Here is a 1,153,433-nt window from a genome sequence, read left to right as displayed (position 1 = left end):
ATCCGTGGAGAGAGAAACAGAGTTAACGTTTCAGGTCTGGGACCCTTCATCAGAACTGGAAAAAGCTGGAGATGTAACAGATATTAAGCAGGTGCAGAGACGGGGGGGGGGGGGGGGGGTTAGGAGGGGAGGAAGAAATAGAAAGAACATCCTGTACTTTTGTAAGAGGCAGGAAAGATAAAATGTTGCAAATGGGAATGGCAAAAATCATACTGCATGAAAAATGGGGGCAGGGATAATTATCTGAAATTGTTGAACTCGATGTTGAGTCCGGCAGGCTGCAAAGTGCCCAATCGAAAGATGAGGTGCTGTTCCTCGAGCTTACGTTGAGCTTCATTGGAACAATGCAATAGCCCGAGGACAGAGAGATCAGAGTGGGAGTGAAGCAGTGAATTAAAGTGACAGGCGACCGGAAGCTCAGGGTCACCCGTACGGACTGAACGGAGGTGTTCCGCAAAGCGGTCGCCCAATCTGCGTTTGGTCTCCCCAATGTAGAGGAGACCACATCGTGAGCAGCGAATACATGCCTGAATACAAAGGACAGTTGAGACCGAGATTCCAAATTTAAAGGGGTCTCACCACCAGCAATGTTTGTTTGACACATTTTTTTCTTCACATGCACTCAGTTAGGACAATAGTGGCATCTGTGTCAATATTTTTGACAGAAACTATATTTAAAAATGACCCAAAGCTCATGAAAATCACATCGTGACACTAAGTTGCATCGGACACTTATCTGCTAAAGCACAACCTTTCCCAGTGCCCAATATTTGTGATCAAAAAAAAACCTTTGAGAGAAAACTCTTCTTGGCCTATTGGAACCGCTCTGGGAGAGGGTGACTAGACCCCTTTGAGCCTCTTAATTGAGGCACTCTTGTCGTGGTGTTGTAGCTACCTGCATATCGTCACCCGTTATTGTTAATGCAACAAGTATGTTAAAATTATACATTTTGCAAAAAAGAAATCTGTCTAAATGAGTAAACTGACATCTTGTTAAACACCTCGACAAACTTTTGAACCCTTCACCTGCACAAAGAATATATTCAGGACTTCGCCAGTGCTCGCTTATTAAATTCGAACTGAAAAGGCACCATCATATTACAGGGAAAATTTGAGATCAGTATCTGTTCAGCACAATGTGGGGCCTGCAGAACTGAGTTATATTACCTGACTACATTTCAAAAGTACTTCATTGGCTGTATAGCACTTTGGGACATCCGGAGGTCATGAAAGGCGCTATATAAATGCAAGTCTTTCTTTTATACTGCCACCTCCACGTGGCTCTCTGGCTAGGAATACCAAAGCCCTGCTCATTGGCATCGGAATGTGGGTTAAATTTTAACTTTAAAAAGCCAACCACCTGGGGACTTTTCAAACTTTACTTTGCAATGGTCGCAGTTGCCCAAATTAAATTCAGACATCTTCCGATGAGGTACTTCGCACTGAGGCAAAGCCACAAGTCAGCTCAAAATGGGTCGTAGATGTGGCCTGTGCTAGAAGTGAACCTTCCATGCTTGAAGTTAACCAGGCACAGCTCAGTAACAAAAGCTTTCAAAATCATGAACAAAGGCAGACTAAAGCAATGTCCAAACACAACTTATTGATAAGTAATAACAGAAAACGCTGGAAAAACTCTTCGACCTGAAACGTTAACTCCGTTTCTCGCTCCACAGATGTTGCCTGGCCTGCTGAGTTTTTCCAGCGTTTTCTGTTGTTATTTCGGATTTCCAGCATCCGCAGTATTTTGCTATCGTATTAATGATAAGTAAAACTCATTACCGGAATGGCAACTTGTACATAATCAGCAGCACTGGGGCGAGGGGAAGGGGAGTTTAAGAAATATCCAGTCTGCTCACGTCAGCTGTGTTCTTCCCTAAAATATGGCTAAGGGAACTGATTTGTGGCCACCCGGATCACTCAGAAATTAGCATTTTCAGTGCTTCTGTGACATTCAGTGCAAACTTGCAGTGCTCGGACAGCAAATCTCATTCCACGGGCTGTTCCAATTGCTAAATCATTTGCCCTCAATATGAAATATAAAGGCAGCAACAGCAGGGCTCTGCCCCCGTGTGAGTCGGAGTTAGGGCTGCAAGTCCCCAACCGACACCACCCCCAGTGCTTCGATCCAGCGAGGCTCCTCGCCAGCAGAGAGGCAGCCTTCCAACCTCTGCCCCACAGTTTCCGCTCTACCAGTGCAAAAGCTTTTACTCCTTCTAAGGTTGCAAAGAAAGATGACCCTTCTTTTCTAAGGCCTGCATCACATGTCACCCATTTTGACTTAAATATCTTCCAATGCTGGGTTACTGTGATTGATAAGGCCATGTAAATTAAATGAGCGCTTTCAGTGAATCCCTTCCAGAACCTCAGTCGAATATTGGACAAAAAAGAAAATACTGAACGGTATCTGTATTTTGTTTATGCGCTTCTTCCCTTGTCGATGTAGCTGTGATAGAATGTCCCTGGCTTCTTTTCAAAAAGGATCCCTGAGCAAGAAGACACATGGGTGATGTTCAGAGAAATTACGTTCCTCTTATCCTGTTGGATGTTTGGGAACAACTGGTTTATAAAAAGAATCACGTTTAATTTATAAAAGGGGTACTGTCACCAGAAATGTGAACCACAAACACAAATATCTACAACATGGCACCATTTGAACATTTTTTTTTAAAAAATGTAGAAAAGATTGTGGATTTGTTGCCACGAGATACTGGGAGAGATTCCTGGCTTCACGGCCTGGGTGTGTGGACCCGGTGGAGTGGAGAGCCCGCCCGCTGTACTAGGCACCCGAGTTTCATTAGGTTGAAATCAATAGAACGGAAAGCGGGTGGGTTCTACAGCAAGCATTCGATTCACTCCGCCAGATCACAGCCCAGGCGGTTCAAGACAAAAATCTACCCCATTCTATTTATTGCTGGTTAAGTTATTCTTAATTGGATCGCCACTTTGACATTTACATTGGGATGGGCAATAAATGCTGGCCTTGCCAGCGACGCCCAGATCCCATAAGCGAATTTAAAAAAAACACACCCAGAATTAACCCCCACACCCACCAAAAATAACAATACCACTTCATTAACAAAGAGTAACTTCAGAAAACTTGTCACACCAGAAGATTTAAATTCGGCTCTGGAGGGCAGGCAGCGAGGATGCGATCTCATGAACCTTGGTCACCCAAGCAATGCATCATAGTCGATAAACCAAACGAGTTCGCCATCTGAGGGCTGGACACGTGTAATAGGCCAGCTCTGAGGCTTCTCCACCTCCTTGCTCATTTTACTGACAATCAAATGTTTGCTCTTCCCGGTGATTAAGACAGCGACGTTTTTAGATTTGTTGATCGTGCTTAAAGAAAGGGTCATCCTCTGGTGAGGCTTGACCGGGCTTTCTGAAAACAGAACCAGTTTGTCGTCACGAGTCAGAGCCGGGCTGTTGGGAAACAACGAGGCTGTGTGGCCATCAGCGCCGGTCCCCAGTAAAACGAAATCAAAACTGGATCCATTAACCAGCATTCTGATTTCATTTGCGTAGAGGTCCGCGCCGCGGTCATCTTCGACGCACAGCCGTTGGTTCATGTGGACGGGCATCGGGTGAATGTTGACGTAAGGGATCTTGAAATGCTTCAGCAGGTTGTCGTGCAAGCTTCTGAAGTTCGATTTGGCGTCGCGAAGCGGAACGCACCGCTCGTCCACCAACCAAAAGTGGGTCTGTTTCCAAGGGAAGGTGCAGTGATGCGCGGCCAACCGCTGGAACAGGCCGATTGGGCTCGAGCCTCCCGACACGGCGAGGTGGAATTGCCCCATTTTTTCCACAGTCGCTTGAGCCGTTCGATGCAGATAGGAAGCCAGTTTGGCAATTAGTTCCTCGGTGTTGGCCGAGACCAACTTATTCCGTCGGAAGCTCGACTCCATCACCTTGTAGTCGCTTGCACGCTGACGGCCAAAACTCTGTGATATGATCTGCACAGGCTCTGCCACGGCAAACGACACCACTCTCCCTGCAACCGTGAAGTCCAGTAAATCGCCATTCTGCGCCCCACCAGGGTAAAGGCGTGGGCTCTCTTTGGAAAAGTCTTTAAGTAGCGGTGTCCAGACCTTCCACGATGCCAAAAGATCCTCGGTATTGACAAACGAGTCTCGCTTGCCCTGGAGAATCTGCGGTATCAGCACCGCGTAAGCATCCTTTTGCATCACAGGGGTGTAGATATAATAGTCCGATAAGGGAAGACCAAACATGTGGACATCTGGAAATTCGGTCACTTGTTTCCAGCTCGATGCATTTATCACTGGTTTAAACAGGTTTTTACTGACCAAAATAGCTGGAAAATTCAAGTCTCCATGACCGACATAAAAGATTATTTGTCTCGGCTTGCATTGACTGAATTCAGCTTTTCTCGTCGACTCATTTTGGAGGCAGAAAGCTTTGTTTTTGAACACGATTCGAGTGTAGCCAACTCTCTCATCCAAAGCTTTTCCAGCGGTCAGTATAAAAGGCACACTATCCCACTGAGGGCTCTCTAGGAACATCGCTACACCTGAAACACAGATGGAAAATTGACAGTGTTACTATGTGCTGATGACAAATGGTGTCTGTGAAAACAAGTGACATTAGGCAGAGTGCTGCTGATCCAACACTTCAACTGGGAGAAACACTTGCTTTCTTTCCCCTCAGATGCTGCACAAAACGATATCAGGACGACACTGCTGAAAGCTTACATGTTATTCATTCAAATGATGCTACAATGCTTGTCACCTACACAAAGTGTCAGCTGTGGCTCGGTGGGTAGCACACTCGCCTCTGAGTCAGAAGGTTGTGGGTTCAAGCCCCACTCCAGAGACTTGAGCACAAAATCTATCCAGTGCAGTGCTGAGGGAGTGCTGCATTGTTGGAGGTGCCGTCTTTTGGATGAGACATTAAACTCAGGCCCTATTTGCCCTCTCAGGTGGACGTAAAAGATCCCATGGCACTATTTTGAAGAAGAGTCCTTCCCCCCGGTGTCCTGGCCAATATTTATCCCTCAACCAACATCACTAAAACAGATTAACTGGTCATTATCGCATTGCTGTTTGAGAGCTTTCAGTGCGCAAATTGGCTGCCGCGTTTCCTACATTACAACAACTTGTATTTATAGAGCGCCTTTAATGGAGTAAAATGTCCCAAGGTGCTTCACAGGAGCGTTGTCAAACAAAATCTGACACCAAGCCACAAAAGGATAAATTAGGGCAGGTAACCAAAATCTTGGTCAAAGAGGGAGGTTTTAAGGGGCGTCTCAAAGGAGGAAAGAGAGGTGGCGAGGCAGAGAGGTTTAGGGAGGGAATTCCAGAGCTTAGGGCCTCGGCAGCTGAAAGCACGACTATCGATGGAGGAGCGATTATAATCAGGGATGCTCAAGATGGCAGAATTGGAGGAGCGCAGAGGTCTCGGAGGGGTTGTGGGGCTGGAGGAGATTGCAGAGATAGTGAGGGGGTGCGAGGGTCATGGAGGGATTTGAAAACAAAGATGAGTATTTTAAAATCGAGGCGTTGCTTAACCGGGAGCCAATGTAGGTCAGCGAGCACAGGGGGTGATGGGTGAACGGGACTTGGTGCGAGTTAGGACACGGGCAGCCGAGTTTTGAATGTCCTCAAGTTTATGGAGGGTAGAACATGGGAGGCTGGCCAGGAGTGCGTTGGAATAGTCAAGTCTAGAGGTAACAAAGGCATGGATGAGGGTTTCAGCACCTAAAGAGCTGAGGCAAGAGCGGAGATGGGCGATGTTACGGAGGTGGAAATAGGCGGTCTTAGTGATGGCGCCAATATGTCGACGGAAGCTCATCTCGAGATCAAATATGACACCAAGGTTGCAAACAGTCTGGTTCAGCCTCAGACAGTTGCCAGGGAGAGGGATGGAGTCAGTGACTAGGGAACGGTGACTACACTTCAAAAGTATGTCATTCGCTGAGGACATCCTGAGGTCATGAAGAATTTCTTCACCCAGAGAGTGGTGAACCTGTGGAATTCTTTGCCACACAGAAGGCCGTTGAGGCCAATTCATTAAATATATTCAAGAAGGAGTTAGATGTATTTCTTGAGGCTAAAGGGATCAAGGGATATGGGGAGAAAGCAGGGACAGGGTACTGAATTTGGATGATCAGCCAGGATCTCATTAAATGGCGGAGTAGGCTCGAGGGGCCGAATGGCCTACTCCTGCTCCTATCTTCTATGTTTCTATGAAAGGCACTAGAAAGGCAAGTTCTTTCTTTCTTACGTAGTCAAAGGCGGCTAAAATTTCTCTTCCGTCACTATGTGCTGTATAAAGAACACAAGCTCACCCTATTGTAGAGAAGACGACCTCCTGTAGTGGCTTAATGAGTAAAAGTTCCGTCCAGTGTGCCAGTAAGGCATGATGATCAGAAGGTCCCTGGTTTTTAATTCTCTGGGGCAACAATTGAGGTGCTGCAAGTGGCCTCAACACTTCTTGCTGAGCAGCCTCGGTGGAAGAGAGAGAACGCCCACGCTTTCCACTCCTGACTGTTACCCAGCGACTGCTGCTGGTAACTGTGTGAGTGGACATCAAACCACAGCCAGGTCAGGCTCGGTCCTCATGTCCTCCATGGGCTAATCGCCTACTGGCAATCACCGTCTAGGCTTGGGCACAAAGAATGGGCCTTTTCAGTCCAAATCAGAGGGACGCTGGCACCCGTGGAGCTGTACCCCAGCAAGACGCGGTGCCTTTTACCGCAAAGAGAGCAGAATTATACTTCTTGGTTCCACAACAAACTATCACAAAAAACAGTCCGTCGGGGTGACCCCGAGCTTCCGGTCGCCTGTCACTTTAATTCTCCCCTCCGCTCCCACTCTGACCTCTCTGTCCTCGGCCTCTTACACCGTTCCAATGAAGCTCAGCGTAAGCTCGAGGAACAGCACCTCATCTTTCGATTAGGCACTTTACAGCCTTCTGGACTCAACATCGAGTTCAACAATTTCAGATCATAACCTCGGGCCCCATCCTTTTATTTTTCTCTCCCACATGGCAGCTGTCCTTCATTCTGTCATTTACACTTCATCTAGAGCCATCTTTCATTTCTTAACTTGTCCCATTTCCATCTCCTTTTGCCTCGCACCATCTCTTAATCGCTCCGGCCTTCCATCCTATCACAGACCTTCCCTTTGTTCTTTCCTCCCCTCCCCCCTTTCCCTGCCCCCACACTTGCTTAAAAACCTGTTCCCTCGCCAGCTTTTTCCAGTTCTGACGAAGTGTCATCGACCTGAAACGTTAACTCTGTTTCTCTCTCCACAGATGCTGCCTGACCTGCTGAGTATTTCCAGCATTTTCTATTTTTATATCACAAAATCAATTAGTTTTGAAATGCATGTGCAGGATGCAGAACATAGCGAATTAAACCACAGGGTGTCCATGGGCCTAATAATTGACAAACACCAGAGCCAAGAGTTAATTATAAGCCTGACTTAAAAGATGATTTATTCCCCAAACCACTGCTTCCTATTATGCATATAACCTGCTGATGTAATAATACAATTCCACCAACCCCCGCCCCCAGCCCCCCCACAAAATTACCTTTAAAATGCATCAAAGGAAGGTTTGCTATTTTGTTTTCAGATTGGAATAGCACAGATGCTGGCTCTATCAAGCTTGTGTTGACCTCATTGTGGATTTCGAGTTGGATGGTATTCATAAAGATCGCAAAAATAAGCAGTGGTTTGGGGAATAAATCATCTTTTAAGTCAGGCTTATAATTAACTCTTGGCTCTGGTGTTTGTCAATTATTAGGCCCATGGACACCCTGTGGTTTAATTCGCTATGTTCTGCATCCTGCACATGCATTTCAAAACTAAGAGCTCGATCGGCCTATCGACTTTATCCTTCCACAGCAGCCTACAGTCCCTGCACCCCCATCACAGCATTTAATCTCCTCCTGGGCACTTCCTGAGGTTTTGACTCCACTATCCTCTCCAGAAGAGGCCAGCCCAGCTATTAATCACTCAACATCCTGGGGGGTCACCATTGACCAGAAACTTAACTGGACCAGCCACATAAATGCTGTGGCAACAAGAGCAGGTCAGAGGCTAGGTATTCTGTGGCGAGTGTCTCACCTCCTGACTCCCCAAAGCCTTTCCACCATCTACAAGGCACAAGTCAGGAATGTGATGGAATACTCTCCACTTGCCTGGATGAGTGTAGCTCCAACAACACTCAAGAAACTCGACACCATCCAGGACAAAGCAGCTCACTTGATTGGCACCCCATCCACCACCTTAAACATTCACTCCCTCCACCACCAGCGCACCGTGTCTGCAGTGTGTACCATCTACAAGATGCACTGCAGCAACTCGCCAAGGCTTCTTCAACAGCACCTCCCAAACCCGTGACCTTTACCACCTAGAAGGACAAGGGCAGCAGGCGCATGGGAACACCACCGCCTCCAAGTTTCCCTCCAAGTCATGCACCATCCTGACTTGGAAGTATATCGCCGTTCCTTCATCGTCACTGGGTCAAAATCCTGGAACTCCCTCCCTAACAGCACTGTGGGAGCACCTTCACCACACGGACTGCAGCGGTTCAAGAGGCGGCTCACCACCGCCTTCTCAAGGGCAATTAGGGATGGGCAATAAATGCTGGCCTTGCCAGCGATGCCCACATCCCATGAATGAATTTTAAAAAAAAGTTTCCTGAGATCAATCCTAAACTTTGTACCCATGTCCCCTTGTGCTGTTGTGCTTTAACTTGAAATCGTGCTCGGGATGAATTTTTTCTTCTGCATTAGAACCTTTCAAGGCTGGAGATTTGCAGCTTTTCTAAACTTCCCCATTTTTCACTTGGGTGGAATTCGTGTGGGCAGGGGGCCGAGGCGGACAGCAAACCAACCCGAACTCAGCAGTGTAAGGCCGGGGAAATTTTAACTCCAGGGCCCACCTGCATAACAACAACAACAACTTGTATTTATATAGCGCCTTTATCGTAGTAAAACGTCCCACAGCGCTTCAGAGGAGTGTTGTCAAACAAAATAGGTTTTAAGGGGCATCTTAAAGGAGGAAAGAGATGTAGCAAGGCGGAGAGGTTTAGGGAGGGAATTTCAGAGCTTAGAACCCAGGCAACTGAAGGCACGGCCGCCAATGGTTGAGCGATTAAAATCGGGGATGTGCAAGAGGCCAGAATTAGAGGAGCGCAGATATCTCGGGGGGTTGTGAGGCTGGAGGAGATTACAGAGATAGGAAGGGGCGAGGCCATGGAGGGATTTGAAAACAAGGATGAGAATTTTAAAATCGAGGCGTTGCTTAATGTAGGTCAGCGAGCACAGGGGTGATGGGCGAACGGGACTTGGTGTGAGTTAGGACACGGGCAGCAGAGTTTTGGATGACCTCCAGTTTACGTAGGGTAGAACGCGGGAGGCCAGCCAGGAGTACGTTGGAATAGCCAAGTCTAGAGATAACAAAGGCATGGATGAGGGTTTCAGCAGTGGATGAGCTGAGACAGGGGCGGAGACGGACGATGTTACAGAGGCGGAAATAGGCGGTCTTAGTGATGGCGTGGATAAGCATAGGCCCATTCAGGTCTCCCACCCGAACATGGTGGAAGGTACAGCTGGGGCTGCGGGTGAGAGCGGACTACTGGGTGCTAGGGAACCAAAGGAATGGTCCCTAGCACTCGGGAGTGGTTGGGAGGGGCTAGGGGAAGGCCTCGCAGTCGGGGGAGAAGGGAAGCCCGGGAGCAGGAGAAGCCTAAAATTTCCTCGCGGATTGCCCCTTAAAAGCCCAGTGAAGTTTTTCCTGGGAGATTTTTATCTTTAATGTCATCTCCAACGTGGCTCTATGTTCAGGAATATAAATATCTTGGTATTTAAGACTGCCGATTCCCCATTTTTTTCTTCTGTTGAGGATTGGGACCAAGCAGAATTCTTCCGCTTCCAAATCCACCCTGGAGTTATTGATGCGCCCAACAATCATTGGCTGCTCAGTCGCTAGTGGCCCTGTCGTCTTTACCTTCTGATTTCCAAAGAGGGACATTGTCCTCCCATGGTCTCCTGACACAGGTCTGCACTTCATGTACTGGTTTTAAATTCTGGGATTGTCACTGATAGATACACAGAAACATAGAAGATAGGAGCAGGAGTAGGCCATTCGGCCCCTCGAGCCTGCTCCGCCATTTAATGAGATCATGGCTGATCATCCAAATTCAGTACCCTGTCCCTGCTTTCTCCCCATATCCCTTGATCCCTTCAGCCTTAAAAAATATATCTAACTCCTTCTTGAATATATTTAATGAATTGGCCTCCACTGCCTTCTGTGGTAGAGAATTTCACAGGTTCACCACTCTCTGGGTGAAGAAATTCCTCCTCATCTCTGTCCTAAATGGCTTACCCCTTATCCTTAGACTGTGGCCCGGTTCTGGACTCCCCGGCCATCGAGAACATCCTTCCTGCATCCAGTCTGTCTAGTCCTGTTAGAATTTTATGTTTCAATGAGATCCCCTCTCATTCTTCTAAACTCCAGCGAGTATAAGCCCAATCGACCCAATCTCTCCTCATACGTCATTCCTGCCATCCCAGGTATCAGCTTGGTGAATCTTCACTGAACTCCTTCCATGGCAAGAACATCCTTCCTCAGATAAGGCAGCCAAAACTGCACACAATACACAAGGTGTGGTCTCACCAAGACCCTGTACAACTGCAGCAAGACATCCTTGTTCCTGTACTCGAACCATCTCGCTACGAAGACCAACATACCATTTGCCTTAACCGCCTGCTGCACCTGCATGCTTACCTTCAGCGACTGGTGCACAAGGACACCCAGGTCTCGTTGCACTTCCCTTCTTCCAATCTATTGCCGTTTAGATAATAATCTGCCTTCCTGTTTTTGCCACCAAAGTGGATAACCTCGCATTTATCCACATTATACTGCTCTGCCATGCTTCTGCCCAATCAACCAACCTGTCCAAATCATACTGGATTTTCTCGGCATCCTCCTCACAGCACACACGCCCAACCCAGCTTTGTGTCATCTGCAAAATTGGAGATACAGGAAACTTTCGATTTACCGGCACCTAAATAACCGGAAATCTTGGTTAACCGGCAAAATTCAGGAGTAGGTTCAGGTAAGTTTCATTACTTGCCTTCCTCGATCTGTTGCTGCGCAAGGGTGTGGCTGCAGCTGTTGCTAAGCTACAGAGACGCTTGGAGCTTGTGGCCATTGTTCTGAACCTGTTGCTAAGCAACAGGGTTTGTTGCTTTATACAGAGCTCTGAGCTCCGTATCTTTTACTATAGCTTTCGGTTATCTGGAATTGTTGATGAACCGGCACCACGTCGGTCCCATCGGTGCCAGATAAAAAAAAGTTTCCTGTATTACATCTAGTTCCCTTGTCTAGATCATTTATATATATTGTGAATAGCTGGGGTCCTAGGACCGATCCCTGCGGTACCCGACTAGTCACTGCCTGCCACTCAGAAAAAGAGCCGTTTATTCCAACTCTTTGCTTCCTGTCTGCCAACCAGTTCTCTATCCAAGTCAGTACCTTGGATAACAGAGGTGGACCAGCCTCTAGACTTCACTTAAGTCTAGGCTCAGTGTCATTCAACAATGTAAGCAAAGGTCATGACAGGAAAGGGCTATTTAGCCCATCTCTTCCGTACTCTAGCTCTCCCAGTCAAGCATCCAACTGCACTTTGAACACCCTAATGGCATTTAATCCATGAACCTGCCTGACATTTGCTAGTCTTGAGTAATGACATTTCTGCTAATGGTTTTAAACTTACTTTTCACTCATTGAAATTCATGTCCTCCAGCCTAACCAGATTAGTTTAATGTTATTGTCGTTTCACCTTGTCTATATCGTTTAATACTTTAACCTTTTTAAGCTGCGTCAGCCACGGCTCAGTGGGTAGCACGCTCTCCGAGTCAGAAGGTTGTGGGTTCAAGTCCCACTCCAGAAACTTGAGCACAAAAATCTAGGCTGACACTCCAGTGCAGTGCTGAGGGAGCGCCGCACTGTCGGAGGTGCCCGCTTTCAGGTGAGACGTTAAAACCGAGGCCCCGTCTGCTCTCTGAGATGGACGTAAACGATCCCATGGCACTACTTCGAAGAAGAGCAGGGGAGTTATCCCTGGTGTCCTGGGGCCAATATTTATCCATCAATCAACACAACAAAGACAGATTATTTGGTCATTATCACGTTGCTGTTTGTGGGAGCTTGCTGTGCGCAAATTGGCTGCCACGTTTCCTATACTACAACAGCGACTACACTTCAAAAGTACTTCATTGGCTGTAAAGCGCTTTGGGACGTCCAGTGGTCGTGAAAGGCACTATATAAAGGCAAGTCTTTCTTTGTAGTTCTTAAGCTTCTCTAACCATTGGTGTACTGCTTGCCTCAGACTCGGTGCTACTACTGATCCAGTGGTTAGTGAAGGAACCTTAATCTCGATTGAGAATCATTTGCTCCTTCACTAAGTTTGTTTTCTTGGCAGTGCTTACACCGTGTAGTATTCAATATTTTAACATTTGTCTTTATAATCTGTTTACTCACCAATCGTGCCCTTTGACCCATCCCCCCACTCCCTTCCTGCAGCATATTTGCTAACACAGAAATATTTGGATGAGATTCTTTTTTTTTTTTTAAATGCCAATGATTTTTCTGTGAACAGACATAAAACGCAGCGATCCCAGTGTGACTAATACCAGAAAGCACACGATTGTCAAGGGAACACTCTTTGCTTACGTCACAAGTGTGTCCATTTCAGTGAAATGTATGAACGCTCTGCTTTCTCATGGAGCTGTGTAAACACAATTAATGAGGAAACCTGCAGATAAAATAGGAGACGATGATTTATCCCCAGCTAATTGCGCACTGTTCCTTATGCTTACTCTTACACTAAAGGCCCATTTTAAGAAGAATCGTAGAACGTCAAAGCACAGAATCAAGCCATTCAATCCACCAAGTCTGCTAGAGTTTTCTCACTACACGAGCAATCTAATCCAATCCTACTCTCCTGCCTGCTCCCCCATACCCGTTAATGTTCTACTTGCTCAGTGTGAGTCGTGGCTCAGTGGGTAGCACTCTTGCCTGAGTCAGAAGGTTGTGGGTTTAAGTCCCACTCCAAGCACAAAAATCTAGGCTGACACTCCAGTGCAGTACTGAGGGAGTGCTGCACTGTCAGAGGTGCCGTCTTTCGGATGAGACGTTAAATCGAGGCCCCGTTTGTTCTCTCAGGTGGATGTAAAAGATCCGATGGCACTATTTCGGAGGAGAGCAGGGGAGTTATCCCCGGTGACCTGGCCAATATTTATCCCTCAATCAACATCACTAAACATAATCTGGTCATTATCACATTGCTGTTTGTGGGAGCTTGCTGTGTGCGGGAGCTTGCTGTGTGCAAATTGGCTGCAGCATTTCCCACATTACAACAGTGGCTCCACTTCAAAAGTACTTCATTGGCTGTAAAGTGATTTGAGACGTCCGGTGGTCGTGAAAGGCGCTAGAGAAATGCAAGTCTTTCTTTGTTTTCTTTCTTTTTTTCCTCCAAGCACTCCAAGTGCTCTTGCAGAGAGCCGGCACGGACTCGACAGGCTGAATGGCCTCCTTCTGTGCTGTAACCATTCTATGATTCTATGGGGGAAAAATTCAGTATCGCCCTGTTTGGAACGCCATTATCGGCCGTGCGCAAAGTTTAGCGCCTGGCGCTAATTATCACCTCCGACGGCAAACTTGGCTTTTATCGCCCCTGGAGGGGATTGGAGCACTAAATCAGGCGCTTCACACCTGTCTTAAGGCGCAAAGGCCGAGGAGCAAGGTGCTACCTCAGAGCGCTGGCGAAGCAAGGAAGGGCAAATCAAAATAAACCTGCAAAGTGCTGCTCAGTACCCAAAACTCCTTCACACAGCGTCGAATCTCTCCAGAAGTCTCTCTCTCTCTCTCTCAGAATGCGTGGTGCAAAAATGTCACCAACAAAAAAAGGCAGGAAGCGGTCGCCTTTAAATAGCGCTCCCCCAGTCCCTTTCTGACTGCAAAACGCTCCCCTCAACCTGTCATTGCTAGCGGCAGGCGGTAAGGCAGGGGGCGCCACTCAATATCCGGTCCGGGGCGTTGCGCACTCGACTGACGTCACGATCTGCCGGCGCAGGAGATCGTGGCGGCAGTGTTTAGCGCCGCCGCAAAATGTCTAGTTAATTTCGCGAGCGGCGCAAACATCTCCGCGCCCGGGCGCTAGTTGCTTTGCGCCCCATTAGCGCCCTCTTAAGGCGCTAACGGGAGGCGCAAACTAACTGAACTTTTCCCCCTGTGATTCTAAGCAACTGGCTCATTCCCTTTTACAAGAATTCATGGACTCTTCTTCAATAATGGGTTTGTGGCAGAGAATTCCACATTCTAACCAAGGAAGCACACTGCACAATTGCTTGGACAACCCAGTACTATCATGTTTTTTTTCCACGATACTTTGAATGAAGCATGCAGAGTTTGATGTGCACTTGCAATGATTTTACAAGATACTGTGACAGATGTTCCAAGAGAAGAAAGTGGTTATTGGCACAGTACAAATGAGCCTAATTCACTGTGTGAATTATACACTATTACTGTACAAAGTATTTACAGCACACAAACAGCCCATTGAACCTAACTAGTCTGTGCCGGTGTTTATGCTCCACACCTTACCGCATCTAACCCCATCCGCATATCCTTCGTGTCAGCTGTGGCTCAGTGGGCAGCACACTCGCCTCCGAGTCAGAAGGTTGTGGGGGACTTGAGCACATAAAGCTAGGCTGACACTCCCAGTGCAGTGCTGAGGGAGCGCTGCACTGTCGGAGGTGCCATCTTTCAGATGAGACGTTAAACCGAGGCCCCGTCTGCTCTCGCAGGTGGAAATAAAAGATCCCATGGCGCTATTTTGAAGAAGAGCTGGGGATTTATTCCCGGTGTCCTGGGCCAATATTTATCCCTCAACCAACATAACAAAAACAGATTATCTGGGTCATTATCACTTTGCTGTTTGTGGGAGCTTGCTGTGCGCAATTTGGCTGCCGCATTTCCTACATTACAACAGTGACTACACTTCAAAAAGTACTGACATGTATCAGTCATTCGTGAAAGAAAGACTTATGAAATAATACTGAGCGGCCTGCGGGTGGCGATGTCCAGGGAGAGTATAAATACTCGGGCACGGGCCCAGCTTGCGCAGGACATTCTTAACAGGAACTAGTGAAGGATACAACTAGACCTCCATGTTGTAAAACAGTTGATTAAAGCTTTGTTTAACGCTTAGACCAAGTGCCTAGTAGTTTTCTTACGTCAAGTACTTCATTGGCCATAAAGCGCTTTGGGACGTCCAGTGGTCGTGAAAGGCGCTATAGAAATGCAAGTCTTTCTTTCTTTCTTTCTATTCCTTTCTCCCTCATGTGCTTATCTAGCTTCACCTTAAATGCAACCACGCCATTCGCCTCAACCACTCCCCGTGGTGGCGAGCAATGTTCCCTTTAAGCTGTGCGGCCACGTGCGGTGCTCTGCAGCTCCGGCGCAGCCGATGAGCCGGCTTTTAAAAAGAAAAACCGCGTCTCCGCGGAATTCTGAACGACCTGCACAGCCCATTAAAGGGGCCGCGCGGGCCCAAAAAAAATTAGAGGGAACATTGGTAGCAAGTGCCACATTCTCACCACTCTCTGAGTAAAGAAGTTTCTCCCCAATTCCCTATTGGATTATTAGTGACTATCTTATACTTATATTGTCTTTCATTAAAATGCAGCCAATAAAAAAAAAACTTGGATTTTCACAACCACCGGACGTCTCAAAGCGCTTAACAGTCAATTAAATACTTTTGAAGTGTAGTCACTGTTGTAATGTGGGAAACGCAGCAGCCAATTTGTGCACAGCAAGCTCCCACAAACAGCAAGGTGACAAAGACCAGATAATCTGTTTTATTGATGTTGGTTGAGGGATAAATACTGGCCCAGGACTCCGGGGATAACTCCCCTCTTCTTCGAAATAGTGCCATGGGATCTTATACGTCCACCTGAGAGCAGACGGGGCCTCGGTTTAACGTCTCATCCGAAAGACGGCACCTCCGATAGTGCAGCGGAGATCAGTACAGCAATGGAGTGTCAGCCTAGATTTTTGTGCTCGAGTCTCTGGAGTGGGACTTGAACCCACAACCTTCTGACTCCGAGGCAAGGCTGCTGCCCACTGAGCCACGGCTGACACTCTACCTTCATTAAAAGTATCTACCAAAGCAGCCAATCAATTCATATTGATATTGATGGAAGATAAAGTTATCTGAGCTTTCTGCACTGTACCAAACACGAACAAGGGGTCCCTGTGAACTGAACCATGGCGTAAATTGGGATTTTGTGTGAAATATTTGTCTCAGTATAGGTTGAAAGCTCTGGGAAGACAGCAAAACTCTAGTCCAGGCCACAAAGAGAGAGGGGACTTTACAGAGTTATAGCTAAAATTTAGTGAATTCTTCAAAATGATTTAATTGTGAGTGTAATTGCTATATTATAAATGTAAATTTTCGGCTGGCTATCAGGCAGCTGAGGAAAGCTCGGGGTCAGTCATTTCAGCATTCCGATTGGTCACTTTGGTGGTGTTCATTGGCTGCATTTAGGGTTAATGGAAGGAAAATTAGAAACAATGAGAAAAAGCGATTAACAAAATCGGAGATTTGAATCAATCAGGTTTCTGCTCCTCACAGACAATGTTTCACCTTTGTGCTGCGCGGTGGTCGTGCAGGGATCTGGAGATCCCGCAAAGGCCGCTCAATGGCTTTATAACGGGAAAAAAAACAGCGCATGCACGGCATCTTGAATGGGGGCCGCGCAGCCCCTTAAAGGGGACAGCGCAGCCAAAATAATTAATTAGCGGGAGCATGCTCACAGATACGTTGAGAATATTCCCACGGTCCAGAACATACGTCCATGCCCAAGCACCCGACGCAAGACTTTTATTTATTTTGATCGACTTAACACAAATTCTGGAAAACACTGCAAGCGACACAGCTCGCACTGCAGGGCAACATGTGCGTTGTGTAAAATTGAAAAGTACATTGCCACCTCCCCCCCCCCACCCCCCACTGGGAATGTTCCAATTAGCTTCCTCTGATACCCGAGTCAATTTAAACCAATTTCATTTCATGCATATAAAAAGCACCCAGCCAGTAACTGCTGCATAACCTAATGGATTCATTAAAAAGCAACTCAGCAAACTTGGAAGCAACTTTCAGATGAAATGGCAAGTTTACAATAGAGTGCCCCAAAAAAAAGTTATTAAAGTTTCTTACATAATTCTGGTTAGGGAGCGACGGGGCAACTTTATCATTTGATCAACCTTAACCTCCAGTGCAGGTCGTCCATCCCAGGTGTCATGGACTGATACAGAGGGCTGACTACCGTTCATCAACATATCAGCACAACGTGGCCAGTAGCAGTGCCTCAGTACTGAAAGATTTATTTTACTGATCCAGTTACTGGTGAGCTCACTCGAAAATAACTTGGCTTCACAAATGCTCCTGTAGAACAGATTGGAAGGAATATTTTCCTCTTTTGTCTGGATCCATTTTACGTGAAATTACTATTCTTCCAGCTTCAGCTCCTCATGGCCCTGCCTCACTCATACCTCTTCGGCAGCACCTCCCAAACCCGCAACCTCTACCGCCTAGAAGGACAAGGGCAGCAGGCGCACGGGAACACCACCTGCAAGTTCCCCTCCAAGCCTCACACCATCCTGACTTGGAAATATATCGGCCGTTCCTTCATCGTCGCTGGGTCAAAATCCTGGAACTCCCTCGCTAACAGCACTGTGGGAGCACCTTCACCACACGGACTGCAGCGGTTCAAGAAGGCGGCTCACCACCACCTTCTCAAGGGCAACTAGGGGCGGGCAATACTGCTGCCCTCGCCAGCGACGCCTACATCCCAGGAATGAATTAAAAAAAATACCAACTGCAGCGTGCCGCACAGGGAGGTAATGAACGGGTACCTTTGCTCATCAGTGACCAGCAATACTGCTGCACCGAGAGATAACTCGGAGTGATGTCACTCTCTCTGACATGCTGGTGGCTGGAGGTCACCAAGGGGTTTAAAATCCTCCACGTGCTGCTTTAAAAGAAATGACATTAACGCCTGTGTTAATGTAATGCAGACAGGGATTTAAAGTGAGCCTGTTAACCAGTGCATTAAAGAAAGAAAGACTTGCATTTATATAGCGCCTTTCACCACCACCGGACGTCTCAAAGCCATTTACAGCCAATGAAGTACTGTACTTTTTGAAGTGTAGTCACTGTTGTAATGTGGGAAACATGGCAGCTAATTTGCGCACAGCAAGCTCCCACAAACAGCAATGTGTTAATGACCAGATAATCTGTTTTAGTGATATTGATTGAGGGATAAGTATTGGCCAGGACACCGGGGATAGCTCCCCTGCTCTTCTTCGAAATAGTGCCATGGGATCTTTTACATTCACCTGAGAGAGCAGACGGGGCCTCGGTTTAACATCTCATCTGAAAGACGGCACCTCCAACAGTGCGGCCCTCCAACAGTGCGGCACTCCCTCAGCACTGCACTGGGAGTGTCAGCCTAGCTTTATGTGCTCAAGTCCCTGCAGTGGGACTCGAACCCACAACCTTCTGACTCAAATTAGAGCCCAGCGGAAATTAAAGGTGCCTTTGTACTCCACCCTTAGTGTGAATCAGTCCTGAGTTCACTTTGGGATTGCAGGGCCTCCTTACTCTGCCACCTCCAGAGCCCAACCTCAACTCATGGATTTTATATGGTGGGGATGTCACAATGCATGTACATCAAACATTTCAGTCTGTTATTTGTGACTTTATCCCCCAGGAGGGCAAACAAGTGGGAATTGGCAATCTCACTTACTTTCCATGGCCCCTGATAAAATTTGCCCTTTGGAACCGACTTCCTTCACCCCACCATTGGCGGCAGTGCCTTCAGCCGTCTCGGCCCTCACCTCCTCTCTCTCCTCCTTTAAGCCTCTCCTTAAAATCTACCGCTTCAACCAAGCTTTTGGGCAACCTGTCCGAACGCCTCCTTCTTTGGTGTCAATTTTTGTCCGATTACACTCCTGTGAAGCGCCTTGGGATGTTTGGCTACACGGAAGGCGCGCTATAAATGCAAGTTGTTGTTGTTGTTGGTGACCTGCAGCAGAGCGGGTTTGCACTGCAGTCTCAGATCTGCCGGTCGGGTCCGGAACCAACTGGGTATAGGAAGCCACTATCTTCAATGTGGCGGTGAAGTAGGAATGCTAAAGGTGGTGCGTGAGTGGCTCTGCACCCCAAAACATGCCATCATATCAAGGTGAACAGCAAGAGAGCTGATATATCCCACTAAAGGCTGCGTTACTCAGTGAGGAGGGGGGGGGGGGCGGTGGGGGGTGGGAGTTCAGGAGCGAATATACTTACCAGCAAAGGTTGGGACGGCGCTTGTATAATCAGCTGGCTTCTGGAGCTCGTGTCTGACCTCGGCATTGTACGCTTGATATTGGCCAATGACAGCACTCATCTTGTGGGGTTTTTCCAAGCTGTCATACACTTTCATTTTGTTTCTGTGGATCGCTTCGGAGTCGCTGATGTTTACTGGGGTCTCCATGGCGACAAATGTCAGAATTTCCGTCAGGTGGTTCTGAATAACATCACAAATGACACCGTACTGCTCATAAAAGCTCGTGCGACCTGAGGAGAGGGAACAACACTAGACATTAATGATCATGAGTTAGACAGCTGCAAGTTAAAAAAAAACCTCTGCGTTTTAAGAGCCCGAGCATTCAGGACACTGTTGCCAGGCAGTGGAGAAAAATCTGCTGAGGTGCTATCTCAACAGTTCACTTAGAATCATCGAATCTTATAGCACAGAAGGAGCCCATTCGGCCCATCGTGCCTATGCCAACTCTTTTAATGAGCTGTTCAATTAGTCCCACTCCCCTGCTCTTTCCCCATAGCCCTGCAAATGTTTCCATTCCAAGTACATATCTGATTTGCTTTTGAAAGTTACTATTGAATCTGCTTTCAGGCAGTTTCATTTTATTCTTTCATTCTAGATCATAACACACAGCGTTAAAAAAAAAATTCTCATCTCTCCGGCCTGGCTAATTATCTTAAACCTGTGTGAAGGTTGTGGGTTCAAGTCCCACTCCAGAGACTTACATAAGAATTAGGAGCAGGAGTCGGCCATACGGCCCCTCGAGCCTGCTCCGCCATTCAATAAGATCATGGCTGATCATCGACCTCAACTCCACTTTCCCGCCCGGTCTCCATATCCCTTGATTCCCCGAGAGTCCAAAAATCTAGGCTGACACTTCAGTGCAGTGCTGAGGGAGTGCTGCACTGTCGGAGGGGCCGTCTTTTGGATGAGACGTTAAACCGAGGCCCCGCCTGCTCTCTCAGGTGGGCGTAAAAGATCCCATGGCACTATTTCGAAGAAGGGCAGGAGAGTTATCCCCAGTGTCCTGGCCAATATTTATCCCTCAATCAACATCACTAAAACAGATGATCTGGTCATTATCACATTGCTGTTTGTGGGAGCTTGCTGTGCGCAAATTGGCTGCCGTGTTTCCTACATTACAACAGTGGCCACACTTCAAAAAGTACTTCATTGGCTGTAAAGCGCTTTGGGACATCCTGAGGTTGTGAAAGGGGCTATATAAATGTAAGTCTTACTTTCTTTTCTTTTCCTTTGGTTGCCGACCCGCCTGCCGTTAGAAAGAGTTTCTTAACAGGGCGAGTTTGAGTTAAATCACCACCAAAGGCTGAAGACAGACGTCACACACTGGAGATCACGCTTCCACCCCAAGGCTAAAACATTCCAACACGATCGGAAGGGAAGTACAGTCAATGCAGGCTTTGTTAAATCACTTGCCCAACACCGAGGCACATACTAATGAGCATTACAACCAGTTAGGCAATTCGGTGAGCAACTCAGGACAAGACTCTCTGTTGTGTGCTACTGTAGAAGAAAGAGGACTTTTGTTGTACTACCCTTTGACGTCACTTGCTGAAACCTGGACGGTTGCCCTCGAGAATGAGTTGGAAAACAAAGTTACATGTTCTGTATCACACGGCAGTCACTCGGCTCACGTGTTTGAAAGCTAGGGGATCCGATGACACATCCTGTAACCTCTTGTATTAAAACCTTTCATCCTCCACCTGGGAAAGGTGGGGGGTGGTGAGAAATCAGTAGGAAGAACAGAAAAGCAGAATATTTTTAAAGAGATGAGAGACTGGTAAATGTTGGCAGAGGGATTTGGGTGTCCTTGTACACGAATCACAGAAGGTTAACATGTACGTACAGCAAGCAATTAGGAAGGCAAATGGTACGTTAGCCTTTATTGCAAAGGGGGTTGGAGTATAAGAGTAGGGAAGCCTTGCTGCAATTATATAGGGCTTAGGTGAGACCACACCTGGAGTATTGTGCACAGTTTTGGTCTCCTTACCTAAGGAAGGATATACTTGCCATAGAGGGAGTGCAACGAAGGTTCACCAGACTGGTTCCTGGGATGAGCGGACTGTTCAGTGAAGAGATTAAGTAGATTGGGCCTATATTCTCTGGAGTTTACAAGAAGAGAGGTGATCTCATTGAAACATATAAAATGCTTAGACCTTGACAGGGTAGATGCTGAGAGGCTGTTTCCCCCCAGCTGGAGAGTCTGGAACTAGGGGGACATAGTCTCAGGATAAGAGGTCGGCCATTTAGGACTGAGATGAGGAGAAATTTCTTCACTCAGAGGGTTGTGAATTCTTGGAATTCTCTACCCCAGAGAGCTGTGGAGGCTCAGTCATTGAGTATATTCAAGACTGAGATCATTAAATTCATGGGCACTAAGGGAATCAGGCATGTGAAGTTGAGGTCAAAGATCAGCCATGATCTTATTGAATGGCGGAGCAGGCTCAAGGGGCCGTATGGCCGACTCCTGCTCCTATTTCTCATGTTCTTCTAAGTCAGTTAGAGCTCGCGTTCCTGATGGGAAATGCACGTGTGTACATCAGGTGCAAACAAGATGGGGCTCGATTGTGAAACCCTCCACGGTCGAATAACTCATTGCCTAGATTCACACGTTAAGTAATACTACTTGGGCAAGGTCCTGCAGGGCCGTGAAACTGTGTTCCATTGAGGGTCAGTGTATTTAGGAGGTGGGGGAGAAAACTGGAAGAAAATGGTTCCAATTCTCTCGATTTTGTCACCATTAATGGGCCCTATTTTGCAACCAGGTTTAGGCGTGCGAAGCGCGTGTGCTGAAACCCGGCACTTGCGCTCTGTCAAGAGTCTTCTTGACAGATCCTCCGCATCCCCGGGAGACGGGCCTCCGCGGGCGGAGAGCTACGCTATTTGCCCAATCTCCGACCGCTGAAAGGCCGTGGAATTCTTACACCTGGTGAAAGCAGTGTAAGGCCTGCTCTTAGCAGCATAAGAGTTTTAAAAAATAGAAAAATAAAATTTTAACACTCACTTACACATTAAAAACCGTCCAATAAGGTAAAAAAATTCTAAAAATTACATTTTTGTTTAAAATATTTAATTAAATGTCATTTTAATTCATTTTAAATATGTAATTTAAAAAAATGTATTTCATGTGTTTGTGTATTTTTTAAGTCATCCCCATTCCTACTTATGACAGTTCTGTACATACAGAACTCCAATAAGTATGAAGGGGGATTCCCTTGTTTCATTGGTTGGGCCGGCCCACGTGATCCCAGGGGCGCTTGCGAACCGCCTGCGCCCCCCTGGGATACGTGGGCCTCTGCGCATTTCTACCAGGAGAGGCCCAGGGTCGCGGGTCTCCGTATCTCCCGGACCACCAGGTAAATGCGTAGAAAATCTGATGAACGGAGGCCTCCGCCCGCAGGAAGCCTCCGATCACAAATTCAGGCCCAGTGTTTCCGTCTGTTCAATGAATTGCAACATGTGCCGAACACGATTGTTACAAAACAGCACCATCTGGAGGCCTAGGAAATGTACTGTACAGTGTGAGCAGCCAAGTGATGGGTTCAGCTTGGATTCTCAGTCGCTGTAAGTTAACCCAATCAACTGTTTCCAAGACAGTGTTTTTCTAAGAACCTGTCACGAAACATCTGTTTGGCTATTATTTTAACCATAATGTGCTTGCAGTGTTAATGAAAGAAAGTCTACATTTTACGATACTTGTGCAGTCTCGTCCTCAACGAGACATGGTTCCGGAAAGATTTCATCAATTTAATTTCTAGCTTTCATCCCCTCTCATAGTTATTCATTTCTAAGCACAGTCCTCCTCAAGGGAGCTTAGGAGAGAAGAGAAAAAACTATCATCTCGTTCCTGGATTGCAACGCCTAATGTACACCTAATAAGATGCTTGCCTAAAATCGATGGCAGTAGAACAGGAGAACTTACCTGGGAAATTCTTCCCCAGCCATCTTTTACTGAATTGGCACAGTTGAGGTGTTTTTACATTGCAGGAGTGCAGCCGACAGGAGTCGTGCTGGTTTCCCTCCATTAGCTGCTCTCTGTATGATCAATGCTCCCTGGAATTATATAAATGCTCGGGAAACCAACTGTATCACAGACACGGGGAGCCGGTTTCTTGAGAGTAACCTCGTAGTCCATCCCCTGTGTTTATAATGGGTCAGGAACTGGATCGCTTCATTCCACAACACAAGACAGTGCGACCAACGTCTGACTGGAAGTACACTGAAGTCACTCTCTCTGGACCAATACCCAAACCTCTACAGGGTTCCACCTCCCTCGTGTGAAACCTTCCATGTGATTGGCGGAAAGTCACGTCATATCCCTTTGCCTACATCAGATTCTAGTGTCAGCGGTCACAGTGAATCAACCTGCGCCCTAGAATAATGAGAAAGGGAACCTGACACTTGCTCATTTTGCACTGCACGATTCTGCCCGGATTAAGCAACAAGAAACATGATGGTGCAATCTCACTACAGGTCTATCGGATTCTGCTTCACACCGGTGCTAAACTTGTGGACTGTACAGGACCTGAAGTGACTCTGAATTTAATCCAGGGTCAATTCAGGCCCCGACTCTGGATTCGAGCCACATTTACACTTTAACAGCACCATTCATGAAAAGTGACACTGCTCCAACTCCAGAGACTTGAGCACAAAAATCCAGGCTGACGCTTCAGTGCAGTGCTGAGGGAGTGCTGCACTGTCGGAGGTGCTGACTTTGAGATGAGACGCTAAACCGAGGGCCCCGTCTGCTCTCCCGGGTGGACGTAAAAGATCCCGTGGCACTATTCGAAGAAGAGCAGGGGAGTTATCCCCGGTGTCCGGGCCAATATTTATCTCTCAACCAACATCACTAAAAATAGATTATCTGGTCATGATCACATTGCTGTTTGTGGGAGCTTGCTGTGCACCAGGCTGCCATCTTTCTTACATTACAACAGTGACTACACTTCAAAAGTACTTGATTGGTGGTAAAGCGCTTTGGGACGTCTTGTGGTCATGAAAGGTGCTATATAAATGCAAATCTTTCTTTCTTTTGCATCAACATCACAGTTAGACTATAACTGGAACATAAGCCGATCAGTAGGTTTGGAACAAGCAGCCTGGGATTCAAATAGGAAACACAATTGCATCTGCACAGAATCTAATTTTCAGTTCTTGGTTTTCAGCTTCCCATCCAAAGATTGCCTTAGAGATTTATTTTCTTGATGAGAATTTGAAATTGACCCAGTTAATCCTAGTCTATCAGATGCCAGAAGGATTATTGTAATTTAGTCATTTATGAGGAGAATATTTATAACACTAATTTGCCAAGGAGAATCAGACAGAATTCAAGATAACAAATTGCATTTGATTAATACTCTGAAGGTATGACTCAAGCAATTTATTGGTGCTTAATGATTCAGGATTATTTATGAAATTATTAATTTAGTAACATGATACTTATGTGGGAATATTTATTGAGTTGTGGTCAAATCCATTAAACTTTGAAGGACATGGTGGATACATTCACTTGTTGGAATAGACCAACCAAATAATTTACTGGGTGGGGTAATGGTTGAGTGAATCATTTTTCTTGCAGTCGGGAGAATTGTAGAGCAGGGAGTGTCAAGTATCAGGCCTGGCATTGAGCTGGACCGCAAGCAGCAACTTAGGTGCCAGCCTTGGTTCAGTGGGTGGCACTCGCGCCTTTGAGTCAGAAGGTTGTGGGTTTGAGACTTACTCCAGAGACTTGAGCGGATACGCTACGCTGACACTTCAGTGCAGTACTGAGGGTGTGCTGCACTGCAGTGTCAAATGTGCGCTCTTTCAGATGAGGCGTTGAACCGAGGTCCCATCTACCCTCTCAGGTGGACACAAAAGATCCCGTGGTACTATTCAAAGAAAAATGGGGGGAGGTCTCCTGGTGATCTGACCCACATTTATCCCTCAATCATTTGGTCATTTGTTTCATTGCTGTTAGTGGGAGCTCGCTATGCACAAATTGGCTGCCGCGTTTCCCACATTACAACCATGACTCAACTTCAAAAAGTACTTCATTGGCTGTAAAGCGCTTTGAGACGTGCAGTGGTTGTGAAGGGCGCTATAGAAATGCAAGTCTTTCTTTAACAGAATCTGATGGGAAACCATGTAATGTGCAAACACACTGTTAGAATAACACTGATATGTTTCCATTAAATATCCTCCCATTGTGATCAAACACATTCATGTTAATGTAAAAGAATAAATTTACGTTGTACAATCCTCAGCATCTCACAGTGTGCGCAGATATATTTTAACATGTGGACGTCCCAAAATGTTTCAATGTCAATGGAGTGCTTCTGAACTGTAGTTACTGTTGAAAGGTAGGCAGCCAATTTGAACATAGCAAGATCCCACAAACAGCCATGAGATAACTGGCCAAATAAACTGTTGTAGTACTGCTGGTAGAGGCTGGTTGGTCAGGACATCAGAACTACAGGAAACTCTTTTTTATCCGGCACCGATGGGACCGGCGTGGTGCCGGTTGATCAAAAAGTCCGGATTACAGAGAGGTATACTTACCAAGGTGGGAAAGCCCCATACACGGCCACAGGTGCAGGAGCCCCGGTTACACGGCCACAGATCCAGGAGTCCCTGTTGCACGGCCACAGGTGCAGGAACCTCGGTTACACAGCCACAGATCCAGGAGTCCCTGTTGCATGGCCACAGGTGCAGGAACCCCGGTTACACGGCCACTAATGTACAGTAAACCGTGGGATCTCTTACATCTGGAATGAGGGCCTTGGTTTAATGTCTCATCTGAAAGACGGCACCTCCGACAATGCAACAGGGAGCTCCCTCAGCACTGCACTGGAGTGTCAGCTTATGTGTTCAAGTCTCTGGAGTGGGGCTTGAACCCAGGGCCTTCTGACTCAGAGGCAAGGGTGCTGCCCACTGAGCCAAGGCCAACTGTGGAGTTGCCACCCGCTGCCTGCAGCGGTCCATCAGAAGCCAGCTCCGCGAGCACAAGGTTGAAGCGCCTTCTCCATTGCCAGGCGGCCACATCCCTGGCCTACGATCAGTAAAGGCCAGTATCAGCTGGGCTGCATAGGGCAGCGTGGGATGAAGAGCATTCCGTTGTGGTGCAGCTGGAGTATTTAGATGGGAGCTTGGAAGTGTGGGAATGAACTGCCCGTGTGTGCACCTGCACGTTTGTCACTATTCAGCCTGATAAGGCCCCGATCTGTGGGCCTGTTGTGGAAGGACACCCATATGACAAGTGTCTCAAGCTGAAAAGTGTAAAATACCATAGAGACAAACAATCTAATTATTTCACTCACGAGACTAAAGAAGGCCAAGTCTGCGGCACTACATGTAGCTTTGCTAAAACGAGTTTAGTAGCCTGTGTTTTTTTTAAATGATCCAATTCTTTTTGCTCTGTATGCTGGGAAATATGACATCACTGTTGTCGGCTGTGCTATAAAGCGTTCCAGACAATTTTGACCCAAAAACAAAACAGGCTTTCTTTATCCAAGCAAAATTTTATGGGGAAGTTTGACTGTAAAATGTGGATGTCATAATGCTAATTGCTACATGCGCAGACCGCGCAGGGAATGCAAGCAGAAGCGGGGTAAGAGAGCAGGGATCCAAAACAGGCTGAAGAGGGCCCCACATAAACCCTCCCTCCCAAGTATCTTCCTGGCCAACGTCAGGTCACTGGAGAACAAAATGGATGAGATCAAACTGGATCTCACCACACAGAAAAGGACAAAGGAATGCTGCGCCATGATCTTCACAGAAACCTGGCTGAACAATGGCATCCCTGACACCACCATACAACTAGAAGGACGCACGGTCTTCCGCGCCGACAGAACTGCAGACTCCGGTAAGAGCAAGGGAGGCGGTTTGTGCATTTACACCAACAATGCCTGGTGCACCAACAGTGATATAATTGATAGATCCTGCTCGGCTGATTTGGAATTCCTCATGGTAAGGTGCAGACCCTTCTACCTGCCTCGGGAATTCACGAATGTTATCATCGCTGCGGTCTACATCCCACCACACGCTAATGCCAAACTAGCACTGAAGGACCTCTACAGGGCCATCAGCGAACAACAAACTGCGCACCCAGATGGAGCTTTTATCGTCGCGGGGGACTTCAATCACACAAACCTAAAAACTGTACTACCGAAATTCCACCAGAATGTCTCCTGCCCCACAAGAGGGGAGAACACACTGGATCAAGTCTACACGAGCATTGTAGATGCTTACAAGGCCATTCCCTGCCCCCACCTTGGGAAGTCTGACCACCTCTCCCTGTTTCTAGCCCCGGCATACAAACCGCTCATCAAAAGAGAGAGATCATCAATGAGAGCAGTGAAAGTATGGCCAGAGGGGGCAGTATCGGAGCTTCAGGATTGCTTCGAACGCACTGATTGGGGCATGTTTGCCCACAATGACATCGAGGAATACGCATCCACAGTGCTATTCTACATCAACAGCTGCGTCGAGGTCGTCACGACCCACAAAAATATCAGGTCATACCCCAACCAGAAACCCTGGATGAACGGAGAGGTCCGCTCACTGTTGAAAGCACGCGACGCAGCATTTAAATCTGGCGACGCGGCGGCTTACAGAGCAGCTAGGACCAACCTAAAAAAGGGTATCAGGACTGCCAAATGGAAACAGACACTGCGGATAGAGGATCACTTCCGCAACAACTCGGACCCCCGGCGCATGTGGCAAGGCATCCAGTCCATCACCGACTACAAGGGCAAAAACACCAGTCCCCCGGTCAGCGACACCTCCCTTCCGGAGGAGCTTAACAACTTCTACGCTCGCTTCGACAGGGACAACAAGGAGCCGGCTACCAAAGCCTTGCCACCCCCGGAAGACCAGGTGCTCACTCTGTCGACCTCCGACGTAAGGGGCGCTCTACGCAGAGTGAACACACGAAAGGCTACTGGACCGGATAGCATCCCTGGACGGGTACTCAAGGAATGTGCTGATCAGCTGGCTGATGTCTTCACCGCCATCTTCAACCTGTCATTGGCCCAGGCAGTAGTCCCTACATGCTTCAAGACCGCCACCATCATTCCTGTGCCTAAACAAGCGGCTGTGACGTGTCTGAACGACTATCGACCTGTCGCACTCACACCCATCATAATGAAGTGTTTCGAGAGACTGGTCTTAGCCCACATCAAAGCCAGTGTTCCTGCCTCCCTTGACCAACACCAGTTTGCCTATCGGGCAAACAGATCAACGGAGGATGCAATCACAACTGCTCTACACTCGGCACTGAATCACCTAGATGGTAAGGAGACCTACATCAGAATGTTGTTTATAGACTACAGCTCAGCATTCAACACCATCGTCCCCAACAAGCTGGCCACCAAACTCCAAACTCTTGGCCTGAACACTTCCCTCTGCAACTGGACCCTGGACTTCCTAACAAACAGACCCCAGTCTGTCAAATTAGGTAACCACACCTCCCCCCCCGACCCTGAACACGGGGGCCCCACAAGGATGTGTGCTGAGCCCCCTCCTCTACTCCCTCTTCACCCACGACTGTGTGGCTGTTAATGGTTCCAACACCATCATCAAGTTCGCAGATGACACCACGGTAGTAGGCCAGATCACCAACAACGATGAGTCAGCCTACAGGGAGGAGGTCCAGCATCTCGTGAAGTGGTGCGCCGACAACAACCTGGCCCTTAACACCAAGAAAACAAAGGAAATAATCGTGGACTTCAGGAAGTCCAAAGGCGGAAGTCGCACCTCCATCCACATCAATGGGGCGGAGGTGGAAAGGGTGGCCAGCTTTAAGTTCCTCGGAGTCCACATCACGGAAGACCTCTCCTGGTCACTCAACACCTCCTCTCTGGTGAAGAAGGCCCAGCAGCGCCTATATTTCTTGAGGAGGCTGAAGGGATGTAATCTGTCACCCCCGATCCTCTCTAACTTCTACCGCTGCACTATAGAGAGCATCCTGACAAACTGTATCACGGTATGGTACGGCAGCTGTAGCTCCCATGACCGGAAAGCCCTGCAGCGGGTAGTCAAAACTGCCCAACGCATTACCGGCACCCGGCTACCGACCATAGAACATATATACCAGAAACGCTGCCTATGGAGGGCACGGTCCATCATCAAAGACCCTACCCACCCCAGCCACAGTCTGTTCGCCCTCCTACCATCTGGAAGACGCTACAGATGCATTCGCACCCGTACAACCAGATTTAGGAACAGCTTCTTTCCCAGGGCTGTCATCCTACTGAACTCCACAAATAAACACTAAAGCCTGCACACCTGCCGATGCACTTTATTATGGTCATATTTATGCTAATATATATGTACAAATGTATGTTGCAATGTTTAAGTGTCCTAATCCAAATTGTACACTCTCGGGAGCCACAAGCCTACATTTCGTTGTACTGCACTTGTGCACTAACAATGACAATAAAAGTTGATTTTGACATCAGCCATAACATGGGCTCAATGCTAGCATGGCATGATGTCTTTTGTTTGCAGTTGATACCTTGTGGGCTATATTGCTAGCATTTGGTTGTTGGGGTCTTCATACTGTAATATATTCACTTAATTCAGGTTCTTCACATTGAACATATTCATTTCTCTGGAGGGTTTCAAAATATTGTACCTTAATCACGTGGGTATAAAGCGCACGTAGCTCCAATGGTGTGGAAGGTGTTTGGTTCTGGGAAACAAGCTGAGCCAGCAAAGCTCCATTCGTAATTACTTGCACGGATATGGATATTGTCAAAGCTTTGATTGACAGCCCGAACTTCAAAGGAAATCAAAGTGTGAAAGGAGCGTGAGTTGACAGGTAGGGAGAGTACCAGAGAGAAGCTCCTTTTGATGGAAGCGCGTCTCCAACCAAGTGCTCAGCAGGCTGAAGGCTCAGAGTTTGGAGGGGCCCTTTGCCTTTTAAACTGCCGCAGACTTTTCTCCAGGATTTGTAGCTAGGCGCTGACCTGTGTTGAGGGCATGCCAGTTTCTTTGTGACACAGAATCATAGAAATCTACGGCACAGAAGGAGGCCATTCGGCCCATCGTGCCTATGCTGACCGAAAAAGAGTTATCCAGCCTAATCCCGCTCTTGGTCCGTAGCCCTGTAGGTTACGGCACTTCAAGTGCATATCCAAGTACTTTTTAAATGCGATGAGGGTTTCTGCCTCTCCCACCCTTTCAGGCAGTGAGTTCCAGACCCCCACCGCCCTCTGGGTGAAAAAAGTTCTCCTCAACTCCCCTCTAAACCTCCGATCAATTGCTTTAAATCTGTGTCCCCTGGTTACTGACCTCTCTGCTAAGGGAAATAGGTCCTTCCTATCCACTCTATCTAGGCCCCTCATAACTCGCGTTCAACCTGTGAACCCCTTCCTTCAAGGGAACGGAAGTTCCGGTTTCCAGCGCATGCGCAGTGCATGCACGAAACCGGCACTTTCGTTGGCCCTACGCGTGAGTACCCAGCGCGTACTCACCCGTAGGGACCCGAATTTCTGGCCCACTGAATGATGCTCGTTCATCATTGTATATCGAATTCTGATGTTTCATTGATTAATCTGTAAATATTGTATTTAGTTTATTACTGCAAGGCACTCCTTGCATTTTGATATTTCCACCGTTCTAACTAAACTGAAGATGAAGTGTAATCCTACGTAAATTCTAGTCGGCAATTTAACACAAGTGCCTTAACTGTGAGGTCAGGCTCTTGCGGTCACTGCAAGGACGTATCTTCGGAGAAGCAGAGCTCCTGAAGGATGAGATTGGCTCACGGGAAACACTGTCTTAACCCAGTGAAAGAGAATCCGGTAAGTTTAGAGCCGGAACTGCAACATTTGGAAATTATTCTGTTTATAGAACAGATTCTCGACATAAACCAGTTTCTCCTCCAAGGAACGTTTTATAAATAAAGCCGGTCGTCGGACACATTCTACTGCTGGACCCTGAATGCTCAAAAAAAAAGACTCCTCCACGCTGGGCCCTGTGATGACACATTCAAGTGAAGAAACTATCTCCCACAGGACTGAATTTCTTTATCAAGGATTCAGAGTTGAATGTTATCAGAAAATTTGTTAAGTCGTGTCTTGTAATGGGAACATTCTCTGCAAAGTTAAACGGTTTCAGCGCTGTTCATACCATGGCTGGTGCCAGAGAAGTTATACAAAAAGGTGACGGAGAGTTTTGCACTATAAACACAGTAATAGATGTAATCTCCTCAATAGAGGCTCACTTCACTGGAGCAGGCAGGCCAAAATAATTCACTTAGGTGGAATGAATTGCATTTATGTGAAGTCTTAACTTTGGACAATGCGTTTTTAGAACGAATTCGATATCTATATTCCCCAGGGTCAGCAGCTCAGTCTGACAAATGGAGCGAGGTTAAGGACATTCCCACGCCCACTCCAATTTCTGTCAGCACTGGCCCTCTTGCCATAACTGCTCATAAAAATCCAGAAAAAACGCACTGCAAAAATTGAATCCACCAAGTGGGTTTATGTGCAGTTGACATACATCAAATCTATTGCTTCTTTATTGGACCTGACTGAGGAACATTACCAACATTGGGAGGCAAATTGATCTGGGCAAGTTAAAAGTGACAGATGTCCCAAAAACCTTCTGTTAGTTTTCGGAAGCTATTGGATCTAAAAGGTAACTACTTACTATCAGGAACTGGATGGTAATTTCTACTGTCCCCCCTCCCATAGAATCAAAGAATGGTTACAGCACAGAAGGGAGGCCATTCGGCCCGTCGAGCCCGTGCTGGCTCTCTGCAAGAGCACTTCAGCTAGTCCCACTCCCCCGCCCTGTCCCCGTAGCCCTGCAAATTTTTTTCCTTCGGGTACTTATCAAATTTCCTTTTGAAAGCCATGATTGAATCTGCCTCCACCACCCTTTCGCTGCGTAAAAATGTTTTTCCTCCTGTCGCCTTTGGTCCCTTCTGCCAGTCACCTTAAATCTGTGTCCTCTGGTTCTCAACCCTTCAGCCAATGGAAACAATTTCTCTCTATCTACTCTGTCTCGACCCCTCATGACTTGGAACACCTCTAGCAAATCCCCCCTCAACCTTCTCTGCTCTAAGGAGACCAACCCCAGCTTCTCCGGTCTACCCACCTAACTGAAGACCATCATCCCTGGAACCATTCTCCCCTCCCCACTTCAATTGTTTTCTTTGATCTTCTGCACAGAAACATCATAGGAACAGGAGGAGGTCATTTGGCCCCTCGAGCCTGATCCACCATTCAATTAGATCACAGCTGATCTGTATCTCAACTCCATCTTGGTTCCATAACCTTCAATACCCTTGCCTAACAAAAATCTCCTAAAGATGCTGACACTCACTGGGGCACAGCTCCAAGGAAACATAGAAGATAGGAGCAGGAGTAGGCCATTCGGTCCCTCGAGCCTGTTCCGCCATTCAATGCGATCATGGCTGATCATTGTGGTAAACCGCTGTTTGTATTCCACTGTGTACATGCCTGGACATGCCTCGGCTGACTCCTCCCACAAGTCCTAGTATAAAGGTGACTGCTCCCCAGCCCTTTGTATTTCTGGACCGGTCGACCACTCGAGGCAGACCTTCATTCTTTTGTTAATAAAAGCCTTTAGTTACTCTCTTAACTCTCAGTCTTTTATGAGTAATTGATAGCGCATCAATTTTATTAACAAAATTTTTATAATGGAGAAGATCCTCACACCAGCATGCCTGGACTTAGATCATCGGGAGGCGGACTCATCCACCAAGTTTACTCACTGGCTTAAGTGTTTCGAAAAATTCCTGACCGCCTCCGCAGCAATCAAATCGGACGAGGACAAACTGGATGTCCTGACCTCCAAAGTGAATCACCGAGTGTACTCGGTCATCCAAGACGCGACCTCGTACGCGGACGCTATCAAGCTCCTCAAGGACCAGTACACGCACCCAGTGAACGAAGTGTACGCCAGGCACCTTCTGGGGAGTCGTAAACAACAACCTGGGGAATCGACCGTGGCCTGTGGTTGTAAGGATGTAAAGGCCGCCGTGTACACAGAGGAACTTATCCGGGACGCTTTTGTAGCGGGCCACAGATCCAATTACACCCGACAGCGACTGTTGGAGCAGAGTGACCTCGACCTCAACAAGGCCTCTGAACTCGCACTATCATTGGATGCAGCCTACCGGGGCATGGATGCCTACTCCTCTGCACCGTGGACGCCGCGGGGAATGACAGCCTGGGACACGGTAGGACCGCCTCATAGCGCCGTGCCACCCCAGCCACACCCCAGCAACGGCCCAACTACCGCAGCAGTGTCCCAAGGCCAGACAGCAGTGCCCCAAGGCCAGAAATGCTACTTCTGTGGCCAGGCAAAACACCCCAGAGCGCGCTGCCCGGCGAAAAACGCGATCTGCTCGGGCTGCGGGAAGAAGGGACACTACGCTAACGTCTGCAGGGCCAAAGCCACCCCGAACCCCAGCAGCGCCGCGTGTGGGCCATGCGGGCCGCCATCTTGGGCCTCCCCGGCCATGTGCGAACCACCGGTACAGCAGCCATTTTGGACGCCTCCAGCCACATGGGGATCATGGACGCCGCCATCTTGGACGACAGCCGGAACGCAGCAGGCCCCCAACACCGCCTCATCTGATACCCGCAGCGACACACCGACCCCTACGCTGGCATCCGTTACACTGGACCAAGCGAGACCGCACCAGCTGGCCAGTTCCACAATGGACATTAAGGTAAATGGCCACGATACAATCTGCCTTTTTGACTCTGGGAGCACGGAGAGCTTCATCCACCCCGACACGGTGCGGCGTTGCTCTCTCCCAGTCCTGCCTGCGCACCAGCGGATTTCTATGGCCTCCGAGTCCCAGTCGGCGGACATTGGCGGCTACTGCGTAGTGACACTCGTAGTAGACGGGACCGTGTACGATCATTTTAAACTTCTGGTCCTGCCCGACCTCTGCGCTGCCGTCCTGCTGGGGTTAGATTTTCAGTGCCACCTTAAAAGTGTTACGATGGCGTACGGTGGACCCCTACCCCCACTCACAGTCCGCAGCCAGCAGCTCCCAAATTGCCCGCCGCGCACCAGGTGCAACCTCTCCACACTCAGTCACCCCCCCCCCCACTGTTTGCTAACCTCACCCCCGACTGTAAGCCCATCGCCACAAAGAGCAGGCGATACAGTGCCGGGGACAGGGTTTTCATTAAAACCGAAGTGGAGCGGCTCCTGAAGGAAGGGATTATTGAGGGCAGCACCAGCCCCTGGCGAGCCCAAGTTGTGGTCGTTAAGACCGGCGAGAAGCAGCGCCTGGTCATCGACTACAGCCAGACAATAAATCGCTACACCCTGCTGGACGCCTACCCACTCCCCCGCATAGCTGATATGGTCAACCAGATCGCGCAGTACCGCGTCTTCTCGACCATTGACCTGAAATCAGCGTACCACCAGCTCCCTATCCGCCCTGAGGACCGCCAGTATACTGCCTTTGAGGCAAACGGCTGCCTCTACCACTTCCTTAGGGTTCCCTTTGGCGTCACCAACGGGGTCTCCGTCTTCCAATGGGAGATGGACCGGATGGTAGACCAAAATGCGTTGCAGGCCACTTTCCCATATCTGGACAATGTGACCATCTGCGGCCGTGACTTGCAGGACCATGACGCAAACCTCAAAAAATTCCTCCGCACCGCCCAACTCCTGAACCTGACATATAACAAGGAGAAGTGCATATTCCGCACAAACCGCCTCGCCATCCTTGGCTGTGTTGTGGAACACGGAGTCATCGGCCCCGACCCCGACCGGATGCGTCCCCTTATGGAACTCCCACTGCCCCACTGCCTCAAGGCCCTGAAGAGGTGCCTAGGGTTTTTCTCCTATTATGCCCAGTGGGTCCCCTACTATGCGGACAAGGCCCATCCGCTGATCAATTCCACCTCTTTTCCCTTGACGGCAGAGGCCCGCTTAGCCTTCCACCGTATCAAGGAAGACATTGCCAAAGCCACCATGCACGCAGTGGACGAATCCATCCCCTTCCAGGTGGAAAGCGACGCGTCCGACTTTGCCCCGGCCGCTACCCTCAATCAGGCGGGGAGACCCGTGGCCTTCTTTTCACGAACCCTCCAAGGCCCGGAGACCAGACACTCCGCTGTTGAGAAGGAGGCCCAGGCGATTGTGGAGGCTGTGCGTCATTGGAGGCACTACCTGGCCGGAAAACGATTTACCCTGCTCACTGACCAACGTTCAGTTGCTTTCATGTTTAACAACAAGCAGAGGGGCAAAATCAAAAATGACAAGATCTTGAGGTGGAGAATCGAACTTTCCACCTACAATTACGAGATCTTGTACCGGCCCGGGAAGCTCAATGAACCCCCGGATGCGCTATCGTGTGGCACCTGCGCCAGCGCGCAGATCGATAGACTGCGGGCCCTCCACAATGACCTCTGCCACCCGGGGGTCACCAGGTTCTTCCACTTCATCAAGGCCCGCAACCTGCCTTACTCTATTGAGGAAGTCAGGACCATGACCAGGAACTGCCAAGTCTGCGCTGAGTGCAAACCGCACTTTTATAGACCAGACAGGGCCCACCTGATAAAAGCCACTCGCCCCTTCGAGCGCCTGAGCGCTGATTTTAAAGGGCCTCTCCCCTCCTCCGACCGCAATGTGTACTTCCTCAATATTATTGATGAGTACTCCAGTTTCCCGTTCGCCATCCCCTGCCCGGACATGACCAGTGCCACGGTCATTAAATGTCTGAACGACCTCTTCACCCTGTTCGGTTTCCCCAGCTATATCCATAGCGACCGGGGCTCATCGTTTATGAGCGACGAACTCCGTCAGTACCTGCTAACTAGGGTTATTGCCACAAGCAGGACCACCAGTTACAACCCCCGGGGGAACGGACAGGTGGAAAGAGAAAATGCGACAGTTTGGAAGGCCGCCCTGCTAGCCTTAAAGTCTAGGGGCCTTCCAACCTCCCGCTGGCAGGATGTGCTCCCCGATGCGCTCCACTCTATTCGGTCACTGCTCTGCACTGCCACTAACGCCGCCCCTCATGAGAAAATGTTTGTCTTCCCAAGGAAGTCCACATCGGGGACATCGCTACCGCCGTAGCTGACGTCCCCAGGGCCGGTCCTACTGAGAAGGCAAGTGAGGACCCATAAAACGGACCCCCTGGTCGAGAGGGTCGACCTCCTCCACGCCAACCCCCAGTATGCTTACATTGCATACCCGGACGGGCGGGAGGACACAGTCTCCATAAGAGACCTTGCACCCTCGGGGGCCGCAGTAACCCACTACTCACTACCACCCCCCCCCACGATCCGATATCCAGCCCCAGCAGACGGCAGGCCTGGGCCCCGCGACCCGCTCGACATCTACGAGGACGACACGCCTGTGCCACAGCCCACGCAGGACTCGACGCCGGAAGCTCCACTACCCCTGCCGTCGCCACGCCGATCACAGCGGCAGACAAGACCTCCGGAGAGACTCCAATACACTAACTTTTAATACACTTCACCCCGCCGGACTCAATTTTAAACAAGGGGTGAATGTGGCAAACCACTGTTTGTATTCCACTGTGTACATGCCTGGACATGCCTCGGCTGACTCCTCCCACAAGTCCTAGTATAAAGGTGACTGCTCCCCAGCCTTTTGTATTTCTGGACCGGTCGACCACTTGAGGCAGACCTTCATTCTTTTGTTAATAAAAGCCTTTAGTTACTCTCTTAACTCTCAGCCTTTTATGAGTAATTGATAGCGCATCAATCATCCAAATTCAGTACCCTGTCCTTGCTTTCTCCCCATACCCCTTGATCCCTTTAGCCTTAAAAAATATATCCAACTCCTTCTTGAATATATTTAAAGAATTGGCCTCTACTGCCTTCTGTGGTAGAGAATTCCACAGGTTCACCACTCTCTGGGTGAAGAAATTCCTCCTCATTTCTGTCCTAAAAGGCCTACCCCTTATCCTTAGACTGTGACCCCTGATTCTGGACTCCCCGACCATCGGGAACATCCTTCCTGCATCTAGTCTGTCCAGTCTTGTCAGAATTTTAAAAGTTTCAATGAGATCCCCTCTCATTCTTCTAAACTCCAGCGAGTATAAGCCCAATCGACCCAATCTCTCCTCATACGTCATTCCTGCCATCCCAGGTATCAGTCTGGTGAATCTTCGCTGAACTCCCTCCATGGCAAGAACATCCTTCCTCAGATAAGGTGATCAAAACTGCACACAATACACAAGGTGTGGTCTCACCAAGGCCCTGTACAACTGCAGCAAGACATCCTTGTTCCTGTACTCAAACCCTCTCACTACGAAGGCCAACATACCATTTGCCTTCTTAACCGCCTGCTGCACCTGCATGCTTACCTTCAGCGACTGGTGCACAAGGACGCCCAGGTCTCGTTGCACTTCCCCTTCTCCCAATCTATTGCCACTCAGAAAATAATCTGCCTTCCTGTTTTTGACACCAATGTGGATAACCTTGCATTTATCCACGTTATATTGCATCTGCCATGCTTCTGCCCAATCACCCAACCTGTCCAAATCATACTGGAGTTTCTCAGCATCCTCCTCACAGCACACACGCCCACCCAGCTTTGTGTCGTCTGCAAACTTGGAGATATTACATCTAGTTCCCTGGTCTAGATCATTAATATATATTTTATATATACCTGCAGTCATGTGGCACCTTCATGTGTGAGCTTAGAGCTGGAGTGTTGGGAAGCTTTTCAACCAAGGAGGATTTCAGAAACAGTACAGGTCAATGTATATTGATGAGGAGCACGAACTCTGCCTGATTTCCACCCCCACCCCCACCCCCCAAGCCAGAGGCGCTGAGGCCAATTCCAACAGCCCTACTGCTGCCCAGGGTGGACATTTTATTTTAAGATGAAGTCTCCGCTTAGCATTTGCTTTAAAAAAAAGTATGGGGTGCGAACATGGAGGGGAGTAATTAACACCCGGCAGCATTTAACCCTCTAGTTACTCTTTCCCTTAAACAGGCTGCCAATGTTAAAAGGCAATTAATGAAGATGGCATTTATTCTCTCACCTTTTAGGGCAGAACTAATACAGTAAAGTAGAATATATAGGAAACTTTCGATTTACCAGCACCTAAATAACTGGAAATCTCTGTTAACTGGCAAAATTCAAGAGTAGGTTCAGGTAATTTTTATTACTTGCCTTCCTCCATCTGTTGCTGTGCAAGGGTGTGGCTGCAGCTGTTGCTAAGCTACAGAGACGCTTACAACTTGTGGCCATTGTTCTGAACCTGTTGCTAAGCAACAGGGTTTGTTGCTTTATACGGAGCTCTCAGCTCCGTATCTTTTACTATAGCTTTCGGTTATCCGGAATTTTTGATGAACCGGCACCACGTCGGTCCCGTCCGTGCCGGATAGAAAAAGGTTTCCTGTACGCTGCAGGATTATTTATTCCTATTTTTCCCATAGAAGAACACTGGGGTACGATGCCCCATCTTCTCAACCTTTGTTCCTCTGGACACAATTCACCTCTTGAGAATCAGGGATGCAAAGTCACATCCTATCACAGCGTGGCAAGTCACAAAAGACGCACTGATTCACTGTACAGCCATGGCCCTTGCAAAGGTGCCTCTGTTTCCAATTCAACATTGGAGGTTGCACTATAACCTAATTTTCTCAACTAAATGCACCCGTGTTCAATTTATCAGAGGGAGATAAATTCAAAGCTGCAAACGTTCCTTCAGAATCTGGAAACTGCCTCCTCCACCTTTCGTCAGAAATATACCCCCGGTGCCACAAATTTCCAACTGGAAGAATCATTTTGTTCCACTTTGTTTGGTACCCGCTTCTCCTCCAGTACGTCCCGTTGGTGGTCCTCCCCACTCCTTGGCATTCTAACTTCTACAGTTCTGTGTTTTGAGCTGTCGGTCAGTAACATAGGGCTATAAGTGGGCTGCGTCAACTCTTGGTCTAGCTCCCCCCGATGGCTCAGCACGTTTATCCAGTGAACCTCATAGGCTGGGAACGTCAGAGTTTCAGTCTCCGAGGTGGATGATCTCAGCTAAGATAACGATAGGGGGGTCACAATTAGCCTCGGCACTCATAATTTAGGACCGGGAAAATCGGCACGGTTGCCGCTCTCAATCAACATCCAGCAAACCCCTGCTGGAAGTGTGGACATTGGGCAGGGAAAGGATTGGGCTTGGCTGTGGCGCCCGTCACAGGTCAATGCCTACAACGTTGACTGCCTAGGCTCGCAGATGAGTAACAGACACTTGGGCGCAGATCGCAGAGGGCAGCTGGTGCTTTTGGAACTGAAAGCAATCAAGAAGCAGTGGCCATCAAGGAGAGTTGGCCAGAGAAAAAAAGAATCAAGGGGGAAGGATCACGGCCCTCCACCTATATAACAACAGGAAACGCTGGAAAAAACAGACTAGATGCAGGAAGGATGTTCCCGATGGCCAGGGAGTCCAGAACCAGGGGTCACAGTCGAAGGATAAGGGGTAAGCCATTTAGGACAGAGATGAGGAGGAATTTCTTCACCCAGAGAGTGGTGAGCCTGTGGAATTCTCTACCACAAAAGGCAGTGGAGGCCAATTCATTAAATATATTCAAGAAGGAGTTAGATATATTTCTTACAGCTAAAGGGATCAAGGAATATGAGGAGAAAGCAGGGACAGGGTACTGAATTTGGATGATCAGCCATGATCTCATTGAATGGCAGAGCGGGCTCGAGGGGCCGAATGGCCTACTCCTGCTCCTATCTTCTATGTTTCTATGTTAAACTCAGCAGGCCAGGCAGCATCGCTGGAGAGAGAAACAGTTAACGTTTCAGGTTGATGACCTTTCGTCAGAACTGGAAAAAAAGCAGGAAATGGAAAGCAAGTTTGGGGGCAGGGAAAAGGGGGAGGGGATGAAAGAACAAAAGGGAATGTCAGTGATAGGATAGAAAGCAGGAGAGATTAAGAGACATTGAGAGACATTAAGAGATATTCAAGGCGAGCGGAGGTGGAAATGGGGCAGGTTAAGGAACAAAGGATGGCTCTAGATGGGGTGTGAATTGCGCTGGCAGAATGAAGGACAGCTGCCAGGTGTGAGGGAAGAAAAAACAAAAAGTGTGGATAAAAAAAACATATATATGTGATAGTGGCCGAGGTTATGATCTGAAACTGTTAAACTCTATGTTGAGTCCAGAGGGCTGTAGAGTGCCCTCCACCTCTTGGTCATGGGATCGTCAAGTGTCTCAGTGTCAATTGGTTCCGTCTACTCCGTTTTAAAATGGAGGAGCTTCATAAGAACATAAGAAATAGGAGCAGGAGTAGGCCATACGGCCCCTCGGGCCTGCTCTGCCATTCAATAGGATCATGGCTGATCTGAATCTAGACTCACGTCCACTTCCCTGCCCTCTCCCCGTAACCCCTAATTCCCTTATCTGCTAGGAAAATGTCTATCTCCATTTTAAATTTATTTAATGTTGCAGCTTCCACAGCTCTCTGGGGTAGCAAATTCCATAGATTTACTACCCTGAGTGAAGAAGTTTCTCCTCATCTCAGTTTTGAAAGGGCAGCCCCTTATTCTAAGATTATGCCCCCTAGTTCTAGTCTCACCCATCAGTGGAAAAATGGGGGGAAAATGCTCAGCAAATCGTCTTTCATTCAGGGAGGGAGAAAACCGAAAGATCTCAAGTGTCACTTCAATCCACGCCAGCAACATTTTGAGGCAACCTGCTTCAGTACATTGTGTGTTTGCCAAACATTCCCTCCGAATAGTGCTGCTCGTATGCTTCTGGCTCACTTCCCAATCTATTTTATATTTCTCACTGCAAAAAGCAATTTCCATCAGAAAGCCCACGCTCCACCTGATCTGGAACTTCACCTCGTGTGTCAGACAGAGGGGAAACAGTCCCACCAGGAAAACGATCCTCCTTATTGTACTGGGCAGTGACTAATATTTCACTGTCTCACACCAGATACCTTTTGTAACAAGCTAAACTATGAAGCAACTTTATTCATGGAAAGTTATTCGCAAATGCAAGCTGTAAAAGGGAAATATTGAATAAATTCCAAGAGGTTAATCAGTACACGGGTGTCTGAATTCTTCTTACCGAACTTCAGATGAAGTAATTCTCGAAAAGGACGTGAGCAATCCTATTCCTCAGAGAATACAATCACTGTCTGAATTACATGAGGGTAGGGTTACAGCATTTAATTCAATACAAAGAAACAAGCCGACCAAGGCATAACATTTATTTCCAGGATTCCCTCAGATTTAAAGGCAGTTTCCTTATTCTAATGAGGTTGCAGGATGACTTACACAATTTACAAACAATCTAAAATTCAATTGATCGACGGCTCATCCAAATACGTAACAGGAAATGAACTGGTGCCACATCAGCTCTGGATACTTTACCATCAAAACCTTAGCATCTCAAATAATTTATCCCCTTCAAAGAGGACCTGTGGCAGTGGCCCAGATATCCTGGGGCTGATCATGGGGTCCTGCGATTGTGTTGGTGGGACTATGCATTGTGTACAAATGTTGTATACAGATAACCGCAATTATCTAAATCATTTAAAGAAAGACTTGCATTTATATAGCGCCTTTCACGACCACCGGATGTCTCAAAGCGCTTTACAGCCAATGAAGTATTTTTTGAAGTGAAGTCACTGTTGTAATGTGGGAAACGCGGCAGCCAATTTGCGCACAGCAAGCTCCCACAAACAGCAATGTGATAATGACCAGATAATCTGTTTTTGTTATGTTGATTGAGGGATAAATATTGGCCAGGACACCTGGGAGAACTCCCTCACTTTCTATACAACGCCTTTGCAGATTGCCGGATGCGCAGGAAGTGCACTGGGCTCCAAGGGCAGGGCATCCAGCAAGTCAGCAGCTTTTAAAATGCTAATGTGTACAATGAAAGGCAAGCTTCACATTTTCCAATTTCACCTCTTCCTAACAGCACTCGAGTAGGGGCAGCAAAGGAGCGAGAGGAGCGGGACTGCTTCTTTTGAGGGTGCAACTCTGAAGGCGCTTCTCCAGGGAGGTGTTGCGAAGGAGGGTTGTCTCCTTCGGAAACTGAGGATTACTCTTCAATCAGTAGCCAGGTTAGAAATACCTGGGTGGAAGTCTCGGAGCGAGTCAATGCAGTCCCTACATCCAGAGGTCAAGTGAGCAAGTGAAGAACTTTTCTGGATGCATGAAGACTGCCAAGTCCGACTACTCGAAGTTTGCCTGCTTTCACTATATGCCTTTACGATGAAATACAATTCAAGCTCATTCTAACCTGGGCACTGCTTCGCCGAGGCTGCATGCACAGCAACATTGACAAGAGGCTCATGCAAGCCCATGTTGCTGCGAGGCACATGTTGCTGCCACAGAAATGTACCTCTAATGTCACAAAGAAATCCTGAAAGTTAGGACCGTCAATCACATGGCCAACGACAAGATACTTGCATGCTGCACGGACTCACACCAGATAGCTTGCCGGCTGGGCACTTCATAGCAGCATAGAAGTTTACGGCACAGAAGGAGGCCATTCGGCCCATCGTGTCTGTGCCGGCCGAAAAAGAGCTCTCCAGCCTGATCCCACTTTCCGGCTCTTGGTCCGTAGCCCTATAGGTTACGGCACTTCAAGTGCACATCCAAGTACTTTTTAAATGCGATGAGGGTTTCTGCCTCTACCACCCTTTCAGGCAGTGAGTTCCAGACCCCCACCACCCTCTGGGTGGAAAAAGTTCTCAACTCCCCTCTAATCCTTCTACCCATTACTTTTAAATCTCTGTCCCCTGGTTATTGGCCTCCCTGCTAAGGGAAATAGGTCCTTCCTATCCACTCTATCCAGGCCCCTCATAATTTTATACACTTGGGTGCAACAGTCTCTGCTCTTCTAAATTACAACACAGGTATGTTTTGTATCTGCTTACAGGAATAGGGCAGCACATAGGGTGGCAACAAGTGTAGACTGATGGTCAAACTAACAACTATCAGACATTGATTCCCTATGAGGACAGAGCCCTCCAAATTCTGGGGCCCGAGAGGGATGGAAGAGGAGGTTAGAGGCATTCTCTAATCTCAGAGCTAATACCATCCTTTGATTACTCTTTTTTCTCCTACTACTCTTTCATCGACACCAAGACTGCTTTACACCACAAAATTATAACAAGTGTTCTTGCTCAGGCCAACATCCCCAGCATCGAAGCTTTGGCCACGCTCAATCAGCTCCGATGGACGGGTCACATTGTCCGCATGCCCGACACGAGACTCCCAAAACAAGCGCTCTACTCGGAGCTCCGGCACGGCGAGAGCCCCAGGTGGGCAGAGGAAACGTTTCAAGGACACCCTCAAAGCCGCCTTGAAAAAGTGCAACATCCCCATCGACACCTGGGAATCCCTGGCCCAAGACCGCACAAAGTGGAGGAGGAGCATCCGGGAAGGCACCAAACACCTCAAGTCTCTTCGCTGGGAGCAAGCGGAAACCAAGCGCAAGGAGCGCAAGTCAACCCAACCCACCCACTCGCCCCTTCAACCACCATCTGCCCCACCTGTGACAGGGACTGTAGGTCCCGCATTGGACTCATCAGTCACCTGCGAACTCATTTTTAATGTGGAAGCAAGTCATCCTCGGTTCTGAGGGACTGCCTAAGAAGAAGATAACAAAAAGAACAGCAGCTTGCATTTATATAGCACCTTTAACATAGTAAAACATCCCAAGGTGCTTCACAGGAGCATTATCAAACAAAATTTGACACCCAGCCACACAAGTAGATATTGGGACAGGTGATGGCTTTAAAATGTGTCTTAAAGGAGGAGAGAGAGGCGGAAAGATTTAGGGAGGGAATTCCAGAGCTTAGGGGCTAGGCAGCTGAAGGCACGGCCGCCAATGGTGGAGCGAAGGAAATCGTGGATGTGCAAAAGGTAAGAATTGGATCACACACAATATCTTGCCAGCCTCTTAACATATGCTCTTCTGATCCTGTAGATGCCCACGATGAGACTCAGAGGCCATTGCCTGCCTTTTCCCCAGTGCCTCACAGCACCCAGCATCACTCCAGCAATGGCAGATATAGCTAATCCAAGGGGCTCCCATCATGGAGTTGCAAGAGGCAGCACCAAACAATTCACAGAGCATGTGTGAGGTGGTAAAAAATGGTGATGGCAGAGGAGGAGCAGAAACCAGCTGGCTGGCTTGAATTCTCCTGAGCCGATGAGTTTTTTGATGAGGTGACAGTGAGGGTTGATGAGGGCAATGACGTGGTGTACATGGGTTTCCAAAAGGCATTTGACAAAGTGCCACAATATAGGCTTGCCAGCAAAGTTGAAGCCCATGGAATAAAGGAGACAGTGGCAGCATGGATAAGAAATTGGCTAAGTGACAGGAAACAGAGAGTAGTGGTGAACGGTTGTTTTTCGGACTGGAGGAAGGTATACAGTGGTGTTCCCCAGGGGTCGGTACCAGGACCACTACTTTTCTTGATATATATTAATGACTTGGATGTGGGTGCACAGGGCACAGTTTCAAAATTTGCAGATGACACAAAACTTGGAAGTATAGTGAACAGTGAGGAGGAGAGTGATAGACTTCAGGAAGACAGACAGGCTGGTGAAATGGGCGGACACGTGGCAGATGAAATTTAATGCAGAAAAGTGTGAAGTGATACATTTTGGTAGAAAGAATGAGGGGAGGAAATATAAACTAAAGGGTACAATCCTAAAAGGGGTGCATGAACAGAGACACCTGGGGGTATATGTGCACAAATCGTTGAAGGTGGCAGGGCAGGTTGAGAAAGCGGTTAAAAAGGCTTACGGGATCCTGGGCTTCATGAACAGAGGTATAGAGTACAAAAGCAATGGAGTTATGATGAACCTTTATAAAACACTGGTTCGGCTTCACTGGAGTATTATGTCCAATTCTGGGCACCACACTTTAGGAAGGATATGAAGGCCTTAGAGAGGGTGCAGAAAAGATTTGTGAGAATGATTCCAGGGATGAGGGACTTCAGTTACGTGGATAGACTGGAGAAGCTGGGGTTGTTCTCCTTAGAACAGAGAAGATTTGTTAGAGATGTTTAAAATCATGAGGGATCTGGACAGAGTAGATAGAGAAACTGTGCCTATTGGTAGAAGGGTTGAGAACCAAAGGACACAGATTTAAGGTGATTGGCAAAAGAACCAAAGGCGACATAAGAAAAAACTTTTTTACGCAGCGAGTGGTTATGATCTGGAATGCACGGCCTGAAAGGGTGGTGGAGGCAGACTCAATTGCGTATTTCAAAAGGGAGTTAGATGAGTGGCTGAAGGAAAAAAATTTGCAGGGCTACGGGGAAAGGGCGGGGGAGTGGGACTAGCTGAAGTGCTCTTGCAGAAAGCCGGCACAGGCTCGACGGGCCGAATGGCCTCCTTCCGTGTTGTAACCATTCTACGATTCTAAGCCAAAAAGATTGGGCACTCCACTTTAAGACTTCTACGTCCAACGGAACCTCCAAATTGAGACCCGTTTTAAATGAGGGCTAAACAACTTCAGCACATCCCCGTCACTGAACACATAAAATGACAGCAACAGGTACATTCAACATATTTGCGAAACCTGAATGAGGCAATTGCTTGAAAAGTGTAATTGTTCTCTGTTCATGAATCGCACAGAAAGGTGCACAGTGAGAAACAGGCTTAGCTCATGCTCTCTAGGTAAATGAGAGGGGATCTCATTGAAACTTATAAAATTCTAACAGGACTAGACAGACTGGATGCAGGAAGGATGTTCCCGATGGCGGGGGAGACCAGAACCAGGGGTCACAGTCTAAGGATAAGGGGTAAGCCATTTAGGACAGAGATGAGGAGGAATTTCTTCACCCAGAGAGTGGTGAACCTGTGGAATTCTCTACCACACAGGGCAGTTGAGGCCAATTCATTAAATATATTCAAGAAGGAGTTAGATATATTTCTTGAGGCTAAAGGGATCAAGGGATATGGGGAGAAAGCAGGGACAGGGTATTGAGTTTGGATGATCAGCCATGATCTCATTAAATGGCGGAGCGGGCTCAATGGGCCGAATGGCCTACTCCTGCTCCTATCTTCTATGTTTCTATGATAATACACCCCACCCCCTTGCCCAATTGGGGCCAGCACTACCAGAAAACCCAATGATATAAATGGCCCCACTTATATCCGAGCAAATATGCTATTAATAAAGTGAAAACCAGAGGAGCCAATGACCCTGGGACATGACATTAGGGCCTGCTCCACTGAATCACAAGCTAGGCCTACAAGAACGAGGTATACAATGCACGTCAAACCGAACTCGTGTATTCTTTACCGAATGCAGCGGCACCACCGACTGAAAGCTTTCACACACACCCATGGATCACCTCCGAGCATTAATTTCAGAAATCTTTGTCAAAATGCCAAGAAGAAAAAACGTCCCCAGGTACATTCTGTCAAAAGTGATCCAGTTTAAACAATGCACGATTCCGGCACACTGCAAATCGCATTCAACCACATTGCAACACTCGGTGAAAAATTGTTTCAATTTATCGTTAAGAATAACTAAAACGCCCAAACAGATCGTACAGCTCTGGTCTCGTTCTTCTGTTCAATGGAAACAAAGACCTTCGTAACATAAGAACATAAGAAATAGGAGCAGGAATAGGCCACTTGGCCCCTCGAGCCTGCTCCGCCATTCAATAAGATCATGGCTGACCTTGGGCTCAAAGCCACTTCCCCGCCCGCTCCTCATAACCCTTTACTCCCTTATCTTGCAGGAAGATCCCAGACACCATACCTAACCTGTGCTGAGTGAGCTGCCCTCTCTCACCGAGTGTGGTACTGAGCCCCAGACACAGAGCAGGAAGATCCCAGGCTCCATCACTGACCTGTGCTAAGTAAGCTGCCCTCTCTCACCCAGTGAGGTTCCGAGCCCCGCACACAGAGAGTAACATGGGTCAACTGTCCCATGGAACAAGTGGCCAGTTTTGGATCAGTTTCAAGTTAATCCCTAAAGTAGCAGGAAGTAAAAACTGACTGCAGGTGAGGTGATGCCAGAGGGAGCTATCGAGCCAGTGCACACAGTGCTTCAGCAGTGGCGAGACCCACAGCCCATCCCTGAAGGCCTGACCTCACCCATGTCACTTTGGGGAGAGATGGGTGGGGGGGGGGGGGGGGTGGCGGGGGGAATGGTTTAAAAAGCAGAGGGCAACATGTCCTTGTGCCTCTGTTGCAGGCCTCTGAATAGCTGGCTTACAGCAGCACTGCCAGGGGCCTGGCTGGGAGCAGACTGACCACCTGCTCACCTTCTCAGTCACACTTGGTGAGCGGCCAAGAGAGGAAGCAGGATAAAAATAGAGGGAGTTAACCACAGGATTGAAAGAGAGAAATCGAATACCCTGCACACACACAGCAGCACCTTCGACAGCACCTCCCAAACCCGCGACCTCTACCACTTAGAAGGACAGGACAGCAGGCGCATGGGAACACCACCACCTCCAAGTTCCCCTCCAAGTCACACACCATCCTGACTTGGAAATATATCGGCCGATCCTTCATTGTCGCTGGGTCAAAATCCTGGAACTTCCTCCCTAACAGCGCTGTGGGAGTAACATAGAAGATAGGAGCAGGAGTAGGCCATTCGGCCCCTCGAGCCTGCTCCGCCATTCAATGAGATCATGGCTGATCATCCAAATTCAGTACCCTGTCCCTGCTTTTTCCCCCTATCCCTTGATCCCTTTAACCTTAAGAAATATATCCAACTCCTTCTTGAATATATTTAATGTATTGGCCTCAACTGCCTTCTGTGGTAGAGAATTCCACAGGTACCTTCACCACACGGACTGCAGCAGTTCAAGAAGGCAGCTCACCACCACCTTCTCAAGGGCAATTAGGGATGGGAAATAAATGCTGGCCTTGCCAGCGACGCCCACATCCCAGGAACCAATTTAAAAAAAAAGTGTATCTACTGCCCCAGTTTCATGAAGTTCCGACATTTGGAGGCAGCACTGATGTATCACTAGTCCATCTACTAACACGCTTTGGGAAAGAAAAAGAGGTCAGCTAGACTTGGAACAGGCGATTTCTAACTTGGGGGCGGGGGAAAAAGCATTTTTTTTTTTAAACCGTCAAGACTGGTTGCGTGGTCAAGGACAGAATTCAAGTGGCACTCTGGGAAGAACGCGTCAACAGAGGCGGCCCATACATCGCACTCAACGACAGCAAACCCTACAGGTGAATGAAATAGCACTCGCTCCACAAGTTGACTGCTGATGCTGTGCCTCCTGCAGTTGTGTTTTGCCAATTCAAGTCAGCAGTCTGGGCTCCTTCCGTGATGCCACGGTCAAAGCATGAAAGATTAATTAAATTAATCAATACTGCGGATCCACCAGTGCCTGGTGATTAAACGCAGAGAGCCTGACTCAGCACTGACAGAGCTAGCCAGGCTGAACTATGAACATTACAATGTGTCCCCTAAAATAAAAAAGGCAGAACACAATGTGGTTCCTGAATGGCTGTTTTAATGGGAAGCACGATTATCCTACATTAGATTTCAAGGGCACAACCAGTAATTTTTATTTTAGTACATTCTGAAAACCTGGAACTCTGGGGACCCAGAAGGTTTCTCAATGATATCCTGACTCACTGAAAGACCTAAATACTACACAGTGTTAAAAAAACTGCTGTAATTTTATTTCCAAAAAAAAAGCTGCCAGCACTGGGTTTTTCGCAAACAAAATCTCAGGTAACTGCTACAGAGAGGTTGTGGGTTGAAGTCCCACTCCAGGGATTTGAGCACATAAAGCTAGGCTGACACTCCCAGTGCAGTGCTGAGGGAGTGCTGCACTGTCAGAGGTGCCGTCTTTCGGATGAGACATTAAACCGAGGCCCCATCTGCTCTCCCAGGTGGACGTAAAAGATCCCATGGTTCTATTTCGAAGAAGAGCAGGGGAGTTCTCCCCGGTGTCCTGGGCCAATATTTATCACTCAACCAACATCATTAAAAAAAACAGATTATCTGGTCATTATCACATTGCCGTTTGTGGGAGCTTGCTGTGCGCAAATTGGCTGCCGCGTTTCCCACATTACAACTGTGACTACACTTCAAAAAGTTCTTCATTGGCTGTAAAGCGCTTTGAGACATCCAGTGGTCGTGAAAGGCGCTATATAAATGCAAGTCTTTCTTTTTCTTTACAGAGAGGTTGAGAGATCCCACTCTTGGTTTGCAGGGATTTTGATCGGTGCTGGAATGCACAGTCGCTGCTGGATAACTGCGACCTCAAGCTTTGTAGTTCAGTGACCTCTGACGGCAAACTGCACAAAAATCTAGGCTGACTCGCGACTGTCGGAGGTGCCGTCTTGCTAATGAGACATTAAACCCAGGCCCCGTCTGCCCTCTCAGGTGGACGTAAAAGATCCCATGGCACTATTTCGAAGAAGAGCAGGGGAGTTCTCCCCCTGGTGTCCTGGCCAATATTTATCCCTCAACCAACATAACTAGAAAAAACAGATTATCTGGTCATTATCACATTGCCGTTTGTGGGAGCTTGCTGTGCGCAAGCGTTTCATTACAGCAGTGACCCTACTTCAAAAGTACTTCATTGACTGTAAAGCGCCTTGGGACGTCTGGTGGTTGTGAAAGGCGCGAGAGAAATGCAATTCTTTCTTGCTCCAGTCACCAGATCAACACAGAAGATAAAGCAGGAACATAACTGACTGGAAGGGGCCACTGCAATTCATCTGGCTGGTCTCATCCACCTTTTGAAGGCGTTTCCTCCATCAAAGGTCCCGCTACCCTGCCAACAGTCCCAACCCACCCACATCCGTGACTCGACTGATGCCCTCTGCCACTTTAACAAAACCCAGATTCTGGCCCTAACCGTCTCCTTTTCACGATGGACGTACAGCCCTTCTCGGCTTCCCTCCCCAGGATGACCTGCACATCCTCTGCTTCCTCCCCATCCACCACCACCCTCCTCCTCCACCTGGCTGAACCTGTTCACGCACTGAACAGCGTTTCCTTTAACTCCCCTCACTTCCTCCAGGAAAAAGGCGTTGCTGTTGGAAGCCACAAGGACCCAAGCTATGGTTGTCTTTTCGTGGGATATGTTGAACACTCTTTGCTCCAGCACTACTCGGGTCTCCTCACCTGACCCTTTTTCCCCCCGTTACACTGATGACTGTGTCAGTGCTGCGTCCTGCTCTCTCGCCTGGTTCTAGAGAATTTCCCAAAACAGGCGTTGGGTCCCTGTGGTAAACCACTGTTGTTAGTATTGTTGTTCACTGTTAGTACTGTTGTTCACTCTTGCATATTGTTGTACTTGTCTGTGCATGCCTCAGCTGACTCCGCCCCTGGCTCCACCCTCATGGCTGGGTATAAAGGTCGCTGCTCAGAAGCCTCCGGCCCTTTTGGATACCAGGCAACCACAAGAGGCATGCTCTGTTCTTTGGTAATAAAAGCCTGTTTATTACTTACTCAATCTCCAGTCTTTTGTAGCAATTGATAGTGCATCAGTCCCTTAAATATGTAAATGAGGGGCCTATCATCAGTTTTAGGCAGCCGCCAGGGACGCCTGAAAAAGGGCCTGACCCAATTTCTGGTTGGACGATGATTAGGCGTGCTTGGGGCGCAGGACGTTAATCCTCAAAATTGGGCCTCGTTATGCTCATTTTAGGTCAATAAAATGGGCACAAGGTCCAGTTTCTGCCTCGCTGTCCTTTGGCCTTCTACACTGTTCCAATGAAGCTCAACGAAAGCTGAAGGAACCGCACATCATCATTATACTCGGCACTTTGCAGCCCTCTGGCCTTAATAGTGACTTTAACACCTTCAGGCCCTAACTGTAGCTCTCGGGTAAGAAGTCCTGCAATGTGGGATGGATGTGCCAGAGTTTCCGGGGATGGGGGTTGGGGGGTTGGTACTTGTGATGAGGGCCTTGCGTAGGAACCCCGTGATGGTGGGGAGAGGGTGCGGCGGTGGCGGGGGTCTGCATTATTGTTGTCGACCTGCTTTTCTCTTTTACCTGGTTCCTGGACCAACTCAGCCTTGCCAGTTTTTCCTGCGTCCCTTTCCACCTACCCATCCCCCACCCCTTTAGCCGTTTGCGCACACTCTGTGTCTCGCATATATTTCTTTAATTTCTCTCATTATGCCTCCGCGTTTCTCAACCGGTTCACTTCTGCCTGGTAGCCGTCTTCGATCTACCACTTAAGCACTTTACAGGTAATTCTATTCCTTTTCCTGGGTGTGTGTTTTTTCCCTCCCGCCCTCCCCCTGTTTGAGTGACGGGGATGCTACTGACTATCTTTAATTTGTCCAAGCAAGGCCCAGTGCCTTGCTTTCTTCCATTTTAAATCTAATCGGGTCTACCCAGGGCCTACTACACTACTTTAAAAGCAAGATTATTCAAGAATCATCGTACATCGTGTAACAGTTACATAATGCAAGCTTGAACCTATAGCTAATAATACTTATTTCATTTAGTCCATGTTAGTTAGTAACCTCTCCGTCTCTCTACCTCTCTTTCCTCCTTTAAGACGCTCCTTAAAACCTGCCTCTTTGACCAAGCTTTTGGTCACCTGCCCTAATTTATCCTTATGTAGCTCAGTGTCAAATTTTTTGTCTTATAATACTGATGTGAAGTGCCTTGGGAAATTTTACTACGTTAAAGGCGCTATATAAATACAAGTTGTTGTTGTAGAAGGGGGAATCTGAGAGAGACTTCCCAGGATTCTCACCCCCTTGTTCTGTTCCTTTTTAAATGTTGCCCATTGGTTATATCTCCCCGTTCTGGATAACCAAAGTGTTAACTTGTCTGTCTTCTACACCGAGGCTGGGATTTTCTGATTTCCAGCATCTGCAATAGGTTGCTCTTGGTTCATTCAGGTTTAGATTTCCTCATCCATATTGAAGTCATAAGATGAATTGGTTGAATTATGAAGAGTTTGTACATTAAATAGTTAATTTTAAGGACAGGCCAAGACTGGTAACCTTGCCTTAAATGACAACGAAAGGGATTCCTTTAAGCACAAACCTCTTCATTGTTCAGTGTGCCGGTAATTTCACTCACATCCACTTGGTTTCTGGGAAACCAATTTCTAGTTTAACCCTTGTGACGCCACATAGGTTTCCTACTTCATTATCTAGCAGACCTCAACTTTCAATTCTTTTACTCTGAATGAGTCTTGTTCTTCAACATCTCCCATGCTATGCATCCTGGCATTTGGGTGGATGCCTGGGGCATGTCCGTGGCCTTGAGCATCCTCAATCTATTGCCAGCCAGTTAGAGACTGCTAACATGGGACTCAAGGTGGCTTAGCACATAGAATTACACAGAAATTACAGCACAGAAACAGGTCACTTGGCCCAACTGGTCTGCACTGGTGTTTATGCTCCACACGAGCCTCCTCCCACCCTACTTCACCTTACCCAATCAGCATAACCTTCTAAATAACAACAGAAGACACTGGAAAAACTCAGCAGGCCAGGCAACATCCGTGGAGAGAGAAATAGAGTCAACGTTTCAGGTCGAAACCCTTCTTCAGAACGGAGAAAAAAAAGGCAGGAAATGAAACAGATTAAAAGGCCAGTTTGGGGGCTGGGAAATGGGGGAGGGGATGAAAGAACAAAAGGGAAGTGAAGAGACATTAAGAGGTATTCAAGATGAGACAAGATGAGAACCAGCATAACCTTCTATTCCTTTATCCCTCATGTACTTATCTAGCTTTCACAGAAATGCATCTCTGCTATTCGCCTCAACTACTCCATGTGGTAGCGAGTTCCACATTCTAACCACTCTCTGGGTAACATAGGATTGTGGAACATAGCAACAGGAGTAGGCCATTCAGCCCCTCAAGCCTGTTCCATCATTCAGTGAGATCATGTTTGATCTGTAGCCTAACTCCATCCATATCCTTTAATATCCTTGGTTGGCAACCGTTCTTCCAAGTAAGGAAGTTTCTCCTGAAATCCCTATTGGATCTTATATTTATGACCCTTAGTTTTGGATTCCCCCACAAGCGGAAACATTTTCTCTACGTCTACGCTATCCAACCCCTTCATAATTTTAAAGATCTCTCCTCGGTCACCCCTCAGGCTTCTCATTTCCAGAGAAAGGAGTCCCAGCCTGTTCAAGCTTTCCTGATCATTATAACCTCTCAGTTCTGGTATCATCCTTGTAAAGCTTTTTTGCACCTTCTCCAGTGCCTCTTTATTCTATAGATATATATTTCTTAAGGCTAAGGGTATCAAGGGATATGGGGAGAAGGCAGGGACAGGGCACTGAATTTGGATGATCAGCCATGATCGCATTGAATGGCGGAGCAGGCTCGAGGGGCCAAATGGCCTACTCCTGCTCCTATCTTCTATGTTTCTATGTTTGTAATATGGAGACTAGAACGGTGCACAGTGCTTCAAGTGTGGTCTAACCAAGGTTCCATACAAGTTATGCAAGTTTATTCCACGACTATCTTCAAATTCCCTTTATGTTTTGACACAATAAGCTCCCTCCCAGTTAGTTAGTTATAATTCACATCAGATGTACCCCACCACAGGTAAAGACTGACAAGGAAAGAGAAAAGAAATCGTTTCCCAGGGTGGAAGAGGTTATTTTACCACATCAGGCTGCAGTTTGGGACCTTTGCTCCTCCAAAGTAGAGGGTGTGGTGTAACAATTGCTTTATATCACCGATTTCCTTCATTTCACATCTTAAATGCAGAATGACTTTGTTGTGAAATAAAGTTAATCCTCGGAAAGAGTCTGGAGCTTGATTACACATATCTGATGTCATGGAGTCATAACGGCACAGAAGGAGGCCATTCGGCCCATCGAGTCCATGCCGGCTCTCTGTAGAGTGATCCAGTCAGTCCCATTCCCCCGCTCTATCCCCGTAGCCCTGCAAGTTTATTTCCCTCAAGTGCCTATCCAGTCTCCCCTTGAAAACATTGAGTGTCTCCGCTTCCACCACTTCCGTCGGCAGCGAGTTCCAGGTCCTCACCACTCGCTGCGTAAAAAGGCTTTTCCTCACATCCTCCCTGTATCTCTTGCCCAAAACCTTAAATCTGTGTCCCCTCGTCCTTGTACCATCAACTAGTGGGAACAGCCTTTCCCCGTCTAGCCTATCCAAACCCGGCATAATCTTGTACACCTCTATCAAATCACCCCTCAACCTCCTTTGCGCTAATGAAAACAAATCCAGCTTCTCCAACCTGTCCTTGTAGCTAAGATTCCCCATCCCCGGAACCATTCTGGTAAATCTCCTCTGCACCCTCTCAAGGGCCTTCACATCCTTCCTAAAGTGTGGTGACCAGAACTGGATGCAATACTCCAGTTGTGGCCTAACCAGCGCTTTATAAAGGTTCAGCATAACTTCTCTACTTTTGTACTCAATCCCTCTATTTATGAAGCCCAAGATCCCATATGCTTTGCTAACCAGTCATGATCAAACTTTGATGTGTCTCACACCCATTTGAACACAATGTGGTCGCTGCAACACTGAAAATGCAGCTGCAAGTCTGCTGACGGTGTTCAAATATTTGCTTGCACAACCCCTGTGTAAGCCCAGGAGGTTTAGGAAGAAAACGTGTCACTGAATATTATAACCACAGCAAGGCAATCCCTCAGGGCAAATACTTAGCAGCATGAATCAAATAAATTATATTTCAAAAGCAAAGTTGGTATATTACGAAATAGTGCGCCACCTCTCAAACAGCGGATTATATACCTGTGCTTAATTTATCCTGCTAAGTACATCCTTTCAGGGTTCACTTAGTTTACTTTGGTCCTTGTGTGGAGTATTTTAATGAAAGGGAAATCGTGTTTGACAAATCTGTTAGAGTTTTTTGAAGATGTAACTAGTAGGATGGATAAGGGGGACCCAGTGGATGTGGTGTATTTGGATTTTCAAAAAGCATTCGACAAGGTGCCACACAAGGGGTTATTACACAAAATTAGGACTCATGGGATTGGGGGTAATATATTAGCATGGATTGAGGATAGGTTAATGGACAGAAAACAGAGAATAGGAATAAACAGGACTTTTTTGGGTTGGCATGCTGTAACTAGCGGGGTACCACAAGGATCAGTGCTTGAGCCTCAGCTATTTACAATCTATATTAATGACTTAGATGAAGGGACTGAGTGTAATGTATCCAAGTTTGCTGATGATGCAAAGTTAGGTGGGACAGTAAGCTGTGAGGAGGACGCAAAGAGGCTGCAGAGAGATACAGACAGGTTGACTGAGTGGGCAAGAACTGGCGAATGGAATACAATGTGGAGAAGTGTGAAGTTATCCACTTTGGTAGGAAAAACAAAAAAAGTAGAATATTTGTTGAATGTTGAGAGACTGGGAAAGGTTTGCATTCAGAGGAACCTGGGTGTCCTTGCACAAGAATCACAGAAAGTTAACAAGCAATTTGGAAAGCAAATGGTATGTTAGATTTTGTTGGAAAGGGATTAGAGTATAAGAGTAAAGATGTCTTACTACAATTATACCGGGCATTGGTGAGGCCACACCTGGAATACTGTGTACAGTCCTTGTTAAGTCTGTGTGTTATAGTGATAATTACTACACAGACTACAAGAGTAAATTCGACAGGTCTTTACTGGTTGGAGGTAGGGACTATACTGAATACAATATTACTACACAGTGCTTATATACCGGTGTGGTCACCACCGGTATTACGTATACAGCAGCCAGAGAAAGTAGTACATCTCTTAAGGTGGAACAGGCTTAAGTTCTCTTAAGGTGGAACAGGTTACATACACCACAATCCTCCCTTTTTAGCTTAACAGTCATATCCCCATTTAACATAACATAATAACATATATACATATATAACTTCAGGTATAACAGTTCAAAGGTTCAGTCTCTCAGGAGGCTTTCTGATGCGGCTTGGATAACACCTCTCAGTAGTCTCTGATTCTTGTTGTTGAGGTGCCTCCTCTATTTGGTTTCCAATGTATTGGGTGTCATCATCATCAAGTACATTCCCTGCCGAGGTAGATGCTTCAGGTTCATTAACGTCTTCCACAGTTGTCTGTCACAACCATGGGTTCGGCCCTTGCTCTCGACTCTACCAGTTGATCCGCATGACGCCTTATCACATTATGACCAATATCTACTGTGTACATCAGAGGTCCTTGTCTGGCCCGAATTGTTCCGGACTGCCATTTTTCGTTTCCATAGCCCCTTGCCAACACTGGTTGTCCTACGTCGAAAGTTCGAGTGGTCTTGTTGTTAATATGCCGAAACTGTTTGTTTTCCACTTCCCTCCGCGCATTTGGTTTTAACAAGTCCAACTTGGACCGCAACCTCCTGTTATAAAACATCATGGCAGGACTTTGGTTAGTCACTGCATGATCGGCGTTTCGATATGACATCAGGAACTTGTCAACCTTGTGTTGCAGCGGAATCTGATCATCGTTCATGGCCTTAATTGCCTTTTTGAATGTCTGGACAAATCTTTCAGCCAACCCGTTTGTCGCCGGATGATATGGGGCAGAGGTATAATGTTTTACTCCATTCTTCTTTAAGAATTGTCGGAATTCTTCCGATACAAACTGTGGTCCGTTGTCCGAACAGATCTGTTCTGGCAATCCGTTCCTTGTGAATATTGTTCTTAACACCGCAATTGTCTTTTCTGAAGTAGTGGTATTCATCTTGATGACTTCTGGCCATTTGGAATGTGCGTCCACCGCGATTAGGAACATGGAGTCCATGAATGGACCAGCAAAGTCAATGTGTATGCGTTGCCATGGGGCTGAAGGCCGTTCCCATGGGTGTAGCGGTGCTATCGGAGGTGCATTTTGCACTTTTTGGCACCCAGCGCAGCTTTTAGTTAACTCCTCAATCTGTTGGTCAATACCCGGCCACCATACATAAGCCCTAGCAAGACTTTTCATTTTAACTCCCCCCAGATGACCTTCATGCAGTTCGTTTAAAACTCTTTCCCTTAACTTGGGAGGAATAATCACTCTTGTCCCGTACATCAAGGTACCATGGCAGACGGACAGCTGGTCTCGCCTTGCCGAAAATGCCGGTAACAGAGGATCACCCCGTGTTGGCCATCCTTTCACTGTCACCTCGTAGACTCTGGACAGTGTCGGGTCGTTCCTGGTTTCTCTTTCAATACTTGCATTGGTGACTGGTAAACACTCGATGATGGTCGAATGAAATAACTCAACAGGGTCAACTTTCATCGTGTCTTCTTCTTCAGGTAGTGGCAGGCGCGACAGCCCATCAGCATTGCCATGCTGTTTCGTACCTTTGAATTCTATTTGATATTGATGTGCCCCTAGGAAAAGAGACCATCTCTGGAGACGCTGCGCTGTCATCACTGAAGCACCCTTCTTAGGGTTAAAAATGGATACCAACGGTTGATGGTCTGTCAGAAGTGTGAATTTTTGGCCCTGCAGGTAATGATTAAACTTCTTCACTCCCCATACAAGGCTAAGAGCCTCCCTATCGATCTGCGCATAGTTGCGCTCAGCGGAGGTCAATGATCTGGATGCAAACGCGACTGGCCTTTCCGTGCCATTTGGCAACTTGTGTGAGAGTACTGCCCCAATACCATATGGAGAAGCATCACAAGCCAACCGAATAGGCAGTGTCGGGTTGAAGTGAGCCAACACTTCCTCTGAGGTGATCAATTCTTTGCTTTTGCGAAATGCCTTCTTACAGTTTTCGCCCCATTCCCATGGTACCCCTTTCTGTAAAAGAGCGTTTAACGGGTGCAGTACCGTGGATAGATTTGGCAGAAATTTATGGTAATAGTTAATTAATCCTAGAAACGACCTCAACTGAGAGACATTCTCCAGAGCGGGAGCCTTTACAACTGCCTCAATCTTGTCAGGAGACTTATGAAGCCCCTCCCGGTCAATGACATGGCCACAGTACGAGATCCGCTTCTGGAAGAACTCACATTTCTGCCGATTAACTCGAAGTCCATACTCTTTCAGTCTGTTGAGCACCAGTTCCAACTTTGCGAGATGTTGTTCCTCACCATCACCTGTGATCAGAATATCGTCCAGGTAACATTGTGTGCCTGGAATTCCCTGTAATACCTGCTCCATGGCCCTCTGCCAAATTGCTGGAGCCGATGCCAATGCCACTCCAAAAACCAGCCTATTGTACCGGTACAACCCTCGATGCGTGTTGATCGTGAGGTATTGGCGTGACTCTTCCTCAACCTCCATCTGCAAGTACGCCTGCGCCAGGTCTATCTTGGTGAAGTGTTTCCCGCCAGACAATGAAGCGAAAATATCCTCAATCCGTGGAAGCGGATACTGCACCGTGTGAAGCACCAGATTAACGGTGATTTTGAAATCTCCACAGATGCGAACCTTCCCTGGATCTCCTGGCTTGTTGCTCGCAGGACGTTTCATAACGGGAACAATGGGCGTAGCCCACTCACTCCAATCTACCTTAGACAGTACACCTGAACGTTCTAGTGCTTCCAGTTCCGCTTCAACAGTAGGTCGTATTGCATAGGGTACCGGTCTGGCTTTAAAAAATTTTGGTTGTGCATGTTCATCAATCTTGATGTTTGCCGTAATTCCTCTCAGTGTTCCCAGTCCCTGCTGGAACACCTCTTTAGCATCATCCAATATTCTGGACAATCGTTTAGGTTTGACATCTGTTTCCCCGGAATCTACCGTTAGTGCCTTCAAGGAGTGCCAGTCCATATTCATTTTCCTAATCCACTCCCGTCCTAGTAGTGGTGGACCTCCTTCAGGTAGCACATATAAGTCCATTACTTGGCTTTCTTCGCCCTTGTGGACCACTTCTACCTCTATTTTTCCGATGGGGTACACTCTTTGCCCCGTGTATGTTTTCAATATAATCTCCGTATCCTGTAGGGGAATATGTTGGAATAACCTTCTGTAATCTTTCTTATTCATGACCGTCAATGCCGATCCAGTGTCCAATTCCATTTTTACTTGGACTCCTGCTATCTGAAGAGTGACCCAAATTGTCTGGAGATCTGCATCCTTACCAACGTTGTGTACTCTTAAGCTACCCAGTTCATTACTGCTAGCGTCTGAATCTGACTTCTGTTCGGTCAAACTGGTCTTTGTCACCTTGTGTACCTTTGCGTATTTTCCTTGCGGTGACTTTTTGTTGCTGGTCTTCTTTCCTGACCGGCATACTTTAGCTATGTGGCCAAGCCTGCCACACGTTCTGCATTCTTGGTTTTTAAACCAACACTGGTTCTGATCGTGCATTGTCTTTCCACAACGATAACATTTGACAGAACTCAAACCCAATTTGTTTGTACCGAGTTCCGGTGACCGTAGCTGCATTACTGCCGTGCCTCTCGCTGCGGCTTCGTGTGCTGCTGCCATAGTGACCGCCTTCTCAAGCGTCAGCTCATTCTCCTCGAGCAGTCGCTTTTGTGTATCCTGTTTAAATAAACCACACACAAATTTATCTCGTAGTGCCTCTGTCAGTCCCGTTCCAAACTGACAATATTTTGCTAGCTTACGTAATTCCATCAAATATTCAGCATTGCTTTCATTCTGCAGCTGCCTTCTGTCGTAAAATTTAAATCGTTCTGCTAGCATCAGCGGCGTGGGGTTTAGATGATTTTTCAGGACAGTAACAATCTCCTCGAACGTCTTATCCGCCGGTTCATCTGGTGATACAAGGTGTTTCAATTGCCCGTATGTCTTCGCACCCATTAAATTTAATAATGTTAGTGCTTTATCTGCATCAGGAATTTTATTTGCCTTACAATAATTTTGTATGCGTTCTACATACATGGCCCAATCTTCGATGTCACTATCAAAGGTATTAATGTTCCCATGTTTAGGCATCGTTGCAATTTATTGTATTTTTATGTTATCCAAGATGGCGGCTTCCCGCTCTTGTCATCGTCCTCTGCCCACAAAATGGCGGTTTTCCCGCGCTTGGCGGTCTTCAACCGTCCCCCGACGCTGTCTCCGCTTCACCGCGGCTCTCGCGCCTTCAGTTTCCCCAGACACTGCGCCTTTTAGCCCGAATGCGGCCCTTATCTCCGGTCGCGATCGATGTCCCCGCGCTGCGCCTCTCGCTCGAAAGCGGCCCGGCCCTTATCTCCGGTCGCGATCGATCTCACCGCCCTTATTCCTCCGTCTTCCCAGCCCCGTCTGTACAGCCAACGCGGTTGACTTTCTGTCGCGTCGCTGCCCGGCTTACCCACCACCGAGGTAGAAAGAAGAAGCTGACAGTCGCTGATGGAGGCTTCGAGGTCAGGATGTCTTCTGCACTCCGGTTTCTCGATGCCTGCCGCTCGACGTGTCTTCCAGTAGGGTGATGAGGGTGGAAACCTCTCTTCGACGTCCTGTCTGTGGACGAAGCCGCCGTGGAAATAACTGCTGCAGGGTAAGAATCGGACTCGTCGCCACTGTTAAGTCTGTGTGTTATAGTGATAATTACTACACAGACTAAAAGAGTAAATTCGACAGGTCTTTACTGGTTGGAGGTAGGGACTATACTGAATACAATATTACTACACAGTGCTTATATTCCGGTGTGGTCACCACCGGTATTACGTATACAGCAGCCAGAGAAAGTAGTACATCTCTTAAGGTGGAACAGGCTTAAGTTCTCTTAAGGTGGAACAGGTTACATACACCACAGTCCTGGTCTTCTTACCGAAGGAAAGACATGGAGCCTTGGAGGGAGTGCAACGAAGGTTCACCAGGCTGATTCCTGGGATGAGGGGATTGTCCTATGAGGAGAGATTGAGTAGACTAGGCCTATATTCTCTAGAGTTTAGAAGAATGAGAGGTGATCTAATTGAAACATATAAAATTCTTAAGGGGCTTGACTTAAGGGGTTAATGCTGAGAAAATGTTTCCCCTGGCTGGGGAATCTAGAACATGGGGTCACAGTCTCAGAATAAGGGGTCGGCCATTTTGGACTGAGATGAGGAGAAATTTCTTCACTCAAAGGGTGGTGAATCTTTGGAATTCTCCACCCCAGAGAGCTGTGGATGCTCAGTCGTTGAGTATATTCAAGATAGAGGTCGATAAATTTTTGGGAAATAAGGGAATTAAGGGATATGGGGATAGTGCGGGAAGGTGGAGTTGAGGTAGAAGATCAGCCATGATTTTGTTGAATGGTGGGGCAGGCTCGAAGGGCCAAATGGCCGACTCCAGCTCCTATTTCTTTTGTTCTTATGTATTGCCCATTGAAACATAGAATCATAGAATAGTACAGCACAGGAGGAGGCCATTCAGACCATCGAGTCTGCACCGGCTATTTCGAAGAGCAATCCAGTTGGTCCCACTCCCCCGCTCTTTCCCCATATCCCTGCAATTTTTTCTCCTTCAAGTATTTATCCAATTCTCTTTTGAAGGCTATTATTGAATCTGTATCCACCGCCCTATCAGGCAGCGCATTCCAAATCCTAACCACTCGTTGCATAAAAAATGTTTTTCCTCCTGTCGCCTCTGGCTCTTTTGCCAATCACCTTAAATCTGTGGCTTCTGGTTATCGACCCTTCAGCCACTGGAAACAGTTTCTCTATATTTACTCTATTTAAACCCTTCATAGTTCTAAACACCTCTATCAAATCTCTGCTTAGCCTTCTCTGCTCTAAGGAGAACAACCCCAGCTTGTCCAGTCTATCCACGTAACTGTATTCCCTCATCCCTGGAACCATTCCAGTAAATCCCTTCTGCACCCTCGCCAAAGCCTTCACATCCTTCCTAAAGTGTGGTGCTCTCGCTTTCCAAACTCTGGTCTAGTGTCATTAAAATCACAGGGAAATATTTTAGACAACTCGGCAGCCCTGTCACTGTGCCTCGGTACGCAGATGTCAATAATGGCATTTACTTCTTTATTTTAATCCATAACTATGTACAAAAGGTTTATTGTGAACCACAGGGCTGCATTGATGTTTATGGGAATTGAAGTTTTAAATTACACTTTTAAAATTAGAATTCAAGTGATGTTGAAAAATAACCATGACAGCACGTCTCATAAGCAGAAACAATTCACTGTAATATACTATTAACTTCAACTGGTAACAAACTATAAAAGAGCATAAAAAAATAAATGCTCTTTCCCGATCATCCATTTTAGTTAATTAATTTCAGCCGTCAATCGTAGAAAAACACTTCCAGGTCAGAGGGAACAGTGAGGGAACTTCCTGTACTTGACTGCAGATACAAAATTACACCAATATCCATACATTCACCCCAGGAGCACTTAGTTGCCCAGACAATTATCTAATTTCCCTTTAATAGTGTAATTATCCAGAAACTATAGGGGGACCTAGGAATTTTCTGCTGGTTGAATCACTTTTTAACAACCAAGGGTGTTTCCTGCAAATAATCAGGGTTTATAAAAGACAAACATGACATTTTGGTGATTAAGATATCAAGAATATTAATGGGAGGTTTGTAGATCATTTAGAAGCAATTAAAGAAGTACAAATATGATTAATTAACTCCCGTGGCTTATGCAAGCTTCACTTAGCCATAAAGAAAGACTTGCATTTCTATAGCGCCTTTCACAACCACTGGACGTCCCAAAGCGATTTACAGTCAATGATGTACTTTTGAAGTGTAGTCACTGTTGTAATATGGGAGATGCGGCATCCAATTTGCGCACAGCAAGCTCCCACAAACAGCAATGTGATAATGACCAGATAATCTGTTTTAGTGATGTTGGTTGAAGGATAATTATTGGCCAGGACACCGGGGATAACTCCCCTGCTCTTCTTCGAAATAGTGCCACGGGATCTTTTACGTCCACCTGAGAGAGCAGACGGGTCCTCGGTTTAACGTCTCATCCGAAAGACGGCACTTCCGAAAGTGCAGCACTCCCTCAGCACTGCACTGGAGTGTCAGCCTAGCTTTATGTGCTCAAGTCCCGGGAGTGAGATTGGAACCCACAACCTTCTGACTCAGAGGCGAGTGTGCTACCATAGGCCCATGTATGTCTGAAATGAACCCATAATATAGATCCAGCACATCCTATGTATCTGTCTGAGTAATAAACTATTTTGACTAGTCGTATAACCTTGGGGTTATCTCATAAATCTGTACTTCACCCGTGTAATGAATCTACTTCAATTCCTTAAAGGTGGGAGAAATGGCTCCATTATCAGCTGTGGCTCAGTGGGCAGCACCCTCGCCTCTGAGTCAGAAGGTCATGGGTTCAAAGTCCCACTCCAGAGACTTGAGCACAAAAATCTAGGCTGACACTCCCAGTGCAGTGCTGAGGGAGTGCTGCACTGTCGGAGGTGCCGTCTTTCGGATGAGACGTTAAACCGAGTCTCCTTCTGCTCTCTCAGGTGAATGTAAAAGATCCCATGGCACTATTTCGAAGAAAAGCCGGGGAGAATCCCTGGGTCAATATTTATCCCTCAATCAACATCACTAAAACAGATGATCTGGTCATTACCACATTGCTGTTTGTGGGAGCTTGCTGTGCGCAAATTGGCTGCCGCGTTTCCTACATTACAACAGTGACTACACTTCGAAAAGTACTTCATCGGCTGTAAAGTGCTTTGGGACGTCCTCAGGTCGTGAAAGGTGCTATATAAATGCAAGTCTTTTTTTTTTTGCTGACACACTCCAGTGTGAATTTCTCTATTTAACACAGCAGCAACCCATGGTCCCTGAATGAGATTAGTAAATGATGGTCAATTTTGTGCCGTGGACATGTACTCAGTAGGCAATAGGTTGAGAAGTTATTGTTTGTAAGTGAAGGAGTTTCATTCCTCAAAACTTCCCAAAAGAGCTTGGGGCGAGATTGAGAATTCCACCTGACAAAGTGGGAGGTCCATTTGCTGAGCACCAGCTTCAGCACCAACATAACGTCTTGCATTCTCCCTACCTTTAGAATCGACAGTCTCTTTCATGACTATCTCCACTCTTTCAATGTGATGTTGGTTCCAGATGGGATCCAAGGAATGACGATTATCATGCCGGAATGGCAAGATATGGGCAATTGCCTGAAACCACGGTTAGAAAAAAAAAGGTAATGAATGAAAATGTTGAGCACTGTGCAAATTCTTTTTTCACCTCAGGTACCTATCTTTTAGACAACTACACTACACACTGCTTGGTTTGGTGAATGGGGACCTGCTCCTGGTTCTCAATCAATGTTATATGTTTTTTTAATTCGTTCATGGGACGTGAGCGTCGCTGGCAAGGCCAGCATTTATTGCCCATTCCTAGTTGCCCTTGAGAAGGTGGTGGTGAGCCGCCGCCTTGAACCGCCGCAGTACTTTTTTGGTACAACTGAGTGTTTCGCTCGGCCATTTCAGAGGTCAGTTAAGAGTCAACCACATTGCTGTGGGTCTGGAGTCACATATAGGCCAGACCGGGTAAGGACGGCAGATTTCCTTCCCTAAAGGACATCAGTGAACCAGATGGGTTTTCACGACAATCCGATAGTTTCACGGTCACCATTACTGACATTAGCTTTTTATTCCAGATTTATTTAATTAACTGAATTTAAATTCCACAGCTGCCTTGGTGGGATTTGAACTCATATCTCCGGAACATTAGTCCAGGCCTCTGGATTACTAGCCCAGTGACAAAACCACTGTGCAATCGTTCCCATATGGAACGCCTGGGGAGGTTTTACTACCTTAAAAATGCTATATAAATGCAAGTTGTTGTATAACCAGACAACAGGACTTGTGCAAGAACAGCCTAACCCGCTGCACTGAGTAATTTTCCTCCTTCCACTCGATAGACCTTTAAATTCCCCCAACCTGTTTGACTGACCGTGATTGGTAGAGTACAAAGCAGCGATACGAGTGGTTGTGAATCCATGATATTGCTTCGTGACAACAGATTTGCTTGTGCAAAGCAAGCTGCACCCCGGGGATAGCAACCGGTCTTTTTTTGCCTGATCTCACACAAAATAAGTGTCTCCTATTGTCACCAGCCCTTCAAATTAACTGGTCAAGTTGGCTTTCCAATGACTGTGGATGAGCAGATAGACAAAAATGCACAGTTAAAGCTGCTCTTCCATGTCTGGGTAATTATTACAATGGACCACAAATCTGTAAGGGTATTTAATAGTACCAATAAGCAGCGGGAAACAGTCCTGCACAGTGGTGCAATATTTTCTACAATTTATGTAAACAAGCACATCAGAAATCCAAAATGAATGGCAGATTGAAACTACACTCTTCTAATTCTGCCCTCTTGAGCATGCCTGATTATAAATCGCTCCACCATTGGTGGCCATGCCTTCTGTTGCCAAGGCCCTGAGCTCTGGAATTCCCTGCCTAAACCTCTGTCTGTCTACCTACTTTCCTCCTTTAAGATGCTCCTTAAAACCCACCTCTTTGACCAAGCCTGCCCTAATTTCTCCTCATGTGGCTCAGTGTCAAACTTTATTTTCTCACATTCCTGTGAAGTGCCTTAGGACGTTTTACTACGTTAAAGGCGCTATGTAAGTACAAGTTGTAATAGTAGTAGCGCATGAAGACTCTTCAACACTCCACGACACATCTTGCAAACTCACTGTCTGTAACACGACTTGATGCCAGAGTACTGTAAATTGGCATTACAAACTCCCAGAGGCAGTGAAAATGCCTCTTCCGCAGTGAGAACCAATCACTCGCTGCCCCAATGGAGAAAGGCTCAGATCACAATTTCTACTTATTAGCAACAAGAGAATGTGATTGTGAGCCATGTTTGCCAGTTTTCCCACGTATCTTTAGGAGGTGCCTGGCCTGATAAGACACTGAAGAGGAACTTGCGTGACTCTTCTCCCCTTCGCTCCTGAGGGCGACGATTTATGCTGGTGCTTTCTTGATGTGATGCTGCACAGCGAGTGCCAGCTCGCTACTTGACTGCAGGAGGTTATCACGGGCAAGCCACACATGCAGAGGGGCTTTCTAATAGGAATCGCTGGATAATAATCAAGAAGGGGAATGCTGGCCTATAAACTAACTCGGCCCCCATTACTGTCCTGCCTGTAATCAGGGAACTCACAATGGCTGAACTTGGCACCTTCCTGACCCTTATGGATCGCTGGTTTGTAAGGCAGAACCTTGTACTGCTGAGCCAGTGAAACTTTGTGTGCATATTTAGCTTTGAAATCTGTGGTTTTACATTACTTTTCCAGCCTTTCATTTGCAAGGCACACCTTCAGCATTGCTTCATCCATATCCTGGAAAGATTAGTCCATTGTTTTCTCAGTCAGAGCTCTCATTACCACAGTACTAAAGGAAAGGTAAAAAGGCGATTGCAGATTTCACCAGGATTATGTTTTTCCCCCGACTATACTTAAACTGTTCTGTAGAAACACATGAACTACAAAAAGGAGAAGGAAAGACTCATCAGACCCATCAAGCCCACCCCATCCAGACAATGATGCAACCTCATATACCACTGACCCATCCCCTAACCAAGCCTGCCACCAGTTCAGGAAATTCCTCTCCAACTCCCTAAGGCAATCAGCCCAGACTCTGGCAGACCGCAGGGATGAGCATCTGATCCTGTCTAACTGGAAATGAACACTCAGGAACCGGTCAAGCTCCTTTTTGAGGGATGGTAGCAATTCCTTACCTACCGCATGTTGAGGAAGTCGAGCCCCGAGGGCAGTGGCTCCCTGTGAAAAGAAACACTTCCTGGTGTGAAACCAAACTGAGACTTCAGATTGTGTCATTCGAATCCCACAGTCTCTCAGTCCTACTCAACTCAAATAACCAGACTGAGTCCACCCCCTTTACCACGTTTAAAAACCTGAGTCATATCCCCTCTCAGTCTGCCCCTCTTCGTAGTAATTCTTGCATCTTATCCTCATTAACAACAGCCCGAAGGGTTATGCGTCATCCTGGTCGCCCTCATCTCTAACCTTGCCAGAGCCTCAATATCCTTTCCCAAGTGCAATACAATACTCCTGTGTGTGAATATACCAGAGCCTTACAGACCCCAAGCAGAGCACTCTTCATCTTGTACTCAATGGGCCTCCCAATGCCACCTAAAACCTTATATTTGCTTTCTCCATAAACACCTCACCTTGATTGTCTGCCTTTTAATGATTCATCAATAATTACTTCCAGGTATATTTCTGGTTTCATTACCTTTAACAGGTAACTTTGCAAAGTATAAAGTGCCTGAGGTTTTCTAATCCCAAATACAGGACAGGACATTAAAGGACATCTGCCACACACGGGCCCATTTCCCCTAACTTGTCTAAAAACAGCCAGTAACCTGTTGATTTTGGTCTGAATTACTAACTCCTATGCGCAGTGATGTAATAAAACTCACTACGCATTTGGTTTGAGTATAAAGCAAGGCTTTAATCAACTTGTTTCAAAACATGGAGGTCTAGTTATCTTTCACTAGTTCCTGTATACACAATGTCCTGGGCAAGCTGGGCCCATGCCCGAGTATTTATACTCCTTGGACGGCGCCACCAGCTGGCCGTCCAGTGTTATTTCATGAGTCTTCATGCATCATAAGATTCATAACACACAGTTTTCTGTATTCAACAAATTTACGAATGTTTCCACCAATACCCCATTTAAATTATTCATGAGAATGATGAACTGCAATGGTTCCAATATGAAGGCTAATGGAACTCCACTCGTGATCCGTTCCATTCAGATCCACTCTCACTCATAACAATCCCCTGCTTATGAGATTTCAATCAGCTATCCATCCAATATAATAACATAATAAATAAGAGCAGGAGTAGGCCATACGGCCCCTCGAGCCTGCTCCGCCATTCCTTCTTAGGCAGTCCCGCGGAACCGAGGATGACTTGCTTCCACATTAAAAATGAGTTCGCAGGTAATTGATGAGTCCAATGCGGGACCTACAGTCTCTGTCACAGGTGGGGCAAACGGTGGTTGAAGGGGCGGGTGGATGGGGTGCTTCGGTGGACGTGCGCTCCTTGCGCTGTTTGCGCTTGGCTTCCGCTTGCTCCCGGCAAAGAGACTCGAGGTGTTCGGTGCCTTCCCGGATGCTTCTCCTCCACTTTGTGTGGTCTTGGGCCAGGGATTCCCACGTGTCGGTGGGGATGTTGCACTTTTTCAAGGAGGCTTTGAGGATGTCGGAGCTCCGAGTAGAGCACTTTTTTTGGGTGTCTCGTATCAGGCATGCGGTCGATGTGGCCCGTTCATCGGAGCTAATCGTGCGTGGTCAAAGCTTTGATGCTGGGGATGTTGGCCTGAGCAAGAACACTGACGCTGGTGCGCCTATCCTGCCAATGGATTTGCAGGATCTTGCGGAGACAGCATTGGTGGTACCTCTCCAGTGCTTTGAGGTGCCTGCTGTACATGGTCCATGTCTCTGAAGCATACAGGAGGGCGGGTATCACTACTGCTCTGTAGACCATGAGCTTGGTGTTGGGTTTAAAGTCCTGGTCTTCAAATACTCTCTTCCTCAGGCGACCGAAGGCTGCACTGGCACACTGAAGGCGGTGTTGGACTTCGTCATCGATGTCTGCCCTTGTTGACAGTAGGCTCCCGAGGTATGGAAAGTGGTCTGCATTGTCCAAGGCCTCATCATAGATTTTGATAATCGGGGAGCAGTACTGTGTGGCAGTGTCAGGTTGGTAGAGGACCTTTGTTTTACGGATGTTTAATGTAAGGCCTATGCTCTCGTACGCTTCGGTGAAGGTGTTGACAATGGTTTGGAGTTCGACCTCCGAGTGTGCGCAGACGCAAGCATCGTCTGCATACTGTAATTCGATGACAGAGGATGGGATGACCTTGGATCTGGACTAGAGGCGATGGAGGTTGAACAGTTTCCCTTTTGTTCTGTAGATTAGATCAACTCCAGCGGGGAGCTTACTGAGGGTAAGATGGAGCATTGCAGCCAGGAAGATTGAGAAGAGCGTTGGTGCGATGACACAGCCTTGCTTGACCCCAGTCCGTACGTGAATTGGGTCTGTGGTGGAACCGTTGGTCAGGATCACGGCTTGCATGTTGTCGTGAAGCAGGCAGAAGATGGTGACAAACTTTTGAGGGCAGCCGAATTTGAGGAGGACACTCCATAATCCCTCGCGGTTGACGGTGTCGAAGGCCTTTGTGAGATCAAAAGCCATGTACAGCGGTTGGTGCTGTTCCCTGCATTTCTCTTGTAATTGACGTGCGGTGAAGATCATGTCCATTGTGCCCCTTAGTGGGCGATATCCGCATTGCGACTCTGAGAGGAGCTCTTCAGCCACTGGGAGAAGATGATTGAGGAGGATTCTTGTGATGACTTTCCCTGTGGCAGACAGCAGGGAGACTCCTCTGTAATTACCGCAATTGGACTTGTCACCTTTCTTGAAGATGGTCACGATTACGGCGTCTCTGAGATCCCCTGGCATGCTCTCCTCCTTCCAAATAAGAGAAATTAGTTCATGAATTCGCGCCAGTAGTGCTTCTCCGCCATGTTTTAGCGCCTCGGCGGGGATTCCATCTGCTCCTGAGGCCTTGTTGTTCTTCAGTTGTCGGATGGTCTTTTCAACCTCATGCCGGGCTGGGATTGTGCGGAGGTGGTGGCGGGTAGCATGCTGTGGGCTGGAGTTGAGGACACGAGTCTTCGACACAAGTGTCCGCCATTCAATAAGATCATGGCTGATCATCGACCTCAACTCCACTTTCCCGCCCAATCGCCATACCCCAATCTATCTATCTCGGTCTTGAATTTACTCAAAGGCTCAGCAGGCACAGCCCTCTGGGGCAGAGAATTCCAAAGATTCACAACCCTCTGAGTGAAGAAATTCCTCCTCATCTCAGTCTTAAATGGCCGACCCCTTACCCTGAGACTAAGCCTCCTAGTTCTAGACTCTCCAGCCAGGGGCAACAACCTCTCTCAGCATCTACCCTGTCAATCCCCCTCAGAATCTTGTATGTTTCAATGAGATCACCTCTCATTCTTCTAAACTCCAGAGAGTATCGGCCCATTCTACACAATCTCTCATCATAGGACAACCCTCTCATCCCAAGAATCAATCTAGTGAACCTTCGTTGCACCGCCTCCAAGGCAAGTATATCCTTCCTCAGATAAGGAGACCAAAACTGCACAGTACTCCAGGTGTGGTCTCACCAAGGACCTGTACAATTGTAGCAAGACTTCCTTACTCTTATACTCCAACCCCCTTGCAATAAAGGCCAACATGCCATTTGCCTTCCTTATTGCTTGTTGTACCTGCATGCTAGCTTTGTGTGTTTCTTGCACGAGGACACCCAAATCTCTCTGAACACCAACATTTGAAAGTTTCTCACCATTTAAAAAATATTCTGCTTTTCTATTCTTCCTACCAAAGTGAATAACCTCACATTTCCCTACATTATACTCCATCTGCCACCTTACTGCCCACTCACTCAGTCTATCTATATCCCTTTGCAGACTCTGTGTATAATACATTATATAATTTCATTTTTCCAACAGCTATTCATGTCTGTGCCTTATCCAGAGCTTTTTGGAAATCAAGGTATATACAACATCAGCAGGGCTACCATCATCTTACTCCCTTCCTCAAAAGAACTCAGTCAGGTTAGCGAGGTGGAACCTAGGTTTCCTGAACCATGCGAGGAATCCCGAATCACCAAAACTCTCCAAAGGATGAATCACGTATTGTATAATGTTTTCCAACAACTTCTCTACAACTGATGTCAAACGCACGGGCCTATAATTATCAGGATATAATTTCTTCCCCAATAATGGGACTATATCAACCTCCCTCCATTCATGGGAACCAGCTTGAACCTCAATTGAAAATTTGATCCCCTAGAAACAATAAGCTGCAGTAGAACTGAACCCATGGACGGACTGAAGATTAGTGATACTACCTTATGTCAAAAGTATGTGTGCTGTATTTTTCTCACACCTGATGGCATCTTACAGTAGTTGACTGTCTATCCATTGATACAATTGTAATCCATTGATTCAATTAAGGTATTGACATGACAGAACAATGTGAAGGAATCAGACCCTGATATTGCTATATTCCGCTGGTTGAGGAGTCTAGGACTAGGGGGCATAGTCTAAAAATTAGAGTCAGACCTTTCAGGAGTGAAATTAGGAAACTCTTCTACACACAAAGGGTGGTAGAAGTTTGGAATTCTCTTCTGCAAATGGCAATTGATGCTAGGTCAATTGTTAATTTTAAATCGGAGATTGATAGATTTTTGTTACCCAAAGGTATTAAGGGCTATGGGACAAAGGCGGGTATATGGAGTTAGGTCACAGATCAGCCATGAACTCATTGAATGGCAGAACAGGATCGAGGGACTGAATGGCCTACTCCTGTTCAGATATTCCTATATGCATCTCCACACGTGTCTGAGCCTATATGGCATTTAAGACACTTGTATATTATGGCTCGATTCAGTCTGGACCCTGGGGAGCAATGGCAAAAAGAAATGCCTGCACTGCACTCCCATTCCCTTATTGGAAGCCTGTTGCTAGTATCCTGGAAACTGATCAGATCCACAGAAGAGGTAGTTCCAACAGCATTTAAAAAAGTGGTTTTCCACAGCTACCCGGAGAAGGTGGGTTGGGCGCTTTATACTGGGGAATGCCATCAACTGTGTGACATCTATGTATTGGGGCTGACAACGTGACAGCAATATAAAAACCCCTGTAGTGCTGGCGTTAGCTTTGTCATGTCCCAATGAATGAGCAGCTTCTCCAATGCAACACCTGCACTCCACTATTTGAAAACTATAGATAAAAATGTATATATTTTTTACAATTTGTTCCTGGGATGTGGGCGTCGCTGGCAAGGCCAGTATTTATTGCCCATCCCTAATTGCCCCTCGAGAAGGTGGTGGTGCCGTCTTGAACCGCTGCAGTCTGTGTGATGAAGGTACTCCCACAGTGCTGTTAGGGAGGGAGTTCCAGGATTTTGACCCAGCGACGATGAAGGAACAGCTGATATATTTCCAAGTTAGGATGGTGTGTGACTTGGAGGGTCACTTGGACTTGAACCTATGGACTGACTGAAGGTAAGTGATACTACTTTATCAAAAGTATGTGTGCTGTGATTTTCCCATACCTGATGGCATCTTACAGTAGTTGACGGTCTATCCATTGATACAATTGTACTCCATTGATTCAATTAAGGTATTGACCTGACAGAACATGAACAGAATGATGGTGTTCCCATGCACCTGCTGCCCTTGTCCTTCTAGGTGGTCGAGGTCGTGGGTTTGGGAAGTGCTGCCGAAGATGCCTTGGCGAGTTGCTACAGTGCATCTTGAAGGCAACCATACACCACTGGTCACAGCACTCATTACACTAAGCAGGTAAAAAAAAATTCCCAAATAACAACAGAAAAAGCTAGAAAAACTCAGCAGGCCAGGCAACATCCGTGGAGAGAAATTAGAGTCAACGTTTCGGGTCAAAACCCTTTATCAAGACTAAAGTGGCACAGGGAATGAAATAGATTAAGAGGCCAGGCTGGGAGAGAACAAAAGAGAAGAGACATTAAGAGGTATTCAAAACGAGACGAGATGGTGATAGGACTAGTGGAGACAAGAGACAGCTCTAGATTAGGTGTGAAATGCGCTGGCAGAATGGGAGACAGCTGCCATGTGGGAGAGAGAAAAAAGGAAAGGGGGGGGGGGTGAACCAAAACAAAGGTGTGGATGAAAAATATAAGTAAAAATGTAATAGGGGCCGAGGTTATGATCTGAAATTGTTGAACTCGATATTGAGTCCGGAAGGCTGTAAAGTGCCTAATTGGAAGATGAGGTGCTGTTCCTCAAGTTTACGTTGAGCTTCCGTGGAACAATACAAGAGGCCAAGGACGGTGAGGTCCGAGTGGGAATGGGGCAGTGAATTAAAATGACAGGCGACCGGAAGCTCGGGGTCACCTTTACGAACTGAATGGAGGTGTTCCGCAAAGCAGTCACTCAATCTGCGTTTGGTCTCCCCAATGTAGAGGAGACCGCATCGTGAGCAGCGAATACAGTATACTAGATTGCAAGAAGTACAAGTAAATCGCTGTTTCACCTGGAAGGGGTGTTTGGGGCCCTGGACAGTGGGAAGGGGGGAGGTATAAGGGCAGGTGTTACATCTCCTGCGCTTGCACAGGAAGGTGCCAAGTGAAGGGGAAGGGGTGCTGGGGGTGATAGAGGAGTGGACTAGGGCGTCTCGGAGGGAGCGGTCCCTACGGAATGCTGAAAGGGGAGGGGAAGATGCGTTTGGTGGTGGGATCACTTGGAGGTGGTGGAAATGGCGGAGGATGATCCGTTGAATGTGGAGGCTGGTGGGGTGAAAGGTGAGGACAAGGGGAACCCTATCGTGGTTCCGGGAGGGAGGGGCAGGGGTGAGGGCTGAAGTGCGGGAAATAGAACGGACACGGTCGAGGGCCATGTCAATCACAGTAGAGGGGAATCCTCGGTTGAGGAAAAAGGAAGACATGTCGGAAGCACTGGTGTGGAAGGTGGCATCGTCGGAGCAGTTGCAGCGGAGACGGAGAAACGAATAGAGTCCTTACAGGATGTGATAATAATAATAACTTCCGGGAAGTTATGTCATCACTTCCTGTGAACTGTGAACTATGAACTGTGTACATACCTCACTTCCTGTCATATGTCACTTCCTGTTGGACTGGTATAAATACTGGACTGTTCAGTATTGTAAGAGGCTTCTACCAGAGGCATGGTAAAGACCTCTCTTGTATATAGTGTGTTTGTAAGTTGCTTAAAGCTTACCTTAAAGTTACTTGATGTGTAAGACTCCTTTTCTTACATCAATTTAAGCAACTTAATATTTACACTCACAAATACTAGACCTTCGGACAAACTCGGAGTTAAGGATCCAGGGAACCACCCATCATGGAGAGAATCCTTAGACCTATTCGTCTGGACTTGGACCCGAATACACCAGCAGCTGGCAGGGTATGGAAGCATTGGTACCGTACTTTTGAGAATTTTCTGGATGAATGTGAAGCGGATGCTCCTACTAGATTGAGGATACTTATCAACTATGTAACCCCAAAAGTGTTCGAATATGTTGATGAATGGGATAATTACGATGAGGTGATTCGGGCACTTAAGAAACTGTATGCGAAGACTCCAAATGAGGTCTATGCTAGACATCTACTGGCCACAGCCCAACAAGGGCCAGGGGAATCGATTAACGAATTCCTCCAAGAACTTCGCAGGCTCAGCATAGATTGTAACTTTCAGGCAGCCTCAGCTGAGCTGTACCGCGAAGAAATGATTCGTGATGCTTTCATCTGCGGGATTGCCTCTCCATTTATACGCCAGCGTCTACTAGAAAGTAAAACACTTGAGCTACAAAAAGCTTTTGACCTAGCTTGTTCTCTGGATTTGGCAAAGAGAAATGCAGACCTCTATCAGCTGCCCAGATCTCGATCTGCTGCTGTAACTGCAACCAGACAATTCAAGCGGTCTCAGGTGAACCCTATCATGGGGGAATCTAATTCTGATAATTCTGATGAAGAAGAGGAGGATGACCCCACTTTAGCAGCCTCTTGGCAATCTAGGAGGGAATGCTTCTTTTGTGGAGATGCTTTTCACCCTAGGAAAACCTGCCCTGCTCGCAATGCAATCTGCAGTTATTGCAAAAAAAAAGGACACTTTGCTAAAGTTTGCCTATCAAGGGCCTCTACGAGGGCCAATCCAGCTAAGGCCTACCAGACCAGCAATGGGAAACAGTGCTTCCGGATGCATTGCACTCTATACGGTCCCTGCTTTCTACAGCCACAAATACTACACCTGATGAGCGGTTCTTTGGATTCCAGCGTCGCTCATCCCATGGGACATCACTCCCGTCATGGCTAACTACTCCTGGACCTGTATTACTCCGAAGATACGTTCGGACGTCTAAAAATGACCCTCTCGTAGACGAGGTCGAACTAACCGATGCCAACCCCACCTATGCAAACATACGATATTCCGACGGCCGAGAATCTACCGTATCATTACGGGATCTGGCTCCCTGCCCACCAGGACCTAGTGGGACATCGGGTGATGGCATTTCACCAGGAAACTCTTGGGACCTATCGGGTACCCCTCTCCAGGATCCTGATCGGACACCAACTAGCTTGGTGCCGGTAGAACCCCGTACTCAAAGTTGCGACCCTCCCAGTACCGCGCATGAAAGTACTGATCCGCCACAGACCAGCTCTGCACCTCCCGCTGAACAGAGGCAATCCGACTTTGAACCTATTGGGGCTCGTACACGGAGCCATGATCTCCCCGACCCTTCACAGGGTAATCCAGGCCACACAGACTCTGACCAATGGCCAACCGCATGTAAGCGGACCAGCGACCCACTACGACGGGAACCCAAACGGGTGCGACTCTTCCTCGTTCGGCGGCTGCGGAACAAAAGGTAGACCACAGCCTCCTAATCCTGCAGGAGGGAAGAATGTGATAATAATAATAACTTCCGGGAAGTTATGTCATCACTTCCTGTGAACTATGAACTGTGTACATACCTCACTTCCTGTCATATGTCACTTCCTGTTGGACTGGTATAAATACTGGACTGTTCAGTATTGTAAGAGGCTTCTACCAGAGGCATGGTAAAGACCTCTCTTGTATATAGTGTGTTTGTAAGTTGCTTAAAGCTTACCTTAAAGTTACTTGATGTGTAAGACTCCTTTTCTTACATCACAGGAGGCGGGGTGGGAGGAAGTGTAGTCCAGGTAGCTGTGGGAGTCAGTGGGCTTGTAGTGAATATTGGTCAATATCCTATCCCCAGAGATGGAGACGGAGAAGTCGAGGAAGGGAAGGGAAGAGTCAGAGATGGACCATGTGAAGGTGAGGGAAGGGTGGAAATTGGAGGCAAAGTGAATGAAATTGTCTAGTACAGGGCGAGAGCAGGAAACGGCACCGATACAGTCATCAATGTGTCGGAAAAAGAGGTGAGGGAGGGGACCCGAGTAGGACTGGAACAAAGAGTGTCCCACATATCCACATATCCACATATCCCACGAAAAGGCAGGCATAGCTTTTCACCATGGACGTACAATCCCTCTACACCTCCATCCCCCACCCGGATGGCCTGAGGGCGCTCCGCTTCTTCCTTGAACAGAGGCCCGGCCAGTCCCCATCCACCACGACCCTCCTCCACCTGGCTGAACTTGTTCTCACCTTGAACAACTTCTCCTTTAACTCCACTCATTTCCTCCAAATCAAAGGTGTTGCCATGGGTACCCGCATGGGTCCTAGCTATGCCTGCCTTTTCGTGGGCTATGTGGAACAATCTTTGTTCCAGTCCTACTCGGGTCCCCTCCCTCACCTCTTTTTCCGATACATTGATGACTGTATCGGTGCCGTTTCCTGCTCTCACCCCGAACTTGACAATTTCATTCACTTTGCCTCCAATTTCCACCCTTCCCTCACCTTCACATGGTCCATCTCTGACTCTTCCCTTCCCTTCCTTGACTTCTCCATCTCCATCTCTGGGGATAGGTTATCGACCAATATTCACTACAAGCCCACTGACTCCCACAGCTACCTGGACTACACTTCTCCCATCCCGCTTCCTGTAAGGACTCTATTCCATTCTCCCAGTTTCTCAGTCTCCGCCGTATCTGCACCAACGATGCCACCTTCCACACCAGTGCTTCAGACATGTCTTCCTTTTTCCGCAACCGAGGATTCCCCTCTACCGTGGTTGACACTGCCCTCGACCGTGTCAGTTCTATCTCCCGCACTTCTGCCCTCACCCCTGCCCCTCCCTCCCGGAACCACGATAGGGTTCCCCTTGTCCTTACCTTTCACCCCACCAGCCTCCACATTCAACGGATCATCCTCCGGAATTTCCGCTACCTCCAAAGTGATCCCACCACCAAACGTATCTTCCCCTCCCCTCCCCTTTCAGCATTCCACAGGGACCGCTCCCTCCGAGACACCCTAGTCCACTCCTCTATCACCCCAAACAGCCCTTCCCCTTCGCCTGGCACCTTCCCGTGCAAGCGCAGGAGATGTAACACCTGCCCCTATACCTCCCCCCTTCCCACTGTCCAGGGCCCAAAACACCCCTTCCAGGTGAAACAGCGATTTACTTGTACTTCTCGCAATCTAGTATACTGTATTCGCTGCTCACGATGCGGTCTCCTCTACATTGGGGAGACCAAACACAGATTGGGTGACCGCTTTGCGGAACACCTCCGTTCAGTCCGTAAGGGTGACCCCGAGCTTCCGGTCACCTGTCATTTTAATTCATCGCCCCATTCCCACTCGGACCTCACCGTCCTTGGCCTCTTGTATTGTTCCACGGAAGCTCAACGTAAACTCGAGGAACAGCACCTCATCATCCAATTAGGCACTCTGCAGCCTTCTGGACTCAATATCGAGTTCAACAATTTCAGATCATAAGCTCGGCCACCATTTCATTTTCTCTTGTAATTGTTCCACTCCTTTCCCCCCCCCCCCCCTTTCCTTTCGTTTCTCTCACACCTGGCAGCTATCTTTTGCCCTGCCAGTACACTTTACACCTAATCCCAGCCTATTACCATCTCGTCTAGCTTCTAATCTCTTTTACTTCTTTTGTTTCTTTTATTCTTTTGTCCGATCGCAGCCCTGCCTTCGATCTAGTTTCTTTTCTTTCCAGTTTTGAAGAAGGGTCCGACCTGAAACGTCAACTCAAATTTCTCTCCACGGATATTGCCTGACCTGCTGAGTTTTTCCAGCATTTTCTGTTGTTATTTCGGATTTCCAACATCTGCAGTATTTTGCTATCGTCATAGCTAGGACCCATGCGGGTACCCATAGCAACACCTTTGATTTGGAGGAAATGAGTGGAGTTAAAGGAGAAGTTGTTCAATGTGAGAACAAGTTCAGCCAGGCGGAGCAGGCTCAGCCCCTTCACTGTACTCTCGGGTACAGTTTGATCGGTAAGGTACTACAGGGCGACCAGCACCGGTGTTTTTTCCTTCCCCTCCACAGTTAAGCCAAGGAAAGTGGTTATAGACAAACTATTCCCCATAGGGACCATCATAGCCCAACCCAAAACCTGGTGATGTCCCCACCCAACATTCATAGACTCACACTTTCCAGCGGAGCTCACTGAACTGTAATCAGGAGCAGGATCCTTGGCTCATTTTCTTCTCCCTCACTCAAAAGCACGGAGGTCAATTTTAGCACTCCCATCACCGTCCTAGCTGTGATTGGCTTGCTCATCAAAGACCAGGATTAGTGTGTGTAGCTCAGTATCATGTCACGCAGTGTGTTTTCCCACTGAACCGCTCAGCATGGCAAGTGTCATTGCTCTCTCTTTACCATGGCAAGAATTAAGGAACAGGATCCTTACGCATGTATCGGGTACGGTAGTGTAGTGGTCACATTACTGGACTAGTAATCCAGAGGGCTAGACGACTGGTATTAGTAGTGGTGCAACTGTTGGATTGTCATTAAAAAAAAGCCCAACTGGTTCACCAATGTCCTTTAGGGAAGGAAATCTGCCGTCCTTGCCCGGTCTGGCCGATATGTGACTCCAGACCCACAGCAATGTGGTTGGCTCTTAATTGCCCACTGAAGTGACCTAGCAAGCCACTCAGTTGTATCAAACCAACTCAGGATGGACAATAAATGCAGGAATCCAGAGAATGAATAATAATAAAAAATTATACAGTGTTGCTTAATTTCACCTCATAACCAGAAGGTGCTTCATTTAAAATAATAAACAACTTTGGAAAAATAGCCAGATGGTCCAGATCATGAATTCAGGCTGTAACTGTTAATAAGTGATTAAGATTTGCAGCGCTCTTGTTTGATAACGGGAGCCAGACTCACCTGTTTGCCAAGATAATGGTCAATCCTGTACATCTCCTCCTCTCGAAGAACCTTTTGCAGCTCCTCGGCTAACCGCTGGGCTGAATTAAGGTCGTGTCCAAAGGGCTTTTCTAGAACAACACGCAACCAGGTACCTTTACTTGGTCGGCAGGTGGCGTTGACCTTAGTTGCTATGTCGGCGTAGGCAAAAGCAGGAACGCTGAGGTAAAAAACGCGGCCGCCCTCCTCAACACCTTCCTGCGCCAGCAATTCTTCAATCTTCTTGTCCAGAGTGGAGTAGTCTTCTGTCGTGTCCAGCTGATGGTATTGTGTCAACTTTAAAAACTGGTCCTTGAGCAATTCGCATTTGACCGAAGGCACGTTGGGCAAACACGACAGACCTTTAAGTATCTCATACATCGCTGGTGCGCCTTCGGGGGTGCTGAGTCGAGTGCCACCGTAAAAGCTGAAGCTGTGTGCGCCACCAACCTGCTCCACGTACGACTGAAATAAACCTTGCCACAGATACTTCTTAGCCAAGTCTCCGGTGGCCCCCACTAAGATAACAGAAATGTGGGCCTTGGATTCTGCAGTAAACATTTGCAGGAATCCAGAGAGAAGCAGCCCATAAATAACTTCTCTGGAGGTCATTGTTGCACTGGGCGGAGTATCCTCCAGCCTCCTTAGAAAAAGACAAAAATAAATTGTTTGTGATTCCAGTTCCCAGGAAAAGGTGACAATTTGTAATCTCTACTGCGCGTCATAATACTCAGTAATTCAAAAAGAAATGTCATTCATACAGTGTCTCATCACAACCCCAGGATGTCCCAAAGTGCTTCAAATAAAAAGACTTGCATTTATATAACGCCTTTCACGACCACCGGACGTTCCAAAGCGCTTTACAGCCATTGAAGTACTTTTCGAAGTGTAGTCACTGTTGTAATGTAGGAAATGCGGCAGCTAATTTGAGCACAGCAAGTTCCCACAAACAGCAATGTGATAACGACCAGATAATCTGTTTCAGTGATGTTGATTGAGGGATAAATACTGGCCAGGATACCAGGGACAACTCCCCTGCTCTTCTTCGAAATAGTGCCATGGGATCTTTTATGTCCACCCGAGAGAGCAGACGAGGCCTCGGTTTAACGTCTCATCCGAAAGACGGCACCTCCGACAGTGCAGCACTCCTTCAGCACTGCACTGGAGCGTCAGCCTAGATTTTTGTGCTCAAGTCTCTGGAGTGGGACTTGAACCCACGACCTTCTGACTCAGAGATGAGGGTGCTACCCACTGAGCCACAGCTGACATGACAATTATTTACTTTTGGCACCTAGTCACCATTGTTATGTGGGCAAATATAGCAGCCAATTTGAGCCTGGTGAGGTCCCATAAATTGCCAATGAGCTGACCAACCAGATCATCTGTTTTTTGCAGGGTTGGTTCAGGTACGAATCTTGGCCAGGACACCGGGAGAACTCCTCCACTCATCTTCAGAATAGTGTGACAGGATCTTTAATAGCCACTTGACCAGGCGGACAGGGCCTGGCTTTAATGACTCGCCTTGACAATGCAGCGTGCACTCGGGACTACCTCAGAACTGTCAGCCTGTCCTGGAGCTTGACTGACTCAGGAGGTTAAGAGTGAACCAAGCCAACACTCGTCAATAATAGACTGGTCCAGGGATCTGCTAGCAAGAGGGAGTCTTCATCAGGTGCAGGGAGTAGTAAATGGAGGTAATCAGACTCTAGGAGAACTGAAGAGAGTTTTGGAGTGCGTGAGCATCAAGGGGGTTACAATCCAGAACCAGTGGCGGTTGGGTGGGGAGTGGGCGTAATTAGGATATGGTAGCATTGGGAAGAATTAGATCCAATAGTATTTTGAAGAGTGGGGATGGAGGAGAATGGAGGCTGTAAGCTTTGATCATTTCCTTCCTTCCCCAGAGGTTTTGCAACAGTGGTTTCTTAACACTAAGCTGGGAAGCCCGTGTTAATTTGTTAAAGTGCATGTTGCACTTATATTGTATTTATCGACTGTATATTGGCAATAAGTGCTGTGTGCTCCTTAAACAAGAAGCCGAGGGAAAATATCCCATCAGTACAGCTGATTGGTGCTGATGCATCCTGGTAAATTCGGCACACCGCACATGCTCAGACTGCACGATCCAAATTCATCCGACAAGGTCACAACGCTGTGTAGAAATATCTAAATCCAAGCCCAGGCTTTTGTGAGCGGCTTAGCCCTTCAGGTGAAAACTTTAATGAAGGAATTAAAGGACACAAAAAACAATTCAGTGGCTACATTTATTCTTGTTAGTGCGTGAAAAATGTAACTCCTTTGTTTTTAAACTTATTTGGACATTAGAAATTTCACTCACTGAAAAAAATTCAGGAAGCGTCTAGAATGATTTGTGGGAATCCAGTGGCCAGATTGTGCAATCATAGTGGTAATGTAGTCTTACCATCAAATAGCAGCTATTATGTGTCACACAATATGACACTTTTAACATTGAAAAGGCATACCGCAGCTCCACCTACAGGAGTAACAGGTTTTTCAATGAAACACCCTCCCCACCTACCAAATCGATTCTCCCGTGGTGTCGCACATGGTAAATCAGAGAATGTGGTCTCTGTTATCTGTCTCTGCGTTTCTCTCTCTCTCTATCCTACATCGGTCTCTCTCGTTCTCTTCTGCTTCTCTATCTGTCGTCTTCTTCTTTCATTTTGGTGTGTGAGATGGTGGAGAGTGCAGCGGGGAATGAAACCAACAACCGCAGGCTGTATTTAGGGTGGGGGTTGCAGGGAAAAATGTAGCCCTCGGTGGTTCCCTTCCCATCCCTCCCCCAATGTCTCATGCTCTCCTCCTCCATCACCTTGCTACTGTTGTGGTCCCCCACCTTCCAACCATCCTATTCTCTTCCGACAACCACATTTCTCCCATCACAATCTCCACCTTTCCCTCTTTGAATTACCCACTCAACCCCTGTATCCTTCCCTTGCTCTACCATCAATTGTCTCACCCTTAAACCCTTCATCTGCTCCCCTATCCCACGATCTCACCCACAAAGGCGAGTGGTGAGAGGCCAGAAGTCCCCTTACCCTAGTTCCTTATATTTGCTTTCAAAATACCAATTTTTTGGAAGAAGAAATCAATTAAGAATGAGGAAAGAAACTGCTTATTTCTCTCATGTGTTAGCAGGTGACATAATTCATTTTTATTTTTCCATAAGCCACTACCTTCCTTCCAGTTTTAATACATGCTGCTAAATCATAATCTTGATACAATGTCCCAACTTCAAAAGTCAAAAATGAGGGACTTCAGTTACATTGATAGACTGGAGACGCTGGAGTTGTTCCCCTTGGAGCAGAGAAGATTGAGGGGAGAAATAACAACAGAAAATGCTGGAAAAACTCAGCAGCCCAGGCAACATCCGTGGAGAGAAAATAGAGTCAACGTTTCAGGTGAAAACCCTTTGTCAAGACAAAGGAAGCACAGGAAATGAAATAGATTAAGAGGGCAGGCTGGGAGAGAACAAAAGAGAAGAGACATTAAGAGGTATTCAAAATGAGACGAGATGGTGATAGGAGTAGTGGAGACAAAAGACGGCTCTAGATTAGGTGTGAAATGCGCTGGCAGAATGGGAGACAGCTGCCATGTGGGAGAGAGAAAAAAAAGAAAGGGGGGGGGGAACCAAAACAAACGTGTGGATAAAAAATATAAGTAAAAATGTAATAGGGGCCGAGGTTATGATCTGAAATTGTTGAACTCGATATTGAGTCCGGAAGGCTGTAAAGTGCCTAATTGGAAGATGAGGTGCTGTTCCTCGAGTTTACGTTGAGCTTCCGTGGAACAATGCAAGAGGCCGAGGACGGAGAGCTCTGAGTGGGAATGGAGCGGTGAATTAAAATGACAGGCGACCGGAAGCTCGGGGTCACCCTTATGGACTGAACGGAGGTGTTCCGCAAAGCGGTCACCCAATCTGCGTTTGGTCTCCCCAATGTAGAGGAGACCGCATCGTGAGCAGCGAATACAGTATACTAGATTGCAAGAAGTACAAGTAAATCGCTGTTTCACCTGGAAGGGGTGTTTGGGGCCCTGGACAGTGGGAAGGGGGGAGGTATAAGGGCAGGTGTTACATCTCCTGCGCTTGCACGGGAAGGTGCCAGGCGAAGGGGAAGGGGTGCTGGGGATGATAGAGTAGTGGACTAGGGTGTCTCGGAGGGAGCGGTCCCTACCGAATGCTGAAAGGGAAGGGGAGGGGAAGATGCGTTTGGTGGTGGGATCACTTTGGAGGTGGCGGAAATGGCGGAGGATGATCCGTTGAATGTGGAGGCTAGTGGGGTGAAAGGCGAGGACAAGGGGAACCCTATCGTGGTTCCGGGAGGGAGGGGCAGGGGTGAGGGCAGAAGTGCGGGAGATAGAACGGACACGGTCGAGGGCTGTGTCAACCACGGTAGAGGGGAATCCTCGGTTGAGGAAAAAGGAAGACATGTCGGAAGCACTGGTGTGGAAGGTTGCATCGTCAGAACAGATGCGGCATAGACGGAGAAACTGGGAGAATGGAATAGAGTCCTTACAGGAGGCAGGGTGGGAGGAAGTGTAGTCCAGGTAGCTGTGGGAGTCAGTGGGCTTGTAGTGAATGTTGGTCCATAACCTATCCCCAGAGATGGAGACGGAGAAGTCAAGGAAGGGAATGGAAGAGTCAGAGATGGACCATGTGAAGGTGAGGGAAGGGTGGAAATTGGAGGCAAAGTGAATGAAATTGTCTAGTTCAGGGCGAGAGCAGGAGATGGCACCAATACAGTCATCAATGTATCGGAAAAAAAGAGGTGAGGGAGGGGACCCGAGTAGGACTGGAACAAAGAGTGTTCCACATATCCCACGAAAAGGGATGCATAGCTAGGACCCATGCGGGTACCCATAGCAACACCTTTGATTTGAAGGAAATGAGTGGAGTCAAAGGAGAAATTGTTCAATGTGAGAACAAGTTCAGCCAGGCGGAGGAGGGTGGTGGTGGATGGGGACTGGTCGGGCCTCTGTTCAAGGAAGAAGCAGAGCGCCCTCAGGCCATCCTGGTGGGGGATGGAGGTGTAGAGGGATTGTACGTCCATGGTGAAAAGGAAGCGGTTGGGGCCAGGAAACTGGAAACTGTTAAAGTGGCGGAGGGCGTCCGAAGAGTCGCGGATGTAGGTGGGAAGAGACTGGACAAGGGGAGAAAAGATAAGTTCCATGGGGCAAGAACAGGCTGAAATGATGGGTCTACCAGGGCAGTCCTGTTTGTGGATCTTGGGAAGGAGGTAGAAGCAGGCTGTGTGGGGTTGGGGAACTATGAGGTTGGTGGCCGCGGGGGGATCTCCAGAGGAGATGAGGTCAGCGACGGTCTTGGAAACGGTGGTTTGATGTTCGGTAGTGGGGTCATGGTCCAGGTGGAGGTAGGAGGAGGTGTCGGAGAGTTGGCGTTCAGCTTCCGCTAGGTAGAGGTCAGTTCGCCAAACAACAACAGCACCACCCTTGTCAGCAGGTTTAATGACAATGTCAGGGTTGGATCTAAGAGAATGGAGTGCTGCAAGTTCAGAGGGAGGTAGGTTGGAGTGAGTGAGGGGAGCAGAGAATTGGAGACGGCCGATGTCACGGTGGCAGTTAGCGATGAAAAGATCTAGAGAGGGTAAGAGGCCAGGGGGAGGGGTCCAGGTAGAACGGGAATTCTGCAAGCGGGCAAAAGGGTCAGCCGTGCGGGGGGAAGACTCCTGGCCAGAGAAGTGGGCACGGAAACGAAGGCGGCGGAAAAAGAGCTCAACATCGTGCCGAGCTCGAAATTCATTGAGGTGGGGGCGTAAGGGGATGAAGTTCAGGCCTTTGCTGAGGACTGATCGTTCGGGGTCACAGAGGGGAAGGTCAGAGGGGATAGTGAAAACATGGCAGGGGGTGAGATTGGGAGAAGGGGGGTCAGAGGAAAGTGAAGGGGAAGAAGGTTCCGGAGGGGCGTTGGTGTTTAAGAGTTGATGAAGCTCGGTTGGTGTTTAAGAGTTGATGAAGTTCGGTTGGTGTTTAAGAGTTGATGAACCTCGGCCCCCATTACATTTTTAACTTATATTTTTTATCCACACCTTTGTTTTGGTTTCCCCCTCCCTTTCTTTTTTTTCCTCTCTCCCACATGGCAGCTGTCTCCCATTCTGCCAGCGCATTTCACACCTAATCTGAGCCGTCTTTTGTCTCCACTAGTCCTATCACCATCTCGTCTCGTTTTGAATACCTCTTAATGTCTCTTCACTTCTCTTTTGTTCTCTCCCAGCCTGGCCTCTTAATCTATTTCATTTCCTGTGCTTCCTTAGTCTTGACAAAGGGTTTTCACCCGAAACGTTGACTCTATTTTCTCTCCACAGATGTTGCCCGGCCTGCTGAGTTTTTCCAGCATTTTCTGTTGTTATTTCGGATTTCCAGCATCTGCAGTATTTTGCTATCGTACTAAAGATTGAGAGGAGATTTGATAGAGGTGTTCAAAATCATGAGGTGTCTGGACAGAGTAGATAGAGAGAAACTGTTCCCATTGGCGGAAGGGTCGAGAACCAGAGGACACAGATTTAAGGTGATTGGCAAAAGAACTAAAGGCGACATAAGAAAAAACTTTTTTACGCAGCGAGTGGTTAGGATCTGGAATGCACTGCCTGAAAGGGTGGTGGAGGCAGACTCAATCGTGGCTTTCAAAAGGGAGTTGGATAAGTACCTGAAGGAAAGAAATTTGCAGGGCTACGGGGACAGGGCGGGGGAGTGGGACTAACGGAAGTGCTCTTGCAGAGAGCCAGCACGGGCTCGACGGGCCGAATGGCCTCCTTCTGTGCTGTAACCATTCTATGATTCTGATTTTTTTAATCAGAACTAATAACTCAAGCTTCCTTATTGTATATTTGAATAATGCATAATTGAATGTATAACACCCACTGCTCAATGAACACACCATAAGAAAGGTTTTAAACAAGTTCACGGACTCCCAGGCTGCTTGCTATTTTTGCGGCCGAGAGGAGTCCGTGTTTCACATCTACATTGAGTGTGAGAGGTTGCACCCACTGTTCCATTTTTTGAAGGGGCTGCTTCTCGATTTTTGGCTGCACCTCAGTCCCACGCTCCTGATCTACGGCCACCCGGTGCGGAGGGGAGAGGGCAGATCGGCAGACCTCCTCGTCGGACTGCTCCTGGGCCTGGCCAAAGTGGCCATTAATAGGTCCAGGCAACGGGCGGCTGAAGGGGTCATTCGGCCCGATTGCCTGCCTCTCTTCCGCGACTATGTTCGCGCCCGGGTGGACCTGGAGTTGGAGCACGCGGTGTCCGCCGGCAAGTTCGAGGCCTTGCGAGACAGGTGGGCGCCGCGGGGACTGGAGTGCATCGTCACTCCGGCCGGGGTGATTATAATTTAAATTGATAAGTTTTAAATATTAATCTAGCGGGTTTTTTTTTAAGCTTTTTTTTTTATAAACAGTCCACCTGTTCGGTCGGGAGAGCGGGAGACTCCGCTCGGCAATGCAGAGAGCCCTGCAGATGGAGAAGAATGTCAACCAGAGTCTGCCGGATCTGCACAAACCCTCCGCTGGGAGTGCCGACCCTCATCTGTGTGAATTCCTAGAGACCCGCTATCTGGATAACCAAATGAAGACGACCAAGAAGCTTGTAGAGACGGAATTCAGAAATTTGAATGACGACCAAAAACTCCCATACCTACTAGGGGAAGAGAGAAATTGTGTAACCTTAGCGGCACACTATGTTACAGCTTGCCATAAACAGAGGGACAACCATTAAATCTAAGAAGAGTATATACAAATTATATGAATGTATATTTATACACTCAGGGATATATCTGTTTATACACTGTATGGATAGATCTGCGTTTATGTGTTCAACCATAAATGTTTTTCGATGCTTTGGCAACATAAGATGTACCTTGTCATGCCAATAAAGCGATTTGAATTGAATTGAATTGAATTGAATTGACTGTGACCCCTGCCTTGTAGGCATGAGGGCTTGTGACTTTGTACAAAGAGCTGAACGAGTTCTGTAAATGTGATTTACTGTAAAATGTTCAATTTTAAAATTTAAAAAAAAGACAGGATTGTCTAACTTGTGGCCCCCAAACACTGTCAATCTGGTCCTCAATACCAAAGCATCAGGTCTCGTACCAGCAGGTTTCGAAACAGCTTCTACCCCCAGGCCATAAGACTCATGAACGATTAATTTATTATTTATTACTGTTGTTTTATTTATTATTACTGTATTTCTATTAGTATTTTTATCATTGTTATGCCATATTCCAATGTTGGGAGGACTCGTAAAAATCAACATTTCATTGTGCAGTACACACGTCTGCTGCACATATGACAAATAAAATTGAATTGAATTGTTTGTCAGCTGTGGCTCAGTGGGCAGCACTCCTACCTCTGAGTCAGAAGGTTGTGGGTTCAAGTCCCACCCCAAAAACTTAAGCACAAAAATCTCGGCTGACACTCCAGTGCAGTGCTGAGGGAGTGCTGCACTGTCAGAGGTGCCGTCTTTCGGATGAGACGTTAAACCGAGGCCCCGTCTGCTCTCTCAGGTGAGCGTAAAAGATCCCATGGCACTATTTCGAACAAGAGCAGGGGAGTTATCCCCAGTGACCTGGCCAATAATTATCCCTCAATCAACATCACTAAAACAGATTATCTGGTCATTATCACATTGCTGTTTGTGGGAGCTTGCTGTGCGCAAATTGGCTGCCGCGTTTCCTACATTACAACAGTGACTACACTTCAAAAAAAGTGCTTCATTGGCTGTAAAGCGCTTCGGGACATCCAGAGATCATGAAAGGCGCTATAGAAATGTAAGTCTTTCTTTGTCGGAGCCTGGGCAGCTCAGTTCTATTTTCATGCTCCGACTCACTGGTTTATCCTGTTGGAATTTTGTGGGCTTGGAGATTTGAAACAGCAATTTTTTGGTGCTGATGCCTCAGTGGTGGATAAATTCCAAACCAGAAGGCTAAGATCTTTCAGCATGAGCAACTGGAGATACTTACAAATTAAAAGGAGCACAGATGCAAACTATACGTGTAACCCCCACCCCGCCACCCCCACCCAGAGGCCCCCACTCTATGCTCCTGTGCAGTCCATGAACACAGTAAAACTTGGGCCTTCCTGCCCAAAGCATCCCACCATTTCGCAACTCAACTGCAAATTCATGTTGCGTCTTCACCACAGAACAGATTCCTTAAAATTATAGGACAGCACAAGCTCGCCTCCCAGTTAATATGAAAACACACTGAAATATTCAAAAGATTTTAAGACAGCTTTATGGAAATGCCACCAAAGTATCTGAAGTGTAAATGTGGCATAATCATTCTTCTGACCAAAAAAACAGAACCCTCTCACTGTAATGGCGAGACATTATATTCACACACAAGTCATTTGTTCCAGTGTATGACAGGCGAGGGGGATTAACATGCCTTGGAAATATACTGGAGCCCACTTAATGTTTAGTTTTATCCCAGTGTCTGCATCGCTCATTTCCATATGTAAATTCTAAAGTAACTCATTAACATACTCAGAATATTACAGAGGATATACGGCACAGAAACAGGCCATTCGGCCCAACCAGTCCATGCCGGCGTTTATGCTCCACTCGAGCCTCCTCCCGTCTTTCCTCATCTAAATCTATCAGCGTAACCCTCTATTCCCTTCTCCCTCGTGTGTTTGTCCAGCCTCCCCTTAAATGCATTTATACTATTCGCCTCAACCACTCCCTGTGGTAGCGAGTTCCACATTCTCACCACTCTCTGGGTAAAGAAGTTTCTTCTGAATTCCCTATTGGATTTCTTGGTGACTATCTTATATTGATGGCCTCTAGTTTTGCTCTTCCCCACAAGTGGAAACACCCTCTCTGTATCCACTATCAAAACCTTTCATAATTTTAAACTTAAAATTATTAAAACTAACCCAAATCAAGAACTACTGAATTAAAGAGCTGTGCTTAATCCATATCCGATTTCAAAAGACCCCGAATAGTTGAATAAAAGGTCAGACACACAATACCGTTTTTACATCTACGAGACTCCTCTTGCCTATTTTTGTTAGGCAAGGGTATTAAGAGTTATGGAACCAAGATGGAGTTAAGGTACAGATCAGCCAGAATAGGCTCAAGGGGCTGAATGGCCTACTCCTGTTCCTATGTTCCTTCGTGAGAGCACAAGGATACATGCAAATTCAGGTGGGAAATAAGATGCCAGAAGAGGTCCCACACCTCGAGTTTCCCCGATTCTTAGATAAAGACGATTAGAAAGCCCGAAAGAAAACTTTTATCCTCAGGCTCACCCAAAGCGCAATGCATCGAAATGTAGCATACTCACTGTTGTATAAAGATAGTAGATGTAAGCTTAACGTAAGTACAGCAAGTATTGATCAATCTGTGTCGCCTTGCTTCTTTTATTCCATCTAAATCCAGAGAACGGATTGAAGGTTTCAACAGACTCAAGGTCTGAGCCGATTGGTGTCTCTTTGCAAAGGCGATGGAATAATGGGCAAGGGTCGCTTATCAGAGTGTTACCTTGTTCCCTGTGGAGGACAATCAAAAGGGAACATTATGGAGGTTTGGAAGAAAGCCAGTTTTTTGATACCAGAGTTGAAAGCCAGGCGGATTTAAGGAATTCAAATCCCTCCATGACCTCACCCCTCCCTATCACTGTAATCTCCTTCAGCCCTAGAACCCACCCCCCCCCAGCCGATAACTTTGTGTTCCTCTAACTGGCCTCTTGTGTATCCACCACTCCCTTGGCCCCACTAATGCAGATGTGCCATCAGACATCTCGCCCCGAGACTCTGGAATTGCCTCTCTGTCTGTCTCTCTTTCTCCTCCTTTAAGACCCTCCTTGAAACCTGTTTCTCTGACCAAGAATGACCCCTCCCAATATCTCCTTCTTTGGCTCGTTGTCAATTTTTATTTGATTATGCTTTTGTGATGCGCTTTGGGATGTCTTTCTATGTTAAAGGTGCTAAATAAATGCAACTCGTTGTTGCTGAATTACAGGGACAATGTACACTGAAAAGCAACATAAATCACATTTTTAAAACCATCATAAGCCTTGGCAGTTGCCCATGCACGAAGATTATTTTGGAAACTTCCTCAAGTATTTCACAAGCACCATATTTTTCCCTCTCATTAGGCCTCCGATCCAGAGTAACCAACTGGCAACTCACAAGCTGATGCGCCTCTTCTGCGGTTGAAGAGCCACTCGCTTTAACTGCCCAGGACACAGAAGCAGTTCTGACGGAAGAGGACGTGATCAGGCACAATCAAGCAGGCTGCCTTTCTTTCACTCTGATGCAGCTAGCCGAATGATTTTGAATTCAATGTATAATTTTAGCGTGAGTGTGCCTGTCATATCCAAGGAGATGATGGGCCGGCCATACAAATTCACCTCAAAAAATCAAGAGGTCTGAAGTCTGGCAAAGGGGCAAACAGGGAGTAACACAAATACTGCTGCAATAAGCACAAACCTTCAGTGCTACCACTTCCTGCAGCAGGAGATGCTAGATGGTATAACCTGGAATGGAAGTGCTGCACGTGAGACGGGAGAATAGGGAGGGGGCAGAGGGCACAGGAGGGGAGAGAGAGAGGCAGAAGGAACAGGGAAAGAGAAAAGGGCAAAGGGAAAGAGAGAGAAAGAGGGCATGGGAGGAGAGAGAGAGACAGAAGCAATGGCAAGAAGGTTGTTCTCCTTGGACAAGAGAAGGCAAAGAGGAGGTTTAGATAGAGTAAGTAAAGAGAAACTGTTTCCAATGGCTGAAGGGTCGATAACTAACTTGATTGAATTCTTTGATGAGGTAACAGAGAGGGTTGATGAGGGCAATGCGGTTGACGTAGTGTACATAGATTTCCAAAAGGTGTTCGACAAAGTGCCACATAATAGGTTTGTCAGCAAAGTTGAAGCCCATGGAATAAAAGGGGACAGTGGCAGCATGAATATGAAATTGGCTAAATGACAAGGAAACAGAGTAGTGGTGAACTGCTGTTTTTCGGACTGGAGGAAGGTATACAGTGGTGTTCCCCAGGGGTCGGTTCTACGACCACTGCTTTTCTTGATATATATTAATGATTTGGACGTGGGTGTACAGGGCACAATTTCAAAATCTGCAGATGACACAAAACTTGGAAGTATAGTGAACAGTGAGGAGAGTGATAGACTTCAGGAAGACATAGATAGGCTGGTGAAATGGGCGGACACGTGGCAGATGAAATTTTTGATATACTTTCTACCAAAATGTGAGGAGAGGACATATAAACTAAATGGTACAATCCTGAAGGGGGTGCACGAACAGAGAGACCTGGGGGTATGTGTGCACAAATTGTTGAAGGTGGCAGGGCAGACTGAGAAAGCAGTTAAAAAGGCTTATGGGATCCTGGGCTTCGTGAATAGAGGTATAGAGTACAAAAGTGTGGAAATTATGATGAGCCTGTATAAAACAGGCTGGGGTTGTTTTCCTTGGAGCAGAGAAGGCTGAGGGAGGACCTGATTGAAGTGTACAAAATTATGAGGGGCATAGATAGGGTAGATAGAAAGGAACTTTTTCCCTTAGTAGAGGGGTCAATAACAAGGGGGCATAGATTCAAGGTAAGGGGCAGGAGGTTTAGAGGGGATTTGAGGAAAAACTTTTTCACCCAGAGGGTGGTTGGAATCTGGAACTCACTGCCTGAAAGGGTGGTAGAGGCAGGAACCCTCACAACATTCAAGAAGCATTTAGATGAGCACTTGAAATGCCATAGCATACAAGGCTACGGACCAAATGCTGGAAAATGGGATTAGATTAGACAGGGCTTGATGGCCGGCGCGGACGCGATGGGCCGAAGGGCCTCTTTCTGTGCTGTATAACTCTATGACTCTAACACTGGTTCGACCCCAACTGGAGTATTGTGTCCAATTCTGGGCACCACTCGTTAGGAAGGATGTGAAGGCCTTAGAGAGGGAGAAGAATAGATTTACGAGAATGATTCCAGGGATGAGGGACTTCAGTTACGTGGATAGACTGGAGAAGCTGGGGTTGTTCTCCTTGGAGCAGAGAAGATTGAGAGGAGATTTGATAGAGGTGTTCAAAATCATGAGGGGCCTGGACAGAGTAGATAGAGAGAAACTGTTCCCATTGGCGGAAGGGTCGAAAACCAGAGGACACAGACTTAAGGTGATTGGCAAAAGAACCAGTGGCGACATGAGGGAAAACTTTTTTACGCAACGAGTGGTTGGGATTTGGAATGCGCTGCCTGATAGGGCGGTGGATACAGAGTCAATAGTAGCCTTCAAAAGGGGAATTGGATAAATACTAGATGGAGAAAAAATTGCAGGGATATGGGGAAAGAGTGGTGGAGTGGGACTAACTGGATTGCTCTTCGAAAGAGCCAGCGCAGACTCGATGGGCCGAATGGCCTCCTCCTGTGCTGTCCTATTCTATGATTCTAAGGAAAGGAGGAAACAAGAGGAAGAGACAAGGGCAGGGGAAAGAGAGAGAGAGAGGGAGGGAAAGATGCTCAGAATGAGAGTGAGCAAGAGACAGGGAAAAAGAGACAGACAGCGAAAGAGAGATGCGCACACACACAGACAGAGCATGAGAGAGGGAACTATACAGGGAAAGAGAGAGGCAAAGAATAAGACACCACACAGAAGGGGAGTGAGAAATCAGGAGCCAGACAGGGGAATGAGAGAGAGGGGCTTGCAACAAGGGAGAATGATCAGAAATACAGGGAAATAAAAGAGTATGAGACGCAAAAGATTATAGACAGGGAGAGACAAGAATTCAACAGTATAATCCAGATTTTAAATAAAACAACGTATATCAAAGTCAAATTTATGGACTTCTGGAAAATGTCGAGAATATCAGTGAGTATACGAGTTTTCGACTTTTATTTGAGGTTGTTTGTTGCACTTTCATTTTCTTCATTTGTGCAGTCAGCCACGCTCGCTCCAGAATAAAGATTTCACTCACCGGACTAAATAAAATTAAAATGCACAGTTACTTTCCAGCGTTGAGAAGCTGCAAACAAAGCAACAGGCCACTCGGTCAGCAACATCAGTGGTTAACCCCTCGCCTCCAATCTCTCACCCTTTCGTTCTCTGCCGCGCCAGATCTCCCTCCCCCCAGCAGTCCAACCTTGGACTTTATACCTTTTTAAACAATCTAATACCGTTAGTAAAAGTTCAGGTAAGCAAACCTTAAGCTTAAAAAAGAACTACTGCTTGTGAAACAAATGTCAGCATCTGAAACGAGAAGATAGATTAACGTTTGGGTAAAGCACGGGATCAGCTTTTCCGTCTATGCTGGTGACACTCAGCTCTTCTCGCTACCTCTTCCAGCAGTCCCACAGCCGTTGCAAAAATCTCCAACTTCCAATTTCAACATCAAGTCCTGGATGAGCCAAATCTTCTCTGGCCTAAGTCGAAAAAAACGTTGCTGTCCTCTTCAGTCTGGCAGACACGTACAAGCCCCCCCCCCAGAGCCTTGATTCTATTTCCCTCCCTAGTCCCCCAGCTCAGGCTTAGCTCAGAGATACAGCAGTCCTAGCTCAGCCTCTTCCCCCAATCCGCTCACTCACCGAGACCACTTTCTTTGCTTCCGCTCCTATGTCTCCTCTCCCAGCCACCGAAACCCCTTATCCCTGGCTCTATCAGCGCACAACTGGACTCTTCCCACACCTTCCTGCTGCTGTGCTTAACTTACAAGTCATCCAGAATGCACCACCTCCTGTCCTCACCTACACTAAGATCTGCAACCCAACGCCCCAGTCCTAGCCAAGCTCCCAAACAACCAACTTGAAGATTCTCCGCCTCCTCTTCCAATCCCTCTGACATGAATCAGTCATTCATGAAAGAAAGACTTATGAAATAATACTGAGCGGCCTACAGGTGGCGCTGTCCAGGGAGAGTATAAATACTCGGGCACGGGCCCAGCTTGCGCAGGACATTCTTAACAGGAACTAGTGAAGGACACAACTAGACCTCCATGTTGTAAAACAGTTGATTAAAGCTTTGTTTAATGCTTAGACCAAGTGCCTAGTAGTTTTCTTACGTCACCCTCCACGACCTTGCCCCTATCAACTGCCATGATCTGCTCTCGCCCTATGTCTCTGCACACAACCTTCCATCCTCCAACACTGGCCTATTTCTCGTTCCCCACCCCTCAACATCGGATGCCAGCTTGTGCCGTTGTCTGCAACACCCCCCACCCCCCTTCGCCCAGTGTCTCTGCCTTGCCACCTCCCTCCACATGGCACACAACCAGTCCTGTACTACTCAAATATTCAAGTCCAGCACATCAGCTCAGAAGAGTTACAAACACAGAGGTAGAGCATTGCATCAGCACATTACCAAATGCTTGTGTAAACTCGTGAATTATGTTTATCTGCTCCAGCGCTGGCTCAAGTAGCAAAAGTGCAACGAGATTGAATTTTCTCTTTAATCAAGAGTCACTGAGGCCAACAGTAGCCTCGCCACCAGTCTGCCCAAGAACATCTAGCTCAGCACAAACCATAGATTGAACCTAGGGCCTTGTGATCGGTACAGCCCAGCACCACACTGATCGGTTATCTAAGTGCTCTGCTTTAGTCCTTTATTATTTGCTACAGAGTGGCTGGGTTGGTCTGTTTAAAGCCAATATATAATTTTCTGACAAGTCTAATTTTTTTTTTTTTTTTTAATTTATGCTTTCAGGGGAATAAAGTCCCGGCTGACGTACAGTTTATGAGCACTGGCACCCTCAGCTCCATCACTCAAAGCTCTTATTCATGTAGCAGTGTGATATTTGACTGCAAGAGGCATCACAAGTCAAGCCCCAAGCCTGTCCTCACCCAACGTATATACTTTGTGGTCGGGGGTCACTGAATAGTGATCAGGAGCAGGTAGATTGGTTGGTTGGTTTCCCACTCCCAAACCTGGAGGTAAGAGGTTTTCAAGGTCAATTGTGGCAGCCCTTTCACAATCAAGATCAGATAACTTAGCACAGGACAAGACTACTCTTGGCGTCATGACTTGCATTGTCCAGTCATGCTTTGCGCTGTTAAGACTCTCACCAAAGAGTCAAATTTTGGTTTTAGAAAAAAAAACTATCAGATTACAAGACGCAATCATCTCAGCACAGAAACATCTAATGAAGCAAACCTGGGGAGATTATACCGGAACAATAATGGAATCTGCAGCCTGTGAAAGACATTCGCACACCACAATCTCCCCACTCTCCCGTATGCCAATCAAATCAATGCCTGTGTGAACAGGTGATGCATTTATATTTTGCGATACCCATGGTTTTCAAATTTAAACTTGTACGAGCAATTGTACAAACAGGAGTGCATAGGTCCCAGTGTGATATGATCTTCAGACAACTTACATTTGTACAGCTGCTTTAGCATTGCAGAAGCTTCTCAGAGATGGAACAGACAATGAACAATATGAGAATAACGAGGTGGCCAAAGGCAGGGTTGAAGAGATGTGCTTCGAGGAGGCTCCTGAAGGTGGGGAAAGAGAGCTAGTAAGGCAGAGGGTTTAAGAAAGAACGGTCCAGAGAGTACGCCATTGATGGCTGAGGACCCTGCCAACAATGGTGGAATAGAGGGAGGGGTATTTCTGTATGTTTGTTATGCAGAGGCCAGGATCAGAACAGTGTTGGACACTTAGACCTGGGGTAAGGCCAGGGGGGGAATCTGTAAACAAGGGTTTTGAATTCAAAGCATTGGAGAGGGGGACATGGAGCCAATGGAAGTTGGCAAGGGGAGGAGTGTTAGGGGAGTGGAACTTAGTACAGCACCAAGACCAGCTATTCCCACCATCATTCCCATTGAAAACCTCGTCCATGTCTTCATGCAGGACAAGGGGTCAGTGCCAGAGTTTATATATGATGGAGCACAAGAAAAAAAAGACTAACATTTATATAGCGCCTATCATGACCACCAGATGTCCCAAAGCACTTTTCAGCCAATGAAGTACTTTGGAAGTGTAGTCACTGTTGTAATGTAGGAAACCAACAAGTTGTCGGAGAAGTGACGAAAGCATGGGTGAGGATTTCAGTGAGGGTGAGGCAAGGGCCGTGATGGCCCATGTTCGAGGTGGGGATAAGCAGTCTTGGTGATGGAGAGGATCTGGAGATTTGAAATTTAGCTAACTGGTGGGCCCGAGTATACATAAAAGCACACGTGAGCTTCCTCCATGGTGTGCTGTATGCTCAGTCGTACTGCTATCTCACTGAGACACCCTGTGAAACTTTGTATAGTCATTCAGCAAGAACTTTGCAGTTTCAGTCCCACCCACATGTTTTAAAAATTCACATGATCATGGAACAAAGTGACATATAGAACTTACGGCACAGAAACAGGCCATTCGGCCCAACTGGTCTATGCTGGTGTTTATGATCCACACGAGCCTCCTCCCACCCTACTTCATCTAACCCTATCAGCATGTCCTTCTATTCCTTTCTCCCTCGTGTATTTATCCAAGAACATAAGAAGAATTAGGAGCAGGAGTAGGCCATACGGCCTCTCGAGCCTGCTCCGCCATTCAATAAGACCATGGCTGATCTTCGACCTAAACTCCACTTTCCCGCCCGATCCCCATATCCCTTGATTCCCCTAGAGTCCAAAAATCTATCTCAGCCTTGAATATACTCAAAGACTCAGCATCCACAGCCCTCTGGGGCAGAGAATTCTAAAGATTCACAACCCTCTGAGTGAAGAAATTCCCCCTCATCTCGGTCTTAAATGGCCGACCCCTTATCCTGAGACTATGCCCCCTAGTTCTGGACACTCCAGCCAGGGGAAACAACCTCTCAGCATCTACCCTGTCAATCCCCTTCAGAATCTTGTGTGTTTCAATGAGATCGCCTCTCATTCTTCTAAACTCCAGAGAGTATAGGCCCATTCTACACAATCTCTCATCATAGGACAGCCCTCTCATCCCAGGGATCAATGTAGTGAACCTTCGTTGCACCGCCCCCAAGGCAAGTATATCTTTCCTTAGATAAGGAGACCAAACTGTGCACAGTACTCCAGGTGTGGTCTCACCAAGGCCCCGTACAATTGTAGCAAGACCTCCTGACTCTTATACTCCAACCCCCTTACAATAAGCTTCCCTTTAAATGCATCCATGCTATTCAGCTCAACCACTCCATGTGGTAGCGAGTTCCACATTCTAACCACTCACTGGGTAAAAGAGTTACTCCCAAATTCCCTACTGGATTTATTAGTGACTATCTTATATTTATGGTCCCCATATCACCTCTCAGCCATCTCTCCTCCACTGAGAACATGTTTCATCCCTTCTGCAAATAAAAAGCAAAAAAGGAAATCCTGCAAATCTAGAACTAAAAAAAATGCTGGCACCATTCAGGTCAGACAGCATCCGTGGAGAGGACAGACACGGTGAACGTTTCTGATGTATCCTGTTCCGTGGGGAGGGTTACACCTGAAAGGTAAACATCTCTCCACAGGTCCCACCTGTCATGCAGGCTGCTTCTGGGATTCTCTGCTTGTGTCGGCTCCCTTCTGTTCTTATTTCAAACCCTTCGCACCGTGAAGTTTAAAGGAAGCCCTAGTCCTTGAAATGTGCAATGGGCTGGGAAGCACATCTGGCTGCAAAACTTCAGCCCAACGCACAGGACCCGGTGGGGGAAGAAAATGTCGCACCTCAACTGATCTCAGCACGTCAGCAGCTTTCTCCAGCAGAAATGTCATTGATTCGAATAAACATGAGCTCTGCGCCTTTCTGATCAGTGTGCAACTTTCGCAACGGTCTCGCTGCAACATCTGCACACATGTAACCCCTCTCCCCCCAAAATACCACCTGCCAACTCTCCCCCCCCTCCCAATACAAGGGAATTAAAGCTCGAATCTTGCACCAACCTGCTGGGGATCGCACTTCCTTATTCGTGGGACTCTGGCAAGGATTGGTGGAGAAACAAACATCATCTGATTACTGCTTCCGGCCATGAGGGGAAACAGAGAGCACCGCCTTTGAGAAAATGTTGCCTTTATGCGGCGTTTCATCTTCACACAACCAATTGTGTGTGGGTACCTGCGGGGTCTTTGCACCGCTTTCTGTGACTCTGGTTGTGTGCAGGCTGTCCAATTATGTTCTGTTTCCCTTATTCTTGCAGACTGGAACAATACTGCAGATCTCCAGCATTCGTCTCTCCCCTTTTTTCCCCCAAGGATTAAAAACAGTTAAAACAATGCACTGTGTAAGGACCGCCTGACAAAACTGCCACAAAAGGAAGCAATGGTTTTCAAAGCATGCCTTGTCAAATCTCCAGGATGTCCCCTAAAGTGCTTCACAACCATTGCTGTTATATAACTGCCTGGTGGAAAGAAAGACTTGCATTTCTATAGCACCTTTCACAACCACCAGACGTCCCAAAGCACTTTACAGCTAATGATGTACTTTTTGAAGTGTAGTCACTGTTGTAATGTTGGAAATGCAGCAGCCAGTTTGTGCACAGCAAGCTCCCACAAACAGCAATGTGATAATGACCAGATAATCTGTTTCAGTGATGTTGATTGAGGGATAAATATTTTCCAGGACACCGGGGAGAACTCCCCGGTGTTTCTTCGAAATAGTGCCATGGGATCTTTTACATCCACCTGAGAGAGCAGACGAGGGCCTCAGTTTAATGTCTTATCTGAAAGACAGCACCCCCGACAGTGCAGCACTCCCTCAGCACTGCACTGGGAGTGTCAGCCTGGATTATGTGCTCAAGTCTCTGGAGTAGGACTTGAACCTGCAACCTTCTGACTCAGAGGTGAGCATGCTACCCACTGAGCCACTGGCTGACACAGTGCATAGCAAGATCTCACAAACAGTTTGTGTGTTTTTGGTGGTGTTGGTTAAACGAGGAACGTTGGCCAGGATACTAGAACTCCTGGCTTTTCATTAATATGGGGATACAGGGATAGGGAAGGAAGGCAGAATTGAGATAAAAGATCATCCATAATCTAACTGAATGGCGGAGCAGGCTCAAAGGGACTCTATGATCTACTCCTGCTCCTATTTCTTATGTTCTTAATCAATGTCATGAGATCCTTCATATCCGCCAAAATGTAGACATTTTTTGAGTTGGTACCCCTGATGTAAACTAATTTCAGGGTCATTCGCATCTTTTGTTTTAATCAACTTTTTTCTTGTAAAGAAAGATTTGCATTTATATAGCACCTTTCACAACTTCAGGACGCCCCAAAGCGCTTTACAGCCAATGAAGTACTTTTGAATTGTAGTCACAGTTGTACAGTAGGTACAGGAGGCGTTGAATCCTTGCTGGGCTACAGATTCTGGGGCGATGCATGCTTTCCAATATCTCAACCAAGTATTCATGTGTAAGCATAGATGGTGAGTGGTGGCAGGCCATTTTTCCACGGCGAGGGGTGGAGGAGGTGGGGTGGGGGGAGGGAGGGAGATTGCAGCCTAAAGGGAAAAAATTACAGGGCTATGGGGAAAGAGCAGGGGAGTGGGATTCATTGGATAAGCTCTTTCAAAGAGCCGGCACAGGCACGATGGGCTGAATGGCCTCCTTCTGTGCTGTAAATTTCTATGATTCTATGACAGTGTGTTTCCAGAATTTATTGTTATTTTTTAATTTCAGTCCTCCTGTATCAGCAGTGTTTTTTTTTTGCCTTGTTCCTTGTATAGGCCTCACCCTAGCCTTTTTACTGCATTAGCTGTTTTCACATCCTTTTGATTGCTTCACTAAAATTATCTTTTATTTTTGATGAAGTAGCAGGGAGGATTGATGAAGGGAATGCAGTGGATGTTGTCTACATGGATATTAGGAAAGCGTTTGACAAAGTACCACACGGAAGGCTGGTTAACAAAATTGAGGTTCATGGACTAGGTGGGTCAGTGGCAGCTTGGTTAAGGAATTGGCTTAAGGACAGAAAACAGCGAGTTGTGGTAAATGGCTGTTTTTCAGACTGGAGGATGGTAGACAGTGGTGTTCCCCAAGGGTCAGTGCTGGGGCCACTGCTTTTTTGATATATATAAATGACCTGGATATTGGAATACAGAGTAGAATTTCTAAATTTACCAATGACACCAAACTTGGGGGGTGTGGCAAACAACGAGGATAATACCAATCGACTGCAACAGGACATAGAAAGGCTAGCAGAATGGGCAGACAAGTGGCAGATGGAATTTAATACGGAGAAGGTGATGCATTTTGGCAGAAGGAACAGGGAGAGGCAATATACACTTAATGATACAGTTTTAAAGAGTGTGCAGGGACAGAGGGACCTGGGAGTTAATGTGCATAGGTCCCTGAAGGTGGCAGGACATATTGAGAGAGTGGTTAGCGAAGCATATGGGATCTTGGGCTTCATAAATAGAGGTATTGAGTACAAAAGTAGAGAAGTTATGCTGAACCTTCATAAAGTGCTGGTTAGGCCACAACTGGAGTATTGCGTCCAGTTCTGGTCACCACACTTTAGGAAGGATGTGAAGGCCCTTGAGAGGGTACAGAGGAGATTTATCAGAATGGTTCCGGGGATGGGGAATCTTAGCTACAAGGACAGGTTGGAGAAGCTGGATTTGTTTTCATTAGAGCAAAGGAGGTTGAGGGGTGATTTGATAGAGGTGTACAAGATTATGACGGATTTGGATAGGCTAGATGGGGAAAGGCTGTTCCCACTAGTTGATGGTACAAGGACTAGGGGACACAGATTTAAGGTTTTGGGCAAGAGATACAGGGGGGACGTGAGGAAAAACTTTTTTATGCAGCGAGTGGTGAGAACCTGGAACTCGCAGCCGACGGAAGCAGGGGAAGCGGAGACACTCAATGTTTTCAAGGGGAGACTGGATAGGCACCTGAGGGAAATAAACTTGCAGGGCTACGGGGATAGAGCGGGGGGAATGGGACTGACTGGATTGCCCTACAGAGAGCTGGCATGGACTCGTTAGGCCGAATGGCCTCCTTCTGTGCCGCTATGACTCTATGACTCTATTTTATTGGGTATCAGCCTTGGCTCAGTGGTAGCACTCACGCTCCTGAATCAGAAGGTGCGGATTCAACTACTCCAGAAGCCTGAGCATATAACCTGGGCTGACACTGCAGTGCAGCACTGAGGGAGTCCTGTACCATTGGAAGGTGCTGTCTTTTGGATGGGATGTTAAGCTGAGTATACTCTCTCAGGCGGACATAAAACATCCTATGGCACCATTTGAAGAAGAGCAAGGGGGTTCCCCTGATGTCCTGACATTAATCCCTCAACCAACACCACGAAGAACAGATTATCTGGTCATTATCACCTTGCTGTGTGTGGGACCTTGCTGTGTGAATATCGGTTGCTGCATCTTCCTACATTAAAACAGCGACTACACTTCAAAAAAAAGGTGCATAATTGGTTGTGAAGCAATTTGAGATGTTCTGAGATCATGAAAGGCACTTCATAAATGCAAGTACTTTCTTCTTCCCAGTTTCTTGCTTTTCCAATAAGCAGTTCGCAGGCCATCTCTTTGTGACCGCCATACTCGTTTACTGCTCTTTTTGTTTTAAATTGACAATATTTCGGGGCTGTCTCAATTTTCCATTTTCTGTTCTGATGAAGGAGACACAGTCAAAATGTTAACCTGTTTTTCCTCTTTCCAGGAGCTGATGGATCAACTGTGTGCTTCCAGCATTTTCTGTCTTTTCTCCAATTCCGCCCTCTTGAGCCTCCCCGATTATAATCGCTCCACCATTGGTGGCCGTGCCTTCAGCGACCAGGGTCCTAAGCTCTGGAATTCCCTCCCTAAAACTCTCCGCCTCTCTCTCCTCCTTTAAGATGCTCCTTAAAACCTACCTCTTTGGCCAAGCTTTTGATCATCTGCCCTAATTTCTCCTTACATGGCTCGGTGTGAAATTTTGTTTGATTACGCTCCTGTGAAGCGCCTTGGGATGTATCATTACGTTAACGACTCCCAGCGCTACCTCACTACCTCTTCTCTCAACCCCTCCACGGGGTCTAAATTGTCAGACTGCTTGTCCGACATACAGTTTTGGATGAGCAGAAATTTTCTCCAATTAAATATTGGGAAGATCGAAGCCATTGTTTTCGGTCCCCGCCACAAACTCCGTTCCCTAGCCACTGACTCCATCCCTCTCCCTAACATCTGTCTGAGGCTGAACCACACTGTTCGCAGCCTTGGTGTCATATTTGACCCTGAAATGAGCTTCCGACCACATATCCGCAGCATAACAAAGACCGCCTACTTCCACCTCCGTAACATCGCCCGTCTCCGCCCCTGCCTCAGCTCATCCGCTGCTGAAACCCTCATCCATGCCTTTGTTACCTCTAGACTTGACTATTCCAACGCACTCCTGGCTGGCCTGCCACATTCTACCCGACGTAAACTTGAGGTTATCCAAAACTCGGCTGCCCGTGTCCTAACTCGCACCAAGTCCCGTTCACCCATCACCCCTGTGCTCGCTGACCTACATTGGCTCCCAGTTAAGCAGCGCCTTGATTTCAAAATTCTCATCCTTGTTTTCAAATCCCTCCATGGCTTCGCCCCTTCCTATCTCTGTAATCTCCTTCAGCCCCACAACCCTCCTGAGATATCTGCGCTCCTCTAATTCTGCCCTCTTGAGCATCCCTGATTAGAATCGCTCAACCTTTGGTGGCCGTGCCTTCTGTTGCCAAGGCCCTAAGTTCTGGAATTCCCTGCCTAAACCTCTCCGCCTCTCTACCTCGCTTTCCTCCTTTAAGACGCTCCTTAAACCTATCTCTTTGACCAAGCTTTTGGTCACCTGCCCTAATTTCTCCTTGTGTGGCTCGGTGTCAAATTTTTTGTCTTAAAATACTCCTGTGCAGCGTCTTGGGATGTTTTACTCCATTAAAGGCGCTATATGAATACAAGTCGTTGTTGTTAAAGGCGCTATATAAATACAAGTTGTTGTTGTTTCTATTGCACAGAACAGTGAACTGGCAGACATGCAAAGGAGAAACATCAGAGTATATAGAACAGAAAGTCCACTTTCTGTCCAGTGTCCTATTGCAATGCTCCAGGCCTGGAGGGGCATCACAGGCATCCGCAACCAGCTCCCAGGAGGTGCACAAGGTCCTTCGGAATAACCCTCGCCCTCTGTGGAGAAGTCTCTCGGCTGATGTTTATGATGGCCTCAGGGAAGGTAGCTGCAGCAGCCCAGGTAAGATGGTGGTATCCTTGGATAAGGCCAACGCTGATTTTTGAGACAGGACTGGATTAGAAATATTCTATTAGAAAAAAGTTACAGTCTGATCTGATAGAACCATATGTTTCTCTAACATTTTTAAACTTGGCACATTTTGGGCGCGATCTTGCCAGCCCTGGGGAGCCGAGTATGGAGACGGGACTGCCGGGAAAATGGCAAAAGCTGGGGGCGGGTGCCCATCCCGCTGGGTGGGCTTAATAAAGTCAATCAAGGGAAAATAGCGTGGGTTGGCCAGAAGTCGATGGAGGCGGGACTGAAACCCGACAAGTGAGAGTCCCGCCTCCAAAAGCTCCCCATTGGCAAAATCCAGTCCTTAGTATTTAACATAATTTATTTTCAATTTATTTTATTAATAACAGTGTCGATTAAAGATGGTATTACAAAAGTAACTAGGGATTCTGCAGAGATATAGGCAAATAATAGTTTCCGTGAAGTACTGTCTCTGATTCTGGGGCTGAGAAATGTGTCAGTATGATTTTGTAGTCAATTAAATTTTATATTGGGCCAATTATATCATATTATCCAGTGTCTGCTGCAGCCTCCTTATTTGTATCTTTTATAAAGTTATTGAACCTAATAAAAAATACACAATAATATATTACTAGACACTTGGGTATAGAGCTTGTCAGAAAGAGAATGCTGTATGATTTTCAGGAGCTAATAAAAACTGCAGGTAGTCTCAGTGATCTTCAGCCTTTCTGTCAGCACAGAGAATCCTGCACACTGAAAGCCGGTTTCAAAGCCCTCTAACGAGGCAGCATGCTTTCCTTTTGTTGAATCTGCTCCAAAACCCAATTCAACACTCGTCTAATTTATTCATCTTTGAGGGCTGGTTTGAAGAAAAGTGCCAAGCTGGTACCAATAGCACAAAGCCTGGCATTAATTGGCATGAATTTAACAAGAAGCAAGGCAGAGGTGGAAATGTTCACATTGGTGCAATAGATGGCGCAGTTCTTGGGTTCGGATTTTTAGTCCAGTGACAAGGGGTTGGAGATCTCTGCATTGCCTGGACTTTGACGTAATAAAACTCACTACACACTTGGTTTGAGTATAAAGCAAGGCTTTAATCAACTTGTTTCAGAACATGGAGGTCTAGTTGTCCTTCACTAGTTCCTGTCTTACAAAATGTCCCTGGGGAAGCTGGGCCCACGCCCGAGTATTTATACTCCTTAGACAGCGCCACCAGCTGGCTGTCCAGCGTTATTTCATGAGTAGTTTCTTTATGACGATGAGATTTATAACAGACTTCTTAGCTCATCTTCGGGATGCAGATGCAAAGGGGGGGAAGGTGTCCATTAATGAGCAAATGCATCAAAATAAATTAACAGTGTTGGTGCAGGAGGCCAACAGATGTGTGTTGGAAACAACAACAGAAAATGCTGGAAAAACTCAGCAGGCCAGGCAACATCCGTGGAGAGAGAAATAGAGTCAAAACCCTTAAGGATGTGTGTTGGATTCAGAAATAACACGAAGAAAACCCAGACACAGGGATTTGGGTCACGGGGATTTGCAATGGAACTGCTTCGGAGCAGGTGGACGTGCGGTGAAATATGACAACATTCGATATTTACTACCCATCCAAGCATAAGAACACTCCCGATTCCTCTTCACATCCCCAATATTGGCTGATCAATTCTGGTGACTGAGGACACCGGAAGGGGCTAACAAAGCAATGTTCTTGCACTAAATCTTTCAGATCTATTTTTTCTTGTGAGTTACAGAAAGCTATTGCAGAAATCACAGCTTAATCTGCACTTAAGGCGTTCGTTTTTATTAAAGTTTCTTGTTTACCAACACACATCATAAACTGCGGCAAAATATATCATGGTGCCACTTGCATCCGATGTCACCGTAATAAAAATAACGCAATGTGAAAAGAGTTTGCCAAACAATGTTTGACAAAGGCCGTGGCCCTTTAACAAGTGGAGGAAATGAGCTTTGACAAGTGAAATTCCAACTTCAGACAAATCAGATTTAAATGGAGCTGTGTCCAAATCAGCCTTGGAGTTTTCTCATGAGTTCTGATGCAGGGTCCCAGACCTGAAACGTTAACTCTGTTTCTCTCTCCACGGATGCTGCCTGGCCCGCTGAGTAATTCCAGCATTTTCTGTTTTTATTTCAGATTTCCAGCATTTTGCGTTTGGAGTTTTCTCAATGGGTTCCACTCTTCAAAGTCGAGGTTTAGTCTATCAGGCATACTCACCCCCCAATCCACCACCCCCCACCCCCTCTGAAACCCCCCCAACCGTCCCCCAACTCCCTCACCCATCCCCCTAATCTCCTCACCCATCCCCCCACCCCCTCACCCATCCCCTCACCCATCCCCCCATCTCCTCACCCATCCCCCCTCACCCATCCCCCAACCCCCTCACCCATCCCCCCACCCCCTCACCCATCCCCCCAACCCCCTCACCCATCCCCCACCCCCTCACCCATCCCCCAACCCCCTCACCCATCCCCCAACCCCCTCACCCATCCCCCAATCTCCTCACCCATCCCCCCATCTCCTCACCCATCCCCCACCCCTCACCCCCTCACCCATCCCCCAACCCCCTCACCACATCCCCCCACCCCTCACCCATCCCCCCAACCCCTCACCCATCCCCCCACCCCCTCACCCATCCCCCCCAACCCCCTCACCCATCCCCCCCAACCTCCTCACCCATCCCCCACCCCCTCACCATCCCCCCAACCCCCCCTCACCCACCCCCCAACCTCCACCCATCCCCCACCCCTCACCCATCCCCCCAACCCCCCTCACACCCATCCCCCCAACCCCCTCACCCCATCCCCAACCTCCTCACCCATCCCCCACCCCCTCACCCATCCCCCCAACTTCCTCACCCATCCCCCCAACCCCCTCACCCATCCCCCCACCTCCTCACCCACCCCCCACCTCCTCACCCATCCCCCCCAACCCCTGGACCCCAGCCACCCCAACACCTCCCCTCAAACCCCCAACATCCACCCCTCACCCCCCTCTATGCCCCCAACCCCCACCTCCCCCACGAATGCCCACCACACCCCCTGACCCCCCCCAACCTCCCCCGGCCAGTTTGTTAATTGTAGTTTTATTTTTGTTGCACCTGGAATTATTAAGTTAATTCAGTTGCTGTGTGTGTTTGATTATGAAGGCGGGAGTCTAATTAGTGAACATCGGGATAGTTTTTAACTAATTATTACCCTCTGCCAGTCAGCAGTGATGCGATGTGGCAAATCGGGCATTAAGCACGGGGTTCTGTGTGAACATGACTTTAAACTGCTTCAGCTGGTTGGGCAAACTTTCAATGATTAGATTTTAGCCTGTTCGTTCTGTTCTGTGGGGAATGGAAATTAGGGCTGTTTAGTTTCCATGGTAATACTTCGATAAATTATCAAGCTAATCTCTTAAAGCCAGCCAAATTCAGTTGAACCATTTCTTTGCAGCTTTACACTCTTAAATAACAGAAAGGGGGGGGGGGGCAATCCGATTAATGATTGCCATGGCAGCACATTTACAACTGCCTTGAGGGTGACAAATATCTTTAATAACATAAATGCCACAGTATTAACTCCTGAGCAGTGAAGGGGGGTTTCAAAATTGGGGTACAATCGAACATCGATACAATTAGAAAGAAAGAAAGACTTGCATTTCTATAGCGCCTTTCACGACCACTGGACGTCCCAAAGTGCTTTACAGCCAATGAAGTACTTTTTGAAGTGTGGTCACTGTTGTAATGTGGGAAACAAGGCAGCCAATTTGCGCACAGCAAGCTCCCACAAACAGCAATGTGCTAATGACCAGATAATCTGTTTCAGTGATGTTGATTGAGGGATAAATATTGGCCAGGACACCGGGGAGAACTCCCTTGCTCTTCTTCGAATTAGTACCATTGGATCTTTTACATCCACCTGAGAGAGCAGACGGGGCCTCGGTTTAACATCTCCTCCAAAAGACGGCACCTCCGACCGTGCAGCACTCCCTCAGCACTGCACTGGAGTGTCAGCCTAGATGTTTGTGCTCAAGTCTCTGGAGTGGGACTTGAACCCACAACCTTCTGACTCAGAGGCGAGGGTGCTGCCCACTGAGCCACGGCCGACACAATTAGTTTCATCCAAAGGTACAGGATTTTTTTTAAGTCATTGATTATTCGATGTGTAACAGAAAAAAAAGTTGGTTGTAAAATGGAAGCGAGATGTTTCACAAAATGGACTGCCACCAGCGTGAGCGGTCAGCATTACTTTCAGGAGAGGGCGTGCTGTTCGCTCACAATGATAGTGGCTGAAGTACGAACAGGAAAAGCCCCTGAACCAAAGACAGCCTGGGGGAAAAGTAGAACGAAATCTCTCCACCACCTTAGACATTCACTCCCTCCACCATTGCGCACCATGTCTGCAGTGTGTACCATCTACACGATGCACTGCAGCAACTCACCAAGGCTTCTTCAGCAGCACCTCCCAAACCCACGACCTCTTCCACCTAGAAGGACAAGGGCAGCAGGTGCATGGGAACACCACCACCTCCAAGTTCAACTCCAAGTCACACACCATCCTGACTTAGAAGTATATCGCTGATCTTTCATCGTCGCTGGGTCAAAATCCTGGAACTCCCTCTCTAACAGCACTGTGGAAGTACCTTCACCACACGAGACTGCAGCGGTTCAAGAAGGCGGCTCAACACCACCATCTCGAGGGCAATTAGGGATGGGCAATAAATGCTGGCCTTGCCAGCGACGCCCACATCCCAGGAACGAATTCAAAGAAAGCTCACATCCACTCATATCTACAAGTGGGAACAGTGGGGGAATATCCCACAGAGCCATGTAAAATAAATGAAACAAAGAAACAAAGAATCATAGACTCAGAAAGTTACAGGACGGAAGGAGGCCATTTCGGCCCATCGTGCCCGCGCCAGCCAATAAAGAGCTACCCAGCCTAACCCCACTTCCCAGCTCTTGGTCCGTAGCCCTGCAGGTTACAGCATCTCAAGTGCACACCCAAGCATTACTAGGAGATAGGAAGATGGGATGAAAGAAGTTTAAGCAAAGGAGAAAGGATAAAAAAATGTGGAGGCTGAAATACGTGACAATGGAGTGCAAAAGTAGAAGTGGTAATAGTGCGGGAGTAGCGGTGGCTCCCGGGATTCCCATCTCCCCAAAAGTAGGTGAATGAACACTTGTGAAATGTGAGAAAATAAGCCATTTGTTCAGGCCTTCTTAAGGTGGAAAGATTCTCTGCTTCACTAATTTTGGTGAAAACGTAAAAGTAAATATGGTGTGCTTTACATCATATTTTTTCACTAAAATTTGTAAAAAAAAAACTGTAGCTTTCCTTGGCTATGCAGAGAAGTATGTTGCTCCAAGATAGACCTGACCTTAGTGAGTTTAATGAACAGGAACATGTCTCACCACAGCAGCAACAGTCTGCAACTAATCACAAAACAAAGTTCACAGGGTTATATTCCAGTCGTTTCTCTGTCTGTGACTCTCTTATAGTACACTATCACACTGAGCAATCATGCGTATCAGTGTTACAGACCGATTGTCCGTTTGGTTCAGTGATAGAGCTCGTGTCTCTGAGTGAGAAGGTTGTGGATTCAAGCTCATCTCCCAGATTTGAACACATAGCACAGGCCTGTTCTGTACAGGATGGTACAGCAAACCATCTCCAAAGACATTCTTCATGCTTAAATCAGCACTTTTACACAGTATCAGCGATATACCCACACAAGTCAAAAGCTGCGGCTGCAGGTACGAAAAGGACCTTTGGGATGTGCTCACTGGCTGTGTGGCTGGGTCCGTTTCACTGAATTCCATTCTAAGTGGAATGATACTGGAACGGGAGTATTTGACTTGAATGCGGTCAGCTAGTCATAGAATCAATCATAGAATCATAGAAAGTTACATCACGGAAGGAGGCCATTTCGGCCCATCGTGTCCGCGCCGGCCAACAAAGAGCTATCCAGCCTAATCATCATCATAATCATAATCAACTTTATTGTCATTGTTAGTGCACAAGTGCAGTACAACGAAATGTAGGCTTGCGGCTCCCGAGAGTGTACATTTAGATTAAGACATTTAAACATTCAACATTCATTTGGCTTGTAATACATTAACATAAACATAATAAAGTGCATTGGCAGATGTGCAGGCTTTAGAGTTTATTTGTGGAGTTCAGTAGGATGACAGCCCTGGGAAAGAAGCTGTTCCTAAATCTGGTCGTACGGGTGCGAATGCATCTGTAGCGTCTCCCAGATGGCAGGGGGGCGAACAGACTGTGGCTGGGGTGGGTAGGGTCTTTGATGATGGTCAGTGACCTCCGTAAACAGCGTTTCTGGTATATGTGCTCTATGGTCGGTAGCCGGGTGCCGGTAATGCGTTGGGCAGTTTTGACTACCCGCTGCAGGGCTTTCCAGTCATAGGAGCTACAGCTGCCGTACCATACTGTGATACAGTTCATCAGGATGCTCTCTATTGTGCAGCGGTAAAAGTTAGAGAGGATCAGGGGTGACAGATTACATCCCTTCAGCCTCCTTAGGAAATATAGGCGCTGCTGGGCCTTCTTCACCAGAGAGGAGGTATTGAGCGACCAGGAGAGGTCTTCCGTGATGTGGACTCCAAGGAACTTAAAGCTGTCCACCCTTTCCACAACAGCCTAATCCCACTTCCCAGCTCTTGGTCCGTAGCCCTGCAGTTTAGAGCATTCCAAGTGCACATCCGAGTACTTTTTAAATGTGGTTAGGGTTCCTGCCTCTACCACCCTTTCAGGCAGTGAGTTCCAGACCCCCACCGCCCTCTGGGTGAAGAGATTTCCCCTCAAATCCCCTCTAAACCTTCCACCAATTACTTTAAATCTGTGGCCCCTGGTTTTTGACCCCTCTGCTAAGGGAAATAGGTCCTTTCTATCCACTTTATCTAGGCCCCTCATAATTTTATACACCTCAATAAGGTCTCCCCTCAGCCTCCTCTGTTCCAAGGAAAACAGACCCAGCCTATCCAGTCTTTCCTCATAGCTAAGATTCTCTACTCATGGTTTTAGGTTCAATAATTTGCAGCCCGAGTTCAGATTGGGAATTCCACATTTGGGAACTGACGACGTAAACCCTCATCCTAGTCTTGTGTCCAACGGAGTCTTGAGGAAACCGGGCCTAACATTGGCGCCACTTACCTGGTTTATGTTATCGGTCGGAGGAGATGAGCTTTCACTGCTGCTCTCTGTTGCTGCCTGTATCAACACAAGCAAGGGGGTGAAAGGTTACCGGGGGTAGGCGGGAATGTGGAGTAATCAGATCAGCCCTGATCTTATTGAATGGCGGAGCAGGCTCGAGGGGCCGAGTGGCCGACTCCTGCTCCTAATTAACAACAGAAAATGCTGGAAAAACTCAGCAGGCCAGGCAACATCCGTGGAGAGAGAAATAGAGTCAACGTTTCAGGTCGAAACCCGAAACGTTAACTCTGTTTCTCTCTCCACGGATGTTGCCTGGCCTGCTGAGTTTTTCCAGCATTTTCTGTTGTTATTTCGGATTTCCAGCATCCGCAGTGTGTTGCTATCCTGCTTCTAATTCATATATTTTCGTTCACACAGACACACTTCCTGCCTCCGTACATCCCCACATTGCGAGCGTGGGGAGGGAGGTCGGGAAGAGGAAAGGCGCTGGAGAGTGGTCATCAGCTTGCAATCCACTGAGATGCTATCACACCTGGCGTGTGGCACCTATCTCCAAGGTGGAATTACTTTACAATGGCACCGTTACGGAATGCAGATTTTGGGAGGGGGCTCAAAAAGTCCAGTCCAACTCAATTCCGAGAGCTCTTCTTCTCCAGCGCAAGCACAGCAGGATGGAACTCTCACTGCACGCAAGGACAAGGATTGCCCACTGCCAGCCAGATGGAATTTGGGGCGCAACCTGGGCGGCCCCATTTCGTACCCAGTTGGCATTTTGCCGGTGGTGGGGGGAAGGGAATTCCTCCGCCCATTCCCCACCCCTACAACAAAGGGGTGTGTCTGGGGGAGTTCCCAAGCTACTCTGGGAATTTCACCCAATGCTCCCTGATAAGGCTGCGAGCTATTGAGAGTTCTGCCTTGGCCCCAACAAAGGCATCAAATCTTAAACAGGCAAAGTGGGCTTTTCCGGGATTGCTGAACAAAAAGGGCTGAAGATAACATAAAGTGCTCATTTTCTTTGGTCTCGAGGAGACTCAGGCCACCTCAGGTTTTGGGCCACTGCGCCTTACAACAACAACAACAACACCTTGCATTTATATAGCGCCTTCGATGCAGTAAAACGTCCCAAGGCGCTGCACAGTGGAGTAATCAGATAAACTCTGACACTGAGCCACATAAGGAGATAGTAGGATGGGTGAGCAACAGCTTGGGCAAAGAGCTAGGTTTTTAAAGAGCGTCTTAAAGGGGGAGAGAGAGGCGGAGAGGTTTAGGGAGGGAATTCCAGAGCTTAGGGCCCAGGCAGCTGAAGGCACGGCCGCCAATGGTGGAGCGATGAAATTCGGAGATGTGCAAGAGGCCAGAATTGGAGGAGCGCAGGGATCTCGGAGGGTTGTAGTGCTGGAGGTCACATTTTTTGTCTTCACAGAATCGCAGAATCACAGAAACCCCACAGTGCAGATAAAGGCCATTTCGGCCCATCGAGCCTGCACCAACACATATCCCACCCGATCCCCTTAACCCCTACACCAACACATATCCCACCCTATCCCCGTAACCCCATGTATTTAATCCCCCTAACACTAAGGGTCAATTTATCATAGCCAATCAACCTAACCCGCACATCTTTGGACTTATAACACTCCTGTGCAGCACCTTGGGACGTTTTACTATGTTAAAGGCGCTATATAAATACAAGTTGTTATTGTTGTTGGAGGTGGTTACAGAGATTGGGGGGGGCGGTGGCGAGGCCATGGAGAGATTTGAGAAGGGGTTGATTGGGGCCAGCGCCACTGAAATGCCCTTGTGGGCGCCAGTAAATCGCCTGACTATGGAAATGACCATATCGTCACAGTTTGGGAATGGGGCCTCAGCGTGACTGAGAGTTCCATTCTGCCATACTTGTGCTGGAGAAGCAGGACCCTTGGAATTTTAGGCCTGAGGTGCTTATATTTTTGTAATAAATCCAGATCGGTGCAGATATCAATTTCAGTGTTCAACTGACAGTGAATTGGATATTATTAATACCAGTCACACCACACAGGGCACAAAAAAACAATGAAAGTTAGAGTCAAAATTATTTTGTAAGAAAAATATGGGTACGGGATGAAATTAAACATTAAGATGTTGTCTAAAATTTCTCACTGGTTCCTCAGAATTTCTGACCTAACAGCAGAAAGCATGAAGGAAACAGGTTCCCAAAAATTAAAAAGAGGTACTCCACAGCGACACCCAATGGCCAGACCCTGCAGCTGCACCCTGACGAAACATTTTAAAAAGGGGAAATGCACAGAATCACAGGCTTTTTGGTGACAGTGAAAAACATCACTTAGTGTTTCAAGAAGGAAAACACAATTACAGAGTCACCTACAGACATGCAAGCAACTACAAGTAAAGGCATAGGGCCAGATTTTCAGTGTGCCGTGAGGCGGGCTTTTAGGCGTGCGGGGGGCAAAAATCCCGATTTCGGGGGTCCCATAGAAAACATAGAAGATAGGAGCAGGAGTAGGCCATTCGGCCCTTCGAGCCTGCTCCGCCATTCAATGAGATCATGGCTGATCATCCAAATTCAGTACCCTGTCCCTGCCTTCTCCCCATATCCCTTGATCCCTTTAGCCTTAAAAAATATATCCAACTCTTTTTTGAATATATTTAATGAACTGGCCTCCACCGCCCTCTGTGGCAGAGAATTCCACAGGTTCACCACTCTCTGGGTGAAGAAATTCCTCCTCATTTCAGTCCTAAATGGCTTACCCCTTATCCTTAGACTATGACCCCTGGTTCTGGACTCCCCGGCCATCATAAACATCCTTCCTGCATCTAGTCTGTCCAGGCCTGACAGAATTTTATAGGTTTCGATGAGATCCCCTCTCAATCTTCTAAACTCCAGTGAGTATAAACCCAATCGACACAATCTCTCCTCATACGTCATTCCTGCCATCCCAGGTATCAGCCTGGTGAATCTTCGCTGCACTCCTTCCATGGCAAGAACGTCCTTCCTCAGGTAAGACGACCAAAACTGCACACAATACTCAAGGTGCGGTCTCACCAAGGCCCTGTACAACTGTAGCAAGACATCCTTGTTCCTGTACTCGAACCCTCTTGCTACGAAGGCCAACATACCATTTGCCTTCTTAACCGCCTGCTGCACCTGCCTGCTTACCTTCAGCGACTGGTGCACAAGAACACCCAGGTCTCTTTGCACTTCCCCTTCTCCCAATCTATTGCCATTCAAATAATAATCTGCCTTCCTGTTTTTGCCACCAAAGTGGATAACCTCACATTTATCCACATTATAGTGCATTTGCCATGTTTCTGCCCAATCACCCAACCTGTCCAAATCGTACTGGAGTTTCACGACATCCTCCTCGCAGCTTACCCTCCCACCCAGCTTTGTGTCGTCTGCAAATTTGGAGATATTACATCCAATTCCCTCATCCAGATCATTAATATATATTGTGAACAGCTGGGGTCCTAGGACCGATCCTTGCGGTACCCCACTAGTCACTGCCTGCCACTCGGAAAACGACCCGTTTATTCCAACTCTTTGCTTTCTGTCCGCCAACCAGTTCTCTATCCAAGTCAATACCTTGCCCCCAATCCCATGTGCCTTAATTTTGCACGCTAATCTCTTATGTGGGACCTTATCGAAAGCCTTCTGAAAGTCCAAATACACCACATCCACTGGTTCTCCCTTATCTATTTTACCAGTTACATCCTCAAAAAATTCCAGTAGATTAGTCAAGCATGATTTACCTTTTGTAAATCCATGTTGACTTTGTCCGATCCTGTCACTGCTTTCCAAGTGCTCTGCTATTACATCTTTTATAATAGATTCTAGCATTTTCCCCACTACCGATGTCAGGCTTACCGGTCTATAATTCCCCGCTTTTTCTCTACCACCTTTTTTGAATAGTGGGGTAACATTAGCTACCCTCCAATCCATGGGTACTGTTCCAGAGTCTATCGAGTTCTGGAAGATGACCAGCAATGCATCTACTATTTCTAGGGCCACTTCCTTAAGTACCCTGGGATGTAGATTATCAGGCCCTGGGGATTTATCGGCCTTCAGTCCCATCAATTTTCCTAACACCATTTCCCTACAAAGACTGATTTCTTTCAGTTCCACCCTTTCATCAGACCCTATGTTCCCCGGCATCTCTGGGAGGTTATTTGTGTCCTCCTTTGTGAAGACAGAACCAAAGTATGAATTTAGTTGGTCTGCCATTTCTTTGTTTCCCATTATAAATTCCCCTGATTCTGACTGCAAGGGACCTACGCGCGACTTCACCAATCTTTTTCTCTTCACATATCTATAAAAGCTTTTACAGTCAGTTTTTATGCTCCCTGCTAGCTTACTCTCATATTCTATTTTCTCTTTCTTAATTAATCCCTTTGTCCTCCTTTGTTGAATCCTAAACTGCTCCCAATCCTCAGGATTATTGCTTTTTCTGGCCAATTTATATGTCGTCTCCTTGGATCTTATGCTATCCCTAATTTCCCTTGTTAGCCACGGTTGAGTCACCTTTTTTGTTTTATTTTTATGCCAAACTGGGATGAACAAATTCTGTAGCTCATCCATTCAGTCTTTGAATGTTTGCCATTGCCTATCCACCGTCAACCCTTTGAGTGCCATTCCCCAATCAATCCTACCCAACTCGCTCCTCAGACCATCGTAGTTTCCTTTATTTAAATTGAGGACCCTAGTCTCTGAGTCAACTACTTCATTCTCCATCTTAATGAAGAATTCGATCATATTATGATCACTCCGACCCAAGGGGCCTCGTACAACAAGATTGCTAATTAATCCTTTCTCGTTACATAATACCCAGTCTAAGATGGCCTGATCTCTGGTTGGTTCCTCGACATATTGGTCCAGGAAACCATCCCGTAAACACTCCAGGAATTCCTCCTCCACAGTATTGTTATTAATTTGGTTGGCCCAATCTATATGTAGATTAAAGTCACCCATGATGACTGCTGTGCCCTTATTGCACGCTTCTTTAATTTCCCTTTTAATGCCATCCCCAACCTCCACCTTACTGTTGGGAGGTCTATATACCACTCCCACTAATGTTTTTTCCCCTTAGTATTTCTCAATTCTACCCATACAGATTCCACATCATCAGAGCTAATATCCTTCATTACAATTGTATTAATCCCTTCTTTAACCAGTAATGCTACCACACCTCCCTTTCCTTTTTGCCTATCTTTCCTGAATATTGAATACCCCTGGATGTTGAGTGACATCACGCCCAAAACCCGCCTCCACGTAAGTTTCCAAGGAGGCGGGTACCCGCCCCGCACTGGGACCCGAGGCGGGAAGGGATTAGTGCCAATTAACTGCCTGTTAACAGGTAGTTAACAGGCAGTTTTTAGCCTAATCCCTATTTTGAGGGGTGTCGTGTGGGATTCCCGACGGCTCCAAACCACGCCAGGTTAGAGCAGGCGGGCCGTCGGGTTGAAGGAGTTGGAGGGGTCGAGATGTCGGTGTTCAGGTGAGTGATGGATGCATGAGTACAAAGGTAAGTGTGTTTGGTGTGTCTGAAGTGTGTAAAGAAGTTTAAATTATCTGTACTTACCTTAACAGCCTTTCTTCCTCTAGCCGTCGGGAGTCCATCACTCAGCCGGCACTGAAAGCAGAATGGCCGCAAGCTGTCAAAAGTGACAGCCCTCAGCTTTTAGTGCTGGTAGTAGTTCTAACTGAGTCTGCGTAGAAGGACTCAGGTTAGAACTCAGACTGTCAGTGTTTGACAGCTTCAAACAGCTGTGAAACACTGATATTTCATCTGTCAGGACATCCTGACATGAAATTTCAGTCTGTGACGTCACCTGTTGCCGGGTGGCCCTTAATTGGCCTGCTGAGCCCGCTGGGCAGGCTCAACAAGGTCAATCAAGTGAAAATCGCGTGGATTGGTCGGACGTCGATGGAGGTGGGACTAAAACCCGAAAGTTGTAGTCCCGCCTCCTTCCCGACTGCTGGAGGAAAATCCAGCCCATAGTCTCAGGATAAGGGGTCAGCCATTTAAGACTGAGATAAGGAGGAATTTCTTCACTCAGAGGGTGGTGAATCTTTAGAATTCTCTACCCCAGAGGGCTGTGGATGTTGAATCGTTGAGTATATTCAAGGCTGAGATCGATAGATTTTTGGACTCTAGGGGAATCGAGGGATATGGGGATGGGGCGGGAAAGTGGAGTTGAGGTCGAAGTTCAGCCATGATCTTATTGAATGGTGGAGCAGGCTCGAGGGGCCGTATGGCCGACTCCTGCTCCTATTTCTTATGTTCTTAGAAATGTAATGGGAATAGGAACACAATTAACATTGAAATGTCCATAGGGAATAGTTACAGGTGACAGGACAGACCAATTTTAATCATATATATAGATGATGATGAAGAATTTAATGGTTCCTACTCCCCAATTTTCTTCCCATCTCTCCCAATTAGCACCTTGCTGGGATACTATTTCACACAGATAAGTGCCTGATGGTACCTCACTCAAGTGACCATTCTTCATTTGTAATTCTAGGTAGTATTTGTGGGCTACAAAAGCAAGGAAGTTATAGTAAACCTTTATAAATCACTGGTTAGGTCACAGCTAGAGTATGGTGTCCAATTCTGGAAGGACGTCAAGACCTTGGAGAAGGTGCAGAGGAGATTTACTAGAATGGTACCAGGGGTGAAAGACTTCAGTTAAGTGGAGAGCCTGGAGAAGCTGGGATTGTTCTCCTTCGAGCTGAGAAGGTTAAAGGGAGATTTAATAGAGGCATTCAAAATCATGAAGGGTTTTGATGGAGTAAGTAAGGAGGAACTGTTCCCAGTGGCAGAAGAGTCGGTAAGCAGAGGACATAGATTTAACGTAATTAGCAAAATAACCAGAGGTGAGATGAGGAGAATGTGTTTTACGCAGCGAGTTACTATGATCTGGAATGCGCTGCCTGAAAGGACAGTGGAAGCAGATTCAACAATATCCAATATCTTTTAAGAGGGAATTGGATACTTGAAGGGGAGAAATTTGCTGGGCTGTGGGGAAAGAGCAGGGGGAGTGGGACTAATCGGAGAGCTCGTTCAAAGAGCCGGCACAGGCACGATGGGCTGAATGGCCTCCTTCTGTGCTGCAAGATTTGACCTTGGGAGAAATCACAGCTGAGCCCAATCGCGACCTTGTCCAACACTCACAAACAAGCACTTACTAGCAGGGGTCACGGAATAGTAAACAGGATCAGTAACACCGGCTGATTTTCCCTTTAATAGCCCATGAGTACTGTGGTAAATGGTGGTGTCCCTATCGCTATTCCATAAGAACATAAGAATTAGGAGCAGGAGTCGGCCATATGGTCCCTCGAGCCTGCTCTGTCATTCAATAAGATCATGGCTGATCATCGACCTGAACTCCACTTTCCTGCCCGATCTCCATATCCCTCAATTCCTCTAGAGTCCAAAAATCTATCGATCTCAGCCTTGAATATACTCAACGATTCAGCATTCACAGCCCTTAGGGGTAGAGAATTCCAAAGATTCACAACCCTCTGAGTGAAGAAATTCCTCCTCATCGCAGTCTTAAATGGCCGCCTCCTTATCCTGAGACTGTGCCCCCTCGGTCTAGACACTCCAGCCAGGGGGAAACAACCTCTCAGCATCTACCTTGTCATTGCCCCTCAGAATCTTATATGTTTCAATGAGATCACCTCTCATCCTTCTAAACTCCAGCGCGTATTCCGACAGAGATCAGATCAGCAAACATCAGGGATGGAACTTAAAGTACATAAGAGAAGTGAGTCATGTTCCAGCATCGACCCTATTGGCTTTGAAGCCTTATATGACATAGTTCCGTACTTTAAAACCTGGATGTCCAACAGAAGGCATGGATTGTAACACAGGCCAGGCAGTGACATGTTACTAACTTGCTTTGCATTGCTTAACAAATGTCTGACCATTATCTTTCAATACTGACTACAGACATTTCATATAAAATTAATATAATCTCCAACAAATCATGTTACAAATGTAATGATCTCAAAAGTACAATGAAAGTGGAATAAACTTGCCTCAAGCCCATACTATTCATGAAGTGGGAGTTTCACTAGAGCTCACAGTGAAGAGACGGTTTTGATCCCGGGGAGTTATGTTGCTTCTCACATTGCTACTATTTTCTTGTTAAACATTGGGTTTTGGCCGCAGGCATCACACAGTACTTAGTGTAATATCTAAAGAGGCTGGTTTTGCCCTCGGGGATTGACTGGATTATAATGAGAAAATGCTGGAAATGTCCAGCAGGTCAGGCAGCGACTGTGGGGAGAGGAAGGCGGGGGGTTTTATGTTTCAGACCTTTGGATCCAATCCGAAACATTCACCCTGCCTTCCTCTTCCCGCAGAAGCTGAGCGTTGCCGGCATTCTCGGTTTTTATTTCAGACTTCCAGCAGTATTTTGTTGATTGTGGGAGTAACTGGAGGTCAACAAGGCGGTCAGCATAAACATGGCGTTAACTGTGTATTTCACCATTTTGAGACATAATCTAGAACGCAACAGTTGATCGAGCGAGGTCTACTCGCAGGTGGCATCTTTTAGAAACATTTTCCTTGCATGGACAGAGTGGTGGCACAGTGGTTTGGCGTTCCTTTCCACCTTGTACTATAACATGTCTTCACGCTCACCATCCTCCATATGTGAGCTCCAGTCGTTACTGAACAATTGAGAGGCACTGGGCTAAGGCCAGACACTTTACTCCATGCCATTCTCTCTAACTTCCCAGCCGTTAACTCAACAGCAATGTTGGAAGACGCCTGGTTTCAGGATGCCCACCAGCCCTCTGATCAAGGGGGACTGTGAAAGATAAGAAAGAAAAACATTTTAATCGGAAAGAGATGTGTACAAAAGAAAACACTTTAGTTCCTCCAAGTTCGCCAAGGCTTCTTCGGCAGCACCTCCTAAACCCGTGACCTCTTCCGCCTAGAAGGACGAGGGCAGCAGGCGCATGGGAACACCCTCACCTCCAAGTTCCCCTTCAAGTCACACGCCATCCTGACTTGGAAGTATATCGCTGTTCCTTCATCGTCGCTGGGTCAAAATCCTGGAACTCCCTCCCTAACAGCACTGTGGGAGTACCTTCACCTCACGGACTGCAGCGGTTCAAGAAGGTGGCTCACCACCACCTTCTCAAGGGCAACTAGGGATGGGCAATAAATGCTGGGCCTTGCCAGCGACGCCCACATCCCATAAACAAATTTTTTTAAGTTCTTGTTTTACCACATGCTGAAATTGAAATATAGTAAAGGCGGTTTCTTAAAACAATTTTAGCAGGTAAGTAGTTAAAGACACATTGTTGCTGACGTTTTCTTTTAGCAGCCCCAGAAAAACCCACAAAAAAATCTATCGCAAGGTCAATGGGATAAGTTCACTTATATCTGCTATATTGATCATCTGGGAGACCCTGCCTCACGATTCCTTTATTTAGTTTTGAATTCAAGTCCAGGATTTACTGGACTGCTGGCGTGGCCATCAGCTACCATGTCTGTGCCTTTGCAAAGAAGGTCTGGAAAGAGATGCAGTGGTCTTTGTCGAGGTTCATCCCGAGCAGCTCGGTAACACAGGACTCTGTGCTCTACGGCCTGTTCCCAGGGACGCACACCGAGACAAACATCAACTGCTGCTGGAAGATCATCAACTTGGTGAAAGACGCCCTTTGGTCTGCCCGAAACTTGCTGGTCTTCCAGAGTAAGGAGTTGTCCACGACCGAGTGTTGCAGACTGGCACATTCCAAGGTCCAGGAGTACGAGCTGAAGGATGCACTGAAGCTTGGTGCAGCCGCAGCAACGGCCCGATGGGGAAAGGCCACAGTTTAAGGCCCTCCCACCAATGTACACCGAGGGGCTTGAACCAGTGTATTCTTTTGCTTGGGTGATTAAAACAAATCAACTGTAACTTAATAAAACTTTAAATAAAACTTAACAAATTAAATTAAAATTTGATTGGCCGGGGTGATGATGCACGGCAGCACCCACCGGTCGCGGAAGGCCTCGAGCGTGCCGGCGGACACCGCGTGCTCCATCACCGGGGCCACCCGGGCGCGAACATGGCCGCGGAAGAGAGGCAGGCAATCGGGCCGAACGACCCCCTCGACCGCCTGCTGCCTGGACCAATTGATGGCCACTTTGGCCAGGCCCAGGAGCAGTTTCACGAGGAGGTCCCCAGATCTGCCCGCTCCCCTCCGCACCGGGTGACCAAAGATCAGGAGCGTGGGACTGAAGTGCAGCCAAAAATCGAGGAGCAGCCCCTTCAAATAATGGAAGAGGGGCTGCAACCGCTCACATTCTGTATAAACGTGGAACATGGACTCCTCCAGGCCGCAGAAAAGGCAGGCAGCCTGGGAGTCCGTGAACATATTTAAAACCCTTGAACCAGTGTAAAACCCCTCGGGCTGTAAGTCTTAGAAAATGTTTAATGTAAATTTACCTGTAACCTTTCTGTAAATGGAGTGCTATGTACTGCATTTAATCTTATTGTACTATATGAAATGAGATATTTGTATTGTATTGTTATGTATCTTGACAAATATTATGAATAAAGTATATTTTGGGGGAAAAAATCTGTGCACAAGCCTCTCTATACAAACTGAGAGAACTGCTTTTGCAAGACCTTTTTACCAAGTCATAGTTAGGATAGCCATTTAATTAAGACAGAGGGTCGCTGCCATTTTGAAGCAGGAAGGCGACGAGAATAGCTTCAGTCGCACACCATTTTTTTCTAATATACTGAGAAACCAAAGCTGAAGGGCCATGGTCCACAGTGCAGCATATCACCAAGGTTGAAAGGAGGAAAGGAGAAGTCAAGGTACATCAAGAAGCAGTGATTAGATGACACTGTATGGATCACATGCCAATGATGCAATGGTACCTTTTGACCTGGATTGAATTACCACGATTTGCCAAGTCCAAGACCTGACTCCGGTGTAGTCAGCAGCCAGAACATCTCTTTAAATGGAATGCTTCAAATAGACCGTTAGGGATTTCAAATCAGCGACAGGCAATCACAGGCATAAGATGTTCGGAGACTGGAAGGAGCTTTTAAAAAAATATTCTCTGCTCCTCCCCTCAAAGGTCTGTGGTACGATTGCAACAGGTCCAAGAACCCACCCCGCCCAGCACTTCACAACAGCGCCCACTGTGTGAGCGCACTCCGTGAGTATCAGCAGGCTATTTGACTGCAGAGGGCATCACAACCAAGCTCAATTTCTTCTTACTCGACCTGACATGCGTTTACCAACCTCAGCGGGTCTGTGATGGGCGGCGCCGGTGGTGGATCCCGACCCTGCTGCTGGCTCCAGCCCGCTGTCTAAAATGGTTTTCCCCTGATTGGGCTTGTTAAGCCCGCCCAGCGCGTTTGCCGGCCAATTGAAGGAAGCGGGTCAGCCGGTTTCCTTAAAGGGACCACGGCCACATTGATTTTAACATTTGTGCTGTCAGTGTTCTACAGCATTGAGGTGTTGCAAACACTGACCAGCACTGCACAAAGGTGCACAGCTGCACGCAAGCTCTCCCATGACTCCCTCCATATGCTTATGGAGGCACAAGCAGGGATGTGGTCAGGAGGACCAGGCTGCAGTGGCGCAAACCTTTCAATGGTCTCAGTAGATCACGAAACGTTACTGCAAAGACACACTCAACCTCATCCTCCTGTGCCTCTCATCACATCCCCATCATTCCGCCTCCCCTACCCTACTCCTGCACATCTTTACTCACACCAACTTACCTTGCACCTCCACCCATCCCTCTCTATCTACATTATCACATCCCCATCTCACTAGCCACCCCTCACACTCACCCTCATCCTAGTCCAATCATATCAACTAACAACGCACAAGGGTAGGCACTTGTGTGTTTTAGCCAATGATCATGTGAAGTTTTTGTTAATGTGCTGTCAAACATTGAAATTTTTATTTTTAACACTTTGCGTTCTTGGACAGATTTGTGTGAACCTTTGGAAGTGGCTTAGTGAGTTGCAGTGAATGGTGAGACATAAGGGTACCTCCCACCCCCCGCTATGGTGATGAGTGTGAAAGGAATGGCTTGGGTTTTGTAGGAATGCTTTATGGTGTTGGTGTGGGGTGGTGCCAACCTGGCGCATCATGTGGCATCCAGGGTGTACAGTGTCAAGTGAAGTAAATCTGGTCATGGTGAGGCCATCCCTGGCCTCCCGGGCAGCAATGTGCTTGTTTGCTGAAGCCCTCTGTCCTGTGCAGCATCAGTTGATTGCGGAGAAGGCTGGTGTTGTTGTTGTTGCTGCTGGTGTGCCTGGTGCTGCTGGTGTTGGGGCTGATCGTGGTAGGATTCTGAGGACCAAGGTGAGATCATTTCAAGGGCACTGATGCTGATGTAATAGATGGCAGGTGAACTTGAGATGACAGAAGCAATCTGTCAATGGTGAGAGAGGTTGTTCCAATGAGGCGACACTAGATAGAGAGTTTACTCCAAACACTTGCAAACTGGATAAAGCTCAAAACTGGGTTCCAAATGCAGTAAGCAACAGTTTCTGAGCTTGGAAAGTGAACAGATGTGAGATGGGAGCTTTTATAGCACATTTGCAGCTGTCAAGTAATGAGATGATTCCATGGCCATAAAACTCCTGACCTCCTTACCTGACGTGATCCCCGAACAGTGTGAACCCCATGGGCGACCTCGTAAAATGTAAAGGTGAGCTCAAAATACTTCTTCATGGGCTGTTAACAAGGTCATAATGACCTGAATTGCCTCCCCGCCACTGCGTGTTGGGTCTGTTTGGCGCTGACAGACCCGACATCTGGGAAAGGTGCGTGGCGGTGGGGTGACAGCGGGGTCAAAAAGAAACATTTTCCCATCCGACCCGCCACCGAATGTGCCCGCTGACCCCTTGAAAAATTCCCCCCTCTAGCCCAGGGTCACTGCGGCTGATTGTATTGCCTCGGCTACAGCCCCATTTGAAACACTGACTGTGAATCGAACCGTAAAACTTTTACCTACCAACCTACCTGGGGAGTTCGAAGAGGCCCGTCCTCATTTTTTGGGCAACAAGGGAGAAATTTCTGGGGTTATGGGGGGGGGACAGAGGGGAATGGGACTAATTGGACAACTCTTTCAGAGAGCCGGTACAGACACGATGGGCCACATGTGCTATATGATGCTATGAACAGTACGCCAACTGGCGCTGGACTGACACGCACCACAGCTGCATGGAAGTACTGTAGAATAAAGTAAACTCCTCGTTCTAAAACTAGACTGAAGATTGTAAATCTCCCACCTGTTCATAATCAACGGGTGAAAACGGTGGCCAGTTTAAGAGCCTGTCGAGGCAACTTGCTCCAAGACCACACAGTAAGGTCCAAAACCAGACTGACATATGTTCACAAAACACTTCCCCTAACCCCCAACCAAAAAAAACTTTGGTCCAGTGACTTTTTCAGGAACAATAAAACATCTTCTGAGCAAAGTCAGCCTTATATATATTTGTGGGAACAAGTGACTGTGGAAAGGTCATCTGGCATTCCATTGCTTTGAGGGGGAAGAAGTCTCCTGCCCTCAGTGTATATCTGGCCCACTGGCCAGAGAGTCCAACCGCAGATGAAACTTGATAAAACTTGCTCCCTCCCACAGCTCAACTTCAAGACAAGTCCCAACTTGCCCCATGAGCTTCAAAAAAACAAAAGAAAAAGCATCTGACTCCTGTTGGCGGGGGTGGTTTGATGTGAGCTGCTAGATCATCAATCAATATTGAGAGAGAGAGAGAGTTAACAGCACGCCCCTCAATCTATGCTTCATTCATCGATATACAAAGACTGCGCAGTTACCTACCTACAGTGAAATGTGCTTTCTGTGGGTTTAAAAAAAAAATATGCTGACAAGTAACGTTCAGCGGCCGGGATTGCATCAGGACCTATTAGATTGGGTTTTTTTTCTTGGTGCTTGTTAACACGTTCCGGCTTGTGTTCAGTGTTCAGACTGCAACCGCTCAGGACATCAGAGCATCCGGAGCTGGGAGCTGTTAGACTGGGGAACAATTGTGTCATCAGCTTCTCTCAATCAGAAAGGTAACTTTTTTTTTTGTGGGGAGGGAGCGGGCAAGATGTGATTAAAGTGAGTGATTTCATCACACGCAAGGCAAGCAATAATCTGCATTTAAATATGTCAAGAAATTAATGATACATATATTTTTTAAATGTTGCATTTCACGTTTTATTGAGCAAAATATAAAAGGAAGCGTTGCAAATTTAATTTAGCAAAAGTTGGCAGTAATTTACAGTCGTTTATGGCAGGGTTATAATTGTATACAAAGTATGCATTGTGCATGGAATACATTGTACTTTTTATGTAAGTTTTTTTGTTGTTGGAAAAAAGTGCATTGTTTTTTACTGCAAGGGGGGGCGGGGGTGCAATGTATGGAGGAGTTGTTGCGATGGAGTGGCGTACTGCGAAATCCTTCTCCTTGATGTGTCCGCACAGCAGCACTTGAGACTCGACACCATCAGCAAACTGTGCCATTGCAAACTTCCCTTTCTGCTGCACCTTTCATGCCTTTAAAAAAAAACTTGCGTTTCCCAAAAGAGGGTGGGTGTGTTTTAAAAAAAAAATCTATAAACTATCATCGCCTTATTTGTGCAGTCTTTTTTTATATTAAAAAAGAGAGGTGTTTGCAATGTTAATGCTCTCTGCTGGTCTGCAGTGGGTTTCGAACACATCACCTGAGTGAACCCTTGTTAAAGGTAATGCCGTGCGACCCAGTGCAAAGTTACACTTGCTGCAGTTTGTTTTTAGAAAATGATCACAGTGTGACAGCTATTTAAATGGTGAAAACGCTGCAGTTACGCCCCATTATAAACCAAGGGTGCAGTGTTATTTGTGCCTTTTAGCAATTTTGTTTTACTGCAAAGCTACATCTGCCCTCCAGCGGTGATTGTAGCTTGCGCGTTTTTTTAAAAATCGGCCAAACCAACAACCAAAAAAAGCAGCCCCCTCCGAAAGACTCCGGCTCCCTCTGGTGGCCCTCCCCTTTAAGAGAGCTAGGCTGGCATTGTACCGCCCCAGTCACTGCAGGCAATGGACCTGCTGTCAGTGGAGGAAAGTTAGCAGAACGCTGGTGTCTGAGTAGACTTGGTAAGAAGCAGTCTAATTCTCACTTCCCCCCCCCCCTCCTCTCCAAGGTGAAGATGGGGAATGTGTAAGTACCATTATTCTGTGGGACATCTAAAAGTGATTTAAACATAAATGACCTTCAAAGGATCTCACTCTCTTAAAAAGCCGATTGCTTACACATCATCATATTGCATGTATCCAAGATGGGTAGGCAGTTTGTTTTTAATCCTTTTCGTTTTTTAATTGTTGCTTGTTCGTCTTGTAATTAATTTGGGCTGAATTTGCTCTTGCACATGGATTCACTGGAGTTCAGCAATATCCAGCTGATACATTTTGCTGCATGCGACATCTTGAAGATCCTCCAGCTATATTCCATGTGCAACTGCTCGGCATTGCAGCCCTCTTAATTCATTTCTGACTGAGAAAGTTTTTGTCTGAAGTTGAGTTCAATTTCAACACCGCTCTCTCTCTCTCTCTCCTCGCTGCTTTAGTTATTATTGCTAGTTATTTAAAAATCTTATCAAGTGGGGACGTAACCTACTTTCTGCTTTGAGATTCCTGTCGTATGCATCCTGCTGAGCAATTGAGTTAGGGGTCGGAATGGTGACCAGGATCCAGGTCTGATGCCCCCCCCTCCCCCCCAAGTATTTTTATCAGGACCCGCGAGGGATAAATACAGCTTCAGACACGAGGAAAGCTCAAGTATTGATCCTGAAATGGGTTTGCATCAATGGGCTGCTCATTTTGCATTTTGAACAAAGTATTCTTTAATTGTCATCGACTAAAGAATTGCTAATATCGGCAATTATATAATTTGAAAAATAATAATCTGCTTTGAAAACTTAATTTTGTTGTAGAGTGGAACTCCTGCTACCTTGTTTAAAGTGTGGATAGATTGAATCTGAAGTGCTTCTAGCCTGATTCCATTCTCCCAGGGGGGCATACGTGTGTGTGTGTGTATGTGTGTGCATGCGTGTATGCGTGTGTTACACTGGCAGAGGTGGCCTGCCCCTTTAAGGCATCTTGGTTGGCATTGTGCTGCCCCAGGTCGCTGCAGGCAGTGGACTCATTATTTAGTAGCATGTGTGCCTACTGTGGGGTTGGATGGACGTTTGCATATCGCACCACCCCACTCCTGATCCGAGACCTGACCCCATAATCCAGGCCCAGCATCTGCAGCTGGATTTGGAGGCGATGTCACTGGTCAGCTCCACGTTATGCTCTTGCATCTTTTAAAAACATGTACATGCTGAAGTACAATTTAAAAAAAACTTTTCGATGGAGAGTATGGGAGGAGAAAATTGGTGAATGCATTGAAGATCAAGCAGGGAAGTCTGTCATCAACTGGGAAGCAGAGTAGGTGTGAAAACTACCCAGAGACATTTTCACTTGTGTCAGTGGCCCAATTGGAGGCTGGGCTTTGGGATGGATTTACTTCAGAGGCGATAGAGGGAGGCAAAATCATACACACATCAGTATAAAGGAGGTGTTTACGATTTTGTTTAATAATAAACAAGAGAAAGTCTCCACCCCACGTGTAACATTAGCCTAGCGGACTCTACCAAGTGCATTCTTGCTGTCAAGCATTTTCAAAGAATGTTAAGGACGACCAGCGGTATTTGAATAGTACAAGACCACGGATGTCCTGCACCTCGTGTGGCAGTCCGCAGGTGCACAGGTTGTCAGTGCCATCTAGAACCTTGAATTTGTACACCTTGGAGGAGCTGTGTGTAAATTCTGAGGTGCAGCAGGAAATGGCACAATGGCCGAGGCCTTGCCGCTCCCTTATTCACGTTACCCCCTCTATAATTGGGGATGAGGTGCGTCTCAGCGAGTCACCCAAATTAAAACGTGCCTGTGTGGGGGTGGGGGGGGAATATTTTTATTTTTCTGTGCAAAGGAGGAGTCGGACAGATGATGGGAGCACTGAAGAGAGGACAGGTGATTGTCTCAAACCGCACCCCCCCCCCGCCTCCCCAAATAAACCTCACTGGGCCAGGGGGCTATTTAAAATGAGCCCACCCTCTAACAGAAAAGGCTGTAAGTGTCTCGCAGGTCCTTTTTTGAAGTTGGCCTTGGGGCAGCGTTCAGCATTAAGAGCGCCAACTCTCAGTGCCACGGAGAGGGGGCGGCTGTGGATTTGAGCCCTACCCTGCTCAGTTCCCAATCTGAGACACAGCAGGGGGGCGGGGGGGGGGGGTGGTTGTGCAGAGGTACTGAGCAGAGACTTGCGGCAGTGCCTAGCAGGAGGGTGGGAAATTCGGCCGGAAGGACAATCGCACCTTGGTGATCTCTGCTGCCTCTTGTTGACTCTGTCAATCACACTCCATCTCTCTTGGTTGCAGATCTCTCAGGCCAGGGGGAGGAAGAAAGGGGATAAAAATCACAGGATCAAGCATGGAGAAATGACCCTAAAATGCCCATTTAAAACGTCGGAGTACAAGGACACCACAGGACCAACTTGCCCTATGTTGTAACAATCTTTTTCATAGCAGGCCTCTATATATATTTTAAAAAATTACAGTACACCAGCTGAAGGAAAATAAGTGTTTGTTAACATGAAGAATGGCAAGCAGAGGATTTTTAAACATGTAGATCATCATATTTTTAAAGTGATTTGAAAGTAAATCATTGTTGTGCAGAGAGAAGGTCAGTTCTGCTGCATGATGGTGATGTTTTTCAGTTTCCGATCTTCAAGCAGATTTGACCTTGCTGAACACATTTTTAACAATGATACCGTTTACATTAGAATGAATGGAAATGGTTCTCAGATTCTTAATCATTATCCGAGCTGAACTCGCCAGTGTAATCGGGCGAATAAAAAAAAAAGTGACTTTTAAAAATAATTTCCCCTGACCTTCAAAAAAAAAATGGAACATTTCAGCTTCAGTACCTGCAAGGCTCCACTTCCTTCCTTTTTCTTTTTTTAACGTATTAAAATTTTATAAGGGGAAATATAAGAAAAGGATAACCTTGTGTCTTGGTTTGAAATTGATTTTAAAATCAATGCAAGCATTCCACTCTATGCAATGAGTCGCCTTCATCTGTATTAATGTACCAGTAAATCACTTAATGCGGCTGGAAGAGTGCAGGTGCTCCCACCGCCCCCCCCCCCTCCTCGATCGTGGCAGTTTTCATTAGCAGAAGTAGGTCACAAACGTTTGCTGCAGCCACAAGTCACTTCTTGGTCTTACAGTAGGTCAACTTTCACTGTCTGAAACCTCCTTTGATCTCCTGTGAGTTTTCTGCAGATAAATCGAGGTACAGAACGAGCGTCGCCCCCCCGCCCCCCCACCCCCAGCAGATGTCGACTCCGACAGACTGGAATATCAATGCCTCGAACCCTTTTTAATTCCGAAGCTGCCTTTTCACTTAAAGGGACAGCGACGGCTGGTAAAGTTTTGTGCGAGACTTTTTAAACAAGGTTCATTTATTTTAATTTTTTTTTAAGTGCGCACGGTGACGGGATCAGAGACGCGGTGACCTTTTTTTCAGAAAAGCCGTGTTAAAAGAAGGAAGTCTGGCTAAAATTTCTCGGATAACTTTAGGGCAGTGGTATGCTACCTCCTCGGCAATTCTAGCAGTGCTGTGGATACCCCTTCCAAAAGGCCTGACTTTGAATGACAATGACAATGATTATTGAGGGGGGAGTGCATTGAGTCTGTTTATATATACTGTGTGTGCGTATATATTTATTTGTGTACTGCGTTTTATCACTAGCCCTCAGTCCATTTCTAAATGACCTATTAGGTGTCTGAAATTCTGGCCAACTGAATGAATCATTTCGATTTGTATATCTCCTTGACTGGAGAAATTGAGTCTAAACCGGAGGCTTTCTCCTGCTTGTTTAAGATGTTGCAGGGTACAAGGATTCACAGTGAAGAAGTACTGCAATCCAGAAGGGAATGAAGGAGGGGGAGCAGAACTGGTCGGAACACCACTGCATGCTGCATTGACAGGTTTTCTTGGGAAATGCAGCAAAGTCCGGGGGTGGTTGGTGGGGGGGGGGGTTTGGTGGTGACTGACTGCAAAGCAGCATTGACTTGCGCTGCGGAGAAGCCTGTGCACGGCCTGCATTCCGAAATGTGGAGCTACGATGCAGTCATAGAGAGGGAAGGAAGGGCAGTTACATCATCATTTTAATTTTTTTTTAAACATGCATGCACCATCTCAGTGATGTAAATGGGCTGCAGTTTTGCAGATGCTGTGATAGGAAATATGTTGACTGCTGTAAAGGGCATTCAGTGCTGAGTGTTCAGTTAGATTGGATTACTCGAGAAGTCGGTTGTCCCCTTTTTTAATTTCTGAATATAAATAAATATAAGGACAATTATTTTTGTGCAACGCGGCCGAATCCTTAAAGGCATTGCGTCAACAACCTTTTTTCAAGGAGACCTCAATGCATTGCAGCGTTTGCCAAGTCACTTTAATTGTTTTGTTCAAGCAGGTTTAGGGAGGGGGGCGGGATTGGGGAGCGGTGGCAGGGGGGGAATTGAAGCCATTGTTTATCTGCTGACTGAAGTGGCCTTTCCCCGTGTGATACGGGAAGAAGTGCGGATCAGGAGGCTTGTGCTGCGGGGGGGGATGCACTGTGCTGCACTGCACTGATGGACGACTGTTTGGCTTGGCGAGTCTTAATGCTCCAGTAGTGCGACTCGGTCAAAGTGGCTTATTTTATATGTCGGGATCAGCCGCAGGACCGTTTTTTATAAAAATGGAGCGGTTTTTGACGCGCTGTAGAAAAACCAGTCTGGATTGACATCAAGCCTTGTATTCTGACTTGCAGCAGAAGTGCAGTAAGCTAAACAACCATGGCGCAACCTCTGGTTTTACATGCACATTTAACTTCAACCAGACGCAAAATAGATTACCATTCGCCGCCGGGAATTGTGGGCCGGTCCCACGGCGATACGGCAGAGCTTCACAGATCCCGAAAGGGTTGGTGCACCGCGTTGCGGTGTAGCTTTGGCCCCATTGCCGTGTAGGTTTGGCCCCATTGCAGTGTAGGTTTGGCCCCATTGCAGTGTAGGTTTGGCCCCATTGCAGTGTAGGTTTGGCCCCGTTGCAGTGTAGGTTTGGCCCCATTGCAGTGTAGGTTTGGCCCAGTTGCTGTGTAGGTTTGGCCCCGTTGCAGTGTAGGTTTGGCCCCGTTGCAGTGTAGGTTTGGCCGCGTTGCCGTGTAGGTTTGGCCCCATTGCAGTGTAGGTTTGGTCGCGTTGAGCTGTGGGGGGCCCCAATCCGGAGGCCGGTTACAATGGAATTATTGTCCTGGGACGGCAAGCTGAGAATGTTGTTCAGAGGGAAGTTGGTTGGCTGAGCCAGAGGATCCTGAATCTTGAGTCGCGGTGAAGCCTGTCCAGCGAGCTGCTTCTCTGTTCTGCCTCGTGAAGTCCCAGGTGAGAACAAGGTGGTGGAGAGGAAATATCTGATTCGCTTGAATCGTGCTTGTTGCTTTGCTTTTCTATGGAGGGGCATAGAGTGGGGGGGAGACGACCCACTACAGAATGGCCTTGTCTGTCCCATCATCCCATTTCAAGGAGGATCCAGGTCACTTTCACAGGAAGAATATGAGTACCTGTATCTAGTGACTGGACACAGTCACCTGACAATGATGTAGCAACATTGGTTAGCAGACTTGTAAATGCCCATTGCTGCTGCTGTTCCCCATGTGTCTCCTTCACTTTACAAATATAATATCCACAGCCTGGTGTTATGAGGTAAGGGCCTAGAAATTCAATTCTGTAACGCCCAATTTTTCAGCGCTACGGACGCCATTTTGAGTCCAATTGTGGTGTGGGCTACGCTGGGCGCCATTTTGGTAAGGGCCGAACAAGAGGCGTTGTTTACCTTCGTCTGAAGCAGGCGTTAGGCCATTAACATATTCAAATAAGGGGCCCATCACCTACTTTTGCTCCCTCTTGCGAGTTTGGTTGGCGTCTGAGGCAGCCAACGCCAGCAATGTTTATTCCCCAGGAAAACCAACGCTAAACAGCATGGAATTTAAAAAAGGTAAGTACTTACCGTTATCATCGCTGCTCCAGGCCCTCCTGATCTCCCCCGACATCACACTCACCCCCGCCCCCCCCCCCCAACAATACTGCAGGCATCCCCCCCACCCCTCCCCCCCCCCCCCCCCCGAACCGATCTTCTTACCCGATCCCCGACAGCCCTCTGATTGCGGACTCCGAAGCCCTCGCGTTCCTCCTCTAGACCCATGCTATGCAACCCCATCACTTAGCTGGAAATTGGGGCTTTAACCCGTGCGGGCTCCTACCGCAGCGCCTTCTCCGTGATAGTGCGGTCCGAGGACCAAATTCTGACGCTCCTCTAACTGCCACATTTGAGTGTGGGCAAGGCACCCAAAAATGGACCCTACCGAATTTCTAGGCCAAGAAGCTTGCCTTTGCAACCCAGGTAGCCTGACACTCAAATGGCCCATTTCCACACACGTAGCCAGGGCACTGACAGAATCATAGAAATTTATGGCATGGAAGGAGGCCATTCGGCCCATCATGTCTGTGCCGGCCGAAAAAGAGCTATCCCAGCCTAATCCCACTTTCCAGCTCTTGGTTCGTAGCCCTGTGGGTTACGGCGCTTCAAGTGCATATCCAAGTACTCTTTAAATGTGATGAGGGTCTCTGCCTCGACCACCCTTTCAGGCAGTGAGTTCCAGACCCCCACCACCCTCTGGGTGAAAACTCTCCTCTAATCCTTCTACCAATTACTTGAAATCTACAGCTACTGGTTATTGACCTCTCTGCTAAGGGAATTAGGTCCTTCCTATCCTCTCTATCTAGGCCACTCATAATTTTATACACCTCAATTAACTCTTCCCTCAGCCTACTCTATTCGAAAGAAAACAACCCCAGCCTATCCAGTCTTTCCTCGTAGCTAAAATTCCCCAGCCCGGGCAACATCCTCGTAAATCTCCTCTCTACCGTCTCTAGTGCCATCACATCATTCCTGTAATGTGGTGATCAGAACTGCACGCAGTAACCTAGCTGCGGCCTAACTAGTGTTTTATACAGTTCTAGCATAACCTCCCTGCTCTTATAGTCTATGCCTCGGCTAATAAAGGCAAGTATCCCGTATACCTTCTTAACCGCCTTATCTACCTGTCCGGCTACCTCCAGAGATCTGTGGACATACACTCCAAGGTCCCTCTGTTCCTCTACACGTCTCGGTGTCATACCATTTATTGTATATTCCCTTGCCTGCCTGCCTGCCTCAAAGGCATTACCTCACACTGCTCCAGATTGAATTCCATTTGCCGCTGATGTACTTGGCATAGAAAGGACAGCACAGGGGTAACTGCGCAAAGCACTGTGATGATAAGATGTATTTCTGAATTGACCTGCCCCTTCTCTCCAAAATCTAATAAGAAGCAAAAGTTGAAAATATTCAACAAAGCTTTCTTAAATTATTTTTAAAGATAGAAATGTGCATTGGTACAGACCAGTCTGACCCCAGAGATAAGTCCATGATAAAGTGTAAGGTCACTAATTAATGAGTTCTATTGTGGATACAATTTGCAAAGTCAACAATTGTGTGTTCTTGCTGGCCTTGTTCTGTTACCAGGGTATTTTGTTACAATTTACAGATTTTCTTTTATTTATCTATACATGATTGCAAAATTTATCTGAAGTCTGGCTCCAGGTCTGTGCGGAATCAGAGAGAACATGAATGATGTGAGATCTATAGAAAGAAAAAGACCTACAGAGAGAGAGAGAGAGAGAGAGAGAGCGGAAGAGTGAGAAACCAGTGGAGAGTGAGACAGAGATACAGGGAAAGGACATATGTGAGCGATTATAGGGAGTGGGGACGTAGAGAGAAAAAGGAAAAACACACGGAGATAAAGGGCTGAATTTCTCCGGCGCTCAGAGGGCGGGTTCGGAGGCGGGTCCGCTGTCAAAATCCAAAAGAATGACAGCGGGGCGGTATCCCGCTCTGAACCCGCCTCCTTGTGAGTTTCCCCAGTGTGGGGTCTGGCTGCGCTTTGCAGACCCGGCACTAAGCCGCGGGTCAGGCAATTGTGCTAGTTAAGAGGGTTTTTAAAGCAATTTAATCACCATTTTACCAGGTACAAAGCATTTTCCCAAGTTTTCCACCAGGTTCCCGTTGCTCGGGGATCACGCCAGGTAAGTGTGCCGGGTTCTGAACAAATCCCCATTTCTTTCATTGGGTGACAGCTGCAAAAGTGGTATTAAAAACTACCATTTTACAGCTGGTCACTTTCCAATCTCAGAAGCATCAGCCTTCAGTATTTGGAACCCACTTTTGAGCTTTATGCACTTTTGACGTGTTTGGAGTAATCTCTCTATCCACTGTCACCTCCTTGGAACAACCTATCTCAACATTGACAGATCGCTTCTGTCATCTCAACCTCACCTGCCATCTATTCCATCAGCATCGGTGCCCTTGGAAAAAATCTCACCTTGGTCCTCAGAATCCCAACACGATCAGTCCCCACATCAGCAGCACCAACAACAACACCAACCTTCTCCGCAATCAACTGACGCTGCACAGGACAGAGGGCATCAGCACCCGAGCACATTGCTACCCGGGATGCCAGGGATGGCCTCACCATGGCCAGATTTACTTCACTTGACTCTGTACACCCTGGCTGCCACATGATGCACCAGGTTGGCACCACACCACACCAGCACCATAAAGCATCCCTACAATGTCCAAGCCATTCCTTTCACACTCATCACCATTGTTTGGGAGGGTGGGGTGTTATGTCTCACCATTCACTGGAACTCATGAAGACACTTCCAAAGGTGCACACACATCTGTCCAAGAAGGCAAAGTGGTGACAATAAGGATTTCAATGCTTGACAGCACATTAACAGAAAGTTTACACTGGCTAAAACACCCAAGTGCCCACCCTTTTGTGCTGTTGGTATGATTGCACTAGGACGAGGGTGAGTGTGAGGGGTGGCTAGTGAGATGGGGAAGTGATAATGTAAATAGAGGGGGATGGGTGGAGGTGCAAGGTAAGTTGGTGTGAGTAAGGATGTGCAGGAGTAGGGTAGGGAAGGCAGAGTGATGGGGATGTGATGAGTGGCACAGCAGGATGAGGTTGAGTGTGGCTTTGCAGTAACGTTTTGTGATCTACTGAGATCATTGAAAGGTTTGCGCCACTGCAGCCTGGTCCTCCTGACCACATCCCTGCTTGTGCCCTCCTGTGCAATGTGCAACCAGGCTGCGTTGGTGTCCTGGGGAGGTCTCTTCCGCCCATGGGAAGGGAAGAGAATCTCCCTGGGTGCTGTGACTCCCTCCATAAGCATATGGAGGGAGTCATGGGAGAGCCTGGGTGCAGCCGTGTACCTCTGTGCAGTGCTTGTCAGTGTTTGCAGCACCTCAGTGCATCCACCTGAGAGAGCAGACGGGGCCTCGGTTTAACGTCTCATCTGAAAGACAAACCGTTGGAGAAACAGGTGCGAGAAATCCTGCAGAACGAGGGAGACATACAGCAAGAGCTGTGGGACAGCAGGAGCTCTACAGAAGAGCCGGGTGAAGGGATACTCACAGAAAGAGGCAGAGAAACAAGTGTACAAAACGGAAAGGGAGAAGAATTAAAGAGCGGTAGACAAGCCGAGAGACAGTTATAGGAAGAGTGAGACAGAAATGTTTTATGTTTGTGAACCCATTATTTTTAAAAATGGGTCACTGCTAAACTGTGCTGCAATCATACGTTCAATCCAGCAACTAGGCTTATACGCTGCGTAAGAGGAAAGTGACTACATCTGTTGGGTAAACAGTTTACGACTTACTTCCCATCATATTTCAGACATCTCACCTTAGCGTAGCCTCTGACCCACTGAGGTCTAGTACATATTCATTAATAATTCATAAATGTCCTTTTGAAAGCCTCAATTAGGGTGACTGCTTTCAACTCGCACTAGATTTTTTTTTCTATAATGGCAAATATTGTTTATGCTATGAATTGTACTATAACGTAACTTGTGTTTCAGAATTTTTGTTACAGTTCTGGCATTTCTTGGAGTTTCTGTGCATCCTACAAGATGAGGGATATTGCCGGAATCTGGAATATTTTCCCACCCGACCGCAACACCAGGGATGCCCAGATTTTTTTTATAGTCGTTCCTGGGATGTGGGCGTCACTGGCATTTATTGCCCATCCCTAGTTGCCCTTGAGAAGGTGGTGGTGAGCCGTCCGTGTGGTGAAGTTACTCCCACAGTGCTGTTAGGGAGGGAGTGCCAGGATTTTAACCCAGCGATGATGAAGGATCGGCCGATATATTTCCAAGTCAGGATGGTGTGTGGCTTGGGAGGGCAACTTGGAGGTGGTGGTGTTCCCATGCGCCTGCTACCCTTGTCCTTCTAGGTGGTAGTGGTCGCAGGTTCGGGGGATGCTGCCGAAGATCTGGAATAGGACAGGTTAGCAGTACAGTAAAGCTCCTTCTACTGAACCCCAACAACATGCCTTAACCTCAGCTTCTGGACAGTCTTCTTCTTAGGCAGTCCCTCGGAACTGAAGATGACTTGCTTCCACATTAAAAATGAGTTCTCAGGTGACTGATGAGTCCAATGCGGGACCTACAGTCCCTGTCACAGGTGGGGCAGACGGTGGTTGAAGGGGCGGGTGGGTGGGGTGCTTGGGTTGACGTGCGCTCCTTCCGCTGCCTGCGCTTGGCTTCCACTTGCTCCCGGCGAAGAGACTCGAGGTATTCGGCGCCTTCCCGGATGCTTCTCCTCCACTTTGTGCGGTCTTGGGCCAGGGATTCCCAGGTGTTGGTGGGGATGTTGCTCCTTTTCAAGGAGGCTTTGTGGGTGTCCTTGAAGCGTTTCCTCTGCCCACCTGGGGCTCTCTTGCCGTGCCGGAGCTCCGAGTAGAGCGGTTGTTTTGGGAGTCTCGTATCGGGCATGCGGACAATGTGACCCGACCATCGGAGCTGATCGAGCGTGGTCAAAGCTTCGATGCTTGGGATGTTGGCCTGAGCAAGAACACTGACGTTGGTGCGTCTATCCTGCCAATGGATTTGCAGGATCTTGCGGAGGCAGCGTTGGTGGTACCTCTCCAGTGCTTTGAGGTGCCTGCTGTACATGGAGAGCCTTCTGGAGAGTATCCCCCACTGTACTAGCACAACATTTCATTTTTCTCACTCAGATCATCGTATGTCCTGTCTCAGTGAGATTGCCAATTTGTGGGTAGTTTTGGAATTATATATGCTGCAATGATATTGCAAAATCTCATCAGTAAATGGTTGAGAAATGCTGGTTATGGCTGCCAGAGCACTACAAATAGCCATGATGTGGAGATGCCGGAGTTGGACTGGGGTGGACAAATGTAAGAAGTCACACAACACCAGGTTATAGTCCAACAGCTTTATTTGAAATCGCAAGCTTTCGGAGCGCTGCTCCTTCGTCAGGTGAAGTGAAGAGATGCATATAGGCACAGCATATATAGTCAGAGAAAACTGCCAGATGATTACAGGTAATCTTTCTAACTGCCGAGTGTGATAAAGGGCAGTTAGAAAGATTACCTGTAATCATCTGGCAGTATTCTCTGACTATATATGCTGTGTCTATATGCATCTCTCCACTTCACCTGACAAAGGAGCAGAGCTCCGAAAGCTTGTGATTTCAAATAAAGCTGTTGGACTACAAATAGCCACCGTTGTATTTTGCCGCACTGACTCCAAGTCAAACAGCTGTAGACGAGCACCTTTGTTATAAAGTTCTTGTTTGTGACTCCTTGCTGGAGGCTGTTGCCTTTTACAACCTGGGGAAGGTACAGTACACACCAGCTGGAGTGAAACAGTTTTACTGGCCGCTTCGGAGAAGTCTAAGCTGACACTCCAGTGCAGTATTGAGGGAGTGCTGCACTGCCAGAGGTGCCGTCTTAGGGATGTGATGTTAAACCAGGTGGACGTAAAAGTTCCCATGGCACCACTTCGAAGGAGAGCAGGGGCGTTCTCCCCGGTGACCTGGCCAATATTTATCTCTCAATTAACATCTCTAAAACAGATTATCTGCTCATTATTACATTGCCGTGTGTGGAAGCTTGCTGTGCACAAATTGGCTGCCACGTTTCCTGTACAGTGGCTCAACTTCCAAGAGATTTGCGCACAGCAAGCTCCCACAAACATGTAATGATGAGATAATCTATTTCTGTGATGTTGATTGAGGGATAAACATTTAGGGGACACAGATTTAAGGTTTTGGGCAAGAGATACGGGGGGAACGTGAGGAAAAACTGTTTTACGCAGTGAGTGGTGAGGACCTGGAACTCGCTGCTGACGGAAGTGGCGGAAGCGGAGACACTCAATGTTTTCAAGGGGAGACTGGATAGGCACTTGAGGGAAATAAACTTGCAGGGCTACGGGGATAGAGTGGGGGAATGGGACTGACTGGATTGCTCTACAGAGAGCCGGCACGGACTCGATGGGCCGAATGGCCTCCTTCTGTGCTGTTATGACTCTATAACATGGCCACGGAATGGAGTGGGCTTGATGGACCGAGTGGGCTATTATCAGCAGATCTCCTGTGGTGTTGCTCATTGTAAATTGGTGGATCCGCTTATTTTATTATAACAACTAGCTGGGGAGCCCCGCGTTGCGAGGGCAATTTTGGGGCGCTTGGTCTCCCTGCCCCTGTGTCCCCCCCCTCTCCCTGTCATGTCCTCTCCCTGTCCTATCCCTCCCTCCCCTCCCCTCTCTCCCTCCCCTCCTCTCCCTCCCCTCCCCTGTCTCCCTCCCTCCCCCCACCCCCTCCCCTCCTCTCGCCCACCCCTCCCCTCCCCTCCCCCACTCCCCTCTGTCCCTCTCTCCGGCCCCTCCCCCTGCCTAGCGCCTGAGGTCCGGTGCCGTTGCGATAGCGGCCGTGCGGGGCCTAGTGCTTAAGGCGCGGTCGGGTTCTGAGGCCGGGACGGACCGGAGCTGAGGTCCCCCGCGTATCGCGCGGCTGATGGACGGCCGCTGCGGGCGGGCGGCGCATGCGCTGTCAGTGCGGGCGGCGCATGCGCGGTCAGTGTGGGCGGCGCGAGGCGGCCCGCGGGGAGCAGGCAAGGGCGGCTTGGCGGCCGTTAGCGAGCGGGAAACTTCGGGCGGCCCGCCCGCGCTCCGTCCGCGACACCGTGAAACCTGAGAGGGGGAAGTAGAGAGAGACAGAGAGGGAAGAGGAGAAGGAGAGAGAGGGAAGAGGAGAGAGGGAAGAGGAGAAGGAGAGAGAGGGAAGAGGAGAAGGAGAGAGAGAGAGGGAAGAAAGAGAGAGAGAGAGAGAAATTTTTTGAGCTTCAGGCCCCGAGTCCCCCCTGCGCGAGGGTGAGGAGGAGGGGGGGGTTGCTAAACACAATATAAAACTCAAATAAATTGTTAATTAATTCCCTAACACATAATTCAAATATTTACCTTACTTCCCTAACACACTGAAAGTGTGGGGGAAAAATCGTGAAAAATCAAGATGGCGGCCACTCACCTCAGTTCAGAAGGATAAGGCCCGCCCACACACGCACCGATTGGTCGACCGGTCAGGTCACCGAAGCGTAGGATTAGTCAATCGTCGAGTCACTCGACACTCAACTGTAGGAAGGAACCCGCCGTCCAATTGGTCGACCTCGACGTCACACGGTCGCTAATGAGATGCTAATGAGCGGAAGGCTGAACGTTTTTCGGATACCACGGGCGCGGTTTTTGTCCGGCCGAAACGTAAATACGCCTATGACTGGTCCGGAATCGCAAGCTTTCTTTTGAGGCGACGCGCGCGTCAGTACGCTCTGTAACTTTCAAACGTATAGAGAACAGACAGACAGACAGACAGACATCGGAACAGACAGACAGAAGAGCCGCTTTATATATATAGATAAGGCAGTTAAAAGTTTGTCGGGAAAAGTATTACAGGAAGTGTGTGTGACATGCAGGAAAACGCAAGACATCACAGATAGAAATATACGGGATTAAGATCAATTTTGGTTACCTTTTCTGTTCTCTGTCGCAGGGGATTATTTCTTTTTAAACCCGAACCCTAATAAGAACATAAGAAATAGGAACAGGAGTGGGCTGCACGGCCCCTCGAGCCTGCTCCACTATTCAATAAGATCATGGCTGATCATCGCCCCCAACTCCACTTTCCCCGCCCGAACTCCATATCCCTCGATTCCCCTAGAGTCCTCGAGGAACTGATTTGGAGGAGTAACTGAAACCGGCAACGAACGAAAGCTGAATTAATCCCAGGAGCTATACAGTCATTAACCCGGTGTACTCGAAATGATTAGCCTTTCTATTGTACCTGTTAATTCAGTGCCCTCGAGCAGTCTGAACCAGTACCTCCTCCCAGTCAGTCCCCTTGACAATTTAATGCTGTTTGAACAGAAAAGCATTGAGAAAATTCAGGAAGTCAAAGAATACAAAAGGATCGATAGAAATATTTGCAAATTGTTTTACGGGTTTGTGATGCGGCAATTCCCTCTTCAGTAAGATCTCTCCACGTTTATTCTTTGTTGTTTTGCTCTTCGTACTAACAGCTCCAATGGAGACCAGGGAAAGATTTCCTCAGCAGAGTGGGCCTGTGCACTTCACGTTGATTTCGTGGCAGCTATCGATCGATCCAAACTCTTTGTTATTCCCTTTTGTTAATCTTGCAAAGTGTAGCTTGCACAGCATCTGATTTATGGGCTGGGGGCTTTCTGTAATTAGCTTGTGCTTGTACCTGTATTGTCCGGTAGCCTTGTCCATTACGATTTCATTACTTGCAGTTCTTTGCATCTGTAACTATGGCGCACCAACGTCAGTGTTCTCGCTCAGGCTAACATCCCCAGCATCGAAGCTTTGACCACGTTCAGTCAGCTCCGATGGATGGGTCACATTGTCCGCATGCCCGATATGAGACTCCCAAAACAAGCGCTCTACTCGGAGTCCCACTGCAGAGACTTGAGCACATAAATCTAGGCTGTCACTCCAGTGCAGTGCTGAGGGAGTGCTGCACTGTCGGAGGTGCCGTCTTTCAGATGAGACGTTAAACCGAGGCCCCGTCTGCTCTCTCAGGTGGATGTAAAAGATCCCACAGCACTATTTCAATGAAGAGCAGGGGAGTTATCCCTGGTGTCCTGGGGCCAATATTTATCCCTCAATCAACATCACTAAAACAGATTATCTGGTCGTTATCACATTGCTGTTTGTGGGAGCTTGCTGTGCACAAATTAGCTGCTGCATTTCCCACATTTCAACAGTGACTCCACTTCAAAAAGTATTTCATTGGCTGTAAAGTGCTTTGAGATGTCTGGTGGTTGTGAAAGGCACTATATAAATGCAGGTCTTTCCTTTCCCTCCTCCTTTCCCTCTTTCCTTTCTTTTCTCAAAACACACTTTTTCCCAATTTGTATTATTTTTTCCCTATATTCTCCCGCCTCCCTCCCTCCCATCCTGCTTACCCCCTCCAGCCCAGTCCTCCTCACATCATTCCCTAGTTGAGACAGAGGGTAGGAGATCTGCCCCTTCCCTTCAGTTGGCTGCTAGGATTGCTCGAGAGAGAGAGAGAGAGAGAGAGAGAGAGAAGCAGAGATCATTTGTTCCTTCCATGAAGAGCTTTGCCAACAACCAGGGTGAGATTGGGAGTTCACCGCCTCACTGCCCATTGGTGCACTCAAGTCCAGTGCTATCGGACTGCTCCAGTTTCCAATAGTTGCTGTTAGTTTTGTGTGCGAGTGCTGTGGTTCATGTAGTCTCCAGTCTCTTGTTTGTGGGGTACTGTGTGGAAAGAACATCCAGGGCCCAGCTCCTGCTCTGCTAGTTTTAATTTTACAGCAACGGGAGATGAATTTGATTTGGGGGAGGGAGCTACTTTGAAAGGTCAAGGACGGGGAGACGGATGTTGCTGCAAAATCTTTGGCCAATTGGGGTAATCGGAAAATACTCACCATCCCAACCACCATCAGCCGTTCCTTTATTGGTAACCGACAGCCCTTCCAGGCAGCAGGAAATTATTTTATTTCTTGCTTCATTTTTTTTCCTTTTCTTTTCTGAAGGCGCTGGCTCATGCTGGCATACAAATCCGCAGGCACTGGCAGCCCCCTGCTACCCAGTCTTGAGCCGTGAGTCCAGGCAGTGAATTTTGACCGGCTATTTGACTATGGGGTGCATCACAGTTGCGTGCAAATCCCGTTCCAACCTGGGATCCAGACACGTGCACTTTCCAGCAGGGCTCATTTGATTAGCAGTCACAAGCACAAAGCCTCGCTGATTCTTTAAAATTTTTTCCTTGCCTAACCGACCAAGGAATGATGAAGCTATTTTCAGTGCCCAAATCGCTGTCCCAGGTGGCATCAGCACGGACCTAGGGTAGTACCTGGGACCTTCCCGCTCTCTATGGATGAGTAACACACCAGGCAGGGCATTTACCGACGGAGCCACCGTGTATGATTTAATTTGATTTTGCTGAGTAAATAGGAAAGATAATTGTCAAGAACGCGATTGCAAGGTTGAATGTTTAGACTTTCTCTGGGGAGGGGAGGGGGTTGCAGATTTAAGAGATGGTTAAAATGAGGCCAGTCAATGAGGCACAAGCTGGCTGAATTTAGACAAGTGCACAAAAACGCTACATTTTATTGTGACAGTTAATATCTTGCATTTTTTTTAAATAATGGTGCACTACACGAAGAAAATGTCCTGCATTAGAATGGCACCAGGGCTGAGGGACTTCAGTTATGTGGAGAGACTGGAGAAGCTGGGATTGTTCCCCTCTGAGCAGAAAAGGTTACGGGGAGATTTAATAGAGGCGTTCAAAATCATGAAGGGTTTTGATCGAGTAAATAAGGGGAAACTGTTTCCACTGGCAGGAGGGTCGGTAACCAGAGGACACAGATAATTGGCAAAGGAACCGGTGGAGGGAGGGAGACGAGAATTTTTCTTTACGCAGCGAGTTGTTGTGATCTGGAATGCTCTGCCTGAAAGGATGGTGGAAGCAGATTCGATATTAACTTTCAGAAGGGAATTGGATATAGACTTCAAAAGGAAAAATGTGCAGGGCTATGGGGAAAGAGCAGGGGGGGGGAGTGGGACTAATTGGAGAGCTCTTTCAGAGAGCCGGCACGGACACGATGGGCCGAATGGGCTCCCTCTGTGCTGTATCATTCTATTTATTTATCAGCCTGTCGGAAATGAATGGACCAGAGATTTAGGCCTAGAAATTCATTATAGCCACTTTTGGGGCGGTAAAGTCGGGCGGCCGCTAAAGTTTGCGCCCGGCGCAAAGTCGAGGCCACTTCGCCGATATTCAGTAGCTTCGCCCTAAGAGTTTGCTCGAGCGCTAAAACTGGCGATGCACGACTCTCTTTAGGCGCTAAGCCGGCGGTGCTAAGCGATACCGCCGAGGCCGGGCGCAGCGCAGGTGCGGTCATTTCTTGATTGACAGCAGACACCCTGGCGCCGGCCAGCTCTTAAAGGGGGAGGGTGGATTTGGTTTTTTGAAAGGCCGAGACTAGTGTATTTGGGGAGGGCTTCTCTCCATCAGTTTGTTATGTGGTACCGGTCTTCTTCTTCTCCTCCTCCTCCTCCTCCATCATCATCATCTCCAAAGAAGGAGTGTTGCAAAACGGCTGCCTTTTCTAATGCAGGAGAGCCCTTTAATTTGCGCTCCCCGCGGCCCGCCTCGGCTGTGTACCGTTCCACTTCACAGTCGTTCGGGCTGCCAGGCGCACAATGGGGCGGCGCGAGTGAAGTTCCGGTTCCGGGCGCACAAAGGGCGTTGCACGACGAAATGACGTCATGATCTGCGAGCGCAGATGAGCGCGCGCAATGACTTTGCGCCGGCGCTAAATGTCTACTGAAGTTGGGGCGAGGCGCAGATCGCGCTGCGCCCGGGCGCTAAGCACCTAGCGCTCGAGATCTACTCCTCCTAAGGCGCTAACGGCTGGCGCAGCCAACTGAATTTCTAGGCCTTAGTTTCCTCACAACTGCAGCATTCAAGAAAGACGAAAACTCACAGAACCCAGAAGGTTCGACCTCATTCTGCCTGCCTTTGAATACCTTCAGCACAGAGTAAGTGAAAACTGTAGGAGTGCTTCTCCCCATTCTTGCACTGACTATTGAAAAGACAGAAAGACTTGCATTTCTACAGCGCCTTTCATGACCACCGGACGTCTCAAAGCGCTTTACAGCCAATGAAGTACTTTTTGAAGTGGAGTCACTGTTGTAATGTGGGAAACGCGGCAGCCAATTTGCGCACAGCAAGGTCCCACAAACAGCAATGTGATGATAACTGTTATGAATCTTATGATCCATGAAGAAAGACTCATGAAATAACACTGGACGGCCAGCTGGTGGCGCCGTCCAAGGAGTATAAATACTCGGGCGTGGGCCCAGCTTGCCCAGGACATTTAGTAAGACAGGAACTAGTGAAGGACAACTAGACCTCCATGTTCTGAAACAAGTTGATTAAAGCCTTGCTTTATACTCAAACCAAGTGTGTTGTGAGTTTTATTACGTCACTAACCAGATAAACTGTTTTTTTTGTTATGTTGATTGAGGGATAAATATTGGCCCCAGGACACTGGGGAGAACTCCCCGAAGATGATGGATATTTAATAACTTCCCCCTAGCATGCTCCAGCATGGCTGAATGCTCGTGCACTGGAGCCCCCATGCCCCACTGTTCCTCCACCACTAGTACTTTCATGAGTGTTGGGAAATGGCCAACAAAAGGACTCTCTCTTTAGTTAGTCTTTTTTAATTGTGCTTGGTGAGGGGTTTGCCAGAAAGGGGTTTTTTTTAATATCATAATGAAAACCAAGAAATGAGACTCAGGAGGGGGCTTTTTTGTGCAGAAAGCTTTTGTTGTGCTCAGGCAGTAGGTTGCAAACTTTTCTGTGTGGGGAGAATCTCTCGGAAAATAATTTCTGGAAGACAGTGGTGCCAATCCACAGGAATATTGTTAGCACTGGAGTGTTTTGTTAGCTTACGGCCACAGAAATCGCGTGCTGGTACGCCAATAAATACAGAAACATTCAGCTATCTGCTGGCAGCATGATAGAAATCTGATGACCTTGAGGATCACCCCTTAATGTCCAGGGATGCCCCCCGTTTGAAAACCTATGTTTGAAGGGAAGCCGGTCAGAGCCTGGTCAGCGGCAGGGATTTATTTGCAAAAAAATCACACTTGTGCTAAAATCCCCAGACCCTTGCTTGTAAAGGTCGAGTCAACAACTCTTTTTCCCCCCCACCCACCTCTCCCCGTCAAATTGGTCCTTTGCTTCTGAGGACTTGCTCACACAGCACATGCATCTGCAGAAACCGAGCTCTGACAATACTGCAGCACAAGGGCACAGTGCTGAGCTGTGCACTTTATCCTGCACCGGCAGAAGTTACATCAGAGAAAGGCGGCAAGCTCGGCCTCTGATGTTCAGCGTCGATCAGCTCCAGGAATCTTGTCGGATAGCAAAATACTGCAGATGCTGGAAATCCGAAATAACTCATCTTCTGATTCGGCACTTCACAGCCTTCCGGACTCAACATCGAGTTCAACAATTTCAGATCATAACCTCGGCCCCCATTACATTTTTGCTTATATTTTATCCACATCTTTGTTTTGGCCTTTTTCCCCCCCCACCCTTTTTTTCTCTCTCCCATATGGCAGCTGTCTCTCATTCTGCCAGAACACTTCACACCTAATCTAGAGCCGTCTTTTGTCTCCACTAGTCCTATCACCATCTCGTCTCGTTTTGAATACCTCTTAATGTCTCTTCACTTCTTTTGTTCTCTCGCAGCCCTGCCTTCGATCTATTTCATTTCCTTTCCAGTTTTGAAAAAGGGTTAGACCCGAAAAGTCGACTCTAATTTCTCTCCACAGATGTTGCCTGGCCTGCTGAGTTTTTCCAGCATTTTCTGTTGTTATCCAGGAATCTTGTCTCCTAGTTCCACCGGCACTGATCTATGAGAGCGTCTTGACACTCGGTAAGGAGAAAATCTGTGAGCAGTTGATTTGTGACCAAACAGTTTCCCTTATTGCACTTGCTGACTGTTATTGGGATTTTGAATCGTCAGAATTGCTGTGATAATTTTCCCCCTCGTACCTCGTGAAGTGGCTTTTCTCAGTAACACGTACTTATCGAGAAGCTGATCGGTTGGGGGCAAGTTTAACCTAATCCGCCTATCGTAAAACTGACGAGATTGAGTTGGTTTTGAACCCCCGTCCGACTTAACTCTCCATTGAAATCAAAAGAGACTGATATCGGAGCGGGGGGTGGGGGTGAACCGGCATTCCACCCGATCCAGCGGGTTTCCCACCCGGGGAGTTAGGTTAAAATTACACCCGTTGTCACATTTACAGCATGAGAAGGAAAATATCCCTTTCTGTTTTATACAATGAAGAAGACTTTTTTTAAGTCTGGACTGACCTAGACACTTTTGTGCCTCTTTCCCACACCGCCCCCCCCGCCCCCCCGACACCGAGATGGAGTGGTCCGGAGCCCCCACAGTGCACAATCAGGTGGTGTGAATACGCCACTGGAGAAAATCACCCACTCTCAGCAATTGAGCTTGAATGTCAGTCAAGGTTGTCATTGAAACCTGGCAGCTTGCGAGATGTCAGTCTCGGAAAGTAACTGTACCTCGAGTCCCACTCCAGAGACTTGAGCACAAAAATTTAGGCCGATACTCCCAGTGCCGTGCTAAGGGAGTGCTGCACTGTCGGAGGTGCCATCGTTCGGATGAGACGTTAAACCGAGGCCCTGTTTGCCCTCTCAGGTGGACGTAAAAGATCCCCTGGCACTATTTTGAAGAAGAGCAGGAGAGTTCTCCCCGGTGTCCTACGCCAATATTTATCCCTCAATCAACATCACTAAAAAAAAACATTATCTGGTCACTATCACATTTCTGTTTGTGGGAGCTTGCTGTGCGCAAATTGACTGCTGCGTTTCCTACATTACAACAGTGACTCCACTTCAGATAGTACTTCATTGGCTGTAAAGTGCTTTGGGACGGTTGGTGGTTGTGAAAGGCGCTGTATAAATGCAAGTCTTTGTCTTTTCAAATTTATAATTCCAGTGAGGTTTGACATGAATCAGTCATTCATAAAAGAAAGACTTATGAAATGATACTGAGCGGCCTGTGGGTGGCGCTGTCCAGGGAGAGTATAAATAATCGGGCATGGGCCCAGCTTGCGCAGGACATTCTTAACAGGAACTAGTGAAGGACACAACTAGACCTCCATGTTGTAAAACAGTTGATTAAAGCTTTGTTTAACGCTTAGACCAAGTGCCTAGTAGTTTTCTTATGTCAGGGTTCATTAACCAGGTCACCTGCAATGCAGGGGACACACTTCCATGTTTTATTGAGCAAACCTGAAAATCAGCTGTACTTGAGCATGGCGTGCTAATGGTGCGTGTAACATGTGTGTGTGTGGTGCACGTGTCCCGCTGACTCATGTTGGAGAAATTGCTTCCATTTCTGATGTGACTTTTGACGCTGCATACGTGAACCAAAAGCCGATCTCCAAAGAAATAAATGGTTGGAAAATTCCCCAGTCATTGATTTAACCTGCGCTAGATTTTTTTTCTTTTTGCGGCTGCAGCAGGATATGTTTTTTTTTAAATGGGTCAGAAAAGTGGGATACCGAGTCAGCGCAGGCCAGCTGTACTGACAGGTTTACTAGTAATGCCGAACGCTCAGTGCTGCTTAACGGGCTACAGAAATATACAAACCAGCCCAGTATTCAGCTGTGTTAGCAAATTATTTACTGTCTGGTGATTGACTGACCTCTTCGACACAGCGCCTTTAAATCTACTGATTTACGGTTCCCCATTAGAGAAATAACCTTTACAGCCGCTGGATTCTGGAGTGCCGAAGTGTTGGGACTATTTGAGCGTTGGAGATGCAGCTCTATTTTCCATGGCAGTGCAGGACCCGGCCAAGCTGTAGGTGAAGCGTGTCGAGTGGAGACTTGGTGGGATGGGGCATTGTTTGGTGGGGCTTGGGGAGGTGGGGGGGACGGGCACGGCAGGGTCTTCTCCAGCTTGCTGTCGTGTTTCCCCCGCTCCCAGGTGATCAGGTAAGATGCTACCTTTGTCGGCGGTGATAGGAACCTGCTCCACACCCTGCTGTCTCCAGTTACAAGAGGGTTGGTAGAGGGTCTTACTGAGTCTGGGAAAACAAAGGGAAGGAAATTGTGCCCCCACCCAGGAAGCTAAACGCCATCAATTTTTTTTTTTAATGTTCGTTCATGGGATGTGGGCATCGCTGGCGAGGCCAGCATTTATTGCCCATCCCTAATTGCCCTTGAGAAGGTGGTGGTGAGCCGCCTTCTTGAACTGCTGCAGTGGTGAAGATACTCTACAAATCTGCCTGAAAGGGTGGTGGAGGCAGACTCAAATCTTATCTTTCAAAAGGGAGTTGGCTAAGTATCTGAAAGAAAAAAGTTTGCAGGGCTGCGGGGAAAGGGCGGGGGAGTGGGACTAGCTGAGAGTCGGCACGGGCTCGACGGGCCGAATGGCCTTCTCCCGTGCTGTAACCGTTCGATGATTCTATGATGCGTGTGAGGTAGAAAACTGGATCGAGGATGATAACAGAAGATGCTGGAAATGTGTAGCAGGTCCCCTGGCAGCTGTAAAGAGAAAAAAATACATTAACGTTTAAGGTTTTAATGCTTCATCAGAACTCACTGAAGAAAGAAAGAATTTGCCTTTCATGTCCTTAGGAATCCCAAAGCAATTCCTAGCCAATGAAGTAGCTTTGAAGTGCAATTACTGATGCACTGTAATGTAGGGAAATGTTGCAGCCAATTTTCACATGGCGTGGTCCCAGACACTGTAGTGGGTTAAATGATGCAAATTGGCTGCCGGGTGTAGAGGACTTGCATTTATATAGCGCCTTTCATTGCTGTGTCAGCTGTGGCTCAGTGGGCAGCACCCTTGTCTTCTGAGTCAGAAGGTTGTGGGTTTAAGTCCCACTCCAGGAACTTGAGCACAAAAATCTAGCCTGACACTCCCAGTGCGGTGCTGAGGGAGCGAGGTGCTGTCTTTCGGATGAGACGTTAAACCGAGGTCCCGTCTGCTCTCTCAGGTGGACGTAAAAGATCCCATGGCACTATTTCAAAGAAGAGCGGGGGTGTTATTCCCCGGTGTCCTGGGGCCAATATTTATCCCTCAATCAACATCACTAAAACAGATTATCTGGTCATTATCGCAAATTGGCTGCTGTGTTTCCTACATTACAACAGTGACTACACTTCAAAAAGTATTTCATTGGCTGTAAAGCGCTTTGAGATGTTCGGTGGTTGTGAAAGGCGCTGTATAAATGCAAGTTGTCTTCTTCATGGACGTCGCAAAACTCTTTACAGTCAAAGAAGTACTTTCAAAGTACAGTCACTGTTGCAATGTAGAGAGAAGTGACAGCCAGTTTACACACAGCAAGGTTCCACAAACAGCAATTAGATACGTGAGCAGATCATCTGTTTTAATGATGCTGGTCGAGGGGTAAATATCGGCCAGGACACCGAGGGAAAACTCCCCTGCTTTTCTTCAAAATAGTGCCTTGGGATCTTTTACGTCCACCTGAGAGAGCAGATGGCGCTTTAGTTTGACGTCTTATCTGAAAGGCGGCACCTCCGACAGTGCCGCAGTGAAGTGTCAACCTGGATTATGTGTTCAAGTCTCTTGACTGGGGCTCAGAGGTGAACACAGTGAGTACTTGTCAAAAGTGATTTGCTGGTTAGGAAGTGCCTTAAGCCTTCCTAAGGATGTGAAAGGTGCTAGATAAATGCAGGTTTTTTCCATGTAGCCAAAAAAAATGGAGTACAAGTATGGGGACGTCGTACTCAAACCAGACAGTGCGAGACTATTATGAGGAAAGATGAGAACAACTTGGGCTTCTTGCCTTCAAAGGAAGTGACTGAGAGGTAATCTTACAGTGGTATATAAGGTGATAAGTGGTAAGGAAAAGGTAGGTCCAGAAAAATATTTAAAGCTAAATTGCAAGACTAAGGGTTCAATCCAGTAAAAGACCCAATTTAGGACTGATGTCAGGATGTTCTTCACACAGAGTGACCAACTCCTTGGATGCTGTAATGGTGAGGGGGGTAGAATAGCTTCTCTTCAGATGGATGAACTAAAATAGACCAAACGGCTTTCCACATCCGTATTTATCTTTCAATCAATTCCACAATTTTTTTTTCATATTCGCAAATTTGGTTTCAGGGTTAATAAACACGCAGTTCTGTGTGGTAAATTCATTAGATCTACAGGAAACTTTCAATTTACCGGCACCTAAATAACCGGAAATCTCAGTTAACCGGCAAAATTCAGGAGTAGGTTCAGGTAAGTTTTATTACTTGCCTTCCTCGATCTGTTGCTGTGCAAAGGTGTGGCTGCAGCTGTTGCTAAGCTACAGAGACGCTTGCAACTTGTAGCCATTGTTCTGAACCTGTTGCTAAGCAACAGGGTTTGTTGCTTTATACGGAGCTCTCAGCTCTCCGTATCTTTTACTATAGCTTTCGGTTATCCGGAATTTTTGATGAACCGGCACCACGTCGGTCCCGTCGGTGCCGGATTTAAAAAAAGTTTCCTGTTTGATGTTTGTTTCAAAAGCCCTATTTAATGAGGTGTGTATAACACAAACTGATTAAGCACTGCATGTTACAATTTCCAGAAAGTGTTCCAAGAATCCCCGGAGACACTGTTCAAACCCTGTTTGAAGTGTTTCGACTGGGCTCCTGTGGAACTGTGCTCTTAAGCCAATCACGTCTGGGGTAATGTGGGACTGGGACAGAGGTCCTGCCAGTGTGGAACCAAGTGTTCCGAGTAGCACCGTAAAACGTTAATTGTATTGTGGCGTTCTGCATCATCTCTACCTTACAATGTTGCCGCAATAACAATTTAATAATGCAGCCACACCAGACATCCTGCATGGAAGGTTGAGGGATATGAGGGTAGAAATTCCAATCAGCAAAGGCGATGTACAAATACTTGGCACGCTCTGATTTCTTTCCTGTATGCGCTATTTTTACATGGGCATGAACACAGCTGTGTCCAGGCTAAAGTTGGTGTCCACAAGGTCCCCCGAGGTACAGTACTGATAATTAATCAGTGGTTGGGACACATGCACCTTGTATCTTGCGCTCAGTGCTTTTGAGATCCTCTCTTGTGTATGCAAAGGCAAGAAATATTGTGGGTTTTTAAATTAATTTTTGGGATGTGGGCATCACTAGCAAGACCAGCATTTATTGCCCCTCCCGAGTGGCCCTGGAGAAGGTGGTGGTGAGCCGCCCACTTGAACCGCTGCAGTCCGTGTGGTGAAGATACTTCCACAGTGCTGTTGGGTAGGAAGTTCCAGGATTTTGACCCAGCGATGATGAAGGAACGGCGGTGATATATGTCGGGATGGTGTGTGACTTGGAGGTAGTGGTGTTCCCATGCGCCTGCTGCTCTTGTCTTTCTCGGTTGTAGAGTTAGCTGGTTTGATTAGCCCATTGTCCAAGATGGTGATTGGAGTGAAGTCCACCAACAGCACAATATGATCTATGAAATTTACTTGAGAAATGCCCTCGACAGGCAGTCAGGCTGACCAACACATCACCCATGATGACATGGAATAGGATGAGTGACAGTGGACAGCCTTGTCTCACTCGTTTTTCAAGAGAAATAGGCTCAGTGAGACTCCCACCTACACTTAAATGGATCTTGGAGCTGGAGTACATATCCCAGATAAAATCCAAGATTCAAAGAAAAAGGACTTGAGTTTATATAGCACCTTTCACGACCACCGGACATCCCAAAGCGCTTTACAGCCAATGAAATACTATCTGATGTGGAGTCACTGTTGTAATGTAGGAAACGCGGCAGCCAATTTGCGCACAGCAAGTTCCCACAAACAGCAATGTGATAATGACCGGATAATCTGTTTTAATGATGTTGGTTGTTCTTCGAAATAGTGCCATGGGATCTTTTATGTCCACCTGAGAGAACAGGCGGGGCCTGGGTTTAACGTCTCATCTGAAAGACAGCACCTCTGGCAGTGCAGCACTCCCTCAGCACTGCACTGGAGTGTTGGTCTAGATTTCTGTGCAAAATTTGTCCATTTACTCCCGGAGCTCCCAGCTTGTTTTTGAGGGCCGCACGAGACACTGGGTGGAAGATCTTAAAAAATATTAATGTAAGTAATGTAAGAGGGTTTCCCTCTGTGCCCTACAACAATAAGATATCAATCAGTAAAGGGGAGCGTGTAATTCACCCTGGCCCCCAGATTGTACCATAACTCTAGCTATAATTAGCTAACTCCGTGTGGATTGAGGGCTGAGCCTGGGATTTTCCTGCCTCTGTTGAACATCGCCCAGCACGTTCACTCAGAGGAGCCCCACCGATTTTCTTTGAAAGCTCCCATATTAATATGTGCCTGGTGCGAGCTGTCAGACTTCTTTGCTCTTTTATGTCTAGGGATTATGCTGCTACGTGGATCGTATTCTGTGTCAACCCAAGTATTTGCTTAATGTAGACAATATCTCTGTACTCTGAGCCCCGTGATCTGGATAGGGGAGGCAGGAGCTGTTCAGACATGTCTGGACATGCTCAGGCCTGACTCATTCACTATGCACGAGGGCCCTCGTATCCAGTGACAGCCCTGTATGTGGCCTTGATAGAAGCTGAATAAGCAAAGCATGCTCCTGGCGGTTAGGGAAAAAACCTGTTTGTGCGACTTCTTGGCATAAGCATCAGCCGTGGCTCAGTGGGCAGCACTCTTGCCTCTGAGTCAAAAGATTGTGGGTTCAAGTCCCACTCCAGAGACTTGAGCATAAAAATCTAGGCTGACACTTCAGTGCAGTGCTGAGGGAGTGCTGCACTGCCGGAGGTGTTGTCTTTCAGATGAGACGTTAAACCCCATCTGTTCTCTCCGGTGGACGTAAAAGATTCCATGGCGCTATTTCGAAGAAGAGCAGGGGAGTTCTCCCCGGTGTACTGGGGCCAATATTTATCCCTCAATCAACATCACTAAAAAAAACCCAGATTATCTGGTCATTATCACACTGCTGTTTGTGGGAGCTTGCTGTGCGCAAATTGGCTGCCGTGTTGCCTACATTACAACAGTGACTACACTTCAAAAAGTACTTCATTGGCTGTAAAGCGCTTTGGGACGTCCTGAGGTTGTGAAAGGCGCTATAGAAATGCAAGTCTTTCTTTCACCGAGAACTCTTCCCAAGTGTTTACCTTGCATTCCAGAGTCAAGGTACCGCATGCCATGAGGTTTATTAACCATGTTACAGAGTGACTGGCATTAGCAGTTGGCCTACCTTCAGGCATTATATTGTACACTTTGCAGAAACATTAATTGTGCTTTGTTTAACATCATCTAACAGAAAAGTTTTTCTTTCCATAAGTATGTCACATGCTTTAGCATCGTTCTAAAAAGGATCTGCCTTGGGAATGTTCAGGCCTGCTCCTGTATGAATGCTTAAAAATTGGACTTGATTCACCCCTGTGTTTCAGACTGATCCAGTGGGAGAATATACCTTGGAGGAAGGGAATACCTTAGAGGAAGGGGTGGGTAGTCTCCCCTCTCTCCTCAACTCCACGTACAAAAGGTCGAAAAAAGCCGTCCAGCTCATTGAAGCTCATCCCATCTGGTACCCTAACTCTCCCATCTGGTATCTTTACTCTCCCCTCGAGACCCTCAACTCTCCCACCCCACCCCACCATCCAACTGCCATTATATCTGCCACTATTGCCTTTGTCTCTCCTTTCTTTCCTGACAGATTATTCCAAATGGTCATCACCCTTTTGAGTGAAGAAATGATTCCTAAAACACATCAAAAATTTATACTTTTTGTTCATTTAAGCCTATCTTCATGCTGGCATTTAAAATCTATATCATTAAAAACCTTGGGGGTGAAATTGGGTGCCTTTGCACCTCCGGGCACTAACGGGGCGCAAATGGGTTTGCGACACTGACATCGACCCCTGCCATATTCGGCGGGAGTTTTGCGGCAGTGCTACGGCGTTGTGCCGCGATCTCATTCTCTCGGAGATCGTGACGCCATCGCCGTGTGTAGCGCCCCGGACCCGAAGTTGACTTCGAAAACACCGACAGCGGCAGGAGACGTGCGCTGGGCGGCCGGCCGCTTCGGGGGGCGATGATTAAAGGTGAGGTGGCCGAGGTAAGTTGGGGGGAAAAAAACTTACCTTTCCTGTTCCAGTTTTTTTCGTGGGTTCCTGCCTGCGATCGATCAGCCCCGGATTCTGCTTGAGCGCCGGGGCTGATCGCGCGGGATCGCGGCTGCCTTGGTGGTCCAGGTCGGTACTTTTTCTATTGCAGAGCCTGCAGCGAGGGTCCTCTTTAAGGGAGGGGAAGGAGCCTTTGAACGCGGCGGCGCTGCCCGGCCCAGTGTGCAGCGCTGCTGAAGTCTCCGTCCCGCCTGCTGCCGATTGGCTCCAAGAAGGAAGTGGAGTGCTTGATTTAGTTCTCCCCTTCCTTCCTGGAGTGCAAAACCAAATTTTAAAAAAAGTTTAGGAACATTAGCGCCTTCCTCGCCAACTTCCTATTGTCACAATTTGTGCTCACACTTTCACGTCAACATTTAACATTGAAACTACCGATGGACATTCTGTAGGTAACTGGTTGGCTGCAACAATGTAGGTGCATGGAAATAACAACTGAGGCAGTTCTGAAGAAGGGTTTCGACCTGAAACATTGACTCTGTTTCTCTCTCCACGGATGTTGCCTGGCCTGCTGAGTTTTTCCAGCGTTTTCTGTTGTTATTTCGGATTTCCAGCATCCGCAGTATTTTGCTATCGAATGTAGGTGCATGGTCTGGTTATGTGGAGCAAATATCTCTCCCAACTCTTGTCAGCATCTTCATATGTAAAAAAACTTAGTCATCAACTGACCATGTCACTTACCAGTTGGGAATGGAAAGCGAATGACTGGGTCATAACAGTTATACACCAAATTAGCTACCGCCCATTCTATACTGTGACATAGAAATATAGAAGATGGGAGCAGGAGTCGGCCATTCGGCCCCTCGAGCCTGCTCCGGCATTTAATGAGATCATAGCTGATCATCCAAATTCAGTACCCTGTCCCTGCTTTCTCCCCATATCCCTTGATCCCTTTAGCCTTAAGAAATATATCTGACTCCTTCTTTGAATATATTTAATGAATTGGCCTCCACTGCCTTCTGTGGTAGAGAATTCCACAGGTTCACCACTCTCTGGGTGAAGAAATTCCTCCTCATCTCTGTCCTAAATGGCTTACTCCTTATCCTTAGACTGTGACCCCTAGTTCTGGACTCCCTGCCATCGGGAACAGCCTTCCTGCATCTGGTCTGTCTAGTCCTGTCAGAATTTTATAAGTTTCAGTGAGATCCCCTCTCATTCTTCTAAACTCCAGCGAGTACAAGCCCAATCGACCCAATCTCTCCTCATACGTCATTCCTGCCACCCCAGGTATCAGCCTGGTGAATCTTCGCTGCAATCCCTCCATGGCAAGAACATCCTTCCTCAGATAAGGCGACCAAAACTGCACACAATACTCAAGGTGTGGTCTCACCAAGGCCCTGTACAACTGCAGCAAGACATCCTTGCTCCTGTACTCGAACCCTCTCGCTACGAAGGCTAACATACCATTTGCCTTCTTAACCGCCTGCTGCACCTGCATGCTTACCTTCAGCGACTGGTGCACAAGGACACCCAGGTCTCGTTGCACTTCCCCTTCGCCCAATCTATTGCCATTCAGATAATAATCTGCCTTCCTATTTTTGACAACAAAGTGGATAACCTCGCATTTATCCACGTTTATATTGCATCTGCCATGAATCTGCCCAGTCACCCAACCTGTCCAATTCATACTGGAGTTTCTCGGCATCCTCCTCACAGCACACACGCCCACCCAGCTTTGTGTCGTCTGCAAACTTGGAGATATTACATCTAGTTCCCTCGTCCAGATCATTAATATATATTGTGAATAGCTGGGGTCCAAGGACGTGCTGAATGAACAATCCATACGGGGAACGGTGGCATCGTGGTTATGTTACTGGACTAGTAATCCAGAGGAACAAAAACAGAAAATGCTGGAGATACTCAGCAGGTCAGGCAGCATCTGTGAAGAGAGAAACAAGAGTTAACGTTTCGTGTCGATGACCTTTCGTCAGAATTGGAAAAAAAAGCAGGAAATGGAACAGACTTTTAAGCAAGTGTAGGGGCTGGGAAAGGGGGGAGGGGCTGAAAGAACAAAAGGGAAGGTCTGTGATAAGATAGAAGGCAGGAGAGGTTAAGAGACATTAAGAGATATTCAAGGCAAAAGGAGATGGTAATGGAACAAGGATGGCTCTAGATGAAGTGTAAATGAATGAATGAGAGATAGCTGCCATGTGGGGGAGAAGAAAAAAAGACACAGACAAAAAGTGTGGATAAAAAATATATATATGATAGGGGCCGAGGTTATGACCTGAAATTGTTGAACTCTATGTTGAGTCCAGAGGGCTGTAGAGTGCCTAATCCAGAGGTCTGGATTAATGATCCGGAGATACAGGTTCAAATCCCACCCCGGCAGCTGGGGAATTTAAATTCAGTTAATTAAATAAATCTGGAATAAAAAGCTAATGGTGACCATGAAACTACTGGATTTTCGTAAAACCCCATCTGGTTCACTAATGTCCTTTAAGGGAAGGGAATCTGCCGTCCTATATGTGACTCCCGACCCACAGCAATGTGGTTGACTCTGAAATGGTGCCACCTTCTTGGAGGGCAATTAGGGATGGGAAAAAAATGCTGGCCTTGCCAGCGATGCCCACATTCCGTGACTGAATTAAAAAAAAAAAAAGTGGCAGTGCTGTTTTTCTTTAAAACCTGTGTTATTGCAGGGAGTTGTTTTTTGTTCTGTATATGCTAAATATTAACAAAAGGTGATGGTTCATTGGGTATGAGCAGGATTGAGGGGTATACGAGCAGAGATCTGTTCCATCACACTGCACTTGGGGTGTTGGGAAATGTTCAAGTGTGTTTCGGGGGGATGGGGGGTGCTTTGACGTGGTTTCCCATTGTGGGAGAGGGATGGAGTCTGTGGACGGTGAGTCTCCAGCAGGTTCTTTATTCTGCATATCCTGGCAGAGGACCCAGCCTCGAGGCTGCGTGAGTGAGAGGGCCGGCCTGAGCGTGTGCCCTTACAGGGGCTGCGTACACTTCTTCCCCACCCCACAAATGCTGCGATTGGTAACTTGCCATGTAGGATAGCAGCAGTAATGAGTCAGCGATGCTTGAGGTCCAGACTGTCAGGAAGAGGATGTGTGGTGGTGGCTGTGTGACAGAGCTCCGCTGATTGCCAGGAAGGATGGTTGAGGCCAGGACGCTGGAGTTATTTCAGAAGCGGCTAGATGCGGTAATGGGAAGACGGTCCGATTGGCCTGCTGGAAGGATGAGAGTGAATAGCCTGAGCGGGGGATGGGGGGGGGGGCATTATTACCCTAACTCTCTGTGGCACATCCACCATCCTGCTGGGCAATCCTGGCTGGCCACTCGATACAATTCTTCTTGATGTTTAGTAGGATGATCAGCAACAAAATGCTCCACAAATGCAGAGCACAGAATGCAGTAAATAACTTTGAGCCATTGCCCAAAGGATAGTGTTTGCAGGATCCCATCTAATTGGGTTTTAACTGGCAGCCTGCTCTTCAGTTCCCTGGTAAAACCACAATGACGAGCTGTAATGCGCATAATTACAGTCTTAGTCCAGAGCTGAATTAGCCCTGAACTGCGCACACCCATAGCAAAACAACAACAGGCATGGCTCATAATGTGGAAATAAAGCTGCTTGATGCCTTTGGTGGTTAGATCCAGACTCCACTGTATCTTGAGAATCAAGTCTGTATGTTGTGTGGCTTTGTAGCCCTGTGACCTTGTTTAAAAATACGATGTTGAACATTGAAGGGGAAAAATATTGCAGGGGAGCGGGACTAATTGGAAAGCTCTTTCAAAGAGCCCGCAGGGGCACGATGAGCCGAATGGCCTCCTTCTGTGCGGTCTGATTGTATGTACGAATGTACAGAAACCTCCTGTTTAACCCTGTGCTGGCGCTGATTGAAGCTCTACTTAACATCGTGTCCTTGATACTCCGTGCCAGCTGAAAGTGGTGGGCAGAAGTTCCGCCGAAACGCACTTCCTGCGCTGCCAAGAAACTTTGGCTTTGGAGCCCTAAGACCTTGTTTAAAAACAATGTGTTGAATATTGAAGGGGAAATAATTGCAGGGCTATGGGGAGTGAGAATAATTGGACAGCACTTTCAATAGCCGGCACAGGCACGATGGGCTGAATGGCCTCCTGTGCTGTATGACTTTGTGAACCTTTAGTTGTTCGTTGAGATCACTTTAAGCGCTGTAATGGCCCAGGAGGTAAATGCACCGCCCGGTAAGCTACTCAACCATATGGACCAGGGAAGGTCCCAGGTCCAATCTCTTGGCCGTGAGGGGGGAGCTGATTTCAGTCAGGGCGGCAGTCGGTGAGCTGTAATTGGCCCGACAGCCTCTGGGGCCAGAGTTCCTGCTCCTGATCGCTGTGCGGCGGCTCCCTGTTGAAATGTGCAGGTGTGTGGCTAGGATCGGCTTCAGATGTGATGCCCCAGGTGGCAGCCATGGCTCAGCGGGCAGCACTCTCGCCTCGGAGGCAGAAGGTTGCGGGTTCAAGTCCCGCACTTGAGCTTGAGCACAAAAATCTATGCTGAGGGAGTGCTGCACTGTTGGAGGTGCCGTCTTTCGGATGAGACGTTAAACCCAGGCCCCGTCTCCTCTCTCAGGTGGACGTAAAAGATTCTGTGGCACTATTTCGAGGAAGAACAGGGGAGTTCTCCCCAGAGTCCTGGCCAATATTTATCCCTCCATCAACATCACTAAAACAGATTATCTGGTCATTATCACATTGCTGTTTGTGGGAGCTTGCTGTGCTCAAATTGGCTGCTGTTTCCTACATTACAACTAGACTTCTAAAAAGTACTTGATTGGCTGTAAAGTGCTTTGGGATGTCCTGAGGTTGTGAAAGGCGCTGTATAAATGCAAGTCTGTCTACTCCATAAAGAATGACCACTTGAACAAGGAAGCAGAGTGGCACCAGTGCCTGAGGAGCTATATCCCAGCAAGAGCACATTCATCCACTATTTAACTTTCCTCTTCCTACCTTTTAAGCTCCAGTTGAACTTCCATATTTTCTAAGTCCTCTGAGAATTAGGGAGACATTTCTCTGCTGAGGTTGGACTTCTCTAGTGACTTGTAATTCCGAAGGTTCCCATGGTGAAAGCACCCTGGGAGCTCAGGTGTCAGCGGGGTTTCTGTCCCTTTCTTTGAGGTTTGTGCATTGTCGCTCCGCACTGCTTGCCGCAGGTGGGGTGGAAGCGATGGGAACAGGAAGGACTGAGCTCTGCCTCGCACCGCTTGAAATGTGCTTCCTGGCAATCAGTCATACAATGTGTTGATGGAGGCTGCAAACGCCCATGATCTATACTGTCTGGAGGAGGATGTATGGTGGCGAGTAACCCACAATCAGATGAAAACTCAGGCATGTCAACAAAAATCTTTGGTTTTTCCAATTCTGCTTTCTAATTCCTTAATCAGTCCAGCTGAGCAGAACTTCCTTCTTCTTGTGGGGGCCATTGAAAGAAAAGATGGCTGCACTTCCTCCAGTGGCTTTGTGGGTAACCGAACTGCTTGGTGGGTAATCAGCCATACAGGCTGACATGAATCAGTCATTCACGAAAGAAAGACATGAAATAATACTGAGCGGCCTACGGGTGGCGCTGTCCAGGGAGAGTTAATACTCGGGCACGGGCCCAGCTTGCGCAGGACATTCTTAACAGGAACTAGTGAAGGACACAACTAGACCTCCATGTTGTCAAACAGTTGATTAAAGCTTTGTTTAACGCTTAGACCAAGTGCCTAGTAGTTTTCTTACGTCACAGACCAGATTGACTTGGGTTCAATTCCCAGTCTGTGCTCGGTTAGTTGGCTTAAGGGGATGCAGTGAACATAAGAATTGAGAGCAGGAGTCGGCCATATGGCCCCTCGAGCCTGCTCCGCCATTCAATAAGATCGTGGCTGATCTTCGACCTCAACTCCACTTTCCCGCCTGATCCCCATATCCCTCGATTCCATAATCAGATCAAGAGAGGGGAAAACTCCCAGAGTCTTCCCCACCCTCCTCATGATCGCTAGCCAGTGATGATGACCCCCCCCCGGCAGAAAGTGCAGATGTCCGATGATATAAATGCAAGTCTGTCTATTCCATAAAGAATGACCACTTAAACGAGGCAGCACCTCCCAAACCCATGACCTCTACCACCTATCTGAGGAAGGATGTTCTTGCCATGGAGGGAGTGCAGCAAAGATTCACCAGACTGATGCCTGGGATGGCAGGAATGACGTATGAGGAGAGATTGGGTCGATTAGGCTTATATTCGCTAGAGTTTAGAAGAATGAGAGGGGATCTCATTGAAACATCTAAAATTCTAACAGGACTAGACAGACTAGATGCAGGAAGGATGTTCCCGATGGCGGGGGAGTCCAGAACCCGGGGTCACAGTCTAAGGATAAGGGGTAAGCCATTTAGGACTGAAATGAGGAGGAATTTCTTCACCCAGAGTGTGGTGAACCTGTGGAATTCTCTACCACAGAAGGCAGTAGAGGCTAATTCATTAAATATATTCAAGAAGGAGTTAGATATATTTCTTAAGGCTAAAGGGATCAAGGGATATGGGGAGAAAGCAGGGACAGGGTACTGAATTTGGATGATCAGCCATGATCTCATTAAATGGCAGAACAGGCTCGAGGGGCCGAATGGCCTACTCCTGCTCCTATCTTCTATGTAGAAGGACAAGGGCAGCAGGCACACGGGAACACCACCACCTCCCAAGTTCCCCTCCAAGTCACACACCATCCTGACTTGGAAATATATCGGCCGTTCCTTCATCGTCGCCAGGTCAGAATCCTGGAACTCCCTCCCTAACAGCACCGTGGGAGTACCTTCACCACACGGACTGCAGCGGTTCAAGAAGGCGGCTCACCACCACCTTCTCAAGGGCAATTAGGGATGGGCAATAAATGCTGGCCTTGCCAGCGATGCCCACATCCCAGGAACGGATAAAAAAAAATGAGGATAGGGATTATTGTTCGGCTGTGATGCTCTCCCTCTGTCTAGGCCATCACGTACAGAGTGAGCTACGGAAGGCTTACTGTACCCCAGGAAGCATTGAACTGAATGGGGAGATTTTGGGTGGGTGGGGTTTATATGTATTTTGAATACTTAAACAGCCTTAAAAAGTCTCCAGGCCTATAATACATGTGAATTTACACAAATATACAACGGCCCCAGAAAACATAAATATGAATGTGTCCTTTAAAAATATAATTGGTTCCTAAAATGAAAGTTTGAGCGTACACCAATATGTGCAGTAGCTGTTTAAAATATATATGTAAATATCCTTTCTTGGGAACTCGAAGAAAAATACTCAGTTTTGTAAATTTTCTTTTCCCCCTCTGCTGTTGAAAACAGTGACTCGTGCTCCGTCGGTGCCAAGAGCCCTTCGGTGCTTTGCTTGAGGTGCCATTCTTTTTATTTGTAGGCAGCATATCCGACTGTGGGAGCCTTCACACCAAAGCATGAAGCTCAAGGTCCAGCCTGGCACTTAATTCTAGCCAGTGACCCATTTGCACTGCGTCCACAGACGAGACACAAAGAATTCCAAGTTTCTCCTCTTCTTGCAGTTTCTGTGCCCGGACCGGGCTGCCATTCGTAGACTGGAATTTCTCGCTTGCAAACCAAATATTCCAGCCAGCGGTGCAGCAAACCTTTTAACAGGTTACCCGGGTGTCCTGCAGTCCCAGGGAATGAGTTGAAAGCAAAGAAATTAATTAATTTCACTGTGCAATTCTGATTCCTCATTTGAGTGTATCATTTTGACTTGTTACGCTATACTTGATGAATCCACTATAATTGGTTTGCGATCTGTGTGCAGAAATCAATTAAAAACTGAGCCCCAGCTTTTAGCCAAGGTGAATTAAATCAATCTGTAGTTTAATTGACTTGCAATGAAGTGATTTTAAATTGATTTAAATGTGTGTGCCTATCCATTCCAACTGTTCAGCACAACAGTTCCAATGTCAGTTCAATGGCCAAGTGGTGGAGGAATATGGAACAAGGAGGTTGTAAATTTAGCATTTGCGTTTTCAAAAAAAATTATTTGCCTTTGCCTCCCAGTGAAAGAAAAGAAAGAAATTGCATTTCTATAGCGCTTTTCATGACCACAGGACATCCCAAAGCGCTTTACAGCCAATGAAGTGCATTTTGAAGTGTGGTCACTGTTGTAATGTAGGAAACATGGCAGCCAATCCACACACAGCAAGCTTCCACAAACAGCAATGTGCTCTTGCTGGGATATAGCTCCTCAGGCACTGGTGCCACTCTGCTTCCTCGTTCAAGAGGTCATTCTTTATGGAGTAGACAGACTTGCATTTCTGTAGCGCCTTTCACAACCTCAGGACATCCCAAAGCGCTTTACAGCCAATCAAGTACTTTTTAGAAGTCTAGTTGTAATGGCCAAATGATCTGTTTTAATGAGGTTGGTTGAGGGAAGAACATTGACCAGGACAAAAGGGAGACTCCCTGCTCTTTGAATGGTGCCACGAGATCGTTTACGCCCACCTGAGAGAGCAGACGGGGCCTCGGATTAACGTCTCATCTGAAAGACGGCACCCCCGACAGTGCAGCTCCCCCGCTGGAGTGTCAGCCTGGATTTGTGTGCTCCAGTCTCCTGGAGTGGGACTTGAACCCGCAACCTTCTGACTCGGAGGTGAGGATGCTCCTCAACTGAGCCACGGCTGACAGCCAGACTGACTGTGAAGTGACGCAGCCCATCTCCTGGCGGGCAAGGTAGAGTCTCTGTTTACCCGGAGTGCTTCAGCACACCTTAACCGCGCTTGCATTGCCAAGTCGCTGATGCCAGTGTCATGAATCTCATCATTCATGAAGAAATAACTCATGAAGTAACACTGGGTGGCCAGCTGGCGGCGCTGTCCAAGGAGTATAAATACTCGGACGTGGGCCCAGCTTGCTCAGGATGTTTCTGTAACCAGGAACTAGTGATGTAACTAGAAATCTCATGGTTTTGAAACAGTTGATTAAAGCCTTGTTTTATATTCAAAATAAGCTCTCAGTAGTCTTTTTACAGGAAACTCTCGATTTACCGGCACCTAAATAACCGGAAATCTCTGTTAACCGGCAAAATTCAGGAGTAGGTTCAAGTAAGTTTTACTTCATATTAGTGGCAGTTCCTGGATCTGTGGCTGTGTAACTGGGGCTCCTACACTTGTTGCTAAGCAACAGGGACGCTTGGTGTGTGGCCGGAATTCCTGCACATGTTGCTAAGCAACAGGGAAGCCTGGATTTGTTGCTGTGTACGGAGCTCTCGTACCTTTTAACTATACCTCTCTGTAATCCGGACTTTTTGATAAACCGGCACCACGCCGGTCCCGTCGGTGCTGGATAATCAAGAGTTTCCTGTACATCAGCCAGCGTCCCTGGGCAATAGCACTGGTGCTGCCAGCGCCAATGTGTGCAACCGAAGGAGGTGGCGGTGATCCACGGCTCTGATGGCAGCCCTGCCACCAACAGCAAGGTGTCCTGCAGAGAAGGCCGCATGTCCAGCCACGATGAGCTGAGCCAGTGGGGAAGAAGGCGGTCCTTGACAAAAGGCTGCGTACAGAGCTGTTCGAGTGTGATTCGGTGAAACCACACTGCAACACAAGCAGCCGAGTGCCGTGCTCATTGCCAGACTCCCTGAGGCCGGCAAGACCCATTTAAAAAGCAGGTTGGCCTGGCCACTGACCTGAGCGAATCGTTCACGTCAACTTGGCTGTTGTTGCCGCAGGAAACTCGTACTTTGGGAGCAAGCTGCATCACCATAATAACAACAGGAAACGCTGGAAAAACTCAGCAGGCCAGGCAGCATCGGTGGAGAGAGAAACAGAGTTAACGATTCAGGTCGAAGACCTTTCGTCAGAACTGAGAAAAAAGCAGGAAATGAAACCGATTAAAAGGCCAGTTTGGGGGCTGGGTAATTGGGGGAGGGGATGAAAGAACAAAAGGGAAGGTCTGGGAGAGGTGGAGAGACATTAAGAGATATTCACGGCGAGAGGAGATGGTAATAGGACAGGTAGAGAAACAAAGGATGGCTCTAGATGAAGTGTGAAATGCGCTGGCAGAATGAAAGACAGCTGCCATGTGGGAGAGAAGAAAAGGAAATGGCACAAACCGAAGGTGTGGATAAAAAATATATAAAAATATAATAGGGGCCGAGGTTATGATCTGAAATTGTTGAACTTGATATTGGCCCTGAAATTAGGATCGGGAGCTTGCCGCGCGTACAAGCCCCCGATGTGCACTCACCCTGCGCGCCGACATCTGAAGCCCGGGCCTGCTCGCATTTCCTGTCACAGGCCCGGTTCAGCTGTCGGCGCGCTGTGCTAATCTGATCCAGTGGCGTAGTTAGTGCGATGTGCTGGCTGGGATCAGGTGAGCACTGTGCAGCCAATCAGGGGAGGGGAAACTCATTCATGAGTTTGAGAGTAAGAACTGTCAAACTCATGAAAAGTACGGGCGCCCAAAACACTACTTAAACTTTAAATAAAATTTGCAAAAACATCCCACTGATTATATTAACTATAAATAAGTTTTTAAAAATGTTTTAATCAATTAATCAATTTTTTGTAAAAAATAATTTTTTTAAAAATAGGGTCTAAAACTAAACTTACCTTACTGTAAATTCTTTAAAAATAACAAACCTGTGGAAAAAAAATTTCTACATTGTACTAAAAGCCCACTTACCTGTAAAACTAAATACTTACGTCTGGTTTTTCCACGCGTAAAAACCGGAGGCCTTTACACTCGGGCAACTCTGGGGAAAAAAACAGGAATTTCACTGCGCACGCGCTGCATCACAAGTCGCACGCGTTCTGCCTCTTAACCCCTTGGGTCAGAGGACAGGAAATGCCGGTTTTCAGCGCATGCGCTGTGCATGCTGAAAACCGGCAATTCCTCCAGGCACACGCGTGAGTACCCCGTCCGTACTCACGCGTTGTGCCCGGAATTACTGGGCCATTGAGTCCGGAGGGCTGTAAAGTGCCTAATCGGAAGATGAGGTGCTGTTCCTCAAGCTTACGCTGAGTTTCCGTGGAACAATGCAAGAGGCCGCGGACGGTGAGGTCTAAGTGGGAGTGGGACGGTGAATTGAAATGACAGGCGACCGGAAGCTCGGGGTCACCCTTACGAACTGAACGGAGGTGTTCCGCAAAGCGGTCACCCAATCTGCGTTTGGTCTCCCCAATGTAGAGGAGACCACATCGTTTCAGGACGATGACCCTTCGTCAGAACTCATTAACTCTGTTTCTCTCTCCGCCGATGCTGCCTGGCCTGCTGAGTTTTTCCAGCGTTTCCTGTTGTTATTTCGGATTTCCAGCATCCGCAGTATTTTGCTATCATAGCTGCATCAACACTTCACTTAGCCGAATATAAAAAACGCTCTACCAAAGGGGCTGAACACGGGCCTTCTGCAGCACTGGGAGCTGCAGCCAACATTACAGAACTGTTCCTGAGGCAGCTTCGCAGTACAAAAGCAGGACGAGAGTCTGATCATTTTTTGATCTTCAGTATTAGCTGTTTGGTGCACGAATCTACAAAGCACAGATTTTCTCTTTTAGCTTGCTTAATCAGAAGTCCACTGACATGAATCAGTCATTCATGCAAGAAAGACTTATGAAATAATACTGAGCGGCCTGCGGGTGGCGCTGTCCAGGAAGAGTATTAATACTCGGGCACGGGCCCAGCTTGCGCAGGACATTCTTAACAGGAACTAGTGAAGGACACAACTAGACCTCCATGTTGTAAAACAGTTGATTAAAGCTTTGTTTAACGCTTAGACCAAGTGCCGAGTAGTTTTCTTACGTGATCCACCTACTTTATCAATTACGGTTATAGGAATTGCTGGATCAAAAAAGACCAAGGTCCATCTCGTTCACCTTCTACCATCCTGGGAGTCGCAAGATACAATGGTAATGGAGTTGTTGACCAATCGTGGCAATCAGTCTCCATCAATGAGTCTACGACAGGCCCAAACGTGAGGCGAGGAAAACCCCCAGTGGTGGAGAGCTTTGGGCACCAGAGGTCCAAAGTCACCTGTCCCTCCCAAGCACGCTACACTGACCCTATTATGTCTCAAATTACCCATATACCATATCCCAAAATGGTATGAGCAGCCAGTTGGTCCAATGTGGTAGTTGTAAGATGATGTATATGATTATGTAATGATCTGAGTGCCCAGCAGAGGGAGCCTGGTTGTGGAGGTAATCCGACAATCATTTGGTGAACTCTGGGAATGGTGGGAATTAGAAGCTGAAGTAAGAATATTCCCTGGGGCGGTGTTGGGACCATTCAACTCTACGAGGCCTCGAGCCAGACAGCTCTGAGAGGATCCGGCCTGCTTACTTATAAATATAATAAACTATGCACAAATCTCACTGTCATTAACATTTTTAAAATGCGTATCAGTCAGTATATGAATGATTTAATTTTCATTCAGTAATATACTTCCTGAGGGCTTTATAATTTGAGATGGGTTTGAAATCAGGAGAATATGTACAAACCGCCTCCGTTTCCTGACTCTCTTCGATTTAAAGCATTAGGGACTTCTATTCCGTGCTTTTTTTCAGCATCTGATAAGTGCGACGTAATTTCCCAATTCCCAGTATATAGCAAATCCACATTTTAGCACGGCTCAGAACAATGATAACCTGCTACCTAGAACAAATAAAAAGTGAATCCATCATTGGTGCCCATTTCGTCTACTATTAAAGTAGGTTTGTGCCTCATAAGATCATAAGAATTAGGAGCAGGAGCCTCTCGAGGCTGCTCTGCCGTTCAATAAGATCATGGCCTAATTATTTCCCTAACTCAGTATATTTTCTCTGAGCCTACAATGTGTGGTCATAATGAAGGAATCGCTGACTGCTCCTGACCAGTTCTGGTGGGCTTTCAAGAATTCCGTGTCTTTCTCCCTCCCACACCCCCCCCTCCTTCCCAGCCTGACTCTCAATCATAGACGATGCTTGCGTCGACAGAGCATTTCTTGATGCTCTTGTATTTAATTCTGTTGACCAGCTCGCTTTTTTAGGTGGAGAAGGTCCTTTCTCTGATGCCACTCTCGGGAGCAGAGACCTCTCCCAGTAACATCGTCTTATGGTTTAACAAAAAACATTCTTATTTCTTGTCACAAGTGTAATTGTTTGCTCTGGTGTACTTAACTATCTCCTCTGTTAACAAACTTGAGATTTGTGCATATTTCATCATATTTATAAATAAGCACTCCAGAGCGCTGCACTCCAGAGCGCTGCACTGTCGGAGGCGCAGTCTTTCGGATGAGACGTTAAACCGAGTCTGCTTTCTAAGGTGCACGTAAAAGATCCCACGTCCACTATTTCGAAGAAGAGCAGGGGAGTTATCCCCCGGTGTCCTGACCAATATTTATCCCTCAACCAACATCACTAAAACAGATTATCTGGTTATTATCACATTGCCGTTTGTGGGAGCTTGCTGTGCGCAAATTGGCTGCCGCGTTCCCTACATTACAACAGTGGCTCCACTTCAAAAAGTACCTCATTGGCTGTAAAGCGCTTTGAGAGGTCCGGTGGTCGTGAAAGGCGCTGTATAAATGCAAGTCTTTCTAATATTTTCACACAATCTCCAAGTGATTCTATAGACTGGGAAACGACATCGCTCTTATCAGGTGCGGAATAAAAGCAAGGAATAGAAGTCCCAACAGTGCAACATAAATAAAAAAGATAACAGCACTTGTAACGTGTGGAATCACAAATTAAATCCAATCTGTTGCTGAGACAGATGCTCAGTGCTGACTGAGCACTCGTTCGCTTCCTGTATATTCATTTTAGCTCATCCGATCATTTAAAAAAACATTTTTTTTAAGAAGGTGGCAAATAAACAGTTGACAAAGCTCAGACGCCTGATTTGATTAAGCACGTAGTGTTTAGCATTATTGTCTGGTTTGCCTTCTTCAACCTCAACTCCATTTTCCAGCCCGATCTTCATATTCCTCGATTCCCCGAGAGTCCAAAAATCTATCGATCTCAGCCTTGAATATACTCAATGACTCAGCATCCACAGCCCTCTGGGGTAGAGAATTCCAAAGATTCTTGAGTGAAGAAATTCCTCCTCATCTCAGTCCTAAATGGCCGACCCCTTATCCTGAGTCTATGCCCCCTGGTTCTAGACACTCCAGCCAGGGGCAACAACCTGTCAGCATCTACCCTGTCTATCCCCCACAGAATCTTGTATGTTTCAATGCGATCACCTCTCATCCTTCTGAACTGCAGACAGTATCGGCTCATTCTACACAATCTCTCATCATAGGACAGCCCTCTCATCCCAGGAATCAATCGAGTGAACCTTCGTTGCACCGCCTCCAAGGCAAGTATATCCTTCCTTAGATAAGGAGACCAGAACTGTGCACAGTGCTCCAGGTGTGGTCTCACCAAGGCCCTGTACAATTGTAGCAAGACTTCCTCACTCTTATACTCCAACCCCCTTGCAATAAAGGCCAACATGCCATTAGCCTCCCTTATTTCTTGCTGTACCTGCAGGCTAGCTTTCTGTGTTTCTTGCATGAAGATACCTAAACACACACATTTAATAGTTTCTCACCATTTAAAAGAAATTCTGTTTTTCTATTCTTCCTACCAAAGTGAATAACCTCACATTTCCCCACATTATACTCCATCTGCCACCTTACTGCCCACTCACTCAGTCTAGCTATATCCCTTTGCAGACTCTGTGTTCTCCTCACAGCTTACTGTCCCACCTAGCTTTGTATCGTCAGCAAACTTGGATACATTACACTTGGTCCCTTCATCTAGGTCATTAATATAGATTGTAAATAGCTGAGGCCCCAACACTGGTCCTTGCGCCATCCCACTAGTTACAGTCCGCCAACCAGAAAAATCACCCGTTTATCCCTACTCTGTTTTCTGCCCGTTAACCAATCCTCTATCCATGCTAATATATTACCCCCAACCCCATGAGTCCTTATCTCGCGTAACAACCTTTTATGTGGCACCTTATTGAATGCCTTTTAGAAATCCAAATATACTACATCCACTGTTCCCCTTTATCTACCCTGCCAACTACATCCTTAAAAAACTCTAAAATTTGTTAAACGCGATTTCCCTTTCATAAAACCATGTTGACTCCGAGAAGTGCCCTGTTACTGCTTCCTTAATAATGGATGACAGTGGGAGCCTGCTGTATGATTCTGCGCTATGCTGCTAATGAACACATACATGATCTAGCACACAGTGCAACTTTATTTTTTAATTTTCGCGCACCTCTCTTGCTGGGGGTACAGTTCCATGTACGCTGGCATCTTTTAGTACCTTGACCAACACGTACAAACACTGATGGACCATCACTGGACAGCAGCTCGGATAGGAACCCTGTGTGAATTTTGTTTTCCATAACCTAGTGCAGGGGCTCAGGCAAACTGTAGCATTTTGTTCTTAAATTTATTCTTGGGATACGTGCCATTCCGGGGTGCCATCTTCTCGCTTTGTAACATTTGTTTTTTTTAAACGGAATAGCCTGAGGGTTCAAAGAGCCAATCGTGGAGTCGTGGTAAAGACCTGGAATTGTGTGCAATTGGAGGGCAAAAAGTAATGTTTTCTCTTATAAGATGATGTCCTTAGCACAGTTATATAGTTAAAGGGATCAAACCGGCAGCCCGCATTGGATTTAAGAAACAGCGAGCCAGGTTCAGATCACAATGCTCCTGTACAGGAGGCAGATAATCACGCTCTGCTGCATTACTGAGTAATTCCTGGCATTCCAACAAGGCTGATTCATCAATTTCTTAGATTGGTTAATGTTTTGACAGCCTACTCAGGGATTCCTGAAAGAATATCGAGCAGGAGTGTGGTTGGGCCATGAAGGTCATTTGTGTTATTCAAAGTCTTGACGGAGGATTTTAGTTTTTTTTAATCACATAAAACATTAGGAGTCTGGAGTCAGCGGTTCACGTTCTACATTGCTGTTTGTGGGAGCTTGCTGTGCGCAAATTGGCTGCTGCGTTTCCTACATTACAACAGCGACTACACTTCAAAAAGTACTTCATTGGCTGTAAAACGGTCTGGGAACGTCCTGAAAGGTGCGATTATAAATGCAAGTCTTTTTAAAGGTAGCCATGGTGTGGAGATGCCGGAGTTGGACTGGGGTGGACAAATGTAAGAAGTCACACAACACCAGGTTATAGTCCAACAGCTTTATTTGAAATCACAAGCTTTCGGAGCGCTGCTCCTTCGTCACCTGACGAAGGAGCAACGCTCCAAAAGCTTGTGATTTCAAATAAAGCTGTTGGACTATAACCTGGTGTTGTGTGACTTCTTACATTCTTTTTAAAGGGTAGCGGTGCACCGAAATACAAGCACAGAGTTCCACAAGATGGCGCTCTCTGGGGGAAAGTTTCAGCATTCGGACCTGCAGTGAATTGACTCTCCCTGACTAACGTGCGGGACGTGCAGTGAATGAACCAACATTCAGGATGAACCTTCCCAGGTGGACAAGTTCGGATGCATGTGGGAGTCTTCCTCGGGTATCAGCAGTTCTTGTAGTGTTGCTCCAGTGATAAATAGTCTGGTAGAGGCCTACAGTCTGCTGATGCCATTCCAATGCGCTAGAAAGTGGATTCTGCTGTGCCATAAAACGAATGAAAGACTTGCATTTCTATAGCGCCTTTCACGACCACCGGACGTCTCAAAGCGCTTTACAGCCAATGAAGTACTTTTTTGAAGTGTAGTCACTGTTGTAATGTGGGAAAGGCTGCAGCCAGTTTGCGCACAGCAAGCTCCCAGAAACAGCAATGTGAAAATGACCGGATAATCTGTTTTTGTTACGTTGGTTGAGGGAGAAGTATTGGCCAGGACACCGGGGATAATTCCACTGCTCTTCTTTGAAATAGTGGCCATGGGATCTTTTACGTCCACCTTAGAGAGCAGACGGGGCCTCGGTTTAACATCTCATCCGAAAGATGGCACCTCTGACAGTGCAGCACACCCTCAGCACTACAGTGGCAGTGTCAACCTAGCTTTATGTGCTCAAGTCTCTGGAGTGAGGACTGTGAACCCACAACCTGCTGACTCGGAGGTGAGAGTGCTGCACACTGAGCCAAGGCTGACACATCTTCAAGTCCACGGGTCCGCAACGATTGAGATTGTACTTATCTGAACCTATTTTTCTCTGCAGCCTTCTTTTTCCCCTCATTGGATGGTTATGGGTTTCATAGAACACGTATGGCCAAGCCTGTTGAGAATTCCCAGCAATCCACAGGGTTTTCCAACCAATTTTTGGCAGTAGTGAGTCAGTTGAGCCGGTGGTCCCATGTGGGGTGTGATTGCCGTTAACAATTTCCAATTTTCCAACACTGTTCTTTTCACCTCACATCACTGAAGGTACATTGGACAAAATTCTTCAGGACTCGAAGTGCAGATCATCTTCTTCTTGGGCAGTCCCTCGGAACTGAAGATGACTTGCTTCCACATTAAAAATGAGTTCTCAGGTGACTGATGAGTCCAATGCGGGACCTACAATCTCTGTCACAGGTGGGGCAGACGGTGGTTGAAGGGGCGGGTGGGTGGGGTGCTTGGGTTGACGTGCGCTCCTTGCGCTGGTTGCGCTTGGCTTCCGCTTGCTCCCGGCGAAGAGACTCGAGGTGTTCGGTGCCTTCCCGGATGCTTCTCCTCCACTTTGTGCGGTCTTGGGCCAGGGATCCCCAGGTGTCGGTGGGGATGTTGCACTTTTTCAAGGAGGCTTTGAGGGTGTCCTTGAAGCGTTTCCTCTGCCCACCTGGGGCTCTCTTGCCGTGCCGGAGCTCCAAGTAGAGCACTTGTTTTGGGAGTCTCGTATCGGGCATGCGGATAATGTGACCCGTCCATCGGAGCTGATCGAACGTGGTCAAAGCTTCGATACTGGGGATGTTGGCCTGAGCGAGAACACTGTTGTTGGTGCGCCTATCCTGCCAATGGATTTGCAGGATCTTGCGGAGGCAGCGTTGGTGGTACCTCTCCAGTGCTTTGAGGTGCCTGCTGTACATGGTCCATGTCTCTGATATAGAGATCTCAAATGTCAAGTTCTGCATTTTGAATTCGGCTGTCAGTCCTCTGGATCGCGACTGGAGTTTTTTTTAGGTCCTGCGCTTTCAAGCAGGACTGATATATTTTTGTACCACTTGATGCATTTAAGATCTCGGGCAGAAACAAAAAACCTACTCTTGAACTGGGACCCATTCGCCAGATGTGGCTTGGTGGTATTCCAGTGAGTGTGTGGTTGTGGAGAGGGTTGAGTGAGGGGCCCGCTAACCACACAGACATCTGAATTATTTCTCTGACCGTAATTTGTCCTTTTATTTTCCGAAATGAAGAAACTGAGTTAGCTGTGACAGATCAGCAAAAAGCAAAACTTCTTAAATTAACTGCAACTTCAAAGGAATTTAGAATACATCAAACCCAGAAAAGCACAAACGCGTATGTTGAGATTTTTTACAGTTTTAGGGAGGGAATTTAAGGGTATATTTTTCAAGCCTCCTCACCACAGGCGGGACCTCACAGAACTTACCCTATACTGTTATCATTTCAGTTCGAGACGTTCGGCCCCTACAAGGACCTTGCGAAGGGGAAGCACTGAAGCTGGGGTGAGTACATAAAATGTAATTCCTTTTGATGGTGCATGTCTTTTACCTGTCCCTTTGCCTGATTGCCCCATTCTGGTAGCAAGTCCTCTCTGGTGGTGGAGTTGGCAAAATAAATACGTTCCCCTGTTGAGGGTTTTAAGTTTCGGCGGGTAAAAGAAAAAGAAAGACTTGCATTTATATAGCGCCTTTGTATAGTGGGAAACGCGCCAGCCAATTTGCCGACTGCAATGTGATAATGACCAGATAATCTGTTTTAGTGATGTTGGTTGAGGGATGAATATTGGCCCCAGGACACCGGGGGATAACTCCCCTGCTCTTCTTCGAAATAGTGGCCATGGGATCTTTTACGTCCACCTGAGAGAGCAGACGGGGCCTCAGTTTAACGTCTCATCTGAAAGACGGCACCTCGGACAGTGCAGCACTCCCTCAGCACTGCACTCGGAGTGTCAGCCTAGCTTTATGTGCTCAAGTCTCTGGAGTGGGACTTGAACTAGCTGAAGTGCTCTTGCAGAGAGCCGGCATGGGCTCGATGGGCCGAATGGCCTCCTGTGCTGTAACCATTCTATGATTCTATGAACCCACAACCTTCTGCCACCAACTGAGCCTCGGCTGACACTTTACGCATCCGTGCTTTGGCCCCATCTAAAAAGATAGCCTGGGCCTTCATCTATGGCACTAGTAACCTAGACTGAGATGAGGAGGAATTTCTTCACCCAGAGAGTGGTGAACCTGTTGAATTCTCTACCACAGAAGGCAGTTGAGGCCAATTCATTAAATATATTCAAGAAGGAGTTAGATATATTTCTTAAGGCTAAAGGGATCAAGGGATATGGGGAGAAAGCAGGGACAGGGTATTGAATTTGGATGATCAGCCATGATCTCATTAAATGGCGGATCAGGCTCGAGGGGCTGAATGGCCGACTCCTGCTCCTATCTTCTATGTTTCTAGGGGCATCTCTAGGACGAGTAACCTAGGAGCATCTATGGTATGGCACAAGTAACCAGGGGCATCTATGGCACTAATGCCTTCCTTAGACATCCCCCTATAAGAAAGCACCCGGTCTTCACTTCATGTTTCCATCACGGCAGATGGGAGAATCACGGGGCAAATATGGGTTGTTCCTAGAATTATATTTTTTTCCTAATTGCCCCGCTAATTTAATATTGGTAACCTTTTGAGAGGCGAATTCCTGCCACGTCTGAGATGAAGAACGCCCTTTCCCCATAGTCCTGTTAAAAAAAAATTCCTTCAGGTACTTATCCATAGAAACATAGAAGATAGGAGCAGGAGTAGGCCATTCGGCCCCTCGAGCCTGTTCCGCCATTCAATGAGATCATGGCTGATCATCCAAATTCAGTACCCTGTCCCTGCTTTCTCCCCATATCCCTTGATCCCTTTAACCTTAAGAAATATATCCAACTCCTTCTTGAATATATTTAATGAATTGGCCTCTACTGCCTTCTGTGGCAGAGAATTCCACAGGTTCACCACTCTCTGGGTGAAGAAATTCCTCCTCATTTCTGTCCTAAATGGCTTAGCCTTTATCCTTAGACTGTGACCCCTGGTTCTGGACTCCCCTGCATCTAGTCTGTCTAGTCCTGTTAGAATTTCATAAGTTTCGATGAGATCCCCTCTCATTCTTCTAAACTCCAGTGAGTACAAGCCCAATCGACCCAATCTCTCCTCATACGTCATTCCTGCCATCCCAGGTATCAGCCTGGTGAATCTTCGCTGCACTCCTTCCATGGCAAGAACATCCTTCCTCCGATAAGGCGACCAAAACTGCACACAATACTCCAGATGTGGTCTCACCAAGGCCCTGTACAACTGCAGCAAGACATCCTTGGTCCTGTACTCAAACCCTCTCGCTACGAAGGCCAACATACCATTTGCCTTCTTAACCGCCTGCTGCACCTGCATGCTTACTTTCAGCGACTGGTGCACAAGGACGCCCAGGTCTTGTTGCACTTCCCCTTCTCCCAATCTATTGCCATTCAGATAATAATCTGCCGCCTTGTTTTTGACACCAAAGTGGATAACCTCGCATTTATCCACGTTATATTGCATCTGCCATGCTTCTGCCCAATCAGCCAACCTGTCCAGATCATACTGGAGTTTATCGGTATCCTCCTCACAGCACACACGCCCACCCAGCTTTGTGTCATCTGCAAACTTGGAGATATTACATCTAGTTCCCTCGTCTAGATCATCATTAATATATATTGTGAATAGCTGGGGTCCAAGGACCGATCCTTGCGGTACCCCACTAGTCACTGCCTGCCACACGGAAAAAGAGCCGTTTATTCCAACTCTTTGCTTTCTGTCTGCCAACCAGTTCTCTATCCAAGTCAATACCTTGCCCCCAATCCCATGTGCCTTAATTTTACACGCTAATCTCTTATGCGGGACCTTATCGAAAGCCTTTTGAAAATCCAAATACACCACATCCACTGGTTCTCCTTTATCTATTTTACCAGTTACATCCTCAAAAAATTCCAGTAGATTAGTCAAGCACGATTTACCTTTTGTAAATCCATGTTGACTTTGTCCGATCCGGTCACTTTTTTCCAAGTGCTCTGCTATTACATCCTTTATAATGGACTCTAGCATTTTCCCCACTACCGATGTCAGGCTTACCGGTCTGTAATTCCCCGTTTTCTCTCTACCATCCTTTTTGAACAGTGAGGTAACATTAGCTACCCGCCAATCCATGGGTACCGTTCCAGAGTCTATCGAATTTTGGAAGATGACCCGCAATGCATCTACTATTTCTAGGGCCACTTCCTTAAATCAAATCAAATCAACTTTTATTGTCATTGTTAGTGCACAAGTGCAGTACAACGAAATGTAGGCTTGCGGCTCCCGAGAGTGTACATTTAGATTAAGTCATTTAAACATTCAACATACATTTGGCTTGTAATACATTAACATAAACATAACCATAATAAAGTGCATTGGCAGATATGCAGGCTTTAGAGTTTATTTGTGGAGTTCAGTAGGATGACAGCCCTGGGAAAGAAGCTGTTCCTAAATCTGGTCGTACGGGTGCGAATGCATCTGTAGCGTCTCCCAGATGGCAGGGGGGGGAACAGACTGTGGCTGGGGTGGGTGGGGTCTTTGATGATGGACCGTGACCTCCGTAAACAGCGTTTCTGGTATATGTGCTCTATGGTCGGTAGCCGGGTGCCGGTAATGCGTTGGGCAGTTTTGACTACCCGCTGCAGGGCTTTCCGGTCATAGTAGCTACAGCTGCCATACCGTACCCTAGGATGTAGATTATCAGGCCCTGGGATTTGTCGGCCCTCAATCCCATCAATTTCCCTAACACCATTTCCCTACAACTCCCTTGCGACAGCCACAGTTGAGTCTGCCTCCACCACCCTTTCAGGCAGTGCATTCCAGATGGAGGTTTGTCTTTGACCTTTAACACTTCTACAGAAACAGGAAAATGGGTTGATTCGCATCTGTCTTTGAGCTGGTTCCTCATAGCGCCCCAACCACAGAGCTGGGACTTTACTGGTTTGTAGACGTTTGATACTAACGTCACTGAGCCACCAAGGGGAACTCGACCTGAATTATCTTTTAATGCACATTAACAACATCCCATGGTTTCGCTAAAAACGAAAGGGTTTATTATTCAGGGCTGATGCACTTTAAACTGCATTGCGGTTGTGAACCACCTCCGCTCCCTCCCCCGAGGAAATTTTACTCTGCTCCGCTCGTGGAACGTCAGTGTTCCCCGGAGACGGTGCCGAGGGATGGAGCTCTGCTCCCGTAGCACGGCCCCAGGATTCCCTGCCACGTCCCCAGTCAGCATAACGGGGCCTGCCCCAGTAACAGACGCAACCCCAGTGCTTGCGTTTAAATGAGGCGGGACGGGCATTTCCGGCCTCCTGCTCATTCTTCGCCGTCCACTCGTTCCTCGCTCCGGGGGTGGGGGGGGGGGACGCCACCTGTTGAAAGATGGTGCACGCAAGGGCCCTGATTCACACAGATCCAAAGGGACTGTGGATCCTAGGAGCTGCCTGAAGACAATGTAGGCAAAAAATTTTAAAAAATTTTTACAGCACGGAAGGAGGCCATTCAGCCCGTCGAGCCCGTGCCGGCTCTCTGCAAGAGCACTTCAGCGAGTCCCACTCCCCCGCCCTTTCCCTGTAGCCCTGCAAATTTTTTTCCTTCAGGTACTTGTCCAATTCCCTTTTGAAAGCCACGATTGAATCTGCCTCCACCACCCTTTCAGGAAGTGCATTCCAGATCCTAACCACTCGCTGCGTAAAAAAGTTTGTCCTCATGTGGCCTTTGGTTCTTTTGTCAATCGCCTTAAATCTGTGTCCTCTGGTTCTCGACCCTTCGGCCAATGGGAACAGTTTCTCTCTATCCTCTCTGTCCAAACCCCTCATGATTTTAAACACCTCTATCAAATCTCCTCTCAACATTCTCTGCTCTAAGGAGAACAACCCCAGCTTCTCGAGTCTATCCATGTAACTGAAGTCCCTCATCCCTGGAGCCATTCTTGTAAATCTTTTGTGCACCCTCTCTAAAGCCTTCACATCCTTCCTAAAGTGCGGTGCCCAGAATTGGACACAATACTCCAGTTGAGGCCGAACCAGCGTTTTATAAAGGTTCATCATACTTTCCTTGCTTTTGTACTCTGTGCCTCTGTTGATGAAGCCCAGGATCCCGTATGCTTTTTTAACTGCTTTCTCAACCTGCCCTGCCACCTTCAATGATTTGTGCACATATACCCCCAGGTCTCTGTTCATGCACCTCCTTTAGGATTGTACCCTTCAGTTTATATTGCCTCGCCTCGTTCTTCCTACCAAAATGCATCACTTAGCACTTTTCTACATATATCTGCAAATGTTTGAACTTATTTAAGCCGTCCGCCGCACCACCTGCCCCCACCCCCCACCCCACCCCAGCCCCCGCTATGTTGGGAGGCCCTTCCAACAAACGCTGTTAAACAACAGTCAGAACTCCCTGATGTCAGGAACCAGGAGAGTATTTCCTTCAGCATTGTTCGACACATAGTCCAGCCAGGAGTCGGGCCTGTGCTTGGGAATTCTTTTTGGGCCATGCAGATCGAATAGATTGGGCCGATACTCTCTGGAGTTTAGAAGAAGGAGAGGTGATCTCATTGAAACATACAAGATTCTGAGGAGGATTGACAGGGTAGATGCCGAGAGGTTGTTTCCCCTGGCTCTAGAGTCAAGAACTAGGGGACACAGTCTCAGGACAAGGGGTCGGCCATTTAAGACTAAGATGAGGAATTTCTTCACTTGAAGGGTTGTGAATCTTTGGAATTCTCTACCTCAGAGGGCTGTGGATGCTGAGTAGTTGAATATATTCCAGGCTGAGATAGATTTTTGTTGGACTCAAGGGATATGGAGATCGGACGGGAAAGTGGAGTTGAGGTCGAAGATCAGGCATAATCTTATTGAATGGCAGAGCAGGCTCGAGGGGCCGTATGGTCGACTCCTGCTCCTATTTTTTATTTCCTTATGGCCTTGGAGTGTTAAAATAAAGGTACCTGCTTCCTTTTGGGTAGCAGCAGGCTCCGAGAGAGAGAGAAAAAGCTTCCTCACTGTGTCCAACCTACACCCCTGAGCTCCAAGGTTGCGCTATCTTATTTAATGTTGGTAGGGAGCTTGGACAATGGGTACTTCTGATCATCACACTCCCAAGCCAGATCCTGGTTCCCAGTGAGGACGAGTATGCATCCAGTACCCTGGACTGGAGCCTGTCCTTGTAGCCCCACCCAGTGATCAGCAAGTAGCTGTGTGCTTTTCTTGTACATTTACAGTAAGTCTAACAAGAGCAGTTGGGTGTGGTTCTGATGCTTTTCCTCTCCTCCCACCAGTTTGAGGTTAGATTCAGAAACAGATGTCCTTTTCCAGTTTTGAGACCCGAACGTATTGCTTATATCAATCAAATACCAGGAAATAGCATAACATTAATCACTATTCTCTGGTCTTAAGACACAGGAAACAAAAGTTTAAATTGCATATTTGTTAAGTTGATATATTTATGCTCCGTCCTCGTGTTTATATACTTCCATCCATCTGACCGTAAAACTAGAGAAAACTTCCCAATATTAAGTTGTGATGGGTCAGCCTTTGAATGCACCATTTCATGCGGAACCGAGCCACGTTGATCAGGAAAGTCCCAGGTTTGATTTCAGGCCTGTGCTGAGTTGGCTGATCTCGGGTAAAAAGAAAAAAAAGAAAGACTTAGGGGTAAAAATTGGTAACGCCCCCTTTGGGGCATTAGCGCCCTGAAAAAGTTAGCGCCCCCACAGCCAATTTTCTCAGGTAACGGCCCGAGAGGGAGGAGGGGCACTACTGGGGCACCCCGCGTCCCTCTTGGGGTGCTGTGAGCCAATGTCACGGCGCTACATGCCGCGGTACTGCACGCCTTCCGCCCCTTATTAAAGGGGTGGGGCCTGGCGCAGCGTGTCCCGGTGCCCAGCTGGGCCACCAGGGATCGGGAGTGCCGGCAAACGAGCCCGGCACTCGAGGAGAGCAGCCGGCACCCCGCAGGGGGGGCTCAACGGGGGCAGGTGCTGGCAGGCAGCCAGCAACAAAAATGGCCGCCCGCCACCTCCCCTTTAACTAGCGCCGTCCCGGCCGCAGGTAGGCCCCCCCTGACCCTGACGGACATAGAGTCTGGTGGTAAGCAGGGGGGCGCCATCCAATATTACAATCGGGGCGCTGCGCACGGCGATGACGTCATCACCGGCGGCACAGCGCCGCCACTAACCGTTAGCGCCCATCAACCGAATTTAGCCCCCTTGCATTGCTATAGCGCCTTTCACAACCACCAGACATCCCAAAGCACTTTACAGCCAATGAAGTACTTTTTGAAGTGCAGTCACTGTTGTAATGTAGGAAACGCGACAGCCAATTTGCGCACAGCAAGCTCCCACAAACAGCAATGTGATAATGACCGGATAATCTGTTTTTTAGTGATGTTGGTTGAGGGATAAATATTGGCCCAGGACACCGGGAATAACTCCCCTGCTCTTCTTCAAAATAGTGCCATGGGATCTTTTACATCCACCCAAGAGAGCAGACGTTTAACGTCTCATCTGAAAGACGGCACCTCTGACAGTGCAGCACTCCCTCAGCACTGCGTGTCAGCCTAGGATTTTGTGCTGAAGTGCCTGGAGTGGAACCTGAACCCACGACCTTCTGACTCAGGCAAGGGTGCTACCCACTGAGCCACGGTAGGGGGTGGTTCCGTGGGCCTCTATTCCCGCAGGCTAGCAATGGGGCAACTCAGCCAGAGTTCACACTCCATTCTAACTACTCCCAGACAATCTATACAAAAGCAAAATACTGCGGATTCCTGAAATCTGAACTAAAAACAGAAAATGCTGGAAACACTCAGCAGGTCAGGCAGCATCTGTGGAGAGAGAAACAGAGCTAACGTTTCAGGTCGATGACCTTTCGTCAGAACAGGAAAAGGTTAGAGATGTAACAGATTTTAAACAGGGGCAGGGAAAGAGGGAAGGGAGGAAAGAACAAAAGGGAAGGCCTGTGATAGGGTGGAAGGCAGGAGAGATTAAATGACGGAAGGGATGATGGTGCAAAGCAAATGGAAATGGTAATGGGACAAGTAAAGAAACAAAAGATGACTCTAGAAGAGGTGTAAATGGGAATGGCAGAAACATCAACAGCTTCCATGTGAAAAAAATAATGGCCAGAGGTTATAGACTGAAATTGTTGAACTCGATGTTGAGTCCGGAAGGCTGTAAAGTGCCTAAACGAAAAATGAGGTGCTGCCCCTCGAGCTTACATTGAGCTTCGTTGGAACAGTGTAAGAGGCCAAGGACGGAGAGGTCAGAGTGGGAGTGGAGCGGAGAATTAAAGTGACAGGCCACCGGAAGCTCAGGGTCACTCTTACGGACTGAACGGAGGTGTTCCGCAAAGCGTTCACCCAATCTGCGTTTGGTCTCCCCAGTGTAGAGGAGACCGCACCGTGAGCAGCGAATACAGTACACTAAGCTGCAAGAAGTACAAGTAAATCGCTGTTAAGGCAATCTATACTAGGAAGTGCATGTGGCTGGATATCAGGTGAGGGCGTGATGCATTTGGCAGTAGACCAGTCTGACAACACTCGCCGTGTGGGCTTGCATATGAAGAGTAAATATTTGAGTGAGCTAAACAAAAGTCACCATTGAACCGAACAGCAGCATGAATCAGCGCCTTCAGGAGAGGAGGGAAGAGAATGGGGTGCAACAAAATAAAGACAATATTTTGGTGTGGTTTAAAATGATTTTAATTTACTGTGTAGCTTTTGTATATCTCGTCTTAACATCGTTTCCTGAAGGGGCTTGTTTAGTATCACGATATGTAGATGGTTGGCAAACTGGGTTGTGGAGCGTATTTCCTTGTGCTGCTCTCTGGCTGGACAACCTCCATCTTGGAAAAACACAGTTTGTTCTTTTGTAAAAAGAAGATAATTGATTTTTGGAATATGGCCTATATCGAGGCTTTATTTGGTGTACTTGAGCTGTGGCTGTTTTGCAGTCCAGCTTGTTCAGGATTCCCCTCAAGAGATTAACGTAGAAACCTGGAGCAGCTTTCATACTTGACATCCTCAATATGCCTGCTCGGGATGATGGTCACACTGGTAATCCAGTACTCAAGCTAGGGAGAGATGTAGGTCCACAGACACCCGCTTCTCGCATTTCAAACTGATGTACTACACGTTCCTATTGTGCAGGTGGAGACTGGATAAAGCAAGACGGATGGGTGGGTTACTTAACCCAGGTAGAGTCTTCCTCATTCTTTGCCCAAGTTCTACTTCCAAATACAAAGCTTCCTACTCATCCCTACAGCCACCAGCGAATGTCTCCTTTCTTTCTGGCTTAGTTGGCCTTGGTGTTGCGTTTTTCCATTTAAAAAAAAAAAAAAATTTTATAAAACGTTTTGCGTGCGTTCATAGAAAGAAAGAACTTCATAGAATCATAGAAGTTTACAGCACAGAAGGAGGCCATTTGGCCCATCGTGTCCGAGCCGGCCGAAAAAGAGCTATCCAACCTAATCCCACTTTCCAGCTCTTGGTCCGTAGTCCTGTAGGTTATAGCACTTCAAGTGTATATCCAAGTACTTTTTAAATGTGATGAGGGTTTCTGCCTCTACCACCCTTTCAGGCAGTGAGTTCCAGACCCCCACCACCCTCTGGGTGGAAAAAGTTCTCAACTCCCCTCTAATCCTTCGATCAATTACTTTAAATCTGTGATCCCTGGTTATTGACCTCTCTACTAAGGGAAATAAGTCCTTCCTATCCACTCTATCCAGGCCCCTCATAATTTTACACACCTCAATCATTGATGTAGAGCCTCTCACGTCCCAAAGCGCTTTACAGCCAGTGAGTTAGTTTTGAAGGGCAGTCCCTGTTGCAATGTAGGAAACGATATTTTAAGTACACATTCATATTTGTACTTTGTGCAATCTTTATTTGTGTTTTTCATTCCCTCGTGAGTTAATTGATCTCACGTCCACCAAGATTAGGTAGGCTCGCCATGGACAAAGAATGGCGGATTTATCTCAGAGGAAGGTTGTGGGTCAGGGAAGCTGAGGGAAGATAACATGACCTGTGTGTGAACCTGAGGGAATAGTCTGCCGTTTAGTGATTCCTCCCTCTCCCTTGACGGGATGAGGGGGGGGGGAATTCATGTGTGGAAGAAGGTCTTTTTTATTCCCTCACTGGTTGCAGCTTTTGCATTGAGGCCTTCCATCAGTGGCTTGAGTGCTGTTTTCACTTTGGAGGAGGTACTGCAGTGGTATCAGATCATTAAGCCCAGTACCTGACCGTTGCCCCTGAGCATTCTGTTAAAGGTCAGCAATTCAACCCCTCTTGAACTGTATAAAACACCCGTAGGAAAGCAAAACACTGTAGATGCTGGCAATCTGAAATAAAAACAGAAAATGCTGGAAATACTCAGCAGGTCAGGCAGCATCTGTGGAGAGAGAAACAGAGTTAACGTTTCAGGTCGATGACCCTTCGTCAGAACTGGAAAAAGCTGGAGATGGAACAGGTTTTTAAGCAAGTGTAGGGGCAGGGAGAGAGGGGGGGAGGGGAGGAAAGAACAAAAGGGGAGGTCTGTGATAGGATGGAAGACAGGAGAGCTGACATGGCAGCTGTCGATCATTCAGCCATTGCCATTTACACTTCATCTAGAGCCATCTTTTGTTTCTTAACCTGTCCCATTACCATCTCCTCTTGCCTCGCACCATCATCCCTTTTGTCTCTTAGTCTCTCCTGCCTTCCATCCTATCACAGACCTTCCCTCTTGTTCTTTCCTCCCCTCCCCCCTTTCCATGCCCCGACATTTGCTTAAAAACCTGTTCCATCTCCAGCTTTTCCCAGTTCTGACGAAGGGTCATCGACCTGACACGTTAACTCTGTTTCTCTCTCCACAGATGCTGCCTGACCTGCTGAGTATTTCCAGCGTTTTCTGTTTTTACTGTATATAAAACACTAGTTAGGCCACAGCTGGAATATTGCATGCAGTTCTGCTCACCACATTACAGGGACGTGATTGCACCACAGAGGAGATTTACAAGGCTGTTGCCAGGACTGGAGAATTTTAGTTATGAGGAAAGATTGGATCGGCTGGGGTTGTTTTCTTTGGAACAGCGGAAGTTGAGGGGAGATTTAATTGAGGTGTATAAAATTATGAGGGGCCTGGATAGAGTGGCTAAGAAGGACCTATTTCCCTTAGCAGAGAGGTCAATAACCAGGGGGCATAGATTTAAAGTAATTGGTAGAAGGATTAGAGGGGAGTTGAGGAGAACTTTGTTCACCCAGAGGGCGGTGGGGGTCTGGAACTCACTGCCTGAAAGGGTGGTAGAGGCAGAAACCCTCATCACATTTAAAAAGTACTTGGATATGTACGTGAAGTGCCGTAACCTGCAGGGCTACGGACCAAGAGCTGGAAAGTGGGATTAGGCCGGACAGCTCTTTGTCGGCCGGCACGGACACGATGGGCCAGATGGCCTCCTTCCGTGCCGTAACTTTCTATGATTCTATGGAAAAATCTAGAGGAGCCATTTGTCTCCAAAGCTTACCGATCCTCATGGCTGACTGGGGCAATGCGTTCTGGGAGGTGGCGCCCAGCCACGCAGGACCGGAAGCTTTCGTTTTCAAACCCCGTCTATTTTGATCTTAACGTGAGTGCCCGTTGTGCTCAGTGTCCCTAGGCTGGGAGGGAGGAGTGGGGGGAGGGAAAATCGAGTCAGCTTTTCCATTCCTGACTTTAACTCATCAGACCTTGCTGAAAGTGGGTGCCTGGCAAGGGTCGAATCCAGTTCAGTTGTGACGCAGTTTGTGCTCGAGTAGCTCAGAGGCCCTTACTGTCGAGGTTGACGCACAAAATAGCCTTTTGGAGGAGGAAAATTCTGCGGCATTGTGCCAAAATTTCCAATCCATTTTAGCAGCAAGTGCAAAGGTTAAAATGACCTGTGGAATCGAGAGAAACGCAACTCCATTGTCCATTACTCTGCTCAAACCGGCATTAAAGCTGCAAATAATACTCGTTTTAATAATTCATGCTTTGAGTGCCACAAATAGAGCTTGTTTTGGATTAGGTAGCTGCCTGAAACTGATAAAACTTCATAGTGCGCACTGTCGGCTGTCCCCCAAAGGGTAACGAGCAAATCGGCTTCTGATCTGCAAAAGACAAGGTTTTCTATTTCCCAGTTTTATAACAGTTCATTTTTTTAACAGCCACTGTTCTTATTGAACCTGTTCGCAAAGATGTGCGTTCTCTGGTAGAAAGTGGGGCATCAGAGACTAATAATAGAGGAGTTTAGCGTAAGGGCTGAGGGACTTGCTGGGCTTCAGTTCCACAGGCCCCATTCTATGCTTTGCCAAGGCAGCTATTCTTCACGTGCCAGCCTCGACAGTAAGGCTCGGGGTGGGGGGGGGGGGGAGGGGGGCAATTCGACCACGGAGGCTGATGTAAGAAAACGACTAAGCACTTGGTTTGAGTATAAAACAAGGCTTTAATCAACTGTTTCACAACCATGAGCTCTAGTTACATCACTAGTTCCTGGTTACAGAAACATCCTGAGCAAGCTGGACCCACGCCCGAGTATTTATACTTTCCTTGGATGGCGCCACCAGCTGGCCGCCCAGTGTTATCTCCTGAGTCATTCCTACATGAATGGTAAGATTCATGAGAGGCCATCGCACGAGCGACTGACTCTATTCCTGCAGACACTTCTAACAGGGATCAGAAACTGGAACCTCTGACTGATTTCCCCCTCTCCCCCCCTACCCCCCTGTCCAACCCGGTGTCGTTACCGGCCTGATAACTTTAGCAGCAAGGTCGAAATATTTTGAAGCACAAAATTCCTCCCTTTTCCTCGGGAGCAACCAATTGGCAAAACCATTACCCCCGATTTTAACTCAGGGCGGGAATCAGGAGGGGGCTGGGGTGCGGTCGGGCAGACTGTTAAACCCTCCCGACCTCGGCAGTGTGAGGCTTGGGAGATTTTAACTCACGTGCCACATCCGCATCACCCCCCCCAGTCAATTTTTCTCCCGAAATCCACAGGAAGTGGCGGAGTGGGGTGGTGGGGGAGGGGGTGTTGCAGGAAGTGGCGGGGTGGGGGAGCGGGGTTTGCAGTGCGGTGTCGCGCAGCAGGAGGCCACTGCTGGGGACCAAAGGAACGATCTGTGGCCCTCAGATAATTAATGTGAGGGCCTCTCACTCCACTCTTTGCCGAAGAGCAAAGAAGTTCTCTCCGCCCGGTGTTCTGGCCACTATTTATCCCTCAATTAATGCCGCTTTAAAAAAAAAAATCAACTGATTATCTGGTCATTCACCTCATTGTTGTTTGTGGGATCCTGCTGTGCGCAATTTTTTTTGTGGACTCTGCCTCCATTACAACAGTGACAACACTTGAATTGTTTTTCTTTGACTATAAAGCATTTTGGGGTGTGAAAGGCACTATCTAAATCCATATTCTTTCTGAGGAACAGCACCTCATCTTTCGATTGGGCACTTTACAGCCTTTTGGACTCAACATCGAGTTCAACAATTTCAGACCAGAACCTCGGCCCCTAATTTTTCACATGGCAGCTGTTGATGTTTCTGCCATTCCCATTTACATCTCTTCTAGACTCATCTTTTGTTTCTTTACTTGTCCCATTATCATCTGCTTTTGCCTCGCACCATCGTCCCTTTTGTCATTTAGTCTCTCCGGCCCTCCATCCTGTCACAGACCTTCCCTTTTGTTCTTTCCTCCCCTCCGCCCCACCCCCCCCCCACCGCACTTGCTTAAAATCGGTAACAGCTCTAACTTTTTCCAGTTCTGACGAAGGGTCATCGACCTGAAACGTTCACTCTGTTTCTTTCTCCACGGATGCTGCCTGACCTGCTGAGTATCTCCAGCATTTTCTCTTTTTATTTATTTCAGATTTCCAGCATCCGCGGTATTTTGCTTTTGTATACATTCTTTCTTTCTCCTTTCTGACTGAAGCAGCTCACAATTGGCAGTGTGTTGTAAATTTCCACAAACATCAGTGGAGAGGATGGGGGATCTCTGGGCCGCAAAAGCCTTAGGGGCGAAAATTGGGTCGCCCCGCAAAAGTTAGCACCCCCGCACCCAAAATTCGATGGTAGCGTCCCAAGCAGGAGGCGAGGCACTACTGGAAGCGCTCCCCCTCCCTCTTGGGACGCTCCAGTCCAATATCATGGAGCTACGTGCCACAGCGCCACACGCACCGGCACGTCGCGCCATGCTACTGCAGGCCTCCCTCCCCTTGTTAAAGGGGAGGGGCCTAGCGCAGCGAGCACCCGGGGCCCAGCTGGCCCACCAGGGAGCAGGGTGCCGGCGAAAGAGCCCGGCACTCAAGAGGAGTGCCGGGTTGCCTGATTGCGGCCAGCACCCCACGGGAGGAAGGCAGAGGGTGCAAGTGCTGGCAGGCAACCAGCAAAAAAAATGGCCGCCCGGCACCTCCCCTTTAAATATTGCCGCCCCGGCTGCACGTACGTCCCCCTGACCCTGTCGGACATGGCGTCAGGGGGGCGCGACCAAAGTTTGTGAGCGGGGCGCTGCGCACGACGATGATGTCATCGCCGGTGGCGCAGCGCCACAGGGCGCTACCGGCTACCACCGCCACTAACCTCCCGCTGAATTTCGCAGGAGGTGTTAACGGCGCCACGCCCAGGCGCTAGTTGCTTTGCGCCCCATTAGCGCTCCCCTTTAGGGAGGTGCAAAGCAACCAAATTTTGCCCCTTTAAACTTGTGAGACCCGGATCCGAGCGCCTCCTGCTGGCCCCGCAAAGAAAGTTTTTTAAAAAAAGAGTGCGTATTTTGGGGCATTTTCGAGCCCCGATCCCTCTCCCACTCTAACCAACGGTTGAAATAGCAGTCGGCCCCTGATGAAGCCACCAGAGGTGACATGAGGAAAAAACATTTTCCGCCGAGATGTTGTTATGATCTGGAACGCGCTGCGCCTGAAAGGGCAGTGGAAGCAGATTCAATAGTAACTTCCAAAAGGGAATTAGACAAATACTTGAAAAGGAAACATTTGCAGGGCTATGGGGAAAGAGCGGACTGATTCGATAGCTCTTTCAAAGAGCCGGCAGAGGCACGATGGGCCGAATGGCCCCCACCTGTGCTATATTTGAACGTGCTTCTTACCGGCTCAGAGGTGCTTATTAAAATTATAGCCTGTGGGATCAGCGAGTGATATCGGCGGGAGAGTCCCATGGGCGATTTTAATGGGCAGGGGAGTCCAGAACCAGGGGTCACAGTCTAAGGATAAGGGGTAACCCATTTAGGACTGAGATGAGGAGGAATTTCTTCACCCAGAGAGTGGTGAACCTGTGGAATTCTCTGCCACACAGGGCAGTTGAGGCCAATTCATTAAATATATTCAAGAAGGAGTTGGATGTATTTCTTAAGGCTAAAGGGATCAAGGGATATGGGGAGAAAGCAGGGACAGGGTACTGAATTTGGAGGATCAGCCATGATCGCATTGAATGGCGGAGCGGGCTCGAGGGGCCGAATGGCCTACTCCTGCTCCTATCTTCTATGTTTCTATGGTTAACTGCGGGCGGGGCCCCTACTGTGTTCTAGCGGGGAAGCAGAAAAGGGGCTAATCGATGCATACCTTCGTTTTTTAAAATTAAGACTGCCAACTCCTTTTTTAACATTGGATTAAAGACTGATGCCTTAGGTTGGTGCGGAGTTTGGTTACTTTCTGTAGTTAAGTTATTAAACACTGACACTGGAGCATTTAACGAGAGTCACAATTGTAGAATGCTTAAACCTGCCCAAGCAAGCTGTCGTGACACACTCTGCTGATTCTGCACACTAGGGGATGGATGTGCAAATGAGGACAAGGTAAATGGTCACAGTCAGTCAGGAATCAGTTTAAACTGGTATAGACTGAGCAGGAAGATGTTTCTGCTTCCTCGGGCTGTAGAAATAGCCTCTGGGTCCATTGCTTTGCTTTGACTTTTTTTAACTACAAGGAATATTCCGGATAAAAACCTTGAAGTTAAAACATAAGGAGTAGGCCATTCGGCCCCTCGAGCCTCCTCCGTCATTCAATAAGATCATGGCTGATCTGATCTTGGCCTCAACTCCAATTTCCCGCCCACTCCCCTTAACCCTCGACTCCTCTGTAGCTCAAATGTCTATCAATCTCCACCTTGAATATATTCAGTGACTCCGCCTCCACAGCTCTCCGGGGTAGAGAATTCCACAGATTCACGACCTTCTGAGAGAAGAAATTCCTCCTCATCTCTGTTTTAAATGGGCGACTCCTTATTCTGAAACTATGCCCCCTAGTTCTAGATTCCCCCACGAGGGGAAACATCCTCCCTGCATCTACCCTTTCAACCCCCCTCAGAATCTTATATGTTTCAATAAGATCCCCTCTCATTCTTCTAAACACCAATGAGTATAGGCCCAGCCTGCTCAACCTTTCCTCATAAGACAACCCCTTCATCTCCGGAATCAACCTAGTGAACCTTCTCTGAACTGCCTCCAATGCAAGTATATCCCTCCTTAAATAAGGAGACCAAAACTGTACGCAGTACTCCAGGTGCGGTCTCACCAGCGTCCTGTACAGTTGCAGCAAGACTTCCCTACTTTTATATTCCATTCCCTTTGCAATAAAGGCCAACATTCCATTTGCCTTCCTAATTACTTGCTGTACCTGCATGCTAACTTTCATGTACGAGGCCACCCAGATCCCTCTGTACTGCAGCATTCTGTAGTCTGTCTCCATTTAAATAATATTTTGCTTTTCTATTCTTACTAAAGTGGATAATCTCACATTTTTCCACATTATATACTCCATCTGCCAAATGTTTGCCTACTCACTTAACCTATCTATATCCCTATAGCTTCTCCAATGGTGCGACGGACTGGTAAAAACCCATGTCGCTGACCCATACAGACCAGAAGGCCATGGGTTCGAATTCTGTGCTGTTAGCTCATCTCGCCTCCAATGGCAGTCTGGTGGTACAATTGGGCTCGGCACTGGGCTAAGAACCGAACAAAAATCAGCTAGGGCGGTCACTCCTGATTACTATTTGGTGACCATCTTTCAGAGAGCACATTGAACTGAGGTTCCATCTGCCCTTTTCAAGACTGATGCTTTTTCAAGGTAAGACCCCCACGGCACCATTCGAAGAAGAGCAAGGGAGTTCTCCCAAGTGTCCTAGCCCATATTTATCCCTCAACTAACATCACTTTAAAAAAAAAAAAAAAACAAGATTACCTGATCATTTACCTCACTGCTGTTGTGGGACCTGGCCTCAAATTTGGTCATGGAATTTGCCTACATTACAACAGCGACACTTCAAAAAGATTTCTTTGACTGTGAAGCGTTTTGGGATGTCCTGATGACATCAAAGGCACTATCTAAAGGCAAGTCCTTTCCTTCTTTCTCTATTTGTCCCTCACTGGAACAGCCCACAGTTAGTGTGTTGTAAATGCTGGGGAATGTCTCAACAGAGAATCAGCTAGAATTCACCCCACGCAAGTTCATGGTGAGTACATGACACTGGCTGTAGGATGAATGTAAGGCATGACCTCGAGCCTCTTCGCTGGGAGCAAGTGGAAGCCAAGCGCAAGGAGCGCACGTCAACCCAAGCACCCCACCCACCCGCCCCTTCAACCACCGTCTGCCCCACCTGTGACAGAGACTGTAGGTCCCGCATTGGACTCATCAGTCACCTGAGAACTCAGTTTTAATGTGGAAGCAATTCATCCTCGGTTCCGAGGGACTGCCGAAGAAGAAGAAGATGGGGGTGTCTCTTTGTGGTTGAGAGGTGGGTAAGGTCTTGACGTATGACATTCTTTTGCCCGCTGTTTCATTGGCAGCGTTAACGGTGGCAGCAATAACTTGCATTATAGCACCTTTGACGCAGTGAAATGTCCCAAGACGCTTCACAGGAACAGTTGTCAAACAGACTTTGACACCGAGCCACATAAGGAGCGCCGCAAAGGAGCTCCCCAGGGAGCTGCCAGCCCAAAAATAGAAGTCAAAGGAATTTCATACGAGCACTTCATATGTCCAAAGATTAACTTGAAGGCTTGGGTAGCAGAAGGCTGAAGGGCGAGGTAAACTACCCAGTCTTGAAGTTGACGTGACGCTGGCCAGATCAACTCCCGAGTGCAGAGGCTGAGAGTAACGCAGTGAGGTGCCAGTGTTGGGGGCGGGGGGGGGTGGGGGGAACAAAGCCAGGAGTAAAACTCCCCCCAAACCCAGCTCACTGCATCCAACATCACCTGAAGAGGAAGTCTCCCTGCCAGCCTGGCTGGCTTGCTGTGCTCACTTGTGGCCAGGAGTCAGAGACATTTCAGTAACCTTTTCCTGAAAATACAAAAGCAATGTTGGCGCGGTGCCAAAAAAACAAGGAGCGATTGGGGGGGGGGGGGGTATAAATCTGTCACAGGTGGTAGTGCAAAACGGGCAACAGTGCATCAGCCGCCCGCTTTGCGCTATTGTACCGCCCAAGACTAATCTATACCCCCATATGCCATAAGTACAACCAGTGTTGCCGTTAACCAGCCTGGAGGTCCCGTGCAGCCGGCTCACCGGCTTTTAAATGGAAAAAACACGCGTGCACGGAAATTTGAATGGGCAGCGCAGCCCGTTAAAGGGGCTGCAACCGCCCCCACCGCCCCCCCCCAGAAAATTAGAGGAAAACTTTGAATACAACCTGTATAACTTGAGTTATTAATAGAAAGCTCACACAGCAGGAACTTTTTTCCCCCCGCTACTTTATAAATCCAATTTTGTTCTTCCAAAACAAAATGAATGTACAGACTGACCTAAATCGTGCCATTTTATGTAGAAATGACTTATGAAATATACTGGGCGACCTGCTGGTGGCGCTGTCCAGGGAGAGTATAAATACTCGGGCACGGGCCCAGCTTGCTCAGGGACATTTTGTAAACAGGAACTAGTGAAGGATAACTAGACTTCCATGTTGTGAAACAGTCGATTAAAGCCTTGTTTAATACTCTGACCAAGTGCCTAGTAGTTTTCTTACGTCACAGACTGTGTGCTAATTCCTTCGAGACCGGATTCAACAGTGGTCCAGTCCAGCCAGCATCAGGGTTCAGGTCACTCATGTTTGCTTTAGTCAGCTCTGAGCAGATGGAGGACAGGACGGGACGGGACGGTGGGGGGATCCCACTAGACTCCTCAATGATTTGCTTTCAAGTGCCACATCTAAGGTTTAAAACAAAATCAAATCCTGATTACACAGGATATACGGCACAGAAACAGGCCATTCGGCCCAACCAGCTCCACTTGAGCCTCCTCCCGTCTTTCCTCATCTAAATCTACCAGTGTAACCCTCTATTCCCTTCTCCCTCATATGCTTGTCTAGCCTCCCCTTAAATGCATCTATACTATTCGCTTCAACCACTCCTTGTGGTAGCGAGTTCCACATTCTCACTGTTCTCTGGGTTAAGAAGTCTCTTCTGAATTCCCTCTTGGATTTCTTGTTGACTATCTTATATTGATGGCCTCTAGTTATGCTCTTCCCCACAAGTGGAAACATTCTCTCTGTATCCACTCTATCAAAACCTTTCATCATTTTAAAGACCTCTATTAGGTCACCCCTCAGCCTTTTTTCAAGAGAAAAGAGACCCAGCCTGTTCATCCTTTCCTGATATGTATATCCTCGCATTTCTGGTATCATCCTTGTAAATCTTCTCTGCACCCTTTCCAGTGCCTCTATATCCTTTTTATAATATGCCGACCAGAACTGCACGCAGTACTCCAAGTGTGGTCTAACCAAGGTTCGATACAGGTTTAGCATAACTTCCCTACTTTTCAATTCTATCCCTCTAGAAATAAACCCTAGTGCTTGGTTTGCTTTTTTAATGGCCTTGCTAACCTGTGTCGCAACTTTAAGTGATTTGTGCATTTGATGAAATTGATGAACCCGTAACTATATGACGAGAAGTGTGCTTGTATAAGGACTACTATAAAATGGGAGAGAGTGGGAATCGTGAAGTGGAGTCCTTCAGTCAGTGCAGCTGGACAACGTAACCCTTTCCAATGCGGAAACTGACCTTTGGCCGCCTCTGAGCTAGAGTTGAGCGCAGAACGCTCGTGCTTTTGATCTGTTTTATCTCCCGAGGGGTTGTATTTTCTGTGGGCTACGGCAATCTGTCCCCATTTCCTTGAATCAATGTTTTCCTCTTGAGACTTTTAGGATTCTAAAACTGTGGCTCTGTTTCATCGGAGTCGGGCTGTTGGAGATACTCCCACTGAGTAAGGCAGCTTATTCTAACATCTGATTGCCTGCTGTCAGTGCTGTATTTAGCACTTAGCACTTAAAAAGCTTTGAAATGTAGTTTGGAATAGAAACTCAAACAGATACTTAAATCCTGTAACCTGATATTACCATTGGGACTAAGCAAATCATTTTTCTGTCTGTCTGTGTCTTTTAACATACAAATCCCACAGCAACAACTTGTATTTATATAGAGCCTTTAACGTGGTAAAACGTCCCAAGCACTTCACAGGATTATTATAAAACAAAAAATTTGACACCGAGCCACATAAGGAGAAATTAGGGCAGGTGACCAAAAGCTTGGTCAAAGAGGTAGGTTTTAAGGAGCGTCTTAAAGGGGGAAAGAGAAGTAGAGAGGCGGAGAGGTTTAGGCAGGGAATTCCAGAGCTTAGGACCTAGGCAACAGAAGGCACGGCCACCAATGGTGGAGTGATTATAATCAGGGATGCTCAAGAGGGCAGAATTAGAGGAGCGCAGATATCTCCACGGGGTGGGGGGGGGGGGGGATTTGAAAACAAAGATGAGAATTTTGAAATCGAGGCATTGCTTAACCGGGAGCCAATGTAGGTCAGCGAGCACAGGGGTGATGGGTGAATGGGACTGGGTGCGAGTTAGGACACGGGGCAGCCGAGTTTTGGATGACCTCAAGTTTACGTCGGGTAGAATGTGGGAGGCCAGTCAGGAGTGCGTTGGAATAGTCAAGTCCAGAGGCAACAAAGGCATGGATGAGGGTTTCAGCAGCGGATGAGCTGAGGCAAGGGTGGAGACGGGCGATGTTACGGAGGTGGAAATAGGCGGTCTTAGTTATGCTGCGGACATGTGGTCAGAAGCTCATTTCCGGGTCAAATATGACACCAAGGTTGTGAATAGTGTGGTTCAGCCCCAGACAGATGTTGGGGAGAGGGATGGAGTTAGTGGCTAGAGAACAGAGTTTGTGGCAGGGGCCGAAAACAATGGCTTCGGTTTTCCCAATATTTAATTGGAGAAAATTTCTGCTCATCCAGAACTGGATGTTGGACAAGCAGTCTGACAATTTGGAGACTGTGGAGGGGTCGAGAGCGATGGTGCTGAGGTAGAGCTGGGCGTCATCAGCATACATGTGGAATCTGACGCTGTGTTTTTGGATGATGTCGTCAAGGGGCAACATGTAGATGAGAAATAGGAGGGGGCCAAGGATAGATCCTTGGGGGATACCAGAGGTAACGATGCGGGAGCGGGAAGAGAAGCCATTGCAGGTGATTCTCTGGCTACGATTAGATAAGAATGGAACCAGGCGAGTGCAGTCCCACCCAGCTGGACGAGGGTGGAGAGGCGTTGGAGAAGGGTGGAGTGGCCAGCCGTGTCAAAGGTTGCAGACAAATCAAGAAGGACGAGGAGGGATAGTTTACCTTTGTCACAGTCACAAAGGGTGCCATTTGTGACTTTGATGAGAGCCGTTTCGGTACTGTGGCAGGGGCGGAAACCTGATTGGAGGGATTCAAACATGGAGTTGTGGGAAAGATGGGCACGGATTTGGGAGGCGACAACACGTTCAAGGACTTTGGCGAGGAAAAGGAGGCTGGAGATGGGGCGGTAGTTTGCAAGGACGGAGGGGTCAAGGGTCACCAGATATAGTTTTCACGACAGTTTCGGCTAATGTCTCCTTCATCCAACTCGCATGTTATTTTTAACTTCTGCGCCCTTGAGCTGGTTTATTGTCTGGATGTGAAATTCAGGTACATTTTTAATGAGGAATTGCATAAACAAAATGGCGAGGAAAGAATGAAAGTGATGATTCAAGAGGAAAATATAGAGATTCAAAGGTTTTGAGAGTACATCAGAGTCGATTGTAACCGTAGAGACTGGAATAGCAGGCTGGTCTGTATCAGTGGCAGGGAAATGGATCTTCCTTCGATCTCTATAGACTAATCTCCAAGTCCAAACGCAAGTCTGCTGAAGGTTGGATCGGGTGATACAGTGAATCAGTACACTGTACCTCTGGGACATGGAGTTCAATCTAGCCTTGAACAATTGGATGAAAATCTCCTCTCCTGGCTCTTTGAGTCCGATGAAAGCTCAAGCCGGGGAACATCAACTCATTCACAGAGGCTAGTGTGGGAAGTCAAAATATCGCATCGGTCCAGCAGGTGGTGCTCCTTAGAGTCTAACGTTACGTTACACTGCCGGAGCAGAGTTGAGGGAGCTCTGCCCTGCATCTAAGTTGGTGTGACTGATTTGAGAGTCTAGATGCTAAGACGTGACACACAAAGTGGAGACAGTTCAATTTTCCAGCACTGATATCCTTCAAGGAGGAGTTAGATATATTTCTTAAGGCTAAAGGGATCAAGAGATATGGGGAGAAAGCAGGGACAGGGTACTGAATTTGGATGAGCAGCCATGATCTCATTAAATGGCGGAACAGGCTCGAGGGGCCGAATGGCCTACTCCTGCTCCTATGTTTCAGTTTAATGTGCACAAAAGTCACCAAAAATTCCCCGTCCAGTCTGCTGTTTGCTGTCTCTCAATGTATTGGAGAAAAATTTGTTTAAGGTTTTAAAAAGCTGGGAATGCTGGAGGACATCAGTGTGGAGGACATCAGTGTGGAGGATATCAGTGTAGCACTCGGGCCTGTAGGGTAACTTCGACTTTGGGTGAAAGTGCAAAATGGGTGATATCGATTCATCTGCCCGTGAGTCATCTCTCCCAATTTTCATTTCCTTTATGAAGTCAATGGGGAAAATCGGGAGAGATGACTCACGGGCAGCTGAATCAATAATCACCCGTTTTACACTGTTGCTCAAAGTCAAAATTAACACCACACCGCCCCCCCCCCCCCCACCCCAATGTTATTTTAGCATAACATAAACATGATGATCTTCACAAAGTTCAGTAATAGAGAGGTTTGCGAAACTGCCACTGGTAATGCTTGGCAAATGACTGACTGTCACTTTAGGCCTCCATGGACCTGGGCTGCACACCTCAGACAAAGGAAAGCCGTACAGAAATCCTTACATGCCACTGATTGCTGCAACTAAAGATGTCTCCGCAATTTTTCTGTGGAGCCGAACCTCTGCATGTGATCGTTCCTCTGAGGGGATGTGATTAATGCAGGAGATCGCAACCTTGCCCGGAGGGCCCACATCAAGGGCAGGAGTTCAGCTCCCTCCGCAGCTTTGAACACCAACCTGGTTTCTGGCCACACAAAAATGAAATGATCTTTTTGTAAACCTCCACTGTTGAACATTACACAGTAGAATTTTAAAAAACAACACGTTCAGGACCGTAGTGCATTTCTTCCAGATTGGCGTTCTGCCATTTTGAAAAATGCCAATCGGCAGCTGGTTGGTACACGAGGCAAGACTGCGAACTCTCGTCGGGTGAAAGAGTTTGGACGCGACACTCTTCCAGTGAAAGCCTCCAGGGAGGTTTTGAGTCAAATTTGAAGCAAAACTATTTCACCCTGGGTGCGGATTCGGTGCGGTTTGTTGGCTGAGCAATGGGAATGAGTGAAATTATGAGGGCTTTTGATAAGAGAAGCTGTTTCCACCGGCAGGAGGGTCGGTAAGCAGAGGACAGAGATTTAACATAATTGGCAAAAGTACCAGAGGGGGAGACGAGGAGAATTTATTTTTTAACGCAGCGAGTTGTTGTGATTTAGAACACACTGCGGGAGCAGATTCAATAATAACTTTCAAAAGGGAATTGGATAAATACTTGAAGGGGATAAAGTTTGCAGGGATATGGGGGTGGGGAGGGGAGAGCAGGGCAGTGGGACTGAATGGATAACTCGGTCAAAGAGCCGGCACAGGCACAATGGGCCGAATGGCCTCCTCCTTCTGTGCTGTATGATTGTAAAAAGGGAGTATTGGTGGAAGGTCAGTAGGTTTGGAGATTTTCACCATGTTGCTGCACAGAAGCCCAAAAATAAACCACACCGCCTCATTAATAAATAAATTGAATTGGAAACTGTTTAAATGACGTTGGAAATGACCTGACACTCGGACTGTAGCAACATCTTGAAAGGAAGTCACTGCTGATGTAAGTCTCGGGGCTGACAACACCGAAACGGGATACTGGATTGCTATTCGCAATACCCTTCATATTGGATCAGTCACTGGCAAAATGATCCTCGGAATGGATCCTCACCGGTGTTAAAGACCCAAGTAAATATGTAAGAACTGAGATGATTGGGTTTGAGTGACGCTCGTCGTGAAAGCCGAGATTGAGTTAGTCCAATTGCTGCGCTTTGTGCTATTGGGTTTGCCTGGTATACCCTGAACTGTTGGCCTCGTGGCTATCATTATAAAACCATTTGCTCTCTATCCTGACCGCAACTTTTAGGCCCTGATTAAAAATATTTACCCTGCCTACTGAAACTCTGCTCCTAAGCAGCTCATCCAAAAGACAGCACCTCTGACAGGGCAGCACTTCCCTCAGTACTGTTCTGGAGTGTCGGCCTAGATTTTGTGTTCTGGATTAAATGTGTATTTTTTAAAATTATGTCAAATCAGTTTTCCATTTTCTGCCTATTTTAGGCTTTGTTCCCTCGCCACCTTCCCCAGCGGCATGACTTGGATCAGAGCCCCACCATGTGGGCAGACCAGCGCCCAGCCAGTCAGTGGCACAACACGTTACAACTTTCATCTTGTGTCCGAACTTCAGCTCACTGGCCACATTTCCTTGAGCCCGGGCAACTCGGTCCTGTTAGCGCTGATATTTATTTGCAAGGTTGATCCTAAAGGGTTGTTCTCAGTGCTGTTGCCTCATTGCTGGATACATCCTAAATCAGTACACTAAGATCTGTTAGAATCAGCAACTTGAGATACATGCAAGTTAATGGAGACATGGATTTAAAATTTTAAATTAAAATGAGGTTGTGAAAGGTACTATAGAAATGCAAGTCTTTTCCTTTTCTTTCCTTTCCTTCCTTCCCTCCCCTCCTTCCTTCCTTCCTTCAAGGCCGTACAGTACATGCCAATGTACACCCTGAAGGCAAAAGCTTGGAATCCCTGCTGGAATACATCTATATAAAGTAGGGCAAGTGATTTGGTGCAGGGCAATATCCCACATTATTCTGCACAATTATTAAAAAAGAAAAAGTAAAACTTGCATTTATATAGCACCCTTCACAACCTCAGGATGTCGCAAAGCGCTCTACAGCCAATGAAGTACTTTTGAAGAGTAGACACTGTTGTAATATAGGAAACGCGGCAGCTAATTTGTGCACAGCAAGCTCCCACGTGTGATAATGACCAGCTAATTTTTTTTTAATGACTGAGGGATAAATATTGGCCAGGACACCAGGGTTATCTCCCCTGCTCCTCTTCGAAATAGTGGCCGTGGGATCTTTTACGCCCACCCGAGAGATCAGACGGGGCCTCGGTTTTAATGCCTCATCCGAACGACGGCACCCTGCGACAGTGCAGCGCTCCCTCAGCACTGCACTGGGAGTGTCTGGATTATGTGCTCAAGGTTCTGGAGTGGGACTTGAACCCACAACCTTCTGACTCCGAGGTGAGGGTGCTGCCCACTGAGCCACGGCTGACACATGACACGCTTTGACCTCTGGATACCACAATGTTGAGTTAAAAATCCATGGGGCAGTGACACTTCTGAGTGGATCTGAGCAAGAACAAATCACTTGGCTCTCCGCATGACCCCTCCTTTCCGGTGTGGGGGGGGGGCAAGTTCTGCTTATCCTAGGTAGAATATTTAGTGGCGCCTCTATCTTGTACTTGGCTGATAAATATAGAAAATGGAAACAGTAGCCCTTTCTGCTGTGCTGTGGCGCAGCTTTAGGCTGTCTGAGGCAGAGTGGTTGAGATGCAGTGCATCTTGAGGCCTTGAGCAAATGTCCTTCTCTGCAGAAAATGTTGCCCAGCCTGCTTCTCAAGCTGTTCCCTGATTGGCTGTTTCTGCCGACTTTGGCACTTTCCGATAGGCTGCTGACCTTGGGTTCGCTCATTTAGCCTCGGCAACACTGACACACACACACTCACGCTGACTATCCTGTCCCTGCAACCTCTCGCCCATTATACTGGCAGGATACCAGTCAATCACAAGATAGATGTCCCAGCAAAATCTGCATAGCTGCTTAATGCTACAATGCAGTGTGTAAAGATTTCAGGCATCTGACAATGCCTAATAAGACGGTCGGTGTTGTGAATGATAAAAGGACTGAATGGTAAAGCAAATGCTCTCTTTTTTTGAATTTGAGCCAGCGTTGCGTTCCTCTGCGGTAAATTTAAAAGTGGGGGGGGGGGAGGGGGGGGGCGGGTGGTGAGGAAGTTCGCAGAATTTGCATCCGGCATTTATGAACCAGCTCACGTTAGAAACTGGTAAGACGTATTTATCTGTGCAAATTATTTTACAATGGCGAGGAGGACCTGTAATATGATCCACTCTGCTTCGTCCTTCAATTTAGTGCAGCTCTCTGTGTGAGGTGTTTTTATTCCATTGGAGCCTGTCTGCTTCTCGATTTTATTCCGCAAATACTAAAGGCGGTTCGATCATGTTGGATATTTCATCAGTGAGCTCAAAACAAAAAAGAGGAAACAAATGTTACGTCAAATCCGCCCTATCTCTCTGCAAACTCGCCCTTCCCTACACCTTCATAAAATGAACTGGGCCAAAACCTGCCCCAAAGCCACCAGTTAAAATCAAATTTGGCAGCAGGCCAGGTTCTTGATGAGTGCTGTCTTTTTGCATCGAGTGGAAGATTTCCGCAATCCGAATACTTTCAGTGCAGTTTAACTTTGATAAATTAACAGCTGCCTGCCAGGGTTTGGAAACGTTGCCTTGCGTAAGACACGAGTCAGAAGTGCAGTGAGGGACGGGGAAGAATTTAAAAGTCGCAGGTTGTGATGGGAGTCCTGCACCGAGGAGGGTGAAGCGAAGCCTTCATGTTCACTGCCGGGCAGAATGACTCGAGTCTTTTTATCAGCTGGTTTCAGCTTTCCATTGCGTGAGGTGAACTGCAGCTCAGCTCTCAGCTGAGTGGATGATGTAATGAGAAGGGGGAAGGGGCTTATCATATGATTCAGCACAGATGGGATTACAGACTGTGGGTGTGACGTGCTTCGGGCAGCGTGCACTCTCACACTGGCTGTTTGCAAGTTGGACCAAGTCTCTCTCAAAGCCAATAGCAGTAACAAAGCCTTCACTCAGTGACCCTCCTGGCGGTGAGGATATCTCTGGCGTGAAGCAAGAAGCTCTCGTGAATTTTAATTTTTTTGGGAGCGCGCTGCTAAGCATTTGCGTCTGAAATCCGATTAGCGAATTTATGCAGCCAAACTTGCGCGAGGTATTTGTACGAACCGAAGAAGGCAGGGATGTTTGAAGCGGTCGTGGAATCGCGGGGATGGAAGGCAGGGCAAAAAGGAGACCACGGCATTTTGGCCGCTATCGTCAGGTTTACTTTGTCCTCCTCCTCCGACCAGTGTCGAACTACAAGCCTGCCTGTGTGCGCCCAGAAAGTTGGGCGTTTCATAGTTGGGGCTTATTTATACAACCTTTTATAACTCTTTGCATTTTCAGGTGATGCACAGTCAAGAGCAAACAACCTACCGGCATTCGTCGTGAAATGACTCTACTCCTGAAATGACTTATCTCGAAGCAGTCCAAGGTAGGACTTAGTAAATGCTTGATTGCTTACAGAAATGATCGCGTTTTATATATGAGAGCACGTGGAAGCAAGCGGTACCGTGTCGATGACACCAGACTTCCCTTCACAATGTGCAGGATTGTTTGATTAATTCACCGGAAATGCAATCATTTTGCTCAGGGGCATTTTGTAGACTAATTTGATTTAACAAATTGGCCTTATTAAAAAAAAAAAAAAATACAAAACCTGGTTATAGATACAGACCTGAGTCTGAAAATCGTAAACCGGTTAAATTTAACTTTTTTTTAAAACATAAAAGGCTGCAAAAGCTAGATATGTGTCTTTACTATAACATCCCTTATTATTATAAAACAGCATGTCCTCTGATTGACGGTGAATAATGCTGCAGGAGATCTGCTAGTCTGAAATTTTTTTTAAAACAGTCAATGCGAGCCATACACAGCCGGCCCATCAGCATCTGAGAAAACAAAAAGGTTAGCATTTAGGATAAAGAAAGAAAGAATTTGGATGAATATCTTCTTCTTCTTAGGCAGTCCCTCGGAACCGAGGATGACTTGCTTCCACATTAAAAATGAGTTCTCAGGTGGCTGATGAGTCCAATGCGGGACCTACAGTCTCTGTCACAGGTGGGGCAGATGGTGGTTGAAGGGGCGGGTGGGTGGGGTGCTTGGGTTGACGTGCGCTGCCTGCGCTTGGCTTCCGCTTGCTCCCGGCGAAGAGGCTCGAGGTGTTCGGCGCCTTCCTGGATGCTTCTCCTCCACTTTGTACGGTCTTGGGCCAGGGATTCCCAGGTGTCGGTGGGGATGTTGCACTTTTTCAAGGAGGCTTTGAGGGTGTCCTTGAAGCGTTTCCTCTGCCCACCTGGGGCTCTCTTGCCGTGCCGGAGCTCCGAGTAGAGCGCTTGTTTTGGGAGTCTCGTATCGGGCATGCGGACGATGTGACCCGTCTATCGGAGCTCATCGAGCGTGGTCAAAGCTTCGATGCTGGGGATGTTGGCCTGAGCGAGAACACTGACGTTGGTGGATGAATATAGCACCTTTCACGGCCTCAAGATGTCCCAAGGTGCCTCGGAGCCAACAAATTACTTTTGAGTCACTGCGGTTTTGTAGGCAAATGGGGCAACCAATTTGCACACAGCAACGTCCCGCCAACAGCAAATAAGATCAACAACAACAACTTGTATTTATATAGCACCTTTAATGTAGTAAAACGTCCCCAGGTGTTTCACAGGCGCATTATACGACACAAAAAAAATTTGACACGAGCCACAAAAGGAGAAATTAGGGCAGCCTGGTCAAAGAGTTAGGTTTTAAGGAGCGTCTTAAAGGAGGAAAGAAGAGGCGGGGAGGTTTAGGGTGGGAATTCCAGAGCTTAGGGCCTAGGCAACAGAAGGCACGGCCACCAATGGTTGAGCGATTTATAATCCTGGTGGCTCAATAGGGCAGAATTAGAGGAGCGCCGATATCTCGGGGAGTTGTGGGGCTGGAGGAGATTACAGAGATAGGGAGGGGCGAGGCCAGGGAGGGATTTGAAAACAAGGATGAGAACTTTGAAATCGAGGCGCTGATTAACCGGGAGCCAATGTAGGTCAGCGAGCACAGGGGAGATGGGCGAACGGGCCTTGATGCGAGTTAGGACACGGGCAGCCGAGTTTTGGATGACCTCAGGTTTACGTAGGGTGGAATGTGGGAGGCCAGTCGGGAGTGTGTTGGAATTGTCAAGTCTAGAGGTAACAAAGGCATGGACGAGGGTTTCAACAGCGGATGAGCCGAGGCAAGGGCGGAGACGGGTGTAGTTACGGGGGTGGAAATAGTGGATCTGTTTTGGTTGAAGAAAGAATGTTGGCCAGGGCACCAGGAGAGCTCCCCGTTGTTCTTCAAACGATGCCATGGGATCTATTGCATCCACCTGAACAGGCACATGGGGCCTGTGTTTAACTTCTCGTCCAAAACACGGTGCCTCTGATGATGCAGCACGCCATCAGTACTGCACTGATGATTCAGTGCTCCGGTCCTGGAGTGGGACTCGACCCCATAACCTTCTCATTCGGAGGCAAGAGTGCTACCAACCAGTGTTCCCTGTAATTTTTCTTGCGCGCGGCCCCTTTAATTGGCTGTGGGGCCCATTCAAATTTTCACGCATGCGCGGTTTCTCCCACGTAGAAGAAGCCGGTGAGCGGCCTGCGCGGGACCTCCAGACCGCCGCGTGACCACGCAGCTTAACGGAAATGTTGCTACCAGCTGACCCAAGCTGCGACTTTTATTAGAACAGAGATTTATACTTGGATGATACAGAAATGTGGACTTCATCATACTTAATGTTTTAAAGTACCTCCTCACATATGAATAATCCATGTGGTAACATCTGTGTGTATTTGAGACGTGTCTGTTTCGCATCAGGTGTCACAATTTGTTACATGTGAAAATTTATTTTTCACAATTAAATATAAGCATTTAAAAAAGAACCCTACTCCAGGACTTGTGCACATAATCTAGGCTCACATTTCATTGCAGTACAAAGGAAGTGCTGCGTTATTGGAAATTCCACCTTTTGGATGAGACCAAAAGGAAACCAGTGATTTCCTGCTGGTTTCTTCTGACCTTGGTGAGGAGCCAGCAATTTACAAGCACATGCCAACCTACAGAGAAACTCTCCCAGCAACAGAAAATACATCAGGGGGAGCCTATTTATAGCCTTTAAAGTGAGACACCGGTTACACACAGCCTCACTTAAGTAGCAGAATAATACATTGTGCGTCAGCTGATACAGTGCTCCCTTCTTTATAAAATTATTTGGGGGAAAAATTCAGTATCGCCCCGTTTGGGGTGCCATTATCGGCCGTGCACAAAGTTTAGCGCCTGGCACTAATTATCGCCTCCGACAGCAAACTTGGCTTTTATTGCCCCTGGAGGTGATTGGCGCGCTAAAACAGGCGCTTCACACCTGTCTTAAAGCGCAAAGGCCAAGGAGCGAGGCGCTACCTCAGAGCGCTGGCAAAGCAAGGAAGGGCAAATCAAAATGAACCTGCAAAGTGCTGCTCAGTACCCAAAACTCCTTCACACAGCGTTGAATCTCTCCAGAAGTCTCTCTCTCTCTCTCTCTCTCAGAATGCGTGGTGCAAAAATGTCACCGACAAAAAAAGGCAGGAAGCGGTCACCTTTTAAATAGCGCTCCCCCAGTCCCTTTCTGACTGCAAAACGCTCCCCTCAACCTGTCGTTGCTAGTGGCAGGCGGTAAGGGAGGGGGCGCCACTCAATATCCGGTCCGGGGCGTTGCACACTCGACTGACGTCACAATCTGCCGGCACAGGAGATCGTGGCGGTAGTGTTTAGCGCCGCCGCAAAATGTCTAGTTAATTTCGCAAGTGGCGCAAACATCGACGCGCCCGGATGCTAGTTGCTTTGCGCCCCATTAGCGCCCTCTTAAGGCACTAACGGGAGGCGCAAACAACTGAATTTTTCCCCCACAGTCTTCTGACTTATACTGAAGAGCAACCCAAAAAAATCTTCGAGTGTGTATTGAAAATTCTGGTTATTGTTCAAGAATAAGGGTGCCAGCTTCAAAATGAGCTGCAAAGAGATGTCTGAAATCAGCTACTTGTAGGTGCCTGAGAGGCTGGACCTTGGTTGCCCTCTGACTTTCCCTCCCTACGATGAAGTGGCTCCTCTGATAAATGCGGTTGAGAACAGTAACTCACTGGGAGGGAGAGGAGGAGGAAGAGGAAAAAGATGGCAAATGTAGGCCTGACATTTCTCTCACAAGGTGAGCGGGAATATCTCAATGAAAATGAATCTCATTTGCCGAGTGGCAACCCAGCTATCATGCAGCAGGGTTCTGAGGGCAGGACATCAGCCAGTAGGGATTGCTGAGTAACACAGGGCCAACCTACAGAAAAGAGAAGGAAAGATGATAGAGCTACTTTATTTTATAATATAACAACCCTACAACCCTCCGAGATCTCTGCACTCTGCCTATTCTGGCCTCTTGCACAGCCCCAATTTTAATCGCTTCACCATTGGCGGCCGTGCCTTCAGCTGCCAAGGCCCTAAGCTCTGGAATTCCCTCCCTAAACTTCTCCGCCTCCCTTCTTTAAGACGCACTTTAAAACCTACCTCTTTGACCAAGCTTTTGGTCACCTGTCTTAATATCTCCTTATATTTCCCACATTACAACAGTGACTACACTCCAAAAGTACTTCATTGGCTGTAAAGCGCTTTGAGATGTCCAGTGGTCATGAAAGGCGCTGTATAAATGCAAGTCTTTCTTTCTATGCAGCTCGGTGTCAAATTTTGTTTGATAACGCTCTTGTGAAGCGCCTTGGGATGATTTACTATGTTAAAAGCGCTATATAAATGCAAGTTGTTGTAAGGTCACATTGGCAACTAAGAGTGAAGTTTCAGCTAGAGGACTGCAGTTGTATTTCTGCTGGCGAGGGGGCATGACACATCAAATACAGTGAGTTATATCCATTTTCTTTGAAAGGATGAGGGTCTGTACCATTAAGTGAGGTTTTGATAATGCATATTCAGCCACAAAGGGGAATGGTCGGTTCAAAACTCGGCTGTCCATATCCTAACTCGCACCAAGTCCCGTTCACCCATCTCGATTTTAAAATTCTCATCCTTGTTTTCAGATTCCTCCATGGCCTCACCCCTCCCTATCTCTGTAACCTCCTCCAGCCCCACAACCCCCCCATGATCTCTGCGCTCCTCCAATTCTGCCCTCTTGAGCATCCCCGATTTTAATTGCTCCACCATTGGCGGCCGTGCCTTCAGCTGCCTGGGCCCTAAGCTCTTGAATTCCCTCCCTAAACCGCTCCGCCTCCCTTCTACTCTTTCCTCCATTAAGACGCTCCTCTAAACCTACCTCTTTGCCCTAATATCTCCTTACGTGGCTCGGTGTCGAATTTTGCCTTATAAAACTCCTGTGAAATGCCTGGGGACATTTTACTACATTAAAGGCGCTATATAAATACAAGTTATTGCTGTTCAATAATACTAATTTCATAAATCTGGGGCATACGGCAGTGATTTTTTTTTACTGCAAAGCTGAGGCAGATAGCGATAATAGTCTTGAGCCTCAAGTATGTAGTTTCATTGTTTTATTTAATCTTCTGTTTTCACTGGGTGTGGATTGCTTCTAGTTTCTCCATGTCATTACAGTGACTTTCATTTAGCTAGTTTCACAGATGCGTGTGTCACATTGACACGGCCACAGAGCTCATAAAACATTTTCTGTCAATGATGGATTTTAAGTACTACAAAAGGCAAGGGAGTCCTCAGCATTTCCTTTTGCTCCTCCGGTTCACAAGTTGCATTTATGCCAGCAAAATTATTTATTTGCAGGGTGTAAGTTATTTTGTATCCAGAGACTTGAGCACCAGATCCAGGCTGACACTCCAGTGCAGTACTGAGGGCGTGCTGCTCAGTCTTTCGGATGAGACGTTAAAACTCTCGGGTGAATGTAAAAGATCCTATTTCGAAGATGAGTAGGGGAGTTCGCCCCGGTGCCCTGGCCAATATTTTTCCCTCAACCTACATCACTAATACCGATTATCTGGCCATTATCACTTTGCTGTTTGTGGGAGCTTGCTGTGCGCAAATTGGCTGCTGCGTTTCCTACATCACAACAGTGACTCCACTTCAAAAATATTTCATTGGCTGTAAAGTGCTTTGGGATGTCCGGTGGTCGTGAAAGGTGCTATATATGAACTATACAAGATCCTGAAGGGGATTGACAGGGTAGATGCTGAGAGGTTGTTTCCCCTGAACTAGGGGGCATAGTCTCAGGATAAGGTGTCGGCCATTTAAGACTGAGATGAGGAGGAATTTCTTCACTCAGAGGGTTGTGAATCTTTGGAGTTCTCTGCCCCAGAGGGCTGTGGATGCTGAGTCTTTGGGTATATTCAAGGCTGAGATCGATAGATTTTTGGACTCGAGGGGAATCAAGAGATATGGGGATCGGGCGGGAAAGTGGAGTTGAGGTCGATGATCAGCCGTGATCTTATTGAATGGTGGAGCAGGTTCGAGGGGCCGTATGGCCGACTCCTGCTCCCAATTCTTATGTTCATATGTTCTTAGGAATGGTGGGGAAACTGCACCCAGTACCTGCAACAGTACCTGCCGTGTTACAAGTCACAATGAGTGTGTGAGACCACGTTTTCCTGCTGTGGATGGCAATGGTGAAATTGGTACCTTGGCATGTTGGGAATTGCATCTCACCCACTATCATGTAATAGATAAAAAAAGAGCTTGCATTTATATAGCACCTTATCATGTCCTCAGGACATCCTAAAAGGCTTCATAGCCAGTAAATTCCTTTTGAAGTTTGTTAACTGTTGTTGCACAGGCAACTGTGGCAGCCAGTTTGCACAGAGCAGCTTCACAAACAGTGGAAACGTGGGAAGAATGGCCAGTAACTGTTTCTGGCGGGGTGACCCCGGGAGAGCTCTCTCTCTGCTCCTCTGCTCTTCTTCGAACAGTGCCGTGGGATCTTTCTGTGTCCACCAGAACAGGCAGACAAGGCCTTGGTTCAACGTTGCATCTGAAATAAGACCACTCCAAACGATGCAGCACTCCCACAGTATTGTACTGAAGTATCAACCTGGACCCAGTCCGTACAGTCTGTGCCGGGGGCTGCTTTAATTGACTACCCCAAAAGTGCTCACTTTAAAACACCATGGAAGTCTACAATCCAGTCATGGAGTGATAGGAAACGAGCTCACGTGCTGTCATTCCACACGTGGCCAGTTTCAATTCTCAGTGGTGTTGTTCGGCCGGTCACTCGAGCGCTTTTCACCAACTCAGGACGTCCCAAAGCACTTTACAGCCAATCGAGTACTTAACTTTTTAAAGTGTAGTCACTGTTGTAATGTAGGAAACGCGGCAGACAATTTGTGCACAGCAACGTGCTAATGACCAGATAATCTGTGTTTTTGGCGATGTTAGTTGAGGGACAAATATTGGCCAGGGCACCGGGGAGCACTCCCCTGCTCTTCTTCGGAATAGTGCCCCGGGATTTTTTACATCCACCCGAGAGAGCAGACGGGGCCTCGGTTTAACGTCTCCTCCGAAAGGTGGCACCTGACGTGGGAGTGTCAGCCGAGATTATCTTCAAAAGTCCCTGCAGCGGGACTTGAACCCACAACCTTCTGACTCCGAGGCGAGAGTGCTACCCACTGAGCCAGGGCTGGGGCCTTACAAATGCTCGGAGACAGTTCAGTTGACTGGCCTCTCAGCTGGGGAATGGTGTACAACACGGGTATGGGTCCTTAAAGAAAGGAAGAAAAATAAATTGAGTGAAGATGAGGGAGAGAAAGAATGTAGCAATAGGATTTCCCCAGATGGCCCTGTGAAACTCCAATATGGTTTTGGAATGTAAAGATTAATCATAGCATGATGCCAGTTTAATTCTAAAGTGATCAGTAATGTACTCTCTCTCTCGACCCTTACTCTATCTTTGGGATCATATCATAAACTTTTTAGTGAGGAACATGTAGTTTCTTGGAGAGATCTTGTGGTACATTATAATCTGGGAGTGTCCCTACCAAGATATAATATTTACCAAATAGTTTCCATTTTCTAATCTAGTTCATACGGGCTGTGTCACAAGAAACCAGAAACCGATTCATTTTTCATGTCACAATGATATCCAGTATTTTTTTTATTTCTTGAGTGTGTACAGGATAGCTTTCTACAACAATATGTCCTAGAGGCAACAAGGGGGCAAGCCATAATAGATTTAGTCATGAGTAATGAGCCAGATTCAGTTAACAGCCTAACTGTGCGTGAACATTTATCCAATAGCGATCACAACATGATCGAGTTCAACATAGCATTTGAAAGGGAGAAATGCGAAACAGCTACAAAGATTCTAGATTTAGGTATAGCCGACTTCAATGGGATGAGGCAGAGACTATCCAAACTGGGCAAATCTGTTAGTGGGTGAAAAGATCAGTGTGCGATGTTTAAGAAAGAATTTAATGTGATACAGAACCAGTTTATACCCCTGAGGGGCAAGAGCTCTACTTGCCCCCCCAAAAACCAGCCATGGACGACTGAAGAGGTAAGGGACAGCATAAAACTAAAGGAAAGGGCATACAAAAAAGCAAAAAATAGCACAGATCCTGGCGAATGGGAAAGATACAAAGAACAGCAAAGGGTCACAAAACAGACGGTAAGAGCTACAGAAAGGGAGTATGAAAAGAAACTTGCAAGGGATATCAAAATCAATACGAAGAATTTATATATTTACATTAGGAAAAAGAGGATGATCAGGAGCAATATTGGCCCCTTAAAAACTGAAAGCGGTGATATTGTCAGTGACAGTGGGGAAATGGCGAACATGTTGAATAATTACTTTGCGTCAGTATTTACAGTAGAAGAGGATAGCATGCCGGAAATCCCAAAGAAACAAAATCATGGACAGGGACTCAATAAAATTAACGTAAGTAAAATAACAGTAATGAAGAAAATAATGGCACTAAAGAGTGACAAATCCCCAGGACCAGATGGTTTCCATCCCAGGGTTTTAAAGGAAGTGGGTGAGCCATTGCAGATTCCCTAACTATAAGCTTCCAAAGTTTTCTAGATTCAGGAACCGTTCCTTTAGATTGGAAAATTGCACATGTCACTCCGTTATTTAAAAATGGTGAGAGAGGGAAACCAGGGAATTATAGACCAGTTAGCCTAACATCTGTTGTCGGGAAATTGCTAGAGTCTATAATTAAGGATAGGGTGCCTGAACACCTCAAACTTTCAGCTGACCAGAAAGAGCCAGCATGGATTTGTGAAAGGTAGGTCATGCCTGACAAACCTGATTGAATTTTTTGAAGTGGTGACTAAAGTAGAGGACAGGGGAATGTCTATGGATGTTATTTATATGGACTTCCAGAAGGCATTTAATAAAGTCCCACATAAGAGACTCTTATCTAAGGTAGAACCTCATGGAATTGAGGGCAAATTATTGACCTGGTTAGGAAATTGGCTGAGCGGCAGGAGACAGGCAGTAGGGATAATGGGCAGGTACTCAAATTGGCAGGGTGTGACTAGTGGTATCCCACAGGGAGCTATGTTGGGGCAGAAACATGGCAAATGCACTATAATGTGGATAAATGTGAGGTTATCCACTTTGGTGGCAAAAACAGGAAGGCAGATTATTATTTGAATGGCAATAGATTGGGGGAAGTGCAAAGAGACCTGGGTGTTCTTGTGCACCAGTCGCTGAAGGTAAGTATGCAGGTGCAGCAGGCGGTTAAGAAGGCAAATGGTATGTTGGCCTTCGTAGCAAGAGGGTTCGAGTACAGGAACAAGGATGTCTTGCTACAGTTGTACAGGGCCTTGGTGAGACCGCACCTTGAGTACTGTGTGCAGTTTTGGTCACCTTACCTGAGGAAGGACGTTCTTGCCATGGAAGGAGTGCAGCGAAGATTCACCAGGCTGATACCTGGGATGGCAGGAATGACGTATGAGGAGAGATTGTGTCGATTGGGCTTATACTCACTGGAGTTTAGAAGATTGAGAGGGGATCTCATCGAAACTTATAAAATTCTGTCAGGCCTGGACAAACTAGATGCAGGAAGGATGTTTATGATGGCCGGGGAGTCCAGAACCAGGGGTCATAGTCTAAGGATAAGGGGTAAGCCATTTAGGACTGAAATGAGGAGGAATTTCTTCACCCAGAGAGGGTGAACCTGTGGAATTCTCTGCCACAGTGGGCGGTGGAGGCCAGTTCATTAAATATATTCAAGAAGGAGTTGGATATATTTCTTAAGGCTAAAGGGATCAAGGGATATGGGGAGAAGGCAGGGACAGGGTACTGAATTTGGATGATCAGCCATGATCTCATTGAATGGCGGAGCAGGCTCGAAGGGCCGAATGGCCTACTCCTGCTCCTATCTTCTATGTTTCTATGTTTCAACTATTCACAATATTTATTAACAACTTAGATGATGGCATAGAAAGTCATATATCCAAATTTGCCAATGACACAAAGATAGGCAGCATTGTAGGCAGTGTAGATGAAAGCATAAAATTACAAGGGGTATTGATAGATTAAGTGAAGTGGCAAATGGATTTCAATGTAAGCAAATGTGAGGTCATCCACTTTTGACCTAAAAAGGATAGAACAGGATATTTCTAAATGGTGAAAAGCTAAAAACAGTGAATGTTCAAAAAGACTTGGGGGTTCAGGTACATAGATCATTAAAATGTCATGAACAGGGACAGAAAATACTCAAAAAGGCTAATGGAATGCTACCCTTTATATCTAGAGGACCAGAATACAAGGGGGCAGAAGTTATGCTGCAGCTGTACAAAACCCTGGTTAGACCACACCTGGAGCACTGTGAGCAGTTCTGGGCACCACACCTTAGGAAGGATATATTGGCCTTGGAGGGAGTGCAGCGTAGGTTTACCAGAATGATACCCGGACTCCAAAGGTTAAGTTACGAGGAGAGATTACACAAACTAGGGTGTATTCCTTGGAATTTAGAAGGTCAAGGGGTGATCTGAACGAAGTTTTCAAGATATTAAGGGGAACAGATAGGGTAGATCGAGAGAAACTATTTCCGCTGGTTGGGGATTCTAGGACTAGGGGGCATAGTCTAAAAATTAGAGCCAGACCTTTCAGAAATGAAATTAAGAAACACTTCTACACACAAATGGCAATTGATGCTAGATCAATTGTTAATTTTAAATCTGAGATTGATAGTTTTTTGTTAACCAAAGGCATTAAGGGATATGGGGCAAACGCTAAGAGTCAACCACGTAATGTGGAACTGGATTCGCGTATAAGCTGTCACAAAGACCGCCTACTTGCACCTCTAACATTGGCCACCTGCACCTCTAGCTTAGCCCATCTGCTACTGTAAATATTCAGCTATGCCTTCCTCGCCTCCGGACTCGACTATTCCAACGCTCTCCTGGCCGGCCTCCCATCTTCCATCCTCCATAAACTTCGGCTCGTCCAAAACTCGGCTGCTCGTTTCTTATCCTGCGCCAATTCCCGCTCACCCAACAGCCTTGTCCTTGCTGAAATAACAACAGAAAATGCTGGAAAAACTCAGCAGGCCAGGCAACATCCATGGAAAGAAAATAGAGTCAACATTTCAGGTCGAAACCCTTTGTCAAGACTGAAGAAGCACAGGAAATGATCAGATTAAAAGGCCAGTTTGGGGGCTGGGAGAGAACAAGAGAGAAGTGAAGAGACATTAAGAGGTATTCAAAACCAGACGAGATGGTGATAGGACTAGTGGAGACAAAAGACGGTTCTAGATTAGGTGTGAAATGCGCTGGCAGAATGGGAGACAGCTGCCATGTGGGAGAGAAAAAAAAGGAAGGGGGGGGGGAGAAAGGGCCAAAACAAAGGTGTGGATAAAAAATATAAGTAAAAATGTAATGGGGGCCGAGGTTATGATCTGAAATTGTTGAACGCGATATTGAGTCCGGAAGGCTGTAAAGTGCCTAATCAGAATGTGAGGTGCTGATCCTCGAGCTTACGCTGAGCTTCCGTGGAACAATGCAAGAGCCTGAGGACGGTGAGGTCCGAGTGGGAATGGGGCGGTGAATTAAAATGACAGGTGACCGGAAGCTCGGGGTCATCATTACGGACTGAACGGAGGTGTTCCGCAAAGCGGTCACCCAATCTGCGTTTGGTCTCCCCAATGTAGAGGAGACCACGTCGTGAGTAGCGAATACAGTATACTAGATTGCAAGAAGTACAAGTAAATCGCTGTTTCACCTGGAAGGGGTGTTTGGGGCCCTGGACAGTGTGAAGGGGGGAGGTATAAGGGCAGGTGTTGCATCTCCTGCGCTTGCACGGGAAGAAACATAGAAGATAGGAGCAGAAGTAGGCCATTCGGCCCTTCGAGCCTGCTCCGCCATTCAATGAGATCATGGCTGATCATCCAAACCCTAGCACCCAGTCCCTACACCGACAGCCATCCCACCCAAGCCCTATCCCCGTAACCCCACGTATTTAATCCCCCCTAACACTAAGGGTCAATTTTTTTATCATGGCCAATCAACCTAACCTGCACATCTTTGGACTGTGGGAGGAAACCCACGCAAACACGGGGAGAATGTGCAAACTCCACACAGACAGTCACCCGAGGCCGGATTTGAACCCGGGTCCCTGGCGCTGTGAGGCAACAGTGCTAACCACTATGCCACCGTGCTGGGCGAAGGGTAAGCGGTGCTGGGGATAATAGAGGAGTGGACTAGGGTGTCTCGGAGGGAGCGGTCCCTAGGGAATGCTGAAAGGGGAGGGGAAGATGCGTTTGGTGGTGGGATCACGTTGGAGGTGGTGGAAATGGCGGAGGATGATCCGTTGAATGTGGAGGCTGGTGGGGTGAAAGGTGAAGACAAGGGGAACCCTATCGTGGTTCCGGGAGGGAGGGGCGGGGTGAGCCTTGCTGACCTCCGTTGATTCCCAGTTCCCACAAATACTCAAATTTAAAATTCTCATCCTCATGGCCTTGCCCTTTCTTAACTCTGTAACCTTGTCTAGCCCTACAACTCCCCCTCCTCCCGCACTCTCCCTTCCTTTGACTCTGGCCTCTTGTGCAATTCTCCCTCCCTTCTCCCCACCATGGGCAGCCATGCCGAGGCACCACGCTCTGGAAATCCCTCCTTAAACCCTTCCGCCTCACCACATTCTTCTCTTCCTTTATGAGCCTTCTTAAAACCCACCTCTTTGACTAAGCCTTTGATTGCCCCTCTTAATCTCCGTTTTGGTTCAGCATCCATTTTTTTTGTTGCTGTGACACCCTTGGGAAGTTTTGTTACGTTAAAGGTCGTACAAGTTGTTGTAGTAGTAGAAGACTAGACCAGATAGGGGTGGCAGGGTCCCGTCCCTGAAGCGTGGTGCCTAGGCATGGCTGCCAGTGGTGGGGAGAATGGAGGGAGAGTTGCACAAGAGGCCAGGGTCAAAGGAATGGAGTTGTTGGAGCAGTGATAGAAGACTAGACCAGGTAGAGGTGGCAGGGTCCCGTCCCTGAAGCACAGTAATGAACCAGTTAGCTTTTTAGCTTTCATGTTCTATTTTCTGGTGATACAAACTGCTTCTTTGTTATGCTGGGCAGGAAAGCACAAATGACAGTCCTAACAATCGCTCTGAAAGGCTTCCTTACTTCATCTAACAACATCCTGCTTTTGTTCCAAGCAAGGTGCAACTTATTTGCCCATTACGTTGCCTATTTGCGTTGGCTGTTGATTGTTTGCTCGTGCTGTTCTTTGCTGCTTTCTTTCTGATTCTATTCATATGTGTTTTCACCTGTCGATTTCCATTCTGAAGGAGGAGACGACAGTTCAAACTGAACCTGTTGACCTGTCTGCTGATGTTGCCTGATCTGCTGAGTGTTTCCTGCATTTTCTGTTTTTCTTTCAGATTTCCTGCATTTCCAGTTTTGTTTTTTTGGCTTTATATATATATATATATATATATATATATGTGTGTGTAGAAAGGGTTAAACACGTTCGCTATGCAGACTTTGAAGTATGTAAGGTGTGAAATTGCTGGGGAGTGCCCGCTGAACTGAATTCCGAAGTGTTTCATCACAGAATCGTTGAAAGAATCGATGACAGAGCTCGCTGAATAAAGTAGGAATGTGTTCCGTGCGAGAATGATTGGCACTTCTGTCACCTTTTGTGCGATAAACAACTTGCCCAACCAGTTTGCATGCTTATAATATTTGTACCTGTCATGACACACCTGTGTGTTTAAAGGAAGTATCAGTCAGTGTTAACTGAACGCTGGGCTAATCGGAACCACGTCAGCCAAACAGAAAAACACATTTCAGTTGACATAATTGATATTGTATTTGAGACACTGTGCACAATATATGGGAACATTGGTGATTTTATTCTTTTCTTTATATAATTTAAAGACTGGTTTTGTGAGCCCGTGATATTGAGAGTGCGCATTCCTGAAGTGATTGTGTGTGAGTTAATAAATGCCTGAAGGGAAGTGGGTGAGATTGTGAACTTTGCACTTGCACAGTGTGTCTTCCTCCTATTTCCTCCCCCCATCACTGCATGTGTTGGCGAGGTAGTGGGAGGAATTAAGCTCGTTTCCTAAAATAACCGCACAAGAGGGGAACGCCAGCTGATTGGTTTGGAATTTGGCCCTTGCTTAGCTTGAACCGGTTTTCCCGTCTCCCTCTGGTTCATTCTGGCCTTATTATTGCACTTCGTTTCCCCTCTTTTCCCCTGAAGCTCGAACCCAATGCGAGTCTAATCTTTTTAAAAGCACTTTCGGGAGGTGGGGAATAAAGTCTCGAATTGACATGCGAGAGTGTAGTGACTCAGAGCTAGGTGTGGTTCTTGCCAAGACTGAAATGTCACTAGGATGTGAAGCACAATCAGGTGGGTGCTCACCCGCTCTGAGCAATGACTTCCCCAATCCAGGTAAGTCAGGAGAGTGCCACAATGCTACGCTCAGACCACGAAGGAACAAGCTCCCACTTTGGGATCCAGAAGATACCTTTGTAACTGGTATTGACAGACAGGCGCTGGGAAGCTTGTTCAAGCAGACAGGTAGAAACCGCTCTCTCTCTTTCTCTTCCTCCTTATGTTACAAAGTCTTTTCGAACTTTATTTTGAAACCTTTTTCCTGTTGTGTATTGAGGAAGTGCTTTACTATTTATTTCATGTGATCTGTGAAATCTGCCAGTACAGGACATTCTCTTGTGTGCCTTTTTTACTTTCTCGTTAATCCGCTCATATTTGCCTTTAGAAGAGAGGGGAAAAAAATGCGAATTTCAACCGAGCGAGTCTTTGGGTCTGTGTAGATTTAGGAATTTATGGCCAGATGTTACTTTCACTTCAAAAGTTCTCCTTTGGCAGTAACATGTTTTGGGGCGTCCTGACGCTGAGAAAGGTACTTTATAAATTTGACTTTCTTTCTTCAGGGTTAAAGTTTTTTTTTTAAATGGGCAAAAAGAGCAGATCGGATTCATTTTAATTGGGGATAAAATGCAACTCTTGTGACCAATGTCAGTGCGAGTCTGTAGAAGACGGGGGCCGGGGGAAATACCCCGGTTTTAGGCATGAATTTCTTCGATAAATGTGTAATTTGAAAATGCGCATCTTTCTCCATAGTTAACCATTAACGACCCACTAATAAAATTGCAGGAATACATAGCCTTTTCCAAGAAAGCAATTTTGTCAATGGGTCATTGACTCCTGAGGCATTCTTCCTCATTTCACTGAACAGGGATTTCACCCTCCCAAACAGGTACAGGAAACTTTTTTTTATCCGGGACCAGCGTGGTGCCGGTTGATCAGAAAGTCCGGATTACAGAGAGGTATACTTACCAAGGTACGAGAGCCCCGTACACGGCCACAGGTGCAGGAGCCCCGGTTACATGGCACTTGTGCAGGAGTCCCCGGTTACACAGCCACTAATATAGAGTAAAACTTACCTGAACCTACTCCTGAATTTTGCCGGTTGAGAGAGATTTCCGGATATTTAGGTGCCGGTTAAGAGAGTTTCCTGTATACAGAACTCTTCAGTGAAACGAAAGGCCGCCTCTTGGGAATACAGACAGCTTGAAACAACGCCAAGTTCAAATTTTATGTGTATTTTTTTTTTCCCCTATCAAGTGGCCGCTGGGTGATAATCTTTTTGTAGTAAAACTGACCCGTGCTGTAGCACAGTTCCAGCTCCAACAAATCACAAGTGGTCAATTTTCCATGTATGAGCCCAGCTGAATACTGTACTGGCAGGCTTTTCAACCAGGAAAGGCACCGCAGCCACGCTCCAATCCACTCCTTATCTTCGGTTCACCCACACCACAGCCTCCCAACAGGGGTCGGTAGGTAGGGGGTCGGAAGTAATGATTTCTGGCTGCTGTTCCTCAGCTGAGTGTGTGCAGTGCGAGGAACCCTCCGTCTGTGTTGCTTCAGATTCCACCTGGAGAGTGTCAGAAAGAAAGACTTGCATTTCTATAGCGCCTTTCATGACCACCGGATGTACCCAAGCGCTTTACCACCAATGAACTACTTTTTGAAGTGTAGTCACTGTTGTAATGCAGGAAACGTGGCAGCCAATTTGCGCACAGCAAGCTCCCACAAACAGCAATGTGATAATGACCAGATAATCTGTTTTAGTGATGTAGGTTGAGGGATAAATATTGCCCAGGACACCGGGGAGAACTCCCTTGCTTTCTTTCGAAATAATGCCGTGGGATCTTTTGCGCTGGGTGGGCTCAACAAGGTCAATCAAGTCTAAATCGCGTGGGTTGGCTAGAACTCGATGGAGGTGGGACTACAACCCCAAAAGTTGTAGTCCCGCCTCCTCAATGAAAATCCAGCCCCTGAACTCTAGCAAAACGGCTTGCCTGTGATACCACAACAATCGACTAGCCTGCCCATACTCGCTGTCTGGGGCGGCGTAACAAGAGCAACCGATCACTCCCGAGGGCCCCCAGCACCACATCAAAGATCCTTGGCCAGATGGGAGTCAGGTGAAGGTAAGTTTAAAAATACCTGGCTTCCATGCTGACTGCTCCTCCCTGTAACACTCACTGAGTTACAGGTTCCACCAAGGGAGCATTCAGGCCTGTAGGAATTCTCCCAGGTTCCTGGTAGCAGGAGCAGGGGGAGGGAAAAGTAACCCTGTAATTTGCCAGTGTCTTTCAGACCTAAATCCTGTTGTTGCATAATACCGAGGAGAAAGTAATGTTTGTAAAAATGAAAATGTTTTGCTTTGTTTAGGTGTATAATCCCCGAAGTGTTGCCATGTGGGGACGGAACGCAGCAATTTGTGTCATCCAGCTAAGCTAAGGTTCCCCGAACCGGCTTAAGTCCTGGAAAAATAAAGAGCTTTGCGAAGAGTGAAGATTTAAACGAGCTTATTTACGGACACATGGCTGGCGTATCACTCGGATTGGCAGAGCCGGGCATTGACTCCTTGCATTCCTTGACCAGCTGTTGCACTTTGGATTCTCTGCAGGGCGGTTTAAAGACTCCGGGGAATTGGCTGGAGCTCACGAGCTATTTTGAGAACCGGCTGCTCGAGTCACCTCGACTGGGCTGAGCGCGTGGATCGAGGGACGAGGATAAGGGAAGCCTTTTCGGTGGCCAGATGTGGGTGTTTCTTTGGCAGTGTCTTAGCTGGTTGTTGTGAGCAATGAGAAGAAGCAATCAGCAAGTATACTGCCACAGAAATGCTTCACCCGAGCAGGCCCCACACACATGCTGTCCCCGGCTTCGTGCCACTTCGCTCCTGTGAAATTGCACCTTCGACTTGTTTGAATAACCTCTTTTTAAAAAAAAAAACACAATAATAACAGGTGGGAAAATGGGAGGGAAAACAACTCCTGAAGAATAAATATTTGAATGCAGGAACAAGAAATGTTAAATAACAACAGGAAACGCTGGAAAAACTCAGCAGGCCAGGCAGCATCGGTGGAGAGAGAAACAGAGTCACCGTTTCAGGTCGATGACCTTTCGTCAGAACTGGAAAAAAAGCAGGAAATGGAAAGCAAGTTTGGGGGCTGGAAAAAGGGGGAGGGGATGAAAGAACAAAAGGGAAGGTCAGTGATAGGAACAAGAAATGTTAACGTCCGGTCAATGTACTTTATTTGAGGTTCGGTTTCGTTTCGTAATTTGAGCCTAGCTTGGTGTATTTTTTAAACTGTGGATAAATGTGTCTTGCAATAAAATACATGATTTCTCCTCGCTTTTGGTGCTATCCTATCTTTTTGGGCTTCTTCCCAGATCTCCACTGTGGCTATTCACAGCGGGAGGGGTGCGGTGGGGGGGGTGGGCGATGGGAGTGCGGTGCGGTATGTCCTGACCCACTCTGCCCTTGGCTTGTCAACACCGCAGCCGGATGACGGAGAAGGAGATTCTTTGGACATTGTTGCCAAGGCAAAAACCCTCCCTTTGCCGTGGAGGGAGGGAGGGTCAAAGGCCAAGTGCGTCGCAAGGAAAATTGAACCTAAGTATTTGAGTCTGATTAAAATGTAGGCCCTCAGACCTGCGTTTCTGCATTTCTGTGCAGCACACGGGAAGAGGGGAGAGTGTGTGTGTTTTAACACTGATCATGTGGCACACACTCCCAGTTACAGTGTTTCTTTCAGGCCTGAAAAGAGGTCTGTGCTCTCGAGAGAAGAATTCCATAACCATCAATTGGATTAGACAGTTTCATTGTGGGTGGGCATCATTGTGTTTTCCAGACCTGTTGCTATGCTTGGTTTAAGCGTATTGCTTCTGTTTCCGTTTTATTGAGTGTCTTTCTTAGCCCATTCCTTTTTTCTCATGTGTTTTTTGTTGATTAGTTTGGAGGGGGTTTTTTTTGCAGTAAATTAAAGCATTTTGTGATCGACCCCTTTTAATATGGAAATGGGGGCCCTATGACGAGTGGTGAGGATTTAGAATGCGCTGCCTGATAGGGCGGTGGATACAGATTCAATAGTAGCCTTCAAAAGGGAATTGGATAAATACTTGAAGGAGAAAAAATTGCAGGGATATGGGGAAAGAGCGGGGGAGTGGGACTGACTGGATTGCTCTTCGCAAGACCCAGCACAGCCTCGATGGGCAGAATGGCCTCCTTCTGTGCTGTACTATTCTATGATGTAAATAGGACCCTAATTGCCATTTTACGGAGGAACTGGTCGGAACCTGTGCACTGCAAGCTTCGACCGGTTCCACAGGCGATGGAAGAGAAGAGGCTCGGCAAGGGTAGGTTGTACATAAGATATAGGAGTAGGAGTAGGCCATTCGGCCCTTCGAGCCTGCTCCACCACACAATAGGATCATGGCTGATCTTCCACCTTCCCACTCTATCTTCATATCCCTCGATTCTCTTAGTATCCAAAAATCTATCGATCTCTGTCTTGAATATACTCAACGACTGAGCCTCCACAGCCCTCGGGTAGAGAATTCCAAAGATTCACCACCCTCTGAGTGAAGAAATTTCTCCTCATCTCAGCCCTAAATGGCCGACCCCTTATTCTGAGACTGTGACCCCGAGTTCTAGACTCCCCAGCCAGGGGAAACAGCCTCCCAGCATCTACCCTGTCAAGCCCCTTAAGAATGTTAAATGTTTCAATGAGATCACCTCTCATTCTTTTAAACTCAAGGGAATATAGGCCTAGTCTACTCAATCTCTCCTCATAGGACAATCTCCCCATCCCAAGAATCAGTCTAGTGAACCTTCGTTGCACTCCTTCTAAGGCAAGTATATCCGTCCTCAGATGAGATCAAAACGGTACAGAGTACTCCAGGTGTGGCCTCACCAAGGCCCTATCTAATTGTAGGAAGACTTCTTTACTCTTATACTCCAATCCCTTTGTAATAAAGGCTAACATACCATTTGCTTTCCTAGTTGCTTGCTGTACCTGCATGTTAATTTTCTGTGATTCGTGTACAAGGACACCCAGGTCTTGTATTATTTTTGAGGCCGAGCCCACCTCTGGGGCCCAGAAAAATAATCTGGGGCCGCCACCCCCCCAGGACCCCCCACCCTCTACGTGGGAGGGGGTTAAGATCAGGCTGAGGCCACTTACTGGGCTGATACCACACCGTTCCCGCCCGGCGCTATCTTACCTTCACACCGACTCTGAAGTGGGCCAAGGCTCCCGCTGCAGGCGAGCGAGGGCCTGATTTAAAATGTAAAAATCACGGCACGACGACGTGAATTTTGCGGCGACCTCCTGGGAGCGGGTTGGCTGCTTGCCCCCCCCCCCCCCCCCCCAATCCCCGTCTCTGTTAAAACCGGAAGTGGGCGGGTTGGGGTCGGGATTCACTTTTTTAACACTTTAACCTCCCACCGGACCCCAACCCACCCAATTTTTAGGGGTTAAAATTCCCCCCCCCACCGTACCTGCTGCACCAACCTTTAACGTTGCGGCCAATGCAGAAACTTCATGAGCTGGTGGGCTCCAGCACGAAACCCTATGTTTTAAATTAAGCAAGTATCCTGTGAATGGAGACCTGGTTCGGCACGGACTTGAGGAGAATCTGATGAAAATAAAGAGGAAACTCGTATTTTTCAGCCACTTGGAACAGTGGAATGGGTTACGATCATCTTTCTCCTCAGCTAGCGTTAGGCTTGTTCGACAAGACAGCTGGCAAAATCTTTCATGCTGCAGCGGAGCCCTCCTATTACCGTACCTCAGACCCTCCCAGTATTGATTATATTAAATTGAGAAGGATGGAAGTAAAGTTAGTTGGAGTACTGGATCCATCAAAGCTGCTGATGGGTGGGAGTGGTCTCAGTAAATATTTATTTCCTTCTTAATCGCTGCTGAATGTTCTGGGCACAAACTCACATGTTACTATCCAGCACCTCAAAGGCTGCTCAAGTCACTCAAAATGTTTTGCATTAAATAAAGATATCAGCGCTTCAGCAGAAGTGTCCCGTGCCAATAATCTTCATGGTCAGTACAGGGAGTACATTAATTGAAACAAGTTAGTCCTGTTCGACATCATCCTATATTGAAATCTTGAATATGAGATAAAAAAAGAACTTGCATTTATATAGCGCCTTTCACGACCACCAAAGTGCTTTACAACCAATGAAGTACTTTTCAAAATAACAACAGAAAATGCTGGAAAAACTCAGCAGGCCAGGCAACATTTCTTGGAGAGAGAAATAGAGTCAACGTTTCAGGTCGAAACCCTTTGCCAAGACTGGAAAAGCACAGGAAATGAAACAGATTAAAAGGCCACTTTTCGAAGTGCAGTCACTGTTGTAATGTGGGAAACGCGGCAGCCAATTTGCGCACAGCAAGCTCCCACAAACAGCAGTGTGATAATGACCAGATAATCTGTTTTAGTGGATGTTGATTGAGGGATAAGTATTGGCCCAGGACACCAGGGATAACTCCCCTGCTCTTCTTCGAAATAGTTCCATAGGATCTTTTACGTCCACCTGAGAGGGCAGACAGGACCTCGGTTTAGCGTCTAAAGGAGCAGAAAGAAACGTGTAAAGAAAAGGAGGTTGTGGAGTGAGCTACACCACGTGGGATGGCCTTTTGTACTCTGATAAAATGTGGCTATTTTGTGGACAATAGTAGCAATTTAATGGAAACATGTCTAGAATCCAATGCAAGCATCCTTGCTTAATGAAAGAATTGCATTTATACAGCTCCTTATCACATCTCAAAGCCCTTCACGTATAATTAATTACTTCGAAGTGATGACTGTAGTCCTGTAGGCAAATAGAGCAGCCATTTTGTGGACAGCCACATCCTACAGATAGCAATGACCAGATTAATCTGTTCTCGGTGTTGTTGGTTGGAAGGAAAGCTGGCCAGGACACTGGGATAACTCCCTACACTTCTTCAAATAGAGCCATGGGATGTGTAATGGACCACTGGAACAGGGAGACGGGGCTTTGGTTGACCCGTCTTATTCCAAGGACGGCACCTCTGACAATGCAGCACTCCCTCAGCGCTGCAGTGGCGTGTCAGCCTAGATCATGGGTGCAAGTCCCAGAAAATCCAGAATCCCATTTGTCCAGCCACAAAGATTATCCAATGTCTTTCCGTAAGAGCTTAACAAAAAAAAATGTACAATTGTTACCAAAATTAGTCGTAAAGCCTATATCGATGTGAGGGGATCAGCAAAAACATGAGGGAATAATCAGAACACATTAGGACCTGCTCCATGAGAAAAATGCACTTCTTTAAAATGTGCCTCCCCAACCTACAGTACTTTTGAGGATCGGAATGGAAGTTACTGTTGTACTAAATTGAGTGGGAAATAGGGCCCAAGTTTCTCCTTCTAAATGAAAGTTGCCATTCTTTCACAGGCCAGTACGTTGTGTTTCCTTACTTCAAGTGAAACACTTACATAGGAACAAAAGGCATTGTTCACATTGAAACTGCCAAAGCTCAAGACACAATGTGAGACATACACAGACTTAACGTTTAACATTCCAAGAATTCCTATTACACTGGAACACAATAAGACTGCAGAGAAATATTCTTTGGAATTCAAAACATTTATCTGAAAGTTTAAGGAGCAAATTCAGCCTGTTCTCAGCACAAATCCAGCCGATGTTGCCACATATCAGGGTGTGCCCTTGAGGTGGAAGGAGGGGAGCCTGCTATACTCCGCCAATGACCAACAGTGGAACGAAATTACCTTCTCTGTCTCCACATTGGTGATGGCAGTTGAAAGGCTCGATTACTGCAAAAGCACAATAAATCCTTGAAAACATTTATTTTGCACATTTCCAATTGCACTCCCTTGTATGTGACAACACTCTTATGTTGCAAACAACTTGCATTTATATAGCACCTTTAAAACAAGATGAATTTACTCCTTAAATGTCCTCGTAAGTGTCAGCCGTGGCTCAGTGGGCAGCACTCTCGCCTCTGAGTCAGAAGGTCGTGGGTTCAAGTCCCACTCCAGAGACTTGAGCACAAAAATCCAGGCTGACACTCCAGTGCAGTGCTGAGGGAGTGCTGCACTGTCGGAGGTGCCGTCTTTCGGATGAGACGTTAAACCGAGGCCCCGTCTGCTCTCTCGGGAACGTAAAAGGTCCCGTGGCACTATTTCAAAGAAGAGCAGGGGAGTTCTCCCCGGTGTCCTGGCCAATATTTATCCCTCAATCAACATCACTAAAACAGATTATCTGGCCATTATCACATTGCTGTGTGTGGGAGCTTGCCGTGCGCAAATTGGCTGCCACGTTTCCAACATTACAACAATGACTACACTTCAATAAGTACTTAATTGGCTGTAAAGCACTTTAGGACGTCCGGCGCTATATAAATGCAAGTCTTTTTTCTTTTTTTTTGTAAGTGGCAACATGCTCTACATTGGAAGATGAGCAGGAGCTGAGCGTGTGTCTATTTATGGAGCGAAAGAACCATGGGAATGGGAAAACCCCCTTGGGGCAAGTGAAATGTTCCCATTATCCGGGTCAACACTTTTAAGAGCACCAGTTAATGTCTGAGTAAGTGTTCCCATTACCTGGAATGTACTGACTATCCATTTGGGATCAACCTCCTTATTTGGATGGAGGGAGGACTCCACTACAGAACAAGGCCAAATGGTGGGTGAGGGGAGAAAATGCATACAACCAATACAACAACAACAACGTGTATTTATATAGTGCCTTTAATATAGTAAAACGTCCCAAGGTGCTGTACAGGAGTATTATAAGACCAAAAAAAATACAAACACAATGACTAGCTGATCTCTTGTTGAGGCGTAGACTGGAGCACAGCTGTCATAGTGAACAGGTGGTCTGGCTTGTCCCTTTAAGGCCTCTACTCGGGCCTATCCTGTGGGGAATTGGCAGTTACTTGTCACCCTCTGCTCGTTACCTCAGTAATCTCGCTGGGTTGCCCGAACTTCAGATTAAAACAGCGGCAAACAACTGAGTGTTTTTCTCTTTTTTTTTGTATATTTTATTTTTCAGAGCGTTCTCTTGTTGATTTGTTGGTCATTTATTTTTTTAAAAGCTGCTCCTGTTTGCACATCTGCTTTTCCTGGCCCGTCCCTAAGTAGCTGGCCCTTGGAACCCGCTCTCCTGGCCTCTTTGAATCAGGTCCTTCTCTCTTGCAGCAGCACCGACATCCCCACTTGCCACCATAACAGGTCAGAGAAACATTTGATGGTGTCAATATTTGTTACAAAAAAAAAATCAAAAACACTGAATTGGGTGAAAACCAAAAAAAAGGCTAAAAAAAAAAGAACTAGGAGCAGGAGTCGGCCATTCGGCCCTTTGAGCCTGCTCCACCATTCAATGAGATCATGGCTGATCTTCTACCTCATCTCCACGTTCCTGCACTAAACTCTAGCGAATAAAGGCCCAGTCTACGCAGTCTCTCCTCATAGGACAAGGTAAAAAAACACACTAAATCTGGACTGTGAAAAGTCCATTCAACCCAACTTGTCTGCTCTAACCAGAGTCCAGAGTATGATATTCTGTCATGGACTCCCCCCTCCGCTAATCCGCCACCTTAAGGACACTAAGATCCCTGCCCTACTTCCCCTAAAAAAACAAAGTGCTATTAATATCTCTATAAAACCTCAATTCATCATCTAAACATATCAATACAGCTCCTTTTTAAAGGTGCCAGTTAATCCCAAATCAACTCCCTTCTCAGGGAGTCTGTTCCACATGTGGGAGGAAAAAGTTTTACTAATCTCTAATCTTGCGAATGTTATACTTTTCCACTAGTCCTATCCTCATTGCCCATGTACGGAGGCAAATTTTTAAAAATTCATTCCTGGGATGTGGCACATTGCCGGCAAGGCCAGCATTTATTGCCCATCCCTAATTGCCCTTGAGAAGTGTGGCAATGAGCCGCCGCCTTGAATACAACTGAGTGGCTTGCTAGGCCATTTCAGAGGGCAGTTAAGAGTCAACCACATTGCCGTGGGTCTGCAATTACATATAAGCCAGACCAGGTAAGGACGGCAGATTTCCTTCCCTAAAAGGACATTACTGAACCAGATGGGTTTTTACGATAATCCGGTAGTTTCATGGTCACCATTACTAATACTAGCTTTTTATCCCAGATTTATTCAATTAATTAAATTTAAGTGCCCCCAGCTGCTGTGGTGGAATTGGCACTCATGCCTGTGGATTATTAGTCCAGTAACATAACCACTATGCTACCATACCCCAATATGCAATAATGAAGACAGTTTTTAGAATCATAGAATGGTTTAACACAGTAGGAGGCCATTCGGCCCGTCGAGCCCGTGCCGGCTCTCTGCAAGAGCACTTCAGCTAGTCCCACTCCCCCGCCCTTTCCCTGCAGCCCTGCTTTTTTTCCTTCAGGTACTTATCCAATTCCCTTTTGAAAGCCACGATTGAATCTGCCTCCACCACCCTTTCAGGCAGTGCTTTCCAGATCATAACCACTCGCTGCATAAAAAAGTTTTTCCTCATGTCGCCTTTGGATCTTCTGCCAATCACCTTAAATCTGTGTCCTCTGGTTCTCAACCCTTCCACCAATGGGAACAGTTTCTCGGTATCTACTCTCTCCAGACCCCTCATGATTTTGAACACCTCTATCAAATCTCCTCTCAATCTTCCCTGCTCTAAGGAGAACAACCCCAGCCTCTCCAGTCTATCCACATAACTGAAGTCCCTCATCCCTGGAACCATTCTTGTAAATCTTTTCTGCACCCTCTCTAAAGCCTTCACATCCTTCCTAAAGTGCGGTGCCCAGAATTGGACACAATACTCCAGTTGAGGCTGAACCAGTGTTTTATACAGGTTCATTATAACTTCCTTGCTTATGTACTCTATGGGCAGGATTTTCATTTGGCCGTGGAGTGGGGATTGGAGATTGGAGGTGTGTGGGGGGTTAAAATCTCGAAATCGGGGGGCACGAACCCATCCCGCCCCCAACCCGCCTCCATGCCAGTTTCAAAGGAGGCGGATACCCGACCTGTGTTGGGACCCGCCTCCCCGAGGCGGGAAGGGGATTAGTGCCAATTAACTGCCTGTTAACAGGCAGTTTTTAGCCTAATCCCTATTTTTATTCCTGAAGTGTGGGATTCCCGACGGCTCCAAACCACGCCAAGTTAGCGAGGCGGACCGTCGGGCTGAAGGGTTCAAGATGTCCGGTGTTCAGGTGAGTGATGGGTGCATGAGTGCAGAGGTAAGTGTGTTTTGTGTGTGTAAAGTATTTAAAGAAGTTTTACTTACCTTTACAGCCTTCCTTCCTTCAGGTCTCGGGAGCCCCTCACCTCACCGGCACAGAAAGCAGAATAGCCGCGAGCTGTCAAAAGTTGCAGCATTCAGCTTTCTGTTCTGGAGAGATCTCTAAATCAGCCTGAGAGGAAGGAATTAACTTAGTGTACAGATTGTCAGTGTTTGACAGCTTCAAACAGCTGCCAAACGCTGATATTTCATCTGTCAAAAGCTCTTGACAGATGAAATGTCAATCTGTGACGGCACCTGTTGCTGGGTGGCCCTTAATTGGCCTGCTGAGCCCGCCGGGCAGGCTCAACAAGGTCAATCAAGTCAAAATCGTGTGGGTTGGCTAGAACTCGATGGAGGTGGGACTACAACCCCGAAAGTTGTAGTCCCGCCTCCTCAATGAAAATCCAGCCCAATGCCTCTATTTATAAAGCCCAGGATCCCATAAGCTTTTTTAACCACCTTCAACAATTTGTGCACTTATACTCCTAGATCTCTCTGTTCCTGTACCCCCTTTAGAATTAGTTTATAGCGCCTCTCCTCGTTCTTCCTAGCAAAATTTTATCAATGCATCAAACACCAGACCTGCCCTATGTAGCTGTAACCTCCATCTTATAATAGCTACCCCTACCTCCTACCAGAATTATAGCTAAGAAAAGAAAAATGCAAATAAATATCCAGAATTGCACCACACAACTGGAATCACTTGAATCAAAATGAAGCCCAGGAGACCATTAAGCACTTCCAGCACCAGACCCACAAGGCGCGACCTGCAATACACCAAGAGAGGTGGGCAATTTTGCTAAGTGTCAGCTTGGCTCAAGTGGTAGCACTCTCGTTAATGAGTCAGAAGATTGTGGAGTCAAGCCACAGTCCAGGGACTTGAGCACATAATCCAGGCTGACTCTTCAGTTAGTACTAAGGGAGTGTGCTTTGTTGAGGGAGGTATCGTCTTTCGGATGAGAGTCCCGGACTGCCTGCTCAGGCGGATCCCATAGCACTCCGAGTACTGCGTGCAGTTCTGGTCGCCATATTATAAAAAGGATATAGAGGCACTGGAGAGGGTGCAGAGAAGATTTACAAGGATGATACCAGAAATGTGAGGGTATACATATCGGGAAAGGATGAACAGGCTGGGTTTCTTTTCTCTTGAAAAAAGAAGGCTGAGGGGTGACCTAAAATTATGAAAGGTTTTGATAGAGTGCATACAGAGAGAATGGGGTTGATTTTCCTGGAGCCGTCAGGCGGGGTTTCAGGCGTGTTGGGGGGGGGGGGAGTCCCGAATTCGGGGGTCCCGACACCATCCCGCCCAAAACCCCCCTCCACGCAAGTTTCAGAGGAGGCGGGTACCCGCCCCGCACTGGGACCCGCCGACCCGAGGTGGGAAGGGATTAGTGCCAATTAACTGCCTGTTAACAGGCAGTTTTTAGCCTAATCCCTGTTTTGAGGGGTGTCGTGTGGGATTCCCGACGGCTCCGAACCACGCCAGGCTAGAGCAGGCGGGCCGTCGGGTTGAAGGACTTGGAGGGGTCGCGATGTCGGTGTTCAGGTGAGTGATGGGTGCATGAGTGCAAAGATAAGTGTGTTTGGTGTGTCTAAAGTGTCTAAAGAAGTTTAAATTACCTGTACTTACCTTAACAGCCTTTCTTCCTCTAGGCGTCGGGAGCCCATCACTCAGCCGGCACTGAAAGCAGAATGGCTGCGATCTGTCAAAAGTGACAGCCCTCAGCTTTGAGTGCTGCTGAGAGTTCTAACTGAGTCTGTGTAGAAGGACTCAGGTTAGAACTCAGACTGTCAGTGTTTGACAGCTTCAAACAGCTTTGAAACACTGATATTTCATCTGTCAGGACGCCCTGACAGATGAAATTTCAGTCTGTGACGTCACCTGTTGCCGGGTGGCCCTTAATTGGCCTGCTGAGCCCGCTGGGCGGGCTCAACAAGGTCAATCAAGGGAAAATCGCGTGGATTGGCCGAACGTCGATGTAGGCGGGACTAAAACCCGAACGTTGTAGTCCCGCCTCCTTCCCGACAGCTTAATGAAAATCGACCCCAATGTTTCCACTTGTGGGGAAGAGCATAACTAGAGGCCATCAATATAAGATAGTCACCAAGAAATCCAATAGGGAATTCAGAAGAAACTTCTTTCCCCAGAGAGTGGTGAGAATGTGGAACTCGCTGCCACAGGGAGTGGTTGAGGCGAATCGTATAGATGCATTTAAGGGGAGGCGGGAGAAGGGAATAGAGGGTTACGCTGATAGATTTAGATGAGGAAAGACAGGAGGAGGCTCGAGTGGAGCATAATTGCCGGCATGGACTGGTTGGGCCGAATGGCCTGTTTCTGTGCCGTATATCCTATGTAATCCTTGGTAAACATTTATCCCTCAACCAGCATCACCAAAACAGAGTATCTGGTCATTTATCTCAGTGCTGTTTGTGGGACCTTGCTGTGCACAAATTGGGTGCTGCATTTTCCTACATTATAACAGTAACTACACTTCACAAGTAATTCATTGGGATGTTCTGAGGATATAAAAGGCGCTATATAAATCCACATTCATTCTTCATGTTAGCCCTGAAGCTATACACAAGGTTTTCCATAGTTGCTACGTTCCGGAGGTGTGAGATCTGGAGGCCTCCATTTCATCAAGCCACAAGTGTGCTAACGTCACCAGAGCAACGAGCTATCCTGAATAACATCAGAAAACGCTGGAGATACTCAGCAGGCCAGGCAACATCCGTGGAGAGAGAAACAGAGTTAACGTTTCAGGTCGAAGACCCTTCTTCAGAACTGAGACAAAAGCAGGAAATGAAACGGATGAAAAAGCAAGTTTGGGGGCTGGGAAATGGGGGAGGGGATGAAAGAACAAAAGGGAAGGTCGGGGAGAGGTGAAGAGACATTAAGAGATATTCAAGGCGAGACAAGATGGTAATAGGGCAGGTAGAGAAACTAAGGATGGCTCTAGATGAGGTGTGAAATGCGCTGGCAGAGTGAGAGACAGCTGCCATGTGGGAGAGGAAAAAAAAGGAAAAGGCACAAACCAAAAGCTACCCTAAAGCTGTGAGCTCCCACCAAATCCTCAATCCAAAACGTGTACGCTGCTCAAACTGTGCCCTGAGTTTACACCCCTCCCCCAGTCCCATCTGCCAGAAAGGCCAGATGTTGAGGTGCTGCCACAATAAAGGCATTGCCAACCCTCTGTCCCCCAATGGGACGCTGTCTGAAGACACATGATGCAAGTTGTTGTTTTCCTCCAGTTTTCTTTCCTTTTCTCCCCTTCTCCGATACTGCGACACGGTCAACCTCTGGTTGCCCAAGCGGCCTTGTTTGTGTATTAACTGGCTATTCGCTCATGGGAGGCATCGGAGTCAAGCCCAACCCGTCCTTACCCAATGTTCGACGTACATACTTTTCAGGACACCTTCTGACGATGTTACATGGCACGTTGGGGGCGAATGATAACTTCCAATTTGCCTTCGTATCAAACAGATGGGATGACTGAATGTAAACAGTCTGATCTGGCAAACAGTACAAAGGATCTTGCCTGTTCTCCCTTGAGACGCGTGTTTCCTGCAAGACCATTACATTATGGAGCTTTAATTTTTGCATTTGGAGAGACACTTACTATCTCAAAATCATTTGGTATTGAACCATATGAGAATCTACATGAGCTATGTATTGCTAAATGGATGGAATCCTTTCCCATCAGGACATAAAGACCATTGCAATGGTTCTAGTGGAGGAGTTTATTTGCCGATTCAGAGCACCAAACCAACTGCGTACTTAACAAAGTGTGAGGAGCCGAGGGGCAGGTGGGGATGTGTCAAATGCGTGGGATTGACAAGACGCTGACAACTCCCCTGTGTCCATAACTGGATTGCATATTGGAACAGTTTCACCAAACTGTCAGTCATGCTTTGAAAATTCATATCAGCAAATTAATGAGACTGTAAGTGTAGCTAAATGACACATTATACCGTCTACTCTCAATACAAAAGTCGCTTAAGTCAAATTACCCAATAATTCAATTTTGTTTAGCACTAAATTCCCACTTTGTTGTGTTATTTAAGTTCAAGTTAGTGATAATTCGGGGATGGGTTTTTTAGCACAAAGAATGAGTTTGGATTTTCAGGAGTGGTTTGTAGCCCAGAAATGTCTGCAACATTAGCAGAGGAATGTTTATAGGACATCTCTCTGTTCGCTATTTTAAAGCAGGCATTACCTGACTATTTATTCCTAGAATTATGGAAACTTACAGCACAGGAGGAGGCCATTCGGCCCGTCGTGCCTGTGCTGGCTCTTTGAAAGAGCAGTCATGATCAGTCCCACTCCCCCCGCGCTGTTTGTCCGTAACCCTGTGAGTTCCTCATCCGCCAGAACCCGTCCAACTCTTTAAAATTATTGATGGAATCAGCTTCCACCAACTTTTCAGGTCGAGCGTTCCAGATCCCGACAACTCTCCGAGTGAAAACATTTCTCCTCATCTCCCCTCTAGATCTTTTGCCAATGATTTTAAATCTATGACCTCTGGTTATTGACCCACTCGCCAGAGGGAATAGTTTTTCCCTTATTTACTCTATCCAAACCTCTCATCATCTTGAAAACCTCTATTGGGTCACCACTCACCTCTTAACCTTCTCTGATTCCAAGGAGAACTGTCCCAACTTTTCCAACCTCTCCTCACAATCTGGGTTAACTACTGAAATGGCGGGAGAGGAATGTCACACAAGCGCGTGACGTGTTCATCCGCTAATATCGCCAACAGTCATTTCTAGGCTTATGTCTGTAATTCTTACCAGTGGCTCCTAACGTGGCTGCAGCTGCCGCATAAAATCTTCAGAGTGTCTGTTGACACCACTTGTGTCATCCAGTGAGTTGGGGGCGAGGTGGGACTTACTGCAGGACTCACGACAAAGTCTATGTAAACACCGCACTACAGCAAGCCCGAGACAAGGAGAGCGCTTTCTCCAGCAAAATGCAGTGAGTGGAGGATAGTTTCATACAGGAAACTTTCGTTTAACCGGAGGTTAAAAGTCCGGAAAGCTCTATCTACCGGCAAAATTCAGGAGCCGTTTTCTATAAGTTTTTTTTACTTCTTGTTGCTTTTTTTTTCCCAGTCAGGCTCTGCAAGGTCTGTAGCTAAGCAACAGCTTCAGCTAGAGACGCTTGCAGCTGCAGCCGACTGTTTTGAAACTGTTGCTAAGCAACAGGGTTTGTTGATTCTCACGGAGCTGAAAAGCTCTGTATGTTTTAACATTAGCGCTGGTTTATACGGCAGTTTTGATCTAACGGCACCAGCTCGGTCCCGTCAGTGCCGGATATCAGAAAGTTTCCTGTAATACAAATGATGTGCGTCAAATCAATCCCAGTCACTCGCAGCAGTCATGATTGATGCCCCATTCACCCATCACCCCTGTGCTCGCTGACCTACATTGGCTCCCGGTTAAGCGGTGCCTCGATTTCAAAATTCTCATCCTTGTTTTCAAATCCCTCCATGGCCTCGCCCCTCCCTATCTCTGTAATCTCCTCCAGCCCCACAACCCCCCCTTGAGATATCTGCGCTCCTCTAATTCTGCCCTCTTGAGCACCCCTGATTATAATCACTCAACCTTTGGTGGTCGTGTCTTCTGTTGCCTAGGCCCTAAACTCTGGAATTCCCTGCCTAAACCTCTCTGCCTTGCTACCTCTCTTTCCTCCTTTAAGACGCTCCTTAAAACCTACCTCTTTGACCAAGCTTTTGGTCACCTGCCCTAATTTCTCCTTATGTGGCTCAGTGTCAAATTTTTTGTCTTATAATACTACTGTGAAGCGCCGTGGGACATTTTACTACGTTAAAGGCGCTATATAAATACAAGTTGTTGTTGTTGATGGTGGAATCACCCAATCATCTCCACTGTGGTCAGGAATTGCGGTGTCAGTATGAGCGGCTGTTTTCTGTTCCATTTATCCTCACCTGTTTTTCTATTGCCAGGCGAGTTTTCCAACCAGGTGGCTGACTTGCCATTATTTCCACGAGCCATAACGTTCACCTGCAGAACTTCGCCCAAGGTCTTCTTACACTCGCGGCAAATTATTCACCAGTACGGTTACACCCGATGTTCCCCTTGAGCCGCGCGGCCGCGCAGCGATCCGGAGGTCCCGCGCAGGGACGCTCAACGGCTTCATAATGGGGGGGGGGAAACCACATGTGCGATAATTTGACTGGGTCGCGCACCCAAAAAGAAAAATTAGCGGGAACATTCCCAGCAGATGAGTGAAGCCTGACCGATGGCTTCTGAGCCCAAGGGTGACTATCCCCTTGAGTCGTAAGATAGCGTCCCATACAATGGTTTCAAGCATTTTCCCCACTACATGTGTTAGGCTGATTAGTATATTATATATCGATTGATGGCTCACTCTTTTTTTGGATATCAGTGTATTTGCCACCCTCGAAACCTGAAGCTCCGATGGACGGGTCACATTGTCCGCATGCCCAATACGAGACTCCCAAAACAAGCGCTCTACTCGGAGCTCCGGCACGGCAAGAGAGCCCCAGGTGGGCAGAGGAAACGCTTCAAGGACACCCTCAAAGCCTCCTTGAAAAAGTGCAACATCCCCACCGACACCTGGGAATCCCTGGCCCAAGACCGCACAAAGTGGAGGAGAAGCATCCGGGAAGGCGCCGAACACCTCGAGTCTCTTCGCCGGGAGCAAGCAGAAGCCAAGCGCAAGGAGCGCACGTCAACCCAAGCACCCCACCCACCCGCCCCTTCAACCACCGTCTGCCCCACCTGTGACAGAGACTGTAGGTCCCGCATTGGGCTCATCAGTCACCTGAGAACTCATTTTTAATGTGGAAGCAAGTCATCCTCGGTTCCCAGGGACTGCCTAAGAAGAGTATATTATATATCGATTGATGGCTCACTTTTTTGGGGGGATATCAGTGTATTTGCTCGAAACCTGGTTTTTAATTAATGTAATTGCTGAAATGTGAAGACTGTATTTTGACAAAACACGATTTGGAATTGATCTTATTGGAAGTATTACCTTTGTGGATCGGGAAGTATTTCTCATATATCAGATCAATACATAACGGTATGTATTTGACAACCATTGTGTGAACAGGCTTGTCCCATGAGTGAGTAGCCAAAGTATATCTGCAGGTGATTGTTTTTACATTTTTAATAAAATGAAGTTTTTTTTTAAAAAAAGTACAGAAACTGCAAACTGCTCAAATCACCCTGAACAGTCATCAGCTGAAGTTCTCTGAAGTCATTCATTAGCAACAAATGAATCAGTTTGTCAGTGACATGTCTGTGGAAATGTAACTTCAGGAAAAGAGTCGCTCAGATCAAAGTTCCAATTCATTCTTTGCAGGAAAGTGCCAGCATTTCAGCCGAAAGCAATCAGTCCTGCTGGGACACTTGCGGCTCCCCCATAAGAAGTTTCTCCATAAGTGGAAAACCGAAGTCAGCTCCATGAATCAGTGATTCCATGTCGCATCTGACTGTTTACACAATGGAAACCTTGACAACCTCCAGAGCCACGCTTTGAAGTTTCTGCAGTGCGTCCCAGTACTGAAAGACCATCTCAACTTTCAGAAGGCGCACCACTTTTCCTGCCTAGAGCATCAGAAGAAGTGGCTGTCTTTAAATTTTGGGAATGATTAATGTTGTAAAGTGGATTTGACAGCAAGTACGGCACCAGAACTCCGCAGGTTTGGTGGCTTGCCTATTAACACGTGATTGTGTCATTTCAAAAGTTCTGCCAGAGATGCTGAGACAACAACTGACTCTTTAAACCATGATTCCAGATGTGTGTATTGTAAAATAATATCTGTGCTGTACAGTGTTTGTCTAATAGCACGGTATCCACGAGTCTTATAATTGTAAATAAATCTAAGTAGTAGTTCTAGCCGGTATGAAATGGGTCCAACATTTAATATTTTCTGCCTTCTGGACTGAGCGGAGATATAGTGAGAATCCTACATGAATTCTAGTACAGTATACAGTATTGCTGCTGAATAGGGTAATTTTTAGTCCTGGGCCATGCAACTACATTCTTGTTTCTCGAGGGACAGAGCTTTCTCAAAGGTAATCCAGTACAACTATTGAAAGAGAAACAGGGGGCGATCTTGAATGGCCTTGCCTGGCGCCAAAGGGACAGTAATGGCCTCAAAATGGGATCAGTAGCCTTACCGCCCGGTTAACACTAACAGTGTGGCCAGCACCATTTTATAAAGGGCCTACTGCCGGATAGAATCATAGTATTATAGAAATTAATAGCACAGAAGGAGGCCATTCAGCCCATTGTGTCCGTGCCGACCAAAAAAGCTACCCAGCCTAATCCCACTTTCCAGCTCTTGATCTGTGGCCTTGTAGATTACGGCACTTCAAGTGTATATCCAAGAACTTATTGGCCCAGAAATTCGGGTCGGGGGCTTCCCGCAGGTGCAAGCCCCCGACCTACACTTACAGATCGCGCTGACATTTGAAGACTGGGCCTGCGTGGATTTCCAGTCTGTGGCCCGGTTCAGCTCCCGGCACGCTGTGTGTGCGTGATCCAGCGGCGTACTTAGTGCGATGAGCCGGCTGGGATCACGTGAGCACTGGGCAACCAATGGGAGTTTACAAAAGTCCATTCATGAGTTAGACATAAGACCTGTCAAACTCATGAAAAGCCCGGGTGCCCAAAACACTACTTAAACTTTAAATAAAAGTTTTAAAAAATTCCAATAATTAAATTAACTATTAATAACTTTAAAAAACTAATTTAAACAATTATTCAAATTTATGCCAAAATTTTTTTTTCAAGAAATCGGGTCCAAAAATACACTTACCTTACTGTAAATTCTTTAAAAATAATAAACCTGTGGAAAAAAATTTCTAACTTTAATTATTAGACCACTTACCTTATAAAACTAAGTCCTTACGTCTGCTTTTTACATTCGTAAAAAGTGGAGGCCTTCACGCACGGACAAACCTGTGAAAAAAACCGAAGTTCAACGCGTACGCGCTGCCTCAAACGTCGCTAGGGAACCGCCTCTTAACCCCTTGGTTCAGAGGAGAGGAAATGCCGGTTTTCCGCGCATGCGTTGTGCATGCTGAAATCCGGCACTTCCAACGGGCCCACGCGTGAGTACCCCGTCCGTACTCACGTGTTGGGACCGGAATTACTGGGCCAATAAATGCGATGAGGGTGTCTGCATCTACCACCCTTTCAGGCAGTGAGTTCCAGACCCCCACCACCCTCTGGGTGAAAAAAGTTCTCCTCAACTCCCCACTAATCCTTCTACCAATTACTTTAAATCTATGCTCCCTGGTTATTGACCTCTCTGCTAAGGGAAATATGTCCTTCCTATCCACTGTATCTAGGCCACTCATAATTTTATACACCACAATTAAGTCTTCCCCTCAGCCGCCTCTGTTCCAAAGAAAACAACCCCAGCCTATCCAATCTTTCCTCATAGCTAAAATTCTCCAGTCCTGGCAACATCCTCGTAAATCTTCTCTGTACCCTCTCTAGTGCCATCACATCCTGTCTGTACTGTGGTGACCAGAACTGTACGCTGTACTCTAGCTGTGGCCTGACGAGTGTTTTTTACAGTTCAAGCATAACTTTCCTGCTGTTATGTCAAAAGTGCTCACCTAATTCAAGCGATAGGCCCCTTTTAATATGGAGATCGGTGTTGAAGCCATGATTCTTAAAGTATGATGTTTTCCAATAACTAGACGGAGGCTGTAAATTAACAATCAACAGGTGTTTACTGGAGGAGGGTAGTCTAAAGACTAACAGTACAGAGGCATGCTCAAGGCTTATATACAGGTGTGATTACTGCCGGTACTACAATATACAGGAGCTGTAAAAGTAGTTCTCTCTTAAAGGTACATACACTACAATTCCTCCCCTTTTAGATTAACAGTACCCATAACATTCAAATAACAGTTAACACTTTAACATGCACATTAAACTGAAATAGTCCATTTATAGATTCAGTCTTTGGGGCGGCTTCCTGATCCTTTCTGGATAGCGCCTTTCCTGAGGTTCTTGTTCTTGGTGCGGAGGCGATTCTGGCCCCCTTTCGTCGGTTAGTTCATCAGGTTCCGCTGCTACTGTTTCTGAGGTAGATGCTACCGGTATGTCGGGTTCATCCCCAGGTACGCGAGACATGGGGTTGACTCGTTCCTGTGACGCTAGGATCTGGTCGACGTGGCGTCTCACAATGTTCTCCCTGACATCCACAGTGTACATTAATGGCCCCTGCCGTGTGCATATCGTTCCGGGTTGCCATTTCTCTGTTCGGTAGTCGCGGGCCAAGACTGGTTGTCCTACATTGAAGCTCCTTGTCGGCTTTTCATTGATGTGCTGGAATTGCTTATCCTCAACATTTCTTCGCACATTTGGTCTGAGCAAATCCAGATGAGATCTCAACCTTCGGTTAAAGAACATCATGGCTGGGGTCTGGTTGGTAACTGCATGTGTCGCATTTCTGTAGGCTAACAGGAAATTGTCCAGCTTATGCTGTAGTGGAATTTCATCATCGCACATGGCCCTTATCGCCTTTTTAAAGGTTTGTACGAACCTCTCAGCCAATCCATTTGCGGCTGGACGATACGGGGCGGATGTGTAATGCCTTACCCCATTCCTTCTCATAAATTTCCGAAACTCTTCGGACACAAACTGTGGTCCGTTATCAGAGCAAATCTGCTCTGGCAAGCCGTTCCTGGCAAATATGGTCCGTAGGACTGCAATCGTTTTCTCTGTAGTGGTTGAGGACATTTTGATCACCTCAGGCCATTTCGAGTGTGCATCCACTGCTATTAAGAACATTGAGTCCATGAATGGACCAGCAAAATCAATATGCACCCGTTGCCATGAAGAGGTGGGCCACTCCCATGGGTGTAGAGGGGCATGTGGTGGTGCATTTTGGACCTTCTGGCATCCTGAGCAGCTCTTTGTTAGGTCCTCGATTTGTTGATCGATCCCCGGCCACCACATATAAGCCCCAGCAAGGATTTTCATTTTCACCCCTCCCAGATGGCCTTCGTGAAGCTCATTGAGCACTCTCTCCCTTAACTTGGGTGGAATTACCACTCGGGATCCACACATCACTGTCCCCTGGCATACTGACAGCTGTTCTCTTCTGGATGAGAATGCTGGCAACAGTGAGTCCCCATGTGTTGGCCATCCCTTCACCGTCAAATCATACACCCGAGACAGTGTCGGATCATTGCGGGTCTCCTTCTCTATATCTGCGTTAGTTACTGGCAATCGTTCAATTATCGACGAATAAAATATTTCGATAGGGTCCACTGCTGGTGCTTCCTCCACAGTAGGCAGTGGCAGGCGTGAAAGCCCATCAGCGTTTCCATGCTGTTTCGTGCCCTTATACTCTATTTCATATTGGTTCACCCCTAGAAAAAGGGACCATCTTTGTAGCCGTTGTGCAGTTATCACCGGAACGCCCTTCTTTGGATTAAAGATGGAGACAAGTGGTTGGTGGTCAGTCAGCAAGGTGAACTTCTGCCCATGCAGATAGTGGTTGAATGTTTTTACTCCCCATACTAGGCTGAGGGCCTCCCTGTCGATCTGGGCGTAGTTGCGCTCGGCTGAGGTTAGTGATCGAGATGCAAAGGCTACTGGCCTCTCCAACCCGTCTGGGAATTTGTGTGACAGCACCGCTCCAATACCATAGGGTGATGCATCACATGCCAACCGAATTGGTAGTGCTGGGTTGAAATGGGCCAACACCTCTTTTGATGTGATCAATTCTTTGCACTTCTGGAAAGCTCGTTTACATTCGTCATTCCACTTCCATGGTACCCCCGTTTGCAGTAGGGTGTTCAGTGGGTGTAATACTGTAGACAGATTTGGTAAGAACTTATGGTAGTAGTTCACCAGCCCGAGGAACGACCTCAGTTGTGACACATTTTCCGGTGCTGGAGCCTTGACTACTGCCTCAATCTTTTCAGGGGACTTATGTAACCCCTCTTCATCAATAACGTGGCCACAATACGAGATCTGCTTCTGGAAAAACTCGCACTTGTGGCGATTAGCTCGTAGCCCTTATTCCTTTAATCTAGTGAGCACCTTCTCCAGGTTGGCGAGGTGATCACTGTCATTTTCGCCCGTGACCAGGATGTCGTCCAAATAACACTGGGTCCCTGGAATCCCTTGCAGGACTTGATCCATTGCCCTTTGCCAAATAACCGGAGCCGATGCTACCCTGAACACCAGCCGATTGTATTGGTGGAGACCTTTGTGAGTGTTGATCGTGAGGTATTGTTTCGAGGCTTCTTCTACCTCCATTTGCAGGTACGCCTGGGCCAGATCAATTTTGGTGAAGCGTTTACCTCCAGATAGCGAGGCGAAAATATCCTCAATCCGTGGAAGTGGATATTGTACCGTGTGAAGGACTGGGTTCACTGTTGCCTTAAAATCCCCACAGATGCGGACCTTCTTTGGTTCCCCAGGCGTATTACTCAACGACCTCTTCATTACAGGAACGATGGGTGTAGCCCACTCGCTCCAGTCTACGTTGGACAGTACTCCTGAACGTTCCAACCCTTCCAGCTCTGCTTCGACGGCTGGTCGGATCGCATAAGGCACCGGTCTGGCCTTAAAAAACTTTGGGCTTGCATTTTCCTCTATTTTAATCGTCACTGTTATGCCTTTTAGTGTTCCGAGTCCCTCCTGGAACACTTCTTGTGCGTCAGTTAGCATTTTTGACAGTCGTCCAGGTGTGACGTCGTCATCCTTTTTGGCCTCAACCTTCAGTGCCTGTATGGAATGCCAATCTAATTGTATCTTCCGGATCCATTCACGTCCTAGTAGTGGTGGTCCTCCATCTGGCAATACATATAGGTCCATTTTGGGTATTTCCTGGCCTTTCTATATCACGTTCACCCTTATTTTTCCTTTGGGGTAGACTTTTTGCCCCGTGTACGTCTTCAAGACAATCTTTGTAGCTTTCAAGGGTATATGTGAAAATAGCCGCTTGTAGTTCCTTTGGTTTATGACTGTTAGGGCTGATCCTGTGTCCAATTCCATTTTCACTTGGACTCCGTCTATCTTGAGCATGACCCAGATAGCCTGGTGATCCTCCATTTTGATTACCTTATGTAGTTTCAGACAACCCAGCTCCTTGCTTCCAGAGTCTGTATCACTTTTCTGTTCGCCTGAACTACTGTCCATCACCTTATGTACCTTTTTGTACTTCTCCTGTGGAGATTTCTTGCTGCTGGTTTTCTTCCCTGACCTGCAGACTCTTGCTATGTGTCCTGCTTTTCCACACTGTCTGCACACTTGGTCCTTGAACCAACAATCCTTCTGGTCGTGTGTTGTTTTGCCGCAGCAATAACACTTCCCTGCTCCATATGACATTTCATTGGTGCCATATTCTTGCGGTCTCCGTTGTATCTCTGCAGCGCCCCGTGCGGCTGCTTCGTGTGATACTGCCATGCTGAAAGCCTTGTCCAGCGTAAGATCCTTTTCTGATTGAAGCCGTTTCTGGGTTCCTTCACTTTGAAGCCCACACACAAACTTGTCCCTTAACGTATCTGCTAGTCCCAATCCAAACTGGCAGTGTTTCGATAGCTTGCGCAGTTCCGTTAAGTACTCAGCATTACTTTCGTCTTTATGCTGGTTCCTTTTGTGGCACTTAAATCTTTCTGCTATCAGCAGCGGTGTGGGGTTTAAGTGGTCCTGTAGGATTTCCACTATGCTTTTGAAATTCTTATCCACTGGCTCCTCTGGGGTTATTAGGTTTCGCAGTAAGCCATAAGTTTTTGCACCCATGGAATTCAACAAAACCAGTGCTTTCCTAGCATCTGGCACTTCATTCGCCTTGCAGTGCACCTCAATGCGTTCCACATATGTCGCCCAATCTTTGACTTCATTGTCGAACGCAGTGATACTGCCACTCTTCGGCATCCCTGGGTGTGATTAAACTGTCTAAAATGGCGTCTCCCGCGCTCTCCCTTCTTCTCCGCTGGCACAAAATGGCGTCTCCCGCGCTTTCCTTTCTTCCCGCGCTCGCCCTTCTTCTCCGCTGCGGCTTCTAAAATGGCGTCTCCCGCGCTCTCCCTTCTTCTCCGCGGCTCAATGGCGTCTCCCGCGCTTCCTTTCTTTCCCCCGCTGACGCTGTTCAGCCCTTGAGCCCTGGCTGTGCTCTGCGCGTTCTCCTGTGCGCCTCTCTCGTTGCCGCCGCTTGGTCCTGAACCCGGCTGCTGCTTTACCCTCTCTTTTTGTTTTCCGTCGACGCCGCTCGGTTTTCAACCCCCCGGCTGCACCCTGTGCGCTTCACCCTCTCTCTTACCCCGTCGACGCTGCTCGGCCTTTTCTGTGCCGTCGGTCGGCTCCAGCCGCCGCTGTCCGGGAAGGGTCTGCACTGTACCTGTTGCCAGTCTGTTGCTGGATCGTCGTGGCTGGAGAACCAAGCCCAGCTCTCAACAGCCTCCCCTGTGATGTTCACTCTCTGCCGGATGACTGGGCGCTTGCTCGTGGTCGACGCCCGTGCTTCTGGCCTCGACTTTCTTCCACCGCCCTCCCAGAGCGAATCCTTGAAAGGAAATGCAGAGTTGCAGGTAGATTCGAATCGACCTCGTCGCCACTGTTGAATCCGTGATTCTTAAAGTATGATGTTTTCCAATAACTAGACGGAGGCTGTAAATTAACAATCAACAGGTGTTTACTGGAGGAGGGTAGTCTAAAGACTAACAGTACAGAGGCATGCTCAAGGCTTATATACAGGTGTGGTTACTGCTGGTACTACAGTATACAGGAGCTGTAAAGTAGTTTTAAAAGGTACATACACTACAATTGGGGCCCTATGACATGAACAGGAATCTGATTACTATTTTAAGTGGGAACTGATCCGAGCCTCCACAGTGCAGGATTCGAACAGATCCACGGGCAATGGAAGACAAAAGGGCGAAGCAAAGGTAGGTCCTGAATTCAATTACAGCCTGAATTCAATTACAGCTCTCCAGAGGAGTTTTTATCATTTGCAATTATAAGAGTTGCAGATACAAAGATATTAGGCAAATACTTGTTAAGTATGTGTATTGTATTGAACAATTAACACAAAGACTTAAACGTATAACTCAAACAGGTCTTTACTGGTTGGAGGTAGGGACTATACATAGGTCTTTACTTCATGCCCACAGGCGGGAACTGAGGGGAGATCAGTACCCACAGTACTATTTATACCCCTATGGCCAGGAGTGGTACTGCGTATCACTACGCCCAACAAGTAGTGCAGTCCTGTCCATAGGTTCAAAGTAGCACACATATTACATACACAACATTCCTCCCTTCCTAGCTTTACAGTCATCTCCCCATTTAACATAACGTAATAACATATATACATATATAACTTCAGGTTTACATAACAGAATAACATAGATACATAGATAACTTCATGTCAAAACAGATCACAGATTCAGTCTCTGCGGAAAACAGTTCACAGATTCAATCTCTGTGGTGGAGTCGGTTCACGTTGCTGGAGTGACTCATTCAATAGTCCTTCCATGGATTTAACAGTTTGAACTTCCGAACTGAATTGGCTCCGTTCGGAGGGACCACGTGTGTGATCTGGTAGAGGTAATAATGGTTCAGATGGGTCATCTTCTGTTTCGACTTTTCCTTTTCTGCTTCTTGGAGACTCTCTGGGCTCCACTGTCAGCTGCCAGCTGCATGCGCAGTTCCTCCTTCTCTCCCTCCTTTTTCCGTAGTAGAGCCACCTTCTCCCGATGTTCCGTAGACTTTCGGTGCTCCTCCATGATTTCTGTATGGTGGGAGTCGAAGTTACAAGTTGGGCAGGACAGGACATAGTAATATTCGGTGTCGTCCTGATCTAGGCCAGCGAGAGGGTCTTCTATTTCCTCCATACCCAGCTGGGCGTTAGCCAGCTTTTGTTCCAAGTCCAGACATCTTTCCTGAAGAGACTTCTTCATGCGTACCTCTTCATCCAGCTTTTTCTGGGCTTTCAGCAAGTCGTTTACTAATGACCTCATTTGAGATTTTACTACTTCAACTTCTTTTGGAGATTGATTGATCGGACTATTCAATCCCTCTACCGGAGCAGCTGTTTCAGCGGTCTGTTGTTCTACGTTGACGTGAGTCAGCGTACTTTTGGCATCCAAGGGCTGCTCTGTTGCAGTCATCTCAGTCTGTGTTGCCACCTCAGCTCTTCCAATAACCTTTGAGAGCTCCGAACCCCTTTCGTTTGAATATTGAAGTTCGTGTTCAAGTTTTTCCCATTTCAGAGTCCTGTCCTTCAGCATATGCAGGAGTTGGCTGACCGTTAACTCCTCTGACATCAGACGTTTTGTGTGCTCCTGCTCCATTTTCTCCATCAGCTGCTTCTGTTGTCTTTCCAGATTCTCCAACTCTATATCAAAGAACTCTTTCGTTGCATTCAACTCTTGCTCACAACGGCGAAGCATTTGTTCTAATTGCTGTTGTAGTTTGAAATGGAGTTGAGTTCGAGCCCGGTGTCCCTCAGAAATGGGCACATCAGTAGACTTGCCAGACTCAGAATCCACAGTTAAACTATGTTGTTGTTGCTCAGTGGAATTCTGTGCTGAAACTTTGTCTTTTGCACCTGAGTTGGGCTTACCATCATCCGTTCCAGAGTCTGGGCCGACTATCTTCACCGAGTTTTCACTCGTTATTGTTTGTAGGAAATGCCAGTCCATATTCATTTTCCTAATCCACTCCCGTCCTAGTAGTGGAGAACCTCCTTCAGATATCACATATAAGTCCATTATTTGACTGTCTTCGCCCTTGTGGACCACTGCAACCTCTATTTTCCCGATGGGGTACACTCTTTGCCCCGTGTATGTTTTCAATATAATCCCCGTATCCTGTAGGGGAATATGTTGGAATAACTTTCCGTAATCTTCCTTATTTATGACCGTCAATGCCGATCCAGTGTCCAATTCCAGTTTTACTTGGACTCCTTCTATCTGAAGAGTGACCCAAATTGTCTGGAGGTCTGCACCCTTACCAGCGTTGAGTACTCTTAAGCTAGCCAGTTCATTACAGCTTAAGCTAGCCAGTTCATTACTGCTAGCGTCTGAATCGGACTCCTGTTCGGTCACCTTGTGTACCTTTGCGTATTTTCCTTGCGGTGACTTCTTGTTGCTGGTCTTCTTCCCTGACCTGCATACTCTAGCTATATGTCCAAGCCTACCACAAGTTCTACATTCTTGGTTTTTAAACCAACACTGGTTCTGATCATGCGTTGTCTTTCCACAACGATAACATTTGCCAGAACTCACACCCAATTTGTGTGCACTGAGCTCCGGTGACCGTAGCTGCATTACTGCCGTGCCTCTCGCTGCGGCTTCGTGTGCTGCTGCCATAGTGACCGCCTTCTCAAGCGTCAGCTCATTCTCCTCGAGCAGTCGCTTTTGTGTATCCTGTTTAAATAAACCACACACAAATTTGTCTCGAAGTGCCTCTGTCAGTCCCGTTCCAAACTGGCAATATTTCGCTAATTTACGCAATTCCAGCAAATAATCAGCATTGCTTTCATGCTGTAGCTGCCTTCTGTCGTAAAATTTAAATCGTTCCGCTAGCATCAGCGGCGTGGGGTTTAGATGATCTTTCAGGACAGTAACAATCTCATCGAACGTCTTATCCGCCGGTTCATCTGGTGATAACAGGTGTTTCAATTGCCCGTATGTCTTCGCACCCATTAAATTTAATAATGTTAGAGCTTTATCTTGGTCATGAATTTTATTGGCCTTACAATAATTTTTTACTCTTTCAACATATATGGCCCAATCTTCGAGGTCACTATCAAAGGTGCTAATATTCCCATGTTTAGGCATTGTAGATTTGCAATTTCTCAGATTTTATTTTGTTTACTTGTTATCAAAGATGGCGGCTTCCCGCTCTTGCCGTCGTCCTCCGCCCACAAAATGGCGGTTTTCCCGCGCTTGGCGGTCTTCACCCGTCCCCCGACGCCGTCTCCCTTCAGCCCCCGAGTGCGGCCCTTATCTTTGGTTCCGATCGCTGGCCCGCGCTGCGCCTCGCACTTGAAGCGGCTCCCGGCCTCTGGCTCACCCGCTCGCGCGGCTCTTGCTCGCTCCCTCCCGGGCTCTGGCTTACCCGCTCGCGCGTTTCACCGCGGCTCTTATCAGGGATTGCGATCGCCCTTATCTTCTCCAACTTCCCCAGCCCTGTCTTTGCAGCCAACACTGCACGGCTTACCCCACCACCTAGGTTGAACAAGGAAACTGCAGAAAGACTTCTGTCAGTCGCTGGAAGCTGTCAGGATGTTTGCTGCACTCCAGTGCTCAGTCGCTGATGGAGGCTTCAGAGTCCTAAAGCCTGTCGCTTCTAGTGGGGTGGTGATGTTTGAAACCTCTCTTCAACTGCCGCAGGGTAAGAACCTGACTCTTCGCCAGTGTTAAGTATGTGTATTGTATTGAACAATTAACACAAAGACTTAAACGTATAACTCAAACAGGTCTTTACTGGTTGGAGGTAGGGACTATACATAGGTCTTTACTTCATGCCCACAGGCGGGAACTGAGGGGAGATCAGTACCCACAGTACTATTTATACCCCTATGGCCAGGAGTGGTACTGCGTATCACTACGCCCAACAAGTAGTGCAGTCCTGTCCATAGGTTCAAAGTAGCACACATATTACATACACAACAATACTGTACAGCACAGATATTATTTTACAATGCACACATCTAGAATGGTGGCGTAAATAGTCAGTTGTTTATTATTTTGAATTGCAGGAGTGCTCCACCAGGGCCCACAAAAATGATCTGGCCCGCTGCCACTCCAGGATCTCCCCCACACCCCCCACACTCCCACCCCCCACCCGGGATCTCCCCCACACTTCTACCCCCACCCCCGCATCCGCCACACTCCCACCCCCCCATCTACCCCCCACCCCCAACCAACCCCCACCCCCCCCACACTCCCACCCCCCACCCAACCCCCACACCCCCCACCTACACGAGCCTCCTCCCACCTTACTTCATCTCACCCTATCAGCACATCCTTCTATTCCTTTCTCACTCAATAGTATGTTACCATATTAGGTATTGGTGAAGTTTCGTGATGAGATCCAGAACAAACATACAGATTGATTGATGGGCTCCATCGGAACCTAATGTTCGAAAGGTAACGTTGAATATTCAGACAGGACAATACTAAATTTATAGAACGGTGCCACTTCTCAAACTCACTCTGTACAATTGTAATTTCACTCCTCTCCGGTCAGAACTGCCCCCTTTTAAAGGACAGGATGGTTTCCACCAGCCAGACAGAGAGAGGGAGAGAGAGAGAGAAAAGGGGCACTTACAAAACATACTGACCTCCCCCTACCCTTTCACTGCTTCAGTCCCTGCCTGTTCTACCTGTACTACCATGGAACCGGTTTTTAGAAACATTACATAAGAACATAAGAATTAGGAGCAGGAGTAGGCCATTCGGCCCTTCGTTCAATAAGATCTTTGACCTCAGCTCCACCTTCCCGCACTATCCCCATATCCCTTGATTCCCTTATTATCCAAAAATCTATCAATCTCTGTCTTGATTATACTGCCAAGCTGTTCCAGTACAGCTGCAACTAGTATCTATCCGACAATGTGGAAAACTGCCCAGGTATGTCCTGTCCACAAAAAGCAAGACAAATCCAATCCAGCCAATTACCGCCCCATCAGTCTACTCTCAATCATCAGTAAAGTGCTGGAAGGTGTCATCAACAGTGCTATTAAGCCGCACTTACTCACCAATAACCTGCACACTGATGCCCAGTTTGGGTTCCGCCAAGACCACTCGGCTCCCAACCTCATTGCAGCCTTGGTCCAAACATGGACAAATGAGCTGAATTCCAGAGGTGAAGTAAGAGTGACTGCCCTAGACATCAAGGCAGCATTTGACCGAGTGTGGAATCAAGGAGCCCTAGTAAAACTGAAGTCAATGGGAATCAGGGGGAAAACGCTCCACTGGCTGGAATCATACCTAGCACAAAGGAAGATGGTTGTGGTAGTTGAAGGTCAGTCATCACAGCCCCAGGACATCACTGCAGGAGTTCCTCAGGGCAGTGTCCTAGGCCCAACCATCTTCAGCTGCTTCATCAATGACCTTCCCTCCAACATAATGTCAGAAATGGAGATGTTCGCACAGTGTTCAGTGCCATTCACAACTCCTCAGATAATGAAGCAGTCCATGCCCGCATGCAACAAGACCTGGACAACGTTCAGGCTTGGGCTGATAAGTGGCAGGTAACATTTGCACCACACAAGTGCCAGGCAATGACCATCTCCAACAAGCGAGAGTCTAAGCACTGCCCCATGACATTCAATGGCATTACCATCGCCGAATCCCCCACCATCAACATCCTGGGGGTCACCATTGACCAGAAACTTAACTGGACCCTCGTGGGGGAATCTAGAACTAGGGGGCATAATTTCAGAATAAGGGGGCACCCATTTAAAACGGAAATGAAGAGGAACTTCTCTCAGAGGGTCGTGAATCTTTGGAATTCCCTTCCCCAGAGAGCTGTGGAGGCTGGGTCATTGAATATATTCAAGGTGGAGATAGACAGATTTTTGAATGATAAGGGGGTGAAGGGTTATGGGGAGCGGGCAGGGAAGTGAAGTTGAGGCCAAGATCAGATCAGCCATCTTATTGAATGGCGGAGCAGGCTTGAGGGGCCAAATGACCGACTCCTGTTCCTACATTTTATGTTCCTATGTTCTTTTGACCAGCCATATAAATACTGTGGCAACAAGAGCAGGTCAGGGGCTAGGTTTTCTGCGGCGAGTGTCTCACCTTCTGACTTCCCAAAGCCTTTCCACCATCTACAAAGCACAAGTAAGGAGTGTGATGGAATACTCTCCACTTGCCTGGATGAGTGCAGCTCCAACAACACTCAAGAAGCTCGACACCATCCAGGACAAAGCAACTTGCTTGATTGGCACCCCATCCACCACCTTAAACATTCACTCCCTCCACCATCAGCATACCGTGGTTGCAGTGTGTACCATCTACAAGATGCACTGCAGCAACTCGCCAAGGCTTCTTCGGCAGCACCTCCCAAACCGTGACCTCTTCCACCTAGAAGGACAAGGGCAGCAGGCGCATTGGAACACCACCACCTCCAAGTTCCTCTCCAAGTCACCCACCATCTGACTTAGAAGTATATCGACGATCCTTCATCGTCGCTGGGTCAAAATCCTGGAACTCCCTAACAGTACTGTGGGAGTACCTTCATCACACGGACTGCAGCGGTTCAAGAAGGCGGCTGACCACCACCTTCTCAAGGGCAATTAGGGATGGGCAATAAATGCCGGCATTGCCAGCGACGCCCACATCCTATAAACGAATTTAAAAATAAACTCAATGACTGAGCATTCACAGCTCTCTGGGGTAGAGAATTCCAGATTTCTTGACCCTCTGAGTGAAGAAATTTCTCCTCATTTCAGTCCCAAATGACCGACCTCTTATTCTGAGACTGTGACCTCCTAGTTCTAGGCTCTCCAGCCAAGAGAAACATCCTCCCAGCATCTACCCTGTCAAGCCCCTTAAGAATTTTATATGTTTCAATGAGATCACCTCTCATTCTTCTAAACTCTAGAGAATATAAGCCCAGTCTACTCAATCTCTCCTCATAGAACAGCTCCTCTATCCAACGTTACAAACCCTGAGGAAATGAAAGATATTTGTATAATTTTAAATACAGAGCAGGCATAGCTGTTTAAAGAGCAGCGGTAACAAGTTGAAAATGAACACCTCGCTCTAGTCAGTTGCTGAGATTCCAGTTTTTAAAAATATATAGTGATGTTGACAATGAGCCAGTTTTGCTTGAAAATAACACAATATTGGCTGGATTTCCATACAGTCGTCAGTCAATGTTGACTTAACATTATATGCACAAGGGCTGATTCATAGAAAACAATGAGTAATAAGAAGTAAGTTTCATTTGGATGATGTAATGTCAGACATTTCTTTTTACATTAGTAATGACAAATGCTAGGATTTTATAGATGAAGCCATTTGACGGACAAAGATTAGCATCGACTTTTCTGAATGAAAAGTGTTCAGATTTCACTTGAAATAGCACTTTAAAACACATTAGCGTAATGACCTTACTGATTCTTACAATTTATTTTCGTGTCTTCTAGTTTTCTCCCTTTTCTTTTTCTGAAGACACTGAATCATGACAGGTTATAGTTCCGTAGGCAGAACAGCTTCCCAGGACATTCCCCCCCCCACCCCGCAATGGGGGATTCTTCACATGAAAACATTGACAGTGGGGTAAATATTTGTCTTCGGTAATTTGGTGGAGCCAATCTGCCCCCCCCCCCGCCACCCTCACATTGTAGAACCTGCCCGATTTTCATTCTATCAATTGAATGGGCGGGTGATCCACTCTGACAGATTACCGCCCAGGTGGTGAAGATGAAAATTCACCCAAGTAAGTCTCAGCTTTTCAAACACTTGGGCATCACTGCCACGCTTGGTCCTGTCCTCACCCAAGGTTACCAAGAAATAGGTAATTTTCCCCCTTCCCTGGAATTGGGGAGATTGAGCAGTTTGGGCAGGGGGTGGAATGGAAGGGAGTCTGAGGTAAGAACACTACTAGGCATTTGGTCTAAGTGTTAAACAAAGCTTTAATCAACTGTTTTACAACATGGAGGTCTAGTTGTGTCCTTCACTAGTCCCTATTAAGAATGTCCTGCGCAAGCTGGGCCCGTGCCTGAGTATTTATACTCTCCCTGGACAGCGCCACCCGCAGGCCGCTCAGTATTATTTCATAAGTCTTTCTTTCATGAATGACTGATTCATGTCAGAGTCCTTGCTATGTTGTCTTGGAATAGTGAAGGGTTGAGTCATTGTCCTTTACTAGGCTGTTGTTTACTCAGCCCCCCCCCCCCTCTTGGGAATGGTGGGGTTGCATTGTGACCCAGACATCCAGAGAGGGGCCCAGATGGCCTGGTGCTTCTCCAGCTCTGTGCAGAGGCTGCATATCTCCACTTCTAACTGGGATATATCTTACAAGGACTGCAGTTTACCATAAATGGGGACACACCATTTTACCGTTAGCAGCGAAACTTGCACCATCTTGCATGTTGTGGGGTCTTCCTGCAGTGAGCGCAACCAACTGTCAAGCGATTGGATCTGCAAAAGTAATCCTGTGATTTTCAAATACCAAAGAATGTACAATAGAATTAAAGGCGCACATGGAGTACTTGAGGGACTTTTATTTCTTCTGACCCTAGAAGAAAGCAGCAAGCTCTCACTTTCAGCAGAGACTAGAGAATAATATTCTAACCTTGAAGTCAGTTGACAATATAACTGCGCATGGTATATGAAAGAAAGAAAGACTTGCATTTATGTAGCGCCTTTCACGACTACCGGACGTCCCAAAGCGCTTTACAGCCAATGAAGTACTTTTGAAGTGGAGTCACTGTTGTAATGTGGGAAAGGATTATGAGGGTTGAGGATTATGAGATTGGAGATAAAGTGGGCCACCTACTTGCTTCTGCACTCTGTAAACAATGGCCCAGATTTTACGGGCCTATGATCGGGAACGCTCACCGCACGTGGTCATAAGTGCCCCGCAAGTTCTGGGTTTCCGCGTGCCCAGCGCCTGTGCGAAAAGCCGGTGTTATGAAGCTTATGATTCATGAAGAAAGACTCATGAAATAACACTGGACGGCCAGCTGGTGGCGCCGTTCAAGGAGTATAAATACTCGGGCGTGGGCCCAGCTTGCCCAGGATATTGTGTAAACAGGAACTAGTGAAAGATAACTAGACCTCCATGTTTTGAAACAAGTTGATTAAAGCCTTGCTTTATACTCGAACCAAGTGCGTAGTGAGTTTTATTACGTCAGCCGGAACTTGCAATCTATCAAGTTTCAGCTTGACCGGTTCATCCGCATGCGCAGGAAATGGACGTTCACTGGTGGAGAGTCGGGCTATTTGCCCAGCGAATGCCCATGAAACCCTTACACCTGGTAAAAGCAGGCGTAGGGCCGCCTTTTACCAGCGTAAGGGTTTAAATATTAAAAGAATTTTTTTTAAATCATTTAAACATTCAAAAATCTTTTAAATTAGTTCAGGTTATTTTTGGCCCCTTTAAAAATATTTACATTTATTTTTCAAAAAATGTAATTTTTGTTTTAAATCTTTAATTAAATTGTATTTTTAAAATTAATTTTAAACATGTGATTTATTGTTATGTAGGTTGTGTGAAAGTGTGTTTTTTATGTCATTCCTATTGTGTTAATGGGGTTTCTGTACGTAAATGGAATCCCCATAAGCATAATGGGAAACACCCTTTGTGATTGATTAGGCCGGCCCACTTGATCCCAGGGATGCCTGTGAACCGCCTGCGTCCCCGGGATACGTGGCCCTTTATGCAGGCCTACGCCTGCAGGCCCAGGACCCAAAGAGTCCGAAGATACAGAGGCACCAGGTAGGTGCGCACTTTTCTTGCAGATCAGAGGCATTCGCCCATGGGAAGCCTCCGACCGCAATTTCAGGTCCAATATGTTAACAGAGGAATCGTCAGGGTGGCTCTCTGGGCTGGCCTGTAATCCACTACCATCAACTGGAAATTCCAACAGTGCTACACTACCCTCTACAGGTCAGACTCACATTCCTTCAAGACCGACATTCAAAATTATTTGGGAAGTCTCTCCAATAGGGAAAGACTGCACTTTTTTTTCTTAAACGGGGCTCAGAGTAGAAACATCTTTGAATCTATTGATTCTGTTCCAGATAGGCAAGGCCCCAGCCCAAAATGATCATCCCATTCACTTTCATTGACTCAGTTCTTAGAATCCTTCATAACAACAGAAAATGCTGGAAAAACTCAGCAGGCCAGGCAACATCCATGGAGAGAAAATAGAGTCAATGTTTCAGGTGAAAACCCTTTGTCAAGACTAAAGAAGCACAGGAAATGAAATGGATTAAGAGGCCAGGCTGGGAGAGAACAAAAGAGAAGAGACATTAAGAGGTATTCAAAACGAGACGAGATGGTGATAGGACTAGTGGAGACAAAAGACGGCTCTAGATTAGAATCCTTAGAATCCTTCAAGTCATCTATATATATATAAATCGGTCGGTGTGTCTGTCTGTCATTCTGTCTGTCATCGCGTGTGCGTCTTGCGGGTATGCGCTCGAAAGTTACAGGGCGTACCTACGCGCGCGTTACCTCCAAAGAAAGCTTACGCTTCCGTGACGGTTTTAAGCGTATTTACGTTTCGGCCGGGCTAAAATTGCGCCCGCAGTATCCCAAAAACCTTCAACATTCCGCTCATTTGCATCTCATTATCCGCTCATTAGCGACAGAGTGACCTCGAGCTCGATCAATCGTACGCTGGGTTGCTGGTGTGTGCCGCCGGGCCAATCGGTGCGTGTGTGGCCGGGCTTTATCGTTCTGAACCGAGGTGAGTCGCCGCCATCTTGATTCCAACCTTTTCCTTTTTCCCGCTTTCTGCGTCTTAAAAAAAAACGTTGCTTTTAAAACACATATTGTTTTTTAAAAAAATGATTTAGAAAGTAAATAACTTATCTAATCTCATTAATTTTCCTACCTTTCCCCGTTTTTCCAGGTAGGCCTAGAAGCTTCGGCGTCTCCTCCGCACCCACGCCCGAGCTAGGCACCTCCCGGGCCCACTCGAAGGCTGGAGGGCCGAGCCTCAGCCCAGCGCCGCTAGGGTGCGCGCGCAGCAGGAGCTGAGACGCGCTGTCTCTCTCTGTCGGCCGGGGGGCGGGGCTTGCTGAGCGTCAAGCATCACCCTGGCAACCCCGGCCGGCCGTCTCGCACAGCCGCAATCGGCGGTCTTCACCTCGGGGGGGGGGGGGGGTGGGCCGCGCGCGCAGCAGGAGCAGCTGAGACGCGGCGTCTCTCTCTCTCTGGCTCGGCCCGGGGGCGGGGCTTGGTCAGCATCATGGTTACCCTGGCAACCGGGCCCGCCGGCCGCCAGAGAGAGACGCCGCGTCTCAGCTCCTGCTGCGCGTGCAATCGGCGGTCTTCACCTCGGGGGGCGGGGGGGAGGGGCGCCGCAACCCTGGGGGGGGGGGGGCGCGACCCTGGGGGGGGGGGCCCCGCCCTCCCTTCCCCCCCGCCCTCCCTCCCCTTCCCCCTCCCCTCCCCCCCTCCCCCCTCCCTCTCTCTCCCCCCTCCCCCCTCCCTCTCTCTCCCCCCCTCCCCCCTCCCTCTCTCTCCCCCTCCCTCTCCCCCTCCCCTCCCTCCCCCCCTCCCCTCCCTCTCTTCCCCCCAGTCGCTCTCTCTCTTCCCCCCAGTCGCTCTCTCTCTTCCCCCCAGTCGCTCTCTCTCTTCCCCCCAGTCGCTCTCTCTCTTCCCCCCAGTCGCTCTCTCTCTCTCTTCCAACAACAACATGCCCTCGAAAAAGCCTCGGCACCGCCGGGCACTTCAGCTAGTTTAATATAAGGTGGTGGCAGAGCCTACCCTGAACATGGGTAACCAGCATCTCTAAAGCAGATTACCTGATCATTATCACGTTTCTGTTTGTGGGAGCTTGCTGTGCGCAAATTGGCTGCCGCGTCTCCTACATCACAACAGTGACTCCACTTCAAACGTACTTCATTGGCTGTAAAGTGCTTTGGGACGTCCGGTGGTCGTGAAATGTGCGATATAAATGCAAGTCTTTCTTTCTTTCGATTGGAATCTTTATTTTCATGATTCATAATAAAGTCAAAGATGCTAGTCAATGTGCCTCCTATGTTGTGTTGTGATTCTAAAATACTGGTAAACATTCTGCCATAAACCCAACTCTTTGCAAGGGCAATCCTAATTCCACTGCCCTGCATTGCCCCTGTATTTTCATCTACTTCAAAAAAGCTAGGCTGACACTTCCAGTGCAGTGCTGAGGGAGTGCCGCACTGTCGGAAGTGCCGTCTTTCGGATGAGATGTTAAACCGAGGCCCCGTCTGCTCTCTCAGGTGGACATAAAAGATCCTATGGAACTATTTCAAAGAAGAGCAGGGGAGTTATCCCCGGTGTCCTGGCCAATATTTATCCCTCAACCAACATAACAAAAACAGATTATCTGGTCATTATCACATTGCTGTTTGTGGGACCTTGCTGTGCGCATATTGGCTGCCACGTTTCCCACATTATAACAGTGACTCCACTTCAAAAATACTTCATTGGCTGTAAAGCGCTTTGAGACGTCCGGTGGTCGTGAAAGGCGCTATAGAAATGCAAGTCTTTCTTTTCTTTTTCAACTATTTATCAACTTTTCCCTTAAAAGATGCATTAGCTACTTCCCGTGGCAAAGCATTCCATGCTTCAATAAACCTTTGCATAAAGGAATGTCTCCTAGTTGACTTGGGGACAATTTTAAATTGGTAATCCCTGGTGACTAACCCGCAACTAGTGAAAAAAATAGTCTTTCTTTATTCACCCTATCAAAACCCTCTCATTTAAAAATCTCTATTAAATCCGCTCTCTGCCTTCCCTTTTCCATCAACAGTCCCAGAATCGCAAGTCTCTCCTCAGAGCAATAGTTTCCCATTTGTGGCATTATCCTGTGGGAAGCCACATTGCCGCATCCTATGACTAAAGCCTTGTGCCTTAGCAACCCGATCACGAATCTGGCCCACCCCAGATCAAATGGGTTTCATCTATGAGGGTGGGGAACACTCTTTTAATAATGTCTGGTGTTTGGTGTCTGATGTCTGATGTTGCACTGATGTAACATATTGAGCACCAACATGTCGACCCATGAGGTGATAGGAATAAGGTTCACCGCACAGAACAAATGTACCAATTCGCTACGCATTCCTGCTCCACCTGGCCCACAAGCAGGTCAAAGACAGGCAAGATTTTAAAACTTGCCTGGGCCTCTTCTGGCCCGTCTGCTCCACCCGCCCTGTTGCTGCTGCCAGGCTCGCAGCGGAGATGACATAATCGGGCCGCGACTTTCGAATCTTAATTAGGCCCCGCCTGCTTATAGTGGGAGCCTCTTCCAGGATCTAATTCACCACCGTAAATATAATGGCAGCCGGGAATGGGGTGGCTTGGAGGGGGGAATCTCGATTTTTAGGATTTTAACCCCTCACCCGACCCTTTGCATCCCATCAGTGGCAGGGCTTGGGGGTTAAAATTGAGGCCATTGTAGCTGAATAGGCTCGTAATTTGCGGCCAGCAGTGAAGCAAAGATGTTCGCTGGTGGCCCCAAAGAAAGCTGCCCACAAATCTCTCGCTATCCCTGTGGCGAGAAGTTTGCCTTTTTCGACGTGCAATTGAGATCAGTGTAGTGTAGTGGGAATCCCCCAGCGCGAGCTGCTGTGACGTCAACAAGCTGTCTAAGCAGCCAATCACAGTGCCGGATTTTCACAGACAGGGAACCAGGAAATGAGAAGCTGCTTTTATTCTGACTTTTTTTTAAAAATGTTACAAAGAGCAAAACAAAGATTGGGGCTTTCACATGGGGAAAAGGTAAACCTGAAATAAATATGAACAAACTTTTAAAAATATAATTTTTTTTTAAGTTTCTTAAAATTTCTAATTTTGATCATAATGGAGAAATTGCACACGACACAAAATTAAAATGAGTTTTTCAGGGCCATAACATTTGTTTAGCAGCCAATACACTGTTGAAACTCCAGTTATACCTAATCCAACAAGGCGTAACATTTAATGGGTATTTAACAGCGATATTACCAAGGAAAAGCCCAAGTTTTCGCCAGTTTCACTGATATCCCTGATTACCAGCTATGGGGGGGTGGGGGCCATAGCGCCGCCTGTGTCGGAGCAGTGAATGACTGCCAGCAACTTCAGGATTTCCGCGTTAGGATGCGCATGCGCTACAGCCTAAAGTTGAGGTCAGTTTCAACCACATTCTCTACCACAGAAGGCTGTGGAGGCCAAGTCACTGAAAATATTTAAGAAGGAGATAGATAGATTTCTAGACACAAAAGGCATCAAGGGGTATGGGGAGAGAGCGGGAATATGGTATTGAGATAGAGGATCAGCCACGATCATACTAAATGGCGGAGCAGGCTCGAAGGGCCGAATGGCCTACTCCTGCTCCTATTTTTCTATGTTTCTAGTTTCAAAGGGGTAATAGCAACGAACGCTGATAGTTTGCCGTTATTACCCACTGATGTAAGAAAACTACTAGGCACTTGGTGTAAGCGTTAAACAAAGCTTTAATCAACTGTTTTACAACATGGGGGTCTAGTTGTGTCCTTCACTAGTTCCTGTTAAGAATGTCCTGCGCAAGCTGGGCCCGTGCCCGAGTATTTATACTCTCCCTGGACAGCGCCACCTGCAGGCCGTTCAGTTGATTTATGTCACCCACTGCAAATTCCAGGCCAATAAAACTTCAAGAACAGGGCACAAATAGAAGAATTACACAGAATGACTGGAGAAATATGGATTTCAAGGAAAGAGAGCCAAGTAGAGCCCAAATAATCACCTGGTGGTACAAAGGTCTGATCCATCATCTGACCCCACTGAAGAAAGAACTCGCATTTACGTAGCAACGCTCTCCAGCTCAGGACTGCCCAAAGCCCTTTCTAGCTGATGAAGTACTTTTGAAGTGTAACCATTGTTGTTTCGAGGGCAACCTCATTTATAACCTATCATCATTACATGCTGGATATGTATTGCAGTATTATATAAATGAATTCCTTTAAAGCAGGGCTGTCCAACCAATGCCCTACAGCCACTTGTGGCTCCATGGCCCCAGTGATCTGGCCCTCAAACCTCAGACAATGCAGTCCTATTTGCACTTAGATTTCTTATTTGCTCATTTGCCCTGTTTGATTTTTGTGGGCCAGGAGGGTTGGGAAGGACTATATTTGGCACTGTCTCATTGGCCAATCAATCCTAAGTCAGAACACCGAGGTCTGTAAGTATCAGCAATTTAAGATATATGGAAATTAATGGGATCATGGATTTAAACTTTATATATAGCTCCAACATATACACTGTGGGGCAAATGAAGACAAAAAATGGACACCCTTGCTTTAAAGCATGTTAAATATTCATGATCCACAATTAGTCGCGAAACATTCTTCTGTGACGATGAGATTTTTGTGCAATTTATCATATAGTCCTTCAGTTTAACTGAATTGCAACTTCAGTTAAACAAAACTTTGCTGTTCTTACATTTTCAGATAATTTATCAACATCTTTGTCCTTGGGGCGAGCCCTCGTGATCTTGAATGAAACAGAGCCAAGTAAAAGCAACCTGGTAGAGCTGAGGAGGATGCGGAGGCAGAAGACCTGTTGGGGAGCAGATTTTGGAGTCAGGCAGCAGGAAGCAATTTCTCAAGCAGAGGTGTTGTCCACAGGGCCAACACTGTTAATAGGGACATGTCAAGTAGAGTATGCGAGTAATGTCTCATTGCCTCCTCACCACTTACTTGACAGAGAGCACAGGTTCACCCACATGTGTAGAGATGTAAGCACGTTACAAAGTATTTTGCAATATTTGGGGAGGCCTATTTGCAACACACTGACATCCTCTGAGTGATATGATGCCCACACTAATCATTCTCCTCTTGTCTTCTTTCTTGTCACTCCAGGATGTTGCCATACAGACCTCCATAGAGTTAGCTGAAGGCCATCTTAGGGGGAATTATCATTGCATCATCTAGTGCCACTGCGCATGTGCCAATTACAGAAGATGATCCATTGCAGGCTACTCGCCACTGCGGCTCCCATCCAAAGTTCCTCTGGTCCAAAAGGCCCTTTTGCTTACAGTGCACAATTTGATGTTAAGGTAACTGGAACCAGCAAATTCAAACAGCACTCTCTTCCAGCAGATTTATACTGGAGAATTTGAATCAGCTCCTGAACTACTGGACCTAGCTCTGGGTACTCCCCAGTTCCTGCTCTGACAGGGACCGAGCACATCAACCTGGTGCGTGAGTATCGTCAGTGACGTGCCAGTTAGAATGCTGCACTCTCCCTGGATATGATCAAAAGTAATTTAAGGGAAGACACGTGTTACGTTTTTAGAACCTTTTCACCCTGGATCAGTGTTGTCCAATGCCTTGGCCACTACCCACATGTGGCAAATTGAGAATCCAGGTGTGGAGAATTGCAGTTCTGATTAGCAAATTAAAAATGAGTGGTACACACTGACGCTGGGCATGTGATCTCAATACTCATATTCGCACGGTATACGTGTCTTCACTTAAACCTTTTTGTGCGTTTGTTGGCAAAACGATAAGATGAAAAGCAGAGTGCGATTGTTTTTTGATTGTTGTGACTGCTTTACTTCCTTGGTTACTGAATGGTGCTGGATGTTTATTGAGCAAATATGCAGACGTGATGTACATTTAACTGTATGATGTGAGCACGTGCAAGGCTTTTTCTATTAAAATTAGCACAGGTGGCTAAAGCGCTGTCGCCATAGACACACCTGTGGCTAGTCAGCGATTCCTATTGGGCGACACGGCTCTGGATATATTTTTGGCCTCTGCGTCTCAGAATAGAATCTCCACTTGTGGGGGAAGAGCATAACTACAGGCCATCAATTTAAGATCGTCACCAAGAAATCCAATAGGGAATTCAGAAGGGACTTCTTTACCCAGAGAGTGGTGAGAATGTGGAACTCGCTACCACAGGGAGTGGTTGAAGCGAATAATATAGATGCATTTAAGGGGAGGCTAGACAAGCATATGAGGGAGAAGGGAATAGAGGGTTATGCTGATAGATTTAGATGAGGAAAGACGGGAGGAAGCTTGAGTGGAGCATAAACGCCGGCATGGACTGGTTGGGCTGAATGGCCTGTTTCTGTGCCGTATATCCTATGTAATCCTATGTAAAAGGTGGGAACCTCACTCACTGGGCTGGATTTTTCCAACCTCGGCGGGTCAGGGCCGGGCGCAGTCCATGGCGTGTGGGGACCTGGCATCTGTCTCAATCCCGGCCTCCAACAAGATTTTACAATGATGGGGCTTGTTAAGCCTGCCCTGCGAGATTCCCGGCCAATTAATAGGAAGCAGGTCTGATGACATCATTTAATGATGCGTCATCAGCCGGTTTCCTTAAAGGGGCCGTGTCCACATTCATTTTGACAGTTGTGCTGTCAGTGTTCGACAGCATTGAGGTGCTGCAAACACTGACAAGCGCTGCACAAAGGGGCACGGCTGCACCCAGGCTCTCCCATGACTCCCTCCATATGCTTATGGAGGGGATCACAGCACACAGGGAGGTTCTCTTCCCTTCCAATGGGCGGAAGAGACCTCCCCAGGACACCAACGCAGCCTGGTTGCACATTACACAGGAGGGCACAAGCAGGGATGTCATCAGGAGGACCAGGCTGCAGTGGCGCAAACCTTTCAATGATCTCAGTAGATCACAAAACGTTACTGCAAATCCACACTCAACCTCATCCTGCTGTGCCACTCATCACATCCCCATCACTCTGCCTTCCTTACCCTACTCCTGCACATCCTTACTCACACCAATTTACCTTGCACCTCCACCCATCCCTCTCTATCTACATTATCACATCCCCATCTCACTAGCCACCCCTCACACTCACCCTCATCCTACTGGAAGCATACCAACTAACAACACACAAGGGTAGGCACTTGGGTGGTTTAGCCAATGTTCATGTAAACTTTCTGTTAATGTGTTGTCAAGCATTGAAATCCTTATTGTCACCACTTTGCCTTCTTGGACAGATTTGTGTGCACCTTTGAAAGTGTCTTAGTGAGTTCCAGTGAATGGTGAGATATAAAGTGGGTTCCAAATACTGAAGGCTGAAGCTTCTGAGATTGCAAAGTGACCAGCTGTAAAATGTCAGGCTTTAAACCACTTTTGCAGCTGTCACCCAATGAACGAAATGGAGAGTTGTTCAGAACCCGACACACTTACCTGGCGTGATCCCCGAGCGATGGGAACCTCGCGGAAAACTTGGGAAAATGCTTTGTACCTGGTAAAATGGTGATTCGATTGCTTTAAACACCCTCTTAACTATCTGAATTGCCTGACTCGCCGCTTAGTGCCGGGTCTGCAAAGCGCAGGCAGAACCGGCACTGGGGAAACTCACAAGGAGGCGGGTTTAGAGCGGGATACTGCCCCACTGTCAATCTTTTGCATTTTGACAGCGGACCCACCTCCAAACCCGCCCTCTTGGGAGGACTCGTAAAAATCAACATTACATTGTGCAGTACACACGTCTGCTGCATATATGACAAATAAAATTGAATTGAATTGAATTGAGCGCCCAAAGTTCAGCCCACCACTTTCCCAAAAGTGTATACATTTGCTCTGATAGCTAAATAGTTTGATAGGATGACATGGGTATAAGCAGCAAACCTTTCTTTAAATAACTTTAGCTACTGGTTCTCATCTGTAACTCCATAGGATCTTTGAGAAGCAACAAAATGGCACAGCACCTTGCTTTAGGCTCCAACAGTCAAAGAAAGTTATTGAGCAGTAACAGAACAGGCAGATAATGAAGAGATATCAGACTACACCAACTCTTTCTATCAGGAAAATAAATGGATTTCAATCTTTATACTAAATATTATATTTTATAATCTATTCCTGGTAATTCAAAATCATTTAGGCCGCCTATTTCCACCTCCATACCATCACCTGTCTCCGCCCCTGCCTCAGCTCATCCGCTGCTGAAACCCTCATCCGTGCCTTTGTTACCTCTAGACTTGACTATTCCAATGCACTCCTGGCTGGCCTCCCACATTCCACCCTACGTAAACCTGAGGTCATCCAAAACTCAGCTGGCCATGTCCTAACTCGCACCAAGTCCCGTTCACCCAGCACCTCTATGCTCGCTGACCTACATTGGCTCTGTTGCGTCCGTGTATAATAAGATACAGACTGCAGCAGAAACGGTACAACAGGTGTTTACTCAACGTGGCTCACAGTTGAACTGACTGTACAGATTACTACTCAGTGCTATATACAGGTGTGGTCACTGCCGGTACTACAGTATACATGAGCTGTAAAAAGTAGTTCCCCCCCTTAAACATTACAATTCCTCCCCTTTTAGATTAACAGTACATAACACTCATTTAACAATTAAATATCAAACTAATTACAATGAACACTTTTAACATGCAACATTAGCTGAAAATAGTCTATTTATATATTCAGTCTTTGGGGAGGCCTCCTGATCCTTTCTGGATAGTGCCTTTCCCGAGTGTCTTGCTCTTGGTGCGGAGGCGATTCTGGCCCCCTGTCGTCGGTTGGTTCATCAGCTTCCGATGCTACTGTTTCTGGGGTAGATGCGACCTGTACGTCGGGTTCATCACCAGGTACATATGGGCGAGGCATGGGGTTGACTTGTTCCTGTGACTCTAGGATCTGGTCAGCATGGCATCTCACGATGCTCTCCCCAACATCCACTGTGTACATTAGTGGGCCCTGCCATGTACATATCGTTCCTGGCTGCCATTTTTCTGTTCGGTAGTCGCGGGCCAAGACTGGTTGCCCTACATTGAAGCTCCTTGTTGGCTTCTCATGGATATGCTGGAATTGCTTACTCTCAACATCTCTTCGTACGTTTGGTCTGAGCAAATCCAGGCGAGATCTTAACCTTCAGCTAAAGAACATCATGGCTGGGGCCTGGTTGGTGACTGCATGTGTCGCATTCTGGTAGGCGAACAGGAAATTGTCCACCTTGTGCTGCAGCGGAATGTTGTCATTGTACATAGCCTTTATTGCTTTCTTAAAGGTTTGTACGAACCTCTCAGCCAATCCATTTGTGGCTGGATGATGCGGGGCGGATGTGTAATGCCTTACCCCATTCTTTTTCAAGAACCTCCGGAACTCTTCGGACACAAACTGTGGTCCGTTGTCAGAGCAAATCTGTTCTGGCAAGCCATTCCTGGCAAAAATGGTCCGTAGGACTGCAATAGTTTTCTCCGTGGTGGTGGAGGAGATTTTGATGACCTCAGGCCATTTCGAGTGCGCATCCACGGCTATTAAAAACATTGAGTCCATGAATGGACCAGCAAAATCAATATGCACCCGTTGCCATGGAGATGAGGGCCACTCCCATGGGTGTAGAGGGGCCTGTGGTGGTGCATTTTGGACTTTCTGGCATCCTAAGCAGCTCTTGGTCAGGTCCTCGATTTGTTTATCGATTCCCGGCCATTTTTACCCTTCCCAGATGACCCTCATGAAGCTCATTGAGCACTCTATCCCTTAACTTGGGTGGAATTACCACTCGGGATCCACACATCAAGGTCCCCCGGCACACTGACAGCTGTTCTCTCCTTGTTGAGAATGCTGGCAACAGTGAGTTGCCATGTGCTCGCCATCCCTTCACCGTCAAATCATATACCCGAGACAGTGTTGGGTCATTTCGGGTTTCCTTTTCGATACAAGCGTTAGTTACCGGTAGGTATTCAACTATAGTCGAATGGAATATTTCGACAGGATCCACTGCTGGTGCTTCCTCCGCAGTAGGCAGTGGCAGGCGTGATAGCCCATCAGCATTTCCATGCTGTTTCGTGCCCTTATATTCAATCTCATAGTGGTGCGCCCCTAGAAAAAGTGACCATCTTTGTAGTCGTTGCGCAGTCATCACCGGAACGCCCTTCTTCGGATTAAAAATGGAGACAAGAGGCTGGTGATCAGTCAGCAAGGTGAATTTCTGCCCGTGCAGATAGTGATTGAACTTTTTCACTCCCCACACTAGGCTGAGGGCCTCCCTGTCAATCTGGGCGTAGTTACGCTCGGCTGAGGTTAGTGATCGTGACACAAAGGCTATTGGCCTCTCTGAGCCGTCTGAGAATTTGTGCGACAGCACCGCTCCAATGCCGTAGGGTGACGCATCACATGCCAACCGAATTGGTAATGCTGGGTTGTAATGGGCCAATACCTCTTTCGATGTGATTAGCGTTTTGCTCTTCTGGAAAGCTCGTCTACATTCGTCACTCCACTTCCATGGCACCCCAGTTTGCAGTAGGGTGTTCAGTGGGTGTAGTATTGTAGACAAATTTGGCAAGAACTTATGGTAGTAGTTTACCAGCCCGAGGAACGACCTCAGTTGTGACACATTTTCTGGTGCTGGAGCCTTGACTACTGCCTCAATCTTCTCTGGGGACTTATGTAACCCCTCTTTATTGATAACGTGGCCACAATACAAAATCTGTTTTCTAAAAAACTCGCATTTGGGGCGGTTAGCTCGGAGCCCATATTCCTGCAATCTAGTGAGCACCTGCTCCAGGTTGGCAAGGTGATCACTGTCATTTTCGCCCGTGACCAGGATGTCGTCCAAATAACACAGGGTCCCTGGGATCCCTTGCAGGACTTGTTCCATTGCCCTCTGCCAAATAGCCGGAGCTGATGCTACCCCGAATACCAGCCGGTTGTATTGTTAGAGACCTTTATGGGTGTTGATTGTGAGGTATTTTTTTGATGCTTCTTCTACCTCCATTTGCAGATACGCCTGGGCCAGATCAATCTTAGTGAAGCGTTTCCCTCCAGATAGCAAGGCGAAAATATCTTCAATCCGTGGAAGTGGATATTGTACGGTGTGAAGGACCCACAGATGTGAACCTTCCTTGGTTCCCCAGGCGTGCTGTTCAACGACTTTTTCATCACAGGGACGATGGGTGTAGCCCACTCGCTCCAGTCTACCTTGGACAGTACACCTGAACGTTCCAGACTCTCCAGCTCTGCTTCGACGGCTGGGCGGATCGCATAAGGTACCGGTCTGGCCTTAAAAAAATTTGGGCTTGCGTTTTCTTCAATTTCAATCGTCGCTGTCATGCCTTTTAGTGTTCCGAGTCCTTGCTGGAACACTTCTTTCGCATCAGTTAGGATATTTGACAGTCGCCCAGGTGTGACGTCGTCATCCTTTTTGTCAGCCACAGTCAGTGCTTGTATGGAATGCCAATCCAGTTGTATTTCCGGATCCATTCACGTCCCAGTAATGGTGGTCCTCCATCTTGCAATACATACAGGTCTAGTTTTGGTGTTTCCTTACCGTTATATATAACGGTCACCCTTATTTTTCCTTTGGGGTAGACTTTTTGCCCCGTGTACGTCTTCAAAATAATTTTTGTGTCTCTCAAGGGTATGTGTGAGAATAGCCGCTCATAGTCCCGTCGGTTTATGACTGTTAGGGCTGATCCTGTGTCCAATTCCATCTTTACCTGGACTCCTGCTATCTTGAGAGTGACCCAAATGGTTCGGTGATCCTCTGTTGTGATCACATTATGTAGTTTCAGATAACTCAGTTCCCTGCTTTCGGAGTCGTTATCACTCTTTTGTTCGTCTGAACTATTCTCCGTCATCTTATGTACCTTCTTGTACTTTCCTTTGGTAGGTTTCTTATTGCTGGTTTTCTTTCCCGACCTGCAGACTCGTGCTATGTGTCCTACTTTTCCACACTGTCTGCACACTTTGTCTTTGAACCAGCAATCATTCTGGTCGTGTGTTGTTCTGCCGCAGCGATAGCACTTCTCTGTTCCATATGACATTTCGTTTGTGCCATATTCTTGCGGTCTCTGTTGTATCTCTGCAGCGCCCCGTGCTGCTGCTTCATATGATACCGCAATGCTGAAAGCCTTTTCCAGCGTAAGGTCCTTTTCAGATAAAAGCTGTTTCTGGGTTCCTTCACTTTGAAGCCCACACACAAACATGTCCCTTAAGGTATCTGCCAGTCCCGCTCCAAACTGGCAGTGTTTCGATAGTTTGCGCAGTTCTGTTAAATAATCAGCATTGCTTTCATCCTTATGCTGGTTACGTTTGTGAAACTGGAATCTTTCTGCTATCAGCAGCGGTGTGGGGTTTAAATGTTCCTGTAGTATCGTTACTATGTCTTCAAAACTCTTTTCCATTGGCTTTGTTAGGGTTACTAGATTTCGTAATAACCCATACGTTTTTGCACCCATTAAATTTAACAATACCGACGCTTTCTTGTCATCTGACACCTCATTTGCCTTGCAGTACACCTCTATTCGCTCGACATATGTAGTCCAATCTTCGACTTAATTGTCAAATGCGGTGATACTGCCACTCTTCGGCATTTTGGGTGTGGTTTAAAATGGCGTCTCCCAATGGCTTAAAATGGCGTCTCCCGCGCTTTCCTTCCTCCCCCGCTGCTGCCAACGCTGCACTCGGCGGTCCTCGTGGCAATGGCGGCGCCTCGCGGGTTTCTGCGCATCTCTCTCTCCCTCTCTCCGACGCTGCTCGGCCCCTGAACACCGGCTGCGCCCTGTGCGCTCTGCCCTCTCTCTCTCCCCCGTCGACGCTGCTCGGCCCTTTGCTGTGCCGCTCGGTCGGGCTCTAGCCCACCGCTGTCCGGGAAGGGTCTGCGCACTACCTGTTGCCAGCCAGTTTTGCTGGACCACCTCGACTGGAAAGCCAAGCCTGGCTCTCGTCAGCCTCCCCCGCAATTCTCGAGTCTCTGCTGGATGACTGGGCGGTTGCCCGTGGTCGACGCCAGAGTCTCTGGCCTTGACCTCCAATCCACTGATCTCCAGGGACAAATCCCCCGGAGGTGATGCAGAGTTGCAGGTAGGTTCGAACTTGACTCGTCGTCAGTGTTGCGTCCGTGTATAATAAGATACAGACTGCAGCAGAAACGGTACAACAGATGTTTACTCAACGTGGCTCACAGTTGAACTGACTGTACAGATTACTACTCAGTGCTATATACAGGTGTGGTCACTGCCGGTACTACAGTATACATGAGCTGTAAAAAGTAGTTCCCCCCCTTAAAGGTATATACATTACAGGCTCCCGGTTAAGCAACACCTCGATTTTAAAATTCTCATCCTTGTTTTCAAATCCATCCATGGCCTCGCCCCTCCCTATCTGTAATCACCTCCAGCCCTACAACCCCGCAAAATCTCTGCGCTCCTCTAATTCTGGCCTCTTGAGCATCCCTGATTATAATCACTCAACCATTGGTGGCCGTGCCTTCTGTTGCCTGGGCCCTAAGCTCTGGAATTCCCTGCCTAAACCTCTCCGCTTCGCTACCTCTCTTTCTTCCTTTAAGACACTCCTTAAAACCGACCTCTTTGACCAAGCTTCTGCCCTAATATGTCCTTATGTGGTCTGATGTCAAATTTTGTTTGATAATCGCTCCTGTGAAGCGCCTTGGGACGTTTTACAACATTAAAGGCGCTATATAAATACAAGTTGTTGTTGTTGTAAAAAATATATAATTATCTGGCAGTTAGAATTTAGTAACAAGTTCAATAACATGAGAAAGTAGGAATTTAGCGCTTAAAAAAATGATCAGATAATTAGAACTTAGCAACTTTAGAATTAAGAGGAGTAGACTAAATCATTAACTTTTATATGTATAGTAATTCTTTCTTTATTCTTATAATAAACTGTGGGAGTTAACACACTGAAAATGATAGACAGAATCACTCCCAAGACTTGCTGAAAACCGCTTGCCTCCTGTAACAAATACCCCGGATCACTCCAAGATTTTGAAAGAAGCAAGCTTATAGAAACCGTAATTGAGCCAGCCAGAATTTAGCCCAACTATATGATAAATTCAAAAAATCTGGCAATAATTTACGTGCATACCCAAAGGAATCACATTCTACTTAATGTGTTTCAATTTTGTGGCTTGGCCCCAACTGCTTGGCAACAACTGATAACTTTGCAACAATATATGGATCGAGGCTGGGACATGATATTTGTGAGTGCAGCTCTTTTTTAACACCTTGTGTACTGTGACTGAATTAAAGGAGCCAATTATCAAGCTAAAATGTAAACAAAAATGTGTATTTCTTTATTGCAACATGTTAAATGGTTGCAAAGAAATATGAGTGAGCAAAATCGCAATACGCGGGACATGGAAATTAATGTAGCTATGTTATTGAAACTTCTTCAAATAAATGACAAACCTTAATAGAATCATAGAATGGTTACAGCACAGAAGGAGGCCATTCAGCCCATCGAGCCCGTGCCGGCTCTCTGCAAGAGCACTTCAGCTAGTCCCACTCCCCCCGCCCTTTCCCCGTAGCCCTGCAAATATTTTCCCTCAATTCCCTTTTGAAAGCCACGATTGAGTCTGCCTCCACCACCCTTTCAGACAGTGTATTCCAGATCCTAACCACTCGCTGTGTAAAAAAGTTTTTCCTCATGTCGCCTTTGGTTCTTTTGCCAATCACCTTAAATCTGTGTCCTCAGGTTCTCGACCCTTCTGCCAATGGGAACAGTTTCTCTCTATCTACTCTGTCCAGAACCCTCATGATTTTGAATGCTTCTATCATATCTCCTCTCAACCTTCGCTGCTCTTAAGGAGAACAACCCCAGCTTCTCTAGCCTATCCACGTAACTGAAGTCCCTCATCTCTGGAATCATTCTCAAATCTTTTCTGCAGCCTCTCTAAGGCCTTCACATCCTTCCTAAAGTGTGGTGCCCAGAATTGGACACAACACTCCAGTTGAGGCCAAACCAGTGTTTTATAAAGGTTCATCATAACTTCCTTGCTTTTGTACTCTATGCCTCTATTTATGAAGCCCAGGATCCCGTATGCTTTTTTAACCACTTTCTCAACCTGCCCTGCCACCTTCAACGATTTGTGCACATATACCCCCAGGTCTCTCTGTTCATGCACCCCCTTTAGGATTGTACCCTTTAGTTTATATTGCCCCTCTTCGTTCTTCCTACCAAAATGTATCACTTTGCACTTTTCTCCGTTAAATTTCATCTGCCACGTGTTTGCCCATTTCACCAGCCTGTCTATGCCTTCTTGAAGTCTATCACTCCCCTCCTCACTGCTCACTATACCTCTAAGAGTTGTATCATCTGCAAAATTTGAAATTGTGCCCTGACTCCAAAGTCCAAATCATTAATATACATCAAGAAAAGCAGTGGTCCTAGTACTGACCCCCAGGGAACATGACTGTATACCTTCCTCCAGTCTGAAAAACAACCGTTCACCACTACTCTCTGTTTCCTGCCACTTAGCCAATTCTGTATCCATGCTGCCACTGTCCCTTTTATTCCTTGGGCTTCAACTTTGCTGGCAAGCCTATTATGTGGCACTTTATCAATCGGCATTTGGAAGTCCATGTATACCACGTCAACTGCATTGACCTCATCAACCCTCTCTGTTACCTCATCAAAAAACTCGATCAAATCTCAACATTTGAACATCAAAAATCAATGTGACGCCTGCTTATAAAATATTCAGCTTTATTTCACCAATTACCTGGTGGTTCATTCTAGTGATTAGCCATACAGAACAGGGAGGTGCCAGGTTCAATCTCTGGTTCATTCTGAGTTCGTCGACCTCAGCCAAGATGGAGTCGCTACATCCAGGGAGATAGAACAGGTGGACATGACATTGGATGATGAGATTAGTAATGAGATAAGTGCATTTAAAATAAAAAGAGGGGACATATTAAATAAACTAATCAAACTCAAAGAGGATGAAACCTCTGGTCCAGATGGATTGCATCCACGCATTTTAAAAGAATCTAGGGAAGAGATAGCAGAGGCATTACTACACACATTTAATAATTCGTTAGAAAAAGGTGTCGTGCCAGAGGACTGGCGGATAGCTAACGTAATACCTATATTTAAGAAGGGGGATAGAACATGTCCAGGGAATTATAGACCAGTCAGCTTAACATCAGTGGGAGGAAAAATAATGGAATCCCTACTAAAGGAGAAAATAGAAGAACATCTAGAAATCAAAAACATAGTAATGAATAGTCAGCATGGTTTTCAAAAGGGAAAATCTTGCTTGACCAACCTCATTGAATTTTTTGAAGAGGTAACAGAGAGAGTAGACAATGGTAATGCAATAGATGTAATTTCTCTAGATTTTCAAAAGGCCTTCGGGAAGGTGCCCCATAATAGACCGATGAACAAGGCCAGAGAATGCAGAGTCAGGGGACAAGTAGCAGAATGGATTGCTAGCTGGCTTCAGGACAGAAAGCAGAGTAGGGGTAAAAGGTAGCTTTTCATAGTGGCAGAAGGTGGGTAGTGGTGTTCCACAAGGATCAGTGCTGGGACCACTGCTGTTCACAATCTACATTAACGATTTAGACTTTGGAATCAAAAACACAATTTCTAAATTTGCAGATGACACCAAATTGGGGGGGATAGTCAATACTGAGGACTGCAACAAATTACAGGAGGACATTAATAAACTTGCAAAATAGGCATATAAAATAGTTCAACACAGATAAATCTGAGGAATTACATTTTGGTAGGAAGAATAGGGAGGTCACATCACTTGGAGGGTGCGAGTCTGGGTGGGGTAAAGGAACAAAGGGATCTCGGAGTACAAATACACAAATCACTAAAAGTAGCGACACAGGTTAGCAAGGCCATTCAAAATGCAAACCAAGCACTAGGGTTTATTTCTAGAGGGATAGAATTGAAAAGTAGGGAAGTTATGCTAAACCTGTATTGAACCTTGGTTAGACCACACTTGGAGTACTGCGTACAGTTCTGGTCACCATATTATAAAAAGGATATAGAGGCACTGGAGAGGGTGCAGAGAAGATTTACAGGGATGATACCAGAAATGCGAAGGTATACATATCAGGAAAGGATGAACAGTCTGGGTCTCTTTTCTCTTGAAAAAAGAAGGCTGAGGGGTGACCTACTAGAGGTCATAGAATCATAGAAATTTACAGCACGGAAGGAGGCCATTCGGCCCATCATATCTGTGCCGGCCGACAAAGAGCTATCCAGCCTAAGCCCACTTTCCAGCTCTTGGTCCGTAGCCCTGTAGGTTACGGCACTTCAAGTGCATATCCAAGCACTTTTTAAATGTGATGAGGGTTTCTGCCTCTGCCACCCTTTCAGGCAGTGATCCAGACCCACACCACCCTCTGGGTGAAGACATTTTCCTCAAATCCCCTCTAAACCTCCTACCAATTACTTTAAATCTATGCCCCCTGGTTATTGACCTCTCTGCTAAGGGAAATAGGTCCTTCCTATCTGTTGTATCCGTGTGTTAATGGAGACACGGAATGCAGGAGTTGGTTTAACAGGTGTTTACTGAACAAAGTCTGGAGGTGAACTAAAAGATACAAGACGCTATACAGGCTTATATACCCGAGTGGTCACTACCGGTATTACAGTACACAGGGGCTCTTAAAGGTACATACACTACAATTCCTCCCCTTTTAGGTAATTAGTACATAACATTTTAAGTAATAATTAATTAACATGTTTACAAGAACAATAATCTACACATTTGCTGCAGTTAATCAATTATAAGTCAATCTCTCTGGAGGCTTCCTGACTCGGTCCGGATAACGCCTCGGTGGTGTAGTAGTTTTCGGTGGTGTAGTAGGTTCTTTTGGCAAGGTCGATTCGGCTTGAATGCCAGTGTCGGGTTCATCTGGTTCCAGTATCACTGGATCGGAGGTAGATACTATGGGTATCTCTGCTTCATCATTAGGCGTATAGAGTTGTGGTGTAGGTTGTCCCTTTTCGGATGACTCTATGATCTGGTCAGCATGGCGCCTTATTATGCTTTCTCCAATGTCCACGGTATACATCAGCGGTCCTAGTCGTGTGCAAATAGTTCCAGGCTGCGATTTCTCGGTACGGTAGTCCCGGGCCAAAACTTGTTGACCTATCTGGAAGGTTCTAGTTGGCCTTTCATTCATGCCTTGAAATTGCCGGTTCTCTACGTCCCTTCTGATGTTTGGCTTGATCAAATCCAGCCGGCATCTTAGTCTTCTATTGAAAAACATCATGGCGGGAGTTTGGTTTGTAACCACATGTGTTGCATTCCTGTACGCAAACAAGAAGTTATCTACCTTATGTTGTAGATTTATGTCTTCATTACCCATGGCCTTTATGGCCTTCTTGAAGGTCTGGACAAACCTTTCAGCTAATCCATTGGTGGCGGGATGGTATGGGGCGGACGTGTAGTGCTTAAACCCATTGTTTTTTAAGAACTTCCTGAATTCTTCGGACACAAATTGCGGACCATTATCAGAACAGATCTGTTCAGGCAGCCCATTCCTGGCAAATATGGTCCTTAATACTGTGATGGTTTTTTCCGTGGTGGTGGAGGACATCTTTATTACCTCCGGCCATTTGGAGTGTGCATCCACCGCGATTAAGAACATTGAGTCCATAAATGGATCAGCAAAATCGATATGTACCCTTTGCCATGGAGATGAGGGCCACTCCCATGGATGTAGAGGGGCTTGTGGTGGGGCGTTTTGGACCTTCTGGCATCCTAGACAGCTCTTGGTCATTTCTTCGATGTCTCCATTGATACCTGGCCACCACACAAACGCTCTGGCTAGGTTCTTCATTTTCACTCCACCCAGATGCCCCTCGTGAAGCTCCTTTAGCACTTTATCCTGGAGTTTGGGTGGAATCACCACTCTGGATCCACACGTCAAGGTTCCTCGGCACACTGACAGCTGTTCTCTTCTTTGCGAGAATGCTGGCAACAGTGGTTCGCCATGTGCTGGCCATCCCTTCACCGTTAAATCGTAGACTCGTGAGAGAGTCGGGTCATTTCTCGTTTCCTTTTCAATGGTAGAATTTGTTACTGGTAGACATTCCACTATGGTTGAGTGGAACATCTCCACTGGGTCCACTGTAGGTGCCTTTTCTACCGTTGGCAACGGTAGGCGCGATAAACCGTCAGCATTCCCATGCTGTTTTGATCCTTTGTATTCTATGCCATATTGGTGTGCCCCTAGGAAAAGGGACCACCTCTGTAGCCTTTGCGCTGTCATAATGGGAACACCCTTTTTAGGGTTGAATATGGAGACGAGGGGTTGATGGTCAGTCAACAAGGTAAATTTTTGTCCGTGTAGGTAATGGTTGAATTTCTTCACTCCCCACACCAGGCTGAGTGCTTCCCTGTCGATCTGGGCATAGTTACGCTCAGCTGAGTTCAATGAGCGTGACGCAAAAGCTATCGGCCGCTCCGAGCCATCAGGGAATCTATGCGATAATACCGCTCCTACGCCGTAAGGGGATGCATCGCACGCCAGTCTGATTGGCAGTGATGGGTTGTAATGAGCCAACACTTCCTTGGACGTGATCAAGCCTTTGCATTTATGGAAGGCACGTTTACAGTCTTCGCTCCATTTCCAAATTACTCCCGTTTGTAGCAGTGCGTTAAGAGGGTGCAGAACAGTTGACAAGTTCGGTAAAAATTTATGATAGTAATTTATCAATCCCAGGAACGACCTTAATTGTGAGACATTTTCAGGTGCTGGGGCTTTTATGACCGCTTCAATTTTTTCAGGTGACTTATGCAACCCTTCTTCGTTAATTATATGGCCACAATATGATATTTGTTTCTGGAAAAATTCGCACTTGGGGCGATTTGCTCGTAGGCCCCGTTCTCTCAGCCTAGTGAGCACCTGCTCCAAATTGGCAAGGTGCTCGTTGTCGTTTTCTCCTGTCACAAGGATGTCGTCTAGGTAGCATTGAGTCCCCGGAATCCCTTGCAGGACTTGCTCCATAGCTCTTTGCCAGATAGCTGGAGCTGATGCTACTCCGAAAACCAGTCGATTGTACTGGTACAGGCCTTCGTGTGTGTTTATCGTGAGATACTTTTTAGAGGCCTCCTCAACCTCCATCTGTAGATATGCCTGTGCCAAGTCAATTTTGGTGAAACGTTTCCCTCCGGATAGTGAGGCGAAAATATCTTCTATCCTCGGAAGAGGATACTGTACCGTGTGAAGGACCGGGTTTACAGTCACCTTGAAGTCCCCACAGATGCGAATTTTTCTCTGTTCTTCAGATTTATCATTATTCAACGTTTTCTTCATGACCGGGACGATGGGTGTTGCCCACTCGCTCCAATCTACCTTGGATAACACGCCTGCCTTTTCCAAATTCTCCAGCTCTGCCTCGACTGCTGGACGAATTGCGTAAGGCACCGGCCTTGCCTTAAAAAACTTGGGAATTGCCGCATCTTCCACTTTTATTGAGGCGGTGACGCCTTTCAAGGTTCCTAGTTCCTGTTGAAACACTTCTTTGACGTTGGCCAAGATGTCTTTTAATCGTTCAGGTATGACGTCATCATCATTTTTTTTCTTACTGGTCACCGTCAGTGCCTGAATGGAGTGCCAGTCTAAACGTATCTTCCTGATCCATTCACGTCCCAACAGCGGTGGACCACCATCTTGCAGAACGTATAAATACAACTTCTGTATTTCCTTGCCATTGTATACAACAGGCACCCTTATTTTCCCTCTGGGGTATACTTTCTGCCCCGTATATGTCTTCAAGATAATGGATGTGTCTTTCAAAGGTATATGCGGAAATAGCCGCTCGTAATCCCGTCGATTTATGACGGTCAGAGCTGATCCTGTATCTAGCTCCATTTTAACTGGGGACCCCGCTATCGTGAGGGTAACCCAAATGGTCTGGTAATCTTCTTTGGCAATTACATTATGTAATTTGAGACAGCTTAGTCTCTTGTTTCCGGAGTTGCTATCGCTCTTCTGGTCTTCGGAGCTACTGTCCGTCATCATTTGTACCTTTCTGTACTTTTCCTTATTGATATTTTTTCTGTCAGTGGATTTTTTGTTTCCAGATCGGCATACACGTGCAATGTGTCCCATCTTTCCGCATTGCCTGCATGCTTTGTCCTTGAACCAGCAGTCCCTCTGGTCATGGGTGGATCTGCCGCAGCGATAACATCTCTCGAAACCCCGTGTCATTTCATGGGTGCCGAAGTCCTGTGGCTTTTGCTGTATCTCTGCAGCTCCTTTTGCTGCTGCTTCGTATGATACAGCCACACTGAAAGCCTTGTCCAGTGTCAAATCTTTCTCAGAAAGTAGCCTTTTCTGTGTTCCTTCACTTAGGAGACCGCAGACAAATTTGTCTCGTAGAGAATCTGCCAGTCCTGCCCCGAATTGGCAGTGCTTTGACAGCTTTCTTAATTCGGTGAGGTAATCAGCGTTACTTTCATTCTTGTGCTGATTCCTCCTGAAGAATTTGAATCGTTCCACTATCAGCAGCGGTGTTGGGTTTAAGTGCTCCTGTAGGGTATCAACAATCTCCTTAAAATTCTTGTCCATCGGTTTGGCTGGAGTGATTAAGTTTCGTAACAGCCCGTATGTCCTTGCGCCCATCAGATTTAGAAATACCGATGCCTTTTTATCATCCTCTACTTCATTCGCTGTGCAATATACCTCCACTCTTTCCACATATGTGGTCCAATCCTCTATATTACTATCGAAAGCAGTAATATTGCCAGTCTTCGGCATCCTGAAAATCAAAAATGGCGCCTCCCGCGCTTTCCTTTCTTCCCTGCCGAGAAAAAATGGCGCCTCCCGCGCTTTCCCGCCGCTGCTGCTGCTGACAACGCTGTTCTCCGCGGTTTTTATTTACACAGATATTTTTAATAGTTGGAGACTCGTTCCCGCCGGACTCTCTGGGACTTTTCCCTCCCTCTGCTTGGTCCGAACGCTGACCTGCTTTGCAGCGCCGGCCGTCTCCCGAGTGCTCCACCCTCCGTCTCTGTTTGCCTCCGCCTTCCAACTCGCTGCTCGGCCCCGCTGCAGAGCCACCCGATCGAGCCCCAGCCCGCCGCCCAGGAAGGATTAGTGCAGTACCTGCCACCAGCCCGGCTAGCTGGTGAAACCACAGTTTTTTTATTTCTTCGACCTTCGTCTGAGGAATCGATCTCCTTGAGGTGCTGCCGAATTGCAGGTAAGTCCGTTTCCAATTCGTCGCCACTGTTGTATCCGTGTGTTAATGGAGACACGGAATGCAGGAGTTGGTTTAACAGGTGTTTACTGAACAAAGTCTGGAGGTGAACTAAAAGATACAAGACGCTATACAGGCTTATATACCCGAGTGGTCACTACCGGTATTACAGTACACAGGGGTTCTTAAAGGTACATACACTACACTATCCACTCTATCTAGACCCCTCATAATTTTATACACCTCAATTAAGTCTCCCCTCAGCCTCCTCTGTTCCAAGGTCTTTAAAGGTATGAAAGGCTTTGATAGAGTGGATACAGAGAGAATGTTTCCATTTGTGGGGAGGAGCATAACTAGAGGCCATCAATATAAGATACCAAGAAATCAAATAGGGAACTCAGAAAAAACTTCTTTACCCAGAGAGTGGTGAGAATGTGGAACTCGCTACCACAGGGAGTGGTTGAAGCGAATAGTATAGATGCATTTAAGGGGAGGCTGGACAAGCGTATGAGGGAGAAGGGAATAGAGGGTTAGGCTGATAGATTTAGTTGAGGAAAGACTTGAGTGGAGCATAAACGCCGGCATGGACTGGTTGGACCGAATGGCTTGTTTCTGTGCCGTATATCCCATGTAATCCTATGTAATTCAGCCTCAATTTTCCCCGGGTTAGGGACCGGACAGGGAGAAAACAGACAGCATTCCTGCTCTTGATTGCTAGAAGGTGCCGGTATGTGTACATCAAGCGAAGGCAGGAATGCAGCTCGCTGTGATGCCCTCCACAGTCCAATAGCCTAACTGTCATGACTCACATTGAAGAACAGCCACTCGAGGGAGCTGCCAGAGAGCTGACAGAAACCTTGATACTGTGACCGCGGGTGATTCAGTGCCTTCAGGAGATGCGGGGAAGGAGGACGGGGAGAAAGATAAGATTTCTTATTTAAGTGTTAACAGTAGCTGTTCAAAGCATCTGGGAGTTTAAAAAGTGCTTTATCTGGACATTTTTCTAATGGTGAACCAAGGAGACTTTGAGGTGTGGGGTGATTGCAAGCAGGGAGAACTACTTGCTGAAGGGTTTTATACCTTTTGTCGCTGTGTATCTCTTTTGTTTCTCATTCCCTTTTCTCAATTTTGCTTTTCCTAAATTATTGTCTCTCCCTTTCTCCCCTGAAACCCCCCAACACCGTTTTCCTTGCTCGGGCAAGGATACAGACCTGCTTCCAGACTGCTGCCAACAACTCTCTTGAGGTAGCCGCAAGCCGTACGACAGAGTGGTCTTAGGTGACTCTCCCTCTGATTTACTCCCCTCCTCTGTGAGGTGGCACCTGACACTCCCCTACAGCAGCAATCAGAAAACGCGGCGAGAGAGGAATGGTTGGGGCACACGATGTTATCCTTGGAGCAGAGAAGGCTAAGAGGAGATTTGATGGAGGTGTTTAAAATCACGAAGGATTTAGATAGAGTAAATAAAGAGAAATTGTTTCCAATGGCTGAAGGGTCAGTAACCAGAGGGCACAGATTTAAGGTGATTGGAAAAAGAACCAGCGGCGACATGAGGAAAAACTTTTTTACGCAACGAGTGGTTGGGATTTGGAATGCACTGCCTGATAGGGCGGTGGAAACAGATTCAATAGTAGCCTTCAAAAGGGAATTGGATAAATACATGAAGGAGAAAAAATTGCAGGGATATGGGGAAAGAGTGGGGGAGGGGGACTAACTGGATTGCTCTTCAAAAGAGCCGGCGCAGACTCGATGGGCCGAATGGCCTCCTAACATAAGAAATAGGAGCAGGAGTCAGCCATTTGGCCCTTCAAGCTTGCTCCACTGTTCGATAAGATCATGGCTGATCTTTTACCTTATCTCCACTTTCCTGCACTATCCCCATATCCCTTGATTCCCTTAATAATCAAAACTCTATCGATCTCTGTCTTGAATATACTCAACGACTGAGTCTCCACAGCCCTCTGGGTAGAGAATTCCAAAGATTCACCACCCTCTGAGTGAAGAAATTTCTTCTCATCTCAGTCCTAAATGGCCAATCCCTTATTCTGAGACTGTGACTCCCCAGCCAGGGGAAACAACCTCCCTGCATCTACCCTGTCAAACCCTGTAAGAATTTTGTATGTTTCAATGAGATCACCTCTCATTCTTCTAAACTCTAGAGAGTATAGGCCTAGTCTGCTCAATCTCTCCTCATAGGACAATCCCCCCATCCCAGGAACCAGTCTGGTGAACCTTCGTTGCACTCCCTCTATGACAAGTATATCCTTCCTTAGGTAAGGAGACCAAAACTGTACACAATACTCCAGGTGTGGTCTCACCAGGGCCCTATATAATTGCAGTAAGATGTCTTTACTCTTATACTCACATCTTCTTGTAATAAAGACCAACACACCATTTGCTTTCCTAATTGCTTGCTGTACCTGCAGGTTAACTTTCAGTGATTCGTGTACAAGGACACCCAGGTCCCTCGGAACACCAACATTTCCCAATCTATCACCATTTAAAAAATACTCTGCTTTTCTATTTTTCCTACCAATATATCCCCTTGAAGCCTCCTTGCATCCTCCTCACAACTTACATTCCCACCCAGCTTAGTGTCATCAGCAAACTTGGATATACAGGTTCAGCGTCCAAAATCCGGAGTTCCGGAATCCAGACTCCGGGACGATTGGTGGCAGGGTCATCTGGAATCCGTAAAATGTTCCGGAATCCGGACACCCTGTCAAACCGTTTCCGCCACCAGCCGGGTGACGTCCAAAACCCGGAAATATCACAACCTGGGCCCGGGCATTTCCGGACTCGGAACGTGTTTCTGATGTCCAAAATCCGGAAACGCCCGAGCCCAGGTTGTGATATTTCGGGACTTCGGACATCAGAAACACGTTCTGGAGTCTGGTAAAACACGAAAATCGGCTTGGCCTCGGTCCTGAGGTTGCCGGATTCAGGACGCTCAACCTGTATTACATTTGATCCCCTCATCCAAATCATTGGTGTAGATTTGTGAATGGCTGAGGCCCAAGCACTGATCCTTGAGGTACCCCACTAGTTACAGCCTGCCAACCAGAAATTGACCCGTTTATTCCTACTCTCTGTTTCCTGTCCGTCAACCAATCCTCAATCCATGCTAATATATTACCCCCAATTCCATGAGCCCTAATTTTGTTTAATAACTTCTTGTGTGGCACCTTATCAAATGCCTTCTGAAAATCCAAATACACCACATCCACTGGTTCCCCTTAACTATTCTGCTAGTTACAACCTCAAAAAACAGATTAATCAAACACGATTTCCCTTTCATTAATCCGTGTTGACTTTGCCCAATCCTATTATTATTTTCTAAGTGCCCTGTTACCATGTCCTTAATAATAGATTCTAGCATTTTCCCTACTACTGATGTCAGGCTAACTGGTCTGTAGTTCCCCGTTTTCTCTCTCCCTCCTTTCTTAAATTGTGGGGTTACATTTGCCACCTTCCAATCCGCGGGAACCGTTCTAGAATCTATGGAATTTTGGAAAATGACAACCAATTCTGTGCTGTACTATTATATGATTCTACGTCACTCCATTCCATGTTGATGCCTCATTGTCCCACTCTCTCATTCTCTTGGTTACTCCTTTTTGTAATCCCTATGAGCTTTTCTTCACGCTCATTTATTCCTTTCATTTTTCTTTTTTCCCCTCTCACTAAGGTACTTACTTAAACTTTCCTTTAAATGAAAAATAACCCCTTCAATTTGATTTGGCTGAGAATGTCTTGCAACCTCAGCAGAAAAATACTAAAGTTTAACCTTGGTGCAGAGCATGACAGCCCCCCCACATCCCACATCCCAGAAAAAAAGAACCATTCAATAAATTAAATTCTTATGCATTACATGGGATTGCAGCAATTGTAATCAGTGTTTCGGAGATCACATTCTGCAATTCTGATCATTTTTCCTTGAAAACTGAGAATCAGTGGTGGCATTGAATATAATTGACACCCACAAAGGGTACTTGATCCTATTCAAGGTTACTGATTACCCCTGAGAATTATAACCCCACATGTTACCATCTACAAGATGCACTGCAGCAACTCACCAAGGCTTCTTCAGCAGCACCTCCCAAACCCGCGACCTCTTCTACCTAGAAGGACAAGGGCAGCAGGGCGCACGGGAACACCACCACCTCCAAGTTCCCCATCAAGTCACAAACACCATCCTGACTTAGAAGTTTATCGGCCGATCCTTCATCGTCGCTGGGTCAAAATCCTGGAATTCCCTCCCTAACAGCACTGTGGGAGCACCTTCACCTCACGGACTGCAGCGGTTCAAGGCGGCGGCTCACCACCACCTTCTCGAGGGCAATTAGGGATGGGCAATAAATACTGGCCTTGCCAGCGACGCCCACATCCCATAAATGAATAAAATAAATAAGGGGAGTGGTCTTGATATTCTCTCGATAACATGCAGTTTATTTTTCTGTTGTTTGCTTTATTTCACTTTGACTCCGCAAAGTGAGACTTTGACCTCAGCCCACAAAAGCTGGGCAATTCTAAGCTTCCCCTTTGTTTAAGGCAGACAGTATGTCTGAATTATTATATTAGTTGCGCCGCGTCACAAGGGGGCACTTTGTACATCTGTTTCTGTTTCTCTGGGCAACCCACTGTCACCCTGATTGATCAACTAAAAAGGCAAAAAGCTGGGCAGGAACCGACGAAAAATATAGATTCTTGTGCACAATTTTAGAAACATTTCAGGGAGGAAGGGGTCACTTTTGTTTGTATTTTCTTTGATGACCTACATTGGCTCCCAGTCCGGCAACTCCTCGATTTCAAAATTCTCATCCTTGTTTTCAAATCCCTTCATGGCCTCGCCCCTCCCTATCTCTGTAATCTCCTTCAGCCCCACAACCCCCCCGGGATATCTGCGCTCCTCTAATTCTGCCCTCTTGAGCATCCCTGATTATAATCGTTCAATCATTGGTGGCCGCGCCTTCTGTTGCCTAGGCCCGAAGCTCTGGAATTCCCTGCCTAAACCTCGCCGCCTCTCGACCTCTCTTTCCTCCTTTAAGACGCTCCTTAAAACCTACCTCTTTGACCAAGCTTTTGGTCACCTGCCCTAATTTCTCCTTACGTGACTCGGTGCCAATTTTTAAAATCTTATAATACTCCTGTGAAACGCCTTGGGACTTTTTACTAGTTAAAGGCGCTATATAAATACACGTTGTTGTTGTTGTAGTCTCTTTAAGCGAGGGACTAGGGGGTGTGTGTATGTGTAGAGGTATTTGACTGTGTGTGTTTGCTTGGCTGGTGATGCAGGTCTGTGTCAAGGAGCCAGCTGGAACAGGGAAGCGGGATTCCCAACTGATCGAGCGTTGCTCACATGATGTTTACCGAGCAAGGAGGTGGGAAGAGAGCAAGCGAAAGTCACAGCTTGTTACAGACGCTGCTTCCTGAAGCTGGAGTAACACAGGAGAGGTTTAACAGGAGAGAGGGGAGGGGGAACTTTAGCAATCAGCCACGTGAGCAGAAGTAGCAAAGGGTGGGCTTTAAAACAGCTGGTGTGGAACTTGCACTGATTCCCATGGCAGTCTGAGCTTTTTGAAAAGAATGCCTTAAGCCAGATTTTATTTATTTATTTATTTTTACAAAAAGTGCTCCCTGCAATTTGAGAAGGAGAGCGAAGTCCCTGCAGTTGCAAACATGCCGAATGTGCCGCAGACAGAAGTTTACACCTACGAGAAGATTATCATTTTCATCTCCTGCTGCTTCTCGCTGCTGGGCTCGGCGCTGATCATCGGGACCCACGTCTGGTGGCCGGACTTGCGGAGCAAAGCCCGGCAGCTGCTGGTCTACCTCTCGCTCGCCGACTTGCTCTCGGCTCTCTCCTATTCCTACGGGGTGCTGCGGGATTTCCAGAGCTCCTCCTGGGACTGTGTGCTGCAGGGAGCCGTCTCCACCTTCGCCAACACCAGCTCCTTCTTCTGGACGGTGGCGATCGCGGTCTACTTGTACCTCCTCATCGTCAGGTCGGAGCAGAGTCTGGCCGACAGTTTGGTCGTCTGGTTTCATGCCATTAGGTAAGGCTGGGTCTTCGGCTGGGTCTCTGCTTCTTTTGCAATGCATTTTAAAAAAAGAATTTGGTGCATATTTAGAAATGAGTTTTTTCTTGCTCTCTTACTTGGTGCAAACTCAAACCGGTGTGAAGGTAGTCTTCCTAGCTCAGAGTTATACTGCGCTCTGTGTGAGAGGGAGTGTGTCCCAGCTCAGTTATACTGCGCTCTGTGTACAATCTATGTAAAATTAGTCCCCTTGACAACTCCGCATCCAAAGCCCTCTGGGGTAGAGAATTCCAAAGATTCACCACCCTCTGAGTGAAGAAATTTCTCCTCATCTCAGTCCTGAATGGCTGACCCCTTATTTTGAGACTGACTCCCTGCATCTACCCTGTCAAACCCTGTAAGAATTTTGTATGTTTCAAATGAGATCACCTCTCATTACTGATTTTTAGACTCCAGTGACTACCCCTCCCAACAGTTACAGGTATAAGTTTATGGACAGTCCCAAATTTATACATTTGTGGGGGGGGTGTTCTTCTATTAATCAATGGGCAATTCATTAATGTAGATTTGTAAAATTGTAGTTAAATCCAGAGTTAGTGGTAGCGTTCAGCAATGTAGTCTCAGGATAAGGGGTCAGGCATTTAAGACTGAGATGAGGAATTTCTTCACTCAGAGGGTTGTGAATCTTTGGAACTCTCTGCCCCAGAGGGCTGTGAATGCTGAGTCTTTGAGTAGATTCAAGGCTGAGATAGATAGATAGATAGATAGATTTTTGGACTCCAAGGGATATGGAGATCGGGCGGGAAAGTGGAGTTGAGGTCGATGATCAGCCATTTTATTGAATGGCGGAGCAGGCTCAAGGGGCCGTATGGCCGACTCCTGCTCCCATTTCTTATGTTCTTATGTTTGGTGCTGCGCCACGCTGACCAAAGGAGGTCCCAATTGGATCTCAGTTTTGTAGCTTCTCTCTGCTGAGTTGGAGGAGCTGCAGTTGGTTTCGCTCATCCCTGGCCTAGAGGAAGGGGAAAAATACCAAAGGGTTCCTCTTCCCCACCGCTGTCTAGTAAAACAGGCACTCGCAAAATTTTGGCCATTGGACGAGGGCAGGGTTGGGCATTCCTGTGAGGCCTGCCATGGTTGACTAGACAGTGGTATCTGTCGTCTGTTGAGAATGGCCACTTTGGCAAGGGAATTGGGACCTCAGCCACAGCAGGAGAGGAATTGGCAGAAGAAATAGCTTTTTAAAAACTAAAAGTTGCAATGTTGAATCTTTACATAGAAACATAGAAGATAGGAGCAGGAGTAGGCCATTCGGCCCCTCGAGCCTGCTCCGCCATTCAATGAGATCATGGCTGATCATCCAAATTCAGTACCCTGTCCCTGCCTTCTCCCCATATCCCTTGATCCCTTTAGCCTTAAGAAATATATCCAACTCCTTCTTGAATATATTTAATGAACTGGCCTCCATCGCCCTCTGTGGCAGAGAATTCCACAGGTTCACCACTCTCTGGGTGATGAAATTCCTCCTCATTTCAGTCCTAAATGGCTTACCCCTTATCCTTAGACTATGGCCCCTGGTTCTGGACTCCCCAGCCATCGGAAACATCCTTCCTGCATCTAGTCTGTCCAGGCCTGTCAGAATTTTATGGGTTTCGATGAGATCCCCTCTCCATCTTCTAAACTCCAGTGAGTATAAGCCCAATCGACACACTCTCTCCTCATACGTCATTCCTGCCATCCCAGGTATCAGCCTGGTGAATCTTCGCTGCACTCCTTCCATGGCAAGAACGTCCTTCCTCCGATAAGGTGACCAAAACTGCACACAATACTCAAGGTGCGGTCTCACCAAGGCCCTGTACAACTGCAGCAAGACATCCTTGTTCCTGTACTCGAACCCCCTCGCTACGAAGGCCAACATACCATTTGCCTTCTTAACCACCTGCTGCACCTGCCTGCTTGCCTTCAGCGACTGGTGCACAAGAACACCCAGGTCTCTTTGCACTTCCCCTTCTCCCAATCTATTGCCATTCAAATAAACTGCCTTCCTGTTTTTGCCACCAAAGTGGATAACCTCACATTTATCCACATTATAGTGCATTTGCCATGTTTCTGCCCAATCACCCAACCTGTCCAAATCGTACTGGAGTTTCACGACATCCTCCTCACAGCATACCCTCCCACCCAGCTTTGTGTTGTCTGCAAATTTGGAGATATTACATCCAATTCCCTCGTCCAGATCATTAATATGTATTGTGAACAGCTGGGGTCCTAGGACCGATCCTTGCGGTACCCCACTAGTCACTGCCTGCCACTCGGAAAATGACCCGTTTATTCCAACTCTTTGCTTTCTGTCCGCCAACCAGTTCTCTATCCAAGTCAATACCTTGCCCCCAATCCCATGTGCCTTAATTTTGCACGCTAATCTCTTATGCGGGGCCTTATCGAAAGCCTTCTGAAAGTCCAAATACTGTTCCAGAGTCTATCGAGTTCTGGAAGATGACCAGCAATGCATCTACTATTTCTAGGGCCACTTCCTTAAGTACCCTAGGATGTAGATTATCAGGCCCTGGGGATTTATCGGCCTTCAGTCCCATCAATTTTCCTAACGCCATTTCCCTACAAATACTGATTTCTTTCAGTTCCACCCTTTCATCAAACCCTATGTTCCCTGGCATCTCTGGGAGGTTATTTGTGTCCTCCTTTGTGAAGACAGAACCAAAATATGTATTTAGTTGGTCTGCCATTTCTTTGTTCCCCATTATAAATTCCCCTGATTCTGACTGCAAGGGACCTACGCTTGACTTCACCAATCTTTTTCTCTTCACATATCTAATAAAAGCTTTTACAGTCAGTTTTTATGTTCCCTGAAAGCTTACTCTCATATTCTATTTTCCCCTTCTTAATTAATCCCTTTGCCCTCCTTTGTTGAATCCTAAACTGCTCCCAATCCTCAGGATTATTGCTTTTTCTGGCCAACTTATATGTCCTCTCCTTGGATCTTATGCTATCCCTAATTTCCCTTGTTAGCCACGGTTGAGTCACCTTTTTTGTTATTTTTATGCCAAACTGGGATGAACAAATTCTGTAGTTCATCCATTCGGTCTTTGAATGTTTGTCATTGCCTATCCACCGTCAACCCTTTGAGTGCCATTCCCCAATCAATCCTACCCAACTCGCTCCTCAGACCATCGTAGTTTCCTTTATTTAAATTGAGGACCCTAGTCTCTGAGTCGACTACTTCATTCTCCATCTTAATGAAGAATTCGATCATATTATGATCACTCTGACCCAAAGGGCCTCGTACAACAAGATTGCTAATTAATCCTACATAATACCCAGTCTAAGATGGCCTGATCTCTGGTTGGTTCCTCGACATATTGGTCCAGGAAACCATCCCGTAAACACTCCAGGAATTCCTCCTCCACAGTATTGTTACTACAGGAAACTTTCGTTTAACCGGAGGTTAAATGTCCGGAAAGCTCTATCTACCGGCAAAATTCAGGAGCCGTTTCCTATAAGTTTTTTTACTTCTCGTTGCTTTTTTTTTCCAGTCAGGCTCTGCAAGGTCTAGCTGAAGCTGTTGCTTAGCTACAGAGACGCTTTTAAGCTGCGGCCGACTGTTTTGAAGCTGTTGCTAAGCAACAGGGTTTGTTGATTCTCACGGAGCTCAAAAGCTCTGTATGTTTTAACATTAGCGCTGGTTTCTACGGCAGTTTTGATGGTATGGCACCAGCTCGGTCCCGTCAGTGCCGGATACCAGAAAGTTTCCTGTAATTTGGTTAGCCCAATCTATATGTAGATTAAAGTCACCCATGATTACTGCTGTGCCCTTATTACACGCTTCTTTAATTTTCCTTTTAATGCCATCCCCAACTTCTGCCTTACTGTTTGGAGGTGTATATACCACTCCCACTAACGTTTTCTGCCCTTAGTATTTCTCAATTCTACCCATACAGATTCCACATCATCAGAGCTAATAGCCTTCCTTACAATTGTGTTAATCCCTTCTTTAACCAGTAATGCTACCCCACCTCCCTTTCCTTTTTGCCTATCTTTCCTGAATATCGAATACCCCTGGATGTTGAGTTCCCAGCCTTGGCCATCCTTGAGCCACGTTTCCGTAATCCCAACCAAATCATATTCGTTTACCTCTATTTGCGCAGCCAATTCATCCACCTTATTACGAATGCTCCTCGCATTAAGACACAAAGCCTTCAGGCTTGTTTTTTTAACGTTCTTAGACCTATTAGAATTATTATTTACTGTGGCCACATTTGATTTAAACCATTGGTTTCTCTGACTGCCACTTTTGTTTTTCTCCTTCCTGTCTTTTGCTTTTATCCTTGTTTCCCTTTCCTCTGTCTCCCTGCTCAGGTTCCCAACCTCCTGCCATTTTAGTTTAAACCCTCCCCCAAAGCACTAGCAAACACTTCCCCCTAGGACATCGGTTCCAGCCCTGCCCAGGTGCAAACTGTCCGGTTTGAACTGGTCCCACCTCCCCCAGAACCGGTTCCAATGTCCCAGGAACTTGAATCCCTCCCTGTTGCACCATTCCTCTAGCCACGTATTCATCTGAAATATCCTTCTATTTCTACTCTGACTAGCACGTGGCAGATGGCAAAGTTGTTTGGAAGAAGTAATAGACAGCTGTCTGGTGAGCTTTTGATTTTAAAAAATGTGCATTTTCAAACAGGTTTATTCCCTGAAGGTGCCAATTCATGCTGGGGTACAGTTCCTAGTGCAGGCAGCCTTCTGGTTTTTTGTTCTCTTCATTCTGGCACCCAGTGCATCTATGGCACCAATCTTTCATTGGCCTCCTTCCCTCAGTCCCTCCCTCCTTTCCCTTTACCTGTTCCAATAAACCCTCAGTGGAGGAGTCTGAAAAATTGGTTGTGTGGGGTGGTGGTTGTGTATCTGCCCCTAACATGCATCTTTCGGTCTCGGTATTCCAAGTCATTGCTCCCACTTTTGACCACACTGGCCTTCCCCTTTAAGCTGCTGCAGCCATTTAAATGTTGCAGCAATGCTGTATTTCCTTCACCTCCCTCTCTTTTCCACCCTGACCCTCCCCCCCCCCCCCCCCCCCCTCCTCCCCTCCTCCCACCCCCCCCCCCCCCCCCCACCCCCCCACCCCCAAGGATAGCTCCAACAAACAAGAAGTAAGAGCAGGAGTAGGCCATACGGCCCCTCGAGCCTGTTCCGCCATTCAATAAGATCATGGCTGATCATTGACCTCAACTCTACTTTCCTGCTCAATCTCCATATCCCTTGATTCCCCTAGAGCCCAAAAATCTATCGATCTCCGCCTTGAATATACTCAATGACTCAGCATCCACAGCCCCTTGGGGCAGAGAATTCCAAAGATTCACAACCTGCTGAGTGAAGAAATTCCTCTTCACCTTGGTCCTAAATGGCCGACCCCTTATCCTGAGACTATGCCCCCTAGTTCTAGACTCTCCAGCCAGGGGAAACAGCCTCTCAGCATCTACCCTGTCAATCCCTCTCAATCTTGTGTTTCATTGAGATCACCTCTCAAAGAGCAGAAATAGTGCAGAGTCCACCCTGAACATGATGATCAGCCTGATCCTGGAGAATTTGCGAATTTTGAACCAAGATCATGTCTGAAGGTGCAATTCCCACCCTGTTGCACCTCCAGGAGAAACCCCTCCAAACCGCTAATGTAGTACCATTATTCAAGAAGGGAAGTAGGGAAAAACCGGGGAACTACAGGCCAGTGAGCCTAACATCAGTGGTAGGAAAATTATTGGAAAAAATTCTGAGGGACAAAATTAGTCTCCACTTGGAGAGACAAGGATTAATCAGGGATAGTCAGCATAGCTTTGTCAAGGGAAGATCATGTCTGACTAATTTGATTGAATTTTTTGAGGGGGTGACCAGGTGTGTGGATGAGGGTAACGCAGTGGATGTGGTATACATGGATTTCAGTAAGGCCTTCGATAAAGTCCCGCACAGGAGACTGGTCAAGAAGGTAAGAGCCCATGGAATCCAGGGTGCCTTGGCACATTGGATCCAAAACTGGCTTAGTGGCAGAAGGCAGAGGGTGATGGTCGAAGGTTGTTTTTGTGACTGGAAGCCTGTGGCCAGTGGGGTGCCACAGGGATCGGTGCTGGGTCCCTTGCTGTTTGTGGTCTACATTAATGACTTGGATATGAATGTAAAAGGTATGATCAGTAAGTTTGCGGATGATACAAAAATTGGTAGGGTGGTAAATAGCGAGGAGGGTAGCCTCAGTCTGCAGGACGATATAGATGGGTTGGTCAGATGGGCGGAACAGTGGCAAATGGAATTTAACCCGGAAAAGTGCGAGGTGATGCACTTTGGGGGGACTAACAAGGCAAGGGAATATACAATGAATGGTAAGACCCTAGGCAAGACGGAGGTGCAGAGGGATCTGGGTGTGCAAGTACACAGATCCCTGAAGGCGGCGGAACAGGTGGATAAGGTGGTAAAAAAGGCATATGGGATACTTGCCTTCATTAGCCGAGGCATAGAATATAAGAGCAAGGAGGTTATGATGGAGCTGTATAAAACACTGGTTAGGCCACAGCTGGAATACTGTGTGCAGTTCTGGTCGCCACACTACAGGAAGGATGTGATCGCTTTGGAGAGGGTGCAGAGGAGATTCACCAGGATGTTACCAGGGCTGGAGCGCTTCAGCTATGAAGAAAGACTGGGCAGATTGGGTTTGTTTTCCTTGGAGCAGAGGAGGCTGAGGGGGGACATGATTGAGGTGTACAAAATTATGAGGGGCATAGATAGGATGGATACTGAGGAGCTTTTTCCCTTAGTAGAAGGGTCAATAACTAGGGGGCATAGATTCAAGGTAAAGGGCGGGAGGTTTAGAGGGGATTTGAGAGAGAACTTTTTCACCCAGAGGGTGGTTGGAGTCTGGAACTCACTGCCTGAAAGGGTTGTGGAGGCAGGAACCCTCACAACTTTGAAGAAGCATTTGGATGAGCACTTGAAATGCCATAACATACAAGGCTACGGACCAAATGCTGGAATATGGGATTAGATTAGACAGGGCTTGATGGCCGGCGCGGACACGATGGGCCGAAGGGCCTCTATCCGTGCTGTATAACTCTATGACTCTATAATGGAAAATCTAGCTAAGTGCCAAAGAGTAGGAGCGATATCATAGCTGTGCCTGATCCCGACCCGTCCTCTCCTCGTGTCCACACACTGCCCTGTTCAAACAGAGGACCCTGGATGTTGAACAAGAGCCCCAGCTAATTACTTTACCTGCTTACTGCAGCCTGGGATGCTGCGACCATTTACAGTGCTGTCGCACCTGCTCACTCCGAGCTGACCAGTGATTGATTCCAGAGACTTGAGCACAAAAACCTAGGCTGACACTCCAGTGTAGCACTAAGGGAGCGGGCAGTGTAGCACTAAGGGAGCGGGCAGCGTAGCACTAAGGGAGCGGGCAGTGTAGCACTAAGGGAGCGGGTGCTGCACTGTCGGTGGTGCCGTCTTTCAGATCAGACATTATAACGAGGCCGCATCTGCCCTCTCAGGTGGACGTAAAAGATCTATTTCAAAAAGGAGCCGGGGTGTTCTGTGTCCTGGCAAACATTTATCTCAACCAACACCTACAGCAGATTATCTGGTCACTTACTTCATTGCTGTTTGTGGGAGCTTGCTGTGCCCAATTTGGCTGCTGCGTTTCCTACATTTATAACGGTGACTACACTTCAAAAAGTACTGCGTTGGCTGTAAAGCGCTTTGGGACCTCGTGAAAAGCGCTATATAAATGCAAGTTGTTTCTTTCTCTCTCTTTCCTGGGCAGTGTGACTCAGTGTCGCATGGTACAGTGTATTTATGTATTTTCCCACTGAGCCACAACTTCCTCATTTTCAAGTTCTGCTGCTGTGAAAGGTTTAGGTTTGTAGAACCGTATTGAATGAGTGTTGGATGCTGTTAAGTTAATTCTTCTTTGATGTACGGACCATGATCTCTCCACAGTAACTGGCATCACCAACTCTAGAGGGACTGGATCCTTGCATTTTTGAGATCACAAAGTTAGAATTTGTATGTGACCCCATCAATCATTTTAAGCTCTTCCACATTTAAGTACAGTCCAAGCAAATAAGCTCTGATGTATCTTGACTCCAAATGCACTTGCCTCTCACCATGAACAGCCAATTCGATTCACTCCATGTGATATCAGGAAACGGCTGCGCGCACTGGATACAGCAAAGGCTACGGGCCCCGACAACATCCCAGCTGTCGTACCTCTAGCCAAGCTGTCCCAGTACAGCTATAACACTGGCATCTATCCTGAGTCACATTGCCCAGGAAAGATCCAAAGAGGAGTCATATAAAGTTGCAAGCCTGAGGATTGGGAGCAGTTTAGAGTTCAGCAAGAAAGGACTAAGAGATTGATTTTAAGAGGGGAAAAATAGAGTATGAGAGTAAACTTGCAAGGAACATAAAAGTGGACTGCTAAAGCTTCTACAAGTATGAAAAAAGATTAGTGAAGACAAATGTAGGTCCCTTACAGTCAGAAACGGGAGAATTTATAATAGGGAACAAGGAAATGGCAGAGCAATTAAACCAATACTTTGGTTCCGTCTTCATGGAAGAGGTCACAAATAACTTCTCAGAAATGCGAGGGAACCAAGGGTCCAGTGAGAAGGAGGAATTAAAGGAAATTAGTATTAGTAAAAAAATAGTGCTGGAGAAATTAATGAGACTGAAAGCCGATAAATCCCCAGGGCCTGACCTGCATCCCAGAGTACTAAAAGAGGTAGCCATGGAAATAGCGGATGTATTGGTTGTCATCTTCCAAAATTCTATAGATTATGGAACAGTTCCTGCAGATTGGAGGGTGGCAAATGTAACCCCACTATTTAAAAAAAAAAAAAAAAAAAAGGAGGGAGAGAGAAAACCGGGAACTACAGACCGGTTAGCCTAACATTGGTAGTAGGGAAAATGCTAGAGTCTATTATAAAGGATGTGATAACAGGACACTTAGAAAATATCAATGGGATTAGACAAAGTCAACATGAATTTATGAAAGGGAAATAGTGTTTGACAAACCTACTGGAGTTTTTTGAGGATGTAACTGGTCGAATAGATAAGGGAGAACCAGTGGATGTGGTGTATTTGGATTTTCAGAAGACCTTTGATAAAGTCCCATATAAGAGGTTAGTGTGCAAAATTAAAACGCATTGGATTGGGGGTAATATACTGGCATGGATTGAAAATTGGTTAACAGACAGGAAACAGAGAGTAGGAATAAATGGGTCTTTTTCGGGGTGGCAGGCGGTAACTAGTGGGATACCGCAGGGATCAGTGCTTGGGTCTCAGCTATTCACAATATATATCAATGATTTGTATGAGGGAACCAAATTAAATATTTCCAAGTTTGCTGATGACACGTGGTAAAACCACTGTTAACCTGTACATGCCTGTGTGGTAAACCACTGTTAACCCTGTACAAGTCCAGGCATGTCTCAGCCCCTGGCTCCACCCCTAAGCCCGGGTATAAAGGTGACTCACCACCCTTCCCCCGGGAGCTCTTAGGATGGATTCACTAGCAGAGGCATGCTCTAGTTCTTAGTCAATAAAAGCCTACTTCATATAAGTCCATCTCGTAGTCTTTGGTATTGTTGATGGCGCATCAATTTTATTGACTAATTTTCAACATGGAGCAAATCTTGAAGCCGGAATGTTTAGACCTGGATCCTCAAGCAGCAGATGCAGCCAATAACTTTGAACACTGGCTGAGCTGTTTCGAAGCCTTCCTGGAGGCCTCCAGCACTACTGTCACTACAGATGACGCGAAACGGCTTGTCTTGAACTCACGGGTGAGCCACCGAGTCTACTCGATCATCCGAGACGCCACTACTTACGCGGCCGCCATCGACACTAAAGGAACAATACGTGAGGCCTGTTAACGAGGTCTACGCCAGACACCTCCTGGCTACCCGAAAACAGCGCCCCGGGGAATCGGGCGCTGAATATTTACTGGCACTGAGAGTCCTCGGCCGGGACTGTAATTGCAAAGCGGTGACGGCCAAGGAATGCACGGAAGACCTGATCCGAGACGCCTACGTAGCCGGCATCAGGTCCAACTATACTCGGCAGAGGCTGCTGGAACAGAGGGGGCTCGACCTGCAGAAGACGGTGGCCCTCGCTAACTCGTTAGACGTGGCCCTCCAGAACATGGACGCCTACCCCCCTGACCGGATGGCCACGTGGATGCCACGGGAGCAGCCATCTTGGGACCCGGTAAGGCCACAAGCCGCCAGCAGCCCAACTACAGCTGCAATGACCAGAGGCCAGAAATACTACTTCTGCGGCCAGGCCAAGCAAAGGACGCGACCTGCTCCAAATGCGGCAAGAAAGGCCACTACGCGAGAGTGTGCAAGGCGAAATCGACCCCCAATTCCAGCAGCGCCGCGTGTGAACCGTACAGGCTGCCATTTTGGACCCCACCAACCACATGTGAGCCGTGCGGGCCGCCATTTTGGACACCACCAGCCGAGGGGGAGCCGCCATCTTGGACACCATCTCGGGACCAGGCCCTCGGCGCGGGCGAATACTACAGCGACCCACCGACCTCGACGATGGCCTCCATCACCCTGGACCAATCTAGGCCCCATCAACTAGCCAGGTCCATGATGAACGTAAAGGTAAATGGCCATGCCACAAATTGCCTTTTCGACTGCGGAAGCACGGAGAGCTTCATCCACCCCGACACGGTGCGACGCTACTCCCTATCGGTTATGCGCACACGCCACCAGGTCTTTATGGCCTCAAAGTCCCATACGGCGGACGTCGGCGGCTACTGTGTAGCGACTCTGACAGTGAATGGCGTGGAGTACAGAGAGTTTAAATTCCTCATCCTGCCACAGCTCGGCGCTCCCGTACTGCTAGGATTAGACTTCCAGTGCCATCTGGAGAGCGTCACGATGGCATATGGCGGGCCCCTGCCCCCACTTACAGTCTGCAGCCAGCAGAATTTAAACACGGCGCCGCGCTAAGTATGCAGCCTGTCCACCCTGAAGGTCAAACCCCCCCCCCCCCCCGTTGTTCGCTAATCTTGCCAAAGACTGCAAGCCAATTGCTACTAAAAGCAGGCGGTACAGTGCCGGGGATAGGAGCTTTATTAAATCAGAAGTACAAAGACTCCTGAGGGAAGGGATTATCGAGGGCAGCACCAGCCCATGGCGAGCCCAAGTGGTGGTAGTAAAGACCAGCGAAAAACAGCGCCTGGTTATTGATTACAGCCAGACGATCAATCGATACACGCAATTAGACGCATACCCACTTCCCCGCATATCTGACATGGTCAACCAGATAACACAATACCGGGTATTCTCGACGATTGATCGGAAGTCGGCATACCACCAGCTCCCCATCAGGCCTGAGGACCGCCAGTACACGGCCTTCGAGGCTGACGGTCGCCTCTACCACTTCCTCCGAGTCCCCTTCGGCGTCACCAACGGAGTCTCGGTCTTCCAAAGGGAGATGGACCGGATGGTTGACCAGAACGCGCTGCAGGCCACCTTCCCCTATCTAGACAACGTCACCATCTGTGGCCATGACCGGCAGGACCACGACGCCAACCTAGAAAAATTCCTCCGTACGGCCCAACGGCTGAATCTGACATACAACAGAGAAAAATGTGTGTTCCGCACCGCGCGCCTCGCTATTCTTGGCTGCGTGGTGGAAAACTGAGTCATCGGCCCCGACCCCGACCGAATGCGCGCGCCCCCCCCCCCCACTGCCTAAAAGCCCTGAAGAGATGCCTAGGGTTCTTCTCTTACTACGCCCAGTGGGTGCCCAACTATGCGGACAAAGCCCGGCCCCTCATCAAGTCAACCTCCTTCCCCCTGACGGCAGAGGCCCGTGCAGCCTTCACCCTCATAAAAGAGGACATTGCGAAGGCCACAATGCACGCAGTGGATGAGTCCATCCCTTTCCAAGTGGAGAGCGATGCATCCGACTTCGCCCTAGCCGCAACCCTTAACCAGGCGGGGAGACCCGTGGCCTTCTTTTCACGGACCCTCCAGGGCCCCGAAATTCGACACTCCTCAGTCGAGAAGGAGGCCCAGGCGACAGTGGAGGCTGTATGGCACTGGAGGCATTACCTGGCCGGTAAACGTTTCACCCTTGGTCAGTAGCATTTATGTTTAACAACAGACAAAGGGGGAAAATCAAAAATGATAAGATATTGCGGTGGATGATCGAGTTATCCACCTACAACTACGATATCTTATACCGGCCCGGGAAACTTAATGAGCCCCCAGACGCCCTATCCCCTGGGACATGTGCCAACGCACAAGTCGATAGGCTACGGACCCTCCACAATGATCTCTGCCACCCGGGGGTCACCAGGTTCTTCCACTTGATTAAAGCTCGCAACCTGCCTTACTCCATCGAGGAGGTCAGGACCATGACCAGGAACTGCCAGGTCTGCGCTGAATGCAAACCGCATTTTTATAGGCCAGACAGGGCACACCTGATTAAAGCCACCCGCCCCTTCGAACGTTTCAGCGTTGTTAAGTCTGTGTGTTATATTGAGAATTAATACACAGACCACAAGAGTAAACTTTAACAGGTCTTTACTAGTCGAAGGTCAGGGCGGAACTGCCCAATAAATCATTACACAGCACTTGTATACCGGGGTGGTCACCACCGGTATTACAGTATACAGCAGCCAAGATAAAGTAGTGCAACCCTTAAAATAGTTCTCTTAAAGGTGGAACGGTCTCTTAAAGGTGGAACGGTTACATACACTACAAGTGTCGATTTCAAGGGGCCCCTTCCCTCCTCTGACCGCAACACGTACTTCCTCAATATTATTGACTAGTACTCCTGTTTCCCCTTCGCCATCCCCTGCCTGGACATGACCAGCGCCACAGTCATCAGGTGCCTCCACGACCTGTTCGCCATATTTGGCTTCCCCAATTACATCCACAGCGATAGGGGCTCGTCGTTCATGAGCGACGAGCTGCGCCAGTACCTGCTCGAGAAGGGCATAGCCACGAGCAGGACTACCAGCTACAACCCCCGGGGTAACGGACAGGTAGAGAGGGAGAACGCAACGGTGTGGAAGACCGCCATGCTCGCCCTAAAATCCAAGGGCCTCCCAATCTCCCGCTGGCAAGATGTCTTCCCCGATGCGCTCCACTCCATACGATCACTGCTCTGTACTGCCACAAACGCCACCCCTCACGAGAAGATGTTCGTCTTCCTCAGGAAATCCACCTCGGGGACATCACTACCGCCATGGCTGACGTCTCCGGGACCCGTCCTGCTCAGGAAACACGTGAGGAGCCATAAGACGGACCCCCTGGTCGAAAAGGTTCACCTCCTCCACGCCAACCCACAGTACGCCTATGTGGCGTATCCTGACGGGCGGGAGGACACAGTCTCAATTCGAGACCTCGCACCCTCCGGTACCACCCGAAACACCATCGATCACCATCCACTACCTCCACCCACCACCACTACCCACGACGCACCACCGGGGTGTCTACCACGAACTGACGACATGCCGGTGCCATCCCTACCCCGAGAGGACGACACGCCAGTGCTCCGTCCCACGCGAGAAGCGGCCGCGGGCAAAGAACCGCCGCAACCGGCACCACGAAGATCCTTACGGCAGACAAGACCCCCGGAGAGACTTTCGTATACGAACTTTTGAAACACTTTGTGGTAAACCACTGTCATACCTGTCTGTGTCTGTATGTGTATTCCACTAGGTACAGGTCTGGACATGCCTCGGCTGACTCCTCCCACTATTCCAGGTATATAAGTGACTACCTCCCAGTCCCTTAGTATTCTGGACGGGTCGACCACTCGAGACAAGACCTTCATTCTTTAGTTAATAAAAGCCTGATTGTTACTCGCTCAACTTCAGTCTTTTGAGTAATTGATGGCGCATCAATTTTATTAACTAAATTTTTTATAATGGAGAAGATCCTCACACCAGCATGCCTGGACCTGGACAGTCGGGAAGCGGACGCTTCCACCAAGTTTGCTCACTGGCTCACGTGCTTCGAGACATTCCTGACTGCCTCCACTGCGGTCGAAACGGATGCGGACAAACTGTCTGTCCTGATCTCCAAGGTGAACCACCGAGTGTACTCAGTCATCCGGGACGCGACCTCGTACACAGCCGCCCTCCAGCTCCTCAAGACCCAGTACACGCGCCCTGTGAATGAAGTATACGCTAGGCACCTTCTGGGGAGTCGCAAGCAACAACCTGGGGAATCGACTGAGGAATACCTCCAAGCACTGTCCGTGCTTGGCCGGGCCTGTGGGTGTAAGGCGGTAACGCCCACTAAGTACACGGAGGAACTGATCCGGGATGCCTTCGTAGCGGGCCACAGGTCCAACTACACCCGACAGCGACTGCTGGAGCAGAGTGACCTCACCCTCGACAAAGCCTCCGACATCGCACTAACGCTGGACGCAGCCTTCCGGGGCATGGATGCCTACTCCTCTGCACCGTGGACGCCGCGGGGAACGACAACCTGGGACACGGTAGGACAGCCCCATAGCACCGTGCCACCCCAGCCACAGCCCAACAACGGCCCAACTACCGCAGCAGTGTCCCAAAGCCAGACAGCAGTATCCCAAGGCCAGAAATGCTACTTCTGTGGCCAGGCCAAACACCCCAGAGCGCGCTGCCCGGCGAAGAATGCAACCTGCTCGGGCTGCGGGAAAAAGGGACACTACGCCAGCGTCTGCAAGGCCAAAGCCACCCCGAACGCCAGCAGCGCCGCGTGTGGGCCGTGCGAGCCGCCATCTTGGGCCTCCCCAGCCATGTGCGAACCACCGCAGCAGCAGCCATCTTGGACGACTCCAGCCACATGGGAATCATGGGCGCCGCCATCTTGGACACCAGCCGGGACGCAGCAGACCGCCAACCCCCACCCATCTGATACTCGCAGCGACACACCGACCCCTACGCTGGCCTCTGTGACGCTGGACCAAACGAGACCGCACCAGTTAGCTCGGTCCAAAATGGACGTTAAGGTAAACGGCCATGCAATAAACTGCCTTTTTGACTCCGGGAGCACAGAGAGCTTCATCCACCCCGACACGGTGCGGCGTTGCTCTCTCCCAGTCCTGCCTGCGCACCAGCGGATTTCTATGGCCTCCGAGTCCCAGTCAGCGGACATTGGCGGCTACTGCGTGGTGACACTAGTAGTAGACGGGACTGTGTTCAATAATTTTAAACTCCTGGTCCTGCCCGACCTCTGCGCTGCCGTTCTACTGGGGTTGGATTTCCAGTGCCACCTCAAAAGCGTTACGATGGCGTACGGTGGCCCCCTCCCCCCACTCACAGTCCGCAGCCAGCAGCCTCCAAATTGCCCGCCGCGCACTAGATGCAACCTCTCCACACTCAGAGTCCCACCCCCCCCACTGTTTGCTAACCTCACCCCTGACTGTAAGCCCATCGCCACAAAGAGCAGGCGATACAGTGCCGGGGACAGGGTTTTCATCAAAACCGAAGTGGAACGGCTCCTGAAGGAGGGGATTATTGAGGGCAGCTCCAGCCCCTGGCGAGCCCAGGTTGTGGTCGTTAAGACCGGCGAGAAACAACGCCTGGTCATCGACTACAGCCAAACAATAAACCGCTACACCCTGCTGGACGCCTACCCACTCCCCCGCATAGCTGACATGGTCAACCAGATCGCGCAGTACCGCGTCTTTTCGACCATTGACCTGAAATCAGCGTACCACCAGCTCCCCATCAGCCCTGAAGACCGCCAGTATACTGCTTTTGAGGCAAACGGCCGCCTCTATCACTTCCTTAGGGTTCCCTTCGGCGTTACCAACGGGGTCTCCGTCTTCCAAAGGGAGATGGACCGGATGGTCGATCAAAACGAGCTGCAGGCCACTTTCCCTTACCTAGATAATGTGACCATCTGCGGCCATGACTTGCAGGACCATGACGCAAACCTCGAGAAATTCCTCCGCACCGCCCAACTCCTGAACCTGACATATAACAAGGAGAAGTGCATATTCCGCACAGACCGCCTCGCCATCCTTGGCTGTGTTGTAGAACACGGGGTCATCGGTCCCGACCCGGACCGGATGCGTCCCCTTATGGAACTCCCACTGCCCCACTGCCTAAAAGCTCTGAAGAGGTGCCTAGGGTTTTTTTCCTACTACGCTCAGTGGGTCCCCTACTATGCAGACAAAGCCCGTCCGCTGATCAAGTCCACCTCTTTTCCCGTGACGGCAGAGGCCCGCTTAGCCTTCCACCGTATCAAGGAAGACATTGCCAAAGCCACCATGCACGCAGTGGACGAATCCATCCCCTTCCAGGTGGAAAGCGATGCGTCCGACTTCGCTCTGGCCGCCACCCTTAATCAGGCGGGGAGACCTGTGGCATTCTTCTCACGAACCCTCCAGGGCCCGGAGACCAGACACTCCGCGGTCGAGAAGGAGGCCCAGGCTATCGTGGAGGCTGTGCGTCATTGGAGGCACTACCTGGCCGGAAAACGATTTACCCTGCTCACTGACCAGCGTTCAGTTGCTTTTATGTTCAACAACAAGCAGAGGGGCAAAATCAAAAATGACAAGATCTTGAGGTGGAGAATCGAACTTTCCACCTACAATTACGAGATCTTGTACCGGCCTGGGAAGCTCAATGAACCCCCAGATGCCCTATCGCGTGGCACCTGCGCCAGCGCGCAGATCGATAGGCTGAGGGCCCTCCACAATGACCTCTGCCACCCGGGGGTCACCAGGTTCTTCCACTTCATCAAGGCCCGCAACCTGCCTTACTCCATTGAGGAGGTCAGGACCATGACCAAGAACTGCCAAGTCTGCGCTGAGTGCAAACCGCACTTTTATAGACCAGACAGAGCCCACCTGATAAAAGCCACTCGCCCTTTCGAACGCCTGAGCGTCGATTTTAAAGGGCCTCTCCCCTCCTCCGACCGCAATGTGTACTTCCTCAACATCATTGACGAGTACTCCCGGTTCCCGTTCGCTTTCCCCTGCCCGGACATGACCAGTGCCACGGTCATTAAATGTCTGAACAGCCTCTTCACCCTGTTCGGTTTCCCCAGCTATATCCATAGCGACCGGGGCTCATCGTTTATGAGCGACGAACTCCGCCAGTACCTGCTCGCTAGGGGTATTGCCACAAGCAGGACCACCAGTTACAACCCCCGGGGGAACGGACAGGTGGAAAGAGAGAATGCAACTGTTTGGAAGGCTGCCCTACTAGCCTTAAAGTCTAGGGGCCTTCCGACCTCCCGCTGGCAGGAGGTGCTCCCCGATGCGCTCCACTCGATTCGGTCACTTCTCTGCACTGCCACCAATGCCACCCCTCACGAGAAAATGTTTGTCTTCCCAAGGAAGTCCACATCGGGGACATCGTTACCGCCATGGCTGACGTCCCCAGGGCCGGTACTACTGAGAAGACACGTGAGGGCCAATAAAACGGACCCCCTGGTCGAGAGGGTCGACCTCCTCCACGCCAACCCCCAGTACGCTTACATTGCGTACCCGGACGGGCGGGAGGACACAGTCTCCATACGAGACCTCGCACCCTCGGGGACCGCTGTAACCCACTACCCATTACCACCCCCCCCCACGACCCGATATCCAACCCCAGCAGCCGGCTCGCCTTGGACCGTCACCCATGAGGACTACACTCCAGGGCCCCAGCCTACACGGGACGCGACGCCGGAAGCTCCACCACCCCTGCCGTCGCCACGTCGATCACAGCGGCAGACAAGACCTCCGGAGAGACTCCAATACACGAACTTTTAAATACACTTCACCCCGCCGGACTCATTTTTAAACAAGGGGTGAATGTGGTAAACCACTGTCATACCTGTCTGTGTCTGTATGTGTATTCCACTAGGTACAGGTCTGGACATGCCTCGGCTGACTCCTCCCACTATTCCAGGTATATAAGTGACTACCTCCCAGTCCCTTAGTATTCTGGACGGGTCGACCACTCGAGACAAGACCTTCATTCTTTAGTTAATAAAAGCCTGATTGTTACTCGCTCAACTTCAGTCTTTTGAGTAATTGATGGCGCATCACACTTCACCCCGCCGGACTCTCTTTTTTAAACGAGGGGTGAATGTGGTAAACCACTGTTAACCCTGTACAAGTCCAGGCATGTCTCAGCCCCTGGCTCCACCCCTAAGCCCGGGTATAAAGGTGACTCACCACCCTTTCCCCGGGAGCTCTTAGGATGGATTCACTAGCAGAGGCATGCTCTAGTTCTTAGTCAATAAAAGCCTACTTCATATAAGTCCATCTCGTAGTCTTTGGTATTGTTGATAGTGCATCAACACAAAACTAGGTGGGTTTGTGAGGAGGATGCAAAGAGGCTTCAAGGTGACTTAGACAAGTTGAGTGAGTGGGCAAATACATGGCAGATGCAGTATAATGTGGATAAATGTGAAGTTATCCATTTCGGTAGGAAAAACAAAGGTAGAGTATTATTTAAATGGTGATAGATTGGGAAATGTTGATGTACAGAGGGACCTGGATGTCCTTGTACACCAGTCACTGAAAGCAAACCTGCAGGTGCAGCAAGCAGTTAGGAAGGCAAATGGCATGTTGGCCTTCATTGCAAGAGGATTTGAGTACAGAAGCAAGGATGTCTTGCTACAGTTATACAGAGCCTTGGTGAGACCACACCTGGAGTACTGTGTGCAGTTTTGTTCTCCTTACCTAAAGAGAGGATATACTTGCCATAGAGGGAGTGCAGCGAAGGTTCACCAGACTGATTCCTGGGATGGCAGGACTGTTGTATGAGGAGAGATTGGGTCGACTATTCCTATATTCACTAGAGTTTAGAAGAATGAGAGGGGATCTCATTGAAATGTATAAAATTCTGATGGGGCTAGAGAGCCTGGTTGCAGGGAGGATGTTTCCCCTGGCTGGGGGGGTTCTAGAACGAAGGGTCACAGTCTTGGGATACAGGGTAGGACATTTAGGACTGAGATGAGGAGAAATTTCTTCAGAGGGAGGTGAACCTGTGGAATTCTCTACCACAGAAGGCTGTGGAGGCCAAGTCACTGAATATATTTAAGAAGGAGATAGATTTCTAGACACAAAAGGCATCAAGCGGTTTAGGGAGAGAGTGGGAATATGGTATTGAGATAGAGGATCAGCCATGATCATATTGAATGACGGAGCAGGCTCGAAGGGCCGAATGGCCTACTGCTCCTATTTTTCTATGTTTCTAATGTGGAAAACTGCCCAGGTATGTCCTGTCCACAAGAAGCAGGACAAATCCAATCCCACGAATTACCGCCCAATCCCACGAATTACCGCCCCATCAGTCTACTCTCAATCATCAGCAAAGCGATGGAAGGTGTCGTCGACAGTGCTAGCAAGCGGCACTTGCTCACCAATAACCTACTCACTGATGCCCAGTTTGGGTTCTGCCAGGACCACTTGGCTCATGACCTCATTAAACATGGACAAAGGAGCTGAATTCCAGAGGTGAGGTGAGAATGACTACCCTTGACATCAAGGCAGCATTTGACCAAATGTGGCATCAAGGAGCCCTAGTAAAACTGAAGTCAATGGGAATCTGGGGGGAAAATTTTCCACTGGCTGGAGTCATACCTAGCACAAAGGAAGATGGTTGTAGTGGTTGGAGGTCAATCATCACAGCCCCAGGACATCACTGCAGGAGTTTCTCAGGGCAGTGTCCTAGGCCCAACCCTCTTCAGCTGCTTCATCAATGACGTTCCCTCAATCATAAAGTCAGAAGTGGGGATGTTCGCTGAAGCAGTATTCAGTGCCATTCACAACTCCTCAGATAATGAAGCAGTCCATGCCCGCATGCAACAAGACCTGGACAACATTCGGGCTTGTGCTGATAAGTGGCAGGCAACATTCGCGCCACACAAGTGCCAGGCAATGACTATCTCCAACAAGCGAGAGCCTAACCACCACCCCTTGACATTCAACGGCATTACCATTGTCGAATCCCCAACCATCAACATCCTGGGGGTCACCATTGACCAGAAACTTAACTGGACCAGCCACAGAAATACTGTGGCAACAAGAGCAGGTCAGAGGCTGGGTATTCTGCAGCGAGTATCTCACCTCCTGACTCCCCAAAGCCTTTCCATCATCTACAAGGCACAAGTCAGGAGTGTGATGGAATACTCTTCACTTGCCTGCATGAGTGCAGCTCCAACAACACTCAAGAAGCTCGACACTATCCAAGACAAAGCAGCCTGCTTGATTGGCACCCCATCCGCCACCTTAAACATTCACTCCCTCCACCACCGGCGTACCGTGGCTGCAGTGTGCACCATCTACAAGATGCACTGCAGCAACTCTCCAAGGCTTCTTCGGCAGCACCGCCCAAACCCACCTTGAAGGACAAGGGCATCAGGCACATAGAAACACCACCACCTCCAAGTTCCCCTACAAGTCACACACCATCCTGACTTAGAAGTATATCGGCCGTTCCTTCATCGTCGCTGGGTCAAAATCCTGGAACTCCCTACCTAACAGCACTGTGGGAGCACCTTCACCACACGGACTGCAGTGGTTCAAGAAGGCGGCTCACCACCACCTTATTAAGGGCAATTAGGGATGGGCAATAAATGATGGCCTTGCCAGTGATGCCCACATCCCAGGAATGAATTAAAAAAAAGTGCTCTGATGCGCAGTTGGTTTGAAACGTCAGTGAGTACTGTAATTCTTAAGCAATGCAAGTGAACTATGGCGGGCGTTCAACCCCATTCTCTAGCCATTCTGCTAAGTTTGATGATTGAAAAGAAATAGACTGACTTGCATTTCTATAGCGCCTTTCACAACCTCAGGATGTCCCAAAGCGCTTTACAGCCAATGAAGTATTTTTGAAGTGTAGTCACTGTTGTCATGTAAGAAATGCAGCAGCCAATTTGCGCACAGCAAGCTCCCACAAACGGCAATGAAATAAATGACAAGATCGTCTGTTGTAGGTGTTGGTTGAGAGAGAAATATTGGCCAGGACACCGAAAGAACTCTGCTCTTCTACGAATGGTGCTGTGGGATCTTTTGCGTTCACTTGCGAAGGCCTTGGTTTAATGTCTCAACCGAAAGACGTCACCTCCCAGCACCCGATCACTGCTGCACAGAAGCGCCAACCTAGAATATGTGCTTGAGTCTCTGGAGTGGGGCTTAAACCCACAAACTTCTGACTCGAAGGCATAAGTGCTACCAACTGAGCCAAGGCAGACGCCTCAAATTGTGGGGAAACATTTTCATTTGATTTCAGACGGGGCTGTGTTGTAAGTATGGAGGGCACTTTTTAAGGGGTGTGTTTACAAACCAACTTTAGTGTCACCGTGAAGTGGTTTGCAATGCTAAAGTAGACATATCAACTTGGAGTAATCCGACTGCTCCACAGCCCTGGGAACTTGAAACCTCCAGCAACCTGGGGTTCAAACCCTAACTGCTCCGCTCTTAAAGCAGTGCGAACATGGTCGCCAGACTCGATAGTAACACTCCTTCTGTGTCAGTGCACCCTAATATTTCTACTATTTTGAGAGAAGTGGCTATTACATTTACTGCAGAAGTTAACCCCATCTGTCACCTTCAGCATTCTACCAAGCCTATAGTTGCTGAATGGTGGGGCACTGTAGTCCTGTGGCAAGTAGTGGGCACACCCCCTGCTACCTGAGTCAGGGCAGTTAAAATCACTAAAGGAATACTTCCCGAAGAACTTATCCCTGTAACTGCAAGTACTTTTGCGAAAAGTTGCGTTGGCTTGTAGCTACCTTGTGTACCTGGATCTTTGCAATAATGAATCTTCCTTTGCTTTATGGGGGGAATTTTTCGGGGGGGCTTGTGGGCGGGTCGGGTGGGAATTTTTTTTTTTGACGGCGGGACCTCTGTCAACCCACCGTCATGTGCCTTTCCCAGATGTCAGGTCTGTCCGCGCTGAACAAACCCAACGTGCAGCAGCGGGGAAGGCAATTCAAGTCATTACGATCTTGTTAACAGCCCATGAAGTATTTTGAGCTCACCTTTACCTTTTACGAGGTCGCCCACGGGGTTCACGCTGCTCGGGGTTCACGTCGGGTAAGGAGGGTGGGAGTTGAATGGCCATGGAATCATCTAGTTACTTGATGGCTGCAAATGTGCTATAAAAGCTCCCATCTTGCATCTGTTCACTTTCCAAGCTCTCAAGCTGTTGCTTACTGCATGTGGAAGACAGATTGAGCTTTATGCAAGTTGCAAGTGTTTGGAGTAAACTCTCTATCTAGTGCCACCTCATTGAAACAACCTCTCTCATCACTGACTGATCGCTTCGTCATCTCAACCTCACCTGCCATCTATTACATCAACATCGGTGTGCTTGAAACTATCTCACCTTGGTCTTCAGAATCCCACCACGATCAGCGCCAACACCACCAGCATCAACAACAACAACACCATCCTTCTCCGCAATCAACTGATGTTGCACTGGACAGAGGGCATCAGCAGCACATTGCTGTCAGGGATGGCCTCACCATGGCCAGATTTACTTCACTTGACGCTGTACACCCTGGCTGCCACATGATGCATCAGATTGGCACCACCCCACACCAATACCATAAAGCATCCCTACAATGTCCAAGCTATTTCTTTCACACTCATTACCAGTGCGGGGGGGGGGGGGGGGAGGTTACTGTTATGTCTCACCATTCACTGCAACTTACTAAGCCACTTCCAAAGGTTCGCACAAATCTGTCCAAGAACGCAAATTGTTGGCAGTAAAGATTTTGATGTTTGACAGCACATTAACAGAAACTTCACATGAACATTGGCTAAAGCACACAAGTGCCTGCCCTTGTGTGTTATGATTGCACTAGGATGAGGGTGAGTGTGAGGGGTGGCTAGTGAGATGGGGAAGTGATAATGTAGAGAGAGGGATGGGTGGAGGTGCAAGGTAAGTTGGTGTGAGTAAAGATGGGCAGGGGAGGCAGAGTGATGGGGATGTGATGAGTGGCACAGGAGGATGAAGTTGAGTGTGGCTTTGAAGTAACGTTTTGTGATTTACTGAGATCATTGAAAGGTTTGCGCCACTGCAGCCTGGTCCTCCTGACGACATCCCTGCTTGGGTCCTCCTGTGCAATGTGCAACCAGGCTGTGTTGATCACCTGGGGAGGTCTCTTCTGCTCATGGGAAGGGAAGAGAACCTCCCTGTGTGCTGTGACTCCCTCCATAAGTATATAAAGGGAGTCATAGGAGAGCCTGGGTGCAGTGCTTGTCAGTGTTTGCAGCACCTCAATGCTGTAGGACACTGACAGCACAAATGTCAAAATAAATTTGGACATGGTCCCTTTAAGGAAACCGGCTGATGAAGCGTCATCGAATGACGTCACCAGACCCGCTTCTTTCAATTGGCCGGCAAACGTGCTGGGCAGGCTTAATGGGCCCAATCAGGGGAAAATAATTTTGGACAGTGAGGTCGACCTGCCACCGACGTCGCCTGCCACGGACCCGCCGAGGTTGGTAAAATCCAGCCCTATATTTGCAATGTTATGGCGCTGAATAATGATGCAAGGGCTACCAGGTCTAATGAGACTTGCCCTTTAAACATCATACAGGATTTACAATGTTGTGCCTGTCTGATGCAATGCTCTCCACTTTCTTCCCCCCCCCCCCCCCCCCCCCCCGGGCTTCCTCCAAGGGCATTGTGACCCCCATCCCTGCAGATGAGGCCAGTGAATCAGTTGATAAAGGATTGTCGATGGCTGTACGTTCAGACATTACTGATGGGCATCAATCTCTTTGTTTTGCAGTTGGTTTGTGCCTCTGGTGATCACCGTGGCCGCTGTTAGTCTGCAGAAAATAGGTTATGATGCATCCGACGTGTCGGTGGGCTGGTGCTGGGTCAGTATCGAGGCAGAAGATCATGTCTTGTGGATGTTGCTAACAGGCAAAATCTGGGAATTCATAGCCTACATCACCCTGCCAACTCTTTACATCCTCATTAAGAAACACATCTACAGAGCGGTAAGAAGGAACATTTTGTGACGTGTTGTGCTCTGATAAAGGCCGGTCTGACTTTTAAAGGTCAGGGTTCCTAAAGATTGTGAATTTCTTATTTCTTTTTTTCTTTTATAAAAAAAAAAAAGCAGTTGACCAGACTCTTCTGGCCTGCCCTGTACCCCAATCCTTGTTACATCTATCTAGCTGATAGCTCTTGCCCCATCTGCTGATAAACACCTCAATTTATTTTGGGGTGGGGAAGAGGAATGAGCAGCCTAGCTGGATTAAATCCGACCATTGAAGATGAAAAATGTCATCAGCTACTCCACAAGTGGCTAACGATGTATGTCTCGTATAAAGACACATAGTGCATAAGAAATAGGAGCAGGAGTCGGCCAGTTGGACCTTCGAGCCTGCTCCGCCATTCAATAAGATCATGGCTGATCTTCTACCTCATCTCCACTTTCCTGCACTATCCCCCAAATCCCTTTATTCCCTTTTAATATTCAAAAATCTATCGATCTCTGTTTTGAATATACTCAACGACTGAGCCTCCACAGCCCTCTGGGGTAGAGAATTCCAAAGATTCACCAGCCTCTGAGTGAAGAAATTTCTCCTCATCTCAGTCCTAAATGGCCGACCCCTTATTCTGAGACTGTGACCCCTGGTTCTCGACTCCCCAGCCAGGGGAAACATCCTCCCTGCATCTACCCTGTCAAGCCCTGTAAGAATTTTGTATGTTTCAATGAGATCCCCTCATTCTTCTAAATTCTAGAGAATACAGGCCTAGTCTACTCAATCTCTCCTCATGGGACAATTCCCCCATCCCAGGAACCAGTCTGGTGAACCTTCGTTGCACTCCCTCTATGGCAAGTATATCTTCCTTGGGTAAGGAGACCAAAACTGTCCACAATACTCCAGGTGTGGTCTCGCCAGGGCCCTATATAATTGCAGTAAGACATACACCTACGTTTTAACTTGTATCTCAGTCAATATTTCGGCACTTCTGCTCCTCTGGACTCATCTTGCCACTGGACAAGCATCATGTGATAATAATTGAGGAACATTTTTTTTGCTTGAGTTGCCACCTTGCAATGTTTTAAATTTCCCTAATTAGGCCTCTTGAAAAATTGAAGTAACTTGGGATCGTGGATTCTTTTCTTGGGCCCAGATTTGGGAGGAAACTTCCTGTATTTAGAGCCACTCCGCTGCTCTGCACTTGACCCTTGGGCTGAAGATAATGTTGGGGCATCGTGTGCACTTCACCACAAGTTGTAAGGAAAGGGGTTGGTGCTTTATTATTCCCCAAGCTACAATCAGCAGAGTTTTATTGAACTTTTTTTTTTGTATTCGTTCACTGGAATGCCAGGCCAGCATTATTGCCCATCCCTAGTTGCCCTTGAGAAGGTGGTGGTGAGCTGCCGCCTTGAACCGCTGCAGTCCGTGTGGTGAAGGTACTCCCACACAGTGCTGTTGGGGAGGGAGTTCCAGGATTTTGACCCAGCAACGATGAAGGATTGGCCGATATACTTCCAAGGCAGGATGGTGTGTGTGACTTGGAGGGGAACTTGGAGGTGATGGTGTTCCCATGCGCCTGCTGCTCTTGTCCTTCTAGGTGGAAGAGGTCGCGGGTTTGGGAGGTGCTGCCGAAACTTGGCGAGTTGCTGCAGTGCATCTTGTAGATGGTACACACTGCAGCCACGGTACGCTGGTGGTGGAGGGATTGAATGGTTAAGGTGGTCGATGGGGTGCCAATTAAGTGGGCTGCATTGTCCTGGATGGTGTTGAGCTTCCTGAGTGTTGTTGGAGCTGCACTCATCCAGAAAAATAGAGAGTATTCCATCACACTCCTTACTTGTGCCTTGTGGATGGTGGAAAGGCTTTGGGGAGTCAGGAGGTGACTTCCTAAATAAACTGCAGGTGATTTCCTAAATATGAAAGTTAATGACTGCTTAGAACGTCTGCAGTTAGGAATCTAATGAATAAGCGGTACAATTTTAAGATAATTGGCAAAAGAACCAGAGGGGAGATGAGAATTTTTTTTTTTTTTTTTTCAACAGAATTTGAAAAAGAAAAATTTGCAGGGCTATGGCGGGGGACACGGGGGAGTGGGACTAATCGGACAGCTTTTTCCAAGTGCCAGCACCAGCACGATGGGCCCAATGGCCTCCTGTGCTGTAAGATTCTGAGATCGCGCCACCCCGTCTGCCACTTCTAGATGAATGCCCCATAAGAACCTCAGTTGACTTCTGTGTATAGAAACTCCTCTACAGTTTTATTTCCGACTAATAATTGTAGGCATTTAGCATTGTCGATTGACTGACTGACTCGCGTGTAACAGCTTGATGCTTTCCCCTGTGGCAGGGCTCAGCAGGAAGCCTGCAGAATCGTTACACAGCCAACTATTGTATGAGAGAAGACACTGATCTCCTGCTGTGCTATTACTTACCGTCTTATCTGTGTAAGTTTGTAGTCGACCTCCAAGCTGTGACAGTGCAGGATATTGTGAGGAAAAAGGCATTTATGTTCAGACAATTGTAGGTTTGGAGTGAACAAAATCAAGATTGTGCAAGTTTTTTGATTTGGGTAATTGAGATCTGGTGGGAGTGCCAAATTTAAGCGAGTATTGGGAGGTCTGCAGGATCCCAATTTTTTTAATATTGTGATTATGTCTACATGGAGAGGTACTTTGTGTTGAACTTGAAAACAGGAACAGGGCTGTGAATATACGGAGCATTTAGGAACGGAAGTTAAACCACTTCACAAAGATAAGTACAAGTGACGGAGGCCATTCGGTCCATACAGCAACAACTTGCATTTATATAGCACCTTTCACAGCCTCTGGACGTCCCAAAGCACTTCACAGCCAATGAATTACTTTCGAAGTGTAGTCACTGTTGTAATGTGGGGGAACGCAGAGACAGGAGTAGCACCTTGGGCTTGCTCCGCCATTCAATTAGATCGTGGCTGATCTGTACCGCCACTCCATTTCCCCGCCTTTGCTCCATATCCCTTGATGCCCTTACCGAACCACAAAATTTAACTATACAACATTGAAGCTTTGACCATGCTCGATCAGCTCTGATGGACGGGTCACATCGTCCGCATGCCCGATACGAGACTCCCAAAACAAGCGCTCTACTTGGAGCTCCGACATGGCAAGAGAGCCCCAGGTGGGCAGAGGAAATGCTTCAAGGACACCCTCCAAGCCTCCTTGAAAATGTGTAACATCCCCACCGACACCTGGGAATCCCTGGCCCAAGACCACACAAAGTGGAGGAGAGGCATCCGGGAAGGCGCCGAACACCTCGAGTCTCTTCGCTGGGAGCAAGCGGAAGCCAAGCGCAAACCGCGAAAGGAGCGCACATCAACCCAAGCACCCCACCCACCTGCCCCTTCAACCACTGTCTGCCCCACCTGTGACAGAGACTGTAGGTCCCGCATTGGACTCATCAGTCACCTGAGGACTAATTTTTAGTGTGGAAGCAAGTCATCCTCAGTTCCAAGGGATTGCCTACGAAGGATCTCTGTCTTGAAAGCTCCAGTGTGCCAGCATCCACAGCCCTTTGGGGGAGAGTTCCAAATTTCTACCACCCTTTGTGTGGAAAGTGCTTTCTGATTTCTGCTCCTGAATGGCCTAGCTTTAATTTTAAGATTATGTCCCCTCGTTCTTGATTTCCCCCACTTGAGAGAATAGTTTCTCCGTATCTACCCTATCGAATCCTTTTAACATTTTAAACACCGCGATCAGATCACCCCTCAAGCTCCTATACTCCAGGGAATACAAGCCAAGTTTATGCAACCTGTCCTCCTAATTTAACCATCTAGCGTATCCTAGAAGCCCACTGCCCCCCTCCCCCGATTTGTGTCCAGCTCCCTCTTGAAGGATTCCAGAGATTTTGGCTCTAGCACTCTGCCTTGAACACTTGGTTGAACGGAAGCTATGACTTTCTGCAGAAATTTCTGCCACTGTTGAACCAGTCGAACACACACATGCTGACTCGTTTGAAGTAATCAAAAAGGAAGCCGACATGGTTGATTTTGGAAAAATGTTTTTGTTCCCTCATTATAGCCATGTCGTCTATCATTTCCCTTTACAGAGAATGAAATATGGCTCCTCAGACTAAACTAAAACTTGCCAGCCCAACTACAGGGAAATGGTCCCTTAAACAAATCTGTCCACAATGTGACTTTAATACTGCTAATTGAGTTGTGTCACATGTAACTGAACAAATCTATTTGTACCCCTTCTAACTGCCAGTTATTTACAATCTATCTTAATCCTTAAGGTTCAGACAGAATTAGACAAATTCCATTTTAGATTTTCTTTTTTTTTTAATGGATGACTTGATTAAAGCAAAGCAAATATAAAACTTTTTTATTTTACCCAGAATAAGTTAATCCTAATCTTTTTTGAAAAGATTTCCGTGACTTCATACTGCTAATCTTTGTCTTGTGGCTTGGTGAACAATACCATGTTTATGTTCAAAGACTGAGCCAGCTGAGGGGGGGGAAGGGATGGGATCCATTTCACAGGCCAGTAGAACTGCCTATAAATAGACTTTGTGCTGTATGAGTGAATCAAACCCATCGTCCGAGGGCAGTGTTGGTGTTCCCCCTCTCTAGGCCAGCAGGATGGGATTGGTAGTGGTTTTGTGACTGAGACCATCCGTCACTTTTTCCTTGCTTGCCTGTTGCTTTTGGGACCAGGGGAGGCCATTCAGCCCCTCGAGCCTGTTCCACCATTCAGTGAGATCATGGCTGATCCACAACCTAATTCCATATAGCCATGATGTGGAGATGCCGGTGTTGGACTGGGGTGGACAAATGTGAGAAGTCACACAACACCAGGTTGTAGTCCAACAGCTGTGTAGTCCAACAGCCAATCACAAGCTTTCGGAGCGCTGCTCCTTCGTCAGGTGAAGTCGAAGGAGCAGTGCTCCGAAAGCTTGTGATTTTCAAATAAAGCTGTTGGACTATAACCTGGTGTTGTGTGACTTCTCACATAATTCCATATACCCACCTTTGCCCCATATCCCTTGATACCTTTGGTTAACAAAAACCTATCAATCTCAGACCTAGCATCAATTGCCATTTGCAGAAGAGGGTTCCAAACTTCTACCACCCTTTGTGTGTAGAAGTGTTTCCTAATTTCACTCCTGAAAGGTCTGGCTCTAATTTTTAGACTATGCCCCCTAGTCCGAGACTCTCCAACCAGCGGAAATAGTTTCTCTCTATCTACCCTATCGGTTCCCCTTAATATCTTGAAAACTTTGATCAGATCACCCCTTAACCACCTAAATTCCAGGGACTCACCTTCATAGAATCATCGAAGTTTACAGCACAGACGGAGGCCATTCGGCCCATCTTGTCCGTGCCGGCCGACGAGCTCTCCAGCCTAATCCCACTTTCCAGCACTTGGTCCGTAGCCCTGTAGGTTACGGCACTTCAAGTGCACAGTCAAGTACTTTTTAAATGTGATGAGGGTTTCTGCCTCTACCACCCTTTCAGGCAGTGAGTTCCAGACCCCCACCACCCTCTGGATGAAAAAAATTCACCTCAAATCCCCTCTAAACCTCCTACCAATTACTTTAAATCTGTGCCCCCTGGTTATTGACCTCTCTGCTAAGGTCCCTCCTGGCCACACTATCCAGGCCCCTCAATTTTATACACCTCAATTAGGTCTTCCCTCAGCCTCCTCTGTTCCAAAGAAAACAACCCCAGCCTATCCAGTCTTTTCTCAGAGCTAAAATTCTCCAGCCCAGGCAACATCCACATAAATCTCCTCTGCACCCCCTCTCTAGTACAATCACATCCATCCTGTAATGTGGTGACCAGAACTGCATGCAGTATTCTATCTGCGGCCTAACTAATGTTTTATACAGTTCAAGCATAACCCCCCTGCTCTTGTATTCTATGCCTCGGCTAATAAAGGCAAGTATCCCGTGTGCCGCCTTAACCGCCTATCTACCTGTCCTGCTACCTTCAGGGATCTGTGGACATGCACTCCAAGGTCCCTCTGATCCTCTGCACTTCTCAGTGTCCTACCATTTATAGTGTATTCCCTTGTCTTGTTTGCCCTCCCCAAATGCATTATCTCACACTTCTCTAGATTGAATTCCATTTGGCACTGTTCTGCCCACCTGTCCAATCCATTGATATCTTCCTGCAGTCTACAGCTTTTTTTTCTTCGTTATCAACCACACGGCCAATTTTTGTGTCATCTGCAAACTTCTTAATCATACTTCCTACATCCAAGTCCAAATCATTTGATATATACTAACAAGCAAAGGACCCAGTACTGAGCCCTGTGGAACCCCACTGGAAACAGCCTTCCAGTCACAAACACCCTTCGACCATTACCCTTTGTTTCCTGCCTCTGAGCCAATTTTGGATCCAACTTGCCACTTTGCCTTGGATCCCATGGGCTTTTACTTTCGTGACCAGTCTGCCATGCAGGACCTTATGAAAAGCCTTGCTAAAATCCATATAGACTACATCAAATGCACAACCCTCATTGACCCTCCTTGTTACCTCCTCAAAAAATTCAATGAAGTTAGTCAGACATGACCTTCCCTTAATAACTCCATGCTGACTGTCCCTGATTAATCCATGTCTTTCTAAATGAAGATTTATCCTGTCCCTCAGAATTTTTTCCAATAATTTTCCCACCACCAAGATTAGGCTGACTGGCCTGTAATTACTCGGCCTATCCCTTTCTCCCTTTTTAAACAACGGTACTATGTTTGCATATTCCTAGCTTTTTTTTTATTGAGGTGAAGCAGAGTTACTTTGTTGGAGATGGTGCTTGCTTGTGCACTTAAACATATTCAAAATAGTTCAAAGGTGGAAGCAGAGTCATCCATGGAGCTTATATAAACACCACTGATAGTCTGAGTGATATTCCCTCCCACAGCCCTGAGAGATGAAGCAAAACGTGGACAGAAGGGAGTTCCTGCTTGTATGAGAAGACATGTTAGTCCTCTCCACAAGTGCAGCAACATTCCCAGTAGGGCTTTCTTTTCACACTAACCAAGAGTATTGAAGGCATTTTCTGCTCTGCTACTGGTTTCACCGCACACCGTGTGTAGCTGTGCAGGTGTGTGACCTGTTCCTTGGTCAGTGCCAAAGCAGCTGTTGGAAGAAATGCAAGAATGGCCAGGGAATGGCTCTCTCCTTCTCTACCCACCCTGCTCCACCTAAAGAGATTTATATAGCGCCTTTCACAACCTTGGGACACCCCAAAGCAAATGAAGTACTGTACTGTTAGTACAATTGTACTGAAATAATATGCAAAATGGTTCATTTCAGTACCACCTGTTACAACCATGTTCATCCCATGGCCGTCTTATTGGGTACACCAGCCCTAGCCTCTTGGGACAAATGGGCTTTGCAGTTTACTTGGATACACACACGTAACCAAGCAAGTTGTGGCCTTAAATTTTATAGAACTAGGTTTAACTATCTGGTTGGGTGTTGGGAGGTTTTGTGTGGAGAGGAATGCATTTCTCTAGCGGGGCTGGGGGAGGAGAGGAGGAGGAGAGTTTTAACCAGGGATATTGAGGGGAGGGGCAGAGGCGAGGACTTTGCTAGCCTTGGAACAAGCATTCCTCCCTTCTTTCCTGAAGGGGGTGACTTGCACTGGGATAGTGTTTCTTCATTGCTGGCCACCCTCCAGTACCACAACCAAATAACGGTTTGCTAAAAGGGAGTTGGACGGCCACTTGAGGATGAGGAACTTGCAGGGTTACGGACAAAAAGGGAGGATGTGGGACCAAGCACGACTGCTCTTTCAAAGAGCCAGCACAGGCACGGTGGGCCGAATGGCCTCCTCCTGTGCTGCAAGTTTCTATGATTCTGAGTACACCTAGGCCGTATGTGTTGCTGGGGTATTCAATGGAGGAGTGTAGCCCAGCCGAGGCTAATCCCTGTGTCCATTAGCGCACATATTAGATAATCAGTGGATGGTGATTGAGGACAGAAACCCTGTACTTCTGGGGATGGGTTTAGATTCCAGACTATTCCAAACCTCGGAGCTGCTATTCTGCAGTTTATAGACGAGAATTTTTTTTTGTTGCAGCACAATCTTTTCCTTGTTCTTAAATAATTACCAAGTCATGCAGCTACTGATGTGGCCTTCTGATAATGTGTTTTATGAATGGGATAAGTTGTGTCCAGTGGCGCTTGATGGTGGCTTCTTGAGTAACTGAGTAGCATGGTCTAATTGGAATCCAGGATATGCAACCAGAAATTCGAGAGGAATTTTTTTACTCTGTAGTCATCGTTGTTTCTGAGCTGGTGAGCAGGATAAATAGAGCATGTATTGAACATTTTATGAGAGAATTGAAGCTGAATTACATTCTGAAGTTGTTCCATTTTGGTTTTACTGTTGACCGATTTAATCTGTGTTCTTAGCCATTGGTTGGCATGTCCTGCTCAGGACATGTGGCTCAGTGGGTAGCACTCTTGCCCAAGAGTCAGAAGGTTGTGGGTTCAAGTTCCATTCCAGGGACTTGAACACAAAAATCTAGGCTGGCCCTCTAGTGTAGTGCTGAGGGAGTGCTGCACTGTCGGAGGTGCCGTCGGAGGTGAAACCAAGGTGAAACCTGCTCTCTCAGTTGGACGTGAAAGATCCCATGGCACTATTTTGAAGAGGAGCAGGGGAGTTATCCCCGGTGTCCTGGGCCAATGTTAATCCCTTAGTCAACATCACCAAAAACAGATGATCTGCTCATTATCACGTTGCTGTTTGTGGGAGTTTGCTGTGCACAGGTTGGCTGCCGCGTTTCCTACATTACAACAGTGACTACACTTCAGAAGCACTTCATTGGCTGTAAAGCACTTTGGGGCGTCCGGTGGTCGTGAAAGGCGCTGTAGAAATGCAAGTCTGTCTTTAACTGAGGGTGAGTTTGTAACTGTGACAGTGCCTCTGGACTTCGGGCTCCTATTTAAAAAAAATCCAATTGAAAGCCATAAACGGGAACCGAACCGAACCAGTACAAGATTCAGCTCTTCTTGTGGGATTTAAAAACATGGCAGTCAGGGGATTCAAGTCCACAGCAGCCAAAAAGCATGGCCACCACAAGTCTAACTTCCTTCCATCTGCTTTACGCGCTCCACCCTTATCAATGCCAACTTAATTTCTGGGGCTGGGGCTGGGGCTGGGGGGGGGGGGGGATTTGCTGATGCCTTGGCTCCTTTTTTATAGAAAACAAACCAATCTTGAATGAAAATAAGAATTTATCTTGGGTTGGGGGGTGGGGGGGGGCCCCGGGTTGGGGGGTGGGGGGGGGGGGCCCCCCGCCCCCCGCCCCCCGCCCCCCCCTTCCCCAGACCTCCCGAGAATGCAGGAAGCAGCTGGATTTGCATTGAGGTCGATAGATTTTTGGACACTAAGGGACCTGGCGGGAAAGAGGTCGAAGATCAGCCATGATCTTATTGAATGGCGGAGCAGGCTCGAGGGGGCGTAAGGCCGACTCCTGCTCCTAATTCTTGTGGTCATATTCTTTGGCTACCATAGATCACCGAATGTCCAAGCTTTTGTGGGCTGCATGGGTTTGTTACCCTGTAGGGCCACGGATGAGGGCTGACGTTTCGAGTTTGCCAGCAACGCACGTGTCATATCGCTGCGCTGCCCTCGTTTTTTTTCCCCCTCCTGTCCATTACAATTAATAGGCGGGAAATCTGGGGAGGTGGTGAGGGGGACGCAGCTGTGATTCCCCCAATACGCACACTCGCTGAGGCTACTGCCAGAGGCAGAACTTTCGATAATCTGCCCTTTTTAAGTTTAAATCCATATGTACCTCAAGTTGCTGATTGTTAACGGATCTTGGTGCTTTGGTTGGTTAAGGGTTTATCTACCAATAGAAAAAGAAGAGAGACTTGCATTTCTATAGCGCCTTTCACGACTACCAGATGCCTCAAAGCGCTTTACAGCCAATGAAGTACTTTCTGAAATAACAAACAGAAAATGCTGGAAAAACTCAGCAGGCCAGGCAACATCCGTGGAGAGAGAAATAGAGTCAACGTTTCAGGTCGATACCCTTCGTTAGGACTGAAAAAACACAGGAAATGAAACAGATTAAAAGGTCAGTTTGGGGGCTGGGAAATGGGGATGAAAAAACAAGAGAAGTGAAGAGACATTAAGAGGTATTCAAAACGAGACGAGATGGTGATAGGACTAGTAAAGAGACAAAAGACGGTTTTAGATTAGGTGTGAAATGCACTGGCAGAATGAGAGACAGCTGCCATGTGGGGGAGGAAAAAAAAGGGGGAAGGGCCAAAACAAAGTTGTGGATAAAAAATATATAAAAATGTAATGGGGGCCGAGGTTATGATCTGAAATTGTTGAACTCGATATTGAGTCCGGAAGGCTGTAAAGTGCCTAATTGGAAGATGAAGTACTTTCTGATGTGTAGTCACTGTTGTAATGGCGGCAGCCAATTTGTGCACAGCACGCTCCCACAGACAGCAATGTGATAATGACCAGATAATCTGTTTTAGTATGTTGGTAGAATAGAATCATCGAATAGTACAGCACAGAAGGAGGCCATTCGGCCCATTGAGTCTGCGCTGGCTCTTTCGAAGAGCAATCCAGCTCCCCCTGGCTCTTTCCCCATAATCCCTGCAATTTTTTTTTCTCCAAGTATTTATCCCATTCATTTTTGCAGGCTACTATTGAACTTGAGGCAACAGCGCTTGAAGCAGCCCTTTCCAAACCTCCTAGGCCCACTAAACCCACGTGGGAGCATATCAGTAAATAAGGAATAGCTGCATAAACGGGGCCGAGTTGCCGGCTTCAAAGGCCGGGTCACTGGGACCTGGGGGCCACACGTGACCCGAGAGCTGCAGCTTACATTCGGCTGCCCTTGGATAACGGGTTTCTCCATACTGCTGGTGAAGCCGCTCCCCAGCATGAACAGGATGTACGTTTCTGCAGCAGTGGGGAGAACCTGGGAATTGCAAGCATGGATATTGGGGAATCTTGCCAGAGTTCCATCTAAATCGGCCAGTAATTCAATGGTTCCATGCTGGACTGGAGCTGGTAATGTCCTGTTACTGCCTGATAAAGTGGGAATGCAAAGGTGCCTCAGATATTTGGAGGAATGCATTCCAGTTTATTTCCCCTGTGTGTTTGTTTTTATCTCTCTTTTCCCCCCTCCCACAAGTGGCACTAAATATACATCACTCCCTTTACCGCTCCGGGATCACTACACACTTTTGGGTTGAAACCTTGCTGGATGTTAATACCAGGAAATTCCATTTCCTGCTTTTTTTTTTCCAGGTCTAACGAAAGGTCATCGACCTGAAGCGTTAACTCTGTTTCTCTCTCCACGGATGCTGCCTGGCCTGCTGAGTTTTTCCAGCGTTTTCTGTTGTTGTTTCGGATGTTAATACATTTGTGTTGGAGACACGTGCTGGCTATTTTAACAAGAATGTTAATGAGCTTAAAATAAACCAGTTAGCACTTCCTGTTAAAGTAACACACAAAAGATATTTCATGTGAAGGTGCTCGTTACTAATATCCCACCGCATGATATTGGCTCCGTGTGTTTTTAGTGATGGATCATTTTTTTTTTTTGCAAAATAGTTCCTAGCCTGGCATACTGAGTTTTTGCAGTGTTGGATTGTAGCATGTTGTAAATTACGATAGGTTATTTGAGAGAGGCAATCCATGCTTAAGGAAAAATAAATTGTAAACTTTTATGCAGTCTGATTGGTTAGCAGTACGAACAACAGGTGATTTATACAATCACAAAAAGATACAGCACAGAAGGAGGCCATTCGGCCCATTGTGCCTGTGCCGGCTCTTTGAAAGGGCTGTCCAATTAGTCCCACCCCCCCCCCCCTTGCTCTTTCCCCATAGCCCTGCAAATTACTTCGTCCTGATATAAGAAGTGTCGATTAACATAGACGTTATTAGCTGCAATAAAACAACTTCGATTCTGATCCGGTTAACCAATATGTTTTGAATTCATTGCAACGTAAACTAGTTAAAATTTGTTTTAGTACGGTTATTTGTAGACCCCCACTTGCAATGCCCCTTGCCCTATTTTAACGACTGCATGTTTGATATATCAATCTGATTATGCCCAATGAGTACTGCTGATTTTGTGTGTTTTTTTTTTAACGAGGGGTGAAAGATGGGCAAATGGCGAGATTGCCCTCGCCCTACAGTTGCCAAGCATCTTGCTAGCCTATTGGAGGGGACTGTGCTGAAATTTAGCCCTCATTCATCGTGCAGAAGATCAAGGCATTGATGAGGAGAATCTTTTTTGTTTTGTTTCAGGAGTGGGTATTGCGGCGTTCCCACTATTTTCTTGAATCTGTAAGCAGAAGTTGTGTGATGGCGATGCACCAGTGCCTGCTAAAAGAGTGCTGTAGTGGCGCTTCTTAGTTTCCAAACAGGCAGCCACTGAGCTGTGGGGCTTTTAACAACGAGTAGACGCGTGTCGAAATAAAACGTTCCCAAACGTAGCTTTGTCTTTTAAACTGTTTACTATAACACTTCACAAACGGAATTAGAAAGCAAACACGTATAAACGAACACGGTCAAAAACTATATTGCTCCAAACCTCACAACTTCTGCCTCCTTCAGCCACGTGGAGTTTAAACTGTAAAATGGCTGCATACCATGTGTGGCTTAGGGACTGTACCATTGTGGCAAGAATGAAGGGGGTGTCTCGGACTATACTACTGGAGCAAGAAAATAGGGGGTTTCTTAATACAATAAGTCAATCAGGTAAATTAACTGTATTATGCTATTTAACCAATATTTTAAAGTATTTTCTTAAGCTTTTATGGCTCTTACAAGTGCCTTGACCTTCAGAGGAACTAACCGTGCTTTGCTTTTCTTGCCCAGCATGAAGCATTATCGGAGTACCGCCCTATCCTCGCCAGTAGTTCCAGCCATCACACAAGGTCTTCAATTGCAGATCGCAAGCTTACCATTATACCCATCATCTTCATCTTCCTTCGAATCTGGAGCACTGTGAGGTTCATTCTGACACTCTGCAATTCGCCTGCTGTGCAAAATGGACTGCTTGTGATACTACATGTAAGTACAGTAATCTGCACACGCACTGCTGTTCTGATGTAGCAGTTTGTAATTATGGCTTGTATCATCTTGACGACCTTCTCTGATTCAGAAGGTTGTCTGCTCAAGCTCCACTCCAAGACTTGAGCATATTCAATCTGTTAACAGCCGGGTAAATTACTTAGAAACATATAAGTGGATTTAAAAACCCAAGAGTAATAGCTGGTGAGCACTAACAGACGATGAAAGCGGAAGTTTGCCCAGCTCATGCCCTTCCTCCCAAAATAAGGAGAGAACACAAATACACAGCACAACTTCATTCACAAATCTGAACATGGGAGTAGACCATCTTATTTATTATCTTAAACGGTTGTGAAATAATTTGCAGTGTGTCCAAATTTCCGACATACATGGTGAATAACCAAGCTCTCAATTCGTCCGACTCGGCTCCCTCCATCCCTCCCAGGTTGATCCTGAAACGTTAACTCTGTTTCTCTCTCCACAGACGCTGCCTGACCCGCTGAGTATTTCCAGCATTTTCTGTGTTTCTGCTGTTTTACAATAGTGTGAACTAGTGGGGGAAAATATAACACCTTGTAACACAGGCAGGAGTTTTGATACAGATTTGAATAATGTTTGGCGAAAAATCAGAGTGTATGGGAAATATATACTTCTGCTGGAGACTGCAAGTAAAGGCTTGTTGTAAATTACCGTCAACTTTTGAGTACTTCTTGATTCCCATTTGTTAGCACCTTGCAGACTGCAATTCCTTGTATGCTCTGGCCTTTAGAAACATAAGATAGGAGCAGGCCATTCGGCCCTTCGAGCCTGTTCCGCCATTTAATGAGATCATGGCTGATCATCCAAATTCAGTACCCTGTCCCTGCTTTCTCCCCATATCCCTTGACCCCTTTAGCCTTAAGAAATATATCTAACTCCTTCTTGAATATATTTAATAAGTTGGCCTCAACTGCCTTCTGTGGTAGAGAATTCCACAGGTTCACCCCTCTCTGGATGAAGAAATTCCTCCTCATCTCAGTCCTAAATGGCTTACCCCTTATCCTTAGACTGTGACCCCTGGTTCTGGACTCCCCCACCATCGGAAACATCCTTCCTGCATCTAGTCTGTCTAGTACAGTTAGAATTTTATAAGTTTCAATGAGATCCCCCCTCATTCTTCTAAATTCTAGCGAATATAAGCCTAATCGACCCAATCTCTCTTCATACGTCATTCCTGCCATCCCAGGTATCCGTCTGGTGAATCTTTGCTGCACTCCCTCCATGGCAAGAACATCCTTCCTCAGGAGCTACCTAATGATTCAAAGCTTATGTGGAGGGATAGCTGGATCAGAAGGATCAGGAGCTGGTATCTGGCTGTCCAGTACTTGGTAGAGTTCACTCTGCAGGCTGCTGTGATTTTTAGCTTTGGGGTTTGGACAGCAGCGGGAGTTGGGGTTTTTGGTTCCAGGATGAATAGGATGGCCAGCATTTACTTCACAAGATGATATATCTTTTTATTTAAAAAAAAAAAATCGCCATGGGAATCGAACTGCACACGTGCGGAAAATTCGATATCTGTGCGACGCATGTGCAATGACATCACTGCGCGTTTGGACTTTTATCACCAGATCTACTGTTTTTTTTTAATGGGTTGGGTGTGGCGGGGAAACTTGTCAGCCGTGGATCAGTGGGCAGCACCCTCGTCTCCGAGTCAGAAGGTTGTGGGTTCAAGTCCCACTCCAGAGAATTGAGCGCACAAAATCTAGGCTGACACACCCAGTGCAGTGCTGAGGGAGTGCCGCACTGTCTGAGGTGCTGTCTTTCAGATAAGACATTAAACTGAGGCCCGTCTGCTCCCTCATGGCACTATTTTGAAGAAGAGCAGGGGAGTTATCCCAGGTGTCCTGGGGCCAATATTTATCCTTCAATCAACATCACTATAACAGATTATCTGGTCATTATCACGTTGCTGTTTGTGGGAGCTTGCTGTGTGCATATTGGCTGCCGCATTTCCCACATTACAACAGTGACTACTCTTCAAAAAATACTTCATTGGCTGTAAAGCGCTTTGGGATGTCCAGTGGTCGTGAAAGGTGCTGCATAAATGCAAGTCTGTCTCGCTCTTTCTGTCCTTCATCCATCCACCCACCCACCCAACCACGGAACAATCGGGTGCTAAGAATTCACTGAGTGTGAAGTATCGCCTGGGTGGAGTTCGGTTTGCCAACCTAACCTTCCAGGATTGTCCCAGAATCTCCAGGAATTGAAGATTGATTACTTGGGCATTGCTGCGAGCAACCTGGGTGGGGTGGGGGGGGAAATCCATTGGCTATTTATATTTTTTTTAAAAGTGAACATTTCTTTTGAGAAAGAAAGACTTGTATTTCTATAGCACCTTTCGTGACCTTGGGACGTCCCAAAGAGCTTCGCAACCAATAAAGTACTTTTGAAGTGTCGTCACTGTTGTAATGGTAGTTACAATAAATAATAGTTTCTATTCACTGTGGAGGTTGTTCTGGGTCGTGTATACTTACCCCTCCCCCACGCCTGACCCGAGAGCCCAGTCCAGTAGTGCGGAATGCATCCCTCTAATACTGACATCCTGAGGTCATGAAAGGCGTTCTATAAATGCAAGACTTTTTCTTTAAACTCTAGGGAGCTCTCAATTATCTGTTGGGGCACAGTTGTCCTCCATTGAGGTTCAACAGTAACTTGACTATAGTCGCAGGTGTCTCGTAATCTCTACCACATGACTGTGCTGAAAGTCTTCCAATTTGACCTTGTCTCTCTCTCTCTCTCTCTCTGTGTGTGTCTCTCTCTCTCTCTCTCTCTGTGTCTGTCTGTTTCTGTGTGTCTCTCTCTCGTGACTTGAAAGGCTTCATTGTACAGAATCAGCTGATACTGATTTTGCAGCTTTTTTTTGTTTCTGTCCAGCATGCTAATTGTTTCTCTCCACCGTCCATGTCCTGCAGGGAGTAGGAAACACCTTTCAAGGAGCAGCTAATTGCATTATATTCGTCCTTTGCACTCGAGTTGTTCGGACTCGACTGGTTTCCTGCCTGTGCGGCTGCTTTCGATACGAGATTGAACCAGTGTCCCGCAAGACCAGGGTGAACAATTATGAGGCAGTGGAGCCCCGGCGGAATGCAGCGATGACTGCCCCCCTCGTATGTAACTGAAGAGTAAGCTGATTCCCAAAAGACGCTGGGGCGTACCTAAAACTTCCTTCGGCCGCTTTTTCAGCAGTATGAAGACACTGGGGCACAGCACTTTTTGTTGTTTGTTCATTTGCGTGGTGCTGACGGTGACGATCTGTGGTCTTTTGGAGGAGTCACTTGATCGAGTGTTTGGTACAGAAAGCTCTGACCCTTGCTGAGTTCGGGAGCTGAGGCGAGCAACTTCCCCACAATCCCTGCACAACCAAAAGCTGGGCGGACTTCTCAATTGCGAGCTTGTTTTTCAAAACCACAGTGCCTGTTACTGTTTTTTTTATTTTAAATCAATCGTGTTGAGTTTAACAGCAACTGTAAGGAAAACTTTTCTGCAATACTTGAACGTTGTTAGATACCAGAAAGTGAATTAAAAATGCTCCTTCTGACTTGTAAAATTTCTCTCTCTCTCTCCGACTGACATTTAAAATTATGTTTGAGGTACAGATCCTGCTGGTATACGTCGATGTGTTGGTTATTTTAGTAATGGAAGGGGGTGGGGGATCTTGTGTAGTTTGACTGTAATCCCCAGCTCAACACAAGCAATTTGGAAGACACTTGGTTGCATTTGTAATCCTTAAGCTTTATTTTCAGTCTTCCATCTCCTCAAAGCCTATGACTAAAATTTTGGACCTTACGAGCAATAATCCAATCTGCTCTCTTTCTCCCACAGCAGTTTGTCACTAGTTTTAATATGGGGTCCTCATTTGAAGCTAAACTTAACCTCTGGTTCAACACCCACCTGCTCAATCATACAAAAGAGGAGTTAATTATCTGAGAAAAGTTGCCATTTTCAGGAAATTGATATCCAGTTCATGATGTACAATTCTGTGTCTATTGCAGTAGGCTGCTACAGATAGTAAGATCCCGGGGCTGAAATTCTCCTGTCCGTGATGTCACCAAAGTCAACGTAGGTACCAAATGTTTTGTCCTTGTGCAGACCTTTATCACCAAAAAGAATTTCGCTGTCTCTAGATTTGATTTTTTAAATTTGTTTTTCTCATTCGCCTTTATTTTGATCTTAAACTTGAGTTACTTTGGTGAATTTTGAATTTGCCTGCGGTTTGCTTGTTGTGTGGAGCCATGTACAAACGATCATGTACTCTTTGGCTGATGAGGGATCTTCATTATTGCAACTAGATCTCCATGGAAACCATTTTGAACTGTTGTGTTTTTTTCCAGTTACCAGTCTATTCATTTTCTACTAAAGGACCCAATTCCCAATCCCAGTCCACTGGTTTGATTAGTGGCTGGGAACAGCGTTCAATTCCCACCTGTAGTCCATATCCGTGTCTCCATTATGAAATGTCTGAAAGAAAATGTAAGGGCTTTGGTGAGGGAAGAGTTGAAAGAGGGAGAGAAAAGTTAATTTAAAAACTACTTTTTAATAGTAGAACAAAAGGGCATTGACCGAGACTCTTATCCTTTTTAACCTAATTTGGCCACTTTTTCCGAGGGCTTGATTTCCACAGCGATGACCACTCCCAGGCGATGGGACATTAAGTGTACCCTACACCCAGTTTGCTTTGAAATGTACAGGGAGCACTCACTGTGCCATCTTTTCCACTTTAACTCCCCGCATTTAAAAAAAAAAAATCCAATATTGGGTCCTAAAAAATTAGTCCTGCAACTCCAAACAAAATCTTGGATCTAACAATTGCTAAGAATATGGATCCATCTCCACGTCTCTCGTTGTTTCTCACGCTCTTTTTATATTAAAAAAAAAGACACTCACTTTTTTAAGAATAAAACTAAATAATGGCCTTCTCTGACTTTCAATAAGTAACTACATCAGTATATTGACAGTGTAAAGGTGGCGCACATCCTGTTTTGCCTGCAAAACCGTGATTACACACTCCTAGTAAACCAAGGGTGGGAAGTAGAACATCCTGAAGTGCATGAAAGGCATTGCGTCTATGCAAATTCTTTCTCCCTTAACAGTAACGGACGTGGGTTTCCCCCCCCCCCCACCCCCCCGATCGTGTTCAAAGGCATTTTTCAGTGAGAAAATTCAAGTAGTTCACACTTGCTTGTATCAAGTGCCATTTGATTGTCAAAAGAAGCATTGCATGTAAAAACCACTGAGAACCCTTTGTTACACCTCATCCTTTGTGATTCTGTTACACTTTTTTTAAATTAAAATTTTGTAAAAGAATTTTCTAAATGTCCCAACCTTTTTTCTTCCTGGGTGTTTACTATGTAAGTGGTCAAATTGGAATATGTAAATATAGTCCTGTTGTTTCCTCAGTAGGTTCAAACATAGATTTTTGGATCATTGTTTTTTGTTTAGAATACATAAATGAGAAAAATGTATTGTGGTATTCTCTAACTGTAATAAAGTATTTTTGCTAAACGGGAATCTCTACAGGATGTTCTGTCTTAATTTTCTGGGTCTGTAGAACTTCACTGTATGTAAAAGCTGCCTTTTTTAATTTGCATTTTTTCCCCACCCTGCTTTACACAGATTGATACTCCTGTATTTTTCTCCAACTCTAAGGTTAAAAAGTGTTCTCCTTGGGAGTCTCTGTAGTAAAGCGTTAGATTCTTGCCTAGAAGAGTAGTAGGTCAGCTGTGGCTCAGTGGGTAGCACCTTCACCTCTGAATCAGGAGGTTGTGGGTTCAAGTCCCACTCCAGAGACTTGAGTACAAAAATCTAGGCTGACACTCCCTGTGCAGTGCTGAGGGAGTGCTGCACTGTCAGAGGTGCCGTCTTTCAGATCAGATGTTAAACCGAGGTCCTGTCTTGCGCTCTCAGGTGGACGTGAAAGATCCCACGACATTATTTTGAAGAGCAGGGGAGTTCTCCCCGGTATCCTGGTCAAATCCCTCACTCAACATAACAAAAACAGATTGGCCCAGAAATTAGTGTCCCAACGTGCGAGTAAGCACCATGTACTCGCGCGTGGGACCGATGGAATTGCTGTTTTTCTGCATGCACAGCGCATGCGCGGGAAACCGGCATTTCCGATCCTCTGAACCAAGGGGTTCAGAGGTCGAACGCGTGCACGCAGGAGTCTGCGCGTGCGCGTTGAACTTTTTTTCCCCCAGGTTTGCCCGTGCGTGAAGGCCTCCGCTTTTTGCACTTTAAAAAAGCAGACGTAAGGACTTAATTTTAAAAGGTAAGTGGTCTATTAATTAAAATTAGAATTTTTTTCCCACAGGTTTATTATTTTTAAAGACTTTACAGTAAGGTAAGTGTATTTTTAGCCCTGATTTTTTTTCAAAAATTTAAATTATTGTTTAAAATAGTTATTTAAAGTTATTTATAGTTCATTTAAATAGTGTGATGTTTTTTTAAATTTTATTTCAAGTTTAAGTACTGTTTTGGGCGCCCGGAGTTTTCATGAGTTTGACAGTTCTTACCGTCAAACTCATGAATGAACTTTTGCATCCTCCGATTGGTTGCCCAGTGCTCACGTGATCCCAGCCGACGCATCGCACTAAGTACGCCGCTGGATCACGCAAGCACCGCGCCGGGAGCTGAACCGGGCCACTGACAGGATATCCACGCAGGCCCAGGCTTCAACTGCCGGCACGCTAGGTAAGTGTAGGTCGGGGGCTTGCACCCGCGGGAAGCCCCCGACACGAATTTCTGGGCCATTATCTGGTCATTATCACAGAGCTGTTTGTGGGAGCTTGCTGTGTGCAAATTGGCTGCCGCGTTTCCCACATTACAACAGTGACTCCACTTCAAATAATATTTCATTGGCTGTAAAGCACTTTGAGACATCCAGTGGTCGTGACAGCACGGTGGCATGTGGTTAGCACTGTTGCCTCACAGCGCCAGGGACCCGGGTTCGAATCTGGCCTCGGGTGACTGTGTGGAGTTTGCACATTCTCCCCGTGTTTGCGTGGGTTTGCTCCGGTTTCCTCCCACAGTCCAAAGATGTGCGGGTTAGGTTGATTGGCTATGATAAAATTGACCCTTAGTGCTAGGGGGATTAAATACGTGGGGTTACGGGGATAGGGTGGGACATGTGTTGGTGTAGGGATTACGGGGATCGGGTGGGATATGTGTCAGTGCAGGCTCGATGGGCCGAAATGGCCTCTATCTGCACTGTGGGGTTTCTGTGAAAGGCGCTATATAAATGCAAGACTTTCTTTTACTTTTTAAATTGCAGCCACTTCTTTCAGACTCTGGTCTTGTTGGGCAATCTTGTTACAGTTGAGCGCCCGGAGAGAGGGTGAATGATGTGGAGTGGTCCTACCCCATGAAAGAGCACTGCTCCTACATTCCTGGAGAGCCGGGGTTACTGTGGTTCCGAATGCTCAAAATAAGATGTGCTGGTAAGCACGAGAAGTTATGAAGAAAAGTGTGGAAAAACTGGCACTTTTTTGATCGGCGCCGAGGCCATTTAAGGTGGGATCTAATCGAGGTTTTCAAAATTATGAAAAGTTTTGAGCAGCTAAATAGTGAGAGATTATTTCCACTAGTCTGTGAGCTGGTAGTGGGGGAATATAGACTCGTGTGTATCACCAGAAAATGAAGGAGGAACTTAGAGCTTAATTCGCACAGTGGATTATTAGAACTTGGAATCCTTTACAGCAAGTGTTTTTGTTTTATTAGTTCCTGGGTTGTGAGCATCGCTGGCAAGGCCAGCATTTATTGCCCATCCCTAATTGCCCTTGAGAAGGTGGGGGTGAGCCGCCGCCTTGAACCGCTGCACTCCGTGTGGTGAAGGTACTCCCACAATGCTGTTAGGGAGGGAGTTCCAGGATGATGAAGCAACGGCGATATATTTCCAAGTCAGGATGGTGTGTGACTTGGAGGGGAACTTGGAGGTGGTGGTGTTCCCATGCGTCTGCTGCCCTTGTCCTTCTAGGTGGAAGAGGTCGTGGGTTTGGGAGGTGCTGCTGAAAAAGACTTGGCAAGTTGCTGCAGTGCATCTTGTAGACGGTACACACTGCAGCCGCGGTTATTGAGACAGACTAGAATATCATTTAAGTATTGATCATGGATGTTGTCCTTTCATTCCGCCAAGAAAGTAAAGCAACCTTTGTTATTCTCCAGCAAATGCCTCGCTCGCAACTTCAGTGCAGTGCTCCCTCCTGCACCAGTGTGATAGTTGCTGCATCCCATACCTGCCACCTCTTACACTGGAGGTTTAACAAAGTAGGTACTGCCAATTTGTGGCATTTTCCTGTTGCAAATTCACACATTCAGGGTGTTGGGGTGTGACGTCCTAAACTCGTTTTATACAGGACATCTATCTAGGGGCGAGAGCCGTTTCATTGCACCAGTATCCAACCCATGTCTCCAGAGGTTAAAGGACAAGTGTGAAAGTTCACTGCATCCCCTGTTTCTTTTCTCCTGTCACCTAACCAGCAACTTTTTAAAGGTGAAGGAACTTGGTGGCTTTATTCCTTTTAACAATCGTACAGCAGCTGTTCAACATCACCAGCTCTACAATTTTTTTTTAAATTCTTGATTTGTAAGTACTTTATGTACTGTGAAATACTTTGAAGTGCCATGACTGATGTGGTACACCAACAGCAGCACAAATCAGGCTCTGCTGTATGGAAGCTCCACAAAACGAGCTGGAACAAAATATCCCAGTCAGGTGCAAGAGGCTTCACTGTCTCCTGTCACCAAAGCAAATCTGTGCAACTTTTCACCGTGGATATTCAGCCAAAATATGAAAGGAATTCAAATTTAAGAATTTGCAGGAGCCGAAAATTCCTCTTTTTAGCAGCAACCCGAAGGCTGATTTTAATCTACAATGAATGATCTGATGATGTGAGGACGGGCACTGCTGGGCGGCACAGTTTGAGAAAGCAACTTCTTTAGCAGGTCATTCATTACAGAAAATGAGCATTCCGCCTTTTCTAAATTAAAGGAATTCCTCTCCTCTATTGATCTTTTAGGAGGCAGCTGCTCCCAAAATACCCAGCTGTTTTGAGACAAGTCAACTTTGCTGTAACTTCCACAATTAAAAGCACAGCCAGAAGCATAAGTATGAAAATTCCATTTCTTAACCAACCTCTAGATTCCCTGGCTGGCCCACCCACCCAGTGTACCGGCCCCCCGCACCTCGGCCCACCCACCCGGCACCTCAGCCAGCCCACCCACCCAGTACTCCTGTCCACCCACCTACTACCTCGGTCCATCCACCCGGCACCTTGGGGGCCAACAAATCTTGTGCCTAATTCTGAGTCGTGAATTTCACTTTTTTAGAAGAACTTTTCCTAATTCGCTCTCCCTTTCTCCCTGCCCTCCTGAACACGGCGACTCATGCTTAAGTACAAATCCACAAGCGACCAGCGTCCAGCAGCGACTTCAACCAACGGGTCAAGCTTCAGGGGCCTGCAAAGATTATGTGCCAGGTTATTTGATCAAGAAAAGATGAATCAAGCCTGATGTTAAGACACATGCATTTTCCATTCGAGGATAGCAATAACAACAGCAACAACTTGTATTTCTATAGCACATCGTAAAACATCCCAAGCTGCTTCCCGGAGCGTTCTAAAACAGAATGCGACACCGAGCCACATAAGGAGAAATTAGAGCAGGTGACCAAAAGCTTGGTCAAAGAAGTAGGTTTTAAGGAGCGTCTTAAAGGAGGAGAGGGAGGCGGAGAGGTTTAGGGAGGGAATTCCGAAGCTTGGGGCTTAGGCAGCTGAAGGCATAGCCACCGATGGTTGAGCAATTTAATAGGAGCAGGAACCCAGGCTGATTTAGGTTCTGTCCTTAACCCAAGGACATCAAAGCCAATTTAATGGCTTCACGGCTGCATAGGCTGAGATCAGCTGATCCATATCGGGTTGTGGAAAACCCATGGTCCAACTAGATTGTGGTGCACTGCAATAGCACCCACTCGCTGAAATCCAACATACCATGCTGCTTGCAATGACGTCTTAGCGCAAGCTTCGAAAATCCCAGTCGTCTTCTCGAATTGGCTCAATGAGTGGCCATTGTTAACATGCATCAGAGTAAAGATAGACAATAAATGCCATATGTATGTGAGTGAGGAGAGGCAACGACAGATTCTACAGCTCATGAATGTTGCACTAAAATCATTGCAAAATATTTTTGGTGCAGTTTTAAAGATTAATTATAAAAAAAGGTATTGGGAATCTGAACAATAAATAGAAGACATCAAAATTTGGGGGGAGGGGTAGGATCTTTTTAACATTAGGATGCGACTCCTGGTTTATAAAAGTTTAAATATTCAGTGCAGTTCACTTATTGAGGATTAACTGACTTACTCGCCAGCATTCATGTCCAACCAGAATAGTTGGCCCACTGAGGACTTAAATTATTGCTGGAGCATTGAGAACTTCTCCCACCATCCCTACTCCAGGAATCTACTTGGCGTGGAGGAACAAAGGGATCTCGGAGTACAAATACACAAATCACCACAAGTTGCGACACAGGTTAGCAAGGCCATTTAAAAAAAAAAAGCAAACCAAGCTCTTGGGTTTATTTCTAGAGAGATACAATTGAAAAGTAGGGAAGTTATGCTAAACCTGTATCGAACCTTGGTTAGAACACACACACACAGAGTACTGCGTGCAGTTCTGGTCGCCATATTATAAAAAGGATATAAAAGCACTGGAGGGGGTGCAGAGAAGATTTACAAGGATGATACCAGAAATGCGAGGGTATACATATCAGGAAAGGATGAGCAGGCTGGGTCTCTTTTTTTTTTCTCGTGAAAAAATGAAGGCTGAGAGGTGACCTAATAGAGGTCTTTAAAATTATGAAAGGTTTTGATGGAGTGGATACAGAGAGAGAATGTTTCCACTTGTGGGGACGAGCATAACTAGAGGCCGTCAATATAAGATAGTCACCAAGAAATCAAATAGAGAATTCAGAAGAAACTTCTTTACCCAGAGAGTGGTGAGAATGTGGAACTCGCTCCCACAGGGAGTGGTTGAGGCGAATAGTATAGATGCATTTAAGGGGAGGATGGACAAACATATGAGGGAGAAGGGAATAGAAGGTTACGCTGATAGATTTAGATGAGGAAAGACGGGAGGAGGCTCGAGTGGAGCCTAAACACCAGCATAGATTGGTTGGGCCGAATGGCCTGTTTCTGTCCTGTATATCCTATGTAATCATTGAAACTACATCATAGAAGGAGGCCCTTTGGGCCTGTGCCAGTGCTAGCTCTTCAACTGCAGTTATCTACGTTGATCCAATCTACCTCCCCTTTCTCCGCATCCTTTTATATTTTCTTTTTCAAATGCTTCTGTGCAGGTCTACAGAGCGCTGGGAGGCGTAAGTTAGCACAACATCCTGCCAGCATTCTGCCTGGAGTGGGAGTCAGGCTAGAGGCAGCAGTGCTGTCTTCAAGCAGTACTTGGCAGCATAGAAATATCCACCGTCATTTTCACAGGTCAAAACTTCGTGAAAGGTGTTCCAGCTTGTACAAGTTGATTTCTCCTTTGTATTGCATCTTTTTTTCTTGGCAAATAAAAGGGCATTGTGGTCCTTTTGATATTTGTGTTGCACTCCTCTTCATTCCCATGCTGAGGCTATTGCTGTACCTTTTTTATGTGTAAGACCACAATTTGGGAATTCTTAATTACCTGCCATTTTCCATTATCTACCAGTGGGATTCCCTCCCGTACAGCAGCACACAACTACAGCCTCTGAAAGCTGGAGCTAATTGCAAGTGTTGACGGAGGAATCTCTTTGAGCCACTAGAAAGACCTGGTGCAACTGTACATTTTAATTAAGATGATGCTGAGCTGTCAGCCATCTGTACGCTCTCTCTCGCTGTGAGGTTTGAGTGTGTTGCCAGGTGGGAGGGGTGCATTGTCAGTATATTATTAAAGCAGAAGGCTGTTGGGCAGGATGCTCATTAATAAACAGCAATTGATCTTCATTTTTTTCCCCCCCAGCAGGCCCGTCAATCACCCGTTTTAATTAACCTTTTGAGCAGTCTGGTTTCCGGCCAAAAGATTAGAGCCTGAGACGGCCGTCCTGCATTGAAGTTTGCGTTGGCTTTTACAGCAGCATTGCACGGCCGGCCAGGAACAGAAAGAAAAAGTGCAACAGGCCAGAGCTTCATCTGTACTGCTGCCCGTAGAGGCGCCACTGGAGCTCCCCGTGGGCACCATTTACATTAAGCTTCAAAGCTGCACTAATTGGGTGGCTTCACTCTGCGCATGGCACGGGGGTGAAATGGAATGTGCTATTGCAGACGGGGGGGACGGTAGGCTCTTTTTATTGTTCTGGCGGTCAAGGTAGAGCGGCCCTAATTTGAGCTTTCTCTGTCGCTACACCAAGTCGGCTTGTTCGAGGAGGCTCAAGCACGTGGGGCGATCCCGTCCGAACTGACCCCCGTTCGGACGGAATTCCTCATCAGTGCACGGCCCCGAAACCCCTCTAAGTAACCAGCGCCTCACAACTTGAGCCATCTCAGGGAAATGCCCTCTGTGCCTTTTAGCTCTGCGCGGAGGGGTTTCCTGTACGGGCTGCTCTTGCACACTCTGTACTTTGTCATCTTCTCTTGCCGTCCGGTGGAGGCGGAGGTCCCCAATGGAGGGCTCTCTATGCGGGAGTCCTCCCCTTTTCTATTGGGGACTTGGCCTGGAGGGTGTTGAACGGAGCAGTCCCGTGCAATAAAATGTTAAGTAGGTTTACGGACTCCCAGGCCGCCTGCCTTTTTTGCGGCCTGGGGGAGTCCGTGTTTCATGTTTATATTCAATGTGTGAGGTTGCAGCCCCTGTTCCATTACTTGAAGGGGCTGCTCCTTGATTTCTGGCTGCACTTCAGTCCCACACTCCTGATCTTTGGTCAACCGGTCCACGGGAACGGGCAGGTTGGAGGACCTCCTCATGGGACTGCTCCTCGGCCTGGCCAAAGTGGCCATTAACAGGTCCAGGCAGCAGGCGGTCGAGGGGTCGTCCAGCCCGATTGCCTGCCTCTCTCCCCCGGCCATGTTTGCGCTTGGGTGGCCCTGGAGATGGAGCATGCGGTGTCCACCGGCACGCTCGAGGCCTTCCGCGACCGGTGGGCGTCGCGGGGACTGGAGTGCATCGTCGCCCCGGCAAACCAAATTTTAATTTAATTTGATAAGTTTTATTTTAAGTTCTATTTAATTTACAGTTAATTGGTTCTAACCAAAAGAGCACCAAGTCGGCTTGTGTGATGGAAAATGCCATCGAAATGTTTGTTTGTTCTGTGACGCACCGTGAGTAGCCATCCGCAAATACAAACAGATACTGTAATGCTAGCTGGCTCTTAAGAGTTTTGCCAGTGGCCTAAGGGGTAAAGGCACTGCCTTGCAGCGCTGGGCCGTACAGACTGGAACGTCCGAGGTTTGCTAATCTTACAATTGGCCTCATCCAGCTCTTGGTTGCTGTCCATGTGACCTTTGCTGGGAATGCATGCGTGTGGATCCCGACTGAACAGCCTGCTCCCGAGCACAGTTTAGCTTCACCTAAGGAATAGCCATTGGAAAAAAAGAAAAGAAAGACTTAGATTTCTAGCGCACTTTTCATAACCTCAGGAACGTCCCAAAGCGCTTTACAGCCAATGAAAAACTTTTGAAGTGTGGTCACTGTTGTAATATAGGAAACGTGGCAGGCAATTTTTGCACAGCAAGCTCTCACAAACAACAATGTGATAAGGACCAGATAAAAACATAAGAAATAAGAGCAGGAGTTGGCCATACGGCCCCTCGAGCCTGCTCCACCATTCAGTAAGATCATGGCTGATCATTGACCTCCTCTCCGCTTTCCTGCCCGATCTCCATATCCCTTGATTCCCCTAGATTCCAAAAATCTATCGATCTCAGCCTTGATAATCTATGTGTTGCTTGAGGGATAAATATTGGCCATGACACCAGGGAGAACTCCCCCTGTCCTCCTTCGAAATAGTGCAGTGGGATCTTTTACGTCCACCTGAGAGTTGTTAATGTCTCACCCAAGGTCCTTCATGGTTGCCACTAATGGTGGAGCTGTACCCCTGTAAGAGTCAGCACCTTCGGGGGAGGGGGAGCAGGAGGAGGGGATTGGAAAAGAAATGTTATTGTGCTGTGGAATTAGTACAACCTGCACCAATAATTTCCCTCTTATTTTTAATAGTACATTATTGTCTCGAAATCTGTCACTACTTGGTGACCTGATTTGAACATATGAACATAGGAAAGTGACGGGCAGGTAAAGACCAGCTGGTCCATCAAGTCTGCCCCACGGTCATGATGGCAGGACCATCAAGACCAGACACCACCTACTTCCCCCTGTAGCCATGCAATCTCCTGAAGGAGGCAAAAAAAAAGAGAAAAACTCCGGGCCAATAGGGTTTAAAAAAAAAAATTGGAAGATTCCTCTCCGACCCTCTCTGATGATCGAAACCAGTCCAGGAGATGACATGGACCATGTGCTAGTTACAGGAAACTTTTTTTATCTGGCACCGACGGGACCGGCGTGGTGCCGGTTGATCAAAAAGTCCGGATTACAGAGAGGTATACTTACCAAGGTGCGAGAGCCCCATACATGGCCACAGGTGCAGGAGTCCCGGTTACACGGCACTTGTGCAGGAGTCCCGGTTACATGGCCACAGATCCAGGAACCCCGGTTACACGGCCACAGATCCAGGAGTCCCGGTTACACGGCACTTGTGCAGGAGTCCCGGTTACACGGCCACAGATCCAGGAGTCCCTGTTGCACGGCCACAGGTGCAGGAACCCCGGTTACACGGCCACTAATGTACAGTAAAACTTACCTGAACCTACTCCTGAATTTTGCCGGTTAAGAGATTTCTGGATATTTAGGTGTCGGTTAAAAGAGAGTTTCTTGTATCTGTTAATCCACTTACCTTCTATATGATGCGATGGAGGCGCTGAGAACTTTTATTTATTTTTAAATCTAGTTTAAGTGACTGAGAATCAGGTGAACACTAAGCTCTGTGGAACTGATATCACTTCTTGTCCTAATGCTCGCTAAATAGCCGCATCAGAACTGGGAAGCCCTTCGGGTGAGATAAACTGCTATATAAATACCAGTTCTTCTTCAAAGAGCCATTATATGAGTCACACTCTAAATTGGATCAGCAGCAGCATTAAATGAGCAGCCTATTTGCTTCACTGAGCCAGTGAGCAGCCCAAAGCTGTTTAAAATGTCCCTGCTTTTAAAATTAATATTATAATTGACTGTAAGAGCTCTGTACCTCATCGAGCCCCGACTGTACCTGGTGTGGGAATCCTTGATGCTAACCCTGAGTTCGAAAGATGGAAAATGTTCCATTTGCCAGCCCTGGCATCCCTCACTCCAGTGAACACACACAAATTCTGGCCAGGGACTTTTTATTGAAGGTAATTCGCTGAGCCTGTCCCAGTTTATTTAAAAGGCTAGTAAGGTTTTTTTTTAATTTGTTGTTACTCGTTCCTGGGATGTGGGCGTCGCTGGCAAGGTCCAACATTTATTGCCCATCCCTAATTTCCCTTGAGAAGGTGGTGGTGAGCCACCGCCTTGAACCGCTGCAGTCCGTGTGGCGAAGGTGCTCCCACAGTGCTGTTAGGGAGGGAGTTTCAGGATTTGGACCCAGTGACGATAAAGGAACGGCCGATATATTTCCAAGTCAGTGTGGTTTGTGACTTGCAGGGGAACCTGGAGGTGCTGTCAGAACTTATAGAATCATGCAGCACAGATGGAGGCCATTCGGCCCATAGTGCCTGTGCCGGCTCTTTTGAAAGAGCTATCCGATTAGTCCCACTCCCCTGCTCTTTCCCCAGAGCCCAGCAATTTTTTCCTTTTCAAGTATTTATCCAATTCCCTTTTGAAAGTTACTATTGAATCTGCTTCCACCGCCCTTTCAGGCAGTGCATTCCAGATCACAATAACTTGCTGTGTAAAAAAATTCTCCTCATTTCCCCCCTGGTTCTTTTGCCAACTATCTTAAATCTGAATCCTCTGGTTTGAAACAGTTTGATCGCACGACACTCTTGAAGCCGCGTTTTGTCAGAAAATCACAATTGTGTGTTTGAATGAAGTCTACGAGCTGTTTATGCCAGAAGTCCATGACAAGCAGTACGGTCCTCTGGGAGACCATATATTATGGGCACTTTTATCTTCTCCAGTGTTCAGGACACCCAAGATTCGGGTCTCATGCTGTTGATATCACTGGCAAATCTAAATGTCCCACCTCCGTGTCAGCCGTGGCTCAGTGGGCAGAACCCTCGCCTCTGAGTCAGAAGGTTGTGGGTTCAAGTCCCACTCCAGCTACTTGAGCACATAGACCTAGGTTGACACTCCAGTGCAGTGCTGAGGGAGTGCTGCACTGTCGGAGGTGCCGTCTTTTGGATGAGACGTTAAACCGAGGCCCCGTCTGCTCTCTCAGGTGAATGTAAAAGATCCCATGGCACTATTTTGAAGAAGAGCAGGGAAGTTATCCCTGGTGTCCTGGGCCAATATTTATTCCTCAACTAACATAACAGAAACAGATTATCTGGTCATTATCACATTGCTGTCTGTGGGAGTTTGCTGTGTGCAAATTGGCCACATTACAACAGCGGCTACACTTCAAAAGTACTTCGTTGGCTGTTAAGCGCTTTGAGACATCCAGCGGTTGTGAAAGGTGCTATATAAATGCAAGTCTTTCTTTATCTGTCCACAATGGGACACCTTTTATTTTTGCAAGTCTCGCAAATTGCTGCTAGAGCTATGACCTCCCATGTAGACTTTCTAGATAGGCTACACTGGTTCAGTACATGAGCGACTTGTTTCATGATCCAAGCACCCTAATTCATGGGATCAGCTGATTATCAATATAACAACCATCCTGCAGGCACACAAAAGGAGTATCTAGAGTGCCAGCATGAGGTGTCACGCATGAGGAGTGCAGCATGGTTGAGTGCAGCTCCAACAACACTCAAGAAGCTCGACACAATCCAGGACAAAGCAGCTCGCTTGATTGGCACCCCATCCACCACCTTAAACATTCACTCCCTCCACCACCGGCGTACCGTGTCTGCAGTGTGTACCGTCTACAAGATGCACTGCAGCAACTCCCAAACCCGCGACCTCTTCCACCTAGAAGGACAAAGGCAGCAGGCGCATGGGAACACCACCACCTCCAAGTTCCCCTCCCAGTCACACACACCATCCTGACTTGGAAATATATCGCTGTTCCTTCATTGTCGCTGGGTCAAAATCCTGGAACTCCCTCCCTAACAGCACTGTGGGAGTACCTTCACCACACGGACTGCAGCGGTTCAAGAAGGCGGCTCACCGCCACCTTCTCAAGGGCAATTAGGGATGGGCAATAAATGCTGGCCTTGCCAGCGATGCCCACATCCCAGGCACGAATAATTTTAAAAAAGGTGTCACGCATGAGGTGTCAGACATGAGGTGTCAGCCTGTGTAGAACAGTGGGGGGAGGGGTGGTTTGATTTTGGACAAGGCCAACAGAGGCCAGAATCCAATCACAATGTAGAAGTTGGAGAGTGGCACATGTAGGCTAGTTTGGTGTCATTACCCTACATTACAACAGTGACTACATTTCAAAAGTACTTCATTGGCTGAAAAGCGCTTTAGGACGCCCTGAGGTCATGAAAGGCGCTATCACAGCATCACAGAAACCCCACAGTGCAGATAGAGGCCATTTCGGCCCATCGAGCCTGCACCGACACATATCCCACCCGATCCCTGTAATCCCTACACCAACACATATCCCACCCTATCCCCGTAACCCCACGTATTTAATCCCCCTAACACTAAGGGTCAATTTATCACAGCCAATCAACCTAACCCGCACATCTTTGGACTGTGGGAGGAAACCGGAGCACCCGGAGGAAACCCACGCAAACACTGGGAGAATGTGCAAACTCCACACACACACAGTCGCCCGAGGCCGGATTCGAACCCGGGTTTCTGGCGCTGTGAGGCAACAGTGCTAACCACTATAAAAATGCAAATTCTTTTTCCTTTCACTCTCCCGAGACCTAGATGGTTGAATCGCCTTGCAGCGGCAGTTAAGGTGCAACCTGGCTTGAAGTATTGAAAGCTTTTGGGTCACAGTTGAAAAGCCTGGTTCAGAGTTAAAGAAAAACTTGCATTTATATAACGCCTTTCACGACCACCTCAAAGCACTTTACAGTCAATGAAGTGTAGTCACTGTTGTAATGTGGGAAACACGGCAGCCAATTTGCATACAGCAAGGTCCCACAAACAGCAATGTGATAATGACCAGATAATCTGTTTTTGTTATGTTGGTTGAGGGATAAATATTGGCCAGGACACCGGGGAGAACTCCCCTGCTCTTCTTCGAAATAGCACCATGGGATCTTTTACATCCACCTGAGAGGACAGACGGGGCCTCGGTTTAACATCTCATCTGAAAGACAGCACCTCTGAAAATGCAGCACTTCCTCAGCACTGCACTGGGAGTGTCAGCCTAGGTTTATGGGCTCAAGTTCCTGGAGCGGGATTTGAACCCACAACCTTCTGACTTAGAGGCAAGGGTGCTGCCCACTGAGCCACAGCTGTCACAACTGAGTTCAACCAGTTAGAAATAATATTCAGTTTGGGCCTGAATGATAGTTCAGCTATGAGGTTTCTTTTCACGTCTCCTTCACCCTCCCCACCTCCCAAGTTAACAGCCAAGTGTACATTCTCCGAGCAAAATTTCAACACCCTCTATCGCACAGGGCTTTGTGAGCTGTATTCCTCCCCCCACCCGCCCAGCCCTCAATTTCCATTCGCATCACGAGCTTTGATGGATTCGGTTGTCACATTCTGTTCATCCTCAGAAGCATCCGACTCTGTCATCTTCCAGCTCATCTGCTGCTATTGCAGGGTGAGACATAATGGAATGAAGCAGCTGATCCTGCTGAGGACATCCGTTCAGCTGGCATTGAATACTGGACAGCGGCATCTCACAAACAAGCTCGTGTATGATCCAGCTGCTGCTTTGGAAACCACAGATCCCCCTCAGCATTCCTTGCGCTCTTCCATCTCTCCCATTTGCTCCTTGGTGTTGGCTGACATGCTCAGACCTGCAGTTGGAATGTGGGTCTGAGCATTGGAAGCACTATTCCCTCGTCAGTGAATCATTCCCTGGGAGAGGGTTTCACCAACAGGAAGGAAAAACATGGCAGTAGCCAGGTTACCTGGTTACCCTGAACCCCACTCCTAGTTAACAGTTTAACTAGTCTTAAACTATCCTACAAGTCTGGGTCTATTAAGCAGAGCTATTACATCGAGTCTACAGCATAGAAACAGGCCAATCGGCCCAAGTGATCTATGGTCCACACGAGTCTCCTCCCACCCCTCTTCATCTAACCCTATCAGCATGCACTTCTATTCCTTTCTCCCACATGTACTTATCTAGCTTCTCCCTATCGCCCTCCTGCCATCTGGGAGACGCTACAGATGCATTCGCACCCGTACGACCAGATTTAGGAACAGCTTCTTTCCCAGGGCTATCATCCTACTGAACTCCACAAATAAACTCTAAAGCCTGCACATCTGCCAATGCACTTTATTATGGTTATGTTATGTTAATATACTACAAGCCAAATGTATGTTGAATGTTTAAATGTCTTAATCCAAATGTACACTCTCGGGAGCCGCAAGCCTACATTTCGTTGTACTGCACTTGTGCACTAACAATGACAATAAAAGTTGATTTGATTTGATATGGTATGTGTTTCAACTCCTCTTTGTGGTAGCGAGTTCCACATTCTTACCACACTTTGGGTAAGGAAGTTTCTCCTGAATTCCCTATTGGATTTATTACTGACTATCTTCTATTTATGGCCTCCAGTTTTAGTCTCCCCCACAAGTGGAAACATTTTCTCCACATCTACGTTATCAAACCCTTAAAGATCTCCATCAGGTCACCCCTCAAGTTCCCTTTTCCGGAGATAAGAGCTCCAGCCTGCTCCGTTTTTCCTGATACTTAGAACCTCTCAGTTTTGGTATCATCCTTGTGAATCTTTTTTGCACCTTCTCCACTTTCTCCACTGCCTCTATATCCTTTTTATAATATGGAGACCAGAACTGTGCACAGTACTCCAAGTGTGGTCTAACCAAGGTTCTATATAAGTTTAACAAGACTTCCCTGCTTTTCAATTCTATCCCCCTAGAAATGAACCCCAGTGCTTCATTTGTTTTTTTATGGGCTATGTGTTGGGGCCCAGTGTTGATGGTTCTATGTGTTGGGGCCCAGTGTTGATGGTTCAATGTGTTGGTGCCCAGTGTTGATGGTTCTATATGTTGGGGCCCAGTGTTGATGGTTCAATGTGTTGGTGCCCAGTGTTGATGGTTCTATATGTTGGGGCCCAGTGTTGATGGTTCTATGTGTTGGTGCCCAGTGTTGATGGTTCTATGTGTTGGTGTCCAGTGTTGATGGTTCTATGTGTTGGTGCCCAGTGTTGATGGTTCTATGTGTTGGTGCCCAGTGTTGATGGTTCTATGTGTTGGTGCCCAGTGTTGATGGTTCTATGTGTTGGTGCCCAGTGTTGATGGTTCTATGTGTTGGTGCCCAGTGTTGATGGTTCTATGTGTTGGAGCCCAGTGTTGATGGTTCTATGTGTTGGTGCCCAGTGTTGATGGTTCTATGTGTTGGTGTCCAGTGTTGATGGTTCTATGTGTTGGTGTCCAGTGTTGATGGTTCTATGTGTTGGTGTCCAGTGTTGATGGTTCTATGTATTGGTGTGCCAATGTGCTGCATTTTTAAACCATCTTTCAGACTTACATTTTCAAACATTCATATTAAGGTTCTGCAAGCTGCAACATTAATGTAAATGCCACTCGGTTGGAGGATGTAGATTCTCTGCTTGGCTCCCAATCATTTGCTGGGTTGCTCTGTACCTCCCAACAATTGTCCAGAGGTCAGCGACAGGAAAGTGAAGGATGTGCTGTCCCAGTTTATTTACCTTTTCAAAATGTTATATATTAGGAGCCTGGTCCCAACAGCTCTGTAATCTTAACAGGCACATCTAGGGTTCCTCTGGGCAGGTATATGACCATAAATACATCTCATCTGACTATAACTCCCTAAGCTGTGTTTCAACATTAGGACTGAGGGCTAAGTTACAGTAAAGACCTATAGCATACAACTAAATTTATAACTAAACTTATTTTAATAAATTTAATATATTAAACAAGGTTATTAACTAGTTTACCTAGATTAAAAACTATAAATAGACAATTGATTGATATTTACATAATTAAATAAAATACAATAGAGATGGTAGGGCAGGTGTTGTGTTGCAGCTGTAGCATGTGGGAGCTGGTGGACCCCAGTGTGATCCAGAGTGACCACATCTGCAGTAAGTGTCCGCAGCTCGAGGAACTTCGGCTCAGAGTTGATGAGCTGGAGTCCAAGCTGCAGACATTGCGATACATCAGGGAAGGAGAAAGTTACCTGGATACTTTGTTCCAGGAGGCAGTCACACCCTTTAGAGTAAATACTTCAGATTTGGCCCATGGTCAGAGACATGAGTGTGTGACTGCGAGTGAGGCAGGTATGGGGATCCAGGAGGTAGCATTGGAGGAGCCTCAGCCCTCGTGCTTGTCCAACAGTTACGAGGTTCTTGCAACCTGTGTGGACGAGAGCTGGGACTGCACGGAGGATGAGCAAATTGACTACGGCACCGTGGTACGGGGGGCCATTCAAGTGGGGGGTGTAAAAAGAAATGTCATAGTGGTAGGAGACAGTATAGTTAGGGGATAGATACTGTTCTCTGCAGCTGACAGCGTGAGTCCCGAAGGCTGTGTTGCCTGCCCAGTGCCAGGGTTAAGGACATCTCCTCAGGACTGGAGAGGAACTTGGAGTGGGAGGGGAAGGATCCAGTTGTCGTGGTCCACGTAGGAACCAACGACATAGGTAAGGCTAAGAAAGAGGTTCTGCTGAAGGAGTATGAGCAGCTAGGGTCTAAATTAAAAAGCAGAACCACAAAGGTAATAATCTCTGGATTACTACCTGAGCCACGAGCAAATTGGCATAGGGTCAATAAGATCAGAGTTGAATGTGTGGCTCAAGGATTGGTGTAGGAAAAATGGGTTTTGATTCATGGGGCACTGGGGAAAGAGGAAGCTGTTCCGTTGGGGCGGCCTTCACTTGAACCATGCTGGGACCAGTGTCCTGGCGAATCGAATAGCTAGGGCTTTAAATAAATAGTGGGGGGGAGGGTTCAAGTGAGGTGAAATTTAGAAAGTTACAGAGAAAGGACAAGGCAATAGTGCAGGGTAGTGATATGGGCAATGAAAACCAGAGTGTGACAGGAAGGGACAGAGCGTACAAACACAAGAGTGCACCAGCAAATAAGGTCAGAGTAGGGAAAAATGATAAAAAGACAAAATTAAAGGCTCTTTATCTGAATGCACGCTGCATTCATAATAAGATAGATGAATTGACGGCACAAGTAGAAATAAATGGATATGATCTAATAGCCGTCACAGAGACATGGTTGCAATGTGACCAAGGCTGGGAACTGAATATTCAGGGGCACTTGACATTTCCGAAGGATAGACAGAAAGGAAAAGGAGGTGGGGTAGCTCTGTTAATAAAGGATGAGATCAGTGCAATAGTGAGAAATGATCTTGGCTTGGATGTTCCAGATGTAGAATCAATTTGGGTGGAGGTAAGAAATAGTAAGGGAAAGAAGGCACCGGTGGGAGTAGTCAATAGTCCCCCTGACAGTAGCGACACTATAGGACAGAGTATAAATCAAGAAATAATGGAGGCTTGTAAGAAAGGTACTGAAGGTACTGCAATAATCTTGGGCGATTTTAATCTTCATATAGATTGGACAATTCATATTGGCAAAAGCAGCCTTGAGGACGAGTTCATAGAGTGTATTCGGGACAGTTTCTTGGAACAATACATTGTGGAACCGACCAGGGAACAGGTTATTTTAGGTTTGGTAATGTGTAATGAAACAGGATTAATTAATGATCTCACAGTAAAGGATCCTCCAGGGAAGAGTGATCATAACATGATAGAATTCTACATTCAGTTTGAAGGTGAGAAACTTGGGTCTGAAACTAGAGTTGTAAACTTAAATAAAGGCAATTACAAAGGTATGAGGAGAGAGCTGACTAAAGTGGACTGGGAAAATAGATTTGAAGGTAAGACAGTAGAAAAGCAGTGGCAGACATTTAAAGAGATATTTCATGACCCTCAACAAAGCTATATTTCAGTGAGAAGGAAAGACTCGAAGAGAAGGATGAACCAACCATGGCTAACCAAGGAAGTTAAGGATGGTATCAAATTGAAAGAAAAGGCATACAATGTTGCAAAGATTGATGGTAGGCCAGAAGATTGGGAACATTTCAGAAACCAGCAAAGGATGAGTAAAAAAAAATAAAGAGGGAGAAAATAGCTTATGAGAGTAAACTAGCAAGAAATATAAAAACTCATAGTAAGAGCGTCTACAAGTATATAAAAAGGAAGAGAGTAGCTAAAATAAATGTCGGTCCCTTAGAGGACAAGACTGGGGAAATAATAATGGGAAACAGGGAAATGGCAGAGGCATTGAACAAATATTTTGTATCTGTCTTCACAGTAGAGGACACTAAAAACATCCCAGTAATAGTAGAAAATCAAGGGGCAAAAGGGAGGGAGGAACTTAAAGCAATCACTATCACTAGAGAAAAAGTGCTAGGCAAACTTATGGGTGTAAAGGCTGACGAGTTCCCTGGACCTGATGGCCTGCATCCTAGGGTCTTAAAAGAAGTGGCTACAAAGATAGTGGATGCATTGGTTGCAATCTTCCAAAATTCCCTTGACTCTGGAGAAGTCCCTGCAGATTGGAAAACTGCAAATGTAACGCGCTTATTCAAAAAAGGAGGGAGACAGAAAGCAGGAAACTATAGGCCAGTTAGCCTAACATCTGTCATTTGCAAAATGTTCGAATCCATTATTAAGGAAGTAGTAGCAGGGCATTTAGAAAATCATAATACAATCACACAGAGTCAACATGGTTTTATGAAAGGGAAATCGTGTTTGACAAATCTATTAGAGTTCTCTGAGGAGGTAACGAGCAGGGTGGATAAAGGGGAACCAGTAGATGTAGTGTATTTGGATTTCCAAAAGGCATTCGACAAGGTGCACATAAAAGGTTACTGCACAAGATAAGAGCTCATGGTTTTGGGGGTAATATATTAGATTGGATAGAGGATTGGCTAACTAACAGAAAACAGAGAGTTGGGATAAATGGGTCATTTTCAGGATGGCAATCTGTAACTACTGGGGTGCCACAGGGATCAGTGCTGGGGCCTCAACTATTTTCAATCTATATTAATGACTTGGTTGAAGGAAGCGAGTGTAGTGTAGCCAAATTTGCGGATGATACAAAGATAGGTGGGAAAGCAAGTTGTGAGGAGGACATAAAGAATCTGCAAAGGGATATAGATAGGTTAAGTGAGTGGGCAAGAATTTGGCAGATGGAGTATAATGTGGGAAAATGTGAAGTTATCCACTTTGGTAGGAAGAATAAAAAAGAAAAATATTATTTACAGAATGCGACGGTACAGAGGGATCTGGGGCTCCTCGTACATGAAACACAAAAAGTTAACATGCAGGTGCAGCAAATAATTAGGAAGGCAAAAGGAATGTTGGCCTTTATTTCAAGAGGGATACAGTATAAAAGTAGGGAAGTATTGCTACAACTGCTGGTGAGACCACACCTGGAGTACTGTGTACAGTTTTGGTCTCCTTATTTAAGGAGGGGGTTGGACAGGGTGGATGCTGAGAGGATGTTTCCCCTCGTCAGGGAATCTAGAACGAGGGGGCATAGTCTCAAAATAAGGGGTCGCCCATTTATGACGGAGATGAGGAGGAATTTCTTCTCTCAGAGGGTCGTGAATCTTTGGAATTCTCTGCCCCAGAGAGCTGTGGAGGCGGAGTCACTGAATATATTCAAGGCGGAGATTGACAGATTTTTGAGCAACAGGGGAAGTCGAGGGTTATGGGGAGCGGGCGGGAAAGTGGAGTTGAGGCCAAAATCAGATCAGCCATGATCTCATTAAATGGCGGAGCAGGTTCGAGGGGCCAAATGGCCGACTCCTGCTCCTATTTCTTATGTTCTTATGTTAACGAGTGTGAAGTTTTCCAGATGCTTTTGACATCAAGCCCAACAACAAAATGGAAGAGACCGACAGGAATCTCAATCATGTTACTCTCTCTGTTTTAATATTAAAACAGTACCTACAGTTAATTGAAGACAAATATGTACAGTACGATGACAATGTCAATATACTCTTCTGTACATGTCTTGTTAAGAATATACTACGCCATCAGTATGTACAGTTTTTCTCCTTTTTAAGAAATTACTTGACTGTTAAATGTTTGACTGCTTGGATTAGTAATTTGTTTATTTTTATAATGATTGGCCTCTTGAAATAAAGACAATTCTGTGTGAGAAACCGTGAATATGTTGCTGGGATCACTTGGTTGCTTTTCATAACGGAGCCACCAGAGGGAGCAGCTGCTGCGATCACCCTGTAACAACCTCCCACCAGTAGAGGCAGTGTAAGGATGGTTGAGCTACTGTCTGGAAACAGCAAGCTGTCACAAACTGGAAAAAAAAACCTGACCAAACTAATGGTGCACACTCAGGAATTTAGAGATGGAAATAAGCCTGCATCTGAGTCCACACAGGGTGTCGTGTTGGACTTCCCCATGTAGCTGCTTTATATCGACAATAAAACGTTAAAGGCCACGGGGCCCAATAAGTTCACAACCCAAGTACTTTTTTTTTTGTTAGCTTTTCACAGACTGAAGCCAAATAGTGAACAGCAGGCAAATTATAGATCTTTCCCTTGTGACATCGCGCAAGGAATTCACAGTAAACAGTTGTGAAGAAAATAATGAGAGTGTGCACAAACGGTTCTACTTGTTGAAGCTCTGTAGGCTGACTGGGTCAGGATGTAAATGAGGTTGTTATTTCAGCACATCGGGCAAATCAAAAAATAAGCTTTGAAAACAACAAATAATGAGATGCGGGTGAAAGCGCATTAGCAAGAACTTTGCCTTTACGAAGCATTTAGATATGTAGTTGTGAATAATAATACCGGTGGGAACATGAAACTCTACAAAGGAGTTCCTCTTTCAAAAACTAATATCTTTGATATCACCTATCTTGTACATTAGTAATTATTCCTCTATAATGAGACATTCACATGGTAGAGGCACATGCGTTAGGTAGAGGAAAAGGCATGTCCGTCAGTCTTGGTGCTACCACAGACTTAAATGGGAAGAAAGGGGGGTTGGCATTGGAGAAGACTGAGATCAAAGGAGATCTACCAAAATTCCCTGGATTCTGGAGAGGTCCCAGCGGATTGGAAAACTGCAAATGTAACTCCCCTATTCAAGAAAGGAGGGAGACAGAAAGCAGGAAACTATAGGCCAGTTAGCCTAACATCTGTCATTGGGAAAATACTGGAATCCATTATTAAGGAAGTAACAGCAGAGTCAACATAGATTTATGGAAGGGAAATCGTGTTTGACAATTTACTAGAGTTCTTTGAGGATGTAACGAGCAGGGTGGATAAAGGGGAACCAGTAGATGTAGTGTATTTGGATTTCCAGAAGGCATTCGATAAGGAGCCACATAAAAGGTAACTGCACAAGGTAAGAGCTCACGGTGTTGGGGGTAATATATTAGATTGGATAGAGAATTGGCTAACTAACAGAAAAGAGAGAGTCGGAATAAATGGGTCATTTTCAGGTTGGCAAACTGTAACTAGTGGGGTGCCACAGGGATCAGTGCTGGGGCCTCAACTATTTAAAATCTATATTAATGACTTGGATGAAGGGACTGAGTGTACTGTAGCCAAATTTGCTGACGATACAAAGATAGGTGGAGAAGCAAGTTGTGAGGAGGACACGAAGAGTCTGCAAAGGGATATAGATAGGTTAAGTGAGTGGGCAAAAAATTGGCAGATGAAGTATAATGTGGGAAAATGTGAGGGTATCCACTTTGGTAGAAAGAATAAAAAAGCAAAATATTATTTAAATAGTGAGAGACTACAGAATGCTGCAGTACAGCGGGATCTGGGTGGCCTCGTACATGAAACACAAAACGTTAGCATGCAGGTGCAGCAAGTAATTAGGAAGGCAAATGGAATATTGGCCTTTATTGCAAGGGGGATGGAGTATAAAAGTAGGGAAGTTTTGCTACAACTGTACAGGGCATTGGTGAGACCGCACCTAGAGTACTGCGTACAGTTTTGGTCTCCTTATTTAAGGAGGGATATACTTGCATTGGAGGCAGTTCAGAGAAGGTTCACGAGGTTGATTCCTGAGTTGAAGGGGTTGTCTTATGAGGAAAGGTTGAGCAGGTTGGGCCTATACTCATTGGAGTTTAGAAGAATGAGAGGGGATCTTTGTAGTAACCTGGGAGGTTATGAGTAACCTGATCCACCAGGTGGTGCTGTGGCAATTGCTCTCCTGAGTTAAGTCTGATCTGTACTGGTTGTACTCTTTGTTTTTGCTGCCTCATGGCAGAAGCTTTTATGTGCAAGTGTTGATTAAACCATGTTAAGGAGTTAACCTGTGTCTGTCTCCATCTATGGCCACTTCAAGATACCACATATGGTGACGAGAATAAAGGACGGAAGCGTTTTGGAGTATTCAGAAGAGGTGCTCGGGTTGGTTAGCAAACTAGTCGGAAAAGCACAAGGCTAGGCCGCGGGAGTCGAAACAGAGTTTGATTTTTTGGCTGAAAAGTGACCGGACTCCAAGGATGGCAGGAACGGTAGGCTCTGTGGCACCTTTTGACAGCAAGTCGCAGTCTTGGGAGGAGTATTGTGAAATACTGGGCCATTTCTTTATGGCAAACGAGGTGGACAGTGCTGAAAAGAAAAGGGCCATTTTACTGAGTTGTGTGGGAGCGCAAACCTATACACGGATGAGGAATCTGCTGAGCCCGGAGCGACCAGGAGAAAAATCTTTTGACGAGTTGGTGAGTCTACTAAAGAATCATTTCAATCCGAAACCTAGTGAAATAGTACAGAGATGGAAATTCAATTCGAGGATTAGGAGGCCGGAAGAAAGCGTTACTGAGTATGTGGAGGAGCTTCAGAAGCTCGCACAGGACTGTAATTTTGGAAATGCGCTCACAGTCATGTTAAGGGACAGACTAGTATGCAGAGTTAACGACGACAGTATACAGCAAAGGTTGCTGTCAGAAGAAGGATTAACGTTTGAGACGGCACTTAAAAAAGCACAAGCCATGGAGATGGCTAACAAGGACATTAAGGACTTAAACAGTATGAGCAAGGAGAAATGGAGTAAACCAGTGGGAGGAGCTGTTTTCAAGATGGAAGCTGGCGCGAAAAGTCCACCAGTCGGGGTTGGGGATTGCTACCGATGTGGCGGGACGAACCATTATGCAAAGGACTGCAGGTTTGCAAAGACAAAGTGCCACAATTGTGGAAAAATAGGGCACTTAAAGAAAGTCTGTAAAAGGGCAGTGAGTGAGAGAAGCAGTGCTAAAGGGGCAAAGCATGCTAAAGGGGGGAGGGAGAAGTACACAAAGCGGGCAAATTACATACAAGAGGAGGAAGAGTCTAGTGAGGAGGTTTTCACTATATACAGTATAGACACTTCAAGGCCCAACGTACCCCCTCTCACTCAGTATTTGATAGTGAACGGAGGTCAAGTAAAGTTTGAGATTGACACCGGATGTAGTGTAACCATAATGTCGCAGACTGAGTACGCCAAGCTATGGAGGGAAGAAAAAGTACCAGAGCTAGGTACATGCCCCATTAGTCTCAAAACCTACACAGGACAGAAGGTGGACATTTTGGGGGTGGCCGAAGTACAAGTGGAACACAAAGGAGTCACCAAAGAGCTTACGGTGGTAGTGGTAGCAGGGTCAGGGCCAAACCTGTTAGGGCGAGGGTGGATCAGTGAGTTGAGTGTGGACTGGCAGGCAATGAATAAAATGGAGGACAGTACAGAGGCACTGCAAGAAGTACTGATGAAGCATGAGTTAGTGTTCAAGGACGAACTGGGCACCTTAAGGGGAGCCACAGCCAAGATTCATGTAGCCAGTGATGCCACGCCTTGTTTCTTTAAACCAAGGTCGGTACCTTTTGCAATGAAAACCAAGGTTGAGGCGGAACTAGATCGCCTGCTAAAGGACAAAGTAATAGAACCAGTGAAATTTTCAGACTGGGCAGCACCAATAGTCCCGGTATTGAAGCCCGACGGTAACGTAAGGGTGTGTGGTGACTATAAGTTAACAGTGAACAGAGTATCATCACTGGAACAGTACCCCATTCCGAGAATGGAGGACATGTTAACATCGCTCGCTGGGGGAGAAAGATTCAGCAAACTGGACATGAGTCATGCGTATCAGCAGATATTGCTAGATGAAGAATCAAAAAAGTTTGTCACGGTGAACACGCACAAGGGGCTGTTCACATATGCCAGGTTACCATTTGGTGTCAGTTCTAGCCCAGCAATATTCCAACGGACTATGGAGGGCATTCTGCAGGGCATTCCAAAGGTGGCCGTGTACTTAGATGATATTCTGCTAACAGGAAGTGACGATCAGGATCACTTAAAAACACTGGACAAAGTGCTACAGCGGCTGGAAGAGGCGGGGCTACGCCTGAAACGGAGTAAGTGTAGTTTCATGGAGAAGGAAGTTACATTCCTGGGACATCGGGTGGATGCCACAGGCCTCCATCCATTACCAGGGAAAGTGCGGGCAGTGCAGGATGCACCGGCACCCACCTCAGTGACTGAACTGAAAGCTTATCTAGGGCTTCTGAATTATTATAACCGGTTTCTTCCAAACTTATCGATGCTGCTGGCACCCCTGCACAAACTGCTGAGAAAGGAGGAGCCATGGTGTTGGGGGCCAGAGCAAGCGAAAGCGTTTCAGCAGTCAAAGGAGCTACTTCAGTCCAGCAGGGTGTTAGTGCATTACGATGAGAAGAAGGAGCTGATAATGTCCTGCGACGCATCACCCTATGGAGTGGGGCAGTGTTGGCCCACCGCATGCCAGATGGAGCGGAAAGGCCCATCGGGTTTGTTTCACGCACGCTCACAGCTGCGGAAAAGAACTATTCATAGCTTGATAAAGAGGGGTTGGCCATTTGGAGTAAAGAAATTCCATAAGTACATATATGGGAGGAAGTTCATAATCAATACTGACCACAAGCCTCTTATTAGCTTACTGAATGAGATGAAAGCGGTGCCTCAAATGGCATCACAGAGAATAATGAGATAGGCAGTAATACTAAGAGCCTATGAATATGTGATCATGTACAGAGCCGGCAAAGAAAACGGGAATGCGGATGCTCTCAGCTGCCTGCCCCTCTCAAAATCTCCTCGCAGTACTTCCCCTGAGGAGCACGTCCTGATGCTGGATCAGGAGATCAGTCCCCTGATGACTTCAGCGCAAATCCAGGGCTGGACAGCCAAGGACCCTGTTCTGTCAAGGGTCCGTGAGTATGTGTTGAAAGGCTGGCCAGATCACCGTGAGGGACCGGAGTTCGCGCCGTACAGACAGAGACAGCACGAGCTCAGTGTCCAAGATGGATGTGTGCTATGGGGAGCACGCATCATAGTCCCAGAGCAGGGACGCTCTACTTTGATGGAGCAGTTGCATCAATCGCACCCAGGAATGACTAGAATGAAAGGACTGGCTAGGAGCTACCTGTGGTGGCCTAACTTGGATGCTGAAATTGAGTCAAAGGTAAAGTCATGCACTATATGTCAGGAACAGAGGAAAGCACCTGCCGGGGCACCACTCCATCCCTGGGAGTGGCCCAGCAAACCCTGGAGGAGAATTCACATAGACTATGTGGGACCTTTTATGGGCAAAATGTTTTTGGTGCTGGTAGACGCTCACTCAAAGTGGATCGACGTTTATCCAGTGAGCTCTGCAACGACTGATGCCACACTGAATTGTCTCAGGAACAGCTTCAGCACGAATGGTATTCCAGAAATGATTGTATTCGACAATGCACAGTGTTTTGTTAGTGAAGGGAGCAAAGAATTCATGGTAAGGAATGGAATCACACATGTCACCTCGGCTCCATATTACCTAGCCTCAAATGGGTTAGCCGAGTGAGCCATGCAGACTTTTAAGGAGCTCATGAGGAAGAGCTCAGGTGACACCCTGGAAACCAAGCTCAATAGAGCCTTGTTTAGTTATCGTATAACACCCCAAGCTACCACGGGGCTTTCTCCGGCTGAGTTGATGATGGGGAGAAAGTTGCGGTGCATGTTAGACCTGATACACCCAGATCTCAAAAGCAAGGTTGAGACAAAACAAACAAGCCAAAAAGCGTACCATGACAAACATACTAAAGCTCGTCATTTCGCTATAGGGGACTCTGTGTACACCCGGAACTTCGGTTATGGACCTAAATGGATACCAGGACTAATCCAGGACATTACAGGACCTGTGTCATACTCCGTGTTACTAGGGGATGGTCGAGGGGTTTGTCGGCATGTGGACCAGCTTTTCAGCCGGCAGCAGGGGGAACTGCCTCAGATGGAACAAAGGGCAGTAGAGGAGGCTGTTCCAGAACCCAGCACGGCTTATAAGGTGCCAGTGGACACTGGTACTGCCAGGCCACAGCGGGACAGAGTAAAACCAACATCAGAGACTACTCCAATCTCAAGTGCGAATGAAGCTGAGAATCCACCACAAGTGGAATTAAGACGTTCACAAAGGATTCGCAAGCAACCAGAAAGACTTATACAAACCTGTTAAATTAGTCAGGGGTTAACCATGGTTAGAGCATACTGGTTAATTAAAAAGTAGTACCTAGTAAGGGTTATTGTTTAAGAATTGCATACGGCAATCTTAAGGGGGGAGGAGTGTAGTAACCTGGGAGGTTATGAATAACCTGATCCACCAGGTGGTGCTGTGGCAATTGCTCTCCTGAGTTAAGTCTGATCTGTACTGGTTGTACTCTTTGTTTTTGCTGCCTCATGGCAGAAGCTTTTATGTGCAAGTGTTGATTAAACCATGTTAAGGAGTTAACCTGTGTCTGTCTCCATCTATGGCCACTTCAAGATACCACAATCTTATTGAAGCATATAAGATTCTGAGGGGGCTTGACAGGGTGGATGCTGAGAGGATGTTTCCCCTCGTGGGGGAATCTAGAACTAGGGGGCATAGTTTCAGAATAAGGGATCGCCCATTTAAAACGGAGATGAGGAGGAATTTCTTCTCAGAGGGTCGTGAATCTTTGGAATTTTCTACCACAGAGAGCTGTGGAGGCTGGGTCATTGAATCTATTCAAGGCGGAGATAGACAGATTATTGAAAAACAGGGGAATCGAGGGTTATGGGGAGTGGGCAGGGAAGTGGAGTTGCGGCCAAGATCAGATCAGCCATGATCTTATTGAGTGGCGGAGCAGGCTCGAGGGGCCGAATGGCCTACTCCTGCTCCTATCTTCTGTGTTTCTATGGTTAGACCACACCTGGAGTACTGTGAGCAGTTCTGGGCACCACACCTTAGGAAGGATATATTGGCCTTGGAGGGAGTGCAGCATGGGTTTACCAGAATGATACCCGGACTTCAAGGGTTAAATTACGAGGAGAGATTACACAAACTAGGGTTGTATTCCCTGGAATTTAGAAGGTTAAGGGGTGATCTGATCAAAGTTTTCAAGATATGAAAGGGAACAGGTAGGGTAGATAGAGAGAAACTATCTCTGCTGGTTGGGGAGTCTAGGACTGGGGACATAGTCTAAAAATTAGAGCCAGACCTTTCAGAAGTGAAATTAGGAAACACTTCTACACACAAAGGGTGGTAGAAGTTTGGAACTCTCTTCCGCAAACGGCAATTGATGCTAGATCAATTGTTAAATTTAAATCTGAGATTGATAGATTTCTGTTAACCAAAGGTATTAAGGGATATGGGCCAAAGGCGGGTATATGGAGTTAGGTCGCAGATCAGCCATGATCTCACTGAATGGCGGAACAGGCTTGAGGGGCTCAATGGCCTCCTCCTGTTCCTATGTTCCACTGGTGCAATAAGAAGTGGAGAGGAGGGGGCCTGACTTTGTATCTGCCAATGCTGTGCCTGACCTTCGACCCTCAGTTCATTGCCACATACTTACTAATCACTGGCACCTTATTGGACCTGGACTCTACCTAGCAATTTGAAGTTGACACACAAACCCCTATCTGTTCCAGAGAAGCAAAGTCACCTCTCGGTCAGGCATGGTGGGTAAGGGAGGTCTAAAAGGGTAGGAAAATAACTTTAAAAAAAAGACTAAATGAATCCCATCGCAAGATCTAGTTGACTGCCCAATGTTTGGGAGCATCACCTGGGCTGTGCCATTTGCGTGGGGGCACGCTGGTCTCCTGCTTTAAATGCTGCTACCAGGCTGCAGATTCTCTCCTGCAACTCTCCTCCAGGGAGAGGTGGGAGTGGGTGGAAGCTTGAGACCTCTGATAGATTCATCGAGGGAGGGGTGGGGGGGGGGGGGGGGGGGGGAGGTGAAGCGGTGGGCAGTCCTGAGTGGAGGCAGAGCGCTTGGGCACAAGGCGAGCTCGGCGTGAGGGAGGAGGGGCTAGGACCTTGCTCACATCTATCGAGTGTGATCTGAATGGACGCAAGGATTTACAAAAATGGTGAGACAGTGAGAAAGGAAGGCAGGCAATAGTTTTCAGGAAACGTGATAAATATTTCATAGGCGACATTAAACAGATTTATTACACTAATGATGAAAACAATCCAGGCACTGTAACTAATTTTGATTTAATTAGCAATTCAACCATTGTATGTGATTACCAATTGCACCATGTCAGGAACCTATGCAGTTCAGAAACAAATTCAATGAATATATTAACAAAGGTTTTCTATCTTAAGGGGGCGGTATGCTTTAATTTTCCATTGAGGGACCAGAGTCGCAAATATTGATGGTAAGGTTTCCTAGTAATGATCTGTGGATGGAAACTTGTTACATAGGATTACATGGGATATACGGCACAGAAACAGGCCATTCGGCCCAACCAGTCCATGCTGGCGTTTATGCTCCACTCGAGCCTCCTCCCATCTTTCCTCATCTAAATCTATCAGCATAACCCTCTATTCCCTTCTCCCTCATATGCTTGTCTAACCTCCCCTTAAATGCATCTATACTATTCGCTTCAACCACTCCCTGTGGTAGCGAGTTCCACATTCTCACCACTCTCTGGGTAAAGAAGTTTCTTCTGAATCCCCTATTGGATTTCTTGGTGACAATCTTATATTGATGGCCTCTAGTTTTGCTCTTCCCCACAAGTGGAAACACTCTCTCTGTGTCTAATCTATCAAAACCTTTCATAATTTTAAAGACCTCTATTAGGTCACCCCTCAGCCTTCTCTTTTCAAGTGAAAAGAGACCCAGCCTGCTCATCCTTTCCTGATATGTATATCCTCGCATTTCTGGTATCATCCTTGTAAATCTTCTCTGCACCCTTTCCAGTGCCTCTATATTCGTTTTATAATATGGCAACCAGAACTGCACGCAGTACTCCAAGTGTGGTCTAACCAAGGTTCAATACAAGTTTAGCATAACTTCTCTACTTTTCAATTCTATTCCTCTAGAAATAAAACCCTAGTGCTTGGTTTGCTTTTTAATGGCCTTGTTAACCTGCATCGCTACTTTTAGTGATTTGTGTATTTGTACTCCGAGATCCCTTTGCCCTTCTACCCCTGTTAATCTTGGAGTTATTACATCAAAGTCATTAATCCATTAACAGTCAGGAGTATTTTGTTCATCGATATCCACCAAAACTTACCCCCCCCCCACAACCCTGCAACCCCGCAAAAAAAAATCTCGAAGGAGGGGAAGCTGATGGGCAGATCAATAAAAAGAAAAAAACACAAATGCTGGAAATATGCAGCTGGCACTTTAGGATCTGAACAGGGAAAAGATGGATTAACAATTTGGGATTCCACCACAAAAAGGGAGTCCATTCAGGCTGAGGTCTACAAAGATAGGTTTTCAGGCCTAAATGGGGGAGCGGCGGCCACTCTTAAGCCATTTCCCTCCATCTGAAGACCTTGGGGCTTTGACCACTGCTACCCCAGGCCCATCACCACCTTCCATCAGGCAGTCCTGCTCTCCAGCGATAACTGGGGCAGACAGGAGGCCACCCCCCAACAACCCCCCCCCCGACCCCACTGCCAGGAGGTGGGTGGGGAAGGGGTGTCCTGTGCAGTCCTGGCAGGAACAGGGGCTGGAGCGGGGAGAGAGAAATCCGGGTCAGGGCGGGGAGGCCTCACCTCCTCATTCTCTCGTCATTTCCGTCGCGATTAAAAATCCAATCCCCTTTGTCAGAACTTTTAAAAAATGTGTTCACAGGATCTGGGCATTGCTGGCAAGCATTTATTGCCCATCCCTAATTGCCCTCGAGAAGGTGGTGGTGAGCCGCCTTCTTGAACCGCTGCAGTCCATGTGGTGAAGGTGCTCCCACAGTGGTGTTAGGGAGGGAGTTCCAGGATTTTGACCCAGCGACGATGAAGGAATGGTGATATAATTCCAAGTCAGGATGGTGTGTGACTTGGAGGGGAGCTTGGAGGTGGTGGTGTTCCCGTGTGCCTGCTGCCCTTGTCCTTCTAGGTGGAAGAGGTCGCGGGTTTGGGAGGTGCTGTCGAAGAAGCCTTGGCGAGTTGCTGCAGTGCATCTTGTAGATGGTACACACTGCAGCCACAGTGCACCGGTGGTGGAGGGAGTGAATGTTTAAGGTGGTGGATGGGGTGCCAATCAAGTGGGCTGCTTTGTCCTGGATGGTGTCGAGCTTCTTGAGTGTTGTTGGAGCTGCACTCATCCAGGCAAGTGGAGAGTATTCCATCACACTCCTTACTTGTGCCTTGTAGATGGTGGAAAGGCTTTGGGGAGTCAGGAGGTGAGACACTCGCCACAGAATACCCAGCCTCTGACCTGCTCTTGTTGCCACAGTATTTACGTGGCTGGTCCAGTTAAGTTTCTGGTCAATGGTGGCCCCCAGGATGTTGATGGTGGGGGATTCGCTGATGGTAATACTGTTGAATATGAAGGGGCAGTGGTTAGACTCTCGTTTGTTGGAGATAGTCATTGCCTGGCACTGTTAAAGGGTTTACACCAGAAAAATGAACTGAGATATTCTTTACAAACTCGCTCTGTATTTCTGGCATTCGGGGTTCTTATATAAGTATATAAACTTTGAGGGTGAGGCTTTCATGGTTCCTGTCATTTGAGTCCTTCTGCAAGACTAATGTTTTGTAATCCCGTCTCTCTATATAATTAAATTAACATCCAAAGTGGAGCAGAACTGCTGAGTCATGGCTGTAGTCTTGGCTGAGAAAGCAGGCACTGTGCTTTCTTGCTTACTTGCAGTCTGCCTTCATTCCCCATACAATGTGTGATACAAGGACAGGCACGAGAGGCTTGCTGTTATGTCTGTCACTGCATATGACCTGAAGCCGGAGGGGAGGGAGGCAGAGCTGACTGGTTTTGGGGCACTGTTATGAGGAGTGAGGCAAGCTCACCAAGGTATGGGGTGCATGTGTCAGCTGTGGCTCAGTGGGTAGCACTTTCGCCTCTCAGTCAGAAGGTTGTGGGTTCCAAGTCCCACTCCAGGGACTTGAGCACATAAATCTAGGCTGACACTCCAGTGCAGTGCTGAGGGAGCACTGCACTGTCGGAGGTGCCGTCTTTCGGATAAGACATTAAACCGAGGCCCCGTCTGCTCTCTCAGGTGGATGTAAAAGATCCCATGACACTATTTCGAAGAAGAGCAGGGGAGTTATCCCCGGTGTCCTGGGTCAATATTTATCCCTCAATCAACATCACTAAAACAGATTATCTGGTCGTTATCACATTGCTGTTTGTGGGAGCTTGCTGTGCACAAATTGGCTGCCGCGTTTCCTACATTACAACAGTGACTACAATTCAAAAAAGTACCTCATTGGCTGTAAAGCACTTTGTGGTGTCCAGTGGTCGTGAAAGGTGCTATAGAAATGCAAGTCTTTCTTTCTTTTACTCCCAGTAAAGATAGAATAGACAGTGACCAGAGATGCCTTCCTGAAAATACTATATTGTGAATGTGGGACTCGTGCAATTTTTAGCTTACTTCGTTCAGTCCTTTTTTAAATCTCTAAATCACTGGTCCTGACATGTGTCTTGTATTTGAACACATTGATAATGCTTCGACCGCACTGTCTGGTGCCAGTGCAGAAGGAAAGATCTGATTTATGGAAAATCTTTCAAAACAATTAGACTGACTGGTGCAGCATTGAACCCTTTGCCCCCTAACAGAAAAGAAAAGCACAGGTTCCCATCAGATGGAAGTCTTTGTGGTGAGAAAAAGTCTCTCAGTGAGGACCAAGGAATAAAGTTTTATGCGTATGAATAAATGATGGTGCTCTCTAATGCAACAAAATAATGATGTCAATTAATTATTTATAGGTAACTGCATTTCTGGTATGTGCTGGAAATCGGGAATCAGCTGGCATTTTGTTGGAGAGAGTTCAAGTGCCTGTTTCTTGTTCTTTCTGTGTTTCAATGCAGCTGCTTCAAATGTGCACACGCAGAGTGATACAGGGGGTGAAGCTGGACATGGCTGGGACACGAAGCAGGCGGAATCGCTTTGGCCACCCGTTATGCAACACGTTCTACTGAAGTCAATTGAACTGAATATCAGGCAGGGTGTACAGCGGGCGACCGATGCAATACCGCCTGTTTTGCATCCCTGCCCTTGTCCAGTTTCACCCCCAAAGTCTTGGGGAGCTAGCACTTCCGAATGGTGAAATTCATGTGCGACTCCTGATCGCACTCAAAGAAAGAAAGACTTGCATTTATACGGCACCTTTCATGACCACCAGACATCTCAAAGCACTTCACAGGCAATTAAGTATTTTTGAAGTGGAGTCACCGTTGTAATGTGGGAAACGCGGCAGTCAATTTGCACACAGCAAGCTCCCGCAAACAGCAATGTGATAACGACCAGATAATCTGTTTTTGTTATGTTGGTTGAGGGATAAATATTGGTCCCAGGACACCAGGGATAACTCCCCTGCTCTTCTTTGAAATAGTGGCCGTGGGATCTTTTACGTCCACCTGAGAGAGCAGACGGGGCCTCGGTTTAACGTCTCATCTGAAAGACAGCACCTCCGATAGTGCAGCACTCCCTCAGTACTGCACTGGAGTGTCAGCCTAGATTTTTGTGCTCAAGTCCATGGAGTGGGACTTGAACCCACGACCTTCTGACTCAGGTGAGGGTGCTACCCACTGAGCCACTGGCTGACATCAGCCAATGACTTGTGCAGGAAAGGGTTCCTGTGTGGATGTTGGAGGAACGCAGGATTGGGCTTGGCTCTCATGCTCCTCCATAGCTGAATAACTTACCAACACTGCCTGTCTATGGTCACTGGGTGAGGTACCTGGAGTGGGACTTGAACCCACAACCTTCTGACTCACAGGTGAGTGTGCTGCCCACTGAGCCACAGCTGACACTGAAGACATTCCTGTGTGCATTATTTTTTAACACAAGCATTTAACATATTTAAAATAAGTAGGTTGATATTTGTGTAAATGTAGTGCACAGAGGAATGTAGCACAAAGACATCAAGTTTTGGCACCTAACCTTTGCCAATCTCAAGTTCTTCTTTTGGGCTCGTAAATTTGTAAGATGATGTTTTAACCTGATCTTGTAGCGCTCATGTTAAATAAATGGAAATGACAGGGAGAGGATTGCTCTGTCACAAGCGGTCAGCTCTGCGATACCCGATCTCCCTGTGCATTATTTAAGGGTTGTTCACTCCAAGACATGCCTTGTTATACTCTGCAAAACCTGTTGAAAGAAAAAAAAAGAGAAATTTCTATTGCGCCTTTCACAACCTCAGGACGTCCCAAAGCGTTTTGCAGCCAATGAAGTACTTTTGGAGTGTGCTCACTGTTGTCATGTGGGACCGTGGTTGTCGGAACAGCGCTCTACTCGGAGCTCCGGCACGGCAAGAGAGCCCCAGGTGGGCAGAGGAAACGTTTCAAGGACACCCTCAAAGCCTCCTTGAAAAAGTGTAACATCCCCACCGACACCTGGGAATCCCTGGCCCAAGACTGCACAAAGTGGAGGAGAAGCATCTGGGAAGGCGCCGAACACCTCGAGTCTCTTCGCCGGGAGCAAGCGGAAGCCAAGCGCAGGCAGCGCAAGGAGCGCACGTCAACCCAGGCACCCCACCCACCCCACCCACCCGCCCCTTCAACCACCGTCTGCCCCACCTGTGACAGAGACTGTAGGTCCCGCATTGGACTCATCAGCCACCTGAGAACTCATTTTTAATGTGGAAGCAAGTCATCCTCGGTTCTGAGGGACTGCCTAAGAAGAAGAAGAAAGTTGTTGGAAACAACCGCGGCTGGGAGTGATTCCAGGCGGCTTCCACGACAGAGGGTGGGGGTCTTAGTTACAGCCCGTAAACCGGCGCACACTGGGGACAACGGAGCCGAAGCAGGTCCAGAGACTGGCGACATGTTACACCGCACTTTGCACTGTGTACGCATTTCCAGAGATAAAACAAATGGGGGACCCGGAAACTCACAATGGAAACAGGTTTGGGGGGGGGGTGGGGGGGCTTGACTATAATTTTAAAATGAAAACTGTGATGATGACATCATTTCATCCAGAACACTATTTCCAGATGTTTGTGCGTGAAGAACGCTGGGGTGAATTTTTACTTTTAACGGCAGACGGGAAACGGCCAACAGCCCGTTTTCGAGTCAATCGGAAAGTAAGTTGTGCGGAGTGTTAAACAAGCGGCCCATCCGTTATTGCCCATTTCTTGTCCGGTGAAAAATAGTTAAAATTATCCCCCACCACTGAAAGGTCTTCATGCCCATAAATGATGGTCACCTAGGATTCTATGGAATGAATTGTACATGGAAGTAAGTTTTAAAGGCCCAGTAATGAGAGTCAGTGAACCCTTCTCACTTTATTTCGGCTCTGCTTTTCTTCATTTGTTTTTTTTGCTACCACTTGGGTTTTCAGGGTCCTTTGTGGCAACTGTTCCGCTGTTTCCCACAGCTATCTTAATACTACGATGTGTTTCCCGATGGGAGTTTCCCCTATTGCTGAGGAAGAAGTGGAGGACCAGTGGAGGGAAGCTAAACTGCACTGGAGGTGTTCACAGGATGAGTGTTTGCCGAGGCTTCACATCCCAAGGGAGTCCAAGAATCAAACACGACTAACCTTAATAAAACCAGAAAATGCTGGAAAAACTCAGCAGGCCAGGCAACATCCATGGAGAGAGAAATAGAGTCAACGTTTCAGGTCGAAACCCTTCGTCAGGGCTGAAAAAACACAGGAAATGAAACAGATTAAAAAGCCAGTTTGGGGGCTGGGAAATGGGGATGAGAGAACAAAAGAGAAGTGAAGAGACATTAAGAGGTATTCAAAACGAGACGAGATGGTGATGGGACTAGTGGAGAGACAAAAGACGGCTCTAGATTAGGTGTGAAATGCACTGGCAGAATGAGAGACAGCTGCCATGTGGGAGAGAGAAAAAGGGGGAAGGGCACAAAACAAAAGTGTGGATAAAAAATATATATAAAATTTTAATAGGGGCCGAGGTTATGATCTGAAATTGTTGAACTCGATATTGAGTCCGGAAGGCTGTAAAGTGCCTAATCTTAGTTTGACTAACCTTAGTTCTTCACAAACACCCCGATCGCAGGGTGCCACGCTTTAAGTAGTATTTTATGACCAAAGTCATGCCTGAGTGATCAACAGCCAAGATGCCACCAACCATATCTGCATATCCTGCAAAGCTATCTGGAGTTGGCCATGGGGAGCTGTCTTCTCAGAAGGCGGGTAAGCACAAAGCGAGACGTGGATCTATGCCATCTGCTGCAAGGACACTTACATACAGCCCAGACCCAACACAATCAGCTCTAGCCTCAAACCTGTTTCCACCTCCTTGCAATAATGATGGGGCCCTGGAGTTGTAAACGGGGTCACGCCCTCGCAACCACTCCAGGCAGCTCACCTGCACTTCAGCAGCACATCATACAGGTGATTGGGTGGCCCCCTAACAACTGGTTGATCTGCTTGCCTCCATCCTCCATCAAGGCTCACTGGGGGTCGCTCCAGGAATTGAAGATTAATCTCCTGCCAGCAACCCCAGGGAGAAAAATCATAGGGGCATTAAAAAAATTGTGCTTTCAAAATGTCTTTCTTTGAACACTTTTGTTTACTTCCTACTTGCTTCTCTACCCTTTAATACGCTTTTTTTTGGAGCAACTGTCGAACTCATTTTTAAAAGAATTTATGGACCTGACTTCAACAAATTGCAGAGAATTCCACATTTGAATCCCCCTCCGAGTGAAGAAATCTTTAATTTACTTTATAATTCTTCTTTGTGCTTATTTTAAATGTGTGTCCTCTTGTTACCGTCTCACTGACGATGTCTCACTTTTTACCCCATCATAACCCTTCATAATCTCGAAGAGCTCCATCAGGTCACCCCTTAACTTTCTCAGCTCCCGTGAGAAAAATGTATTGTGTGGGGAGGAGCTGGAGGACTTGGTAGATGTTGGGCTGGTCTGTTAAGAGTTAAAAGAACAAATAAAGCTATAGTTCTCTCAGCGACAGATCTGTGCAGGTAAATTATTTACCAACGCGAATTTAATCAGCAGATTATAACAAAATTGCAATGCAAGCATTTTTCTACCAGCATTATGAGGCTCGGCATTTAACTGATTAAAGCTGTATTGCTGTACTGTGATTACGCATGTCAGACTAATCCTTAACCCTTCGTGCAGTGTCTGTATTTGACCTAGTTGATAGCTGTGGATCCATACTGGAGAAGGTGATCTGAAAGGGCAACACAGACGGAGCAATGGGTCCACATTTGCCACCGCTGCAGCATTTAGCCCAAAGGACCCCTTCGGGACCATGGCTCACAGTTTTATGTCAGTCAGTAAATGAAGCAGCTGTTCAATGATCCAATAAAAATTCTATCAGTGGCCAATTTCCCTTCCCTCGCAACAACAACAACTTGCTTTTATATAGCACCTTTAACATAGTGATACGTCCCAAGTGTCAGCTGTGGCTCAGGTTCCACTCCAGAGACTTGAGCACAAAAATCTAGTGCAGTGCTGAGAGAGCGCTGCACTGTCGGAGGTGCCGCCTTTCAGATGAGACGTTAAACCGAGGCCCCGGCTGCTCTCTCGGGTGGACGTAAAAGATCCCATGGCACTACTTCGAAGAAGAGCAGAGGCGTTATCCCCGGTGTCCTGGCTAATATTTATCCCTCACTCAACATCACAAAAACAGATTATCTGGTCTTTATCACATTGCTATTTGTGGGAGCTTGCTGTGCGCAAATTGGCTGCCACTTTTCCTACATTACAACAGTGACTACACTTCAAAAGTACTTCATTGGCTGTAAAGCACTTTGGGATGTCCGGTGGTCATGAAAGGCGCTGTAGAAATGTAAGTCTTTCTTTAAGATGCTTCGCAGGAGCAGTTATCAAACAAAATTTGACACCGAGCCACATAAGGAGATATTCGGGCAGGTGACCAAAAACTTGGTCAAAGAGGTACGTTTTAAGGAGTGTCTTAAAGGAGGAAAGAGAGGTAGAGAGGCGGAGAGGTTTATGGAGGGAATTCCAGAGCTTCATTATCCCTACCAAGAGGAGGCTGCTCTCATTTTCCAGTTAGGTTGTTATAGGGGCAGCATTGTTTTGCTTGTTAGCCCATTTCAAAATGTTGTCTTGCTTTTCAGATTCTTCCTCGCCTCTCCACCAACCCAAGGTACACAAATAGAAATCAGTGGAAAGTAAATTTAGAACAGATAGTAGGTAGGGTTTCTTAACTCAAATAGGGTCATTTTCCATGTTTGCACCTTGCTCACTGGCTGCCCATGTCGGGGGAATTGTGGAAGTGTTGACCATTTTCTGACCCTTCTTACAACAGTGACTCCACTTCAAAAGTGCTTCATTGACTGTAAAGTGCTTTGAGATGTCCGGTGGTCGTGAAAGGCACTATATAAATGCAAGTCTTTCTTTCTTTCTTCAGAAGGAGACTGTGACTCCTGCCGAGATTCAGAGCAATAGCCACCTACAACCCTTCGGTCTCCACCCGTCGGTAGTGGGGAAAATGCTAGAGTCCATTATAAAAGATGTAATGGCAGAGCACTTGGAAAACAGTGACAGGATCGGACAAAGTCAACATGGATTTACAAAAGGTAAATCGTGCTTGACTAATCTACTGGAATTTTTTGAGGATGTAACTGGTAGAATAGATAAGGGAGAACCAGTGGATGTGGTGTATTTGGACTTTCGGAAGGCTTTCGATAAGGTCCCGCATAAGAGATTAGCGTGTAAAGTTAAGGCACATGGGATTGGGGGCAAAGTACTGACTTGGATAGAGAACTAGTTGGCAGACAGGAAGCAAAGAGTTGGAATAAACGGGTCTTTTTCCGAGTGGCAGGCAGTGACTAGTGGGGTACCACAGGGATCGGTCCTAGGACCCCAGCTATTCACAATATATATTAATGATCTAGACGAGGGAACTAGATGTAATATCTCCAAGTTTGCAGATGACACAAAGCTGGGTGGGCGTGTGTGCTGTGAGGAGGATGCCGAGAAACTCCAGTATGATTTGGACAGGTTGGGTGATTATACTGCATCTGCCATGCATCTGCCCAATGTGGATAAATGCGAGGTTATCCACTTTGGTGGCAAAAACAGGAAGGCAGATTATTATCTGAACGGCAATAAATTGGGAGAAGGGGAAGTGCAATGAGACCTGGGTGTCCTTGTGCACTAGTCGCTGAAGGTACGCATGCAGGTGCAGCAGGCGGTTAAGAAGGCAAATGATATGTTGGCCTTCGTAGCGAGAGGGTTCGAGTACAGGAACAAGGATGTCTTGCTGCAGTTGTACAGGGCCTTGGTGAGACCACACCTTGAGTATTGTGTGCAGTTTTGGTCGCCTTATTTGAGGAAGGATATTCTTGCCATGTTGGGAGTGCAGCGAAGATTCACCAGACTGATACCTGGGATGGTAGGAATGACGTATGAGGAGAGATTGGGTCGATTGGGCTTATACTCGCTGGAGTTTAGAAGAATGAGAGGGGATCTCATTGAAACTTATAAAATTCTAACAGGACTAGACAGACTAGATGCAGGAAGGATGTTCCCGATGGCGGGGGAGTCCAGAACCAGGGGTCACAGGCTAAGGATAAGGGGTAAGCCATTTAGGACAGAGATGAGGAGGAATTTCTTCACCCAGAGAGTGGTGAACCTGTGGAATTCTTTACCACAGAAGGCAGTTGAGGCCAATTCATTAAATATATTCAAGAAGGAGTTGGATATATTTCTTAAGGCTAAAGGGATCAAGGGATATGGGGAGAAGGCAGGGACAGGGTACTGAATTTGGATGATCAGCCATGATCTCATTGAATGGCGGAGCAGGCTCGAGGGGCTGAATCTCCTGCTCCTATCTTCTATGTTTCTATGTAACCGGTAATTAACGGTTGTACAATTATTGGTAGTAGATTGATTATGTATAAATAAACTGCCACGACCATTGTAAATTTGAGACACTTCAGTACGCTGAAGGCTCTCCCCTGCATGCTTGTAATAAAGTTTCTCTCATGTCGCAGCCTATCCGTGACTCTGAGTGGCTTCTTTCCACAACACTCGCCTAAAGGCACTGAGGCTTAGTTGTAGCACCTCAACCACCATCTCAACTCAGCATTGACCGGAAATTGCTCCTGGGACCTTTCTGGATCAATACCACACTGGGCCAGGCACTTGTCCGCTGATCCATTGGTCGAGAGTTCTACATCCTGATTCTCATCATTCCTACCAAGGTTACTTCAATAGCACCCCCCACCGCACCCCCTCCTCCACCACCCACCGCCTCCCCCTACTGCCACCCCCCCCCCGCACAGCGCCTTGCCAACCCGCCCAATCTCCCGCCATGACCTCTACTACCAAGAACAAAAGTGACGACGTAATCGGAACACCATCGCTTCCAAGTTCCCCGCCAAGTCACACGTCATCCCAACTTGGAAAAATGCTGCTGTTTCTGGAGTGATAACATCTGCTATGTCACCAATCTTGGAACAAACCCTTCTGCTTCCTCTCGTGTCACTGCTAAAAATACAGCTGTGTTTCCACTAACAGCGCAGGGATCATTTTACCAAGGTGAAAGTGAAACTGCACAATCCTTTGTTCCTTCATACGGTCGTACTGCTGAATCCGTTTGACAAGGAGGCTGTTTGAACACACAGCCCTTATGGCAAGATCAATAACACAATAAACACAAGCAGCACTGGCAGGGAACCTGTGGCAGGACATCGGGAGTGCACAGCCCATAGATTAATATCGAGTAAAATTAAATTTAAATGAATGGATGAAAAAAAATCCATGATTTCTTGCCATGCGCTTCCTGTTAGCACTGCTTCCTGTTGAGAGTGTGGAAATGTGGGATTAAGCATTTAATGCATTCCATTGCTTGATATAAACAGGCTAACACCCCTGTTAAAGTAGAGGACTATCATGTGAAGGTGTCCTCTGCAGGTGCCGACCCGGAAATCGGGAGGGGTCTGTCCTTGGGGAAGGGCGGACGGGTTCACTGCACTTCCACGGGCGGAGCAGGGCCCCAGGAATTTCCATAAGAATACATAAGCATTAGGAGCAGGAGTCGGCCATACGGCCCCTCGAGCCTGCTTTGCCATTCAATAAGATCATGGCTGATCTTCGCCCTCAATTCCACTTTCCTGCTCGATCTCCACATCCTTTGATTCCCCTAGAGTCCAAAAATCTATCGATCTCAGCCTTGAATATACTCAAAGACTCAGCATTCACATCCCTCTGGGGTAGAGAATTCCAAAGATTCACCACCCTCTGAGTGAAGAAATTCCTCCTCATCTCAGTCTTAAATGGCCGACCCCTTATCCTGAGACTGTGACTCCTGACATGAATCTTGTCATTCATGCGGAAATGACTTATGAAATAATACTGGGCGGCCTGCTGGTGGCGCTGTCCAGGGAGAGTATAAATACTCGGGCACGGGCCCAGCTTGCTCAGGACATTCTTTAACAGGAACTAGTGAAGGACACAACTAGATCTCCATGTTGAAAAACAGTTGATTACAGCCTTGTTTAATACTCAGACCAAGGGCCTAGTAGTTTTCTTACGCCACCCCCTGGTTCTAGACACTACAGCCAGGAGAAACAACCAGGACACAGTTATTATTTTAGAACTCATTTAATGCCACTCAGATGGAAAACCACACAGTACATGCCCACAATCCCCAGAGATACACTCACTGCGAGGAAACAGAGTTCGTTTCTAGCTCTGGTGAGGGAGCTAGACGTGTCACAGGCGAAGTGGGCCTCCTTCAGTACTGACACTACAATAAAAAAATCTTTTTGGGGTACAGGAGTTTTTTTTAAAATGAGGCAAAAGAACATTTATTTCAGCCCTTTATTGCATTAGGAATATTTGCACTATCGTATGGATCAAAATCAAAAACCCTTCCGACTCCCATCAACCGACACTCTTGCCTGCTGGGGCGCAATTGAAGAAACGAAAAGAAAAACCGGGTCAGAAAAGTCGAGCGTGTTCAAGCCAATGCTCATCTCAAACGTCAACATCTAAAATTAAATTAAGCATTAAGAACATCGCCTCATCCAATGGTTCAGCGAGTTTATTCAAAAGTTGAAGTTTGATGTTACGCCGTAGAATCATTTGTACACTGGTAGATGAATAACCTGGACACAGTCAGTAAACAGTATACGTCAGGTAATGGATTGCTAAATCACCGCAGTATTTCAAAGCCATTTTAACCAGGTCAAGCTTATACATGGAAGTGCAGATACAATGAATCGCCTTGTCCATGGTTCGGGCACAGTGTAAAAAGGGAAAGGGCATTCTGTAATCGTGTGAAAGGTCTGGGCCTTAAATGCTATTTTTTAAAGTAACGGCAATGCTATTTAGGTGTCAGCTTGTCTCAGTGGTAGCATTCTTGCCGAGAAGGTTGTGGGTTCCAGCCAATGTTCCCTTTAAAATGTGCGGCCGCGCAGCGCTCTGCAGCTCCCGTGCAGCCAGCTCACCGGCTTTTAAATGGTAAAAAAACAGCGCATGCACGGTATTTTGAATGGGCTGCCTGGCACCCAAAAATAAATGAAAGGGAACATTGGTTCCAGCCCCACTACAGGACTTGAGTACATGATCTAATCTGGCACTTTGGTGCAGTGCTGATGGAGTGCTGCACCGTCGGAGGTGCTGTCTTTCAGATGAGATGTTAGGAAACAAGGTCCCGTCTGCCTGTTCAGGCGGACATGAAAGATCCCACGGCACTATTTGGGGAAGCGTAGGGAGTTCTCCTGGTGTCCTGTCCCTCAGCCAACACCACCAAAAGCAGATTACCTGCTCATTTATATCATTTATATACTGGCGGTGCAAAACTTGGCGGTCACAGTTGCTTACGTAACAACAGGGAATACACTTGAAAAGTAAATCACTGACTGAAACGTTTAAAGTGCCCCCGAGCACACGAAAAGTGCGACAGAAATACAAGGTTTTAAAAAATTTTAATAAAGTGTTCTTGCACCATCACTTATTTTACTGGTTGTGTAGTAGTGTGAATGTTTCAAAGTTTAGGAGGTTCATTTACCTTTGTGCAAATACCTGTGTAAATTTTGGTCAGAGAAAGAGGAGGTTTTAACTCTGTGTACACTGTATTAGTTGTGAAATGTGGTGTGGTTGAATTAGCTCGTGGTGTCTGCCAAATGACTGGCATGGAACCAATTATAAATATTTATAACAGATAAGAGTACCGTCTTCCTAATAACACGACCAAAGTGCAAGGTATCAACACTCAAGGCATTTCAGATCAGGATTTCTGTCCGACTACATAATCAAGAAATTATGGAGGAGCAACTGACTGTACAACAGTCTAGCAAAAGAAAAGGGGTGAGTTTCAGTTTTCCTTGGTCATTTTCTATGTCCTGTTGGTTGTAAACTCAATGCACTGTGGTTCAGTTAAGGTCTGGTGCTTTCTTTAAACTTTATCTGTGAAGCTTTCCAATCAGTATTGTAGCCGGTGGAATATTTTGTACTACGAAAGCAAAATACTGCAGATGCTGCAAATCTGCAATAAAAAGAGAAAGTGCTGGAAACGCTCAGCAGGTCAGGCAGCGTCTGTGGAGGGAGAAACCGAGTCAACGTTTGAGGTTACAACAGGTTTTAAGCAAGTGCAGGGGCAGGGAAAGGGGGGAGGGGGGGAAATAAAAAAAGGGAAGGGTGGAAAGGAGGAGAGATTAAAAGACAAAAGGGATGATTGGTGCGAGGTGAAAGGAGATGGTAATGGGACAAGTCTTCTTCTTAGGCAGTCCCTCGGAACCGAGGATGACTTGCTTCCACATTAAAAATGAGTTCTCAGGTGACTGATGAGTCCAATGCGGGACCTACAGTCTCTGTCACAGGTGGGGCAGACGGTGGTTGAAGGGGCGGGTGGGTGGGGTGCTTGGGTTGACGTGCACTCCTTGCGTTGCCTGCGCTTGGTTTCCGCTTGCTCCTGGCGAATAGACTCGAGGTGTTTGGCGCCTTCCCGGATGCTTCTCCTCCACTTTGTGCGGTCTTGGGCCAGGGATTCCCAGGTGTCGGTGGGGATGTTACACTTCGGTGGGGATGTTACCCGCCCATCGGAGCTGATCAAGCGTGATCAAAGCTTCGATACTGGGGATGTTGGCCTGGCGTTGGTGCACCTATCCTGCCAATGGATTTGCAGGATCTTGCGGAGGCAGCGTTGGTGGTATTTCTCCAGTGCTTTGAGGTGCCTGCTGTACATGGTCCATGTCTCAGGCATACAGCAGGGCGGATATCACTGCTGCTCTGTAGACCATGAGCTTAGTGCTGGGTTTGAGGTCCTGGTCTTCAAACATTCTCTTCCTCAGGCGACCGAAGGCTGCACTGGCACACTGAAGGCGGTGGCACTGTGGCAACAAGAGCAGGTCAGAGACTGGGTATTCTGCGGTGAGCGTTTCACCTCCTGACTCCCGAAATCCATTCTACCATCTACAATGCACAAGTAAGGAGTGTGATGGAATATTCTCCACTTGCCTGGATGAGTGCAGCTGCAACACTCAAGATGTTTGACACCATCTAGGACAAAGCAGCCCCCTTGATTGGCACCCCATCCACCACCTTAAACATTACTCCCTCCACTACTGGCGTACCGTGGCTGCAGTGTGTACCATCTACAAGATGCACTGCAGCAACTCGCCAAGGCTTCTTCAGCAGCATCTCCAAAACCCGCGACCTCTACCACCTAGAAGGACAAGGGCAGCAGGCGCACGGGAACATCATCACCTTCAAGTTCCCCTCCAAGTTACACACCATCCTGACTTAGAAGTACATCGCCAATCCTTCATCGTCGCTGGATCAAAATCCTGGAGCTCCCTACCTAACAGCACTGTGGGAGTACCTTCACCACACGGACTGCAGCGGTTCAAGAAGGCGGCTCACCACCACCTTCACAAGGGCAATTAGGGATGGGCAATAAAGGCTGGCCTTGCCAGCGACGCCCAAATCCCATGGACGAATAAAAAAAAAATCCAGTGTGCACAGCCATTTCTTGAAATCACGTGGAGTGAATCAAATTGGCTTTTGATGGTGGGGACCTCAGGAGGAGTCTGATATGGATCATCCACTCGGCAATTCTGGCTGAAGATAGTTGCAAACCCTTCAGCCTTGCCTTTTACACTCACATGCTGGGCTCCGCCATCATTGAGGGTGGGGATATTCATGGTGCCTCCTCCTCCCGTTAGTTGTTTAATTGTCCACCACCATTCATGAAAGGATGTGGCAGGACTGCAGAGCTTTGATCTGATCCGTTGGTTGTGGGATCGCTTAGCTCTATCTATAGCATGCTGCGTTTGCTGTTTAGCATGCATGTAGACCTCTGTTGCAGTTTCCCCATTTTTAGGTATGCCTAGTGCTGCTCCTGGCATGCTCTTCTGCACTCCTCATTGAACCAGGGTTGGTCCCATGGCTTGGTGGTAATGGTAGAGTGAGGGATATGCCAGGCCATGAGTTTACTGATTGTGGTGGAATACAATTCTGCTGTTGCTGATGGCCCACAGCGCCTCATGGATGCCCAGTTTTGAGCTGCTAGATCTGTTCTGAATCTATCCCATTTAGCATGGTGGTAGTGCCACACAACATGATGGAGGGTGTCTTCAGTGTGAAGATGGGACTTTGTCTCCGCAAGGACTGTGCGGTGGTCGCTGTTACCAATGCTATCATGGGCAGATGCATCTGCGACAGATTGATTGGTGAGGACGAGGTCAAGTAGATTTTTCCTTCATGTTGGTTCTCTCACCACCTGCCGCAGGCCCAGACTGGCAGGTATGTCCTTCAGGACTCGACCAACTCAGTCAGTAGTGGCGCCACCAAGCCACTCTTGGTGATGGACATTGAAGTCCCCCACCCAGAGTACATTATGTGCCCTTTCTCCCCTCAGTGCTTCTTCCAAGTGGTGTTCAACATGGAGGAGCTGAGGGAGGGTGGTAGGTGGTAATCAGCAGGAGGTATCCTTGCTTGACCTGAAGCTATGAGACTTCATGGGGTCCGGAGGCAATGTTGAGGACTCCCAGGACTACTCCCCTCTGACTGTATACCACTGTGCCGCCACCTCTGGTGGCTCTGTCCTGACGGTGAGACGGTGAGACGGTGATGGAGGAGTCTGGGAACATTGGCTGAAAGCTATGATTCTGTTAGTATGACTAGTCTGTGGGACAGCTCTCCCAATTTTGACACAAGTCCCCCCAGATGTTAGATGCAGGACTGGGCTGGGTGTGCCATTGTCGTGTCCTGGGTCGATGCTGGGTGGTCTATCCGGTTTTATTCTTATTATTGTTTCTCGTAGCGGTTTTGTACAACTGAGTGGCTTGCTAGGCCATTTAAGAGTCAACCACATTGCTGTGGGTCTGTAGTCACATATAGTCATGACCAGGTATGGATGGAAGTTTTCCTTCCCCGAAAGACATTAGTGAACCAGATGGGTTTTTACGGTAATCCAGTCGTTTCATGGTCACCATTACTGATACTAGCTTTTTATTCCAGATTTATTTAATTAACTGAATTTAAATTCCCCAGCTGTCGTGGTGGGATTTGAACTCACGTCTCTGGATCATTAGTCTAGGCCCCTGGATTACTAGTCCAGTAACATAATCACTGTGCTACCATTCCCGTTTTCACCTGTTTAAAACCTGTTGTATCTCTAACTTTTTCCAGTTCTGGCGAAAGGTCATCGACCTGAAACGTTAGCTCTGTTTCTCTCTCCACAGATGCTGCCTGATCACCTGAATATTTTCAGCATTTTCTCTATTTTATTTCAGATTGTCAGCACCCGCAGTATTTTGCTTTAATATTTTGTACTGTTGTATTCAAAATACAAAGTTCCCCCAATGGTTTAGTGGACTGAATGTACTTTGGCATGGTCCTGAGCCAGTGAGGCCAGAAAGTCTCAGGATCAGTACCTGGTTTGTGCTGGGTTAGCTGATCTTAGTTAGAAAGAAGGAAACTGTGTTTATATACCATATTTCACATCCTCGAATGTCCCAAAGTGCTTCACAGCCAATGAAGTACTTTTGAAGTGTCATCATTGTTGTAATGTAGAGAAAGACAGCAGAACAGTTACTCACAGCAAGGTCTCAAACAGCAATGAGGTAAATGATCAGATAACCTGTTTTAGTGATGGTGGTTGAGGGATAATTATTGGCCGGGACACCGGGGAGAACTCCCCTGCTCGCCTTTGAACAATGGTACAGAACCTCTTATGTTCCCCTGAGAGGACGGATGGCGCCTTGGTTTAACATTTCATCCAAAAGGCAGCAAACCCACATTTCTGCACCGGAGAACCAACCTAGATTATGTCCTCAAGTCTCTGGAGTAGGGCTTGAAGTGTGAGCAATGAGGGAACTGCAACTGGTCTCAGTGCCTCTGGGCTCGGGAAGAGAAAAAAATATCATCCAGAATCCCTGTACTTGATTGCTGTCCAATGACCCCTGATGTGCGTGTGCGTGCGTGTGCATGTCTGTGTGTGCGTGATTGTACGTGCTTGCATGTGTGTGTGCTTGTGTCTGTGTTTGTGTGTGCTTGTGTGTGTGCGTGTGCATGCTTGTGTGTGCTTGTGTGCGTGTGTGTGTGTTTGTGTGTGCGTGTGTGTTTGTGCGTGCGTGTGTTTGTGCGTGTGTGTGCATGTTTGTGTGTGCGTGCGTGTGTATTTGTGTGTGTGTGTGTATGTGTGTGTGTGTGCATGTGTGTGTGTTTGTGTGTGCGTGTGTGTGTGCGTGTGCATGTGTGTGTGTGTGCGTGTTTGTGTGTGTGTGTGTATGTGTGTGTGTGTGCGTGTGTGTGTGTATGTGCGTGTGTGTGTGTGCGTGTGTGCATGTGTGTGTGTGTGTGCGTGTGTGTGCGTATGTGCATGTGTGCGTGTGTGTGTGCGTGTGTGTGTGTGTGTGTTTGTGTGTGTGTGCGTGTGTGTGTTTGTGTTTGTGTGTGCGTGTGTGTGTTTGTGTGTGCGTGTGTTTGTGTGTGCGTGTGTTTGTGTGTGCGTGTTTGTGCGTGCTTGTATGTGATACCCTCCATGGTAGAATAAGCCAACAGAGTAGCTAGGTTCACATATAAAGAATGGGCACCTGGGCAAAGTACTGGCGGGGTGCTGGTGACCGAGAAACTGTACCCCAGCGACATGACTCAGGTTTTGCAGCAAATGCAAGAGACGTTACAGGGTGACCGATAGTTTCAACAATGAATGTTTACAAATTCAAGGAAAGAGTAGCAGCTGCCACATGGGAAAACTGCACGGGTTTTACACAAAAACAGGCTGAGAAAATGAAATCAATTACTGAGCAACCCAGAAACATGGTAGAATGCTGCCAAATAATGCGGTGTGCCTGGCAGGCAATCCTTCTAAGTTTGATCTGGGGCCATTGTTATCTTGACTGTTGGGGTTTGTATATCAGAACATTTCATTTAAACCAGTTCTGGATTAGGAAGGAGACTGACAAAATGGCAAGTTGTTCAATCAGCTTCTTTATTAATCCCGGTTAAGCGGCGCCTCGATTGTAAAATTCTCATCCTTGTTTTCAAATCCCTCCATAGCCTCACCCCTCCCTATCTCTGTAACCTCCTCCAACCCCACAACCCCTCCGAGATATCCACGCTCCTCTAATTCTGGCCTCTTGAGCATCCCCGATATCAGTCGCTCAACTTTTGGCGGCCGTGCCTTCAGCTGCCTGGGCCCTAGGCTCTAGAATTCCCTCCCGAAACCTCTCCGCCTCGCTACCTCTCTCTCCTCCTTTACGACACTCCTTAAAATTTACCTCCGTGACCGGGCCCTGTCCTAATATCTCCTTTTGTGGCTCGGTGTCAAATTTTTTGTTTGGTAACGCTACTGTGAAGTGCCTTGGGACGTTTTACTACGTTAAAGGCGCTATATAAATACAAGCTGATGTTGTTGTATTATTCTATCGCAAAGTTCGGCATTTAAAGAGATGATGTGATGTGAGGATCTTATTTTTCCCTAGCGTTTGACCAGCGTGCTGGCTTTTACTACTCTCGTGTCTGCATTCGGATCCTCCTTCCAATACGGCTACAATGTTGCTGTTGTCAACTCTCCGGCTGTGGTAGGTTATTAAAATATTCATATTTTTCATTATTCCTTCCTGGACTGCGCAAGTGGACTTCAGTGAGCAAGGTGATTAGAGACGAACTCACCACCAGTGAGTGTTTGGAAAGCTCACAGAGCTGGCATTTTGTGCAGTGAAGTGAACAACCATTGTGTAACATAGAAACATAGAAGATAGGAGCAGGAGTAGACCATTCGGCCCCTCGAGCCTGCTCCGCCATTCAATGCGATCATGGCTGATCATCCAAATTCAGTACCCTGTTCCTGCCTTCTCCCCATATCCCTTGATCCCTTTAGCCTTAAGAAATATATCCAACTCCTTCTTGAATATATTTAATGAATTGGCCTCTACTGTCTTCTGTGGTACAGAATTCCACAGGTTCACCACTCTCTGGGTGAAGAAATTCCTCCTCATTTCTGTCCTAAATGGCTTACCCCTTATCCTTAATGACAGGAGAGTTAGAGAAATACCCGTGGGATTTTTGGCTGAGTTTTGGTTGAGTATATTCAAGGCTGCGATAGATAGATTTTTGGACTCTTAAGGGAATCAGGGGATACGAGGATCGAGTGGGCTGGGATGGAGAAGGTGAAGTCTACTCCATCCCAGCCAGCTCACCCTATATCAGAGATTTTTTTATCATCTCAAAAATGAACATAATGGATAGGAGAATTGGACCATAAATTGAGCAAAGGCTTTAAGGCTTTGATACATCACATCATCATCTTTTAACCTGGGTTTGAATTCAACCTGGGCCTCTCAAGTACTAAAAAGATGGATTATTTCACAGGGAGTGCGGAGCATTGGAATAAGTGGATCTCCAATTCCATTCTGTGTAATAGCTCCTGGCTACTAGCGGTAACCAACTGAATGTAGGACAGCTGAAGGAGAGAAGTAGGATTCAACAACTTTCATACAGGCCAGACTTTACAGCTAGTGAACAAGAGCAGTAGTCTTATACCATGGTGGTTTCTTCAACATTTTTAAACACTTGGATCCCAATTAATTGGCTGTGTTGCCATTTTCGCTGTGAGTATATTCAAGGCTGAGATCAATAGATTTTTTGACTCTGGGGGAACCAAGGGATATGGGGATCAGGCGGGAAAGTGGAGTTGAGGTCGAAGATCAGCCATGATCTTATTGAATGGCGGAGCAGGCTCGAGGAGCCGAATGGCCGACTCCTGCTCCTGATTCTTATGTTCTTACAAGAAGGTTGTTTCATCTCATCCTTCCCGACTTCCCAATCCCATAACAGGTTTAATATCCAGCTGAACCAACAGACATAATATCCATTTTGTGATGACTGTGTTGGCTTTCAAGCTGAATCATGTTTAGCAGTAATGGGGAATTTCCAGTATTCATGCACATGGCGGGGACGTTAGAGGTTGAAGTTTTTGTACGGGTTACCATTGTACAAATGCAACTGTGCACAGAAACCTGAGATAACCATGGGTCTTTGTCCAAATGTATCATGGCTAATGTTTTCAGTTGATGAATAGCAGTTCAGCCTACCCTGGCTCCTGGTCACTGTGACAGTAAGTGCAATCTCCTCCTCCTTATTCCGTTGCTTATTCTTTTTTGCACTCTCCATTTCTTTCCTTAGTGCTTCTCTGCCCTGTCATCAACATGTTCTATTTCTCTCTTTTAATATTTCCACACACAGACACACAAACAGACACACTCAGACACACACAGACACACACACACGCACACACACACAGACACAGACACACACACACACACACAGACAGACATACACACATACACAGACACACAAACAGACACACTCAGACACACAAACAGACACACTCAGACACACAAACAGACACACACAGACACACAGACACACACAGACACACAGACACACAGACACACACACAGACACACACACACACACACAGACACACACACACACAGACACACACACACAGACATACACACAGACACAGACACACACAGACACACACACACACACAGACATACACACACACACACACAGACACACAGACACACACACAGACACAGACACACACACACACACAGACACACACACACAGACACACACACAGACACAGACACACACAGACACAGACACACACACACACACACACAGACACAGACACACTCAGACACACACACACACACACACACACACACGACCGCTTTACTGTCCTCCCAACCTTCACTCTTCATAAACTCCAACTCATCCAAAGGTCTGTTGTCTACATTGTGATCTGCTCTAAGTTCCACCTACCTATTGTATTCCTATCCTCACTGACTTACTCTGCCCCTCAAAACATCAAATTTAAAACACTAATCCTCCATGGCCTCACCCCACCTTATTTTGGCAATCTCTTCAAGACACTCTGCTCTTCTCATGCCCTCTCGTCTTCCAGTTCTGACCTTCTGTGTATTTCCTCCTTCCTCCCCCCCAATCATTGGTGACAGAATCTTCAGCTATCTCAATCCTACTCTCTAAAACTCCCTCCCTAGACCGCTTCGCCTTTCTACCTGTTTTTAAAAACCTTCTCAAAACCTTCGACCAAGCTTCTGGTCATCGCTCGCAATTCTCAATGACTGGCGTTCCATTCCTTCCTTCCTCTGTGAAGCACTTTGAAAATGTTTTCTACATCAAATTAGCTATACGAATCCAGGTTGTTGAGTACAGAGCTTATACCAAAGTAAATGCGATCAGCACAGTACGCCAGTATCTGTGGTAATGTCCATGTCCAACAGCTTATGATTGCCTATCCTATGTAATTCCAAGACACTGATCCTGTTGGAGAGTCTATTGCTCATTAGGTTTCCAGGTATGTTCTCCTGTGGCACAATGGTGGGGTTGGTAAGGTAACTGGGAATTTGCATCAAACCTGCAAAGGCCAGGGACGCAGATCAAAACCCACCCGACGTTTGCACTCCACAGGAAGCTCCAAATTCTAGTTATTTTGCTTTTAATAAGGCCAAATCTTGCTTGGACGCCTGCAACATTTTCTATCAAGCCTCTAGTGCTTTCCTTTCTAATAAATGCATCATTTTATAGTACATCCTGTCTCAATTTGTTTTGAAGAAAGCCAAAATATACTGGAGAAACACGTTGTTATTAATGGGGCCATAAAGTCGCATGGATCAATCCCACTAATGGCTGCATTCATTTAATTACAAACTGGGGGAGCTAGAGAGTAGATAAAACTTAAAAGACTGTGGTATCATCCACTTCTGCTGCTTCTGTCTGACAACAACACTGAGATCAAATGTTTGCCTCAGCATAACCCAAGGTGAAACAGTCAATTCACTCAAGAATAGGTAAAATAACTGAACTGCAGAATACTGTTTATCACTCAATGATACATTTGACAAGCAACCCACCTCTTGAAGCTCACAGTGCATGCTGCATTAATGCAAACAATATTATAAAAATCACTGAACTACATAATGAGGCTTCCAGGTAGTAAAACAATCTTTTGCTAAGGTCAACTATTTCAGTTGCGATGCACTTTCTATTAAATTAATATTTTGGTAACGCTACAAGATTATAACAAGGGATAATGACAACTAAAATTTTACACTTGTATTTAGTATCGAGTGCTGATGTTCAGCACTTCTTTCAGAGATGAATTAAGTATAGAGGAGGTGTTGAAACAGAGAATGTTCAATAATGAAATATGATTCATAAGAACATAAGAAATAGGAGTCGGCCATTCGGCCCCTCGAGCCTGCTCCGCCATTCAATAAGATCATGGCCGATCTGAGCTTGGCCTCAACTCCACTTTCCCGCCTGCTCCCCATAACCCTTCACTCCCCTGTAGTTCAAATAGGGGAGCATAGTGGTTAGCACTGTTGCCTCACAGCGCCTGGGACCCGGGTTCAAATCCGGCCTCGGGTGACTGTCTGTGTGGAGTTTGCACATTCTCCCCGTGTTTGCGTGGGTTTCCTCTGGGTGCTCCGGTTTCCTCCCACAGTCCAAAGATGTGCGGGTTAGGTTGATTGGCCATGATAAAATTGACCCTTAGTGTTAGGGGGGATTAAATACGTGGGGTTATGGGGTTACGGGGATAGGGCTTGGGTGGGATGGCTATCGGTGTAGGGACCGGGTGCTAGGGTTTGGATGATCAGCCATGATCTCGTTGAATGGCGGAGCAGGCTCGAAGGGCCGAATGGCCTACTCCTGCTCCTATCTTCAATGTTTCTATCTATGTTTCTATCCCAGCCAATAGTCATCCCCCAACCATCACTGCTAAAAAACGGTTACGCAGTTAGTTAGCTCATGGCTGTTTGTGGGACCTTGCTGTGTGCAAATTGGTTGCTGCATTTCCTTGCATAACAATAGTGGTTACACTTCAAAAGTAATTCATTGGCTGCAAAGCATGTCGGGACTTCCTGAAGGAACGAAATAAATGCAAATTCTTCCTTTCCTGGGGCGATGTAAAGTGTAGTAAAGCTGCTTATCATTATTGAAAATATGTCACGGTGACGTTATGACAATGCGTTTTGTATCGCCATGCCACACTGCAAGCACAGGTTTGCCAGACACGTTCTGATAAAGGCGATGCCTCCCGTTCCACTTTAAGTCAAAAAAAAATCTATTCCTCAATTGAATGTTTCAGTGGAAACCCAATGTAACCAATGGTGGCAACTCAGTCCTGCGATTATAAATGCTCTGAACGTTGTTGGCACTTTGACTAATCTCTTATGTCTTACAGTACATGCGGCAGTTTTACAACCAGTCTTATTTTGATCGGTATGGGAACTACATGGACAGTAGCTACCAAACTTTGCTGTGGTCTCTCACCGTCTCCATGTATCCACTCGGAGGGTTTTTTGGGTCCCTTATGGTCGCCCCACTCGTAAATAAACTGGGCAGGTGAGCAGCTACAGATCAGCAGATCAGACATGGACTACTGGATGCCTCAGAGTGTTTACAAGGCAGTCATCTGACTGAGGGTTTCAGGTGACACCATAAACCACATGAGGAGTCCCTAACTGTCATGTGTGCCCTGAATGATAGTACAGCCTTGAAGTTACTTCACGTTACTATTATATTTTTAGTGTTGGAGCCCTATCTCCAACTGGTGTTCTGTCCAAGAGCAGCTCCCTGTTTGGAGCATGGGATTGGTGAACTTAACTCTATGCGGGAACTTCATTGGAAGGGCCTTAATTCAGTGACAACTAACGCACCTGTGTCACTGATACGTGATGACTTCAACATTGACATTTTAATGCTTATGAAATAATCACTACAGATTTTGAAGAGATAATCAGCAGGCAATTCTCAGGGAATAATAATGATTTGAGTCAGCTGTGAAAATAGAAATGATTGACAGCGGGTCGGGGGAGGCAATTGACATCATTAAATGGATTGTTAACAGCCAATTAAGTATTATTTTCTGCCTACCTTTCAATTTTGCGTGTTCCCCACAGGTTACCCACTGCTCAGGGAACACGTCAGCTCAGCATGTCGTGAGTGGATTCAGCATTGAATTATCTCATGACCTGACAGCTGCCAAAGTTGTATAAAAGATCCCATGTTACAGCTGTTCACTTTCAAAGCTCAGAATCTGTTGGTTACTGCATTTGGAAGACATACAGGAAACTTTCGTTTAACCGGATGTCCGGAAAGCTCTATCTACCGGCAAAATTCAGGAGCCGTTTCCTATAAGTTTTTTTACTTCTCGTTGCTTTTTTTTCCCAGTCAGGCTCTGCAAGGCCTAGCTGAAGCTGTTGCTTAGCTACAGAGACGCTTTTAAGCTGTTGCTAAGCAACAGGGTTTGTTGATTCACATGGAGCTCAAAAGCTCCGTATGTTTTAACATTAGCGCTGGTTTCTACGGCAGTTTTGATGGTACGGCACCAGCTCGGTCCCGTCAGTGCCGGATACCAGAAAGTTTCCTGTATTGAGCTTTCTTGCAGCTTGCAAGTGTTTGGAGTAAACTCTCTATCCAGTGCCACCTCATTGGAACAACCTCTCTCTACATTGACAGATCGCTTCTGTCATCTCAACCTCACCTGCCATCTACTACATCAGCATCGGTGCCCTTGAAAAAAATCTCACCTTGGTCCTCAGAATCCCACCAAGATCAGCCCCAACACCAGCATCACCAGGCACACCAGCAGCACCAACAACAGCACCAACCTTCTCCGCAATCAACTGATGCTGCACAGGACAGAGGGCATCAGCACCTGAGCACATTGCTGCCCAGGAGGCCAGGGTTGGCTCACCATGGCCAGATTTACTTCACTTGATGCTGTACACCCTGGCTGCCACATGATGCACCAGGTTGGCACCACCTCACACCAACACCATAAAGCATCCCTACAATGTCTAAGCCATTGCTTTCACACTCCCCACCAGTGCAGAAAGTACCGTTATGTCTCACCAGTCACTACAACTCATTAAGCCACTTCCAAAGGTGCACACAAATCTGTCCAAGAACGCAAAGTGTTGAAAATAAAGATTTCAATGTTTGACAACACATTAACAGAAACTTTACATGAACATTGGCAAAAACACCCAAGTGCCTACCCTTGTGTGTTGTTAGTTGGTATGCTTCCAGTAGGATGAGGGTGAGTGTGAGGGGTGGCTAGTGAGATGGGGAAGTGAAAATTAGATAATGTAAATAGAGAGGGATGGGTGGAGGTTCATGGTAAGTTGGTGTGAGTAAGGATGTGCAGGAGTAGGGTAGGGGAGGCAGAGTGATAGGGATGTGATGAGTGGCACAGCAGGATGAGGTTGAGTGTTTCTTGATCTACTGAGATCATTGAAAGGAATGCGCCACTGCAGCCTGGTCCTCCTGATGACATCCCTGCTGTGGCCTCCTGTGCAATGTGCAACCAGGCTGCGTTAGTGTCCTGGGGAGGTCTCTTCCGCCCATGGGAAGGGAAGAGAACCTCCCTGCGTGCTGTGACTCCCTTGATAAACATATAGAGGGAGTCATGGGAGAGAGCCTGGGTGCAGCTGTGCACTTCTGTGCAGTGCTTGTCAGTGCTTGCAGCACCTCAGTGCTATAGAACACGGACAGCACAACTGTCAAAATCAATTTGTACATGGTCCCTTTAAGGAAACCGGCTGATGATGCGTCATCAAATGACGTCATCAGACCCGCTTCCTATTAATTGGCTGGGAACCTCGCAGGGCAGGCTTAACAAGCCCCATCATCATAAATTCACCTCAACAGAGCGGCTGGAGCAGGCAGCGGGGTCAGGACCCGCCACCGACCCCGGCTGCCCCGGACCCGCCTCGGTAGGCGAAATCACGGCCCTGGTTACTGTCCAGCGGCACCTGCACCACGCTCGGCTGTGATGCGCCCCATAATCAAACAGTGGCTAAGCCCACACATAAAGAATGATCACTTGGTCAAAGTATTGAGGGCCACTCGCACCCATTGAACCGTAGCACAGAAAGAATCAGTGTCTTCAGAAGAGGGGAGTAAATTAGGATATAATTTATGCTAAACTCTGTTTTTAAATAAAGTGCACGTGGCATTACAAATGGGAGCTATATGGAAAGCAAGTGCAAAGCAATATTATGCAGAGTTGTGTTAACCTTTTGAACTTTGGGCTTTGCACTATTAATGTAGCTCACATAACACCCCTCTTCAAATCTTAACACAATTTATTTTCCCTAATTTTTTTCAGGAAGGGCACTTTGTTGTTTAACAATATATTTTCCATCGTGCCTGCGATACTGATGGGAACAAGTAAAGAATCAAAGTCTTTTGAAATAATAATTGTTGGGAGAGTCATTGTTGGAATTTGTGCAGGTAAGTAAAGCCTCCCAGAGTGAATAAAGCCCCGTGCAGCCACTCCCACATCACATTGCGGAAGCTTGTTTTTAACCAATATGCTTATATATTTCATACGAACAATGATGGACAGGTAGAAGCCCTCTGGTCCATCCACCCTGACCCACACAATTGCGATTCCTTGTGTATCACAACATAGACACTCCACCCCACCCAAAACCATGTGACCTCCTGGGAGAGGCAAAAAAAGATAAAAACCCAGGCCAATTTGGGGGAAATACAGCTGGGAAATTCCTCTCCGACCCATCTAGGCGATGGAAATTAGTCTAGGAGATCACTCTGGCCCTGAATTCCCTGCCACGCCATGTGGGTGTCGCTGGCAAGACCAGCATTTATTGCCCATCCCTAATTGCCCTCAAGAAGGTGGTGGTGAGCCACCTTCTTGAACCACAGAAGGGCAGTTAAGAGTCAACCACTTTGCCGTGGGTCTGGAGTCTATATATAGGCCAGACCGGGTAAGGACATTAGTGAACCAGATGGGTTTATTACAGCAATCTGGTAGTTTCATGGTCACCATTACTGATAGTAGGTTTTTTTATTCCAGATTTATTTAATTAACTGAATTTAAATTTGCCAGCTGTCTTGCTGGATTTGAACTCACTTACTCTGGATCATTACGTCCAGTCCTCTGGATTACTAGTCCAGTGACATAACCACTATGCTATCATACCTCTGTAAGAGGTGAGCTCCGCTCCAGCGAGAAACAGGTCCAGCTCTCGCTTGAAGGAATTCATGAGATGGCAGCTTGTTCCAGAGGTCCTCTATACTCTGGGAAAAGAACCACCTCCTGACATCTAACCTAGATCTGGCCTTATACAACTTCAACTTTTCACCTCTGGTCCTTCCTAATCTATTTAATTGGAACAAACTGTCAACTGTCAAATTGCTTGAGAGCGATTAGTCTTTAATATGCTCTGATGTGGCTGTGATTCTGTGATATTAATTCCTCAGTATGTGACTTGTGCCAGTACAGATATGAACAGTATAACTATGGGGTTCAGTTTTCTCTGGTGTCTCACTGTTTAACACTGCCATACAAAATTTCTTTCTTTGCCACACTGGGTGAATAGGTGTCTCCCCCACACTGGCCGCAATTTCACCAACCGCGGCGAGTCCGGTGCGGCCGGAGTAGGTGATGGCTTCAAACCCCGCTCCTGTCTTCATCCCACCTCCTCCAAGTGATTTTGCCCTGATTGACCTTATTAAGCCCGCCCTGTGAGGTTTCCGGCCAATTAAAAGGAAGTGGGTCTGATGACGTCATCTGATGACACATCATCAGCTGGTTTCCTTAAAGGGGCCATGTCCACATTGATTTTGACAATTGTACTGTCAGTGTTCTACAGCATTGAGGTGCTGCAAACACTGTCAAGCACTGCATAAAGGTGCACGGCTGCACCCAAGCTCTCCCATGTCTCCCTCCATATGATTATGGAGGGAGTCACAGCACGCAGGGAGGTTCTCTTCCCTTTCAATGGGCGGAAGAGACCTCCCCAGGACACCAACGCAGCCTGATTATACATTGCACAGGAGGGCACAAGCAGGGCTGTTGTCAGGAGGACCAGGCTGCAGTGACGCAAACCTTTCAATGATCTCCGTAGATCACAAAATGTTACTGCAAAGCCACACACAAATTCATCCTGCTGTGCCACTCATCACATCCCCATCACTCTGCCTTCCTTACCCTACTCCTGCACATCTTTACTCACACCAACTTACCTTGTACCTCCACCCATCCCTCTCTATCTACATTATCACATCCCCATCTCACTAGCCACCCCTCACACTCACCCTCATCCTAGTGCAATCATGCTAACTAACAACACACAAGGGTAGGCACTTGGGTATTTTATCCAATGTTCATGTAATGGTTCTGTTAATGTGTTGTCAAGCATGGAAACCTTTATTTTCAACACTTTGCCTTCTTGGACAGATTTGTGTGCGCCTTTGGAAGTGTCTTGGTGAGTTCCTTGGTGAGACATAACGTCCGTCCCCCCCAATGGTGATGAGTGTGAAAGGGATGGCTTGGTCATTGTAGGGATGCTTTATGGTGCTGGTGTGGGGTGGTGCCAACCTGGCGCACCATATGGCAGCCAGGGTGTACAGCGTCAAGTGAAGTAAATCTGACCATGGTGAGGCCATCGCAGGTGTCCCAGGAAGCAATGTGGTCGGGTGCTGATGCCCTGTGTCCAGCGTAGCATCAGGTGATTGCGGAGAAGTTTGGACATTGGAAGGTGACCAGCTGTGAAATGGTAGCTTTTATACCACTTTTGCAGCTGTCACCTATTCACAGCAATGGAGTCACAGAGAACCCGACACACTTACCTGACGTGATCCCCAAGCAACGGGAACCTTGTGGAAAAGTTGGAGAAATGGCTAGAAGGTGGTAAAATGCTGTTCAACTACCTTTAAAGACCCTCTTAACTATCTCAATTGGCTGACCCGCCGCTTAGTGTCGGTTCTGCAAAGTGCAGGCGGATCCCGATCCACTGTCAATCTTTTAGATTTTGACAGCGGGACCCGCCTCCAAACCTGCCCTCTGAGTGCCGGCCAAATTCCGGCCATTGAGTGAATATGTGTCTCCCCCACACTGAGTGAATATGTGTCTGCTACCCACAGAGCATTTATGGACTAGTTGGTTTTCGACACCAATACGGCAGCCTGCCCACAAACGCTCAGCTTTATTGAATTCAATTTCACAGCATTTAAACTCACAAGTGCTGGGTAATTACTTGCATCACAACCAGTACACTACACTGCCCAGAGCTAATGGGAGCAGTAGGGTTATCGTTAGCTCCAATGTTTCCCCAGTGTCTAGAGCCAGATAGTAGGGAGTTATTGTGGTTTGGCACAGGGGACATGTTTACAGAACTACCAACCTAGCGATCGATTTCTCCTTTCCAAAGCAGTGCTGTAGGCATTGAGGATAAAAGGAGGTGGCTGTTTTTGTCCAAAGCATAGTATTGTTTTTCAGGGTCTTATTCACATCAGACAAACAGGATTCCTACACTCTAACCTTGCATTTCCTTAGTATTTGGTGAAGCCAGCATTGGCCCGGAATTTGCGGTCCTGATGATGGCAAGCTGGCAGCGTTTGGCATCATTTCGCCTTTGAAACTGACCGCAACTTCAGGATTTAGCGCACGTGCAGCTTAATGCGGGAATCCTGAAGTTGCGGTCTGTCATTCACTGCTCCACGGCAGGCTGAGCTGTGCCTCCCCCACCCAGCCCCCCCCCCCCGCAGAGCTGGCAATCAGTGAAATCTCTCAAATCAGGGAAACTGACGAAACCTTTGGCTCGTCCTCAGTAATCACGCTGCTAAATTCCCCACTAAAAGTTAGATCCAAAGGGATGAGGTGTAGCTTGGGTTTTCTTCTTCTCCTTCTTAGCCAGTCCCTCGGAACCGAGGATGACTTGCTTCCACATTAAAAATGAGTTCTCAGGTGACTGATGAGTCCAATGCGGGACCTACAGCCTCTGTCACAGGTGGGGCAGACGGTGGTTGAAGGGGCGGGTGGATGGGGTGCTTGGGTTGACATGTGCTCCTTGCGCTGCCTGCGCTGGGCTTCCGCTTGCTCCCGGCGAAGAGACTCGAGGTGTTCGGCGCCTTCCCGGATGCTTCTCCTCCACTTTGTGCGGTCTTGGGCCAGGGATTCCCAGGTGTTGGTGGGGATGTTACACTTTTTCAAGGAGGCTTTGAGGGTGTCCTTGAAGCGTTTCCTCTGCCCACTTGGGGCTCTCTTGCCGTGTCGGAGCTCCGAGTAGAGAGCTTGTTTGGGGAGTCTCGTATCGGGCATGCGGACAATGTGACCTGTCCATCGGAGCTGAATGAGCGTGGTCAGAGCTTCGATGCTGGGGATGTTGGCTTGAGCGAGAACACTGACGTTGGTGCGCCTATCCTGCCAATGGATTTGCAGGATCTTGCGGAGGCAGCGTTGGTGGTACCTCTCCAGTGCTTTGAGGTGCCTGCTGTACATGGTCCACTAAAAGTTAGATCCAAAGGGATGAGGTGTAGCTGCGGTTTTAACAGCGTGTTGACTGCTAAACAAAAGGTAAGGGTCTGAAAAACTCATTTTAATTTTGTGCAGTGTGAAATTTATCCATTTTAATATAAATTACAATTTTTAAGAAACTTTATTTCAGGTTTGCCTTTTCCCCATGTGAGAGCCTCAATCTTTTTTTTTGCTCTCTTTAACATTTTTAAGGAGTTTGAATTTTAGGAGCTTGCCCCACTTCCTGGTTCGCTGTCTGTGAGAATTCTGCGTTTTTGATTGGCTGCTTAGACACCTTGTTGACGTCAGAGCAGCTCTTCGGTGGGAATCCCCATTAACTTCCGTTGATTTGAATTACGCGTCGGAAAACCCGAAATTCTCGACGCAGCTTACTTTGCTTTGCCGCTGACGGCAAACTCCAGGCCGATGTAAATGACCTTCACTGCCTGCGGCAAACTTACTGTTGTCTGCACTCCAAGAATAATGGCAGCCAAATTGCCTAAGCCCAGTCGGTGGATATTTGCACATTTAAGTTTGGCTTTTACCACAGCGAATGGAGAAAGGGGAATTTTCTACCAGTATTACTGGTATAGAACCCACTCCCGCCCAGCACCAGGAAATCCAGGACACTGTTGACAAACTCAGGTCATTCATTAAAAAATAGAAACTGTGCTGAGTGCAAATCAATGAGTGTTCCTGCACTTCCATCTAGGCCTCTCATCCAACGTGGTCCCCATGTACCTGGGCGAGCTTTCACCTAAGAACCTCCGAGGTGCCATCGGTGTGATGCCACAGCTGTTCATTACAATCGGAATCCTGATTGCCCAGATATTTGGAATAAGGAACATTCTTGCCAATGAAAGAGGTACTCGTCTCCTGGTTATATTCGTCTACGGCACAATAGGTTAAATGCAAACAAAAAGAAAAAAGAAAGACTTGCCTTTCTATAGCGTCTTTCACAACCACCAGACATCCCAAAGCGCTTTACAGCCAATGAAGTACTTTTCAAGTGTAGTCACTGTTGTAATGTAGGAAACGCGGCAGCCATTTGCGCACAGCAAGCTCCCACAAACAGCAATGTGATAATGAGGTGGGGTGGCTATGTTAATAAAGGAAGGAATCACTGTAATACAGAGAAATGATATTGGGTCAAAAGATCAGGATAATGAAACAGTTTGGGTGGAGGTAAGGAATAATAAGGGGAAAAAAACACTAGTGGGCGTAGTCTATAGGCCTCCGAACAGTTGTAACTCTGTTGGACGGAGTATCAATCAGGAAATAGTTGAGGCTTGTAATAAGGGAACATCTATAATTATGGGGGATTTTAACTATCATATTAATTGGACAAATCAAGTTGGGCAGGGCTGCCTTGAGGATGAGTTCATTGAGTGTATTAGGGATGGGTTTCTTGAGCAGTATGTAACTGAACCGATCAGGGGGTAAGCAACCTTAGATCTGGTCCTGTGTAACGAGACAGGATTAATTAAAAATGTCCTAGTAAAGGATCCCCTTGGAATGAGTGACCATAACATGGTTGAATTCCATATTCAATTAGAGGGTGAGAAGGTTGGATCTCAAACAAGCGTGCTAAGCTTGAATAAAGGAGACTATGAAGGTATGAGAGCGGAATTGAGTAGAGTGGATTGGGAAAATAGATTAAAGGGTAAGATGATACATGATCAGTGGTGTACATTTAAGGAGTTATTTTACAACTTCCAAAAAAAATATATTCCACTGAGAAGAAAAGGGTGTAAAAGAAAAGACAGCCATCCGTGGCTAAGTAAAGAAATTAAGGATAGTATTCGACTAAAAACAAGGGCATATAAGGTAGCCAAATCTAGTGGGAGGATAGAGGATTGGGAAAACTTTAAAAGACAGCAAAAAATAACAAAAAGATTGATTAAGAAAGGGAAGATAGATTATGAAAGTAAATTAGCAAAAAATATAAAAACAGATAGTAAGAGTTTTTATAGTTATATAAAAAGAAAAAGGGTGGCTAAAGTAAATGTTGGTCCCTTAGAGGATGAGACCGGGAAATTAATGGTGGGAAATATGGAGATGGCAAAAACACTGAATGAATATTTTGTATCAGTCTTTACAGTAGAGGACACTAAGAATATCCCAACACTGGACAAACAGGGGGCTATAGGGGGGGGAGGAGCTAAACACGATCAAAATCACTAAGGAAGTGGTACTCAGTAAAATAATGGGACTCAAGGCGGATAAATCACCTGGACCTGATGGCTTACATCCTAGGGTCTTGAGGGAAGTGGCGGTAGGGATTGTGGATGCATTGGTAATAATTTTCCAAAACTCCCTGGACTCAGCAAAGGTCCCGGCAGACTGGAAAACTGCTAATGTAACACCCTTATTTAAAAAGGGCAGTAGACAGAAGGCTGGAAACTATAGACCGGTTAGCCTAACATCTGTGGTAGGTAAAATTTTGGAGTCCATTATTAAGGAGACAGTAACAGGACATTTGGATAATCATAATTTAATAGGACAAAGTCAGCATGGTTTTATGAAGGGGAAGTCATGTTTGACAAATTTGCTGGAGTTCTTTGAGGAAGTAACATATAGGGTGGATAAAGGGGAACCAGTGGACGTAGTGTATTTAGACTTCCAAAAGGCATTTGACAAGGTGCCACACAAAAGATTATTGCTTAAGATAAAAAATCGCGGGATTGGGGGTAATATTCTGGCATGGATAGAGGATTAGCTATCTAACAGAAGGCAGAGAGTTGGGATAAATGGTTTATTCTCAGACTGGCAATCAGTAACTAGTGGTGTTCCGCAGGGGTCAGTGCTGGGTCCCCAACTCTTTACAATCTATATTAACGATTTGGAGGAGGGGACCGAGTGTAACATATCAAAGTTTGCAGATGATACTAAGATGGGAGGGAAAGTAGTGAGTGAGGAGGACATAAAAAACCTGCAAGGGGACATAGACAGGCTAAGTAAGTGGGCAGAGATTTGGCAGATGGAATACAATACTGGAAAGTGTGAGGTTATGCACTTTGGCAGGAAAAATCATAGAGCAAGTTATTATCTTAATGGCAAGAAACTGGAAAGTACTGAAGTACAAAGGGATCTGGGGGTCCTGGTGCACGAAACTCAAAAGGTTAGTATGCAGGTGCAGCAAGTGATTAAGAAGGCCAATGGAATGTTGGCTTTCATTGCTAGGGGGATAGAATATAAAAATAGGGAGGTATTGCTTCAGTTGTACAAGGTATTGGTGAGACCGCACCTGGAATACTGCATACAGTTTTGGTGTCCATACTTAAGAAAAGACATACTTGCTCTCGAGTCAGTACAAAGAAGGTTCACTCGGTTAATCCCGGGGATGAGGGGATGGACATATGAGGAGAGGTTGAGTAGATTGGGACTCTACTCATTGGAGTTCAGAAGAATGAGAGGCGATCTTATTGAAACATATAAGATTGTGAAGGGGTTGGATCGGGTGGATGCGGGATGTTCCCGATAATGGGTGAAACTAGAACTAGGGGGCATAGTCTTAGAATAAGGGACTGCTCTTTCAAAACTGAGATGAGGAGGAACTACTTCACTCAAAGGGTGGTAGGTCCATGGAATAGGCTGCCCCAAAAAGCTGTAGAAGCTACATCATTACATAAATTTAAAACAGAAATAGACAGTTTCCTAGAAGTAAAGGGAATTAATGGTTACGGGGAGCGGGCAGGAATTTGGACATGAGTCTAGGTTCGGATCGGACATGGCCCTGTGGGTAGCGGAGCGGGCCCAGGGGCCGTGTAGCCTGATCCTGCTCCTATTTCATGTGTCTAATTCTGTTAGATTCAGGAGATGGTTCTGTGATAGTAGATTGGCGGTTAGGATCAGATCAGTCATGATCTTATTGAATGGCGGAGCAGGCCCGAGGGGCCGATTGGCCTACTCCTGCTCCTATTTCTTATGTTCTTATGACCAGATAATCTGTTTTAGTGCTGTTGGTTGAAGGATAAATATTGGCCCAGGATACCGGGGATAACTCCCCTGCTCTTCTTCAAAATAGTGCCATGGGATCTTTTACGTCCACCTGAGAGAGCAGACGGGGCCTCGGTTTAACGTCTCATCCGAAAGACGGCACCTCCGACAGTGCAGCACTCCCTCAGCACGGCACTGGGAGTGTCAGCCTAGATTTTTGTGCTCAAGTCTCTGGAGTGGGACTTGAACCCACAACCTTCTGACTCAGAGGCAAGGGTGCTACCAACTCAAACAGGCAAAGGCCCTTATCTTCCCTTTTTTTTCCTTTTTAGGTTGGCCGTTACTTTTGGGACTCACTGGAATCCCTGCCATTGTGGAGCTAATTCTGTTGCCTTTTGCCCCGGAAAGTCCTAGATACATGTTGATCCAAAAAGGCAATGAAGCAGGAGCGAGAGCAGGTAGCTGCGATATTTAAGGCCAGACGACATGGATTTTGGTTCAAGACTGCAGTCATGTTGCTACTTGCCTGTCGATGTGAAATGGATTTGGTCGATCGTTGATGTGAAAGTGGCTGCGCAACTCTGGAGTCAAGTCTGATCTGACTTCAGAGGCACTAAAGCCAAGCAGTGTCAGACCTCCTCCAATAGGCCACCTCTGATTCACTTAGGCTTGACGCTGTGTGCAGGGTAACTCCAGTGCAGTGCGAAGCCGGGTTTAAATAGTACTCAGCAGGGGCCTATTGATCTCCTGCTCACTCTACAAACTCACTGCAACATCTTTCTAATGTTACTGAAAAGCAGTTGATCCCATTCACACTCCAACGTTAAGAAATAGTGGCTGGGAAGCAGAGCCCTGTGTGTGTAAGCATGCAAGCGCAGAGCTGTCCCCTGGTTGGCAGTGTATGATTCACACGGCAGCTGTATTTTTTCACTCAACTATAACAACTTGCATTTATATAGCGCCTCTAACGTAGTAAAACGTCGCAAGGCGCTTCACAGGAGCGTTATCAAACAAAATTTGACATCGAGCCACATAAGGAGACATTAGGGCAGGTGACCAAACATTAGGTCAAAGAGGTAGGTTTTAAAGAGTGCCTTAAAAGAGGAGAGGGAGGTAGAGAGGCGGAGAGGCCTAGGGAGGGGATTCCAGAGCTTAGGGCCTCGGCAACAGAAGGCACGGCCGCCAATGGTGGAACGATTCAAATTGAGATGCGCAGTTGGAGGAGTGCAGATATCTCAGGGCGGTGGGGGGGGGGGGGAGAGGGGTTGTGGGTTTGGAGGAGATTACAGAGATAGGGAGGGGCGAGGCCATGGAGGGATTTGGAAACAAGGATGAGAATTTTGAAATCGAAGCGTTGCTCAACTGTGAGGCAATATCGGGCAGCGAGCACAAGGGTGATGGGTGAATGGGACTTGGTGCGAGTTAAGACACAGGCAGCCGAGTTTTGGATGAGTTTAAGTTTATGGCGGGTGGAAGATGGGAGGCCGGCCTGGTGTGCGTTGGAATTGTCAATTGACGTCTAGAGGTACCAAAGACATTCCAGCCTGAATTGCTCCTGATGCTCCTGTACAGCTATCGGTCTCGGACTGAGAGTGCAGTATAACTGCAGTAAGGTTTGCAGTGAGTAGCTTGCCAGCAGAGTCATAAAAATTTGAACTTCACTCTTTGACATATGTACCCCTGATCACTGCCTCTCTGATAGCTTGTGAAACAGAGCAGGAACATTAAACATGTGAGAACCAGGGCTGCAAAATCGGAATCTTGTGCAATTTATACCTCCTGTGACAGAGTAGAACTACAACTTAGTGTCAAACACTGCCAAGTATGTGGCCATTCGATCAGTGTCAGTGTCTAAAATCGATCTAAAATTATGTCTGGCTTTCCAGCTGAAATTTCTGCTGATCCTCCCACATGGTTTAGTCGCAGCACAGTGGGTGGGGCAACTACCTATAGTGACGTCAGGGGGACGGGACTGTGATTTACAACCAAATTTATTTTCGGTCTCTTTGTCAGTCAAATCAACGAGCAAACAAGTAATGACGGAAAAGGAAAAGATCCTCTGGTCCATCCGGCCTGCCCCACACGATCTGGGATGCCTGCTGCATCATAATACATACACTCCCCACCAATGTTTCCGTTAAGCTGCGGGCCACGCCGCCGCGCAGCGGTCTGGAGGTCCCGCGCAGGCTGGAAAAACCACGCGTGCGCGGAAATTTGAATGGGCAACGTTAAAGAGGCCGTGCACCAAAAAAAAATAAGAGGGAATATTACTCCCGACCCCACCTGAAATCCATGTAATTTCAGAGGGAGAGGCAAAAAAAAGCCCAGGACAATTAGCGGCAAAGAAATCTGGAAAATTTCTCTCCGACCCTCCCCCTCCCACCTTAGCTAATCGAAACTAGGCTTCTTTGGCAGCACCTCCCAAGCCCGCGACCTCTACTACCTAGAAGGACAAGGGCAGTAGGTGCATGGGAACACCACCACCCCCAAGCTCCCCTCCAAGTCACTCACCGACTTGGAAGTATATCGGCCGACCCTTCATCGTCGCTGGGTCAAAATCCTGGAACTCCCTCCCTAACAGCACTGTGGGAGCACCTTCACCACACGGACTGCAGCGGTTCAAGAAGGCGGCTCACCACCACCTTCTCCAGAGCAACGAGGGATGGGCAATAAGTGCTGGGCCTTGCCAGCGACGCCCACATCCCATGAACGACTAAGTCCAGGGGACCACTCTGACCCCGATTAAGATCATACAGTACCTACCTCCTGTACGAGGTGATTTCCGCCCCAGACCAAAACAGCTCCAGCTCTCGCTGGAAGGAAATCTAGGACTATAATAAAAAATAGCTAAAATGCAACGTTATAAATAGTGGAGTTCAAGTGTATTGTGTTCAAGCTTTAAGGCGGATAAGAGGCTGGGATGACGTGGATGACGAAATAGAGGAAATGCGTTTGGAAGATCAATCGGAGAAAGCAGAAGGCAGCCAGTCTGTGCGTAATCTGTGCACATTCAGGTCCCTGCGATGGCAGCTGATATCAATCATTGTTCTGAATATGGGACAACAGCTTTCTGGAGTCAATGCAGTAAGTAATGAAACCAAAGTACTTATCAATGACGAAAGGTCATCGACCTGAAACGTTGGGCAGGATGTTCATTGGGCTGTGAAGTCGGGATTGGAGGCGTGTGGGGGGTTAAAATCCCGAAATCGTGGGGGGGGGGGGGTGCACAAACCCATCCCACACCCAACCAGCCTCCATGCCAGTTTCAAAGGACGCGGATACCCGACCCACACTGGAACCCGCCTCCCCGAGGCGGGAAGGGGATTAGTGCCAATTAACTGCCTGTTAACAGGTAGTTAACAGGCAGCTTTTAGCCTAATCCCTATTTTTAATGTTGAAGTGTGGGATTCCCGATGGCTCCAAACCACGCCAAGTTAGAGGAAGCGGACTGTCGGGATGAAGGGCTTGGAGGGGTCAAGATGTCCGGTGTTCAGGTGAGTGATGGGTGCATGAGTGCAGAGGTAAGTGTGTTTGGTGTGTGTAAAGTGTTTAAATAAGTTTTACATATCTTTACTTACCTTTACAGCCTTCCTTCCTTCAGGTCTCAGGAGTCCCTCATCTCACCGGCACAGAAAGCAGAATGGCTGCGAGCTGTCAAAAATTGCAGCATTCAGCTTTCTGTTCCGGGGAGATCTCTAAATCATCCTGACAGAAAGGAATTAACTTGGAGTGCAGATTGTCAGTGTTTGACAGCTTCAAACAGCTGTCAAACGCTGATATTTCATCTGTCAAAAGGTCTTGACAGATGAAATTTCAATCTGTGATGTCACCTGTTGCTGGGTGGCCCTTAATTGGCCAGCTGAGCCCGCTGGGCAGGCTCAACAAGGTCAATCAAGTCAAAATCGCGTGGGTTGGCTAGAACTCGATGGAGGCGTGACTACAACCCCGAAAGTTGTAGTCCCGCCTCCTACCCGACTCTTCAATGAAAATCCAGCCTGTTAACTCTGTTTCTCCACGGATGCTGCCTGGCCTGCTGAGTTTTTCCAGCGTTTTCTGTTGTTGTTTTGGATTTCCAGCATCCGCAGTATTTTGCTATCATACTTATCAACACAGATGGTGGATAAAAGAAAGAACTTACGTTTATACAACATCAACAACAACCTGCATTTATATAGCACCTTTAACGTAGTAAAACATCCCAAGGCGCTTCACAGGAGCGTTAGAAAACAAAATTGACACTGAGCCACATAAGGAGAAATTAGGGCAAATGACCAAAAGCTTGGTCAATGAGGTAGATTTTACGGCGCCTCTGAAAGGAGGAGAGAGAGGTAGCGAGGCGGAGAGGTTTAGGGAGGGAATTCCAGAGCTTAGGGCCCAGGCAGCTGAAAGCACGGCTGCCAATGGTGGAGCGATTAAAATCGGGGATGCGCTAGATTTTCCAATTGAGGTTATTTTGACGCCAGTGAGAAATCATGTATTTTTAAACAGGTTAATGGTGCTGTTAAAATAATGCCGATTAGAAAAGTTAGGTCTGGGTGAAAGGAAGGTGGTCACCTTGCCTCCGGAACCTCACTCAAAGTGGTCATTCTTCATGTTTGAGCCACTTTCTCTCTTAGGCAGTCCCTCGGAACCGAGGATGACTTGCTTCCACATTAAAAATGAGTTCTCAGGTGACTGATGAGTCCAATGCGGGACCTACAGTCTCTGTCACAGGTGGGGCAGACGGTGGTTGTTGCCTTTCCAGAAGAAGGTGTAGCCACCACCTTGCTCCTTGAGCTGGCCTTCCCCTGCCCGGCGGGTCTCACTTAGGGCAGCGATGTCAATGTCGAAACGTCTGAGCTCCCGGGCATCGATAGCAGTACGGCGTTCCGGTCTGTCACTGTTGGGGTTGTCCATGAGGGTCCTGATGTTCCAGGTCCCGAACTTCATTTTAAAGGGTGGAAGATGCCTGTGCGTGAATTCTTTTAACGTGGGGTGGCCGTTGCACACCAGCTACCACACGGGCTTGACAGAGCAAGGTCTTGGTCCAATGGCAAGGGGATCCAAGACGATTGGAGACCAGGCTCTGCTACAACGGCCTAGCACACACACACAAACATACTGCTACTGTCCTCCTCCCTCCTTCCCGCAGGTCCTCTCTGCCTGGGTTTCGTAGGATGCATTGTGGTCCTCCCGACCTCGCTGTCGGCCCGTGCTGCACCTTCCCTGGACCCCGACCCCGCTGCTGGCCCACGCTGCGCCACTCCTGGGCCTTGACCTCACTGCTGGGCTTGTCCTCGCTCCTGGGTCCCAGCCGGCATCAAGCTGCTTGAGCCTAGAAAGTGAGTGTCAGCAGGCTATTAGTTTGTGAGATGAATCACAGTGGAACTCAATCCTGTCTTCAACCGACGTCAACACACACACTTCATTGGCAGGGTGGAGGGCGGGGGAGGGGTGGGAGGGTCACCTGATAACAATCAGGTGCATGAACCCTGGCTGGCTTCCCTCTCTATCCACCAGAGACATGCAAAGCCTTTACAAATGGGATTAAAATTTGCATTGCTATCTCAGACTGCATGAAGATCTTTGAGTATAAACTCTGCATTGGTAACTTGTAAAGACAGGAAAAATAGCAACCGTTAATAGCCTAATAACACAGTAGAATCTGTATTAGTAATTGCTCTTCTTCCACTATCACTATTTCTGTTTACAGATATATTATTATGCAGACAGCATATATCGATCAGCAGGGGTAAAGGAAAATGACATTCAGTATGTCACCATTGGCACAGGAGCAGTCAATGTCTTCATGACCATAACAGCAGTAAGTCCGAATAAGGTTCTCATATAATCACTCTTTACTAGACATTATTAGAGTTGGATATGACTGCAGTACCTTCACTGTGTGAAGCTCAGACTGTCATTGTGTTCCGCAGGTTTCTATAGTGGAAGCTGCAGGGCGCAGGATGCTTCTCCTGGTGGGATTTGCGATTTGCTCCACTTCCTGTGCGGTCTTAACAATGTGCCTAAACCTTCAGGTTTGTTGAAAGCCTCAACCTCTGTGGATGCCGACAGAGTTTAAAAATATATTCCATTTAGCAAATAAAAGAAAAAGAAAGATTTGCATTTATACAGCGTCAGGAAACCCCGCCAGGGTCAGCGAGGCGAGCAGTGGGTCTGCGGGGATGAGAGGGGTCGAACAGTGCGCTGTGGTGGTGAGTGATGGGTGCAAGAGTGGAGAGGTAAGTATGTGAGGTGAGTGAAAAGTGTTAGAAAAAGTTTCCTTACCGTTGTTCCTTCCTGCAGGCTTCATTCGTTGGGTATCCGGAGACTCCGGCATCTCCACGGCAGAGATGACAGAATGGTTGCCGCGTTCTCCGATGCAACAACCATCTGCTTTCTGCTCAGGGAATAGGTTTGGTGAGCCTTGAGTACAAGAACTCACCAAACCAACAGAGAATGTCCGTGTTTGACAGCTTCTCAAAGCTGTCAAACGATGACAATTCATCTGTCAAAAATTTTTGACGGATGAAACGTCATACGCTGACGTTCTCTGTCACCGGCTTTCCCTTAATTGGCCCGCTGAACCCGCTGGGCGGGCTTAACAGGGTCAATCAAGGGAAAATAGCGTGGGTTGGCCGGACGTCGATGGAGGCGGGACTAAAACCTGACAAGCAGCAGTCCCGCCCCCAACGCGCCCCCATTGGCAAAATCACCCCCAAGGATGCAATTGGAATGCATAAAAATGAAGTTAGATGTAAAGACCCATTAAAAGGAATAAATATATGTTCTCTCCTCAGGGTACAATTGACTGGATGTCTTATCTAAGCATAACCTGCATAGTCATTTATGTTATCGGGCATGCAATAGGACCCAGTAAGTACAACAACCATCCCTTTATTTACTCAGTTTGGTTTTTCACAATCTGCCATTCATAAAGGTATGATTCAGTTATTGAATGTGAAAAGCACTTCAACCTCATTACAATCTGTATTCTGGTGAGTTCTTCCCACATCGGTGTGTTTTATTTGCTGTCACACTGAATTTGATTTGATATGGTTGAATATTAAGCTTGATTTTGTATGTAACTTATGCTGAAATGCTACACCAGTGTTCATGGACTAACAGTGACCCTGTGATTGATTACCAGGTTTCACAGAGAAATACACGACAGCAATGCCACAAAAACAGAAAGAACTTGCATTTACATAGTGCCTTCTCACATCTCATGTCCTCGGGACATCCCCATGTACAGTACTTGCATTCAATCAATTAAATGAAAAAAAAATTACAGTCACTGTATCTAAGTAGCAGCCAATCTGAAACTCCGACAAGCAGCAAAGGAATGATCAGTTAACCTGTTTTTAAGAGAGGAAGGAATGTTGAGCAGGCCACCAGGAGAATTCTCTCCTCTTTTAAAAATTGCACCATCTGAACAGGAAGGGTTGCAGTTTAAAGTTTCGTGCTAAAGACGGCGATCCCACGTTTCCTCGGACCGGTCGCCCAGCTGGTGCATTATTCGGGTAGGTGGGGGGCGGAAATAAGCCTTGGACCCGGGCTGGGTCGCTGTCCTCCTTTTTAATGTGCTGCAGTTTTTTTGGGAGAGGTGGCAGGGTATTGGGGTGTTGGGGGGTGGGGTGGGGGGGGCGGCGCCAAGAGCAGGCAGTTCTTCTGTCCAATCCCATCGGAGCTGATGTCAGAGAATGAGATGGGACCGAGGTGATGTCACAACCTGACAGAATTCCCACCAGTTCCGTCCCCCAGCATTCCGTATCCCTGCATGGAGCAGAAGGACCGCACTGCCAAGTGGCAGAGGTGGAACCCACCAAATTTGGAATGGCCCATTTTCCTTACAGCAATCAGTCGCAAAGTGATCAACTAGCCCTGGGCTTTTCTGGATAAGGGAGAAGATTTATAAGAGCAAATCTCTCTTCCTCCAGATCTTCTGGCTCTCCCATAGTGGCTTCCCCTTTGTTGTCAATTTCCTACCCTGCACCCACCGACCGAGAGCCCCCAGCATCTGCCATTAATGGCACGGCTGCCTGCCCACTTTATGAAAATACCTCTTGATGTAAGAAAACTACTAGGCACTTGGTCTAAGCGTTAAACAAAGCTTTAATCAACTGTTTTACAACATGGAGGTCTAGTTGTGTCCTTCACTAGTTCCTGTTAAGAATGTCCTGCTCAAGCTGGGCCTGTGCCCGAGTATTTATACTCTCCCTGGACAGCGCCACCCATAGGCCGCTCAGTATTATTTCATAAGTCTTTCTTTCATGAATGACTGATTCATGTCTCCTCTAATCCTTGGAATTTGGACAGGCACCTGGGACAGTGGACGCAAGTCCCGCCCTGCCACGATTATGATGGTAAAACAGAATTGAATGGTTGAATCATACAAAAACAGAAAACAGAAAATACTGGAGAATATTCAGCCGGTCAGGCAGGTTTGTATGGTTGAAATATACTAAATTCTTACAGGGCTTGACAGGGTAGATGCAGGGAGGATGTTTCCCCTGGCTGGGGAGTCTAGAACCAGGGGTCACAGTCTCAGAATAAGGGGTCGGCCATTTAGGACTGAGATGAGGAGAAATTTCTTCACTCAGAGGGTGGTGAATCTTTGGAATTCTCTACCCCAGGGGGCTGTGGAGGCTCAGTCGTTGAGTATATTCAAGACAGAGATCGATAGATTTTTGAATATTAAGGGAATCAAGGGATATGGGGATCAGGCGGGAAAGTGGAGATGAGGTAGAAGATCAGCCATGATCTTATTGAATGGCAGAGCAGGCTCGAAGGGCCAAATGGCCAACTCCTGCTCCTATTTCTTATTATGTTCTTATGTTAATTGTAGATTTTCAGGGCTAACTTCTCCAACAATGCGGCACTCCCTCGGTACTGCACTGATTGTGTGCCTAAATCCTAGTGTAGGGCTTGAATCCATCACCTTCAGTGCAGAGGCAAGAGTGCTGATACCATATTGTGGGGGACTACTCTGTTAAATTGGGTTCCCACACTAAAGCTTAAAATAAAATATTTGGCGAACTAGTCTTTTATATAATGAAAGCACTTATATTATTTCATTATTTCACTCTGTAAACAGCAACCCCAAGGCTGAACAGTATTTATAACTCAAGGGCCTGACTGGACATGAGCTTGTCACTTGTGTGTTTTGTGGTTGACTCATTGTCTAAATATGGCATCGCATTGTTAGCATGTGAAGTACCCCTTTATAAAGTGTAAAAGGAACATTGGAATCCGTGATGGGAAAACAGAGCCACAGCCAGTTATTGAATCATAGAAATAAAAACAGAAAATATTGGAGAACATTCAGCAGGTCAGGCAGCATCTGCGGAGAGGAAAACAGAGTTAACGTTTCAGGTCAATGAACTTTCATCAGAACTGGAAGACGTTAGAGAGGAAGAATTTTTTAAGCAAGTACAGAGCCAGGGAAAAGGGGAGCAGAGAAAGAACAAAAGGGGTGTCATGGAATAGAATAGAATCATAGAATCGTTACAGCACAGTAGGGGGCCATTCGGCCCGTTGAGCCCGTGCCGGGTGAGGTCTGTGATAGGGTGCAGGGCAGGAGTGATTCAATGACAAAAAGAATGATGCTGCAAAGCAAAAGGAGGTGATAATGGGGCAAACACAGAGACGAAAGATGGGTCCAGAGAAGGTTAAAATGATTACAGAATGTCCAAGAGAAAGTGGAAGCAGTGATTAAAAGTCTAAAGTTGTTAAACTCAATGTTGAGGCCAGAAGGCTGTAAAGTGCCTAGTGGAGGTGCTGTTCCTCGAGCTTATGTTGAGCTTCATTGGAACAGTGTAGGAGGTCGAGGACAGAGAGGTCAGAGTGGGAGTGAGATGTAGAATTAAAGTGGCAAGTGAAGGGGAAACTCGGGGTCACACTTGCAGACTGAACAGAGGTGTTGAGTAAAGCAATTACTCAATCTGCGTTTGGTCACCCCAATGTAGAGGAGCCAGCATCATGAGCAGCGAATACAGTGCACTAAACTGGAAGAATTACAAGTAGAATCATAGAATGTCACAGCATGGAAACAGAGCATTTGGCTCATCAAGTCTGTGCCAGTTTTTTCTTAAACTTGAGCCATCTAATCTAATCATATTCCCCTGCTTGCTCTCCATATCTTTAATATTCCTCCTTTTCAAGACGCTATCCAATTTACTTTTAAGAGGTAGCACTCTCCCCTCTGAGTCAGATGGTTTCAAGCCTCACTTCAACATAATCTAGGCTGACAGTTCTGCACTGGGGTGTTGGAGAAGCTGGTCTTTCAGATGAAACATTAAACTCAGGCCACATCTGCCTTTCCAGGTGATCATAAAAGATCAAATGACACTTATTTAAAGGCGGCCAACATTCCAGCCTCAATCAAAACAGGTCAATCTGTGATCGGCACACGGAGAGAACTTGTGCGTAGGGTCGGGAAGGCAAAAACCCTGGATTTATTTAAGGAACAGTTGGATGCCACAGTGGGTGAACCGGAGGGCCTTCTTGGACGGATGAAGTAAAGTGGGTCAAAAGCCCACCTTCGTTATATTTATCTAGTGCAAATCAGTCTGTGTGCGTGATCCCATTTACTATTTGACTGCAAAGTACTTCAGGGTAGGCAGTCACAATCACGGCGCTGGCTGGAGCTGAAAATTGTACTGACGTCTCAAAGGCCCGTGTGGCTGTGTTGAAGGCATCAGTCACAAGAGCCCACACAGCGCGTATAGCTTCTGAAAGGGAGAGGAGTCAGGAGATCAGCACAAACCTGCTGAGCAGCTTCAACTGCAGACTAAAAGGAACTTGACTCCAGAGAATCTCTCACTGACTTGCGGCCAAACCATTAGTCATTAATCATCAAAGGACTCACTCCTGGAAGCAATGGAAATTTAATTCCGAGCCAGAACTTTCTTCAAGGCTTTTCTTTGCATTGTCTCAGAGTGTAATAGCTGTATTTATTTATTTTGTTTCCATACTCACTCCAGCTGTTTCCTGCCCCCTCTCCCCATTTCAGGAATGTGGGACAATCCAACGACAGTGTTGGTGCTTTAACTTGCTGTGCCATTAAGTGAAAGGACATAGGAACAGTAGCTGAGTGGCGTTGGCTGGGGCCTGGGAACAATCATTCGACTGCCCTTTTGGCCAGGGATAGCGCACAGCTTGGGAAGATGGACAGACTGGGGAAATAATAAATGCCTTCTTTAAATAAAAAGGAAACCGGTCTCCACAGACACTGGCAATGGAAGTAAAAGAGTATGATGGGTTCCCCTCGAGACCATTAACCTTCATTCAGCAACAACAACTTGTCTTTATATAGCGCCTTTAAGACGTCCCGAGGCCCTTCATAGGAGCGTCATAAAACAAAATTTGACACCGAGCCACATGCGGAGATATTAGGGCAGGTGGCCAAAGGCTTGGCCAAAGAGGGAGGTTTTAAGGAGCATCTTAAAGGAGGAGAGAGAGGTGGAGAGGCGGAGAGGTTTACGGAGGGAATTCCAGACCTCAGGACTTAATTCACAAGGCAACATAACTGAGATTAGCAGAAGCAAAAGTGTGAATATCAATCAAGGCTTAGATTTGTAGTTGATTTGTAGTTAGATTTGTAGTTGGATTTGTAGTTGGATTTCTAGTTGGATTTCTAGTTGGATTTGTAGTTGGATTTGTAGTTGGATTTGTAGTTGGATTTGTAGTTAGATTTGTAGTTGGATTTGTAGTTGATTTGTAGTTAGATTTGTAGTTGGATTTGTAGTTAGATTTGTAGTTGGATTTGTAGTTAGGTTTGTCGTTAGATTTGTAGTTGGATTTGTAGTTAGATTTGTAGTTGGATTTGTAGTTAGATTTGTAGTTGGATTTGTAGTTAGATTTGTAGTTGGATTTGTAGTTAGATTTGTAGTTGATTTGTAGTTAGATTTGTAGTTGGATTTGTAGTTAGATTTGTAGTTGGATTTGTAGTTAGGTTTGTAGTTAGATTTGTAGTTGGATTTGTAGTTAGGTTTGTAGTTGGGGCCTAGTCGAGAGTCCAGTGCAGGAATATTTCAGTTACTGAGCTGCTTCCTGAGGTAAAAGTCTAAACATAAGTGTTTGTCTAAATTACATCTCAAAAACAATTCATTGGCTGCGAAGAGCTTCGGAACGTCCTGAGGTCGTGAAAAACTCTGTAGAAATGCAAGTTTTTTCTTTATGTCACACATACGAACATATGACAATGACAGACAGAAAAAAACTCACTGGTCCATCCAGTCTATCCCACCCAACTGCGATGCCTTGTGCCTCACAATATATACACTCCCCACCCTGCTCGAAAGCCATATAATCTCAACCTGGAAACATTGGGGTGGATTTTCCTCTGTTTGATAATGCTAATGAATGGAGGAAAATATGCCCCATTTGCTGAATGGCAGCTTGGTGGTATTGTGCTTCACACAGCATCAGAACGGAAGTACACATCCATGATTCTAAGCAACGTGAGTTCTAGATAGTAGCTTGGCCAGATAATAGGGATACAAAGCAAAAGCACTCCTCCTAAGGTCCCCACCATCACAGAAGCCAGTCATCAGCCAATTCGATTCACTCCACGTGATATTAAGAAACGGCTGAACGCACTGGATACAGCAAAGGCTATGGGCCCCAACAGCATCTCGGCTGTCGTGCTGAAGACTTGTGCTCCAGAACTAGCCTCGCCTCTAGCCATCTATCTGACAATGTGGAAAACTGCCCAGGTATGTCCTGCCCACAAAAAGCAGGGCAAATCCAATCCGGCCACTTACCGCCCCATCAGTCTACTCTCAATCATCAGCAAAGTGATGGAAGGAGTCGTCGACAGTGCTATCAAGCGGCACTTACTCACCAATAACCTGCTCACCGATGCTCAGTTTGGGTTCTGCCAGGACCACTTGGCTCATGACCTCATTACAGCCTTGGTCCGAACATGGACAAAGGAGCTGAATTCCAGAGGTGAGGTGAAAGTGGCTGCCCTTGACATCAAGGCAGCATTTGACTGAGTGTGGCATTAAGGAGCCCTAGCAAAACTGAAGTCAATGGGAATCAGGGGGAAAACTCTTCACTGGCTGGAGTCATACCGAGCACAAAGGAAGATGGTTGTGGTGATTGAAGGTCATTCATCACAGCCCCAGGACATCGCTGCAGGATTTCCTCAAGGCAGTGTCCTAGGCCCAACCATCTTCAGCTGCTTCATCAATGACCTTCCCTCCATCATAAGGTCAAAAATGGGGATGTTCGCTGATGACTGCATAGTGTTCAGTGCCATTCGCAACTCCTCAGATAATGCAGCAGTCCATGCCCGCATGCAACAAGACCTGGACGACGTTCAGGCTTGGGCTGTTAAGTGGCAGGTAACATTCGTGCCACACAAGTGTCAGGCAATAACTATCTCCAACAAGCAAGAGTCTAACCACTGCCCCTTGACATTCAATGGCATTACCATCGCCGAATCCCCCACCATCAACATTCTGGGGGGTCATCATTGACCAGAAACTTAACTGGACCAGCCACATAAATACTGTGGCAACAAGAGCAGGTCAGAGACTAGGTGAGTGTCTCACCTTCTGACTCCCCAAAGCGTTTCCGCCATCTACAAGGCACAAGTACGGAGTGTGATGGAATACTCTCCACTTGCCTGGATGAGTGCAGCTCCACCAAAATTCAAGAAGCTCGACACCATCCAGGACAAAGCAGCCTGCTTGATTGGCACCCCATCCACCACCTTAAACATTCACCCCCTCCACCACCGGCGCACTGTGGCTGCAGTGTGTACCATCTACAAGATCCACTGCAGCAACTCGCCAAGGCTCCTTCGGCAGCACCTCCCAAACCCGCGACCTCTACTGCCTAGAAGGACAAGGGCAGCAGGCACATGGGAACACCACCACCTCCAAGTTCCCCTCCAAGTTCCCCTCCAAGTCTCACATCATCCTGACTTGGAAGTATATCAGCCATTCCTTCATTGTCGCTGGGTCAAAATCCTGGAACCCCATCCCTAACAGCACTGTGGGAGTACCTTCACCACACAGACTGCAGCGGTTCAAGAAGGCGGCTCACCACCACCTTCTCAAGGGCAATTAGGGATGGGCAATAAATGCTGGCCTTGCCAGCGATGCCCACATCCCATGAATGAATAAAAACAAAACCCAAAAAAATATGTTTTGCCACAAGCAGAAAGGGAGAAGGATAGGAAATCCTCTCTGCAACTTCCTAGCTCACAGACACATGGCTAGTTGTAGATTTCTCGTTGGCATTTTCTTAGGCAGTCCCTCGGAACCGAGGATGACTTGCTTCCACATTAAAAATGAGTTCGCAGGTAACTGATGAGTCCAATGCGGGACCTACAGTTTCTGTCACAGGTGGGGCAGACGGTGGTAGAAGAGGCGGGTGGGTGGGGTGCTTGGGTTGACGTGCGCTCCTTAGGCTGCCTGTGCAAGGTGTTCGGCACCTTCCCGGATGCTTCTCCTCCACTTGCTCTTGGCAAAGAGACTCGAGGTGTTCAGCGCCTTCCCGGATGCTTCTCCTCCACTTGCTCTTGGCAAAGAGACTCGAGGTGTTTGGCGCCTTCCCGGATGCTTCTCCTCCACTTTGTGCGGTCTTGGGCCAGGGATTCCCAGGTGTCGGTGGGGATGTTACACTTTTTCAAAGAGGCTTTGAGGGTGTCCTTGAAGCGTTTCCTCTGCCCACTTGGGGCTCTCTTGCCGTGCCGGAGCTCCGAGTAGAGCGCTTGTTTTGGGAGTCTCATATCGGGTATGCGGACAATGTGACCCATCCATCGGAGCTGATTGAGCGTGGTCAGAGCTTCGATGCTGGGGATGTTGGCCTGAGCAAGAACACTGACATTGGTGCGCCTATCCTGCCAATAGATTTGCAGGATCTTGCGGAGGCAGCATTGGTGGGACCCCTCCAGTGCTTTGAGGTGCCTGCTGTACATGGTCCATGTCTCTGAGGCATACAGCAGGGCAGGTATCACTGCTGCCCTGTAGACCATGAGATTAGTGCCAGGTTTGAGGTCCTGGCCTTCAAACACTCTCTTCCTCAGGTGACCGAAGGCTGCACTGGCACACTGAAGGCGGTGTTGGACTTCGTCGTCGACGTCTGCCCTTGTTGATAGTAGGCTCCCGAGGTATGGAAAGTGGTTCACGTTGTCCAAGGCCTTGTCGTGGATTTTGATAATCGGGAGGCTGTACTGTGTGGCGGGGGCAGGTTGGTAGAGGACCTTTGTCTTACGGATGTTTAGTGTAAGGCCCATGCTCTCGTATGCTTCGGTGAAGGTGTTTATGATGGTTTGGAGTTCGACCTCCGAGTGAGCGCAGATGCAAGCGTTGTCTGCATACTGTAATTCGATGACAGAGGATGGGACGACCTTGGATCTGGACTGGAGGAGACGGAGGTTGAACAGTTTCCTGTTTGTTCTGTAAATGAGCTCCACTCCAGTGGGGAGCTTACTGAGGGTGAGATGGAGCATTGCAGCAAGGAAGATTGAGAAGAGCGTTGGTGCGATGACACAGCCTTGCTTGACCCCGGTTTGTACGTGAATTGGGCCTGTGGTGGAACCGTTGGTCAGGATCATGGCTTGCATGTCATCGTGAAGCAGGCGGAGGATGGTGACAAACTTTTGAGGGCAGCTGAATTTGAGGAGGACACTCCATAATCCCTCACGGTTGACAGTGTCGAAGGCCTTTGTGAGATCAAAGAAGGCCATGTACAGTGGTTGGTGCTGTTCCCTGCATTTCTCTTGTAATTGACGTGCGGTGAAGATCATGTCCATTGTGCCCCTTAGTGGGCGGAATCCGCATTGCGACTCTGGGAGGAGCTCTTCGGCCAGTGGGAGAAGGCGATTGAGGAGGATTCTTGCGATGATTTTCCCTGTGGCAGACAGCAGGGAAACTCCTCTGTAATTACCACAATCAGACTTGTCACCTTTCTTGAAGATGGTCACAATTACAGCGTCTCTGAGATCCTCTGGCATGCTCTCCTCCTTCCAGATAAGAGAAATTAAGTTCATGAATTCGCGCCAGTAGTGCTTCTCCGCTATGCTTTAGTGCCTCGGCAGGGATTCCATCTGCTCCTGAGACCTTGCTGTTCTTCAGTTGTCGGATGGTCTTTTCAACCTCATGCCGGGCTGGGGTTGTGCTGAGATGGTGGCGGGTAGCATGCTGCGGGATGGAGTCGAGGGCACTCGCGTCAAAGACAGAGTCGCGGTTAAGGAGATCTTCGTAATGCTCCTTCCAGCGGGCACTGACTGCCTCTCTGTCCTTGATGACAGTGACAGCCCTAGTTGTAGAACACAAGCAGTAGCAAGCACATGCACGAGTGTTGTGTGAGTGGAGAGGAGGTTGAAAAATAGGAAAGCCATTCAAACGGGGATAAACACTTTCTCCTGCATTAGATGGAGATTAGATTAATTTTGAAAGAACTTTACTGAATACCAGATCGTGTGACTAACCGCACTCTTTCTATTTTTCTCAATACAAGGCCCTATTCCATACGTGATAACAACAGAAATGTTCCGTCAGTCTTCCAGGCCAGCTGCCTTCATGGTGGCGGGATCAGTACACTGGATATCCAACTTCATCGTGGGTCTTGTGTTCCCATTCATGGAGGTAGATGTAATTTATGCTTCACATATTTAAAGTCTAAAAGTTAAACCCAATCATGTACAACCTGCGCTGTGAATTTGGGTTGTCTCAACTAGACATTGTGTATAAAATGAGGAGGGACCTAGATAGAGTGGATAGGAAGGACCTATTTCCCCTAACAGAGAGGTCAGTAAACAGGGGGTATAGATTTAAAGTAATTGGGAGAAGGAATAGAGGGGATAGCAAAATACCACAGATGCTGGAAATCCGAAATAACAACAGAAAATGCTGGAAAAACTCAGCAGGCCAGGCAACATCCGTGGAGAGAAAATAGAGTCAACGTTTCGGGTCAAACCCTTTGTCAAGACTGAAGGCCAAGCTGGGAGAGAACAAAAGAGAAGTGAAGAGACATTAAGAGGTATTCAAAACGAGACGAGATGGTAATGGGACCAGTGGAGACAAAAGACGGCTCTAGATTAGGTGTGAAATGCGCTGGCAGAGTGAGAGACAGCTGCCATGTGGGAGAGAGAAAAAAAGGGGGGGGAAGGGCCAAAACAAAGGTGTGGATAAAAAATAAGTAAAAATGTAATGGGGGCCGAGGTTATGATCTGAAATTGTTGAACTCGATATTGAGTCCGGAAGGCTGTAAAGTGCCTTCCGGACTCAATATCGAGTTCAAGAATAGAGGGGAGTTGAGGAGAACATTTTTCACCCAGAGGGCGGTGGGGGTCTGGAACTCACTGCCTGAAAGGGTGGTAGAGGCAGAAACCCTCATCGCATTTAAAAAGTACTGGGATATGCACTTGAAGTGCCGTAACCTACAGGGCTATGGACCAAGAGCTGGAAAGTGGGATTAGGCTGGAGAGTTCTTTCGACCGGCACAGGCACGATGGGCCGAATGGCCTCCTTCTGTGCCGTAAATTTATGCGATTCTATGAATCAGACGAGAGTGCAACGCTGCTTAAAATGGCTAAATCTCACTTTTAGAAGCCACAATGATGGCTGGGGTAGGAAGTAGAGAAAGTCACCCTGATATTGTAGGAGTTCCTCTTCTGAGGTTTGGGGGTGGGTCAATGCGTACGTGGTTGAATCATGTCTGGATGGCATAGAATTATAGGAACGGGACTAGGCCATTTAGCTCCACAAGCCTGTTAGATTCTATTAGATCAACTTGGATCTCAACTGCCTTTTTGGTCTGAACTCGAATCTTTCGCATGAGATTCTTGAGCCACTTACTAGGGAAGAGTAGCAGAGGTGGTCTTGCATTGCCTTCCTCACAGTTGTTACCTTCTAGGTGAGCTGCAACCAAGGCTAGAGCCCCACCTACCCTTTTACAATGGGAGGGGCACCTGCACCTGCACCCTTGCTGGACGTCAGCCCAGTATTCGGAGGTGGTGCTCTGGTCTCCGCTCACCAGGACGGTGCGGAGTGGGGCCCACACCCTGACTCAGTGGTGGGAATACTACCACTGAGCCATTGGTCACTCCATCCGGAGGCAAGTATCCGATTGGATGTTCACCCAGTATTTAGAAACCCCATACTCGAATCTCTAAGGAGGATGCCGAGAAACTCCAGTATGATTTGGACAGGTTGGGTGATTGGGCAGATGCATGGCAGATGCAGTATAATGTGGATAAATGCGAGGTTATCCACTTTGGTGGCAAAAACAGGAAGGCAGATTATTATCTGAACGGCAATAGATTGAGAGAAGGGGAAGTGCAACGATACCTGGGTGTCCCTGTGCACCAGTCGCTGAAGGTAAGCATGCAGGTGCAGCAGGCGGTTAAGAAGGCAAATGGTATGTTGGCCTTCGTAGCGAGGGGGTTCGAGTACAGGAGCAAGGATGTCTTGCTGCAGTTGTACAGGGCCTTGGTGAGACCACACCTTGAGTATTGTGTGCAGTTTTGGTTGCCTTATTTGAGGAAGGATGTTCTTGCCATGGAGGGAGTGCAGTGAAGATTCACCAGACTGATACCTGGGATGGCAGGAATGACGTATGAGGAGAGATTGGGTCGATTGGGCTTATATTCGCTGGAGTTTAGAAGAATGAGAGGGGGTCTCATTGAAACTTATAAAATTCTAACAGGACTAGACAGACTAGATGCAGGAAGGATGATCCCGAAGGCAGGGGAGTCCAGAACCAGGGGTCACAGTCTAAGGATAAGGGGTAAGCCATTTAAGACAGAGATGAGGAGGAATTTCTTCACCCAGAGAGTGGTGAACCTGTGGAATTCTCTACTACAAAAGGCAGTTGAGGCCAATTCATTAAATATATTCAAGAAGGAGTTAGATATATTTCTTAAGGCTAAAGGGATCAAGGGATATGGGGAGAAAGCAGGGACAGGGTGCTGAATTTGGATGATCAGCCATGATCTCATTAAATGGCGGAGCAGGCTCGAGGGGCCGAATGGCCTACTCCTGCTCCTATCTTCTATGTTTCTATGTTTCCACTTGCTGGGACTTGTCTGGAGTGGGGCTCAAACCCTTTAACTTCTGACTCAGAGGTGGGAATGCTATCACTAAGCCACTGGCTAAGTTCGCAACCTTTGTGTCATATTTGACCCTGGAATGAGCTTCTGACCACATATCCGCAGCATAACAAAGACCGCCTACTTCCACCTCCGTAACATCACCCGTCTCCGCCCTTGCCTCAGCTCATCCGCTGCTGAAACCCTCATCCATGCCTTTGTTATCTCTAGACTTGACTATTCCAACGCACTCCTGGCTGGCCTCCCACATTTCACCCTATGTAAACTTGAGGTCATCCAAAACTCGGCTGCCCGTGTCCTAACTCGCACCAAGTCTCGTTCACCCATCACCCCTTGTGCTCGCTGACCTACATTGGCTCCCGGTTAAGCAGCGCCTCAATTTCAAAATTCTCATCCTTGTTTTCAAATCCCTCCATGGCCTCGCCCCTCCCTATCTCTGTAATCTCCTTCAGCCCCACAACTCCCCCGAGATATCTGCGCTCCTCTAATTCTGCCCTCTTGAGCATCCCTGATTATAATCGCTCCACTATTGGTGGCCGTGCTTTCTGTTGCCTAGGCCCTAAGCTCTGGAATTCCCTGCCTAAACCTCTCTGCCTCACTACCCCTCTTTCCTCCTTTAAGACTCTCCTTAAAACCTACCTCTTTAACCAAGCTTTTGGTCACCTGCCCTAATTTATCCTTATGTGGCTCGGTGTCAAATTTTTTTTGTCTTATAATACTCCCGTGCAGCGTTACTACATTAAAGGCGCTGTATAAATACAAGTTGTTGTTTTTGTTGGCTTACTCCCTGATTGGCTAGATGGGCCAGATGGTCACCTCCTATCAGTCTTTTCATACGTTTAATGTTATGACAAAATGGGGAAAGATTTCCACTGGCAGTGACACATAATGTAGATGGTGTCTAAATCCTTTCTCACAACATCGTGAATGTGTTCTTTCTGAATGATTTACAAACTCACCTGAAGGAACTAACGTTGGAAACCTTCCCGCTATGTTTCCAATGTCACTAAGACGTAACAACCAGAGGAAATCTTCCCTTATTGCCAGGAGTAGAGGGAACTTTACTCTGCATTTTGGCCTCTACAGTACTTGGGTGCTAAGTTGGAAAAAGTGTTCCATCTCCAAGTGCTTCCTATTTCTTATGATTTTATGTGAAAGTCTTTGGGGGAAAAATTGGGTCGCGCCCCCTTTGGGCGCTAACTTCGCTACTTTTAGCGCCCTGAAAAAATTAGCGCACCCGCACCCAAAATTCATTGGTAGCGCCCCAAGAGGGAGGAGGGGCAGTACTGGAAGCGGCCCACCTCCCTCTTGGGGTGCTACGAGTGAATATCGCGGTGCTACGTGCAGCAGCGCCACGTCGCGCCGCGGTACTGCAGGCCTTCCTCCCCTTATTAGCGCAGCGCGACCCGGGGCCCAGCTGGGCCACCAGGGACCGGAGAGCCGGCAAAAGAGCCTGGCACTCAAGAGGAGGGCCGGGCTCACGGAGCGCAGCTGACACCCCGTGGGCCGGGGGGTGGGGTGCTGCACAGTAGGCTGGTGACAGCAACGGGGGGCAGGTGCTGGCAGGCGGCTAGCAACAAAAATGGCCGCCCGGCACCTCCCCTTTAACTTGCGCTGCCCCAGCCGCAGGTAGGCCCCCCTGACCTTGTCGGACATAGCGTCTGGCGGTAAGTCAGGGGGCGCTACCAAAGATCGCAGCCGGTGCGCGAGCGGGGAGCTGTGCACGGCAATGACGTCATCGCCGGCGGCGCAGCGCTGTGCGCCGCTAATGGTTATCGCCGGCGCTAACCTCCTGCTGAATGTTGCGGGAGGCGCTAGTTGCTTTGCGCGACGTTAGTGCCCTCTTAGGGTGCTAACGGGAGGCGGAAATCAACCTAATTTATCCCCCTTTAATTTTAATGAGACCAAAATGCATTAAAAATGTTAATTATGCTTCTTTTGTACCTATTTATTCAGCACTTCCTTGAACTGTATGCCTGCAATGAGTTTCTCCCAAGTAATCACTGTGAATGGACTTTTATTGATTTGCCATCTGTTCATTACATCATTTTGATATTTAATTAGATCGTTATTTAATGGGTAGGAATGGAGATTGGGATCTAAGACACACGCTCACACATTTGATTTACTAAAATAAAAATTCTCCTTTCAGGACGGACTCGGTGAATATAGCTTCATCATTTTTGGAGTCATCTGCCTCGCAACCTTTGTTTACATCTTCATCGTCATTCCCGAAACAAAAGGCAAAACATTCCTGGAGATCAGTCAAATTCTGGCAAAGAGGAACAAAGCTGAAATCAAGGTGGAAACAGAGCACCTGGAACTGAGTCAGTGGGAAGCAGAACAAGGAAAATGGGATGTGGTGAAGAGCACAAAATTCTAACCGCCTCCGTGACGCTCTTTGGGGCGAAGCTGTGTGGTGCAGTATTAGTAACAAGCACATTAACTATTTGTAAAAAGTTCCTCTATCCACTATTGTAACGAAGTGGGTGATTTTCTCAATGGGGAGCTTTTGGAGGCGGGACTCCCACTTGTCGGGTCCCGCCTCCATCAATTTCTGGCCAACCCACGCTATTTTCCCTTGATTGACCTTGTTAAGCTCGTCCAGTGGGCTTAGCAGGCCAATTAAGGGAAAGCTGGTTGCATAGAACGTCAACGTATGACGTTTCATCTGTCAAAAATTTTTGACAGATGAATTGTCATCGTTTGACAGCTCTGTGAAGCTCTCAAACACTGACATTCTCTGTAGTTTGATGAGGTCTTGAATTCAAGACCTTATCAAACCTCTTTCTTTTGCAGAAATGAGATGGTTGTTGCATTGGAGAATGCGACGGCCATCTGTCATCTTTACCACGGAGGTGCGAGACTCTCCGCATACACATCGACTGAAGCCTGCAGGAAGAAACAAATTTAAGTACACTTTTTCTAACACTTTGCACTTACCTCAGATACTCACCTGTCCACACTTGCACCCATCACTTACCTTCACAGCACACGTTTGGACCCCTCTGGCCCCCCGCAGACCCCCTACTTGCCTCGGTGACCCTGGCGGGTTTCGGAGCCTTCGGGAAGCCCGCACTTGTGTGGGCAAAAAGGAGATAATCCTATTTTCTGCCTGTTAACTACCTGGCAAGATGGCATGGAGGCAGGTTGGGGGTGGGATGGGCACCCGCCCCCAAATTCTGCCATTTTCCCGGCAGTCCCGCCTCCAAACCCACCTCCCCAGGACTGGCAAGATTGCACACTAAAGTGCTAACCCCTAAATAGATTAGTTATTATAATGGGCAGAGGAATTAGTGAACTTCCTCCCCTAAACCTCTCTGCCTCTCCACCTCTCACAGAATCACAGAAACCCCACAGTGCAGATAGAGGCCATTTCGGCCCATCGAGCCTGCACCGACACATATCCCACCCGATCCCTGTAACCCCATGTATTTAATCCCCCTAACACTAAGGGTCAATTTATCATAGCCAATCAACCTAACCCGCACATCTTTGGACTGTGGGAGGAAACCGGAGCACCCGGAGGAAACCCACGCAAACACTGGGAGAATGTGCAAACTCCCTCATCCTGAAAGATTTTCCTTAAACCCACCTCTTTGACCAAGCTTTTGGTCACCTGTCCTAATGTCGCCTTCTTTGGCTCAGTGTCAATTATTGTCTGATTACGTTCCTGTGAGGCGCCTTGGGACGTTTTACTATGTTAAAGGCGCTATATAAATGTAGGGTGTTATTGCTGGTCACACGGCATGATTTCAATCTATTTGTTTCTGTTAAGACTGCAGTGCCATTGTTCTGCATTTAGTCAATGAGCTCATTGGTATGAGAAACTAAATATAATGGTACTGGAGATAAATTCTCAAAAGTCTTACAAACTACAAAAACATTTTATGATCTTATAACTAATTGAAGTAGGAGATAAGAACATAAGAAACAGGAGCGGGAGTCGGCCAATCGGCCCCTCGAGCCTGCTCCGCCAGTCAATAAGATCATGGCTGATCCAATCTTGGTCTCAACACCACTTTCCCGCTCTCTCCCCACACCCCTCGACTCCCCTGTAGTTCAAATATCTGTCAATCTCCGCCTTGAATATATTTAATGACTCCGCCTCCACAGCTCTCCGGGGTAGAGAATTCCACAGGTTCACGACCCTCTGAGAGAAGAAATTCCTCCTCATCTCCGTCTTAAATGGGCGACCCCTTATTCTGAAACTATGCCCCCGAGTTCTAGATACCCCCACGAGGGGAAACATCCTCTCAGCATCCACCCTGTCAAGCCCCCTCAGAATCGTATATGTTTCAATAAGATCACCTCTCATTCTTCTAAATGAGTACAGGCCCAACCTGCTCAACCTTTCGTCATACGTCAACCCCCCTCATCCCAGGAATCAATAACTAATTGTTCCATCGAGAGTGGCAGAAACAAACTACTGCTGAAAGTACCTTGGGACGTTTCACTACAGTGAAGGCGCTATATAAATGCAGGTTATATCACTGCCAAAGGGATGATAATATATCATAACCAGGCCCTAACTGAAGGCACCGATAAATCTTTATCCTCGACATTCTTCAGTAGCATCCATTTCTGCAGTTACTTTATAAATCACAAAAAAAAATAGAAATATAGGTTACTGCTGTGCTCTACCAAGTGCCAACTGTAATATTTCAATCCCTTATTCGGAATTGTCAGTCTTATAAATGTTTAAGACAGATCAGGTTATTCAGATAAACAACCATTGCAATAAATATCTAAAAGGCTACGAGCCTGGTGGTTGTGCGGGATCACATCAGTTACCCTCCAACACTGATGCCCCCTAAAGTCAGTTGGGTTCACTGGGAGGGCACCCCATTGGCACGAGGCCGATGACTGCAAGCTTCTTCGCTGTCCGCCTGCCCCAGGCCATCGGAAACCTGTCCGGCCAACCATTCATTCAGTGGAGGGGTTGACCCTCTCGACCCTGGCAATACTCTGATCAGCCCTTGTGCAAAGGGGTCGAGCCAGGAGAAAACTGCTAATGTAACGCCCTTATTTAAAAAGGGAGGTAGACAAAAGGCTGGAAACTATAGACCAGTTAGCCTAACATCTGTGGTTGGTAAAATGTTGGAGTCCATTATTAAGGAAGCAGTAACAGGACAATTGGATAAGCATAATTTAATTGGACAGAGTCAGCATGGTTTTATGAAGGGGAAGTCATGTTTGACAAATTTGCTCGAATTCTTTGAGGATGTAACAAACAAGGTGGATAAAGGGGAACCAGTGGATGTGGTGTATTTGGACTTCCAAAAGGCATTTGACAAGGTGCCACACAAAAGATTACTGCACATGATAAAAATCACGGGATTGGGGGTAATATACTGGCATGGGTGGAAGATTGGCTATCTAACAGAAAACAGAGAGTTGGGATAAATGGTTCATTCTCGGGTTGGCAATCAGTAACTAGTGGTGTTCCGCAGGGGTCAGTGCTGGGACCCCAACTCTTTACAATCTATATTAACGATTTGGAGGAGGGGACCAGGTGCAACATATCCAAGTTTGTCGACGATACAAAGATGGGAGGGAAAGCAGTGAGTGAGGAGGACATAAAAAACCTGCAAAAGGACATAGACAGGCTAAGTGAGTGGGCAGAAATTTGGCAGATGGAATATAATGTTGGAAAGTGTGAGGTTATGCACTTTGGCAGAAAAAATCAAAGAGCAAGTTATTATCTAAATGGAGAGAAAGTGCAAAGTGCTACAGTACAAAGGGATCTGGGGGTCCTGGTACATGAAACACAGAAGGTTAGTATGCAGGTACAGCAGGTGATCAGGAATTCCAATGGAATCTTGGCTTTTATTGCAAGGGGGATGGAGTATAAAAGCAGGGAAGTCTTGCTTCAATTATACAGGGTACTGGTGAGGCCACACCTGGAATATTGCGTACAGTTTTGGTTTCCATATTTAAGAAAAGATATACTTGCTCTCGAGGCAGCTCAGAGAAGGTTCACTTGGTTGATTCCAGAGATGAGGGAGTTGACTTATGAGGAAAGGTTGAGTAGGTTGGGCTTCTACTCATTGAAATTCAGAAGAATGAGAGGCGATCTTATCAAAACATATAAGATTGTGAGGGGGCTTGATTGGGTGGATGCGGGGAGGATGTTTCCACTGATGGGTGAGACTAGAACTAGGGGGCATAATCTTACAATAAGGTGCTGCCGTTTCAAAACTGAGATGAGGAGAAACTTCTTCACTCAGAGGGTAGTAAATCTATGGAATTTGCTACCTCAGAGAGCTGTGGAAGCTGCGACATTAAATACATTTTAAAAGGAGATAGACAGTTTCCTAGCTGATAAGGGAATTAGGGGTTACGGGGAGCGGGCAGGGAAGTGGACGTGAGTCTAGGTTCGGATCAGCCATGATCCTATTGAATGGCGGAGCAGGCCCGAGGGGCCGTATGGCCTACTCCTGCTCCTACTTCTTATGTACTTATGTAGTTGGCTTTTTTTCTCTTTTATTAAGGGTCCAGGCCACTTGCCACTGAAAACAGGTGGATTATAGGTCATCCACTGGTGGGACTTAGAAAGACTTAACTGGGCGACCCCTTATTCTGAAACTATGCCCCCTAGTTCTAGATACCCCCACGAGAGGAAACATCCTCTCAGCATCCACCCTGTCAAGCCCCCTCAGAATCGCTGAGCCTTTCACAACCACTGGACATCCCAAAGCGCTTTACAGCCAATGAAGTACTTTTGAAGTGCAGTCACTGTTGTAATGTAGGAAACACGGCCGCCAATTTGCACACAGCAAGCTCCCACAAACAGCAATATGATGATGACCAGATAATCTGTTTTTTAGTGATGTTGGTTGAAGGATAAATATTGGCCCAGGACACCGGGGAGAACTCCCCTGCTCTTCTTCAAAATAGTGCCATTGCTCGGGAGCTTTTATGTCCACCTGAGAGAGCAGACGGGGCCTCAGTTTAACATCTCATCTGAAAGACGGCACCTCTGACAGTGCAGCGCTCCCTCAGCACTGCACTGGAAGTGTCAGCCTAGATTTTTATGCTCAAGTCTCTTGAACCCACGACCTTCTGACTCTGAGGCGAGGGTGCTACCCACTGAGCCACTGGCTGACACATGGGCAAGGGGCTGAAAGGAGATCAGATTGCAAGGCCCCCCACATCCACTTTGCGACTTGAGCATTTTAACAACTAGCAGACATGGAGCTGAGCTTAATATCATCACTTTGAATAGTTTAATCCTGCTGTTTAAATTAAACCACCAACATTTTCACCCATTTTATTATTCCAATCACTTTGTTCTCCCCTGTAAAAATATCGCAAAAGCTTTTGGGTTTGAGGTAAAATCTAGGTACAGGAAACTTTCGATTTACCAGCACCTAAATAACCGGAAATCTCGGTTAACCGGCAAAATTCAGGAGTAGGTTCAGGTAACTTTTATTACTTGCCTTCCTCCATCTGTTGCTGTGCAAGGGTGTGGCTGCAGCTGTTGCTAAGCTACAGAGACGCTTGCAACTTGTGGCCATTGTTCTGAACCTGTTGCTAAGCAACAGGGTTTGTTGCTTTATACGGAGCTCTCAGCTCCGTATCTTTTACTATAGCGCTCGGTGATCCGGAATTTTTGATGAACCGGCACCACGTCGGTCCCGTCCGTGCCAGATAAAAAAGAGTTTCCTGCAATCCAAAAATATCATAGAGCTTGTAAAATATGTGTCATGTCAGTTCCATGTGATATCATGATGATGAAATTGAAGTATCTCATTATTATTAGGCCTAACCCCATTTCAGTTTCTTCCCACTGGATTTTATTAAATGCTTACTGTGCAAGTCACAATTTTCTCAATTATTATTCTGTTTTATTGCTCGTTAATACTGTATAAAACTTCAAATAAATGATCAGTTAACAACATACCCTGATGATTATCTCTTCTCCATCTGTGTGGGGCAGGGAATGCACGCACATTTCCAGCCAGACCCGCGCCGCCCGCCATATTGGGAATGGATAAATATTCGTCATTCAGGGCCCAGGCCTGAGACAGGCGGTAGGCCCCGTGCATGTGTAAATAAGAGGCTCAACGCCTGTGCGGAGGCCCCCACTGCAAGACTGGTTTGCCCTGAGGCAGACGGGGCCGGACAGTCCTTGGGACCTTTGGACCCACCAACGCGTCCAAAAAAAAAGGTACGTTTTTACTAAAACTGAACGTGGAGACGGGGAGGAGCAGGAGTGCTTCTCCCGTTAAAGAACATGGGCTGACGCCCCCAACGCCCACTTTATCACCGCCGCTTCCCCAACCCGTCACCCCATCACCCCACCCCAGCACCCGCCCACACCTCACCCCCTCCCCCCGCACCCACCCCCACCCGCCCACACCCCATCACCCCACCCCTCCACCCCGCCCCCCCGGGCCTCCGATCTTCTCTCCTTCCCGGCCCTAACTTACCTGAGGGCCGCTATGACGCTGGCTGCAGCCCGATCTTCATTGAGTCTTGCTATGCTGGCTTGATGGAAATGAGGCCCGAGGCCCAATATCGGTGGTGCCTCGTGCCTCATTCAGGCGCAGGAACTCTAGCCTGCACCCCCCCCGCCACCCCCGCTGAACACACCACCCCCCTGCACACACTCCCCCTGCTGCACACACCCCCCGTGCACACACCCCCCTGCACACCCCCCCCTGCACACACCCCCCTGCACACACCCCCTGCACACACCCCTCCTGCACACCCCCCCTGCACACACCCCTCCTGCACACCCCCAGCACACACCCCCCTTGCACACAACCCCCCCTGCACACACCCCCCCTGCACACACCCCCCTGCACCCACCCCCCCTGCACCCACCGCCCCCTGCACACACCCCTCCTGCACACCCCCCCTGCACACACCCCTCCTCACACCCCCCTTGCACACAACCCCCCTGCACACACACCCCCCTGCACACCCCCCCTGCACACACCCCCCTGCACACACCCCCCTGCACACACCCCCCTGCACACACACCCCCCTGCACACCCCCCCTGCACACACCCCCCCTGCACACACCCCGCCCCCTGCACACTACCGTTCTGCCTCCATCTGTCAGCCCATCCATCCGTTCCGGGGCCGGTAAGCCGCTCTCACCTGTTACGAGTTGTATGTCTACTATGCCTATCCTGATTGCGTGTTGTATTTAACTATATTTGAACTGCTGCTCCTTAATAAAATGACCTATGACTCCTAAGACCCTTTGGGTAATCTGTGTGTGACCTGTGCTCCAGATCTCCCGTCCACCTGAAATAAATTACCCGAAACAACTGTTATCCTCTTCAAGTTTCACCCCACCAAACAGTGCCATAGAACTCTTCCCCCAACCTACAACATTTCCCTTTTCCCCTCTGTATCTGCATTCCATTAAATTTCGAATTTCTGAGGGGCTGAGAATATAATCCCACATGTTAACAGTGGTCATGTCACCAACAAAAGCATCAGAGAACATGCCCTCAATACTATCTTGATCTTTACCCAGCAGCAGGGTATCGCCTGTTTTACTAACGTACCCTTTCTTAATGTACTTTACCCTTCCTGACAGCCCGTTATTCCACATTTTGACAGCTCCTGATTGAGATTTCCAAGTCACGCAGTAGTGCACCCACTCATTTGACCTGAAATGCAAAGGGATGTTGACAAAGTGGCCTCCAATCCACAGCCCCCAATCAAGACCCACAGAGATAACTAGTTCATTGTCACTATCCTTTGTTGCATACGATAGAAGAATCCTTGGCTGAAAATCTCTTGTTCTGATCCACATGCATATGGTAAAGGAACTGAGGTTCATGTTGCGAAGCATTTGGATCTCAACATAACTCGAAAGGCTTTCCTCGGAGAAGCGGAAGGTTAAGGTTGGGTGCAAAGACAACTCGCTGCCTTTGAAATCAATTGAAAAAAAATTGTCAGTGGCCATTTTTATTCACTCCAACTTCCAAAGTGTCCCCCCAGCCTCTGTTACGTTAATTTTTTTGCTGTTTTTGATGAGGAATACCAATACTAGGGAATGGAACGCTTTCAACTTCTTCCACTCTGTGCCAACATCAAACATTAAATACCGTGTGGAATTCTCTAAACTTTGCCCCAAATGGAACACTGACCTCAACCTCAGGAAAACACTCCCAACTGCACCAATTTGACTTCCGGGTTCTCCCTTAGAATAAACCTACCAGTTTATAACCAATCAATGCTAAATTATGAGCAGTCTTTGTGCCTTTTCTGTTCCCTCCTCCAAGTAGTCCATTCTTCAAGGACAATTTTAATTCCAGTAAGTCTAATCAACAGGAACATCTCTTACCTTTGATGGCTGCACCTTTAGTCTTTATCGACCAAAACCTTTGGCCTCACTATCTTCTCTAACTTCAAATGGAAATTCCACAAATCCATTGCACAAGATCTCGCCAAGCTCAGTTTCCTCTTATATACCAAACACTCCTTTCTGTTGACATTTCACACCTTTCCAGAAAAGCTCCTCTCGTACTTCTGACACACTGGACCAGGATATTAAAAAAAAGTTTATCAAGTGATGGACAATCTCTCGCCCAACTCCAGCCTTCAAGCTCTTCTTCTCAATTCCTCTTTGGTACTACAATGGTTAGCGCTCCCACTCTAATTATTCTTCTCTTGCTCCCCTTAAACTTCAAATACACTGGGGTCGATTTTCATCTTCATCCCCTGGGCGATATTCTGGTGGGACAGATCGTGCGCCCTTTATAGAACCAGCCTGGTTTTCATTCCATTAATTTCAAAGGATAGGAAGGACCTACAGGAAACTATTTTTTATCCGGCACCGATGGGACCGCCGTGGTGCCGGTTGATCAAAAAGTCCGGATTACAGAGAGGTATACTTACCAAGGTACGAGAGCCCCGTACACGGCCACAGGTGCAAGAGCCCCGGTTACACGGCACTTGTGCAGGAGTCCCGGTTACACGGCCACAGATCCAGGAGTCCCTGTTACACGGCCACAGATCCAGGAGTCCCGGTTACACGGCACTTGTGCAGGAGTCCTGGTTACACGGCCACAGATCCAGGAGTCCCTGTTACACGGCCACTGATCCAGGAGTCCCTGTTACACGGCCACAGATCCAGGAGTCCCTGTTACACGGCCACAGATCCAGGAGTCCCTGTTACACGGCCACAGATCCAGGAGTCCCTGTTACACGGCCACAGATCCAGGAGTCCCTGTTACACGGCCACAGATCCAGGAGTCCCTGTTACACGGCCACAGATCCAGGAGTCCCTGTTATACGGCCACAGATCCAGGAGTCCCTGTTACACGGCCACAGATCCAGGAGTCCTGGTTACACGGCCACAGATCCAGGAGTCCCTGTTACACGGCCACAGATCCAGGAGTCCCGGTTACACGGCCACAGATCCAGGAACCCCGGTTACACGGCCACAGATCCAGGAACCCCGGTTACACGGCCACAGATCCAGGAGTCCCTGTTACACGGCCACAGATCCAGGAGTCCCTGTTACACGGCCACAGATCCAGGAGTCCCTGTTACACGGCCACAGATCCAGGAGTCCCTGTTACATGGCCACAGATCCAGGAGTCCCTGTTACATGGCCACAGATCCAGGAGTCCCTGTTACATGGCCACAGATCCAGGAGTCCCTGTTACATGGCCACAGATCCAGGAGTCCCTGTTACATGGCCACAGGTCCAGGAGTCCCTGTTACACGGCCACAAATCCAGGAGTCCCTGTTACACGACCACAGATCCAGGAGTCCCTGTTACACGGCCACAGATCCAGGAACCCCGGTTACACGGCCACTAATATATAGTAAAACTTACCTGAACCTACTCCTGAATTTTGCCGGTTAAGAGAGAGTTTCCTGTATTTCCCTTGGCAGAGAAGTCAATAACCGGGGTGGGGGGCATAGATTTAAAGTAATTGGTAGAAGGATTAGAGTGGAGTTGAGGGGAACTTTTTTCACCCAGAAGGTGGTGGGGGTCTGGAACTCTGCCTGAAAGGGTGGTAGAGGCAGAAACCCTCATCGCATTTAAAAAGTACTTGGATATGCACTTGAAGTGCTGTAACCTACAGGGCTACGGACCAAGAGCTGGAAAGTGGGATTAGGCTGGATCGCTCTTTTTCAACCGGCACTGACCTCCTTCTGAGCCGTAAATCTCTATGATTCTGTGACAATCAGCAGCTTCTACAAAGTACACACGATCCACCTCGCCAGATTACCAGCCAGGAAGTGAAGATGAAAATCCACCCCACTGACCTACATTCTCATCCTCCTCTTTGCATTCTATGTTGAAATCAAGACTCATCAAGGCTTAGGCTGACCTTGGGGTGTAAAATGAACAATATTGAACCAGCCGCCCGTCGTACATTTCTCCCGATTTTCAAATCCATTGAAATCAATAGAAATGAAAGTCGGGGAGATGTATAATGGGCGGCTGAATCAATATCGTCCGTTTTACACTGTCAGCCAAAGTCAAAATTACTCCCATGTACTTCAACGCTTATTTACCTACAATCCCTTTACTTTCCTCAGTCTTTCCTTTATCCTTTCAATCATCAGTCGTTTAAAAACCAACCTTGGCTAATCATTACTTCTTGAGTTCTTTTCATTGATCCAACGCTTTTCAATTTTGATGGTGTCACGCCCTATGAGCCTTGGTCCATCACCTACATCTCAACTATAATTTGATTTTTAAGGGTTTGAGCAGTAACCTTTATTACAACTACTAAATTCTCTGCATTAAATTCAAACTCTAAGATGTATTCTGCTAACATCTAGTGACGGATTATTGGTACTGCAATTCTTGAAACCCTACGCTTCTGTAAGCTCTGAAATCAGAACAGAGAACCGCACAGCAGGACAGTCCACATTTGAAAGGGAAAGACAGATTAATGGCCCAGATATTCCGACCTGGAAAAATCTGCGCCCTTACCTGAGGGCTCCCGGGACGCGCACAATTCCGGCGTTGGGCCTCACCAAACTCCAAGTGCGCAGGGCCCACGTATCCCAGAGGCGCAGGTAGTTCGCAGCATCCCTGGGATCACGTGGGCCATGGGGAGCCAATCACAGAAGGGAATCTCCCTTCATACATGATGTGCCTCAATAATCCCGAGACTCGATGTTAGCGAAACAAAACAAGGCTTTCATTAACTTAGAAGATAACACGCAGTGGAGAGAGGTATCTTCCCTGGAGGTCTGCAGTACTGGCTGTGAGGCCAGACTGAGCTGGCTTACATAGAGGCCAGGTATGGGCGGAGCCCTACACACAACACATTCCATACATTCCAATACACAATACAATGGTGAGGAGAAACCTGAAACCAACCACAGTCACAGGCAATACAATGGTAAGGGGGAACCTGAAACCAACCACAGTCACAGGCAGTGATGAATGGAATATTTCATCACATTCACCCCTTCTATAGATTTAGTCTGTTCGGGGGTTTGGTAGTCCTCTGCGACCGACGTGGCTGTTGTGGTGTCGCGGGTGTCGGCTGGGTGTCCCCGGTGGCCTCCTGGGTCTCTGCCGGGGGTGCCGCCAGGGTTGTTGAAGGGGTAGTTGGTGGGGGTGCTGTTGGTCGATGTTCTTCCGGGGGTGATGAAAGAGTAGTGGGTGGGTAAGAGTTGCTGTGGTCGTTGTTGCTGCTATTGCCGTGGTTGTTGTCGTTACCGGCTGGGGCGACGTCTTTTATTGACATGGTGTCCTCCCTTCCGTCGGCGTGCCGGACATACGCGTATTGGGGGTTGGCGTGGAGTAGGTGCACTGGCTCCACGAGAGGGTCCGTCTTATGGCCCCTCACATGCCTTCGCACGAATACCGGACCCGGGGTGGAGAGCCATGACGGCATGGATACGCCTGAGGTGGATTTCCGGGAGAAGCTAAACATTCGTTCATGAGGCGTGGCATTGGTGGCAGTACACAGTAGCGACCGTATCGAATGGAGCACATCTGAGAGGACCTCCTGCCAGCGGGAGATAGGGAGGCCCTTGGTCCTTAGAGCTAGAGTGACTGCTTTCCATACTGTCCCGTTCTCTCGCTCCACTTGACCGTTACCCCAGGGGTTGTAGCTGGTGGTACGGCTCGTGGCGATACCCCTGGACAGCATGTACTGGCGTAGCTCTTCACTCATGAAGGACGCCCCCCTATCCGTGTGGATGTAGCTCGGCATACCGAACAGGCAGAACAGGCTGTTGAGGCATTTAATGACCGTGGCGCTGGTCATGTCTGGGCAGGGGAAGGCGAATGGGAACCGGGAGTATTCGTCCACAATGTTCAGGAAGTAAACATTGCGGTCGACGGACGGGAGGGGGCCCTTGAAATCTAAGCTGAGCCGCTCAAAGGGCCGTGTAGCTTTGATTAAGTGGGCTCTATCAGGGTGGTAGAACCGAGGCTTGCACTCAGCGCAAGTGCGGCAGTTCCTGGTCAGAGACCGAACTTCCTCAATCGAGTAGGGTAAGTTGCGGGACTTTATGAAGTGGAACAGCCGCGTGACCCCTGGGTGGCAGAGGTCGTTGTGGAGGGTCTGTAGCCGATCCCCGGTGGTGCTGGCACACATCCCTCGTGAGAGGGCATCTGGGGATTCGTTAAGGGCCCCTGGCCGGTAAATGATGTCATACTCGAAGGTGGAGAGCTCGATCCGCCACCTAAGAATCTTATCATTTTTGATCTTCCCCCTCTGTTTATTATTGAACATAAACGCTACCGACCGCTGGTCGGTAAGTAGGGTGAAGCGTTTGCCGGCTAGGTAGTGGCGCCAGTGGCGCACTGCCTCCACGATGGCTTGGGCCTCCTTTTCCACGGAGGAGTGTCTGATCTCGGGCCCTTGGAGGGTCCTCGAGAAGAAAGCTACGGGCCGCCCCGCCTGGTTGAGGGTGGCCGCCAAGGCAAAGTCAGACGCATCACTTTCCACTTGAAATGGAGTGTTCTCGTCCACTGCCTGTAGCGTGGCCCGCTCAATATCCTGCTTAATGCTTTTGAAGGCGGCGTGGGCCTCAGCAGAGAGCGGAAAAGAGGATGCTTTCAAGAGGGGGCGGGCTTTGTCGGAGTAGTTGGGGACCCATTGGGAATAATAAGAAAATAACCCCAGGCACCTTTTCAGGGCTTTGGGAGTGTTGGGCAGGGGCAGCTCCCGTAGGGGGTGCAATCGGTCGGGGTCTGGTCCGATTTCCCCATTCTCCACCACGCTGCCTAGTATGCAGAGGCGCGTGGTGTTGAAAACGCACTTGTCCTCGTTGTAGGTGAGGTTGAGTTTTTGTGCGGTTTTCAGGAACCTCTCGAGGTTCGAGTCGTGATCCTGCTGGTTGTGACCGCAGATGGTGACGTTGTCGAGGTAGGGGAAGGTTGCCTGCAAGTGGTGGTCATCGACCATGCGATCCATCTCCCTCTGGAAGACCGAGACCCCATTCGTCACCCCAAAGGGGACTCTGAGGAATTGGTAGAGGCGTCCGTTCGCCTCGAAGGCGGTGTACGGGCGGTCCTCTGGTCTGATAGGGAGCTGGTGGTACGCTGACTTGAGGTCGATGGTGGAGAACACCCGGTATTGGGCGATTTGGTTCACCATTTCTGATATGCGGGGTAGCGGGTAGGCGTCTAGTTGGGTGTACCTGTTGATCGTTTGGCTATAGTCGATCACCATCCGTTTCTTCTCGCTACCCCTTACTACCACCACTTGGGCGCGCCACGGGCTATTGCTGCATTCAATAATGCGCTCTTTCAGGAGCCTGTCTACCTCGGTTGCGATAAACCGCCTGTCCTTCCAGCTGTACCTCCTGCTTTTGGTCGCTATTGGCCGGCAGTTAGGGGTAAGGTTCGCGAATAGCGAAGGCGGCTTTACCTTCAGGGTAGCCAGGCCGCACACTGTGAGGGGCGGCTGGGACCCACCGTACTTGAGCGTGATGCTTTGGTGGTTGCACTGGAAATCCAGGCCCAAGATCACGCTCGCGCATAGATTCTTCATGATTAATACTTTAAAATTATCGTATACAGTCCCGTTAACGGACAATTGTACCGTGCAGTAACCCAGAATGGTCGATGTCTGGGTTTTATCAGCCATAGAGGTGGTACCCCGAGTAGGGACCACCTTTAGGGAGAGTTGTCGTGCCAGTTCCGGGTGGATAAAACTCTCCGTGCTTCCACTGTCAATTAAACATTTAACCCCGCACCCGTTTACCTCGATGTCCACCATTGATTTGGATAGCGGGTGGGGCCTGGTCTGGTCCACTGTGACCGATGCCACTGTAGGGCCCTGATCGAGACAAGATGGCGTCCGCGCTGTCTGCTCACAAGATGGCGGACCCCACGAGGTCGGGCAAGATGGCGTCCAAGATGGCCGCTCCCACGACGCACACGCGGCGGTGGCGGGTTTTGGTTTTCCAGCGGGGTTCCCTCTGCACACCTTCCCAAAGTGCCCCTTCTTACCGCACTTAAAGCAGGTGGTGCCTTTCGCCGGGCACAGGTTTCTGGTGTGCTTTGGCTGCCCGCAGAAGTAGCAGTTGGGTCCCCGACGCGTCGCGGCTGTCGTAGGGCTTCTGGGGGGAGAGCGGGGCCCCGACGGTGTCGGGCTGCCGGGCGGGGAAGATGCCTTCCAAGATGGTGGCGCCCTTGGTGCACACGTGGCGGCGTGGACGGCGCGGGCTGAAGAGTAGGCGTCCGAGTTTCTCTGGGCCACATCCAGGGATCGCGCGGTGTCCGCAGCCTGTTTCAGGTCCAATCCCATTTTTTCCAGCAGTCTTTGCCGGATGTAAGTGGAGCTGAGGCCTGTGATAAAGGCATCGCGAACAAGCTCGTCGGCGTACACTGCGGCTTTTACATCGCGGCACTTGCAGTCTTTGCCAAGCATTTTCAGGGTGCCTAGGAACTCCTCCACCGATTCCCCAGGTCGCTGTGCGCGAGTGGCGAGCAGATGCCTAGCATACACCTCATTCGTAGGCTGCTGGTAATGCGCCTTTAAGATGTCGCAGGCGGCCAGGTACGTGTCGGCGTCTTGGATGAGGGGGTAAACCCGGTGGCTTACCCAATTCCGCAGAATTCCGAGTTTCATACTCGCAGCGTCCGTAGCGTCTTTGACGGCTGCGGAATTGTCCAGGAAGAATTCCATACACATAAACCAGTGTCCGAAGCGTGCTGATGCGTCCGGAGCATGCTGATCCAAATCCAAACGTTTGGGTTTCAGGAGTTGATCCATTGTGTTGAAAAATAAGTTAATAAAATTGATGTGCCTCAATAATCCCGAGACTTGATGTTAGCGAAACAAAACAAGGCTTTTATTAACTTAGAAGATAACACGCAGTGGAGAGAGGTATCTTCCCTGGAGGTCTGCAGTACTGGCTGTGAGGCCAGACTGAGCTGGCTTACATAGAGGCCAGGTATGGGCGGAGCCCTACACACAACACATTCCATACATTCCAATACACAATACAATGGTGAGGAGAAACCTGAAACCAACCACAGTCACAGGCAATACAATGGTAAGGGGGAACCTGAAACCAACCACAGTCACAGGCAGTGATGAATGGAATATTTCATCACAATACACTTGACACGTGTCTTCACCTGTCAAATATATGAATGGAGATCACCCCCAAAACATAGTAAAACTTTAAATACATTTTTTTTAAATCACATTTTTAAAATGACTTGAAATTACAATAAATTAACTATTTTAAACAAAAATTTTAATTTTTGAAAAAATAATTAAAGTTTTTTACAGGGCTAACAATAAACTTACCGTTTTTAAAGTATTTTTATGTGAAAAAAATTTTCTTTTTTTTTACTTTTTTCAACTCTTATCCTGGTAAAAGCAGGCCTTACACCTGCTTTTACCAGGTGTAAGAAATGTCAGGGTTTTCTGTGGGCGGAGGGTCTCCAAAAAGCGGAACTATCCGCCCGCAGAGGCCCTTCTCCAGGGCAGCCGGAGGATCTGTCAAGACCATTCTTGACAGATCGGAAATGCTGGTTTCCAGCGCATGCACTGTGCATGCCTGAAACCGGCATTTCCGATGTCCTTACGGGTGAGTACACAGCGTGTACCCACCCGTAGGGATCGGAATATCCGGCCCATTGTTTTGTCAAATGTTAACCCATCTTAATCTTTCAGACGCTAACAGATCTGCTGTGTAACAGATCTCCCGAAAGCTCTCCGCCTCTCTACCTCGCTCTAACCTATTACCCCCTTTAAAAAAAAACTTGTATTTCTTTCATTTCCTCAGGACTTCTATTTCTTTTTTGGAGGTAGGAGTAAGTTTTATAAAAGGGTTTTCATTGGCTGAAAACAAACTTTATATCCAGTTTTCTAGGTAATTGAAAGCCCAGACATGGAATAATAACTTTTTTTTACGTGTCAAAGCTAGCTCTGTCGACAAGTCAACTTCTCAGCATTGTCAGGACCCATCGACGGCTGCTGAGTATCATCCAACACTTGGCTGCCCGTGTCCTAACTCGCACCAAGTCCCGTTCACCCATCACCCCTGTGCTCACTGACCCACATTGGCTCCCGGTCTAGAAACGCCTCGAATTTAAGATTTTCATCCTTGCGTTCAAATACCTTCATGGCTTTGTCGCGCCCTATCTCTGTAACCTCCTCCAGCCCTGAGACCATCTGAGATCTCTGCGCTCCTCCAATTCTGGGCTCTTGGGCATCCCTGATTTTCTTCGTTCCAGCATTGGCGGCCGTGCCTTCAGCTCTGGAATTCCCTCCCTAAACCTCTCCGCCTCTCTACCTCTCTTTCCTCCTTTAAGACGCTCCTTAAAACCTACCTCTTTGACCAAGCTTTTGGTCACCTGCCCTAATTTCTCCTTATGTGGCTCGGTGTCAAATTTTGTTTGATGATCGCTCCTGTGAAGCACCTTGGGACGTTTCACTACGTTAAAGGCGCTATATAAATGCAAGTTGTTGTGGTGAGTCCAGAATATTTTGCTTTTTCCCCCCAATTTCCAGCATTTGCAGCTTTGCCTTTTATCTTGGCTTTCTTCTAGCCTGAGTCTGTTTTCCCTTTCCCATTTGTGGAAAGAAATGCTTAGTCCTGAAGCGAGCAACTGTTCGACAGCATGAATTAGAATTGACACAGAACCGCTGTAATTGAGAATCCCTCCAACCAGGCAGGTTATTTTCACCATTACATAATCGGCGAGTACTTTGCATTGCAATTATTAACCTCTTTTATGTTGCTTTGAGCTGTTGGTTTCCTGCGCTTATGTTCAGCTCCCTGGCTCCCCCGCTCCAATTTCTGCACAAAGGTCTTCTTCCCACGCAGTCTACAACACTCGTCGAAGCCCCGGAATTAACTTGGGGCAGGAATCAGGTGGTTGGGGGGAGGCCAGTGCGAGTGGTAAACTGTCCTGACCTTGGCCACATTGAGGCCCAGGCGAGTTTAACTCCCGATTTTAACACCCAGGCCTCATCTGCAAACCAATACGTCTTCCCCGCTTAGTCCACTGGTTAAAATAGCAGTCAGGCCCTGATGGCATCATTGCTGCTCTGTTTGCATATTTAAAGAAAGTCCCCACTGCTGAGAAAAATACTCGTTTGTAATCTAACTACAGGAAACTCTTGATTTACCGGCACCTAAATAACCAGAAATCTCTGATAACCGGCAAAATTCAGGAGTAGGTTCAGGTAAGTTTTACTTCATATTAGTGGCCGTTCCTGGATCTGTGGCTGTGTAACCGGGGTTCCTGCACCTGTTGCTAAGCAACAGGGAAGCCTGGATTTGTTGCTGTGTACGGAGCTCTTGTACCTTTTACTACACCTCTCTGTAATCCGGACTTTTTGATAAACCAGCACCACGCCGGTCCCATCGGTGCCGGATAAAAAAGAGTTTCCTGTACTCCCTTAGTCCTTTTGGTGATATGTTCCCTAGTAACTGATTCACTGACTACTGGAACCCTTCATAATTTTCAACAGCCCCATCAGATCTCATCTTAACCTCCTCTGCTCAAAGCAAAGAAAGCTCAAGTGTCTATACACTTGCCTCATAACTAAAACCCTTTCATCCTTGGCATCATCTTAAGAACATAAGAATATAAGAAATAGGAGCTGGAGTAGGCCAATCGGCCCCTCGAGCCTGCTCCACCATTCAGTAAGATCATGGCTGATCTGATCCTAACCTCAAATCTACTATCACTCTACATCCCTCCTGAACCCATGTGACCTCCTGGGAGAGGCGAAAAACCAGATAAAAAACCCAATGGCCAATTTGGGAGAAAAAAATCTGGGAAATTCCTCTCCAACCCATCACAGGATCACAGAAACCCCACAGTGCAGATAGAGGCCATTTCGGCCCATCGAGCCTGCACCGACGCATATCCCACCCGATCCCCGTAACCCCTACACCAACACATATCCCACCCTCTCCCCGTAACCCCACGTATTTAATCCCCCTAACACTAAGGGTCAATTTATCATAGCCAATCAACCTAACCCGCACATTTTTGGACTGTGGGAGGAAACCGGAGCACCCGGAGGAAACCCACGCAAACACGGGGAGAATGTGCAAACTCCACACAGACAGTCGCCCGAGGCCGGATTCGAACCCGGGTCCCTGGTGCTGTGAGGCAACAGTGCTAACCACTATGCCACCGTGCTGCCCTAGGCGATCGAAACTCATCCAGGAGATCACTGTCCCTATATTTTCTACAGTACTTACCTTCTGTAAAATGTGATCTCCACCCCAGCCAGGAACAGAAATAGAACCATCTCCTGAAATCTAACACATAATTAGAACACAAGAAGTAGGAGCAGAACCAGGCTACACGGCCCCTGGGCCCACTTCGTTACCCACAGGGCCATGACCATTCCGAACATGGACTCATGTCCAATTTCCTGCCCGCTCCCCGTAACCCCTAATTCCTTTTACTTCTAGGAAACTGTCTATTTCTGTTTTAAATTTATTTAATGATGTAGCTTCCACAGCTTTCTGGGGCAGCAAATTCCGCAGACCTACTACCCTCTGAGTGAAGAAGTTTCTCCTCATCTCAGTTTTGAAAGAGCAGCCCCTTATTCTAAGATTATGCCCCCTAGTTCTAGTTTCACCCATCATTGGGAACATCCTCACCATATCCACCCGATCAAGCCCCTTCACAATCTTATATGTTTCAATAAGATCGCCTCTCATTCTTCTGAACTCCAATGAGTAGAGTCCCAATCTACTCAACCTCTCCTCATATGTCCACCCCCTCATCCCCGGGATTAACCGAGTGAACCTTCTTTGTACTGACTCGAGAGCAAGTATGTCTTTTCTTAAGTATGGACACCAAAACTGTATGTAGTATTCCAGGTGCGGTCTCACCAATACCTTGTACAACTGCAACAATACCTCCCTGTTTTTATATTCTATCGCCCTAGCAATAAAAGCCAACATTCCATTGGCCTTCTTGATCACTTGCTGCACCTGCATACTAACTTTTTGAGTTTCGTGCACCAGGGCCCCCAGATCCCTTTGCACTACAGTACTTTCCAGTTTCTTGCCATTAAGATAATAACTTGCTCTATGATTTTTCCTGCCAAAGTGCATAACCTCACACTTTCCAGTATTGTATTCCATCTGCCAAATCTTTGCCCACTTACTTAGCCTGTCTATGTCCCTTTGCAGGTTTTTTATATCCTCCTCACTCGCTACTTTCCTTCCCATCTTTGTATCATCTGCAAACTTTGATATGTTACACTCGGTCCCCTCCTCCAAATCATTAATATAGATTGTAAAAAGTTGGGGACCCAGCACTGACCCCTGTGGAACACCACTAATTACTGATTGCCAGTCTGAGAACGAACCATTTATCCCAACTCTCTGCTTTCTGTTAGATAGCCAATCCTCCACCCATGCCAGAATATTACCCCCAATCCCATGATTTTTTATCTTGAGCAGTAATCTTTTGTGTGGCACCTTGTCAAATGCCTTTTGGAAGTCTAAATACACTATGTCCACTGGTTCCCCTTTATCCACCCTGTATGTTACTTCCTCAAAGAACTCAAGCAAATTTGTCAAACATGACTTCCCCTTCATAAAACCATGCTGACTTTGTCCTATTAAATTATGTTTATCCAAATGTCCCATTACTGTCTCCTTAATAATGGACTCTAAAATTTTACGAACCACAGATGTTAGGCTAACAGGTCTATAGTTTCCAGCCTTCTGCCTACTACCCTTTTTAAATAAGGGTGTTACATTAGCAGTTTTCCAATCTGCCGGGACCTTTGCTGAGTCCAGGGAGTTTTGGAAAATTATTACCAATGCATCCACAATCCCTACCGCCACTTCCCTCAAGACCCTAGGATGTAAGCCATCAGGTCCAGGGGATGAATCCGCCTTCAGTCCCATTATTTTACCAAGTACCACTTCCTTAGTGATTTTAATCGTATTTAGCTCCTCCCCCCCTATTTGTCCAGTGTTGGGATATTCTTAGTGTCCTCTACCGTAAAGACTGACACAAAATAATTGTTCAGCGTTTTTGCCATCTCCATGTTTCCCACCATTAATTTCCCGGTCTCATCCTCTAAGGGACCAACATTTACTTTAGCCACCCTTTTTATATAACTATAGAAACTTTTGCTATCTGTTTTTATATATTTTGCTAATACTTTCATAATCTATCAGGGTTAAAAGGGTTAAGTTATGAGGACAGGTTGCACAGACTCGGCTTGTATTCCCCTGGGTATCGAAGATTAAGGGGCGATCTGATTGAGGTGTTTAAGGTGATTAAAGGAGTTGATAGGGCAGAGAGAGAGAAACTATTTCCTCTAGTTGCGGGGGGGGGAGTCCCAAACTAGGGGGCATAACCTTAAAATTAGAGCCAGGCCGTTCAGGGGTGATGTCAGGGAGCACTTCCTCACACAAAGGGTGGTGGGAATCTGGAACTCGCTCCCCCAAAAAGCTGTTGAGGCTAGAGGGGGGGGGGGTCAATTGAAAATGTCAAAACTGAGTTTGATAAATCTTTGTCAGGCAAGGGTATTGAGGGTTAGGGGACCAAGGCGATGGATGGAGTTAATATGCAGATCAGCCACGGTCTAACTGAATGGTGGAACAGGCTCGAAGGGCTGAATGGCCTCCTCCTGTTCCTATCAGTTCTTGATCTCGTCCTTGTTGTGGAGGCCAACCTCTTCCTGCAGGGAAAGGGAGCCCTCCGGGCAATGCTCCCTTTAGGTTGCGCGGCCGCACCGCCATCTGCAGATCCCGCGCAGCCGGCTCAGCGGCGCTCGAATGGCAAAAACCACGCCTGCGCGGTGCTTTGAATGGGCCATGCAAGCCCTCAAAGGGGCCGCGCACCCAAAAAAAAAGAAATAATTAGCGGGAAGATTGCCCCCAGGCAATACTTATAGCCTCCGAGTGACCGGTTGTATCATGGCACTGGCAGAGACCCATCAGCAAGTACAAGCCCTCTCAGCGGGGACGCAGTGTTTGGCACAGGGAGACTTAGAGAAGGAAAATAGGACAAACAGTGAACTGCGGATAGAATAAATCTTAATTGGACGACCCTCGAGTATGTTACGCTAAAGTAATATGAAGAGGAAGGGTGATTGATGCTTGGCTGCCATCTTCAGGAGTAAATGAAGAATTTCTTCACCGAAACTTAACAGCAGCTTCCGAAGTCATCCTTCCAGCACCATCGATAAGTTTACTCAACAACAGCAACAGCAACTTGCATTTATTTAGCGCCTTTAACATAATAAACCTCCTAACGTGCTTTGCAGGACCGATTATCAAACAAGATTTGACACTGAGCCACATAAGGAGATATTTGGACAGGTGATCAAACGCTTGGTCAAAGAAGTAGGTTTTAAAGGGCATCTTAAAGGAGGAAAGAGAGGTAGAGAGGCGGAGAGGCTTATGGAGGGAATTCCAGAGCTGAAGGCACGGCCGCCAATGGTGGAGCGAAGAAAATCAGGGATGCACAAGAGGCCAGAATTGGAGAAGCGCAGAGATCTTGGATGGTCTCAGGGCTGGAGGAGGTTACAGAGATAGGGCACGACAAAGCCATGAAGGTATTTGAATGCAAGGATGAAAATCTTAAATTCGAGGCGTTGCTAGACCGGGAGCCAATGTGGGTCAGCGAGCACAGGGGTGGTGGGTGAACGGGACTTGGTGCGAGTTAGGACACGGGCAGCTGAGTGTTGGATGATACTCAGCAGCCGTCGATGGGTCCTGACAATGCTGAGAAGTTGACTTGTCGACAGAGTTAGCTTTGACACATAAATAAAGTTATTATTCCATGCCTGGGCTTTCAATTACCTAGAAAACTGGTTATAAAGTTTGTTTTCAGCCAATGAAAACCCTTTTATAAAACTTACTCCTACCTCCAAAAAAAAAGATAGAAGTCCTGGGGAAATAAAAGTTTTTTTTAAGGGGAAATAGATCAGAAAAGATAGGATAATCGCCTAGCAAAGACCGCCTATTTCCACCTCCGTAACATCGCCCGTCTCCGCCCCTGCCTCAGCTCATCTGCTGCTGAAACCCTCATCCATGCCTTTATTACCTCTAGAGTTGACTATTCCAACACACTCCTGGCCGGCCTCCCACATTCTACCCTCCGTAAACTTGAGCACATCCAAAGCTCAGCTGCCCGTGTCCTAAGTCCCGTTCACCCATCTCCCCTGTGCTCGCTGACCTACATTGGCTCCGGGTTAAACAATGCCTCGATTTAAAAATTCTCATCCGTGTTTTCAAATCCCTCCATGGCCTCGCCCCTTCCTATCGCTGGAATCTCCTCCAGCCCCACAACCCCCCGAGATATCTGCACTCCTCTAATTCTGCCCTCTTGAGCATCCCTGATTATAATCGTTCAATCTTTGGCAGCCGTGCCTTCTGTTGCCTGGGCCCCAAGCTCTGGAATTCCCTGCCTGAACCTCTTCGTCTCTCTACCTCTCTTTCCTCCTTTAAGATGCTCCTTAAAACCTACCTCTTTGACCAAGCTTTATAAATACAAGTTGTTGGTGTTGTTGTTGATGGTTGAGAGGTAAAAGTCTCCGTCAGCGAGCCAGTACCGATGAGGTGGGTCCCAGGTTTAATCCCTGTTCAGCACTGAGTTCGCTGTCCTCAACCAGAGAAGCAGTAACGGCCTTACCATTACCCCCAACAATCCCAGATTAGTGAGAAAGAAAGACTTGCATTTCTATGCGCCTTGCACGACCACCGGACATCCCAAAGCGCTTTACAGCCAGTGAATTACTTTTTGAAATGGAGTCTCTGTTGTAATGTAGGAAACGTGGCAGCCAATTTGTGCACAGCAAGCTCCCACAAACAGCAATGTGATAATGACCAGATCATCTGTTTCTGTTATGTGGGTTGAGGGATAAATATTGGCCCCAGGACACCAGGGAGAACTCACTTGCTCTTCTTCAAAATAGTGCCTTGGGATCTTTTACATCTACCTGAGAGGGCAGACGGGGCCTCGGTTTAATGTCTTATCCGAAAGATGATAAGGGGAAACCGGTCAGGTTACTCCTCTCGAGCGTTACGCACGGCCCGTGCTGGACGTGCATGAGTGCGGATCTTGTGAGGGAAGAATAGCTGAGGTAGATTCCCATTGGCTTCCTCGTGGCTTTTATCTTCACGGTACCTTCTCCTAGGTGGGCAGCAAGCAAGGCTAGAGCCCCACCTTCCCTTTACAATAGAGAGGGGATGGCACCACCCCCCCTCACCCGCACCCACCCGCACCCATTGGACGCAGCTACCCCGACTGGACATCGACCCAGTGTTCAGTGCCGCACCTCTGTCCTCCACTCACCACGTCAGGAGTGGGGGCCTGAACCCAACCCTTCCGAATTATCGGTTGTGAAGTACTTTAGCAATCTCGCGAGGATTTGATATGGCATTCAGTAAATGCAAGTTTGCTTGTTATAAAAAAGAACTTGCATTTATATAGCGCCTCTCGCAACCTCAGGACGTCCCAAAGCGCTTTACAGCCAATGAAGTACTTTTGAAGTGTAGTCACTGTTGTAATGTAGGAAACACGGAAGCAGAATGCTCCTTATTCCACCTTGAATGATATTGTAGTGAAAAGATAGATGAGAGGATCCAATTCTCCAATACATTTAATGTACCATATTCATGGTGGCATCATTTAAAATGGAGTAAGGGTAGCCATTTATTTTAAGCAGGGCCACCTTGAAACATGTCTTGCAGCATTTCTTTATCTGTCTGCAAGTTACCCCGAACCCTGACAGTAACAACAAATTACACGCTGTCTCTTACCTGTCTGTCTTGATTCCAAATTTGCTTTGAAATTGTTCAAAATTCCTTCAATTTTGTCCAACTTTGCATGAATTGCTTCAAGATGGCAAGAATCTACCAAAAATATTCAATATGACAATGGGGTCGTTTAGTCCATTCGAGACGTACACTTGAAAAATTAATTTTTTAAGTTAAAAAATTGATTACTGTACCTTTCTCCAGAACAGGTTGAAAAGAAGCTTCCACGATTCTGTCGTGGACTGGCTGTGCGTGTCGATAATCATTCCTTAAAGTTTTGTTCTCCCAGTCCAACACAGAATTTTCCAATAACCGGATCTGCAGAAAGGTATCAAGAAATAGAAAATGATTCTTCCAGGGCTGTATTACCTCATAGAATCATCGAATAGTACAGCACAGGAGGAGGCCATTCGGCCCATCGAGTCTGCGCCGGCTCTTTCGAAGAGCAATCCAGTCAGTCCCACTCCCCCGCTCATTCCCCATATCCCTGCAATTTTTCTCCTTCATGTATTTATCCAATTCCCTTTTGAAAGCTACTATTGAATCTGTATCCACCGCCCTATCAGGCAGCGCATTCCAAATCCTAACCACTCGTTGCGTAAAAACGTTTTCCTCCTGTCGCCTCTGGTTCTTTTGCCAATCACCTTAAATCTGTGCCCTCTGGTTACCGACCCTTCAGCCATTGGAAACAGTTTCTCTCTATTTACTCTGTCTGAATCCTTCATGATTTTAAACACCTCTATCAAATTTCCTCTTAGTCTTCCCTGCTCCAAGGAGAACAAGCCCAGCTTCTCTAATCTATCCACTTAACTGTATTCCTTCATCCCTGGAACCGTGCTCATAAATCTCTGCTGTACCCTCTCCGAAGCCTTCACGTCCTTCCTAAAGTATGATATGCCTACCTAACGGCACTGAGAGTTCCTTCACCACACGGACTGCAGCGGCTCAAGAAGGCGGCTCACCACCAGCTCCTCAAGGGCAACTAAGGATCAGTTCTGACGAAGGGTCATCGACCTGAAACGTTAACTCTGTTTCTCTCTCCACAGATGCTGCCTGACCTGCTGAGTATTTCCAACATTTTCTGTTTTTTTATTTCAGATTTCCAGCATCCGCAGTGTTTTGCTTTTGTATATGGGCAATAAAGCCAGCGACGCCTGTATCCCGAGAATGAATAAAATAAAAATATAGCTGAACCCAAAATGTAGATTTGGCTCACAGGATTACTGGAAAAACGTGGGATCAAGCACATAACCATTTAAAATCACTAGCCTCCCATTTGCAGTGTTACTGGCACCAGCACTGTTGGAATTGATTTTGACTGCCAGTCGAGGTGTAGTGCTAGCCATTTGCCATTACCATAGGCGGCAACTACAAAGGCGGCATGTTCTGTCCTCCTCACGACTATGATTCAACAGACAGCTAAACCCTCATCACCAAACAGGAGGCGTTGTTACTTTTTTATCCAGTTTAATGACACAGGGTGAAACTACAAAGAGAGCAAGAAATTACAACATCAAATAAGGCCGATTGGTATTACAATCACGATCTGAATACACAAAATAAACCTAGGATAGTAGAATGAAACGTTACCACTATAACTCAACGGTTCTATTACAATTTGAGGTAAATCTGATACAACAATCAAAGATCTAACACATGAATGCCAGGGGAAACTCCACAAAGTGCAATATTTTAACTCATCTGGCCACAAATATCAAGAAATGGTGACATAGATCAAACATAAAGACATCTGATAAAAGGCTACTTACAGACAATGCCAATCAAAGGGGGAAACTGAGAAGGATGGCGTTAGATACTGTATACATCACCAGCCATGAATTCTGGGCTCCCTCGTGGTTGTGTTTTACTTTCACTTTCTCATCATGTCACATGACATAAATCAACAATAAGGAGTTAAGTAGTAAAACCACTAGGGGGAGACAAAACACAATACTAAAAGTCTCATAGGGGACATAACACTCCCTGTCTGGTATCTCTAAGATGCCACATAATAAAGAAATACAACTTATCAGGGAGCAACCGTCTGGTCTTCCTTGGAGAGAAGAAGTGCAATCTCTGTGATTGGCCTGTAGAAGAGCTTTGTCCCATCACCGATTGGGATCGTGACCTCTACCTTCCGAACTCTACCATCTTTGCTGGGGAAAACCTTTTAGATGATCCCCATCGGCCATTCACTTCTTTTGTTCTGACTGTCCTTCATTAAAACTATGTTCCCCGTCTGGATGTTGGTCTTTGATGACTGCCATTTGCTACGTGCTTGGAGAGTCGACAGGTACTCACGTCGCCAACGGCTCCAGAAGGTGTTGGCCAGACTCTGTACCTGCTTCCACTGACGTCTGTAGAAGTCCTTGCTGCCGAACTCTCCTGGAGGTGTAGGAATGGCTTCTCCTTTCTGAGTGAGGAGGGTGGCAGGCATCAGGATGAATGGGAACTCTGCATCTGATGACGGAGGGACGAGTGGTCTTGCATTGATGATGGCTACTACTTCGGCCATGAATGTGGTGAGGACTTCATGAGTGAGTCTGGAAGATCCATGTTCCAGAAGCATTGCATCCAATATGCGGCGTGTGATACCGAACATTCGTTCCCATGAACCTCCCATATGTGAGGAATGTGGCGGATTGAAGATCCAGGTGCAACCTTGGTCTGCGAGGTATCTCTTAACTGTGTTGTCATCGTTAGAAGAAGGAATGTCGAGCTCCTTGCAGGCTCCGATGAAGTTGGTACCACAGTCAGATCGAAGCTGCTTGGCCGGTCCACGTATGGAGAAGAATGACACTTCTGTGACTTTCTGCTGGGGACGACACAGGAATTCAGGTCCTATAAGCCATGTGGCATCCTTTAAGCGAGCTGCAGGGGCAGATCTGGTGGCGTGATCGGCTGGATTCAGGTGAGTAGGCACGTAGTGCCATTGTTCAGGTTGTGTTGACCTTCTGATGCGTTGGACTCTGTTATTGACGTACACATAAAACCTTCGAGTCTGGTTGCATATGTAGCCCAGCATCACCTTACTGTCTGTGTAGAACTGGATAGAGTCAGGCTTGAGATCAATCTCGGAGGTGATCAGTTCTGCCATCTCTACAGCCAGAACGGCAGCACAGAGCTCCAGTCGTGGAATGCTGTGTTCGGGACGTGGTGTCAACCTTGCCTTGCTGAGGATGAAGCCTGCTTCACAATCTCCATTGGGGTTTGTGACCTTGAGGTAAGCAACTGCAGCTATGGCATCGTTTGGAGCATCAGAAAAGACACATATTTCTTTGTGTTGAGCTTCAGAGGGAGAGATGAGAGTATAGAGTCTTGGAATTTGAAGCTTTCTAAGGTCTTGGAGAGAGTTTCTCCATGTGTGCCAAGATCCCTCCTTTTCTCGAGGTAGTGGTGAATCCCAATCGTTCGTGTCTACCGTGAGGTCTCTAAGCAGAGCTTTTCCTTGGATGATGACTGGTGCCACAAAACCAAGGGGGTCAAACAGGCCATTCACTGTAGGAAGGACACCACGACGAGAAGGACACCACGACGAGTGGAGGGCTTTTCGCTGTCTTCAACTTGGAAGGTAAAGGTATCCATATTCAGGTCCCAACTGAGCCCAAGGCTGCGCTGTAGAGGAGGTAAGTCAACTCCAAGGTCCAGGTCCTTTAGGTCATTGGCGTGGTCTTCTGAGGCAAAGGCTTTCTGCATGAATGAAATGAAGTGGTCCTTTGTATCCGGCTTTCTTTCCGGCGTGCGGCGGAAAGAGATGAGTTGATTGAGTGCTTGTCCTCGGTTGTTAGGAAGCCATCATCTTGGAGTTCTGAACGGTAGAGGAGCGACCCAGCTATTGCTACTGTCCATGAAGACCTCTTCATCCATGTTCTTTATAAAGAGTTTGTCCTCAATGGGAGGAGCTAACTTGTCATCGTCACTCGTCCTTTTGAAGACTGCCTGACCAAGACGATCCTCTTGCTTTCCGTGTTCTGGTTGCTCAGTAGGATCATCAGAGAGAGAGCTTGGAACCTGTATGCCGTATCTTTCTTTCACTTGAAAGCTGTTGGGGCACGGATCAAAGAGTGAGGGGCGACCATTCTCCAGCACATTTGTATGGAATGTGTTCACTTTGGCAGGTCTGTGGGCGTTTCCCAGACAAACATCACCGATGATGACCCACCCTAGGTCAAGTCTCTGAGCATAAGGTGAGTCGTGTGGACCATTTATCTGTTCGCGTACCTTGTGGATTCTCAATATGTCTCTGCCTAGTAGAAGCAGGATGGGAGCTTAAGGGTTCAACGGTGGAATCTGGTAAGCCACTGGTTTGAGATGAGCATGATGAAGCGCTGCTTCAGGTGTAGGGATCTCTGACCTGTTATCAGGCACCTGGTTACACTCTATTAGTGTGGGCAGAGGCAGGCTCGTCTTTCCATCAAGGGTCTCCACTGTGAAACCACTGGCCCTCCTTCCTGATGTCTCCACTAGGCCGGCACAAGTTTTCAGTGAATATGGGGAGCTGTTTCCTTCTATGTTGAAGTGGTCAAAGAACTGAGACTTGGCGAGTGATCTGTTACTCTGATCATCCAGCATGGCGTATATCTTTATGGCTTTTTCTTGCTGTCCTTCAGGGTAGACCATCACAAGACAGATTTTGGAACAGGATTTGCCGCTGATGTGTGCTCCGCAGACCTTGGTGCAATGTGAGGCTCCTTCAGGTGTCAGAATGTCTTCCTCTTCCTCCCCGCCGTGCTCTGCTGCGGCGGTAGAGGCCGTTGAGACCCAAGGGGCTGGACCTGGGTGGAGTGCTGTGTTGTGGCCTTCGCTGTTGCATTCTGTGCATTTGACGGCCGTGTTACAGTCCCGTGCCAGGTGAGTTGAAGAGGAACAGCATTTATAACAGATGCCGCGTTCCTTTAAGAACGATTTGCGATCCTCCAAAGTCCGTTCTCTGAAGCTCCGACACCTCCTGAGCGGGTGCGGCTTGTTGTGAATGGGGCATTGCTTGACGGGGTCGTCTGTTTTCCCATCTGCGTCGTCGCTGGAGAAGGTGGTGGACAGTGACATTTCAGTTTTATGAACTGACACTGGAGTTCTCTGGCTGTACCTTGTAGCAGACTGTGCTGTCTTCAGTGGCTCAGGGCTTTGAGTGGAGAAGAAGCAGCTTGGGTCGTTTCTTGTTTTAGCCTGTTGGCAGATAAACTTGGCAAAAAAGGAGAAAGGTGGGAAGGGAACGTTGTGATCTTCCTTATACTTTGATCCCTGTGTTATCCATTTTTCCTGCAAGTTGAATGGTAACTTTTCAACAATGGGATTTATCCCACGTGCCGTGTCAAGGTACAGAAGACCTGGCAGACATCCCTCAGTTTTCGCTGAGTCAATTTCCATTAGAACATCACCTAACTCTCTGAGCTTCAGGCGGTCTCGATTGAGGATCTTGGGAAAGTTCTCCAGCTTCTCAAACAGTGCATTCTCAACCACCTCCGGGGAGCCATAGCTCTCCTCCAGACGATCCCATATCGTCTTCAACCCCCTTTCCGGGAGGTTAATGTGCACAGCTCGGAGTCTCTTGGCATGCTCAGAGGATTCCTTACCCAGCCATTTAGCAAGTAGGTCGATTTCTTCGCTTGCTGACAGGTCTAACCCTCTTATGGTGTTCCGAAAAGTAGACCTCCATGCTCTGTAGTCTTCAGGTTGGTCGTTGAACTGTAGCAGCCCGGTGGTGATGAGTTCATGACGTGCGAAGAACCTCACGAAATCTGACATGCCTTGGGTCTGTTCATAGTGAGGTAGAGCAGCTGGACTGTGATAGGTCTGCAGATGTTGTGAACAATAATGATGGGTTAGCCTTTGGTCTTCTGGTTGGAACTTGTGTTCGTCCTCTTCCACAGTGTTTTTGTTGAGCTCACAACGGCACTGAGATGCATGGCCAGGCTCTTCCTGTTCGTGTATTAACTCTGGAACAGGCTCCATGTCGGGCATTGAAGAGTTAACAGTTTGTGACCTGGAGTGGCTTTGCATGTATTCTGTGGTGCATTGCACTGGATCTTGATGAGGGAGATGAAGGTTAAGGTTGCTGCTTGTTGCTTCACCTTCAACAGCTGCTTCAAGGACTTCTGCCTCCGCTAGAGCTGCTGCTGCCTCTTTTTCCATATCCAATACGGCTAATGTTGCTTCAAAACGTGCCTTTTCCATTTTTATGTCCATTTCCTTTTGAGCAAAGGGCATCTTTGCTTTGGCTGCTTCGGCCTTGGCGCTGGCCATCGCTGCTGCTGCGCCAGTAACAGACCTACTTGAATGCCTGGAGGAGCCGGAACACTGAGATCTGGTCTCCTCTGCTTGTTTCAGTGGTGACTGTTCCTCCATTTCAGCTTTTGTGACTGGTGTCTGGAATGTGTGGCTTCGGAGATGCATTGAATCGTGTTGGTGTTGAGTATCTGTACCTTTAGTAAATTCGCCCATGGGAAAGGTGTCTTTTCACTGTTCTGTCCTCCTCACGACTATGATTCGACAGACAGCTAAACCCTCATCACCAAACAGGAGGCGTTGTTACTTTTTTATCCAGTTTAATGACACAGGGTGAAACTACAAGGAGAGCAAGAAATTACAACATCAAATAAGGCTGATTGGTATTACAATCACGATCTGAATACACAAAATAAACCTAGGATAGTAGAATGAAACGTTACCATTATAACTCAACGGTTCTATTACAATTTGAGGTAAATCTGATACAACAATCAAAGATCTAACACATGAATGCCAGGGGAAACTCCACAAAGTGCAATATTTTAACTCATCTGGCCACAAATATCAAGAAATGGTGACATAGATCAAACATAAAGACATCTGATAAAAGGCTACTTACAGACAATGCCAATCAAAGGGGGAAACTGAGAAGGATGGCGTTAGATACTGTATACATCACCAGCCATGAATTCTGGGCTCCCTCGTGGTTGTGTTTTACTTTCACTTTCTCATCATGTCACATGACATAAATCAACAATAAGGAGTTAAGTAATAAAACCACTAGGGGGAGACAAAACACAATACTAAAAGTCTCATAGGGGACATAACACGGCGCTTAAAATGTATTAAGCGTGCCGACTATTTAATGCGGCTCAGTATTTACCGAGTTAGAAGCGCCGCTCGTTGCAGGGTGCCCGAGCAGCTATTTGCACTGTTAACAGCTACGGGAGCTATTTCATTACATACGAATTAGGAACAGGAGTAGGCCACTCGGCCCTTCGAGCCTGCTCCGCCATGCAATAAGATCATGGCTGATCTGATTACTCCACATTCCCGCCTACCCCCGATAACCTTTCACCCCCTTGCTTACCAAGAATCTATCTACCTGTGACTAAAAAATATTCAAAGACTCCACTTCCACCGCCCTCTGAGGAAGAGAGTTCCAAAGACTCACGACCCTCTGTGATTTTACCGTCCACCGCGTATAGCGGGAAAATCGCGTGAGCACACGCGCGCCCCCTATATGTGGCGGGACTGTACTGCAAATTAGCCCTGGGTGGCGCGGCCGTTGAAAATTCTAGTAGCTCAGCAGCACCACCCGCAGGAACATAGTGGTACTGCATTATTTGTAACAATTTAAGAAAAACTGTTACGCCCAAATAAAAATTGACATTCCGCCTTATCCTTGTTCTGCTCGAAGATATTGCATTTCAACGTCAGAAAATGATATTTGAGCCGATTTTCTCCCACATCTCTGTTGAAAGCGCTGTTTTCTGGCTGGGTCACAATTCCAGCTCTTGAGTACCTGGCTCAAGCGGCCATTCCTTCGCACTTCAGCCGAGACAGTGAGTTTTTTTGGCAAGTTATTCAACCATGGGGGGTGGGGGGGCGGCAGCACCGTAGCCACGCGTGATTGTGTCGTCACGCGTTCAAGCATGCCTCGCCGGATAGAAATCAAGCGCAAGAAATTACTGTGTCTGTGGCTCAGTGGGTAGCACTCTCTCCTCAGAGGCAGAAGGTTGTAGGTTCAGGTCCCACTCCAGAGACTTGAGCACAAAAATCTAGGCTGACACTCCCAGCGCAGTGCTGTTGGAGGTGCTGCTTTTTGGATGAGACGTTAAACCGAGGCCCCATCTGCTCTCTCAGATCGATGTAAAAGATCCCACGGCCACTATTTCGAAGAGGAGCAGGGGAGTTATCCCCGGTGTCCTGGGGCCAATATTTACCCCTCAACCAATATCACTAAAACAGATTATCTGGTCATTATCACATTGCTGTTTGTGGGAGCTTGCTGTGCGCAAATGGGCTGCGCGTTTCCTACATTACAACAGTGACTACACTTCAAAAGGTAATTCATTGGCTGTAAAGCGCTTTGAGACATCCGATGGTCATTAAAGGCGCTACAGAAATGCAAGTCTTTCTTTTTTTTTCTCCTGATTTGAATAGTTCAGTACCACACTAGGTAAACCATTGAGACATCGGGGGAGCAAAAAGTAGCTGTTTTAAAATACAATCTGCTTTTTATTGCGAGGACCCATTGTGCCTGGGTCTTGTGGGTTGATTACGCCATGGTTAGTGGTGAACCGTTTGTTCCTCTGTCAGCTTTTGAGCCCAGTAGAGATGTATGGTGCATCTATTTTCATAGATATGGTATTAGACCAATCTAAAAGGAATCTTTATGCTTGAATAATTGGGATCATCTTTACCTGATTGGACGAGAGCACAATTGGTGTGTCAAAGATTGTCCAGGTTATAGTCTCAAAACAAGGTGGGGTTGTCAAAGATCCCCTGTACCGGTAGAAGTTTGAGAGATTATCGGGCAGCATGGTGCTGATGTCAATTGGTTGTATTTCAGTAGATTGTCCTGAAATGGAAAGGAGAAATGTACAGCATCTCTGGATTTTACAGACATACAGAACGTAAACCTTGTAAAAGATGAAATAGGACCTTACAAGTCTTCCTGCCTTGTTAATAATGACATCACCAGGTGACCAGCTGCAATCCGCCCCAAACTATTTAGGTGCAAATCCTCAGCCCCTGGTGTGAATCACCAGAATTAAAAGCTAGGTCTCCTAGGTTGCTTTCATGCTCCTCCTAGAAGATAGTTGAGAGCGAGGTTTAGCAGATGGACGATGCTAAAAGGGGGACTGTTTATATCATTATCATTGATGCTTGCATTTCTTTCCTTTTTTTTTATTGAGATATCTACTTGATGGTCAAGGGCCATGTAATGATGTATAATATGAGCTCCCTTACTTCAGTAAATGGCAATACTTCATATTAGTATGTAATTTAGAGACATCCCCTTAACAATCGGTAACTGGCAATGTATCGCCTAGGCCAGGCATGTCCAAACTCTGGCCCGTGGGCCACATGCAACCCCAAAGTCCTGGCAATTTGGCCCGCAAAACCCAGCCAACTCAATCCCTATATACTTCTTATATGTTGGTTTGCCCCATTTTTGAATCTTGTGGGCCTGGAGATTTGGAAAGGGTTTTCTTAGCACTGTTGTCACATTGGCGGATACATCCTAAATCAGAACACCAAAATATGTTAGTCTAATGTTAGAAAATATGCAAATTAATAGGAGCATGGATTTAAGCTTTGCATCTGACCCTTCAGGCTCCACGTCACACACAAAACAAAAAGCTCGGAACCGCTGAAGTAGACAACCAGTTAGATGCAGGATTCATGAACCAGGAGTCAGCTAGATGGAGATCATAAGTAGAGGCCGACATGAAGATGTCGCATATGAAGTTGTTTAGAACTTTAATAAGGTTACTCCTTTTCATTTACTTTTGTACTGTAATGAATCCTAAAATAAGTTTGAATAAAAACTGTAGGGTGTCAGCCGTGGCTCAGAGGGCAGCACTCTCGCCTCAGAGTCAGATGGTCATGGGTTCACAGTCCTACTCCAGAGACTTGAGCACAAACATCTAGGCTGACACTCCGGTGCAGTACTGAGGGAGTGTCGCACTGTTGGAGGTGCCGTCTTTCGGATGAGATGCTAACCTGAGACCCCCATTGGTCCTCGCAGATGGACGTAAAAGTCTCCATGACAATAGTTGAAGAGGAACAGGGGTGTTCAGCCAGTGCCCTGGCTAAAATTTATCCCCAAAACCAATGTCACTAAAAAAGAACTGATCTGATCAATTATCTCATTGCTTGAAGGGGAAAAATTTGCAGGGCTATGGGGAAAGGGCAGGGGGGAGTAGGACTAATTAGGTAGTCCTTTCAAAGAGCTGGCACAGGCACGATGGGCCAAATGGCCACACTCTGTGCTGTATCATTTCACGATTGCTGTGTGGGACCTTGTCCTGTGCAAACTGACTGCTGTGTTTCCATATATTAAAACAGTAACACCACTTCAAAAGTGCTTCATTGGCTGTGAAATGCTTTGGGGATATCCTGAGGTCCTGAAAGGTTGCTGTATAACTGCAAGTTCTTTCTTAAGTAAGAACTGTACACGCCGGAGTGCAGACACAGGTTGAAGAGGGTAGGAGAGAAGACCATGTACCTGCATATCTGATTTTGCTCAGGCTGGATATAAAGTCACTGCAGTGTGTGTTTTCAAAATGTCCATCCTGCAAAAGGACCATCAAAAATAAAATCAGTCAGAAAACCACGTCAGGTCTCCACAATAGGCTGCTGACTGTTTCATTGCTGCGTTTCAACAACAACTTGCAGCATGTCTATAGCACTCATTACGTGCGGACATCTCATGGGGCTTTACAGGGAGATGAGTAGCAAATGGACACGAAGCAGGAGGGAGCGGGGTTGGGGGTGGAGGAAGGTTGGGGAAGCATGGAAGAGAAAGAGTTAGAAGGGTCTCTGGAGCTATCCTCAATATTGTATCATTACTTTTGTCTTGTTCACGCCTCATTCATTATGGATTCATTGGAACCGTTGCTTCATTAATTATGCAGTCTGCTTTCTTTTTCTTGCCAATTCATTCCATGTCATGTGAGTCCAAAACGTATCGACACTGGAACCTTGATTATCTGCCCTTCCATTAGCCGCACTCTGGGTTATCCGTTACCAGGTTTACCAGTGGGAGAAACTCTTTCTTTTTTTAAAAGTGAAGCATTGGAAATAAAAGAACAACTTGCATCTGTATAGCGCCTTTAACTTAGTAAAACATCCCGAGGCGCTTCACACTTGCGATTATCAAACAACATTTGACACCGAGCCACGTAAAGAGTTATTAGGACCGATGACCTAAAGCTTGGTTAAAGAGGTAGGTTTTAAGGAGCGTCATAAAGGAGGAGAGAGAGGTAGAGAGGTGGAGAGGTTCAAGGAGGGAATTCCAGAGCTTAGAGTGAAGTCACGGCCGCCAATGGTGGGGCGAAAGAAATCGGGGGGATGCTCAGGAGGCCAGGATTGGAGCAACGCAGAGATCGTGAAAGGTTGTGGGGTTGGAGGTGGTTACAGAGATAGGAAGGGGCGAGGGATTGGAACACAAGGATGAGAATTTTGAAATCGAGGCGTTGCCGGACCGGGAGCCAGTGTAGGTCAGCGAGCACGGGGGAGATGGGGGAACGGGACTCGGTGCGAGTTAGGACACGGGGCAGTGAGCACGGGGTGATGGGTGAACGGGACTGGGTGCGAGTTAGGACACGGGGCAGTGAGCACAGGGGGTGATGGGTGAACGGGACTCGGTGCGAGTTGGGACACGGGGCAGCGAGCACAGGGGGTGATGGGTGAACGGGACTCGGTGCGAGTTAGGACACGGGGCAGTGAGCACAGGGGGTGATGGGTGAACGGGACTGGGTGTGAGTTAGGACACGGGGCAGCGAGCACAGGGGGTGATGGGTGAACGGGACTGGGTGTGAGTTAGGACACGGGGCAGTGAGCACAGGGGGTGATGGGTGAACGGGACTCGGTGCGAGTTAGGACACGGGGCAGTGAGCACAGGGGGTGATGGGTGAACGGGACTCGGTGTGAGTTAGGACACGGGGCAGTGAGCACAGGGGGTGATGGGGGAATGGGACTCGGTGCGAGGGAGGACACGGGGCAGCCGAGTTTTGGATGAAACTCTTTTTGGAAGAAGTTTGTTTACAATTCCTGTTGAAAGAAGGTTTGGGCCCTAGTGATTATCTGCCAGTTTTTATTATCCATCGGGTGGGAGGTTCCCTTCGGGTAATGAGTGTTCCACTCTAATTGATACAGGCAGATTGCAAGTCTCTTTAAATGAGAAATAGTGAATACATGTGTCTCATTGACAACTCTAGCTGTGGCAGTGGAACAATAACAGCTTCCTTTTCTTTCAGGTACTTATCCAACTCCCATTCGAAAGCCACGATTGAATCTGCCTCCACCACCCTCTCAGGCAGTGCATTCCAGATCCTAACCACTCGCTGCGTAAAAAAGTTTTTCCTCATGTCGCCTTTGGTTCTTCTGCCAATCACCTTAAATCTGTGTCCTCTGGTTCTCGACCCGCCAATGGGAACAGTTTCTCTCTATCTTCTCTGTCCAGAGCCCTCATGATTTTGAACACCTCGATCAAATCTCCTCTCAAAGAACGCATGCATCACTGCGGGATTCAGTTTGTGATAAACAGGTCAGCTCGCATTCCTAACCAAACTGATTCTAGTTTGGCTATGTATCTGAATGTTTCTTTGTGCCCCTCACACACTTTGTAATGCATTTCTCCTCCTCCCCCTTTCTCTGGTTCTACCTGCTCGTGGTCCATTCTCTGAATGGAGAGCAAATAACCGGCTCTCCGAATCCGCCAGTGCTGCCCCACCCCCCTGATTTTCATTTCCCACTATGGAACCCCTGCAGAGCACCTCCATCTGCTGGTACCAATGATAATGGAAACTCACTCCGGTTCTGATGAAGGATCCCACCTGAAACATTCCACCTGTCTTTCCCTGTTCAGATGCTGATGAGTCTGTTGTGTCCTGCCAGGCTGCCAGCATTTTCTGTTTTTATTGCTAGTGAGATATTGGTACATGCCTAAGTCCCATTACTCTGTGTCAGTCGGATGAGTATTGGAATCAGAATTGACACGTTACATTCTGTGCAGACCTGATCATCCCACACTTAATTGTGATTAGCAGTAATGCATGTGTCATTTCTGCACCCTACACCATGAAGCCCTTTAGGTTGTCTTTGCAGTGTAGAGGATGTGTTAAAAGTGACACCAATCCACTTGTGTAATTAATTACAGCTCTTTCTAATGTACTAGACCCACTTGAAGACCATGTCTCTGTGATACTACATTTGTATGACTCTTACTATTACATCCAACATGTATTGTATAACAATATTAGCTTTTCGTGCTGGCCTTCTGGCACTCTTACTTATTTGTGTTTTTCAAGCTATTTCCCTTTTAGGAACAGCCCATGCGAATTGCCTCTAGTTCTGTTCTTGAATACACTGCTAGGCTTGATTCGACTCAGTTCTCCTCCTTCCACATGGAGGATGAGTTTCCTCTGCTTAGCTTGCCCAGTGAGGGAAGTGACTCAACTGTAGAGGGAATTGGGAGGAGCGTGCATCCTTCTGTGATGATAGCAAAATGCTGCAGATGCTGGAAATCCGAAATAACAACAGAAAATGCTGGAAAAACTCAACAGGCCAGGCAACATCAGTGGAGAGAAATTAGAGTCAACGTTTCGGGTGAAAACCCTTTGTCAAGACTAAAGAGGCACAGGGAATGAAATAGATTAAGAGGCCAGGCTGGGAGAGAACAAAAGAGAAGAAGAGGCATTAAGAGGTATTCAAAACGAGACGAGATGGTGATAGGACTAGTGGAGACAAAAGACGGCTCTAGATTAGGTGTGAAATGCACTGGCAGAATGGGAGACAGCTGCCATGTGGGAGAGAAAAAAAAAAAGAAAGGCGGGGGCGGGGAAACCAAAACAAAGGTGTGGATAAAAAATATAAGTAAAAATGTAATAGGGGCCGAGGTTATGATCTGAAATTGTTGAACTCAATATTGAGTCCGGAAGGCTGTAAAGTGCCTAATCGGAAGATGAGGTGCTGTTCCTCGACTTTACGTTGAGCTTCTCTGGAACAATGCAAGAGGCCAAGGACGGTGAGGTCTGAGTGGGAATGGGGCGGTGAATTAAAATGACAGGCGACCGGAAGCTCGGGGTCACCCCTACGGACTGAACGGAGGTGATCCACAAAGCGGTCACCCAATCTGCGTTTGGTCTCCCCAATGTAGAGGAGAGCATCCTTCTATCCATGGACATATTATGAGCTGCACCATCAAGGAGTGATCCCGCATTCCTCCCTCAACCAAATAGCACCCAAAGACAGCTCGATTAGCCAGTCCTCGTGGCTGTTTTAGGGATGTTGCTGGTGGAGTATGGTTGTCATGTTTGCCCGCTGCACTTCAATGTCTGAAGCACGCCCAAGACATTTCACTGCGATAAGGTGTGATATTATTCCAAGTAAAGCTCCCTTTAAGCTGCCAGCCGCGTGGCGCTCTGGAGCTCCCGCGATGCCGGCTCACTGTCTTTTAAATGGAAAAGCCGTGCATACGCAGAATTTTGAATGAGCCACGCTGCCCGTTAACGGGGCCGTGTCCCTCCCCCCCCGAAAAAAAAAATTAGAGGGAACATTGATTCCAAGTATTATTATATTATAATCAGATTAGAGCTCCCTGCAAACCCTCCTTCCTTTTAACCAGTAGCGAACAATGGCTTTCTCCTGGTCAGTGACACTGAGTGATTGGCTTGGAGCAATGAAGGATGATTAGTACAGTTACCACACTGGAGCATCTGATCGCATGACGGCACTCCTTCAGTCTGGATATCCTGGAGACTTAAACTTGTGATCATCTGGTTCAGAGGTGAGTGTTCTACTGCCTGGGCTAAAAAGGTTGTAGCCTACCTTTCATTATCTTACCAGTGTAGGTTTTGCATTACTGCAAGGTCACTTCCACAGGAGCTTTGAGCCATACCTCATAGAAAAATGCAAGCACAGCCAGTCCATCTGCCTTATCAGAAGCTTCGGAGAAACTGCTATACTTGTCAGAATTATAATGAACAATGTGTAGCTGGAAAACAAAATGTGAAACAATTGTTGACATAATAAAACTCACTTGGTTTGAGTATAAAGCAAGGCTTTAATGAACTTGTTTCAGAACATGGAGGTCTAGTTGTACTTCACTAGTTCCTGTCTTACAAAATGTCCCTGGGGAAGCTGGGCCCACGCCCGAGTATTTATACTCCTTGGACGGCGCCACCAGCTGGCCGTCCAGTGTTATTTCATGAGTCGTTTCTTCATGATGAAGAGATTTATAACAATTGTGTTAGCCCAGTGTTGCACAAACATCCCTGCAGATGCACCACATGAAGTCTGGTACTGAGTCATACAGACCAGGAACATCTCAGCTTCAATCCAGGCTTCTACTGATCTGGGACAGTCAAGGCACTATGATGACCCTGGGCTAGAAAGCAATGTGAACATTGGGTGAGGACAGATTGGGTTCAGCTGTGGTACGGCGAGGTAGACTGCTGACACTCTCACATGAAGTATAGTCAATGGGACGAGATTTTGTTTTAATGCATTCATGGGATGCGGGCATCGCTGGCAAGGCCAGCATTTATTGCCCATCCCTAATTGTCCTTGAGAAGGTGGTGGTGAGCCGCCTTCTTGAACCGCTGCAGTCTGTGTGGTGAAGGTGCTCCCACTGTGTTGTTAGGGAGGGAGTTCCAGGATTTTGACCCAGCGGCGATGAAGGAACGGCCGATATATTTCTAAGTCAGGATGGTGCGTGACTTGGAGTGGATTTAGTTGGGGGGGGGACGGTGGGAGGGGGAATCGTCAGTGGAACTGTACCTCGGCATAACTCACTGTCTTCAGGAAATGAGCGGAGAGAACTGGAGTGAAAAAAAAAGATGTTGACCCAGTAATGGCTGAAATTTTGGGAAGTGGAATTTTTATCTTTGTGTCTGAGGATAGAACGTAACACCAGCAGCTGCAGTCATTGCCCAATTCAGTTCACAGATCACCAATCTAAAATAGTGTGTAAATTAAATGAAGAGTTCCAGTTATCAGGGGACTGAGGCAACAAGCGACTCCTGATTAAATAATGACGCCACAGGCCAAGATTATAAATTAGATCATTTATTGGTAAGGTACTGCTACTAAGTACAAGATTATGTCTATTTTATTACATTGGTGGTGATATTTCATTCCCCAATAATCACTTTCAGTGATGCTAAAGTTATCCTGGACCACTCGTGATGGCTCACTGGGTAAGACAGTAAACTCATATCTGAGCAAAATAGATCAGCAAGATCACGGGTTCATGTCCCTGCCTTGGACTGAGTGAGCTGATCTCAGCTGGGGCAGAATCATAGAAATTTACGGCACAGAAGGAGGCCATTTGGCCCATCATGTCTGTGCCGGTTGAAAAAGAGCGATCCAGCCTAATCCCACTTTCCAGCTCTTGGTCCGTAGCCCTGTGGGTTACGGCACTTCAAGTGCATATCCAAGTACTTCTTAAATGTGGTGAGGGTTTCTGCCTCTACCACCCTTTCAGGCGGTGAGTTCCAGACCCCCACCACCCTCTGGGTGAAAAAAGTTCTCCTCAACTCCCCTCTAATCCTTCTCCCAATTACTTTAAATCTATGCCCCCTGGTTATTGACGTCTCTGCTAAGAGAAATAGGTCCTTCCTACCCACTCAATCTCAGCCCCTCATAATTTCATACAATTAAATCTCCCCTCAGCCTCCTCTGTTCCAAGGAAAACAACCCCAGCCTAGCCAATCTTTCCTCATAGCTAAAGTTTTCCAGTCCTGGCAACATCCTCGTAAATCTCCTCTGCACCCTCTCCAGTGCCATCACATCCGTCCTGTAATGTGGTGACCAGAACTGTACACAGTACTCTAGCTGTGGCCTAACTAGTGTTTTATACAGTTCAAGCATAACCTCCCTGCTCCTATAGACTATGCCTCGGCATCAGTGGGTGCTCCAACTGCCAGGCTTAAGAGATGAACTATTAGTCAGGCTCCTTTCTCCTCCTGGTTGCTGTCCAGTGACCTGGATAGTAGGTGTGTGTGGATATTGGGTGAAGGCAGATAATGCATCAGCATTCACTGTCTAGGCTAGTGTCAGCCATGGCTCAGTGGGCAACACCCTCGCCTCTGAGTCAGAAGGTTGTGGGTTCCAGTCCCACTCCAGAGACTTGAGCACAAAAATCTAGACTGATGCTCTAGCGCAGTACTGAAGGAGTGCTGCGCTGTCGGAGGTGCCGTCTTTCAGATGAGACGTTAAACCGAGGCCCCGTCTGCTCTTTCAGGTGGACATAAAAGATCCCGCAGCACTATTTCAACGAAGGGCAGGGGAGTTATCTCCAGTGGCCTGGCCAATATTTATCCCTCAATCAATATCACTAAAATACACATTGGGTCATATATTCTGATGCCTATGGGTGTGTACACACCTGTAGGGGATATCGGAAATGCCAGTTTCATACTAACGGGGCGCTAAGGGGTTAGCGACCGGGCACGGCGAATGCAGCGACGCCCGCGAACTTCAGTGCCAGTTCTTACCGCCAGGGCCTCTCGCGCCTCGCAGATGGTGACGTCATAAAGTGTGCAGCGCCCCTTCATCGCCCTGGATGTGAAATTGCCCCCCGCCCCCCTGCTGCACCGCCGGGCGTGAACAACGGCAGGAAGAAGAGGGCGTTGTCACCTCGGCTGGCCGCTTGGGGGAGCGCTAATTAAAGGGAATGGTTTTCAGGTCGGCCAACCTTTATTATTTGCACCAGTCTGGTGCCTGCTCAAAGTTTTTGATGTTTCATTGCTGCGAGATGACCGAGCCCTCCACTTTGTGAGAGTGCTTGGGGCTGTAATGGCAGCCGCGCCTTGCAACGCAGACCTGCCGACAAGTGGGTTGTGCACCATCAATGGCCCTGCCCTTTAAGCGAGGGAAGCAGCCTCTGATGCCGTTAGTGATGCACTCGAAATTGTTCAGCGCTCTGCCGCTACCGCCCCGCTCTCGGACTTTAGCGCCCTAAGAGAAGTGGTTAGCGCTTGATTTTAGCACGCCACTTCCCTCTTGGAACGCGAAAGCTGAATTTCCTGGCAGGAGAGAGTCATTAGCGCCTGGTGCTACTTTTTCTACTTTTCAAAAGTTAGCCTTTCTAGCCCAAAGAATTTCAGCCCAAAATATGGTTTGGATTCAAACTTAGGTGCCAGTGATGAAAGGACAACATGGTCTCTCACTGTCTCACATGGTCTCACACCTAAAATTCTAGACAGATGGAATTTCACCCCTTTTGTAGGACAGACAACAACAACAACAGTGAAACATCCCAAGGCGTTTCACAGGAGTATTTTAAGACCAAAAATTCGACACTGATCCACATAAGGATAAATTAGGGCAGGTGACCAAAAGCTTGGTCAAAGAGGGAGGTTTTAAGGAGCGTCTTAAAGGAGGAAAGAGCGGTAGCGAGGCGGCGAGGTTTAGGCAGGGAATTCCAGAGCTTAGGGCCCAGGCAACAGAAGGCACGGCCACCGATGGTTGAGCGATTATAATCAGGGATCCTCAAGAGGGCAGAATTAGAATTAGGTGTCATTTGATAAATTTAAAATCAATCAATATATGCATTATTCAGCACTGTTTAAATATGAACTGGTTTGTGTTTTAAAATTATATAATATAATCAGATTATACTGTCAATGCTACAGAGTGATTGGCGAACAGGAAGAGTAGTTGCAAAATTGCAAGGCGGCTGTGCCAATTGTCATTAGATCCCATCGATTCCCAGTCACTGCATATTCCTGATATAAATGAAAGGCATTTGCTATACCTCTGCCACATATCGTATCCCATCTAATGTATGCTCTGAGCCACTGCTCTCCAGGTCAAGGCCACCCCAGTGAAAATGCATCTGAACTGCTGAATAACAATTCAACAGCCCTTTGCTGATGAACATGGAGGGCGGTAAGTTTATCGCAACTGTGAAAGTAAAATGCACAAGGTTGCTGGTTATATATATATGCATCATATAGCAGTACACCATTTCAAAATACAGAACCATCTATACATATTCCCATATAGTATTTTAATTATATATAGCAAATATAAAACACACATTACTATAAAATGTATTGAACTCAGTTGCTGACAGACAATTATTATCTTCATGGATTTGTTGAGTGGATCTTATATGCCTCATTATAACCATCAGAAATACCTCCGCAAACAATATGGATTCAACAAGATTGACTTGTTGATGGCGCCTTTGTTGGGATAAAAGAGAAGTCTTCCCTCCTCTCAAGCGAACCCCCTGAAATAAGAGGTTCTACACTTGCCCTATAGCAACCACGAATTCACCAGACGGACACCTTGGATGAGTTTCACGATCTTTATTCCCGCGTATCAACGGGGAAAATCTCAGTCTCAGCCGCCCGAGAAAGGATTCTTCCACCGAGTATCAAATACGTACAGCAATTATACCTAACTCGGGGCAGGCACCCCTCATGCACAACCCTTCTACGATCATCGATTGGTGTACAGTTTATTAGAGGGGCTGCATCCATTCGTTGCCCCTTATCAGAAAGGTTGCTGAATGGTTCGCAGAGACCCATCTCTACAGCATTAGCATGCTAACCTATCTGTTTCTACTCTGGTCATGAGGTGCTTACCTCATTCTATAAGAATCTGTTTGTCCTGCCTTATCTATTCGTTCTACATTCCTAAGCAAGAACAGCAGGCAAGCTTACTAGCCTTATTGTTTCTACTAACTTTAATTCTAGATATCCTTTTATCCCCTTACACCTTTAATGTAGAAAATATAATGTAGATAATGTGGATAAATGCGAGGTTATCCACTTTGGTGGCAAAAACAGGAAGGCAATTATCTGAACAGCAATAAATTGGGAGAAGGGGAAGTGCAACGAGACCTGGGTGTCCTTGTGCACCAGTCGCTGAAGGTGAGCATGCAGGTGCAGCAGGCGGTTAAGAAGGCAAATGGTATGTTGGCCTGTGATGAAATATTCCATTCATCACTGCCTGTGACTGTGGCTGGTTTCAGGTTTCAGTTCCCTTACCTCAGTTCCGTCTCATCAGCATTGTATTGTATATTGTAATGTATTGTGTGTAGGGCTCCGCCCATACCTGGCCCCTATGTAAGCAAGCTCAGTCTGGCCTCATATCCAGTACTGCAGACCTCCAGATGGAAGATACTTCTCTCCACTGCGTGTTACCTTCTAAGTTAATAAAAGCCTTGTTTTGTTTCGCTAACATCGAGTCTCGGAATTATTGAGGCACATCATGGCCTTCATAGCGAGAGGATTCGTGTACAGGAGCAAGGATGTCTTGCTGCAGTTGTACAGGGCCTTGGTGAGACCACACCTTGAGTATTGTGTGCATTTCTGGTCGCCTTATCTGAGGAAGGATGTTCTTGCCATGGAGGGAGTGCAGCGAAGATTCACCAGACTGATACCTGGGATGGCAGGAAAAACGTATGAGGATAGATTGAGTCAATTGGGCTTATATTCGCTGGAGTTTAGAAGAATGAGAGGGGATCTCATTGAAACTTATAAAATTCTAACAGGACTAGACAGACTAGATGCAGGAAGGATGTTCCCGATGGCGGGGGAGTCCAGAACCACGGGTCACAGTCTAAGGATAAGGGGTAAGCCATTTAGGACTGAGATGAGGAGGAATTTCTTCACCCAGAGAGTGGTGAACCTGTGGAATTCTCTACCACAGAAGGCAGTGGAGGCCAATTCATTAAATATATTCAAGAAGGAGTTAGATATATTTCTTAAAGCTAAAGGGATCAAGGGATATGGGGAGAAAGCAGGGACAGGGTACTGAATTTGGATGATCAGCCATGATCTCATTAAATGGCGGAGCAGGCTCGAGGGGCCGAATGGCCTACTCCTGCTCCTATCTTCTATGTTTCTATGTCCCGTGGCTCCACACACAGGTGAAACAGACGCCAAGCAGTATTCGAGGAGTTAGGTAAGACGATGAAGAACCGGTTGAAAAGGCATGTTTTTAAAGGTGGGGAGAGAAGCAGCAAGGAGCAGGGGTTCAGGGAGGGAGTTCCACAAAGTAGGACAGAGAGAGCAGAAAGTTCTGCCACCAATTGTGGGGCAGAAGGGGTAGGTATCACAGGTCATCCCATGGAGAGTCATCACAGCCACAGTTGACCCTTTCCTCACCTAATATCCACATGTGCATTTGCCAGCCGGGGTTACCGGAGATCGATCCGAGCTGATTGGTTCTGGACTCCCCCGCCATCGGGAACATCATTCCTGCATCTAGTCTGTCTAGTCCTGTTAGAATTTTATAAGTTTCAATGAGATCCCCTCTCATTCTTCTAAACTCCAGCGAATATAAGCCCAATTGACCCAATCTCTCCTCATACGTTATTCCTGCCATCCCGGGTATCAGTCTGGTGAATCTTCGCTGCACTCCCTCCATGGCAAGAACATCCTTCCTCAGATAAGGCGACCAGAAATGCACACAATACTCAAGGTGTGGTCTCACCAAGGCCCTGTACAACTGCAGCAAGACATCCTTGCTCCTGTACACGAATCCTCTCGCTATGAAGGCCAACATACCATTTGCCTTCTTAACCGCCTGCTGCACCTGCATGCTTACCTTCAGCGACTGGTGCACAAGGACTCCCAGGTCTCGTTGCACTTCCCCTTCTCCTAATCTATTGCCATTCAGATAATAATCTGCCTTCCTGTTTATGCCACAAAAGTGGATAACCTCGCATTTATCCACATTATACTGCATCTGCCATGCATCTGCCCAATCACCCAACCTGTCCAAATCATACTGGAGTTTCTCTGCATCCTCCTCACAGCACACATGCCCACCCAGCTTTGTGTCGTCTGCAAGCTTGGAGATATTACATTTAGTTCCCTCATCTAGATCATTAATATATATTGTGAATAGCTGGGGTCCTAGCACTGATCCCTGCGGTACCCCACTAGTCACTGCCTGCCACTTGGAAAAAGACCCATTTATTCCAACTCTTTGCTTCCTGTCTGCCAACCAGTTCTCTATCCAAGTCAGTACCTTACCCCCAATTCCATGTGCTTTAACTTTGTATGCTAATCTCTTATGCAGGACCTTATCGAAAGCCTTCTGAAAGTCCAATTACACCACATCCACTGATTCTCCCTTATCTATTCTACCAGTTACATCCTCAAAAAATGTCAGTAGATTAGTCAAGCATGATGTAAATTTGTAAATCCATGTTGACTTTGTCCGATCCTGTCACTGTTTTCCAAGTGCTCTGCTATTACATCTTTTATAATGGACTCTAGCATTTTCCCCACTACCGATGTCAGGCTTACTGGTCTATAATTCCCCGTTTTCTCTCTACCACCTTTTTTAAATAGTGGGGTTACATTAGCTACCCTACAATCCATGGGAACTGTGCCCGAGTCTATAGAATTTTGGAAGATGACCAGCAGTGCATCTACTATTTCTAGGGCCACTTCCTTAAGTACTCTAGGATGTAGATTATCAGGCCCTGGGGATTTATCGGCCTTCAATCCCGTCAATTTCCCTAACACCATTTCCCTACAAACACTGATTTCATTCAGTTCCTCCCTCTCATTAGACCCTATGTTCCCCGGCATTTCTGGTAGGTTATTTGTGTCCTCCTTTGTGAAGACAGAACCAAAGTATGTATTTAATTGGTCAGCCAATTCTTTGTTCCCCATTATAAATTCCCCTGATTCTGACTGCAAGGGACCTACGCTTGACTTCACCAATCTTTTTCTCTTCACATATCTATAGAAGCTTTTACAGTCAATTTTTATGTTCCCAGCAAGCTTACTCTCATAATCTATATTCCCCCTCTTAATTAATCCCTCTGTCCTCCTTTGCTGAATCCTAAACTGCTCCCAATCCTCAGGTTTGCTGCTTTTTCTGGCCAATTTATATGTCCTCTCCTTGGATCTTATGCTTTCCCTAATTTCCCTTGTTAGCCACGGTTGAGTCACCTTTTTTGTTTTATTTTTATGCCAAACAGGGATGAACAAATTCTGTAGTTCATCCATGCGATCTTTAAATGTTTGCCATTGCCTATCCACCGTCAACCCTTTAAGTAACATTCCCCAATCCATCCTAGCCAACTCGCGCCTCATACCATCGTAGTTTCCTTTATTTAAATTCCTCCACAAAATCCAGGCCATAGAATCTTACAGCACAGAAGGAGGCCATTCAGCCTGTCATGCCTGTGCTGGGTCTTTGTCCAATTTAGTCCCACTCAGTTACCCTTGAGAAGTTACTGGTGGGCCTTCTTCTTGCAGTCCATGTGGTGAAGTTGCTGTTAGGTAAGGAATTCCAGGAATTAGACCCAGTGACAATGAAGGAACAGCGATATATGTCCAAGTCTGTATAGTGTGTAACTTGAAGGGGAACTTGGAGATGCTGCCTAAGTAGCCATGGAAAGTGGTTGCAGTGCACCCTGTCGATAGTAAACACTGCAGGCACGGTACACTAGTGGTGGAGGGAGTGGATGTTTAGGCTAGTGGATGAGGTGCCGATCAAGCAGACTGCTTTGTCCTGAATGGTGTTGAGTTTCTTGAGTGTTATTGCAGCTGCACAAAACCAAGCAAGTGGCGAGTATTCCATCAAATTCCTGACATGTCTTGTCGGCTTCGGGGAGTCAGGAGGTGAGCCACTCACCGCAGAACACCCAGCCTCTGACCTGCTCTAGTAGCGAGGGCATTTATGTGGCTGGCCCAGTTAATTTTCTGGTCAATGGTGAGCCCCCAGAAGGTTGATGGTGGGGGACTCAGCAATGATAATCCCGTTAAATGTCAAGGGCAGGTGGCTAGGGTCTCTCTTGTTGATCATTGCATTTACAGGAGCTGAATGTACATGTGTGTGTTTCTTTAAAATGATGCTTCACGATCAATGACAGCAACCTGTGACCTTGCTTTCCAGTCAGCTGACTAAGTGCTCAATAAATATTCACACTACCATGTATTCCCAAAAATGTATTGACAGAAATATTGGGAAAACAGTGCTTCTGTGTGTCAGCTGTGGCTCAGTTGGTAGGACACTCGCCTCTAAGTCAGAAGGTTGTGGGTTCATAGTCCCACTCCAGAGACTTGAGCACAAAAATCTAGACTGACACACCCAGTGCAGTGCTGAGGGAGTGCTGCACTGTCAGTGGTGTCGTCTTTCGGATGGGACGTTAAACCAAGGCCCCGTCTGCTCTCTCAGGTGGACATAAAAGATCCCCTGGCACTATTTCGAAGAATAGCATGGGAGTTCTCCCCGGTGTCCTGGCCAATATTTATCCCTCAATCAACATAACAAAAACAGATTATCTGGTCATTGTCACATTGCTGTTTGTGGGAGCTTGCTGTGCACAAATTGGCTGCTGCATTGCCCACATTACAACAGTGACTACACTCCAAAAAAGTACTTCATTGGCTGTAAAGCGCTTTGAGACGTCCGGTGGTCGTGAAAGGCGCTGTAGAAATGTAAGTTTTTTTCTTTCTTTCTCCCTGGTCCTACCTAAACATTTCCATCTATCAGTCAGTAATCCAACATCACTGACATGACAATTTACCCCATCTGATTTTGTCAATGAGTCTGGATTTCGGACCCTTTTTTTGAAAAAAGTTAGTTAACTGTAATACTGTTATTATTTAAGATAGTATTATCCTTCCCAAATATTAGTTGTGATGCCTATTCCTACACGGATCAACCACACTGGACTGTTCACACAATAATACCTGCAGCGGCAGTGGTAATGGATCAATAAAAACCTAATTTCACCTTTGTGCAGACTCTAAGACTATATCACTGTGAAACACCAGTCTAGAATAAGAAAAAGTTCGCACACGCTATGCTAATTTAAACAATCTCAGTCAAGGCAGCTGGTGGACATTATAGCGCCCCTGGACTAGGAGGGGAAATATTAGCTCCTCATCACTATCGAGTGAGCGTTCCCCTTCCCACCAGCACCGCCCCCCCCTCACCCCCACCCCCCCATTCTGGGAAATGAGTAAGAGTACATGCGGAGTGAGAACAGAGCTTAACTCTCATTGTCTCCATGGTTGAATAGACTGCCAATGCTCAATGCTCAGACGCATACATAAAGAATGAACCACTTGGGTGAGGTACCAAAGGGCTGCCCCACCTGTGGAACTATACATCAGCAAGAGTCAGTGCCTTCAGAACAGAAAGGAACAAAATTGAGGAAAAGTTGTATCAGAGACTCAACTGTACAGATTCTATTATACGAAGAAATTTAAAGAAAGTGTCATTTTATTGGTAAAAAATAGAACAAAAGAGTACTAGACCTGAATGTCCATTATTGATCATTAGGAACGTTCCCTCGTGTGGTCCGTCGTATCCACTTAACTCTAAGCGGGGAAGAGTAGCATTGTACTTCACTTTCTTCCTCTGAATATCTATGGGAGATTGGTGCTTGCCAGAGCAGGCTGGATATTTTGAACCCCAGTGAACTTCATTCAAGTCCCCTTCTAGTAAACAGTAACAGGTAATGGACACAGAATAGGGTCAGCAAACACCTTCAAAACCATTCACCATCAGATTCTTAATTTGCACTCCACATTTTTTTCCACTCACATAAGCTTCCTGCAGTTTAATATTTAAGTATTAAATTAATTTTCCAGTCACCGTTCCTCCTCCTAATGCATGCAATACAATACAATACAAATCGCTTTATTGGCATGATAAGGTACATCTTATGTTGCCAAAGCATCAAAATACATTTATGGTTGAACACATAAACGCGGTTCCATTCATACAGTGTATAAACAGGTATATCCCTGAGTTTATAAATATACATTCGCCTTGTTTATATATACTCTTGTCTTCGTTTCTATTGGAAAAAGAGAAGGACGGCTTTTGTTGAGCTAGATTTCGTGTGAGGTTAAATCACAGATGAGACAAACATTTTGTTTACCTTGATAGGTCCAGTGCTCTTTGTTAGCAGTACCTGACTGCACACAAAGCAGAATCAAAATTCCCAAAGCAAACTTTTTCAAATCCAAATGGCCCATGCTAATGGAACAGAAGCAGTATCTCATGCCCGTCTATTGATATCCTACACACAGACTGTGACAGTAGGGAGGTCACCAGGCCGAGACACAGCAGAGTACAATACTGATGCTCCAATTAGAGTGCCAGTATGTGCTGCCTGGGTGTGGCAAAACATTTGTTCAAATGACAAATTTTGGATGTGAAAAAGAGGGCATGAGGCAGTCATGAATGTTGCTTTTTATTTTAAGTTGTGCTTCAAAGCATAGTCGCCACAGCAACATGAAAGGAAAGGACAAACGTTATGTATAAAACAATTACAGATAAGATTGCCTGTTTTTATTCCCATTAGTCTGGATTTTGAGTGGGCTGCTCGGGAAATTTCTAAATTGCAAAAGTCTGTTTTTTTTTAAATAGAAGTTTGAATTTCTCACTTTGTGTCTGGGAGATAATGGAGCTCCAACTGACATTCTTCGATGGTCTACCCCCTGACTGACAGCTGCAGATTTGAAACTCATCGTCTTGGCCACATTTTTCATTACCCACAATGGGCTGATTGAACTGCGGCATTAAAGGACAGGCTACAATCAGGGGATTCTGCCAAAGGCAGTTCTGGAGTTGGGAAAAGGAGGCACCACTAATTACAGAACTTCAAGTAGAGGAAAAGTGTGCTACTATTATGCAAAATAATTATGTATGAACCTAAAGTGGGTGCACAGCAGGTCAGTGAGCATCTGTAAAGAGAAAAGGCAGGTTAACGTTTTCGGTTTAGATCTTTCATCAGAACTGGATGATAAGCGAGTCCCTAAATGAAACTGAACAAAAAAACAGGGAGAGAGAAATTGTTCGGAGTTATGAATCATGAATATTGACTCCCAGCAAAGAGACTGAATCATTGGGGTTGATGTCCTTTTCGTTCCCTCCTCTTTTATTTCTCTTTCATCCTACAAAGGGCCTTGCTTATCTTTCAGGATAGCCTTCTAAAATGTTAACATAAGAATTAGGAGCAGGAGTAGGCCATACGGCCCCTCGAGCCTGCTCCGCCATTCAATAAGATCACGGCTGATCTTTGACCTCAACTCCAATTTCCCGCCCGATCCCCATATCCCTCGATTCCCCTAGAGTCCAAAAATCAGAGAATTCCAAAGATTCACAACCCTCTGAGTGAAGAAATTCCTCCTCATCTCAGTCTTAAATGTCCGTCCCCTTATCCTGAGGCTATGCCCCCTGGTTCTAGACTCTCCAGCCAGGGGGGAAACAGCCTCTCAGCATCTACCCTGTCAATCCCCCCCAGAATCTTATATGTTTCAATGAGATCACCTCTCATTCTTCTAAACTCCAGAGAGTATCGGCCCAATCTACTCAACCTGTCTTTTCATTTTGCAGATGCTGTGCATTTCAAACAACTTCCTAGCGTAAACAAAGTGTACATTTGGCTAGGATGGCATCAATGTGGGAAACTGTTTCCTGATGTTGCACTCCAAAAATCACCACAAAATTCTGCCGCTTAGAAAAAAGCTTTTTGTTTCATTATATTTTTATTCGCTGGGACTATGTGCAAAAACGACAGCGCGAGTAAAGAGAGCACAAGTGTACCATCAAGGAGCGCTTTCCTGGTGTTTGCTTCTCCCAGTTTGAACGCATGAATTACCTTTGTTAGCTCGGCTTGCTTTCTATTTTAAGAATGAAGATTTCTGATAATGTATGGTTCCAACAAGAGTTTATAAATTCAAGGATTTAAAATATAACCTAACTATGGATATTTTGGTTTTGTTACATGAAGGACAACTCCAGACTAGCGATGCCTTCACAAAGAGCAAGAGGTTGTAATTTTTGTTTTGACATTTCTTCAAATATTGTTAATAAAAGTGGATAAATCCCCAGGCCCGGATGAGATGTATCCCAGGCTACTATGTAAGGCAAAGGAGATTGCAGGGGCTCTGACACAAATTTTCAGAACCTCTCTGGCCACAGGGGATGTGCCAGAGGACTGGAGAACAGCTAACATAGTACCATTATTCAAGAAGGGTAGTAGGGATAAACCAGGGAATTACAGGCCAGTGAGCCTAACATCAGTGGTAGGGAAATTATTGGAAAAAATTCTGAGGGACAGAATTAGTCTCCACTTGGAGAGGCAAGGATTAATCAGGGATAGTCAGCATGGCTTTGTCAAGGGAAGATCATGTCTGACCAATTTGATTGAATTTTTCGAGGGGGTGACTAGGTGTGTGGATGCGGGTAGTGCAGTGGATGTGGTATACATGGATTTCAGTAAGGCTTTCGATAAAGTCCCGCATAGGAGACTGGTCAGGAAGGTAAGAGCCCATGGGATCCAGGGTGCCTTAGCACATTGGATCCAAAACTGGCTTAGTGGCAGAAGGCAGAGGGTGATGGTGGAAGGTTGTTTTTGTGACTGGAAGCCTGTGTCCAGGGGGGTACCGCAGGGATCGGTGCTGGGTCCCTTGCTGTTTGTGGTCTACATTAATGATTTGGATGTGAATGTAAAAGGTATGATCAGTAAGTTCGCAGATGACACGAAAATTGGTGGGGTGGTAAATAGCGAGGAGGGTAGCCTCAGTCTGCAGGACGATATAGATGGGTTGGTCAGATGGGCGGAACAGTGGCAGATGGAATTTAACCCTGAAAAGTGTGAGGTGATGCATTTTGGAGGGACTAACAAGGCAAGGGAATACACAATGAATGGTAAGACCCTAGGAAAGACAGAGGATCAGAGGGACCTTGGTGTGCATGTACATAGATCCCTGAAGGCAGCAGAACAGGTGAATAAGGTGGTTAAAAAGGCATATGGGATACTTGCCTTCATTAGCCGAGGCATAGAATATAAGAGCAGGGAGGTTATGATGGAGCTGTACAAAACGCTGGTTAGGCCACAGCTGGAATACTGTGTGCAGTTCTGGTCACCACACTATAGGAAGGATGTGATTGCTTTGGAGAGGGTGCAGAGGAGATTCACCAGGATGTTACCTGGGCTGGAGCGCTTCAGCTATGAAGACTGGACAGGCTGGGGTTGTTTTCCTTGGAGCAGAGAAGGCTGAGGGGGGACCTGATTGAGGTGTACAAAATTATGAGGGGCATAGATAGGGTAGATAGAAAGGAACTTTTTCCCTTAGTAGAGGGGTCAATAACAAGGGGGCATAGATTCAAGGTAAGGGGCATGAGGTTTAGAGGGGATTTGAAGAAGAACTTTTTTACCCAGAGGGTGGTTGGAATCTGGAACTCACTGCCTGAAAGGGTGGTAGAGGCAGGAACCCTCACAACATTCAAGAAGCATTTAGATGAGCACTTGAAATGCCATAGCATACAAGGCTACGGACCAAATGCTGGAAAATGGGATTAGATTAGACAGGGCTTGATGGCCGGCGCGGACGCGATGGGCCGAAGGGCCTCTTTCTGTGCTGTATAACTCTATGACTCTATGGCCTAGAAATTCAGTATAGCCACTTTTGGGGCGGTAAAGTCGGGCGGGCGCTAAAGTTTGCGCCCACCGGAAAGTGGAGGCCACTTCGCCGATATTCAGTAGCTTTGGCCAAGGAGTTTGCTCGAGCGCTAAAACTGGCGTTGTACCCCTTTCTTTAGGTGCTAAGCCGGCGGTGCAGACTGATACCGCCGAGGCCGGGCACAGCGCAGGTGCGGTCATGTTTTGATTGACAGCAGACACCCTGGCGCCGGCCAGCTCTTAAAGGGGGAAGGGTCGACTTGGTCTGCTGCCACGCCCTGGATACTGCAGCCCTCCAGCTAGGCCTAAACACTGCTGCTGGAGAGAAATAGCGCCAGCAACGATGCAGAGGGCCCGTGAGCGAGCGCAGCGCTTCTCTGCCCATGATTTGAAGGTGCTGCTTAGGGGTTTGGGAGATATCTTGTGCCCGGACAATGGCAAGAAGGCTCCCAAGAGGCTGTACAGGAGAGCCTGGAGGGAAATCGCCCAGAGGGTCACAGCCAACAGCGATGTCCCCAGGACTGGTGACCAATGCCGGAAAAAGTTTAACGACCTCACTCGGTTGGTCAGGGTGAGTACCCTTTCCATTGTCCTCCTCATCCTTGCATGTGCACCTCACATTATGGGCAAAGGGACCTCAAAGGCCTAATGGCCAGCCCTCCTCCAGCAGCTATGGCACTGGCATGAACATCAATAGCACTTTCTGCACTTTACACACTGGCCAAGCTATTCGACCATGGGAGGCAGTGCACACAACAACAGGGCACCACACTGGCCAAGCTATTCAACCATGGGAGGCAGTGCACACAACAACAGGGCACCACACTGTACTTAGAGGCCGTCCTTTCTCTTGCAGGCCAAGCTGGCCCAGAATCTGAAGAGCCGGACTGTCACCGGGGGAGGCCGTGCCCAGTTCCAGGAGCTCAGTGACCTGGAGGAGCGTGTGGATCGACTCATGGGTTCCCGGGTGATTGGCCCCGTTGCAATTGGAGATGCCGACCCTGTGCTGGGCCCCAATGGTAAGGACATGAGCGTTTGGACCTCTCTCGTTCCCCTTGCGCTTCAGATCTACATCCTTTGCCACTGTCCGACCAATGCGCATAATGCCACCACTCATGCCTCCCTCGCTGACGCCCTGTCCTCACTCTAAAGCTACTCTTGTGCCTTCCTGCTTTCAGCTGGTGAGGAGGAGGTCCCTGAGGCTGCGAGTGTCAGTCCCTCGGAAGAGGAGGACGACAAGGAGCAAGAGGAAGGCGGCACATCGGGGGAACCCTCATCCGTGCCAGGGGATGGCAATGGAGGGGACACGTCTTGCCTGGAGGAGAGCCAGGGGGAAGTGTTGCAGGGGGGTGTAGCTCCTGTGCCCAGTGGCGTCCAGCCATGTGGGAAGGGTCGGGCAGCACAGCTGCCTTCTCCCCAGAGGGGGGAAGTGTTGCAGGGGAGTGTAGCTCCTGTGCCCAGTGGCATCCTGCCACGCGGGAAGGGTCGGGCAGCTCGGCGGCCTTCTCCCCAGAGGGAGAGTCCGGCCTCCAGTCCGGAGACGGTCCTCGCCCAGGAGGTGCGCCTCCTTGATCAAATGTCCGCGGACTCGGATCGTCGGCACACCGAGTTCATGGGGGTTGTGGGACGGTTGCCTGAGGCCATTGAGTCCCTGGCTCATAGTGTGGCCGATTTCGGGGCCTCACAGGCCAGGGGTTTAGAAGAACTCGCGGCAGCACAGGCCAGGGGTCACGAACAATTCAGGGCATCACAGGACGCGAGTCGGGCCGAGTTCAGGGCAGCACAGGCAGCGAGTGCAGAGTTGATGAGTGGTGCCGTGCAGTCACTGGCTGGTCTGATGCGGGCACAGACCAGGGCAGTACGGGCACTCACTGCTGCCACACTCGCTGTGTCACGCACGCATCGCCAGGGCACCCGCCGCGCTGCTGCAGCACAGCGGTCTGGGCTTCACCAGATTGCTGCGCTTGCTGCAGTGCCAGCCCGGCCGACTGCCAGTGTCTCTGGCGACCAGCGAGCGCCTGGCATCAGCCAGCTTGCCCCCATTGCTGCAGCCGCCACTGTCACTCCCCCAGCAAAGCTGCGACGAGCTGCTGGAGAGACTGATGCTGCCCAGCCACAGCTGCAGCAGTCAGCAGCCGGCCCCTCCAGGGCCGGAGCTCGTCTAGGCCGACCCCCAAGGGCATCTGCCGTCACGCATTGTGCCCCTCAGGAGCCTTCCCCCAGCCTTGCAACACCCATAGGGCCCAGGTTGAGGTGGAGCAGCAGGTCGGCCAGGGGCCGGAAAAGCCTGGACAAGGACTCGCCCTCTCGGCACACAAAGTAGAGTGTGTTGCCAAATGTTTTTTTATATGGGGGTGTTTGTGTTCTATATGGGGGGGATTTATTTTGGTAAGGCCGAAGATGAAGGCAAATGTTTTTTTATATGGGGGTGTTTGTGTTCTGTATGGGGGGGTTTGTCTTGGTAAGGCCGAGGATGAAGGCCATTTGGATGGACAAGTTTTGTTATTCCTCCCCAGGTTGTGGGAGTGAGATATGTTTTTGACTGTTTTTTGGGGGTCTTGTCTGTTTTTGGGTTTCATGTGGGAAGGGCCCTGAGTTTGTTAAATAAAGCTTTTTATTTATTCAGCTTGTCCATGTGTGATGTTTCAAGTGGTTGTTGCGTTAACCGGCTGAGGGCTTGCGGAGCGGCTGCATTCAGGTGCGTTCATTGCCACAAGCCATTCCCTGACAGGGGGCCTAGAAGTGTCGTTCAATAAGCCGCCGACGGACGGCCCTTGGACCTTGTGGCTCCCTCCTGGGCTGGTACTCCTCCTCCTCCTCCTCCTCCTCCTCATGGTCCTCCTGCTTGTCCTCCTGAGGTGGTGGTCCAACGTGAGGTGGCAGTGCCTGAGTCCTGCGGATAGCCAGGTTGTGCAGCATGCAGCAAACGACGACAAACTGGGAGACTCTATCCGGCGAATACTGTAGAGATCCGCCGGAACGATCCAGGCAGCGGAACCGTTGCTTGAGGACGCCAATCGTTTGCTCTATGATGTTCCTTGTGGCTTGATGGCTTTCGTTGTATGCCTCCTCAGCAGGGGTCCTGGGCGCGCGGAGCGGGGTCATGAGCCATGTACACAAAGGATAGCCTTTGTCCCCGATAAGCCATCCTCTTGGGGGAGGCTGTGCCTGGAACATGTCAGCCACAGTAGTCTGGCGTAGGATAAATGCATCGTGGCTGCTTCCTGGAAAGCGGGCATTGACAGCTAGGATGCGCTGCCTGTGGTCACACACCAGCTGTACATTGAGGGAATGGTAGCCCTTCCGGTTGCGGTAATCCTCGGCATTGTCGATAGGTGCCCGCATAGCCACATGCGTGCAGTCAATGGCGCCCTGCACCATGGGGAAGTCGGCGATCCTCGCAAATCCGACTGCACGCTGCTCCTGCCTCTCTAGGGTCATGGGGAAGGAGATGAATTGGTGTCTCCTTGCGAAAAGGGCATCGGTGACCTGCCGGATGCAGCGATGCACGGCGAACTGGGAGATGTTCGCTATGTCCCCAGCAGCGGCTTGGAAGGAGCCGCTTGCATAAAAGTTCAGAGCCACCGTGACCTTCACTTCCACCGACAGAGACGTCCTGCACATCAGCTGTGGACGCAGATCTCTGTGAAGCAGCTAGCAGATCTCTGCAACCACCTCCCTTCTGAAGCGCAGCCTCTTAACACAATGCGCGGCAGTCATGGTGAGATAGGACACCTGCTGGCGGTATTCCCTGAGTGGGTAAGGCCTACGTTGCCGACGCCTGATGGCCCCTCTGCGTCTAGGCATGGCTGCCCCTCTCACACAGCGTCTGCGAGCCCTTTGCACATAATGCTGGAACTGAGGGTTGGAACCCCATGCAGCCCCCATAACATACTTGCAAACAGTGAAATCACAATGAGACAAATTTGCAAGCTCTGGCCAGAAGCCAAAAATACCTCTCCTATGTTGGCCCAATTCAGTAAGTTCTCTTCCTTGGTCTCTGTCCAGAAATCCGTAGCACTAAAGTCATTGCAGCAAAATGGCTGCCCTTTATAGTTCAGTCTAAGTGCCCTTTAATTAGCGCTCCCCGAGGCCCGCAGGGCCTCTGCTGCGTTCCACTTCACAGTTCTTAACAGCGCCACGCCCACATTGGGCGGGCGCCACTGAAGTTCCGGTTTGGGGCGCACAAACGGCGTTGCACGACAAAATGACGTCATAAGCTGCGCGCGCAGCTGAGCGCGCGCAAACACTTTGCGCCGGCGCTAAATGTCAACTGAAGTTGGGCGTAGGCGCAGATCGGTCTGCGCCCGGGCGCTAAGTGCCTAGCGCTCGAAATCTACCCCTCTTATGGCGCTAACGGCTGGCGAACGCAACTGAATTTCTAGGCCTATGACTCTATAAAATATAACTTTTATGAAATCCATTCACTGTTTTAATTTTTTACTCTCAATTTTCTCCCTTCCTCTCCTGAAGGGATCAACTCCTACATTTATATGAATACGGGGTGGCGGGGGGGGAGCAAGACTATGAAGGAATTTGAAGGCGAGGACGAGGATTTTAAATTTAACACATTGTAAAAAAGGAAAGCAATTAAACTGATGGGCTAACATGACTTAGTATGGGCCAGATTACAGCTGAGCTTTCAACAAATTGCAATTCATGAAGGGTGGACAATGGGAGACCGCTAAGGAGGGCATTGGAGAAATCGAGTCAGTGGGGTGAGACAGGGATGGAGCTAAGCAATATTGCAGAGATGGAAGTAAGCTAGCATAGTAATGGATATGATGTCGTTGAGTATATTCAAGACACAGATCGATAGATATTTGGGTACTAAAGGAATCCAAGGGATGTGGGGATCAATGTTCCCCCGAATTTTTATTTTAGGTGCGCGGTCCCTTTAAATTTGCTGTGTGGTATCTTTTCCAGCGTTACAGCTGGTGAACGACCTGTGCGGGACCTCACAAAGGCCGCGCAGCTCAGGGGGAACATTGATGGGGATCGGGCGGGAAGGTAGAGTTGAGGTAGATCAGCCATGATCTGATTGAATTGCGAAGCAGGCTCGAAGGGCCAAATGACCTACTCCTGCTCCTACTTCTATTTCTATTTCTAACACCAGCTGACGAAATTTTGGGTCTTCCTAGTGTTTTTAACCAATGAAACCATCGAGGAGCCTGGGTTTCCCTTTTCTGACTTTTCTCTCTCTCTATTTAACCCTGCCTTTTCGTGGGTGGACGCAGCCGCAGAGGTTGACAGACTTGAGCAATCCACGGTGAGCAGCTTTAGGAATGACTGACTCCACGTCCAATTTTACCACTCACGCGACGAGGAATCTCCTGCCCTCACTTAGTGCCGCTCCACGTGATACAGCTGAGATTAGGAACACAGACACGTCCAATTTTACCACTCACACGACGAGGAATCTCCTGCCCTCACTTAGTGCCGCTCCGCGTGATACAGCTGAGATTAAGAACACAGAGCAGGAGAAAAATCAAACCGGCTGCGTCCCCACTGCTGTGTGTGCTCCATAAATAAAAAATAAGTGATCCCTAAAACAGGATTACACTGTAAGCCGGCCTCATCTCTTCAATGCAGTGAGGTGGGAGAGTGACGATTTTCTGATACAGTGTCTTTCATGATCTCAGCTCATCCCAAAGCGCTTCACAGCCCATGAAGTACTTCTTGAACTGTAGCCACTGTTGAAATGTAGGAAGCATTATCCTCTCTTTATTATTATTTGAAAAGTACAGGGCCGCTTGACTAACTGCCCAGAAATAGCAGCATTGGAAAAACCCGAGAAGATAACCTTGATTCGGTACACAAACCCATTGCAGCACCTGACTGCTACAGGGAAATTCCTCTTGCATGGCGTGTGCTGCGATGATGCGCCTTTTTCAGTTGACTTAGTTACTTTTACGCTGGGGCTTGTTCACTTCGGATTCCGGGAGACAGTTGTTCGTGAGGCAGCTCCTCCCTGATTTATGTAACCAAATCTGGCGACTCTGTCCCCATGGCAGTTTTTCATGGGCCTGTGATTCTGCGGCTGTGATAAGGAATCCGCCTTTAGTGCTGCAAGATTAGGAAATCGACTCACGCCAGTAGTTTGAAGAAGAGCAGGGGAGTTCTCCCCGGTGTCCTAGCCAGTATTTATCCCTCAAAAGCATTAGCACAGATTATCTGGTCATCATCACATTGCTGTTTGTGGGAGCTTGCTGTCTGCTAATTGGCCGCCACGTTTCCTACATTACAACAGTGACTATGGTATGGCAACTGCACCGCCACAGACCGCAAGGCTCTACAGATGGTGGTGAAAGCTGCACAACATACTATAGGAATTAAACTACCTGCTGTGCAGGATATCTACCCCGAGAGGTGCTGGGGGAAGGCCCTGAGAATCATCAAAGACGCGAGCCACCCCAACCACAACCTCTTCGCCCTGCTCCCATCCGGTAAGAGATACCGAAGCATACGGTCTCGTACCAGCAGGTTTCGAAACAGCTTCTACCCCCAGGCCACAAGACTCATGAACGAATAATTTATTATTATTTATTACTGTTGTTTTATTTATTATTACTGTATTTCTATTAGTATTTTTATTATTGCTATGCCATATTTATTTCAATGTTGGGAGGACTCGTAAAAATCAACATTTCATTGTACAGTACACACGTCTGCTGCATATATGACAAATAAAATTGAATTGAATTGAATTGAATTGAATTGACTACACTTCTCATCGAAACTTATAAAATTCTGTCAGGCCTGGACAGACTAGATGCAGGAAGGATGTTTCTGATGGCCGGGGAGTCCAGAACCAGGGGTCACAGTCTAAGGATAAGGGGTAGGCCATTTAGGACAGAGATGAGGAGGAATTTCTTCACCCAGAGAGTGGTGAACCTGTGGAATTCTCTGCTACAGAGGGCGGTGGAGGCCAGTTCATTAAATATATTCAAGAAGGAGTTGGATATATTTCTTAAGGTTAAAGGGATCAAGGGATATGGGGAGAAGGCAGGGACAGGGTACTGAATTTGGATGATCAGCCATGATTTCATTGAATGGCGGAGCAGGCTCGAGGGGCCGAATGGCCTACTCCTGCTCCTATCTTCTATGTCTAAAAAGTACTTCATTGGCTGTAAAGCGCTTTGGGACGTCCTGAGGTCATGAAAGGCGCTATATAAATGCAAGTCTTTTTCTTTTAATAAGAATCTCACATTTCACTTTGTCATTTAGTCATTGGTTTCAGGTTTTGACATATGGAAGGTTCGTTAGAAGGACAGAGCCAGGGTTTGAATAGAGGGCATTCATTTAATGTAACAGCTACAGCAACACAGCTGTGATCTAAAGTAACTCAATCCATTCTTGCTCTCCACGCCTTTGTCTGTTTTGTTAAACAAAATCAATACTGGTTTTCACTGGTGCGAGGACTATTTGCCCCGGGGCTGAATCAGACAGTCTGTTGAGGTAATGATTAGTAAGCGTAAAATTCCATCTCAGAGAAAATGAACTTCATGAAGGGCATTCCGTGCAAGTGTAGAATCTGTGTGGTGAATGATATTGAAGCACACTAATGTACTGTCAGAATATAGTGATGGCGAGACAAGTCTCGAAATGCAACACATTTTAGTGTGGTTGAATATTTATTGGTATTCTGTTGGTTTCTCGCATAGGAACTGTTCCAAATTAATGTTGACACGAAATATAAATTTTCTGTATATGGAACTACGGATTTAGGTTACCGTTTGGGGGTTTGAGGGTGGGGAGGTTGTCTTATGTGTCAGCTGTCGCTCAGTGGGTGGCACCCTCGCCTCTGAGTCAGAAGGCTGTGGGTTATCATAGTCAGAGTCATAACGGCACAGAAGGAGGCCATTCGGCCCATCGAGTCCGTGCCAGCTCTCTGTAGAACAATCCAGTCAGTCCCATTCCCCCCGCTCTATCCCCGTAGCCCTGCAAGTTTATTTCCCTCAAGTGCCTATCCAGTCTCCCCTTGAAAACATTGAGTGTCTCCGCTTCTACCACTTCCGTCGGCAGCAAGCGCCAGGTCTTCACCACTCGTTGTGTAAAATTATTTTTCCTCACATCCCCCTGTAGTTCTTGCCCAAAACCTTAAATCTATGTCTCCTAGTCCTTGTACCATCAACTAGTGGGAACAGCCTTTCCCCATCTAGCCTGTACAAACCCGTCATAATCGTGTACACCTTGATCAAATCACCCCTGAACCTCCTTTGCTCTAATGAAAACAAATCCAGCTTCTCCAACCTGTCCTTGTAGTTGAGATCCCCGGAACCATTCTGGTAAATCTCCTCTGCACTCTCTCAAGGGCCTTCACAACCTTCCTAAAGTGTGGTGACCAGAACTGGATGCAATACTCCAGTTGTGGCCTAACCAGCGCTTTATAAAATGTTATGATTTTTTTTGGAGGGGGGGGGGTGCAGAAACAATAGGTTTATGTGGGTTTCATAGACCCACTCCAGAGACTTGAGCACAAAAGTCTAGGCTGACACTCCAGTGCAGTACTGAAGGAGTGCTGCACTGTCCGAGGTGGTGTCTTTTGGTTGAAACCTTAAACTAAGGCTCTGTCTGCTCTCTCAGGTGGACATTAAAGACCTTATGTCACTATTTCGAATGTAAGAAGTCACACAACACCAGGTTATTTCGAAGAAGAGCAGGGGAGTTATCCCCGTGTCTTGGCCAATATTTATCCCTCAATCAACATCACTAAAAACAGCTTATCTGGTCTTTATCACATTGCTGTTTGTGGGAGTTTGCTGTGTGCAAATTGGCTGCCGCATTTCCTACATTACAACAGTGACTACACTTCAAAAGTACTTCATTGGCTAGAAAGCACTTTGGGACGTCCGGTGGCCATGAAAAGCGCTATATAAACGCAAGTCTATCTTACTCTTTTTTATACCTGAGTTATACGGGGCAATTGATACTAAGCAAAGTGAACCAATAATTATTCAGGGACTTAAAAGACTGCAACTGCCACAGTTGAAAATACACAGAACGAAAGGCCTAAGCACATATTTCCCTCAGCAGTGCAAACCGTGCCGGAAGTGTGGTGGGCAGGACTTCTAACCGTACCAGCACCGATTCTGCCAGTTTCCGGAGTCAGCTTAAGGGTCAGCGGTTCTTATTCTGTGGGTGGGGTATTGTGTGCTTTAAATGCCTGCAGCAGCTTAAAGGGCCAAGCACGTCAAGTCACTTTTTGCTTCAAACCAGGAAGTTACATTTTGGGAAAATGTCCGTCGGTCATGCAGCGGGACACAGAGCCCCCCAGATTCGCAGTGCGACTGGACCAACTCGGTCAAGAAGGGAGGCCTTGTTTGGGAACCAAGTGGTGAAGGCCCCCCCCCCCCGCAAAGGGATAGGTTCAGTACTAGTGGAAGGACATGGCCAGGGCAGTGAGCGATAACTCCACACTCAGCAAAAAAACGTTTTCCGGTCAGGCAAGGATAGACGAGCCAGCAATGCGCCAAGCACGCTTGCCACTTACAAGCACCGTCCCCTCACTGTGTTAACCTTCTTCAAGAGCTTGCTATCAATGCCCGGGTGGAAACACGGGGTCCTTTAAACCCACAGGCTTTATTTGGAAATGTTCCTTTGCCTACAGCCTTACTCCACTACAAACCTCACACGGTGTGTAAACCTTTGGTTCTTGCATCTGTCATCAGCCCCATTATATTCCGCCTGCTGACACTTAGGTTTGATTACATCTCATGGCAATCAGAGAGCATTCTCATATTTTGTATACTTTTTAAAGTAGAAGACCGCTGATAACAGCATTAACATTGGTGGTAGATCCTCCAATCTCTGTCCACTCACCTTGTACAAAAAGAAAAAAGAAAGACTTGCATTTCTATAGCGCCTTTCACGACCACTAGACATCCCAAAGCACTTTACAGCCGATGAAGTACTTTTTGAAGTGGAGTCACTGTTGTAATGTGGGAAATGCAGCAGCCAATTTGCACACAGCAAGCTCCCACAAGCAGCAATGTGATAATGACCAGATAATCCGATTTAGTGATGTTGATTGAGGGATAAATATTGGCCCCAGGACACCGGGGGTCGCTCCCCTGCTCTTCTTCAAAATAATGCTATGGGATCTTTTAAATCAACTGAGAGAGCAGATGGGGCCTCGGTTTAACATCCCATCCAATAGGCGGCACCTTTGACAGTGCAGCACTCCCTCAGCACTGCACTGGAGTGTCAGCCTAGATCTATGTGCTCAAGTCTCTGGAGTGGGACTTGAACCCACAACCATTCTGACTCAGAGGCGAGGGTGCTACCCACTGAGCCACGGCTGAGGAGGAGGACGCTTCGAGGCTGCTGGGTAAGAGGGCAACAGAAGGACTGGCAGGAAGCTCGAGGACAGGTGCCCATTATAGGTTCACCGTTAAAGGGTTCTGGCGAAGGATTTTTTTTTTCTATTTATTTAATATACTCACCAAGATTGATCTCTAGCTAGTTAATCATCCTGATCTGCAAATGTGTCAAATACACTCTAGTCTATTTGACAAATCAATCTATAAAATTTGTCAACAAAAAATGGCTGCCCCTGTTTCAACTGTGTCAACAAATTATGGAAATTAGGTCACAAAATTAGCTCACATACCTTGTTACCAGCATAAGTCAATAGATTTTCTGACTTTGCATAAGCAGTAGATGTCCAGTGTTTAGAAATTTGATGATAGTTCCTCCCCTGGCTCAGTTGGTAGAGACATACAGACCAGAAGATTGCAGGTTCAATTCCTAGTCTGTGCTGAGTCCACTGATCTCAACCAAGGCAACGGTAAGGGTGTTTCTGAGGGAAGAGAAAATCAGCAAGTTTCCCATTCCTAAGCACTAAAGAAAGACTTCAAAGACTTGCATTTATATAGCACCTTTCACGACCACCGGACATCTCAAAACACTTTACAGCCAATTTGAAGTGTGGTCACTGTTGTAATGTAGGAAATGCGGCAGCCAATTTGCACACAGCAAGCTCCCACAAACAGCAATGTGATAATGACCAGATAATCTGTTTTATAGTGATGCCGATTGAGGGATAAATATTGGCCTCAGGACACCGGGGATAACTCACCTGCTCTTCTTCGAAATAGTGGCATGGGATCTTTTACGTCCACCTGAGAGAGCAGACGGGGCCTCGGTTTAACATCTCATCTGTAAGAAGGCACCTCCGACAGTGCAGCACTCCCTCAGCACTGCACTGGAGTGTCAGCCTAGCTTTATGTACTCAAGTCTCTGGAGTGGGACTTGAACCCACAACCTTCTGACTCCGAGAGCGAGTGTGCTACCAACTGAGCCACAGCTGACACCTCGGGGTAGATTTTCCTGGAGCCGTCAGGTGGGGTTTCAGGCGTGTTGGGGGGGGGGTTAAAATCCTGAATTCGGGGTCCCAACACCATCCCACCCAAAACCCGCCTCCACGTAAGTTTCAAGGGAGGCTGGTACCCGCCCTGCACTGGGACCCACCTCCCCGAGGTGGGAAGGGATTAGTGCCAATTAACTGCCTGTTAACAGGTAGTTAACAGGCAGTTTTTAGCCTAATACCTATTTTGAGGGGTGTCGTGTGGGATTCCCGACGGCTCCAAACCACGCCAGGTTAGAGCAGGCGGGCCGTCGGGTTGAAGGACTTGGAGGGGTTGCGATGTCGGTGTTCAGGTGAGTGATGGGTGCATGAGTGCAAAGGTAAGTGTGTTTGGTGTGTCTAAAGTGTGTAAAGAAGTTTAAATTACCTGTACTTACTTTCGCAGCTTTTGTTCCTCTAGGCTGCGGGAGTCCATTACTCAGCCGGAACTGAAAGCCGAACGGCTGCGATCTGTCAAAAGTGACAGCCTTCAGCTTTCATTGCCGGTGACAGTTCTAACTGAGTCTGTGTAGAAGGACTCAGGTTAGAAGTCAGACTGTCAGTGTTTGACAGACGAAATTTCAGTCTGTGACGTCACCTGTTGCCGGGTGACCCTTAATTGGCCTGCTGAGCCCGCTGGGCGGGCTTAACAAGGTCAATCAAGGGAAAATCGCGTGGATTGGCCGGACTTCGATGTAGGCGGGACTAAAACCCGAAAGTTGAAGTCCCGCCTCCTTCCCGACAGCTTCAGGAAAATCTACCCCCTCGTGTCAGCCTATGTTCAAGTCTCTGGAGTGGAACTTGGACCCACAACTTTCTGACCCTAGAGGTGAAAGTGCTATCAACTGAGCCACGGCTGACACCAGCCAATGACTTGTGCAGGAAAGGATGCCTATATGGATGTTGGAGGAGCGCAGGATTGGGCTTGGCTCTCATGCTCCTCCGTAGCTGAATAGCTTACCAACACTGCCTGTCTATGGTCACTGGGTGAGGTACCAGAGGGTAACCAGTACTGACATGAATCAATACTTTGAAGAGGGAAGGGGGGAATAAATGAGTGCAGAGCACAGTGGAGTACCAGCACATCCTGCCATGGAGTGAAGGAATAAAGGTTTAATTTCCCCTTTTTTATTAGTTTTTTTTACCTCAGCTGAATGTCTAACTAGGAAAAAAAACATATTCATCTGGGTTGGAGGTAAAGTGTTTGAAAATTGGCTCCATACATTTAAAACATCAAGGATGAGTAGCCTGGACACAATTAGGCTGAAATTTATTTGACAGAATTTATATCCATTTGATTGGAGAAATTCATATCTGTGATTTTAATTGTTTTAATGTTAGATGTGCTTAGATTGTGCCGAATAGTTCTGTCCTGATTCTCTGTTATGGTGACGAGGAGAGCACAGCAGTACGATGACGTATCTGCATGTTATTAGTTTTATCTTGGCTTAAGGCTTTCTGGTAACAGCTTAGCTCAGTGGAGAGCACGTTGTGGCTTCTTGTAGCCCATCCTTGTTGTGAAAACATTAATTTTCAATTATTGAAACAGAGCTGCACTGCGCAGTTTGAAGTGTGAGGCAGACAGAATCTGGCTTTATCCGTCCTCTTCCTGTCAGTGGCGTAAGCATAATATTTGAAGAGGGGATAGCTGGGCATGTTTCTGAGATGGGAAGGATTATCATTTGAGTTCAAGGGGGAGAAATTGGGTTGAGCCGCAAACGGGGCGCCAAGCTCGCCTGGGCGCCAGATTTTGCGCTGCGATCGGAGCAGCAGCGATCGCCGGAAATTCAGCTTGAGCGCCCCAAGAGGGACACGGGGCGAGGCTCGAGGCGCTCCGCGTCCCTCTTAGAGCGCTGAAAGTGAATATCGCAGCGCAACGTCCCACAGCGCCACACGCTGTGGCATGGCGCGCTGCGGTACTGCAGGCCTTCCTCCCATTCTTAAGGGGGAGGGGCCTGCACCAGCACGATGAGCGATCGCGAGTGCCGGCAAAAGAGCCCGGCACCGAGGAGAAGTGCTGGGCTCTCGGAAAACAGCCGGCAATGCCGCGGGGGGAGAACAGGAGGCCGGGGACGGAGGTGCTGGCAGGCGGCCGCCGAAAAAAACGGCCGCCCCGCACCTCCACCTTAATTTGCGCCACTGCCGCCACAGGTAGGCCCCGTGAACCGGGCCCGATTAGCGAGCTGCGCTACAGAGGCGGTCGCTGCCAAATATCGCGATCGGGGCGGTAGCGGGGCGCTGCGTACACCGATGACATCATCGGCGGCGGCGCAGCGCAACAGGCTAACGCCGCCATTAGCGCACCAGCTAAATATCGCGGGAGGCGTGGCCAGTGGCGCTAAAGCCACTGAGTGCCCTCTTTAGGCGCTAACTGGTGGCGCAGCCCACCGAATTTCTCCCCCCAAGTGTTGAAATGAAAAAGAAAGACTTGCATTTCGATAGCGCCTTTCACAACCACCGGAAATCCCAAAGCACTTCACAGCCAATGAAGTACTTTTTGAAGTGTTGTCACTGTTGTAATGTGGGAAACGTGGCAGCCAATGTGTGCACAGCAAGCTCCCACAAACAGCAATGTGATAATGACCAGATAATCTGTTTTAGTGATGTTGATTGAGGGATAAATATTAGCCCAGGACACCGGGGAGAACTCCCCTGCTCTTCTTCGAAATAGTGCCGGGGGATCTTTTATGTTTACCTGAGAGAGCAGACTGGGCCTCGGTTTAACGTCTCATCCAAAAGACGGCACCTCCGACAGTGCAGCACTCCCTCAGCACTGCGAGTGTCAGCCTCGGCTTTTGAGCGGGACTTGAACCCATGACCTTCTGACTCAGAGGCAAAGGTGCTACCCACTGAGCCAAGACTGACATCTAAAGATGTTGGAGAATGCGGGCATCAATCCCACTACCTCTCACACGCTAAGCGAGCGTGCTGCCATTTGAGCCAATTCCCCATGCTAAAGATTCTTTATAACAGGACGATTTGCTTGTTGACCCACAGAATGATTGGATGCAGTTTCGACCAAAATTTCATAGGAGTTCCCAGATCAAACCATAAGGTCAAGGAAGGCACTGAATAAAGTAACACATTTCCCTACAGTTAAAGGTGACAGATTGTAGGATAGAATTATCGGCAATGCTCTTATGTGGCCCCTAGTGGCTAATTGCAAAACGCCATTGGCAGAGTCCCTGTGGCCGCTTTCCTGTTCTCCCTCTCAGACAGAAAAAGTGTTTGGGCCTTGGGAACTTAAAGAAGGGGACAGAAATGCATTTAAATGGGGGAAAAGGTTAAAATGGTGCATTGTTCTTTTCAAGGTTAGGGAAGGTACATTTACCTGCTTCAAAACTGTTCCATGATCCACTCCTAGGAACAAATTGTGCCACTGCAGATTTTTTTTTACATTCGTTCCTAGGATGTGGGCGTCGCTGGCAAGGCCGGCAATTATTGCCCATCCCTAGGTGCCCTCGAGGAGGTGGTGGTGAGCCGCCTTCTTGAACCGCTGCAGTCAGTGTGGTGAAGGTGCTCCCACAGTGCTGTTAGGGAGGGAGTTCCAGGATTTTGACCCAGCGACGATGAAGGAACGGCCGATATATTTCCAAGTCAGGATGGTGTGTGTAACTTGGAGAGCAACTTGGAGGTGGTGGTGTTCCCATGCGCCTGCTGCCCTTGTCCTTCTAGGTGGTAAAAGTCACGGGTTCGGGAGGTGTTGCCGAAGCAGCCTTGGCGAGTTGCTGCAGTGCATCTTGTAGATGGTACACACTGCAGCCACGGTGCGCTGGTGGTGGAGGGAGTGAATGTTTAAGATGGTGTATGGGGTGCCAATCAAACGGGCTGCTTTGTCCTTGGTGGTGTCGAGCTTCTTGAGTGTTGTTGGAGCTGCACTCATCCAGGCAAGTGGAGAGTATTCCATCACACTCCTGACTTGTGCCTTGGGAGTCAGGAGGTGAGACACTTGCCGCAGAATACCCAGCCTCTGACCTGCTCTTGTGACCACAGTATTTATGTGGTTGGTCCAGTTAAGTTTCTGGTCAATGGTGACCCCCAGGATCTTGATGGTGGGGGATTTGGCAATGGTAATGCCGTTGAATGTCAGGGAGCAGTGGTTTGACTCTGCGATATTTAACAAAAAGAAATGTCCCTCAAAACATAATACTGTGGCTCTCTGCATATAATTTTATTGACACCAGCATGCTATTGGTTTATAAATGGGGGAAGCTGTCTTGGCAGTTCTGTGAAATACTTTAATTCCCAAAATGGTATTACTGAAATACAACACCATGACTACAGAAGGAATGGTGTTAAACTGCATAGTGTTGATTTTTATAGATTTATTCTAGGCACAATCTGTAATTTGTCATTATTAGCTTTATGACTTTTAAGTTTGATGTGCATTACAGTATATTGATTAGTTTGATTTACAGTCCCTAATTTTAATCAGCAGATGTAATATTGATTGTTATTCCTGCAGTTCAAAAGGACACAACATCTATCAGAAAGAACTTGCTTTATATAGTAATTTATCATATCCTCGGGACCTCCCAAATCACTTCACGACCAATAAATTATTTTTCATTGTGTAGGTAAATGCAATAGCCCATTTGCACATAAATCCCACTGACAAGATGAGTTCAAATAATTTTTGGTGGTACAGTATACACAAAAAGCAAAAAACTGTTAATGCTGGAAATCTGAAACAGACAAAAATTGCTGGAAAAGCTTTGACAAGGGGTCAACATCCAAAATGTCAACTCCTCTGTTCTCTCCACAGGTGCTGCCTGACATGCTGAGTCTTTTCGGCATTTCTGCTTTTGGCGGCGTCGGTTGAGGCGGTGAGCTCACAGGAGCAGGAGGAGGCCATTCTGCCCCTCGAGCCTGTTCTGCCATTCCATTAGCTCATGGCTGATCTGCATCTTAACTCCATCTACCCGCTTGGGTTCTGTAACCCTTAATACCCTTGCCTAACAAAAACCTATCAATCTCAGTTTTGAAATTTTCAATTGACCCCCCCCAGCCCTCAACAGCTTTTTGAGGGAGTGAGTTCCAGATTTCCACTACCCTTTGTGTGAAGAGGTGCTCCCTGACATCACCCCTGAACGGCCTGGCTCTAATAGTGAGATTATGCCCCCTTGTTCTGGACTCCCCCCACCAGAAGAAATAGTTTCTCTCTGTCTACCCTGTCAAATATTTTAATTATTATCTTAAACACCTCAATTAGATCACCCCTTAATCTTCTACGTTCAAGCCTACTCTATGCAACCTGTCCTCATAATTTAACCCTTTTAGCCCCCGGTATCATTCTGGTCAATCTGGGCTGCTCCCTCTGCAAGTATCCTTCCTGAGGTGCGGGGCCCAGAACTGAAGGCAGTCATTCCAGATGGGGTCTAGAAACATAGAAAAAATAGGAACAGGAGTCGGCCATTCGGCCCTTCGAGCCTGCTCCGCCATTCAATATGATCATGGCTGATCCTCTATCTCAATACCATATTCCTGCTCTCTCCCCATACCCCTCGATACCTTTTGTGTCTAGAAATCTATCTATCTCCTTCTTAAATATATTCAGTGACTTGGCCTCCACAGCCTTCTGTGGTAGAGAATTCTACCCTCTGAGTGAAGAAATTTCTCCCCATCTCAGTCCTAAATGTCCTACCCCGTATCCTGAGACTGTGACCCCTCATTCTAGACCCCCCCAGTCAGGGAAACATCCTCCCTGCATCCAGTCTGCCTAGCCCTGTCAGAATTTTATACATTTCAGTGAGATCCCCTCTCATTCTTCTAAACTTTAGTGAATACAGGCCTAGTCGACCCAATCTCTCCTCATACGACAGTCCTGCCATCCCAGGAACCAGCCTGGTGAACCTTCGCTGCACTCCCTCTATGGCAAGTATATCCTTTCTTAGGTAAGGAGACCAAAACTGCACACAGTACTCCAGGTGTGGTCTCACCAAGGCCCTGTACAACTGTAGTAAGACATCCTTGCTCTTGTACTCAAATCCTAACCAAAGCTCTGTTGAGCTGCAACATACCCTCCACCCTTGCCCCCTAATCTCCCTCAAATAGTGCCAGGAGATCGATCTTTCAGGCCCACCTGAACCGTGCCTCAGTTTAATGTCTCAGCCAGGAGGTGGCATCTCCAACAACATCGCACTGCCTCAGCACTGCACTGGACTGGTGCCGCCTGGATTCTTGAAGCGGGGCTTGAATCCACACAACCTTTTGTCTCAGAGGTGTGAGATTCAAACTGATACCTCGGCAACTGTTTACATAGCCAGCGAAGGTTGCATCCACCTTGGTCAAACAGCCAGAGCTGCTCAGCAATAAAAACAAACACTGAAACAATGCTGTGCGATAAAGACTCACAACGTCTTGGTGTTGCAGATATTTTAGTTCCTAAAATAGAGAAAAAAAAGTACGTCTTCATTTTGTTGTCAAAAGTTCTTGCTGTCTGATTTTGTTTTTAAAACAACATGCATGGCACTGAGTTGCATTAAATTATCTACTCTCTTTTGGCAATCAATTAGAATGATTAAATCATCTATCAACAACAATAACGTGTATTTATATAGCGCCTTTAACGTAGTAAAACGTCCCAAGGCGCTTCACAGGAGTATTAAAAGACAAAAAGTTTGACACCGAGCCACATAAGGAGAAATTAGGGCAGGTGACCAAAAGCTTGGTCAAAGAGGTAGGTTTTAAGGAGCATCTTAAAGGAGGAAAGAGAGGTAGCGAGGCGGAGAGGTTTAGGCAGGGAATTCCAGAGCTTAGGACCTGGGCAACAGAAGGCACGGCCACCAATGGTGGAGCGATTATAATCAGGGATGCTCAAGAGGGCAGAATTAGAGGAGCACAGATATCTCGGAGGGGTTGTGGAACTGAAGGAGATTACAGAGATAGGAAGGGGCGAGGCCATGGAAGGATTTGAAAACAAGGATGAGAATTTTGAAATTGAGGCACTGCTTAACTGGGAGCCAATGTAGGTCAGCGATCACAGGGTTGATGGGCAAATGGGACTTGGTGCGAGTTAGGACATGGGCAGCCAAGTTTTGGATAACCTCAAGTTTACGTAAGGTAGAATGTGGGAGGCCAGCCGGGAGAACATTGGAATAGTCAAGTCAATCGGAATCACTTAAACCATAAATGTCCCCTTTTTAAAGGGGAACAAACAATAAGAAAGACTTGCATTTCTATAGCGCCTTTCACGACCACCAGACGTCCCAAAGTATTTTACAGCCAATGAAGTACTTTTTGAAGTGGAGTCACTGTTGTAATGTAGGAAACGCGGCAGCCAAGTTGCGCACAGCAAGCTCCCACAAACAGCAATGTGATAATGACCAGATAATCTGTTTTGGTGTTGTTGATTGAGGGATAAATATTGGCCAGGACACCGGGGAGAACTCCCCTGCTCTTCTTTGAAATAGTGCCATGGGAATCGGAATCACTTAAACCATAAATGTCCCCTTTTTAAAGGGGAACAAACAATAAGAAAGACTTGCATTTATATAGCGCCTTTCACGGCCACCGGACGTCCCAAAGCGCTTTACAGCCAATGAAGTACTTCTGAAGTGGAGTCACTGTTGTATTGTGGGAAATGCACCAGCCAATTTGCGCACAGCAAGATCCCACAAACAGCAATATGATAATGACCAGATAATCTGTTTTTGTTATGTTGGTTGAGGGATAAATATTGGCCAGGACACAGGGGAGAACTCTCTTGCTCTTCTTCGAAGTAGTGCCGCGTTTTCTTTTACGTCCACCGGAGAGAGCAGACGGGGCCTCGGTTTAACGTCTCATCCGAAAGACGGCACCTCAGACAGTGCAGCACTCCCTCAGCACTGCACTGGCGTGTCAGCCTAGATTTTTGTGCTCAAATCTCTGGAGTGGGACTATGAACCCACAAACCTTCTGCCTCAGAGACAAGGGCGCTACCCAATGAGCCTGGAGTGGGACTCTGAAGAGGGCGCTACCCACTGAGCCACTGGCTGACATCAAGTCCGAATAAGTTCCAAATGATCATAAAACGAACGGGGAAAAACTTAATCAAAGAAAGAAAGACTTGCATTTATATAGCGCCTTTCACGACCACCAGATGTCCCAAAGCGCTTCACAGACAATGACGTACTTCCTGAAGGGTAGTCACTGTTATAATGTAGGAAACGCGGCAGCCAATTTGCACACAGCAAGCTCCCACAAACAGCAATGTGCTAATGAGCAGATAAAAGTTTTTTTTAAGTGATGTTGACTGAGGGATAAATATTGGCCAGGGGCACAACTTTGACCAAAGTTACAGCTTTGCTTGCTGTGTCCAGGGCCGCTGATGAGACGATCCATGGAGCCTGCTGGCACTGGGTGAAGTGAGAGGGGGGGCTGGACTGTCACAGCTGGCGCTGTTGCCCGGGCTGCTCATTGTTACGTGAGCCAATAAGAGCGGCAGCTTGCGGGAAAAGGCGGTTCTCTTTGTTGCGGGCTGTTGTTGTTCAGTCCCGGGCTCGGCTCGTGTCCTTGTCTCTCCCTCCTTCCCTCTCTCTGTGTGTGTGCAGCAGGTAAGAGTCGCGCCGCGCTCTCCCCCGGGACCAAGCCAACACTCTCTCTCTCTCTCTCTCTGCAAGTTGCTTTTCGCCTTGTTGGCTGAACTAAAGTTGCAGCTTGTGCAGTTCCTCCTCACGCAGGAGGGCAGAAACATTTCAGGTGGCAAGGGGACGGAGGGGGAAACTCTTCATAAGAATGACACAGCGCAGAAGGAGGCCGTTCGGGCCATCGTGCCTGTGCTAACTCTTTTGACAGAGCTCCCCAATTAGTCCCACTGGTTCCAAAAAGTTTAAAACCCCAGTGTGTTTTTTTTGTTGCTTAACGGAGATTTAAATAGTTTGAATGAACTTCTCCAAACTGCTGAATTAATTGTTTTTTGTTAAATAATGTTTAAAGTTTGCATGAATCGGTGTCAAAAAGTTCCAGTTTGGAATTGGAGTTTTGGACTCTCAGGATCTGAGTTGCAGTGTTTTCGTGTCGGCTTTGTGTGATTTTCAGTAGATCAGCAACACAGCGAGTATTGTACTTTAAAGCTCGAAATGTGCAGGGTTTATCGCTTGTGTTTTTTTTTTAAGAATTAAATTCATTAATCAAAGTACTTTTCAGATATGAACAGAAAGTTAATTTGTGCACTAAATAGGGAGAGAATCCCATCAATGCTTGCCAATATGGCTTGAGACTAAATATAGGGGGAATCCTGGACAATTCCTACTGTGCCTGCTTTCAGTCATTCGAGGACTTTTGCAGATTAAGTTACTATAGAATTGGAATTGCAACTTTATGTATGAAGTGGGCCTCTTCGAGAAAAATAAATCTTTTTTAAAATTTGCTTGATATTTGCATAGTGTGTGTGAAGTGTTTGGCATAGATCATTTTTTTTTTCTCCTGGAATTTATGGGATAAATCTGGATTATAGAGTAACCATTTTTTTTTCGTGCAGCCGGTAGTGAATTTTGAGATTCCCAGTAGTAACTGCCCAAATAACTTCAATTTAACTATAAATAACTTTTAGGACCGTCTTTCCTGACCCTAAATCCCCAGTTTAATTTACATGTAGACGATTGGAGATGTTGAATGACACAATACTAATTCTCACTCTGAACATGCTAACCTGGTAATCTGCAGGGAATGGTCACATTCAATCTCAGTTATTCTCTTGATATACAGTTCCAGATCTCTGCTGATAATTTAATGATTGGCATAAAAGTCACTTATTTTATTACATAATGTATTGTATGGTTTCTTAAATTTGCCCTTTAGTTTGTAAAAGTTACAGAACCAAGATTGCTTACTTCAACCTCTGCTTTGCCTGGCCCCTCTGTTGCTATAACCCTTACACATAGCTTTGCCACCTTAACATGTTACCTGTCCTCCTTCTAATTCCCATCATCCACACTCCATAAACTCAATTTATACACAGCTCCACTGCACACATTCTGCGCTGGGCTATGCCCCCCATGCCCATCGCCCATGGCAACCCTGACCTACATTGGTTCCCAGTTCCTCACCGTGTTCAATTTAAAATCCTTGTCTATAAATATTTCCATGGGCTTTTTCTCTTTTTCTTTTTCCCCCCCCCCCCCGGCCAAATCTTTCCAATCTCCTCCAGCCCTCTAGCCTCTCCTGAGCATGCCAATTTTCTATCTATGGCTATCTACTTTGTCCCACCTCGGGTGGCAGAATTTTAAATTGCTTTGGAGTTGCCTCCCAAAATTCTCTCCACTTTTTAAATGCCTCCTCAACCAAACTTTTGGTTACCCCTCATAATCTCTCCCATTCTGGCTTGGCCTCTTGTTTTTTTGGTCCCTATTTGGGAATTGCTTTGGGATGTTGTTGTTGTTATTTATCCGTGGCTAATACACGAACTTTCGCTATATAAATTTCAACTCGAGGATTTTTGAAATAACATTGCGATGCCATGTGTTTCATTGCCCATTTGTTTCTGTAAAGTAAATGCAATGGCTATTTCATTGCCAAATGTTCAGCAGTCACTTCATTTTTCTTTCTCCACTCACTAATTAAAGAACAGCTCTAGTATTGAAGGTAGATTCATGCTGTTTTTAATTAGGTATTTGAGAATGGCATTTCAGTGTCTTAAACTGATGAAGCCTCTCTGGATGGTTCATCCAATAGAATATTTGCCAACTAGTGAAAATGTGGATTGTGTGATATTGCAGTGAGTTGTGTGGCTGGACAGTCTCCTTGGTTTGAAATGTTAAACACACTGAAATGTACTTCTGATAATTTCTTTTCAACTGAGAATTAATAACTAGGTGGATATGACTTCACAGGAATTGTATTTCAAGTATCTTCCATAATGTGTCAAGTGGAATTACACAGGATATACAGCACAGAAACAGGCCATTTGACCCAACCAGTCCATGCCAGTGTTTATGCTCTACTCAAGCCTCCTCCTGTCCTTCCTCATCTAACTCTATCAGCATAACCTTCAATTTCCTTCTCCCTCATATGCTTATCTAGCCTCTCCTTAAATGCATCGATACTATTCGCTTCAACCACTCCCTGTGGCAGCGAGTTCCACATTCTCACCACTCTCTGGGTAAAGAAGTTTCTTCTGAATTCCTGATTGGATTTCTTGGTGACTATCTTATATTGATGGCCTCTAGTTATGCTCTTCCCCACAAGTGGAAACACTCTCTGTGTCTACTGCATCAAAACCTTTCATAATTTTGAAGACCTCTATTAGATCACCCTTCAGCCATCTCTTTTCAAGAGAAAGAGACCCAGCCTGTTCATCTTTTCCTGATGGGTATACCCTCGCATTTCTGGTATCATCCTTGTAAATCTTCTCTGCACCCTCTCCAGTGCCTCTACATCCTTTTTATAATATGGCGACCAGAATTGTGCACAGTACTCCAAGTGTGGTCTAATCAAGGTTCGATACAAGTTTAGCAAAACTTCACTACTTTACAGTTCTAGTCCTCTAGAAATAAACTCTAGTGCTTGGTTTGCTTTTTTTATGGCCTTATTAACCTACTTTTAGTGATTTGTGTATTTGTACTCCCAGATCCCTTTGCTCCTCTACCCCATTTAGATTCTTATATTCCAAGTATAAGCCAAAGAAACCATAATTTTCTTGCCACATGTGCATTACAGATGTGAACTGAGGATGCTGCTTGGGCATATGTCAATCCATGTGAAATATAAATTGATCATCATTCTAGTTCATTTTTGCCTACTTATTTAGACTAGTGATTCTCAATTTGGAGCCAGTTAATCACGCAGTGAGTTCAAACATGGCATCCTGAAGATATGTGCAAGTGTGATCACCACATTACAGGAAAGATGTGATGGCGCTAGAGAGGGTGCAGAGGAGATTTATGAGGATGTTACCAGGACTGGAGAATTTTAGCTATGAGGAAAGATTGGATAGGCTGGGGTTGATTTCTTTGGAACAGAGGAGGCTGAGGGGAGATTTAATTGAGGTGTATAAAATTATGAGGGGCCTCGATAGAGTGGATAGGAAGGACCTATTTCCCTTAGCAGAGCGGTCAATAACCAGGGGGCATGGATTCAAAGTAATTGGTAGAAGAATTGGAGGGGAGTTGAGAAATGTTTTCACCCAGAGGGTGGTGGGGGTCTGGAACTCAGTGCCTGAAAGGGTGGTAGAGGCAGAAACCCTCATCACATTTAAAAAGTACTTGGATGTGCACTTGAAGTGCCGTAACCTACAAGGCTACGGACCAAGAGCTGGAAAGTGGCATTAGGCTGGATGGCTCTTTTTCGGCCGGCACTGACATGATGGGCTGATTCTATGACTCCAGATTATTAGAGACATTGAAGGTGGTCTGTATTTATGGTGGTCTGCCATTCGCACCGTTTGAAAGGCTATGCATTGATGTCTCCTGTGTTCTTGCCTCCATGTACCATAAAACTGGAAAGACTTGCATTTATACAGTACCTCATCATGCGCCTCAAACATTTGTGTGTCACATAAGTTACTTTTGAGGAATGCTTATTACACAGTAGGACAGTTAACTCGAACATTTTTTATGCACATGGCGAAGGGCTTCCGAATATTATACTTCCCAACTGTGGTAATAAACTTGCACAACTGACTCGCCTCAAAGTCTGCAGTTACGTCAATACTGTGAGGGAAGGAAGGGGGTAGTGACATTATGTAAATGAGTTTTGCCTTCTCCAGAAACATTTTACGAAGAGGTGAAATATTCGTTACTGTAAAGGAATTTCACTGTCTGTAAAACTTAATGACTTAGCAGGTGGGTTTCAGCTAAATAAATGACCCAGAGGTGTGACCTTGTAGCAAGAGATTTGGGCAGTTCGGAGATTGAGTTGGGTGGGGAGATAAATAGGAAAACATAACCTGGCCATAATGATTTGGGGGAAGTCACATCAGCTTTATTGTCCTTCCTGTTTCCTACATTAAAAGTGTTAACTACACTTCAAAAAATGCTCAGTTGGCTGTAAGGGGCTTTGGGACATCCCAAGGTCGTGAAAGACACTATATAAATGCTACCTCCAACGTGATCTCACCTCCCCTTTCAGCATTCCATAGGGACCGCTCCCTCCGCGACACCCTAGTCCACTCCTTTACCACCCCCAGCACCCTTTACCTTCCCCTTCACCCGGCACCTTCCCGTGCAAGCGCAGGAGATGCAACACATGCCCTTATACCTCCCGCCCCCCCCCCCCCCCTTTCCCACTGTCCAGGGCCCCAAACACCCCTTCCAGGTAAAACAGCGATTTACTTGTAGTACTTGCAATTTAGTATACTGTATTCACTGCTCACGATGTGGTCTCCTCTACATTGGGGAGACCAAATGCAGATTGGGTGACCACTTTGCAGAACACCTCCGTTCAGCCCGTAAGGGGGACCCCGAGCTCCCAGTGGCCCGTCACTTTAATTCTCCGCGCCATTCCCACTCAGACCTCACTGTCCTCGGCCTCTTGCACTGTTCCACGGAAGCTCAGCATAAGCTCGAGGAACAGCACCTCATCTTTCGATTAAGCACTCTACAGCCCTCTGGACTCAACATAGAGTTCAACAATTGCAGCTCATAACCTCGGCCCCATCACACTCTTTTTAATCCACAATTTTTGTTTGGCCCCCTTTTTTTTTTTTTCTTCCCTCCCACATGGCAGCTGTCCTTCATTCTGCCAGCGCAATTCACACCCCATCTAGAGCCATCCTTTATTCCTTAACCTGTCCCATTACCACCTCCTCTCGCCTTGAATATCTCTCAATCTCTCCTGCTTTCTATCCTATCACTGACCTTCCCTTTTGTTCTTTCATCCCCTCCCCCTTTTCCCAGCCCCTAAACTTGCTTTCCATTTCCTGCTTTTTTCCAGTTCTGACGAAGGGTGTTCGACCTGAAACGTTAACTCTGTTTCTCTCTCCATGGATGCTGCCCTGGCCTGCTGAGTTTTTCCAGCGTTTCCTGTTGTTATTATTTCTATATAAATGCTAGTCAGTCTGTTTTTTCTCCCAAATTCAGCCTATTGATGCAATCTAATGTTAGTGATTTGAAAAGATGCTCCTTCTCATTTATAAAATGCCTGATCTATTTTCTCAAGACTATATTTAAAGGGATGCCATAAGTTTGTGTCTGTTCTCCTTGTATGATGAGCTCATTTTGATTGGGGAATGGTGTATGATTCAAGAACTTGTAATAAAAAGGTTCAGATTTCAATTCCTCCCATAATCAATGAGGAAGCTGTTTTTAAAATGACTAGCTGCCTCGAATAACCTCCCAATTTGTCACTTCTCTGGCACTACGAGGCAGCCTCCTGGGTGAACTGTTCTGCAGTTGGCTTTCCATCAAGGGGAAGTCGAATAAATGGTTGTGCCACATCCATAAGTGGGGCAAATTAGCTGAAGGAATTTCTCCTGGGCATTCTGTCTCCAGTGTGGTGCAATGAGCGCAGGCTGCCTTATTGGCGTGGGTTGTTCGGGTATAGAAAGCAGCTAATTTGATGAAGCAAAAGTTGAAGCGCACGCCAGCTCATTTTTAAAACTGCTGACGTATTTTGATGATAAAATGTAATCGGAGAGCTTGCAGCTCAGTGCGGTGGCATCGTGTTGCAGCCGGGGAGGTGCACCATTTGTAGGATGTATTTAAAAAATATATATTTTAAACGGATACTTGGAAGTGATGGCAAATCTGGTTGAGCGGTCCAGATAACATTTTGAACTGATAGCCAAAGTGCTTTGGTTGCAGCCTTAATTTCTCCCTAAGATGCTGCTTCAAGCTTTAAATGGAGGTGTGGTGGTTAGTCTGATCTTTGTCCTGTATGTAATGTCTGCACAATAAAATGTAACCGTTCTGATATTCCCCACTGCCAAGTTTATTGGGAAATTACTGGGGGAAGGTTGCAGCCAGTAAATAAATAACCAAAACTGGCACAGCCCCAGAAATGCAATCTCGCATAATGAGCTACAGAAGTCTAGTTTAAATGTGGAAATTGTAAGGAAAGGGTTTGATCCCAAACTTCATGGCATTCGGTGGTTTGACACCTTGCCAGCGTTGTACAGAAGGAATACCAAATATCTGACCGGTTGTGCATCTTTGGAATTCTCTGCCCCAGAGGGCTGTGAATGCTGAGTCTCTGAGTATGTTCAAGGCCGAGATCGATAGATTTTTGGACTCTGGGGGAATCAAAGGGATATGGGGATCAAGCAGGAAAGTGGAGTTGAGGCTGAAGATCAGCCACGATCTTATTGAATGGCGGAGCAGGCTCGAGGGGCCGTATGGCCTACTCCTTATGTTCTTATGACCAACATAAACTTGTCCAGTGGCAGTTTGCACTTCTGGGTATCATTAGCATAGCCATTTCTGGAATCATGTCCACACTGACCACCTTTGCTACAAGGAGGCTGTTCATGCTATTTTCATATAATTTGTGGCATTAAAAATTTTCCTGAAGGGCAGTTTTGTTTTTTTTTGGCAGGGATTTAGCAATGTTTATTAAATGACGACTTTTTTTTCTTTTCCTCCGCAGAACCACCGCCATGTCCATCTTGAAGATCCACGCCCGTGAAATTTTTGACTCACGTGGTAACCCCACAGTGGAAGTGGACCTGTATACTGGAAAAGGTCAGCTCTATCAGGGCTGTGACTGCGCATTGACTTCTTGCGGTTTACATTGCCTTGTCGCTGAAAGTTTTAATGGGAACCTAACAATCCCATACATTACGTGTGTCAAAGTGGGAGCTTAAATGTGAAAAATATATTGGGGTGTGGGGGGGAGAAATGAGAGCCTGAATTTGTAAGTTTCACATTGTATTAGAGCAGTGTGGTTTGTTTGTGGCTGAATCATGGAATCATAGAATAGTAAAGCACAGAAGGAGGCCATTCTGCCCATCGAGTCTGCGCCGGCTCTTTCGAAGAGCAATCCAGTTAGTCCCACTCCCCTGCTCTTTCCCCATATCCCTGCAATTTTTTCTCCTTCAAGTATTTATCCAATTCCCTTTTGAAGGCTACTATTGACTCTGTATCCACCGCCCTATCAGGCAGCGCGTTCCAAATCCTAACCACTCGTTGCATAAAAAAGGTTTTTCCCTCATGTCGCCTCTGGTTCTTTTGCCAATCACCTTAAATCTGTGCCCTCTCGCTATCGACCCTTCAGCCTTTTAAAGGCATTTTTGGAAAAAAAAAAAAAATTGAAAGCACCCCAAAACATTTTTCATTAGGCACTGCAGTGCTATACCAGTTTGCATAATGGAATAGCTTGGCTTATTTCAAGATTAAATTGCAAAATGGTAGTCTTGCAAAATGGTAGTCCTGCAATGTGGGGTAACTGTAAAACAGGTTACTTTTGCAAATTTTTTGTTGTTGTATTCACATCCTGTTAATCCTGCATAAAATTATCACGAATGTTTTTCGATGGATGTATTTCTTTTTTGATCTGCAGTAGTTTCCTAGGCTCACTTGATATTTTACTTTTAATTAACTAATTAGTAGTGTGAGAGCTGTCTTTGCTCAGTGACTTGAGCCTAGTGGAGTCCATGGTGCACTGTTAGTTTAAATCCTTAGGCATGCAAAATATAGTAAACATGACAATTTCCAGTATCCAGTCTATTTTTGGAAAAATACACTGTAAATTAAAGTTCTGGTGACTTTTAAACGTTACAGATTAATGGCTTTAGGTTGCAACATAAAGCCTCTCCTTCAAAGCGAGGCCTTTTGGTCTGTTTTAAGCATTCACATACTTCATCCTTTGGCTTATTGACTCAAAAGGTGAATTGGTGCCGACCATATTACCTCAATTTCTATTGAAATGGTTTTTTCTTTAAAAAAGGGAAAGAAAGACTTGCATTTATATAGAGCCTTTCACGACCACCGGATGTCTCAAAACGCTTTACAGCCAATTAAGTACTTTTGAAGTGCAGTCACTGTTGTAATGTGGGATACGCGGCAGCCAATTTGCGCACAGCAAGATCCCACAAACAGCAATGTGATAATGACCAGATAATCTGTTTTTGTTATGTTGGTTGAGGGATAAATATTGGCCAGGACACCGGGGAGAACTCCCCTGCTCTTCTTCGAAATAGTGCCATGGGATCTTTTACGTCCACCTGAGAGAGCAGACGGGGCCTCGGTTTAACGTCTCATCCGAAAGACGGCACCTCTGACAGTGCAGCACTCCCTCAGCCTAGATTATTGTGCTCAAGTCTCTGGAGTGGGGCTTGAACCCACAACCTTCTGACTCCGAGGCGAGGGTGCTGCCCACTGCGCCACAGCTGACACATTTAGGCAAATTAGCTTTAAAAATTAAATCCTGAGTCAAAACCTTTTTTATACAGGAGAATCAAAAATAACAACGCTTCTTGCAAACTCTGCGTCATGGTTGCTTAATGACCCAGGAGCTCCGAACTGCTGGTAGTGTGAAGTGCAGTGTGTGTGCTTTTATAACCTGCAAAACTGGCCGAGCGCCTTTTGGCACTAGTGTGGGTTTTTGATGTCGCCCAGTACAGGTTAGGTCTCTGACTCGAATCCTTGTGCTGCCAGTGTACCAGGTTTTTTGTTGTTGCAGTATGCATGTATTCAGACTGGCAATTTCGCTGTGCGAGTGCTTGCTTGCTTGATCGGGAAGCTGCACATTTCAAAGTTGTGTAACCGTTCAGTCTGCCAACATCAATTTAGATTGGTTATCTTCCAGTGTGCTGCTTTGAGTAACGTGCTTCTGAACTATTTGCTATCGAGGGTCGGAATGGAACCCAACATAGCCGGTACAGTGCCACCCTCCCGACTGTCATTTGATTAATTGAGAGATGGATTAGTGTTTCCTGGATTCAGAGTCCATCTGCTCCGCACTGGCTGAAGGAGGCTGCGTAGGAAGGAATGTAAATGAGTCTCTTGCTGATTAATACATTTGCCGAGACTGATGTAAACCCCCGAGAATAAAGGCAGTGGCATTCCCAGTGTAGCGGTCTGTAACTTGGTTCAAAGATAAATATAGCCGCCTGTTCAGTAACTCGACCTGCTTTGCCGGAGGTCTCGGACTGTGTGTTAGGGCTGAAACTTTTTTTTTTGCACTAGACTACACTTGATATGTTGCGGGTTCTATGGACCCAAATTTAGGTACAGAATGAGCCTAGCAGCAGCATACTGTTTTGATTGAAGGGAACACTGTTGCCTTTCACTCTGTATTAAAATCCGGGAAGGCGCCGAACACCTCGAGTCTCTTCGCCGGGAGCAAGCAGAAGCCAAGCGCAAGGAGCGCACGTCAACCCAAGCACCCCGCCCCTTCAGCCACCGTCTGCCCCACCTGTGAGAGAGACTGTAGGTCCCGCATTGGACTCATCAGTCACCTACAAACTCACTTTTAATGTGGAAGCAAGTCATCCTCGGTTCCGAGGGACTGCCTAAGAAGAGAAGAGATTAAATTCAAGTCAACCCTAAGCTGACAAATCCCCATGTCTAGTATTAATCCTTGGGTTTGAACCAGGAGTGTTTTCTTGAGATAACGAAGCGTTTCTGAAAATGCAGAGCTGGTGTACAAATAACAGAGTGGCAGGAGAGGAACCTAGTGGCACAATGGATCAGAACTTTGCCCTTGCACCTTTTTTTTGAAACATGGGTTTAAATCCGTTCTCGACAATTGATTTGGTCCCGGACATTGCCCCTACACGGCAGGATGTTTGAATACATTTATAAAGTAGTTTCAAAGCAAATTCTTGAACCCAGTTAATTCTTAAATGGAGCCAGAAATTCTCCTGTGCATGTGGTCCAGTGTTACAGCTGTTTGAATATTTCACTCACTGTGACATGTGTTCCTTCTCAGCTGATCGCTAACGGTCTTTAAAATTGAGGGGGTTTTGATGAGGCAAATAGAGGGAAAAAAAATTTCCACTGGCCGGTGAGTCGGCAACTGGAGGTTCTAAGTTTGAGATGATCGTCAAAAGGACAAGGAGAAAGTTAGGAGAAAACATATTCTATGTGGAGGGTTGTTCTGCAATGGAATGCCCTACCAGAAACAGTGGTGGGGACAACATCCAGAATAGATTTTGAAAGGGAAGTGGGTAAATAGTTGAAAAAGGAAAACAAATTGGGTTATAGGGAAAAGGCAGGTGGATGGGACTAACTGGATAGCTCAAGCCAGTACAGGCATATTGGGCCAAATGGTCTCCTAGAATCATAGAATAGTACAGCACAGAAGGAGGCCATTCAGCCCATCGAGTCTGCGCCGGCTCTTTCGAAGAGCAATCCAGTTAGTCTCACTCCCCCGCTCTTTCCCCATATCCCTGCAATTTTTTTCTCCAAGTATTTATCCAAATCCCTTTTGAAGGCTACTATTGAATCTGTATCCACCGCCCTATCAGGCAGCGCATTCCAAATCCTAACCACTCGTTGCGTAAAGTTTTTCCTCCCATCGACTCAGGTTCTTTTGCCAATCACCTTAAACCTGTGCCCTCTTGTTATCGACCCTTCAGCCACTGGAAACAGTTTCTCTTTATTTACACTCTCTCTAAACCCTTCATGATTTTAAACACCTCTATCAAATCCCCTCTTAGCCTTCTCTGCTCCAAGCAGAACAAGCCCAGCTTCTCCAGTCTATCCAAGTAACATTATTCCCTCATCCCTGGAGCCATGCTAGTAAATCTCTTCTGCACCCTGTCCAAAGCCTTCACCACCTTACTCTGCTGTAAAATTCTGATTGCGTGATTCTAGATGAAAGCAAAGAATAGGGGTTGTTCACCCAATCTGTTATCCGCCGCCTGTGAGGCTTATGGCAGTCTAGCGCTGAGCAAGCATTGCTTTGTGTACGATTTCAGATGTTGAAGTTAAAGGATGAATTACTTTGTTTTGAAAGCAATTTTCTCGACTTACAACTATCCCCTCCAGTTGATGTCTTCCAATGAATTATAGTTTAGAAAGCATGGGTTACACTTCATGCACATGCCATAATGCCATGTCTTTAACTCTGCCCCTCGTTGTTAATAACATCAGGATCTTTAATTTAAAACCAACCAGTTCAAATCAGCAGTTAGCTTAAATTTTCTCAAGTCAGTTTAGTGCTCATAATTAGTCTCCGCACAGACTTTAACCCATGTACTTTACAGGGTGTTGCCTATGACTGTAAGAACGGCTTTGGATGCACCAGATCATCTGTGTTCTTTTGCCTGGTGCCTTGAAAAGACATACTTGCATTTCTATAGCGCCTTTCACAACCACCGGACGTCTCAAAGCACTTTACAGCCAATGAAGTACTTTTTGAAGTGGAGTCACTGTTGTAATGTGGGAAACGCGGCAGCCAGTTTGCACACAGCAAGCTCCCATAATGACCAGATAATCTGTTTTTGTTATGTTGGTTGAGGGATAAATATTGGCCCAGGACACCGGGGATAACTCCCCTGCTCTTCTTCGAAATAGTGCCATGGGATCTTTTACGTCCACCTGAGAGAGCAGACAGGGCCTCGGTTTAACGTCTCATCTGAAAGACGGCACCTCCGACAGGGCAGCACTCCCTCAGCACTGCACTGGAGTGTCGGCCTAGATTTATGTGCTCAAGTCCCTGGAGTGGGACTATGAACCCACAACCTGCTGACTCAGAGGCGAGTGTGCTACCCACTGAGCCACGGCAACATTTGTAGTTGCACCAAGTCTGCCATCTTGAATCAGGACATGGGTGGGCTGACCTCTCTAAGCCACTTTCACCATAGCTGACCTGTACAAACTTTTCCTCCCAAAATTAGGGAAGGTCCCAGCTGTGCTGGCATCTAGATGTGACTACTAACTGCATGTATGTAACAGATCTTTACTTAATATTTCCTGCTGTATGAACAAGCCAGATATGGCAGCGTGGGAATCGGGTCATGTTCCAGAATTGTTCCTGTTTGCATATAAATGGAATAACATCTGACTACCCATTGGTTTAAGTAATGCTAACTTTACATATATACCGGTTTACAGTAAATCATTATCTAGTTTTACATTGTTTGGCCCGTGCCATTGAGTATATTTTGAATGGATAATAGGATACAGAATCTAAATGGTCACATGAGCAGTAAAAGGACTGAATCAAACTTCATGATTTGTGTTGTTGCTCGTGGGTCATCTTTCCCAACGTTCACTTGGGAACCAAGTAAGAATCTCTCGTACAATATGATAACTAAATCTGGTACTGTCTGCTTGGAATTCGTTGTGTTCTTAAATTAAGAACTATTACTTCTGACACTGTCCCAAGTTTCTTATAAAAATCGAGTGATGTATTTATTCCTTGGAATTGTGTAGTATTTGCATGTCTTTGAAGATGCTTGCGTGTCCATTCCTTAAGTGAATAGTTGGATAAAAAGGCTTCCTCTGGTCACTAATCTGTGAAAGAGCCTCCAGATGGCATTACTTGTTTTTCAGTATCAGTAACTTAAAATTCTGTTTCTAAATTTCCACGGATTCTGTTTTTTTTCGTCAATAAAATCAATGATATTAATCTGTATCCCATGGGCGAAATGGGGTCTTGTTTTACCAACGGGTCAGATTTATTTTTGCCATTCAAAATTCACCATTGCAGTAAGCAAAATTACTAGTGTGAATATGCAAGTCTAAGCTATCCAATCATTGTACAACGTGCAATTTCTAGTTCTCCAGTGTATAATTTAAGAACATAAAAGACATTTCAGACTCCCGCCAATAGCCCCCATCTCAGCCCAACACTTGGAGTAGCCGGGTTTTTTGGGGAAGGAGGGCGGGGAGAAGATCTGGAGCGGGGTAGGGATATGAGGATTTTTGTGCAGTTACAGGGACATCCGGGTCTGATTTGAGCAGGGGTTCAGACGAGTTGTCTTTGAAGGGCTTTGCCTCCCTGACTGGGCAGTGTTATACGGCTGAGCGATGACCTTCCTAAAGCCCTCTGCCTCTCCACCTCCCCCCTCCTTTTTAATATGCTTCCTAAAATCCACCTCCTGAGCAGATTTTAGGTTTGCCCCCTCCTAATATTTCCTCCTGGCTCAGTGTCAATTTTTTGATTGTCAATGTGAAATGCATTGAACTGGTTTTTCTACATTAAAGGCTCTATCTAAATGCAAGTTGTTGATTTTCATTTTTCTTGTTCACTCTGTGGTCTGACGCAGATTGAATTAAATATCAATTGGCATTAAATGTGAATGAAATTGTGCCTTTTTTAGAGTGAGGTTACCAGGCACAAGAAGCGTTTTTTTTACACAAACCCAGCAATTTGTATTGTATGCGCTTGCTGATATTCATTGCTTGCTTAGTTTGGCAACCTTTTGCATAATGCAGTTTGACCTTTCAAAGCAAAATCAACATGGCTGGACAGAGTCACAATTTATTAGATTGCTTGACGAATTTTATTCAACTGACCTTTTATTTAATGGGTCCAGACAAAGTCTGCAAAGCACTGACTGCACACTTTGAAAGAACTCAAAAGGGTGATGATTCATGTTAATGGCATATTGTAGAAGTGTTTATCTAGAGTCTGGGAACGTTCCCTTTGATTGGGAGGATGTTCACGCAGTTCTGATTTTCAAAAAGGGTGACAAGTCCGATCCGGGGGACTATAGGCCCATTAATCTGATGTTTTTTATAGGTAATAAAAACACAAAATGCTGGAGATACTCAGCAGGTCAGGCAGCATCTGTGAAGAGAGAAACCGAGTTAACGTTTCAGGTCGATGACCTTTCGTCAGAACTGGAAAAAAAGCAGGAAATGGAACAGATTTTTAAGCAAGTGTAGGGGCTGGGAAAGGGGGGAGGGGGTGAAAGAACAAAAGGGAAGGTCTGTGATGGGATAGAAGGCAGGAGAGATTGAGACATTGAGATATTCAAGGCAAAAGGAGATGGTAATGGGACAGGTTAAGAAACGAAGGATGGCACTAACCTAGTAACTTCAAACATTTATATTCGTTATAGGTAAGTTGCTTGACTGGATCATAAGAGATGTACTTTATGATCACCTGGATAAAGAAAGAGTCATCAGAGGCACTCAACACTGCTTCTAGAGAAGAAGGCTCATATTCAAGAAGGAGTTAGATATATTTCTTAAGGCTAAAGGGATCAAGGGATATGGGGAGAAAGCAGGGACAGGGTACTGAGTTTGGATGATCAGCCATGATCTCATTGAATGGCGGAGCAGGCTCGAGGGGCCGAATGGCCGACTCCTGTTCCTATCTTCTATGTTTCACTAATTTGCTGGAAGAAGTTACTAGTTTAGTATGAGTATCCTAGTAGACATTGTCTACTTCAACTGTCAGAAAGTCTTTGATAAGGTGCCTCAAAATAGGTAACTCTGCACGACGGAATCTGTGGCATGTTGCTACAGTAGATTAAGAATTGGCTGCATTTCCGTAGGCAGAAAGTTCTCCAACGGCTGTGGCTCTGCTTGATGTTCCACAGGGATCTGTGTTGGGGCTATTTTTTTAAAATATACTATCTTCATGAATGACCTGGCTAGAGGTGTTTGGGGGGAATGGTCCACAAGTTTGTGGTTGACGCGACAATTTGTGCAAGTGTTAGAACTGTGGAGGAGAGCAAATTTCTGCAAGCAGATCTAGGTGTGTCGGGAGAATGGGCGAAACTCTGGTGTGTGGTATTTACTCTCGATCAGTGCAGTGTTACACGTGGGCAGACCCAACAGCAAGCATACCGACACTTTACATGGAACAGAACTGAAATCAGCCAATTAAGTACTTTTGAAGCGTAGTCACTGTTGTAATGTGGGAAACGCGGCAGCCATATTGCGCACAGCAAGGTCCCAGAACCAGCAATGTGATAATGACCAGATAATCTGTTTTTGTTATGTTGATTTAAGGGATAAATATTGGCCCAGGACACCGGGGATAAATCCCCTGCTCTTCTACGAAATAGTACCTTGGGATCTTTTACGTCCACCTGAGAGCGCAGACGGGGCCTCGGTTTAACGTCTCATCCAAAAGACGGCACCTCCAACACTGCAGCACTCCCTTAGCACTGCACTGGGAGTGTCAGCCTAGCTTTATGTGCTCAAGTCCCTGGAGTGGGACTTGAACCCACAACCTTCTGACTCGGAGGCAAGGGTGCTATCCACTGAGCCACAGCTGAGCGAGAAAAGAATCTTAGGCCTAGAAATTCGGTGGGCTGCGCCACCAGTTAGCGCCTAAAGAAGGCACTCAGTGGCTTTAGCGCCACTGGCCATGCCTCCCGCGAAATTTAGCGGGGCGCTAATGGCGGCGTTAGCTTATAGCGCTGTGCCGCCACCGATGACGTCATCGGTGTGCGCAGCGCCCCGCTACCGCCCGAACGCGATATTGCGTCGCCGCCCCCCCCCCCCCCTTGTAGTGCCGGTCGCAAAACGCGACCGGTTCAGGGGAGCCTACCTGTGGCGGTAGTGGCACAAATTTAAGGGGGAGGTGCTGGGCGGCCATTTTTTTCGGTGGCCGCCTGCCAGCACCACCTCGCGCCGGCCTCCTGATTTCCCCCCCCCCCCCCCCCCCCCCAGGCAGTGCCTGCTGTGTCCAGAGAGCCCGGCATGTCTCCTCGGTGCCAGGCTCTTTAGCCGGCGCTGGTGCAGGCCCCTCCCCTTAAGAAGGGGAGGAAGGCCTGCAGTACCGCAGCACGTTGCGCTGCGATGTTCAGTTTGAGCGCCCCAAGAGGGACGCGGGGCACCTCGAGCAGCGCGCCGCGTCCCTCTTAGGGCGCTCAAACTGAATATCGGGCTGGCGCTCCCGGCCCCTTCCAGGGCGGGACTTCCGGTGCCCAGGCGAGCTTGGCGCCCCAAACGCGGCGCTACCGAATTTTTAGCCCTGAGTGTTATAGTTCATAATTCTCAAGGATCACGACCAATGCCAAAAAGTCTTAATAAATTGAGTGGTTTTGATGGGTGAGTCAGTAACCAGAGGTCACCAATTTTAGATAATTGGCAAAAGATGCAGAGGCAAGATGAGGAGAAATGTTTTTATTCAGCGAGTTATGATCTGGAATGTGCTGCTTGAAGGGGTGTCGGAAGCAGATTCAATAGTAACTTTCAAAAGGGCATTGGAACCCACACCATCTATTTCTTTTTAAGTGTGAAAATTTAAGTTTCAACTCCTGCACAGTAGGTTTAGAAACCTGTAATTGGGGAAAACTTTTCACTTTTTAACGTGACTTGTACCATAAAAGTAGATTCAAAGAAACCAAATACAGAGCCGGTCACAGTCATAACGGCACAGAAGGAGGCCATTCAGCCCATCGAGTCCGTGCCGGCTCTCTGTAGAGCAATCCAGTCAGTCCCATTCCCCCGCTCTATCCCCGTAGCCCTGCAAGTTTATTTCCCTCAAGTGCCTATCCAGTCTCCCCTTGAAAACATTGAGTGTCTCCGCTTCCACCACTTCCGTCGGCGGCGAGTTCCAAGTCATCACCACTCACTGTTTTTTAAAAAAAAAAAAAAAAAAAAAGTTTTTCCTCACATCCTCCCTGTATCTCTTGCCCAAAACCGTAAATCTGTGACCCCTAGTCCTTGTACCATCAACTAGTGGGAATAGCCTTTCCCCATCTAGCCTATCCAAACCCGTCATAATCTTGTACACCTCTATCGAATCACCCCTCAACCTCCTTTGCTCTAATTAAAACAAATCCAGCTTCTCCAACCTGTCCTTGTAGCTAAGATCCCCCATCCCCGGAACCATTCTGGTAAATTTCCTCTGCATCCTCTCAAGGGCCTTCACATCCTTCCTAAAGTGTGGTGACCAGAACTGGCGCAAAACTCCAGTTGTGGCCTAACCAGCGCTTTATAAAGGTTCAGCATAACTTCTCTACTTTTGTACTCCATACCTCTATTTATGAAGCCCAAGATCCCATATGCTTTGTTAACCACTCTCTCAATAGGTTCTGCCACCTTCAGGGACCTTTGCACATTAACTCCCAGGTCCCTCTGTCCCTGCACGCTCTTTAAAACTGCTGTTAAGTGTATATTGCCTCTCCCTGTTCCTTCTGCCAAAATGCATCACCTCACACTTCTCTCTTAAATTCCATCTGCCACTTGTCTGCCCATTCTGCTAGCCTTTCTATGTCCTGTTGTAGTCGATTGGTATCATTCTCACTGTTTGCCACACACCCAAGTTTGGTGTCATCGGCAAATTTAGAAATTCTACTTTGTATTCCAATATCCAGGTGAGGAGAAATTAAAATAAAGCTTAAAAAAAAAACTGCAATAAAACACAAGAATTACTTCATTTCTTGCCTGCTGCGCCTGAAAAATCTGGTTGCAATGTTGAGACCCTCGAACGATCGCAATTGAAGGATTCTCTTATTTGAGTCGGGTGGGAGTGGTGGGGGTTCTGGCCAGGTTTGCGAGCGGAGATTGTTCAGATGCAAGTATTGATGGGCTGACGTAAAAGATTGAGGAGACTTGGGCGTATCGTAGTCATGCACAGAACTCACTAGCGTCCTAAGTTCTGCGATCTTTTAAGACCTGCAATTGACTTGCAAATACGGAGGGACCCTCCTGGCCTCTGTTTTATGCCCTCCTATGGCTTCTTGATGCCAGAGCACCGAGGAGAAACCTGTGTCCTAAAGATTGGAACACTTGGAGAGATGACCTAGTCATTGTGGCGACACTTCATTTTGGAGTTCTTCTGTTAAGCTGCAAAGTGAACTAAATTGTAAAGTTCAGCAAATCATAGAATCATAGAAAGTTACAGCACGGAAGGAGGCCATTTTGGCCCATCGTGTCCACACCGGCCAACAAGGAGCTCTCCGGCCTAATCCCACTTCCCAGCTCTTGGTCCGTAGCCCTGCAGGTTACAGCATCCCAAGTGAATATCCAAGTACTTTATAAATGTGGTTAGGGTTCCTGCCTCGACCACCCTTTCGGGCAGTGAGTTCCAGACCCCCACAACCCTCTGGGTGAAGAAATTTCCCCTCAAATCCCCTCTAGACCTTCCACCAATTACTTTAAATCTGTGCCCCCTGGATTTTAACCCCTCTGCTAAGGGAAATAGGTCCTTTCTATCCACTTTACCTAGGCTCCTATTAATTTTATACACCTCAATAAGGTCTCCCCTCGGCCTCCTCTGTTCCAAGGAAAACAGACCCAGCCTATCCAGTCTTTCCTCATAGCTAAGATTCTCTACTCCCAGCAACATCCTTGTAAATCTCCTCTCTACCCTCTCTAGTGCAATCACATCTTTCCTGTAATGCGGTGACCAGAACTGCATGCAGTACTCTAGCTGAGGCCTAACCAGTGTTTTATACAGTTGAAGCATTACCCCACCCCTGCTCTTGCATTTATTAGCCGTGGCATAGAATACAAGTATTCCGTATGCCTTCTTAACCACCTTATCTACTTGGCCTGCTACCTTCAGGGATCTGTGGACATGCACTCCAAGGTCCCTTTGACAAAAGAAGGAGAAGAAGAAGAGGTTGTTCCTCTACACTACTTGGTGTCCTACCATTTAATGTGTATTCCCTTTCCTTGTTAGCCCTCCCCAAATGCATTACCTCACACTTCTCTGGATTGAATTCGGCAAAGATGCTTCAGGTAGCGTTCCAGAGGTGGTTTGCCATATATGTTACTCTAACCACCAGTCACTTGATTGTGACAAAGCCACTATGAACGCTTCAATTGTGGAAGTGAAATCTAAGCAGCCTGTTGCTAATCAAAATCTTCCTGCTTCAGGATCCTAGTCACGCCGCCTGTGCATTCCCGATTCTTGAAACTAGTTGGCACTGGTGGAATTTTTTTCCTCTTTGTAAAATTAGAACTTTTAAAATTGCACTTACAGTTTTTTAATTGATGGAATGTTTTTTTTTTAAAAAGCAACTTTCACATTTTGCTAAAAAGATAACATTTTTATTTTGATGGGAAAAGGAACGGAGACTGCTCCCAAACAAATCAAAAATGAGCCAGTCTTTGTACAATTTCGTTTTGAAGGCAAAGCATCTTCAATCTACAAATTGCGGCGTTGAAGTGGAAAGCATGAAGAATTTTTCTAATGTTTCTGGGAGTTTGAAATATTTGTATGTAGTGATTTCCACTGTTTCACATCACTTTGCTGTAATAGTATCTCAAGGTGCACGAACGGATGTAATTACATCTCTTCCCGGCCTGGGACTGATGATTAAATAAATTAGATCAATGCCTTTGCCAAGACTGTTTCATGTAATGTCAATCTTCAAACCTCTCATCCCTTAAAATTGGAACATTACTTTCTGGTAAATTTGAAAACTGGCAATTTTGTATCTAAATAGTTTGCATTAACAAAGTTGGCATTGATATTGTCAAATCAAGCAATCCTAATAATTGCATTTCTTTAGCTTTATAAATGTCTTCGATCCTTCGGCTGCACTATGAAATATTCTGGGGGGCTAGTTAGTCTCTGATCTCAAGAATTCTGGTATCTTTATAAAAGCCACTGCTTATTTGAATAAATTTGTCAAAGAAACACTTACTTTGATTGATTTTAGCACCTTGAATCGCAAAGTGCTTCACGTACAATGAGTTACATTGAAGTGCCGTTACTTGTCTTGTCTTGTAGGTAAATGAGTCTACATGGCGCCAACCATTAAATCTAAAGGTTGTATAAACAACACCAGTACCTGAACTGCAATTTTTAGTTTTTATGCTCCACTACAGGTACTAGTTAAATACTTTTTTTTAAACTTGATTACAGGGCTGTTCAGAGCAGCTGTTCCCAGTGGTGCTTCCACTGGCATTTATGAAGCACTGGAACTTCGCGATGGGGACAAGACACGATTTCTGGGCAAAGGTAAGTCTGTCTGTCTGCTCAACCTATTCTTCAGTCGCAAAATCCATTTTGTGATCACATATTTTTCAAGCAATCGCACAAAACATTTTGTATTTGTACTGCTAAGATGATGGATTTATTTGGCCTGGATTTCTTTTAAGAAAACAAATGTTTCCCTGAATGACTGAAGGCTCCTCTGCCTTTTATTCACAACTATTCTGAATTGGTTTGGGAAAGAAAATTGACTCTCTCTCTCTCTCTCTCTCTCTCTCTCTCTCTCTCTCTCTCTCTCTCTCTCTCTCTCTCTCTCTCTCTCTCTCTCTCTCCTCTCCTCGTAAGGAAGTAAAACTATTTGACGTACAGCAGATTACAGGTGCACTCCATCCAAAAAAATTAAACTCCACAAGCCAAATCTTTTGCCTGTTACAGCAAGGTTTAAAAAAAAAATCAAGGAAAGATTTGCATTTATATAGTGCCTTTCACGATCACCGGACGCCCCAAAGGTGCACGTTACTGACTGCCCGATGACTTAGCTTAAAACGTGATGTGAAAAAGCAGAGTGCCAAAGTCCAGCCATGTATGTGGGTGAGATTAGTAGGATGTTTAAAGCTTCATCCTTTGAGTCTGGGGTGAAAAATGGACTAGTTTCAACATTGTAGTACAAGTAGGAGATCGGACTGCCGCTTCCAAGTTCTGTTAGTTTTTTTTTAAAGCCATGCAATAGCTCAGCATCTTGTAGTTGGAGAAATGCTTCAAAAGGCAGCAGACAACTTGTGCTGAGGATGTGCCCTGCTCAGGCTTTGATGCTGTTTGCAATGTTGACTAAATTAATTGTCTTTCTGTTCTTTGGCAGTACCATTTATAGTTGGCAGCTTCTGCTTTCAATCTTAATGCAGGAGATCGACAATAATTTGCCACGTGTGTGCCATGTGCGCTATGCAGTAAATATTGTTCCAAAGCTTATGTATTTGGGATAATATTACAGTGCTTCACACGGTGCATTTGTGACATTTGCACAAACCCAAGTCTTGATTCTTTAAAAAGCAAACTTCTGGCAATCCTGTTGGGTGTTGATGGCAACCAATTTATCATTAGCTATGTGCTTGTAGTGCTAGGTTTGCCATGTTGCTCTGGCATGGCTTTCTTTGCTCTTGACAGAATGCTAATATTGCAACCAACAGTCTGCCAAATGTTTAATGGACTGCTGTTCAATTGGAGGCACCAGTTTGAACATGGGAGGTTGCAGCTGTGCCGTGCTTAGACACTTTGAGCTTCAACAACAGCAACTGTCATTTATACAGCACCTTTAACGTAGTAAAACATGCTAAGGTGCTATCGTTCGGCTGCACGAAAATATTCTGGGGGCAGGGGGGGCGAGTTAATCTCTGGTCTGAAGAATTCTGGTATCTTCTTAAAAGCGTAATTGGTCAAAAATGTACACCGAGTCAAAGCAGGACATGTTCGGACAAGGCTTGGTCAACTAGGTTGGTTTTAAGGAGTGTCTTAAAGGAGAGAGAAATGGAGAGGTTTAGAGAGGGAATGCCAGAGCTTGGGGCCTAGATGGCTGAAGGTACAGTCGTCCATGGTGGGGGCAAAGAAAAGTGTGTTTGGAGGGGGGTGGGGGGCAGGGATACCCAAGGCCAGAATCTGAGGAATGTAGTGGTTGTAGGGCTAGAGATAGGGAGGGCAGAGGCCATGGAGCGATCTGATTTATGTTTTGCCTTCTGCCTGGGGCTAGAGCTAATTGTATAGCTCTTGTGCTGTTCCAGCTGACTACTAACTCAGCACAAACTGGCAACCCTACCTGGAACATCCTTAAACTCACCGAGCCAACAGAATGGGGATTCAATTTCAATTCAGACTTCACAGTTCAGCACTGCATATAACACCCGTTCAGGTGCCAATCATTTCGCATGCATTGGAATTGCACAACAGTTGGCTTCTCGGAACAAGTTAGACTGGGATTTTATTCTTCATAGACAGAGTTCTTGGGCCGTGCCGTAGCTGACTTATTTAGGCCGCCAGATGCAAGTGCTTTAATGTACTGTGATTCTGGAAAAAGTGACGAGTTTTCCAGAAACTGAATCAGTATTGGCTAAGGACTTGGTATCACATTGTGTTCGTGTACAGTCTGACGAAGCTTCTCGACCGGTTTCATACCTTAATGTTACCTAACACGGGCCTGCTATCCATGATCTGACCATTGAGGGGTCTTAGTACTTCCCCCTAGCCCACTGGGCCAAACTTCCTCTAAGGTTTACCCCCCTGCCCTAGCCCTGAACTCACATCTTTCTCCAGTTTCTCTCTGATCTCTCCTCATGACCTCTCCGTGCTCATCTTGTCCATGAGACCCACCTCCTGCTCCCTCGACCCTATTCCCAGCAAACTGCTGACCACCCAACTTCCTTTTCTGGCTCCCATGTTAGCTGACATTGTTAACAGTTCTCTCCTCAGGTACTGTCCCCCTCTCCTTCAAATCTGCCGTCATCACCCCTCTTAAAAAAAAAAAAAAAAAAAAAAAAAAAAAAAAAAAAAAAAACCCTTGTCCCCTCCGTCCTTGCAAACTACCGCGCCATCCCCAACCTCCCTTTCCTCTCCAAATCCTTGAATGTGTTGTCGCCTCCCAAATCCGTGCCCATCTTTCCCACAACTCCATGTTTGAATCCCTCCAATCAGGTTTCCGCCCCTGCCACAGTACTGAAACGGCTCTCATCAAAGTCGCAAATGACATCCTTTGTGACTGTGACAAAGGTAAACTATCCCTCTTCCTTCTTGACTTGTCTGCAGCATTTGATACGGTTGACCACTCCATCCTCCTACAACACCTCTCCACCATCGTCCAGCTGGGTGGGACTGCACTCGCCTGGTTCCATTCTTATCTATCTAATCGTAGCCAGAGCATCACCTGCAACGGCTTCTCTTCCCGCTCCCGCATCGTTACCTCTGGTGTCCCCCAAGGATCTATCCTTGGCTCCCTCCTATTTCTCATCTACATGTTGTCCCTTGGTGACATCATCCGAAAACACAGCGTCAGTTTCCATATGTATGCTGATGACACCCAGTTCTACCTCACCACCACTTCTCGCGACCCCTCCACGGTCTCTAAATTGTCAGACTGCTTGTGCAACCTCCAGTTCTGGATTAGCAGAAATTTTCTCCAGTTAAATATTGGGAAGACTGAAGCCATTGTTTTCGGTCCCTGCCACTGACTCCATCCCTCCCTATCTGTCTGAGGCTGAACCACAATGTTCGTAACCTTGGTGTCATATTTGACCCTGAAATGAGCTTCCGATCACACATCTGCGGCATAACTAAGAACGCCTATTTCCACCTCCATATTGTCGCCCGTCTCCGCCCTTGCCTCAGCTGAAACCTTCATCCATGCCTTTGTTACCTCGAGACTTGACTATTCCAACCCACTCCTGGCTGGCCTCCTGTAGACCTGAGGTCATCCAAAACTCGGCTGCCCGTGTCCTAACTCTCACCAGGTCCCGTTCACCCATCGCCCCTGTGCTCGCTGACCTAAATCTCATCCTTGTTTTCAAATCCCTCCATGGCCTCACCCCTCCCTATCTCTGTAAACACCTCCAGCTCTTCTTCCCCCCCGCCCGCCCGCCCGCGATATCTGCGCTCCTCCAATTCTGCCCTCTTGAGCATCCCTGATTATAATCGCTCAACCTTTGGTGGCCATGCCTTCTGTTGTCTAGGCCCTAAGCTCTGGAATTCCCTCCCTAAACCTCTCCACCTCTATTTCCTCCTTTTAAACCTACCTCTTTGACCAAGTTTTTGGTCACCTGCCCTAATTTCTCCTTATGTGGCTCGGTGTCATTTTTTGTCTTGTAATACTCTTGCGACGTTTTACTACGTTAAAGGCGCTATATAAATACAAGTTGTTGTTAAGGACATTAGCACACCAAATGGGTTTATACGACAATCTGGCAGTTTCATGGTCACCATTACTGATACTCACTTTTTATTCCAGATTAATTAACTGAATTTAAATTCCCCAGCTGCCTTGGTGGGATTTGAACTCACGTCTCTGGATCAATTAGTCCAGGCCTCTGGATTACTAGTCCAGTAACGTCACCACTGTGCTACCTTACCCTGTGCTACCTTTTTATGTTGATGGTTCATATGTAAAAGTGTGATCTATCTTTCAGCCCTGATTCGACCATTACTCTGCTGCTTATCAAGCCTGCTGACCATCTGGGAGGACTTCAGAGCCAGTGCTTAATATTTGTTTTTTATGCTCCAACACTGGAAATAAGATGACCTTCCTGTTGCTGCCAGATGCTTAAGGAACTGAAATATTTGTTTGGTGTTGATGATTTGCTCTATTCTTTCTCTCTAAAGTCAGTCTCTGCTACTGTGTATGCACATTTTAATTTATAACCATGCCCCTAGTATTTGGCACGTTAAAGACTATGGGGGAGAAATTGGGTTGAGGCGCCAAGTTCGCCTGGGCGCTGATTTTTGCGCAGCATTCGGAGCATTAACGAACATCAGAAATTCAGTTTCGGCGCCCCTAGAGGGAGACGGGGCGAGGCTCGAGGCGCTCCGCCTCCCTCTTAGGGCGCTGAAACTGAATATCGCAGCGCAACGTGCCGCAGCGCCACACGCTGCGGCACGGCACGCTGCAGTACTGCAGGCCTTCCTCCCATTGTTAAGGGGGAGGGGCCTGCACCAGCGCGATCCCCGATCGCGAGTGCTGGCAAAAGAGCCCGGCACCGAGGAGAAGTGCCGGGCTCTCGGGGAAACAGCCGGCAATGTCGTGGGGGGGGGGGTCAGGAGGCCGGGGACGGAGGTGCTGGCAGGCGGCCGCTGAAAAAGGCGGCCGCCCCACACCTCCACCTTAACTTGCGCCACTACCAGCACAGCAAGGCCCCGTGAACCGGGCGCGGGTAGCGAACGGCGCTACAGCGGCGTTCGCTACCAAATATCGCGATTGGGGCGCTGCGCACACCAATGACATCATCGGTGGCGGCGCAGCACAACAGGCTAATGCCACCATTAGCGCCCCCGCTGAATATTGCGGGAGGTGCGGCCAGTGGCGCTACAGCCACTGACTGCCCTCTTTAGGTGCTAATAGGTGGCGCTACATACCCAATTTCTCCCCCTATGTGCATTAACATAAAAATATTCTTATCTGGGCAATGGATATGTCACACATTTGTACTGTTTGTTTATATTGTGGTTCCTTTTGGCAGTGCTGTAACAAACAAGGCAGCATTAATGCCTCCCTAGGCAGAGGTCCCTGTCGTAAGTTGGGTTTCCATGGCACCTTTTGGAGACTGATTCCTGCAAATGTAAATGTCTGCCTATGGTGGTGCAAGCCATTGGGCATGGTTCCTGGCCAAGAAATTAGTCTCTGGCATGACTTTTAAGCAACTGTGCATGTGCACATGTTGTCGTTATGCTTTCAATCTGCCTTGCAATGAATTCAGAGTAACGGTCACCGTACCAATTTGGAGGCAGTTCCTCATTATAAATGCACCAGAGTGACACTTAAGTTGTGCTCAGTAGCTTTTGGCTGTCCCTTTCCTTCTGTTGACCTGACCTTACCCTGTGTGTATGGACCGATTTACTTTCCAATGTTTTCTGTCCAATTGAACCTCCCTTTTTCACTTCTGCTAGGTGTGTCGCGAGCCGTTAAGTATGTTAACGAGTACCTTGGACCTGCTTTGTGTAGTCAGGTAACCAACGCATCTGTGGTGAAGTTAACCTGTGGAGCATGTGTTTTTGCAAACTAATATTACAAGCAGGCATCTGTAGATTCATCTTTCTTTCCTGATCCAAATATCCCCATTTCATCTATTGATGACCATCAAGTGAAATTAAAAGATTTGAAATCGGTGCAGTAACAATTCTAGCAGATGGTCCACTAATGCCTGTGAAGCATGTGTGTGTGGGGTTGAACAATGATTTAATTTGCTTGTCTATTCCAGGTGTAACAAAAGCTGTTGCTAACATCAATACAGTAATTGCACCTGAGCTCATTAAGCAGGTAGGTTTTATGGTTGTCCTTGACTTGCTCTGTTGAATGTTCTTGTCCACATTATTCATACCTCGATCAGAGCTATCTGTTTCTGCCAATTGGATTCGGTATGCACCTAATAACCTGTTGATTTATGGAAGTGGCTCCAAATTGTGGCAGTTCCCCTCCTGCCCATTGACCTCCTTTATACAGCAAAGGTAGAATTAGCAGCAACAAAACTGCGCATGAGCACATACTACAATGGCCCAGTAATTCCGTTCCAAACGCGTGAGTACGGAAGGGGTACTCACGTGTCTGGCCGGAGGAAATGTCGGTTTTCAGCATGCACGGCGCATGCAGAGAAAACCGGCATTTCCTGTCCTCTGAACGAAGGGGTTCAGAGGCACAGCGCATGCGACTGCACAGGCAGCGCGTGCACAGTGAACTTCGTCGATTTCATTCATGGATTCAGTGAGGTTAAGTCCTTACAACTTACACATGAAAAAAGCATGTGTAAAGTTGCTCCAGAGGCTGCGGAGGAAGATATATTTTATCGTGGAGCTTCTGAAAGGCAATATTTTTGTTTGGGAAAGGGAGGAAAGTTATTTTAAGAAATGATGAGGTAAGTTTTAAAGTTTAATTTTTTTTTTTTAAACGGGTTTTCAGTACTGTAGGTAGAAGGAACAATTGTGGCTGTGTGAATTGAATTTGCTGTGTTTATTAAATGTGAAAATGACTGTTCTAAAATGAGTAATGTAACATTTCCAACATTTTTAAGAAAGAAACTGTTCATCAGTAATATATTCTTTTAAGTAATTATGTATGTATGTCTGTATATATTCCTTTACGTATATGTATATATTCCTTTTACTTATGTGTATGAATGTATGTATTTAATTATGATTTTCCAATAAGTTACTTTCTCTAAAAGTCATAATTAAATACATACATTCATACACATTAGTAAAGGAATATATACATATACGTAAAGGAATATATACAGACATACATACATAATTACTTAAGAATATATTACTGATGAACAGTTTCTTTATTAAAAATGTTGGAGTCATTTTCACATTTAATAAACACAGCAAATTCAATTCACATAGCCACAATTGCTCCTTCTACCTACAGTACTGAAAACCCGTTTTAAAAAACAAAAATAAACTTTAAAATTTACCTCAGCATTTCTTAAAATAACTTTCCTCCCTTTCCCAAACAAAAATATTGCCTTTCAGAAGCTCCACGATAAAATATATCTTCCTCCGGAGCAACTGTACTCATGCTTTTTTCATGTGTAAGTTGTAAGGACTTAACCTCACTGAAAGCATGAATGAAACCGGCGAATTTTACTGCGCACGCGTTCTGCCTCTGAACCTCTTCGTTCAGAGGACAGGAAATGCCGGTTTTCCCCGCATGCGCTGTGCATGCTGAAAACCGGCATTTCCTCCGGCCAGACACGTGAGTACCCCGACCGTACTCGCGCGTTTGGAACGGAATTACTGGGCCAACATTTTACATGTCAATAAAATGAAAAATTTAACAATTGCACGATTTGCCCCCTCGCATCTGCGACTGAGGGTCCAAGGAGGTGCATTGTGCAAGAGGTCATCGTCGTACGTATCCTCACACTGTTCCCTTTCGGGAACTGTATGAAGTGGTGGAAGGATTTCTGGCCACGTTAACGCTCCTTCCGTGACCATAACCATCTTCATACCAGCCATTAGGGTGGTTAGTCCTATGGCGTGAGGGTTTTACGGGCTCCCACAACCCATCTGAGGGGGGGGGGGCCACCCGCACCCGCGGACGCAAGTATCCCACTGGATGTCCACCCAGAATTTATAGTTGGAGCTCCGGCTCCACTTGCCGGGACTGTCTGGAGCGGGGCTCGAAACCCTACTCCTTCTGGCCCAGCGGCGGGGATGCTTACCACTACGCAAAAGGCCCACTCCACGCAAAAGGTGACACCCATACGTTTCCTGCGCCTTTTCCCTCCCCGTGACTGGAGCCCTATACTGCCACTTGAAAGACCAAGCTATCATCTGTCCTTTTTGCGGCGCCTTGGACTTCTCATTACCAATGATGAGCAGGCGCTGCGCCTCCACCTCGTTGAGGAGATTGCTGAGGTCCTCATCAGTTCAATTGTGAGTTCTTTTAATGCTGTGAATTGTGCTCATTCCAGCCATTTCACGTTGCTAATCTGAGTGGGCCTTTGGCGTAGCGGTAGCATCCCCGCCGCTGGGCCACACGGCGTAGGGTTTCTAACCCCGCTCCAGACAGTCCCGGCAAGTGGAGTCGGAGCTCCGGCTCTAAATTCTGGGTAGACATCCAGTGGGATATTTGCGTCCGTGGGTGTGGGTGGCTCCCCCCCCCCCTCGTATAGGTTGTGGGAGCCCGTAAAACCCTCCCGCCATAGGACTAACCACCCTAATGGCTGGTACAAAGATGGTTACGGTCACGGAAGGAGCGTTAATCACGGCCAGAAATCCTTCCACCACTTCATACAGTTCCCCAAAGGGAACAGTGTGAAGACACGTACAACGACGACGTTGCTAATTAAATAAATGGAATGAAAAAAATGCTTTCAGGGCTTTTAAAAGTCTTTAAATCACTTTAATTCTGTTTAAAACTACTTCAGACTCTTCAAAATAATGTCAATGTTTTTAAAAGTTTATAAAAGTTACCAAAAGCTTCTTAAAAATACCAAAAACCTATTTAAAATGCTGCTCTACATGTAAAAATGCTTTGCAGCTTGTGAGAAACATTGGGGGTGTGTCCTTTTAAAATGAGACCTCAAGGGGCGTGTCTCACTTGCACTGCGTTCTCCAGGCTTCACGCTGGCTGCACTCCTGGGCGGCGTGACGTCAGACGCTGCCCGGGAGTCAACATTTTAAAACAGGAATTCCAGGCGTCCCTGAAGCTCAACGGCCGGCGCGTCGGGTAAGTGCAGATCGGGGGCTTGCACGCGTGGCAAGCCCCCAACCCGAATTTCTGCCCCAATGTCTTTTTTCTGACCTTTGCTGCTCCTTTCCCCAGATGGACATCAGCGATGTGCTAGAGTTCAGCCTGCCTGCAGACAGATTCAAAATGGCTGACTGTTGCTGCCAGCATTTGCACCAGGCTAGCCACTTCCCTTTTGTGGCACTGATTCCAGAGGTTGGGTGGGGGGGGTGATTTAGTACCTCCAGAGGTGTCTACACTCGGCCATTTACACCAAATGGTTAATCATCCAAACTTGCTACTGGAGGTGAAAACCTTCAAAGTAAGCAGGATATTGATGTGATTCCAAATTGGTGTTTACCCAGATGAGCCACGGCAGAGTGAATATTATTTTGGAAATGTGTAGCTTGCTGGCGTCAAGGTGTGTGTCCTCACGCTTGACGACGTCACTGTGAGATTGTTTTAAGACTTGCTTGCCAACCATTGATGTGCAAAGCATAAGGAACATTTTTTTTCTCTTACTTTGGTTTGATTATTACTTGTGTAGAAAACATTTGTCTGAGGTAATCGGGCTAATTCAGCAGCAAAGCTGCTGTAGGTTATTTTGACTTCTGCAGTTCACAGTACTGCAAAATAGCGATTAGACAGTAACTGATTTTTGGAACGCTGCAATTGCTGGGGAGTTGAACTAAAACACACGATTGCTAGAAATACACAGCCGGACTGCAATATCTGAAAAGAGAAGATAGTTAGTATTTTGAATGTAAACTCTTTCTGTTTTGATGAAGGACCGAGGTTGTTGGGACTTGTTATATATTGCCAGCATTTTCAGGTTTCGATTTCTAATAGAATCCAGACAGAATATGGTAGAACCCCATGAACTCCCGACCGTATTCAAACAGCTTTTATCCTCCTATGCTTATTCAACATCAGTGTGGAGAAATGACTATGCTAAGTATCCCAATATTTCAGGAACTGCATGAATAATGCACAGAGGAAATAGATTGGCTTTGCTGTCAAATTATTTAAAATCCTTTTTTTTTTCTTCTCTCCCACTAGACATTGTAACTGCTGCAGAAATTGAGTGGATTTAAAGGCCACTGTACAGAAGTACTTTCAAAAAAAATCTATTCTCCCTATTACTTGAGAATGGTTATGTACATTATCTTCTTCCTGCAAGCTGCCTCCAGTGGGCTGATGTCTCGTGAGTGAGCGCGCTTGACTGACGCCAAACATGGCTACTGTCAGTGAGTAGCTGCCAACTTGGATTGGGATCCACCGAACACCGTTTGTGAAATGGGAGGGCCGGGAACAGGAGACGCCAGACTAAACACTTCCCCCACCCCCTTTTTTAATGTCTTTCAAATGTTTCAGATATCGCAGTGCGAGATGTTCTATGGCATTATGTCCAGCCTTGTGCAACTGGCTTATGCTATAACCAGCTAACAAAGCTGCAGCATGGGTTATGAAAAGAAAGACTTGCATTTATATAGCGCCTTTCTCGACCACCGGACGTCCCAAAGCGCTTTACAGCCAATGAAGTATTTTTTTGAAGTGGAGTCACTGAGAAACGCAGCAGCCAATTTGCGCACAGCAGGCTCCCACCAACAGCAATGTAATAATGACCAGATAATCTGTTTTTTAGTGATGTTGGTTGAGGGATAAATATTGGCCCCAGGACACCGGGGATAATTCCCCTGCTCTTCTTTGAAATAGTGCTGCAGGATCTTTTACGTCCACCTGAGAGCAGACGGGGCCTCGGTTTAACGTCTCCTCCGAAAGACGCCGCCTCTGACAGTGCGGCACTGATTTATGTAACCTACAATCAATTGGGGGGGGGGGCGGGGCGGGGGGGGGGGGGAGACATTATGAAAAATAATTTTTTGCCTACTTTTTAAGATCCCAGCGGCAACAATGTATAAATGGACTAGGTGTATTTTTTTTTTTTGCTGCTGGTTTCTGAGAAGGTTTGTGTAAAGGGCTCCTTACCATAAAACATTTAAAGTAGATTGAATATTCCTGGATGTTCTTTCCTAAATCATTTTGGGCTGAAGTTTGTTTTTTTGTGAAGAACCTTCAACACAGCTTCCTGTTAACACACTATTTCTGTCTGCATAAAATCTACGCTGCTTTTCTAAGCTATTCATTCTCTTAATTACTGTCCAGTTGTTTGAACTTTGATTTGGATATAATAATTTCTCTGGCTGCCCTCTCCAGGTCCATTTGTATTTTATTGCTAGTGTTTAATTCCTGACTTGACTCTCGTATTGCAGCAAGGCTTATTTTTGCACTTGGCCCAAGTATCCCATTGCCATTTTAATCTTTTGATCTGAAGTGCAGTTATTTTTGCATTTTCATTCTATTCGGTTTAATTTTGACAAGAAATTATAACCCAACAAAAATATACATGTGGAAACATTCACGTCAAACTTCAAATCGCATTTAAAAAAAAAATAAGTGTGCCTTGTACAGTAACCATTTCGGACAAAATGCCATGAGAGGGGTGGTGTGAACTTCCTGTAAAATTGATACCAGAATACAGGTTGGTAAAGGTGGGAACTGGGAGGCAGGAAAGAGTCGATAGTAGCATTTGTCTTTTCTTTCCCTCAAGTAAGCTACTTCATTCACTTGCTCTACTTGCATTCAGTTTGGTACAAAAGAATTTGATCAACTGCAAGGTGGCTCTTGCGCTGTCACCACTCTGAATACTTGTTCACAGGATTAGTGGCAGGGTTTGCTATCATAACTATCACCGTGCCGTTTTGCAGTGATATCGGTGCAAATTCTATAGGTTCGAAATTAGTGGTGAAAATAGTGGATGAATGCTTAGTGTTCAAGTGACACGCCTGTTTTAATGGACTTGTTAAAATAGCAGACCGAGAAATGCATTTGGTTAAAGTGATAGAATAGTACAGCACAGAAGGAGGCCATTCGGCCCATCGAGTCTGCGCCGGCTCTTTCGAAGAGCAATCCATTTTAGTCCCACTCCCCTGCTCTTTCCCCATATCCTGGCAACTTTTTCTCCTTCAAGAATTTATCCAATTCCCTTTTGAAGGCTACTATTGACTCGCTATCCACTGCCCGATCAGATAGCGTGTTCCAAATCTTAATCATTAAAAAAAAAGTTTTTCCTCCTATCTCCAAATTTCTAGCCTGCTGTCTACTACCATTTACAGGGTTGTACTGGGATTTAATGCACATATATTGCTGTGGTTTTAAAACCACAAAACTCACAGAATCAGTTTGATAATCCTTGAGTAAGAGCCATATAATTCTATAGATGTACTCCATTCACCACAAGTATTGTATTCTGCAGTTAATGTGGTTAGTTTGTTTTTATCACACATTCTTTTCACTTTGCTTTTTGCACTTGGCTAATTATATTACCCCCAACTTGATTTACTTGGGCTATTTATCCATTGGTACTGTAGTCTGTAATATGCAACAATTCATTTGGAATGCATGTTACTGTGGTTCTCATTTATTGCTTGAATGAAGCATGATCCTAATACAATAACTAGTATTTGCACGAGTGGAAATGTTTGCATTTCTATTCCGTGCTGGTAAGTACTGGATAAATGTGAGGCAAAGACGAGGAACAAATGAATTGCAATGGCAGTTGTGTAATCTGCAGTGAGCAGTTCCTGCCTACGCTAACTTGTACAGTCTAGTGGGAACTAAGACTGTACCTTTATCATGGAGGTATACGGATCCTATGGTTTCAAATCCGAGTGTGTGTTTACCTTACAACCTTGCTTGTCGGTGTGAAGCACTTTCCCTTCACACCAGTGTAAACAAGTTTTCAAGCATTATCCTCAGGAAAAGCCAGCGAGCAGAAACAGCTGCTCTGATCAGGAACATAGTGAACAGTTGGCGCTACCCGCTTTCAGCGGCAGTGTGCTTAACCAAGTGCACTTCTTAACCAGCAATGCACTCCCCCCTTTTTGGGACCCGACTCGCCTTAACAGCAACTGACTCGGCCAAAGGAGCCCGTAAAAGGCTCTCCCAACCAGCACCCATTCCTACTTCCTCTTTTTTCCCTCACCCCCTAGCAATGAGAGAGCGCCAACTGAAGTCAATCATATTCTTGATTCTTGTAACTTGAGGGGGAAGTAAAGAATATTTTCTAATAGCTGAACCTGCAGAATTGGGAGAGTTGTGTTCTCTATTGAATACTCTCCATCAAAATTGATCATGATTTTTTACCGATTTGTGACATTTTTATAATTCCTAATTCATGCTTTTCCTAAAGTTTACCATGAAAAATCTAGCCTGTTAATGAGTGAGATTGTACAAAAATATAACCTATTTTTGATAGTGGTTAGCAGAATGATATTTTAAAAGTTCTTTTGTTCTCGTCACTTTAAAAGCAATGGAAAAGGTACAGGTGTAGATTCGCTAGGTTGTTACCAGGGATGTGGGCTTATAGTTGAGAAGTTGGGGTATTTTTTCACCAAACCTGAGAGTTAAATGTTACTGATGGAGATCTTCAAGATTGAAATGTTACAAGATTACGAGTGAAGATTGTTTCCATTGTTAAAATTAGTAACAAAAGGGCACCGATGTAAGATAATGAAAAAAATAATGGAGTGGTTGGTTAGAATGTGGAATTCCCTGCCACAAATCATTGTTGAAGCAAAACCCATAAATAATTTGAAGAGAATTAGATAGTTGCTAGAAAAAGAGGAACATTAAAGAGTATGGGGAATGAGCAGGAGACTGGGATTAGACTATGACTTGTGTGGTTGGAAAAAGCAATGGTGTATACTTGATGGGCTGTAACATTGAGTGGGAGATGGGGAGAGTGAGGAGGAGAGTGGCAACATGCTATTGGGTCAAGAATAGCCAGAAAAATAGTACTAAGTGATTGCACTCCCTGGACCTGTACCATTAACTACAATGTGCAAGACAATGAACACCACTGCCCATTTTCTTCCCAACCCCAGACTGCAACCTAAGGGGATGTACCTTCGTGCCGTAGCAGACAATGCCTTTACTCACTCAGTTGCCGGTTTTGAATGAATCTAAACATCAAAGTGGACTGTGGCTAAATGCTGTGATTTCTGTGTTCAACGTGGTTTACAATTTCCATTATTTTTAAGCAGGAACTGGGTCTAAATGATCATTTACCAAAGGGTAGTGCACATTATCTGACTTTTTTTTTCCCCGCCCCACAGAATGTAAATGTTCTTGAGCAGGAGAAAATTGACAAGCTGATGTTGGCGATGGATGGCACTGAGAACAAATGTAGGTGTGCGTTCTTTTAAGACAAAATATGTGTTTACAACTCACCAAATGTCTCGGTAAAACTGCTTTTGTCAATGAAAGCTTAATTTACTAATCCTATTGCTACGCCTTCTACTGTGCTTATTAAGCTTTTAAAGATGGTTTCTTCGGATCAACCTTGGTGGCAAATCAGCTTCTGCACCACAGAGTGATGGGGGCCAGATCATTTTTCCGCCCCCCCCCCCCCCTTCTAAATTTCTGATGTTGCTGGCTGCAGTTTTGTGGGTGCTGACTGTGCTCCAGTACCTTGTCCAAGTGGCTATTTGCGTATGTCCGGAGAGTGAGCGTCAACGTGAGGGATGGCACCAGTCGAGTCCGATCTGCCCGCCTGACGCTCCCTCCCACTGGATTGGGATTCAGCAGTGGCAGCTCTAGCTTCATTCCCCTCAATCAGGAGTGGAAACTCTGGCTGACTTTCAAGTTTTACTTTGGTATTAAAGCCACATTTAACATCCGTGCCCCGCTTCCTCCCTGGCTGGGTTGCTTTACTCTGCACAGACTGAGAATGAATCTGGGTCCTTCCGCTTTATATGGCTCACTACACACTGTTTTGCCAACTGGGCTATTAGGGGAAGTTTTCATTTTTTTTAAAAATAAATAAATAATTGTAACCAAAAAATTGAAACTTTACGAACCGACTTGTTTCAGCCTGTAGTCATTTTTCAAATAATGTATTTGCATTTTAGCTAAATTTGGTGCCAATGCCATTCTGGGCGTTTCATTGGCTGTGTGCAAGGCTGGTGCTGCGGAGAAAGGGGTCCCCCTTTATCGTCACATTTCCCACCTAGCAGGCAACACTCAGGTTATCCTGCCTGTTCCAGTAAGTTCCTATTTCAAGCGAGCTTGAGTGATTTATAAAATGTATTCCGCCTGCGAGGTTGGTTTCCTTTTGCGGGGCCGGGGTTTCCTTTGTTTCAGTGAAGTCCTTATGTGCAACTGATTCTGTTCCATCAGCGGCGAGCACGGGCTGACCTTCCCCTTCCTGTTGGGCTGATAATGTCCCTGCACTCTGTACTGAGTGCTCCGTTCAGTATGTCACTCGTCTTGGATTGGTTTACTCTTCCCAGTTGCCAAACTTCAATGCACTGCTGAAGTAAACTTTGAAACCAATTATCTTCTATTTGATTTTGCTTAATGATTTACCAAATACCAGATTTCTTTGGGCGCCTGTGAAGGATAGATCATTAACCTGTGTTGCAAGGTGCTGCTGTATCTGTTGAGGCCTCTGGACCTTGTCTAATGTTACAAATTCCCATTGTTACAGCTCATTAAAACTTTATTGTACCCAAAGGCCATGTTTGAATGCAGTACAATGTCTGTCGTACTTGGGCACATATGCATATATTTATGGACAATTAAGTAACCAAGTACAGTACTGGTGTTGCAATTGGGGTTGCAAACTGTTCCCATCAGTCTTTAGGATACAGTAGCATAGAGATCCAGCAATGTGAGTTTAAATCCCACCACGGCAACTGGGGAATTTAAATTCAGTTAATTAAATAAATCTGGAATAAAAAGCTGGTATGATGACCGTGAAACCACCGGATTGTTGTAAAAATGCATCTCGTTCACTAATGTCCTGTTCGGGAAGGAAATCCGCCGCCCTTACCCGGTCTGGCCTATATGCGATTCCAGACCCACAGCAATGTGGATGACTCTTGACTGCCCTCAAATGGCCCGGCAAGCTACTCTGTTGTTAGGGATGGGCAGCAAAAGCCAGCCTTGCCAGCGACGCCCACATCCCGTGAATTAATTAGAAAAAGAAGTGACCTCCATTATCAAAATGAACTTTGCATTGACTCCTTTGGGGTGAGTTCAGAGACATTATCAGTACAAAATGATGCACACAATTCAAGAATGGGGTTAACTGCAGTATTCTCCATTTCAGTGGTTTGCCCCTTAATGATTGTGCCACATGAGAATAACTGCTTTGTGCTGTGCACGTGTACAAAAATCTTCAGCCAAGTGCTTCCAGTATCCAAGAAGCTGGTGGTGCCATGGGTTAGGGAGGACAGGATTAGGCTTGGTTGTGACGCCATTTGTGGTGGAGGGAGGTATAATTGGCATTAAAAGGAAGATAAAATATTTGAATTCAGATCTCTTTTTAGTTGTACCCTTTTTTCTAAATATTGGTCAAGGTAAGTAAGGGGAGAAGAGAAGAATGTTGCACCTGGGTGTAATCCAGCTTTGGAAAGTGGGAGCCATTTTTCTAAAAGGTGCACAACTGAATTAGGGAGTGAAGCTAGTTCTATTTAACCAAGGCTCCAACTTGGTCAAGATCTGAGCTAGTATTAGTGGTAGATCCAAGCCAATACAGATTATTTAGTATTGCAAGTTGTTTGTTTTGGCAGTGTGTGCATGCACATCAGATTTTCCACATTAGATTTGGGAGAGCTCAGTACTAGACTCTCTGGTTCTGATTTGTATCAGAACAGTTACTTGGATTAGACCATCGGCTGACCACACCGCTTAAACCTTTTGGGGGAAAAATTCAGTGGGCTGCGCCACCAGTTAGCGCCTAAAGAGGGCACTCAGTGGCTTTAGCGCCACTGGCCACGCCTCCCGCGATATTTAGCTGGGGCGCTAATGGCGGCGTTAACCTGTTGCGCTGCGCCGCCACCGATGACGTCATCGGTGTGCGCAGCGCCCCGCTACCGCCCCGATCACGATATTTGGCAGCGACTGCCTCTAGCGCCACTCGCTAATCGTGCCCGGTTCACGGGGCCTACCTGTGGCGGCAGTGGCGCAAATTAAGGTGGAGGTGCGGGGCGGCCGTTTTTTTTCGGCGGCCGCCTGCCAGCACCTCCGTCCCCGGCCTCCTGTTCTCCCCCCGCGGCATTGCCAGCTGTTTTCCAAGAGCCCGGCACTTCTCCTCGGTGCCAGGCTCTTTTGCCGGCACTCGCGATCGCTCATCGCGCTGGTGCAGGCCCCTCCCCCTTAAGAATGGGAGGAAGGCCTGCAGTACCGCAGTGCGCTGCGGCACGTTGCGCTGCAATATTCAGTTTCAGCGCCCTAAGAGGGACGCGGAGCGCCTCGAGCCTCGCCCCGTGTCCCTCTTGGGGCGCTCAAGCTGAATTTCCGGCAATCGCTGCTGCTCCGATCGCAGCGCAAAATCTGGCGCCCAGGCGAGCTTGGCGCCCCGTTTGTGGCTCCACCCAATTTCTCCCCCTTTGTGTTCACCTTTCAGGCTTTCAATGTGATCAATGGTGGATCTCACGCTGGCAACAAGTTGGCAATGCAGGAGTTCATGATCCTGCCCGTTGGTGCTGCCAACTTTAAGGAGGCTATGCGCATTGGTGCTGAGGTGTACCACCACTTGAAGAACGTCATCAAGGACAAGTATGGGAGGGATGCAATCAACGTTGGTGATGAGGGTGGATTTGCACCAAATATCTTGGAAAACAAAGAAGGTAGGTTAGTTCTGTGTCCACTTTTGTTTAATTGATGACGGATGAACAATTAAGATCACGGTCTAATGCAGATATAAATGTGACCGTTACCAATCTAAATGAAAGACTTGGTTCTACAAGTGACTCGTTTTTAAAAGCCACAACATGCTTGACAAATATTTCCCAGCCAACTTCAGTTGCTTTTTTCTTTGGATCTGGTCATCTTGCACAGTGGAGTGTTTTACAGCAGTAAAGTATTCTGGTGTTGGGTGGGGAGTGAATAACTTTGCCGTTTAGTTATTCTCCAAATCACGGGATATTCGTTCAGGAACTAAATGGATATATCTTTAGAAATACAATAAGGTTGTGCATGCCTGGCAAATGCATTTGTATCTGCACCCAATACAAGAAAACTGGCTTTTGTATGTCGCTCCTTTCACGACCTCAGGACGTCTCAAAGCACTTCACAGCCAATAAAGTACTTTTTTTCTATTTGGCGTGTAGTCACTATTGTAACACAGCAGCCAGTTGGCACGCAGCCAGGTCTCGCAAACAACAATGGGATAAATGACCAGATCATTGTTTATTAGTGATGGTGGTTGAAGGATGCGGGAGGACATGGGGAGAATTCCTGGGCTCTTTAAATAGTACCATCGGAACTTTCACATTCACCTGAGTGGGCAGACGTTTAGCGTCTCCTCTGGAAAAATTGCACCTCCGACAATGCAGCACTTCCTCAGTACTCCCACTGAAGTGTCGGTCTAGATTATGTGCACTAGTCTGTGGATTAGGGCATGAACTCAACCAACCGAGGCCAAGGCGAGCGTGTTACCACTGAGCAAGTACGCTTTTATTTGATTTCTGTCAACAACAACAACTTGTATTTATATAGCACCTTTAACGTAGTAAAACGTCCTAAGTTGCTTCATAGGAGTGTTATAAGACAACATTTTTTTTTTAACCAAGCCACACAAGGAGAAATTAGGGCAGATGACCAAAAGCTTGGTCAAACTAGATTTTAAGGAGTGTCTTAAAGGAGGAAAGCGAGGCGGAGAGGTTTAGGGAAGGAATTCCAGGGCTTGGGACCTTGGCAGCTCAAGACACGGCCACTAATAGTTGAGCAATTATAATCAGGGATGCTCAAGAAGGCAGAATTAGAGGAACGCAGATGTTGTGGGGCTGGAGGAGATTACAGAGATGGGGAGAGGCGAGACCATGGAGGGGTTTGAAAACAAGGATGAGAATTTTGAAATCTAGGCATTGCTTAACCGGGAGCCAGTGAAGGTCAATGAGCACAGGGGAGATGGGTGAACGGGACTTGGTGCGAGTTAGGACACAGGCAGCCAAGTTTTGTATGACGTCAAGTTTGCGTAGGGTCGAACGTAGGAGGTCAGTCAGGAGTGCGTTGGAATAGTCAAGTCTAGAGGTAACAAAGGCGTGGATGAGGGTTTTAGCAGCGGATGAGCTGAGGCGAAGGGCGGAGATGGGCGATGTCAACATATTAAGCCTGAGATTTTAGCCTATATTTTAAACCCTACCAGACTGTCCTGGATTTTAATATTGGAAGCCTTCAGTTCAGTTGGATGTTAGTACAGGTAGACTACCTTTTATCCGAACTTCCGAAAACCGAAACCCTCTAAAAACCGAAGGTTTTTTCGTTCAGCGTAAGTCGTGCGCACGACATGACCAGAGTGGCGCACGACTTACGCCGAGCAGAGGGTCAGCGTAAGTCGTGCGGCCGACCCCCCCCCCCCCCGCCGACCCACCCCCAACAAATTTCCCAGTCTTATAAAATACCTTCCGAAATCCGAAATTTTCCGAAAACCTCGGGACCAGCCGTGTTTCGGTTTTCGGATAAAGGATAGTCTACCTGTAGTTAAAAAATCTTCAGATTGTGTACACCATAATACAATTTCCAAACCCCTGCTGAAGTGCGGCTCCTTAAACCAAGCTTGGATCAGCGTGATGTTGTAAATTTGGCATGATGCAAGAATGCTGAACTGTTGACCCAGTCGCTCATCTTGATTGCTGAATCTGCAAGACTTCAAAAACAGCTGTCTGCTAATCATAGCCTGCTGCTACGTGGAACGCAAGTGGTCTTCCAGGTACCAACAAATATTCTGCATTGGTTTGCTTGCTGATGTGCTTTAAAAACAACTTTATACAATTGATTTATTTGTGGGACAGGCTGTGGCAAGCTACATTTTTAGCCGAAATTGCCACCTATGATTGGGGTGTATTCTCCGATCTAAATTAAAACTGAAGCTTGGTAATTAAACAGTATGTTGTGACTTTTTTTCTTAACTAAGTAATCATGCAGTTGAACGTTTAAGATATATTTCTTAAGGCGAAAGGGATCAAGGGATATGGGGAGGAAAGCAGGGACAGGGTACTGAGTTTGGATGATCAGCCATGATCTCATTGAATGGCGGAGCAGGCTCGAGGGGCCGAATGGCCTACTCCTGCTCCTATCTTCTATGTTTAACTTTCAACAGTTGTACCAGACTCCCAAGGTGAGATGTGCACTGGACCACCCCCCACCCCTGCCCCCCGCTGATCTAGGACTTATAGCTTGGCTTGTGGAAACTCTGGGCTAATGGTTACTGGTTTTTTGAACAGTAACATTGCACTGGAATTTACAATTCCCAGTACATCTATCTATTCAACTGTGGAAATATCACACTTGAGACCAAACTGCAGACCAGCTTCATATATTTTAAGAGTAAATATCTATACAGAAGTTGCAATGCGACAGCTACAAGGCATTCTTACAAATAGAATCCATTAAAGTGTCAGCCTGTCATGATTGACTTTTCTTCTGTCGAAGTGTTGCACAGAAGAAAAATAACGCTCATTTATAGCATGTCCTCAAAAGTCCCAAAATGCTTCCAAGCCAAGTACAGTACGTCCTTTTGAAGTGTAGTCACTGTTATATAGCCAAACCTGGCACAGTTTATGCACACCAAGGCCCCAACCGACAGCAAAGGCGATGATTGACCAATTAACTGTTCTAGCGGTGTTGTTTGAGGTATGTGTGTTGGCCAGGACATGGGGAGAATTCCCTGCATTGTTTTGAAGAAAGCTGTGGGATTTTTGTGTCTGCTTAAACCAGACAGTAAGGGCTAGATTTTGCCAATGGGGAGCTTTTGGAGGCGGGACTCGCACTTGTCAGGTTTTAGTCCCGTCTCCGTCGACGTGTGGTCAACCCATACTATTTTCCCTTGCTTGACCTTGTTAAGCCTGCCCAGTGGGCTGAGCAGGCCAATTAAGGGGAAGCTGGTTACAGAGAATGTCAATGTATGATGTTTCATCTGTCAAATTTTTGACCGATTGAATTGTCATTGTTTGACAGTTCTGAAGCTGTCAAACACTAACATTGATGTTCTTGAATTCAAGACCTCATCAAACCTCTCTTTTGCAGAAATTAGATGGTTGTTGCATTCACCAATGCAACAGCCATCTGTCATCTCTGCCACGGAGGTGCGAGACTCTCCGCATCCCCAACTCTTGAAGCCTGCAAGAAGAAACAAAATAAGTAAACTTTTTCTAACACTTTCCACTTCCCTCACATACTCATCTCTCCACATTTGCACCCATCACTTACCTTCACTGCGCACTTTTGCACCCCTCCGACCCTCGCAGACCCACTACTCGCCTCAGTGACCCTGGCGGGGTTCGGAGCCTTCGGGAAGCTCGCACCTGTGTGGGCAAAATGGGGATAACCCTCTTATCTGCCTGTTAACTATCTCCTGGGAAGATGAGTTGGGAGTGGGGTTTCTGCCATTTTCCCAGCGGTCCCGTCTCCAGCCCTTGGCCTCGGGTTACTGTCCCATCTGAAAGACTCCCAACAATGCAGCAGTTCCTCAGTATTGCGCTGGAGTGTCCATAATAAGGCTTTAACCCACAGCCTCTGACCGAGATGAGTGCTACTGACTTTGTGTACTGATGCAAACTGTTCAATAAGCTCTGATGGCAATGAATATTTTGTTTAAAGGTTCCTCTTGAAATTAGGTATTCCTGTACTAGCTTTTGTTACAGAAGTCTTATGATGCATTTAAAATGAGAAAAAAACAGTACTTTCTGGGCATTTTCCCATTGGAGGCTAGGATTGGCCATCAAGCTTGACTCATCGAGTATCCAAGTAACAATGAGCTATTGACCTGTGATAATGACTCCATATTATCTGAAGATTACAATACCGTACTACTAGGACTAACTGCAGATAATGCAGTAGACATTAAAAAAAAATACATTGGTGCTATAACTATATTGTATCAAGTTAGACCAGTGTAATCTAGTGTTTGCCCAAGTTTTGACATTTTCAGTCATCAGTTTGTAATATAAGCACACTGTTCCCAATCACCCATGGAGCAAATAGTCTTTGTATTGATCAATACAATCATTATATTCTCCCTGGTTGACTTTCATCTTAAACTAGGAAGGGAACATTTTAATGAGTTACCATAATGATGTTTTTTATTTCCTAAAAGTTTAGGAGTTCTATAATGACCATTGATGAGGGTTTATATGGAATTATGGAGAGGAAGGTGGAAAATTAGATTTTTTTTTGCAACAGCAGTAATCTCGCCCCACATTTATTTTAATGAAAGGTTATTGCACATATTTATTATAAATATTTGCAACAACCTTTCATTGAAATAAATGCGTGGTGAAATTATTCCTGTTTCAAAAATAAATGCTGGAAATACTCATCTGTGGAGAGAGAAAACGGTTAAAGGTCATCGACCCAAAACGTTAACTCTTTCTCTCTCCACAGATGCTGCCTGATCATCTGAGCATTTCCAGCATTTCCTGTTTTTATTTCAGATTTCCAGCATCCACAGTATTTTGCTTTTGTGTCGTTGGAGCAAAAGTTCATCACCAGTTTCTTGTAAAATGCATGGTGTATAAATGGTCCGTCCCAAGTTCAGCAATTCTCACGTTTTTCACTTCATTTAGTTGCGATACAAAAACTAGATTTTTCCTCTTCAATTTCTTGGTATTAAATCCCAATTGCCGTTTATTTCTGCCCGTTCTTGCTGCTGTCATTTTATCAATATTCTTCACCTTTTGTGTTTCTCTTTAAACAGCCCGCACAATTTCCTGAAATCTCCTGATTGTTTCCATCTCTCGGCTGCATGTTAATACATGGCTGAGCGGTCTGTAATTTCCTTCTGTCCCCAGTACTGTGTCAAAAAAATCCACTTACCAGCTCTGCAACCGAGTGAGACGGCATAAACTTTTAAACTTGTTGCCGCGTTTTACAATATTCTCCTCCCCGCCCCGCCCCTCCTCTCAAGTGGCGTAAAATCCTGAAGTTAAATACCTACTCTTAATCCTGCCTTCATTCTCTGCTCTTTCACGTGATGGGTGCAGTAATATAGTGCACTGCAGCAGTTCAAGACCACCACCTCCAAGAAATCAAGTGAGCAATAGATGTCCTCTTGCTGGTATCATCCATATCCTGAAAACAAATATTTTTAAAAAGTCAATCCTTGACAAATATGACTTGAGCATTTGAGTCTAACTGACAAAGTAGAATTTCTAAATTTGCGAATGACACCAAACTTGGGGGTGTGGCAAACAGTGAGGATGATACCAATCGACTGCAACAGGACGTAGAAAGGCTCGCAGAATGGGCAGACAAGTGGCAGATGGAATTTAATACAGAGAAGTGTGAGGTGATGCATTTTGGCAGAAGGAACAGGGAGAGGCAATATACACTTAACAGCACAGTTTTAAAGAGTGTGCAGGGACAGAGGGACCTGGGAGTTAATGTGCAGAGGTCCCTGAAGGTGGCGGGACATATTGAGAGAGTGGTTAACAAAGCATAAGCTTGGGCTTCATAATTAAAGGTATGGAGTACAAAAGTAGAGAAGTTATGCTGAACCTTTATAACGTGCTGGTTAGGCCACAACTGGAGTATTGCATCCAGTTCTGGTCACCACACTTTAGGAAGGATGTGAAGGCCCTTGAGAGGGTGCAGAGGAGATTTGCCAGAATGGTTCCGGGGATGGGGGATCTTAGCTACAAGGACAGGTTGGAGAAGCTGGATTTGTTTTCATTGGAGCAAAGGAGGTTGAGGGGTGATTTGATAGAGGTGTACAAGATTGACGGGTTTGGATAGGCTAGACGGGGAAAGACTGTTCCCACTAGTTGATGGTACAAGGACTAGGGGACACAGATTTAAGGTTTTGGGCAAGAGATACAGGGGGACATGAGGAAAAACTTTTACGCAGCGAGTGGGGAGAACCTGGAACTCGCTGCTGACGGAAGTGGTGGAAGCGGAGACAATCAATGTTTTCAAGGGGAGACTGGATAGGCACTTGAGGGAAATAAACTTGCAGGGCTACGGGGATAGAGCTGGGGAATGGGACTGACTGGATTGCTCTACAGAGAGCCGGCACAGACCCGATGGGCCGAATGGCCTCCTTCTGTGCCGTTATGAGTCAATTCACTAAAAATGCACAAGAGGTTCAGACAGAAGAAATAAGTGTTTTCCCTGATTGTGGGTTAAATTACTTCAGACTGGCCCCAAAGCCTCTACTGACCACATCCAGAAACCGTACTGTGTGAAAACTGATCTAACGCTGTCCTTCTGGTGTGAAGCCATACAACGGGTGGGAGCTTGTGTTTTAAATGTTTTGATGCCGGTCCTGAGCTGCCTTTACTTCAGTTTTGGTTGATTCGCTGTCTGAGACCTAGAGCAGTCGGCCGACCGTTATTCGTAGCCCCTGAACAATTTCACAGACCAACCCCTCCCCCCCCCCCCCCCCCCCGAAAAATAAGTTATGCACGGCAGGTTCCGCTTACTGTAACTGGTCAATCCATCGTTTATTGCAACGGTTTGCCTGCAAGCTGACTTGTGTCGGCAGTGTCTAAATGAAGAAGGAGCTGCAGGAGAGAATGCAGCTGCGCCGCTGCACGATGATCTGTGCTTTTTGACACGGTCAGAACGCAAGTGGAATGTTAAACCAGTAGGTCGATCTGCCTAGCCAGTGAAATTGGTGTTGTGCAAAATAAAGTATGAACTTGGACGAACACCAACTTTGCTGGCCGGTGATAAAAGTCTTTCTAATGTAAGTACAATATTTTATTATTAAACTGGATCGTACTGAATAATTCTGCTCTTAACTTCTAAATGAGTTTTACTAAAGAGTACTATCTCTTCAGATACCGTCATTGGCCTATATCAGCAACTTGAACAAAGAAAAGATCAAGCATAGTAAAGCATGCCTTGTAGTCAGATTTCAGTTAACATACATTGATTGTCCCTTGAATTTAATGTGTTTTGTTGCGGGAGGGGGAAGAACAGTTGCGGACAGTTCCCTTTTTATGGTTTGCTAAGTTTTTTTGTTTTACTTGACACTAAAGCATCAAATGGTATGTTAGCCTTTATTGCACGGGGGTTACACTACAAGAGTAAGGAAGTCTTGCTGCAATTATATAGGGCTTTGGTGAGAGCACACCTGGAGTACTGTGTACAGTTTTGGTCTCCTTACGTAAGGAAAGATATACTTACCATAGAGGAGATGCAGTGAAGATTCTCTAGATTGATGCCTGGGCTGAGGGGGCTGACCTATGAGGTGAGTTAGAGTAGAATGGGCCTATATTCTCTGTTTGCGCATTCTCCCTGTGTCTGCGTGGGTTTCCTCCGGGTGCTCCGGTTTCCTCCCACAGTCCAAAGATGTGCAGGTTAGGTTGATTTGGCTATGATAAATTGACCCTTAGTGTTAGGGGATTAAATACGTGGGGTTACGGGGATAGGGTGGGATATGTGTCGGTGCAGGCTCGATGGGCCGAAATGGCCTCTATCTGCACTGTAGATTCTGTGATTCTGTGACTTAAACTGCAGTGGGGGTGGGGGGGGTGGGGTGGGCAAGACGCAAAAAAAAAAAAAAAAAAAAAAATTGGATCTTTTTGAGAGTCGAGCAATAGAAAGTATACTGGGAGGTTGGATGAGCTGTTTGTTGCCCTTTTTCAGCTTTATTACATTTGTACTTCAAATGTTCAAATTTGCTTTTATTTTTAAAGTGAATTTTCTATGCAATGCCCTGCCCCCATCTCCTGAACGGGGAGACTTTGCTGGGATTGGTTCTGTAGGCATCTCAGTCCCATGGTACCTCACCTCACCACGGCAGTACTGAGGGAGTGCTGTGCTGTCGGAGGTGCCGCCTTCCGGATGTTAAACCGAGGCCCCGTCTGCCCTCAGATGGACATAAGATCCCACGGCACTATTTCAAAGAGGAGCAGGGGAGTTCTCTCTGGTGTCCTGGGCCAATATTTATCCCTCAATCAACATCACTAAAGCAGATTATCTGGTCATTATCACATTGCTGTTTGTGTGAGCTTGCTGTGTGCAAATTGGCTGCCGCGTTTCCTACATTACAGCTGTGGCTACACTCCTAAAGCACTTGGAGATGTCCTGAGGTCATTAAAGGCACTATATAAATGCAAGTCTTTCTTTTCAAAGTGGTCATGGAGGGATTTTGATAGGCAATTTGACTGAGGCAAGCATAATCTCATTATCTCTGGTATCCACGTGCATGTATTTTCCAGTATACGTCACTAGGATAGGTGGGAGTGGGAACCCTGGTAGACTTTTATTCTTCCCACGTCTCCCTAGCTTAGGGATGTTGAAGTCTAATCTAGCCTGCTAACTGTGGCCCTGGTTAAGATCTGCTAACCTGAGTTTCTGGGTCTGTATGGCTTGGTGTTGCGCTAGCAGTTCTTGACCCATTGGTCCATTGCTCAAGCCAAGAACCTCATTGTACCTCACCAGTTTGTAGATTACCCACTCCTTTATATTTTGGTGGTACTACATTCTAACCCTAAATTGCACATGACAAATAAATGAAAAGTTACACTGCCTACTGTCAGGTGCACATGTATTTTTATCATTTCAGATATCTTACTTCCCACATATGTAGTTGTCAAATAAAAACCCACAATGCTGAAGATGCACAGCAGGGCCTTCAGATGTAAAGAGTAAAAATAGGTTAACATTCTGGATGTGGTTCTTTTCTTGGTACTGGAAACTAAGTGAGCCAGTGGGGTTCGTGTGAGTTGAAAGAAACTTTCAAAAGATAGTGTCATTTCACAGTAGGAGGATAGATTTAATCCTAATATAAAGGCTGAGCAATAGAAAATTTGGAATGCTTTCTCATGATCTTATTCAAATATTAGGTAAACCAAATTTGTCCTGAATTCACTCTTTCAATCAACCAATCTATTCCTTCCTATTTCCTGCCATCAAAATTCCTAATCCATGCAAGTGTGAGGTAATGCATTTAGTGAGGGCTAACAAGGAAAAAGAATACACATTCAGTGGTAGGACACTGAGTAGTGTAGAGGAACAAAGGGACCTTGGAGTACATGTCCACAGATCCCTGAAGGCAGCAGGCCAGGTAGATAAGGTGGTTAAGAAGGCATACGGAATGCTTGCCTTTAGCCATGGCATAGAATACAAGAGCAGGGAGGTTATGCTTCAACTGTATAAAACACTGGTTAGGCCTCAGCTAGAGTACTGCATGCAGTTCTGGTCACCACATTACAGGAAAGTTGTGATTGCACTAGAGAGGGTACAGAGGAGATTTACAAGGATGTTGCCGGGAGTAGAGAATCTTCGCTATGAGGAAAGACTGGATAGGCTGGGTCTGTTTTCCTTGGAACAGAGGAGGCTGAGGGGAGACCTTTATTGAGGTGTATAAAATTATGAGGGGCCTAGATAAAGTGCATAGAAAGGACCTATTTCCCTTAGCAGAGGGGTCAAAAACCAGGGGGACACAGATTTAAAGTATTTGGTGGAAGGTTTAGAGGGGATTTGAGGGGAGATTTTTTCACCCAGAGGGTTGTGGGGGTCTGGAACTCACTGCCTGAAAGGGTGGTAGAGGCAGGAACCCTAACCACATTTAAAAAGTACTTGGATGTGCACTTGGGATGCTGTAACCTGCAGGGCTACGGACCAAGAGCTGGGAAGTGGGATTAGGCTGGATAGTCCTTTGTTGGCTGGCGCGGACACAATGGGTCGAAATGGCCTCCTTCTGTGCTGTAACTTTCTGTGATTCTATGATAACATAGAAGTGTGGAATTGTGTATTCCGGTCATGGAATATTCACCTCCACTGATTGAGACGAGCAGCTTCTAAAGATTACAGTTTAGAGGACACTGCTCTGCTAATGCAATGAGTAATGGAACCTGGCTAAGATACAAACTTGCTTAGTCCTCAATGTTGAGTAGTGTGGAGAAGACTTGATCCAGGCTTACTGTTTGTTTTTATAAAAAAAAAAAAAAAAAGTGGCCATATCTGCATTGCTTTTAACTTGGATTCATGCGGAAAAATGCAGTCGCCTGTTACGGAAACAGACAAAAATTGAATGAATGTTTGGGTGGTGAAAATTGAATGTCCTATTTAAAAATTATTTGTCAAAAGCAAGAACAATTAAATGTCACCACTAAACTGGACACTATGTATTGCAATTGCTTTTTTAAAAATTTGTTCCTGGGATGTGGGCGTCGCTGGCAAGGCCAGCATTTATTGCCCATTCCTAGTTGCCCTTGAGAAGGTGGTGGTGAGCCGCCGCTTTGAACCGCTGCAATCCATAAGGTGAAGGTACTCCCACAGTGCTGTTAGGGAAGGAGTTCCAGGATTTTGACCCAGTGACAATGAAGGATCGGCGATATATTTACAAGTCAGGATGGTGTGTGACTTGGAGGTGGTGGTGTTCCCATGCACCTGCTGCCCTTGTCCTTCTAGGTGGAAGAGGTCGCAGGTTTGGGAGGTGCTGCTGAAGAAGCCTTGGCAAGTTGCTGCAGTGCATCTTGTAGATGGTACACACTGCAGCCACGGTGCGCTGGTGGTGGAGGGAGTGGATGGGGTGCCAAACAAGTGGGCTGCTTTGGCCTGGATGGTGTTGATCATCTTGTTGTTGGAGCTGCACTCATCCAGGCAAATGGAGAGTATTCCATCACAATCCTGACTTGTGCCTTGTAGATGGTGGAAAGGCTTTGGGGAGTCGGGAGGTGAGTCACTCGCCACAGAATACACTGCCTCTGACCTGCTCTTGTAGCCACAGTATTTATGTATTTTTACTGCAGCAAAGTGAGGAGTAAGTTGTCCCAATGGCTCAGGAGTCTATCTGTAAAGGCCAGAGCGATCCCAGATATGATTCCTGCTCTTGGCTTAGTTAGCTGACCTCTGGCAGGATAGTGCGGGGATGCTACTGGAAGCAGCACCCCCTGGATTGGAGGAGGGTAAATTGGTCATTGTTTGAGGAAATTTGAGGAAAAGTTGGAGAGAGGCTGCCTAACAACTGTATACCACTTTGAAATCAAATGGATAGATGCAAATGAGGAAAGAAAAAAAATTTCCCCCAAAGGGTCGTGGAAATGTGGAATTCTTTCTCCTCTGACGTGTGCACACACACGCACACAGCTGGGGGTCAATTGATATTTTCAAGACTGAGCAACAGTGAATCTTTGGAATTCTCTACCCCAGAGGGCTGTGGCGGCTCAGTCATTGGGTATATTCAAAACAGAAGTCGATAGATTTCTGACTAGTAAGGGCATCAAGGGATATGGTGATCGGGCCGGTGAATGGAGTTGAGGCAGAAGATCAGCCATGATCTCATTGAATGGTGGAGCAGGCTCGAAGGGCCTGCTCCTAGTTCTTATGTTCTTATAACAGATTTTTATTCGGTAAGCGTATCCAGGGATATGAGGGAGAAATAATTGACCCCTCAGTGCTACTTTGGGGCAACCATTAGGTGCGCGAGAGCAGCAGACTAGCCTTTATTCACCTTTGTGGGACAATGCAATGGTTGAATCTGCATCTGTCCCTTCATAGTGTGGTGCTCCAACACCATTGCTGTGCTCCATTGAAGGAATATAACATTTCCTTTAGTCCCAAATAGGTGTGAACAGGCTACACCAGACCAGACGGTGCTGTTGATCATAACATGGCTGGCTTGTAGCCTAATGTTCAACTAATGCAGCATTTTATTGTAATCCCAAAGGGGACTGGAGCTTGGCTATTTTGCAGTTGGTATATTGGGAAGCACTGGTTTCCAGTTTTCTCCCCTCTCCAATGGCGTTGGTTCTTGCTGGTGTACAATTGCATGTGCCTTGGCCAAGTGGTCATTCTTCAAGCACAGCGACTGCTAGTCACTTTTTGGCTAGGGGAATGGGGGCTTCACCGCCAAGCCAGGTCAGCCAGCATTACTAACTGATCATTATCGAACGAACTTCAGTGGCAATGCATGTTCCTGTGAAGGTCATTGGTTAGGAACCCTGGCTGACTTCCTGCCGCCCCCCTCTTAAAGTGAATTTTTTTCTCTCCTCATTTGTGTCTTAACAAAATCAAGTTGCAAATACTACTGAGGCAAGGATGTGGCTACTTTGATTTTGACTTTTTTTTCCTCTTGCAGCGTTAGACCTGCTGAAGACCGCCATCGAGAAAGCTGGCTACTCGGACAAGATTGTGATTGGTATGGATATAGCAGCCTCTGAATTCTATCGTGATGGGAAATATGACTTGGATTTCAAATCCCCACCTGATCCCAGCCGTTACGTCACTCCTGACCAGCTGATTGACCTTTACTTGAGTTTCGCCAAAAATTACCCTGGTAAGATTCTACAGCCTTTATTCCTACAGCTGCTATTATCTCTGAATTAAATCTATATATGGTGTCGATGGAGATGGTGACAAGTCGTAACCTTCGGTTTGAGGTCAAATCTAGCCTACTGTTGCCCTGGCTAAGATCAGCTGACCTTGGGTGGTTTGGTGTTACACCAGTAGTGCTTGACCTATGGGGACCATTCCTGAAACCCAAAACTGATTAAAACTTTAATTTGTGGACTGCCTTAACCGTTTATAGGTCAGTTACACTATAGTTTGTATTACTATGAAGCGATATCTGATTTTTAAACTCGATTGTATAATCCTTCAGAGTTGATGGAAAAGCCACAAACTATAGGTAAGCTACAGTTTACTTGCTTAACCATATGGTCCACAGTGACAGAGTTGGTTTTTTACATGTTCTAATCGATTTTAGCCAGATAGAGTGATGATGGGGGGATCATTGTTAGAATTGAAACACTGACTCCACAAAGTTTTCTGACGGTAAAACCTTTATACAAAGTTGCAGCATGTGTGGGTTATCTAATGAGGGATGGTTATAATTGGCACGGTTTTGAACATGCAAAGCTTTTTGCTTATAGGTTACCTGTCACCATGCAATCTGCCCTAATTTTGGGGTGGGGTGGAGGGGGGAAAGAATCCCACTTGCTAGGTTACTTACTGATCCAAAATACAATCTTGATCATCTGGCATGAGGCACAATTCTTAAGTTGCTTAAAGGAAAGGGAGTAGATAGAAATGAATAGATGAATAGCACAATAATGTGAAAAATTTAAATCGAGATAATCCTGCCTGCTATTCTAATGCTTCAAGTTGTTTAGTGAATAGCTGAATTGCCTCCGCGTGGTCTCAATGCTTTGATGAAGAGATGAAAGAATATTGAGACAAGAAATTGGAGCGTTGGGAGGGGTGGGGGCGGTGCTAGGAGCAACCAAGGTAATCCTCTCCTGTTCCTCAACAATCTTTGGAAGGATATAAACTTATTGGTATTCAGAATATTTCCAGGCTTTGAGGTGAGGGGACAAGTAAAGGTCTAAGTGACGAAACATATTTCTGCAGGAGACATGATGCAGGTGTTCAAAATAGTATCCGGTATAGCTGAGGTGGAAGTCTTGAGCAATGAGTGTAGTACTAGGGGATATAAGTGCAGCATTCAGATGTTTTCAGCAACGGTTTGAGGGGTAGAAATTCCCCCACAGGATAATGGACTATGCGATGCAGATTTCCAGAGAAGTTGATTTTGAGGTAATTGGCACTTTTTTTTTGGATCTATAAATGTTGAGGAGCAGAATCGAAGAATATAGAGATTACAAAATACTGCTTGATTTTTGTAACCCTACTTTTCCCTTCATTCCCTCAAAGGAGTGGTTGTGGAAAGACATTACTTTTCCTATTAAAGTAGTAGATGAACAGGTGGTGTAGGAGAGAAGTCCCCAGTAGAATAATCATGCAAGGGGCTGGGTTTGATGGGCTGAATGGCCTTTTCTTTCTCTGGATGTAATTGGCTCTTGTGCTTTTCTTGCAATCATATTATTCTTAAATGTGTGAAGAGATTCAGAAAAGTTAACTTTGCTTTTTCCAGTTGTCTCCATTGAGGATCCTTTTGACCAAGACGATTGGGCAGCCTGGTCAAAATTTACAGCAGAAGCCAACATGCAAGTGGTTGGTGATGACCTGCTTGTGACGAACCCCACTCGCATCACTAAAGCGATACAGCAGAAGTCCTGCAACTGCCTGCTGCTGAAAGTAAACCAGATTGGCAGTGTCACAGAGTCCATTGAAGCGTGAGTCCTTCTTTGTTTACAAAAGCATCTTGCATGTTTATAGCACCTTTTTTAATCTAGCAAAGAAGCGTAATCGGACAAAGATGGACTCCGAGCCAGAGGAAGAGCTATTGGGAAGGGTGACCAACAGTTTGCTCAGAGTTGGGTTTTGAAGCAGGAAGGGTGTGTGTGTGTGTGTGTGTTAGGGGAGGGGAGGGAGGGAGGGAGAGAGAGAGAGGGAGGGGGAGAGAGAGAGATAGATCCAGAGCGTGGGACCTAGATGGCTGAAGGCATGGCTACTAATAGTGAGGGCGGCAGGGTAGGGGAGGGAGCGGTGGTGGTGGTGGTGAATTGAGGCCAGAGTCTTTAGAAATGGAGAACTCTGGAGGAGTTGTAGAGCGTGGGGAGGTTACAGATCGGGAGAAGCAATGTCACGAAGGGCTTTATACACGAGGATGAGAATTTTAAATTGGGGGAGCAGGAGCCAATGGTAGGTCAGCAAGGACAGGAGTCATGAACGAGCGAGACTGGAATGTGGGATAAAATACGGGTAGCCAGGTTTTGGATAAGCTGAAGTTTAAAGCGTGGAGGATGGAAGGCCAGCCAAGAGAGCAAGATGACTTGAGATTTTGATTTGTTTTATGTGAATTCAAATTGACACATTTTGGATGATACATTTAATTACTGCCAACCCTTTCGCTGACGAGTGCAGGACTACTCAACAGCATGAAGGTTTTTTTTTTTAAAGTCCGTTGCCTACTTTCCCCTGTTGGCAAATTTTTGCAGAAGCTTGCATTGGCTTCACAATACTGGTGGGTGAAATGTTTTAACAAAACTAAGATGTTGATGCTGACCAATTTGGTCATGTAAGGTACACCTTGAAATGAGCTACTTTGTGATGGATCCAGAACATTTCCATTAAACTCTAAGTAGCCTTTTTGGAAACTTTTCCTGCCACTTGTGTCTCAACGTCACCCGATGGAAATCACACCGCTGACGCATGGCATCAATTAATCATTTCCCAGGATATATATATAATTGTACCCAAGAGTCCTTCTGGAAAGTGTCTAATCTTGAATAGAAAGTACTGGAAGGACATACCAAGTTTGTCAGCATCTGGGAACAAAAAAAGGGATCGCTAAGTTAAGGTCTTGGGTCGGAGCCCTCGTAACAGGTATCCACCTGAAATCTTAATCTGACGAAGGGCCATCGACCTGAAATGTTAACTGATTCTCTCTCCACAGATGCTGCCTGACCTGCTGCGTATTTCCAGCATTTTGTGTTTTATATTTGAAATCTTAACGTGTCTGGTTTTTCTTGCCAGATACTGATGGGCCCTGCTGTGACCTTCTATAATTTTCTCTCTTTTAAATCCGATTTTCTAGTATTTTTCTTCCTAGTTTAAACTTGCATGAGATTTGCAATGTGGCTTCAGTTCACAGGACAACTTGACCTTTTTTTGTAAACTGTACATAATTCAGGTCACGGAGTCTGTCAAAAATCTGACTAATTTATTTTGAGAGCTGTGTGATTGTGAAATCCTATAAGGAATGGCTTTATTAATTAACTCTAATTGTGATACTTTCAAGGCACATAGTTCCATCAACAAGAATTGACTGTATATTGGCAAACTGTCCTACTTGCCTCGATCCAGAGTGGTTTGAAAAGACAATTGGTAATCCTGTTAAGAGGATTCTATTGACCAGTATGAGTTTTCTAGTGTCGATATTTTACTGTACTGGAACATTCAATTCTAGTATTTGAGCATCTTCTATAGTTAGCTCAAAGCAATCTAAATATTTGAACAAGAGCTAACTCACTTCGTCCCACTTCAGTTGCTTCCCATGTACAGCATCTCAGGATAAGTTGCAATTTAAGTTATGCACAGTCTGGTTCTCCTCGTATCTATTGCAGCCCAAGGCTAGAAATAAACTCCAGGCAGGAGCCAGCCATATCAGATGTTAGGAGTATTAAATAGACTGTCGGAACTCTGTCTGCTCCATAAATTGCAATGCTATTTAAATGAGCTCAGACAGCGCTGGAGCAGTGGTAGATGCGGTTGGGATATATTGGTCATATTAGGATCAGTTTTCTAGCCCGTTCTTGTGACTGAAGTACTGTACAAGCATTTACTGATGGCCTAGTGGGTGAAGGCACCACCTGGTGGTAGCACTAACCTGTAGCCTCTGTGCCTTTAAGGTTAGGAAAGGGGGGGAAAAAAACACAACTGCTAGTTACCATTTGGTAACCCTGGCTGGATATTGAATGTTGGGCCGGTAGAGGAACAGGCTCAGCTGTGATGCCCTCCACAGTTGAATAAAACACTCCTGGTCTAGGCGCTCTCAAAGGATGACAACTTAGACACGGTCCATTTGAGTTCTGCTGGCACCTGTGGAATCTCACGAACACAAGTCAATGCCTTGGGAGAGGAGGCAAGAAAATAGGCAGGGATATTTTTTTTACACTCCCACGCATTTAGTAGGGAAAGGATTTTACTAGCTTGGGGTATCTGGGCTGAGCCAAGATACGTGATTCTAAGGTTGCACCTGTAGCCACACGAGAGTCTGGGAAGCAAAGGTTTAAACACAAGCTGTAAAAATGAGTGCTAGTATAGAATAAAATCAAAAAAAGTTTCCATTCTTCTGGACAAAGCGAAGAACTACAGATGCTGTCACGCTGCTGATATTAAAAAGAAAAAAATGTTCTTTAGATGTGGGCAACAATGGCAAGTCCATAAATAAATACAGAAAATGCTGGCAACACTCAGCAGATCAGGCAGCATCTGTGGAGAGAGAAACAGAGTTAACGTTTCGGGTCGATGACCCTTCGTCAGAACGACCCAAAACTTTAACTCTGTTTCTCTCTCCACAGACGCTGCCTGACCCGCTGAGTATTTCCAGCATTTTCTGGTTTTATTTCAGATTTCCAGCTTATTGTAATGGCAAGACCATGTTGGTTCCCCACTGGGCATTGAGTAAACCACAGTGTGTGTGGTTGAGGGGAGTCGAGCGTAGGAGAGGTGTGTTCCCTTCCCTGAATGACATCAGTGAATCATTTGGAACTTTCTAACAATCTGATGGCTTTCATATATATTTTGATCCTGGTACCAGCCTACCAAATTACAACTTGCCAAGATGAGATTGGAACTTGTGACCTCTGAGTTGTTATTCAAATACTATAACCAGTAGGCAACTATATCCCTTTTTACCCCCCCCCCACCTCCCTACATTTCTGAACAGTAAACTCTAGAGTAAATAATGGAAGTGGAATCCTTGCACATCAATCTTTTTTATTGGTTGTACTAATTTTTATTTAAATTTTCATCAGATGTAAGCTGGCCCAGTCGAACGGATGGGGTGTAATGGTGAGCCATCGTTCTGGGGAGACCGAAGACACTTTCATTGCTGACCTGGTTGTTGGGCTTTGCACTGGTCAGGTAAGCATGAGGGAACCAGCTAATCTTTGAAGTCACTAACGGATTGTGCTGTACAAAATCGAGACTTGAAGCAAGTAACGGCAGAGTCTAAAAGCAGTGCTGCCTTGGGGCAAATCCTGGATGTGGTGGATAAGCTGACAGGGATTTGACTCTCTGACCACCATTTGATGCAGTTAACAATTAAGTTTGTAGATATTAACCGGCATGTCCAACTTTTTATGGTTAAAGATTACATTGTTTTTTAAAAATCTTTTGTAGAACTGTAAGTGTAATAGAATTCACAGAAACGGGACTAAAAATATAGTGCATTTTTAATGTGTTCTCAGATTAAGACTGGAGCTCCCTGCAGATCCGAGCGCCTGGCCAAGTACAACCAGCTAATGAGGTAAACCGTTTTTAAATTTAAATGTGTGGTTTATCAGTAAGTTTCCACTGACTGAAGGGTTGATAACCAGAGGACACAGATTTAAGGTGATTGGCAAAAGAACCAGAGGCGACAGGAGGAAAAACTTTTTTATGCAACGAGTGGTTGGGATTTGGAATGCGCTGCCTGATAGGGCGGTGGATAGAGATTCAATAGTAGCCTTCAAAAGGGAATTGGATAAATACTTGAAGGAAAAAATTGCAGGGATATGGGATAAGAGCAGGGGGAGTGGGACTAACTGGATTGCTCTTCAACAGAGCCGGCACAGACTCGATGGGCCGAATGGCCGCCTTCTGTACTGTACTATTCTATAATTCTGGGGATTAAATTTCTTAATTGACCTACTAATCTGTATTGCTAATTGTGCATTCTTGAGGTAACCTTTAACCTGGATATGGTACAAAATGATCCTGTGGCCTGCCATTGGCAAATGTATAATAAAAATTAAGTTATCCTCAAGCTGTTACTTGTGACTCCTTGCTGGATAGTTAAACAGCTGCCACTTGATCAAACACCAGGGAACAGATTTTAATCAGGATCTTTTTAAATAGTCCTTTGCCTTTTAAGTCTGAGGACCTTCCAACTGTGTCACGGCATCATGAACAATGGTAGATGACCCTGCCTCAAGTAGAATGTTCACGTTTTGCTTTAAAACTTCTTTCAACAGAATTGAAGAGGAGCTTGGGCCGAAGGCTTGTTTCGCTGGCAGAAGTTTCCAGAACCCTCTTGGCAAATAAACCGGGCAATCTGTTTTCTGTTGACAATCCAGGGTTTAGAGCAGCTTTCACTTTGTGTTCCTCCTGTACCAGCAAAATTGACATTTGTTTTTGTACTGTCATTGTTGCAGAATGACTGTTCTACTAGAGGAAAGGGAAATATGTCAAGTTGTGATGTGTGTGTGTTCCTTTCCCTGAAAAAAAAATAAATGCAAGGCTTAAACCATCACGTGTATTTGCTGTGTTTACCCGAAAGATTATACAGATGTTCAGATCTAAGAATGTCTCCAAGGTATTAATGAATTAAGTATTCCTGTTCTTGTGATGCTTGAAACGTTAGGTTGTGAATTTCTATTTGTGAACCATCAAAATGCTTTACTAATTAAACTTGAAATCATAGGGCACGATTTTGCCAGCCCTAGGGAGGTGGGTTTGGAGGTAGGACTGCCGGGAAAATGGCAGAATCTAGGGCCGGGTACCTATCCTGCCCCCATCCCGCCTCTGTGCCAGGTCCCGTCTCCTCGAGGCGGGAAGGGGATTAGTGCCAATTAACTGCCAGTTAACAGGCAGTTTTTTTTGGTTAATCCCTATTTTCAGCCCTGATGTGTGGGCTTCCCGACGGCTCCGAACTTCGCCAGGGTCAGTGAGGCGGGCTGTGGGTCTGCGGGGGTCGGAGGGGCCGAGATGTCCAGTGTGCAAGTGAGTGATGGGTACAGGTGTGCAGAGGTAAGTGTGTGTATAAAGTGTTTTAATAAGTTTCAGTATGATCATGGCTGATCCTCTATCTCAATACCATATTCCCGCTCTCTTCCCCATACCCCTTGATGCCTTTTGTGTCTAGAAATGTATCTATCTCAAGTTTTGGTTGCCTTATCTGAGGAACGATGTTCTTGCCATGGAGGGAGTGCAGCGAAGATTCACCAGACTGATACCTGGGATGGCAGGAATGACGTATGAGGAGAGATTGGGTCGATTGGACTTATACTCGCTGGAGTTTAGAAGAATGAGAGGGGATCTCATTGAAACTTATAAAATTCTAACAGGACTAGACAGACTAGATGCAGGAAGGATGTTCCCGATGGCCGGGGAGTCCAGAACCAGGGGTCACAGTCTAAGGATAAGGGGTAAGCCATTTAGGACAGAGATGAGAAGGAATTTCTTCACCCAGAGAGTGGTGAACCTGTGGAATTCTCTACCACAGAGGGCAGTGGAGGCCAATTCATTAAATATATTCAAGAAGGAGTTGGGTATATTTCTTAAAGCTAAAGGGATCAAGGGATATGGGGAGAAGGTGGGGACAGGGTACTGAATTTGGATGATCAGCCATGATCTCATTGAATGGCGGAGCAGGCTCGAGGGGCCGAATGGCCTACTCCTGCTCCTATCTTTTATGTTTCTACGTTTTACTTACCTTTTTCTTCCTGCAGCCTTCTGCTTTCTGCTCGGGAAGGCTTTCTAATTGAGTCTTGAGTAAAGACACAACTTGGAAGACGGATTCAGTGTTTGACAGCTTCACAGAGCCGTCAAACGATGACATTTCATCTGTCAAAAGCTGTTGACAGACGAAAGGTCACTCGCTGATGTCACAGGTAACTGGCTTTCCCTTAATTGACCTGCTAGACCCACTGGGCGGGCTTAACGAGGTCAATTGAGGGAAAATAGCGTGGGTTGGCCACAAGTCGATGGAGGCTGGACTAAAACCCGACAAGTGGGAGTCCCGCCTGCAAAAGCTCCCCATTGATCAAAATCCAGCCCATAATCTCAGTTGTAGATAGCCCAGGTGGGGAAGCATTGTCTGGCGTAGCACAAAGAATGTCTCCGGTTTGGTCCATGAGCTGCGTTGTTACCTGATCTCAATTGGGACAGCAGTCTGGATGCTACAATGGGTTCTTGTCCCTGATTCCTCTACAGTGACTTGTGCTGGAAAGTCCATTAATGTAGGGGTTGGGCTTGGCTTTGATTTTCCCTCCCCCGCATTATTTGAATATCCTGCCAGCATGGCCTGTCTAAACTTGTGTAAAGAATGACCACTTGGGAAAGACACCAGATGTGAAAGCTGTATCCCAACAAGTCAGCTCGTTCAGGAGAGGGGAGCGAAACTCATTTGTCTAATTTGAGGTGTTCAAAGCACTTGGTCTTGATTGCACCAATAAAAGGGGCTGTTCTCTACTGAAAAACAATATTAACTTTAAAAAGAAAGAGACTTGCATTTATATAACTCCTTTCAAAACCTCAGGAGAACTCCCCTGCTCCTCTTCAAACTAGTGCCGTGGGATCTTTTAAGTCTACCTGAGGGCAGACGGGACCTCGATTTAACGTCTTATCCGAAAGACGGCACCTCCGACAGTACAGCCCTCCCTCGGTACTGCATTAGAGTGTCAGCCTAGACTATGTGCTCGAGTGTCTGGAGTGGGACTTGAACCCACAACCTTCTGAATCTGAGGCGAGGGTGCTGCCCACTGAGCTACAGTTGTGAAGAAGATTCATGAATGGACTTCCCGAAGGGAAGCTAAGAACAAAAAAACTATTGAATAAGGAAAAACCATTTAGGCCCATCTAATCTAATCCTGCTGGAGATGCGGTACACTGTACCGCTGGACTGTTGTCACAATTTAATCTTCCAATTGAACCCCTCTGATTTCCCAAAGTTAAGCAAAATATTTATCCATCCTCAAATCTGCACTATTCACCTCTGGTCTGCAGCTCTCTAGCCATTTCTTCCCATCCCACATAATGTTCCATGAAATAATTGATTATCTCTCTGTATGCAATTTTATGAACTCCATATGCAATTCTATAAACGCCATTCCCCGGCAGATATTATTTTCTTCAAGAGTTGAGACTGCGATGGTTTTGTAGGGAAACCTTACGACGGCTCTGAGATCTCCTTTTGACTTTTGTAGACGTGAACACGGGACCGCGCATGCAATGTGTGCACATGAGTACGAAATCATTTCAACACTCTCTTGGCAGCAGTGAGGATATCAAAGGAGTCCACAGCGCAATGCACATTCATGTGTTTGTGGCTTTCTTGCACTAATGACACCGTTTTATTTTCTTGCACTAAGTCAGAGCATAGGAAGTGTGTTGATGAGATGCCTTCAGGGTTGGTGCCTGCGTGCCAGTCCAGGAGATGGTAGGCCAATGGATCCTCTAGTGTGTGTTAAAATTTTAAATTGATAACTATTTATAGAACATATATTTTGCTTGGCTCTCCCGTGAGTCCGAATGTTACTGATTTAATTGTTCTATTGTGTGAAGTTTTTAAAATGTCTTTTTTGGTCCGAATGTATTCGGCTTCATCGTAATATTGAAATCTTTAACCTTTTATCTTTTTGACTCTGCTGCCTTCATGGGAGTGAAGGTTGAATTCTAAAGAATTGAAAACTATGATGGATCAACCACTAAAATATTGACCATGAAAATAACGTCATTCTTTTCTGTGTATAATCCACTCTTGAGGCGTGCAAGTGATTTGTTGCGACAAAAACAAATCAAATCATTGCCCTGGTCTGCTCAATCTGCCATTTTCACTTCCTCCAGAACTATTTATCCAAAACTCTGGTACTCGACTAGATGCTGCTGCACGCAGTCGGTGCGAGTTTACAGGATGTTGTTCTATAACAATTCGCTTGTCCTTTAATGAGTCGGGCTGCTGGTTTTTCATCATTTCCTGCTCTGCCTTGGTTGTTGGTCAAATGTAAGAAGTCACACAACACCAGGTTATAGTCCAACAGCTTTATTTGAAATCACAAACTTTTGGAGCGCTGCTGTTGGACTATAACCTGGTGTTGTGTGACTTCTTACATTTGTCCACCCCAGTCCAACTCCGGCATCTCCACACCATGGTTGTTGGTGTCATGTTGCTTCTGATAATCCAGCCTGCTCGTGTCACTTGTTTGTGTGATACTGACACAAAATGTAGTGCAGTACAGTACACGGACAGTTCTAAGAGTGAAGTGTCACACACCGGTGTTGGGGGATGCACTTTACTGTTCATTTATGCCAAGTGGAAAGGCTGGGTTATTTAGTTTGCTCCAGTGGCTGCGAGCAATACTGCAATATTTGAAAATGGCAAAACAAGATGAGACATCTATAAACTTGAGCAAATACAAAGCATTGGAAATTGGAAGAGAAAGAGATGTCAAAAAAAGAAGTGGAGGGAGAGTGAAGATCTTGTGCAAGGGTGAGGGCCCAATCTGTCTAAATTTTCAATTTTTTTAGGTTTTCATCTTTACTGAAATGAAATGAGCAAAACAAATCAAATAAACTAAGCTATACGATTGTCAGTTGTATTTTGCATATCCCACCAGTCTCTCGAGGGGATTGGCGGGGTATATTTTCCTCCCAGGTGTTACTGTGAATCAAGGGTATCAAACTGTTTGCACTGAGTAGTGACCTAAGGAAAATGTAGTGCCTTTTTTTCCCCCCTGTCCTGTCAGTGTAACACTGACCCAAAATCTAGGCATAAAGGGCAGCACGGTGGCATAGTGGTTAGCACTGTTGCCTCACAGCGCCAGGGACCTGGGTTCGAATCCGGCCTCGGGCGACTGTGTGTGGAGTTTGCACATTCTCCCCGTGTTTGCGTGGGTTTCCTCCAGGTGCTCCGGTTTCCTCCCACAGTCCAAAGATGTGCGAGTTAGGTTGATTGGCTATGATAAATTGACCCTTAGTGTTAGGGGGATTAAATACGTGGGGATAGGGTGGGATATGTGTTGGTGTAGGGGTTACGGGGATCGGGTGGGATATGTGTCGGTGCAGGCTCGATGGGCCGAAATGGCCTCTATCTGCACTGTGGGGTTTCTGTGATACAGTGCACTTCTAAGAGTGAACGCTAATTGTTCCCTTTCCACAGTGACCGAAGTTCATGTAATGGCAGCAAATGCACTTCAGGATAGTTGGAAACTAAACAAACCATCTCAATGTCGCACACAGACGTTCAAAGATGCACGTTACTGTTCATTCATTCCGAGTATAAAGGCACTGGGTGATGAGTTCCCTCCAGTGGCTGCAAGCAATACTGCAATATTTGAAAATGGCAAAACAAGATGACTAATGATGATTCATAATTATTGGGTTCAATGGTTAATTTTAATCCAAAACTACAATGAACAGTGTTGGAAAAAGACAAATTACATATTATCTGATTACATTTAACAACCCAGGTGAAACAAATGGCATAAAACTGGAAGAGTACCAAAGGTAGTGCAAGAAATATTACACCACTAAATAGCGTTAGGAAATCCTTTCAGTCTTTCATTAGCGCAGACCAAGATCATGCAACTGCTTTCTTTGAACAATGATGTTCACACTGTCTGGGAATGTATAAATTGCAGTTAAATAAAACTTCAATTATTCTTTCAAAGTAAATCGGTTGTTCAGGTACCTGGATGGTTGTTTGTGGAAGCTCTTGTTTTAATTTTTAGCTTGGCGGAAGGATATCGTCATCCATTTCAACCATGCATTAATATACGCCGAAAGTTGTAATCTGCAAAAAAGGAAAGCAAAAATGAATTCAGTTCACATTTTTTGTGATGGAGTGGATAAATCTCACTCCTGAATTAGATGAGATTTGAAGGGCATTTATAAGGATCACAATCAGGAGGTGGCCATTTGGCCTATCGTGCCTGTGCCTGTACCGGCTCTCTGAAAGAGCTACCATGTTAGTCCCACTCCCCTGCTCTTTCGCCATTCCCTTTTTTAAGCAGTGATCCAATTTCCTTTTCGAAAGTTACTATTGAATCTGCTTCCACCACCTTTGCAAAGCATGTTACTGAATAACTGTTTTTGGTAAGTTTGCACCACTGATTCTCCTCCCCTGAAGGCTGTGGATCTTGATACCATTCTGTGCTCTTCAATACCTTGCCCAAAAGGCCATACAGCATGCATGCAAGGTGGATATTCTACCACGAGAAGCATCACAGCCACACTACAATCCTGTGCTTCCCTAACATAGTCATATACCGCAGGCACTTTCTGCTGGGCATCACTGGGTAATGGTCAGCCTAATTTCTTCCGCTCTCATCCAGGGCTGCTGAGCCCCATTTTAATGCCCCTACCAGATCCCTGGCTGATTTCAGCTAACTTGCCACGGTCCAAAGACCAAGTTCTTCCTGGGCCACGTTGCTCAGCTCCACATCGGTTCCACCTTTTATCCATCCTCCACTCCCTCTACTCCACCATTTTCAGCTGCCTGGGTCCTATTCTGTGGAATTCCCTCCCTAAGCCCTTCTGCTGTTGCTGCTCCTCCTTTCACGATCCTTCTTTAAAACCCACCTCTCTGATCATGTTTTTGGGGACCCCTCCTAATACTTCCCCATTTGGCTCAGTGTTCATTTTCCTCACACCCCAGACATACCTTGGGAGGTTTTCCTGTTTTAAAGATGTTCTATAAATGCAAGTTGTGTGTGTGTGTGTGGTTATATTTAGCTCCTTCATCCAGCAGGCCGGAGCTAATTTGACATTCTGATCTCTGAGCCAAACAGCAGTTTGGCAAAAGGAAATGATCCAGAGTTCTGGTGTTTGACTCTCTTCTATGTAATAGCTTTAACTGAATGACCTATAATGTGTGTGCCTCAAAACAAGTCAAAGTGCAGAATAACGTGCTGACCCTGTACAGGGCTCCAAGTGGCTTGTTTTGTTAACTTCTCGAAGTGTAATAATAAATCCTTCACCAATATTTCCTGTGTTTACTAAAATGAAGGTCATGTTTAAATCTCCAGCATCTCGAGAAAATACTTTTAAACAAGAAGTTTCTGTTTGTAGATACTGAAATGTTGGATTCCGCCCATTCCAGCACAACCTAATTGGTACTGTAATACTAATCCTGCTGACTGACTGACTTAGTCTGCTGAGATTTTACAATAACAATCATTGTGATCAGGGTCTGCTGTGCAATCTTTTAAAAATATTTTTAACTTGCTACTTTTCCTCCTCCGCTCTCCCTGCACTGGCAAGACAGCAGCCGAACACACTCTGCTTTCCCAGCTGCCGCTAGAAGGTGCGAAAGAGTGGTTCGTGTGAACGGCCAGGCTTGAGATTGGGCACTTGGCATGTGGGGAGGTGGCGGTCACGCCTTTCAGTAGCACAGCACATTACACAGCCTGGCCAAGCATTTGCCTTTGTGCGCCACATAGGTGCGTATGATGGTGGCTCTGGGTAAAAGCTTCAATCCATCACGGTTGCCAACTCTAGTTTGTCATTCCTGGAGATTTGATCGTGACATTTGATCACATGGCACTCGATCATATGGCACTGCTCGTGTTGCTTAACCACATGACCTTTGATCATGTGATGTTTGCATTTACCGCCGTTGAGTATTTCCGTATCGCCAAGCCCCAAATAAAATAGTTGACATTTTATAGTGAGATGAATAACATAATTTATAAATCAAAGCAAGAGCACAAAAGAGAATGATTTAAGGATAAGTAATGTTCAAATAAAAACAACTTCTGAGATGTTTCTACAGTATCGGGTGGGGGTGGGGGTGGGGGGGGAATATTCTTGAATATCAGCATGAGACACCAGACTGCTTTGAAAGGTTTCGAGAAATGCATTCCTTTCTCTCACCGCCCCCCCCCCCCCACCTTTTTCCCTTGATTCCTCCTCTTCAAGTGCTGGCTCTTGCTGGGATATAGTGTTATGCAAATCAACAGCCTCCGCTCCCTTGCCCAAGGCCTTCCCATTCATGCAGGACATCGCAACCAAGCCACAGCCTCCTCTCATCCAACGTATACACATGGGGTAGCCAGCCAGCAGATTGTGTTCAGCAATGGAAACCTTAAGCCATTTTCCCCGTAGCCCAGTCAGCTATCTGAACCTTCCTGACTAATTATGGCTCTATATTGTAACTTTTAACCACCCATTAATTACATTTTCTGAACAGTTTGCAAACTTCTTCATGCAGTACCTCTTGAAAATGTAGTGTGTGTACTTTGCATAAGGAACTATATTCTGCAGCCCCTGTATACTGCAGTACCAGTAGTGACCACCCCTGTATATAGGCCTGTGTAGTAACTTTGCATAGTTAGTTCCAGTTTGTCTCCACTCAGTAAAGACCTGTTATAACCAACTCCTGCAGTCCGTGTCTCAATTACACATGGACATAATAGAAAATGTCTTTTTTTTGTTATTCTCTGTCTTGGTGCGACTGGCCTTTGCTCCCTGATGTTAAGTGGGTGAGTGGACAACCTCTCAATTACCACCAGTGAACCCTACATCCAGGGAGCACCAAAGTGTGACTTGTTCTTCTCGCTTTCTCTCTCCACTGGAGAGAGAGAGAGAGTGCAACTTTGTCAGTACTGCTTCCTGCCCCCATCTCCCCCCGTCCCCCCCCATCCCCACCAATCCCCCTTATCTGGCTCAGATCAAGTAACCAAATGGATTGACCCTACATTTATCTTCACTCCATGGTTTTGAGTTTCAGTTTGGGCTCAGTTGGCAGCACTAGTGCATCGTGTCCAGGCGGTTGTTGGTTTGACCCGCACAGCAGGACAATAAGGTGCAGTATTGAGGCAGCTCTGTGTCAGCTGTGATTCAGTTGGTAGCACACTCGCCTCTGAGTCAGAAGGTTGTGGGTTCAAGTCCTACTCCATGGGACTTGATCACATAAATCTAGGCTGACACTCCAGTGCAGTAGAGGGAGTGCTGCACTGTCGGAGGTGCCATCTTTCAGATGAGACATTAAACCGAGGTCCTGTCTACTCTCTCAGGTGGATGTAAAAGATCCCATGGCACTATTTCGAAGAAGAGCAGGAGAGTTATCCCCGGTGTCCTGGGGCCAATATTTCTCCCTCAACCAGCATAACAAAAGCAGATTATCTGGTCGCCAATATTTCTCCCTCAACCAGCATAACAAAAGCAGATTATCTGGTCATTATCACATTGCTGTTTGTGGGAGCTTGCTGTGTGCAAATTGGCTGCCGCATTTCCCACATTACAACAGTGACTACAACTTCAAAAGTACTTCATTGGCTGTAAAGCGCTTTGAGATGTCTGATGGTCGTGAAAGGCACTATATAAATGCAAGTCTTTTATCCGTTGAAGCTGCCACCCTTTAGATGAACCGAAGTCCTGCCTGCCTGCTCAGGATCCTGTTAAAGATCCCACAGCACTGCATCTGTAGCTGTCGCACCAAGACTTGGGCCAACAGCTACTTAGAGGCAATGTTTGAGAAAATGCATTCATTATATCCAGGCCTTGATGCTGCCATGCGGGGACTGCTGTGGCCTGGTTTTTTTTAGGTGGCCTTCCTGATTGTCGGATTTAGCCAATTTGGCAAGTTTACACTGTGGTGATTGTTAGCTGCAAAGATGCCTTATCACAAACTGGTGGCACTAACTCCCCTTTAAGGCCAGTATAAAAGCAACTTGTAACTTAGAAGATCTCCAGACCCAATGGCATTTGAGGCCCACATTTACCTGCATCTCGTGAGCTGCTGTCTCGTCTCCAGTTAAAATAAAAAGCTCGGGGCAGATTGTTTTCTATCCCTGCACCATCCCACCCACCATCCCCCTTCCCTTTGACACTGACGATCACAGGTCTTTGGCTTTGATGTTGGAATGGGAAAGTTAACTGGAGAGAGCAGCGTAAGAAAGTTATGATTCTTGTTGGAGTGTAATGTAAAAACACCATAAGTGCTGTACCCGAGATCGTTCATTGGCAAAAGGTACAAAGGATTTTCCTGCCCACCCCCTCAACTGTTTACATAAGGAACAAATGCTGCTTCTTCGTCAACCTGTTAGCTGATTATGTTCACGAGTACACTTTAGTAATGTTAAAACTGTTGACTAAATATAAAACAATTTGCAAAAGCATAGTAATTTTGATATTTGTCTGGCAGATATAAATTATAGGTAGGTCTTATTGCATGTAGGATAGTACCCAGCAAGGCTGTAGGCAGCAAACCTAGAATTGCACACACTCCTTCCATAGACTATCCCCATCCCTCCTGTGTGCAGGCGATAATGTGCGTTTCTACTCCCAGTAGTAAATTTTTAATTTACACATTGACAATTTTGTATTCTGGTTAATTTTACAACACTTTTTTACTTCAACCCTGCTAGATTTTTAACCAAAAAAAGTCAGCAACCTGTTGAGTTTATCCATATTTAGCAGACAAGCTGGACAATCACTTCCCCAAAAGCTGCTTAAACAGTCACTCTTCCCCTACTATGAAAATTGGCTGCCTTGCTTCCTACATTACAACAGAGGAACAAGGAACATAGGGACAGGAGGAGGCCATTTAGCCCCTCGAGCCTGTTCCCCCATTCAATGCGATTATGGCTGATCTGTAACCTAACTCCATATACCTGCCTTTGGCCCATAGCCCTTAATACCTTTGGTTAACAAAAATCTATCAATCCCCGATTTACAATTGACCTAGCATCAATTGCCATTGGTGGAAGAGAGTTCCAAACTTCTATCACCCTTTGTGTGTAGAAGTGTTTCCTAATTTCACTCCTGCAAGGTCTGGCTCTAAGTTTTAGACTGCCCCTTAGTCCTAGAATCCCCAACCAGCGGAAATGGTTTCTCTCTATATCTACCCTATCTGTTTTCCTTAATAGCTTGAAAACGTTGATCAGATCACCCCTTAACCGTCTAAATTCTAGGGAATACAACCCTAATTTGGGTAACTTCACCTCATAATTTAACCCCTGGAGGCTGGGTATCATTCTGGTGAATCTGCGCTGCACTCCCTCCAAGGCCAATATATTCTTCCTGAGGTGTGGCGCCCAGAACTGCTCACAGTGCTCCAGGTGTGGTCGAACCGGGGAAAAATACTTCATTGGCTGTAAAGCACTCTCGGACATTCTGAGGTTGTGAAAGGCGCGATATAAATCCAAGCTTTTGTTTCTTTTGCAGGTACTCCCAACCTCTGTGTAGGTCTCCCCGGATGAAACCTTTTCCGCCCCTCCCCCCCCCCCCCCCATTAGTTCACAAAGCTGCTCTTTACCCCCAAACCGCACCCCTTACCCCGGTCCACAGAGAGGGAGTCTCCCTCCATGCTGCTCCTCTCTCTGTCAGCCAGGGATTCCCTTCTTACCCGATGCTGTTGCTTTATGGGAACGGTAGCGTAGTCATTGGGCTAGTAATCCAGAGGCCTGGGCTAGTAATCCAGAGGCCTGGGCCTGTAATCCAGAGGCCTGGGCCAATGATTCCAAGAGATTTGAGTTCAAATCCCACCACAGCAGTTTAAATTCAGTTAATTAAATAAATCTGGAATAATTACTAGTATTAGCAACCATGAAACTATCGGATTGTCCTTTAGGGAAGGAAATCTACAATCCTTACCTGGTCTGGCCTATATGTGACTCTTAACTGCCCTCTGAAATGGCCTAGCAAGCCACTCAGTTGTAACAAAACACTACGAAACACAATACAAAGAATGAAACAAGACGGATCACCCGGCATCGACCTCGCCACTGCATATGGACACAGCAACGGCACACCCAGCCCAGTCAACCCTGCAAAGTCCTCCTCACCAACATCTGAGGATTTGTGCCAAAATTGGGAGAGCTGCCATCCAGACTAGCCAAGCAACAGCCTGACATAGTCATACTCACAGAATCATACCTTTCACCATCCCTGGTATGTCATGTCCCAGTGGGTGGTGTCACAGTGGTATACAGTCAGGAAGGAGTGGGAGTCCTCAACATTGACTTCGGACCCCATGAGCTCTCGTGGCTTTAGGCCAAGCATAGGCAAGGAAACCTGCTGATTACCACCTACCGCCCTCCCTCAGCTGATGAATCAGTACTCCGCCATGTTAAACACCACTTGGAAGAAGCACTGAGAGTAGCAAGGGTACAGAATGTACACTGGGTGAGGGACTTCAATGTCCATCACCAAGAGTGGCTCAGTAGCACCACTACTGACCGAGCTGGCTGAGTCCTGAAGGACATAACTGCCAGTCTGGGGAAAAACCTACTTGACCTTGTCCTCGCCAATCTACCTGTCGCAGATGCATCTGTCCATGACAGTATTGGTAGCAGTGACCACCGCACAGTCATTGTGGAGATGAAGTCCCATCTTCACACTGAGGATACCCTCCATCGTGTTGTGTGGCACTACCACCGTGCTAAATGAGATAGATTCAGAACAGATCTGGCAGCTCAAAATCTGGGCATCCATGAGGCGCTGTGGGTCATCAGCAGCAGCAGAATTGTATTCCACCACAATCTGCAACCTCATGGCCCAGCATATCCCTCACTCTACCATTACCACCAAGCCAGGGGACCAACCCTGGTTCAATAAGGAGTGTAGAAGATCATGCCAGGAGCAGCACCAGGCGTACCTAAAAATGTGGCAACCTGGGGAAGCTGCAACACAGGATTACATGCATGCTAAAAAGCAGAAGCAGCATGCTATAGATGGGGCTAAGCGATCCCACAATCAACGGATCAGATCAAAGCTCTGCAGTCCTGCCACATCCAGTCGTGAATGGTGGTGGACCATTAAACAACTAACTGGAGGAGGAGGCTCCATGAATAGCCCCATCCTCAATGATGGTGGAGCCCAGCATGTCAGTGCAAAAGACAAGGCTGAAGCGTTTGCAACCATCTTCAGCCAGAAGTGCTGAGTGGATGATCCATATCAGCCTCCTCATGAGGTCCCCACCATCACAGAGGCCAGTCTTCAGCCAATTCGATTCACTCCACATGATATCAAGAAACGGCTGAGCGCACTGGATACAGCAAAGGCTATCGTGCTGAAGACTTCTGCTCCAGAACTAGCCGTGCCTCTAGCCAAGCTGTTCCAGTACAGCTACAACTCTGGCATCTATCCGACAATGTGGAAAACTGCCCAGGCATATCCTGTCCACAAAAAGCAGAACAAATCCAATCCGGCCAATTACCACCCCATCAGGCTACTCTCAATCATCAGCAAAGTGATGGAAGGTGTGATTGACAGTGCTATCAAGCGGCACTTACTCACCAATAACCTGCTCACTGATGCCCAGTTTGTGTTCCGCCAAGACCACTCGGCTCCCGACCTCATTACAGCTTTGGTCCAAACATGGACAAAGGAGCTGAGTTCCAGAGGTGAGGTGACAGTGACTGCCCTTGTCATCAAGGCAGCATTTGACCGAGTGTGGCATGAAGGAGCCCTAGTAAAACTGAAGTCAATGGGAATCTGGGGGGAAAACGCTCCACTGGCTGGAGTTATACCTAGCACAAAGGAAGATGGCTGTGGTGGTTGAAGGTCAATCATCACAGCCCCAGGACATCGCTGCAGGAGTTCCTCAGGGCAGTGTCCTAGGCCCAACCATCTTCTGCTACTTCATCAATGACCTTCCCTCCAACATAAGATCAGAAATGGGGATGTTTGCTGATGACTGCACAGTGTTCAGTGCCATTCACAATTCCTCAGATAATGAAGCAGTCCATGCCCGCATGCAACAAAACCTGGACGATATTCAGGCTTGGGCTGATAAGTGGCAGGTAACATTCGCGCCACAGAACTGCCAGGCAATGACTATCTCCAACAAGTGAGAGTCTAACCACCGCTCCTTGACATTCAATGGCATTACCATTGCCGAAACCCACACCATCAACATCCTGGGGGTCACCATTGACCAGAAACTTAATTGGACCAGCCACATAAATACTGTGGCAACAAGAGCAGGTCAGAGGCTAGGTATTCTGCGGCGAGTGTCTCACTTTGTGACTCCCCAAAGCCTTTCTACCATCTACAAGGCACAAGTAAGGAGTGTGATGGAATACTCTTCACTTGCCTGGATGAGTGCAGCTCCAACAACATTCAGGAAGCTCAACACCATCCAGGACAAAGCAGCCCGCTAAATTGTCACCCCATCCACCACCTTAAACATTCACTCCCTCCACCACCACCGTACCATGGCTGCAGTGTGTACCATCTACAAGATGCACTGCAGCAGCTCGCCAAGACTTCTTCGGCAGCAGCACCCAGACCCGCGACCTCTTCCACCTAGAAGGACAATGGCAGCAGGCACATGGGAACACCACCACCTCCAAGTTCCCCTCCATGTCACACACCATCCTGATTTGGAAACATATCACCCATTCTTCATCGGCGCTGGGTCAAAATCCCGGAACTCCCTCCCTAACAGCACTGTGGAAGCACCTTCACCACACGGACTGCAGCGGTTCAAGGAGGTGGCTCACCACCACCTTCTCAAGGGCGATTAGGGATGGGCAATAAATGCTGGCCTTGCCAGCGACGCCCACATCCCATAAACGAATAAGAAAAAAATCAGGCTGCATGTGGGACTTTCTGTTCCAGCAAAAACTATGGTCGGATCAGCCATTCCCAGTGGCAAAGTCCACTCCCAGAGCAAGGCAACAGCGTCAGGTATGAGCTGTAGCTGGGATTGGGGGGCAGGGGGGAAAATGTGGGGACATGGGTTGAGAAGAACATGAGGGAGCAAGAGTGGCAGTGATCTCTTGGCCAAATCGATCGGAGCAGCGAATTAGCCACTGCAATGGGAACTTGCAGCAGCTAAGTTGCCACCCCGGGGGGCAAGAAATACTGCACACATTCGTGTGCAATCCGTGTGTTTTGCCTGATTCCCTGGACCACACTCTGCAACATGATACAAGGCAGTACCGTATCGAGGAGTGGGGACAATGTCATAAACCATGGCAGTGACACTCGAGCAGCTTATCAGTATCAGCTTGACGTGTGCCGACCTTGGAACGTGTGTTCGCAATGTATAAAAACTTAGCACTTGCTCTACTCGCCAGTTCTGGTTGTTTTTCCCACGGGGTGGGGGTGGGGGTGCAGTTTATGGATGGCAGTGATGGAAATTCAGCACCAACATGCGTGTGTTGTGTGATTAAGCGAGACGTGATGTGGGAATTTGTTTCCTCCTGTCTGATCGGCTGGGCGTTGCCACAGCTTCTCCGCATCACATCAAGAGGATTTTTTTTTCAGCAACAAAGAAGCTCGAAGAGGGACATTGTTGTGTAGGATTACCAGTGTCTGTCTTACAAACTGATGCCCTAAATTCACTGTCCTTCAGCCCCACAAACCCCCCACCCCGAGATATCTGCGCTCCTCTAATTCTGCCCTCTTCAGCATCCCTGATTATAATCGCTCCACCATCGGTGGCCGTGCCTTCTGTTGCCTAGGCCCTAAGCTCTGGAATTCCCTGCCTAAACCTCTCCGCCTCGCTACCTCTCTTTCCTCCTTTAAGACGCTCCTTAAAACCTACCTCTTTGACCAAGCTTTTGGTCACCTGCCCTAATTTATCCTTATGTGGATTGGTGTCAATTTTTTTTGTCTTAAAATACTCCTGTGAAGCGCCTTGGGACGTTTTACTACGTTAAAGGCGCTATATAAATGCAAGTTGTTGTTGTTGTCCTTAGGCTCAAAAGTCTAAGTTACTTATCTTCCAGTTCAGTATTTTTACTGTTTGCTGTATTTAAACACCATCAGAAATGTTCTTTGTTTTCATTTTCAAAAATAAAGGCAGCGACTGCTGCCAACAAAGTTGAAGTCGTTGCGCATGCGCAGTCAAAGTTTTTTCTTGGTCGTTCGTTTCACGAATCACAGGCTCTGGGGGGGGAAAAAACTGGGAACGGAGCGTGTCTTCGGGACTGTAGGGAAGAAAGCCGGGAAGGGAGCGGGCTGTGTGGGTGGGGAGAGAAAAAAAAGCAGAAACATCGTCGATATCCGCTTCCAGCTTCGTGTGCAGTACACTTCGGCGCAGCTTCCGCTCGCTGGCAGCAGTCGCTCCAAAAAAATATGTCCGTCAATAAATATTCTGCCTTTAATTTTGTGATGAAACTAGCAGGCACATAAATGTGGAGGAATGTTGCATTTCAAATGCTTGCAGTAGGCTCTGGCAGATTCTACTTTGTCAAATGTTGCTCGTTATCATGATGTGCTGCGGGGAAAGTGTTATTACTTCAGCTCTGACTAAAAAAATGACTCTTCCAATGTGAAATTCAGTGACATTTATGAGTAAATACCCAAGACTGCCAATCCCGTGTAAGTCGGTAAGTGATTCACACTAATGTTTACCCTGAGGTTTTTTTCACCACATGTCTCCCTTGATGTTGCACAAAAAGACATCTACAGACCATTAGAGATGCAAGAAGTGAAACATGAAGTCTGGCTCTGTACCCACAGCCACGACCTCCCCCCACCGTCACTTATGTGTCTAAGCTGCAACGTAAACAAATTCATTAAGTCAAGGAATAGCTTGCTTTATTAACATGTTCCCTTCACACTCAAATCACACCGGGCTGACAGCTGGTTGTGACATGCCACTTGCCAGTGATGACAGATTGAGTGCATAAAAAATGACAAAAGGATCAAGAGGAATGCAATACAAAATAATTACTAATTGCAAGCTCTCTGGCAAATGCAGCTAATTGTAAACAATGTTGCACACTTATTCTTTTAATTTGATACATAATAAAGCTCAGGTTACTGGACAATCTCTCCTGAGGTTATCTATCCTGAAAATAGTCAGCTGTGGCTCAGTGGGCAGCACTCTCTCGCCTCTGAGTCAGAAGGTCGTGGGTTCAGGCCCCACTCCAGAGACTTGAGCACAAAAATCCAGGCTGATACTCCAGTGCAGTGCTGAGGGAGTGCTGCACTGTCAGAGGTGCCGTCTTTTGGATGAGACGTTAAATCGAGGCCCCGTCTGCCCTCTCAGGTGGCCGTAAAAGATCCCACGGCACTATATCGAAGAAGCGCAGAGGAAGTTATCACTGGGGGGAAAAACTGGGTTGCTTTGCGCCTCCCGAACTGGGCGCAAAGCCCCTCGTGCCCAGGCGTGGCGCCGCTAACGCCTCCCATGAAATTCAGCGAAAGGTTAGCGGCGGCGGTAGCCAGTAGCGCCCTGCGCCTCCAGCGATGACATCGTCGCAGCGCCCTGCTCACGCCCCGGCCGCAAACTTCAGTTTTTGCAGCCGCGGCGGCACAAGTTAAAGGGGCAGGTGTCGGGCGGCCATTTTTTTTCTGGCCGCCTATCAGCACCCGCCCCCTTCCCCTTTTTTATTCGGGGTGCCGTCCGCGATCACTCAGCCCGGCGCTCCGCTTAAGTGCTGGGCTGTTTTCCCGGCTCCCCGGTAGTCCGGCAGGGCCCCGATGCATGCAGCACTAGGCCCCTCCCCTTTAATCAGGGGAGGGAGGCCTACAATACCGCGGCGCTACGTGCCAACAGGTGTGGCGCTTTTGCACGTAGCGCCGCGATATTCACTTGTAGCGCCCCAGGAAGGAGGGGGAGCACTTCCAGTAGTGCCCTGCCTCCTGCTTGGGGTGGGATCACTGAATTTACGTCGCGGGGCGCTAACCTTTTTGGGGCGCTAAAAGTAGCGCCCCAGTGAAGTTAGCGCCCCAAAGGGGGTGCCACCGAATTTTTACCCCCTGGTGTCCCAGCCAATATTTATCTCTCAATCAACATCACTAAAACAGATTATCTGGTCATTATCACATTGCTGTTTGTGGGAGCTTGCTGCGCACAAATTGGCTGCCATGTTTCTTACATTACAACAGTGACTGCACTTCAAAAAGTACTGCATTGGCTGTAAAGCGCTTTGGGATGTCCGGTGATCATGAAAGATGCTATAGAAATGCAAGACTTTCTTTCTTTATCTATCTACAAGGCTCAAGTCAGAAGTGTGTTGGAATACTCACCACTCGCCTGGAGGAGGGCAGACAAGAAGCTCAACGGAGCAGTTTAGTTGACCAGTGCCCCGTCACTGGAATCAATATCCACCCCCTCTACCACCGCCGCACCGTGGCTGCGGTATGTTCGAGCTGCAGGATGCATTGCAGCAATGCACCAAGGTTACTTCAACAGCACCTCCCTCCCCTGCAAGCTTTAGCACCGAGAAGTACGTGAGCAACAATGTCATTTTTTTATATGGGATGCGGGTGTCGCTGGCAAGGCCAGTGTTTATTGCCCATCTCTAATTGCCCTTGCAAAGGTGGTGGTACGCTGCCTTCTTGAACCACTGCAGTTCTTGTCCGAAGTCAGTGCCTAGATCGAATTTGGGTGGTCCATCTGGTTTTATTCTTTTTGTTTTTTGGAGCGGTTTGTTACAACTGAGTGTCTTGCTCGGCCATTTCAGAGGACAGTTAAGACTCAACCACATTGCTGTGTGTTTGGGGTCACATATAGGCCAGACCGGGTAAGGACAGCAGATTTCCTTCCCTAAAGGACATTAATGAACCAGATGGGTTTTTACGCCAAACCGATAGTTTCATGGTCACCATTACTGATACTAGCTTTTTTTTTAGTCCAGATTTATTTAATTAATTGAATTTAAATTCCCCAGCTGCTGTGGTGGGATTTGAACTAACGTCTCGGGATCATTAGTTCCAACATCTAGATTACTAGTCCAGTAACATAACCACTATGCTACCGTTCATAGAAAGACTATCACCTCCAAGATCCCCTCCAAGTTGCACAGCATCCTGACTGGGACATATACTGCTGTTCCTTCATCGTCACTGGAATTCCCTGTCTAACACCATTGTGCGAGTACCATCACCACAAGGACTGAGGAATAAGGAAATGGCAGAAACGTTAAACAAATATTTTGAAATTTTGTATCTGTCTTCACCGTAGAAGACACAAAAACCATACCAAAAATGGTGGGGAACCAAAGGTCTAATGAGGGTGAGGAATTTAACGTAATTAATATAAGCAGAGAAGCTAATGGGACTAAAAGCCGACAAATCTCCTGGACCAGACGGCCTACATCCTAGGGTTCTAAAAGAGGTGGCTGCAGAGATAGTGGATGCATTGGTCTTGATCTTCCAAAATTCCCTAGATTCTAGAATGGTCCCAGCGGATTGGAAGGTAGCAAATGTAACACCGCTATTCAAGAAAGGAAGGAGAGAGAAAACAGGGAACTACAGGCGGGTTAGCCTGACATCAGTCGTCAGGAAAATGCTGGAATCCATTGTTAAGGAAGTGGTATCAGGGCACTTAGAAAATCATAACAGGATTAGGCAGTCAACATGGTTTTATGAAAGGGAATTCATGTTTGACAAATTTATTAGGGTTTTTTGAGGATGTAACTAACAGGGTAGATAAAGGGGAACCAGTGGATGTAGTATATTTGGATTTCCAAAAGGCATTCGATAAGGCGCCACTTAAAAGATTGTTACACAAGATTAGGGCTCATGGGGTTGGGGGTAATATAGTAGCATGGATAGAGGATTGGTTAACGGACAGAAAACAGAGAGTAGGGATAAATGGGTCTTTTTCAAGTTGGCAGGCTGTAACTAGTGGGGTACTGCAAGGATCAGTGTTGGGGCCTCAGCTATTTACAATCTATATTAATGACCTAGACGAAGGGACCGAGTGTAATGTATCCAGGTTTGCTGATGATACAAAGCTAGGTGGGACAGTAAGCTGGGAGGAGAACACAAAGGGGTCGATTTTCGTGGAGCCGTCAGGCGGGGTTTCAGGCGTATGGAGGGGAAAAATCCCGAATTTGGGGGTCCCGACGCCATCCCGCCTAAAACCCCGCTCCACGCAACTTTCAGAGGCGGCGGGTACCCGCCCCGCAATGGGACCCACCGACCCCAGGCGGGAAGGGATTAGTGCCAATTAACTGCCTGTTAACAGGTAGTTAACAGGCAGTTTTTAGCCTAATCCCTATTTTGAGGGGTTTCGTGTGGGTTTCCCGACGGATCCACACCACGCCAGGTTAGAGCAGGCGGGCCGTCGGGTTGAAGGAGTTGGAGGGGTCGCGATGTCAGCGCTCAGGTGAGTGATGGGTGCATGAGTGCAAAGGTAAGTGTGTTTGGTGTGTCTAAAGTGTGTAAAGAACTTTTACTTACCTGTACTTACCTTAACAGCCTTTCTTCCTGCAGGCGTCGGGAGCCCATCACTCAGCCGGCACTTAAAGCTGAATGGCTGTGATCTGTGAAAAGTGACAGCCTTCAGCTTTGAGTGCTGCTGAGAAACACTGATATTTCATCTGTCAAGAACTCTTGACAGATGAAATTGCAGTCTGTGACGTCACCTGTTGCCGGGTGGCCCTTAATTGGCCTGCTGAGCCAGCTGGGCGGGCTCAACAAGGTCAATCAAGGGAAAATCGCACGGATTGGCCGGACGTCAATGTAGGCGGGTCTAAAACCCAAAAGTTGTAGTCCCGCCTTCTTCCCGACAGCTCTGGGAAAATCGACCCCAAAGAGTCTGTAAAGGGATATAGATAGACTAAGTGAGTGGGCAGTAAGGTGGCAGATGGAGTATAATGTAGGGAAATGTGAGGTTATTCACTTTGGTAGGAAGAATAGAAAAGCAGAATATTTTTTAAATGGTGAGAAACTTTTAAATGTTGGTATTCAAGGAGATTTGGGTGTCCTCGTCCAAGAAACAGAAAGTTAGCCTGCAGGTACAGCAAGCAATAAGGAAGGCAAATGGCATGTTGGCCTTTATTGCAACGGGGTTGGAGTATAAGAGTAAGGAAGTCTTGCTACAATTGTACAGGGCCTTGGTCAGACCACACCTGGAGTACTGTGCACAGTTTTGGTCTCCTTATCTAAGGAAGGATATACTTGCCTTGAAGACTGTTAAGTCTGTGTGTCCCAGTTATGCTTATTATAAATCACTGGACACAGACCACAAGAATAACTTTAACAGGTCTTTACTATTCGGAGGTCAGGGCTGAACTGCCCAGCAAATCCCTACACAACACTTATATACCGGTGTGGTCACCACCGGTATTACAGTATACAGCAGCCAAGAGAAAGTAGTACATCTCTTAAGGTAGTTCTCTTAAAGTGGAACAGGTTACATACACCACAATCCTCCCTTTTTAGCTTAACAGTTATATCCCCATTTAACATAACATAATAACATATATATATATACAACTTCATGCAAAACAGTTCAAAGATTCAGTCTCTGAGGAGGCCTCCTGATTCGAGTTGGATAACGCCTTTCAGGGGTCTCTGATTCTTGTTGCTGGGGTGACTCATCTAGTTGGTCTCTTATGGATTGGACATCATCATCAGGTACATTCACTTCTGAGGTAGATGCTTCAGGTTCACTAACTTCTTTCACGGTTGTCTCTGCCGTAACCATGGGTTCGACCCTTGTTCTCGATTCTACCAGTTGGCCAGCATGACGCCGTATTACATTTTCACCAATATCTACCGTGTACATCAGGGGTCCTTGTCTGGCCCGAATTGTTCCAGATTGCCATTTCTCGTTTTTATAGTCCCGGGCTAACACTGGTTGTCCTATTTCGAAACTCCGAGTGGTCTTGTTATTTATATGCTGGAACTGTTTGTTTTCAACTTCCCTCCGCACATTTGGTTTTAACAAGTCCAACCTGGACCGCAACCTCCTGTTATAGAACATCATGGCAGGACTTTGGCTTGTCACTGCATGAGTGGCGTTTCGATATGCCAGTAGGAATTTGTCCACCTTGTGTTGTAGTGGAATCTGATCTTCGCTCATGGCCTTTATTGCTTTTTTGAACGTTTGTACAAATCTCTCGGCCAACCCGTTTGTAGCCGGATGATATGGGGCAGAGGTATAATGTTTCACCCCATTCTTCTTCATGAATTTCTGGAATTCTTCTGACACGAACTGCGGTCCATTGTCTGAACATATTTGTTCTGGCAATCCATTTCTTGCAAATATCGTTCTTAGCACCGCGATCGTCTTTTCCGAGGTAGTGGTAGTCATCTTAATCACTTCTGGCCATTTAGAATGTGCGTCCACCGCAATTAAAAACATGGAGTCCATGAATGGACCAGCAAAGTCAATATGTACACGTTGCCATGGGGTTGAAGGCCATTCCCATGGATGCAGCGGTGCAATCGGAGGTGCATTTTGCACTTTTTGGCACCCTGAGCAGCTTTTCGTCAGATCCTCTATCTGTTGGTCGATACCCGGCCACCACACATAAGCCCTAGCAAGGCTTTTCATCTTGACTCCCCCCAGATGACCTTCATGCAGTTCCTTTAGAACTCTCTCTCTTAACTTAGGAGGAATAATCACCCTTGTTCCATACATCAATGTTCCTTGACAGACGGACAGCTGTTCTCGTCTTGCTGAGAATGCCGGTAACAGTGGATCACCATGTGCTGGCCATCCCTTCACTGTCACTTCGTAGACCCGGGACAGTGTCGGGTCGTTCCTGGTTTCTCTTTCAATACTTGCATTGGTGACTGGTAAACATTCGATGATGGTCGAGTGAAATAACTCAACAGGGTCAACCGTCGGTGCCTCCTCCTCAGTAGGTAGTGGCAGGCGCGACAGCCCATCAGCATTACCATGCTGCTTTGTACCTTTGAATTCGATCTGATATTGATGTGCCCCTCGGAAAAGGGACCATCTCTGGAGTCTCTGTGCTGTCATCACCGAAACACCCTTCTTAGGGTTAAAAATGGATACCAACGGCTGGTGGTCTGTCAGAAGCGTAAACTTTTGGCCCTGCAAGTAATGATTAAACTTCTTTACTCCCCACACAAGGCTGAGAGCCTCCCTATCTATCTGAGCATAGTTGCGCTCAGCGGAGGTCAATGATCTGGATGCGAACGCAACTGGCCTCTCCAGGCCATTTGGCAACTTGTGTGAGAGTACTGCCCCAATACCATATGGAGAAGCATCACAAGCCAAACGAATAGGCAGCGTTGGGTTGAAGTGAGCCAACACTTCCTCTGAGGTGATCAATGCCTTGCTTTTGCGAAAGGCCCTCTTACAGTCCTCGCTCCACTTCCATGGTACTCCCTTCTGCAAAAGAGCGTTCAGCGGGTGCAGCACCGTGGATAAATTTGGCAGAAACTTATGGTAATAGTTAATCAACCCTAGGAACGACCTCAACTGGGATACATTATCCGGAGCGGGAGCCTTCACAACAGCTTCGATCTTGTCAGGAGACTTATGAAGCCCCTCCTGGTCAATGACATGACCACAGTACGAGATCCGCTTCTGAAAGAACTCACATTTCTGGCGATTAACTCGAAGTCCATATTCTTTCAATCTGGTGAGCACCAGTTCCAAATTTGCAAGGTGTTCCTCGTCATCATCTCCTGTAATCAGAATATCGTCCAGGTAACATTGTGTGCCTGGAATTCCCTGTAATACCTGCTCCATGGCCCTCTGCCAAATTGCTGGAGCCGATGCCACTCCAAAAACCAGTCTATTATACCGGTACAAGCCTCTATGCATGTTGATCGTGAGATACTGGCGTGACTCTTCCTCAACTTCCATCTGTAAGTACGCCTGCGCCAGGTCTATCTTGGTGAAGTGTTTCCCGCCAGACAACGAAGCGAAGATATCCTCAATCCGCGGAAGCGGATACTGCACCGTGTGAAGCACCGGATTAACAGTGATCTTGAAATCTCCACAGATGCGAACCTTCCCCGGTTCCCCCGGCTTGTTGCTCGATGAACGCTTCATGACGGGGACAATGGGCGTGGCCCACTCACTCCAGTCTACCTTAGACAGTACTCCTGAACGTTCTAGCCCTTCCAGCTCAGCTTCCACAGCAGGTCGTATCGCATAAGGTACCGGTCTGGCTTTGAAAAATTTCGGGTTTGCATGTTCTTCAACCTTGATGTTTGCCATAATTCCTCTCAGTGTTCCCAGTCCCTGTTGGAACACCTCTTTAGCATCGTCCAATATTCTGGACAATCGTTTAGGTTTGACATCTTTTTTACCGGAATCTACCGTTAGTGCTTTTAAGGAATGCCAGTCCATATTTATTTTCCTAATCCACTCCCGTCCCAGTAGTGGTGGACCTCCCTCAGGTAGCACATATAAGTCCATTCCTCGGCTTTCTTTGCCTTTGTGGACCACCTTTACCTCTATCTTCCCGATGGGGTATACTCTTTGCCCCGTGTATGTTTTCAATACAATCTCCGTATCCCGTAGGGGAATATGTGGGAATAACCTTTTGTAATCTTGCTTATTCATGACCGTCAATGCCGATCCAGTGTCCAATTCCATCTTCACTTGGACTCCTGCTATCTGAAGTGTGACCCAGATTGTTTGGAGGTCTGCTTCCTTACCAACATTGTGTACTCTTAGACTACCCAGTTCATTACTGCTGGAGTCTGAATTTGACTTCTGTTCGTTCGAACTGTTCTCTGTCACCTTGTGTACCTTTCTGTACTTTTCCTGCGGTGGCTTTTTATTGCTGGTCTTCTTTCCTGACCGGCATACTTTAGCTATGTGACCAAGCCTGCCACATTTTCTGCATTCCTGATTTTTGAACCAGCACTGGTTCTGATCGTGCGTTGTCTTTCCACAACGATAACATTTTACTGTACCCAAGACCATTTGATTGGTGCTGAGTTCCGGTGACCATAGCTGCATTTCCGCAGTGCCTCTCGCTGCGGCTTCGTGCGATGCTGCAATAGTGACAGCTTTATCAAGCGTAAGATCATTCTCCTCAAGCAGTCGCTTTTGTGTTCCTTCTTTTAACAATCCACACACAAATTTATCTCTCAGCGCATCTGCTACTCCTGTTCCAAACTGACAGTACTTTGATAGCTTACACAGTTCAATTAAAAATTCAGCGTTGCTTTCGTCTTTCAGCTGCGTTCTTCTGTAAAATTTAAATCGTTCCGCTATCATCAGCGGCGTGGGGTTTAAATGATTTTTCAGGACAGTAACAATATTCGCGAAAGTCTGATCCGCCGGTTTATCTGGTGACAGAAGGTGCTTCAATAGCCCGTATGTCTTCGCACCCATTGAGCTTAATAAGGTTAGTGCTTTCTCATCATCTGGTACCTTATTTGCTTTACAATAAACTTCCATGCGTTCTACATACGTGGTCCAATCTTTGATATCACTATCAAAGGTATTAATGTTCCCATGTTTAGGCATCCTTGCAAGTTTTTTAATTTTTCTTTTTCTCAAAATGGCGGCTTCCCGCGCTTGTCTTCTTCCCCCGCCTACTAAAATGGCGGCTTCCCGTGCTTGGCGGTCTTTCCCGCGCTCGTCTTCTTCCCCCGCCGACTACAATGGCGGATTCCCGCGTTTGCCTTCTTCCCCCGCTGGCTGCAATGGTGATTGCCGTGCTGCTGCCGTTCTCGCCTCCCCAGCGGTTCTCAATTCCCCAACGCTGCGCCTCTCGGCCTCGATTTCAGCCCGGCCCTTTTCACCGGCCATGGTCGAGTTCTCCGCCCTTTTTCCTCCGTTTTCCCTCCCCCACTCCACAGTCAACGCGGCCGACTTTCTGCTCGTGTCGCTGATCGGCTTACCCACCACCGTGGTAGAAGGGATGATCACTGCCTGTCGCTGATGGAGGGCTTCGTGGTCAGGATTTTTCTTTTTAACCCGGGTTCTCGATGCCTCCCGTGCGATGGTGCTCAGCAGGATGATGAGGGCAGATGCCTCTTCTCGACGCCCGTTCTGAGGACGAAGCTGCCTTGGATGTAAAACTGCCGCAGGGTACGATCGGACTCGTCGCCACTGTTAAGTCTGTGTGTCCCAGTTATGCTTATTATAAATCACTGGACACAGACCACAAGAATAACTTTAACAGGTCTTTACTATTCGGAGGTCAGGCCTGAACTGCCCAGCAAATCCCTACACAACACTTATATACCGGTGTGGTCACCACCGGTATTACAGTATACAGCAGCCAAGAGAAAGTAGTACATCTCTTAAGGTAGTTCTCTTAAGGTGGAACAGGTTACATACACCACAGAGACGGTGCAACGAAGGTTCACTAGATTGATTCCTGGGATGAGAGGGCTGTCCTATGAGGAGAGATTGAGTAGATTGTGCCTCTACTCTCTGGAGTTTAGAAGAATGAGAGGTGATCTCATTGAAACATACAAGATTCTGAAGGGGATTGACAGGATGAGAGGTTGTTTCCCCTGGCTGGAGCGTAGAACTAGGAGGCATAGTCTCGGGATAAGGGGTCGGCCATTTAATACTGAGATGAGGAGGAATTTCTTCACTCAGAGTGTTGTGAATCTTTGGAATTCCCTACCCCAGAGGGCTGTGGATGCTGAGTTGTTGAGTATATTCAAGGCTGAGATCGATAGATTTTTGGACTCTAGGGGAATCAAGAGATATGGCGTTCGGGCGGGAAAGTGATCAGCTATTATTGAACGGCGTTGCAGGCTCGAGGGGCCGTATGGCCGACTCCTGCTCCTATTTCTTATGTTCTTATGTTCTTAGGACTGCACCGGTTCAAAGAAAAGACCCACCACCACCTTCTCAGGGCGACTAGGGTGAGTAGTTGTTGGAATAAATACAGCTTGCCTGAACCTCCCACATCCTGAGAATAAAATAAGAAACAGGCATGTAGACGGAGCACTGTGATATTGGGGGTGGGGGTTGCGGGGGGGGGGAGGGGTTGGGTAATGGAAAGAGTAACCTACCTAACTGGGAAGGATATCCCACGCATGACACAGAGCTGCAATGAGTGTGACAGTGCAGAAACAGATGGCCCAGTCTGCCTTCTCTCCCGCTATAGGGGAAAAAGAATGGCGTAGTGTCTCAAAAGTGGGGCTTAATTTAGCATTGGAAGAAATTACACTGATGAGCAATTTTTACCGTAGCTCCCTGGGCCGAGAACACTGCTGTGTTATGCTCACGATGTTGGTGTGGCACTCACTAATCCATTACATTTTACAAGGTTACATTTCAGGTTACCTACAACACAAGGCTTTATCGTGTTTAGGGGATTTTTTTTTGTTGCAGTGTCTAGACATCAAAGGTACATCTCCACAACACAATTAAAGCAGAATCTTCAACTGCTGGGAGTAACTCCATTAAAACGCAATCCTCTTTTCCTCTTGTAACTGCGGAGTAATGGCTCACTGGTGCAGAGAAACACTGTACCACAGTGAGGCAGCCAGCACGGGTATCACCAGCAAACATCAAGAGAGGTTTTATTAGGTTTTAATCCAAATTTTAAAACCTGGAACCAAAATTGAAAGGCTGCATTCATTCAGGCGTGTTTGTTTTCATAGCTGGAGCGATCGGAATTTTTCAAGGTATTTGACTACAACTCAGGAGCCTTGATACATCTCGTACTTTTTAAGTTCCCAGTGCACCCACATATAAACAAGTCTGAAGTGAAACTCAGCCATGCAACCCAGCACTGGTTTTGCGGTTTTCGTGGAAAGTGGATGGGACTGCAGACGTGATTTCCCTAAAACATGTTAAAAATCCCAGAATAACATGACAGAAAGAAAGACTTGCATTTCAATCGCGCCTTTCATGACCAACGGACGTCCCAAAGCGCTTTACAGCCAATGAAATACTTTTTGAAGTGTAGTCACTGTTGTAATGTAGGAAACACGGCAGCCAATTTGCACACAGCAAGCTCCCACAAATAGCCATGTGATAATGACCAGATAATCTGTTTTTTGTTATGTTGATTGAGGGATAAATATTGGCCAGGCCACCAGGGATAACTCCCCTGCTCTTCTTCGAAATAGTGCCATGGAATCTTTTACGTCCACCTGAGAGAGCAGACGGGGCCTCGGTTTAACATCTCATCTGAAAGACGACACCTCCAACAGTGCAGCACTCCCTCAGCATGGCACTGAAGTGTCAGCCTAGATTTTTTGTACTTAAGTCTCTGGAGTGGAACTTGAACCCACAACCTTTTGACTCAGAGGCGAGGGTGCTGCCCACTGAGCCATGGCAGACACTTGAAATGGAATTTGATTTATTCAGTCATCATAAACCAGTGGCCTTGCCCAGGATGAGATCATGATAGTATGTGTCATGGTCTATTACATTTATGTAGCTAAGAGCGCTTACTTTTTGTTCATTTGCTCTCAGGGTGCAGGTGACACCAGTAAGGCTGCATTTATTGCCCATCCCTTGATGCCCTGAGAAGGTGGTGGTGGTGGAGCTTCTTGTCAGTACAACTGAGTGACGAGCTTGGCCACTTCAGAGGGTCCTAGCTGAGATCAGACACAAGACAGGCTGGTAATTGCACTCTGTGATCTGAATGTGCAGTGCATTCACCCACGGAGCCATCAGGGTAATACACGGGGTAAACATCAGGGTTCTGACGAGAGGTCATCGACTTGAAACGTTAACTCTGTTTCTTTCTGCACAGGTGCTGCCTGACCTGCTGAGTATTTCCAGCATTTTCTGATTTTAATCCACATGCAGGTTGCACTCAGGGGTAGAACACTTGGAAAAATAGTGGCATCAGCGGAGAATTTAAATGGGGTGGGGGGGGGGAAGCTAGAACTCAGTTCTATAACTTATGGGACTAATAATGTAGTTGCCAATGTTTTCGCAATTTAATTCCATCAAAAACTTAATTTAACTAAAAGCTTGTTTGCCAACTGACCTTATGTCATGGATCAGGCCTTTTAAACACTTTCTGTGTCAACGGTTGTAACAGACTCCCCACAGGCGGACTGTCCCTTGAGGACTGAGAATTTATGTCTCGGGTTGTGCGGCACATGTCTAGTGACTACATTGTGTAACAGTCGTACTACGCACTGAAGTCAACTTGATGTCCTCACTACATCTCCTATCATATGGAAGATGGCAAACATCAAACACGAGACCCACTTCATGCAACCTGAAACAACTGATCCTGTTTATCTGCAAATCATAGAATTATACAATACAGAAGGGGGCCATTCTGCCCATCGAGCTTGTGACAGCTCTTTGAAAGAGCTATCCAATTAGACCCACTCCCCTGCTCTTTTCCCATAGCCCTGCAAATAAATTATTTACTGTAATAAAGGAATAGGCACATATAAAAACCAAGAGGCAATGATCGAGTGTATATAAAACCTTAATTAACCTCACTTAGAGTACTACGTGCAGTATTAGGGAGGATGTTGAGGCTTTAGAGAGGGTATGATATAGATTCACTAGGATGCTGCCTGGTAAAAAAAAATCAGAGCATTGATTCTCCTGATATTCTGGCCAGCATTGGTTGCTCAATCAACCTGTGAGAAACAGATTATCTGGTCATTCATTAATTTACTGTTTGTGGGATCCTGCTGTGTGCAAATTGGCTGCCAGGTTTGCCTACGTTACAACAGCGATTGCACTTCAAAATTAATTTATTGGTCATAAAGTGCTTTGGGATATGATAAGACATTAGTTAAATTAAAATTCTTTCTTTTTTAAGGGGAAAAAATTCAGTTGCTTTGTGCCTCCCATTAGCGCCACGAGGGGGGCGATAATGAGGCGCAAACCAACTAGCGCTGCGGTAGGCCCCTCCCCTTTAATCAGGGGAGGGAGGCCTGCAGTACCGCGGCGCTACGTGCCGACGTGCGGGCCGCTGCTGCACGTAGCGCCGCGATATTCAATGGGAGCGCCCCAAGAGGGAGGGGGAGCGCGTCCAGTAGCGCCCCGCCTCTAGGTTGGGACGCTACCATTGAATTTTGGGCGCGGGGTTGCTAACTTTTTCGGGGCGCTAAAAGTAATGCCCCGGTGAAGTTGTCGCCCCAAAGGGGGCGCGAGCCAATTTTCCCCCCTAAATGTCCTATCTGTCATTCTGCTTCCGGTGCTTTTCTATCTCGACTTTCCTCCATCTATTTATATTGATTCTCTATTGTAGCTTCTTTTTCTTTTACACTCCCCCTATTTGTTGGAGCACCAAGCTGTACTATCCTGTACTACTCAGACTTAACATTTGAGATGATTGTTAAATTGCAGTCCCTTTCTACTGGGCACTCCCTACAACAGATAACAACATGTGAGATGGTTTCCTGGATCAGTATGTGGAGGAACCAACCAGGGAACAGGCTATTCTGGATCTGTGTAATGAGAAAGGGCTAATCAATAGTCTTGTGGTAAAGGGGCCTTTAGGGACAAGTGACCATAATATGATTGAATTTTACATTAAGTTTGAGAATGATCCCAATCTGAAACTAAGGTCTTCAATCGAAACAGAGGAAAATACAAGGGTATGAGGGACAAGTTGGCCATGGTAGATTGGGAGACTACACTAAAAGGTATGAAGGTGGACATACAATGGCTAACATTCAAGGAAATAATGCATAATTTGCAACAAACATATATTCCTCTAGGGCATAAAAACCCACAAGGAAAAGTGGCTAACAAAAGAAATTAAAGCTAGTATTAAGCCAAAGGAGGAAGCTTATAAAGTTGCCAGAAAAAGCGGTCAGCCTGAGGATTGGGATCTTTTTAGAAATCAGCAAAGGGGGACCAAGAAATTGATAAAGAAAGAGAAAATGGAATATGAGCACAAACTAGCGAAAAATAGAAAAACGGATTGTAAACGCTTCTATAGGTATGTGAAAAGGAAAAGACTGGCGAAGATAAATGTAGGTCCTTTACAGTCAGAGACAGGAGAATTTATAATGGGGAATGAGGAAATGGCAGAGAAATTAAATAAATACTTTGTTTCTGTCTTCACGGAGGAAGACACAAAAAACCTCCCAGAAATACGAGAAAACTAAGGGTGTGGCGAGAATGAGGAACTTAAAGAAATTATTATTAGTAAAAAAAAGTACAAGCAAAATTAATGGGACTAAAAGTCGATAAATCCCAAGGACCAGATGAACTACATCCTAGGGTTTTGAAAGAGGTGGCCATTGGAATAGTGGACGCATTGGTTGTCATCTTCCAAAATTCTATAGATTCTGGAATGGTTCCTGCAGATTGGAGGATAGCAAATGTAAACCCGCTATTTAAGAAAGGAGGGAGAGAGAAAACGGTGAACTACAGACCTGTTAGCCTCACATCAGTGGTTGGGAAAATGCTGGAATCTATTATAAAGGATGCAATAACTGAGCACTTAGAAACTAATAGTAAGATTGGGCAGAGTCAACATGGATTTATGAAAGGGACATCCTGTTTGACAAACCTATTGGAGTTCTTTGAGGATGTAACTAGTGGAGTAGACAAAAGGGAACCGGTAGATGTGATGTATCTGGATTTTCAGAAGGCCTTCGATAAGGTCCCACATAAGAGGTTGGTGAACAAAATTAGGGCACATGGAATTGGGGGTAATATACCAGCATGGATTGAGAATTAGTTAACAGACAGAAAACAAAGAGTAGGGATAAACGGGTCTTTTTCAGGATGGCAGGCTGTGACTAGTGGGGTACCGCAAGGATAGGTGCTTGGGCCCCAGCTATTCACAATCTATATCAATGATTTGGATAAGGGGACTAAATGTAACATTTTCAAATTTGCTGATGATACAAAGCTAGGTGGCAGTGTCAGTTGCAAAGAGGATGTGAAGAGGTTTCAAGGGGATCTCGACAGGCTCAGTGAGTGGGCGAGAACATGGCAGATGGAATATAATGTGGATAAATGTGAAGTTATCCACTTTTGTAGAAAAAACAGAAAGGCAGGTGAAAGATTGGGGAATGCAGATGCTCAAAGGGATCTGGGTGTCCTTGTACATGAGTCACTGAAAGTGAATGTGTAGGTGCAGCAAGCCATTAGGAAGGCAAATGGTATGCTGGCCTTCATTACAAGAGGATTTGAGTACAGGAGTAAAGAAGTCTTCCTCCAATTATATAGGGCCTTGGTAAGACCACACCTGGAGTACTGTGTACAATTTTGGTCTCCTTACCTCATCGAGAGGGAGGAGGTATTGGCGGTTTTAGCTGGCCTAAAAATGGATAAATCCCCAGGCCCCGATGAAATGTACCCCAGGCTGCTGTGTGAGGCAAAGGAGGAGATTGCGGGGGCTCTAACACATATATTCAGGACCTCTCTGGCCACAGGGGATGTGCCAGAGGACTGGAGAACCGCTAATGTAGTACCATTATTCAAGAAGGGTAGTAGGGAAAAACCGGGGAACTACAGGCCAGTGAGCCTAACATCAGTGGTAGGAAAATTACTGGAAAAAATCCTGAGGGACAAAATTTGTCTCCACTTGGAGAGGCAAGGATTAATCAGGGATAGTCAACATGGCTTTGTCAAGGGAAGATCATGTCTGACTAATTTGATTGAATTTTTTGAGGGGGTGACTAGGTGTGTGGATGAGGGTAACGCAGTGGATGTGGTATACATGGATTTCAGTAAGGCCTTCGATAAAGTCCCGCACAGGAGACTGGTCAAGAAGGTAAGAGCCCATGGAATCCAGGGTGCCTTGGCACATTGGATACAAAACTGGCTTAGTGGCAGAAGGCAGAGGGTGATGGTCGAAGGTTGTTTTTGTGACTGGAAACCTGTGGCCAGTGGGGTACCACAGGGATCGGTGCTGGGTCCCTTGCTGTTTGTGGTCTACATTAATGACTTGGATATGAATGTAAAGGGTATGATCAGTAAATTCGCGGATGATACTAAAATTGGTAGGGTGGTAAATAGCGAGGAGGGTAGCCTCAGTCTGCAGAACGATATAGATGGGTTGGTCAGATGGGCGGAACAGTGGCAAATGGAATTTAACCCGGAAAAGTGCGAGGTGATGCACTTTGGGGGGTCTAACAAGGCAAGGGAATACACAATGAATGGTAAGACCCTAGGCAAGACGGAGGGTCAGAGGGATCTGGGTGTGCAGGTACACAGATCCCTGAAGGCGGCGGAACAGGTGGATAAGGTGGTAAAAAAGGCATATGGGATACTTGCCTTCATTAGCCGAGGCATAGAATATAAGAGCAAGGAGGTTATGATGGAGCTGTATAAAACACTGGTTAGGCCACAGCTGGAATACTGTGTGCAGTTCTGGTCGCCACACTACAGGAAAGATGTGATCGCGTTAGAGAGGGTGCAGAGGAGGTTCACCAGGATGTTACCAGGGCTGGAGCGCTTCAGCTATGAAGAGTGACTGGGCAGATTGGGTTTGTTTTCCTTGGAGCAGAGGAGGCTGAGGGGGGACATGATTGAGGTGTACAAAATTGTGAGGGGCATAGATAGGATGGATGCTGAGGAGCTTTTCCCCTTAGTAGAGGGGTCAATAACTAGGGGGCATAGATTCAAGGTAAAGGGAGGGAGGTTTAGAGGGGATTTGAGAAAGAACTTTTTCACCCAGAGGGTGGTTGGAGTCTGGAACTCACTGCCTGAAAGGGTTGTGGAGGCAGAAACCCTCACAACATTTAAGAAGCATTTGGATGAGCATTTGAAATGCCATAGCATACAAGGCTACGGGCCAAATGCTGGAATATGGGATTAGATTAGACAGGGCTTGATGGCCGGCATGGACACGATGGGCCGAAGGGCCTCTATCTGTGCTGTATTACTCTATGACTCTATGACTCTATGAAGGATATACTTGCCATAGAGGGAGTGCAACGGAGGTTCACGAGATTTATTCCTGGGATGGCGGGACTGTTGTATGAGAAGAGATTGAGTAAACTAGGCCTGTATTCTCTTGAATGAGAGGGGATCTCATTGAAGCATACAAAATTATTACAAGGCTTGATAGGATGGATGCTGGGAGAATGTTTCCCTTGGCTGGGGAGTCTAGAACCAGGGGCCACAGCCTCAGGATAAAGGGAGGCCATTCAGGACTGAGATGAGAAGAAATTTCTTCATTCAGAGGGTGGTGAATCTCTGGAATTCTCTACCCAGAGGGCTGTGGAGGCTCAGTCATTGGGTATATTCAAAACAGAAGTCGATAGATTTCTGACTAGTAAGGGCATCAAGGGATATGGCGATAGGGCCGGTGAATGGAATTGAGGCAAAAGATCAGCCATGATCTTATTGAATGGCGGAGCAGGCTCGAAGGGCCGAATGGCCGACTCCTGCTCCTATTTCTTATGTTCTTATGTTCTTATAAGAACATACGAATTAGGAGCAGGAGTCGGCCATACGGCCCTTCACGCCTGCTCCACCATTCAATAAAATCGTGGCTGATCTTCGAGCTCAACTCCACTTTCCCCCCGATCCCCATATCCCTCGATTCCCCTAGTGAATGATACCTGAAACAGAGGCAATGGGGGTAAGTTTGACTTTGGGTGACAGCATAAAACGGGTGATATTGGATCAGCCACCCGTTATACATCTCCCGATTTTCTTTTCCATTTCAGGGGAGATGTATAAGGGACGGCTGATCCGCTATTGCTCACTTTACACTATTGGCCAAAGTCAAAATGACCCCCAATATCTTCTGTTTGATACCTGATTATGAAGAAGAATAAATACAGAGTCACGTTTCTTCCTTAGTTTACGGGAAACTCTCGACTATGAATACGCCTCTCGCCAGGTGCCCGACATATCAGCTGATCCGATCATAGCATAGAATGCCCGTGTGCCAAAACAGTCCTTTTCGGTTCTATCACACAGAATTCCTGATACAGATACAGCGTTTAAGATACAATACCCCATCCAAGCATAAAACGTTTCCTAATTATATAGTTCTAACACTCGGGACTAAAATTACCTCCCCACGGCCAAGTGTAACCTGGAGGCAGCAGTTGTATTTTCGAAGTTGAATCAGTTTTGTGGAAAATACTGTTTTTGTTCGGTGTTGTCACTTTAGAGTTGCTGAATGATTGATTAGATGGACTGTGACACAAAGACTAACCCATTGGTTACTTTTATCTGTAGCTTATAAATAGTAAGATCCTGATCGAGGCACCACATTCTTGGCAGAATAGTTTGGGGTTTATCAGTATTCGACTGTGCCATTATCTTGTCTAATTTGGTTTATTTTTGTTAAATGCATGCCTGAAGACAGCTCAAGGCTGAAAGCTCGCACCACGTATTAAAAGCATCTGAGGTGAGAGTTCATTTCTCGACAGTGACACCTTTGGGTAATGACCACCTTCGGGACTGCATTTAATTGGTCTTTATAGACAGGTGGCCTCTTAATGCAGGTTCAATTCTGAATCATTAGTGTATTGCTGCGACTATCATGGGATGGTCAGTACAGGCAAGTTGTGTTGTTATATAAGCGGTCCTTGTGGCAGGATTACTGTTATTTTTTAATTTTTTAATATTTGTTTATGGGATCAGGGCGTCACTGGCAATGCCAGTATTTATTGCCCATCCCTAGTTGCCCTTGAGAAGGTGGTGGTGAGCCGCCTTCTTGAACCGCTGCAGTCCGTGTGGTGATGGTACTCCCACAGTGCTGTTAGGTAGACAGTTCCAGGATTTTGACCCAGCGACGATGAAGGACCAGCGATGTACTTCTAAGTCAGGATGGTGTGTGACTTGGAGGGGAACTTAGAGGTGGTGGTGTTCCCATAGGCCTGCTGCCTTTGTCCTTCTAGGTGGAAGAAGTCGCAGGTTTGGGAGGTGCTGCCGAAGAAGCCTTGGCAAGTTGCTGCAGTGCATCTTGTAGATGGTACACACTGCAGCCACGGTATGCCGGTGATGGATGTAGTGATTGTTTAAGGTGGTGAACGGGATGCCAATCAAGTGGGCTGCTTTGTCCTGGATGGTGTCGAGCTTCTTGAGAGTATTCCATCACACTATGTTATATTCACTAAACAGCTCTCATATATAATATGGCCTTGGTATTCTGTTACAAAATAATTTATGAAACCAGGATAGGAGCGTGAGATAGTGGTTTGGATCGCAGAGTAAAGGCAGGAGCTGCACGGTGCTAAATGATCCCAGCAAGAACAATAATCTGCGTTATTGTAAAGAATTAGTACTTCAGGAGTCCCCACTTAATTGAAAATGCAGGAAGACTCTTTAAGACGACTTAAATTGGGCTACATGGATGGTGGTGGGATGCATTGCTGCTCTGGTGTGGCAAAATGAGTTCACAACTGCAATTCTCCATGAGGTGAATTCCCAATCTCGGCTGCGCTATCAGGGAGAGGTGGGGAGCAGAGGCTAGGGCCAGAATTTTCTGGGGTCCGTGCAGGTGGGAATGGAGGCGGGTCAGGTGGGAAATTTGAAAAAAAAGTGGGAGCGGGTCAGGATCCCGCCCCCACGTGCCTTTCCCTCGGGGGCGTTTGCCGGTGCGGCAGCGACCCGACCGGCAGAGGCGGACGACCTAATTGAAATCATTCTAACCTTGTTTGCAGACACTTAAGAGCCTTTCCCCCCCACTACATTTTAAATTTCCCTGCATGGCCACAGGATTCACGCAGCTTGGGAACCATGTCTGTCAACCTGAGGCAGGAGTTGCATGGCCATTGCTCCAGCTGATTACTTAACAGCATCAAATATAGTTTAAAAGCTCCCACCTGACAGCTGATCACTTTCCTCAGGCAGAAGCTGTTGCTGACTACCTTCCCAGCACAGACTGAGCTTTCTGCAGGCTGCAAGTCTTTCCAGCAAAGTCTCCATCCAGTGTCACCTCAATGGAAGAGCCTCTCTCACCATTGACAGATTGCTTCTGTCAACTCTCTACTTGACCTGCCATCTCTTCCATCTGCATGGGTATCATTTATACTGCCTCACCTTGGTCCTCAGAATCGGACCACGATGAGCCCCAACACCAGCAGCACCAGGCACACCAGCAGCACCAACAACTACACCACCAACCTTCTCCTCAATGCCCTGATGCTCCACAGGACAGAGGACATCAGGGCAGGACTGCACCGTGCCGGAGCCGATACTCCCAACACAGGGTATACAGGCAGAGGATGAGCTTCCTCAACATGACGGAGCAGCAGTACCAAAGGAGGCTCAGGCTATCGCGCCAAGTCATCGCAGACATTTGCACATTGCTGGAGGAAGACCTGCAGCCCAGAGGAATGGGTGGACATGCCTTACCAGCTGTCAAAGTCACCAGCGCTCTCAACTTATTTATATTTTATTTATTTAACTTCTTCGCCTCAGGCTCTTTCCAGGGATCTGCTGCAGACCTTTATGGCATCTCGCAGTCAGCCGCCTACAGATGCATCACACAGCTCAGTGATGCCCTTTTTGACAAGTCAGCCAATTATATCAACTTTGCCACTGATGAAGCCAGTGTTACTGAGCGGGTGCTTAGCTTTGCCACTTTGGCTGGCTTCCCACGGGTGCAGGGTGTCATCGACTGCACACGTGTGACCATCAGGGCTCCCCGTCATCGCCCAGGAGTGTTTGTCAACCGCAAGGGCTTCCACTCCCTCAATGTGCAGCTGGTCTGCAAACATAGGAAGATCATCATGCATGTGTGTGTCAAATCCATTGGTAGCTGTCATGACTCTTTCGTCCTGCGCCAGTCCACCCTCCCTCAGCTCTTCGCACCTCCAAACATACTTTCCGGCTGGAGATAAGGGCCATCCACTGAAGACGTGGCTCATGACAACCTTGAGGAGGCCAAGTACTGAGGCCGAGGAGTGATATAATGAAAGCCACATTTTCACCAGATGTGTGTTAGAGCAGACAATAGGCATGCTGAAAATGTGATTCAGATGCCTTGACAGAGAGTGATGGAATGAGCGTAAGGAATGGATGGGTTAGATCTGTAGAGGGAGACTATGATGGAGTGGGGTGGCAATTCCAAGTGGCCTCCTTGTGTGTTGTTTGTTGGCATGATTGCACTTGGATGAGGGTGAATGTGAAAGGTGGCTAGTGAGATGGCGACGTAGATAGAGAGAGCGGGATGGGTGGAGGTACAAGGTATGTTGGTGTGAGTAAGGATGTGCAGGAGTAGGGTTGGGAAGGCAGAGTGATGGGGATGTGATGACAGGCACAGCAGGATGAAGATGAGTGTTGCTTTGGATTCACCTTTCCTGATCTAACAAGATTGTTGAAACGTTTGCAGCACTGCACCCAGGTCCTCCTGACGACATCCTTACTATTCACTTCCTCTGCTAGTTGGAGCCAGGCTCCTTTGCTCTGCTGGGGAGGTCTCTTCCTCCCATCAGCAGGGAAGAGGAGCTCCCCGCGTGCTCTGACCCCCTCCACAAGCATACGGAGGGAGTCATCGGAGAACCTGGGCGCAGCCCTCTGCCTCTGTGCGGTCATCTCTGGTGGAGTGTGCAGCCGTGGAATAGTGAAGTGCACTGCCTGCACACTCCTAGATGAACCTTCAAATGCAATGTGGCCACGGCTCCTTTAAATATCCCGGCTGAAAACACATCATCGATGGCGTCACCAGACCCGTACCTTTTAATTGGGCCAGGTAATGCGCAGGGCGGGCTTAATCGGCCCCATTAACATAAAGTCGTTCTGTGGAGCAGGATGGAGTCAGCAACGGGCTCGCGGCCTGCCATGGCGGCCGCCCGGGTAAAGAAAATTCCAGCCCCCGCAAGGAGGGAGTTGGTATGGTGTTGTTCTCACACACCTCTTAAGAGAAGAAGAACTTGCATTTATATTGCCCCTCATGTTATGTGTTCAAGACATCCCAAAATGCTTTGTAGCCAATGAATTCTTTTTGAAGTGTAATCATTTTTTCTTGTCGGCAAGCACAGGAACAAATTTACACACAGCAAGGTCCCACAAACAGCAATGAGAGGAATGACCAGTCAGTCTGTTTTTCTGGTGTTAACTGAGGGCTGACTGCTGACTAAGGCATTTGGAAAGCTCCCTGCTCTTCTTCCAAAAAATGCCTTGGGATCTTTTATGTCCTGAACAAGCAGATTTAAGGTCTAAACCTCCAACAATGCAGAAATCCCTCAGAACTGAGGTTTGAGCCCGGACTATGTGCTGCTTCAGTTTCAGTTGCTCTTTCCACCTCCTGGCCCTGTTTACAATGCCACATGTTACCGTGCTCCATCAGATGCCAGTCAGAAGTGGAACCTGTTCAACCGGCAGCTGCTTGCAAAACCCACAACAAAATGAATCTCCACTGCTGTAGGACAAGGTTGTTTCATATTTCAATGGGCACCTGATGATAGGAGAGCCATATGCGTGCCAACTGCTGCCCTTTAATCCCTCCATGGCCTCGCCCTTCCATATCTCTGTAACCTTGTCCGGTTCTACAACCCTGCTCATAAACTTCTGGTTCCTCTGACTCCAGTCACTTGTGCGCCCCTCTCCCTTTGCCCCACCATTGGCAACCATGCTTTCAGCCACGTAGGCCCTACAATCTGGCATTCGCTCCTAAGCCACTCTCCATCTCCATCTCCCTCACCTTTAAGACCCTTCTTAAAACCCACCTCTTTGGCCTAGCTTTCGGTCACACCGCCTAATATCTCCTTCTTTGGTTCAGTGTCCATTTTTTTCCATTCTTACACTTCTGTGAAGAGGCTTGGGATGTTTTTCTACATTAACGGCACTAGATAAATGCAAGTTGTTGCTGAAATAACGTAAAAATCCTTTAGTGTCTAGATTAAATGCAGCATTGGAAGGGGCCTGCAAGCAGGTCAGCTGCCTGTCCTCCTGATGGAGGACTGGTCCATGGCGTGGGGAAATCTAACAATGGGAGAAATTAATGTTAAAATCTGTGGAAAGGAAGTTAATTAAGAGCCTGTTTAATTATTTTAAATGGGTATTATTTGAACCTTAGCATTGTTTCACAAATTACAAATATTGCCTCTGGTTGTCCTCCACACTAGAAAACTACTGATCTGAGAGTTTCAGAAGTTTTTTTGGCTGCAATTATAAGCTACACTACAATTTCCTTCTGTATCCAGAGGAACAAGCTTATCAATTACACCCCTCCCAATCCCCGATTGCAGTCAATATTTGGTTTATTATACCCTTGGATTAAATTTACTTTCAAAATGAGGAATGTTTTTTACCGATTCTGTGTGAGCTGTATTCTCGCACTTGCTGGTTCTTCAAGCCTACAGGTTTGCAGCATGGAAGGAGGCATTGGCTCGAAACAAACCCCATTTCCTCACTCTCTCCCCATGGCTTGTATCTTAAGAACATAAGAAATAGGAGCAGGAGTAGGCCTGGAGTACTGTGTACAATTTTGGTCTCCTTACCTAAGGAAGGATATACTTGCCATAGAGGGAGTGCAACGAAGGTTCACCAGACTGATTCCTGGGATGGCGGGACTGTCGTATGAGAAGAGATTGAGTAAACTAGGCCTGTATTTTCTTGAATTCAGAAGAATGAGTGGGGATCTCATTGAAGCATACAAAATTATTACAGGGCTTGATGGGGTGGACACTGGGAGAATGTTTCCCTTGGCTGGGGAGTCTAGAACCAGGGGTCACAGCCTCAGGAAAAAGGGAGGCCATTCAGGACTGAGATGAGAAGAAATTTCTTCACACAGAGGGTGGTGAATCTTTGGAATTCTCTACCCCAGAGAGCTGTGGAGCCTTAGTCATTGGGTATATTCAAAACATAAGTCGATAACTTTCTGACTAGTAACGGCATCAAGGGATATGGCGATAGGGCCGGTGAATGGAGTTGAGGCAGAAGATCAGCCATGATCTCATTGAATGGCGGAGCAGGCTCGAAGGGCTGAATGGCCGACTCCTGCTCCTATTTCTTATGTTCTTATGTTCTTATTCGGCCCTTCGAGCCTGCTCCACTATTCAATAAGATCATGGCTGATCTTCTACCTCATCTCCACTTTCCTGCACTGTCCCCATATCCCTTAATTCCCTTAATATTCAAATCTTCCTCTGCATCAAAGGCTTATTTACTCTTCCCTTAAAAGATGCATCGGTCTCTGCCACAACTATTTCCTTTGGCAAAGCACTCCATGCTCTCTGCCTAAAGAAATTTCCCCTAACTTTTCTCCGCACAATCTTAGTGAAAGTTTTTAATTGATGGCTCCTCATCACTGACTCCCCAAACAGAGGGGGTGGTCTTTCCCTATTCATCCAACAAAACCTTTCATAATTTTAAAAACCTCTCTTAAATTCCCTCTTAACCTTGTCTGTTCCGGTGGAAACGATTCCAGTATCTCAAGTCTCTTCTTATGATAAGTCTTTCATTCAAGGGTATAATATGAGTTTATCAGTTTTTTTTTAACAGAGCTACATAAGTATCCAATTGGACTAATGAACCATCTTAAAACCTTACAGATCCCACAATATAATATAATCATGTACTGATAAATAAGTTCCCTGTACACAGTTTTCATGATTTATAGCACAGTCAGTTACATGCTCCATTATACATTCTGATTAAACAGAATGCAGCAAATTAAAATTGGAAATAAATTCAGAAATAAAGCCAAAGACTAATATTGCCTGTTTTAATGAGCTTTTACCAACTAAACAGCATCTGCCTCTGGGCACCCTTTGCACCCCGCAGCTAGTGATCTTCCTGCACAAAGAAGCTTCTGCTTGTACAATGGTATATCGCCTTACGAGTTAAAAATATCAAACTTGTGTAGTGATGTGAGGAAAGTATGTTAAGGAAATATTAGTGAAAGTAACTATGTTTGAAATTGTTTTATTCCCCCACATTTTTAGCACATGGAATTAAGTGCCATTATTATGTTAATAAAGGTTTCTCTGTCTCCGTCTTTCCTATGGGAACAACGCTGTCTGCAGGTTGCTGAAGGTGCCTCGAGGCAGAAAAGTCTCCGAGGTGGTGGTAAAAGCTCATTGTAATCCTATATCTCCCAAATGAGTAGTGTTTAACTGAGATTGCTATTGGCTTAACTGGCTAACTTAACGTTGTAAAGACGTTATGGAAAGTAAATTTGTGCTCCCCTCACGTTATACGTTGAAGTACAGTGCATATTTATGTTGAATCAAATTCTTGCGGGTATTAAACCATGGCTATGCTAATGACTTAAATGTACAAACACGGGATGAGCGGTCTGTAGGTGTGTTTTGAAATCTTGGAAGATCTGAAATTTCCAATAATCAGGCTAACTGTGATAGCATGTTCGCTGTATACTATTTGAGCATAGTAACATTTTGAAAGAGCTACTCATTTTAAACATTTATTTTATACGACAGTCATTTTATTATCACATCAAATGTGTAAGTTACAAAAGTAGCAACGAGTAGATTGTGACGAGAAAACATAATATGGAAACCGAGAAATGTTCCTGAGGTACAGGCTATCACAATATGCTGCTTCCAAAAATGCTGTACAATCATTAACTTCCCTTTTCAACTTCTAAAACATTTTGTTTCAGACCAAATTGATATGTTTCCATTCAAACAGGAAAGGTTGCTAGCTTTTGTTGTTCTGTTTCTCCCCCCTCTTATTTAATAAAAATATATAATGTAGTCTGACACTTCAGTGCAATACTGAGGGAGTGCTGCATTATCAGAGATGCCATCTTTCGGATGAGATGTTAAACTGAGGGTGCATTCGCCTGTTCAGGTAAAAGATCCCATGACACAATCTGAAGAAGAGCAGGGGAGTCCTCCCAGTGATCCGTCCAATATTCATCCTTCGACCAACACCACCAAAACATCCTGAGGACATAAAAGGCACTATAAATATGAGAATTTCTTCTTGTAAGTGTCAGCTGTGGCTCAGTAGGTAGCACCCTCGTCTCTGGGTCAAAAGGTTGCAGGTTCAAGTCCCACTCCAGCGACTTGAGTACAAAATCTAGGCTGACGCTCCAGTGGAGTGCTGTACAGTCAGAGGTGCAGTCTTTCGGATGAGACCTTAAACCGAGACTCCATCTGCTCTTTGAGGTGGATGTAAAAGATCCTATGGCACTATTTCGAAGAAGAGCAAGGGAGTTCTCCCTGGTGTCCTGGGGCCAATATTTATCTCTCAATCAACATCACGAAAACAGATTATCTGGTCATTATCACGTTGCTGTTTGTGGGAGCTTGCTGTGTACAATTGGCTGCTGTGTGACTATACTTCATTGGCTGTAAAGTGCTTTGGGATTTCTGGTGGTCAGGAAAGGCGCTATAGAAATTAAAATCTTTCTTTCTTTAAAAGACTACTCCAAGGAATTACCAAAAATAAATTTCTGAAACTTTTCTTAAGAATCTGCCAGCTCCTCAGATCAAAACACAAACTTATACATACCTTTCATGAGCGATTTCTTGCTCTCCTGATGGTTCAATGCATAAATGTGCACGCTAGTGTGGTACTGAGCCATAAAGACCAGGAGGGTGCTTGGTTAGCTGATGTCAGCTGCAGCAAAAGCAAAGATCCTACAATTTCCTTGGAGACCACAGGTCAAGGGAGGCAAAAAATAAGCCAACGTCCCCACTCGGGGTCATTATCCTGCGTCTTCCCCGCCCCCTACCCCCACCCCCCAACCACCACTCTGCCCCCAACCCCCCTCCCCACGAAGAGTGTACAAATTTAGACTTCAGATGAGGATGGGACTAGACGTGGTTCCCTCACAGTCAAAATAGCCTGACATGAATCAACTGAGCGGCCTGCAGGTGGCGCTGTCCAGGGAGAGTATAAATACTTGGGCACGGGCCCAGCTTGCGCAGGACATTCTTAACAGGAACTAGTGAAGGACACAACTAGACCTCCATGTTGTAAAACAGTTGATTAAAGCTTTGTTTAACACTTAGACCAAGTGCCTCGTAGTTTTCTTACATCAAAGCCCATTGGCACTGATTGTCTACTCACTAAGCAGTGTTGTTCACCTTCGCCCTCACTTCACTCCCACTAGCATTTGAAACGCAATTCTCACTTTTGTTACCTTTAGACTTGATTACTCCAATACCTTCCTTAGCAATCCTCAGAGTGGCATCCTTCAGAAATTCCAATTCATTTTGCCACCCCATCCTAATGCTAAATAAGGTCCATGTGCACAATGACCTCCATTTGCTTGCTGTCCCACAATGCTTCATGTTTAAAATTTTCATTCTCAACAACAGGCCATTCCAAGGTCTTGTTTAACTCAATTTCTTTCAGCCTTTGCTCCTCCAATACTGGCCTATTGTGGAACCGCCCCCCTCCCCGCCCCCGCCCCTTTTCCACTCTAGGATATATTGGCCTCGGAGGGGGTGCAGCGCAGATACATCAGAATGATACCTTGGCTAAAAGGGTTAAATTATGAGGACAGGTTGCATAGACTAGGCTTGTATTCCCACAAGTTCAGAAGATTAAGGGGTGATCTAATTGAGGTGTTTAAGATGATTAAAGGATTAGATAGGGTAGATAGAGATAAACTATTTCCTCTGGTGGGGGGAGTTCAGAACAAGGGGGCATAACCTTAAAATTAGAGCTAGGTCATCCAGGAGTGATGTCAGGAAGAACCTCTTCATACAAAGCATAGTAGAAATCTGCAACTCAAAAAGCGGTTGAGGCTGGGGGTCAATAAAAAATTACAAAATTGAGACTGATAGATTTTTGTTAGGCAAGGGTATTAAGGGCTATGGAACCAAGGTGGGTGGATGGAGTTAAGATACAGATCAGCCTTGAACTAATTGAATGGCGGAGCAGGCTCGAGGGGCTGAATGGCCTCCTCCTGTTCCTATGTTCAAGCATCAGTAGCAGATCCTTGAGGTTTCTTGGCCCTACTCTCTGGAACTCCCTTCCTAAACCTTTCCAACTTGCTAAAAGGCATCAAGGGGTATAGGGAGAGAGCGGGAATATGGTATTGAGATAGAGGATCAGCCATGCTCATATTGAATGGCGGAGCAGGCTCGAAGGGCCGAATGGCCTACTCCTGCTTCTATTTTTCTATGTTTCTACCTCTGCCCCTGCCTTTAAAAGCTTCCTCAAGTCCTGGATTCAACCGTCATCTTTCCTAACTATTCCACTTTTAGCACAGCATCTATTTCTCCTTTGTGAAGCACCTCAGGACATCTTTCTACATTAAAGGCGTTATATAAATGCAAGCTGTTGCTGTTGTCTAGGTTCAGTCACGAAAAATGGCCACTTGGGGGAAAAGTACTGGAGGTGTGCCAGTGCTTGTGTGGGACTGAACCCCCAGCAAGACTCAGCGCCTTGTGGCGAGAGAGGAAGAAAACTGAAACACAACACTGGGTTGTTTCAGTTTTTAATTCTGCAAAAAGGACGGTTGCAAATATAAACCTTTTGTTATCCTCAGTTCTCCCAGACATCAGGGCTAAGCTGAGCACAGTGAATACGCTTGGACACAGCACTCCCGAGCATTCACAGTTGCTGTCATAAACTGTCAGTAACATTTTCTTGGATACTTGTGGGAAGATTTCCATTGTGCCAGATGTGCAGCAAAATCATAAACAGGTTCTTTATAAAAGCATTTACGATTGTGCTACACATATTTCACAGAGGACAATCTTCCTCAATGGGTTATTTTTATTGGCACGGCTATTGGCAACCTCAGGTTCCACACGGACTGATTTGATTGTTGATCGGAGCTGACAATATTTGACATTTTCTTCCTTTAAAAAAATGCAGCATTGTTGTTGTATATTTTCTTTCATTTTACATGAAATACATTAACTACTAGAAATTATTTGATTAAAGTAATCACAAAAATCATTTGGATTTCCAGCCAAGATAGCATTGGAGCTGTCCCCAGATAAACTAATGACGTTTACTAACTGATAATTACAACAGTGACTACCCTTCAAAAAAGTACCTCTGTAAAGCGCTTTGGGACGTCCAGTGGTCATGACAGGCGCTATATAAATGCAAGTCTTTTTTTATAATGCTGACCCTTCTTTTGGAAAGTTATAGATAAGGAGAGGAACGGCAGGATAAGAAGAATTGTAATTTGGCTTTTTTCTTTTCCCACCACCATAATAGTAATTGATTTAGCACGCACAACACATTTCCATCCTCTCCTGAAGGTGCTGACTCTTGCTGTGGTACAGTTCCATAACCACTGGTATCTCACCCACGTGGCCGTTATTCGCGGGTACCTGTCGGTCATTTGGCCTTATGAGAGCATCACGCTCTTTCCTATTCCTCTCTACACTTTTACATCCACGTACTTGCATTTCCAAACAGGAATAAGTGATCAGCAAAAGGAGCACATTTACACGGAAGTGTACCAAGATTTACAGTACAGCAAATGTAATGTGTTCAGGGTAAAACAGATTTATATTTTCCAACACTGTAGACCAAATAAACTTTAGATTATATCCAACTCTAAAGCATGAATGGATAGTGAGCTCATCCAATGGTTTAGGGGGTAAATCCACCTCCAGGTGTGGTACTGGACCAAGCAGACTAGAAGAGACTAAGGCCTAGAAATTCGGTGGGCTGCGCCACCAGTTAGCGCCTAAAGAGGGCACTCAGTGGCTTTAGCGCCACTGGCCACGCCTCCCGCGATATTTAGCTGGGGCGCTAATGGCGGCGTTAGCCTGTTGCGCTGCGCCACCACCGATGACGTCATCGGTGTGCGCAGCGCCCCGCTACTGCCCCGATCGCGATATTTGGTAGCGCGCGCCTCTCTAGCGCCGTTTGCAAATCGCGCCCGGTTCACTTCTCCTCGGTGCCGGGCTCTTTTGCCGGCACTCGCGATCGCTCATCACGCTGGTGCAGGCCCCTCCCCCTTAAGAATGGGAGGAAGGCCTGCAGTACCGCAGCGTGCCGCGGCACATTGTGCTGCGATATTCAGTTTCAGCGCCCTAAGAGGGATGCGGAGCGCCTCAAGCAGCGGCCCGTGTCCCTCTTGGGGCGCACAAGCTGAATTTCCAGCGGTTGCAACTGCTGCGATCGCAGCGGTAATTCCGGCGCCCAGGCAAGCTGGGCGCCCCGTTTGTGGCCCCACCGAATTTCTCCCCCTAAGAGACTAATTTTGGCTTTAGAAGATAGTGTAAAACACACATATTGGCTTGGCCACCCGTTAAACACCTCTCCCAGTTTTCATTTCCATTCCATTATGTTACTGGACTAGGAATCCAGAGGCCTGGACTAATATGAATTTAAATCCTACCATGGTAGTTTGCGAATTTGAATTCATTAAAATAAAAAATCCAGTATCAGTATAAGTTACTATGACGCCATCGGATTGTTGTAAAAACCCAACTGGTTCACTAATGTTCTTTATGGAAGGAAACCTGCCGTCCTTACCCAGTATAGCCTCCATGTGACTCCAGTCCCACATCAACGCTGTTGCCCCGACTCTGCCCTCTGAAGTGGCCTAGCAAGCCACTTGGTTGTACCAAACTGCTTTGGAGAAGAAGGCCCACCACCACCATCACAGGTTAATTAGGAAAGGGCAATAAATGCCGGCCTTGCCAACGATGGACACATCCTGAGACTTAGGGGGAAAATTTGGTTGCTTTGCGCCTCCCGTTAGCGCCCTAAGAGGGTGCTAATGGGGCACACAGCCACTAGCGCCCGGGCGCAGCGATGTTTGCGCCGCTCGTGAAATTGACCAGACATTTTGCGGCGGCGCTAGACACTACCGCCATGATCTCCTGCGCCCGCAGATCGTGACGTCAGTCGAGCGTGCAGCGCCCTGGACCAGATATTGAGTGGCGCCCCCTGCCTTTCCACCTGCCGCTAGCAACGACAGGTTGAGGGGAGCGTTTTGCAGCCGGGAAGGGACTGGGGGAGCGCTATTTAAAGGCGGCCACTTCCTGCCGTTTTTTGTCGGCGACATTTTTGCACCACGCATTCTGAGAGAGAGAGAGAGACTTCTGGAGAGATTCAACGCTGTGTGAAGGAGTTTTGGGTACTGAGCAGCACTTTGCAGTTTCATTTTGATTTGACCTTCCTGGCATCGATTTAGAAGAGACTGTGGGGGCTGCACTCTGAGCTCTTTCCCTGGACCTCTCCATTGTTCTTTCCAGCAGATTTGATGTACAGGTCTCTCCAGGCCGAGATTCAAGGCTGCAATGAGCAGGGTGTGGATGGAGAGCAAGATCGACCCTCCCCTTTAAGATAAAAACAGAAAATGCTGGAGAAACTCAGCAGGTCAGGCAGCATCTGTGAAGAGAGAAACAGAGTTAATGTTTCAGGTCGATGACCTTTCGCCAGAACTCCCCTTTAAGAACTGGCCGGCGCCAGTGTGTCTGTGTTCCATTGCTGACTGACATCGCATGAGCTTCGCCAGCGCTCTGAGGTAGCGCCTCGCTCCTCGGCGTTAGCGCCTTAAGAGAGGTGTGTAGCGCCTGATTTAGCGCTCCAATCACCTCCAGGGGCGACAGAAGCTAAGTTTGCAGTCGGGGGCGATAATTAGTGCCAGGCACTAAACTTTGCGCCTGGCTGATAATTGCGCCCCAAACAGGGCGATACCAAATTTCTCCCCCTTAATTTTTAAAAAGATGTACTGTGATAATAGGGCAAAATATTGCATTCGCATGGGTGCAAACAGCTTTTACATTCATGCCACTATTTTCTTTAAAGCATAGAAACTTTCTAATCTTTATTTTAAGATAAATCAGAAATTACTTTGGCTTTTCATTTTCTGTGCTCATGAAGGTGAGGGATGTTAGTGTGAGGGAATGGAACTCTGTCCTAGCCCCAACCTCCAAAGAGCACCCTCAACTGCCCTAATGTGATGTGTTTCCACTTCCCACACCAGACATCCTGTGGCCTCTCTCGGTGAGAGAGCAAATTAAAGTCAGTTTTGTACCGTAGGCTGATGCCCAAACTCATTTTATTTCACATATAACCTGTACAGCCAGCGCACAAAGAATACTTTCATTCCATTAGTCTGAGATGGATGGAATATTGTTTTAAATTATGGGGTAGGACAAGGGGGATATCGGTTCAAACTAGTAAAATGCAACTTCAGGACTGGCGTCAGGAAGTTTTTCATCATACTGAGAATGATCATCACTTGGCGTGAACTGCAAAGCAAAGCGGTGGAGGCAAAATATATTTAAGTACATTAAAGTAATTGGTGGAAGGATTAGAGGGCGGTGGGGGTCTGCAACTCACTGCCTGAAAGGGTGGTAGAGGCAAAAACCCTCATCGCATTTAAAAAGTACTTGGATATGCACTTGAAGTGCTGTAACCTACAGGGCCACGGAATAAGAACTGGAAAGTGGGATTAGGCTGGATAGCTCTTTGTCGGCCAGCACAGACACACTGGGCCGAATGGCCTCCTTCTGTGCCGTAAATTTCTATGACTCCACGGGGGGAAAAATTCATGTCCGCCAGCAAAGATAACAGCCGCTGGAAATGACTGACGTAAGAAAACTCACTGAGCACTTGGTTTGAGTATAAAACAAGGCTTTAATCAACTGTTTCACAACCATGAGTTTCTAGTTACATCACTAGTTCCTGGTTACAAAAAGGTCCTGAGCAAGCTGGGCCCACGCCCGAGTATTTATACTTTCCTTGGACGGCGCCACCAGCTGGCCGCCCAGTGTTATCTCATGAGTCATTTCTACATGAATGGTAAGATTCATGACAATGCCCACAATGCTAACCGAGTGAAATTGGTCTGGGGGGGGGTGGAGGGTGCATGTAGGTAGGTGGCACAGCGCTCAGCTTCCGAGCAACGCCGTCCTGGTGGCATTGCTGGAGGGATCCAGGCCGAAGTTCCTGTCCAGATCTGGCATTGCAGCTTCCCACAGCCTCTGTGAGCAAAGCTGTGGAGCTCGCAAGGAATTGTGGGCAATGAAGAGGTCTGAGAATTAAAGGGGCCATGCACACTGAAGCGATACAAAATAAAATGCAGTGAATCAATACATTTTTCAGCCCTTTCTACCTTTTAGGAAATATTCAATATTGAAAAGAAGTTCCAGGTGTGAATATTCAGCTGTTAAAGTTGAATTACCTTCCTAACCTCAACAAATGGGAAAACTGCTTTAGCACTAACACAAATGGCTCAGTAAGCCAGGGAAGGGGTACCGAGGGTCTCACATGCAACACTCCAGCTTTGTGCAGGGAGTTAACACTGCAAGAGTGGCCCTCTACCCACAGGGGACAAGAGGACTGTCAGAAAGAACGATGTGGGAGTACATCACTAAGGCTGTCACTGCCAGCAGTGTCGCCCCCACCACTTGGCTCCAGTGCCCAAAGAAACTTCATGACCTCAGATCACTGGTCAAGGTCAGTGAATGCATCTTCAAAAGCCGTCTCCTACCAACTGCACCATTAGCTTTACACACTGCTCAATGCACAACCCCCAATCAGTCACCTACCAACAATCTACATCAATGACGAGACACCTCTCCCATTCCTAGCCTCACCTCGCCCCCTTGGAGGAGACAGTGCAGGCCATTCTTGACAGGGGCATGGGTGAGCCCTTGGCCAGCGGCGGGGCTGAAAGGATGCAAGATGTGGGTATCCTAGTACGTTATCCTTTTTCTGGCATGCACCTCTTACCTCTTGCTTTCCCTAGATTCTAGAACAGTCCCCAAGGGTTGCAAGGTAGCAACCATAACCCCACTATTTAAGAAAAGAGGAAGAGAAAAAACAGGAAACTATAGGCCAGTTAGCCTGACATCAGCAGTAGGCAAAATGCTAGAATCTATTATTAGGGACGTGATAACAGGGCACTTAGAAAATCGTAATATGATTAGGCAGAGTCAACATGGTTTTATGAAATGGAACTCGTGTTTGACAAATCTGTTAGAGTTTTTTGAAGATGTAACTAGTATGATGGATAAGGGGGAACCAGTGGATGGAGTGTATTTGGATTTTCAAAAAGCATTCGATAAGGTGCCACACAAGAGGTTATTACACAAAATTAGGACTCATGGGATTGGGGGTAATATATTAGCATGGATTGAGGATTGGTTAATGGACAGAAGACAGAGAGTAGGAATAAACGGGACTTTTTCGGCTTGGCATGCTGTAACTAGCGGGGTACCGCAAGGATGAGTGCTTGAGCCTCAGCTATTTACAATCTATATTAATGACTTAGATGAAGGGACTGAGTGTAATGTATCCAAGTTTGCTGATGATACAAAGCTAGGTGGGAAAGTAATCTGTGGGGAGGACGCAAAGAGGCTGCAGAGAGATATAGACAGGTTGACTGAGTGGGCAAGAACATGGTAAATGGAATACAAAATGGGGAATTGTGAAATTATTCACTTTGGTAGGAAAAACAGAAAAGCAGAATATTTTTTGAATGGTGAGAGACTGGGAAATGTTTGCATTCGGAGGGACCTGGGTGTCTTTGTACATGAATCATGGAAAGTTAACATGCAGGTACAGCAAGCAATTAAGAAAGCAAATTGTATGTTAGCTTTTGTTACAAGGGGATCAGAGTAAGAGTAAAGAAGTCTTACTACAATTATACAGGACATTGGTGAGGCCACACCTGGAGTACTGTGCACAGTTCTGGTCTCCTTACCTAAGGAAAGACATACTTGCCTTAGAGGGAGTGCAATGAAGGTTCACTAGACTGGTTCCTGGGATGAGGGGATTGTCCTATGAGGAGAGATTGAGTAGACTAGGCCTATATTCCCTAGAGTTTAGAAGAATGAGAAGTGATCTAATTGAAACATATAAAATTCTTAAGGGGCTTGACAGGGTTAATGCTGGAAAAATGTTTCCCCTGGCTGGGGAATCTAGAACACGGGGTCACAGTCTCAGAATAAGGCGTAGACCATTTAGGACTGAGATGAGGAGAAATTTCTTCACTCAGAGGGTGGTGAATCTTTGGAATTCTCTACCCCAGAGGGCTGTGGAGGCTCAGTCGTTGAGTATATTCAAAACAGAGGTCGATAATTTTTTGAGAACTAAGGGAATTAAGGGATATGGGGATCATGCGAGAAGGTGGAGTTGAGGTAGAAGATCAGCCATGGTCTTGTTGAATGGCGGAGCAGGCTCGAGGGGCCACACGGCCTCCTCCTGCTCCGATTTCTTATGTTCTTATGTTCCCGCCCTCCTGTCAGCACAACTCCACCCTTGTGCCTTCCTCATTTCACACACCCAAGAAATGCAGCCTGCCCAGCCAGTGGGTCAAGAAGAAGAGGCAGCCTGCCCAGCCAGTGGGTCAAGAAGAAGAGGCAGCCTGCCCAGCCAGTGGGTCAAGAAGAAGAGGCAGCCTGCCCAGCCAGTGGGACCGCAGGCGGATGATTCCATCCCGGATATCCCGGCCACAAAGGGGCTGTCTGAGATGCATCCTTACGTCTGATTCCTCCTCTTCGGCTTCCTCCTCTTCTGCGTCTTCCTCTTCCCTCTGCAATCGGATGCTGTAAAATATGGATCGTGGAAATCTGGAATTCTCTTCCCAAAAGACTGTGGATTCTGGGTCAATTGAAACATTCAACCCTGGGATCGCCAGATTTTTATTAGGCAAGGGTTGTGGTGTATGTACCTTTAAGAGCCCCTGTGTACTGTGGTGCCGGTAGTGACCACTCGGGTATATAGGCCTGTATACCGTCTTGTATCTTTTAGTTCACCTCCAGACTTTGTTCAGTAAACACCTGTTAAACCAACTCCTGCATTCCGTGTCTCCATTAACACATGGATACAACAGTGGCGACGAGGATGGGATTGATAAATTACTATCATAAATTTTTACCGAACTTGTCAACTGTTCTGCACCCTCTTAACGCACTGCTACAAACGGGAGTAATTTGGAAATGGAGCGAAGACTGTAAACGTGCCTTCCATAAATGCAAAGGCTTGATCACGTCCAAGGAAGTGTTGACTCATTACAACCCATCACTGCCAATCAGACTGGCGTGCGATGCATCCCCTTACGGCGTAGGAGCGGTATTATCGCATAGATTCCCTGATGGCTCGGAGCGGCCGATAGCTTTTGCGTCATGCTCATTGAACTCAGCTGAGCGTAACTATGCCCAGATTGACAGGGAAGCACTCAGCCTGGTATGGGGAGTGAAGAAATTCAACCATTACCTACACGGACAAAAATTTACCTTGTTGACTGACCATCAACCCCTCGTCTCCATATTCAACCCTAAAAAGGGCGTTCCCATTATGACAGCGCAAAGGCTACAGAGGTGGTCCCTTTTCCTAGGGGCACACCAATATGACATAGAATACAAAGGATCAAAACAGCATGGGAATGCTGACGGTTTATCGCGCCTACCGTTGCCAACGGTAGAAGAGGCACCTACAGTGGACCCAGTGGAGATGTTCCACTCAACCATAGTAGAATGTCTACCAGTAACAAATTCTACCATTGAAAAGGAAACGAGAAATGACCCGACTCTCTCACGAGTCTACGATTTAACGGTGAAGGGATGGCCAGCACATGGCGAACCACTGTTGCCAGCATTCTCGCAAAGAAGAGAACAGCTGTCAGTGTGCCGAGGAACCTTGATGTGTGGATCCAGAGTGGTGATTCCACCCAAACTCCAGGGTAAAGTGCTAAAGGAGCTTCACGAGGGGCATCTGGGTGGAGTGAAAATGAAGAACCTAGCCAGAGCGTTTGTGTGGTGGCCAGGTATCGATGGAGGCATCGAAGAAATGACCAAGAGCTGTCTAGGATGCCAGAAGGTCCAAAACGCCCCACCACAAGCCCCTCTACATCCATGGGAGTGGCCCTCATCTCCATGGCAAAGGGTACATATCGACTTTGCTGGTCCATTTATGGACTCAATGTTCTTAATCGCGGTTGATGCACACTCCAAGTGGCCGGAGGCAATAAAGATGTCCTCCACCACCACGGAAAAAACCAACACAGTATTAAGGACCATATTTGCCAGGAATGGGCTGCCTGAACAGACCTGTTCTGATAATGGACCGTAATTTGTGTCCGAAGAATTCAGGAAGTTCTTAAAAAACAAGTAAGCACTACACGTCCGCCCCATACCATCCCGCCACCAATGGATTAGCTGAAAGGTTTGTCCAGACCTTCAAGAAGGCCATAAAGGCCATGGGTAATGAAGACATAAATCTACAACATAAGGTAGATAACTTCTTGTTTGCGTACAGGAATGCAACACATGTGGTTACAAACCAAACTCCCGCCATGATGTTTTTCAATAGAAGACTTAAGATGCCGGCTGGATTTGATCAAGCCAAACATCAGAAGGGACGTAGAGAACCAGCAATTTCAAGGCATGAATGAAAGGCCAACTAGAACCTTCCAGATAGGTCAACAAGTTTTGGCCCGGGACTACCGTACCGAGAAATGGCAGCCTGGAACTATTTGCACACGACTAGGACCGCTGATGTATACCGTGGACATTGGTGAAAGCATAATAAGGCGCCATGTTGACCAGATCATAGAGTCATCTGAAAAGGGACAACCTACACCACAACTCTATACGCCTAATGATGAAGCAGAGATACCCATAGTATCTACCTCCGATCCGGTGATACTGGAACCAGATGAACCCGACACTGGCATTCAAGCCGAATCGACCTTGCCAAAAGAACCTACTACACCACCGAAAACTACTACACCACCGAGGCGTTATCCGGACCGAGTCAGGAAGCCTCCAGAGAGACTGACTTATAATTGATTAACTGCAGCAGATGTGTAGATTATTGTTCTTGTAAACATGTTAATTAATGATTACTTAAAATGTTATGTACTAATTATTTAAAAGGGGGGGAATTGTGGTGTATGTACCTTTAAGAGCCCCTGTGTACTGTGGTGCCGGTAGTGACCACTCGGGTATATAGGCCTGTATAGCGTCTTGTATCTTTTAGTTCACCTCCAGACTTTGTTCAGTAAACACCTGTTAAACCAACTCCTGCATTCCGTGTTTCCAGTAACACACGGATACAACAAGGGTCTCAAGGGATATGGATCAAAGGCGGGTAAAGGTGCAGAGCAGCCGTGACCTAATTGAATCAGGCTCAAGGGCCTGAATGGCCTCCTCCTGTTCCTATGAACCAGTCAATGAGAAAGATAGTCAGTCTGTCGATTGTGTTCTTCCCTAGGGCAGGCCTTAACTCATGTCCCACACATGATATTCACATGAGATTCTTCAGCCAACTTATTAGGGAAGAGTAGCTAAGGTGGTTTTTCTTCTCAGTTTTGATCTTTGGAGTACCTTGCCCTAGGTGGGCTGCAAACTTGGCTGAAGGGCCTCACCTACCCTTTACAATGAAGAGGGGCCACCCGCACCCATTAGACACAAGTACCTCCACTGGACGTTAACCCAGTGTTCAGAGCTTTCAGTAGTGGGGCCCGAACCCAAGTCTTCTGACTTAGTCGGAAATACTACGACAGAGCCAGTGGTCACTCTCTGCGGAGGTGAGTACCCCGCTGGATAGAGTGATCCAGTCTTTAGAGATCATATTATAGGTTCCACCTGCCGGGGCTGTCTGAGGTGGGGCTTGAACCCTTCACCTTCTGACTCAGAGGCAGGAACGCAACCATTCCTCTCTTGAAGGCGCTGACTCTTGATGAGCTACAGGTACTTGGACACTGGTCACTCTTCAGTATGCCTTTTCTTATCGAACCCATAAGGAGACAATGGGTTGCCCCAGTGTCATCAAACCAAAATGTTTAAATCCTGTCTTGCCCACTTTATTCCGTGGTTAATCCCTTTCTCTCTCCAGTTTATTTAGTTTTAAATCCTCTCCCTGTCTTTCAGTTTATCTAGTATTTAAGTTTCAGTTTCAAGGCCATTCAATCAGTGATTAAATGTTGAAATTATATGAATCTTTCCTCCATAAGATAGTGGATATCCAGAACAAATTACCAGAAAAAATAGTGAATTTTGAGTCAGATGCTAACTTCAAAAAGGAACAGGATCATTATCTGTCAAGAAAGGGAACTGAGGTTTATGGACTGCGGAAGGAGTGTGCTTATTGAGCCAAATGGCCTTTTTAAATCCAAGCTTTCACACATTCCAAATCTAATTTGACCCAGTTTATTCAATATTTAATCCTAGCCTACTCCTTATTCAACCCTCAGTGGATTAAGGGTTTAACCCTAGTATACTCAGCATTTAAATCCCAGTTTCCTCATTGTTTAATTCCAGACCTCAATACATTCACTATCTCAAGCATATTCAACATTTAACTCCAAGCTCCCAGTTTACTCAGTATTTAACCCCCAGTAATTTATTCTGTTTTATAATAAAATATTCAGCATTTAAGCAGTAGTGTTCGCATTAGTGTCTTATAAGAAAGAAAGGCTTGCATTTATACAGCGCCTTTCATGACCTCAGGACATCCCAAAGCACTTTACAGCTAATGAAGTACTTTTGAAGTGGAGTCACTGTTGTAATGTAGGAAACGCAGCAGCCACTTTGAGCACAGCAAGCTCCCACACACAGCAATGAGATAATGAGCAGATAATCTGCTTTAGCGATGTTGATTGAGCGATCAATGTTTGACAGGACACCATGGATAACTCCCTTCGAAATAGTGCCATGGGATCTTTTACATCCACCTGAGAGGGCAGACGGGATCTCGGTTTAATGTCTCATCCAAAAGACGGCACCTCTGACAATGCAGCACTCCCTGAGCACTGCACTGGAGTATCAGCCTAGATTTTTGTGTTCAAGTCTCTGGAGTGGGACTATGAACCCACAACCTTCTGACTCAGAGGCGAGAGTGCTGCCCACTGAGCCACAGATGAGTTTGTAGCACTCTTGTCTGAGTTGGAAGATTGTGGGTTCAAGTTCCACTATGGCTTTAGTCATATAATATAGGCTGATATTTCTATGCAGCACTGAGGGTGCACATTGTCATAGGTGCCATCTATTGGATGAGACATTAAATTGAGGCCCTTCTTGTTGTGTATGTACCTTTAAGAGAGAACTCTTTTACAGCTCCTGTATACTGTAGTACCAGCAGTGACCACACCTGTATATAAAGCCGGAGCAGGCTTCTGTACTTCAGTCTTGAGACTACTCTACCCCAGTAAATACCTGTTGATTGTTAAGTTACAGCATCCGTGTAGTTCTTGGGGAAACATCCTATTTAAAGAATCACGGATCTAACAGTGGCGACGAGTGTCGATTCGAATCTACGTGCAACTCTGCATTTCTCTTCGAGGATTCGCTCCGGGAGGGCGGTGGAAGAAAGTCGAGGCCAGAAACACGGGCGTCGACCACGAGCAACCGCCCAGTCATCCGGCAGAGAGTGAACATCGCAGGGGAGGCTGTGGAGAGCCGGGCTTGGTTCCCCAGCCACGACGATCAGCAACAGACTGACGACAGGTACAGCGCAGACCCTTCCCGGACAGCGGCGGCTGGAGCCGACCGACGGCAGAGAAAAAGCCGAGCAGCGTCGACGGGGTAAGATAGAGGGTGAAGCGCACAGGGCGCAGCCGGGGGTTGAAAACCGAGCGGCGTCGAGGAAAAACAAAACGATTAAAATAGAGGAAAATGCAAGCCCAAAGTTTCTTAAGGCCAGACCAGTGCCTTATGCGATCAGACCAGCCGTCGAAGCAGAGCTGGAAGGGTTGGAACGTTCAGGAGTACTGTCCAAAGTAGACTGGAGCGAGGGGGCTACACCCATCGTTCCTGTAATGAAGAGGTCATTGAGTAATACGCCTGGGGAACCAAAGAAGGTCCGCATCCGTGGGGATTTTAAGGTGACAGTGAACCCAGTCCTTCACACGGTACAATATCCGCTTCCACGAATTGAGGATATTTTCGCCTCGCTATCTGGAGGTAAACGCTTCACCAAAATTGATCTAGCCCAGGCGTACTTGCAAATGGAGGTAGAAGAAGCCTCGAAACAATACCTCACGGGCAACACTCATAAAGGTCTCTATCAATACAACCGGCTGGTGTTCGGGGTAGCATCGGCTCCGGCTATTTGGCAAAGGGCGATGGATCAAGTCCTGCAAGGGATTCCAGGGACCCAGTGTTATTTGGACGACATCCTGGTCACGGGCGAAAATGACAGTGATCACCTCGCCAACTTGGAGAAGGTGCTCACCAGATTAAAGGAATATGGGCTACGAGCTAATCGCCACAAGTGCGAGTTTTTCCAGAAGCAGATCTCGTATTGTGGCCACGTCATCGATGAAGAGGGTTTACATAAGTCCCCTGAAAAGATTGAGGCAGTAGTCAAGGCTCCAGCACCGGAAAATGTGTCACAACTGAGGTCGTTCCTTGGGCTGGTAAACTACTACCATAAGTTCTTACCAAATTTGTCCACGGTATTACACCCACTGAACACCCTACTGCAAACAGGGGTGCCATGGAAGTGGAATGACGAACGTAGATGAGCTTTCCAGAAGTGTAAAGAATTGATCACATCAAAAGAGGTGTTGGCCCATTTCAACCCAGCACTACCAATTCGTTTGGCATGTGATGCATCACCCTATGGTATTGGAGCGGTGCTGTCGCACAAATTCCCAGACGGGTTGGAGAGGCCAGTAGCCTTTGCATCTCGGTCACTAACCTCAGCCGAGCGCAACTACGCCCAGATTGACAGGGAGGCCCTCAGCCTAGTATGGGGAGTAAAAAAATTCAACCATTATCTGCATGGGCAGAAGTTCACCTTGCTGACTGACCACCAACCACTTGTCTCCATCTTTAATCCTAAGAAGGGCGTTCCAGTGATGACTGCACAACGGTTACAAAGATGGTCCCTGTTTCTAGGGGCGAATCAATATGAAATAGAATATAAAGGCACGAAACAGCATGGAAACGCTGATGGGCTATCACGCCTGCCACTGTCTACTGTGGAGGAAGCACCAGCAGTGGACCCTACCGAGATATTTTATTCGTCAATAATTGAACGATTGCCAGTAACGAACGCGGATATAGAGAAGGAGACCCGCAATGATCCGACACTGTCTCGGGTATATGATTTGACGGTGAGGGGATGGCCAACACATGGCGACTCACTGTTGCCAGCATTCTCATCCAGAAGAGAACAGCTGTCAGTATGCCAGGGGACAGTGATGTGTGGATCCCGAGTGGTGATTCCACCCAACTTAAGGGAGAGAGTGCTAAATGAGCTTCATGAAGGTCATCTGGGAGGGGTGAAAATGAAAAGCCTTGCTAGGGCTTATGTGTGGTGGCCGGGGATCGATCAACAAATCGAGGACCTAACCAAGAGCTGCTCAGGATGCCAGAAGGTCCAAAATGCACCACCACATGCCCCTCTACACCCATGGGAGTGGCCCTCCTCTCCATGGCAACGGGTGCATATTGATTTTGCTGGTCCATTCATGGACTCAAGGGGGGAGAAATTGGGTGAGTAGCGCCACCTGTTAGCGCCTAAAGAGGCAGTCAGTGGCTGTAGCGCCACTGGCTGCGTCTGCGGCGATATTCAGTAGGGGCGCTAATGGTGGCATTAGGCATTTGCGCTGCGCCGCCACCGATGACGTCATCGGTGTGCGCAGCGCCCCATTCGTGCCCCGTTCGCGATATTTGGTAGCGAACGCCCCAGTTCACGGGGCCTTACTGTGCCAGCAGCGGCGCAAGTTAAGGTGGAGGTGCGGGGCGGCCGCTTTTTCGGCGGCCACCTGCCAGCACCTCCGTCCCCGGCCTCTTAACCCCCCCCCCCCCCGCGGCATTGCCAGCTGTTTCCCGAGTGCCCAGCACTTCTCCTTGGTGCCGGGCTAATTTGCCGGCACTCACGATCGGGGATCGCGCTGTTGCAGGCACCGCCCCCTTAACAGTGGGAGGAAGGCCTACAGTACCGCAGCGTGCCGTGCCGCAGCATGTGGCGCTGCGGCACGTTGCGCTGCGATAATCAGTTTCAGCGCCCTAAGAGGGACGCGGAGCGCCTCGAGCCTCGCCCCGTCTCCCTCGAGGGGCACGGAAACTGAATTTCTGGCGATCGGTATCACTCCGATCGCTGCGCTAAATCCTGCGCTCTGCCGACTTTTGCGCCACTTTGGCGCCCCAACCCAATATCTAGGCCAATGTTCTTAATAGCAGTGGATGCTCACTCGAAATGGCCTGAGGTGATAAAAATGTCCTCAACCACTACAGAGAAAACGATTGCAGTCCTACGGACCATATTTGCCAGGAACGGCTTGCCAGAGCAGATTTGCTCTGATAATGGACCACAGTTTGTGTCCGAAGAGTTTCGAAAATTTATGAGAAGGAATGGGGTAAGGCATTACACATCCGCCCCGTATCATCCAGCCACAAATGGATTGGCTGAAAGGTTCGTACAAACCTTTAAAAAGGCGATAAAGGCCATGTGCGATGATGAAATTCCAGTACAACATAAGGTGGACAATTTCCTATTAGCCTACAGAAATGCGACACATGCAGTTACCAACCAGACCCCGGCCATGATGTTCTTTAACCGAAGGTTGAGATTTCGTCTGGATTTGCTCAGACCCAATGTGCGAAGAAATGTTGAGGATAAACAATTCCAGCACATCAATGAGAAGCCGACAAGGAGCTTCAATGTAGGTCAACCAGTCTTGGCCCGTGACTACCGAACAGAGAAATGGCAACCCGGAACGATATGCACAAGGCAGGGGCCATTAATGTACACAGTGGATGTCGGGGAGAACATTGTGAGACGCCACGTCGATCAGATCTTAGCGTCACAGGAACGAGTCAACCCCATGTCTCGAGTACCTGGGGATGAACCCGACATACCGGTAGCATCTACCTCCGAACCAGTAGCAGTGGAAACCGATGAACTAACTGACGAAAAGGGGCCAGAATCGCCTCCGCACCAAGAACAAGAACCTCAGGAAAGGCGCTATCCCGAAAGGATCAGGAAGCCGCCCCAAAGGCTGAATCTATAAATGGACTATTTTCAGTTAATGTTGCATGTTAAAAATGTTAATTGTTAAATGAATGTTATGGTACTGTTAATCTAAAAGGGGAGGAATTGTTGTGTATGTACCTTTAAGAGAGAACTCTTTTACAGCTCCTGTATACTGTAGTACCGGCAGTGACCACACCTGTATATAAAGCCGGAGCAGGCTTCTGTACTTCAGTCTTGAGACTACTCTACCCCAGTAAATACCTGTTGATTGTTCAGTTACAGCATCCGTGTAGTTCTTGGGGAAACATCCTATTTAAAGAATCACGGATCTAACACTTCTGTCTGCTCAGGTGGATATAAAAGTTCCCAGGGCACTATTTGAAGAGCAGGATTTTCCATCATCTTGACCAACATTTCTCAAACAGCACTACCAAAAATAGATTATGTGGTGATAATCTGCTGTTTGTAGGAACTTGCTGTGAGCAAATTGGCTGCCAAGATTGCAACCGTCACTGCACTTCAAAAGTAATCGGTTGGTTCATAAAGTGCTTTGAGACATTCTGAAGATGTGATAAGGCATTACACTGACTACACCTCAAATGTACTTCATTGCCTGTAAAGCTTTTTGGGACGTCCTGAGGAAATGTAAGTCTTTCTTTATATAAATGCAATGTGCTTTCCCCCCCTTTTTATTAAACCCCAGTTCAATAATTATTTAACCTCTAACAATATATTCACTGCTTAATCCTTGTACATGCAGCATTTAGCTCCCAGTTTAACCCCAGTAAATGAAGCATCTAGTTTGCAGTTTAATCCCAGTTTGCATTCAGTGTTGCAGCCTCTCCCCTCCCCAGTTTGCATTCAGTGTTGCAGCCCCCTCCCCAGTTTGCATTCAGTGTTGCAGCCCCCTCCCCTGTTTACATTCAGAGTTGCAGCCTCTCCCACTCCCTAGTTTGCATTCAGTGTTGCAGCCCCCTCCCCTGTTTACATTCAGAGTTGCAGCCACTCCCCCTCCCCAGTTTGCATTCAGTGTTGCAGCCCCCTCCCCAGTTTGCAGTTGCAGCCGCTCCCACTCCCCAGTTTACATTGAGTTGCAGCCACGCCCCCTCCCCAGTTTGCAGAGTTGCAGCCTCTCCCACTCCCCAGTTTGCATTCAGTGTTGCAGCCCCCTCCCGTTTACATTCAGTGTTGCAGCCTCTCCCCCCTCCCCAGTTTGCATTGTGTTGCAGCCCCCTTCCCAGTTTGCATTGTGTTGCAGCCCCCTTCCCAGTTTGCATTGTGTTGCAGCCCCCTTCCCAGTTTGCATTCAGTGTTGCAGCCCCCTCCCCAGTTTGCATTCAGTGTTGCAGCCCCCTCCCGTTTGCATTGTGTTGCAGCCTACTCCCCAGTTTGCATTCAGTGTTGCAGCCCCCTCCCCAGTTTGCATTCAGTGTTGCAGCCCCCTCCCGTTTGCATTGTGTTGCAGCCTACTCCCCAGTTTGCATTCAGTGTTGCAGCCCCTCCCCAGTTTGCATTCAGTGTTGCAGCTCCCTCCCCAGTTTGCATTCAGTGTTGCAGCCCCCTCCCCAGTTTGCATTCAGTGTTGCAGCCCCCTCCCCAGTTTGCATTCAGAGTTGCAGCCCCCTTCCCAGTTTGCATTCAGAGTTGCAGCCGCTCCCCCTCCCCAGTTTGCATTGTGTTGCAGCCTACTCCCCAGTTTACATTCAGTGTTGCAGCTCCCTCCCCAGTTTGCATTTAGTGTTGCAGTCTCCCTCTCTCAGCCCCCTCCTCAGTTTGTTTTCAGTGTTGCAGTCTCCCTCTCTCAGTCCCCTCCCCAGTTTGTATTCAGTGTTGCAACCTCCCCTCCTCCCAGACTGAAACACTGTGTCCTGGGCACACTGAGCTTTTAAATCAATTCAGTCCTCTTTCTCCTTGGCGCTGATTGGCTGGCGGCGGCGGCGGGCGGCGGCGGCGGGCCAATGAGCGCGGGGCTTGCTGGCGGGTGCGCGGTGTCCTGTGGTTACCCCGGGCTCTGCTCCTCACTCTCTGGGTCTCCCTCACAGCCTCTTGTTGTCTCCCTCAAACACACAAAAAAACCCCCAACCTCCAGCATCCTCCCCAACAAACGCATTGTTCTCTGTCACACACACGCGAAAAAAAACCGCGAAGGGGCTAAAAACAAAACACACACACACACACGCGAGAGAGAGAAAAAAATAACCTGGAATAAAAGAGAGAGAGAGAGAGAATTCCAGATGCAATCTCCACCAACTCTTCTTTTCCTTGTGAAGCTCCAAGCAGCCAAGGCATTCATGCGGTAGAGGGACGGAAGGTAAGCAATGGGTTGAAAGGTTGAATGTTTTTTGTGGCTTCATTGTGACTGGGGCTCGAACTCAGCCAACCACACACACACACACACACCAAGTCTCTTTTTTAAATCTCTGTCTTTGCTCTTCCACTTTAAGCCCTTTTTAACCCAAAATAATCCCTAATTTTACCTCTTTAAACCATCTATTTAGCCTCTTTAACATCTATTTGTCCCCCCTTTTTGCCTCTTTAAACATCTATTTAGCCTCTTTAACATCTATCTATGAGGACAAGTATGGCCATTGTGTCTGTGTGATGTTGGTGCTAGAGTGACACTTGTGGAGATTGTGTTTTTTCTGTTTCTTTATTGTGGCTGCTCTGTCCCTGGACTAATATTTCTATTACGTGTTTCTACCACTGCCTGAGAAACTCATCGTTGATGTTGCTTCTTCCTCCCCACCCCGCTTTTCTACATTTGAAACCTCATAGATGTGATAATGCTGGGCTACAAGTCTAGTGAAAAATGTGTGGGGATTAGACCTGGTGTTATTTTGGTGGAGTAGGCCTTGAATGGATTGTCTAACCCTCATTATCTGGGTTGGAAAGTACAGCATGGTGTTTGATTTTTTTTTTGTTTAAATGTGGTGGTGTGAACGCTGCTCATTTTCATTTTTGCAAAGACTGATTGATTAATAAAAGCCTCGCCAAGACCATAGGTTTTGGACTGAAGCTACAGAAGTCTTAAGAAATGAGCTCGGAATGTAATTTGTTGATTTCCTTGTGGAGATTAGGAACTGCAGTTTCTCACCCTGTTATAAATAAACGTATAATTTGAAGAAAGCTTCCATGTATATTTCTGTGGGTCTTTGTTACAGGAGTGATTTTAATTAGATTTTTGTTACAGATTCAGCCTTTGGTTCATCATTCTGTGTCAAGAAAATTGCAGCAATTAGGCTTTGTGCTGTGTATATTACTATATGGATTACAAAAGGTCATTAATGATTGAGATATGGGCGTGAATTGTGTGTTTCACTAGTTATTGAACATTTGGATTGTTGAATGTAAACATGCTTGTTTACTGATTTTGGTGTATTACAAAGAGGTGTATTACAAAGATTTGCATGCATCAAAATAACAATGGCCAGTGTTCTTAAAAAGATGTAAAATCAGGTCAATAAAACATATAAAGATGTATGATGTACTAAAAAGTTTTTTTTTAAGTCCAATTTCTTTTTTCAAATGACAAAAGTCATGCAGCAAATTGTAGAACAGACATAACTCCTACATACTGAATAAACAGGAATTCCAGCGGTGACAATGACAAAATGCTGTGACTAATGCTGTAAGAGCTGATACTAAAATTGAATGGTATCTATATGTAAACAGAGGCTTTACACATTTCAAGATGTGTACCACAATAGCTGTGAAACTGAGTGTTAGTGTGTTACCAGGATGTAATACAATCAAGGCGTTCAGATTTCATAAACTGTGAGAGCAGAGCTTCAGTGGTTTGTGAACATCAACTGACTCCAACCCCCAAGATTGGGTTACAGCCTGTAACTTACTCCATCGCAGCTGTTATAGTAGTGGCTATGTTTTTTTTGTACTTGCTGGTGGTTACTGTGCTGTGGAGTCTATTGTCTACTGCAGTTCTTTTGAAGGCAGCAATGGGATGAGGGGGTACAACAGCTGTGATGGTGAAAGATCTAATGTATATATCCTGTGACAGGGGCCCGTCACACGTGAAATATTTCCCTATGGCAGCTATATATTACTTAGTAAATAACCATTTGGTGAACTATTTTGAGGGGCTGCATAACCCGCCTGATTTTCTTTACCCTGCCAATTTTCCCTCTTCCTCTCCTTAAAGCATTGACTCCTTGATGCCGTCACTGGCACCAGTTGCCCGCTAGTACCTCACTCAAGCGGCAATTATTTATCTGTGAGCCTTGATGGTGAGTGTCAGCAAGCTATTTGAATCCGGGGGGCATCACAGCTCAGACTGATCATCTACACTTTCTAGCTGGGGCCACTGGATTTAAATCAGGAGTGGGACTCCTGACTGATTTCCCCCACCACAATCTGAATTCAGTTCTAGTGGCTCTACATGGCTCTGACTGTGTTCAGCTAACACAGCACAGAGTGAGGATTGAACCTCAGATCTTCAGTATGTATAGTTTACCCACTTGCTGTATAAGCTTGCTAAACTATCTGAGTAGATCCCCCTTTTCTTTATCTCATCCCCTGTCTCTTTATCTCTTCCCCCCGCCCGCCGGCCCGAAGTTCCCAAAATGATTTAAAGATATCATTAGAGCGTACTGCCTTTAAATATACTTGCACATGTATTTATAAATGATCAAATACATACCAGCAAAACCCTGTGTGGTTTGAACGAGATATTTGAATGTGGGGAAGGTAATAGACAATTACCACAGATTTTTTTTAAATGGGGAGATACAATTGGAGTTTAGCTGAAGTGATCTGAAATTTAATTTGCTTAGTGTGAAGAATGATTTTAATGCTTTACTTGCATTACAAGCAAATGTACCACTGCAGTGCGATGGCACAATCATCCCATATTTAAAGAGCCCTTTAACTTCTTTCTGTTCTGGGACAAACAGAACATTGCCATCCCAAATTCTTTTCATTTCAATTAATGATTAAAATACAAGGTTACCTATCCTAGCCTTGTTGCTCAATTTGGGGAAAGTGTTGAGTGCAGAACACTTAACTATTTTACAATAGCTTTAATATGTTGTCGAGAATAGCTGATAAGTAAGATAATTAACTGATGTGGTTGGAACTATCGGTGATTTAAAAATATTTCTGTAATTTGAGGTCCTGAATAACATGAACAGAATGTTGGTGTGTATTGCTTAAACGTAAAGTACGATCCAGCGATGTGTATTAACATTGTGCAATGTATTAGTGAGGTTACACTTGGAAATTCTTACTTCCAAAGAGACATAGATGTATTAGAAAAGGTGCAGATTACAGAGAGAACGATTAATTCTGTAATTTGACCATTACAGGACTTGAACTACGAGTATTCAGTTCAGAAAACTGGAGTGTGAGTGAAAATATGTTACAGGTTTTTAAAATAGAGACATTAGATAAATTGAATTGAGAAAATGAAATGAGGGCACACTTTCAAGACAGAACTGTAGTTTAGTGGTTATGGTCCTGGACCAGTAATCCAGAGATTGCGAGTTCAAATCCCACCATGGCAGTTGTGCAATTGAATTCTGGCATTTGTTGCGTAGCATTAAAGAAAATAACCACGAAAGCTGGTGGATTATTGGAAAAGCTGAACTGATTCACTCATGCCTTTCAATGAAGTGAACCTGTTGCCAACGTTCCCCCTAATTTTAAATTTGGGTGCGCGGTCCCTTTAACGGGCTGCGCAGCCCATTCAAAGTTTCGTGCACGTGTGAACTTTCACATTAGAAAGGCCGGTCCCGGGCTGTGCAAGACCGGCAAATGGCTGTGCAGCTTCGAGAGAATGTTGCTTGTTACCCCCGTAAACTTGAGCTCACCCAGAACTCTGTTGCCAGTATCCTAGCTATCACCAAGTCCCATTCACCCATTCCCCTTGTGCTCGCTGACCTACATTGGCTCCTGGTCTGGTATGCCTCGATTTTAAAATTCTCATCCTTGTTTTCAAATCCCTCCCTGGCCTCGCCCCTCCTTATCTCTGTAGCCTCCTCCAGCACTACAACCCCCCCCTGATCTCTATGCTCTTCCAATTCTGGCCTATTGTGCAGCCCCGATTTTCATCACTCCACCATTGGTGGCTGTGCCTTCAGCTGCCAAGACCCTAATCTCTGAAATTCCTCCCATAACCTCTTTGCCTGTCCGCCTCTCTGTCCTTCTTTAAGACGCTCCTTAAGACCTATCTCTTTGACCAAGTTTTTGGTCACCTGTCTCCTTATGTGGCTGTCAAATTTTGTTTGATAAAGCTCCTGTGAAGCGCATTGGGACATTTTACTGCACTAAAAGTGCTATATAAGTGCAAGTTGTTGTTATACATACTCTCACATAGACGTGACTCCAATCCCACACTATAGTTGACTGTTGATGCTCTCTGAAGTGGCCCAGCAAGCCACTTAGTTGTAACACATTTGCTTCAAGAAGAAGGCCCACCACCACCTTTTCAGGGCAACTAGGCGTGCAGCATCTTCCTCATCCCGAGAACAAATGCAGAAATAAAAAAAAAACACTGGCTGAACAAATGTTTAGTAAGAATTTGTATAGAATTAACTTAAAAGTAAGCTGTTGTCTTATTGAAGTGAACATAAAATTGTTCAAAAGGGAATTGAACACAATTCTGGATGTCAGTCCAGGGCAGGATGTGGAGACCAAGTACTGTAGTAGAGTGGGTTAGATCGGTCCTTTTTCATTTTGCCAGCCTGGGTTCAAGTCCAGACTGATGGGAAGAAGTGTTTTTTTTGTCTGTTGCTTGTACGTTTTCTGAAATGAGTTCAATCCAGTTCCTGGTGGATAGGAGTCTGTAGCACTGAAACCTCAACATAAATTGGCACTAAGACTGAGAGACTTGCTGAGAAGCCATAAAGATGAATGGTGTGGAAAATGCACAGTGGTGTAGAACAATGTTTTTCTAAGGTTGAGTTTAAGGCTTTTTGGTAGGGCAAAAGGAAGTTTGCTCTGGGACTACCTCATGCTGGACTTAGTCTGGGAGTGTTTGATTAATCAACTCCACATGGCTGATGCAGTCATAGTGGACAAGTTGACAGCAGGCACTCTGTCCTACGTGATGCTTATCAGGGAGCTGCTAAAATGTCTGATTGGTGTATCTGACGATCATCCCAGGAGCATTTTGTTGTCTTTGTGGATGCTTCCATTTTAATAATCAAGGGTTGGCAAAGTAGATCCGGCTAACCAGTGCCCAACTGGGTTGTCAAACAGCAGGTCATATTAGTTAGTCAACATTGCAGCTAATGGATCGGTGTCAGTCCATTGGCGAAGGGTTTCTTTTTGTGATCTGCTGTAAGTTGATGCGGAATAGGGTTTTACGCTATTTACACGAACTTCACAGCCCAGCCTCACCTGCTGCGAGTGCACTATTTCTTATTTTGAATACCCACCTTTGGTTGAGATAGAAAACCGAACCCTTTACAATGCTGTTTATATGTGGAGGAAAGTGGCATGATGATGATGATTGGCCAAGTTTAAAGCAATAAGATGTTTATGTTGAAATTTAAATGGTAATATAAATTCACAATGATTTTTACATGGCCAGCATTGTACCAGTATTGCCTCTATTATGGGTTTGTACTGATGCGTATGAGTAAAAATATTATCAATGTGCAGATGTTAATCTCACAGATTTGAATGGGGGAGCAGTTGCTCGACTGGATGAGATTGTTACACTTTACAGACTACAGGGGAGTTATCCCGGTGTTCTGGTCAATATTTATCCCTCAATCAGCTTCACTCGAAACAGATTCTCTGGTCATTATCACATTGCTGTTTGTGGGACCTTGCTGTGTGCAAATTGGCTGCCGCGTTTCCACATTACAACAGTGACTACGCTTCAACAAGCACTTCATTGGCTGTAAAGGCCTTTGTGGTGTCCCGAGGTTGTGAAAGGCGCTATATAAATACAAGTCTTTCTTTTGCACTTCCATAGAAATGAATTGAGAAATATATAGCTTTGGAACACTCACAGCCACCTGGCCTGATAATCTGGGATTTCCACTTTGAGGTTAGGAGTTAGTTTCTGTGTAGCTTGAGTGGATTTCTGGATGACCAGCTGCAATCACTAAACAACATTTTACGGTAAATGGACGAAAGCATGTTTTTTTGTGTGGTGCAGGTTATAGACATTTCTAATTGTAGATGGGATGTAAATCTTTAATGTAAAATCAAACTCTTTTACATTTGCATAGTTTTAACAAATGCGGAAGTCTGACTTCATATTAAATGTACATATCTGGAGTTTTCTTTTAAAATGGACAATCTGCCCAGCTCCTTCCTGTATAACTGGTTATCATTGCAAATGGTTAAAGATGTATCTGGGTGATTTATATTTTTGTAAGTGTTTTTCAGGTGTAAATTTTCATAAATGTGAGCTAGGTGGGGTCTGTATTTGAACAGTTTTATTTGTTTCCTCATTGATGAAATAATGCAGCCGAATAGATGGTTAGGTGCTGGAAACAATAGTTTATACATCCCAAGTTATTTTCTTTGTGTCGTGCTGTTTGCATGAGTCATTATGCCATTTGTGTACATACAAGCCTAAAACCAGTCAGGAACTGCACACACCTTAAGAATTGGTCCCTGGCCATCTGTTGTTTCATGGAAAATACAGCTTGTGTTTTAGGTCTTGCTTGAATGTGTAGAAAGGGTTCGAAATTCCTATTGTTCGTGCCCAAAGGCATACAAATAATCTTTAGGGTGCATAAAACTAGATGTACCCACCCAGAGGCATGTAGAAAGAATAGATAAATAAAGCTCCAGCTGCCTGGTTATATCTTTATTTGATATGCTGTCTAAATCTGCTATAGAACAACGCTGCAAAAAAATCTAATTCTCCCACCAAACTGTCAACAGCACATTGGGTGCAAGTTAAAAGTCTTTGGTCACATATAGTGTGTTAATGAACATGTGCAATATTTTAATAAACATGTTTTTGTATGTGCTAAAGTATTTTTAATTGAACATTAAAAAAAAATGTAACTTTACTGGACAGGTTAAAATATTATCTTCAGGTAAATGTTTTAGTTTAAAGTATTTTGTACCCTGTATGCTGACCTTTTTATGTGATTGACTTTGCAGAACTACACAGATCTAGGCAGACATGATAACATATCTATTATAAACAGATCCTTCCATTTAGTATTTATAATCTATTTGTAAAAATGATCTTTATCAACTTTTGTGTTTATAAATATACACAGAAGAAGCATTTATTGAAACTATTTTGTACACTGCACTTGATGTGCAGCCTAAAGATGTAGGATTGGAGATATTGCCTGCAGAAGTTAAGTGTTCAGCAATGCTACCAGCACTTGAAGTAATAAAACAGTTTTGTGTGTTTCTTTATGCTTGGAGACAGAGCTGGAATCTGCAGCTGAGCAGTTGGAGGCACAAGCTCTTGTTTGTGAACGTGCCCCATTTTATACTAGCAGTGGTTTCATGAATGTAAAGGAAAAGCATGGCCGCTGTCCCTAGTGGTATTAGAGTGCTGTCAAAATGGAGAGCAGAAAGAGAAGCTGCATGTGCCAGAATATTGTGTGTTGGTGCATGTATAGTTATTTAGGAAAAAACTTTTCTTCCCCTCCAGTTCTTTCTCCTCTCCTAAAGACACTGACTTATAATGGGGTACGGTTCTGTATGGGCCAACCACTTTCCGGCCATTCTTCACTCACTGTCTAGGCTCCTGTATGCTGGCAGACTGTTTGACAATGGTGGGCATCACAGCTGAACCTATGCGCAACAAATGGAAGAACCCTGATTGATTTCCCCCCTTCGGGGACATTGAGACTAATTATAGTGGCCTTATCATTGCACCAGCTAAGACCTGCTAATTCAACACAGACTGAGGATCGATCCTGGTCCCTTTCTACTACAACCGCTACAAGGATGTGCGGGTAGGCAGGCTATCAAGAACCATGTTTCATTACCGCTGCAAATTCTTAAGAGCTTATCTATAGTCAGAAATGGGAGCCAAATGATGCAATTTTTTGGGTAATTTTCACTCCCATTTGTGACGTATATGAGGTATTAGTTATGAAAGCAATACCAGATGGCACTAAGTGACGTCTTACTAAGTCTAGCTGGATGACAGAGCTGGAATGCTAGAAGGACAAGCTTTGGTGGGCTAAATGGTCTTTTCTCCCACCTTAATTCTCAAGGTTGTAAAAATCTAATATACACTCTAGACATCACAACATTCAGAATAAGTAATTCACTGCTTTTTGAGATACTTTCAGTGTTGCTTGATCAATTATCATTAAATCTAAAACAATAAAAGTGATGCATTTGGTAATTTGACACAGAAATTGAAGAGAAAATATTGTCTAAATTTCCTTCCAGTTTTGGTCTCTTAACTAAGTTTGCTTGAAGACAGTGACTTATACTTGTATGATTCTGGGTGCAATGCCCTCTCCACTCCATTGGCTTCACTTACGCGGCCGATTTTTATGTGCGAGTCTGGACAGTAAGAGTTAGTAAGCTGTTTTAATTGTGGGAGATATGACGGTTAAGCCCAACTCTTTCTTCACCAGTGTGTACTTGTGCAGTTCCAGCAGGGGTTGGTGAGGTCACCATGTTGAGGCCACCTGGAATATTCTTTCCTACCCCCTTCTCCTTTGCCTCCTACTGCCTTGACTGAAAATGTCTGTGATCTTAAGATAACCATTGCATCATGTTCCCTCTACTGGTTTACACACACTCGTGTAGTTCATGTAGAACTAACCTGGATGACACTTGGTCAGTGTGCACTTTTTCTGGAAACAAATGTTTGCATCATTTGTTTTGCAGTTTATTTGTTGTCATGGGGACAGTCTGAGTACTGTGCACAGTTTTGGTCTCCTTATCTAAGGAAGGATATACTGGACTTGGAGGCAGTGCAACGAAGGTTCACCAGGTTGATTCCTGGGATGAGAGGGTGTTGTCCTATGAGGAGAGATTGAGTAGATTGGGCCAATACTCCCTGGATTTTAGAAGAATGAGAGGTGATCTCATTGAAGCATATGAGATTCTGAGGGGGCTTGACAGGGTAGATGCTGAGAGGTTGTTTCCCCTGACTGGAGAGTCTAGAACTAGGGAGCATAGACTCAGGATAAGGGGTCGGCCATTTAAGACTGAGATGAAGAGGTATTTCTTCACTCAGAGGGTGGTGAATCTTTGAAATTCTCTGCCCCAAAGGGCTGTGAATGCTGAGTCTTTGAGTATATTCAAGGATGAATTAGATAGATTTTTGGACTGATGGGGTATCGAGGGATAGGGCAGGAAAGTGGAGTTGAGGCCGAAGATCAGCCATGATCTTGTTGAATGGCGGAGCAGGCTCGAGGGGCCGTGTGGCGGAGCAGGCTCGAGGGGCCGTGTGGCGGAGCAGGCTCGAGGGGCCGTGTGGCGGAGCAGGCTCGAGGGGCCGTGTGGCGGAGCAGGCTCGAGGGGCCGTGTGGCGGAGCAGGCTCGAGGGGCCGTGTGGCGGAGCAGGCTCGAGGGGCCGTGTGGCGGAGCAGGCTCGAGGGGCCGTGTGGCGGAGCAGGCTCGAGGGGCCGTGTGGCGGAGCAGGCTCGAGGGGCCGTGTGGCGGAGCAGGCTCGAGGGGCCGTGTGGCGGAGCAGGCTCGAGGGGCCGTGTGGCGGAGCAGGCTCGAGGGGCCATGTGGCCTACCCCTGCTCCCAATTCTTATGTTCTTGAGCTCTTATGAGACCAGTTCTTTCTCTTATTTCACCGTTTTTATTCCCCTCGTGCTTTTTTTTTTAAAAGGTACTTATTAAAAATCTTACAGAAGACACTTTCATTGTTAGCATGTTAAACTTATTGCCGTTATCATTAGTTCAGAAAACTACAATGAAACTCAAAGAGCCACCCCCAATCATACATCTTACAGTTTCTTTCCATTTGATTGGAAGAATACTGTAAACCAGAAAACCCTCAGTTCAGTGTCAGTAACTCCAGGATTAAAACACATTGCAGTCGTTTAAAGCTGCTTTTGTATTGTTAGCGCCACCACCTCCCAATGTCATGTCCTTACTCAGCTGGTGGTAGCACCAAGATAATCTTGCTTGATTTGCTACAGTTGGAGACCATGATGATTTTTTTTAAACCAATTCATCCTGATTGCCAGCTTTAGCAAATCTGACATTCAACACTGGCTGCACAGGACTTGGGCAATATAAATGTGGCTTTATGGTGTTATAGTGCCACAGGCGCTTGACAAATGGATCTTGCGCAACCAGTGACAAAATGAAGTAAATCTGCCAGATTTTCTAAGGCCTGCGCTGGGAACTCAGTTTAAAAAAAAAAGTCTCTTCTCGGCTGTTGGCCATACCAAATTTGGCAAGGTTAGTTTGGTGTGGCCAATGGCTGCATGAGACCTCGTCAAAATCTGGTGGCACTAGCACGGTATTAGAGCAATATAAGCGTCTTAACCATACCTGCTGATTTACATCTGCTGGTCCACACTTGATAGAAAAACGAGTTATTTTCTCACCTACAGTTTGATTTAGTACCACCATGTGTTCTCACATATGTACATTCTTAGCCTTTTCCACTTTCACTGAGATTTCCCGGTTAACTATAGGGAAACTGGAATTAGCTAGCATTTTACAAAATGGCATAATTTTGTAGTTTAAAAAAAAATATGTGGGCTGTATTGAAGAATTGTCTATCTTTTTAAATGATTTTTGCTGGTTCTCCCTTTCTCATTTTCTCTTCTATGAAAGCTAAAGCTGCCATACTCTACTAAATAATACTAAAATTTGACGACTTTATATAGGGGGACAGATGCCCGTTGTCTGATCCCAGCATTCCTTTGGTATCCTACCCTAATGGCCACTCCTCTTGTGTCAGCTGGCTTCATCCAGTCCTTTAAAAATTCTCCATTTTCTTTTCCCTTCAATTTTCTCCAGTGCCTCGTCTAAGTTAAATTCTTCAATTGCCGGCAGGCTATCTGATTGTGGGGAAAATTGTAGAAAGCCCTTGCTTCCAGCAGATATCATTGGATAGTGAGGGATTGCTGCATAGCTATCAGAAGAAGAAAGCTTGGTGTTCTTCCCCCTTTCTCTAATCAAAGTAAGCTAAAGTGAATTGAAGGGTTGCTGCCTGGCTGAGATCATCTGACTGTGTACAGACTGGTGATTAAACCTGGGATCTTCCTTGTCTATATGACTCAGTTGCTCATTTCCTTAACCAACTTTAATCTCCATCTTCATCCCTGAGTTCTGGCTTTGTGTAGACTCGGAGGCAGAAATCAAAGGGTAACAAGCAAGTACACAATTCCTGGACTTGATTCTGGTTTCAGAAACTTTAATGTCTGATTAGTGGCTTTACTGATGGCCTAATGGGTAAAGGCAAACCTAGTGTAACACTAAACCAATAAGACCAGAAGGTCCTAGATTCAGTTCCTGGTCAGTCTATGTCCGCTGGGGTAAATATTCGGGTATGCATTAGGGCGGAGAAATATCAAACGGGGTTCCATTTCCTGATTTCCATCCAGGAATCCTTGCTGGAAGGTGAGGTTTGAGCAAAGGGTCAGACTTGGCTGCGGTGACCTCTGCTGACATTTTCTGGCTAGGTTCATACAGGAAGAATGGTCATTTGGGAAAGTACCAGAGGACTGTGAGCATCTGTGGAAGCTTAGATCAGCAAGTGTTAGCATCTTCAGAAGAGGGGAAAATATGGGGGGGAAAATGCTATTAATGGATGTTATTGAAAAGATATTTTCCCCCTCTTGCCCACGCCAACATTTTTGCATTTTTCTCTTGGAGACTCCCACACCATTCTTCATTCTCTGGGTGAAAAGGCTTCCTGTTTCAAAGTGTTCACCAGTGCTTCTCTTCAAACTGTAGGTATGAGGTATGTGAGTAGCTGACTCAACCTGTGACTATGTCTTTGTGAAATTGCTTGATTGATGTGACTGCCTGGGTCAGGAACTTACTGTGTGGGGAATCTCAAACATACACTTGGGCAATGCTAACATTCCATCGAAGGGAGGATTACTGGATGTTCTGTGTGCACTGTCCTATGGGGGCTGAGAAGCAAACTGAAGTTTTTATTGTATAGCTGTTTGTATTTCAACCAGTCTAGAAGACATTGGCCCGGATTTTGCCGTCCACGGTGATCGAGCGGATGATGCTCGCAGTTTATTATGCTTACAGCTGCCCACAGAATTTTCGTGGGCTTTTGAGCAGCAGCTTATGGTCATCGGAAGTCTGACACAGCACGGCACCCTCTACAGGGGATCTGGGACCTTTGTGAACAGGGAAAGCAACCGCGTGTCTCTTCAACCAATCAGTTTGAAGAATCCTTATTGAGGCACGCAAAGTCTGAACTAGGAAGTGTAAGTTAGAATATTTAATTCAATGTAAAATCATGTACAGAAAGCAAAATACGGAGAGGGAAAGAACGATGGAATTAAGAGAGGTATAAAAGAGACAATGAAAAAGTAAAAAAAAAAGGAAATTTTTAATTCAAAATAAATCTCTAACAATTATTGAAATCTAAAGGAATGAGACTCCATACTTGTAAAAAAATAAATTTTCAGTGCCAGAGAGGTTGTTTGGTGATAAGTCTTAATTACTACCAGTGTTCCCCTAATTTTTTTTTTGGGTGCGCAGTCCCTTTAATGGACTGCGTGGCCCATTCAAAATTTTGCGCATGCATGAGCGAAATGTCCCATTGAAAAGCCGGCGCTCAACCTCGGCGGGGTCTCCAGGCCACGCAGCTTAATGGAAACACTGCCTATCGCGCTGTTAAAAATTCACTTACACTTAAGTGGACAAGCCCTAACTCTGGTGTGTTTAGTGGGTGCTGTAAATACCGCAATCTCGCACCCTTCGAGTGTTTCAATGCCGAGTCTATTGGCGAGGTACCAGTGTAGTGAAGCTTGTGGAGGAGCAGGGCCAATCAGGCAGCACCTTCCTGATTTCCGCGTTTAATCTCGCATGTGCGGTCGTTGGAAGTTGCTGTCCGATTTACTCCATAATAACGGTGAGTGCCGATAGCTTTGCCATTATTCTTACTGCAATATTCGGGCCAATGTATCTATTGTACCGTTTTGTGCATGAGTTCCACATTAAGGTAGTTTGGTTACAAATTCAAGTACATTATATATTTCTCTTGAAATTAATAACACTGAACTGAATTTAGATATTCTGCAAACATTTGGAGAAAGGTGTTGAAATGCCTGAATTTCAATTGTTAGTAAATTAAGTTTAAATTGATCCCATTTTGCACCAGTTGGTCTTTGCAATACAGAGCTGTTGGTCTCTGCGATGCTGGAATGAAAGTTGATTTCAGCAGAATACATCTTTTCAAATCTATTTAAGATACTGTCTTGCTTTTTCAAATCTTCAGTGAATTTTAGTGAAAAAGGTAAGAATGTCAGAACATGGTAAGAAATGGAGATTTTCATCTGTTAGTCTAGCGAGGTTTGCACTTTGGTTCCGTAAGTGAAAGAAGAGAAGGTAACCCCATCGCATATATTCAAGTTCTTTTTTGTTTATATTTAGTTTTCTTTTTACATTTTTGGTTAACTGTGTAGGTCATGGTGAAAAATGTCAAGTGCTATGGAATGGAATACTTTGGGTAGCTAATGTCGCAATCCTAGCATGGACTGGATGCAGGATAAAAGCTCCCTCTACTCTGCCACATTAATGTGCCTCAATTCCAACTTCAAAAGCATGCTAGCACTGAACATTTCCATTTCCTACACCAGCCATCCTTGCAGTCTGCCTGAGTGAGACTATCAAATTATAGACAGTTTTGTGCTGTGGATTTGTGGCCACCAGGAACTTAGCTAATTTGGTTAAGATGCTCAAACTCATTTTGCATAGAACTCTTACAGCTGGCAGAGTGAGAGGAGCCTTTCATCTCATCAGTCTGGCCTGCATCTGAACCCTAGTCTCAGATGAAAGGACAGTATGTTAATCCACTGTGCTAAACAGTCCCACCCTTTTCCTTTTTTTCTATGTAACAGTCCCCTCCTGAATGCATCAAGGCTTGCTTATTGCCAGTGACCGTCATGGTTTTGTTTAATTTTTAAAAAGTAATCTCTTCCTGTGTCTCGCTGTAAAAACAGCTCTATTCATTTCAGTGGGTTTGCAATCTGTTTCACTGTTTCTAATGGCTGGTTTTAGCATTACTGTCCCTTCTGCACTTTTCATGACATGGAAGTTTTCCCAAATCATTTATATTTGTTTTCTGACCTTTTTTCTTTCCTCTCCCCAACTAACTCATACTGCAAAGTTTTTTTTAAATTTATTCGTTCCTGGGATGTGGGTGTCGCTGGTAAGGCCAGCATTTATTGCCCCTCCCTAGTTGCCCTTGAGAAGGTGTGGTGGTGAGCCACCTTCTTGAACCGCTGCAGTCCGTGTGGTTAAGGTGCTCCCACAGTGCTGTTAGGGAGGGAGTTCCAGGATTTTGACTCGGCGACGATGAAGGAACGGCGATATATTTCGGAGTCGGGATGGTGTGTAACTTGGAGGGGAACTTGGAGGTGGTGGTGTTCCCATGCGCCTGCTGCCCTTGTCCTTCTAGGTGGTAGAGAGCATGGGTTTGGGAGGTGCTGTCGAAGTGCTCCATGTAGTAGTCTAGCTGAGGGATGTGAAAGTTTGGGAGCAGGTTGGATGTAAGGAAAAGCTGCTTTTTTGTGAGAGCTATTATTTTTATATGAATTTTTGGCTGATTCAATTGGAGTTGGATGAAGGTAAGTAGGCTTTTGTGTTTTAGCAGGAATAATGACCAATGATTCACTCGCTACACACCGAGACATAGGGCACGACTAGTAGAAATTCCAAGGTAGAATAAGAAAGGGATGGAGAAGGAAGTTAAAATTTAAATGTTTACTAAGCACGTGTAAGATCATTGCCAGCTTGTAAACATCTAAATTAACTTGAGGCAAGTATTAAAAAGTAGCCAGGGTTTGCAATTGTTACTGGAGTTGCGCTCCATTTGGTGTCAAATCAAAGTACAGGAAACTTTCGATTTACCGGCACCTAAATAACCGGAAATCTCGGTTAACCGGCAAAATTCAGGAGTAGGTTCAGGTAAGTTTTACTTCATATTGTACTTGCCTTCCTCGATCTGTTGCTGTGCAAGGGTGTGGCTGCAGCTGTTGCTAAGCTACAGAGATGCTTGGAACTTGTGGCCATTGTTCTGCACCTGTTGCTAAGCAACAGGGTTTGTTGCTTTATACGGAGCTCTCAGCTCTCTATCTTTTACTATAGCTTTCGGTTATCCGGAATTTTTGATGAACCGGCACCACATCGGTCTCGTCGGTGCCGGATAAAAAAAAGTTTCCTGTAGTGTGAAACTACTCTGTCCATTAGGCCCTGATTTGGATTTATACTACAACTTAAACATTGCTGAACAGTGGAAACTGCTTCAGTGATATTAAGGGTGCAGCATATATTTGAGATATCTTTGCTATAAGTTTGTGCTCAAGAACCTACAGAATCTGTAGCGCTTTAAAATGGCTGCAAATAATTGTGATTACAGTTTGGGGTTCTGAGCTATGTTTTTATACCGCAGTTAATAAAGTTGATTAAGGCATTTAGGTCTGATCTACCAATATGATCATTGCACTGATAAACTATTCAAATGTTAGCATTTGTTTATTTTCCCTCCATTTCACCTCTCCGTTCCACCCCTCCATTTCACCCCCCTCCTCCTCCTGCAAGCTCTGGCTCATGTGTATGGCTCCACAGTTGTCAGCCATCTTCTAGTATCGTGCCTAAGTGAAAAGACTGGTGTGTAATTTGGTTAAAATATACATGCGGTTTATTTCCACTGTCACTCTTGATATCCTGGTCTCCTGGCGTATGGGAATGATTTTCATATTGTCCACCTATCTTACCTGGTGTTTCAAAGAGTGCACCCTTTCTGTGTTCTTCACCTGCTTATCAAAAGTTTTACAGTGAACTACAGTAGTGAATATATTATATTTGATATTCTAAAAGATTGTAGATTCTAAGTTTTTCTTTGTATGATATATTTTCCAAATATCTGTTTCCGGAATCTACTAACCTAATTGCTTGTCCACATTAATGCATAAAAAGTGCAGTCGGTCTCTCTTAGACCTTCTGCAATCTTAATCCCGGTAATTTGCACATGTGCGACTGACTTTGACTCTTTGTCAGTGCACGTACACAAAGGCATCATGACATGAGCACCACTCTGCTCATGATATCTGGAAGTTGAGGAATTCGACTGACATCAAAATAAAGCTGCACGCATTGAACCTGACTCAACCACTTTCCCAAACACTTCACCAAGCTCTGAAGACTAACGGCAATCAGGAATCCTCAGTTTAAAAAAAAAAGGCATCATCTCAGCTGTTGGCCGTAGCAAATTTGGCAAATGTATTCTTGTTGGTTTTGCTGTCTGTGTGGAACTTGTGTAGGAGCTGGCACCACTAGTGACTTTAATGCGTTCTGTGCATTCATGTGATGTGGCTGCTATCAAAGCTGAATAGTTGAAACAATCCACATATAAGCAGTTCACTTGTAGATTTTTCTTCAACTGAGTAGTTGAAATCATTTGTAGAATGTTGTGAAAAATCAGTTTGAATATTGATTTTTTATTTTTGACATTTTGTAAAGTTTGTATGATGCTCATTTTTATTGATACTCTCTGCTGTAATCAAAAGGAAGTTGTCTTGCCTACGCTGACTTGTGCAATTGCTCCTTAACGCAGCTTGACGTGAACTGGTTACTGAGCGTTGGTAAGAGGCCAGGAAGTAGGTCCCTTTTTCTCTGGTAATTGTGTGCGTCATAGGGGAGGGAAGAAGAGAAAAATACTTTTATAAGAGGGAGGAGTGCAGTTGAGCTGATCATTAGTGCTGTAATGCTCAGTGGCATGGATGCAGGGTGAGTTCTACCTGCTGCCTTTGCACTCCTTGGTGTCAGCTGTGGCTCAGTTGGTAGCACCCTCGCCTCTGAATCAGAAGGTTGTGGGTTCAAGTCCCACTCCAGGGACTTGAGCACAAAGCTAGGCTTTCGGATGAGATGTTAAACCGAGGCCTCGTCTGCTCTCTCAGGTGGACGTAAAAGATCCCATGGCGCTATTTTGAAGAAGAGCAGGGAGTTCTCCCCGGTGTCCTGGCCAATATTTATCCCTCAACCAACATAAAAAACAACAGATTATCTGGTCAATAGCACATTGCTGTTTGTGGGAATTAGCTGCCGCGTTTCCCACATTACAACAGTGACTCCACTTCAAAAGTACTTCATTGGCTGTAAAGTGCTTTGAGACGTCCAGTGGTCGTGAAAGGCGCTATATAAATACAAGTCGTCTTCCTTCTAGTTGCTGCACTGAAGAAATTTTTACATTCCACTTTATTACAAAAGTAGGACACACTTTATTTTATAACCCACTACTCCTTCTGTCAGAAATTGAACTCCACTGGTGTAATTGTAGTTGGCAATGATATCTGAAGATTAGAACTCCCAAAAGGAAAGCTCAGAAGTGGGTGTTTGGATGGGAAATGTAAGATTATATAAGTAGTCTGAATGCTAAGTGGTTCAAGGCTGTAACACACTGTAGAGGGTTCAAATGATACAATAAACTGCTTTCTCTTTGCTGTCTTAGTTTGATGTTATTCAACCCTCTAATCATTTGCTAAAATCTTTTAAATATATTAACCAATTTTTATGTTCTACATAGTGTAGGAATCAGTTACTATCCATATATTGGTGCTGTCATAATGTACAAAAATACTAATATATTTAATGTCCCAATATGCTTCTTGTGAGATACTCCAAGTTAGTACGACTAGCACCATCAGTGATGGGCCTGTAATTGTCAGTACTTCATCTTAGCTCAGGATATTATTTCCAGACATAACCCAAGTACTGCAGCACAAGATCTCTAATCTAGTTGTATTGCTGGGCATTTTCAAATTTCAAATGAGCATGGCATGGAAAGTTCGCATGCCTATCATTGCACTTTACAGAAATCCAAATGAGAAAATCCCGTCTACATTGTGGCTGTGTGGAAATTTCACAATCTTTACTTAAATCCTACTAAAAAAAAAAGGACTTTTATTTGTATAGCACCTTTCATGGTCTCCGGGTGTCCCAGTGTGCTTCACAGCTAATGAATGACTTTGGCAGTGTAGTCACTATTGTTACTTAGACAAACCTGTGGTAGCCAATTTGTACAAAGCAGGTTCCACAAGCAGTACTGTAATAAGATAAATGATCAGTTATTCTGTTTTGGAGATGTTGGTTGAGGGAATAATGTTGGCACAGACAGTGGGAGAACTCCACTGTGCTTCAGATAGTGCCATTGGATTGTTTATATCCACCAGAATCGGTAGATGAGGCTTTGGTTTCGCATTTAATTTGAAAGGTAGCATTTGTGACAATGCAGCACTCCCCTCAGTACTACATTGAAATGTTTGCCTGGAAATGTGCTGAAGTCCTGCAATAGTGCTTGAATCAGAAGTGAGAGTGCTTTCACTGAGCCAAGTTGACACTGATAACTGCATTATGTGTGACGTGTACATGCATGTAGGTGGTGACTAGCATTTGGGAATAGTTGAGTATATGAGTGAAGGTGAATTCGAAGATTTATTGCACTGGACCTTCTAATGTAAAATTTAAAAATTACATAGAGGAAGCTGAATGGCTGGCAGTGGAGACAAAGCAGTAATGCAATCAAGGGGTTTAGATGATGACATAAGCTACAAGAATAAAGTGCGATCCTCTGGTAGACCTCTCATATTACACTGCATAACTGCCTTTCCTCCAGTTCTTCTCCCTTTACTTTGGCTCTACTTAAGTTGGCTTTGTGGGATATCTTTATCAGGTCCCCTCTGGTAACTCACTCAAGAAGTTGCTCGTGGTATGTGAGCCTTGGTTGTTTGACTAGCCAAGCCCAATTCTGTCCTCACCCTATCATTCACAGGCAGAGTTCCAGCAGAGACCACTGGATTGTGATCAGGAGTAAAGAGTTATGGCTTCTTTGGAATTCTCTACCCCAGAGGGCTGTGGCGGTTCAGTCGTTGAGTATATTCAAGACCGAGATCGATAGATTTTTGAATATTACTGGATTCAAGTGATATGGGGATAGTGCAGGAAAGTGGAGATGAAGTAGAAGATCAGCCATGATCTTATTGAATGGCGGAACAGGCTCGAGGGGCCAAATGGCCGACTCCTGCTCCTATTTCTTATGTTCTTTTGTTTTGTGGGAGTACTAAGGCACCCCCCACTGCTAACTTGCCTGAAATTGGCTAATTCAGTACACACCTGGGATTGAAGTTTGATCTTTGCTTAGTCTTTATGGCTCAATGCTGCACAATTCAATGTATTTTTCCACTCAGCTATTGGGGAAGGTTTGTATGGAGTTGAATAGTGAAATGCAGAAGAAATCAGAATCCTCCCTATAAAAATGCTTTTAAAGGGGCATTGTGTTCATTTAAAAGTGCTTGGTAAACCTTTTGTATGTTTGCGGGGGGGAAAAAGAGCACAATGTCAAATAGTTTTTCATAGAGATGGTGGATCTTTTATGAAGAATATTTTTCTATGCTGTGTAAAAGTGGAGAAAATGAACTCTCTATGGGACTATATTGATGACTGAGTTTGTCATTTCAAATAAACATTGCAGATGAAATGGAGGAGAGATTTTCAAAGTCCTTCCAAAACACTTGATGGACCATTGATGTTTCAGTTTCTTTGCAAGCGTACTTATTGAATAACATGACAGTAGAATGATAACTGATGGAGAGTAAACATCGAGAAATGAGAGTTGACTCAATGACTTGAACAATTAAGAGAAAATATGCCTGTAGAAGCAGCTACAGGTCTGTTTTTATAATCTTGGAAGATCTTGCAGGCAGAATCAGATTGCTAATATTCCACGGACTTTGGACAGAATGGGTGCATGAAGACCTCTTTATTGTTTTGTATAATTTCTTCCTGTATGTAATATACAAGCATATTGACATTTGGGTGGGCGCTCGGTGCGAGAGCATGATTTTCTGACTTTTGCTGACTTGTGTAAATGTAAACTTCAGGACATCCAAAACTCGGCTGCCCGTGTCCTAACTCGCACCAAGTCCTGTTCGCCCATTACCCCCTGTGCTCGCTGACCTACATTGGCTCCTGGTTAAGCAGCGCCTTGATTTCAAAATTCTCATCCTTGTTTTCAAATCCCTCCATGGCCCCTCGCCCCTTCCTATCTCTGTAATCTTCTCCAGCCCCACAACCCCCCCCCCCCCCCCCCGAGACATCTGCGCTCCTCTAATTCTGCCCTCTTGAGGATCCCTGATTATAATCGTTCAAACTTTGGTGGCCGTGCCTTCTGTTGCCTTGGCCCTAAGCTCTGGAATTAACTCCCTAAACCTGTCCGCCTTGCTACTTCTCTTTCCTCCTTTAAGACGCTCCTTAAAACCTACCTCTTTGACCAAGCTTTTGGTCACCTGCCCTAATTTATCCTTATGAGGATTGGTGTCAAATTTTTTGTCTTAAAATACTCCTGTGCAGCGCCTTGGGACGTTTTACTATGTTAAAGACACTATGTAAATACAAGTTGTTGTTGTTGTTGTGAGGGGGAGTGTGTCTTGAGCACTTCTGCTTTGCTGAACAGCACTGTTTGTATGTTAGAATATCACAGTTAAAACTGCAGGTGAAAGGTATGGTGTAAGTCACATCATATTTTGAGATTGGGATCATGTGATTTTAAAAATGTTTGCACCTTTTTTAAATTTGTGTTTCCCCCTTCTTTCCAAAGGTGCTGGCTCATGCTGCAATATGGTTCCATTAGTATTGGCAGGACTTGCCCAAATGACCATTCATGTGTGAGCAAGGCAGCGAGTTTCGGCAGGCTATTTGACTGCGGAGGGATCCGAGCCTAGCCCGATACTAGCAATGCTCAACTGAATAAGGAGTGCAAACCCTTGTTGACTCCTCACCCCACCCTGTACTGTGCTTATCCATGTTTCTTAGAATGGGTAAATGTTTATCGATGATTCTTAGAATGGGTAAATTCCTTCTAACTATTTGAGAACGTGAAGGGATTGAGTTAATGTTTATAGGTTTCTGACAAGTTCCATGTTTGAGATGGAATTGTTTGTGCACAACTCTAATTTGCATACCTCTGCATTGTATATAAATGGACTGAATAATAGTTTTATTTTCGTGCTACTTTTTCTGTACAATAAGTACATTTTTTGTGTGCAATAATGGTAGAAGGATGATACAATTAATATGTACATTTTGACCACGGTGGCATAGTGGTTAGCACTGTTGCCTCACAGCGCCAGGGACCCGGGTTCGAATCCGGCCTCGGGTGACTATCTGTGTGGAGTTTGCACATTCTCCCCGTGTTTGCGTGGGTTTCCTCCGGGTGCTCCGGTTTCCTCCCACAGTCCAAAGATGTGCGGGTTAGGTTGATTGGCTATGATAAAATTGACCCTTAGTGTTAGGGGGATTAAATACGTGGGGTTACGGGAATAGGGTGGGATATGTGTTGGTGTAGGGGTTACGGGGATCGGGTGGGATATGTGTCGGTGCAGGCTCGATGGGCCAAAATGGCCTCTATCTGCACTGTGGGGTTTCTGTGATTCTGTGAAACCAGTAAAGAGCAGTCAGTATTGCCATCCTTGCTGGAAGCTGGTTGAGTGAAAATGAGCTACAGTTTATTTGAATATTTTGCTGCACTTCTGTGCACTTGTATTCACACATCCTCTGCATTTGTATACACAGCCTTGAACTTTTGATTGCCTCTGAGCAGAAATTCATTCCATGGTACTTAAATCTGATAGGCAAAGTCTTCAAATCTCAGTTGGGTTTTGCTTTTCTATACTGTGTTTAGCACCGGTTGCTGAACTTGTGAAACAGAATCTAAGATTTGAAGAATGTACATAGCAACAGGATACTTTTGTAAATTAATTCTTTGTAATCAACAACGTAATGAGAGCATGGCAGCCACATTCTGGAGAAGGTTGTGGCTGAAATTCCAAGTTATTCCCTCTCTTATGTTGATGTGTCCCTTTCCACATTGTCATGTGTCCCTCTATATGTTGATAAGCAATAGTACATTTCTAACTGCAGTACAGGAAACTTCGCGATATCCGGCACGGACGGGACCGAGCTGCTGCCGATCTATCAAAACTTCCGGATAGACCAGCGCTAATGTTGAAGGATACGGAGGTTTTCATCTCCGTATCTGACAACAAACACTGTTGCTTAGCAACAGCTTGTAAACACTCGGCCCGTACCTTGGAAGCGTCTCTGAAGCTGTTGCTAAGCTACAGAGACGCTTTCCGGAGCCTGACTGTTAAAAACAAAAAAAAAATGCTAGGAGAAGAAAAAAAACCTAACCAAAACGGCTGCTGATTTCTGCCGTTAGATTGAGGTTTCCGGACATACAACCTCCGGATAAACCAAAGTTTCCTGTACATCCTGTAGTTTTTGCAGCCTATTAATGCTGTATTCCCATTCCCTGCCCCCACCCCATGCTTTTCAGTAATGATTTTTCTCCCTCTCTTGTTCTTGACCTCACACCAAGCACCATTCCCTGCTGAGAAGGTGGTTAGGCAATCTGTTCCCAGGCCTTTGCAGTGACGGTCTTGATTTGAGGAGGTATGCAAGGGCCATCCCTGGTGACTCATTCATCATTGAGAAATAAATGGCTTCCTTGTGTGGAATCTTCTGACCTCCACTTGAAAGTGTCCTTTTGTGACTTAGCTGAGATTGGGATTTTGCTTGGTGGAGATTTGTGAGCATGAATCCATGTTCTGTCCATGGTAAATACAGAACATTGGACAATCAAGCCATTGCGTCGCTGTGCTACCAAGATTTTTTAGAATTTGCTGGTTTGTGTATACAGTGGTCCAATGATGAGAGCTGAACCCAACTGAGATTTGGAAAGGAATTTGCTATAAGACTTGGGTCAGAGGCAATCAAAAGTTCAAGGCTGTACATAAGAATGGAGGGTTGCTTTGAATATCAATACATAAAAGTGGAGGTGTTCTATGGAGAATGATTGTGTATATTTATACCCTATTCATTTTATTTTCCTCATGTTTTCTTCCCTTACCCACTCATACCCTGGAGGTGATGAGCCATTCATAGTGGAGTTTAGTTTCATTGAAGCTGATGGTACTTAGTTTAAGTGACCTGTACAGTGAGTGTCAGTGGACGATTTAATTTTGGGAACTGTCACAGTTGAGCCTGACTGTGTCTTTACATGACATTCCATCACTTACATTTCCTACAAGATTATTTGATAACCAATGGGAGTGGAAACCCTTGTTTGCGCCCCTTCTCCAGTCTGAAATGCTGCAGCTGATTTGTAGCATCTACGCACATTTTGTCTTGACGACACGATCAGCTCCCAAACCACAGATTGAACCTGGGGTGTTCCTTGGCTGTGTGGCTTTGGAGCACATTATGCTGCACTGTGCATTTACCCACAGAGCCATCAAGGAGCTCTGCAAATGCCACATCTAGAAATAAACATTTATGACTCGTGGAGTACGCTGTAATTTAATTGGTACAGACTGACATCCCTGGAATTGGCCTCTCTGGGGTCTAGTTTTCTTTTGTGGTTTCTTGGAAGCTGCCAACTCAAAAAAAAATAAAAAAAATAAAAAATGGTGCAACTAAATGGAAAAACAATCATCCTGTGAAACAAAGAACAAGACTTGGATCCAGTACCTGACGATGGAACCACATTTTGTGTTGTCTGGAGCACTTTCTGGATCAGTGCTTGAAGCCCAGCTCAGCTGCTGTGATCAGTGTTCACTTCCAGGAGGCATATCAAATTCAAGAAAGAGCCTTTGGGAAATAAACACTTATTAAAACTCTGATTCGCATTTGGAACCTTAAACTAGTACTGCAGAAGGTCATGTAAGCTCCATTAGAACCTATGTGCAATAAACCATAAATTGTCATGGGAAATGGCTTTATTCTACACTCTGGCAAGGTGTATTTGAACTTCTGACGGCAGAGTCTCTTATAATTCAACCAGTAGGAAGGAACATTTGTCTCCTGCAGCAGTGTTAACAGAATCCTTCCTTCCCAACTATGTGAATAGAATAAAGAAATTTCATCATAGCTGTCAATCTCTTGTGTGGCTGGAGCTCCAGTCTCCCTAGTCTCTCTATTGCTGAGGATGTCCTTTGCTGTGGGATACACTCAGAAATTTATGGATCACAGTACTCTAGTGTAAGCGGGAAAGGGTATGCTTTCAAAGTGATGAAGCCCTCTTCCCTCAAACACATGTATGTAATAACAGAATTTCTTCCTACCTGGAAGAGACATTCCCATTTTTGCCACTGAAGAGACATGTTATTGAACACCTAGCATCCCATGTGTCTTGGCCAGAAAATACTAGCTTAAATGATGTCTGTACAGGTCCACAACCCCTTATCCAAAACCCTTGGGACCAGATGTGTTTCGGAATTCGGAATTTTTCGGATTTCAGAACGGTAGCTCTTTTTGACATTTTTACAGTGAAATTAAACTCAATCACAAAATAACAAAAAATATCAGAGCAGCAGACGCACGTGTGACTGGTAGTAGCGCTGAGACACAACTGACGCCTCACACCTGCGTGGGTCAAGCATTGGCCACGTCGGGTCATGTGTGGCGCCACTCGGGTCATGTCGTGCACACGAGTGACGCTCCACGAAAAAACTTTCGGTTTTCAGAGCTTTTCGAATTTCGGAATTGCGGATAAGGGGTTGTGGACATGTATTAAGATCTTTCTATCATTGCATTTAGTGGGTGTTAGCATCCAAAACTGGGGAGGATCATGACACTCAGCCAAGCTTTGTATGTGTCTTTTGGTTGAGAAATCCAACATTGCTGGTCTCTAGTAAGTCGGAAAGAACTTGTGTTTTATCATGTCCTCAGGATGTCCCAAAACGCTTTACATTGATGGCTCCAGAAAGCTGCTTTTTCACTGAGAAAATTGGAAATTTCTCCCCTCAAGCGAAGTTCTAATTTGCTTTTCTTCCAAATATTTTACATGTAATACAACTCCTCTTTGAAATTGGCATATCGTTTATTCTTGCTGCTCCTCTTCCTCCCCTGGACATCAGTCCTGTATGTTATTGTCCTTAAATATTTTTTGAATTTGCTTCATCTGTTCTCGTAATAATTTCCAGAGAATTTCTTCTCTAAAAACTGTAGATAAAGAAGTTTTATTTTTCTGGGAAATAAGGAAAGGCTCTGCAAGGAGAAACAGAAGGTAAATGGATAAGAATGCATACTTAGTTGCAGCGTGAATCAGGAAAAATATTTTTTCAAATGATAATCTCTTGGGGAATATGTTGCAAATGTCAACTTGACATGCACAGTTGATAAGATAATAGAAATTAAACTACAGAGATGTATTTCAATTTCTGTATAAATAATCAAGTAAATTAAACAGTGTACATTGAAAGTATATCCTACAGTGTAGAAATATTTAAAACCTTCGGTTGTATGGTATATAGGGAAACTAAATACCTGTAGTGGTAAATTTAGAAAATGGTGGGGCAGTGAATTTTTGGAATACATAATCTGACATCCTGTGCCCAAATAAACTCCTGTCTCAGTTTTTCTCCCCTCCACTTCTCATTCTCCCGTGCAATTTATTTTACTCTCTGTAACTTGTAATTTGATACATTCTCACTAAATCATTACTCAGGGTTTCTTAAATAACAACAGAAAATGCTGGAAATACTCAGCAGGCCAGGCAGCATCCGTGGAGAGAGAAACAGAGTTAACGTTTCTGATGAAGGGTCCCAGACCTGAAACGTTAACTCTTTTTCTCTCCACGGATGTTGCCTGGCCTGCTGAGTATTTCCAGCATTTTCTGTTGTTATTTCAGATTTCCAGCATCTGCAGTATTTTGCTATTGTACTCCGGGTTTCTTCTTGGACACAGAGTTGTTTTCCTTTCCAACTAACAAACTTTAGACAAAAATGTGTCGTCACAAAATTTCAGTCAAATTTACTTTCAAATGAGCTGTTTTCTCTTGAATAGTTTTCTTGCTTGCTGACATTTACTATAACACCGCATGCTCCGAAAACACACTCTCGCTCGCTTTCTGCTTGTGTGCAAATGCTGTATTACCACAGAATATAAATATCCTTAATGAAACCTTGATATACCGTGGTAACAAAAGATTTAAGTCTTGCCATTAGGCTTAAAGCTTTAATGTCTACAAATTATGGGTTGTGAAGGCATAATTCAGGATCTTTATTACTTCAGCGCTCAATATTAATTGGTGAAACCAATTATTAAATGATTTGATAGAAATTTTATGGATTAAATGGAAAAAATACCTGAAATGGGACAGCACAAGAAACAAGTTGGCTATTGGGTTTTGCAGTTTCAGACCTGATCACCTGCACCAAATAAAGGTGGACAACAGCCTTGCCTACAAGGCTTATGGAAATACCTCCCTTCCTATACAGTAGAATATGGCTTCCGCTTCACTTTTTTTTCCCTCACCAAGTTTACCCTCTACATTGATTTTTCTCTTGCTGGCATTGGCATCTTGCCTAAGTGAGCATCCCAGGACTGTAGTGCAGTGTATAGTAGAGCATACTCATTTTTCATTTTTAGAGGCTAATGTATCAATAGGGCTTAAATATGCTATTTAATGCTTAGCATTCATCAACATATTGTCCAGGTACTTACACAAACCTCATGTATCCTCAGGGACATTGTTATTATATTCCATATTTTCATAACATTACCCTCCCCCCCCCCCCCCCCCCCCCCCCTTTTTAAAAAAAAAAAACAGAAGTATTGATCTGGGCTGAAAATAAATTTAAATTCCACTATTCAATGGATAATTATGAATAGTTTGTGATCCAGTAATTGATTTATCATCCCCTATTGCTCGAAACTGTCATCTGATTAATAATTTAGATCGGCTCTCCTTGGAAAGCAAGCTGGTTCTTTTAAAGATATTTTTCAAACTAAACTACGTTGCATTGTTCATTTTAATGTGTACAAACCACAATTTTGAACAACGTTATGTCCGTGAAAATGCAGAATAATTCAGATACAATGAAGGATGAAAAGAAATGACAACAGAACAGCACTCCTCATCTCAAGCACAGCAAGTCTCAATTTGTGAACCCAAATGGGCAACCTCTTCCCTTCTATTTCATATTGGGTCCTGTCTGACAGCAACTCGCACAAGGTCAAGGTGATATAGGCAGCCATTGTCTGAAGATTCAATGGCTCTGTGGCAATTACTGTGATGAACAGTTATTATTTTTATACAATATATTGTTAGATTATTGGTTATTAATTTGAAGACCAAAGTCTAGAAATTACTTTTGAAAATATTAGCAGCTGAACACAACATACTTGTATGGCATTTCTTTGCCCTATATTTTAATGGAGTTTGAAATAGATGGATTATGTAATTTAAATAAAATCTTCTCCAAAGTGCTGGAAAATGGACCAAACAAAGTGACAAAAATCAAATTTTTCAGAGGGAGTAGCCCGAGACTTCACACCCTCTTAGAAAATAAAACCCATACATGATGTACAGTGTACTTCTACAATTTCCACTACATTACTTGTCATCCCCCTAGCTCCAGGATGCTGGTGCCAATTTTAGCGGTCCTATTACCTCCCCAACTGAAGTTAATTTGGGATAGAGGAGGGAATCGAATCTAGGACCTTGTGGTCTGTATCGCTCAGTTCTGTATTGGGCAGTGTATTAACTAATTGAGTCATTGGAGTGTTTTAGTTTAAGACATTGGATAAACTGGATTTAATTCTTAAAGCAATAATGCAGAGTACCCAGATGTTGTCTGAAACTGAATTACTTTGAAGCACAGTGTCCATTATGTAAGCAATTATCAGATCTCCGGTTCCCCAAAAATCTGCAAGCATGGTCCATCCGAAGCTTTCTATAATTTTATTGCGGACCATCCTAGAGTGAAATGCGTGGTGTTACCATATATTATTAGATAAGCCTAGTCTGTTCTTTTTCAACATGGAGACTTTATTCAAAGGCTCTATCCACTTTCTTTAGAAACCACTGAGTTTTCTGTCCTTCCAGTGGGATGGCAATTTTTGTTTAAAAGATTCTAAAATGTTTTTTATTATATTTATCAGTACAATGGTAAAACTGCCGTCGCTTGGTTCCACTCAGCTATCCAATAGTAGCTGGAGCAATTCCAGCAATGGCTTCTCTTTCCGTCCCCGCACCATTCCTCTGTAATCCCCCAAGGCTCTTATCTATGGCCCCTCCTCTTCCTCATCTACATGCTGCCTTTTGGCTCCATCATCCGAAGACATGGGGCCGTTTTCATGTTTATGCTACTTCTACCTCTCCACCACCTCTCTTGCCCGCTCCATTTCCTCGGTGTTATCAGACTGCTTAGCTGACATCCACTCTTGGCTGAGCTGCAGTTTCCTCCTGTTAAACACTGGGAAGCCCAAAGCCACCGTCTTCGGCCCTGCCATAAATTCCATACCCTTGCCACCGATTCCGTCCCCTTGCTGTGATTCCTCCTTCCCAGACACGTTCAGTTTGAACCGGACATTCGCAAGTTGGCATCCTATTTGACCTCTAGCTGACCTTCCAACCCCATATCCTCTCCATAGCAAAGATAGCCCCCTTCTATCTCTGTAATGTCGCCGGCCTCCACCCCTGCCTCAGCCCATGTGCCACTGAAACTTTCATCTATTTCTTTGTCACCTCCGGACTGGGCTATTCCACTGCTCTCCTGGCTGGTCTCCCATCCTCCATACTCTGTAAACACAGCTCAGCGAAAATTCGACTGCCCGTGTCATATCCCACACCAAGATCCTTCTTCGGCAGCAGGCAGTCCCTGGGAACCGAGGATGACTTGCTTCCACATTAAAAATGAGTTCTCAGGTGACTGATGAGTCCAATGCGGGACCTACAGTCTCTGTCACAGGTGGGGCAGACGGTGGTTGAAGGGGCGGGTGGGTGGGGTGCTTGGGTTGACGTGCGCTCCTTGCGCTGCCTGTGCTTGGCTTCCGCTTGCTCCTGGCGAAGAGACTCGAGGTGTCCGGCTCCTTCCCGGATGCTTCTCCTCCACTTTGTGCGGTCTTGGGTCGGGGTTTAATTCAATTCAATTTTATTTGTCATATATGCAGCAGACGTGTGTACTGCACAATGAAATGTTAATTTTTACATTAATTTTCCACTAATTTTGTTGCTAACCTACATCGGCTCCCCATCCCCTAATGTTTGCAATTTAAAATTCTCATTCTTGTGTTTAGATCCCTTCATTGCTTTGCCCATCCCTATCTCTGTAAACCCCTCTAGCCTTACAAATCCTCTCTTCCCCCCCCCAACTCTCTGTTCTTCCATCTCTGGCTTTTTGTACAACCGCCCCCCCCCCCCTTTCACCCCACCATTGGAGGCCCTGCTTTCAGCCACCTAGGACCCACACTCTGAAATTCTCTCCCTAATTCCCCCTGCCTCTCCCAACTTTTTTTTAAAAGACTGTTTTAAAAATCCAAATCTTGTCATAAATGTTGAAGTTTAAAGAACTATATCTCATGTTTAATCTGTATAACACAATGGAGCAATATCTCCATGGACATAAATTAACCAGATTACATTTGATGTTGGTCATAGAACTTTGTCCACTTGAAATAAGGACCTTTCATAAATGAGTACTATTATAGAAACATTATTTTTATCTAGAACTTGAGCAAGAATTGGAGGGAGAGGGAGAGAGAGAAACCAATCAACTAAGTAACAAAGGTCTCCGTGATCCCCAAGGTAATGTGGAAAATGAAAAGGGTCAAAATCCTGGATGTTCATTCCACCATGTGAGCCTCAAGAAGTGAAAGTGCTCTATTAAGATGATAGGGGCGTATTTGTTTGCCAATTTATCTGCATTATATTAAAAAACTTGTGTCTGCACACACTTCATGTCAAGGTTTTCCATCAGAAATCCCTATGTCCACATTTATAATAGAAACTGGCTATGTAAACTTATCATGGATGTGTTGCAGCACCACCAGTGGTGGGAGCGTGTAATTACAGCGTGACATTTTTACATAGGTAGTTTCCATTGGAAATGAGGACATTTGAATTTATAATAGAACTGCAAAAATAAGGACAAAATGTATGATTTTAAAATGGGGACTGAATTATCTTTGCTTCCTGATCCAAATCTTTGCACTCTGGTATGTCCTCTGCCCTCTAATCTCACTTGGTCTTGACTCCCTGTGCAACGTCATGGGAGATTGTCTAATAATATATTAAAATTCGAAAGACTGTATACACTTCCTGTTCGTTTTTCAATTATAAATTCCTTTGTCCACATTTGTAATGGAAACTGCCTATGTAAATATCATGCTGAATTATATCCTCCTGCCAGTGGTGGTGCTGCAGCACTTCCGTTTTGCCTCTTGTTCTGCATAGAAATTCTTATTCTCCAACCAACTCTGTTTCTCATGCTTCCTAAATTGCCATAAATGTTGCTATTTAACTACAAATAATTATATAAAAGTAAGGACATAAATGGGGACTGAATTACATTGAAGTTCCCTGGTCCAATTACCCCAGACTCCAGTTCCACTGCACCTTGAAGATGACACTTGGTCTTGACTCTGTGTGCAATGCCACGTGAAATTGACTAGTATTATTCATTTTTCTGTTTGTCGAGGTGAATAAACGTTGCCGCATAAAACATTTAAAAAACATAATTTAGACACCTAGTGGCAGCTTTGAGCGCCAACTAGACAGGCATACTATTGGTGAGATACTGAGTAAAGCCTTTTTCGCTCTGTCCCAACAATATACTGTATCTTGGCTTTAACAGCAAGGTGAATTTTTCAGCTTATTTCGGTGGTTTGTGGTTTATCTGGGCACGCCTACAAATTTGTGTTTTTGACCTGTGTTCATTTGATTTGAGCTTTTTTGTGTGTAGGAAATACATTTTCAAAGTTATAAATTTGACCTTTCCGCATCTGGTTATGTGAATGATCTACTTTCTGTTGACACATATCAGAAGTCTTTTGTCCAGTGCAGACAGCTCATGCTCAAATTTCTGGTTGAATAGACATGAACAGCATTGTTCACCCCGTTGCTTTATGGTCACAGTGCTGCCTTGCTGTGTTCTTAATGGTGCATGTATTTTGAAGAGATCGCCTATTAAGCTTGTTTCCCATGAATAATTGTCGTTTCTCAATTTGGCTTGGGCGCAAGGTGAATGATGAAATCAACAAACCTTGTTCAACAATGGATGTTGCACTGGAGCCCATTCTGAGAGCTTCTCTGAAGAATATTATGTGATTTGATATTTTTAAAATGGAAATAAAGGCACTACTGTGATTTAATCGCATTACTAATGCAGTTTGATATTAAACTACATACAGTACACTGATTGTGTTCTTGAGAAGCAGTTTTTTGTAATAATACAGCAGCTCGAGTCCCATGATGAAGAAATTACATGGAAATTCCTCGGGGAGAAGATTGCATCAGAGTGATATCAAAACCATGAATCATTTATATCGATCTGCAGCTTAAGTAATGCTTGCATTTTTAGTTGAGGAGGATTGCATTTCATAACACTTCTTTAAACAGAAATCAATATTGAGTGTTTATTAGTAAAATAGTATCAATATTTTTCTTGCTGCTAAAATAAGAGAAACATCTGTTACAGTGATAGAAATCAATTTATCGTGGGTACAGGTGACCACATCGAAGATTTATTTTAAAGATTTTTTCCCTTTCCACACTTTCTGCCCTTACACATACCCCCCAATAGTATTTGAATATAAAGAAAGGATATTATCTCAATGAATACACAATATGGTTGTGTGGCGGTACCACCGGTTGTCCCTTACACTGAGATACATAATTCCCTTTAACTTACCTTACTGTATGTGTCTGTTACTATACTCAGGCTTCTCTCCTGTACTCTGATTCATGACATCAGAGCTCGGAACCTTCCAACAGTTGAGCTTGGAACCTGCTGGCAGTTGAGCTCGGAACCTGCTGGCAGTTGAGCTGGGAAACTTCTAGTTAGTCCTCGTGGAGTCCCCGCTGGGACAAGACCTATACCACGGTGCTCCTACAGTCAGCCATCTTACCTGCCATCTTACCTGATGTAATTAGTCTGTTCCTGTAAATAAACAACTTGTTAATAGTTCGTCGAAGTCAAACTCTCTTATTTAGTGGCAATCTACACGAACCGCTACAGTTGCATATATGATAAATTATAATAGCTGTGAGGAATATAGCTGGTTGTTTGTTTAAGCATTAAAATTTTATGTGCAAATTTTTCACCTTTCAGCCCTTCATTGTTGCTGGTCCTTATTAAAAGGATAATGTTTATTTTGCCCAGCCGGAAGTGAATATTTTTCGTGTTTTTTTTGTTGTCCCAGGGTATTTAAGGAATAATATTCTGCTCTTTGGTGTGGGAGAAATTTTAAACCGTGATTATAACCGTTAGGTGAATGGATAAAATAGTATTTTAAGGAATCAAGTTTTGTTTTAACATTCCACTCTTTTGAAAGATTGATTTTTAAAAAAAAATTTGTGTTCATGGAAGAATATAATTCTAATCATTCTCTGTGGCAATTTCCATCGTGTACACACAAGTCATTCTAGCTGTTTGAAAGTTGAATCTAAAAATCTTTCTATAATCTTTGTTGTAAGTTTTCTGAAACAATTTATGCCTTCCAATTGTTCAACTATAAATAGAGTCATTACAGTGCACTGGTCTCACTGAAAGGTTCAGAGAGTGAGATTAAGACTGGAATGGTTTTTGATTGTCATATAAACACACACATACTATTCCTGCACATACTTCTCTCCTGTATGTTATTTTGTGTTTGCTGGTACAGGTGTCACAGTGAATATTGGTCAGGACAATTGATATAGTTGGTGAACAGGCTTGTGGAAGGATTTATGATTGTGATATACTTACAACAAAGTTAATACATTATTTATTGCATAGAGGTGAATACCTCCAGCTAGTAATATACATTATTGTTCTATATGAAATACATAGATGTGGCAATTGTTTTATAACAGCAATTTTATAATAAGCATATCTCATAAGGTAGTCATTGCAAAGGGAAATCATCATATTTAGTATGTTACTGATTAAGTGGCTGTCCTATTAACACATTTAGGCTTCATTTAAATATGAATGACTTATTTTGGTTCTAGAAATCATGGTACACAAATAGCCTTATTGATTTTTATTTCTGTATTATAAATACTTTTTTTTAATCGTGGTATGATAAATGTAGGAGTCTTATGTACATGCCAAAAAAACCTTGTTGCCATTAAAATGCTAGTGTTCGTTCACTTTACAAGGGCTGTTCACTGTCTAGTACAGCATGAGAGTCCTACATTTATCACTTAAATAACTTCTCATTACATGGTCCAGTCTGTTTTGCGATTTGCCCTTGAAAACGTCCGATAACAGTTGCATAAATAAGTAGTTAAATATATTTCCTCCAGATAAACACCCACCTGATCCTAGCATATAATTCCAGTGTCCAAGCTGGTGATCATTCTTTTGCAGCTAATTTTGAATCAAAGCATAACTTATTTTTAAAATCTTGACAGAATAAACCTACAGAGACCATTTTGAAAGTCTGATCACTTGCATAGAATGTGTATTTCTTTTCATTTACACTCGTCGCACCCCATTTGTTAATTTAAACAATTCAAAGATTTCTAAATGGTTATTTTTATCTGTACTTTATAGAAATACATAATGCTAATTGGCAGGTGTGTATTTAATAATCAAGATTCTATTGTACATTTGGGATATCTGGTAATAACTGAGATTCCCATTTTAGTCAGGGTTGGCATGGATGTCTCTAACAGCAAAACATCTTTGAGAACTTGGAATATATTAAGTGCATTTTCACAATAAAACCCAAGGTACGACACTGAATTCTAAGCATTTACTTCAGCTATGTACTTAAATATAATGAAAAGTGTAGGGGCAGGGGAAGAATATATAGTTATAATAAACCATTACTTGAGCCAACATTTGCTCAATACATTTTGCCATGTCTTCATAAAAAGATTTCTGTACACTGATCAGCTTGATCCTGGCATTAAGAAAACATTTGAGTAATTGGCTGTGACAGATGCCCAAAGATCTCTCGAGTGCAGTCTTTGACGGTTACAGAAGGTGTACATATAGCGCAGTCCTAGCAGTAGTAACTCCCTTGGGTAATTGGCTTTGATGGATACTGGTTGCTGCATTAATACTGATCTGCGAGCTTGCGTGAGCTGAATAATGCCATCTAATGCCTTGAGGATTCTTCAGCTATCAATACATTTTGAGCTTGCAGCGGTTTATGTCCTTTTTCTTCCCAGTTGCAGATGTGTGTGTGTGTGTGTGTGTGTGTGTCTCTATACTAGCTATGCCTTTATTGTTAGATTAATTGAAGCACCGTGTGTTGTTTGTGACATTGAAAGAGGGAAAAAAGAGATTGTGGCAGACATCACACCCAAGCCTAACCTTGCCCTCAGCTAGTATCTACAGAAATGCAGTTCCGGAAGGAATAACTCGATAGCGATCCGGAGTGGGAAGCCTGGCTGATTTTTTTTCTTCTCTCTCTCTCTCTCTCTCTCTCTCTCTCTCTCTCTCTCTCTCTCTCTCTCTCTCTCTCTCTCTCCCTAGCTCAGGGGTGCTGAGTCCAATTTTGCCTTTCCTGGCAGAGATCAGTTAACAACACAAACCAGTGATTGAACCAAGAATTTTCATGCTCTATAAGGCACAGTTGCAAACTGGGTACCAACTGAAATTTGGAATGATTTAATGCATACTTAAAAATCGCAAGCTACTGGCAAATTAAATGTTTGGTAATGTAGAGCAAATGCTGGGATGGGATTTCTCTCCGGGATATCCTCCCTCCTTTCCTTCCTGCGCCTTCTTACTGAGAGGCTCGTTATCCTCAGTGATTTCAAGCTCTGTCTCTGCTCTCCTTGTCCTCTCCTCTGAATTCAGTGTTTTCCTGTCCTCTCTAAACTTCTCCCTCCATATAAACTCTCCTACCTGTATTCATCCCAGCCTCCTCAATGTTGCCATCTTACGCGGCCTGTCCACCCCCCCCCCCCCCCCCCCCCCCCCCCCGTGGCCTCGATTTACCGATGAGGCCATTTCCGACCACTTCCTTGTATCCCTCACCACGCACCCCCCCCCCCACCCCTTTTCAACCTTCCTGCATTCACCTCTGTGGGGGGGGGATCTCTCACCAGCAAAACCTTTACGCTCTCTCACCCTGGTCGTTCCCCCATATGACCCCCATCTCTGATTCCTCAAGTCCAAGAGGAGCAGACTTGAGCACATCTGGTGCACAACTGGTTTAGCCATCTAGCAGCCAGGTCTGGCCGGACCACCTCAAACATTTTTGGGCCTCTCTTTCCTCTGCTAAAACTACCCACTACTTCAGGATCATCTTGAAGAGTAAAGATAAATCCTGGCGTTTTACCACCACCAAACATCTCATAAACCCGTTTCCCTGCCCTCTCTATCCTCACCTCGTAACAAGTGTGAGGAGCTCATAGACTTCTTTGTCACTAAGTCTGCTCTGCTGCTTCACCCACTTCCCCATGCCTGTCAAGACAAACCTTCCCCCAGGCTCCCATGCCCTGGTCATGAACCCATGCAGTTCCTGATTTTGAATCTCAACATTCAATTTTTCCCACTGCGACTGCCACAGTACTGAAATGGCCCTAATCAAAGTCACAAATGATACCCTCTGACATGGTTAGCAACACTGTCCTCTTCCGACACTCTCCTCCGTTATCCAGCTTTGTCGGACTGCCATCTGTTGGTTCGAATTTTAGTATCCGATCATAGATCTCAAGAGCAACAACTACAATGTATATTTATATAGCGCCTTTAACGTATTAAAACGTCGCAAGTCGCTTCACGGGCGTAATCAAACAAAATTTGACACCGAGCCACATAGAGATGTTCGGACAGGTCACTAAAAGCTTGGTGAAAGAGAGAGGTTTTAAGGAGCGTCTTAAAGGAGGAAAGAGAGGCGGAGAGATTTAGGGAGAGAATTTCAGAGCTTCGGGCCTCGGCATCTGAAGGCACAGCTGTCAAGGTGAAGTGATGAATCAGGGATGCGCAAGTGGCCAGAATTGGAGGAGCACAGAGATCTTGGGAGGGTTGTAGGGCTGGAGGACGTTACAAAGATAGGGAGGGGCGATACCATGGAGGGATTTGAAAACATGGATGAGAAATTTTAAATTGAGACATTGCCGGTCTGGGAGTCAATGTCAGCAAGCACAGGGTGATGGTTGAATGGGGCTCGGTGCGAGTTAGGACACGGGCAGCAGAGTTTTGGATGAGCTCAAGTTTACGGAGGATGAAAAGTTGGAGGCCGGCTCGGTGAGCCTTGAAATAGTTGAGTCTAGATTTAACAGAGGCACGGCTGAGGGTTTCAGCAGCAAATGAGCTGAAGCAGGGTGGAGACGGGCAGTGCTATGGAGGTGGAAGATTCAGATTCAGATTAGATTTATTTGCCATATGTAACAAGTACAATGGAATGCTTGTTCCCCGTAGGGACGCGTCAGCTAGACATACAGCGCCGCGTTCAGAGTCAATACAATGGCTTCCCGTGGCAGTGGGAGCACGATGTCCCTCAGCCGCTCCGTCCTCCTCGTCACCGCGGCCTCCTCACTGTTGCCGGCTCCGCGTGTGGTGGCCTGCTTCTCCCACCATGTCCGGCTCCCCTCCTCCCATCCGGACTGCGAGTTACCCGAAATGGAGCTGCCGGCCGACGTGCTGCAGCGTGTCGCGAGTCTGCTGCTGCTGCTCGTTGCGCTGCGCTCCTCTGCCCGACTCGCCGAACACATCGTCGGGATGTGAATGCTCCAATGCGGCCTCCTCTTCACCATCGCCGTCTTTTGCTGTGCCCCTATTTACCCCCAGTATACACCTTGATCATTCGAGCAATGTGCACCGTGTCCTCGGCCCTCGCCTCCTGCACAGTGAAAGCCATCGCCTCCCAAGGTCGAGCAGCTCCAGGTGGTCTTGGTGATGGAGAGGGTAGATTAACTGCAGACGCTAAAAAAAACCCAAATCCGTGACACGTGTTATATGCTAGCACCTTTTGTGCTACCACGTTTTTAAATGCACATGCACACACACTTGGTAACAATCAGGATAGAGAACCCTGCCCACATCTCCCCTCCCTGACCTGGTGTGCTGAGGCCAATGTTATTGCCCCTATTGTTATGCAAGACCGATTGGGAATTGAACCTGGAACCTATCTGGCCGTAGTCAGCTTGCCATCTGTGACACTAAAGAGAATTTATGGTATGTTTTATAACTCAAACTCTCATCCCCCTCCCAATTTTTGCCTTGAAATTAAAATCTTGTTTGAGGAAGGTTTTTGTCAATTACGTGAGCCAGTTGGTCTTTTTTCTTTGCAGTATTTGTTAGGACTTGCATGATTCTAATGGTTTTGTTGAATAAAAGTGATTTTTGCAGACGTTGCTGTCATAAATTTAACCTTGTATGTCAGCACCCTTAGGGAGCCAGGGTTTGTAATGCTAATAATTAAAGAATAATTTCTGCTCAACCTCAGTCTTTGATCCAAAACGAAAAATTGAAAACGTTGGAACAAAGGTGCTTTGATGGGACTCTTTTGCTATGTTACCATAAAATAATACAGTATAAAGAACATTTTTGCCATATTTGAATAATTGTGGAACCTGGTCATTATGAGCTGCAAGTTCCGAGTTGTTCAGCTCCAGTTAAGTGACTGGAAATTGAAAATGCTAAAACCTTTTTCATTGATGCCCATTGTGTTGACGTTCACCCTCGGTGTAATGTGTGTTGGGTGGAATCTGTTCTTTTAGCTGCTTGACAGTTAAAGGAAACAGTTCACATATTGAAAAACCTTGTACTGCAGTTAAAAGGATGCTGGTGTCTTGAACTGACAGCACCCTGACAGTAGGTGCGAAAAGTTCAATGCACTTCACAGATATCAGGTTCTACAAAATTGGGATGAAATTGAGAGCCCTTACAACATAACAAATCTCTAAACCAGTCTGGGTTGGAAGCTATGGCGATAGAGATCTACTTGTACCGATAACCACTTGATACTAGCCCTGGAGTGAGAAAAGCTCAAACTTACACTTGTTTTAGGTGAGGCAGAAATTGCCACTGCAACTTTGCAGGAAGTAGAACTGACTGGATCAGATGACAATCTGGTTGACAAAGGTGCAGCTCCAGATCGCTCTGCCAGCAAAGCCTGCTCCACTTGTCTCCCGTGGCCAATTTCCAGATGTGACTGTACTACAATGGGGCAGGTAAAGATTTTCTTCAAAAGCAAAATGAAATGATCCCCTGCTGCATGTAAAAATGGTTCTGGATCATAGAAAACCAGTCTTTTTTTAAAAATACGGCCAGCATCACACATGGAATAATGGGTCGTCAAGGTAAAACTACAGAGGCTTCTTTGCTTCTGAATTGGTTGGCTGCAAGTACATGTACAAGCAACAGAAAAATGAAGGGACATTTGCACGTCTGCAGTTTATCCCACCGACTATCAATTTACTTTTGTTTCTCCAGGTTTCCACCATGGAAAGTAGTTTTAAAAAAATATATAGATAATGGTACCTTTAATTGCCAATCGATATATAGTGTCACAGAGGCCGCATCTGTTAGATGTGTAAAATAGTAGAATTATCTGCAATTTTTGGATATCCAGTTTAATGGATATTTGTAGAAAATCCAGTGCGCTTCGTACTGGTTCCATAAAATCTTTTGACTGTTGGAATTTACTGAAGGCCAGCTTTAAGTGATACCTAACTGCTGTATTGTGATACTGACTTTTGTTGACATTAGTTCACTTGTTTGATGCAATGTACAGTAAGAGTTTTGTTCTCTGTTGATTCAGTGGCTGGGAAAAAAATACTGTGGTTTGGACATTCCTTGACTACTTGGCTGACATATCTTTAACTGATCTAGATAGCTGCGGTGACATTTGATCTAAAAGAGTTTGCAGTGTTGCTTGTCTGCTTTCTTTTCTGAATGTTCAAAGTAACTGTGGGCACGATCGACCATACAGAGGAATTAACCATTCAAAACCTAGAATTAAAAGAGGCTTGCTTCACCATTGTGTGATCATGGCATCAAGTTAAAACAAAAATTGCTTTTATATGACCTCTGGACGTCCCAAAGCGCTTTACATCCAATGAAGTATTTTTGTCACTGTTGTAGGAAAGCCAATTAACAAGCCAATAATTATGATTTGTGTTTCTTCTATCTGGGCTCCAAGGTAAGAATTGCATTTTTGTTACGGAGTGATTTCTGCCAACGACTGCAGAAGCACTATCTTCTCTCCTCTCACTATCTCTCCGCACTGTCTCTACTCTCAATGATCCTTAACCAGCCGATTAAATCCCAACATCCTGCGCCTGCATTCTGTTCACCAGCCGCGTCTGCAAACCACAACCGACAGAGGACCTGATAGCGATAAACACACTCCGCGAGATTACAATAAAACTCTCGCAATCTGACAACATCCTAATATTGCCTTCAAGTCACATTACAGACCTCACAATTCCTGAAATTTCCACTCCTCGCCTTTCTCTCACTAATCTGTGGGAAGTCCGGCGAGAACAAACACAAAACCACTATAACTGCGCCTGCGCAACGACTTTATTTCATTGGCAACAGTCGCGTCCTTTCTGTTATTTTCGAGAGATGGGGATTGAAAGAAATTTATTTCATCCAGAAGTCTGAATTGCAGTACATATGCATCAGTACAGTGGCTCATCATGACCCCCATTTACATTGAGAGAGAACTCGAGGTTAATTTTGCACAAGGTTAAAGTTTTCTATGGAAACTCTAGTTTTAATTATTTTTAATTCGGAGTAAAAATCAGTTTGAAAGCTCACCTCTGTTTATAGTTGCAGTATTTTACAGTTGTTTCCCACTGGAATGCTAATGCTTTATCTGGCTCCAGTTTTGGTTATCTGTTGTTTCCAGGCAGTCGTGTCTTGATGTGTGTCTCCACATCGCAACATTTTTTTTTTAGCTTTTCTTTTGAGTTTGTTGTGCTTTCATAAAGAATTTTCTTTCTCAGCTGAACTGCTGTTTGAAGGCTATGTATATACGGCAGCTACGATTGTGGAACTGCCAATATCCATGTGAAGCTCTGTTATGGCCTATCTGTCAAAAATTGGAAGTAGCACAAGTTCCTGAATTTGCAGAGGTGAGCCGATGAGAGTGGAAGTCCAGTACAAGAGGGGTTATTTTAGTTTTTAAAAAATTTGATTTTTTACATAGCCTGAACTGTCAGAGTAAACTATCCCCGAGTTCACAGCATCTACAAAAAATGTCTGTCCACTTGAGGATGCCTGACACTTCAAAAAGTGTGGGGTTGTATGGCGGTACTGTTGTTTCTGGGAAGATGCTGATCTTTATCAAATGCATGCAATCAGGGCGAGAAGGTTAGCAACAGAGTAAATATCTTAAGCTGTCAAGAGATTTATATGGTAGATCTTCCTAGCACACACTCCACTAGCTTTCATTTCTTTCAAAAAAGGAAAAAGATTAACATGATTGACAACACTATAAATCATTACTTTTAGAATTTCATATATCTGTGTTTGACATCCTCCACTGTTGTTTCTGCTGAATATGCTTTCTTGGAGTATCTGAAAAGCCTATGTTCATTACCTAAAATGCTCAGTTTAAACAGTATAAAATTACTTGCTTTATATCTGTAGTGAAAAATGATTGATGCCTGACTAATGCGCCCCCTTTGTTTATCCTAAATTTAATCTTGCATTCAATGATTCTTTGAAAAACAATAAACTGTTCCTCTTCCCACCCCCCCCACCCCCAAACCACGTCACTTTGAGGTTTTTTTTCAAGTTTCAGAAAGGCTTAATTAGAACGTGATCATTTTTGGGAGGGCTTGGAGTCTGATTCGGCAGGTTGTGTTAATATACAAGGTTTTTTAAGTGGGGGATGAGGATTATTTTAAAGTTATACAAGGCACAAAAAGTTGGTGCTCTAGGTTTCACATTACTGTGTTGAAATTATTCTATAAAGCAAAAGTCCACAGTTAGATTGGGAAAAGGGGAAGTGCAACGAGACCTGGGTGTCCTTGTGCACCAGTCGCTGAAGGTAAGCATGCAGGTGCAGCAGGCGGTTAAGAAGGCAAATGGTAATGTTGGCCTTCGTAGCGAGAGGATTCGAGTACAGGAGCAAGGATGTCTTGCTGCAGTTGTACAGGGCCTTGGTGAGACCGCACCTTGAGTATTGTGTGCAGTTTTGGTCGCCTTATCTGAGGAAGGATGTTCTTGCCATGGAGAGAGTGCAGCAAAGATTCACCAGACTGATACCTGGGATGGCAGGAATGACGTATGAGGAGAGATTGTGTCGATTAGGCTTATATTCGCTAGAGTTTAGAAGAATGAGAGGGGATCTCATTGAAACTTCTAAAATTCTAACAGGACTAGACAGACTAGATGCAGGAAGGATGTTCCCGATGGCAGGGGAGTCCAGAAACAGGGGTCACAGTCTAAGGATAAGGGGTAAGCCATTTAGGACAGAGATGAGGAGGAATTTCTTCACCCAGAGAGTGGTGAACCTGTGGAATTCTCTACCACAGAAGACAGTTGAGGCCAATTCATTAAATATATTCAAGAAGGAGTTGGCTATATTTCTTAAGGCTAAAGGGATATGGGGAGAAAGCAGGGACAGGGTACTGAATTTGGATGATCAGCCACGATCTCATTAAATGGCGGAGCAGGCTCGAGGGGCCGAATGGCCTACTCCTGCTCCTATCTTTCTATGTTTCTATGTTTAATCATGTCTTTCGTCATCACAGGTCCAGTAATATTGCTTCTATGGTAGTGTTAGGTACTGTATATATCTAATCAGTATGTGACTGGCCAGCCAGGCCATATAGAAGTTATGTCAGATTGGAATATGCTGAGCAGCGATGTCCAAACCATCAGCAGCTGCCAGCACAGAAATCGCCAGAGAAACAGAACGAAGCCCCCACTAAAAACTGAAACTGTATATCAAATAAGATACCAAACCAGAATCTAATCTCTATTTATAGAAGGGGTTGTAAACTTACTGAGCTTTGCCCTCCTAGTGTATGACGTCACCTGAACCACTCGATTAGATTACTGGCCAGCAATCGCACCCGCAGCTGTCCATTATTCTATATTTATAGAATCATATAGTTTGCTGCAGCTCAATCTAAGGAATGCGCAGATAAAAAGGAGGGTGCTTGTCTTGCTTGGTGTGGCAAGCCAACAAGTGTGTGAGTTTTCTTTTCAAATTGCAAATTGACCGCCATACTTTTAACAGTTGGGCTTCAACTTAGGTTTGTTTTGGCCCCCAAGATACTAAGTTTTCCAAGTTGTTTGAAACATCAACTCTAATTGTTACCGGTTCCTTGAAATCACAGTAAAATTCAAGATTCTCATCAATCTTGGTTGTAATTTTTATCATGGATGCTTAGATTTACTGTTTGAAACCAGAGAACAATCATTAACTTAGAGGACTGATGCTAAAAGATCATAAATGTTTAAAAAAATTAAGGGCACTTGTATTTTTGACCAAATCTATTGCACAATATGCATATATTGTGCTGGTACATAAATAATATGATTGATCCCCAGTTGGTCGCTGGCAATTCGAGCAAACTAAAATATTGGAATGACAATGGCGCAGTTTTAATTAAGAACTGCTGGCTGCTTTAAAAGTTAAGTGGAAAAATGTTTGCACTGTTTTGCTTCGCTCATGTTCCTAAATTGCCCAATTGAGGCTTAAAACCCTCCAATTGCCAAGAGGATTTGAGATAACCTTGTTATTTCGAACCCAAGTACTCAGTAGAGGTACTAGTGAGAATTTGTTGCTTTCTTTTCTTTAAAGGATTAATGACCAGTTTCTCTTCTCCTTCAAGACTTTGCATGCGATGGGGCCATGATGGAAGGGCACACCTTGTGAAAGATAGTTTTGCTCTTGTGATTACTCTTTGCATGTATGGGTGTTATTAAGGAAGACATTTGGTTCAAATTATTATTCCCCTCCTCCCCCTGCCAACCCTCAAACCAACTCTAGCAGTCAAGATATCTTAACTTCAAATGAAGAAAATGCTATTTAAACAAATGATCCCGTTATCTGGAGTATGTTTAATTTACTCAACACCTGCATGTAGTTTATCTGTACTGTTAATTTAGATGAACTGTACTGCAAAGGCTTCTTTTATTTCTCTCGTCAAAGTCTGTAGTAGAGGTCACAATAGTGCTGAGCCCATGAGAACAAGGTACAATCCGGTTAGGAATTAATACTGAGCAGTAAGCATGATTAAAGAAATTACATTTTATATTCTTTGGACCATGTGTGCAACAATTTGGCACGAAATGATAGTTTGAGACCTGCTGCTTAATGAAGAATGGGTAGTGGATTAGAGTACAACTAGAAAATGGATCTGCACTCCCGAGTTTATGAAGTCTAAATAAATATGCTGCAAAAATCAAATTAACAAACCACTAGCGCATTTACTAACATTTTTAAGAAGCATATACATCAAGTAAAATATTTCTGTTCTCAGTTACGAGCGAGTAGTTAAACCCTATGTTGGTGATTCCCTACCTAACACCATTGTGGGACCACCATCAGCACAGTGGTTCAAGAAGGCCCATCGGCAACATCTCCGGGCAACTAGGGATGACCAGTAAATGGAGCCTTGGCAGCATAATCCACTCACAAATAATTAAAAAAATGCCCTGCAGTAGTTCTGGCTGACTGTCTTCCCCGAGGAGCTACGTTATGTAAAACACAATGAAGTTTTGACACCAACAATAGCTTAGATCTCTGGTCTGAGTTGGAGGGATTTTATTTTAAGTCACTCTGAAGGAACTGGAGGAAATTGAGGTCGTCCTGTTTTACCAAAATATTCAATATGTAAGAACCACTTCTAAACATTGAGACGATAGCAAAACTCGAGGAACAGCACCTCATCTTCCGATTAGGCACTTTACAGCCTTCCGGACTCAATGTCGAGTTCAACAACTTCAGATCATAACCTCGGCCCCTATTATATTTTTATATTTTTTATCCACACTTTTGGTTTGTGCCTTTTCCTTTTTCTCTCTCCCACATGGCAGCTGTCTCTCACTCTGCCAGCGCATTTCACACTTCATCTAGAGCCATTGTCTGTTTCTTTACCTGTCCTATTACCATCTCGTCTCACCTTGAATATCTCTTAATGTCTCTTCTTTCATCCCCTCCCCCATTTCCCAGCCCCCAAACTGCCTTTTGTTTCATTTCCTGCCTTTTCTCTCAGTTCTGTAGAAGGGTTTCGACCCGAAACGTTGACTCTATTTCTCTCTCCACGGATGTTGCCTGGCCTGCTGAGTTTTTCCAGCGTTTTCTGTTGTTATTCCTAAACATTGAGACCCCACTTGGATCACTAAATTAAAAAAAAATCCACATCATAATCCCATTAATCCTTTAAAGTGTTTGCAACTTGCTAGTCCACAATCATTCAACAGGGGAAGGTTTAATGTTACTAGGTTTGATACAGGATTTAAGTTTCCACTTCATGCACCGACTGCCTGTTTTTTAATGTATATTTTGAGGAGCTGCTTATGGCTTCCTCTCCCCACCCAAAGAGACTTAATTTAGAAACGATTAACAAAAATGTAGTAATCTTTAAGTCTTCCTGCCTTCAGTAATCAAAAACAATGTTTTCTTCTTCAAACCGCCGCATAAATTGAGACCTCTGTATACAGTAATTATAGTGTCAATGCAGCCACATTTCTTGCAGAAGATCATAAAGCTTCAGCCAATCTACAGGGAGGATGCACTATAGCTTTGCGTTTCATGGTGAGTTATTCTGTAGTGGCAAAATCCCTCGTTAAAATTTTGTTTAGACTACATAATGACTACGTAAGTATATGAAGCAGCAACTGGATAAGCAAGATTATGCATGACTAAGATTTACTGGCAGCAGCCTGGGGATGAGTTCTTCATTTGTGTCTTGCTGGGAAAACTGAAAGCCTTTGAAGTTTCCTATCGTTGCTGGATGATGTGCTTTGAGGACATTTTTTTATTGAATTTGGCACTATGCTTTTAGACTAAATATATAACTGGATGCCTGCTATTATCCTAAAAGTAGTAAATGTCTTTGCTTGCGATTAAGTGTTCTGCTGTTTGAGTGCTTTAGCTTCACAGTGAAATAAATGGTTGTTGCCACTAGAGGGCAGCGAAACTCAAGTCCTTTTTAGCAATGCCATTTTTGCCATAAACTGTTGCAAGCTTGTCAGAGTTAAAGGGCATCATCCTAGTTCTAAAGATGACAGTAATTCTGTACAGGGACTGTTTTAAATTTATCCACTGTTTTCCAACTGCTCTGTCTTTTTTTTGATGATAAATTGAGAGAAATTTATCATTATTTCAACCTTTGTGTAAAGCGAGAACTCCAGCTCTTAATGTTTGGATTCGGTTTGAAATCTGTTAACGTCTCTCTTTCATGGGGCCTTAGAAACTTGCTTAAACTTAATGCATGTTTTTAAGGTTTATATCTGTTGCTGTCACCTAAGGAAGATCCCCAGTATTGAGTTTCTTTTGGGCCAAGTGAAATTGGATTGATTTTAGATGGTGATAAGCTTGTTCAAAAGTACAATTTACACTGATCTAGCACTTCTCAACTAAAGGAATGTACTTTACAGAGGGAGAGATGAACGCTGAGCAGAAAGTGACAGCATTAGCGGGAGAGGCGCATCAAAACTACATTAAAGAGCTTCTCTCTGTTTCTCTCTCCACGGGATGCTGCCTGGCCTGCTGAGTGTTTCTAGCATTTTCTGTTGTTATTTCAGATTTCCAGCACCCGCAGTATTTTGCTATTGTTAGAGTTAAGTGTTTAGGAGACTTCTGAAATTCAGGAAAGCGGCAGCAAGGTGGAGAAGTTTAGGAAGAGACCTCCAGAAGGCGAGGGTGTAATGGTTGTAAAATAAACATTTAATTGAGTACATTGACTAATATTTCATTTTATGTTTCATTGAGAGTTGCCTGGTAACTGAGAGAGCACTGTATCTGCCATCCAACCAGATGTCCTGAGGTTTAATTCCCATGGCTACCTTGCTTATTCCTGCAGCTGATTGAGTTTCATCAGTTCTCACTCAAGTCGCGAGATGTGTGTTGAGTGTTTTGCTTTGGCAGGACATGTAGCCTATTGGGGAAGAGGGCAGAAGTGTCATGGTTTTCCTTCGTTGTAAGCAAAGGCTTGATCGTTCATGCAGTGCAGTGTTTTTACAAGGTTTATCTTCACAAAGGTGGGGGGGGGGGAAAGGAAGTAGGAATCGAGCGATATGTTTTTATTGTACAATTTGTTTCTTCTGTAGTACTGTTAATTCATCACCTCAAATTGCTCCCACCATTACAATCACTAGTGGAAAGCCTGTTAACACTTGTATTTTATCCTAGTGTTACGCAGATCAAAATGCTCTTTCCAGGCATGACCCAAGTTTGGAAGGACAGAAACTAGAATTTTCCTGTTAAGTGTTTTTTTGCAGTTCAAAACTTTCACATACCTGCCATTGCGTTTTGCTGAAATCACAGTGACAGAATTGAAGTGGCATTGATGATGGGTTTGGCGTATTCCCAGGCTCAGAGCGTGCCACTGTTGCAGCTGAAGTGGGTTATATTACTAAATGTCTGGGGGAAGAAGAGGGGGGAAATTCTGAGAAATTTCTGATGCATGCATGCATTAAAAAAACTTACAATAGTCAGCACTACAGTAAATGAATGAAGCTGAAAACTGTAAGCCTGAATAGGGCATATCTTCATACAAGTGTTATTGTCGCCTTTATATATAGAGCAAATTATTGAGGACAATATGTCATGAACTTCATTAAAATTTTAGAGCTATTCAGTTTTAAAAGGGATGAATAACAGAAACTAATATTAATAACCTTCCTTTACATTGCCAGATTAAAACATTAACCATAAAACTGTTGCCACTGCCCAAGGAGACATTCTACATAGGAAAGCTGTGCATGTGGAAAACATTTCACAGGCTCTTTCTAATTAAAACAAGGTTATCGCAAGGAAGGCTTGAGAGAAGTGGAAAGTTTCTGTTCTGTTTTTTAAGGGAGCGGATGTTCTTGTGGATCTGACTTGGTTCATATATTGAACCATAAGGGAGGAGGTTTGCTGGAAAGTAGAAATCTTGGAAAAATAAATGCATTATGACATTAACAGCACTTTAAGACATCTGGAAAAAGACTCCGTGTTGAATTGAAATGTAGCATTTCAGTTTTAATTAGGAGGCCCGGTCTGCAATTGGTTAGAGGAACCTGGAGTGAAGAGCTGGGAATCTTTTCCAAAATCATCATCATTTGCTTTTAAAAGACAAAATATTGGAAATGCACAGTAGATAAGTCAGCATCTGATAACTCGGGTTATTTTTTTTTCTTAAATCGAATGTTAAAATTTGCACTACCTTTGTGCCTTATCCCTTTTTCTGCCCCGTTAGTATCAGCTAACTTGTCACAGAGCAAGGATTAAATTGATTTGACCAGTTGTACTGCCAGTTTTGTATCCGATGCAAAGTTGTGCCTCAATATAAAACCAGTCGTATGGCTTGATTGGGTCAGATCAACCAGCTCCCTTTCTGCACCGTGACGAGCGGCGTGGGACTACAGAGAGCCCAGCGTGCCTTTGACTCTCTCCCAACATTTTTTTAATCCATTCATTCATTCATGGGATGTGGGTTTCACTGGCAAGGCCAGCATTTATTGCCCATCCCTAATTGCCCTCGAGAAGGTGGTGGTGAGCCGCCTCCTTGAACCGTTGGTAAAAGTTAACTAGCATTTGAAAGGCAGTAGGCAGCGAGTAACTCGGGAGCTAGCAGTATGAACAGAATCTGCTGGTTGCACTCGATAAGCATTGGTCTGTAGTATAACTGGCTTCAGAAGTTGAAGGATACCTTGATGTTTGAGAAATGTTAACCTGCCTTCTCTAGCTGATGCTGCATGACTTGCTTGGTATTTCCACCATTTCATGCTTATATTTGCTTTCCAGCCCTTATATCTCTGCAAATTTATTTTCAATAGTCTCTTAAAATAATTTTACGAAAACAAAATTAGACTTATAAAAGTCGGGTATTAATATTTAAATATACTGACCAATATACTGAGTAACTTGTGACCTGAAGCTATGATGACATGAAAAACAGCTAATAAATGTCTGCTGACTACTTCAGATAATATGTAACCTATTGTTTGTGGATGGTTGTGAGTAGTTCCATCAAATTATATTTTTAAATAGGGATTGAGAAATCTTTATAAAATCCTATTATCTATACATTATTAGTAAGTTGACTGAAAGAATTCTATTAAATGTTGGCGTGTGCATTTACGATAACAGTATCTCTGGAAGCCCCTGAGGATTCCAGTTCTGTACTCATCTGAGTATTGTGGAATTGACCTCTGTTCACAGTATTTAGTTCTTGTTTCTTTTGATGCTGGGGATAATGGAAAACTATTTTTGTGAGGCAGTAAGAATTTTCATGAGGCTGAAACTAATCTGTTGAAAAAACATATGTGGGAGGTGCATTGTACCAAGTTGTGCATTACATCAGTTTTACTAATGGACATCTTCGTACTATAGCTTTTGATTCTGTGAAATACTTTATTGAAAAGAATAATAAATGGTAAATCCCTGAGCCTGAAATACTGGTTCCTATTTTTTTTAAACTATCTTGATAAGAATCACAATGATATTATAGTATTTTGCAAGTGTTGGAACATAAGAATTAGGAGCAGGAGTCGGCCATACACCCCTCCAGCCTGCTCCGCCATTCAATAAGATCACGGCTGATCTTAGACCTCAACTCCACTTTCCCGCCCGATCCCCATATCCCTCGATTCCCCAAGAGTCCAATTAATCACCTGATAGTAAACCAGTAAATCAAAAGAATAAAACCTCTAGTAATGTGTTAACTGGTTGTTTTGATCAACCCTTTTCTGTTGTACTAGCAGATCCCCTGAACATTACTGCCGGTGAGTGAGTCTGCTGTTGGAAGGAAGGGGTGGGGGGAAGGTGGTGGTGTGGAAACCGGAGAGAGGTGCACATCCCAACTGAGAGAATTTGGAAACAAGTTTGTAAGAGACTTCCGTGCCTTAACCCTAAAGTATGTTTCATATAAAAGACATAGAAAACCAGAGTAAAACTGTGCAACATACCTTAAGAGAATTCTCCCAGGAACGATAAAATAGTAAAGAGGAAATTGGCCCTCAATGAAATAGGTTTAGAACTTTGGCGTCAAAGGTTGCTCATGCCCGATTAGGTGTTTGGATGACTGTTTCCTGCCATGTCTACAGAGAAAACAAAAGGAAACAAAAACATGTCTGAAAGCTGAAAATAAGAAACTTGAAATACCCCAAAAGAAAACATGCCACAGTGGTGTGCGTGTGGATCAGTGATCGCACGTACGTGATAGCCTACTGTTAAAAGGATTTTAAAAATGGGCCAGAAAGCCCACCAAAAGCCGCTCTAACGTGATTCAGCTGCAAACTTATAGCCCCATGATTTTCTGAGATGGAGGCCTCCAGGCAAACGGGATGAGATTCAAAAGCATGAAACACAATTCTACAGGTAAGTTTAATGATATTGTGAAATATGATCTTTCGCATCGACTTAAAGCATTAATGATGGGCAATGGAAGCGTTCACTTTTTTTCTCTGCGCTAATTGTTTTTAAATGTACAATAAATAGTTCTGAGAGCATGATCTCAGGTTTTTATACCCCCCGCTGTTCCGCAATAAGATTTATTTGCTCTCGCAGTTACAATTGAGATGTGTAAAGAGCCTTCAGAGAAACAATAAATTACTCGTTTTTATACGTGTGTTTCTTGTTACATTTCACCTGTTTGAGACAGTTATTTACAATAAGCTCCTGCTGATCATGCCTGTAATTCGATTAAGTAAAAAGAGAACAGCTGTCCCTGCAAACATAACTACAATATCTGCAAAATTACTGCATATTACAGCTGAACTCACTGTCAACTTTTCAGATTTAATAACCATTTATTTTGTGTTTATAATCCTGCTAGCAGTATTCAGACGATTCAGTTGAAAACTAAGAAAATTGGAGGCAGTTGAAACATTTTTATTTTTAATGTATTTTAAGCTCTAGAAGCAAAACCTATAATGTACACGTACACAATCTAATGTAGCCTTTCTAGTAACAGTTATTCTTCGATATAGTTTTGAGTAAAATACGTCAGTTTCATTTACATTCTATCAAAAAATTGTGTGTAAAATTGATTTAAGTTCAGATTTGAATCAGCATTTTCAAAACCTGATCAGTGCAGTGAACATGTGTAAAACTCTTCAGCATTAACTTGTTGATATTGTGTTTTAGAAGCTACAGTGGGCAGGTGTTTTGTCCAGATCCTTGTGTAACAGTTCCAATCAACACTAAACACCCGTCATAAATGACCAGTTAAAAATAATAATTTAACAGTAACTTTTTCCTTTTTTCTACCAATTTTTTTTACCCTTCCATCTACCCTGAAGCTCCTTCCTGAGATAACATTCCATAGATGGCAGTCATTCTCTGGTATGCCACCCCTAGTGGCTGCTCTTCATTTTTTAGTGTTGCATTTTTTGGCAGGCTAGCCTGCCACTGGATGACCACAGCAAAGCCCACCTGACACTCTTACAAGCAAACATGCACTTTCAGCAGGGGGGGTCACTGGCTAGTGATCAGGAACGGGAACCCTATCTGGTTTCCCCCTGACTGTTGAGTCAAATTTACAGCAATCCTACTGACACCTTGGCTGACGACCACAATTGTACCTGTAGCACAGAATGGGGTTGGAATCGGAGACCTGTCTGATCTGTGTGGCTCAATTACTTATAACCATAACTAGTTAGCTGAACCATTGAGGGACCTCTGAAGATGGGTTTTATGTTTGCATTTTCTCTCTTCTCATTATTTCTAATCTTCTCCCCCTTTTCCCTTCCTTTCGTGAAGATGGCGATTTCTACTGAGGTGTAGTTCCACAAGAGCCAGCAGCTCTGGTTCCTTGTCCAAGCAGCCATTCATCATGTTGAGGCCAGAGACCGAGTATGCCAACAGGCTGCTCATCTATGGGAAGCATCACAGCCAAACCCCAGTGCTGTCCTCACTTGAGAGCCACATGCGGTCTTTGTAGCAGGATTCAGTGGATTGTGATCATTAGCAGGAGTCCTGGGTGTTGCTCACTTAACGCCACCATCGCCTTCCTTAGTCTGGGTCACAGAGGACAAATAAGGTGGCATGCCTCCAATGCTGCTGGGTAAAGCCAGCTAACTCTGTTATGGCCAGAGAATTGAACCTGAGTTTCCTGGTCTGCATGCTTTAGGAAGCCATCTCTTTTTTTTTGAAGTGCTGGGATTAAGAACGTAAGAACATAAGAATTAGGAGCAGGAGTCGGCCATACGGCCCCTCGAGCCTGCTCCGCCATTCAATAAGATCATCGCTGATCATCGACCTCAACTCCACTTTCCTGCCTTCTCCCCATATCCCTCGATACCCCTAGAGTCCAAAAATCTATCTATCTTGGCCTTGAATATGCTCAACAATTCAGCATTCACAGCCCTTTGGGGTAGAGCATTCCAAAGATTCATAACCCTGATTAAGGTGGTTGTCCACATGAAATGTATCTAATTTTAGGTTACTTCTTACTGAAGTCTTAAAAAATGAACACACATTGTGATTGTTTTTCTTGCAATTGCATAAATAGATTGTCTTCAGTAATTTTTCTATGTAAACATTCTCCTTGCGCATATTTTTTTATCTTTTAATTTTTAAAAAAATCCATCATGTATTGCTCTTGTTTTTCTACTTGTAAGTTGAATCACGAATGTGGTTTTTGATAATGGTAATTACTTTACCCTTTTTACTTGACACCAGCATTATTCTTCTGTTCAGTGTTTTCTTAGGTGAAGACTTGAATTTAGATTGTGTTCTCAGATGGGAGTGTGCGAGGGTTTCATTTTAGCTGTGTTTAATTGATAGGTAATGAGGCAGTGTAATAGAAGTAACTGGATATTTTTATCAGCAGATTTTGTTATTAAACATACCTTATTGATTTTCTTTTAATTCTGTAAATACGATCTTGGATTAAATCAGTGTCTTATGTTTTTCACATAGCAAATTATAATACACAGAAAACAAAATTTGTTGCTGCTTCATTATAAATCCCAAAAGGATGTAATCTACATTAGTTTAGTTGTTTCCGAGATTGGAGACAGCCTTTCTATGCCTCCAATAGGCGCTAAAGGTTGCATTTAGTTTTATATTAGGGAGTGCTGTAGCATTGTTTTATTTTTTAAAAATATATTAATCTGCATTCAGCCTGTAGAGTATAATTTCTATCTCTCTAAAATATGGAGAGCTTTCCCCCCCAGCAGTGCACAGAGAACATAAATGCTAAAGGGCAGAACACTTAAGCCAAGTTGTTTCAATCCTTTATTGTAGCATGTTGGAATCCAAGGCTAAACGAGTGTAGCTGTTGTCATGAACCGAGCCTCACATCGACACTGTTTCCTCCAGATTTATAACTAAGTCATTCAACTCTGTTCTGTTGAAGTAGTAAGTATCCACTGAAACATGCAGTACATAAACAGTGTTTTATAAAGTGCATAGTACTTTCTTTAATGTAATGTGGACTGCTACATAGCTGCCCTGACTAATAATCTGTGTCAGGCCTAACATTATTGCACATGTCATAACCTACCTGTGCAGTACACTATATCCATTGTTTTAAGTGAGTGGAGTTGGCTTAACATTGCATGAATTTTTTTAACTGTCCTGTTCTGTGCAAAATTGCATATTGCATGTTATCATTCTTGGTTGCCCATCAGCCCATGATACTGGCTTTGGTGAAATATGATGTTGCATTGTTAAACTATACAGCCTGATGAATATATGTGGTAGTACCAGCTAGCTCCATGGCGACTATATCTACTTTAAATGTCAGCCTTAACTCACCAGTAGCTCTCTTGCCTCCGAGGCAGAGTTCATGGATTCAAGCCCCACTCCAGAGACTTGAGCATGAAATGTAAACTGATACTTCAGAACAGTATTGAGGGAGTCGTCGTCTTCTTAGGCAGTCCCTCGGAACCAAGGATGACTTGCTTCCACAGGTGACTGATGAGTCCAGTGCCGGACCTACAGTCTCTGTCACAGGTGGGGCAGACGGTGGTTGAAGGGGCGGGTGGGTGGGGTGCTTGGGTTGACGTGCGCTCCCGCTTGCTCCCGGCAAAGAGACTCGAGGTGTTCGACGCCTTCCCGGATGCTTCTCCTCCACTTTGTGCGGTCTTGGGCCAGGGATTCCCAGGTGTCGGTGGGGATGTTACACTTTTTCAAGGAGGCTTTGAGGGTGTCCTTGAAGTGTTTCCTCTGCCAACCTGGGGCTCTCTTGCCGTGCCGGAGCTCCGAGTAGAGCGCTTATTTTGGGAGTCTCGTATCGGGTATGCGGACAATGTGACCCGTCCATCGGAGCTGATTGAGCGTGGTCAAAGCTTCGATGCTGGGGATGTTGGCCTGAGCAAGAACACTGACGTTGGTGCGCCTATCCTGCCAATGGATTTGCAGGATTTTGCGGAGGCAGCGTTGGTGGTACCTCTCCAATGCTTTGAGGTGCCTGCTGTACATGGTCCATGTCTCTGAGGCATACAGCAGGGCGGGTATCACTGCTGCTCTGTAGACCATGAGCTTAGTGCCGGGTTTGAGGTCCTGGTCTTCAAACACTCTCTTCCTCAGGCGATCGAAGGCTGAATCCTGGATTGAGGGAGTGCTGCACTGTCGGATGTGCCATTTTTTGGTTGAGATGTTAAACAGAGACCCCATCCGTCTGTTCAGGGGGGTCATCACTGACCAAAAGGTTAACTTGTCAACACCAGTACTCTGCGACGAGTGGCTCATTCATCTCCTGACTCCTTAAAGCCTCACCATTATCTACAAGGCTCAAGCCAGGACGATGGTGGAATACTCACCATGTGCCTGGATGGGTGTATGGCTGCAACAACGGAGGCTCAGTCTTATGCAAGGCAGAGTAGTTGCCTTGATTGGCACTCCAGACACTGGATTCAGTGTTTACTTGCTCCACCACTAGAGCATTGCAGTTGCAGCGCGGACTATGTACAGGATGCACTGAGGCAACTTGAGTATAATTCAACAGCACCTCCCTCGCCAGTGACCTCTACCAGTAAGAAACACAAGAGCAGCAATGTCGTTGGAACATCATCAAGCCCAAGTTTCCCTCCAAGTCACACACAGTCACTGCTCCTAAATTGTCGCCAGGTCAATGTCCTGGAATTTCCCACCTTGTGCGAGTCCATTACTACAAGGATTGCAGCACTTCAAGAAGGCCCACTACCACCACCTCAGGGCAACTAGGGATAGGCAATAAATGTGACGTTGTCACGTTTTCCCACATTGAGAAATTATTCAATGGCAGCATTTGGAGAAGAGCAGGGAAATGTTGCTGGTGTCCTTGCCATCATTTATCCCTCAACTAATAGCACCAGAACAGATTATCTGGTCATTTATCTCCGATGGGGTCTCGGTTTAACATCGCAACTAAAAAATGGCACCTCGGACAGTGCAGCACTTCCTCAATACTGCCCTGACGTATCAGTTTACAGAACATTGCTGTTTCTGGGACTGCGTTTGTATATAAGTGACTATAGTTCAAAAGTAACTCACTGGCTGCGGAGCATTGTGAATGGGGCAATATAAATGCAAGTTTCTTTCGATGGACTACAGTAGTGTTTATAACTCGGATTAGTAAATTTATTTTGTTCTTAATTTCTGCTTTTGAAATTGGTGCTAATGTAACCAACCTTTGAAATGTCCTTCTGTTGGTAATCCTGGGTTTCACTATGGAATGCAGATACTCAGTTGCTGAGTCTGTTGATATCTGGGAGACTGGACCCACAAATTTACTTTCATGAAATCTAATGGCACATTGTAGACACATTTTTGTGGGTCTGTGATACTGTTGGTTCCATGAGCACGGGGGAATTTATACTGTGGAGTGCAGGAAGCATGGAGAGGAAGGCTCGAGTGTCTACTGGTGGCTGCACTCCTGCTGTATAAAAGTGCTTTTAGATGTACTGCAATTGAACTACATTGGCAAATGATTTTTCATTTGGATTTATTTTTTTATGGCATGCGTACGCTAATTTTCTGAAGTCCCGATGGTAGATAATAACTATCACTGTCCTGAGTCCAACAGAAGGTCCGATTTGTATAATGTTTTAATTGCATATTGTCCATCAAATGTAGCGCTTTGTATCGCTGGAAATTCGAAGCCTTTTTTGAGGGAGGGGGGAAATCGGCTTGAATTGATAGAAAGCCTAAAGGAAACGTTTGGCAGGCACACTTCCTTTGGCTTTGCTGGTCAGTGTTCATTTAGTGATTCTAAAGCCATGAACTATACTTTTTATTGAATAACTCAATGTTTTAATCGATTTAACTTTTTTTTAAAGTTGTGATTGTACATAAAACAAACAAGAACCAGATTTGCTTTAAAAAAAAAAGGGGTCAAGCTATGAGACTGGTAGATTCGCTGTGTCTCAGTTTCCTTGAAACTTAAGCTGTTCTTTCCTTGAAACGATGTAACTGAGGCATTGTTGCATTTTGGCAGCTTACCTATGCTGTTGATCAAGACTATCAAAAATCACATTAGTATAACAATACTTTTAATTGTTTCCACATTCATGTAGTGTATTGCAGGCTTTGTAGGATGCTAATTGAGTTCTGTAGATATTTGGTATGTTTTCATGAGATTAAAAATGTAAAATTGTGGAAGGCTTAAATATATGAAAGACTGTATGTTTCAATTTAATACTCAAAATCCTGCAGGTGTAGGTTGACAGAAGGGAGTATTGCTTTTTGTAAAATGCCATTGAATCAGAGTTGCTCAGGAGCATGAAAACCAATCATGGAAACAATGGGAAGGTTTGTTAATCTTCTGTAATTTGTAAACATTATCTTATTAACTGGAATCTTGAGTGACTGCGTTGGCTTTCATGCTGTTTGGGATACAGCTGGTGGTTGGTGCATGTTTACCTCGTCTCGAAGTTGCTTTCTTAAAACTTGGACGCATACCCTTGCTGAATTTATCAAATGAAGTTACAAGATATCTGAGGACTTCAGGGGCCATTTCTTCAATGTCTAGCCAGGCTCCTGAGCCATGTAGCTCAGTCATCCATGTGGTCCCCACTTCTCATTTACCTACAATGCTCCACTGAGTGAGCCATCAGTCTTCCTGTGTTCTTTCAAAGCTCATTGATTCCCTTGAACCTCAGTGTTTTTTTTTATATATTCCAGCAGACTTCAGCGAGTTTTAGACTGAGAGTTAAAATAGAACCTAACTGTCTGATTTAATCAGTGACTAAACTAGCTCTAGGACTCTTGCTTATCTCTCATTCTCTGGGGCCATCCCATCGCACAATGCCCGCTGTTACTGCAAAACAGTTCAAACAAAAGGTGTTTTGATTCAGGAGAAGTAAAGTTTTATTGTTTCAGTTACAGAGACTGTTAAGTGTTCTAGGATATTCAGCTGAGGCTGTCAGCTCCCCTGGCTACATGCTTAGGCCTGTAGAATGCAGAGTGCTTTGCTTGTAACTGCACCCGTTGTCTCCTTTCATTATCTGTTAATGGTGCTCAACATGACAGGGTTGTGTGATAAATGGAAGCTGTAGTGAAACCCGGAGCTGGATTCTTTGTCACTGAAAGCAGTGTTTGTACTTGCACTGTAGCCACAGATACGTGTAGATACTGTAGAATGCATATTAAATAACTAGCTCAGAACCACTACACTACAGCTCTTTAATAGAAAATTGTATTGTGCTTTTAGCAAAGCCTGAAATGACTTTGTAATACACTGCCTGTTATAAAGGAAAAGAAAGGACTTGCATTTAGATAGCGCCTGTCACAACCTCGGGATGTCTTTAAAGCGCTTTGCAATGTAGGGAGACGCAGCAGCCAAGGCCCCATAACTGCAATGAGATCCATAACCAGATAATCTTTTTTAGTGATGTTGGTTGAAAGATGACTATGGTCCAGGACACCAGGAGAACTGGTCTACTTCAAGTAATGCCACGGGATCTTTTACATCCACCTGAGAGGGAAGACGGGTCTCGGTTTGACGTCTCATCCGAAAGACGGCTCCTCCGACAGTGCAGCGTTCCCTCAGTGCTGCGTTGGGAGTGTCAGCCTGGGTTTTTGTGCTCAAGTCTCCGGACTGAGGCTTGAACCCACGACCTACTGACTCTAAGGTGCGAGTGCTACCACTAAGCCAAGGCGGATAACTCACCTATGTGGATGAATTTTGGTAGTCTTGCACAAATGAATTTAGTATAGTGGAGTACAGATAAATGCTTAACTAATTTGCTGAAGGATTGCTACACTTGGTTCAGGATTTTAGAATTTGTAATTCAATGTAAAACAATAGAAAATGCTTACTCTTCTAACCCCCATAAACATCGAGCATGCCAGTAAATTGTTGATATTCAGTCTGCTGAGCATTAAATAATTGAAAAAACATGTCCTGCTTGAAACAAATCTTATGCACTGGGGTGATTGAGACTAGTTGGGCCTAGTGAAATGCTGGGGTTAGATCAGGTATGGTGGCCATTTATCTGGAGTTGTGGCATTTGTTAATTGGAACATGTGGTAATCTTGCATGTTAAAAAATACTCCATTTCCCATGAGAATACATTGCAACATCATACAGGCCTATCTACTGCAGTAGGTGAGATTTTAAAATCACCTTCACTGGTGTAAAAGGTCCTTATCCTTCAGTAGCTTGTTGTTATATGTCTTGCTGGTGAGAAGTGACTTGAATTCAGACCTTTGGAATGCAGAATCAATTAAACTCAATGGTTAATGATTTTTATCACTTATTTACAGTAAAGGGTTAATACATATTTAGTTAAAATTGATTTTGATGGCTGTTGTAGTGCCGAATTTACTAAAACACAGTGGCACAGCTCAATATGGCTGTTGCCGTGTCTGGCTGAAGAATATCTTCTCAAGTCCTGCTTTTAAAATATAATGGTTCAAACAATGGGAAACTAAGTGGTTAGAAACAAAGTATATTAATGCTAATTTAGTCAAGTGGTTCTGTTTATTGACCTGGTGTAAGGTTATTTAAAAACCCAGCACAAACTACTTTGGAATATTTCATGTTCCCCTCTAGTGAGCTTCAATCATAGTACTCAAGAATTAATGAATGCTTTGTTGTTAGGAGTAATAGTATTCATTGCAGTTTTCTTATTCCCCATGTACATCCATAGTTGATTAGAAAAATTGTCTTTGATTAATTCAGGTTTGAAAATGGCATGCCTGCTGCTGTGGTTGTGAGAGTTTGGGATTGATTTCATCGATGACAGGTGTGGAACACTTACAAAGCCACTTGGTTATGGAGCTTATTTTCAAGCAGTGTTTTTCCCATGAGGCATCTCTTATTGAGAGGCTAATGTACAGTGTGTCTTGCAGCGCAGCAGGCTAAAGCTACGTGGTGTTCAATTTTTATTGATCTGTCATGTTTTCAGGGTGTGAGGGGGGCATAACTGTTGATGAGCTATCCTGATGAAAGAATTATTTTGTGCGTCTTTCATTTCATTTATCGTCATAACACATGAATTTTGGAGACATTATGTTTTAATAAGCTGCCATTTAAACGTGTCCTTTTTCAGTCTTAACAGTACAGAAACGTAGCCTAGGTCTGCTGCTTTGAATTGTCAAAAGACACTTGACAAACAGTTTTTTTTCCTCCCGATCCTTTTTTGATCTGCGTATGTTCATCTGAGCAGTGCATTAATATTCCACACAATAGCTATGGATCTGAGATGCAGATGACTCCAGGGATACTGTCTCTAATATCTTGCTTGCTGATGCATTTTCTGGCTGACCATGCCATTAAGAACAGTCATCAATCACAGTCCAGCTCCTTTGCGTGTTTGACTCCAGTCCTGGTTTTTCCTGGTGCTTGTTGTTGGAGGTTTGTTCTCCTTCACTGGTGTCTGGATAAAGAAGACTACGTCAGGCATGTGGAGTGTCTGCAGCACAGCTGAGCGTAGAGTGTGAAAGAAACCACAATCTGCACTGACTCCGGTAACCATTCAGCTCTGATTTCCTTTGCTGTACATGTACAACGGTGTGCTCTTTTTAACTTGGCAGCTCTGTCCTGGCCAAGCTTGACTGAGAAGCAAAGCAGCAGGCCTCTTTGTTAGCAAGTGCCTTCTCTCCATGGGCTGTGGCTGTTAACGGATACAGCAGCGCTGACATTGTTTAGCCTGGTTGTTGGATTAGGCCCAGGCCACGGAGAAGGTCCACTGGGGTCAGCTGAACAGCTGCTAGAATTGCGGTAAAGTTGTTGCTGTCACCTCAAGGAATTTTGAAGATTAACAGATTGTACAGACTAGGCTGAGAGGAAGGGCTGGCATGAAAAAAATGAAAGCTGGAACAAAAACCTTTTCCTTTCAGTTAGCTGTTTTATCACTATTTTTCTAATGTGGCAGAACTTGTGTGGGAGTGTCTGGAGGTGGAATGTCTTTTATGTTTTTGTCTGGTAACTGTACAAAGTATGTGATTAGCTTTTTATCATGTGTTTACACAATACCTTAGATCTAGCAAACACTGGCCATGAAAATAGGACCTGCTTGACCTGTTTATGTAGAAGGTTTGTTTTGTGGAGGAATCAAAAAGCTTTATTGCCTTTGTCTCATTGTCATCTCCATGCTACTGTGTTGCACATGTGTCTCCGATCACTACAGAGCACAGCGTGCCTAGTCAGCCACCCAGCAGTATTAATTATACACAAAGAGAAAATTAAAAAGAAGAAAAAGACTGTTTTGTATACACTCTCAAAAAAACCACTACTCTGGAACTGTTGATAGAAAAGCTTCCGAAACCTAGAGTACTTGAGTGATTATTGTACTTTGGCAATCGGTGCTTGGCAGGCAGCTCTAGGAATGTCACTCGATCTGACTGCATGATAGAATTGGCTAGGATTACATTAGTGTTTTCTATGGCTGTTGAAAGTGATGCATCAGCGAGTGGTCTTCAGTGACAAATTTTAACGACTTGGTCTGTTTGTTTTAGTGGGTTTATGCATTAGCATGTTTGCATGAGTTTTGTTTCACATTTCTAAGCTTCAACTCTTTTAAGTGTGCCTGAGATTACAGCAAGCAGGATCTGAACATACAGTGCACAATTTCCTCTGTTATCTTTGTTTCCTCATTCCCCAGTGACAAGAGTAAAATACCACAATAAGACGACAACAGCAAGCTCCTAATTACTGCTGTAAAACGAGTTTAGTCTGTATTGGTTGAGCACACTGTAAAACATCTTGCTGTATTTATATTTTCTTCCCTTTCTGTTTTGATTTGTTGGACTATGGTATGTTTACATCAGCTGTGCTATAGTTCACAGGAAACAAGGATCAGAAAGAATTTGTGTAAATTTGACTAAAATGGGTTTATAGTACTGACGTGCAGTACGCTTATAACAACATACAAGACCTGGGACCAATTCTTCCATATAACATTAGCTGTAGCTTTTATTTTTATTTTATAGTACTTTGCTGCAAATACAAGTGTGGAAAGAAATGTAAATTTATGTACAATACTCTGATTTGTTGTGTATGTTTAGGGGGAGAGAGCGTTTCAATCAACCGACTTTTAAAATTACTTGTATTATCTCTTTTGTAAATGCTGCATTTCTTTTTAATCAAGAGCACTAAAGTATAACCAATACTTTGGACATATTTAGAAAAATACATAAACTAAGAAACGTTCCTTGTATTTCTGCTATTCCACTTTTTGCAACATTAAGCAAAGGAAGCAACAGAAAACACTTTTTGAAAAAGAATGATCTAAATGAAGCTATTTTTGACACTGATTATTCAGTGTTAATCTTGATTTACATCACAATTCTCTTTGGGAGCTGTTAGTAGCAATACAATACTGCAGCTTTAAAATGTTGCGCCTTAAGGCCACCTTTAGCTCCACAAATAAGAATTTCACGGAAGGGATACTTTTGGCAAATGGCAGACACTGCCATTTCTGATGAAGTTTTCGAAGAAGTAATTTGTTGGCTTTTACAGCATCCACAGTTTTGACTGTAAGCACACCTCCTGAATTGGGGGTCATGGTAATGCCAGCTATTGTGTCAGTGAACGACAAATGAGATGAATCATCCATTTTGCAGTGGCAGTTAAAAGATCACTTCATTAATTGTTCTTCAAATGAATAAATGCTAAACTTCTGTTATTACAAGCTTATAAATTACTTCAAAGTTCTTTGTTTAACTTCCATGTGAACAGCATTTTAAAGCTTTAGAGAATAGATGTTAGGATAGTACGGGCCAGGACCTATTTAAATTGAGTTGATTCAGTGAAACTGAGCCAAGCAGATGTTTTCTGCCATTTAAAGGCTAGACCTTTTTTTAAAAACACAATTGCCCAAAATGTCACTGATCTAAGGAGATCGCATTCATGAGTCAACAAGTCTAAAGTGACCCAAGTCAAACAAGCCTGAAGTAACTCTGGCAGAAAATGTATCAAAGCGCTGATGATTTTACTTACCTGGGGAATGAATCCAGGTATCAAAATAATATTTAACTGAGCCATGAGCACCTGCCTGGGAAACAGTTAAGGTGTGTTTCTGTATTTTTCGCAGTTTTCAAAGCAGCCTAAATTCCCAGAACAATTTGTTAAATACACCCAGTTGAAGCTTCATCGTGTTGACCACCGGACACCGTTGTGAGTGATGTGTATATCAGCAGCACAGACCTATTTTTTTTGGTAAACTTTCATGATTTGTAGTGCCAAATGAGATCAGTGAAGCATTAGTGTCATGGTGTCACTAGCTTCACTGTGCACACTTGTACACTGCTTGTAGTTCTGGTAAAGCCTATAATGCGAATGACGAGGGTTCAAACATTCTCTTTTGGTCATTTCAAATAATATCAAACTGAGCCTTTGAACCCAAGTGGATCTGCTTTGAAAGTGCACATTTAGTTTTTTTTACTACTTTGTATACAATTATAAAATAGCATAACCGCATTAATGACTTAGTCCAGAATGAGGAATATTCTTGTGCAACCTTAGACGAATTGTGCTCTGTTTTAAGATTCTACCCCTGGCATTGAATCATTTAAAATATAATGCACTGATTTGAGTACACTTACAAAAGAAAACATTGTGGCGCGTTAGATAAAACACTTTTGATTTTATTTTAACAGTAATTTTTTCCATATTGGTTTAGATCTCTTGTCATGACATTGTTAATGTGAATTCTTTGTGTTGCTTCAGTTATGACATTTAAACTGCAGCAAGGTAAAATTCACTGAAGAGGTGGCATTTGAAGGCATGAATGGCAAAAGAATAAACTGTATTTTTATTCTGCCTTCAAACTTAGAACTCACTGTCACTCGTAGAACTATTTGAAAGCCAGTTGAAACATTTTCTACATACAATACTTGGTTTAGAGAAATGGTATTTATCAAATCTGTTAGTCTGGCAAGTGGACAAGCAGTCTACCTTCATATAGAACGATAGGAGAGGAAGTGAAGGTTGTAAAATTTACATTAGCAAAGCCTAGAGGAATCTGTTAATGTTTATTTTTTCAGTGCGACAGAATATAAGTAAAAACCTCTGAAATAAGTTGGCTGTAACTTCTGAGCTTTTTAAAAAAAAAACAAATGCTGACCTTTTAAACCTATTCCAAGCAAAGTGTGTGTCATTTTATGAAGGCATTTATAAGAAAAAATAGGGAAATTATATTCCCTAAAGGATGCTACCCTAGTCCAATTTAAACCTTGGAGAACTATTATAGTCATCTACCACAAATAAAGATGAATGTTTATCCATTTTTGATTTTATGTGAAGTATAACATTTGAAAAGAATTGTCATCAGTCTGCGGTGATGACATTGTTTGCCTCTTATAGACATCAGGTTCTGGTATTACACTGGTATTTTGCATTCTAAAGACATTTAAAATGTGTATACAGCATTGAGGAATGACTATTGGTTTCTGGGATTAAAAAGAAAATTAGAAAGCACCTTGTTCCAAGATTATATGATAAGGATATAGGGAGATGATCATGTGATTGAATAACTGGCATCCATTTTGAAAACTAAACTTTCAAATTAAATTTCAACCTAAGAATTACATATTTAAAATATAGCAATATTTCTTGTCACTGCGCATGTGATGCCCATAACAATTTTGATTATGTTCTCGGAAAGATTTAGACAGTGGTATATTATGAACATTATAATATTTAAATGAAATGCCTGAGCGTTTCTTATTCAAGCATCACTCATGGTCGCTGTAACCTCATTGTAGAATACTTACTGAGTATTCCCAGAAATTTGAAGCTGTTTATTCCAAACTTTGTGTACAGTAAAACCTTATTAATTTTGTACATTTTAAATATTTTGTTTTTTTAAGAACATTGCCATCAGATTTTAATTTTCACAGGAAAAACTGTAACTCTTAACTTTTTACTGGAATTGTGCATTTTGTCATAGCTGAAGTTTAACACCATGAAATTGACTTGCTTTGCACACTAAAATGATGCTGGTTAGTTTTAGGTAATCGATTATTTTTTACACCTGACAGCAGAGAGTAGTAAATTTAGTTTAAAGAAGGAAAATAACATTCATTTAATAACATTCAGCAAATGAGAAGTGCATGCTCAAACGTTGATTCATATTTCATGGTCTTTTTTTCTGCACCTAGTTTACCCTTAAAGGGTATTAAACTGGAATTGATGAACTCTTTCTTGCAGTAAACTTCAGCTTTCCACAATCACATTGCGCCACTTTAAATACTAATTTCAATGACTATCCATAGAATCATAGAATGGTTACAGCACAGAAGGAGGCCATTCGGCCCGTCGAGCCCGTGCCGCCTCTCTGCAAGAGCACTTCAGCTAGTCCCACTCCTCCGTCCTTTCCCTGCAGCCCTGCAATTTTTTTTCCTTCAAGTACTTACCCAATTCCCTTTTTGAAAGCCACGATTGAATCTGCCTCCACCACCCTTTCAGACATTGCATTCCAGATCCTAACCACTCGCTGAATTTAAAAAAATGTTCTCCTCCTATTGCCTTTGGTTCTTCTGCCAATCACCTTAAATCTGTGTCCTCTGGTTCTCGACCCTTCCACCAATGGGAACAGTTTCTCTCCATCTACTCTGTCCAGACCCCTCATGATTTTGAACACTTTTATCAAATCTACTCTCAACCTTCTCTGCTCTAAGGAGAACAACCCCAGCTTCTCCAGTCTATCCACGTAACTGAAGTCTCTCATCCCTGGAACCATTCTCGTAAATCTTTTCTGCACCCTCTCTAAGGCTTTCACATCCTTCCTAAAGTGCAGTGCCCAGAATTGGACACAATACTCCAGTTGAGGCCGAACCAGTGTTTTATAAAGGTTCATCATAACTGCCTTACTTTTGTACTCTATGCCTCTATTTATGAAGCCCAGGATCCCGTATGCTGCTTTAACCGCTTTCTCAACCAGCCCTGCCACCTTCAACAATTTGTGCACACGTACCCCCAGATCTCTCTGTTCATGCACCCCCTGTAGAATTGTACCCTTTAGTTTATATTGCCTCTCTTTGTTCTTCCTATTGAGGTCCAAAACTGTATGAAAGATATGAAACACCCAACAGGGAGCTGCTAAGCATTTTGAGATGTTGCCATTTGCTGTGGCTTCAGTATTGATCTATAATCTTGACTCCAAAGTCCACGTTAAAGCACATAATGAGAGTGTGTGAGTTACTATAGTTGTTGAATTGAACTGTTAAATTTCTGTCTTGGAACTTAAATAAATAGTTATTTTGGAAGAAAGGCCCAAACATCTATGTAATACAGAGGATGCTCCTTCAATATCTACTTACCACTAGTTATTTCATCTACATAGAAAACCCCACAAATTTCAAAGTACATGTTTTTGATTTACCGATGGTCCTTGATTACTTCTTGATGATTTCTCCTGAGATACTGGTTTTCTACTGCTGGCTAAAATGGATTGGAAAATCTCTGCAGTCAACATACAAATGCTTTTTTTCAAATATTGGGCAGTTTTGTCAAACTGCGATTTTGCAACTGATTCGAAAGTGGATTGTATGCATTGCGGATGATCTTGTATTGCCTGAAAGGAAAAGCTCACATTAAAATGCGGAACACTTGGATGTCCATATCATTCAGCCAGTAACAAACTGTATATCACAGTTTGAAGAGAAATTTCTTCACACAGATGGTTAAGATCTGGAACACACTGCCCGAAAGTGTGGCAGAATCGGATTCCATAGCAACTTTCAAAGGACAATTGGACATGTACTTGAAGAGGACTGATTTGCAGGGTTATGTGGAAAGAGCTGGGGTGTGGGACTAATTCGATGGCTCTTTCAAAGAGCTGGCACAGGCACGACAGGCCAAATGGCGGCCTCCTGTAGGATTCTATGATTACGTGTGGCAAAAGACTACACCACCTTTCTCTCTTCCAAAGCATTTAATGGCTGCTTTCAGGTAAGTGGAAAATAGCTACTTAGAAAGTTGTTTTTTATTGTATAGCTGAAATAAACATAAATTAGTACGAAGTGGTCGATACTGTTTTGATTATTAGATGAAAGTTATTTGGAGTCTGGAGTTTTCATTTAAGGAATATTTGATTCAAATTGTATCTTGTGTAATTCAAACCTCAAACAATAGACTCCATTGGTGTCATGTTTGCATATCAGGTGATTATTGTCCGAATGCTGGAGTATGGTTCTATGGACACTCCTCACCCTTCAGTACCTCGCCGAAGTGGCCATTATCCATATATTAGCCTTAACGGTGAATGTTAGCAGGCTATTCATCCACGGGGGAATATCGCAGCCGAGCCTGATCCTTTCCTCTCCCATTGTCCACATATGTGCACTTTCAGCAAAGATGGCTGGAGTGAACAAAGACCTGGTTGATTCTGCACCGCTTAAATTCATTAACTTGGCAACGATCAGGTTTTGAACCTGGGACCTTTCTAGTCTGTAGGACTCGGCTACCAACTGGATGAACTTGCTAAATCATCAAGGGTGCAGCCAATAACCAGGGATTAATCAATTCAACTTTAACAGTAGTGAATAACACAGTAACATTTTGCTCTTGTATGCCTAGAACTATGTAGGAGTTTCAAAATTTGATTTTCCTTTATTAATGACATAATTTTGCAATTACATGCATGTGCTCTAGCGTACATATTAGCTAAGAGTTGGTTAAATATTTAAAGCTGAAAGTGGCAGAGGTTTTTGTTGGATTCTTATTTTTGAGCAGAGTTCTAGTACAGTATATACACGTTCTACACAATGGCTTTTGTTATGCTGCCAGTTGGTAATGTTTTACCTTGCAGGAACCACAAATCATTATAATTACAGTATAGCTTAAAATCTAGATTAATAATAGACTGGCATCATATAAAGGGTGAAGGAGGGCGAATGTTATAAACATATTTGACTCCTATTCAATCAATTAGTTTTAAAATTAATCTGTGCTTTCTGAAAGTTCAGGTGCACTAGAAAAGGTAGCTATACAGACATGGCTAACATGCTGGTTTTGCTTTGTGTGTGGGTATTTTGAGAACTCAGGGAGGATATGAGCCAATTGCATCCTAATGAAATCAAAGTGTCAGGAATCCCTATTCTTAGATCTGATGCATACAGATTCTTGCAGTCAATTTTTTTGTAGTGAAACTAGTAAAACATAGGAACATGAGTAGGCCATTTAGCCCCTCGAGCCTGTTCCGCCATTCAGAGATCATGGCTGATCTGCAACCTAACTCCATATACCCGCCTGTGCCCCATATCCCTTAATACCTTTGGTTAACAAAAATCTATAAATCTCAGATTTACAATTAACAATTGATCTAGCATCAATTGCCGTTTGTGGAAGAGAGTTCCAAACTTCTACCACCCTTTGTGTGTAGAAGTGTTTCCTAATTTCACTCCTGAAAGGTCGGGCTCTAATTTTTAGACTCTGCCCCCTAGTCCTAGACTCCCCAACCAGTAGAAATAGTTTCTCTCTATCTACCCTACCTGTTCCCCTTAATATCCTGGAGACTTCGATCAAGTCACCCCTTAACCGTTTAAATTCCAGGGAAACAACCCTAGTTTGTATAATCTCACCTCGTAATTTAACCCTTGGAGTCCAGGTATCATTCTGGTAAACCTACGCTGCACTCCCTCCAAGTTAGTAAGGTGTGGTGCCCAGAATTGTTTACAGTACTCCTGGTGTGATCTAACCAGAGTTTTGTATAACTTCTACTCCCTTGTATTCTAGTCCTCTAGATATAAAGGCCAGCATTCCATTAGCCTTTTTATAAAAAAAAAAAAAAAAAAAATTATTCTCTGTACCTGTTCATGCCATTTAAATGATCTATGTACCTGGATCCCCAAGTCTCTTTGGACCTCCACTGTTTCTAGCTTTTCACCATTTAGAAAAGTACTTTTTAGGTCCAAAGTGGATGACTTCACATTTGCCTAGATTGAAATCCAGTTGCCACAAAACATACTACTGTATATGTACCTTTACTATTTTCATTTAGTTACTGTAATCATCATGCTATTTCTCCCGCCTGTATTTTCATGCTAATTTCTGTTGGTAAATGTGACTACTTCATATTATCCACTGTATAGTTTTGTATTTGTTTGTTTGAAAACATTGATCACGTCGGCAGAATAGGGGTTGCATGTGTGTAAATATTTAATGATCAAAGCATACAATAATAGCAACAGTTAAGGTAAGATGATACTTCATTCTGCTGAAATAGTACTGAAATTATCAAAATATTGAAAGTATTTAGGTGGCTATTTTGTAATCTAGTGCTAAATTCTCAAGTGTAGATTTTTTTCTGGACATTATGTATAAAATGAACTAAATTTAAATTTGTGAGTTTGACAGATATTTGCAGTACTTTGACACATGGGACTGAGCACAAGGTAGTATCTAACAATATCATAAACCACAGGAGCAAAATTGGAGTCATTAAATAAGTGATATAGCTTAAGGATTACTTCACTAATGATGTTTAGTTCCCCCTTTTAATGGCAGCATCTCTTTCCATTAGACTTTTGTGCAGGTTTGTGGTGATCAGTATATATGTCATGAATGTCACTGCAGTGGTCCAGCAAACATAAAGAGCATTAGGGGTCTGCTCGAATATATGTGAATTAGGCAAGATACCTGTACATCTTTTTGAATTCAAAGAAGGACCGTCTCTTGTGTTATGACCAAAATACATAACCTGTTGTGGCTGAACCAGAGCTGTTCTGTGTTGCTGCATACAGTTTTGTTACCCAGAGCTGTAAAACAGCTTTAGTGTGTCAAATCTACATTTGCTCATTACGCTGTCATTTCCATGTTTATGTGCACAGTGCAAAGCTTCATTACTGGGTCTATTTCTTCTCCCGGAACTGATTGTGCATCCCCAGGCATTTCTGCTTCAACAACACAAACCTTTTTTTTAATGTGTGGAACACTCAGATTTGTGACAAACCTAATTTTTCTTTCTTCCTCTTCACCCCTGATTCCTTAGTGATATGGTTCCGGATGTACTTGGGTGCCTTCTGGTAGCTCACACTGGCCATTATTTGTGAGCTTAGTGGAGTTGAACCTGATCCTATCCTCATCTGATGCACTCGCATTTCTAGCAGGGGCTGCTGGATAGTGTTCAGTCGTGGAACCAGTGGCTAACCCCCTCCCCTAGAACAGACCTAGGGATTGGACCCGGATGGGCCTACATGGCTGCTATTCATTGGATTTACTTGTTGAGCCATTGGGGGATACAGCCCAAATTTTAATGGTATCTTGTGGTTGGCAGCAGTATTCAACTGACATAGGAACAGCCGGTTTTTAACTCGTTCAATTTTCTTTTAATTAGCTGTTAGTAGCAGCAAATGTGTTAGTTATTTTGATGACAATATGGAATGTCATTATTTCCGTGTTATCAACAGAAATACATCTGTTTGCCTATCTTAAATTTTTAAACCTACGCTGCCTGCTCCTTCTGCCTTTGTTAAATTGTTTGCATTTGCTTCATATCTCTTCAAATGATATCTATTCACTCATGGCCTCTCATTACCTGAAATGACAAGTTAGTCGATGGCGATTTCAGCTTGGGATTATTTTCAGTTGAATATTTTGTGGAATACAGGCAACTTACTTTCATAGTTACACTGTTAGTTCTGGATTACATCTGATGTTTACCTATTGAAGGTGCTTTATAGTATTATGTTCTTTTAAATCAAAGGCTTTTTTTCCCTGGGTAGTGATTGGCAATTCAGAGTCTGTTTACTGTAGAATTCATTTTATGTTTTCTTTCAAGTCACTTCAATAAAGGAGAATATAGGCATTTTACATGTCAGCATTTTAAATTGCTGTTTTGGTTCTTAATCGGGTCTATTAAATGAGATTTGTGGTTTTAGGCCAGTGAATTTACAGTGAGCTGACATTTTGGTGTACTCTATATGAGCCTTTTCTGATCAGTTCTGGATTTATGAAATGCTTTATAATATTTGGGGAGAGGATAAGAGACGGGTAGTGTGGATGTTTTAAGTAAAAATAATTTCTGTGACGATTCTGACAGTTAATGTTGACTAGTCATGATAATTTCCATTATAGATGTTTCGATTAGTTCATTGTTGCTAATTAGCGGACAAGTTGCATCTGAAACATGTTCTTTTGATGGGATTAGTAATTGAATGAATAGAAATCCTGAAATTTCAAGCTTTATTGAACTTTTTAATGGGATTCATTAAAACTGAGATGAAAAGCTTCTCTGCCATTTCTGTTCTTTATATACAGTAATATAGCTGCATAATTTATAACTAGATTATAAACCTCTTTGAAATGTACATAGTCTGGAGCTTTTGCACATGAAGTGTCCTTTACTCCATTAAGATTAAAAAACAGATTTTCACATTAAGAGAAATTTTAGTGATCTTTTCCAGTGTTTTGGTAGACTGACAAGCCTGCTGGTCTACAGCCGTTTACTGTTGTCCATGAAATTGCTACAGAGCCACTGTAATAGTGAAACCTGGGTTAACTAAGTGTGTGAAGATGCCAGGTACACGTGAATTAGGCTGCATTCCTAGCATTATACCATCAAAATGGCTGCATCATCATGTCCTATATAGAGGCAAACTTCTTGCAAGGCAACAAGGCAATTTTTTCCCCCTGGCTTGTTGCCCCTCTCAGGAATTTGCATGGTTAAGTGGTGAATCATTGGCGTACATGCTTGCATTTCAGTGTAGTACTGAGAGAGTGCTACACTGTCTTTCAGATGAGATGTTAAACTAAGTCCCCATCTGCCCTCTCGGGTGGATGTAAAAGATCTTGTGGCACTATTTCGAAGGAGGTTAGGGAAATTCCCCCCCCCCGGTGCCCTGGCCAATATTTACCTCTCGACCAACATCACTTAAATGGATTATTTGGTCATTATCACATTGTTGTGTGCAAATTGGATGCTGCATTTCCTACATTACAGCAGTGACTACACTTCAAAAGTATCTCATTGGCTGTAAAGCATTTTGGGTCATCCTGAGGTCGTGAAAGGCGCTATATAAATGCAAGTCTTTCTTTCACTGTGTCTGGATGGGATGGGCTTGATGGTTTTTTCTCCTTTTCACTTGTTCATATGATCTACCTCTGAAAATGACACAATGTTGTGTTGGTGCACCAATGTACAGTGGTATGGAATGATCAGAGACAAGTTTGATTGCACTGGCTTATATTCTAGTTTCAGTTGTCATTGTGGGATCCAGGAAATGCTTTGTGCTGCCTCCAGGGGGAGGGACAGGAGTTTAATCAAAGCTTTATCTCTGGGCTCTGCTTGCGTCTCCTGACAGTTGACTTACAATACTTCCATGCTTTGACAGTGTTTGGCTATTGTCTTCCTGCCCCCTCAATGGTAGATGGAGGCTGAAACCGAAGGGTAAAAATGGGAGAGGTAGAGAGAATTTGATAAATGCATTCCAGAAGAGAAGAAAATTAATTACATTAAGAATATTTGACAGATGGGATGCATTACAATGTAGTGACGAAAGAGCCTTTAATTTTTTTTTTCCATTCTCAGGATATGGGCTGGCCAACATTTATTTTATTTTTATTTGTTTTTTATGGGATGTGGGCGTCGCTGGCAGGGCCAGCATTTATTATCCATCCCTAATTGCCCTTGAGCAGGTGGTGGTGAACCGCTGCAGTCAGTATTATTGTGTTTCATAGCGGTTTGTTACAACTGAGTGGCTTGCTTGGCCATTTCAGAGGGCAGTTAAGAACCAACCACATTCCTTGGGTCTGGAGTCACATATCGGCCAGACCAGGTAAGGACGGCAGATTTCCTTCCCTAAAGGACATTAGTGAACCAGATGGGTTTTTACGACAATCTGGTAGTTTCATGGTCACCATTACTGATGCGAGCTTTTTTAAAATTCCAGATTTATTTAATTAACTGAATTTAAATTTGTGGTGGGATTTAAACTCACATCTCTGGATCATTAGTCCAGGCCTCTGGATTACTAGCCCAGTAACATTACCACTATGCTACCGTTCCCTCTATTGCCTATCGCTAATTGCCCTTGAGAAGGTGGTGGTGAGCCACTGCCTTGAACCGCTGTAGTCTGTGTGGTGAAGGTACTCCCACAGTGCTGTTAGGGAGTTCCAGGATGGGGGTGTCAATCAAGTGGGCTGCTTTGTCCGGGACGGTGTTGAGCTTCTTGACTGTTGTTGGAGTTGTACTCATCCAGGCAAGTTGAGAGTATTCCAATCACATTTCTGACTTGTGCCTGGTAGATGGTGGAAAGGCTTTGGGGAGTCAGGAAGTGAGTCACTTGCTGCAGAATACCCAGCCTCTGAACTGCTGTTGTAGCCACAGCATTTATGTGGCTGGTCCAGTTAAGTTTCTGGTCAATGGTGAACCCCAGGATGTTGATGGTGGGGATTTGATGATGGTAATGCCATTGAATGTCAAAGGGAGATGGTTAAACTTCCTCGTTAATTACATTCTAATCAGTGATCACTGTGTTTGAGTTGTGGACCCTAAAAATCTGTTCGAGCCTTGAATATCCTTCCAGCTGTCACTTAGTCTCAGGCTTGGAGTCCGCTTTAATATATATGTTGATGACGCACAGCTTTACCTTTCTACCACCATATTCAACTCCACAACCAACTCTATTTTTTATCAGACTTGCCTATTTGACATCAAATTGTAGATCAGATGATTGAGATAATTGAATTCATCTTGCTCAGCTACTGCTCAAGAACCCTGTAACTTTGCCCCTAGATTCCACCCCTTCTTGCTGCTTGCTTAGGGTATACCAGTTGGTGCTCATTAATGAACTCCTAGTCTGTCTTCCCATCAGTTGTGCTTCAGAAGTCCTGTTTGACTGGAAGATAAGTTTTAAACTCCATGTTTTACCCATTACCAAGACCACTTCCACCTCCACAACATTGCACTCTATCCCTCACCGCTACTACCAACTTATCCATGCTATGTTGCCTCAGGATTTGCCTTCTCAGATGCTTTCCTCAGTGGCCCCCTGTGCTTTACCCTACACAAACTCCAACTTGTCTAAAACTTTGTGCATCCTGTCCCACACCAAGTCCTGCTTGCCTATCATTCTAGTCTTCCCTAACCTCGATTGTTTCCCTGACCTCCAGCACATTGAATTCAAAATCCCTGTCCTCACTTTTCAAATGCCTTCACTGCCTTGCTGCACGCTACTTCTGCAACATATTCTTCGGTCCTCTGACTCTTGCCTCCTGTACACCCCTCCCACTTTCCCCATTATTAGCAGAACTGTCAGCTGTCTTAGTCTACTCCATGAAACGCTACTCTCCTAAACTTCTTTGCCTTGCTGCTTCTCTCCCTGCCTTAACAGTCTCCTCAAAACCTATGTTTTCAACTGTGCTTTCACTCCTCTTTTCTAACTCACTCACTGCAGCTCTGTTCTCTCCAAAGTGGAGCACCTTGAGCAGTTTACTCCATTAAAGGCGTTTGATAAATGCAAGGTCTTGTAGTTTTGCAGGTTTTGCCACGCGCTTTCATATCAGAAATACAATTTTTTTAAAAAGGTTATACACTAGACCATGGTTGGTAGCAGAAAGGAATACATTTCCCCACCAATGGTGGAGCAATCCTGTGTATGCGTAGGGGAGTCTCCTTTAAAAGCAAAATAGCTCTAGATATGGAATCTTCCACATGCTATTCCTCTTTGTTTTGTGGGTTACATTGTGGAGATCTCATGAAAGAATGTTTTTCTTAGAACTGTTTTATTTCATATTTTGGCACAGCACAATGTGCTCATTTATGAAATCTTGTCCGTCTTCCCATCAGTTGTGCTTCAAAAGTCATTGAGTTAAATTAATGTTCAAAGTAATAAATTACCACTGATGAACTGAGACTTCACTGAGCCAATTAAAACAATCTTTGGAGACATACCCCGATAACGGCTGCAGCATTCATATTTTTTCTTCTTTTGAGAAGAAATTCCATCGTCTTGGTGTCGGCCACTTTTTTATTCCAATTTTCTGACCTATTCTGAGTTGGAAAACAATAAATCTGTTCATACCCATTGAGGACATGTTTATCCAACAGACGGACCCAGTATCACAGCCTGTTGTTGACTTTGGGTGTTTGTTATTTGTTCTGGTCTTCCCATTGGATCACTAATGTCGTATCTAACAGATCCCTGGTGTGTATCCTCTGTTAACATGTGGTCCCACCACCCCCCCCTCTCCCATTCCTTCAGTTCCAGTGCATACATTCTATTGGCACTTATGGCAGCATTGCCCGATCACTTAAGATTTTTTTAAAGCTTTTATAAAGCTCTTTTTTTTGGTAAATTTTTCTGCTTAAACCTCGTACAAGGAGTGGGAAGATGAATTTGTGGTGTGGCGATTCCTAAGATAGAAGCAATTTATTTTCTGTCAGCAAATTAGACTTTTAATCAGCATGGACTGTACACCGTTTGGTGTGTGTTATCATCTTCCATCCAATCCTAGTAGAGACTCCTCAATCCCCCTTAAATGATTTATAAAAGATTAAATATTCATTGTGTTTGCTGGTAGTTTATTTCACAAATTCACAAATCCAATTATGATTTTTTTCACTTTGAGGTTATCCCACAATGAGGTGCTTTGCTCACTGTTCAAAGTCATTTGATTCCCCTGATTGTGTTACATCCCTGGTGGCATGCTATCCAGGTCAGCTATTTGGTGTCATGTACACAGTCTTGTGTTTAGTGTGGAAGTTTTTTTCTCCTGCTAGAATGGTCCAGTTTTTGCCATTCAGGTTTGTTCTGTTGTTACAACTGCGTTTTGTTACTTTTTTTAGATATTTAGATTTTGCATGTTGCAGCAGGTTTTCCTGCTCAAAACTTGTACTTAAGAGGACAAATGAATTTGTGGTGTGGGTAATTTCGAAGATCAGCGTGGACAGTTTGATGTGTGCAATCTTCCATCCACTCTTGAGTCAGACTCCTGTACCACCTCTTGTTTCCGTGATTTATACCCCATTTATAAACTGGAAAATGGTTTGTTTTTCCACTGGGCCTGATTTCAAGACACTCAACAAGTGTAATAATTAGGCCCCTCACTTTTTGCTTGTTCATGGAATTGAGAAGAGACATTACATTAGTTTCTGATACTGCATGGAAAATTAATTTTCAACATCCCAACCTCACTAAATATCCCTCTGGTTAATGTATTTCTTCTTTTGATTCATTCTTTTTCTGTGTGCAAAATTTGTCTCTTGCTCAAGCTTTTTATTTACTACATACTGTGTGGTATATGGTACAGCAGCATTCAATGGATTACTTAAAGCTTAACTTCTGAATGCTCTGAGCCAATATAATTGATTTGCCTGACAAGTTCACTATTGGAAAATACTACAGGAAACTTTGGTTTATCCGGAGGTTAACTGTCCGGAATGCTCGAGCCACCGTCAAAAATCAGGAGCCGTTTCGTTAGTTTTTTTTTCTTTTCGTTGCTTTTTTTTTACCAGTCAGGCTCTGCAAGGCCTCGCTGAAGCTGTTGCTAAGCTATAGAGACACTTGCAAGGTACGGCCGACTGTTTAGAAGCTGTTGCTAAGCAAGCCAGATACGGAGCTCAAAATCTCCGTATGTTTCAACATTAGCGCTGGTTTATCCGGCAGTTTTGATGGGACGGCAACAGCTCGGTCCCGTCGGTGCCGGATAGCACAAAGTTTCCTGTACCTGCTAGCAACAATTTGATCAAGCAACTTGTTTGATGCAAGGTGCTTTCTCTTTTCAGAAAACATGAAGGAAAATGTAGAAATTTAATTGCAGTCGTCAAAGAGTGAGTGGACACTCCTGTTTTGTACTAAGGTAAATTGATGGAGCTGTTACTGTAAATTTATAGTAGTACTTCTAAGGGTGCATTTACGCTACAAGTTTAGCATCTGTGAAGAGTGTTTTCCACTTGCACTAACTCTTGTGTGGTGTAAACGCAGACTTAAGGCCCAACCTGACTCTGGATTTAGGCTGCATTTATATTGCCACTAGAATTGTACTGAAAATTAACCTTTAAAAGGAGGCATTTTTTAAAACATCTCTTTTTTTTCTGATATCAAAGCATAACTTACTCCTGAAATAAAATCAGAAAATGCTACAAACACACTTCCGGTCCATCAGCATCTGAAAAGATAGATGTTTTTGGGTGCAGACCCTTCTTCAAAACAGGAAGCAGTTTTGACGAATGATCGATGCATTTCGTGACCGTCCTCTGCTTTTCAACTGCTGAATGACCAGCAGTGTTTTAGCAATGCTTACTGTTCTGTTACAGGATTTTCAGAATTTGCGGGTTTTTTTCTCGTTTATCTGTGTTGCATAATTTACCCTGCCTCCTTCAAAGGGCCTGGTTTTAAATTATGAATTTGTGTGAAATACTTGGTCCAATGGGCTCCCAGCCTACCTCTTTCACAATTAACATAAGCAACAGAAACAACCCCGAGTCCATTACTCCAATTGGTATATCACTTGCCTAAGAAATTCTGGGATATTGAAATCAAATGGCAGATAATCAGGAATATGCAACAACAGCTCAATCTGCCCACATTCAAAAGCCCAGGAGGGCCTGCAGGAGTGCTGCTCTGCATATAATTTAATTCTGTTTTTATTTGGTGGATTACTGGTAGAATTGTGATATTAGCGATTTCACTGCTAAACATGCCAATTAGGGTGAATTGCTCCTATAAATAGATGCATTTCTATTGCTTGGTTCCGTGCTTTTTATACCCAAGCACGGTGAGCGGAAATCTGTGTATGCAGGTTTATCTGCAGTAGAATTTTTGAATCGGATAAAAATTAGTCTTTTGTCTTTTTATTTGCTGCCTTTTTTTTATAGGACTGCAGATTTTTGGTTCAGAGTAAGGAATTTCCACTAATTTGTTTCTTTTTGAGAGGTTTGTAATCATCAAGGTGAGAAATTATAGTGCTGTGATTTCGCTTCCAGTGAGTGTTTTAATGAGCCTTTTTGTCAAGAGCCTCTTTTAATAGTAAAACATTCACAAGTAATTTAGAATTAATTTGAGCACCTCTATTATTTTTTTCTGACTATTTCTGTTTTCAACAGTCAGCGGATCTCCTGGGTATTGATCACAGTGAGTCGGAGTATACGCTGCATTATTATTTCGGCTTGTTTAAGTACCAATGGCAACTGTCTAGGGAGCAGATAACTGGACAATCTTTTTTTTGAGAAATCTGGATTAATGGTCCACCCCCGCTGGATATAACCAAGACTGACAAGATTAGGTTAGAAGATGAGGTAAATAGAATAATTTGTTGGCAAACTTGGTATTTTTAAGTGTCTGTCAAAGGTTATTGTGTGCAGTTTTGGTCGCCTTATCTGAGGAAGGATGTTCTTGCCATGGAAGGAGTTCAGCGAAGATTCACCAGGCTGATACCTGGGATGGCAGGAATGACGTATGAGGAGAGATTGGGTCGATTGGGCTTGTACTCGCTGGAGTTTAGAAGAATGAGAGGGGATCTCATTGAAACTTATAAAATTCTGACGGGACTGGACAGACTAGATGCAGGAAGGATGTTCCCGATGGCGGGGGAGTCCAGAACCAGGGGTCACAGTCTAAGGATAAGGGGTAAGCCATTTAGGACAGAAATGAGGAGGAATTTCTTCACCCAGAGAGTGGTGAACCTGTGGAATTCTCTACCACAGAAGGCAGTTGAGGCCAATACATTAAATATATTCAAGAAGGAGTTGGATATATTTCTTAAGGCTAAAGGGATCAAGGGGTATGGGGAGAAGGCAGGGACCGGGTACTGAGTTTGGATGATCAACCATGATCGCATTGAATGGCGGAGCAGGCTCGAGGGGCCGAATGGCCGACTCCTGCTCCTATCTTCTATGTTTCTATGTTCGGAGTGCCACAATTTTCAGGACCTGGAATTGAATGAGTTAGAGCAGAAATAAACCTCAACTGCAACGCTCTGAAGATACAGGGAGGAGGGAGAGCATGTTTAATATATTTCGAGCATAGGAAAAAAAAAGTTCAGACGAATAATGAGCATAGCAATATTGACAAAATAGAGCTGAGAAAAGCTGTTTTTACACTGGCACAAGATCGGTGCCTGTGCTGATGGCTCCTTACAGGTTGCCTTGCGCAGCTAGTGACAGCCTCAAAATAAACTTGCTAAGGCTAGTTGCCGGGAAGGCTTGATGTAAATTGGTCGTCTTGGTTGCGAGCCTTGGTTAATCTGCCAAGTTTTCTTTGGGACAAAAACAGAAAATGCTAGAAACGCTCAGCAGGTTGATTAGTATCTGTGGAGAGAACAGACAAGTTACCATTTTGTGTGTTGATCCTTGATCAGATCAAAACTTTTCTTTGGGCTGCTGCCTTTTGCATGAGTGTCGGGTGGCAGCGCTGACTTAATCCAGTGTAAAAGCAACGATTGAGAAGGAGATTGGATGCTGGCGATGAGGGGATTGCTGGCGATGAGGGGATTGCCTGTGTCGGGTGACTCTTTTTTTCTTGTATCCTGTCCAGGAGAGCAAGAGCAACGTTAGAGCTATCCAAGATATTGGAACAAAATTCAGCAGACTTTATAGAAAGTTAACAGTTGTTCAAGGTAGAAATTCTTGGCGCAAAAGGGAAACTGCTTCAGGGAGCCAACATTGGCAGTGGAAGAGATTTGGAAAAGAGGCAATACCGAAGCCAGGAACGTCAGTGGATGAAGGTCTGAGTGGAACCACTGGAGTTGAGAGGTGGTACCTGTTGGCTGCATATGTAGGTGATGAGGAAAAATGCAGTCTACTGCAGCCCCCACAGTAATGGTGCGAGTAAGCAGTCGGACTGCGTGCTCTTTACTCAAATTACTGCAGACATGCTGGTGGGGCTGCACCAAAAAGTGCAATATTGGGGAGATGAGTTAATCAATTCAAGTAAAATTCCTGCAAGGTTCTTCCGCTATGTATATGTTAAAGAATTTTCTTTATGTTGGTGCACTCCAAGAAATTTTCCTCAAGTGTCATGAACATATAAGCAGAGAGACGGGGGCGGTTTCTATGTTCTATATTTCTATGGGGCAAGAATCAAAGATGTTAAACTTAATTCTTTTTAACTGGCTCGTTCATTTTTTATGTTTAAAAAAAAGTGTCTTGATATGGGGTGCATTCCTCATTTAGAAGTCCAGTAAAATAGGAGAGGTAGATTCTCTGCCCTCTCTTATTGTGTGACTGACCTCCAGACTCACAAGAACACCTTCTACTTGCATTAGCGTATGTCTTTGCCTGCTCTGATTTTCCATCAGTAGTCTGTCCAAGGTGCTTTTGAAACCTTGTTTTATACTTTTAAGTCCCTGAGATAAGAGTATCTTGTCTGTCCTGAAGCTAATGCTATCTGAATTGTGGCAATCTCTCTCCTGTATCCCTACATTTAAGTGAAGATAGCCCAAGATAGTTTTGTAGATCAGCAGTAATACATTACATATGTTTCGTGCAGGATTCATCTATTGAAATATCTAAATCTTCAGATTTGCATCATGTATTTATACTCGCTATGTGTGGATGTTCTGCTTTGTACTGTGTCTAAAATCAGAGGTTACATTTTTACTCTGTTTTCCGAAATATGATTGGAGTAACTAATACTCTATATTTTACACCCCTTCTCTGTCCCATCCTGTGAGCTAAGCACCCCGAGCTCTGAGTACTGATTGTATTTAATATATAAAGTAAAGGTGGGAGGTCACCCAGTATTCTTCCCAATACTCACAAATGCATACTGCAGGGATTGCTGGACAGTGACTGTTTCCCTCTGCTCTTTTCTTCTCTTTCCCCCCCCGCCCCCCGTCCTCCACAGATGAATCTTGCCAAGGCCATTCGTCGCACCCCTACCTGCTGCTTTCTGCTTCGCATGGCTTAACTACTTTTTACATAGGATTTCATAGGATATACGGCACAGAAACAGGCCATTCGGCCCAACCAGTCCATGCCGGTGTTTATGCTCCACTCGCGCCTCCTCCCGTCTTTCCTCATCTAAATCTATCAGCATAACCCTCTATTCCCTTCTCCCTCATATATTTGTCTAGCCTCCCCTTAAATGCATCTATACTATTCGCTTCAACCACTCCCTGTGGTAGCGAGTTCCACATTCTCACCACTCTCTGGGTAAAGAAGTTTCTTCTGAATTCCCTATTGGATTTCTTGGTGACTATCTTATATTGATGGCCTCTAGTTATGCGCCTCCCCACAATTGGAAACATTCTCTCTGTATCCACTCTATCAAAACCTTTCATAATTTTAAAGACCTCTATTAGGTCACCCCTCAGCCTTTTTTCAAGAGAAGAGACCCAGCCTGTTCATCCTTTCCTGATATGTATATCCTCGCATTTCTGGTATCATCCTTGTAAATCTTCTCTGCACCCTCTCCAGTGCCTCTATATCCTTTTTATAATATGGTGACCAGAATTGTATGCAGTACTCCAAGTAATAAGTGACGAAAGGTCATCGACCTGAAACGTTAACTCTTTTTCTCTGTTCACAGATGCTGCTTGACCTGCTGAGTATTTCCAGCATTTTCTGTTTTTATTTCAGATTTCCAGCATCTGCAGTATTTTCTTTTTGAATAAGTGACCTCCTTATTCTTCCTACCAAAATGTAATACCTCACATTTATCTGTATTGAAATTCATTTGCCAATGATATGCCCATTCTGCAAGTTTATTATTCTCCTCCTGTAATTTGTTGCAGTCCTCCTCAGTATTGACTGTCCTCCCCCAATTTGATGTCATCTACAAATTTAGAAATTGTGTTTTTGATTCCACAGTCTAAATTGTTAATATAAATTGTGAATTACAATGGTCGCCGCACTGATCATTGTGGAGCACCACTACCCACCTACTGCCACTGTGAATAGCTACCCTTTACCCCATCTCTCTGCTTTCTATGTTGAAGCAAGTTAGGTATACTTATTGCCTTAATCAGCTGTTTACCAAGAGAATTGTTTATGCATGTTTGGAAGCTCATTGGGGTTTAAGTTTTGAGGCCACAAACCATGAGTACTGACTATCTCCATCATTGGATCACTGGGTGCATTTTATTTATACAGGGCGAGATATGACCATTTTAAACACGGCGCTGAACTTTGAATTGCTCTTGCTTTTCTGTTGGGGAAGGCTGAATTGTCAATTTAGTTTCAAGCTTCTGACAATAGTTTTAAACTGATTTAAAATGTTCTACTCTTTGGTACCTGAAGAGTACATTATTTCTGTATAAATACATGCCATGCTAATGATCTTTTAAGAGTTGATGGTGTTATAGAGCTCATCAGCAAGTCAGTTATCAGTTATTGACTCTTTTAGGTAATAAATTAATGATGTGTATATATATTAACGGACCTAAGGCTCCCCTGGTTATTCAGTGGGCTTATCCAGTGAGTAGCTGAGCTATACACACCAGAAAGAGCCAGGTTTAAACCCCAGTCTCGGAGTTAACTACACAGCTGGGACATCAGTAGGGCGTTCACATTTGTCTCATCACCTCTGGTTTCGGGAGGAGAAACTCAATGAGGTCTCATACTTGGTCATTATCCAGTGATCCCTGCTGGAAGATGAGGGACATGAGGATGGAATTAAGATTAGGAGTGATGTCCTCTGCAGTCGGATATCCTGTAAAACGTTCAAGGCTAACGTGAATAATGGCCACTTGGGTGAGGTTCCCAATGTGATTCGTGTTATGAGAATGTAGTTTCAGCATTTAATTGTAAGCTTGAGATATTTTTAAATAATTGGTAGAAGACGAGGGTTTTAAAAAAAAAAAAACAGTGGGGACTCTAGGGGTTTAGAAAGATGATACGACGAGGGAAATAGAGTTGGTGGCAGGCTGATTATAATGGTGTAGGAGTGGAATGCCTATCACTATTATGACATTTTAACTGAAGGGGTAAGTTGCATTAATCTACAAAGGAGTTAAATTTGTTCTGCAGTTTTCATACTGGAAGTGCACCATGCCTGATGTATATGTAGTCCTAACAGGATATCCTTGTTGACTGCCAGTTTATGGTTGATCATGCTTCAAATCAAGTTTATTATTTTTCTGAGATATGTGCATTTTCTGCATGATTTATCTTGTCAGTAGTGATTGTGTTGATTCTCATTAGCGCTCACAGTATTCCAGCGAACCTCATTATTTTCTTCTGATATCCAGCAGCTATCCTGTTTTCTAACAGATTGGCCTGAGCCCAGGCCATTTAGGTATACAGTAGGTATTATCAGGACCGATCTATATCTTGTATGTGCAAACAAGATTGCATGGTTTATGTTGAATAGTACACCTCAGCAATGAAAATTAATAAGCTGATGTTTGTCTGGAGCTTAACAAAGGATAATTCCTGAGTGTTGGCTTTTTTATCTGGTACGTTTCATAATTTCAGTATTAAATTATAAATCGCTAAATATACAAAACCAGTGTGCTGTATTTATTTGTAATGGGAATGCTTGGGTTGGATGTCACCAGGTTAGGAGAAGTTTTAACCTTTTTTAATGTTCAGTATCAGCTTACTGGAGCTGCTTTTTCTTAAAAATCCACTAAATTACACTTTTTTGGTGAAGTGGAATTTAGTTAATGGAGAGTTATATAATGTGCTTATTTTGTGATTCTATTGCAACTAATACATTTTTGAGAGAAGAAATGTAAAATTAGACCACTTGCACATTTCTTTGAGTTCAAGAGTTCTGCTGTGGTTATATTTAAGACATAACTCCATGTAAAGGGTTGATCACAAGGATACTGGGCTATATTTGCATAAATAGCCAAGCTGTTTTAACGACTAGTGTCAGATATGGCACAAAGGAAATATGCTGTGTGTTAAGGTATTCATGTAGCTGCAGTGCTGGTCTCTTTATCTAACTGGAATGTAATGCTACCTAGATTGCTGTGCCTGAAAATTCTCATGGTCTCAATTACTGTCTCAATGAGCTGTTCTCATGTTTAACTATCACATTAATGCAAATTATACCAGTAAGTGTGAAAAGATGGACACCCCATGCTGGTTAATGCAATAGGTTCATGAGTACTTTCGGAGACTTACAGAATTTTATTCCAATAATTTATGTTTGCAAGCCTAATGAGTATTTCCAGCATTTTCTGTTTATATTTCAGATTTCCAGCATCCACAGTATTATGCCTTTGTAATAATGTCATCTTGGCTCAGTTGGGAGTCCTTTCACCTCTGAGTCAGAGGGTTTTTGAGTTTGAGTCCAAAACCAGGACTTGAGCTCACTATCTAGGCTGGTGTTCCAGTGCTACAGCACTGAAGGAATGCTGCACTGTTGAAGGTGCCTTTGGATAAAAGATCTTAAATCAAGGTCCTATCCAGGTTCAGTTGGAAGCTAAAAGACCTCATGGCACTTTTTAAGGAGATATGGGAGTTGTCTTTGTGTCCTGACCAACATTCTTCCTTCAATTGATACCACACAAAAAAAGAGATTAGCTGGTCATTGTTGTTTGTGGGATGTTCCTTGTGCAGAACAGCTGATTTGTGCTGTCGAAAAGTAATTAATTGTCTGAAGTGCTTTATGCTGTTTTGACATGATAATGCCCTATATAAATGAAAATGTTATAATTTATAAGTTTTAAATTTTCCCAATGCTGATTGTGACACTTGTGTTTAAAACGTTGGCTGTATATCCGAATAAAAGGAAAGTGCAGTCCGCTGAATTGCACTGTAATCTTGTGTAGTTTAAGAAAATGGTTGCAAACTTACTTGATGTGTGTGATATACGCAAAGCAAATAAGTGCCCAATTTGACTGTTTGCCGCAATAGATGTCAAAAATGAACTGCAGCCCACTTTTTTGAAAGGTCAACATCCGAAGGAGCAAAGCTGACGTTTAATCTCCGTGAGTTTCCAATGATAAGTTACAAGTGGGCAAAAACAGGGAACGTTCAGCCAGGATTCTCACCCCTGATCCCTAGCCAGTAACCCTTGCTAGAAAGTGGAGGTCAAGTGAGGATAGGATCCGGTGTAGTTGCAGTATCTTTCAAACTGCTCAGTGATGCTCATGTTAAGATTGGTCACTTGGATGAGATGCTGGAGCTCTGCTGGCCGTGGAGCTTCCTTCAGTGTCACCTTGAGGAAGGGTGAAAAGATGCTAACTTCTATTAAGAGTAAATTTACTCAATTGGCTGTAAAGTCCTTTGGGAGGTCCTGAGGCCATGAAAGGCGCTATATAAATGCACGTCTTTTGTATTCTTGAATTTTTTTCCTGAATTTCTAGTAAATTTCTTTCTTTTGGTCTTTCTTGCTTTCTTTCTAGTAAATTGCTTTCTTTGTGTAGCTGCAGGAGTAGGTAGTTTGGCAGTGACAAAAATCTTTCTTTTCTCTCTCTGTGAACACTTCAAGATTGTCATGCCATTTAAACCCTATCTAACACACTCCAGACTATATGTAATCCTCTGTAAAGCATAGTTAGATAATAAATTTAGAGCATATATTCTTTGGTAATGTATTTTATACCTCAAACTCTTCTAAATGGATATTTTATGACTTAAATGATTTTGAGTGGTAAAAATCCATTCTGCCAAATACTAGTGCCAAGAGAGGATCATCTAAAATCTTCAGTAACCATGATGGTAATGTTTAAAATGTTGGAGCAGTGTATTGGTGGGGTGGTAAATTGCGAGGAGGAAAGCCTCCGGCTACAGGACGATATAAACGGGTTGGTCAGATGGGCGGAAAAGTGGCAAATGGAATTTAACCCTGAAAAGTGCGAGGTGATGCATTTTGGACGGACAAATAAGGCAAGGGAATACACAATGAGTGGTAGGACCCTAGGAAGTACAGAGGGTCAGAGGGACCTTGGTGTACATGTACATAGATCCCTGAAGGCAGCGGAGCAGGTAGATAAGGTGGTTAAAAAGGCATATGGGATACTTGCCTTCATTAGCCGAGGCATAGAATATAAGAGCAGGGAGGTTATGATGGAGCTGTACAAAACGCTGGTGAGGCCACAGCTGGAGTACTGTGTGCAGTTCTGGTCGCCTCACTATAGGAAGGATGTGATTGCTTTGGAGAGGGTGCAGAGAAGATTCACCAGGATGTTACCTGGGATGGAGCGCCTCAGCTATGAAGAGAGGCTGGACAGGCTGGAGTTGTTTTCCTTGGAGCAGAGAAGGCTGAGGGGGGACCTGATTGAGGTGTACAAAATAATGAGGGGCATAGATAGGGTAGATAAAGAGGAACTTTTCCCCTTAGTGGGGGGGGTCAATAACAAGGGGGCATAGATTCAGGGTAAGGGGCAGGAGATTTAGAGGGGATTTGAGGAGGAACTTTTTCACCCAGAGGGTGGTTGGAATGTGGAACTCAATGCCTAAAAGGGTGGTAGAGGCAGGAACCCTCACAACATTCAAGAAGCATTTGGATGAGCACTTGAAATGCCATTGCATACAAGGCTATGGACCAAATGCTGGAAAATGGGATTAGACTGGACAGGGATGGATGGGCGGCGCAGACACGATGGGCCGAAGGGCCTCTTTCTGTGCTGTAAAACTCTATGACTCTATGACTGAGTATGCTCAATGGAAGAACAGAACAAAAAACAGAGTACGTCTAAAGGGGATGCCACTGTTGCAGATGGATCCATTTTAATTTAGGTAGAATTGCAGCTGTGGATGCAGAAAGGGTATTGGGTTGCTCAAGTCGTGCACAAAACAGGTCTCTGTCAGTGTTGTTGGAAATATTTGTAAAAAATTAAAATAAAGCACCAGTTGTGGTTATCTAAAGTTGGAACAAATTGCTTGAAACCGTAGACTAGGCTGAGAGTGGACCCACGGAATGTTTGAAAGCTCTTGTGTGGAATCTGGCAAAGGTTCTCAGTCCAGAAGCTGGCGCAGGCTCTCCTTTTATAATAAATTATGAATGGAAAGAGTATGTGCAGCTTGCATCAGTAATTGAAAGGCTTGACCTTTCTCAACAATCCTACATGATTTTCATATCAAAGCATTAGTCTGACTTTAATATGTTTCAGAAGTGTGTTTTTAGCTTTGATTAATTTGCCAGCAATACAATGCAAATTTAAGGTGCCGTGTATACTTTGGTGTATCAATTGAATTGATTGGTTTTCAGTAATTATTGGCCTTTTGAGGCGTGTTATGAAAAATGCCAGTAACATTAGGGCTGATTTCCTGTTTTTCCCCTTCAGAAGCTGCACCCTTTGTACAGGACTGTTAATCCTAGCCCCAGTTTCTTATATGAATAGACGGTGATGATCTTCAGGTTGGAGTTGTGTTTTTAAAAAGGCAGCATTTTACTAAGAAGAGTTTGGATTTCTGTTTGACTTTATATGCTGCTATTCTGTGAAATGTAATTAGAAGCAATAATATCCCTCGTTTACACTATAAAACAAAGTAGGGCATGATAATAAATCAGAACAAATCCCTGGTTTAAATTTTGATCTCGGCAAATTTTGATGATGCCTTTTTAAAGAGAAAAGTATTTCACATTTATTGACTTTCAAAACCCTGACTTTCATTTAACTGATGGTTTTGGATTAATACTGAAAATTAGAATGCTTGGTGTGAACACTACCCATTGTGCGTATTTACAGATTTGTATTTTTAACACACACTGTTATCAGTTGATCGCATTCTTGTTTGAGTTAGTTTACAATGCATTACACCTGTGGTTGTTTCATTAGTCCTGAATTAGTTAACAGCTTACCTCGGTAGTCTGTCACTTTTAAAGACGCTGCCTGTAAGACTGAGTTTTACTTTTTTTTAATGGTTTGCTTGTTTCTACCCTTTCAATGATGATATAACCCATTTTGACATTCCCCCTTAAACAATAAAAGGAGCTGTGAAGAATTAAAACTCCAATTAGAGGTGGCCAGTATCATTTCGGATTACACATGAACAAAAAGGCAACGACTTAAGAGCAGATAAGGAATTGTTACTCGGAGTGCTTGTGCCAATTTGACATATTAAACAAATTAGGCACTTTCACACTCCCAGACCATAACATAATTGAAAATAAATTGATTCTATTCTGAGTATGTTGTGATGACCAAAATGTTGGGAGGAGGAAAAGTGCCTTTTTGAAGCTTGTCATAAGGTTGAGGAGTTCAAATCAACTTCCCAAAAGAATTTCTAAATGGATAACTTGTCCACCAGCATAAAGATTAATTTCACTAACTAGCTGTGCATTGTTGACTTCATGATTTCTTTTTTGGCATTGCTCCCGTGAGAGCTGCAGCAAATTGAGTTTATGGTGGCGAGTATCTACTGCTGGTCAATTTAAATGCATTTTTGCAGAAGTACAAAAATAGTTAATGTGTAGGCAGCAGATGCCATGTTGCAGTTTTATTTAAAAGAAGTCCTATCTGTAATGGAAGAGAACAGTGGGTAACGAAGCATTAGCCTTGGGAAGGAGAGTAGCAACATTGAGAGGGGAAGGAGTGCAACATGAGCAGGGCTAGATGTATGTGTCTGTATAAAACAGTCTGGATGGGATGTCTCTGAAATTCACATTTGAATATCCAGTGTAATCTCCAGTGTAGTAAACAGGAGCAAATCAAGCGACTATTGCTTCCTGGTCTCTGTCCATTTCTGTGGATTAGGAAGTGGAACCACTATCAACATGGACCATCTGTTCTGGGAGGCTGGTTGGCTAGTCGGATCCAGTACTGCTGCCAATGCCCCCTGTAGCCAGCCACTATGAGGCCGTATGAACTGTAAAGTGTGACTGAGCTGATCAGTGATAGAATCCACATTTGTCATAAGTCCATGGCACTAAGCATAGTGGTCTAATGCTCTGTACCACCCCATTTAGACTGTTCTGACAGAATTTAAATTCATTTTAAACGGGGTCCACTGGATTGACGGTTATTAATTTTAACATCGTAACATTGTACTAATTGTAGTGTCTTGCTTGCTTATATACACATGCGCACACATCTGTTGTGAGGTTTGCTAATGTTTTGGTGAGTAGTGTTACCGTGAAAAGCTAAGTGGCCATAAATGTTTATCCTTTGGTGTTATTTGTGTAAGTCTCCTATAAATCCAAGAGGAAAACTGACCCTGGGAAAGTCTCTCATTTGAATAGACAACAGCAATTGGCTTAAAATCCTGTACAATTTACTTTAAGTTGTATAGCCACGGTTTAACTATTTTCAATATTTAAAATACTCAGTTCTGCTTTTAACTAATTGAGTTGGTTGCATGCTGTGTGTTTGGAGAACTGGAGGGAAAAAGCTTTCCATTAAAATCTGTTTTGCATTGCAGGCACTTAGTCCTAATGAGTACCTTTTGGGTAAAGTTTTAAAATTGAGTGATTAAAAGGTCATTTTTTTATCTGTTTGGCAGAGATTGCACACAAGTGTCTGTAACATTAACTGCTGTGTGTGTTTGCACAGCTTGAATAGTGAACTGTCAGCAGTCTCCTCCTACTTGTGTCCAATATTGGTTTTCACAGAAATCACAGAAACCCCACAGTGCAGATAGAGGCCATTTCGGCCTATCGAGCCTGCACCGACACATATCCCACCCGATCCCCGTAACCCCTACACCAACACACATCCCACCCTATCCCCGTAACCCCACGTATTTAATCCCCCTAACACTAAGGGTCAATTTTTTTTTAATTTTTTTTTTTTTTTTATCATAGCCAATCAACCAGGTTTTGGTCTGAGTCAGGGACAGAGATTATTTTTAAAAGTTATGATTTGATAGAAATTGCTATACATATTTTTGAAGATTTTTGTGTGTAGTAAATCAGCCTGCAAGGCACTGAAGCTCTGAACTGAATTTGTATCACATGCATTGCTACAGATGTTTTAACATTGTGTCACAGTGGAGTTTTGCAAATCACTAACCGCACTGCTCTCCATTCCATAGTCTGCATTGATTTTTGTGGGGAAATGAGAGGATTTACTGAGACGAAGCTCCCCGAGGGTTAAAAGCAACAATATTTCAACAATTAAAATAATAAGTTACATTTCAGGTTCAAAAGCAAGGAGTGTAATTGTTTGGTACAAATGTCTGTCACAGAAGCAAAATAATTGGAGGCAGGGTGGGGGTTACTGCCACGGGTTTAAATATAGATGGGTTTTCAGGCTCATGTGGTGTTGATTATACTCCGCACATCTGCTTCTAAATATTAAATGAAAAGGAGATTACTGTAAATCATTTGGTGAACAAATATTGTTATGGCTTCCCTCCATTGTTAGTAATGCATATGAACTGGTTCAAGTTTTCGATTAAAAAGTTGTGCCTTCAATTTTTTGTAATAATTCTTTCAGTAGGGAATCCTCTGCATTGACTGCCATTTAGTAACTCGGATATGTAGACAGCATTCTCTTAGACTGCATTAGTTTCATCTGATGTACTGAAAACAGATATAAAAAAAGCATTGACTTGAATCTCAATCACTGGAAGCAATATAGTTTTTTTTTTGTGCATGTAATTTTCAGACACGCTAAATATAGATTTGTTATTGAACTGCTGTTAAAACTGAAATTATGAAGCTTTGGCTGAAAGCAAAAATGCTTTTAAAGGACTCCCTTAAATTCCATCTCCAGCCACAAAATAAAAAGGATTTTCTTCTGCAAGAACTTGGTGCCCACACATTGTGTTGTGTCTAAATTTTGGATTTGTGTATTTGACAGTTACTGTGCAACCTGTAGGTGGAAGCTGTTTTTATACAACTGCTAGACTCCCTGGACATCTTGCAATGAATGCTTGCACCCCACACCACCCCCCCCCCCCAAACAAAATGCACAATAATAAACTGCTAGTTGCCAGATGTCTTTATTAGTTCTCATAAAATTCACTTCATGCAGTAGGTTTGTTGCTGAAAAATAGAGTACATTTCTTCCTTCTAGTTTTGCATATGGACAAGATTTTTGAATCACTTGAAGAAAATGGTACATTTTGATTAGTTAAATATATATTGTTTCTTGCAGCTATCTGATTTATGACTGCTGTTAATGATAATGTGCACTTACGAAGCATAAACGGCAAATATACTGGAAAGCATCTCTGATCTCTAAGGAATATATGATTGAAAACATGTGGTTCTTTAAAAGCTATTGAGTTCTGTGAAGTGCACTCGTGGTGCAGGACTTTCTGAAACTAGGTTGTACAGTAATTTTGTTTATTTTAACATGATTGTTCCCAATGAGCAGTGTGCCTTTTTGTGCAAAGTAATTATATATTTACTTAAGATAAGAAAAACACACCTTGATTTTGCTGCTTCTAATTATATATTAATATGATTTAGTGCTCCCATTCAGGGTTTTCACATATAATCTGCCATGAATTTGATGAGGTGAAGCTTCTTCAAAGCAAGGTTTCCCTTTTGTACGATTAAGAATTAGGTCTATTCTCTGAACTGCCAGTATTAAATATATTATTGAAACATGATTCATTAATATAAAAATTAGACCAGTGAACATGTGCATGTTTTAGGGATGCTGGTTTGAAATTTAAATGACTTCTCTACTCAATAAAACCCTTGGTTCTGATCAGCTGATCAAATTGTACCTCTGGGTTGGAGGCATAATACTGTAACACATACAAACTTCCTGTCACATGTCTGGGAGTCACATTGAAAACCTCACAAAGCGACAGTGATAGTTAACAGTGGCAATTGAAGACACAAACTCTGGTGAAACTCCAGAGGAAAGCTTCAAAAAGGTAACATATTGTTTTACAAACTATGATTGGGAGGAGCATATTTAAAAGTTGTAACTCGATTAGACCATTTATATACTGCAAGAATATGACCGTGTCAGTCTATGTTAACTGAAATCCTGAAGTTTTAAAGCTTTATGATGTATTTCCACTCATTCTGTTGTCAGTTACATTGTCAAGCCTTCAAAATTGTGAAAGATTTTCAGTGGAGATATTGAACAAGTCCTGTTCTATGCCCAGCCATGATGATTTCTACTTTAATTGCATGGTGTCCAGGTAAAGAGTGTTCTGTAATTAATGGAGCAAGTCACTGAAACCCATGTTTACTTTTGACATCTCTATAAGTAAGGAATTTCTATTGTCTAAATGCAAATTAGTTGGGTTGATGAGAAATATGCAAATACAAAGCAACAGACTGCAACATGTTCAAAACTATTGATGTATATGAAAGGATTTTCTTATTGCAAAAGTAATTTTTATTCATAAGGTACAATTGGAAAAAGCAGAAGAAAACTATGCAGGTTTATCATCCTGCCGTGTAAAGTTTGGACATGTTTGTTTGTTACTTTATATATTTTCAGTGAAGGGATATTTTTTGTATAAACCTTTTCTCCAGCCGTGGCTGGGAGGTTGAGCAAATGATTTGCAAATGAAGCGGTATGCAAAAGCAGCCAGGTGACTTTATTTTCTCTTTTTAAACTTTGTTTTAATTCAGTAAAAGTCAGAATAGAAAGAGTTTTACTGAGGTGTCTGAAATTTCATCACATTCTTATTACATCACCTGCACACTTCTACACATGCTAAAGGTAAACCAAACTGAAAGTAAGTTTAGACACTATCCCCTTTCTTAAAAAAAAAGTGCTGCAATTAAACCTGAATTGTACAAGAAGAGATGGCAATTTTTTGCCCTGTCCATTATGATGTGTTTTTTTCGGGCAGGGAAATGGGATTTTGGTGTTTCAAGCTAGTAAAGTGATGTTGTGTTGGCTGACATCGGATAAGCCACTGTGAAATAGAAATGAGTTAGAAAATGTCTAATAATGTAGACTATTCTCTCCCAAAACGTCTCTGCCTCTCCTTCTTTAAGATGCTCCTTAAAATCTACCTACTAAAATTGACCAAGCTTTTAGTCACCCGTCCCTAATGTCTCCTCGTGGTTTGGTGTCAAATTTTGTCTGAAAATGCTCCTGTGAATCGCTTTGGGATGTTTTACTAATTAAAGGCGCTATGTAAATGCAAGTTGTTTGCACTGAACAGGGTAAAATAAATCTACATCTGGCTTGGCTATGATGCCCTCCACAGTTGAATAACTGGTTGACACACACATAAGAACATAAGAAGTAGGAGCAGGAGTAGGCCATACGGCCCCTCGGGCCTGCTCCGCCATTCAGTAGGATCATGGCTGATCCGAACCTAGACTCACGCCCACTTCCCTGCCCTCTCCCCGTAACCCCTAATTCCCTTATCTGCTAGGAAACTGTCTATCTCCGTTTTAAATTTATTTAATGTCGCAGCTTCCACAGCTCTCTGGGGTAGCAAATTCCATAGATTTACTACCCTCTGAGTGAAGAAGTTTCTCCTCATCTCAGTTTTGAAAGGGCAGCCCCTTATTCTAAGATTATGCCCCCTAGTTCTAGTCTCCCCCATCAGTGGAAACATCCTCACTGCATCCACCCGATCAAGCCCCCTCACAATCTTATATGTTTCGATAAGATCGCCTCTCATTCTTCTGAATTCCAATGCCTATGAAGAATGGTTACATGGCTGAGGTACTAGAAGGCTACCAGTGCCATGCATTTATATCCCAGCGGAGCAAGTGCTTTCAGGAGAGGAAACAGGTGAAAATTGGAAACATTAAAAAAATCTACATCTGTCTGGAGCCCGTTTGCTACTTTTTGAATAGACAAATTAGTAAAGAAATGTTTGGAGTTTTCTACATACTGCCATCTAATTTTTTTTTTAAGTTGAAATTTGCATCAGTGCTAAACATGAACAATATAGGTAGGGGGTTGTTTTCTGCCCTTGGCCGCACCAACTATATTTTAAATAAACAATAGTTGAGTAAAATGGATCGCTGAATGTTCAGAATTTATTACCTAATCTGCCAGAGGTTGCTTGAACTTCTGTTGCTTTTGTAATATACAAGTGCTGTTTGAATGAAGGCTTTCAATTCACTGTAGATAGAAATCCCTGTTCTATACTGCTGAAAATGAATTGTCCCAGGTTGCAGCATAATGTTGAGCAGTATTGATTAAACTAGACTGGCCAGAAGATGAGATAGGATCATTGACTGAGCTTGGGCAGGGATGTTTGTTTACTACAAACAACTCCTTGCATTTATATAGTTAGTACCTTTAACATAGAAATGCCCCAAGGATCTTCACCGAGGTGTAATGAGACATAAATGTAGGCTGACCAAAGAGGGGAATATTAGGAGCAGAGGGGTTACCGAAAGCTTGGTCAAAGAGGTGAGCTTAAAGGAGGAGAGGGAGGTGGAAAGACTGAGGGGTTTATCGAGGGAATTCCAGTGTGGGGCAGAGATGACTGAAGTCCCAGCCGCCAATGGTGGGGCGAAGGGAGGGATAGGATCCAAAAGAAGCTAGAGCTGGAGGAACGGAGGGCTCCGGGGGTGAAAATAGTAAGGCTCCAACTTATGCTTCTCTTTACTTTGGCACATTCTGCTTAGATTTATTTCAACTAATATAATAAAGAAGAGCTAAGTGGAATGGATTTTAACATCTTGTGAGAAACCCAAGTCTCCTGCAGCAATGGTTTTTTAATCTTAATTTAAATATTTAAAACTGAAGAAAAAACACCTTTCACGACCTCCCAAAGTGCTTCACAGCCAATGAAGTACTTATGAACAATGATCCCTCTAATTTGTGGTCTAAGTGCGCGGCCGCTGCATGCGCGGTATCTTCCAGCGGCAGCAGCAGGTGAGTGGCCTGCGCAGGACCTCACGCTTGGTGCGTGACCGCACTCCTTAGGGGGAACATTGTTTCTGAAATGTAGCCACTATTGTAATGTAGGGAAATGCGGCAGCCAAATTGTGCACAGCAAGGTCCCACAGATGGCAATGAGATAATGACCCAATAATCTGTTTTTCGTGATGTTGGTTGATGGATAAATATTGGCCCGATTACTGGGAGAACTGCCTGCTGTTATTTGAATAGTGCCATGCGATCCTTTACATCCACCTAAGAGGGTGGAAGGGGCCTCGATTTAACGGCTCATCCGACAGTGCAGAACTCCCCCAGCACTGAATTTAACAAGCAGATTCTTTGTATCAGTGGCATGCTGTTTACGTGTACTCTCTATACTCAGTTGTTTAGGCACTGTAACTCCTTTTTAAGCATGGATGTACCGTGTAGTTTAAAATAGCTGTTTTCTTTTTGAATCAATCACTGCCTTGTTTTTCCAAGCCTGAATGTGCAGTGTGCTATGTGCTGCAAGTCCACAATGGTACCAAAACATCCCCCACAGATTACGTGCATCAGGCATAGAATTCAATGTAGTTTCCCACTATCTTAAAAAAAAAGTCAGCAAATGTGAAGGGATCAACATCATTTTGTAAATTTAATTGGGAAGAATGGACAATGTTGCATACCCGAGTAGGGTGTCTTTTCATTCTAGCAAAATGATGTGTAAAAATAAAAGTCAGCTATGCATACTAAAGCTGTATGCAACATTTTGGATTTAAAAAAATGATTTTGCACCTTGAACCTGGAGTGAAATTCGGTAATGAAGGGTGAGAAGGCACACAGATCATCAGGGTTTTACCATATTGATGTAATTTTGCCTTGAGGTGAAGTTGATGCTACAGCTATTACTTACACAGGAGAACCTTTGGTATGGTAACACCATGTTCATTTCTGCCGTGAACCCTTATTCTCAGCTGCATATGAGTTTTTAGATTTCAAATCCTATAAAGCTAATCCATAAAATGTACTTCAGTCTATAATGTCAATAATCACGAGGTCTGGGCAAAAAGTTCTCAGGAGTGAAGAGAGAACAAAATTCAACGAGTATTGCATGAGTTTTCAAACAGTGTAATAGGCAATTACAGTGTTAATAATCTCTTAATTATCTTTAGTCTATTGTAGTATCGGAGTCCTTTGCGATATTTACTATACATTGAATTCATAGGTTTTGTTAGAAGTAGGCACAGAGGAGTTTATCTGTTTGCGCTCTCACAGTTTGTATGAAGCTAAATGTTTAATCCCAGAGTTTTTACAAAAAGCAACACTGGTTCACTTTTCACTCGTGCAGTCTCTCCTGTTACCTTTAAACAACTAATTGCAAATGCCTACAATGTGTTAATTACAGAGGAAAGCTAGCATTGATTTTGAAAATACAAATTTGAAATTTTGCTCTGTGGCATAGTGGTTAGCACTGTTGCCTCACAGCGCCAGAAACCCGGGTTCGAATCCGGCCTCGGGTGACTGTCTGTGTGGAGTTTGCACATTCTCCCCGTGTTTGCGTGGGTTTCCCCCAGGTGCTCCGGTTTCCTCCCACAGTCCAAAGATGTGCGGGTTAGGTTGATTGGCTATGATAAATTGACCCTTAGTGTTAGGGGGATTAAATACGTGGGGTTACAGGGATAGGGTGGGATATGTGTTGGTGTAGGGGTTACGGGGATCGGGTGGGATATGTGTCGGTGCAGGCTCGATGGGCCGAAATGGCCTCTATCTGCACTGTGGGGTTTCTGTGATTCTGTGATAACACATTAGCAATTGATACTGAAATATCAGTCCAAGTTTCTGAAAGTTATACCACCATCGATACTGGTACAGCACTAATGGGTTTTAGTTGTGAATTTATAATTTTATGAATACTATGCTTGGATCATCTGTAGTTTTACTAATGATTTGATAATAAATGTATAATAATTGTTTGGCCTGTTCTTGGGTCACCACTGGCCATAACAGCGCTGTGTGCACACTTGGTCTGGTCATTTTGATGCTGTATCACTGAAAACTGAGGGAATTGTGATTGCAGGAAAAGCACTTATGTTTGTTTTATAGGTTGCATAAATACATTTTTGACTGAAAATGTAATTAAAATAATCTGGTGTTAATACATGTTACTCGAGGGACTTGTTTTTTCAAATGGTGAATTTTTGAGCTAATTGACATGAAAGGTCTTTATATAGGTGAATTAAACACCTACATTTAAGGCATTCATTGTCAGTATCGAACATTCTTGGGTCAGGCGCAGCACAGCTAGATGCAGAATCAAGTTCTCATGTCACTGTCCCAACAATAGGCCCAGCTCCAACATCAGAAGAGCACTCCCTACTAGAAATTGCCTAAATTGTAGTGTAACTGTATTGTAAATGTGCCCTGTGCCAGTCAATCCAGAGTAATACGACCTTTGCTTACCCCTGTGCCTTGGTGATGGCCCAACCAGCCATGGTGAGATGTCTTATGATGCTGTTATGACTCAGTAGAGAGAAAAAAGTACATGTGCTTGTTGGACTGACTCATAAGATATTGATGGAAGCAGTACTCATGTTTAATTTGGTGGGTTTTTTAAGTAATGCTGTACTCGGAAAACTTTACATCAGTGCTTTCATGGTATAACTACTACAACAAGCTGTTGCTTGACTGTTTTCATAACTTGTACAACACCAGTTTAAAAACAGTATCATTTTCTGTCCTTTAGAGTCTATCAAGCAAGTACTTTATTTAGTCATTTCAATCAATAGGAGTGCAATTGCCAAAATCAGTTGGCACACTGCAAGACTATTGCTGCTCATGTGCAAAACAGAAATCTTCTTAAGTAACAGACAGGCCTTGCATACTGTCCTACCAACAGATTTAATGTGATGCAACAATACATTGTATCTTACATAATTTGAAACACAGTATATAATCAAGAAATGTGAACGTCGAATCTTTTGGAATCTCAAAAGAGAATCTTACGACGGAAATGATCATGTTATGTGCCCTGGATAAGGCACTGCCCAGAGTCAGACTAAGTCATCTGCTCCAGAATCTCCCAGGTTTGATGCCTATTCCTTGCTGAGGTAGCTGATGCCAGCAGGAGCAGCGGTGGGGTTATTATGCCTCAGGATCTCGAGACTGGGATGGGGAAAAATCAACCAGGATTTCCACTCCTGATGACTACGGTGAACTAGCATGCTGACACTCGGTGTCTAAGCTTGGACACAAAGAATCACCAGAGCTGCCAGAGTGCTGACGGTGGGTGTGGAATCTTAGCTTAGCAGGAATTGGTTCCTTCAGGAGGGAAGGGGGAAAATGGGCTGGGACCTGGGGGTAACGAGGATGTTGCCAGGACTGGAGAATTTTAGCTATGAGGAAAGATTGGATAGACTGGGGTTGTTTTCTTTAGAACAGAGGAGGCTGAGGGGAGACTTGATTGAGGTGTATAAAATGATTTGGGGCCTAGATAGAGTGGATTGGAAGGACCTATTTCCTTTAACAGAGAGATCCATAACCAGGGGCATAGATTTAAATTAATTGGTAGAAGGATTAGTGGGGAGTTGAGGAGAACTTTTTTCACCCAGAGGGTGGTGGGGGTCTGGAACTCACTGCCTGAACGAAGGAGCAGTGCTCCAAAAGCTTGTGATTTCAAATAAAGCTGTTGGACTATAACCTGGTGTTGTGTGATTTCTTACATTTGTCCACCCCAGTCCAACACCGGCATCTCCACACCATGAAAGGGTGGTAGAGGCAGAAGCCCTCATCGCATTTAAAAAGTACTTGGATATGCATTTGAAATGCCGTAACCTACAAGGCTGTGGACTAAGTGCTGGAAAGTGGGATTAGGCTGGACAGTTCTTTTTAGAAACATAGAAAAATAGGAGCAGGAGTTGGCCATTCAGCCCTTCGAGCCTGCTCCGCCATTCAATATGATCAGGGCTGATCCTCTATCTCAATACCATATTCCCGCTCTCTCCCCATACCCCATTGATGCCTTTTGTGTCTAGAAATCTATCTATCTCCTTCTTAAATATATTCAATGATTTGGCCTCCACAGCCTTCTGTGGTAGAGAATTCCACAGGTTCACCACCCTCTGAGTGGCACAGACTACAGTCGACTAGCATGCTGACACTTCGGCCGGCACAGACACGATGGGCTGAATGGCCTCCTTCTGTGCTGTAAATTTCTATGATTCTAATGTAAAAATCTATTTAATTTTTTTTCTACAGTCTACAATGCAGATAAGATCTAATTGCTCCACAAATACACCGGCATGTGAACAGTACCAGCCTTTCAAATTATGTTTTGCATTCCTTCTTTACCTGTTCAATATAACATTTTTATAACCATCGTCTATTATGTCTTTACGGTAATTTTGTGTCTGCTCTTTGATTTCAGTTCTGTTTTTTGCTCATTCTGTACTTTAACAAGCTTGCTACGTAACACAGCTTGTTTCAATATTAATTTGGTTGACAAATTGGGATATGCTAATATAAGAAGTTTCCTGTAACTGGGTTATTGTTTAGCTCTGCAAGCAAAAAACTATTTTAAGTATAGATGCAGTATAGTTTAAAAGCCAGCAACATTAGCCCTATGTTGTTAAATTTGTGATGCTTTCTACAACCAGCCTGAAGTAACTTGTACAAAGAACCACTAATTGCCTAACCCTGAAATAAATAAAGTCATTTTCTCCACAGTGGCGGTTGTTTACACCCTCATTTCAACAAAGTTTTTAAATGCTACACTCTGGTACTTTTTTCCCCCCCCTTGGTGTCCTTCCAGATTGACATTATAACATTCAGCTTACTACAGGGTAGTACTGTCCAGATAGGGGATTTTACACCAATCATAATTCCTCCCTTTTCCTTTCACTACCTCTCTTCTCCTTCCCCCCCCCCCCTCCCACCACAACCCCAGGAAACCCAATGTACTGCTTTTGCTGTGCTTAGTTTCCACTGTTAAGATGTTGGCAACCTTTGAAAGACTGTAAAGGTATTTCTGTTACGTATTTAGCAGTCATTGATTTTACACACAAGTGACAATGCAATTGTTATAAATCACTTTCTGACGTGAAACAAAAATGGTGCCCAGAGAACTACATTGTACACCATTGTGTTGACTGCTCAGGTATGGAAACATTTGAAGTAATTTTATGTGTAGCAATTTCACAGGTATACTACCAAGGTTCTGAGAGACTCAAATAAATTTGAACATTATATGTTTAAAATTGTTATGCAGCAAGTGGATTTTTGTGTTGCAAAGTGCTCGGAGCCAGTAATTCATTCCCATCCGTGCTGCTTGTTGGGAAGGTCAGGGCACAGCCTTCTCCAAGCAGCAAATAAAAGACTTTCCCACCATTTTCTCTCTCCACTTTTCTGGAACATCAGTATGTTAGTACGCCTTGTAGTTTCAGGATTGTCCCAGAAGCTCTCGCATGAGGCATCATATAAACTTTTTCTGAAAACTTCTGAAGTTTTGACAGAATAATTGCATTTCATTTAAAAAGTTTTACAGCTGGTGCTAATAGTTGGGCATTTTAAAAAGGCGGATCTTTTTAAATCATCTTTTGCTTATGGCTAATAATGACAGAAATGGATCTGAGAAAAGTTGTAAGTTCGCAGGTACTTGATGTATGTAGTCAAAGCTTCAATTTTGCCACTGTTTTGATTGCTAATATTTATACTAGAAGCAACTGAGTGTTATGTATATATTTCTATCTGGAGCCAGTCAGTATGTCTGTGAACTAATTGTACCACTAAGGTAACCCAGATTCAGTGACTTTGATCAGTAAGATGTTGCTGAAAGCCTGTTCAGGGTCTTTGGTCCTGCTGTGTTGATAATACACCACAAATGGTCTGGTTCTTGAACCAACCACTATTCCTTCTTAACTGGAAGTATAGACTTTGGCTGTAACTTAGCAGTTCTTCGATTGCAAGGGATAGAATGTAAAACACAGAACTTTTATCCTCTAGTAGAAATAATCTTGGCATTTATGACATTTAGAAAACCTTTCCCAAAACTTTATTCAGTGTTTAATGGAAAAGATTTGGTTCTGATGCAGTTCCGACAATTCTGATCTGTCACTTGTTACAGTTATCCTGGAGATCTCCAGTATGAGGCTTACACAGAATTACATAGACTATACAGCACAGAAACAGGCCATTCGGCCCAACCAGTCCATGCCAGCGTTTATGCTCCACCTGAGCCTCCTCCCATCTTTGCTTATCTAACTCAGCATAATTCTCTATTCCCTTCTCCCTCATACGCTTGTCTAGCCTCCCCTTAAATTCATCTATACCATTCGCTTCAACTACTCCCTGTGGTCGCAAGTTCCACATTCTCACCACTCTTTGGGTAAAGAAATTTCTTCTGAATTCCCTATTGGATTTCTTGATGACTATCTTTTATATTGATGGCCTCTAGTTTTGCTCTTCCCCACAAGTGGAAAAACTCTCTCTGCGTCTACTATATGAAAACCTTTCATAATTTTAAAGACCTCTATTAGGTCACCCCTCAGCCTTCTCTTTTTTTTTTCCACCAAGAGAAAAGAGACCCGGCCTGTTCATCCTTTCCTGATGGGTATAACCTCGCATTTCTGGTACCATCCTTGTAAATCTTTTTTGCACCCTCTCCAGTGCCTCTACATCCTTTTTATAATATGGCGACCAGGATTGTGCACAGTACTCCCAAGTGTGGTCTAACCAAGGTTCGATGCAAGTTTAGCATAACTTCTCTACTTTTCAATTCTATTCCTCCTAGAAATAAAACCCTAGCACTTGGTTTGGTTTATTAACCTGCATCGCTACTTTTACTGATTTGTGTATTTGTACTCCAAGATCCCTTTGTTCCTCTACCCCATTTTGATTCTTATTTTCCAAGTAATGTTGACCTGCTAATTTTTATTACCAAAATGTAATACCTCACACTTTCTATGTTGAAATTCATTTGGCAATTTTATGCCCATTCTGCAAGTTTATTAATGCCTTGTAAATTGTTGCAGTCCTCCTCAGTATTGACTATCTCCCCCTTCCCCCAATTTGGTGCCATCCACAGATTTAGAAATCGTGTTTTGATTCCAAAGTCTAAATCGTTCATATAAATTGTGAGCAACTGTGGTCCCAGCACGAATCCTTGTGGGACCCCGCTTTCCACCACTCTGAATAGCTACCCGTTACCCCTACTCTCTGCTTTCGGTCTTGAAACCAGTTAGCTTTCATTCAGCAAGTACCATCAGGGCATGTACTAGTACAGTTCATCGTCCTTCAACTGCCATTTCCACATGATCCTGTGTATGAATTATACTAGGCAGGGTCATGTGGAAATGGCAACATTATTTTATTTAGCCAAGGGATGAGGACTATTCCCCCCCCCCCCACCACAAAATTGGTGTCATCTGCAGATTTAGAAATTGTGTTTTTGATCCCAAAGTCTAAATCATTAATATAAATTGTGAGCAACAGTGGTCTTAATCCTCATCCCTTGGCTAAATAAAATAATTTTGGCTTTACTTTCATCTCAGCAGATTGTTCTTCTTTTGTTCTAGTCAACTCCATCAATCTGAATTGGAATGCAGATAAAAACTAAGCTCTTCCTAGGTGGACAAAACCCAAATTCATAAACTGAGGACTTTTTAAAAAGATTCTTTTGGAATATTGAGTAAAAGAAGGAAAAAAAATGCCTTTATAATGGCATCTTATGTCCTCAGGCCATCCCAAAGCAGTTTACAGCCCGTGGAGTAAACCAGTTTGTCATCTTGTTCAGTCGTTTGCAAAATGTATTTTATTGTATGTATTGGCGGGAGGCATACAGTTTTAGAAAGTTGATGTTCATTTGTACTAAGAAAATGAATGATCCAATCATTTGGATTAAGCAGTATAATTAACATAACCACATAGGGATTTATAGAATAGTACAACACAGATGATTTTTTTCTCCAAGTATTTATCCAATTCTCTTTTGAAGGCTACTATTGAATCTGTACCCATCGCCCTATCGGGCAGCGCATTCCAAATCCTCACCACTCGTTGCGTAAAAAGGTTTTCCTCCTGTCGCCTCGGGTTCTTTCGCCAATCACCTTAAACCTGTGCCCTCTCATTATCGACCCTTCAGCCATTGGAAACAGTTTCTCTATTTACTCTATCTAAACCCGCCATGATTTTAAACACCTCTATCGAATGAATCTCCTCTTAGCCTTCACTGCTCCAAGGAGAACAAACCCAGCTTCTCTAGTCTATCCATGTAACTGTATTTCCTCATCCCTGGAACCAGTAATTTAAATTAACAGCTAATTTGAATTGTGACTTTGAATTAAGAGGCGTAGACGGAAGTTGCTGTATAATTACATGTGAGGCAGTCTCCTGGACAGTCACACATTCACTGTGCAGTACTGTTTATCCTATTCTCTGGATATCTATATGAGCATTTAGGCCAGATCAAAGGTAAAAAAAAATCTCTCCCAAATGAATGCTTCCAGTTTAACATCTTACAGTATATTAAGAAAGATATATTGCCTGTCTTTGCCAGGGTCTGCATTATTGCCTTTGATCCTAAGAGAATTGTAAAGATAGCTGTCTAGCTTGGATTCCGAGTTTAAATTGTGCCATTTGCACTCTACGTTCCATTGTTCTACATGGTATGTTATGGGTATAGTTCAAAGAATGAGGAGAACCCCAGCAAACACAAATAATGTATTAATTTATTTGTTTTGATGGAGGAAAATGCTTCAGTACTCAACATATTGAACTGCTTTTCAAAGCTTAAATGGTCACCATTTTTTAAAATTCCCAAACTAAGAGATTGTGCTAGACTTAAATTGAGGGTTCGTCTTGCTTTTAAATGCTACTTTCATTAGTAAGGTATGGATGGATGACTGACTTAATACACGCAAATAATTAAAATGTCTTGATGTTCACTGCTTTAGTTTGGAAAGACAAACTATAATAGTTCAGTTCCATTCAATTGATGATAGATTAATGCTCAAACCATGGAATTGTATTTACATCATATTACATAGTATTTACAGCACAGAAACAGGCCATTTGGCCCAACAGGTCTATGCCAGTGTTTATGCTCCACATGAACCTCCTCCCATCTTGCTTCATCTCAATCTATCAACAGATCCTTTTATTCCTTTCTCCATCGTACACATATCTAACTTCCCTTTAAATGCATCTATGTTATTCTACTCAATTACAGGAAACTTTTGATTTACCGGCACCTAAATAACCGGAAATCTCGGTTAACCGGCAAAATTCAGGAGTAGGTTCAGGTAAGTTTTATTACTTGCCTTCCTCGATCTGTTGCTGTGCAAGGGTGTGGCTGCAGCTGTTGCTAAGCTACAGAGATGCTTGGAACCTGTGGCCATTGTTCTGAACCTGTTGCTAAGCAACAGGGTTTGTTGCTTTATACGGAGCTCTCAGCTCTGTATCTTTCACTATAGCGTTCGGTTATCCGGAATTTTTGATGAACCGGCACCACGTCGGTCCCGGATTTAAAAAAAAAAAAAGTTTCCTGTACATAGAATTTACAGCGCAGAAACAGGCCAATTGGCTCAATTGAAATATGCCGGAGTTTATGCTCCACATGAGCCTTCTCCCACCCTACTTCATCTAACCCTATCTGCAAATCCTTCTATTCCTTTCTCCCTCATGTACTTATCTAACTACTCCATGTGGCAGCAAGTTCACCATTCTGACCACTGTCTTGAGTAAAGAAATTTCTCTTCAACTCCTTATTGGATTTAAGAACATAAGAAATAGGAGCAGAAGTCGGCCATTTGGCCCCTCGAGCCTGCTCCGCCATTCAGTAAATCATGGCTGATCTTCTACCTCAACTCCACTTCCTGCACTATCCCCGTATCCCTTGATTCCCTTAATATCCAAAACTCTATCGAACTTTGTCTTGAATATACTCAACGACTAAGCCTCCACAGCCCTCTGGGGTAGAGAATTCCAAAGATTCACCACCCTCTGAGTGAAGAAATTTCTCCTCATCTCAGTCCTAAATGGCCGATCCCTTATTCTAAGACTGTGACCCCTCGTTCTAGACCCCCCCAGCCAGGGGAAACATCCTCCCTGCATCTACCCTGTCACCCTATAAGAATTTTGAATGTTTCAATGATATCACTTCTCTATCTTCTAAACTCCAGAGTGTATCGGCCTAGTCTCCTCAATCTGTCCTCATCGGACAATCCCCCCATCCCAGGAACCAGTCTGGTGAACCTTCGTTGCACTCCCTCTATGGCACGTATATCCTTCCTTAGGTAAGGAGACCAAAACTGTACGCAATACTCCAGGTGTGGTCTCACCAGGGCCCTATATAATTGCAGTAAGATGTCTTTACTCTTGTAAAGATGTGCGGGTTAGGTTGATTGGCCATGATAAAAATTGGCCCTTAGTGTTAGGGGGGATTAAATACGCGGGGTTACGGGGATAGGGCTTGGGTGGGATGGCTGTCGGTGTAGGGACCGGGTGCTAAGGGCTTGGATGATCAGCCATGATCTCGTTGAATGACGGAGCAGGCTCGAAGGGCCGAATGGCCTACTCCTGCTCCTAGTTTCTATGTTTACTCAAATCCTCTTGTAATAAAGGCCAACATATCATTTGCTTTCCTAATTGCTTGCTGTACCTGCATGTTAACTTTCAGTGATTCGTGTACAAGGACACCCAGGTCCCTCTGAACACCAACATTTCCCAATTTCTCACCATTTAAAAAATACTCTGTTTTCCTATTTTTCTGACCAAAGTGGATAACTTCACATTTCTCCACATTACATTCCATTTGCCATGTTCTTGCCCACTCACTTAGCTTGTCTATATCCCCTTGCAGCCTCTGCATCCTCCTCACTACTTAATTTCCCCCCAACTTTGTATCATCAGCAAACTTGGATATATTACATTAAGTCCCCTCATCCAAATCATTGATCTAGATTGGGAATAGCTGAGGCCCAAGCACTGATCCTTGTGGTACTAGTTACAGCCTGCCAACCCCAAAATGACCCGTTTATTCCTATTCTCTGTTTTCTGTCCATTAACCAATCCTAAATCCATGCTTATATAGTACCCCCCAATCCCATGATTTATTGGTGACTATCATTTTTATGGCTCCTAGTTTTAGACCCCCCCCCCCCAAATTCAATTCTGAATTTTTTGCTATTCAATATGTAAATACTGATCCAAGTCTCATATTCAGCGGGTTAGGTTTCTTCTGCTTGATCTTACTTCATGGAGAAAGAAAACCAAACAATGGTTGTTTATCCTAAATGAGAAAACAATTGCTAATTACTCATTTTCTGTGCTGTTGATAAAGGGCTTGACTCGAGCGTAAAAGAAAATCTTCTAACAAAGTATCAGAGAAAGGTGCAATCATTCTATTTATGATATCACACAATGGGATACATTTGTATATCACTGGAGTGTAATACTGTAATACAGTTTTATTGTACAGAAAATATCAAAATGCCTGTTGTATACAGCTGGGATCTTTGTTTGCAAGCAGACTAAGAGGAGCTCCAGGGAGTAGGCTACAGAACTGTGATTGATGTAGATTAAACAAGTGTGCTAAAATTTACAATAAATTACAGCTATGGTTACATTAAGTTGACATAGCAATGATGTTGCTATACATTGCAGGCAAGGTTCTAAATGGCTATAATTTAAATATAATGACAAAGAAAAAATTTGGCCGAGGTTTTCTGAACACCTGGAAAATATTGAAGAAATATTTAACCTAATATGTAATTCAATAACCAGCGTGAGTTTGAGACTTATCCAGTTTTTTTTTCCCCTACCACTTTTCTCTCCTCTATTCATGAAGGTGTTGAGCCCCTGCTGGGGTATGATTCCGCAGACTGAATTACGATTGTGACAGTTGTTCTGTAGTACCTTACCCGGGTACTACTTATTCATTTGCGAGTCTTGACGGTTAGTATTGACAGGCTTTTCTACTGAAGGGGAGCCGCATCCAACTCGCTTGATGACGCAGCTGTGCACTTCAAAGAGGGATTCATGGATAGTGAGCAAGAGTGGGAATCCTGCCCATTTTTTCCCTTTTCTTCACTGTCTCCTCCTTCCATTGTCACCAAGCAGCGCAGAGGCCAATTATAACATCCTTTTTCCTGCTCCAGTTGAGATTAACCAGTTCAGCATAGATTAGGAATTGAACCTGGGACCTTCCTAGTCTGTATGGCATAGCTATTCACTGGATAAACGCTTCCTGCAGTTTTTATGAAATCCTGATCAATTTCCTTTCCAGCCCTTTTCCTCAATATGTGTCATTAAATACACCAGAGTACTTACCACCCCACAATAGTGGAAAGAATGCCGTTCAGTATGTGATCATGCTTGGTATATTGTTGTAGCTCAGTTGGTAGCACAGGAGGTTGTGGGTTCCAGTCCCACTCCAGAGACTTGAGCTCAAAAATCTAGGCCGGCACTCCCAGTGCAGTGCTGAGGGAGTGCTGAATTGTTGGAGGTGCCGTCTTTCGGATGAGACGTTAAACTGAGGCACCGTCAGCCCTCTCAGGTGGAGGTAAAAGATCCCATAGCAGTATTTCGAAGAAGAGCAGGGAAGTTACCCCCGGTGTCCTGGCCAATATTTATCCCTTAATCAACATCACTAAAACAGATTATCTGGTCATTATTACATTGCTGTTTGTGGGAGCTTGCTGTGCACAAATTGGCTGTCGCGTTTCTTGCATTGCAACAATGACTGCACTCCAAAAGTACTTACAGGAAACTTTCTGCTATCCGGCACTGACTGGACCGAGCTGGTGCCGTAACATCAAAAGTGCCGGACATACCAGAGTTAATGTTTAAACGTACGAAACTGAGAAGCTCCGTGTGAATCAACAAACCCTGTTGCTTAGCAACAGCTTCAAAACAGTCTGCAGCTGCAAGCGTCTGTAGCTGAAGCTGTTGCTATAGCTACAGACATTGCAGTGCTTGACTGGGAATAAAAAAGCAACGAGAACTAAAAAAACATATAGAAAACGGCTCCTGATTTTTGCCGTTAGATCGAGTATTCCGGACATATAATCTCCGGATAAACCAAAGTTTCCTGTAATTGGCTGTAAAGCACTTTGGGACATCCGGTGGTCGTGAAAGGCACTGTAGAAATGCAAGTCTTTCTTTATTGCATCACATGGTTTGTCTAAAATGGCATGGTTAAGCGGGGCATGGTTAAGCAGAACATGTTTTGCTGGAGCAGTAATTCTAAGAAAAAAAGTAGCTAAGTAACGAAAAAATAATTTTGAAAAATTCTTCAATCTGAGATGGCGTCTGTTTACATTGATACTTTTTATTGCAACAGGCCCTCCTTTACCAGCTGTACTTCCTCTTGCTGAAGTAGATTCTGGGATATTTGAGTGCAACATAAATGTACACTTCTTTCATTCGTTGTGGCGTCATTTAACAGGCCTTAAGGATTTGTTCCAGGTAATCCCATGACAAAATGGTTGTAAAATATGTAACACTGACTTAAGTAAGGATGATTAATTTTGGTTGACCTACCATGATTGTGAGAGATGCAGATAAAATGGGTCTGGATTATGTTTGACGACACAGCCAGCTGCTTTGTTAGTTATTTTCCAGAGTAAAGAGGGTAGTCTGCCAGACAGTAATATTCACTGGAAACTCCACTACCCTTGTGGATCATTAAAATTAATGAAAAGATCAGACTTCTATAAACACTGCTTGGCACAGGCATTTCAAATCTGATTCAAATGAATATGCATCTAATCGCTCAGATCTGGACATCACTAAAATGTTATATTGATCAGCATTGCAATTTGTCCCCACGTTTACTTACCGATGGGGCCTTAAACTCTCTTAGTTTTCTGAATTGGAACTTAGGTTCCGTCACCTACATTGTTCAATAATTACATTGTTTTCATTTTGTAAGGCCCGATGGTTCCAAAACTAGAGCACTGTACTGTCTCAGTCTCGATTACCATTTGTGTTTGGCATTCCCTTTGAGGATAAACTTGGCTGGAGGGAAGGAAACGATTCAGAAAGGTTCCCTTTGGCTCCAGCCTTGGAGTTTTTCAACTGGATTGTCTCGTTCTCCCTACCAAACACCATTGGGGAGGACATTTTGTTTGATAACGCTCCTGTGAAACGCCTTGGGGCGTTTTACTACGTTAAAGGCGCTATATAAATACAAGTTATTGTTGTTGAAAGGAAAGATAAATTCTGTTGCTGAAAATTATAAATTAAAGAAATGATCAGAAACATATGAACACTTGCTTGGATTCTATTTGTATAGTTGGTTCCTTTTATAGTATTTCAGTTTTGGTGTCAGAGATGCTATTTACAGTTCAAAAGGAAAAAACCCCAACACTCCTTACATGCATATTCAGAGATGGAACTTGCCTCAAAATGTGATTACAAAAAACATAATGTAGCAAAGCATGCCAGTCACACAGCTATTTAATATTTACACTGAATCCCAGAGTCGTTCAATTATATTTAAATCCCATTTCTTGCTTGGTGTTCAAAATTGCATCGCAGTAAGTAGATTTTTGTTTTGCAAATAACTGTGATACCAGTAATTCCTGTACCTGATAGTATGATTCCAGAAGTTGTAAAGAATATGTCGAGGTGGATTTATTTTTGTGTCTCCATATATCTTTAACTAATAAAGTATATTTATGTTCATTCTCGTATATTTTTTATTTACCTATTCTGCTCAACTCGCAGCAGCTGGTCTATTTTGATTTACTTCAAAGGCTGAATGTATGACCAAGTTCTTTTCAACAGGCTGTGCAGTGATTGGACATGTATAGTATATATTTTTTAAACTCTCGGAAGCATGACTGCAATAATGCAGCATTTTACAGGATATGGAAAAATAGGTTTACAGACATAAGTAGGGATTGTGTAGAAATGTAAAAAGAAAGACTTGCATTTCTACAGCGTCTTTCATGACCACCGGATGTCCCAAAGCGCTTTACAGCCAATGAAGTACTTTTTGAAGTGTAGTCACTGTTATAATGTAGGAAACATGTCCGCCAATTTGCGCACAGCAAGCTCCCACAAACAGCAATGTGATGATGACCAGATAATCTGTTTTAGTGATGTTGATTGAGGGATAAATATTGGCCCCAGGACACCTGGGATAACTCCCCTGCTCTTCTTTGAAATAGTGCCGTGGGATCTTTTACATCCACCTGAAAGGGTAGACAGGGCCTCGGTTTACCATCTCATCTGAAAGACGGCACCTCCGACAGTGCAGCACTCCCTCAGCACTGCACTGTAGTGTTATGCCTAGATTTTTTTAACTAAAAGGCTTCTTAAAACTTTTCCGATTGTATATTGGTCTGGTTTTAAATATTTTTTGAAACTGGGCTAAATGGCTGGAGATGTGCTTAACAGATTAGCCCTAAAGCATATACTGTTTCAGAAATCTCCAGCAAAATGGGTTAGATGTTGTTTAACTGTGTAAATTTGAATCTTTGAAACTCATGTAGTGACCATTATCCAAATCATGTGACAGCCTTACAATTGAATTCATGGACTTTATTATTATAATATATATATTATGTAGTATCGGGTAATAGTAAGTACTTGACATATTCATGAATATGTAAAATCTTGAACAAGTTGTGATGGCCCCAATTATTGAATAGCCCACTGGCTTTCATTGTCAAAGCACACATATGTTTAATAGCAAGTTGGATGAGGCACTAGAGGGTGCCCATCACCCATGGCACTGCATCCCAGCAAGGAGTAGACTTCTCGGGATTGAGGTTGGGGTGGGGGTGGGGGGGGGGGGGGGGCGGGGGTGGGGTATTGCGCGTGGATAAAACTAGAGGGGGGGGGGAAACAAGTTCACTAAAATACCCTGGGCTAATGATTGTATTGCATATATTACAACTGCCAGTCTTCTTCTGTATTTTGAAAAAAAAGCCTTTGATTTATTTAGATTCCAGAAAACGTTATCTGGCAATTGGTAGTAATTTCGCTCCATGAGACCATTTTTTAAATCAGTAGAGGCATTATTCATTAACTGTGGAGTTCTCAACAGGCATATAGAGTGATGCTATAATACAGGGTGTCCAGGATCCCATCGATCTCATCTAACACTGGTTTGCATAAAACCAGAATACTGTGTTCAACCTGAAAAAGCCTGTTAGTTTAGTCACAAGGTGGCAGGCATCCAGTTAATTCCTTCATGGAAGTACAAGAACAGGCTCTTCGACACAATTAGAAATTCAGATCATAACCTCGGCCCATATTACTTTTTTACTTATAATTTTTTCCACCCCTTTGTTTTGGGTCTTCCTTTTCCCCCCCCCTTTCCTTTTGTTTCTCTCTCCCACCTGGCAGCTGTCTCCTATCCTGCCAGTACACTTCACACCTAATCTCAGCTGTCTTTTGTCTCCACTGGCCCATTACCATCTCGTCTGGTTTCGAATACCTTTTATTGTCTCTTTTACTTATTTTGTTCGATCGCAGCCCTGCCTTCGATCTATTTTCTTTTCTTTCCAGTTTTGATAAAGGGTTTCGACCCGAAACGTCAACTCAAATTTCTCTCCACGGATGTTGCCTGACCTGCTGAGTTTTTCCAGCAATTTCTGTTGTTATTTTGGATTTCCAGCATCTGCAGTATTTTGCTATTGTAGAAAGAAAGAATGTTCATTTATATACTGCCTTATCGCATCTCTCGGTAAAGTCCAAAAACACTTCACATACAATATGCAGATGAATGTGGCAGCCATTTTGTGCACTACAATGCCCCACAAACAGCAATGAGATGAGTAGCTAATCTAGTTTTGGTGGTGTTGGTTTTGGTTAGTGCTCTGGAAGAACTCCCTGCTCCTCTTCACATAGTACCATGGGATCTTTAATGTGCACCTGGAGCATTGAAACAGCACACAGGGTCTTGTTTTAACGTGTCTTCTGAAGGATGGCACCTCTGACAATGCAGCGCACCCTCTAAGTTTCAGCTTGGGCCACATGCTCAAGTCCTGGAATGAAGCTTGAACCCATGGCCTACTGACTCAGGTGAGGATGCTGCCAAGCTGACTGTAACTATACATGACAGCACAGCACTGTTAGCCTGTAATAAAATCTGAACATGATTGAAACAGAACCAAAAGGAGTCCTATATCAACAGTTGCTAGATTAACATAATGACTATTTCCTCCACACCTATTCTGTGACAGTGGAATCCAATAGTCCACCAGATCATGTTTAGGCGGTGGTTAGAATTTGGCAAGGATGTAAATTTTTTTTATCAGTAATGATCAACGCTGTGATCAGCAACAGTGATTGCTGTAGGAATGTGGTGCTGTGGATTGGTGTGTAAGCACACTTTGTAAATGAGTGTTGGAACACAACTTTATTCTGCTGAGATCCTAATCTTTGTCAATGGTGAAACTGAATGAAGGTGATGCATTTATCAATAGGGAGAAATGTCTCTTAGGGTATCCTTGTACAGCTCAATAATTTACAGTACCTGGATGATCTCCACCTTGATCATAGTTGGTACTTGGGTTGGGGAGAAAAATGGTGAATTTCTATTGACAAAGCTCTTTGAAGGTACATTGTCACCATGATGGGTAACACATCTATCCCTTTGTTCAACTTTTCCTTTCCTTTCTGCTCCCTTTCAGCAAATCACAGTGGCGAGGCACATATTTGGAACATACTGCTTTGTGAACATAATTTTGTAATCTGTTTCTTTTTTGCTTTTTTTCCAGCCGTTTCTAACATTTTGGGGTTATTGGAGTGGCCGGATTTTTCCTGGAACTGAGCATTAAATTCAGAAGACTGAAGCCCAGGCTTACTGTCTACCTTTCACGGAGGCCAAGCCGTGAGAGGACAGAGGAAGGAACGTGGCGAATCATGACAGCAGATAAAGAGAAAGATCGTGACCGGGACAAGGAGAGAGATAGAAGGGATAAACGAGAGAATGAACATTCCAGGCCGCGCCGCAGCTGCACTTTGGAAGGAGGTGCGAAGAATTATGCGGAAAGTGACCACACTGAAGATGAAGACAACGACAAAGACAGTGCTACTAACGAGGAGTCTGGGAAAAAGTCAAAAATAAAGAAACCACCTAAAAAGAAATCGCGTTATGAGAGAGCAGAGACCGGAGATATAACTTCATTTGTAACAGAGGATGATGTTGTCTACAGGCCTGGAGGCAAGTAGTACTTCATGATTGATTTTCTGGGTGATGTTTAAAAAGACAATAATGGATGCCAAGATTACAAGTCTTGTCAAGGGGTTCAGATGATGTCATAAACTTCCAGTACAACAAGCCATCTTTAACTGTCACTGGAACCCCTGATTTAAGATTATGGCCTTGAAATCACTTTGGTGTCGCTCTTTCCCCTTCAGTAATAGGTATTGTGATGACATCGCCTTCATGCAGTTAATGTGTAATGATGATCTTCCTAAAGGTCTAATAATTGACTTAATTACTTGCAGTTTATTGAATTTTTTGATTTCCAGAAAATATTGCAGTGTATATAGCACTTAAATGATAATTCAGTGTTGGAATGTTGTGTCTAGTAATCATAAAATGGAATGCAGTAAATTGTCACTTGGCACTCTCTCTCGTGTACCAGAAAATCCTTCTACCTCAACACATTTTCTGCTGGCATGCTAAATAATTTTGGGAAGAAAGCCAAATTTGGAGTTTTGGACTTTTTACTTGTATTGAGCATGTTAATTTCTAATCCTGAATTGTGTAAAGATGTTTTGAATGTTTCTGGTTGAAACTGGAAGTTTTTCACGCACCCATTGCCTGCATGAACATTTCCCCCCCCCCCCCCCGGCAATGTTTCAGCACTTATTAAAGTTACTGTGGAGCCACATATTGCCGTTTCAAGTTAGTAGTTGCACGTTTTAAAATTTATTCTGGTGAATTTTGTGCTCATTGGGGTGCGATATTAATGCAGCTAAATGACAGCCAGTCCATGTCAGAAATTGTGAAGTTGATCTAACACCGGTAGATGCAGAGTAAAGCCCTGCACTCTTGCCTGAACAACATCACTTAATTCTAGTCTCCGAATGCTGCACCAGTGTGAACTTTACACTTTTCCCACTGCCCACCCTTATGTCTCCTCTGTGTGTAAATACCAACTTGTGCTGAGCTGTGGATCCACATCAGTCAGAACAAGGTCAAAATTCTTGAAACGCCTTATTTTTTTCTGTTCTTCCTCTCCTGAAACCACTTCCTCGTGCTGGGAAAGAGTGAGGAGATGCCCTGCAGTACCTTAATCTAAGTCCCCATTTTTAATGTTTGAGCCTAGGAAATCAGCAGCTGATTTGACTGTGGGAAGCATCACAGCTGAGCGTGATTGAATCAATCCTCAATGTCCACACACCTCTTTTCAGCAGGGATCACTGGCTAGGGATCAGGAGTGGGGGCACTGGCCGATTTAGTTCAGGGACATCGAGGCTATCTGTAGTGCTTCTACTGCTGTCAAGGTCAGGGGTGAAAGGGCACGATGCCACTCCGTTTTAGGAACCATTTCTAATCACTTTATACTCAAGATAGGTTTTATTAGTCTGCAGTTTTCAAGTTTTTTCACTGGAACAGATGTACTGTAATTGGAAGCTGCAGGTTATTGTCTCTTTGATACGGGCATTGACTTCTAATCTATAAATTTGACAGATTATGTAGATTGTACTGAAATTAAATGAGTTGCAGAATGAAAGCTGCCACTTTACACACCGAATGAAGTTTAGAAGAACCCTTATTTTTAAATTTCAGTTTCCTACAACAGCTTTCATTTATATTGCGCATTTTAACATAGAAAACCTGCCAATTGATTGAGAAATCAAGTGCCTTGCAAGTGGTTACAATGGTATAACTTAATGAACCCATATATTGTTAATTAATGCTACCTTTCAGTTGTTATTTCAGTGCTGGCGTAGCATCATCACCACCACCACCTCTGGTGAAGCACAGCAAAAGGCAGTAGTGGTAAGCACTAATTGCTACCAGTAATGGTAAATGGAAATTCCAAGACAAAATGGAAAGCTCAGAATTTGGGAAAAGTGGAAAACTCAAAGCTGATTCAATTGCCTGGGTTCACGTGATTGTATAAACTATTCAATCTCTTCTGTTATGACAAGATGCCTCCTGATATCCCACTCCTATTACAATGCTGCTGCCTTCAGAGGAGGTGTGCATACCTCGCAAGGTGGTTTGGCTCTCTGTCTTCTTGAGGCAAAATGCTGTGAATAGCAAAGGGCAACCACATGTATTGTTGGTCATTTATTCTGGCTGAGCTTTTTAACTGTGCTGTACAGATCTTCTGAGATCAGTGAAGGTTTACAGCAAAAATAGGAAAGTTACGAATGAGACTTTGGAGTCATCACACGTGCATCTTGGGGCCCCTAAGTGAAGAGAGACGTATAAACAAAGAAACCATTTTGGCCCTGTACCAATCAAGTTGGTCCTAAACCACATGGCACTGGCTTTAGAGATACTCCTGGCTACAAGGTCAACTTCAGCTAGTGCCACCCAGAGTCTTTTTGCTATTAGCTGACCTTGAGTAATATGCTCCAGCTTCAGCACTGTTAATGTGGATAGGAGTGAACTGTTTTCATCTTCTCGCCAGCCCATTTTGACTCCTGTTTGCTTTTACTTCAGTTCATTTGCACTGACGTGAGAGTGTGGATTGATCCAGGACCAGCCAGTGCTGAAGAAGCAACATAAAGGGGAGTTGTCATCTGGCATTGGCCATATTGAGACGGTACAGAGACAACACCCAAATGCTGCAGCTAGTCACCTTCATAGAACTTCCTGTTGTTTGTCTCGCTCTGCATCAACCCTACCATCGTCTATTGGCCCCTTTTAATACTTTTATAGTTTGGGGCATCTTACTTTTGAGGATTTGGGCGACTTCATTGGAGTTTTCCCTTCTGAGTGTAAAATCTGCAGTAGAAAAAGGATGATAAGATCTTTACTGCATGTTTATTCCAGGTGTTGCTCTCTGGCCTCATCCTTTGTGTCTGCTTTCAGTGCACTCATTGCAATTTCTGAGGTAGTCCAGGTAGGAAAGCTTTTGAGTGTTTTGGTTGCATCTGTGCTCCAGTGCCAGCTTCTGGTGATGAGTGTTTTGACTCCATCAACACCCCTATTTGCAAGTTTATATCAGCATAGTTATCCTCCTATCCATAGCCGCTGTTCCTTCTCAACCCTCCTTGACATTTCTGCTCAGAGACTTCCCGTTCCCAGAGGGCACCTTGGAGTAAAACTCTGAGCATGAGAGCTGGATGATCTACTGCAGTGCTGTCACTTGGCTTACTTAGTGTATTGGTATTAATATGCTCGTTGTAAAACAGTGCTGAAACCATAATAACAACAGAAGACGCTGGAAAAACTCAGCAGGCCAGGCAACATCCGTGGAGAGAGAAACAGAGTCAACGTTGCAGGTCGAAACCCTTCGTCAGAACTCTTTACGCTTTAATGTTGTGCCATTATGTCTCTGGTGTGATGTTTTCAATTCTTCAGCTCAAAATATTCCACCATCAGTGCTTCACTTTGGTGTTGTATAGCTTGGAAAATGGTTTCTTCAGACCAAATCCACATTTGGAAGGATACAATCAATGTTTGATCATTATTATTTGCAGTTAAGTGGACAGTGCAGAAATTTCACAAGTCCTCCATTACGAGTTACTGAAACCTGACTGACAACTGAACAGATATCACTGAGCCACTAATCAATCCTGCATTGCGCTGCCAGCTGGCTGACCACTCGGGCCTTTTCAGGGGCCCTTATTTATAGGTACTAGTTTGACAAAAACAATCCTGCCTCATTGACATGGCCCTCTTATACAGCTTGGGGAAATCACGTGGCCTCAAAGGGAGGTTGTGTCTTTGTATTGATCTCCAGACAGTCTGTGCCAGCCCACTCTAGTGGCGTTTGGGGTACCCGGAATTTGAAGAATGAAGTAGCCCCTACAAGGTAAGTAATAATTCTGTCACTTAGGAAACTTTCTTCCACCGGAATGTTTCTACAAATTACTAATGACAAACGTGCCCAAAATACATAGCCTATACGTACTCTGCGAAAGAAAAAGCCAATCATGGATATTGACATTTTCAACTTCTAATGCACAAATTATATGTCACAGACAGTTTCAGCATTTCCAGATGCAGCTCTCCACTGCAACCAGACATTTTTTTCGTGGCTCACATGTTTTCTCTTAACCTGTCATACTGAATATCTAACTATTCCCTTTTGAGGAACAAACTAAAACATGCAGTGGATTTTGGGTTGCTGCTGTCCCTCAGGGCAGTAGTCTTCCACCTTTTGCCTTCTAGAGCAATAGAAGTTCCATAAAAGGAATTTGCACACCACTGCAAAGGGGACTGATTTTGTCAAATGTAAGGTGGACTAATTTTATAAACTGCACACTACATCTTGTATCCTAATTCTCCACAGTTTGAAAATGGTTCCTGGCATCTTAGTTTCAGATCTCCCATGGCGTCATTCATGGTGAGCCGGGGGACAACAACAACTTATATTTATATAGTGCCTTTAACATAATAAAACGTGCCAAGGCGCTTCACAGGAGTATTATCAACAACAAAAAATCGACACTCAGCCTTTTAAGGAGATGTTGGGGCAGATGACCAAAAGCTTGGTCAAAAGGGTAGGTTTTAAGGAGCGTCTTAAAGGAGGAAAGAGAGGCAGAGAGGTTTAGGGAGGGAATTCCAGAGCTTAGGACCTAGGCAACACGACCGCCAGTGGTGGAGCATTTAAAATCTGGGATGTTCGAAAGTCCAGAATAAGTGGAGCGCAGAGATCTAGGGGGATTATAGGGCTGGAGGAGATTACAGAGATAAGGAGGGGTGAGGCCATGGAGGGAATTGAATATAAGGATGAGAATTTTAAAATCGAGGCGTTGCTTAACTGGGAGCCAATGTAGGTCAGCAAGCACAGGGGAGATGGGTGAGCGGGACTTGGTGCGAGTTAGCAAAGGAGCGGCAGATTTTTGGATGACCAAGTTTATGGAGTGCAGAATTAATTATTGTTATAACACTGTTTTATAACAATAGAGATATTATGCTATGTAACGCTTAATGTACTATCAGGACTACTGATTTACAGTGATGGAAGAAGTTGAATCTTGTCCCATCAAATCAATCCATCAATAATTGTAAAAGTGTTCAAGAGAGTGTGACACTTGGAAGAATTGTGTGCTATACGGTAGACTTTTAATATAGGTAGATTGCCTCTTGGGTTAGGGAAGTGGTGAGATATCATTAGGAAAGGAGGACACTGTTGCTTTAGATTGGTTGCTTTCTAATTTAAGATTAGGCTATTGGTTGGGATCACTATTATAACATTGTAAAATATATATGTATACAATTGTAAAATGTTTAAAATTCCACAGTAATTGCCTGATTTGACCTTGCAACAGAAACTTCCATTTTGCGATTGAACTGTCAGCACTGAAGTAAACCAAATAATGAATGACAACAGCAACAATAATATATTTTGTCAAAGAAAAATTAATACATGTATCATTCTAATGATGGACCAGTGTGTGTGTGTCTAGACTTGGACTCACCAGGATCTGTTTCACTGTTTCACTGTAGTTTTGCTGCATTTATAGAATTGTCTCTGACGTAATTAAAATGCACACACTCTCATTCATTAGCACCTTAAATCTTCAGTATTCTGTGCCATTTTAAATGTAAAATGGAAACATAGAGGGCTATTTGCAGTTCAGTCATGTTCCCGTCCATTTCGGCTCAGCCTACCAAACCATTAAAATGTCAGAAATATCAAAAGACTGAAAATATTTAATCGCGTAACGCAGATAAGATGTCATCTAGCTATATAAGATGTCGTACATTACATTGCTGCAAACAAGAAGACTCTTGTTTGGTTTTATTCATTGCTTTTTGTAATTTAAGGTTTGGATGAAGTCTGCTCTATTTAAGATACCCCAGGGGTTAACATAATGAAGCTATTCTTTAGTGTAGCTAATATGGTATTTAAGCATGTCATGCTCACATTTTTATTTTGGTGGTAATACATGCCTATGCAGAAGATCTCTTCTGTTTAAACCATTTTTGTGATTATTGGGTGATGTTGTTTTGCTGAACAGGGCTGGTTCTTTTGTAATGATGTAGTTCAGGTCCTAGTGGTACAATTCGAATACTGTAATTTAACAAATTCCAGGAACTATTAGTCTGTAATTTTATCCTGTGATTCTGTACTAACCAATTTTGAAGCCAGTTGCAAGTTGCATGCTCCTTAGACTCTACTACTGTACCAGTTGAGGAAAAATGTCAAAACTGCAGTGATTTCAGTATATAAAAAAAAAAATCTTGCTCCGATAGTTCCATTTGTTTGACCACTGACTCTTCTGGGTTTTCGACGAGAAGATCAAAAACTCACCTCGTTCACAAGGTTTCTCCATTCACTCTATAAAAACCATAAATATGGCATTGGTTCTGCTTCTTTGTCTCACTAGCAGCTGGTTATTCCTTGTTTTTTGTTTGCTAGGTGGGATAACCGGGAGATAACCATAACCAGCACACATCTCACGAATCGGACTCTGGTGGTTCCTGGAACCACCAAGAGTTGGGTAAAGTTGAATTGGAGTATCGATGGGCAATTCACAGATTTGTCCAGGCCACATGTAGCCATGGTCCAGCAAGTGATAGCTAACTCTGAAGTTATATGCCTGCTGGTAAGGGACAGAATTCTGGCTGTCGGGGCCGTATTTGTCTAGAATGAGGAGACCTAAACATAAGAGATTTAAATGCAAGAGATTTAGGATCGAGAGAGGAGGAGCTTTCACACGGAGGTTGTTTGGTTGTGGAATGCAGTACCGGAGTTGATGATTGAAGCAGAGACCATGTCAAATTGAAGAATAGGTTACATAGGTAGTTGAAGGAAAGGGAAAATAAAGGAAGATGGGATTAAGTATTTTATTATATTCAGAGCAGCTGAAGGCAGTTAATTTATAAAAACATGGGATTAAGACTACTGCTTGTGTGGAGGATAAACACCAATATAGACTGGCTGGGTAGAATAGCCTGTTTTCATGTTGTAATTTCTGTGTAATTCTATGAAGTAAAAGATGGGGTTTCTTTTCCATTGGTCAGATAAGGTACAATATTTGATCACTGGACGTGTATTGACTTTGTAGAACACTAAAGTTGTTGATAGTGACCTTTTCAGCCAGCTTCACCACTTTTTTTGTATGTTAAATCAAATATAATTATGGAACTGAATGTTTGTAATTGAAGATAGATTTCCATCTTTAAAGTAAATGTGAGTTGGCAGAAATTTGGTCAGCCTTTATTGGATGATTATTGACTTGATGCTGTAAACATTGAAGATGCTCGCTGTCTAGTCTGTGTGCCTGCTGTTGTTTGGTCGCTGGTTCCTTTCAGAAAGGGAGTGATGTCTAAGAATTTGGCAGAGGGTGCTATCATCAGCAAGAGAATTGCCACTTTTGATGACATTTGGCAGGTCATTTAAGACGAGAATGATGAGGCTCGAGGCACTATTTCATAGGACTAAATGGAGAAATTGTGTTGAACTGTCTTCGTCCATTGCTCCAGGTTGGACACTGAAACCATTATGGACCATCATCATTCATGCGTGAATCAACAGGTCCTGTTCTATAAATAACCACAGCCACGTAGGTTTAAGCTGCTTGCTTTTGCAGGTAACCTTTCCTTTTCCAGAAATGCTTTGCAAGCTGATGAGTGCTCTGTATTTTCTGACTAAGTTAGTGTACAGTCCAACCAAGAAGATATAGCAGTATACATCCACATACTTGCTTAATATGATCAAGCAAATCAACATTGTGAAAAGGCTTTAAAGTGATTTTTAATTCTTTACTTTCCCAATCCCTGGTAAATTTGTTCATTGTCCCATTTATTGCCTTCAGTGGGCAACAAAGTCAAATTGTTTTGTAACGCGCTCCCTCCAGAAACAGTGGTTCAATTCACTTTTTTTATTCGTTCATGGGATCTGGGCGTCGCTGGCAAGGCCAGTATTTATTGCCCATCCCTAATTGCCCTCGAGAAGGTGGTGGTGAGCCGCCTTCTTGAACCGCTGCAGTCCGTGTGGTGAATGTACTCACACGGTGCTGTTAGGAAGGGAGTTCCAGGATTTTGACCCAGCGACGATGAAGGAACGGCCGATATACTTCCAAGTCAGGATGGTGTGTGACTTGGAGGGGAACTTGGAGGTGGTGGTATTCCCATGCACCTGCTGCCCTTGTCCTTCTAGGTGGTAGAGGTCGCGGGTTTGGGAGGTGCTGTCGAAGAAGCCTTGGCGAGTTGCTGAAGTGCATCTTGTAGATGGTGCACACTGCAGCCACGGTACGCCAGTGGTGGAGGGAGTGAATGTTTAAGGTGGTGGATGGGGTGCCAATCAAGCAGCCTGCTCTGTCCTGGATGGTGTCGCGCTTCTTGAGTATTGTTGGAGCTGCACTCATCCAGGCAAGTGGAGAGTATTCCATCACACTCCTGACTTGTGCCTTGTAGATGGTGGAAAGGCTTTGGGGAGTCAGGAGGTGAGACACTCGCCGCAGAATACCCAGCCTCTGACCTGCTCTTGTTGACGCAGTATTTATGTGGCTGGTCCAGTTAAGTTTCTGGTCAATAGTGACCCCTCAGAATGTTGATGGTGGGGGATTCGACGATGGTAATGCCATTGAATGTCAATTACACTAAACTTCCTGGTTATTAGCCTTGTACGGCTTACCACCAGCACACCAGTTATCAAAATTAACATCCAATGCAGAGATTAGAGTAAGCGTAAAGCAAAAAGAAAAATATTTTGAAATGATTTAAAAATTGGTAAGGAGGAAGATTGGAAAATTAGTACAAGAGATTCTAAAATTAGAGAACAAAAGGCACCATTTGAAAAATAAATTGCAACAAACGAAGGAAATGAAAAGAGACTATTTGGCAATATTTGTTGCAAGCCGCGTATTGAAGAAACTACAGTCATTTACAGCTGCACGCACGCACATGCAAACGCACATAAACACACTCACTCGCACACTCAGTGGCACACTCACACACATGCACTCGCGCACACACACACACTCACTCGCACACTCACTCGCACACACAAACACTCTCACACCTGTAAAATATGCTGATAGTATTCTCAATGCAGTAATTGAATTAATGGGAGAATTCATCAGAGTATTTGGAAAATATAGTGGTCAGTAATGAAATGATCATTAAGGAACTGGAGTACCTGAAGTCCGTAGGAACTGGCCCAAAAGGAATGTTTCTTAATCAACTCAGGAAGACATTAATAAACTTGCAGAATGGGCATATAATTGGCAAATGAATTTCAACACCGATAAATGTAAGGTATTGCATTTTGGTAGAAAAAATAGGGAAGTCACTTATTACTTTGAGGGTGCGAGTCTGGGTGGGGTAGAAGAACAAAGGGATCTCGGAGTACAAATACACAAATCACTAAATATAGTGACACAGGTTAACAAGGCCATTTAAAAAAAAAAAGCCAACCAAACATCAGGGTTTATTTCTAGAGGGATAGAATTGAAAAGTAGTGAAGTTATGCTAAACCTGTATTGAACCTTGGTTAGACCACACTTGGAGTACTGCGTGCAGTTCTGGTCGCCATATTATAAAAAGGATATCGAGGCACTGGAGAGGGGGCAGAGAAGATTTACAAGGATGATACCAGAAATGCGAGGTTGTACCTATCGGGAAAGGATGAACAGGCTGGGTCTCTTTTCTCTTGAAAAAAGAAGGCTGAGGGGTGACCTAATAGAGGTCTTTAAAATTATGAAAGGTTTTGATAAAAGTAGACACAGGGAGAATGTTTCCACTTGTGGGGAAGAGTAAAACTGGAGGCCATTGATATAAGATAGTCATCAAGAAATCCAATAGGGAATTCAGAAGAAACTTCTTTACCCAAAGCGTGGTGAGAATGTGGAACTCGCTACCACAGGGAGTGGTTGAAGCGAATATATCGATGCATTTAAGGGGAGGCTAGACAAGCATATGAGGGAGAAGGGAATAGAGGGTTATGCTGATGGATTTAGATGAGGAAAGATTGGAGCATAAATGCCGGCATGGACTGGTTTGGCCCAATGGCCTGTTTCTGTGCTGTATATCCTATGTAAACCCATGTAATCCTATAATAGGGAGTGTAGTGGTTGAAATTAAGCTGTCTCATTGAACATAAGGCTGATACAGCAAGAATGTAAGATAGCTAATGTGACCTCGGCTTTAAAAGACCAGAAGCAAAATCCAGAGAGTTACAGGTTACTTAGTTTGACATAGATGGTGAGAATATATATATATATATATATATATATTGAAGGTAATAACTCAGAGCCAACCTGGATTTATGAAAGGCAGGCCAGGGTGAAATTTATTGCAGTTTCTTGAAGATGTACCATTGTGGATGAATGATGGTAACTTGGTGGATAACGTGTTTTGACTTTCAGGAACTATTTTAATAAGGTCCTTCACATAACACTTGCAGCCAAAGCAAAATGTATTGGTATCCAATAGGATGGTGAAAATCAAGATTATTGACTAGAGACTAGGAAACCAAGGTTAATCACCAATGGTGGTAGTTTTTATTTGGCAACTGTTAATCTGTGTAATTCTTATCCTCTCCTCCATCCGCTCCCTAGAATGGTCCTGGAATTCCAGCCAGCACAACATTGCCCACCAAGACAAACCTTTCCTAGAATTGCCCAGTGCCCCAGCCTCAAATCCGTGTCTTATTCTAGTTTCTCCCCTCATGCCCTCTCTGAGTTCATCTTCTCCACAAGACCCACTTCCTGCTCTCTTGACTCCATTCAGGTGCAGCAGGCGGTTAAGAAGGCAAATGGTATGTTGGCCTTCGTAGCGAGAGGGTTTGAGTACAGGAACAAGGATGTCTTGCTGCAGTTGTACAGGGCCTTGGTGAGACCATATCTGGAGTATTGTGTGCAGTTTTGGTCGCCTTATCTGAGGAAGGATGTTCTTGCCATGGAAGGAGTGCAGCGAAGATTCACCAGACTGATACCTGGGATGGCAGGAATGACGTATGAGGAGAGATTGAGTCGATTGGGCTTGGACTTGCTGGAGTTTAGAAGAATGAGAGGGGATCTCATTGAAACTTATAAAATTCTGACAGGACTGGACAGACTAGATGCAGGGAGGATGTTCCAGATGGTCGGGGAGTCCAGAAACAGGGGTCACAGTCTAAGGCTAAGGGGTAAGCCATTTAGGACTGAGATGAGGAGGAATTTCTTCACCCAGAGAGTGGCGAACCTGTGGAATTCTCTACCAAAGAAGGCAGTTGAGGCCAATTCATTAAATATATTCAAGAAGGAGTTGGATATATTTCTTAAGGCTAAAGGGATCAAGGGATATGGAGAGAAGGCGGGAACAGGGTACTGAATTTGGATGATCAGCCATGATCTCATTGAATGGCAGAGCAGGCTCGAGGGGCCGAATGGCCTACTCCTGCTCCTATCTTCTATGTTTCTATGTTATTCCTGCAAAACTGCTGACCACTCAACTTCCCAGCCTGACTCCCCATGCTAGCTGACATTTTGGGAGTGTTAAGAGAGGTGAACAAAAGGTTGGTTGCAAGGATGGCTTTTAAAGGTTGGAAGAGAAAGGCAAAGAGGCGGGAGGGTTTGGGGAAGCAGGGAATTCCAACAAGTAAGCCAGGAGCATCCATATATGAGGAAGAGGTTTAGAGGTAACTCAAAAACTAATGTTTTTTTTCCCCTTGTACTTTACATGTGGAATGAAATTGCAGCAAGTTACTTTATAATTACCCCCAATACATTGTACTTTATATTAAGCCACTCAAAATTAATTTACTGTAATTTAAAGACAGCCTGTTTCAGCACTGTCAAAATCTGGGCTGCTTCCAACAGCACGTGGCAAAAATAATATAAATAGTATCCCCAGCAGCGTTCACCATCTGAAGCACAGATCAAGCCACTAATAACTGCTGTGAACCTGAACACTGAACTAAACCAAATAAAATAGAACAATATCATTGTCTGTAAAACACTTCGATCCTCACATTCTTACCCTCTCTAAATTTATTGCATTAATTTCATTTCAAACTTCTTCTGGCTCTTTGTCTATTTAATAAAATAGACAGAAATTCCTCTTCCTCCTAAAATTAGTTGCACTTCCTAAAACCGCAGCATCCGACAGCAATAAATAGGCAGAGCAGATTAATTTAATATGTTAAAAATCCTGTGCCTGCATACATGCCTGTTGTGTAACACTTTGATCCTGTCACGTCATTGTTTCGCTGTCGGATGTTACACTTTGCCACCAGAGATGGGCACTTTCACCTCCGCACAGCACACTTTTACTGTCACATTTGTTGATTGGCTCAAAGTAAAATAGCAGCAAATCAAAACTGAACAGGTGGGGAAGATAGGAATCAGAAGTGAGGAAGGTGGTTAGAAAACTGCCAGTGAGAAACTACTAAGGATTTATGAAGGCAACCAAACCTGAATGATCAATCAAGAGAACCTAAAGCAAGGAGAAGGTGATCCAATCAAATACAGGAAACTTTGTGATATCCGGCAGCGACGGGACCGGCGTGTTGCCGATCTATCAAAACTGCCGGACATACAAAGTTAATGTTGAAGCATACGGAGGTTTTCATCTCCGTATCTGACAACAAACACTGTTGCTTAGCAACAGCTTCTAAAGAGTCGGCTGCAGCTGCAAGCGTCTCAAGCTGAAGCTGTTGCTATAGCTACAGACCTTGCAGTGCCTGACTGGGGGGGAAAAAAGAACGAGAACTTAAAAAACTTACAGAAAACGGCTCCTGATTTTTGCCGTTAGATCGAGTATTCCGGACCGACAACCTCCGGATAAACAAAAGTTTCTTGTAATTCAAAACACTCTTGGAAAACATTTGTTTTCTCTAACTGAAATTTCTAACGTCCAAAATAAGGTTTGTAAAGACTTGGTAAAATTACATATTTCACAATAACCTGGTTAAATTTAATAAATTTTTCTCATTGTGTTTTTGAATACCTTCATTAATGTTTGTACTTGAAGGCCTCAACCTCTCCCTAAAGCCTTGGCTTGGACTTGTTATTGTTGCCCAGAGCTGTGGCACTTTTAGAAATTTATTAAGCCCCTCACATTCTCAGCACGTCCCAAAGCACTTCACGGCCAATGAATTGCTTTTGAAGTGCAGTGTTGTTCTGTACCCAGACATGGTGGCCAATTTGTACAAAGCAAATTGTTAGCTGAAGACAGGTTTGCAGTCTTGAGTGTTCCCAATGTGCATCTGTAGAATTTAGCCTGGTACAATGTTTCTCTTCAGTCTTTAACCGTGCCTGTTCGCTGTTTTTCAAAATTACTTGGAAAAAGAAGCTAGAGAACACATCTGAAGTTTTATTCAGGTGAAGTTTAAACAGACTTTTTAAAACATGGGCACAAAACATACACACACAGCAAAAGGGTTAAGAGCAAAAGAGAGAAAAAACAAAATATGCGAAGACCCACTTCATGACCGCCCGTACTGATTGCACATCTATGGCATCTTTTGTTTGAATAATGAACAATCAGTTATTTTTCTGGTAACACAGTGGCTCTGTGTAACAGTATAGTTGTTGAAAATGATTTGAATTCAACTGGGCAAGGAGTTTGAGTAGGGCTTCAGCTAATCTTTTAAATAAAAGTTAACTTCATTTTTTTACTTCAGGAAGCATGTCAGACTGAAAGAGAGAGACACTGTCCTATTGTTTACATGAGATTTGTTTATAGAGCTGCTATTGAGTGGAAAATCCTGGAAGATGTTTAACATGCTTCTTTTGTATATTAACCTGAGAAAACATGTAATCCATTTCTCAGGTTTTCAGTTCCAAAAAGAAATGTTTTGGGACTCTTATCGGTGGTAAATATTTTTGAGGTCATTTTTGGGAATGTTTGTGATCGACAGGAAGACTGGTCATTTGCAAGGGGTATTGGTTGCAAGACCTGTCCCTTTCGAAGAGATGCAAAAATTGCTAACTGAATTTTGCTAATTGAAAATAAATATAAATGAAAGCAGCCATTGTTATTTACTATTGCAGAGAGGTAAAGACACTAAGATGGTTATTTGTGCAGCTCTGATATCTGACACACACTATTATTCCAGGAATCAATCAAAAAAACAATTCACTCAATATTTGCAGAGATCTATTGGAAACTTACAAACCAATACTGCCAGACCTAGGGTTCTCCTCCCACAGTGTTGTTAAACCACAAGACATTCCTGCCCCACCCACACCAAACTCCGGGACCCAGTGCTCCCAAATACCAAAATTGTTGCCCCAGAACTGCCACAGCCCACAACCATGTCCTTAGTTCTGCTAAATCCCAGAACGTAAAGAAAAGAGATTTGCATTTATATAGTGTCTTTCATGACCACCGGACGTCTCAAAGCGCTTTACAGCAAATGAAGTACTTTTTGAAGTGTAGTCACTGTTGTAATGTGGGCGACGCGGCAGCCAGTTTGCACACAGCAAGGTCCCACAAACAGCAATGTGATAATGACTAGATAATTTGTTTTTGTTATTATGGTTGAGGGATAAGTATTGGCCAGGACACCGGGGATAACTCCCCTGCTCTTCTTCGAAATATTGCCATGGGATCTTTTACGTCCACCTGAGAGAGCAGACGGGGCCTCGGTTTAACATCTCATCCGAAAGACAGCACTCCCTCAGCACTGTATTGGAGTCAGTCTAGCTTTATGTGCTCAAAGTCCCAGGAGTGGGACTTGAACCCACAACCTTCTGACTCGGAGGCGACTGTGCTACCCACTGAGCCACAGCTGGGACAGCTAGTCCTAGTTCTGCTAAATCCCAGAACCACGTCCTTAGTTCTGCTAAATCCCAGAACCACGTCCTTAGTTCTGCTAAATCCCAGAACCACGTCCTTAGTTCTGCTAAATCCCAGAACCACGTCCTTAGTTCTGCTAAATCCCAGAACCACGTCCTTAGTTCTGCTAAATCCCAGAACCACGTCCTTAGTTCTGCTAAATCCTACCTGTCCCACTTCAATGCATCTAAACACCAAGCATCTACCTAGTACATCTTGCACAGCATGTTGCTATGTAACACTTTATATAAAAAGTGAAAGGACTTGAAAGTAAATACTCTACATGTATGGATGGGTGAATATGTATGCATATGTGTGCTTGCATATATAGTATTTTTTTCAGCGTACACTTTTATATTAAAAATTAGCATTAAGGAGAGAAATCAAGCCAGTTATTTCTACCAAAGGCAAACTACTGCGGCTGTTGAAATGTGAAATATAAACATAAAATGCTGGAAATACTCAGCAGGTCAGGCAGCATCTGTGGAGAGAGAAACCGAGTTATTTCTAGCTTTTTTTTGATATCACATTACACATAATGTTATTCTAACTTGGCGCACACATTTTTAGCTTGTTAGAACCAGTTATTTTAGTGGTGCGCCCCGAGTGAGTACTAGTTGGGAATTGGTCCTTTTGGAGCACCTAACGCCACTTAGAATCATAGAATAGTACAGCACAGAAGGAGGCCATTCGGCCCATCGAGTCTGCGCCGGCTCTTTCAAAGAGCAATCCAGTTAGTCCCGCTCCTCCGCTCTTTCCTCATATCCTTGCAATTTTTTCCTCTTTCAACTCTTTATCCAATTCCCTTTTGAAGGCTACTATTGAATCTGTATCCACCGCCCTATCAGGCAGCGCATTCCAAATCCTAACCACTCGTTGCGTAAAAGTTTTTCCTCCTGTCGCCTCTGGTTCTTTTGCCAATCACCTTAAATCTGTGCCCTCTGGTTACCAGCCCTTCCGCCAATGGGAACAGTTTCTCTTTATTTACTCTATCTAAACCCTTTATGATTTTAAACATCTCTATCAATGAGTTCCCAGTTTTGCTCCAGCTGAAGCCAACTACTGATCAAGACTACATCATCATGTCCCTCCGTTTTAACTTGTGCCCATGAAGAGTCTGCCCAGGTGCCGCTTAGCCCTTTAACCATCTAACACGTGATGGGGCAAAGCCAGAAGATAACCATTCCATTATGTCAGGAACACAGATTTAGTTTTTTAAGGACCTCCATGGAGATAAGACTTGACCTCCATGGAGATAAGACTTAACCTCCAATTCCTATGGTTCAGGCAAAATAGACCAGATTACACGTAGCTGAAGTTAAATAGCAAATATATTACTCTGCTATTAAACTTCAGCTACGTGTAATCTGGTCTTAATAAAACAATGTACTTACTGTGAGCAACACTATGGGAGATCTGCTACTAAATGAATGGTTCTGTTAATTGCAAATATCAATGGGAAATGATTTGTTTTCTGATTAGTTTTGATTGGTTTGGAATTCCTTTTAGTGAAGTCTGAATGCACTCATCAAGAAGCCATCCAGTGGACTGTTGAATTTTATAGTTCAGTATCATGTATATTAAAATTAGCTTGTGCACATATCTCGGTGCTGTTAATGGAAAGTTTTGGAGGTGATGTGAACTGATACATTTTGGCAGAACATGGTGGGGTTGTGCTTATTCTTATGACATGCTGATCTTTGTTCTGATTTGGCATGTGCTGAGTGGAGGTCAGATGCTTTACGGGAGGGTGGTGGAATCAGCTGAAGAGTCAAAAGGACCACACTTACTCAGTGCCAGCTGGTGCCAGGCTTGAGAACAGGTCGCCTGTCAACCCTCACAGCTGTAGTTTGTACATGATCTGGAGAGACCAGAAGAGAGAGGAGAAAATAACTTTGAAGAGTAGAAATGAAGCGAAATGTACTGACATCAAAAGGTACTTAATTTGCAGTAGCTTTGTCCTGTGTCTGACATTTCATTATAGTGTATCTCTGCAAAACACAGTACTTCAGGGGCAATATGAGTAGCAGCAGATGTTGGGAGGTTAACACCACAGGAGGAAAATGCTTCTCTGTTGCTGACCCAAGGCCTCTAGGTTTTGGGGACAGTGCTGGAAGAGGTTGAGCCACAGAAGACGAAGAAGCCGGAGAGAGTATTGTGGAATTAATTCACCACACAAAATTGCAATTTTAGAAAGCAGCGCAGCAGCTCATTTGAGCATGTAAATACTGTACGTCGGTATTCTTGGTCCCTTAATTCTCTTTACAAACCTGTTGAAAACTAGATTTTGGACATCTGAAAAAAATACATTTTGAAAGCTTAACAAAGTTTGCAGTACTTAAAGGGTAAACAAAGTAACTAATTTCACATCTAAATGCAACAGTTACACTTAGTACAGAAAATCATAGTAATTATACTATCCGCCACTAGCTCTGTTATATTATCCGCCACTAGCTCCGTTCCCTAGCCACCAACTCCGTCCCTCTGCCTGGCTACTGTCTGAGGCTGAACCAGACTGTTCACAACCTTGGTGCCCTATTTAACCCTGAGCTGAGCTTCTGACCCCACATCCACTCCATCACCAAGACCGTGTACTTTCACCTTCGTAATATCACCTGTCTCCACCCCTGCTTCAACTTATCTGCTGCTGAAACACTATTCTGTGCCTTTGTTACCTCTAAACTCGACTATTCCAATGCTCTCGCTCCCACCTTGTACCCTCCATAAACTCGAGCTCATCCAAAACTCTGCTGCCCGTATCCTAACTCGTACCAAGTCCTATTCACCGATCACCCCTGTGCTCGCTGATCTACGTTGGCTGCCGGTCCGGCAACGCCTCGATTTTAAAATTCTCAACCTTGTTTTCTAATCTCTCCATGGCCTAGCCCCTCCCTATCTCTGTTACCTCTCCAGCCCTACACCCCTCAGAGATCTCTGCGCTCCTCCAATTCTGGCTTCTTCATCTCGATTTTAATTGCTCCACCATTGGTGGCTGTGCCTTCAGCTGCCTATGTCTTAAGCTCTGGAATTCCCTCGTTGGACCTCTTCGCCTATCCGCGCCTCTCTCTTCCTTTAAGACACTCCTTAAATCTACCTCTTTGACCAAGCTCCCGTCCCAATATCTCCTTATGTGGCTCGGTGTCAAATTTAGTTTGATAGTTGCTCCTGTGAAGTACCTTGGGACGTTTCACTATGGTAAAGGCGCTACATAAATGTAAGTTGTTGCTGTGGTTATCAGTCTTATCATTTTGCATGTTCTTAAGTTACATCCAGCTCACATGTAGAGTGAGTCTGGTAATTTTAATTTCTTTTGTCCTTCCTTCTAGCTGTCTCCAACTGCCACACTTCCTCTTTCAACTGGGAAGGCAGGGCACTCTTGGCTGCAAACTTCATCAGCTGACAGTGACAGGTGTGCTACGATGTGATGGGGCCTTTTACTGCTGGTTATACCTTTACTGTGTGGTGCTCCATCTAGTGGTTGTACCAAGAAATTATGAAAGCTGTCCAATTAGGCAGGCTTTGAAAATGTCAGGAGGCTATATTCAAAGTAGCAGCTCTTTGATTAGAAATCAAATGCTGTGTATTTCATTTTTGTATATTTAATTGATGTATTTCATTTGTGAGTGAGGATGGGTATCAAAAGCTTTAAAATAATCATAGTGATGTTGTTTGACTATAGTAGTAACATGAAGTAGCGATTGTGCAAAATGCCTATGTGCTATACTCCATTTAATTGCTGGATTTAAAAATAGTTTCTAAATTTTGTATTTCACATTCTGTGATGCATTGCAATACCTTGTGAATTTGAGTAATGATTAAAACAACCTTTTTTCCTTTTAACTTCACTCACTGCAATACCGGATTTACTGTCAGGATATGACAACATGTCACTACAAACTATACTGCCATGATGTTATAATCCAGTTACATTTTATTTCAAGGAATTCAAAGTCAGAATAAAAATATGGACAAATGCACCAGGGTCTTATTTCATGTTAATATGCCAGCAGGAAATGTGCTGCTGACGTGGCATTTATCAGTATCTCTTTTTTTAGTATTTCTCATTTTCGCCTCCCAGCAATTGTTGAATCATAATTATTCTTAGTACAAAACTGTTTTTCTTAATCAAAAAGATGTCAAAATGAAAAACTGTTGCTTTCAAGGAAAACCTGGCATATATGCAGGACTTTGTGGCTAAGTAGCAGTCAGTTTGTAACCATTGAGAATGAATAGGTTTGAAAACCCTGACCTTTCTTGGATATATTCCCAGATGAGGTTATTGCAATAAATAGAGTAGTTAATATATTCACATTGATCCTTTGTTGCACTGCTGGTCAATATTTATTATCACGTATCCAAACATGTTTTTATAAATACCAAGCAAGCAAAAACCAAAACAAATCTGAATTACTCAATACTGAAGATATATTCAAGGGTAAACAAACTTCAAAGTGCCACTAATACTTTGAAGTGCCATAAAAAGCCAACAAAATCAGCCATGTATTACATTTTCTAAAGCGACTATTAGTAACATTTGCAGCTGATGCATTTCTTCCAAACGGGAACATAAGAGGTCACTCAGTTTCTAAGTTAAGTGTGTGTGTTTTAACATTGAAGCACATAACAGTAAATGTGTTGAAGGGGGAACGTTGCTTTGAAATTCATGTCCATTGTTTTATGTTTGTGTTAGTCTTGGTCAGCTGAGAGAATTGATCTTGCGAAATTGCTTTTCGTACCTGCGTGTTCCTTGATCTCATTTTATAAAAAAAAATTGGGAGCCCCTATTGACTTTTAAATGTCACTTTAAATAAGCTGAACATGCCTCACCGTATTTACAGGTAAATTTTTAGCAGCGTATTGACCTTTCTCCTCCTTCAGAGTTGCACTTTGGAGGAGCAGAAAGGACAATGTTCTCAAAACGAACATGCTGTTTTGTTGGCATACCTTTAAGAAGTAATGTATTGCTGGGGGACTGTATAGTGAAGTGGAGGCGAGAACACTGTCCAGTCACCTGGATTGAGTTTGGGCAGTCTCAACCAATCTCCTAATAGGCATGGGTACATAGTTCAAAACATTTCAATAATTTGGCTCTGAATTATCAATCTCATGCAGAGAGGACATAACAATGGCCTGCTGATGGGAAAGCAGAAAATGTATGCTAGTGCAGTGATTGGGTTTGCCAACTCTGGCTGGGTGTATTCCTGGAGATTTCATCACATGACCTCCCACCTCAAACCAGCCTGCCCCCCCCCCCCCCCCCACACTCCTGCCACTGGTCCATCCTCCAGGTGCACTGCCTTCCCACGGCCAATTGGAAAGGGAACAGACTCTTTTAGATTAATTAGATTAATCGTGACTGTTTGTGAAACAGCCCCCCCCCCCCCCCCCCCCCCATCTCCAATATTTTTATCGTCTGTCTGTCTGTCCTTCTGTCCTCCGGTGTGCGTCTGTCCGGCTATGCGCTCGAAAGTTAGAGCGTTCCTACGCGTGCGTTACCTCCAAAGAAAGCTTACGGTTCCGGGACAGTCGTAAGCGTATTTACTTTTCGGTCGGACGAAAATTGTTCGCGCCTTATGCAAAAAACCTTCAAAATTAAACTCATTATCTGCTACTTAGCATTGATTGACTGACGTCAAGGTTCGACCAATCCTGTGCCGTCACGATTGACCAATCCTACAGTTCAGTCGCCTGATGGCTGGCCAATCGCTGCGTCTGTGGGCGGGACTAATCGTTTTCATCTCCGGGATGTGGCAGCCATTGCCTCAAGCTAAAAACCCCATTTACTTCCAGCTCAAAATCTGCTCATCCGGCTTCGAAAAAGTTAGTATCTCTTATGTTATTTTTAAGAGATTTACCAAAAACGTTTTATAAGTACTTTCACTTTCATCTTTCAAGGTGTTAAAAGGTAGAAATGTTGCCCAGCAGCAGATTGAGAGAGGGACACAGACAGGGCCCAAAAGCCTGGGACTCGATTTAAACCGCCCGGCCCAAAACAGCCCTGGCAAACCCGGGCTCCCCCAGCTAGTATCTAATAAATGAAAGTGTGGAAAAGCACAATTTTATTTGAAGTCTCTGATTTCAGGGGGCATAGATTTAAAGTAATTGGTAGGAGGATTAAAGGGGAGTTGAGGAGAACTTTTTTCACCCAGAGGGTGGTGGGGGTCTGGAACTCACTGCCTGAAAGGGTGGTAGAGGCAGAGACCCTCATCACATTTAAAAAGTACTTGGATATGCACTTGAAGTGCCGTAACCTACAGGGCTACGGCCCAAGAGCTGGAAAGTGGGATTAGGCTGGAGAGCTCTTTATGGGCCAGCACAGACATGATGGGTCGAATGGCCTCCTGTGTCGTAAATTTCTATGGTTCTATTTTTTTCCTGGTTTGCTCGCAACAGTGTCCTGAAGATTAATCTTCAATCCCTGGAGAATCCAAGACAAGCCTGGAGGGTTGGCAACACTAGCAATGATGTAGGTTTGCTCAAAATATGGGAATTGGGCATATTGTTCGAATAGAACAGAGAAAGCTTTACTCTTCATCTATGAATGCTATACTTGACCTGGTATAATTTGTTATAAGACACTAGGCACCAGATGTGCAAAAATGTTTATTCAGCGAAACCTTGAGGCCCTTGTCTTATTGAGCATGAAAAATTCTCCCCAAAAGACTTGTTGCTTCGATAGCTTTCTAATTTCTGGGTTGTCTTCAAACTTGACTGCTTCTCATCATCCTTTGGCTTGTTTATGAACTTGAAAATGCTGAGGACCATTTATGCATTGCACCTCGTGTTTGAATGCTTTGACCTGAATACTAATTCACCATCTCAAATAAGTGTGTAGTCAGATTTTTATCAATCCCTGCAATGGACTTTCTGTAATATGACATGATTCCTCACAAGTTAATTGGGCTGCCTTGATACCATTTCTGAACATATGTCTCCTCATTAATTCTGAAGTGTAACCCAAGAAACGTGCCCTCCCTGTGCAATGAGTTAATGAAAACCATATACTCTTAAGCATTTTTTATTAAGCATATCTTTAAATGTGTTTTCAGACATTGGTTCCTTCGATAGCTGAGTGATTGCACCTTGTGGTGTGACACTGAGTCGCATAGATCTGTGCTGTGCTGAGTTTGGTGAGAAATAGGCAGGAGCAGCAGTGAGGTTGCTACAGTTGACTTCAGTACCCAGGCTTAGGGGGTGCGGCGTGATAGGGGTGGGTGTTAAATCAATCAGGATCCTTGCATCTGATTCCCAGCCACTGATCCCCATTGGAAAGTACATGGATGGATGTTGGTTGAGGACAGGATTGCACTTGGCTGTGATTGTCCCCCCTGCAGTAGAATGGCTTTCCAAAATTCACAGTCTAGGTTAATGCATGAAAATGATCACTTGGTGTAATATTTATGCTGTAATATAGCACCTGCTACTGTGCATGGGCTATATTCCAGAATGAATCACTGCCTTCAGGAGAGGTGGGGAGAAATTTGCAAGAGAAAAGTGCAGAGGTTAATATAGCACAAAGATGATGGTCCTTTGGAAACTTGACCTTTTATAGTTGTCAGTTACATTTTGACTGATTCTTACAATATTATCTGTCAGTGACTTTGCTAAGCGATATTTGTGGGTGCATCACGCCCTTCCTAATGTCTCCATCAACGTAGCCCCGCCGCAGGAAAATCAACGCTGGAGCACTGAAAGATCCTGTTAAGAAAGCCTTATTCAGCCTGCGCCTCACAACCAACCTGACGGCTCCCAGTGATTCAGAGACAGAGTGTCCACAGCGTCTGGTCTGCACTCAAGGCCTCCATAATCAGCATCTGTGAAGAGACGCTCAGTCACTCGACCAGGAAACACCAAGACTGGTTCGACGAGAACGACCAGGAGATCCCGGAGCTAATAAGCCGCAAGCGCAAGGCATTCCTGATCTGGAAACTGCAACAGAACTTGAGAGCAAGAAGGCGGCGCTACAGACGCCTGACGGCCGAGGTCCAACAAAAAACTCGCGACCTAAAGAACAGATGGTGGGTGGAGAAAGCGCAGGAGATCCAGCAGCTAGCCGACAACCACGACGTGCGTGGATTCTTCAGCGCAGTCAAGACCATCTACGGCCCAAGCACCCAAGGTCCTACCCCACTGTGGGCCAAGAACGGAGAGATACTCATCAAGGACAGAGAGGCAGTCGGTGCCTGCTGGAAGGAAGCACCTCGAAGATCTCCTTAACCACGACTCTGCCTTCGACGTGAGTGTCCTCAACTCCATCCCACAGCATGCTACCCGCCACCACCTCAGCACAACCCCAGCCCGGCATGAGGTTGAAAAGGCCATCCGACAACTGAAGAACAACAAGGCCTTAGGAGCAGATGGAATCCCCGCCGAGGCACTAAAGCATGGCGGAGAAGCACTACTGGCGCGAATTCATGAACTCATTTCTCTTATTTGGAAAGAGGAGAGCATGCCAGGGGATCTCAGAGACTCAATAATCGTGACCATCTTCAAGAAAAGTGACAAGTTCGATTGCGGTAATTACAGAGGAGTCTCCCTGCTGTCTGCCACAGGGAAAGTCATTGCAAAAACCCTCCTCAATCGCCTTCTCCCAGTGGCTGAAGAGCTCCTCCCAGAGTCGCAATGCGGTATCCGCCCACTAAGGGGCACAATGGACATGATCTTCACCGCGCATCAACTACAAGAGAAATGCAGGGAACAGCACCAACCACTGTACATGGCTTTCTTTGACTTCACAAAGGCTTTCGACACAGTTAATCGTGAGGGATTATGGAGTGTCCTCCTCAAATTCAGCTACCCTCAAAAGTTTGTCACCATCCTCCACCTGCTTCACGATGACATGCAAGCCATGATCCTGACCAACGGATCCACCACAGACCCAATCCACGTACGGACCGGGGTCAAGCAAGGCTGTGTCATCGCACCAACGCTCTTCTCGATCTTCCTGGCTGCAATGCTCCATCTCACCCTCAGTAAGCTCCCTGCTGGAGTGGAGCTAATCTACAGAACAAATGGGAAACTGTTCAACCTCCGTCATCTCCAGTCCAGATCCATGGTCGTCCCATCCTCTGTCATCGAATTACAGTATGCAGACAACGCTTGCGTCTGCACACACTCTGAAGCCGAACTCCAAACCATCGTCAACACCTTCACCGAAGCGTACGAGAGCATGGGCCTTAGACTAAACATCCGTAAGACAAAGGTCCTCTACCAGCCTGCCCCTGCCACACAGTACTGCTCCCCGATTATCAAAATCCATGACGAGGCCTTGGACAACGTGGACCACTTTCCATACCTCGGGAGCCTACTGTCAACAAGGGCAGACGACGAAGTCCAACACCACCTTCAGTCTGCCAGTGCAGCCTTCGGTCGCCTGAGGAAGAGAGTGTTTGAAGACCAGGACCTCAAACCCAGCACTAAGCTCATGGTCTACAGAGCAGTAGTGATACCTGCCCTCCTATGCTTCAGAGACATGGACCATGTACAGCAGGCACCTCAAAGCACTGGAGAGGTACCACCAACGCTGCCTCCACAAGATCCTGCAAATCCATTGGCAGGATAGGCGCACCAACGACAGTGTTCTCGCTCAGGCCAACATCCCCAGCATCGAAGCTTTGACCACACTTGATCAACTCCGATGGACGGGTCACATCGTCTGCATGCCCGATACGAGACTCCCAAAACAAGTGCTCTACTCGGAGCTCCGGCACGGCAAGAGAGCCCCAGGTGGGCAGAGGAAACGCTTCAAGGACACTCTCAAAGCCTCCTTGAAAAAGTACAACATCCCCACCGACACCTGGGAATCCCCGGCCCAAGACCGCACAAAGTGGAGGAGAAGCATCCGGGAAGGCGCCGAACACCTCGAGTCTCTTCGCCAGAAGGCATACGTCAACCCAAGCACCCCACCCACCCGCCCCTTCAACCACTGTCTGCCCCACCTGTGACAGACTGTAGGTCCCACATTGGACTCATCAGTCACCTGAGAACTCATTTTTAGTGTGGAAGCAAGTCATTCCTTGGTTCCGAGGGACTGCCTAAGAAGAATGAGAAGAAGAGAATGTAAGCATATCTATAAAGTATGGGTCCTGCTAAAAACCATCTTGTGATCTGAATTAGACTCAATCCAATATAACTAACATATATAATTCATTAAATCAGGTGAGCATTGAATGGAATGTCATCTGATACAAAGAAGGAATACAGGTACGAAGGTGTGACTTTCAGGGCAGAAGGAACAAGATTTAAGCAACCCAGCTAATTCCAGCCTGATTGAGGAAGAAGTTGTTTCATATAGTGCTTGCAGTTGGCTATCATAAAGGCAGAATTATTGTGCTAAGTTGGTCTAAGCAAAGGTGCACTACTTTTTGGGCCAGTGTAATGTCTGAACAAATTTCAGCTTACAACTGTTGTGTGAATGTGGCTTATTTCTTTGGGGTCCTGAAATGTTTTTTCTTTTGTGTAGGAAGTCAATTATTGTGAAGTCATATACCATGAGATGAACTAATTCAGATTGAATTTGGTCAATTTAACATGGGCCCAAGCCTTTGCTTGGGAAGAATATAGAAGCGAGACGCAACGATTCTAACTCTCTTCCTCTCGATGAGTAAATTTTGTTAGGCAGTGGCAGGCTTCTGGATGTTGCACTAAGTAGTATCGGAGCATTCCATCTCAAGTAAGTAAAAATGATCAGAGCCAATTGTTGCCCTAAATAAATACAGATCCTTTTAGCCAATTACTTTATACCATGAGAGTAGCATTGACCTCTACCTCAAAGAACTTTGCATCCCAGAACATTTAGTCATCCTAGATAAAGGGCAAAAGCATGGCAGTGGGAGGTAACAGTGGGGATCTAATGGGGGAAAGGAAGACGAGATAGAAATACAGGAAACTCTTTGGTATCCGACACAGACGGGGCCGGCGTATTGCCGGTTGATTAAAAATTCCGGATGACGGAGAGGGTTATCTACCAAGGCTATTTTTAACAAACAAAAATAAAAAAATCAAGAAATGTGCAGTATACAGTAATTGGGTACTCACCTACAGAATGTTGTGTTAAATGGATGGTGGAAGATGCTTGATTAAGTACAGTACTGCCAGTTGAGGGTAATCCATAACTAATGACTTCGACAGCGCCAAGAAGCCGAGTAGTGGCAGTTTGGAGAAATACCCCCACTGACTAACTCGGCCACCGCGGGAGACTCGGACTCAGATTCTGCAACATTGCCGGTTATTGAGGTGTTGATTTCGGAGTATGAATTTTGCCGGTTAATAGAGAATTTCGGATATTTAGGTGCCGTTTAAACGAGAGTTTCCTGTACTTCAAGAAAATACTGGGATGTTGAGCCGCTAAATATTGATTTAAATTGGAAACATAACACTATTCAAATATATTATTTAGGCCTCCAGCAAAAACAATATCCCTGATCAAGCTGATATTTTCAAATCGTTCTTCAAATACACTAATGAGCCAAAACTGGGGGAAAGTCACATTAAATTTACTGTCTGCAGCTACTGCTCCTTATGTGAGTGCCAGCATAAAAGCAAAATAATGCCATAATGAATGAACTTTTTCATGCAACCACCGCCGTGTTACAGCTGAACAACATAATTCATTAGCTACTGTCATGTTTGGATGTCAGTTTTATTTCCCTCTTGAAATGAGGGTCCACAGCGTTCTTGGAATGTGCTCAGCAGGAGCTGACATTAGCTGAACAGGCAAACAGTTTGAGCATTGCCAACCATATGGGAGGAAGAATGTACATGTTTACCACTGTACAAGCAGCTTCTTGCGTGCGGTTTAAGCTACCTATATATTTCTAGGTATTTTTTCTTGTTTTCCTGGCAAGCATTGTGCCGTGCAGCAGGTCACAACATACAGCGCTAAGATGAAAATTGTTTTATGTTGCTGATAAATCTGCTGACTGGGTCAAGGGAGGCCCTTCATGAGCATATGTTGTTAGATGAAGATTTTTGAGTGATGAAGAAATGATTAACTCTGTAGCCAGAAACTCCAGCTTGAGTTGTGCGGGACAACATTGAAAATGCTCCCTTTTATGGTCTGCAGAGCATGCTACCATTGTAGCACCATCTGAGGTCTTCAACAATGAATGCAAGATGACCTGCAAATTTATTTTATACATGTAAATGTTGACTTTTTAAAATTTGTATTAGAGTGAAGGGAGAATGGACTAAAACAATTTAAAATAAGGGAGCAGATGCATATTCTCTCCTCATTTTACACAGTGTGGTTTTTGACTGTCACTCCACAAATGGAAGGGAACATCGAATAGTTCGCAGGTTGTGGTTGCTGCATTATGTTAGTTTGATTTTTAAGTGCATAAATTGCTTTTGACATGCATCATTTAATTAATAGTTTATCACCTTGTGCACTGCAAATATGAAAAAAAAGGAATAGCATTGATGTTGACTTATCTCATAAGAGGTTTTCCATTTGAATATTACTCAACTTGAGTAGGTATCATGTTTGAGTCCTTTGCCTGCAGTGTTGACTGCCTGTTCTTCACATAAGGTCTTCTCATTTGAAAACTTGTTCATATAAGATCAACACATGGAATTTTTAACTTTGTGTTTACTCTCCCTCATGTGACATCCCTCCTTAATGCAATCAGAGTTGACCCGTTCATATTAACAAGAACTAACATAAATTGGTGATTTTGCTTCATAGGTGTGATTTGTTCAGCTCTTGTGACCCAGTCCTTGGAGATTTTTAAAAATCATGCGTTCTAAATCAAATACAGCACTATTTTGTATTTCAATCTATACCCTTTTCTTTCTAGGAACTATCATTTCTCATCTATCTAGGACTGTGAACATGAAAATCAACCTCCATTACTGTTGAGTTGCCATTTGTTTCCCCCCCCCCACCAAAAGCTACCATTTTGCCCTACAAAGTTACTTTGTGCAGGGTAGGGTTCTTGAGCACAATTATAGTGCTGCTTCTTAAAGATTACTTTTTATTGCTATATTTGATGGTCAGGCATTTTCTGCCCAGGAGCATGGCTAGTCGTCAGTCTACTCCGACATATACATTTCTACACGACTTGCAAGCCTATTGCCTCTTACTTTGGCAACTCCACCTTTCCACCAGTAGATTGTAATGTTCAGAATTGTCATTAAGATGAGCAACCCTACAATTTACTTAGTTTGAGAGAAAGCATAACCAAGTTCCTTAGTTGACACTGGTTACAAATGATTTCCTTGAGCAAAGAACCCACTTGATGCGTCAGGCAATTCGAGATGGATGATGAGCAGGAGAAGGTTTTCAAGTTATCTGAAATAACAGTTTATAGTTCAGAAATCACTTTTGCCCTTGAGGGTAATGGACATTATGGCAGAAAACATTGTGACCAAAATGATTCTGTGATTCAAAAAAATGGGCATGCCATTCTCAGTTAACCATATTGAATACATTTTTATACTTTTGAAAGACAAATTCAATTGATTGTTTACTGCCAAATGGGTGGCAATGAACTTCTTAGTCTATTCTGAGAGATTTTGACGTATTTTCAGGTCAGTAATTTGACCAATCTTTTAGAAGCTCCGTCACATTACGATGGACTTATTTGTCAACACAGTTGAACTATCTGCAAGTAGATCACTTATTAGTGTTATCAATAATGACTCGAATTAATTTTTTTTATTCATTGGATGTGGGCATCGCTGGCTAGGCCAGCATTTATTGCCCATCCCTCCCTAATTGCCCTTGAGTGGCTTGCTGGGCCATTTCAGAGGGCAGTTAAGAGTCAACCACATTGCTGTGGGTCTGGAGTCACATATAGGCCAGACCGGGTAAGGACGGCAGATTTCCTTCCCTAAAGGACATTAGTGAACCAGTTGGGTTCTTACGACAATCTTTCATGGTCACCATTACTGATAGTAGCTTTTTATTCCAGATTTATTGAATTAACTGAATTTACATTCCCCAGCTGCCGTGGTGGGATTTGAACTCCTGTCGCTGGATCATTAGTCCAGGCCTCTGGATTGCTCGTCCCATAACATAATCACTGTGCCACTGTTCCCGTTAATCACCCACTTGTTCTTTCACATTCCCTTTGATCTTTGTTGTTCTGATGAATCATTCTAATAGAACATTATTGGCCAGGAAGTGATAAATCATGGACTTTCTGGGCAGCCACATCCCGTGTTGCCTCACATAGATTGGGAATCTGCTGTCTCAGGTGGGGCATCAACTTTTCTAATTTGCATGACGATTGTTCTAATTCTCTTTCTCCAGCAATGTTTGTAAAGTAAATGGAATCTAGTATTCTTGTGGTACTCTGTCAAATCATTAGAACAGAATAGTTTCATATTCTGATTCTGGATTTGTGTTTTTGTTAAAAGGCAAAATGTGGCAGTCATTTATTTGCCTCCCCCAGGGTTTGCATTACTAGGAGCTTGATGGGCTTTTCTTGCTCTGCTTTTCATATGTTTGCATTCCATCATCCACTGGACTCGTGGTTAAAATTGTTTGACTTTCTTGTATACAACTTCTGTTAAGCAAATTGGTGAGTATGGAATGCTTGTCATGAACCTTTGATTTTATCCAGATTGTGAAGGACCAGGTGATGGTAAAATTTATATCCAGGTTTTTAGCATGATAGGTTTTAGAACCTTTAAACTATCTATTTCTCTCCCAGTAAAAATACTTACATTAAATCGATATTTGTTGCTCTAGAAGTCAGTCTGTTTCTTTAGGCAGGAGCTCACTGCAGGATGGAAATCATATTGACTTTTTTATGTTTTTCTTTACTTTCTCTGTTTGATGTCACCTTGTGAAAACTAGGTTAGCCTTTGATGGTCTGCTTAATTTTGTGCGGAGGGTTTGATTTGCAGAAGAAATAGATAGGGAAATTACCTATTGTAGTGTTTCTCCAAAACAAGTACTGTTTCTCTTTCTCGTTGCTCTCTCCTTTTCTCTTTCTCCCTCTCTCTTTTTATTGGTTGGCTCATTGTCTGCTATGTAAGACTCACGTGGTGGTCCTATATTTGTCTTTACTGGGTAAATAAGTGGTAAAAGCTTTCCTTTGAAGAAAAGTAACAAAGTCTTGGGAGGAATTTAAATTCCCACCCAGGCAGACCAAATTCATTTAGCTTTAAATCCGCTCCTGGATTTCTTTCAGAATAAGAAAAAGTGTTTTCTCAATTTAGCAATCAGAGGGGCTTAGTTTTGGGCTTTCTGCACTGGTTGATCTGAGTGAAAAGTGGGCTCAAGAGAGTTAAACAAGTGATAGCATCAATTGAATTCAATTTTTACCAAGTGTTATTAAATGATGCATGTTTCTGTGTCCCGTGATTTACCTGTGATTAGATCTGTTATTCAAGGAAGGTTTTTTTCCCATCCATGACATTTTCATAGTGAGAATATGGCTATGAAAAGGGAATTGCTATACCCCTTAAGCCACAGGTACATCATAAACCCATTGAAAGCATACAGGATTTGGCTTGTAAGCCATAAATTTCTGACTATAGTGCCCATTAAAATTTTAGTATGTGTTGCTGTTTAAAAAAAAAATGTTAAATGGTGAGTTCCCATAAATAATATATAGCATCACTATAGTACCTAAAACTTTGGGTCACTTGTTAGTAATTTTCATTGTAAGCTTATTTACTCCTTCCAGATGAATATTGTATAATAATTTTGAAATCTCTTAATTCATGTATCAGGTGAGTATCTGGGTGTATTTTTCTTTAAAAATAATATTCTGCCACCTACAACTTTGTAGTAGAATTACATTTTTTTTAAAGCTCTGATTGGATCCAATGAAATGATCTAGCCTGGAGGTGATCCAATGTAATGATCTAGCCTGGAGGTGATCCAATGAAATGATCTAGCCTGGAGGTGATGAGTTCCACAGTTAGGGGAACCAAGAATAAGAATGATCTAATTTCTGGTCTGTTGGTTTCATCTTTCTGGCTCTGGTACGCCTCCTCTTGCACACAAGCTTTGTCAGCTGCTAAGGACTAAAGCAGTTGTGAAAACTTGTTAATCAAGTGAGGCAGATTTCAGCCCGTGACAAAGGGTTACACACCTAAGTACATCCTTCTGCTACAAAAAGAAAATACTGCAGATGCTGGAAATCTGAAATAAAAACAGAAAATGCTGGAGAAACTCAGCAGGTCAGGCAGCATCTGTGAAGAGAGAAACAGAGTTAACGTTTCAGGTCGATGACCTTTCATCAGAACTGGAAAAAAGCAGGAAATGGAACAGATTTTTAAGCAAGCGTAGGGGCTGGGAAATGGGGGAGGGGATGCAAGAACAAAAGGGAAGGTCTGTGATAGGATAGAAGGCAGGAGAGGTTAAGAGATATTCAAGATATCCTTCTGCTAGGCTTTATCTGTGGGAACCATTTTTATAAAGTAATTCATACCAGTCCCATCTACATGTTATAAATGAAGGGTAAGAAAGAAAAAGAAGTACTTGCAATTATATAGCACCTTCATGACCACCGGATGGCCCAAAGCCCTTTACAGCCAATGAAGTACTTTCTGACGTGTAGTCACTGTTGTAATGTAGGAAACGCGACAGCCAATTTGCGCACAGCAAGCACCCACAAACAGCAATGTGATAATAACAAGATAATTTTGTTTTAGTGATGTTGATTGAGGAATAAATATTGGCCAGGACACCGGGGATAATTCCCCAGCTCTTCTTTGAAATAGTACCATGGAATTGGTTTAACCTCTCATCCAAAAGACAGCACCTCTGACAGTGCAGCACTCCCTCAGTACTGCACTGGAGTGTCAGCCTAGATTTTTTGTGATTAAGTCTCTGGAATGGGACCACTGCTGTTCACAATTTACATTAACGATTTAGACTTTGGAATCAAAAACACAATTTCTAAATTTGTGGATGATACCAAATTGTGGGGGTGGGGGGATAGTCAATACTGAGGAGGACTGCAACAAATTACAGGAGGACGTTAATAAACTTGCAGAATGGGCCAATAATTGGCAAATGAAGTTCAACAAAGACAAATGTGAGGTATTACATTTTGGTAGGAAGAATAGGGAGGTCACATCACTTGGAGGGTGCGAGTCTGGGTGGGGTAGAGGAACAAAGGGATCTCGGAGTACAAATACATAAATTATTAAAAGTTGCGACACAGGTTAGCAAGGCCATTAAAAACGCAAACCAAACACTAGGGTTTATTTCTAGAGGGATAGAATTGAAAAGTAGTGAAGTTATGCTAAACCTGTATCGAACCTTGGTTAGACCACACTTGGAGTACTGCGTACAGTTCTGGTCGTCATATTATAAAAAGGATATAGAGGCACTGGAGAGGGCGCAGAGAAGATTTACAAGGATGATACCAGAAATGCGAGGGTATACATATCCGGAAAGGATGAACAGGCTGGGTCTCTTCTCTTGAAAAAAGAAGGCTGAGGGGTGACCTAATAGAGGTCTTTAAAATTATGAAATATTTTGATAGAGTAGATACAGAGAGAATGTTTCCACTTGTGGGAGGAGCATAACTAGAGGCCATCAATATAAGATAGTCACCAAGAAATCCAATAGGGAATTCAGAAGAAACTTCTTTACCCAGAGAGCGGTGACAATGTGGAACTCGCTACCACAGGGAGTGGTTGAAGCGAATAATATAGATGCATTTAAGGGGAGGCTAGACAAGCATATGAGGGGAAAGGGAATAGAGGGCTATGCTGATAGATTTAGATGAGGAAAGACGGGAGGAGGCTCGAGTGGAGCATCAACACCGGCATGGACTGGTTGGGCCGAATGGCCTGTTTCTGTGCCGTATATCCTATGTAATCCTATGAATATTACAACAAATATTTTGTTTGATGTTGACCTCATCAGGGAGGAAAACAGATACTGTAGTTAGATTTGTTGTATGTACAGGATACTCCTGTTAAAGCCAATTTTTGTTTGAACATGTTTTGAATGATCCAATAATATGAATTAAGCAATTTTACTGAAGCCAGACAGCAAGTTTTTTTGCTCAGTTTTAGTTGCCTTTGAGAATGAATAGATAGTCTGAATTGAGCAACTTTGAACTCGGAGAAATCGATTGCGCAATGATTTGTATTCAACTCCGTCAAACCTGTAATGGATTTTTTTTTTTTTAAAGTGAAGAATTTCACTTTTTTATTTGTTCTTGTAATGTTGGGAACTTTGTCAAGGCTGCACTTGTTGCCCTGTAACGTTTATGTTGGGCCTTCTGCTTAAACCACTGCAGTCTTTGTGCTGATAGTGCTCCCACAATGGTAGGGAATTCCATGATACTGACCCAGCAACAACTAAAGAACAGCAATGTATGTCTAAGTAAGGATGGTGTGTGATTTGGAGGTGATAGTATTCCTGCAACATTCCTGCGCTTGTCCTTTTGGGTGGCACAGGTCACTGGAGAGGGAACTGTTGTCAAAGTAAGCTTCGTGAGTTGCGGCAGTTCATCCTGTAGATTATACATACTGCAGCCACAATGTGCGGGTGATGGTGGGGTGGATATTGAGTCCGTGGTAGTGGTGCTGTGTCCTGGATGATCTTGAGCTTCTTGAGTGTTGTGGTTGCACTGATCCAGTGGTGGTGAGTATTCCATTACACTTCCGACTTGAGCCTTGTAGATGATCATGGCTTTGAGTGTTTGTCACAAAGTACCCAGCCTGTGTCCTGCTCTTATAGTGGTGGAGTTGATATGGCTGATCATGTCAAGCTTTAGGTTACTTGTGATCCTCACTATATTATGGTGGGGACTCAGCAATGGTGTCACTGTTGAAGGCTGAGGGGGAGCAGGGGGAGATGGCTAGGTTTGCACTCATTCAGGGTGGCCATTCTGGTACTGATGTGACATGAATGCTACTTGCCACCTGTTATCCAGGTTCTGCTGTTAAGCTGGCATGGGCTGTTGAGTTATCAGGATTTATGAATGGAGATGAACACTCTGGAATCCAGCAAGCAGACCACTCCTGACCTTATGACGGAGGGAAGGTCATTGATGAAGCAAGTGAAGACGGTTCGAGTCATAGAGTTATACAGCACAGAAAGAGGCCCTTCGGCCCATCGCGTCCGCGCTGGCCATCAAGCCCGATCTAATCTAATCCCATTTTCCAGCATTTGGTCGATAGCCTTATATGCTATGGCGTTTCAAGTGCTCATCCAAATGCTTCTTGAATGTTGTGAGGGTTCCTGCCTCTACCAGCCTTTCAGGCAGTGAGTTCCAGATTCCAACCACCCTCTGGGTGAAAAAGTTTTTCCTCAAATCCCCTCTAAACCTCCTGCCCCTTACCTTGAATCTATGCCCCCTTGTTATTGACCCCTCTACTAAGGGGAAAAGTTCCTTTCTATCCACCCTATCTATGCCCCATATAATTTTGTATACCTCAATCAGGTCCCCCCTCAGCCTTCTCTGCTCCAAGGAAAACAACCCCAGCCTGTCCAGTCTTTCTTCATAGCTGAAGCGCTCCAGCCCAGGTAACATCCTGGTAAATCTCCTCTGCACCCTCTCCAAAGCAATCACACCCTTCCTATAGTGTGGCGACCAGAACTGCACACAGCACTTCCTACATTGTTGCAAATTGGCTGCCATGTTTCCTACATAACACCAGTGACTACACTTCAAAAGTACTTCATTGTAAAACGCTTTGGGACGTCCTGAGGTCGTGAAAGACATTATATAAAGCAGATCTTTCTTTAAGGGCATCAAGGGATATGGCGATAGGGCCAATGAATTGAGTTGAGGCAGAAGATCAGCCATGATCTCTTTAAATGGTGGAGCAGGCTCAAAAGTCCGACTCCTGCTCCTATTTCTTATGTTCTTTTACCCCCTCCAAGGCCAGTATTTCCTTCTTGAGGTACGGTGCCCAAAACTGACACAGTACTATAGATGGGGTCTGACCAAGTCTCTGTACAACTGAAGCATAATGTTTGCCTCTTTGAATTCCAGCCCCCTTGAAATAAAGGCCAATGTTGCATTAGCCTTTTTGATTACATTTTGTACCTATGCACTAGCTTTTAGTGATTTGTGTACATGGACACCCAAATCCCTTTACTCCTTCACACTTCCGAGTCTCTCTCCATTAAGAAAATATTCCGTTTCGTCTTTCTCAGTTCCAAAGTGGATGACCTTGCACTTCCCCACAGTGAACTCCGTCTGCCATAGATTTTCCCGCTCACTTAATCTGCATATGTCCCTTTGTAACTTCCTGCTTCCATATACACAACTTGCTGTGCCTCGTAACTTATTTTCTTCTACAAACGTGGATATACAACTCTCTATTCCTTCATCCATCCAAGTCATTGATATATCTGATGAAAAACTGAGGCCCCGCTACAGATCCCTGAGGAACACCACTTGTCACATCCCGCCAATTAGAGAACGTTGCCTTTGTCCCTATTGTTTATCTCCCACCTACCAACCAATTACCAACGGCATAACTTAAAAAATTAAATCATGTGATTCATAACTTTTGACGTCGCCATAAAATGAACTTCTGTCTTTGTATACTTGGAGAAGTGCTTTTCTCACTATTTCAAAGACCTTCCAGGTTTTGTGATACGGCCCAATAATTTCATGCGAGTCTCTCAGGACGCAAAAGGAGGATTTTCTTTAGAAAACTCAGTTCTGCTGAATCTTTGGGTATGCCACAATGCATGCTGTAGAATACAGCAACTTCCCATTCGCATCCATTCTGTCATTTCGTATATTTCAGTTTGTTGGGGCCTAAGTCAAGTCTGATGCCCAGCTGGAGAAGATTTTTTTTTCTGATTAGGGAGGGCTAAGTGAAAACGGATGGCGGAATAAAAAGGAAAACTTGAAAAAGGGAAGGATTGGATGGTGTAGATTAACACTAGGCAGGCATTTCATCTTTGGGATCTGGGCAGGGCAGACTGGCTCCACTGATTGGCATGGGATTCGTTATTTGGAAAAATGGGGCTCGACAATACAGAGCTATGGAAGTATTCACCGGAGCACTCGGCTAATTTGACTATTTCCTTTATGGCCAGTCCGCCCCTGATTCTGGGTTCTAATCTAGCCCAGGCTGTTGAGATGAAAGTCTGAAATCAGCTGTAACACCAATGTGAAATAAACTTGGGTAGTTTCAACCTACATTTTCATGGGTATGAGTCCACAGCACAAAACTGCCCATAATTTGCCACTAAATTGACAGTCTCTCTCAAAGGCTGGTGTGGAAAATGAAAAATGTCACACTGCCAAATTCCCTTGCCTTGTTGAACATGAAGTACAGAAAAAGTATCTGAGGTATTTGCAATGATTCTTTGTCCCTGAAAGTGGTATACTTAATGCTCTGTTTTCCTTCTCTCATTAGATTGTGTTTATATAGAGAGCCGTCGTCCGAACACGCCCTACTTCATCTGCAGCATCCAAGAATTCAAACTGGTGAGTGTCAAATTCAGTCATGCAAGATTGAGTCTCTTCTTCCTATTTTAAATCATGCAACAATTTAGTACTGTTGATTTGTTGGAATATTTTACATTTTTATGCTGCGATATCTATCTTGTTTTTCTTGCTTGACGTAAAATTGTAGGTTCTGTTTATTTGCAGAGCATGTTACGTGCAGACTTGTGTCCTCTGGGTCAAAATGTCTCTAACAAATCAAGCTCTCTTAAGCAATAGTTGAGGGGTGGGGGTCGTGGCGGGTGAGGGAACTGCCCAGCCGAGCCTGATTGGAAAAGGGTACAATGTCCACATCTACTTTCCAGCAAGGACTGCAAGATAGTGATGCGTAGCAAGAAACCTGGCTGTCTATTTTTATCCCTGTGCTTCCCCTTCCCTCACCTGGTGTAGGGGTGCTAAGGGTAGATGTAATGTCCAAATTGAGAGCAGTTAGTTCAGCTAAACACTGGTTTTAAACATAATGCTACTGTTTGCTAAGAGGTATAATGGAGCTAGAGCTTTCCTGCGAAAAATGTTGTTTGTGACAGGATGTTTAGTATGAAGTTACACTGTATCCATATTTTTTTTTAAACAAGACAATGGTTTTTAAGACATTGATTGTATTGAGCGTTATTTCCCAATAAGGCCTGACCTTGATTTAATATTGACAAGCTTCACCAACATCATTGCATCTTTGATATTAATCACCAATTACCGTCATATGTTTACAGCCTGATGATTTGTCTTAATTGCTACAGGAATACTGTGAATTATGACACATTCCATTACATTGTAATTTTGTCAACAAGATAGCAAAAATCTGGTTGGCATTGGCAACCTTAATGAATTTGCTTGTGTGGGAGGGGGCCATTTGCCATTTTGGTGTCCTTTCCGTTCCTGTTGTTTTAAGTTGCTGAGGACCTTTGCATATGCATCTGAATCTGCAACTCCCTCACTCAAGCATCTTTGTTATGGATTGTAAAAGTCTGCTCTTCTGTCAGCCTGCATGGTTTGTATGTTACATTGACCATCCCAGCAGAAAGAGTCTCCCATGCCATTGGTGTAAACAGTTTTAATGTGTAGACAATATTTCAGGCAATAGTAACCTTTCATCTCTTTCATACAACAGTTGGCTAAAGTAGTAGTCTATTGGACTGCTGCTCAATAACATTCAACTACAGAGGAAGGATTTATGTTGATTGATGTGAGTGCATGGAGGTCTGTCCCGCATGATACACTGCTATATTGTCTGAAGCTGGTTCTGCATATATTTTCCAGGAGCCAGTTTAAGCTATTGGTGAAAACCAAGGATACGTTTCAGCACTCAACGCAACAGGAGTATCTAGGGTGATTGTGAAGGCTCTGAGTTTTGAGATTATAGGATAGAAGGTGCTCCAATAATGTATTGGGAGAAACTATAAATAGAGGCACTGAAATAATGAAATGCAAGATTGCGAGAGGTACCAGAAAATATGCCTGTATTTAAAAACTGCTAAGCACACTTGTCACTTAAACTTAACTAGATATAAAAGGACAGTTTTACTGTGAATCTATTTTGATAATTCAAATTAGGAGCTTCCTAAGATTTATGATAAATGTTGCTTTTAGAGTGTTGTTGAGATTGTATCTTCCATTAACATTTGACCAATGATTTTTATTAGTATAGGATAATCTTTTTCTTGTGCAGATTTTTTTGGGGGAAGTTCAGGGTGATGGCGAGGTGTTTGAGTAAGAAAGCATGGATCATTTAGTTTTCCATCAGCAACAATAACCTTTTAAGCAGTGAAACACCCTAAGGGATGCTTTACAAAGAGCCAGTAAATTGGATGGCGAACAGGAAATAGGGTACATGATTGAAGGCATAGTTGAAGGGACCGGCTTTGAGGAGCCTTCTGAAGATGGTGACAGGTGTGGCAAACTCTGTAGCTTTAGGAAGCGAGTTCCACAGTATAGGCATGTGATGACCAAAGACCTTGCCATTGATGGATTAGGAGACGGGCAGGAATGGAGTGGACTAAAATGGCTGAAGGTTATGGTCTAGGCCAGAGGCTGGATGAGGTTGCAGAGGTTAGGGGGCAGAGGTTAGGGTGGTAAAAGGCCATGGAGGGCTTCGTAGAGGAGGATGAGGAGTTTGAAATTAATACACATGGGGTGAGCACACGCCTTTTACAGAATATTTTCAATACAATAATCTGTTTTATTATGGAGTTAGTCCAACCCATTTCTTCTACAGAAGAAAAGTCTGTCTCTACCCCCCCCCCTCCCAACCTCTCTTTCCTCTCCCCATTCCTGTTCTCCACCCCCCCCCCTTCCTCCCCCACCTTCTCAAGGGTGACTGGGGATGGGCAGTAAATGCTGACCTTGCTGGCGATGAATATATCTCGAGAATGAATTAGAAAAAATCTATTTAATCTTGCATCCTTTGTTACTCGTTCTTAACTAATGATTGTCGTCCTGATAATTCAATGGTTCCAGGAGCTTGTGAACCTTTATTTTACACAGAATCCAATCATCTCTGTCTCTCTTTATTTCCTGATATCTATTTCAAGTGTTGCTTGAAGCTTGTCAGTTTTGTTTTCATTTTGAGCCTTTTGTGTCCACAGTTGAAGTTAAGCATAAACATATGAAAAAGAAGGGCAGGATAAGACCAGCTGGTCCATCCAGCCTGTTCTATAGTGTCATGGTGTACACACCATCTGCCCCACCAGCCATTTCATCTCCTGGGAGAGGCAAAAATAAAATCTATTCCCATCAACCGTTTTCTTTCCTTTCATTATTCTATAAACCTGGATAGTCCTCAGTCATGTCTATTGATGTAGAAAAAAAGTATTGTTGATGCAGGATTGCACTGTCTACTAGGAGATGCAGACTTGCATCCATCATTTTCCAAACGAGCACTTGATTTTTCTCATGTTCAAGTGGCAGGAGCATGAATCGTTTTTGGTGGGAAGGAAAAGATGGGGGAATTACCCTTGTCGTAGGTTCAGCAACTGGTTTTAAAACCCAACAGCATTTGCTGAAGCCTGGGAACACTGAATGGTGCGTGTCACCGAGATAGTGAAAACAAGTTGAGTAAAAAAAAAATTGTCAAACAGCAGCTCACACTGTACCCTAGCTTCAGAAGCTCACTAGGTTACACTTCTTTTGTCAGCAGTTTATTGAATCAAGGATATCTCTTGTTATGGCAATTTATATCCACTAATTTCTTGGGAGGGATTGACAGAATTATTTTTCTTTTTGACCCTGTGCAACCATTTAGAGAAAAGTGACAGTCATGTTAGTGACTGTTGCAAGACTAGGATCTGAGCCTAAATTGAAGACCAGTAGCTTCTTTCTTCTTTGTGTTGCATCATTAATAAGTTTATTAGGACTTGTATAGTGTTTTATGAAGGCCATGTAAGGTTATTTATAAGCTGTGTTAGATTATTGTCTTCAACATTTATAGGATAAAAATGATGGCACTTTTTTTTGCTGTTTCAGATACTCTAACTTTGGGAAATAGGTTATTTGTATATTATACCATATAGAACTCATGTTAACTCAACCTGTACCAAATCTTTTTCAGTACATTGGTTTAAAAATGCTGTACAGGAAATTTTGTGTTATCCGGAGGCTAAATGTCCGGCAAGCTCGAGCCACCGGCAAAAATCAGGAGCCGTTTTGTTAGTTTTTTTTTCAACAGTCAGGCTCTGCAAAGTCTCTCTGAAGCTGTTGCTAAGCGACAGAGATGCTTCCAAGGTACGGCTGACTGTTTAGAAGCTGTTGCTAAGCAACAGTGTTTGTTGCCAGATACGGAGCTGAAAAGCTCCGTATGCTTCAACATTAACGCTGGTTTGCCCGGCAGTTTTGAGGGAACGGCAACAGCTCGGTCCCGTCGGTGCCGGATAGCACAAAGTTTCCTGTATGTTGTGAAGCATATGTACAGAATAGAACACAAAGCTGCAGCTTGTTCATAATTGTTGTATTAAGGGGGGGTGGGTGTGGAGGATGCATTGACATCTTTGCCACTTGTAGCTCACCTGATCTGCTTTAGGTATCCGTATCCCTCAAATCTATACTTGTCACATCTGCGTGGAATATGCCATTTAACATACAAGAGATAACACAATTTTTGGCCATGTGCTGGGTCCAACAGTTTCACAAAATATTCAAGACATCTTCTTGGCTATCCGCTTTAAATATCAAAGAAAACTAGTCCACTAAATGGAACTTGAAGACTGAAATTCGCATGGCCCAAGGTTTTTGAACTACAAGTCATGGAGTTATGATGCATTGTTAAATGGAATACTTAAAAAAAATTGGAGTTCAGCTACTGGGTAGAATTGAAAAAGGAAATGCTGCATTTTAATTCCATACTACATTACCTGTAGGAAGGAAAGTTACGTTATTTTTGGACCAATGAAATAACTCGTTCTATCCGTCTCTGCATTCTACTTTTGTTTGTTTTGGATTGAGTTAAGTGGGCATTGAATTTCATTTTTCAACTGCACCAAAGGTATTTTCAACATGGCCACATACTTCAGGAGAAAGGTGAAAACTAGCCCGTGTGATATACAGAGGTGTTTGTAACCATATTCCTGGCTGATTATGAGCCTCATTTTCTTTATAAATTAGTCATATCTTGCATAAGCAAGCTGCTCAAGAATTCAGTTGGGAGGACCATTCTGACAAGTCACTGGAGTTACTCATTTTTTCTTGCTTGTGGGATCATTTCTGTATTCCACAATTTCTCTTTGAGCGTGCTATACGACATGTACTGTAAATGCCTGTTACACAGGAAACATTGCTGGGCTATTAGAAAATGTATAAAGGAAGATAGAAAACAAACAGCCTTCTTGTGATTGATGCCTCGTGTAAGTATATCATTGATAAGTTCAGGGTTTCGGACTTGGTTCCAGTTCGTGTTTGAGCTCTTGCTTTTAAATATACAATAACATGAAACTAAAGAGGATTATTATGAGCTAATTTATTATGCTGAAGGAAAGTGGGCATTAGTGAATTATTTACCTTTTTGTGGCTTAGAAAACCATCACTGCATTCAGTATTTATTACACCTGTACAGAGTATTACATAGCTATGCTATAATTAGTTGCATTTTGACACCGCTTACATGGCTCAGTGCTTGTATAAATTAAATTTAATACATGTATTACCTTTGTCAAAACTCTGTAAAATAATAGTTAAAAGGGAATTACAATTACAATGAGCTGAAATAGAGTGAGAAAGTGTTGGTATCTTCTATTCCTGTGTTACAGATATAACTACAGCATCTTAAATCTTTATGACTCAGAATTCTTTTTAACACGGATATGTAGTTGGATGCAGAGGATACTCCTGTTAAGCTTTCAGGGTCTGTGATAATTGAAGGCAATTTTTTTTTTTTTTTTTTTTTAAAAGTGAGAGAATTTGCTGCTCTTTGTAGGAAGTTTATCTGCATCTGTTCTCATTGTAAAAGTCTTTGAATAATTAAGCAGATGAAAAATACAAAACCACATTCCAATTGAAGGCTGCTTTCACGCACAGAAATTTGTGTTGGCTTCCGTCATCGCCTAAATCCAGTTGTTGTTAGAGGAGTAAGATGATGGGTCATAAAATAACTTGAGCTATCAAAATAGCAATGTTGTGCAGCTCGGCAAAACCAGGACAGTGGCAGAAATGGAATTGCATGTTGGAACCTAGGTGCTTGGCTGCAAAGGACGGTGGTCGGGGGAGGAGAGATGGGTGGGTGCAAATAATGAGCGGTTTTAACCAAATAGCTCTTGCCAAACCTAGTGGCTGGTTCACGAAAAACATGGATCAAGGCCTTGGCATAGGTCACTTGCCCTCTGGATGCTTGAAAGATGGGCAGGAGAAAATAGCCTAGAAAAAATAAGATGCTTTTTCTTTGTCCAAATCTTGGGTGAGTAATTACAAAATGACCTATACATGCCACACTCCCGTGTTTAGATTGTAAACTGTTTTTGGTTTCGGAATTGAAGACCACCCTTTTCACACATGCACGGTTCCTGTATGCTGGCACTGAGACATTTGGCATTTTGCACATGCATAATTGTCATTATGCAAATATGTAGTGGCAGGAGGGCCTGGCTGGGAATCTGACACTGAGCTGTTCCATGCATCAGTTTGCTCATGCCTTGACATTAGCACTCAAACGTGCTGAGACATTTTAGTATGTTTAACAGGTCAAATGGGAGAGGTCATTTTTTCCACAGCAGAGAGGGAGACCAACAAAAAAGTGGGTATGCACTGCCAAAGGTGTCAAGTTTGGTATGTTTGCATTTGTGAATGTATTAACTCTGCATGACCCACATGTTGAGAGTCAATGGCATAAAGTAAATGTACCTATAAATAGTTCTATGGCTTCGGGGGTGCGGGGGGGGGGGGGGGCTGCGGGGGCGGGGGGGCTGCGGGGAGGGGTATGGTAAAGTGCAATTTTTTTGTTAAGCTCCCCATGGCTGTGTGTTTATGAAGTGAGCCACATAGAGTAGGAAGTTAATAGATTTCGATTCTTAGTCTGTCCTTAGTTAGCTGAGCTTAGTTGGAGCACAGATGGAGAAGCTGCGGTTGGCCTGCCTTCCCTAGGTTAGTAAGGAGAAAATTGACTATGATTATAGCTCATGTTCAGTTGCCCAGCACCCCCTGCTAACAAGTATGCACGTATTTATGTCGGGTGGGGACAGAATTGGGCATGGCTGTTCTGCTGCCTGTAGTCAAATAGCTCCTGACTCTTGCTGCCAAGGAGTACACAAGACTAATTACTTGAACTAGATATAGAAGGCGACCTGAAGCCCATGCAACCATATCCCAGCAAAGAGTCAAAGCCTTATGGCTGTGAAGGGAGAAAATTGTCCACCTTTGAATCTGTTCAGAAGAATATTTAACTGAGTTGAAATGGTAGTACAGCATTGTGCCTTACATCAATACGCTCAGGTTCATGCTGACCGTTCGATTGTAATGTTGATATACCACCGGACGTCCCAAAGCACTTTACAGCCAATGTTGTACTTTTTGAAGTGTAGTCACTATTGTAATGTAAGAAAGGCCAATTTGTGCACAGCAAGTTCCCACAAACAGCAATGTGATAATGTCCAGATACAGGCCAGTTAGCCTGACATCATTCATCGGGAAAATGCTGGAATCCATTGTTAAGGAAGTGGTATCAAGTCATCTAGAAAATCATAACCTGATTAGGCAGAGTTAACATGGTTTTATGAAAGGGAAATTGTGTTTGACAAATTTATTAGAGTTTTTTGAGGATGTAACTAGCAGGGTAGATAAAGGGGAACCAGTAGATGTAGTATATTTGGATTTCAAAAGGCATTCAATAAGGTGCCACATAAAAGGTTATTACACAAGATTAGGGCTCATGGGGTTGGGGGTAATATAGTGACATGGATAGAGGATTGGTTAACGGACAGAAAACAGAGAGTTGGGATAAACGGATCTTTTTCAGGTTGGCAGGCTGTAACTAGTGGGGTGCCGCAAGGATCAGTGTTGGGGCCTCAGCTATTTACAATCTATATCAATGATCTAGATGAAGGGACCGAGTATAATGTATCCAAGTTTGCTGACGATACAAAGCTAGGTGGGACAGTAAGCTGTGAGGAGAACACAGAGTCTGCAAAGGGATATAGATAGACTGAGTGAGTGGGCAGTAAGGTGGCAGATGGAGTATAATGTAGGAAAATGTGAGGTTATTCACTTTGGTAGGAAGAATAGAAAAACAGAATTTTTTTAAATGGTGAGAAACTTTCAAAATTTGCTGTTCAGAGAGATGTGGGTGTCCTCGTGCAAGAAACACACAAAGTTAGCCTGCAGGTACAGCAAGCGATAAGGAAGGCAAATGGCATGTTGGCCTTTATTGCAAGGGGGTTGGAGTATAAGAGTAAGGAAGTCTTGCTACAATTGTACAGGGCCTTGGTGAGACCACACCTGGAGTACTGTGCACAGTGTTGGTCTCCTTATCTGAGGAAGGATATACTTAGCTTGGAGGCGGTGCAGCGAAGGTTCACTAGATTGATTCCTGGGATGAGAGGGCTGTCCTATGATGAGAGATTTTGTAGAATGGGCCTATACTCTCTGGAGTTTAGAAGAATGGGAGGTGATCTCATTGAAACATACAAGATTCTGAAGGGGATTGACAGGGTAGATGCTGAGAGGTTGTTTCCCCTGGCTGGAGTGTCTAGAACTAGGGGGCATAGTCTCAGGATAAGGGGTCGGCCATTTAAGACCGAGATGAGGAGGAATTTCTTCACTCAGAGAGTTGTGAATCTTTGGAATTCTTTGCCCTAGAGGGCTGTGAATGCTGAGTGTTTGAGTATATTCAAGGCTGAGATAGATAGATTTTTGGACTCTAGGGGAATCAAGGGATATAGAGATCGGGCGAGAAAGTGGAGTTGTGGTCGATTATCAGCTATGATCTTATTGAATGTCGGAGCAGGCTCGAGGGGCCATATGGCCTACTCCTGCTCTCATTTCTTATGTTCTAATCTGTTTTTTTAGGGATGTTGACTGAGGGATAAATATTGGCCAGGACACCAGGGATAACTCTTTGAAATAGTGCCACGGGATCTTTTACGTCCACCTGAGAGAGCAGCCCGGGCCTCGGTTTAATGTCTCATCCGAAAGACGGCACCTCCAACAGTGCAGCACTCCCTCAGTACTGCCCTGGAGTATCAGCCTAGATTTTTAGGCGTGGGTCTCGAATTAAGTTACGGTGTACATATAAATATGTAAGTGCCCAAATGTTGCACACAGGACTTATATATTTTCAAAATGTATTTTTCCACATATTGGGGAAATGTTTATTCGTGTAAAGAACACTTGGCAGACACTGCATGAATGTACATCTGTATACATACAATAGCCCTGCTTGTGTTTCATGCTGTTTGGTGTTCATCAGCTCTGTCTAGTTGAAACTGCGCTCTGACCCTTATGTTTCCAGGCAGCTCCTCGAACCACTGGCTATTTGTCTGATGAAATGAAGGAACCTAACATTGATAATTGAACTAACTATTTGAGTGAAAAACGTAGCCCTCCGACAAATGACCTAATGGCTCAGGCTTTGCCTTGGAAGACATATTTCCTAGGTTTGATTTCAGTTTTCAGTTTTCTATAGCTGATGGGCTCCAAATGGAGCAAATTATATCTTCTTCGATATCATGGCTATCTAAGCAGAATCTTAAGTTGACTCCTTCAGCAGGCGCTTCTTGCACGGTGACTACTGTCTCAGAAAGAAAGACTTGCATTTATATAGCGCCTTTCACGACCAGCAGACATCTCAAAGTGCTTTACAACCAATGAAGTACTTTTGAAGTGGAGTCACCGTTAGGAAACGCGGCAGCTGATTTGCGTACAGCAAGGTCCCACAAACAGCAATGTGATAATGACCAGATAATCTGTTTTTATTATGTTGGTTGAGGGATAAATATTGGCCAGGACACCGGGTATAACTCCCCTGTTCTTCTTCGAAATAGTGCCTTGGGATCTTTTACATCCACCTGAAAGAGCAGACGAGGCCTCGGTTTAACGTCTCATCCAAAAGACAGCACCTCCGACAGTGCAGCACTCCCTCAGCACTGCACTGGAGTGTCAGCCTAGCTTTATGTGCTCAAGTCTCTGGAGTGGGACTATGAACCCACAACCTTCTAACGCAGAGGCGAGTATGCTACCAACTGAGCCACAGCTGACACAATATAGTCACAAATATAGCTTTTAAAAATTCTTGATTTTACACACTCAACCAAAATCAAGTGTCAGCAGAAAGAATCGGTATTTAGAATTCTGAATCATAACCGCTTCATATTCAAGATCTGTAAAGGTGGTTGCAAGGACTTTTAAAGCACTGGGGACATTTACAGAGCCCCGATAGGCCACCACAGAAAGACAGACTTGCATTTATATACCGGCATTCACGAAATCAGGACGTCCCAAACAATGTTCCTGCTAAGCTGCATGCAGACATCTGCAAGGTCCTGCGCAGGCGGCTCACCAGCTTTTACACTGTAAATACCGGAGCAGGCGCAGAAATTGAAAGGGATGCACATTAACACAACAGGCCATGCAGAACAAAGCACAGCTTACAGAGAACATTGGTTCCAAAGCGCTTTAGAGCCAATGAAGTACTTTTTGAAGTGTAGTCACTGTTGTAATGTAGGAAACGCGGCAGCCAATTTGCGCACAGAAACAGATGCCAATGCTAATGAACAGCAACAAAACAAAAAAATGTAAAAATTGAATTAATCACCTCACTTTCAGTCATTCCCTTTTAGCTGTTGGCAACAGCTAATAGCCCTACTGTACATTTTATGGTTCATAAATCTGGAATTTTGCTTAGTTTTGAAGGAAGCAAATCTGGACTGAGTTGCACTTGTTAGTAAATCCCCATTGTTCATACTGCTTTAATGTTAAATGAGCAGAATCAGGATAGAAGAAGCAGGTGACGAGATCGACCAGTTAAAGTAGCCATGACTAATGTACTTTTTAAGTAGAGGGATAGTTTGAAGGAAGTACCTTGTGTTCAATATACTTCCCCAAAATCTTCCACCTTTGCCTCAGCCTATCAGTTGCTGAAACCCTCGTCCATAACCGCCAGCCTGCATTATTCCCATGGTCTCTTGGCTGGCCTCCCACCCTCCACCATCTATGAACTCCTGCTCATCTAAAATTTTGCTGCCAGTATCCTGTACTGTTTACTATTACTATTCTTTGCTGAACTATGTTGGCTCTCGGTCCCCCAGTGCATCTAATTTAAAAGTCTCAACTTTTTGTTTAAATTCCTTCATGGCTTCGTCCCTCCCATACTCTGTAATTTCCTTCAGCCTTGCAATCTGTCTGGAGGACCACCCCAGGTACTGGTTGCACTTTGCACAAGGAAGTGCTTCCTGATATCAGTCGTAACCTGCTTATTAACAGTTTACAGGCAACTTTGTGTTATCCGGGACCCACGGGACCGAGCTACTGCCGTTGCCTCAAAACTTCCGGATAGACCAGCGTCAATGTTATCAGATAGGAGCTTTTCATCTCCGTATCTGACAACAAAGACTGTTGCTTAGCAACAGCTTGTCAGCACTCGGCCCGTGGCTTGGAAGCGTCTCTGAAGCTGTTGCTAAGATACAGAGACGCTTTCTAGAGCCTGCCGTATCTGACCACAAACACTGTTGCTCAGCAACAACTTGTAAACACTCGGCCCAGTAGCTTGGAAGCGTCTCTGAAGCTGTTGCTAAGCTACAAAGACGCTTTCCAGAGCCTGCCTGTGAAAAGAATGCTAGGAGAAGAAAAAAAACCTAACCAAAACGGCTGCTGATTTCTGCCGTTAGATCGAAGTTGCCGGACATTCAACCTCCGGATAGCACAAAGTTTCCTGTAGTTTGCGTCTGCTTGTCCTGCAGTTTTGGTTTGACTTAAAATAGAGCTTCTAATGTACCCTCAAACTTCTAAGCTCAAGGGAATACAAGCCAAGTTTATGCAACCCAGTCTCATAATTTAACCCTTTAGGTCCTGGTATTGTGATGAATCTGCTCTATACTACTTCCAACGCCAATATATCTTTCCTGAGGTGCAGTGCCCAAGACTGAATGCAGTACTTCAGATAGGGTCTGACCAAGTCTGTAAAACTGAGATGCTGGAGATATGGACGGATGAGCCAGATGGCCAAATGCCTTCCCTCATCGACACAGATTCTTGTGATATGGCTTTTCTTTGCGGACTGGAAAAAAAAAATTATATAGCGCCTTTCACTACCACCAGACGTCCCAAAGCACTTTACAGCCAATGAAGTACTTTTTGAAGTGTAGTCACTGTTGTAATGTAGGAAACACGGCAGCCATTTTGTGCACAGCAAACTCCCACAAACAGCAATGTGATAATGACCAGATAATCTGTTTTGGTGATGTTGATTGAGGGATAAATATTGGCCAGGACACTGGGGATAACTCCCCTGCTCTTCTTCGAAATAGTGCCATTGGATCTTTTACGTCCACCTGAGAGAGCAGACGGGGCCTCGGTTTAACGTCTCATCTGAAAGACGGCACCTCTGACAGTGCAGCACTCCCTCAGCACTGCACTGGGAGTGTCAGCCTAGATTTTTGTGCTCAAGTCTCTGGAATGGGACTTGAACCCACAACCTTCTGACTCGGGGAGACATTCAACCTTAAAATTAAAAAAAAAGTAGAGGATAATAAATTTGAGAGTTCTTAGAATACATTAACTATTTTTATGCTTATTATTATGGGTCGGCCATTTAGGACTGAGATGAGGAGAAATTTCTTCACTCAGAGGGTGGTTCTTTGGAATTCTCTGCCCCAGAGGGTTGTGGAGGCTCAGTCGTTGAGTATATTCAAGACAGAGATCAATAGATTTTTGAATATTAAGGAAATCAAGGTGATATGGGGATAGTGCAGGAAAGTGGAGATGAGTTAAAAGATCAGCCATGATCTTATTGAATGGCAAAGCAGGCTCGAAGGGCCAAATGGCCTACTCCAACTCCTATTTCTTATGTTCTTAATCCCCACCCAGAACTCTCCGTTTATCCGACTCTGGTGTCTTATGCATTTTCTTCCCCCCTTTTTGTACCACTATTGATGGCCATGCCTTCAGCCAGCTACGCTTATGATCTGTAGTTCTCTCCCACAACCTCTTTGCTTTGTCACTACCCTCTCCTCCTTTAAGACCCTCCTTAATCCCATCTCTTTGACCAAGCTTTTTGTCATCCCTCCTAATATCACCACCTTTGGCTCGATGCCCATTTTTGCTTGCTTAATCCTCGGTATGTTTTTCTATGTTAAAGGCGCTATCTTAATGCAAGTTGTTGTTGTTCAGTCTTGCAGGCCAGGAAGGTCCCTGTGATGAAAATAGAATTTTTGTCCTGTTGGGCTAATGTATCTTTTGTTTGGGTGCATGTAGTTGTAACCCAGTTCTAAGACTGATGCCCCTCGCTTTGTTAAAACTAAAAATGGTTGCTTAAAAACACCGCTTACAGCATTGTGAATTTGATTGTATGTTATAGGTTATTAAGACGAGAATAATAGCAGGTATTGTGGTCCTTGGATTTCCGATAATGTGAGTTTACCTTCTCGCCATGATTCAGTGAGGCTGCCTTCATAATTTTGGCTGTTCATATATGAAAATCTATGTTAGCGTTTCTTCGATTATAATTGATTGAGAGCTCTGTCTTCAAGATTTAAGGGTATGATGCGGAAATCTCTGTTTAATAGTTTGGACAGTGGCTGATATCTGTTCAGATACATAAAATTTCATGAGCTATTGGGGCTTGCGTATTCTGCACGTAACTCCTCTGCCTGAAGGTCACACTGCATTCTGTTTACTAAGAAAACATTTCATTTCAAGAATTGCGAAAGATGGAAGAAGTTTTATAAGCTAGCTTATTGGTACTCAGAGAAAACCTGAACTTCCTGGAAAGTAAATTAATCTCTTGTGGTCTGTTCTTTGAATCTTCATATGCATTTGTTGTGCAGTACAGTGTTTGCCTATATCTTTACTATTTATTCATTTGTAAATAAATTGGAATAGTTTTACCCTTTCTGAAAGGAGCAGTGTTTGATGCATTTTGCCTTTCAGATTGACAGAAGATGTAGTGAGAATATTACAATAAATTCCAGTATGCAGTATTACTGCTAGGGTCCTGGGTTCTGAAATCTAATACATATCTCTTAGTTCTTGAGGGACGCAGCCCAAGCGACAGAATCTTATAACCTTTAATAGAGATTTTTTTTTACGAAACAGACTTGATCCTACTTTGATTACTCAGGGTTTCTAGTCATGATACAATAGCAAAATACTACGGATGCTAGAAATCTGAAATAACAACAGAAAAATGCTGGAAACACTCAGCAGGCCAGGCAGCATCCGTGGAGAGAGAAACAGAGTTAAAGTTTCAGGTCTGGGACCCTTCATCAGAACTGGAAATGGCTAGAGATGTAACAGATTTTAAGTAGGTGCATCTCTCCTGCCTCCTACCCTAGCACAGAATGTTTCTTCGTTCCCTCCCCTTGCCTCTGCACCTGCTTAATATCTGTTACATCTCTCGCCTTTTCCAGTTCTGATGAAGGGTCCCAGACCTGAAACGTTAACTCTGTTTCTCTCTCCACAGATGCTGCCTGGCCTGCTGAGTGTTTACAGCATTTTCTGTTGTTATTTCTGGTCACGATTGTTGGCTGGTGAGTCCTTTTGGAAAATGTGTAAGTGTGGGTGAGGGCAGGATTGGTCTAGGCTGTGATGCCGTCTGTGCTTGAATAGCACACTGCCATTCACTTCGTAGGCTTGGGCAAGGTCCTGGAGGCCTGCCAGACACTCGTGCAACGTTCTCCCAGTGCGAATCAGAACTTCCAGGAGGGAAGGGAATGTGTTGGGGAGGGAGTATTCTGCTGGATTTGCATTTAACAAGAGTGGTTGAATTCTCATCTCAGTGCTTTGGTAATGCAATACAACATTGTGTCTAATATTTATTTGGTTATACTAGATTAAAAGACATACTTTGTCTTTTTGTTCTTGACAAGTGGTTTGTAGTATGCATTGGATGTACTTTCAACTTCAGGTACATGCATTGCTGATCAAAGCAGAATGCTGATCTAAGCCTAGAATTCTAATGCGCCAAAACCATAATTCATTCATTCGTATTGTATATAAATGGTCCCCCATTAATTCTTTTTCTTTTAAGGCTCCACAGACTAAATAGTCTACTTTTGAATTTCATCTTTTCACAAATGTATAAAAAAGCTTTTAAATATTTTCTGCTTCTATTCAGACTGCGAGTGATTAAATGGATTGGGATATAAAGGTTTTATAATTGGTTGTTTTTATTTGTAGTTAATAGTCTTGATCCAGGCTCTCACTTCTTGGCAAACCAATTGCTCATTTATCAGGTTTTAGCTGTATGTCTCCGGAGGAGGTTTTTTTTTAACTTAATGGATTGTTTTGACTTTTTTTAATTTAAAAAAATTAGTAAAATCTTGCAGTTTACAGACATTTATATTTCAAATTTTAGTATTGGCTCAGGTCATTGAAATTACCATTTTTTATAAACTTAATTGAGAGAAATGAGATTTGATCTCAATACTGAAGCTAGCAATGATGTACTGCACTTAGGTGATTAAAAATACCTCCTTTCAGAAAACAAGAAAAATAATGTTTATATTATGGGTGGTATTTGTAAGGTAATTTCTAATGTTGCCTTCTCAATGGTCCCGTTATGAGATGACCACTGTTGAGGTACATGACTATCAATCACAAGCATCAACAATTTACGATGGCTTTCGTCTTTCTACCCTTCCCTCTCAATCTCAAGTACTGGCCCTATATTCCTCATCAAAATGGAAATAGAGCATCTAATGTAATGAGCAGCTGTTTCGCTTCAATGTGCACATGATGGGAGTTTATCCCTGAAATAGGTTTATGCCTTTAAAAGGATAAATATTGGCTATAATGATTTTGTGAAGAAAGTGTTTGATAATTAGAACAATTTTGCCAAGAACATAAGAAATAAGAGCAGGAGTCGGCCATACGGCCCCTCGAGCCTGCTCCGCCATTCAATAAGATCATGGCTGATCATCGACCTCAACTCCACTTTCCCGCCCGATCTCCATATCCCTTGATTCCCCAAGAGTCCAAAAATCTATCGATCTCAGCCTTGAATATACTCAACAACTCAGCATGCACAGCCCTCTGGGGCAGAGAACTCCAAAGATTCACAACCTTCTGAGTGAAGAAATTCCTTCTCATCTTGGTCGTAAATGGCCGACCCCTTATCCTGAGACTATGCCCCCTAGTTCTAGACACTCAAGCCAGGGGAAACAACCTCTCAGCATCTACCCTGTCAATCAAAAGAATGCAGGTAACCAATAACTCCTCATTATGTCACCTCATTTTTAAGAACATAAGAATTGGGAGCAGGAGTAAGCCATACGGCCCATCGAGCCTGCTCCGCCATTCAATAAGATCAAGGCTGATGTTCAACCTCAACTCCATTTCCCGTCTGATCTCCATATCCCTTGATTCCGCTAGAGTCCAAAAATCTATCGATCTCGGCTTTGGAATCAAAAAGTCAGTGAAGTTAAAGAATAAATAGGGAAAGCCTCACGTAAGAATGCTGCTGGCTTAAAAACTGGTCAAAACCATGTGAATTATCCTTTCATGCATATTGGGGGGGAAAGTGGTGCATTTCTTCAAGGGCAGCTGAAGAATTTACTACAAATAAGTAACATGATTTGATACTGACAACACGGAGCGTTGCTGAAAAATGCTGGTTTATCTCCGAAGCAGTAGCTTTCCAACTAATGTACCACTTGCACGTTTTCTCGAGGGTAATTGCTGGGAAAGAGCGACCTGGTTTTCCTACGATTTTACATATGGACATTTATGTAGATGTCATAAATACTGTAAATACTTAAAGATCCACTTTCTCAGCTGAGGTAAGAAGACTGCTTGAACAATTAAATGGAATGTTTGGTCTTATTTTTCTTCTTTAGAAAATAAATGGAAATTAAAAGATAACAGCCTTCCATTAAAATAATAGTCTTTTAAGAAGGATGCTTTGATAGACATATAACTGTTGAGTAAAGTAGGAAAAAACAGAAGATTAAACATTTTTCAAGTAGAATGCTCCCCCCCCCCCCCCCCCTCCATGAATGACATTAAAATGGCATTTCTTTAGAATCTGATCAATTTTACAGCATCACTATCCAAATCATCATTTTTGTTTTCTGGGGAAAGACCCCTACACACCCGTTGCTCAGAGATAAAAGTTTATTTTTTATTTGTCTCACTCTTCCTGTAACAGTCTCTCAGTTGTTTCCCACTCTAATTCTTTCTGCCTCCCTTTCCTTGCCTTTCACTCTTTGTGCCTCTCTGGTTGTGATGTCCAGCATGGCCTTATTTGAACTGTGGAGTAGCACACAGTGGTGGTGAAGGAGCAGAGCCCTGCTGGGACATGAGGAGCAGAGCAGAATGGAATGGGAATGCAGGAGGGCACTGAAGAGTAGAGCACAGCAAGGAGGGGAAATGCACACTTTGTGTTTGGCAGAGGCTGCGGAGCAGAGCATAGTGGGAGTGGTGACGGGGTGCAGAGCACAGGGTATTAATAGATAACAAGAATGACCTCGTTTGTAAGTTGATGCGCCATCAATTACTCCAAAGACTGAGGTTAAGCGAGTAACAACCAGGCTTTTATTAACTAAAGAATGAAGGTCTAGTCTCGAGTGGTCGACCCGTCCAGAATACTAAGGGACTGGGAGGTAGTCACTTATATACCTGGAATAGTGGGAGGAGTCAGCCGAGGCATGTCCAGACCTGTACCTGGTGGAATACACATACACATACACATACAGACAGGTATAACAGTGGTTTACCACATTCACCCCTTGTTTAAAAATGAGTCCGGCGGGGTGAAGTGTATTTAAAAGTTTGTGTATTGGAGTCTCTCCGGAGGTCTTGTCTGCCACTGTGATCGACGTGGCGACGGCAGGGGTGGTGGAGCTTCCGGCATCGCGTCCCGTGTAGGCTGGGCACTGGAGTGTAGTCCTCGTGGGTGACGGTCCAAGGCGAGCTGGCTGCTGGGGTTGGATATCGGGTCGGGGGGTGGGGGGGGGGGGGGGGTTGGTAATGGGTAGTGGGTTACAGCGGTCCCCAAGGGTGCGAGGTCTCGTATGGAGACTGTGTCCTCCCGCCCGTCCGGGTACGCAATGTAAGCGTACTGGGGGTTGGCGTGGAGGAGGTCAACCCTCTCGACCAGGGGGTCCGTTTTATTGGTCCTCGCGTGTCTTCTCAGTAGTACCGGCCCTGGGGACGTCAGCCATGGCGGTAACGCTGTCCCCGATGTGGACTTCCTTGGGAAGACAAACATTTTCTCGTGAGGGGTGGCATTGGTGGCAGTGCAGAGCAGTGACCGAATCGAGTGGAGCGCATCGGGGAGCACCTCCTGCCAGCGGGAGGCCGGAAGGCCCCTAGACTTTAGGGCTAGTAGGGCGGCCTTCCAAACTGTTGCATTCTCTCTTTCCACCTGTCCGTTCCCCCGGGGGTTGTAACTGGTGGTCCTGCTTGTGGCTATACCCCCAGCGAGCAGGTACTGGCGGAGTTCGTCGCTCATAAACGATGAGCCCCGGTCGCTATGGATATAGCTGGGGAAACCGAACAGGGTGAAGAGGCTGTTCAGACATTTAATGACCGTGGCACTGGTCATGTCCGGGCAGGGGATAGCGAACGGGAAACGGGAGTACTCGTCAATGATGTTGAGGAAGTACACATTGCGGTCGGAGGAGGGGAGAGGCCCTTTAAAATCAACGCTCAGGCGCTCGAAGGGGCGAGTGGCTTTTATCAGGTGGGCTCTGTCTGGCCTATAAAAGTGCGGTTTGCACTCAGCGCAGACTTGGCAGTTCTTGGTCATGGTCCTGACCTCCTCAATGGAGTAAGGCAGGTTGCGGGCCTTGATGAAGTGGAAGAACCTGGTGACCCCCGGGTGGCAAAGGTCATTGTGGAGGGCCCTCAGCCTATCGATCTGCGCGCTGGCGCAGGTGCCACGCGATAGGGCATCTGGGGGTTCATTGAGCTTCCCAGGCCGGTACAAGATCTCGTAACTGTAGGTGGAAAGTTTGATTCTCCACCTCAAGACCTTGTCATTTTTGATTTTGCCCCTCTGCTTGTTGTTGAACATAAAAGCAACTGAACGCTGGTCAGTGAGCAGGGTAAATCATATTCCGGCCAGGTAGTGCCTCCAATGACGCACAGCCTCCACAATAGCCTGGGCCTCCTTCTCGACCGCGGAGTGTCTGGTCTCCGGGCCCTGGAGGGTTCGTGAGAAGAATGCCACAGGTCTCCCCGCCTGATTAAGGGTGGCGGCCAGAGCGAAGTCGGACGCATCGCTTTCCACCTGGAAGGGGATGGATTCGTCCACTGCGTGCATGGTGGCTTTGGCAATGTCCTCCTTGATAGGGTGGAAGGCCGAGCGGGCCTCTGCCATCAGGGGAAAAGAGGTGGATTTGATCAGCGGACGGGCTTTGTCTGCATAGTAGGGGACCCACTGGGCGTAGTAGGAAAAAAAACCTAGGCACCTCTTCAGAGCTTTTAGGCAGTGGGAGTTCCATAAGGGGACGCATCCGGTCCGGGTCGGGACCGATGACCCCGTGTTCCACAACACAGCCAAGGATGGCGAGGCGGTCTGTGCGGAATATGCACTTCTCCTTGTTATATGTCAGGTTCAGGAGTTGGGCGGTGCGGAGGAATTTCTCGAGGTTTGCGTCATGGTCCTGCAAGTCATGGCCGCAGATGGTCACATTGTCTAGGTAAGGGAAAGTGGCCTGCAGCGCGTTTTGATCGACCATCCGGTCCATCTCCTTTTGGAAGACGGAGACCCCGTTGGTAACGCCAAAGGGAACCCTAAGGAAGTGATGGAGGCGGCCGTTTGCCTCAAAAGCAGTATACTGGCGGTCTTCGGGGCAGATGGGGAGCTGGTGGTACGCTGATTTCAGGTCAATGGTCGAAAAGACGCAGTACTGCGCGATCTGGTTGACCATGTCAGCTATGCGGGGGAGTGGGTAGGCGTCCAGCAGGGTGTAGCGGTTTATTGTTTGGCTGTAGTCGATGACCAGGCGTTGTTTCTCGCCGGTCTTAACGACCACAACCTGGGCTCGCCAGGGGCTGGAGCTGCCCTCAATAATCCCCTCCTTCAGGAGCCGCTCCACTTCGGTTTTGATGAAAACCCTGTCCCCGGCACTGTATCGCCTGCTCTTTGTGACGATGGGCTTACAGTCGGGGGTGAGGTTAGCAAACAGTGGGGGGGGTGGGACTCTGAGTGTGGAGAGGTTGCATCTGGTGCGCGGCGGGCAATTTGGAGGCTGCTGGCTGCGGACTGTGAGTGGGGGGCGGGGGCCATCGTAACGCTTTTGAGGTGGCACTGGAAATCCAACCCCAGTAGAACGGCAGCGCAAAGTTGGGGCAGGACCAGGAGTTTAAAATTATTGAACACAGTCCCGTCTACTACTAGTGTCACCACGCAGTAGCCGCCAATGTCCGCTGACTGGGACTCGGCGGCCATAGAAATCCGTTGGTGCGCAGGCAGGACTGGGAGAGAGCAACGCCGCACCGTGTCGGGGTGGATGAAGCTCTCTGTGCTCCCGGAGTCAAAAAGGCAGTTTATTGCATGGCCGTTTACCTTAACGTCCATTTTGGACCGAGCTAGTTGGTGTGGTCTCGTTTGGTCCAGCGTAACAGAGGCCAGCGTAGGGGTCGGTGTGTCGCTGCGGGTATCGGGTGGGGGGGGGGGTTGGCGGCCTGCTGCGTCCCGGCTGGTGTCCAAGATGGCGGCGTCCATGATTCCCATGTGGCTGGAGTCGTCCAAGATGGCTGCTGCTGCGGTGGTTCGCACATGGCTGGGGAGGCCCAAGATGGCGGCCCGCACGGCCCACACGTGGTGCTGTTGGGGGCCCAAGATGGCGGCTCGCACGGCCCACACGCGGCGCTGCTGGCGTTCGGGGTGGCTTTGGCCTTGCAGACGCTAGCGTAGTGTCCCTTTTTCCCGCAGCCCGAGCAGGTCGCATTCTTCGCCGGGCAGCGCGCTCTGGGGTGTTTGGCCTGGCCACAGAAGTAGCATTTCTGGCCTTGGGATACTGCTGTCTGGCTTTGGGACACTGCTGCGGTGGTTGGGCCGTTGTTGGGCTGTGGCTGGGGTGGCACGGTGCTATGGGGCTGTCCTACCGTGTCCCAGGTTGTCGTTCCCCGCGGCGTCCACGGTGCAGAGGAGTAGGCATCCATGCCCCGGTAGGCTGCGTCCAGCGTTAGTGCGATTTCGGAGGCTTTGTCGAGGGTGAGGTCACTCTGCTCCAGCAGTCGCTGTCGGGTGTAGTTGGACCTGTGGCCCGCTATGAAGGCATCCCGGATCAGTTCCTCCGTGTACTTAGTGGACGTTGCCGCCTTACACCCACAGGCCCGGCCAAGAACGGACAGTGCTTGGAGGTATTCCTCAGTCGATTCCCCAGGTTGTTGCTTGCGACTCCCCAGGAGGTGCCTGGCGTAAACTTCGTTCACAGGGCGCGTGTACTGGGTCTTGAGGAGCTGGAGGGCGGCTGTGTACGAGGTCGCATCCCGGATGACTGAGTACACTCGGTGGTTCACCTTGGAGATCAGGACAGACAGTTTGTTCGCATCTGTTACGACCGCAGTGGAGGCAGTCAGGAATGTCTCGAAGCACATGAGCCAGTGAGCAAACTTGGTGGAAGCGTCCGCTTCCCGACTGTCCAGGTCCAGGCATGCTGGTGTGAGGATCTTCTCCATTATAAAAAATTTAGTTAATAAAATTGATGCGCCATCAATTACTCAAAAGACTGAGGTTAAGCGAGTAACAACCAGGCTTTTATTAACTAAAGAATGAAGGTCTAGTCTCGAGTGGTCGACCCGTCCAGAATACTAAGGGACTGGGAGGTAGTCACTTATATACCTGGAATAGTGGGAGGAGTCAGCCGAGGCATGTCCAGACCTGTACCTGGTGGAATACACATACACATACAGACAGGTATAACAGTGGTTTACCACATAAGTTTGGCCTTCCCTGTCTTAATATCGTACTGAGAAAGCGAGGCAGCCTTAAGTTGTATTGCAGAAGTTGCAGTATCAGAATCTCGTGCCCATTAAATGTACTGTGGCAGAGCCACTGAGGGACTCTGAACAACTGTACATAATTCCCTTTAACGAGGTGTTCGCTGCAGACTAAATCTGTACCATTGTATATACTGTTTGCATGTACAGTGCGCGGTCCCTTTAAGAGTGCGGGCAAACGCGATGACGTCATGCCGCTAATTACGTGATCACCCAAACGTGGGAAAAACGTGATGACGTCATGACGCCATCCACGGGACCGCCCAGGCAGTCCTCGTGGAGCCTCCGACCTGTTAAGACCTGTATTCATAGTTCTCTTGCATCCATCTGTTTAAACTCATTAGTTTGACATTAAAAACCTTTTTGATTGATTGCCTGCATCGAGCTCAATCTCGAGATAGGAATTTGACCATTCCTACATTGGTGACCCCGACTTTTGTGAACGGATTTCGCAAAAGGAACACAGCATGGAGGCAAACGCCATTTCGTTGAAGCTGCCGCAGTTCTGGGAGCAACAAGCGACCTCGTGGTTCATCCAAGTTGAAGCCCAGTTCGCCCTGAGAGGCATCGTTGAGGATCAGACCCGATACTTATACGTGGTCTCCGCACTCGACGGCTCTACCGCCTCGCGGATCGTCAGTCTTCTCGGGAACCCCCCAGCGGACCGCAAGTATGAGACCTTCAAGGCGCGGTTGCTTCAGGTTTTCGGGCTCACGAAATCGGAGCGTGCCCGTCGGCTGCTCACTGTGCCCGGGATCGGGGACTCCAAACCTTCCAAGCTGATGAGCCAAATGCTCACACTCCTCGGCTCTGAACCGGAATGCTTTCTCTTCAGAGAGTTATTCCTCAGCCAATTACCGGAGCAAGTGCAAGCGGCCTTGGCGAGATCAGAGGTCGAAGACTGCGCAGCGCTTGCTGCCGAGGCAGACAAAATATTCGCAGTTACGCAACAGTACTGCGCTGCCACGAGGCACCCATCCCACACAGACGCCGCCCCAGCTCTTCAGCCCACGGGGCTGTGCTTCTACCATGCGCGGTTTGGCGCGAAGGCGAGATGTTGCCGCCCTCCCTGCAGCTTCTCTCAAAAAAAACTACTCCGTCCAATGAAGAACGGGTCTAACGGGTGCCCCGCGGCCGTGATGGCAATCGGCAATGCAGGCAAGCTGCTCTTCACAGATACCCTCTCCGGTCGTCGGTTCCTGTGCGACACCGGAGCGCAGTGCAGCATTCTACCCGCGTCAGCTCTTGATGTACAGGCTGGGAGGCACGGCCTCCCCCTCGAAGCGGCTAATGGCGGAGCTATTCGGACCATCGGCAGACGGCGGGTCCAGGTGTGCTTCGGCGGCCGGCGGTTTTTCTGGGAATTCATTACGGCCAAGGTTTCGCAAGCCATTCTTGGTGCAGATTTCCTGTGCGCCAACGGCCTCCTGGTCGATGTAAGGAACCGGCGGCTGATCAACGCGGCCACGTTTCACTCTATCCCTTGCCACCGTAGTAACACCATGTCGCGCACCGTCTCCTACGCTTTCCCGACTCCGAATGGGTTCGCTCGCCTGCTAGGCGAATTTCCAGACCTGACCAGGCCCACGTTCTCCTGCTCGGCCACAAAACATGGTGTGGAACACCACATCACCACCACTGGCCCCCCGGTCCACGCGCGGGTCCGGCGCCTCGAACCTGGCAAGCTAGCGGTCGCGAAGGCGGAGTTCGCAACAATGGAACGCTTAGGGATTATTCGCAGGTCGAATAGTCCCTGGTCTTCGCCCCTTCACATCGTTACGAAAGCTGATGGCGGCCCTGCGGCGACTATCGGCGCCTAAATGACGCCACCACTCCTGATCGATCCCCGATCCCCCACATCCAGGATTTCTCTGCCCATTTGGCAGGAAACACCGTTTTTTCCAAGGTTAACCTTGTCCGAGGCTACCACCAGGTCCCGGTGCACCCGCAAGACGTCCAAAAGACCGCAGTCATCACCCCTTTCGGTCTCTTCGAATTTTTAAGGATGCCGTTTGGGTTGAAGAACGCCGCCCAGGCTTTCCAGCGCCTCATGGACTCCGTGCTGCGGGACCTCAAGTTCCTTTTCGTCTACTTTGACGATATCCTCATTGCTAGTCCTAATAAGGAGGAACACATCTCTCACCCTCTTTTGACGCCTCAGCCAACACGGCCTGATTATCAACCCAGCCAAGTGTCAGTTTGGTCTGCACCAAATTGATTTCCTGGGACATGGCATTACCTCGGAGGGAGCGGTTCCTTTGCAAGTGAAGGTAGAGGCGGTGACAGCCTTTCCACGCCCGCAGAACATAAAGGCCCTGCAGGAGTTCCTCTGCATGGTAAATTTTTACCACCGTTTCGTGCCTAAGGCAGCACTGCTCATGCAGCCCCTGTACGAGGCCCGCAAGGGCAAGTCTGGCAAGGATCCGGTAGGCTGGACGGTTGACATGGACCGGGCATTAACCGACACCAAGAGCGCCTTAGCCAACGCAACCATGCTGGTGCACCCGCTACCAGGAGCCACCATCGCCCTCCCCACCGACGCGTCAGATTACGCAATCGGCGCCGTTCAGGAGCAGTGGGTGAACGGGACGTGGCAGCCGTTGGCAATCTTCAGCCGTCAACTGCGGCATAACGAGCGGGCGTACAGTACTTTCGACAGGGAGTTACTAGCCCTTTTTCTGGCCATCCGCCATTTCCGGTTCTTGTTGGAAGGACGTCCTTTCACCGCCTTCGTCGACCATAAGCCACTGACCTTTGCCATGGCCAAGACCGCCGAACCGTGGTCATCTCGACAACAACGTCAGCTGACATACATCTCCGAATTTACCACAGATATTCAGCATGTGGCCGATAAAGACAACCTGGTGGCAGATTGCCTCAACCGTGCATGCGGTCCAGCTGGGCATCGACTACGCCCTCATGGCAGCAGACCAAGTCTCAGACCCAGAAGTGCAGGCTTACTGCACCAACACCACTCGCCTCCAGTTGGCCGACGTCAGGTTCCATTCAGCTGGTACCACGTTGCTGTGTGACGTCTCCGTTCGGGACCCTCGCCCTATTGTGCTGGTCGCCTGGCGCCGCAAGGTGTTTGACGCCATACATGGGTTGTCACACCCAGGCATGAAGGCTTCTCAGAAGCTAATGTCATCTAAGTTTGTTTGGCGGAGCATGCATAATGATGTCCGCGACTGGGCCAACACCTGCGTGGTCTGCCAAAAGGCCAAGGTACAGCGCCACATCAAGGCTCCATTGGCCACCTTTGCAGTTCCTGAGCGTCGGTTTGACCACGTTAATGTGGACCTGGTTGGACGACTTCCACCTTCCCATGGTTTTACGCACATCCTGACCATAGTAGATTGCACCACCAGATGGCCAGAGGCGGCTCCCCTGTCATCTACTACTTTGGCAGACGTGGCCAGGGCGTTCATCTGTTCATGGGTCGCCCGTTTTGGAGTGCCTGCTGACACCTCTTCGGACTGGGGGCCGCAGTTTTCCTCCGAGCTCTGGAATGCGGTGGCTCAAGGACTCGGTGTCAAATTACACCGCACCACAGCCTACCACCCACAAGTGAACGGTCTGTGCGAACGTTTTCACAGATCGCTTAAGGCCGCATTGAGGGCCAGCCTCCAAGACGCTGGATGGGCAGACAAGCTGCCGTGGGTCATGTTGGGCCTTCGCACAGCCCCCAAGGAAGATCTTCGCTCTTCCGCGGCAGAGCTCGTTTATGGTCAGCCGCGCCGAGTGCCAGGGGATTTCCTGCCAACACCAACGGAGCCATGGTCCGCCTCACGCCAGCTTATCAGCCACCAGGAAGCAGCCAGATGTTTCGCGCCGGTTGCCACATTGCATCACGGGTTTCGGGGCTCTCACGTTCCGGCAGATCTGAAACAAGCTGACTACGTGTTCATCCGCCACAGTGCTCACCGGGATCCGCTCAAGGCCCCATACACTGGTCCTTTCCGCGTGTTAGAGGCAGGAGACAAAACCTTCAAGGTGGATGTCGGTGGTAAACCGGACCACATTTCGGTCGACCGTTTGAAGCCAGCACACCTGGACCTTGACCGTCCCGTTGAGACCGCACAGCCACCGAGATGAGGTCGGCCGCCCACCGTAGTCACGCCAGAACAAGTGCAACCACCTGTCAGACCGCCCGCCATCCAACAGCTTCCGCTTCGGGAATACAGGAGTCGTTGTGACAGGCTTGTCAGACCCCCTCACCGTTTGACTTTTTCCGTTAAAGACAATTCTGGGGGGGGGCGCATGTGGCAGAGCCACTGAGGGACTCTGAACAACTGTACATAATTCCCTTTAACGAGGTGTTAGCTGCAGACTAAATCTGTACCATTGTATATACTGTTTGCATGTACAGTGCGCGGTCCCTTTAAGAACGCGGGCAAACGCGATGACGTCATGCCGCTAATCACGTGATCACCCAACGCGGGAAAAATGTGATGACGTCATGACGGCATCCACGGGACCGCCCAGGCAGTCCTCGTGGAGCCTCCGACCTGTTAAGACCTATATTCATAGTTCTCTTGCATCCATCTGTTTAAACTCGTTAGTTTGACATTAAAAACCTTTTTGATTGATTGCCTGCGTCGAACTCAATCTCTAGATAGGAATTTGACCATTCCTACAGTACATTCTGGGAGTTAACCATCAGTGTGACCTGCCACATTCTGGGTGGCTGTTTCTTAGCTTGATTCTGTTCACTCAGAGATCTTCGGATCAGCAAAACCAAGTCCCGGCTTCCAACGCAAGCATTTCCCCTTACACAATTCAACTGAGCAGGTAGGTTTAAAGCTATGGTGATAAAAACATTTTCCATATGTTGCAAACATTTTTGTTATTGTCGCCTTAGGTGACTGACAGCACAAAATGACAGCAGAAAAGACTTTCAAAAAAATGTTTTGGGTGATTTTATGTGTGGAATGGCACACCACTTTTGAAACCACTCAACTTATAATTGTCTTGATTCTGCTGAAGCCTTGTTTTGAATTTCAGAAGCAGCTAATTCCTTGGCCACACTCTCCTCTCTTGAGGATTATGGAGATCATTCTAATTATAGACTGACTCGCTGATCTGTGACATTGTGGCTAGCTTTTTTCCATCAGAATCTAGAGTCCAGTACTTTCATGGCTCATCTAAGATATGTTATATATGAAGCGCATTCCTTTTCTTGTAACTTTGGTAAACCTATCAGAAGGAAAATTGCTGCTTTTAACGAACTGAAAGGTGTGTACTTCTACACTGCGATGATTCAGAACTTTGCGCAGTCCCTTCAGTGTTCATGGCTGGAGGCAGTTCATTTTTGTCGGGAACTGCAATGTCGCTTTGAGGTTGCTTCCCTCCTTTATTTCAATTCATCAAAGCACCGTGAAAGTTTGAGACTTTCTAAAAGCAAAGGCGATGTTAGCTCAGTTACGGTGTGCCAGTTTTTAAAGAAAATATTTTAATTTTAGTGTACAATTTGTTTCTCGGTCAACAATCTGCATCGTGGAATAGAGGATAATACCTTAAAGCAAAGCTTTGAGAAGCAACTTAGCTGGAATTTATCTGCACCGCATCCAAAAAAGAACATTATTTGAGGAAGTGGTGAAGTCTTTGTAATGAGTTTGTTTGCAGATTAGTAGGGAAATTTAGCATCTTGTACAGTGTTACGCTTCTACTGGAAAAAAATCCTGTTTGGACAGATTTAAATTGCACACGAACAAACGTTTGTTCGAGACACCATGTAAAATCCAAACGTAGCCTTGTTGTTTCACAGATCCCTTCAGTTGCATGTCTTTTTGTGCCTCTGTTGTCACGGTTGCTTATCAAATTCCCATGCAGTGTAGTCACTAGATGTGTTAAGCTTGTTGGCGTCAACATGCTATAGGGAAAAATTGCACAACTCAATATGCTTCAAGGTATCGAGATGTGCTTCATGCGTGATAACTTTTAACTCGTCACCTCAAATTGTTTCCACCACAAGCAACCAAAGTGGCAGACGTGTAACCACCAGTACTTCACCCTGATATTGTGCAGCTCCCAGCCTTCCAGACCGCAAAGGACTGAAGCTGTAATTGTAACGCTCGCTCGCACTAAGTATTTTTCACAATTCAGGTGAATTAATATGAACATTTTATGTAAATCCCAGTGACCAAACTGCATTAATATTGGTACTGACATTTTACAAATATGTAGACATTGAAAAGTTAAAAATATGTGTGAAAAGAAATGGGTCAATTAAAATAAAATTAATAATGGTGAATACCAATTTGATTTCAATGGATTTCTTATTAATATAATCTTTCATCTGACTATAACCTGGTTTTCCCATTTTAATGTGGTAAGTATTGCTTCTTGCCATGATTTTCTGTCACCCACTTTTATCACCATTTTATAATGGAAAAACCCTATTTCAACCTTCTGTAATGATGAAAAGGTATGTCAGTATTTTCTCGCTGCACTTGCAGACCTCCTGCCTGTGGTGTTAGTCATCAGTTTAGTCTGCCATTTTGTTTTTCACACTCTCTTCCCAAAAGGCAAGTAAGTTTTTATTTAATTCAGTCATTGATGCCATTCTCTATTTAACTAATTAATTGCTCCACCACCAACAGGAAGTGTGGCTGCTTCCAAACTTTATTGCCTGCCAACAGGCATGTTCTGTTCTGCAATTATTTACAGTACTTGGTTTCGACCAATAATTTTTGGTAGAAACTATGGTCATCATATTTTTAATTTAATTCCTTGCCCTGATATTGAATTCCTTGCCCTGATATTGGCCTGGATTTTGCTCTGAGGCGGAGGAACGGCGCTTGCTGTTCACCTCGTTGACAGTTGCCCACAGACTTTTTGCAGGCTTGTAAGCGGAGATTTCTTCTAATCCGGTGTCTTTTCCAGCACGGCGCCCTTGACATGGGATCTGTGGCATGTGTGAGCAGCGAGTGCAACAGCGAAAGAAAGAAAGATTTGCATTTATGTAGCGCCTTTCATGACTGTAGTGTCCGCGTATCAATAACACACGGACTGCAGGAGAACGGTAATAACAGGTGTTTACTGAACAGAGGGTATGCTAGAACTGAAAGTACAGAAGCCTGCTACGGCTTTATATACAGGTGTGGTCACTGCCGGTACTACAGTATAAAAGCAGTTCTCTCTTAAAGGTACATACACAACAATTCCTCCCCTTTTAGATAAACAGTACATAACATTCATTTAACAATGAAATAATAACTAATTACAATTACAATTTTCTCTGTACTATATACATCAACTGAAGTAATCATTTATAAATTCAGTCTTTGAGGAGGCTTCCTGATCCTGTCTGGATAGCGCCTTTCTCGAGTATCCTGTTCTTGCGGCGGAGTCGATTCTGGCTCATTGTCATTGGTTGGTTCGTCAGCTTCCAATACCACTGATTCTGAGGTAGACGCAATCTGTACTTCGAGTTCATCACCAGGTGCGCATGCTCGTGGTATGGGTTTGACTTGTTCCTGTGACTCTAGAATCTGGTCAACATGGCGTCTCACGATGCTGTCTCCAACGTCCACTGTGTACATTAGTGGTCCCTGCTGTGTGCATATCGTTCCTGGCTGCCATTTTTCTGTTCGGTAGTCACGGGCCAAGACTGGTTGCCCTATCTTGAAGCACCTGGTTGGCTTCTCATTGATGTGCTGGAATTGCTTATCCTCTGTGGTAAACCACTGTTGTTAGTATTGTTGTTCACTGTTAGTACTGTTGTTCACTCTTGCATATTGTTGTACTTGTCTGTGCATGCCTCAGCTGACTCCGCCCCTGGCTCCACCCTCATGGCTGGGTATAAAGGTCGCTGCTCAGAAGCCTCCGGCCCTTTTGGATACCAGGCAACCACAAGAGGCATGCTCTGTTCTTTGGTAATAAAAGCCTGTTTATTACTTTCTCAATCTCCAGTCTTTTGTAGCAATTGATAGTGCATCAATTTTATTACCAAAGTTAAATGTTGGCTGCGGATGCTGATCAACCGATGGCGCAAAACGCTGAGCAGCAGGCGCTGCTGCGAGCCCTCAGACCAACATGCCTGGACCTAGACCCCCAAGAAGCGGGTTCGTCGACTAAATTCGCACAATGGCTGCGTTGCTTTGAGGCGTATCTGGAAGCCTCGACCGTGACTCTTGATGAAAATAAACTGAAAATCCTGGCCTCGAAGGTGAGCCACCAAGTCTATACTTTAATCCAAGATGCGACGACCTACGCGGCGGCTATCGACCTACTGAAAGGGCAGTATGCACGCCCGGTTAACACGGTCTATGCCAGGCACCTTTTAAGATCTCGCAGACAGCAGCCCGGGGAATCGGTGGAAGCCTTCCTACGGGCACTGCGGGTACTCGGACGCGGCTGCGACTGCAAGGAAGTATCGGCCGCGGCACATGCGGAGGGACTGATACGAGACGCTTTCGTTGCGGGTCTAAGGTCCGACTACTCCCGGCAGAGGCTGCTGGAGAAGGGTGAAATAGACCTGACAAAGGCAGTGTCCCTCGCGCTCTCGCTCGACGCGGCCCACAGAAATATGGACGCTTTTTCCCCTCATCGCCCCGCGCCGTGGACGCCGCAATCTTGGGCCATGGGACCGCCACCTCCGACTGCTGCAGCGATGTCCAAGGCACAAAAATGCTATTTTTGTGGCCAAGCTAAACACCCTAGAGCACGCTGCCCCGCGAAGAATGCTACCTGCTCCGGCTGCGGGAAGAAAGGTCACTACGTTAGCGCCTGCAAAGGGAAGACCGCTAACGCCAGCAGCGCTGCGTGCGAACCGTGGGCGCAGCCATCTTGTCCGCCATCTTGGGCTCCCCCAGCCGCGTGGGGATTGGGACCGTGGGCGCCGCCATTTTGTCCGCCATCTTGGACGCCTCCGACTTCAACCACGGGGGACCCGGACTCAACCACCGCCTCATCTGACGACCACATCGACTCGCTCGACCATACGCTGGCCTCCGTGACGCTGGACCAATCTCTCCCTCATCAACTGTCCAGGTCCATGATGGATATTACGGTAAACGGCCGCGCCACTACCTGCCTTTTTGACAGCGGGAGCACGGAGAGCTTTATCCACCCCGACACGGTGCGCAGTTACTCTCTCCCGGTCCTGCCGACGCGCCATCGGATCTCTTTGGCTTCCAAAGCCCAGTCAGCGGACGTCGGTGGCTACTGTGTAGTGACCCTTTCAGTAAGGGGCACAGAATACAAAAATTTTAAACTTCTGGTCCTGCCCCATCTCTGCGCTGCCGTTCTACTGGGGTTGGATTTTCAGTGCCACCTTAAGAGTGTCACATTAGCGTATGACGGACCCCTCCCCCCACTCACAGTCTGCAGCCAGCAGCTTTTAAATCGCCCGCCGTGCACCATTTGCAGCCTCTCCACCCTTAAAGTCCCCCCCCCCTCCTTGTTCGCTAACCTCACCCGCGACTGTAAGCCCATCGCTACCAAAAGCAGGCGTTACAGTGTTGGGGATAGGAGCTTCATTAAATCTGAGGTAGCGAGACTCCTGAAGGAAGGGATTATTGAAAGTAGCACCAGCCCATGGCGAGCACAAGTGGTGGTAGTGAAGACTGGCGAAAAACAGCGCCTAGTTATTGACTACAGCCAGACGATCAATCGCTACACCCAACTAGATGCATACCCACTCCCCCGCATATCTGACATGGTCAATCAGATAGCACAATACCGGGTGTTCTCGACGATTGATCTGAAGTCGGCATACCACCAGCTCCCCATCAGGGCTGAGGACCGCCAGTACACAGCTTTTGAAGCTGACGGTCGGCTCTATCACTTTCTCAGAGTTCCCTTCGGCGTCACCAACGGAGTTTCTGTCTTCCAACGGGAGATGGACCGGATGGTTGACCAGAACGCGCTCCAGGCCACTTTCCCATATCTAGACAACGTCACCATCTGCGGCCACGACCAGCAGGACCACGACGTTAATCTAGAGAAATTCCTCCGGACGGCCCAGCGGCTGAATCTCACATACAACAAAGACAAATGTATGTTTCGTACTACGCGCCTTGCTATTCTTGGCTGCGTAGTGGAGAACGGAGTCATCGGCCCAGACCCCGATAGAATGCGCCCCCTTATGGAGCTCCCCCTCCCCCACTGCCAGAAAGCACTGAAGAGATGCCTGGGGTTTTTCTCTTACTATGCTCAGTGGGTGCCCAACTATGCGGATAAAGCCCGACCCCTCATCAAGTCCGCCTCCTTCCCCCTGACAGCAGAGGCCTGTGCAGCCTTCACTCTCATAAAAGGAGACATTGCGAAGGCCACAATGCACGCTGTGGATGAGTCCCTTCCTTTTCAAGTGGAGAGCGACGCATCCGACTTTGCCCTAGCTGCAACCCTTAACCAGGCGGGGAGACCCGTGGCCTTTTTCTCAAGGACCCTCCAGGGCCCCGAGATTCGACACTCCTCTGTCGAAAAGGAGGCCCAGGCCATTGTGGAAGCCGTGCGACATTGGCGGCATTACCTGGCCGGAAAACGATTTACCCTGCTCACTGACCAGCGTTCAGTGGCTTTTATGTTTCATAATAAGCAGCGGGGCAAAATCAAGAATGACAAGATCTTAAGGTGGAGAATCGAACTCTCCACCTACAATTACGATATCTTGTACCGGCCCGGGAAACTCAATGAGCCCCCAGATGCCCTATCACGTGGTACGTGCGCCAACGCGCAGGTTGATAGGCTACAGACCCTCCACAATGACCTCTGCCACCCGGGGGTCACCAGGTTCTTCCATTTTATCAAATCCCGTAACCTGCCCTACTCCATCGAGGAGGTCAGGACCATGACCAGGAACTGCCAGATCTGTGCCGAGTGCAAGCCGCATTTTTATAGGCCAGACAGAGCGAGCCTGATCAAAGCCACGCGCCCCTTCGAGCGGCTGAGCATCGATTTTAAAGGGCCCCTCCCCTCCTCTGACCGCAATGTGTACTTCCTCAATATAATTGATGAGTACTCCCGTTTCCCGTTTGCCATCCCTTGCTCGGACATGACCAGTACCACGGTCATTAAATGTCTGAATGACCTCTTCGCCTTGTTCGGTTTCCCTAGCTATATCCATAGCGACAGGGACTCATCTTTTATGAGCGATGAACTTCGGCAGTACCTGCTCGCGAGAGGCATTGCTACAAGCAGGACCACCAGCTACAACCCCCGGGGTAACGGCCAGGTGGAAAGGGAGAATGCGACAGTCTGGAAGGCAGTCCTTTTAAACTTAAAATCTAAGGGCCTTCCGACCTCCCGCTGGCAGGAGGTCCTCCCTGCGGCGCTCCATTCCATTCGGTCGCTGCTCTGTACACCCACCAATGCCACTCCTCACGAGAGAATGTTCTCCTTCCCCAGGAAGTCCACGTCGGGGATTTCGCTACCAACATGGCTGACTTCTCCAGGTCCCGTCCTACTGCGGAAGCACGTGAGGACCCATAAGGCGGACCCCCTGGTCGAGAGGGTGAGCCTCCTCCACGCCAACCCGCAGTATGCTTACGTGGTGTACCCGGACGGGCGGGAGGACACAGTCTCCATTCGAGACCTCGCACCTGCAGGTGCTCCTGAAACACCCTCTTCGCCACCCACCGCTACTCCTGCCTACCCCCAGGACACAGTCCCCGCACGAGACCTCGCACCTTCGGGTGCCTCTGAGAGACCACCATCGCTACCTCCCATTACCCATGCTCTGACCCCTGTAGACGGCATGCAGCAGCCCCAGGGTCCGCCACCTGCTACACCTCCTCTGAACGAGACACCGGGTTCACCGTTGGATGCTGCACCATCACCGCCGCTGCTGCGACGCTCAGGACGGCTTACAAGGCCTCCTGATAGACTTCAGTACACGAATTTTTAGTGCACTTCACCCCGCCGGACTCAATTCTAAACAAGGGGTGAATGTGGTAAACCACTGTTGTTAGTATTGTTGTTCACTGTTAGTACTGTTGTTCACTCTTGCATATTGTTGTACTTGTCTGTGCATGCCTCAGCTGACTCCGCCCCTGGCTCCACCCTCATGGCTGGGTATAAAGGTCGCTGCTCAGAAGCCTCCGGCCCTTTTGGATACCAGGCAACCACAAGAGGCATGCTCTGTTCTTTGGTAATAAAAGCCTGTTTATTACTTTCTCAATCTCCAGTCTTTTGTAGCAATTGATAGTGCATCATCCTCAACATCTCGTCTTATGTTTGGTTTGAGCAAATCCAGGCGACATCTTAACCTTCGGTTAAAGAACATTATGGCTGGAGCTTGGTTGGTGACTGCATGTGTCGCATTCCGGTAAGCAAACAAGAAATTATCCACCTTGTGTTGTAGTGGTATGTCGTCGTTATACAGCGCCTTTATTGCTTTTTTAAACGTCTGAACAAACCTCTCAGCCAATCCATTTGTGGCTGGATGATATGGGGCAGATGTGAAATGTTTTACCCCATTATTCCTCAAAAACCTCCGGAAATCCTCGGACACAAACTGTGGTCCATTGTCGGAGCAAATCTGTTCTGGCAAGCCATTCCTGGTGAAGATGGTCCGTAGGACTGCAATAGTTTTGTCCGTGGTGGTGGAGGACATTTTGATGACCTCTGGCCATTTCGGATGTGCATCCACGATGATTAAAAACATTGAGTCCATAAATGGACCAGCAAAATCAATGTGTACCCGTTGCCATGGAGATGAGGGCCACTCCCATGGGTGTAGTGGGGCCTGTGGTGGAGCGTTTTGGACCTTCTGGCATCCTGTGCATCTCTTGGTCATATCCTCGATTTCTTTATCGATTCCCGGCCACACCACAAATGCCCTGGCTAGGCTCTTCATTTTTACCCCTCCCAGATGACCCTCATGAAGCTCATTGAGCACTCTATCTCTCAACTTGGGTGGAATTACCACTCGGGATCCACACATCAAGGTCCCCCGGCACACTGGCAGCTGTTCTCTCGTTGGCGAGAATGCTGGCAACAGTGAGTCGCCATGTGCTGGCCATCCCTTCGCCGTCAAATCATAGACCCGAGAGAGTGTCGGGTCATTTCGGGTTTCCTTCTCTGTACTTGAGTTTGTAACAGGTAGACATTCGACTATGGTCGAATGGAATATCTCAACAGGGTCCACTGCAGGTGCATCCTCCACCGTAGGCAACGGTAGGCACGACAACCCATCAGCGTTTCCATGCTGTTTCGTACCCTTGTACTCTATGTCGTATTGATGTGCCCCTAGAAAAAGGGACCATCTTTGCAGCCGTTGCGCCGTCATCACCGGAACGCCCTTCTTTGGGTTAAAAATGGAGACGAGGCTGATGATCAGTCAGTAGGGTGAATTTCTGCCCGTGCAGATAGCGATTGAACTTCTTCACCCCCCACACCAAGCTGAGGGCCTCCCTGTCAATCTGGGCGTAGTTACGCTCGGCTGAGGTTAACGAGCGTGACGCAAAGGCTATTGGCCTCTCTGAACCGTCAAGGAATTTGTGTGACAGCACTGCTCCAATGTCGTAGGGAGACGCATCACATGCCAACCGAATCGGTAGTGTTGGATTGTAGTGGGCCAATACTTCTTTTGAAGTGATTAGGCATTTACATTTCTGAAAGGCACGCTTGCACTCATCACTCCATTTCCACGCTACTCCAGTTTGCAGCAGGGCGTTCAGTGGGTGCAGAATTGTAGATAAATTTGGCAAGAACTTATGGTAGTAGTTCACCAACTCGAGGAACGACCTCAGTTGCGACACATTTTCCGGCGCTGGAGCCTTGACTACTGCCTCAATCTTGTCTGGGGACTTATGTAACCCCTCCTCATCAATCATGTGGCCATAATATGAGATTTGTTTCCTGAAAAACTCGCATTTGGGGCGGTTGGCTCGTAGCCCATATTCTTGTAATCTAGTGAGCACCTGCTCCAGGTTGGCAAGGTGTTCACTGTCATTTTCGCCCGTAACCAGGATGTCGTCCAAATAACACTGGGTCCCCGGGATCCCTTGCAGGACTTGTTCCATCGCCCTCTGCCAAATAGCCGGAGCTGATGCTACCCCGAATACCAGTCGGTTGTATTGGTAAAGACCTTTGTGAGTGTTTATCGTGAGGTATTTTCTAGATGCTTCTTCTACCTCCATTTGTAGATACGCTTGGGCCAGATCAATCTTCGTAAAGCGTTTCCCTCCAGATAGTGAGGCGAAAATATCTTCTATCCGTGGAAGTGGATATTGTACTGTGTGCAGGACTGGGTTCACAGTTACCTTAAAGTCCCCACAGATGCGAACCTTCTTCGGCTCCCCAGGCGTGCTGTTCAATGATTTCTTCATTACAGGAATGATGGGTGTGGCCCACTCGCGCCAGTCCACCTTGGACAGCGCACCCGAACGCTCCAGACTCTCCAGCTGTGCTTCGACGGCTGGGCGGATCGCGTACGGTACCGGTCTGGCCTTAAAAAATTTTGGGTTTGCGTTATCTTCAATTTTTATCGTTGCCGTTACTCCTTTTAGAGTCCCAAGTCCTTGCTGGAACACCTCTTTCGCGTCAGTTAGAATTTTTGACAGTCGTCCAGGTGTGACGTCGTTATCCTTTTTGTCAGCCACCGTTAGCGCCTGAATGGAATGCCAATCCAATTGTATTTTTCGGATCCATTCACATCCCAATAATGGTGGTCCTCCATCTAGTAGTATATATAGATACAGTTTCTGTGTCTCCTTGCTGTTGTATTTAATGGGCACCCTTATTTTTCCTCTGGGGTAGACTTTTTGCCCCGTATATGTCTTCAGTACAATGGACGTGTCCTTCAAGGGTATGTGTGAGAATCGCCACTCATAGTCTCGTCGATTCATGACAGGGCTGATCCTGTGTCCAATTCCATCTTTACTTGGGACCCTGCTATCATGAGGGTGACCCAAATGGTTCGGTGATCCTCCTTTGCGATCACGTTGTGTAACTTTAGACAACTTAGTCTCCTGCTCCCGGAGTCATTATCACTCTCCTGATCTTCTGAACTACTGTCTGTCATTTTTTTTACTTTCTTGTTCTTTTCCTTAGTAGCTCTTTTAGTGTTGGTTTTCTTTCCCGACCTGCAGACTCTTGCTATGTGTCCCACTTTTCCACATTGCCTGCATACTTTGTCCTTAAACCAGCAGTACTTCTGGTCATGGGTTGTTCTGCCGCAGCGATAGCACTTTTCTGCTCCATATGCCATTTCGTTGGTGCTATATTCTTGCGGTTTCTGTTGTATTTCCGCAGCTCCCCGTGCTGCTGCATCGTAGGATACTGCTACGCTGAAAGTCTTTTCTAGCGTCGGGTCCTTTTCCGAAAGTAGTCGTTTCTGGGTTCCTTCACACTGGAGCCCGCAGACAAACTTATCCCTTAAGGTATCTGCCAGTCCTGCTCCGAACTGGCAGTGCTTCGATAACTTGCGTAGTTCCGTAAGATAGTCAGCATTACTCTCATCTTTGTGCTGGTTTCTTTTATGGAACTTGAATCTTTCTGCTATCAGCTGCGGTGTAGGATTTAGATGTTCCTGTAAGATATTGACAATCTCTTCAAAGCTTTTCTCCATTGGTTTAGCTGGGGTAATTAAATTCCACAATAGGCCGTACGTTCTCGCGCCCATCAAATTTAATAATACCGACACCTTCTTTCCATCAGCCACCTCATTTGCCTTGCAGTACACTTCAATTCTTTCCACATACGTGGTCCAGTCTTCTATTTCGTTGTTGAAAGCAGTGATACTGCCACTCTTCGGCATCTTGGGTGGTTTAAAATGGCGCCCCCCGCGCTTTTCCTTCTTCCCCAATGGATTAAAATGGCGCCTCCCGCGCTTTTCCTTCTTCCCCTTGCTTTATTTTCTCTAACGCTGCCCGGCTCTTGAGCACCGACCGCGCCCTGTGCGCTCCACCCTCTCTCTCTCTTTTCCTTCCCGACGACGCTGCACGGCCCTCTTGCAGAGCCGCTTGATCGAGCTCAAGCCCGCCGCAGTCCGGAAGGGTCAGCGCACTACCTGCTACCAGCACGATTTGCTGGAACACCTTGACTGGGGAGCCAAGCCCAGCTCTCCACAGCCTCCCCTGCAATTCCCCGCGGTCAACGCCCGTTGCTCTGACTTCGACCGCCAAGAAGCTGCTTTTCAGAGATGGATCCCCGTGAGGTGATGCAGTACTGCAGGTGAGTTCGAACCTGCTCGTCGCCAGTGTAGTGTCCGCGTATCAATAACACACGGACTGCAGGAGAACAGTAATAACAGGTGTTTACTGAACAGAGGGTATGCTGGAACTGAAAGTACAGAAGCCTGCTACGGCTTTACATACAGATGTGGTCACTGCCGGTACTACAGTATAAAAGCAGTTCTCTCTTAAAGGTACATACACAACAATGACCACCGGACGTCCCAAAGCGCTTTACGGCCAATGAAGTACTTTTTGAAGTGTAGTCACTGTTGTAATGTAAGAAACATGGCAGCCAATTTGCACACAGCAAGCTCCCACAAACAGCAATGTGATAATGACCAGACAACCTGTTTGTGATGTTGAGTGAGGGATAAATATTGGCCAGGACACCAGGGAGAACTCCCCTGCTCTTCTTCGAAATAGTGCCTTGGGATCTTTTACGCCCACCTGAGAGAGCGTCTCATCTGAAAGACGGCACCCCTGACAGTGCAGCGCTTCCTCAGTACTGCACTGGAGCGTCAGCCTAGATTTTTGTGCTCAAGTCTCTGGAGTGGGACATGAACCCACAATCTTCTGACTCAGAAGCGAGGGTGCTACAGGGAGGCTCTTCAACCAATCAGATTAAAGAATCCTCACTGAGAGATGCATAGTCTAAACCAGGAAATATAAATCAGACTTAAATGATGTACAGAAAGTGAAATAAAGATTGGGAAATACAGATGAGATTAAGGGAGTGAGATAAAAAAGAGGCAGAAAAAGTAAAAAATAAAATTTTATTTCAATTAAAAAAAAATCTCCAAACACTAATTTTCTTCTGAGGGAATGAGACGCCAGTTATAAAATTAATTTTTCAGGGCCAGAGAGGTTCTTCAACAGTAATTATCACTTATCACACCATTTAAAACTCACTCCTGAATGCACCAGCCCTAACTTTATCAGCCGTTTTTAGTGCGGAACTAGTGGGCAAGTACATCAAGCTCATGCCATTGCAGTCATTTCAATGCCAACCCTATTGACGAGTACTGCAACAGCACACCCTGTGGAGGAGCAGGGTATCTCTGACAGCAACTTCTGGATTTCCGTGTTTAACTGCGCATGTGTGTATTAGATTGCCTCCATTATAACGGTGAGCACTGATAGCCTCACCGTTATTCTCATCGCAAATTCGGGGCCATTATTTATTTAGTTCATGCCCTTGATATTATGCATTCATTTCCTTACTTCAATACTGTTTATTTAATTCTTGGCCGTGATATCATTTATTTAGCTCATTGTCCCAAATATTATGTATTTAATTGATGTCCTCTTCATACTTATTTTATTTATTGGCGCTGATAAGATTTACTTAATTCATTAATTCCAATGTTATTAAATTATTGACTATTACTTACTCAATGCATGGACTCCCAGGTTGTCTGGCGACCAACCACTCAACTCTGATGTTTACTTAATTAACTTTGTTGTCCTTAAACATGGTACCCTTTGACTCCCTCAACAATGGCACAGAGGATCTGCTACTGTATATAATATTAAAAGTCTTTCATATACCACACTCTCCAAGTATAAACTTACTTCCTCTTTCATTTTAGACATCACACGTTAGCATATCCTCCAACTTACCATCAGCAACATCTCAGGAGACCAACTAATAATATTTTCTCAGATAGGCATTGGGGGAATACTTTGGCAAGAAATTACTTCCCTTAGACCTTCTTTCCCTTTACCCAATCAGGGAGGTTAGCAGACTACTCCTAGGCTTCTGATGATATCCCAATTGATTCAGTCACGAGGAAGTGTAACTTCATTGCCTAGGAACTTGATTTCCCTTTCCCCCCCCCCCCCCCCAAACGACTGCTTCTGGTTGATATGTCTTCTGCTGACATGAGATGGGGAAGTTGCTGTGTGGTGGATTTCCACCCTACTGCTGAAAAGCATGTTTGAACACTTAATGCACTGCACCTTGGTATCTACCTGCTTAAGATGACCAGGCATTGTGGATTTTAGGGGAAGGTCGACCTATTTCCTAGTGTATGACGAAGGATAAGAAAGAAGGGAGGTTTTAAATGGGGTCAGTCAGAAATGTTTTAAATGTTTTCAAAGTTACTGCCACCTGCAGGGCTAGAAAATCTCATCAATAATTCAGGTGAACTTTTGCTCATGCTGGGTTTTTACTCAACCAACAAACAGATGATTTTTAAATCAATGTTCCTGGGTATTCAATGGCAATGCGGAAAGTATTGCCCTTTGAAGGGTAATTACGAAAAAACGTTCTCTTGTTCGATGTTCACAAATTAGAATTGTAATTTTTGGCTGTAAACGATTTGTACATTCAATTTATGTGAGCTAGGTCTAACAGTTCAGATAAATTGAAAATGGACCCCCTCCCCCCTTCCCCCAGAATTAATTAAAAAAATGCTGATTTAGTTGCTCCTACTGTATATGGCTCTTGTCATATATGTAGTTCAGTGTTCTGTTTGATTGAAGCTGCTTGACTCTGATGCTTTATCCTTGAAGCCTGATTTGAATGGAACATACAGCTATAATGCCCCGGGGTCTTGTAACAATTTACAGGCTGCATGGGAAGTCAGAAGTGTCGAAGCAGGCAGTTGTGAAATGTGATGAGTGTCCTGTAATAGAAAAAAAATGCTTCTGGTGACCTTGGATATGAGGTCTCTTGGGCCCATCTTACAAGATTCCAAAGCTTAGTACAAAATAAACCAGCATAACTTAGACCCAGTGTTGGTAGCTGACTGTGACAGATGTATTGCACAAGACTTTTTTTTAAAGCACAAAATAGGGATATTCAGCCTTCAGAAAATGCAGATAGTGTTTTGAAAGAAAGGTGCCCATCAGGGTGATTAAGTATTTCTTTGAATTATTCAGGTTAAAAAAAATAGACAGTAAATGAGGATAGAGAACCTTGCCACTTGAATGTCAGCCTCTACAAATGCTACTATGGTTACCACAAGTTGAAAACAAAAATCTACCTTAGACAAGATATGAAAAAACAAGCAAGGGTTGACAAAGAATCAGGGGTGGCAGTTTAAGGATTGCATGGTGGGATACATGTAGTGATTAAATTCAGTGATGCTGTCATTGAGCTGTTAAGAGGAAGATAACATTCTCTTCTAGAGCTGAAAACAAGGATCAATACAGCCTCCTTGACAGTGGCTAAATTATTAAATGGAGTTCTCTTCACAATATTTAATTATCTTTGGCTTACTTTGGCTGTTCCTTTGTCATTGACTGGAAAGATTTGTTCAATTTTGTATTAAAATTATTTGGTCTGTGCATGAATCCATTTTGATAATTGCCTGAATTCGAAGGTGCCCTTTTGAAATGTTACTGCTTAAAAGTTGATTATTTTTATTTGTGGCCCTTTATGAAATTAAAAAAAACAATCATTCTTGGATTTGTGAAAGATGAAGATTTTAATTCACCTCTTTACCTTCTCTCTCTCTTCTCTCCCCCCCCCCCCCCCCGCCCCAACTTGTTTTGTTTTGAAAATGTGGCGAAGGTGTTACCAGACAGTTTTACAGGGAATTCATTTTTTAAAATTTGGTGGTGGGGGTAGTGATATAAATTTAATCAGTTATGTTTTATGATTATGTTCAACAACAACAACTTTTATTTATATAGCATCTTTAACATAGTAAAACATCCCCAAGGTGCGATTATCAAACACAATTTGACACCGAGCCACATGAGCTATTAGGGCAGGTGACCAACAGCTTGGTCAGAGAGGTAGGTTTTAAGGAGCATCTTAAAGGAGGAAAGAGAGGTAGAGAGGCGACGAGGTTTAGGCAGGGAATTCCAGAGCTTAGGGCCTTGGCAGCTGAAGGCACGGCCACCGATATATTCAAGAAGGAGTTAGATATATTTCTTAAGGCTAAGGGGATCAAGGGATATGGGGAGAAAGCAGGGACAGGGTACTAAATTTGGATGATCAGCCATGATCGCATTGAATGGCGGAGCAGGCTCGAGGGGCCGAATGGCCTACTCCTGCTCCTATCTTCTATGTTCTATGATTGAAATCGGGGATGCTCAAGAGACCAGAATTGGAGAAGTGTAGATATCTCTGGGAGGGTGGGGGGGTTGTGGAGCTGGAGGAGATTACAGAGATAGGGAGCGGCGAGACCGTGGAGGGATTTGAAAACAAGGCTGAGAATTTTAAAATCGAGGCATTGCTTAACTGGGAGCCAATGTAAGTAATTGAGAACAGGGGTGATGTTCATTTGTTTTTGTTGCTTTTTACTCTCTTGTAATGGCCGTCTGTATACATTTGAGGTTATTGTTGTTACCTTAAATAAGGAATTCTGAAGTAACTTGACTGGCAATTGTAATGTATTTGCTTATCAGTATTCGGCACATCAGTGCTCCAGAAAGGAGTATGTTCCAGTTGCTGTGTCCATTGCTATGTTGAGTATGATTCGGATGAATGTAGGGTTCTTCTTTTCCTACACTGTAACATCAATGAGCTTTGATCCTAATAATATACACGAACCCCAGAATCCCTCAACATCGGAGGATCACTCCATTTTGCTCCACTATATTAACTTTTGTCTGCTTTATGTTGTGTCTGAGTGATGTACCGAATGATGTACCGGTGACAGCTGCCAGTGAACCAGGAAGAACTGGCGGGTGGGGTGGGGGCAGGGGGTCTCTGCCCGGGCAGGAACAGTGATATTCAGGGGATCTGGGCATTCCTAATGATGGGAGAGTTGTAGTTTTGCCATCATCTGCACTGTAGTCACATACAACAACAACTTTAATTTATCTCGTACTTTTAACATAGAAAAACATCCTAAAGCGCTTCACTGAGAAAGAAAGAGAATGGATGACAAACTTCTGTGGGAGAGTTCGAAAATCTGACTGAAAGGTTGACTGAAGAGATGGGTTTTGAGAAGGCTTTTAAACACGGTTAAAAAGTGAAAAAGTTCAGAAAAGGAGTTACAGAAAGTAGGAATGAGATGGCTGAAGGTTGTTCCACCTATTAATGGTGCACAGGGAAGGATCCAAAGGAGGCTAGAGTTGGAGGTGCATTGGGGGGGGGGGGGGGGGGGGGCAAATGGTGGTTAGAAAATAAAGTGGGAGGAGAATGCAGCGATAGTGGACTGAGCCTGTGGAGGGAGTTGATGATGAGGATTTTAAATTCAGTGTATTGGAGGAAGGGTCAGTGCTTGTCATTGCGAGTGCAGGTAATGGCCGAGCGGCGTTTAATGTGGAAACGTCTTAAGGATTTTTTTTTTTTTAAGTAGCTGTGTTTTGGAAGTGGTTGAAGGGGAATGTTAGAGACTGGACAGAGAGAGATGTCAATAAAACCTTCAGCTTGCAAGTTATAAGCTGCTTCATGATCTTCAGCCACCAGCTTCCATAGTCTTGAGCAGCAGTCAGGAAAATAAGGATTACCAGATTTTTTTTTTTTAAAGACCAGCAGCTTAGAAGTGCTCTCTTTCCCCAGAGCCTGCCACAAGTACTCCTGGGGCCCAGTAAAACCTGCTGTTCCAGTGGCAGCATTACAGTAACTGATAGAATTTCATGTGTATAAATATTACTATCATGTCTGTACTGGCGTCATGGGACAGATGGGATTCTGGGTTTGACTATCTGGGTAATGAATACAAAAACAGACAAGTGATGTTGAATTTACAGAAGACGTTAGTTTGGTCTTGTTTGGAATATGGTGTGCCGTTCTAAACACCCCGTTACAGGAAGGATATTAGAGCCATGGAATGTGTGCAGTGAAGACTCACTTGAATGATGTCAGGAATAATAGGTTATTGTTATGAAGAAAGGCTTGGAAAATAGCGACTTTTTTCACTGGAACAAAGAAGGTTAAGGGGGCTAATTTCAAGATTCAAGGGTAAATTGTGAAAGAAATGCTTTCACTGTTTTGCAAATTGGAAACAAGGGAAATAAACTTTGCATCATCACTAGAAGAGCAAAGAGGGAAGCTAAACGAGTTTTTTTTACACAGGTTATTGGAACATGAAATGCCATTTACCACAGTGGCTATTGAGATAGAGACGACAACATGATTTAAAGAGGAATTGGATAGGTATTTGAAAAACAAGAATTTATAAGGGGCAGGAATGAGAATAGATAGTTCCAGTTGAAGAGCTAGTATCAGAACTGAAGCGATGGACCAAATGGCTGCCTCTTGTGCAGTAATTTCTATTATTATATAAAAATATATTTAGGTGAGTTTATTTATAGAGGGTAGGCAGTTTGATAAAATAATTTGGTCCCTTCTCTTAACAGTACGGAGATTGAGAGCTTGAGAAATTTATATTTTAAGGAAAAAAATAAACTGATCTTTAGGTCTAATATTAAAAAATTACCTGTCATTTGTCGAAAGTCACTTAAAGTAAATAAACATGTTGCTGTGGAGAATAAGGTAACACAGCAGCTAAAACAGACTGTGATGAAAAAGGCAATTTTTTCCCTCTTAACCTGATGACAGTTTAAGAATTACTGATTTATGACTCTTTGTACAATGACGGGATTCTGCTTTCTTGGAGATGAAGATCTTTGTATGAGATGTTATACCCAGGCCTCGCCTGCAGGTTCGCTTTTTCTTCTGGTCAACACTTTTTTTTGTTTTAGGCAGTCCCTCGGAACCGAGGCTGACTTGCTTCCACATTAAAAATGAGTTCTCAGGTGACTGATGAGTCCAATGCGGGACCTACAGTCTCTGTCACAGGTGGGGCAGACGGTGGTTGAAGGGGCGGGTGGGTGGGGTGCTTGGGTTGACGTGCGCTCCTTGCGCTTGGCTTCCGCTAGCTCCCGGCGAAGAGACTTGAGTTGTTCGGTGCCTTCCCGGATGCTTCTCCTCCACTTTGTGCGGTCTTGGGCCAGGGATTCCCAGGTGTCGGTGGGGATGTTACACTTTTTCAAGGAGGCTTTGAGGGTGTCCTTGAAGCGTTTCCTCTGCACACCTGGGGCTCTCTTGCCGTGTCGGAGCTCCGAATAGAGCGCTTGTTTTGGGAGTCTCGTATTGGGCATGCGGACAATGTGACCCGTCCATTGGAGCTGATTGAGCGTGGTCAGAGCTTCGATGCTGGGGATGTTGGCCTGAGCAAGAACACTGACGTTGGCGCGCCTATCCTGCCAATGGATTTGCGGGATCTTGCGGAGGCAGCGTTGGTGGTACCTCTTCAGTGCTTTGAGGTGCCTGCTGTACATGGTTCATGTCTCTGAGGCATACAGCAGGGCAGGTATCACTGCTGCCCTGTAGACCATGAGCTTAGTGCCGGGTTTGAGGTCCTGGTCTTCAAACACTCTCTTCCTCAGGCGACCGAAGGCTGCACTGGCACACTGAAGGCGGTGTTGGACTTCGTCGTCGATGTCTGCCCTTGTTGACAGTAGGCTCCCGAGGTATGGAAAGTGGTCCACGTTGTCCAAGGCCTTGTCGTGGATTTTGATAATCGGGGCAGCACTGTGTGGTGGGGGCAGGTTGGTAGAGGACCTTTGTCTTACGAATGTTTAGTGTAAGGCCCATGCTCTCGTATGCTTCGGTGAAAATGTTGACGATGGTTTGGACTTCGACCTCCGAGTGAGCGCAGACGCAAGCATCGTCTGCATACTGTAATTCGATGACAGAGGATGGGATGATCTGGACTGGAGGCGACGGAGATTGAACAGTTTCCCGTTTGTTCTGTAAATTAGCTCCACTCCAGTGGGGAGCTTACTGAGGGTGAGATGGAGCACTGCAGCAAGGAAGATTGAGAAGAGCGTTGGTGCGATGACACAGCCTTGCTTGACCCCGGTTCGTACGTGAATTGGGTCTGTGGTGGAACCTTTGGTCAGGATCACGGCTTGCATGTTGTGAAGCAGGCGGAGTATAGTGACAAACATTTGAGGGCAGCCGAATTTGAGGAGGACACTCCATAATCCCTCATGGTTGACAGTGTCAAAGGCCTTTGTGAGACCAAAGAAGGCCATGTACAGTGGTTGGTGTGTTCCCTGCATTTCTCTTGTAATTGACGTGCGGTGAAGATCATGTCCATTGTGTCCCTTAGTGGGCGGAATCCGCATTGCGACTCTGCGGGGAGCTCTTCAGCCACTGGGAGAAGGCGATTGAGGAGGATTCTTGCGATGACTTTCCCTGTGGCAGATAGCAGGGAAACTCCTCTGTAATTACCGCAATCGGACTTGTCACCTTTCTTGAAGATGGTCATAATTACGGGGTCTCTCAGATCCCCTGGCATGCTCTCCTCCTTCCAGATAAGAGAAATGAGTTCATGAATTCGCGCCAGTAGTGCTTCTCTGCCATGCTTCAGTGCCTCGGCGGGGATTCCATCTGCTCCTGAGGCCTTGTTGCTCTTCAGTTGTCGGATGGTCTTTTCAATCTCGTGCCGGGCTGGGGTTGTGCTGAGATGGTGGCGGGTAGCATGCTGTGGGATGGAGTTGAGGATACTCATGTCGAAGACAGAATCGTAGTTAAGGAGATCTTGGAAGTGCTCCTTCCAGCGGGCACTGACTGCTTCCCTGTCCTTGATGAGTACCTCTCCGTTCTTGGCCCGCAGTGGGGAAGGGCCTTGGGTTCTTGGGCCGTAGATGGTCTTGACTGCGCTAAAGAATCCACGCACGTTGTGGTTGTCGGCTAGCTGCTGGATCTCCTGCGCTTTCTCCATCCGCCATCTGTTCTTTAGGTCGCGAGTTTTTTGTTGGACCTTGGCCTTCAGGCTTCTGTAGAGCTGCTTTCTTGCACTCGAGTTCTGTTGCTGTTTCCAGATCAGAAATGCCTTGCGCTTGCGGCTTATTAGCTCCTGGATCTCCTGGTCATTCTCGTCGAACCAGTCTTGGTGTTTCCTGGTTGAGTGACCGAGCGTCTCTTCACAGGTGCTGATTATGGTGGCCTTGAGTGCAGACCAGACGCTGTGGGCACTCTGTGTCTCTGCATCACTGGGAGTCGTCAAGTTGTTTGTGAGGCGCAGGCTGAATAGGGCTTTCTTAGCGGGGTTTTTGAGTGAACCAGCGTTAATTTTCCTGCGGTATTGTTTCTGTTGCCGCCGCTGTTTTGGGGCTACATTGATGGAGATGACAGAGCAGATTAGGCGGTGGTCTGTCCAGCAGTCGTCAGCTCCTGTCATGGCGCTGTTGATGCGGACGTCCTTGCGGTCCCTCATTCGGACGATGACGTAGTCCAGCTGATGCCAGTGCTTGGAACGAGGGTGCTGCCATGAAGCCTTGTACTTGTCTCTCTGACGGAACGAGGTGTTGGTTATGACAAGGCCATGTTCTAAGCATTTCGACAGGAGGAGGGTACCGTTGGAGTTGGCTTTCCCTACCCCCTCTCTGCCAATCTTCACTTAAACTTAGCTCCCAAAGCGAGAATATCAATGCTAATTTGATCCTGTGAGAGACATCATTCATGTCTGAGGCCAGGAACGAGGACGAGCCCAGCAGCGAGGTCAAGGCGCAGGAGTGGCGCAGCGTGAACCAACAGCGGGGTCGGGGCCCAGGGAAGGTGCGGCATAGGCCAACAGCGAGGTCGGGAGGACCACAATGCATCCTATGAAACCCAAGCGAAGAGGACCTGCGGGAAGGAGGGAGGAGGACAGTAGGAATATGTTTGTGTGTGTGCTAGGCCGTTGTAGCAGAGCCTGGTCTCCAATCGTCTTGGACCCTCTTGCCATTGGACCAAGACCTTGCTCTGTCAAGCCCGTGCGGTAGCTGGTGTGCAACGACCACCCCACGTTAAAAGAATTATCGCACAGGCATCTTCCACCCTTTAAAATGAAGTTCGGGACCTGGAATGTCAGGACCCTCATGGACAACCCCAACAGTGACAGACCGGAACGCCGTACTGCTATCGTTGCCCGGGAGCTCAGATGCTTCGACATTGATATCGCCGCCCTAAGTGAGACCCGGCAGGCAGGGGAAGGCCAGCTCAAGGAGCAAGGCGGTGGTTACACCTTCTTCTGGAAAGGCAAACCCGAAGAAGAACGCTGCCTCCATGGGGTAGGCTTTGCCATAAAAAATGAACTGGTTGGGCGTCTCAGAGACTCCCCTAGCGGTATAAACGAGCGCCTCATGACTCTTCGACTTACCCTAGCCCGGAACCAGTGCACTACGGTCATCAGTGCGTATGCCCCAACACTGGAAGCCACAGACGAGACCAAAGAGGAATTCTACTCCAGCCTCGAACAATCCCTGTCCCGAGTCCCAACGGGCGACAAGCTGATCTTTCTTGGCGACTTCAACGCCAGAGTTGGAAAGGTCAACACTACACTCTTGACCAACACCACAAAAACCATAAGGATGATTCATCTCGCTGCTTGTGGAGTCTTGCTGCGTGCAAAATGGTTGCCTCATTTGACTAAATAAGAACAGTCCCTGCATTTCAAAGTAATTCATAAAATGTGAAGCGCTGCTTTGGAAGTTTCTGAGAAATGTGGTAAGATGCAATGTAAATGGTAGTCCTTTTCCCCTTGTTCGTTGAAAATGCAGGTACTGGTTTGAGACCGGTTTCAGAGTGGTGTGGGTCAACAACCGAAGCTATGCTGCCTGCTTTACACCGCTCAGTTTTCAGGCAAAGGTGAGGTAAGGGTGCCAGGATTGGAGTCGGGATGGACAGTTGCCATTTAAATATCATAGCCCTGTAAGAATGCTATAAAAATGAGAAAGGAGAGAGAATGTATTTGGACTGTTAGCCTACATGAAGGAAAATATTGTCATGGATCAAAGCTTTGTGGTGTTGACTTTTTCTACAAGCATCATGAAATTTTTTCAGAGTTTTGGGTAGAACTTGGGGAGGGGTTTTCTGATTACACGAGTACATATGGTCAAAGTATGTAACATGCAGTGTCCTGATACAAATCTGCAACATAACTGCCCAGGGAGCCAGTTAACTTTTTTAATTTAGTGAAGAGTTACCTGGATATTTGGTCCTTCGCTAACAAAAACCAAGGCATTGGTGCAGCCCTCGGGAGCCTACTGTCAACAAGGGCAGACACGATGACGAAGTCCAACACCGCCTTCAGTGTGCCAGTGCAGCCTTCGGTCGCCTGAGGAAGAGAGTGTTTGAAGACCAGGACCTCAAACCCGGCACGAAGCTCATGGTCTACAGGGCAGCAGTGATACCTGCCCTGCTGTATGCCTCAGAGACATGGACCATGTACAGCAGGTACCTTAAAGCACTGGAGAGGTACCACCAACGCTGCCTCCGCAAGATCCTGCAAATCCATTGGCAGGATAGACGCACCAACGTCAGTGTTCTTGCTCAGGCCAACATCCCCAGCATCGAAGCTCTGACCACGCTCAATCAGCTCCGATGGACAGGTCACATTGTCCACATGCCCGATACGAGACTCCCAAAACAAGCGCTCTACTCGGAGTTCCGGCACGGCAAGAGAGCCCCAGGTGTGCAGAGGAAATGCTTCAAGGACACCCTCAAAGCCTCCTTGAAAAAGTGCAACATCCCCACCGACACCTGGGAATCCCTGGCCCAAGACCGCACAAAGTGGAGGAGAAGCATCCGGGAAGGCGCCGAACAACTCTAGTCTCTTCGCCGGGAGCAAGCGGAAGCCAAGCGCAGGCAGCGCAAGGAGCGCACGTCAACCAAAGCACCCCACCCACCCGCCCCTTCAACCACCGTCTGCCCCACCTGTGACAGAGACTGTAGGTCCCGCATTGGACTCATCAGTCACCTACGAACTCACTTAATGTGGAAGCAAGTCATCCTCGGTTCCGAGGGACTGCCTAAGAAGTTAATACAGGGCTATAATATTTAAATGGCAACTGTCCATCCTGACTCCAATCCTGGCACCCCTTCTCCCTGCTGTCTCCAATATTAAATCAGCATTGGGAGCCTTCATTGAAGTTGGCAGTTAGGAGGGGAATTTGGCATTTAAATATCACAGCAGTGGCAGAGAGGAGAGAATGCACTGATAATATCACTGCTGCTGGGTTTACCACCTGTGGAAAAATTGCTTTAGTAGGCAAGAGACAGCCAGAAGAGAAACTGGAGGGAAGTTGTAACCCACACATAAGACTACCTTCTCTTACTTTTAGCTCCAAACTGTGGAGGGCAAAATCACTGATCAGGAACCTGCTCGTAGTTTGTTAGAAGAGTGCCATTGGAGCTGTTCAGTAGGGAGCTGGTTTATTTCTGTGTGGGTGTGTTTTTACTTTTGTTAAAACAAATACTATGCTATTGATATCTGTATGCCTCACTTCAATGCCCCCTTTTGGGGTTCAATCCAGTGCAAAGTCACCACATTAATATGACATTGAGGACCCTTTGATAGATTAGCTATCCTCGAACACTACTCTTATTGATTGTTTAATTAAAAATATATTGACTTATTCTGTTAGTATCTTTGACTATATTGCTTCAGTTCATTATCACTTGGTAAAATTGTAATTGTGATTGTCATAATTAGAGTGGATTTGTTAAACATCGGCGGAGTGGCTGTTGGCCACATGACAGCTACTGTTGGCAAAAGAAAATCTGAAGCTCAAAGAGCCATCCTCACAGGTTGTCATCTGAACTGCAGCACGAAATTACTGTCTTGTGATTACTCCATTGCACCCATTATTCTTTCTAGGATAAATTGTTTGTTTATATCCTCTTGACCTGTCGCCAATGTTTTGCACTGTTTTATAGGGAATGAGTACCTTAATCCCAAGAGTATAGTTTACTAGAATAATTTATTTATTCATGGAAGCAGTGTGGATTAATGCACTAGTTTCTAAAATTAATAACATTCTGTTTGAAATGTTGCAAATTATTATCCAGATTAATCATTTCAAAGTTTAAAATATTTAAAATGACATCGTACTCGGTGGAAATTTTTTTCACAAGCTGTAACACTTCAAAAAAAAAAGCAGCCTGGTGAATGGAAAGTTTATTCCAGGCCCATGTGTGAACATCTACTTAGCAATTCAGCACTTACAAATGCTTTGCCAGATTATTATATTTCTGTCCCTCCACCTACATCCAGGCAGCTGGCTGATGGCTTGTTCTGGAACGCTGCTTGGAACTGAATGGGAGGTGAACAAAAGCAATGTGGGTTGGCTTAACTTCACGACTGTTCCCATTTTAGCATAATTTAACATGATCTATTCTTGTAAGAATTCTGTTTGAACAGGTTTATATTTAGGGTACATTTTTGAAAATTTCTCCCTTTTACATTCTATCTCTAGTTTCTAATGACATTGTGACTGCTTTTTGGATGATTCACGCAATCCTCTTTCATAGTAGATCTTTGCAGTCTTTGCTTATAATAACTGCCGTTCTTATTTTCCATTAAAAATAAATACATTTCTCCTATTTCTTTGTCCTTTACGGTTTTAAGTCCCGCCCTCTCACGATTCGCCATTTTTGAATTGATGCAGTAGCATGTGATGCTTCCCGGGTTTTGGCAAAGGTACTCTTGAGCTGCTTGATGTGCAGCAGCATAAGATAACTTGTCATCTAATTCTCACTGAGGAACCAAGTGCCTGGCCTCTGCTCAACACCTCCACCTGATGGCACGTTTGAGATAAGAAAATCAGTACGTGGTAAATCGTGGCAGTGAAACCAGCCTGCACCCAATAGTTGTAGTGACTTAAGACCAAGTTTCTTTTATATTGGATTTGTGCCATGCTGGTGATACTGGGTTCTGGCGCGTGTAGCAACCCCTGCGTAAACTTGGCGCAGTTTGCTAAGGCGCCTCTGGGGAGAACCATTTTTAAAAATCAGTTCTTCCCTCTGCCAAATTTGGAAATTTTATTTTGAGATTTCTGCTGGTGGCACTAGCACTGTATGAAACCAACATGAAAGCAGCTATAAAGAGACATGCATTTTTAATTTAAAGTTAAGCTGTCTCTTGCATCTCAACTGTGTAAGACCCAGCAGGAATAAGAGTCGAAGGAGTGTTTAAAACAGCCCATAAAAATCCAAGGAGAATACCACCCTTTAAGGACTTTTATTTTATTCTCTCTCATTACTGTTTCTTCCCTCTTCTCCTAATTGAGGGCATTGACTCATTGGTGCTGTTACCTCGCCCAATCCAAGTGTGAAAAACATTACAGCCTCACCTCGCATAGCATCCTTATATATGTGCTTTCAGCAGAGGTCGCTTGGGATAGTGATCAAGAACCCTGACTGATTGTCCCCTCCCTAACCTATGATGCTGAGGCCAATTTAGTGTCACTGCCGCTTCCCCAGTTGAAATTGGCAAACTCAACATAAACTAGGAATTGAACCTCGGGCTGTAAAGCTTAGTTATTCACCAGACAAATTTGCTCAACCATCAGAGAAGTTTCTTTTATATTTTAGTACTTTTAGATTTTTATTTGAGGGTATATCCTTTTTGTCCCATCTGCCAATTTGCAAGTGACCGGCTTCGAGGCTTCCATTGATGCCACTCCAAACGACCTCCACTGGACCATGTGGACATTGGGCTTAGCCACAGTTAAGTAGTTTGATGACGGTCTGGGCCACATATAAAGAATGGCCACTTGGATGAGCTACTGAATGATTGCCGGTGCCTCTGTAACCGTACTGCAGCAAGAGTCAATACCTTCGAAAGGGAAGAAAACTGGCGGGTGGGGGGGGGGGGGGGGGGCAGGGGGGGGAGGGGAGAGAGATTGAATTTAAATTTAGAATTCCTGATTTCTTCGATTATTTTCAGTATTTTTTGTAAGAAGAAAGTACTACAGGAAACTCTCGATTTACCGGCACCTAAAATAACCGGAAATCTCTGTTAACCGGCAAAATTCAGGAGTATGTTCAGGTAAGTTTTACTTCAGATTAGTGGCCGTTCCTGGATCTGTGGCCGTGTAACCGGGGTTCCTGCACCTGTTGCTATGCAACAGGGACGCCTGGATCTGTTGCTGTGTACGGGGCTCTCGTACCTTTTACTGTACCTCTCTGTAATCCGGACTTTTTGATAAACCGGCACCACGCCGGTCCGTCGGTGCCGGATAAAAAAAAAGTTTCCTGTATTTGATCTGCTATTAGCTGTAATGAATCATTGGTATAATTTTTGCCCCATATATGTGTGCGTAAAAGTACCTACAGCCTCAGTACGATATAAAGTTAGTGGTTATGTGGTTTTCAGCTTCGTAACCAGTGTCGATACACCAATCATTTTGCAGAGGGCTGTCATACCCAACAGTACTTCGGCTCCTGAAACATTTCTTCAATAACAGTCATTCAAACCAGGGAGAGAGAAACCTGCTAATCCCTGGTGTGTTCATATGGTTTTGGAAAATATAGTTGTCACTTACTGGAAGGTACGAGGTGGCTGCTTAAATGGAACACAAATGTTGATTTAATGCTAGCCCTGCATGTTGCACTTCATGTAATTTGTGAGGGAACAGTGTGATTTGTTTGATGTACAGTGCCTGGAAAAGCAATTGCCTTTAGAATTACAGCAACAAGTGAAAGTGAGTAGGAGGACCTGGTTTCAGTCCAACAGATGGCTTGAGCTGCACCAAGATTGTGCTCGTTTTATTTTATTTGTGTTATATAAAGACAGCTATGCAGTTTCAGAAGGGAATATTCCAAGGAAAGGTGTTTTGGGACTGTAAAACTTTATGCATAACAATTATTAGTTTCATATATATCTTTTTCCTCTTCAATTTTTTCTTTTATCTGAAGGTGCTGACTCTTGCTGCAATTTGATTCAACAGGCGCTCTGAGTACCCATTCTTAGCATGAACTTTGACAGTGAGTGTTAGGCTATTCAGCTAAGCCCAATCCTGTCGACATGTGCACATTCCAACAATGGGGAGTCACTATATAACAGTCAGAAATGGAATCTCTGCTGATTACCTTTTCCCCCATCTCTCCCGAAAGCAGCCCAGAGATGCTGTATCAGCTAAATGAGCACAGACCAAGGATTGGAGTTTTGTTGACATCACTCATCTTGTCCAGCACAAAAAACACTTTAAAAGTTGTCCATTTCCCGTTTAACTTTTTAAATGAAAAAGAAAATTCTGTAGAAAAAACTTGTTGGTTTTAACATTGTGTTCAATTACTTAACACTGGCTCATGAAATTTTTTTTGTTTGTTCCTGGGATGTGGGTATGGCCAGCATTTATTGCCCATCCTAATTCATAGAATCATGGAATGGTTACAGTACAGAAGGAGGTCATTCAGCCCCTCTAGCCCATGCCGGCTCTCTGCAAGAGCACTTCAGCTAGTCCCACTCCCCCGCCCTTTCCCCGTAGCCCTGCAAATTTTTTTCCTTCAGGTACTTATCCAATTCCCTTTGGAAAGCCATGATTGAGTCTGCCTCCACCACCCTTTCAGGCAGTGCATTCCAGATCCTAACCACTCGCTGCGTAAAAAAGTTATTTTTTATGTCGCCTTTGGTTCTTTTGCCAATCACCTTAAATCTGTATCCTCTGGGAACAGTTTCTCTCTCTCTATTCTGTCTAGACCCCTCATGATTTTAAACACCTCTATCAAATCTCCTTTCAACCTTCTCTGCTCTAAGGAGAACAACCCCAGCTTCTCCAGTCTATCCACGTAACTGAAGTCCCTCATCCCTGGAATAATTCTCGTAAATCTTTCCTGCACCCTCTCTAAGGCCTTCACATCTTAAAGTGCGGCGCCCAGAATTGGACACAATACTCCAGTTGAGGCCGAACCTGTGTTTTATAAAGGTCCATCATAACTTCCTTGCTTTTGTACTCTGTGCCTCTGTTTATGAAGCCCAGGATCCCGTAAGCTTTTTTAACCGCTTTCTCAACCTGCCCTGCCACCTTCAACGATTTGTGCACATATACCCCAGGTCTCTCTGTTCACGCACCCTCTTTAGGATTGTACCCTTTAGTTTATATTGCCTCTCTTCGTTCTTCCTACCAAAAGGTATCACTTAATACTTTTCTGCGTTAAGTTTCATCTGCCAAGTGCCCGCCCATTTCACCAGCTTTTCTCTGTCTTCTTGAAGTCTATCACTATTCTCCTCACTTCACTTTACTTCCGAGTTTTGTGTCATCAGCAAATTTTGAAATTGTGCCCTGTACACACAAGTCCAAGTAATTAATATATATCAAGAAATAAACCTAGCGGGTTATATGTGCAACAAATTGCCCTTGAGAAGGTGGTATTGAGCTGCCTTCTTGAACCACTGCAGTTATTGTGGTGAAGGTACTCCCACAGTGCTGTTAGGGAGGGAGTTCCAGGATTTTGACCCAGCAACGATGAAGGAACGGCGATATATTTCCAAGTCAGGATGGTGGGCTACTTGGAGGTGGTGGTGTTCCTATGCACCTGCTGCCCTTGTCCTTCTAGGTGGTAGAGGTCGCGGGTTTGGGAGGTGCTGTCGAGGAAGCCTTGGCGAGTTGCTGCAGTGCATCTTGTAGATGGTACACACTGCAGCCACGGTGCGCCGGTGGTGGAGGGAGTGAATGTTTAAGTTGGTGGATGGATTGCCGATCAAGCGGGCTGCTTTCTCCTGGATGGTGTCGAGCTTCTTGAGTGTTGTTGGAGCTGCACTCATCCAGGCAAGTGGAGAGTATTCCATCACACTCCTGACTTGTGCCTTGTAGATGGTGGAAAGGCTTTGGGGAGTCAGGAAATGAGACACTCACTGCAGAACACACAACCTCTGACCTGCTCTTGTTGCCACAGTATTTATGTGGCTGGTCCAGTTAAGTTTCTGGTCAGTGGTGACCCCAGGATGTTGATGGTGGGGATTTGGCGAAGGTAATGCCAATGAATGTTAAGGGGCGGTGCTTAGACTCTCGCTTGTTGGAGATAGTCATTGCCTGGCACTTATGTGGCACGAATGTTACTTGTTTGAATGTTACCTGCCACATATTAACCCAAACCTGAATGTCGTCCAGGTCTTGCTGCATGCGGGCATGGACTGCTTCAATATGTGTCTCTAATACTGTTAAAGAATGGACTGTCAATATCCTGTATGTTTCACACACTGCAGAGAGGATGAAGGAACTCAGCCAGTGCTTTAATTATACTTATTGTGCATGAGCTCACTGCTATAATTACAGGAGACAAAGACATCACAAGCCACTTATGCTGTATATATTATTTTTGCATTGCATACATTTATATTATATTTGATTATTATGGGAGTTAAATAACTGTTTCAAAAAATTTAGGGGAAGAGAGATTATTTATATTGTTTCCTAATGTCTGTCTTTTTTTAGTCCGATTTGCTAAATTTGAAATGATTTCACGACTTTCGCAAATAACATATGACAATAACAGAAAAATACACTTTCATGAAAAGGATCTGCACTCTAACTGGTATGACCTTGTGCTCCATGCAGCTGTGGTCTAAATTTGACTTGTTTTGGCATTCCTCATGATTCATAACTCTAACCCCTCATTCAAGCCTCGAGCAATTCCCCATTAGTTTCATTTGGCATTGTTCTGTTGCCGCAAAATCTGGCAAAATCTCAATCAGGTGTGCCCTCCGACTTTATTATTTAGCTATCTAAGCTCAAATATCCTACAGTAAAGATTTAAACAAAGGAATGGGTGAGTCTATGATTTTCCGTCACTATCAGTAACACTCCTTGATTACACTGCCATTTTGCTCATTTGCCAGCATCTATTAGTGTGTTTTTCAATACTTATTGTTGTGTGTTATGGACAGTTCTAGTCTCTCCACACTTATATGGGGATTGACAAATATGATTGATCTTTTTAGAGCAGTATTTCAGCTTTCTACATCATCAAGGATTGGTTATTTTGATATTTTCAGCTCTGTAAAGCCAGTAGTGAATTTTAAGCTGGTGTCTATTCCAGTTACTGTATCCATTCCCTTGTTATGCCCGTGTATGCTTTGCTTCTAATCTTTAGCCCATTAATACACACTTGGTGTTGCTACATTGAGACATTTAAAATAAATATATTTTGCTCATCCTCGTCATCAAGTGCATTATGCTCTTGAGCCAAACAATGGCTAATGTTTATATATTTGCATTAATTGTGTTAATAGCCATGATTTTGCGGGTAACAAATAAAAGGCTTGTCGAACAGCACACGAGATTGAATAAAATGCAGTATGCAGGAATACTAGCCGTGAAGAAACTGCAGAAAATGGCAAGTAAAACAATAATTAAACCCATGTAATTGAATGTTGAGAAAGCAATCCATTGTTGGGAGGTGCGAGACAAATGCATTAAGAAAATCATTAAACATTCAAACTAAATCACTATAACACTTTCATTTAATAAATTTAAAGGTAAACAACCATAATTGATACAGGAAGAAATTTAAATTCAACTAAAATCCACCAATAGATGGTCATAGGAGCTATGTGCTTCATCTATCTTAAAGATGTAAATTCTAATTTGATTTGACCTGGTTGCTAGCTTGCTTAGGAATCTCAACAAATTAATGTTGCTACCCATTCTTTTTCTTAATACAGTACTGGTTTTGAAGCAATGGCATCAAACTGAGGTAGATTATCATTTAGAGATTTGTAGAAGCTTCTTATTAGTGTCTTCAAAAAAAAAACTAAGGATTATCTGTTGTCACAGCTGGATTTTGGAGTTTGGTTCACATGTAAACAATGATAAACAGGGTATGTAGCTTGTGGATCTTTTGTAATCAGGAAAATAAACTTCATATGCAGACTTTCACAGTGAGAGGTTCTTGATTTTCCACGCTGTTTTGAGATTTAAGCTGAAACCTGTGGTTGTCAGTTGTCTAATGACCAAGCAGTGACCATTCTACTTGTGGGGAAGGAAAGGGCTAAAAGGAGCATCTGGAGTTGAGGTGCCTCCCAATGAAAGTTCAGAACCAAGTCAATTCCTTTGGCAGACTCAGTAATCCAATACCTGAACCAGTAGATCCACACACAGTACCCCAGGACACTCGTTTATAATTGATTGACCAGCCAGACTCGTTCATCACTGGAACCTGGAGGCGTAGACCTGTCATTGGGGTTGGGATTCCTCCCACTCAGTTCCAGATAACACTGCAAATGGATCCCTAACTGGTAGCGTAATTCTGCTTGGATAGGTAGCAGAAAACGTACCAGTGCAGATAGGCTCTGCCGTTTCAGCTGGTTAAACTGCGGCAGTACCCGTTGCACATCTGAGGTCCCTAAGCTTTCTGCATTTGGGTAAGTGGGGAGAAGGTGTGCACTCCATTTCAGGCAAAGAGAAACTCTGCTTGTGTGGATTTCTCAGTAGCTTGGTTGGGAGACTGTTAAATATGGCGATAGGTTTCCATGCATGCCACCTGTCTGATCAAAAAAAAAGTTTAGGATTGTGTTTTGAAATCTGTTGACAAAAATTGAGTCTGTCTCTCTGTTGCTAAAGTCCAGGATACAGCTGAAGCCAATACTTAAAGCTCAGTTTTCCGGTGGTCCGTTAGCAGAATGAAGTCCCGTATCTATCACTGCTGGATGTCTAATTATTGTTCTTAAACCTGCTCTTCGTCAGAGCCCTTTTATGGCTATTTGCTGCGCTAATTAACACCAACTTGCATTTAAATAGCGCCTTTAATGTAGGAAATTGTCCCAAGGCGCTTCACAAGAATGTAATAAGGCAGAAGTTGACAGAGCCAAAGACATAGGTATTGGGACAGGTGACCACCAATGTGTTCTCTTTTTTTGTACTGAGTGGGCCATGAACTCCTCTGAGCGTGACCTTTTCGTCCGCAGGCAAATTTTACAACGACGTTTACAGCAACAGCAACCACTTAAAAGCATATCTATATATATAAACGGATACTTCTTTCTGTCTGTCTATCTGTCTGTGTCCTTCTGTCTGTCCTCACGTGTGCGTCTGTCCGGCTATGCGCTCGAAAGTTACAGAGCGTACCTACGCGTGCGTTACGTCGAAAGAAAGCTCACCGTTCCAAAACGATGGTAAGCGTATTTACGTTTCGGCTGGACAAAAATTGCGCCCGCGGTATCCGAAAAACCTTCAAAATTCCGCTCATTAGCATCTCATTATCCGCTTATTAGCGACAGAGTGCCCTCGAGGTCGACCAATCGTACGCCAGGTTCCTGGCGCGTGCAGCCGGGCCCTCCTACGGTCGAGTGACAGGACGATTGACCAATCCTACGCTTTGGCGACCTGACGGTCGACCAATCGGTGCGTGTGTGGGCGGGCCTTATCGTTCTGAACCGAGGTGAGTAGCCGCCATCTTGCTTCCATTCTTTTTCCTGCTTTCTGCGTCTTTCTTTTCAAATATACATTTCCAGCAAAATAAAATTGCTTTTATTAAATTGTTTAAAAAGAAAACTTCATTCATTTGTAAATATTTTCTCTAACCTGAAGATTCCTTTTCCTACCTTTCCCCGTTTTTGTTAGGCCTCAAAGCCTGGGCCTTTCTTGCCCAGCCAGGCCCGAGCTAGGTAATTGTCCCACGGCTTCTGCTAAGCTCCTCGCCCCCCCCCCCCGGTGTCACGTTACCCGGGGCAACGGCGTCAGTCACGAGGGTCAGGGTGCACGCGCAGCAGGAGCAGCTGAGACGCGGCGTCTCTCTCTGTTCCCCACTCGGCGCGGGGAGGGGGGGGGGCTCTCGGGAGTGCGGATCTCGGGCGGGGCTTGGTGAGCGGGAAGGGTTACCCCGGCAACCGGGCCCGCCAGCCGTCTCTCACAGCCGCAATCGGCGGACTTGAAGCCAGCTCGGGAGGGCGGGGCTCCGGAGAGCGGGGGGGGGGGGTGCGGGGCTCGGGAGATCGGGCCTCCGGAGTTCGGTGTTTGGTGTGGGGGAGCCTCGGGAGATCCGGGGGGTGGGCGGAGATCAGGGGGCTCGGGGACTCTTCCCCCCCCTCCCTCTCCCTCCGCTCCCCCCCCTCCCCTTCCCCTCCCTCCCCCCCTTCCCCTCCCTCCCCCTCTTCCCCCCCTCCCCCCTCCCCTTCCCCCTCCCCCCTCCCCTTCCCCCCCCCTCCCCTTCCCCCCCTCCCCTTCCCCCCCCTCCCCTTCCCCCCTCCCCTTCCCCCCTCCCCTTCCCCCCCTCCCCTTCCCCCCCTCCCCTTCCCCCCCTCCCCTTCCCCCCTCCCCTTCCCCCTTCCCCCCTCCCCTTCCCCCCCTCCCCTTCCCCCCCTCCCCTCCCCCTCCCCTTCCCCTCCCCTTCCCCCCAGTCGCTCGCTCTCTCTTCCCCCCAGTCGCTCGCTCTCTTCCCCCCCCCCCCCAGTCGCTCGCTCTCTTTCCCCCCCCCCCAGTCGCTCGCTCTCTCTCTTTCCCCCCCGCCCAGTCGCTCGCTCTCTCTCTTCCCCCCCAGTCGCGCTCTCTCTTCCCCCCAGTCGCTCTCTCTCTTCCCCCCAGTTGCGCTCTCTCTCTCTTCCAACAACAACATGCCCTCGAAAAAGCCTCGGCACCGCCGGGCACTTCAGCTAGTACTGTATACAGTAATGCCATATTGCCACCCCACCATCTCAAATCATGAGACAGTCAGACAAGGTTCGATACAGGTTTTACACAACTTCTCTGCTTTTGAATTCTATTCCTCTAGAAATTAACCCCAGTGCTTTATTTGCACTTTTATGACTTTTTTAACCTGCATTGCTACTTTTAATGGTTTGTGAAGCTACACCCCTCGATCCCTTTGCACCTCTACCCCATTTAGATTTTTTATTTTCCAAGGAGCAGGTAGACTTTTTATTCCTCCTACCAAAATGCACCACCTCCCACTTAACTATATTGAAATTCGTTTGTCATTTACATGCCCATTCTGCAAGTTTGTTTATGGTAGAATTAGTTAAAAGGTTTTATTTCATCATGTACAAACTCCATTTAAAACAAAATTACTTGTCAAAAATGACTGGGATATAAAAGAACTGCATAATAATGCATTAACACTTCAGAAATGTCACTCAGTTACACGGTTATGCATCGACAAACAATCCAAAAACCTAACGTGAGCCGAAAGAGGAATATCCGTGCAATTTGTATTAATTTTAAAGTTTTCATCGTATTAGCCCATCCCTCGTGTCACTACAGCAGTGGCTGCACAAGCAGCAGGAGCAGCGGCTTTCTTATAGTGCTGATGTGCTGTACGTCCACATAAGTGATTAGAATATTAATCACAATGCAACCAGACAACCAACAAGTATAAACTGCTATAATAAAAACAGAAAATGCTGGAGATACTCAGCAGGTCAGGCAGCATCTGTGAAGTGAGAAACCGAGTTAATGTTTCTGGTCGGTGAAACTGCTGTAGTTCTTTAGTTCACAGCATTAAAAAGAATTGGAACAATTGAACAAGAATGGGTATCCGTATTTTCAACTTCAATCACTTCCATTTAATAAACATTGTCGTCGTGAACCAGCACCCCACCCCCCCCCCCCCCCCATGTAATATGTCAGAAATGCAGCACAAGTGCAGAAAAACACATGCACAATTTGCGTCACCAAATTAAAATCAAAAAGCAGGTCAAGCTATGATTCAACAGAAATAAACATTCATCTTTCTTCCAGGACAGGAGAACCAATCAGAATGACTTGGCAATGTTTACTAATATGGTGACATAAAGATGTTAATTTCCAGATCTCACTTCTAATGTTTTTCTCTCAAACATTCTCCACAATATTAATCCCTGCTCTTACCACGAAAAGTGTTGAATTATTTTAGGTACTTTGCAATTAAATTGCAGGAAACAAACTTCATTGTACTCTCAATTTTTAATCGCATATTTCAAACATTTATACCAAATCGAAATTGTACATTATCAGCGTAATCGAAGTATTTTCTGTGTCTTTTTCAATAAACAAATAGTGGTTTCTTCTAAAGTAGCTCCCTGCAATTTTTATACATCATTACATAACTCTTGTTTCTATTAACACGCCACTAAATGTTTAAGAGGAAATCTATTTTTACATTATTCCTGGGACTTGTTCGGACTATAGAATGACAGACAAAATAAAATGGTTTGTGTTTTTCCCCTCTTTTGTTTCTCTTCCTAAATGTCTTACTATTTTAAAAAAAGTAATGTGTAACTCCTACAAATGCTCCTGCTCTTCCCCTCCTCAACAGCATGGTTGCATGTTTGTGTAAAGCTACTCACTTCAGTCGATCGTTCTAAAACAAATAATGAGAAATTTCTATTTTAAAACATTTTAAGCAATTCAGAGCCTCTTTAAAAGCGTTTGCACTTCAAGACCTGGTTGAAACTTGTTTAAATGAGGGGAAAATGGATTTTTGCTTGCTTCTTCCAAAATCAAAACTTGGGAGGTGGGGGGAAGTTTTTTGTGAAAAGTTCATTAAAAATCTTTAAATTCTTTCAAGTCTCAATGCAGCTTTGACAGAAGAAGTTGCTCCAAGTTTTTCTTTCCCTCTTCAACGCTGTCGTTAAACATAACAAAAAAATAATAAAATAAACTCTCATTCCAAACTGAGTTCAAATGAGAAAGTGAAGAAAGTGGTTAAACTTCCTAAGAAGACGATGAGGTTATCTATCCCCAGCTTTGGTGATGAGTTGGGATTAGTTTTGGAGAAGTTGCTGCTTCTTTTTCTGCTGCCATTCCCTCCGTCTCTCTCAGACTCTGAGGTACAAATGGGGGCGTAAACTTTTTCTCCTCTCTCATAAGATGATTTAAATAACCTTGATGAACACTTTCAAAAAGGGGACAACACCTGACAAAATTTAACTGGAACTGGACATTCAACATCACTTTCCCGTATTTTTTTCCGGCTTTAAATAATTTCCCAAATTTAAAAAAAAAACAGTAGGGCAAATGGAGTAGGGGATGCACAAGAGTCCAAAGTTGGAGCAATGCAGGGGTGAGTTGCTACCTGTATGCAAGGTACATTATCCCTCATTGTCCTCTCTGCAGCCTTTGACACGGTTGATCACACCATCCTCCTCCAACGCCCCTCCTCCATTGTCCAGCTCAGTGCTCTCACTTGATTCCACTCTCAGCTATCCAATCATAGACAAGAGCATTTCCAACAATGGCTTCTAATCCCACACCCACATATTTACCTCATGTCTCCCAGGGATCAGCACTTGGCCTTGTCCGCTTCCTCGTCTACATGCTGCTCCTTGGCAACATCATCCACAGACATCAGGTCAGCTTCCACGTGTACACCAAAAACACCCTGCTCTACCTCTCCACCAACTGCCTTGATTCCTCCACTGCCTCTGTGTTGTCAGACTGCTTATCCGACGTCCGGTCTTGGATGAGTAACAGTTTCCTCCAATTAAACATTGGGAAGACCAAAGCCGTTGTCTTCGGTTCCTTGTACCCTTATCACCCATACCATACAACTCCCCACCAACTATCTCGGACTGATTCTTTGCAACTTTAGCATCCTATTTGACTCCGAGCTGAGCTTCCTACACCATAACCTCATCATCACAGGGATTGCCTAATTCCACCCCTGTAACCGTCTGTCCCCAAACCAGTCTCAGCCCATCTGCTGCTGAAATTTTCATCCATGTCTTTGCCCCCTCCAGATTCAACTATTCAGATACTCTCCTAGCTGGCCTTTCATTCTCCACCCGCAATAAACCAGCTCATCCAAAACTCTGCTGCCCACAGCCTATCCCGCATCAAATCCTGCCCACCTATTGCCCCCATCCTCGCTAACGTACATTGGCTTCTGGACCCCCCACGCCTGCAATTTAAAATTCTCTTCCTTGTATTTAAATCCCTTCATAGATTTGCTCATTCCTATCTATGTAACCACCTCCAATTCTACACCTCACCCTCTGCGCTCCCCCGACTCTGGCCTTTTGTGCATCTTATCCTCCATTCGCCCCAGCATTGGCGGCCGTGCCTTCAGCGGCCTAGGACTCATGCTTTGGAATTCCCTGCTCAAGTCGCTCTACCTGTCCACCTCCCTCTTCTCCTTTAAGACCTTTCTTAAAATCTACCTCTTTGATCACTCCTGCTAATATTTCCTTCCTTGGCTCGGCAGCTATTTATTTCGGATTACACATCTGTGCAGCTCCTTGGGACGTTTTTCTGCGTTGAATGCGCTATGTAAAGTTTTGTTGTTTGTGCAAGGGCAAAACTTTCTATTTTCTTATTGGTTGGTTCACCATCATTGTTTCTGGCAGGTAATCTATGGATGTACTGTCCTCCTTTCTTTCTCACTGAAATGGAATTAATGAAAATGTGTGACCTACAGTGGTACAAAGTGTTTGTTACATTCAGTGTTAACCTTTTAAAATAATTGCATTCTTAGCATGTAACAGAATGTGGTATCAAGTAACATTTTAAGACTCAAATCTCTTAAGATTCATTCTTGCACTTTTGAGGCTTCGGAATTGATTCATCATTGAAATGTTTACCTTGTTTAAATTGCTGCTGCACCATAAAACCAGTGAAATGTCCATGTGATTACTAATTTTCTCATTTTTAATCATCCATTAAAAGCATGGAGCATTAAAAGCAAAATAAAAGCTTGCATGGGCAGAAACTAGCAGCCCATTCCAAGCACCCAGATGTGTGTATATTGGAATAATTGCTGACCCTCAGGCTATTGAACTCTACTTCCTTTTTATGTAATAACATTAGGGCCTGGCTGTTTATACAAAAATAACTCCTTTATGGTTTTAAAATAAAACCTGGAGTTGTGAAACAAGGAGATCATTTGCAATGTGTCTCATATGATGCAGCATTTCAAAAAGCAATTTTGCTTGTGGAATGGTTGACATATCTAAGCCTGTGGGCGCTTAGAATGTAAAGGGAGTTAATTTCATAGTGCACATATAGTATCTAAATTAATGCATTATTTTAAAATGAAATATTTCAGAAACTACAAAATATGTTTAGAAGCCTACTGCAATGTTTGCTATTATTTATATAATACTACACTCCTGTGGGCACTGCAGTGAACTAAAAGACAAGTGATGCACTTCCTGTTGCTTGTGCTTGTAACACTAGAGTTATTCTGGCTATTTGTTAAAGTCAGCATCACAATGTGTGAAGGTAATGTGCATCAGAGAAGAAAGTTCTTTCCTCTGCCAAGCTGCTGTAGCGAGGATAATGCATAGTAGCTAGGATAACCAAGAATAATTTATCATGAACTGCTCAAGGCACATAATCCATATTTATATTTTAATAGCACTGTTGGCTGTTGATCATCTTTTCAGAAAAACGGATTTATTCTAACAAGGTTTCCAAAAAAAGTACTCTGGCATCGGAAATCCATAGGAGATACCATTGGACTGAAATTGTTCATTACAAATTTTGGATCTATTGGTGCAATTTTAGAATGATACTTCTGGAGTTAGTATCCAAAAATTCTCTTGGAATTGGGGCTGCATCGAGATAGACTTCATCTAGGTAGGGACAAGGATGTTCCCGTATTGCAGTGCAGTACTACATACCGAGCTGGTGATATTTCACCTGGCTGCTGTCTTGTCCGTTACATTTTAAGCAACATGGCAATAGAACAAAAAATGGCCTTGAGATAACCATAATAAAATGGATTATATTTGCAAAGAAAATGGAAAGGTTACCAAAATTTACAATATTTTGGCTGTCTATTTGTTTTAATTGTTATGATTTGGTGATCTGGTAATCTCATTGTGATATGTAAAGCATAATGAAAATCTTGGCATGGGGCCTTACATTATATATTTTGGGCTATGGTCCTTTTTATATTAAAACAAAATGTTAAATTTAGTATCGCTTTTAAGCACCTTCCAGTAATAATTACCTTGTTTGGTAACTTAAGCTGTTTGAATCGCAGTTTCTCCCTAACAAAGTCTTTATAGGTCTGTAAGGAATTGGTGAGTCAGACAGAATAAAAGTGCACTATTTTCAGTAACACCACCGCCCCCCGCGACGACTCTGATGCCACATTGATGTAGTTCGCACTGAAATATAGAAGGAAGAAAATGGGAGACCGATGATTCAAGACTGACATTAGGAATAAAGCATAGTGAGACCTTTTGGAGCAGAGATCAAGAATGAAGCTAGGAGAAACTGAAGGCTAGAAAGAAGGCATTAAAGGGCAAAGATCAAGGAGGAAGAGAGATCAATAGTGGTAGAATTTAGCAGACAAAATAAGCTCGATACATTTAAGAAGAGAAAATACAACAACAGGCAGTGGGAAATAACTGAATAAGTCACAATATGCAATTGGAAATAAGTAGCTATTCTTCGCAGACTTGTGATGCTGACATTTACAATTTATTTGTTTAAAGGTAGGGTCCTCCGAAATGCTGAAAATACCACTGAATTTTGTATTTTCAGGTAGATGCTCGACGGATTAAGCTATTGCAAGGCCTCATCCTTTTAACCTTTATCTTGCTGGAAATCAGAAAATCTATGTGGATACATAACAGAAATCCTTATGTGGCAGATTGAGGGTTTTGAGCTCGCCAGTTCTAGTGTCAGGATACTTTTATTTACAGAATTATTGCCGTGAACTCGCCCAACTACATAATGCGAGTAACGGGGAGAAGGTGTTAATCAGAAGAGACCATTCTGCACTTCTGGGTCACCCAGCTGTTTTCAGTTCTTTTTCCACAACCTGTTCTGCCAGAAAACCCATATTCCTGTGGTCTTAATGGCAATAATTAAAGATTGCCACCCATGAGTCAAAATTCAGTGAAAGGCGTGGTAGAACCAAGCTTCGGCAGTAAATAATTGTGGCATTAAAGGTAGCTTTGAACTCAAAAATCTGAAATTGGCAGTCGTACCTAAATGATGAAGCACATTGGCAGGAACAGTAGAAGATGCACAGGGATAGGATGGAACACAACATGTACTATAAAGATAACAGATGGCTATGATTCTGTTGAAAGCTGCAACACAATCTCTTATTTCAGATAATTGTTTAAACAACTTGTGGTTTATAACATGTAATCAGAAAATAATGTTTCAGCCTCGGCGAAGCTCACAGGCAACTGTCAAATATCACTATTTTAGATTTCATGTCCTTAATCAGTTTTGACTAGCAGCTTTCTAAATGTAATTTTGTTGCACTTTGTGATGGAGTTCCATATATGCAAGATAGTTGCTGTTGGAGATCTGCTTAGGAAGAGCTCTGCAGGTGTTGGGTGATTCTGTTTTCTTCTACTCACTCAGGGCTGTCATGTTTCAAATTGCAGAAATTCCTAAAATAAGCACACAATCAAAATTTATACACAGGTAATAAATGGTAAAACTTTAGAAGGAGTAGAACAGCAGAAGGACTCACGGGTGTCAGTTAGATAAACCTTTTAAGCGAGGGAAGATATGTTTATTTAAAAAAAGATATGGGTTCTTGGGTTTTATAAAATGGGAGCACAAAGTACAAAAGCAAAGATAATGCAAAACCTATACAGACCATTGGGTAGGCTGCAGTTAGATTTTTATGACCAGTTTTGCATGCCCTACTTTAGGAAGGATACCAGGTCTATGGAGAGGGTGCCGAAGCGATTTGCAAAGATGATACCAGGAATGAGAGTCTTTAATTATGAGAAATTAGAGCAGAGAAGGCTAAGAGGAGATCTGTAGAGTTATGCAAAATTAGGAAGGGTTTTCATAAAATAATTAAGGAAGAATTATTTCCAGTGGTCAATGAGTTGGTAACTAGAGGGTATAAATGTAAGATCATCACCAAAAGAATGAATGGTGAAACTTGGGACATGTAATGCCCTGACAGGAACAGTGGTGGAAGCAGAATCCTTAATCACTTTTGAAAGAGGAGTGGATAAATATTTGAAAAAGAAAAAAATTTGATTAAGATTCGATGGGGTGAATGGCTACTTTTTGCTGTACACTTCTATCATTGTGCAGGATGTTTTGAGCTCCCCAAAATGACTGGTTTACCAGAGCATGTAGTTCCAAACATAGAGCCAATATTTTTGAATCATTCAGATCAGAAAAGCTGATAACCCCCATGGAGATACTCGTGGGTAGCCTGGGGTCTGGAGCAATGTTGAGATGCTTAGCTGCTAAAGTGAAGCTGCGTTTAACCCAGCATGACCCTATAAGGCTACTGCTGAATAGGCATATCCGAATGTCAACAGTAGCCTATTTTCTGTTGCCTGGAGAAATTTGTTAGTCGATTGCTAATTGCTCATCAATCCTCAGCTCCTTTCCTTGAGGATATTGCCAGGTTATAAAGAAACCTGCAAGCAATAACTGGCTTGCTTTGTTCTTTTTGTATATATAAGTTTGTTTAAGATTGTTCAGTTACGATTTATTGCTGGTTTTTGGCTCAATTATTATATTCAATCAGATGAAATGTAACATGGACTTTGCATGTGTAGGACTTTTAGATGCGACAGATGTGTTTGGTCCAAGACTTTGATTATACTAGCAAATTTCCTGTGGCGCTGACCACGCCTGGTCTAGGGATGTGCCGATGTAGGACAGGAATGTTATACCATGTAAAACACTAAAGTGAAGCTGTGTCTTTCTTGTAGGCTTCAAATCTAATTGTTGAGAAGCTGCAGATATTCTGGCTCTGGTATTTGTGGCGAGTTCCTTTATTTCTTTATACTTTATTTGAAGTGTGACCTTTAACGAGCAACCTGAGGAGTGTGATGGTGAATTGTGACAGACATGATGTGTGCATTAAATGCATAATTTTTATAATCTGGATAAATTATAATAAATGTATATAAATAGATACAGCAAACTCCAGTTATGAATTTGTTTTGGCACTGTGACTGCTGCCTATTGTAAAAAAAAAACACAAACATCACAGCTGCAACTATGGCAACATCATTGCCTTTTGTCCACCACTTGTTTTAATGTAGGCAAATTCTGAAGGTTTTGTTAAGTAATGCTGCCCCTGTGTTGATGTATGCATGTTGTATTGCGAAATCTTTCATAAGTTTATGACCTGAGCATTTACATGCTAATCTTAATTCCTATACACAAGCAATGTAGCTGAGGCTTTTCATATAGTAACCAGTGTGTGTCTGGGAGTATTCATTGTACACAAAGAACTGTATATTGAAGTTCATCTATTGGTTCAAGTGGGCAAAAATAACTATTAGTGGAACATACTATTTGGTATTGCATATATAGCACCGATGACACCTCACTTTGTAGAGAGCTTTGCTTTCTTCAGTTTAAATAGCATGATTTCATTCTTAACACGGATCTGTGTTTTATGTTTCCTGTTTTCTATTGTTTCTTGATCACATATAATCCCTTTAGACAATTCAGATTTTCTGTTTTTTATTTCAATATCGATGCTCCTGATCGAATCCCTCAAATTCCCATGGTGTCGCACATGGGAAATCAAGACAATGTGTAGTCTTCAGGTGAAGCAGGGGTAGGTGGCAGAGGAGTTGTTGCCATTTTAAAGTTCTACCTTTATTTTTGTACAATAATTTATGGCATTTTGGGGAACAGAGAAGTGAAGTTGGTTGCAGCATAAGAGTTACTCTGCAATATAGGCTGAGGAGATGCAAAACTGAGATGCTACAGCACCACTACCTTTTAGGAGGGTATACAGGTAGACTATCCTTTATCCGAAAACCTTGGGACCAGCTGTGTTTCGGTTTTCGGAATTTTTCGGATTTCAGAAGGTTTTCATCTCCGTATCTGACAACAAACACTGTTGCTTAGCAACAGCTTGTAAACACTCGGGCCCTGCCTTGGAAGCGTCTCTGAAGCTGTTGCTAAGCTACAGAGACTCTTTCCACAGCCTGACTGTTTAAAAAAAAATGCTAGGGGAAGAAAAAAAACCTAACAAAACGGCTGCTGATTTCTGCCGTTGGATCGAGGTTTCCGGCTCCCCCTGCTCCGTATCTGAATTCCTTGACTTAGCAGGGGCCTGGGGCTCGACTGCCACCGCCAGTTGTGGGAAAGCCGGATATCAGCCGACTCCTACACTAAGCTGGCCCGCAAATCAGGTCGGGGCGGGGGGGGGGGGTGGTGGTGGAGAAAAGACTATCGGACGGGCCGCTGTATTGTTGGGTTCACTCTCCTGGTACCTCCTTCACACTGCCCGGCTCGGCCTGCAATCTCCTACCCAGGAGGGAACTCTGTGACCCTCTGCCCTGCTCACAGGGAAAGGCAGAGCTCCCGGACCACTCCTGTCATGTTTGGCGCCACTCGGGTCATGTCGTGCGCACGACTTACGCTCCACGAAAAAACTTTCGGTTTTTAGAGGTTTTTGGAAGTGCGGATAAAGGATAGTCTACCTGTAATTACAGTGTGACCATTGGTTGTTTCCATATGGGTGTAGGAATTCATAATGGATAAGTTGAGAGGAAATATTTCACAGATATTTTGCATACATATATACATAACTACATGTGAGTATAAGTTGCTGCTAACCATGAAATCACACTTGTGATGTACTGTAATAAGTGGCTTTGAAGGACTGGCCACCTGCATGACCAATCCTTACAGAGCCAGATGTTTGCTTCATAGAAACATAGAAGATAGGAGCAGGAGTAGGCCATTCGGCCCCTCGAGCCTACACCGCCATTCAATGCAATCATGGCTGATCATCCAAATTCAGTACCCTGTCCCTGCCTTCTCCCCATATCCCTTGATCCCTTTAGCCTCAAGAAATATATCCAACTCTTTCTTGAATATATTTAATGAACTGGCCTCCACCGCCCTCTGTGGCAGAGAATTCCACAGGTTCACCACTCTCTGGGTGAAGAAATTCCTCCTCATTTCAGCCCTAAATGGCTTACCCCTTATCCTTAGACTATGACCCCTGGTTCTGGACTCCCCGGCCATCAGAAACATCCTTCCTGCATCTAGTCTGTCCAGGCCTGACAGAATTTTATAGGTTTCGATGAGATCCCCTCTCAATCTTCTAAACTCCAGTGAGTATAAGCCCAATCAACACAATCTCTCCTCATACGTCATTCCTGCCATCCCAGGTATCAGTCTGGTGAATCTTCGCTGCACTCCTTCCATGGCAAGAACGTCCTTCCTCAGGTAAGGCGACCAAAACTGCACACATTTGCTAAATACAATGAAAAGATATTAGGACATTGGAAGAAAGAAACTCGTGTGATACATTCTTACCAATCCGATTGCAAAAGAATATAAGGTGTGTCAGGTATTTTTGTGTGTGATATGCATCATTTAAATGTAGGAGTGTAGAGATTTTTTTTTAAATCCTGCACGTAATGGTTCATTTCTAGTAGAGGAAGCAGTTGTTTGTGATCACCTTTTGCTGAGAGTGGGCTTTGTAAGTAAATTAGAATTCCAATTTTGTCAAGCCATGATGCACAGGTATTGGGCACTCCACCTGTGTTTCTGAACCTTTTGAAAGTTATGCTGATCAAATGACAATTTAGCTATTTCAGAAGTGAAAGGAGGATTATTAATGTGTATGATTATTAGCTTGCGTTTTTTGTTCCCACTAGCCTATTCGTGTGTAATGAAATCACCTGGAGGAAAATGATGCTCAGCTGCCATGATGTCTACAGATAAATATGATGTTTGAGGAAAAATAAAAATAATGTCCTTAGTGTATACCTTTTGTTACACGGAATTGCAGTTTATTGGTGATAACTCTCTAAAATGTGTGTATCGCCAAACCTTGTACTATATTTGTGATTTTAAACCTGTGCTTAAACGTAAAAACTATTTTCTTCATTCTCTACCTCTGCCCCCCCAGGTTCAAACCACTAGAGAGGCGCAAGTCTTGATAAGAACAACCCCTGCTAAGAACTAATTTCCTGGTTCCCATGAGTTTTGAATATGTTTAGTACGTATTGCTGCTTAGCTGAATTGTGGTTAACCTATGCGCATTGTATTTTGTCGTAATTTTTTTTTTTAACCTGTGGAGAGTGATCGTGATTTCATGGCATCATGATCCCTGTGGACTCTGTTGATAAACTTGCATGTTTTTGATTGAATAATCACTGTATTGCTTATTTTTGATGATGAGCTTTAGTGGAGCTTTAGAACCATTAATTATTTGGGCATTTATGATGTCACATTTTTGTTCCAACTGCTACTAGATACTTTCATGCGTTTGTCTACGTTGCCGTCCGATATAGTTGCATATCCATCCTGGCATATTATACCTCTAGGGAATACAGATGCAGACCCACTACAAAGCTCTCAGGAAATCCCCTATGTCTGCTTCCACTGAACTGCTATGAATTATAGACACAATCTACTATTAGACAGCCACAATGGCAGAGAAAATGGTGCTGGAATGGGTGGTAAGTAGGATGCAAGGACATTTTAGGCAGGATTATCTTCCCAAATTAGGCTGCTTTTCTGGTTTGTCTTGAGTGGGGATGGGCAGAAAATCGAGTGTGGATATTTACATAAGATGATAATCACCGAGTGGCATCATATGGTTCCCAAATCTTTCCACCACTGGGGGTTTTCCTCATTTCATGTCTGGGTCTGTTTTAGACTAATTGATTGATTGTTATGATTAGTCAACAACTCCATTATTGTTGTATCATGCGACCAATAGGATGGTAGACAGCAAACTAGATGGACCGTGGTCTTTTTTGGTCCAACAGTTCCTATGTTCCTATATACTCAACTGCCATCCTGCATTCCTAGGCATTTCAGCATCGAGAGAGAGAATCGAGGGCAAGATAATAATGCTGCATTGTTGACTTATTGATAGAGACAGCTGGATTCAAAAATATGATTCTGCCTAGCTCTTTAAAGCTGCAGCAGGCATCCAGAATTCCCACCCCAACACAAGTAGTGGGCTGCTTGGCCCGGATAGCAATCCCATTGGGAGCCTACCAGAAACTTAAATAAGGTAACTTCCTGCAGTCAGTGGCAGTCCCAACTTCCAACCCTCTATCTCTGGCAGCATTGCTGCTCGAGAGGAAATTCCTGGGTACAGATTTTTTTTAAAAAAGGGGACACTATATCTGAAGATGAAGGGGCTAGTATTGGATTCTGAATTCAGTTCATGCTTATCTCTGCTCTATACTTCTATAAATGCATGTTTGAGCATCATAAAAGATAACGAAAGAACTTGCACCTATAGGACCTTTCATGTCCTTGAGCTATACCTAAGCGCTTCGCAACCAATGAATTATGGAATCACAGTTGTTATGTAGGCAAACATGGCAACCAATTTGCACACAACAAGGTTTTGCAAACAGCAGTGTGATAATGAGTTATTATGTTTTTGGTGGTCATTTTTGGCCAGGAGAACTCCGCTGATCTTTGACTAGTGCTCTGCGATCTTTTGCATCCACCTGAACAAGCTTATTCAAAAGATTCAACACCTGTGATAACTCAGCACTCCCTCATTACTACACAAATATCAGCCTATATTATGTGCTCATGTCTTGGAGTGGGGCTTGAACTGATGACCACCTGATTCAGAAGTAAGAGTACTGCCACTGAGCCAAGCTGGCACTCAATATACTTGCAGTGATGCTGATAGTTAAATAATTTTAACAGAGCATGACATGGTGATGCAGTCTATTGAGTACAAGTGTGCTGCATCCCAGAGTGGTAGGATGCAATTACCTAGATGATGGGTTATTAATCTAAAATACTTGTATCTCAACATCACTGGGTTGTGCAAAGAATCGCCAAGAGGAGACAAAGTACTTCTTTACGAGGATGGAGACAAATGTTGTCAGTCAGCCTGAGCTACTCGAGTGCACTGCCTAGTGGTGAGTGGCATCAGCAGAGACCTGGGAGCGGGTCTCTGGCTGGTGATCCTGGCTGAGGAAGATGGAGACCCCCAAAACATTCCCAAAGTTGTGGTAAAGTCAAGCAGAAGATTGTTCAGTGAAAGAAAGTACAAATTAATATTATTTGCTCATTAAAATGTATACTATTTAACCTTTGTGCCAAAAATCAATTATTTTCAGTTTTGAACCATAAATCCGTCAAATGCCTTTTACTGAATTATTTTATCATAATACTTTTCTCGGGTAATCTATGCAGTGCTTTTTTTTTTAGTAATTAATGATTGACAGTCCAAGGATTTGTTCACTTTGGAGCTGGCCTCAATGTGTGTGTTAATTTTATCTTTTAAGAGTAAGGGAAATTAATGGTCTTACCTCAGACACGTATTACCTTCTGCAAATTCATCAGTCAGTGAAATTGCATCTGTGAATTAGGATTGTAACATAATGTAATGCAAGGTCAATTGAACTTCATTTTGATACCCAGCTGTGTCACTAAAATGATTTGAGACTGTTTTTGGGGAACTGATAAATGAATCTTTTTGCAGTGCAGTAATAGTGATCTATTCTTCCTATTTCCTGTTCCTGTATATCATTGAATATAACACATTTTACCGTGTATCTTCCTGTTTAAAAATTGTTTCTAGTTGTAATATTAAAATGGTAATCCATAAGTAAGCATAAAAAAGGAGTTGGCCTTTTCTAACAGCATTTTAAAAAAAAATCAAGCTGCATGTTAGCGTTCTGAACACTGCCATTCTGTATACCCCTTTGTAGAATTAAATTACCCATGCATATTTAATCATTAGTTTAATGTATTTGTAATACCATGAGTTGTTAGGTAACGTGTTTGCTGATTGTGTTTGACATTGAGCTCATGTAATTTAAAATGCACACTGTTTATTGCAGCTGTAAAAATGCTAATATGGTATCGCGTTGAAATCACTGAAACACTGCTTGGATAATACAGTGAAAACGGAGCAAATCTATGTCATTAAGTATAACATGCACTGATTTAGTAAGAGATGCATTGCATAGTAGCTCATCTTTGACATTTTGTGAAACAAGGCACTGTGCAAAGACAGATGTTAATGGAATTCAAGGGAAATGAATGTGAAATAGGGCAGAAAGACACCACACACTGATTTAAATGAGGGAGAGCCAGCAGTGACCTTTGACCGGCATTGAAGGGCCACTTTGATTTGCTTTTAACTATTATTTTTATATATCTTATAACAAATTTTCTAATTCTTAATATCTCAGGCACATTTTACCTGCCAAATTTAAAAAGGAACCCCCCCCCCCCCCCAAATTGTAACGATCTGAGTGTACAAGATTACAATACGGATAACTAGATTCATCCTTTTGAAATCGTTCTCATTCCATTAACATTGAGCAGATAGAATAAACTAATGCAGAGAATAATTAATGCCCAAATGTAGAGTCGCTGAGAACAGACTAAGACAACCTTTGAGTTTCTGACTGGAGATTACCAGAGATAGCTGAATGGTTGGACCTTGCTATTTATTCCAGTGAAGCAATAGATGTATTTGCTACCCCAAGCAGCTTAGCACAGCTCAACTCACACTTCACTGAATATAGTGATCGATTATCTGCGGCTTAACCAAGCCTTCTCATTTCCTGTTTTCCATTACCTCGCTCAATCAAGCCGGGCATTTTGTAGCCATGTTTGTGCATGGAGATAAGCAATCAAGGCATGTTGCTATTTGCTAATCTCTTGTAGATGGTGCAGCCTTTAGATAAGACTAACCTGTTTAAAGGATGCATTTTATTGTGTTGTCCAGGGCTGGAGAAATGGAAATGAGATGCACAATGTTAGGAGCAGGCTTGTTGTTGAAATAGCCTTTAATTTTTTTTTTTTAATTGCCTTTGTGGTGCCGGTAGGGATTACTGCAGACACGTTTACTCAATACATTACACGTCTCATAAATAGGAATGAGCAAAGCACACAAGCCATCTCATGATGAAAAGTCCCATTTACTGTACAATATTGATCTTACATTTATGACCCATTTTAGAAATGCAGTACCTGGCAGTTTTAGCCCTGTAATAATTCAGGAGTTACTGGCTTGTGCATTAATGTTGCAGCATTCTGTTTTTGTTGGCCTGCATAGGCCAATTTCAAAACTATTAAAAATGTATGGAGTTAAATAATGCATCCCCAAACAATAATCAGTCTTTTCACAGCATTCTGGGCAGCTTTTTGATTAAATCTGCTTTATGGGCAATGTGCAAGCATTTTTTACAACATTGTGAATGTTTTTAAAAATCCTGTAAAATCGTACAAGGTTGTGTGATGAAGTGGACATATTTTGATGTTGAAGGCTGTATCAGTTCAGTTTCTTGATACCATGTTGAATACAAGTATAAGAAAATGACAGACAGTTATATGGGGTATGTGCAAGATCCATATGCTGCAAGTAGTTGAAAAGATAATGTTGCACACAATCGAAATAAGTCTTACATGCATTCTTACACGTAGCATAACAGATGCAGTAAATAAGCTAGCAAATCAAAACATTTTATTTCTTTTAAAATTCAGTTTCAACACTGGTAGACTACAGTGGTTTTTTTCCAAATTTAAAGTAAAATTGTGACCAGATTATAATTTTGTAGTTTATTCAGTGAATGTTGTAGACTAAGAATTGTTCCACAGACTTTGCCTAAATGAGCATTATAATCAATGTTAGAATTGTACATTTATTTACAAAAGCAATGTGTTAAATCAGACAAGATGTTTAGCAGGCGAGAAATTAATTTATGTCAACACATTTTAGTATTAATTTCCTTTGTACCTAATATAACTTTAAAAAAAATCTTGGTTAGATCACTTTTATTAAATTACATTGGTGTACATTTTCTTTGCACATATGGTTTTGTGTAGATTTTTTAAAATTTACATAACATTCAGAAGCATTAATATTGCCACTCTGTACAATGGTATTTTTGCATCGTTTACAAAAGTTGGATTTCTCTATTAGACAGCTGGCTATGTTGAGGGAAATGTTTGCCTGCCTGGGCCCCCTGGTTTTATCAGCTGTAAGATACTGAAATGAAGAGTAATAAAGTCAGTTAGCAGTAGTTTTAACTGTATACAGTTAAAATAGAATAAATTCTAAACACTTCTATGCTGCTTGCCCCTCCCACCCCATCCTCTTTCCCAATTCCTCAGTCTTCTATTTTTAATTTATTTTCTCTACCTAATGTAGTTTTTCTGTCCCCTTTCCTCCCTAAACTCTAAATCCCTCTTTGATTCTTCCTCTTCCTGTCTTACATTATCCACTCTGGAAATGTCAGTAACTCTGAAAAGTTTTACCTTTCATTAACTGGTTGGTGGAAACCGATCCAATAGTAGCCTTCAAAAGGGAGCTGGATAAATACTTGAAGGAGAAAAAATTGCAGGGATATGGGGAATGAGCGGGAGAGTGGGACTGACTGGATTGCTCTTCGAGCGCAGACTCAATGGGCCAAATGGCCTCCTTCTGTGCTGTACTATTCAATGATTCTGTGACTGGCAACCAGCACCAAAGACCAACCATCCAGCCAATTGGATATTGCGATTTTCTTAGTTGCATCATGCAACCAGGTCAATCTCTGCCGAAGAATGATTTTACTTACCGAAGGAAGATCTTCTTCTGTAGGATCATGCCATATTGTATACAGTGATGGTGTACATCCAGCAAAGTAAATATTTTTCTCCGCTAGTGGCCCTTCCTGTCAAGTAGCGGCACTCACAGGGAGCTCTAGTTGGGAAATTGTGGGTCTTAATTTTCTGTCCATTTAAACTAATGGAGGCAATATCTTTAGGTCTGCAGTTTTCCAACCAGCATTCCCTGCGGGGAGCACTTGATCAAGGGATTAACCCTATACACTAATGTCATTACCAATCGCTGTGCAAGAGTGCAAATGAATTTTAACCCTTAACATGCTGCAGTTAAGTTTACTTGTCTGGCTGCCCTCTCCTGGCTGGACTGAATTGGTTGCATCTTGTAGCTTGACCATGTTAGACTTCAAGTCATTGTGCCATTGATAAGCAGCAAAAACAGTGGTTGGAACTGTTTTTTAGCCCATCGTATGGCAATCCCTTTCATAAGTTACTCCCATAGACAGAAGATAAAAAGTAAAAGATTTAAAAGTTTAATTGGGTGGGGGCTGGGGAGAGAAGCAAGGTTAGAATAGAGCATATATACTAAATACAGTAAATTAAGTAAAGTTCTTCTGATACTGAGATCCGTCTGATTCTTTGTGATAAGGTAGCTTATCACAGCCAACATGGCTATAGAGGTGCCATGGTTGGCCTAAGGAAGAGATGAGGATTTTTTTTAGCTGGGTTTTCTGCTCTTGATCACCACCCAGTTACCTCGTTGGAAAGTGCATGAATGTGGATGTTAAATGAAAACTGGATTGCGCTCACCTGTTTCCACCCCCTGCCCCCCAGCACATGGTTGAAAACCCCATGGACACTGCCCATCTTCACGAGCTCACGTGCAGAGTGGATACTTAGACAAGGTACAGGACTGCTAGGCCCATGGAATTTTACTCCAGCCTTCAGGAGATGAGTGGAGAAAGTTTATGGGGAGAAGGGAGGAAATAGATGCATTCTGGATGTAAAGGATAGAAAACTAAATGACGGCAGCAGCCATAAGCTATGAAAAAATCCTGAAATGATGCTAGGTAAACAGATTCTGTTTGAGTAACCTGGTTTTTGTGTGAATTATTCAGATTTGAACTGCCAACCAATATTTGACTGTGTGAAGACTTGATTTAGGGCTGTGATATTGTGATGATGCCAAGTTAACGTCTTTTAGTTATGAGAAAGAGGACAATGATGAATCATTTCTGCTGAAACTTGTATTTAATGTGTTGCAGCTTTTATTGTGTATTCCATGTATTTCTATTATATTTGTAAACACTACAAATGGAAGTGTAAAATAGGAGAGAGTTCAAGTAATGCTCCTACATTACTTAAATATTTAGAATACTTAAATTTTATGAGCAGATAAAGCTGTGCAAAACAGATGTTGTGAAGGCCTTATTTTCATTGGAGCCCATGTAAGCTAAAGCAAAGGACACTGTTTCTTCAGTCTCCCTACAGGGAGTAATATCTAAATAAAAGGAGATTGGTTCTAACATTTACATAGAAAGCAAATCATTTCCTGAACATCGGATAGGTTTGTGCACTGTCTTCCTGCCAGGGACTGTCTGCCTGATGTAACTAATATTCATGGTCCCAAGAAATAGCAGAGATGACAGATGGCCAAATTGCCTTCAAAGCTAGTTGAGGTTTTAAATATAAATAGTGTAGGCAGTAGCTGCGAGTGCATGGACCAAACAAAGGACCTGCCTGCCATAGCCAGGGCAACATCTGCGGCCACTCGCACCATTTTGTTGCGCATTGATCTGAAAAGATTGTTGTTGGGGAGTAACCGTAGAGAGGATTTCCACATAAAAGCTTGTCGCAAGCAGCTGTGATTGTGCATATTGCTAAATGTCATGTTGTGACAATGAGAACTTCTTACAGTTTGTCATTTTCTTCAGTTAAGTTAAACGTAGACAAAGAATGAATGTGAATAAGATATGTTGCGTGGCTGTTTATAAAAAAAAAAAAAAAAAAAAAATCTGAGTTCTATCCTCAGTCTTTGTCACATAAAACTAATATTCCTGTCTCATTTTGGGAAATATTACATCTAAATTAAGTGTTCAGACACTAATAAACTGTCCACCGAAAGGTTATTCACAGTTTTCTGCATTTTAATTCTATAATTACTAAAATCAAGGAAGGTTTTTTTTTAAAGAGCATCATATCCCTGGGAAATGTTTGGGCAGCAGTGAACAGGTTTCTGAATTCTCTGGAGTTTTGTTTTGTTTACAAAGTACATTTGTAGAAATAAGGTAAACAGCTACAAATGAACAAATTCAACATATTCAGATAGCCAAGTTACTTTTTTATAATCCTGTCATTTTCAAATGCGTTTGAAATCTTGAAACCTCATGAAGGCCTCCATTACTGTGAAAGTGTTTACTGGACAAATTGCTCTGCATTCGTCCAACATCCCCCCCCACCATCTATTTTAACTTCCAGATTTTATCGAATGGATGAAGTGAGGTTGGAGATATTTTAAAAAAAAACTGCGGTACTGTCTAGAGTAACAAAAGAAACAAAACACATTATACGCTATGTAACATTAATGTCTTTCCTGCAGTTGATGTTCCCTCACCTTTCTGTTCAGGGACCTTTTTATGGAAATGTGTTTGTCTCTGTTAGGACTGAGAAATATTAAGTGATTCATCCCAACTTGAGCTGCACCCAGTACTGTTTCTGACTAATGTACTCCCTATCTCTCTCCCTTTCTTTCTGTATCTATCCTTGTGTCTCCCTATTTCTTCCTTCTATTAATGTTTGTATCTATTATTTACATTCTCTTATTACTACTTTTCTTGGATTTACACCTTATTATGTGCTCCTTTGCTATGTATTTGGAAAAACTGCTGGTGTGAAGGGTTATTTTTTCTGGAGGTGCAGTTGGTCTATCAGCTGGTAACAATTTTCCCCACACTTGCATGAAGGAGATTAGACGGCTATTTTAAAGGTTGATTCTTACTATAAATTGGCAAAAAAATTATCGTTTTTCCTGTGTTCCAGCAGATGACATTTTTCATTTTAATAGCAAATCCAATAGACCAACACAAAGATTTATAAGGGCAAAATCCCCATAAACTATGTCGAGCTGTGTGTGTTGCCCTTGTGGCTGTCTCTTTCTGTGCTGTGTACAAAGGGTGTCTCCCTTTATTTATTTTCTTGTTGCCAGTTTAAGATGGTATTTCCAGCTAGTTAACTTCAGTTAAAGAAGGCGTTGCGTTTATTTCAGTTTATTGTAGATGTTCAGTTTGAAGCACTGTTTGAAGTCTCAGTGATCGTTTCAACATTGGAAGGCCATTTTCAATACCTACTTTGCCTGCATTATGTAGCTTCCTGGTTTATCTGCCTAGATTTATTCTAAGGGGTTTAGAACGGCCACTTGCATACCTGGGAAATGCTTTTTGAAGGACCTCACAAACAAGCTAAGCAGAACCATGAACTTTAAGGTATATTGTTATGAGGACGACACAAGAATCTGCAACTTCTATTTTGGGACCGTATATCCTGTGCAACAGCGCATTAAATTGGCTATTGACAGATCCTGTCAGCACTGCACCTGGCTAGAGTGGACAATCCCATTGCCAACTACCTGGATACTGGTACACCCTCTGTCGTGATAAATCTGCTTTTCCATGCAGCTGTCTGGAAATGGGTTCCATTAGGCTCCAATATTTTTGTCCCTGGGAGAAAGACTAGAGTCTAGATGATTGACAGTCTTATCATTGTCTAAGGGTAACAGGTTCCTGTATGTGTTACTTTCTTCATTTCTCTCATCCGATAGACGTTCATGCAAACTGAGTATAAATGATTCCCATTCTCCTTTACTGGAGAAGGCAATCCTAGTTCTCAGGCAGCAAGCAGATTATGTCAATGCTAAATATGCTTCAAAGCCTGTTGTGTTGACTGCACTTGACCAATTTGAAGAAAATAAGCTTTTATGTCTTCTATTTTTAAACTTAAGACTTCCTCAATGGTTAGTAGAGTAGATATTTAAAAAAAAAATGTTTTATTCATTGATGGGATGTGGGCGTCGCTGGCTAGGCCTGCATTTAGTGCCCGTCCCTAATTGCCCTTGAGAAGATGGTGGTGAGCCGCCTTCTTGAACCGCTGCAGTCCATATGGTGTAGGTACACCCACAATGCTGTTAGGAAGGGAGTTCCAGGATTTTGGCCCAGCGACAGTGAAGGAACGGCGATACAGGTCCAAGTCAGGATGGTGTGTGGCTTGGAGGGGGACTTGTAGGTGGTGATGTTCCCATGCGTCTGCTGCCCTTGTCCTTCTAAGTGGTAGAGGTCGTGGGTTTGGAAGGTGCTGTTGAAGGAGCTTTGGCGAGTTGCTGCAGTGCATCTTGTAGATGGTACACACTGCAGACACAGTGCGCCGGTGGTGGAGGGAGTGAATGTTGAAGGTGGTGGATGGCGCCAATCAAGCGGGCTGCTTTATCCTGAATGGTGTCGAGCTTCTTGAGTGTTGTTGGAGCTGCACTCATCCAGGCAAGTGGAGAGTATTCCATCACACTCCTGACTTGTGCCTTGTAGATGGTGGAAAGGCTTTGGGGAGTCAGGAGGTGAGACACTCGCCGCAGAATTCCCAGCCTCTGGCCTGCTCTTGTAGCCACAGTATTTATATGGCTGGTCCAGTTCAGTTTCTGATCAATGGTAACCCCCAGGATGTTGATGGTGGGGGATTCAGCGATGGTAATGCCATTGAATGTCAAGGGGAGATGGTTAGAGTCTCGCTTGTTGGAGATGGTCATTGCCTGGCACTTGTGTGGTGCGAATGTTACTTGCCACTTGTCAGCCCAAGTCTGAATGTTGTCCAGGTCTTGCTGCATATGGACACGGACTGCGTCAGTATCTGACGAGTCTCGAATGGTGCTGAACAGTGTGCAATCATCAGCGAACATCCCCACTTCTGACCTTTATGATGGAGGGAAGGTCATTGATGAAACAGCTGAAGATGGTTGGGCCGAGGACACTGCCCTGAGGAACTCCTGCAGTGATGTCATGTGATTGAGATGAATGACCTCCAACAACCACAGCCAACTTCCTTTGTGCTAGGTATGATTCCAACCAATGGAGAGTTTTCCCCTTGATTCCTATTGACTTCAGTTTTGCTAGGGCTCCTTGATGCCACACTCGATCAAATGCTGCCTTGATGTCAAGGGCAGTCACTCTCACCTCGCCTCTTGAGTTCAGCTCTTTTGTCCATGTTTGGACCAAGGCTGTAATGAGGTTGTCTGGATGTCTCTGCTATAGTGTATTTTCATTTTGGTAGATTGGTCTTGAACACCAATATCTCATCTCAACAAAAGACCACCATGCTCTTGATAGTGGTGGAATGAAACAGAAAGTAAGATTACCTAGCTTGCAGAGTTTAAACCCCAGTATTCTAATGCCTTCCTGATCTCATTCTACCATGTTTAATTAGATTAATAATTATTTTATCATTTGTTCATGCCTTCATTTTGTGGGGTTCTTTTGGTCGGGGAGGGGTGGTGTGGTGGTGAGGTAGGCAGGGGGAGAGAAAGAACTGAAAAACCTAGGAGGATGGTCCTTGTTTATGGTGCGGTGAGGGAACAGTTCAGTGAATAATGCCGCTGATGCCAAAAAAGGTCTCTCAGGTGCATTCCTAATATTTTTTCTTGTTGGTTACCTTGGCTTACTCCGAGTGATACGCAGGTGATGCTCCGGTTCAGAGAATGAAACCCTAAGTAGACACTCCTGTATTTTTAGTTTAATAGTTCTTAGCCCTACTGTAGGTACATTTATGCATTTAGCAAATTTCAGAAATCCTCATGCTTATGAAAGCACAGGAGACTTGAAAGAACAGCAATTATTGAATACTTTAATATATTAAAGTTGCATGATCTCAGAATTTTTTTGACTCTTTCGTTATTAAAATAATGAGCTCATTGGGGGGAAAACTGATTAAAAAATTGGCTTCATTTTGAGGCTGTAAGACTTCAAAATGAAAATGAAATGTTTTTTATTTGAGATGATTGTGCCAATCACAACTGAATGCAAGAAAGCCTAACTTTATCCTAGATACAAAGACAGGATACAGAGACTGATCTGGGAAAAGAAGTCTTGATGTGTTGAACACAGATGTTTTGTATTCTTAAAATCAGCTTCCATTCTAGGAGAACCAGTTTCAAGCTGGGTTTTTTCTTAATCAGCTGAGACTGGTACAGTCAGTCAATGAAAACGGTTGTATTTTAAATTTTATTTTAATCTTCAAATCAAAACCAAATATTTTGTGTCCCCCCCCCCCCCCCCCCCCCCCCCAGGATTTCATTATTTTAATGAGTACTTGTGAAATAACTAAAAATTGTCAGGCCATTCAGCTGTAAAGGATCATGTTCCAGTACAGCAGCTGTCGAATAAGTTCCTGATGAGATTAGCTTCCAACCTTTGAACTGGAGAATTTCATTTCTCCCTCCTTTCAGTTTTGTTGGCGCAAATTTGCGATTCTTATGTACTGCGTTTCCAGCAGAAAAAGTGATGCATCAATATTAACATATCTGTAGAAATTGGATAAGAGCAGGACTGAAACATCAGAGCAGAAGAAAGTAAATGTTAGTATTTGCTGAAGCTTCCATGAAATATTTAATGCCAAAGATTTGCATTCAAAGCTGCCTTTAATGGCACGGCTTTTGAAAGAACAAAGCTTCCTTTGAGCAGTGGTGTCACAGAGAGGTTTAATACTTGAGAGCATCTACACTTAACCTAATTCATACTGTATGGGCATAGAATCACCCTTGCATCATCTCTTGTTTATAAATCTACCAGATCTATAGTAGTGAATAAATACTTGTTGTATTTAAGGGTTTCCAAAATGAAATTCTCAAATGTGCCCCAAAAAATGAAGAGGTGCTTAATTGTGATCCCAATGTGTTTGGAGCATACATGTGAATTTGTGGCATTTGCCTTATTTTTAAAATGGTCCATAATATTTAAATTCAGCGTAAGAAAATGCCGAGCAAAACCACATTCATAAATAATTTAAAAAGCAATATTGAGAAATCTGGTTGCAAAGTGACACAGGCCATTGGCCCTCACATGCTGTGCCACAGTGTTAAAATCTGGATTTACACGCCATGCAAGGTGTAGCGGGTTTCTGTTGTGCTAGCACTGAGAAATAGGAAGCCAAGGCCAGCTGTTTTCCTATAAAATTGTAGGTAAAACCAGAGAAGGCATTACCAGTGGCTGCTGTTGTACCTCCCCTTGGTCGAAGATTGGGATATTATCTGTTTGGTCTTTTGGCTGGGGGGATGGTGTTTAAGGCAGATGAAATGAAAAGGTAATTTATGAAACAGTGTGCCCACAGTCCCCCATGGGTTTGAGGATCAGACAGAATAGCTTGTTTTGTAGCGACATAATGTGAATATGCTCTCCTTGAATAGATTGCTAGTGCCATTGCTCACTGTAACGTGTAAAACTCATTTCCCTTTATTTTACTGGTCATTGATAGCTAATAAAAAAGCTGTACTTATAGGAATGAGAACATTTAGACCAGTTGCTAAATAGTAGTATGTGATGAGCCATTTTTATATTGCCCAGTTGCTCTCTTCTCTCCCCGCCACCCCCCCCCCCCCCCAAAAAAAAAAACCTTGTCTGTCTATGGGGGCTCCGTGTATCAGTCTTCCCTTTTACTTACAGTTTGGCATCAGTGGTACCGTACTTTACTATGTACAGGAAACTCTCGATTTACCGGCACCTAAATAACCGGAAATCTGTGTTAACCGGCAAAATTCAGGAGTAGGTTCAGGTAAGTTTTACTTCATATTAGTGGCCGTTCCTGGATCTGTGGCCGTGTAACCGGGGTTCCTGCACCTGCTGCTATGCAACAGGGACGCCTGGATCTGTGGCCGGGGTTCCTGCACCTGTTGCCATGCAACAGGGACGCCTGGATCTGTGGCCGGGGTTCCTGCACCTGTTGCCATGCAACAGGGACGCCTGGATCTGTGGCTGTGTACGGGGCTCTCGTACCTTTTACTGTACCTCTCTGTAATCCGCACTTTTTGATGAACCGGCACCACGCCGGTCCCATCGGTGCCGGATAAAAAAGAGTTTCCTGTACAGTAATGTGTACACCCAGTTGTTGAACCTGTGGGCGACTGGCTCCCTGTGTTTACTTTATGACTTAATGTGGTACATTTGTATGCCCACTTTTACACAGATCTGTACTGCTCTTGGTTCCCTGGGCAGGGGGAGGGTGTTTATACCATAGAGCACAGCTGATAGAGGGAGAACCATGCACCTCTCCTCTGCTGAGCTCCTATAATATAAAAGCACCTTTCAATAAACTTTTTAGGTAAGACCCTAACTGCTAGCTTTTTATTTTTAATACCCCCTATGCGGAATATGCTGATTTACAGTATTTTAGTCTGCATGTGATGGGAGTAAGGTAATAAATGTGATCATTTTTTTTCCTCCCAAACTGTCAGACCGTAGCTGATTATTTCATGAATACATTGACTGATGCAATGTTGAATAAAGGCTTTGTCATAATATAGAATGTGCATGAAATATTTGAGATTCATGGTTTCCTTTGCCATCAGTATTATTGCACAATAAAAAATCTACTTAGAAATTAACCAGTTGAGTTATTTAAAGCTGGAGTAGTTGATATGTTTTAATTCTGAAGTACTTCCCAGAATAGCTTAAAAATGGTAAATCTGCTACCATTCCTCGTGTAATTACTGAGGCATAGTGGATAATGCTGGAGCTGTTTACAATTTTAACGCTGTCAGACATGTGGTCGTGATTAGGATCACAGGCTACTATCAGATGCTTGTGTCTTAGTTGCACCCACATGACTGTCTGGGAGCTCCAAAGGCAAACCCATACAACAAACACTACATTGCTGGGGAGCAATTGCTTTAGAGTTGAAAGAAATGGTGGTGTCGTTCAGTTTTAACATCTGGGTTCTGGACAAAGTGAAAAATTGTCTGAAATTAAATTATGTAGCAAGCCTTTTATAGACTGCACATTGAGTTATTCTAAATTATAATGAATCAGTTTGGTTTATTTTTTTTCCCCCATTGAAAAATATCTCCCCTTTTTATGTTCACTCATCCTTTGACAAAATGGGCACACCGTTTACAACTGGATTGTCATCCACAAGTCAACCCCTAGAAAGTAGGTGCATAGCCTGCATCGAAGCACATTCTTCTCTTTGCTAGGGTTGTAAATAAGTTCTTAAGAGATGTAACTTTGGGTGCTGCAACCGTCTCCCGCTGCAGCCAGCCTACATCCTTCACCAGAGGGCAAACCCATGGTTCCATGTATTGAAATCGAATGCCCAGTCATACCGTTTTGAATCTGGAAGATTCACCCTCCTTTGGTTTGTCCCTGTGGATCTTTGTTGAACTTAATCTAAGGAAGGTCAGGGGCATCTGTTTTTCCTTCCATCAGTTTGCCTGGGCACTGATTCAGAAAGTGATATCCAAAGATATAATTCATGCTGGTGGCAGTGTTCACCTTGTCTGGGAATGAGACAGACCGCTTTCCACCTCAAGGTCTTTAGTGTCTACCAGTAGTTTGGGTATGTTAACATCTAATATGTACATATACCATGGCATTATTTCGAAGAAGAGCAGGGGAGTTCTCCCCGATGTCCTGGTTAATATTTATTCCTCAATCAACATCACTAAAACAGATTATCTGGTCATTATCGCATTGCTGTTTGTGGGAGCTTGCTGTGCACAAATTGGCTGCCGCGTTTCCTACATTACAACAGAGACTACACTTCAAAAGTACTCCATTGGCTGTAAAGCACTTTGGGACTTTCTGAGGTCGTGAAAGGTCCTATATAAATGCAAGTTTTTCTTTCTATATGTTTATGGGCTTGGGCAGTTATATGCAAGTAGACTGTCCCTTTGGGAGACCAAATACCATCACATATCCCAGTGTCACTGTGTAAGCAACTGCCACTTAACATAAGGACCTCTGGTTTTCTCCAGTTAACGTTGAACTTTGAAATAGACCGTAATCCTGAATTAAGGCATCGTATGTGGAAAGATTGTGGATCCTATTCCGCAGTATGTTGTCTGCATATAAGCACATCGCACACTGTTTCAGCAATTCAGGCTGTCTTATAGACAATTCTATGATTTTTTGCTACTTAGGAGGACATCTAAAATTTATTTTCTGGTTATTTATCTCATCTTTGTGGGATTTTGATACGCATGTTGGGATGAATACCGGCCTATATTTATACTGTTCAATGTTGCTTTTTGTAGTTTGTGCTTCAGTCTAAAATATATTTTGATTTATAAACGCATTGTTTCAGTTGCATTGAAAATGTTCTTTCTCTTACTAGCTATGTAATACTAAATAAATATTGTTCTGTTGCAAATGTGAAGATTTTATTCTAAAACCAAACTTTGTTTTGTATGAACAATTCTGTAACAGAAATTAGTAGCTTTATACAATTTAGGCTTTCACTATATACATTGGGGGGGCGGGGGCGGAGAGAGAGAGAAAGAGGTGTCCCATGACAGAATTTTGCTGAATAACAGATGTAATCACAAATTAACTCCTGAATTTTATGCCATTTCACATTGAAAGACTATCAGATGCAAGTACGTAAATGCTAGTTTGTTCTTTCTCGAGTGTTGACCTGAGGCAACATAATGCCAACCCCAAAGTACCACCAGTTGTTTTGATTTCATGGCTAGTTTGTTCACTGAGGAATGCTGTAAAACATTATATGGTCTCTTTTCCATTTATGGTGCTTACTTTTGCAAGACTTCAGAGTTCTCAGTAACCAAGGCCAATTTCCTGAGATACCCAACCTCATTCCAGTTGCCTCTGGCTGCACTCTAACACCAAATGATAGTAATAAATTGCAGCTTTCTAATTCAGAGGCAACTTAGATGAAGATGCTATAGAACTTTTCGAACATCCAACATGGCTATGTAGAAAAGAGAACTCGGGGCTCCAATTAAAATTTTGGTGTTCATTTTCAGTTCTGGAACGGCATTGCATGCGATGTAAGGTCATGAAAAGGGATGGTTTTGCTTTATAATGCAGTGGTCTGTGAACTATTAATGTTATACAGGAAATTTCGCGATATCCGGCACCGACGGGACCGAGCTGCTGCCGATCTATCAAAACTTCCGGATAGACCAGCGCTAATGTTGAAGGATATGGAGGTTTTCATCTCCGTATCTGACAACAAACTTGTAAACACTCGGCCTGTACCTTGGAAGCGTCTCTGAAGCTGTTGCTAAGCTACAGAGACGCTTTCCAGAGCCTGACTGTTTATAAAAAAAAAATTTTTTTAATGCTAGGAGAAGAAAAAAAACCTAACCAAAACGGCTGCTGATTTCTGCCGTTAGATCGAGGTTTCCGGACATACAACCTCTGGATAAACCAAAGTTTCCTGTAGTATGCTGTTAAAACAGTAATGATAAGTTGTAAAAATATTTAATGCAATTAAATCAATTTACGGAAGTTAGGAATTTGGAAAAGCTACTTCTACCACCTCTTCCCCCAATTTTCATCCTTGTCTCCCAAAAACTTTGATTCATGCTGGAGTCCAGCTCAACAACTTTATTTAGTGCCATTAATGTAGAAAAGCATCCCAACGTGCCTCACAGAAGCCTAATCAGACAACGCAGAGTCAGAGAAAGAGATATTAGGAGAGTTGACTAAAAGCTTGGTCAAAGGTGAGTTTTAAGGAGGGCCTTCGAGGCAGATTGGTTTAGGGATCTCAAGTACTTTGCACAATTACCTTTTGGAGTGCAGTGACTGTTACTTAACTAAACGCGGCAGTCATAAATGGCAGTAAGATGAATGACCAGCTAAGCTTGTCTTTGGTGATACTGGTTGATGGTGCAATTTTGCACAGCAGGTGAAAGTTGCTGCTTTTTGAAAAGTGACATAGGATGTTTAACGTCACCTGAACCAGCAGCTGGGACCTCTGTTTAGCATCTCATCTAAAAGATGGCATCTCAAACAATGCAACATTCCCTCAATCCTGCACTGTACTGTCAACTTAGATTATGAGCTCAGGTCCTGGTGTTGGTTTCAAACATAAATACCGTGGCTACGAGAGCGGGACAGAGGCTGGGTATTCTGCGGCAAGTGTCTCACCTCTTGACTCCACAAAGCCTTTCCACCATCTACAAGGCACAAGTCAGGAGTGTGATGGAATACTCTCCACTTGCCAAGGGCAGTTAGGGATGGGCAATAAATGCTGGCCTTGCCAGAGGCGCCCACATCCCATAAACTAATTTAAAAAAAACTCCAACCACACACGAGAAGCTTGACATCATCCAGGGCAAAGCAGCCCCGTTTGATTGTCACCCCATCCACCACCTTAAACATTCACTCCCTCCACCACTGGCGCACCGTGGCTGCAGTGTGTACCATCTACAATATGCACTGCAGCAACTCGCCAAGGCTTCTTCAACAGCACCTCCCAAACCCGAAAGGACAAGGGAAGCAGACGCATGGGAACACCACCACCTCCAAGTCACACACCATCCTGACTTGGAATTACATCGCCGTTCCTTCATAGTCACTGGGTCAAAATCCTGGAACTCCCTTCCTAACAGCACTGTGGGAGTACCTTCACCACACGGACTGCTGCGGTTCAAGAAGGCAGCTCACCACCAGCTTCTCAGGGGCAACTAGGGATGGGCAATAAATGCTGGCCTTGCCAGCGACACCAACATCCCATGAATTAATTAAAAAGAAACCCTCATACTCTAACTCGGATGAATGCGCTAGCAATTGAGCCAAGCTGTTCCCTAAGGACATCACAGAAATCACAGAAACCCCACAGTGCAGATAGAGGCCATTTCGGCCCAGCGAGCCTGCACCGACACAAATCCCACCCGATCCCGGTAACCCCTACACCAACACATATCCCACCCTATCCCCGTAACCCCACGTATTCAATCCCCCTAACACTAAGGGTCAATTTATCATAGCCAATCAACCTAACCCGCACATCTTTGGACTGTGGGAGGAAACCGGAGCACCCGGAGAAAACCCACGCAAACACGGGGAGAATGTGCAAACTCCACACAGACAGTCACCCGAGGCCGGATTCGAACCTGGGTCCCTGGCGCTGTGAGGCAACAGTGCTAACCACTATGCCATCCGTTGTGAACATTTCTAACTAAATATTTATTAAACAGAATTGTTTCATTTAAATTCAGTTGATTGCTTCAAGGCATAAATGGCATGGATGTTGGGAAGCAGCACATTTTGAGTTTCAAAAATTTGCGAAATAAACTTTTAATATTCTGAATCCAAGTTCATATCCAAAGTGAGTATTGCACCGTATTACCATTCATGAATGGATGTATAGAGCAGCACATTTTATTACAATATAAATGTCTAAACCTGTCATGAACAGAATGTGGAATAAATAATTTAAGTAACTCATTTTCAGCATTCCTCAACCTCTTGTATATTGCACGTTCAACAGCAGTCGTCAGCATGCTGAAAAATAGCATGAATCGTAATTGTTACACATGTTTATCTCCTATCTCTTTCTGCTCATGCTCACAGTATTGGTGCAATGTACAAGCTGCATTCAGGTAATGGGGAATGCAGGAGCTGCCTGTTAAATGTGTATAAATATTCCACATAAAAAATTAACAGATGTTTAAAACTGTTTTGAAAAGCTGCAAAGGCAATGAATTTGTTTTTTCAAGGGCTCCGTGCGATTGGGTTTGGGCAGAGCTTTGGATTTTCCAAGCTTTCTCTGACAACGCTGCAAATAACTTGCGAGTCCTTGGACCTTACTTAACATATCCACAGTGTTGTTATGCACAGGGTTACTGGGCACGCTGTTCACCAGAGATCCTATATTAATTTGGTCATGCTATGATTATGCTGCATTTTGTCATGTAGTTTGGAGCACTTCTTCTGCAAGGAAATTTGGTTTCTGAAATTCCCTGCATAGATTTGCCTACCACCCCAGTGTAGTGCTAAGAGTTTACAGAGGTTTAATGAATGAGGTGTCAAACCCATTTTATATAGATAAAACTTTGATTTGCAAAGAAGGAAACACAAAAAATGAGCTGCAGTTTTTTTTTTGCTGTAGACCAGCATTGGTTGTAGATGGGAGGCCTGCGAACTAATTCATCATGAATTTTGCACGAGTAAGTATAGTTGATGTGTCGAAGCACAGACTGCTGTTTTCTAACTCGGTGCTGCCACTGACTGGTCTACTGATGATACTACGAAAGGCCTGATAGTGCAGTATTTTTATATATATATTCTACAACATTTTTATACCGCACTCAAGATTTGACATTCTGACTTTTCTAATTAGCATTTGCAAGCAGCATGCAATTTTTCTCAGCATTTAAAAAAATAATCCAATCCACTAACATCTACACTGGAAAGCTGCCTTCAAAAACCATGTTCAGATCAGGAAGTAAAGCTTTTGAAAACAACTTTGTTTGAGAATTATTTCATTATGTTCCCTACTATTTTTGTACGGCAGTGGAAAATTCTGCACTGACAGCAGTTAAAGGCGGCACTGCCACAAGCTTTGAGCAAATACGTCTTTTAACCCTAAAACTAAATTCACTAAAAATGTCTTCTTCAACACGTAATTATTTGTACAACTTGATGAATTTCACAGAAAAGTCAACTGGAAAAGGACAAAAAAATTGAAATCGAATATTGCCTTCGAACCTCTCCACATAGTGATAATCCCGAACAATCAATTTAGGATAATGATAGATAGCTCTGATGCTAAATCTAATTCAGTGTTTCAAGTGATGTCTGTAACCAACTCCCTGTGTGTAGGTTTACAACCTTGAAATCACTCCCCACTGTTATTTTTTGTGTACTTTAACAATTTTAAAATGTGTAAGTTCATAACTCATGTTTTGAACTCCTACCACATGTAAAAATAGTGCATTATACCATTCACAGAAACAACTTGATGCTCGTGATCCTGTGTTTACAAGAAATAATATGCATTTAATTACACAATGTACATCCTCCAACCCCTGTGTATATTTTTCTAAACATATAATAACAAGTAAAATGTGTGTTTATCACTGGTGTTTATTTCCTTTCCTGTCCACATTACCTTTGCTACCATACAAGTCACCAACTACTACTGTGTATGAATCCAGTATGTAACTCAGAGTATCTGGGCGCACTCCCATTACCTTTGCATCACTACTATGGAAAATGCTCCTCCCCCATCTCTCTCTCAGGCAGCCTGTCTTGTTCTACACCTTGGTCTCCCTCTCTGTCTGTTCCCTGTAGGATATCTGTGCTACAAAGTTTCCAATCAAGCCCCAACTTCTTGGTCTATAAGCAATAATTCCATAATTGAACACAACTCCCCAAAGGCTGTGGATGCTAGGACAATTGGAGTTGTCAAGACAGAGAGAGATAGATTTTTGTTAGGTAAAGGTATCGAGGGATATGGAGCGAAGGCAGGTAAATGGAGTTGAGGTGCAGATCAGCCATGATCTAATTGAATGGTGGAACAGGCTCGAGGGGCTGAATGGCCTATTCCTGTTCCTGTGTTCCATTCAACACTATCTGATATCGTTCTGACAACAGTTGAAATGCCCTACAAAATCATACTCCAATTTAATGCACAATGGGTATCCTTGTGACTACTTTTAACAGCTGTACCTAAGTGATGCATTACTTTGGAGTGGTGTTTTATGGGACTAGCCCATCTCGATTGGATTTATAATTTAATTATGCACTAGACATGTGAGTTATAAGGCTGATACTCAGTTTATTTCCCTGTTAAATCCTTTCTGCCATCATATGCTGTGGTTGATATGGAGCATGCTAAATGTTTGCAGCCATTTGACCATGAATGCCACTCTTGGTGGACTGGCCTCATCAAGAATGTTTCCGTAATGTCGCTCAAACTTGAATATTCCTTTCAGTCAATTCATCTGTAATCTGATGAAAATCATTTATTTTGTAAATGCCGAAGTCTTGCTCATTTTTTATTAGCATAATGCAAAGAATAGTGCTAATATTGTCCCCTTTGTAATTTCATTTATTTAGCCTGCTGATGTTTAACATTTCAGAGTAAACGGGATCATCTGTTAATGAATGTCAAGTGGTACTATCGCCAGTCCGAGGTGCCTGATTCAGTCTACCAACATCTGGTTCAGGACCGACATAACGAGAATGGTGAGTACGACAACACTTACTTTACATGACACAGGAAACGTGTTTTTCTCTCCAATTATCTTTCCTTAACTCTCTCCCTCTCTTGAAGGTGGCAAGTCCTGGTTCCACGGGTGGCAGTGGCTCTCTGATACCTTGCTCTCGAAGGTGCCGTGCCTTCATGTATGAGCCTGGCTGTGCGAACAGTAAATTAACTTTTTGGGGGGAGTAGGGGAAAGGGGGACTGTGGTAGATCAACTTGATTCAGTGTCCACATACGTGCATTTGGCAGCAAGAGCCACTGGATGACATTCAGGAGCAGGAACCTTGGCCCATATTTTCCTCCTACTACTCGCCCAGGAGATTGAGGCCAACTGTAGCACCTCATTGATGCCTAAACCATGGATGGATACCCAGAGTTTCTTAGCTATTGTGCACATTCACCCAGTGAGCTACTGGGGGACACAAAAAGGAAGTCTTTCAAAAGCTGCAATGGGTAACTAAGTATTAGCACTGGAAGATCTGCAAATAATAAATGTAGAATTTGCTGTAGATTAGATTTGCAGTTTATTTATTTACTATGCACGCCAGAATTGTCTAAAAATTGGCACCTGCCTGGATAAACAATTTTAATTCCCCCCCCCCCCCCCCCACCTCCATTTTTAATTTTTGAAAAACTCAAATGATAGGAGTTGTACTTAACTGAAGCATCTTGCTATGCTCTGGTTAATCAATTCTGTGTCATGGCCTGGATGTTGATGGGGTACTGCAGTTGACCTCCCCGTCCCTGGGCTATAGCAAGAAGGAGATATCGACCATTGTTCAGTGACCCTGCTCCCACACTTATGTGTAAGAACCAATTCTTTTTGTAAATGGCCTCATACCTTGAGATGGAGAATCTTGGGTGTTAAACATGCCATTTCTTAAATTTCCATCCTGCACCATGTAACTTTCCATTTCTTCAGTGTTTTTTGTAGCATCCATGCATGGTTTATCTTCAGTTCTTTTTCTTCTATCAGTTGGATTCATGCTGTTTCTATGATTGACAGCTTTTGTTGAGAGTTCTGTGGAGTCAATTATTCTCGGTTTTACTGAATTTTCAATTTTGTTTTTCTCCTAATTTGAACAAGACACTGCAAAGTGTTGACCTTCAAACAACTTTATCTTTCACTTTAAACTGGTCACAGCTAATGTCTTTCCATGAATCACAACTTTACATTTTGCACAACCTCATTTTTGATTTGTATTATGTCTCTCTGCTGAAATGACCCCGTGCCTTGTTTAACTTTTTCAGTGCAGCTTTATCCTGGGCTGATGGTTGTAACAGTATTTTTATGAAGATATTTTGTAAGCCTTCAGTGCCGTAACGACAGAAGATTGTGGGGGGAATTCACTCTTCCTGTACTCCCAGGAGTCAAAGGGAGTGCATGTCAGAGAATTACCGCTACAGTGTTGTAGCAATTACTCTGAACTGTGTTGCCTTTGAACTGTGTTGCCTTTGAGCACTTCTCCCTTCTCCAACATACTTAAAGTCCCTGGATAAGGACCATGGTTCCCAAAATGGAGTGAATTAGAGTGGTATAACCCATAATAATCCCAATTGTATGCCTAGCATTTATACTGTTGTAGTTACTAAAGAGAGCTTTGGAACATTTAAAGGCTCCAGTGGAGATGTTAACTACCTTAAACATTCACTTCCTCCGCCACCGGTGCACCGTGGTTGCAATGTGTACTATCTACAATATGTTAGCAGATGTAAAATTAGAACCACCAACTCCCTTTGTCTTGCCTGCCTGACTAGATGGGGAGCACACCTAAGCAATTAATGCATTGTTCATAACACACGACGAAGCATAAACAAAGTGGGTCAGGCTTGTCTTAACAGTATTTTGTTTTGTGCTTCAAATACCAGCATGATACCCGGACTCCAAGGGTTAAATTACGAGGAGAGATTACACAAATTAAGGTTGTATTCCCTAGCATTTAGAAGGTTAAGGGGTGATCTGATCGAAGTTTTCAAGATATTAAGGGGGAACAGATTGGGGAGAAACCATTTCCGCTGGTTGGGGATTCTAGGACTAGGGGGCATTGTCTAAAAATTAGAGCCAGACCTTGCAGGAGTGAAATTAGGAAACACTTCTACACAGAAAGGGTGGTAGAAGTTTGGAACTCTCTTCCGCAAATGGCAATTGATGCTAGGTCATCATTTGTTAATTTTAAATCTGAGATTGATAGATTTTTGTTAACCAAAGGCATTAAGGGATATGGGCCAAAGGCGGGTATATGGAGTTAGATCACAGATCAGCCATGATCTCATTGAATGGCGGAACAGGCTCGAGGGGCTCAGTGGCCTACTCATGTTCCTACGTTCCTATGCAAGGTCAGCCATTTATCCTATGAAGAGCGCTGTGGTTAGCTAACCAAGAAGGATCTCTAATCCTTTGCAGGGTTGTGCTTGAGATCAGGCACTGGTGGAGAAAATATACAGGAAACTTTTTTTTATCCGGCACGGACGGGACCGATGTGGTGCCGGTTCATCAAAAATTCCAGATAATCGAAAGCTATAGTAAAAGATACGGAGCTGAGAGCTCCGTATAAAGCAACAAAACCTGCAACAGGTTCAAAACAATGGCCACAAGTTGCAAGCGTCTCTGTAGCTTAGCAACAGCTGCAGCCACACCCTTGCACAGCAACACATGGAGCAAGGCAAGTAATAAAAGTTACCTGAACCTACTCCTGAATTTTGCCGGTTAACTGACATTTCCGGTTATTTAGGTGCCGGTTAATCGAAAGTTTCCTGTAATATTATCAGCAAAGACACTGAACACTAGTCGAACTCTTTCATCTGGAGCAGTAGATCCCATTGTTCCACTGATATAAATAGGTATGAGGGTTTCTGACAGAAGCCACCATGTCCCATCTTTCAATGATCTACCCATATCCTAATAAGAAACATCATCGATTTTGTTTAGACTTAACCCGCTCATCTTGTGGGTTACTTCAAAGGTGATCTGGTCTTTTAAAATTGTGGTTCTTAGACATCTTTTTGTGCTGGGCTTGCTCCTGAGTTTTGTGAGAATGACACAGTCATCTAAGAAGGGAGTTTGGCAAATTGCATTGCCTAGTTTTTTAGTTGCTGGTCTTATTAAATAAATGAACTAAATCTGTCATTATAAGTGTTTGAAAATATTCTAATCTTCCAAAGGTTGGATGGCAATATAAAAGCAATTTGCATCACAATACATTCAGTGGCCATATCGGTATTTAATTTTCTTTCCCTCCATTTCACAGTAACTTCAGCTCCTAAAGCATAAGGTTCACAACTGTTCCATTGTATGCTGAAAACATCAAGGTTATCTGCCTTTTTGGAACCTATGAATTAGGGAGGACTCTGTAGTGGGGGAAGGGGGGCAATTAAAACACCAGCTGTGCTCAAAAAGTGCAAATTCCAGTATAGGACCCGAAACTGTCGCTGCATAAACTAATATATCCCTTTTGAACCAGTGACTTTGTGGCATGCAGTTCTTGTTTGAAAAGATTCAATTCTGAAGCTTCAATATTAATATCTGCTGAAAGGATGAGTGGATTGTTTGTCTTGGTCACGACACATAATACCACTTCGGAATAATGGCAAAGCAGTATGTGTGCTGCATTCAAGGTTTTGGTCTTAAAAACAGTTCCCTAAAAAACTCGCTATTCCACCGTCTACGTCAATATGAAGTGAAATAAAATTTCTCATCGATGGATGTAGGGAGAAATCGCAACTCGATCTTTTAAAACCTAATCATTGCGGAAGTAAAACTTCAGTTAAAGCAATCGCCAAATAAAGGATGGCCCATTGGTTAATGGACACATCTGTTAATTTACTCTTCTAGGTCTATTTCTGAGTGATGTTTTTTGTCGTACAACATTGTGGGTGATGATAGTTGCAAGAATAAACATGTCTTGTGATTGATGGAATGTTTTAAAAAGGTAGTTTTTTTAAACGTAATTGTCTGTTGATGGGGTCATATGTAGAATTATTCTGTCTGACATTACATTGAATTGGAAGAGAAGCAGATGTGCTCTTAACATCTGGCTGACTTGCATAAATTGTCTGGTTGCAGCAAAGTTGGTTTATGTGCAGACTGATTAGCAGCCGTCTTTATTTTTAAATCAGTTCCTGATGTATTTTACTGTGAACACAGCAAGGTTTGGCCAGCCGGCTTTAAACAGACAGAAAGAGTTCTCCCAGTTGGTCTGTAAATAGACTTCTCAACAGTGAATGGCAGCTTGTGATCATACCTAATAAGGATCTCCTTACTATCAGCAGAGTATGTCTGCTTTGATGAAAGGCCAGTTGGCAGAGGCCTAAAATCGTAGCCCTTCAATTAATAATTATTCTTCAAAGGCTTAAAAACTAGCCAGATGGGGCATGTGAAGGGGTAAGTAATCTATTTTGACAGACCTTCCTTTATTACACTTTTTAAAAAGTTTTGTCCCTGTGAATGTCTATTCTTCTTTCCTCATTCTTACGGGGCTACATTTCTGCAGGTGCTCACAGCCCTTGGGTATCTCATCCACTTGGCAGTTCTTCAGGTGAGTTTAGACAGGTGATTGCCACCTGGCAGTGTGACTCTGTAGGGCATCACAGCTTAGCTCAACAAAAGTCCACAACTGTGAGAGTGATTTCCATCCATCACCTCGCATTACCTTGAGATGTTGAGGCCAATTCTAGAACCTAAACTAAAACTAAGTTAACTCATTACAGACGGGAGTTGAACCTGGTTCTGCATCGGGCTGTACCTTTACCTACTCGGCAATTGGGGAAGCATGTTACCTTCTCCTTCATGTTTCTTGAGTTTTGATTTCCAAGATTTGCCTTATATAGTCTGAGCTGCTTAAGCTTGTTAATTAATTCAACAACTTTAAAAAAAATTCCTGTTCAAGTTTCTCCACAAAATCTTAGGGAACTTGGGCTACTTGATCAAAAATTACTTGGGTCAAGGAGGTCGCGGAGAAATGACATATACTGCAGGATGAGAACCTCCTGGAAGGCTGTGCATCCTCAGTAATTTATCCCATTGGATTGCCAGATCCCATCAATGTGTTTGGAAGACTCGTTAATTAGAGAAATGAGGAATATCACACACAAAGGGGAATAATATACATTTACTCTTCCTTTACCATTTGAGGATCAAGACCTGGAATTTTCAAGTTGTGAGATTTAGGGTCCAAGTAAGATGTAGAATCTTGCATTGTAAATTGTATATTTTGTCTTCAGATCAGCAATGGAAAGACATTGTAAAAGTTTCTACTGAAAGGTGTATGCTGTAATTTGTGAATTGTAGTGTGCTATACAGTACAGTATATGGATATCTTCAGGAAAAACAGCTAACATGGTGGTGCAGTGGAAATCTGGGTAATGTACATGTAAGGGAGTGGCAACCTTAAAATACTGTCCTTATTAATGTTACCATATTTTGGATTAGTCTGGCTGGCAAGGGTTTAAGTTGTACAACAAAGTTTCGCCTGTGTTAATCTCATGGATCAGATACACCTGGAAGTGAAATTTGGAATTGATTCTGAAGTAATTGTATTACCAGTTTGACTAAAATTAGAGGTTTTGTTGAAAACAAATTTGCTTGAGAAGGTAAGTTAGTGTGAGGGATCTCTAAATATTCAACTTGAACAGTTAATGGGTTATGTGGAGTACATAGTTCATTTTTACAGACCATTTAATGGATTGCAAGCTATTATTTGCCCTCTTTTTTATATCTGAACTGTCGCATGATTTTTTTCTTAATACAGATTAGTTAAAAAAAAATTTGCTTCCCGTCAGATGTAGTTTAAAAATCTGTAATCATAGTATCCCAATTCCCATTTTACAAAATAAGTTGAAGTTCTAGCCAACTTTTCCCCCCCTCCCCCCACACCCCCGGTCTCTGTTGAACACTGTTTTAAATATTCCACCTGATTGTTTGCCAATATTGTTGTCCATTTTATTTTTTCAAATTCTATTCTTAGCCCCTCAAAAGCATTTTTTCTACTATCCATTAGCCCATATCTTTATCATGCTTATGTCCTTCTCAATTATTATCTTAAAGCATATTATATCATGGTCAGTATTACGTAGATGTTCCCCCTACTTTTACTTCTCTTATCTGCTCTGGTTCATTCCCCAATACTAGATCCAGTAGCAAATCCTCCATTCTTGGACTTCTTACATAGTGGGTTAGAAAGGAGTCCTGTACACATTGTAGGAACTCCATTCCCTTATCCCCTTTACCTACCTCTTCTGGCCAATTAATTTTGGGGTAGTTGAAGCAATCCTGGCTTGAAATATAGCCGTGCCGAGAGTAAATTTCATGCCCGGACCAATTTAAAGACTGTACAAGAACAGTGGCTGGATTTGCAACTGTCACCACTTTGTTCTGCACACCATTAGTTCTACTTCCCATATTGAGGGGAAAATGTTGTTAGAACTTACACCTACACAGTGTGAAATGTGCATGTACAGAAGAAATTGTGCCTCTCGGGTTGTCAATTTAAGTCAAAAGTATAAATGAGGACTTGGCTTGGATTAGAAAACTGAGTTGTCTGTATAAACCTGTACAAGCTGGACGGGCTACACCTCGGCAGAACCGGGACCAATATCCTCGCAGGGGGGTTTGCTAGTGCTGTTGGGAAAGATTTAAACTAGTTTGTCAGGGGGTTGGGAACCTAAGTGTGGGCCCAGAACAGAGAGAAACAAAGCTGGAAGTGCAAGTTAGAAAAGTAGTCAGCAAAACTAGTAGGGAGCAGAAACAAAGGCCAACAGTAAAGAGGGTCAAAGTGCAGAAAAATATTAAACAGGTAAAGTTGAAGGCACTTTATCTAAATGCACGTAGCATTCGCAACAAGGTGGATGAATTAATGGCACAAATAGAAGTAAATGGGTATGATGTAATTGCCATTACAGAGACATGGTTGCAGGGTAACCAAAGCTGGGAACTGAATGTTCCAGGATACTCAACATTTAGGAAGGACAGACAAAAAGGAAAAGGAGGTGGCGTAGCGCTGTTAATAAGGGATGAGATCAGTACGGTAGAGATAAAAGATCTTGGCTCGGCAGATCGTGATGTAGAACTGGAATCAGTTTGGGTGGAGCTAAGAAATGGCAAAGGGCGGAAAACATTGGTGGGAGTTGTTGATGTGCCACCAAACAGTAGTGGTAATGTAGGGCACAGTATCAATCAAGAAATTAGAAGTGCATGTAACAAGGGCAATACGGTAATCATGGGGGACTTTAATCTACATATTGACTGGGCAAATCAAATTACCACTAATGGTGTGGAGGACGAATGCTTGGAATGCATGCGAGATGGTTTCCTGGATCAGTATGTGGAGGAACCAACCAGGGAACAGGCTATTTTGGATCTGGTACTGTGTAATGAGAAAGGACTAATCAATAATCTTGTGGTAAAGGGGCCTTTAGGGACAGGTGACCATAATATGATTGAATTTTACATTAAGTTTGAGTGATGTAGTCCAATCTGAAACTACGGTCTTCAATCTAAACAGAGGAAACTACAAGGGTATGAGGGACAAGTTGGCCATGGTAGATTGGGAGACTACACTAAAAGGTATGAAGGTGGACATACAATGGCTAACATTCAAGGAAATAATGCATAATTTGCAACAAACATATATTCCTCTAGGGCATAAAAACCCAAAAGGAAAAGTGATCCAACCATGGCTAACAAAAGAAATTAAAGCTAGTATTAAGTCAAAGGAGGAAGCTTATAAAGTTGCCAGAAAAAGCGGTCAGCCTGAGGATTGAGATCTTTTTAGAAATCAGCAAAGGGGGACCAAGAAATTGATAAAGAAAGGGAAAATGGAATATGAGCCCAAACTAGCAAAATATATAAAAACAGATTGTAAAAGCTTCTATAGGTATGTGAAAAGGAAAAGACTGGCGAAGGCAAATGTAGGTCCTTTACAGTCAAACAGGAGAATTTATAATGGGGAATGAGGAAATGGCAGAGAAATTAAATAAATACTTTGTTTCTGTCTTCACGGAGGAAGACACAAAAAACCTCCCAGAAATACGAGAAAACCAAGGGTGTGGCGAGAATGAGGAACTTAAAGAAATTATTATTAGTAAAAAAACAGTAATAGCAAAATTAATGGGACTAAAAATCGACAAATCCCAAGGACCGGATGACCTACATCCTAGGGTTTTGAAAGAGGTGGCCATTGGGACAGTGGACGCATTGGTTGTCATCTTCCAAAATTCTATAGATTCTGGAACGGTTCCTGCAGATTGGAGGATAGCAAATGTAACCCCGCTATTTAAGAAGGAGGGAGAGAGAAAACGGGGAACTACAGACCTGTTAGCCTCACATCAGTAGTTGGGAAAATGCTGGAATCTATTATAAAGGATGCAATAACTGGGCACTTGCTATTAATTTCTAAGATTGGGCAGAGTCAACATGGATTTATGAAAGGGAAATCCTGTTTGACAAACCTATTGGAGTTCTTTGAGGATGTAACTAGTGGAGTAGACAAAGGGGCACCAGTAGATGTGGTGTATTTGGATTTTCAGAAGGCCTTTGATAAGTTCCCACACAAGAGGTTGGTGAACAAAATTAGGGCGCATGGAATTGGGGGTAATATACTAGCATGGATTGAGAATTGGTTAACAGACAGAACACAGAGTAGGGATAAACGGGTCTTTTTCAGGATGGCAGGCTGTGACTAGTGGGGTACCACAAGGATAGGTGCTTGGGCCCCAGCTATTCACAATCTATATCAATGATTTGGATGAGGGGACTAAATGTAACATTTCCAAATTTGCTGATGATACAAAACTAGGTGGCAGTGTCAGTTGCGAAGAGGATGTGAAGAGGCTTCAATGGGGACCTCGACAGGCTCAGTGAGTGGACGAGAACATGGCAGATGGAATATAATGTGGATAAATGTGAAGTTATCCACTTTGGTAGAAAAAACAGAAAGGCAGAGTATTTCCTAAATGGTGAAAGATTGGGGAATGCAGATGCTCAAAGGGACCTGGGTGTCCTTGTACATGAGTCACTGAAAATGAATGTGCAGGTGCAGCAAGCCAATAAGAAGGCAAATGGTATGCTGGCCTTCATTACAAGAGGATTTGAGTACAGGAGTAAAGAAGTCTTACTCCAATTATATAGGGCCTTGGTGAGACCATACCTGGAGTACTGTGTACAATTTTGGTCTCCTTACCTAAGGAAGGATATACTTGTCATAGAGGGAGTGCAACAAAGGTTCACGAGATTGATTCCTGGGATGGCGGGACTGTCGTATGAGAAGAGATTGAGTAAACTAGGCCTGTATTCTTTTGAATTCAGAAGAATGAGAGGGGATCTCATTGAAGCATACAAAATTATTACAGGGCTTGATGGGGTGGATGCTGGGAGAATGTTTCCCTTGGCTGGGGAGTCTAGAACCAGGGGCACAGCCTCAAGTTAAAGGGAGGGCCATTCAGGACTCAGATGAGAAGAAATTTCTTCACACAGAAGGTGGTGAATCTTTGGAATTCTCTACCCCAGAGGGCTGTGGAGGCTCAGTCATTGGGTATATTCAAAACAGAAGTCGATAGATTTCTGACTAGTAAAGGCATCAAGGGATATAGCGATAGGGCCGGTGAATGGAGTTGAGGCAGAAGATCAGCCATGATCTTATTGAATGGCGGAGCAGGCTCGAAGGGCTGAATGGCCGACTCCTGCTCCTATTTCTTATGTTCTTATAAACAAGGAATGTGCAAAAACTGAACCTTGGCTGGGATTCTCCTATAGAAGGCAAATGTGTCTGTGTTAGATGGGTTATTGGGGTGGGAGTGGGGCAAATGGGGCTTATTCTGTAGAAACCAAGTGCACCTCCTCCCGACGACAGGATGACGTCCACATTGGAATGACGCCACAAGTTAGAAGGCCCATTAGTGATGGTCTCTTAAATGATGATCTTAAAATTGAAGTAATCAAGTTTCAGTCTCAAATAAATGTGACATTAATTAGCACCTAGCTAATATTTGATCAGAGTTTTTGTTCAACGAATGAAGATAAATTTTTGGTGCCATGTTCAATTTTTAAATTAAAAGTTCAGTACGATTTTGAATGGTTGCCTAACTTGAAAAAATGATTGGGTGATTTTAACTTTTTAAAGCAAGAAAATGTTCTAGATATTGAAAAATTGGAGCTTAATAAAACATTGTATTTGCTCAAAATCAGTTCTAATTGCTAATCTGATTGGAGTAAAAAGAATTGATGAAGAAAATGGTGGAAAATTGCAACAAAGATTTGTACAAGGACTTTTATAAGGGACAGATATAGAAAAGTTTACAGTATTTTTTAATTCCTATACAAATTTCACTCTGATTCCGAGCTGCCATCTCAAGGTCACTTCTGATCAGGCTCTTTTGTTATGACTTGTTTTGATTTGACAAAGCCTGTTATTTTCAATGTATTTTCATCTGTCATAAGATTATCGTAACTCTTCCCCTTGGGGAACTCTCTTTTTTATCAGTGTTCAATTATATTAGCATTTTTAACATTTATCCTACATCTGAATTTTTGAATTTACATTCATAATAATTGCATTTCCTGTAGATTCTGGCCGTGAGCTTGTGATCACAGACCCAGTAATTAGGAGTCGGGAACTCTTCATTTCGGATTATGTAGACACCTACCATGCTGCAGCACTCAGGCAAGTTTGAGTCATTAATGTGATGGTTTGTTTGAATAAAGCTGCAAGATTGAAATGCTAATTGGTTTTAAAGTATTTCATGACAACATCAATTATATATATTTTTTTTCATTTCAGAGGGAAATGCAATATTATACATTTTTCTGACATATTTGCTGCCAGAGAGTTTAAGCCACGACCGAACCAATTTTTTTATATTCTGGGCTATAACCCAGAGACAAGGTAAGGAGTTAATGCTTATTTTGACAGAAGTTGTGTACAAATGCTCTTAGCATTATTTAATCAAATATACAAGATGCCTCTTTGCCTGTTTTCATAACAAAGCATTTGAAGACGAGAGAGACTTTGTGAAGGATATAAACCAGCTAGCTAAACTGAAGGAAAAAATATTTTTAATCTAATGAATGGAATAGTCACTTTAAAATCTACGTATAAATATCCCCCTGATTAGTGCTATGTTATGTTAAAGGTGACGAGTTTTGCAGCTAGCTACTTCTCAAGGTACTGCATCCTCTCTCTTCTCCACCCCCCCTCGCCTTCATCTCCCTAAGTCCCACACTGATCACATCCAACACCACTTTAAGCAGCTGGGCAGGAGCAGCCCAAGTGCAAGCGTCCCGACCTGTGTAGTTAATATGCTGGGCTTCCGTTTTGCTGCATCTTACAGCAGTTCAGGGGAGACTTGGAAGTCACCGGAGTGGGGAAATTAAATCTGCGTCCCACCATTTCATGGATCTGTACTTTAATGCTTTACAAAGTCAGCAAGATACGCTCAGCACTATTGCAAGTGGTTTAAAATTTTCATTTGGTTTGTTCTTTTTCCTTCAGAGATCTGGTTAGTATAAGAAGTTGCTGTGGGATTTGTCACTGTGCTTCATGTTAGCACTGAGATTTCAGTGAAGCCTGATGTAGGGCATGTGAAACTTTTGTACTATTGCACTTGAACTGTGGAAAACAGCAGCACAATTACAGATTTTGAACTTCCAAACGTTGTGGTGGCCATTTTGAGTTGTATAATGCTAACGGGAAGCACTGATATATTCACTCATGGGATGTGGGCGTCGCTGGCAAGGCCAGCATTTATTGCCATCCCTAATTGCCCTTGATGGTTACAGTTCACCAGTGGTTAGTGTAATTAATATTATATCGAAAGCATACTGATGCAGCATTAAAGTTTATTGGTTCAGGTGTTATTTTCCAATAGTGTATTGGTACCAATATGCTAAATGGCCTTCAGGACAACATTGTCTATACAACCGTTTTCTAAAGCTGCAATTTTATGGACGGTGATTCCAAGTGGTTTCATGCTTTGACTGTATATGCTGTAAATAATTCATGAAAAGTTCCTTGTACCCTGAACCAAGGCAACCTGTTAGTATTGTGCATCTTACTATAGTGAGTTGAGCAGTTTAAAAATGTTATACTTCTTTGTAGTCACTGGTACATTTCAGATCTTTTGTAAATAAAGTCTGCTCAATGTGCCATTTCTTGAATATTCCAGAATAACTTTATGACCCTGTAAGTGTAACGAACCCCAAAAGTTTGAGTTTAAAAACTGCTCTAAATTGTCCGTAAGCCTTTACGCCCATATTTAAAAAAAAATTGAATCAATACAGTAGAAGACCTGCCACTTAATGAGAGAGTCTATTATCAATTGTTTGGCTAAATGGAACCATGTGAAAATAGAGTTTCACCAAGGGTGGAGGAAAAATTAGAGCCCTTCGCTTGATATGCATTATGGTTGCATCCTGTGACAAAGTATGCTGCCTGATTCCACCCAACCCTGCTAACTATTTCTGACCCATATGTAGGAGGAAGAAAGATGCAAAAAGCCTCATGTAACATTGTTTTTCAAACACTCCAATGCAGGGAATGTATTGCTCCCAGAGGAGTCCATGTTGTACTTGTTGAAAAAAAACCCACACCTTTTTTGGGATTTTACACTGGATCATGTTTAAATCACTTCATGAAAACCAAAAAATCATGAGCTTTTATAGCCTAGAAGGAGCTAATTTGGGTCATCGTGACTGCGCTGGCTCTGTGCTAGAGTAATCCAAAACTAATCCCATGCTCTATTCCCCTAATTATACTGGATATCCAATTTACCTTTGAAATATGCAATGGTACCTGTCCTAAATGATATTTAGTGATGCCAAAATTAGAGTACTAAAGTCTTGTATAAATTTATCATTATTCCTTTACTCTTGTACTCACTGCCCCATTTATAAAATTCAAAAATACTGTTGGCTTTTTGTGTGACTTTATTTGCATGCAATTGCACGTTCAGGGAATTATGTATTTGAACCCCTACGTGTGTCTCTTTATCTTTCTGCATCTTTCCAGTGAGAGTATATTCCCATTCCTTATTTTTCCTCCCAAAATGTATTAGCTCACAGGTATCCACATTAAATTGCATCTGCTGCATGTTTGCCTAACCTGTCTGCATTCCTGAAGTCTTTTACAATCCTTGTTGCTTTTTGCCATTCTGCCTACTTTTGTGTTGTCAGCGAATTTCGAGGTTGTGCACCCTCTCCCAATGACCATATGTACACTGAAAACAATATTCTGGTACAGCACTTCGAACCCTTCTCCAATCTGAGCAGCACTTGTTTACCCTAACTGTTAGTTTCCCATCTGCAGAACAACTTTCTATCCATGCTACACTTCCTTGTGCGCCACACAGTTGAGTTTTTCTGACCAGCCTCTCTTGAGGCAATTTATGGAATGTCTTCTGAAAATCTACAGTATTCCCTTTATCTATCCAACTGGTCACTTCTTCAAAAAAAAACTTCAGTAAATATGCCAAGATAGCTGTGATGGCAGGCAATTAACATGTTGTCCAGTCAGCTGACAAAGACCCTATTCAACAGAACAACACCAATGAGTCTGCATCCAGTCAGCATATTACAGGAAACTTTCGATTAACCGGCCCCTAAATAACCGGTATTTGTCGGTTAACCGGCAAAATTCAAGAGTAGGTTCAGGTAAGTTTTATTACTTTTTTTACTCCATTTGTTGCTGTGCAAGGGTGTAGCTGCAGCTGTTGCTAAGCTACAGAGACGCTTGCAACTTGTGCCAATTGTTCTGAAGCTGAACAGGGTTTGTTGCTTTATACGGAGCTCTCAGCTCCGTATCTTTTACTATAGCGTTCGGTTATCCAGAATTTTCGATGAACCGGCACCATGTCGGTCCCGTCTGTGCCGGATAAAAGGAAGTTTCCTGTAAACTCCCCTTTGACGGAAACCAAAACCCATATTAATTGACATCAGTCTACCAGACCTTGTAAAAACAACTAAAAGAGACCAGCTTTAACCTTGTGTAGCCATCGGTAAAGAATCTAAAGGAAAATGATACAATTGAAATTGCAATACCGCAGCAGAAATGACATCTTGGGAAGTTCCACACATGCAAAATTTTGTTGAGGTGGACAGAAATCCAATGACCTTGCAGATCCTGCCGGTTACCCTCGTGGGCCTCTTGGACGCCAGGCATACCAGTTTGAGAACTCACATGAAGTGCAAAAATAGTGCTCTGTGGTAAGTGTAAGCTCTGTTTAAGGATGTGGCTTTTATTTTATTTTTCCTCTGATATTCAATCCTCCCCCCTCCTCCGGACACTCGCGCAGTGTAATTTGTTATGCTGTTTTTTCACTACACCTACCATTGCCGCACCAATCACACTTAAGTTACAAGGTGAGCGAGAAGTATTGCTGTGGAGTGGGGGAAGTCAGTGGTCCACGCATGCAGTGTGTTATTTATTGGCCTCCGAGTGCAAGCTGTTTCTACAGATTGAATACAGCTGACAGGTTGCTCAGCTTTTCCTGATCAGCAGAAATGAAAAATAAGTCTGCTGTGATGCCGGAATTCTTTTCAAGGTTTTAAGAAGCACAGTATAATTGGCCCCTGGTGTGCACAAAGAAAAAGCAAAGCAGGATATCACCTGTTGGAGACGATATTGCTTATTCCTGAACTGGCAGGTTTAATAGCTTTTCTGACACTCGCATCAGAGCATAAAGCACTTCAAGGTCATTTTTTTAAATGTGTATCGCAAAATGTTCAACTCGTTGATGATCATGTATAGAGCAGAATATGACCTCGCTACATTCGCTGAAGTGGATGTCTGAAACAAAGCTTTTGGCAGTTCGGTGAAACCTATTTTGGCTTGTTGGAACATTACCCTGGGCCTCGCTCAACTCGGGAGGGAGCTATTGTTCTTTCAGTGTTTAGGCAGTAGAAACACCAGTGTAGTGATTTGATACTACTTCGCTGGTATCCCTTTCCACATCTGTATTGTTGGAGTGAAAAACATATAAATTGCTACTGATGCACTAATGTAGTCATTTCCAAAGCATAAAGCTGCTTTAACATAGGACCATTTTAACATTGGTAAAGCAACACATTAACTCCATACTTTAAATTATTTGGCAGTTTTTCATCAAACTTTTGGGATTATTTACCTACTGGAGATGTCAGTTGTGGATCAGTGGTAACACACTCGCCTCTTAGTCAGAAGGTTGTGGATTCAAACCTTACACAAGAGACTTGAGCTCATAATCTAGGCCGATATTCTACTGCAGCACTGAGGGAGTGCTGCACTGTCAGAGGATGTAGTCTTTCAGATGAGACGTTAAACTGAGACCCCGCCTCCCCTATCAGGTGAATTCGAAGATCGCACGGCACTGTGCAAAGAAGAGCAGGGAGTTATCCTAGTGTCCTGGCCAACATTTATCTCTCAACCAACACCACCAAAACAGATTATCTGGCCATTTACCTCATTGCTGTTTGTGGGACTTTGCTGTGCACACATTAGCTGCCGCCTTTCCCTACATTACAACAGTGACTACATTTCAAAATGGTACCGCTTTGGGACTTCCTGAGGTCGTGAAAGGTGCTATAAAAATATAAATGCAAATGCAAGTTTTCTTTCTTTTACTCAGATCTGCAGTGGTGAAACTGGTGCAGATTTTAGGCTGATAAATGATTCAAGCCTACAGCATGCCAGTGTAAACAAGGCAAGCATGGACTTACTGGAATCTGCACCTGCGGCTGGACGTATCTAAAAGGACGTAGTTGTTCACTCTTTATTTTAAAAATACTTTATGGCATTTTTACCCAGCTTTGAGAACCTTAATGTCATCTGATTTTAAGTAATTAAAAAATTGCTGCACTGAAAATCACACACATGCCCTGAAATAGATTGTGGAAGTTGTTAATCTACTTCGAGCTGTTGGAAGCACTAGTGGTTTGAACATGACCTCTTTTAAATAAAGACTATACTTTGTGCTAATAAATCTTACAAAGACTTAATATAAACTGTGCATGATATAAACTGTTCTAAAAAGCAACAATGCCTGTGCCACAAACAGTTCAGCAAACGCAAATGTATTGGCAGCATAATCTGTTAACAGGATCGGCAGTAATTTAAAATTTTTTATTTTTTCATGGGATGTGGGTGTCGCTGGCAAGGCCAGCATTTATTGCCCATTCCTAGTTGCCCTCGAGAAAGGTGGTGGTGAGCCGCCTTCTTGAACCGCTGCAGTCCGTGTGGTGAATGTGCTCCCACAGTGCTGTTAGGGAGGGAGTTCCAGGATTTTGACCCAGCGACGATGAAGGAATGGCGATATACTCCCAATTCAGGATGGTGTGTAAGAACATAAGAAATAGGAGCAGGAGTGGGCCAATCGGCCCCTCGAGCCTGCTCCACCATTCAATAAGATCATGGCTGATCTGATCCTAACCTCAAATCTTCTATCACTCTGCATCCACCCGAACCCATGTGATCTCCCGGGAGAGGCGAAAAACCAGATAAAGACCCAATGGCCAATTTGGGAGAAAAAAATCTGGGAAATTCCTCTCCGACCCATCTAGGCGATCGAAATTCTTCCAGGAGATCACTCTGTCCCTATATTTTCTGCAGTACTTACCTTCTGTAAAGGCGATCTCCACCCCAGCCAGGAACAGGAATAAAACCATCTCCTGAAATCTAACACAGAATTAGAACACAGTAGGAGCAGAACAAGGCTACACGGCCCCTGGGCCCACTCCACTACCCACAGGGCCATGACCATTCCGAACCTAGACTCATGTCCAATTTCCTGCCCGCTCCCCGTAACCCTTAATTCTCTTTACTTCTAGGAAACTATCTATTTCTGTTTTAAATTTATTTAATGATGTAGCTTCCACAGCTTTCTGGGGCAGCAAATTCCACAAACCTACCACCCTCTGAGTGAAGAAGTTTCTCCTCATCTCAGTTTTGAATGAGCAGCCCCTTATTTTAAGATTATGCCCCCTAGTTCTAGTTTCACCCATCATTGGGAACATCCTCACCGCATCCACCCGATCAAGCCCCTTCACAATCTTATATGTTTCAATAAGATCGCCTCTCATTCTTCTGAACTCCAATGAGTAGAGTCCCAATCTACTCAACCTCTCCTCATATGACCACCCCCTCATCCCCGGGATTAACCGAGTGAACCTTCTTTGTACTGACTCGAGAGCAAGTATGTCTTTTCTTAAGTATGGACACCAAAACTGTATGCAGTATTCCAGGTGCGGTCTCACCAATACCTTGTACAACTGCAGCAATACCTCCCTGTTTTTATATTCCATCCCCCTAGCAATAAAAGCCAACATTCCATTGGCCTTCTTAATCACTTGCTGCACCTGCATACTAACTTTTTGAGTTTCGTGCACCAGGACCCCCAGATCCCTTTGTACTACAGTACTTTCCAGTTTCTTGCTCTATGATTTTTCCTGCCAAAGTGCATAACCTCACACTTTCCAGTATTGTATTCCATCTGCCAAATCTCTGCCCACTTACTTAGCCTGTCTATGTCCCTTTGCAGGTTTTTTATGTCCTCCTCACTCACTACTTTCCCTCCCATCTTTGTATCATCTGCAAACTTTGATATGTTACACTCGGTCCCCTCCTCCAAATCGTTAATATAGATTGTAAAGAGTTGGGGACCCAGCACTGACCCCTGCGGAACACCACTAGTTACTGGTTGCCAATCTGAGAACGAACCATTTATCCCAACTCTCTGCTTTCTGTTAGAGAGCCAATCCTCCACCCACGCCAGAATATTACCCCCAATCCCGTGATTTTTTATCTTGAGCAATAATCTTTTGTGTGGCACCTTGTCAAATGCCTTTTGGAAGTCTAAATACACTACGTCCACTGGTTCCCCTTTATCCACCCTGTATGTTACTTCCTCAAAAAACTCAAGCAAATTTGTCAAACATGACTTCCCCTTCATGAAACCATGCTGAGTTTGTCCTATTAAATTATGTTTATCCAAATGTCCCGTTACTGTCTCCTTAATAATGGACTCTAACATTTTACCAACCACAGATGTTAGGCTAACAGGTCTATAGTTTCCAGCCTTCTGCCTACTACCCTTTTTAAATAAGGGTGTTACATTAGCAGTTTTCCAATCTGCCGGGACCTTTGCTGAGTCCAGTGAGTTTTGGAAAATTATTACCAATGCATCCACAATCCCTACCGCTACTTCCCTCAAGACCCTAGGATGCAAGCCATCAGGTCCAGGGGATTTATCCGCCTTGAGTCCCATTATTTTACCAAGTACCACTTCCTTAGTGATTTTAATCGTATTTAGTTCCTCCCTCCCTAGAGCCCCCTGTTTGTCCAGTGTTGGGATATTCTTAGTGTCCTCTACTGTAAAGACTGATACAAAATAATTGTTCAGTGTTTTTGCCATCTCCATGTTTCCCACCATTAATTTCCTGGTCTCATCCTCTAAGGGACCAACATTTACTTTAGCCACCCTTTTTCTTTTTATAGAACTATAGAAACTTTTACTGTCTGTTTTTATATTTTTTGCTAATTTACTTTCATAATCTATCTTCCCTTTCTTAATCAATCTTTTAGTTATTTTTTGCTGTCTTTTAAAGACTTCCCAATCTTCCATCCTCCCACTAGATTTGGCTACCTTATATGCCCTTGTTTTTAGTCGGATACTATCCTTAATTACTTTACTTAGCCACGGATGGCTATCTTTTCTTTTACACCCTTTTTTCCTCAGTGGAATATATATTTTTTGGAAGTTGTAAAATAACTCCTTAAATGTACACCACTGATCATGTACCGTCTTACCCTTTAATCTATTTTCCCAGTCCACTCTAATTAATTCCGCTCTCATACCTTCATAGTCTCCTTTATTCAAGCTCAGCATGCTTGTTTGAGATCCAACCTTCTCACCCTCTAATTGAATATGGAACTCAACCATGTTATGGTCACTCATTCCAAGGGGATCCTTTACTAGGACATTTTTAATTAATCCTGTCTCATTACACAGGACCAAATCTAAGGTTGCTTGCCCCCTGGTCGGTTCAGTTACATACTGCTCAAGAAACCCATCCCTAATACACTCAATGAACTCATCCTCAAGGCTGCTCTGCCCAATTTGATTTGTCCAGTTAATATGATAATTAAAATCCCCCATAATTATAGCTGTTCCCTTATTACAAGCCTCAACTATTTCCTGATTAATACTCCGTCCAACAGAGTTGCAACTGTTCGGAGGCCTATAGACTACACCCACTAGTGTTTTTTTCCCCTTATTATTCCTTATCTCCACCCAAACTGTTTCACTATCCTGCTCCTTTGACCCAATATCATTTCTCTATTATAGTGATTCCTTCCTTTATTAACATAGCCACCCCACCTCCTCTCTCTTCCTGCCTGTCCTTCCTGATTGTTAAATAACCTGGTATGTTTAATTCCCAGTCATGGTCACCCTGCAGCCATGTTTCTGTAATGGCCACAAGATCATACCCATATGTCATTATTTGTGCCGTTATTTCATTCATTTTGTTACGAATGCTACGTGCATTCAGATAAAGAACTTTCAAATATGTTTTGTAACACTTAGTTCCTGTTTTTTCCCTTTTTAGTACTTTACTTTTTACTCCATACCTTCTGTCCCTTCCTGACACATTCTGTTTTTTTAATTCCCCCACTGCTACCTAAGCCTATGACCTTCTCTGTTGTCATTTCTATTATTTGCTCTCTAGAAACCTCCCCCCCACTAATTAGTTTAAAGCCCTCTCTACAGCCCTAGTTATATGATTCGCCAGGACTCTAGTCCCAGCACTGGCCAAGTGGAGTCCGTCCCAACAGAACAGCTCCCTCCTGTCCCAGTACTGGTGCCAGTGTCCCAAGAAGCAAAACCCATTTCTCCCACACCAGTCTTTGAACTTGGAGGTGGTGGTGTTCCCTTGCCCCTGCTGCCTTTGTCCTTTTAGGTGGTAGAGGTCACGAGTTTGGGAGGTGCTGCCGAAGAAGCCTTGGCGAGTTGCTGCAGTGCATCTTGTAGATGGTACACACTGCAGCCACGGTGTGCCGGTGGTGGAGGGAGTGAATGTTTAAGGTGGTGGATGGGGTGCCAATCAAGCGGGCTACTTTGTCTTGAATGGTGTCGAGCTTCTTGAGTTAGAAACCTCGCTATCTGCGAATCTTCTTGATGGGGGTGGGAGGGAATGGGTCTGTACAGGTCAAGTGTAAAAGGTACATTGTTTATAGGTGGACTGAGAGCAGCTCGTACCCAAACGAATAAAAGTGGAGGCACATGACAACCATTGCCAGTTGCAGCCATATGCTTTTGTCAGCAGCAGTATTGCTACGACAACAACAACAACAATTACTTGTATTTATATAGCTTGAAAGACCACCTCCCGACTCAGTTCTTGACTCTTATGGTGCCAGTGTCACTACTACTTGTATTGTACCGCTGTGAACAAAGTTTGGGCTGCTGATGGCAGCGGTACTGTAATACAAATGGGGTATTATATGAAGCATGGTGCAGGAGGTGCTGAAACAGGAGACATCTATCATATGCAATAATGTTGGAAATAGAGACCATCAAAGACTGATTGTATAATTTGCATCAGTCTAAAGTAGTTTTGGTTGCACATCAACACAAAATAATAATTCAGAAGACTACAGAACACACTAACACCCTGAGGTGTGAACACCCTTGAACAGACCATCTCGCACTGGTTTGAGTTCCTATCCTAATGATATACAGTATAGTGCATGTGTTATTATAGTGCTGTTCCCAGCATGTTATTTTCAGTGAAAGCTTATTTATTCAAAAAGTACCTACGAAGAGCACTGTATTGTCTAATTTCCTACATTACAACAGTGACTACACTTCAAAAAAAAAAGTACTTCATTGGCTGTAAAGCGCTTTGGGACGTGAAAGGTGCTACATAAATGCAAGTCTTTCTTTTAAGTTTGCAATGTGGCTTTAAAATAGTTTTAGCTTGTAGAGATAAAAAGAAAAAGTTGGAAATCTGAAATGAAAATAGAAAAAATGTATTTGTGAGCATCTGAAAAGAGAAGAAGGCAGGTACAGGTTAACCTATCTTTTCCCTTTTCACACACTGAAAGACATTGGTATAGTGGTTGTTTAGCTTAGCATGCTTATTTGAGTCAAGTTTGAGGGTTCAAACCCCACTCCAGGACTTGAACACAACTAAGGTGACAGTTCAGTGCAGTGCTGAGGGAGTGCTGCCTTGTCGGAGGTACTATCTTTTCGGTGAGGTGTTGAACCACACAGGTGGATGTTAGATGGTACAATTTGAAGAAGAACAGGGAGTTCTCTTGTTGTCCTGGCCAACGTTTCTCCTTTGCCGGAATTTGCTGTGAGCAAAATGGCTACTTTTTTTGCCTACATAGCAACAGTGACTTAATTTCAAAAGTAATTTCTTGGATGTCAGGTGCATTGGAACATCCTTAGGCTGTGATAAGGTGCTGTATAGATGTGTCAGCTGTGGCTCAGTGGGCAGCACTCTTGCCTCTGAGTCAGAAAGTTGTGGGTTCAAATCCCACTCCAGGGACTTGAGCACAAAAGTCTAGGCTGACACTCCCAGTGCAGTACTGAGGGAGTGCTGCACTGTCAGAGGTGCTGTCTTTCGGATGAGACGTTAAACTGAGGCCCTGTCTGCTCTCTCAAGTGGACATAAAAGATCCCATTGCACTAATTTGAACAAGAGCAGGGGAGTTTTTATCCCCGGTGTCCTGGCCAATATTTATCCCTCAATCAGCATCACTAAAACAGATTATCTGGTCATTATCACATTGCTGTTTGTGAGAGCTTGCTGTGCGCAAATTGGCTGCCACGTTTTCCTACATTACAACAATGACTACACTCCAAAATAAGTACTTCATTGGCTGTAAAGCACTTTGGGACGTCCGGTGGTAGTGAAAGGTGCTATATAAATCCAAATCTTTCTTTGTTTATAAGTTTTTACCTTCGCTGTATTTCTGCCATTTTCAGTTTTGATACTGGTTTATCGTTTATCTTTATACACATTTTGACACCTTCAGATTTTATGATTTTTAATGTTTTGCTTAAAGAAAACTATTGAAGTCCATGTTCATAAATCCTCCTCTTCCTCATTCTATTCAAGTTTTTTGCTTCTTTCTTGCGTTTGTAACTTTCCCTACCCCTTAATATGTCTGAAAATAGGGCTGACATCTGTAAGCTATAAAGTTTAATAACTTAAAGACATGGAAAATGAGAACAGGATGAATTTTGTTTTTTCATTTAGCCTATGTGGGCCCATTATTATTTAGATAAAGCTTAATACGAAAACATAACAAAGGTTGAAGATCAGCCATGATCGTATTGAATGGCGGAGAAGGCTCGAGGGGCCGTATGGCCTAATTCTGCTCCTATTTCTTATTAGTACAGCTATCGCATGTGAGTTTGCAAATTTATGACACGCACCAAAATGTGGCTAAATGTAGCAGCAAAACCAGTGGAAAACAGTACATAAAAACAGAAATTTTAGTACAGCGGTGAACCAACTCCTTCCCACTAAATGTCACTAGTTTACTTTGTAAATACAGTGAGGCACAGTATTTTCCAAGTATGCTAGCATATCAACTCTACTAAATTCTGGCTAACCATGGACTTTTCTTTCCCCAGTTTCACAAACCAGGGATTGGAAATGCTTTTGAGATTTGAGCTTCAAGTGTCAGCCCAGCTCAGTTGGTAGCACCGCATCCGAGTCAGATATTGTTTTCATTCATTCATGGGATGTGGGTGCTGCTGGCAAGACCAGCATTTATTGCCCATCTCTAATTGTTCTAATTGAACATTGACTTGTTTTAAGCTGGTCTATTTAACAGAGTTGTATTTGTATTTATGTTGCACCAAATGTCCCAATAGGTTTTGACGTAATACAACTCACTACACACTTGGTTTAAGTATAAAGCAAGGTTTTAATCAACTTGTTTCAGAACATGGAGGTCTAGTTGTACTTCACTAGTTCCTGTCTTACAAAATGTCCCTGGGCAAGCTGGCCCATGCCCGAGTATTTATACTCCTTGGATGGCGCCACCAGCTGGCCGTCCAGTGTTATTTCATGAGTCGTTTCTTTATGATGAGATTTATAACAGGTTTAATGGTGAATTATTTTGAGGTTGAGTGACTGTTCTTATGTAAGTAAACACAGCAGCCATTTGTGCACAGCAAGATATCACAAATAACATTTGTTAAATGATCAGTTAATCTGTTTTTGGTGGTGTTGGTTGAGAGAGGGATGTTGACTGGGGCACCAGGAGAACTTCTGGCTCTTCCTTAAATAATGCCTTGGGATCTTTGATGTTCACCAGAACCACGGGAACAGGCAAATAGGGTCTTGGTTTAATCTAATTTGCTCTTTGGGAGACTTTGCTGTGTGTAAATAGGCTACTGCAGTTGTCTAGATAGTAACAATGATTACATTTCAGATGTAATTCTTTGACTGTAAAGTGCCTTGCGATGTCCTGAGGATGTGAAAGATGCTATATAAATACATATTAATTATTTCTTTCCTTAATGTCTAATCTAAAGTTTTAAAGAGTGTGCAGGGACAGAGGGACCTGGGAGTTAATGTGCATAGGTCCCTGAAGGTGGCAGGACATATTGAGAGTGGTTAGCAAAGCATATGGGATCTTGGGCTTCATAAATAGAGGTATGGAGTACAAAAGTAGAGAAGTTATGCTGAACCTTTATAAAGCGCTGGTTAGGCCACAACTGGAGTATTGCATCCAGTTCTGGTCACCACAATTTAGGAAGGTTGTGAAGGCCCTTGAGAGGGTGCAGAGGAGATTTACCAGAATGGTTCCGGGGATGGGGAATCTTAGCTACAAGGACAGGTTGGAGAAGCTGGATTTGTTTTCATTAGAGCAAAGGAGGTTGAGGGGTGATTTGATGGAGGTGTACAAGATTATGACGGGTTTGGATAGGCTAGACAGGGAAAGGCTGTTCCCACTAGTTGATGGCACAAGGACGAGGGGACACAGATTTAAGGTTTTGGGCAAGAGATACAGGGGGACATGAGGAAAAACTTCTATGCAGCGAGTGGTGAGGACCTGGAATTCGCTGCCGATGGAAGTGGTGAAAGCGGAGACACTCGATGTTTTCAAGGGGAGACTGGACAGGCACTTGAGGGAAATAAACTTGCAGGGCTACAGGGATAGAGCGGGGGAATGGGACTGACTGGATTGCTCTGCAGAGAGCCGGCATGGACTCGATGGGCCGAATGGCCTCCTTCTGTGCCATATGACTCAATCTGACTCCTTCAGCGCGGCACTGGATTGTCAGCCTAGTTAGTGTACTCAAATCCTGGATTGAGACATGAACCTACAATCTTATGACTCAGATGCAGTGCTACCAACTGAGCTGACACTTGAAGCTCAAATCTTGCTCAAGATAAAACCATTTCCAATCACTGGTTTGTAAAATTGGAGGAAGAAAAATCCATGGTTAGCCAGAATTTAGGAAAGTTGACATGCTACCACTGTAGCACACTTGGAAAATACTGTGTCTTACCATATTTACCAAGTAAACTGGTGACATTTAGTGGAAAGAAGTTGGTTCACCACTGCACTAAAATTTCTGTTATGTATTGTTTTCCACTGGGTTTGCTGCTAATTAGAGCAAGGGAAAAGGAATCATCGAATGGTTACAGCACAGTAGGAGGCCATTCGGCCTGTCGAGCCCGTACCAGCTCTCTGCAAGAGCACTTCCGCTAGTCCCACTCTCCTGCCCTTTCCCCGTAGCTCTGCAAATGTTTTTCCTTCAGGTACTTATCCAATTCCCTTTTGAAAGCCGTGATTGAGTCTGCCTCCACCACCTTTTCAGGCAATGCATTCCAGATCCTAGCCACTCGCTGCGTAAAAAAGTTTTTCCTCATGTCACCTTTGGTTCTTCTGCCAATCACCTTAAATCTGTGTCCTCTGGTTCTCGACCCTTCCGCCAATGGGAACAGTTTCTCTCTACCTACTCTGTCCAGACCCCTCATGATTTTGAACACCTCTATCAAATCTCCTTTGAACCTTCTCTGCTCTAAGGAGAACAACCTCAGCTTCTCCAGTCTATCCACGTAACTGAAGTCCCTCATCCCTGGAACCATTCTTGTAAATCTTTTCTGCACCGTCTCTAAGGCCTTCATATCCTTCCTAAAGTGTGGTGCCCAGAATTGGACACAATACTCCAGTTAATGTCGGACCAGTGTTTTATAAAGGTCCGTCTTGTTCGTAAAGATTTCTAATTTAAAATTTCAATGGGGACCGTCTTAGCTATTCCAAAATACCATTCTAATCAGTGTGTGGGCATCAAAAATGAATGATTGCGGATCTCGGTGGGTGGGTGGTGGAGTTGAAGAAGTCATTCTTGAGTAGGAGGAGGTTCTTTTCTAGGTTTGTGGTTTTGTCATATTAGGCAGTGTAAAGAGTACACCACAGAATTACCTTCTTTTGGTGCAAGAAGTCACAGAATAAGAACATAAGAAATAGGAGCAGGAGTAGGCCAATCGGCCCCTCGAGCCTGCTCTGCCATTCAATAAGATCATGGCTGATCTGATCCTAACCGCCAATCCACTATCACAGAACCATCTCCTGAATCTAACAGAATTAGACACACGAAATAGGAGCAGGATCAGGCTACACGGCCCCTGGGCCCGCTCCGCTACCCACAGGGCCATGACCGATCCGAACCTAGACTCATGTACAAATTCCTGCCCGCTCCCCGTAACCCTTAATTCCCTTTACTTCTAGGAAACTGTCTATTTCTGTTTTAAATTTATGTAATGATGTAGCTTCTACAGCTTTTTGGGGCAGCATATTCCATGGACCTACCACCCTCTGAGTGAAGTAGTTCCTCCTCATCTCAGTTTTGAAAGAGCAGCCCCTTATTCTAAGACTATGCCCCCTAGTTCTAGTTTCACCCATCATCGGGAACATCCTCCCCGCATCCACCCGATCCAACCCCTTCACAATCTTATATGTTTCAATAAGATCGCCTCTCATTCTTCTGAACTCCAATGAGTAGAGTCCCAATCTACTCAACCTCAAATCAAATCAAATCAACTTTTATTGTCATTGTTAGTGCACAAGTGCAGTACAACGAAATGTAGGATTGCGGCTCCCGAGAGTGTACATTTAGATTAAGACATTTAAACATTCAACATACATTTGGCTTGTAATACATTAACAGAAACATAACCATAATAAAGTGCATTGGCAGATGTGCAGGCTTTAGAGTTTATTTGTGGAGTTCAGTACGATGACAGCCCTGGGAAAGAAGCTGTTCCTAAATCTGGTCGTACGGGTGCGAATGCATCTGTAGCGTCTCCCAGATGGCAGGAGGGCGAACAGACTGTGGCTGGGGTGGGTAGGGTCTTTGATGATGGACCGTGACCTCCGTAGACAGCGTTTCTGGTATATGTGCTCTATGGTCGGTAGCCGGGTGCCGGTAATGCGTTGGGCAGTTTTGACGACCCGCTGCAGGGCTTTCCGGTCATAGTAGCTACAGCTGCCGCACCATACTGTGATACAGTTTGTCAGGATGCTCTCTATTGTGCAGCGGTAAAAGTTAGAGAGGATCAGGGGTGACAGGTTACATCCCTTCAGCCTCCTTAGGAAATATAGGCGCTGCTGGGCCTTCTTCACCAGAGAGGAGGTATTGAGGGACCAGGAGAGGTCTTCCGTGATATGTCCATCCTCTCCTCTCCTCATATGTCCATCCCCTCATCCCTGGGATTAACCGAGTGAACCTTCTTTGTACTGACTCGAGAGCAAGTATGTCCTTTCTTAAGTATGGACACCAAAACTGTACGCAGTATTCCAGGTGCAGTCTCACCAATACCTTGTACAACTGAAGCAATACCTCCCTATTTTTATATTCTATCCCCCTAGCAATGAAAGCCAACATTCCATTGGCCTTCTTAATCACTTGCTGCACCTGCATACTAACCTTTTGAGTTTCGTGCACCAGGACCCCCAGATCCCTTTGTACTTCAGTACTTTCCAGTTTCTTGCCATTAAGATAATAACTTGCTCTACGATTTTTCCTGCCAAAGTGCATAACCTCACACTTTCCAGTATTGTATTCCATCTGCCAAATCTCTGCCCACTTACTTAGCCTGTCTATGTCCCCTTGCAGGTTTTTTATGTCCTCCTCACTCACTACTTTCCCTCCCATCTTAGTATCATCTGCAAACGTTCATTTATCAAAAAACATGCAATTTCAGGTTAGCGTCAAACAAAATGGTAAGGATTTTTTAAAAAACTGAAATGTTATATTTGGGGTCTTTACGCTCTTGATAAAGTTTGAATGTAATGCAGTGCTGCAACATTCCGCTAAAAGGAAAGAACAAGCTAAACAATAATGTGACTCCATGGATGAATAACGCCATAAGGGAACAATTGAGGGTAAGGAAAGAGGCATACATTAAGTAAATAGACAGCAGGGGAGTGCATGATAAGAGAGAATACGAAAAGATTAGGAGAGAAGGCATAAAAACAATTAGGAAGGCAAAGAGGATCTATGAAATGAAATTATCAAAGAACATAAAACAAAATAGTAAAATATTTTATAGGTACAAAAATAAAAAAAGGAATAACAACAGAAAATGCTGGAAATACTCAGCAGGCCAGGCAGCATCCGTGGAGAGAGAAACACAGTTAACGTTTCAGGTCTGGGACCCTTCATCAGTTCTGATGAAGGGTCCCAGACCTGAAACGTTAACTGTGTTTCTCTCTCCACGGATGCTGCCTGGCCTGCTGAGTATTTCCAGCATTTTCTGTTGTTATTTCAGATTTCCAGCATCTGCAGTATTTTGCAATTATAATAAAAAAAAGGAAGGTTGGGTTGGGAATAGGGCCATTAAGGGATAGTCAGGATAATACCACAGGTAATGATAGAGAGATGGCAGAACTATTAAATAATTATTTTGCTTCTGTATTTACCAGGGAGATAGAAAAGGTGGACATGACATTGGATGCTGAGATTAGTAATGAGATAAGTGCATTTAAAATTAAAAAAGGGATATATTAAATAAACTAATCAAACTCAGATGGATTGCATCCACGCATTTTAAAAGAATCTAGGGAAGAGATAGCAGAGGCATTATTAGGCATATTTTAGAAAAAAGTGTAGTGCCAGAGGACTGGCGGATAGCTAATGTAATACCGATATTTAAGAAGGGGGATAGAACATGTCCAGGGAATTTATGGACCAGTCAGCTTAACATCAGTGGTAGGATAAATAATGGAATCCCTACTAAAGGAGAAAATAGAAGTACATCTAGAAACCAAAAATATAATAATGAATAGTCAGCATGGATTTCAAAAGGGAACGTATTGCTTGACCAGTCTTACTGAATTTTTTGAAGAGGTACCAGAGAGAGTAGACAATGGTAATGCAGTAGATGTAATTTATCTAGATTTTCAAATGGCCTTCGATAAGGTACCCCATAATAGACTGATGAACAAGGTCAGAGAATGCGGAGTCAGGGGACAATTAGCATAATGGATTGCTAGCTGGCTTCAGGACAGAAAGCAGAGAGTAGGAGTAAAGGGTAGCTACTCACAGTGGCAGAAGGTGGGTAGTGGTGTTCCACAAGGGTCAATGCTGGGACCACTGCTGTTCACAATTTATATTAACGATTTAGACTTGGGAATCAAAAACACAATTTCTAAATTTGCGGATGACACCAAATAGGAGGTGGGGGGATCAGTCAATACTGAGGAGGACTGCAATAAATTACAGGAGGACATTAATAAGCTTGCAGAACGGGCATATAATTGGCAAATGAAGTTCAACACAGATAAATGCGAGGTATTACATTTTGGTAGGAAGAATAGGGAGATCACTTATCGCTTGGAGGGTGCGAGTCTAGGTGGGGTAGAGGAACAATGGGATCTCTGAGTGCAAATACACAAATCACTAAAAGTTGCGACGCAGGTTAGCAAGGCCATAAAAAAGCAAACCAAGCACTAGGGTTTAGTTCCAGAGGTATAGAATTGAAAAGTAGTGAAGTTATGCTAAACCTGTATCAAACCTTGTTTAGACCACGCTTCGAGTACTGCGTACAGTTCTGGTCACCATATTATAAAAAGGATATAGAGGAACTGGAGAGGGTGCAGAGAAGATTTACAAGGATGATACCAGAAATGAGAGGGTATACATATCAGGAAAGGATGAGCAGGCTGGGTCTCATTTCTCTTGAAAAGAGAAGGCTGAGGGGTGACCTAATAGAGGTCTTTAAAATTATGAAAAGTTTTGATAGAGTAGATACAGAGAGAATGTTTCCACTTGTGGGGAGGAGCATAACTAGAGGCCATCAATATAAGATAGTCACCAAGAAATCCAATAGGGAATTCAGAAGAAACTTCTTTACCCAGAGAGTGGTGAGAATGTGGAACTCGCTACCACAGGGAGTGGTTGAAGCGAATAGTATAGATGCGTTTAAGGGGAGGCTAGACAAGCATATGAGGGAGAAGGGAATAGAGGGTTACGCTGATAGATTTAGATGAAGAAAGACGGGAGGAGGTGCGAGTGGAGCATAAACGCCGGCATGGACTGGTTGGGCTTAATGGCCTGTTTCTGTGCCCTATATCCGGTGTAATCCTAGGCATTGTTCATAGTGATGAGAGGCACAGAATGCCATGCTAATGGGAGTGAGCACAGAGTATAGGCCGAGTGCTTGCCCTGTAAGGTGAAGGAGAAATTGGAGGGGAAATAATTTTGGATTGCTGTTGCGCACTTCCAAGCTGCTAGCTTTAAGAGAACAGCTATTGAAAGAGACTTTGGAGCTGGTCACTTATTAGACCTCATGGTCAGAGACCGGTACATGAGGAAAACAACTTCATGTAAAACAGAGAACATGGTAACAAAATAAACAGGGCACAAAATTAAAAGATGTTGTGGAGCTTCATGCATATACTCTGATTGGACAAATGATCAGATTTTACAGCTCAAATATCGAGCTTACCCACCTAAAATAGTCGTTTAATCAGATCTTGCCAGTCTACATTGCAAGTGAGCCATAATTCCACTTGGCCTAGTTTCATACGAAGGCAGAGACTAGGAGACAAAATCTAAACTCTGTTCTATTAGACCTCATTGAATGAAGCTGTCCCAGATGTGCTATCTACTCCCAGCTGCAAATTTACATGCAAACCAAGCTATTTAAGTTCACGCTACAGTTTTTCAGCATTTTAAATTGCTCACTCGTGATTACCACTCAATAAGTGCATGTCAGACAAGGATCGAAAACGCCTAGGATGTGATGCCGCTATGAACATATGAACATAAGAACATAAGAAATAGGAGCAGGAGCAGGAGTCGGCCATTCGGCCCTTCGAGCCTGCTCCGCCATTCAATAAGATCATGGCTGATCTTCTGCCTCAACTCCATTCACCGGCCCTAACGCTATATCCCTTGATGCCTTTACTAGTCAGAAATCTATCAACTTCTGTTTTGAATATACCCAATGACTGAGCCTCCACAGCCCTCTGGGGTAGAGAATTCCAAAGATTCACCACCCTCTGTGTGAAGAAATTTCTTCTCATCTCAGTCCTGAATGGCCTACCCTTTATCCTGAGGCTGTGGCCCCTGGTTCTAGACTCCCCAGCCAAGGGAAACATTCTCCCAGCATCCACCCTATCAAGCCCTGTAATAATTTTGTATGCTTCAATGAGATCCCCTCTCATTCTTCTGAATTTAAAAGAATACAGGCCTAGTTTACTCAATCTCTTCTCATACGACAGTCCCGCCATCCCAGGAATCAATCTCGTGAACCTTCGTTGCACTCCCTCGATGGCAAGTATATTCTTCCTTAGGTAAGGAGACCAAAATTGTACACAGTACTCCAGGTGTGGGCTCACCAAGGCCCTATATAATTGGAGTAAGACTTCTTTACTCCTGTACTCAAATCCTCTTGTAATGAAGGCCAGCATACCATTTGCCGCCTTATTGGCTTGCTGCACCTGCACATTCATTTTCAGTGACTCATGTACAAGGACACCCAGGTCCCTTTGAGCATCTGCATTCCCCAATCTTTCACCATTTAGGAAATACTCTGCCTTTCTGTTTTTTCTACCAAAGTGGATAACTTCACATTTATCCACATTATATTCCATCTGCCATGTTCTCGCCCACTCACTGAGCCTGTTGAGATCCCCTTGAAGCCTCTTCACATCCTCTTCGCAACTGACACTGCCACCTAGCTTTGTATTATCAGAAAATTTGGAAATGTTACATTTAGTCCCCTCATCCAAATCATTGATATAGATTGTGAATAGCTGGGGCCCAAGCACCGATCCTTGCGGTACCCCACTAGTCACAGCCTGCCATCCTGAAAAAGACCCGTTTATCCCTACTCTTTGTTTTCTGTCTGTTAACCAATTCTCAATCCATGCTAGTATATTACCCCCAATTCCAAAATAGCCTTCCAACACTCACTGTCTTGCGTCATAAGGAATGGCTATTTGGGAAAGGTGTGCAAGGGAGATCAGCATTTGTGGATACAAACCGCAGTAAGTGTGGGCATCTTAAGGAAAAGAAGTGAGAAAAATACAAACAAAAGAGACATCTATCTTAAAGGTCAGCAGCTGTCGGTCTGCATTGTACCTTTTTAGCTTCTTAATTACCATTTTTACTTCAAATTTTATTGAAAAGGTTTTTTATGTCCTAGACTAGATGAGACAAACAACAACTTGTATTTATATAGCGCCTTTAACCTAGTAAAGCGCCACAAGACACTTCACAGTAGCATTATCAAACAAAATTTGACACCGAGCTACATAAGGAGATATTAGGGTAGGTGACTGTATTGATTTCCTTGTGGGTTCAATGATGAGACATTTATATAAAAGAGAATAACTTTTAATCTAAGGTTTGTTCAAGAATTCATACAGCTTTTCAGGACACACCATGCTTGAGCTGCAGCTAAAGTGAAACTAAAAAGCTCAGCCTGCTTGTCTGTGTCACATGACCTCTGCTGCTCAGGCACAAGCAATCAAACACAGACAAACATGCTGTAAGGCATAAGTAATCAAACAGACAAATATCATCACTATTTGCTGATATCATTACATCTCCCTTTCTTAAAACAAAAGTATTTTACTTTTAACTAACAACATGTTTTCTTTGTATTAATCTGCATTTTAACTGTAACATTTAATGAACTTACATTATCATTATCATGATCAAAGTTTTTTACCCTTGCTTTGTGTGTTCACATGAAATATGTCAATACACTAGAACTTGAAGAAAGAATAAGATAACATTACTTCCTACTATAACAATAGTCCTTAAATTTGCTCAATGAGTCTCTCGGGAGGCTTCATGTGTCTTGAGGATTTTCTGATTGATTGTCCTTGAATCTGAGTTGTTGCCTCAGATGATTGGTTCTCAGCTGTGTGATCAGGTTGTTCAACAGTATCAGTCTCTTGACCTGCTGTGGCTGGTCCCATGAGAAGATCTCGACGATTTCTTCTCAGAACAGCACCCTCATCTGTCTGAATGGTGTATGATCTTGGTTGAACTTCACTCAGGACAGTTCCCTTCTCCGTCCATGTGTTTGTTTTGTCTTTGAACCTTACTTGGTCACCAGTGTGGAGTTCAGGTAGGTTTTGTGTTCCTCTGTCATAATAGTACTTTTGCTTTTCTTTCTGTTGTTCTTTGAACTTCCTCACTTTCTCCCCCTCTTTTGTTTTCAGGAGGTTCTCCGGGATGGGTAGGTTTGACCTTAGCCAACGTCCCATAAGGAGTTGGGCTGGTGACATACCACACTCGAGCGGCGTTGTGCGGTATACAAGCATGCTTTGGTAGAAGTCAGTTCCACTGTCTTTTGCCTTGTACATCAGTCTTTTCACTGTCTGGACCGATTTTTCCACTAGTCCATTGGACTGTGGATAGTGAGGACTTGACGTTGTGTGGACAAAGTCCCACTCTTTGGCAAAGTGTTGGAAATTTGCATTGTTAAACTGGGGTCCGTTGTCTGTGAAGACCTCGCTTGCCACGCCATGTCTGGAGAATATGGCTTTCATACTTCTTATCACAGCTTCTGCGGTGGTGGTGTACAGTCTACAAACCTCTGGATACAGGGAGTAATAGTCTGTGACGACAAGATAATCCTTCCCTTGACATACGAATAGGTCAGCGCCTACCTTCTGGTAAGGTCTGTCTGGTGCTGGGTGTGGCTTTAGTGGTTCTACCGGATTGCTTGCTCGATATTTCAGGCATATTGTGCAGTTTGACACCTCATTTGTCACATCTTGGTTCATTCGTGGCCAGTACATCACCTCTCGTGCTCTTTTCTTACACTTTTCGATTCCCAGATGTCCTCCATGGATCTTTTTTAGCATCTCTTTTCTCAGGCTCTTTGGGATAACTATTTTACTTCCTTTGTAGATGATGTCTTCGACCACTGATAGTTCCGCCCTGCAGTTCCAGTACTCTGCTATGTCAGGTGAGCAGTCTTGCTTCATGTTGGGCCATCCATCCAAGGTGCTTTTCTTCAGTCGTCTCATTGTTTCATCTTTGTTTGTCTCAGTCTTTATGAGCTCCATTTTTGCATCTGCTATGGGCAGTGCACTTGTGATCATGTCCACGTAGGCGTTCACTTTTTCATCCATTTTGGTGTTTGCGGGCTCTCTTGGGTCAACAGCTCTGGACAATGTGTCTGCTGTATACATCAGCTTACCCGGTGTGTACGCAACATTCAGTGTATAGCGTTGCAGCCTGATCATCATTCTTTGTATTCTAAGCGGACAGCTATTTAGTGGCTTTTGGAACAATGCAATCAAGGGCTTATGGTCAGTCTCTACACTGATTGCTTGTCCTGACACAAACTGGTGAAATCTTTCACAGGCGTATGTGATGCTGAGCAGCTCCTTTTCTATTTGAGCGCGATGCATATGCAATAGGTTGCCAGTAGTCATATTTTTGCAGAAGAACGGCACCGAGCCCACTCTGTGATGCATCTGATGATATCTTGATGGGTCTCGCTGGGTCATAAAACCTCAGAACTGGTTCCTCTGTGAGCAGTTTCTTTAGATCGCTCCATGACTTCTCATGCTCATGATTCCATTCCCATTCTATGTTCTTTTCAGTTAGTCTTCTCAGTGGTGCTATTTTTTCTGAGCGGTTGGGTATGAATTTACCCATGTAGTTGATCATTCCATTAAACCTCTGCACGTCCTTTTTGCATTGTGGCCTTGGCATATTCTCAATGGCGGACACCTTTCTGGGATCTGGTCTGATGCCGTCACTGCTAAGGATATCTCCCACGAATGTCAGTTCTGTCACCCCTGAGCTGGCATTTCTCTCTATTCAGCTTCAGATTTGTTTTCCTTGTTGCTTCCAGCACTTTTTTCATCTCGTCATGCTCAGTTCTCGTGGTTCCCCATACTATGATGTCATCCATTGATGTATCAACTCCTTCCAGGTGCTCATAGATCATATGGATAGTCTTGTGATACACTTCAGGAGCTGAGGCAATGCCAAATGGCAACCTTAGGAATCTGTATCTGCCATATAGAGTGTTGAACGTGCACAGTCTTGAACTTGCTTCGTCCAGCTTCATCTGCCAAAATCCTGAGGATGCATCTAACTTGCTGAACTATTTTGCATTTGCAAACTGTGCCATGATTTCCTCACGTGTAGGAAGCTTGAAGTGCTCTCTCTTTATTGCTCTGTTTAGATCTCTTGGATCCAGGCAAATTCTGAGCTTTCCATTCTTTTTGTCCACTACGACGAGGGAACTCACCCACTCAGTTGGCTCATCTATCTTCTGAATCACGTTCAGGCTTTCCATCCTGTCCAACTCTGCCTTCAGTTGCTTTTGAAGAGCAAACGGAACTTTTCTGCATGGATGTATGACCGGTGTCATACTTTTATCTACTCTGATCGTGTGTTCTCCTGGAATGCAGCCTAGACCCTTAAATAGGTCTTTGTACTCTTTCATGAGTTCATCATAGACTGTCTCTCCTTCGCTTTCCACAACGAGGACTCTCTTTACCAGGTTCAGTCTCTCACAGGCTTTTAAACCTAGTATGGCTTGCACATCCTTTGGCACCACGATTAATGCTAGCGTGTGCTCTCTATCCTTGTGTGTTACTTTGACAATGCATTTTCCTTTCACTGGTATATCAGTACCTGAGTATCCGGTCACTTTCACTTGTATTCCATGTAACTTTGGTCTGGGTCTAATTCTCTTAAAATCGGTCTCTGATATCACATTAACTTGTGCTCCAGTATCCAATTTAAATGGAATGTGTATGTCGTTCACTTTTAGTGTCAACATCCAGTCTCTTTCTTCTTTTTTGTTTTCAGACAGCACATCTGCATAGAATTCCTCTGTCTCGCTTTCATCTACTGTATGGACCTTGCTTTGTTGTGCTTGGTTCTTACAGCAACGGGCATAATGGTTGTTTTTGTTGCATCTATTGCATGTTTTACCATATGCTGGACACTTTCTTGGTGGATGCTGTGTACCGCATCGACTACATGACTTCCGATTGTCCCTTTCATTTTCGTTTGCTGGCCACGTCTCTTTTTTCACATTGGCGCTCTCTTTGTTAAACGGTTTGTATCCGTTCTTTCTCACTGCATCCACGTTGCAGCTACTGTCACTGAACAGCTCCTTTGCCTGCAACTTCACAGTCTCTGTAGCCCTACACAGTGCTATGGCTTTTCCCAGGTCTAGATCGTGCTCTCTTAGCAGTCTTTCCCTTAGACCATTATCTGGAATACCACACACCAGTCTGTCTTTTATCAGCGAGTCTGTGAGTCCCCCAAATTCACACGATTTACTTCGGTTTCTCAGTTCAGTCACATACTGATCAATAGTCTCGCCGATTTTCTGTACACATGTGAAAAATTTGTGCCTCTCAAAGGTCACGTTGCGTTTAGGTATGCAGTAGGCCTCACACTGTTCTATTATTTTATCTAGCTTCATTTTGTCTCCATCAACGGCAAATATGAAATTATTATATACCTCCAGCGCTGCATCACCCACTACATGTAAGAACACGGACGATTTCTGTTTATCACTTTTCTCGTCAGCTCCGGTTGCCGCTAAATACAACTCTAAACGTTGTTTGAACCTTCTCCAATTTTCAGCCACATTACCTGACAACTGAAGCGTCGTCGGTGGGAGTAAACCTTCCATTTTTCACTTCGTTAGCTATTCTCCAAGGTAAGTAACGATTTTCTCTTCTGGCTTGCTAATATGTGGAGAGCTGATTTCGCTTACTTGCCACAACTCCTTTCACTGTCCCATCGAGTTGCTAACTTCCGATTTTTTCTCTTCATCTCTTTCAGTCGAGCCACTTCTGACACCATGTATTGATTTCCTTGTGGGTTCAATGATGAGACATTTATAAAAAAGAGAATAACTTTTAATCTAAGGTTTGTTCAAGAATTCATACAGCTTTTCAGGACACACCATGCTTGAGCTGCAGCTAAAGTGAAACTAAAAAGCTCAGCCTGCTTGTCTGTGTCACATGACCTCTGCTGCTCAGGCACAAGCAATCAAACACAGACAAACATGCTGTAAGGCATAAGTAATCAAACACAGACAAATATCATCACTATTTGCTGATATCATTACAGTGACCAAAAGCTTGGTCAAAGAGGTAGGTTTTAAGGACTGCTTTAAAGGAGGAAAGAGAGGTGGAAAGTTTTAGGGTTAGACATTAAAAAGGTCTATAGTAAGCAGCACAAAATTCAGTAGGCTAAGATATGATATAGAAATTGCCTTCCAGTAGCCTTCTCTGGTTTAAAAAAATACTTTATTGAGAAATGCAAGCCAAAGGTCATGCAATTCACTAACAAAGTTGACAAGAGCAGCACAGGTAAAAGAAGCTAAATTAAGTAGTTGTAGTTATGTGAGCGCAAGCTTGGTTTTTAAAAGCCTCTATATTATTGGATGAAAGGAACTTGAGGAAGGTAAGGTCTTGTACAGCTTTGAGGCCCTGGGAAAGAATGGGTTAGAAAAGGAGAAATTCAGTGGACTTGATTTCAACACACTGAAGATGCAAGGGAGTGGGACACCAGGTAAGATGGTGTATTTGGAACTTATAAGGTGCAAAAGACCATAGAGCAATGACTTACAGTAATATCGATAAAATAAAGCGAGATGAGAAAGTTCTCAATCGAGAGATGGAGGTTGGACACCAGAAGTGACTAAGGGTTCACCGAGCAAGGCGACAAGCTTTTTTTCTTGCTTCCTGTTTAGGTGTGTGAGCCTCCCCAGAGTTAAAGCAATATTCAATCTTTGACAGACTTCGCTTTATAGATAGTTAAGAGTTTTTGAATGTTTGACACAAAATAGGAAACTTTAGTAATGAGGATTTAGGAGTGTCATTTTGGCTCAGTGGTAGTATTCTTGCTTCTGAGTCAGAAAGTTATGGATTGAAACCCCACTCCAGGATTTGAGTAGATAATGTAGGCTGCGATAAGTACTGAGGGAGCGCTGCATTATCATAGGTGCTCTTGGATGAAATGTTAAATCTTAGTGCACATAAAACATCCAATGGCACTCTTTGAAGAGAAGGGAAATTCTCCTAGTGTCCTGGCCAACGTTCCTCTGTCAATCAATAACGGGTCATTCATCTCATTGCTATTTGCTGTGCACAAATTACCCACCATGTTTGCCCACCTAACAACTCTGACTTTCCTTCAAAAATAATTAACCCACTGCAAAGTACACTCTTTCCATTTGAGCTCGGGGACTGCTGTACAATTTGAATGTTTAGCTATAGGAGTCGATGGCAATACACAAATTTCCAGTTAGCTTATTTGTACTACTGATTACATTGTAATAAGATAACTGAATATGTAAAACTCAATCTGAGACATTCTGTTTACATAAGTATATATCACACCAATTGTGCTAATCGAATATTAAGAATTTTAGTCCTCTATGATTACGATAGTGGCTTTCTTGATATAACTCTTCCAGAAGGAAGTCTGATTTATAACTTGAATAGTTTGTGACAGAAGCACTGTTGCAGTCTCTGATTTGTCTCTAATTGTATCTTTTTCTTCTGCTTAGAGTAAGAAGTTTTAGATGTATAGTATTTTGTATGGTTTAGCATAATTTATTTTCCACAACCGCTATTGCTGTCTCCTCTTGGTTTAAGGAGTGTAGAGGTTTGTTATGTTTGCAGTTATTGAGCTTGTTTGCTTTTTAAACACAAATTGGTGAAACTGTTAATTCATCGTTGCAGATCAGAGGTGACTGCTACAGTTGGTGTGATTCATCAACAAACCATATGCTTTTTTAAAATTAGCGATGGTTGCTAGATTAGTAATATTCATTTGCATATACTTAACCCGTAATGGAAGAGGGTTGCAGCTTAGCACTTGGATGTGCTGTTTCTCCGTAATGAGGGTGTATTCTCATCAATGTTCCCTCTAAGCTGCGAGGCTGCGCAGTAATGGGAAAGGTTCCGCGCAGGCCGCTCACTGGCTTCTAGGGTTGCAAAATTCTGGGAATTTTTAAAAGAGGAAACTTTCCATGGGAATTTTCGGGAATTTTGGGAATTTAGAGTTTTTTTGCACACTGATGGTTTTTGTCTCTGACCCTTATATTATCTTTGTTGTCAAAATAGACATACTGTTCCATACAAATAAAAACAGGCTTTCAAAACTTTATTTAGGTTATAATTTTGAACTTTATTGAACCCCCACAAAAAAGACCCATCTAAAATAAAACAAAAAGAGCGTCAGCTTATTTAGCCTGTAATTTGTCCTTATTTTGTCCCTTTGAGTCTTCTACTCATGAGTCTTCTGAGTCTTCTACTCCTCATTGCTCCTCCTGATTCTCTGACTCTGGCTCTGACGTGTCCATTTCCTCCTCTGTGTCAGTGTCTAGCTGTGTGGTGGACACTTCTGTATCTGGCTCAATAAGTTGTAGGTTCGCCCGGATAGCCACCAGTTTCTCCACTCTCTTGTTAGTCAGCCTGTTGCGCACCTTTGTGTGCGTATTCCCAAAAAGTGACCAGTTTCGTTCAGAGGCCGCTGATGAAGGTGGGATTTGGAGTATCACCGATGCAATAGGTGACAGGGCCTCAGATGCACAAAGTCCCTTCCACTAGGTATGTGCACTGATATGCTTGCATGATTCCCATATCCCATCCCCATTCCAAAGACCTTGCTTGGTAGAGAACTTTGCCAGACTTCCCAGAACTTTGCCCACATCCAGATTGAGATGGTGTGAGAGGGTAGAAATCACACTGTAAGCGCTGTTAATCTGTTCTCCAGAAAGTATTGGTCTCCCAACATGCTTTGGGTCCAGCATGTATGCTGCAGCATGAATCGGCTTGACACAAAATTCTTGACGCGTCTGTATGAATTGAACAATTGCCTTCTCCTCTGCTTTGAGCAGCAGGGATGTGGGTAGGGCAATGCTGATTTGTTCTTTTAAATCAGTAAAAAGCCTGAGAACATCTGACAAGACAGTGTCATCTCCTTCAATCTGAGCAATTGCAGATGCTACTGGTGAGAGTAGTTTAAGGCTGCTAACCACTCTCTCCCAAAACACATCATCCAGCAGTATTTTCTTGATGGTGGTTTCCATATCCCCAGACTGGGATATTGCCATTTCTTGCAGTGAGTCCTTACCCTCCAGAAGGCTGTTGTACATTATGACAACACCACCCCATCTAGTGTTGTTGGGCAGCTTCAGTGTGGTGTTCTTGTTCTTTGTCATTTGCTTGGAGTTGTAGGTTGCTGCAACTACCTGTTTTCCCCTGACATACTTAATAACTTGCTTGGCTCTCTTGTACAGTGCTTCCATGGTTCTCAAACCCATGATGTCCTTGAGGAGCAGGTTAAGCCCATGAGCTGCGCACCCAATAGACGTAATATGAGGGTAGGCCTCCTCCACTTGAGCCCAAGCAGCCTTCATATTCACAGCATTGTCAGTAACTACTGCAAAGACCTTTTGTGATCCAAGATCGTTGATGACCGCTTTCAGCTCATCAGCAATGTATGTGCCTGTGTGTCTGTGCTCTTGAAGAACACTGGGAGAGGAGTGGAGACGATGTAGTTTATGATGCCCTCCCCTCGTACATTTGACCACCCATCTGAGATAACTGCAACACAGTCTGCCATCGCTATCGTTTCTTTGAGCTTTCCTTGGACTCTGTTATACTCAGCCTCCAGCAAATAAGTAGACAAAGCATGTCTGGTGGGAGGACAGTATACAGGGCGAATAACATTGAAAAATCTCTTCCAGTACACATTGGCTGTGAGCATGAGGGGTGAGCCTGTTGCATATACAGCTCGAGCAAGGCACTCATCTGCATTCTTCTGGCTATGGTTATCCATTGTATCAAAGAACCTTCCAAGTGGGCCAGGAGTTGCTGATGATGAGGAGCCTGATGCTGAATGAGAACCATCATCTTCTTGAATGGAAGCAGAGGAACTCTGGGCTGACTGCTGTGAGCTTTGAGTGAAGTTGTTGCATTTGGATAAATGCTGCTGCATCTTTGTGGCATTCTTTACATATGGCTTTGTACAGTGTTTGCACATGTACACAGTCTTTCCATCTTTAATGGCTGGGGTAAAATGCTTCCACACATCTGACGGTAAACGTGGCATTGTTCTATGCAGAGAAATAAAGGGCATTCATCTCTGTGTCGAACTGCGGTCGATCAGCACGATTGCAACAGGGTGAGTACATTTTTGCTGATGCTCCATGTGATGGAAGCATGACCTGTACACACACACGACGCTACATCACCAATAGTGTATTATTTTGTATATTTTAAATTGAAGGACAACAGAGTTCAACAAGTAACTGGTTTATTTGGTATAAAGTCTGATTTATTTACTGCATCATCACAACATCAGCAGAAAACAAAATGACTTCCCTTAGGACCCCTAACCTGGATCTTAAAAATACTATAGCAGTCTTACAGATGCCTGCAGGCCAATCACAATTCGATATGCAAATATTACAAATAGAGGGAGCTAATCGCTCATCCACTCATCCAACCAATCAGGACACATTTGTTCACAGTCACACACAAAACTTGTAATTATTAAAACAAGCCAAGTAAGAAGATAAACATATATTGATTAAGAAATTCTTGAATAATTAAGATTCCATCTCTGTTAGTAATTTTAAGAGAGGACCTGTGGGGGGAAAAAAAAGAAAGAAATACAAAAAAAACAATATTATGCTAGCATGTGTTTTTTTGGGCAAAATTCCCAAGCTAAACTTCCCGTGGAAAATTTCTGGAAATTTACCGGAAACTTTCCAACCCTTTGCAACCCTACTGGCTTCTCCATTGTAAATACCGCGCATGTGCGGAAATTTAAAGGGCCCGCGCACAAAATGAAACAGGCCGCGTAGAACAAAGCGCAGCTTACAGGGAACATTGATTCACACACTGAAACGTTAAGTCTGTTTCTCTCTCCACGGATGCTGCCTGGCCTGCTGAGTATTTCCAGCATTTTCTGTTACCTCTGCCTGGCTGAACTTGTTCTCTCATTGAACAACTTCTCCTTTGACTCCACTCACTTCCTCCAAATTAAAGGTGTTGCTATGGGAACCCGCATGGGCCCTAGCTATGCCTGCCTGTTCATGGGATATGTGGAACACTCTTTGTTCCAGTCCTACTCGGGTCCCCTCCCTCACCTCTTTTTCCGGTACATCGATGACTGTATTGGTGCCGTTTCCTGTTCTCGCCCTGAACTACATAAGTTCATTCACTTTACTTCCAATTTCCACCCTTCCCTCACCTTCACATGGTCCATCTCCGACTCTTCCCTTCCTTGACTTCTCCGTCTCCATTTCTGGCGATCGGCTTTCGACAAACATCCACTACAAGCCCACCGACTCCCACAGCTACCTGGACTACACTTCCTCCCACCCCGCTTCCTGTAAGGACTCTATTCCATTCTCCCAGTTTCTCCGTCTCCGCCGCGTCTTGTTCTGACGATGCCACCTTCCATACCAGTGCTTCCGACATGTCTTCCTTTTTCCTCAACCGAGGATTCCCCTCTACTGTTGTTGACACGGCCCTTGACCGTGTCCGTTCTATTTCCCGCACTTCTGCTCTCACTCCCTCCCAGAACCACGATAGGGTTCCCCTTGTCACCTTTCACCCCACCAGCCTCCACATTCAACAGATCATCCTCCGCCATTTCTGCCACCTCCAACGTGATCCCACCACCAAACACATCTTCCCCTCACCTCCCCTTTCAGCATTCCGAAGGGACTGTTCCCTCCGCGACACCCTGGTCCACTCCTCAATCACCCCCAACAGCCCTTCTCCTTCATCTGGCACCTTCCCGTGCAAGCGCAGGAGATGCAACACTTGCCCTTTTACCTCCTCCCTTCCCACTGTCCAGGACCCCAAACACCCCTTCCAGGTGAAACAGCGATTTACTTCTTGTACTTGCAATTTAATATACTGTATTCACTGCTCACGATGCGGTCTCCTCTACATTGGGGAGACCAAACGCAGATTGGGCGACCGCTTTGCGGAGCACCTCCGTTCAGTCCGTAAGGGTGACCCTGAGCTTCCGGTCGCCTGTTACTTTAATTCTCCGCTTCACTCCCACTCTGATCTCTCTGTCCTCGACCTATTACATTGTTCCAGTGAAGCTCAACGTAAGCTCGAGGAACAGCACCTCATCTTTCGATTAGGCACTTTGCAGCCTTCTGGACTCAACATCGAGTTCAACAATTTCAGATAATTATCCCTGCCCCCATTTTTCATGCAGTATGATTTTGTCATTTCCATTTGCAACATTTTCACAGTATGTTCTTTCAATTCCTTCCCCCCCTCCTAACCCCCCAACCCCCGCCCTGTCCCTGCACCTGCTTAATATCTGTTACATTTCCAACTTTTTCCAGTTCTGATGAAGGGTCCCAGACCTGAAACGTTAACTCTGTTTCTCTCTCCACGGATGCTGCCTGGCCTGCTGAGTGTTTCCAGCATCTTCTGTTGTTTTTATTGATTCTCACATTCCTTCTGTTGCTAAACGACGGGTGAGTCAATATCAACTATTCAAGTATATAGTGGCACAGCTAGAAACCACGTGTTCAGGTGGTGGCCACTGTGATGGATTGGAGATCTATTTTGTTTCAAACCCTAAAAAAACACTAACTTGGCACACTGGGATCCGCCTTCCACCACCGATTATTCTTTTGCAGATGGCGAGCCAACTTCCGGGTGGGGCTGCATTTGTGCTGGTTGTTGGTGGCTTGGTGGTGTTTTGGCAGTGAATGGCTGGCTGGCTGTGGTTTCACTGGCTACTGGTGGTTGGTGGTTGCTAAGGGCAGAAAATAGTGAGATTACATGAGCTATAGTATAATCTATTGAATCTTCACTTGGCTGAGTCTCTCAGCCGCTCTTCAGTCACTTGTTGTGCATCTCTCCTGCACTCTCTGGTTGCCACAAGATACAAGTGAGTCACCAGAAAGTAAATTCAGTTTTTCAAGAAAGATTTGTTGAAAGGACAGTTCTTTTGACATTCAGTTGACAGTGAGTTTTTTTTTATACTCATTCTCAGGATGTGGGCATCGCTGGCAAGGCTGGCATGTATTACCCATCCCTAGTTGCCCTGAGAAGGTGGTGGTGGTAGGCCACCACATTAAACTGCTGCAGCGTAGTGAAGGCACTCTCACAGTACTGTTAAGAGTTCCAAGATTTTGACCCGGCAACAATGAAGGAGTGGCGATGCATGTCCAAGTCAGGATGGTGTATTACTTGGAGGGGAACTTGGAGTTAATGGTGTTCCCATGCACCTGCTGCCCTTGTCCTTCTAGGTGGTGTGGAGGTCACAGGTTTGAGTGGGGCAGTCAAAGAACCCTTGGTGAGTTGATGCAGTACATCCTGTCGATAGTACACACTGCGCCGGTCGTGGAAAGAGTGGATGTTTAAGCCACTGGATAGGGTGTCGATCAAGTGGACTGCTTTGTCCTGGATAGTGTTGTGCATATGTTGTTGGAGCTGTACCCATCCAGGCAAGTGGAGAGCATTCCAACACACTCTTGAATTGTACCTTGTAGGTCGTACAGGGGCTTTGGAGAGTCAGAAAATTAGTCACTTGCTTCAGAATATCCAGCCTCTGACCTGCTCTCGTAGTCATGGCATTTGTGTGGCTTTTCTTGTCAATGGTGACCCCACAGATGTTGTTTGTGGGGACCTTGGCAATGGTAATGCCATTGATGTCAAGGGGATGTAGTTGTGCTCTCTCTTGTTAGAGATGGTTATTGCCTGGGCACTTGTGTGGTGCAAATGTTGCTCACTACTTATCAGCCCGAGCCTGGATGTTGTCCAGGTCTTGTGGCATGCAGGCATGGACTGCTTCGAATGGAGCTGAACGCTGTGCAAACATCAGTGAATCCTCACTTCTGACCTTATGATGGAGAAAAGGTCAAGTTGGGGTTAGTGGGAACACTCCATCTCAGTTTTACTCCGTGTGTAAATGTCCCTCAAAGACGTGTGTTCCAAGTTATGAGAATTAAAAGGCCTAGAAATTCATTAAGGCGCTGCCAGCTTTGCACCCAGTTAACGCCTAAAGAGTGATTTTGCGCCAAAAATGAGTTTGCGCAGATATTCAGCGCAGCGGTATTGGCGGCGGTAGCCGTTAGCGTTGCGCCGGCACCGATGACGTCATCGGTGTGCGCAGTGCCCCGGTACCGGCCCGATCCCCATATTTAGTTGCGGCCGCCTCCTCCGAAGCGGCCGCAAACAGCGACCAGAGAACGGGGCCGTGCTGAATCCTTAGTGGGGCGCTTTAAAGGGGAAGGTGCGGCCGGCCGCTTTTTCAGCGGCCGCCTGCCCGCACCTCCTTCCCCGGCCTCCTCCCCCCCCCCCCCCCGCAGCATTGCCGGCTGGTTTGCGGGAGCCCGGCACTTCTCCGTTGTGTCGGGCTCTTTTGCCGGCACTCGCGATCGGGGCTCCGGCTGTTGCAGGCACCTCCCCCTTAAGAGAAGGAGGAGGCCTGCAGTACCGCAGCCTGCCACTCCGCAGCGGCGCCAAGAGCGCTGATATTCAGTGTCAGCGCCCGAAGCGGAGGCGGACACACCCTGGTATAGCGCCCGGTTCCGAATTGGGGCGCTAACCATGAATATCTGGCGATCGCTATAGGCTTCCCGCCCAGCGCTAACTTCTGGGCGCTAGCCAGCTGGCGGGGCCATAGTGAATTTCTAGGCCAAAGTGTTTAACGAACTTTATTTTTAAAATGGTTTTGAAGTATTGGTGAGAAATTAATGTTGTGATCTCAAGAAATTGTCTATGCCCTTTCTAATGTTTTAATTTTGCTACTGAATATACTTGATTCATAGTTTAAAGCCTGATCCTCTGTTTTATTATTTAGCTGTCAGTTGGAGAGACCAGGAGTGTATGAGGCGCCTCGTCCTATTTCCATTGAACTTATCAGTAGCATAATGGATTTATTGTTCATGTGCTATATTATTAGATATTTTGTGCAAATGATCATGCTTATGTTCATAAGAAGAGAGGGTTTGGCTTTAGGAGTGGCCTTTGATGCTGGGCTGAATCATACCACCCTTTGGCTTCCAATGCACACGGGATTTTATGTTGTAAATTTACTGACAACTTCAGTTTTCTTTTATATTCGTTCATGGGATGTGGGCATCGCTGGCAAGGCCAGCATTTATTGCCCATCCCTAGTTACCCTTGAGAAGGTGGTGGAGAACTGCTGTAGTGCTTGTGGTGAAGGTACTCCCACCGTGCTGTTAGCGAGGGAGTTCCAGGATTTTGACCCAGCGACAATGAAGGAACGGTGATATACTTCCAAGTCAGGATGGTGTGTGACTTGGAGGGGAACTTGGAGATGGTGGTGTTCCCATGTGCCTGCAGCCCTTGTCTTTCAAGGAGATAGAGGTCGCGGGTTTGGGAGGTGCTGCCGAAGAAGCCTTGGTGAGTTGCTGCAATGCATCTTGTTGATGGTACGCACTGCAGCCACGGTACACCGGTGGTGGAGGGAGTGAATGATTAAGGCGGTGGATGGGGTGCCAATCAAGCGGGCTGCTTTGTCTTGCATGGTGTCAAGCTTCTTGAGTGTTGTTGGAGCTGCATTTATCCAGGCAAGTGGAGAGTATTCCATCACACTCCTGACTTGTGCCTTGTAGATGGTGGAAAGGCTTTGGGGAGTCAGGAGGTGAGTTACTCTCGCAGAATACCCAGCCTCTGACCTGCTCTTGTAGCCACAGTGTTTATGTGGCTGGTCCAGTTAAGTTTCTGGTCAATGGTGACCCTCAGGATATTGATGGTGGGGGATTTGGCAATGGTAATGCAGTTGAATGTCAAGGGGAGATGGCTTGTTGGAGATAGTCATTGCCTGGCACTTGTGTGGCGCGAATGTTACCTGCCACTTATCAGCCCAAGCCTGCATGTTGTCCAGGTCTTGCTGCATGCGGGCACGGACTGCTTCATTATCTGAGGAGTTGCGAACGGCACTGAACACTGCAATCATCAGCGAACATCCCCACTTCTGACCTTATGATGGAGGGAAGGTCATTGATGAAGCAGCTGAAGATGGCTGGGCCTAGGACACTGCCCTGAGGAACTCCTGCAGCGATGTCCTGGGGCTGTGATGAGTCACCTCCAACCACCACAACCATCTTCCTTTGTGCTAGGTATGACTCCAGCCAGTGGAGAGTTTTCCCCCCAGATTCCCATTGACTTCAATTTTACTAGGGCTCCTTGATGCCAGACTCGGTCAAATGCTGCCTTGATGTCAAGAGCAGTCACTCTCACCTCACCTCTAGAATTCAGCTCTTGTCCATGTTTGGACCAAGGCTGTAATGAGGTCAGTTATGCCGTTGGCAACAAACCTATAGTATAAATGGCACATTTGATAGTGATTGTGTTTGGAAGTAAGCTGTGATCTTTTGCACTCCCTTCACAAGCCCACTCTTGAATCATTAAAGGTGGTTTGATTACTGGACTGCTACAACATTGTCTTGTTACTTACTTCCCATGTCTTCCACTGCAATTGGAACTAAAAAGACTCTTGTTTCTTTCAGGGGTTCCACCTTACTCTCATTTGGGTTTTCATCCTCACCCTAGTTCTCATCAGTCTTCAGACGAAACTCGAATGTTTCCAGATACAATTCAGGCCCCCTTTGCAGAAGAACAAATAGACTACATGGTGGCAAATAAAATGAAAAGGTCTGACAGAAAGGAATAAAGCCCCATACCCCAGTCCATTCTATGCTGTGGCTTGCAGTTCCACACAACCCACCATCCAGTCGCTCATTTTGAAAAAGCTGTTGGGGGGGGGGTTTCTTGCCAGAAACTGTTTCCTTGCTTTCTTCATTCACAGACCTGTATTCTAAAGCCTTGTCAGACTCAAATTGGTACTCAATCAGCATAATTCCAATTTTTAACTGAGTCACTCCACAGTTCTTCAGTCACTTGCTGTGCATCTCTCCTGAGCACTGCAGTTGTCACAGGATACTGCATTACCAGAAAATAAATTAAGTTTGTCATTTAAAAAAATCTGTTTAAGGGACAGTGGCCTAGAAATTCAGTTGCCTTAGCGCCGCTTTTGAGGCGCTAGAGGGACTAGCGCCAGAGTTATGGCCAGTTTAAAAATTCCCTGGGGCCCTAAATCGGCGTTGCACCGGTAGCGCTGCGCCGGCACCGATGACGTCATCAGTGTGCGCAGCGTCCCGGTTGCCGTGGTAACCCGCCCGAACTCCGAAATTGAGTTGCGGCCGCCTCGCCCGTGGCAGCCGCAAGCAACGTTCTGTCAGAGGTGCCTTACTCCAGTTTGCGCCGGCGCATTAAAGGCCCCGCGGCGGCCGGCCACTTTCCCGCCGGCCGCCTGCCCGCAGCTCCCTCCCCGGACTTCTCCCCGCCCCCCCCCCCGGAACAGATGCAAGCCCGGCACTTGTCCGAGGTGCCGGGCTCATTTTTAAGCTGATTTGCGCGGGCCGCGGCCGGGTGCAGGCAGCTCCTCCTTAACGGGAGGAGGAGGCCTGCACGTCCCCAGCCTGCCGCGCCGCATCGGGTGCCGCAGCGCCGGAACAGCGCCGCAATGGGGCAGTTAGCGCCCATTGGGAGGCGCTGAAACCCTCCAGTAGCGCCGGCAGCCGTTTGGGCGCGGCGCTACTGAATTTTTGGCGCGCGCAGGGGGACTTAGCGCCGGCACTAACTTCCGGCGCTAAAGCCCTGGCTGCGCCAAAACTCAATTTCTAGGCCAGTGTTTTGCCAACCTTTCTATAATTTAATGTGGTTGCATCCGGTCCAAATGTTGACCTTTTTTCAGTTGATAACCTGAAGGGAGCTGCGAACAAGTAAATGAATTTATGTTCCTTACAGGGAGAGCGCTACCATATCACTTAAAGTTCAGAAATTATCTGACATGGGAGCCATACAATTTAACATGTATTATCCATCAATTTCATATAAATCAAAAGATCTTCTGTTCATTAGTGTAATGAGGAGCTTAACACCATTGGAATGAACCAAGACAACAACAACAACTTGTATTTATATAGCACCTTTAACATAACATAAGAAATAGGAGCAGGAGTAGGCCAATCGGCCCCTCGAGCCTGCTCCACCATTCAATAAGATCATGGCTGATCTGATCCTAACCGCCAATCTACTATCACAGAACCATCTCCTGAATCTAACAGAATTAGACACACGAAATAGGAGCAGGATCAGGCTACACGGCCCCTGGGCCCGCTCCGCTACCCACAGGGCCATGACCGATCCGAACCTAGACTCATGTCCAAATTCCTGCCCGCTCCCCGTAACCCTTAATTCCCTTTACTTCTAGGAAACTGTCTATTTCTGTTTTTAAATTTATGTAATGATGTAGCTTCTACAGCTTTTTGGGGCAGCATATTCCATGGACCTACCACCCTCTGAGTGAAGTAGTTCCTCCTCATCTCAGTTTTGAAAGAGCAGCCCCTTATTCTAAGACTATGCCCCCTAGTTCTAGTTTCACCCATCATCGGGAACATCCTCCCCGCATCCACCCGATCCAACCCCTTCACGTAGTTGTATGGCTCCCATGTCAGATAATTTCTGAACTCTAAGTGATATGGTAGCGCTCTCCCTGTAAGGAACATAAATTCAATTACTTGTTCGCAGCTCCCTTCAGGTTATAACGTAGTAAAACGTCCCAAGGCGCTTCACAGGAGCGTTATAAAACAACATTTGACACCGAGCCACATAGAAAGAAAGAAAGATGAAGATATTAGGGCAGGTGACCAAAAGCTTGGTCAGAGGGGTAGGTTTTAAGGAGTGTCTTAAAGGAGGAAAGAATGGCGGAGAGGCAGAGAGATTTAGGCAGGGAATTCCAGAGCTTAGGGCCTTGGCAGCTGAAGGCACGGCCACCAATGGTGAAGCGTTTAAAATCAGGGATGCTCAAGAAGCCAGAATTAGAGGAGCGCAGAGATCTCGGAGGGGTTGTGGGGCTGGAGGAGATTACAGAAATGGGCAGGGGCGAGGGCCATGGAGAGATTTGAAAACAAGGATGAGAATTTTAAAGTCGAGGCGTTGCTTAACCAGGAGCCAATGTAGGTCAGCGAGTACAGGGGTGACATTATGAACATTATGTGAAAGCTCCGTCAATGAATACAGTATCTTCCAGTTTCTTCTTTTTATTCAGGAAGAAAACCACATGGTCCTCTTACAAAATATCAAATTGTATATTTACGGAGTATGCAGGAATGATGGTGCTAACTGATGTGCCATTGTAATGAAGCCCTTGTTCAAAAATGTATGGAACATTTGACTGAACAAAATAGTTGAGACAAAACACGGCGAGTGGTCCTCATCATTGCTCTGTGTATATGGATGGCCAGGAGCCCAGTGTACCTTCCATCTGATCAGCTCTTTAATCTAGTATGTGGCAATCATGCCAAAAACTTGCATTCACCCCAAACATTTTTCTTTCAGTAAGGTGCAGTCTTGATTTTTTTTCCTCCCGTGGGAACTGATAAGTTACCACCCTAACCTGGCCTAACAGGTCTCCCTTTTCTCTCAGTTTTCAGGCGCAGCAAAGAGGAAAATCAACCCTTCTCCCTATTTTAGTTCCGTGCAGCTATAGTAACCTCTTATCCACATTTTGAAATCTCTTGGCTCTGTTACCTGAAAGATTGCAATGCTGTTGACCCTGGTTAAATTGTTTCTTAATGTTTGCCCTGTTTACTCTTTTATCGTCTGTAAGTTTGAAGAATTACAATACTTTTGTCCAAGTCATTATTGTGTTTTGTGTTAAAAATGGTGAGTGATCTCAAGCTGCTAAAAGTACTGCACCTGTGGGTGGTGCTGTGAATGTATGTTGAACGACTGATTGGAATGAGGCAGCACTGAACATCATTGAAAATCTCTCAATGAACACTGAGTAATCCCAGCAATAAATATTTACATTTTAAAAAAGCGTGGTGCTGGGAAACCAAAATATATCAAAAACCTACAGAACTAATTTTTCAAATATGGAGGGTGTCAGTGAAGATTCCTAGACGGAAAAGTTGGTCTCAAAAGTTACTCAACCACATTAAAATAAATCTTTGACTAGAACAACAATACCAGACATGAAGAAAGAAGCTAGGAATGAAAGCCCACTGAAACAAGACCCAAAGTGTCAGCAGCTTACATCAGTGGTACTGTCCACACACCCTCCACCCAGCCCCACAGAGCAGAGAGAAGCCAACCCACCTCCACAGAGCAGAGAGCAGCCCCTCCCTCCCCAACACCATAGAAAAGGAAGGGAAAAACTGCAAAACAGCCACCCAATGTAGCATGGCCACTGGCCTTGCCTGCTCCTTCCCCAGTGAGTATTATCCAAGCACGCCTTGTGTCCACTTCACCACCCTGCTGTGGCCACTATCCCCATTCGCCCCAGCACCTCTTCCTTCTTCCGCCCCAGACTCTGCACAGTGAGCAGCACTTTGGTTATGACATACCCCCTCGAACACGCCCCGGGGTTGATGAAATGACCCAGGCCCACACTACACCTTCTCCACACTGAGCTGCTGACCCAGTGTTACCACTCCCGCCTCCCAGAAAGGGAAATCGACCGTACCCCAGTCTAACACTCCTGTTTTCACTAACCTTTGTCCCTATCTGATTGCTCCCCTCCTCCATGGATAATCTAAACGGGCCCTAGTAAATTGTTCTCCCCAACACAACTAATCATCCAAGCATCCTCAACCTCACTTCTACTCCTCCGTGCTCCTCCTCATTTCACCCATCAACGTTATCTATGCCCTTCTCTTCCGCTCCCTATCTTCCTGACCCTTCCTTTTCTCCCTTCCCTGTTGCCTCCCATCTCCTGCTCTTATTTACCCTCTTTCCTTTTTGCCCCATCTCCATTTCCTCCTTGCTCTTCCTCTTCCCCTCTCCATCCACCTCCCCTACCCCTACCTTCCTCTCTCCCACCCCTCCTTCTCCTCCTCTTGGTCCCCACCCCCCCGCCCCGCCTTCGCCATCATGGTTGTTATTTCCCCACCTTTTAATCCTGCTTGACCTGAACACTGCACCTGGTCTTGACACTCCATGTGCAATGCCGTGAGAGATTGACTAGTTATATCTTAAAGATAACGAGGTCCCCAAGACTGCTTTCTAGGGTGCCTTGTTTGCAACCTCTTTCCAGGCTGAAAAATTCCCATTCATAATGACCTTTTATTTCCCGTTTGTAAGCCAGTTGTTTAGGTAGCACCATATTTTACCTCCTGTTCAATGACTCCTTACCCATAGCCATTTACCACTAATGTGAAACCTTATGATACAATTTCTGAAAATTCAAATATATATCATCCATTAGATTTCCCAAAATCTAAAAGTCACAAAGTCAAGATGTAGAATCTCTACTGTAATACCTTCGTCTGCCAATTCTGTTACCTCTTTCAAGAATTTCATTCAATTTGGCAGGCATGACCTGCCTTTAAAGTCTACTATTTCAGAATGCGTGCCGTTGCTCCTTCTAACTGCTGTTGGATTGCTTCCTTCTATTGTATGGCAAATACTGGAGTCCACTCTAGATGTCAAGATTACATCCCTACAAGTCCCAGTGTCGTGCTTCTGACTGGAAAATAGCAAACAATCTTTTTTAAATCTTCCGATATTACTCCTGCATTCGGAGTTTGCACATTCTCCCCGTGTTTGCGTGGGTTTCCTCCGGGTGCTCCGGTTTCCTCCCACAGTCCAAAGATGTGCGGGTTAGGTTGATTGGCTATGATAAATTGACCCTTAGTGTTAGGGGGATTAAATACGTGGGGTTACGGGGATAGGGTGGGATATGTGTCGGTGTAGGGGTTACGGGGATCGGGTGGGATATGTGTCGGTGCAGGCTCAATGGGCCGAAATGGCCTCTATCTGCACTGTGGGGTTTCTGTGATTCTGTGAATAAGATGCAAAAATCCATGCATAGCTTGCCCCTTATCCTTAACTTCACATTTGTGGTAACTATTTCATTGTTAACTCTTGTTTTCTCTGTGAACTCAGGTGGATCCTACCTCTACTTTTCCATAATAGAAATTGTTGTGAATTGTAGAACAAGTTTTAACAATTTGATGTTAATTGGCTTTAATTTTTTTAATCAGGTGTCTCGAGTCTATTTTCTGTTTTTCTGACTTTGCATTTGTTGTTTACTTCCTGTGTTTTTCTGGATTTACAAGTGTTTGTAATGGTGCAGCATATCTAACCCTCTGCATACTGCGTTGTACAGTTTTGGAATTCCAATTTGTACCTCATACATGCTGAGTTCCTGATTTCATATGTGGTTTGTAGGTAGGTGGTGATTGGGCAGCAGACACGTCTTCATGCAGAGGTGTAATGACAATTTTACAAACGGATATGCTGTACCTAATTTTTTTTTCTAGGGATATCTGGGGACATCCTCCTCTAGAAAATGTTGATGTTCGCACTACCATTTTCCAGCATTTGGAGTAAGCCTTTTCGCATGTATTCATAAATGCTTTCTGATGTGTATATTACTTCATACAATGTAAAGACACACTATGCAATTGATGCAGATTAAACATCCACCCCTGATGATTTAATCTAATGCGTCGCTGAACTATATAAACCAGGAAGAGTAGTCACCTTGCCAGTCACATGAAACCATACATCTGTAACCAGCAGCCAGCCATCCAGCACCAGTCGCCAACTGCTGGAAGCCACCTGTCCACTACCACAGCTAGCCAGTAATTGTCAGTAATCACTTGAGTCCACCCATCCACAATCAGCAGCTAGCCAAACCATGGGCAGTGCTATCAGGGTAGAGCTGGAGGCCTTGGTGGAGGAGCTGGAGGCTTGGGGAAGAGTTCAGGACCTTGATCTTTGGGGAAAAATTGAAAAATAGAATGCAAAAAATTATCTATTGCCATTATTACTACTTACTGGGGATGTAGAAAACAGCCTTATGCATTAGTAGGCCATCGGGAAGTACAGAGAATGTAGCAACTAACCTAAAATAATAATATGTACAGCATAAGACTTAGTGACCAACCTGCATGAGTATCATTCTGAAAAATTCACAGGAACATGATTCTTGAAGTCAAATGTGACTTTCAAAATTGGCAAAAGCCAAGTAATTTAAGTTGATGTACAATTTGTAAAAATTCTCTTGTTGGTTTTATAGTGTCCGCTTGCCTTAATGGTAGTACTCTCAGCTCAAAATCAGAAGGCTGTGGCTTCAAGCCCCACTCCAGGGCTTGTGGACATAATCTATGCTGACACTTGATCGCAGCACGAAAGAAATGCTGCATTGTCAGAGATTCTGTCTTTTGGATGAGTACTTGAACTGAGTCCCTCTCTGTCTGTTGAGGTGGATGTAAAAGGTCCTGCGAAATTCTCCCAGTGTCCTGGCTAACATGCATTAACCAACACTAACAAAGTTAATTAACTGGTCATTTATCTCATTTGCTGTTTGTCGGACTTTGCTGTTTGCAAATTGACTGAAGTGCTGCTGGACGTCCTGAGGATGTGACAGGCACTATATAAATACAAGTTTGTTCTTTTTCTATCTCTGGGAGCAGGTCCAACATAGTTGGGAACAAAAAGAATTTATAAGTGCATATGGTTTGTAAAGTATGTTTACCAGTGCATTTGAAAGACAATAGTCAAATATTGTTTTATATTCCTCTAAAAATAATGAGTTTAGTAAGTGGGCCGTAATTTGTGGTCTCTACGGGTGCGTACGAGGTGTGTACGTGCCCGTAGGGGCCGCACAAGTTCTGGGTTTAGGCATGCGATCTGTCAAGAATTTTCTTGACAGATCATCTGCATCCCTGGGAAAAGGGCATCTGCGGGCAAAGAGTTGTGCTATTTGGCCAACTTCTGCCCAGCAAATGCCCGTGAAATTCTTATGCCTGGTAAAAGCAGGCATAAGGCCTGCTTTTACCAGCGTAAGAGTTTTAAAAAACAAAAAAATAAAATGTTATCAATAATTTATACATTTAAAAAACTTGTTAAACAAGGTAAGTTTATTTTCAGCCCCTTTTAAAATATGTTTCAAAATGTTTTTGTTTTAAATATTTAATTAAATGTCATTTTAATTCATTTTAAATGTGATGGTTTTTTTTATTTGATGTCTAGGTGTATTTTTTTGGGTATTCCCATTCATGCTTATGGGGTTTCCGAAAATACGGTATGAATGGTGATTCCCTTCTTTCATTCGTTGGTCCGGCCCACATGATCCCAGGGGCGCTTGTGAGCCACATGCGCCCCGGGATACGTGGGCCTCTGCCCGCGGGTACCCGGGGAGCCCCAGGACCGCGAGTCTCCGTGGATCCCGAGGCCCCAGGTACGCGGGCATTTTATTTGCGGATCGGAGACATTTCCCCGCGGGAAGCTTCTGACCGCAAATTCAGGGCCAGTGTATTTCAAAAACTACTGGTCAGTTTAGATTTCATAGCTGCCGTTTCACCATTTGCTAGTGCTGTTGATAGGTTTTTGTACGCTTTGATTTAATAACCAAATGATGTAAATCAAAGCTGGCTGAGATACAGGTCACAGGTTCCAGCAGCACTTACTGCATGTGTTGTGGGAGTAGCATGGGAGTGAATCGATTCACTGTGAAGAAGCCGGTACTAGAGATGAATTAATTCAACTAAAATCTGATACGGTTGTGGAAGAGAGCCTATGCAAATGTGATATATGTAAGGATACAAACTTACACTTTCCACAAAGTTTTTAAGCTAGAAAATCCATGACCTCTATGATTATATAAATATGGCACAACCAGCTATAGGTGAGTGTTATGCTATAAATGGGTACAAATTCATTTACAGGAAGTTGGCCCAAGACATCATAATAGGCCATTAGATTCATTAAGAAAACTTGGGTGCAAATCCCAGCTCAGCTTTACATTCAAACTCTATCTTTAATGGGTGGCCTCCAGCAGTAGTTCGACATACAGCTGGGGGAGGAAGAAGATAGATTATACTCCAACAAGTTTGATCCTAAAAGCTGTTTTAATTGCTGACTTACAGAGGTTTGTAGCCTGGGCCATCTTGCCCTTGAAATTTGTAATTTTGGTTGGAGGGATTTCTCCCATTTTTGACAATATAATCACAAGAACTTCCTCAGCGCTATTACACTTGCTTTGTGAATTGTCCAGAAGGGAACACCTTCCCCAGCAATTCTTTCTATTTCTGTAAAAAGTCAAATGATTTGCCCCCACCAACTCACTAATCAAATATGCCATGTTGACATGGTCATAGAGTTTAGAGTCATAGAGTTTTTACAGCACAGAAAGAGGCCCTTCGGCCCATCGTGTCTGCGCCGCCCATCCATCCCTGTCCAGTCTAATCCCATTTTCCAGCATTTGGTCCATAGCCTTGTATGCAATGGCATTTCAAGTGCTCATCCAAATCTTGTTGTTTAGTGCCATTACGGTGGAAGCTTCTTTCATTGGAGATCCACAATTCCCCTGATAAATGTTGAGGACTGTAGTGATTCAGAACCGTTAAAGAAGAATATAATTTTTTTTTTTTTAATTTTTTTTGTTTCTCCGGAAGCATTAGGATTTTAATTCTCTTGTCATTGAAGGGCTTTACTATTTCTGAATTGAGAGCTCTTGCAGTTATTCTGGGAATAATTTTGTAAAGTACAATTTTGAGTAATCTACAAACCGTAAATCTTTTTCCCCTTAATTCAAGTTCTTCGAAGCTTTAAATCATTTTGCTGCCGCTTAACTCTTACCTTTAAGACTGAAATGGTTCTGCATTCTCCAGAGGGTTTTAAGGTATTGATCCAAATCTACAAAATGACATTGGCGTGGCCCCTTTAATTGTACCATGGTCTGACGCTCACTCTCATGGCTGCTCTCACAGATACGAGTGCACACACGCAACTGGCCTCTGCTTGGTGCCTCCCTGCAACACAATCTAAAATAAGAAATACAATGGATTGTTGGATCACACCTGGAAACCACAGGTCTGTGGTACAGCATGCACTGCACTGATGAGGTGTGCTGTGACATCTTCCAAATGTATCTTTAATTTGCTATTATATTTTGAAAAGTTGAGTAACATAAACCTGTGAAATTAATTTAATTTTGCATTGAAATTATTATTATTTTAAAGTCTTGTGAGCTACAGAAATCTGGAGAGCAGGATGGAGGTTGAATCAAACATTTTATTGGGAGGAAAGGAGAAAGGCTAAACAGGCCAAAGCTTACCAATAAACATTATTGTAAAAGTGCAAAATGCTGATACCTTTTTGAAATGACACTAGCTTAAACGAATCTGCAAAGGTCAGAACAATATGCACTGTCTTAAAGGGGGAGTGGAAGCCGATTCAGTAGCAGCATTCAAAAGGGAATTGGATATATACTTGAAAAGGAAAAAAATACAGGGTTATGGTGAAAAACTGGGGGCACTAAATGGATTGCAAAGAGCTGGCTCAGGCATGATGAGCCGAATGGCCTCCTGTGCTTTAAGATTCTATAACAATGAATTCTGTTCGTTTCAACCCAATTTAACATACCCCACAATACATATACGTTAACCATTTTGCTGACTACATATAATTAAAATAATGAACAAAAATTAATTAAAATTGACGGGAATATATTTGTTCTAATGTCGTTTTCCATAGTGCCCTTTAGCAGGAAAAAGGATTGCTGTTGAAAAACTTTGTGTTTTGCAGTAAGAAATTATAAGTATCACTTTTTTTGAAAAATGTAATTATTTTTAAAAATATGAAGTGGTTGCTCTGCTCACAAAGGAGCACGATATTTTTAATCCAGACTATAACTGTCTCAAATTTTAATCGTGTGTATTGTGACAGCAATTTAGATGTGCCTTAAACTAACCAACTTGAATCTGAAGTGTTCTTGGTTTGCTGTTTGTCGCAGTACCCCCCTTGATAGGGCCCTTTTCTTTCAGCATGCTTGCTGAAGCTCCCTGGAGCTGGGAGCTGGTTCAGCATGCTTATTTAGAGAACATAAAGGGAGAGATTGATTGCTCTGTATGTGAGGGAGGCAGGGTCATGGCACATGCTCAGTGCTGACATTTTGAGGGGAAGTTTTTACGCTCTGCGTGGTGGCTGAGGTCATAGCACAAGCTCAGTGAAAGCTTTCTGAGGTCTCTCAGAGACTGCGTGTGCCACCATTTTGAGTACTGAGAGTAGGAAAAAGGGAGAGTTTTGCTTTCAGTGCAGACTATAGCCAGACTTGGGGATATAATTAAACCTAAAGGACTTGTTTTGACCATGGATGATCTCTTCAGCCCTCGGAGGTAGGCTTATTTATGCTGGCCTATCCTAAAAGGCTGCGTTTTGTAGATTCCTTGCCTTGTCAAATATTTATTATGAAATCTTCATTATTAATGCTGCAAGGCTTTTTGCTGCTGTTTTTCAACGTTTGATCAGCATTAAACAGAAAATGGTGACTCTTTCCTGAATAGCTAGCTGTCTTTCTCTCATTTTGAAAAGTGAAGGATTGTCAGCAATTTCTTTTGGTTTGGGAGGTGTGGGGGGTGGGTGGGGGGGGGGGGAAAGAGAAGAGAAATCAAATCATGGCAATAAAAATGATATTATTTGGCTGGCAATTTGTAAATTTTCTTTTTAAAGACCTATTTAAAGCAGATTATTGTATTTATATTTTTACATCTGATTGGTTTCCTCTAAGCATGGAAAACGTACCCTTTTTGTGGACCTATGTGGGTGTGAGAACTATTTGGGCCTGTCAGTTGTTTGGTTAGGAAAATGGTAGGAGGAAGGATTTGGTGTGGACAGCGATTGGTGGTTTTCAGTGATGGGTGGGACCTCAGATGTTAGTTCTTTTGGATATTTGAACTTCAGTCTTTTTGACTCCAGAGTTCATTTGCAAAAGGAATTTTTTTTTTTAAATAACCACTTAACATTAGAAACAAATGCGGTGTGTTTATATACGTTTTGAAGGAAAAAATGAAAGTAAAGCTGTATAACTACAAAACTGGTAGCAGCAGATATCTGCTCTTTTGATTTAAAACTTACATCATTCGCTATTTGTAAATGGATATTGTTGCTTAATGCAATCTTCATTGTTACCTACTTAGATCCACCTTAGTTCTGATTCCAGTCAGCATATTGTTAACCAAGTTCAGATGAGCTATGCTGAAAGCAAGCGTAGTGATGACAGGATTGTTGCAGCAAATTTGTAGAGGTATTGTAGACATTTTGTAAACATGGTGCCCATATGTCATGGCATCACTTCCCATCCTCATGCACCTTTATTGAAAGAAATCATCAGCAATAGTAAAACTCTGATCAATATCTTTCTGGTACCTTTGGCAGCCCGAGCACCAGAATATCAAAGCAATCCAGAAGTAGTCTGAATAAAAGTTGCTCTAAGAACACTTGTAACAATCTGTATTTAAATGTAATTACTATACTAAAGGATTTATAAACAATGGCTCTCAACTCCGAAGCCCCCTGAATGTTGCAGTACTGTATTGTGTTAAATTGGTGCTGCACAGTATTGGTATTGGGAAAAAATATATAGAATAGTTTTCAGTTGAGATAATGTGCACCTGTCTGAAAAGACCAATGTACATTTGTTAATTTTAAATATTTATAGGATGAGGTGATAAAATATCTTAATGTGGCACTCTCAAAACAGTTTTGTAAATTGATATATTTGAAGTGGTTTTACGGTAAACAATTTAACTACTGTGTCTACATTAGCAAAGCTTGCAGTCTTGCATAAATGTCACCAAAAAGGCAAATGATTAAGAGTTGGTGTCTCTTGTTTTTCTGGTACAAGGTCTTTGTAAAATACTACTACGTAAAAAGTCATGTTTTTGGTCAATATTAAAATATATTTTTCTTCCTGATCTCCTCTTCTAGAAGGTCTGTGGAATTGGCCAGGACTCGCTCTGCAACCATTAGTAGCTCCCCCCCCCCCCACTGAACCTGACAATTTAGTTGAGATTGGGAACTCGCTATTGGGGCAATTCCATCAGGGGACTCGATCACTGTGTTGGCCCATTACACCATCTAATCATATATCTTTAAACATGCTCTTGCTATAGGAGAAAACACAATTTATATTCAAATAAAATGGTTGCCATGAGTCCACAGCAAAATTGGGATTGTTTGTTTATTTGACTTTGATTTTAAATGTGAAAAGGTGATTGAATTAAAATTATAGTCTGGTAGCTGAGCATTTATTGTAGATGTAGAACTTTTCTTTATACTGTAATTAACTCATCATAGGAACATAGGAAGGAACTTAGGAACAGGAGTAGGCCATTCAGCCTCTCCAGCCTGTTCCGTCATTCAAATAGATCATGGTCGATCTGTATCTTAACTCCATATTCCTTAATACCCTTACCTAACAAAAATCTGCCCATCTCAGTTTTGAAATTTTCAGTTGACCTAGCCTGAATAGCTTTTTGGGGAAGAGTTCCAGATTTCCACTGCCCTTTGTGCTCAGAGCCACTTTGCAGAAATATAAGGGCTCGTGAGCCAACAAGTCTTAATTATTTATTCAATAATAATGGTGATATATAAACTAACATTATACCAGTAAAATAGAAAAATTAGTTAGATTAAACACACTAAAATTAATCTCTTAAAATAGTGGCATGGTAACTTGAATTCTGCCAAGTGAAGCTCAGCAATTTCATTTCAGTTAATGCTGGGTACATAAATTCTTCTTCATAAAACAACTTGTATTATACACCATAATAACAACAAATTCAAGATTCGTTTGTGTAACAAGCTGCTCCAGGGCAAGCCATAACCTAAGAAAAGTTCTAACTTGCCTGTCACAATCGATTTCAAATAAAATACAGAACAACTGTTTTTTTTTTGGTGAACACTCATTTCAAAATGTTCAGTTAACGTGCCAGTGGTTGAGGTTGACCAACACCTTCCCATTAATGGCAGTCAGCATGTTTAAAAGGATTTGAGTGGTGCTGAGCCATGTAAAGAAGATTCCAAGCTCAATCTTTGGTCTGTGTTGAGTTAGCCAATCTTGGTCAAGGTGGCAGTGAGGGTACATCAATTGCCTCGGCATCTCTCGGCTTTAGAGATGGGAGAAATTGACCGGAGTTCCCAGTTCTGGTCACTAACGTGTGACCTCCACAGGAAGCAAACCTGTATGGACATCACTTGAGGTCACAATACAGATAAGCTGTTATGGCTCCCAACTTACCAACATTCGTTGCAGACTAAGAAGTAAAGAATGGCCACTTTGGAATAGTGTCAGAGGCTGCTGATCCTGTGAAAATGAAGACTTGCACTTACAGGAAACTCTCTTTTAACCAGCACCTAAATATCCGGAGATCTCTCTTAACCAGTCAGGTAAGTTTTATTATATATTAGTGGCCGTGTAACCGGGGTTCCTGCACCTGTGGCCGTGTAACCGGGGTTCCTGCACCTGTGGCCGTGTAACCGGGACTCCTGCACAAGGGCCGTGTAACCGGGGCTCCACCTGTGGCCGTGTACGGGGCTCTCGTACCTTGGTAAGTATACCTCTCTGTAATCCGGACTTTTTGATTAATCGGCACCACGCCGGTGCCGGATAAAAAAAAGAGTTTCCTGTATATAGTATTTTATCACACCGTTCAAACATCTCGAAGTAATACAACAGAGTACATTGAAGTGCAGTGACTATTGTTATGTAGGCAAAAGAGGCAGCCATGTTTTGCACAGCAAGATCTCACAGTTAGTGAGATGAATGACTTGCTTGAGGAAGGAATGTTGGTTCGGACTCTAGGCGAACTTTCTGCTCTACTTTAAAATGTGCCGGTGGATCTTAAATATTCACACGAACTTCTGGAACTAGCACACAGGACCTTGGGTTAATGTCTCATGAAAGATGGCATCTCTGACGATGCAGCACTCCCTCAGCAGTGTACTGGGGTGTCAATTTAGATTATATGCTCAAGTTCAGTAGTGGATCTCGAACTCACAACTCTCTGACTCGGAGTAAAAGTGCTGTGTGCTTTATCTGTATTGGTTGTTCACTGGAACATTTTGCACAAAAGCGTCTCTCATAAATAACTAATTGATAATGTTGCAACTTCCCGAGAAGCATTGCACCTGAACAGAATTGTAACCTTGAATAATGCCAAATAGTTACAAATTTTGACCGATTTAGCAGTTTATCAATTAGTTATCAACACATACTAGATGAGGCTACAGGCACTACACTAATTGTACCGAGACTCTGTACTATGATTTGGGCTTTACCTATGCTGGATGCTCCCAGTGAAGCAACTACATACAAAACTGCAGATATACAACAACAACTTGTATTTATATAACGCCGTTAATGTAATAAAACATCCCAAGGCGCTTCACAGGAGTGTTATAAGATAAAATTTGACACCGAGCCACAGAGGAGATATTGGGGCAGATGACCAAAAGCTTGATCAAAGAGGTAGGTTTTAAGGAGTGTCTTAAGAAATACTTGCATTTATATAGCGCCTTTCACGACCAGCGGACGTCCCAAAACGCTTTACAGCCACTGAAGTACTTTTTGACGTGTAGTCACTGTTGTAATGTAGGAAGCAGAGCAGCCAATTTGCGCACAAACAGCAATGCGATAATGACCAGGTAACCAGCTGTTATATTGGATAGATATTGGTCAGGACACTGGGGATAACTCCCCTGCTCTTCTTCGAAATAGTGCCATGGGATCTTTTACGTCCACCTGAGAGAGCAGACAGCGCCTCGGCTTAACGTCTCATCCGAAAGACAGCACCTCCAACAGTGCAGCACTCCCTCTGTACTGCACTGGAGTGTCGGCCTAGATTTTTGTGCTCAAGTCTCTGGAGTGGGACTTGAACCCACAACCGTCTCACTCAGAGGCGAGGGTGCTGCCCACTGAGCCACGGGCTGACACAAGGAGGAAAGAGAGGCGAAGAGGTTTAGGGAGGGAGCTCCAGAGTTTAAGTCCTTGGCAGATGAAGGCACGGCCACCAATGGTGGAGCGATTAAAATTGGGGATGCTCAAGTGGCCAGAATTAGAGGAGCGCAGATATCTCGGAGGGTTGTGGGGCTGTCGGAGATTACAGAGATGGAGAGGGGCGAGCCAGGAAGGTATTTGAAAACAAGGATGAGAATTTTAAAATTGAGGTGTTGCTTAACCGGTCAGTGAGTACTGGGGTGATGGGTGAACGGGACTCGGTGCGAGTTAGGACACAGGCCAGCAGAGTTTTGGATGACCTCAAATGTACGAAGGGTAGAACTTGGGAGGCCGGCCAGAAGTGTGTTGGAATAGTGAAGTCTAGAGGTAACCAAGGCAACAGATGAGCCGGGGAGGAGTCGGGTGATGTTCTGGAGGTGGAAATAGGCGATATTAGTGATGGCGTGGCTATGTGGTCGGAAGCTTACCTCGAGGTCAAATATGACACCAAGGTTGCGAGCAGTCTGGTTCAGCCTCAGACAGTTGCCGGGGAGAGGGGTGGAGTCGGTGACTCGGGAACGGAAATTGTGGCGGGGACCGAAGACGATGACTTCGGTCTTCCCAATATTTAGTTTAAGGAAGTTTCTGCTCATCCAATACTGGATGTTGGACAAGCAGTCTGACAATTTAGATACAGTGGCGGGGTCGAGAGAGGTGGTGGGGCGGTAGAGCTGGGTGTTGTTGCCGTACATGAGGAAACTGACGCTGTGTTTTCGGATGATGTCGCTGAGGGAGGGCATGTAAATGAGAAATAGGAGGAGATATACTGTATATATTCATGCACATATATGGACATTACAAAGTGGGTGGTTGAATCTTTCATATAGGTTATCTTATATATAATAGACCATACTGCAATTTGAACAAAAACTCATTCAGTGCATGCACACTGATGTAGCAGGAGGGTTATTAGGAAGGGGGAAGTTTGGCAGGGAGCTGGCCACAAAGTAGTACTGGCATGTGTCCAAATTGGTGCCAACGTCAAATCAATCCATGAAGTGGGTCTAGTTTGCACTGTGCTAAGTTATGTTGCACGTCACAGATTGGATAATGACTTGTTTCTGAGCTGCTCAAACCTGCATGTGCTCATATAACCAGGTGCTGTATCAGGAAAATTTCTTGGTTAATTTTCTTAGTATCACTCGCTCTATGACTCCAGCTATATGATTTTTTTTAAGTTTCTTTTTTTCCCTCTTAACTTGCAAAATTAGTCAAAGTTAAATGCAATCAGTTCAGTACTACCCTCCCTAAGTTCAGGTTAAGCTTTGTGCATTACATTGTTGCTTCATCAATTGGATTCGAATCAGTGCTTCCAGGTCGACCGAAGTTTGATCCAGTGATGGATCTGGTATAGTTGCTGCTCTTCCTGCAGTTGGTGGTAGTGATTCAGATTCTGTCAAGTCAGCTGTTTCTATCATTTGGGCACTTCTAGAAGCCAGCATTGGCAAATGGTTGTGGCTTGAACTGAGGCAAGTTTTATTGCAATTTCACTTGAGGGTGCTGATCTTGTTGGGTTATGGTTCCATGGGTACTGGCAGTCCTCTTGATACCCTCCCCAAGTGGCTAGATGGGTCTAGGTAATGTTGCCATGCGATTTGACCATGAAAATATCACAGCCAATCTGGATTTTACTTGTATGCAGCTTCCACACGAGCACTTTTCAGCAGAGTTCGTGGGATAGCATTTAGAAGTGGGAACCTGGCTGACTCCTCACCCACCCTTCCCTTCATGAGTCCATGGGTGCTGAGGCCAATTGTTGAGTCCTAACTGTTGCCCCACAGAAGATCTGCTAAAAGCACAGAGTGCAGGTTGAAGCTGGGATCTTCTACTGCAGTGAAACAGGCAGTGTCTTTAGTCATCAAGAGCTGGATTCATTTAGATAGTGTTCAGACGTGTACTGGCAGGTATGAAACTCAGGAAGGAAGTAATTCCCTGCAGAAGAACTGGGCAGACACTTGGCAGATGCTAATCTGTTTTCTATCTGCTAAGATGGGTGGAGCTTTGTTGCCTGTCAGTCCCAATGAGAGTGGATGGTGCAATTAGTGTCTCATGACAATGAGAATGGAACAGTGGAAAGCATGTACTGTGTATGAAGTGTAGATGGCATTGGGTACACAATCAGGCAACTTAAAAAATGATAGACTGTTGTGGGCAAGCATAAATGTTTTGCAAGGCCATTGAGTAATTAAATAACCCGGGTTTGCTTTCAAATGAAAGTTTGGCTAATGTTTTGGGGGTTGCATTCCTTGATTCTGTCTGTTTATATTAGGGCCATGGGATTATGGTGACTGGACGCCTCAAATGTTGATTTTTATTGTGTAGAATTCCAGGATTATCTAGTTTTTATTTTTGCTAGTGTATTAGGGGGCTTACATTCCGCTATTCTGTCCATGTTTTTCTGTGATGATGAGTCTGGTATTTATGGTAATGGTGTAGTTGGTCTGGGTTATTTTTCTTGCATCTAACTTGTGAAGTGCTGATGGTTGCAAAGAACAGATCACAATTGCTTCTACAGTAATGATGAAATTGTAGATCAGAACTTTATGTTGCAAGGTTAGCTGATGCAGCAAATTACACTTGTGGGGTTATTTATTGTTTTGCTTAAGAACTGTGGTGCGCTGCGTAAGCCTACATATTTCCCTGCTGTGACCGCATGTGAAGCTTTCAATTACAGTATTCTTCGTCAAGGCTTAAACAACTTCATATAACTTAATACAGCTGAAGTAGCAGTCGAACTTGTAAAAGCATCATATGATAAATGTGTCACTTGGTAAATATATTTATTGTTTTAAAACCAAATAGTCTTAGTAATCAAACAAATGCAAGGGTGTACTTTCTTGGTTACTGAAGGGAGCCTTATTATTCTAACCCCGTTTAAGAAAAACAAACTATTGGAAATGATTATGATTAAGATCCTCTTGTTTTCTTTAGACTGTTGTGGTTTGATTTTTTTAAATTACCCAGTAAATGCTGGTGGCCTCACTGGAAAAGTGGCTTTGAGTAATTACTGAATCCATTCGAGTGAGGGAACTTAATTAACAAATCCAGCTCAACAGACTTTGCTCTGAAGCACCTTGAGTTAATGACTGTACGCTGATGTTCATTCATCACCCAGCATTAAGACGCACCAAGCAAGAAGGGCCCAGATTTGATTCCCAGTCTGGCCTCTTGCGCATCCCTCACTTCCTTCGCTCTACCATTGGTGGCCGTGCCTTCAGCTGCCTAGGCCCTAAGCTCTGGAATTCCCTCCCTAAACCTCTTCGCTTCTCTACCTTTCCTCCTTTAAGACGCTCCTTAAAACCTACCTCTTTGACCAAGCTTTTGATGACTTGTCCTAATTTCCTTATGTGGCTTGATGTCAAATTTTGTTTGATAACGCTCCTGTGAAGCACCATGGGACATTTTATTACGCTAAAGGTGCTATATAAATGCAAGGTGTTGTTATGTTAGCTGATTTCAGCAGGGGCAGCCATTAGGATTCTACAATTGGCCGTAACATTTTGAGGCAAGGGAGAGAAAGAAATAGCCAGCGTTCCTGCTTCTGATTGTTTTCCAGTTATGACTGCTGGAAAGCGTGAACTTTGAGGAAGGGAGAAATTTGTGTGTCTAGGGGGTGGGAGGGGGGGAAATGAAGATTGAAAACTGCTTGAATTTGACATTTGTGGTTTATAGTATCTCTGAACCCTGACATTGGATTGCTGCCTTACTGGGTATCCAGTTTCTTCCATTTATGACCTGCTGTGCATTGTGTGACAACGTTACGCATTGCAACAACCTTTTGCAGTTTTCAATCATTGCACCAACCTAAAATAAGGGTTTAGGAGGTCAATTGTGTGTCACCAGTGAGGGGTTATTTGCAGTCAGATGAAGGTACCAGACACTACCCGTTGTTGGGGTGACTGTTATAAATCTCATCATCGTAAAGAAACTACTCATGAAATAACGCTGGATGGCCAGCTGGTGGCGCTGTCCAAGGAGTATAAATACTCGGGCGTGGGCCCAGCTTGCTCAGGGACATTTTGTAAGACAGGAACTAGTGAAGTACAACTAGACCTTCATGTTCTGAAACAAGTTGATTAAAGCCTTGCTTTATACTCGAACCAAGTGCTTAGTGAGTTTTCTTACGTCAGTGACCTTAGTCCTGATGAGCAATACCAAGTAGGGGTGTCCTATTTCTATCAGCAGCTTTTAAATCCCAGGGATGTAGTGCAGGATGAGATGTGAGCCATCAGTGAGTTGAAGACAGCTGAGCCTGGTCTAACTGGGATAAGGTATCCTTTTTCCTCTCGCCTCCTCCTCAGAAAACCTATGCCTCAGAACTAGGAGACACGTGACAGTGACCAGGGTAACTTTCACTCCGACTTTTGTTGGGAAGGACTTGGCTCCAGGTTGGCACCTTCTCCCCAGTGGGACTGTCTGAATCCAAAAGTTACACTGTGGAGAATTGCTGGATTAAATCTTCCGATGACTCCACAACACTGTGGAGCATCGACTCACCGTGTCGCTGTCTGTTGTCCTTTTTACACTTGTAACTGTATCTTTAGTAAACAGGAACATTTCTAAATAATTAATGCGGAACCTTAAAATCAACCCAGGTTCCAAAATATATAATTTTGTTTTAGCTTGATTAATCTTACTGTTGTTCATAATTAAAAATTGATCAACAGTTGGTAGATTTTTGGACAAATTATTTTTCACGGTTTTGTTAACTGGATTCAAAGAGATGTTGCAGATTGTACAGCCGCTCAATGATGTAAATTAAAAAATGAAGTTCCAGTCCAATTCTTAGAGAAAAATTAGTTATGCTATTTGGTTAAAATAAAGTGTCCTCGGGTAGCTACCAGCAGTATGAATGTGATTCACCACAGTACTATTGCGTAGGTTCCAGGAAAATGCTTGAATTGCCACTGATGGGCCTTCAATAACCACAAAACTAGAAGTTATAGACTTAAACAAGTTGGCTTTTAATCACTAAGATCAGAGCTAACATCTCAACACGCCAACTGGTTCACAGGAATGAGTCATACAGATCCTGGGATCTTTATGTAAGAGAAGTCCAGGGCGGAGCCAAGAGCCAAGACCTGGAACCTCCCAGGTTAGTCGGGAAAGAGGAAGTGAAACTATACACAGTGGGGGAGGGTAATATACATGAGTGCAAAACGAATACAGGATCAAGACAAACCGATTTCATTACATTCACCCCTTCTATAGATTTAGTCCATCGGGGTGATGTTGGTATAAGTGAGTCTGTCAGGAGGTTTTGCAGTTCTCAGTGATCGGCGCAAAGCCGGTTGGGGTGCCTCTAGGGGAGTGGATTCTGGTTCCTCCGCTGTCCGGGCCTCCGCAGTGTCTTCCAGGTTATCTGCAGTGTCCTCCAGGTTAAAGTTGGGTATTGATACCTCTGGGCGTCCTGCCTCTTTGTAGTGTAGGTCCCATCGTTCTCTCCGCTCCCCGAGGGAGCGAGGTCTTTTATGGAAACAGTGTCCTCTCGCCCGTCAGTGTATTCGATATAGGCGTACTGAGGGTTTGCATGGAGGAGCTGTACCTTTTCCACAAGGGGGTCCGTTTTATGGCCTCTCACGTGCTTCCGCAATAGTACTGTCCCCGGAGACGTCAGCCACCCGGGTAGAGATATGCCCGAGGTGGATTTCCGGGGGAAAACGAACATCTTTTCGTGAGGGGTAGCGTTAGTGGCAATACATAACAGAGACCTTATGGAGTGGAGCACGTCTGGGAGGACTTCCTGCCAGCGGGAGGTCGGAAGGCCTTTTGACTTTAAGGCTAATGTGACAGCCTTCCAAACAGTAGCATTCTCCCTTTCCACTTGCCCATTATCCCGGGGGTTGTAGCTAGTGGTTCTGCTAGTGGCTATCCCCTTCGAGAGCTAGAACTGGCGCAGCTCGTCACTCATGAATGACGTCCCCCTATCGCTGTGTATGTAGTTCGGCATGCCAAACATGCAGAATAGATTACAGAGACACTTGATGACCGTGGCACTGGTCATGTCTGGGCAGGGAATGGCGAAGGGGAAGCGGGAATATTCATGAATGATATTGAGGAAGTATACGTTACGGTCGGCAGAGGGAAGGGTCCCTTGAAGTCCAGACTTAGGCGCTCGAATGGCTGTGTGGCTTTGATAAGGTGTGCACGGTCAGGCCTGTAGAAACGAGGCTTGCATTCCGCACAGATGCGGCAGGCTCTGGTCATTGCCCTGACCACCTCGATGGAGTGGGGCAGATTGCGGGACTTTATAAAATGGTATAGTCGGGTGACCCCTGGGTGACAGAGGTCATTGTGGAGACCCTGTAATTTGTCCGTATGAATGCTGGCACACATTCCCCGCGATAGGGCGTCTGGGGGTTCATTAAGGGCTCCCGGCCTGTACATAATATCATAGTCGAACGTGGATAGTTCGATCCTCCACCTGAGTATTTTGTCATTCTTGATTTTCCCCCTTTGTTTGTTATTAAACATGAAAGCCACCGACCGCTGGTCGGTGAGCAGGGTGAAACGTTTGCCGGCTAGGTAGTGTCTCCAGTGCCGCACTGCCTCCACTATAGCCTGTGCCTCCTTCTCGACAGAAGAGTGCCTGATTTCAGGTCCCTGAAGGGTTCGGGAGAAGAAGGCCACAGGTCTCCCAGCCTGATTGAGGGTCGCAGCTAAGGCAAAGTCTGACGCATCGCTTTCGACTTGAAAGGGAATGCATTCGTCCACTGCACACACTGCAGCCCTTTCAATGTCCTGTTTAATACTGGTGAAAGCCTCCCGAGCTTCAGCTGATAGTGGGAAGGACGTCGATTTAATGAGGGGTCGGGCCTTATCAGAGTAATTGGGCACCCATTGGGCATAATACGAAAAAAATCCCAGGCACCTTTTTAAGGCTTTGGGATTGTGTGGCAGGGGCAGTTCCTTTAGGGGGCGTAATCGGTCAGGGTCCGGTCCAATTACCCCATCTTCCGCCACACAGCCGAGGATACAGAGACGGGTTGTGTTGAAGACACATTTGTCTTCGTTGTAGGTTAGATTCAGCTTTAGGGCAGTTTTTAAAAATCTCGCAAGATTTAGATCGTGGTCTTGCTGGTTGTGCCCGCAGATAGTGACATTGTCCAGATAGGGGTAGGTAGCTTGTAGTTTATTCTCGTCAACCATGCGGTCCATCTCACGTTGGAAGACCGAGACCCCATTTGTTACCCCGAAGGGCACTCTGAGAAAATGGTAGAGGCGTCCGTTCGCCTCAAAGGCGGTGTATGGGCGGTCCTCCGTTCTAATGGGGAGCTGGTGATACGCGGATTTGAGGTCGATAGTCGAGAAGACTCGGTATTGCACAATCTGGTTGACCATTTCTGATATGCGGGGTAAAGGGTAGGCGTCCAGCTGGGTATAAATATTAACAGTCTGGCTGTAGTCAATTACCATCCGTTTCTTTTCGCTATTTTTAACTATGGCTACTTGGGTACGCCACGGACTGGTACTGCATTCAATAATGCCTTCCCGCAGGAGTCTGTCCACTTCCGCCTTGATAAAGTGTCTGTCTTCCAGACTGTACCGTCTACTTTTGGTCGCTAGCATTCTGGCATCACGAGGAGTTTAAAATCCTTGTAGTCCGTGCCTTTTACAGTCAGTGTTACCACACAGTAGCCCAAAATGTCCGAAGTGTGGGGCTTAGCAGCCATAGCAATTCTGCTCCGTGTAGGGGTTACCGTTAATGAGTGCCGTCGTACCAGGCTAGGGTGGATAAAACTCTCGGTACTCCCACAGTCAGTTAAACATTTCGTTAAATTCCCGTTTACCTGTATGTCCATCATGGATTTTGTCAACGGGTGTGGCCTGGATTGATCCACCGTGATTGAAGCCACTGTTGGGCCCTGGGCGGCCGTTGAGTCGGGAAAAGATGGCGGATCCCAAGATGGCGGCCCGCACGGCACGCACGAGGCGGTGACGGAGTTGGAAATCGGATTCCCCCTGCAGACTTTGCTAAAATGCCCCTTTTTCTTACATTTGAAGCATGTAGCGTCCTTCGCTGGGCATCGTTGTCTGGGGTGCTTGGCCTGGCCGCAGAAGTAGCATTTCGGGCCTCGAGACATTGCCGCTGTAGTAGGACTCCTGGGTGTACTTCTGTGTGGGGACTCCGGCGGCGTAGAGCTGGTCTGAGACCTGGATGGGGAAGATGGCTGATTCCAAGATGGCGGCCCCTTCGGCGCGCACGAGGCGGTGAGGGCCGCATGGCCGGAAGAATAAGAGTCAGAGTTTTTCTGGGCCACGTCCAGCGATCGCGCAGTGGCCACTGCCTTTTTTTAAGTCCAGGACCACTACCTCCAGCAGTCTCTGCCGGATATAATTCGATTTGAGGCCCGTGATGAAGGAATCGCGGACCAATTCGTCAGAGTACGCATTGGCCGTCACGGCCTTGCAGTTACAGTCCCGGACCAGGTCCTTTAGGCCCTGTAAGAAATCGTCCATTGATTCCTCTGGTCGCTGCCTGCGTGTAGCCAGCAGATGCCTGGCGTACACTTCGTTTACCGGCCTCTGGTATTGGGCCTTCAGGATAGTGATGGCCTCCGTGTAAGAGGTGGCATCCCGGATGAACGAATAAATCCGATGACTTACGCGAGTAGTCAGTAGACTCAGTTTATCTACCTCGCTAGCGGATGAGGCCCCCGCGAAGAGTTCGAAGCATTTGAGCCAGTGTCCAAATTGATTTGATGCTTCAGCAGAATGTGGATCCAAGTCCAGACGCTCTGGTTTTAGGAGTCGATCCATCCTAGTATTCTTTAGTGATTAAAATTGATGGGCCTTCAATAACCACAAAACTAAAAGTTATAGACTTAAACAAGTTGGCTTTTAATCACAAAGATCAGAGTTAACATCTCAACACGCCGACTGGTTCACAGGAATGAGTCATACAGATCCTGGGATCTTTATGTAAGAGAAGTCAGGGGCGGAGCCAAGAGCCAAGACCTGGAACCTCCCAGGTTAGTCGGGAAAGAGGAAGTGAAACTATACACAGTGGGGGAGGGTAATATACATGAGTGCAAACCGAATACAGGATCAAGACAAACAGATTTCATTACATGCCACAATACTACTTATATACACACGGGCCATTAAAATATTTTACATATCATCTTGACTCCCTGATAGCACTCTCGCCTCTGAGCCAAAGTTGTGGGTTCAAGTCCCATTCCAGGACTTGAGCACATGATCTAGGTCAGTACTTCAGTGCAGTACTGAGGGAGTGCTGCATTGTCAGAAGTGCCTCCTTTCGGATGTGATGTTACGCAGTGACCCCACCTACCAGCTGAGGTGGATATGCACAAATTGGCTGCTGCGTTTGCCTACATCACGATGATGACTACTCTTCAAAAGTAACTCGTTGACTGTGAAGCACTTTGGGACATACTGAGGATGTGAGAGATGCTGTATAAATGTAAATTCTTTCTTTTATACCAGTGCTGAATAATAACCTTGTATAAGAGACCTCTATCGACCAAATGGTGGGTTATGTAAGGAACCTATGTGAACCTGTACAAGGTGATTTAAAAATAGTGCATCGCACAGGAATTCTATGGAAATTGTATTTTATAACAGCGTCCCTTATTAGTAATACAGTTAATTGTTTTCAATGTTAAAGAAATAGGAGGTCCATAGTATAACCATCTATTTGTGTGGAGTTGAACTGCCACTTTTGTGTTGCTGCGATGTTATTTCTATTTTGCAGTGATTCTGGAGTCAGCTGTCGAATGCTGCTGTGCAAAACCTCCTCGGGGAGCCCATCTTGCACTGCTTGGGCTCATCTCTGCATTGCGTATGACTCCGATGCGGTGTCCTGGACACCTTATAAACAAAGCAAAGGTTTTTTTTAACGCTACAACAGTGGGCACTCCTGTCTGTTCTCTTAAATCAGTTGACAATTTACTGGCAGCAAAGCAGAACACACGTGTATAAACCCGCACGCACAAAGTTCTCGGCCGGCTGCGAGAGAGCGCTTACACCTGTGAGGGTGTGCTTACCAGTACGAAACTGGTGTTGTGATTCCGAATCACTTCTTTAACTACCACTCTGACTTCTATTACATTGGCATTTCAAAATAAATTTAACTTGCATATATGTGTATAATAAAGTTGGTTTCTTAGTGAAGATACTGAACCTTTTAATTAATACATTGCCTGACTTTAGAATTGAAATCTCTAGCTTTAAGAAAATTTTACTTTTCTATTCCTTTACTGCTTGTTTTTGAAAATCTGAAATATTTTTAGTGAAATTTTGTTACGCAAGCCTCTTCAGCGTGTGGCTATCCCAGCTTTTCACAAAAGTAGAATTGGAGTCACAGTGAAATTAGATACTATCCTCAGCAGTTGAACATGTCAGTTCTGGTGTTGGGTTGTGTACTTTCTGAAAGCAGATATAGGATCTCGGGTAAATTAGAGCCGTACAGGATAGTAATACACCAAGCATTTCAGATATCTTTGCTTTTATGGTTTACTGATAACCTCCAACTTGTTTAAAAATCTGCTGCACATATCCGATCCCGTATCAAGTCCTACTTGTCTAACACTCCCGCGCTTGTTGACCTCGTTGGCTTCCCTTGCCCTATGAAAATAAATTCTTGCCTTGTCTGTAAATCCTTGTATAGTCTCAACCCCTCCTATCTCTTGGGATGTTTTCTTTATGTTAAAGACGCTATCTAAATGCAAGTTGTTGTTATCAACATCATCACAAGCCCAAGGTATGCGGCTGTGTTGAAATGTAGCCTTGTGTTTATAACGGAGGGGGAGATTCGATTGTTCCTCACTGTTCCTAATTGCTCTACCCTGATCATTATCCATAATTAGAAAATAAACTTCTAATGGGGAATACAGCCTTGCCTGTGACTCATACTGCAATCAGTTTGGTTTTATTTCTCAGTATTTTACAAGGAAATAGAATACTCTGCATGTATTTTATTTTACAACAACAACAACTTGTATTCATATAGCACCTTTAACGTAGTAAAACGTCCCAAGGCGCTTCACAGGAGTATTATAAGTCAAAAATTTGACACTGAGCCACATAAGAAATTAGGGCAGGTGACCAAAAGTTCGGTCAAAGAGGTAGGTTTTAAGGAGCGTCTTAAAGGAGGAAAAAGAGGCGGAGAGCTTTAGGGAGGGAGTTCCAGAGCTTAGGGCCTAGGCAGCTGGCCATCGATGGTTGAGCGATTATAATCAGGGATGCTCAAGAGGGAAGAATTAAAGGAGTGCAGATAGCTCGGGGGGGGTGGGGGTTATAGAAACATAGAAGATAGGAGCAGGAGTAGGCCATTCGGCCCCTCGAGCCTGCTCCGCCATTCAATGCGATCATGGCTGATCATCCAAATTTAGTACCCTGTTCCTGCTTTCTCCCCATACCCCTTGATCCCTTTAGCCTTAAGAAATATATCCAACTCCTTCTTGAATATATTTAATGAATTGGCCTCTACTGCCTTCTGTGGTAGAGAATTCCACAGGTTGTGGGGCTGAAGGAGATTACAGAGATGGGGAGGGGCGAGACCATGGAGGGATTTGAAAATAAGGATGAGAATTTTGAAATCGAGGTGTTGCTTAACCAGGAGCCCATGTAGGTCAGCGAGCACAGGGGTGATGGGTGAACGGGACTTGGTGCGAGTTAGGACACGGGCAGCAGAGTTTTGGATCACCAAGTTTATGTAGGGTGGAATGTGGGAGGCCAGCCAGGAGCGTGTTGGAAAACTGACGTCCTGTGTTTGGATGATGTCGCCAAGGACCAGCATATAGATGAGAAATAGGAGGGAGCCAAGGATAGATCCTTGGGGGACCCCAGAAGTAACGATGTGGGAGTGGGAAGAGAAGCCAGTGCACGTAATTTTTTACCACCTTCTCTAAAGTGTTGACTTGTGATGGGTCCAGTTCCACAGGTGCAATCCAGTATGTTGCACAAGTAGCCGTTCTTCGTGTGTGAGCCGAGATAGCTAGTGTTCCAGGCCGTTCGCAACCTTGGTGTCATATTTGACCCTGATATGCACTTCCAACTGCATATCTGCTCCATAACCAAGACTGCCTACTTCCACCTCCATAACATCGCCAGACTTCGCCCCGCTTCAGCTCATCTGCTGCTGAAACCCTCATCCATGCCTTTGGCACCTCTAGACTTGACTATTCCAACTCACTCCTGGCCGGCCGCCCATCTTCCACTCTCCGTAAACTTGAGCTCAGCCAAAACTCTGCTGCCCATATCCTAAATCGTATCTGTTCACCCATCACCCCTGTGCTCGTTGACCTACATTGGCAACGCCTTGATTTTAAAATTTTCATCTTGTTTTTAAATCCCTCCATGGTCTCGCCCCTCCCTATCTCTGTAACCTCCTCCAGCCCTACAACCGTCCAAGATTTCTGCACTCCTCTAATTCTGGCTTCTCGCAGATCCCCAATTTTAATCGCTCCGCCATTGGTGGCTGTGCCTTCAGCTGTCTGGGCCCTAAGCTCTGGAATTTCCTCCCTAAACCTCTCCACCTCTCTACCTCTCTCTCCTTTAAGACGCTCCTTAAAACCTACCTCTTTGACCAAGCTTTTGGTCACCTGTCCTAACATCTCCTTGTCTGGCTCGGTGCCAAATTGTGTTTGATAATCGCTCCTGTGAAGCACCCTGGGACATTTTACTGCGATAAAGGTGCTATATAAATGCATGTTGTTGTTTCTGTTGGCAGACTGTTTGACCGTGTAGGACCCAACATACCTTCAGCTGACCTCGACCTCCCAGCAGGAGTCACTGAGTTGTGATCAGGAGCAGGAAGATTTTTATTTCCATTCCCTCCCCAATGTTAATTATAGCAACAGAACTGGCATCTTGGCTGAAATCAATGAATTCAGCACAAACTTGGGATCTTCCCTTTTTCTATCAGTCAGAGGTAAACTCCACAGTGCACTGACAGATACCGAGCAATGAAGGAGCTTCACTGCACTTATTATAACGAATTCTCTACCACAGAAGGCAGTTGAGGCCAATTCATTAAATATATTCAAGAAGGAGTTAGATATATTTCTTAAGGCTAAAGGGATCAAGGGATATGGGGAGAAGGCAGGGACAGGGTACTGAGTTTGGATGATTAGCCATGATCTCATTGAATGGCAGAGCAGGCTCGAGGGGCCGAATGGCCTACTCCTGCTCCTACCTTCTATGTTTCTATGAAGCTGCATCTCAGGATTCAGATGACAGGAACCACGAAGTGAAACCAGAGTGGGTTAATATCAGTATTATCTGATCCCTTCAGTGTGTTACGATCTTGAAAAATACTTTCCAACTTCTCTATATTGTCAACGGTAACAGCATTTTTAAAAGAAAAAATCTGTCCTCTTTCAAACGCTCGGCCGTCCTTGATTGTACCATCCGACTGCAACTGCAGCTCTGTTCGGCTGCATGATTTATGCTGCAGTGATGGTGAATTTTTATTTTTAGATTTAAAATAAAAAATAAATAAATTTCACAGCCTGTTAGAGGATAGCTGTGCAAATGATATAAAAATATAGATAGAAACGGATATGGAAAGAACATCTGGGAATGTGTAAAAGGCAGGAACATTGAGCGCTCAGATAATGGGAATAATGCGAGTGAAAGCTTGAGTAAAAGTGTGCTGTGGTCTTTGAGACATTTACGTTGTACAGTCAGATTTTGTTTCTTGAACATAAAACTGTAGATTGTGTTGCGACATGTCACAGAATGTGCCTGGTGTCTGTGAACTCTCATTTATTTTTCTGCTTCACTCCCGTTATTTGGCCTCCATGCAGCTTCTGCAAAAAAAAAGTGTTATATTTCTTCGACTGAAAGTGGAATCTCATGATTACCTCAAGCGTCATTTCCTGATGTGAAAGAAGGAAGAAAATGGGTGGCTTTGCACAGTCCACTTACAAATGCTGTTTAAAGCAAAATTAAAATAAAAACTCCGCACGGTCTGTTCCATGTTTGATTCTCACCTCCCTTGTTCTTTATTTAAAATTGCACATTTTATTAGAAACTACTTTATATTAGACCAATGAAGAGAAGCCCCCGTCCAGAGTGTAATAGTGTTAAGTATAATAAAACCTATTTGTGAAGCACATTTTCTGAGGTGGGTTGGGGGAGAAGAGAATAGTTAGATTGCGCTGGCATTCTAAGAGATTTGAGGAGTTAATTTGAGGACGTCATGAATTTTAGTCCAGTGGCTACCTAATGCTTGAACTTGTCTGATGTAATTGGCCAGATTTCTCAAGTGTTGACTGGTCCACTTGACAGAAAATTGGAAGAATTACAAAAAGAAGAAGCAATGTCTTTTTGCGGTGGGCAAATGAGAACGGAAAGCTGATTGTTCAGCCTGCCCCACCTCAATCATCTAAATGGCCGGCTAAAGTACTGTTCTCACCTTCTCAGCTGGAGAAGAATGCAAGGTGGAGAGTAAATCTATAAGAATAATGAGGAGGAAGCATCATAAAAACGAGTAATATGCAGATCCCTCATTAACAATACTGCTGTCTAATTCTGGATTGTGCAGTGCAGGGTAACCCATAGCGAACAGTGCGCAGACATCCAACTATTCTGTTTTGCTATTCCTTCTATAAGGGGCTATTTGTAATTGTATGTTTGCTTTCCCTTTGTGTCTTCGAAAACATAATGGAAGGGAATTGATATTTTTCTCTCATGCTCTGTCTCATACATGCTCATTCTTTCGCTCTTCTGCACACCGTCTGTGTATCTCTCTCGTACTTGTGTCCGCTCTCTCTGTCACCCTCATTTTCTTTCCCTCCATTTATTTGTGCCTGTTTTGTATGTGGTGTGTAGAATATTGTAAACAGCTTCCAGTATTGCTGATCACTTGAAAAAGAAATTCAACCCATTATCATCCATCACTAATCTTCATTTCCATTCCGTCCACTCCCTTTTAACCTTATGTGCCCAATTTCTGCTCTGGTACCTGTCAGATTCGCCCTGAGTGCTTCAGCTTCAATCCCTACCTCAAAGCACCATTCGCTCCCTCCACCGAGGCCGTACCTGAGTACTCCTCTTCCTCTCTCCCATTCAGCTCATCCATGTATTCTAACTCTACTTTCAGACCAGCTCTACCCCTCCTAAACAAATTAAGGGGAGAAGGAGCAGGATCATTACTCGGCAAACCATCTCATCTGTCATTCCTAACGCTGATTGATCCTGTGTGCCGCCTTAAAATTATTGCTGACAGTTTGCAATAGCAGCTCATTGTGTCCCTAACCAAAATGCCAGCACCTTGGCTAGTATCACAATGACTGCACCCGCCCCCCCCCCCCCCCCCCCCGAACCTCTAACCTCCAACCACCCATTTCACTTCCAGCCTAATGCCTCTGATTTGCAGTGCTCCCTCCCTGTTATTCTTCAGGCCTCAGCTTCCCCATAGAGGTAACAATAGGAATTATCTGAGCACCATACAGAGTGTGGAAGACAAGCAGAAAGATGGAGACAGGAAGAATTTGAAATTTAAAGGCAAGTGGGGACACAGCTCAAAAACTTTCTCCTTGACCGATATCCCAATGTACTTGACTTTTTTTTCATTCACGGGATGTGGGCATCGCTGGCAAGGCCAGCTTTTGTTGACCATCCCTAGTTGCCCTTGAGAAGGTGGTGGTGAGCTGCCTTTCTTGAACCATTGCAGTCCCTGTGGTGAAGGTACTCCCACAGTGCTCTTAGGGAGGGAGTTTCAGGATTTTGACCAAGCGACGATGAAGGAATGGGCGCTATATTTCCAAGTCAGGATGGTATGTGACTTGAAGAGGAACTTGGAGGTGGTGGTGTTCCCATGCACCTGCTGCCCCGCCCTTCTAAGTGGTAGAGGTTGTGGGTTTGGGAGGTACTATCGAAGAAGCCATGACGAGTTTCTGCAGTGCATCTTGTAGATGGTGCACTCTACATTCATGGCGCGCCGGTGGTGGAGGGAGTGAATGTTGAAGGTGGTGGATGGGGTGCCAATCAAACGGGGCTGCTTTGCCCTATTTGGTGTCAAGTGTTGTGGGAGCTGCACTCATCCAGGCAAGTGGAGAGTATTCCATCACACTCCTGACTTGTGCCTTGTAGATTGTGGAAAGGCTTTGGGGAGTCAGGAGGTGAGTCACTCGCCGCAGAATGACCAGCTCTTGTAGCCACAGTATTTATGTGGCTGGTCCAGTTAAGTTTCTGGTCAATGGTGAGCCCCTAGATGTTGATGGTGGAGGATTCAATGATGGTAATGCTGTTAAATGTCATGGGGAGGCGGTTTGACTCTCTCTTGTTGGAGGTGGTCATTGCCTGGCACTTGTGTGGCGTGAATGTTACTTGCCACTTATCAGCCCAAACCTGAATGCCGTCCAGGTCTTGCTGCATGTGGGCGTGGAAGCTTCAATATCTGAGGAGTTGCAAATGGAACTAAACGTTCTGCAATCCCTTCTATAAGTCTTTCCTTCGATCTCTTCTTTCCCTATATGCCTCGCACACATTTATCTTTAATATATTTATTTTTTGACTTTTTTTTAAGTGTAGGGCAAACCGTAACGTGGGAGCCAATGAGTAATTGATTGGAGGTGGGTATCAGACACTGGAAGAAACTCATTTTAATTTTCCTCCCATAAGCAGGCCCTGTGAGATAGAAGGGTTTGCTCCTTTATATAGGATAACCTAAAGATTTCCACATTGATGCTTAGCCAAATAACTTGGCGAGGGGGCTGGAGGTGAAAGGAGGAATAATTTGCTGTTGGCATTTGACGGATGGTGTGTATTTTAAATAAAAAAATGATTGCACGAGATATTAAATTAAGACCCCCAATCACTTTGCATGTTAAAAATGCTGTGGCACTTTTTGAAGAAGCGCAGGGAGTTTTCCTGAAACATTGACCAACATTCCTCCTTCATCCCATACCGCCAAAGGAGATTAACTGGTCATTGATCTCATTGATGTTTGTTACACATTGCTGGTGCAAAATGGCTGCCGTGTTTGCTTACACAGCTGTCACTTGACTCCAAAAGTCATCCATTGTACGTGTAACACTTGGAAATACTTCAACATGAGAAGATTCTATATCAATGCAAGTATCTTTGCATTTAGGAAGCTTCCAATTCGGAAGATAGTCTTGAAAATGTCCGCAAGGAGCATTAACCTTTTTTCCAAAAAGTATCCCGTCATGCACTTGTGGTGCTGAACATTATGGATCCTCATGTCTGATACCAAAAGCTTAATTTTTCACTGAAATGGAATTGAAGATATTATTTTGAAGAATAACTAGACATATATTTTAAAAGATATTTGAAACTGCAATTTTTTTTAAAGAAATGTACATTGTATATCTAGTTTATTTTGAGTAAAGGCTGTTACAGAAATTCTGAGATTTTGGATGTGTTTCCGTGAATATAAATGGAATCTATTATTTAGGAAAAAAATCAGATGCAGTATTCCAACTCATGAAGTCAGCAAGTAGTCTTCAAGGACCAACCTTATATAATATAAAATTAAATGCAAGTCTTACTAGCAAAGCATTAGTCCAATTGCACAGACTTAGAAATTCTGGGCACTGCTGGGCTTGTTATAACATGAAATCTACAGTGTAGCCGTAGCAACGGTGCACTTTCAATGCGAACATCTTGTCATTTTCTTTAATCCGTTGCAGCTGTGGAACCAAAAAAAATTAAATTGGTGTTGCTATAGTTACCATCTTTGTTGCATCAACCACTTTTGTGCCCAGTTTCCTGCTGCCTTTTAACATTCACAGGCATTCCAGACTCACTCTTTGTTTAAAAAAAAGACAGGCAACTCATGAAGATATATAGTAAGAGGTTAAGGAATATATGCGTATGTTCAGTTTTAACTCTTTCATTACAAAAAAAAACTTGATTTGGCAACTTTGCTACTTATCTGGGGAGAACAACAACGTGCATTTATTTAGTGCCTTTAATGTAGTAAAACATCCCAAGGCGCTGCACGGGAGCGTTATCAAACACAATTTGACACCGAGCCACATAAGGAGCTAATAGGAACCCTAACTGGCGGCATTATCATACCATTGCAGAGTGTAATGAGCGGGTTAATGTGAATATCCCTTTTATTCGCTGGGCCTGCCTACACTGTAATTAGTTTAATTCACAACCTTTGACTTCAATCAATATTGTTGGCACAGGGGAAGGGAAGTCTAACAATCCGTGTTTGTACAGCTTCTGTGCTTCATTACTCTGGTATCATTGCCCCTGTTAGATAAGATTCAATATTTTGTGAATTTAACTTATTTGGTTTAAATTAATCCAGGTTTTACATTTTTTTAAACTTCAATTGGACATAAATGGGTGTACTTTCTATAACCTGGGCCAGCATATATTGTTGTAAAAGAAAAAGTCCTAAGCAGAGTATGTTGAATTAGAGCATATTTTTATTTCAAAATGCAGGGCGGGGGTTACTGATTTTTAAAGAGCGATTCATTATTTTGGAATTGCCCTCTTGCTTGGTAATTAGATTTTATATATATTTTCTTTAAATTTTTTTAATGTGCTCCAAGTGGTTAATCGCCTGGTTCTGAATTTGAAGGTTATGAGTCCAAATGACCAGGTTTATAGACATACTAGCTGGGGAGCCCCGCGTAGCGAGGGCAATTTTGGGGCGCGAGGGCAATTTTGGGGCGCTTGGTCTCCCTGTCCCTGTGTGTCCCCCCTCTCCCTGTCCTATCCCTCCCTCCCCTCCCCTCCTCTCCCTCCCCTCCCCGTCTCCCTCCCTCCCCTCCCCGACTCCCTCCCTCCCTCCCCTCGCCCACCCCCGCTCCCCCACTCCCCTCTGTCCCTCTCTCCGGCCCCTCCCCCTGCCTAGCGCCTGAGGTCCGGAGCTGAGGTCCCCCGCGTATGGCGCGGCTGATGGACGGCCGCTGTGGGCGGGCGGGCGGCGCATGCGCGGTCGGGCAATTTTGGGGTGCTTGGTCTCCCTGCCCCTGTGTGTCCCCCCCTCTCCCTGTCATGTCCTCTCCCTCTCCCTGTCCTATCCCTCCCCTCCCCTCCCTCACTCCCCTCTGTCCCTCTCTCCGGCCCCTCCCCCTGCCTAGCGCCTGAGGTCCCCCGCGTATCGCGCGGCTGATGGACGGCCGCTGTGGGCGGGCGGGCGGCGCATGCGCGGTCAGTGCGGGCGGCGCGAGCGCCCCGCGATTTCCCGAGGCTCGCCCCCCCCGCGATTTCCCGAGGCTCCCCCCCCCCCCCCCGCGATTTCCCGAGGCTCTCTTTTCCCCACCCCCCCTATTAAATTGTTATTTAATTCCCTAACACATCATTAAAATATTTACCTTAGTTCCCTAACACACAAAGTGTGGGGGAAAAAATTGTGAAAAATCAAGATGGCGGCCACTCACCTCGCTTCAGAAGGATAAGGCCCGCCCACACACGCACCGATTGGTCGACCAGTCAGGTCACCGAAGCGTAGGATTGGTCAATCGTCGAGTCACTCGACACTCAACTGTAGGAAGGAACCCGCCGTCCGATTGGTGGACCTCGACGTCACACGGTCGCTAATGAGATGCTAATGAGCGGAACGCTGAACGTTTTTGGGATACCGCGGGCGGGATTTTTGTCCGGCCGAAACGTAAATACGCCTATGACCGGTCCGGAATCGCAAGCTTTCTTTTGAGGCGACGCGCGCGTCGGTACGCTCTGTAACTTTCAAACGTATAGAGAACGGACGGACAGACAGACAGACATCGGGACAGACAGACAGAAGAGCTCTTTTATATATATATATATATATATACTAGCTGGGGAGCCCCGCGTTGCGAGGGCAATTTTGGGGCGTTTGGTCTCCCTGCCCCTGTGTGTCCCCCCTCTCCCTGTCATGTCCTCTCCCTGTCATGTCCTCTCCCTGTCCTATCCCTCCCTCCCCTCTCTCCCTCCCCTCTCTCCCTCCCTCCCCTCCCCTCTCTCCCTCCCTCCCCTCCCCTCTCTCCCTCCCCTCCCTCCCCCCCACCGCTCCCCCACTCCCCTCTGTCCCTCTCTCCGGCCCCTCCCCCTGCCTAGCGAGCCCCGCGTTGCGAGGGCAATTTTGGGGCGCGAGGGCAATTTTGGAGCGTTTGGTCTCCCTGCCCCTGTGTGTCCCCCCTCTCCCTGTCATGTCCTCTCCCTGTCCAATCCCTCCCTCCCCTCTCTCCCTCCCCTCCCCTCCCCTCTCTCCCTCCCCTCCCCTCTCTCCCTCCCCTCCCCTCTCTCCCTCCCCTCCCCTCTCTCCCTCCCCTCCCCTCTCTCCCTCCCCTCCCCTCTCTCCCTCCCTCCCCTCCCTCCCTCCCCTCCCCCACTCCCCTCTGTCCCTCTCTCCGGCCCCTCCCCCTGCCTAGCGCCTGAGGTCCGGTGCCGTTGCTGAGGTCCCCCGCGTATCGCGCGGCTGATGGACGGCCGCTGCGTGCGGGCGGGCGGCGCATGCGCGGTGAGTGCGGGCGGCGCATGCGCGGTGAGTGCGGGCGGCGCATGCGCGGTCAGTGCGAGCGGCCCGCGGGAGCCGGCAAGGCCGTTAGCGAGCGGGAAACTTCGGGCGGCGCGCCCGCGCTCCGTCCGCGACACCTGAGAGGGGGAAGTAGAGAGAGACAGAGAGGGAGAAGGAGAGAGAGGGAAGAGGAGAAGGAGAGAGAGGGAAGAGGAGAAGGAGAGAGAGAGAGAAATTTTTTCAGCTTCAGGCCCCGAGTCCTCCCTGCGCGAGGGTGAGGAGGAGGGGGGGGGGTTGCTAAACACAATATAAAACTCAAATAAATTGTTAATTAATTGCCTAACACATAATTGAAATATTTACCTTAGTTCCCTAACACACAGAAAGTGTGGGGGAAAAAATCGTGGAAAATCAAGATGGCGGCCACTCACCTCGGTTCAGAAGGATAAGGCCCGCCCACACACGCACCGATTGGTCGACCGGTCAGGTCACCGAAGCGTAGGATTGGTCAATCGTCGAGTCACTCGACACGCAACTGTAGGAAGACCTCGACGTCACACGGTCGCTAATGAGATGCTAATGAGCGGAACGCTGAACGTTTTTGGGATACCGCGGGCGGGATTTTTGTCCGGCCGAAACGTAAATACGCCTATGACCGGTCCGGAATCGCAAGCTTTCTTTTGAGGCGACGCGCGCGTCGGTACGCCCTGTAACTTCCAAACGTATAGAGACCAGGCGGACAGACAGACAGACAGACAGAAGAGCCGCTTTATATATATAGATAGATAAGCTTCATCACTTTGGGCTGGATGCTAAATGAAGCTCTTTGGAAACAAGGCAGCTCCATCTCAGAGGGAGAATAACTGGGGCACCTTGTTCCAGTTGTGCCTCTCTTGATCTTGGATCTGGGCCATTTTGCCTTGCAAGCCAGATGAGAATTCTTTGTTTTGATCCGCGCTGCTGTGGGGCAGTGCTGAGTGGAGCCCAACTCCCTTTCCTGAGGGAGGGAAAGTTATCTCCCCCCCCCCCCCCCCCCCCCCAACACATGCAGGTGCACAGTTTCCTTAGTGGAGGGCTGCAGACAGGTCAGCTAACTCTTAGCCAGGTAAAGATTTCAAAATGAATGCATTAGGTTTTTGCCACATTAATTGTAATACGAATAGCGGTTCAGAGAAAGAAAATAATCTTTTAAGAAGAGTATCCTAACTACAAACTAAATGGAATGGGGAAATGAGTCAAAAAGTATAAAAGATTAAATAAATCAGAGAAAGGAAGTATAAGCAAACATAGCAAATCATAATCCAGAGGTCATACTGCTTAAACTGCTGGATGCTTCTGTTCTGCAGACTGAAACTGACAAGCACATTCCAATAGGAACAGGAGGAGGCCATTCAGCCCCTCAAGTCTGTTGTGCTATTCAATTAGATCATGGCTGATCTACAAAGTTTTCTGACCAATCCATTGATTGACCTCAGTCACTGTTCACTGAATAACAATTAGACTTTGTGGCCTTAAAGGAACATCATTCCTTTGGGAATGGTAGCATAGTGGTTATGTTACTGGACTAGTAATCCAAAGGCCTGGGTTAATGATCTGGAGACATAGTTCAAATCCATTGAATTTAAATTCAGTTAATTAAATAAACCTGAAATAAAAATACTAGTATCAGTAATGGTAACCGTGAAACTACCGGATTGTTATAAAAACCCATCTGGTTCACTACTGTCCTTTAGGGAAGGAAATCTGCCGTCCTTACCCGGTCTAGCCTGTACGTGACTCCAGACCTACAGCAATGTGGTTGACTCTTAACTGCCCTCTGACATGGCCTAGCGAGCCACTCAGTTGTACCAAAGAAGTACCGCAACAGTTCAAGGTGGCAGCTCACCAGCACCTTCTCAAGGGCAAGTAGGGATGGGCAATAAATGCTGGCCTTACCAGTGACACCCACATCTCGTGATTGAATTTTTAAAAATTCCACCTGAGAAAAATAGTACATTGTGGATTGTTACATTGTCAAATACTCCTTATCATTATAAAGCAGCATATTAACTGACTTAGTGTGAGCAGTTTAATAGGAGAATCACAAGTATAAAAAAATATTAAGAGTAAAGTTTACCCCTGCATGTAGGATATCCTAAAATCTTCTGTACTAAAACTCAGCTAAATGTCTGGGGAGGGTGAATTTGCTGTTGGCATTTGACAGATGCCCTGCAGGATAAGGCATTAAGCTGAGCATCTATTTCCCTGTTCAACTGAATGCTCAAGATCCTATGGCACTATTCGAAAAAGAGCAGGGAATTCTTCTGATACGTTGACCAATGTTTCAACATGATGAGCTTTATAAATGCAAGTACTTTTAACAGGCTCCTAAGAAATATCTCCTGGAGGTATTCCTAAGAAAATGCATGTGAAGCATTGTTACTGCTACTTTGAGAATGGATATTTCAGTAGCTTTGAACAAGATTCTTGTCAATCATTATAAGTGTCAGCTTGGCTCAGTTGCTAATTGCCTTGCCTCTGGTGCAGAAGGTGATGTTTTCAAGCCCCACTCCAGGCACTTGAGCACATAATATAAGCTGATGCTAAGGGAATACTGCATTGTCAGATGTGCCACCTTTCAGATGAAACATTAAATCTATTTTGGTGGTTCACTGAGACATTAAAATAAGCAGTGAATCAGGTTTGATCAGAGTTTGCCTGGCGCAATTCGAGCAAGAGTGGGCGAGATTTCCTCGTGCCCTGGTCAACATTCCTCCCGCAACCAATGACAACAACAAATGAACTGGCCGTTCATCTCGCTGCAGTTTGTGGGACCTTGCCGTGTGCAAATTATACTTTTTTTTTATTCGTATATTGGATGTGGGCGTCGCTGGCAAGGCCAGCATTTATTGCCCATCCCTAATTGCCCTTAAGGTGGTGGTGAGTCACCTTCTTGAACCACTGCAGTCTGTGTGGTGAAGGTACTCCCACAGTGCTGTTAGGGAGGGAGTTCCAGGATTTTGACCCAGCGACGATGAAGAATCGGCGATATGCTTCTAAGTCAGGATGGTGTGTGACTTGGAGGGGAACTTATACGTGAAGTACTTTGGGACATACTAAAGACGAGATGAGGCATTATATTAAAACAAGTTATTTTTCTCTCTGTATAATTTAGGATGTAATTGTTGCTTCTATTTTACATGTAATCATTTTCTCTTGCAGGAGGCTGAACAGCACCCAGGGAGAAATTCGTGTGGGACCCAGCCATCAGGTAGGGAAGTCAAAAATCAAGACGCTTGGTTATTATGCATTAACATAACCTTTTCATAACAGCCATGTTTGTAAAATCTGAAAGATAAGCAAATCACATTATGATGCATATATTTTCCACAAATATGGGGTAGTACCTTAGTTAAAATTGGATTTGATACTGAGTTACCACTGCTGTCAGCATGCTCATCAGAATTGTAGGTTGCAAGCCAATTTGAAGCCTTTCATTAAAAGGCCACATTTTACACATATGAAATTTGTTATGAAACCCAATTTAACTTGACCCAAAAGCAAAATACTGGCAATCTGAAATAAAAACAGAAAATGCTGGGGATACTCAGCAGGTCAGGCAGCATCTGTGGAGAGAGAAAAAAAAGTTAACGTTTCAGGTCGATGAGCTTTTGCCAGAACTGGAAGAAGTTACAGATATAACAGGTTTTAAGCAGGTACAGAGGCAGGAAAAGGGAGGAGGAGGGGAGGAAAGAACAAAAGGAAAGGTCAGTGATCGGGTGGAAGGCAGGAGAGATTAAATGACAAAGGCATAATTGTGCAAGGCAAAAGGGGATGATAATGGGACAAGTAAAGAAACAAAAGATGGGTCTAGAGCAGTGGTTCTCAAACTGCGGTCCGCGGACCCCTGGGGTCCGTAGAGACTTTCCAGGGGGTCCACGAACGAAACCATCTCCATCACAAGTTTCACGCTTCAGTAACGATAAATTTAATGTTATTAACGTGAATAATAACCTTCCCCCACCCCACCAACCTTGGAGCACTGCCTCTCTGCACACTGATTGGTTCGAAAGCTCTAGAGGGCAACAGACGTTCACCATTTATTGGTTCTTTGATACGTCAATCATATGACACGCTAACATCCGGTTTGTGGAGAGGAATAGATGGAATCGTACTTTAAAAACTAGGCTTAGGTTTCAACCAATGGAAACATTTCTGGAGTGCATCTATCTATAATTAATTTTTAATTATTGTAATATACAAACTCACACACACATATATAAATCATATATGTTTTGTAAAAAAATCATGACATGGTCCCGCCCCTTTTCTTGATTGGTGAGAGACCAATTGTTGGAGGGCGTTGATTGGATAAAGTAGCTGTCAGTCATTTATGAGTCATTATCAAACATCACACCAAAGATAGACAGACTCTGCAGTGAGAAGCAAGCGCACCATTGTCATTGATATCTAAGTAAATGCCTGTTTTCTTGAAAGCATTATTAAAACATTCTCTACATGCAGCAATTTCATATTATGAGTATTATATACAGGAAACTCTTTGGTATCCGGCATCGACGGGACCGGGATGGTGCCGGTTGATTAAAAATTCCGGATGACGGAGAGGGCTATCTACCAAGGCTATTTTTAACAAAGAAAAAGAAAAAAATCAAGAAATGTGCAGTATACAGTAATTGGGTACTCACCTACAGAATGTTGTGTTAAATGGATGGTGGAAGATGCTTGATTAAGTACAGTACTGACAGTTGAGGGTAATCCATAACTCCTTAATTATTTAACAGTAAAACAAAACTTATACAGTAAACGACTGTATACAGCGCGGGAGAGTCAGACTCCTGTTATTGAGGTGTTCGGACTTCCGACAGCGCCAAGAAGCCGAGTAGTGGCAGTTCACCGCGGGAGACTCGGCAACATTTCCGGTTATTGAGGTGTTGTTTTCAAGAGTATGAATTTTGCCAGTTAATCGAGAATTCTGGATATTTAGGTGCCGTTTAAACGAGAGTTTCCTGTATAGTATTATAATTTAGATGGGGGTGGGGGGGGTTCCATGATTACTAATCCATTTGAAAAGGGATCCTTCAACCAAAAAAACTTGAGAACCACTGGGCTAGAGGAGGTGTAAATGGGAATCCCCACCAACACCTGGGAATCCCTGGCCCAAGACCATACAGAGTGGAGGAGAAGCATCTGGGAAGGCGCCGAACACCTCGAGTCTCTTCACTGGGAGCAAGCGGAGCCAAGCGCAAACAGCGGAAGGAGCGCACGTCAACCCAAGCACCCCACCCACCCGCCCCTTCAACCACCATCTGCCCAACCTGTGACAGAGACTGTAGGTCCCGCATTGGACTCATCAGTCACCTGAGAACTCATTTTTAGTGTGGAAGCAAGTCATCCTTGGTTCTGAGGACCTGCCTAAGAAGAAGAAATGGGAATTGATATACCTATCAATTCATCCAATGAAAAGCGACGAGTTAAGAAAGTAACTATAGGTTTTTATTGGCTAAATAACAGAGCCCACCCTCGTGGGTGATCGGATCCAACAAGGAGGAATACCAGCCAGTCGACCACCTTTATACCTGGGCAGGTAGGTGGAGCCATGGGCGGAGTCAGCAGTGGTCAGCCCAGGTATAACAGCGTGACAAGAGGCGACCTCGTATAGTGATACAACAGTGTGAACAGTGATAACGATATAACAGTGATAACTATAGTGTAACGATAGTGAACGATAAAAGTGGTTTACCACATTCACCCCTTGTTTAGATTTGAGTCCGGCGGGGTGAAGTGTACTACCAGTTCTGGTAAGTCAGTCTGTCCGGAGGCCTCGTAAGCCTTTCTGATCGTCGCAGCGGCGGTGTTGCATTCTCCGGTGTTGATGCTGGTGTCTGCGTGGTCGGCGAAGGCTCGTGGGGTTCCGGCATGCCGTCTACCTGAGCTGGAATTGGGGGGGGGGGGTGGGGGGGGGTAAAGGTGGTGTCTCCGGAATGCCCGAGGGTGCGAAGGAGACTGTGTCCTCCCGCCCGTCCGGGTAAGCCACATAGGCGTACTGGGGGTTGGCGTGCAGGAGGTTCACCTTCTCGACCAGGGGGTCCGTTTTATGGGTCCTCACGTGCTTTCGCAGCAGGACGGGCCCCGGGGAGGTCAGCCAGGTTGGTAGTGTGGTTCCCGTAGTCGACTTCCTGGGGAAAACAAACATTCGTTCATGGGGGGTGGCGTTAATGGCAGTGCAAAGTAGTGACCGGATGGAGTGCAGGGCTGCCGGGAGGACTTCCTGCCAGCGGGAGGTTGGGAGGCCCTTAGACTTTAAGGCTAAGAGGACGGCCTTCCATACCGTCGCGTTCTCTCTTTCTACCTGGCCGTTCCCTCGGGGGTTGTAGCTGGTGGTCCTGCTTGCAGCAATACCTCTCGCTAGTAGGAACTGACGGAGTTCCTCGCTCATGAAGGAGGAGCCCCGGTCACTATGTATATAGTTTGGGAACCCGAACAAGGCGAAGAGGTCGTTCAGGCATTTGATGACCGTGGTACTGGTCATGTCTGGGCAGGGGAAGGCAAAGGGGAAACGGGAGTACTCATCAACGATGTTGAGGAAGTACACATTACGGCCAGAGGACGGGAGGGGCCCCTTAAAGTCGATGCTCAGGCGCTCGAAGGGGCGGGTGGCCTTGATCAGGCTTGCTCTGTCCGGCCTAAAGAAGTGCGGTTTGCACTCGGCACAGGTCTGGCAGTTCCTGGTCATGGTCCTGACCTCCTCGATGGAGTAGGGCAGGTTGCGGGCCTTAATGAAGTGGTAAAGTCTGGTGACCCCGGGGTGGCAGAGGTCGTTGTGGAGGGTCTGAAGTCTATCACTTTGCGTGCTGGCGCATGTAATTCGTGACAGAGCATCAGGGGGATCGTTCAGCTTACCTGGCCGGTACAAGATATCATAATCATAGGTGGATAGTTCGATTCTCCACCTCAATATCTTGTCATTCTTGATTTTGCCCCTCAGCTTGTTATTAAACATAAAAGCGACCGAACGCTGGTCGGTGAGGAGGGTAAATCGTTTGCCTGCCAGGTAATGCCTCCAGCGTCGTACCGCCTCCACAATCGCTTGGGCCTCCTTCTTGACCGACGAGTGTCGGATCTCAGGGCCCTGTAGGGTCCTTGAGAAGAAGGCCACTGGTCTCCCCTCCTGGTTAAGGGTAGCGGCTAGGGCGAAGTCGGATGCATCGCTCTCCACTTGGAAGGGGATGGACTCGTCCACTGCGTGCATTGTGGCCTTGGCGATGTCTCCCTTAATGAGGGAGAAGGCTGCGCACGCTTCCTCCGTAAGGGGGAAGGATGTGGACTTCATGAGGGGTCTGGCTTTGTCTGCATAATTGGGCACCCATTGGGCATAGTAGGCGAAGAGCCCCAGGGTTCTCTTCAGAGCCTTTGGACAGTGGGGGAGGGGTAGCTCCATGAGGGGACGCATTCTTTCGGGGTCGGGGCCGATGACTCCGTTCTCTACTACACAGCCGAGGATGGCAAGGCGCGAGGTGTTAAACACACATTTCTCCTTATTGTAGGTGAGGTTCAGCCGTTGGGCCGTACGGAGGAATCTCTCCAGATTAACGTCATGGTCAAGCCGGTCGCGGCCGCAGATGGTAACGTTATCTAGGTAGGGGAACGTGGCGTGCAGCCCGTTCTGGTCAACCATCCGGTCCATCTCCCTTTGGAAGACCGAAACCCCGTTGGTGACGCCGAAGGGAACCCTAAGGAAGTGGTAGAGGCGGCCGTTCGCCTCGAAGGCTGTATACTGGCGGTCCTCAGGGCGGATAGGGAGTTGGTGATAGGCCGACTTAAGGTCGATGGTGGAGAATACCCGGTACTGCGCAATCTGATTGACCATATCAGATATGCGGGGAAGGGGGTATGCGTCCAGCTGGGTGTACCTGTTTATGGTCTGGCTGTAGTCGATGACCAGGTGGTTTTTATTGCCGGTCTTAACGACCACGACCTGGGCACGCCAGGGGCTGGTGCTCCCCTCGATGATGCCCTCCTTCAGGAGACGCTGCACCTCAGAGCTAATGAAAGCTCTGTCCCCGGCGCTGTACCGCCTGCTCTTGGTCGCGACGGGTTTGCAGTCGGGGGTGAGGTTAGCGAACAGGGAAGGTGGCGGGACCTTGAGGGTGGATAGGCCGCAGGTGTTACGCGGTGGGCGGTTTAAAGTCTGTTGGTTGTCGACTGTGAGTGGGGGGAGGGGTCCGCCGTATGCTAGCGTGACGCTTTGGAGGTGGGATTGGAAGTCTAGCCCTAGTAGGACGGCGGTGCATAGCTGGGGAAGGACGAGGAGTTTAAAATTTTTATACTCCGTACCCTTAACCGATAGGGTCACAACACAGTAGCCGCTGATGTCTGTGGCGTGGGATCTCGATGCCATCGAGATCCGGTTGCGCGTTGGCAGGACAGGGAGGGAGTAGTGGCTCACCGTGTCTGGGTGGATGAAACTCTCCGTGCTTCCGCTGTCGAACAGGCAGGTCGTGGCGTGGCCGTTTACTCTGATGTCCATCATTGACTTGGACAGGTGATGCGGGCGGGCTTGGTCCAGTGAGACGGAGGCTAGTGTATAGCTGAGTGAGTCGTTGTAGTCTGCGGGTGAGGCGGTAGTCGGGTCTAGAGGCACGGTGGCGGTCGAGCGTGGTGGGTAAAATGGCGTCTCCCACGAGGTTGGACAAAATGGCGGAGAAGATGGCTGCCCCCGTAACTCACATGAGGCACTGCTGATGTCGGTTGCCTGTATCAAAGATGGCCGCCCCCATGACTCACGTGGGGATGCTGGCCTCTGTTGCCTTGAAGGAAGATGGCCGCCCCCACAGCTCGCATGAGGCACTGCTGGCCTCTGATGATCCACCTCTGCAGGCCTTAGTGAAGTGGCCTTTCTTCATACAGTTTGAGCAGGTAGAGTTCCTGGCTGGGCAGCGCGACCTCGGGTGTTTCGCCTGGCCACAGAAGAAGGGCTCACTTGGGCGTTCAGAACTCTTAGCATGGATTTCTGAGGCACGCCGGATTCTCCCAGGTAGGCTTCGAAGCAGCTCAGCCAGTGTTCAAAGTCGAGGGCTGAGTTTGCTGCCTGTGGATTTAGATCCAGGTACGGTGGTCTGAGGGCTCGTAGCCAGGCAGGCTGCTGTGGCTGTTGTAGCTGGGCGTCTGGCTGGTCGCTTGGCTGGTCGTTTGACTGTCCAGGTGTCGACATTTTAAAATTTAGCCAATAAAATTGATATACCTATCAATTCATCCAATGAAAAGCGACGAGTTAAGAAAGTAACTATAGGTTTTTATTGGCTAAATAACAGAGCTCACCCTCGTGGGTGATCGGATCCAACAAGGAGGAATACCAGCCAGTCGACCACCTTTATACCTGGGCAGGTAGGTGGAGCCATGGGCGGAGTCAGCAGTGGTCAGCCCAGGTATAACAGCGTGACAAGAGGCGACCTCGTATAGTGATACAACAGTGTGAACAGTGATAACGATATAACAGTGATAACTATAGTGTAACGATAGTGAACGATAAAAGTGGTTTACCACAGGAATAACAGAATCATTAACAACAGCTGCTGTCTGAAAAAATGGGGGCAGTGATTATGATTTAAAATTGTTGAACTCAATGTTGAGTTCCTTGAGCTTACGGTGGCCAGAGAGAAGGCTCAAATCGGTGGCAAGGGTCCAGAATTTGTGGTAGGGTCTGAAGACAATGGTTTCAGTGTTCCTGGTGTTTAGCTGGCGGAAATTGCAGCTAAGTCAAGAATGGCTGTCAGACAAGCAGTTAGCGTATAGAAGATTAAGGGGCGATTTAATTGTTAGGAGTTGACAGGGTAGATAAAAACTATTTCCTCTTGTGGGGGAATCCCAAACAAGGGGGTATAACCTTACAATTAGAGCACGACCGTTCAGGGGTGATGTCGGGAGGCACTTCTTCATACAAAGTGTAGTCGAAATCTGGACCTCTCCCCTAAAAAGCTGTTGAGGCTGGGGGTCAATTGAAAATCTCAAATCTGAGATTGGTAGATTTTTGTTTGCTAAGAGTAATATGGGAAATGGAATCAAGATAGGTAAATTGAGTTGAAATACAGATCCACCATGCTCTACTTGAATGGCAGAACAGGCTCAAGGGGCTGAGTGGCCTACTCCTGTTCCTATTGACAACACAGAGTCACTGTCGGGGTCGAGAGAACTGATAGAGAGGTAGGGCTGCGTATTGTCAGTGTACATGCATGTACAAACTTGAGACCTCGGTTCTACGTTAAAGTTCTCCAGGCTTTTGGAGTGTGTGCACTCCATATTGGGCAAATGGAAACTATTACTTGGAATTCTTAACAGTTTGGTTTGGGGACCTTCCAAAGCGATGATGAGTTACAAAGAAACATAGAAGATAGGAGCAGGAGTAGGCCATTCAGCCCCTCGAGCCTGCTCCGCCATTCAATAAGATCATGGCTGATCATCGACCTCAACTCCACTTTCCCACCCGATCTCCATATCCCTCGATTCCCCGAGAGTCCAAAAATCTATCTATCTCAGCCTTGAATATACTCAAAAGACTCAGCATTCACAGCCCTCTGGGGCAGAGAATTCCAAAGGTTCACCACCCTCTGAGTGAAGAAATTCCTCCTCATCTCAGTCTTAAATGGCCGACCCCTTCTCCTTAGACTATGCCCCCTAGTTCTAGACACTCCAGCCAGGGGAAACAACCTCTCAGCATCTACCCTGTCAATCCCCTTCAGAATCTTGTATGTTTCAATGAGATCACCTCTCATTCTTCTAAACTCCAGACAGTATCGGCCCATTCTACACAATCTCTCATCATGGGACAGCCCTCTCATCCCAGAAATCAATCTAGTGAACCTTCGTTGCACTGCCTCCAAGGCAAGTATATCCTTCCTTAGACAAGGAGACCAGAACTGTGCACAGTGCTCCAGGTGTGGTCTCACCAAGGCCCTGTACAATTGTAGCAAGACTTCATTACTCTTATACTCCAACCCCCTTGCAATAAAGGTCAACATGCCATTTGCCTCCCTTATTGCTTGCTGTACCTGCATGCTAACTTTCTGTGTTTCTTGTACGAGGACACCAAAATCTCTCTGAACACCAACATTTGAAAGTTTCTCACCATTTAAAAATGGTGGAGTTATCCTCAGGGTGGACATTCTCAGAACAATAGCTTCCTCCTATATGATGTGCAACAGTTGCTTCCAAACCAGACAGAATAACAGAGTTCCCATAGTTACTGAGGAGCCCTTGTTTACATAGTCTGTAACAGACTCCCCAGAGTTATTTTCCATGCACAGACGAGATGCATAAAGTCCCCAGTGCAAGATATTTATTCTTCCTGAAAAAATTAGAAATGAACAGATAATTGGAGCAGAAAGTTATATTCTCAAGGCACTTTGCAAATTTGGGTGGCATTGCGCCAGGTCTGAGACTGGTACCTGTGGTATAATGACACTTTTACATTGCTCACATTGCCGCTCAAGTTCTATTCTGTGTTCCAAACCACCAAGGATATAGCCAGAATGGATGCTGCTTTATAGATCCGAGGGGAAAGATACCTGACCAAACTGGCTGCTCAAGGATACAAATTTCTGAAAGGACAGTATCTTAGTGATTCCGTGCCTGTGCCCCTCTCATCCCCGCCCTGTGTTTGACGCTGATCCTGTTTGTACATGAAGATTGAACTTCTCTCAAAGAATGAGGAATATCATACCTACGGTAGGTAGACTTAACAATTGATCAGCAAGCAAGTCCACCTTTTGATCAACTGTAGTGAACTTTATTTGCTTAGAACTGCAGAAACGTTTGATAAAAGACTAGTTACAGCCTAATCACAAGGTTGCGAATGTTATCCTAGAACAGTGCTAAAACCCCCTGGGTTATTAGCTATATCAAGAGATGTTAATCCAGCTTCTTTACATTGCTGGGGCTGGGCTCAGTAAAGTTTCGTGTCGGCAGTTCTTTGATTTATGTCTCAATGCTTGCTTCTACAAAAATATGCAAGTCAGCAGTAAAGAAACATTAAAGGAGCAGGACACAGTAATAGAAGTAATTCTGTGGCAAATTATTTGCCCTGTTAGCATTCCAAGCTTTTTTTTTAACTCCTACAATCTTCGCTCTGAGCCTAACAAGCTTATCCAGTGAGAGGTCTATGGGTGCACATACATGGATCTGTAAAGGTAGGAAAGAAAAATGTAATTCTGGGTTATATGCATCAGGAATATAAAAGCAAGCTGAATTTATTTATACAATATATTGGTTAAAACACAGCTGAAGTATTTCATGCAGTTCTAGGCATCCCATTATAGGAAGGAGCCCAGATCCATGGGAAGAGTACAGCAAACATTCATTAGGATTATACCAGGAATGAGAGATTAGGTTATGAAAATTAGGTGTTTTTTCAGTGGAACAGTGAGGATGTGATATTTTCAAAATTATGAAATGTTTTAAGAAAGTTAAACTTTTCTTTTTCTAGTGGTTGGTGAGTGGAGAGCAAGGAGGCATAGGCTCTGGATTATCAGTAAAAGAATGAAAGGTGAAATTAGAAATTCTTTCCACACAGAAATGCTTTAGCACAAATCGTTATTGAGGCAGAGAGAATATCATAATTTAGAGTGAATATTTTAAAAAGTACAGGAAAATGACATTTGAATAGTTAACAGCAACTTACATTTATATAGTGCCTTTAATGTAATGAAACATCCCAAGGCGTTACACAGGAGCGTTATCAAAAAAAAATTGACACAGCCATATAAGAAGGTGGTTAGGGCAGATGACCAAAAGCTTGGTCGAAGAGGTAGCTTTTAAGGAACGTCTTGGAGGAAAGAGAAGTGGAGAGGCGGTGTGATTTAGGGACTGAATTCCAAAGCTTCAGTTGCATAGTTAGCACATGCTCAGGTATGATGGGCCAAATGCCTTCCTTCTGTGCTGCAAATTCGGAGTTGCTGAATCATACAGACTGGAAAGATTGCAGGTGCAATCCGCGATGTGCTGTGATAGTTGAAGTCAGTGGGGGCAGCGGTAGGGGTGCATCAATTGACGTCAGCTTCCCTGGCTGAGAGAGGTATAAGTTGACAGGAGAACAATTAACAGCATGTGCATCTGTACAGGTATTGAGAGTGTGGACAGGATCGCAATGCCTTCACAGTCAAATAGCCTGCCAGCACTTACTGCCAAGCCTGGCACCTGATTTGCTGGAGGGTTACTGGCGGCCGGGAAACCATCGTTCAACAAAGAGTTGACGTCTTTGCCAAGGGACTAAATTTGCAAGGGGGGAGAAAAGGAAACAAACTCCTCGTCATTATTTGGGACAAAACTCTATACCCTAAAGAAAACCTGACATTTTAGATTGGGTGGTGATCCCTGAAAAGTACTTGGCTGAAGTCAACCAGAAACTCCGTTAACATCTTTGTTGATCATGTGAGGATTGACATTTCTTTTGTCCCTGAAGACCAATTTTTGGATTTGTCAATCAGTGTACCAACTTCCAGTGTGCATCAGCGCCCAATGATTTTTAGTCCGTCTCACCTTGACAGATGTGCAGAGACCAGCTGAAATCTTAAAAGAAGAAATCGCTATGTGTGTGCACAGACATTGTGCTTGTAGTTGTGTAGCATTTTTTTTCTTCAACCAAGTTCTGGTTTCTTCAGATCATCTAAGATAGGTCATAGTAAAGTCATGTTTCTTCATAAATCCTACATATTAATTTTGCAACCAGCGTACTTCCAAACTATTGAGTTGCTTTAGAGTTCAAGTGCACTGAGTGGCTTAGGTTTCTGAAGAACATTATATTTCATAATTTAACAAGTGACTCTGATATTTTTAGATACTAAATCCTGCCTTATTATTGTTCTCCAGTTAATGTTTGTGCTGATCTACTCGGGAACAAATCCCTATTAAGTACTTCCGATACCATTCATGTGCATTCAAAGTGAGCAGAGCCACTGGGTGCAGCAGATGGTGCTCGTCTGAGGGCGTGGTTTGTGTTGTAGTATTGTTGCTGATCTACATCATCTATTAACCAGTAGTGTTCATCAGATACAAAGTTTAAAAAAAAATCTCTCTTGCACCCACATTGAAGATTATGAAACAAAATTATATATTTTGTTTGCTTTTAGAAACAGTTTTGTCTTATCAGTAAAATATTTTGGTTGAAAGCTTTAATTCACTGCTCTTGTTAATTTGCTTTGTATTTAATAGAAGTTCAGGTATTCTGTTCTATCTATTAAATGTTATGTTCTGATTGAATCCAGAATATTTAGTCCCTTTCATATTTAAGCTTACAATGATTCTGGTTTTGAGTGGGCTGTTAGAAAGGTCTTTTTTGATGCTATCTGGGGAAGGGCATCCATATAGGCCAGCAAGTTTTAAAAAAACGCATTGTTGGCCTGTACAGGTAGGCAATGTCATTGCCTTGTGTGCATTGTAACACTGCAGCTGAAGGAGCTAAAGATAGTGGTAGCTTTATTATGTAAAGAACTGATTGGCATTCAAGTTAGTACCTATTATAGAGCTATTGAATTTGCTGCCCCTTCACAATGGAAACAAACTCAAAGAAGCCTTGTACAAGTTTAATTGACTGTGAGCAAGGATTTGCCTTTTGACTTTTTTTGTAAATTTTATGCTCACCAAGGTGAGGGATGTTGAACAGTTTGCATTTTTTGCAACCAGTATCTGCATCAAGCACTCCCCAGTTATATATATCATAGTTAGATGCAGAGCAAAGCTTCTTCTAATCCATCCCAACAATGTGCCTCAGCCTCAGATGACTCCTCCCTACTGCAACAGAGTAACATTTTTCCATTTTCCAACAACAACTCGCATTTGTATAGCACCTTTTATATAACGTAGTAAAACGTCCCAAGGCGCTTCACATTATCAAACAAAATTTGACACCGAGCCACATAAGGGGATATTAGGGCAGATGAGCAAAAGCTTGGTAAAAGAGGTCGGTTTTAAGGAGCGTCTTAAAGGAGAAAAGAGAGATGGCGAGATTTAGGAGGGAATTCCAGAGCTTAGGGCCTCGGTAGCTGAAGGCACGGCCGCCAATGGTGGAGCGATTAAAATCGGGGATGCGCAAGAGGCCAGAATTGAAGGAGCGCAGATATCGCGGATGATTGTAGGGCTGGAAGAGGTTATAGGGAGGAGCAAGGCCATGGAGGGATTTGAAAACAAGGATAAGAATTTTAATATCGAGGCGTTCCATACTAACTATCCTATGGCCTCTGAATTTAGCGCTAACTTGGAGGGAGTTGTGTACTGTGTGCCCACACCCACTAGCAACTGGATTGATGCTGCTAAACTTATTTCATGTAGGATTATTACAGCCAACAGACAGAAGTGACATTTCTCTTAAAAGCTTGATCTGAACATAGGATCCAGAAGAGTGTAATACACTGCACTACCCAGTTTCCTAGGAGTTTTCTTTTCTGTTGCCATTGCAGTATCAGGACAACAACGATCAAGCATCAGAAGAATTACAATCTACCTTGTAGGCTGCCACTGGTCATGATGTACACTTGATGGAGATCTGTGGCATCTTTTAGCACCAAACAAAATTTAGGTCTAGGGCGCCATTGAAGGTGCGGAGGTGATGTCCAATATACAGTACTGAAAGATGCCGGCAGTGGGAGCACTGCATGAGTGCAATCACCAACAGCTATTGTGGTTCTGCAAGCAAAGGCATGGTTTTCATTTGCTGGGGAGTCTAGAACCAGGGGTCACAGTCTCAGAATAAGGGGTCGGCCATTTAGGACTGAGATGAGGAGAAATTTCTTCACTCAGAGGGTTGTGAATCTTTGGAATTCACTACCCCAGAGGGCTGTGGATGCTCAATTGTTGAGCATATTCAAGACAGAGAGCGACAGATATTTGGATATTAAGGCAATCAAGGGATATGGGGAAGGTGGAGTGGAGATAGATGATCAGCCATAATCTTATTGAATGGTGGAGCATTCTCGAAGTGCCGAATGACCTACTCTTGGAGGAGCACAGAGATCTCGGGGGGTTGTAGGGCTGGAAGAGGCTACAGAGATAGGGAGGGGCAAGGCCATGGAGGGATTTGAAAACAAGGATGAGAATTTTAATATCGAGGCATTCCATACTAACTATCCTATTATTATTTCGTATGTTCTTATGTAGAATATCTGAACTTTGAGTCACCTGAGTAGGCTGCTAAAGTATAGTGATTGTGTATAAACAAAATACTTGAACAGGCTTTTTAAAAGCAGAGGAAACAAACCAATTTGCAAGACATTTCTGGATGCTCGGGTACTCTCTTAGCCTGTTTGAACTGCACTGAGATTGGTTAATCCGGGGCCTCTCAATACGTGCCCCTGAGCTGTCCAATGGAGCAGGAACTAATTTGCATAATTTGAACCCATTTTATTGGTGGTGATTTGCAAGCCCTGATCAGTGGCTCACCCTAGCATGCGTGCTAGTATTTGCTGCACAGCGCCCAGGCCCACCAATACATGTATTCGGCTGTCTAATCACAAGGAAGTCACAATGCTCCCAAAACATAGGCAAGCTTTGCTGCCAGGTGGACTGTAAAGGAAGAAAGAGAAGTGAAAGGTAGAGAAAAGGGGTGGATAATACATTAATGTGGCTTGGCTGTCCCCACAGCCTGTGTAACAGATTCAGCTTGCGTATTTTTTTTGCCTATATCTGATACCTTGCCTAAGTGCTCAGCCTGATCCTGTCCATATGCAACCTCATGTCCGGTCTGGTCTACTCCGCCACTATCCATTGTCCTCTGCCGCCTACTTTGATCTGCTCCATTGTTGTCCTCTGCTTCCTTGTTTGGTCTGTTCGCGCCGCCCCCCCCCGCCACTTCGTCCTCTGCTGCCTGTTTTATTCCACTTTGTTACTGTCTGCTGTCACCGTGCTTAATCTGTTCCACCACAGCCTGCACCACTCGTTGCATCCTGTGCTACTGGTCCCTGAAATTATTGCATCTTTTCCTGTTGGTTGCAATACATTGAGCTTCACAGCCTGAAAGATTGGTGAAGGCTGCTCCTTGATTGGTGGGGAAAAAGGGCTGCTCCTTCATTGGTCTAAATTCACCAATGAGGGAGCAGTCTTTTTCAATTCTACAGTCCCTGCAACCAACAAAGAAACATGTGAATAAGTGCATAAATAAAAATAAAATAACCTCCAGATCTTTGTACAGGAAACTTTCGATTTACCGGCACCTAAATAACCGGAAATCTCGGTTAGCCGGCAAAATTCAGGAGTAGGTTCAGGTAACTTTTATTACGTGCCTTCCTCCATTTGTTGCTGTGCAAGGGTGTGGCTGCAGCTGTTGCTAAGCTACAGAGACGCTTGCAACTTGTGGCCATTGTTTTGAAGCTGCAGGGTTTGTTGCTTTATACGGAGCTCTCAGCTCCGTATCTTTTACTATAGCATTCGGTTATCCGGAATTTTTGATGAACTGGCACCACGTTGGTCCCGTCCGTGCCGGATAAAAAAAAGTTTCCTGTCCTGTAGCTGAATAATGGGAGCTTGTGAGCTGAGATCACTGGATAATGGGCATAAGTGGGAACTGGAACTTTTTTGTTGGTGTATGCTGCCTTTACCCACTAGACTTGAGATATCCAAAACATGTACAATGGGCCAGATCATGCTCAAGAGTTCTCACTGTCTAGCTGCAAAGTCCTGGCCATTTTTCTTCATTTGCGCACTTAAGGTATGGCGGGCGGGGGGTTTGATTTCATAAGACAATGATGCTCCATTTTTTCCACCTGTGATTGTTCTCTCTCTCTCACATATATATATCAGTGTTTACGGGAACACTGCACAAAATGTCGCTGACACTCAAATCCTGTAATGTTTGGATTTTATTTTAATTCTAATCGTTATTCCGGGTGACCAAAGGCAGTTAAATCATATATGGCCCATTCATTTGTTGTGACACATTGATTCAGCCCCCTGTTATAAAAGAAAATTAGGTCTCCCTGCACGAGGGAGGGCCTGGCTTGACGCTTCTATTATGTTAGTTTTTAGAGGGAGGCAGTGCCTCGGGTATACAGCTCGTGGCACACAATTACACATCTCGGATTTGTCCAATGTTGACAGTTGTGATAATGACATGGTCTTGTATTCCCGCATCAGAAAATGTGAACATAGTGACATGAGTAGTCCATTCAGCCCCTCGAGCCTGTTGCACGATTCATTTAGATCATGGCTGATCTCTATCTTAACTCCATCCACCTGCCTTGGTTCCGTCACCGTAAAAATACACTTGCGAAACAAAAATCTATCAATCTCAGTTTTGAAGTTTTCAATTACGCTAGCCTCAACAGCCTTTAGGAGGAGAAAGCTTCAGATTTGAGTAGAGATCCAGTCCAGTGACCTTTCTGCCAGTAGTTCGAAACTGGATTGCACGCGGAAATTTGCTGCACTCCCGTCTTTAAATGCCGGCATTAATTGGGGCATGAAAGGTGCTATTTACGTCATAAGTTTCTTCTTATTAAATTGTAAGTAAGAAATGGTAACTTATCCCGATCCCTCTGAGTGCGGGATTAGCACGCTCTCAACCACGTTGATCCTTCTCTGAGCTGTCATGTGTTTGCCACCAGGTGGAGTGACATTCAATTAGTGAGCTGAAATACGGCAGTTTCTATGCCACATGCTACCGAGGAAACCAGGTCCAGCTGCAGATGGGTGGGAGCACACAGCCCAGTTCCTTCAGCCCACACACATTGATATTGGCAGCCTTGGTGTTGCACCAGGAGCACTATTCCACCTATTTATTTTTATCAAATTGTAGGCAATTCAAGAGATCTATATATCTTGCAGGTTGCTCGCTGTTGCATTGCACTATTGGAGACGACGGCTAACAATTCCTGCATAGCCTGAGGCATATAGCGCCTGTCATTTACTCACTGCATATAAAAGCCATGCAGAAAAGATTTCCATTGTACAGACCTACTAGACATCATGTAAAGTAGTAAAAGTTACGCTGTATGCTTGTTATAAGACAAACTGATTGCAAAAAATCCCCAAGTAAAATAAATAACCAGTTATCATTGTCTGATGCTCCCTAATGACTCGGTTGGTAAAGAGAGTGTGTGGCCCAGCTACGCCAACTGGAAGACCCCCGTTTGAATCCTGGTCTGTGCTGAGAGGGTTGATCTGAGCTGAGGTTGCAAAAAAAATGAAAATGCTGGAAATACTCAGCAGGTCAGGCAGCATCTGTGAAGAGAGAAAGAGAGTTAACGTTTCAGGTCGATGACCTTTTGTCAGCAACATTAACTCTTTCTCTCTCCACAGATGTTGCCTGAACGCCTCAGTATTTCCAGCGTTTTCTGTTTTTACAACAACAACTTGTATTTATATACTGTAGTGCCTTTTAGTGTAGTAAAACGTCCCCGGGCGCTTCACAGGAGCAGTTATCAGACAAAATTTGCCCCTGAGCCACATGAGATATTAGGGCAGAATAGAGGTAGGTTTTAAGGAGCATCTTAAAGGAGGAAAGAGAGGTCGAGATTTATTTCAGATTTCCAGCATCTGCGGTATTTTGCTTTTCTTTTAACAGTAGCCATGTTACAATTGGCCTGTGTCCCTGGGCTAGGAAGGGAAAATCTAGCTAGTGCTTGCTGTGCAATAATTTCTGCCAGAATGCATCTTTGTGTGGGCATCAGGTGAGCGTGGCCATGACGCCGCCCCACTGCTGACCAGTCTCCCAACCCTCTGAATGGATTTACACATGAAGAGTGGCCATTTGGGCAAGATCCATTTGGAAATGAGCCAGCACCTTCAGGAGCAGAGGGCAGAAGATTGGAAAGGAAATTTTAAAATATATCTTTCCAAGTACATACCGGCCCTGCAGCATTGTTGCCGATGAAAGCCCTGACTTTAGTGCCATCATTGTCTGGTCGATTAGGTGGTGCTGTTGCCTGCAAGAAATTATTTTCACCAGTACCTTGAGAGGCCGCACCGCTGCAGCAACTTAGCCAATTTTTATGGCCTTGGCGAGTGGGCTTGTCGATCATTGAGTTTCCACAGCCACCTTGAAAAATCCAGCAAGCAGAGTATACCTTGAAATCATGACTTTTATACAGCGACGCATGCGTAGTTATTTTAATGTTGTTCTGGTTGGGGTGGGGGATCACACAGCACTAGAGGCTAGGGTATTACAGAAGAACTTTGAACTCACTACATTAATGCACCATTACACAGAAAAGAAAAGAAAGACCTTGTGTTTGTATAGTGCCTTTCATGACCTCCGGATGTCCCAAAGCGCTTTACAGCCAATGAAATACTTTTGAAGTGGAGTCACTGTTGTAATGTAGGAAACGCAGCAGCCAATTGCGCACATTATGATAATGACCAGATAATTTTTTTTTTGTTACGTTGATTGAGGGATAAATATTGGCCAGGTCACCAGGGATAACTCCCCTGCTCTTCTTCAAAATAGTGCCATGGGTTCTATTACATCCACCTGAGAGAGCAGACGGGGCCTCGGTTTAACGCACCTCCGACAGTGTAGCACTCCCTCAGCACTGCACTGGAGCGTCAGCCTAGATTTTTGTGCTCAAGTCTCTGGAGTGGGACTTGAACCCACAACCTTCTGACTCCAAAGTGAGAGTTCTACCCACTGAGCCATGGCTGACACTACAAAGATGTGGAGTTGTGCTCTGTTTAGCTGTAAGAGTTAGTCTCTCCCCACACTGCTAGAATTTTTCTGTCTTTCTATTTAACCACTGAAACTTGCTGGCTTTCGTGAAACTTCACTCATTGCCTTTCTCACTGAACACTCTTTTTTCTGGAATTGCGTGTGTTGAGACAATTCAGTGTCAGTAAAATAAAATGACAACTTAGTAATATGAAAGAAAGAGAGAAATTGTAATTATTCAGCACCTTTCGCATCCTCAAGATGTCCCAAAACACTTTATAGCCAATGAATTACTTTTGGACTGTGGTTATGTAGGCAAACGTAGCAACCAATTTACACAAGCAAGATTCTACAAATAGCACCGAGAAAATTGACTAGACAAAGCTACTAGGTACGGTAGTGTAGTGGTTATGTTACTAAACTAGTAATCCAGAGGCCTGGATAAGTAATCCAGAGAACGCGAGTTCAAAACCCTCTGTGGCATTTTGATAATTTAATTCTACTTTCGCTAATGTCCTTTAGGGAAGGAAACTTGCCATCAATACCCAGTCTGGCCTATATGTGACTCCAGTCCCACACCAGCATGGTTGACTCTTAACTGCTCTCTGAAGTGACCTAGCAAGCCAATCAGTTGTCAATCTCCTTGCAGTACTTCAAGGAGAAGCCCACCACCACCTTGTAGCAAATAGGGATGGGTAATAAATGCCTGCCTGGCCATCAGTGTCGACACTTCAAGAATGAAATCTTTTTTGGTGGCTTTGGTTGAAGGATGAATGTTGGCCAGGACACTGGAAGAACTGCTCCTCGAAAAAGTACCATGGGATCTTTTACTCCCACCTGAACAGGCAGGTGGGACCTCAGTTTAATGTCTCATCCGAAAGATGGCACCTCCAACAATGCAGCACTCCCTCAATCCTGACTACGGCACTGAAATATCAGCTTAGATTATGGGCTCGTCTATTCTTCAACTCCCAACCTTCTGACTCAGCGGTGAGAGTTCTACCAATGGAGTCAAGTTACAATTTCTGAGTTCCTTCATTTAAAAAAAGGCCATGCACACAGCAATTAGCACATCTGAAAATAATCTTGTGTGCTCATTTGCACCCCAGTATCTTTGAACTTGTTTTTTCTGGGAAGCCCAGCATTTCCACAAGTACAACAATAGATTCCACTGTGGACTGGTCAAATTCCACCTTGCATTGAACAAACTCTCAAATGGCCATGAAGTTCTTGCTGTTTCAGAACTAACTCACAATGTGACGAGTGTTGTGAGTGAGGGCAAATTGACAGAGGTGTATATTCTGTTGCATGGAATGCAGCTCTTGTGCCCACTATGAAATGGTGTTCACAGAAGTGCACTTGACCATAATCTGCATCATTCTAATTTCCATGCTGCTTGTTAAAGGGGAGGGTTAAGATACAGCTATGAAAGCACCGGAGGAGAAGAGAGGAAAGAGAAATTCATCAAAATTCTTGATTCTTTTTGGAATTGGGAAAAATTTAAGAGCAAAGGTTGATGCAAAATGCATTATTTCGTATTATGATAGAATTTTATATTGAGTTTGAAAGTGATTTAGTTAAATCCAAAACTAGGGTCTTAATTCTAAACAAAGCAAACTACGTAGGTATGAGGGGGCGAGTTGGCTAAGGTAGATTGGGAAACTATATTAAAAGGTATGACGGTAGACAAGCAATGGCTAGCATTTAAAGAATTAATACATAATTTACCACAAAAACCCCACAGGAAAAGTGGTCCAGCCGTGGCTAACGAGATGTTAAATATTGTACAAGAGCAAACTGAACCTATTTAGCTTTAACGTGCTCAATTTTATTTTTGTAATGTGTTCCCAGAACCTCCCAGATAAAAGGAAGAGGCTTATAATGTTGTCAAAAAGAGAAGTAAGCCTGAGGATTGGGAGGATTTTAGAATTCAGCACAGGAGGACCGAGAAATTGATAAAGAAAGGGAAAAAATAGAATGAGAGTAAACTAGCGAGAGACATAAAAACAGACTGTAAAAGCTTCTATAGGTACGTAAAAAGGAAAAGATTAGCGAAAGTAAATGTGGCTGAGACAGGAGAAATTATAATGGGGAATAAAGAAATGGCGGAGAAATTAAACATACTTTGGGCTGGATTTTCATTGAGCAGTCGGGTAGGAGGCAGGACTACAACTTTTGGGGTTGTAGTCCCGCCTCCATCGAGTTCTAGCCAACCCACGTGATTTTGACATGATTGACCTTGTTGAGCCCGCCCAGCGGGCTCAGCAGGCCAATTAAGGGCCACCCGGCAACAGGTGACGTCACAGATTGATGTTTCATCTGTCAAGACCTTTTGACAGATGAAATATCAGCATTCGACAGCTGTTTGAAGCTGTCAAACACTGACAATCTGTACTCCAGGTTAATTCCTTCCTCTCAGGATGATTTAGGGATCTCCCCGGAACAGAAAGCTGAATGCTGCAATTTTTGACAGCTCGCAGCCATTCTGCTTTCTGTGCCGGTGAGATGAGGGACTCCCGAGACCTGAAGGAAGGAAGGCTGTAAAGGTATGTAAAACTTCTTTAAACACTTTACACACACCAAACACACTTACCTTTGCACTCATGCACCCATCACTCACCTGAACACCGGACATCTCGACCCCTCCAAGCCCTTCATCCTGACGGCCCGCCTCCTCTAACTTGGCATGGTTTGGAGCCGTCGGGAATCCCACACTTCAACATTAAAAATCGGGATTAGGCTTAAAAACTGCCTGTTAACAGGCAGTTAATTGGCACTAATCCCCTTCCCGCTTCGGGGAGGCGGGTCAAAGTGCGGGACGGGTACCCGCCTCCTTTGAAACTGGCATGGAGGCGGGTTGGGGGCGGGATGGGTTCGTGCCCCCCATTTTGGGATTTTAACCCCCCACACGCCTCCAATCCCGCCTCCATGGCCCAATGAAAATCTTGCCCTTTGTGTCTGTCTTCACGGAAGAAGACGCAAAAAACTTCAAGGGAATATAGACAAGCTAAGTGAGTGGGCAAGAACATGGCAAATGGAATATAATGTGGAGAAATGTGAAGTTATCCACTTTGGTAGGAAAAATAGAAAAGCAGAGTATTTTGTAAATTGTGAGAGATTGGGAAATGTTGGTATTCAGAGGGACCTGGGTGTCCTTGTACAAGAATCACAAAGTTAGCATGCAGGTACAGCAAGCAAATGGCATGTTGGCCTTTATTACAAGAGGATTTGAGTATAAGAGTAAAGACGTCTTACTGCAATTATGTAGGGCCCTGGTGAGACCACACATGGAGTATTGTGGACAGTTTTGGTCTCCTTACCTAAGGAAGGATATACTTTTTTTTTAATTCATTGATGGGATGTGGCGTCGCTGGCTGGCTAGGCCTGCATTTAGTGCCCATCCCTAGTTGCCCTTGAGAAGATGGCGGTGAGCCGCCGCCTTGAACTGCTGCAGTCCATATGGTGTAGCGGGAGTGCAACGAAGGTTCACCAGACTGGTTCCGGGATGGGGGAGATTGTCCTATGAGGAGAGTTTGAGTAGACTAGACCTACATTCTCTAGAGTTTAGAAAAGTGAGAGGTGATCTCATTGAAACATAAAAAATTCTTACAGGGCTTGACAGGGTAGATGCTGAGAGGTTGTTTCCCCTGGCTGGGGAGTCCAGAACCAGGGGTCACAGTCTCAGTATAAGGGGTCGGCCATTGAGGACTGAGATGAGGAGGAATTTCTTCACTCAGAGGATGGTGAATCTTTGGAATTCTCTACTCCAGAGGGCTGTGGAGCCTCAGTCGTTGAGTATATTCAAGACAGAGATCGATAGATTTTTGGATATTAAGGGAATCAAGGGATATGGGGATAGTGCAGGAGAGTGGCGATGAGGTAGAAGATCAGCCATGGTCTTATTGAATGGGGGAGCAGGCTCTTAGGGCCAAATGGCCTACTCCAGCTCTTATTTCTTATGTATTTACGGCTGCCTTTTTTTGTCCGATTGTGGTAACACCAAACCTTTTTTGCCACTTTTCTGTTTGGCACTGCCCACTTAGAGCCCAAAAGAAAATTTAGATAAGATAAATAGTCTTGATCTCTAATTTTCATTTAACTAATCCTTTGTTCTTTACAAAAGAGTGACATAAATTATTCAACTTTTTGAGGTTTCTTTGCCTGTTTTAATATTGCGCTTTGTGTTTCTTATAACGTGCTTGATAATTTAGTGGGAGTTCAGTGCACTGCTAAATGGCAGAGGTTTTGTGAGAATGTACAGCAAAGCACTGAAAGCTTAAACCTTTCAGTAATCTTTTCTTTGTGGTTGTAATTTGTGGTTCAGATAGTGTAACATTTAAGCTTGCTGTCGCTGATGCCAAATGAGAGAGACAGTTGCGTTTTAGCTAAAAGAAGGAAAAGCTCACTACGACAATTAGTCAGCTTTTTATGTTTACCCATTCTTCAGATAATTTCATTTCCACCCTTTTGATTGAAGCGTTTTGATCTGTAGATTTACCAACTCACCAAAAGGCACTGTTCACTGATGGTTTCTGTCTTGATGGAATCAATCTTTGCTTTTCCAAAGATTCAAAATATGTACTCCCTCACTTACCCCCCTCCCTCCCTCTCAACAAAAGAGCAAGGTTAATGCCTACATTTGTTTTGGATAAGCACGCATGTGATAATTGCACAAATTTCCTTGCCACGCTTTTGTCACCTAAAGACCATTTTGTTGATGTCTGTAAGTGGAACTAAATGGATATTATACAATATTAAAAACATGATGAAATGTCTAACTATACACTAACTGTTCAAATGCTTTATTGAATATTGTTTCAATTTAAATATTACTTCAGTGGATCTGTTGATCTTTTTAAAAATTGTAACCATGTGCCATATGGAAAAAATAAAGGCTAATGCCCCAAAGGCAATCAACTATCTGTACAGTGATCACAGTGATAAAGCTACTAATTAGATCCCATGATGATAGTAATATTAATTTAACAGCAATGGTCGTATCACTTTACTATCCCCCTTAATAACTATTTCCATGAGTCATTAGGGGTTATATTCAATGATTTACTGAACGCTGTACTATAAAGTGAAGTGGAAGCGGTGCTTCATGCTTAGGGAAATTACATATTTGGGGTATAACTGTGCTGAATACTTTAAAAACAGAATTGCTAATGCAGTTTGCCCTTGATCACCAATCTCTAAGACAATGCACAAATCTCCATATAAAGTTGATCTTCAGTTGTATTTTGTTTACTTTTTATGCTGTTTGAAGCAGTGGTCGACAGATCAGACGACCGCTGATATTTATTTGGTACAAAAATATGCTGATTTGGTGACCTGGAAAAATGGAACAATTGTGCCTCGTGTAGTACATGGATATGCAGGTGTTTAGCCTGGGGCAGTTTTTTGTCATTTTCTTGGAATCATTTTTCAGACCCATTGGTGGTCAAGTTTTAGAACAAAAACCTGCCTAAATACAATGGAAAGTCTGCTGTTAAATAGCGTAGCGCACAGAATACTGCCGCTGTATTAATTCTGACTTTTTTGGTACTTGTGCAGGAACTAGTAACACGGGTAATATAGTGAGTCTAGTTTAAGATCCTTACAGATTGAGTTAAGAATATCCTCAAATGTAAAGTTCTGCATGTATTAAGGAAAACTGGATGGCACACATATTCCATGACTGGTGTTGAAATAGGTAAGGATGACGTTGAAAGAGATCGAGGAGTCTTAATGCTCAACATGTCTAACCAATACATTAACAATAAAACCAATAGTATGTTGAACTACAGGAAACTCTCGATTTACCGGCACCTAAATAACCGGAAATCTCTGTTAACCAGCAAAATGCAGGAGCAGGTTCAGGTAAGTTTTACTTCATATTAGTGGCCGTTCCTGGATCTGTGGCTGTGTAACCGGGGTTCCTGCACCTGTTGCTAAGCAACAGGGACGCCTGGATCTTGTGGCCAGGGTTCCTGCACCTGTTGCTAAGCAACAGGGAAGCCTGGATCTGTTGCTGTGTACGGGGCTCTCGTACCTTTTACTATACCTCTCTGTAATCCGGACTTTTTGATAAACTGGCACCACGCCGGTCCCGCCGTTGCCGGATAAAAAAGAGTTTCCTGTATATATAGATACAATAGTAGGGGACAGGAAGTTGTGTGGACAGGCTGGATGGACCAAAGGGTCCTTTCCTGTCTGTCATTGTGTGTATGTTTGTAGACTAAAAATCAGAAGAAGTCATGATCAAAATATATAGTTTGTTCAACTTCTTTCTCCTCCCTGCCCCTCACTTCCCTGGTCACGTCATCTTGAGTGCTGTGACCAGTTCTAGTCACCTAAACACAAGGGAAGTATTGCAGGGAAGAGCCACAAGAATGTCAGAGTTCTGAGATTTGAGGAAAGACTAGAGAAACTTGGGACTATTCACCCTTGAAAGAAGGCATCAAAGAGGTGATCTAATAGAGGTACATATAGAGTAGTAAATGGTATGCCAAAAATAAATCCAGAACATTAATTTATTTTACATTTGTGAGAGTAGGACGAAGGGGACACGAGCTCAAATTACTAAACAGAAAACTAGGGATTGATATCAGGTAGTTGTTCTTCAGACAAGAGTAATCAATCCCAGGAATGGACTCCCAGATAGAGTAGTGGAGACAAAAACCTAGGAATCGTTTAAGAACGAAATGGTTGTTACAGTGGGGGTATTTTAGGGTCTTTCTGGATGGATGAACTAAGATGGGCCAAATGGCCTTCCTCATCCATAATTATTTTGTGAATTGATAATTTTGTTTTCTTGGTCTTCTTAACTCACTCCTTCCATGTCTGTTTATACTTGTTCAGGAGAGGTACTTAAATTGGAGGTTGTCTTTCACCTAGGCAACCTTCTGCGTGGCTAAATCATACATTCTGTTGAAAAATAATTATAATTAAATGCTTTTTTTAGGCTAAACTTCCAGAATTGAAGCCTCTTCCCCTGTCCACCGGTGAGATGGTAACTGAACACGAGGAGCTGGTTTGGACGCCAGGTGTCAATGATTGTGACCTTCTGATGTACCTGAGAGCAGCCAGGTGAGAATGTGCTTCTAGCTTGATCCCTCTAGTCAACACTTTCAGAGAACACAAATGCTTTGATATCTTGGAAATACTCAAGCGAGGAAAAAAATAAACATATATATTCTTGATAATTGCATTTTGCTAAATATGGGTTGAATAGTAGGTTAGTTTAATTTTAAGGTTCCAACAAGCTTTTTTTTTTTAGTTTTCCCCCACCTACACAATTTTGGAGTGTTCACCCCCTTCCCACCCTCCCCCAATACCACACAGTGTTCTATCAACAAGAAAGTGAACAGGCAAAGTGATTTTGGCCTTTGCCCATACCCGTCTGCATCCATTTGGAACTAAGGGCATGAAAGACTTTAGTCAGACAATTATATCCCGCACTCTGCAGAATTGGATTGCTTCCATCTTGCAGAAGAGAGGGGGCCCTGTCCCATTGTACAGAAGTCATGTATTCCATCTCGGGCATAATCAATGATTGTACCTGAGAGCAGCCAGGTGAGAATGTGCTTATCGCTTGATCCTGCTAGTCAACACTTTCAGAGAACACAAATTATTTGACATCTTGGAAATACTCAAGTAGACCTTATGTCCACTTTTAGGCAAGCAGGGAGTAGCATTTACAGTGGTCATTATAGATGGTGATTGCTCTCCAAACAAGGCCAAACCTCTAGTAATAGGAATCAGAAGGATGGAAGGGAGGGGCAGGGAGGAGAAAGAAGTTGAACAAAGCAAAAGAAATGCAACAGTGAGATTGGATGGTGAAGTAGTGGACATTCCTTTAGAGAAAGCTATTTTAGTATAGCAGGGCTTAGTTGGTAAATGTACTACTCAGTGTGGAACTGAACAATACAGATGAGAAGGTTCTGGATTCAATACTTGGTCTGTACTGAGTTGGCTGATTTGTTAGGCAAATGGTAGGGGAGCTACAATTGGCTTCAGGGCCCCTGGGCATGCAAGGAGTAGGGGAACATCTAGGGTTCTCGTGCCTGATCTCTATCCACTGACCCCGCTGTGTTTAGCTTTGATGCGTTCTGTGGTAAAATAGTCTGCTGACATTTCCTGTCTAGTTTAACACATGGAACAATGGGCGTTTGGGTTGAGTACCAATGCAAAGATCTGCTAGTGCTTGAAGAACATTAGCACAGTAGGATCAAATCCTTCAGGAAAGGAGGGGGAAAGAAACAAAGTTACAGGGCAGTTTCCCATGCGGTAACATCCAAATCTCAAATGGGTTGTCAGGCATTAAGTGGGCACTCAACACTTCCCCATAGAGCGAAATAATGAGAAAAAAAATAATTCCCTGAGTCACCCAGGTCCCTTTTGTACATCGAGTGCCTGACTTAAAAATTTCGTTAGCAGAGGCTTAAAAATTTCATTAGCAGAGGCTTGGAAATTGGTGTCCTGCCACTGCCTTGTCTCGGGAATGGTCTCAGATGTGGGGACCAGAAAACAAAGAGGAAAACAAAAAATTTGGACCATATACAGGAAACTCTTTGGTATCCGGCACTGACGAGACCGGGATGGTGCTGATTGTTTAAAAATTCCAGATAACGAAGAAGGGACATGGAGTGACAATGGCCCAAGGTACGAGAGCCCCGTTCCACAGGCCCAGGTGCCGGAGCCCCGTTCCACGGGCCCAGGTGCCGGAGCCCCGTTCCACGGGCCCCGGCGCCGGAGCCCCGGTCCGCCGGAGCCCCGGTCCACGGGCGCCGGAGCCCCGGGCCACGGTCCACGGGCGCCGGAGCCACGGTCCACGGGCGCCGGAGCCCCGGTCCACGGGCGCCGGAGCCCCGGTCCACGGGCCCCGGAGCCCCGGTCCACGGGCCCCGGCGCCGGAGCCCCGGTCCACGGGCCCCGGCGCCGGAGCCCCGGTCCACGGGCCCCGGTGCTGGATCCATGATTACATGGCAAAAGGTACGAGAACCCCGGTTACACAGCCATAAATATACAGTGTACGGACGCCTCAAAACCTACTCCAGAATTTTGCCAGTTATTAGAGAATTCCGGATAATTAGGTGCCGTTTAAATGAGCGTTTCCTGTAGTTTGGTTAGACACAGCTTGTAATTGTCATACAAAACCTCTTGTGTTCCTTCTTGCTATTATGTTGCTTTCAAATTGCTAAATTAAGCAACAGTTTGAATGGGCTGCATTTTGTCGAGAATTGATGGAAATTGTTGAACCTTTCAAATGTTTATATCTCATAGCTTTATTCCAATGCTGTGTACCCCTTATTTCATACCCTATAAAACAAAGTCAAACGAACTAAATCTGCTCACTTTAATTAATTAAAAATATTATATAGAAATTGTCGAGACTATATGGAAAGCAACTGTAGAAATGATTTTTAAGATTGAGTAAGCTATTATAACTTGAAAACACTTAGAAAGGAAAACAGTCCCTATTCAGTTGATTAATTGTTGTACCGAATATATGTAAAGACTTAAAATACTTAACCAGTTTGGATAATGATGTAGTAAACGTATGTGTTTTCCATAGTGAGTCACATAGATGTGTAAGTGGAAGTCCGAGGGCGGTGGGGGTCTGGAACTCACTGCCTCAAAGGGTGGTAGAGGCAGAAACCCTCATCACATTTAAAAAGTACTTGGATATGCACTCCAAGTGCCGTAACCTACAGGGCGACGGACCAAGAGCTGGAAAGTGGGATTAGGCTGGATCGCTCTTTTTCCCCAGCACAGACATGATGGGCCGAATGGCCTCCTCTGTGCTGTAGATTTCTCTGATTCTATGAAGATCTGTCAGTTATGTTGATAAAATAATATTTGCTCAGTTGCTTGACTAATTGTGAAATGAACAACTTGGCCTGATACAGGTACAGTAGAATTAACCTATCTTAAGCTGAAAACTAGAAGGGTTGCTAAAGTTTCAGTTGAATAATTTTTGTAGCCTTAAGAATGTACTTATTTCCTATTTTGATCATTTATTTGAAATATGAATTTAAGGTTTGCATTCAGAACAATACAAAATGTGTTTCCGTGCAGGAGTATGGCCGCCTTTGCAGGGATGTGTGATGGTGGATCTACAGAAGATGGCTGTCTTGCAGCATCTCGCGATGACACTACAGTAAATGCATTAAATACTGTAAGTTTCCTACACGTTGGACAATTTACTGTGTCCCAGGAGTGATTAACATAGAAACATAGAAGATAGGAGTAGGCCATTCGGCCCCTCGAGCCCGCTCCGCCATTTAATGAGATCATGGCTGATCATCCAAATTCAGTACCCTGTCCCTGCCTTCTCCCCATATCCCTTGATCCCTTTAGCCTCAAGAAATATATCCAACTCCTTCTTGAATATTTTTAATGAATTGGCCTCAACTGCCCTGTGTGGCAGAGGTAAAATTTTGGAGTCCATTATTAAGGAGACAGTAACAGGACATTTGGATAATAATTTAATAGGACAAAGTCAGCATGGTTTTATGAAGGGGAAGTCATGTTTGACAAATTTGCTGGAGTTCTTTGAGGAAGTAACATATAGGGTGGATAAAGGGGAACCAGTGGACGTAGTGTATTTAGACTTCCAAAAGGCATTTGACAAGGTGCCACACAAGATTATTGCTTAAGATAAAAAATCACGGGATTGGGGGTAATATTCTGGCATGGATAGCGGATTGGCTATCTAACAGAAGGCAGAGAGTTGGGATAAATGGTTCATTCTCAGACTGGCAATCAGTAACTAGTGGTGTTCCGCAGGGGTCAGTGCTGGGTCCCCAACTCTTTACAATCTATATTAACGATTTGGAGGAGGGGACCGAGTGTAACATATCAAAGTTTGCAGATGATACTAAGATGGGAGGGAAAGTAGTGAGTGAGGAGGACATAAAAAACCTGCAAGGGGACATAGACAGGCTAAGTAAGTGGGCAGAGATTTGGCAGATGGAATACAATACTGGAAAGTGTGAGGTTATGCACTTTGGCAGGAAAAATCGTAGAGCAAGTTATTATCTTAATGGCAAGAAACTGGAAAGTACTGAAGTACAAAGGGATCTGGGGGTCCTGGTGCACGAAACTCAAAAAGTTAGTATGCAGGTGCAGCAAGTGATTAAGAAGGCCAATGGAATGTTGGCTTTCATTGCTAGGGGGATAGAATATAAAAATAGGGAGGTATTGCTTCAGTTGTACAAGGTATTGGTGAGACCGCACCTGGAATACTGCATACAGTTTTGGTGTCCATACTTAAGAAAAGACATACTTGCTCTCGAGTCAGTACAAAGAAGGTTCACTCGGTTAATCCCGGGGATGAGGGGATGGACATATGAGGAGAGGTTGAGTAGATTGGGACTCTACTCATTGGAGTTCAGAAGAATGAGAGGCGATCTTATTGAAACATATAAGATTGTGAAGGGGTTGGATCGGGTGGATGCGGGGAGGATGTTCCCGATGATGGGTGAAACTAGAACTAGGGGGCATAGTCTTAGAATAAGGGGCTGCTCTTTCAAAACTGAGATGAGGAGGAACTACTTCACTCAGAGGGTGGTAGGTCCATGGAATATGCTGCCCCAAAAAGCTGTAGAAGCTACATCATTACATAAATTTAAAACAGAAATAGACAGTTTCCTAGAAGTAAAGGGAATTAAGGGTTACGGGGAGCGGGCAGGAATTTGGACATGAGTCTAGGTTCGGATCGGACATGGCCCTGTGGGTAGCAGAGCGGGCCCAGGGGCCGTGTAGCCTGATCCTGCTCCTATTTCGTGTGTCTAATTCTGTTGGATTCAGGAGATGGTTCTGTGATAGTAGATTGGCAGTTAGGATCAGATCAGCCATGATCTTATTGAATGGCGGAGCAGGCTCGAGGGGCCGATTGGCCTACTCCTGCTCCTATTTCTTATGTTCTTATGTTAATTGCACAGGTTCACCACTCTCTTGGTGAAGAAATTCCTCCTCATCTCAGTCCTAAATGGCTTACCCCTTATCCTTAGACTGTGACCCCTGGTTCTGGACTCCCCTGCCATTGGGAACATCCTTCCTGCATCTAGTCTGTCTAGTCCTGATAGAATTTTATAAGTTTCAATGAGATCCCCTCTCATTCTTCTAAACTCCAGCGAATATAAGCCTAATCAACCCAATCTCTTCTCATACATCATTCCTGCCATCCCAGGTATCAGTCTGGTGAATCTTCGTTGCACTCTCTCCATGGCAAGCACATTCTTCCTCAGATAACGCGACCAAAACTGCACACAATACTCAAGGTGTGGTCTCACCAAGGCCCTGTACAACTGCAGCAAGACATCCTTGCTCCTGTACTTAAATCTTCTCGCTATGAAGGCCAACATACCATTTGCCTTCTTAACCGCCTGCTGCACCTGCATGCTTACCTTCAGCAACTGGTGCACAAGGACACCCAGGTCTCGTTGCACTTCCCCTTTTCCCAATCTATTGCCATTCAGATAATAATCTGTCTTCCTGTTTTTGCCACCAAAGTGAATAACCTCGCATTTATCCACATTGGGCAGATGCATGGCAAATGCAGCATAATCACCCAACCTGTCCAAATCGTACTGGAGTTTCACTGCATCCTCCTCACAGCACACACGCCCACCTAGTTTTGTGTCATCTGCAAAATTAACATAGACAATTCTGAATCATAGTTTTAATTCTTATGTCAGAAGCAATGATCTCCTAATTTCTTAGCCAGTAGGTTATAAAACATCTGTGCATTTGAAAGTGACATCTTTCAACATGCAGAGTGCATCTAATCAAATTCTGATCTTTGAATTTGAACCTACTAAAAATTGTACTACTGCATACGGACCATTCAGGATGTTTAATTGAATATAAATATAATTGAATGTCCTTTAAAATAGAAATTTGAATTCCTGGATTTTTTTCTGGTTAATTCTAAATATTGTACATGTGCCTTCTGGTACTGTTGTGTCTTAAAAAATATATATATATGTTACTGTAATATGGGGGTTATTGAAAGGTTTAAATATTGACTTCACAATTGAGCAGTTTAATAGATTTGGCAACCACCTATTTCAGGACAGGACCGGACTTAAGTCATGGAAATGATGTACTGAATAAATGTTGGCTCTGGATTTTAAAGGATATGGAGAACATATTCCATTTAATAACCAGAACACTGAATTTGTGTTACACCACAGCAATCATTAAATCCATAAACCTTCAAAATATTTAAATAATCCATTTTTTACCAACACAGTCAACTATTGATAGCAGTACTGTTGCTGCATTTGTGTCGGCACTGTATAATACACATTGCTAATTCGTCCAAAGTTATGGAAGTATGATGAAAACTTCATCAATTTTACTGCAGCACGTTGTATAAATCAAAGCTGGCAGCTCACTGCTGTAATGTTTTATTTATGTAATGGCAGACTGCGGCAGAAAGCAATGGGATTTACTGTTAATTGTGAAAGATAGCTATGAGGGACAGAAAATGAGAAATGTCATTCAGCTGTATTCTGAAATGTAATAAACGTATTCTTCCAATCATTATTTATATGACAAAAATACAAACTGCTGTAATTGTATAAGATGCATTGGATCAATTCATTTATATTTAGCTGAAATTCTTAGTGAATAGGCTTTGCTAGCAAGGGAAAAAGAGGATAATGGATACCTCAAGATTATAGCTGATTAAATTTGAACCTGAAGTCCCAACAGGAGCTTGAGAATTGTATCACGCTAAAACTGTTTCATTTTTAAGGATGATTCATTCCTTGGGCGTATCTTTTTTAAAAAACCGGCTACTCCCTACTTATTAAGCTCTTTGTAGGGCCCTGAATGAAAATCTTCACATTTTTAAGGTACCATAATACACCTTTATTCATGAATAATTCACTAATTCCCCTTTTTGTTCTGAATAAATGTTGCTGCCAAGATGCAGACTTCAGAGTATGAAAGCCAGTCTAAATGGCTAATTGGAACCCTATTAGTTTTTCACAGTGCTAAAGCAATTGAATGATCCTGTCTCCCTCAAAGGGTGTGCATGATGTAATGTATAGTATTTTAGTGCATCAAGGGCTGGTAGGATGTGTGTGTCATTCCTGTGATTGCCTACTCAAGAAATTCCTGATCTCAGCTTTTCTGTCAGGCGCAGAGTAGTTACCAGATAATTCCCACAAGGTAGAGAGAGAAAGAAAATTGGAGATACTCCAGTCCACTCAATGGCTGAAGAGTCAAATTGGCAGGGAGCATGCTCTCAACTGGGAATGATGTGTGGTGGCAGAAATGTAAGAAGAGGAAAATTGAATTGAAAATGGGGGTGGATGAATACAGTATTCTGAAAATCCAATTCTGGTTGTATGTTGAACTCTGAAAATGGGCCACATCAGAAATGACTTTGACGGATTAAAAAAAAGATTGTGTAAGCATTAATAAGCTCAATCGCTGTCTTAAGTGGTGGTTCTATTGTATTTGCATTGACTCCTGGTTTTTCTCCATTTAAACTTCTACCTATGAATTTGGCCATAATCCATCAGCTACTAAAATCAGTTCCATGCATGTTGGACAATAGTAGTTCCTGTTTCATTCCCCCACATTGATTCTAGTTCCAGACCCACTTTTCTGTTAAAAGGCAAATGGTTTGCCACCACTACCCTTCTCAAAGACGCTGTATTACGCATGCTTCGTTTTTAAACTCAACTTTTGAAATAACCTGTGTTTTTTGAAATGTCCATGCATCCAACTTTTATGTCATCTGAGAAAAAGCTTCAAATTCACTCCTTAACCCAAATCTTTCTTGCTTACGCCTGTGCTGGATGGTGCTGCACTGTGCTTTGATAGATATAAATACAAGTAATTGAAGTTTCTGACATTCTTAGCGGTAAAGGGTTTATAGTAAAGGCAAATTCCTGCTTTCCTTGTTAAAGCATAAAAATATTTAATATGTGTGTGCTACATATACACATTTGTTTGCAGCCTCTAATACATTAAAGCATAAAAATCTTATAACAAGATACATTTATTTTTAATATGGGAATAAAGGCTTTTGTGGAAAACCTGAAAAAAGCAAAGTTTTTGGTATGCAACGGCTTAGCCACAGTAGGTACGGTACGTACGATAACTTGGGCTGGACTGTTAATAAACCTGAGCCACACAGGCTGCCAATATTTTCCATACATTAATGGTATTCTTATTTTCAGAGTAGCTTGAAATTCGATTCAAATTTAATTTTCATCATTACCAATTATGTCTCCAGGGCAGCACTATGCAGTGCCGGCCAGTGAACAGCCACACCACTGGGAAGACTCGAAAGAGTTGTTGAGCTTCATTTGGATGTACACAATAAAAATGCGCACACTGAATTCTACAGTCTTATTAAAAATATATATTATTAAAAAATAGAGAGGTTCTCCCATCAGTTGGGTGAAAAATGTATTTTCTTTTTAAGTCACTTGCATCTTTCCTCAATCAAAAAGACAAGCATGTAACCGGTTTTCAATTTTCTGCCAATTCCTTTCTTTTACTTGGCAGCTGAGATGTGTTTAGGAATTAGGCAGATTTGCTGTCCCTCCCCTTGTGTCTCACCTTACCTCAGAACTTCTTTGAGACAGCCAGGCTGAAATCAGGGAACTTGTGTGGCACAATGTTTTACTTTTCAGTTGATTTTGATAAATTCAGACCCTCTGTGTCACAGATACTGACGCAGAGTGCCTAAATTGAATGCATTAAAAGTGAAAATTTATTGTCTTTTTTTTCATTCAAGCGTTCATCTTGAACCTTCACTCGATACCGTTGCTTCACCATAAACAAAGAGCAAATGATCAACATATAAGCAGACATGTTGATTAAACTTAGGCTGCTATTTTGAGTGTGTGATTGTGTTATGTTGCAGTTAGGAGTTTTTTCCCTCTCTTTTTTGCTGGGATTTTGTCTCCCTCCCCCATTTACTGGAAACGCTGTTCATTAACCACAAAAAGGAACATTTAGATGAGAAGAAATATTTGATCTGATATTTTAAATAGCTTTTATTTGTTAACAAGTCCAGCATTCTCATGAACGCTGTGGATAAGTCGCAATATGTATCTCGTGTGTCTTTAGTTCTCTGTAGTAGTTGCGTTCACATTTTAGAGAATTGGCTTCAAGTCACTCAGTACCTCCAAGGATCTGCTTTGAGCAGCAAAAGTGATGATCGGTGCCATTTTCTTGATCACAGATAGCATGCGATTCAAGGAAACCAGAAAAAAGAATGGCATAGGAATAACTAGGGGTGGGGAGAACAGATAAGATCTAGATCTTCAAAAAGAAAATTGAAACTGGCACCACATTTTTTCACCCATTAAATTTACTCGTAGGTTATAATTTTTAAGAATTTCATCGTAAAACTGCTATTTTTTTCTATTAAAGGCACGAATACATTGAATAAGAAGTAAAATTTCCTCCCAAGATTTTCTTTTCCTTTTAAGGGTTATAGTTAAAATTTTCCATTAATATGTTTAATCTAACAGAATTGCAGTATATTAATTTACCAGGTAACCCTGCAAACTAAAACATGGGTCCCCATAACTTTTCCCTTCTTAGTCCTGTATATGCTAATACAGGCATGCTATGCCATCCAGTGGCAGATTGGGGGGTGGAGAGGCACCTTTAATGCACCCTTACATGCCTGGCTGCCTGCTCAGATCAGGCAGGTGACCCTGTCCCAGTAATTTGTGATGGGCTAAGCGACCATCAGGATGGACATAGGGGAGTTGCGTTCCACCACACTTGTACCAGTGGAGTGGAGATTCTGGAATTTCAGGCCCTAGATGTGTAAAATGTTTCTCTGCTAATGCTTAGCTGAGTAGATATGGGGTATGGTAGCAATGCGGTTATGTTGCTGGACTAGTAATCCAGAGACCTGGAATAATGATCCGGAGACATGAGTTCAAATCCCACCATGGCAGCTGGGAAATTTAAATTCATTTAATTAAATAAATCTAGAATTAAAAAATAGCTGGTATCAATAATGTTGAAACTACCGGAAACCACCATTTGGTTCACTAATGTCCTTTAGGTAAGGAAATCTGCCGTCCTTACCTGGTCTGCCCTATATGTGACTCCAGGCCCACAACAATGTGGTTGATTCTTAACTGCCCTCTGAAATGGTGGCTCATCACCACCTTCTCGAGGGCAATTAGGACTGGGAAATAAATACTGGCCTTGCCAGCGACACCCACATCCCATGAATGAATAAGAAAATAAATTTTGAGCATTTCATAAACATTGGGACATTGAGAGGTCATGTGCAAAGTCATGCTTTTACAATTAAAATATTCTATTCTATGTGGATCATTGTTATTAATTGTTCTTGGGCTATGGGCTGCACTGCATTTATTTCCTATTCCTAATTGGCTTGAGAACGTGGCGTTGGGCCTTCTGCTTGAACCACTGCAGTGCTTGTGATGATGGTAGGTGGGAAATTTCAAGATTTTAGGCCAACAGCAACGTAGAAACAGCAATATATATCCAAGTCAGGATGATGTGTGACTTGGAGATGAACTCTGAGAGGTTCTCACAACATTGCTGTTGTTGTCTGTCTCAGTGATGGAGATTGCAGGCGAGATAGGTGCTGTTAAAGTAACCTTGGTGAGTTGCTACAGTGCATCTTGCCGTTAGTACATATTGAAGTCACAGTGCGACAGCGATGAAGGGGGTAGTTCAAGCGAACTGTTCTGGATGGCACCAAGCTTCTTGACTGTTGTTGCTGCTGTTTCTATCCAGGTGAATGGTCTTTATTGACAGTCCTGACTTGAGCCTTGTAGATGGTGGAGAAGCTTTGAGAGGTCAGGTTGTCGGCCGCTCATCGCCGGCCTCTACTCTGCTCTTGGTGTTGGTACGGGTGGCTCAGTTGAGCTTCTGTTCACTATTGACCTCAAGATGATGTTGGTGGTGGCCTGGGCAATGGTGGTGCTGTTGAAGAGCTAGCTGAACTTTCTCTTGTTGTAGGTGATCACTGCCTGGCACTTATGTGGTGTGAATGTTACCTGCCATTTGTTAACCTAAGAAGTCCTGATGTAGGTTGGCATAGGCTGCTTCATTATTGGAGGAGTTGTGAATGGAGCTGAACACTGGAATCGCCAGTCCCACTCTTGAACTTATGATGAACAAAATGTAATTGATGACGCAGCTGAAGATGGTCAGGCTGAGGATGCTTCCCTGAGGAACTCCTGCAGTGATGTTGTGGGCCTGCGATAATTGGCCTCCGATAACCAATAACCATCTTCCTTTGCATCAGGTATAACTCCAGCCACTGGAGGGTTTTCTGTTGGAAGCCCACTGACTTCACTTTTGCTCGGGCTCCTTGGTGCCATACTCAGTCAAATGCTGCCTCGATGTCGAGGAGAGCTACTCTCACCTGTCCCTGATATTCAGCTCTTGCTGAGGCAATAAAGCATGGCGGAGAAGCACTACTGGCGCGAATTCATGAACTAATTTCTCTTATCTGGAAGGAGGAGAGCATGCCAGGGGATCTCAGAGATGCCGTAATTGTGACCATCTTCAAGAAAGGTGATAAGTCCGATTGCGGTAATTACAGAGGAGTTTCCCTGCTGTCTGCCACAGGGAAAGTCATCGCAAGAATCCTCCTCAATCGCCTTCTCCCAGTGGCCGAAGAGCTCCTCCCAGAGTCGCAATGCGGATTCCGCCCACTAAGGGGCACAATGGACATGATCTTCACCGCACGTCAATTACAAGAGAAATGCAGGGAACAGCACCAACCGCTGTACATGGCCTTCTTTGATCTCACAAAGGCCTTCGACACTGTCAACCGTGAGGGATTATGGAGTGTTCTCCTCAAATTCGGCTGCCCTCAAAAGTTTGTCACCATCCTCCGCCTGCTTCACGACGACATGCAAGCCGTGATCCTGACCAACGGCTCCACCACAGACCCAATTCACGTACAAACTGGGGTCCAGCAAGGCGGTGTCATTGCACCAACGCTCTTCTCAATCTTCCTTGCTGCAATGCTCCATCTCACCCTCAGTAAGCTCCCTGCTGGAGTGGAGCTAATTTACAGAACAAACGGAAAACTGTTCAACCTCTGTCACCTCCAGTCCAGATCCAAGGTCGTCCCATCCTCTGTCGTCGAATTACAGTATGCAGATGACGCTTGCATCTGTGCTCACTCGGAGGTCGAACTCCAAACCATCGTCAACACCTTCACCGAAGCGTACGAGAGCATGGGCCTTACACTAAACATCCGTAAGACAAAGGTCCTCTACCAACCTGCCCCCGTCACACAGCGCTGCCCCCCGATTATCAAAATCCACGACAAGGCCTTGGACAACGTGGACCACTTTCCATACCTCGGGAGCCTACTGTCAACAAGGGCTGACGTCGACGACTAAGTCTAACACCGCCTTCAGTGTGTCAGTGAAGCCTTCGGTCGCCTGAGGAAGAGAGTGTTTGAAGAACAGGACCTTAAACCCGGCACTAAGCTCATGGTCTACAGAGCAGCAGTGATACCTGCCCTGCTGTATGCCTCAGAGACATGGACCATGTACAGCAGGCACCTCAAAGCACTGGAGAGGTACCACCAACGCTGCCTCCACAAGATCCTGCAAATTCATTGGCAGGATAGGCGCACCAATGTCGGTGTTCTTGCTTCGGCCAACATACCCAGCATCAAAGCTTTGACCATGCTTGATCAGCTCCGATGGACGGGTCACATTGTCCGCATGCCCGATACGAGACTCCCAAAACAAGCGCTCTACTCGGAGCTCCGGCACGGCAAGAGAGCCCCAGATGGGCAGAGGAAATGCTTCAAGGACACCCTCAAAGCCTCCTTGAAAAAGTGTAACATCCCCACCGACACTTGGGAATCCCTGGCCCAAGACCGCACAAAGTGGAGGAGAAGCATCCGGGAAGGCGCCAAACACCTCGAGTCTCTTCGCCGGGAGCAAGCGGAAACCAAGCGCAGGCAGCGCAAGGACCGCACGTCAAGCCAAGCACCCCACCCACCCGCCCCTTCAACCACCGTCTGCCCCACCTGTGACAGAGACTGTAGGTCCCGCATTGGACTCATGAGAACTCATTTTTAATGTGGAAGCAAGACATCCTCGGTTCCGAGGGACTGCCAAAGAAGAAGAAGACACCCAAATCTAGTTGAACACCGTGATAGCATCCAGAACCAAGTGGTTCTGGTGCAATATAACCGATTTTTTTCTATTTCTCTTTATTCTCTCCTGATTCTCCACCCAATCAGAGCGGAGAAAACTCACTTCGCGTCACCGATCGCGACTCTGTAACTGACACCAAGGCCTTTCCCCGGAATGCCCTGCGCTGACTCCGTCCGACAGGATCCTAGTGTGCAGGCACAGCTCCGAGTGGGGGAGAGGTGTTGGTGTCCTCTGGGCATGCACGGTTATTACCCTTGGTGACCGGGAGGGGTCGCTGTGCGGGACTCGGCCCAAACCGCCGTCCCGCGTGCGCATGCGCAGACTCTCAACTGTCAATCAGCCAGAAGAGGTCGCTGGTGAGACCAGTGAAGAAAGAAAGACTCGAGTTTAGAAGAATGAGAGGGGATCTCATTGAAACGTATAAAATTCTAACAGGACTGGACAGACTAGATGCAGGAAGGATGTTCCCGATGGTCGGGGAGTCCAGAACCAGGGGCCATAGTCTAAGGATAAGGGGTAAGCCATTTAGGACTGAGATGAGGAGGAATTGCTTCACCCAGAGAGTGGTGAACCTGTGGAATTTTCTACCACAGAAGGCAGTTGAGGCCAATTCATTAAATATATTCAAGAAGGAGTTAGATATATTTCTTAAGGCTGAAGGGATCAAGGGATATGGGGAGAAGGCAGGGACAGGGTACTGGATTTGGATGATCAGCCATAATCTCATTGAATGGCGGAGCAGGCTCGAGGGGCCAAATGGCCTACTCCTGCTCCTATCTTCTATGATCCAGTATTGATGATTCTTTCCCTCACTTTACTGATGATTGCCTACAGATTTATTCCATGTTTGTGGAAATCAGCAACAGCCCACGTTAAGTTTAAATACACACTTAAGACTCTAGCTTTTTCACACTCTCAGCACTCTATTCTCTCTCTCAAGCCCAACACAGTAATGGAAATTTAAACTGTGCTGCTGTATCAAGCAAAGTCCAGGTGCTTCTGCGGGCAAGGGGGGAAGAGAGAGAAAAAGCCTAGATACACTTGTACTGTTGGCAGTAGGCAGTTTCCGAATGGGACTGGTCAAAGACTGGCTGCAGCTTCCTTTGCCCCCTATCCTCTAGGCTGTGGGTGGTGCATATGATGAGGACAACAAGGGCGAGGAGAAAAGGCGCAAAGCTTGATTTCATTACTGTCTAAAATGCTATTGCTGGTGCCAATAGAAATTCTTAAATTGGTTTCTATAGTTTGCAAATGTTGCATTTAACATTTTATAAATTAAACCCAGATTGAAAAGAGCCCACTTCTTTGATAAAATTCAGAATTTAAAATATTGTATACTTTTCCAGAGGGTCCTTCTGAAGCCAAGGCTCAACATTTTTACTCTACGCGTTTAATTTACTTGGCACATTGCAGAATGTGGTTGTTTTTGATTATGGAACACTTACAGAAAAGATCTACTACTATAAACTACTATACCATAAAGCAAAGTGAGGGTAAAAAAAAAAAACACACACTTTTGCACACTTGAAAAAAATTGCATGTTTCCATCCTTTTCCGAAGTCGCTGACTTTTGCTGGTTCCACGGGTGCCAGCAGCCCTCCTCATCCATGTAATCATTCTTGATATGAGTCTTAATACAGGAAACTTTCTGATATCCGGCACTGACGGGACCGAGCTGGTGCCGTACCATCAAAAGTGCCGGACATACGAGCATAATGTTGAAACATACGGAACTGAAAAGCTCCATGTGAATCAACAAACCCTTCAAAACAGTCAGCTGCAGCTGCAAGCGTCTCTAGCTGAAGCTGTTGCTATAGCTACAGACCTTGCAGTGCCTGACTGGGGGGAAAAAAAAAGCAACGAGAACTAAAAAAACTTATAGGAAACGGCTCCTGATTTTTGCCGTTAGATCGAGTAAGAACATAAGAAATAGGAGCAGGAGTAGGCCAATCGTCCCCTCGAGCCTGCTCCGCCATTCAATAAGATCATGGCTGATCTGATCCTAACCGCCAATCCACTATCACAGAACGATCTCCTGAATCTAACAGAATTAGATACACGAAATAGGAGCAGGATCAGGCTACACGGCCCCTGGGCCCGCTCCGCTACCCACAGGGCCATGACCGATCCGAACCTAGACTCATGTCCAAATTCCTGCCCGCTCCCCATAACCCTTAATTCCCTTTACTTCTAGGAAACTGTCTATTTCTGTTTTAAATTTATGTAATGATGTAGCTTCTACAGCTTTTTGGGGCAGCATATTCCATGGACCTACCACCCTCTGAGTGAAGTAGTTCCTCCTCATCTCAGTTTTGAAAGAGCAGCCCCTTATTCTAAGATTATGCCCCCTAGTTCTAGTTTCACCCATCATCGGGAACACCCTCCCCGCATCCACCCGATCCAACCCCTTCACAATCTTATATGTTTCAATAAGATCGCCTCTCATTCTTCTGAACTCCAATGAGTAGAGTCCCAATCTACTCAACCTCTCCTCATATGTCCATCCCCTCATCCCCGGGATTAACCAAGTGAACCTTCTTTGTACTGACTCGAGAGCAAGTATGTCCTTTCTTAAGTATGGACACCAAAACTGTACGCAGTATTCCAGGTGCGGTCTCACCAATACCTTGTACAACTGAAGCAATACCTCCCTATTTTTATATTCTATCCCCCTAGCAATGAAAGCCAACATTCCATTGGCCTTCTTAATCACTTGCTGCACCTGCATACTAACCTTTTGAGTTTTGTGCACCAGGACCCCCAGATCCCTTTGTACTTCAGTACTTTCCAGTTTCTTGCCATTAAGATAATGGGCCAGAAATTCCAGGCCAGAAGCGTGAGTACGGTCGGCTTACTCATGCTTCTGGCCGTTGGAAATGCCGGCGTTCAGCATGAACAGCGCATGCGGGGAACGCCGGCATTTCCAGACCTCGAGCGCGTGCGACTGCACAGGCAGCGCTTGCGCAGTGAACTTCGTGGATTTCATTCATGAAATCCGTGAGGTTAAGTCCTTAGAAGTTACACTTGAAAAAAGCAAGTGTAAAGTTGTTCATTGGCTGCGGAGGAAGATATATTTTATCGTGGAGCTTTTGAAATGCAATATTTTTGTTTGGGAAAGGGAGGGAAGTTATTTTAAGAAATGTTAAGTAAGTTTAAAAGTTTAAATTTATTTTTTAAAAGGGTTTTCAGAACGGTAGGTAGAAGGAGCAATTGTGGCTGTGTGAATGGAATGTGAGAATGAGTTATGTATGTATGTCCACATATATTCCTTTACGTATATGTATATGTTTTATATTCCTTTACTAGTGTGTATGAATGTATGTTTTTAATTATGATTTTCCAATAAGTTACTTTCTCTGAAAGTCATAATTAAATAATACATTCATACACATAAGTAAAGGAATATATACATAACGCGCAAAGGAATATATACAGACATACATACTTTCAGAAGCTCCACGATAAGAAATATCTTCCTCCGCAGCCTCTGGAGCAACTGTACCCATGCTTTTTTCATGTGTAAGTTGTAATGACTGGACCTCACTGAAAGCATTAATGAAAGCGGCGAATTATACTGCGCACGCGCTGCCTGTGCAGTCGCACGCGTTCTGCCTCTGAACCCCTTCGTTCAGAGGACAGGAAATGCCGGTTTTCCCCACATGCACTGTGCATGCTGAAAACCGGCATTTCATCCGGCCAGATGCGTAAGTACCCTGACCGTACTAGCGCGTTTGGAAGGGAATTATTGGGCCAACATTTTACATGTCAATAAAATAAAAAATTTAACAATTGCACGACTTGCCCCCTCGCATCTGCGACTGAGGGTCCAAGGAGGTGCATTGCGCAAGAGGTCATCATCAGACGTCTCCTCACACTGTTCCCTTTGGGGAACTGTATGAAGTGGTGGAAGGATTTATGGCCGTGATTAACGCTCATTCCGTGACCGTAACCATCTTTGAACCAGCCATTAGGGTGGTTAGTCCTATGGCGGGAGGGTTTTACGAGCTCCCACAACCCATCTGAGGGGGGGGGGGCTACCAACACCCACGGACGCAAGTATCCCGCTGGATGTCCACCCAGAATTTAAAGTTGGAGCTCCGACTCCACTTGCCGGGACTGTCTGGAGTGGGGTTCAAAACCCTACTCCTTCTGGCCCAGCGGCGGGGATGCTTACTGCTACGCAAAAGGCCCACTCCGCACAAAAGGTGACACCCATACGTTTCCTGCGCCTTTTCCCTCCCCGTGACTGGAGCCCTATGCTGCCATTTCACGTTGCTAATCGGATTGGGCCTTTGTCATAGTGGTAGGATCCCCGCCGCTGGGCCAGATCAGGGTAGGGTTTCGAACCCCGCTCCAGACAGTCCCGGCAAGTGGAGTCGGAGCTCCGGCTCTAAATTCTGGGTTGACATCCAGTGGGATATTTGCGTCCGTGGGTGTGGGTGGCCCCCCACTCCTTGTACAGCTTGTGGGAGCCCGTAAAACCCTCCCGCCATAGGACTAACCGCCCTAATGGCTGGTTCAAAGATGGTTACGGTCACGGAATGAGCGTTAATCACGGCCATAAATCCTTCCACCACTTCATACAGTTCCCCAAAGGGAACAGTGTGAAGACACGTATGACGACGACATTGCTAAATAAATAAATGGAATTAAAAAAATTCTTTTAGGGCTTTTAAAAGTCTTTAAATTGCTTTAATTCTCTTTAAAACTACTTCAGATTACTCAAAATAATGTAAACATTTTAAAAAGTTTATAAAAGTTACCAAAATCTTCAAAAAACTTCCAAAAACCTATTTAAACTGCTGCTTTGCATGTAAAAAAGCAAAGCAGCTTGACAGAAACATTGGGGGCGTGTCCAGTGAAACTGAGACCTCAAGGGGCGTGTCTCACTTACACTGCACGCTCCTGGCTCCGCGCTGGCTGCACTCCTGGGCGGCGTGACGTCATACGCTGCCCGGGATTATTCTTTCAGTTTCTGCAAGTGCAGGCGTCCCTGGAGCTGATCGGCAGGAGCGCGGGATAAGTGCAAATATGGGGCTTGCACGCGCTGCAAGCCCCGTTCTGGAATTTCTGGCCCTATAACTTGCTCTACGATTTTTCCTGCCAAAGTGCATAACCTCACACTTTCCAGTATTGTATTCCATCTGCCAAATCTCTGCCCACTTACTTAGCCTGTCTATGTCCCCTTGCAGGTTTTTTATGTCCTCCTCACTCACTACTTTCCCTCCCATCTTAGTATCATCTGCAAACTTTGATATGTTACACTCGGTCCCCTTCTCCAAATCGTTAATATAGATTGTAAAGAGTTGGGGACCCAGCACTGACCCCTGCGGAACACCACTAGTTACTGATTGCCAGTCTGAGAATGAACCATTTATCCGAACTCTCTGCCTTCTGTTAGATTCCCAATCCTCTATCCTCCCACTAGATTTGGTTACCTTATATGCCCTTGTTTTTAGTCGAATACTATCCTTAATTTCTTTACTTAGCCACGGATGGCTGTCTTTTCTTTTGCACCCTTTTCTTCTCAGTGGAATATATATTTTTTGGAAGTTGTAAAATAACTCCTTAAATGTACACCACTGATCATGTATCGTCTTACCCTTTAATCTATTTTCCCAATCCACTCTACTCAATTCCGCTCTCATACCTTCATAGTCTCCTTTATTCAAGCTTAGCACACTTGTTTGAGATCCAACCTTCTCACCCTCTAATTGAATATGGAATGCAACCATGTTATGGTCACTCATTCCAAGGGGATCCTTTACTAGGACATTTTTAATTAATCCTGTCTCGTTACACAGGACCAGATCTAAGGTTGCTTGCCCCCTGGTCGGTTCAGTTACATACTGCTCAAGAAACCCATCCCTAATACACTCAATGAACTCATCCTCAAGGCAGCCCTGCCCAATTTGATTTGTCCAATTAATATGATAGTTAAAATCCCCTATAATTATAGATGTTCCCTTATTACAAGCCTCAGCTATTTCCTGATTGATACTCCGTCCAACAGAGTTGCCACTGTTCGGAGGCCTATAGACGACGCCCACTAGTTTTTTTCCCCTTATTATTCCTTACCTCCACCCAAACTGTTTCATTATCCTGATCTTTTGACCCAATATCATTTCTCTGTATTACAGTGATTCCTTCCTTTATTAACATAGCCACCCCACCACCCCTTCCTTCCTGATCGTTAAATAACCTGGTATGTTTAATTCCCAGGCATTGTCACCCTGCAGCCATGTTTCTGTAATAGCCACAAGATCATACCCATATGTAGTTATTTGTGCCATTAACTCGTCTATTTTGTTACGAATGCTACGTGCATTCAGATGGAGAACTTTCAAAGATGTTTTGTGACACTTAGTTCCTGCTTTTGCCCTTTTTATTACTTTACCTTTTACTCCATACCTTCTGCCCCTTCCTGACACGCTCTGGTTTTTAATTTCCCCACTGCTACCTAAGTCTATGACCTTCTCTGTTGTCATTTTTATTATTTGCTCTCTAGGAACCTCCCCCCCACTAGTTAGTTTAAAGCCCTCTCTACAGCCCTAGTTATATGATCCGCCAGGACTCTAGTCCCAGCACTGGCCAAGTGAAGCCCGTCCCAACGGAACAGCTCCCTCCTGCCCCAGTACTGGTGCCAGTGTCCCAGGAAGCAAAACCCATTTCTCCCACACCAGTCTTTGAGCCACGCATTTAACTCTCTAATTTTATTTGTCCTAGCCAAATTCGCTCATGGCTCAGGTATATTACCCTTGTGGTTCTGCTTTTTAATTTGGCCCCTAGCTGCTCAAACTCCCTCAGCAGAACCTCCTTCCTTGTCCTATCTATGTCGTTGGTACTAACATGGACCACGACAACTGGATCCTCCCCCTCCCACTCCAAGTTTCTCTCCAGCCCAGAGGAGATGTCCTTAACCCTGGCACCGGGCAGGCAACACAGCCTTCGGGACTCTTGCTTTCGGCTGCAAAGAACTCTATCTATCCCCCTAACTATACTATCCCCTACCACTACAACATTTCTTTTAACTCCCCCCACTTGAATGGCCCCCTGCTCCACGGTGCTGTGGCCAGGTTGCTCATCCTCCCCGCAGTCCCTGTTCCCATCCTCAAAGGGAGTAAGAGCCTCGAACCTGTTGGACAAGTGCAAGGGCTGCGGCTCCTCCAACACTACCTCCTGGATCCCCGTACCTGCCTCACTTCTAGTCACACCATCCTGACCCTGGCCACGGACTACATCTGAATTAATTAATCTAATTGGTGTGATTTACCTCGTGATACACAGAGTCCAGGTAACTCACCCCCTCCCTGATGTGTCTCAGTGTTTGAAGCTCGGACTCCAGCTCTTCAACACGGAGCCGGAATTCCTCGAGCAGCCAACACTTACTGCAAATGTGATCACCGTGAGCATCAATGGTGTCCACCAGCTCCCACATATTGCAGCAGCAACACATCACCTGATCTCCCATTCTATGTAATTAATTAAATTTATTAATATTATTCTTAAATACCCTCTGCCCCGATTCTAGATGGTGAATATCACACCTTAGAAACTATAAACCAAAGAGATTTAAGCTTCAAAAGGGAGAAATACTCACCAACCAATCACTTACCCGCTTTCTGGTGACGTTACACTTGGGTTACTTTTTACCTCTCTCCTTCCCTCCGAGTTCCCAGACTGGAGACTGGTACACCTTACCTGGTCTCTGGGACTTTCATAGCCCGGCTGCTGCCGCTGAAATTCCCGCCGACGCTGTGTGGCCTTACCTGGTCTCTGGGGCTTTTATAGTCCCGCTGCTGCCGCTGAAATTCCCGCCGACGCTGTGAGGCCTTACCTGGTCTCTGGGACTTTTATAGCCCCGCTGCTGCCGCTGAAATTCCCGCCGACGCTGTGAGGCCTTACCTGGTCTCTGGGACTTTTATAGCCCCACTGCTGCCGCTGAAATTCCCGCCGACGCTGTGAGGCCTTACCTGGTCTCTGGGGCTTCTATTGCCCCGCTGCTGCCGCTGAAATTCCCGCCGACGCCGAGTATTCCGGACATATAACTTCCGGATAAACCAAAGTTTCCTGTAATGAGGATGTGGTTTTCCAATTCTGCACATCATGGGAACAGGAGGAGGCCATTCAGACCCTTGAGCCAGTTCCGCTATTCAATTAGATCGTGGCTGATCTGTATCTTAACTCCATCTACCCGCCTTGGTTCCGTAACCCTTGATACCCTTGCTTAACAAAAATCAGGTTGGAAATGTTCAATTGACCCCCAGCCTCAACAACTTTTTGGGGGAGAGTGTTCCAGATTTCCACTACCCTTTATGTGAAGAAGTGCTTCCTGACATCACCCCTGAACGGCCTGGCTCTCATTTTAAGGTTATGCCCCCTTGCTCTGGAAAGTGTGATCATGTCAGCCAGTGAGTGGTTTTACAGCCATCTGCTTTGGGTGAGGGGTCGTACAGTGGCAATGCAGAAGTGGGAAACCATCGCCTAAAGGCCAGAAGACTACTTGATTGTGAGAGGCATCACATTCACGGCTGATTCTGTCCTCACTTGCTGTCCATACACGTGCACTTTGCAGCAGGACTCAATGGATTGCAGTTAGTGGTGGGAACCAAGGCTGACCCTTCCCCCACGCGCCCCCCCACCACCTTCCTTTGCCATGCACACTGAGGCCATATGTAGCAATCTGACTGTTGCCAACTGAGCACAGTCCAAACATAAAAACTGCAGCCTTTCTGGTGTGCAGAGTTTTACATTGGGTATTGCATTTACTAACTGTCAGGAGAACACACAAAATATCCTTAATGGATTTGAATGATTCAAAATCTGAACTTTAATGTAAGTGTCCATATTTAAAATTAACACAATTTTAAAATGGATTATAATTGCAATATTAACCTTTTTTGTAAACTTGTCTGCAAGCCAGTTTGCATGGTAGCAGGAATTCCAGTGGTTTCAAAGCAGATTTATTTGTTCTCAGAAGCCACTGCTAATGATGCTCTTGAGCTTCTTTTCATAATTTTTATTTCAAGTGTTTCAGTTCACTGCGAGCAAATGAGCACATTGACAGAAGCTAAAAAAAAATCAGCACAGCGCTTGAGGGTGGGGGGGGGGGGGAGCAGGGGCGGTGAGGGTGGGGGGAGGGGCAGTGGGGGGGAGGAGGGGCGGTGAGGGTGGGGGGAGGGGCAGTGAGGGTGGGGGGGGAGGAGCGATGAGGGTGGGGGGGATGGGAGGGAGGCGGGGCGGTGAGGGTGGGGGGGATGGGAGGGAGGCGGGGCGGTGAGGGTGGGGGGGATGGGAGGGAGGCGGGGCGGTGGGGATGGGGGGGATGGGGGGGCGGTGGGGATGGGGGGGATGGGAGGGAGGCGGGGCGGTGAGGATGGGGGGGATGGGAGGGAGGCGGGCCGGTGAGGGTGGGAGGGAGGCGGGCCGGTGAGGGTGGGAGGGAGGCGGGCCGGTGAGGGTGGGGGGGATGGGAGGGAGGCGGGCCGGTGAGGGTGGGGGGGATGGGAGGGAGGCGGGTGGGGGGGGGTGGGAGCGGGGCGGTGAGGGTGGGGGGGATGGGAGGGAGGTGAGGGTGGGGGGGATGGGAGGGAGGCGGGGCGGTGAGGGTGGGGGGGATGGGAGGGAGGCGGGGCGGTGAGGGTGGGAGGGAGGCGGGGCGGTGAGGGTGGGGGGGATGGGAGGGAGGCGGGGCGGTGAGGGTGGGGGGGATGGGAGGGAGGCAGGGTGGGGGGATGGGAGGGAGGCGGGGCGGTGAGGGTGGGGGGGATGGGAGGGAGACGGGCGGTGAGGGTGGGGGGGATGGGAGGGGGGCGGGGGGGATGGGAGGGAGGCGGGGCGGTGAGGGTGGGGGGGATGGGAGGGGGGCGGGGGGGATGGGAGGGGGCGGTGAGGGTGGGGGGGATGGGAGGGGGGCGGTGAGGGTGGGGTGGGATGGGAGGGAGGCGGTGAGGGTGGGGTGGGATGGGAGGGAGGCGGGGCGGTGAGGGTGGGGGGGATGGGAGGGAGGCGGGGTGGGGGGGATGGGAGGGAGGCGGGGCGGTGAGGGTGGGGGGGATGGGAGGGAGGCGGGGCGGTGAGGGTGGGGGGGATGGGAGGGAGGCGGGGCGGTGAGGGTGGGGGGGATGGGAGGAGGCGGGCGGTGAGGGTGGGGGGATGGGAGGGAGGCGGTGAGGGTGGGGGGGATGGGAGGGGGGCGGTGAGGGTGGGGGGGATGGGAGGGAGGCGGGGCGGTGAGGGTGGGGTGGGATGGGAGGGAGGCGGGGTGGTGAGGGAGGGGCGGTGAGGGTGGGGGGAGGGGCAGTGAGGGATGGGGGGGGTGGGGGGGGCGGGGAGGGAGGGAGGGGCGGTGAGGGATGGGGGGTGGGGGGGCGGTGAGGGAGGGGGAGGGAGGGGCGGTGAGGGAGGGAGGGGCGGGGGGGAGGGGCGGTGAGGGTGGGGGGGCTGGTGGGAGAGCAAAAGAGAGAGAAGAGCAAGTGAGTGCCATTTCGACGGATTGTGAATGAATGAAAAAGCAGCTTGCCAGCCAGAGCCGGCTTTAGAGGAGGCACATCGCTTTCTACATGCTAGTACCTGAACACTCACTCAAGTCTTCATATTGCAGCATTGGAGCCTTGTTTCTGTAACAGCTTCGTTGCCCAGTTGAGTCTGGAAATTTGTTGTCCTTGGCTGCAGAAGAAGTATTTCTTTCCCTAATGAATGTTTTTCTTGTTCTATGTATTTTTTTTGTCTTCCTTGGGTTTGGTCTGGCTAGTTGTAACATGAAGCAAGATAGCCCAAGGGTAGTTGTGGGTATAGGTAGTTTGCGGTATAATAGCATGCAGTAATGTTAAAAGTGAAAGTCATTACCATTCTTACAATGGCAAATGATAGACAGAATATAGACCAAAAGGAACATTTATTTTGTCAGATTAGCTACTTGATGTGGTGAATTTGAAAATCTATTCTTGAAGATGTTTTATATTGATACTCAAAAGGCGTAACTCCCAGTTAGACGAGCGAGTCTGCTGCTTTGTTTGTCTCAGTTAAGTGCGTTTTGTCAACTTTAGTGGATTGTGACAGAATAGAGCCCCTGCTATGTATGGTGAAAATTTAAATTTGTGCACGTTAATCATAAAAGAGCCTCCAGTATGCATTGAAAGAGAGGTAACATGAACTTTGAGGTAAACTGGATTAAAAGTAACCAATACTAAATCTATGGAACTGTACTCCAGCAGGTCTCGCCACCTTTAGGATAGGATAGAAGTAAATCAAAAAACATTGTAATTGCAGTGCTAAATTATCATTTGGATTTAGTTGAGGACAGGCATTCTTATGTTTCATAATGTCGTCTTCTTCTTAGGCAGTCCCTCGGAACCGAGGATGACTTGCTTCCACACTAAAGATGAGTTCTCAGGTGACTGACGAGTCCAATTGGGGACCTACAGTCTCTGTCACAGGTGGGGCAGATGGTGGTTGAAGGGGCGGGTGGGTGGGGTGCTTGGGTTGACGTGCGCCCCTTGCGCTGCCTGCGCTTGGTTTCCGCTTGCTCCCAGCGAAGAGACTCGAGGTCATAATGTACACACAACAAAACTTGTGTATCACTTTGCTGTATTTTTAGTTTGAAATGTGAATTCATTCATTTTCTCCCAGCCTTCATATATAGCATTGCACAACACAATGCAAAAAGTGGGACCTCTGGTTCAAATAAGCAGAGTTCTGTGTATATAAAGACATTTTTTTTGTTAGTCTTTTTAGGAGGGATTATGGTAGAGGAAAAAACACATCATTGCCTATTGTTTTTGTGGAATTTATTAAATTTTCTCCCCTACTCGCCCAATTGCAGTGACACGTTTTAACGTATAATTCAGTGGGTATTAGGACTCCCTGCAGTATCTTGAGCCCCAGCATCCTAAGTAATCTCTTATCTACCAGACTAACGTGAGGTGGAAGATGACCATGTATTTTTTAACTACCACATTATATCAAAAAAAGCTTGGTGTACAACGCAATGCAAGTATTAAATTAAAAAAAAATATTGCTGTATTGCCCAAATTGATGCTGCTCTGTATCATTACATTTTTGATAATATGCAGGCACAGTAAAAGGTAATAAAAAATTGTATTAAAAATATTCACAGAGCAGTCAGAAAATGCTGACCCAAGTTCTGTTTCGTGCCACGGTGGTAAAGAATGTAACTACAGTATGATCTATGGAGCTAGAAATATAATAGCTATAATCACAAATGATGCATCGGTGGTCTTGTTGTGACTGCAACCATGCAGTGCCACTTGAGGAAGGTCACAGTGGAAAAAGAGGGGCATGCAAATGAAGTTATAAATTACAATTGAAGAACAATATTTTGATGTGTTGGATGGGGACTGTCAGAGCGGCGAGATGTAATTCATGAGTTCATTATCGCGTGAAGGTGCTTGACAGCTGAGCCATGCCAAAAGGAAAATTTATTCTTCGGGTTGGTGCTGACAGAAAATGGCAGATCACATGAGCAGTTTGTGCAGACACAGTGAGACCTTGCAGTGAGATTGTGTCACTCCGACAGCCCTGCCAACCCTTGTTATTTACGCTTTCAACCAAAGATTTTTGATTCAGTGGAAAAAGGAACAATTTGTTCTTTGTGTGTGTGTGTGTGTGTCTATCTCCACCCCCCCCCCCCCAACAATATTGTCCAATAAAAGTCTCTTTAATTAGGCTTATGTACAAGTTTTAATTTCTGAATTAATGTAAGATCGGGGTATAGAATTCTGCACACTGGTTTTGGATATATTATGTAAATTGTTGAAAAAAACTGCTGCCCACTTCATCCCCTATTTACTGCCTGGTCGCCATTTTAAACCAAACGTTTGTTTAGGAATTGCACATGTTGGCATCATGATATTAAACCTATGGATTCACCACATTGAGACACAGTCTTCTTCTTAGGCAGTCCCTCGGAACCGAGGATGACTTAGACACAGTACCACTCAGATGCATTACAACACCAGACCTTCTTATCAACCAGATTAAATGGTCAGCACCACTTAGAAGCGGTGCAACGAAGGTTCCTGGGATGAGAGGGTTGTCCTACGAGGCGAGATTGAGTAGATTGGGCCTATACTCTCTGGAGTTTAGAAGAATGAGAGGTGATCTCATTGAAACATACAAGATTCTAAGGGGGATTGACAGGGTAGATGCTGAGAGATTGGGCTGAATTTTGCCGGTGCTCCGAGGGCAGGTTCGGAGGTGAGTCCACTGTCAAAATAGAAAAGATTGACAGTGGGTAGGAAACCCGCTGTCAACCTGCCTTCACTCGAGGCTCCCAGGTGTCGGGTCTCAGTGTTGAGCAGACCCGACACCAAGTGGCGGGGTAGGCAATTGACATCATTAAATGGATTGTTAGCACCCAATTAAGTGTTATTTTAAGCCTACCTTTTAATTTTACGTGCTCCCCCACGGGTTACACGCTGCTCGGGGAACACGTCAGCTCAGCATGTTGTGAGTGGATTCAGCATTGAATTAGCTCATGACCTGACAGCTGCCAAAGTTGTATAAACGATCCCACGTTACAGCTGTCCACTTTCAAAGCTCAGAAACTGTCGGTTACTGCATTTGGAAGATATATTGAGCTTTCTGCAGCTTGCAAGTGTTTGGAGCCAACTCTCTATCCAGTGCCACCTCATTGGAACAACCTCTCTCACCATTGACAGATCGCTTCTGTCATCTCAACCTCACCTGCCATCTATTCCATCAGTATCGTTGCCCTTGAAAATATCTCATCTTGGTCCTCAGAATCCCAACAAAATCAGCCCCAACTCCAGCATCACCGGGCACACTAGCAGCAACAACAACACCACCAGCCTTCTCCGCAGTCAACTGATGCTGCACAGGACTGAGGGCATCAGCACCCGACCACATTGCTGCCCGGGACACCAGGGATGGCCTCACCATGGCCAGATTTACTTCACTTGACGCTGTACACCCTGGATGCCACTTGATGCGCCAGGTTGGCACCACTCCACACCAACACCATAACGTATCCCTACAATACCCAAGCTATTCCTTTCACACTCGTCACCATTGCTGGGGTGGGGGAGGTACCCTTATGTCTTACCATTCACTCCAACTCACTAAGCCACTTCCAAAGGTGCAGACAAATCTGTCCAAGAACGCAAAGTGCTAAAAAATAAAGGTTTCAATGTTTGACAGCACATTATCAGAAACTTCACGTTAGTTGGTATGCTTGCAGTAGGATGAGGGTGATTGTGAGGGGTGGCTAGTGAAATGGGGAAGTAATAATGTAGATAGAGAGGGATGGGTAGAGGTGCAGGTAAGTTGGTGTGAGTAAAGATGTGCAGGAGTAGGGTAGGGAAGGTAGAGTGATGTGGATGTGGTGAGTGGCACAGCAGGTTGAGGTTGAGTGTGGCTTTGCAGTAAGGTTTTGTGATTTACTGAGTGACATGAATCTTGTCATGCATGTGGAAATGACTTATGAAGTAATACTGGGCGGCCTGCTGGTGGTGCTGTCCAGGGAGAGTATAAATAGTTGGGCATGGGCCCAGCTTGTGCAGGACATTCTTTAACAAGAACTAGTGAAGGACACAACTAGATCTCCATGTTGAAAAACAGTTGATTAAAGCCTTGTTTAATACTCAGACCAAGTGCCTAGTAGTTTTCTTACGTCACTGAGACCATTGAAAGGCTTGCGGGACTGCAGCCTGGTCCTCCTGACGACATCCCTGCTTGTGCCCTCCTGTGCAATGTGTAACCAGGCTGTGTTGATCTCCTGGGGAGGTCTCTTCCGCCCATGGAAAGAGAAAATAACCTCCCTGGGTGCTGTGACTCCCTCCATAAGCATATGGAGGGAGTCATGGGAGAGCCTGGGTGCAGCCCTGCACCTTTTGTGCAGTGCTCATCAGTGTTTGCAGCACCTCAATGCTGTAGAACACTGACAGCACAACTGTCAATCAATTTGGACATGGCCCCTTTAAGGAAACCGGCTGATGACGCATCATCAAATGATGTCATCAGAACCGCTTCCTATTAATTGCTGGGAACCTCACAGGGCGGGCTTAACAAGCCCTATTAACGTAAAATCACTTGGCGAGTGCGGGCTGGGACTGCAACACCGCCCCGGACCCACCTCAGTCGGTGAAATCGCGGTCATTGTTTCCCCTGGCTGGAGAGTCTAGAACTAGGGGGCAGTGTCTCAGGATAAAGGGTTGGCCATTTAACACTGAGATGAGGAGAAATTTCATTACTCAGAGGGTTGTGAATCTTTGGAATTCTCTGCCCCAAAGTGCTGTGGATGCTGAATCGTTGAGTATATTCAAGGCGGAGACAAATAGATTTTTGGAATCCAGGAGAATGAAGGGATTTGGAAATCGGGCAGGAAAGTGGAGTTGAGGTCGATGATCAGCCATGACCTTATTGAATGGTGGAGCAGGCTTGAGGGGCCGTATGGCCTACTCCTCTCCTAATTCTTATGTTCTTATGAGTGTCGATGGGCGTTCACATTGCTTTCATTGTTTATATTCATCAGTGAACTTCAATTTGGATTAGAGCTTTTGTTTGACTGACAGCCAACCAATGTAAGATATATGTGGTAGACAGTGAATTCTTAATATAAAGTAAGTTAAAGAGACCAGATGGTGTTGCAAAAATCATTGCATTTTCATGGTTGCACTGTGTTGTGATTTATGCATCACTGCTATGTGATTTAGGTATCGAATTTAACTTGAACAGTGCTACTTGGTGACTGTGAATAGTAGCTGATGGAAAGATTCACCACACACCGCATTCAATAAGGCAATGGAAAATGTTCTGTTTTCGGATAAACGACGGAGCCTGATGGCTGTCGTGCTTTGTTTTTGTTGCCTAAATAAACTGGTTTTAGGTACAATGCTATTCTTTTTGTTTTTCCCATTTATCCCTCTTTCTCTTGAGGGTGTTGACTCTTGGGTAAGGTGCCAGAAGGCTGCTAGTATGTTTAAAACTGTACAAAGGGGTGCCCATAGCTTGCCATGTCACTTTTTCAAGTGTGAGCCTAGACTGTATCGGCAAGTTATTTGATCAGAGCCAAGCCCAAACTTATCTTAACTGAAGAAATACAACAGGATAAAAACAGAAAATGCTGGAAATGCTCAGCCGGTCAGGCAACATCTGTGGAGAGAGAAACAGAGTTAACGTTTCAGGTCGATGACCTTTCGTCAGAAATACAACAGGATCCCTGGCTAATTTTACCCTTCCCTAATTCAGTAGCATTGAGCTCGATTGTAGCAGCCCTATTGACGTTCTGGCTGGTATCAGCTGCAGTAGTACAGACCAGAAATCAAACCCGGATTAATCTGGTTTGTGCGACTGCTTGGTAATTTTTTTTTAATAGGGTACAAGAATTAATTAGAGAGAAAAATTGATATTTATTTTTAGTGATACTTTTTATATTAAAGACACCTCTGTTGGTGTAGGTTCTAATTATCTATTTAGATGCACAATCCGCAGCTCATGTTTGCAAGATGTGTGGGAAGGCAGAGATGAGTTTTTTTAATGCAGAAAAGTTGTTAGAACAAGGAATACCCTACCAGATACAGTGATGAAATTAGTGTCTATAATGGATTTTGTAAGGGAAGTGAATAAATATTTCTCAAAGAAAAAAAGAAAAAGGACCTAGGGAATGGGACTAACTGGATAGTTCTTACAGAGAGCCAGTGCAGATACATTGGGATGAATAGTCTGCTGTTGTGTAAAATTCTACGATCCTAGGGTAAAGTCTCGCTGGAGAAAAAAAATTGATGTGCTATCTTGGGACATAATTTTTCCATAAACAGACGGGACAAATGTTGATGTTTTAGAATTAAAGAATAAAAACATTTGCAGGTGGTGCTAATAAAGCAAAAGTCTACCTATTAACAATATCACTTATGGATTTCTGTGTTTAGTTTTTTAATTCAGACCACTGTCACAAAAATATTGATGTAAAAGAAAGAAAGACTTGCATTTATACAGCGCCTTTCACGACCACTGGACGTCCTCAAAGCACTTTACAGCCAATGAAGCACTTTTTGAAGTGGAGTCACTGTTGTAATGTGGAAAAAGCAGCAGCCAATTTGCGCACAGCAAGCTCCCACAAACAGCAATGTGCTAATGACCAAATAATCTGTTTTAGTGATGTTGATTGAGGGATTAATATTGGTCAGGACACCCGGGATAACTCCCCTGCTCTTCTTTGAAATATTGCCATGGGATCTTTTACGCCCACCCAAGAGAGCAGAAAAGGCCTCAGTTTAACGTCTCATCCGAAAGACGGCACCTCCGACAGTGCAGCACTCCCTCAGCACTGCACTACATGTGTATGAGGATATTGATTTTATTGTGATTTATATGATGCGCTAATTGTAGCCTATTTGCGTAGTGATAGTAACCCTTGCTTGCTCCAATTAATTTTTTCGCTTCATTTTAGTGTGTTTATAAGTGTCTAATGGTACTGTTTCTGGCTCTTCCACCCCTTCCCCTAATCCTTTTACAGTTACACGAGAGCAGCTATGACGCAGGAAAGGCCTTGCAGCGACTGGTTAAGAAGCCTGTGCCCAAACTGATTGAAAAATGTTGGTCGGAGGATGAAATGGTAAGCAGACCTATTTTCATTTGTGAAACAAGCTAAGAAAACTTTGGTGTTTTTAATAAAACTGCTGTCACTTGGAATCATTTTTAAGACTGAGAATGAGATCCTTTTCCAGGAGCAATAGAAAGTTATTGCAAAATTGAAAGGGAAAAGTGCAAATAAGTACTTGAGTTCCTCATGTTCTGGTTGATATTTGGAACCTCGAATAATCTGGGAAAAAGTCAAGAGTGAAATGATTGGTTGCTTAAGGAGGTTAATACAACATCCTACCGTTTATATTGATATGAAGCTTTTCATTGGTTTATAATTAGGACTGAAAGATAAATGTTTCCTACTGCCCCATTCATAAGCTGGAGGTATCTGTCATTCTGGTGATTTTGTCTGTACAATTTGGAAGTTGAGGATTTATAGAGGAAAGATTTAGCTTTTTGTAAAAAACTGAATTCATATATATATAATATATACACATATACATACACACACAAGTTCCTCTGATGGTTCAGCTGGTTTATCCAGTGAATTGCTAAACCATATACTTAAGAAAATCCCAGCTTCAATCCCTGGTCCTAAATTTGCCTTTTGCCGGTTTGAATCGTTGCTCTCCCTTGTCCTACTGTCACAGTTTAATTTGAAGTACTCTCCCAGAACACTCTCGAGTTCCTGATTTTATTTATTTTTATACATTTATTTGATCCATTCACCACCTTGCCTTATTAGAAATTGTAAACATATACCATTAAAATGTAGTTTCAGTATACTATAGATAGTAGTGACTATGTCTGCTAAGTGCCAATTCCAACACTGTTTTATATATGAGAGTGCGTCTGGTCTTATCGTATTGCAGCCACTTGAAATCTTCTGGACAGCTGCATCCTGTTTACAAGGCAGATCTGCACCTGGTAGCCTAAGTCTTGCCAGAGATGGTAGAAAATTCGCTGTTCTTATCTCAAAGGAGGACTTGTGTAACAAGCAGTGGCACTGTTGAATATTGTTCAAAGTTACTCCACATCTTGTTCTTGAATGGTTTTTGACAGGATTTTAAACTTCTGTTGCGTCACATTTAAAATTTTCAAATGAAACTACCAAGGGCCAAAATCTTTCACAGATGATAGCTATTTTGATAAATAAACACTGTTCGTGCAATTTTCATGAATGGCTGCAGGGCAAATCACCTTGAATAATGATCTTGCCTGGCTCTTAGTTGTATCCTTTATGTTTCATGTTGTTCAGACCAGCACCAGAAATGTTGCTGTATGCTTAGGTTTTTATTATCTCTCACTCTCTCTCTTTCTCCCTTGCTCTCTCACTCACACACACAGTTATACCCTTTGCAGGCTTTGGAAATAATAGGAATTGTTGCTGAAATTTTTTTAAATGATTTCCCACCCCACACCGCACACAATTTCTCCCATTTATTCCCTCTTCTCCTGGGGTACGGTTCCACAAGCACTGTCCGCCCTTCTCCACTTCGCCCAAATGGTTATTCTTCATAACGAAAAAGAAAGAATTGCTTTTATATAGCGCCTTTCGTGACCTCAGGGTGCCCCCAAAGAGCTTTACAGCCAATGAAGTACTTTTGAAGTGTGTTCACTGTTGTAATGTAGGAAACCTGTGAGTGTCAGCAGGCACTCAGTCAGAAGCGGGGAGGGGAAGGCATCACAGTTGAGCCTAAAGGTATCGACTCACACATTTTCTAGCAGGGGGTCACTGGATAGCAAGTAGGAGTGGGAATTCTAGCTGAAATTTCCAGCCACAGCCCCCCCCGCACCCCCCCCCGCCTCTCCTGTAGCCCAAGGAAGCTGAGGCAAATTATAACTACTGGCGCCCTGGCTAAGATCAGTAAACTCAGGTTGGGAATTGAACCTACAACTTTCTTGGTCTGTATGGCTCAGCACCATGTAACCAATGACTGCCTAGCGAAGCACTTGCCACTTTTTTAAAAAATGGTGCTCTACAAATAAATTCCTATGTTTTAATCTGGTTGAGATTTTGAACTTTCTCTTTAATGGCTTTTGGCCAAGTCACAAACTTCAATTGTCTATATGCTTAGCCTGAGTAACTCTTGAAAAGATTCAAGTTTAGAGTAGTAAGCGCCATGTAAGTGTCACTGTGCCTGTAATTACAATGGAGCTAGTGTCTATTGCTTCTGTGGTAGTTCAACCCTTGGAAATAGACTGCCTGTTTTGGGGCTGCAAAAGCTGTATTGATGGTCTGTCAACACTTTGATATCAATGATTTTTTTTTAGAATGAAATACAAAGGAGTTTAAGATCTCCAGTTTGGTTCAGTATAAATGAGGAGACCTTGAGCACACAGTAAAGTGGACAGATGTGGAGTAATTCCACTTTACTTTTTATAAATGGGGCTTTCAACTGCAAAAGAGTAATCTTTTCCACTGCATAAAAGGGGATTATTTATTTATGAAAGCTTACATAACTCAATTTTAAAAATCTATTCAAGATGCCTTTTTAATGTTCCCCCTTTTAAACAATATACTTCCTTTGAAAGTTGAAACCGCAGAGAGAGAGGCTATCTTGTTAGTAATGGTGAGTTGAAGCAATTATTTAGAGTATAGAGAACCATAAATTTATGACCACCATGGGCTTGAGTGAATTATGAGTGTTATTTTGTGATCAGGTTGAGAACCTTCAATTGACTTCAATAGTTGACTTCAATTGTACAATAATCAGGTTGAGAACTTGGAAAATTCATTACCACCTTGCACAGTGAATTCACCCACTGTGCCATCAATACAAAGAAAAGGACCTCTTGCATGTTCAAATGTTTAATACACCAAATGACTACACAGCTTTTGGTAAAACCTTTAAGCAGGTCGAAGTGAATTTTGGAGCACCATATGTCATTATTTCACACACGTTGACTATTGCTTTTACACATATGAAATACCAATCCTGTGAGCAGTGAAATTGCTATTCATACCTATGTAATAATGAGGAGCAAATTTCCTCTCAACTAGACTGGGGTGACAAATGAGGTGGAGAAAGAAAGTTTTTGTGAACTGCATAAATAGATTTTCTGTTAGCTGTTTGGTTTGCGCATTTTATCACACCTTTATGTTTTGTACAACACCCTTTCGATGTGAAATCTCATTTAGTCATAGAGTCATAGAGTTTTTCAGCACAGAAAGAGGCCCTTCGGCCCATCGTGTCTGCGCCGCCCATCCCTCCCTGTCCAGTCTAATCCCATTTTCCAGCATTTGGTCCATAGCCTTGTATGCAATGGCATTTCAAGTGCTCATCCAAATGCTTCTTGAATGTTGTGAGGGTTCCTGCCTCTACCACCCTTTCAGGCAGTGAGTTCCAGCTTCCAACCACCCTCTGGGTGAAAAAGTTCCTCCTCAAATCCCCCCTAAATCTCCTGCCCCTTACCCTGAATCTGTGCCCCCTTGTTATTGACCCCCCTACTAAGGGGAAAAGTTCCTCTTTATCTACCCTATCTATGCCCCTCATCATTTTGTACACCTCAATCAGGTCCCCCCTCAGCCTTCTTTGCTCCAAGGAAAACAACCCCAGCCTGTCCAGTCTCTCTTCATAGCTGAGGCGCTCCATCCCAGGTAACATCCTGGTGAATCTTCTCTGCACCCTCTCCAAAGCAATCACATCCTTCCTATAGTGAGGCGACCAGAACTGCACACAGTACTCCAGCTGTGGCCTCACCAGCGTTTTGTACAGCTCCATCATAACCTCCCTGCTCTTATATTCTATGCCTCTGCTAATGAAGGCAAGTATCCCATAAGCCTTTTTAACCACCTTATCTACCTGTTCCACTGCCTTCAGGGAATTATGTACATGTACACCAAGGTCCCTCTGACCCTCTGTACTTCCTAGGGTCCTACCACTCATTGTGTATTCCCTTGCCTTATTTGTCCGTCCAAAATGCATCACCTCGCACTTTTCAGGGTTAAATTCCATTTGCCACTTTTCCGCCCATCTGACCAACCCGTTAATATTGTCCTGCAGCCTGAGGCTTTCCTCCTCGCAATTTACCACCCCACCAATTTTCGTGTCATCCGCGAACTTACTGATCATACCCTTTACATTCTCATCCAAATCATTAATGTAGATCACAAACAGCAAGGGACCCAGCACCGATCCCTGAGGTACCCCACTGGACACAGGCTTCCAGTCACAAAAGCAACCTTCGACCATCACCTCCTGCCACTCAGCCAGTTTAGGATCCAACGCGCCAAGGCCCCCTGGATCCCATGGGCTCTTACCTTCTTGACCAGTCTCCTATGCGGGACCTTGTCTGGTGGTTGAACTTTGCAATAATTGTTTATTCAAAATTGTTGTCATTTTTGGTCACTAAACAGGACTAGACAGACTAGATGCAGGACGGATGTTCCCGATGGCGGGGGAGTCCAGAACCAGGGGTCACAGTCTAAGGATAAGGGGTAAGCCATTTAGGACAGAGATGAGGAGGAATTTCTTCACCCAGAGAGTGGTGAACCTGTGGAATTCTCTACCACAGAAGGCAGTTGAGGCCAATTCATTAAATATATTCAAGAAGGAGTTGGATATATTTCTTAAGGCTAAAGGGATCAAGCGATATGGGGAGAAAGCAGGGACAGGGTACTGAATTTGGATGATCAGCCATGATCTCATTGAATGGCAGAGCAGGCTCGAGGGGCCAAATGGCCTACTCCTGCTCCTATCTTCTATGTTTCTAAATGGATTAACCAATCAATGATGCACACTAGCTGGCCATTGTGGGAATGAACTGAATAATTAAAGAATAACGCTGAAGGGAGAGTCCATCAATCTAGCAATCTGATCTATTTGGTATGATGTTGTACTTGAAGTTCGTCATTGCTTTTACGTAGAATTTATAGCATAGAAACAGGCCGCTCAGCCCAACTGGTCTGTGTCAGTGTTTATGCTCCAAATGAGCCTCCCTAATCACATTGTACAAATTTATACATCTTAGTCAAGGCACCTTTTAGTATTAACTTTTATCAAAATATCTGTTCGTATAATAGCTCCATGTGTAGCTGGATCTGGTATGACATCTGCACCATTGGTATACTATCAAAATACATTTTGTCAAACTGAAATATCCATAATTGAAGATACCTCTCAGCCAGTCAGCTTTGTGCTCGACTGGGATCTGATTGAATTCAAGTTAACTTTCTACTAGAGTAATGATATCAGAAATTAAAATATTTCACAGTGCATATGTTCTGCACATATGGGAGAGTGGGTCTTGATTCGATAATTGTCACAATAGTGGGATGTTTGCTGTGATAAACAAAAGGCTCTCCTACATTAACAGTGTGTCATCGGCAGCAAGCACATGGTACTCCAGCTATTACACTTCAAGAGTACTTCATTGGCTGTACAGCGCTTTGGGACCTCCTGAGGTTGTGAAAGGCACTATATAAATGCAAATCTTTCTTTCTATTGATAGCACACCATAACATAAAGCAGGTAAACTTTACACCCCAGACTTCAACTGAATTCCAAGAACGACCGTTAGAGGTGCAGAAAATTTAAGACGTCTTCCTGCTTAATGCAAAAAGAGAAGAATGTCGAAAAGGAATTGGTTCTGAACACAAGGTGAATGCGTCACTGGGCTTTGATGGCATGCACCCAAGGCTGTTGAAGGCAGTCAAGGGAGGAGATAGCAGAGGATCTGGTGCAATTTATCAGTCTTCCTTAGACATGCATATTGTGCTAGGGGACTGGAGGGTAACCAGTGACATCTGTTCAAGAAGGAGAGAAGGATAAACCAAGAAACTGTAGACCTGTTAGTCTGTTGGCTATGGGCAACTATTGGAATCCATAATTTAAGATAATGGTAAGATTTTAGAAATACATGGATTAATAAAGGCCAGCCAACACATGTTTAGCAAATCTAAGAATTATTTGAAAAAGTGACAGATTGCATAGATAAAGAGAATCTTGTGACGTAGTGTATATGGACTTTAAGAAGATGTTTGATATTGTACCACATAGGAGAATTGTTACAAGAATCCAAGCATAGAGATTGTCGGAGCATGGTTAGAAAGTCAGCGGATAGACAGGAAACAGAGGGTTAGGAAATATGATGGCAATAGTTAATCGAGCTTCTCTGCTAAGAGCACCATTAATTCCTTACACTGCACCAGAATTCAGTATTGGGTCTCTATAACTAAAGCATCAGAGTTGGTTTTGGTGGACGTGAGTCTTTTTTCAATGCAGTGCTTTTTAAAATTATTATTTGAAGTGTTTGTTTCTATTGCTGTGGTGAGAGCTTTTCTCTATTGACCTCGCGTATTAAATCGGTAAAAATTGATGTTTCTGTTGTTCTTTGGTCTTTCTGGTCTTCCAAATCAAATGACCTCCATTTCTGAATCAATTCACAGCACTCATCCTTAATGTGTAGGAGCCCAGTCTTATAAAACCAGGTTTGGATTATAGATGCAAAATACTGAGCTGTGCTTGACGTGGATTTGATTTTGTCAAACACCTGTCAGCAGTTGGGCAAATCTCTCGCTAAATCTGACATTTTAATTTTTTTAAATGTTCTCACATGGTGTTGCTCGTGGATAAAATTTTAAAAAGTACCTCTTCCTGTAATTGCCTCTGCTTGTCTTCCACTCTAATTCTTTCAGTCTTGCTCCTTCCAGTTTCTGTATGTGCCTCTCCCTCTCCGCGACTCGCACACACTTTGTCTTCCGTCTTTCATTCTTTGCACACACTCCATCTTTTTCTGTATGTTTATCTCTTTTTATTCTATATCTCTCATCCTCTCCTTTTCCACTGACTGTTCCGATCCAGAACCAGACTTCTGGCTGCAAAACTTTGATAGCTACATCTGAAAACGTGTCTCTGTGGGAGTAGGGGCTGGAACATTTGTTATCTTGTTGTCTTTGCACCAAGAAGGACTGGGGCATAGGCTGGGAAAGAATGAAAGCTGAATTTGAAAGGGGTGAAGCTTATGGCTAGGTTAGGATTGAGTAGGGCTTGGAGGGAGTGGCAAAGTTAGTTAGGGCCAAGGCCTGGAACTCGGGCTCAGGTGAAAGGGGAGGTCGGGACCCGGGGCTTGGGCTTGGAAGGGGCAAGGTGGTTGTGTTAGGAGGAAGTATGAAGTTATGGGCTTGGCTATACAATAATCAAACTGGGAGCAAGAGCCCCTTCTAACCATGTGAATGTTCGTGCATTAAAAATCACGTGGTATGCTCAAACCAAACAGACCTGTGAGAGAGAATGGACAACATATTTGTATTTATATATAGAAGGCACCTAATAATGAGAGCAGAGCTGGAGTACTACAGGCAGGCCTCAGTAAGAGAGGGTAGAGAGAGTCAAATTCTGGGTTGGAATGGGGAATTATCCTACTAGTTAAAAATGGGTTAATGATTTCCCTCAATTAGCTAATACGTCGTTTACATGGACCATTCAAAAAAAAAAAAACAAGGTTAAGACTCTCTCACTACAATTGCACAATAATCAGACTATTGCACACAAAATACTTTTTCATCGTAGAAGGATGGAAATGGTGGATAATAGACGAAGGACGGTCTGTAACCTTAAGATTGATTGTCATTTGCACCCACCTGAAGTTGAAAATAAAGAGAAGCCATTGGTGACGATCTTTGCTTGTGGGGCCGTCATTAATCTGTCTTCTCTACCATTGGTGTTTTGAGAAGTCACACTTTTTTTTCGTCATCCAAAGTCCTGTCTTGACTACAAGTGCCTCTCGACCCAAACAGTCCAGAAGCTCAAAAAAAAAGCTTTTTAATTAAACACGATGGACACATTTCAATAATACTGGGGTTCCAGGTAGAGATGCAGATAACAGTAACAGACCAAGTCACCAGTCTGCACTTAGATAGTTATTAATTCTGTTTATTTATGCATGCTAGCTCAAGGCAAAGTTCACTGCTGTGCACTGCAGCTTATTGCTCTGGGATGATGTTGCTGGATGCTGCCAAGCTCTTAATTAGGATTCAGATGGTTGATTACCAGTGTGCAGACAATACTAATTGAATCTATTTAAAATTCAAACTAGCATTTTCTGCTAAAGTTATTCATTGTGCTTTTTCTACATTTTTAAAGTATGGTCTGGCGCTGGCTTTTATTTAATTTTGCATTTGCTCATATGCTGATTGGTAGATGAAGGTTTTTGTGCTAAATGCATTGTGAACTGTCGCAAGTCTTTTTTGGGGGGGAGGGGGGGAAGGATCAGTAGCTGCATACTGCAGAGTGTATTTTATAAACCCTACTGAAATTAGGAAGTGACTTAAAATCAATTGTGTGTGTGTAGGAAGAAGAATGTGTAAGTGGTGAAATCAGTTCAAGTTACTGCTCACAGGAAAATTCCTGCCTCCAGTCAGCTTTTTGGGTATAAATTATAACTGCTTTGAGAAGATAATGAAGTTCAGATAGTTCAAGAAAAATTCAAAGTATTATCATAGTTTCCTGTGCAATTGTCTGCCCATGGAGCAAAATCTCTAAATTAACCTTGACTGTCAGTTATTCAACATATTATTCCAGATGTTAGAATTTCAGTGCTGAATATGTAGTTGTCATTGTGTGTGTGTGTGTCTGCCTGTGTGTGTGTGTCTGCCCGCCTCTCTGCCTGCCTGCCCGCCTCTCTGCCTGGCTGCCCGCCTCTCTGCCTGCCTGCCCGCCTCTCTGCCTGCCTGCCCGCCTCTCTGCCTGCCTGCCCGCCTCTCTGCCTGCCTGCCCGCCTCTCTGCCTGGCTGCCCGCCTCTCTGCCTGGCTGCCCGCCTCTCTGCCTGGCTGCCCGCCTCTCTGCCTGCCTGCCCGCCTCTCTGCCTGCCTGCCCGCCTCTCTGCCTGCCTGCCCGCCTCTCTGCCTGCCTGCCCGCCTCTCTGCCTGCCTGCCCGCCTCTCTGCCTGGCTGCCCGCCTCTCTGCCTGGCTGCCCGCCTCTCTGCCTGCCTGCCCGTCTGTCTGAATATATGCACGCGTCTGTACATGCGTAATATAAGATATAATATTTTGAAGTGGAGAACCCAGGCATGACCAGATAAAGGGAGGAATGATTGGCTGAGCAAGGTGAGCTCAGTAGTGAAATGTCGGTGAGTTGTGACCAGGACGAGCGGGTGAAGAGAAACTTCATGGGAATCTTTTCATTCAAAGTATTTCCTCTTATTTAGTGAAATTATCAAAATTTGCTTTTACTTTAAAAAAAAATCTGAGCTGCATGCAGTTAGGATTCCTTCTCCAGCAGACTGCTACATGACACGTCACTGATGGGGAGCAGCCCTGAGCATCCTGGAATGGCTGTGTATTTTCAGATTGGGCTGAGAGACAATCCCGAGACGGTTGACCCCAGCAAACCACACCACTGACTGGGTTGTCTGTGGCAGAATTTTGAAAATTGGGACTCGGAGGTTTGAATTTAAAAAAAAATTGGGCTGTCACAAACAACGTTCCCGTTAAGCTGCGTAATTGCGCAGTGGTCTGCTGGTCCCGCGCAGTCGCTCACTGGCTTTTCGATGCAAGAAACAGCGCGTGCACAAAAATTTGAATGGGGTGTGCAGCCAGTTAAAGGGACCGTGCACCCAAAAATAAATTAGAGGGGCCGTTGGTCACAAAGCAATGTCAGCAGCTGGCATGTGTACCAATACATCACAATTTACTTGACCTTTATCAACTGGTGAATTACTTTTTAATACCTAATTTTTGCAACTTGTAATTGTGGACCTGTTTCCTCATCACACAGTGGTTAATTGGTATTGCAAACAGTGGGCATTGGAGGATCAAAAGTAAATATTCTGCCAGGTAATATTTCCATTTAAGCGTGATTCATAATGGGTTATTTCTTCTTTGGTTACCTCTTTTATGCAGATAACTTGATTTTTTTTTTATTAGTTCACGGGATGTGGGCATCGCTGGCAAGGCCGGCATTTATTGCCCATCCCTAATTGCCCTTGAGAAGGTGGTGGTGAGCTGCCTTCTTGAACCACAGAGGGCAGCTAAGAGTCAACCACATTGCTGTGGGCCTGGAGTCACATATAGGCCAGACCGAGTAAGGACAGCAGATTTCCTTCCCTAAAGGACATTAGTGAGCCAGATGGGTTTTTAAGACAATCCAGTAGTTTCATGGTCACCATTACTGATACTAGTTTTGAATTCCAGATTTATTTAATTAATTCCCCATTTGAACTCACGTCTCCAGATCATTAGTCCAGGCCTCTGGATTACTAGTCCAGTAACATAACCACTATGCTACCATACCCGGTGGAACAGGACTGAAGACAAATGTGGACACAAGGTAGATCGGATCATGCTTACTTTAAACAAATAGTCATATTGGCCTTTTGCTGTTGTTTTCATTATATCACAGTAACAATGACAGATCTAATAGTTTGAAATCTTAGTGAAAGCTGTTTTAGGAATGGTCTTTGACCTGCAAGAGTAAAACCCTTTGTATACCATTACAATTTGCTACAAATATTTGATTTTGTGCATATCTAAACCTAAAATAACACTGCTTTTGAGTTTTTGTTTCTATTCATGTGTTTCACCAAGCATCAGCAATTGTGTTTGTGACACAGCTCACAATGAATCAGATGTTATTTTGCAAGAAGGAGGCATGCTTCTCCAGTGAGAGAATTTGAAAAGAAGTGTATAAAAGTTATGTCCAGATGCAATGAAGCGATAGTTTTTGATTGGTTGTTGGAAAATAAATGATTAATGTTTTGTTTTTCCACTTCATAAGTAAGTAGCGAGCCTGGTTGCATAACCAACCCTTTCCATAACCGATAATTGTTTTGGGATTCTCAATATAAGCACAAGAGATCACAGGTCTATAATTGCCTTGTGTGTGTGTGTGCACTAATCATAGACATAAAAAAGTTAGTACAGGAAACTTTCTGGTATCCGGCACGGACGGGACCGACGTGTTGCCGGTTCATCATCAATTCCGGATAACCGAACGCTATCGTAAAAGATACGGAGCTCGGAGCTCCGTATAAAGCAACAAACCCTGTTGCACAGCTTCAAAGCAATCGGCACAAGTTGCAAGCGTCTCTGTAGCTTAGCAACAGCTTCAGCTACACCCTTGCACAGCAACAAATGGAGTAAAAAAAAGTAACTAAAAGTTAAAAAAAAAGTTACCTGAACTGACTCCTGAATTTTGCCGGTGGATAGAACGTTCCGGTTATTTAGGGGCCGGTTAATCAAAAGTTTCCTGTAGTTGACAGTTTGAATGTGAAATTTTATTTGAAAAATGCTTTTAAAATTCATTCTCTAGCTTATTTTCAAATCATTTGGTAAAATAGAAACTCAGAATTCCTTTCAGAAAAAAGCACAAGGGAAGACACCTTTTAATTTGTCCACTGAGAATCATATTAATGTATGCTGGGAAAATCTGTATACTCCACATGCCCACACTATGACATTCTAGGCTTTACAGGCACTGCTTTAGTTGGTAACTCAGCTGGTGAGGATAGGGGTAGTGGCCGAGCACGACGTGATACATTATATGATACCGGCTGCAGGCTTGAATGAGCTGAAGTTTATGGAGGATGGGAGGCCAATCTGGAAAGCATTGAAGTAATCAAGTCTGGAGGTGACAGGCTGAAGTAAGGTAAGAGGCAGGTGGTGATGTTTGAAAGTGGGTGGTCTTTGTGATGGAAAGGATACAAAGTTGGAAGCTCAGCCTGGGGTCTTTTGTCTGTCTCTGTTTCTCTCCTTCTGTCTCATGGGTGTCAGTAATAAATGTTTACATTTTCCAACCAAGTGATGATGAGACAATAATGGAGGCTTTCTGTTTGCTTTCAAAATTCAACTGATACATATGTTTTTTTTAAACTCAAATTAGGAGGAGGAAAGACATTTTCACTCGCTCACACACTCAACCTCTCTCTTTTGGAAAAAAAATGTTCTACATTTTATCTGAATAAAACTTTTGAAATTTGTTTTCTCACACAGGACAGTACCTGAGGAGAGTGAACCATTTATAATGTCATTGATCATGGGAGTCAGGAAGGTAGGTTGGGTGGTAGTTTAGTGGGGATGGGGTCCAGGAAGCAGAAAGTGGTCTCATGGATAAGCTGAGCTTTAGAGAGGGCATGAGGGAAGATAGGAGAGACCGTGATGATGAAATGTTGACGTGTTTAGATAAGGTTTTTTTCATTGTGATGTTGACTCATGTATTTTCCTTATAACAGCTTGCTGCAGTTCATAGTTATTTTGTACAGGAAGTGTGCACCATAGACATGATATTAAAAACTGTACCTCTGGTGCATTTTCATCCTGCCATGTCCCATTTTGTTGCCACACATTATACGGAAATTCTTTGCAGCTGATTGGCTCAAACGTAGTCACAAAATAACAAATTACAATTGGAACAGATACAGAGAATGTCGATCAATATGAGGCAGTGACAACTACCACTTAGTTAATTAACTTCCAATCAAAAAATGCCAGTCAGCAATAGTGACTTGTATCAAGGAGCAGAAGGTGAGCCAATGAAGTCACTGAAAATTGTTTGCAAAATGTTTTCAAATGTCAGTTTGTCTCTTCAGCCAGCAAGCTGCACACAGGCTAAAACAATGCAATTTCTATCATAAACATGCAAAAACATAAGTAATTTCCAACAAATCATAATCATAATCAACTTTATTGTCATTGTTAGTGCACAAGTGCAGTACAACGAAATGTAGGCTTGCGGCTCCCGAGAGTGTACATTTAGATTAAGACATTTAAACATTCAACATACATTTGGCTTGTAATACATTAACATAAACATAACCATAATAAAGTGCATTGGCAGATGTGCAGGCTTTAGAGTTTATTTGTGGAGTTCAGTAGGATGACAGCCCTGGGAAAGAAGCTGTTCCTAAATCTGGTCGTTCGGGTGCGAATGCATCTGTAGCGTCTCCCAGATGGCAGGAGGGCGAACAGACTGTGGCTGGGGTGGGTAGGGTCTTTGATGATGGTCTGTGACCTCCGTAAACAGCGTTTCTGGTATATGTGCTCTATGGTCGGTAGCCGGGTGCTGATAATGCGTTGGGCAGTTTTGACTACCCGCTGCAGGGCTTTCCGGTCATAGTAGCTACAGCTGCCATACCATACTGTGATACAGTTCGTCAGGATGCTCTCTATTGTGCAGCGGTAAAAGTTAGAGAGGATCAGGGGTGACAGGTTACATCCCTTCAGCCTCCTTAGGAAATATAGGCGCTGCTGGGCCTTCTTCACCAGAGAGGAGGTATTGAGGGACCAGGAGAGGTCTTCTGTGATGTGGACTCTGAGGAACTTAAAGCTGTCCACCCTTTCCACCACAGCCCCAAGGATGTGGATGGGGGCGTGACTTCCGCCTTTAGACTTCCTGAAGTCCACAATGATTTCTTTGGTTTTCTTGATGTTAAGGGCCAGGTTGTTATCGGCACACCACTTCACGAGATGCTGGACCTCCTCCCTGTAGGCTGACTCATCGTTGTTGGTGATCTGGCCTACTACCGTGGTATCATCCGCAAACTTGATGATGGTGTTGGAACCATGAACAGCCACACAGTCGTGGGTGAAAAGGGAGTAGAGGAGGGGGGGCTCAGCGCACATCCTTGTGGGGCCCCCGTGTTCAGGGTCGGGGGGGGGGAGGTGTGGTTACCTAATTTGACAGACTGGGGTCTGTTTGTTAGGAAGTCCAGGGTCCAGTTGCAGAGGGAAGTGTTCAAGCCAAGAGTTTGGAGTTTGGTGGCCAGCTTGTTGGGGACGATAGTGTTGAATGCTGAGCTGTAGTCTATGAACAGCTTCATTAAATATTTCAGATAATTTAATACTGGTTACTTCTGACCTGGAGCCTGAAACTTACAAGCATTTTCCAATCTGCCTGGTTCCTTCAACAAACGATCATACTCTGATTGATCTGATGCTCAGTTTACTTTGGAACAATTGGACTTTGTGCCCTTCAAAACCTACCTCTTTCGCCCTAATTTATCCTTATGTGGCTCGGTGTCAAATTTTTTTGTCTTAAAATACTCCTGTGCAGCGCCTTGGGACGTTTTTACTAAAGGTGTTACTGTATATAAATACAAGTTGTTGTTGTTGTTCAAGGGACAAAGATCAATCTTAGGAGCAGAATAATGTATTCGCTGGAATAATGCTTCTATCCTTCTAGCATACCATTCAGTTTACTGTGAGAACATAACGGAGACCTTCTAATCTGTGTGTGTTAACATTAGGAGATCTACAATATTGCTCAAAGTAATTATACTGATGCAATACACAGTATTTTTCTGCTCCTAATTTAGAGCTGGTTGTGCTTAAGATGGCCTGTTCCTGTAAGCCCACAAAGTCCTATTATTTTAAGTAAACCCAACCCTGATGTCTGAGTTTGAGTTTGGTTGGGACAGATTGGAATGTGCTGGCCAGTTTCAGGTTGCAATTCAGAAGCAGCTAATATTTTTATGATTGTTTTTGCATCTGTAACTGAGTGTGACATCTGCACATGCTGACATTCCTATTTTAAATTTATTTTCACAATGAGTAAATAAATGCAAATATGGTATTAATAAATATTGAGGCTGTCTGGACTAAATTCTCACGTTTAACGGCATCAGGAAAATGAAAACCACTTGGCTCGTCATCTATTGATTTGTTTGCGTTTTCAAAAAAAAAAGAAAATTTCAATTTAGGGGTGTGGGCGGAGTATCGTAGAATGGTTACAGCACAGGAGGAGTCCATTTGGCCCGTCGAGCCCGTGCCGGCGCTCTGCAAGAGCACTTCAGCTAGTCCCATTCCCCCGTAGCCATGCAAATTTTTTTTCCTTCAGGTACTTATTCAATTCCCTTTTAAAAGTCACGATTGAGTCCGTCTTCACTACCCTTTCGGGCAGTGCATTCCAGATCTGAACCACTCGCTGCATTCAAAAGTTTTTCCTCATGTTGTCTTTGGTTCTCCTGCCAATCACCTTAAATCTGTGTGCTCTGGTTCTCGACCCTTCCACCAATGGGAACAGTTTTCTCTCTCTTTACTCTGCCTAGACCCCTCATGATTTTGAAAGATTACATCTGCTGTGGCAGGGACAGCTACTGCACCAAATGAGAAGAGCAGTTGTGTTTCTAAAGCCTCATTTCTGCTGAAACCAAGTGCCATAATCCAGACTCGGCAATTAAATCTGTGCGGGCCACTGCCCCAGCACAACGGTAGCATTTTCGCATTTTTTAAAAACCTGTGCATGTCGCATGTTTTTATTCACATTATCAAGCCATTTAACATTGTTTAAAAATAATTGCTGAGAACAGACAGTAGGCAGTGTGCGTGGGATGTGACAACTGTGAGAGGAGGAATGCATCAGTCAGTACAAGGACAGCTGTCACAAATCTATTGTCAGAGATCCTAACCAGCAATGGCAGGAGACTTACCCCTGAAGTTGCAACTGGGTAGTGCGTGAATGGCTTTGGGATGAACAATTTAATTGATTTTGTTGTGGTGAACTTAAATTTGGAATCAAATCTTTTTGCTGCCACTATAAAGGTGGTGGAAGCGATGAACAACAACTGAACACTTCTGTTCTATCCAAGCAGAGGCCTCATTCATCCAACCATTGGGTAAAAAAAAAACTGGTTATCAGCTAATTATGATTTTAATTGGTTTATATTCTAAATTAATGGACTGTTGATACACTTTCAGCTGTATGTCAGTGAAGTTTGCATTGCTTTTTGACGCTTGCATCTACTTTAAATGCACAGTTTTATTATATTCCCATTCACTAGGCGTGGTGAATGACAGTATTGAGCCGTAGTCCCAGATTTCATAGCAGAGGGCAAATTTCAGACGGTGGTGGTCCAGATGATGGTAGAGTAGTTGTGGGTGGCCTTGCACAATATACATGACTGGATGCCAACAAGCTGACATATTGAGCAACGATAATGCGGCCCAAGCACTGGCACAGTGCAGACGCAACCCGCATCTGCGCACAAATGTGCTGACTTTGACGGATAAATTAAGATTTACATAATATAGTGGTTCTTCGATCACTTCTCATGACCTTGGCTGTAAAATTTCTGTGTGTAATCAGTTTGAGCCAATTTTGATATCATTCTTCGAGAACATGGCCCCGTCATGTAAAGCTGTCCCTAATTTAACAGCAATAGGTGGCCGTCTATCAGTTTTACTCCGAGAGACACCACAGGCAATAGAATAATATCATGTCGGTGTGGCAGAGGGTGCTTGAATGTGGCTGGAGCTGAGTAGCAGGAGCTTTACTCTGCACCTAACTGTGATGTACCACAGAAACATAGAAGATAGGAGCAGGAGTAGGCCATTCGGCCCCTCGAGCCTGTTCCGCCATTTAATGAGATCATGGCTGATCATCCAAATTCAGTACCCTGTCCCTGCTTTCTCCCCATATCCCTTGATCCCTTTAGCCTTAAGAAATATATCTAACTCCTTCTTGAATATATTTAATGAATTGGCCTCAACTGCCTTCTGTGGCAGAGAATTCCACAAGTTCACCACTCTCTGGGTGAAGAAATTCCTCCTCATCTCAGTCCTAAGTGGCTTACCCTTTATCCTTAGACTGTGACCCCTGGTTCTGGACTCCCCCGCCATCAGGAACATCCTTCTTGCATCTAGTCTGTCTAGTCCTGTTAGAATTTTATACGTTTCAATGAGATCCCCTCTCATTCTTCTAAACTCTAGAGAATATAAGCCTAATCGACCCAATCTCTCCTCATACGTCATTCCTGCCATCCCAGGTATCAGTCTGGTGAATCTTCGCTGCACTCCCTTCATGGCAAGAACATCCTTCCTCAGATAAGGCGACCAAAACTGCACACAATACTCAAGGTGTGGTCTCACCAAGGCCCTGTACAACTGCAGCAAGACATCCTTGCTCCTGTACTCGAATCCTCTCACTATGAAGGCCAACATACCATTTGCCTTCTTAACCGCCTGCTGCACCTGCATGCTTTCCTTCAGCGACTGGTGCACAAGGACACCCAGGTCTCATTGCACTTCCCCTTTTCCCAATCTATTGCCGTTCAGATAATAATCTGTCTTCCTGTTTTTGCCACCAAAGTGGATAACCTCGCATTTATCCACATTATACTGCATCTGCCCAATCACCCAACCTGTCCAAATCATACTGGAGTTTCTCGGCATCCTCCTCACAGCACACACGCCCACCCAGCTTTGTGTTATCTGTAAACGTGGAGATGTTACATCTAGTTCCCTCGTCTAGATCATTTATATATATATTGTGAATAGCTGGGGTCCTAGCACCGATCCCTGCGGTACCCCACTAGTCACTGCCTGCCACTTGGAAAAAGACCCATTTATTCCAACTCTTTGCACCCTGCCTGCCAACCAGTTCTCTATCCAAGACAGTACTTTACCCCCAATCCCATGTGCTTTAACTTTGCACGCTAATCTCTTATGCGGGACCTTATCAAAAGCCTTCTGAAAGTCCAAATACACTAGATCCACTGGTTCTCCCTTATCTATTCTACCAGTTACATCCTCAAAAAATTCCAGTAGATTAGTCAAGCATGATTTACCTTTTGTAAATCCATGTTGACTTTGTCCGATCCTGTCACTGTTTTCCAAGTGCTCTGCTATTACATCTTTTATAATGGACTCTAGCATTTTCCCCACAACCGATGTCAGACTTCCCGGTCTATAATTCCCCGTTTTCTCTCTACCACCGTTTTTAAATAGTGGGGTTACATTAGCTATCCTCCAATCCATGGGAACTGTTCCAGTCTATAGAATTTTGGAAGATGACCAGCAATGCATCGACTATGTCTAGGGCCACTTCCTTAAGTACCCTAGGATGTAGATTATCAGGCCCTGGGGATTTATCAGCCTTCAATCCCGTCAATTTCCCTAACGCCATTTCCCTACAAATACTGATTTCATTCAGTTTCTCCCTCTCATTAGACCCTATTTTCCCCGACATCTCTGGGAGGTTATTTGTGTCCTCCTTTGTGAAGACAGAACCAAAGTATGTATTTAATTGGTCAGCCATTTCTTTGTTCCCCATTATAAATTCCCCTGATTCTGACTGCAAGGGACCTACGCTTGACTTCACCAATCTTTTTCTCTTCACATATCTATAGAAGCTTTTACAGTCAGTTTTTATGTTCCCTGAAAGCTTACTCTCATACTCTATTTCCCCCCTCTTAATTAATCCCTTTGTCCTCCTTTGCTGAATCCTAAACTGCTCCCAATCCTCAGGTTTGCTGCTTTTTCTGGCCAAATTATATGTCCTCTCCTTGGATCTTATGCTATCCCTAATTTCACTTGTTAGGCACGGTTGAGTCACCTTTTTTGTTTTATTTTTATGCCAAACAGGGATGAACAAATTGTGTAGTTCATCCATGCGATCTTTAAATGTTTGCCATTGCCTAGCCACCGTCAACCCTTTAAGTAACATTCCCCAATCCATCCTAGCCAACTCGTGCCTCATACCATCGTAGTTTCCTTTATTTAAATTCAGGACCCTAGTCTCTGAGTCAACTACTTCACTCTCCATCTTACCTGACCTGGCAGTTTTATATGCTGAAACGGAGTACCTGAAATGGAGCGATTTTCATTCCTCAACATTAACCTCCCTTACCTCAGTGAGCACCAAAACTTCACAGGAAGAACTACATTTTAAACAGAAAAGTATCTAAGGAAGCATCAACTGTGAATTTGTTATGACATGAGTATTTCATAAATGGGCAGACTATTGTCTGAATATATGATTTATTTTGATGTATCTTCAGTAGTATGTTTTTAGAATCACCGTTTCAACTAATCCAACTGAAAAGAAGACTGAAAATACAATTGAAGTGACAGCAAATGGCACACAATTATCAATGTCTGGCTTTAAAAAAAAAAAATTGTAATTTCGGCCCCAAATTTCCTGCTGAATCTCTGCACAAGAGTGGTGTTGCGCCACTTTCTTTTACAAGGAAATTCACGCTTAACTGAACCGTGACGGCTTTACACTGAAACATCACTACAAGCAAGTTTCCTCCGTTGTTGGCGCTGTTTCTGAGATTCGGCCGCTGAAACCCTCAACTGCTCATTTCCATAGCTCCGCCCTCCCATGCAAAAGACTAACTCACATGAGTTCCTTGGATTTACGTGAAAAATGTGCTGACGTACATTTACACCCAAAAATTTAGTTGTGACACGGTATAAAGTTACCATATAGGCACATAACTGAGATTTCTAAATTCTGCGAGCAATGTCTTGGCAAATTTTTTTTTAATTTTATTTTTACTACTGAGTCCTGCGCTGTATTTAACAATGCGACAATGCGCTGTCAGTCTGACTCCACCCAGAAATTTTCAGATCACACACACATTCAGGAGGATTAAGCCGCGGGAATGGCCTTCCCAATGGGCAGACCCCTGCACTGCACAATAATGGAAGGGGAGCAACAGAGGCTATCGGGCGCCATAGCAGAAGACGACAGCTCACTTGCTATAGCCCCTAGTGGTGGTGCTGCAGTGGCACTTGTTTTAACCTGGTTTTTACAATCCAGCGTAGGCAAATGAGCTCCGCAGGAAATTTGGGCTTAAGTTCCCATCGGCAAGATCGGCGCAGAAACCAGGATAAACTTTGTTTTATTTTCTGCGTAAGTGTGATCCAGGAAATTCCGGGCATTAGTCGATAAATTTAGCCACATAGCATTTTAGGCCTCTAATGCTTACGTGTATGCCTTGTGCCAAAATGTTGTGCGATGTAAATAGTCAGACTGAATGATATTTCTGGTATACTTTTGCAGTGTATGAGTTGAGTTGGCTTCAATTCTAATTATTCTTGTATTAATAAAATAAAAAGTTACTTCACAAATATTACAGATGGAGGAAATTTAGCCCATCTGGTACATCCTTCCACATAAACCTATTGTTTCTGCACCGCCCCCGCCCCCTCCAAAAAAAATCATAACATTTTATAAAGCGCTGGTTAGGCCACAACTGGAGTATTGCATCTAGTTCTGGTCACCACACTTTAGGAAGGATGTGAAGGCCCTTGAGAGAGTGCAGAGGAGATTTACCAGAATGGTTCCAGGGATCTCAACTACAAGGACAGGTTGGAGAAGCTGGATTTGTTTTCATTAGAGCAAAGGAGGTTCAGGGGTGATTTGATCGAGGTGTACAAGATTATGACGGGTTTGTATAGGCTAGATGGGGAAAGGCTGTTCCCACTAGTCCCACTAGTTGATGGTACAAGGACTAGGAGACATAGATTTAAAGTTTTGGGCAAGAACTACAGGGGGATGTGAGGAAAAAGAATTTTACACAATGAGTGGTGAAGACCTGGAGCTTGCTGCTGACGGAAGTGGTAGAAGTGGAGACACTCAATGTTTTCAAGGGGAGACTGAATAGGCACTTGAGGGAAATAAACTTGCAGGGCTACAGGGATAGAGCGGGGGAATGGGACTGACTGGATTGCTCTACAGAGAGCCGGCACGGACTCGATGGGCCGAATGGCCTCCTCCTGTGCCGTTATGACTCTGACTATGATAACATGTTACTGCCTCTTAAATGGTTACAGAGTTTTTATCTCCCATTATCCCACCTAGAAGGCCATTGCTGTTATTAATCACTCTTGTATGAAGTGCTTCTGTCTGGTCTGGTTTTTAGGTTATTTACACCTAATCCTGACTGATCTGATGTTCAGCGCTGATACTTGATCCAACCAAGACAAACTAATTTTTTTGCCAATTAACTTTCTGAATTTACCTGACTAGGGACGTTGATTGCATTAGTCCTGCAGGTTTGTCACTGTAGCAACTATAATTGTGTTAAGCAGGGCTCATGTGCACTGAATTGAAGATGTGGGGGTTTGTATGCCACGTCAATGATTTCAAATTGAGGGACACTTTGCTATTACGATTAGAATTTTTATGCTTTGCAGGAAGCTAACATTGATTATAAGATGGAGAATATGATTTCCATTGGCAACAGAGCTCGGCTACATAAAACTTGATAGCTCTGACGTTGGCCAATCTATATAACCTTTTTGTCCCAATGTCCTGGGTTTTTATGACCGTGTGACGATTCATCTAATCACACATGCAGCATTTTCCGATGGAGGGATTAGTTTATAGTGGTTTCAAGTTCTGTTTTCACAATTTCTGGGCTTTTACAATGTGATCATCTTATGCCACCTGGGACTAATGAATCATTGTAATGTCAATACAACACTCCTTCTGACATTGACATGTCATTCAGAATATTTAATCCATTTAGGCCACCTATCAGTCCCAGCAGTGCTGTGAATAATCTACTTTGAACACATTCTCTGCCCTGTTCCCCATTTTACACTACAATTTTACAGTAGCATCTCTTGCCAACTGTGCGCACATTACTTTTTTAAGCAGCTATTTCATTCTGTTTCTGGGTCATCATAAATTCCTACTTAAATACAAAGTAATCAGTACTACTTCGCAATATGGTTGCAATTTACACCCACTAGTAAGTAGCTAGGTATTCAGTGGTTGTGATTGAGCTGTAAGGAACATCATTAAAAATATATACTGTGGTCCTTGCCTAGGTTTTCTGATCATAACAGTAAAGGGAACCCATTCATTTTAGTAGGTTACCATCAGTGTTAAAATTGAAAAGGGTAGCACAATCTTGCTAAAGATCCTTTGATCACCATATTGTTTGGTACCTAATCTGTCCAGAATTGCAGAAACCGTATTGCCATTTTGCTAGAGGTAGTGTTAAAACAAATTGGTCTTTGTCTCCATTTTGTTAACGCTGCAGTGCGCTGCATTAAATTCTACTTGTTATGTTATTATACTCTCACTAGCAATGAGGTAATCATTTTTGGTCCCTATCTTCTGCACATGAACTTGATTTTTCCCCTCAAATTGCTGAGTTGCATTAATGCTAGTTTTCAGTGCAATCAAAGATAAGCTTGTTCTAAAGAAAAAAAGATTCAGTTTCAATATTATTATCTGCCAGCTTTTCTATCTATAACTGCACTAACTTATCAGCTCAGTAATTTACAACTCCCTAACTGCCTCCTTTTTTGTTGATAGCCTTTTAAACAGAATCATAGAATGGTTCCAGCACAGAAGGAGGCCATTCAGCCCGTTGAGCCCATGCCAGCTCTCTGTAAGAGCACTTCAGCTAGTCCCCTGCCCTTTCCCCGTAGCCCTGCAAATGTTTTCCTTCAGGTACTTGCCCAATTCCCTTTTGAAAGCCACAATTGCATCTGCCTCAACCACCCTTTCAGGCAGTGAATTCCACATCCTAACCACTCGCTGCATAAAAAAGTTTTTCCTCATGTTGCCTTTGATTCTTCTGCCAATCCCCTTAAATCTGTGTCCTCTGGTTCTCAACCTTCGGCCAATGGGAACAGTTTCTCTTTCTCTACTGTGCCTAGACCCTTCAGGATTTTGAGCACCTCTATCAAATCTCCTCTCGAACTTCTCTGCTCTAAGGAGAACAACCCCAGCTTCTCTAGTCTATCCCTCACCTCTGGAATCATTCTCGTAAATCTTTTCTGCAACCTCTCTAAGGCCTTCACATCCTTCCTAAAGTGCGGTGCCCAGAATTGGACACAGTACTCCAGTTGAGGCTGAACCAGTGTTTTATAAAGGTTCGTCATAACTTCCTTGCTTTTGTACTCTATGCCTCTATTTATGAAGCCCAGGATCCCGTATGCTTTTTTAACCGCTTTCTCAACCTGCCCTGCCACCTTCAACGATTTGTGAACATATACCCCCAGGTCTCTCTGTTCATGCACATCCTTTAGAATTGTATCATTTAGTTTATATTGGCCCAGAAATTCGGGTCTCCACGGGTGAGTATGCACGGGGTACTCACCCGTAGGCCCAATGGAAGTGCCGGTTTCCTGCATGCACTGCGCATGCGCAGGAAACCAGCACTTCCGTTCCTCTGAACCAAGAGGTCGAACGCGTGCGCGGGGGAGGCTGCGCGTGCGCATGGAACTTTGTTTTTTTTTTACAGGTTTTTCCGTGAGGGTAAGTCTGCAGAATTTAGAAATATAAAACACAGGCGTAAAGCCTGCTTTTTACAAGGTAAGTGGTGAATTAATTAAAATTAAAACATTTTTTCCACAGGTTTATTATTTTTAAATACTTTAAAGCAAGGTAAGTTTATTTTTAGCCCTGTTAGAATATAAAATTATTTTTTTCAAAAATTTAAATTATTGTTTAAAATAGTTATTTCATGTAATTTATAGTTTATTTAAAAAATGTGATGTTTTTTTTAATTTATTTGAAGGTTTAGTGCTATTTTGGTGCCGTAGTATTTATAAGTCTTGACAGCACTTCCTGTCAGACTTATGAATGGAGCATTCCCTGCTCCGATTGGCTGCCCGTGGCCCACGTGATCCCAGGGGACGCATCGAACTAACTGTGCCCCTGGGATACGCGAGCACTGCGCGCCGGCAGCTGGACCAGGCCCCGGATCGGAATTCGACGGGGTCCTACAGCTCAACGGCCAGCGCGCAAGGTAAGTGCAGGTCGGGGGCTTGCACCCGCGGGAAGCCCCCGACCCGAATTTCTGGGCCATTGCCTCTCCTCGTTCTTCCTACCAAAATGTATCACATCGCACTTTCCTGCGTTAAATTTCATCTGCCACGTGTCCGCCCATTCCACCAGCCTGTCTATGTTCTCTTGAAGTCTATCACTATCCTCCTCACTGTTCACTATACTTCCAAGTTTTGTGTCATCTGCAAATTTTGGAATTGTGCCCTGTACACCCAAGTCTAAGTCATTAATATATATCAAGACAAGAAAGGCAGTGGCCCTGGGGAACACCACTGTATATCTTCCTCCAGCCTGGAAAACAACCGTTCACCTCTACTCCCTGTCACTTAGCCAATTTCATATCCATGCTGCCACTGTCCCTTTTATTCCATGGGCTTCAACTTTGCTGGCAAGCCTATTATGTGGCACTTTGTCAAACGCCTTTTAGAAGTCCATGTACGCCACATCAACCGTATTGCCCTCATCAACCCTCTCTGTTACCTCATCAAAAAAACTCAATCAAGTTAGTTAAACATGATTTGCCTTTAACAAATCCGTGCTGGCTTTCCTTATAATCCATACTTGTCCAAGTGACGGTTAATTTTGTCCCCTTCACCCTTTCAGGCAGTGCATTCCAGACCTTAACCACTCGCTGCTTAAAAAAGTTTTTTCTTACATTGTCTTTGGTTCTTTTGCCAATCACCTTAAATCTGTGTCCTCAGGTTCTCGACCCTTCTGCCAATAGGAACAGTTTCTCTCTATCTACTCTGTCCAGACCCCCTCATGATTTTGAACACCTCTATCAAATCTTCTCTGATCCAAGGAGAACAACCCCAGCTTCTCCAGTCTATCAAAGTAACTGAAGCCCCTCATTCCTGGAATCATTCTCGTAAATCTTTTCTGCGCCCTCTCTAAGGCCTTCACATCCTTCCTAAAGTGTGGTGCCCAGAATTGGACACATTACTCCAGTTGGGGCTGAAACACTGTTTTATACAGGTGGTTCGTAATTTCCACACTTTTGTACTCTATTCCTCTATTCATGAAGCCCAGGATCCCGTAAGCCTTTTTAACTGCTTTTTCAACCTGCCCTGCCACCTTCAACGATTTATGCACACATACCCCCAGGTCTCTCTGTTCGTGCACCCCTTCAGGATTGTACCATTTAGTTTATATGTCCTCTCCTCATTCTTTCTACCAAAATGTATCACTTCACATTTTTCTGCATTAAATTTCATCTGCCACGTGTCCGCCCATTCCACCAGCCTGTCTATGTCTTCCTGACGTCTATCACTCTCCTCCTCACTGTTCACTATGCTTCCAAGTTTTGTCTCATCTGCAAATTTTGAAATTGTGCCCTGTACACCCATGTCCAAGTCATTAATATATATCAAGAAAAGCAGTGGTCCCAGAACCAACCCCTGGGGAACACCACTGTATACCTTCCTCCAGTTCAAAAAAACAACCGTTCACCACTACTCTGTTTCCTATTACTTAGCCAGTTCCGTATCCATGCGACCTCTGTCCCTTTTATTCCATAGGTTTCAACTTTGCTGGCAAGCCTATTATGTGGCACTTTGTTGAACACCTTTTGGAAATTCATGTACACCACGTCAACTGCATTACCCTCATCAACCCTCTCTGTTAACTCATCAAAGAACTCAATCAAGTTAGTTAAACACGATTTGCCTTTAACAAATCCGTGCTGGCTTTCCTTAATTAATCCACACTTGTCCAAGTGACTGTTAATTTTGTCCCTGATTACTGTTTCTAAAAGCTTCCCCACTACCGAGGTTGAACTGACTGACCTGTAGTTGCTGGGTTTATCTTTACACACTTTTTTGAACAATGGTGTAACATTTGCAATTCTCCAGTCCTCTGGCACCACCCCTGTATCTAAGGAGGATTGGAATATTATGGCCAGTACCTCTGCGATTTCCTCCCTCAATTCCCTCAGCATCCTGGGATGCATCCCATCCGCTCCTGGTGATTTATCTACTTTAAGTACAGCCAGCCTTTCTAATACCTCCTCTTTATCAATTTTTATCCTATCCAATATCTCCACTACCTCCTCCTTTACTATGTCTATGGCAGCATCCACTTCCTTGGTGAAGACATATTTAAAGTATTTGTTTAGTACCTCAGCCATACCCTCTGCCTCCATGCATAGGCCTCCTTTTTGATTCCTAATCGTACTACCCTTTTGCTATTTATGTGCCTGTAAAAGACTTTTGGATTACCTTTTATGTTGGCTTTATTCTAATTTCTTGACCGGCATTAAAAAAATCCTAGTTGCAACTATATTGTAAAGAATGTGTCAGCATTATTTTTGGAACTGCACACTGAGCGCTGAATAAAAGTACAAGGTATACCTGGTTTAATTGAGTTTCCTATCCTGCACAAGAATCTGCTGTGTGGATAACCCGTTTACTGTATTTACATAATAAATTGCTAAATATCTTGCAGAATCCAATATTGAACATATAATCTCATCATTAAAATTAGCAGCAGAATATCACTGTCAGGTAGTGTCGCAGAATTGAACGCAATAATAGATTACAAAGACAAACTAACCAGGGACAGTATTAATGTACTGTCTCATCCAAATAAGTTTTGATTGATCCACCAACTAATGTAATTGATTTAATAATAGGATAATCTCACAATCCATATTTCAAAACTAATGTCTTTCTATATATTTTTTTGAACTTGTAAGTGTTTAAAGGTGGGAAGAAGAATAGGCCATTCAATCCATCTGCTTTCTGTTTAGGTCCATGTACAGAGGACAGCTGAGATCATTATCTTCTCCTCCTTGCCCTGGATCTAATATCTGTATGACTTATTTATTTTCCTTTATTTTTTTTAATCCTTGTTTTTATCCTCTAATGGTAACTTGTGCGAGTTTCTGGATGGATCACTAAGTAGAGGTCTTTCCAATGATTGTTCATCTTGAGTGAGTGGGAGGAGAGCAATAATCAACATGAAGACTTAATATGCTCTACTGTGGCTGCCTCCAGTGTTCTAGCTTGTCAGTTGAAGGTGGACAGCATGGAGCAAGAAAATCAATAAAATGCATTAAAATGTGGGTAGAGTGGCTTGAGTTGAATTCAGGTGAAAGTGACGGCTTTCTGCTAGTGATATTTATATTTTCTGCCCCCGGTAGGAAGAGTGACTGAGCTAGTTTTTTCATTGTCAGAAGTCCGTGGGATGTGTTAAAAGATTTACATTGCATGATTGTTAACAGTAAGCATCATTTCCTTGTGGTTACTGCACAGCAAATCAGAATTCATTGTTGATGTGGGAATTACATGCCCAGGAAACAGGTTTCCAGAATTTGCTTTGTTTATGTAAAGCTTATGAGTAAATATTTAAACAGATCTCTATATTTGCATTAAAGAGGCATATCATGTGGCAGAATGTGCAGCTACCAGCACCATAGTTTTCTGTGTTGGGATTTTACGTATCAAAACAAATCTTCAGAGGTTTTGTGCTAATTGCCATTTGCTCTTGACAAAATATCATTTTCTTTTTCAAAGGAAATAGATAAAATCTCTTACAGAAGCAACTACAGAGCCATCAAAGTTTAAAAACACACCAGCAAGTCTAATTTTGGTGAGTTCTGCACAGAAGTGTATGGAAAAGCAGGGGTCCCCAATTTTTTTTTATCTGGCCTCCCCTTCAGTACCCATTTCAAATGGGTGCTGTGCTTAGGCACTCCAGCGATTATGGGGCAAGAGTCTCATTTAAATAGAACTCAGGAACCTAATGAGGCTAACACGTAGCTTGTGTGCAGTCTTCCAGCCCCTTTCGTGCTCGCCACCCACATTTAGTGCCTCCGGTGCATTGTAGAACTCCGTGCCCGATTTTTGTGTTATCAGGATGACTGTTAAGAGTGTCTACTACTCAGCTCTGTTTCAATGGCCTAGATTTTGCGGTTAGCAGCGAAGGAACGGCACTCACCATTCACTGCGCTTACAGCCGCCCACAGACTTATCGTGACGTTTTGAGCGGCAACTTACGATTACTAGTGATCCTTTTCAATGTGACGCCCCCTACAGGGGATCTGTGGCGTGTTAGCATGGCCGGCAAAAGCGTGTCTCTTCAACCAATCAGATTGAAGAATCCTCACTGAGATACGCTGAGTCTAAGCCAGGAAGTATAAATTAGAATATTTAATTCAATGTAAAATCATGTACAGAAAGCAAAATAAAGTGAGGAAAAGAAAGATGGGATTGAGAGAGATAAGAGACAAAAAGAAAAAGTAAAACAAAATATTTAAATTTTTAATTTTTTATATCTCCAACAATAATTAAAATCTGAAGGAATGAGGATCCACACTTGTAAAAGTAAATTTTCAGTGCCAGTGAGGTTGTTTGGCAGTAGTTAAGTTTCATCACGCCATTAAAAATTCACTTGCACCTGAATGCACAAGCCCTAACTTTTTCTGGCGTGTTTAGTGGGTAAGTACAGCAACTTCACGCCCTTCGTGTGTTTGAATGCTGAGTCTATCGGCGAGGTACTGGTGTAGCGAAGCTTATGGAGGAGCAGGGCAAATCGGACAGCAACTTCCGGATTTCTGCATGTGCAGACACCAGTGATTGCTGTCCCATTTACTCCACAATAATGGCGAGAGCTCATAGCCTCGCCGTTATTCTTGTATCCGGGACATTATCTTTACTACAGAGCAACCCTACCTTGTCTGTGCCTGTCTCTGTCTAATCAGGAACAAAGCTGTATTTGCTTTGTGACTAGCCTAATAAATGCTGTGTTCTTTTGAACTGTAGCAACAATCAGTCAAGCCTTCCAGTATCTTGAGGCTTGGTTGGCTATGGGGCATCACAACTAACTTTATTCCCATTCTCACCCAGCATCTGGCTCTGCATGCTTCAACCTGGGTCAATATGTAGATAGATATCAGGAGCAGAAACCCTGCCAGGTTTTCTCCCTACCCCTTCGCTGATCTCGTTATATGTACCTGAAGTCCTACTGCAGCTGAGATCAGTTAACCCAGCACAGACTGGAGGATAGAATCTGACACTCTTCTGGTCTATATTGTTTAATAGCATACCATGTGGTACATTTATGCTCAGAGCCACACAGAATGAAGAACATAATTTTTAGCGTGGCAATTGCATGCATACAAAGCAGGCTTATGTTTATAAAAATTCTAGCACTGTGCAGACTAGGGATAAATTAACATCATTTACATTAGGCTGCTGAAAGGAGTGGCATTACACCTCATCACATCTCCAAAATGTCTCAAAGTGCTTCATATACAATGGATTACTTTGAACGTCAGTGATTGTTAGGTAAGCAAATACAGCAGCAATTGTGCACACAGCTAGATTCCCACAAACAGCAGGGAGATGAACGACCAGGTAATTTATTTTTGATGGCGTTAGTTGAGGAAGGAATGTTGCACTCGCTGCGCACCTTTAAATAGTGCCATGGGCTTTTGGACGTCCACCTGAATCATCAAAACAGGCCTTACAGGTAGGTGGTTATATGTCAGATTGAGATTTAGTTTTCACCAGAGGGGTGAATAAAAAAACTATAATTGGCCCATTTAATCATTGTATTCACTAATAGCTTGCATATATACAGCATCTTTAATGTAGTAAATATCCCAAGGTACACAAGAGGAGTAGAACAGGAACAGAGTAAATGTAGAAGAGTTTTGAGAGGTGGGTGAAGGGTGGAGGCGTTTAAAAGTGGGGAGAGAGGTAGCAAGGCAGAGGGTTTAGGGAGCTTGAGCATAGGGCCGAATTGGCTGAAGGCTTGGGTGCGAAGGTGAAACAGAGGGGGAGGAGGGATGTACAGGAGGCCAGACTCAAGAGTGGAGGGCATACAATGGCAAGTAGGGCTGGAGGAGTTTGCAGCTAGAGGGGAGCAAGGCTGGAGGGATTTGTGAACAAGGCTTTTGAATTCAGTATATTGGCAGATGGGGAGCCAATGGTGATCGGCATGCACAGTGGTGCAATGCAAGTGAAATTTAGTGCAGGATATCCTTATAGGCAGTGGAATTTTGCATTGAGATGAATTTTATGGATGATGGAACTCAGAGGGCTGGCAATGACGTATGAGCACCTTGTCCAATTTTGGTCACCAAGACAAATAGGAGACATTCACACATTGGAGGCACTGCATAGAAGAACACCGACTGGGATCTAGTGTTAGAAGCCTGAGTCATAAGGAAACTTGGGATTTTCAGTTTTGAAAGCAGAAGTGTATAAGACAGTAAAGGGCATGAAAACGGTAAGTCCAGAAAATTGTGAGAGTATGACGAGGGGGACACAGGTTCATACTAGTAAAAGGCAAATTTAAGACTCACGTCAGATGCATGGAATGGACTCCCAAATATAGTGGAGATAAAATCCCTGAAATTATTTTCAGAACCAATTAGTTGTTGCAGTGTGGGGACTTTAGAGCCATTTGGGACAGGTGATAATGATCTTGTGAAAATGTTGGCGAACCTGGAGGTGACACAGACATGGATGAAGATTTCAACAGTGCTGAGAGTGAGGTAAGGACAGAAGTGGAAACTGTTGTGGAAGTGGTGATGGCAGTCTTGGTTATGGATAGGATATGGGATTCAACAGCCTTTTCTGAGTCCCTCCTGAGGTGACTTTTGATCCTTAGGAGAACATATGAAATAGGAGCAAGAGTAGGCCATTTGGCCCCTCGAGCCTGCTCCGCCATTCAATAAGATCATGGCTGATCTCCGACCTCAACTCCACTTTCCTGCACTATCCCCATATCCCTTGATTCCCTTAATATCCAAAAATCTATCAATTTCTGTCTTGAATACACTCAACGACTGAGGCTCCACAGCCCTCTGGGATAGAGAATTCCAAAGATTCACAACCCTTTGAGTGAAGAAATTTCTCCTCATCTCAGTCCTCAATGGCCGACCCCTTATACTGAGACTGTGACCCCTGGTTCTGGACTCCCCAGCCAGGGGAAACATCCTCCTTGCATCTACCCTGTCAAGCCCTGTAAGAATTTTGTATGTTTCAATGAGATCACCTCTCATTCTTCTAAACTCTGAGGAATATAGGCCTAGTCTACTCAATCTCTCCTCATAGGACAATCCCCCATCCCAGGAACCAGTCTGGTGAACCTTCGTTGCACTCCCTCTATGGCAAATAACAGGGAATGGTAGCGTAGTGGTGATGTCACTGGGCTAGTAATCCAGAGGCTTGGACTAATGATCCGGAGACGTGAGTTCAAATCCCACCACAGCAGCTGGGGAATTTAAAATTCAGTTAATTAAATAAATCTGGAATAAAAACTAGTATCAGTAATGGTGTGATGAAACTATCGGATTGTCGTAAAGACCCATCTGGTTCACTAATGTCCTTTAGGGAAGGAAATCTGCCGTCCTTACCCGGTCTGGCCTATACGTGAATCCAGACCCACAGCAATGCGGTTGACTCTTAACTGCCCTCTGAAATGGCCTAGCAAGACACTCAGTTGTAACAAACTGCTACGAAACACAATAAGAATGAAACCGGACCGACCACCCGACACCGGACATGGCAACGGCACACCCAGCCCAGTTGAACCTGCAAAATTCTCCTCACCAACATCTGGGGACTTGTGCCAAAATTGGGAGAGCTGTCCCATAGACTTGTCAAGCAACAGCCTGACATAGTCATACTCGCAGAATCATACCTTTCAGGCAATGTCCCAGACTCCTCCATCACCATCCCTGGGTATGTCCTGTCCCACTATATACAGTCGGGAAGGAGTGGCCCTGGGAGTCCTCAGCATTGACTCCGGACCCCATGAAGTCTCGTGGCTTTAGGCCAAGCATGGGCATGGAAACCTGCTGATTACCACCTACCGCCCTCCCTCAGCTGATGAATCATGTTGAACACCACTTGGAAGAAGCACAGAGTAGCAAGGGCACAGAATGTACTCTGGGTGGGGGTCTTCAATGACCATCACCAAGAGTGGCTCAGTAGCACCACTACTGACCGAGCTGGCCGAGTCCTGAAGGACATAATTGCCATTCTGGGCCTGCGACAGGTGGTGAGAGAATCAACACGAGGGGGAAAAACCTACTTGACCTCGTCCTCACCAATCTACCTGTGGCAGATGCATCTGTCCATGGCAGCAGTGACCACCGCACAATCGTTGTGGAGACGAAGTCCTGTCTTCACACTGAGGACGCCCTCCATCGTGTTTTGTGGCATTACCACCATGCTAAATGGGATAGATTCAGAACAGATCTAGCAGCTCAAAACTGGGCATCCATGAGGCGCTGTGGGGCAGCAGCAGAATTGTATTCCACCACAATCTGCAACCTCATGGCCCGGCATATCCCTCACTCTACCATTACCATCAAGCCAGGGGACCAACCCTGGTTCAATAAGGAATGTATTCAAGCATGCCAGGAGCAGTACCAGGCGTACCTAAAAATGCGGTGCCAACCTGGGGAAGCTGCAACACAGGACTACATGCATGCTAAAAAGCGGAAGCAGCATGCTATAGACAGGGTTAAGCGATCCCACAATCAACGGATCAGATCAAAGCTCTGCAGTCCTGCCACATCCAGTCATGAATGGTGGTGGACCATTAAACAACTAACGGGGGGAGGAGGCTCCATGAATATCCTCATCCTCAATGATGGTGGAGCCCAGCACGTGAGTGCAAAAGACAAGGCTGAAGCATTTGCAACCATCTTCAGCCAGAAGTGCCGAGGGGATGATCCATATTGGCCTACTCCTGAGGTCCCCACCATCACAGAAGCCAGTCTTCAACCAATTCGATTCACTCCACGTAATATCAAGAAATGGCTGAGCACACTGGATAAAGCAAAGGCTATGGGCCCTGACAACATCCCGGCTATCTTGCTGAAGACTTGTGCTCCAGAACTAGCTGCGCCTCTAGCCAAGCTGTTCCAGTACAGCTATAACACTGGCATCTATCCGACAATGTGGAAAACTGCCCAGGTATGTCCTGTCCACAAAATGCAGGACAAATCCAACCCGGCCGATTACTGCCCCATCAGTCTACTCTCAATCATCAGCAAAGTGATGGAAGGTGTCATCGACAGTGCTATCAAGTGGCACTTACTCACCAAAAACCTGCTCTCTGATGCCCTTTGGGTTCCGCCAAGACCACTCGGCTCCAGACCTCATTGCAGCCTTGGTCCAAACATGGACAAAGGAGCTGAATTCCATAGGTGAGGTGAGAGTGACAGCCCTTGACATCAAGGCAGCATTTGACCGAGTGTGGCATCAAGGAGCCCTAGTAAAACTGGTCAATGGGAATCTGGAGGAAAACGCTCCACCTGGCTGGAGTCATAGCTAGCACAAAGGAAGATGGTTGTGGTGGTTGAAGGTTAATCATCACAGCCCCAAGACATCACTGCAGGAGTTCCTCAGGGCAGTGTCTTGGGCCCAACAATCTTCAGCTGCTTCATCAATGACCTTCCCTCCAACATAAGGTCAGAAATGGGGATGTTCACTGATGACTGCACAGTGTTCAGCGCCATTATCAACTCCTCAAATAATGAAGCAGTCCATGCCCGCATGCAACAAGACCTGGACGACATTCAGGCTTGGGCTGATAAGTGGCAGGTAACATTCGCGCCACAGAAGTGCCAGGCAATGACTATCTCCAACAAGCGAGAGTCTAACCACCTCCCATTGGCATTCAACGGCATGACCATCGCTGAAACCCCCCAGCATCAACATCCTGGGGTCACCATTGACCAGAAACTTAACTGGACCAGCCACACAAATACTGTGCCAACAAGAGCAGGTCAGAGGCTAGGTATTCTGCGGCGAGTGTCTCACCTCCTGACTCCCCAAAGCCTTTCCACCATCTACAAGGCACACGTAAGGAGTGTGATGGAATACTCTCCACTTGCCTGGATGAGTGCAGCTCCAACAACACTCAAGAAGCTCGACACCATCCAGGACAAAGCAGCCCACTTGATTGGCACTCCATCCACCACCTTAAACATTCACTCCCTCCACCACCGGTGTACCGTGGCTGCAGTGTGTACCATCTACAAGATGCACTGCAGCAACTCGCCAAGGCTTCTTCGACAGCACCTCCCAAACCCGCGACCTCTTCCACCTAGAAGGACAAGGGCAGCAGGCGCATGGGAACACCACCACCTCCAAGTTCCCCTCCAAGTTACACATCCTGACTTAGAAGTATATCACCGATCCTTCATCATCGCTGGGTCAAAATCCTGGAACTCCCTGCCTAACCGCATTATGGGAGTACCTTCACCACACGGGACTGCAGCGGTTCAACAAGGCGGCTCACCACCATCTTCTCGAGGGCAATTAGGGATGGACAATAAACGCAATACTCCAGCTGTGGTCTCACCAGGGCCCTATGTAATTGCAATAAGACGTCTTTGCTCTTATACTCAAATCCTCTTGTAATAAAGGCCAACATACCATTTGCTTTCCTAATTGCTTGCTGTACCTGCATGTTAACTTTCAGTGATTCATGTACAAAGACACCCAGGTCCCTCTGAACACCAACATTCCCCAATCTCTCTCCATTTAAAAAATACTCTGCTTTTCTATTGTTCCTACCAACTTCACATTTCTCCACATTGTATTCCGTGTTCTTGCCCACTCATTTAGCTTGTCTATATTCCCTTGAAGTCTCTTTGCATCCTCCTCACAACTTACATTCCCACCCAGCTTTGTATCATCAGCAAATTTGGATATATTACATTTGGTCCCCTCATCCAAATCATCATTGATATAGATTATGAATAGCTGAGGCCCAAGCACTGATCCTTGCGGTACCCCACTAGTTACAGCCTGCCAACCTGAAAATTACCCGTTTATTCCTACTCTCTCTTTTCTGTTCAGTAACCAATCCTCAATTCATGCTGGTATATGTGTGGCACCTTATTGAATGCCTTCTGAAAAGCCAAATACACCACATTCATTAGTTTTCCCTTATCTATTCTGCTAGTTGCAACCTCAAAAAAACTCTTTCCAGATTCATCAAACACGATTTCCCTTTCATAAATCCGTGTTGACGCTGCGCAATCTTATTATTTTCTAAGTGCCCTGTCCTTAATAATAGATTCTGACCTTTTCCCTACTACTGATGCCAGCTAACTGGTCTGTAGCTCACCGTTTTCTCTCCCTTTTTAAGTAGTGTGGTTACATTTGCTACCTTCCAATCTGCGGGAACCATTCTTAGGCACATGCTGGTAGGATATACTAAAATAATTAAAGCTCGGGTGACGTACAAGAGCAAACTGAACCTATTTAGCTTTAATGTGCTCAATTTTGTTTATGGAATTTTGGAAAATGACAACAGTTGCATCCACTATCTCTATAAATGTAAGAAGTCACACGACACCAGGTTATAGTCCAACAGCTTTATTTGAAATCACAAGCTTTCGGAGCGCTGCTCCTTCTTCAGGTGAAGTGGAGAAATGCATAAAGACACAGCTTATATAGTCAGAGAATCATGTCAGATGTTTACAGGTAACCTTTCTGATATGCCTATCAATTAGTCCAATAAAAGGCGACGAGTTAAGAACGTAACTGAAGGTTTTTATTGGCTAAATAACAGAGCCCACCCTCGTGGGTGATCCGATCCAACAGGGAGGAATACTAGCCAGTCAGCTACCTTTATACCTGGGCAGGTAATGGGCGGAGTCGGAGGTGGTCAGCCCAGGTATAACAGTGCGACAAGAGGCGACCTCGTGTAGTGATGTGACAGTGAGAACAGTGAGAACAATATACAGTGATAACTATAACAGTGGTTTACCACATTCACCCCTTGTTTAGATTAGAGTCCGGCGGGGTGAAGTGTATTACCAGCTCTGGTATGTCAGTCTGTCCGGAGGCTTCGTTAGCTTCTCCGATCGTCGCAGCGGCGGTGTTACATTATCCGGTGTTAAAGCTGGTGTCTGCGTAGTCGGCAAAGGCTCGTGGGGTTCCGGCATGCCGTCTACCTCGGCTGGACTCGGGGGGTTGGGAGGGGGGGGTGAGGGTGCGAGGTCTCGTAAGGAGACAGTGTCCTCCCGTCCGTCTGGGTAAGCCACATAGGCGTACTGGGGGTTGGCGTGCAGGAGGTTCACCTTCTCGACCAGGGGGTCCGTTTTATGGGCCCTCACGTGCTTTCGCAGCAAGACGGGTCCCGGAGAGGTCAGCCAGGTTGGTAGGGTGGTTCCCGTAGTCGACTTCCTGGGGAAGACAAACATTCGAGCATGGGGGGTGGTGTTAATGGCAGTGCAAAGTAGTGACCGGATGGAGTGCAGCGCAATCGGGAGGACCTCTTGCCAGCGGGAGGTTGGGAGGCCCTTAGACTTTAAGGCTAAGAGGGTGGCCTTCCATACCGTCGCGTTCTCTCTTTCCACCTGGCCGTTCCCTCGGGGGTTGTAGCTGGTGGTCCTGCTTGCTGCAATACCCCTCTCCAATAGGAACTGACGGAGTTCCTCGCTCATGAAGGAGGCGCCCCGGTCACTATGTATATAGTTCGGGAACCCGAACAAGGCGAAGAGTTTGTTCAGGCATTTAATGACCGTGTTACTGGTCATGTCTGGGCAGGGGAAGGCAAAGGGGAAACGGGAGTACTCATCAACGATGTTGAGGAAGTACACATTACGGTCGGATGACGGTAGGGGCCCCTTGAAGTCGATGCTCAGACGCTCGAAGGGGCGGGTGGCCTTGATCAGGCTTGCTCTGTCCGGCTTATAGAAGTGCGGTTTGCACTCAGCACAGATCTGGCAGTTCCTGGTCATGGTCCTGACCTCCTCGATGGAGTATGGCAGGTTGCGGGCCTTAATGAAATGGTAGAGTCTGGTGACTCCGGGGTGGCAGAGGTCATTGTGGAGGGTCTGAAGTCTATCACTTTGCGCGCTGGCGCATGTAATGCGTGAAAGAGCATCAGGGGGGTTGTTCAGTTTACCGGGCCGGTACAAGATCTCATAATCATAGGTGGAAAGCTCGATTCTCCACCTCAAGATTTTGTCGTTCTTGATCTTGCCCCTCAGCTTGTTATTAAACATGAAGGCAACCGAGCGTTGGTCGGTGAGGAGGGTAAATCGTTTGCCTGCCAAGTAGTGCCTCCAGCGCCGTACTGCCTCCACAATTGCCTGGGCTTCCTTCTCGACCGACGAGTGTCGGGTCTCGGGGCCCTGTAGGGTCCTTGAGAAGAAGGCTACCGGCCTACCCTCCTGGTTAAGGGTAGCGGCTAGGGCGAAGTCGGATGCATCGCTCTCCACTTGGAAGGGGATTGACTCATCCACTGCGTGCATTGTGGCCTTGGCTATGTCTCCCTTAATGAGGGAGAAGGCCGCGCACGCCTCTTCCGTGAGGGGGAAGGATGTGGTTTTCAGGAGGGGTCTGGCTTTGTCCGCATAATTGGGTACCCATTGGGCATAGTAGGCGAAAAGCCCCAGGGTTCTCCTAAGTGCTTTTGGACAGTGGGGGAGGGGTAGCTCCATGAGGGGGCGCATTCTTTCGGGGTCGGGGCCGATGACTCCGTTCTCTACTACACAGCCAAGGATGGCAAGGCGCGCTGTGTTAAACACGCATTTCTCCTTATTGTAGGTGAGGTTCAGCCGTTGGGCCGTACGGAGGAATTTCTCCAGATTCACGTCATGGTCCTGCCGGTTGCGGCCGCAGATGGTGACGTTATCGAGATAGGGGAAAGTGGCCTGTAGTCCGTTCTGGTCAACCATCCGGTCCATCTCCCGTTGGAAAACCGAGACCCCGTTGGTGACACCAAAGGGGACCCTAAGGAATTGGTAGAGGCGGCCATTCGCCTCGAAGGCGGTGTACTGGCTGTCCTCCGGGCTGATGGGGAGTTGGTGGTAGGCCGACTTGAGGTCGATGGTCGAGAATACGCGGTATTGTGCAATCTCATTGACCATGTCCGATATGCGGGGGAGGGGGTATGCGTCCAGCTGGGTGTATCTGTTTATGGTCTGGCTGTAGTCGATAACCAGGCGATTTTTGTCGCCGGTCTTGACTACCACCACCTGGGCACGCCAGGGGCTGCTGCTCCCCTCAATAATGCCCTCTTTCAGGAGTCGCTGCACCTCAGAGCTAATGAAGGCTCTGTCCCCAGCGCTGTACCGCCTGCTCTTAGTAGCGACAGGTTTGCAGTCGGGGGTGAGGTTAGCGAACAGGGAAGGTGGCGGTACCTTGAGGGTGGATAGGCTGCAGGTGTTACGCGGTGGGCGGTTTAACTTTCGCTGGTTGTCGACTGTGAGTGGGGGGAGGGGTCCACCGTATGCTAGGGTTACACTTTGGAGGTGGGATTGGAAGTCCAGCCCTAGTATGACGGCAGCGCACAGCTGGGGGAGTACGAGGAGTTTAAAATTTTTATACTCTGTCCCTTTAACCGACAATGTCACGACACAGTAGCCGCTGATGTCTGTGGCGTGCGACCTCGATGCCATCGAGATGCGGCTGCGCGTTGGCAGGACGGGGAGGGAGTAGTGGCTCACCGTGTCTGGGTGGATGAAGCTCTCCGTGCTTCCGCTGTCGAACAGGCAGGTCGTGGCGTGGCCGTTGACTTTGATGTCCATCATTGAGCTGGCCAGGTGGTGCGGGCGGGCTTGGTCCAGGGTCACGGAAGCTAGGGTGTAGATGAGCGCGTCGTTGTCATGACAAGATGGCGGCGAAGATGGCGGCCCCCGTAGTTCACATGAGGCTCTGTTTAAATCGTTTGCCCTGCACAAAGATGGCCGCCCCTGCTGTTCCCATGAGGCTCTGCAGGCTTCGGCTGCCCCGCACAAAGATGGCCGCCCCTGGTTTTCCCATGAGGCTCTGCAGGCTTCGGCTGCCCCGCACAAAGATGGCCGCCCCTGGTTTTCCCATGAGGCTCTGCAGGCTTCGGCTGCCCCGCACAAAGATGGCCGCCCCCAGGGTTCGCATGAGGCACTGCTGGCTTCTGAGGATTTGCTTCTGCAGGCCTTGGAGAAGTGGCCTTTCTTGAGGCAGGTTTTGCAGGTCGAGTTTTTGGCTGGGCAGCGCGACCTCGGATGCTTCTCCTGGCCGCAAAAGAAGCAGCCAGCGGCCCGATCGGGGTTGCCTGATGTCGGGGCCGGTACCGGGGCTAGCGGGCCCGGTCGGATCCGTGATGCAGACGCTGAGGTAGGTCCCGGGGGCAGCGCTGTGAAGGGTGGTGGGGTGGGGGTCGGGCCCGAGTCCCAGGGTCGCGAATAGTACCTGGCAAACGCTTCCTGGTCTTGCTGGGTGGCCTCTAGGGTGAGGGCGAGGGCTTCGGCCTTGTCCAGGTCTATGTCCTTAGCTTCAAGCAGTCTTTGCCGTGTGTAGTCGGAACGTAGGCCTCTCACCAAGGCGTCGCGGACATTGTCTTCCATGTTCGCAGTAGCCGTCACCGCTTTAAAGTCACAGTTCCTGCCGAGTTGTCTCAGCGCTCGTGAAAATTCAGCTATCGATTCTCCTGGCTGTTGCTGGCGAGATCTTAAGAGATGCCTAGTGTACATGTAGTTTACCGGGCTCCGGTACTGCTGTTTCAGTAGGTTGATGGCGTCGTCGTACGTAGTCATGTCCTGGATGAGTGTATATACTCTCGGGCTCGCTTGGGCTTTCAGGACTCTTAGTTTGGATCTCTGAGGGACGACGGCTTCCTCCAGGTACGATTCGAAGCAGTCCAGCCAGTGTTTGAAGTCGTTGGCTGAGTTTGGTGCCTGTGGGTTTAGATCCAGGTATGGTGGTTTCAAGGCTTGCAGCCAAGCCGGCTGGTGTGGCCCGTTGTCTGGAGGCTGCTGTTGCTGTGCTGCTGGGTGAGCTCCTTGCTGTTGCTGTTCATTATCAGACATCTTTAAAATTTAGTCAATAAAATTGATATGCCTATCAATTAGTCCAATAAAAGGCGACGAGTTAAGAACGTAACTGAAGGTTTTTATTGGCTAAATAACAGAGCCCACCCTCGTGGGTGATCCGATCCAACAGGGAGGAATACTAGCCAGTCAGCTACCTTTATACCTGGGCAGGTAATGGGCGGAGTCGGAGGTGGTCAGCCCAGGTATAACAGTGCGACAAGAGGCGACCTCGTGTAGTGATGTGACAGTGAGAACAGTGAGAACAATATACAGTGATAACTATAACAGTGGTTTACCACACTTTCCAACTGCCATTTATCACACCTCGGCAGAGAGATAATCACAGCAGTCAAAGGTGTGAATGGTGTCCAAACAGGTCAGTCAGGAAAACATTACATCAAAGAACAATGAGGTGGGGTCACAAGGGGTCAAATATTGCAGATGCTGGGGTCTGCATGAAAAACAAAAAAACAGACAAAAAACATTTTTTTTGGCTGGAAATCACAGCAGGTCCGGCCGCATCTGTGTAGAGAGAACAAGCCAATGTCGACTCGAGTCTGGATGACCCTGCATCAGGTGGGGTTACATGTAGCGTGACATGAACCCAAGATCTCGGTTAAGGCCGTCCAGACCCCAGCATCTGCAATATTTGACCCCTTGTGACCCCACCTCATTGTTCTTTGATGTAATGTTTCCCTGACTGACCTGTTTGGACACCATTCACACCTTTGACTGCTGTGATTATCTCTCTGCCGAGGTGTGATAAATGGCAGTTGGAAAGGTTACCTGTAAACATCTGACATGATTCTCTGACTATATAAGCTGTGTCTTTATGCATTTCTCCACTTCACCTGAAGAAGGAGCAGCGCTCCGAAAGCTTGTGATTTCAAATAAAGCTGTTGGACTATAACCTGGTGTCGTGTGACTTCTTACATTTGTCCACCCCAGTCCAACTCCGGCATCTCCACACCATCACTATCTCTATAGCCACCTCTTTCAAATCCCTAGGATGTAGGCCATCAGTTCCAGGGGATTTATCAGCTTTCAGTCCCATTAATTTCACCAGTACTATTTTTTTGCTAATACTAATTTCTTTCAGTTCCTCGTTCTCGCTAGACCCTTGGTTCTGCACTATTTCCAGGAAGTTTTTTGAGTCGTCTTCCGTCTACACAAAATATTGTTTAATTTCTCTGCCATTTCATTATTCCCTATTATAATTTCTCCTGTTTCAGCCTGTAAGGGACCCACATTTACTTTCGCTAATCTTTCCCTTTTTTACATACCTATAGAAGCTTTTACAGTCTGTTTTTATGTCTCTCGATAGTTCACTCTCATTCTATTTTCCCTTTCTTCATCAATTTCTTGGTCCTCCTTTGCTGAATTCTAAAATCCTCCCAATCCTCAGGCTTACTATTCTTTTTTTGACAACATTATAAGCCTCTTCCTTTGATCTGGGAGGTTCTGGGAACACATTACAAAAATAAAATTGAGCACGTTAAAGCTAATTAGGTTCAGTTTGCTCTTGTACGGCACCCGAGCTTTAATTATTTTAGTCTATCCTACCAGCATGTGCCTAAGAAGCGTAGCTGTGGTTGAAAAACATTTTCCAAGCACCTTGCATTGAAGTGATATTCAATTAGCTCCTTCAGGAATTGATCTTAAGGTAGCAACGAATAAGAACAGAAAATGCTACAAATGCATAGTGAGTCTGTCAGGATCGGAAAGAGAAAAGGCGTGTTAATGTTTTGAATGGAAGGACCTCCTCCACCTGGATCACTGACCGCTTTCATTGCATGTAGGTTCTGACAGACCTGCTGTGTATTTCCTGTTTATATTTCAGATTTCCAGCATTTGTGGGTTTTTTTCTTTGTTGATCTCTTGGTAACGATTTTAATTGGTCAGAAAAAGCAGCAAACCTGAGGATTGGGAGCAGTTTAGGTTTCAGCAAAGGAGGACAAAGGGATTAATTAAGAGGCAGAAAATAGAGTATGAGAGTAAACTTTCAGGGAACATAAAAACTGACTGTAAAAGCTTCTATAGATATGAGAAGAGAAAAAGATTGATGAAGTCAAGTGTAGGTCCCTTGCAGTCAGAATCAGGAGAATTTATAATGGGGAACAAAGAAATGGCAGACCAATTAAATACATACTTTGGTTCTGTCTTCACAAAGGAGGACACAAATAACCTCCCAGAGATGTCGGGGAACATAGGGTCTAATGAGAGGGAGGAACTGAATGAAACCAGTATTTGTAGAGAAATGGTGTTAGGGAAATTGACGGGATTGAAGGCCGATAAATCCCCAGGGCCTGATAATCTACATCCTAGGGTACTTAAGGAAGTGGCCCTAGAAATAGTAGATGCATTGCTGGTCATCTTGCAAAATTCTATAGACTGGAACAGTTCCCATGGATTGGAGGGTAGCTAATGTAACCCCACTATTCAAAAAAGGTGGTAGAGAGAAAATGGGGAATTATAGACTGGTAAGCCTGACATTGGTAGTGGGGAAAATGCTAGAGTCCATTATAAAAGATGTAATAGCAGAGCATTGGGCTTATATTCGCTGGAGTTTAGAAGAATGAGAGGGGATCTCATTGAAACTTATAAAACAGGACTAGACAGACTAGATGCAGGATGTTCCTGATGGCAGGGGAGTCCAAAACCAGGGGTCACAGTCTAAAGATAAGGGGTAAGCCATTTAGGACAGAGATAAGGAGGAATTTCTTCACCAAGAGAATGGTGAAACTGTGGAATTCTCTACCACAAAAGGCAGCTGAGGCCAATTCATTAAATATATTCAAGAAGGAGTTAGATATATTTCTTAAGGCTGAAGGGATCAAGGGTTATGGGGAGAAAGCAGGGACAGGGTACTGAATTTGAATGATCAGCCATGACCTCATTGAATGGCGGAGCAGACTCGAGGGGCCGAATGGCCTGCTCCTGCTCCTATCTTCTATGTTTCTATGAGTTGTACTGACAGTGTTGATTTCCACTCATCGCCCTGGGTTCTTGCCATGATCCATTGGAGGTGAGCAGAGGTCAGTGGCTCAAGAGCACAAACAAAATATTGCAAGTGTCAATCCCTATAAAAGAAAATTGAAAAATGGATTGATTTTTGGAAAATAAATCTCTACTTGTTCAGGTTCTTCAGACACAAAATATATTGGAACAAACTTTCTTTGAGGATATGAACGCTGTTTTTCTTCTCAGTTCTCTTGTCTTCCTGGACCACAACCTCCTCAAAGGAATTGCTTACTCCTGAACCACTTCCAATGCTGTTCAGAGTTGGTTATTGGAAGATGCCCAAAAGCAGCCTGGCTTTGGATTTTTCTTTTTCCTCCTGAATTGCTCTGCACCTGTCCAGCAGTATGGTAGCTCAGTAACACGGGGGTCGGAATCAGTGCCTCCCTCCCTCACCTCCTGACCTCCTAGTTGCCATTGGTGTGGACAGAAATGGGGTGCTGCATCTTTTAACAATCATCTCCGGTCTGCATGATCGAGTCCACCCACATAAAACAAATATGTGAGGAGGAGGCTATGCTTAAAACATCTTCAGTTTAAGGCACTCTCCTGCTGTCAAATCCCTGGCATTAATTTTTATGGTGCACTGTACAGCATATAAAGTAGATGTTTTTTCACTTGCCCTGCATATGTGTAAAATTATGAGGGGCCTAGATAGAGTGGATAGGAAGGACCTATTTCTCTTGGCAGAGAGGTCAATAACCAAGGGACATAGATTTAAAGTAATTGGTAGAAGGACTAGAGGGGAGTTGAGAACTTTTTTCACCCAGAGGGTGGTGGGGGTCTGGAACTCACTGCCTGAAAGGGTGGTAGAGGCAGAAACTCTCATCACATTTGCAAAGCACTTGGATATACACTTGAAGTGCCGTAACCTACAGGGCTACGGACCAAGAGCTGGAAAGTGGGATTAGGCTGGATCGCTCTTTTTCGGCCGGCACAGACACGATGGGCCGAATGGCCTCCTTCTGTGCTGTAAATTTCTGTCCAAATTTGTGGGAAATTACTTTTTAATTATATTTAAGTTTTTTTACAATTAATTAAACAGGAGTGGCGTTTTCTGTGTGACAGTAGCCATTCCGCACTAATATAAAACTGGCAGAACTACTGTATTGCCATCAATACTTTTACAATGTCAGTTTCAGGAGACCAGCGTTCTTTGGCCCTCCCATTGCCAACTTTTCAACAAATTCGAAAAGATTTCCCCTTTTCAAACTCGGAAATTCAACTGCTTAACTATTTTCACGAACGCATTTTTGTGTTGCGCAAAAATCGAGCAAATTCTGCATGTGAACCTGTTGAACATCGTGTTGCTTTTCTTATGAATGAGACCACCTAACTCCTGTGAAACAGGAGTTCTCTATAGAGGTCTCCTTCACAGATGGAGTAAACATATCAAATAATTACAGGTACAGAATTCTAGTTATACAAAATATTAACCTTTGCATAGTGCAGATAAGCAGAAATTGCATTTTTATGAATGTTTTCGTGCACCATGTTGATCGTCTGTTGCTTGTCGTGATTTAACTGGTGGTAGTGTCGCAAAATGTTTGGGACAGTCATTGTAAGAGAATGAGCATGGTTGGAGCTAATATCCCTGATAGGGAAAGCAAGAACATGGATTTTATTTTAAACTGCTGGTGACCTGCAGAGAAGATAGTTCTGGTTCACTTGTTTAGTGCAGATGGAATAAATGACACATGCTGGATGGCCATACTCTCATATTTTCATGATCTGCATTTGTTTCACAAATACTGTATATATACAGTGAAAATTGTTTAGTTTCAACTCCTTAGTTCTAATACAAAAGCAAAATACTGTGGATGCTGGAAATCTGGAATAAAAACAGAAAATGCTGGAAATACTCAGCAGGTCAGGCAGCATCTGTGGAGAGAGAAACAGAGTTAACGTTTCAGGTCGATGACCCTTGTGGTATGACTTGTTGGAGCACTAGAAGTTAGTTATACTAACTGCTCAGGTGCCCTGTCTCCCACTGCAGAATAAAATGAATGGCTGCAACAATAGGGCTTTAATTTAAAAATGTGGGGGAGAGGTGTCAGGCGAGGGGAAATTTAGAAATCTAAAGAGAAAGGTCAAGGCAATAGAGCAGTGCAGCAATTTGGGTAAAAATAAGCAGAGTGTGACAGGAAGGGACAGAGAGTTTAATGGTAATAGTGCAGCAGAGAATAAGGTCAAAGCAAGGAATAATGGTAAAAAATTTAAATTAAAGACTCTTTATCTGAATGCACGAAGCATTCGTAATAAGATAGATGAACTAGTGGCACAAATAGAGATAAATGGGTTTGATCTAATAGCCATTATAGAGACATAGTTGCAAGGTGGCCAAGGTTGGGAACTAAATGTGCCAGGGTACTTCATGTTTCGAAAAGAAAGACAGAATGAAAAAGGAGGGGGAGTATCCCTGATAAAGGATGACATAAGAGCAGTAGCGAGAAAGGACCTCAGCTCGGAAGATCAGGAAGTAGAATCAGTATGGGTGGAGATAAGGAATAACAAGGGGCAGAAAACACTGGTAGGAGTAGTATATAGGCCCCCTAACAGTAGCTATACCGTTGGACAGAATATTAATCAAGAAATAGTAGGAGCTTGCAACAAAGGTAATGCAATAATCTTGGACACTTTAATCTTCATTTAGACTGGACATATCAAATTGGCAAAGGTAGTCTGGACGACGAGTTCATGGAACGCATTCGGGACAGTTTCCTCGAACAATATGTCATGGAACCAACCAGGGAACAGGCTATTTTAGATCTTGTATTGTGTAATGAGACAGGTTTAATTAGCAATCTCATAGTAAAGGATCTTCTAGGGCAGAGTGATCATAATATGATAAACTTAATGTGAAATTCTGAGAGTGACTTGCCTAAGTCTGAAACTAGAGTCTTAAACTTAAATAAAGCCAATTACATAGGTATGAGGGGCGAGTTGGCTAAGATAGATTGGAAAAATAGAATAAAAGGTATAGCGGTAGATAAGCAGTGGCTAGCATTTAAAGAAATATTTCATAATTCACAACAAAAATACATTCCATTGAGAAACAAAACCACGGGAAAAGTGATCCAACTGTGGCTAACTAAAGAAGTTAAGGATATCATTAGATTGAAAGAATAATAGTAAGTCTGAGGATTGGGAGAGCTTCAGAAACCAGCAAAGGTTGACCAAAAACTTTATAAAAAGGGAAAAAATAGAATATGAGAGAAAACTAGCAAGAAATATAAAAGCAGATTGTAAGAGTTTCTACAGGTATGTAAAAAGGAAAAGAGTAGCAAAAGTAAACGTTGGTCCCTTAGAGGCTGAGACAGGAGAAATTATTATGGGGAATAAGGAAATGGCAGAAACGTTAAACAAATATTTTGTATCTGTCTTCACAGTAGAAGACACAAAAACCATATCAAAAATGGTGGGGAACCAAGGGTCTAATGAGGGTGAGGAACTTAACCTAATTAATATAAGTAGAGAAGAAGTACTGGAGAAACTAATGGGACTAAAAGCCAACAAAAGCCCCTGGACCTGATGGCCTACATCCTAGGGCTCTAAAAGAGGTGGCTGAAGAGATAGTGGATGCATTGGTTTTGATCTTCCAAAATTCCCTAGATTCTGGAATGGCCCCAGTGGATTGGAAGGTCGCAAATGTAACACCGCTATTCAAGAAAGGAGGGAGAGAAAAAACAGGGAACTACAGGCCAGTTCGCCTGACATCAGTCATCGGGAAAATGCTGGAATCCATTGTTAAGGAAGTGGTATCAAGTCACTTAGAAAATCATAACAGGATTAGGCAGAGTCAACATGGTTTTATGAAAGGGAAATCGTGTTTGACAAATTTATTAGAGTTTTTTGAGGATGTAACTAGCAGGGTAGATAAAGGGAAACCAGTGAACGTAGTATATTTGGATTTCCAAAAGGCATTCGATAAGGTGCCATATAAAAGGTTATTACACAAGATTAGGGCTCATGGGGTTAGGGGTAATATAGCAGCATGGATAGAGGATTGGTTAATGGACAGAAAACAGAGAGTAGGGATAAACTGATCTTTTTCAGGTTGGCAGGTTGTAACTAGTGGGGTGCCGGAAGGATCAGTGTTTGGGCCTCAGCTATTTACAATCTATATCAATGATCTAGATGAAGGGACCGAGTGTAATGTATCCAAGTTTGCTGCGATACAAAGCTAGGTGGGACAGTAAGCTGTGAGGAGAACACAGAGTCTGCAAAGGGATATAGATAGACTGAGTGAGTGGGCAGTAAGGTGGCAGATGGAGTATAATGTAGGGAAATGTGAGGTTATTCACTTTGGTAGGAAGAATAGAAAAACAGAATATTTTTTTAAATGGTGAGAAACTTTCAAGTGTTGGTATTCAGAGAGATCTGGGTGTCCTCATGCAAGAATCACAGAAAGCTAGCATGCAGGTACAGCAAGCAATAAGGAAGGCAAATGGCATGTTGGCCTTTATTGCAAGGGGGTTGGAGTATAAGAGTAAGGAAGTCTTGCTGCAATTGTACAGGGCCTTGGTGAGACCACACCTGGAGAACTGTGCACAGTTTTGGTCTCCTTATCTAAGGAAGGATATACTTGCCTTGGAGGCGGTGCAACAAAGGTTCACTAGATTGATTTCTGGGATGAGAGGGCTGCCCTATGATGAGAGATTGTGAAGAATGGGCCTATACTCTCTGGAGTTCAGAAGAATGAGAGGCGATCTCATTGAAAGTTACAAGATTCTGAAGGGGATTGACAGGGTAGATGCTGAGAGGTTGTTTCCCCTGGCTGGAGTGTCTAGAACTAGGGGGCATAGTCTCAGGTAGGCCATTTAAGACTGAGATGAGGAGGAATTTGTTCACCCAGCGTTGTGAATCTTTGGAATTCTCTGCCCCAGAGGGCTGTGAATGCTGAATCTTTGAGTATATTCATGGCTGAGAAAGATAGATTTTTGGACTCGTGGGGAATCGAGGGATATGGAGATCGGGCAGGAAAGTGGAGTTGAGGTCGATGATCAGCCATGATCTTATTGAATGGCGGAGCAAGCTCGAGGGGCCTTATGGCGGCCTACTCCTGCTCTTATTTCTTATGTTCTAATACAGAATGGCAGCCAGGTGGACAGTTGAGTACATGCATTTTCACACTTTGCTATGGCTATAGATTATTTGCTGGTGGTCAATCTGCTATCACCACCCTGGGGAAATGATGCTCATCACTAGCTAGGTTTGTTTTTGTGTAAAAAGAAAAGATCTAGTCTTTAAATTGTTAAAATACCACATTTTTGTATTTGTTCAGCATATGCCAGTTTAAATAGTTTATTGGGGGTAATTTGCAATAAGGATAGAGAATTTCTATTTGTGTAGGAATGGGTGTAAAGGAACTCTTAAACCCCCCCCCCCCCGATTCAAGAGTTTACTGGATATTGACCATTGAGTTCATCCATTTTTTGACAGAATATGGATATTTTTCACATGAAGTTAACGGTAAATGTCAGTATCTGCTGCAAACTTCAAAACATCTCCAACAAATTAGCCCCTTTTCTGCGCCCCCCCCCCCCACACACACACAATATATGCCTCAAGTGGACAGCTCCACAATGTCTGCTCGCATTGCTTATTGCTCAGCCTACCAGCAGGGGCACTAAAGAAAACCTCCCAGATGGTTTTTTTTTTTGTCCCCTCTTCTGCAAATCTAGCTGAGGTGGGCAAATCTCACATCCTAGGGAAGCATATGTGCGATTGCCAATTCACTCTATGATTTGAACGCTGTGGTCTCCTAATTGGCAGTGCAGCACTCTAACCGTGCTACCAGGCTACCTTAAATTGTCCAGTCTATGCAGACAATAAAAATTGCCATGCGTTTTATCTTTTTGAGGATTGTGGCACCATTTTTGCAGAAGTTAAAAATAATAAAATTGGATTCAGCTTGTTGTCGGAATGCTGTGAATTAATATTCCATTCCAGTAATTCTACTTTAATGCAATGAATTTTTTTTTTCCACGAAGTAGAATAATGTACACGTTGAAAGATGATGCTGGCGCTCAAAGGGTTCTAATTTATTCTATATAGGCCAAAGAGAGAACGCTGTTGAAGTGAACAAAAAAATGATAAAGTGCGGCCCTGGGGGATGTTTCTGGGAATATCCCATTTGCAGATCAACTTTTTACTTTCAGGGGTTTTTCTTTGTAGGAACACGGTGGATTTTTTTCCCTAAAATATATGCATTCACTGTTGGAGTCCATTATTTAACTGTGGTATATTTACTTTTCTTGTTAAAAGCATCTAATATCCTTCATTATATTTTTTTGTGCTCTCACCCTGACCACAACGAATGGCGATTATCTGTTGAGGAAGGAGTTTGTGTAAATTTACAATGGCTTCTTGTTTTTTTCCAGTCATGTAGTGGAGAGACCAGAACAGCAAAAAAAAATCAGGCAGTTCTTTGGAACAGATCCTGCTGAAGACAAGTCTGTTGTTTCAGCCGTTTGGCCATTTGTCAGCAATTCTTTCGACTTCTCTCCTGTGCTGTTGCTTGGCAACATGGGCTGGAGCAATCAAACCATGGCCAAAGCAATTCAGAGAGCAGATTGTTGGATGATTTATTAGCGAGGCTGTGAGCTGAGTGAGCGAGGCAGCTGAACTGGAGCCTTAAGCAGGAGAGCATAGGAAAACCAACAGCACTTGAATGCCGTTTTATAGACGGACCTGCAGTATTGCTGAGTAAATAATAAAGGTGCAGCAATTAAATGAGGCAAAGACTAAATGTTCAGGTATAATTAGAGGTTATCCCTCCAGTTACACTTTACATTCAGACCTAATTAACCAAGATAGGTACAGCAGTGGTCTGACGCAGGGCAAATATGCATTCCGCTTAGGTTTGACAGAATTAAGTAGGAAGCTTTGCCATTGTAACAGTTCATGCCTCCTGTTTTTATTTATCAAGCCACTTCATGCGTTTGTGGTAAGGCTGAAACTGCAAACAACGTGCAGCCATCTTATATTAATACTGTGCAGTTAAAATATGAACAGGCATTCCACAAACACTAGGAAAATTTTGACTTGGCAACAATAGCAGATTAAACCCTGAAGTAAAAACAGAAAATGCTGGAAGCACTCAGCAAGCAAAGCAGCTTCTGCAGAGAGAGGAAAGCAGTTCGGTTATCGTTTCAAGTCTATGACCCTTCATCTGACGAAAGGTCATAGACCTGAAACGTTAACTGAACCTTTTTATTTCAGACTTCCAGCATCTGCAGTACTTTTCTTTCTGTTTTATTGAATCCCTGAAGTATTTTCTTGCGTTATGCATACCCACAGCTGACTTTTTGAAATGATGTTTTAATAGAAGGCTATAGTATTGGAACCTAATAATGTTAGAGTAAGAAAGAAAGATATTTATTTGTCTTATCACGTCTCAGAAACATCTGAAAAAGCTTCACATACAAGTAATTACTTTGGAGTGCAGTGATTGCTATATTGGAAAACTGCCACCATATTGTGCACAGCAGGATCCCACAAATGACTCATGAATCGGTTTTTGCTGATGAGAGTTGAAACAGTCATTGGCCTGTCCAGCTCACCTTGTTGTTTATGTTGTCTTCCTGGCCCCACATCAACAATTGTCCATCTGTAAAATGAAGTGCAAAATGTATACATTATAATTCTTTATCATTTATTTAGAGTTTCATTAACCTCACAAATATCTAAACTGGAAATGGTTAAAAAAAATACTCTCTAATGTGATTCATTGCAAAGTTAACAGGGAAGCTGTCTTTGGAAAATGTAAAAGCTGCAGCAATACTTCTAGTTCTTTGCTGGCTTGTTACTGAATATATACAGTAATTATTCTTAAAAGCAGCTTGGCAATCCTTGGAGCATTTTTTTTTACTGTGCTGTTCTATACTTAGGTCAGCAGTATAAAATCAGTTTTGCAAAAAAATATTGCTACGAAAATATGAAACAATTTGGTCTTTCCAACTTAAATAGAAGATACCGCCAATGCATTGTTTACAATGCTTTTGCATTCTTTAGTGTCATTGATTTGAGATGCATTTTAGTTAGGTTGGGGAAAATAAATTTTTAATTAACAAATTTATAAAATATATTATCATTGTTGACCTGCGAAATATATACTGTGCTTTTAACTACATCATAGGGATAAAGAGCAATTTAAAAAGGGGGGGAAAAAGCACCGAACAGTTCAAGTATTTGTTGTATTGTATTGGATGTACGAAATATATGTTACCTGCGTTACTGAAGCCTGGTGATCAAATGCTTTGTTATAATGATATTTTGAGCCTTATAACAATAAATCCTTAAAAATATAATTATGTGCATGTCAAATGTGGCTGCACTTGAGAGCTGTAGAAGTAAACTCGTGATCCAAACTTTACAGAAGGGTCTGACTTTGACAGAACGATAAAGGTTTTGGCTGAGTGTTACTGCGCACTGCAAATACCTGAGGGGCAATAGTTTAACTTTCAGCATCAAATCTACAATTAATATCTTGTTACTGAAGATATATGGTAATTATTCTTAAAAGCTGCTTGTCAATCCTTGGAGCAGTTTTTTTTTACTGGGTTCTATACTATAGGTCAGCAGTATAAAATCCGTTTTGCAAAAAAATACTGCTATAATATGAAACAATTTGGCCTTTTATTATATCCTTGAGATTATATTTATTTTTTTAAAGATCACAAGTACTGTGTCATGTACATCTTGTAACCTAAATAATCTGTTTTGCCCACTGGTATCATTTAAAGAGGAAGATTTCCACGTTTACCAATTAGCAGACAATAATGAAAACTATTATTTTACATTTGTGTTGATGCAGCACCTTTCATGTTAAAACATGTCAAAGAGCTTCACGCAATAAATTACTTCTGGAGTGCAGTCCCTGCTGTGTGGGGATGTGTAGCAGTCATTCTGCAGCAGCAATGTCCCACATACAGCCATGAGGTGAATGTCCAGTTGGTCTGTTCCTCAGATATGCTGGCTCTTCAAACAGCCACGCTTTCGGGTTTCAGTCCAAGTGTGCAATCTACTGTGTTTTGAGAAGGACAGGGTGAAAGATGCACAGTCCGAGTGCTTCCGAGCAGCTGTGTACAGTATTCTGTTTCTACAATTATGACAAGAACTGGAGAACTACAGTGATTCCAGCTTTTAACAGTTTGCAAACATTGATTTGGCTATGAAAATGTCAATGGGAGAAATAGACCATTCAGATAACTACAAACAGATGCATTAAACCCTTCACTGAAAATAACCTCAGAAATAATGCCCTTTTTTTGCTGTCTCCACTTACTCCCCTTCTCAAGGTGGTAACTCATATGGTTCCCCTGCCTCACCCAAATATGGGCACTTTATGTCGATGGATCTCAAAGAAAGAACTTGCATTTATATAGCGCCTTTCACAACCGCAGAACGTCCCAAATCGCTTTACAGTCAGTGAAGTACTTTTTGAAGTATTGTCACTGTTGTAATATAGGAAATGCAGCAGCCAATTTGCGCACGGCAAGGACCCACAGACAGCAATGAGAAAATGGGCAGATAATCCGTTTTGGTGATGTTGATTGAGGGCTAAGTATTGGCCAGGACACCAGGGAGAACTCCCTGCCCTTCTTCAAATAGTGCCGTGGGATCTTTTAAATCCACCTGAGAGGGCAGACATCACATCACATCCAAATATAGCACCTCCGACAGTCCAGTACTCCCTCAGTACTCTGAGGTGAGAGTGCTACCACTGAGTCTAGCCTAACACTTTTATGTATAAAATGGCAGTACTGTCCTCACCCAACAGTGACCCATGGAGAACTATACCGTAGTTAAGAGAGTACTTTCACAGTTTTACTTTCTGTTCCCAGGGATGCCAAACTCAATTGCAGCAATTCACTACTGCCTCAGTTGAAATTGGTCAATGTTGTATAGATTAGGTATTGGACGTGCAGTTTTCATTGTATGTACCTCACAATGTAATGCACTTGCCCACTGAGCCATCAATGGAACCATGCTAATGTAAATTTGCTTATAGCTGCCTTTTTGATTCAATGAAAGAATATCTTCACCTCAAAAGCTTTAGGTTTTTAAAAATAATTTCAGACAATCAATGACCAATTTCCTTAAAAGCTAGGTTGCTTAAATGTTAGCTATCAAAAATGACTATTTTGCGAACACAGAATTGAAATACGTTATATTAATGTTTAAATTGATTATAGTGTTGCTGAAATAATGGGTTGTGTCAAGTTCATTCTGAGAATTGTTGTAATCCATGCCAAAGTTTACTCAATGTCCGTTATCTTTGACAAGAAAGTCAAACCTTTCAGACTACTTATGTGCCGTCCTGCTCCTCTAAGTGTAGTGCTGTGAATGGATTTGTGCGGCTCACTGGCCAAATGAAAAGAGCTAGTTAATAAGATTACAGGAAAGTACTTGCTGAAAAACGACTTGACAACATAGTTGCTTTGGTAAGATTTTAACTGTGTTGCTTGGAATATACATTCTGGGCTGTTGGGAATCAGTGATCCATGCCAGGTTTTATGTCTGACCGGAGACGAGAGAGTCTAGCAAGGGATCACATGTAAACCACCCCCTTTGTAGTGTTAGAGCAGAGAGTGACAAGGTATTTCTCGCTTGTATGCTCCCCCTCTGCCACTTACTGACGGCACACTGACATTACCAGAGACTAGGAGAAAAGAAAAAGGTCCTTCTCGTTTTCCCTTTTGTGCGTTAATTGTTGTCATGGTTTGCTGAAGTCAGGCCAAGCCCTGAAGAAGTGGAAGCCTTTGCTGTGCTGTGTGTGTTGTCTGTATTATGTAGGGTGCCTCCAGTCTGAGTGATCAGTGGCTCGTAAAGAAAAAGGAGCTCTGTGCAGCACAATTTCCGCCATCTTCCTTGCTTCCCCTGGTGTATTTTCTTTCGCCCTCGTTGTAGGGCCAAAGCAAAGGCTGCTTTTTTCCTGCCTCCCTTGTTGATTCCTCTTGTTTTCTTCCCACAGAAACGCTTCATTAAGGGATTGAGGCAGTACGGCAAGAACTTCTTCAGGATCCGCAAAGAGCTGCTTCCAAATAAGGAGACGGTGAGTTTTTTTTTTCTATTTAATTGATCTGTGTTGGTTTCTGGTAATCTGCTGGTGTTCGATTGGCTGTTTTCCTTCTTGATTGTGGTTTCAAAACTTGTTGTGGAGATTTGAGGGGAAGCAGAGTGCTTTGGCTTATCAGCAAAAGTGATTTCAAGTAACGACATGTATATTTTTCATTAGTAATGTGTTTGTGAATCTGTCTGGTAGTCCAGAAGCTTCCGTTACTACCTTGCAGGTGCCATTTATCTAATAGTGGGTAAAAAATTATTCAAATGTACCTCCGACTGCAGCTGCAGAAAGGATATTTTTTTCTTTTTAAAGTATAGTGCTCAGTGTACTATTTAAGCTGCGAGCAATTTCATTTATTGCCGTCAAGTCTCTCTCTTTCGTTTTCTCGCTCGCTCTCTGCTGTGAGGAACTTGTGTACTGTTGTGTAATGTTTTTCACTGGAGACTGATGTACAAGTGACCTTCCTACAGCTCATCTGCCACCCCTTCTTTCTCCAGTGTGTCCTTTTTCCTTTCTGTTTGTTCAGTCTTCAGACAGACTCACTGAGGGCTCCATGTCAGATACCCTATCTTAACTTCTGACAAGCCAACCAGCTAATCATCCACAGCTTGTGGTGGCTTTGAATGAGGAGGGGGGTGGGGTGGAGGGGGGGGGCAGGGTTAAAGGTCCACGCTTCTTGTTTATAGTGAAGTAAATCAGGCAGCAAACAAGTGGTAGTTTGTTTTAAGGCAATTATATGTCTATAGAAAGGTTCCTGGTGGGTAACATGCATAAACAGTTTTGGTATTCTGTCACCTTTATGTTCCCATTGTGCATGCTATAAAACAAACCCACTTATGAGCATCTCTCTTGTTAGGTTCTGAGCTATGTAAATGTTTTTATTTTCGACGTGATGGGTAACCACTGATTCAGACGTTTGAGATGTGCAACTTAATAGCGTCTTGCAGTTAGGTTGTGCGTGGTGGAAGCAATGCTCATGCAGTGCATGTCATCTATAGTCAGTTTTTTTTTAAACTTCAACCATTTATTTTGTTAATTTGGCAATTAACTGTTTACCATATGTGAAGAGCGGTGAGGCCAAAGGTTAACATAAGATTTAAGGTATAGAATAATTTTAATGGCCTGATGACACTCTGTATTCGATGACTAACGTTTCTCGTCATGTAGTGATTCTACGTGAAGGGCAGCACAATGACCTGTTTACCAGTAAGTACTTTATATGCGAAAACATTGGGCTGGTTTAAAGAATTTTTTAAATTGCATGAGAATCCTTTCTTGACCCAAAATTTCCTACATTGCGCTCTAGCCTTACAGAGAGCGCAGAGGTCATCCATCGGCTTCTCTTAGTTGCTGAAAACACCAATATAGCCCATCCCCATATGGCAGATGGGGCATCGAAGAATATATAAATGTTTTTTAAACTTCTGTTTCCCCCAGTTGCTTTTTGCCCCTTTCCCTAGTCTCCTATTCTGCTAACTGTAGCTTTCTCTGGTTCCCTCCTGCCTCTGAACATTTGTGGCCTGTTCTGGCTTATTCATTCCTTCCTTGGCCCCACGAAAAAAACACTCGTCTGCAGCAAAGGTGCCTGCTGTTTATTTTTCAGAATTAATTTACCCATCTCCTTTCTTTAAAGTTCTAAGTAACAATCTTTGAATGAAAAGGTAATTTAGGTGATTTTTAAAGTCCTACTTTAAAAAGTTGCTGTATCTTTCAAGCACATATATTATTTCCTTAACCAGCATAATTATCCACAGGCAAGTGGATTAAATAATACAAGAAATAAAAACAGAAAATGCTGGAAATACTCATCAGGTCAGGCAGCATCTGTGGAGAGAGAAACAAGAGTTAACGTTTCAGGTCGGTGACCTTTCATCAGAACTGACCTGAAACGTTAACTCTGTTTCTCGCTCCAGAGATGCTGCCTGATCTGCTGAGTATTGCCAGCATTTTCTGTTTTTATTCCAGATTTCCAGCGTCTGCAGTATTTTGCTTTTGTGTTAAATAATGGCAAGGTAAGGTGCTCATTGACCTTCATTGGCTCCCGGTTAAGCAACGCCTTGATTTCAAAATTCTCGTCCTTGTTTTCAAGTCCTTCCATGGCCTCGCCCTACCTTATCTCTGTAATCTCCTTCTGCCCCCCCCCCCCCCCCCCCCCCCCGAGATATCTACGCTCCTCTAATTCTGTCCTTTTGAGCATCCCTGATTATAATCGCTCAACCATTGGTGGCCGTGTCTTCTGTTGCCTAGGCCCTAAGCTCTGGAATTCCCTACCTAAACCTCTCCGCCTCGCTACCTCTCTTTCCTCCTTTAAGACGCTCCTTAAAACCTACCTCTTTTGGTCACCTGCCCTAATTTCTCCTTTTGTGGCTATGTGTCAAATTTTTTGTCTTATTATAATAATAATGTGAAGCGCCTTGGGACGTTTTACTATGTTAGAGGCGCTATATAAATACAGGTTGTTGTTGTTGAAGGCCTGGAGAGCCCTAGCCAGTACTTCTCGAGTCACGACCTATGCTCTGCGAACACATTCAGAATGGGTCTGTCGGCCACTTGTAGTCCGTCTGAGCACTGCACTAGCAACTTGGCTGCAGGCTGATGAATCCCGCCATGCTTGTGGGGGATGAATTGAACTGCTGTCACTTTGAGCTTTATACCTCAACCGCCACAGCAGTGTCCGTTGACTACCTTTTCCCCTATTGTTTTCCCCCTCCCAATATATATATATATATATGTTTTAAAACCACTCAATTTTGCTTGTCTTGCCTCTCTGCCCCAATATCAAGCACTGTTCCCCAACTGGAATACTGGAGAGATAACCTGCTACTAGGCTTCTGGTATTGCATCTGTATAGCAACCAGCTAGAAGCAGAACAAGTTTGCTATAGGATTAGTTACCTTCTGGGACAAGGAACTCTGGTTTCTCTTTTGCTACTAAGTTGCCTAAATGTGGACAGAAGCAGAAAGATATTTCACTCTGCTCTCCACATACACTCCCAAGCGCTATTCTTGATGGCAGTAGCTTAAAGGAATGTAAATGTTGAGTCCCCGCTGTGTTTTTATTGGGGGAGGAGCGTGCTGCAATGATCACATTGAGTGACGAAACTTTTTTTTCAATATTTTAGTAAATAAATCATTCTGATAATAAGACAGAAGAGGGAGTAAGGTAAATACAAGGCCTGAGCCTTATTCATTATGTGGAATCTGCAGCGTGAAAACAATGAAATGTGAACCGGGGGTTAGGGTGAGAGCTTTACCATTGCTATTGGGAGATTATTTATATGCCATATATGGAGGCACATGCCACCTTTGGAATTCAGTGAAATGTTGTGCTTTGTGGGGGTCGGTGTCCATGAAATGTAAGTAGAGATATTTTGTTGACTTTTTGGGAGAATAGAGATTGCTCCTATGTATCCTGGCTCACGAGTTCTTATCAAAAAATAATGCCCAATTTTTCAACGGTGGGACAGTCAAGTGCTACTTCCTTTAGAAGTCGCTCTTCATTCTCCATCATCTGAATTCTACCATTAAATATAAATATGGGCACCCCACTGTTTGCCAATACTCAATTAAAAAGTAAACTGTTAGTTTGATGTGTATTTTGACAATGAGTTAATTAAAATAGATATTAGTACCCTACTAACAAAGATCCGTTCTAGGTTGGTGCAACCCCTAGTCTGGGGGCAGAGAAATAAATCAGTATTCACTACTAAACTCTTTTAATATAGAAAATAAAAGGAAGCTGAGCTTCACAATTACTTGGCATTCTAGAATTTTTGTACACTGGAGAGATGTTTTGGAATTTGCAAAATTTGAAACATTATTTCTCATGCTGTAAATGTTTAGCATTTCTAAAGGTATAACTACTTTTATGTTACTTTTTTTTCTTTCCTTCCTTCCATTTTCTATCACTTTTTCCTTCCTTGAAGCCCTTCCTCTCGTGAAGATGGCGACATGCAAAAGTTCAGTTCTGTTGGAAGGTCTGACAACCCTCTGATACCTTCCCCAGGTGGCTTTTCTTCATGTTCTTGCCTGAACAGTGAATGTCAGTAGGCTATTTAGCCATTTGGGTTATTACAGCAGGACCTGACCCTGTACTCACCAGCAGTACAGCCCCCCACTTCCACCAAAGCTTTCTGGCTAACAGTTAGGGAAAGAACCTTTGCCAATGTTCTCGCTTCGCCCCTCACTAGCCCTGGAATACTCAGGGGGATTGTACCCCCAGCTGCATCCCCAATCCCCCAACTGCTACTCCCATCTGAGAGCAACGGACCTAGCACAGACTAGGAAGTGAATGTGGCATATTCCTGGTTCATATAGTTCAGTGCCACTACTATATATGTTGAGAAAGATGCTATATTCAATTAATGAATAATGGACTAAGCTCAGAAAATCAGAACTGAACGTACACTGTTGTAGAAGATGGATCTGCATTGCCAATTAGTTCATATATCATACTGAGGCAACAGAAATAATCCATGAGATAAGTCGAGGGAAACATTCTCCCTTTTGACCATTCTCATTGGGCAACAGTAATTGCATGACTCTTTACTTGTGTCTGATTGGCTGCAGCTATTCATGTGACCAGTCTAGTTCTTGCATGTTTCATTTTTTTAATTTAGGAAAAAATTCCCTTCAAAAATGTGAATTCATCAATAGAATATGAATTGGGAGAGACGGGTTCAGCAACATTTTCTTCCAGTCATGATAGAATTATAAAAGTTAATGCGGTGCAGTTGACCAATTGAAAATATATATATCTTAATTAGTTACATATGGGGAGTCATGAGCAAGTGTAATCTTCAGGTGAGGGAGAGGGGTCGGGGGTGGGGGGGATAATTGGTCCTGGGCCTGGAAATGTAATTCAGCACCCCAGTTTAAAGTTGTACATTCCATCCTTTATTTTTATGTATTTCCATGATAAATTGCTATGTACACATACAGCACCACCACTGGCAGGAGGGTTTAATTACAGTGTGACAGGCTTAATTAGGCGGTTAATATTATAATTATGTTGACATGAAGTGCATAAATGCACGAGATATTTCAATTACAATAGTAACATAATGTATGTGATATAGTAAAGATATTTTACATTATTGTAATCCATGAGCAGTGGCACAGGAGATCAATATGTGTTAACTTGAAATGATAAACATGCAAGTCCATTTTGTCCCCTGGACAGGTAATTCTTTTTACCTGTGAGAACTGTGTTACAATTCTTACTGTAATGTTGATATGAAAAGCCATTGATTTTAATGCCTAATAGCTGTCTGTTTCTATTACCTCAATGTTTGACGTGGTCGATACCTGGATATATAAACTAAATAGCAATTCAGTGGTTTCCATCTTGTACAGCAGTGTAATTTCAGTTCTGGTTTTCTGAGTTTGGTCGATTATTCATTAATTTGTTCTCACAACAGATGAAATATATATCATCGTGTAATTTCTGAATTTTGTCATAAGTAGCTTACTTCCATTAATGATGGTGCTTCTTTATTGCTATTGTGGCTTTTCTTTGCTAAACTGCACTATTCAAAGTCTAATGTAATGACATTGAATCAAGTAAGATTGTTGCTGTTTTTTAAAAATTGAGTAGCAATATCCTAGGTTGTTTTACATAAATTAGATCAGTAATTTGTGTTTACAAAATTCTATATAAATGTATAAAAACAAAAGGAGTAACTTACTTGCACATTTCCTGCGTGTGTGTGTATTTGTGCTGCCAGCATTACGAAACCAGCATGGCATCATCTTAAAAGTAGGCGCAATAACTGTGACTGACCCAGTCCTGTCACTGCCCAATATCTGGTTAGGTCAAACAATCCAAGGGAGAAACAGGAGAACATACAGCAAGAATGTTCTTTTTCTTGTTGACAATAAAAATTAAATTTTGTGATTTAATATGTATATATTGTGGTGACCTAGGCTGATTATGTTGATCTCTACCAATTCCTGCTCTTCCATCAGGTCTTGCCTGCCCTTTCATTTTTACCCATCACTTATAGCACACTGATATGCAATTGTGTATATTGAGATGGGGAATTGTATTTTCAAAAATTCCATTGCAAAAATGTGCCATTAATTTATTGTAATAAAAATAATTTGATTACAGTTGTAATGAGCCAAACATTTTTAATAAACCTTTGCTGTTTCTTAAACTATTTAACAACCGAATTGAACATTGATTAGGGAATCCTTTTTCTGTTGATGTGCACTACTATCTGGAAAGGCTTCAATCCATCACCTCCAAGTCACACAACATCCTGACTTGGAAATATATCGGCCGTTCCTTCATCGTCGCTGGGTCAAAATCCTGGAACTCCCTAACAGCGCTGTGGGAGTACCTTCACCACACGGACTATAGCAGTTCAAGAAGGCGGCCTTCTCGAGGGCAACTAGGGACGGGCAATAAATGCTGGCCTTGCCAGCAATGCCCACATCCCAGGAATAAATATAAAAAAACTTCCTTTGGATACTGCAGTTTTTTAAAATATTTTGCTTTTGCACATGAGTAATAAACAGGTTGCTGCTCATTTGTAAGTGCATTAATGGTTAATTGAGTGGTATATTTAAATTTAAAAAAATCTTTTGCAAAGTTTTACTTTACTCAGATTTACCTTTATAAACTCCAGCAATAAACTCCATCCATTATGTTCGAATACAATATTTGCATACAGACTGAACTCATCGTTGCAGCCATACAGATTGAAAGAGACAGCCTCGATCCCAAAATGCAGTTGAGAAATCTGATGCCTGTCATACTGGTTATAGAAATTGCATTTGTTTATGTAAAGAAGTTGTTCAACTGGTAATGCCACATAATTGTTTTCATAAAGCTAATCATGATCATCTTACTGTGGAATAAAGCAAATGCGATGGGTCAACCAGCCATTAATCTGTAATGTGGATTAATAGTCTATTACACTATTTTAACTATTTGAAGCAGGCGAAGCAAATCCAATACATGCCGGTAACAGTTGCATTAATAGGTCAGATTTTATATTCTTCATTCCGCTTGTAAATGGGACATTTTTGATTGGGTTTTTTTTTGTGTGCAGTTATCAGTGTAGGCAGGCAGTGCTTCATGTTTGCAAAGAGTGGTCTTTATTTTAATTACAGCACCAGCACACTTATCTGTTTTTGTTCACATAATGGGAGTTTAGTTGGTTTTAATACAGCTGTCGGGAATTAAGTTGAGAGGTTCTATCCAGTATGAGACTGAGCATTTTGAAATTAATCTCAAAATCTTCATAGAGGACAGAAGCATATCCACGCCTGTGGTATTCATTCTATCTTCCAGTTTTCACATAGCAATTATCACATAATCTGTGACCACAACATCTCGTCCAGTTAAATGTCACTCTATTACAATTCCAAAAATTGTATTTTTAAGGAGAGTTGATAGTTCTAACTATTTATTTACATTATCCTTGCCCACATTTAAATTTTCTCAGTGTTCATCTGCTTGGCGAGTTCTATTGATCAGTGCGATCAGGTTATAAATTAGCTGGAAGCTAAATGTTGACGGGCATTTCAACTCTTTCAACCACATTACGCACAGCACCTTCCCACCAGATGCTTGGTATTTTAGATCGAGGGTAAAGGCATCCTTCCATTATTTCTGGAATCTGCTCACCATTCAGTTAAATGCAAATATGTTTGCTCCCTTCTAGACCTCCTGTTATAAGACAGCAGTTTGGGTGACCAGCTTAAATCAAAATGTGGAAAAAAATAAATTAAGGCACTTGTACGTACATTGAAGTTGATCCATTTATTTATATAAGAATGTATCTCCTTGGATTGCATATGATTATTATGGGTTGACGAAAACATATTCGTTTTTTTATATGTGTTGCATATTTTAACATTTATTTCAGATTTTCATAGTCATTTCAAATCATTTGTTTGCTCTAGCCACCTGTGAAGGCCATTTGGGGGAGTATATCTATTTATATAAAAATATAATTTAACATGGTGCATTGTATTTTTAAACAAAATATAATATTTTCTGACTCCATGAATTGGAAAATAATATTGCTCTGTACTTGGATATCAGCACATCAGAAATGGGGTTTCTTATAGCTATTAAAGCTCTAATAGTATAATATAGGTATTGATGAAGAGTGGTTGATGCAAGCAGAAATAGAAAACACTGGAAACACTCAGCAGGTCAGGTAGCCTCTGTCGAGAACACAAGTTGATGTTTCAGGTGTTGATCTGTTTCTCAGTTTTCAGGACTACTTTCTCGTAAAGAAAAGTAAAACAGTAGGCCACTGTGTATGTTTTTAGTTTTCTTTCTCTGGATTCTCCCTTCCTTTCATTAAAAACCCTCCAGTACCTCACCCAAGTTGCCATTTTTCATGCAAGCCAAGATGGTGAGTATCGGCAGATTATTTGACCATTTGGCCATCGCTGTTATGGTCATCTTGTCCTTACCTTATATGTCTATATACAGGCAGGGACCACTGAATAGCAATCATAAAATGGGAACTCTGGTTGACTTTGCTTTCCTTCCTTAATAGTTCTGGGGCACTGAGGCCAAATGTAATGCCCTGACTGCCATTCCTGTCTAACTCACCTCCTGACTCCCCAAAGCCTTTCCACAAGGTACAAATCAGGAGTGTGATGAAATACTCTCCACCTGCCTGGATGAGTGCAGCTCCAACAGAACTCAAGAATCTCAACACCATCCAGGACAAAGCAGCCCGCTTGTTTGGCACCCCATCCACCACCTTCAATATTCACTCCCTCCACCAACGGCGTACCGTGGCTGCAGTGTGTACCATCTACAATATGCACTGCAGCAACTTGCCAATCCTCCATCATTGCTGGGTCAAAATCCTGGAACTCCCTCCCGAACAGCACTGTAGGAGTACCTTCACCACACAGACTGCACCGGTTCAGGAAGGCGGCTCACCACCACCTTCGCAAGGGCAACTAGGGATGGGCAATAAATGCCGGCCTTGCCAACGACGCCCACGCCCCATGAACGAATAAAAAAAAAGAGTTGAGTTGCTCATCTGCATGGCCTCAATATGTCACTTGGCATTACATTGACCCGTAGAATCATCAGGAGAGCTTACATTAACATGAATACTATAGATTTGTTTCTTGTATCCCACTAAGCAATCTTTTTTGATCAATTGATATTTTTTATTCCAAAATACATTTTGAGTTGTTTAGTCACTATTTTAACTTTCACCTCTTAATGGCTTGTAAGATTCACAGTTCCCCATTTTTTTAAAAAGTTAATGACATCGTGTTTAGGCAACACCTTTTCATAAGGAGACTTTTTTTTAACTTTGCATGCTTGTTAAAGTGCATAATATTTATGACCTGCAAAATGTAAATGTTATGGGCCAATCGGCAGGTGGCTCAAGTTGACAAAGTGGAAGCTTTGTGTAATCAGGTGTGGTGCTATGTGGAAAGAATGATGTTTACAAGATATGCAAGCTACGGAAATTTAGCTGGAGGCATGTTTCAATGGAAATATTATTAGCCTTTTATTTATGGAACAAAATTGATCAACAGATTACAGTTTTACCAGGCACTTGACGCTCCTGATTCCCAGCAGATGTAGAAACTGGTTCAGGTAATATTAAGCACAGAAGGCAACAGTAGGTCACATGTATTGTTTAATGTTATTTCCTGGGTAATAAGTTATGTGATACTCTGCCACTGGCTGTGAATCAGATTAATATTTCTCAGTGTTTTATCTACAACATCATTGGAAATGTCTGTCAAAAAGTAGGTAACTAAAATTCTGGTACAGTAATGAAAATTAGCCTGCAATATTTCAGAGCTTAAAAGTTCCACTTACTTATCTATTGACTTTGTCTTCTGCCGATCGTACGTAAACTGGTACTATTTTGTTCTCCAAATTAACTGTAAAAGTTTACTAAAACGCAGATGATATTCTATCTGTGATCTTTTAAATTGATATTGCAATATAGCAGTCCTGTTTATTGCTGGAAATGGGTAATTTTGTGCGTTTCAATGAATGTGACCTCACTTTAGATACTTTTCCACGTTTTATGCAGTCCTGACTAGGATTGTATACTGGCCATTGCATCATGAACTGTGTAAATTGGGTTAATTTTGAATGAACTCTTTTTTACGAACCAAGTCAGATGAATCTGGAGCAGAGTAAATGTGATTATGGTAACATAACAAGGAGCACCAAAAGCATGGCATTTTGAACAAAACTTTGAGAAAATGTGTGCACCTTACTGCTCACTCATGGACCAAACTAATTTTTCCATGAAATTCCCATCATGAATTTTGTTCATACCAAACCACAAGACCGATAGACTAAGTCAGGGTCTAAAAGATTTGAGATTTATAAATCGTATTCATTGTGTATCGTACACGTACACCATGCTGTGTTGGCCTTTGACTTCAATATTATAAGATGTGCACAAAGTGCCTTTTAAATATGGTGTAGGTGTACAGGTAATGGTCGACACCAGTTTGTCGTCTTTAATAAAAAAAATAAAAAAAAATAAGTGCTTTGAAATTGGAGACTAAAGTGTTAGGTGAAATCCTAGTTGCAGTGTAAAGTGAATTAAGGGGCTGTTTGGTTTGTGGTCATTTGGAACATTAAAAATCGTTGGTTGAAACATCTGTAGCAAGTACAGTAGGTCTAGTCATGTCATCACTTTATAACATTAATCCTGTGTTTAACAATGGCTTGTTGCCACAAGGTTTTGGGTCATAAGCAAGATAAAGAGAATACAGAATTTGTCAAGTTATGCTGGTGGGATAAAATCGGTTTACATTGCCTGCCTTTAATGTTATGTCTTCCATTATAGCTCTGCATGAGCACACTGACTAATAGCACCTTTCATGAGTCTGCCATTTTTTGTTGTTTTAATCTTATACCATCAAGCTTTTTTGTTTCCGTGGGTTGTGGTCTGAGCCATTGCTGCGTTTATATTAACACTTCTGCCGATTCCAATGCTATAATATATACACGGCGGCACTAGTGCCTGAAGTGGCACGGAGGCCTGCCTCAAAAGGTGCCACTAAAGGCAATGTGATACTAGCAGCAAACAAATCACTGCCAACGATGGATTAGCGGCATGATCACCAATTTTCCAAACTACGGGATGCTGAACTCTCATGACCGAGTGCGTGTCAGCAATGCACTTTATGTATTGCTGGCCTTTATGGATCTTCTAAAACCAGAGATGTCTGTTGGCAGAAATACAAAATTGCAGTTGTGCATTTTTGCGATTATTCGGCTGTCACAATCTCAATCTTGCATATATGTCAGTTGTTTCACTGGTGACGTTGGTACTCTCAGATCTTCCCTTCAAAGTGAACGAGGCAAATTCCAGGTTGCCAGCAGACTTAAAGCATTGCATAACTGCTGCCACCAGAAATTTATAAAATACATATCACAAGAGGTTAAATAGATCTATATGTAGATTGTGCTCTCGCTGACATTTAACCAAAGTGGAATGTTTGATAGTTCACTGTGTGCTTGAAAAACTTAATTCAAACCTCTATCAAAAGGAATGAGAATCAATAGAACTGCAATATTTGACTGCAGGAAATTGGTCTTCAGTCCATATGATTCGTATACAATTTGTCTGCAAGCCATAATCAAATGATTATGGTCTTTTCTATGGCTTGCTTTCACGTCATCTTTGTCCAAAATTGTCAAAATAGGAGCAGGAGTAGGCCATTCAACCCCTCGAGCCTGTTCCACATTCAGTTAGATCATGGCTGATTTGCAATTTGATATCTTGGAACAATTTACCTGCATTCTTGTTTGTGCTTTGCTGTGTAAATGGATTACAGGAATGAGTGATTTTTAACAGAAAATGCTACTCTTGAATAGTAAAGATGTCAACGCTTAACTCTATTACTAGCACAAACCCATATTTAGCTTTAATCATGTATACACTTTTGTTCATAACAAATACCAGTAACTGCGCACCTTCAATTCTGGCCTCTTGACCATCCCCGATTTTAGTCATTCCATCATTAGCGGCTGTGCCTTCAGCTGCCAAGGCGCTAAGCTCTGGAATTCCCTCCCTAAACCTCTCTATCTCTCTTTCCTCCTTTAAGACTTGTCTTTTAATTGGGGCAGTATAATGATACAAATAACACCAATGTCCTGTTTATGCCATTCTCCATCTCGTGAGGGATCATCAAACTGTTGCACAACCTGTGTACCAGTATTCTGCAGCTTGCTCCCTTTGAGTGGGGAGGGGTTGCAGAAGGAAAGAGATATTTCATTATTGTAGCTGAGCAATGACAGCGAGGGCCCATGGACAGAAACAAAAGTTGTGATTTAAATGTGCAGAGTTCTTCCATGGTAGTGGAATGTGTCCGCACTGTAAATGGTGCACACTAACTAACATCAGGAACCCTGCCATTTTATAGAAGTGCTGCGAAAATTTAAAGAGGGTATAAGCTTCCAAGGCAGCTCTTCAAAAGAGATCATTACCATGAAGTGCCCTCTTTTTCATTTTGGGGCAGTTTACTCTCCACAAATGACCCAGCTGGAACTGACCAAACTGCACCACCCCCCCCCCCACCAACCTTCAGGAGCTGAGAATGAACACTAGTCAAGACACTGATCCCTGGCCTACACTTTGGGAATCGGATGCTGTAGCTTGCACTAATAAGCAAATAATCTCTGCTTGCTGGACCCCTATTCTGGCAAATTGCACTTTTGCGTCACTGTTTACACAGAGGGGAAAAAAACACCACTCAGCTTGAGATAGGAGTTAAGAAATCTATTCTGTGTTCAAGTATATCGGTTCTGTTTTTGTTCTATTTTGAGTTTCAAGCCTTTGTTTTCCATTTGTATTTAGTGCATGCCAATCCCAAAGGATCTTTTGATTGATTGGCCTGTCGTTAGCTTTTACATTACTGTTGTTAAGCAAAAGCTAAAGGGAGTTTGGGAACTCTGAATACGCTTAAAAACGATACTTGCCTCCACTATCAGCCACAAAAAATACAATAAAAATTACTAACTTTTTCCACAAGCTACATGTCTCAACTCACTGAAAGGCATGACCTCATTCAAACATGGACTAGCGTGTAACCCCCACCCCCAGGCCCTCCCCAGGTATGGAATGATAAAGCTGTTATAAATAAATTCTTCTAAAAGGGATCACTGGAAGTACTGGGCTTGTAGCCAGTGCACAGATCTAATAAGAGTGAAACCTTTCGGTTGACCTTTATTGCAGTTAAACTCCTGATTGACTTTACATTTCCAGTAAGCAGTGTCTTGCATCAGAAAGGCAGCATGCCAGACTTGAGCTCTCAATGGTGTAAACAGCCAAGGACTGCCTTGCTAAAGGAAAGTATCCAGAGCACTAACTTATCTCATACGAATGCAGTCAACCTTTGTTCCTTATTTTTGTTTCTCCTTATCAGTCAGCTTTTATGTCTTTGTTTAGTAGCTGGAGTAAAACAGTGAATTTAGTTCTAAAATACAATTCACAAGATCTTTTTAAGGCCAGGCTAGACTTCAAGGTCATCTTTTAAGACTTTATTTTTGTATTTAACGTGAGTTATACTCAGGCTTGCCCTTTGTAGACTTAGTTGTTAGCTGCACGTAGACCTGATTGCTTGCTGCACTTCAGGTTCATAAATATCCTGTTGGTATTTGTAATTTTATGTGGTAACATCAAATTGGATAATGGAATTATTGATAACCAGAAGGCAGTAGATTTTTCTACATTACTTAGAGGTTTGCTGATCAAGGCAAACAAGAGGACTAACAAGGCAAGGGAATACACAATGAATGGTAGGACCTTAGGAAGGACAGAGGATCAGAGGGACCTTGGTGTGCATGTACATAAATCCCTGAAGGCAGCAGGACAGGTAGATAAGGTGGTTAAAAAGGCATATGGGATACTTGCCTTCATTAGCCGAGGCATAGAATATAAGAGCAGGGAGGTTATGATGGAGCTGTACAAAACGCTAGTTAGGCCACGGCTGGAATACTGTGTGCAGTTCTGGTCGCCACACTATAGGAAGGATGTGATTGCATTGGAGAGGGTGCAGGGGAGATTCACCAGGATGTTACCTGGGCTGGAGCGCTTCAGCTGTGAAGAGAGACTGGACAGGCTGGGGTTGTTTTCCTTGGAGCAGAGAAGGCTGAGGGGGGACCTGATTGAGCTGTACAAAATTATGGAGGGGCATAGATAGGGTAGATAGAAAGGAACTTTTCCCCTTAGTAGAGGGGTCAATAACCAGGGGGCATAGTTTCAAGGTAAGGGGCAGGAGGTTTAGAGGGAAAACTTTTTCACCCAGAGGGTGGTTGGAATCTGGAACTCACTACCTGAAGGGGTGGTAGAGGCAGGAATCCTCAAAACATTCAAGAAGCATTTAGATGAGCACTTGAAACGCCACAGCATACAAGGCTACGGACCAAGTGCTGGAAAATGGGATTAGAATAGACAGGGCTTGATGGCCGGCGTGGACACGATGGGCCGAAGGGCCTCTGTGATGTATAACTCTAAGTGTCAAAACATTTTTTTTGCATTCAATTTGTATTCAAGGAGATTAGCTGCAATTTCATTTGACTCAACATTTTGTGTCAATTTTTCTGTTGAGCAAGATGATTTGTCATTGCTGGGAAATGAGCCATTTTCCATTTACTGTATCATCTTCGAGCGCATCAGGACTGGTTTAGCGCAGTGGATGCCGTTGGAATTAAAGCTCCCCCTACCCTGCTGCAACCTCAGAAGACCACCCTCTACTGCACCATTGTAACATTTTTCCATATTGCATACCAGCCACCTTGAGAGTGCCAATTAATACTCTTTTTTTACTAAAATTTCACATCTTGTTTTAAAAGTTGTAATTTAAATGCAACTGTTTTAACTTTTCAAACACAATGAGGTTTGTTATTATTGCGCACCACATAATAAAGATGCGTTTCAGAAAAAGCAATAATTTTTCTTCCTAATAAAGTTGTAAAAATGATTAATTATGCAGCAGGCACGTGAAGCATACTGAAAACTACTTTTGTCACAAAGCTGACCAAAAAAACAAACACGTACATTGCAAATTAAAAGTACAATTAACAGTTGGCAGCAGGCCACCATGCAGTAGTTTTATTTTCCCCTCAAACGGCATCAATGTAATATTGAGATGTTTTGATTGTCTAGTTTCAGGTGGTGTTCCCAATGGTAATCTCATTCTTGTATTTCCGTTATAGTCACGCAGGAATAGGATTGAATACACAAATTTGGAGAGAAAAGACATTACAAACATAGCCTTATGCTTTGCAGACACGAGCACTTATTACTGTTAAAGATATATGTCCCTCTCCATCACTCCCCCGCAGCCCCAGCACTGCTCGCACTCCTGGCATGCTAATTCTATCAAATCCTTTGAATTGCAGATCCAAACCCAGTTGGCGTCAGAGAATGTTTTTGTTTCTCTTCTCCCGCGCCGCGCCCCCCCCCCCCCCCCCCCCGCCCATATGCATGTGTTTAGTTCACATCAGGTTTCAAAAAGATCTGTCCTTAAACGTGTGATCTCACTGTCACTTTTAAAGTAAGCGTGGGTATCATGGGATTGAAATCCATATTATGGCCAAACATTGAGTCTTAGTTAACCAAACTCAGATAATGTTACAGATAAGAAAATAAGATAGCTTAGCCAGGGATCAGTTAAGTAGTGATTCCATCTGAATCCTGCTTCTGCAGCCACCGTGTTCATAATCAACAGCCCCAGCCTCTTGTGAAATTCAAGATGACCATTTTAATTTAAGGTGAATTGCACCAGAAGCACACCGCAATCTAACACTGACAATGGCATAAATATCTTCCATGACTAGTGATGTTATATGGTTTAAAAATGAATAAGAGAGTTGTTCTATTACAAATAAGTGCAGGAGGAACACGAAATAAGCCTATTCTGTGGACTTTCACTGTTGTATTTATTGGATGCTGTAGGTAGGTGATAGCTTGTGTCATGCAATCTAACCCTTGTAGCTATATTTATACAAGAAATACATATCTGACTTCCTTTTATACAAGCCATGACAAAACTACATTTCCGATTACCTTAGATTATGTACTCAAGTCGCTGGAGTTGGACTTGAACTGACAAACATTTATCCCTCAACCAACACCACTAAAAACAGATTATCTGGTCATATATTTCATTACTGTTGGGACCTCGCTGTGTGTTAATTGGCTGCCATGTTTTCCTGCATTGCAATAGTAACTGTACTTCAAAAATACTTCATTGGCTAATACTTGCTTTGGAAAATTCTGAGGATGTGAAAGGCACTACATAAATGCAAGTATGTTTGTTCCTATTTCTCATCTACATGTTGCCCCTTGGCGACATCATCCGAAAACACAGCGTCAGTTTCCACATGTACGCTGATGACACCCAGCTCTACCTCACTACCTCTTCTCTCGACCCCTCTAAATTGTCAGACTGCTTGTCCGACATACAGTTCTGGATGAGCAGAAATTTTCTCCAATTAAAAATTGCAAAGACCGAGCCCATTGTTTTCCGTCCCTGCCACAAACTCCATTCCCTAGCCACTGACTCCATCCCTCTCCCTAACGTCTGTCTGAGGCTGAACCGCACTATTCACAACCTTGGTGTCATATTTGACCCTGAAATGAGCTTCCGATCACATATCCGCAGCATAACAAAGACCGCCTATTTCCACCTCCATAATATCGCCCATCTCCGCCCTTGCCTCAGCTCATCCACTGCTGAAACCCTCATCCATGCCTTTGTTATCTCTAGACTTGACTAGTCCAATGCGCTCCTGGCTGGCCTCCCACATTCTACCCTATGTAAACTTGAGGTCATCTAAAGCTCAGCTGCCCGTGTCCTAACACGCACCAAGTCCTGTTCGCCCATCACCCCTGTGCTCGCTGAACTACATTGGCTCCCGGTTAAGCAGCGCCTCGATTTCAAAATTCTCATCCTTGTTTTCAAATCCCTCCATAGCCTCGCCCCTCCCAATCTCTGTAATCTTCCATGGCCCCACAACTGCCCCCCTGCCGAGATATCTGCGCTCCTCTAATTCTGTCCTCTTGAGGAGCCCTGATTATAATCGCTCCACCATTGGTGGCCGTGCCTTCTGTTGCCTGGGCACTAAGCTCTGGAATTCCCTGCCTAAACCTCTCCGCCTCTCTACCTCTCTTTCCTCCTTTAAGACGCTCCTTAAAACCTACCTCTTTGACCAAGCTTTTGGTCACCTGCCCTAATTTCTCCTTCTGTGGCTCGGTGTCAAACTTTTTGTCTTATAACACTCTTGTGCAGCGTCTTGGGACGTTTTACTCCGTTAAAGGCGCTATATAAATACAAGTTTTTGTTTTTTATCTCTGCAATTCTCTCATTCTCTCTTACAGGTGATGCTCCTTCATTTCGTAGCTGCCTTTACCCCTATCGTGACAATCCTCTTACTGCTATTGTGTCTATAGAAAGCCATTTTAATGCCCTTTGTATTTTTTGTCATTAATTTTAACTCGTACTTCCCTTGACTGTTGTAATCTTCCTTTTTATAACTTTCCTATATTCTTTATATTTGTCCTCGCTTCTGTTTTTATTATCTGCCCTGTAAATACTAAAAGCTTTTATTGTTTCGAATTTGATGTAATCTCCCTATTCATACAAGGACCCTTTAATACGCATCCTTTTTTCCTTACTGGAATTAACTTGATCTGCACCCTTTCCATCTCCTGTTTTAGTATTTCCCATTGCTGATTTATAGTTCTATTTGCCCATTTTCCTTCTGTTTAATCTGGGCAACATCCCTTTATATCTCACCATAACCTACTTTTTTCCAGTCAAGCACTCTTGTCCTTGATTTCTCTCTCCTTTTCTAGTCTTATTCTTAACCTAATTATATTATGGCCACTGTTTCCCAAATATTCTCCTACTTTAAGGTCACCCATTTTCTCTGCTTAATTAAACAGAAGATGATCAGATAGTGCTTCCTTCCCTGTTGGACTAGCAGCATCTAACATGAGAAGACAGTCCTTAAAGCACTGCAGAAAGCATCTGCTTTATCGTCACATTTTCCTTACCTCAGTCTATTTTTAGCTAATTAAAATTTATTGAAATTATAGCTGTATTAAGATACAGCTCTCCAATTTATCTACAAATTTTACACTCCATTTCCGTTCCACTGTTCTGTGGTCTCTAGTATACTCCCAGCAATGTGGCCGATCCCTTGCTACTTATGTGCTCAGTCGAGAGAGTTTCTGTTTGGGCTTGTGTTTTCACTCCCCACCTCTGATACTGTCTTTAATTAATACCTCCCTTTCTTTCTTCCCTCTCCCACCTACATATAGAAACATTTAATTGCCAATCCTGGCAAAGCTCCACCCATGTTTCAGTTACTGCTGTTCTTCCTTGATTTTCTATTTTAATTAATGACTCTCGTTCCCGAGTTGCATTTCTTACACTCTGTGCATTACTTTGCTTGCACTTCAGTTTGGTTTCCTTTTGGTTTAGCAAATTCTCTTTTTTTTGCCTCCCACCCCAGTCTAATTTCTATTTTTTTTTACTATCTTGCCCTGCCTAACCTTTTTCAATCTTTGATACCTAAGCTTATTTTCCTTTCCAAGCTGCCTACTCAGCTTTTCCTCTTCCTCTGCCATATGCCCATCCCGAGTTAACCTACCCACATGGTTATTGGTCCCAGCTCTGTTCAAGTGTAGGGCATCCGATCAGTACAGCTCTTAACCCAGAACTGCATCCAGTGCCCCAACAACCTGAACTGTTCTACACTACATCTCCAGTCATGCATTTACCTCCCTAATCTCACTGTGCTGTGCTGGCTAGTGCATGGCCCTGGTAGTCATCCTAAAATTATTGCCTTTTGAGGTCCTGTTTTTTAATCTGTCATCTAACTCCTGGGACTCTCTCTTCAGGTCAATCCTGTTCTCCCCTGCTTTGGTTTCTGAAGCAGATCAAGACTTCCAATTGATCCCATCCCCCAAGGCTTCTGCATCTACTATGCCCTTTACAATGGCACCTAGGTGGCAACACGGTATTGGAAAATCATGTTTACAAAAGTAACTGTCTACTCTTCAGTGCCAGATCTCCCACTAGCACTGTGTTCCTGCTCAACTCCCCGCCCCCTTGGGTACCCACTTTTTCCACGGTGCTGTGGCTTTGCTCGTGGCTTCCTTCCCCCGACTTGTCCCCGGAACAAGTATTCAGTACTGAAAACTTTGTTGCCAAGACCTCGGGGGACCCTGCACTTCCTTCCTACTCTTCTTCCCGTGCTGGTAGATGATCACTCATTTCCAGTCTTTATCCTCCATCACTCATCCCATCTGTGAAATGTGTGTTGCAGAAAACCTTCTGCCTCCCTACGTGAGGGAATGTCTCCCTCTGTTTTTGAAGCTCTCTATTTTGAGCGATTGCAGCTGGAGACGCTTTTCTGCAAGTGTGTTTGCCCAGAATGCTCACATCATCCAGGAAGATTCACCCCACACTGCTCACAACTTTCAACGCAGTCAAATGTACTTGCAGGAAAATTAGATGCAATCAGATTGAAGCCGTGATATGCTGCTGTTCTTAATGTTAAAGGCTCATTCCTACTGCACAGAAATCTGATTACTAGCAGCAGTTGTTGGACATCTTGGCTGGAACAGGATTCCATAGTACATAGATCCACTAATGAAACTGGAGAAATGCTTCCTCTCATGAACTACATGTACACACTGAAGTTTTCCAATTTTGACCTGTCATCACCTTATTCCCTAAACAACTATCTACCATTATGATTCACGGAACAAAGGTTATACGTTAAAATTAGAACAATTTTTCAGATTCAGTACAAGTAAATAGATTTTATTTAATTATCAAATTGAAATACAGGAAACTCTCTCTTTTTGCCGGCACCTAAATAACCGGAAATCTCTCTTAACCGGCAAAATTCAGGAGTAGGCTCAGGTAAGTTTTACTTCATATTACAGGAAACTTTGTGATATCCGGCACCGACGGGACCGAGCTGTTGCCGATCTATCAAAACTGCCGGACATACCAGCGTTAATGTTGAAGCATACGGAGGTTTTCATCTCCGTATCTGACAACAAACACTGTTGCTTAGCAACAGCTTCTGAACAGTCGGCCCGTACCTTGGAAGCGTCTCTGTAGCTTAGCAACAGCTTCAGAGAGACTTTCCAGAGCCTGACTGTTGGAAAAAAAAGCCACGAGAAGAAAAAAAAACCTAACAAAACGGCTCCTGATTTCTGCCGGTAGATCGAGGTTTCCGGACATACAACCTCCGGATAAACCAAAGTCTCCTGTAGTGACCGTGTAACCAGGGTTCCTGGATTTGTGGCCATGTAACCAGGGTTCCTGCACCTGTTGCCATGCAACAGGGACACCTGGATCTGTGGCCGTGTACGGGGCTCTCATACCTTAGTAAGTATACCTCTCTGTAATCCGGACTTTTTGATCAACCGACACCATGCCGGTCCCGTCGGTGCCGGATAAAAAAGAGTTTTCTGTATGTAGGTTAACCGAATGGTCATTTACGATTATAGATGATAGTTTATCTTGCATTCAACAAACCTGTTTCTAGTAATAATTCTGGCTAGGCTGCCCTAATGGTTTAGTGGGGAAATACAGCAGCAACTTGCATTTATATAGCACCTTTAGCGCAGTAAAATGTCGCAAGGCGCTTCACAGCAGCGTATACTGAGCCACATTATTAGGACAGATGACTTCAATGATGCATATTTTTCATTCAAGCTGAATTCACAGGAAGCTGCACAATGCGTTTTCTTATGGCTTACAGTTAGTAGCTTGCAATATATTGCTTTAACTTTGTGGGTATGTTACCAGTAATATATCTACCTGTTCTGCAGCCTGAACTACAACTCACGTATGTCACATGCCACCATCACTACACAGCAATTGCATCATGTCAAGTCAGATAGGCTCAGTTTATGAGCCACACTGAACTCTAGACAGATTTTTTTTGTCGTCTATGCAAGATAAGTTCGTTCTATATGCACATCACTACCATAAGGCTGCACAATGATCTAACTGGCATTCTTTAAAAGTATTCTTTTATTATTATAATTATCCATGGCTGCAGTGTAGAGAATGACTTCTAATTGAATATTGGGGGCATAAAACAGCTTTCGAACCTTGTTGTTGGATGCTGAGCTATTCCACCATATGCACAGAGCAATGAGTGGGAGCGGCCCCTGGGAGCCTGGACATTGTGGTTCATTCCTCCTGGTCGGCATAAACTTAGTGAAAGCGTAAACATAGTTACTGTGATTGGGAAACCACCACATATGTAAATAATTAATTAAAAAAATATATAGTGAGACGGAATGGCACAGTAGGTTATCATAATGTGGTTTCACCTTGGGGGGGAGACCGATAAAGACTCTGGCCAAAACTGTTGGGATGGGCATCTCTCTTCAATGATGGCTATAAGCGTAATAGGGGCAATATCAGCTCCGCTTCTTTGAGCTTAAGTCTGTAACATAGAACTACCCAGTAGTCAACACAGATTGGCACCAAATTGTCAATTTAATATGAAAATTGAAAGTTTTGCTTTAATTTATTCCAAGGCTCCTTGGTCAGTTTATAGAGCTTAGCTGTGCATCTGTTGGTGTGTTTTGATCCTGAAGAGTTCTTAATTTCTCAGTATTTGCATTAGTTATGTTTATAGGTATAGAAATTCATAAATCATATTTTTCTTTTGCATTTTTCATCATCCAAAAGTAGATGCAACTGATTTTAAAATGGCTAAATAATAGAGCATTATTGCTAATGAAAACATTCAAGAAGGGGAAAAAAGGTGAGTTGCTATTGGGATTATAATCCATTTTAGTGTGATTTGGCCTGGGGGGGAAAATGGCCACTTCCATCTTCACTGCATGCAAGTCTTCATGACAGAGGAGGTGGCTATAAATTGGTGAGCGTGGGAGCTAATGGATATCCATAACACCGTATTAGCTGATTATAGTGGCAGTGATGAAGAGGAAGAAAGGTGTTTCTACTGTGGCTTTTACTCATCCAAGTCGCCAGGAGGGGTATAGTGGGATCTTTGTAGAGTAATACCAGGAAAGTGTATTGACAACTGAATGAAAACTAAGCAGTCTTTACCATCATGGCTGCAGGGGCCTGAATGTTAGATTGCTAATTTGGTCTTGAATAAACTGGTTATTCACCACATTGGCATTTTTGAGATGGAGCATGTGTTATTAACTTTAAGGACTGAATATGGCTAGCGCTGCTTGTAATGAGCTAGGAAGGTGAGTTATGGGACATAAAACTCATTAGCATTGATTACAAGTCTTTCACATTCCAGAATGCTGACACGGTAGAGCATATTAACTGGCTTTCTCCAGGCACAATTCCCATTTGCTGACTGGGACTTCTCCTTTTGTTTTCAGTTGGGAGTGCTTACGTTAGGAGCGCAAACAACATTCCGCTTTTTGCAGAGCTTTCTTTTCATGAATTATTGTTTCCGCACAATAACATTTTATATATAATGCTGTAGATTGGATTCTATTTAATCTTTGGTTACCTCCTGCTTATTGTCATTTTTTTAAATTCCATTTCTTTTCATAAGATTGCCTTTTCCTCTTTTATATCTACATTGCACATTTTTATTGCTAACTGTCTATGTGTGTGCGCCTATTCATATTCATTATTGCTGTCTTGAAACTAGTAGCAATCATTGCTTTATTGTAGATTTAATTCATCCTGAAATCTTAGCTTTTATTGCATCATGAGCTCCTGTTGTGACTTCAGACCTGTTGCTTTTTTAACCTACCAAAGTGAAAGCAACAATAAGTGGCAGGATTATTACTCATCATTGCTCAATAATGCTCTCTCATTGACGTGATTAAGGGACCTGCATGGAGCTGTACATAAAGAATGTTTACATTTAAGGTTCGATAATAAATATATTAAAAAATAAATAAATAAATGTTCAGGCCCGGGATTTCCATTTCTACGCTTGCCGGCCGCGATTGTCCACCCATTCACTTTAATAGATGTAACATCATGGATTCACAAGCATAGAAGTGGAAAACCTCAATCTCACTTCTGTGACTGTATATGAAATAGTTATTTTTACATAGAAACATAGAAGATAGGAGCAGGAGTAGGCCATTCGGCCCCTCGAGCCTGCTCCGCCATTCAATGAGATCATGGCTGATCATCCAAATTCAGTACCCTGTTCCTGCCTTCTCCCCATATCCCTTGATCCCTTTAGCTTAAGAAATATATCCAACTCCTTCTTGAATATATTTTAGGCAACAAAGAGGACCAAAGAAATTATTTGAAACAAAACACGGGTTAGATTAGATGGTTAAGATGAGCTTTTCTTTATTGGTCTCCTACTTCTAATTAGAATTTTAAAAAGTGTAATTTAATACTTGGGACAATGTTGATTTTTATTTTTTAAATTTCCAGTACATGATTTTACAATAGTTCAATTAGTTTTTCAAAAGTTTAAACTCGTTTGCCAACCTCTTGAGTCTTGATGATGACTAAGTTACATGATCTGATCTTGGAAATTGAGAGAACAGTATTTAAATTTGCTGATGGCACCAAATTTGAGAGGTATGATCAAACGCAGTGGAAGACTGCAGTTGGATAAGCGATCTGAGCATTTTCTCTTTCACTTAAAATCATTTTCAGAATGCTTTGCACTTGGTTCTCATTTTAATGATCAGAGTTAAGAGCACCACCACTTAAAGGTAATAAATGAACAATTTAAAGCGAATTGACCAACTACTTAACAAAAATGGGATCTTAAGCTGGTATGGGAAATCTTACACCAAATAAAATCCAAGTAATTCCTGTTTAATAAAGGTGTATACATTTTGTAAAGTAGAAAATACAGCTTACATTAAGTTCAAAGGTGAGAGGGGAAAGGAAGTTGCAGCTTTGAAAGAGATTTTCAAAGCCAGCACAGCTTGACAGGAAAGGTTCTGTGCTTCCCTGAAGTCAAATCAATCAGCCAAAGGTCAAGAGGAAATTACCTATTCCTTCATATCATTTTGTTCAATTTGCATCGTTTACAAGTAAGAAACCAAGTTAAACGGGCTTGATCACCGATATTATACCCTCAAGATGTAGCCGTATACTGCAACACAATTGTATTTTGCTACTGATGTCAATCATGGAGTTGTTTAGGTGACGACCGAAATTTCAATAGCCGACCTCTCCCTCCAGGCCTTGTAATTTTCCAAAAAAGATGGCTTAGCTGATAGAACTGTTTTCCCTACAACGTTGGAGCAGATGTTTGCCCTGGTGCTAGCTCAATAACACACTCAAACGTCAAATATAATTCATTACCATCTTTCAGGCCCTTCAGATGGAGCCCTAACCAGTTTGATTATAAATATTTTGTTTCAGGCAGTAATTAATGCCACTAAAAAGGACCTGCACATAGAGCAGCAGCTGTCCTCCGCTGACAGAAAAGGCCAATTGTTTGGTGTTGTCTGATCTCCTTACAGTAGGGACAGCTGTGAAGTTTATATAATGTAATTGTCCTTTAAACCAGTTTGAAGCTTTTATTCCCACACCTGATACTATTAAATGCTGAGCAGAATTGCAAAGATTAAAGATGTTAGCTTGCAAGGTGGTATTTTTCTAACTGATGACAGTTTCCTATTGTTAACTGAAATACAATTTTTTTTAGACCCGATGATGGATGGTGCTTTGCAGCAGGTGTGCACAACAGGTCATTTCAGACCTTCAAAAGCAACCTAGTCTTGATGGAAAGCATGCACAAGGCCATTTGCTTGTGTTAAAAATCTGTGTACTGGCTGCACGGAGCGTGAAATGGATTGAGAGGCATGGCGTGTGACGGGACCTTGTGATAAAGGTGGTTATACTGAAACTACAGGTTCATTGTGTTAGACAAGCTTGCTGTTTAAAGTTTCCTGCCGAGTACCTTGTGCTTAATGAATTAAATTCTTTAGCAATAGTGATAAAGCACATTTTACAGGAACAATGCAGTGATTGAGCATTAAGATGAAAGCATATTTTGGAAGTGTTACATAGCCATTGCCCAAAGAGCAAGCTGAATGCAGGTGTGCATGGTGAGTAACGTGTGTAATATTTGGACTTACCTAATTCTTTAATGGACAGTTTTTCCCAACAAACATGCATGAATTTATTCTACCAATATAAGGCACATTAGTGCAACAAAAACGGCTTCCTCCAGTGCTTTGGTAATTCAGTGGTATAAAGTGGGAACAAATCTACCAAATTGAGAACACTTAACCCAGTACAATAAGGAGAGCTTAAAATTTAATGATTGCTAATTGTGCTTTGAGCTGAGGGGATTTATTTGAGACACATGCTCTCTGTCTATAAGCAGTATTTTGTCACTAAAACAGTTAAGTTACGGAGGCTTTATCAGACATCTGCATACTGAGACTCACTCTGAAAATGGTAACGTGCGAACAAAGCATGTTTATTTTAAAACTTCCATCTACAAACACTGTTACATCCGTTTGATGGTGAAGTTTTACAATTAAAGCTTTTTGAAAGAAAATATACTTTACCAGTTGAGGAAGGGTAAGGTAGAAAGACCTTCATGAATGAGAAAGGGAGAGTGGAGAGAGATCCGCTTCAGGGTGGGAGTGAAGAACCAAATTGTGAAAGAGATACACACACCCTGTAGAATGGATGGGGCAGAATAGAGGAGGTTACCCCGTTGTCAGGGGATATAGAGAGATAACTTGTCGAGAGGAAAAGAGTCAGTTGTCGAGGATGGATAGTAACCCTGTTGAGTAGGGAACGAGGACGGAAGACTAAGGGTGAGAGTAGCCCTGTTGTTCAAGGGCCTTTGTGGCTTTGCTGGGAGCATGAAGGACAATTGTCCAGGTTAGTGGGCCTGTGTTATAAAACAGCGTATCCTCCAACTCACCGTGCATAGGACCATGGGAGATCCATTAGTTCTGTAAAAATCTTACCTTTTAGTATATTTTGTGGTGTGGGCGAATTGGTGCTCATTGAGGTAAATAATGTCAGTGCTGAGGAAAGAAATGTTATTTTCCACCCATTTGCAGCTCCATATCAGGAATAGCAAGGGTTAAACACAGGTTTATCTAATGCGCTCCCAATGTTATTCCTTCTCCCTAACTTCAGAAAAGCACCATTAATTGCATCAGTGTAATATTTTCATTTTGTATGTACGCTATCTTGTGGCCACTTGAGTGAGTGAGGCAGTTTAATGGGAATTAATGCTGTGCTATGGGTAGTTTCCCCCGCGCCCCCCCCCCAGCCGTGGACTTATGCCCACTAAGAACAGGATTGAGACCGCCCAAATTGAGGCCCTTACAGCAGGCAGACAGGAGACTTTCATCCCTGAGGACTGGGTTAGATTCAATTCATCATCATCCCAGGGATGAAATGACAATGCTGTAGCTCAATGCACCATCACGTTCTTCTCTAGTTTGCCTTCTAAAGGTTAAAGTACTCAAAGCATTGGTCATGCTTTACAGTAGATTGTTAGTTTACATGTACATTTGTATATCTGCATGCTCTCCTTTTGCGACTAGTTTGTGACCAATTTCTGTTAGCAACCTTTTTCTCTAAAGGGCAGTCTGGCAGTGAAGGTGAAGACATTGTTCACTTTTCCAGTGCCTGGGTATAACATGTTGAAACTTGAACATGTAAATAAGGTTATAAGGCTGAAAATGCGTTTTTGTCTCTATGCATAATTAAAACCCAAGTTGCACTCAATGGTGGACTGAGCATTCATTATAAGGTTTTTGTGCCTTCTAGTGTTCTTAGATGAAGTCATGCTCTTCTGTTGCACCCCCAATGTGCCCTGCTATCGAGCAGTAAAATTCTATGTACTGCTTCAGGGCATAGATCTCTGTAGGTTCTCTATGCTGTGGGCAGCTTTGGAGGCCCCGAATAGCAGTTCATTGAATTAAAGTGATATTTCATTCAACTTGTAGAAATATTTTTTTTCTTCCTTGGAGTCCGAAGAGCACTTTATTACGGTAAAGGCCATTTTGATAGACCATTAATGTTTTTTAAACCAATATTTCATTGTGAAGTTAACTGGTTTCAGACACATGCTGAAGATTATGCTGCATTACAGTGAGTCACGTCTAAAATTATATTGTTCTGCGACAGGACAAATTGCTAACATCCTCCCAATTATTTTACGGCCTGGGTAACAGCTATTTTTTTTACTATATAAATAGAGATTTGGAGGCTATTTAAAAAAAAAAAAAAATCTCCATAGGAGATAAAGTAGTCATTTACAGACAGTGGTTTCTGTTAGGAGCTAATGCTTGCACTATTGTGTATTTTATGCACCCAAGATGATTCAGTCAGTATTTAATGTTTGCAAAGTGTGGGTATTCATGTAGAAAATAGATTTCAAAAGTGCTGTAATTTGTGTGATTTTGTTGAATTAGTAACTTGCAAGTTACAATCAGTGCCAAAAGGTTTTTGACTATGATGAAATATCTGGTTAATTTATAACAAGATGTTGCTATTAAGCTAAACTGAGCCACAGCAGGGGTTAAATCGACACAACCATGAAGCTATCTGAGAATATATATTTCACCCAGAAACTGGGACAAAAAGTGTCTGGTAGAATTGTGTTTCTTGCATACCACATCAATTTAATTTAAGAAAATGGGGTTAAAAAATTCCAGTGACATTTCACGCACGCAATGTTGAAATGATCTCATTCAATTGAGCCCAGTGGGAGGCAGCTGCCGTGGGACCCACACCCAGCAGGGCAGAAGTAGGCTTGATTGGCAGCTGAACTGGCTATTGCCAACACGTAGAGCTAGGGAGGATCAGTACTCAAATCTTTGGCTTCCTATCGAGCCGAAGCAAGGACAGTGTCACGGAGGATGGTACCTGTCTTCTTTAGGTCATGGCTAAACTTATCAGGGATTTGCTGTTTTGTGAAGTGAAGTGAATTTAGCTCGTCAACAGGCATCCTTTAATCTTTTTGATGCTACGGGGACCAAAAGGAATTAGATTGAATTTCACTGAAAACTCTATTCTGTTTGCTCGTGTATTACATGCAAAATAAACCAGCTTATTGGTTTACAGATGACCTTGTCTCACTAGATTGTCCACTTTCCAAAAGATAGGAGGAACACATGTAGGGCAGGTGCAAGATTACAGTATCCAGTATAGACAACAAGGGGGTCCCACTCCAGACACTTGAGCACAGAAATCTAGGCTGACACTCCAGTGCAGTACTGAGGGAGTGCTGCACTGTCGGAGGTGCTGTCTTTTGGATGAGACGTTCAACAGAGGCCCCGTCTGCTCTCTCAGGTGGATGTAAAAGATCCAATGACACAATTTTGAAGAGGAGCAGGGGAGTTATCCCTGGTGTCCTGGCCAATATTTATCCTTCAGTCAACATCCAAAACAGATTATCTGGTCATTATCACATTACTGTTTGTGGGAGCTTGCAGTGTGCAAATTGGCTGCAACGATTCCTACATTACAACAGTGACTACACTCCAAAAAGTACTACTTTGGCTGCAAAGTGCTTTGGGACGTCCTGAGGTTGTGAAAGGTGCTATATAAATGCAAGTCATTTTTCTTTCTATTACACCGTCCTGCCAGTGGTGACACTGTAGTTGCTGTACTAGCAGGAAACTGTAAGTGCAGCATGACAAGTTTCCATAGGCATCTTAGAAACATAGAAACATAGAAGATAGGAGCAGGAGTAGGCCATTCGGCCCCTCGAGCCTGCTCCGCCATTCAATGAGATCATGGCTGATCGTCCAAATTCAGCACCCTGTTCCTGCCTTCTCTCCATATCCCTTGATCCCCCCTAGCCTTAAGAAATACATCCAACTCCTTCTTGAATATATTTAATGAATTGGCCTCTACTGCCTTCTTTGGTAGAGACCATTATAAATGTGATCAGATAATTTTTTTTTACATTTATGTTTTCCCTGCTATTATAGGATTTTAAAAAATTACTCCTCCTGTCACTCCAGCTAATTTGGAGGGAGGTGGGGCTGTTTGCATTAGGAAATGGATTCTGCAAATGTTTTTATTTAAAATAAAGCCTGGGTTAATTAGAAAAATTTACTTTTAGTTTTATGCCATCAGTGAACATGGAGGTTCAACTCACTCTTCAGACTAGTCTATACAGGGGGCTAAAGTTTCATAACTCTGGCTTTAAAAATATTGAAGCTTTGAAAGTCCTGAATATGAATGTTTTAAATGGATGACTTTGCTAGTCTTCCTTCTCAGTAGTCAGGGGAAGGGAGGGAGGAAGAAAGAACAAACTTGTATTTATATAGCGCCTTTCACGACCTCCGGACATCCCAAAGAGTTTCACAGTCAATGAAGTGACGTAGCTCGTTCCTGTATTGTCATGCCTGCTTGTGTCCCGTGAAGCAGCGCTGTAAGGGTAATTGGGGGTGTACAATATCCTTGCAGGTTGTATACTTATGACCGTTCAGCCGGCACACTGCAGCACAGAATTGGTAGGCAATTGTTTTTGTGCGGGGTGGGTGTGAGGGCGGAGGGGGGTGGGGGCAGCACAGAGGAAGCCCACCTGCCAAAAAGTAGAGGTTCTTGCCCAATAAAGTGGAAGTTTTGACCCAATTTTTATCTGTACTGCTGCTTCCAGATTAAACATAGGCTTTCATGGAAAGGCGGAGCAACATGAACTAAATATATTTTTGAGGTGGCTCCAAGTAGGAGTTTGAAGATAGCCGTCCATCATTTGATCATGTCAAGATGGCTGAGACTTGCAGAATATCCAGATGCCAGCTCTAAGTGGTGAAACATTTAATATTGTAAAATCGTTGCTAGTTAGGATGGAGTATAAAGGCTGTCAGTAGTTAACAGAAGCCAATAACTTATGAAACAATTGTTGCTGTTTTTACACACGATTTTTTTCCTCTTTTGGAGACTGACCATCCTTTCTAGATTTCAAAAGAGAGGAATGATTACTTGGCTTGTATAACTGCAGCACAGGCATTGAGGAACTAAGACCACATTAGCTATGAATCAGAAAGCAGCAGGAAATGAGCATAAAGCCACCACCCAAATGTTTGTAGAACATTCTATGGGTTTGTTTGGATATTTTTAGCTCCGGTTTGTGCAGTGCACATTTGGGAAAAGATGACTTTGAGTATCAGCAGGAGTAAATTTTGATCACAGTGAAGGGCTCAACATGCCTTATCTATTTCAATTCTTATTAACAACAGCAACTTAAAAACAAAAGTCCCCTCTACTAATCTGCAGCTACCAACAATGTCGGCCTTATGTTCATTACTCCCTGCAATCACAGCCAATGGAGCTGTATTCTGAAACGAAAGTTTCAAAATTCCAAGTTCATATTTGCGTGGGTGGCAGCATTTGGAAACTTCCAGCATGAGCAGTGTTACAGTCTATCTGTGTATGTGTATATATAAAACCAGCAGTTGTATTGCATTATGTATTAAGCATTCATGACAGTATTAATGACATCTGAAGGTTCAGCTGAGACGGTAGAGGTCACAGTCATTTTGATTGTCCCGTGCATTCCTTTAAAGGGTCACTGCATGAAAACTGCTTTTGGACAATCTTTTTTAGGAAGGAAGGAGAATAGCCAAAAGAGCTGTATGTCATCTTCATTACAGTGACATCAAATGGAAGTGATGGAACTCAGTGCAATTCACATATTTTGTCTGTACATCAAAAAAAATTGTCAATTAGTTTTCACAAATACGTTGCCCCTTTATTGATTATGCTGTCAAACCAATTTAAAATTACAGGTTTAACTGTTTTCTTCATATGGTTTGAGCTGACCATCAAATGGATAAATACTGCATTAGCAAAGATTGTTTTAATCTCATTTTCCCAGGCCCAAGTTTTTTTTGCATAGTCTGATGACAAAAGGGGTGGGGTCTGGAGAGAGAGAGAGAGAGGGGGGTACCTATGTTTTATTCTTCAGTTTTGTGATGTTTAGACTAATGTTTTGATTTTGGAATTGTACCATGCGTAGCATTTAAAGTTAGTCTTAGCATCTCAATTTATAGCTAGCTTCATGGTGTGGATGTGTGTCCTCTGCAGCTCAGCCCAGGACTGTTGAAGTTCATCTCACTTTAATTCCCTTAATGTCTGAGTGGACTGAAACCACCGTCTGTTTTTCTATCTGTTAGGATTTGGCTTTCAGCAGTGAAAAGCAATGACCAGGACTAATGTTCCAGCTAACACCACCAACTGACAGCCTTTCAAAAATAACTAACCTCTTAAACACAAGAGCTTGAAAAAAGAAATTGTATGTTGGCAAAACACAAGTTTTAAATATAGTAATAAGTATACTGGTTATGCTTAGTGGTACTTTCGTAGTCCCTAAATAGCAATGAAAGACCATTTAGCCCATTGAAGATCATCGCTCTGCTACTTCAACTCACTTATCCTAGCTTCAAAATTCATTTTGAATCTGCCCAATGTCTTTCTTTCTGGGTACATCTTATCTATGCTATTTGATATATACATCTTAATAAAGATTCTCCCCCCCCCCCCCCCCCCCCACACACACACACACACTTTAATTTTCTCATTAACCTATAGAGCTTAAGTTTCTCTAATCTTTCCTCAAAGCTTTACACTTGAGAGAAATCTTGCTTCTCTTCTCTGCACCCTCTTTAATGCATGTATGTCCTTTCTTGAAGCACGATGACCAAAATTGCACAGAGAATCCCAATTGTGGTCAGGTAACACATGGTAAAGTTTAAGCATAACCAATATAGAGTTATACTGCACTGTTCTGGCTACTTAACCCAACATCCTATTTCTGTTTTAATTGGTTCTTCAATTTGCTTCAATATTGAAAGTGATGAATCTACTCTTTGCTTTTCGGGAGGTGTTGCTGTTTTCATCATAAATCCTGCCCCTCCTGCAAGTCCTGAATCCTGTTCTGTTTTGGACTTCAGAAAATGGGGGAACACTATGAAGTCGGTCAGTGAGGAGGAAGGAAAAGAGATGCAGAAACAATGTATGAAACCTGCAAGAAAATAAGAGAACAAAAATACTTGACTGATGGGTAAAGCTAATTAGTGATCCCAAAGAAAGACAATTGATATTACAAAACAAAAGACCATCTTTAAAATGGATGAGCAGATTTCAGATTGCAAAGCAACTAATTTTTGAATATTATCGGTTCGTGGAAAAACACAGAACGAGCAGGAAAGAACTGCATAGTGTTTTCATTGACTTCAAGGACGCCTTTAACTGGGTCTGACGTTGAGGTGTGTTTAAGCTGCAGCATCATCTAAACATGTCTGCCAACAGCTTTTCAGTTCTTCAAGATCTGGGTGAATGAGCAGACCGTGGATAAAGATTTATCTAGTGGGAAACAAATAAGTTATTTTTATTAATCTTGATCAGCACAGCATAAAGTAAAATCTGGGCAATGAACTAGAAGAGTAAGTCAATTCAAATATCTGAATATAGTTGATAAGTGCCATCGCATCAAAGGTTTTCCAGATCAGAATAGTGATGGCAGCCCCAATTCTTTATTTGCCTAAGGAGAATTTGGCAGCATAACTCTGAACACTAAATTTTTCAAGTTGACCATGTGATCTATCCTGTCACAATATATAAAGCATGGACCTTGAAAATAAATCGTGAAAGGTTAAGCTCCACTCGTTTTGTGGAATATTCAATGTTCATTGGCAAGATAGGGCCACAACAGCTTAACATCGGTGGTAGGAAAAATAATGGAATCCCTACTAAAGGAGAAAATAGAAGAACATCTAGAAACCAAAAATATAATCATGAATTTCAAAAGAGAAAGTCTTGCTTGACCAACCTTATTGAATTTTCTGAAGAGGTAACAGAGAGAGTAGACAATGGTAATGCAGTAGATGTCATTTATCTGGATTTTCAAATGGCCTTCGATAAGGTACCCCATAATAGACTGATGAACAAGGTCAGAGAATGCGGAGCCAGGGGACAAGTAGCAGAATGGATTGCTGGCTGGCTTCAGGACAGAAAGCAGAGAGTGGGAGTAAAGGGTAGCTATTCACAGTGGCAGAAGGTGGGTAGTGGTGTTCCACAAGGATCAGTGCTGGGACCACTGCTGTTCACAATTTACATTAACGATTTAGACTTGGGAATCAAAAACACAATTTCTAAATTTGCGGATGACACCAAATAGGGGGGATAGTCAATACTGAGGAGGACTGCAACAAGTTACAGGAGGACATTAATAAACTTGCAGAATGGGCATATAATTGGCAAATGAAGTTCAACACAGATAAATGTGAGGTATTACATTTTGGTAGGAAGAATAGGGAGGTCACTTATTACTTGGAGGGTGCGGGTCTAGGTGGGGGAGAAGAACAAAGGGATCTCGGAGTACAAATACACAAATCACTAAAGGTTGCAACACAGGTTAGCAAGGCCATAAATAAACCAAATCAAGCACTGGGGTTTATTTCTAGAGGAATAGAATTGAAAAGTAGGGAAGTTATGCTAAACCTGTATCGAACCTTGGTTAGACCACACTTGGAGTACTGCGTACAGTTCTGGTCGCCATATTATAAAAAGGATATAGAGGCACTGGAAAGGGTGCAGAGAAGATTTGCAAGGATGATGCCAGAAATGCGAGGGTATACATATCAGGAAATTTTGATGGAGTGGATACAGAGAGAATGTTTCCACTTGTGGGGAAGAGCATAACTAGAGGCCATCAATATAAGATAGTCACCAAGAAATCCAATAGCGAATTCAGAAGAAACTTCTTTACCCAGAGAGCGGTGAGAATGTGGAACTCGCTACCACAGGGAGTGATTGAAGCGAATAGTATAGATGCGTTTAAGGGGAGGCTGGACAAGCATATGAGGGAAAAGGGAGTAGAGGGTTATGCTGATAGATTTAGATGAGGAAAGACGGGAGGAGGCTCGTGTGGAGCATAAACACCTGCATGGACTGGTTGGGCCGAATGGCTTGTTTCTGTGCCGTATATCCTATGTAAACTAAACAGTAAAAGCACAGGTCAGACTGAACGAAGACATTGTGGAGATATTTTGGATTTAGACAATGGCAGTGGCTTGGACATGTCCAAAACTGCTGGGTTCTCGCCTACCCAAGATAACTTTGCATGAAAGAGTGCAGGAAATGCAGTAGAAATGAACTTTCTGTGTTACTGGGTTGGTAATAGATTGGTAGGAGACAGTGAGTAGAGGTAAAAGGAATGTTATCCGATTGGCAGGATGTGACAATTGCTGCTCAGGAAGGGAGGAAAAAGAGTGGGAGAGCAATAGTGGCAGGGGATTCTATCGTAAGGGGAACAGATAGGCGTTTCTGTGGCTGTAGACGTGACTCCAGGATGGTTTGTTGCCTCCCTGGTGCCAGGGTCAAGGATGTCATTGAACGGCTGCAGGGCATTCTGAAGGGGGAGGGTGAACAGGCAGAGGTCGTGGTTCACATTGGGACCAACGACATGGGTAGGAAGAGGGATGAGGTCCTGCAGCAAGAATTTAGGGAGCTAGGTAGCAGATTAAAGAGTAGGACCTCAAAGGTTGTAATCTCTGGATTACTCCCGGTGCCACGTGCTAGTGAGTATAGGAATAGGAGGATAGAGCAGATGAATGCGCGGCTAAAGAGTTGGTGCAGGAGGGAGGGCTTTAGTTTCCTGGATCACTGGGCCTGCTTCTGGGGAAGGTGGGACTTGTACAAGTTGGACGGGTTGCACCTGAACCAGAGCGGGACAAATATCCTTGTGGGGAGGTTTGCTAGCACTGTTCGGGGGGGTTTAAACTAAAATGGCAGGGGGTTGGGAACCTGAGCAGGGAGACAGAGGAAAGGAAAACAGGGATAAAAGCAAAAGATAGGTAGGAGAAAAACAAAAGTGGCAGTCAGAGAAATCAACGGTTTAAATCAAACATGGCCACAATAAATAATAATTCTAATAGGTCTAAGAGTGTTAAAAAAACAAGCCTGAAGGCTTTGTGTCTTAATGCGAGGAGCATTTGTAATAAGGTGGATGAATTGGCTGCGCAAATAGAGGTAAACGAATCTGATTTGGTTGGGATTACAGAAACGTGGCTCAAGGATGGCCAAGACTGGGAACTCAACATCCAGGGGTATTCGATATTCAGGAAAGATAGGCAAAAAGGAAAGGGAGGTGGGGCAGCATTACTGGTTAAAGAAGGGATTAATACAATTGTAATGAAGGATATTAGCTCTGATGATGTGGAATCTGTATGGGTAGAATTGAGAAATACCAAGGGGAAAAAAACACTAGTGGGAGTGGTATATAGACCTCCAAACAGTAAGGCGGAGGTTGGGGATGGCATTAAAAGGAAAATTAAAGAAGCGTGCAATAAGGGCACAGCAGTCATCATGGGTGACTTTAATCTACATATAGATTGGGCCAACCAAATTAGTAACAATACTGTGGAGGAGGAATTCCTGGAGTGTTTACGGGATGGCTTCCTGGACCAATATGGATCAGGCCATCTTAGACTGGGTATTATGTAACGAGAAAGGATTAATTAGCAATCTTGTTGTACGAGGCCCCTTGGGTCGGAGCGATCATAATATGATCGAATTCTTCATTAAGTTGGAGAATGAAGTAGTTGACTCGGAGACTAGGGTTCTGAATTTAAATAAAGGAAACTACGATGGTCTGAGGAGCGAGTTGGGTAGGATTGATTGGGGAATGGCACTCAAAGGGTTGACGGTGGATAGGCAATGGCAAACATTCAAAGACCGAATGGATGAGCTACAGAATTTGTTCATCCCAGTTTGGCATAAAAATAAAACAAAAAAGGTGACTCAACCGTGGCTAACAAGGGAAATTAGGGATAGCATAAGATCCAAGGAGAGGACATATAAATTGGCTAGAAAAAGCAATAATCCTGAGGATTGGGATCAGTTTAGGAGTCAACAAAGGAGGACAAAGGGATTAATTAAGAAAGGGAAAATAGAATATGAGAGTAAGTTAGCAGGGAACATAAAAACTGACTGTAAAAGCTTTTATAGATATGTGAAGAGAAAAAGATTGGTGAAGTCAAGCGTAGGTCCCTTGCAGTCAGAATCGGGGGAATTTATAATGGGAAACAAGGAAATGGCAGACCAACTAAATACATACTTTGGCTCTGTCTTCACAAAGGAGGACACAAATAACCTCCCAGAGATGCCGGGGAACATAGGTTCTAATGAGAGGGAGGAACTGAAAGAAATCAGTATCTGTAGGGAAATGGTGTTAGGAAAATTGATGGGACTAAAGGCCGATAAATCCCCAGGGCCGGATGGTCTACATCCCAGGGTACTTAAGGAAGTGGCCCTAGAGATAGTAGATGCATTGCTGGTCATCTTCCAGAACTCGATAGACTCTGGAACAGTACCCATGGATTGGAGGGTAGTTAATGTTACCCCACTATTCAAAAAAGGTGGTAGAGAAAAAGCGGGGAATTATAGGCCGGTAAGCCTGACATCGGTCGTGGGGAAAATGCTAGAGTCTATTATAAAAGATGTAATAGCAGAGCACTTGGAAAGCAGTGACAGGATTGGACAAAGTCAACATGGATTTACAAAAGGTAAATCCTGCTTGACTAATATGCTGGAATTTTTTGAGGATGTAACTGGTAAAATAGATAAGGGAGAACCAGTGGATGTGGTGTATTTGGACTTTCAGAAGGCTTTCGATAAGGTCCCACATAAGAGATTAGCGTGCAAAATTAAGGCACAAGGGATTGGGGGCAAGGTATTGACTTGGATAGAGAACTGGTTGGCGGACAGAAAGCAAAGAGTTGGAATAAACGGGTCATTTTCCGTGTGGCAAGCAGTGACTAGTGGGGTACCGCAAGGATCGGTCCTAGGACCCCAGCTGTTCACAATATATATTAATGATATGGACGAGGGAAGTGGATGTAATATCTCCAAATTTGCAGACGACACAAAGCTGGGTGGGAGGGTAAGCTGTGAGGAGGATGTCGTGAAACTCCAGTACGATTTGGACAGGTTGGGTGATTGGGCAGAAACATGGCAAATGCACTATAATGTGGATAAATGTGAGGTTATCCACTTTGGTGGCAAAAACAGGAAGGCAGATTATTATTTGAATGGCAATAGTTTGGGAGAAGGGGAAGTGCAGAGAGACCTGGGTGTTCTTGTGCACCAGTCGCTGAAGGTAAGCATGCAGGTGCAGCAGGCGGTTAAGAAGGCAAATGGTATGTTGGCCTTCGTAGCAAGAGGGTTCGAGTACAAGAACAAGGATGTCTTGCTGCCGTGGTACAGGGCCTTGGTGAGACCACACCTTGAGTATTGTGTGCCGTTTTGGTCGCCTTACCTGAGGAAGGACGTTCTTGCCATGGAGGGAGTGCAGCAAAGATTCACCAGACTGATACCTGGGATGGCAGGAATGACGTACGAGGAGAGATTGTGTCAATTGGGCTTATACTCACTGGCGTTTAGAAGATTGAGAGGGGATCTCATCGAAACCTATAAAATTCTGTCAGGTCTGGACAGACTAGATGCAGAAAGGATGTTTCTGATGGCCGGGGAGTCCAGAACCAGGGGTCATAGTCAAAGGATAAGGGGTAAGCCATTTAGGACAGAAATGAGGAGGAATTTCTTCACCCAGAGAGTGGTGAACCTGTCGAATTCTCTGCCACAGAGGGCGGTGGAGGCCAGTTCATTAAATATATCCAAGAAAGAGTTGGATAGGTTTCTTGAGGCTAAAGGGATCAAGGGATATGGGGAGAAGGCAGGGACGGGGTACTGAATTTGGATGATCAGCCATGATCTCATTGAATGGCGGAGCAGGCTCGAAGGGCCGAATGGCCTCCTGCTCCTATCTTCTATGTTTCTGTGGATTCACCATATATTAATGACTAGGATGAAGGAATAGGGAGTTGTGTATCCAAGTTTGCAGATGACGCTAAGTTAGAAGGAATAGTACGTTGTAAAGGTGGGAGCAGGAAGTGACGAAATGACAGACAAACTGAGTGATTTGGCAAAACTGTGGCAGATAGAGTTCAATGTGGTCATTCACATTGGATCCAAGATAGACAAATCCGCATATTTTCTTAATGGTTAATGACTAGGAACTGTGGAGGAGCAAGGAGATGTTGGTGTCCATTTTACACAGATCACTAAAAGCTAGTGTACAACTACAAAAAGTAATGAAAAATCTTAATGGAATGTTGGCCTTTATCTCAAGGGGTTTGAAACACAAAAGTGAGGCAGTGATGCTTTAGTTGTACAGATCCTTGGTATCACCTCATCTGGAGTACTGCATTCAGTTTTGGGCACCTCACCTAGGGAAAGATATATTGGCCTTGGAGGGAATGCAGCTCCGATTCACCAGAATGATAGTAATGGTTAGGAGCTAAATTATCAGAATTATTGCATAAACTTGGTGTGTGTTCCCTTGAGTTTAGTAGGATGAAGATTGATCTATTTGAGGTCTTTAAATTGATTTTTTAAAATTCGATTAGATAGATGGAGAGAAACCATTTCCTGTGGTGGGGAATCCAGAACAGAGGGGGCACAATCTTAAAATTCGAGCTAAGCCATTTTGGATTGAAATCGGGAAGCATTTTTCACACAAAGGGTAGTGAAAATCTGGAACTCTTCCCACAAAAGATTGTGGACGCTCAGTCAATTGACATTTTTAAGACCGAGATTGATAGATTGTTGTCTGTTAAGGGTATCAGTGGAGCAAAGACGGATAAATGGAGTTTAAGTACAGATCGGCCATGATCGAACTAAATGGTGGAACAGGTTCGAGGAGCTGAAAGGCCTCCTCCTGTTCCTGTGAAGGAATTGCAGCTAATTATGGAGCAAGGGCCACAAGGAAGGCTTGAATGATAGAAGCAGATTTGTCTCAGTGAAGCCTACATTTTACTGGACAGGGAAGCAGGCTAGTCGAATGATACAGAAAGTAAGCTGATCAACAGCAACCTCAATATTTTAGAAAGAAAAAAAGACTTGCATTTACCACTGGACGTCCCAAAGTGCTTTACAGCCAATGAAGTACTTTTGAAGTGTAGTCACTGTTGTAATGTAGGAAACGCGGCAGCCAATTTGCCACAAACAGCAATGTGATAATGACCAGATAATCTGTTTTATTGGTGTTGATCGAGGGATAAATATTGGCCAGTTCACTGGGGATAATGCCCCTGCTCCTCTTCGAAGTAGTGCCATGGGATCTTTTACATCCACCTGAGAGAGCAGATGGGACCTTGATTTATCATCCAAAAGACAGCACCTCCGACAGTGCAGTACTCCCTCAGCACTGCACTGGAGTGTCAGCCTTAATTTTTGTGCTCAAAACCTCTGGAGTAGGACTTGAACCCACAACCTTCTGACTCAGAGGTGAGAGTGCTACCCACTGAGCCACACCTGACACTCGATAGCAGCAGTGCATATGTCAAGACTAAGTACTCAAGTGAAATGCTGTGCGTGAGAAGGTCATTAATGTATCAGTTGTAGATTACTTCGTCCTAAAATACTTGCAAGCAACGTTTCACTGTAACATGAGTATTGATATGCTTTTCAGGCCAAAGATGTCCATAAATTTGAATGAAATGACTTGTAGAAAACAGACTCTCATTTATATCAGTATGAGTGGGAGAGCATTTTTGTGGTAGTGATCATAATTCAGTTAGTTTTAGCATAATTATGGAAAATGACCAAGAAAAAACAGGAGTACAGGTTCTAAATTGGGGGAAGGCCAATTTTACTAGGTTAAGAAGTGATTTAGCAAAAGTAGACTGGAAACAGTTAGTTGAAGGTAAATCAATGTCAGAGCAGTGGGAGGCATTCAAAAGGGCGATACATGGAGTTCAGGGTGAACATGTTCCCACAAAGAAAAAGGGTAGAATTGCCAAATTTAGAGCCCCCTGGATGACGAGGTGCATACAGGGTAAGATAAGGCAAAAAAGGGAAGCCAATATCAGATATCGTGAGCTCAATACTGCAGAAAGCCAAGAAGAATATAGAAAATGTAGGGGTGAAATTAAGAAAGAAATTTAGGAAAGCAAAAAGAGGGCATGAAAAAATACTGGCAAGTAGAATCAAAGAAAACCCAAAGATCTTTTTAAATTATATAAAGAGCAAGAGGATAACTAAGGAAAGAGTAGGTCCTACCGGGGACCAAAATGGTGATCTATGTGTGGAGGCGGAGGATGTGGGTAAGGTCCTTAATGAATACTTTGCAGCTGTATTCACAAAAGAGGGGGACGATGCCAACGTTGAAGTTAAGGAGGAAGATAGTGAAATATTGGACGGGATAGACATAGAAAGAGAGGCGGTTTTAAGGGGTTTAGCATCCTTGAAAGTAGATAAAGCGCCAGGGCCAGATGAAATCTATCCGAGGCTATTAAAAGAAGCAAGGGAGGAAATTGCGGAGGCTCTGACCATCATTTTCCAATCCTCCCTGGCTACAGGAGTGGCGCTAGAAGATTGGAGAACTGCTAACGTTGTAGCATTGTTTAAAAAGGGAGGAAGAGATAAACCGAGCAATTACAGGCCAGTTAGTTTAACCTCGGTGGTGGGCAAATTACTGGAATCAATTCTGAGGGACAGTATAAACCTTCATTTAGAAAGACACAGATTAATCAGGGACAGTCAGCATGGTTTTGTTAAGGGAAGGTCGTGTCTGACTAACTTGATTGAATTCTTTGAGGAGGTAACAAGGAGGGTCGATGAGGGCGGTGCATTTGATGTAGTCTACATGGATTTTAGCAAGGCTTTTGACAAGGTCCCACATGGCAGGCTGATCAAAAAAGTAAAAGCCCATGGGATCCAAGGGAGAGTGGCAAATTGGATCCAAAATTGGCTCAGTGGCAGGAAGCAAAGGGTAATGGTGGAGGGGAGCTTTTGCGACTGGAAGGCTGTTTCCAGTGGGGTTCCACAAGGTTCAGTACTCCGCCCCTTACTTTTTGTAGTGTATATTAATGATATAGACTTAAATGTAGGGGGCATGATAAAGAAATTTGCAGATGATACAAAAATTGGCCATGTGGTTGATCGTGAGGAGGAAAGCTTTAGACTGCAGGAAGATATCGATGAACTGGTCAGTTGGGCAGAAAAGTGGCAAATGGAATTCAATCTGGGAAAGTGTGAGGTAATGCATTTGGGGAGGGGCAACAAGGCAGGGGAATACACAATTAATGGGAGGATACTGAGAGATGTGGAGGAATAGAGGGACCTTGGAGTGTATGTCCACAGATCCTTAAAGGTAGCAGGACAGGCCGATAAAATAGTTAAAAAGGCATACGGAATGCTTTCCTTTATTAGCCGAGGCATAGAATATAAGAGCAGGGAAGTTGTGCTAGAACTGTGTACAACACTGGTTAGGCCACAGCTTGAGTACTGCGTGCAGTTCTGGTCACCACATTACAGGAAGGATGTGACTGCACTGGAGAGGGTGCAGAGAAGATTTACATAGAAACATAGAAGATAGGAGCAGGAGTAGGCCATTCGACCCTTCGAGCCTGCTCCGCCATTCAACGAGATCATGGCTGATCATCCAAACCCTAGCACCCGGTCCCTACACCAACAGCCATCCCACCCAAGCCCTAGCCCCGTAACCCCACGTATTTAATCCCCCCTAACACTAAGGGTCAATTTTTATCATGGCCAAGCAACCTAACCCGCACATCTTTGGACTGTGGGAGGAAACCGGAGCACCCGGAGGAAACCCACGCAAACACGGGGAGAATGTGCAAACTCCACACAGTCACCCGAGGCCGGATTTGAACCCGGGTCCCTGGCGCTGTGAGGCAACAGTGCTAACCACTATGCCACCGTGCTGCCGCATTTACGAGGATGTTGCCAGAACTGGAAAACTTTATTTATGAGGAAAGATTGGTTAGGCTGGGGTTGTTTTCCTTGGAAGAGCGGAGGCTAAGGGGAGATTTAATTGAGATGTATAAAATTATGAGGGGCCTAGATAGAGTGGATAGGAAGGACCTATTTCCTTTAGCAGAGGGGTCAAGAGCCAGGGGTCATAGATTTAAAGTACAGGAAACACTCTTTTAACCGGCACCTAAATAGCCGGAAATCTCTCTTAACCGGCAAAATTCAGGAGTAGGTTCAGGTAAGTTTTACTATATATTAGTGGCCGTGTAACCGGGGTTCCTGGATCTGTGGCCGTGTAACCGGGGTTCTTGCACCTGTGGCCGTGCAACAGGGACTCCTGGATCTGTGGCCGTGCAACAGGGACTCCTGGATCTGTGGCCGTGTAACCGGGGCTCCTGGATCTGTGACCGTGTAACAGGGACTCCTGGATCTGTGACCGTGTAACCGGGGCTCCTGCACCTGTGGCCGTGTACGGGGCTCTCATACCTTGGTAAGTATACCTCTCTGTAATCCGGACTTTTTGATCAACCGGCACCACGTCAGTCCCATCGGTGCCGGATAAAAAAGAATTTCCTGTAGTTGGTGGAAGGATTAGAGGGGAGATGAGGAAAAAAAATTCACCCAGAGGGTGGTGGGGGTCTGGAACTCACTGCCCGAAAGGGTGGTAGAGGCAGAAACCCTCATCACATTTAAAAAGTACTTGGATGTGCACTTGAAGAGCCGCAAACTACAGGGCTACGGACCTAGTGCTGGAAGGTGGGATTAGGCTGGGTAGCTCTTTTCCGACCGGCACGGACACAATGGGCCGAATGGCCTCCTCTTTGTTGTAATTTTTCTGATATTGAGACCTGTAGTTACTCAACTTTAAGTAACAATGGATACCAGCTGGATTAACTTTTAAGACATCCTGTTTACAGTGCACAACATGGTGGCTAGGAAAGTAGCTTCTGACCATAATTCATTTGCACAGGAACAAAAACAATGCAGCTATTTGCTTTGTAGAGTAAAAGAGCCATCTTAATTTTTTATAGTTCTTGCAGCAAGTTACGTTGGAACAGCCACAATTGCACTTATAAGTGAGCCTTAATGTGAACTGGAATAAATACAGAAATGAAGTCCAAATCCGCCTCAATGACCCAGTTAGTAAAGACAAACTGTAGCTGAGCCATACAGACCAGGAGATCCCAGGTTCAGTTCCCAATGGGGTTCCCGACCCTCCTGGACTGTCCTGGAGTCTCCAGGAATTATAGGCTAATCTCCAGGACACCGACCGCTGCGAGCAACCCACGAGAAAAATCATCGGGGCATTAAAAAAAGTACTGTGATATTTTTTTATTTTCTTTGAACACTTTCATTTATTAGTTACAAATTTATTGGAAATAAAAGGCTGCTTGACTGGCAGTCAAGAATCATCCAATCAGGGCTGTTCGCTTTCCAGTTGGTGCGGGAAGGCAACTCAGGGTTGGTTCGTGTCGGGCGACCAATGTGGGTGGGGGCGGGGGGGGAGAGGGCTGCAGTTGGAGGCAGGAGGTCATGTGATGAAACCTCCAGTAATACGCCCAACCAGAGTTGGCGACCCTAGTCCCCAACCTAGGCTGAATGAGCTGGTCTCAACCAGGGTGGCAGTGGGAGCACTGCAGTTGGCCACAGCAACCCGAGCTGTGCGAAATCAGCCAGCATACTGCTCCTGATAGCTGCTGAAAAATGCATGTGTTTGGACATCAGGTGAGGACTGTATGGGGCTCTGCTGTGATGCCTTTTGTGATGGAATATCCTACCAGGACTCACTTAATTTAGACTCATGTATGAAGAATGGCCACTTGAACAAGATGCCACAGGAATACCCAGTAGAAATCGGTGCCTTCCAGGAGAAAATTTGCAAAAAGAAATTAAGTCCAGACTGTATTGAGAAAATCTACAAGAGACACAGTAAATGCTAAACTAACCAGGTTAATCTCCATATCTTGGACTAACATAAAGCAAACCTGAGACAATAGATCATGCATGATTTAGAGATGACAGGATTGAAGGAAAAGAGGAGCATGCAGTGAAATGGGAGAGATTTCAGACACTTAAAGTGTGAAAATGGATCTTCACAAAGGTCATTAATTGTTGATGTGTGCTACATGATACATTTGCCGTGAAGGTGGTTGAATTTTAACTCCCAGTCATTTTCCTGATGCAAGTTTAGACCAAACTACTGGCAAAAGCTCAAATTGAGCCTTATGTAGTTCATCAGAAGTCTGTAAAGGAAACAAAGACCATCTGTTCTGCTAAAAGTTTCAGCGCAGATAATAACTATATAAATATATCATTGGGGCCTGTGAAATGTGTGTGTGTTTTTACACTGCTCCTCTTCGTCTTGGAGTAGGGAAGGAAAGAAGACATTTTTAGAATACAAATTGTTAAAGGGTGATATCAATACATTTAAATTGATCCAAGAACAAAATAACTTTAATCATATAGCCACCAAAGTAACAACTGAGTTTAACACCACTTTGGCAGCAAGGCAGGGAAGTATGCAAATATGCAACCCTTTATTGTCTCCGCATCTTCAAAATGATAATGCATTGATAGCATCATCTTCTTGGTCTTTATCAATCCTACGGTATAACATGCTACCTAATTTAGTGTTCACCAGTTTTAAATTTGTCTCAATGTATATATTTCCTTACTATTAGAGTAATCATAGTAGGATCAACTGAAGTAAATAGTCAAGTTTGAATTGCAGTGCAATAATGCATCAGGAATGATCAAAATTAAATTAAACCAATTTGCTCATGAAGTTAAATTGTATCCTGTCCATTATGACAGCATCTGGTTTAATTTCCACAGTAAAATTGGAGGGAGCCATTATGGCTTCATTGGTTTAGGCAGAAATTGCCAATTATGTCCTTAACTGCTTAGCAACTGGGAACATAATGGAAGTGAGCAACAGCAAAACATTTTACTGCACCCATTATTCGACACTTCTGCAAGCAAAATTTTGATATCCTCTAAATAAAAGTGCTCCCCAAAGTATATCCCTAATACCATCTGATCTTGCAGGAACCTTTCCAAAATAGACCACGCTGCGTATGTCTGGTGGTCTTGTATTGATTTTTCTTTGTGTTAGTTGGAGTATAACGGCAGCTGGTGTCTCCATGATATTTGTGCACCTCGTCATTCATGGAAAACAACTGTATTCCTTGGAGGAAAAAAAACCTTGATCCCTCAATGGTATGTGGCGCTAAAGTATAAAAGCTACACTTCTTCTGACTGTGCTGACCAGATACCCAGGTAAAAACGTGCACTTGTAATGCCTTGACGGAATACACTTCACATTTTTTTCTTAACATGCATGTGTGTGCTGAGCATGGTACCTGAGGCACTGTATGGAGTCTTCAGTCAGCCATCCTCCACCACTTGCTCCAAATAGTAATCTGAGCAGCCAGTATTACTGGCCCCACTGATGAAGATGCATTTTTGTGAAGCCTGGAGCCAATATGAAACCAATACACTAAGCTTAATAGAAAAATAAAGCCAAAAGTAGAAGCTCGAAACTGGATGAAAATTTCTATTACACTCTGGTGACTGCATGTTTGTGACCTGAAATGTCACTCCACTGTGTATGTGACACTGGTTTCAGCTCCCACAATGTCCCAACAAAAAAAATCAATCCTCTGCTATGCTTCCAATTCTTCACCGCATATAAAACAAATTGTGGCTCTTTTCAGTCTGCCACTCCACTGTGTTTTGGGCAACCATACCAAAATGGCAAAATAAACCGTGAATAAGGAGTCTTTTAAAATAAAGTTGCCAGTGGGAGTGAGATGGGGGGGGAAGCATGAAATGATTAATTTTGTCTTCTTTCATTTGACGTTGCTTTTGCTGGAGAACAATATAATCCTTTAGCTCTTTTAAGATTAAAAAAAATTGAGGCTTTAGAAGAGTGGTTTTGTTTTTTTTGTCAGCCGTCGTGTGCCTCCTCAGAGAAACAAGGTTTTTTTTTCCCTGTTATTTCCAGGCAAGCCTTTTCTGTATTTTGCAAAAAGATTTTTCCTATAGCTACTGTCATTTAGTCATCACCTCAGGAGATTCAGAGACAAAACTGATGATCCTGTTAAACTACTTCAGCTGCGTCTACAGTCGATCTTTCATCCTTCCTAGCTGTTGTCATTAAATATAGCATTGCCTATGTATATTTTATAGGGTGACCCTGACAGATGTCAGAGTGATGTTCTGCAGGGACGGTAGGATTGTGGATTTAATGAAGGGCAGATAAATAGAAAAATATTTACCGTAGGCAGACTTGCCGTCATAGCTTGTGTGATAAAAGGTCTGTGCTAGTAGAATGTCAGACAAGAGTCTATTAGCAAAACTAATCCTATAAAAGCAACCGTGCATAGAATAAATAAAGGTTCATTTTTATTTTAGAAAAATGATTTAAATTTTTTTAAATGTTAATTCAATTTATAATGAAAGATTCTTTGCATTTTGCTACCTCTCCTCAGCCCAGTGTTCACCAACCTCATCAACGGCTCCTTCTCCTTGGGTATCATTTCCCCCGCTGTCAAAACTGCTATAATCACCCCACTGCTTAAAAAGCCGACCCTTAAACCTTTCTGTACTCTCTAATCATCACCCTATCTCCAGCTTACATTTCCTCTCTAAGGTTCTGGAACCCGTCGTCGCCACCCCTTCTCTGTGGCCCACCTCCATTGGTCTGCTCTCTTATCGATCCAATCCTACATGTCCCAAATTTGTCAACACACCACCTGCAATGGCTTCCCCTGCTGCAGCTGCACAGCAACCTCCAAGGCTCCAGCTTTGGTCCCCTCCTATTGCTCATGGCAGCATTATCAGTAAACCTGGGTTAACATTCATGCATATGCCAACAATGCACAGCTCTACCTCACCGCTACCGCCATTGATTCCAGGACTGTTGCCAGCAGTCCACATGGTAAGTTGTGAAAGAGCCAGAATACTTCATGGCTCATCATTGGCAGGACACAAGCTATCTTGTTTAGCCCCATCAGAATCTCGGCCCCAGCCCCTGATTCCATCCCCCTCTGAGGAATTCTCAGCTGACTTTCAAACCCCACATCCAATCCATCAGTAAGACTGACCCATCTTCCCCCCTCCACTCCCACTGAAGCTCACATCGATGCCTTTGTCACCTCCAGATTTAACTTTTCCAGTGTTTTCCTCAGTGACCTCTCAACTCCACCCTGTATCAATTGCAACTCATCCAAACTCCACCATTTGTATTCTATCCTGCTCATCTGTCATCCTCCTCTTCAATTTCTTTCAACCTGGGCCCTCTCTTCCATTGCTGGTCTACAGCATATATTCTCTTTCCCCACTTATTATTGATGGCAGTCAACCTTGTCCTCACACTTTGGAGCTCTCTTCTGAAACCACGTTGTCTTGCTACACTCTTCCCCACCTTCAAAGTTTTCCTTAAAACCTACTTCACAGAAATCACAGAAACCCCACGGTGCAGATAGAGGCCATTTCGGCCCATCGAGCCTGCACCGACACATATCCCACCCGATCTCCGCAACCCCTACACCAACACATATCCCACCCTATCCCCGTAACCCCACGTATTTAATCCCCCTAACACTAAGGGTCAATTTATCATAGCCAATCAACCTAACCCGCACATCTTTGGACTGTGGGAGGAAACCGGAGCACCCGGAGGAAACCCACGCAAACACGGGGAGAATGTGCAAACTCCACACAGACAGTCACCCGAGGCCGGATTCGAACCCGGGTCCCTGGCGCTGTGAGGCAACAGTGCTAACCACTATGCCACCGTGCTGCCCTACTTCTTGGACAGCACAAAATACTGCGGATGCTGGAAATCTGAAATAAAAACAGAAAATGCTGGAAATACTCTGCAGATCAGGCAGCGTCTATGGCGAGAGAAACCGAGTTAACGTTTCAGTTCGACGACCTAACTCAAACATTAACTCTCTTTCTCGCCACAGATGATGCCTGACGTGCTGAGTATTTCCAGCATTTTCTGGTTTTATTTCTTGGACAGCACCTTTGGCCACCTCCCATTCTTCCTCTTACTGCAAAATACCATAGGATGTTCTGCTGTGGTTAAGCATACTATATTAAAGCAAATTTTTGGAGTTAAATTTGTACCTGGCAGCATTTTTCATCCTTGTCCAGTAATTCAATATGATTTTACTTCAGAGGTGATTATTGTTCTCCCCTCCCCCATTGAATTCTGTACTTTAGCTCTGACGATATTATCTTCCTGATTAGACTTGAGGTTTGGAGGTGGCATCAGCTTTTTATGGGGTAGATTTAGAGACTAGGATTTTACAGATCTTTTTAATGAGATGGAAAACAAAATCTGTCTTGCAACCATCAGGGTGCATTACTGGCAATAGTCGTGTAGCATTTTACAAAATTAAAAATACGTTGAATGGGTCTTAATTTGGCCATTGCATTGGTTTTCAAATCCCCCGAAGCCAAGTTGATGTTTAAAAATGCCAGTGCTGCCAGTTCATTAAAACCTGGCACACTGCATGCCGCCATTGCATAATGTTTCTACCTTGGTTCCTGAAACATCACTATCAATACAGAAATATTTTTGTGGTTCACCGAATGAGAGATATTGGTTCCTCCAATGCCTCAAGATTAAGGGGTGATCTAATTGAGGTGTTTAAGATGATTAAAGGAGTTGATGGAGAGAAATTATTTCCTCTGGTGGGGGGAGTCCAGAACAAGGGGGCATAACCTTAAAATTAGAGCTAGGCCGTTCGGGGGTTTTGTCAGAAAGCACTTGTTCACACAAAGGGTGGTGGAAATCTAGAACTCCTCTCCCTCCACCCCAAACAAAAAGCTGTTGAGGCTTGGGGGGGGGGGGGCAAGTGAAAATTTCAAAACTGAATGATAGATTTTTGTTACGAAACCAAGGTGGGTAGATGGAGTTGAGATACAGCTGAGTAATGATCTAATTGGCAGAACAGGCTTGAGGGGCTGAATGGCCTACTCCAGTTCCTATATTCCTCAGTGGGTAAATACACTGCAGTGTGAGAATAAACCAATGAAGACCCCAAGTTTGATCTCTAGTTTGCACTGAGTTTGTTGGCCCTGTCAGGCACAGAAGCAGGAGCACTGCAATTGATAAATGTAGAGGTGCAGATTAAGAGAAACCATTGAACCAACTACCATATTGTGCAAGTGAAATCCTGAAGTCCTAGCAGGGTTCTGAAGTAATGCAGGATGGTGTCATTTTCACAATATCTTCTAAATATGCTAGCTCACTGTCTCCTGAGAGTTACCATATTAACGATGCGAAATCCCATTATGGGGAAAGCTCTTGCATTTCCTCTTGCTGCAGCCTGCTAGGGTGTTATGGATTTAGGTGCTGTGGAAAATGACCCAGTCTGTGGTGGGGAGGGGGCTGGGGGTGGGAGAGAATCATGTGCTTATGGAGTCTGAACCAGGTGAGGTTTCTCCAGATTTGGTTTCGATTCCTGGCCTGTTGCCAACAACCAATAACCGCAACATCAACACTTTTAAGTATAAACAAAAAAAAGCACAAGGGCTAGTGGTAAGGCACACAGGTGAGGTGACAAGAGCCACAAGGGGCTGAGAAAAAGCTAACCAATTCACACAAGAATGCTTTCTGCAACCAACATTCGCATCACCACCACCACCCGGTGAAATGCAGCAAGTAGCTGCAGAAGCAGTCAGGGATGGCTGCAATATACCCACAACTGTAGCTGTTCTATTAAGAACAACTTCAGATAAAAACAGCCTGAATGAGGTCAATGTCACAACTTCAGGACAATGCCAGTGCGTTCAATTAAGACTATATACCCAAAAGAAATTCCGGTGGTGCATATTAGTTTTCTTTGGGTTAATATCGATTTACACTGGTTTTGCATTTTTTACAGTGCACTGTGATGCACGTAACAGGCATAATTTGTGCCACAACTGTTTGGTTGTAAATTATATGGGCCCCCGCATAGTGTTAAGCCTTTGTTTACCCAAGGCAAGCAAAACCTGGCACAGTACAAAACACACAACTGCTGCTTGTACTCTGTATTGAACGCCTCATGGAGCTGATAACGATTGGGTGGTAAGCAATAGGTGCTTTCATGTAAGGTAGTTAACATTTTATTGTTAAGTTAATAAGGGCTGTTGTTGTGCACTTGATAAACCATGTGACCGAAAGTTAATCAGAACACAGGAGGCAAGAGAGAGAGATATCCAAGCTGGCAACCGGGGGAATGGTGCACTGTGCTGCATAGCATCGGAAACTTAGTAATCATTACAAGCTGCTCTTGCCAATAACATTTATGCTTATTAGTTTGTGCGCAGAAAAGCAGCAGATAATTTGCCTGGTTGCCTTCTTAGGAAAGGATCTTTGATCAATGATTTGCTTGTGCTAATGTTTCAGCAGAGTATTGATTTCCACAGTAGCTTTGCTCACTGTAGACTCGGGGAGCACGTTTGATTAACGTCCAATTGACTTTGTAAACGTTGAAACCAGGAACCATTTTGCACCGATTTGTTCCTTTTTGAAGCCAGTCCGACATGTTCTTTTGTTTATGCTTGAACACTGCCGCCCATATAGTTACCAGTGTGTGGTTCCTAATCCATTCGATTCACTGCACTTCAACCCACATAGACTCTTAATCCCTGAACAACGATGCAAAGCAGGACAGGTTATGAAATCTGGACTGGATTTTTAAAATCCAGTTGCTACCTTTTCTTCTGTGAGCTCTGTTCACTTATTCCCTGCACAAAAGCTGCTGGAATTACATGTCAACCTAACACTAAACCAGCTTAATTGGAATCTTGAGGGTAACAAAGCTTTTATGCTTAGTGAGGGAATTTATTTTTCAACAAAAGCTAGTCACTGTGTGAAGTAGCAGTATGGATGATTATTGTGAAAAGTTTAGATTTAGTTACAAAACTACTGGGGCGTGGTCTTTTTCCAGGCAGCCAGAGACCAGAAAGAGTCGGTGTCTTTGGAGGAGACGAATATTTGGTATAAAAAAAAATCAAATCAACTTTTGGTGCGTCACCTGTTGGCTCAGTTGGTAGCACCCTTGCCTCTGAGTCAGAAGGTTGTGAGTTCGAGTCCCACTCCAGAGACTTGTGCACGAAAATCTAGGCTGACACTCCAGTGCAGTACTGAGGGAGTGCTGCACTGTCGGAGGTGATGTCTTTCGGATGAGACGTTAAATGTCTGCTCTTTTCAGGTGGACATAAAAGATCCCATGGCACTATTTCGAAGAAGAGCGGGGGAGTTATCCCCAGTGTCCTGGCCAATATTTATCCTTCAATCAACATCACTAAAAACAAATTATCTGGTCATTATCACGTTGCTGTTTGTGGGAGCCTTCTGTGCGCAAATTGGCTGCTGCGTTTCCTACATTGCAACAGTGACTACACTTCAAAAAGTACTTCATTGGCTGTAACGCGCTTTGGGATAGCGGTGGTCGTGAAAGGCGCTATAGAAATGAAAGTCTTTCTTTTTATCATCATCCCCGCACAGATGTTTCGATGTTGTGAAGATGCTAGGGAAGAAACTGGTCCCCATTGCGCCCATTTTTGGATGAAAAGTTAGCTCTGGGGTTACCAATTTCCAAGCACAATCTCACGTCCAATCTGCCCCGAAAGTGCTGTGGCTGCTAATTTGACAACCGGTGACTTCCAAATGTCCGGGTTGCCCACCTGTAACAGGCCCCTCGGATATGATAATTGTGGTCCGAATGCCTGTTTCAGGACCCCCCCCCACTCCCAAATTTGGCATAAACTGGGCAGAGCATGCGCCGCTCAGTTTTTCTGGGCTTATAGCAGCCTAACCAGCAATCCTTCAAGGGAATCTCGGTTAAAGCCATAAAGTACCTCGGATTTCCTTGTACCTTTTGGACGAGAGAAACAGAGTCTGTGTTTGTTGTCCCACATCATAACGGATTGTGAAAAAGGCCACCGTTACCCTCAAGACAAATGTGTAAGAAGGAAATAACGAGTTTCAGAGTACAAAAAAGGTTAAATAGAATTCCATTCCACACCCTGCACTTTATATTGCGTCTGTTTTGTGCTGTCAAAGGAAATTGAAGCACAGTATATTTAATCTTCAGTGCCTGGGGATAATTCAGCATTTTTGAGCATTACACTCATAAACCACATAATACTGGGAGAGCTTTCCTGATTACGAAGGGATTTTTCTATGGAGCATTTATAATTGCTGCATAGTGAAAATAAATCATTGAGCGGTTTAAACACAAAGGCCTGGTGGTTCAGTACAAACTTTTTTTGCACCTAATTTTTTCACCCTTCTCTGCTGGAGAGGGTTTCTTGCGAGGGTGTGGTTGAAGGGTTCTTCGTTCTTGAGGCTCAGCAGGCTAATCGACTATGGAGACATCACAGTGGGGGGCAATAGAGTTTCAACCAAAATCTGTGCGTTCATTTTCCAATAGAGATGACTGAATAACCATCAGGAAATGGGAATTTTCAATGTTTGTTCCCACACAATTACCAACAGCCCCAACCAATCCCCAACTACATTTCTACTTGATAATTCTGCAGTGGGCACTTTACTTTATCAGCTTGTGCAGAAATTGAGCATAACCAACATCACTAAACATAGATTATCTGGTCATTATCACATTGCTGTTTGTGGGAGCTTGCTGTGCGCAAAATTGGCTGCCGCTTTTCCTATATTACAGCAGTGACTACACTTCAAAAAGTACTTGATTGGCTGTAAAGCGCTTTGGGACGTCCGGTGGTCGTGAAAGGCGCTACTATATAAATGCAAGTTTTTTTTTCTTTTATTTTTCAAAATAAAAGCTGTAGCAGGCTTTTGAAATGAAATTTCCAAGCATCTGTGTCCATTAGTAGTAATGGTTACAACGCGTCGAAAGATTTGGGGTCCAAGGTAGTGGTGCTTCCGTGCACGTGGTATTATTGACCACTGTTCTGTTTTGTTACAGGGTGAGCTGGTGACTTTTTATTACTATTGGAAGAAAACTCCCGAAGCAGCCAGCTCTCGTGCTCACCGCAGGCATCGCAGGCAGGCGGTGTTTAGAAGAATTAAAACACGTACCGCAACAACGCCAGTGAATCCATCCCGACCACCGTCTGGTGAATTCTGTAAGTTCCAATCAGAGTGATTATCGATTATAGTTTTTTTAAGAAAGAATGCACGAGGGACTCGGCAATTTATATAATTAGCTAACTATGCAAACCGTTTTAACCAGTTGTTTCAGATTGACTTCTAATTAGTATAATAGAGACTGAATTTATTGCAACGATGAGCTGGGAAAGATAGGATGACTGAATGCAATCTATGGCTTTAAAATAAAAAAAATCTTTAAACTCCAAGCAACTCAATGAAGCTTAAACCACTACAGTAGTTTCACTTCTCAATACAGGAAACTCTGTTTTTATCTGGGACCGGCGTGGTGCCGGTTGATCAAAAAGTCCGGATTACAGAGAGGTATACTTACTAAGGTACGAGAGCCCCGTACACGGCCACAGATCCAGGCGTCCCTGTTGCTTGGCAACAGGTGCAGGAACCCCGGTTATACGGCCACAGATCCAGGCGTCCCTGTTGCATGGCAACAGGTGCAGGAACCCCGGTTATACGGCCACAGATCCAGGAACCCCGGTTACATGGCCACTAATATGAAGTAAAACTTTCCTGAACCTACTCCTGAATTTTGCCAGTTAAGAGAGATTTCCAGTTATTTAGGTGCCGGTAAAAAGAGAGTTTCCTGTAGTTAAACACTAATAGGCCCATTGAGAGAGTGCTTGCGTCTGAATATTCATCAGTACTAAACATACTTAAATACCATATATGCATTTCAAATTCTAGAAATAAACTTGAGATTCTCAGTATTCAAGGCCATAAAAACTGGACTAATACTTATTAAAGGTTGTGAAAATTAAATACATAGCTTCCATGCTTTTTCAGTGAATGATAATAATGCTATTTATACTACAAGTGACAAATGCACTTCTTCATTTGTATAATGTGCTAAAGCACAGAAGTGGTCACAGCCCCTACAAAAATCAGTCTCTTCAGCTGTTGCACTCAGTTCTAAAAACACAATTTAATAACTTCATAATGGATTTGATTAAAAATGTGGGCACCATGAGTCATTAGGACAGTAAATGCTGGAAAATATAAGTATGCGTTTTAATACTGCATCTTTGCCAGTGATAGAACTTTGTTCCTCTCATCAGTTTTGCATTTAGCAATTTGTGGGAGGCAGCTGAAGATAAACCGAAGAACATGCCGAAGTTGCTACTTTTTATGCCGCAGTTATAAGAACAGTTTTCTTTGGAGCATCTTATATGGGCCAACTGGGTTATACTGGTGACCCACTTTGTGCTGCAGCTTTCTCTGAAACTCAGAACATCAACAATTTGTATTTATATAACGCCTTTAACGTAGTAAAACATCCCAAGGCGCTTTACAGGAGTATTAAAAGACAAAAAATTTGACACCGAGCCACATAAAGAGAAATTAGGGCAGCTGACCAAAACCTTGGCCAAATAGGTAGGTATGAAGGAGCGTCTTAAAGGAGGAAAGAGAGGTAACGAGGCAGAGAGGTTTAGGCAGGAAATTCCAGAGCTTAGGGCCCAGGCAACAGAAGGCACGGCCACCAATGGTTGAGCGATTATAATCAGGGATGCTCAAGAGGGCAAAATTAGAGGAGCGCAGATATCCCAGGGGGGGTTGTGGGGCTGGAGGAGATTACAGAGATAGGGACGAGCGAGGCCATGGAAGGATTTGAAAACAAGGATGAGAATTTTTAAATCGAGGCATTGCTTAATCGGGAGCCAATGTAGGTCAGCGAGCACAGGGGTGATGGGTGAACGGGACTTGGTGCGAGTTAGGACATGGGCAGCCGAGTTTTGGATCACCTCAAGTTTACGTGGGGTAGAATGTGGGAGGCCAGCCAGGAGTGCATTGGAATAGTCAAGTCTAAAGGTAACAAAGGCATGGATGAGGGTTTCAGCCCCATGTATACATGGGCATATACACGCAGCATTGTAAGCAACTGTGCATGCAGGGTGGTACAGTACTCTGAATTCCAGGGGAGCCACTATAACCTGGCTGGCTGGCATCAGCTGCCTCCCACAAATTGCTAAATGCAAAACTGATGTGAGGAACACACCTCCATCCCTTCTTCTTCTTAGGCAGTCCCTCGGAACCGAGGATAACTTGCTTCCACATTAAAAATGAGTTCTCAGGTGACTGATGAGTCCAATGCGGGACCTACAGTCTCTGTCACAGGTGGGGCAAATGGTGGTTGAAGGGGCGGGTGGGTGGGGTGCTTGGGTTGACATACGCTCCTTGCGCTGCCTGCGCTTGGCTTCCGCTTGCTCCCGGCGAAGAGACTCGAGGTGTTTGGCGCCTTCCCGGATGCTTCTCCTCCTCTTTGTGCGGTCTTGGGCCAGGGATTCCCAGGTGTTGGTGGGGATGTTACACTTTTTCAAGGAGGCTTTGAGGGTGTCCTTGAAGCATTTCCTCTGCCCACCTGGGGCTCTCTTGCCGTGCCGGAACTCCGAGTAGAGCGCTTGTTTTGGGAGTCTCGTATCAGGCATGCGGACAATGTGACCCGTCCATCGGAGCTGATCGAGCGTGGTCAAAGCTTCGATGCTGGGGATGTTGGCCTGAGCGAGAACACGGACGTTGGTGCGCCTATCCTGCCAATGGATTTGCAGGATTTGCGGAGGCAGCGTTGGTGGTACCTCTCTAGTGCTTTGAGGTGCCTGCTGTACATGGTCCATGTCTCTGAGGCATACAGCAGGGCAGGTATCACTGCTGCTCTGTAGACCATGAGCTTAGTGCTGGGTTTGAGGTCCTGGCCTTCAAACACTCTTCCTCAGGCGACCGAAGGCTGCACTGGCACACTGAAGGCGATGTTGGACTTCGTCATCGACGTCTGCCCTTGTTGACAGTAGGCTCCCGAGGTATGGAAAGTGGTCCCCGTTGTCCAAGGCCTTGTCGTGGATTTTGATAATCGGGGGGCAGTACTGTGTGGCGGGGGCAGGTTGGTAGAGGACCTTTGTTTTACGGATGTTTAGTTTAAGGCCCATGCTCTCATACGCTTCAGTGAATGTGTTGGCGATGGTTTGGAGTTCGACCTCCGAGTGAGCGCAGACACAAGCGTCATCTGCATACTGTAATTCGACAACAGAGGATGGGACAACCTTGGATCTGGACTGGAGACGACGGAGGTTGAACAGTTTTCCGTTTGTTCTGTAAATTAGCTCCACTCCAGTGATGGAGCTTACCTCCATCACTGGCAAAGACACAGCATTGAAACGCATGCTTTATATTTTCCAGCATTTACTGTCCTAATGACTCATGGTGCCCACATTTTTAATCAAATCCATTATGAATTTATTAAAATGTGATTTTAGTGCTACGCGTGCAACAGTTTAAGAGACTGATTTTTGCAGGGGCTGTGACCGCTTTTGTGCTTCAGCACATTACACAAATGGTGGCATTGATCTGCAGCAAAATGTTGTGAAATCTTGGTAAATTCTGGGACATTGTGGTGGCTTTTTGCTTTACATTGGAGTTGATGCAGCATAAAACCACAGCTCGGCCACCACTTTGGATCAATTTTGCTGAATGTTGCACTGAGTGGATAAGTAGGGACCAAGCATTTGAGAATTGGGATTTTCGCACTGCATTTATCATTGTCGCACTATCGACGCGGTGCAGAAATCCCATTTGAGCAGGGGCATAAGTGAGAAAGCAGGCATGCTAATTTATACTTTTAAATTAAAACTTAGTGTTAGCGTAGAACTAGAAATTTAAGCCAACTCTGTGACATGAAAAAGACTGAACCTTTATTTATGTAAATAATGTTTTTGCATTTGTACTTGTTTCTTTTAAAGAAATTAGAATTCCCACTTGGAGGGATTTGCAGTTTTCCTTTTATTTGTTCATGGGATATGGGCAACACTGGCAAGGCCATATTTATTGCCCTGAAAAGGTGGTGGTAGGCCTTCATGAACCACTGCAGTCCTTGTGGTGATAGTGCTCCCACAATGGCGCTAGTTAGGGCATTCCAGGATATTGGCCCAGTGCTGATGAAAGGAACATCAATATATGTACGAGCCAGGATGCTGCGTGACTTGGCAAGGCACTTGGAGGCAGTGATGTTCCCATGACATTGCTGCTCTTGTCCTCCTTCATAGTAAAGGTCGGCAGGAGGAGAGTTGGTGTCAAAGTAACCCTGGCGAGTTGTTGCAGTGCATCCTGTTGATTGTACATACTGTAACCACAGTGCGCCAATAGTGCAGGGGGTGGATGTTAAGTCCAGGGGAAGGGGCACCTATCAAGAGAACTGTTCTATCCTGGATGGAGTTGAACTTGAATGTCATTGTGGCTGCTCCTATTCAGATGAAGCATATAATAAATCTAGACAATTCATTCATGCCTTGGTCACTTGTGAGTTATCTGATCCTCCTAAAGTGGGGTATATTTCATAAACTTGGTGAGATATTTCTTTAAAGTGGTATAAAAACATTTGGTACAGGATTTCAGGTAGAACTGGAGCTTTTGCACATTTGCCTGCTTTAGATTCTCTGATTTAAGCTAGTTTTTTTTGCACTGTTTGTTCACAATTACAATGTGCAGTTTGTTTACAAGACACTAAAGGAACGGTTCCTGGATCCATACTTTTATATAATTCTGCTTAATATAATCAACATGAAAATAAAATTGTTAAATATCTGGAACAGCACTTGAAATGCGACTTGTTGAGTTCTCTGTTTAATTTATACAGTAGAAGCTGCTTTACATACACTGTTGAACTTCAGAGTTGATAACAGTAAAAAAAAAAGGTCTAATTATTTTGTGTTCGGGATGGAGAGAGAATGAAGTACAAGAGATGCCCCCTGCTGCTCACAATTGGCAGATCTTCTGACTCCTGCACTAATACAAAATGGTTATGAGCATTAACTGGTAAAATGGTTAGCTCCGGGGTCTGTACTTTGGAGACTGTTAAGTTGCCAAGAGCTGGCTGCACAAAGAAGAACATTTTCTTTTGAAAAGAATCACGGTAACCAGCAATCACACAAAGCAGCTTCCACTGCATTCACTGACGCTTGGTATAAAACTAGACGTTCGATTTATAGAATGACCTCATCGTGTGTGGTTATCATTTCACGGTATTTTATTTCCAAATTTTCTCCCATCTGGGGACCCACTGTAGAACTATATAAAGAATGTTCCAGATTGAGAAGGTCTGAGAAGAAGGAAAGCAATACACTGCTATTTATTTTATGGGAAAACTTGTAGAATTTATATTAACAAAGTTGCAATTGCCACATTGCAAATAAAATTAACAGTGAAAAATATAACTGTCAATGTATAGAAATATATTTTGAGTAAATTAACAAAAGTGTCTTTAAAAAAAAAAAAAAAAAAAAATTTCAAGGGTAAAAATATGATATAGCCTAGTTACAAATTGTTTTTTAGCACCACTGAAAATACCGGCTGTGCACCTTCACAGCTTTCTAAAATGTACAATCACACTCCTTGATAAGCCAAGCAGTAAAATGGATTGTTTGAAACAATTCACCACAAGCTCTTTTGGTGAGAGAGCTCATTTTTATAATGATTTCTTTCCACAGTGGATCTCAGCTCAGCCAGCGAGGATGACTTTGATAGTGAGGACAGTGAACAGGAACTGAAGGGCTACGCCTGTCGCCATTGTTTCACCACCAGTATGTGTTTTTATTATTCATGCTCTGAGAAGTAGTGAGATGCACTTCTCTAGTTATTTTTTCTCTAAAGTGCCTTTATATGTAAATTTAAATATTGGTAAATACTTAGCCATGGATCACCTTTTAGGTTTTTATTTAAATATATATTTATTGGGTTCCTCTGAAGCCCTGCGTGCAATCAGTTGCATTGTGCAAATACTGACACACATGCACCAGGGGCTGATGTGAGAGAAGGGGATCATGCTGAAGTGTATCCAATTCATGATGCCGTTGCTGGCGTGATTGGCTTACTTGGAAAGCAATCACAACCATTCTTTCCATCTTCCTCTCCCCAGTTTCGACAGAGTCCTCAGTGACGACCTCAAACTGGTCCTCCTGTTACCAGTATTGTGGAGAAAGTGCACTGCAATAATACCACCTTGACTAGCAGCTGCTTAGTGTTTGCACAGTAAAATGAGCAGCAGAGTACAAATATTTTTTTTTGAAAATGCAAAGATACAAATGGAGGGAATCAGTGGAGTTACCTTATTCTGTAACTTTGTTGTGGAAATTCTGTTTTCAAAGTGTGACCAATTAATTCAGGTTTTCTTTAAATCCAGCACTCTCAAGCTTTCATAGAACTATGTAATGGCAGGAAAAACCTAGAATCATAGAATAGTACAGCACAGAAGGAGGCCATTCGGCCCATCGAGTCTGTGCCGGCTCTTTCGAAGAGCAATCCAGTTCATCCCACTCCCCCGCTCATTCCCCATATCCCTGCAATTTTTTTCTCCTTCAAGTATTTATCCAATTTCCTTTTGAAGGCTACTATTGACTCTGTATTCCCTATCAGGCAGTGCATTCCAAATCCTAACCACTCATTGCACAAAAAAAAGTTTTTCTTCCTGTCACCTCTGGTTCTTTTGCCAATCACCTTAAATCTGGGCCCTCTCGTTATCGACCCTTCAGCCATTGGAAACAGTTTCTCTTTATTTAGTCAGCTAAACCCTTCATGATTTTAAACACCTCTATTAAATCTCCTCTTAGCCTTCTCTGCTCCTAAAGGAATTAATTTAGATTTGAGGAAATGAAAAGCCTTAATTTTCTTCCCACTCCTTGCATTCTCTGCAGTGAGAAGATGCATAGGTGACTTGAACTAAGGGCACTCTGTTCAACCACTAAGAAGTGCACAGGAATACCAGAGGAAGAAAACGCCCCTCTCATTTTCTTTCCTCTCTGCCTGGCCTCAACTCTGTGCTACCCCAGAACAACACAGCTGAGATAAGGAACATTAAATTTGGTGGTGGGATGAGGGGGGTGGGAGAGAGAAAATCAAGATTCTTTGTCCCATCGTTGCATGGTGCTGCACATTGGTTTCGACACACTCCACCACTGTGCTACAGTTGGAATTAATCCGATGTGTATCGCTTTCTTACCATTCTTGATATAAATATTTTACAATGTACTGTATAACCAAATTGGGTCATTGTAATGCAGAACCTTCAGAAACGTTTATCGTATTTTTTTTAGATTGCTAATAGAAAATATAATTTTTTTAAAAATAGCATCCAAAGACTGGCATCACGGAGGAAGGGACAACATATTACTGTGCACAGAGTGTCGGATTCACTTCAAGAAATACGCAGAGTTGCCACCAATCGAGAAACCAGTGGATCCGCCACCATTTATGTTTAAACCAGTTAAAGAAGAAGAAGATGGGCTCAGCGGGAAACATAGCATGAGGACCAGAAGGAGTAGGGGCTCGGTATGAGTCATTATTCTTTCTTTCGTTTCTGCCATGTAAAAAAATTAATTTATACAGAATCGATGTGATGCAGATGTGGTGAGTAGTTCGGCATTACTCTTTGAAATCCCCCAATGCATTTTAGCAACCGCGTGTATTCTAATTTGTTGCCTTTTCAAACATGGTCATGTGATGCAGCATGGCGCACACAGCTACATGCATCATATCACGTAAAACCATTGACATCGTGCTTTTATAACATGCAGCCTGGCTGACACCAAACTGTTATGATTTAGTGTTGTCATTTTATCCGTGTAGGATAAATGAAATGTTCTCTTGGGTATTCTATATTTCAAATTTATATGAAGCCATTGCCATTCAGTATGAAAACCAATAGAAGGCTAATAAAAAAAATACAAGTCGAGTTCAATTTTGCAACGAGAAGCACTTCTTTATCCTAGTCTCAGCTAATGAAACACTGGAAACTTGAAGAACATATAGCGATATTCCCTTCTGAGAGATTGTATAGGCTGGACTTCAAAAACACTTCAGCTCCAATCTACACAACATTCCTAATAAAACTACCTGAGCCTAAGGTTTCTTTTTCTCATTTCATAAAAAATATGCTGCAGTTGTAGTGAATCGGGCTAAAAAAGGATGAGTGATCACTGGCAGTTACAGTAGGATTAAACAAAGTGTTCAGATGAGAGATCTGGTCTTCTAAAAGTAATTATGTAATTCCTTTGTGCACCCAGAAAAGAAGCCTGCACCTTCAAAATTAGTGTGCAGTTTTTCGTGTTAAAAAGTAGAAATATTACAAATGGAATCTCAACCGCCAACATTTACCAGTAATTAACTAGAAAATATTAATTGGAAGCTAACGTTGTTATAAAAGCGCTTATGAATTATTAATCACCCCGAGCCATGTGGGTCTAATAATAATTTTATTGTCAATTAGATGTCTTCACTGCGCAGTGGTCGTAAAAAGCAGACAGCCAGCCCTGACGGTAGAGCCTCACCTATCAATGAAGACATCAGGTCCAGCGGCCGTAATTCTCCCAGTGCTGCCAGCACATCCAGTAATGATAGCAAAGCAGACTCTATGAAAAAATCCAGCAAGGTAATGTTCTGATAATCGTCGTAGTAAAAGCAATTACATGCTGCGTTGTCACACCTACTGAGAAGGACCTGTTTTGAGGTTAGGCAGAGACAGGCTTTAGAACTAGCACCGCCCATATTCTAAGAAACAGCTGAAAATCATTTTTTTTTATCTTAAATCATTTTATAGGCCCTTATTTTTTTTAAATCCTCTAAAAAATCAAAATGAGACGAGTTCAGTTTTATGTAGCTAGTTGCCGTTGTGAATGATATCACAATTAATGAATATTACCTCAACATATTCTTTAGTATTGAAGTGATTGCATTTCAGCGGTTCAAGAAGGCGGCTCACCACCACCTTCTCGAGCAATTAGGGATGGGCAATAAATGCTGGCCTCGCCAGCGACGCCCACATCCCAGGAATGAATAAAAAAATACTGTACTGTAGGTGTAGTTTCTATTTTTCTACTATATATCAGTTGATCTCCTTTGATCTGAATGCTACAAAATCCATCACAATTTAATATTTTTGTGGTAAAGAAGACATTAAACTACAGTCATTAGTCAACCAGTGAAATAACTGGTGTCTAAGATACATTAACGTTTGTGTTGGCGGGTTGTGGTAGGCAAAACAATTTGGACCTGTACTGGTTGAATGAGCTCCAATCAGTAGTGTGCTGTATCTGGCACGTTCTTTGGTGAAAATGCAAATTACTTTTTCAACCAATGTTCCCGCTGTGCTGCACGGCTGCGCAGCCATCTGCAAGGTCCCCGCGCATGCCGCTCACCGGCTTTTAAATTGTAAGCACTGCGCGTGTGCCAAAACTTTAAATGGGCCGCGCGTTGTGGGAGGCAGGCCATGCAGGAGGCAGTGCGGCTTACAGGGCATGTTGTTTTCAACCCCCACCTTTCCAAAACAAGCTGTTCTCAATGCTACTTGAGAAAATGAGTGGAGCATTTGATCATTGATTCTCACAGGGGTAGGATTGGAACTTGTGCCTGTATCTATGGGCACTGAAAAGTCGTGGTAGAACAGTATATTTCAGTGTCGTAATATTGCTCAAAAATATTCGCCCCGATTTTAACCCCCTGCGCCCGAATAGAATGGGCCGTGCAGGGGGGGTTAAAATCGGGCAGAGTACTTACCTCCCCATTCGCTCCATGCTCCCACCTGCCGCCAGTTTAACTCAGTGGCCTCATCAATATGCAAAAGTCGCGGTCGTACGACACAAATAGGATGCTGACGCGATTTTAACGCACGGTTACACAACTCTCGCCGAGTGCTTCACCCACTAGAGAAAACTGGCAGCAGATGGATCCAAGGCCAGAAGAGGCCCAGCAGAGTAAGTTTTTTTTAAACCCTAATGATTTAATCACGGAGCATGAGTGCTCCTCCAGGCTACACAAGGAAATCTTGGGCCTCCCCTGCCACGGGCTTCTCCCCTGCCACGGGCTTCTCCCCTGCCACAGGCTTCTCCCCTGCCACAGGCTTCTCCCGTCCCCCGACCACGATTGCCTCCCGATCCCCCTTTTCTGATGACTTACCTTGGTGTCGGGGAGCGTCTCGTCGGGTCTCCACGTGATGGCCTCCTACTACTAGAAATACCACTTCTGCCCACTGCCCAGGTAGCTATTCTTGCCGGGTTCAGGCGGAGGGCCTGGGGCACCATTCCCTCTAAGGTGTGCGGCCGCGCACCTCTCTGCCGGTCCCACACAGCCCAGGACCAGCTTTTTCAGTGCACAGTTTCGCACATGGGTGAAAATGTGAATGGGGCCGTGCATCCAATAAAAAAATAAGAGGGAACAGTGGCCTGGTGTGTAGAATGGCCCAGGCTTGTCACTCACCCTGCCCACAGCGCACTCATGCCCTGAGTTTAAAAATCAGGATTATTGTTTTTCCTTATGCTTCCTCATTTAGAAAGTTCTTGTTAAAAAGAAATGTGGAGTTGCTGAAACTGCATTCTTTATTGATTTACATCTTGTATTAACGTAATAACAGTTTTATTCTACTTGTGCTAATACTGGTCTCAATGTTTTTACACCACAGAGGTCAAAGGATGATGCATCATCACCATCAAAGATCGCCAAACGCCAAAGAGAAAAGGCTGCTTCTGATACAGAAGAACCGGAGAGATTAAATGCAAAGAAATCCAAAACACAGGTATGTACTTGGCTACATAATCAGCTATTACAGTACTCAACAGAAATTAACTATGCAATTGATAATTAAGTGAAGGACTTGGACGTATTTGTCACATTTTCAAATGTGCAATGTACCGGTTTTTATATGACATCAAAAGTCATTGGCAACCTTTTGAATTCAAACATATGAAAACGTCGGGCATGTAACCTGTCCTACACAGTTGTGATGCCTCATGCATCAGGTCAGGAGACCTCCTACCGCCTAGGTGCCATGTAGTCTCCAGGGAGAGGCAGAAAAACCAGATCAAGAACACTCGGCCAGTTGGAGAGGAAAAATCTGCAAAATTTCTCTCCAGTCCCTCAAGGCAATACAAGCTAGTCCAAGAGACCACATTGCAGCATTCCCTGTCATTTTTTTCGGGGTCTCCCAACCCCTTTATGGCGGTTTTTGCATTGAAAAGCCGACTGCGGGATCCCTGGAGTGGTGCGCGGCCGTGCAGCTTAAAGGAAACATTGCCACATTGACCATGACTTATGTTAGTTGGTATCTACCCCTTGTATAATGCAATGTCCAACATAGTCAGGAAACTGATCCAGCTCTCTCTCGAAGGTACACAATGAATCACCACCCACCGCACAAACTAGCAGCCTGTTTCACAGATGTATTACTCTCTGGGGAAAGGAAGAACAGCTCAACATCCAACCTATCTCTTCCCTTGCTTAATTGATGCGCATGATCGCTGGTCCTCCCCAACCTATTAAATTGAAATAATTTTGTCAATGTGCACACAATCTAGTCCTTTCTTTATTTTGCAGACCTCAATCAAATCGCCCCTAAGTTTACGCTTGAGCGTGAAATTGGGGCATCAGCCCAGGGACACTGGTCAATTGTAGCTTACCATTCTCATGGTTAAGGACGGCTAACTCGGAGACCAGAAACTGGCACCTTCCTGTTCTGTGGAGCTCAGTGCCACTCTGGACAGTGCATTTACCTACTCATCCATGTGGTGGGGGGGGGGGAACTACATTTTGTCATTTCTTTCTCTTAAATTGTCTCCACTCCTTATCCCTATCCTGAAGACAGGGCCCTCCTTGTTAGATTACAGCTCCAAAGGTGGAGGTTGTCACAGCCAAGCCCAATCTTGTCCTCCCCTGATGCTGTCGTACACACCCTTGAGCAGGGGTTGCTATATAACATTCGGAAGCAGAAGTGCTAGCTGATGTTTCCTCTCCTAACCCAGATGTGCTGAGGCTGATTGTTGCACCACTATCGCCACCCTCACTAAGATCAGCTAACTCAGCACAGACCTGGGATCAAAACTGGGATCCTTCTAGTCCGTATAGTTCAAAAGGTCAAGACTTTACTTCAATTTATAACTTTCAAACAAATTCAACAAAAACATGAAGGTGAGAAATGAAAAAATGAGCTCAGATTGGACAAAGGAATAGGAGCTGTAATCCACGCAGAACATTGGCACTCACTGCACAAAGAAGGTCCCACACTTTCCTGTATTTTATATGATCTAACTATTGCTTATGACTCCAACATTGATGAATAACTCACTGAAAAGAAAATTGCAACTGAGTTGTATACGTGTCGTTTTACTTAATCTTTATACTTCACAAGCAATGCTGCTGGCATTCTCTCAAATGCAGCTTGTTGGAGTGCTCTATCATTGCCAATGGCACAACCAAAGACATAATGATCCTTCGGACTCGGGGTTGAGCTGCCGCAGGGTGCGAGTAATCTGGACAAAGTACACAGTCTGTATTTACTAATTTACATTTGCCACATTTACAAACAACACATTGTCATTTATTCTGCCAGCAATCTGCAGAAAACTGTGAGGTCTTCCTCTTGGCTCCTTTGTGGCCATGTGTTTTTACAAGAACCAGCAATTATTACGTTATTAGTTTGAACCCAGCATTAGTCCCAGCTGACAGAACTCAAGAATGATGATGTTTGCTGTTTTTTAAACTGTTATGTGTATACATGAAGGGGGTGTAGCATTTTGGACAAATTGCACTGTGGAGACAGTTTCAATCCAATTTCCACTCCCTCAGTAGTTGCGACCAGAAATGCCCTGAAGTGGGCGCTGATACAAACAACAACTAAATCGATTTATTAGATTCATTCGGCATGGAAAAATACTCACTGGAAAAATAACCGGGCTCTGACATTCACAATTGACAGTAATAATGCTGTAAATGTCCAGCAATATGTGCACTACTTTGTAATAACTTGCATTTTGTTTATTGCAGGATGTGATTTATGCAGTAATTGCTCCAATAAAACAGTATTGTTACTATTGAATTGAATGAAGGGGGAGTTAGTACAGGTCATTAACTCATAATGAGCGTGATACTCTTGGTTTTAAATTCTAGAATTAAAGTTGGCAATTTTCTAAAATATATGTGAAGTGTGGGGCAAGCCTGCAATAATGTGTGTATTGTCTAATGAATTAAACTGTAATCTTCAGACATGGTTAGAGAAAATGGGAGGAAGACACATCAACAGTAAAGCTAATGGGGTCTGCCATTAGAGTTAGCAGAAATTGTAGGTTTATCTCATAATGGATTCTGTAATGCCACTTCAAACATGAGCTCTACTTATATTCCTAGCTTGCAAGAAAAATGCTGTATAGAGATTTGAAATACTGAAAATGATCAGGACAATTTCGACCATCTCAGCCAAACATTGTTGAAAAAATATATAACTGAAGCCCAGAGATAGCACTCTGAAAAATTCCCCTTCTACCATTGAGCTACATTTTTTCTCCCTTTTGTCATATTCAGTCTAAACATGATCATAAATGCAGCTTTAAATTTCCGCAGGCTAACTTGCTATTTTAAATGTTCCGAATTTTAAATGATGTATTCCATGAATATTTTAGTGAAAAAATAATGTATTTTCAGTCCAGAGCTTTGGGTGAGGCGAGGTCCAAGACCCAAGTTTGCAGGCCAATAGAAAGCATGATTCGGCAGTATAAATATGTGGCAAATGGCAATGCTTCAAGATCATTGAATGGAAAGAAAGAGCCCACCATCTGCTTCATATTTGCAATTTGAAACATGGGTTTTGTAAACTAAATTTGGGTTAATCAATACTGGCTGTATCAAAGCTACAATTTTTTAGTTACGGTGACAAGTTGATTTAAGTGCAGCTACTGCAGATGCTGTTGATGAAAAGACATATGCATCTATTTGAATGTAAAGTCCCCAATTGAAATGTTAATATTTATATGTAAATATAATCACAGTTTGCTGCTTCCAAATGTATTTGTTGTTTGCTCATAATCTATATTTTACGCAGAATACTTGTATGTCCTTGATGGTGCAAATTGTGATGTTCAGTATCAAACATGATTTCAAAATTGTTTCCATGGAAGTATTGACTGGTATGGAAGCAACAGTTAATAATTGTGATATAAAAGGGCTAGAGCCTCTTTTTTTCTAATGCCACTTGCCATATTTCAAGCTTCACTGTTAACTAACATTAATAGTTCAGTTTTACAGTTGGCAAACCTGTTACAGGAAATTTTCGATTTACCGGCACCTAAATAACCGGAAATCTCGGTTAACCGGCAAAATTCAGGAGTAGGTTCATACTTCATATTACTTGCCTTCCTCCATCTGTTGCTGTGCAAGGGTGTGGCTGCAGCTGTTGCTAAGCTACAGAGACGCTTGTAACTTGTGGCCATTGTTCTGAACCTGTTGCTAAGCAACAGGGTTTGTTGCTTTATACGGAGCTCTCAGCTCTCGATTCTTTTACTATAGCGCTCGGTGATCCGGAATTTTTGATGAACCGGCACCACGTCGGTCCCGTCGGTGCCGGATAAAAAAAAGTTTCCTGTACAAGTTTGTATGATTTTTTTATTTTTGCATTCTTGGGAAGCAGTATTTGACTGCGTACTTCAAAAATGCAGGCCTGTCACCTCTACCCAAGAAAGGAGTGATAGTTAGGCTAATGGTGACATTATGTGTTTTCATTTTTCATTTTATGAAATCACAGTCCTCGGGTCAATGAAATCAACAATAATGTTTTCAGAATAATACTGGATCGTAAGTAGTAGTTTTTAAAGAGACAGAAATATGTGGCTGAATTGATTTGTGGCTTACTCCAGTTTTTGAACTTTCTGTTTGCTGTTTCATCCATGGCATCCAGGGATCTGTGGTCAAGAAAATTGGAGTAAAGCTGGTTTGTATGCTGCAGACCCCTTCAATGGCTTCTTGCGTCAAATCTGCTTGGTAGAATTTTTGCTTCTGTGAAGTGGACAGTGTCAGCTTTTCCTTCGTGGTGGAATATACTGGTGTAGCCTAATCTGGGAAAAATCAATGAAGTATTGGCTAATAATCAGCTGCACTGTAATGCAAGCCCCTCATCATTAATAAGAACATAAGAATTAGGAGCAGGGGTTGGCCATACGGCCCCTCGAGCCTGCTCCGCCATTCAATAAGAACATGGCTGATCTTCGACCTCAGCTCTACTTTCCCGCCTGATCCCCATATCCCTCGATTCCCCTAGAGTCCAAAAATCTATTGATCTCAGCCTTGAATATACTCAACGATTCAACATCCACAGCCCTCTGGGGCAGAGAATTCCAAAGATTCACCACCCTCTGAGTGAAGAAATTCCTCCTTATCTCGGTCTTAAATGGCCGACCCCTTATCCTGAGACTATGCCCCCTAGTTCTAGACTCTCCAGCCAGGGGAAACAACCTCTCTGCATCTACCCTGTCGATCCCCCTCAGAATCTTTTATGTTTCAATGAGATCAGCTCTCATTCTTCTAAACTCCAGAAAGTATAGGCCCATTCTACTCAATCTCGCCTCATAGGACAGCCCTCTCATCCCAGGAATGTTTGAAAATGACATCTTAATTGTGCAGTGAACATTTTTAAGCTCCGTATATCTGATAAAAGTTAGCCAAGATTTATGTTCATGAAACGATTACCATTTAGTTAGGTTGACCAAAGAGGTTCAGTAAATATTATTTGATAATTCATTATCTCTTTTTTGATTCCTAACAGGGGATCAGTAGGCCAAATTCACCATCTGAAGGAGAGAGCTCTGACAGCCGCAGTGTTAATGATGAAGGAAGCAGTGATCCAAAGGATATTGATCAGGACAATCGCAGCACATCACCAAGTATACCAAGCCCAAGGGACAATGAGAGTGATTCTGATTCCTCCGCACAGCAACAAGTATTACAGTCTCAGCCTCCGGTACATCAGAGTCCGTGTGCCTCTCTGCCACTTGCACCACTGGAACCACCACAAATGCCGCCTCCGGCATCTTCCTGTGCTGTATCAGTTCCTCAACAGTTGTCCCCAGTTTCACAGCCTCGAAGTCAGACGCCACCTCATTCACTGATACAGCCTGCACCACAGCTTCATCCCCAGAGACTAACATCGCCGCACGCTCCAGCTCAACAACAGTTACAACCTCAGTCGCAACCTCTCCCCCAGACACAGCCTCAGCTTCATGCCCAGGTGCAGCCTTTGCCTCACTCTCTGCAAGCTCAGCCTCACATCCAGCATCAACTGCAAGGTCCGCCGTTCTCCATCAATCCTCAGCCTCCACAGCCTCAGATACAGCAGGCTTCTGCCCAGGCGCCAACGGCAGCACACCCACAGCAACACACTCCTACGCAAGTCCAAGCGCAGCTTCCACCACCACCCCAAGCACAACCGCAATCACAGCCTCCAAGGGAGCAGCCTTTGCCACCTGCTCCTGTGACTATGCCTCATATCAAGCCACCACCCACTACCCCAATTACCCCTGTTTCTAATCCACAGTCACATAAACCGCCAACCCACCTTGCAGGACCTCCTCCATTTCCACAAATGCCTTCAAATCTGCCGCCTCCTCCAGCTTTAAAACCATTGAGCTCCCTCTCCACCCATCATCCTCCCTCTGTTCATCCACCTCCATTGCAGTTAATGCCTCAAACTCAACAGATTCAGCCTCCTCCTGCTCAACCCCCAGTATTAACCCAGGCCCAGAGCCTCCCAGCGACTGCAACTCATCCTCAAGCAGTATCTCACCAAGTTCCTTCTCAGCCCCCATATGCCCAGCATTCTTTCATCCCAACAGGGACTCCTACCATTGCCTCTTCATCAGCATCCTCCACATCCAGTGTTGCACCCATTTCTGCCATTCAGCCTACAGGTTCCATTGTTACATCTATGTCTTCTGGGAACATTACAAACGCTGCTCCTGCCGCGATGACCAGCATTCAGATTAAAGAGGAAATCCAGGACGAGCCAGAGGAACCAGATAGTCCACCACCATCTCCAAACAGGAGTCCATCTCCAGAACCAACAATTGTTAGCATACCAAGCCACGCCAGCCAGTCAGCCAGGTATAGTTTATTTTCTTTGTATTCAGTAATGCTGGTAGCTTTAGAAAATACACACACACAGCATCTATTTTTTTTTAATGTATTGTGGGTGGTGTGATTATTTATTGTTGTAAGAAATTTCCCTTCTCAAAACTACTTGTTGAAAGCACTGGTTATTTTTTCTCCTGCCGAATGTAATAAGTGATACGTGGTGAAAAACTGTGAGGTTTGGTTTCAGTGATGTTTTCCATTTCTCTGTTAATCAATTGTGCTTTGTTTTAGGTTCGTCAAACATTTGGATCGTGGCTACAATTCCTGTGCAAGATCAGACTTGTACTTTGTACCACTGCAAGGTTCAAAACTGGCCAAGAAGCGGGAAGAAGTGATCGAAAGGGCCAGGCGAGAAGCTGAGCAGAAGGCCAGAGAAGAGAAAGAGAAGGAAAAGGAAAAAGAAAAGGAGAGGGAAAGAGAACGGGAACGAGAGAGGGAAGCCGAGAGAGCAGCGGTAGGTGCTCCTTGTCGGAGCGGCTGAATTGTTTCTGACTAGGGGCCATAAATATAAGATAGTCACTAATAAATCCAGTAGGGAATTCTGGAGAAACTGCTTTACCAAGTGAGTGGTTAGAATGTGGAACTCGCTACCACAAGGAGTAGTTGAGGCATACAGCATGCATGCGTTTAAGGGGAAGCTAGATAAGCACATGAGAAAGAAAGACTTGCCTTTATATAACGCTTTTCACGACCACCGGATGTCTCAAAGCACTTTACAGCCAATGCAGTACTTTTGGAGTGTAGTCACTGTTGTAATGTGGGAAACGCGGCAGCCAATTTGCGCACAGCAAGCTCCCACAAAATGTGATAATGACCAGATAATCTGTTTTTGTTATGTTGATTGAGGGATAAATATTGGCCAAAACATGAGGGAGAAAGGAATAGAAGGACGTGTTGATGGGTCTAGATGAAGAGGGGGAGGGAGGAGGCTCGCATAGACCAGTTGGGCCGATTGACCTATTTCTGTGCTGTAAACTCTGCGTAATTCTATGTAACATTACTGATAGTGCAAGATATTGTTATTGTGTGGCACTATTACAGGTGAACTCCTGTTAGGTGTTCAATAGATTTCCTGTCAATATGCTGAGCAGAAGCTGCAGGCCCTTTCCGGAAGAGGAGGGGGACAAGGGTGTGATTCACCCTGGGCACTGTCATGCATTTTCTAACAAAACTAACCTGGCAGAGGTCTAGCAACAGGTTATCTGGGAAATGGATAGCAGAGGAATCTAATGGAAAGCAAGAAAAATCATTTATAAAAAGGAGAGCGGCAGAAACTTGAATGGCTAACTGCTCCCACTAGCTACCTAGATATCTTGTTTCATGTTGCACTAGCTCTTTTTGCCAATTAGCAAGCCTGGGAATTATATGTAGTGACATTTTATAACCTGACCCACTTGCAAATGAAGAATTGGGTTGGATTAGATGACTAGGTGCAATAATCCTATTCCAGTACAGTTCTGCTCATTTCAAAAAGCAATGTCAAACATCTCCAATACAGCCCAAAGCTCTAAACTGGATGGCAGAAGTTCTGTTGATATGCACCGTTAGAGTTCAGATGCATGAAGCTTTGAGCCAATGATAGAAATATTGAAGAATATTATTAAAAATAAGTCAAATGTTGGCAATTAACATAAGCAGAAGTGGTCAGTGTTGTAAAACCATGTATGTTAAATCTCTGTATGTGGCACTGACTCCATCCCTCTCCCTAACATCTGTCTAGACCGTTCGCAACCTTGGTGTCATATTTGACCCCAAAATGAGCTTCCGACCACATATCTGCGGCATAACCAAGACCGCCTATTTCCACCTCCGTAACATTGCCTGTCTCTGTCCTTGCCTCAGCTCATCCGTTGCTGAAACCCTCATCCATGCCTTTGTTACCTCTAGACTTGACTATTCCAACGCACTCCTGGCTGGCCTCCCACATTCTACCCTACGTAAACTTGAGGTCATCCAAAACTCGGCTGTCCGTGTCCTAACTCGCAACAAGTCCCGTTCACCCATCACCTGTGCTCGTTGACCTACATTGGCTCCCGGTTAAGCAACGCCTTGATTTCAAAATTCTCATCCTGGTTTTCAAATCCCTCCATGGCCTCGCCCCTCCCTATCTCTGTAATCTCCTTCAGTCCCTCCCCCCCCCCCCCGGCCGAGATATCTGCGCTCCTCTAATTCTGCGTCCTTGCGCATCCCTGATTATAATTGGTGACCTTGCCGTCTGTTGCCTAGGCCCTAAGCTCTGGAATTCCCTGCCTAAACCTCTCCACCTCTCTACCTCTTTTTCCTCCTTTAAGACATTCCTTAAAACCTACCTCTTTGACCAAGCTTTTGGTCACCTGCCCTAATTTCTCCTTACGTGGCTCGGTGTCAAATGTTTTTGTCTTATAATACTCCTGTGAAACGCTTTGGGATGTTTTACTATGTTAAAGGCGCTATATAATTACAAGTTGTTTTGTTAATCATTTTTTTCAATACTGTGAACCATTTTCAATAAGTACACTTGTTACATGTCTGATTAGATCATAGTTTGTCTTTGTGTTATTTCGACTGATGAGCATTGTATGTGATATCTACAAAAATGGATTATTACAAATAAATACAGAGAATGCTGGAAATACACAACAGGCCAGTCAGCATCTGTAATGAGAAAGGACAGGTTATGGTGTTTCTGGTGTGCTGTTAATCAGAAGTGAAAACTAAGCAGGCAAGGAAAAAAAAAATAAGAAAGAAAAAAGAAAGGCTTACATTTATATAGCACCTTTCACGACCACCGAATGTCTCAAAGCTCTTTACAGCCAATGAAGTACTTTTTTGGAGTGTAGTCACTGTTGTAATGTGGGAAACGCAGCAGCCAATTTGCACACAGCAAGCTCCCACAAACAACAATGTGATAATGACCAGATAATCTGTTTTTGTTATGTTGATTGAGGGATAAATAATTGGCCAGGACACCGGGGGGGGGGGGGGGGGAAACGCTCCTGCTCCTCTTCGAAATAGTGCCATGGGATCTTTTACGTCCACCTGAGAGAGCAGACGGGGCCTCAGTTTAACATCTCATCCGAAAGACAGCACCCCCTACAGTGCAGCACTCCCTCATTACTGCACTGGAGTGTCAGCCTAGATGTTTGTGCTCAAGTCCCTGGAGTGGGACTGTGAACCCACAACCTTCTGACTCCGAGGCGAGTGTGCTGCCCAATAAGCCACAGCTGACACGTAAAAGGGGAAAGAGGAAAAATCAGCAGATACACCATAGAATCATGGAAGTTTACGGAACAGAAGGAGGTCATTCAGCCCACTGTGTCTGTGTCGGCCGAAAAAGAGCTTTCCAGCCTAATCCCACTTTCCAGCTCTTGGTCCATAGCCTTGTAGATTAGAGCACTTCAGGTGTATATCCAAGTACTTTTTAAATGTGATGAGGGTCTCTGCCTCTACCACCCTTTCAGGCAGTGAGTTCCAGACCCCCACCACCCTCTGGGTGAAAAAAGTTCTCCTCAACTCCCCTCTAATCTTTCTACCAATTACTTTAAATCTGTGTCCCCTGGTTATTGACCTACCTAGTAAGGGACATAGGTCCTTCCATTCCACTCTATCCGGGCCCCTCATAATTTTATACACCTCAATTAAATCTCCCCTCAGCCTCTGTTCCAAACAACCCCAGCCTATCCAATCTTTCCTCATAGCTAAAATTCCCCAGTCTTGGCAACATCCTGGTAAATCTCCTCTGTACCCTCTCTAGTGCAATCACATCCTTCCTGTAATGTTGTGGCCAGAACTGTACAAGCACAGAAAGGAAGTTAGTAAGTTAAATTTCCTAAAAACTGTCAGGTTAGGTTATGCTGACTGACCTGCTGTGTACGTCCAGTATTTTTTTTGTTTTTATTTCAGATTACCAGTATTTGCAGTTTTCTTTTTCTATGCATTATAACTTGTTCCCTTTCCTTCAGCAGAAAGCATCTAGTTCCTCCCATGAGGGACGCATGGCAGAATCTCAACTTGTTGGGCCAACTCATTTAAGGCCTTCGTTTGAGCCACCACCGACTACCATTGCAGCTGTGCCTCCATACATTGGCCCAGACACCCCAGCACTACGGACTCTCAGTGAATATGCAAGACCACATGTCATGTCTCCAACCAACCGTAACCATCCATTCTTTGTTCCATTAAATGCCTCTGATCCAATCTTGGCTTACCATATGCCGAGCCTCTACAGCGCTGACCCCGCAATGAGAGAACGAGAACTGCGTGAGAGAGAGATTCGGGAGCGAGAGATTCGTGAAAGGGAGTTCCGTGAGAGGATGAAGCCAGGCTTTGAGGTTAAGCCACCTGAACTGGACGGTCTGCACCCAGCTGCTAATCCTATGGATCCATTTGCTAGGCATGGTGCATTAACAATCCAACCAGCAGCAGGAGCTCATCCATTCCCTCCTTTCCACCATGGATTGAATCCACTAGAAAGGGAAAGACTTGCACTTGCAGGCCCCCAGCTGCGGCCTGAAATGTCTTACGCTGATAGACTGGCAGCAGAAAGAATACATGCTGAACGCATGGCATCGCTTGCAAATGACCCACTTACAAGACTACAGATGTTCAATGTGACGCCACATCACCACCAGCATTCACACATACATTCACACTTACACCTACATCAGCAAGATCCATTACATCAAGGTGAGTTGACTGGATTCTGATTTAACAGCCAAAATGGTTGTTAGCCATATGTCATCTTGCCCTTGTGTTTATCTGTGTGCTAAAATATGTTTGAAGCATTGTGACTGTGTTACAGTGATGTTGGTGAATGAGTACAACTGGAATGCTTCTGATACCACAACTTCAGTCCATCAATTTTATGGCTCCCTCACTAATGAAGTCTACATGTAATGCACTTGCTTTATGATGGTATGAATCTTAAATACGGGGGTGGGGTGGGGGGGTAGAGATTCCACTTTGGGCGCAATCGGGAAATTGCGCCTAAAATGTACTCGAAATTGCACTGGTTAGGTTACCGTTCAAGTTTACATCATTTGCATAATCAACATAAAAGTCTTCCAGGAACCAGCAGCAGCACAATAGAATGTAATCGTTTTTTTTTTCCATTAAAATATATTCATTGATGTATTTAAGATTGGTAACCTGCTCCACTTTTATTAATACAGCTGAAAATGGGTTTATCACCAAAAATAAGCATTTTAGTAGGAGTGTCCAGTCCTCCACCGAGTAACCTGATTTAAATTCACTGAGAATTTTTTTTTAAAAACTATACTGAACCATTTACTACTTTCATTAGTGTACTCTGGTGATTTCTTAGTAAATTAAGCATTTTTTGATATGAAAAAGCTTCAAAAACATGCCTACTAGTGCCTGTGCGCCTAAGAAAATTGGCACAATTTGAAGAGCCTTCCCGAACCAGCACAATCGTCAGAATCTCACAATGTCGACCTTGGGGGTGGGGTGGGGGTGGGGTGGGGGGCGTGGCCAGTTTTGTAGGTGGGGCCTAATCCGGGCAAAATAATAATAATAATAATAATTCAACTTTATTGTCATTGCTCAAGTACATGAACAACGAAATGTGATCTTGCAAGCTCCCATGAGTCCAGTACAAATAACATTAACATTAAACGTAAATAGCACCGTCCTGGGAGAAGCAAAGCCGCTGTGTCTGTGCGCGCCGCCATTCCATTTCCACCGTTCCTCCTGTCCGACAATCTTCAGCCCAACGCCCGGGCCTGCTCACCAGCCGCCCCTCCCGGGGCTCCTTCCGTGACCTTCTCACCAACCGCCCCTCCTCGGGGCTCCTTCCGTGACCTTCTCACCTGGTCTTCCCTGATGGTCACCCCTCCAGGTACTAACCAGGCCTGGCTCTGCTTAGCTTCCAAGCCTTGCCAGTGACCCTGTCCCTAGTCCCAGGAATCTTGAACCAGCGTAATAGATCGCAGAAACTTGAATATAAGTGGTTTTCAGCGTAACTCACACAGGTTTTAAATTCCCTGATCTTTTGCGCTGGTTCGGCTGATTGCACTGATATTACTGCCCTAAAGGAGCAGAAACTCTACCCCAGTATTCTGAAAGCAAGGGTGTACTATACAATATACTTTGCGTCACGGCTTTTTATTTCACTAATATTAAAAGCTCAAAACATAAGCCATGCAAATGCAAGGCGTTATAAACATGGCCCTCTCCACCAGTGAAATGAGTGATAAAGCAGCATTGCCATTGTGATGTCAGATGTAATATACAAGTCATTGGGCTAAGCTTTAAAAGCATTCCGTCACCAATTGTGTGATGATGCACTGTTGAATGATAGTTCACTTGTATGTTTTATAGACTGATGGGTGGTTGGGATGAATTAAGATTGTGTAAGTAGTCCTGAATTAGCATTACTCATATTCAAGTTCAAAAACAAAGTAGAGGAGCTCATTTGCATTTGGTATTTTTTACAATCTGAACCTGTTCACTTTCTCCTCTGTTTCTCTTAACTGTAAATGCACAGTAATAAGGGCGCTGCACAGATGAAGGACAGTGGTTATGGAACATTATAAGCACAATAGACAAGGTGTAACATTCGGGAAAAAATCTGCACATTCTGAAATGACTGTAGTTTACGATTATATTTTTCAGAGAATGCAGAGGAGTAAAGTGCTAATGTATAGAACAGTAAATGTTCGCATTCAAAGATACCACCAATGAATACATTTCCTGATTTCAGAAAATACTCTCAGTAATCAAAATAATGAGCTGCCTAGCTTCACAAACTCAAATAGACAGTATTTTGTTTCCATGGCAACTTGTGTCAGCCACAATTCAGCATTGGATTCTAATGCTTAAATACCGATTTTAAAAAAAATCCTCAGCTGCATAATTTGGTAGTTTTTAAAAAAAAAAGTGTTTTGTTAATAAAATTGGGATGGTTAATAAAATTGTATAACTGCAGCAGTAGGCACTTGCCTTTGTGTTGAGCGTGCACATTCTCGACTCCCACTTGCAGGAATTGTTTAGCTAAGGCCTCACAGTTGTGCAGCGTGGGAGGAAATCTCAAGAAGGTACACTCAACACTGAGGTAAGTGTCTCAGTGCACCATTAGAAAATTTGAATGTTTTTTCACCGTCTCCTTGATCAGTGAACAGTGCTGAACCGCATAGGCTAATATGGTGAAATCTGAACTTGCATAATGGATTCAATGCTGAAATTTGAATCTTCTGAGTTAGCTATAAACGTGGACAAGACAGGCCACTGGTTGCCAGAAAATCCAAACTGAGCAAGGCAAAGGTAATATTTCTGCGATTATTGTATCTCACTCGGTCCTGGAGAAACTGATTGGAGGGACATGGATTTATCTCTTCTCTGTTACCTTGAATCTTTATCCAAACCAATTCAACTGGAATCTGATCTGTAACACCGGATTCCTCATTATTCTTAATTATCATCTGTCTGCCTGGGTTTAGCTCTACTTGCCTGCTACATTGAAAATCGCTGAATGGTTTTGGTAGCCTTCCACAATCGGGCTAATCGATCGTCTTTACCGTAATTCTGATGAACCAGGAATCTCTTTCATTCCAATACCAATAGATTCATCAAGCTTTTTCTGTACCCCAATTCTGTCTTCCTTAATTTAGTTAAATGACTGATTTGTAGATATATTACTTATCTATGTCAGTCTGTTTATCCATGTCTGTTTATAACTCTATCAATTATATTTTTTTTAATCCATTTATCAGGCGGTGATCATGTATCTGCAATACTGTCACCAGTGCCTCACTTCATTCTGTTTATATTCTGATTCCGTCCCTATTGTGAGTAACTCCATGTAATTTGTGTTTGGATGGCATTGCTCCATAATATCTTTATAAGTTTTACTGTAACCTAATCACCTTTACTCCCTTTGGTATGTCTTTGCTCTTGGTCTGTTTTAATTTTCTGGTCCATCAGGGCTCCCCTTTCCACTCTACAACCTGCACAGTTGCTTCTACATAAGTGGGTACTTTTGTTGTTTAAAACTACAAGTAAGATATTTACATCTGTACCTCTGTGTGCACCAGTGCAAACTTTCAAATGAGCAACTGTGAAGTTAGATAAACAATTTGCTTAATTTTAATTTTGATCTTCCTTTATCTATGATTTGGGGGGGGGGGGGGAAATCTGGAAAACCTTCCAGAAATGCTGTGGTTCCTCACTATCTATAAATGCTGCATATCTTATATCTCTATATATAAAAGGATAGTTCTGCCTGTCTGTCTGTCTGTCTGGGCATCACTCAAAAGTTATAGAGCGTACCTACACATATGTTATATCAAAAGAAAGCTTATGATTAGGGGAGTCTACTAGGCGTCTTTACTTTTTGGTCAGACAAAAATTGTTCGGACAGTAGACAAAAAACGTTCAGAAAACGGGAAAAAATCCGCTCATTAGCAGTTGACCAATCCTACCGCTCATTAGCGTCGAGTGACGTGATGGTTGACCAATCCTACAGTTCAGTGACCTGATGGTTGACCAATCGGTGTGTCGCAGGGGGCGTTTCATGGTGTTTGTGGGCGGGGCCTAATCCTTCAACCTGCCGTTACTGAGGTGAGTGGCGGCCATTACAGACCGGCCGGGCCTGAAGCTTAAAAAAATTCTCTCTCTCTCTCTCCTTCCCCCCCCCTCTCTCTCTCTCCTCTTCCCTCTCTCTCTCCTTCCCTCTCTCTCTCTCCTTCCCTCTCTCTCTCTCTCTCTCTCTCTCTCTCTCCTTCCCCCTCTCTCTCTTGCCGTGAGTGCGGGACCGGGAAAACCGGGGCTTTCACACGAGCCGTCCCCGACCGATATCGGACACGGGAGTCCGGAGCGAAAGGCATTCCACTGCCGCCCGGCCAACCAGGTCCAAAGGCCCGCCGTGTTAACCATGAGGAATCCCAGGCTCGCTTCGGAACGATGGGCACCTGGACTCCCGGTGTCGGATATGCTCCGTTCTGGTACCGTGGTGAGTCGGAGGGAGAGAGAGAGGGGAGGGAGGGAGGGAGAGAGAGAGGGGCAGGGAGAGAGAGGGGCGGGGAGAGAGAGGGAGAGAGAGAGAGGGGGCAGGAGAGAGAAGGGGAGGGAGAGAGAGAGGGTGAGGGAACTTCCCGCTGACCTCACAAAATGGCGGCCGCCCTTCTTCACCCGCAGTCTCTCTCTCTCTCTCCCCCCCCAGTCTCTCTCTCTCTCTCTCCCCCCCCCCGTCTCTCTCTCTCTTCCCCCCAGTCTCTCTCTCTCTCTCTCTCTCTCCTTCCCCCCCCCCCCCCCCCCCCAGTCACGCTCTCCCCCCGTCTCTCTTCTCCCCCCAGTCTCTCTCTCGATCCCCGGGCCCCTCTCCCCCCCAGTCTCTCTCTCTCTCTCTTTCCCTCTCTCTCTCTCTCCTTCCCACACAGACAGACGGACAGACAAACTCATATATATATATATAAAAATTATTTCTACTTTTTTCATAACAACATGCCCTCAAAAAACCCTCGGCACCGCCGGGCACTCCAGCTAGTTAGCTATAATTAAACAGGGCAGCAAGAAAATAAATTCAATCAAATGACTATCTCCCTTTTTAAAAAAATAACTTGATGAAACTTACATGTTCTACCTGAAAAGGTGGTGGAAGCTGATTCCATAAATAATTTTAAAAGGGAGTTGGACGGTACTTGAGGATGAGCAGCTTACAGGGTTATGGACAAAAAGCGGGGGTGTGGGACAAAGCACAACTGCTCTTTCAAAGAGCCAGCACAGGCACGACGGGCCAAATGGCTGCTCCCTATGCTGTAAGTGTCTATGAATCTTATGAAAAAGAGCACAAGAATGAAGCATTTTATTTGCGATTAAGATACCATTTCTTTACCTTCAGCCGACACTAGGAAACTTGTAATTATGACAGATTTATTTCCTGAGAAGAAAACTTCTTGCCAACCATGGGTTTAATTTTTTTGGTGAATATATTAGCACCAGAAATAGAAGAAAGCTGAATAAATTTCAACTGCAGAATGGCCTGGCACTTGTTAGCGTTTTCACTGCATTGCAATTAAATCAGCTGATTCAAATTTCCCACCCGCCAGGGATCCAGGTGACTGACGGGGAGCTCCTTGAATCAGCTGATTTAACTGCAATGCAAATGCAAGCAGGCAAACGGCCAGCAAGACTGTCCCCTCCTCAAGTAAGACCAAGGTAATTGCCTCAGTTTGGGCTCCGACATTACAAAAGTCACTACAATTCCAAAAAAATTGCTTTAAGTGCTCTGAAGTATTTTGCAACGTCTTGAGTTTGTGAAAGGTGCTATGTAAATACAAGTTCTTTCTATTCTACTACAGGTAGACTACCCTTTATCCGGACTTCCGAAAACCGAAACCCTCTAAAAACCGAAGGTTTTTTCGGTCAGCGTAAGTCGTGCGCACGACATGACCAGAGTGGCGCACGACTTACAGGCCTAGCCGGATAAGGGATAGTGTAGCATTTTTCCGCACTTCTGAAAACCGAAATCGCTCAGCGTAAGTGTACCAGCCTTTATCCGCACATCCGAAACCAGAAAACCTCTGAAAGCCGAAAGTGGAGCAAAGCATGACTTCTGAAAACCGAAATGCGCACGACCACGACCCCCGCCGACCCCCACCCTTTCGGATAAGGGATAGTGTATCCTTTATCCGCACTCCCGAAAACCGAATTACCTCTGAAAACCGAAGTGTTTTCGCGCACCTTCCGAAATCCGAAATTTTCCTAAAACCGAAACACGGCTGGTCCCAAGGTTTTCGGATAAAGGATAATCTACCTGTACTAACATTGGGGAACCAGTTGCTCTCCCTATCTCTGCACCTGTGGTAGGAGACTGTGCAATGACATGGTGAGGCTGTAGGAAGAGCGTGTAGTATTTCCAAATTGAAAGAATCGAGCCAGGGAAGCTTAAAGGAGCACTGACCATAACCTTATCAGTACAATAAGGAGAGACAGGAACGTTTGAAATGGGAGAAGAAGAGAGAGGTTGAAAAAAGGGATTGCTTTTCGCACAAGCTTTTTTCTTGTATCCTATCAAGGAGTGTGAGGGAAGTGCTAGAGCCTTCCTAAATATGGGAGGAATAGTCAGGTCCTTTGTACAAAGTTAATGCAAAAACAGAAGCTGAGATTTTTGCAAACCGCTTTAATAATGTATTTAGATGTGGGGTGGGGGGGGTGGGTTCCATTTGAAGTCAGAGGAGATGGAGAAGCTAAGATTTTAGCAGATGATGAAAGAGTATGGGTGCAGCCATCAAATATAAAAAGTGTTAGATGTTGGTTAGATTTGCAGAAGACCTGAAGAGCCTTTGTAGAAAAATTGAAAAAAAGCAGAATTTCATAGTCCCATCAATTGGCAGTCGTTGCGATCAAGATGTAGTGATTCATCTATTGCACTGAGAGAAGATTGTAGGTAGTGTGCGGACATGCGATTGAAGTAAGTTAATGAATGTGCGTGGAATCATGAGAAAAAGGGTGGATAGGCTTGGATGATGAGTGGAGGAGGTCATTGATATGAAATAGCAACAGAGTGGGAGAAAAAACAGACCCTTGGTGATTCCTTGAGTTGAGTTAATAGAAATAGAGGATGAGCTATCATTTATAGCACAGATAGAATGATTTGAGAGGAAACTGGAGATCCATGTACATAGCTTTGGTGGAAGACCATATAATAGCTACTTATTTAGAAGGGCATGGTGAGTAGACAGGGCTCAGGTGAAAGGACAGTTTGCTAACCTACTGCACCACCATGGATACATTCATGGAGCCATGGGCAATAGCACCATCGTACAAGGACTAGAACTACAGCAGTGTGCTGTAAAGTGCCTCTAACGCTATTTATAAATAGGGTGATTGCTTCACGAGATCATCTGTTTCTCATTTTTTAAATCAATATTCCTCTTTCAGTAACTCTGCTTCATGGTTATCTGTCTGCTCATTAGACCATTCTGTTGTACTTTTTTCAAATTACAAGTGCTCTGGTACGTGACTCAAGTTTTACAGATCCATTGCGGATCACTTTTTCTCAAACACAATAACATTGCCCAGTACATCTCCATTCGTCAGTCTTTGGAATTCAATCTGGAGTCCAAATCTAAAAAAAAGTTTGGACTTTCAAAGGCAGGAAGAAGTTTGCCTAACACAGGAGGACATTGAAGTTTGAAGGGTCATGGTTTCCCCAACTCATGATTCCAGATAGGTGCTTGAATTGTTTGATACTTCTGCAGTCGGGGATACCTAGAAAATGTCAATGTGGTTTTGAAACCACAGTTTTGTGAGAGTCTGCTGGCTGAAGCAGCAATTTGACTAAAGTACTGATATGATGGTGCCTTTGTCGTCATCATCAGCCATCTCCACCCCCTGTGCTTAGTGTCAGATTTTAGTAAACCTTTACATGAAGTTTCAGGTCATGGTTCAATATTAAATCTTTTGCAGTTTCATTTCTTTTATTTGCTAGCCACAGGATCTTGTTTGCATAACTCGTGGTTTCCAGAGATAAAACAAGAGTAATATTGATATAATTTAACCTGAAAGTAATCTTGGTAATGACTTCCAACCCCATCCCTCAAATGGGTGGCTGACTTGAAAAGCAGTTTTCACTGCCCTGAATATCTTCCATTCTTGAGGCTTTGCTGTATCAGCATCTTCTTTTCATAACGACAGTACCATTCATTCTATTAAACCTTGTAGCATTGTATATTCCACCATGTTGGAGCACGCAGAATAAGTCAACAGCCATCATTCGTTTTCATTCACCGATAAATGCTGAATGAGATCAGCATACTGACACTTGCCGCAATGGTGACCATTTCTCACCTGGAGTGTAATATTCAGCTGCAGTCCAGGTTGACCTGGAAAGTATGAATTTCGTTCTTTTAGAATTAGACCTTCAATAATACATCATGGATATTATTTCCATAACTTTGGATCAAAAAAAATCATTGGTGTCCCTGGATCAATAAGGCAATATTGATTCTACTAACGCAGACTTGATTTATGGATTTGTTAAAATTGAAACTATAGACTTTCAGCTCTTCTTCATATTCCAGGTCCACTCTAACATTTACATCCCATGCAATTCCTCTTAAGATCTTCCACGGCTGGTTTGGTTCCTAAAGGAACAGACTGTTAATTAAAAGTCTTTTAAATTTTTGTAGCGGATACACTCTTGGCTCTTTAGCCCAGAATAGACTCCAATTTGAAAGCATATACTGTAATGCCAGATAGAAAAGGTTTATTTTGTGGTGTTAATGCAATCATTTTTTAGCCATATATTGGGCCATTCCAACAACTTTATTTGCAACACTTTTTTGATGAGCAACTCATTAATAGCTCTACTAGAGTTCATTTAAACAACAAAAGAACTTGTATTTATATAGAACCTTTCCTGACCTCAGGTCATCCCAACATGCTTTACAGCCAATGAAATACTTTTGAAGCGTAGTCACTGTTGTAACGTGGGAAATGTGGCAGCCAATTTGCGCACAGCAAGCTCCCACAAACAGCAATGTGATAATGACCAAATAATTAGTGTCCGCCTTGGCTCAGTGGTAGCACTCTCACCTCCTGGGGTGGGGGGGTGGCAGACGTAATAGCGGTCAGAGGAGGGAGGAAAGCCCGGGGAAGGAGAGGCCTAAAGTTTCCTTGTGGGGCCCGAAGGAGCACTCCTACTCCTTCCAGCCCACAAGGAAACCTTACAAAAATTAAATCACTTGCTTTCTGTGTCTGCTGCTCCTAGACACCTGGGGCTAGAAATTCAGTAGGCTTTGCGCCCAGTTTTTGCCCAAAGAGGGCTTTTGCGCCACTTGCTGAGCTTTCGCCGATATTCAGCGCTGCGGTAATGGCGCCGTTAGCCAGTAGCGCTGCGCCGCCACCGATGGCGTCATCAGTGTGCGCAGTGCCCCGCTACCAGCCCAACCACCATATTTAGTTGCGGCCGCCTCTTCCGCAGCGGCCGCAAACAGCGATCAGAAAATGGGGCCGTCCTGTAGCCTTAGTGGGGCGCTTTAAGGTGGAGGTGCGGCCGGCCGCTTTTTCGGCGGCCGCCTGCCCACACCTCTTTCCCCGGCCTCCTCCACCCCCCCCCCCCCCCACCCCCGCGGCATTGACGGCTGCTTTCCACGAACCCAGCACTTCTCCGCGGTGCCGGGCTCATTTGCCGGCACTATCCAGCGGCGATCTCCCCGTTGCAGGCACCTCCCCCTTAAGAGAAGGAGGAGGCCTGCAGTACCGCAGCCTGCTGCTCCGCAGCGGGTGGCGCAGCGGCGCCTAGAGCACTGAAATTCAGTTTCAGCGCCCCAAGCGGGGGCGGGCACACCCTGGAATAGCGCCCGGTTCCGACTTGGGGCGCAAAAACTGAATATCTGACGGGCGCAACTGGCTCCGCGCTCAGCGCTAACTTTTGGGCGCACGCCAGCTGGCGGGCCCAAAGTGAATTTCTAGGCCCTGATGTTCCTGGCGAGGCCAGCACTCTAATCCGAATGCGTGACATGAAGTAAAAATAGCATTTAGGGTCTGAATGATGTTATCAGACTCCAACCTTTGCACCTCTAGAAAAAACGAACTTGCATTTATATAGCACCTTTCATGACATTACAACGTCTCAAAGCATTTTACAGCCCATGCTTTTGAAGTGTAGTCACTGTTGTAATGTAGGAAACACGGCAGCCAGTTTGTGCACAGAAAATCTCAATGGGGCTCCCTAACAGAACTCAATAATCAAACTAACCTCAGTGAGACAATTGCAATTTCGCTACCACGGCCCCCATATTAACAGACCCGCTCCTCTCGGCGGGGGTGGGCGGGGAGAAACTGCTGCTTGCAGCTAAATATGATAAAGAATGCTTCGAACTTGACCTGTAAAAATAATTAGTAACTGTATGAACACTACACATGGGTAACCCCAGGCAAATTAGTGGTACTGTGCTCTCTCTAATCATAACCTCAAAACTGCAAGATTGGCTTCTTGGGGAAGGTACCTGAACATGAGTCCGAGAAGAAAGGAAAAATTGCAGGGAAACATTTAAATAGCAGTTAAAGACTTTCAGGAAATCCATATTACTGCATATCATCAGCCAACATAGATCTGTTTCATTCTCTTATTTCTAGCTCCCTCCGTTATATGTTGCATTGCATGCTTTCAAAAACAATCCACAGAAGTCCCTCCTCTTTTAACATCTATCACTTCCTGCCTCTCCATCTTCTTTTCCTTTAACCCTGCACACCTTGTAGTTCATTCTGTCAGCTCAACTAAATTAGCAACGTACTTAGAATTTTTGTATCTTGTGTTTTAATATATAGTTGCGCTGGTGCTTGTGCACTCTCAACCAAGTGCCACCTTGCTCCTGAGGTGGGTTGTCAGGATCTGGTGCGGAGGTGGTTGCAGAAATCACCTTTTTATTTGAACCATCTGGGAAATTACAGCAGACTGCAAGAGGATGATAAAAGGCAACTACAGGCTGCTCATTTAATAGTGTTTTAAATCAGACAGCTCGATCTTTTGCAGCAACAAATCTCAGGCTACCTGCCTCACCGGCAGTGGCCTTGGATAAGTGCTGGGGGTGGGTGGAGGGTTGCGGACAGCGGGAGGTGGGCCGATCGCGGCCGGCAACAGCCGTCATGAGTGCTGTGGAGCGGGGAGGAGCGCTCCTGCTCCTCTTGGCTCCAAAGAAAGGTGTTCAGAATTTTATTTAAAAAGAACTTGCCTTTAGTTGGCCGTGATAGCATGGTCTCGGCAGCCGCTCAAGAATACTGGCTGGGGCAGGTTCGACACCTGCCCTGCTCATCTCTGACCAGTCTCTGTGAAAGTGCCTTAAATGGGCGTTAGGTCCCTCATTTATATAGTTAAGGGATCCAATGCCTGAAAAATGACCCAGCCCAATTTCAGGTCAGGGTTGTTCAGGCGTACTCCGGGCGCAGAACCTTGGTGCAACAAGGACCAATTTCTGCCCCAAGGATATTGAATTTAATGCGTTGGGGTTCAGGGAGCAGATGTTGATGAGCAAGAATGGTGTCCTGAGGAAGTGGGACTTGAGATACTTGCAGTTTATGAATGGTGGAGGATGAGAGGCCAGCATGGAGATTGTTACAAGTCTAAAGGGTACAAAACGCATGTATAAGGGTTTTAGCAGGGGAGTCCTGAGGTAGTGGCAGAAGCCAGCAATGATATCATAGAAATTTACAGCACAGAAGGAGGCCATTCGGCCCACCGTGCCTGTGCTGGCCCTTTCAAAGAGCAGTCGTGCTTTGTCCCACACCCCCCGCTTCCTGTCCGTAACTCTAAGTTCCTCATCCTCAAGTACCCGTCCAACTCCATTATAAAATTATTTATGGAATCGGCTTCCACCACCTTTCCAGGTAGAGGTGTAAGTCAGCAGTCTTGGTGATGGATAGAATCAAACAGGATGTCAAGACTGCAAACAACCTGGTTCAGCCTAAGAAAGTGGCTGGGGAAGGGGATGATATTTGTTATAGACTACATTTAAAACTTCATTGCTCAACTCTGTGACCTGTTGCACTGACTTAAGAGATAAAAAACAGTTTAGTTCCTTTTGCTGTGTTTGAGGTTCTTCCACTCCGCAGTTTCAAAGAGATTTTCTTTTTGCCTTAAAACCAGGTTCAGGAGGTGTCCATCCATTAGTGGATCCTCTCGCAGCTGGACCACATTTGGCTCGATTTCCGTACCCACCAGGTGCGATACCTAACCCACTGTTGACCCAGGCGCCACATGAACATGAAATGCTCAGGCATCACCCTGTGTTTGGTAAGAAAATTCAGACATTCAAGCAAACTATTTCTCCCCAAGTCATTACATGTTAATATTATTGTGAGGTTATATATTTTAGTTATTATAGACAGGTTCTTTAAATTGTGACAAACGCTCTTTTTAATTAGCATACATATATAAATATTAGTAGGCGGTAAATTGTCATTTCGTTTTCTGTTTAACCTGTGCATTTAGCATGTTATGTTTTCCAACCTATAGAAGCAAAGCAAAGCGACCTTTCTTCTTGCTTTCAGGTGGACCTTACAGAGACCTGCCCGGTGCTATTCCGGCCCCAATGTCAGCAGCGCACCAACTGCAAGCAATGCACGCCCAGTCAGCAGAACTGCAGAGACTAGCCATGGAACAGCAGTGGCTACATGGCCATCACCATATGCACGGAGGTCCCCTTCCTGGACAAGAAGACTATTACAGGTAGGGATAGCCGGATCTTGCTACGTTTGCAGTATTTCCCCTCTGAAATAGATATCCTTATAAGTTTCACTAATGCAAACTCAACCAACTCGAGATTATTCTGCCCCTTTTATAGATTTACTTTACCCATTTTGAATCTGAACATCGATAGTTGGTGGGTCGTAAATATTGTGAAATCTGAGCAGCTGAGCTTGTGACATCGAGTGCTGGGTTGCTAATTTGTGTCTGTAATTTCTCAGTTAAAAATTCAGTTGTGATTGGATGCCTTCAGCATTCCTTTCTGAAGAGCATCTTCCCAGAGCTAAATGGGGACAAACAAATAATTCACTTGTCTTAAAATTGATATGCAAGTCGTTTTACACTCTGGCATAGCTGTGAACTTACACTATCCTTTGACGGTGAGATCGTCCTTAACAGAGCAATATGTTTGTTTTTCCAAATGAATAGACATGCAAATCTTTTCATTTGCTGTTTTGGATCCACATTGAAAGGTGTCAGTGCGTCTGGTGCTTTTAGCGCTGTCACTTTTGGCACTGTGTTTTAGCACTGACTTTTTCAGGACCATGTTAAATCCAGAGGGAATTTTATTTTTTATGGAGTATTTTTAAACTTTTTTTTTGGAGAAAATTTGACTGCTGTTTCAGATGAGAGGCAAGTAAACACATATCAAGGGAGGAAAGTATCCCTCCTCTGTCTCATGTTTTACTGAGCATTTATCAAAATGCTAATTTCCTTGTTCATCTACCTCAGTGAGAATGTCAGTAGTGGAGGGTGAATTATCTTTGCATTTTGCACACCTGATATCACAACATTCACTGGTAGCGGTGCTGTACAGAGTAATATGGCAGCACTGTCACTGTACAGAGGTCATGAACTAAACCAACATGAACCTTTTGAAAATATAAGCTATAACTGCCCTGTAAATTGAAAATGTTACTAAACAATGCCTCGCTGTGCATGAACTACAATAAATAACAGTTGATTAAAAATCTTGTGTATTAAAATACTAAGTTTAGCAGCCCATGAAAATTATAGTAGTTTTGTTATTGTGTAACCTTTATTTTTCTATTTTTATGATTAATTCTCCCCTCTGCTTTCCAGAAACACCTAACAAAACTGTCACCAAAAACTTTAAAATAATTCACCAAAGTTTAACCAGTGCCCTCCAGTCTTCATAACAAGGGGTTCCTTTAGAAAATGAAGAAATTCAAAATCGCCCATGTGTTCATCTATCTCTAAAAAGCAATGTCACCTCAATGCTTTGTCAGATTATAACCTGGAGTCCCTCATTGTAATCACTTATGAGACCTTGGTTTCTTTTAAACTATACCATTCACGTGCCAATTCACACACCTAGAAGAAGTAATGTTTCACTTTACAAACTCAAAAAGTCATCCTTGTACAATATTTATCAGACTTGGCCCTTTCAAAAAAAAAAATCACAGGTTTAAGAAACATCATGCATCTGACCATACAGATCTGAACGTTCTGTATTTGGGCACCACCCTGTTAGCCCAGTAACTTACAGGTGTTTTAATTGAATTTCCACTTAACTTGATAAGGAATGAGGTCACCCAGTGATTCAGCAACAACTTGCATTTATAGAGCGCCTTTAAAGTAGTCAAACGTCCCAAGGCGCTTCGCAGGAGTAGTATCAAACAAAATTTGACATTCATCGGACAGTTGCATCAAGTGATATGGCACTGACCCACAAAGACCAGGTAGCTCCCAGATTTGAGCCCTAGTGTGTGCTGATTTCGGCCAGGGTGATATTGGAGGTGCTACAATTGGTCTTAGTGCCCAGCACCTTCAGGATTGAAAGGGGAGAAAATCAGCAAAAAAAAAAATAATTAAAACTTGACACAGACTTTTTCTCATCAAACTCTTGGTTCCTTTCAATATTAGGCAAGGTGGAAACCCTAGCTGCATCCGTTTATGTACCCATAAACACTGACTTGTGAACTCTGTGAGGTAAAGACTTCTCATTAGATTGCAACAAAACTTGTAAGTGACTTACTCTCATCAGATATTGGACTTGTTTCAAAAAATTAGCATGGTGAAAACATGCCATTTGTGTTTTGATTTTGAAAGTAGCCCCTAAACATTCTGCTAAATATGCAGCATGCCGAAAAAAATCCTCAAGTGCCTAGCACCACTGCAAAATGCAAATCTTAAAATAGTGCACAAGCACGAAAATAGCGCAGACATACTTGTGCTAAAACACCTTTGTGCTACGTTAAATTTTTGAAACTAAGGACCTTTTTAATCTGCGGACAACGACATTTGCATGTCTGTGTTTACTTTCTTCTCATGGCATTTTTGATTGATTTCCATAACATTCTCTATCATGGGGTGTTGGTATGAGCACTGCTCACTCTTCAGTTATTGCTGTAACAGCTGAGAACCTAGGATATTCAACAGCAGGAGTGTTATGCTATGAGTTGGGGGGCGGGGGCAGTAGTAAAATTGTATCCTTTACTTATACAAAGTTACAAAGAGACGTGGGCAAAACTATGACAAACAGTGTTCAATGTTGGGAACTGTGAGGTCATCCATTTTGGATCCCAGAAAGGCAAGTCAGAATATTTTCTTAATGGTGAAAGTCTTGAGAGCTGTGGAGGAGCCAAGAGATTTTTGTGTCCATGTACATAAATTACTAAAAGCTAGCGCACAGGTACAAGAAGTAATTAAGAAGGCGACTGGAATGTTGACTTTTATCTCAAGGCGTTGGAATACAAAAGTGAGGAAGTGATGCTTCAGTTGTACACAGCTTTGGTCAAACCCTATCTAGAGTAATGTATTCAGTTTTGGGCACCAAACCTCAGGAATGATGTATTGGCCTTGGAGGGGGTCCAGCGCAGATTCACCACAATGATACCAGGGCTTAAAGGCTTAAATTGAGATCAGGTTGCATAAATTTGATTTGTATTCCGTTGAGTTTAGAAGATTGAGGGATGATCTGACCGAGATGTTTAAGGATTTGATAGGGTAGATACAGAGAAACTATTTCCTCTAGTGAGGGAATCCAGAACAAGGGGATATAATTTTACAATTAGAGCTTGGCCATTTAGGAGTGAAATCAGGAAGCACTTTTTCCACATACAGGCTCGTGGAAATCTGGAACTGTCTCCTCCAAAAGGCCGTGAAACCTGGGTCAATTGAAATTTTACGACTGAGATTGGTCGATTTTTTTCTGGGTAAATAGTGTATCAAGGGTATTGAGCAAAGGTGGATAAATAGAGTTGAGGTATAAATCAGTCAGGCTTGAAGGACTGATTGACTTACACCTGTTCCTAAGTACAACCTGTAAAAGCCAAAAAAAATTCTCTCATCAGTGCTTGATCTGAAAATCCAGAACAGTTCAGGAAAAAGTGTGTGGAATTTATCCACACTCAGCCAAGCAGTTTCCACTGATTCTAGCAGCGATTCTGAATGTCTGGCAGATGTGCATGGAAACTGCTAATGCACGTGATGTGTTCTGGCCTTGTCATAGCGGGGAAATTGCATCATTGTATTCAGTGGGTGTGTCTTAGTGAAATTGTGGATCATTAACTTTTCTGTTGAAATGTACCTACTGTCCAACTTGGCCTATAGGTATAGAGCTTATCTGGTCCATCATGGGCCAAATGAAGCCGGCATGACAGGACAATAAAAAAAAAGCACTGTTGTCCAACTTTTATTGAACCTGACGGAGCTCTATATTTTTCCAGTTTAATGTTTTTTTTAGCACAGGTAAGTGAGCAAAACATGCACTCTCATTTTAACCTAATACATCTGATGGTATATAAAATAAAAGCATCCAAAGGTGTTTATTTTCAAAAGTGCACTTCTGTTTCTCTTGCAGTCGGCTGAAAAAAGAGAGTGACAAGCCACTTTAAGTCCTGAATCGTATGAAGGCTCGCTCACAGGGGCAAGGGTCATTCAACCAGTACTTTGGAAGGAGCTCTGACATCCTGCAAGAATGAAAAAAGGAGATCTTACTGGAAAGATTTCCCCCGCCCCCCCACCCCCCAAAAAAGGATTGTATGATTTTATTTTGTAATATTCATCTGTGGAGGGGATCATTCGAGGCTGGCTGTGGATCTTTGCACGACATTGTATTCTGTAACATGATAATTGGAAATACACACTGAGCTGTGTTTCCAGCTGTATTGGTACTAGACCGGGTTTCAAACGGTCACTGCACAATACAACCTAACTAAAACAAAACAAAAAAGGCGAACAGAATAAGTTCTGACTATAAGTACTATAGTACATTTTATGATTCCTTAAATAATATGTAGGATATCCTCATAATTTTAAAGAAAAGTCAAATCTGTGGCATGGCTTTTGAGTTTGTAAATAAAGAAAATTAACCTTATACGTAAAGGATTAGTTGTGGATTTCTAATTGGATAACAGACTGCAAAGTTTAAGTGTTTTAAACAGCTTCACCTCCTTTAATTAAAGGAGAAATTAGCTGTATGGTAATGTTTCCTCTGAAATGGAGTGTTTTTTTTTAGTGTGTCTAGTAGCAGTGGCATGCATCAACAGGTTGCAGGGATTGTGGTCCAGACAAACGTCAACATAGATTTTAATTAAAATAATAATAAAATGCTGCATAAATAGTATTTTTACCATCACTGGGTTTGGACATCCCGTACCATGCTGGTCGACAGTGCAGACTATTACTAGACTGGTCTCTTGCCAACAGCGTGAAAAAATGTAGGCTTTCCATTCTAATCATTAAAAACATTTTCAGTATCCAAACTATTTAAGAGATGGTTGAATCTTTCATCTCCACTTTATAGTGATAATTCTATAATTTAATATTTTAAAAATTAACTCATTATACAGAACAAATAAGCTACTTTTATATTTGATGCGTTTAACGTAACTTCCAGCATCTTTGCTTTCATTAAATACTCATTAAAGTATTGCATGTATCTGTGACATCATGCCGATTTTTTGCTTGTCAATTTATTTTGTTATGTGGGGGCCAATAGCCCATAATTAGGTATTGGAATCATGGGCATTAAAGTGTCACACAAGCCATTTTCACAAAATGGGTTATAAAGTTTGGGGAAACTGAAAAAAGGACCAAAAATATAAGTTGAACTGTTGTCATTATTCTTTACTGTAACCCAACACCCATCATGTCAGTTAACAACAGGTCGTTGATGAGCATTTGAGCAGCTCAGTCCCCTTAACTATAGAAGTAAATTGTACGCATGTGTACGTTTCTCTCTCAATGGCAACGCTTCCAAGAGGGGAGTAATCTTTTGTGTTAATCAGAGAGTTGGATCAAAGGCCTGTGCTTGAAGTCTGATGGAAAAATCTTTTTATTTCTGGGATAAATGTTCTGAAAAGTTGTAGAGTTAAAGGATAATGATAGCCAGTCAAAAAACATTCAGTTTTGAAGTTCCTTTTATAATATGTAATATCATAGCAGCCATTTTTAGTTTTGGGCTCTTAATTACCTTGTGGAAATTTATACTCATTTTTACTTAAAAGTAGCGAAAAATAGTCATACTTAACCATGATGCACCAGTGTCAGCAGTTTGTGTATCTGAGATACCAGCAAACAGAGCTGAAGTCTTGTCAGTAAAGTAACATTAATTTTAAAGCAGGGGTTTACTGATCTTGCTTTTGTCAATCACGTTTTTATATCTTTAAACAACTGAAAATATCATTCTTAAAAGTTTTTGCAAGTTTGAGCTTCACATTTTATTGATGAAACTATCACATGTTGTCGGATGCTGAATGCAGAGAGTCTGGTTGATGTCTGTACTGGGTGACTGGTTTCCTGATGGTGCGTATCTGTCTTTCCCCTTGATTTTATCAAGGACTGTATATTGGCCATTGTAGACTGTTATGTGGTGTTCACTGTCATAGGACTGTGTTTAATTAAAAGAAAGAACTTACACGGTGTGCGCACACCCTGGATAGTGACACAAAGGTTCAGGTTTTTTTTTTGCTTTTGTGTTTTCAGAAGTATAATGTTTAATGTTGTCAATGGTCCAGCTTCTTATTTCACTGCAGCATTAGCAGAATGTACATTCTGATGCTAAATTTATATATATCTTGAAGCTTAATGTATATAATAGTAGTTTGCCATGGGATAACACAATGTAAACAAAAAGTAGAAGCAAAGATTGTGAGTCCTGTGTTTTCTCCATTTGAGTATTTTGTAATTTTTGAAATATTTGTGACTTAAATAAACCAAACAGCACTGCAGCATTCATGTTTTCATTTGACTGCACAACTACAGGAGAGTCGGTGTGCCAGCTCACTTCTCATTATTGTTTTCCACTGTGCTGGTGGGTGCACTAGTGAAAGATGGTTAGTTTTTGTAAATAGAAAGACAGTTGTTTAAGTGGCCTTGGAAGCCCTTTTATGTTTGGTAAGTTCTGTAACTTTATCATTAAAAGTTTTTCTTTCTGAATGGTTATATCTGAGGATTGAATGGCCTTGCCTTCGCTTTGGATGGCTCTGTATACAGCAACAGATACCGTGCTCTTAATACAACCAGGGGGCCTAATTTTCTCCTCCTGACATTATGGCCCGGAATTTGCAGTCCTGATGACTGCGAACTGGCAGCATTCGCTGTCATTTCGCCTTTGAAACTGATCGCAACTTCGGGATTTAGCGCATGTGCAGCCCAACACAGAAATCCTGATTTGCGGTCAGTCATTTACTGCTCTTCCACAGCCTGCGCTTTAATTTTTTTTTAAATAATTTTTTTTTTTAAGTTTGTTGAACTTTATTTCAGGTTTGCCTTTTCCCCGTGTGAGAGCCCCAATCTTTTTTTTTTGCTCTCTCTAACATTTTTAAAAAAGTAAAAATTTTAGGAGCTTGCCCACTTCCTGGTTCGCTGTCTGTGAGAATTCTGCGTTTTGATTGGCTGCTTAGACAGCTTGTTGACCTCACCGCAGCTCTTCATTGAAAATCCCCCAAAACTTCCGTTGATTTGAATTACGCGTCGGAAACCCCGAAATTCTCAACACAGAGATCGCGAGATCATTGTGCGAAACTTACTTCAGGGCCAGCGACGAACGCCTTTGCTCCGGGCCTATTTTGTAGCCTTAAGCTTATTACACTTAAGAAACTGTCATTCCTGACCTTGCTGATATGAGTCCTGAAACTACATCATGAGTTGGTAGCAGACAAACACCTTAGCAAGTTCATCTGAGATTCCGCTGTCCTATTTTACGTCAATTAAGATGAATGGGAAGCTATGTCACAGCATTCAGGAGAGAAGGTGGTTTGAGTGGGGGGGAATGTTTGCTTATTTCATCCTAGGAATCACTGGGGAACATAGTTTGATAGTTCCACCATGTCTTTATAGTTCCAGCTCCACCACTATGAAGGGTTTTGAGAGAGTAAATAAGGAGAGACTGGATCGGTTACCAGAGGATACAGATTTAAGATAATTGTCAAAAGAGCCAGAGGGGAGATGAGGCGAAAAAATTTTACACAGCGAGTTGTTATGATCTGGAATGCACTGTCTGAAAGGGAGGTGGCAGCAGATTCAATAGTAACTTTCAAAAGGGAATTCAATATATACTTGACAGGGAAATTTGCAGGGTCATGGGGAAGAGCAGGAGGGGCGGGAGTAATTGGATAGCTGTTTCAAAGAGTCGCCACTGACACGATGGGCCGAATGGCCTCCTTCGGTGCTGTATTATCCTATGTCCCCATACAGCACTGGAAACAACCTAGATACGGCCAGTCAAGTAACCACTCTCAATTTAAAAAGTCAGATGATAAATCGACTGTGTTACATTGAGGAGTAGATGAACATGATCTAAATGAGCACGGGATTTTGTCAGTGGTGCAGAGTTACAGACCGTGCACGATGAGCACTCCATTAATCTACCTCGTGACTGAAACAGCTAAATGTTGTGAAAAATGTTTTATGTAACTGGAGAATTAAGCAGATGTGTACGCCACAAAATCTTGTGCTGTAACATTGCAGACAAATATAAAGAAGAAGCAAATAACAACAATATGAATCATAGAATTTTATGATACAGTGTGGTAATGGCGGGCGTGATGCTATCATAGAAGAAGTACACATAGAAACATAGAAGATAGGAGCAGGAGTCGGCCCCTTGAGCCTGCTCCGCCATTTAATGAGGTCATGGCTGATCATCCAAACTCAGTACCCTGTCCCTGCTTTCTCTCCATATCCCTTGATCCCTTTAGCCTTAAGAAATATATCTAACTCCTTCTTGAATATATTTAATGAATTGACCTCAACTGCCTTGCGTGGTAGAGAATTCCACAGGTTCACCACTCTCTGGGTGAAGAAATTCCTCCTCATCTCAGTCCACATGGAAAAGACATGAACATCCAGTTCGGGACACAAAGGGAAAACTAAGTATCCATGGGGTCAAGTTTGTATACAGTATTTGCAATTAGTAGTTAAATGGTAGAATTACAGTATTTGTGTATTCTGCTGTGATCAGCAAACAAAACAGTCCACCCCTCAAACAGTGCATGATTAGTACCAGTAAATCAAGCCCATAAATGCATCTGGGTGCTTTCGTTTAATGAAATAACCCAATTTAGGATTTGGGTTGCATTAAAATTTTGTATGGACTTAAAGAATGGTCAGCACTCCCCATATGAGAGACACTAGCGTGCAGCAAAACTAACACTTTCAATGTTTTGGTACCAACCGAAATCAAGAAAACCGGCACGGAAAAACCTGTGCGCTTTTTTTTAAGTAATTTTGCTTCTTGGGGCAATTGCAGCTGATTTTACAGAAATTTTGTGCATTTTTCTGATAGAGCGGGTACTTAAAGTAACTTGGAGAATTCTTAAAATGTTGATGGTAAGTTGTAACTTCTCAGCTTTAATGACATCAGTCACTATTTTAAACGCTCTGAGGATCTTGCTTTTATGGGAGCTGACTGAGCCCTATATCTGCTTGCACAATAGCACAACCCAAGGGCCAAGAATAGTATCTCCTTGTGAATGCATGGCTTTTGCGCTTGCACTTCTCTGAAGGCAGAGCGAGAAAATGCTCCTCTCTGACCCACCCATTTAACTTTGCATGCAATACAATCCTATTTTCCTGGGCCTGGGGTCATTTGGCATGCAGGGCGGGCTCCTGGCGGGATTCCAGTGACAAAGACGGAAGCCCACCAGTGCCAAAGAGTGAAATAAGGTACTGCTGCAGTAGGACCACCGCTACCGTACTAGGAGAGGTGTTAAGCGGCCTTAAAAGGGCAGAAGAACCCCAAAGGTGATGGAAGCTCCTGGCTTTGTAGGCCTCGGCAGCGAACCAGGTAAGAGTATGGTGTGGGAGGGTGGAAATTGGATGGCAAAATTTGGAGTTTTTCCACCACTACCCTGGGACTGCTGCGATCTTTGGCAAAAGTCCCAGGGAGCAACGGTCAGGGGTGGACAGGAGGGAAGTGGACTAGGAGGCAGGTTCTTCTCTCCCCGCCAGCATTTACATGCATCAGGTCCGGGAGTGGGGGGGGGGGTGCAGTCCCAGCAGGCGTGGGGGAAGCGTAATAGAGCTCAGGGTGACAATGGAGTGGCCGGCCGGGCAACCCAATTTTGTCAGGTTTTCCACCATGATTGCTCGATTTCAGCTGGGATCACAGAAGAAAATAAACTTGCAGGAACTTGAACAAGACTATTTGTCCCTAGGTACCTTGTCATTATATCTGTCACTATCCAGTTGCCTTATGAGCCTATTTATAATGGCCTTGCCTGGTATAGCCCACAACCCTATTGCCCTCTGCGTATAAAAAGTTCTGCCTGTCTTCCCTTTTCCTTGTGATGGAAATATATATTTCTGCCTTTATTTGATGTGATTTTATCTAGGATAGGTAAATCCATTTTTTAATGGTTTGAACCAGCTATAATTCTCAGATCTGTGTGAGGATTCTTTGTTCTGTGGCAATGTTGGTAGATGCTGGTTCAATTGAAATTTTCAAGACTGAGATCGATAGATTTTTGTTAGAAATGGGTATCGAGCAATATGCAGTTGAGGTACAGATCATCCCATGATATGGCAGAACAGGCTTGAGAGGCTGAACGGCCTACTCCTGTTCCTATTCTCTTATATTCCTATGCGGCCAGCCTAATGGAATCAAACCTAGTCATTGTATTCAATGGTAAGCATCTGTCCTAAATGGGTTTCTTCATTGCATCTTTCCAAACCAGGTTACACAAAATGTAATCCATTGTTTGTGTTCGAGGTTCCTCCACATTGCAACTCTGTGAATTTCTCTTCATGATGATTGTTTCAGATTGTAACTTTCTCCTGTATTGGCTGACGAGAACTCATCTAACAGTCGTGTAAACATCACTGAACTATTGATGCATGAGTTGTGATGCGCGTTTGCCGAAGACAAATTTTCAATGAGCTGGATTTTACATCAGAGGACAACTTTATAACCTCTTGGAGTCTTGAGTTCACTATTTCACAGGTCACTATCACATGATGGGCTTATAGGGGCTCTGAGAGGAATCATCTCCTGTAATATCAGAGACTGGAACACCCAAGTGCTTACTCGGAAGAGGTATGAAGCATCTTTCTGAAAAGAACATATTAACCCCTGTGGAACTAATTCCAATTCCATTATGTAAGTATTGTGCTGCTTGTCTGGTCGGTCTTCAGTATATTTTATCGGTAAATAAATCTGATCAACTGGTGCTTTGGCAATATCTCGGCTGACACTCCAGGGCAGTACTAAGGGAGTACTGAACTGTTGGAGGTGCCGTCTTTCAGATGAGACGTTAAACTGAGATGCCCTCTCGGATGTAAAAGATCCCATGGCACTATTTCGAAGAAGAGCAGGGCAGTTCTCCCCGGTGTCCTGGCCAATATTTACCCCCTCAACCAACAGCGCTAAAACAGATTATCTGGCCATTGCTGTTTGTGGGAGCTTGCTGTGCGCAAATTGGCTGCCGCATTTCCTACATTACAACAGTGTCTACACTTCAAAAAGTACTTCATTGGCTGTAAAGCACTTTGGGACATTCAGTGATTGTGAAAGGCGCTATAGAAATGCAAGTCTTTTTTAATATATATATTTGCCTGCCTTCTGAGGTGACAAAAGGTTTTGGTGGGCAAAACGGTCGCTAATAAGCAATTTACTGTGGTTAGGGGCTACTTACTAAAGTCTTGTATTTCTACCCCTGCAGAGATCTCATACCCTTAAGACTCACACAGAGTGCACCCTACACACTCCTTTTCATAGTTTCTAGAAGCTGGGGATACCAATACACCCACATTTGTTTATTTTCGATAATTTTAACAAGTAAAATTTACACAATGATGACCTGCTCATCTCCCAGACCTTAAAGCGTGCTGCCTGCTTCATCAACAGTAAACGGTAGGTCATTTCTTGCACTCCAAAGCATGTTTATCATTGCCACGCAAACTTTCAGTACAGTTCCTGGTGGTGCTCAATATGTTGTCCCTCTTCCTTACTGTTCACTTCTCCTTCCGCAGTCCCGAAGCCCTGGGGCTTAAAATGGCATTACAATTGCAAAGTATTTACAAAACAAAACAGACCATTCGGCCCAACAGGTCTATGCCGGCGTTTATGCTCCACACGAGCCTCCTCCCACCCTTCTTCATCTAACCCTGTCATATTTTGTCTTTGATTTACCTGGAGATTATGATGTCCAAATAATTCGTGTGATAATGTGTTGGTGTATTTTTATTTTCTGATCCTCTAGAACATTCTGTCCAAGAATAACAAAAACATAAGAATTAGGAGCAGGAGTCGGCCATTTGGCCCTTCGAGCCTGCTCCACCATTCAGTAAGATCATGGCTGATCTTCTACCTCATCTCCACTTTCCTGCTCTATCCCCATATCCCTTGATTCCCTTAATATTCAAATAGCTATCGATCTCTGTCTTGAATATACTCAACGACTGAGCCTCCACAGCCCTCTGGGGTAGAGAATTCCAAAGATTCACCACCCTCTGAGTGAAGAAATTTCTCCTCATCTCAGTCCTAAATGGCCGACCCCTTATTCTGAGACTGTGACCCCTGGTTCTAGACTCCCCAGCCAGGGGAAACATCCTCCCTGTCAAGCCCTGTAATAATTTTGTATGTTTCAATGAGATCCCCTCTCATTCTTCTGAATTCAAGAGAATACAGGCCTAGTCTACTCAATCTGTCCTCATCGGACAATCCCCCCATCCCAGGAACCAGTCTGGTGAACCTTCATTGCACTCCCTCTATGGCAAGTATATACTTCCTTGGGTAAGGAGACCAAAACTGTACACAATACTCCAGGTGTGGTCTTACCAGGGCCTATGTAACAATACAAGGGAGACCTTGGAGTATAATTGGTGCAATGTGTTCACCCTATCGGGACCATTTAGTGTTTAGTTAATGCTGTGCAAGCACCATACATATCAGAGATCACTGAGTTGAATGTGAATATAAAAATATGGATCTGTCTTAGGCTTGCTTGCTCATTTGTCTCTCTGGCAACATCTGTTTCAAAATGAATTGTGCACAGAATAGGTGTTTGTGTATTGATTTGTATGTGGGTTCAATGACGACACATTCATGAAAGAGAATGACTTTTTATCTAAAGTTTGTTCAACTCAGTTAACAGCATTACAGGAGACACCATCTTAGAGATCCATCTAAAACGAAACCAAAACTAACCTGCTTGTCTCTCACATGCCCTCTGCTGGTCAGGCATAAATAATCAATCAGGCAAATATGCTGGTAAGGCATCAATAATCAAACAGGCAAATACCATCACTATTCGCTGATATCATTACAGTTTGCACATCTGAAACAGGGTCTTCCTGGCTCGAGTAGCGTGCCAAACCAGTCTGACGGTCAGGAGCAAAAAGCTTTATTGCAGACCAGACATATTGATGCCTGTTGGCCATATTAAGGTTTCCGGGCACCAGGCCTGCTTTTAGCCTCCCCAGACTAGACTGTGCATTGTATAGTTAGCAGTTTGGAAGGGTCCTGCCCTGGGAGTGTATGCTAGGCTGATGTAGCAGAGCCTGGTCTCCAATCGTCTTGGATCCCCTTGTCATTGGCCCAAGACCTTGCCCTGTCAAGCCCGTGTGGTAGCTGGTGTGCAACGGCCACCCCACGTTAAAAGAATTCACGCACAGGCATCTTCCACCCTTTAAAATGAAGTTCGGGACCTGGAACGCCAGGACCCTCATGGACAACCCCAACAGCGACAGACCAGAACGCCGTACTGCTACAGAGACTGTACGTCCTGCATTGGACTCGTCAGTCACCTGAGAACTCCTTTTTAGTGTGGAAGCAAGTCATCCTCGGTTCCGAGGGACTACCTAAGAGAGGGAGAGAGAGAGAGATTTATATAGAGAACTGACGCTCTGTACAAGGCTAGGCTCACTCCCGTCTGAAGTTTATAAAGTGATACAAACACTGAATCTCTCAGTTTACCACAGACTCAGTTTGTTTATGAAAACTTGTATTCTAACTGGGAACTAAAGAAAAGGTTATTTTTTCTGGAGACGGGGGGGAGGGGGGGGAAGCCCCAACTGTAACACGCCTAACTTGTTCAAATTTAATTTTTCACTCTTCTGGTTATTTGAACGCTTCACCATAACAAACAATTTGCTCAGTCAGTTCCCTCCCTAACCTAGAGAAACTCAATTAGATAAACTTGAAATCTCTTTTCCAAAGACAAACAGGCCCAGCTTCCTTATTTTCCCCGATAATTTCGATTCCCAAAGCCTGGAATTATCTTTGCTCGGTTTTGTACCTTCTCAAGGGCAGTAATATCCTTCCTATGATAAGATTACCAGAACTGCTTAAGACCGGATTTAGCCAACACCTTATAAAACAACTGAAGAATTTCTGATTTGAATGTTATCTCTGTTAATCAGTACCTAAGTTTTTTTTATTACAGTTAAGCACTGGGCTAACAACATATAGATTTGTCTACAATAATCCCTAGATCACTTTCCGGATCAACATGCAGTATGACTGCTCTATTTACTGCAAACATTAAGTTCCTTGCTCCCATATTAATTATTTTACACTTATCCACATTGAACTGCATTTGTCACTTACTTGAATTCATAGGACCCCTTCTATCATTTCTCGGTAATGTCTCCAAGCACAATGAATTACTTTGAAGTGCAATAATAGTTGTTATGTCGGTAGACCCAGCACACAATAAGATGAATGACCAGTTAATCTTGTTGCTGGTGGTTGAGGGCAGAATGTTGGATCGACCTCCCTCCACTTCTTTAAACTGTCTCGTGGGATCTTCCACATCCACCTGAACAATAGAACGTGCATGCCGAGCCTCGGATGAATGTCTCATTTGAACACCGTCACCTCCGACAAAGCAGCACTGCAGTTTGCACAGCTTATGTACTCCATTCATGGAGTGAGGCTTGAATGACTCCAAGAGAAGAGTGCTGGTAATTAGCCATTGCATAGATTGTTCCTCATTGTTTGCTCTGTTTCCTATATTGGTATTAATCAGCAAAGTTAAGAGACTTTTTTTTAAACAAGATCATGTCACCATGGGTGGGGCAAGGTATATGTCATGTAGACAGTTGCATGCACTTGGTAACTACCTGGGACACTGTAAATGAGCGCTTACATACAGTACTGCCAATGTGAACTGGGAGAGGGAGGAAAGTGGTGTGAACTGAAGCAAAAGATTGCTTCTGTGAATCGACAGAATTGGTTAAAGGAATGGGAGTGCCTCTGTACAGGAGCAAAGAGTGGACTGTTGAAGTGGCCTTCAAGAAAGTCATGCGTCAGCTAGGCTGTCCAATATGAATAAATCAAGAGGTTGCTTATTTTTCCCAATAGTTTTTTTTAAATTGTGGAATTCTCTGCCACACAGGGCAGTTGAGGCCAATTCATTAAATATATTCAAGAAGGAGTTGGATATATTTCTTGAGGCTAAAGGGATCAAGGGGTATGGGGAGAAAGCAGGGACAGGGTACTGAGTTTGGATGATCAGCCATGATCTCATTAAATGGTGGAGTAGGCTCAAGGGGCCGAATGGCCTACTCCTGCTCCTATCTTCTATGTTTCTAAATCCATCAATTATGGAGTTAAGAAGTTTTAAAAAGAAACTAGAAATCGCTATTTTTAGTGTTAAAGTTAAAAGCTTGTAAACCATAATAGAAGATGGGCACAGCACATCCTTTCCACATCAGTGCCTTCCCTGAAACAAGGAGCACAGAGTTAGAAATTGAGTATTATTTAATACCTTTTTATTTTTGGGGCTCTGACTGATATAGTTACAGAGACAGTGACAGAAGGCAAACAGACCTGATCTTTAAAACTAAAAAAATTTAAATTTTGTTGAATAACAGGGAAAAGCTAAAGACTCAGTTTCGCTATAAATAATAAATTCACAGCAGAGAGATTGCAGAAAGGAGCATTGCTGCTTTTCCTTAATGAGGATGCATATGGGACGGGAAAAGCGAGAGGCTAAATAATAGAACAGTGTTTGGTTTATATTATTGTAATATTATAGAAGGATGAAATTTGAAATAGTCCAACGCACAGTTTTTATTTGCAATGGGCCTTTCCCTATTAGGAGACAAATATTCCACATAGGAATGGTGTTATTGAGTTTACACATTCCATCTGGATTTCTTAAAAGTGATCGTTTTTTAAAAAGTGCTGTCTAGAAAAGTTTTAAAATAGGTTAACATGAGTGCAACAATAATTGTATTCGTACAGTGCCTTATCACGTCTCTTAGGACATCTTCAAGTGATTAATTTCTTTGAAGTGCACTCACCATTGCTAAATTGACAAATTTGGCAGCCATTATTGCATAAAACAAAATCCAGGAAACAGCAAAGGAATTAAATTCCACTGCTGGTGTTGGTTGAATCAGAGAAGTTGTCCAAGACACTAGGAGAACTCCCCTGCTCTTTGAATAGTGCCGTAGGACCTTTAACTTCCGCTGTGGGGTTTCTGTGAGTAGGACAGATAGCACCATCCAATGATGTAGAAACTCCCTCAACACTGCAATGAAGTGACACAGTGAAGGATTTCTCAACTTTCTCAATCAGAGATAAGTATGCTACCAACTGGGCCAAGCTGACAGTGATTTAAGAAGCCTTTCCTAGGATGCATCCAGTCATTTCATGCTTTGCTGCATCCATTCTGTGTGTCCCATGTTCGTACGTGAAGCTTCAAAGTAGTTGATCAAGAAATCTAGAAATTCAAACCAAGGGAGGAATTCAGCAGAATTATAAAGGACGGTATATCTTCAGGATCAAAAAGCCACCATTATATACGTGATTTAAACAATCTGCGTTTGATTCGTGATTGAAGATTATTGGTGTCAAAACATGAGCGTGCACAATTTTGTTACACATGGAGGAGTTTGATTGGGGCTTTTGTGTATTCTATGTGAGTTCTAAATTTATTTTAAAGAACTCATTCACTCATTGTACTGTCTGTTCTCATTTTAATATGTGTTTGAAATCAGGTTAATGACTTTGAAGTAGGAATTTTTGCACAAATTTGACTTTATACAGATTCCAGTGTGGATTTTTTTGCAGTGGTCTATTTGCAAGGTTTAAAAAGACCATGGAGAATTAATAGAACTATTGTAATAATATATTGGTCTATTATTCCTTAAATGCACTGCTTACAGGGTATTCTCAGTACCACAGCAGTTAAACTCCGATGTGAATGACGTTTAATAGAGATCAACTTAAAAGCTGCTCACATGACATGAAATTTATTTGCTAGTGTTAATTTTGTGCTGTGATTGTGAGTCACTCTCTGGGCAATCCATCAGTTGCTAAACCATTCTGAACTTTCGTCTTAAGTCTTCGAAACAAGATTGCGAGCTCAAAATTATAAAATGTTAAATTCAGTAGAAAACACAGATCATTTTTCATTAAGTCCAGAACTAAATTTAATTGACAGCAAATCATTTCCAAGTTTGAAATATCTTTTTTATTACATCTTCAATTAAATCGAACTTGCACAAAGATTTGCCTAGATTTTACACATCTTTTTTAAATTCAAATAAAACTTAGCTCGTTTGAAGGGATGGAATGCTCTGAATGTGAAGTACTGATTCCTGTATTTGTACACAATCCAAGTTCCCACTTCTCAATTGAACGATTGAAGATTGTTTTCCTTAGAGCAGAGACGGAGTTAAGGGGAGATTTAATAGACGTATTCAAAATTCTGAGTGGTTTTGACAGAGTTGATGGAAGAAACAGTTTCCACTGGCTGGAGGGTCTGTAACCAGAGGACATGGATTAAAATAATTGGCAAAAAAGCTAAGGAGGAAATGAGTTTTTTTTTACTCGGCGAGTTGTGCTGATCTGGAATGCATTGCCTGAAAGGTTGGTGGAAGAAGATTCAGTAGTAACTTTCAAAAGGAAATTGGATCCCTACTTAAAAAGGAAAAATTTTCAGGGCTATTAGAAAAGAGCGGGGGAGTGGGACTAATTGGTAGCTCTTTCAGAGAACTGGCACAGGTACGATGGGCCGAATGGCCTCCTGCGCTGTGTGATTCTATGATTCTATTCTGTCTAATCTTCTCTCCTGAAGGCAGTGAGTCATGCTGGGGCGCAATTCTCCTGAGACCAGCAGCCTTCTGGTACTTTGCCCAATTAGACAACTAGCCATTCTTCATGCGTGAGACTTGATAGTGGATGTGGAAGTATAACAGCTTCAGCGCAGCCCTGTCCTCTCCTGATGTGTGTGTACACATAGACACACACTTTCCAGCAGGGGTCACAAGAGAATGATCAGGAGTGGGAGCCCGTGTTGATTTTTTTTTCTCTTTGTCCTAGCTCCGAGCCTAGAGCAAGCCACGGGACTCGCACCAAGTCCCGTTCACCCATCACCCCTGCGCTCACTGACCTACATTGCCTCCCGGTCCACCAACACCTCGAATTTAACGTTCTCATCCTTGTGTTCAAATTCCTTCATGGCCTCGATCCTCACTATATCTGTAACCTCCTCCAGGCTACAATCCTCCGATATCTCTGCATTCCTCCAATTCTTGTGCATCCGCAACTTCCTTCGCCCCCACCATTGGTGGCCGTGCCCTCAGCTGTTTAGGCCCCAAGTTCTGTAATTCCCTCCCTGAACCGCTTCGCCATCTCAGCCTCTCCTCCTTTAAGACGCTTCTTAACATTTGGTCACCTGTCTTAATGTTTCCTTGTGTAGCTCGGTGTCAATTTTTGTCCGATTACACTCCTGTGAAGCGCCTTGGTTGATAGATGGCAGGCAGCAGATAATCCAAGGTTGTGTGTTTGGTGAAAACATTATGGCCCAGAAATTCGGGTCTCCACGGGTGAGTACGCACGGGGTACTCACGCGTGGGCCCGATGGAAGTGCCGGTTTCTTGCATGCACTGCGCATGCGCGGGAAACTGGCACTTACGTTCCTCTGAACGAAGAGGTTCAGAGGTCGATCGCGTGCGCGCGGGAGTCTGCGCGTGCGCTTTGAACTTACGTTTTTTTTACAGGTTTTTCCATGAGGGTAAGTCTTTAGATTTTAGAAATGTAAAAACCAGGCGTTAAGGCCTGCATTTTAAAAGGTAAGTGGTCAATTAATTAAAATTAAGACAACTTTTCCACAGGTTTATTATTTTTAAATACTTTAAAGCAAGGTAAGTTTATTTTTAGCCCCGTTAGAATACAAAATTATTTTTTCAAAAATTTAAATTATTGTTTAAAATAGTTATTTAATGTAATTTATAGTTTATTTAAAAAGTGTGATGATTTTTAAAAATTTATTTGAAGGTTTACTACTATTTTGGGGCCGTAGTATTTATAAGTTTTGACAGGTCTTCCTGTCACTACTTATGAATGGGCTTTTCCCTGCGCCGATTGGCTGCCCATGGCCCACGTGATCCCAGGGGACACATCGAACTAACTACGCCCCTGGGACACGCAAGCACTGCATACCGGCAGCTGGGCCAGGCCCCAGAGCGGAATTCCACGGGGCCCTACAGCTCAACTGCCGGCGCGCAAGGTAAGTGCAGGTCGGGGGCTTACACCCGCGGGAAGCCCCCGACCCGAATTTCTGGGCCTATATTGTGTATTCACCCACGAATCGCCATGTTCAGGAGAGGAGGGGGTAGGGTAGGGTGGGATGGGAAAGGAATGAAGTTGTAAGGGGACAAATATCAAAGAAGTGATCACATTTTCTAGATTTTTTCTTTAAATTAAGCTCATCAATTTAAAAGATTTATTAAACATCTACCAATGATAGTTTAATAAAAATGTCAGTTGCTGTTATAAAATATAGCGAGTCATATCCTCAAAGCAGACATTGATGTAAAACTTGGTAAACACCTTATTTTAAGCAAAATCCTTTTTAGCCACAGTTATCCATCTTCATGTTGTGCATCTGCATCAGTGTCGACTCACCGCTGGATTTTGGCAGATGAAAAACATTGAACAAAATCCATGTCAAGGAAAGTGATGAGGGAAGATTTTTTTTTAATTAGGAAGAATGGACAAGTGAAGGTGCACTGTTATATTTTTCTATGCTGAATTCATGAATAGTTACCAGTAGAAAATTACAGAAGTGTTTTAACATACGGCACTTCATGCAGTATAGCTAAGTGCTGACATTTTTCATTTTAATTAGAAACAGTTGCAAAAAGAATGAGTTTGACTGTAATACAAGAGAGATTTCTTAACAACCTATTTTCGAATTAGGCATAGTGCAGGCATGTCCAAGGATTTTGTCTTTTATGCCGTATAAGTACGGTCCATGGAGTCTCTGGGGTGGGGCACCTTTCAAATTTAAATCCATGTTCCCATCAATTTCCATACATCTCAAGTTTAGACGAGGAAGGGATTAGATAGTGTTTGGGTAGATAAATTGTTTACGGGAACGGTAGCATAGTGGTTATGTCACTGAACTAGCAATCCTGGGCGAATGCTTCGGGGGCGAGTTCAAATCCCAGCACGGCAGCTGGGAAATTTAAATTCCATTCATTAAATAAATCTGGAATAAAAAGCTAGTGTCAGTAATGGTGACCATGAAACTACCGGATTGTCGTAAAAACCCATCTGGTTCACTAATGTTCTTTAGGGAAGGAAATCTGCCACCCTTACCCGGTCTGGCCGATATGTGACTCCAGACCCACAGCAATGTGGTTGATTCTTAACTGCCCTCTGAAATGGACGAGCAAGACACTCAGTTGTAACAAACCGCTATAAAGAACAGCGGTTCAGGAAGATGGCTCACCACTACCTTCTTGAGGGCAATTAGGGACGCCCACATCCCATCAACAAATAAATAAATAAATTAGGTTAGGGAGGACCAGGGGTCACACTCTTGAGTTATGTAAGGGCAGAACTAAGTTAGATGTTAGGAGGCTCCTCTGTTCCCAGAGAATAATGGACCTGTGGAACAGTTTGGGCTTTTACAACAATCCAAGCTTGGCCATTGATGGCCTGGCACAAATCCTTCAGGCTTTTCTCCAGCAACCCATGAGTTCCACAGGCAGGAGGTGGTGCACCAAGCATTGCTACTGGATTGGTGCAGAACATGAACAATAAATCGAAGGTAAGCTATAGAACCACACATTTGAATCTTTATCTATATCTGCTATCATGGCGGAGGTTCCACCGAATAATGTAATAACATCTATGCCACGATATACAAAAATTAATTCATACTCGAGGATAGATTTTCCACAGAACCCAATTAAGTCTCTGCACGGCAAGCATAACGCTCACTGGGTTCAGGAGAGCCGATGTTCCAGGATTTCCTGGGAAGGGAATGGGCTGCAGTTTTTGTTCATATCCCACACTGGGACTAGTGCTTGGGAGCTCATCTAAGAGGGGAACTGGAAATTGCACTGGAACATTAAAGGTAATGGATGCGAAACAGAAAAATGTAGCCTTTTGAAAGGCTAATAACTTTGTATAGTTCAGCCCTCCCAGAATCTTTTGAGCACAAAATGTAGCTGGCAAAATAAATTGGGAGGCTGCAAGTGGAGTCTGTGAGCAAGTCAAGGAGCAGTGCAGTACCTGAACTCCCTGTTCAGTGGCTGGCGAAGTGGAGGTGCTATTGCTTGAGATGGATGCAAAGTGCCCTGTTTGGCACTCCAGGAGGCCGTACTCAGAGGACAGCATTGTATAATGCCAGTCAGGAGGTGTGGGGAAAAATTTGAGGGCAGAGATTATCTATGGTACTTCTTGGCTGTAGGTGTCCTTGCAGCAGGTGGTACAGATCAGAAACTGGCTCCATGCTTACCTGCAGCCTGCAGAGTCGGTTCCTCATGGACATTGCCAGGATCTGCAGACATAGTTGATGAGATAATGGTGGATGTGAGTAGTCTGGCTCTGATGCTGCTGATCTCTTAGACATGCCTTTATTCATCACCGTTTCAACCATGATATACTGCATGCCGGTAGTATATTGGTTGCATAGCATATACTGGTATGGTACATCAGCTTCCTCAGGTTTGCCTCTAATGCCATTCCTGTATCAGTCATCTTGCTGATTTAACTTAGCATGCATAAAAGAATGGAGATTTGTATAACTGTATTACAGTCATACAAACGAACTGGCTATACGTATTAACCAAGACTGGCCCAGCATCAATCTAGGCTGACACTGTCGGAGGTGCTATCTTTCAGATGTGACGTTAAACTGAGGGCTCGTCTACCTTCTCATATGGATAGAAACGATTCCATGGCACTATTCGAAGAGGAGCAGGGGGCGTTCTCCCAGTGACCCAGCCAACATTTATCTTTCAACCAACATCACTAAAAACAGATTTCATCGCTGTTTATGGGACCTTGCTGTGTGCCAGTTAGCTGCTGTGTTTCTCTACATTTACAACAGCGACTACACTTCAAAAAAAAGTACTTCACTGGCTGTGAACTGCCTTGGTACGCCCTGAGGACTTGAAAGGTGTTCTATAAATATCGGTTCATTCTTTCAGCCAGGATGATTATTATAGACAAGGACATTTTTCCAACCATGGGATTTAGAAGACCATCTTAGTTCTGCATCTAAGCATTTATTTGAAAACCTAAAGTGAAGGCAAAAAAAAAGAACTACCTACCTGGGTTTATATTGGGTAAAGGCACTTTATATTTATTGTACTTGTCCCTACACTAACGATTTCCCTTGTCATTATTAACCTTCACTAATCTATCTTAAATCAATGCAGGCATATCTTTACAAACATTCTACATTCTGCTAGCTTTAAACCTTTCCCTCAATAAGAGCAAGAGCAGAGCCAGTGAATTTTTCTGCTGAACATAATTTCTAAAGCCACCCAACATAATTCCGTCTGAATTGGATGATCCCTCATTGCGTGTCAGCTGTCGGTCCGGATTTGTCTTTAAGGGTTGTGTAAACCCGTGCTCAGAAAGTAAACGATTGAACCTTCAACTTTAGCACTTGTTTACATCTGGTGCAGAAACCAGGCAGCCTGAATCTAGGCCGCGATTACAATTGTGTCCATTTTTTATTTTTCTATCAAGTCTGCAAGGACTTCATGTGAATCAGCAATTGTGTTGTGTGAACATCATTTGTGATAAGCTGAATAGTGCTAATATTCCCTTTTAGCTTTGGTATTTTAAAGTGCCAACTGACAATCACTTCTATACAATACATTTCTCAGCATGCACTGGGATTATCTGGATTTCTGTTTTTCCCAAATATAAATGATTCCTTTGTAATATTGTTGCGATACACATGCGCTTGCTGTAATTCTATTTTTCTGTTTAGTTTAGAATTGTGAGGTTTGGAGCAAGATTTTGGAAATAAAATGATGCTTGCGTTTACACAGTGCTTTAACTGTCCAAATCGCTGAACAGTTAATTACTCTTGAAGTGCAATAACTTATTAGGTAAGCACCTTGAAGTGTTTTCGTATTTTTGTTAACCAAAGAGATATGGGTCAAAGGCGGGTATATGGAGTTTGGTCATAGATCAGCCATGATCTCATTGAATGGCGGAACAGGCTTGAGGGGCTGAATGGCCTACTCCTGTTCCTATGTTGAAGTTATCACTTCAACATAGGGCCTTGGTGAGACCACACCTTGAGTATTGTGTGCAGTTTTGGTCACCTTATCTGAAGAAGGATGTTCTTGCCATGGAGGGAGTGCAGCGAAGATTCACCAGACTGATACCTGGGATGGCAGGAATGACGTATGAGGAGAGATTGGGTCGATTGGGCTTATACTCGCTGGAGTTTAGAAGAATGAGAGGGGATCTCATTGAAACTTATAAAATTCTAACAGGACTAGACAGACTAGATGCAGAAAGGATGTTCCTGATGGCAGGGGAGTCCAGAACCAGGGGTCACAGTCTAAGGATAAGGGGTAAGCCATTTAGGACTGAGATGAGGAGGAATTTCTTCACCCAGAGAGTGGTGAACCTGTGGAATTCTCTACCACAGAAGGCAGTGGAGGCCAATTCATTAAATATATTCAAGAAGGAGTTGGCTATATTTCTTAAGGCTAAAGGGATCAAGGGATATGGGGAGAAGGCAGGGACAGGGTACTGAATTTGGATGATCAGCCATGATCTCGTTGAATGGCGGAGCAGGCTCGAGGGGCCGAATGGCCTACTCCTCCTATCTTCTATGTTTCTATCACCCTGATGACTGGATATTGAAAGCTTGACGAGCAGGTCATCCGTCCATCAGGGAAGTCCAAGGAACCGAAGCTGTCTTGGGGGGGGGAAAGGCGTCATTCCCGGGAACATTGAAAAGCAATGGAATTTTGGAGGAAAGATCCCACTAGATTCAGAGGATTTTGTGTAAACATCCGTGGAAATGCATTCAGGCTTTTTTCATCAACCTTGAGGATCATTGTCATGGTCTGGGATCTTGTGATCATTTATTTCGCAGAAAGGATTTAGAAAAAAGTTTACTTAATTTTTTTTAAAGCATAATATATTTCTGTAAGTACAAAATAGGGGATTTGAGGCAGTAAGTAGTTCAATGCTAATTAGCTAGCTTTGATGTTGTTTCCTCATGAACTGCAAATGGTAGCAATTTATTAGCTTGTCTAGGTGATCAAAGAAAATGCCCCAAAGTCATTGTATTAGACTGGAAAATCCTTTGATCTTGGTCTGTGAACGGAGATAAAAAAAAGGGAGAGTCTAGCTATTGGAGCAAAGGATGTTGTGCGGGCAGACGGGCCACAAAAGGCAGTGAGAAGAAAGGAATACAGAAAGAGGCGTCAGAAAATTAGCTTTGAGTTAAACAAGATGACCCATTGAAGTAGGTAACGTAGCAGATTTATCATTTTCATGTTATTACATGAAAGCAAGTTGTATTAATGAAATTAATCCGATCACAGCTGTTGTTCTGTATGTTCACCGGATGGGAAATAAAACAGCTTAACAATTCACATCAACTTTTACGGCTCCAAATATTTGCTTGGCCCACCTTCTGAGAAGTTGAAGAAATACACGTGCAAAAGACACGAGGTATCTGGCCCGAATCACAAGGGAATGCTATTGTTACATCCCCAGGTTATGCTATCTTAGGGCAGTGTGAGTCAACTGCCGTAAAAGTAGGATGGCCAGAGGTCGTGTGGGCTGAATGATGCTGAACCTGAACTCATGATGACCATCCATGCTCCGAACCCATACTTGAGTTTGGTGAAAGCCAATGTTCCCGTTGAGCTGCGCAGTGCTCTGGAGGCCCCGCGCAGGCTGCTCAGCCATTTTTAAATAGAAAAACTGCGCATGCGCGGAAATTTGAACGGGCCGCGCACCCAAAAGAAAAATTGGAGGGAGCATTGGTGACAACTAGGTTTGTTGAACATGAAGCTTCGCCCTTTGTTACATTATTGGAGTTTCATAATCTTGGAAGGTGTCTCACGTGTCTTGTCCTGCTCTTGTCTCTGATTTGATGTTGGAGCACATCTTCCATATTCAGTGATGATATTACCCAAGTATCTGACTTCAGAGACCGATCCAATTGGTTTAGCTTGAAGTTGTATCTGGGGTCTTATTTGTTGCTTGTTAATCAACAGTGTGGCTCATGGATTATACTTCAAATAAAACATACCAACATTGTGTCAGTGTCAGCTGTGGCTCAGTGGGTAGCACTCTCTCGCCTCTGAGTCAGAAGGTTGTGGGTTCAAGTCCCACTCCAGAGACTTGAGCACAAAAATCTAGGCTGACACTCCAGTGCAGAACTGAGGGAGTGCTGCACTGTCGGAGGTACCGTCTTTCAGATGAGACTTTAAACCAAGGCCCCGTCACACCCCTCAGGTGGATGTAAAATATCCCATGGCGCTATTTCGAAGAAGAGCAGGGGAGTTTATCCCCGGTGTCCTGGGCCAATATTTAACCCTCAATCAACATAACAAAAACAGATTATTTGGTCATTATCACATTGCTGTTTGTGGGAGTTTGCTGTGTGCAAATTGGCTGCCATGTTTCCTAAATTACAACAGTGACTACACTTCAAAAAGTACTTCATTGGCTGTAAAGCACTTTGGGATGTCAGGTGGTCATGAAAGGCGCTATATAAATGCAAGTCATTATCTTTTGTAAGCTGTGGTAATTGGCACTTTGAGCCTATACAGCAGGGCAGTATTGTTTTTAAATTATTAGAGCAACATAAATAATGCTTGGCAATGCCAAAAGAAATTCACTGCTATGTTGGAAATTTTAATTGCTAGGCGCTGACTGACTGGTGTATAACTGAAGAACATTGAGGGCATCAGCTTCAGTCCTTGGTCTCTGCTCAGTCAACTGATCTCAGCAGGGATTGATAAAATTGGCCCTCGTGCCCTTAGCTAGAGAGGGAAAAATCAGCCAGGCGGTTACATTCAAAGAAGAGCAGTCAGTTTCTTCTGATATCCAGGCCAACATTTGTCCGATGCCAGCACCATCAAAAAAAAGAGAATCAGTCATTCATCCTATTGGTGTTGGCGGGTCTGTGCTGGATGCAAACTGGCTGCTGTGCCTACATAACAACGCTGACTTAACTTCCAACGTAATTCACAGTACGTGAAGTGCTTTAAGGTGTTGCTTAAAGATAGAATAAGTAAATGCTCGATCTTTCTTTCCTTCTACTTTCCTTTCCTTCTTCGTTACTTGGTTTTGTTGCTTTTTTCCTTTCACTCTTTCTATCCTTCCTTTTCCCTTCTTTCTTTCTCTCTCTCTCTCTCTTGTAGCATGGGATAATTCTGCAGCCTGACTGAGGTAACAGTCACATTTGTCAGAATGGTTCTGGTAATGGCCTCCCTTTCAGTTGTTTACATAATGCACACAGATGCATTCTTCTAAATTAAAATGTAATTTTCTTTAAAAAAAAATGGTTGCCATCATGTGTGCTAAATGAATATTGCTCTTGATAAGACGAATGGATACTGAGTACGCTGTATAATAAAGTCAGTTCTGGCATGTTGGGATTTATAACAAAATTTAGTAATTTGATGAAGGGATTCTGCACCCAAGATATTAAATCTTCTGTTCTCTCCACAGATGCTCTCTGACCTGCTGGGTGTTTCCAGAATTTCCTGTTATTTTTTTTCAGGTTTCCAATATCTGCAGTACACTTTTTTGCCTTTATTACTTGTACATAACATAAGAACATAAGAATTAGGAGCAGGAGTAGACCATATGGCCCTTTGAGCTTGCTCCGCCGCTCAATAATATCATGGCCGATCCTCGACCCCAACTCCACTCTCCCGCCCGATCCCCATATCCCGAGAGTCCAAGAATCTATTGATCTCAGCCTTGAATATACTCAATGACTCGGCATCCACAGCCCTTTGAGGTAGAGAATTCCAAAGATTCACAAGCCTCTGAGTGAAGAAATTCCTCATCTCAGTCCTAACTGGCCGACCCCTTACCCTGAGACCTTGCCCCCTAGATCTAGACTCTCCAGTCAGGGGAAACATCCTCTCAGCATCTACCCTGTCAACCCCCCTCAGAATCTTATAAGTTTCAATGAGATCACCTCTCATTCTTCTAAACTCCAGAGAGTATAGGCACAATCTACTCAATCTCTCATCGTAGGACAACCCCCTCATCTCAGGAATCAATCTAGTGAACCTTCGTTGCACTGCCTCTAAGCCATGTATGTCCTTTCTCATAAGGAGACCAAAACTGTGCACAGTAGAATTCCTTTAGTTTGAAGTGGCAGCTTTTTAAATCATTTTTAATTCATGGGAAGGGAGGAAGAACAAGGCTTGGAGTTGTATCAATCCAGTGAGACTGTACAACAGCATTCCTGCAAGGTTGCTCCCTTAACAATTTACAATAAGGATTAGGCTGTGACAGCGAACCTTGATCGTATCATGAGTCACCTCCCCACAATAGTCACACCTCCCTTGTGTTGAAATCGGTCTGTTAGAACTTGGCACTTTCCATTTCCTAGGAATATATTCCTGCTGTTCCTGTTTAGCTTATTCTAATTTATTCATTGTATTCAAAAGGCCGTTTTCAGTAACAATATGAGGGACATTAGCCATTGGATGTCGAGCTGAGATCCTACGTTACAACAGTGACTACACTTCAAAAGTACTTCATTGGCTGTAATGCGCTTTGAGACATTGTGAGGTTGTGAAAGGCACTATATAAATGCAAGTCTTTCTATCTCTTTCCAATCTGGTGCCACAGGATATAATGTTGTGCCTGCTGCATGGCTTAGAAAAGCTTCCCTTTCTCTCTTCTTCCTTCCCTCTTTACTCCCCTCTTCATAAGGTGCTGACTCTTATTCGGATATGGCTCCACAAAATGTTTAAATTATGAGGGGCCTAGATAGAGTGGAATGGAAGGACCTATTTCCCTTAGCAGAGAGGTCAATAACCGGGGGCACAGATTGAAAGTAATTGGTCGGAGGGAGTTGAGGAGAACTTTTTTCACCCAGAGGGTGGTGGGGGTCTGGAACTCACTGCCTGAAAGGGTGGTAGAGGCAGAAACCCTCATCACATTTAAAAAGTACTTGGATGTGCACTTGAAGCGCCGTAACCGACAGGGCTACGGACCAAGAGCTGGAAAGTGGGATTCGGCTGGATCACTCTTTTTCGGCCGGCACAGACATGATGGACCGAATGGCCTCCTTCTGTGCTGTAAATTTCGATGATTCTACAAGCACCAGCGCCCCTCATGTGTAAACCTAGATGGTGAATGTTGGCAGAGTATTGGAGGGTGCCTCAGCTCAGAGACACCGAGTCCAATTATAGCGACACTACAGCTGAAATCAGCTACCACAGCACAGAGATTGGGCCTTGTTTATCCCGGGTTTTTAAAAAATCTCATCCTGAACATCTAATAGTAAATACAGTATTTCGATGGATCCTATTATGGAGCATTTGCAGCTGCTCTCTACCTCTCTTGGACTACGGTACACAGCACAGGCAGGCCTTGCACTGTCAGCACACAATTAGACTTGGAGGCCATTAGAGCCAAAGCCAGTGCTGTCCTTACTTGATCACCACATGTGCTCTTTCCAGCTGGCATTTGCAGCCCCTTCTTCATTGTTGACAGATTTGGGCTGTTTACCTTCAGCCCTCAAGACGAAAATCTTCACATCGCTCGCTCGTTCTCTCCTGGTTAGAGCGCCTCATCAAAGAATGTAACCTAGCAGCTTTGATTTATGAGCTGCATCAAGATAAGAGCCAGGTTACATCACGGGCCTTATTTTATTTTGTTGAAAAATGGAAACCAAGGAGAAAAGTTGAGCTCCGCCAATTATTATCCACAGTGATTTCAAAATCCCCCAGCAAATCTCCCTGCTATTTTCCCAGTCTGCCAATGATATGTGATCCTGCTACTTTCTGTTAAGTGTGAACTGTGCCAGATATTTTATTTTGGAGATGTTCTTTGTGTGATTCCTTTAAAGTCCTGTACTTTCTGCCACAATTAATTGAAACAAGAACAAAGAACTTTTTCCTTGCATCGGTTTCGCTGGCCATTCGCATATATGAGTTAAAATTATGCTGCGTGACATTGGAAACAAACTGCATGGATGCAGTGGCAAATTCAATTATTCTGCAGGTTACGCTGTAGGTAAATTCAAATCGTAATTTAAAATCTATTTCCTGCTGGATATCTGTTAACTCGTACAGCAAAGAATTGGGTCAGAATGTTAATTTTGAAACATGCTCAGATGCACAGACTAAATATGTTAACAGATTGTTTGTCAAATACAGTAATGATTAAGGCGCTCACCATTGCCACTGTTAATGTAAAGTTGTCAATCTCAGAACAATGGCTGTTCCTTGGGTCAGTCGTTATCCTACTCTCTAGGTCCCTCTTGTGGTCAGGTGAAAACCTAAACCCGGAATACGACTGGGCCAGATACTGGAAACCATGCAAGGGAGTAGATTGGACAAAAGCAAAATACTGTGGATGCTGGAAATCTGAAATAAAAACAGAAAATGCTGGAAATACTCAGCAGGTCCGGCAGCATCTGTGGAGAGAGAAACAGAGTTAACGTTTCAGGTCGATGACCCTTCGTCAGAACTGGAAAAAGCTGGAGATGGAACAGGTTTTTAAGCAAGTGTAGGGGCAGGGAAAGGGGGGAGGGGAGGAAAGAACAAGAGGGAAGGTCTGTGATAGGGTGGAAGGCAGGAGAGATTAAGAGATGGTGCGAGGCAAAAGGAGATGGAAATGGGACAAGTTAAGAAACAAAAGATGGCTCCAGATGAAGTGTAAATGACAGAATGAAAGACAGCTGCCATGTCGGAGAGAGAAAAAAATATAATAAATAAATCTACATTGGGGAGACCAAACGCAGATTGGGTGACCGCTTTGCGGAACACCTCCGTTCAGTTCGTAAGCGTGACCCCGAGCTTCCGGTCACCTGTCACTTTAATTCTCCGCTCCACTCCCACTCTGATCTCTCTGTCCTCGGCCTCTTACACTGTTCCAATGAAGCTCAACATAAGCTCGAGGAACAGCCCCTCATCTTTCGATTAGGCACTTTACAGCCTTCTGGACTCAACATAGAGTTCAACAATTTCAGATCATAACCTCGGCCCCTATTCTTTTTTTTCCATTTATTTTATTATATATTTTTCTCTCTCCCACATGGCAGCTGTCCATTCTGCCATTCACACTTAATCTAGAGCCATCTTTTGTTTCTTAACTTGTCCCATTACCATCTCCTTTTGCCTCGCACCATCATCCCTTTTGTCTCTCAATCTCTCCTGCCTTCCATCCTATCACAGACCTTCCCTTTTGTTCTTTCCTCCCCTCCCCCCCCCCTTTCCCGGCCCCCACACTTGCTTAAAAACCTGTTCCCTCTCCAGCTTTTTCCAGTTCTGACGAAGGGTCATCGACCTGAACCGTTAACTCTGTTTCTCTCACCACAGATGCTGCCTGACCTGCTGAGTATCTCCAGCATTTTCTGTTAGGAGATTGGACAAGTTCTTGCAGATCCATGGCATAATAAATAATGGTCAGTAAGTGGGGAAAAGCCCTGATTATTTAAGCTAATCGACTTTTCGAAAATCTTCCAAATAAAATAGTCAAAATACCCGTTTAGATTTCCAGAGCGTCTTTGACAAATTCTGACAAGAAAAACGACTTAATTAAACTAAAATTCATGGAAATTCGAGGTATGATGTGGGGCTGGATCAGAATTTGGATAAAAATAGGAAACAAAACATACTGGTGAGAGGTGTAATGTCAGACTGGACTGAGGGGAGTGGCCCCAGGGGTCAGTATTAGACTGTGGGACCGGGCGGAGGGGAGTGACCATGGGGTCAGTATTAGACTGTGGGACAGGGCTGAGGGGAGTGGCCATGGGGGTCAGTATTAGACTGTGGGACCGGGCGGAGGGGAGTGACCATGGGGTCAGTATTAGACTGTGGGACAGGGCTGAGGGGAGTGGCCATGGGGGTCAGTATTAGACTGTGGGACGGGGCTGAGGGGAGTGGCCATGGGGTCAGTATCAGACTGTGGGACGGGGCTGAGGGGAGTGGCCATGGGGGTCAGTATTAGACTGTGGGACGGGGCTGAGGGGAGTGGCCATGGGGTCAGTATTAGACTGTGGGACGGGGCTGAGGGGAGTGACCATGGGGTCAGTATTAGACTGTGGGACGGGGCTGAGGGGAGTGACCATGGGGTCAGTATTAGACTGTGGGACGGGGCTGAGGGGAGTGGCCATGGGGGTCAGTATTAGACTGTGGGACGGGGCTGAGGGGAGTGGCCATGGGGTCAGTATCAGACTGTGGGACGGGGCTGAGGGGAGTGGCCATGGGGTCGGGGTCAGTATTAGACTGGGACGGGGCTGAGGGGAGTGGCCATGGGGTCAGTACCAGACTGTGGGACGGGGCTGAGGGGAGTGGCCATGGGGTCAGTATTAGACTGTGGGACGGGGCTGAGGGGAGAGGCCATGGGGTCAGTATCAGACTGTGGGACGGGGCTGAGGGGAGTGGCCATGGGGTCAGTATTAGACTGTGGGACGGGGCTGAGGGGAGAGGCCATGGGGTCAGTATCAGACTGTGGGACGGGGCTGAGGGGAGTGGCCATGGGGTCAGTATCAGACTGTGGGACGGGGCTGAGGGGAGTGGCCATGGGGTCAGTATTAGACTGCGGGATGGGGCTGAGGGGAGAGGCCATGGGGTCGGGGTCAGTATTAGACTGGGACGGGGCTGAGGGGAGTGGCCATGGGGTCAGTATTAGACTGCGGGATGGGGCTGAGGGGAGTGGCCATGGGGTCAGTACCAGACTGTGGGACGGGGCTGAGGGGAGTGGCCATGGGGTCAGTATTAGACTGTGGGACGGGGCTGAGGGGAGTGGCCATGGGGTCAGTATCAGACTGTGGGACGGGGCTGAGGGGAGTGGCCATGGGGTCAGTACCAGACTGTGGGACCCGGCTGAGGGGAGTGGCCATGGGGTCAGTATCAGACTGTGGGACGGGGCTGAGGGGAGTGGCCATGGGGTCAGTATTAGACTGCGGGATGGGGCTGAGGGGAGAGGTCAGTATTAGACTGGGACGGGGCTGAGGGGAGTGGCCATGGGGTCAGTATCAGACTGCGGGACGGGGCTGAGGGGAGTGGCCCCAGGGGTCAGTATTAGACTGGGACGGGGCTGAGGGGAGTGGCCATGGGGTCAGTATTAGACTGTGGGACGGGGCGGAGGGGAGTGGCCCAGGGATCAGTATTAGACTGTGGGACGGGGCGGAGGGGAGTGGCCCCAGGGGTCAGTATTAGACTGCGGGACGGGGCTGAGGGGAGTGGCCATGGGGTCTTAGATGGCGGGACGGAGCTGAGGTGAGTGACCCCTTGGGCCGCTATTATTTATATAAATGATCTGGATGCAGAAGCCAGTTGTAAGATGTTAAATTTGTAAACTACATTAAAATGAATGAACTGGGGATGGAGTTAAGCTTTTGCAGAAGGATTTAGGTCTGTTAGGCAACTGGGTAGAGAAATCGCCAATGAAATTTATTACTGACGAATGCAAAATCTTTACATATCAAAAGAGAGAATGAACAGTCCAGGTATGTAATAAAGAGACTAGAATTAGCACAAGGAGATTCTGCTCGAGGCCTGGGAGTGACAGGATTGTCGCTTTCAATGCAGAGACACTGTAGCAAAGTAATTAAATAAGCAAATCATACATTGGGATACATAATTTAGTCTACAGAGATTATGCTGAGGTTTTAGAATGCACTCACTTGGAATAGTGTATGGAATTCTGGTCACCACACTAAAAAAGGGACATACTCAGGATAGGGTACATCAAAGAGTAACAAGAATAAGGGGAGATTTCATTGAGGTATATAAAGAATTAAATCATATTTTTAAATTCGTTTTTGTGGAATGTGGGCGCCGCTGGCATTTATTGCCCATCCCTAGTCGCAGGTGGTGGTGAGCCACCTTCTTGAACCGCTGTAGTCCCGTGTGGTGAAGGTACTCCCACAGTGCTGTTAGGGAGGGAGTTCCAGGATTTTGACCCAGCGATGATGAAGGAACGGCCGATATACTTCCAAGTCAGGATGGTGTGAGACTTGGAGGGGAACTTGGAGGTGGTGGTGTTCCCATGCGCCTGCTGCCCTTGTCCTTCTAGGTGGAAGAGGTCGTGGGTTTGGGAGGTGCTGCCGAAGAAGCCTTGGCGAGTTATATAGATAGCATGAAGCCAGAATATTACTATTAAGGTTAGTTAGGCCAGAAATTCAAACTATAGAAAATAAACTTTCAAATATTGTTTACTCAGTTTCTGGATGATGACCCGGTAAGGTAGTGGAATCAAAGTTTGAGGTGTGTTTGGTTACTGAGCCGGGTGAATTGGACGGTGGACTCGTTGGGTTGGTTGTTGGGCTGGGCGAATTGGACGTTGGGCCGGGTGAGTCGGTATAACTGCTGGAAGTTCCAGTTAATGCAGCAAATTATTTAAAATGTTTGTTGTGGCATAACAGTGTAATCCAGAAAAATGCCAAGCTATTTTTGAACTGTAGATGGATTCTTCAAAATATAATCGAGTCTTTAAGGTTGAAGGCATGGTTTGCTATCTGATG

At 44.9% G+C, this 1,153,433-nt stretch overlaps 7 protein-coding genes and 2 long non-coding RNA genes across 21 annotated transcripts in view; 5 read left to right on the top strand and 4 right to left on the bottom strand.

Annotated features, from left to right (window-relative positions):
* h6pd (hexose-6-phosphate dehydrogenase (glucose 1-dehydrogenase)) overlaps positions 1-89,559 on the bottom strand; it is a 94,240-nt gene extending 4,681 nt beyond the window's left edge. Inside the window, exons 1-5 of the mRNA XM_085967358.1 lie at positions 89,358-89,559; positions 79,019-79,679; positions 64,171-64,288; positions 19,390-19,659; positions 1-4,531 (exon numbers count right to left, since the gene is read on the bottom strand). The exon at positions 1-4,531 is cut by the window's left edge and continues 4,681 nt beyond it. Of these exons, the coding sequence (XP_085823484.1) occupies positions 3,168-4,531; positions 19,390-19,659; positions 64,171-64,288; positions 79,019-79,648 (2,382 nt within the window). The 5' untranslated portion in view covers positions 79,649-79,679; positions 89,358-89,559 and the 3' untranslated portion in view covers positions 1-3,167. The remainder of the gene's footprint in view (positions 4,532-19,389; positions 19,660-64,170; positions 64,289-79,018; positions 79,680-89,357) is intronic.
* A 34,324-nt stretch (positions 89,560-123,883) lies between these two features.
* Positions 123,884-217,229, top strand: LOC147100783 (uncharacterized). Its single transcript, XR_015073574.1, has 4 exons — positions 123,884-124,393; positions 172,098-172,152; positions 199,461-199,548; positions 216,264-217,229. It is a non-coding gene; the product is annotated as an uncharacterized LOC147100783 (long non-coding RNA).
* Positions 217,230-278,124: 60,895 nt separating this feature from the next.
* On the top strand, positions 278,125-321,328 carry gpr157 (G protein-coupled receptor 157). The gene is given in 5 exon segments (XM_085967357.1): positions 278,125-278,793; positions 302,535-302,748; positions 315,587-315,781; positions 318,733-318,921; positions 318,923-321,328. Coding segments are annotated over 5 exon segments (999 nt in total). The 5' UTR covers positions 278,125-278,416; the 3' UTR covers positions 318,947-321,328.
* A 42,413-nt stretch (positions 321,329-363,741) lies between these two features.
* On the top strand, positions 363,742-412,200 carry slc2a5 (solute carrier family 2 member 5). The gene is made up of 12 exons (XM_085967356.1): positions 363,742-363,801; positions 369,423-369,521; positions 374,222-374,382; positions 377,153-377,277; positions 382,020-382,172; positions 385,579-385,704; positions 388,143-388,330; positions 390,939-391,049; positions 391,162-391,263; positions 392,026-392,101; positions 401,705-401,832; positions 406,450-412,200. Exons 1-12 carry the CDS (start codon positions 363,757-363,759, stop codon positions 406,678-406,680), a joined length of 1,545 nt encoding a protein of 514 aa, XP_085823482.1. The 5' UTR covers positions 363,742-363,756; the 3' UTR covers positions 406,681-412,200.
* On the bottom strand, positions 406,483-449,339 carry ca6 (carbonic anhydrase VI). 2 transcript variants are annotated; one of them, XM_085967354.1, is made up of 7 exons: positions 449,194-449,339; positions 445,333-445,428; positions 440,938-441,004; positions 439,127-439,284; positions 430,667-430,790; positions 430,476-430,568; positions 406,483-406,569 (listed from the first exon to the last, which is right to left on the bottom strand). In XM_085967354.1, exons 1-7 carry the CDS (start codon positions 449,317-449,319, stop codon positions 406,559-406,561), a joined length of 675 nt encoding a protein of 224 aa, XP_085823480.1. In that variant the 5' UTR covers positions 449,320-449,339; the 3' UTR covers positions 406,483-406,558. The 2 variants fall into 2 exon arrangements, 1 of the variants encoding a protein (XP_085823480.1); XR_015073573.1 differs by lacking the exons at positions 406,483-406,569; positions 430,476-430,568; positions 439,127-439,284; ... (1 more) ...; positions 445,333-445,428; positions 449,194-449,339 and adding an exon at positions 432,242-435,239 and having other exon boundaries at positions 430,708-430,790.
* Positions 413,317-414,629, bottom strand: LOC147100780 (female protein-like). The gene has a single exon (XM_085967355.1). The coding sequence runs from the start codon at positions 414,226-414,228 to the stop codon at positions 413,569-413,571; it is 660 nt and encodes a 219-aa protein (XP_085823481.1). The 5' UTR covers positions 414,229-414,629; the 3' UTR covers positions 413,317-413,568.
* A 30,273-nt stretch (positions 449,340-479,612) lies between the features above and the next one.
* Positions 479,613-536,644, top strand: eno1a (enolase 1a, (alpha)). Of its 2 annotated transcripts, none has more exons than XM_085967353.1 (12): positions 479,613-479,721; positions 486,689-486,783; positions 499,775-499,870; positions 505,795-505,853; positions 513,944-514,013; positions 514,739-514,872; positions 517,240-517,462; positions 529,867-530,064; positions 531,661-531,862; positions 535,169-535,277; positions 535,604-535,662; positions 536,369-536,644. In XM_085967353.1, exons 2-12 carry the CDS (start codon positions 486,699-486,701, stop codon positions 536,436-536,438), a joined length of 1,305 nt encoding a protein of 434 aa, XP_085823479.1. In that variant the 5' UTR covers positions 479,613-479,721; positions 486,689-486,698; the 3' UTR covers positions 536,439-536,644. The 2 variants fall into 2 exon arrangements, with proteins under 2 accessions (XP_085823479.1, XP_085823478.1); XM_085967352.1 differs by lacking the exon at positions 505,795-505,853 and adding an exon at positions 505,484-505,542.
* Positions 536,645-598,338: 61,694 nt separating this feature from the next.
* On the top strand, positions 598,339-1,126,256 carry rerea (arginine-glutamic acid dipeptide (RE) repeats a). 9 transcript variants are annotated; one of them, XR_015073572.1, is made up of 23 exons: positions 598,340-598,654; positions 709,163-709,608; positions 745,597-745,667; positions 838,524-838,629; positions 849,207-849,303; positions 849,421-849,525; positions 924,573-924,621; positions 948,938-949,062; positions 952,054-952,153; positions 979,633-979,731; positions 1,032,945-1,033,025; positions 1,085,755-1,085,914; positions 1,091,426-1,091,518; positions 1,093,063-1,093,262; positions 1,094,200-1,094,361; positions 1,096,387-1,096,500; positions 1,101,511-1,102,844; positions 1,103,106-1,103,328; positions 1,106,819-1,107,539; positions 1,119,460-1,119,606; positions 1,119,864-1,120,041; positions 1,121,947-1,122,045; positions 1,123,886-1,126,256. XR_015073572.1 is itself a non-coding variant. In XM_085967342.1 (23 exons), exons 2-22 carry the CDS (start codon positions 709,308-709,310, stop codon positions 1,121,993-1,121,995), a joined length of 4,515 nt encoding a protein of 1,504 aa, XP_085823468.1. In that variant the 5' UTR covers positions 598,340-598,654; positions 709,163-709,307; the 3' UTR covers positions 1,121,996-1,122,012; positions 1,123,886-1,126,256. The 9 variants fall into 9 exon arrangements, 8 of the variants coding, with proteins under 8 accessions (XP_085823471.1, XP_085823468.1, XP_085823473.1 ...); XM_085967342.1 differs by having other exon boundaries at positions 1,121,947-1,122,012; XM_085967343.1 differs by lacking the exon at positions 598,340-598,654 and adding an exon at positions 657,331-657,430 and having other exon boundaries at positions 1,121,947-1,122,012.
* Positions 1,126,257-1,132,576: 6,320 nt separating this feature from the next.
* On the bottom strand, positions 1,132,577-1,138,375 carry LOC147100776 (uncharacterized). 3 transcript variants are annotated; one of them, XR_015073571.1, is made up of 3 exons: positions 1,135,777-1,138,375; positions 1,134,077-1,134,478; positions 1,132,577-1,133,328 (listed from the first exon to the last, which is right to left on the bottom strand). It is a non-coding gene; the product is annotated as an uncharacterized LOC147100776 (long non-coding RNA). The 3 variants fall into 3 exon arrangements; XR_015073570.1 differs by having other exon boundaries at positions 1,134,077-1,136,198; positions 1,137,873-1,138,375; XR_015073569.1 differs by having other exon boundaries at positions 1,134,077-1,138,375.
* Positions 1,138,376-1,153,433: the final 15,058 nt, after the last annotated feature.

Source organism: Somniosus microcephalus, chromosome 25 (genome assembly GCF_052327205.1).
Source record: "Somniosus microcephalus isolate GS21.2 chromosome 25, FLI_Smic_1.0, whole genome shotgun sequence".
Lineage (NCBI taxonomy): Eukaryota > Metazoa > Chordata > Chondrichthyes > Squaliformes > Somniosidae > Somniosus > Somniosus microcephalus.
Note: the sequence above shows the minus strand (reverse complement) of the source record. Positions and strands in the feature narration are given on the sequence as shown.

Excerpts from the sequence above, each read along its gene's own strand:
- slc2a5 (XM_085967356.1), top strand. The coding sequence starts at position 363,757 with ATGGAGGAGCAACTGACTGTACAACAGTCTAGCAAAAGAAAAGGG. Across the intron at positions 392,102-401,704 it reads CGGGCATGCAATAGGACCCA|GCCCTATTCCATACGTGATA; the intron begins GTAAGTACAACA and ends TCTCAATACAAG. Across the intron at positions 401,833-406,449 it reads TTGTGTTCCCATTCATGGAG|GACGGACTCGGTGAATATAG; the intron begins GTAGATGTAATT and ends TTCTCCTTTCAG.
- LOC147100780 (XM_085967355.1), bottom strand. The coding sequence starts at position 414,228 with ATGGCCACTGACAATTTTTTTTCAATTGATTTCAAAGGCAGCGAGTTG.
- ca6 (XM_085967354.1), bottom strand. The coding sequence starts at position 449,319 with ATGTTCATCAGCAAAGGGCTGTTGAATTGTTATTCAGCAGTTCAGATG. Across the intron at positions 441,005-445,332 it reads TGCTTGCATTTTTCTATGAG|GATGGACATTTTGAAAACAC; the intron begins GTATGGCTCAAA and ends GTCCTTTTGCAG. Across the intron at positions 430,569-430,666 it reads TCAACCTGTTCTGGAGAAAG|ATTCTTGCCATCTTGAAGCA; the intron begins GTACAGTAATCA and ends TATTTTTGGTAG.
- eno1a (XM_085967353.1), top strand. The coding sequence starts at position 486,699 with ATGTCCATCTTGAAGATCCACGCCCGTGAAATTTTTGACTCACGTGGT. Across the intron at positions 505,854-513,943 it reads CACCTGAGCTCATTAAGCAG|AATGTAAATGTTCTTGAGCA; the intron begins GTAGGTTTTATG and ends CCCGCCCCACAG. Across the intron at positions 531,863-535,168 it reads GTCACAGAGTCCATTGAAGC|ATGTAAGCTGGCCCAGTCGA; the intron begins GTGAGTCCTTCT and ends AATTTTCATCAG.
- rerea (XM_085967342.1), top strand. The coding sequence starts at position 709,308 with ATGACAGCAGATAAAGAGAAAGATCGTGACCGGGACAAGGAGAGAGAT. Across the intron at positions 949,063-952,053 it reads ATGTACCTGAGAGCAGCCAG|GAGTATGGCCGCCTTTGCAG; the intron begins GTGAGAATGTGC and ends GTTTCCGTGCAG. Across the intron at positions 1,033,026-1,085,754 it reads TGCTTCCAAATAAGGAGACG|GGTGAGCTGGTGACTTTTTA; the intron begins GTGAGTTTTTTT and ends GTTTTGTTACAG.